The 1,153,433-nt window shown below is 49.7% G+C and overlaps 5 protein-coding genes and 1 long non-coding RNA gene across 9 annotated transcripts in view; 3 read left to right on the top strand and 3 right to left on the bottom strand.

Annotated features, from left to right (window-relative positions):
• LOC140430789 (uncharacterized) overlaps positions 1-367,838 on the bottom strand; it is a 448,181-nt gene extending 80,343 nt beyond the window's left edge. The window contains exons 1-7 of one of the 2 annotated variants that reach the window (XM_072518479.1): positions 367,652-367,838; positions 271,553-271,688; positions 269,878-270,049; positions 257,627-257,800; positions 110,969-111,059; positions 25,512-25,636; positions 16,753-16,814 (exon numbers count right to left, since the gene is read on the bottom strand). In XM_072518479.1, coding sequence (XP_072374580.1) covers positions 16,753-16,814; positions 25,512-25,636; positions 110,969-111,059; positions 257,627-257,800; positions 269,878-270,049; positions 271,553-271,688; positions 367,652-367,834 — 943 coding nt within the window. In that variant the 5' untranslated portion in view covers positions 367,835-367,838. The remainder of the gene's footprint in view (positions 1-16,752; positions 16,815-25,511; positions 25,637-110,968; positions 111,060-257,626; positions 257,801-269,877; positions 270,050-271,552; positions 271,689-367,651) is intronic. The other variant, XM_072518480.1, reaches the window with a different exon arrangement.
• A 4,826-nt stretch (positions 367,839-372,664) lies between these two features.
• Positions 372,665-938,058, top strand: smpd3 (sphingomyelin phosphodiesterase 3). Its single transcript, XM_072518478.1, has 9 exons — positions 372,665-373,162; positions 569,971-570,059; positions 780,790-782,426; positions 838,973-839,048; positions 848,074-848,229; positions 871,998-872,087; positions 889,195-889,258; positions 928,112-928,274; positions 935,156-938,058. The coding sequence occupies exons 3-9, from the start codon at positions 781,086-781,088 to the stop codon at positions 935,255-935,257; spliced, it is 1,992 nt and encodes a 663-aa protein (XP_072374579.1). The 5' UTR covers positions 372,665-373,162; positions 569,971-570,059; positions 780,790-781,085; the 3' UTR covers positions 935,258-938,058.
• LOC140430787 (uncharacterized) lies at positions 406,779-443,031 on the bottom strand. Its single transcript, XR_011949546.1, has 2 exons — positions 442,184-443,031; positions 406,779-408,021 (listed from the first exon to the last, which is right to left on the bottom strand). It is a non-coding gene; the product is annotated as an uncharacterized lncRNA (long non-coding RNA).
• Positions 938,059-961,341: 23,283 nt separating the features above from the next.
• Positions 961,342-1,027,478, bottom strand: prmt7 (protein arginine methyltransferase 7). 2 transcript variants are annotated; one of them, XM_072518476.1, is made up of 17 exons: positions 1,027,245-1,027,478; positions 1,022,472-1,022,508; positions 1,021,724-1,021,873; positions 1,020,043-1,020,151; positions 1,018,492-1,018,604; positions 1,005,810-1,006,057; positions 1,001,100-1,001,280; positions 998,801-998,931; positions 996,288-996,423; positions 992,584-992,667; positions 989,870-989,917; positions 986,731-986,820; positions 977,878-978,039; positions 974,307-974,381; positions 970,822-970,982; positions 969,186-969,282; positions 961,342-963,113 (listed from the first exon to the last, which is right to left on the bottom strand). In XM_072518476.1, exons 1-17 carry the CDS (start codon positions 1,027,337-1,027,339, stop codon positions 962,952-962,954), a joined length of 2,079 nt encoding a protein of 692 aa, XP_072374577.1. In that variant the 5' UTR covers positions 1,027,340-1,027,478; the 3' UTR covers positions 961,342-962,951. The 2 variants fall into 2 exon arrangements, with proteins under 2 accessions (XP_072374577.1, XP_072374578.1); XM_072518477.1 differs by having other exon boundaries at positions 998,801-998,928; positions 1,027,245-1,027,477.
• A 94-nt stretch (positions 1,027,479-1,027,572) lies between these two features.
• Positions 1,027,573-1,038,875, top strand: LOC140430785 (uncharacterized). Its single transcript, XM_072518475.1, has 3 exons — positions 1,027,573-1,027,661; positions 1,032,844-1,032,925; positions 1,033,389-1,038,875. Exon 3 carries the CDS (start codon positions 1,036,425-1,036,427, stop codon positions 1,037,859-1,037,861), a length of 1,437 nt encoding a protein of 478 aa, XP_072374576.1. The 5' UTR covers positions 1,027,573-1,027,661; positions 1,032,844-1,032,925; positions 1,033,389-1,036,424; the 3' UTR covers positions 1,037,862-1,038,875.
• A 60,676-nt stretch (positions 1,038,876-1,099,551) lies between these two features.
• Positions 1,099,552-1,132,574, top strand: b3gnt9 (UDP-GlcNAc:betaGal beta-1,3-N-acetylglucosaminyltransferase 9). 2 transcript variants are annotated; one of them, XM_072518474.1, is made up of 2 exons: positions 1,099,552-1,099,963; positions 1,130,757-1,132,574. In XM_072518474.1, exon 2 carries the CDS (start codon positions 1,131,174-1,131,176, stop codon positions 1,132,413-1,132,415), a length of 1,242 nt encoding a protein of 413 aa, XP_072374575.1. In that variant the 5' UTR covers positions 1,099,552-1,099,963; positions 1,130,757-1,131,173; the 3' UTR covers positions 1,132,416-1,132,574. The 2 variants fall into 2 exon arrangements, with proteins under 2 accessions (XP_072374575.1, XP_072374574.1); XM_072518473.1 differs by having other exon boundaries at positions 1,099,552-1,100,191.
• Positions 1,132,575-1,153,433: the final 20,859 nt, after the last annotated feature.

The following is a 1,153,433-nucleotide window of genomic DNA, read 5'->3' as shown; positions in this document are numbered from 1 at the left end:
GGCTAGGGTCTGGCAGATGGAATTCAATGTTGCCAAGTGTGAGGCTATCCATTTTGGGAGGAATAACAGCAGAATGGATTATTATTTAAATGGTAAGATGTTAAAACATGTTGCTGTGCAGAGGGACCTGGGTGTGCTGGTGCACGAGTCGCAAAATGTTGGTGTGCAGGTGCAACAGGTGATTAAGAAGGCTAATCGAGTTTTGTTTTTCATTGCTAGAGGGATGGAGTTCAAGACTAGGGAGGTTATGCTGCAATTGTATAAGGTGTTGGTGAGGCCGCATCTGGAGTATTGTGTTCAGTTTTGGTCTCCTTACCTGAGAAAGGACATATTGGCACTGGAGGGAGTGCAGAGGAGATTCACTAGGTTGATCCCAGAGTTGAGGGGATTAGATTATGACGAGAGGTTGAGTAGACTGGGACTGTACTCATTGGAGTTTAGAAGGATGCGGGGGGATCTTATTGAAACATATAAAATTATGAAGGGAATAGATAGGATAGATGCGGGCAGGTTGTTTCCACTGGTCGGGGAAAGCAGAACTAGGGGGCATAGCCTCAAAATAAGGGGAAGTAGATTTAGGACCGAGTTTAGGAGGAACTTCTTCACCCAAAGGGTTGTGAATCTCTGGAATTCCTTGCCCAGTGAAGCAGTTGAGGCTCCTTCTTTAAACGTTTTTAAGAAAAAGATACCTTTCTAAAGAATAAAGGGATTCGGGGATATGGTGTACGGGCCGGAGAGTGGAGCTGAGTCCACAAAGATCAGCCATGATCTCATTGAATGGCGGAGCAGGCTCGAGGGGCCAGATGGCCTACTCCTGTTCCTAGTTCTTATGTTCTTATTATGTTCTTATGTAATTTCTTTGGGACACAGGAGGGTCCTGCACCACACTCAATTCCTCCACGATGTTTCAGCGAGACATGTGGCCCACAACAGACACCGTTCAGCGGTTTTACAGGCCATTTGCAACAGGGACACATCACGGCCCCTATAGCAATACAAATAGGGCACATCACGACTAAGCACCCCGTAGTTTTAGTTGATCTGCCCCAGACAGCAGAACATATCCTTGGGATCGATTTGATGAGCTCCTTTCTTTTGACCCAGTTAACAAGTGTGTCTGGAAAATGGCAAAGGCAGCACGAGCCCCCGCTACGCTCACAGTAGGAGAATACGTAAACAGGATTAGCTCAGTAGGAGACTTCTGGTTCGACCCTTGAGCCATTAGTGCAGACAAACAGGTTAGGGCAGTCCTGCAGGAACATAAAGCAGCATTTGCACAGCACAAGCACGACTGTGGCAATTTGGCTAGCTTTGTGAACATTACAGGTCCCGACCCTAAACCCCAGAAGCAGTACGTATTTCCCCAGGAAGCAGAGGGAGAAATCTCCAAAGTAATAGAGAGTTTGTTAGATCAAGGCGTACTCAGATCAGTAGCCTCCACAAACAACGCACCGATTTGGCCCATCAGGAAACCGGATGGATCATGGCGACTGACCACTGATTACCGGGAACTGAACAAAGTAAGCCCCCATCGTAGCCACGAGTCCCGAGACCATGCTCAAACAAGGACTCCAGTCAAACTTTTTTTCGGTTTTGGACATTAGTAATGGCTTTTGGTCCATTCCATTGGCTAAAGCGGGCCAGTACAAATTCGCTTTTACATTCCAAGGGTAACAATACACGTGGACGTGCCTTCCACAAGTCTTCCACAACTCCCCCTCCATTTTCCACCGACAGCTGGCAAATGGTTTAGCAAAATTTGCCCGCCCCGATTGTCTGGTCCAGTATGTAGACGACTTGTTACTACAGACAGACACAAAGGGAGAGCACATTTTGCTTCTCGCCGAGCTCCCAGCACTCCTAAAAGAAATTGGTTGTAAAGTCAACCCCAAGAAGGCCCAGATTTTGAAAGAAAAAGTGATTTACTTAGGAACAGTGATCACTCATGGTAAACGCGAGATCGAGCACAAGAGAATTGACTCGATCGTCAAATTGCCCCTTCCCCACAATGTCTCAGCCCTCCGGTCATTTTTAGGACTGGTTGGCTACTGGCGAAACCATATTGACGGTTTTGCCACTAAAGCAGCGCCCCTTTCCGAACTTCTCAAGAAGCAGGCACCTTGGGAATGTCTTCCACAGCATACAGATGCCATGGACGCTTTAAAAAGAGTACTCAGCACAGCCCCCGCACTACAGGTCCCAGATCCACTTTCCACATACGCAATCGAAGTTGCAAGCACCGACCGAACCCTTTCGGCCGTGCTCCTCCAGGAACGCCACGACCAATTACGCCCCGTAGCATACGCCTCACGCGTGTTAGACCTTGTAGAGCAAGGATTTTCTGCCTGTGAACGGCACCTGCTTGCAGTTTTTTGGGCAGTACAATACTTCACAGACATTACAGGACTCAACCCCATCAACATCCTCACAGAACACACCTCGACACAGCTATTGTTAGGCGGCCGACTTAAAGATGGCACAGTCAGCCAAATCCGCGCAGTCCGTTGGACCCTTCTTTTGCAGGGACGGGACATCACGGTAAAGAGAACCAAAACACACACCTTCCTTGCTGATAATGTGCAGTCTGCAGGCACCCCTCATGAATGTGAGATCATCACCATGAAACAGAACACAGGCCCATTTATAGAACATAGAACATAGAAAATACAGCACAGAACAGGCCCTTCGGCCACGATGTTGTGCCGAACCTTTGTCCTAGATTAATCATAGATTATCATTGAATTTACAGTGCAGAAGGAGGCCATTCGGCCCCTTGAGTCTGCACCAGCTCTTGGAAAGAGCACCCTACCCAAACTCAACACCTCCACCCACCACCAAGGGCAATTTGGACATTAAGGGCAATTTATCATTGGCCAATTCACCTAACCCGCACATCTTTGGACTGTGGGAGGAAACCGGAGCACCCGGAGGAAACCCACGCAGACACGGGGAGGACGTGCAGACTCCGCACAGACAATGACCCAAGCTGGAATCGAACCTGGGACCATGGATCTGTGAAGCAATTGTGCTATCCACAATGCTACCGTGCTTTATTCCCAAGACACCTCCCAGGAAAACAGGTAGTACACCCCAGAGACCCCAGCCCACAGACACGTGCGCACCCCTGAAGATTTATGTGGATGGCTCCTCCACAGTGTTAAATGGAGAGAGAATTACCGGTTGTGGTATATATGTAGAGGACGCGCAGGGACGAGCCCTAGATGAAATTTCCTTAAAGTTGCCAGGACACTTAGGCTCGCAGGCAGCAGAGCTGGCAGCAATTGCATATATTGTAGACCACCCAGACTCGTTCCCGACCCCAGCAGACATCTATTCAGACAGCTTGTATGTCTGTAATAGTTTGACAGAGTTCCTACCACTCTGGGAAACAAGAGGATTTGTTTCCGCAGACGGTAAACCCTACCCTCAGCCCCATTACTCCGCCATATCTTAGAGACAGCGAAGGATAGAAAATACGGAATAATTAAGGTTCGCAGTCATCACCGTTCTTCCCCCCCTGGTAACGTTAAAGCAGACGCCCTAGCGAAGGCAGGTTCCAGACATGGTTATTTTTGGAGAGCACCCCAGTACACGCCGTTCAGGTCTAACAGACCAACATCCAGGATTTAGCGAAGGCACAGAAAGAGGACGAGAAACTCAAGGACGTTTTAAAGGGAACCTTCCCAGCCCCGTACGACAAGTTTAAAAACTCAATAACCACACATGACGGTGTGATTTTAAAGGATGGCATTTATATAGTTCCCAGCCAGGACAGGAACCAGATCATTTGTCAGTTCCATGACAATCATGGACACCAAGGAATTGAACCCACCCTAGCCCACCTCAGACCGCTTTGTTGGTGGCCTGATTTAAAAATCGATGTAACGCACTACATTGAGAATTGCTTAATCTGTGCCCAGAACAATCCGGACAGATATGCGAAAAAGGCTCAACTTAGTCACACCTGCCCTGTTAATGGACCCTGGACAAATCTCCAGATAGATTATGTAGGACCCCTACCCCCGTGCAGAAATGGTCACAAGTATGTGTTGGTGGTCATAGACACCTTCACTAAATTTCTGTATTCTGTGGAATAAAGAGATGTAAACCTCTGTGTCTGACTGCCAGGCCAGAGAAATTTGTGTGCTGCTATTTTGTACAGTTTTGGATTGTTTGAATGAGGATAGTTTATTGAGAATAGTTAGAGGTTCCAGTTTTTTATTTTTCTGTAATGCATGTATTACTGTCATAGCGCTCCATCGGGTTTTTATGATAATGAATGTATTTAAAATGGTTTAGGTAAAATTGTGTTGCATAGGATAGGACAGTGTACAGCCTAAGTATGAGTGCCCCGGTTGGTCAGAGGATGAAGACGACGTAGTCGTGTGATCCTTCATGCTTCGCGTTGAGGATCACAAGGAGGGGGTGTAGCCATCTGGGATGGCCACGTCCCAGTTACAAAATGGACACTCGCAAAGAATGCAGGGAAAATTGGACAATACTAAGAAACAAGCAGGTGCAAGCTCTGTCTGTTGATTAGAACCTTAAACTCTCAGACAGGACAGAAACTGCCAAGCAATCTACATACTAATGAGCCATCTCCGGGGACAAAAGGGAAACATTTAGATACACAATGTTAAGGCAGATACCCCGGCGCCAGAAGAGGCTAAAACAAAGCAGACCAACGGTCACTAGGACACGCCCAGCAATCAGGGAACCACCCCTCTATTGGAGGAAGATCGATACGGATGATTGGGGAAAGACCCAATTAGTTGAGGCCAAGTTCAAGGCCCACCCAAAAGCGCGCGAAGCCCTTATTAATATAAAAGGTATTCCCCAAGGGAGAATCTTTCTCCTTTGGCTTTGGCTCTCAGTGAAGAGAGAGACCAGCCTAGCAGCTGCATCAGACCAAGTAAGTTCTAAGTCAACACACGCTACAAGATAGACACTCCTAGTTGCTACCCTGTAAACAGCTCAACCCAGCAGCCTCAGAACCGAGCAACGGCCATTGTTCCTCTGACTGAGTGGGCACCCGAAGCTAAGTATAGGCTTTAGTAATAGTGGTAGTTTAGTTTGTAGAGTTTATGCATGAGTAGATTTGACTGTGTGTAAATAAATGAGCATTGCTTTTGAACTTACTAACTGGTGTATCGAGTCATTGATTAGTATTCGGTTCTGAACCTTGTGGCGGTGTCGAAAGATACCTGGCGACTCTTGAGCAAACCCAATTAAACAGAGCCAAATTAAGAACCAACCAAAGAGAGCAACACTACTTAAGCCCACGCCTCCAACCGATCCCCGCAACTCAGTAACACTACCTAACCCTTTGGACACTAAGGGGAAATTTAGCATGGCCAATCCACCTAACCTGTACATCTTGGACTGTGGGAGGAAACCGGAGCCATCCGGACAAAACCCACGCAGACACGGGGAAAAAGTGCAAACTCCACACAGTCACCCAAGGCCAGAATTGATCCCGGGTCCCTGGAGCTGTGAGGCAGTGCTAACTAGTGCTGAATTCTCCCTCAGTATACCTGAACATGCGCCAGAGTATGGTGACTAGGGGATTTTCACAGGAACTTAATTACAATGTTAATGTTTGCCTACTTGCAACACTAATAAAGATTATTATTAACCACTGTGCCACCGTGCCGCCCAGAAGTCAGCAATGTTCAGCAAATCAGCAATTATCAATTTTAAACCCTTCAAGAGTCTGAATTACTTCCTCTTTCACTAAAACCTAGGGAGCATCTTCTTCCTCAGTGCTCCACTTCTTAGCAAATCCCTTTTTTCATTTTGAGTAGCTTTAACAGCTTTCCCATGTCCTGGGCTAGAAGATTGTATACTTGGTTTTGTCTGGTTAACTTTGTCAAGAACAACATTGCTGATTTCTGATAATCCTTTGGGTAGTCTGGTAGTGGCAAGTGTGAATTGTAAACCAAGAAGGAATCCTTCATTGTAAGGCTTCTTACCCTCTGGATTCAGTAATTCCCTTTGTTCTTCTTGAACGCCAGACATTAATGATGTACATTGTCGTCAGGATATTGACAAACACCCTGTGCAGATTTTAACTCCTGGGGCGTCATTCTCCGACCCCCCCGCCGGGTCGGAGAATGGCCGTCGGCCGCCGTGAATCCCGCCCCCGCCCCCGCCAAAGTCTCCGAAGGGAGAAAAGTCGGCGGGGCGTTAATGGCGCCGCTGCCGCGGAGAATGTCACGGGTCTGCGCAAGGCAACCGATTGTCGGCCTGCCGATATTCTCCCTTCCGGATGGGCCGAAGTCCCGTCGACGTGATGACCGTTCACGTCGACGTCAATCAAACCTCCTTTTCATCGGCGTGACCCAGTGCTCCAGGCTCACGCCGACCAGCGAGGAGGTGAGTGACGGCCTGGAGGGTTGGCTCTGGGCAGGAAATGGCGTGGCCGCAGACTGATTGCGTGAGGAGAGGTGTGTCTCGGCTTGTGTGTGTGTGCGGCGGTGGGGGGGGTGGTGAGAGTAGGCTGGGCTCCGGGGGAGTGCCGGGAGGGGGTCCGTGCCGGGGTGGAGGTTGGGGGTTGGGGGGGGTCCGTGCCGGGGTGGAGGTTGGGGGGGGGGTCTGTGCCGGGGTGGAGGTTGGGGGGGGGGTCCGTGCTGGGGTGGAGGTTGGGGAGGGGGTCCGTGCCGGGGTGGAGGTTGGGGGTTGGGGAGGGTGTCCGTGCCGGGGTGGAGGTTGGGGGGGGGTCCGTGCTGGGGTGGAGGTTGGGGAGGGGGTCTGTGCTGGGGTGGAGGTTGGGGGTTGGGGAGGGGGTCCGTGCCGGGGTGGAGGTTGGGGGGGGGTCCGTGCTGGGGTGGAGGTTGGGGAGGGGGTCCGTGCTGGGGTGGAGGTTGGGGAGGGGGTCCGTGCCGGGGTGGAGGTTGGGGGGGGGGGTCCGTGCCGGGGTGGAGGTTGGGGGGGGGGTCCGTGCTGGGGTGGAGGTTGGGGAGGGGGTCCGTGCCGGGGTGGAGGTTGGGGGGGGTCCGTGCCGGGGTGGAGGTTGGGGAGGGGGTCCGTGCCGGGGTGGAGGTTGGGGGGGGGTCCGTGCTGGGGTGGAGGTTGGGGGTTGGGGAGGGGGTCCGTGCCGGGGTGGGTGATGGGAGGGCAAATGAGTTGGTCCACCTGGCCAGGTGCCAGCCTCCAACAGTTGGACCCATGCGGTTCATGCCACCTGGCTGGGGGGAGGAGGGGATATGGGCAATGATGACATGTCGTCGTTCCCCTCCCCCCCACCAGGCCGTCATGTTTTCAGACCATCCAGCGATGTTGGCCGCCGTGGTGGCAGCCGCTCATGTCTATGTTGCCCTGGATGAGGAGGAGGAGGAGGAGGAGGTGGAGCGTGCCAGAGAGGCGGCGCAGGCTGCCGCAGAGGGAGAGGCGGCGCAGGCTGCCGCAGAGGGGCAGGCGGCAGCCGCCCAGGCTGGAGGGACACCTGACCGACAGGACGAGGAGGGGGAGGAGGACGTCGCGGCCCCACGGCAACGGAGGCACCCGAGGGCGCCCCGTGTGTACCGGCCCCGGCAGTCATACCAGGACCTCACGGACCGGGAATGCAGGAGGAGACTCCGGATGAGCCGGGAAACCGTGGCACACATCTGCCACCTGCTGGCACACCTGTCACCGCGTGGCACTGGCGGGGGACACCCTCTCCCCGTGTCCGTCAAGGTTACGGTGGCCCTGAACTTTTATGCAACGGGGACATTCCAGGCACCGAGTGGGGACCTGTCCGGCATATCGCAGACATCGGTGCATCGGTGCATCCGGGCAGTGACAGATGCCCTTTATGCCATGGCGCACCGCTACATCCGCTTCCCCGTGGACCGGGCCAGCCAAGATGCCCGGGCCGTGGGCTTCTCTGCCGTTGCCGGGTTCCCCATGGTCCAGGGCGCGATCGATGGGATGCACGTCGCCGTGCGGCCACCTGCAGAGATCAGGGCCGTGTTCACTAATAGGAAGGGGACCTATTCAATGAACGTACAGGTGGTCTGCGACCACCGCATGATGATCCTGCACGTCTGCGCCCGTCACCCAGGCAGTGTACACGACTCATTCGTGTTGTCACGGTCATCCATCCCCGGCATGTACGAGGGACGCCATCCCCGGCTGAGGGGCTGGTTGCTGGGCGACAGGGGCTACCCATTGCGATCGTGGCTGATGACGCCTATACGGAGGCCACGCAATGAGGCGGAGAACCGCTACAATGATGCCCATGTAGCGACAAGGGGAGTGATCGAGAGGTGCTTTGGCGTGCTGAAGATGCGTTTCAGGTGCCTGGACCTCTCTGGGGGCGCCCTCCAGTATCGGTCAGATAGGGTCGGCCGCATCATTGTGGTGTGCTGCGTCCTGCACAACATAGCCCAGCAGAGGGGCGATGTGCCGCAGGCAGAGGAGGGCGGAGTGGAGGAGCAGCAGGAAGAGGCCCAGTCCTCCCCAGATGAGGGGGATGGGGGCAATGGTCAGGGCAGACGGGGTAGACACAGGCGGGTGGCTGTCCACCGTTACCGGCTGGCCCAGCGGGCACGGGACAGACTGATAGACGCCCGCTTCACTGACTAGATGGGCGTGGGAATCCACCAGCGGCACAACGGGCCGGGCTCACCCAGTTGCGGGTGGACGCGTGTCTATCGCAGGCCATGGAGGATGATGACAACCCGCCTCCGATGAGCTCCTGGCTCTACATCGTTGGACTATGTCTGACCCATGGCCACAGTACCACCATCCACCCGGACCATCCCTGCATGCGGCTGTGACACTGCAGCGCACGGTCCCGTCCTCTGCCCGGTGGATGTTGATGGCAGCCCAGGGGGAAGGGGGCAGACTCACCTGGGGCTGAGGTAAGACCACCCGTCACACACACACTTGCGCTCAACGTACATGACACGCCCGCACACTTTGGACAGAGCACAAAGGCAGCTTCGGTAGGTGTAACATTGACTTTAATAACCAAAGGAGTTCATGCACGTGCCCTAGCCCCTAAAACTCATCTGTGCCCTGCACCCGTGCCAACTTACTCAGTGTCTAATTGTTTGGCCTTACGGGCCCTTTGACTACGTCTACGTGGTTCCCCAGACGGTACAGCAGAACTGGAGGTGGACTCCTGTGATTCCTGCCCTCTGACACTGGATCCCTTTGGCGGTCGTTTCCTGGGGCGCCCTGGCCTAGATGGGCCAGGCTGCGGCCCGGGCGACTGGGATGGCGAGCTGCCAGCCTGTCCTGCCCGTTGCCCACCCGATGCACCTGGGACGGAAGGGGGGGAGTCCGAGGTGTCGCGGTGTACCGGGACCTCCCCAACAGAGGGTGCCGGGACGGACCACACCACCTCCTCCTCCCTCGGGGTGCCCGATGGCCCCCAGGCCTCTACATGGGTGGGGGATGCGAACGGACTGGCCATCCGACGCGCCCTCGACATCTGGCGCTGCCAGTCCTGGAGGCCCGTGCTGGTATCGACAGGGGTCTGCAGGTTTGCAGCCATGGAGCCCAGGGGGTTGTCGAACCTTGTCTGCGACAGTGCAACGCCAGCTCGCACATGGCCACTGGCGCCGATGCCCTCAGCGATGGCCTGCTGAGACTGGGCCATGGCCTGCAGGGACTGGGCCATGGCCTGCAGAGACTGGGCTATGGCCTGCTGAGACTGGGCCATGGCCTGCTGAGACTGGGCCATGGCCTGCTGAGACTGGGCTATGGCGTTGAGCGCCTCTGCCATCTGGCGCTGGCACTGGCTCATGGCCTCCTGTGAGAGGGCAGCCATTTCCTGGGCCACAGACGCCGCCTGCACGGAAGGCCCCAGGCCTCGCAAACCGTTCCCCATGTCTGACACCGTCGCACCCATTGCCTCCACCGCGGACGCCACCCGTGCGGTGTCAGCCTGGGTGGCATGCATGACCGGGACCACTCCCAGCTCCTGGACGCGGGTGGACTCCTCCACCTGCGACCGCAGCCGCCGCAAGCCACCCGTCACCCTATTCGCTCGTCTCCGTGTCGGTGGTTGCATCGGATCTATGTGTGGGTGTGGTAACTGCAGGAACCCGGGATCCATCTGGGCGGCAGATGTTCGCTTGGCCTGGGCTGCCCTCCGACCGCCCGGTCCCTCTGCTGCTCCTACCTCCACCTGCTGTACCGGGACGGCTGTGTTGTGCGCACCAGTGAGTGTACCAGACGCCTCATCACTAAAGTGCCCAACCGTGGTGAGTGTTTCTGCGATGGTGGAGGGTGTTGGTGACAGCAGTGGCGTTGTGTCGTGCTCTTCGTCCCACTCTGAGTCCATGGCACTTTGGGGTGGGGGTTCATCTCCACCCATCCACTCTGAGTCACTGTCCGGTATTTTGTCTTCCCGGGTAGGGGTGTCGTGGGTAGTGCTGTCCCGGGTAGTGCTGTCCCGGGTAGTGCTGTCCCGGGTAGTGCTGTCCCGGGTAGTGCTGTCCCGGGTAGTGCTGTCCCGGGTAGGGGTGTCCTGGGTAGTGGTGTCCCGGGTAGGGGTGTCCTGGCTCGGATGTGACGGGGGCCTGTGGCTGCCCCCCTCATCGCTGGGTGGTCGCTCCCGCACGTGACGGGGGTGTCGTCTCCCTGTTGCTCCAGGTCTCTCCGTCTCCCGTGGTGTGCGAGGGGCATCCTGCGGGCGTCGCATGCTGGAGGGTCCGGGTCTCTCCGTCTCCCGTGGTGTGCGAGGGGCATCCTCCGGGCGTCGCATGCTGGAGGGTCCGGGTCTCTCCGTCTCCCGTGGTCTCCGAGGGGCATCCTGCGGGCGTCGCATGCTGGAGGGTGCGGGTCTCTCCGTCTCCCGTGGTCTCCGAGGGGCATCCTGCGGGCGTCGCATGCTGGAGGGTGCGGGTCTCTCCGTCTCCTGTGGTCTCCGAGGGGCATCCTGCGGGCGTCGCATGCTGGAGGGTGCGGGTCTCTCCGTCTCCTGTGGTCTCCGAGGGGCATCCTGCGGGCGGTCTGCATCTGCGGGGATGGGTGCCTGGATGTTTGGTCCTGTGATACACAATGAAGCATGCATGGTTAGACATCAGGCAGTGATCAGGTGATACGGGGGAGGGGGATATAGGGGAGGGGGGATATGGGGACGGGCTGTTGGTGGCTCACTTGCTCGTGGGGCCCCGACCTCTGCATCAGCAACCTCCCGGTCCTCAGGTCCGCCAGCCAGTTCCAGGGCCCTTTCCTCGTGTACGGTCAGTGGCCTCTCATCAGCGGGCCCTCCTCCAGTCCTCACATGCTCCCTATTGTTGTGTGCGCGCTTCTCCTGTGGGGGGGGGGGGGGGTGGTGGCAGGGGTAAAAGGCAACAGTGTTAGGCAGGTATATGAATGCACGCCATCGGTTGCGCGTGCATTGCCGAGGTTAAGGTTAGGGCTGGATTCACTTGGGGATATGGGGGAGGGGGGATATGGGGGAGGGGAGGATATGGGGGAGGGGGGATATGGGGGATATGGGGGAGGGGGGATATGGGGGAGGGGGGATATGGGGGAGGGGGGATATGGGGGATATGGGGGAGGGGGGATATGGGGGAGGGGGGATATGGGGAGGGGGGATATGGGGGAGGGGGGATATGGGGGAGGGGGGATATGGGGGAGGGGGGATATGGGGGATATGGGGGAGGGGGGATATGGGGGAGGGGGGATATGGGGGATATGGGGGAGGGGGGATATGGGGGAGGGGGGATATGGGGGAGGGGGGATATGGGGGATATGGGGGAGGGGGGATATGGGGGAGGGGGGGATATGCGGGATATGGGGGAGGGGGGGATATGGGGGAGGGGGATATGGGGGATATGGGGGAGGGGGGATATGGGGGAGGGGGGATATGGGGGAGGGGGATATGGGGGATATGGGGGAGGGAGGATATGGGGGAGGGGGGATATGGGGGAGGGGGGATATGGGGGATATGGGGGAGGGGGGATATGGGGGATATGGGGAGGGGGGATATGGGGGATATGGGGGAGGCTCACCCTGCCTGCTCTGACGAGGTCGTTCACCTTCTTGTGGCACTGGGTGCCTGTCCGTGGTGTTAGGGCCACAGCGGTGACGGCCTCTGCCACCTCCCTCCACAGACGCCGGCTGTGGCGTGGGGCAACTCTGCGGCCGTGCCCGGGATACAGGGCGTCCCTCCTCTGCTCCACTGCGTCCAGGAGCCCCTCCATATCGCGTGACTCGAACCTCGGGGCTGAGCGACGGCCAGCCATCAAGTCGGGTGTTGCGGTCGGCTGTTCCGGTCGGGTGGGGGGGAGCTGCGCGGCCTTATGAGCTGTCACGCCGTGCAGCGCGTATGACGCTGCACGGCGTGAACCACTGCGCAAGCGCGGATCCCGTTACGTCGCTGCTAGCCCATTTCGGGCCGCAGACTATCGGCCCATTTTTATGACGTGACGCAAGTGGGATTTGCGCCGTTTTTTGCGCCGATCGGCGGACTTTCCGCCGATAATGGAGAATTTCGCCCCTGATCTTTGTTTTTTTACATGTCTGCAGGTTTTTTTAATGTCCAAGTCTGTAAAGAAAGTCTCAGCCAGCCACACATCCTCCTTCCGTTTAAATGTAGGATTACTTTTACTTTTAATTTTTTTTCCATGATTTAGACTTTTTTTCCCCCGGGAACACTGCCTACTTTTGCACAAACAGTTCATTCTTTTGCCAAGTAAAATCCTCTTTAGCAACTAGAAGAGCTTTGTTAAGGTTTTGTCAGTGATCAGATAAAAAGATCTTGACACTCTTTTCAATCGCTTCATGAATAGTTTTAAATTCTTTATGTTTTTTGTCGTCCTACTCAGAATGAGTTTTGTTTAATTATTTTCTTGCAAGAGCCACCGCTTCATCATTTTAAAGGTTTAAATTATGTTCAAGGTCATTAATCCTTCCTCACAGCTCCATTTTTTCAGTATTGGCTGCAGCTAAGTCTTTTGGTTTCAAAGGCAATGCTTTCTTTTGTTCTATCATCAGATTTGAGTTTGGTTGCTATCTGCACCTATTACTCAGATTATGCCTGCATATTTAATTCAGACCACTTTAATTTGTCTACAACTGCCATTATCCCTTTGTCGTCAGTCTGATGCTCCAATGATATCATAGAATCCCTTTTAGTGCAGGAGGCCATTTGGTCCATCGAGTCTGCACCGACCCTCTGAAAGAGCATCGTACCTAGGCCCAATCTCCCACCCTATCTGCATAATCCAACCTAGGGGAAATTTAGCATGACCAATCCACCTACAGCACATCTTTTGGACTTGTGGGAGAAAACCCACGCAGATACAAATAGAACATGCAGACTCTGCACAGTGACCCAAGCCAGGAATCGAACCTGGGACCCTGACGCTGTGAAGTAACAGATCTAACTACTGTGCTACCAAGCCGCCCATGACCTCTTTTGTGCCGGTTACAATAGTTTGACCGTTGAGCACCCGTTCTCATATCAGCAGATGCCTTCCAGCATGGACTTGGTGTAGTCTGCATCCAGAATGGCAGAAAAATAACCTTTGCTTCAAGGGCCCTCACTGACACTCGCTATGCAATGATCAAAAAGGAACTTCTTGCTTTAGTCTTTGCTTATCAGAAATTTCATGACATAGTATATGGTCAGACTGCAACTTCTGAAACAGATCACCAGCCACTCATGTGGATCTTAAAGAAGCCACTCCACACTGCATTTGCACGGCTGCAATGCATGATGCTGAAGTAGCAATGCTACAACCTTATCGTTGTCTTCAAACGTGACAAGGAGTTGTACTTGGCTGATGCCCTCTCCAGAGCTTTCTTATCCACCACAGATCAGACGGATGGTGAGGAAGACATAGACATTATGGCAATAGAGGTGTTGTCCTCTCCTTGAATTCAGTAACTCAAATAGGCCTTACAGGCGAACATCACATGCAGGCAGTTGTACAATGTCATCATGAGGGACTGGCCAGAATCCTCAAGGGAGTTTCCCCATGAGCTTCGCAGATTCTTTGTCAGCAGAGATGAACTGACCGTGGGGCGGCACGGTGGCACAATCATTAGCACTGCTGCCTCACAGCGCCAGGGTCCCAGGTTCAATTCTGACCTCAGGTGACTGTCTGTGTGGAGTTTGCACGTTCACCCCGTGTCTGCGTGGGTTTCCTCCGGGTGCTCCAGTTGCCTCCCACAATCCAAAGATGTGCAGGTTAGGTGAATTGGCCATGATAAATTGCCCATAAATTATGTGGGGTTACGGGGCTGGAAGCGGGGGATTGGGCCTCGGCAGGGTGCTCTATTGGAGTAAGGGCCGGTGCAGACACGATGGTCCGAATGGCCTCCTTCTGCACTGTAGGGATTTTATGATTCTATCACCGTACAGAATGGACTAATACTGCATGGCCAGCCATTCATCATCCCTAGTGCCCTCTGTTGTGTGTTTGGTCCCTTGTACTTTATGAAGTAACTCACCAATTACTTTGATCTGTCCAAACCAGGATCATTTTATTGTGTCTCATGGTAGGATGGCAATCTGATACAGAGCACGTTATCATGGAGTCTTGCTACTCCTCTGGAACTTACACCTAGCACTGACCAATTACATGGCCGTCTTATTACTCTCTCCTTCTTCTTCTCTGGATGGCCGGATGTGCCTCTCTTTATATCTGGGTCCCAGGTCACATGATCTTGGTCTGGAGACCGCATGGTGTGTCTGTACCGCCATCTGCTGGTTGGAGGTCTCACACCATCCAACTATGATATAGCCCATAGGCATATCACCACACCCTGCAGAGGTACTACACACAACTGCACCAAAGGCACTCTGAGTTGGAAGTAACCAGATACAGAGCCAAGGAATCGCTGTACTGGCCTTCCATGTGCACAGACATGGAAAGAGAAACCTTCAGATGTGCACCGTGCAATGCATTCAAGCCGCATCAAGCAAAAACCTGTTGCATCTACACGAGGTCCCGGACCTCACCTGATCATTCACAGCTACTAACATCTTTGCGTGGAATGGTAAACAACAAACAGCACTTAGTCTTAGTTGATTCATATTCCAGGTGGTTTAAACACGACCACCTGCCAAACATGACAAGTAAAATCGTAATCACCATGGTTAAGAGACACTTTGCCACACACAGCTATCTACAAAGACTCATGACGGACAAAGCTCACCAATTCGTCTCCACTGAATTTTGCAACTTTGCATGCACATTGGACTTTGAGCATATCACGAGCAGCACCCTATATTCACAGTCCAATGGTTTGCGGAACGGGTGGTTCGCTCAGCCAAGCATCTTCTCGCGAAAAACGCACAGGAATGTACAGACTACTATTCTGCAGTTTAGCCTGCGAAATGTACCAAGAAAGGACCTGCCCTTTTCAGCACAACAATTTTTTCCAGGTGCTCCAGGATCATGATTCCTGCTGGCAAGGCTCTGATGCAGCCTAAACTTGAAACCAACGTGGATGAAGCGCTCCTGCAATGCACATTGAATAGGAAAATGCACTATGATCAAAATGCCCATAGACTCAGCCCTCTAACACCATGTCACTCAGGATTCAGACCGCACATGGCCATAACCAGTTGGCGGTTGTACACACTAATGCCCTGCAACCTGACAGTTCCCACTATGTATGCAATCGCTGTCACCTTCTCCAAGTGGCAGAACTGATAACTCACTACTTCAGCCATCGGGCCTATGGCATCAGCCCGTGCACCAGCGGACATGCAGGCCTGTACAGAGGCCAATGCAGTGAATCCTGCACCTGATGAACACACAGATGAAACATCTCATGTTGCTCACAGAAAGATTACAACATCACCAACCTGTGATGGCACCTGAGCTGGCCGAACACAAGTTTCTAGGACTATGTTACCACTTTGCCTAGAACGGATTTTGAAGTTCAGCTTTCTTTCCAATAGAAAGGAGGGGGGGAGAAACAGGATGGGCTATGCACCAGTTACTACAGTCTAATCCGTGCCTCAATATATATATAGATATGTAAATAGTTATGCATTATCTGTTTGTTTTATTGCATGTCACATAACGGTCTGTACATAGTTTCCTATGGTGCACACTGTCACATCCCATGCCATCGGGAGTCCCAGCTAAATGCAAAAGATGTAGACCAAGTGGTCATGTGAGAACGTGATGATGCAGCTACACAAGAGGTCTTGTGGCAGGAGTGCTCGAGTCTTCTCCGGGACTTCAGGCAGTACTATATGTAGCTGTTGAGCTCAGGGATAAACTACCTTTGTTGGAAATCCTTGATGTCGGTGTTTTACAGAACCCACAGCATTCAACACACATGGTACCCTGGCCATCTGGCCCAATGCCTAGGACACTGTGTCTGTTCTCACAGGTGTTAATGGTTTAATGTCTGTCACCGGGTTCTAACAATATCTAACATATTCTCTCAAATGTACTTACTTTGCAGATTTTTGTTTAATATATATGAGTGCTCTCGTTTTAATAGATGATAAAACTATTACGACTATTGGGTTTTTCTGTTTGGTCTACATAACATTCGGTCCTCACTGGCAATTCTCCCATGTATCTGTCTTTCCAATCTCAGCTATCCCATCTGGATAAGGCATAATGCTTCTTTGTCAGAAGTGAGGAAGAAAATCAAGTGGCGAGGCATCCTGCCCTAATTATGCATCATCTAGCAACCAATTCCAAAGCATTTTTATCAAGCAGGTTTTTTGGTCAGGCCGATTTTAAAAATTGTTCAAGGATAAGCAATGACAGAAACATGAATAAATCTAAATGATTTTTCTAGCAACGAGCCAGAAGTATGACAACTTGTTCTTACCCATAGAAAAAGGTGGGAAGTAGCTCATCAAGGTAGTATAAGTCCAATCACCTTCAAGTTCCCTGCAATTAAAACAATCCTTTAAAACAAGAAGCTATTGCAGCATTAGCCAGAATCTGTCATTAGTACTCATAGGTTACAATTCGGAAGCAGACCATTCAGCCCATCAAACCCATGTCCGTCCTCGTGCCCCATCCTTTCCCTGTAGCCCTGTATTTTCTTTCCCTTTTAGGTGCATTTTGAAAGCCATGATTTAATCTGCCTCCAGGCCTCTTACACAGTGCATTCCAGACTAACCACTCTCTGCATAAGAAAGCATTTCCTCATGTTGTTGTTGGTTCGTTTGCCAATCACTTAAATCCATGTCCTCTGATTCTTGACCCTTCCTCCAATGGAAACAGTTTCTATCGCCCCCTCATGATTTTGAATGGATCTATCAAATACCCTTTCAATATCTTCTATAAGGAGAACAGTCCCAGCTCATCCAATCTATCTGCGTAGCTGATTTGTCTCCACCAGAATCATTCTAGTAAATGTTTTCTGCATCCTCCCTGAAGCTTTCACATCCTTCCTAAAGTGCCCGGAATCGAACACATTACTCTAGTTAGGCCAAACCCATATTTTATAAAGGTTCATCATAACTTCCTTACAGATGGGTTGCTGAACTTCGAAAGCAGTACAGGTCTGAGGTGTACAACATTTCTAACCACTACTTTGTGAATTTGCACTTAAGGAGAGGAATGTTGATGCTTGGGACAGCAGACTTCTCCCATACAGTTCAACTGAGATAACCATTTGGCACCACAGTCACATCTCATATTGCAATGGTTGAGTGATATTGTGCTGTCGTTCCTCAGCAATTTGAGATTTTTCAATGTCATATCCTTTGAACCTTTAGGAGCCAGAGATTTTGAATGTACCTGACTCACCTTTCCCAGAGGTGTAAAGGGATAATTACATTCCAACAGAATAAACTTGTACAAACTAATTTTTGAATATTTTGAGAACAGGTTGTGGGCGCGATCTAACAAAAAGTTTCTAAGTGTCATTTCAGGCGGGTTTGGCTGATAGTTCCTCCCCAGCTTTGTCGGCGGGTTCACCACCGCTATCTAACCACACTTTTCGTCACTTTCTCAGGCCTTGGGGAATTTCTCCCCGGGCTAGCCCACACTTCAATTTTTCTCCATCACTAGCGAGTTGAACTCACTGGCCAGACCAGCTCCTCAGAGATTTAGCCACCATTTTGAAAGGGTGCCCCGATCATTAAGTGAAGTTGAAAGTCCCCCACATCCCCTACCTACAGGCAACGTCACCCCACACACACGTGGGCATTACCCCCCCCCCCCCCCACCCGTCATTGAGGGCCTTTCCATTCCCCCCTTCCAGGAACCCCCCATTCTTCTGGAGACCACTTCATACCCGCCTTGCACCCCCCACCCTTCAAATCACCCTCATCCCTCTTTTCATGGCCATGGACCCCCCTCAGGCCTTGACCCTTTGGCAGTGCCACCCAGGCAGCACCATTGCACTACCACCCTGACAATGTTTCTGCCAGCCTGACAATGCCAGAGTGGAAGTGCCAAGATGTCAGCCTGGCAGTGCCAAGATGTCCGGGTACCAGGGGAAATGCAAGGGGCCCACCCTGCCCTGTTCCAAATCACCCTGGGGGCCTCCAATGGTCTGGGAGATCCCCTCAGGTGCCATGACGTCTGGCCCAGATTTGTCTGGACCAGCATTAATCAGCGCCTGCATGACCTATATGGGAGCCGATTAGATCTTGGGTGGACATTAGATTGGGTGACCATTGTGGTGCTGTGCATCAATGTAAATACATGTCGGCTAGCTAGACACTAGAGGGAGCACAAGAGACATCACACACACACACTCAACCAATAGATCAGTTAGATAGGACATGACCAATGGACATTCACGATACACACAGAGGTGACACGGCCACAAGAGGGCATTACACCAACCCATATATAAAGGACACCACACACATGATCTGCCTCTTTCCAGTGGAGACAGTCAGTGAGTAGAGACACAGGGTTGATTCAATATTACACCCACCACGTGGATTGCAGCAACTGGTTAGTCAGTCTGGGTAGCTATAGTAGGATCAGCAGTAGTGTCGAACCCGAGTAATAGAAGTGTAAATAGTTTAATAAACGTGTTGAAGTTATCTCCACGTCTGAACCTTCCTTTGTCAAGTGCACCACAAGGAAGCCGCTTATGTTACACCTAGAACATAACAAATCAACCATCTCGTTAATGAGATGGAGATTGGCCTTAATTGTTATTATTGGATTCTCGCTGCGTTTGGGCAGGATCTGGATCAATGGGAATGGACAGGTTAGCTCACAAACCGCTCGCCGCCCGGCATGATTCCCAATTTAGGCCTCTCCCGCGATCCAACAGCACTCATGGATCCTCGCCGGGCGCAATGCGACCTGTAAATTCCGCCCTATAATTCTTATTCTGATCTTTTCAGTTCTTCACATTTATTCTTGTTGTTTTTTCCACTGTAACCTCTTTCTTCAATTATCAGGCAGTGCAGGAGCTGATTATTGGTATGAACTGCATACCAACAGAAGGAGCAGAATTCAAAATGAGGAAACACAGAACAACGAATTTAAAGACAACTGCAGTTTAGTTGAAGTACTGAAAGGATTACAGTTACTATCAGTGTACAAACGCATATCACACCCCTGTTGGTCTTGCTAAATCGAAAGCAATTGTTTTTGAGATATGATGATAACATCAAAAAGGATAGAAAACAAAATACATTATTCAAGTGCATTAACACAGTGATGATCAGGAAGTTAAGAGGAGGAAACTCAGATAGGTGAACTAAAGCATAAATGGGAAGATGAGCTGGGAGGGGAGGTAGAGGCGGGTCTGTGGGAGGATGCTCTGAGCAAAGTCAACACGTCTTCATCATGTGCCAGGCTCAGCCTGATACAATTCAGGGTGGTTCACTGGGTACACATGACGGAGGCCCGGGTGAGCAAGTTTTTTGGGGTAGAGGACAAATGTATGAGGTGTGCGGGAGGGCCAGCAAACCATGTCCATATGTTTTGGGCATACCCGAAGCTTAGGGGATACTGGCAGTGATTTGTGGATGTCATGTCCACGGTACTAAAAACAAGGGTGGCGCTTAGTTCAGAGGTGGCGATTTTCGGAGTGTCGGAAGATCCGGGAGTCCAGGGGATGAGAGAGGCTGACGTTTTGGCCTTTGCCTCCTTATTAGCGTGGAGGGACTTGAAGCCCCCAAAATCAGGGGTTTGGATTAGTGACATGGCTGGGTTTATCAGACTTGAGAAAATTAAGATTGCCCTGAGATGATCAACGTTTAGGTTCATCCGTAGGTGGCAGCCGTTTGTCGACATCTTCGGAGAAAACTAAACTGTCAGCAGATTCAATAAGGGGGGGGGGGGATTAGGGAGTATGGGGGAGTTTTGTGGCTACTTTTTAGGCTATTTTGTTTTTAGAGCAGGCAGGAACCAGGGGAGATGGAGGGATGTGTTACGCACTGAACTCTGTGTACATTTGTATTTGCATTTTTTACTGTTATAAAATCATAAATGCAGGTACCTGGACAGGGAACGGGTGCTGCAATGGGTAAAGAGCACACAAAGCTGTACTTGGGACATTAGCACATTGCGTGTTTACCAAGATTTGAGCGCGGAGGTGGCCAGGAGGAGGGGAGGCTACAGGCAGGTGAAGGAGATGCTGTATAAAAACAAGGTGAAATTCGGGCTGCTTTTTCCGGCGCGACTGTGGGTTACGTATGAGGGTCAGCACCACTATTTCGAGGTACCCGAAGAGGCGATGGACTTTGTTAAGAAGCAAGGGCTGGCCCTGAGCTGAGGGCGTTTGGACTCAAGTTAGAACTTTTAAGTATATGTGGGGTCTCTCCCATTTTGAAAATTGCCTGCATGTTTGGGTCTGTTTTTGTCGTTTCTTTTTTCGACCTTTTTAGGGTGTTGGAAGGTGGTAGGGAGGTGTTGTGTTTTTTTGCGTGCTCTTTGCGTGGTTTACCTGAATGTTTCCTGTTTGGGCTCTTTGATTAGTTGGAGTTTGGCTGGGGGGATAATAATAAAGAAAATAGTTAAAAGGGTTGGGTTAAGATGGATGCTTCAGGGGAACTTTGTGCAATCTTTTCCTGTGTCTGTATGGGAAGGACTGAGCATGCCTGTTATTTCTTATCTCTTTTTTTTCTTGTTTAACTTGAATTGTGCTATTGAGGGGGTTGTTTATGACTTGTATAGAGTTTGCTTAAGTAAGGCTGATCTGGGGAAATGGTATGGATGGGTTGGGTGAGGGGTGACTGGGAACAATGGGTGGGAGACACGCTGGCGCCGAGGATGGGAGCCCCAGGCTAGCTGAGTGGGGCTAGTCAACGGAAGCCGAGGTGGGGAGTGTTCATATAGTTAGATTAGAGCAGAGGTTAGGTGATGGGGTGGTGTTGCTAGCATGGGGAGGGGGGGGAGTCGTTCTGCTGACGGGGATGGAAACTGGGCATGGCAACAGGAGGAGGTCATGGTTGGAGCCGGCCAGGGGCAGGCCAGATGAAGCGCGACACATGGCTGGGGGGCTGGTCAAGGAAAGGGGATGGCTGATCGACAAAGGGGGGGGGGCGAAGTGCCCCCCAACCAGGCTGATCACCTGGAATGTTAGAGGGTTAAACGGGCCAGTGAAGAGGGCGCGTGTGTTTGCGCATCTGCGGGTTCTGAAGGCGGACATAGTCTTGCTGCAGGAGATGCACCTGAAAGTGGCAGACCGGGTTAGGTTAAGGAAAGGCTGGGTCAGTCAGGTCTTTCATTCGGGGCTTGATTCTAAGACGAGGGGGGTTGCGATCCTGATTAATAAAAGGGTACAATTAGAGGCGGTGGGCACAGTCGTGGATGGGGGTGGCAAGTTCGTTATGGTGAGGGGTAAGCTCGAAGAGGTGAGAGTAGTCCTGGTCAGTGTGTGTGCCCCTAATTGGGACGATGTGGATTTTATTAGGAAGATCCCCGACTTGGACTCGCGTAAGCTGATCATGGGCGGGGACTTTAATACAGTTCTGAACCCGAGCCTGGACCAGTCATGTTCAAGAACGGGCAGGTTGCCAGCGATGGCGAAGGAACTGAGAGGGTTCATGGAGCAAACGGGGGGAGCAGATCCGTGGAGATTTAGCCGGCCGAGGCAAGGGAGTTCTCGTACTACTCCCATGTCCACAAGGTGTATTCCCGAATTGACTACTTTGTTGTGAGTAGGGACCAGCTGGCCAGATTGGTGGGGGCAGTATATTCGGCGATTGCCATATCGGACCATGCTCCGCACTGGGTAGACCTGCAGTTTTGTAAGGACAGCTTTCAGTGCCCACCATGGAGGCTGGAAGTTGGATTACTCGCGGACGAGGAGGTGTGTGAGAGGCTGAGGAAATGCATCCAGAATTACCTGCAGGTGAACGATACTGGAGAAGTCTCGGCAGCGGTGCTCTGGGAGGCACTGAAGGCAGTGGTGGGAGGGGAGCTGATTTCAATCCGGGCGTACAGGGACAGGACAGACAGGGCATAAAAATTCTACGGATGGACAGGAGTTACGCGGAATCCCCAAGGCCAGTTACTCAGGAAACGACAGAGGCTGCAGGCCGAATTTGGGGTGCTGACTACAGGCAAGGCTGTAGAGCAGCTTAGAAAGGTAAAAAGCGCGATATATGAGCATGGGGAGAAGGCCAGTAGAATGCTTGCGCAACAACTAAGGAAGAGGGAAGCGGCTAGGGAAATAGGGAGGATAGTGGATGGGGAGTGTAATCTAGTGGGTGACCCGGCATGGCTGAACAAGGTCTTTTGTGACTTCTATAGGAAGCTGTACACTTCGGAACCCCCCGGGAGACCGGGGGGGGGGGGGGGGGGGGGGGGGGGGATGAGGCGATTCCTCGATGGTCTGGCCTTCCCAAGAGTGGGGAGGGGGTTGGTGGACGGACTGGGGGCCCTGGTCAGGATCAAAGAGGTATTGGGGGGCCTGAAGGTCATGCAGTCGGGTAAAGCCCCGGGGCCAGACGGGTATCCGGTGGAGTTTTACAAAACATTTGCTGGGATAGTGGGGCCGGTGCTGGTCAGGGTCTTTAACGAGGCAAGAGACAGAGGGAGTTTACCCCCGACAATGTCGCAGGCCACCATCTCGCTCATTCTTAAACGGCATAAGGACCTGGAGGCTTGTGGGTCATACAAGCCGATATCTTTGATCAACGTAGATGCCAAGTTACTGGCCAAGATTTTGGCGACTAGAATTGTGGACTGTGTACCGGATGTAATTGTGGAGACCAAACCGGGATTGTAAAGGGGAGGCAGCTGGTGGCCAACCTAAGAAGGCTGCTCAACGTGATTATGATGCCCCCGGAGAGTAGGGAGGTAGTGATAGAGGTAGCCATGGATGTTGACCGGCTTTTGACCAGGCTTTTGACCGGGTCGAGTGGGATTATCTGTGGGAGGTACTAGGACGGTTCGTGTTCAGGGCGGGGTTCATCGACTGGGTTAGGCTATTATATCAGGCCCCGGAGGTGAGTGTACGGACGAACAGGTCGACATCGGACTACTTTAGACTGCACCGTGGGACAAGACAGGGCTGCCCTCTCTCCCCACTGCTGTTTGCGCTGGCCATAGAGCCGCTGGCAATTGCACTGAGAGCTTCTCGGGGCTGGAAAGGGCTGGTCCGGGGGGGAGTGGAACATAGAGTCTCGTTATACACGGATGATCTGCTGTTATATGTATCGGACCCAATGGTGGGGATGGACGGTATTATGGCAACCCTGAGGGAATTTGGCTGGTTCTCTGGATACAAACTGAACATGGCTAAGAGCGAGTTGTTTGTAATTCAGGCGAGGGGGCAGGAGAGTTGGCTGAAGGGGTTGCCGTTCAGACTAATGGGGGAGAGTTTCCAATATTTGGGGAGTCAGGTGGCACGGGACTGGGGCAAGTTGCATAAGCTCAACCTGTCCCGACTGGTGGAGCAAATGAGGGAGGAGGTCCGGAGATGGGATGCGCTTCCGCTGTCATTGGCGGGGAGGGTGCAGACTGTTAAGATGATGATTCTCCTGCGGTTCTTGTTTGTTTTTCAGTGTTTCCCATCTTTATCCCGCGGTCCATCTTTAAGAGGCTGAATAAAATTATTCTGGGATTTTTATGGGCAGGGAAGTCTGAGTGAAGAGGGTGATGCTTGAAAGGAACAGAGGAGAAGGGGGGCTGGCGTTGCTGAACCTCAGCAACTATTACTGGGCGGCCAACATAGCGATGATAAGGAAATGGATGGTGGGTACGGGGTCGGTTTGGGAGCGGATGGAGGCTGCTTTGTGCAGGAGCACTAGCTTAGCAGCCCTGGTCACGGCGCCTCTGCCGCTTCCGCTGGCACGGTGCTCCACGAGCCCGATAGTGGTGGTAGCGCTTCGGATCTGGGGCCAGTGGAGGAGGCACGTAGGGCAGGTAAGAGCATCGGTGTGGACCCCAATCTGCGGCAACCACCGATTTGCCCCGGGGAACATGGACGGGGGGTATCGACTGTGGAGCAGGACGGGGATAGTGAGGATTGGGGATCTGTTCCTGGAAGGGAGCTTTCCGAGCATGAGGGCGCTGGAGGAGAAGTTTGGGCTGGCGAAAGGGAACGACTTTAGATACTTACAGGTGCGGGATTTTGTACGCAGACTGGTGCTGTCCTTCCCACGTCACCCGCCAAAGGGGAGGCAGGTCAGGGTAGTTTCTAGGGGAGAGGTGGGAGAGGGTAGAGTCTCAGACGTCTACAAGGAACTAATGGGAGCTGAGGATACGCAGACTGAGGACCTGAAGCTTAAGTGGGAAGAGGAGCTCGGGGGGAGATGGAGAACGGTATCTGGGCAGAAGCCCTGAGCAGAGTAAACACGACCGCAACATGCGCCAGGCTCAGCCTGATCCAGTTTAAGGTCGTGCACCAGGCCCACATGACGGTGGCCCAAGATGAGCAAATTCTTCGGGCTGGAGGACAAGTGCTAGATGCGTCGGAGGGCCGGCTAACCATGTACACATGTTCTGGTCATGCTCAGGGGGTATCGGCAGGGATTCGCAAATGTCATGTCCAGGGTATTGAAAACTGGGGTGGTAATGAGCCCTGAGGTGGCATCTTTAGGGTTTCGGAAGACCAGGGAGTCCAGGAAGAGAGAGAAGCCGACGTTCTGGCCTTTGCTTCCCTGGTAGCCCGGCGACGAATACTGTTAGCATGGAGGGACTCAAAGCCCCCGAGGGCTGAGGTATGGCTATCGGACATGGCGCGCTTTCTTGGCCTAGAGAAAGTCAAGTTCGCCTTGAGAGGTTCGCTATTAGGGTTCGCCCGAAGGTGGCAGCCATTTATTGACTTCATCGCAGAGGAGTAAGCGTTAGCGGGGTGGGGGGGGGGGCAAGGGTAGAGTAGAGTAGAATAGGGGGATATTGAGGCAGGTCCTTGCGTGAACAGAGCCGTGGTTGGCATTATGTTTAATTTGTGTCTCTTTTTTGTTCTGTACAATGTCACTTTTTCTATATGCCTAAAATACCTCAATAAAATTGTTTGTTAAAAAAAATAAAAAATAAAATCATAAATGCTTTAATAAAATGTTTTTAAAAAAAGAAAGTTTTTTCTTGCAGTGTACTTATCTCTGAGAAATGAAAAGAAAATGTGGAGTATGATGCCAGAAGATGTGATATTTTGTTTCACAAAACTTAAATTTACCCATCACCCAACAGTGAGGAGGTGGAGATACTTACTTGAATTTCCTGTTCAATATGACATCATTGCTAAAGCCACAGTGAGTGAAGAATTTGACTGCATTGCTGTCTGCATGAGTCACAATGGCATCATACTTCCCAACAACTGCAGGATCCTGCAGTATCTAGAGTCAAACGTTTTCACAATGGTTACATTCTGGTTACATAATCTTCACACTTTACTAGTTGAATCATATCTATAACTAGGATAACTTACTTATTACTCCTCAGAGGAGCTATGGGTGAAATTTTCATAGAAACATTAAAGATGAAGTCAAAAATTGGTGGGCACGATTTAATGGAGAAGTTTCTAAGTGTGGTCGCGAGCGGGAACTGCTGTCACCGGTATCAAACTTTAATTAGTCCACTTAACGAGGCCCCAAGGGCTTCACCCCACAAATGAGGGTCCCGCCGGCAGATTCGCCGGCACCGTGCCCGCCAGCTACCAGCCAACAAGAGGGAGCTGCAGTTAAGCCGATCCTGATGCAGGTGGACCATGATGAGGCGCTGAAGAGCATTGGCCACCAACTCCCCCGAGTGCCAACACAGTCCCATCACCCTGGAGTAATGTTACACAGACCTCGGGAAGGTGCAACAGGGTGGTTCAGGTTGGGGAATGGCAGTTTTGAGAGGGTAACATGATGGACAAAGCCACGTCCTATCTGAAGCAAGCAAGGATGAGAAACCCCCTGGCCCTCCGGGCGTGCCGGACCCTCACCGATGCCGCCTGTCCTCCATCTACGGCTGGTCCTTCAGGGCCTCCGTGACAACCAGTGGTGTCTTCCACCCTGGGACCCTCCAGTCCCCCTTGGCTCCCCACCCACCCCCCTAATATACCCTGCCATCCTGCAGGGTGCTATTCTACACGCCCTGCCCATGCACCCCCGGTTTCAGAGGGGGCCCCTGGTCACCGGACCCTAGACCCTGTACCCCTGACACCCACTTGTAACATTATCTGGACCAGGTGCTGGTACCTTCCCTGGTGCACATACCCACCCTCTGGTCGCAGAAATGTCCCCGGTGCTGGGGCCCAGCCCCTGGGTGTTTGGATGTTGGCCATTGCGTCCGTGGTATTGCTTCCTACAGTGTTCAGGTGCAGTGCCCAGGCCTCACAGTCTGATTGGGATGCTCGCCAATAACTCCCACATGCAACATGGCACACCTACCCACAGGAATACACTTGGGAGCTGTGAAATGCTCACTTAACTATGATTGCCAATTCCCTATTAGCAATAGTCTTCAGTCGCATGGCCAGAAGCCTCCATGGTCAGTGGAATAGACAGGCAGGAGCTGGGATTGCCCCCGTCATGGGTACACAAGATCCAGTGGGTGGCATGGCAGACCCGCGGATGCGGAGGCACCCTCCACCCCTCTGCCCAGAGGTGCCCCCCCTATGCCCAGGGGTGCCCGCACCCCCCCCCCCCCCCACCCCCCCCCCCCCACACCGATGACTGCTGACCTTCCCCCACAATCGCGGCTTTCCCCCCCCCTCCCGAGCTCTGGGGCAGCATCCTGATGCCACTGGGCTCATTGCTGGGGAGTGAAGATGGCTATGCGCCTCCTCAGATTCCCACAGCAGCCATTCTGCCTGCTTCATGTTTTTAAAAAGGTGGACTAATTGGCGCCCATGTGACCACTTGCTGGGGGGCGGTTATATCACAGGAGGCCGTTTGATAGGGGGTCGTTCCTGTTAATTGTAAGGAGATTGGCCTTAATTGGTGATTATTGGTTTCTACTACGCCACAGTGGGATCCTGATTTCACCAACGGAAATGGGCTGGTTAGATCGAAAATCGATCAGCGCTCGGCGCAGCTCCCAATTTTGGCCTCTCCTGCAATCTAACGCCCATGTCGCGTTCTTGCACAAGCACGACACGGCCATTAAATCATGCCTGGTATTTCTGGAACAAATTACAAAACGAGTTAGGCTTGGCTCAGTGGTAGCATCCCCGCCTCCGAGTCGACAGGTTGTAGACTTAAGGACTACTCTAAAGACTTGTGCCCATAATCAAGGTTGGCACTTCAATGCAATATTTAGGGGAGTGCTGCTGGGTGAGAGATGTTGAACATCTACATGCTCAGATAGAAATAAAAGATCCCAAGGCACTATTTGAAGACTAGCAGGATGCTGACTTGGTCAACTTTTATTCCTCAACTTCCATCACTAGAATAATTTTCCTTACTTAATTATTTCATTGCTGCTGATTAGACCTTGCTGTGCACAAAATAGTTGGCACTTCACAACAAGTGATTACAGCTCAAAAGTGCTTCATTGGCTGTGAAGTGATTTGGATTAAGAACAAAAGAAATAGGAGCAGGAGTAGGCTATATATACTGCTGAGCCTGTTCTGCCAGGTGAGGTGAGGGCGACTTCTTTTGACATCAAGGCAGCATTTGGGCAAGTTGGCCTCAAAGAGTTCTAGCAAAATTGCAGTCAATGGGAATTAGTGGGAAAATTGTCCACTGGTCGGAGTCATGCTCAGCGCAAAGGAAGATGGTTGTGGTTCTTGCAGGCCACTCATCTCGACCCCAGGACATTGTTGCAGGAGTTCCTCATGGTAGTGTCCAAGACCCAAACATCTTCAACTGCTTCATCAAAGACCTTCCCTCCATCAGGTTCGACGTAGGGATGTTCACTGATAATGGCATAGTGCTCAAAACCATGTATAAGTTCTCAAATAAAGAACAGTCTATGCTCACATGCAGAAAGAGCTGGACAATATTCAGACTTCGGCTGATAATCAGCAAGTAGCATTTGCACCACACAGTGTCAGGCAATAACCGTCTCCAACAAGAAAGAATCTAACCATCTCGCCTTGATGTTAATGGCAGTATCATTGATGAATCCCCCACTATCAACATCCTGGGAGTCACCATTGACCAAATATTTAACTGGATCAGCCTTATAAATGCTGTGGCTACAAAAGAAGGTCAGAGGCTGGGAGTTCTGAGTGAGAATCTCACCACATGACTCTCCAAAGCCTGTCCCCCATCTACAAATCAGGAATGTGATGGAATACTGTCCACCTATCGGGATGAGTAGAGCTCCAACAAGACTCAAGAACTTCACCGGCATCTAGGAAAAACAGCTCGCACCTCATTCACCACTTTAAACATTCACACACTCCATCACTGGTGCACATTGACAGCAGTATGTAATATCTACAAGATGCACTGCATCAACTTGCCTCCTTCAACAGCATCTTCCAAACATGTGACCTCCACCATCTAGAAGGACTAGGGTAGATGCATGGGAACAACAACACCCTTCCAAGCTGCAAACCATCGAGGCATGGAACTTATCACCATTCCTTTACTGTCATTGAGTCAAAATGATTCTATGATTCTATGAAAATCTGCAATTGCCCTCCCCAACAGCACGATCGACTGAAAAGTTTCAAGAAGGCAGCTCACTACCAACCTTCTCAAGGGCAGTTAGGGATGCCAACAAATGCTGGCCTTGACAGTAAAACTTCAATCGCATGAATGAATTATAAAGAAATCACGGCTGAACTTCTGTATTATCTCCACTTTCCTTCTATATCACCTTAGTGCTCAAGAAACTACTGTTCTTGAAAACTCATTGGCTGAGCAACCATAACCTTTTGATGGAGAATTCCAAAGATTAACAATTCTGTGAGTGAAGAAAGTTATTTTCTTGTTCCTAAATTTCAATTCAATTACACTGAGACTATGCCCGTTTTTAGCTCTAGCTTCTCTAGCCACTCAAATAGCGGGTGCGATTTAATGAAAAAAAAATTCTCATTTTGGGCCCATTTAGCGTGGTCTCTCCCCCCCCCTCGTTACTGAACAGGACTCTGCTTCTTTTTAATTAATTAATACATTTTCGGGCCTCAGCTGGGTGAGGGAAAACTACTCGGGACCTCCAGAGAATGATACCTTCCTCAATCTAGGGTTTCCTTTCTTTTGAGATTATGGGCGTTGGCCGCCGTGAATCCCGCCCCCGCCAAAGTCTCCGGTACTGGAGATTGGGCGGGGGCGGGAATCGGGCCGCGCCGGTTGGCGGGACCCCCCGCTCAATTCTCCCGCCCGGATGGGCCGAAGTCCCGCCCAGAAATTGCCTGTCCCGCCGGCGTAAATCAAAGCTGGTATTTACCGGCGGGACCAGGCGGCGTGGGCGGGCTCCGGGGTCCTGGGGGAGGCGCGGGGCGATCTGACCCCGGGGGGTGCCCCCACGGTGGCCTGGTCCGCGATCGGGGCCCACCGATCCGCGGGCGGGCCTGTGCCGTGGGGGCACTCTTTCCCTTCCGCCTCCGCCACGGCCTCCACCATGGCGGAGGCGGAAGAGACTCTCCCCACTGCGCATGCGCGGGAAACTGTCGGCGGCCGCTGACGCTCCCGCGCATGCGCCGCATTTCCGCGCCAGCTGGCGGGGCACTAAACGCCATTTCCGCCAGCTGGCGGGGCAACAAACGCCATTTCCGCCAGCTGGCGGGGCGGAAATCCCTCCGGCGCCGGCCTAGCCCCTCAATGTTGTGGCTCGGCCCCCAAAGATGCAGAGCATTCCGCACCTTTGGGCCGGCGCAATGCCCGTCTGATTGGCGCCATTTTTGGCGCCAGTCGGCGGACATCGCGCCGTTGGCGGAGAATTTCACCCTATATGTCTGTAAAAGCTGTGATTAAGGGATTAACGGCTAAACAGGCTGTGATGTCACTCATGGGAGGGGCTGAGTCTGTTTTAGTTTTGTTTTCAGCCCTGCCCTGTGTCTGCTGTTTATAGTTTCATTTTTGAGACCTGCTCTGCTTTCTGAGGAAGGGTGTGATCCTCAGACTGAATTCTCAAGAACTTTGTGCATAAATCTGTAAGGCACCGAGAATTAACTGTATTAATATGTGGCATTTGATCTGTGCGTGTAGATTATGCTTGATTGAAAGTTTAAAAGTTGATGAACCGCGCCGTTGGGAACTCGGCCCATCAGAGGCGGAGCATTGTGGGTGAGCCCACTAATGATATGTGAACGGTGTTTCAACTATGCGCGGAGTGCGTCGCATCGATGCCATTTTCAAGGCAATTTAGTTTTGGTCCAAAACTTGTACTATATTTTCCCCTAATGCAAGTGTGCACACTAACTTTCTATATTCAAAGTATTTCCCCCTATGCAGAGGAATCCGTCAGGGGTGCCCTTTCTCTTCACTCCTTTTTGCTTTGGCGATAGAACCTCTGTCCATAGCCTGAAAGTCATCAGTACTGTTAAAGGGTATTCACTGAGTTGGTGTGGTGCACCGTGTGTCCTTGTATGCTGATGAACTTCTATTATATTATACTGACCCTGTTGCTTGTGTTTCGGCTATAAATTAAATACCAACAAAAGCAAATGTTTTTCGATCAGCTCTATCCAGGCAAATCCCCCTCCAGATGTTTGCTGTTCTGTATATCTCTTGCTGGTTTTCACCAATTCTTTTATTTCTCTTTATAAAACAAATTTTACAAACCAGGGGCGAAATTCTCCCCCAACGGCGCGATGTCCGCCGACTGGCGCCAAACACGGCGCCAATCAGACGGGCATTGCGCCGGCCCAAAGGTGTGGAATGCTCCGCATCTTTGGCGGCCTAGCCCCAACATTGAGGGGCTAGGCCGACGCCGGAGGGATTTCCGCCCCGCCAGCTGGCGGAAATGGCGTTAGTTGCCCCGCCAGCTGGCGCGGAAATGCGGCGCATGCGCGTGAGCGCCAGCAGCCGCCGATAGTTTCCCGGCGCATGCGCAGGAGCGTCAGCGGCCGCTGTCAGTTTCCCGCGCATGCGCAGTGGGGAGAGTCTTTTCCGCCTCCGCCATGGCGGAGGCCGTTGCGGAGGCGGAAGGGAAAGAGTGCCCCCACGGCACAGGCCCGCCCGCGGATCAGTGGGCCCCGATCGCGGGCCAGGCCACCGTGGGGGCACCCCCCGGGGTCAGATCGCCCCGCGCCCTCCCCCAGGACCCCGGAGCCCGCCCACGCCGCCTGGTCCCGCTGGTAAATACCAGGTTTGATTTACGCCGGCGGGACAGGCAATTTCTGGGCGGGACTTCGGCCCATCCGGGCCGGAGAATCCAGCGGGGGGATCCCGCCAACCGGCGCGGCCCGATTCCCGCCCCCGCCCAATCTCCGGTACCGGAGACTTCGGCGGGGGCGGAGGCGGGATTCACGGCGGCCTACGGCCATTCTCCGACCCGGCAGGGGGTCGGAGAATGACGCCCCTGTTTGCCAAAATTAGAGCACATTTACAGTGCTGGGATAATTTGCCTCTTTCCTTAGCTGGCAGAATTCAATCCATAAAAATGAGCATCTTGCCCAGGTTCTTACTTTTTCAATGTCTTTGTACTTTTTTGACCGAAATCATTTTTTATTATGGTAAACAAGCTGGGCAGGAAAGACACTTAGAATTCATAGATTTTACAGAGTAGAAGGAGGCCATTCAGCCCATTGGGTCTTCACTGGCCCTTGGAAGGAGTCCCTACTTAAGCCCACACCTCCACCCTATCCCCGTAACCCCACCTATCCTTTTGGACACTAAGGGCAACTTAGAATGGCCGATCCACCTAACCTGCACATCTTTGGATTGTGGGAGGAACCCAGAGCCCTGGAGGAAACTCACGCAGATACAGGGAGAATGTGCAAACTCCACACACAGTCACCCGAGGTCGGAAAGCAACCCGGGTCCCTGGCACTGTGATGCAGCAGGAACTTTCTTCCTGAAAAGGTGGTGGAAGCAGAGTCTTTGAATATTTTTAAGGCAGAGGAGCTGGATCCTTGTTAAGTCAGGGGCTAATAGGTTACCAGAGATAGGCCATATGCAGATTTGAGGTGATGATCAGATCAGCTATGTTCTTATTAAATGGCGAAGCATGATTCAAGGGCCGAATGGCCTACTCCTTGTCTGTATGTTTGTATACAACTTCACAGCGTTTACCTCTTCCTCTTGACAGAATCCCTGTCTGGAGTCAACCTGATTGACAGATTTGATTAAGGGCAGTCCGAAGCAGGCTAACCTTTTTTGAGAGCTAAAATTCACCTCTTTATTTAATCTGAAACAAGTTCAGTTTTATAATTACATTGGAACATTCTGCACTGATACAAGTAAATTATTTTCACACTAAACAGCTGAAACAAAATGAAAATCAAACTCTCTCATGCAGGCTCTCGGTGCCTGTACTCTTGTTCACCATGGCAACCAAATATGTCTAATAACCATCACTACAAAATCAATGGCATATATTGAAAACCAATTGCAGGACTGAAGCAAACATATTAATTAAGCTACACATAAAAGCTAAAATAGCAACAAAAATGTCTTGCCTTACTCATGTAATCTCTCTTATCCAAACACTTCTGTTTGATCACAACAGAACTTTTATACACAGCCTCATATGAATGTTGATTTTTGATTTAGCACTGTTTGAATATTTAATACTGAAAATACAGAACCTAATACAAACAGTTGATATGTCCCAGAGCACCTGCCAAACCGCACTGCTGAATGCACTTATCTCAGAACCCAAACAACTCAAGATCGCAGACGCTGAATAAATACTGATTAACAAACCTGACCATTTTTAAGAATAAAGCCAAAGCTAACACATCAATTTACAGTTCCTTTTGGGCATTAGCACAGTTTAATTGATAATGCTCTCCCTTTGCAGTGAAAAATTGTCCAGAACTTGAGCACATAAACTAAGCTGAAACTGCAGTGTGGTGCTGGGATGTGCTAGATTTTGAAGATGTCATGTTTTAGATAAGACGTAGTCTGTGAAATTGGATCCAGGTATTGCAATGTGTAATTAATCCATGTCCATTGCTTCTGCTGCAAGCAGCACACAAACCTTGTGCTGCCTGCTGATCTGCATACAGCCAACGCTAAGTATGCTTTTGAACGGCCGTACATCTCAGTGGGGGCCTAAGGAGTCCTTAATCGTGTAACTCAGTGAAGTTAGAACCACTTAAAGCTAGCTTGCATTACTTAAACCCAGCCTGCACTGCTTAAAGGAATGCACATCCTGATTGGAGCAGGTGCTGGAACAGATTGAGGAAGAGTCTGTGAACAAGATGAACAAGTGAGCAAGGTTTTCTGATGTTGCACTGGGCATCTTGACAGAGGAGATGGAAATGCAGAAACGTCCTCGATTCACAGGGGCTCAAAACAAACTGTGCAAAGGTATACAAACATACAAATTAGGAGCAGGATTTATTATGATCCCAGACTAGAGTCCAACAGTGGCTAGGATACTGTATTTTAGTTTATTTGTAAGACTGTGCAGAAAGAATGATTTGCTCCAGGAGTGATTGCATGAGAAAATAGGGCTCTGGTATTTCTAAAATAAAACGTTATTATAAATACAATATTAAGCTTTTTAACTTCACACCCGAAAAAGGACAGCTTACAATACCCCTTAACATTACTACTCAATTTCCCATTAAACAACAAGGAACACATAGCTCTCAATCCATCTTTAAAATCATCACGGCATAGAGTAATTCAAGATTCTGGCTCTTGTTCGAACTCTTTCAGACTCTGGCTGAGTATCTTGAAACAGCTGCTTCATCTGGGTTGTTTCAGCCTCTTACTTGTCTTCAGACAAGACTGCTCTGCTTTTAAAATATTATTACTCTTTTTTCAAACGATCCTATTGGGAAAGAAAACTGCTCTTACTTATTTATGGTCTAAAAAACAAGGGTTGCCAGATCAGACTTCACTTTCTTTCTCCAAAGGAAATCTCTCTTAGCTCCACCCAGCACTGACATAATCTCCCCAAGCTAAAAAACAAATGAACTTTCCAGGGACTGAAAGCACATCAACTCCCCAGGGACTTCTCCAGTCAAACCACTATGCGTTAGCCCAGACTGAAAAACAGTAAGAAGTCTTACAACACCAGGTTAAAGTCCAACAGGTTTGTTTCAAATCACTAACTTTCGGAGCACTGCTCCTTCCTCAGGTGAATGAAGAGGTGGGTTCCAGAAACATATATATATAGACAAAGTCAAATATGCAATACGATACTTTGAATGCAAGTCTTTGCAGGTAATTAAGTCTACAGGTCCAGACGGAGCAACTGGAGAGAGGGATAATTGCTGCAAACAATGATTTGTTTGAGGTTGCGCGGTTGTTTGAAGACAAGTAGTGGGGGTGTGGGGATGATTTTGTCAAGATGTTTGTCTTCATCGATGACGTGTTGAAGGCTGCGAAGAAGATGTTGTGGTTTCTCCGCTCCAGGGAAGTCCTGGACGATGTAAGATACTCTGTCAGTTGTGTCCCTTGTTTGTCTTCTGAGGAGGTCGGTACGGTCGGAGGCGGCTACCCTAGACTTGACATGTATGCACAAGCCGTCAGGAGTCGCATCAATACCAGATTCATTAGTCGCATTCACAAGACAGCCCCGAACGTCACTCAAGCACAACACAATGCCACCCGCGCTCTCAAGACCAACCGCAACATCGTCATCAAACCAGCAGACAAAGGAGGAGCCACCATCATTCATTTTTTTTCCAATTAAGGGGCAATTTTTAGTGTGGCCAATCCACCTCCCCTGCACATCTTTGGGTTGTGGGGGCGAAACCCACGCAAACACGGGGATTATGCGCAAACTCCACATGGACAGTGACCCAGAGCCAGGATTGAACCTGGGACCTCGGCGCCATGAGGCAGCAGTGCTAACCACTCTGCCACCGTGCTGCCCAACTCCAAATTCCTGTCTACCCCAACAACCTTTCACCCCATGTTAATCAAGAATCTACCCAGCTCTGCCTTAAAAATATCCCACGGCTCTGTTTCCACTGAGGAAGAGAGTTCCAAAGACTCACGACGCTCTGAGAGAAATAATTTCTCCTCATCTCCATCTTTAATGAGGAACCTTGGGCGGGATTCTACGACCGCCCCTCCACTCCGACGCCGGCTGTCAAATTCTCTGGCACCGTTTTTCTGGTGGGAGCGGGGATCGCGCCTGTCGGGGGCCGTTGCCAGTGGCCTCCCCCCGGCGATTCTCCAGTCCCCGATGGACCGAGCGGCTGCCCCTTTTTGGCCAGTCCCGCCGGTGTGAATTACACAAGGTTTGGACCTGGCTCTGAGGGCGGTCTGCAAAGTCCTGGGGGGGGGGGGGGGGGGGGGGGGGGTGCAGGGGGGATCCACCCCCGGGAGGGAGGGGGGGGGGGCACGGTGGCCTGGCCTGCGATCGTGTTCTGGGAACACGCTGGTGCTCCTGTGCATGCTCCAACTCGCGTCGGCTGGCGGAGGCCCTTCGGCGCCAGTTGGCGCGGCGCCAATCACTACAGCGCCGGCCTAGTCCCCGAAGGTATGGAGGATTCCACACCTCCCGGGTGGCCCGATGCCAGAGTGGTTCACGCCACTATTTGGTGCCGGTACAGCCCGCCCGCCGGATATCGGAGAATCTCGCCCCTCTTGCTCCAGATTCTCCCACAAAAGGAAACATCATCTCCACATCCATCCTGTCAATACCCCTCAGAATCTTAAAAGTTCCAATCAAGTCGCCTCTTACTGTTCTAAACTCCAGTAGATACAAGCCCAGTGTGACCAACCGTTCCTTATAAGACAACCCGCTCATTCTTGGTACTAGTCAAGTATTAATATTGTACACAGCACTACAGATGCGGGGCGAAATTCTCCGTTATCGGCGGAAAGTCCGCTGATCGGCGCAAAAAACGGCGCAAATCCGACTTGCGTCACGTCGGAAAAATGGGTCGATAGTCTCCGGCCCGAAATGGGCTAGCAGCGACGTAACGGGATCCGCACTTGCGCAGTGGTTCACGCCGTGCAGCGTCATACGCGCCGCACGGCGTGACGGCTCATAAGGCCGCGCTGCTCCACCCCACCCGACCGGAACACCCGACCGCAACACCCGACTGGATGGCTGGCCGCCGCTCAGCCCCGAGGTTCGAGTCACGCGCTGTGGAGGCGCTCCTGGACGCAGTGGAGCAGAGGAGGGACGCCCTGTATCCCGGGCACGGCCGCAGAGTTGCCCCACTCCACAGCCGGCGTCTGTGGAGGGAAGTGGCAGAGGCTGTCACCGCTGTGGCCCTGACACCACGGACAGGCACCCAGTGCCACAAGAAGGTGAACGACCTCGTCAGAGCAGGCAGGGTGAGCCTCCCCATATCCCCCCTCCCCCATATCCCCCCTCCCCCATATCCCCCCTCCCCCATATCCCCCTCCCCCATATCCCCCCTCCCCCATATCCCCCCTCCCCATATCCCCCCTCCCCATATCCCCCCCTCCCCCATATCCCCCCTACCGCATATCCCCCCTCCCCATATCCCCCCTCCCCCATATCCCCCCTCCCCCATATCCCCCCCTCCCCCATATCCCCCCCTCCCCCATATCCCCCCTCCCCCATATCCCCCCTCCCCCATATCCCCAAGTGAATCCAGCCCTAACCTTAACCTCTGCAATGCACGCGCAACCGATGGCGTGCATTCATATACCTGCCTAACAGTGTTGCCTTTTACCCCTGCCACCCCCCCCACCACAGGAGAAGCGCGCACACAACAATAGGGAGCATGTGAGGACTGGAGGAGGCCCCGCTGATGAGAGGCCACTGACCGAACACCAGGAAAGGGCCCTGGAACTGGCTGGTGGACCTGAGGACCGGGAGGTTGCTGATGCAGAGGTCGGGGGCGTACTAGCAAGTGAGCCGCCGACAGCCCGTCCCCATATCCCCCCTCCCCTATATCCCCCTCCCCCGTATCACCTGATCACTGCCTGATGTCTAACCATGCATGCTTCATTGTGTATCGCAGGACCAAACGTCCAGGCACCCATCCCCGCAGATGCAGACCGCCCGCAGGATGCCCCTCGGAGGCCACGGGAGACGGGGAGACCCGGACCCTCCGGCATGCGACGCCCGCAGGATGCCCCTCGGAGGCCACGGGAGGCGGACAGACCCGGACCCTCCGGCATGCGACGCCGGCAGGATGCCCCTCGGAGACCACGGGAGACGGAGAGACCGGCACCCTCCAGCATGCGACGCCCACAGGATGCCCCTCGCATACCACGGGAGATGGAGAGACTGGAGCAACAGGGAGACAACACCCCCGTCACGTGCGGGAGCGACCACCCAGCGATGAGGGGGGCAGCCACAGGCCCCCGTCACATCCGAGCCAGGACACCACTACCCAGGACACCACTACCGAGGACACCACTACCCAGGACACCACTACCCAGGACACCACTACCCAGGACACCACTACCCGGGACAGCAGTACCCGGGACAGCAGTACCCGGGACAACACTACCCAGGAAGACGAAATACCGGACAGTGACTCAGAGTGGATGGGTGGAGACGAACCCCCAACCCAAAGTGCCATGGACTCAGAGTGGGACGAAGAGCACGACACAACGCCACTGCTGTCACCAACACCCTCCACCATCGCAGAAACACTCACCTCGGTTGGGCACTTTAGTGATGAGGCGTCTGGTACACTCACTGGTGCGCACAACACAGCCGTCCCGGTACAGCAGGTGGAGGTAGGAGCAGCAGAGGGGCCGGGCAGTCGGAGGGCAGCCCAGCCCAAGCGAACATCTGTCGCCCAGATGGATCCCGGGTTCCTGGAGTTACCACACCCACACATAGATCCGATGCAACCACCGACCCGGAGACAAGCGAAGAGGGTGACGGGCGGCTTGCGGCGGCTGCGGTCGCAAGTGGAGGAGTCCACCCGCGTCCAGGAGCTGGGAGTGGTGTCGGTCATGCGTGCCACCCAGGCCGACACCGCACGGGTGGCGTCCGCGGTGGAGGCAATGGGTGCAACGGTGTCAGACATGGGGAACGGTTTGCGAGGCCTGGGGCTTTCCGTGCAGGCGGCGTCTGTGGCCCAGGAAATGGCTGCCCTCTCACAGGAGGCCATGAGCCAGTGCCAGCGCCAGATGGCAGAGGCGCTCAACGCCATAGCCCAGTCTCAGCAGGCCATGGCCCAGTCTCTGCAGGCCATGGCCCAGTCTCAGCAGGCCATGGCCCAATCTCTGCAGGCCATCGCTGAGGGCATCGGCGCCAGTGGCCATGTGCGAGCCGGCGTCGCACTGTCACAGACAGGGTTTGCCAACCCCCTGGGCTCCATGGCTGCAAACCTGCAGACCCCTGTCGATACCAGCACGGGCCTCCAGGACTGGCAGCGCCAGATGTCGGGGGGCGTCGGATGGCCAGTCCGTTCGCATCCCCCACCCATGTAGAGGCCTGGGGGCCATCGGGCACCCCGAGGGAGGAGGGGGTGGTGTGGTCCGTCCCGGCTCCCTCTGTAGGGGAGGTCCCGGTACACCGCAACACCTCGGACTCCCCCCTTCCGTCCCAGGTGCATCGGGTGGGCAACGGGCAGGACAGGCTGGCAGCTCGCCATCCCAGTCGCCCGGGCCGCAGCCTGGCCCACCTAGGCCAGGACGTCCCAGGAAATGGCCGCCAAAGGGATCCAGTGTCAGAGGGCAGGAATCACAGGAGTCCACTTCCAGTTCTGCTGTACCGTCTGGGGAACCACGTAGACGTAGTCAAAGGGCCCGTAAGGCCAAACAATTAGACACTGAGTAAGTTGGCACGGTTGCAGGGCACAGATGAGTTTTAGGGGCTAGGGCACGTGCATGAACTCCTTTGGTTATTAAAGTCAATGTTACACCTACAGAAGCTGCCTTTGTGCTCTGTCCAAAGTGTGCGGGGGTGTCATGTACGTTGAGCGCAAGTGTGTGTGTGAGGGGTGGTCTTACTTCAGCCCCTGGTGAGTCTGCACCCTTCCCCCTGGGCCGCCATCAACATCCCCCGGGCAGAGGACGGGACCGTGCGCTGCAGTGTCACAGCCGCATGCAGGGATGGTCCGGGTGGATGGTGGTACTGTGGCCATGGGTCAGACATAGTCCAACGATGTAGAGCCAGGAGCTCACCGCAGGGCGGGTTGTCATCATCCTCCATGGCCTGCGATAGACACGCGCCCACCCGCAACTGTGTGAGCCCGGCCCATTGTGCCGCAGGTGGATCGGCAATGGGGGGGGGGGGGGTGGTGTGCATGCGGGTGGGGTGGGTGGGGTTGGGGAGGGGGGTGAGGGTGCTGGGTGGGTGGGGGGTGTGGGTGGTCGGCTGTTGCCATGGTGTGCGGTCTGTGGCCATACTACCCGATTCCCACTCCCATCTAGTCAGTGAAGCGGGCGTCTATCAGTCTGTCCCGTGCCCGCTGGGCCAGCCGGTAACGGTGGACAGCCACCCGCCTGTGTCTACGCCGTCTGCCCTGACCATTACCCCCATCCCCCTCATCTGGGGAGGACTGCGCCTCTTCCTGCTGCTCCTCCACTCCGCCCTCCTCTGCCTGCGGCACATTGCCCCTCTGTTGGGCTATGTTGTGCAGGACGCAGCACACCACAATGATGCGGCCGACCCTATCTGACCGATACTGGAGGGCGCCCCCAGAGAGGTCCAGGCACCTGAAACGCATCTTCAGCACGCCAAAGCACCTCTCTATCACTCCCCTTGTCGCTACATGGGCATCATTGTAGCGGTTCTCCGCCTCATTGCGTGGCCTCCGTATAGGCGTCATCAGCCACGATCGCAATGGGTAGCCCCTGTCACCCAGCAACCAGCCCCTCAGCCGGGGATGGCGTCCCTCGTACATGCCGGGGATGGATGACCGCGACAACACGAATGAGTCGTGTACACTGCCTGGGTGACGGGCACAGACGTGCAGGATCATCATGCGGTGGTCGCAGACCACCTGTACGTTCATCGAATAGGTCCCCTTCCTGTTAGTGAACACGGCCCTGTTATCTGCAGTTGGCCGCACGGCGACGTGCATCCCATCGATCGCGCCCTGGACCATGGGGAACCCGGCCACGGCAGAGAAGCCCACGGCCCGGGCATCTTGGCTGGCCCGGTCCACGGGGAAGCGGATGTAGCGGTGCGCCATGGCATATAGGGCATCTGTCACTGCCCGGATGCACCGGTGCACCGATGTCTGCGATATGCCGGACAGGTCCCCACTCGGTTCCTGGAATGACCCCGTTGCATAAAATTTCAGGGCCACCGTAACCTTGACGGACACGGGGAGAGGGTGTCCCCCGCCAGTGCCACGCGGTGACAGGTGTGCCAGCAGGTGGCAGATGTGTGCCACGGTTTCCCGGCTCATCCGGAGTCTCCTCCTGCATTCCCGGTCCGTGAGGTCCTGGTATGACTGCCTGGGCCGGTACACATGGGGCGCCCTCGGGTGCCTCCGTTGCCGTGGGGCCGCGACGTCCTCCTCCCCCTCCTCGTCCTGTCGGTCGGGTGTCCCTCCAGCCTGGGCGGCTGCTGCCTGCCCCTCTGCAGCAGCCTGCGCCGCCTCTCTGGCACGCTCCTCCTCCTCCTCATCCAGGGCAACATAGACATGAGCGGCTGCCGCCACGGCGGCCAACATCGCTGGATGATCTGAAAACATGACGGCCTGGTGGGGGAGGGGAACGACGACATGTCATCATTGCCCATATCCCCTCCTCCCCCCAGCCAGGTGGCATGGACCGCATGGGTCCAACTGTTGGAGGCTGGCACCTGGCCAGGTGGACCAACTCACTTGCCCTCCCATCTCCCTCCCCAGCAGGGACCCCCCCCCACCAACCTCCACCCCGGCACGGACACCCCCCCCAACGTCCACCCCGGCACGGACACCCCCATCCCCCTCCCCGGCACGGACCCCCCCCCAACCTCCACCCCGTCACGGAACCCCTCATCCCCCTCCCCGGCACGGACCCCCCCCAACGTCCACCCCGGCACGGACCCCCCCATCCCCCTCCCCGGCACGGACCCCCCCCCCAACCTCCACCCCGGCACGGACCCACCCCCCAACCTCCACCCCGGCATGGACCCCCCCAACCCCTCCCCGGCACAGACCCCCCCCCCAACCTCCACCCCGGCACGGACACCCCCATCCCCCTCCCCGGCACAGACCCACCCACCCCCCAACCTCCACCCCGGCACGGACCCCCCCCCAACCTCCACCCCGGCACGGACCCCCCCATCCCCCTTCCCGGCACGGACCCCCCCCCCCAACCTCCACCCCGGCACGGACCCACCCCCCAACCTCCACCCCGGCATGGACCCCCCCAACCCCTCCCCGGCACAGACCCCCCCCCAACCTCCACCCCGGCACGGACACCCCCATCCCCCTCCCCGGCACAGACCCACCCACCCCCCAACCTCCACCCCGGCACGGACCCCCCCCCAACCTCCACCCCGGCACGGACACCCCCATCCCCCTTCCCGGCACGGACCCCCCCATCCCCCTCCCCGGCACGGACCCCCCCCCAACCTCCACCCCGGCACGGACACCCCCATCCCCCTTCCCGGCACGGACCCCCCCATCCCCCTCCCCGGCACGGACCCCCCCATCCCCCTCCCCAGCACGGACCCACCCCCAACCTCCACCCCGGCACGGACACCCCATCACCCTCCCCGGCACGGACCCCCCCCCCAACCTCCACCCCGGCATGGACCCCCCATCCCCCTCCCCGGCACGGACCCCCCCCATCCCCCTCCCCGGCACGGACCCCCCCATCCCCCTCCCCGGCACGGACCCCCCCCCAACCTCCACCCCGGCACGGACACCCCCATCCCCCTCCCCGGCACGGACCCCCCCCCAACCTCCACCCCGGCACGGACCCCCCCCCAACCTCCACCCCGGCACGGACACCCCCATCCCCCTCCCCGGCACGGATCCCCCCATCCCCCTCCCCGGCACGGACTCCCCCCCAACCTTCACCCCGGCACGGACCCCCCTCTCCCTCCCCGGCACGGACCCCCCCAACCTACACCCCGGCACGGACCCCCCATCCCCCTCCCCGGCACGGACCCCCCCCCATCCCCCTCCCCGGCACAGACCCCCCCATCCCTCTCACCGGCACGGACCCCCCCCCCCAACCTCCACCCCGGCACGGACCCCCCATCCGCCTCCCCGGCACGGACCCCCCCCCAACCTCCACCCCGGCACGGACCCCCCATCCCCCTCCCCGGCACGGACCCCCCCATCACCCTCCCCGGCACGGTCCCCCCCCCCCAACCTCCACCCCGGCACGGACCCCCCATCCCCCTCCCCGGCACGGACCCCCCCCCATCCCCCTCCCCGGCACGGACCCCCCCCATCCCCCTCCCCGGGCACGGACCCCCCGCCCCAACCTCCACCCCGGCACGGACCCCCCCATCACCCTCCCCGGCACGGACCCCTCCCCCAACCTCCACCCCGGCACGGACCCCCCATCCCCCTCCCCGGCACGGACCCGCCCCATCCCCCTCCCCGGCACGGACCCCCCCCATCCCCCTCCCCGGGCACGGACTCCCCCCCAACCTCCACCCCGGCACGGACCCCCCATCACCCTCCCCGGCACGGACCCCTCCCCTAACCTCCACCCCGGCACGGACCCCCCATCCCCCTCCCCGGCACGGACCCCCCCATCCCCCTCCCCGGCACGGACCCCCCCATCCCCCTCCCCGGCACGGACCCCCCCCCAACCTCCACCCCGGCACGGACACCCCCATCCCCCTCCCCGGCACGGACCCCCCCCCCCCCCCAACCTCCACCCCGGCACGGACACCCCCCAACCTCCACCCTGGCACGGACACCCCCATCCCCCTGCCCGGCACGGACCCCCCCATCCCCCTCCCCGGCACGGCCCCACCCCCAACCTCCACCCCGGCACGGACCCCCCTCCCCCTCCCCGGCACGGACCCCCCCCCCCAACCTCCACCCCGGCACGGACCCCCCATCCCCCTCCCCGGCACGGAACCCCCCATCCCCCGCCCCGGCACAGACCCCCCTATCCCCCTCCCCGGCACGGACCCCCCCCCAACCTCCACCCCGGCACGGACCCCCCCATCCCCCTCCCCGGCACGGACCACCCCCCAACCTTCACCCCGGCACGGACCCCCCTCTCCCTCCCCGGCACAGACCCCCCCCCAACCTCCACCCCGGCACGGACCCCCCATCCCCCTCCCCGGCACGGACCCCCCCCATCCCCCTCCCCGGCACAGACCCCCCCATCCCTCTCACCGGCACGGACCCCCCCCCAACCTCCACCCCGGCACGGACCCCCCATCCGCCTCCCCGGCACGGACCCCCCCCCAACCTCCACCCCGGCACGGACCCCACATCCCCCTCCCCGGCACGGACCCCCCATTACCCTCCCCGGCATGGTCCCCCCCCCCAACCTCCACCCCGGCACGGACCCCCCATCCCCCTACCCGGCACGGACCCCCCCCATCCCCCTCCCCGGCACGGACCCCCCCCATCCCCCTCCCCGGGCACGGACCCCCCCCCCAACCTCCACCCCGGCACGGACCCCCCCATCACCCTCCCCGGCACGGACCCCTCCCCCAACCTCCACCCCGGCACGGACCCCCCATCCCCCTCCCCGGCACGTACCCGCCCCATCCCCCTCCCCGGCACGGACCCCCCCCATCCCCCTCCCCGGGCACGGACTCCCCCCCAACCTCCACCCCGGCACGGACCCCCCATCACCCTCCCCGGCACGGACCCCTCCCCTAACCTCCACCCCGGCACGGACCCCCCATCCCCATCCCCCTCCCCGGCACGGACCCCCCCATCCCCCTCCCCGGCACGGACCCCCCCCCAACCTCCACCCCGGCACGGACACCCCCATCCCCCTCCCCGGCACGGACCCCCCCCCAACCTCCACCCCGGCACGGACACCCCCCAACCTCCACCCTGGCACGGACACCCCCATCCCCCTGCCCGGCACGGACCCCCCCATCCCCCTCCCCGGCACGGCCCCACCCCCAACCTCCACCCCGGCACGGACCCCCCTCCCCCTCCCCGGCACGGACCCCCCCCCCAACCTCCACCCCGACACGGACCCCCCATCCCCCTCCCCGGCACGGAACCCCCCATCCCCCTCCCCGGCACGGACCCCCCCATCCCCCTCCCCGGCACGGACCCCCCCATCCCCCTCCCCGGCACGGCCCCACCCCCAACCTCCACCCCGGCACGGACCCCCCTCCCCCTCCCCGGCACGGACCCCCCCCCCAACCTCCACCCCGGCACGGACCCCCCATCCCCCTCCCCGGCACGGAACCCCCCATCCCCCTCCCCGGCACAGACCCCCCTATCCCCCTCCCCGGCACGGACCCCCCCCAACCTCCACCCCGGCACGGACCCCCCATCCGCCTCCCCGGCACGGACCCCCCCCCAACCTCCACCCCGGCACGGACCCCACATCCCCCTCCCCGGCACGGACCCCCCATTACCCTCCCCGGCATGGTCCCCCCCCCCAACCTCCACCCCGGCACGGACCCCCCATCCCCCTACCCGGCACGGACCCCCCCCATCCCCCTCCCCGGCACGGACCCCCCCCATCCCCCTCCCCGGGCACGGACCCCCCCCCCCAACCTCCACCCCGGCACGGACCCCCCCATCACCCTCCCCGGCACGGACCCCTCCCCCAACCTCCACCCCGGCACGGACCCCCCATCCCCCTCCCCGGCACGTACCCGCCCCATCCCCCTCCCCGGCACGGACCCCCCTCCCCCTCCCCGGCACGGACCCCCCCCCCAACCTCCACCCCGGCACGGACCCCCCATCCCCCTCCCCGGCACGGAACCCCCCATCCCCCTCCCCGGCACAGACCCCCCTATCCCCCTCCCCGGCACGGACCCCCCCCAACCTCCACCCCGGCACGGACCCCCCATCCCCCCCCCCGGCAAGGACCCCCCCCCCAACCTCCACCCCGGCACAGACCCCCCATCCCCCTCCCCGGCACGGACCCCCCCATCCCCCTCCCCGGCACGGACCCCCCCATCCCCCTTCCCGGCACGGACCCCCCCATCCCCCTTCCCGGGCACGGACCCCCTCCCGGCACTCCCCCGGAGCCCAGCCTACTCTAACCACCACCCCCCCCCCCCCCCGCCGCACACACACACACACACAACCCGAGACACACCTCTCCTCACGCATTCAGACTGCGGCCACGCCATCGCCTGCCCAGAGCCAACCCCCCAGGCCGTCACTCACCTCCACGCTGGTCGGCGTGAACCTGGAGCACAGGGTCACGCCGATGAAAAGGAGGTTTAATTTACGTCGACGTGAACGGTCATCACGTCGACGGGACTTCGGCCCATCCGGAAGGGAGAATATCGGCAGGCCGAAAATCGGCTGCCTTGCGCAGACCCGTGACATTCTCCGACAGAAGCGGCGACATTAACGCCCCGCCAACTTTTCTCCCTTCGGAGACTTCGGCAACCGGCGGGGGCGGGATTCACGGCGGCCAACGGCCATTCTCCGACCCTCTGGGGGTCGGAGAATGACGCCCGCGGTCTCACTAGTGCCATGTATAACTGAAGCATAACCTCCCTAATTTTGTATTCATTTCCCTTCACAATAAACAATAAAATTCTATTAGCTTTCCTAATTCCTTGCTGTACCTGCATACTAGCCTTTTGTGACTCAGGCTTCAGGACAGTCAGATCCCCCTAAATCTCAGAGCTCTGCAATCTCTCACCATTTAGATAATATGTTTCATTTGCAGTGGAGCAGATAGTTGTGGTGGTCAATGTCAGAGTTCTAACCCCGAGGACCTGAATGCAGTGGCACGAGTTCAATAGTCTCAGATAAATGACAAGGTTAGTGATCAATCTTCAAATGTGTGGGGCTGTTTAGCACAGGGTTCAATCGCTGGCTTTGAAAGCAGACCAAAGCAGGCCAGCAGCACGGTTCAATTCCTGTAACAGCCTCCCCGAACAGGCACCGGAATGTGGCGACTAGGGACTTTTCACAGTAATGTCATTTGAAGCCTACTTGTGACAATAAGCTAACTTTACACACTGCTCAAAGCAACACAACTCCATCAGCCAACCACCAGAAACCTCTGTGTCATAGATAACATTCACATACTTCACCTCAGCCTCACATACATAGCACAGCTGCAAGCTGTCATGATATTCAGGTAAAAATCATGGTGCAAACATACATACATACTGATGGACAGATCAACGGGCCAATCAATACACGCACAACACCACAGCCAATCACAGGCAAGAGCATACACACTATAAAACGGGGAACACGACACTTCCCACTGATTCCAGCAGGAGACATCTCAGGGCACAGAGCTCACAGCAAGCCACTCAGACATCCACCATGTGCTGAGTGCCACTCCAAGATAGTGTTAGGGATAGGTCCACAGATTTAAGGGTAATGAACGAACCACAGTAACGAGTTTAACATTGTAAATATAGTTAGTAATAAAACTGAGTTGTACCATCCGCAACCGTATTGGTTTGTCTGTGTAGCAGAGCACCCAACACAACATAGTACCAGGTTTGGAACCCGGTAACTGTGAGACCTACCTACGAATCCGCCATCATGCGCCATGGACATTGTCAGCACGCCGCAGCTGTTACAAATCACTGGAAACCTCGGCGTCAATTGGAAGCTGTTCAAACAGCGCTTCCAGTTCTTCCTGGAAGCCACCGAAAGGGAGAGCACTTCGGAGACCAGAAAAATCGCCCTCCTCCTCTCCACGGCAGGGCAACACGCCATCCATGTCTACAACTCCCTGGTGTTCGCGGAAGGTGAGGACAAGACCAATTACAAGATGGTCCATCTCAAACTCGAGCAACACTTCAGCGTCGAGGTAAATGAGAGTTTCGAGAGGTATCTCTTCCAGCAGTGCCTGCAGGGTAAGGATGAGCCCTTTCAATCTTTCCTTACATACCTCCGTATCCTCGCGCAGTCCTGCGGTTACGACACCACCTCCGATTCAATGATTCAGGACCTGATTATTTTTGGGGTCACCTCAGGCGCCCTATGCCAGCAACTCCTCAAAATTAAAGTCCTCACCCTAGCCTCCGCAATCGAAGCCTGTGTCCTTCATGAAAACCCGACCAGCCGCTACTCCCGGTTTCAAGCGGCCAAATCGGCGCACAGGGGTCCTACGCACCCGAATCGGCAAGGCAGGCGTCCTACAAGGCCGAACGGGTCCAGGCGATCGAGTACCTCCCGGCCCGTGGCCCGGACGAGGGCGGCCATTTCGCGCGCTTTCTGCGACCTCTCGCGCTTGTACGCGCCAAAAAAGACCTCGACGCAGAGGGACATGATTTGCAGGCGCGCTCGACGCAAGACCGAACTGCGCATGCGCGGTGGCGCAACGAACGCTATGACATCACGACGTGCGGCAACTGCGGAGCCGCACATTTAAAGCGCCAATGTCCGGCAAAAAAAACGACAATGCCTCCGCTGTGGCAAGATGGGCCACTACGCTGCCTGCTGTCGAGCAGCTCAACCTGCCAATACACCCCAATTCCGACAACCTCGCAGGGACGTGCGGACCATTCAGCCTCCGTACTACGAGTCGTGCCCAGACGACACCCAAACTAGTGACACAGACGACCGGGACGCCTTCCATGTTGCGGTCATTGATAGGAACCGGATGTCTCCAGGCAGGACCCACCAGCCGATGCCAGTGAACAGCGTCAATCCGGGTGATGAATGGTGTGCCACCCTAACGGTCAACCCGAATTCGTCGCCCACCTACTAGGCTGGACTTATGAGCCTGTTTGAACATTGAACTCACTGATGTATCATACCACTGTGTTAATATGTTTCTCTTTTTCCTTGTCGTTACAGGAGTTCGTTTTGACGTTTAACATTTCCACATGTTTTGTTTATGGTACATCCTCGTTGCTATGTCGCACCTGACATTGCCCCATGTATATAGTTTAGCCTCATGTATGTGCTGTAGATATTGCACACACACACAATCAGCTGCACTCAGTACACATATCCATTTATAACCACATAGGCACATGTTCTTGTAAAAAAAGGGAGGATGTCATGATATTCAGGTAAACATCATGGTGCAAACATACATACATACTGATGGACAGATCAACGGACCAATCAATACACGCACAACACCATAGCCAATCACAGGCAAGAGCATACACACTATAAAACGGGGAACACAACACTTCCCGCTGATTCCAGCAGGAGACAGCTCAGGGCACAGTGCTCACAGCAAGCCACTCAGACATCCACCATGTGCTGAGTGCCACTCCAAGATAGTATTAGGGATAGGTCCACAGATTCAAGGGTAATGAACGAACCACAGTAACCAGTTTAACATTGTAAATATAGATTGTAATAAAACTGAGTTGTACCATCCGCAACCGTGTTGGTTCGTCTGTGTAGCAGAGCACCCAACACGACCCAAGCTTCATAGTCACATCTCACAGCTTTCACACACTGTCAGTTAGTCAACTGTAACAAGTCCAGGGAGGCAGAAGTCCTTTCACCAGAATCCCTTTTATGAACAAAACCAACAGCAGTACAACCTTGTGCATTCAGCTTGCTGTCTACACTGGGATTGCAGAGGACCTGACACTCCCTGTTATATACAAAGAAGAGGTTCCCTGATTGGTCCACTAATCAGGGAACCCGTATTCCAATTGGCCAATCTCAAAGGCCTGGTCTAAGTCATTACACCCCTCCCCCCAAAATTCCGAGGAGCCCCCGTGGTCCCCGTGACTCACGGGTCTCTTTCTTTGTTTCTGCGCCAGGTCCAGATCTTCCAATTCGGCCTCCGACGTAGGGGGAGGTATAACGGCTAGGCACCCGTATTTTTCAATGAGAGCGCTTGAGGGGTGGTTCGCCCTCTCCCTCCGGCAGCAGGGAGACAACTGCGGCTGCATCCATGGTGTCCATATCAGAGTCTGATGTCCTCACCAGTGGTGCCGGAGAGGCGTGAATAGGCTGTCTGGGAGGACTCTCTATGTTCCTCGGTATGCTGGTCTGAGTCAGGTCCGGGGGAGGAAACAAATCTGATGCTCTCACCTGGTCCAGGTGCTTTTTTACGACGTGTTCTGTTACATGTATCTGATATGACACAGGTCCCGTCCTGGCCTTGACCATTCTTGCTATCCATGTGGGGCCATTTGCATAATTTCTAATTCCACCCTTGTCGCCACTGGAATAAGTCCACAAAGGCAGAAGTCCCTTTACCAGAATCCCTTTTATTAACAAAACCAACAGCAGTACGACCAGGTGCATTCAGCTTGCTGTCTATACTGGGAGTGCAGAGGAATTTGACACTCTCTGTTATATACAAAGAAGAGGTTTTCTGATTGGTCCACTAATCAGGGAATTCGTATTCCAATTGGCCAATCTCAAATGCCTGGTCTAAGTCATCAGATCAACCATGACAGCTACATCAACCAAACACATTGAGCCAAACTCGCTGGCACACTTTCCTCTCTCTTTCAGAAATAGGTGGTACATAACTAGAGGCTGTAACAACTAACCAGTGAGGGATGGGCACAGCTGCATGTCCTCACCCCATTGAGGAGACGGTGCTCACCATCATTGGTGTGGCCATCAGTGAGGTCATGGTCAATGGCAGAGCTGAAACAATCAAAGATGATGGTGTCTGGATACCTAATCTCACTTCTCCCTCCCCCACAATGTCTTCAAATTTACGAGCTGTCGAGGGTGTAAGCATTCACCTCTTGCTTCACACCGTTAACCTCACTCCCCCCCACCCCACCTACACAAGCTCCCCTCATCACAACTCTACTGTGTGCTTGTCTCTTTTCAGATAGGCAAGAATTTCAATCTAGCCAGACATTAGTGGAGGAAAAGGAGGAGTAACTAGAAGAGTAGAAAAATATTGATCAAGAAGAAACAGCATCACTTGCTCTCAAACCCGAACCCAATAGCTCAGATACTGACATTGCGCACTAGAGGATAGCTTTGAGACTGAATCTGCACATGGCAAGACACCAGGCACAAGTAGCCAGTAGGCAGGGGAGGAGATGAGGGTTGCACAAATGGCAAGTCACACACAAGTTGTGTTGCAGAGGATTCAGATGAAGGGCTCTATCAGCGGACTCAAGTTAAAGTCTGGTTTTGGCTAGATTTGGTGGTTCAAATTCAATGGCACTTCGTGCCAAAATTGAGTCCCGAAGGGATTATCAACATTATTGGCTCCCTCGCCGCCTGATTCGTCTGACTCACGCCTCAGGCACTTGTCATTAACAAGGGGTTGCTGCTTTTAAGCACTCCCTCACCACTCACTCCCAGTCAACGCACAAGCATGGCAGCGTGCAGACCTACTCCTCGCTTTGGGGATGCCGACCTCACAAAGCTTCTTGATGCTGTGGATGAGAGGCGGGGCACCCTGTTACCTCGAGGGGGGCGGAGGACCAGCAGCAGGGTCAGCAATGCTGGGTCCCAGCCAAATGCCAAGCCTATGGACAAGGTTTTCCCAGAGCTGAAGCAGATAATAGGACAAATCCATGAGAATCAGGAGGGAGTGTCAGTGACATTCCAATGACTGCAGAGCCAATTGGAAGAGTCCCAGAGGCTACAGGTGCATGAGATGGCGCTGCCAATGCATGGCACCAGGGCCAACACTGCCAGGGTGGCCACTACAGTGGAAAATCTGGAGCACAACGTCCGCGTCTTGGATGGTGGTGTCCAAGGCATGGCTCAGTCTGTGACGACAATGGCTGAGGGCCTCGACATCTTGTCCCAGACACAGGTGGACACTGCCAAAGCACTGCAGAGCATGACTCTGTAATTGAGAAGCATCGTTGAGGGCGTTGATACCATGGTGCACTGTGTTCCAGGATCCAGATGGCTGTCTCCCTTGGATGTTCCTGCCTTCACCTGTGTCACGCTCACCAGATTGTGCCCGAGAAGCCTGTCCACCGAGTGTGTGTCTTTGCTCTGGTGGAAGGTACGAGTGACAGCTGTGACGCCATGGGGAGCCTCCAGGGCTGGGAGCTCACTCCAGCAGCCCCTCCTTCCCATGCAGTCCCCCAGGGCCCCACGTGCACCGTCAGGGAGAAGGAAGCGCTGAAGGCCACCCAGGCCCAGCCACCAAGGAGACTACGATGGTTTTCATTTCTACTGAACAACCCCGCTGATACCAGCACATCTCAAGGGCAGCGGGCATAACAGGCTGGCATGGCGACCGCAGTGACACTGGTAAGTAGGCCAAGACTAGGCCCTCCAGAGGACATCTGCCAAGCGCATCAAAGGCCACAGGGCATGGAAAGCAGCAGGCTGTCTTCATCTCTAATGTGCATCTTGGGGGCATAGCTAGATGTAGCACTAGACCACAGAAGATCAAGAAGAGTATGGAGCACTGAGTGGGCACTGACAGCGTGGGGGCGGTGGGGGGTCATCATTTATAGCCGGGGGAATGGAAATATGTCAGTGGTATTCTCACCATTTTTGCCGTGAGCTGGAAGTCGCCATTAGGAGTGGGACAGCTCAATCACAAAATGGTTCATGCCTGGCGCAAATCTCGATTTTTCCCTCTCCTGCTATTCACCCCGATCTGCGCTGGACACAACACAGTTGCTGAATCGCGACCAAAGACTTTAATCAGATGTATTGCAAAAAATGAGAATGGCCATGTATAATGTTGCTCGTTGCATTGGCATGCCTGCCAGAAAGCTCTGGCAAGAAGATGAACCAACATGGCACAGGGTTTTGCACAGAGCTCAGAGTCCTTCCTCCCAGCATGTAAGTGGTGGCTAACTCCTGGACATTTGCAGGCTCAACAATGATGCAACGTCCGATGGCTGATATCTCAGCCAGCATTGCAGCCAAAATGAAGTCACGCAATGTCTGAATTCTGGAGTGAAAATCATGCAAGTTCAATCTGCTCTCACATGAGCTCCACCAGCAGCCATCATGGATGTGGGTACCAGTGTTCAAAGGGACTTGCAGGGTGTCATAACAGTCCAGTAATCTGTCCTCCAACAAAATACTGCGAATGCTGACGCACTGCCTTGAGGCAATGGCACTGTGGAGCACGTGCCTGCTGTCCTCTCTCAGGTTGACAGCATTTTTCCTCCCAACTTTGCCTCTTGGCCAGTGCCCTCGTGTTACCAGTCAGTAAATCTGTCCAAACTGCTGAGATAACTGTCCTAATCTGGGTCTTCCAGTGTCAGAGCTGTTCAATGTCATCCTACAAGGCTATCTGCAATCTTCCCCAGTGAAAGTCAGCAGTTTTTCAGTAGCCATGCTGCATCCACTGGGATAGCACTACACAGAAACACATGGAAGACAGGCACCAAGGGAAAACACAGGCTGAAGCTAGCACACAACATTGTGTGATTTAAACCTACCACTACTTCCAATTAAGCAACCCAATACAACTCACAGGTTTACTTGTGATCTTCTGTGTAGATACTTTTTGAGAGACCCTTTCAAGAGCAGGTCCAGTACACTTCTGTCTTGTAGGACTCAAGTCCCATGGCAAACTGTTGTTCAATTTAAAATCTTATAAGACTGAAAAACGACAGACAGACATGGCTCCTCCCATTAATTACATCATCTGTATCCCACTATTAAGTTCCATGACCTGTTTAGCTAGGACTAAATAAAATCCTTCATAAATTATCTACTATCCAGGGAATCTCCACCAATCATAACAATATCCCATTAGCCCTTTATCTCTAACCAAGTAATGGTTGGAATGAATGATCACCTCACCATTTATGACTCTTTAATTACAGCTTTAGCAGTCACATAGTCTCCTAGGTTCATTAATAATATTACTGCAACAAATATATATCTTAACCCAGACTTTTAATAACATAACTGCAACAAATATAAAATACAATATATGACAATTTCTACATCTATCACAATTTGGTTTAGAATATTTGTGGTTGCTTTTACTTTTGCATCATGGTCAAGAGGATGAAGTGATGATCAGTGAACAAAGAACAAAGAACAAAGAAAAGTACAGCACAGGAACAGGCCCTTCGGCCCTCCAAGCCTGTGCCGACCATGCGGCCCGTCTAAACTAAAATCTTCTACACTTCCTGGGTCCATATCCCTCTATTCCCATCCTCTTCATGTATTTGTCAAGATGCCCCTTAAATGTCACTATCATAAGAACTAGGAACAGGAGTAGGCCATCTGGCCCCTCGAGCCTGCTCCGCCATTTAATGAGATCATGGCTGATCTTTGTGGACTCAGCTCCACTCTCCGGCCCGTACACCATATCCCCGAATCCCTTTATTCTTTAGAAAGGCATCTATCTTTTTCTTAAAAACGTTTAAAGAAGGAGCCTCAACTGCTTCACTGGGCAAGGAATTCCAGAGATTCACAACCCTTTGGGTGAAGAAGTTCCTCCTACACTCCGTCCTTAATCTACCTCCACTTATTTTGAGGCTATGTCCCCTAGGTCTGCTTTCCCTGACCAGTGGAAACAACCTGCCCGCATCTATCCTATCTATTCCCTTCATAATTTTATATGTCTCAATAAGATCCCTCCGCATCCTTCTAAACTCCAATGAGTACAGTCCCAGTCTACTCAACCTCTCATCATAATCTAATCCCTTCAACTCTGGGATCAACCTAGTGAATTTCCTCTGCACTCCCTCCAGTGCCAATATGTCCTTTCTCAGGTAAGGAGACCAAAACTGAACACAATACTCCAGATGCGGCCTCACCAACACCCTATACAATTGCAGCATAACCTCACTAGTCTTGAATTCCATCCCTCTAGCAATGAAAGACAAAACTCGATTAGCCTTCTTAATCACCTGTTGCACCTGCACACCAACTTTTTGCAACTCGTGCACCAGCACACCCAGGTCCCTCTGCACAGCAGCATGTTTTAACATCGTACCGTTTAAATAATAATCCATTCTGCTGTTATTCCTCCCAAAATGGATAGCCTCACACTTGGAAACATTGAATTCCATCTGCCAGACCCTAGCCCATTCACCTAACCTATCCAAATCCTTCTGCAGACTTCCGGTATCCTCTGCCCTTTTTGCTTTACCACTCATCTTAGTGTCGTCTGCAAACTTTGACACATTGCACTTGGTCCCCAACTCTAAATCGTCTATGTAAATTGTGAACAACTGCGGGCCCAACACTGATCCTTGAGGGACCCCACTAGTTACAGGTTGCCAACCAGAGAAACACCCATTTATCCCCACTCTCTGCTTTCTGTTAGTTAACCAATCCTCTACCCATGCTACCACTTTACCCTCAATGCCATGCATCTTTAGTTTATGCAGCAATCTTTTGTGTGGCACCTTGTCAAAAGCTTTTTGGAAATCCAGATATACCACAACCATAGGCTCTCCATTATCTACTGCACTGGTAACGTCCTCAAAAAGTTCTACCAAATTAGTCAGACACGACCTACCCTTTGTGAACCCATGCTGCGTCTGCCCAATGGGACAATTTCTCTCCAGGTGCCCCGCTATTTCCTCCTTAATAATAGATTCTAGCATTTTCCCTACAACCGAAGTTAAGCTTACCGGCCTATAATTACCCGCTTTCTGCCGACCTCCTTTTTTAAACAGTGGTGTCACGTTTGCTACTTTCCAATCCTCTGGGACCACCCCAGAGTCTAGTGAATTTTGATAAATGATCACTAGTGCGTTTACAATTTCCCTAGCCATCTCTTTTAACACTCTGGGATGCATCCCATCAGGGCCAGGAGACTTGTCTACCTTTAGCCCCATTAGCTTGCCCAATACTGCCTCCTTAGTGATTACAATCATCTCAAGGTCCTCACCTATCATATCCTTATTTCCATCAGTCACTGGCATGTTATTTGTGTCCTCCACTGTGAAGACTGACCCAAAAAACCTGTTCAGCTCCTCAGCCATTTCCCCGTCTCCTATTATTAAATCTCCCTTCTCATCTGCTTCCCTGCTTCCACCACCTCCTCCGTCAGCGAATTCCAGGCACCCACTACCCTCTGTGTAAAAAACTTGCCTCGTACATCTCCTCTAAACCTTGTCCCTTAAACCTATGCCCCCTAGTAATTGACCCCTCTACCCTGGGAAAAAGCCTCTGACTATCCACTCTGTCTATGCCCCTCATAATTTTGTAGACCTCTATCAGGTCGCCCCTCAACCTCCGTCGTTCCAGTGAGAACAAACCGGGTTTATTCAACCGCTCCTCATAGCTAATGCTCTCCATACCAGGCAACATCCTGGTAAATCTCTTCTGCACCCTCTCTAAAGCCTCCACATCCTTCTGGTAGTGTGGCGACCAGAATTGAACACTTTACTCCAAGTGTGGCCTTACTAAGGTTCTATACAGCTGCAACATGAAAAACAGTGACAGAGAGAAGGTAAGCTGTAGGACTATTGGTGCACGGGGAATTGGGGTTGCATTCACTGGTGCTATAGTTGGATGAGTCAATGACATACAGTGGCCAGAATGGAGATGTTTGTCGCTTGGTTACATTTTGTGTAGCAGTACAGCTTTCATTGCGTGCGTTCTACCATGTGTGCGAGTTGTGCCTGGAATTATGAACTGTTTGGTCAACTGATAGCACTTGTTGCCTAGTACCTACCCTCTGGTTTGTTGTGATTGCTTAAATAATAATAATAATCATTATTGTCACAAGTAGGCTTACATTAACACTACAATGAAGTTACTGTGAAAATCCCCTCGTCGCCACACTCCGGCGCCTGTTCGGGAACACTGAATGAGAATTCAGAATGTCCAATTCACCTAACAGCACGTCTTTCGGGACTTGTGGGATGAAACCAGAACACCCGGAGGAAACCCATGCAGACACGGGGAGAATGTGCAGACTCCACTCAGAAAGTGACCCAAGCCGGGAATCGAACCTGGGACCCTGGTGCTGTGAAGCAACAGTGCTAACCATTGTGCTACCATGCCGCCCAATGCAGCTGGCACAGTGGACTACTGCAGAATGAAGGAATGATGACTACTGGGCATTGACTTACATGATACGTTACGTATAATTGCACACCAGCTGAAAATTTAGGGTGTTGAATCCCTTTTAGTTACGGTGCATCTCATGTGTTGACATGTGCGTGCGTTCAATGGTACCCTGCACAATGGTGAAGTCTACAATTGTCAGAAGGTTGCATGCGTGCATACTCTGCCTGCTTTTTTCCCACAGGGAAATGAAATGCATTCACCTCTTTTGCAATACAGAACCTCCTCTTTCCAAGGGCTGGTGCAGAATCGATGGGCCGAATGGCCTCTTTCTGCGCTTTAAATTCTATGATATGATTCTATATTCAACAGTGGATGGCAAATTGTTGCTGATATTACCTGCTCCAATCTGGAAGGAGCCCAACGCACACGGGTTCATGTTTACACCTTCAGAACCACTGGCAATGCTCTCCTTGTCCTTCTCTGCGGCTGCAGCAAATGGCGAGGATTTCTTTTAGTGAAGCGGAGACATTTTTGATGGGATGTGGGTGTTTTCGGAAAGATCAACACTCATTGCCCATCCCTAATTGCCCTTGGGAAGGCAGTGATAAACTGATCTATTGAATACACTTGAGTGGCTTGCTAGGCAGTTAAGAATCAAACATATTGCTGTGGGTTTGTAGTCACATTTAGGCCAGATCATGCAAGAATGACATATTTCCTTCCCTATAGGACATTAGTGAACCAGCTGGATTTTAATGACAATCCAATAGTTTCATATTCACCATCACTGACAGTAGCTTTTCATTCCAGATTTATTTAGTTCACTGATCTTAAATGGGATCTGAATTCTTGTCATGGTGGCATCTGAATTCATGTCCCCAGAGAAATACCCCAGACTTCTGGATTACTAATTCAGTAATATATCAAAGATGCTACAATACCCCTAGGTTGACACACTCTTTCTTGCTGAGATTCAAAAATAGAATTAATTCTTGAACACACAAGATGGTTATGACCTCTTTCTGAGAGCCCTTCTACCCTTCTTTCTCTCTCTTCCTGCTCTGTGTTACCTCAGCTCAATTCTCCGTTATGTTTCAGTCTGAGGGCAACTACTGCACCATGTCTGGGAGCAAATGTCTTTCCTCCAGGATTCTTAAACTCAGGGCAAATTCCTTGAGCATGTACTATATTCTGTAGACTTTAACAACTTTAGAAACTGCCAAATGTACCTGTAATCCAGCAAGAACTAGCAGAAACCAATTACCAACTAACTTTAAATTAGTTGATAACCCCTTTAAATAGTGCTAAGTGCATGTCCAGCTATATGAAGGTTATAAGAGCACCTTAACTGGATTACTACACTCCAAACTGGCAACGTTAGCATCAAATTAGTGTTACTTTTGCAATCTACCTATTGGCATATTCCTCAGCTGGGGATCCGTGTGTGCTGTTAATGCCTTCATCAAAATTATATCTAGCATGGATAACACCAGAAGTGAGTGTGCACACAGATGTATTTTGGAAGCAAACCGTTACCCGCAGCACCAAAAAACAGGTGTTACAGGACCACGTTTTGTGGCCATGAATTCAATTCACTGTCTACTTGCCCAGATATTTATGAAAGACCCCACAAAAATTAATTGTAGGTATTTTTGGTGAGATTTTGTTGTGCCTAATTTTAGTTACTGCATTCCCTCACATGATTATGTTTCTAAAAGGAAAGCACCATTGGAATATTTTAAGGATACGATAAGGATATAACAATAATTGCATTCATCTAGAGGCTGTTCTCCCGACGGATGCTCTTTGGTGAAGAGCAGTGCTTACAGCGCGCGCTCTAATAATGAAACTGTGAGCAGACTGATGCACGATCAATTGCACAAAGACTAAAGTTGGGTACAACTGTGGCTTTATTACAGTCAGATGTGTGGCCTCCTGCTGCAGCTGGCGAAATGGCAGGGCACTGGAGGTCATGCATATTTATACAGTCCTCCGTGGGCAGAGCCATCAGCAGGAGCTACCGGCGAACCTGTAGTGCAGGTCCTACCTTACATCTCCTATTACAGTGGTTCACCACACAGGCAATATTTGCTTTTTCCATAAATTAACTTAAACGCAAATCAGGAACATGGATCTGCAATTTCCTGAACAGCAGTCCCTGCGAGTGCCATTCATTGCTGAGATTCCCCAATGGGGAATCAGTCTGAGATTACCTTATTACTTCTGAACATCTCGAAAGTACTCCAAACACTTACTTCTGCAGATCAGCAACAGTTGTTGTATCAGTCAAAACACAAAGGAAATTAATGCTACAGCAGGAGGTCAACACAATTCCTAAGCAATTGTTTTCTCAATTCTGTCTGGAGAGGGGTCAAACAGAATGTGCAACTGGGCATAACGATGTCAGATGAAATACAGACAGGTGAAAGGAATTATGGGAGACACAATGAATGAGTGGGACTGAACTACCTGAGTGTGTTCTGGAAGTATCCTTAGGATAAAAATCAACAGAATTATATTACCAGATCAATAGAGTATAATTCGAGGCTGTTTTGGTGAACCTGTACCAATTTTCTGGCCAGGCCATTGCTTGAATGCTGTCCGTATGTCAGGTATGGTCACTAAGAGGCAAGCATATAGAAGTAAAAAGGATTGAGAGTTTTATCCATGAAATCACAGGATTGCGTGATCGAGATAGGTTGGAACATAGGGTGGAATTCTCCTATTTTGAGATGAGGTGCCATGAGGGTGGGATCATGGAGTGTTTCCCGTTGTGGCAGCTGGCAGGAAAACACACCAAATCCCCTGGCCCCAACCTCACTAATTCTGCACTCGGGTGTTTTATGCTGTATTCAGTGGCCTGGATGGCGCGTAGACCACCATCATGTCTCGGTGGCATATTGAAAGGGTGTCCAATATCGTTGACCCACTATTTATTTTAAATAAATTTGGATGACCCAATTCATTTTATCCAATTAAGGGGCAATTTAGCATGGCAAATCCACCTACCCGGCACATCTTTGGGTTGTGGGGGCAAAACCCACGCAAACACAGGGAGAATGTGCAAACTCCACATGGACAGTGACCCAGAGCCGGGATCGAACCTGGGACCTCGGCGCCATGAGGCTGCAGTGCTAACCACTGTGCCACCGTGCTGCCCTATCGTTCACACTATTGAAGCAATAAGGTAGATCTCTTGAAAATGAAGGTAGAGCTCGGGAACATTCTGAGGCTGGAAGACGCATCCCCTTAAAACACCTAATCTGGAAGATCCAACTGCAGATGCACCCTTGACCCATTGGTGTGGTGGTCCAGGGTCACGGGCGGTCTCCACCCTGAACACCGGAGGAACACCAGGCATTGTTCAAATGAATCTCGATATCCCCACCCCATGTTGTTCCAGACGTTTTTTTGCTGTGGCGTGTATTCCCACCAGCATTGCGGAGAATCTAGTGTAGGGGTTGGGTCTTGTAGCCATGTAAAATGGCTGCGTTCCGATTAATCTGGCCAAAACCCAGTTTAAAATGGCTAACCCGAAAGACTGCTGGGAAAAGCAGCCAAGAAGACACAAGCAGGCAGCTGCAGACAGGTTTGCATATTCAGCTCTGGGAACGTAGCCCAGATCGATACTCAGGGCTATCAACAGCCCTTCAACCCAGGTATCCGCAGTTTCATTCAGGACTGTTTATACCTAATCAACTCAGACATCCACAGTTAAATCGGCTATCCCCGGGAACAATTGCAACATATTAGCAATTGAATATCGGGCCAGACCTGTCGGCGCCTGCAGTGGCCGAAACAAAGACAGGTGAGCGACCAACCCCCGATCGAGGAATCGCCTCACCATTGGACACATCGACCCCAGAGATTGGGGACAGAATCCAATCACTTGGGACTCAGGGTCAAGGGCCGCCCCGGGAGGCGGGAAGCCCCTGGGCCCTGTAAAAGTAAAGGTCCAAGTTCAGATCTCTCTCTCTCTCATCTTCGCCTGCTCGAGACCTTCGGAAGACCAGCCACCGGTCGAGCAGTAAGTGTGAATCCAACGATCGCTATCTGGTAGAGACACCTAGCCACCGACCTGTAGCAGCCTTTTGAATCCCGCGGGCCAGATTTGATTGGACAAGCCATTCGTTTCCCTGACCTGGTGGGCTCTTCCTAAGTTAAGTATTGGCCAGTAGTGATAGGTTTATTGTATAGAAAGTAGTATTCGGGTATTAATATTGCTTGTTGTATATAATAAATGACCGTTGTTTTAATCCTTACTAAGAGGTGTGCTGTGTTATTAATCATAACCTAAACTTGAACCACGTGGCGGTATCATAACGATACCTGGCGACTCATGAGCAAAGGTGACCTAAACAGAGCAAATCGACTAAAGCTAGAAAGAGCAACAGTCTTTATCTGTATCCCATTAACAAGATGCAAATGAGATTCATGCTGGCCTATGGTAGGCTTTATGACTCGCCATGGCGGACACCAGCAGAAGATCCCACAGTAAATTCATGCTAATGTGAAACAAATTTTTGGGCATCTTGCTATATTCTTCCCTGATAATTGCCATCGAACTTGCTGGCAGGAACTAGGGAGAATTCGATCCATACCCTTTTCAGCCTAAAAGGAGCCAAATGAAAGGATATTTCAGAAATATTGAACCGGTTAGAGAAGATGCACCTGGAGCATAATTTTAAATTAACATTCAACTCCCAATCACATTGACATGGTGATCAACTGGAAAAAGGCAAATTCTGGTCATGTATGAGGCAGCATTTCTTCACGCATTGATCAATGCCATTGGTAGGGTAGTTGAGACAAAGACTGTCAAGTTATTCAAGAGGCTCTTCCATGCTGTAATGAGGATTGCAGAATACAAGGAAAGATGAGCCAAATTATTTGAATGTCCTTCTCATCTCTCTTTTCTTTCTGAGCCTATTGGTTTGCAGGAAATGGCTCCACAGCATGGTAATGATGTGGCAAAGAACTTTGACTATTTGATTGCCAACATGTGGATATTTTATCACCTTCTTCCTGTCCCCACAAAAAGATTAGGGCTTGGTTCCTGATGGCTCTTCTGTTAGAAGGTGCCAGAAAAGATGTTGATCAATAGATGATAACAATGTCAGAACAGATGATAGCATTTCAAATCCACCCATTTCCAAGTTTGACAGAGGTAGAAGGGGCTTCCATGAGACTTTTGTTGATTAATTTATGGAATGTCAGTGTCACTGGCAAGGCCAGGATATTTTGCTTATCTCTAATTATCCTCAACAAGATTGTAGTGAGTCGCCTTCTTGATCCACAGCAGCACAGCGAACTGTGATGATGGTACATCCACAATGTTGTGAGGGAGGGAGTTCCAGGATTTTGACCCAGCAATAATGAAGAAACAGTGATATATTTACAAGTCAGGATGGTGTGTATCTGGGAAGAGAATTTGGAGGTGGCGTTGTAACCATGCATCAACTGCCCTTATCCTTCTTGGTGGGAGAAGTCGCAAGTTTAGGAGATGGGGTGGAAGAGGTCTTGGTAAATAATTGCCGTGTTGTTTATGTATTGTACACACTGCAGCAATGGTGCATTGGTGATGGAATGAGTGATTAAGGTGATGAATTGTGTGCCAATCGTGTGCTGCTTTGTCCTGAATGGTGAGAGATTCTTGTGTATTGTTGGAGAGTACTCCATTACGCTTTTGATTTGTGCCTTGTAAACAGTAGAATGGTTTTGGAGTGCTGGAGAGTGAATTAGTTGTTCTGGAATACCTAGCCTCCGACCTGCCTTTGTAGCGACAGTATTAATGGGCTGAGTTTTATAAAGGAGGAGTGGGATCTATGGTCCCTAGCATAACTGTCAACGGCGAGCATACTTGTGCTTGGGTGGACTTGTCCCACAAAGAAGAGAAGGTCCCGCATCTGAGAGCTGCTGGTCAATATCCCTTCCCTACTACCCCATTTGCTGTCATCTTCAAATTTTGAAACTGTCAGCGGGATTCTCCGTCATTCCAGATTCAGAATAGGGAGGTTCGATTGGGCAACCCAATACAATTCAAATGTCAATCTGTCCAAACCAAAATCGTGGCAGGCGCTGGTTTCATGCCAACTCACAATTCTCCATCGCCTCGACAGCGGTGTCAATGCGTTCCACTCCGCACGTACAGTAAACACTCTTGGCATATCATCATTACGGGGCCTGACCCGGTATTCTCTGGGCCTCCATGATTCTTCGCCTGCACTGGGGAGAATTCCTGACGGCGAATTTCATTTGTGTGTTTAAAAATTATGAAACTGGTGGCGCGGCTGATGTGGGAGAGAAAGAGGAGGTAGGTTCCACAGAGGCGCAACCGTGGGTTGCTGGGCTGGACACTGGCCGGGCTGGCTGAGGTGGGATGTGGTGACAGGGGAACGGGCCGTGGGACCGAGGTGACCCCCCATGGGACTGGGGTGGTATCCAGGTGGTATCCAGGCACGGACCACACCCCAACTCCTACTCTCCTACCCCACCACCCCCGCACCTCAGCCCCCATCCCACCACCCCCCGCACCCTACTCTACCACCTCCGCACCGCACTCTCTGCCATACCTCCCCCAATCCTTAGGGGGGCGCCGGATGGATGCCGCGTCTCTCTGGCAGCAGGGACGGGAGCCAAGGCTGGAGACCCCCACGGTTTTTGCCACCAATGGGGCAGGAGTGCAGAGACGAGGGGGGAACATGCTGGGGCAGAGCCTGCAGTGCCAAATGAGGGCACCATGTAGCCTGTTGTATCTGATTGGACACGGGGGTATGCACCATGCTAACATATCGGCCTTTTACCCACTACAGGCAATGTATATTGGAATACAACCAGCAATGGTAGCCTTCGTCCTAGTCGTCGCAGCCCTGGGGGATGCACAGCGGCTTTACTAGTTCCAGCTGTTCGAGGAGGAAGCTGCAACAGCGGAGTACGCAGAAGCGGAACAGGAGGCAGCTGCTCAGGATGGAGAGCCAGACGCACAACAGGCTGAGAAGGAGAAGGAGTAGATGATGCAAGGAGGCATCGCATGAGGCCTCACATATACCGGCACGTCAGTCATTTGAGGACCTGCTGAAGACTCCGCCTGAGCAGGGGGACAGTGCGACGTATCTGCCAGATCATGGCGCACGTGGCACCGCGGGGGAATGGGGGAGGACATTCACTCCCTGTGGCCCTCAGGGTGACGGTCGCCCTGAACCTCTATGCCACGGGGTCCTTCTGCGCCATCATGAAAGCCCAGTTGGCACAATACATCCATTTCAATACAGACCGAGCCCACCAGGATGCCCGGGTAGCAGGGTTAGCCGCTATCACGGACATGCCCCGGGTCTAGTGGGTGATCAACCGGAGCTTTTCACACTACGAGCACCTGCAGATGACAAGCCGCTCTACACAAACCAAAAGGGGTTCCACTCGATCAACGTGCAGCTTATGTGCATCATGCACGTCTGCGCCCGATACCCGGGCAGTGCACACAACACCTTCATCCTGGCACACTCAACGATTCCTGGCTGGAGGGGTTATCCACTCCGGTCGTGGCTTAATGACGTCTATCTGGAGGCCACCGACCGACGGGGAGACCCGCTACAACGACGCCCGTGCTTGGACCAGGTGCTCAAGTATGAGAGGGTTGCCCGCATCGTGGCAGCCCGCTGTGACCTCCAAAACATTGCGCAGCAGAGGGGCGACGTGCTGAAGGAGGAGGATGAATGGCAGTCGACAAGGAGGATGCAGGGGTGGGCGAGCATGGACAGGCCATAGGGCCCAGGCAGGCACGGGAGGCCGCACAACATGTCCGCCAGGGCCAACCTGCACGGGATGCTCTGATCGCCTCCAGCTTCACCGACTGGGTGGAGCGGAGTGACCAGGGGCACGGACACGGCATCACACACCCACAGCCCACCCCTCTTCCCAGCCACCCACCCGTCTGCAACCCCCTCCATAATACATAACTGCCGTACTACGGGAGTGTGGGCCCTGGGTTGGCAGGTCTGGTCCACTGGATGGATCCCCAGATGGTACATCAGGAGTGGAGGCAGCCGAGTGGGGTTATTTTTAAATATATTCAAGCACTGCCAAGGTTTGATGAGAAAGATGTGCAAGCCTTTTTAAAATCTATTATGAGAAAGTAGTTAAACAATTGAATTGGCCAAAAACCATGTGGGTATTGTTGGTTCAGATAAAGTTGGTAGGTAGAGCTAGTGAAGTATTAGCATCACTATCAGTGGAGGTATCTTGGGATTATGATGAGGTGAGAAAAAACATTTTAAGTGCATATGAACTAATGCCAGAAGCCTATAGCCAAAGGCGGAGCAATCTAGGGAAAGAACCTATGGTCAGACGTATGTAGCATTTGAAAGAATTAAACAAAAGTTTTGATAGGTGAATAATAGCATTAAAAATTGCTCTTTCGTATGAAGCTCTTGGGGAAATGGCTACTTTGGAGGAGTTTAAATGTTCACTTCCTGTAGTAGTGAGAACTCATGTGGAAGAGCAAAGCGTTAGAACTGCTAGCCAGGCAGCAGAAATGGCAGATTATTTTGAATTAATTCATAAATCAAGGTTAGGTTTTCAACATTAATTTCAATCTGTGAAACTAGGGAAATGAAAAATCCACAAGTGGTCAAGGCAAAGGAGGTATAGTTGGAGATATTAAATAAACTTTGCCTCAGGTTAAAAAGGAAACTTATGAAGGTGGATGAGAGATAAGAAAACTTAAATATATTCATTGTAATAGGGTTGGACACAAAGCCGCAGTGTTGGTAGCTTAAGAAAAGTAGTGGGAAGACAGACTCTTTAAAATAGGATAAGCCAGTAAAGTTTATTTAAGTGAAAAAAAACCATGGTTGAAACTGAAGATGTGCAAAAGAGTGAACAGCCTGTTCAGAGGTTGGTTGATAAGGTGCGGGCTTTTCCAATAATGGGGCTATGTCCCCTCGCCAGCGGGTTCACTCTGGACTTTCCAGAAGAAAGTTCAGAGTGATTCTCCTACCTGATGGGGGCTAGCAGGGCCCCAGGGTAGTCCTCGCAGCTCCGGCTGCCGATATGGGGCCCTACACTTCCGGTTAGGGGTCCGCGCACGCGCACGGCTGTGGCCTGTGACGGTCGCCCGCACGACATGGCGTACCCACACCGCGGACCGCCACCAAAAAGATAGGTACCCCCCCTCCCCCCCCCCCCGAGATCACGCACACCCGCGGATCGGTGGCCCCCGATCGATAGCCTTGCCAGCTGTAAGGCCCCCCCCCCCCCCCCCCGGTGAAGGATCCCCCCCGCCCCCCACCAGGGCGGCCGCGGACTGACTCCGCAGCAGCCACTGGCCATTCCTGACAGGCAAAACGTGGTTAGAACCACGCCGTCGGGAACTCGGCCAGTTATGTCAGAGAATCACCGCGGGGTTCTCTGTCAATGGCTCCCGACCCGCGCCGCGTAGACCATGCGCGCACGATTCCCAGCTTGGGTTTGACGTCCATTCTCCGCCCGTGCGCCGATCGTGATTTCTGTGATGCTGATAACTTCAGGAGGCAGGGATGGATGATCCAGTTGGCACTTCTGGCTGAGGATTGTTTCAAATGCCTCAGCCTTATTTTATGCACCAATGTACAGGGCTCCCCCAGCATTGAGGACTCCCCTCCTCCAGTTAGTTGTTTAGTTCACCACTGTTCACGACTGGATGTTGCAGGAGTGCAGAGTTGAGATCTGATCCGTTTGTTGTGGGATTGGTTATTTCTGTTTATTGCATGCTGCTTTCACTGTTTAACATGTAAAAAATCCTGTGTTGTAGCTACACCAGGTTGACACCTCATCTTCAAGTATGTCTGGTGCTGCTCCTGTTACGGTCTCCTGCAATCATTATTCAGCCAGGATTGACCCCCCAGTTTGATGGTAATGATAGAATGAGGGATATGGTCAGGCCATGAGGTGACAGATTGTAGTTGTATTTAATTCTGCTGCTGCAGATAGTCCACAGTGCTTCTTGGATGCCTGGTTTTGAGTCGCTAGACCTGTTCAAAATCGATCCCATTTAGCACGATGGTTATGTCACAAAAATTGATGGTGAGTATACTCAATCTGAAAACAGGACTTCCTCTCCACAAGGATTGTGTGGTGGTCCTTCCTGCCAATACTGCCATGGACAAATACACCTGCAACAGGTAGATTGGTGAGGACGAGGTCATCTACGTTTTTAACTCTTGTTGGTCCCCTCACCACGGTAATGTGACACTCTGACAGTCAGTGGCATTACCATTGCTGAATCCCACATTATCAACATCCTTGGGGTAACCATGACCAGAAATTGAACTGTAATAGCGATAGAAACAGTGGTTACACGAGCAGGTCAGAGGATAGGAATCCTGCGGCGAGTAACTCATCTCCTGACTCGTCAAAGCCTATGCACTATCTATCAAGTACAAGTCAGGAATATGATAGAATACTGACCACTTGCCTAGGTGACTGAAACTCTAATAACACTCAAGAGGCTCAACACCATCCAGGACAAAGCAGCCATTTGATTGGCACACCATCCACAAACATTCACTCCCGCCACCACTGATGCACAATGACAGCAGTGCGTACCATCTACAAGTTGCTTGTAACAGTAACTTACCAAGATTCTTTGGACAGTATTCTCCAAACCCATAATCCATCTAGAAGGACAAAGACAGCAGGCACATGGGAACAGGCCACCTCCACGTTCTCCTCCAAGTCACTCAGAATCATATCTTGGGACTCCTGGGACTACCTCTGTAACAGAACTAAGGTTGTACCTCCATCACATGGACTCCAGTGTTCAAGAAAGCAGTCCACTGCCATCTTCTCAAGGTCAATTAGGGATTGGCAATAAATTCTGGCCTACACCCACGCTCCTTGAATGAATAAAAAAAATCCAATTTCCCAATAAAAATAGATAGAGCTAAAATAAGGTACTGAAACAAATAAGATTTATGTTTGGATATTCTTTTGCTCCATTTCCTTTTATTTTCGTCCCCTTGTAGCATATGCTTTTAAAATTTCTCTAATGATTTATTGTTCTGTTTCCACCACTGGCTCTGGGAGAGCATTCCTTGTCCTAGCAACTTTCTACTTTATAAAACAAAAATTCTACTAGCTGCTTGCTTCATTCTTTAGTTGATGACCGTAATCTTACACCTGTCAGCGACTGTCTTATTAATCAGTGGAAATAGCTTTTTTCCGATGCACACTTCATAATTTTGAGCAACTCTATCACTTCAAATATCCTTTCAAATCTCACTTCAATGAAAACCCCCCCAGTTTTCTGATGTGTTGGGTGTTCTAGATCACAAACAGTTCACCAACACTTGAAATGGTGCAACTCTATTTTATTATAAGGTTAACTATATTAACATACTTGAACTGTGGGTAAATGCAATACCAGCTTTAATTGTTGACCCTTGCCTAGTGATGCACTCAGCACATGGTGAATGTCTGTGTTGCAGGCTGTGAGCTCTGTGCTCCGAACTGGCTGCTACTAGAATGAGCGGGAACTCTCCTGTTCCCTGTCTTTATAGTGCGTGTGCTCTCACTGGTGATTGGCTGCGGTGTTGTGTATGCTGATTGGATATACTGGTGTATATTATGACATTTTCTGTTATGTTTTCAAATCTGAGGTCCCTCAGCCCTGGTATCATTTGAGTGAATCTCTTCTGCACTCTCTCCATGGCTTCCTAAAGTAAGATTAGTCATAACAGTCAAACTGTGGCCTAATGCTTGATTTATATATATATGGCATTATTTGCTTTGATACCCCATACTGCTATCGATCAGATCTTATTTACATTTTAAGGCTTTATTAACCTTTCCTCCAATCTACCTTGTAAATTGTGTCTACAGCTATATGGACCCTGGTAGTTACATTTTCCATGAATAAATGTTTACAAATATAAACCAGTTGAGAACCACATCCATAAAAAAAACAATTACAATCACACTCACTTGAAAGCTTTGCAAACAGAAGTTCACCATAAACAACACTTCACCCAATCACATCATAAAGGTAAAGAAGGCAGCAAATTTCAGACAGCATTAACACCTGCTCTTATTTTACAACTTTTACATAGTCCTCTTCACAAGCATCATAAATAATGGGTTCAACAGTTTTCAAGCCAATTTCTACTTATATGACGGATGGATGTTTTCTGCTTTTGCATTAACACAATTAAAAATGTTTCATGTAGCATTCAAGTATCTGTTTGCTGCTGTTGGCCTGGAAGCACTATAATCGGACCAAAGTTGGTCGCAACATTCAGAAATATATTTAATAACTGGACTGCAGTCCCTTGGAAACACACATTGAATGTACAGTATGAAGTCTTACAACAGCAGGTTAAAGTCCAACAGGTTTATTTGGAATCACTAGCTTTTGGAGCGCAGCTCCGTTCCGAAGAGGGTGAGCTACGCTCTAAAAGCTAGTGATTCCAAATAAACCTGTTGGACTTTAACCTGGTGTAAGACTTCTTACTGTGCCCACCATCGTCCAACGCCGGCATCTCGACAACATTGAATGTACACCTCAGGGATAAATACAAGGACTTGTACAAAATGTTCATTACTTTATTTGATCTCCCATGATACTGTTCTTTTAAGAAAAGAGAACATGAGCACTATTTAAAAAAAAACAAATCAACATTATTGAAGCGACAGAAGAAAAGGTTCAGAAGCATGGGCGAGATTCTCCAACCCCCCGCCGGGTCGGAGAATCGCCGGGGGCTGGCGTGAATCCTGCCCCCGCCGGTTGCCAAATTCTCCGGCACCGGATATTCGGTGGGGGCGGTTGGCGGGGCCCCCCCCCGCGATTCTCCGGCCCGTATGGGCCGAAGTCCCACTGCTAGGATGCCTGTCCCGCTGGCGTGGATTAAACCACAGCTCTTACCAGCGGGACAAGGCAGGCTCCGGGGTCCTGGGGGGGGGGGCGCGGGGCGATCTGGCCCCTGGGGGGGGGTGCCCCCACGGTGGCCTGGCCCGCGATCGGGGCCCACCGATCCGTGGGCGTGCCTGTGCCGTGGGGGCACTCTTTTCCTTCCGCCTTCACCACGGTCTCTACCATGGCGGAGGCGGAAGAGACTCCCTCCACTGCGCATGCGCGGGGTGCCGTGAGCGGCCGCTAACGCTCCCGCGCATGCGCCGCCCGGCAATGTCATTTCCACGGCAGCTGGCGGGGCACTTCCGCCAGCTGGCGGGGCGGAAATCAGTCCGGCGCGGGCCTAGCCCCTCAACGTTAGGGCTCGGCCCCCCAAGATGCGGAGCATTCCGCACCTTTGGGGCGGCGCGATGCCCGACTGATTTGCGTCGTTTTTGGCGCCGGTCGGCGGACATCGCGCCGATACCGGAGAATTCCGCCCCATGTCTGTTTTAAAAAAGCAAAAATAAACAGGACTTGGTGGGGGTAGGGAGATAAAATGAAGCAAACAGAGCTGGGTCTATTTAAAATGAAACGATAATTCAAACAGACACACAAAGAAAAGGTACAGAACAAAAAATATTAAAAGTAAACAGCACAACAAACCTAATATTTAAAAATGCAGCGGGATTCTCCGTTTCAGAAACTAAGGGTGCGATTCTTCCAAAGCGTTTTTAAGTCTGATAGAGAGCGGAAACTGCCGCAAGCTCCCTGGCACTCAGCCCAGTGAGACCATCACTGCAAGTTAATTGGTCCACTTAAGGAGGCCCCATGGGCTTCACGCCACAAATGAAGGCTCACCAGTCGATGCACCAGGACCACGTACACCAGCCCCCCACAAACAAGGTCGAGCAACACTTCAATAGAACTTGCACAGCCAACCCCCCTCAGTTCGCATCATGGTGCCGAGACGACCGGCCCCACGATTCAGGCATGCAGATTTGGGGAGCCTCTTGGAGGATGTCATGGCCAGGAGGGATGTCCTGTTCCCATGAGGGTCCCAGAGTGTGAGCCACAGGGCAGCCGTTGCCACCTGGGTTGAAGTGGCTGTGGCCATCAGCTCGGGAAGTGTGACAGGAGGACCAACACCCAGTGCCGGAAAAACGCCAATGACCTACACAGGGCTGCACAGGTGAGATGGCAGCCCCCCCCCCCCCCCCCCCCCCCCGCCCCTGCCCCCCTCCCACACGAGCCTGCACCTGACACCACCCAGCACCGTGCCTTGGGCTACCCATGCTGCCCCCTCCCCAAGCCCCCCCAAAACATTCTCCCTCCCACCCCAAACCCTCTCCCCAACCAAGGCCCCCCCCCCCCGCAGAACGCGCCCCATCCCCCCCCGCGCTCAACCACGCGTGTGGCTAATGATGCCCTCTCTGTGTCTTCGCAGGAAAAGCTGTCCAAAAATTGTTGGGATAGGACTCAAACAGGCGGCGGGGTGCCACCTTTGAGAACGGGCCCTGGAGGTAACGGGGGTGGCCGTGGACAGAGCAGTCACCAACATGGAGGTCGGCGCACTCCGCACAGGTGAGGATCCACCGGGCCGAACCCAGATGGACTGTCACATGTGAGTTGTTAATGCCATACCGAATGACCCATCCCTCCCACTGACCACGCTTCCGTTCTCCCACAGGTCCTCCAGTTGACGGTGGTAGCACATCCGGGATTGTCCCCCACCCTAACCCCCATGAGACCACCTTGGTGGAGAGCTCTGAGGATTCCACCATTGACGTGTCACAGCTGTAATCCCCACGCTCCAGTAGCGTAGACACGCACCTCAGTGGGCAAGGTTAGTGGACAGGCTTCAGGGCACATTCTGGTGAGCACCACAGAGTTACTGATGCACATCAGGTGGAGGCGGTATTGCCCAGGGGAGACAGCACTCGGAGGTCTGCTGGATTTCAGGTCCCAGCAGCATCCCAGTTAGCTGCTGAGCCTCTGGACCAGGCTATTCCGGAGATGATGGAGGCATTAGGGTGTGGCCGGGACATTCAGAGGGTGATGTCAGCGGCACTCCAGCAGGTCCATCGCCGATTGGCAGAGTCAGAAAGCTACGGGTGCAGGATATGTCGGCGGCAACGTGTGGTACCGAGGCCAACACTGCTAGGGTGGCGACTGCAGTGGAGAGTCTGGTGCACGATGTCAGCAGCATTAGTGGAGGTGTCCAAGGCATGGCACAGTCAGTGGCAGCCATGGCTGAGGGCCTCGGAAGACTGTCCGACTCGATGAGGAACGTGACCCAATACCAGGCGGTCCTTGATGAGGTTCTGCAGGACATGTCCCTGTCTCAGATGGGAATGGCCGAGTCGCTGCGGAGCTTGTCCCAGTCGCAGTTGGGCATTGCCTAGGCACTATATAGCATGGCCCGGTCACCAAGGAGCATCGCCGAGGGCATCGACGCCATGGTGCAGATATTTTGGAGCCGCCAGGGCCAGCAGAGCCAGATGATGCAGGGGCAGCTGGGACTCAATCCAGCTGCTCCTCTGTCCCGAGGTGAACCCCTGGGGCCCAATGGCCACTGAGCGGGATGAGGGGGCGCTGGGTACCAACGAGAACCCATCCCATGGGGTCCACCCCTCTCACGATGCCGGTTCTCGCAGTCAGCACGCTGTGCATGTGCCGCCATCAAGTGTGCTCGGGCCCTCCAACCACCAGGGGCATCGAAGGCTACCCCCTGCCCTCGACAGTGACCCGCTATCAGTGCCGACACAGTCCCAGCACACTGGATTAATATAACACACACCCTGGGTGGGCAGACCAGGCCACGTCCTATGTGAAGCGGGCGAGTATGAGGGCCTCCCAGGCGGACCCTCGCCACTGCCGCCTGTCCTGTAGCCTCCGACTGGTCCTCCGGTCCCTCCCCGGGATCGTCCTCCAGTCATCTGCTCTGGCGCCTCCTCATCATCCACGTCCTCCTCTTCGGAAGTGGCCACATGTCCCTCGTCCCCCACCTCTAGCACGTCGCCCCGCTGCTGTGCCAGGTTGTGGAGGACACAGCAGACCACCACAAAGCGTGTGACCCTCAGGGGGGTGTGCTGCAGGGCACCACCGGAGTAGTCAATGCATCGGAACCGCATTTTGAGCAGTTCAAGGCACCGCTCAATGTCAGCGCGGGCGTTAGGCCTCACATGGGCCTCGTTGTAAAGGGTCTCCGCTTTGGTCACCGGCCTCCGCACTGGCATCATTAGCCAGGTCCTCAGCAGGTACCCCTTATACCACAGTTTATAACTGTCATGCACACTTCCTGGGAAGCTTGCAACACGTGCATGGTCCTAAGATGGTGGTCACACACGAGCTGGATATTCAGGGAGTGGAACCCCTTCTTGTTAATGTAGGGCACTCCAGATGGCCTAGTGCGCGCAAGGCAACAAGCGTGCAGTTTATCATCCCCTGGACCTGGGGCATACTGACGATTGGGGAGAATCCTGCTGCCTGGGTATCTTATTGGGCTAAGTCCATGCCAAAGTTTTCCATCCAGGCAAACAGGGCACCCACGACCTGTCAGATGCACCTGTGGGCTGTAGCCTGAGGGGTGCCACACAGGTCCCCGCTCAAGCCCTGGAAGGATCCCGAGGCGGAAAGGTTCAGAGCTGCAGTGGCCTTTACAGAGTGAGTGTCCTCCTCCTCTACGTGGTGCCAAGTCCACGAGGATATGGCACAGGTGCCGCACCGTCTCCTGTTGAGGCGGAGCCTCCTGTGGCATGCGCTGTCCATCATCTGCTCAAACGAACATTGACACTTGTACACCTTGGGCCGTCGCAGGCCACTCCCTCTGGGTCTCACCCAGGCCAGATGGGCAGCCGGTTCCTCAGGATGTGGGCGGTGTTCGGAGCATGGGCAGCCCACTCGAGCCTCTGCAGACGCTGCTGCTGCCATCTCTGGCTCCTGGCCGCGCTGCCTACCAGCAGCAGCACTAGGGCTAGTTCTTCGGGGTCCAAAATACCGTCCATACCGTTCAATACCTGTAAGGAATTAGGAGAGGGTGTTAGACTGGAAAACAGTGGTGCTCCCACCCCAATAACCCTCCATTCCCCCATTGATCCCCACCTCCCCTCCTGCAAAGTGCAGGAGAGCAATAGTTATAGGGGACTCTATAGTAAGGGGCACAGATAGGCGCTTCTGTGGATGTGAAAGAGACTCCAGGATGGTATGTTGCCTCCCTGGTGCCAAGGTCAAGGATGTCTCTGAACAAACACAGATATCCTGAAGCAGGAGGGTGAACAGCCAGAGGCCGTAGTACACATAGGTACGAACAACATAGACAGCAAGAGTGATGAGATCCTGCAGAAGATGTTCAGGGAGTTAGGCAGTGAATTAAAAAGTGGGACCTCTAGGGTTGTAATCTCCGGATTACTCACTGTGCCACGTGCCAGTAAGGCTAGAAATAGGAGGATAGTGCAGCTAAATATGTGGCTAAACTGGCGTAGGAGGGAGGGTTTCAGATTTCTGGACCACTGGGATCTCTTCCGGGGAGGTTTGACCTGTACAAGAAGGATGGGTTGCATCTAAACTGGAGGGGCATCAATATCCTGGCTGGGAAGTCTGCTAGTCATTCGGGAGGATTTAAACTAGTGTGGCAGGGGGGGTGGGAACCAAAGTGTTAGCTTAGAAGGTGTAATAACTGAAGGGGAAATAGAGAACAAAAATAAGAGAACAACATCACCCTGTCTGCTCAAATGCAGTGGTTTGAAGTGTAATTGTTTCAACACCAGAAGTATAGCAGGTAAGGCAGATGAACGGAGAGCACTTATTCGTACTTGAAAATATGATGTTGTGGCTATCACAGAAACATGGTTATAGGAAGGGCAGGATTGGCAGCTGAATATTGGAGGCTAGAGATGCTCCAGGAGAGATAGAGGAGGATGTAGCATTACTGGTTGAGGAGAATATTATAGCCGTACTGCGGGAGGATACCTCGGAGGGGGTCATACAATGAGCCAACCTGGGTAGAGCTCAGGAACAGGAAAGAGGCAATCACAATGTTGGGGGCTCCCCAACTGCAAGCGAGAGATAGGTAGAAAGATTTTGGATAGGTGCAAAAGTACAGGGTTGTTGTGGTAGGGGATTTTAATTTTCCCTATATTGACTGGGACTCACTTAGTGCTAGGGGCTTGGATGGGGCAGAGTTTCTAAGGTGTATCCAGGAAAGCATCTTGATGCAATATGTAGATAGTCCAACTAGGGAAGGGGCAATACTGGACCTTGTATTGGGGAATGAGCCTGGGCAGGTAGTTGGGGTTTCAGTAGGGGAACATTTTGGGAATAGTGAACACAATTCCGTAAGTTTTAGGGTACTTTTGGATAGAGATGAGGGTAACCCTCACATTAAGGGGAAGGCAAATTACGTTAACATTAGACAGGAATTGAAGATTTTGGATTGGGTGCGGCTGTTGAAGGGTATATCAACATTGGACATGTGGGAATCGTTCAAGCGACAGTTGATTAGGATTCAGGAAAGTCACGTTCCTGAGAGAATGAAGGACAAGTATGGGAAGTTTAGGGAGCCTTGGATAACGAGGGATATTGTGAACCTCATCGAAAAGAAAAAGGAAGGGCAGCACGGTGGCGCAGTGGTTAGCATTGCTGCCTCACGGCACCGAGGTCACTGTCCGTGTGGAGTTAACACATTCTCCCCGTGTTTGCATGGGTTTTGCCCCCACAACCCAAAGATGTGCAGCGTCGGTGGATTGGCCACGCTAAATTGCCCCTTAATTGGGAAAAAAAAATTAATTGGGTACTCTAAATTTTTTTTAAAAGGAGGCTTTTTTACAGTCTAGAAGTGTGGGGACAGTCAAAGCCCTTGAGGAGTATAAAGAAAGTAGGAAGGTACTTAAGCGGGAAATTAGGAGGGCTAGGAAGGGGTCATAAAAAGTCCTTGGCAAGTAGGATTAAGGTGAATCTAAAATCTCTTTATTCATATGTAAAAAGCAAAAGAGTGGCCAGGGAAACGATTGGACCACTTAAGTCAGGGGGGAATCTATGTGTTGAGCCAGAGGAAATGGGCGAGGTACTAAATGAGCACTTTGCATCAGTGTTCACCAAAGAAAAGGACGTAGTGGAAGATGATTCTTGTGTCGGGTGTGTGGACAGTCTAGGCCATATTGACATCGAAAAGGAGGAGGTATTGGGTCCTTTAAAAGATATTAAGGTAGATAAGTCTCCTGGGCCGGATGGGATTTATCTCAGAATACTGAGGGAAGCAAGGGAGGAAATTGCCGGGGCCTTGACTGACATCTTTGTATCCTCATTGGCTGCAGGTGAGATCCCAGCGGACTGGAGAATAGCTAATGTGGTACCGCTGTTTAAGAAAGGTAGCAGAGATAATCCAGGAAACTATAGGTCAGTGAGCCTCATTCGGTAGATGGTAAATTATTGGGGAGAATTCTCAGGGACAGGATTTATACCCATTTGGAAACAAATGGACTCATCAGCGATAGACAGCATGGTTTTGTGAAGGGGAGGTCGTGCCTCACTAACTTGATCGAGTTTTTTGAGGCAGTGATAAAGATGATTGATGAAGGGAAGGCGGTAGATGTTGTTTACATGGACTTCAGTAAAGCCTTTGACAAGGTGCCTCATGGCAGACTGGTACAAAAGATGAAGTCACATGGGATCAGAGGTGAGGTGGTAAGAAGGATACAGAACTGGCTCGGTCACAGAAGGCAAAGGGTAGCAGTAGAAGGGTGTTTTTCTGAATGGAAAGTTGTGACTAGTGCTGTTCCACAGGAATCTGTGCTGGGGCCTTTGTTGTTTGTAGTATACATAAACGATTTGGAGGAAAATGTAACTGGTCTGATTAGTAAGTTCGCGGATGACACCAAGGTTGGTGGAGTGGCAGATAGTGTTTAGCAGGCATTGTCAAACTCAGGGGCGCGACCCGCGGGTGGGTCACGAGCGGGTGTCGGGAGGGTCGTGGAGCCGTTCGTCGCGGCGCTCCCGAACGGCAAATCCGCGCACAACAGCCGCAGCAGCCAGCTTTTAATAATGCCGGCTGCGAGCGGCCTTCAAAATGGACAGCAACAGATTTTAAAAATTGGGCCGCACTGCGCATGCGTGCTGTTCATCGGTATGCATGTGCAAAACTATGCGCATGCGCACCGATAATTGGGCACGCATGCGCAGTGTGGCCGCATTTTTAAAAATATGGTCGCAGCCTTTTTTTTTCAAGTTTGGGGAGCCAAAGGGACCATTGGGGCCAAAGGAACCCAAAACCATTTCTTCCATTTTTGTCAGCACCGAACAAAGTAAGTGAAAATGGTGGATCGCGCAGGTCGGCCGGCGTGGGTCGCGAAGGTCGGCCGTGTGGGTCGCGAAGGTCAGCCGTGTTGGGTCCCAAAGGTTGGCCGGTTGGTAAAAATGGGTCCCCGGAAAAAAGTTTGAAAAACACTGGTGTTGAGGATTGTCAGAGGATACAGCAGGACATAGATAGGTTGGAGACTTGGGCAGGGAAATGGCAAATGGAGTTTAATCCAGATAAATGTGAACTAATGTATTTTGGTAGGTCTAACATAGAGGGGAAATATACAGTAAATGGCAAAACTCTTAGGAATATAGAAAGTCAGAGAGATCCGGGATTGCCGGTCCACAGATCTTTCAAAGTGGCAACACAAGTGGACACGGTAGTTAAGAAAGCATACTGAATGCTTGCCTTCAGTGGACGGGGCATCGAGTATAAAAACTGGCAAGTCATGCTACAGTTGTATAGAACTTGGTAAGGCCGCACTTGGAATACTGTGCACAATTCTGGTCGCCACACTACCAGAAAGATATGGAGGCTTTGGAGAAAGTGCAGAGGAGGTTCACCAGGATGTTGCCTGGTCTGGAGGGTGTTAGCTATGTGGAGAGGCTGAATAGACTCGGACTATTTTCATTAGAACGATGGAGGTTGAGGGGTGACCTGATAGAGGTCTACAAGATTATGAAGGGCATGGATAGAGTGGATGGGCAGGCAGTCTTTCCCAGGATGGAGAGGTGAGTCACCAGGGACCATACATTTAAGGTCCGTGGGGCACAGTTCAGAGGAAATGTGAGAGGCAAGTTCTTTACACAGAGGGTGGTGAGTGCCTGGAATGCGATGCCTGGGGAGGTTGTGGAAGCAGATACATTAACGACGTTCAAAAGGCATCTTGACAAATACATGACTAGGATGGGTATAGAGGTATACGGCACAAGGAAGTGTTGAGGGTTCAGCCAAGGTTGCTATCATGACCGATACAGGCTTGGAGGGCCGAATCGTCCTGTTCCTGTGCTGTGCTGTTCTTTGAATCAGGGGGTGCTATACTGGAGGTCCCCTCCAGAGCGGTCCAAGCACCTGAACTGCATCTTCAGGGTGCCGAAGTACCGCTCAATCATGTCCATGGTTGCTGCATGGGCGTCATTGTAGCATGTCTCCACGTCAGTCAGTGGCCTCTGGATATGCGTCATCATCCTCGACCGCAGCAGATACCCCCTGTCGTCCTGGACCCGATCTCTTCCTGGGGGTGCACCTCAAAGGTGTTGGGAATTGTCTAGTGTGCCAAAATGAAGGCGTCATGCACAGTGCCCGGCTATCAGGCGCAGATGTGCATGATGTGCAGCTTATGGTCACACACCAGCTGCACATCCATCAAGTGGAACCCCTTTTGGTTTGTGAAGACCGGCCTGTCATGGGCCGCTGCTCGTAGGGAGACATGCATCCCATCGACCACTCCCTGTACTTGGGACATTCCGGCGATGGTGGTGAACACCATGCCGAGCATGGGCTTGTTCCATATTGACTTTGATATATTGTGCCGAGTGGGAATATAGGGCATCTGTGAAGGGATGGATGCACCTGTGCATTGAGATCTGTCAGATCCCAGACAGGTCCCCACTCAGCACCTGGAAGTCCCCATGGCGTAAAGGTTCAGGGCGACCGACACCTTGACGGGCACTGGGAGCAGGTGTCTTCCCACATACCCCTGCGGTTCCAGGTCTGACATGATCCGTCAGATATGCCGCACTGTTTCCCCTGCTCAGCCAGAGTCTTCGACGGCATGCCTGGTCCGGCAGGTCCTCGAATGACAGGCCGGTACACACAAGGCCTCATGTGGCGCCTCCTTCGCACCTCTTCTTCAGCCTGTTGGGCAGCCCGCTCTCCATCTTCACCAGCCAACTCCTGTTCCTCTGGGGCAGGCTCCGGTGCTGCAGGACCTCCTCGAGCAGCACCTGCTCGTAAAGCCTCAGTGCAACCCCCAGGGTTGTGGCGACCAGGTTGAAGGCCACCATTCCTGGTTGGATTCTGAAGTCCATTCCCTGCAGCGGTGAAATGGGGGTGAAAGGCAGACATGTTAGCATGGTGCATACCCACGTGCCCAACCAGGTCCACCGGGCTACAAGATGTCCCCGGCCTTCACTGCAGCCACTGCCCCCGCATGTCCCTGTAACCCCTTCTCCCCCATCCCTACACCCATTCCAGTCTGTTCCCACTGGCACGCTGCTCCCCACACTGCACCCCTGGCCCCGTTGGTGACTGGCACCACTGGGACCTCTGGCTCTGGCACCTGTGGTTGACCCTACTCATGCCGCTCTGCGGCCCCCGTCCTGTGTCCTCCTTTAGGGGTTACCGAGAGCAGTACCCTTATATGGGCTGTGTGATACCCCGCCGGCAGGTGGTGTCCAGTTGTGGCGGGAGGGTGCGACAGTGGGGTTTAGGGGGGTTGGGGGTGGCGTGGGGCACCCATACGCCCAGTGTCACACTGCACAACCACGGGCCACAGTGGGCGGTCAGTGGGGTGCCATGAACACCCCAGTTCCAGGAGGGTCACCCCCCCCCCACCCCCCCACCCCCTGGGGTCACCCCCCCACTACTCCCCCTGCCCCCCCCAACCCTGCAGATATCCCCAACCAGCCAATCCAACGACAGGACCAGCAGCCCGCGGTCGCACCTCTGTGAATGTGTTCTTCCTCCTCTCCCTCCCTCATCAGCCACGGCGCGTGCTTCCGATTTTTAAAACTACAAGTGAAACTCGCCTTCGGTAATTCCTCCTGGCAGAGGCGGAGCGTCTCGGTATCCCGGAGAGTACCGGCTCAAGCCCGTTAATGATTTGCCAGTGGCATTTACTGTACGTGCGGAGTAGAATGCATTTACGACGCTGTCGAGGCACCGGAGCATGGAATTCTGTCGGGCGCCTGGCACCGGCCACGATTTTCGCCTCACACGCAATTCTCCTCCCAATCGCATTTCCTGATTCCGGCGTCACTGGATGGAGAAGTCCGCCCAGGATCTTTTTATAAAAGCCAGAAACTACGCTACATTTTTCAATGTAAAAGGGAAGTCAGTGGTTTGAAAGCACCTGGAGGCCTTAAGGCACTGAAGAAAATTGACAGTGCAGACACCTGTTGTGATCTCCAGGTGAAGTGTGGACAAGTGATTTTCTTTTAAAAATATGGGGCTGGATTCTCTGTCCCACCACACCCATTTTCTGGTGCAGCACGCCCCCACCGGCAGTGGGATTCTCTGTCCCGGCAGGCAGCCGGCCAATGGGGTTTCCCATTGTGGATATCCCCACGTCGACTGGAAATCCGCGGGGGTGAGTGCGCTGCCGGTGAAACGGAGGATCCTGCTGCCGAAAAATCCAGCCCATGGTTCCTAAATCCATGGACAATGTGCTCAACAGGTCGATGTGACATGTCTAGTGTACAAGTGAAGAGATTTAGCATGCTTTGCACTTTTGCATGCCAGTTTGCTTCTCATTTTCAGCAATTCAAAAAAGAGAGCCAAGTATGCAAGTCTCTTCTTGTCAGTACACAACTTCTCTATCGACCAGCCCTCAGCTGTGCCTCCTCGTGGTGACACAGGAAGCTGGGTCCCTCGTGGTCCAAGGCTAAAACTTTAGAGGAACTCAGAGGAGTTTTGGCATACCGACATGCAGTATAGTATGCAGGTCCACTGGCATATGGACATGCTCTGGCACTTATAGACTGAACTCCCAGCTGTGGGTGAATAGCTCCACTGCCTTATGGATAACTCAGGGGTGAGTAAACCCTGGCAAAAAATCTGGAGTGGAGCTCAAAGGCAAACTGATATCTAAATATGTCACCTGTCTTGAAACTTCTGCAACCAAGCCAGTTCCAAACGTAGAGCTTTGCATTCCTCAGGAGTCAACCAGGGAGGTTGAGATGGTGACCCTGGCATTTAGGCAGCCCAGGTTCTCCATAAATATTGTCTAGGCTTGCCCTTGGATTTTAGTTGCAGAGCATTCACACAACATGCGACACAGTAGTTATGAGTGATAAGCCCAACTTGATTAGCATAAAGAATCAATGCTACGGGAGGCCACCGAGGAATAGTGTCAGAAGACTGGAGGATAGCAAATGTTGTCCCCTTGTTCAAGAAGGGGAGTAGAGACAACCCCGGTAACTATAGACCAGTGAGCCTCACTTCTGTTGTGGGCAAAACCTTGGAAAGATTTATAAGAGATAGGATGTATAATCATCTTGAAAGGAATAATTTGATTAGAGATAGTCAACACGGTTTTGTGAAGGGTAGGTCGTGCCTCACAAACCTTATTGAGTTCTTTGAGAAGGTGACCAAACAGGTGGATGAGGGTAAAGCAGTTGATGTGGTGTATATGGATTTCAGTAAAGCGTTTGATAAGGTTCCCCATGGTAGGCTACTGCAGAAAATACGGAGGCATGGGATTCAGGGAGATTTAGCACTTTGGATCAGAAATTGGCTAGCTGGAAGAAGACAAAGGGCGGTGGTTGATGGGAAGTGTTCAGACTGGAGTCGAGTTACTAGTGGTGTACCACAAGGATCTGTTTTGGGGCCACTGCTGTTTGTCATTTTTATAAATGACCTGGAGGAGGGCGTAGAAGGATGGGTGAGTAAATTTGCAGATGACACTAAAGTTGGTGGAGTTGTGGACAGTGTGGAAGGATGTTACAAGTTACAGAGGGACATAGATAAGCTGCAGCGCTGGGCTGAGAGGTGGCAAATGGAGTTTAATGCAGAAAAGTGTGAGGTGATTCATTTTGGAAGGAATAACAGGAAGACAGAGTACTGGGCTAATGGTAAGATTCTTGGCAGTGTGGATGAGCAGAGAGATCTCGGTGTCCATGTACTTAGATCCCTGAATGTTGCCACCCAGGTTGAGAGGGTTGTTAAGAAGGCGTACAGTGTGTTAGCTTTTATTGGTAGAGGGATTGAGTTTCGGAGCCATGAGGTCATGTTGCAGCTGTACAAAACTCTGGTGCGGCCGCATTTGGAGTATTGCGTGCAATTCTGGTCGCCGCATTATAGGAAGGATGTGGAAGCATTGGAAAGGGTGCAGAGGAGATTTACCAGAATGTTGCCTGGTATGGAGGGAAGATCTTATGAGGAAAGGCTGAGGGACTTGAGGCTGTTTTCGTTAGAAAGAAGGTTAAGAGGTGATTTAATTAAGGCATACAAGATGATCAGAGGGTTGGATAGGGTGGACAGTGAGAGCCTTTTTCCTCAGATGGTGATGTCTAGCATGAGGGGACATAGCTTTAAATTGAGGGGAGATAGATATAAGACAGATGTCAGAGGTAGGTTCTTTACTCAGAGAGTAGTAAGGGTGTGGAATGCCCTGCCTGCAACAGTAGTGGACTCGCCAACAATAAGGGCATTCAAATGGTCATTGGATAGACATATGGACGATAAGGGAATAGTGTAGATGGGCTTTAGAGTGGTTTCACAGGTCGGCACAACATCGAGGGCCGAAGGGCCGGTACTGCGCTGTAATGTTCTATGTTCTAAGGAAGTGATAAAGGCGGCCGTCTGCTTCAAACGCAGTGTATGGGCGGTCCGCCTCGCGAATGGGGAGCTGGTGATAGGCAGATTTCAGGTCCCCTGTCGAGAAGACCCGTACTGTGCAATCTGATTGACCATATCAGATATGCGTGGAGGGGGGGTACGCGTCGAGCTGCGTGTGCCAATTGATGGTCTGATTTCTCCCCAGTTTTCACAACTACCACTTGGGCTCTCCAGAGGCTGTTGCTGGCCTCGATGATGCCTTCCCGGAGCAGCCGCTGGACCTCAGACCTGATGAAGGTCCTGTCCTGGGCACTGTACCGTCTGCTCCTGGTGGCGACGGGTTTTCAATCCAGGGTGAGGTTTGCAAACAGAGAAGGCGGGTCGACCTTAAGGGTCGTGAGACTGCATACAGTGAGGGGTGGTAGGGGCCCGCCAAATTTCAGAGTGAAACTTTGGAGATTGCACTGGAAGTCCAGGCTGAATTGCAAGGCAGCGCAGAGGTTGGGGAGGATGTAGAGCCGGAATTCGCTGAACTCTACGCCCTGGATGGTGAGGGTGGCGGTGCAGTACCCCCGGATCTCCATGGAGTGGGATCCGGAGGCCAGGGAAATTTGTTGTGTGATGGGTGTACCGCGAGGGAGCAGCGCCTTACCGTATCGGGGTGGATGAAGCTCTCTGTGCTCCCGGAGTTAAGAAGGTATGATGTCTTGTGCCCATCGACATTTACCGTCATCGACGCGGCTGCGAGGTTGTGCGGCCGGGACTGGTCGATCGTGATGGAGGCGAGCTGCAGCTGGTGTTGGAAGGCGGTTGCAGGCGATGAGCGGCCCGATGAGGTGCCCGACGAGCAGGGGTCCTGAGGCGAGGAAGGTGGCGGCGCCCAGGGGCCGCACGTGGGTTGCGGTGGCGACAATGGCGGCGCCCATGGGTCGCACGTGGGGGGTGCAGGAACAATAGAGCTGGTTACAGCGGCGATAGAGCGGGCCTGGCACACAGCAGCGAAATGTCCTTTCTTCCTGCAGGCCTTGCAGAGTGTGCACCGCGCCGGGCAGCGCTGCCGGGGGTGCTTTGTCTGTCCGCAGAAGTAGCACTTGGGTCCCCCAGGCTTGGCTGGCTGACGCGCGGCGCAGGCTTGGAGTTGGCTGGGGGCGGTCGCTGGTGGGGTGAACGATGGGGCGGTCGCTGGTGGGGTCCACGATGGGCTGTTCGCTGGTGGGGTCCACGATGTCCAGGAGGGGGGTGCCGTGCGGTCGGGAGCGTACGCTTGTACATTACGGGAGGCGACCGTCAATGATATCGCGAGTTTCTTGGTCGCCGCGAGGTCGAGGGTAGCCCCTTCTAAGAGGCGCTGGCAGATGTACGCCGACCCTATGCCCGTAACGAAAGTGTCCCTGATTAGGAGTTTGGAATGTTCAACGGCCGAAATGGCCTGGCAATCGCAGTCCCTCGCCAGGGCGTGCAGGGAACGCCAAAAATCTTGCACAGACTCACCTGGGAGTTGATGCCGCGTGGACAGGAGGTGCCTGGCGTAGAGTTTGTTGGTCAGCTGGGTGTAGTTCTCTTTCAGAAACGCCATGGCCTCAGCGTAGGTGAGCGCGTCCCGGATGAGGGAAACTATATCGGAGCTCAGCCGTGTATACAGTACCTGGAGTTTCTGTGCCTCTGTATGTGGTTCTGTCGCAGATCCGATGTAGGCTTCGAAGCAAGCTGGCCAGTGGGTGAAGGCCGACTTGGCGTTGTCGGCTTGAGGGTGCAGCTGCAGGCGATCTGGCTTGATGTGGAGGTCCATCATTGTAAAATCTCTGCTTAATAAATTGATGCACTATCAATTGTGACGGGACGAGAGTAGAGTGTAATCGAGGCTTTATTAAGCAGAGATGTGTAGCCTCCTGCAGCTGCTGCAGAAATGGCTGCAGCTCGGTGAGCACACACATTTATATTCTGCCTACTGGGCGGAGCCAGCAGGCAGGGATCTACCCCCGTACCTGTAGTACAGGAGCCTTACCGTATTACATCTCATATGTGATATATACAACAGTGGTGACTACCACAATGCTACTCTGTGGGACGGGCTTACGAGTGGAGTTAACCCCTGAGGCTCCCCCGCCACCTGGCGTTGCCAGTTATGGAGGCCCGCACCGGTCCCGACCAGGATCTCAATACTCACAGCAATGGAGGACAGGGGTGGACCACCTCCCTCTGGGACTGCGTCACATCATGCTGTCTCTGTGCCACCATCGTCTGGGTCTGTGCCACATCAGCCAGTGACTGCGCCACCTCCTTCTGGGTGTGTGTCACATCGGCCAGCGCCCGGGCAATGCCACTGATACCCTTAGCCGTTGCCCGCAGTGACTGGGTCACGCACAGGAGCGCCGCTGCAATGTCCAGGTGGCCCTGGTACATGGCTCCTGTGATAGGGCAGCCCTGTCCTGGGCCTCGGCCAATGCCCGGACAGAGTGCCCTAGGCCATGGACATCCTTTTTTAAAAATAAATTTTGAATACCCAATTCTTTTTTTTTCCAATTAAGGGGCAATTTAGCATGGTCAATTCACCTACCCTGCACATCTTTCTGGGTTGTGTGGGTGAGACACACGCAGGCATGGTGAGAATATGCAAACTCCACACGGACAGTGACCTGGAGCCGGGATCTAACCCAATTCTTCAGCATCGTGAGGCAGCAGTGCAAAGTCCTGCGCAGCCATGCAGCCTGCGCCTTGGACATCCTGACCCATTGCTGAAACCTTCGCGGATGCCACCCATGCGGCGTTGAGCTGGGTGGTGTGTATGGTCGCACCACCTCCAGTTCCTGCAGGTCTTGGGTCCTGTAGTCCAAAAATGTTCAGCTTAGGTGGATTGGCCATGATAAATTCCTTTGTGTCCAAAAAGGTTCGGTGGGGTTACTGGGTTATGGGGAAAGGGTGGAGGTGTGGGCTTAAGTGGGGTGCTCTTTCCAAGGGCCGGTGCAGACTCGATGGGTCGAATGGCCTCCTTCTGCACTGTAAATTCTATGATTCTATGACTCCTCCAACTGCACCTGCAGGAGCTGGATGGTTGCCGACACCCCATCATGTAGTCCCTGACTCTGTGACTGCATCTCCACTATAGATGGGACCGCACTTTCCAGAAGCCCGAAACCTGTCAGGGTGGCAGTTAGTCCTGAGACTGGGTCGCCCTCCAACTGTCCGCCCCCTCAGGTGTTCCTACCTACAGCTAATGTACCGCAGCACGTGTGTGGTGCACACCAGATAGTACCTCAGGAGCCTCTTTGCTAACATGCCCAACCGAGGTGACTGTCTTTGGGATGGTGGAGGGTGTTGGAGCAGCTGTGATGTGAAGTCAGTGTCGTCTCTGGACTGATGCTCTGGGGTATCTCGGGTTGCGGGTTGAGGCCTTCTGTCGCTGACCGTATCCTCCTTCTCCTGCTCCTCACTGCTCTCCTCCTGGGGTTGTGGTTGGGGTTGGAGGCGGGAGCACCAGAAGTGCCAGCCTTATCACCAGGAGATCCTGCAAATCACAAGAGAAGACGCATGTATGGATCGTGGGTTGGGGTGGTGCTGTTGGAGGTGGATGTGGGGAGTGGCGTTACACGTGCCATCGGGAACCGCAACTCAGGAGGTCTTACTTGCTCACCCAATGCTGACCTCCGCCTCAGTGACTGCCCTCTCCCCGGGCCCACCGATCAGGTCCAATGCCTGCTGCTCTGCTGCAGTGAGGAGCCGCAGGTTTGGCGGTCCCCCTCCGGTCTTTTCCCTCTCTGGTTATGGGCAAACTTCTCCTGTGGGGGGGGGAGAGAGACAGAAAACGCACATTGATAGACAGTTGGACGCATGCAGCATAGTTGGTGGGTAGCTGGTGGCCTTCATGGCCAGGGCATCTGGCCATGGCACCCGGTATGGGTGCAGGCATGTGGTGCAGGGTGGAGGTTCGATCACACTCCGGGTGGGGGGAGGGAGGGGTGGCGTTATGGGTGTGTGGGTCGGGGGTTAGTGCCAGGGGCACCGTGCTGCCTACTCACCCTGGCTGCCCTGAGGAGGTTGTGCAGTTTCTTACAGCACTGCTGGCCAGTCCTGGTGGTGTTGCCCCCTGCGCCAAGGCCCGGTGCACAGCGGCGGGTGGCAGCCTCCTTCCCACCCCGGGGTACAGGGTGGCCCGCCTCTCCACCACCTGGTCTAGCATTGTCTCCAGTTCCACATTGGTGAAACAGGGTGCTGCTCTTCTTGCTGCCATCTTGTTGGCTGGGATGAGTGTGTGTGGGGAGTTGAATGCTTGTATGTGGCTGCATCTTGTGAGCCTCTCAAGTGCCAATCCCGACTCTGGTAAATCGGACACCGTTTTTCATTGGAATTAATCGTGTTCCACGTGGCACCGATGCTAGCCCATTAACGCTCGATGAATTGCAGACGACATTAAGCTGGGTGGCTGTGAGGAGGATGCAAAGAGGCTAAAGGGTGACTTGGACAGGCTGGCTGAGTGGGGAAATACTTGGCAAATGCAATATTATGTGGATAAATGTGAGATTATCCACTTTGCTGGTAAAAGCAGGAAGGCAGATTATTATCTGATTGATGGCAGTTTAGGAAAAGGGGAAGTGCAACGAGTCCTGGGTGTCATGGTGGGACAGGCGCTGAAGGTTGGCATGCAGGTACAGCAGGCGGTGAGGAAAGCTAATGGCATGCTGGGCCTTCACAGTGAGAGGATTTGAGTAGAGGAGTAGGGATGTCTTGCTGCAGTTATACAGGGCCTTGGTGAGGCCACAGATTGAGTATTGTGTGCAGTTTTGGTTTTCTAGTTTGAGGATACGGTCAGCGACATTCTTGCTGTTGAGGGTGTCCAGCGTAGGTTCACCAGTTTAATTTCTGGGATGGCAGGACTGACATAGAAAGAAAGACTGGATTAACTGGGCTCGTACTCACTGGAGTTTAGAAGAACGAGAGGGGATTGTGGTGATGTGCATCAATGTAAATGCATGTAGGCTAGCTAGACACGAGAGGGAGCACCAGGAACATCACACACACACACTCAACCAATAGATCAGATAGATAGGATACGACCAATGGACATTCATGATACACAAGGAGGTGACACGACCACAGGGGGGTATTACACCAACCCATTTATAAAGGACACCACACACATGATCTGCCTCTTTCCAGTGGAGCTAGTCAGTGAGAACAGACACAGGGTTGATTCAATATTACACCCACCATGTGGATTGCAGCAACTGGTTAGTCAGTCTGGGTAGCTATAGTAGGATTAGCAGTAGTGTTGAACCCGAGTAATAGAAGTGTAAATAGTTTAATAAACGTGTTGAAGTTATCTCCACGTCTGAACCTTCCTTTGTCAAGTGCACCACAAGGAAGCCGCTTATGTTACACCTACAACATAACAAATCATGGTACCAGAAGTGAACTGTTTCAATCCAGATAGCCATACCTCAGTGTACAGTGACAACCAGCAACGATACCCAGTCAAGATGTTCGAGATCCGGGTTCCGCAGCAGCTCCAGTGCCACGGCGATCTCCGCGAAAACTGGCGGGCATTCTGGCAAAAGTTTGAAATCTTCCTGGTGGCAGCCGAACTAGAAGAAGTGGCCGATCCTGAAACTATAGAGCTTCTCCTCACCATCGCCGGTGCCAGAGCAGAAGAATTCTTTAAAAAATTCAAGTTCTCCAAGGGGCAAAACAGGAGCGACTTCCAGGCAGTCCTGGACAAATTATGCAAATACTGTGAGGAAAACACACTCCAACCAGCAAGAAAAGGTAAGAGAAGCGCCAGTACTCACCTCGAGGCCGAAATCCCGGAGCAGAGAACAAGTTTGGTCGGTGGCCATCTTTCTACAGGGACTGCACTTGCGCAGTTGCGCGAGAAGCGCACAGAATGGGAATGTCCGTATGCACATGTGCGAGAATCCGTGCATGCGCAAACACGAAAAAGTCCCAATGTAAAGGAGGGGTCACAGCCTAAGAATAAGGGATAAGCCATTCAGGACTGAGATGAGGAAGAACTTCTTCTCTCAGAGAGTTGTGAACTTGTGGAATTCTCTACCACAGAAAGCTCTTCGGGCCAGTTTGGTGGATATATTTAAGAAGGAGCTGGACGTGGCCTTTGCAGCTAAAGGAATCAAGGAATATGGAAAGAAAGCAGAAGTGGGATATTGAATTTGCATGATCAACCATGATAATATTGAATATGGTGCAGGCTCGAAAGGCTCCTGCACCTATTTTCAATGTTTCTATGTGAGTAAATCAGATGGCGAGACAGCCAATAGCTTGTGGTGGCTCATTTTGTCACGAAGTGCCATTGAAGAGGGGCTGCAGTGTCACCAATGCAGCTGTCGAGAAACACCCCGCCAAACGCACCCAAAGTTACATTTAGAAATGTTCCCGTTGAATCGTGCCAAGAGCTTTTACAATATTTTACTTACACTTCTGTAGCCCCAAAGTCTCACTGCCTTTCAAACCAGGATTTCTAAATACATTACTGTAGCACTCATATCCACACCGTAACCCAGGCTTTTAACCATTACTGCACCAGCTACATATAATATATATCTGGAATTTCTACATTCATCACACCACTGGCCCTGAAGCAACAAAGGATGTTCATGAAGGATGTACCTGAATGTGGTAACCACACCACTCCTGTACCTTTTCTGCCACTCTCACCTTAAAAGAGTAAAATATCGCAGCTTTGACATGAAGAGTGATATCAGCTCTGGCCAGAGATCAGGGTCATAGAATTTACAGAATTTACAGTGCAGAAGGAGGCCATTCGGCCCATCGAGTCTGCACCGGCTCTTGGAAAGAGCACCCTACCCAAGGTCAACACCTCCACCCTATCCCCACAACCCAGTAACCCCACCCAACACTAAAAGCAATTTTGGACACTAAGGGCAATTTATCATGGCCAATTAGCCTAACCTGCACATCTTTGGACTGTGGGAGGAAACCGGAGCACCCGGAGGAAACCCACGCACACACGGGGAGGATGTACAGACTCCGCACAGACAGAGACCCAAGCCGGAATCGAACCTGTGACCCTGGAGCTGTGAAGCAATTGTGCTATCCACAATGCTACCGTGCTACCCATCAATTGGTCCTATCAATTGGTCCTATCAATTTGCCGTGTCTCGAGATTCCAGCTATGAGCAAATTCAATAATAATGGAATTTGGAGCAAGTCCATGTATTCGCTGTAAGTACTGTATAGTTCTCAGTTCAGGACAGTGCTTTTATCAATAGAAACATAGATAATAGAAGCAGGAGGAGGACATTCGGCCCTTTGAGCCTTCTCCGCCATTCATTATGATCATGGTTGATCATCAAGTTCAATACCCTGATCCTGCCTTCCCCCCATATCCCTTGATCCCTTTAGCCCCAAGAGCTATATCTAATTCCTTCTTGAAATTACACAATGTTTTGGCTTCAACTACATTCTGTGGTAGCGAATTCCACAGATTCACCACACTCTGGGTGAAGAAATTTCTTCTCACGTCAGTCCTAAAAGATTTACCCCTTACCCTCAAACTCTGACCCCTAGTTCTGGACTCCCCTCCATCGGGTACATTTTTTCTGAATCTACCCTCTCTAATGCTGTTAGAATTTTATACATTTCCATGAGATTCCCTCTCTCTTCTAAACTCCAATTAATATAATCTTAACCGACTCTCTCCTCATATGATAGTCCCTCCTTCCCAGGAATCAGCCTAGTAAACCTTTGCTGCACTCCCTTAACATAGCAAGAACATCATTCCACAGATAAGGATACCAAAGCTGCATATAATACTCCAGGTGTGGCCTCATCAATGCCCTCTACAATTGCTGTAAAACATCTCTATTCCGATATTCAAATCCTCTCGCTATGAAGGCCAACATACCATTTTCCTTCTTTACTGCCTGCTATACCTGCGTGCTTACTTTCAGTGACTGATGCACAAGGACACCAAGGTCTCACTGAGTATCTAATAGTTGTATGAAAAGCTATCTAAACTTAAAGTAAAATAAGAAACAATTTTAATAACAGAAATTGTATTTTATTCATTTTGTAGTATGAGGGCGTCATTGGCTAGACCAGCATTTATTGTCCATCTCTAGTTGCCCTTCAGAAGGTGATGGTGAGCTGCCTTCTTGAACCGTTGCAGTTCCTGAGATATAGATACATTCACAGTGCTGTTAGGGAGAGAATTCAGGATTTTGACCACCAATTGTGAAGGAACTAACCAAGCATGGAAATAATCATGAAGCTACTGAAAGAGTTTGGAGCCTTCTCTGGCTACAAACACAATCTGAACAAGAGTGAAAATTTCCCGGTGAACCAGCAAGGGAGAGGGGCAGAGCTGGAGGGAATGCTGTTAAAACAAGTCCAATAAAAATTCCGCTACCTGGGGATCCAAATTGCCCATGACTGGACAAGGATGGAACCTGTCCAGCCTGGTGGAGGATGTTGAAGAAGTGGGACACAGTACAGATGATCAACATGAACATACTGCCCGGGTTCCTCTTCCTGTTCAGATCCCTACCTCTACATTCCCAAAGCCTTTTTCAACACGGTGGACAAACCTATCATGGTGTTTGTGTTGGGGGAAGGGAGGGTGGGGAAGAACCCGAGGATCCCAAAAAGAGTCCTGAAAAGGAAAAGAATCAGGAGAGGCCTGGCCCTCCCAAACCTCCAATTCTACCATTGGCCCGACACAGTAGAGAGAGTGAGGGGATGGGTGAAGGAGCGGGAGCAGAGTGGGTGAAGATGGAGGAAAGTTCCTGCATGGGGACATCCCTCCTATCCCCGCCAGCCAAATATTCAAAAAGCTCAGTGGTGGTAGCCACACTCCGGACATGGTACTAATTGAGGCAACACTTCGGCCTGACTGAAATGTCTGTGGCCCCCATCTGCAACAATCACGGGGTTCACGCCAGCAACAATGGACACCACCTTTAAAAGGTGGAGACAGGACTGGAGGGATGTTGATAGTTAGTGACTTTTAGACAGATGATGGATTAGCAACGCTGGAAGAACTTGCGGAGAGGTTTCAACTGCCCAAAGGAAATGGGTTAAGACATATACAAATTAAAAATTTCCTCCAGAGGAAAACAATGACGTACCCAGGGACGCCTAGACACTCACAGGTAGAGGAACTGTTGGATACGGACGACTTAGGGAGAGGGATCTACAGGAACCTGTATGGGTGACTGTTGGAGGAGGCACATTCCCCCCGCTAGATGGGAGAAAAATGGGAGGAAGAACAAGGGATAGAAGTAGGGGAGGAGACTCTGAGTCGAAGCACTAAACAGAACAACCCCCCCCCCCCCCACAAGCGCAGGGCTAAGCCAGCTAAAGGTGGTGCACAGAGTACACCTAACCAGAACCTGAATGAACAGGTTCTTAGAGGAGGTGGAGGAAAATGTGAATGGCGCCAGGGAGGCCCGGCCAACCACACCAACATGCTTCAGGCCTGCCCCAGACGTTTTCGGGTTCTGGACAACCTTCTTTGAATGTCCAAGATTGCGGGGGTGAAGGTGAAGCCATGCCCAAAAGACTTGTTTGTAGCCAGTTGCCAATACAGCGGGAAAGGGGGGGTGGTTACAGGCATGCCACAAAAACGTAAAGGAAGGGGGGAGGAAGTGAAACGATGTGGGGGGGGGGGGGGGGGGGAGGAAGGAGTGGGGCAGACTCTACAGGCAGACCACAGAACACAAGCGGCAGAGCTGTGGAGGAGGGGCCCGAAAACAAGAGGGAGGGTACAGAGTCAAAAACAGCTCGCTGGGCTCTGCACGCCAGGGCCATCACAAAGTGTCCAAACAGGGCAGGATGGCCAAATAAGGACCGCAGCCACAGGGGAGGGGGGGGGAAAGAAACAGGTAGACAGCCAAAAAGTTCCAGGTTGATACACGTATGTATGTACACTCGTCTCAGGGCTCCACCCCAGGAACTACATTCTCAGTCTCGAACCACTTCATCAGCCTCTGAAATCAATCCTGTGCCAGCCTCCCCGAACAGGCGCCGGAATGTGGCGACTTGGGGCTTTTCACAGTAACTTCATATGAAGCCTACTTGTGACAATAAGCAATTTTTTTTTTTTCACTCTGCTCGGGGGTCTCGATCCACTGCCCTCCCCCCCCAAACCCTCCCCCCACAAGAAGCGAATATGTCAAAATGCAAATTCTGACTTTGTCAGTGATGACGGAATTATGTACCAAAAGAGATGAAAATCAATAAAAACATTTTAAAAATGTGGCAGACAAAAATCACTCAGCAAGATCCCACAGACAAAAGTGTGATAAGGACGGGATAATCTGTCTTTGTGATGTTGATTGCAGGATCCATATTGACCAGGGCATCAGTGATAACTCCCCTGCTCTTGTACAATGTAATGTCATGGGATCTTTTATATTCAACTGAGGGCAGACAGGGACTTGGTACGGTGAACGATCAGATTGCAGTCCACCTACATAAGTGCGAGGTGATTTATTTTGGTACAAAAAATCTGAATGCGGATTACAGGGTCAACGGCAGGGTTCTGAGGAACGTGGAGGAACAGAAAGATCTTGGGGTTCATGTCCACAGATCTCTGAAGGTTGCCACTCAAGTGGATAGAGCCGTGAAGAAGGCTTATAGTGTGTTAGCGTTCATTAACAGGGGGCTTAAGTTTAAGAGCCGCGGGGTTATGCTGCAACTATACATGACCCTGGTGAGACCACATTTGGAGTATTGTGTGCAGTTCTGATCACCTCATTATAGGAAGTATGTGGAAGCATTGGAAAGGGTGCAAAGGAGATTTACCAGGATGCTGCCTGGTTTGCAGGATAGGTCTTATGAGGAAAGGTTGAGGAAGCGAGGGCTTTTCTCTTTGGAGCGGAGGAGGATGAGAGGCAACTTAATAGAGGTTTATAAGATGATGAGGGGGATAGATAGAGTGGACGTTCAGAGACTATTACCTCGGGTGGATGTAGCTATTACAAGGGGGTATAACTATAAGATTCAGGGTGGGAGATATAGGAGGGATATCCGAGGTAGGTTCTTTACTCAGAGAGTGGTTAGGATGTGGAATGGACTGCCTGCTGTGATAGTGGAGTCGGACACTTTAGGAACTTTCAAGCGGTTATTGGATAGGCACTTGAAGCACACCAGAATGACAGGGAGTGGGATAGCTTGATCTTGGTTTCAGACAATGCTCGGCACAACATCGAGGGCCAAAGGGCCTGTTCTGTGCAGTACTGTTCTATGAATGGTGATATAGTTTCAAATCAAAATGGTGTGTGACTTGAAGGGGAACCTCCAGGTGGTGGTGTTCCCAGGTATCTGCTGCTCTTGTCCTTCTAGATGTTAATAGCATGGGTTTGGAAGGTGCTGTATTAGGAACCTTGGTGACTTCCTGCAGTGCATATTGTAGATGGTACACACGGCTGCCACTGTTCTTCAGTGGTGGACGGATTGAATGTTTGTGGAAGGGGTACCAATCAAGCGTCTTGAGTGTTGTTCGAGAAGCACTCATCCAAGCAAGCGGGGAGTATTCCATTACACTCCTGATTTGTGCCTCGTTAATAGTGGAAATGCTTTCGGGAGTCAGGAGGTGAGTGACTCGTCGCAGGATTCCTAGCCTTTGACCTGCTCTGATAGCTACAGTATTTATGTGGCTAGTCCAGTTCAGTTTCTGATCAATGGTAACCCCCCATGGTGTTGATAGTGGGGGATTTAGTAGTAATGCCATTGAATGTCAAGTGGCAATGGTTAGGTCCTCTCTCGTAGGAGATGGTCATTGCCTGGCACTTGTGTGGCATGAATGTTACTTGCCACTTGTTAACCCAAGCCTGGATATTTTCCAGGTCTTGCTGCATTTGTACATGGACTGCTTCAGTATCTAAGGAGTCGCAAATGGTGCTGAACATTGTGCATCTGCATCTGCAAACATCCCCACTTCTGACTTTATGATTGAAGGTTATTGATGAAGCAGCTGAAGATGGTTGGGCCTAGGACACTATCCTGAGGACTTCCTTTCAGAAATTACCATTTTGGGATACCAATATGAGCAACTTGAGGCATGATGTAGAAAATGTAGCGTGCTTGGGAGGAGTAGGTGACTTTGGACTTATGATTCCATGAGCTCTCAGCACTGGGGTTTCCTCAGGCTATGAAAAATGTTTTAAATGAACAAGATGCCATTATGTTTTGTACAAAGACAATAGAGTACATTTAAAACATTTTTCTTGGTCAGCAGGTGGTGATCTTGCACTTGGTGAAAGGTTGATCCCCATGGCTTTGCAATGCTTAGTAATTTCACTTTAAAAAGGACATTAAATATTTGGCTATTGTTGTGTGGTTTGACGGAACACAGTGGTGGGGCAAATCACTGGACCCTGGGATTGTGTTCCTATTGGCCCCGAATAGGTTTCAGCAAACTCTTCTTTGTGGTGATATGCCTAGGGGCTATTGCACGGTTGGATGGTGTGCGACCTCCAACCAGCAGGTCACGTGACCTGTGACTCGGATATAAAGGGAGACACATCCGGCCACCTTCAGAAGAAGATTGAGAGGGTAATAAGACATACATGTAATTGGTCAATGCGAGATGTAAATTCCAGAGGAGTAGCAAGACTCCATAATAACGTGCTCTGTATCAGATTCCCATCTTACCACATGAGACACAATAAAAGGATCCTGGTTTGGACTTATCAAAGTGTTTGGTGAGTTACTTCGTAAAGTACAAGGGACCAAGCACAACATCCTCAACTTGAACCAGACTTTCTGACTGCCCTTTGCTGACAGTTTGGTGGATCTGGGAGAGGCTATGACTGAAAAATACTGCTGCATCCCACTTCTGTCTTCTTTATCCGCTTTCCTGGTGCCAAGCTCAGGAGATGTTCCCTTTATTATTTGAATGAATGCAAGGAAAGAGAACACAATGAGGGACATATGTCCTCCAATTTATTTCCAGTATTTGCATCATTTGAATATTGGATGCTAAGGACAAAACTTGGTTCACAGAGGCATAATAAGACTAAAATCCACACTTAGCCAAAGGAACAGATATTAGGAAGGATGGCTAAAGGTTTGTCTAGAGAGATGGGTTTTGGATTGGATTGGATTTGCTTATTGTCACGTGTACCGAGGTACAGTGAAAAGTATTTTTCTGCGAGCAGCTCAACAGATCATTAAATACATGAAAAGGAAATAAAAGAAAATACATAATAGGGCAACACAACATATACAATGTAACTACATAAGTACTGTAAGAAGTCTTACAACACCAGGTTAAAGTCCAACAGGTTTGTTTCGATATCACTAGCTTTCGGAGCGCTGCTCCTTCCTCAGGTGACTGAAGAGGTATGTTCCAGAAACATATATATAGACTAATTCAAAGATGCCAGATAATGCTTGGAATGCGAGCAATAGCAGGTGATTAAATCTTTACAGATCCAGAGATGGGGTAACCCCAGGTTAAAGAGATGTGAATTGTGTCAAGCCAGGACAATTGGTAGGATTTTGCAGGCCAGATGGTGGGGGATGAATGTAAGGTGACATGAATCCCAGGTCCCGGTTGAGGCCGCACTCATGTGTGCGGAACTTGGCTATAAGTTTCTGCTCGGCGATTCTGCGTTGTCGCGCGTCCTGAAGGCCGCCTTGGAGAACGCTTACCCGGAGATCAGAGGCTGAATGCCCTTGACAGCTGAAGTGTTCCCCGATTGGAAGGGAACATTCCTGCCTGGTGATTGTCGCGCGATGTGCTTTAAGACAGCCACACATAATGTGAACTCCCCCCATCCTAGCCCAGGTGGCTAGAGAGCCCACCCCAGAGAGCCCACCCTAGCACTGGCCTCTGGCAAAGTACCGGGAACAGTGCCCTGCATGTCACTCTACCCCCCCAGGGGCTGTACTTACCATGGGGCCCCCGGCAAGATCCCCTCGACTGTTTTCTGTCCTCTCAGAGCTGTTGTAAAGCTCACCTACGTGACATCCATGAAGGGTGAACATGCGGTGGGTAGGCCCTTTAATCATATTTAAATTCATTGAGATGTATTTAAATGAGGTTCCCACCATTACATCACCAGTGAGGAGCAGGGAAAATCTGGAAACAAGATCTCACTGGTGAGAATCTTGTTTCCCGTCTCTTGTGAGATTTTGTGTCCACATCGCTGTTCTAGCTTGTGACAAATGTGGGTGCAAAATCGCCCCAATGACTTCAACAGACTAAAGAGGATGCGGCAACATTAAAAAAAAACTTTTATAAGTGTGGTAGTCTGTGTAGAGGTATTACGGTACCTAGTAATGCTGGAACACCATTGGTAGATATTGTATGTTTCCCATTGGTCAAGCTGTATGGTAGCTCCGTCCTGCAAGGCGGGGTATAAGAGCTCGTGCAGCCCCAGCAGCCTTCTTTCTGTACCTGAGCTGCTGGGGCAAACATCTAGCTTATTAAGCCTTCAGTTGGACTACAACCTCGCTTTAGTAGTCATTGATCGTGCATCAATTTAATAAGCTAGATTTAAAATGATGGAGCTCCGAATCAAGCCGGAGTGTCTGCAACTTAGCCCCCACACGGCAAACTCAGCGGCAACCTTCAAGCACTGGCTGGCGTGTTTTAACGGCTATCTCGGAACGGCCGAAAACACACCCACGGGAGAACAGAAATTGCAAGTCCTGCACTCAAGGGTGAGCCCAGAAATTTACACCTTCATCGAGGACGGGGACGACTTCGATGGAGCAATGGAGCTACTACAAGGACATTATATTCGCCCGGTAAACCAGGTCTATGCCCGACATCTGCTAGCGATGAGGCAACAAATCCCTGGGGAAATCGCTGGAAATCCACCACTCCTCAGTCGAAAAGGAGGCCCAGGCCATAGTAGAAGCTGTGCGACTTTGGAGGCATTACCTGACCGGCAGGAGATTCACTCTCCTCACTGACCAACGGTCGGTCGCCTTCATGTTCGATAATGCACAGCGGGGCAAGATAAAAAACGATAAGATCTTGCGGTGGAGGATCGAACTCTCCGCCTATAACTACGAGATCTTGTATCGTCCTGGGAAGCTAAACGAGCCTCCTGATGCCCTGTCCCGCGGCACATGTGCCAACGCACAAGTGGACCGCCTCCGAGCCTTCCACGAGGACCTCTGCCACCCGGGGGTCACTCGCTTCTTCCACTTTATCAAGGCCCGCAACCTGCCCTACTCCATCGAGGAGGTCAGGACAGCCACCAGGAATTGCCAAATCTGCGCGGAGTGCAAGCCGCACTTTTACAGGCCAGAGAAAGCGCACCTGATAAAGGCTTCCCGTCCCTTTGAATACCTCAATATGGACTTCAAAGGCCCCCTCCCCTCCACCGACCGCAACACGTACTTCCTAAACGTGATTGACGAGTACTCCCGGTTCCCATTCGCCATCCCCTGCCCGCCATGACCGCAGCCACCGTCATCAAGGCCCTCCATAGCATCTTTACGCTGTTCGGGTTCCCCGCTTACATACATCGTGATAGGGGGTCCTCCTTTATGAGCGGCGAACTGCGTCAATTCCTGCTCAGCAAGGGCATTGCCTCGAGTAGGACGACCAGTTACAACCCCCGGGGTAACGGACAGGTAGAGAGGGAGAACGGAACGGTCTGGAAGACCGTCCTACTGGCCCTACGGTCCAGGAATCTCCCAGTCTCCCACTGGCAGGAAGTCCTCCCAGATGCCCTTCAGTCCATCCGGTCACTGCTTTGTACCACGACCAACCAAACACCTCACAAAAGTCTCCTTGTCTTCCCCAGGAAGTCCTCCTCTGGGACCTCACTCCCGACCTGGCTGGTAGCTCCTGGACCCATCCTGCTCCGAAAACACGTGCGGGTGCACAAGTCGGACCCGTTGGTCGAGGGGGTCCACCTTCTCCACGCTAACCCCCAGTATGCCTACGTGGCATACCCCGACGGCCGACAAGATACGGTCTCCCTATGAGACCTGGTGCCCGCCGGATCCCCACGCACACCCCAGCCAGCAGTCCCACCCTCCCTCCCACCGGTGCACCTTACAGCCGCCCCCTTCCCAGGAGGATCGGTTCTTCCGCCGGCCCCATCTAGACCCCCCCGCCCACCGACGCACCCCCCAGACGCTCCCTTCCCAGGTCAATCAGCTTCCCCACCAGCGCCGTCTAGGGATGTTGAAGCTGTCACAGAGATCGAGGCCACGCTCCCGGAGTCACAGACGCCTGAGCCTCCACTGGCGTCACCACCAAAGCTTCGACGATCACAGAGGACGACCAGGGCCCCCGATCGACTGATTGCTTCATCTTAAAGTATATATAGTTAATTGTGAAATTGTAATAGTTACGACAATAAGGAAAACGCTGTACGGAGGTATTACGGTACCTCCATAACCATAACTTCTACCATGTTACCATGTTGTAATACTAAGCCAACACCCCTGCCGGACTCTTTTTTAACAGGGGGTGAATGTGGTAGTCTGTGTAGAGGTATTACTAGTAATGCTGGAACACCTTTGGTTGATATTGTATGTTTCCCATTGGTCAAGCTGTATGGTAGCTCCGCCCTGCAAGGCGGGGTATAAGAGCCCGTGCCACCCCAGCAGCCTTCTTTCTGTACCTGAGCTGCTGGGGGAAACATCTAACTTATTAAAGCCTTCAGTTGGACTACAACCTCGCTTTAGTAGTCATTAATCGTGCATCAATAAGCAGCACAGAGATCACGATCTGCCAAACACATGTGCAGGTTAGGTGGGTGGCCAAGATTAGTGCGCAGGGTTACGGGTATAGGGCAGTGGCGTGTCGGTGCAGACTCAATGGGCTGAATCACCTCCTTCTATACTGTGGATTCTATAATCCTATGATTATGGGTTGTTCATCAGAAGGATATCTACGAGAGTGCTCAACCTCTGCAGAGCTTTGATTTAGCTCAGTTGGCTGGACAGCTAGTTCTTGATGCAGTGAGGCCAACAGCGCAAGTTCAATTCCTGTACTGGCTGAAGCTATTTGTGAAGGCCCTGCCTTCTCAACCTTGCCCCTTGCCTGAGGTGTGCTGATCCTCAGATTAAATCACCATCAGTCAGTTCAAAGGCGAAAGCAGCATATGGAACTATGGTGACTTTCCTATTACAGTGTCTGCTATCCCACCGAGGTTGATTCTCCGAGGCAGCATGGTAGCATTGTGGATAGCACAATTGCTTCACAGCTCCAGGGTTCCAGGTTCGAATCCGGCTTGGGTCACTGTCTGTGCGGAGTCTACACATCCTCCCCATGTATGTGTGAGTTTCCTCTGGCTGCTCCGGTTTCCTCCCACAGTCCAAAGATTTCATAGAATTTACAGTGCAGAAGGAGGCCATTCGGCCCATCGAGTCTGCACCGGCTCTTGGAAAGAGCAACCTACCCAAGATCCACACCTCCACCTTATCCCCATAACCCAGCAACCCCACCCAACACTATGGGCAATTTTGGACACTAAGGACAATTTAGCATGGCCAATCCACCTTACCTGCACATCTTTGGACTGTGGGAGGAAACCGGAGCACCCGGAGGAAACCCACGCACACACGGGGAGGATGTGCAGACTCCGCACAGACAGTGACCCAAGCCGGAATCAAACCTGGGACCCTGGAGCTGTGAAGCAATTGTGCTATCCACAATGCTACCGTGCTGTGCAGGTAAGGTGGATTGGTCATGCAAAATTGCCCTCGTGTCCAAAATTGCCCTTAGTGTTGGGTGGGGTTACTGGGCTATGGGGATAGGGTGGAGGTGTGGACCTTGGGTAGGGTGCTCTTTCCAAGAGCCAGTGCAGACTCGATGGGCCAAATGGCCTCCTTCTGCACTGTAAATTCTATGATAATAACATTGCTTGCGACAAAGTGAGCTTAACTGCACACTTAAATATGCAAATCGGTATATCCCCTCAATGACTCGTGAGATCTTGTTAGATCGCAGCCTCTGTTTCTTGTGGGGATCAAACATTATGCACCAGATTATCCTGTTTTGACATGGGCATAATACGTCAGGCCAGCTTTAAAAATGCCGGGCAGGACTCAAATATGGAATTTCTGCCCTATTCCTGGGGCCAGTGATTTTTAATGTAGTGGGATAAGTGAGGTCAGGGGGCTGGATGCTGTCACCCCAATGTTGCCGGCATTTCTGAACCCACGCAATTTTGATGGAAGAAGGCAGGCATTGATAGGTGACATGATTCACACCAGCACAGTGGTGTTGTAAACCATGGTTTGGAGGTGGGAACGTTATGAGAGGGAAGTACAAAAGGTGAAGCCTATTTTACATCATTATGAATTGCTGTAGCATAAATTATATCTCTTTTTACTACAGTGATTGACCATGGTGCTTTGTTTTGAAGAGGCTAGTGATCATTAAATAATGTGGTTATCATGTTGTTACTTTTGGAAATTGGCAAGCAGTCATGGGAAAAAATAGCACTGTGAAAGTGGAAACGTTTCCAGATGCATTATAGCACATTATTAACTGGAGAAAGTATCTATCCTGCATAGAACCCTGTTGAAATCCAGATCTGATTGTGCAGAATATTCCCAATGCTTTATTTTATTCTGTAAAGTTCAGATTAGCCATCTATTTGGATATTTCAAAGCTTTGACAGATGGCTGAACTTATGGTTGTGTTCCAAGACTCTAATAGATTCTGCTCAGCAGTAGTTCTTTATTTTTTTAAATAAAGTTAGAACACCCAATTCTTTGTTTCCAATTAAGGGGCAATTTAGCATGGCCAATTCACCTACCCTTCATGTCTTTTTTAGGTTGTGGGGGTGAGACCCATGCAGGGAGACAGGGAGAATGTGCAAACCCCACATGGGCAGTGACCTGGTGCTGGGATTGAACCTGGGTCTTCAATGCCATGAAGCAGCAGTGCTAACCACTGTGCCACTGTGCTGCCCCACGCAGGTGTTCTTTATATAGTTGTTTAGTGGAATGTCATTGTAAACGCTTGGCTGCCTTCCAACCCATAAATTGATTATGCTCAGCAGTGTTTGTTGATATAGATGTCAAGAGGTATGTGCGCTTCTTTATTATGACAGATTTATGAGCTTTAAAGAGGATAATGACTTTTAGGTGGCTATTTAAGTAAATATTTCATTATCTTGACAGATTTATGAGCTTTTCCAAAGATTTCCAAATCCTATTATAAGGTGTTTAATCTCTTATTTTCCCTTTCTTTTATTTTGCCGTTATCATTTTTGATCCAAGGGTGATTAATGGGCATGGATCTTTAAGTCAAGCAGCAGAGAGAGTGGGGAATTCAGAACACCCTACAAGTTTCTTCTAAGTTGAACAAGAGCTTCAGACACCAGCAGCCGGTGGAATTTGAATTTAATTAATAAGATCTGGAATCAAAAACTAGTCTTGATAATGGTGACAATGAAACTATCATCGATTGTTGTAAAACCCCATCTGATTCCCTTTCTTTTGGGAAGGAAGTCTGCTATGCTTACCTGGTTTGGCCTACATGTGACTGCAGACTCACAGCAATGTGGTTGACTCTTAAATGCCCTCTCTAATGGCCTAGCAAGCAACTCAGTTCAAAGGCAATTTGGGATGGACAACAAATCCAGTGAAGCCCATACCCCTTAGAAGAAGTTTTAAAAGTTGTCTCGTTGTCTGAAGATTGTGATTGTTGGCATACAAGGACAGTTGCAGGTCACTACTATAGTAGTGGCTACACCACATATGTCTTTCAGATTTGGTGATTATTGTCCAATTCAGTATTAAAGTCACGAAGGTGGACACCCTGTCAATACGAAACAAAAACAATGCGGTTTTGACAGAACTCAGCTGAGTGCAGTAGTCTTTATCATTGCTACTTACAGTTGGTGTAGATATCCTTGACTGCAGATGCACAACGGTACATTCTTACCATCATGTTTCTGTTGTCAATGTTCCTTTTGAAACTTACAAGTTTATCTCAGTGACCTGAATGATCTAAAAAAACAACCCCTTATTCATGTCTCTCATTTTCAGACCTACCAATCCAATAGAATATGCGCCACCCATTGATTTCCATCAGCTGGCTTTCTTCTTTCTAAAAGGCCAGCAATGTTGATATTGTAAGGGATCAGCTCGCATGCTGTTTTGTCTCCAAGGTCACTGTCTACCCTCTGTCAATGAAAATATTATGTGTTGGGATTCGGTTTCTGAGTTTTCCAAGGGTTAGTACGCTTTTAGTAGAAGTAAGCTAGAGTACTATTATACAATGCTGCTCCATAAGTAGTTGTACTGACACTCCAGCAAATACAAAATCCACAGGACTTGGTGCAAGGTATTCTATTCTATCTTCTCTTTATATATTAACGATCTAGATGACGGGACTGGGGGCATTCTGGCTAAGTTTGCCGATGATACAAAGATAGGTGGAGGGGCAGGTAGTATGGAGGAGGTGGGGAGGCTGCAGAAAGATTTAGACAGTTTAGGAGAGTGGTCCAAGAAATGGCTGATGAAATTCAACGTGGGCAAGTGCGAGGTCTTGCACTTTGGAAAAAAGAATAGAGGCATGGACTATTTTCTAAACGGTGAAAAAATTCATAATGCTGAAGTGCAAAGGGACTTGGGAGTCCTATTCCAGGATTCTCTAAAGGTAAACTTGCAGGTTGAGTCCGTAATTAAGAAAGCAAATGCAATGTTGTCATTCATCTCAAGAGGCTTGGAATATAAAAGCAGGGATGTACTTCTGAAGCTTTATAAAGCATTAGTTAGGCCCCATTTAGAATACTGTGAGCAATTTTGGGCCCCACACCTCAGGAAGGACATACTGGCACTGGAGCGGGTCCAGCGGAGATTCACACGGATGATCCCAGGAATGGTAGGCCTAACATACGATGAATGTCTGAGGATCCTGGGATTATATTCATTTGAGTTTAGGAGGTTGAGGGGAGATCTAATAGAAACTTACAAGATAATGAATGGCTTAGATAGGGTGGATGTAGGGAAGTTGTTTCCATTAGCAGGGGAGACTAGGACCCGGGGGCACAGCCTTAAAATAAAAGGGAGTCACTTTAGAACAGAGATGAGGAGAAATTTCTTCAGCCAGGGAGTGGTGGGTCTGTGGAATTCATTGCCACAGAGGGTGGTGGAGGCCGGGACGTTGAGTGTCTTTCAGACAGAAGTTGATAAATTCTTGATTTCTCGAGGAATTAAGGGCTATGGAGAGAGAGCGGGTAAATGGAGTTGAAATCAGCCATGATTGAATGGTGGAGTGGACTCGATGGGCCGAGTGGCCTTACTTCCGCTCCTATGTCTTATGGGCCTGTTAGTTTATGATCTAATAAAAATCTTCACCATGGAAGAAGATTTTATTTATTTATTTTAAAAAATATTTTTATTGAGTTTGTTGTGGTGTACAAAACAAGGAGAAGTGTGGAAAAACTGTAGGAGACACAGATAAAGAAAAGTATTTACACGTAAGCCGGTCGGTTTCAATTATTTACATACATACATTGTCGTGCTTTTTCTTGCAGCGGTGGAGATTTCTTGTTTTTCGTTCCCCATTGGTTTTTTGGTTCTGGCTGTTTCCCCTGCTCCCACCCTCCCTATCCTCCTCTACCCCGCTTGGTCATTTATCTTGCCTTCTTCCCTCATCTGCACATGTACCCTGCTCCTGTTACGTTATGTTATCTAAACAGGAAGAGGAACCTGAGCAGTACATTCATCTTGATCATCTGCACTCTCCCTGCCAGGGAGAATGGGAGTCTGTTCCATCTCTGCAGATCCTTTTTTACTTTCTCCATCATGCTGGTCAGGTTCCACTTGTGGATCCCTGTCCAGTCATGAGTGATTTGCATCCCCAGGTAGCGGAATTTGTGTTGGGCCTGTTTAAAAGGCAACCCCTCCAGCTCTGCCCCTCGCAGGCTCACTGGGAAGATCTCGCTTTTGCTCAGGTTAAGTTTGTAGCCCAAGAAGGCTCCAAACTCTTTCAAGAGAACCATGATTCCTTCCATGCTGCTTCGTGAGTCCGAGATGTAGAGGAGAATGTCATCCGCATACAGTGGGACTCTGTGCTCTCTGTCTCCTCTTCAGTTCCTTTCCAGTTCTTTGCCGCCCTAAGCGCAATCGCTAGTGGTTCGATCAGCAGGACAAGCAGCAGCGGGAATAATGGGAATCCCTGTCTTGTGCCATGTGCAGCTGGAAGTATTCAGAGCTGGTGGTATTTGGCCGTATGCTCGCTGTGGGGGCATTGTACAGGAGTTTCACCCAGGCGGTGAACTCTGTTCCAAGCCCGAACCGCTCCAGTACCTCTATGAGGTACTTCCATTCGACTCTGTCAAAGGCCTTTTCTGCGTCAAGGGAGATGATCTGCTCAGATGTTCTCTCCCCGGACGGAGTCATAATCACGTTCAGCAAGTGCCTGATATTCAATGTTAGCTCGCTACCCTTGACAACGCCCGTGTGGTCTTCTGCTACCACCTCTGGTATGCAGTTCGCCAGCCTTTTAGCTAGGATCTTGGCCAGTATTTTCGCATCTGCATTTAGCAGCAAGATGGGCCTGTAGGAACTGCATTCTGTTGGGTCTTTGTCTTTCTTAGGTATCAGCGAGATTGAGGCTTGTGTAGGTGACAGGGTGCCCCTCGCCATGAACATCTCCCGCAGGTGTGGGCCAGTGCTGTCGCGAATGTTTTGTAGAGGTCTGCCGGGAAACCGTCCAGTTCCGGCGCCCTGCCGACATGGAACTGGTACTCTCCATGATTTCTCCCAGTTCTAGCGGTGCTTTCAGGCCCTGTCTCCTATCCTCCCGCACGACTGGCACGTCCAGTCCATTGAGGAATTGCTTCATCCTCAAGTCCCCTGCTGAGGGCTCGCAGGTGTACAGCCCCTGGTAGAAGGTCTCGAATGCCTCGTTGACCTTATCCGGCTCTGCTACTAAGTTGCCTTTGCTGTCCCTAATCTGGGCTATTTCCCTTATGGCTGCCTGCTTTCGCAGCTGGTGAGCCAGCAGGCGGCTTGCTTTGTCTCCATGCTCGTACAAGGTCCCCAGTGCCTGGCGGAGTTGGTGCACTGCTCTCCTCAGAGAGAACAGGTCAAAGTCCATCTATAGCTTTTTCCTTTCCACCAGGAGCTCTACGGTCGGGGCCTCGGAGTATCGCCGGTCTGCCTCCAGTCTGGAGTCAACTAGCTGTTGCCTATCACCCTCTTTTCCCTCTCTCTGCGCCATAAGCTGGACATTACCGTGGCCCATGTTGATTGCCACATTTCTGTCATAAGAAGGTGGACTCGGGCAGCTGCTTAAAATGGCCGCCTGCCCTGAGAACACATTTTTTATTGAATTGCATCACAGTGCTGATGGCGTGGCATCTTCTTCCTTGTTGCCGCCAAAATGTTTCAAACTGAGCGTACTGGTCTACTGTGCAGCCAGCTCACTCACATGGCAAATCTTAATAGCATTTTCTAATTTCATGTCTTCTTCCCATAACAATCTCTCACGGAGCTTATCATTCGATATCTCAAACACTATTTGGTTGCGGATCATCGATAAACTTTGATTACTGAAATTGCAGGACTGGGCCTTCAGCCTCAAGTCAGTTACAAAGCTGTCAAAAGATTTGCCTGGTTTCTGGGTACGCATACGAAAAATGTATCTTTCAAATGTTACATTTTTTTTTGGAGAACAATGCCGAACAAAGTACTATATTACCTCATCGTATCTCTTGCTCTCCTCTTCGCGATCAAAAGTGAAGGTAATGTAGATTTTGATTGCGTGAGGACCTGCTACCGAGAGCAGCAACGCAATGCACCTCTCGTCAGGCTGCGCCTGCAAGCCAAGGGCTGAAACATAGACTGCTGTTTGAAAATGGGCTAGTTATCATTTACGTTACCCGAAGCCTGAAGCTGGTGGGGTGCCTTTAAACCTTCCGTATTGAACTTCACCGTCGTTTGTTGCGTTGAGTCGCAAATAGATATAGTTCACCAGGTCGGCGGAAGAATCTTCTCTTTTCCGTTCCTTGGCCTATTTTGCCTCGTCTTTTCTGTTGTTACCTTTAAATGTTCTGTCCTCCTGGTACCATGTTGTGTTCTGTTATCTTGCCATTGCAATGGTGCACACAGAACATCTAGTTGTTTAACTCGAACAATGATTCATTGATGAACACGTGGAAAGAGAACACACAGATTACTATACAGACAGAGTTACTACGTGAGTTCTATGAACTCTCCTGGAGCTACCCGATGTGCGATTGTTCTGATGTATGTCTTGCTACCAACTGGCGAGTGTCTCACATTACGTGACCGATATCTGACACCACCAGCTGGTTGGAGGTCGCATTACTAACTATGTACAAACTATTCAGAAGCATAGCACCACAGGCGAAGACTCTGGATCTCTTCACTGGCCATTAAGTCTCCTGAGATTCCAGGTGACTTTCCTGATGGGGCTTTTTTGTCACCCCGCTCCTGCGGGATCAACCATACTTACCTGGTGGATGCGCCCCTGCACTCCGGGATTTCCCTTTGATCAGGGGACGTCTAATCTGGCCGCGGGCACTGTTCTCCCCATGAGGTCAGGTCCCTGCGCTCCGGGGTTTCCCTTTGTCCAGGAGACATCCAGCATGGCCGCCAGCTGTGAGTACGCCATGTGAGTGAGCCTCTGCACTCCGGGGTTTCCCTTTGTTCAGGGACGCTCCAAAGTGGTTTCTTGCAGCACCATTTTGTTCCAAGTCACCATGTGTGGCCTGTTGTAGCCAGCCTATTGTCCTCATTCCCTCTTTGCCTGTATTTCACTTGTGGTCCTTTCCCCCCTACCCTGTAGCTGCACCCCTTCTTCTACGCCCCCCCCCCCGTTTCTTCCCATAGTTGTCCCCTCATCCCTGATGTCTACCCCCCCCTCACCAGGCGCTTTCCCCCCTGCGGGGGATGCACCGCGGCCTCTCTCTCCTGCACGCTTCCCAGTGCTAACTATCTTTCTAGGGTGGCTCCCCCTCCTGGGGATAGTTGTGCGTCCTCCCATCGCCTAATCCCTGAGCTTCTGGTCTGCCATTCCACCACCATCTCCTATGCTTTGCTGCACTCGTTCCTACTTTCCTCTCTTTCCCCTCTCATCCCCAGAATGAGGCAGTATATAGAATCATAGAAGTTTACAGCATGGAAACAGGCCCTTCGGCCCAACCAGTCCATGCCGCCCAGTTTTTACCATTAAGCTAGTCCCAGTTGCCCGCACTTGGCCCATAACCCTCTATACCCATCTTACCCATGTAACTATCTAAATGCTTTTTAAAAGACACAATTGTACCCGCCTCTACTACTACCTCTGGCAGCACATTCCAGACACTCACTACCCTCTGAGTGAAGAAATTGCCCCTCTGGGCCCTTCTGAATCTCTCCCCTCTCACCTTAAACCTATGCCCTCTAGTTTTAGACTCCCCTACCTTTGGGAAAAGATGTTGACTATCTACCTTATCTATGCCCCTCATTATTTTATAGACCTCTATAAGATCACCCCTAAGCCTCCTACGCTCCAGGGAAAAAAGTCCCAGTCTATCCAGCCTCTCCTTATAACTCAAACCATCAAGTCCCGGTAACATCCTCGTAAATCCTTTCTGCACTCTTTCTAGTTTAATAATATCCTTTCTATAATAGGGTGACCAGAACTGCACACAGTATTCCAAGTGTGGCCGTACCAATGTCTTGTACAACTTCAACAAGACGTCCCAACTCCTGTATTCAATGTTCTGACCAATGAAACCAAGCATGCCGAATGCCTTCTTCACCACCCTGTCCACCTGCGACTCCACCTTCAAGGAGCTATGAACCTGTACTCCTAGATCTCTTTGTTCTATAACTCTCCCCAACGCCATACCATTAACTGAGTAGGTCCTGGCCTGATTCGATCTGCCAAAATGCATCACCTCACATTTATCTAAATTAAACTCCATCTGCCATTCGTCGGCCCACTGGCCTAATTGATCAAGATCCAGTTGCAATCCTAGATAACCTTCTTCACTAGCCACTGTGCCACCAATCTTGGTGTCATCTGCAAACTTACTAACCATGCCTCCTAAATTCTCATCCAAATCATTAATATAAATCACAAATAACAGTGGACCCAGCACCGATCCCTGCAAAGTGCAAAGTGGTCGATTTGGTGATGGTTCACAGTTGGCAGTACAGAATGCAAAAAGTAGACATTAAGCATCAAGAGCATCATCCAGTGGCCTTTTCATCGCTGTCCCTGCTGTCGCTTCTCTAGTCCGTTCACTGAGATGAACATGTCCGTGTCTGCAGGGGCCGTGAAGAAGTGCTCCCTGCCTTGGAATGTGACCCAGAGCTTGGCTGGGTACAGCATCCAAAACCTTCTGCCGTTTTTGTATAACACGGCCTTTGCCCTATTAAATTCGGCCCGGTGCTTGGCCAGGTTGGCTCCAATGTCCTGATGAATCAGAATCCGATGGCCTTCCCAGTAACAGTTTTTGGTTTGTTTGGCCCATCGCAGGATTCGTTCCTGGTCCTGGTACCGGTGCACCTTGCCGATTTTCGCCTTTGTCTGTTCCCCGGCTTTGGGCGAAGCGACAGGTGCGCTCTGATGATTTGTGGTGCGTTGGGGAAGCTATCCCTTCCCACCAGGTTGCCCAGCATTTGGGCCACAGTCTGGGGGTTCTCTCCGGCAGGTCCACGATCCGTAGGTTTTGACATCTCAACCAGTTTTCCTGGTCTTCGATTTCCCCTTTCAAATTCCCCTGCTTCGCGACCAGCCTTGCTACCTCCTTCTCCAGGGCGATAATCCGGTCACCCTGGTCTGTTACAGCTTTTTCCAGTTCCTTGATCGTTTCTTCCTGGGCTTCCTGTCGCCTTTTCGCTTCATCCAGGGCTACCTGCATGGTCGCCAGAGCTTCGGCAACCACACCCTTCATTGCAGCTTGAATGTCCGACTTCGTCTCTTCCTGATGCTCTCTCAATTCTCTTCAAAGAAACAACCTCCTCGCATGCGCTGGTGAGGGGGGGCCTCTCGTCCGGCGGGCCAGTTCCTCTCGCTCTGGTGAAGCCCGGATTTTGCCGCCTCGTGTGTTGGCTGGCTCGGTCGCTTGCTTGTCCAGGCGTTTTCCGCGTCTGGTTTCCACCCGTCCTCTGGAGAGCTGCTATTTGTTATTTTTCTTTCCTTGTCTTGTTGCGTTAGTGGTGTGGGGATGTTTTTTGGTGTTAGTGGGTGCTTTTCGGGCAAAAAGAGCCTATTTTTTAGGTTTGTGGGAGGAAAGCCACCTGATGTGCAACCTCTCAGCACATCCCTGGCACCAGAAGTCCCACGGAAGAAGATGTTAGTGCTATCTATAACTGTGGCACTCTTAGTTGAATGCTAAAGTGTGTTCCATATTCTGGTAGACATCCCTACCCACCTCAGGTTCCATTCTATTGTGCAACGCCTTATCAATGCTACTGCTGTCCTCACTGTGTTCAGCTTCTTGTCCATCACCAGATCTGACAACTGAATTGGCATGTGATGCTCACTCAAGCTGTTCCCATTTTGCCACATTACAAATGAATACTCAGATGCCATTGCACTACTTCATATATTTTTAATGCTGTTCCTTGTTTTGTGATACCAGTATGTCAGAAGACATTTTAAAATTGCAGAACAAGGTGAGGTTATTTGCCTCATCAAACCATGTGCTTCGACTGACATTGTACAACCCTTTCACAGTATTTGGCTATCCTAACCCTGTCATACCTATTTATTCTCCTGATGGAAAGTTGAGTAAATATCTATCAAGTGATTAAAGGGAAGATACCTGTTTATACCTAAATCTTAACCACTTCATATTCAGTCAATCAACACATCTGGGGTCCAGATGAAAATAATTCATTTTATACTCTAGTGCATTCAATCATCTTAATATATGCCTACAATCATAACCATTGATAACATTTCCCACCAAATACTTATTCAGCTTCTTTTTGAAGGAGCTCATTAACAGTGGGCAGGATGGAGCAGCACGATGGTGCAGTGGTTAGCACTGCTGCCTCACTGCACTGAGGACCCTGGTTCGATCCAGGCCCCAGGTCACTGTCCGTGGGAAGTTTGCACATTCTCCCCTTGTCTGCGTGGGTCTCACCCCCATAACCCAAAATGATGTGCAGGGTAGGTGAATTGACCACGTTAAATTGCGCCTTAAGTGGAAAAAAAGAATTGGGCAATGTAAATTTATTTTAAAAAAGTGGGTGGGATTTTCCAACTGTTCAGCAGGATTTTCCGGTCCCGCCGAAAGTAACCCCCGCCCCCCCCCCCACCAACCAATGATGGTCCGTCTCCGCAAAAAACGCCGTGATAGGTGTGGAAAATGTCTCCCATAATATATATTGGCTTGGTTAGGAGTCTATTCCATATAATACATTGTAGTGCAAGGATAAAATATCATTTCTAGTATCAATTTGTTTGTCAGTTTTGCACACCAGACCCTGGATACTAGCAGGGATTCCTCGGCATGTGAACACAGACATCAGCACGGTGATAAAATGCGGGATTCTGAAACATAAAAAGAAAATACTGGTCAGGTCTGACTCTCATCCAGACTTGAAATGTTGGCTCCCTTTTCTTGTCACAGATGCTGTCAGACCAGCCGGGTGATCCCAGGTACGTGCACTCAGGCACCAGCAGAATGGCCCCTGGGTACACGCATCCAGCTGCCTGCATAGTGGTCCCAGGAAAGCGCACCCAGGCACCTGTTAGACGTCTTGAGCTGTTTTGATGGAAATAATATGTGGGGTGTGTGCACTATCAATCAGTTATTAATTTTTAAATTATCTTGTAAATGTGGTCTTTGAAAAAAACTCTTAATTAACATGCTAATCCATATCGGATGGCTATTTTTTCCATGCAGATTTACATGTTCGTCCAGTTATCAACATGTGGATGGAGAACAATTGTATATGCGCATGCAAAACACATAGTGGGCTGGATTCTCCGCTGCTGGGATTATCCGTTGCACTGGCAGCCTGGGGATTTTCCGACGTCGTGGGGCTGCCCACAATGGGAAACCCCATTGGCCGACTGGCGAGACGAAGAATCCCAGGGGCGCGCCGCACCAGGAATCTGTTGCGGACGGGGAACCCGCCTAGTATTTATATTGAATTAAGTTCATCTGCAGTTTGAAATGAATGAAATTCACTCAAAGTGAGTCTCATGTGCCCTGTGCTGCAGCTGTTAGCAGCACCCTTGAAGACCCTAATTATTTATGTGATACATAATTGGCTAGTAGACTTACACACTGCATTAAATAATGACCCACACCACAGCCTCTGTAACGTTTCCTCGTGGACAGGAGCATCAGCTGCACCACTCGATCCCCTGACTTCCTGTGTGATAAAAGAGCAAATATCAGCTTGAGACTCATTACTATGGTAATTATTTGTACTTTATCACTTATCTGCAGTAGCACATGCAGCATTCATGTTGACCTACATGTCATATTACATCTAATTGACATTTATGGTGTTGCAATAAGCAGCTGCATTTTATTGCCATGATCAAGAACTTACTGTTGTTTACATTTCCTAATGATGTGGAATAATGCAAAGTTTACCTTTCAGCTCCCCGGTCGAGAAAACTTCATATGTTATCTAACATTTGCCTTACAAACTCAGCTGGACTTCTTGTCCATGTTACAGCCTCATTTACAACTTACATCAAGTGTTCTTTGTGCCAATAATCCAACTCCTCTAGCAATTAGACATTGTCCTAGCTACAACCCCACACAATTGTAATACTATTACAGTGAAAGTTCTTCTACAGTAACTGTACTACCATCCCAATTACTACCTCCTATTAATTGTCCCAATCCCAACTTGCATGTACTTGCACTGTCTGCTATGAAATTTCCCTATTGTAGTTGCAGTTTCATTTTATATTACAGCTCCAATTCCACACAAAGGAAGACTACAGCCATAAACTCTAATCTTTGCCTTTCTGAATGACTTCAGAGTGAATAGCCTAACGGTATAGGGAGCAACTTTATCAAGTTACAGTTATCAAAATGTTACCTTATCGAAAATAGAAACTCAATAGAGTTCGAGTAACAAACAATAATTTGATAGTTACACAGTAAGACATCTCTACGATGCCGAATAAACAGGTAATTTATAGTTACAGTAGAGTACACTCGAGGGCCAGGTTTCTCTGGCCCCGTCATGGTGGCACCTGTCATGGGAGATTCAACGGCCAACCAAAAATTCATTGATTTTTGGTGGGACCTGATGATACTGGCAGCGGAGTTAAATTACCTACTCCTGTTCCTATATTCCTAAAGGCAAAATACTGCAGATACACCGAGAGGTCCAACTTTTGATCGTTTGTCCCATTATCATCCCCCTTTGTCTTGCACTGTCATTTTTAAAAACATTTAATCCCTTAAGCCTTCCACCCTGTCACAGAGCTTCCCTAATTCTTCCACTCTACACCATCCCACTCTCCTGTGTCAATACTTGATTAAAACCTGTTGTATCTCTTATCTTTTTCCAGCTGTTATGAAAGGCCACGGTCTTGAAACATTAACTCAGTATTTTTTAACTTTATTCTTTCACATGATGGAGGTGTTGCTTGCTCAGCCTGCATTGCCCTTGAGAAGGTGGTTTCCAGAAGATACTTGAAAGGTGCCACATCAAAGGTTATTGTGGAAAATAAACGCCCCTGTGGCACCTTTCAAATATCTTCTGGAAACCACCTTCCATGCTGGCCTCAATGGAGAGAATTGTGGTGACCCAGAAGGCGCAGGAGAAGGAGATCAAGGAGGTGAGGAGGAAGGTGGCGGAGAACGAGGACGAGACCCTGGGCCTGGCGGTGAAAGTGGAGGCGCACGAGGTGCTCCATAAGAGGTGGCAGGAGAGGATGGATGACCTTGAGTGCAGATCTCGGATCCACAATCTGCGGATCCTGGGCCTTCCTGAAGGAGCGGAGATGGCGGACGCGAGCACGTACGTGGCCACAATGTTGGGGACGCTGATGGGAGCGGGGGCCTTCCCGCGGCCCTTGGAGCTGGATGGGGCGCACAGGGTTCTCGCCAGAAAGCCAAGGGTAAATGAGCCACCGAGGGCGATGGTGATACGGTTTCAGCGCTTGGCAGACCGGGAGCGAGTCCTGTGGTGGGCAAAGAAAGAGTGGAGCAGTAAGTGGGAGGATGGCGAGATCCGAATTTACCAAGACCTGGGAGCTGAGCTGGCGAAGAGGCGTGCAGGTTTTAACCGGGCGAAGGCGGTCCTCCACGGTAAAGGGGTGAAGTTTGGGCTCCTGCACCCGGTGAGACTGTGGGTAACATACCAGGACAAGCACCACTATTTTGATACCCCAGACGAGGCGTGGTCGTTCATCTGGCAGGAGAAGCTGGACCTGAACTAAGGGACTGTTGTATGGGGGTGAAATGTGCGGGTGCGGAGGGACCGAGGGGAGGACGGCGGGTAAAGCATAAGTTTAAGGGCATGTCTGCCCTAGTTTGGTTGGGGGTTTTGTTGTTTGTTTTGCTTGTTTTCCAGGTGTTTTGTTTTCCAGGTGTTCGGTGGTAGGGGGTGGGAAACGCTCGGGATGGGCTGTCCGGCACACGGGGAGGTCCCAGATGGTGCTTGCCCCTCTACCCTGCGGGGGAGGGTGGCCCGAATGAGGTAACAAGTTAGGGGTTGGTATATAGAGGCGGGAGCGGCCGGGGTCAGCATGGGTGAGCTGACTCCAGAGCTAAGCGGATGCTTGGCTGGGGGGGCGGTGTGTGCAGGGGGTTTGGGGGGGGAAGGGCTGCTGCTTTGCTGACTGAAGGGGAGCCAGGTGAGGGGTATGGATGGAGAGTCTGGCGGGGGGGCCGCCGGGGGAGAGCTGGAGGAGGGAGGCGGGGGCACGCGGTTGGCCAAAAAAGGGAGATGGCTAGTTGGAGGGATGGGGGGTGGTGATTACCCCGCTGACCAGGCTGATCTCGTGGAACGTGAGGGGCCTGAATGGGCCGGTCAAGTGGTCCCGCGTGTTATCGCATTTGAAGGGGTTGAAGGCGGACGTGGCCATGTTGCAAGAGACGCACTTAAAGCTCGCGGACCAGGAAAGGATGGGTGGGACAGGTATTTCACTCGGGGTTAGACTCAAAGACCAGAGGAGTGGCTATTCTGGTCAGTAAATGAGTGCCGTTTGAGGCGGGGAGCATCGTGGCGGATAAGAGGGGCAGGTATATAATGGTGAGTGGCAAGCTGCAGGGGTCCCGGCTGGTGTTAGTGAATGTATATGCCCCGAATTGGGACGATGCGGACTTTATGAGGCGTGGGTTGGGTAGGATCCCAGACTTGGAGATAAGTCACCTGATTATGGGAGGGGACTTTAATATGGTCTTGGATCCGAGCTTGGATCGTTCCAAGTCCAGAACAGGAAAGAGGCCGGCGGCGACCAGGGCCTTGTGGGAGTTCATGGGCCAGATGGGGGGAGTGGACCCCTGGAGGTTTACGCGGCCAAGGACGAAGGAGTTTTCCTTTTTCTCCCATGTCCATAAAGTCTATTTGCGAATAGACTTCTTTGTGTTGAGTAGGGCGTTAATCCCGAGGGTGGAGGGGGTAGAATACTCGGCCATTGCGGTCTCGGACCATGCCCCTCACTGGGTGGACCTGCGACTGGGGGCGGAATGGGGTCAGCGCCCTCTCTGGCGACTGGATGTGGGGCTGCTGGCGGACGAAGAGGTGTGCGGGCGGATAAGAAGGAGTATTGAGAATTATGTGGGAGCGAATGACATAGGAGAGGTGACGGTGGCATTGGTTTGGGAGGCTCTGAAGGCGGTCATTAGGGGAGAGTTAATCTCCATTAGTTCCCATAGAAAGAAGGAGAGGGCGGAGAGGGAGAGACTGGTGGGAGAGATACTCAGGGTAGATAGGAGGTACGCGGAGGCCCCAGAGAGGGGGCTGTTGAACGAGCGCCGGAAATTACAGGCGGAGTTTGACTTGCTGTCCATGGGGAAGGCGGAGGCGCAGCTGAGGAAAGCGAAGGGGGCAGTTTATGAGTGTGGGGAGAGGGCGAATAGGATGCTGGCGCACCAGCTGCGCAGGAGGGAGGCGGCCAGAGAGATTGGGGGAGTGCGGGATAGGGAAGGCAACATGGTGCTGAGCCCAGAGAGGGTCAATGAAGTCTTCAGGGAGTTCTACGGAAGGTTATACAAGTCGGAACCCCCCGGGGAGGGGGAAGGGATGAGGCGATTCATGGACCGGTTGAGGTTCCCAAGGGTGGAAGCAGAGCGGGTGCAGGGACTGGGGGCCCCGATTGGGTTGGAGGAGGTAGTCAGGGGGATGGCAGGCATGCAGACGGGCAACGCCCCAGGCCTGGACGGCTTCCCCGTAGAATTTTATAAGAAGTTCTCAGAGCTGTTGAGCCCGCTCCTGATGAGAACCTTCAATGAGGCAAAGGAGAAAGGGACCCTCCCTCCGACAATGTCGCAGGCATTGATCTCGCTTATCCTGAAGGAGAAGGATCCGCTTCAGTGTGGGTTCTACAGGCTGATATCGCTCCTGAACGTGGATGCCAAGCTGTTGGCAAAAATTCTGGCCACCAGAATAGAGGACTGTGTCCCGGGAGTAATTGGGGAGGACCAGACGGGTTTTGTTAAGGGCAGGCAGCTGAACGCAAATGTGAAGAAGCTCCTGAATATTATCATGATGCCCTCGGAGGGGGGGGGGGGGGGGGAGGGAGAGAGAGAGAGAGAGAGAGAGAGGCGACAGGGGTGTCCCCTGTACTCGTTGATGTTTGCCCTGGCAATTGCGCCGTTGGCCATTGCGCTCAGGACTTTGGGGGATTGGAGGGGGCTGGTGCGCGGAGGGGAGGAGCACCGGGTCTCCCTCTACACGGATGACTTGCTGTTGTATATTTCGGACCCGTTAGAGGGGATGGGGGAGGTCATGCGGATCCTGGGGGACTTCAGGAGGTTCTCGGGGTATAAGTTGAACGTGGGGAAGAGTGAGCTGTTCGTGGTCCATGGTAGGGGTCAGGAGGAGAGACTGAGGGAGCTCCCACTCAGGATAGTGGAGAGGAGCTTTCGGTACTTGGGGATACAAGTGGCCAGGAACTGGGATGCCCTGCACAGGCTCAACTTAACCCGGCTAGTGGAGCAGATGGAGGGAGAGTTTAAAAGGTGGGACATGCTCCCGCTTTCCTTGGAGGGACGGATGCAGACTGTAAAGATGACGGTTCTCCCCAGGTTCCTTTTCGTATTTCAGTGCCTCCCCATTTTCATCCCCAAGTCCTTCTTTAAGCGGGTGAATAGGATTGTGACGGGATTTGTGTGGGCGAATAAAACCCCGCGAGTCACAAGGGTATTCTTGGAGCGTAGCCGGACAGGGTGGTGTCTGGCATCTGGGTAGGGAAGGAGGTGTCGGACATATATCAGGAGCTGCAGGAGGTGGAGGAACCCTCAGTGGAGGAGTTGAAGGGCAAGTGGGAGGAGGAGCTGGGCGAGGAGCTGGATGAGGGCCTGGGGCCGACACCCTGGGCAGGGTGAACTCCTCCTCATCATGTGCCAGGCTCAGTTCAATTCAGTTTAAGGTGGTGCATCGGGCGCATATAACGGCGGCAAGAATGAGTAAGTTTTTTGGGGTGGAGGGCAGGTGCCCGAGATGTGCAGGGAGTCCGGCGAACCATGCCCATATGTTTTGGGCATGCCCGGCGCTTAAAGAATTCTGGCAGGGGTTTACAAGGGTGATGTCTAGGAGTTTGGACACTCGGGTGAAGGCGAGTCCAACAGTAGTGATATTTGGGGTGTCGGAGGATCCAGGAGTGCAGGAAGCGAAAGAGGCCGAGGTACTGGCCTTTGCCTCCCTGGTAGCCCGGAGACGGATCTTGCTAATGTGGAGGGACTCGAAACCCCCGGGTGAGGAGACCTGGTTTAGCGATATGGCGGGGTTCCTCAGCCTGGAGCGAATAAAGTTCGCCTTGAGAGGGTCCTTGATGGGGTTCTCCCGGCGGTGGCAACCTTTCCTTGACTTTCTAGGGGAGCAGTGTCAGCAGCAGCAGCATCCTGGGGGGAGCCGATCAGGTGGGGGTACTGTTGATACAATGTGAGTTGGGCATGGAGACAAAACCCACTTTGTTCTGTTTAAAAAAAAAATTCTGTTGTGTAAGTAGTTTCACTGTAAGCTTTGGGATATGTTTATTGTTATTTTTTATTACTATCTGTATTTCTATTTTTGTTATGTAAAAACTCTCATTGGAAAAACTTTAATAAAACATTTTTTTTTTTAAAGTTGTGGGTCAGGTGAACTCCATGATACACTTTGGGGTTCTCTAATCCCTGGCCCATAACATAATACAATCCTGTGGGACGTCACGAGAATCCCACCCATTGTGGGTGGGATCACTTTTTGGCAAATCTGCATATTAGAGTGAGACTGCTAATATGTGTTCCCGAGATCGACATAAGGTATGGGATCGAACCCACTCGTCTTGGAGATCTTGGGCAAGCGCTGTTCAGTGCTGACCCCACAAACAGGGGCCAAACAGAACAGCACTCATGGGTGTCTCCAGGGGATCGGAGCGGTTTGTCCTCTGGACAGGGTGGCAACCTGGCACTGCCAGTCTGGCATCATGGGAGTGCCAGTGTGGCACCCTGGCAGTGCTACCTGAGTCCAGGCCAGCAATGCCCAGGTGGCACTGCAAGGCTGGCAATGCCAGAGTGCCAGGCTGGCATTTCTCCAGTTGGGGTGCCTTGTGCGAGTGCGGGGGGCGGGGCGGGTGGCGGAGAGGTTGGGGGTTGAATCAGGGGTTCAAGAGATCGGGATGTCATTTTAAATGGCGACCTGATGTCTCCCTGCACTGAGGAGTTCCAGCAAGCAGAGCTCCTTAGTGCAGTAAACAGGACTTTAAGTGTGGCCTCAGCTGCATATTCCCCACTGAGGCCTCCAATCTACTCGAATAGCCGTTCAATGTGATGTTTCTCGATGCTCTGAGCGCCAGGAAACACCCGGCTAATCACGGGCTATGGGACTCTGTTCCTATTTATGTAGCTCGCACCCTTGGTTGCTAAATTTACTGGTGATACAAAGATAGGTAGGAAAGTAATTTGTGAATAGGACGCAAGCTGACAACAAACGGATATAGTTAAGTTAAATGAGTGGGAAAATGATATATTTTTGTTGGTTGCCGCAAAGAGAAAAAGAAGTAGGGGCACCGCGCTCACAAGTTTGTAAAAAGATAGTGCAGAGTTTATTCAGAGATATTGCTTCTACAGGGTAAGATGGTGAGCTCCCCAAAGCTTGCAAAAACATTGCACTGATGTCACGACATGTCACGTGACATTTCACGAGCAAATAGTGTTACTTGAATACGTAACAGAAAAGATTTGGCAAATGAAAGAAACATTGAAAAATCTGAAATTGTCGATTTTGGCAGGAAAAATAAAATGGTGAGATATTGCAGAGCACCGAGATGCAGAGGGATCTGGGTGCCGTGTGCATGAATCAGAAAAGTTTAGTATGGATACGGCAAGTATTTTGTATTGTGAGGCTAATTGAAATCAAAAGTAGCGGGCGGGATTCTCCGTTTCTGAGACTAAGGGCTGGATTCTCCGATTTTGAGGCTATGTCTCCCGGAGCATGTGTCTCGACTTACGATGAAAAAGTCGGCACCTGAGGTCCCAGGTTCGATCCCGGTTCTGGGTCACTGTCCGTGTGGAGTTTGCACATTCTCCCCGTGTTTGCGTGGGTTTCGCCCCCACAACCCAAAGATGTGCAGGGTAGGTGGATTGGCCACGCCAAATTGCCCCTTTTTTGGAAAAAATGAATTGGGAACTCTAAATTTATTAAGAAAAAGAAAAAGAAAAAGTTGCCGTTGCTCCACCCGGTGGGGTGCTAGCAGCCATGCCACATAAAACCCTCGGCGTTCCAGATAGAATCGGCCAGAGAATTGCTGGGTCTGTGGCCGCACATGTGCACGCCGACGATCTGAAGCAGTCGCGCCATGCAACATGGCGCCAACCATGCGCGGACCTGGCCTGTCAGATAGTGCCCCCCTGTAACCCCTCTCGCCATCCCCGGACCACCCCACTCCAGTCTCTCCAGCCCCCACCGAATCCCGCTCAGCCAGCGGAACGGCTCCCCCCCCCCCCGACTGTGGTGGCGCTGTACACATTCTGCCAGGTGACATCCTGAGGCCCTCCCAATAGCATGCGGCATACTCACCGATGCTGCCATTTTGGAGTGGGCCGTGCATCCGAAAACAGGCGCCGCCCCTGATTTTGGCTTCAAAAGGTTTTCTTCACCCGATCGGCGAATGCGATTTTGCCATCGGCAAACGGAGAATCCCTCCGGCCAGAGTTCGTGGAGTTCCACGACAGCAAAGCTGGAGATGCACCTGGGCCGATTCTGCTACTGTCGAGGGGCTAGCACCGGTGATGCTGAACGTGGTCAGCAGCCTGGAGGAAAGGGAGGTCGCCAGGTGGAGTTCGGCGAAGGGTGAGGAAGTGAGACCCTGCTGAGTGTGTGTCAAAACCCCCTCCTCCCAACGCCACCTCACCCACCACCACCCTCACCGCCACATCACCCTCACCCCCACACTACCCTCACCCCCACACCACCCTCACCCTCAACCCCATACTCACCCCACCACCCGCACACCCACCCCCCGGCCTGCGGTCTAATCATGCATCTTGTCTGGTGTCTTACAGGACGTGCCAGAGATGGAGTGGGTCCATCTGGTGTCCTCCACCCCCAGCTGGTGCCACAGCCGGAGCCCCCCGATGAGCCGATCAGCGACAGCTGACCCGGTATAGCAGGTGAACGTAGGAACACCTGAGGGGGTGGACGGTCGGAGGCGACGCCAGGGACTTGCTACTTAAGCCCACACCTCCACCCTATCCCCGTAACCCAATAACCCCACTTAACCTTTGGACACTAAGGGACAATTTAGCATGGCCAATCCACCTAACCTTCACATCTTTGGACAGTGAGAGGAAACCGGAGCACCTGGAGAAAACCCACGCAGACACGGGAGAAAGTGCAAACTCCACACAGTCACCTCATTTCACGACCCCCAGACCCCCCAACTCAACTCATATGGGCCAGTACAGGCAAAATGCCACCTGGGCACCGGAACAAATATCCGCTTCCACGAATAGAAGACCTTTATGGCAAATTAGCCAGCGGCGTTACATTCACAAAATTAGACATGAGCAACGAATATCTGCAGCTGCCGTTGGATGCGGCCTCATGGCGTTATGTCACTATCAAAACCCACATGGCCTATTTCAATACACACATTTGCCCTTGAGGGTGACTTCCGCATGCGCCATGGAAAGCGTGCTCCGTCGATTGCCACAAATGCCCGTTTTTCTGGTTGATGTTTTGGTCACTGGCTTGTCGGAAGAGGAACACCTGAAAAATCTGGAGGCAGCGCTCCGCAAGTTCTCGGACATCTCTGTGGCATGGTAGCACAGTGGTTAGCACAGCGCCAGGGTCCCGGGTTCGATTCCCGGCTTGGGTCTTTCTGTATGGAGTCTGCACGTTCTCCCCGTGTCTGCATGGGTTTCCTCCAGGTGCTATGGTTTCCTCCCCAAGTCCCGAAAGACGTGCTGTTAGGTAATTTGGACATTTTGAATTCTCCCTCTGTGTACCCGAACAGGCACCGGAATGTGGCGATTCGGGGTTTTTCACAGTAACCTCATTGCAGTGTTAATGTAAGCCTACTTGTGACAATAATAGAAAGATTATTACTTTGGTATTCGACTGCGTCAAGAGAAATGCAATTTCATGTGCGCAAAGTGGTCATCCATGGGTACCGAGTTGCCAGCGCTGGCCTCCACCCTATGGCGGCCAAGGTTAAGCCCACCCAAAAGGCTCCACCGTATTAACTTTAAGGATACTCTTCCTATCACAGCCTCGCATATCCGCGAATGGACACAAAAGGATCCCGTCTTGGTGAGGTTGAGAAACGTCGTTCTCATTGGAGGCAATTGTGGTTAATACAATTCTGCTGCTGCTGTTAGCCTAGAGCACCTCATGGATGCTCAGTTTAGAGTTTCTGTGTCTATTTGAAATCTATCTCATTGGCACAGTGGTCATGTGTTTGTGACAGGTAGACTAGTGATGACAAAGTCAAGTAGGTTTTTCCAACTTGTTGGTTCCATCACCACCTTCTGCAGACCCAGTCTAACAGCTTTGTCCTTTGGGACTTGGCCAGCTTGGTCAGTAGCAGTGTTACCAAGCCACTCTTGGCAATGGATATTGAAGTCCCCCACCCAGAGTACATTCTGTGCCCTTGCCACCCTCAATGTTTCTTTGAATTGGTGAACAACGTGGAGGAGTACTGAGTCTTCAGCTGAGGGTGGGGTGGGGGGGTCTGGGTGGTAAATGGTGTTGATGGGTCAGGGTATATCCAGGAATGGTGATGGTGGTGTCTGAGGCATGTCAGGCTGCTGCTTGACTAGACTGTGGGACAGCTGTCAGGTTTGGCACAAGGCGGGTGGCATGTGGCACAGTGGTTAGCACTGGGACTGCGGCGCTGAGAACCCGGGTTCGAATCCCGGCCCTAGGCCACTGTCCGTGTGGAGTTTGCACATTCTCCCCATGTCTGCTTGGGCTTCACCCCCACAACCCAAAGATGTGCAGGTTAGGTGGATTGGCAACGCTAAATTGCCCCTTAATTGGAAAAAAAATAAAAATAATTGTGTACTCTAAATTTATTTAAAAAAAAGTTTGGGCACAAGGCTCCTGATATTAGGAAGGAGGACTTTGCACGGTCAACAGGGTTGGCTTTTCCATTGACATTTCTGGTGCCCAGGCCTGTTGTCCATTCAACTTCATTCCTGTTGACTTTGTTGCGGTTTGATACAGCTGAGTTGCTTGCGAGGCCATTTCAGAGGACATATAAGAGTATCCACATTGCTGTGGGTCTGAAGTCAGACCAGACCAGGCAAGGACAGCAAATTGTTTCCCCAATGAATAGTTCATTCGTGAACTTTTTCCACAGAGAGTGCCAGACCTGCTGAACATTTCCACCATTAGTTGTGGTGAACTTTTCATCAAAGCATAAATAGAAAGAAAACAGCTTTCCTTCTTGTAATGTTTGTTTATTGCATGATGCTTGTGTGTGACGCCAGAACTAAAAAAAAAAGTACTATTTGTTTGTGTAGCATCAGAGTTATTGCTATTGAAACACTGAAGTGCTGTTATGAAACATCCTCTATCAACATGACAGCTGGGTATGGCTAAATAGTGTGCTTGGCAATAGCTGAAAGTCCATCTGCTGCATTTAATATGTGTGCAAAGAGGAAGATTTTCAAGAAAGATGGTGTTATCCTTTAAATCTTTGTCTCTAAAGCACGTCAACAGCAGTTTGGGGTGGCTTGTGAACATTTCCCCCTGTAACTCTTTACACAGTGATTAAGAACCTAAAAGTGCAATTTACTGTTGCTATGCACTGTTTTTGCCAGTGCCAGTTCATGTAAGATATGTCAATAATGCGATGAATAAAATTGATATATTTTTTACAGTATTGTTATTAAAACCTGGGTTATGATGCATACAGTAAGTATGTCTGCTAAGGCTGTGATTAAGGGGTCATAAAAATGAGATAATCATTGATTTTGCAGGTGAAGTGTTCTGATAATAGATGTGAGAACCATTTACTTGTTTACAACTAACTAGCTATTGGAATATTGTTTACATTTAAAGGACAACTGGGGTGTAGATCATTTATGTGGAGTATTTTATTTTGTCCTGGTTAAACAGGTCATGGGACATCTTGTGGGAGGAGGCAGAAAATGCCTTATGCCTTGGGTACAGGTGATGTACTTAAGGGGAGGAGCCAGGTCTGTCTGAAAAAGTTAATTCTTCCTTGAATTTTAATCTGAACAGAGGTGCTTCAGTTTTGATCCTGAATGATATGGTGGGATCAGGGAAGATGCAGGCCTCGTGTGGAGCCCCATACTGGTATGAGAACCAGTAATCAGAAGGGATGTGGGGGATGAGATGGCGGAGGACAGGGTTTTGAATATTTCTCTTTTTCTGTCTAGTTTGAGGGGGGAAGCGAGGGGATAGGATGGGAGGGTGCGTCGAAGCTGACATCGAAAGTAATGTTAGGACGCTGAGATATAGAAGTCGGTGGACGCCTTATGGAGGCCCAAAGGGGTGCAACTCGATGACTTGGGGTGATTGGCTTAAACAATAATATGGATGATTGGGGGTGGTGGGAGCTAGGTGCCCCCTCACGCGATTGGTAACTTGGAATGTTCGGGGACCAAATGAACCTGTTAAGAAGTCGCGCGTATTTGTGCATTTGAAGAATCTGAGGGCGGACGATGTTTCTCCAGGAAACTCACTTAAAGACGGCAGATCAGATAAGACTAAGAGGGGTGTGGGTCAGTCAGGTCTACCATTCAGGAACTGACATGAAGAGGAGAGGAGTGGCTGTGTTAATAAGCAAGAGAGTGGCTTTCACAATGAAAACGATTGTTGCCAATCCGAGTGGAAGATTTGTGCTAGTGAACGGTTGATGGAAGGCTCCCTGGTGGGGGGGAACCACTATTAACGACCAATATACAGAGGCTATTGGACGTAATTATGATGCCCGCAGGAGGAAGTGGGATGGAATTTGTAGTGTCAATGGATGCCGAGAAGGCATTCGACCGAATAGAATGGTTGTACCTGTTTGATATATTGGAGTGGTTTGAGTTTGGACAGGTGTCTGCAAAGAGACATAGATAGGTTAAGTGAGTGGACAAAAAATTTGGCAGGTTAAGTATAATGTAGGAAAATGTGAACTTGTCCACTTTGGCAGGGAGAAAAGAAAAGCTGCATATTATTTAAATGTACAGAGATTGCAGAACTCTGAGGGTGCCTGCGAACCAGGAAAGGTTAGAATGCAATTACAGCAAGTGAATAGGAAGACAAATGGAATGTCAAGATGTCCGGATGGCATTTTGCCCATTCCGGGGACCGGGACCGAGGGTGCTCTACCCTTATGAGGGGTGGGATGCGGGAGGCTCCAGGACCACCTTACAGATGAGTTGGTGGGGGGTGGGGTTTGGAGGCTACAATGGGGGAGGGGGGGGTCTAGCCATGGTTTTTAAATGGTGCTCCGATCTCTTCCTGCACTGGCGAGCAGAGCTCTTAGTGAACACTATTACACCATATGGAAACTTCATGTCTTGGAGATCTTACTTACTTAATGTCTACCCCAATGGTACTGAGTGCAGCCTCAGCGGGGTGTTCCTAGCTAAGGTCCAGAAATGAAGCACATTCCTGTTCAATAGCATGGTCTTTCTCTGCTTGATTGCATTGAGATTTTCGAAGTGCCCTGCTATAACCTCCTTAATAATAGATTCCAGCAATATCCCTACGACAGATGTTCAGCTAACTGACCTGTAGCTACTTGCTTTGGTCTGTGATCAAATACACATGCCGCTCTGAACCCAAGTTAGTGTCTGGGGATTTCTCTGCAGAATCCTCCCAGATGAATTTCCAAACTCCACTCAGAAGACATTTTAGAATCTTCTCCCTATGTATATTTTCCAGAAATCCAGACAAGGTTTTCCAACTGACACTTTAAACAAAGCTTCGTTCCACTTTTAACAATGAATTCAGTCCAGAATATTATACCAACCCCTTCAGGATTTCTTTGTCTTGACTGCTGTGCAAAATGCTCGCAATTGCTTTAACCCTCCATTCCCAGACTGTATTAAAATGGAATCAGATGTTTGAATGCTGTTGTCCCACTTTAAATTTGGTTACTGCAATTGTCTATCTCAGAAAATGTGCTTACTCTTCCTTGAATTCTTTTGAACCATACCTTGGTCTTTGCTCATTTAACTCCAGATTCCTTGGATACTCCTCTACATTTCTCTAGTTTTGTTAGCTAGCTGGACTTTAGATTTCCAGCATTTGCTTTCTTAAACGTTACTCCATCGTTTGGCTTTTCTTCTAGTAAGGCAGAGGGTGATGTTACCTCTTTAGCCTTCTAAAACCAACTGCTACTAACAGAGCTGCCTTCTCTCTCACTACCTATCTCCAACTGCAATCAAATTAGCTAATTAAAACTTAAAAGCTTCTCTACCTTACAATGCCCCAGTTGCCAAACAGCCACTACTGGTTTATTTATTCTTCACACCATAGCCCTCTCTAAGGGCAATAGAAACACAGTTGGAACTTAACCAACCCATACACATACAACCACCTTTGTCCAGCATGAATCTAACTATAGTTTTTCCCCTTTCAGGCATAGAAACATTAAATTAAACACATTTAAACTATTCCTTATTTATAATGTTTATCATTACAAATATAAATCCCTTAAAACTGTCTTTGTTTTCCTAACAACTGGTTCAGATACCTTCTGCAGTCCTTGGCATTGCTGACAGCCCATATGGTGCGTGGGCAATCCCCCCCCCTCTTTAACGATAAAACCATGACATGGAGTCCAAAATTGATTTTCTCTTGATAAATTTATTGCCAAAAGTTAATGTCAATCTTTCCTCAAACATAACGTCCTTAATGAAGTTAATGCTTGATTCACCAACATCATCAGTCACTGACTATTTTCCCGTTCAGCCAAATTCTGGTTTCAATCAACATAAGTGTCTTAGGCTATTACGGCAGCCATGCAGGACTAGCAAAAATGGTTCTTAAGGGAAAATAGGCTGCACCCCAAATTGCAAAAGTGTTTTACTTGCTTTCAGTGGACCTAACATTGGTGATCGGTGAATATTCACTTAATATTTATCTGCTCACTCGACTTATATTACAACATTTGGTGATGGCTTTCTGCACATAACATGACTACTGTTTTTTTTTTAAAAGATGTTTTTCTCTTCCAGGTTTCCCTCTTCCTCTTTCAAGGTTGAAATATGGTTCCAAGGCCACCAGCTGTTCTTGTGTACCTCAGCTAAGGGCCATTCATCACGTGTCAGATTAGAAAATCAACTGTTTTTTTCCACTGTGGGGAACATCACAGCCAACATCAACTCCATTGTCACTTTCCAATCCCATGTGTCAAAGCCTCAGAGGCCACTGGATGGCATTCAGTTGTGAAAACCGTGCCCTATTATAGCCCCCTCTCACCCAGAAGCATGCGCTACAACCAAGATCAACAAACAGGCTGAGGGTCAAACCTAGAATCGTGTTTGGGTGTGCAGCTTACCTACCTTGTAGCCTTAGTAACTAAGCTACAAATAAGGTGCTCATATAACCGCCTTGTTGCTTATATTTCCCTCAATTCCTCCCCAGCCAGAAAAAAAATCTTTCATAAATTAATAGTTTGGGTTTAAAACATTTCATACCTGAAGTACACAAGGCATGTTGACTCATGAAGTTAAAATGTAAATGTCGCTTTATCAGAAATAGGGCAATTTCCATAAATAGCTGGCTGATGTTTGTGCTCCGTGTCACAAATGGATTGAGGTAGAAGCACATTTTCATCTGTTAGAAGAAGTGCAGTTTAAATTTAGCTCCTGGATGGATAATGTTACTATATTTATTTTGGCTTTTAAAAAATCAGCAATCAACTCAAATACATTAGGAGCTGTGCTACTAAGCCTCCCCAATTATCAGTGACCACAAACAGCTGTCATGAAGAAGAGTGCAAAGGAAATCACATGTGGAAACAAGTTACTAACAGCTAGTTTCAGAGTTGAATAACTTTTCATTACCAGCTCAACCCCACCCTTGTTGTAGCAATTTTACACCATATGGAAACTTCATGTCTTGGAGATCTTACTTACTCAATGTCTATATCTCTAAAGACTTGATCCAGTCATCAGTGGTGTTTAGTTAATGACTATACAATGCTGCCTTTAAGTGGCATTATTTTGTATTTGTCCTTCCAAGCTTCTAAAAGCAAGTGCAGATACAAAAAGCAATCATAAAGGCAAATGGATGTTGACCTTCATAACCAGTGAGTTAAATTTCAAAGGGAGGAACTGATGCTTCAGTTGTCTGCAGCCTTGGTCAGACCACATCAAGATTGTTCATTCAGTTTTGGCACCACAAACTCAGGAAAGATATAGTGACCTTGGAGCATAGTGATGCACGATCAATTACACAAAGAAGAGAGTTGAATAAAACTGAGGCTTTATTACACTAAGATGTGTGGCCTCCTACAACAACTGGTGAAATGGCTGCTGTACGGGGAAGCACACATATTTATACTCCGCCTACTGGGCGGAGCCAGGAGGCAGGGACTACCCCCGTACATGTAGTACAGGGCCTTACCATACATACCCTAACATATACAGCAGTGGTTACTACCACATTCACCCCCTGTTAAAATTGAGTCCGCTGGGGTTGGTGGAGAACTATCTACAGCACAAGTTTTATATATAGAGAAAAGAAATTTGAGTCCAGAACCAATTACAGGTTTAGCCGGTCCGGAGCCTTGATCTGACATTGGGAGCGACGCTGTGGTGGAGGTGATTCTGGCGTCGGTCAGGTCCTTGGTGAATCCGGGAGCGTGCCGAGATCCTCTTCATCCTCGGGCGTGGGCAGGGGGAGGTCGGATGGTCCTGGGGGGGGGTTGCTACTGGGTGCACCGGGTGAGGGGAGGGTGGCGCAGGGCTGGGTGTGTGTGTGCGTGTGAACCTGCTGGTGCCAGGTCCCTGAGAGAGACAGTATCTTGGCAGCCGTCGGGGTACACTACGTAGGCATGGTTGGCGTGGAGTAACTGCACCCTTTCCATCAACGGGTCCGCCTTGTGGAGTCGCGCGTGCTTACGGAGGAGTACGGGTCCTGGAGCTACGAGCCAAGTCGGGAGGACACCCCGGAGGTGGACTTCCTGGGGAAGGCAAAGAGACGTTCATGGGGTGTGTCGTTAGTCGCAGTGCATAGGAGCGACCGAATGGAGTGCAGTGCATTGGGGAGGACCTCCTGCCAGCGGGAGGCCGGGAGATTTCTGGACCATAGGGCCAGCTGGACGGCCCTCCAGACCTTCCCGTTCTCCCTCTCGACCTGCCCGTTTCCCCAGGGGTTATAGCTGGTCGTCCTGCTCGAGGCGATACTCTTGTGGAGCAGGAACTGACGCAGCTCATCGCTCATGAATGAGAATCCCCTGTCACTGTGGATGTAGGCGGGGAAGCCGAACAGAGCGAAGATGGTGTTGAGGGCTTTGATGACGGTGGCAGATGTCATGTCGGGGCATGGGATAGCGAAGGGGAATCTGGAGTATTCACCGACCACGCTGAGGAAATAAGTGTTCCGGTCGATGGAGGGGAGGGGCCCTTTGAAGTCCACACTGAGGTGTTCAAAGGGGCGGGAGGCCTTCACCTGGCGCGCACGGTCCGGCTGGTAGAAGTGCGGTTTGCACTCCACACAGACCTGGCAGTCTCTGGTGATTGCCCTGACTTCCTCGACGGAGTAGGGCAGATTGCAGGCCTTAATGAAGTGGTACAACTGTGTGACTCCCGTGTGACAAAGGTTGTCGTGCAGAGTCCAGAGTCAGTCCACCTGTGCGCTGGCACATGTACCTCGGGGTAGGGCATCAGGGGGCTCGTTGAACTTACCGGGGCGGTACAAAATCTCGTAGTTGTAGGTGGAGAGCTCAATCCTCCACCTCAAGATTTTATCATTTTTGATCTTGCCCCGCTGTGTGTTTTTAAACATGAAGGCTACCGACCGTTGGTCAGTGAGGAGAATGAATCTCCTGCCGGCCAGGTAATGCCTCCAATGCCGTACAGCTTCAATGATGGCCTGGGCCTCTTTTACGACGGAGGAGTGCCGAATTTCGGAGGCATGAAGGGTTCCTGAAAAGTATGCCACGACCCTGCCTGCTTGGTTGAGGGTGGCGGCTAGAGCGATGTCTGATGCGTCGCTCTCTACTTGAAAGGGTAACATCTCGTCGACTGTGTGCATCGCGGCCTTGGCGATATCGGCCCTAATACGGTTGGAGGCCCGTTGAGCCTTGGCTGTCAGGGGGAAAAGGGTGGACTGGATGAGTGGGCGGGCCTTGTCCGCATAATTTGGGACCCACTGGGCGTAGTAAGAAAAGAACCCCAGGCAGTATTTGAGGGCCTTGGGGCAGTGGGGAAGGGGGAGTTCCATGCGCATGCGGTCGGGGTCGGGCCCCCAAACTCTGTTCTGGACCACATAGCCGAGGATGGCAAAGCGGTTCTTGCTGAATACGCACTTCTTTTTGTTATAAGTGAAGTTTAGGAGCGTGGTGGTGTGGAGAAATTTGGCAAGGTTGGCATCATAGTCCTGCTGATCGTGGTTGCAGATGGGGACATTGTCTAGGTACGGGAAAGTGGCCGCAGCCCGTACCGGTCGACCATTCGGTCCATCTCCCTTTGGAAGACCGAGACCCCATTGGTGACGCCGAAGGGAACCCTAAGAAAATGGAAGAGGCGGCCATCTGCCAGCGACTTTTAGAGGGGGCCACGCTCGTGGCCTTACGGATGGGGAGGTGGTGGTAGGATTTTAGATCTACAGTTGAGAAGACCTGGTACTGTGCAATCTGATTGACCATATCAGATATGCGTGGGAGGGGGTACGCATCGAGCTGCGTGTACCGATTGATGGTCTGGCTGTAGTCCACGACCATTCGGTGTTTCTCCCCAGATTTCACCACTACTACCTGGGCTCTCGATGATGCCTTCCCGAAGCAGCCGCTGGACCTCGGCCCTGATGAAGGTCTTGTCCTGTGTGATGTACCGTCTGCTCCTGGTGGCGACGGATTTGTAATCCGGGGTTAGGTTTGCGATTAGGGAAGGTGGGTCGACCTTTAGTGTTGCGAGGCCGCACACAGTAAGGGATGGTAGGGGCCTGCCGAATTTCAATGTTAGGCTCTGGAGGTTACACTGGAAGTCCAGGCCGAGTAGCAGGGCAGTGCAGAAGTTGGGGAGGACGTAGAGGCGGAAGCCGCTGAACTCTATGCCCTGGATAGTGAGCGTGCCAAGCAGTATCCCTGGATCGCCACGGAGTGGGACCCGGAGGCCAGGGAGATTCTCTGATTGGCGGGGTGTTCCGCGAGGGAGCAGCGCCTTACCGTATCGGGACGTATGAAGGTTTCGGTGCTCCCGGAATCCAGCAGACAGGGGATATCGTGCCCATCAATCTTCACGCTTGAGCAAGCGGTTTCTAGATTGTGCCGGCGAGACTGGTCGATCGTGACCGAGGCGAGCCACGGCTGGTCGTCGCTGGTGTCAGACAATGGGATACCCAGGGGGCACGGGTCCTGGAAAGATGGTGGCGCCCACGTGCTGTGGGGGAGACAAGATGGCGGTGCCTGACGATCCTGAGGAAGACAGATGGCGCCGCTCACGGGCCGCACGTGGCGGGAGTTGAACAAGATGGCGCCGCCCATGGGCCGCATGTGGCCTGGGGAGGGGAAAATGGCGGCGCCCACTGGCTGTCCGTGGTCCGTGGGGGGGAAGATGTCGGCGCCCACTGTCCATACGCGTGGGGGGGGGGGGGTCGGAGCGACAGCGGCGACCGAGCGAGCCTGGCACACCAAAGCAAAGTGCCCCTTTTTGCCACAGGCCTTGCAAAGGGCGCTCCGGGCCGGGCAGCGATGGCGGGCGTGTTTTGGTTACCCACAGAAGTAACATCTGGGGCCCCCGGGGTTGGCTGGTTGGCGCTTGGCACAGGCGTAGGGTTGGCTGAGTGGGGTCCCCGATGGGGCGGCCATCTGCGGGGTCCACGATGCGTAGGAGGGGTGGGCCGCGCGGCTGGGTGTGTAGGCCTGGATATTGCGCGAGGCGACCGTCATCGATAGCGCCAGCTTTTTGGTTGCCACGAGGTCGAGAGTGGCCCCCTCTAAAAGTCGCTGGCGGATGTGATTTGACGCAATCCCCGTAACGAAAGCGTCCCGCATGATTAAATTTGAGTGTTCCGGGGCCGTGACGGCCTGACAGTCACAGTCTCTGACCAGGGGAATTAGGGCACGCCAGGAATCTTCTATTGACTCACCAGGGAGTTGACTACGGGTTGGAGGACATGCCTGGCGTAAAGCGTGCTAGTCCGCTGAGCGTAATTCTCTTTCAATAGCGCCATGGCGTCATCGTAGGTCGGCGCGTCCTGGATAAGCAGAAAAACGCTGGAGCTCAGCCGCGTGTAGAGGATCTGGATCTTCTGAGCTTCCGGAATTGGATCTGGTGCAGACCTGATGCAAGCTTCAAAACAAGCTAGCCAGTGTTCAAAGTCCTTTTTGGCGTTGCTTGATTGCGGATCCAGCTGCAGGCGATCCGGCTTGATGCGGAGGTCCATCTTCTGAAAACTTAATAAATTGATGCACGATCAATTGCACAAAGACGAGAGTTGAATACAACTGAGGCTTTATTACACTAAGATATGTGGCCTCCTACAGCAGCTGGCGAAATGGCTGCTGTACGGGGAGCACACATATTTATACTCCGCCTACTGGGCGGAGCCAGCAGGAGGGACTACCCCCGTACCTGTAGTACAGGGCCTTACCATACATACCCTAATATATACAGCAGTGGTTACTACCACACATAGATTTACAAGAATTATACCAGTACTTAGAGGGATGAGGACAGATTGCATACATTTAGTTTCTATTCCTCTGAGTTTAGAATGTTGAAGATCTCAAGATCTTTAAAACAATCAAACAATGGAGTAATCCAGGTGAAGGAACCATGATCTGAATTGAAGGATGTGATCTACCAGCCGCATTGTGCCTGGTAGATGCCGGGAGATCCCTGATTTGAGATCAACCCGGCTCGCCACATGTCGCGATGTGAATCCCACCCCAATCAGCGTATTAGAGTGAGACAGCTAGTCTCACTCTAATATGCACTCACACCATCTAACCAAGGTGTGGGATCTAACCCCCCTTGCCTTGGAGATCTCGGACGAATGCCGCTTCGTGCTGGTCTCCACAAACGGAGACCAGGTGAAATGGCATTTATGGGGGTCTCCCAGGAGATCGGAGCCCTCAGGTGTTTGCCATCTGGGCAGTTTGGCACCCTGGCACTGCTGGTGCCATCTGGGCACCTTGGCTCAGCCATCCTGACACTTGCACCCTGGTAGTGCCACCTGGATGACAGCCTGGCACTGTCAAAGTGCCCAGGTGGCAATGCCAGTTGGCAGGGTTGGTGCCAGGTTTGCAGTGCTAAGATACCAAGCTGCCATTTTCCCAGTGCTGGGGGTCAGGCCCGGGGGTGCCCGATGTGGGTGTAGTGTGGGGGGCCTGAGGACCCCATTAAAGGTGAGTTGGGACTTTGGGGTACACATCAGAGAGTTTGAGAGATCGGGATGCCATTTAATCTCCTTCTGCACTGAGGGGTTTTGGCAAGCAGAGGTCCTCAGTGCAGAAAATGGAACCAAGTGTGGGCTCGTGGGGGTGTTCTCCGCTGTGGCCCCATATCTACCCGAATAGGCATTCAATAGAGTGGTGTTTTTCGGCGCTTCGAGCATCGGAAACACCTGGGTAAATGAACTCGCTATGGGACTCTGTTCCCAACCGGGTAGATCGCGCCCGTGATCCAGAAATCAGGGAAGTGTTACTGCATTTGCCATTAATGCAGCATTTGACCATGTCAGGCACCAAGGAGCATAAAGTCAGGCAATCGCGAATCCCAGAATAATGATCTGGGGACACAGGTCTTTATCCCACCTCAGCAACCGGAGGAATTTAAATTCAATTAATATGAGTGGCATGGTAGCACAGTGGGTAGCACTGTTGCTTCACAGCTCCAGGGTCCCCTGTTCGATTCCAGGCTTGGGTCACTGTCTGTGCGGACACTGCATGTTCTCCCCATATCTGCACAGTTTCCTCCCACAGTCCAAAGATGTGCAGGTTCGGTGGATTGGCCATGCTAAATTGCCCTTAGTGTTAGTTGGGGTTGCTGGATTATGGGAATGAGGTGGAGGTGTGGGCTTGGGTAGGGTGCTCTTTCCAAGGTCCGTTGAATACATGATGGGCCGAATGGCCTCCTTCTGCACCGTAAATTCTATGATCTATGATAACTCTGGAATTAAAAGCTAGTTTAGTCACAAAACCACTGTCAAATTTGATGTTAATGGGGATCAGGGGGATACTCTCCACTGGCTGAAGTCATACCTAGCACAGGGGAGGATAGTTGTGGTTGTTTGAGGCTAATCATTTAAGTCCAGATGTGGAGATGCCGGCGTTGGACTGGGGTGAGCACAGTCAGAAGTCTTACAACACCAGGTTAAAGTCCAACAGGTTTGTTTCGATGTCACTAGCTTTCGGAGCGCTGCTCCTTCCTCAGCTGAAGGAGCAGCGCTCCGAAAGCTAGTGACATTGAAACAAACCTGTTGGACTTTAACCTGGTGTTGTAAGACTTTTTACTGATTTAAGTCCAGCACATTGCAGCAAATGTCCTTGGACATTCTCCAGGTCCAACCACCTTCAGCTGGCTCATCATTGATCTTCCCTTCATCATAACATTAGGAGTGGGGATGCAAGCTCATTATTGCAGTGTCCACTCGCTTTTCCTCAGATAAGGGAACAACCCATGCATATACATGGCATAGACAGGGGTTGATAAGTGATAAGTAAAGCAAAGCTCTGTTTATCGGCGGCGGCAAGTGGCCTGCCAATCTCAATGGGATTTCCCATTTAATCCACCCCACGCCACAAGGAAACCCGCGATGGGGGTTCGCCATTGGCAGGACCAGACGATCCGGCTGGTGACAACGATCGGGAAATCCCTCCGGGGGTGTGATCTGAACAGTGACCTATATAATGTCACAAAGGTGTCCTCTGATTTATATTAAAGGGTTCTATTAACACAAACCAAAACAGTATGCTGTTGTCTTTAACTATGGTTTCCCTATATCGGCAATGAACTTTCATGGCGCTGTGCACAATAGCTCCCAGATCTTCGCCTCTCTTGACCAATTTCCATATTGTTCATTATAAACATAGAGCAAAGATGGTGGCATATTGGTAACGTTACAGTACTAGTAATCCAGAGGCCTGGGCTAATGCTCTGGGCACATGCATTCAAATCCCACCATGGCAGTGGAATTTGAATTCAGTTAATAAATCTGGAGTATAAAGCTAGTCACTGCAATGGTGACCATGAAACGATCTTTGCTGCAAAAAACCCATCTGATTCATTAATGTCTTTTAGGGAAGGAAATCAGTTATCCTTAGCCAATCTGATCTACATGTGACTGCAGACGCACAGCAATGTGATTGTCGTCTGAAATGGCCGAGCAAGCCACTTAGTTCAAAAGAAATTAAGGATGGGCAACAAATGCTGGCCTTGTCAGCGATGCCCACATCCCATCAAAGAAGTATGGGAAAAAAACATACAAGAGACTACATTTATCAAAGTTAAATATCATTTAGGAAATTTGTGGCCCACACTCTTAACACCAAAACATTTTTGCATTTGATTGTACTCCCATTTTTGATTTAACCCACTCAGATTTTAGTGTCTCCTGCCCATACTCCCAATACTGTTATCCAAGATTAATAAATAGCATGAAGAGTAGCAGGCCTAGGAACAAACCCTTGGGGACAACAATAGCAATATATCTCTAAGCTCCCTCAATTCCCTTTGACCTTCTCTTAATTAGCTTCAACCTATCCTCTGTTATCCTCAACTATTAGGACTTCACCACTGACCTAACATCTCTAATCCTGTATTTCTCCACATTCGTGTTTGACCTATTTGTAGGGATTGACTCTCCCTGTGTAGTCCAGCTACCGCCCTTTGTCCCTCCACAAGTCCTCGTAGGTCCGCCACAACCAACCCACTCTTGGTCAGCCATACTCAAATCCTCTATTCACAGGCAGCATCCCTCCTCCCAACATCCCTTGGTTAGCTATGTTCCGATCCTCTTGCACTGCCACCACTCAATCTCAATGCTTCAGTGCCTCCTCTCCCATGGTCCAACAAAGCTTCCTATGGAAAAAAAGCATCCGAATCCACAAGGAAAATTACCTGGCCTGCTACACAGCATCTTTAACCAGTTGCGAATCTGAACGCACATGTTTCTTATTTGCTGCAGAGTTCATTGCTAAATTATTATTTAATCTGTGAAACGGTATATTGATAAATATGGATGATATGCTAATGCATGTAATAGTAGGTTGCTGCCACTTGCTATCAAACTACCGCAAACTTAATTCTCTACTTTCACCCCGCCTTAGTAATCTGTGATGAATGTAGGAATTTAAGATATATATTGTATTATATGTGTCTGGTGCAGTAATGGGTAAAAATCTGGGTTAGTGTGTGTATATCTTTACTGCAGCCAAGTTTAAAAAATTCTGGTTTGAAAGACACTGACACTGGGGCAACCGAAGGGGCAATTAAAGCATTGTAAAAATTAGATCATCATTCATTCGAAGCATGTATAGAGTTTACTTAACTAGGGCTAACAGAATTTTGTTTCTAGAAAGAAGGTTCCCTTTGGTTTAGATAATTGTGGGGTTGTAGTTAGCCTTCGTAAGATGGTCACAATCCAGTTAGTGGGATAGAGATTTGCAGTTAATTGGAGAAGCCAGGGCTGAATCAGTCAGGCGTTGAATTTCAATTTAGATTTTGCTATGAATAGAACAGGGGCCAAATGTTGGGAAGTTCAATAGTAGTCTGACACAGGCAAGAATCTGCAGGCTGTTTCCTGAAGGATCACTCTCTTAAAGCAGTTTCTCTAAGACATCTACATAAGCTATTTTCTAGTCGAAGAGAACTACCCCAGACTCTGTAAACTACCAATAATATGGGCAAGGGGCACTTTCTTATCACCCTATTATAAAGACCTGGAGCCCGATCAATTCTGAGATTTCTTAAACTATCCAATATGACATTGCTATTTCAATATTAATAATGTTATTCAATACAGGACATCCACTTTCTGGAACATGAGCATCATCCAGGAGTACAAACTGATGCAAAATAGTTAATTTAGTAGATTGGCCATAACTTGAGAATCTGTATGAATCTGTTGGCTATAACAGGTTCTTTAATGGTCTTTTGACTTCTAACATAGCTGAAAGCACGTTGGTTATTAGAAGCAGTTATGCACCAGAGATTCCCTGACTACACTTATGACTATTTTTAGTACACTGAATTACATGCAATATCTTTCCATGTTCTCCCATAAGTTAAATGCCTTCATGGGCGGCACAGTAGCACAGTGGGTAGCACTGTTGTTTCACAGCTCCAGGGTTCCAGGTTCAATTCCCGGCTTGGATCACTGTCTGTGCCGAGTCTGCACATTCTCCCCGTCTCTGCGTGGATTTCCTCCAGGTGCTCCGGTTTCGTCCCACAAGTCCCGAATGACGTGCTGTTAGGTAATTTGAACATTCTGAATTCTCCCTCTGTGTACCTGAACAGGCTCCGGAATGTGGCGACTCAGGGATTTTCACAGTTAATTCATTGCAATGTTAATGTAAGCCTATTTGTGACAATAATAAAGATAAAGATTATATAGAATATGAAAAAAGAGGAAAACAAGACCGAAAGAATGTTAGTCCATGTTAAGAATTTCAGAAAGTTGGGACTTCCGGCGGTGATGTGTAGGAGCAGGTTGCACTTTGGATGGCTCCAGCCAGAATCCTCGGTTTTTGGCCTTCTTCACCCACTTTTGGGGGAGAATTTGATTGCAAACCTTTCCCAGTTAAGTGTTGGTTATGAATGGATGCCCAAAAGCCAAAGAAAGAATACTTTGAAAAAAGGTGTGAGTGCTGGTCTGCCGGTGTCGTCGAATTCAGTGAAGCGACGGTGGAAGGAAAGATGACGGAGGTGAGCTCTCTGGGTGGGGCTGTATGTGGAATGGTAACGATGGAAGCACTGGCGAAGCAGCTGAGTTTGAAGCAGTTCAGCAAGCATTTTGAGTGGCAGCGGAGAGAAATGTTGGAGAGTCTTAAGCAGTCGGTGGAAGACCTGTTAGGCCCCGATGAGGGAGACGATTGGAAAGATGTCAGAGTCGGTGGGGGAGCATTGTGAGGTGTTGAAGGGGGTGGAGGCAGCGCTCTCGGGGCACAGTGACCAGCTCGCTTCTTTGGAAGCTGAGCTGTTGAAGGTGGGGGACAGTAATAAGGGCCTAAGAGCAAAGCTCAAGGACCTGGAAAACAGGTTCTGGCGGCTGAACTTGCAGATTGTGGGGCTACCTGAGCACGTGGAGGGCTTGAGGCCAATGGATTACTTTTCTGCAATGTTTGGGAAACTGTTGGGGGAGGAGCAAGAACCCTCCCCCTTCAAGTTGGATAGGGCACATCGGTCGCTCCAGCCAAAGCCATGGGCTAATGAGCCACCTCGGGCTGTGATAGTTTGCTTTATAGCTACCAGATGAAGGAGTAGGTGCTGCGATGGGCTGACCAGAACTGTGAGGCGAGGTGCGAAGGCAGTGGTATTTGGATATACCAAGATGTGACGGTGGAGTTGGCAAGGAGGTGGGTGGCCGCCAACAAGGCAAATACAGCACTTTACAAAAGTAGAGTGCATTTTGGAGTGGTCTACTCAGCAAAGTTGAACGTCATGCACAACTCGAGGGATCACTTCTTCGAGACGGCGGAGGAGGCGAAGGCGTTCAAAATGGCAGAATGTCTTGGACTGAACTGAGACTGGTGGACGGGGGACCTTGTTGTGAAAAGGGGGGTATTGCAGGGTTGTGTGTTTTGTGATTTTTTTGTTGCATCTGGGGCATTGTATTTCTTTGTATTTTGGTTTGTTCATCGCTAATTTGGTATTGTTCATCGCTACCCTGCTAGCAAACTGCAGTTCGCTAGAAAGTGGGAGGGAGGTGGGGGGCGAGGCCGCGGATTTCTGATCAGGTTTGTGCAGGTTTCGGCATGCCTAGGAGGTGTGAATGGTGGGGGATGGGAATGGGAGAGACAAGAGCGGTTTTGAGACTCAGTGGTTTGGGGATTTATGGGATGGGGAGGGGTAGTTTGTTGACGGTTACTGGGGTCGTTTTTTGGCTCCATTTGATGGGTGGGACCAGGTGCCATTTGGGCGGGGACTGCTGGTTGGGGAATGCTAGGCGGATGGGTGCATCCCCGTAGGGGTGATAGCTGATCGAAGGAGGGGAGTGGTGGTGAGAGATCCCCAATTTGGTTGGAGACATTGAATGCGGGGGGGGGTTGCGGGACCCGGTAAAAGGGGCAAGAGCCTTTGCTCATCTGAAGAGCTTCTGGGTTGATGTGGTGGTGTTGCAGGCGCCTCGCTTGCGGATGAAGGACCGGTAAGGCTTCGTAAGGGCTGGGTAAGTCAGGCATTTCATTTGAGCTTTGACAGTAGGGCCAGAGGTGGCTGTCCTGATCAATAAAATAGTCCGGTTCCAGGTGCAGCAAGTGGTGGCGGATCAGGGGGGGGGGGGGAAGATATATTTGCCCCTTCAGGGGAGGCGAAGGTGTTGGCCGCTTATGTGGGAGATGGGCGGGGCAGATCCATGGAGGTTCCTACACCCAGGGAGCGAGGAGTTCTCTTTCTTCTTGACGGTGCATAAGGTCTATTCATTGATTTTTTAGAATTATGGAGAGGTCCCTGTTGCCAGGGATTCGGGGAGCGAAATATTTGGCAATTTTAATTGGCAAATTTTGGGCAGCACGGTAGCATGGTGGTTAGCACAATTGCTTCACAGCTCCAAGGTCCCAGGTTCGATTCCCCGTTGGGTCACTGTCTGTGCGGAGTCTGCACGTTCTCCCCGTGTCTGCGTGGGTTTCCTCCGGGTGCTCCGGTTTCCTCCCACAGTCCAAAGATGTGCAGGTTAGGTGGACTGGCCGTGCTAAATTGCCCCTAGTGTCCAAAATTTCCCTGAGTGTTGGGTGGGGTTACTGGGTTATGGGGCTAGGGTGGAGGTGTGGACTTGGGTAGGGTGCTCTTTCCAAGAGCCGGTGCAGACTCAATGGGCCGAATGGCCTCCTTCTGCACTGTAAATTCTATGTAATTCTATGTAATTTCAGGTCATGTCCTGCACCTTGTAGATGTGGTCCTGGAGAGGCGGCTGGCTCAATGGCCGGCCTTGAGCTTAGATGTCGGGCTGTTGACAGATCTGGGGTTTGCTGTGAGGGTGGCACGGGTGACTGATGAGAATGTCGGGTTTAATAAAAATGGGGAGGTCTTGACGAAGATGTTGAAGGCGTTGTGCAAGGAGAGATGATTGCATATAAGATGCAAGTGGATAGGGAGGCTGGGGAAGAATGCCAGCTGCTGGTGGATAAGATTCTGGAGGTTGCAGGTTAGGTGGATTGGCCACTCTAAATTGCCCCTTAATTGGATAAAAGTAATTGGGTAGTCTAAAATTATTTTAAAAGAGGAACACATCCGGGGCCAGATGTGTTCCTCTTTTAAAATAAATTTAGTCTACCCAATTACTTTTATCCAATTAAGGGGCAATTTAGAGTGGCCAATCCACCTAACCTGCACAATCCACCTAACCAGGGGGTGTGACCCATGCAGACACGGGGAGAATGTGCAAACTCCACTCAGGCAGTGACCCAGGGTCCTCAGCGCTGTAGGCAACAGTACTAACCACTGCGACAGATGTGTTACTGGTGGAATTTTATAAAAGATTTTCGACGGTGAAGACTCAATGGGCCAAAGGGCCTTTTCTGCAATGTATTTTTCTGTGATTCTGTTTGTCGACTGGCTGGTATCGTTGTTCCTGGAGGCATTTGAGGACTCAATTGCTCGGCGGTCGTTCCCAGAGGCGATGATGCAGGCATTTATCTCACTGCTTCTGAAGAAGAAGGACCTGTGGAATGCAGGCCGTATCAGCCGATTTTGTTAATGAACGTGGATGCTAAGGTGCTGGCACTCAGATTCGAGGAGTGCCTCCCGAACATTGTTAGGGAGGATCAAACAGGGTCTGTGAAGGGTAGGCTGTTGTCCACTCATGTGAGGAGTCTGTTGAATGTGATCCTCCCCCACTGGAGGTGGGAGGGGGAGGTGGCGGGGGGAGCAGGGGGTCATTGTGGCACTGGATGCAGAAAAGGCCTTTGATAGGGTAGAGTGGAAGTATCTGTTTCCGTTTTTGGAACGGTTCCGGATTGGGCCCAAATTTGTGCCGTGGGTGAGACTGTTATACAAGGAACCTAAGGCGAGTGTTTGCACAAATAATATGAGCTCAAATTATTTTCAGCTGTATAGGGGAACTAGGCAGGGGTACCCTGGGTGCGATTCTCCGCTCCCTCGCCAGTTGAGAGAATCGCCTGGGTCGCCAAATTTTCCCGCGACGCGGGTCCGACGCCCTCCCGCGATTCTCCCAAGCGGCGAGAACGGCCCCATTGAGTTCCGCGCGGTGCAGGCCGGAGAATCGCCCGAGACACCCAAAATGGCGATGCTCCGGCACCTCTGCTATTCTCAGGCCCGGATGGGCCGAGCGGCCAGCCCAAAACGACGGGTTCCCCCCCGGCGCCGTCCACACCTGGTCGCTGCCGGCGGGAACAGCGTGGGAACGCTGAGGTGGCGGCCTGCGGGGGGGGGGGGGGGGGGGGGTAATCCTGCACCGGGGGGGGGCCTCAAATGGGATCTGGCCCACGATCGGTGCTCACCGATCGTCGGGCCGGCCACTCTGAAGGAGGACCTCCTTTCTTCCGCAGCCCCGCAAGATCCGTCTGACATCTTCTTGAGGGGCAGACTCGGAGAGGACGGCAACCACGCATGCGCGGGTGACGCCAGTTATGCGGCAGCGGCCGCGTCATGTATGCGGCGGCGGCTTTACACGGCGCCAAGGCCTGGTGCGTGTAAATGACGCGGCGCCGCTCCTAGCCCATTATCGGGCCCTGAATCGGTCGGGATAGGGGCCGGTTCGCGCCGTCGTGAACCTTGATGGTGTTCACAACGGCGTGAACACTCTGCCTCCATTTCGGAGAATCCCGCCCCCTATGTCCCTGCTCTTATTCGCGTGGCGTTGGCGATAGAGCCTTTGGCCATCGCGATGAGGAATTTGGGTGAGTGGAGGCGGCTGGTGAGGTAGGGGGGTAGGTGACCCTGTATGCTGATGATCTATTACTGTACATTTTGGACCTGGTCCCTACAATGTGGGGCATAATGTCGCTGTTAGAATTGATTATCACGTATGTAATAACAGGACATTTGGAAAGCCAAAGCGCTATCCATCAGAGTCAGCACGGTTTTATGAAGGGCAAATCATGTTTGACTAATTCGTTAGAGTTCTTTGAAGATGTAACAAGTAAATTGGATAATGGGGATCCTGTAGCTGTAGTATATCTAGACTTCCGGAAGGCATTTGGTAAGGTGCCGCACAGAAGATTAATTCACAAGATGACATTGTTTTAAGGGTAATTTATTAACTTGGATAGAAAACTGGTTGACGGACAGGAGACAGAGTCGGAATAAATGGGTCTTTTTCTGGATGGCAAAATGTGGAACTAATGGGGCGCCACAGGTTTCGGTCCTTGGGCCCCAGCTATTTACAATCTATATTAACGACTTGGACACAGGGATAGAAGGTTCTGCAACCAAATTCACAGATGACACAATAGGTGGGACAATAAATTGCAATGAGGAAAAAAGAACCTTACAAATGGATATAGATAGGTTAGGAGAGTGGGCCAAGATGTCTAACGTGGATAAGTGAGGTCATGAATTTTGGTCGAAAAAATGGAAAGGCAACTTATTAACTAAATGGGGAGAGACATCGGGGTGCTCTGATGCAGAGGGATCTGGATGTCCTCATGTATGAGTCACAGAAAACGAGCATGCAGCTGCAGCAGATAATAAGGAAAGCAAATTGAATGTTGGCATTTATACAAAAAGGAATTGAGTATAAAAGTGACGAAGTGCTGTTGCAACTGTACAAAGACTGCACCTGGAGTATTGTGCACAGTTTTGGTCCCCTTATTTGAGGAAAAATGTAGTGGCATTGAAGGTAGTTCAGAGGAAGTTGACCAGATTGATTCCAGAGATGAGGGGCTGGATTCTGCATTCCTGTACTGAGTACTGACACCAGGGTAGGATTCGTGGACTTTCACGACAGCAAAACTGGCACCTAACCTGGACCGATTCAATGACTGTGGAGGGGCTAGCACGGGCGCCACGTGGAACACAATCGAATCCAATGAAAAACGGTGCAGGATTCGCCGGGTCCATAATTGACACTCAGGAGCCCACACACACTCATCCCTGCCAACAAGATGGCACTGATTGTGCTGGAGCGCGCCCATACAGCTGATGGGTCGGCTGGGGCCAGAGGGCAACTGGGAGGTGGCCTGGGGGGACACCAAATGACCCGTGGCCCTAAGTTCACAGTGGGCTGTCAGTGGCGTGCACAGCTGCGGCAATACTGTTCTGTGCCCATCCATCCCAACCACACAGCCCACCTCCTAGCCACCCCCCCCTCCCCCCGCTATTCCCCCTGGCCCTGGCAGAAGCCCCCCGGCTAGCAGCACACATGTCAGCAAACAATGGCAATGTTGAATTCAGCCCTACTTCTCCTAAAGGGATGTGAATCTGTGGAAAACGCTACCCCAGAGTGCCGTGGATGCCCAGACAGTGAGTAAATTTAAGGAGGAGTTATAGTTTTTTAATTGGTAATGGGTTGAAGCGCTATGGCGAATGGGCAGGACAGTGGAGTTGAGACCCTGATGTGATCAGCCATGATCACACTGATGGTGTTTCTGCTCGGGAGGTTAAATTGCCTACTCCTGCTCCTAGATCATGTGTTCTTGGGAGGAGATGCTACGGCTGATTTCGCCATCCAGCTCTTGGCCTGTAGCATTGTAGGTAACAGATGAGGAACATAACAGCCATGGTAGAATGGTGGAGCCAACTCGATGGGCCGAATGGCCTACTTCTGCTCCTATAAGATTCAGGGTGGGAGATATAGGAGGGATGTCCGAGGTAGGTTCTTTACTCAGAGAATCGTTAGGGTGTGGAATGGACTGCCTGCTGTGATAGTGGAGTCGGACACTTTTGGAACTTTCAAGCGGTTATTGGATAGGCAGATGGAGCACACCAGAATGACAGGGAGGGGGATAGCTTGATCTTGGTTTCGGACAAAGCTCGGCACAACATTGAGAGCCGAAGGGCCTGTTCTGTGCTGTACTGTTCTATGTTCTATATCTTATGAACTTATGTTGAAGCGGTTTGGTGAGTTCTCTAAGTTAAACTTGGAGAAGAGTGAGTGTTTTTCGGTTGCCCCACAAGAGAAGGGAGCTAATTTGGGGGTGTTGCCGTTTCATTTGACGGGCACTCATTTTCGGTATTTAAGGGTGCAGGCAGGATTGGGTTCAGCTTCGTAAGTTGACCTTTACAAGTCCTGTGGGTAGGGTTGCGGCGGACCTACAGCGCTGGGTTAGCTTCCCTCTGTCCTGGGCAGGCCGAGTACAGTCCATGAAGATGAACATTTTGCTACGTTTTCTGTTCCTATTCTAATGCTTGCCATTTTTTTTGTCAAAGGCATTATTTACAGGGTTCGAGAGGCTGATTTTGTTCTTTATTTGGGTGGGTACGATTGCTAGGATTTGTCGAAAGGTCCTGCAAAAGGACCAGCAGTAGGGGGTTTGGTGTTGCCGAGCTTCATCTACTACTATTGGGCGGCGAACGCCGAGAAGGTGTGGGGATGAGAAGGCAGTGTGGGTGAGGATGGAGTCAGGCTCATGTAAGAGGACCGGGCTGTGGGCGCTGTCGACGTCCTCGCTACCGCTCTCTCCAGGGAAGTATTCAGGTAATCCGGTGATGGCTGCGACATTGAAAATCTGGCATAAATTTCGGCAGCGTTTTAAATTAGGTCGGATGTTGAAGCGGGCACCAATTTGTGATAATCATATGTTTGAGTTGGCAAGACTGGATGCCAGATGGGATAGCATTGTGGCGCATTGGTGAGCACTGCTGCCGAGGACCTCGTTCAATGTGTGGAGTTTGCACATTCGCCCCGTGTATGCGTGGGTCTCACCCCCACAACCCAAAGATGTGCAGGGTAGGTGAATTGGCCGCTTCGCTAAATTGCCCCTGAATTGGAAAAAAAGAACTGGGTACTCTAAATTTATTTTAAAAAAAGACTAGATGCCAGGTTTCGGGGCTGGGTGGATAAGGGGGTGAAGAGCATGGGAGACTTGTTTCTGTAGGGGCTGACTGCAAGCCTGGAGGAACTGTCAGAGAAGTTCAGGTTTTCGCAGGTGGAAGGCTTTAGATATCTGCAGGTGAGGGTCTTTGTGAGGAAGGTTTTCCTTTTGTTTCCGGTAGCACCGCCGTCCTCACTGTTGGAAAGGGTTTTGACGCTCGAGGGGCTGCATGAAGGGAGAACCTCAGGAATTTATGGGAGGATAATGGTACAGGATACTGCTTCTCTGGTAGGGATTAAGGCCAAGAGGGAGGAGCAGTTGGGGGTGGCATTATAGGAGGGGGTATGGTGTGAGCCCTAGCATAACGTGAATGCCACTTTGTCGTGGGCGAGACTGGGGTTGTTACAGTTGAAGGTGATACACCGGACACACTTAACTAGGGCCAGTTGAGTCGGTTGTTTGAGGGGGTGGAAGATAAGTGTGAGCACTATGGGTGGGGCCCGGCAATTATGGGTGTGTCATGAGCTTGTGAGGTTTTGGGTCTCCTTCTTCAGTACCATTTTGGAGGTTTTACAGATAGATTTGGAGCCCAGTCCGCTAGAGGCTATATTCGGGGTGTCAGACCTGCCAGAGTTGCAGACGGTGCAGGGCAGAATTCTTCGCCTTCGCCTCGTTGATCGTTTGCAGGTGAGTTCTGTTGGAGTGGAAGTCAGCTTCTCCACCCAGTGCCTCAGTGTGGCTGGGGGATGTCATTAAGTTTTTGCATCTTGAGAAAGTTAAATACACATCAAGGGGTGCAAAATACGGCGGCCTTTTATTGTGTTCTTTAAAGAGCTAGTCACCATCAACTGTTAAGTGGGGAGGGGTTGATGCTGCTGTGTTTGGCTGTTTGTTTTGTTTTATGGTTTTGTATTTATTAAAAAATGTTTAATAGAAATATATTTTTTTTAAGAATTGCAGAAAGTTATCATTCAGGTACTGCAAACAATTAGGAGGACATGTCATGTGAGAGTACCTTTAAGAAATGGATGTTTAAGCAATGTACCTTTAAGAAACGCAGTGATGTCAGAGTGTGGGTGGAGCTGGACTTCAGCTCGGCCATTTTGAAGTTTTTAGTTACAGTTTGAGAGAGCAGCTGGGAGTGTCCGTGTGTAGCTGAGAGCTACAGGAAGGAAAAGAGCAAGTCTGGTGATTTCTGCAAATCCAAAGACTATAAATATATTGAATGTAACCTGTTGTGCTCCTATATTTGAAGGGTTGAAGTCTTTTGGATGTTTAAAGAGACAGTTTGCAGGATTGGATAGTGTTGTATTATTTTCAGGGTTATCTTTGAAGTAAGGGGTGTTAAGAGATCCAATGCTTATTTAAAAGCTTAAGTTGAGTTCATGGAATAAACATTGTTTTGTTTAAAAACCCACGTGTCCATAATTGTAATACCACACCGAGGGAACAAACCGTGTGCTTCAAAAGCACAATCCATTAAAGGGGGGGGGGGGGTTGGGTGAACTCCATGATACATTTTGGGGTTCTGAAAACACCTCCCCCATAACAATTGGGGGCTCGAGGGGGATAAAAGGCTATCTATTGGATTGGCTTTTGTGAATTTAAAGACAGTGAAGGATTGTTGCTTTTCCGGTGTGATATTTTAGTTTAAGTGGGGAGTGTGTTGTGGACAATGGCTCTTTCAGAGGCTCAGAAGTTTTTGGGGGTGGAGACTGTCACATGCAGTACCTTATTGATAGAGACTAAAAGCAGACTGTTAGATTTGGCAAAAACATTGCAGTTAACATTACCTGACAAAATGCGAAAAGATGAGGTAATTATGGCAGTGGTTAAGCATTTAAAGTTGCCCGAGATACCGTTTGACTCATTGGAAATGGCAAAAATTCAGTTGCAAATTAAACCAATGGAACATGAGAAAGAATGAAAGTGGCTTGAATACGAAAGAGAGAGAGCAGAAAAAGAAAGAGAAAGAGAGAGAGGAAAAAGAAAAGGAGAGAGAAGAAAGGAGAAAAGGAAGAATAGCCCTCGCAGAACAAAAAGAAAAAGAAAGGGAGATACAGATCAGGGAAAAAGATAAAGAGAGGGAGTTTGAATGTCAGAAATTGGCTATGAAACATGTCAGTCAGTTAAAATTGGCAAACGTAAAGGGAAACGTACAGTTGGATGATAGTGATGAGGATAGTGAGAAAGAGCGTCATTAGTCGAAAGCCAAGGTTTGACGAGAAGGAAGTGGAAGCCTTTTTCATTTCATTTGAGAAGGTAGCTAAACAAATGAAATGGCCACAGGACATGTGGGTATTACTGATTCAAACAAAGCTGGTAGATAGAGCTAGTGAAGTGCTTGCATCACTACCGGAGGAGGTATCTGGAATGTATGAGAAGGTGAAGAAATCCATCTTAAGTGCATAGTGCCTGAAGCTTACAGACAAAGGTTTAGAAATTTAAGGAAAGAATTTGGTCAAACATACATGGAGTTTGAAAGGCTCAAACAGAGTAATTTTGATAGGTGGATAAGGGCTTTGAAAATAGATCAAACGTATGAAGCTCTCAGAGAAATTATACTTTTGGAGGAGTTCAAAAATTCAATTCCTGATGTAGTGAGAATTCATGTGGAAGAGAAAGGGTTAAAACTGTGAGATTAGCAGCAGAAATGGCAGATGATTATGAATTAGTTCATAAATCAAGGCTTGGTTTCCGACATCAGTTTCAGCCAGTGAGGGATAGAAACTGGGGATATGAGAAATGCTCAAGTTGAAACCAGTGAAGGTGATCTGATGGGAGACAATAAAGAGAATGTACCTCCGATTAAAAAAGAAATCCAGGAAAAGAAATGAAAAGTTTCAAATGTTTTCACTGTAATAAACTAGGCGATGTAAAGTCACAGTGTTGGTGGTTGAAGAAAAGCACTGGGAAGGCTGATGTGGTAAAACAGGATAAGACAGTGGGATTTGTGAGAGTGATAAAGGAAAGCCCAAGGGAAGCGAAGGAGGTGCAAACGATTGTACAGCCTGTTCAAGAAGTAATTGTTAAGAAGGTGCCAGATGTCTTTAAATAATTTACTTGTGTGGGTGAAGTTTACTCATGTGTATCAGGAGGAGCAGGTAAAGTAGTCACAATTTTAAGAGATACAGGGGCTAGTCAATCTTTAATGGTACGAGATGAGGAATTATGTAGTTTGGAAAGAATATTGCCAGAAAAGGTGGTGATATGTGGAATTCAGGGTGAGAGGAGTAGCGTTCCATTATATAAGGTAAGGCTGGAAAGTCCAGTGAAGAGTGGTGAAGTGGTAGTAGGAGTAATAGAGAAACTATCGTGTCCAGGAATACAGTTTATCTTGGGTAATGATAGCTGGATCGCAGGTGGGAGTGATGCCTACTGTGGTTGATAAGCCAGTGGAAAATCAGACAACTGAAGTGTTGAAAGACAAATATCCTGGGATTTTTCCGGATTGTGAAGTAACAAGGTCACAAAGTCACAGGTTAAGACAAGAGGAGAAATCAAAGAATGAAGATGAAGTTGAAGTGCAATTATCAGAAACGATTTTTGATCAAATGGTTAAAAAAGAACAAGAACAGGTGGAGGATGAGGCGGATATTTTTAGTTCAGGAAAATTGGCGGAGTTACAACAGAAAGATGTAGAAATAAAACGGATGTATCAGAAAGCATATACGAAAGAGGAATCTGAGAGTATACCAGAGTGCTATTACCGTAAAAGTGATGTCTTGATGAGAAAATGGAGATATGTACATATGCAGGCGGATGAAAAGTGGGCAGAAGTTCATTAAGTAGTATTGCCGGTAGGGTATCGAAAGGAGGTGTTGCGAGTTGCACATGAGGGACCAGTGGGAGGTAATTTCGGAAGAAGGAAAACTCAAGCTAAAATCCAGAAACATTTTTATTGGCCTGGACTACATAAAGATGTAGTTAAATTTTGTCAATCATGTCACACATGTCAAGTGATAGGGAAACCTCAAGCAGTGATAAAACCAGCACCCTTAATATTCATTCCAGCATTTGAGGAACCTTTTACAAGGGTCCTAATTGATTGTGTATGACCGCTTCCTAAAACCAAAAGTGGGAATCAATATCTTTTGACTATAATGGATGTGTCTACTAGGTTTCCAGAGGCCATTCCAGTATGTATTATTACAGCTAAAAAGATTATGGAGGAGTTACTTAAATTCTTTACTAGATATGGACTACCCACAGAAATTCAATTGGATCAAGGATCGAATTTTACTTCAAAGTTATTCAAAGAAGTTATGGATAGCTTAGGAATAAAACAATTTAAATCAACTGCGTACCATCCAGAATCGCAGGGAGCGTTCGGAAGGTGGCATCAGACATATGAAGACAGTGTTGCGGGCGTATTGTCAAGATTATCCAGAGGATTGGGGTAAAGGAATTCCATTCGTATTGTTTGCAATTAGGGATGCACCTAATGCGTCTACCAAATTTAGTCCCTTTGAACTAATGTTTGGTTATGAGGTAAGAGGACCACTTAAATTGATTAAGGAAACATTGGTGGGTGAGAAATCGGAAATTACATTATTGGATTATGTGTTAAATTTTAGTGATGAAATAGAGCAGGTGAATTGGCTAGACAACATTTGAAAGTTGCAGAAAATGTGATGAAACAGGTAGCGGACAAGAAATCCAAAGTTCGTAGTTTTGACAGTGAGGATAAAGTTTTAGTGTTGTTAACAGTGGTAGGTGAGCCTTTAAAAGCTTGGTTTTGTGGACCGTATCAGATTGAAAGGAAATTAAGTGAGGTGAATTATGTGGTAAAAACACCAGATAGAAGGAAGACTCACCCAGTGTGTCATGTGAATATGCTTAAAAGGTACTATGAAAGGGAAGGAGAGAAAAAGGAGGTTGTAATGATTCTAACTCAAAGTGACGAACCAAATCCAGATGACTGTGAATTTGACATACCTCAAATTAAATTGGGAAATGAGGTTGTTCTTAAAAATTGGGATGAATTGTTAAGTTACCTTCCAGGGGAAAAACAAACTGACCTGAAAGAGTTATTGATGTCACATGGGCAAGTTTGTAGAGATAAATTGGGAAGTACTAAAATGGCTATACATGATGTAGATGTGGGAAATGCTGTTCCGATCAAACAACATCCATATAGACTTAACCCTTTAAAATTGGTACAGGTTAATAAACAGATTGAGAGTATGCTTAAAAATGGCATAATTGAAGTGGGTTGCAGCCAATGGAACTCACCCATAGTGATGGTACCTAAACCAGATGGTACCCAACGGTTGTGTGTGAACTATCGAAAGGTGAATGCAGTTACAAGAATGAACTCTTATCCTATCCCACGTTTGGAGGATTGCATTGACAATGTGGGACAATCTACTTTTATTTCCAACTTCCAGACATGGAAAGCACATTTTAAACATCATATGGAGTTCTTCAATCGACTTCAGGCGGCGGGTTTGGTGATGAACCTAGCCGAAAGTGAATTTGGAGAAGCCCTAATCATTTTCCTTGAGGATTTTCCCTCAAGACAAAGGGAAATAATGCAATTCATTCTTCGCATGAATGGATTTGATCGAATCTTTGTGCACAAGATTTGTAGTGTGATTGCTCCACTGATGGACTTGCTAAAGGAACATCAAAAATTTCAATGGACAGCGGAGTTTCAACAGGCATTTGACTGCCTGAAAGCTGTGATCACCAATGTTCCTGTCTTGGAGAATTGCAAGGGGCTCTGTCGTCAGATTGAACTAAAGTATCTGATTCTAAAGAGAAATGCCGAGGAGTAGAGGAATGGATGGATCGTGCAGAGACTTTCTTGTTCAAAGAGACTGTCAAACGAGAAGGATTTCGGTTGGAGGAAGAAGAACAAAGAAAAATGGACTATATTATTATACCTGTTTGCATGTGTCGTTTTTTTTTTTAAAACAAAAAAGTATTTTTACTGTGTGCATTTCTTAATTGATGGTGCAAGGTTAAAAATGAAACCATCTTGAAGTTGATGTTTTTTTTTCTTGGGGGGAGATGTCATGTGAGAGTACCTTTAAGAAATGGATGTTTAAGCAATGTACCTTTAAGAAATGCAGTGATGTCAGAGTGTGGGTGGAGCTGGACTTCAGCTCGACCATTTTGAAGTTTTTAGTTTCAGTTTGAGAGAGCAGCTGGGAGTGTGTGTGTGTTTTGTTGAGAGCTGCAGGAAGGATAAGAGCTGGTCTGGTGATTTCTGCAAATCCAAAGACTATAAATATATTGAATGTAACCTGTGGTGCTCCTATTTTTGAAGGGTTGAAGTCTTTTGGATGTTTAAAGGGACAGTTTCCAGGATTGGGTAGTGTTGTATTATTTTCAGGGTTATCTTTGAAGTAAGGGGTGTTAAGAGATCCAATGTTTATTTAAAAGGTTAATTGTGTTCATGGAATAAACATTGTTTTGTTTAAAAACCCACGTATCCATAATTGTAATACCACACCTGGGGAACAAACCGTGTGCTTCAAAAGCAACAATCCATAAAGGGGGGGGGGGTTGGGTGAACTCCATGATACATTTTGGGGTTCTGAAAACACCTCGCCCATAACAATATGGTGTGTTAGCTTTTATCACAAAAGGATGGGAGTATAATTACTACAATCATAAAGCATTGGTGAGGCCATGCCTGGAATGCTGTGTACACATTTGGTCTCCTCACCCGAGGAACGGCACATTTACCCTAGGGCTTAAGTGGGTCGGTGCAGACTCGATGGGCCAAATGGCCTCCTTCTGCACTGTATGTTCTATGTATCTATGTATCTCAATAAGACAGTCCCACCATCCCCGGAACAGTCTGGTGAACCTTTGTTGCACTCCCTCTATGGCAATAATATCTTTTTTGAGCTGAGGAATGTAAGATAAGATAATTAAAGTAAAATCATGTAAAGCAATTGCAAGCCCTACTTAAACAATTACAGTTGGCAGATCTAGTAATAAACCCTGCCAACAATGGGTTTGCGAAGGCGTGAGTAACTTATCTAGTGCATATCATAGGGCAGGGACAAATGTTGCCAAGAACAGCAAAAGTAAAGGCTTTGATGGAATTCCCTGTCCCTAACACAAAATGGGAGATCATGAGATTTTTTGGGATGTGCGGCTTCTATCATACGCTTGTGCCAAATGTAAGCACAGTAGCTGCTCCACTAACTGAATTGTTGCAAAAGAAAGAAAAGATGATATGGTCAAGAGAGTGCCAGACAGATTTTGAGAATCTTAATGCCATCCGAACTAACCAACAGGTGTTAGCTGCCCCTAATTTTGATAAACCCCTCAAGGTGGCAATCGATACCAATGACTTGGCGGTGGAGGTGGTCTTACATAAAACATAGTGCAGAAGGAGGCCATTCGGCCCATCGAGTCTGCACTGACCCACTTAAGCCCTCACTTCTACCCCATCCCCGTAACCGAATAACCCCTCCTAACCTTTTTGGACACTAAGGGCAATTTAGCATGGCCAATCCACCTAACCTGCACGTCTTTGGACTGTGGGAGGAAACCGGAGCACCCGGAGGAAACCCACACAAACAGTGGGAGAACGTGTAGACTCCGCACAGACAGTGACCCAGCGGGGAATTGAACCTGGGACCCTGGCGCTGTGAAGCCACAGTGCTATCCACTTGTGCTACCCGCTTGTCTTCTGGCAAGAAGATGAATCTGGCATCGAGAAGCCAATGGAGAACTTTTGTAAAAAGTTAAATCAGCATCAAAAGTTATACTGAGGTGGAAAACAAAATCCTGGGATTGTTACTGACTCTTAAATATTTAGAGGCATATACCTGTCATGCTGTGAAGAAACCCTGATATAAAATGACCATAGTACTTTGTGGAAACATTCAGCACTCAGAATGATAGGCTGCTCCGAAAGAGTTTGCTAATACAACCTTATATCTTAAAGATTGTTTGTGTTTCTGGGAAGGACAATGTAATTGCTGATGCATTATATAGAATGTAATTTTTGTAGAATTACCCGGAAAGTAAGAAAGGCAGAAAAAACTGTCCAGACTCTCTATATAGAGTGAATGGCTGAATGAGTGCATGCTTGAATTTTGTTTATGCATTTTGCATATCTTTCCTGCACACTTTGTAATGAAACTCATTTGGGGCGGCTATGCAGAGCTAGGTTGCATATTCGGTAGCTCCCGCTTGGAACGGACTTTTGGGCTCTTTTACAGGGCCCCCCACGGCATTTGTTTGACATTTCCCGGTGTGGGAAGAAGACTGCAGCATTCCCCTGACAGTGTCCCCCAGGAATGTAATGTCTTTTGGCTACCACACCCGGCAGAAACAGTAAAAGATTTGGCTTGTGCTGCAGGAATAGACAAAGGCCTCTTCCAGCATGCAGGCGGGGGAAGGGCAAGCTTAAAGCTGCAATCTGACTAGACTCTATCAAAGGTGAATTCTAGCAGCAGAGGGAACAACTGTGAAAAGATCTACCAAGGCCATTGAAGAAGCAGGGACGAGGCTTCCGGTGGCGGCCATGGGTCCCCCTCCAACTTCTATGAAACGGATCAGAAGTGTAACGGCCAAAGGAGCGGCACTGGAGCAACGGGAGAAGCGAGGGAAAGAAAACAAAATGGCGGCGGCCAGGGACAAAGGGGAGCTGCAGGAGTTCATCAAGCGCTGCTTCGAGGAGCAGCGCGAGGAGATGCGCAAGGAGATGTTGGCGCCTATGCTTTTGGCAATTGAAGGACTCGGGATCACCCAGAAGGCTCACGAAGCTAAGGTCCAGGAGGTACAGAAAAGAGTCAGTCAGAATGAGGACGAGCTCGTGGGCCTGGCGGTGAGAGTGGAGCAGAACGAGGCGCTACACAAGAGGTGGGCGGGAAGACTCGAAGACCTGGAGAACAGATCGAGGAGAAAGAATCTGCGAATCCTGGGTCTCCCTGAGGGAGTGGAGGGGGCTGATGCCGGGGCAAACGCGAGCACGATGCTCGAGGCGATGATGGGCATGAAGGCCCCTTCGAGGCCGCTGGAGTTGGACGGGGCACATCGGGAGCTGGCGAAGAAGCCCCAGGCAAATGAGCCGCCAAGGGCGATGGTGGTGAGGTTCCACCGGTTCACGGACAGAGAGTGGGTCCTGGGATGGGCCAAGAAGGAGCGGAGCAGTAAGTGGGACAATGCAGAAATCCGAATATACCCGGACTGGAGCACGGAGGTTGCAAAGCGGAGAGCCGGTTTCAACCGGGCCAAAGCGGCGTTGTACCGGAAAGAAGTGAAATTCAGAATGCTGCAGCCAGCGTGACTGTGGGTCACATACAAGGGCCAACACTATTACTTCGAAATGCCTGAAGAGGCGTGGACCTTTGTACAAGCCGAAAAGTTAGACTCTAACTGAGGGTTTGTGAGGGTGGGGGGGATGTTTTGGGGTTTGGTGTGTGATGGTTGTTGTATATACGGGGTCAATCACGCGCAGGAAATGTTACATGGGCTGGGGGAGAGAGACAAGGCTGCGACAGGAGCTGCGCCAGAGGGGGCAGAGCGGGCTTTAAAAAGCGCGGGGTGTTTTCCCGCGCGCGGGAAGAAAGGCGGGAAGGGGAACGAAGGAATGCATATGGATTGGGAGACTCCCACGCGGGGAGGTCAATGGGACGGCGGGGGAAGCCGGGGTCAGCAGGCGTCAGCTGACTTATGGGAGTGACATGGGGGGAGCAAAAAAGCTAGACAGGGGTCCAGCGGGGGGGAGGGGAGGGGGCAAATGGGGGGGGGGAAAGGGTTGCTGCTGCACTGGCCGAAAGGGAATGGGATACAGAAGAGATGGTCGGGACGGGGGTCCCCCCTCTGGGGGACTGGAGGGTGAGGGAGGCATGGACATGGGACTGGCCCAGAAAAGGAGATGGCTAGTCGGCGGGGCGTGGGGGGGGGGGTGAGAGCCCCTCCAATCCGGCTGATAACGTGGAATGTGAGGGGCCTGAATGGGCCGGTGAAGAGGGCTCGAGTGTTCGCGCACTTAAAGGGACTGAAGGTGGACGTGGCCATGCTCCAAGAGACACACCTGAAGGTGGCGGACCAGGTCAGGCTAAGAAAGGGATGGGTAGGACAGGTATTCCACTCGGGACTGGACGCGAAGAATAGAGGGGTGGCAATATTGGTGGGCAAGCGGGTGTCATTTGAGGACAAGACTAGTGTAGCGGACAATGGAGGGCGATATGTAATGGTGAGCGGTAGGCTGCAAGGGTCGTGGGTGGTGTTGGTAAACGTATACGCCCTGAACTGGGATGATGCAGGATTCATGAAGCGCATGTTGGGGCGCATTCCGGACCTGGAGATAGGAGGCCTGATAATGGGAGGGGATTTCAATACAGTGTTGGATCCAGCACTGGACCGCTCCAAATCAAGGACTGGAAAGAGGCCGGCGGCGGCCAAGGTACTTAGGGGGTTTGTGGATCAGATGGGGGGAATGGATCCATGGCGGTTTGCAAGGCCGCAGGCCAGGGAATTTTCTTTCTTCTCCCATGTACACAAAGCCTACTCCCGGATAGATTTCTTTGTTCTGGGTAGGGCGCTCATCCCGAGGGTGGAGGGGACGGAGTATTCGGCTATAGCCGTTTCGGACCATGCCCCGCACTGGGTGGAACTGGAGCTGGGAGAGGAGAGGGACCAACGCCCGTTGTGGCGGCTGGATGTGGGACTGCTGGCGGACGAGGTGGTGTGTGGGAAGGTGAGGGGGTGTATTGAAAGGTACTTGGAGGCCAACGACAACGGGGAGGTGCGGGTGGGGGTGGTATGGGAGGCGTTGAAGGCGGTGATCAGGGGAGAGCTAATTTCCATTAGGGCTCATAGGGAGAAGACAGAGGGTATGGAAAGGGAGAGGTTAGTGGGGGAGATTTTGAGAGTGGACAGGAGATACGCAGAGGCCCCGGAGGAAAGATTACTTGGGGAAAGACGACGGCTCCAGATGGAGTTTGACCTGTTGACCACAGGGAAGGCGGAGGCACAGTGGAGGAAAGCGCAGGGGGCGACCTACGAGTTTGGGGAAAAGGCTAGTCGGATGCTGGCACACCAGCTCCGTAAGAGGATGGCAGCGAGGGAGCTGAGCAAGCGTTTGGGGAGCATGCAGGCAGGGAAGGCCCCGGGACCGGACGGACTCCCGGTGGAGTTCTACAGGAAGTACGCAGACCTGTTGACCCCGCTACTGGTGAGGACCTTTAATGAGGCAAGAGAGGAGGGGACCCTGCCCCTGACAATGTCGGAAGTGACAATTTCTTTGATCCTAAAGCGGGACAAGTACCCACTGCAATGTGGATCGTACAGGCTGATCTCGCTCCTCAATGTGGATGCAAAGTTGCTGGCAAATGTGCTGGCCACGAGGATCGAGGACTATGTCCCGGGGGTAATCCACGAAGACCAGACGGGATTTGTAAAGGGCAGGCAACTAAACACCAATGTGCGGCGGCTCTTAAACGTGATAATGATGCCATCGGAGGAGGGAGAGGCGGAGATAGTGGCAGCTATGGACGCGGAGAAGGCCTTTGACCGAGTAGAGTGGGAGTACCTCTGGGAGGTGCTGCGTAGGTTTGGGTTCGGGGTAGGGTTTATCAATTGGGTTAAGTTCCTTTACAGAGCCCCGATGGCGAGTGTAGTGACGAACCGGCGGAGGGCGGAGTACTTTCAACTGTACCGAGGGACGAGGCAGGGGTGCCCCCTGTCCCCCCTGTTGTTCGCATTGGCGATCGAACCATTGGCCATGTCATTGAGGGAGTCTAATAAATGGAGGGGGGTGGTCCGAGGGGGAGAAGAGCACCGGGTGTCGCTATATGTGGATGACCTGTTGCTGTATGTGGCGGATCCAATGGAGGGGATGGTGGAGGTTATGCAGACTCTAAGGGAGTTTGGGGAGTTTTCGGGCTATAAGCTCAATGTAGGGAAGAGTGAGCTCTTTGTATTACAGGCGGGGCACCAAGAAAGAGGGATAGGGGACCTACCGCTGAGGAGGGCGGGGGAGAGCTTTCGGTATCTGGGGATCCAGATAGCCAGGAGTTGGGGGACCCTACATAAACTGAATCTGACGAGGTTGGTGGAGCAAATGGAGGAGGATTTCAAAAGATGGGACATGTTACCGCTCTCGCTGGCGGGTAGAGTGCAGTCGGTCAAAATGGTGGTCCTTCCGAGGTTTCTATTTGTGTTTCAGTGCCTTCCCATCGTGATCACGAAGGCCTTTTTTAAGAGAGTAGGCAGGAGTATTATGGGGTTTGTGTGGGCGAATAAGACCCCGAGAGTAAGGAGAGGGTTCCTGGAACGCAGTAGGGACCGAGGAGGGTTGGTGCTGCCAAACCTGGGGAGCTACTACTGGGCAGCAAATGTGGCGATGATCCGCAAGTGGGTTATGGTGGGAGAGGGGGCGGCATGGAAGAGGATGGAGATGGCGTCCTGTAAAGGAACGAGCCTGGGGGCGTTGGTGACGGCACCGCTGCCGCTCTCGCCGACAAAGTATACCATGAGCCCGGTGGTGGCGACAACGCTAAGGATCTGGGGCCAGTGGAGACGGCACTGGGGTGCAATGGGAGCATCGGTGTGGTCCCCAATCAGGGGTAACCACCGGTTTGTCCCGGGGAAGATGGACGGGGGGTTCCAGAGCTGGCATCGGGCGGAGATTGGGAGAATGGGGGACCTGTTTATCGACGGGACGTTTGCGAGCCTAGGGGCACTGGAGGAGAGGTTTGAGTTACCCCCGGGAAATGCCTTTAGATATATGCAGGTGAGGGCTTTTGTGAGGCGACAGGTGAGGGAATTCCCGTTGCTCCCGGCACAAGAAGTTCAAGATAGGGTGATCTCGGGTGTATGGGTCGGGGAGGGCAAGGTGTCGGAAATACACCAGGAGTTGAAAGAAAATGGGGAAGCGCTGGTAGAAGAGTTGAAGGGTAAATAGGAGGGGGAGCTGGGGGAGGAGATCGAGGAAGGTCTGTGGGCTGATGTCCTAGGTAGGGTTAATTCCTCCTCCTCATGTGCCAGGCTCAGCCTGATACGATTTAAGGTGGTCCACAGAGCGCACTTGACGGGGGCGAGGTTGAGTAGGTTCTTTGGGGTAGAGGACAGATGTGGAAGGTGCTCAGGGAGCCCGGCGAACCATGTCCATATGTTTTGGTCATGCCCGGCACTGGAGGGGTTCTGGAGAGGAGTGGCGGGAGCAATATCTCAGGTGGTGAAAGTCCGGGTCAAGCCAAGCTGGGGGCTAGCAATATTTGGAGTAGTGGACGAACCGGGAGTGCAGGAGGCGAAAGAGGCCGGCATTCTGGCCTTTGCGTCCCTAGTAGCCCGGCGAAGGATCTTGCTAATGTGGAAGGAGGCGAAGCCCCCCAGCCTGGAGGCCTGGATAAATGATATGGCTGGGTTCATAAAGTTGGAGAGGATTAAGTTCGCCTTGAGAGGGTCTGCGCAGGGGTTCTACAGGCGGTGGCAACCGTTCCTAGACTATCTCGCGGAACGTTAGAGGAAGGTCGGTCAGCAGCAGCAGCAACCTTGGGGGGGGGGGGGGAACTGCCTGGGAGGGTGGATGAGCAAGAGATAACATGAAGGGTTGGGGAAACTGGCACGTACGGCTGAGGGCCAGTGTACAAAGCTGTGTAAATATATCATTTTGCCATGTATATATCTTGCTCTGCGCGATTTCTCGGTTTTTTTTGTTACGGGGGGGGGGGGTTATTGTTTGTAAGGGAGAAAAATTGTGTTAAAAAACTTTTTTTTTTAAATTTAAAAAATGAAACTCATTTGGAAATGGTACTTCATTTCTAACGGGCAGAGGTGTTGGAAAAAACATGGCTAATCGGAGGAGACGGCGGCAGCGTGGTGGCACGGTGGCTAGCACTATTGCCTCACAGCGCCAGGAACCTGGCTCAATTCCAGCCTTGGGTGACTGTCTGTGTGGACTTTGTACGTTCTCCCTGTGTCAGCATGGGTTTCCTCCAGGTGCTCTGGTTTCTTCCCACAGTCCAAAGATGTGCAGGTTGGGTGGATTGACCCTGCTAAATTGCCCCTTATTGTCCAGGGATGTACAGGTTAGGTTCCAGGGATAGGGCAGGGGAGTGGACCCAGGTAGGGTACTCTTTCAGAAGGTCACTGCAGACTTGATGGGATGAATGGCCTCCTTCCGCACAGAAAGGAATTCTGTGGTTCTATTCCATGTTTCTAAGAAACCCATGCAGACACGGAGAGAATGTACAAACACCACTCAGTAACCCAAGGACTGAATTTAACACGGGTCCTTGGCGTTGTGAGGCAGCAGTGCTAACTAGTATGCCACCGTGTTGCCCGTGTTAAATATGTTTCTGCCTTGCTTACTTCAATTATCTTATTCATTTATAATTATCACAATTAAATGTTGTGTTCTGATGTTTCAGTAAGACATTTGTAGAAGCTTGTAAAGTTTAATGTGACACATTTATTGACATAAATATTTTTTTAAATACAAAACTTTGAAACCAGTCAACATTTAACTGAATGTTTAACTTTATCAGCTGAACAATGACATAAAACTTCAGCTGAACAATGACATAAAAACTATCTCAACTTTTAAAAATTTCTCACAATAAAATATATTTTCTCACTTAAATGCAAAGTTTCTGTCTATTTGTGGAAGGGCGGGGGAAGGAGAGCAAGGAAAGATGGAGGGAGGAAACGGTTTTGACAATTGTTAATTGACAAGCTAAATGTCCGAAAGCAGCAGCTGCTGAAGCGCAGTGTTCTGACACATAACTCTGACATCATTGTGGGATGTCTTTTGGCAGTACACTCTTAGGGGTGGGTGATTGATTCGCTGCAATATTTGTCACACAGGTTAGTTCACATTAGCTTACAGGAGGCTTACAGCTTGCATATATCAACTAAGGCATTAAACTTTGTTGAACATTTGAAGTAATCACTGAGACTTCTAACGATGAATATTACATCAGGGAGTCTCATAAACAACTCAGCTTAAAATACATTGCAAAATCCAAATGTACTTTAGCTCTGAATTAGCTGGGAGGACAGTCGTGCTGACATTAGTGTCCTTGAAGGAGTCAATAGCACCAGTTTCGAGGCCACGATCATCCAAAATCAACTCCGCTGGGCCGCCCAAAAGCTTAGGATGTCAGAGTCCCAACTGCCAAAGCAAACTTTCTTCACCCAGCTCAAGGAAGGATCCCGAACAAGAGGAGGACAAAGGAAGCTCTTCAAGGATACCTTGTAGGCTTACCTCAAGAAATGGAACATAGACTTCAATGCCTGGAGGACCTTTGCTCAGAAGAAAACTATTTGGAGGAACCTATTGATTGAAGGGTCACAATACTTCGAGAACACCCAATGGCAACCAATGGCAAGAGGGGGCCCGGAAAAGGAGCCTGAGAAAGGAATCCCTGTGACTTGGCGTCCAAGGACTGATGCCACCTTTTGGAAACTCCTGCCAAGTAGGTGATTGAAGATGCAGCTCTAGGATCGTGCTCATCACCTACGCAAAGACCCACAGAACCCGTAACCAGTAATACTGAGTATCTTAGGTGGACAATCATACCCATTAGCAAGTGATCATCGCATTAGAAACATAGAAAGATAGGAGCAGGAGGAGGCTATTCGGCCCTTCAAGCCTGCTCCGCTATTCATTATGATCATGGCTGATCATCCAACTCAATAGCCTAATCCCGCTTTTCCCATTTCCTTTGATCCCCTTCGCCCTATATGCTATACCAAACTGCTTCTTGAAACTGTCATATACCAGTATATCATGGTGCAGACACACACACTGATGGACACACAGCAAGACCAATCAACACACACAACACCGCAACCAATCACCAGTTAGAGCACACGCACTATAAAGACAGAGGGCATCAGTTTTCCCACTCATTCGGGATGCAGCCTCTCAGAAGGACAGAGCTTACAGCTTACAGCACAGATCTTCACCATGTGCTGAGTGCATAGACTGGTTAGGACAGGCATAGGTCTTTGTTTCTAACATCGTGTTAACCCACAGTGAAAGTATGTTCAACAATTTCTAGCTTAATAAAACAGTGTTGTACTATTTTAAGTGTTGGTAGCCTGTATGTGTTCCACGGATCCAGAGCACCCAACACATCAGAATCCATATAATGTTTTGGACTCATCTACTTCCAGTGGTAACAAATTCCACAGGCTCACCACGCTTTGGGTGAAATTTCTCCTAATCTCTGTCCTAAATAGTCTACCCCGTATCCTCTGACTGTGCCCCCTGGTTCTGGACACACCCACCATCGGGAACATCCTTCCTGCATCTACTTTGTCCAGTCCTGTTCGAATTTTATAGGTTTCTATGAGATGCCCCTCATTCTTCTGAATTCCAGTGAATACAATCCTAACCGATTTAATCTCTCCTCATACATCAGTCCTGCCATCCCAGGAATCAGTCTGGTAAACCTTCGCTGCATTCCCTGTACAGATGGAACATCCTTCCTCGGAGAGCAAAACTGCACACAATATTCCAGGTGTGGCCTCACCAAGGCCCTGAATAATTGCAGCTAGACATCCCTGCTCCTGTTCTCGAATCCTCTCGCAATGAAGGCCTGTATACCATTTGCTTTCTTTACCGCTTGCAATTGCATGCTTACCTTTAGTGACTGGTGTACGAGGACACCCAGGTCCGTTGCACACTCCCCTCTCCTAATTTATGGCCATTCAAAGTGGATAACCTCGCATTTATTCAAATTATACTGCACCTGCCATTCATTTGCCCACTCGCTCAACTTGTTCAAATTACACTGAAGGATCTCTGCATCCTCCTCACACTCACCCTCCCACCCAACTTGGTGTCATCTGCAAATTTGGAGATATGACATTTTGTTCCCTCATCTAAATTGTTAATATATATTGTGACTAGCTGGGGTCCTAGCACCAATCCCTAGTCACTGCCTGCCAATTTGAAAAAGACCCGTTCATTCCTACTCTTTATTTCCTGTCTGCCAACCAGTTTTCTATCCATCTCAATACACTACCCCCAATCCCATGTGCTCTAATTTTACATGCTAATCTTTTATGCGGGACTTTGTCAAAAGCCTTCTGAAAGTCCAAATACACCACATCCACTGGCTCCTCATCATCAATTCTACTAGTTACATCCTCAAAGAATTCCAGTAGATTTGTCAAGCATGATTTCCCCTTCATAAATCCATGCTGACTCTGTCCGATCCGGCCACTGGTTTCTAAGGTTTCTGCTATAAAATCTTTGAGAATGGGATCTAGAATTTTCCCCACTACTCATGTGAGGCTTACTGGTCCATAATTTCCTGCTTTCTCTCGACCCCCTTTGTTAAATAGTGGAGTTACATCAACCCCCCCCCCCAATCTGCATCCACTATTTCTAGAGCCATCTCCTTCAGTACACTGGGATGTAGAGTATCAGGTCTGGGAATTTATCAGCCTCAATCCCATCAATTTCCCCAACACCATTTCTTTACTGATATTAATCACCTTCAATTCATCCTTCTCACTAAACCCTGCATTCCCCAACATTTCTGGTATCTTATTTGTGAAAACAGAACCAAAGTATGTATTTAGTTGCTCAGCCACTTCTTTGTCCCCTATAGTACATTCCCCCGTTTCTCACTGTAAGGGACCTACATTTGTCTTCACCAATCTTTTTCTCTTCATATACCTATAGAAACTTTTATAGTCAGTTTTTATGCTCCCTGCAAGCTTACTTTTGTACTTGATTTTCCCCTTCTTAATCAATCCTTTGGTCCTTCTTTCCTGAATTCTAGACAGCTCCAAATCCTTAGACCTGTTGTTTTTCTTGGCCAATTTTATGCTACTTCTTTGGATCAAATACTATCCCTAATTTCCCTGGCAAGTCATGGATTGGCCACCGTTCCCATTTTATTTTTGTGCCAGACAGGAATAAACAATTGTTGCAGTTCCTCCATGCACTCTTTGAATGTTTGCCATTGCCTAGCCACTGTCACCCCTTTAAGTAACATTCCCCAATTGATCATAGCCAAGTCACGCCTCATTTTATCGGAGTTTCCTTTGTTAAGATTCAGGACCTTGGTCTCAGAATCAACTACTCCACTCTCCATTTTGATGAAAAATTCTATCATATTATGGTCGCTCATCCCCAAGGGGTTGCGCACAACTAGATTGCCAATGATTCTGTTCTCATTATACAGTACCCAATCTAGGATGGCCTGTTTTCCAGTTGGCTTCTCAACATATTGATCCAGAAAACCATCCCGTACACACTCCAGGAATTCCTCCTCTATGATATTGTGGTCAATTTAATTTTCCCAATCTATATGCAGATTAAAATCACCCATAATTACAGTTGTTCCTTTGTTACATGCATTTCTAATTTCCTTTTCAATGCCATTCCCAATAATATCACTGCAGTTTGCGGGTCTATATATAACCCTACTAACGTTTTTTGCCCCTTGCTGTTTCTCAGCTCTACCCACGCAGGTTCTGCATTGTTGGAGCTAATATCCTCCCTCACTATTGTGTTAATTTCTGCCTTAACCAGCAATGCAACCCCACCGCCTTTTCCTTTTTGTCTGTCTTTCCTAAATACTGAGTACCCTTGGATATTCAGTTCCCATCCGATGTCACCCTGCAGCCATATCTCCGTAATCCCGACTATATCTTACCCGTTCACGTCCATTTGTGCGATTAGTTCATCCACTTTATTGCGAATGCTGATATTTTCACCGATTGCACCCGTCCCACCAAAGACAGCGGGAGCACTTCCCACCTCCTAAAGTCCCCCTTCATCTGTTCCACTAACCAAGACGAGTTCAGCTTATGCAGCTACTCCCACCCACCCCACATCACTTGAATGCACAAGTACCGAAAGTTCCCCCCTACCACCCTAAATGGCATCTCCCTCAGCCTCTTCTCCTGCCCCCTCGCTTGGATTGGAAAAACCTTGCTCTTCCCCATATTCAATTTATACCCCGAGATTCGTCCGAATTCCTCATAATCCCCCAATACCTTCCAACAGGTCTGAAATATACAGCAGCAAGCCATCCGCATACAGCGAGGCCCTATGCTCCACCCCCCGTACTATTCCCTGCCATTCCCTTGACGCTCTCAGCGCCACTGCCAGTGGCTCTATAGCCAAGGCAAAGAGCAGTGGGGAGAGGGACATCCCTGCCTCGTCGCCAGGTGCAGCCTGAAATATTCCGAGCTCACCCAGTTTGTCTGCACACTCGCTACCGGTGCCTGGTACAGTAACCGGACCCAGTCCGCAAACCCCTGTCGAAACCCAGCACCTCCCACAAATAGTCACACTCTACCCGATCGAACGCCTTCTGCGCATCCATGAAAACCACCACCTCACACTTCGTCCCTCCGGGGGCATCATTATATCATTCAGTAACCTCCTGATGTTGTCCGACAGGTGCCACCCCTTAACGAATCGCGTTTGGTCCTCCCCTATCACCCCCGTCACACAGTGCTCGATCTTTGAGACCAAAATCTTGGCCAGTAACTTGGCATCCACATTTAACAACAAAATCAGCCTGTAGGACCCACACTTCTCCGGTCCTTGTCTTTCTTTAAAATTAAGGAGATCGAGGACTTCAATATCATCGGGGGAGAGCACCCCCTGCTCCCTTGCCTCATTAAACACCCTCACCAGCGAGGCCCCAGGTCCCCCGAAAACCTTTTGAAGAATTCCACTGGGAACCCATCCAAGCCTGGGGCCTTCCCTGCCTGCATCGCCCCAAGACCCTCCACCAGGTCCTCCTCCACCCTCGGGAACTCCAACCCCTCCAAAAATCACCTCATTCCCTCCACCCGGCTGGGGACTCCGACTCATACAATCTCCTATACAAATCCCTAAACACCCCATTCACCCCCACCGGATCCAAAACCGTGATCTTTCACTTTTCTGATCTCCCTCATTGCCTCCTCAGTTGATGTGCCAACATCCTGCTCAGCTTTTCTCCATATTCATAGACCGCCGCCGTCGCCCTCCTCAACTGCCCTACCACCTTACCCGTAAATAATAACCCAAACTCCATCTGCAGTTTCTGCCGCTCCCTCAAGAGCCCCACCTCCGGGGCATCCGAATACCTCCTGTCCACCTGAAAGATCTCCTCCACTAACCTTACCATCTCCACCCGCTATGTCTTATCCCTGTGAACAAAGAACAAGAACAAAGAACAATACAGCACAGGAACAGGCCCTTCGGCCCACAGGTCTGCGCCGATCACGGGTCCCATCTAGACCAACCGCCTGTATACTTCTATACCCCGTCTGTTCATGTGCCAGATAAGTCTTAAAGGTCACTAACATCTGCCTCAACCACCTCACGTGGCAGTGCATTCCAGGCCACCAGCCCCGCTCTGTGTAAAAAGCTTTCCCCGCACATCTCCACTAAACCTGTCCCTCCTCACCTTTAACTTGTGCCTCCTTGTGATTTTCAATTCCGCCCTGGGAAAATGCCTCCAACTGTTCACCCTATCTATACCCCAATTAATTTTATAAACTTCTATCAGGTCGCCCCTCAGCCTCCATCTCTCAAGGGAGAACAATCCCAGTTTATTCAATCTCTCCTCATAGCTAATATCCTCCATACAAGGCAATTCCTTGTATTCCTTTTCTGTACTCTCACCAAAGCCTCCACGTCCTTCTGGTAGTGAGGTGACCAGAATTGAACACAGTGGGCGGGGTTCTCCGACCCCCCCACCGGGTCGGAGAATCGCCGGGGGGGCGGCGTGAATCCCGCCCCCGCCAAATTCTCTGGCACCGGAGATTCGGCGGCGGGGGGGGGGGGGGATCGCGCCGGTCGGCGGGGCCCCTCCGGCGATTCTCCAGCCCGCGATGGGCCGAAGTCCCACTGCTGCAATGCCGGTCCCGCTGGCGTGAATTAAACCACCTCCCTTACCAGCAGGACCAGGCGGCGCGAGCGGGCTCCGGGGTCCTGGGGGGGGGGGGGGGGGGTGATCTGGCCCCAGGGAGTGCCTCCACGGTGGCCAGGCCCGCGATCGGGGCCCACCGATCCGCGGGTGGGCCTGTGCCGTGGGGGCACTCTTTTACTACGCGTCAGCCGTGTAGGTCTCCGCGATGGCCGACGCGTAGGTGACCCCCCTGTGCATGCGTGGGGATGACGTCAGCAGCCGCTGACACACCCGCGCATGCGTGAACTTCCGCCAGCCGGCGGAGTCCCTTCGGCCCCGGCTGGCGTGGCGCCAAAGGCCTTCCACGCCAGCCGGCGGGACGGCAACCACTCCGGCGCGGGCCTAGCCCCTAAAGGTCAGGGCTTGGCCCCTAAAGGTGCGGATTTCTCCGCACCTTTGGGGCGGCCCGATGCCGGAGTGGTTCACGCCACTCCATCCCGCCGGGACCCCCCGCCCCGCCGGGTAGGGGAGAATCCCGCCCAGTATTCCAAATGTGGCCTAACCAACGTTCTATATAACTATAACATAATTTTTGAGCTTTTGTACTCCGTCCTATGAAGGCAAGCATGCCACATGCTTTCTTTACCACCATTTCCACCTGTGCTGCCACTTTTAAGGATCTGTGGGCCTTCTCTGTGTCTCTATGCTCCCACCCGAATTGGATCTACCCAAATGCATCACCTCGCATTTGTCCGGGTTAAATTCCATCTGCCCTTTCTCTGCCCAATTTTGCAACCTATCTATATCCTGTTGTATTTTCTGACAACCTTCATCATTATCCGCAACTCCTGCAATCTTAGTATCATCTGCAAATTTGCTAATCAGACCTGCTACATTTTCTTCCAAATCATTTATATTTATAGTAAGAAGCCTTACAACACGGGGTTAAAGTCCAACATGTAATGCGACATGAATCCCAGGTTGCGGTTGAGGCCGCATTCATGTGTGCGGAACTTGGCTATAAGTTTCTACTCGGCGATTCTGCGTTGTCGCGCGTCCTGAAGGCCGCCTTGGAGAACACTTACCCGGAGATCAAAGACTGAATGCCCTTCACTGCTGAAGTGTTCCCCGACTGGAAGGGAACATTCCTGCCTGGTGATTGTCGCGCAATGTTCGTTCATTCGTTGTTGCAGCATCTGCATGGTCTTGCCAATGTACCACACTTCGGGACATCCTTTCCTGCAGCGTATGAGGTAGACAACGTTGGCCAAGTCGCACGAGTATGTACTGCGTACCTGGTGGGTGGTGTTCTCACGTGTAATGGTGGTATCCATGTCGATGATCTGGCACGTCTTACAGAGATTGCCATGGCAGGGTTGTGTGGTGTCATGGTCGCTGTTCTGAAGGCTGGGTATTTTGCTGCAAACAATGGTTTGTTTGAGGTTGCGCGGTCTCCAAGGCGGCCTTCAGGACGCGCGACAACGCAGAATCGCCGAGCAGAAACTTATAGCCAAGTTCCGCACGCATGAGTGCGGCCTCAACCGGGACCTGGGATTCATGTCGCATTACATTCATCCCCCACCATCTGGCCTGGGCTTGCGAAATCCTACCAACTGTCCTGGCTTGACACAATTCACACCTCTTTAACCTAGGGTTACCCCTATCTCTGGATCTGTAAACACTTAATTACCTGCAAATGTTCGCAGTCTAAGCATTGTGTTGCATCTTTGAATTAGTCTATATATATGTTTCTGGAACATACCTCGTCATTCACCTGAGGAAGGAGCAGGGCTGGACCTGTTGGACTTTAACCTGGTTTTGTAAGACTTCTTACTGTGCTCACCCCAGTCCAACACCGGCATCTCCACATCATTTATATTTATTACAGAGAGCAGAGGTCCCAGTACTGATCCCCGCGGAACACCACTAGTTACAGACCTCCATTCGGAAAAACACCCTTCCACTGCCACCCTCTGTCTTCTATGGCAAAGCCAGTTCTGAATCCATCCAGCTAGTTCATCCCTGACCCCATGTAATTTAATCTTTTGCACCAGCCTGCGATGAGGGACCTTATCAAATGCTTTACTAAAGTCCATGTAGACAATATCCATAGCCCTTCCCTTGTCAATCATTTTTGTCACTTCCTCAAAAATTAAATTAAATTACTGAGACATGATCTACTTCGTACAAAACCATACTGTCTGTCGCTAATAAGACCATTCATTTCCAAATGTGCATAGATCCTATCTCAGAGAATCTTTCCCCACAATTTCACTATCACTGTCGTCAAGCTCACTGGCCTATAATTACCTGGATTATCCTTGCAACCCTTCTTAAATAACGGTACAACATTGGCTATCCTCTGGTATCTCACCTTTGGCCAACGAGGACACAAAGATTTCTGTTAGAGGCCCAGCGATTTCATCTCTTGTCTCCCTCAGTAATCAGGTATAGATGCCATCTGGCCCTGGATATTTGTCTACCTTAATGCTTTTTAATACACCTAACACTTACTCCCGTGTCATAATGACCTATTCAAAAGTGTTTACACATCCCACTGAGACACCACCAACCAATGTGTCCCTCTCCTTTGTGAATGCCGATGTAATATACTCATTAAGGACCTCACCTACTTCCTCTGGTTCTACACATAATTTCCCTCCTTTGTCTTAGAGTGTCTTTCTCTGGCTACCTTCTTGGTCCTAATATACGTATAAAATGCCTTGGGATTCTCCTTAATCCTGTCTGCCAAGGACATTTCGTGATTCCTTTTTGCCCTCTTTACTCCCTGCTTGAGCTCTTTTCTACTTTCCTTGTATTCCTCAAGTGCTTCATCTCTTTTTAGTTGCCTGTACCTCATGTATGCATATTTTTTCTTTTTGACAAGATTCTCAATTTCCCTGGTCATCCATAGTTCCAGAATCCTGCCTTTCCTGTCCTTCCTTTTTACTGGCACATGCCTGTCCTGCACTCCCATCAACTGCTTCTTGAAAGATTCCCACATGCCAAATGTGGATTTACCCTCAAACAGTCTCTCCCAAACAGCCTCCAAATCCTGCCTAATCTGGTTGTAGTTAGCCTTCCACCAATTTAGCACCTTAACCCGAGGACAACACTCGTCCTTTTCCATGAGTATCCGAAACCTTAAGGAATTGTGTTCACTATTCGCCACATGTTCTCCCACTGCAACTTTGATGAACTGACCGGGCTCATTGTCTAGTACTAGGTCCAATATAGCCCAATCTCTAGTCGGACTATCCACATATTGTTCCAAAAAACCTTCTTGGACACACTTAACAAATTCCCCACCATCCAGTCCGCTAGCCCTAAGGGATTTCCAGTCAATATGAGGAAAATTAGTCTCCCACTACAACAACCCTATTATTTCTACATCTATCCAGAATCTGCTTACATATCTGTTCAACTTCCCATGGGCAATTGGGAGGCCTGTAGTACACCCTCAGCATAGTGACTGTCTCCTTCCTGTTTCTGAGTTATACCCACAGTGCCTGGTTACTTGATTCTTCCATGGTGTCCTCCCTCTGTGTGCCCGTATCGATATAAAATCCCCCTTACTACTGCCTTCAATGCCTCCCACAGCGTGGCAGCTGAAACCTCACCCATGTCGTTCAGCCTCGGACTCGACCGATCCAACTTTGGATCCAAAACTGTGTTAAAATCCCCCTCCATTATCAACCGGTGTGAGTCCAGGTCCGAGATCTTCCCCAACACCTGCCTCATGAACTCTACATTGTCCCAGTTCGGGGCATAAAATTCACCAATACCACCGGCACCCGTTCCAATTTCCCACTCACCATAACATACCTCCGTTCAGAGTTTGCCAGTATGCTCCCCACTTCAAAAGCCACCCGTTTATTTATCAATACCGCTAGCCCCCCTCGTCTTCAGGTCCAATCCAGAATGAAACACCTGCCCTACCCACCCTTTCCTAAGCCTAATTTGATCCCCAATCTTCAGATGCGTTTCTTGCAGAAATGCGAAGCTTGCCTTTTTAACATTATTAGTCCCGCTCCAAATATTTTTCACTGTGGCCCTGTTTGAATCTGGTTCTTGGTTTATCTGCCTATCACTTTTCTTATTCCCCTGTCTGTTTTTTGTTTTTGTCCTTATTTCCTCCTCCTCTCACTCCTTGCATAGGTTTCCATCCCCCTGCCATATTAGTTTAAAGCCTCCCCAATCACTCTAGCAAATTCTCCCCCCGAGGACAGCAGTCCAATTTGTTCTGGTACCACCTTTTCCAGAACCGGTCCCAATGCCCCAGGAATCAGAAACCCTCCCCCTCACACCATCTCTTCAGCCACGTATTTATTCGATATATCCTGCTATTTCTACTCTGACTAACATGTGGCACTGGGAGTAATCCTGAAATTACCTCAACTTTCTTCTTAACTCCTAATATTCTGCTTTTAGGACCTCATCCCTTTTTTTTTACCTATGTCATTGGTACCAATGTGCACCACGACCACTGGCTGTTCACCCTCTCCGTCCAGTATGTGCTGTAACCACTCGAGTCATCCTTGACCCTAGCACCATACCATTCTGGAGTCTAGTTTGTGGCCACAGAAATGCCCAGCTATTCCCCTTACAAATGAATCCCCTATAACTATTGCATTTTCACACTTCCTATTCCTCCCCTCTGCAACAGAACCAACCGCGGTGCAACAAATTTGGCTGCTGCGGCTTTCCCTTGAGAGATCATTCCACCCAACAGTAACCAAAGTGGTATATCGGTTTTGCAGGGGAATGGCCAGAGGAGATCCCTGCACTACCTGTCTAGCTCTCTTGTCCTGCCTGGCGGTCACCCATTCCCTTCCTGCCTGTGGAGCCTGAGTCTGCTTTGTGACCATCTCTCTACACGTGCTATCCGTGACATTCTCAGCTTTGCGGATGCGCCACAGTGTTCCCAGCCACTGCTCCAGCTCCGAAACCCGGACATCCAGGAGCTGCAGCTGGAGACATTACCCGCATACATTATGGTTCCTTTAATGGAATTAACATACTCATGAAAAACTAAAGTCAAAAAAATTATTCTTTCACCTTCTGTGACTTAGAACTCACTTCAAGACTTCCAGGTGCGGCGATGACCTGCTAGGTCGCACGTTTCGGCAGCTCCCGGTGGAACGGACTTTTGGGCTCTTGATAGGAGCCCCAACGGCAATTTTAACGGCAAAAAACACTGTGCGGTAATCCAGAAGGGAATCCCCCCTGGACACGGATGGAAAAAAGAGAGGAAAGTGGCCGGATTGCGGTGGATCCTCTAGAGCAGCGGCCAGGAAGGCAGGCACAAAGCAAGATGGCGTCGGAAGGAGGCAGTTTAATATGGGGCCCTGACCAACAAGAGTTCCTGCGGCGTTGCGTGGAAGAACTCAAAAAGAAGATGAAGAAGGAGCTGTTGGCCCCGATATTACAAGCGATTGAGGGGCTAAAGGAGGAGCAAAAGACCCAGGAACAGGAGCTTCGGGTCGTGAAGGCAAAGGCTGCTGAGAATGAGGACGACATACAGGGCCTGGTGGTGAAAACGGAGATGCACGAGGCACAACACAAGGTGTGTGGAAAGGCTGGAGGTGCTGGAGAATAATGCGAGGAGGAAGAATTTAAGGATTCTTGGTCTTCCCGAAGGTGTAGAAGGGGCGGACGTCGGGGCATATGTGAGCACGATGCTGCACTCGTTAATGGGATCGGAGGCCCCGGCGGGTCCGCTGGAGATGGAGGGAGCCTATCGAGTTATGGCGCGAAGACCGAGGGCTGGAGAAATTCCTCGAGCCATAGTGGGGAGATTTCTCCGATATAAGGACAGAGAGCTGGTCCTCAGATGGGCAAAGAAAACTCGGAGCAGTAGGTGGGAGAACGCGGTGATCCGCGTATATCAAGATTGGAGTGCGGAGGTGGCGAGAAGGAGGGCAAGCTTTAATCGGGCCAAGGCGGTGCTGCACAAACGGAAGATTAAATTTGGAATGCTGTAACCGGCAAGATTGTGGGACACACATCAAGGGAAACACCACCACTAAGGAGGCCGGCTGCAGCTAGGGTGCTTAAGGACTTTATGGAGCAGATGGGAGGAGTCGACCCCTGGAGATTTAGTAGACCTAGGAGTAAGGAGTTTTCGTTTTTCTCCTATGTCCACAACGTTTATTCACGAATAGATTTTTTTGTTTTGGGAAGGGCACTGATCCCAAAGGTGACGGGGACGGAGTACACGGCTATAGCCATTTCGGATCATGCTCCACATTGGGTGGACCTGGAGATAGGGGAAGAAAAACAACAGCGTCCACCCTGGAGAATGGACATGGGATTTTTGGCAGATGAGGGGGTGTGTTTAAGGGTGAGGGGGTGTATTGAAAGGTACTTGGAACTCAATGATAATGGGGAGGTACAGGTGGGAGTGGTCTGGGAGGCGCTGAAGGCAGTGGTTAGAGGGGAGCTGATATCTATTAGGGCACATAAAGGAAAGCAGGAGGGTAGGGAAAGGGAGCGGTTGTTGAAAGAACTTCTGAGGGTGGACAGACAATATGCGGAGGCACCAGAGGAGGGACTGTACAGGGAAAGGCAAAGGCTACATGTAGAATTTGACTTATTGACTACGGGTAATGCAGAGGCACAATGGAGGAAGGCACAGGGTGTACAGTACGAATACGGGGAGAAGGCGAGCAGATTGCTGGCCCACCAACTGAGGAAAAGGGGAGCAGTGAGGGAGATAGGGGGGGGTGAGAGATGAGGAGGGAGAGATGGAGCGGGGAGCGGAGAGAGTGAATGGAGTGTTCAAGGCATTTTACGAAAGATTATATGAAGCTCAGCCCCTGGATGGGAAGGAGAGAATGATGTGCTTTCTGGATCAGCTGGAATTTCCTAAGGTGGAGGAGCAGGAGAGGGTGGGACTGGGAGCACAGATTGAGACGGAGGAAGTAGTGAAAGGGATTGGGAGCATACAGGCGGGGAAGGCCCCGGGACCAGACGGATTCCCAGTTGAATTCTATAGGAAATATATGGACTTGCTGGCCCTGCTACTAATGAGAACCTTTAATGAGGCGAGGGAAAGGGGGCAGTTGCCCCCGACTATGTCAGAGGCAACGATATCGCTCCTCCTAAAGAAGGAAAAAGACCCGCTGCAATGCGGGTCCTACAGGCCCATTTCCCTCCTGAATGTGGACGCTAAGATTCTGGCCAAGGTAATGGCAATGAGAATAGAGGATTGTGTCCCGGGGGTGGTTCATGAGGACCAAACTGGGTTTGTGAAGGGGAGACAGCTGAATACAAATATACGGAGGCTGCTAGGGGTACTGATGATGCCCCCACCAGAGGGGGAAGCGGAGGTAGTGGTGGCGATGGATGCCGAGAAAGCATTTGATAGAGTGGAGTGGGATTATTTGTGGGAGGTGCTGAGGAGATTTGGTTTTGGGGATGGGTATATCAGGTGGGTACAGTTGCTGTATAGGGCCCCGATGGCGAGCGTGGTCACGAATGGACGGGGTCTGACTATTTTCGGCTTCATAGAGGGACGAGGCAGGGATGTCCTCTGTCCCCGTTATTGTTTGCACTGGCGATTGAACCCCTAGCCATAGCATTGAGGCGTTCCAGGAAGTGGAGGGGAGTACTCGGGGGGGGGGGGGGGGGGGGGGGGGGGGAGAGAAGAACACCGGGTATCTCTGTATGCGGATGATTTGTTGCTTTATGTGGCGGACCCGGCGGAGGGGATGCCAGAGATAATGCGGATACTTGGGGAGTTTGGGGATTTTTCAGGGTATAAATTGAACATGGGGAAAAGTGAGTTGTTTGTGGTGCATCCAGGGGAGCAGAGCAGAGAGATAGAGGATTTACCGTTGAGGAAGGTAACAAGGGACTTCCGGTACTTGGGGATCCAGATAGCCAAGAATTGGGGTACATTACACAGGCTTAATTTAACGCGGTTGGTGGAACAGATGGAGGAGGACTTTAAGAGATGGGACATGGTGTCCCTGTCACTGGCAGGTAGGGTGCAGGCGGTTAAAATGGTGGTCCTCCCGAGATTCCTTTTTGTGTTTCAGTGCCTCCCGGTGGTGGTCACGAAGGCTTTTTTCAAAAGAATCGAGAAGAGTATTATGAGTTTTGTGTGGGCTGTGAAGACCCCGAGAGTGAGGAGGGGATTCTTGCAGCATAGTAGGGACAGGGGGGGGGCTGGCACTACCGAGCCTAAGTGAGTACTACTGGGCCGCCAATGTTTCAATGGTGTGTAAATGGATGGGAGAAGGGGAGGGAGCGGCGTGGAAGAGATTGGAGAGGGCGTCCTGCAGGGGGACTAGCCTACAAGCAATGGTGATGGCACCGTTGCCGTTCTCACCAAAGAAATACACCACAAGCCCGGTGGTGGTGGCTACATTGAAAATTGGTTCGTTCCGGGGAAAATGGATGGGGGATTTGGAGCATGGCAAAGAGCTGGGGTAGTACAACTGAGAGATCTGTTTGTAGATGGGACGTTTGCGAGTCTGGGAGCGCTGACGGAAAAATATGGGTTGCCCCAAGGGAATGCATTTCGGTACATGCAACTGAGGGCTTTTGCAAGGCAACAGGTGAGGGAATTCCCGCAGCTCCCGACGCAGGAGGTGCAGGATAGAGTGATCTCAGAGACATGGGTGGGGGATGGTAAGGTGTCGGACATATACAGGGAAATGAGGGACGAGGAGGAGATCATGGTAGATGAGCTGAAAGGGAAATGGGAAGAAGAACTGGGGGAGGAGATTGAGGAGGGGCTGTGGGCTGATGCCCTACGTAGGGTAAACTCATCCTCCTCGTGTGCCAGGCTAAGGCTGATACAATTTAAGGTGTTACACAGGGCGCATATGACTGGAGCACGGCTTAGTAAATTTTTTGGGCTGGAGGATAGATGTGCGAGATGCTCGAGAGGCCCAGCGAATCACACCCACATGTTCTGGTCATGCCCGGCACTGCAGGGGTTCTGGGTGGGGGTGGCAAAGGTGCTTTCGAAGGTGGTGGGGGTCTGGGTCGAACCAAGCTGGGGGCTGGCTATATTTGGGGTTGCAGAAGAGCCGGGAGTGCAGGAGGCGAGAGAGGCTGGCGTGTTGGCCTTTGCGTCCCTAGTAGCCCGGCGCAGGATATTGTTGATGTGGAAGGAAGCCAAATCCCCGGGTGTGGAGACCTGGATAAACGACATGGCAGGGTTTATAAAGTTAGAACGGATTAAGTTCGTGTTAAGGGGTTCGGCTCAGGGGTTCACCAGGCGGTGGCAACCGTTCGTCGATTACCTCACAGAAAGATAGAGGGAATGGAAAAGAAGTAGGCAACAGCAGCAACCCGGTGGTGGTGGTGGGGGGGGGGGGGGGGGGGGGGGGGGGGGGGGGGAGAGAGAGAGAGAGAGAGAGAGAGAGAGAGAGAGAGAGAGGTGGGGGGGAGGAATCGGACGGACTCTCAGAGATGTTATTGTATATGTATAATATGTATAGGTATTTGTTATAGGTAATTGTATATTGGATTGTTGGAGTGTATTTTTGGAGAGTATTTATTTTGGACAAGGCAGTTGCCATTCAGTTTTGTTTTTGTTTATATATTATTTATTTATTTGTTTAAAACTGGCCACTGTTATTTATATTGCTTTATTGTTGTGTAAAAGAAACACTACGTACTGTTATGTTTGGCCAAAAATCTTGAATAAAATATATTTTTAAAAAAAGAACTCACTTCATACAGTAAAGTACCCTTTTAATTCACAGCCTCGACAAACCAAGGCTATAAAAAATATATATCTTCCTTTAATTTTAGTCGCATTTTAAACATATTTATAAACGTCAAACACTAAAAGCTCACCACAAATCTGGGTCAGTGGCCCAAGTTGGCTCTGTAGCTGGATTTTTCATTCAGCTGCTCCAGCACGATGCAGGGCTGTCAAAATAAACAGCTGGGAGTTTGAACATCATGCGCTCTTAGCGCGCCTGTCTGAAAGCCTGTCACGCCGCGCATGTGCAGCGCACCAGTGACTTAAGGCGCGAATCGTGCAGGAAGTTATGGGGCCATATCTTCAGCAGCTGTCTTTTTCTTCTAATATTCAGAAGGATTTTGCATTATTTGGACATTGGATTTGTTTTAAAGGTCATAGGTTAACTACAGAACGTTAATAAGTATGTTTTTTCTAGGAAATCACATGATTTCAGCTTCCGTGAGTTCCTCTGAGTGCGGCAGTTTCCTCCCACGATCCAAAGATGTGCAGATTAGGTGGATTGACCACGATAAAATTGCTCCTTAGTGTCCAAAGGTTAGGTGGGATTATGCGGTTACTGGGGTGGGGCAGGGTGCCCTTTCAGATGGTCAGTGCAGACTCGATGGACCAAATGACCTCCATCTGTACTGTAAGAATTCAATGAATATCTGATTAGCATGGCCCTTGAAGGGGGACATCTGTTTGATTGTTTCAACTGCAATTATCTTAATTGCAAAAAAAACTGCTTTAAAGGCAAAAGCCTGGTGGTTTTCTGGAAATCACCTGACAGAGGGGCTTTAGATTTTGAACCTGTTGTTTTTGAAGTCAGTTTTGGGGAATTAGCCGAGAAAGAAGGTTGCCCTAACTCACTTTCTTCCTGCCTTACCTGAAAATCTGGGTGTGGTTATCAATCTTTAGTCAGAGGATCCTCATCTGAGTATAATCTTTCTACATTTGGAAAAATGCATAGCTGAGGCAAGAAAAATTAATTCCAGCTCATATTCTTCTCCACATCAAAGCTCTGTTGGTGAGAACCTCCAGTCATCTACAGTAGTACGTCATCATACGAAAGAGCTCCAGTTTGACAGTGTCAAAACCATGCAAATTTAATCCTTTATTTATAAAGCCTATTCCCACCCCAGTGACCATGCTGTATCGGGCATGGATCCGGGCGCAACAGGTGAATTGCAACAGGTGAATCGCGAGTCACCTGACTCACTTTGCCCGGCACGATGAGGATCTCATAACCCAATGCCGGATTCACCCGTCACCCGGGAGTCAACAGCCGTGCCTGCGAGACCTCGCGAGGAGCCATTTAGCACTGGTTTCTACAAACGTGGACCAGGTGTGACAGTACCTCGGGGAGACCTTGCAGGCCAATTAAGACCCCCGGTTGGTCAGGTACAGGGCTAGTACCCTGGCACTTGGAAATGCCAGCCTGGAACCCTGGCAATGCCACCCAGGCATCCTGGCACTTCGTGTGCTCTTGTGGCACTGCCAGGGTGCCAGGTTGGAGGGAAGCCTTGCCAATTGGAGAGGGGTGAGGGGGTGGTTCCAAGGGTCTAGAGAAGGTTGGGGAGTGTGACTGGGGTGACATCCAGAAAGCGGAGTGGCCTGAAAGGGGGTGGAGAAAGATTGGGGCTGCTGGTCAAAATGGCGTTCCAATCTGTGAGCAGGAAATCTCTCTAAATGGGGCCTTGGCGGGGAGAAACTCCCCAAGGCTCAAACACCGGCAAAGTGCCAGTGAGTAGCGGGATGAATCTAGACATTGCAGCTACCGAGGAACACCCTGCCATATGCGCCCAAACGCAGACTTTAGCTTTTGTTCGCTGAATCATGCCCCCTATCTGTTTAGTTTGTTTGCGTATGTGTGTGCATTGGCGAATTTTTAAGAAGGGATAGATAATCATAATTTCAGACTGCAATTGTGTGTGTACCAATTATTGCAACTTGATTTTAAAAACAGGTTTTGTTTGATAATGAATCAATTTAATGGGCTGGCCATTCAAAAAACTTGACAGTTCCTCAGACCTTAACTAAGCTTTCTGAGTATTTACGTCTACTCTAGAAAATCATAACTCTCACACTGTGCATTAAGGCCCTCGCTCCAGCAAAGGTGGGGTCTATTTGAACTCAACAATAAGTTCACTGGCCCTCCTGTGTTTCGGTTTCCCCCATTCGAGTCACATCACACCCCCTTTCCTCTACCAGCGAAAATAGGATCAATTGGAAATGGGGCATGAGTTATGGATCAAGGTTCTTAGTGCCATTTTGGATAAGCCATGGAGTCTCTAAAACTCCGTGGAAATGTATTCATTAAATAAACATTCTTATTCCAGTCTCCAGCATTACTCCGGACTCTGCCGAACAATATTGATCATTAGTGAATTGTGCTAATATTCTTCAGTGTTACTAATAATGCCAAGAGAGTAATCCAATATACAGATATTATGCCTGCTTTCTTCAGTGTCATTATTCAAAATTCAATAGAGTAAGAAAGATTTAAGGTTTATTCTAAATGTTAAAAGAAAAACAAATAAAGAGGTGCTGATATTCACACCCAATTTTAAGCAAAAAAGGATTGACTAATGTAATGAAGAGCAATAAATACCCAACCTGGTATCTAGTAAATGGTGTCATACCCACTCATTAGTGGTAGTCTGCAAAGTAATGCAAGTGTGCAAGAGTTTGGCACAGTCATTACAAACAAATTCTGCCACGATACTTCAGGTTTACCAAGAAATAATTTGTGTTCCTCTGTTCAGAACATACTTTACTCCACTGACATATTTTGAAAGACTAGAAGAGATAAATTCAAAAGTTCATAAGATATAGGAGCAGAATTAGGCCATTTGTTCCATCGAGCTTGCTCCGCCATTTGATCATGGCAGATCTCATTCTGGTCTTAACTCCACTGTCCTGCCCGTTCTCGATAACCCTTCAACCCATTACAAATTAAAAATCTGTCTAACTCCTCCTTAAATTTACTCACTGTCCCAGCGTCCACCGCACACTGGAGTAACAAATTCCACAGATTCACAACCCTTTGGGAGAAGTAGTTTCCCCTCAACTCGTTTTAAATTTGCTACCTCTTATTTTAAGAGAAGGAAAAAGAAGGGAGAATGTGTGAAGTATCTGGATGAGTTCCTCAGCAGTTTTAAATAATCTGTTTTGGAGTTAAATAATTTGTTCAGCTCCCATTTTGCAGTCTACCCTAATAGTTTCATATCAAATCAAAGCCTTCACTCTACTTTCATTTTGTGGTTTCATGCTGTGTATTGTAGCAACATATTTTTATGCATGTAAAGCCCAAAGCTGTTGGTAAGTAGGGCAGACCCCAGACTAGTTACTAGTTTAGACAACGGTGTTGAGAAAAGCTACAAGGGAGACAGGAGATTTAAATTAACCCGCAGATCTTACAGCAATTAGGGACAAAACAAATATATGGTTTACAAAAAAAACTATAAAAGGGATGTGGGATGTAAGGGGGAAGTATAAGAAACCTGAGTCACTTTTAATGTGAGCATATCAGAATCAAATTTAAGAGGTTGACACATTAGTAGAATGACAGAATGAGAGAGTGGATGACCAAACCTGAATATCAATAACCGACTACATACGTGGTTCAAATATCGAATAGAAATCTCCAATCAAAGGAGGGGTGCAGGGCTTGGTGCTATCAAGAGACAATTTGCTGAAAACTGTATAAGTAATAAATATATCACTCCATCCCTCTCCATAGCAACGATTTGAGACTAAATCATGATGTCATATTTGACACCAGGATTAGCGTTCAACCATATATACACTCCATCATTAAGACCATCTATTTCCACTTCCATAACATCGAATGACTTTTGCCTTTCTCAGCTTATCTGCTATTAAAATCCTTATTCATGCCTTTATTGGGCGGGGATGTTTTGGCCGTGCCTGTCCGGCGACTGGAAATTTCGGCCCGAGGTCAACGGACCTTTACACGGTCCCCGTCCCGTCAGTGGCGATCTTGCGGCAGGCGTGGCCGGAAAATCCAGTCCTTTATCTCTAGACTTGACTATTCTAAATCATTCCTGACAGATCATCCACATTCACCCCTCTGTAAACTTGATGGCAACCAAAAATCACACCAAATCCCATTTCCCTTATCACACCTATCGCCTATACTTGCTGACCTACACTCGCTCCTGGTGAAGCAACACCTTGATTTAAAAATTTTCATCCTTGTTTTGAAATCCCTCCATAGCCTTCATCCTCCCTATCTCTGTAATCTCATTCAGCCCTACAACCCTCTGACATTTCTATGCTCCTCAAAATTTGGACTTTTGAGCATCCCTAATTTCCAGTGATCCAACATTAGTGGTTGCATGTTAGGTTTAACCTAAGTGCATATGAAACTGCAGCAGAAGTAGGCCATTTGGTCCCTCAAGCCTGCTCTGCCATCAATAGGATCATGAATGATGTGATTGTGGCCTCAACTTCACTTTCCTGCCTTCCACCCATAGCCCTTGACTCCCTTGTAGATCAAAAACCTGTGTAACTCAGTCTTGAATATATTCAATGACCCAGCCCCCACTACTCTCTGGGTTATAAAATTTAAACGATTACAACCCTCTGAGGAAAGAAATTCCTCCTCATCTCCAGCTAGTCTGAGCTCTGGAATTTCCTCCCTACATCCCTCTGCCTCCTTACCTGGCTTTCCTCCTTTCAGACACTTGTTAAAAACTACCTCTTTGACCAAACTTTAGGCTATTGACCTAATGTCACCATATGTGGCACGGAATCATATTTTTTTAAATAATACTCCTGTGAAACACATTGGGACATTTCATTATGTTAAAGGTGGTGTCTAAATATAAATTGTTGTTGCAGTAGCTTGGAAAATAAATTGTTGTAAACCTTGAATGAAAACAGAAGTTGAAATTTTACTCTGAAGAAGACGGGCATGAATACACAGTGTGAACTTGATCGGGAAGTTGAAAAAAACCCAGACAGGAATTGCGTGTAATTGTGTTTATGGGCGAATGGAAATGAATCAGGGAGAAATTACTTGGGAACCATGAATGTCCCAAGGGAAGGTGCTTTGAAGCAATCGTTTATTATTGTGATAGAAATTTAGACCGCACTAAGTGTATGAACTCTTTTCTCAAAAGTACAGAGAAAAGTGTGCCCCTATTCCCAGCCACATAAACTCCTGTACATGCAGCAGGAAGGCTTTGCAAAAAGGAGGAAGTAAGAACAGTTCAGAAGCACAAAGACGGAGTCTAAGCACTTTGGCAGGTGTTTAAGAAGAAATTAAGGGAAGATAGAGACAAATATCTAGGAGATTGACAGCTTCAAGAAAGTGGAGGTGTGGGACTAGGTGAGAAGCATGCCAGGAAGGAATGCAGAATCCAGCTCATATAGAGGAGCATTGGCAGATTGAAATAGGCAAGAGGACAATCCAGAATCAAAATAAAATGTTAAGCAGCCTGAACTAATCTGATAAGACAGTGGTGGAAATAACTGAGGAGATTTGTGGACTCACATAGTAGAAAGGAATTAGAAAACCTCGGGCGAAATTCTCCGGAAACGGCGTGATGTCCGCCGACTGGCGCCCAAAACGGCGCAAATTAGTCAGGCATCGCGCCACCCCAAAGGTGCGGAATGCTCCGCATCTTTAGGGGCCGAGCCCCAACCTTAAGGGGCTAGGTCGGCGCCGGACGAATTTCCGCCCCACCAGCTGGCGGAAAAGGCCTTTGGCGGCCCGTCAGCTGGTGCAGAAATGACATCTCCGGGCGGCGCATGCGCGGGAGCGTTAGCGGCCGCTGACGGCATTCCCGCGCATGCGCATTGGAGGGAGTCTCTTCTGCCTCCGCCATGGTGGAGACCGTGGCAGAGGCGGAAGGGAAAGAGTGCCCCCACGGCACAGGCCCGCCCGCGGATCGGTGGGCCCCGATCGCGGGCCAGGCCACCGTGGGGGCACCCCCCGGGGCCAGATCGCCCCACGCCCCCCCCCCCAGGACCCCGGAGCCCGCCCGCGCCGCCTTGTCCCGCCGGTAAGGTAGGTGGTTTAATCTACGCTGGCGGGACAGGCATTTTAGCTGCGGGACTTCGGCCCATCCGGGCCGGAGAATCGCGCCGGGGGGCCCGCCAACCGGCGCGGCACGAGTCCAGCCCCTGCCGAATATCCGGTGCCGGAGACATCGGCAACCAGCGGGGGCGGGATTCACGCCAGCCCCCAGCGATTCTCCGACCCGGCGGGGGGTCGGAGAATCTCGCCCCTCAGTCCTGAATTTGAATCTGTGAGAATTGTAAATAATAATTATGATTTGTAAAACTCAATAAATTTAATGCATTGAATCAGCACAATATTTAATAAGTTATTGGATACTTTAATTATTTATCAGGTTCACTCAGCAATCTATTTAATTATTAAACAAATTCAGCATTTAAATGATTTATTCAAATTTGGTCTACACAAATCTTGTCTTCTCTTTGTCTTTTATTTTAGATTATATGCATATTTTAAAACTGAATTTGTAAAACCAGGTAAAACACTTGCGCTTCCTTTAAAGATATAGCTATTATGGGCGGCACGGTAGCATAGTGGTTAGCACTGTTGCTTCACAGCACCAGGGTCCCGAGTTCGATTCCCGCTTGGATCCTGTCCGTGCGGAGTCTAAACGTCCTCCCCGTGTCTGTGTGGGATTCCTCCGGGTGCTCCGAATTCCTCCCACAAGTCCCGAAAGACGTGCTGTTAGGTGAATTGGACATTCTGAATTCTCTCTCTGCGTGTCCAAACAGGAGCCAGAATGTGATGACTAGGGGCTTTTCACAGTAACTTCATTGCAGTGTTAATGTAAACCTACTTGTGACAATAATAAAGATTATTATGTTGACTTCTGTCTCGTTTACTAATATAACCACAGTGTGTGTGTACCCCGTGTATTGAACAAATGATCACACAAGTTTATTTATTGAACATCAGATTAGTTCTCTACTTAAGAAATCACACGTTCCTTCACATTAGACTATAGCTATCAGTTTAAACAATCTTGACTTAACTTCCAAATGACTGGTTCGGTGCAGGGTAGATAAGGCCTTTATCTGTTTCCTCACGTGTGGCGACTGGAGGTCGGCTGGGTCGTCTGTGCTGAGTGGTCGTCTTCCAGTAGATGCCGTGGGTCGTTGAATTTGGCTGGTGTCAGGAGCTGTGCTGCAGTTGGTGGTCAGGAGCCGGTCCAAAAGAGACTGAATGCTGGTTGCGCAGTTCTTCTTATCCTCCAATCTTTCATGCTCTTTTGGGCGATCTCTGGTGGGGATCCAATGGATCGATAGGGTTTTGATCACCCTAATCGATCCTGGCCAATTAAGGGTGGGTACCTTGATGGCTGCGCAGGTCCTAGTCGGCTATGGCTGTTAATGTCCAAGGCATGTAGGCTCTCCCAAATAAGACAAACAGGCGCCCCCGAGTCTGCCATGTATTGTTAGTTTCTATCTGGAGTCCATTGTCCCGGGAAGACCTTTGAGTGGCTTTCAGCAAGTGTGAGTTCCTGCATAAGTCTGAGCTGTTGTTTGCAAATACACAAGCTGAAGCTTGTCAGTGTCCCAAACCTGACCACAATTCCCATCATTCTTTGCAGGCGGCCATCTTAGATGGCCACAATTATTATTCATAGATGTCCCCAGTCCAGGATTTACTTCAATCTGCATCGTCACTGATTCGACAGCTGGTTCTGTCTATCACAACAGTTCCAATTTGGGAATAATGGAAGGTTCAGCATGATTATAAATGTGTGTCGTAGGGGCGGCACAGTGGCGCAGTGGCTATCACTGCTGCTTCATGACGTGAGGTCCCGTGTTTGATCCCGGCTCCGGGTCACTGTCCATGTGGAGTTTGCACATTTTCTCCATCTCTGCTTGGGTCTCACCCCCACAACCCAAAAATGTGCAGGGTAGGTGGATTAGCCACGGTAAATTGTCCCTCACTTGGAAAAAAAGAAGAATTGGGTACTCTAAATTTTAAAAATATATACATAATTGAGTGCAGTAAAGTTCCTTTAGTGTGATGATTGGGTGCAACCCCAAAGCAATGGGTCCACCACTAAGATCTACTATTTATTTGACAATGGGTTCACAGAATTGGAAAAGTAGTTGCCAGAATTGAATCTGTTTTCTTCTGTTGTCTGAATGTAAAACTGCAATAACTTGTGTTATACCTGTATTTGAAAGTGTTAACATTGGGCACCCGGAGTAAAAGTTGTTGCATTCTCTCAAGGATTATCTTGGCAGGCACAGCATCCTGCAAAAATGTCTGAAAGCCTTAGCGTGACAAAATCAGAGGAAAGTTTGCTCAGAGTCACGATAGGAGAGGTAGATTACAAGGATAGAAAGCATTGGAGACAGTGGAAGATGGGCAGATAAGTAAATGTTTTTTAAAACAGGAATTCCCTCAGAACTAATGTTGGCATAATTCCATGCTAAGCAATTTATAGAAAAAGAGATATTGCAGATGATGAACTGGCAGCCTGGCGAAGTGCAAGGTTTGCAGTTTCCTGTATGCTCAAGGTGGTGCTCAGAGGCTGACTGTGGCAATCATATATTTCACAGGTTGATCAGCAGTTCTGGAACCAGCAAAGGTCAGCGAAGTTTTGAATATAGTGGAAAAGACTAAGAATAGTCGTGAAGCTATGGCCGTGATTTGGCGATCGTGTTGTTCCTGACGCGGATTGGGGCGTGCTGGGTATATAGCGGGAGAGGGCAAATTCGAGATTCGTGCTGGGCGCAAACCATTTTGCGATTCACCTGGCCTGCTTTCGATGGTGTGTTCCGAATTATGTCCAAAAATGGCAAGAATATCTTTAACCCTCATTTGCGTTTATTTCAAGCTCATTAACAAGCCTCTCAGGAATTACCCAACTCCCCAGCAGGAAGTCACCCAGGCGTCATTTCGTGCTCCTTTTCAAAAACGGGGACCTGGTATAATGGCTATTGAGGGGAAGCGAGGAGGTGATTAGCCATTTCCATTTTCTGGTATGCAGCTCAAGGGGACCAGAGCCTCACCGATGCAAAGGGTGGGTTACAAGACAGCCAGCGCTGCCTGGGACGAGGTGGCAGCAGCAGTCAGTTTCAACAGTATGACCAAGAGGACTGGCCAGTAGTGCAGGAAGAAGATCAACGACCTACACAGGGCAGCACGAGTGAGTAGACACCAATGCTACCGCCACCCTCCGCAAGGGAGCATCCACCCACCAACTCTCCAAGTGACCCCTAGCCCTCCCTCCCCTTCCCCCCCAATCCTGCCTTCACACCCACTCTCCACCCACTGTGAACCACGTGTGTGGCTAACGATGTCTCTGTGTCTCCTCAGGAAAAGTTCTCCCACAATCGGTGGGACAGGGCCCAGACTGGTGGAGGGGTGTCGGTCTTGAGAATCCTCATGTCCTTCGAGGAGCAGGCCCTGGTGGTGAGCGGTGTGGCCGTGACAGGGCTGTCACCAATGCAGAGGTTGGCGGATGCCGCAGAGGTGAGGAGCCACCGGGATCCACCCGGAGGACGTGTCAAACATGAGTAGTGATTGTCTTACTGACTGACCCATCCCTCCCCCTGACCCCATGTCCATTCTTCTGCAGGCTCTCCAGCCGACGCCGCTGGCCCATCCTGTGTGGCCCCCTCTCCTGACTCCGAGGAGAACACGTTGGAGGAGAGCTCAGTGGATGCAACCGTTATAGTCACGGCACAGCTGTAATCCCCATCCTCCACCAGCACAGATACACACATCTTAGTGCGACATGTTAGCGGACAGGCTTCTGGGGCACAATCTGGTGAGAACCACACTGCAGCTGATGTACATCAGGTGGAGGCAGGAACCCCAGGTGAGACAGCAGTCGGAGGTCTGCTGGATCCCAGGACCCAGCTGGGTCGCAGCCTGATGCGGAGCCTCTGGAAGTGGATTACCAGAGCTGATGGAGACAATAGGGAGCGGGCGGAACATTCAGAGGTGATGTCAGCATCACTCCACCAGATCCATAGCTACTTGGGAGGATCCCAGAGGCTACGGGCGCAGGAGATGGTGCCTGCAATGAGTGGCACCGAGGCCCGCACTGCTAGGTTGGTGACCGCAGTGGGGAGCATGGTGCACAACGTCGGCACCATGAATGAAGGTATCCAAGGCGTTACACAGTTGGTGCCAGCATCGGCTGAGGGTCTCAGCAGTATGTCTGCCTCGCTGAGGGATGTCACCCAGCACCAGGCTAACCTTTATGAGGTCCTGCGGGACATGTCCCATTCTCAGATGGACATGGCCAAGGCAATGCAGAGCTTGTCACAGTCGCAGGTGGGTATTGCCAAGGCGCTACAGAGAATGTCCCAGTCACGGAGGAGCATCGCCGAGGGCGTCGACACGATGGTGCAGACCATGAAGAACCGCCAGGGCTGGCAGAGCCAGATGATGCAGGGGCAGCCGGGGCTGAAATCAGCTGCCCCTCCATCCCAAGGTTAACCCCAGGGATCTATGGGCACTGTTTGGGAGAGAGGGTGCTGGGTGCCAACCCGACCCATCCCATCGAACGGCAACAGTGGCCAGCAGTTCCCCCGAGTTCCACCCCTCTGATGAGGCCGCGTCTCACAGGCAGGACACGGGACAGGGCGGCACGGCTGTGCATGTGCTGCTAACAAGTGAGCAGGAGCTCTCCGGTCTCAGAGGATGCCCACAAGGGGCATCGAGGGCCATGGGATGAGGTAAGCAGCTGGCTGCCTCCACCTCAGATGTGCATCCTGAGGAAACACCAAGACTTAGTGGTAGAGCTAGGAGGGCTAGGCACATTGAGGATCACTGAGGGCACCGGGGAAGGGGGCATTGTACAGCACATTAAACAACTTTTTGCACAACCATTATGATGCCTCTGTCACTTTCTTCCGCGATGCGGGCTAGCCCACAAACCCTTTGCCCATCTCTCCTGGCAATCCCCACCTCCCGTGGCACCCACCCATCCTCAGGCTGTTGTCATGTCCCCAGAGCTGTGCCCCATCCCCTGGGTGTTCGGATGTTGCCTGCTGCGTTTGTGATGTTGTCTCCCACAGTGTTCAGGTATCAAGGTGCGATTGGAAAGCTAGGCAACGTCTCCCATATGCTAAGAGGCCCACCTACTAACGGGAATCCACTTGGTATATGTCAAGTGCTCACTTATCCACGATTGCCAATTCCCTATTAGAAAAAGTCTTCAGCCGCGTAGTCAGAGGCCTCAGCAGTCGGTGGGGGAGGGGGGTTATGGGTGATCGGTGGGGCAGACGGGCAGGGACAAGGGTTGCCCCCGGAATGGGGTTGGGATCCAGGGGTTGGCATGGTGGTGCCGCAAGCGATTGCTCCCCCAGCGCCTCCTCCCCACCCTTCCATGGTGGCCCATGCCTGCGGAAGGTCCCCCACCCCCTGCCGAGCACTGAGGTGGCAAGCCCAGCACACCCGGGGTCTTTGGCAATGAGCAAAGATTGCTACTCACCTCCTTGGCACCCACTGAAGCAATTCCGCCAGGTTCACGTTTTTAAAAAGGAGTACTAATCAGCACCAGCGTGGCCACATGCTGGCGCGGCCGATGAATGACTGAGGCTGGTGGATATGGGGTCGCTCTTATTGACTGTATGGAAATGGGACATAAGTGGTGATAATTGGCTTCTTGCCATTGTCATGTGAGAGTACCTTTAAGAAATGGATGTTTAAGCAATGTACCTTTAAGAAATGGAGTTGATCATATTACTGAAGTGATGTCAGAGGGTGGGGGAGCTGAGCTCACTTCTGCTTTTTGAGTTTCAGTTTGAGAAGGCAGCTGGGAGTGTCTGTGTGTTTTGCTGTGAGCTGCAGGAAGAAACACAGAGCTGGTCTGTTGATTTCTGCAATCCAAAGACTATAAATATATTGAATGTAACCTAAAGTGCTACTATTTTTGAAACTTTGAAGTCTTTTGGATGTTTAAAGGAACAGTTTGAAGGATTATTTAGTGTTGTAGTCTTTTGAGGTTGTCTTTGAAGTAATGGGTGTTAAGATATTCAGTGTTTGTTTTTAAAGGGTTAACTTGAGTTCATAGAATAAACATTGTTTTGTTTTAAAAAACACTTGTCCATTTCTGCTGTATCACACCTGGAGAGTACGCCATGTGCTTCCCACACCACAATCTATTGAATGTTGTGGGTCGGTTGAACTCCATGAAACACTTTGGGGTTCTGTAAACCCGGACCCATAACACCATGCTACGGCGAGATCCTGATTTTGCCTTTGGGAGCGGGCCAGTTGCACCGCAGACTGTTTGGCGCCAGGACGGATCTCATTTTTGGCCACTCCTGCTATTCACCGGCCTCGTTACACTTGAGTGTACATAAAGTTACATAGAACATACAGTGCAGAAGGAGGCCATTCGGCCCATTGAGTATGCACCGACCCAATTAAGCCCTCACTTTCACCCTATCCCCGTAACCCAATAACCCCTCTTAACCTTTTTGGTCACTAAGGGCAATTTATAATGGCCAATGGCTAATGTTGTTGAGGAGAATACTGAGATTCAGGCTGCTAGACTAGAAGGGCTTGAGGTTCATAAGGAGGAGGTGTTAACAATTCTGGAAAGTGTGAAAATAGATAAGTCCCCTGGGCCGGATGGGATTTATCCTAGGATTCTCTGGGAAGCTAGGGAGGAGATTGCTGAGCCTTTAGCTTTGATCTTTAAGTCATCTTTGTCTACAGGAATAGTGCCAGAAGACTGGAGGATAGCAAATGTTGTCCCCTTGTTCAAGAAGGGGAGTAGAGACAACCCCGGTAACTATAGACCAGTGAGCCTTTCTTCTGTTGTGGGCAAAGTCTTGGAAAGGTTTATAAGAGATAGGGTGTATAATCATCTGGAAAGGAATAATTTGATTAGAGATAGTCAACACGGTTTTGTGAAGGGTAGGTCGTGCCTCACAAACCTCATTGAGTTCTTTGAGAAGGTGACCAAACAGGCGGATGAGGGTAAAGCAGTTGATGTGGTGTATATGGATTTCAGTAAAGCGTTTGATAAGGTTCCCCATGGTAGGCTACTGCAGAAAATACGGAAGCATGGGATTCAGGGAGATTTAGCAGTTTGGATCAGAAATTGGCTAGCTGGAAGAAGACAAAGGGTGGTGGTTGATGGGAAGTGTTCAGACTGGAGTTCAGTTACTAGTGGTGTGCCACAAGGATCTGTTTTGGGGCCACTGCTGTTTGTCATTTTTATAAATGACCTGGAGGAGGGCGTAGAAAGATGGGTGAGTAAATTTGCAGATGACACTAAAGTCGGTGGCGTTGTGGACAGTGCGGAAGGATGTTACAAGTTACAGAGGGACATAGATAAGCTGCAGCACTGGGCTGAGAGGTGGCAAATGGAGTTTAATGTAGAAAAGTGTGAGGAGATTCATTTTGGAAGGAATAACAGGAAGACAGAGTACTGGGCTAATGGTCAGATTCTTGGCAGTGTGGATGAGCAGAGAGATCTCGGTGTCCATGTACATAGATCCCTGAAAGTTGCCACTCAGGTTGCGAGGGTTGTTAAGAAGGCGTACTGCGTGTTAGCTTTTATTGGTAGAGGAATTGAGTTTCGGAGCCATGAGGTCATGCAGCTGTACAAAACTCTGGTGCGGCCGCATTTGGAGTATTGCGTGCAATTCTGGTCGCCGCATTATAGGAAGGATGTGGAAGCATTGGAAAGGGTGCAGAAGAAATTTACCAGGATGTTGCCCGGTATGGAGGGAAGATTTTATGAGGAAAGGCTGAGGGACATGAGGCTGTTTTCGTTAGAGAGAAGAAGGTCAAGAGGTGACTTAATTGAGGCATACAAGATGATCAGAGGATTGGATAGGGTAGACAGTGAGAACCTTTTTCCTCGGATGGTGATGTCTCGCACGAGGGGACATAGTTTTAAATTGAGGGGAGATAGATATAAGACAGATGTCAGAGGTAGGTTCTTTACTCGGAGAGTAGTAAGGGCGTGGAATGCCCTGCCTGCAACAGTAGTGGACTCGCCAACACTAAGGGCATTCAAATGGTCATTGGATAGACATATGGATGATAAGGGAATAGTGTAGATGGACTTTAGAGTGGTTTCACAGGTCGGCGCAACATCGAGGGCCGAAGGACCTGTACTGTGCTGTAATGTTCTATGTTCTATGGTCTATGTTCTAATCCACCTCACCTGCACGTCTTTGGACTGTGGGAGGAAACCGGAGCACCCGGAGGAAACCCACACAGACACGGGGAGAACATGCAGACTCCGCACAGACAGTGACCTAGCAGGGAATCGAACCTGCGACCCTGGCGCTCTGAAGCCACAGTGCTATCCACTTGTGCTACTGTGCTACCCAAACGAGGCCAGAAGATCGCGCCCATCTTTTTGAAGACATCCAGCCAGAGTCTGGTGGGGTTCTAACAGGAGCCAAATCTGTTCTGGAAAATAAGTATTACTCTGTACCATTGGGATGTAGGATGGATTGAGAGCTGTATGCTTTATCTTTTTTGTTTAATTGGGAATAGAGATAGTAATTAAGGGTATTTACTGTATTGAGTTGTATTGTTTAAGGGGTAATTGTAGGCTATTTTTGGGTGTGATGTTAAAGAGTTCAATATTGTGTTAACAATAAAGTTTTGTTTTAAAAATACCAAATCTCTATTTCTTCATGCAATCATTCCTAGAGCGAATCATTTTTTCCACATAGTCTTACAAAATAAACTAAAATATTGGGGTTTTAATCCAGTATCCTCGACAGTGTTGGGGTCTGGTCTGGAATCATGCTTAGAAACAATTCACCATCAGTGGCACAACAAAAGAAATTGATACTGCTGATTCTTCATAGCATCCCACCCTCTGCTCCTCATTGCCCACATCACACTATCCCTGCTCCTCATCCTGCCCTTGTTACTCAGCACACACACCCTGCCCACTGCTCTACAGTCCCCACTCCATCCAGCCCACTGTTCCTCAACCCCCACTCTGCTCCTCGGTCCACCCAACCTGCCCACTGTTTCTCATTCGTCCCATACTCAGAAACATGCATAGAAAATAGAAGCAGGAGGAGGCCATTCGAGCCTGCTCCATCATTCATTATGATCATGATGCAACATCAAGTTCAATGCTCTGATCCCGCCTTCCCCATATCCCTCGAACCCTTGTAACCCCAAGAGCTATATCGTATTTCTTCTTAACATTACACAACTTTTAGCCTCAACTACTTTCTGTGGTAGTGAATTGCACAGATTCACCACTCTCTGGGTGAAGAAATTTCTCCTCACCTCAGTCCTAAAAGGTTTACTTACCCCTTATCCTCAAACTATGACCCCTAGTTCTGGATTCCCCCACGTTTACCCCGTTTAATCCTGTTAGATCCCGTACTCTGCTCCTCGGTCCCCACTCCATCCTGCCCTCTGCTCCTCGGTCCCCATTCCATCCTGCCCTCTGCTCCTCGGTCCCCACTACATCGTGCCCTCTGCTCCTCGGTCCCCATTCCAACCTGTCCTCGGCTCCTCTGTCCCCACTCCATCCTGCCCTCTGCTCCTCGGTCCCCATTCCATCCTGCTCTCTGCTCGTTGGTCCCCACTCCATTCTACCCTCTGCTCCTCGGTTCGTATTTCATCCTGCCCTCTGCTCTGTCCCCACTCCATCCTGCTCTCTGCTCCTCGGTCCCCATTTCATCCTGTCCTATGCTCCTCTGTCTCCATTCCATCCTGCCCTCTGCTCCTCTGTGCCCACTCCATCCTGCCCTCTGCTCTTTGGTCCCCACTACATCCTGCCCTCTGGTCCTCGGTCCCAATTCCAACCTGTCCTCGGCTCCTCTGTCCCCACTCCATCCTGCCCTCTGCTCCTCTGTCCCCACTCCATCCTGCCCTCTGCTCCTCGGTCCCCATTCCATCCTGCCCTCTGCTTTTTGGTCCCCACTCCATTCTACCCTCTGCTCCTCGGTTCGTATTCCATCCTGCCCTCTGCTCTGTCCCCACTCCATCCTGCTCTCTGCTCCTCGGTCCCCATTCCATCCTGTCCTGTGCTCCTCTGTCTCCATTCCATCCTGCCCTCTGCTCCTCTGTGCCCACTCCATCCTGCCCTCTGCTCTTTGGTCCCCACTACATCCTGCCCTCTGGTCCTCGGTCTCCATTCCATCCTGCCCTCTGCTCTTTGGTCCCCACTCCATTCTGCCCTCTGCTCCTCGGTTCCCATTCCATCCTGCCCTCTGCTCTTTAGTCCCCACTCCATTCTGCTCTCTACTCCTCTGTCCCCAGTCCATCCTGCCCTCTGCTCCGCGGTCCCCACTCCATCCTGCCCTGTGCTCCTCGGTCCCAACTCCATCTTGTTCTCTCCCCCGCTTAAAAATTTTTTTTTAGTGTACCCAATTAGTTTTTTACAATTAAGGGGCAATTTTGCGTGACTATTTCACCGACTCTGCACATCTTTTGGGTTGTGGGTGCGTACCCACTCAAACACAAGGAGAATGTGCAAACTCCACACGGACAGTGACCCAGAGCCTGCCCTCTCCTTCTCTGTCCCCACTCCATTCTAGCCCTCCACTCCTCGGTCCCCAGTCCATCCTGCCCTCTGCTTCTCGATCCCCACTACATCCTGTCCTCTGCTCCTCTGTCCTCACTCCATTCTGCCCTCTGCTCCTCGGTCCCCACTCCATCCTGCCCTCGGCTCCTCGGTCCCCACTCCATCCTGTTTTCTGCTCCTCGGTCCCCATTCCATCCTGCCCTCTGCTCCTCTGTCTCCATTCCGTCCTGTCCTCTGCTCCTCTGTCCCCACTCCATCCTGCCCTCTGCTCCTCTGTCCCCACTCCATCCTGCTCTCTGCTCCTCGGTCCCCACTCCATCCTGCTCTCTGCTCCTCGGTCCCCACTCCATCCTGCCCTCTGCTCCACTGCCCCCACTCCATCCTGCCCTGTGCTAATCGGTCCCCATTCCATCCTGTCCTCGGCTCTTCGGGCCCCACTCCATTCTGCCCTCTGCTCCTCGTTCCCCATTCCATCCTGTCCTCTGCTCCTCGGTCCCCATTCCACCCTGTCCTCGGCTCCTCTGTCCCCACCGTATTCTGCCCTCTGCTCCTCGGTGCCCATTCCATGCTGCCCTCTGCTCCTCGGTCCCCACTCCATCTTGCCCTCTGCTCCTCGGTCCCCACTCCATCCTGCCCTGTGCTCCTCGGTCCCAACTCCACCTTGTTCTCTCCCCCGCGTAAACATTTTTTTTTAGTGTACCCAATTAGTTTTTTACAGTTAAGGGGCAATTTTGCGTGACTAATTCACCTACTCTGCACATTTTCTGGGTTGTGGGGGCGTACCCACACAAACACAGGGAGAATGTGCAAACTCCACACGGACAGTGACCCAGAGCCGGCCCTCTCCTTCTCTGTCCCGACTCCATCCTGCCCTCTGCTCCTCGGTCCCCACTCCATCCTGCCCTCTGCTCCTCTGTCTCCATTCCGTCCTGCCCTCTGCTCCTCTGTCCCCACTCCATCCTGCCCTGTGCTCCTCAGTCCCCACTCCATCCTGCCCTCTGCTCCTCGATCCCCATTCCATCGTGTCCTCTGCTCCTCTGTCCCGACTCCATCCTGCCCTCTGCTCCTCTGTCCCCACTCCATCCTGCTCTCTGCTCCTCGGTCCCCACTCCATCCTGCTCTCTGCTCCTCGGTCCCCACTCCATCTTGCCCTCTGCTCCTCTGTCCCGACTCCATCCTGCCCTCTGCTCCTCTGTCCCCACTCCATCCTGCTCTCTGCTCCTCGGTCCCCACTCCATCTTGCCCTCTGCTCCTCTGTCCCCACTCCATCCTGCCCTGTGCTAATCGGTCCCCATTCCACCTTGTCCTCGGCTCCTCGGGCCCCACTCCATTCTGCCCTCTGCTCCTCGGTCCCTATTCCATCCTGTCCTCTGCTCCTCGGTCCCTATTCCATCCTGTCCTCGGCTCCTCTGTCCCCACCGCATTCTGCCCTCTGCTCCTCGGTCCCCATTCCATCCTGCCCTCTGCTCCTCGGTCCCCACTCCATCCTGCCCTCTGCTCCTCGGTCCCCATTCCATCCTGTCCTGTGCTCCTCTGGCCCCACTCCGTTCTGCCCTCTGCTCCTCTGCCCCCACTCCATCCCGCCCTCTGCTCTGTCCCCACTCCACCCTGCTCTCTGCTCCTCGGTCCCCATTCCATCCTGTCCTCGGCTCCTTTGGCCCCACTCCATTCTGCCCTCTGCTCTTCTGCCCCCACTCCATCCTGCCCTCTGCTCTGTCCCCACTCCATCCTGCTCTCTGCTCCTCGGTCCCCATTCCATCCTGTCCTCGGCTCCTCTGTCCCCACTCCATTCTGCCCTCTGCTGCTCTGTCCCCATTCCATCCTGCCCTCTGCTCCTCGGTCCCCACTCCATCCTGCCCTCTGCTCTTTGGTCCCCACTCCATCCTGCCCTCTGCTCTTTGGTCCCCACTCCATCCTGCCCTCTGCTCCTCGGTCCCTATTCCATCCTGCCCTCTGCTCCTCGGTCCCCACTCCATCCTGCCCTCTGCTCCTCGGTATTCACTCCATCCTGCCCTCTGCTCCTCCGTCCCCACTCCATCCTGCCCTCTGCTCCTCGGTCCCCACTCCATCCTGTCCTCTGCTCCTCAATATCTAGCTGCTGTTGCTTAGTCCCTGCCTTCCTTCCAGAGGCTGCTCAGAGCCCTCCCCTCCCTTTGGTCAGCCCTCATATTGTACTCAATGCTATCACGCTCAGCCCCTACCTCCTGCCCACTGCTGCTCAACCTCCCCACCTACTCACTGATCATCACTCCCCACCCCAAGGGGCGGTACAATGGTGCAGTGGTTAGCACTGCTGCCTCACGGCGCTGAGGACCCGGGAACGATCTCGGCCCCTGGTCACGGTCCATGTGGAGTTTGCACATTCTACCCGTGTCTGTGTGTGTCTCACCCCCACAACCCAAAGATGTGCGGGGTAGGTGGATTGACCATGTTAAATTGTCCCTTAATTGGAAAAAAATATTTGGGTACTCTAAATTTAAAAAAAAAAAAATCATTCTCCATTCCATCCTGTCTGCTTAGTTTCCCTTCCTGTCTGCTGCAGCTTAACCTGCCCATCTGCCCCCACCCCCACCTCCCTGCTGCTCATTGCCCTTCCTGCTCGCAACTAGTCAGCCCCTTTTCCTCCCACTGTGGCACTCCTCTTGCCTGCTGCTGCTCAGACCTCCTTATCATCTGCTGCTCATACCTATCATGATATCCACATCAGCATATCATGGTGCAATCACACACACACTGATGGACAGGCAGTTGGACCAACCAGCACACACATAACATCGCAGCCAATCACTAGTGAGAGCACACGCACTATAAAACAGGGAACACCGCAGTTCCCGCTCATTCTACTAGGAGGTAGCTCAGAGCACAGAGCTCACAGCGTGCCACTCAGACATAGACCATGTGCTGAGTGCCTCACTAAGATAGTGATAGGGCTGGGTCCACAGGTAATGTTGCTGCTGCGTATTGCTGTTCAACCTCCCTTCTGCCCGTTCCTCATCCCCCCCCGATCTCATTATTCCTGACTCTGCCTGCCGCATCCTCTCTCGCAATTTTCAACCAAGGTCGATTTGGAGGAGCACAATTAAGCACTCTCCTAATGGCCTTGCTTTTGTCTCTTCCTTCCAGCTGAATATTTATGTGTGGGTGTGTGTCTGGGAAATCATTTCTATATTTTATATTTAAAGCCTGAAGGCAGATCAAACAACACAGCAGGGAAACTTTGCCTGAGTTGAATTTGTGTGTCTGCTGAAGATATTTGCCTCCAATAATTGTGGAGCCAAATTTGGAATATGCCTTTGAAAAGACCCTTACCAAATATACTTATGCTGATTAAAGGGATCGATAATTCCTGTAATTTTTTTGTTAAAAGAATGATTAAGTTAAATGTAAACGTAGTTGCTGTGTAACTATCGTAAGGACTGTTCAGGTTATACTTATGGTCAACATCTCAGTCTCCTGACCATACAGATGGGTAGCAATGTTACTCGTTAAAAAACTGGTTAAGAATCAAAGTACTGGGACAAGTCAAATTATGGACTTAAAAGGTTTAACTGCAGTTAGTAAACATAGCCTGAATCCAAGCTACTGCATGAAGACAATGCTAGGAAACCAAGGGGCTAAAACTGGTCTGTGCAGCAGTGGAAGCAGGCCTATAGCAAATCGACAACCCGTTTTACATCAAGCAGGAATTTATTTTCTCCATTGACGTCTAATGGCAAAGACTAATTTCATGCCTCAACCTATTGACCTTCAAGTACTTATGAACCGATTTAAAAAAAATGTAATCTGAGATTGTCTTGAGCAGAAGTAGGGAAGAAGGCAAGGTAAAGGTAAATTAGTGGTTTGGCTGTGACAATCTGTGGTGTTAAAAACCTCAAGATTGCAAGGGGGCATGGCCATGGGAGGGAACAAGCTTCACAGTTTAGCAGTGAAAAACGAGAATGAGTTAGAAAGCGCAATGAAAGCATAGGGCGGTGTACTTAGAAATGAAATTTAAGAAGAAACTTAATCCAATTCTAATAAAAAAGATAAAAATCAATCCTCAGCATTTTGACGGTTTACTAAAAGCAAAATGTGACCGGCAGGGATTCTCCATTCTGGTGAGCTGGCATTTGAATGGCAGATGAATCGCGACTGGTCTCCACTGGTGCTAGGAGCGGGACCTGGCATGCGAGTCACTCCCCTCTACCATGCTAATTTATGCATGGGGGATCCTGGTGTTTAGCTGCCATTCTGAGTGGGCGGCCCGATACCAAGTTACGGTGGCAGGCACTCTTCCTCCGCACAACGCAAATCCTGCCCCTCCCTCCCGTCGACAAGTTGGGACATCCTCCTCCCCACACAGGAATAACGGGTCACTTCCCCACAGCATGTATGCATGAGGGTGACCCAGAACGCCCAGACTCCCCAACCCCTCATCGGAGGGCACCCCGGGCACTCCCCCCCCCAACCCCCCCCCCCCCACCCCACCCCCCCACCCCAGAAGAGACCGCCAACTGTCATACTCGCCTGAAAGTTGAAGATCAGTACAGGTTGACAACAATGAGCATCCACCCCATCCCTCCAGGGGAATAACAGTAGACTCCCCAATAGCACACACAACTCCTGCCATCAGACCTCCTAATCAGTGACCCCTCAATCAGTGAAGCCCCATCAGAGATCCCCCATCAGATACCAACCCCATCAGAAATCATCCCCCTGCCCCATCAAAGACCCCCAAGAGAGATCCCAACAGTTACCCCTGCCTGAAAGCTAAAAAGCAGTACAGGAGTAGAGTGAAAAATCACTGCATTTTCACTTACCCTTCCCCAATATCTGCTGCCTCGGACAAAGGAAACTGGATTGAGTTTCTGCCTCTTTCTGCATTGTAGGGACTCTATGATTCTATGAAGTGCAGAGGTTTCCTTTGAATTGCAAATCTTCCATTTAATTTCACATAGCAATACATTTCACTAGCGTGAGGTTGACAGTTGTATTGGTCCAGACACAGCTGCATAGGGGATTTGTTTATTTATCTTTCCCTTCATGCTTAAATGCATCTCAAGTACCCTCCATTGATGCAAACCACAGGGCATGATTCTGCGGAAAAAGAGCTGTAGCGAGCGGGAACTGCCACATGTTTCCTGGCGCTCGGCCGGCAACACTATTCAATGTTAATTGGTCCACTTAACGGGGCCTCACTGGCTTCCCGCCCCAAATGCCAGCTCACCAGCTGATTCACCAGGATCGCGCTCGCCAGCCCCCCGCTAACAACGCCGAGCAGCAATTGCTCAGCCAACCCCAGCCAGCAACAATGGCGCCGAGGAGATCGGCCCCAAGATTCGGCGATGCTGACCAGGGGAGGCGCCTGGATGCAGTGGATGCCAGGACGGATGCCCTGTTTCAACGAGAGACCTGGAGGGTGAGCCACAAGGCAGCCAGTGCTGCCTGGGATGAGGTGTCAGCAGCAGTCAGCTCGCTCGGGCAGTGTGACCAGGAGGACTGGCCTCCAGTGTCAGAAGAAGGGCAGCCAGAGTGAGTAGACACCAACGTCTCACCCCCAACTTGCCCCAAGGAAGCATTCCTCCCAGGCGAACCCCAACCCTCCCTCCGCCACTCTCCCCCTTCAGCACTCCCTCCCCCCACCCCTTCAACTCTCCCTCCACCCCAACCCTCTCTTCACACCTGTGAACCACACGTGTGGCTAATGATGCCCCCTCTGTGTCATCTCAGGAAAAGCTCTCCCATAATCAGTGAGAGAGGGCCCAGACTGGCGGTGGGGTGCAGGACTTGAGAATCCTCACCTCCATCGAGGAGTGGGCCCTGGAGATGACTGCTATGGCCAAGGACAGGGCGGCCACCCACGTGGAGATTGGCGGATGCTGCAGAGGTGAGGAACCATCGGGCACCACCCGGAGGACCTGTCAAACGTGAGTAGTGATTGCCTTACTGACTGACCCATTCCTCCCACTGACCACATGTCCATTCTCCCACAGATCCAGCAGCCAACGGCGCCGGTCCATCCCGGGCAGCCCCCTCTCCTGACTCGGAGGAGAACACCTCGGAGGAGAGCTCCGTGGATGCAACTGTTATAGCCGTGGCACAGCTGTCACCCTCCACCAGTGCAGCTACACACACACCTTGGTGGGAAATGTTAGTGGTCAAGCGTCTGGGGCATAATCTGGTGAGCACCACACTGCTGCTGATGTACAGAGGCAGGAACCCCCAGGCAAAGCAGAAGTCGGAGGTCTGCTGGATCCCTGGACCCAGCTGGGTCCAGCCTGATGCCGAGTTTGTAGAAGTGGGTTACCCGGAGCTGATGGAGGCGAAAGGGAGTGGCCGGGACGTTCAGAGAGATGTCAGCTTCTCTCCAGCAGATCCATAGCCATTTAAAGGAGTCCCAGCAGCTACGAGCTCAGGAGATGGCACTGGCAATGAGTGGCACTGAGGCCAACACTGCTAGGGTGGCGACCACAGTGTAGAGCCTAGTACACAACATCAGCACAATGAGTGAAGGTGTCTAAGGTGTCGCTCAGTAGGTGATGGCCATGGCTTTGGTCTCGGCCGTATGTCTGCCTCACTGGGGGATGTCACCCAGAACCAGGCCGATCGCGATGGGGTTCTGTGGGACATGTCCTCAGATGTGCATCCTGGGGAAACACCAAGACACAGTGGTAAACCAAGGAGGGCAAGGCACATTGAACATCACTGATGGCATTGGAGTAGGGGGGAGGGGGCCGGGCACTCTCGGAAATGAAGTATTATACAGCACATTAAATAACATTTTGCACAACCATTATGATGCCTCTGTCACTTTCTTCCGCTGTGCGGGCTGACCCCCGGACCCGTTGCCTATCTCTCCAGGCAACCCCCCTCCCCCCCTCCCCATGGCACCCACCCACCCTCTGCCCGTGGTCATGTCCCGGGAGCGGTGTCCCATCCCCTGGGTGTTCGGATGTTAGCTGCTGCGTGTGAAGTGCTATTTTTTAAAATTTAGAGTACCCAATTATTTATTTTTCCAATTAAGGGGCAATTTAGTGTGGCCAATCCACCTAACCAGCACATCTTTGAGTTGTGGGGGTGAAACCCAAGCAGACACGGGGAGAATGCGCAAACCCCACACTGACAGTGACCCAGGGCCGGGATTCGAATCCAGGTCCTCAGAGTGTTGCCCTCTTTTAGTGGCTATAAATATGCCGGTTACTAAGGTCGCCTTTCTTAATCTTAATTATGAATATGCTTTCAGAGTCGTCAGGTATCTCGTGATACCGCCATAAGGTTCAACCGAAGACCGATCAAAGAGCCAATACACCAGTTAGTTAGTTCAAAGTCAATGGTACTTTATTTACACAAAGTATGGTTTACTCATGCACAATAACACTACAGGCTAAACTATGTCGATCACTAACACCTATACTTAACTTAGGGTACCCGCTTAGGTCAAAGGAACAGTGGCCGTTGTTCGGATCTGAGGCTGTTGTGTTTGAAGAGGTAGCAGGAGTATAGCTATGGTCGTCTGTCTGGTAGCGAGCGTTGAACTTTAACTTACTTACTTCTGGTGGTGTAGCTGGAGGGATAACCCCATTAGCAGCCCCCACCGTGGCCACGAGTCCCGAGACAATGTTAAAACAGGGACTCCAGTCGAAGTTGGACATCAGCAACAGCGTTTGGTCCATTCTATTGGATAAAGCATGCCAATACAAATTTGCTTTCACCTTCCAGGGACAGCAATACATGTGAACGTGCCTACCACAGCCCTCAGACACAGACGCAGTTCTTAGGATTTATGTGGATGGCTCCTCCACAGTTTTAAATGGTAAAAGAATCACAGGTTGTGGTATTTATATAGAGGACGCGCAGGGACGCGCGTTAGAAGAAATCTCACTGAAATTGCCTGGACATCTAGGTTCGCAGGCAGCCGAATTAGCAGCCGTAGCCTACATTGTACAGCACCCCAACTCGTTCCCGACCCCAGCCGACATATACTCCGACCGCCTATATGTCTGCAATGCTTAACTGAGTTCCTACCCCTGTGGGAATCTAGAGGTTTTGTTTCTGCAGACGGAAAACCCCTACCCTCAGCCCCATTACTCCAGCATATCCTCAAGACAGCTAAAGGCCGTAAATACGGTATCGTTAAGGTTTGCAGCCACCATCGTTCTCTCCACCCCCCCCCCCCCCACCCCCCCCCCCCCCCCCGGTAACGTTAAGGCAGACGCCCTAGCAAAAGCAGGTTTCCAGACATGGTCACTTTTGGAATCCCCCCCGAGAGTGCCCCAGTACATGCGGTCCAGGTCTCACAGACCAATATTCAAGATTCAGCCCAAGCACAGAAGGAAGACAAAAAGCTCAGGGAAGTTTTAAAAGGTAACTTCCAAGCCCCCTATGATGAGTACAGGAACGCTTTAACAGCACACGAGGGCATAATTTTAAAAGACGGTATTTATGTGGTCCCCACCCAAGATAGAAACCAGATTATCTACCAATTCCATGACAACCATGGACACCAAGGGATAGATTCAACCCTTGCCCACCTCAGACCTCCCTGGTGGCCCGATTTGAAATCCAATGTGACTCATTACATTGAGAACTGTTTGATTTGCGCCCAGAACAATCCAACAGGTATGCGAGGAAAGGTCAACTCAGTCACACCCGCCCTGTTAATGGCCCCTGGACGAATTTACAGATTGATTACATAGGACCGCTACCCCCCTGCAAGAATGGTTTTCAATATGTGTTGGTAGTGATCAACACCTCCATGAAATGGGTGGAAGCTTTTCCATCGAGGACTAACACGGCTAAAATGACAGCCAAGATTCTAACACAGCAAATTTTCACAAGAGGGAGCCTTCCCCGTAGTATCGAGTCAGACCCAGGCTCACACTTCACAGGACGCGTCATGAAAAATGTCCTCACAATTTTCGGCATACAACAAAAATTTCATATAGCCTATCACCCCCAATCAAGCGGAATCGTAGAAAGCATGAATCGAACCCTCAAAGCAACCCTTAGGAAAATGGTGCAGCAGCATAATACCACATGGGACACAGTTCTCCCATTTGCACTCATGTTCATTAGGAACACGGTATCGACTTCGACAGGATATACCCCCCACAGCCTCATGACCGGACGACCCATGAAGGGAACAGAATACTTGTTAGGGCTTGATTTGGCCAGCCCCACAGTCACCGCCCTCACCCATGAGAAAGCAGTACAACAAATCCTGGAAAACGTTAAAGCAGCCCAGCTCGCCGCAGCTGTTAGGATTGACACATAAAAAAAACAGAGTCAAGCATGTTTTGATCAACCAGTACACCCAATGGAGTTTTCAGCAGGACAGCAAGTCATGCTCTCCCTGTACAACCCCAGTTCATTTTTTTCCCCCAAATTCGCAGGACCCCACTCAATTTCAGACTAAGTCAGTCCCTCCGTTTATAAGATCACTTATCCGAATGGCAAGTTGGGATGGTTTCACATAAACCAGCTTAAGGCTTATGGCACACAGTGCAACCACTCCCACCACATCTCACTCGCAGCAGCACACAAACACGCCCCGCCATGGACGACCTATTCCTACCCTGCCCCAACCAGTCCAGCCCGCCCACGGACACCATTTCGACTCCACCCCAGACACACGACTCCGCCCCTCCCTTCATTCGACCAGCACCGACAGCGACAGCGACAGCACTGATACGTTAGACCTCATGGAACTGCCACACGATTTACATTCTGCACCAGGCCCCACTCCCAGAGACTCCGAACAGGTTATGTTTGACCCCTACGAGACCACTTATGTAAAAGCCCCTGAACCGGACCCACCGCCCGATGACGATGGATTGCCCCCTACCGTCTCCACCCTAGACACTAAGCATTGGCACCACGACAATTCCTACAGACTCATCCGTAACGATGAGATGGACCCCACATCGACCCAGGCCGCCTTGGCACACCTACTCCAGTCACAAGTTTGGCAACCGGGAGAAGATGATGACTCAGAGTCTGACTCCCACCAGGCTATCGATGGTCAGTCGCCATGAGCCATCGGGTTTTCCTTAGGGGCCAAATTGGGGCAGTGTTAGTTGAGGCTACTGAACGAAGTACGCCTTGGTCAAGTAAACTTTGGATGACTTTTGCAATTTCTCCCTCTGCTTGTTGGGGGAAACCGTACTGTTTCTGGGATTTAGGATCGGGACCTGTGATGTTAACTAAACCTGTGATCCTGCCACAGTCGTGCTTGTGCTGGGCCAAGGATGCTTTGTGTTTCTGTAAAGCGTCTCTCACTTCTTTGTCTTGACTAATGGTTCGTGGATCAAACCAGAAGTCTCCTACTGCGCTAATCCTGTGTGCGTAGTCTCCAACTGTGAGTGTGGCGGGGGCTCGTGCTGCCTTTGCCATTCTTCACACACATCTATTGACGGGGTCGAACGAAAGATTGTGGGAGCTCATGAAATCTATCCCCAAAATGTGTTCGGCTGTCTGGGGTAGATCTACTAGAACAATGGGGTGTTTTGTCTTAATGTTGCCTATCTGAATAGCCACAGGGGCCGTAATGTGTCCCTGCTGTAAGTGTCCTGTGAAGCCGCTAAGTGGCTGTGGTGGGCCATGTGTCCCGTTGGAACATTGTGGAGGAATTTAACGTGGTACGGGACCCTCCTATATCCCAAAGAAATTCTACGGGGTGTTCCCGGACTGTGCCTGCTACTACCGGCCTTCCGGACTTGTCCCAAAGGGTGTCGCAGACCCAAGTTGGGGAGTCCGAACACCGTCAATCGGGCGGTTCATGTCTGCGTTCTTGGAATGGGCGCTAAACTGTGAATGGGCTTGGCTCTGTTCTTATTTAGGGCATTTGCCTGCTGGTTTCGCTGATGTTTCTGGGGGGTGTTGCACTCTCGGGAGTAATGTCCTGACTGTCCACAATTACAGCATTCTTGTGATTTAGGCTGCTGTGGGCTGTTTCTTCCCTCGTTTACCCATGCGGGGTTTTGATGTGTCCTGACTGGATGCATGTTAGCATCTGCCTGCTCTTCCTCTACTGTTCCTTGCTATGACCTTTCCTGAAGGGACTGTTTCCAAGCTCGGGATAATCTCTTTAATACCCATTTCTCATTATGCGTGTCGTCTAAGGGGTCATAATTGGCGCAAGCTCTCTGTCCTGCTTCGGTCGTGTGGGAGACTAGGATACAAGTCCATTTGGCCATATTTTCTGGTGTCAAATGGGCGCGGGCTAACTCTCCAAATACTGCTTTAAAGTGGGTCCAAAGGCATCCAGCAAACGCTGTTGGGTGCTCGGTCTTTTTCTGTCTGCAATTATTGAGTCCTTCTACGGGATCTCCCTTATTGTAGCCGATCACATCTAGGATCGTTGCATGCATTTCTTGGAGGATGCCTCCTCCTACATTTTGTGGGTCAGAAAGGGCTGTCACGACTGAGAGGTCGAGGCTCAAAATTGTGAGCTTAACTTGCTCTTTTGCGTCCAGGCCGTACATGGTCGCCTGTTGCTTAAATTTTGCAAAATAGATGACTTCCGGGTGCGGCGATGACCAGCTGAGTCGCACGTTTCGGCAGCTCCCTGTGAAACGGACTTTTGGGCTCTTGATAGGAGCCCCAACGGCAATTTTAACGGCTGAAAACACCGTGCGGTAAACCAGAAGGGTGTTCCCCCTGGACACGGATGGAAAAAGGAGAGGAAAGTGGCCGGATTGCAGCGGATCCTTTGGAACAACGGCAAGGAAGGCAAGCAGAAACCAAGATGGCGTCGGAAGGTGGCAGTTTCATATGGGGCCCTGAACAACAAGAGTTTTTGAAACGCTGCGTGGAGGAGATAAAAAAGGAAATGAAGAAAGAGTTGTTGGCCCCGATATTACAGGCGATTGAAGGGCTGAAAGAGGAACAAAAGACCCAGGAGCAGGAGCTTCGGGTCGTGAAGGCGAAAGCAGCAGAGAATGAAAACGACATACAGGGCCTGGTGGTGAAGTCGGAGATACAGGAGGCACACCAGAAACGATCTGTGGAGAGGTTGGAGGCACTGGAAAATAACGCAAGGAGGAACAACTTGAGGATTCTTGGCCTTCCTGAAGGTGTGGAGGGGGCGGACGTCGGGGCATATGTGAGCACGATGCTGCACTCGTTAATGGGAGTGGAGGCCCCGACGGGTCCGTTGGAGGTGGAGGGAGCATACCGAGTTATGGTGCGAGGACCGAGAGCAGGAGAAGCTCCCAGAGCCATAGTGGTGAGATTTCTCCGATTTAAGGATAGAGAAATGGTCCTTAGATGGGCGAAGAAAACTCGGTGTAGTAAATGGGAGAACGCGGTGATCCGCGTCTATCAAGATTGGAGTGCGGAGGTGGCGAGAAGGAGGGCGAGCTTTAATCGGGCCAAAGCGGTACTTCACAAAAAAAAGATAAAGTTTGGAATGCTGCAACCGGCAAGACTGTGGGTCACATATCAAGGGAGGCACCACTACTTTGAGACGGCGGATGAAGCGTGGACTTTTATTGTAGAAGAAAAATTGGAATGATTGGACTACGAAAATGAACGTTTGGACAAAGTGGTGGGACGAGTGGGGGGGGGGGGGCGAAGAGGGATTGTATGATTAATCCTGCGGTATGGTAACTTTTCTTTCTCCCACAGGTGGTGATGGGGGGAGGTGGGGAGGGAGAGGAGATGGGGCGTTGGCCATGGGAGGCGGGGCCGAGGGAGAGGCGCGGGCTTGGTTCCCGCGCTATGATAATTATGGCGGGAATAGAGAAACAGGAAGGAGGGGGCGCCGCACGGGGCGAGCCGTGATCACGGGGGGAAGCCGAGGTCAGCCAGAGTTTGCTGACTTCTGGGAGCAACATGGGGGGAGTAATTACGCTAGCGGGGGGTCTAGCGGGGGGGGGGGGGGGGGGAGGGGGGAATTACTGGGTTGCTGCTGCTGGGGAAAGGGGGGAGTGGGTGCGGGAAAGGATGGGCGGGGGGGCACCGTCTGGGAGAAATACAGCCGCGTGGGAACTGGGCGAGAAGCTGGAAAAAGATGATGGCTAACCGGCAAGGGGGGGGGGGGTGGGAAGCCCCCCAACTCGGCTGATCACGTGGAACGTGAGGGGGCTTAACGGGCCGATAAAGAGGGCACGAGCACGCCCACACCTTAAGAAACTTAAAGCAGATGTGGTCATGTTACAGGAAACGCACCTGAAACTGATAGATCAGGTTAGGTTGCGCAAAGGATGGGTAGGGCAGGTGTTCCATTCGGGGCTGGATGCGAAAAACAGGGGGGTGGCTATATTAGTGGGGAAGCGGGTAATGTTCGAGGCAAAGACTATAGTGGCGGATAACGGGGGCAGATACGTGATGGTGAGTGGCAAATTACAGGGAGAGATGGTGGTGTTGGTAAACGTGTATGCCCCGAATTGGGACGATGCCAATTTTATGAGGCGAATGCTAGGACGCATCCCAGACCTAGAGACCGGAAAGCTGATAATGGGGGGAGACTTTAACACGGTGTTGGAACCAAGGCTGGATAGGTCGAAGTCCAGGACTGGTAGGAGGCCGGCAGCAGCCAAGGTGCTTAAGGATTTTATGGAGCAGATGGGAGGGGTGGACCCGTGGAGATTCAGTAGACCTAGGAGTAAGGAGTTCTCGTTTTTCTCCTATGTCCATAAAGTCTATTCACGCATAGACTTTTTTGTGTTGGGTAGGGCATTGATCCCGAGGGTGAGGGGAACGGAATATACGGCTATAGCCATTTCGGATCATGCCCCACACTGGGTAGACTTGGAGATAGGGGAGGAAACAAGAGGGCGTCCACCCTGGAGAATGGATATGGGACTAATGGCGGATGAGGGGGTGTGCTTAAGGGTGAGGGGATGCATTGAAAAGTACTTGGAACTCAATGACAATGGGGAGGTTCAGGTGGGAGTGGTCTGGGAGGCGTTGAAGGCGGTGGTTAGGGGGGAGCTGATATCAATAAGGACACATAAAGGGAAGCAGGAGAGTAAGGAACGGGAGCGGTTGTTGCAAGAACTTTTGAGGGTGGACAGACAGTATGCGGAAGCACCGGAGGAGGGACTGTATAGGGAAAGGCAAAGGCTGCATGTGGAATTTGACTTGCTGACCACAGGCACTGCAGAGGCACAATGGAGGAAGGCGCAGGGTGTACAGTATGAATATGGAGAGAAGGCGAGCAGATTGCTGGCACACCAATTGAGGAAAAGGGGAGCAGCGAGGGAAATAGGGGGGGTGAGAGACGAAGATGGAGAGACGGAGCGGGGAGCGGAGAGAGTGAATGAAGTGTTTAAGACATTTTATAAAAAATTGTATGAAGCTCAACCCCCGGATGGGAGGGAGAGAATGATGGAGTTTTTGGATCGGCTGGAAATTCCCAAGGTGGAAGAGCAGGAAAGGATGGGATTGGGAGCACAGATCACGGTAGAAGAAGTGGTGAAAGGAATTAGGAACATGCAGACGGGAAAGGCCCCGGGACCGGACGGATTCCCAGTTGAATTTTACAGAAAATATTTGGACTTGCTCGCCCCGCTACTGACGAGGACCTTCAACGAGGCAAAGGAAAGGGGACAACTGCCCCCGACTATGTCAGAAGCAACGATATCGCTTCTTTTAAAGAAGGAAAAGGATCCGCTACAATGCGGGTCCTACAGACCAATCTCCCTCCTCAATGTAGATGCCAAGGTCTTGGCCAAGGTAATGGCAATGAGAATAGAGGAATGTGCCCCGGGGGTGGTTCATGAGGACCAAACTGGGTTTGTGAAGGGGAGACAGCTGAACACGAACATACGGAGGTTGTTAGGGGTAATGATGATGGCCCCACCAGAGGGTGAAACGGAGATAGTAGTGGCGATGGATGCCGAGAAAGCATTTGATAGAGTGGAGTGGGATTATCTGTGGGAGGTGTTGAGGAGATTTGGGTTCGGAGAGGGGTATGTTAGATGGGTGCAGCTGTTGTATAGGGCCCCAGTGGCGAGTGTGGTCACGAATGGACGGGGATCGGCATATTTTCGGCTCCATAGAGGGACAAGGCAGGGATGTCCTCTGTCCCCATTACTGTTTGCACTGGCGATTGAGCCCCTGGCGATAGCGCTGAGAGGTTCCAAGGGATGGAGGGGAATACTTAGGGGAGGAGAAGAACACCGGGTATCTTTATATGCGGATGATCTGCTACTATATGTGGCGGATCCAGCGGAGGGGATGCCAGAAATAATGCGGATACTTGGGGAGTTTGGGGATTTTTCAGGGTATAAATTGAACATGGGAAAGAGTGAGCTGTTTGTGGTGCATCCAGGGGAGCAGAGTAGAGAAATAGAAGACCTACCGTTGAGGAAGGTAACAAGAGACTTTCGTTACCTGGGGATCCAGATAGCTAAGAATTGGGGCACATTGCACAGGCTAAATTTGACGCGGTTGGTGGAACAGATGGAGGAAGATTTCAAGAGATGGGACATGGTAGCATTGTCAATGGCAGGGAGGGTGCAGGCAGTTAAGATGGTGGTCCTCCCGAGATTCCTTTTTGTGTTTCAGTGTCTCCCGGTGGTGATCACGAAGGCTTTTTTCAAAAGGATAGAAAAGAGTATTATGGGTTTTGTTTGGGCCGGGAAGACTCCGAGAGTGAGGAAGGGATTCTTACAGCGTAGTAGGGATAGGGGGGGGCTGGCACTACCGAGCCTAAGTGAGTATTATTGGGCCGCTAATATTTCAATGGTGAGTAAGTGGATGGGAGAGGAGGAAGGAGCGGCGTGGAAGAGATTAGAGAGGGCGTCCTGTAGGGGGACCAGCCTGCAGGCTATGGTGACAGCCCCATTGCCGTTCTCACCAAGGAACTATACCACGAGTCCGGTGGTGGTAGCTACACTGAAGATTTGGGGACAGTGGAGACGACATAGGGGAAAGACCGGAGCACTGGGGGGGTCCCCGATAAGAAACAACCATAGGTTTGCCCCGGGGGGAATGGATGGGGGATATGGAATGTGGCAAAGAGCAGGTATAACGCAATTGAAAGATCTATTTGTGGATGGGAAGTTTGCGAGTCTGGGAGCGCTGACCGAGAAATATGGGTTGCCCCAAGGGAATGCATTCAGGTACATGCAATTGAGGGCTTTTGCGAGGCAGCAGGTGAGGGAATTCCCGCAGCTCCCGACACAAGAGGTGCAGGACAGAGTCATCTCAAAGAAATGGGTGGGGGACGGTAAGGTGTCGGATATATATAGGGAAATGAGAGACGAAGGGGAGACTATGATGGACGAACTAAAAGGGAAATGGGAAGAAGAGCTAGGGGAGGAGATTGAGGAGGGGATGTGGGCAGATGCCCTAAACAGGGTAAACTCGTCGTCCTCGTGCGCCAGGCTAAGCCTGATTCAGTTTAAGGTATTACACAGGGCACATATGACTGGAACACGGCTCAGTAAATTTTTTGGGGTGGAGGATAGGTGTGCGAGGTGCTCGAGAAGCCCAGCGAATCATACCCATATGTTTTGGTCATGCCCGGCACTACAGGGGTTTTGGATGGGGGTGACAAAGGTGCTTTCGAAAGTAGTAGGAGTCCGGGTCGAACCAAGCTGGGGGTTGGCTATATTTGGGGTTGCACAAGAGCCGGGAGTGCAGGAGGCGAAAGAGGCCGATGTTTTGGCCTTTGCGTCCCTAGTAGCCCGGCGCAGAATATTGCTCTTGTGGAAAGAAGCCAAGCCCCCGGGGGTGGAGACCTGGATAAATGATATGGCGGGGTTCATAAAGTTAGAGCGGATTAAGTTCGTCCTAAGGGGGTCGGCTCAAGGGTTTACTAGGCGGTGGCAACCGTTCGTCGAATATCTTGCGGAAAGATAGATAGGGGAGAACAAAGAAGGCAGCAGCAGCAGCCCAGGACTTGGGGGGTGGGGTGTGGGGGGGGGGGGGGTGGCCTGAGACAAGGCAGTTGCCAATTAGGGCTAGTTTTTATTTTTTGTTATTTAATATTTATTTATTTGTTGTTGTTTTCTTTTGTTCTTGTTTAAATAAAAAAAGTCATTATTATCTGTATTGTTATAATGTTGTGTAAAGGATGCACAATGTACTGTGTTGGTTGACCAAAAATTTTCAATAAAATATTATTTAAAAAAAAAAAAATTTTGCAAAATAATGGTACGGGTCCGATGTGGATTGGAACGGTTTGATTTTGTCACACGCATCCCTTAATTGGATGGCGGTTAATGGGGTGGTGTACAGAAATTCAGGGTCTCCATTTGTTGTGGCCCTGTGTTGTGTGGTGACAGGGTTCATGGGATTGTGCTCTACCTGTGCAGTCGGGGGTGGGGGTGCTTTCCTTTTTTGGGTTTTATCTTGAGTACATGCTCCATGCACATAGCGGTGGGCAGTTTCATTTAACTCCTGCCAATCGGGGCCATATTCCTGATCTAGCTGGGGTCCAAATGTATCTTAGAAATCATTTTGTACTGAGAGCAGGGATTGCAGGTCTGCAATCTGCTTTCGGCATTTGGCGTGGTCCACTGAACTCTGCCTTTGTTTCGTGGGCAAACTGTGGAGTGCTCGTAGGCCTGCCTTTAAATTCTGACATTGCATCTTTAATTGTTCGACTTGATGTTCTGTCTCTTCTCGTACCAACACCGCACGTTGCGTGTCTTGGTCGGCCTTATCGTACTGGGACTGAAAGCTGCTTAGGTGAGCGAGACAAGATTGGTGTGCCCGTTTGACATCAGCCATCTCCTTGTCCTTCGCTGCTAACTTCTCTCTTGAGTTGCTTATTAACTTTCTCGCACTCGCTGACGTGTCCCTCACTATTATTCTCTCTGTCTCGAATCTCTCTGCGGAGCGTTTTCACAACCTCCTCTGTGCCTCGCAATTGTGCCAAGCAGGACACGATTGCCATCGGCTTGCGAACTTTTCCTAAACTCTTTTTATGGATCTCGGTCAGGTTATCCCACCAAGTCTGTCCTATACTTCCGGGACCTGTTTCCTCATTTGCGCATAATTTGTTCCAAAGGGGCCATCCTTGCCCTTTTAGATACTTCCTAATCTCCTCTTCCCATACGGGACACTGCTCTGCTCTATTGGTCGCTGTTACCTCGAATTCCTGGGGGTTCATAAGGCGTTCCATTGCCTTCATTGCCATCCCTACTGTAATCTCTGGGTTTCTACCGTAAATTTGGAACGGGGGGGGGAATAAAGCGGTGATGCAAACACGGGTACGGCTTAAGCTATTTTCCGGTCTACAAAACTCCCGACAGTTTTACGTAACAAAATCTATCGAGGTTACTTTATATCCCTTGTTAGTACGCATGCAAATTACACACTGCCGAATCTTGGAGGTTTGATTGATACTGGTCTTATGCTTGTGGTTTTTACTTTTTCCAATTGGGTTTCTAATTCAAAGTTGGGTTCTCTCAGAGTGACAAAGTCACTTCTAGGTCGAGTCCCGTCAGATGTCGCCAGTAATGTTGCTCTCTTTTAGTGACTATAAATATGGCGGTTACTAAGGTTGCCTTTCTTAATCTTAATTATGAATATGCTTTCAGAGTCGCCAGGTATCTCTTGATACCGCCAAAAGGTCCAACCGAATATCGCTCAAAGAGCCAATACACCAGTTAGTTAGTTCAAAGTCAATAGTACTTTATTTACACACAGTATGGTTTACTCATGCACAATAACACTACAGGCTAAACTATGTCTATCACTAACACCTATACTTAACTTCGGGTACCCGCTTAGGTCAGAGGAACAATGACCGTTGTTCGGATCTGAGGCTGTTGTGTTTGAAGAGGTAGCAGGAGTATAGCTATGGTCGTCTGTCTGGTAGCGGGCGTTGAACTTGAACTTACTTGCTTTTGGTGGTGCAGGTGGAGGGGTCTCTCCAGTTGAGAGCCTATTCCAAGAGAGCGAACACATGGCGGGGGGTTCCTTCTTATACTCGGGGGCGGGGGGGTGGGTGGGGGGGGCGGTTTCGTGCGCTTTTTGGCGGACCTTAAACTTGGTCCCAATCAATTGGGCAGCTTCTTGATCACCGCCATCGATCTGAGCCAATAAAGGGGCGGGTGCCTTGATGGCTGGGCGTGTCCTAAGTGGCCGTTGGCCTTGCTTTGTTTGTATCTTCTTGCTGAGGTAGTGGCGCTGGAATGTCTGGGATGGTATCGGCTACCTGAACACTAGTCTTTTGTTTATCGGAGATGGGCCATCAATGTGCAAATCGGCCAAGAGTTTTGGTTCTGTCTGCAGTCTGTCTTCCAAATACACATTCAGGCTCCGTGCCTGCTTGTTACTTTGCATTGTCCATTTTTCCCTGTATGCTCTGCGAGTGTCCATTTTGTATGCTGAAAGTGGCCACCCCAGATGGCTATAAGAACCGCAGTCCCAGTGCTAACCACTGTGCCACCTTGCTGCCCTGTGTGTGTGGTGTTGAGTCCCACACAGTGTCCAGGTATCAAGGTTTAATTGGAATGCTAGACAATGACTCCCACATGCTGCATGGCCCGTCTACCCACGGGAAACACGTGAGTGTTTGATTATTGGCTGCTGCCTCTATGGTGCTGACGCTCCTGGAGTTCTGGCACAGTGTTCAGGCTTCAAGATTTGATTGAAATGCGATGCACTAATCATCCTCTGAGACAGAGCATGTGTGCCCACGAGAAGTCACTTGAGAATATTTTGTTTATTAAACGGTCAAAGATTTGAAAATCATCTACATAGCATTCCACATATTGCACTAACCATTAATCAACAAGGAAATGTCACTGTTCTATATTGGTACCAATAGAAAGCTACATCAGCTGATTTTCACAAAAACAACAGAACACACGGTATACCCCATCGCAGGTTCCTGAACAGAAACTGAGGATAAGCCTGAGAATGTGTTATTATGTCCAGAACTTTGATGTAGAAATGATCTGTCTATCAATGTGTTACTTGTTCCATACATCAGTGCCATTCTCTGTCCTGGTGCCACAGCTGTGCAGGCCCTCCCACACAGCCCAATCTCACCGGAACCAAATCCTGGCATCCACATATTCCACCGGAGCTCAAGGTGCAGCAGAACATCCTTGACTTCCAACGTGTTTAACCCATCGTGACATGCCAGTTACATGTTAACTCACCACACCAACAACAAAAGCATCTCTTCAACAGCGTCATCAGGAGGTCCATTTGAATTAGTGTTGCACACCAGGGCCCACAACATCATCTTGCCTCAAACCAGATTGCCTTCTGGATCCATATGTTCCCCCCGAGCCCAGTGTTCCAGCACCCAGGTACCTTAGAATAAATTGTCCTTCTTTCTGTTAGAGAACAGGAAGGAAGTAGCAACCACAGTCTCCAGGCATCTGAAACCACCAGCAGGAACAAGCAGCAAAGTGCTCTCACAACTAACAAGGCCAAATACTCATTAACAATAGCCTTCAGCTATGAAGCTTGAGGCTGCTCACAGTCAAAGGGAGTTAAAATGACCTTCAGCATAGAACCAAGAACAGGACTCTCTGGCCTGGAAGTATTTGTTCAGATGGACAGACTGGCAGCAACTGTAGTTGGCCCTGTTTTGGGTCTCCGCAATATTTAAAAATGGACTGAAGGCCTCGCAGACGCAAAGCCCCTCACCCCACCAACCCAGGGATGACCCCCTACCTGCAACGCTTCAGCCCCCCATATGAGCCCAACACCTCTGAGAAACCTCCCCAACCCCAATTTTGGCCTTTCCTGCTATTTAGTCGCCCAGATCCGCGCCAGGCGCAACACAGTGGTTAAAAAACACTCTCTATCTACTTTCAGACAGTAGAAATGGTGCATTTCTGACAGGTTTATTTATGTCCCCTGCAAAGCTGGATGAAATACCAATATGTAAGAAGGGACTGGATACATACGGAGTTCAAATCTCTAACCACAGCACATAGTGCTCTTGTGCCTTGGTAAATACTTTGTCATGTGTTTAAAAGCGGACTCATTACTAATGTAGAAATGAGAAAAGGGACTTGTATAATGGAGCTGGTTTGGATAGGCTTGTGTGGGTGTTTATGTCTTAGAATCATAGTTTCATAGAATCCCTACAGTGCAGAAAGAGGCCATTCGGTCCATCGAGTCTACACCGCCCCTTCAAATGAGCACTTTGCCATTTATAAGTGTCCATCCCGCCTTATCCCCGTAATCCCATAACCTAACCTGGACATTAAGGGACAATTTAGCACGACCAATCCACCTAACCTGCACATCTTTGGACTATGGGAGGAAACCGGAGCACCCGGAGGAAACTCATGCAGACACAGGAAGAACGTACAAACTGCACACAGTCACCCGAGGCCAGAATTGAACCAGGGACCCCGGTGCTGTGAAGCAGCAGTGCTAACCACTGTGCCACCGTGTCACCCTTGCATACCTCATAATGAAACGTCCGTGCCCAGAAGTTTCATTCTTTGGAGGTGGGGGAGGGAGGGAGGAGGAGAATATGTAAGGATCCCCCTGTTTAATCCCTGTCGGTCCTCCTTCCTCCTTTTAATTTCAGTTAACCGGTACACTTTTGCCATTTTTTGTCCATGGATGGTTAATGCCTTGAAAGACCAAGCAGCTTACCTTTAATTTAAAAACAGGAAACTCCAGCAGGATGTACTGTATGGTCTGACATCACTGATGACCCAGACTGACTGGCTTGGCTGGTGGCCAATGAGTTATTCCCAAGTGCCAGGTCTTCGAGGATGAGGCAGTAATTGGTTTTGCTGTCTCTGGAATGTTCGTTTGGGAGACCAGGTTTTACTTCTGTTTTGGTCAGAAGCTGGAGGGTTACAGCCCTGGGGCGCGATTCTCCACTCCCACGCCGAAGTGGCTGCGCCGTCGTGAACGCCGTCGAGGTTCACGACGGCGAGGAACGGCCCTGGTCCCGACCGATTCAGGCCCTGACAATGGGCCAGGATCGGGGCCGCGTCATCTACACGCGCCAGGCCTTGTCGCCCGCGTAAAAGTGGCGCCGCATAGATGACGTGGCCAGCGCCGCATAACAGGCGTCATCCGCGCATGCGTGGGTTGGCCGGCGCCAACTCGCGCATGCGTGGTTGTCGTCCTCTCTAAGTCCGCCCCGCAAGAAGATGGGGGACGGATCTTGTGGGGCCGCGGAAGGAAGGAGGTCCTCCTTCAGAGAGGACGGCCCGACGATCGGTGGGCACCGATCGCGGGCCAGCCCACATTTCAAGTAAAGCCCGGTGCAGGATCCCCCCTCGACCCCCGCAGGCCGCCCCCCAGCGTTCACGCACTGCTCACGACTGCAGCGACCAGGTGTGGACGGCGCCGGGGGGAACCCGCCGTTTTGGCCTGGCCGCTTGGCCCATCCGGGCCTCAGAATAGTGGGGGTGCCGGAGAATCGCCATTTTCGGTGTCTCTGGCGATTCTCCGGCCTGCGGCCCTTGAAACTCGACCGGGCCGTTCCCGCCGCTTGGGAGAATCGCGGGAGGGCATCGGGACGGCGTCCCTGGAAATGTTGGCGGCCCAGGCGATTCTCCCAAACGGCGTGGGAGTGGAGAATCGCGCCCCTGATCTCTCTGGATTCTTTCTGAAGATCCAAAGTAAAGACCTTTCTCTCTCCACAGCCAGATTGAACTGCAGATAGATTCAGCCCAGCCATTAGCGGCAGGCAGGGTCAGTTAGAATCATAGAATCCCTACAGTGCAGAAGGAGGGCATTCAGCCCATCGGGTCTGCACCGACCCTCTTTAAGAGCACACCACCAGGCCCACAACCCACTTTATCCCCATAACCCAAGAACCTCACCTAACCTGAAGGGTAATTTAGCATAGCCAACCCACCTAACCTGCATATCTTTGGACTGTGGGAGGAAAAATCCATTTTAAAATCTAGTGTGGGGAACTCTGTTCTCGTCTCATTAAGGCTGTTGGTGATTCGGGTGGAGCTGAAAACAAGTAAGAATTAACGTTTGTGAGGCGGATTCTCTGAATGAAGACCCAGGTTAATAATAGTTAACACGAATCCCAAGAGGCAATCCTGCTGCTTGGGAGTTCTGACTGAATGCTCTCGCGAGAAGATCCTCATTAGCCCTCCAACCGGTGATTCCAATCACTCCGCGTGCTGGGAGGACAGCCTGCTGCAACGACCTCAACATCAGCAACAAGGACATTCTTTTCATCTTAATCCCTCTCATTAGTACCCCGCCCCTTCCATCTGTGTTTGGCTGTCTTGTGTGTGTTAGGGTAAAGGGTGGCACGGTAAAAGGAGATGGTACTTTAGCTCGCCGTTAGTCCGTTATAATTAACGCATATTTCAACTTTGTTCCTGTTATAAATAAACAGTTATTGTATTCAACCTACAAATCTGGTGGTTACAACTGATTGAGCAGTCAAGTGCCAAAGATTCTGAAAACTTTATACAAATTATTGGTTAAGTCACTTGTGTTGTGGTGTGTTGGGCTGGAATGGACTGCAAAATAGCCCAGGGCGTCATAACACTTTGTACAATGACTTTAAACAAATCTGCAAAATATGTATTCACAATAGGGTCCAGGGCAGCTACATAAAGGTTATATATGTTCGGAATTACTAAAATGTTTTTATGACGTTGGCATTGTTTTCTCCCCATTCTGTATTTAGGTTTCAAATTGGATCACATCAATCTCCAGCGGATGATCTGCTGCCCTGTGCTCTGCAGTAATATCTGGGGACATTAATGCTTGAATTATTGAATGTCATATGATATTCTCCAGTTTCCTCCAAACGTTTCAATTCTATAATTTTGGAGAAGGGTGTACAAAAGATTATAATGTATACGTAAGGCAAGAACTTGTATCCAGTATAACGCTGAAAATTTATGTTCTGGAGAATATACCAGGTGCTCCCAAGTGACACAATTACAAGGTTAGATGCAAGGCAAAACGGGTGGATTGACATGGTTATTGAAGGGAAAGACAAACGTGGTAAGGATGCTGGGATTTGGCCAAGGGAGTAGGGAGCTGGTGTTGTTATCCTTTTGTGGTCATTTGTGAGCGGGGCCTTGGGGTTCACCTTGCTAGCACTAAGGGGTATGCTAGTGAACGGGAGTGGTGTGGGGGGAGGGGCTGTGACTTGTTGGGCCAGTTTGGTGGGGCTCAATACTTCTGGAAGGAGAGAGTTAGTTGAGGCAGCAGGCAGTCTGCCAGCTTTGTGTGTGCATGAGGTGGGGGGGAGCTAACAGTGACCAGGGAATTTTCTTTGTCTCACCCGCTGGGTGAGGCAAGTGACCATCTCAGGTGCGTCTGGGGTCTAGAACCTCGTGATAAAGATATGACTCATCACGGTGGTAATGACTGACTCAAGGGTAAAGGGAGGAGGGATGATAGGCCCCCAACAAGGTTAGTCACCTGGATCCTGCAAGGCCTGGGGAGACCTGGAAAGAGGGTGAGGGTTTTTGCATACTTAAAGAGTTTGGGAGCTGGCATGGTGTTTTTCCAAGGGATCCATTTGCAGGTACAGGGCCAGATTAGGCTCTGGAAAGGCTGGATGAGTCAGGTGTTTCACTCGGGCTTTGATAGGAGGGCCCGGGGGATAGCAATCTTAAGAGGGTCCGGTTCCGGGCGGAGATGGTCATAGCTGATTAGTGGGAATTGTATGTGATGACTGCAGGTACATTAGCGGGGAAGTCGGTGGTCCTAGTGAACGTGTACGCCCTGAATTGGGACAATGTATCGTTTATGAGGGGGTTGCTGGCTACAGGACCGGATCTGGACACCCACCAATTGATTCTGGAGGTGATATGAACAGTGTATTGGACCCGAAAGTGGGTCGCACTAAGCTAAAGTCGTTGGTACAGGTTGGGATCGGAGCTGGTTATTTCAGACCATGCCTCCCATTGTAGGGACCTGGTGTCGGAGGTCAGTTGGGAGCGTCACAGAGGGTGGCGGTTGGATGTAGGGTTGCTGTCGGACTTGGGGTTCTGTGCGAGGAGTTAAAGTGCCGTATGGCAGTTTGTAGAACATAATAATAATGGGATGGCCTCGTCCTCGTCTTTGTGGGAGGCGTTGAAGGCAGTGATCAGAGGAGAGATCATAGCATATAAGGCACATGTGGATGGGGAGGCGAGGGTGGAGTGACAGAAACTGGTGGATGAGATTCTGGGGGTGGATCATAGATATATGCAAGGGACCCGGCCCTGAAGCTCTGGGCATGCAGGAAAAAAATGCAAATGCAGCTTGATGTGCTGTCCACGGATAGGGTGGTCCACCAATTGAGGAGTGCAGAAGGGTCGATGTATGAGTATGGAGAGAAGGCCAGTCGTCTCTTGGTTCACCAGCTAAGGCGGCCAGGGAGATTGTTCAAGTTAGCGATTTGGATGGTAGGCTGGTCACCGCCCTGGAGAAGGTGAATAGAGTTTAGAGGGCCTTTTATGAGAGGTTGTATAGGTCAGAGCCGCCGGAGAATGAATGGAGAAGAGTTCTTTGGGGGGGGGGGTTGGAGGTTCCCACGGTGGGGGAGGAATTGCGGGAGGATCTGGAGCCACCACTAGGCCTGGAGGGGTTCAGATAGCGTTGAGGTACATGCAGGGAAGACACCGGGGCTGGAAGGGTTCCTGGTGGAATTTTATAAGATGTTTTCAGGTCAGTTGGGCGTGGTTGCTGGGCATGTTTAGGGACTCCTTGGCGCAGGGCGCCCTCCTGGGGACGCTGAGGTAGGCATCTGTCTCTCTGGTCCTGAAAAAGGACTAGGATTCACTAGTGAGGGTCATATTGTCTGTCTTCCTGTTAAATGTGGATGGCAAGTTATTGGTTGAGGTGTTAGCATTAAGGCTGGAGCTTTGCCTTCGGGAGGTAGTGGAGGTTGTGAATGTGGTGCTCACCCCTTCAGCTGGGCCGGAATCGGAGATAAGGGGATCATTGGATGCGGAGAAGCTTAGATTTGGTCGTGGGTACAGCTGCTGTATATGACCCTGTTTGCTAGTATTTGTCCTAACACCATAAGCTTGGGGTCTTTCCGGTTGCATAGGGGTATGAGGGAGGGACGTTCCATGTCTCCCTTGTTGCTTTGTTTGGCGACTGAGCTGTTGGTCATTTCTTTGAGGGCCTCGAATGGGTGAAGTGGGATTATTTGGGGGGCGGGGGGGGAACATAGGGTATTATATGCAGATGATTTGCTGCTGTACGTGAAGGACTCAGGGTCATCTATAGGCAGTTTTATGGGTATTTTGCAGGGCTTCGGTGCCTTCTCCAGTTACAAGTTGAACATGGGGAAGAGCGAATATTTTGTGGTCAGTGCATTGGGGAGGGGAGCCAGATTGGGGAAGGGGGGGTTGTCATTTCAGTAAGCGGGTGCTAGTTTTCAATATTTACAGATCCAGGTGGCTGGGCATTGGGCGTGGGTCCAGAGGTTAAATTATACGAGCTTGGTGAGTAGAGTTAAGGCAGACCTACAGAGGTGGGACAGTCTCCCATTAACTTTGGCAGGCCGGGTCAAATTGGTTAAGATGAACATCTTGCCTAGAGTTTTGTTTTCATTGCAGTATCTCCTGGTGTTCCTGCCCAAGTCTTTTTCTGAAAGGTCGAGTGGCTTGTCTCCAGCTTTATTTGGGCGGGTAAGGCCCGAGGATTTGGAGGAGGTCCTTCAGCAGGACAGACAGGCAGGGGTTCTTGCACTGCCAAACTTGCTGTTCTATGCGGAGAAGGTGATGCAGGGATCCGTGGGCTCTTTGGGTTCAGATGGAGTCTGGGTCATGTAGAGGGACAAGCTTGGGGGCACTGGTAACAGCGCAAGGTAACTCGGCGAACCCAGTGGTGGTGTCCACATTAAAAATATGGAGGCAACTCCACCAGCATTTTAAGTTAGGGGCAGGCTCAAGCCTGGCTCCCATTTGTACGAACCACCTGTTTGTGCCGGCAAGGCTGGATGCCACATTTGGTGCATGTAAGAGACAGTGAGAGAGTGAGTGAGTTTTTTCTTGGAAGGGCAGTTTGCCAGCTTGGAGGGATTGAGGGGGAAATTTGGGCTGTCCGGTTTGAACATGTTTAGGTACCTCCAGATTTGTGAGGAGGTTGTTCCCGGAGTTCTCGGTAGTGCCACCAACATTCTTATTGGAGAGGATTCTCTCTTGTTCGGGGTCAGAGGAGGGCAGTACGGCATGTATGAACGGATCGTAGCTCGGGTATTTCAACCTCACAACCTCAAACCATCCAGGAATTCCTGTATCCCCCGATACTCCCCAGTGGCCCCAACCTATACAACCTCTCATAAAACTCCTCAAACACCCTGTTAATCTGGTTCGGAGCCACCACCAACTTCCCTGCCCTATCCTGCACCTGAACAATTTCCCTTGCCGCTGCCTCCCTCCGAAGCTGGCCTGCCAACATGCGCCCTGCCTTCTCTCCATACTCGCAAACCACTCCCCTCGCCCGACTCAGTTGGCGCACTGCCTTCCTTGTGGACAGCCGATCAAAGCTCGCCTGCAACTCCTTCCTCTTTTCCAACAGTTCTGGATCCACATATTCCACACACCTCCTGTCTACCTCCAACATCTCATTTATTCCCCTTTGCTGCGCCACCCTCTCCTCCTTATTCACCTCTGCCTTAAACAAAATCACCTCCCCCCTCACCACTTCCTTCAGAGCTTCCCATACCACTGCCTGTGAAACCTCCCCCGTACAACTAAACCTCACGTACTCCTCAATTACTTTCCCAATCTTATCACAAAACCCTCGGCCCCCCAACAGCCCCACATCTAATCTCCATCCCCGCCTCTGCACTGCACCCTTCTCCAACACCATATCCATCCAATGCAGCGCATGATCCGATATCACATTTGCCAAATATTCCGACGCCTTGACCCCGGCCAACAGCGCCTTCTCCACCACAAAAAAATCTATCCGCGAATAGACCTTATGAACCAACGGGAAAAATGAATACTCCTGCTTTCCCGGGTGCAAAAACCTCCAATAGTCTACTGCTCCCATTTCCACAATTAGTCCAGCCAACGCCTTCACCTCTCCCTGACAGGATAAGTGAGCGCAGCCGTGACTTGCCAATCTTGGCTCCTGCACCAAGTTCCAGTGTCCACCCACAATCAATTCATGTGAATCCACGTCAGAGATGGCCCCACACACCTTCTTTACAAACCCTACATCATCCCAGTTGGGATCATACATGCTTACCAACCTCCCCTCCAATGGCCTGTCACTATCTTGCCAGCTCCCGGGCTGGCCCTCTCACTCAACGGTGAACCCTCACTCCCTCCCTTCTTCGCGACTGTTTTCCTTTGACTTTTTGACATTCTTAGCCTTCTTTATACCTTCCTACACCCAATCATTCACAAATTGCCCCCAGGACTGGACATTATAACTCCTAAAAACGCACCTCGAGCAGGATCCACCAAAATGCCACTTCCCTTCTACATGCCGCCACTGGAAGTCCATGTTAAAACATGAATAAATAAGCATTTTTAAAAAAAGTTCCCCATCAACAATACATCATCCTGACTTGGAATTATATTGTCATTCCTTCACTGTCACTGGATCAAAATCCTGGATCGCCCTTCCTATCAGCACTGTAGGTGTACCTACACCATCTGAACTGCAACAGTTGAAGTAGGCTGCTCACCAACACCATCTCAAGGCCAATTAAGAATGAGCAGCAAATGCTGGCCTTGGAAGAGACACTCAAATCCCATGAAAGAATAAAAAAGATCTTTGAACTCTGATCTCTAAGGCCTTGGCAACTTTTTTAAATTTAGAGTACCCAATTACTTTTTTCCAATTAAGGGCAATTTAACGTGGCCAATCCACCTACCCTGCATATTTTGGGGGGTTATGGGGGTGAGGCCTATGCAGACACGGGGAGAATGTGCAGACTCCGCACAGACAGTGACCCGGGGCCGGGATCAAACCCGGGTCTTCAACGCCGTGAGGCAACAGTGTTAACCACTGCGCCACCGTGCCGCTCTAGGCCTTGGCAACTTAATCCCTCAGGATTCTAAGCTTTAGCTTGCTGGGCCTTGGTGCTTTGTCTTCCTTTAGCCTAAATAATGGAACTAAAATTTAGCTTTGATCCATAATAATTGTTAATTGCATAAATACAGGGTGTAGGGCATTGATTGGACAATTGCTTGATCACAATTCAAGACACTTATTTACACCGGTGTAGGAATACACTTGGAGCTATTCACTTACAGTGCGGGATCCTCTCGTCTCCCCGTGGCGCGTTTCTCAGTGGTGGGAGGTGGCCCTGCCGCTGTCAATCTCCATTTAATCCACCCTCCACGCTGCTGGGAATCCCATAGCGGGAGTGTGCTGCCAGCGAGACCGGGTGATCCGCAGCACGGTACCATAGTGGTTAGCACAATTGCTTCACAGCTCCACGGTCCCAGGTTCGATTCCCGGCTTGGGTCACTGTCTGTGCGGAGTCTGCACGTTCTCCCTGTGTGTGCGTGAGTTTCCTCCGGATGCTCCGGTTTCCTCCCACAGTCCAAAGATGTGCAGGTTAAGTGGACTGGCCGTGCTAAATTGCCCCTAGTGTCCAAAATTTCCCTGAGTGTTGGGTGGGGTTACTGGGTTATGGGGATAGGGTGGAGGTGTGGGCTTGGTGTAGCCATCTTGGATGACCACTTACAACTAGGTACAGGGTAACTCGCAAAGACTTGCGGGTAAAATGGACAAGCCAAGACTCAGGCAGGCTCAGAGCCTGAAATGCATATTTACAAGCAAGAAGTCCAGGTATCGAAACTCCGACCAATTAGCATTGTAAGGGGGCCGATTAGAATTTGATGGCCCTGTGGTGATGTGCATCAATGTAAATGCATGTAGGCTAGCTAGACACTAGAGGGAGCACCAGAAACATCACACACACGCGCTCAACCAAATGATCAATTAGATAGGACAGGGCCAATAGACATTCACGAATCACAAGGAGGTGACACGACCACAGGGGGGCATTACACCAACCCATATATAAAGGACACCACACACATGATCTGCCTCTTTCCAGTGGAGACAGTCAGTGAGTAGAGACACAGGGTTGATTCAATATTACACCCACCACCTGGATTGCAGCAGCTGGTTAGTCAGTCAGGGTAGCTATAGTAGGATTAGCAGTAGTGTCAAACCCGAGTAATAGAAGTGTAAATAGTTTAATAAACGTGTTGAAGTTATCTCCACGTCTGAACCTTCCTTTATCAAGTGCACCACATGGAAGCCGCTTATGTTACACCTACAACATAACAAATCATGGTACCAGAAGTGAACTGTTTCAATCCAGATAGCCATACCTCAGCATACAGTGACAACCAGCAACGATACCCAGGCAAGATGTTCGAGATCTGGGCTCCGTAGCAGCTCCAGTGCCACGGCGATCTCTGCGAAAACTGGCGGGCATTCCGGCAAAAGATTGAAATCTTCCTGGTGGCAGCCGAACTAGAAGAAGTGGCCGATCCTGAAAAAACAGAGCTTTTCCTCACCATCGCCGGTGCCAGAGCAGAAGAAATCTTTTAAAAATTCAAGTTCTCCAAGGGGCAAAACAGGAGCGACTTCCAGGCAGTCCTGGACAAATTCGGCAAATACTGTGAGGAAAACACATTCCAACCAGCAAGTAAAGGTAAGAGAAGCGCCAGTACTCACCTTGAGGCCGAAATCCCGGAGCAGAGAACAATTTTGGTCAGCGGCCATCTTTCTACAGGGACTGCACTTGCGCGAGAAGCACACAGAACGTGATGTCCGTTTACGCATGCAGACGCCGTGCATGCACAATCACGAAAACGGGCCCCTGTAAAGGAATCGCGATCTGCGCATGCGCAATCGCCTCCTACGCGCTACGTCACATGCATCATGACGTCAGAGGCCTCGGACCACGCCCATTTAAAGGGGAAACGTCCCAAATCAAAGAATAAATCTTTTAAAGCAGGTGATTAAGAAGGCAAATGGAATTTTGTCCTTCATTGCTAGAGGGATGGGGTTTAAGACTAGGGAGGTTCTGCTGCAATTGTATAAGGTGTTAGTGAGGCCACACCTGGAGTATTGTGTTCAGTTTTGGTCTCCTTACTTGAGAAAGGATGTACTGGCACTGGAGGGTGTGCAGAGGAGATTCACTAGGTTAATCCCAGAGCTGAAGGGGTTGGATTACGAGGAGAGGTTGAGTAGACTGGGACTGTACTCGTTGGAATTTAGAAGGATGAGGGGGGATCTTATAGAACCATATAAGATTATGAAGGGAATAGATAGGATATATGCGGGCAGGTTGTTTCCACTGGCGGGTGAAAGCAGAACTAGGGGGCATAGCCTCAAAATAAGGGGAAGTAGATTTAGGACTGAGTTTAGGAGGAACTTCTTCACCCAAAGGGTTGTGAATCTATGGAATTCCTTGCCCAGTGAAGCAGTAGAGGCTCCTTCATTAAATGTTTTTAAGATAAAGATAGATAGTTTTTTGAAAAATAAAGGGATTAAGGGTTATGGTGTTCGGGCCGGAAAGTGGAGCTGAGTCTACAAAAGATCAGCCATGATCTCATTGAATTGTGGAGCAGGCTCGAGGGGCCAGATGGCCTACTCCTGCTCCTAGTTCTTATGTTCTAAAACAAACTTCCTTCACCTGGAATGAAAGCACAATGCCTCAAATTGAACCAGCGAATGAAATTAACCTCCGAAGAACCCTGCAACGAGCAGTTACCTATGCCCAAACCGATGATTCCGACCTTGAATACTTCGATACCGACCTTTACATTTTCTCTGGACCTCGCGAGCCCAATGACAGCTCCGACGCAAACAGTGATGACATGGTCCTAGAAGACTACAATTCGGACGAAGGTTTTTTCATTAGAAATGGTGACCCCCGTACTGAATCCGACGCAGACGCGGATTCGTTCTTCGGATTTGAGGATCTTCAGCCCAGCAAATATGACATCCCAACGCGTGAGTGCAGGATGATGCTGCAGCCTGAAACCAAGAGACAGAGAGCGGTACAAGCCCACAGAGAACGGCCCTGCCATACAAAGCGTGGTCCACGCACTGCTCAGGGTTCCCGACTCTAAGAAAGAAGAAACGCAAGACTCCGACGCGCAGTCCTTGCAGGAACAAGACCATGAGGGTCTAGCAATCTCCTCTGATCAACTAGCGGCAGACGATGCAATTCTGCCATCTCAAGTAAACAGCAAGAAGACTATGACAGTCTACCACGCTCCAGTGCACAGCAGGACGACCATGACGGTCTATCATGCTACAGGGAAGAACAAAGCGATGATGACAGTCCAAGCCAAATGAAGAACAACAGCAAGACAATGACAGTCCACCCACATTGGTTGCGCCACCAGATGACGACTCTGACAATTTACTCAACACAAGTGAACAACAAACAGCTACTGAGGCTCTACCCACGGTATGTGAGATGAGAAGATAGAGACTTTCCACCCCGCATCAGACCCACACCACTTTTTCGAACTAGTAAAGCAACAGACCCTCATGTACGGTTTAGATGAGCAGGAAGAGGTAAAGCTCATAGTGATGAGCCTAGACCCGTCAGTTAGTTCAGCCCTTCCCGACCCACAAAATGTAGGAGGAGGTAGCCTCCAAGAATTGAAAACGGCCATTTTTGACGCCACAGGCTATAATAGAGGAGACCCGGTAGAAGGACTCAACCGGTGCCAACAGAAAAAGGGAGAGCATTAACAGCGTTTGCTGGACGTCTTTGGATCCATTTTACTGCGGTATTTGGCGAGTTAGCCCGCACCCAACTATCGGTAGACAATACGGCCAAATGGACCCGTACGCTAGTATCCAATGCCACAGAAGGCATGTGCCAATTACGACCCTTCAGACCCGCCACACAATGAAGTGTGGGTGCTAAAACGATTGTCCAGAGCTTGAGGACAGTCTATACAGAGAAAGACAGAGTACGAGACAGTAGACGCCACAATGAATCCAGAAAGGGCACACCAAGACCCCGCATGGGTAAATGAAGGCAGAAGTAGGGCACGGCACCCCAAGACACAAGAATGTTATAATTGTGGACACGAAGGACACTATGCCTGAGAATGCAATGCCCCCCCGAAGCAGCAAAGGAATCAGCACCCAAATGCCCTCCCCCCCCCCCACCCCGCAGAAACAATGCCAGACCCATCCACAGTGTTAGCGCCCAACCAGATAATTTGGCCATGAATGCCACCGATTGACGGTGTTCGGGCTCCCCAACTTGGGTCTGCGATACCCTTTGGAATAAGTCCGGAAGACCGGTAGTTGCAGGCACAGTCCGGGGACTCCCAGTAGAGTTCCTTTGGGACATAGGCGGGTCCTGAACCACGTTAAACTCCTCCACCATGTACCAGAACGAGATACGGCCCACTACGGACACCATTACCCTTAGTGGCTTTACAGGTCACCTCCAGCAGGGACACATCACAGCCCCTGTGGATGTACAGCTCAGTAATATTAAAACAAAACACTCGGTCGTTTTAGTAGATTTACCCCAGACAGCAGAACACATCCAAGGCATAGATTTCATGAGTACGCACAACCTTTCATTCGACCCAGTCAACAAATGTATATGGAAAATAGCTAGAGCAACGCGAGCCCCTGCCACGCTCACAGTAGGAGATTGTGCCCATAGAATCAGCTCAGTAGGAGAGTAGTGGTTTGATCCACAAACCATTACCACAGACAAAGCGGTTAGAGAGGTCTTGAAAAGACATAAAGCAGCATTTGCCCAGCATAAGCACGACTGCGGCAAAATTCCAGGAGTAGTAAACATTACAGGTCCCGATCCTAAACCCCAGAAACAGTCCGGTTCCCCCAGCGTGCCGAGGGAGAGATAGCCAAGGTAATTCAAAGCTTATTGATTCAAGGAGTGATTAGACCTGTAGCATCGACGAGCAATGCCCCGATTTGGCCAGTAAGAAAACCTGATGGTTCATGGCGACTGACCATCGACTACAGAGAGTTGAACAAAGTGACTCCCCTAGCAGCCCCCACCGTTGCCAAGAATCCCGAGACCATGTTGAGACAGGGACTCCAGTCAAAATGTTTCACAGTATTGGATATCAGCAATGGCTTTTGGTCCATACCACTGGACAAAGCATGCCAGTATAAATTTGGTTTCATTTTTCAGGGACAGCAGTACACGTGGACGTGCCTTCCACAACTCCCCCTCCATCTTTCACAGACAATTGGCAAACAGCTTATCTAAATTTTCCCGCCCTGAATATCTTGTTCAGTATGTGGACGACTTGCTCCTACAGACTGACGCCAAGGAAGAGCACATTTCGCCTCTTTCAGAATTCTTGGAACTACTCACAACAATTGGATGCAAAATTAACCCCAAGAAAGCCCAAATCCTCCAGGAAAAAGTCACATATTTAGGTACGGTCATCACGCATGGGAAGCGTGAGATAGAACACAAACGCATTGATTCCATTGTAAACTTGCCCTTGCCCCAAAACGTTACAGCATTCCGGTCACTTTTAGGACTCGTTGGATATTGTAGAAATCACATAGACGGTTTCGCCACGAAAGCAGCTCCACTTTCCGAGCTCCTAAAGAAACAGGCCCCATGGGAATGGCTTCCACAGCACACGGATGCCATGGATGCATTGAGCACAGCCCCCGCGCCCTGAGCACAGCCCCCGCTCTGAAAGCCCCAGAACCACACTCCCCATACGCGATAGAGGTAGCGACCACCGACCGAACCCTTTCGGCCGTACTCCTGCAGGAAAGGCACGATCGTCTAGGACCCGTAGCCTATGCCTCATGAATCTTAGGTCCAGTGGAACAGGGATTTTCAGCCTGCGAAAGGCACCTGTTAGCAGTTTTCTGAGCGGTACAGTACTTCTCGTACATAACCGGCCTCACCCCAGTAACCATTTTGACCGAGCACACCCCGACGCAGCTGTTTTGGACAGCAGACTAAAAGACGGCACAGTAAGCCAAACTCGAGCAGTGGGATGGACCCTACTCCGACAAGGACACGACATTACCGTAAAACGGACCTAAACGCACACGTTTCTGGATGATAATTTGCACTATGCAGGAACCCCACATGAGTGCGAGATCATTGCCCCCAAGCAGAGTACAGGCCCCTTTGTTCCCAAGTCGGTATCAAAAAAGACAGGTATCGGACAACGGACGACCCAGCCCACAGACAAAGCACTGAGAAATTACGTAGACGGCTCCTCCACAGTCCTTGGTGGAAAAAGGATAACAGGATGTGGTATTTATGTAGAGGACGTGCATGGACGCGTTTTATAAGAAATTGCTTTAAAGTTGCCTGGGCACTTAGGTTCGCAGGCAGCCGAGTTAGCAGCCATTGCTTACATTGTCCAGCACCCCGATTCGTTCCCGACCCCTGCAGACATATATTCAGACAGTTTGTACATCTGCACAGCCTAACAGAATTCCTATCCCTGTGGGAATCTAAAGGATTTATTTCCGCCGACGGAAAACCTCTACCCTCAGCCCCATTGGTCAAACACATCCTCCAGACAGCTAAAGGCAGGAAATATGGCATAGTCAAAGTAAGAAGTCACCACCGTTCCTCCCCACCCGGTAACGTGAAAGCTGACACCCTAGCGAATGCAGGCTCACGACATGGCCACTTCTGGCAACCCCTGAGAGTACCCCAGTACACGCAGTTCAGGTCTCACAGGCCAACATCCAAGACTTAGCCTAGGCACAGAAGGAAGACGAGGCATTAAAGGAAATTTTAAAAGGAAACTTCCCAGCCTCCTACGAAAAGTTTAGGAATTCCTTAGCGATTCATGAGGCAATCGTTTTAAAAGATGGCATTTATGTAGTCCCCACCCAGGACAGGAATGAGATAATTTGTAAGTTCCATGACAGACATGGACACCAAGGGATTGAATCCACCCTTGCCCACCTCAGACCCCTCTGCTGGTGGCTTGACTTGAAAACCGACGTATGTCATTATGTTGAAAACTGCTTGATGTGTGCACAAGACAACCCAGATAGGTATGCGAAAAAAGCCCAGCTATGCCACAACCGCTCTGTAAATGGCCCATGGACAAACCTTCAATTAGATTATATTGGTCCCCTCCGCCCCCTGCAGAAATGGATACAAATATGTGTTGGTAGTAATCGACACATTTATGAAATGGGTCGAAGCTTTCCCCTCGAGGACAAATACAGCCAAGGCCTCGGCAAAGATCAAATTTTTACGAGATGGGGACTCCCCCATAGTATTGAGTCGGACCAAGGTTCCCACTTTACAGGCAGGGTCATGAAAAATGTTATGATGATATTTGGTATTAAGCAAAAGTTCCACATTGCAGTCCAGCGGCATTGTGGAGCGCATGAATCGGACACTAAAGGCCACACCTAGAAAAATGGTGCAGCAGCACAACACAACATGGGACACAGTGCTCCCATTCGCACTGATGTTTATTAGGAACACAGCATCGAGCTCAACAGGATATACCCCCCCATACCCTCATGACCGGGCGACACATGAAGGGTACCGAATACTTATTTGGACTTGATTTGGCCAGCCCCGCAGTCACCGCCTTGACTCATGAGAAAGCAGTCCAGCACATGGTAGAAAATATTCAAGCAGCACAGCTCACTGCAGCTGTTCGACTAGGCACTAAACGAAAGCAGAGTGTGGTAGTCACCACTGTTGTATATATCACATACGAGATGGAATACGGTACTACAGGTACGGGGGTAGATCCCTGCCTGCTGGCTCTGCCCAGTAGGCGGAGTATAAATGTGTGTATTCACCGAGCTGCAGCCATTTCGGCAGCAGCTGTAGGAGGCCACACATCTCAGCTTAATAAAGCCTCGATTACACTCTACTCTCGTCTCGTCGTAATTGATAGTGCATCAATTTATTAAGCTGAGATTTTACAACGATGGACCTCCGCATTAAGCCAGATCGCCTGCAGCTGCACCCTCAAGCCGACAACGCCAAGTCGGCCTTCGCCCATTGGCTAGCTTGCTTCGAAGCCTACATCGGATCTGCGACAGAACCACCCTCAGAGGCACAGAAACTCCAGATCCTGTATACACGGCTCAACTCCGATATCTTTCCCCTCATCTGAGACGCGCTTACCTACGTTGAGGCCATGGTGCTTCTGAAAAGAACTACACCCAGCAGACCAACAAACTCTACGCCAGGCACCTCCTGTCCACGCGGCATCAACTCCCGGAGAGTCTGTGGAAGATTTCTGGCGTTCCCTGCACGCCCTGGCGAGGGACTGCGATTGGCAGGCTGTTTCGGCCGTTGAAGGTTCCGAACTCCTAATCAGGGACGCTTTCGTTACGGGCATAGCGTCGTCGTACATCCGCCAGCGCCTCTTCGAAGGGGCTATCCTCGACTTCGCGGCGACCAAGAAACTCACGATCTCACTGACGGTCGCCTCCCGTAATGTACAAGCATACGCCCCCGACCACACGGCGCCACCTTCCTGAACATCGTGGACCCCACCAGCGACTGCCCTCAGCCAACCCCAAGCCTGCGCCGCGCACCAGCCAGCCAACCTCGGGGGACCCAAGTGCTACTTCTGCGGACAGAGAAAGCACCCCCGGCAGCGCTGCCCGGCGTGGAGCGAGCTCTGCAAAGCCTGCGGGAAGAAAGGGCATTTTGCTGCTGTGTGCCAAGTCCCCTCGATCGCCGCGGTGACCAGGGCCATTGTTCCTGCACCCCCCACATGCGGCCCAGGGCGCCGCCATTTTCGCCCCCACAACCCACGTGCGGCCTGTGGGCGCTGCCATCTTTCTCGCCTCAGAACACGTACGGCCCGTGGGTGCTGCCATCTTGTTTGCCTCAGTACACGTGCGGCTCGTGGGCACCGCCATCTTCCCCGCCTCAGGACCCCTGCTCGTTGGGCACCTCATCGGGCCGCTCATCGCCTGCAACAGCCTTCCAACACCAGCTACAGCTCGCCTCCATCACGATCGACCAGTCCCGGCCGCACAACCTCGCGATCCCTTTGACGACGGTAAAGGTCGACGGGCACAAGACATCATGCCTTCTTGACTCCGGGAGCACAGAGAGCTTCATCCACCCCGATACGGTAAGGCGCTGCAACATTGCGGTACACCGCATTAACCAGAGAATCTCCCTGGCCTCCGGATCCCACTCCGTGGCGATCCGGGGGTACTGCACCGCCACCCTCACCATCCAAGGTGTAGAGTTTAGTGACATCCGGCTCTACATCCTCCCTAACCTCTGCGCTGCCTTGCTACTTGGCCTGGACTTCCAGTGCAACGTCCAAAGTATCACCCTGAAATTCGGCGGGCCCCTACCACCCCTCACTGTATGCGGTCTCACGATCCTTAAGGTCGACCCATCTTCTCTGTTTGCAAACCTCATCCTGGATTGCAAACCCGTCGCCACCAGGAGCAGACGGTACAGTGCTCAGGACAGGACCTTCATCAGGGCTGAATTCCAGCGGCTGCTGCGGGAAGGCATCATCGAGGCCAGCAACAGCCCCTGGAGAGCCCAAGTGGTAGTTGTGAAAACTGGAGAGAAAAACAGGATGGTCGTTGACTACAGTCAGACCATCAATCGGTACACGCAGCTCGACGCGTACCCACTCCCACGCATATGTGATATGGTCAATCAGATTGCACAGTACCGGGTCTTCTCGACAGTGGACCTGAAATCTGCCTACCACCAGCTCCCCATCCGCAAGGCGGACCGCCCATACACTGCGTTTGAAGCAGACGGCCGCCTTTACCACTTCCTTAGGGTTCCTTTCGGCGTCACTAACGGAGTCTCGGTCTTCCAACGGGAGATGGACTGAATGGTTGACCGGTACGGACTGCAGGCCACCTTCCCGTACCTGGATAAGGTCACCATCTGCGGCCACGACCAGCAGGACCACGACGCTAACCTTTCCAAATTCCTCCACACCGCCAAACTCCTCAACCTAACGTACAAGAGGGAGAAGTGCGTGTTCAGCACCAACCGCTTAGCCATCCTCGGCTACGTGGTGCAAAATGGAGTCCTTGGGCCCGACCCCAACTGGATGCGCCCCCTCATGGAACTCCCCCCCCCCCCCCCCCCCACAACCCCAAGGCCCCCAAACGATGGTTCTTCTCATACTACGCCCATTGGGTCCCTAACTATGTGGACAAGGCCCACCCACTCATTCACTCCACCGCTTTCCCCCTGACGGCCGAGGCTCACCAGGCCTTCAACCGTATCAACGCGGTCGACGAGACGCTCCCCTTCCAAGTCGAGAGCGATCCATCGGCCGTCGCTCTGGCCGCCACCCTCAACCAGGCAGGCAGGCCCGTGGCATTCTTTTCACGCACCCTCCACACCTCCGAAATTCGGCACTCCTCCGTCATAAAGGAGGACCAAGCCATCGTAGAAGCTGTGCGGCATTGGAGGCATTACCTGGCCAGCAGGGGATTCACTCTCCTCACTGACCAACGGTCGGTTGCCTTCATGTTCAATAACACACAGCAGGGCAAGATCAAAAATGATAAAATCTTGAGGTGGAGGATCGAGCTCTCAACCTACAATTACGAGATTTTGTATCGCCCCAGTAAGCTCAACGAGCACCACGATGCCCTATCCCGAGGTACATGTGCCAGCGCATGGACCCTACACAACGCTCTCTGTCACCCAGGGGTCACCCGGTTCTTTCACTTCATAAAGATCTGCAATCTGCCCTACTCCATTGAGGAGGTCAGGGCTATCACCAGAGACTGCCAGGTCTGCGCGGAGTGCAAACCGCACTTCTACCGGCCAGACTGCGCGCATCTATTGAAGGCCTCCCGCCCCTTTGAACACCTCAGCATGGATTTCAAAGAGCCCCTGCCCGCCACCGACCGAAACACGTACTTCCTTAACTTGGTCGATGAATACTCCAGATTCCCCTTCGCCATCCCATGCCCCGATATGACGTCTGCCATCGTCATCAAAGCACTCAACAACACCATCTTCGCCCTGTTCGGTTTCCCCGCCTACATCCACAGTGACCGGGGATCCTCATTTATGAGCGATGAGTTGCATCACTACCTGCTCAGCAAGGGCATCGCCTCGAGCAGGACGACCAGCTACAACCCCCGGGGAAACGGACAGGTGGAGCGGGAGAATGGGATGGTCTGGAAGGCCGTCCAGCTGGCCCTACGGTCCAAAAATCTCCCGGTCTTCCGCTGGCAGGAGGTCCTCCCCAACACCCTTCACTCCATCCGATCGCTACTTTGCACTGCGACTAATGCAACCCCCCATGAACGTCTCCTTGCCTTCTCCAGGAAGTCCACCTCTGGAGTTTCGCTCCCAACATGGCTGGCAGCTCCAGGACCCGTTCTCGTCCGAAAGCAAGTGCGGCTCCACAAGGCAGACCCGTTGGTCGAGAGGGTACAGCTACTCCATACAAACCCGCAGTACGCCTCGTGGCATACCCCGACGGCCGCCAAGACACAGTCTCCCTCAGGGACCTGGCACCAGCTGGGTCCCCCCCTGCCCCGACGCCACCCTTCCTCCCCCCAGCTCACCCCACCACAGCCCCCGCTCCAGGACGATCTGTCCTCCCCTTGGTCCCACCCGAGGATGAAGATGAGGTCTACACACTCCCGGAGTCACCGGCGACCGAGCCGACGCCTGCATCGCCACCGGGACTACGGCGCTCACAACGGAGGATCAAGGCACCCGATCGGCTGAATTTGTGAACTTTCCCCCAAATGTTTACCTTAAAATGCATGTAAATGGTTTTCCACCCCCCCCGCTGAACTCTTTTTTAACAGGGGGTGAATGTGGTAGTCACCATTGTATCTATCACATACGAGATGTAATACGGTAAGGCTCCTGTACTACATGTACGGGGGTAGATCCCTGCCTGCTGGCTCCGCCCAGTAGGCGGAGTATAAATGTGTGTGCTCACCGAGCTGCAGCCATTTTGGCAGCAGCTGCAGGAGGCCACATATCTCAGCTTAATAAAGCCTCGATTACTCTCTACTCTCGTCTTGTTGTAGTTGATAGTGCATCACAGAGTGAGGCCTGCTTTGATAAGATAGTACACCCAACAGAGTATACAGTCGGACAGCAAGTGATGATCACCTTATACAACCCCAGCTCATTCCTCTTCCCTAAATTTGCAGGACATTATTCAATCTCAGACAAAGTAAGCCCCTCAGTTTATAAAATCCCGTATCCGAACGGAAAATCAGGATGGTTCCATGTAAATCGGCTTAAGGTTTATGGACCTCAGTGCAGCCACTCGCACCACCTCTCAGTGGCGATGGCAGACAATGAGGACCCACCCACTGACAACCCAATTTACCCCTCCCCCAGCAGCAGCAGCACATCCACAGACACGACCTTGACCCCACCCCCAAAATCAAATTTCACCCTGACGCTTGATTCGGCTGCTAGTGACAGCGACAGAACAACTGAAGCCCGAGAGACCCGAACAAAGGACCCACGAACCAGGCCCTAGTCACTACAGTCCCAGAGACACCAACCAGGGTATGTTCAACCTCTTTGAGATGATTTATTTGCCCACACCTGAACCTGACCCACCACCCGATGATGGCGACAGCCCCCTTGTCCCGACCGCCCTACGGAACATGAAACACTGGCACCGTGGTAATTCCTGTCGCCTGACAAGGAATGATAAAATGGACCCCACCTCGTCACACGCCGCATTAGCATGGAAACTCCATGAACGAGTTTGGCACTCGGGAGATGGTGACAACTCAGAGTCTGACTCCCACCATGATAACCCCTTTGAAAATCTTTTCGGAATGGAGCCTTGAGGTGTCCAGATGATGAGAGTCAGGAACCGATTGAGATTTACGGTGTCTTATACTCTGATGGAACCTGCCCGCTTTTATGTTTAGTTTGTTTTTAAATGTTGTTTGTTCTCTCTTGTACGATTTTGTGTGTCGGCCTCACGGACACTTTCTTGATACAGTCATAACTACTCTTCTGACGCCACATGGCAGTTAGAGAAACAAGTTTGTTGGAGCCCATATATTTACAAATTTTTACTGCTCTTGGAAGGTCACTCAGGCAGTGGAGTGGCGGCACATATCCCTGCCCTGCCTGAGGACCCCCTATACATTTAGTCAGCCAAGCTCGGGTAGTGGAGCAACGGCACTGGTCACCGCCCTACCCGGGGATTCCACCCATTCTTGCCCTGCCGCGGATCATAAGCACCCCATTCGGAGAATTGTTTTCGAAACTATTTTGCTGTTCCTTTTCTTCCATGTGGTTTAAAGAATGCATTTTGCCACAACTTTTGCCCTTTCCGGCGACCCTTCAGTTGCTATCCCCCACATACTATTTACATGTCAGATTCACTTGGTTGGAAAAACAAGTTTGAAGAGGACGGAGAAATTGTCCATCCACTCAGCCCAACAAACACAGGCTGCGAGAGCGCTCGCACTGTGACAATTTTTTTTTTGGATGTCTCGTCTCCGCAAATGGTTGTTTTAAAAAAAAAAGGGAGTCACATATGGTGACGATTATAATGGGGAATTGACGTTAAGGAGAAACAGACAGACAAACGAGATATTAAACAACAAGATTATAACAGACACTATGCTTGTTCCCCTAGAAAGATACGAAGATACTCAACGACAAAGGAAAGCCTGAACAAAATGAAGACGACCCTGATGATCTACATCATGGTCGTCGCTGGAACTATATAGTTGCGTGCGTTACCTACCCCTACCTCCCTCACCACACAAGCCCCGAACACGACTACTCAACACAGCACCCCCAGCCCGGCCACTACACCACACATAGACCCAGCCACCAATACCCCCCATGGTGTGAGAATCTCGTTAAGTGGTATTCCCAGTCCTACACAGTGGAAGCGTTACTCATGATAGCCATATTGTGCAGTGTCATCCAGACAATTAGATTTCGGAAATGGAGAAGCAGAGCCTCCCGCCCTCCAGTATACACCTTTAGACCCCCTTTCCTCAGATTCCAGCAAACCCCACACTCCTTCTGAAACTTTCTCTTTAATAAATTCCGCGGTGTTGTTTTTGTTAATAAAGTTATTTTTCTGCATGTTAATGATAAGAAGAAATGTGATGCTGCTATCGGATTTTTGTGTTGTAAGATAAGTTCTTTGATTGTAAAATAGCAGCATGAGTGTAGTCTAGTTAGAGACAGTTAGAGGTTCCCTTTTTTTTATGGAATGTTTAATGGCCCCTTAGGAATTTTTAGATATGTGTTGTATTAGGGACATTCAGGTAAATGTTTTTGACCCATAGGACAGAGTAGGGTAGAACCTGTCCTTGATTAAGGGTACCCGGCATTTCAGAGAACAGGCGAAGACCCAGTATTGTGATCCTTCACGCTTCGCATTGAGGATCAAGAAGACGGAGTGTAGCCATCTGGGATGGCCACTTACAACTAGGTACAGGGAAACTCGCAAAGCCTAGCAGGTAAAATGGACAAGCCAAGACTCAGGCAGGCTCAGAGCCTGAAATGCATATTTTCAAGCAACAAGTCCAGACGGTATCGAAACTCCGGCCAATTAGCATTGTAAGGGGGCCGATTAGAATTTGAAGGCCCATCTTCACCAAAACAAAGGATTGGTACTCGAGCGACCGGTACAGTCCCAGACATTTCGACGCCACTCCCTGTTCAGGGAACGCGTAAACAACGGGGTCAGGACTTCCGGGTGCGGCGATGACCAGCTGAGTCGCACGTTTCGGCAGCTCCCGGTGGAACGGACTTTTGGGCTCTTAATAAGACCCCCAACGGCAATTTTAATGGCTAAAAGTACTGTGCGGTGAACCAGAAGGGAATCCCCCCTGGATACGGATGAAAAAAGGAGAGGAAGGTGGCCGGATTGTGGTGGATCCTTTAGAGCAGCGGCAAGGAAGGCAAGCAAAAACCAAGATGGCGTCGGAAGGTGGCAGTTTAATATGGGGCCCTGAACAACACGAGTTTTTGAAACGCTGCGTGGAAGAACTCAAAAAGGAAATGAAGAAGGAGCTGTTGGCCCCGATATTACAGGCGATCGAAGGGCTAAAGAAGGAGCAAAAGACCCAGGAGCGGGAGCTTCGGGTCATGAAGGCAAAGGCTGCCGAGAATGAGGACGACATACAGGGCCTGGTGGTGAAGACGGAGATGCACAAGGCACACCATAAACGATGTGTGGAAAGGCTGGAGGCGCTGGAGAACAACGCGAGGAGGAACAACTTAAGGATTCTTGGTCTTCCTGAAGGTGCGGAGGGAGCGGACGTCGGGGCATATGTGAGCACGATGCTGCACTCGTTAATGGGAGCGGAGGCCCCGGCGGGTCCGCTGGAGGTGGAGGGAGCATATCGAGTGATGGCGCGAGGACCGAGAGCAGGAGAAATTCCTAGAGCCATAGTGGTGAGATTCCTCCGTTTTAAGGATAGAGAGATGGTCCTTGGATGGGCAAAAAAAACTCGGAGCAGTAAGTGGGAGAACGCGGTGATCTGCGTATACCAAGACTGGAGTGCGGAGGTGGCGAGAAGGAGGGCGAGCTTTAATCGGGCCAAGGCGGTGCTTCACAAAAAGAAGTTAAAATTCGAAATGCTGCAACCGGCAAGACTGTGGGTCACATATCAAGGAAGGCACCACTACTTTGAGACGGCGGATGAGGCGTGGACTTTTATCGGGGAAGAAAAATTGGAATGAGCGGGTTATTAAAAAAGAACGTTTGAAACAAGGTGGTGGGGCGAGTATGGGGGGCGAAGAGGGGGGTAAAAAGGGGGCAAAGAGGAGTTTTATGTACTAATCCTGCGATGTGGTAACTTTTCTCTCTCCCACAGGTGGTGATGGGGGGAGGAGGGGAGGTGGAGGAGATGGGGCGTTGGCCATTGGGGGCGGGGCCAAGGGGGAAGCGCGGGCTTGGTTCCCGCGCTATGATAATCATGGCGGGAATAGGGAAGCAGGAAGGAGGGGGCGTCGCACGTTGCGAGCCGAGGTCACGGGGGGAAGCCGAGGTCGGCCAGAGTTTGCTGACTTCTGGGAGCAACATGGGGGGTGTAACTACGCTAGTGGGGGATCTAGCGGGGGGGTGGGAGGGGGGAATTATTGGGCTGCTGCTGCTGGGGAGAGGGGGGAGCTGGCATGGGGTGGGATGGGCGGGAGGGCACCGCCTGGGGGGGGACACAGCTGCGTGGGAACCGGGTGAGGAGCTGGAAAAAGGGGATGGCTAATCAACAAGGGGGGGGGGGTAAAAAGCCCCCCAACCCGGCTGATCACATGGAACGTGAGAGGGCTGAACGGGCCGATAAAGAGGGCACGGGTACTCGCACAACTTAAGAAACTTAAGGCGGACGTGGTTATGTTACAGGAAACGCACTTGAAACTGACAGACCAGGTGAGACTACGCAAAGGTTGGGTGGGGCAGGTGTTCCATTCGGGGCTAGATGCGAAAAACAGGGGGGTGGCTATATTAGTGGGGAAGCGGGTAATGTTTGAGGCAAAGACTATAGTGGCGGATAGCGGGGGCAGATACGGATGGTGAGTGGCAAGCTACAGGGGGAGACGGTGGTTTTGGTAAACGTATATGCCCCGAACTGGGATGATGCCAATTTTATGAGGCGTATGCTAGGACGCATCCCGGACCTAGAGGTGGGAAAGTTGGTAATGGGGGGAGATTTCAATACGGTGTTGGAACCAGGGCTGGACAGGTCGAGGTCCAGGGCTGGAGGTCCAGGACTGGAAGGAGGCCGGCAGCAGCCAAGGTGCTTAAAGATTTTATGGAGCAGATGGGAGGAGTAGACCCGTGGAGATTTAGCAGACCTAGGAGTAAGGAGTTCTCGTTTTTCTCCTACGTCCACAAAGTCTATTCGCGAATAGACCTTTTTGTTTTGGGAAGGGCGTTGATCCCGAAGGTGAGGGGCACGGAGTATACGGCTATAGCCATTTCGGATCACGCTCCACATTGGGTGGACTTGGAGATAGGGGAGGAAACAGAAGGGCGCCCACCCTGGAGAATGGACATGGGGCTAATGGCAGATGAGGGTGTGTGTCTAAGGGTGAGGGGGTGCATTGAAAAGTACTTGGAACTCAATGATAATGGGGAGGTCCAGGTGGGAGTGGTCTGGGAGGCGCTGAAGGCAGTGGTTAGAGGGGAGCTGATATCAATAAGGGCACATAAAGGAAAGCAGGAGAGTAGGAAACGGGAGCGGTTGCTGCAAGAACTTCTGAGGGTGGGTAGGCAATATGCGGAGGCACCGGAGGAGGGACTGTACAGTGAAAGGCAAAGGCTACACGTAGAATTTAACTTGCTGACAACGGGTACTGCAGAGGCACAGTGGAGGAAGGCACAGGGTGTACAGTACGAATATGGGGAGAAGGCGAGCAGGTTGCTGGCCCACCAATTGAGGAAGAGGGGAGCAGCGAGGGAAATAGGGGGAGTGAGGGATGAGGAAGGAGAGATGGAGCGGGGAGTGGAGAGAGTGAATGGAGTGTTCAAGGCATTTTATAAAAAATTATACAAAGCTCAACCCCCGGATGGGAGGGAGAGAATGATGGGCTTTCTGGACCGGCTGGAATTTCCCAAGGTGGAGGAGCAGGAAAGGGTGGGACTGGGAGCACAGATTGAAATAGAGGAAGTAGTGAAAGGAACTAGGAGCATGCAGGCAGGGAAGGCTTCGGGACCGGACGGATTCCCAGTTGAATTTTACAGGAAATATGTGGACTTGCTTGCCCCGCTACTGATGAGGACCTTTAATGAGGCAAAGGAAAGGGGACAGCTGCCCCCGACTATGTCTGAGGCAACGATATCGCTTCTCCTAAAGAAGGAAAAGGACCCGCTGCAATGCGGGTCCTATAGACCTATTTCCCTCCTAAATGTAGACGCTAAGATTCTGGCCAAGGTAATGGCAATGAGGATAGAGGATTGTGTCCCGAGGGTGGTCCATGAGGACCAAACTGGGTTTGTGAAGGGGAGACAGCTGAATACAAATATACGGAGGCTGCTAGGGGTAATGATGATGCCCCCACCAGAGGGGGAAGCGGAGATAGTGGTGGCGATGGATACCGAGAAAGTATTTGATAGAGTGGAGTGGGATTATCTGTGGGAGGTGCTGAGGAGATTTGGTTTTGGAGATGAGTATGTTGGATGGGTGCAGCTGTTGTATAGGGCCCCAGTGGCGAGTGTGGTCATGAATGGACGGGGGATCTGCATACTTTCGGCTCCATAGAGGGACAAGGCAGGGATGCCCTCTGTCCCCATTATTGTTTGCACTGGCGATTGAGCCCCTGGCAATAGCATTGAGGGTTCCAAGAAGTGGAGGGGAGTACTTAGAGGAGGAGAAGAACACCGGGTATCTCTGTATGCGGATGATTTGTTGTTATATGTAGCGGACCCGGCGGAGGGGATGCCAGAGATATTGCGGACACTTCGGGAGTTTGGAGAATTCTCAGGATATAAACTGAACATGGGGAAAAGTGAGTTGTTTGTGGTGCATCCAGGGGAGCAGAGCAGAGAAATAGAGGACTTTCCGCTGAGGAAGGTAACAAGGGACTTTCGTTACTTGGGGATCCAGATAGCCAAGAATTGGGGTACATTGCATAGGTTAACTTTAACGCGATTGGTGGAACAAATGGAGGAGGACTTCAAGAGATGGGACATGGTATCCCTGTCACTGGCAGGGAGGGTGCAGGCGGTTAAAATGGTAGTCCTCCCGAGATTCCTCTTTGTGTTTCAGTGCCTCCCGGTGGTGATCACGAAGGCTTTTTTCAAAAGGATCGAAAAGAGTATCATGAGTTTTGTGTGGGCCGGGAAGACCCCGAGAGTGAGGAAGGGATTCTTACAGCGTAGCAGGGATAGTGGGGGGCTGGCACTACCGAGCCTAAGTGAGTACTACTGGGCCGCCAATATCTCAATGGTGAGTAAGTGGATGGGAGAAGAGGAGGGAGCGGCGTGGAAGAGATTGGAGAGGGCGTCCTGTAGGGGGACTAGCCTACAAGCTGTGGTGACGGCTCCATTGCCGTTCTCACCGAAGAAATACACCACAAGCCCGGTGGTGGTGGCGACTTTGAAAATTTGGGACAGTGGAGACGGCATAGGGGAAAGACGGGAGCCTTGGTGGGGTCCCCGATAAGAAATAACCATAGGTTTGCCCCGGGGAGAATGGATGGGGGATTTGGATTATGGCAAAGAGCAGGAGTAACGCAACTGAAAGATCTGTTTGTGGATGGGGAGTTCGCAAGTCTGGGAGCGCTGACCGAGAAATATGGGTTGCCCCAAGGGAATGCATTCTGGTATATGCAACTGAGGGCTTTTGCGAGGCAACAGGTGAGGGAATTCCCGCAGCTCCCGATGCATGAGGTGCAGGACAGAGTGATCTCAAAGACATGGGTGGGGGACGGTAAGGTGTCAGATATATATAGGGAAATGAGGGACGAGGGGGAGATTATGGTAGATGAGCTGAAAGGGAAATGGGAAGAAGAGCTGGGGGAGGAGATTGAGGAGGGGCTGTGGGCGGATGCCCTAAGTAGGGTAAACTCATCGTCCTCGTGTGCCAGGCTAAGCCTGATTCAATTTAAGGTGTTACACAGGGCGCATATGACTGGAGCACGGCTCAGTAAATTTTTTGGGGTAGAGGATAGGTGTGCGAGATGCTCGAGAAGCCCAGCGAATCACACCCACATGTTCTGGTCATGTCCGGCACTACAGGGGTTCTGGGTGGGGGTGACAAAGGTGCTTTCGAAAGTAGTGGGGGTCCAGGTCGAACCAAGCTGGGGGTTGGCTATATTTGGGGTTGCACAAGAGCCGGGAGTGCAGGAGGCGAGAGAGGCCGATGTTTTGGCCTTTGCGTCCCTAGTAGCCCGGCACAGGATACTGTTGATGTGGAAGGAAGCCAAGCCCCCGGGGGTGGAGACCTGGATAAATGACATGGCAGGGTTTATAAAGCTGGAACGGATTAAGTTCGTCCTAAGGGGATCGGCTCAAGGGTTCACCAGGCGGTGGCAACGGTTCGTCGAATACCTCACAGAAAGATAGAGGGAATGGAAAAGAAGAAGGCAGCAGCAGCAGCCCACGGGGGGTGGGGGGGGGGACCAGAAGGACTCTCAGGGTTGTTAATATATATGTATAATATGTATAGGTCGTTGCTATAAATAATTGTATATTGGACTGTTAAATCATATTTTTGGAGAGTGTTTATCTGAGACAAGGCAGTTGCCATTTAGTTTTAGTTTTAGTTTTTGTTATATATTATTTATTCTTTGTTTATAAAACAGGTCATTGTTATTTATACTGTTATATTATTGTGTAAGAGATACACAATGTACTGTGATGGTTGACCAAAAATTTTCAATAAAATATTTAAAAAAACAAAAACAACGGGGTCAGTGACCACTTGGGACACGCCCAGCCACCCAGATCCCCGCCCACTTATTGGTTAGGAATCGAACGGAGTGATCAGGGATCACCCAATTAGTGGGGCCAAAACTGAAGGACTGCCCAAAAGAGCGCGAAAACCCCGAAGTATAAGAAGAGTTTGCCACATGTTCGTCCTCTCTTGGACCTGGTACCCCGATCGCGGCCATCACCAATTGCAGCAACACCAGAAGCAAGTCTAAGTTCAATGCTCGCTACCAGACAGATGAGCCCAGCTGAGCAGCAGTTACTCTTTCGGACTCAAGAAGATCCACAATCGAACAGCGGCCACTGTTCTCTGACCTAAGCCGAGTGCCTGAAGTTAAGTACAGGTTGTCATAGTCGATAGGTGTAGTTAACTAGTGGTGTTTATGTTGCATGACTAATTGTGTGTAAATAAAGTACCCTTGACCTTGAACTAACTAACTGGTGTTTGGCTCTTTGATCGATAGCCGGTTGAACCGTGTGGTGGTATCATTTGATACCTGGCGTCTCTAAGCATTAAAATACAGATAACATAGAAAGAAGGGCAAACTCACTGATTGCCATAATTGGAACAGAGCAACAGAAAGGACAGAGTAAAAGAGTAAGAGAAGAAAAGGCAACATTGGGTAGAGTGCTCTTTCCAAGAGCCGGTGCAGACTCGATGGGCCGAATGGCCTTCTTCTGTACTGTAAATCCTATGATCCCACGAGCGTGAACCAGCCAGAGGATTTTGCCCATAATGTTTCACTCTGTGAATAAATTTAAAAGTGAGAAAGATTGGCATTTGGTCTCCCATTACACCCTGACTGTCAGACGTTTAACACCAATACTGCTCATCTCATTCTCAAACATTTCAGGATTCACCTCTTCTCCAATATGCTCTCTTTAACCAATGTACTATCGTCACCACTTTTTGATCATCACCTACAAATTGACAATCCTTGCCACTCAGGGATCCAAACCCTGAGAAATTAACAATTCCCATTTTATTGATAGTCCCGCATATCCTTTGTTATTCCACAGTAACCTTCCAAACACTTCCGCAAAGAGGCAACATTCTCCACCCCGTGGCACTGCAAATGCAAACCGCACTCGGGTGAAGAACTGGGAATCTGGCCAAAATCAAAGCCTCGAAATATAGATGCGGTTGTTGACACATGGCGCTGCTCTCCACCACACAACCAGATGCCACCCTGCTGGCGGGATAACACGCGGCCCACCCAGTGAGGAGATCCACAGTAAGTCCCACAGGGGAGACAGGACAGGGACCACCGAGCCTATCGCTGACACGGATTGTGGCAGCCACGGATACCCCTGTTGACAGGGACGGGTAGTGGGGATAGAGGCTCCCAGGTGCCACTCATTACCGGCTATAGGGGTGCAGTGTGGAAGACAACATAGCGGCGGGAACAGCTGAGGGATGGGTGGGAGGTGGGACATGTAGAAGGTGGAGCTGAAGTGCAACTCAGGCCTCCAGCCTGTTGGATCTGGATGGTCAAGGAAACACTCACCTTGCTCATGTGTTCTTTTCCCCCCTCCCACCCTGCAGAGAATGAATTTTGGAGTACAGGGAGGAATGTTTGTTGTCTACCTGGCCACAGCTGCCGTCGTGAATGCACGGAGGTGGAGGCACAGGGCTTGCTCAGGGAGGACCTTGCACATGAGGAGCCTGCCCCAGAAGAGCAGGGGCCAGCCAGTGAGGCTGGAGAGCCAGACGTCCAACAGGCCAAGGAGGAGGTGCGTCGCATCATGCCACATTTATACCGTCGATGCCAGTCTTTCGAGGACCTGCCAGACCGTGTGTGCCGCCAAAGACTCCAGCTAACCAGGGAGACCATGCACCATCTGAGCCAGATGATGGCACATCTGGAACCACAGGGGCTTGGAGGAGGATACCTGCTCCCGGTGGTTGTCAAGGTGACGCCCTGAACCTTTAGACTTATTTGTATTTTCAGGAGCTGAGCGGGGACCTGTCTGGGATATCTCAGACATCTGCCTACAGGTGTATCCACGATGTGACGGATGCTTTATGCTCCTGGGCAGCAGACTATATAAACTTCAATCTGGACCACATCGCGCAGCAGAAGAGTGCCATGCTGGAGGAGGAGGAAGAAGACCTGGCCTCTTCTGATGAGGAGGATAAGGAGGATGGCAAGGAAGAACCAGAACTGGAGCCCGGGCTGGCACGGCAGGCCGCCCTATGTGTGCTCCAGGGCCTCTGCACATGGGAAACCTTATAATTTCCAGATTTGCCAACTAGGAGGTCTGGCCACTGCCAGCTCCGCCACCCTGTCACACCTCTCCATACTCTCCCATCCCCTTCCAATTGGTGCGCCGTTAGCCATAGCCACTCACATCATCCCCTGTCCCTCATCCCTTTACTCCACCCCACCTCCTGAGGGTCTTACCAGCATCGTGACAGGGTGTTGGCCCTGGGTTGGCACTATCAGCTGGTCTTGTCCATGGGACGGAGGATGGTGACGACTCGCTGTGAGATGAGCTCTGGTGCTCCTCATCGTTTGACAAAGCCTGACTTCTGCCTTCAGGATCACATTCCACTCGCCAGTTGGGTGATCCCTGCATGTGTGATGACCATTGCAAGTCAAAGGCTCGTTTATCCTTTGGGGGTGTTGGGGGGGGGGGGGGGGGCGGGGGGGGGGTTGCGGTTACGGAGATGGGAGCAGTGGTGGGTCACTCACTGGGTAAGCTGTCCTGTCCTACAAGGCGGCCTCACACTTCTGGCCCAGTTCCTTGCTGTCTCGAAGGGTGACCCCAGGTGGAACATCCAATATTCCAGGAGGTCCTGCCCTGTGCTATCCTCCAACACCCACAACCCACAGCACCAACCTCCCACACACCCCCACATGACACACCCTCTACACCCAGCCCAGCCTTTACACAGTTCATAGGATTGAGGCAGATCGGAATATTGGTGAAAAGATGTTTAATGGTGACTTAATACATTATTGTGCCCTGGCCCCTACCTCTTACATATGTGCTGCACCCGTGCCAATTTAACTTGGCCTACCACTCCTTCGAGGTGTGAACTAAGACAGCACATCAGACGTGGAGGCCGCCTGCTGTATATCTCGCCCTCTGACCAAGGTGCCTTTGGCTGTTGTCCTCTGGAGGGCCTGTACCTGGATGAACCCAGTCACCTTTCGGATGTCACAGGTGATGAAATGTCACTCTGTTCTGCCCCCTGGTTATCAGGTGTGCCAGTGTCAGGTGGGGAGGGATTCAGAAGTACTGAGGTGTTCTCGCACCACCCTGCAGGAGGCACAACATGGGCCAAATCACTTCCTCCTCCTTCAGGGTGTTTGATGGCCCCAAGACACTGCCATGGGATGGAGGTGAGGCCAGAGTGAGCTCAGGAGGTTCCGTCACCTGGCGCTGTCAGGCCTGGAGGCCTGCTCTCATTTCAATCAGGGTCTCAATGTCCTCAACCACGGAGCACGGAAACTGGGCCACGTCCCTCAGCGAGTGAGTCATGTCCCTCTATGCCTGGCCCAGGTCAGTCAGCACCCGGCCAATGCTCACGATGCCCTCAGCTATTACACTTTGTGACTGGGCCAAGCTCTGGAGAGCCACAGCAATGTCCATGTGGGCCCGGTACATGTTTGCCTGTGACTGGGCTCCCCTGTCCTGAGCCTCAGCCATATGTTGGCGTACTTTGTCGATTATTCTTTTTATCTACTGTGTACATACTGTGTACGTTCTCCTGGCCGCAGAAAAATATTTTTCACTGTACTTCGGTACATGTGACAATAAATCAATCAATCAGTGTATCCCAAGCCTGAACGTCTTGACCCATGTCTGTGACTTTTTGACCCAAGGCTTCCACCGCAACGCCACCCGTTCAGTGTTGGCCTGGATACCACACATTGTCGCACCGTCTCTTGAGCCTGAAGGCGGTTGGAATCCTCCAACTGCATCTTCAGACCCTGGAAAGTTGTTGACACCCCCTTCTGTGGATCATGGCACTGCGTCTGCATCTCCATCAGTGATGGGCTTATTCTTTCCAGACGTGCAATGTGTGTCCGGACTACAGCTTGTTCCTGGTATCGGGCAGCCCTCCAACTGTCCACTCCCTCAGGAGTTCCTACCTCCGCCCAATGTGCTGCTGCATGTGTGACGCGCGCACCAGAAGGTGACCCAGGAGCCTCTTCACTAAAGTGGCCACCGAGGTGGTCGTCTGTGACGGTGGAGGGTGAAGTGAATGCAGTGCCGAGAAGTCGGTGTCGTCCCCTGACTGGTCCTCCTGGTGTGCTGGGGTTTGGCTGGGGGCGAGGCACCCCAGTCAGGCTGGCATGGTCTGATGATGATACTGCAAGACAAAAGTCAAGACACATGTTGAGATCTTGGGAAGGAGTGGTGGTCTGGAGGAGAGGGGGGCTCACTTGCTGTAGGGGCATCATTTTGCATTAGAGGCTCACTTAGTTGTCCCATGCACCTCCCCGGATATTGCCATCATCCTCTTTTCAGCGGGGATGAGAGCCCAGAGGTCTGGGATGCCCACCTCTTGTCTTCTCCTGCACCTTTCTGTTACGGGCAGTCTTTTCCTAGGAGTCATACAAAGCACACGGTGAGGTGCCTGGAGGCGAGTTCCACAGGGGTTGGGGGGGGGGGGGGGGGGGGGTCTGTAGCTGGTGGAATGTGTATGCAAGGCACCTGGCCAGAGAGGACAATACAAGTGTATCGGGGCATGGTGGGATACAAGGCAGATGGGTTTTAATTGGCCCCTAGGGGAGTTAGGGGGTGATGTGAGGAGTGAGAGACAGGACTGATGCCAGGGGCACACCCGAGCTGCCCTAAGGAGGTTGTTTATCTTCTTGTGGCACTGTGTGCCAGTCCACCTGGTGATGCTCGCAGCACTCACCACCTCTGTCACCTCTACCCAGGCCCGGCTGACGACCGCAAGCGATAGCCTCATGCCCACGTTGGGGAAGAGGGTGTCCTGCCTCTCCTCCACATCATCCAACATTCGGTCAAGCTCCGCGTCCGCATATCGAGGAGGCAGTTCTTCGTAGAACCACCTTCTTGGCTTGAATGAGAGTGTGTGGAGAGTGGAGTGCTTATAAGCAGATCCAGCTAGACCATCTCTCCAGCACCAATTCCAGCCCCAGCCAATCCGATGCCGGCAGGAATGTGAATTGTTCTAGATTCACGTGGAAGTGCTGGCTCATAGGATGTCATGAGTTGGTTGATAAATAGCGCCCCCAACGGGAATGCAAACCACACGCAATTCAGTCCTGGTGTCAACAGGCAGGGCGGAATTCACCGCAATCGTCGAATTGGCCCGACGCTGGCGCCAAGAACGGCGCGAACCACTCCTGCGTTGGGCCAACGAAAGTTGCGGAATTCTCCGCACTTCCGGGGGCTAGGCCGGCGCTGGAGCGGTTGGCGCCTCGCCAGCCGGCGCCGAAGGGACTGCGCGAGTTAGCGCATGCGCAGAACTGCCGGCGTAGTTTAGCGCATGCGCAGACCGGCCGGCGTATTCTGGCGCATGAGCAGGGGGGTGTTTTCTCCGTTCCGGCCATGGTGGAGCCCTACATGGTCTGGCCCGGAAGAAAGGAGTGCCCCCAAGGCACAGGCCCGCCAGCAGATCCGTCGGCCCCGATCGCGGGCCAGGCCACCGTGGGGGCCCCCATGGGGCTGGATACCCCCGCGCCCTCCGAGGACCGCACCAGCCGGCCTACCAGCCAGGTCCCGCCGTGTGTCACGGCCCTTCGGGGCCCGGAGAATTTCCGGGAGGGGGCCGCTGCCAACGGCTCCCGACCGGCGTGGCGTGATCCCTGCCCGAAAACCGGCGGCGGAGAATACAGCAGCCGGCATCGGAGCAGGATTCGCGCCGCCCCCAGCGATTCTCCGACCTAATCTCGCCTGAAGTCTCTCAAATGTAGAATTTCGCCCAAGGTGTCACACAAAAGGTTAATAGGCACAGTGATTAGCACTACTGCTTCACAGCACCAAAGACCACGGTTCATTTCCAGCCTTGGATGACTGCCTGCGTGGGGTTTACACATTCATCCAGTGTCCGTTTTGATTTCCTCCGGGTGCTCCGGATTCCTCCTACAGTCCAAACGTGTGCAGGTTGATTGGCTGAGCTAAGTTGCCCCTTAGTGTCCATGCTAAATTGCCCCTCAGTGTCCAAAGATGTGCAGCTTAGATGGAGATCTAGGGATAGGGCAGGGGTGTGGGCCAGAGTGGGGTGCTCCTTTGGAGGGTCGGTGCATATTTGATGGACCAAATGACCTCCTTCTGCACTGTAGGGATTCTATTATAAGTATGCATGGAGTTGGAGGTAAGATATTAGCGTAGAAAGACGATTGGGTACTTCTGGGTGCGGCTATGCAGAGCTAGGTCGCATGTTCAGTAGCTCCCGCTTGGAACGGACTTTTGGGCTCTTTACAGGGCCCCCACGGCATTTGTTTGACATTTCCCGGTGTGGGAAGAAGACTGCAACATTCCCCTGACAGTGTCCCCCAGGAATGGTATGTCTTTTGGTTACCAGACCCGGCAGAAACAGTAAAATATTTGGCTGTAACTGCAGGGGAGAGAGGGGCCTCTTCCAGCATGCATGCGGGGGAAGGGCAAGCTTAAAGCTGCAAGCTGACTTGAGGGTCTCTATTAAAGGTGAATTCTAGCAGCAAAGGGAACAACTGTGAAAAGATCTACCAAGGCCATTGAAGAAGCGGGGACGAGGCTTCCGGTGGCGGCCATGTAGGAGTAGGTCGCGCATTCGGCAGCTCCCGTCTGGAACAGACTCTCAGACGTTTTTCAGGCGTTTCCACAGACATTTTGGGGCAGATTGGTGAAGCGAACACTGCCAAAAGGATTCCCTCTCGAGACTTATGGTTGCGGCTATGCAGAGCTAAGTCGCACATTCGGCGGCTCCTGCAAAAACGGACTTTTGGGCTCTTTTAAGGGCCCCCAGGGGCACCTTTTCGACATTTCCCGGTGTGGGAAGGAGTTAATAATAGCTCCCCGTCAGTATATGGCTTTAACTAGGAGCGAAAAGGTGGTGGTGGACCAGAAGAAGGGAGGGAATAAGGACAAAATGGCGGCGGGCGGAGACCAGGCAGCGTGGAGGCAGTGGGCGGAGGAGCAACAGGAGGGTATCCAGCGCTGCCTCAGAGAGATTAAAACGGACCGGCTAGAGCCGATGAAGGCTTCTATTGATAAGCTGCTGGAGGCCCAGGGGGTGGCGATCCGAGAGGCTCGACAAAAGATCTCTGACAATGAGGACGGGATCTTAGGCCTGGCGGTAAAGGTGGAGGCGCACGAGGCGCTCCACAAGAAATGGCAGGAACGGTTCGAGGAGATGGAAGAATCTGCGGATTCTGGGCCTCCCGGAGTGGCTGGAGGGGCCGGACGTGGGGGCCTATGTGGTCACCATGTTGAACTCGCTGATGGGAGCGGGGTCCTTCCAGGGGCCCCTGGAGCTGGAAGGGGCCCATAGAGTGTTGACGAGGAGGCCCAAGGCTAACGAGCCTCCGCGGACGGTGCTGGTGCGGTTCCATCGGTTCGTCGATCGGGAGTGTGTGCTCAGGTGGGCCAAGAAGGAGAGGAGCAGCAGGTGGGAGAACGCGGAGGTTCGGATATATCAGGACTGGAGTGCGGAGGTGGCGAAGAGGACGGCCGGGTACAATCGAGCGAAGGCGGTGCTGTACAGGAAGGGGGTAAAGTTTGGCATGTTGCAGCCGGCACGACTGTGGGTTACCTACAAGGACCGGCACGACTGTGGGTTACCTACAAGGACCGGCACCATTATTTTGAGTCTCCGGAGGAGGCGTGGGCCTTTGTTCAGGCCGAGAATCTGGACACAGACTGAGGGTCGGGATGGGCGATTGGGGACTGTGGTGGATATGTTATGCCTATTTTTGGTTCGGGGGGGGGGGGGGGGGCTTTGCATTGTTTTGGGTTTCTTTTTCTCTGTGTTTTTCTCTTTCGGGTTGGGGAGGGTGGATGGGGCGGGGTCTGGTAGGTGGAGAGCACGGGTTTCTTTCCCGCGCCGAAGACTGGGGGGGGGGGGGCCCGGGGAAGCAAGGATTGTTTCCCGCGCTTAGAACGAAGGAGGGAGGGGGAGAGGCCGTGGATGGGGAGCGGGATGGGAGGGTGTGCCACACAATGGGAGGAGTCGAAGGGGAGGCGGGAGTGGCCGGGGTCAGCAGCAGTCAGCAGACTTGCGGAAGTGCAATGGGGGGAATAAACCATCTAGGATGGGTCCTAGCCCGGGGGGGGGGGGGTTGTCGAGATGGGGGTATGCCGCTCTGGGGAAGGGGCCGGTGGGGTGCGGGCGCATGGCTGGGCGAGGAGGGGTCATGGCTAGTCCACGGGGGAGGGGGGCAGGTAGCCCCCTGATCCGGCTGATAACCTGGAATGTAAGGGGACTGAATGGGCCGGTTTAGCGGGCCCGCGTGTTCGCGCACCTGAAGGGGCTCAAGGCGGATGTGGTTATGCTCCAGGAGACACACCTGAAGGTGGCTGACCAGGTAAGACTGAGGAAAGGGTGGGTAAGTCAGGTGTTTCACTCGGGGCTAGATGCCAAAAATCGAGGGGTGGCGATCTTGGTGAGAAAGAAGGTGTCATTCGAGTCGTCGCGCATTGTGGCAGATAATGGCGGTAGGTACATAATGGTAAGTGGTAAGTTGAAGGGAGAGAGAGAGTGGTACTGGTCAATGTGTATGCTCCGAACTGGGACTATGCGGGTTTTATGCGGCGTATGTTGGGTCAGATCCCAGACTTGGAAGTGGGGGGCCTGATAATGGGGGGAGACTTTAACACGGTGTTGGATCCGGCACTGGATTGCTCCAGGTCCAGGACGGGTAGGAAGCCGCCGGCGGCTCGAGTGTTGAGGGGATCTATGGACCAAATGGGAGGGGTGGACCCTTGGAGATTTGCAATTCTGGGGGCTCGGAAATTTTCATTCTTCTCACATGTCCATAAGGCTTATTCTCGAATCGACTTTTTCATTTTGAGTAGGGCACTGATAGCGAGAGTAGAGGATTCCGAGTATTCGGCAATAGCCATTTCGGACCACGCCCCGCATTGGGTGGACTTGGAGATGGGGGAGGAGAGGGACCAGTGCCCGCTGTGGCGCTTGGAGGTGGGGCTGTTGGAGGACAAGGAGGTGAGCGAGCGGGTCCGAGGAAGTATAGAGAGGTACTTGGAGACCAACGACAACGGGAAGGTCCGAGTGGGGATGGTATGGGAGGCACTGAAGGCGGTGGTGAGGGGACAGCTGATCTCCATTAGGGCCCACAAGGAGCAGAGGGAGCGGGGGGAGAGGGAGAGGCTGGTGGGGGAGATGGTGAGGGTAGACAGGAGGTATGCGGAAGAGCCTGAGGAAGGATTGTTGAGGAAGAGGCGCAGCCTCCAGGCCGAATTCGACCTGGTGACCACCAGGAAGGCGGCGGTGCAGTGGAGGAAGGCCCAGGGGGCGGTCTACGAGTATGGGGAAAAGGCAAGCCGGATGCTGGCGCATCAGCTTCAGAAGCGGGACGCAGCTAGGGAGATCGGGGGAGTTAAGGACAGGGGAGGGAGCGTGGTGCGGAGTGGGGTTGGCATCAATGGGGTCTTCAGGGACTTCTACGAGGAATTGTACCGATCCGAGCCCCCACGGGAGGAGGGAGGGATGGGCCGTTTCCTGGACCAATTGAGGTTTCCAAAGGTGGAAGAGGGACTGGTGGCGGGACTGGGGGCCCCGATTGGGCTGGAGGAGCTGATCAAAGGGATAGGAAGCATGCAGGCGGGGAAGGCACCGGGGCCGGACGGTTTCCCGGTCGAGTTCTATAAAAAATATCTGGACCTGTTGGGCCCGCTGTTAGTTAGGACCTTTAATGAGGCAGGGGAGGGGGGGGGGGGCTTTACCCCCGACGATGTCCCGGGCACTGATCTCCTTGATCCTGAAGCGGGACAAGGATCCCATGCAATGTGGGTCTTACAGACCGATTTCCTTGCTAAATGTAGATGCCAAGGTGCTGGCGAAGGTCTTAGCCACGAGGATTGAGGATTGTGTGCCGCAGATCATCCATGAAGACCAGACGGGGTTTGTGAAGGGGAGACAGTTGAACGTGAATGTGCGGAGGCTTTTGAACGTTATCATGATGCCGGCGAGGGAGGGTGAGGTGGAGATAGTGGTGGCGCTGGACGCTGAGAAAGCCTTCGATAGGGTAGAGTGGGGGCACCTGTGGGAGGTGCTGAAGAGGTTCGGGTTTGGGAAGGGGTTTGTCAGGTGGGTTAGGCTGTTGTATGAGGTCCCGATGGCGAGTGTGGCCACAAATAGGAGGAGGTCCGAGTACTTTCGGTTGCACCGAGGGACGAGACAGGGGTGTCCCCTGTCCCCCCTGCTCTTCGCACTGGCGATTGAACCCCTGGCTATGGCACTGAGAGAGTCGAGGAACTGGAGGGGGTTGGTGCGGGGTGGGGAGGAGCATAGGGTGTCGCTTTATGCGGACGACCTGCTGCTGTATGTGGCGGACCCGGTAGGAGGAATGCCAGAGGTAATGAGGATCCTTAGGGAATTCGGGGACTTTTCGGGGTACAAGCTCAATATGGGGAAGAGCGAGCTGTTCGTAGTTCAGCTAGGGGATCAGGAGAGGGGGATTGGCAAGCTCCCACTAAAAAGGGCGGAGAGGAGCTTCAGATATTTGGGGGTCCAGGTGGCCAAGAGCTGGGGGGCCCTGCATAGGCTTAACTTTACAAGGCTGGTGGAGCAAATGGAGGAGGAGTTCAGGAGGTGGGACGCGTTGCCGCTGTCCTTGGCGGGTAGGGTGCAGTCAATCAAAATGACGGTGCTCCCAAGGTTTTTGTTCCTGTTCCAGTGCCTCCCCGTGTTTATCTGAAGGCTTTTTTCAGGCGGGTTAAAAGGTGTATAATGGGGTTTGTGTGGGCACGAGGGACTCTGAGGGTGAGAAGGGTGTTCCTGGAGCGGAGTAGAGATGGGGGGGGCTGGCGCTGCCCAACCTCTGTGGGTACTACTGGGCCGCCAATACGACGATGGTGCACAAGTGAGTGATGGAGGGGGCTGCATGGAAGAGGCTGGAGACGGCGTCCTGTGTGGGTATGAATCTGGGGGCGCTGGCAACGGCGCCGCTGCCGCTCCCTCCAAGGAGGTATACCACGAGCCCGGTGGTGGTGGCGGCCCTCAAAATTTGGGGGCAGTGGAGGCGGCATAGGGGGGGGAAGTTGGGGCCTCGGCGTGGAACCCATTAAGGGGGAACCACCGGTTCGCCCCAGGAAGAACAGGTGGAGGGTTTTTGGGGTGGCACAGGGCAGGGGTACGAAAGTTGAGGGACCTGTTTGTGGACGGGAAGTTCGCGAGCTTGGGTGAGCTGGAAGAGAAGTAGGGGCTCCCCTCGGGGAACACATTCAGGTACTTACAGGTAAGGGTGTTTGCCAGACGGCAGGTGGTGGAATTCCCGCAGCTACTGCCACACACAGTACAGGACAGGGTGCTCTCGGGGGGGGGGGGGGGGGGGGGGGGGGGAATTTTGGAAGGGCGTAGCGAGGACGGTGTCGAGGGTGGTAGGATCCAGGGTCAGATCAGGCTGGGGGCTCGCAATATTTGGGGTGACAGAGGAGCCGGGAGTGCAGGAGGCGAAAGAGGCCGGAATTCTGGCCTTTGCGTCCCTGGTAGCCCTGCGAAGGATTCTCCTTCAGTCGAAAGATGCGAGGCCCCCAAGCGTGGAATCCTGGATCAGCGATATGGCAGGGTTCATTAAATTGGAGAGGATGAAATTCGCCTTGAGAGGGTTGGTACAAGGGTTCTTTAGGCGGTGGCAACCGTTCTTAGACTTTCTGGCAGAACGATAGACATTGGTCAATGGCAGCAGCAGCTCGGGGGGGGGGATTTACTTTATTTTTGTTTATGTTATTTACACTGGAGGGTCTGAGGGGGTGTTTTCACCTGTTGTGTTAAGTCGGGGTGTTAATGTTAATTTATTATTTATGTACAGGGGGGCAGGGGTTTGGGGGGGTTGCTTTTTTAGATTGTGTTTTGTACTTAACCCTGTTGGGTTCTTTCTTTTTTCTCATTTTGTTATTGATATTTTATGAAAACCTTTAATAAAAATTATTTTTTAAAAAAGAAAGACGATTGGTTAACAGATAGTGGACATATTGGGACTTTATCAAGTTGGCAGGCAGTGAATGGTGCGATACCACAATACCACAATGTTCAGTGAATCATAGACTCACAGAGGTCATTTGGCCCATCAAGTCTGCACTGGCCCTTGGAAAGAGCATCCTACTTAAGCCCATACCTCCAACCTATCCCCATAACCCAGTAACCCCACCTCAACCTTTTGGACACTAAGGGCAATTTAGCATGGCCAAACCTGATAACCTGCACATCTTTGCACTATGGGAAGAAACCAGAGCACCCTGAGGAAACCCACACAGACACGGGGAGAAAGTGCAAACTCCACACAAATAGTCACCCGAGGCTGGAATTGAACCTGGGTCACTGGAGCTGTGAGGCAGCAGTGCTAACCACTGTGCCACCCTTGCATACCTCATACTGAAACGTCTTGTGCCACCATGCCGCTGGGGCCTCAGCTTTGACAATCTAGATTAATGACTTAGATGAAGAGACAAAGAGTAATGTATCTAAGTTTGTTGATGATACAAAGCGAGGTGGAAAAGCAAGTGGTGCGATTCTCCGAGCCCCGCGACGGGTCGGAGAATTGCCACAACCGCACCACGGCGCCCCCGACGCCGGCGCACGATTCTCCGAGGTGCAGAGAATTGGTGCCATTTGCGCCGCCGCATTTGGCACGGCGCCGGTCGCGTGCCACTGTACGAGGCCGGGCCGCCGATTCTCCGGCCCTAATGGGCCGAGTGGCCGCGCGGAAACGGCAGAGGTCCCGCTGGCGCCGTTCACCCCTGGTCGATGCCGGCGGGAACTCTGCGCGAAGGGTCGGGGGGGCGGCCTGTGAGGCGGGGAAAAGCGCTCCTTCACTGGGGGGGGGGGGGGGCCTCCGATGGGGTCTGGCCCGCAATCGGGGATCACCGATTGGCGGGTCGACCTCTCCCCCCTCGGGCCTACTTTGTTTCACTTGCGGCCCCAGATCCCCCGGGCATGTTGCGTCGGGGCTGGAGCGTTGAAGAAGTCCCCCGTGCATGCGTGGGTTGGCGCGGCCCAACTGCGCATGCACAGGTTGGTGTGGCGTCCATTTGGCGCCGGGAAGGGAGGCTGAAGAGGCGTGAACCGCTCCAGCACCGTGCTGGCCTGTGGGGGTCAGAATCGCTACTGCCCACAGCCGTTTCGTGCCGTCTCGTTCATGACAGCATGAACACTTATGTCTCCATTTTGGAGACCACTCCCAAGCTGTTGGGAGGACACAGCGATGCTGCAAAGAGCTACAGACAGGTTACGTGAGTGGTCAACAAAATGGCAGATGGATTATAATGTAGAGAAGTGTGAAGTTATTCACTTTGCTCAAAAGAATAGAAAAGCTGATTTTTTTTTAAAAATGGTAAGAGACGTTAAGTATTGACGTTCAAAGAAACTTGGGTGTGCTGTTACAAGGAATGCAAAAGTTAACATATCGGTGCACCAAGCAATTAGGAAGGCAAATGGAAGACTGACCTTTATTGCAAGGGAATTGAAGAATAGAAATACAGAGTTTTGGTCTTTCAAGAATCAAGGGATATGAGGAACGGGCAGGGAAGTGGAATTAAAGCCCAAGATCAACAATGATTGGCAGAGAAGGCTCAACAGGCCATATGGTCTACTCTTGCTCCTATTTCTTGTGCTAACCTTCTCTTAATTTCCTGTAGATGTTTTCAATATTATATATGTTTTAAGTCCTCTTCAATTTTAAATGTTTTCCAATCTCTTTATTTATTCTCAGCATATTAAATCAAAAGTCTTTTTTTTTTAAAATGGATTCTATTTTTATTTTATACCTTTTTAAAAACATCCCGCTATTAATCTGTGCGCCAATATATCTCCCCCAACTTCATCTCCGATAACTCGCTCCTCATCTTTCTTGAATCTCTCCTAATCCAATCTGATTTTCAAATTTTTGGATTGACCTTTTCTTTTTGCAATAGAATCATAAAATCTTTACCATATGACAGTCAATAATTACCACAACTACAGTACTTTTAGATTAAAAGGTTTCTATCCATCTATTCCTTCTCCTGAGTCTTTCATCATCACCACCAAAGAAAGGTTCTTCTGTTGCACCTCATAGACAGCTAATAAAATCAAATATAACTTGCCAATCCAAACTGATGCATACTTCTTGTAAAGTTTCTGAAATCATCTTGCACGCACCACCATGTCCCATTCTGAACCTTGTCTTAACTGATAGATGCATCAGGTGGCTGAAACTGAATTGCTCCTCAAATATAACTAATTATACCTATTACTAGCCAGAATTTGTTTTCAAAGAGATGATACATATATAGTGATATAATTATACTGTCATGATTTATGTTCTGAAAATGGACATCGTGTTACAGCCATATTTCTAAAGGAAAGAAATGGTTAGATTCAGGAGTTATGCAACTTTTCATGAGCAGTTGTGTATTCAGAACTATACAGATTTTTTTAAAGTATGTTTATTAAGGTTTTACATTTTTGCAAACAACCTGAAAAATGACAAAAATTTTCAACAAGCAAGGAAAAACGGTTAAACATACATGAATAAGGTGGAGGTCATGCAGACTCTAAGGGGGTGGAGGTCATGCAGACTCTAAGGGGGTGGAGGTCATGCAGACTCTAAGGGAGTTTTCGGGCTATAAGCTCAATGTAGGGAAGAGTGAGCTCTTTGTATTACAGGCGGGGGACCAAGAAAGAGGGATAGGGGACCTACCGCTGAGGAGGGCGGAGGGGAGCTTTCGGTATCTGGAGATCCAGATAGCCAGGAATTGGGGGACCCTACATAAACTGAATCTGACGAGGTTGGTGGAGCAAATGGAGGAGGATTTCAAAAGATGGGACATGTTACCGCACTCGCTGGTGGGTAGAGTGCAGTCGGTCAAAATGGTGGTCCTTCCGAGGTTTCTGTTTGTGTTTCAGTGCCTTCCCATCGTGGTCACTAAGGCCTTTTTTAAGAGAGGAGGCAGGAGTATTATGGGGTTTGTGTGGGCGAATAAGACCCCGTGAGTAAGGAGAGGGTTCCTGGAACGCAGTAGGGACCGAGGAGGGTTGGCGCTGCCAAACCTGGGGAGCTACTACTGGGCAGCAAATGTGGCGATGATCCGCAAGTGGGTTATGGAGGGAGAGGGGGCAGCGATGAAGAGGATGGAGATGGCGTCCTGTAAAGGAACGAGCCTGGGGGCGTTGGTGATAGCACCGCTGCCACTCTCGCCGACAAAGTATACCACAAGCCCGGTGGTGGCGGCAACGCGAATGATCTGGGGCCAGTGGAGACGGCACCGGGGTGCAATGGGAGCATCGGTGTGGTCCCTGATCAGGAGTAACCACCGGTTTGTCCCGGGGAAGATGGACGGGGGGTTCCAGAGCTGGCATTGGGCGGGGATTGGAAGAATGGGGGACCTGTTCATCGACGGGTCGTTTGCGAGCCTCGGGTCGCGAGGAGAAGTTCGAGTTACCCCCGGGAAATGCCTTTAGATAAATGCAGGTGAGGGCTTTTGTGAGGCGACAGGGGAGGGAATTCCCGTTGCTCCAGGCACAGGAAGTTCAAGATAGGGTGACCTCGGGTGTATGGGTCGGGGAGGGCAAGGTCGGAAATACACCAGGAGTTGAAAGAGGAGGAAGCGCTGGTAGAAGAGTTGAAGGGTAAATGGGAGGAGGAGCTGGGGGAGGAGATCGAGGAAGGTCTGTGGGCTGATGCCCTAGGTAGGGTTAATTCCTCCTCCTCGTGTGCCAGGCTCAGCCTGATACAATTTAAGGTGGTCCACAGAGCGCACTTGATGGGGGCGAGGTTGAGTAGGTTCTTTGGGGTAGAGGACAGATGTGGAAGGTGCTCAGGGAGCCCGACGAACCATGTCCATATGTTTTGGTCATGCCCGGCACTGGAGAGGTTCTGGAGAGGAGTGGCGCGAGCAATATCTCAGGTGGTGAAAGTCCGGGTCAAGCCAAGCTGGGGGCTAGCAATATTTGGAGTAGTGGACGAACCGGGAGTGCAGGAGGCGAAAGAGGTCGGCATTCTGGCCTTTGCGTCCCTAGTAGCCCGGCGAAGGATCTTGCTAATGTGGAAGGAGGTGAAGCCCCCCAGCCTGGAGGCCTGGATAAATGATATGGCTGGGTTCATAAAGTTGGAGAGGATTAAATTTGCCTTGAGAGGGTCTGCGCAGGGGTTCTACAGGCGGTGGCAACCGTTCCTAGACTATCTCGCGGAGCGTTAGAGGAAGGTCGGTCAGCAGCAGCAGCAACCTTGGGGGGGGGGGGGGGGGGGGCGAGAAGGGGGGACTGCCTGGGAGGGTGGATGAGCAAGAGATAACATGAAGGGTTAGGGAAACTGGCACGTACGGGTGAGGGCCACTGTACAAAGCTGTGTAAATTTTGCCATGTATATATCTTGCTCTGCGCGATTTCTCGTTTTTTTTGTTACGAGGGGGGGGGGGGGGGGTTATTGTTTGCAAGGGAGAAAAATTGAGTTAAAAAACTTTAATAAATATATTTTTTTTAAAACATACATGAATACAGAGGCGGACATGATAATGTAGTGATATGCCTATGGGCTACATCATAGTTGGAAGGTGTGTGACCTCCAACCAGCAGGTGGCGGTACAGACACACCATGCGGTCATAAGACTCTTGTGATCTGTGACTCCAATATAAAGGGAGACACATCTTGAGAAGAAGATTGAGAGGGTAATAAGACATTCATGTGTATGATCAGTGCTAGGTGCAAGTTCCAGAAGAGTAGTTAGCAGACTCCATGATAACGTGCTCTGTATCAGATTGCTATCCTACCACACAAGACTCAATTAAAGATTCTGGTTTGGACAAGTCAAAGTGTTTGGTGAGTTCCTTCATGAAGTACAGAGCACCAAACATAACAGAGAACAGCAGTGTAACTGGCTCAATACAATCATTAGACATAGCTAGGTACCTCTCTAAGCTCCACTCAAGGTCAAGAGGGAAACAGGATGAAGCCATGAAAACATGGTAAAATGGTACATACCCTCCCATGCAACCTTTGCTTGCAATTATCACGCGAGTTCAGGATACATTTACCGCACCATGTTTCGGCGCGCACCAATAATATATCTCCCTCAACTCTAGTAGCACCAAGGGCACCAATGACACATCACAGCCTCCTCTCCGCGGATACCAGACCTGTCTGCACCCATTCAGGAACCAATCACAGATTCTTTACACCAACCCTTATAAAGAAAAGAAAATACAAACAAAATACGTGAAAACCCTAGTTCGAAAAGGGAGTTACATATATATCACACAACACAACTCAAGTTCAACCGAAGTTCAGGATTCAGCTCAACCCAGGCCTCCGTGCATTGAAGAAGCAAAACCAAGCCTCTCTGGATATCCTTAATAACTGCCTTCAAGAAGGACAGCCAAAGCTCCAGGAGGCAACATGATACCAGCCACAGCACCGGACCTGACCTAGCCTAGCACACTCTGACACACAGGAATCAGTACCCTCAGGACTTCAAATACACCCTGAAACCTACATCCCGCCATACCTACATCTCGCCAACTACACCTAGGGTAGAGCATTACCCCCATTTACACTAACAAAAAAAGGATAATTACGCCAGCCCCAGCCGGGGAGACCGCATCACCAGAGAAGAAGAATCGTCCAGCACCCCCCTATATAGATTTTAAACCTGGTTTCTTTGAACTTCAATCCTGTAGTGACTGTCCATATTCCAATGAAATGCATACAAAATATCTGAGTTCCATGTTCATATCATACTCACGTGAGAGAGCGCACATAGCTTAGGGCAGCGACAATCCTGGCCTCTATTCCGAGTGCTGTACAAGAGAGGTCACCATTTTCCTGTCCACTTTTTCTCTGTTGACGACGCTCCTGCACACTGCTCAAAAAGTGTTTCAATCCTGCCTTAAGCCGTTCCTCATTTTCATTTTCTTCCCTGGAAGAAGAATGTACAATTAACAAAGTACATACCTAAAATGCATTGTGTTTCCATTCAGAATGCCTGTGAGAGAGCTTAAAGGGAGATTTATTGTGTCATATCAGAACAATGGCACCAAAAACCTTTATCTCCCAGTCAAATTACAATTAAAAATTACTTGATGGAATGCAAAACCTTCCAATAGGTAGTTTATCTCATTTTTCTTTTTCTGGACAGAGGACAATTTTGCAAGCTAGTTAGTTTGCAAGTTCCAGAATTAGTGTAAATCCAATTTAACTATTGAAATTGTTGAATATGTCATTATAATTGCAAGAGTAAGATGCTGGAATCTAAAGTGCCATTGTGGAGATGCCACCCATCATAGAGACTGCCCAACTTATATATCCATTGAAATCAACAGGAGTTGGAACTGGACAGTTATTATAACTGGCAGCTAATTTGTAATGACAGTCTTCCATGGGCAATAAGTTGTAAACTTACTCCTGTCCACCTGCATATTTCCATCAGGAATTATTGGAGAACGGGTAGGAACAAGGACCATAGCTAATACTTCCCTCCTTTAAACCGAGGATGCTGAGGGTGACTGATTTACCCTTACCTGTCACTCTGGCTGAGATCGGCTTACTCACCACACACTGTGGATCAAAGTTAGAATGTTTCTGGTTCATTTGGCTCAGCTTTTTAATGAAATTTGATAGATCATTGAGAAAACGGAATAGTAGAAGTCCAGTGTTTATACAATATTATTCTTAATTCACAGCTGTATGAGTGATAATAAATGCTCACTCCTCATCATATTAAAAATTATTCAACTCAGGTTAATGACAAACTCAAAAAAAAATTCATAGTTGCCTGAAACATAAAACAGTCTCTATTTTTACTTCAACATGATAGCACTTTACAGGGATTAACTGGTTATTTGTATCTTGTGATTTATGGTATATTAAAATCTCAAACTACAGTAACTGTCATGTGAGAGTACCTTTAAGAAATGGGTGTTTAAGAAATGGAGCTGCTCATGTTACTGGAGTGATGTCAGAGTCAGGGTGGAGCTGAGCTCTACTTCTGCTTTTTTGTTTCAGTTTAAGAAAAAGCTTGGGTGTGTCTGTGTTTTTCAATGACTGCATCTGGGGTTAAAACACAGGGCTGTACTGTTGATCTCTGCCATCCAAAGACTATCTCTGGATCATTTGGTGAATTCAGAAGAATTATAAATGCTTTCAGTAGTGACTGTAAACTCTGATGTGCTTATGTTCAAAGGTTTGTTAAGTCTTTTGGGTGAAATAGGACAGCATACAGGTTACTTAGTGTTGTATTCTTTGGGGGGTGTATTTGATTTACTGGTTGCTAAGATATTCACTGTTTGTTTTAAAAAGGTTAACTTGAGTTCATAGAATAAACATTGTTTTGCTTTAAAAAATAACTTGTCCATTTTCTGCTGTACCACACCTGTAGAGTGGGCCGTGTGCTCCCCATACCACAATCTATTAATAGTCAGGTGAACACCATGATACACTTTGGGGTTCTCTAAACCCTGACCTAACAATTGGGGGCTTGTCCGGGATAAAACTCTATCTATTGGATTGGCTTAGTGAACGTAAAGGCAGTGAGGGGTGAGCATATTGTGGTTGCTTTTCAGGTGTGGTATTCTAGTTAAGTGGGGTGTGTGTTGTGGACAATGGCTCTTTCAGAGGCTCAGAAGATTTTGGGGGTGGAGACGGTCACACGCAGTACCTTACGGACAGAGACTAAAAGCAGACTGTTAGATTTGTCAAAAACATTGCAGTTAACATTACCTGACAAAATGCGAAAAGATTAGGTAATTATGGTGTTGGCTAAGCAGTTAAAGTTGCCTGAGATACAGTTTCATTCATTGGAAATGGCAAAAATTCAGTTGCAAATTAAACAAATGGAACATGAGAAAGAATTAAAGCAGCTTGAATGCAAAAGAGATAGAGAGGAAAAAGAAAGAGAAAGGGAGATACAGATCAGGGAAAAAGATAAAGAGAGAGAGTTTGAACTTCAGAAAATGGCCATGAAACATGACAGTCAGTTAAAATTGGTAGGCATGAAGGGAAAGGTACAGTTGGATGATAGTGATGAGGATAATGAGAAAGACCGTCTAAGTCGAAGGCGTGGTGGGGATCTATTTAAATATGTCCAAGCATTGCTAAGGTTTGACGAGAAGGAGGTAGAAGCCTTTTTCATTTCATTTGAGAAGGTAGCTAAACAAATGAAATGGCCACAGGACATGTGGGTATTGCTGATTCAAACAAAGCTGGTAGGTAAGGCTAGTGAAGTGTTTGCATCACTATCGGAGGAGATATCTGGGACGTATCAGGAGGTGAAAAATCCATTGAAGGTGCATATGAACTAGTGCTTGAAGCTTACAGACAAAGGTTTAGAAATTTAAGGAAATAATTTGGTCAAACATACATGGAGTTTGAAAGGCTCAACAGAGTAATTTTGATAGATGGATAAGGGCTTTGAAAATAGAGCAAACGTATGAAGCTCTCAGAGAAATTATACTTTTGGAGGAGTTTAAAAATTCAATTCCTGATGTAGTGAGAACTCGTGTGGAAGAACAGAGGGTTAAAACTGCGACATTAGCAGCAGAAATGGCAGATGATTATGAATTAGTTCATAAGTAAAAGCTTGATTTCAGACATCAGTTTCAGCCTGTGAGGGATAGAAACTGGGGACATGAGAAAGACTCAAGTGGTAGAGGTAAAGGTGATCTGATGGGAGATAATAAGGAGAGTGTACCTTAGATTAAAAAAGAAATCCAGGAGGGTGGAAGAGACATGAAAAGTTTCAAATGTTTTCACTGTAATAAACTAGGCCATGTAAAGTCTCAGTGTTGGTGGTTGAAGAAAAGCACTGGGAAGGCTGATGTGGTAAAACAGGATAAAACAGTGGGGTTTGCTAAAGTGGTAAAGGAAAGCCCAGGTGAAGCGAATGAGGTGCAAAAGATTGTACAGCCTGATCAAGAGGTGATTGATAAGAAGGTGCCAGATGTCTTTAAAGAATTTACTTGTGTGGGTAAAGTTTACTCATGTGTATCAGGAGGAGCAGGTAAAGAAGTCACAATTTTAAGAGATATGGGAGCTAGTCAATATTTAATGGTAAGAGATGAGGAGTTATGTAGTTTGGGAAGAACGTTGCCAGAAAAGGTGGTAATATGTGGAATTCAGGGTAAGAGGAGTAGTGTTCCATTATATAAGGTAAGGTTGAAAGTCCAGTGAAGAGTGGTGAATTGGTAGTAGGAGTAATAAAGAAACTATCTTGTCCAGGAATACAGTTTATCTTGGGTAATGATATAGCTGGATCGCAAGTGGGAGTGATGCCTACTGTGGTTGATAAGCCAGTGGAAAATCAGACAACTGAAGTGTTGAAGGACGAATATCCTGGGATTTTTCCGGATTGTGTAGAAACAAGGTCGCAAAGTCACAGACTAAGACAAGAGGAGAAATCAAAGAGTGAAGATGAAGTTGAAGTGCAATTATCAGAAACAATTTTTGATCAGATAGTTGAAAAAGAACAAGAACAGGTGGAGGATGAGGCGGATATTTTTAGTTCAGGAAAATTGGCGGAGTTACAACAGAAAGATGTAGAAATAAAACGGATGTATCAGAAAGCATACACGGAAGAGAAATCTGAGTTTATACCAGAGTGTTATTACCGTAAAAGTAATGTCCTGATGAGAAAATGGAGACATTTATATATGCAGGCGGATGAAAAGTGGGCAGAAGTTCATCAAGTAGTATTGCCGGTAGGGTATAGAAAGGAGGTGTTGCGAGTTGCACATGAGGTACCAGTGGGACGTCATTTGGGAATAAGAAAAACTCAAGCTAAAATCCAGAAACATTTTTATTGGCCTGGACTACATAAAGAAGTAGTTAAATTTTGTCAATCATGTCACACATGTCAAGTGATAGGGAAACCTCAACAGTGATAAAACCAGCGCCCTTAATACCCATTCCAGCATTTGAGGAACCTTTTACAAAGGTCCTAATTGATTGCGTAGGACCGCTTCCGAAAACAAAAAGTGGGAATCAATATCTTTGTCTATAATGGATGTGTCTACTAGGTTGCTAGAGGCCATTCCAGTATGTAATATTACAGCTAAAAAGATTGTGGATGAGTTACTTCAATTCTTTACCAGATATGGACTACCCGCAGAAATACAATCGGATCAAGGATCAAATTTTGCCTCGAGGTTATTCAAAGAAGTTATGGATAGCTTAGGAATAAAACAATTTAAATCAACAGCGTACCCTCCAGAATTGCAGGGAGCATTAGAAAGGTGGCATCAGACATTAAAGACAATGTTGAGGGCTTATTGTCAAGATTATCCAGGGGATTGGGATAAAGGAATTCCATTCGTACTGTTTGCAATTAGTGGTGCACCTAATGAGTCAACCAAATTTAGTCCTTTTGAACTAAATTTTGGTCATGAGTTAGGAGGACCACTTAAATTGATTGAGGAAAACTTGGTGGATGAGAAATCGGAAATTACATTATTAGATTAAGTGTCAAATTTTAGAGAACGATTAAATAGAGCAGGTGAATTGGTTAGATAACATTTGAAAGTTGCACAAAATGTGATGAAACGGGCCGCGGACAAGAAATCCAAAGTTCGTAGTTTTGCCAGTGGAGATAAAGTGTTAAGTGTTGTTACCAATGGCAGGTGAACCTTGAAAAACTAGATTTTGTGGACCTTATCAGATTGAAAGGAAATTAAGTGAGGTGAATTATGTGGTAAAAACACCAGATAGAAGGAAGACTCACCGAGTGTGTCATGTGAATATGCTGAAAAAGTTTTTTGAAAGGGAAGGAGAGAAAAAGGAGGAGGTTTTAATGATTCTAACTCAAAGCGACGAACCAAATCCAGATGACATACCTCAAATTAAATTGGAAAACGAGGATGTTCTTAAAGATTGGGATAAATTGTTGAGTTACCTTCCAGAGGAAAAACGAACTGACCTGAAAGAGTTATTGATATCACATGGGAAAGTTTGAAGAGATAAATTGTGAAGTACTAAAATGTCTATACATGATGTAGATGTGGGAAATGCTGTTCCAATCAAACAACATCCATACAGACTTAACCCTTTAAAATTGGCACAGGTTAACAAAGAGATGGAGAGTATGCTTAAAGATGGCATAATTGAAGTGGGTTGCAGCCAATGGAGCTCACCCATAGTGATGGTACTAAAACCAGACGGTACCCAACGGTTGTGTGTGGACTATAGAAAGGTTAATGCAGATACAAGGACGGACTCTTATCCTATCCCACGTTTGGAGGATTGCATTCAGAAAGTGGGACAATTAGCTTTTATTTCCAAACTGGATTTACTTTAAGGTTACTGGCAGGTACCTTTATCCGAAAGGGCGAAGGAGATTTCAGCTTTTGTGACTCCAGATGGTATATACCAATTCAAAGTTATGCCATTTGGCATGAAAAAGGCCCCAGCCACACTTCAATGTTCACGAACAAAGTTGTTTCAGGATTACCCATTGTGCGGTATACATCGACGATTTGGTAATTTTCAGCCAGACTTGGAAAGAACAGTTAAAACATCTGATGGAGTTATTCGATCGACTTCAGGAAGCGGGTTTGGTGATAAACCTAGCCAAAAGTGAATTTGGAAGAGCCCAAGTCACTTTTCTTGAGGAGTTTCCGATACCCTCGAGACAAAGGGAAATAATGCAATTTCTTGGCATGAGTGGATTTGATCGAACATTGGTGAAAACTTTTTTGTAGCGTGGTTGCTCCACTGATGGACTTGCTCAAGAAGCGTAACAAATTCCAGTGAGTGTCAACAGGCATTTGACGGCCTGAAAGCTGTGATAACCAATGCTCCTGTGTTGGAAAATGGCAAGGGACTCTGTGATCAGATTGAACTAAAGTATCTGACTTGAAAGAGAAATGCTGAGGCATAGGGCAATGGACGGATCACACAGAGACCTTCTTGTTCGAAGAGACTGTCAATCGAGAAGGATTTCAGTTGGAAGAAGAAGAACAGAAAAAATGGGCTATATTATTATATCTGTTTGCGTATGTTGTTTTTTGAAATGAACAAGTATATTTACTGTGTGCATTTCTTAAAGGATAGTGCAAAGGTGAAAAATGAAACCACCTTGAAGTTGATGGTTTATTTTTTTCTTGGGGGGAGGTGTCATGTGAAAGTACCTTTAAGAAATGGGTGTTTAAGAAATGTACCTTTAAGAAATGGAGCTGCTCATATTACTGGAGTGATGTCAGAATGTGGGTGGAGCTAATATTCCTGCTTTTTAGTTTCAGTTTAAGAAAAAGCTTGGGTGTGTCTGTGTTTTTCAGTGACTGCATCTGGGGTTAAAACAAAGGGCTGTACTGTTGATCTCTGCCATCCAAAGACTATCTCTGGATCATTTGGTGAATTCAGAAGAATAATAAATGCTTTCAGTAGTGACTGTAAACTCTGATGTGCTTATGTTCAAAGGTTTGTTAAGTCTTTTGGGTGAAAAAGGACAGCATACAGGTTACTTAGCGTTGTCTTCTTTGGGGGGTGTATTTGATTTACTGGTTGCTAAGATATTTACTGTTTGTTTTAAAAAGGTTAACTTGAGTTCATAGAACAAACATTGTTTTGCTTTAAAAAAAAAACTTGTCCATTTTCTGCTGTACCACACCTGTAGAGTGGGCCATGTGCTCCCCATACCACAATCTATTAATAGTCAGGTGAACACCATGACACACTTTGGGGTTCTCTAAACCCTGACATAGCAATTGGGTGCTTGTCCGGGATAAAACTCTATCTATTGGATTGGCTTAGTGAACTTAAAGACAGTGAGGGGTGAGCATATTGTGGTTGCTTTTCACGTGTGGCATTCTAGTTACGTGGGGTGTGTGTTGTGGACAATGGCTCTTTCAGAGGCTCAGAAGATTTTGGGGGTGGAGACGGTCACACGCAGTACCTTACGGACATAGACTAAAAGCAGACTGTTAGATTTGTCAAAAACATTGCAGTTAACATTACCTGACAAAATGCGAAAAGATGAGGTAATTATGGTGGTGGCTAAGCAGTTAAAGTTGCCTGAGATAGTTTCACTCATTGGGAATGGCAAAAATTCAGTTGCAAATTAAACAAATGGAACATGAGAAAGAATTAAAGCAGCTTGAATGCGAAAGAGATAGAGAGGAAAAAGAAAGAGAAAGAGAGATACAGATCAGGGAAAAAGATAAAGAGAGAGAGTTTGAACATCAGAAAATGGCCATGAAACATGACAGTCAGTTAAAATTGGCAGGCATAAATGGAAACGTACAGTTGGATGATAGTGATGAGGATAATGAGAAAGACCGTCTAAGTCGAAGGCGTGGTGGGGATCTATTTAAATATGTCCAAGCATTGCTAAGGTTTGACGAGAAGGAGGTAGAAGCCTTTTTCATTTCATTTGAGAAGGTAGCTAAATAAATGAAATGGCCACAGGACATGTGGGTATTACTGATTCAAACAAAGCTGGTAGGTAGGGCTAGTGAAGTGTTTGCATCACTACCGGAGGAGGTATCTAGGACGTATGAGGAGGTGAAAAATCCATCTTAGGTGCATATGAACTAGTGCCTGAAGTTTACAGACAAAGGTTTAGAAATTTAAGGAAATAATTTGGTCAAACATGCATGGAGTTTGAAAGGCTCAAACAGAGTAATTTTGATAGATGGATCAGGGCTTTGAAAATAGAAGAAACGTATGAGGCTCTCAGAGAAATGTTTTTCAGTGAGCTGCATCCAAAGATTATCTCTGGATCATTTGGTGAATTCAGAAAAATACCACACCTGTAGAGTGAGCCGTGTGCTCCCCATACCACAGTCTATTAATAGTTGTGGGTCAGGTGAACTCCATGATACACTTTGGGGTTCTCTAAACCCTGACACATAATATAACTTAACACCAATGACATCAGAGAAAAAAATTAATTACCAATTTTGACAAAACTAGCTCAGAAAGGATAAACTAATGCTAGTCAATAGTGAGACTTGCGTGGCACTACTGCAAGTAGACCCACTGGCACCCCGGGACAATATGCATCATCTGTTTCCTAATGAGATTCAGCAGGCTTCAATTTTTGATGGAACGCTTTCAACAGTTACAAGAATACATACTATTGCTTTTCAATGTGTTGACATTTTACTTCTGCTGATCTGTACAGCTATCAACTTGGAATAGAATATGCAGGTGGGAGTAGTATGGAAGGCGCTGAAGGCGATGGTCAGGGGAGAGTTTATCTCCATCAGGGCTCACAGGGTGAAGAGAGAGGGCAGGGAAAGGGAGAGGTTAGTGGGGGAGATTTTAAGGGTGGACAGGAGCTATGCAGAGGCTCCGGATGAGGGACTACTCAGGGAGAGACGAAGACTCCAGACGGAGTTCGACCTGTTGACCACAGGGAAGGCAGAGGCACAGTGGAGGAAGGCACAGGGGGCGATATATGAATATGGGGTGAAGGCGAGCCGGATGCTGGCACACCAGCTCCGTAAGAGGATGGCAGCGAGGGAAACAAGTGGAGTCCAAGATGGCAGGGGAACTACGGTGTGGAGGGCAGGGAAAATGAATGAGCCTTTTAAGGCCTTTTATGAGGAACTGTATAGGTCCCAGCCCCCAGGGGGAAAAGAGGGGATGCGGCGATTCTTGTATCAGTTGAGGTTCCCAAGGGTGGAGGTGCAGGAGGTGGCTGGTTTGGGGGCGCCAATTGGGGTGGAGGAGCTGGTTAAAGGACTGGGGAGCATGCAGGCAGGGAAGGCCCCGGGGACGGATGGGTTCCCGGTGGAGTTCTACAGGAAATATGTAGACCTGTTAGCCCCGTTGCTGGTAAGGACCTTCAATGAATCAAGGGAGGGGGGGACCCTGCCCCCGACAATGTCGGAGGCGACGATCTCTTTGATCTTGAAGCGGGATAAGGACCCACTGCAACGTGGGTCGTATAGACCGATCTCGCTCCTTATCGTAGACGCTAAGCTGCTGGCAAAAATGTTGGCCATGAGGATTGAGGACTGTGTCCCGGGGGTGATTCATGAGGACCAGACGGGATTCGTAAAGGGTAGGCAGTTAAATACTAATGTGCGAAGGCTCCTAAATGTGATAATGATGCCATCGGTGGAGGGAGAAGCGGAGATAGTGACAGCCATGGACGCGGAGAAGGCCTTTGATCGGGTAGAGTGGGAGTATCTCTGGGAAGTGTTGAGGAGATTTGGGTTCGGGGGAGGGTTTATCAGTTGGGTTAAGCTCCTGTATAAAGCCCCGGTGGCGAGTGTGGTCACAAACCGGCGGAGGTCGGAGTATTTCCGGCTGTATCGAGGGACGAGGCAGGGATGCCCCCTGTCCCCTCTGCTGTTCGCATTAGCAATTAAACCTTTGGCCATGGCGTTAAGGGAGTCGGGGAAATGGAAGGGGTTGGTTCGAGGGGAGAGGAACATCGAATGTCGCTATACGCAAACGATCTGTTGCTGTATGTGACGGATCCGGTGGAGGGGATGGTTGAGGTAATGCAGATCCTACGGGAGTTTGGAGACTTTTCGGGATATAAGCTCAATGTGGGAAAGAGTGAGCTCTTTGTGATCCATCCGGGGGACCAGGGAAGAGGGATAGACGACCTGCCGTTGAGGAGGGCAGAAAGGAGCTTTCGATACTTGGGGATTCAGGTAGCTAGGAGCTGGGGCACTGCACAAACTTAATTTGTCGCGGTTGGTGGAACAGATGGAGGAGGATTTTAAAAGGTGGGACATGTTGCCACTCTCGCTGGCGGGTAGGGTACAGTCGGTTAAAATGGTGGTCCTCCCGAGATTCCTTTTGTATTCCAATGCCTCCCAATTGTGATGACTAAGGCCTTTTTTAAGAGGGTAAGCAGGATCATTACGGGGTTTGTGTGGGCAAGCAAGACCCCGAGGGTAAGGAGGGGGTTCTTGGAGCGTAGCAGAGATAGAGGAGGGTTGGCGTTGCCTAATTTGGCTGGTTACTATTGGTCAGCCAACGTGGCAATGATCCGTAAGTGGGTGATGGAGGGAGAGGGGGCGGCATGGAAGAGATTGGAGATGGCGTCCTGCAAAGTAACAAGCCTGGGGGCGCTGGTGACGGCACTGCTGCCGCTCTCGCCGACAAGGTATATCACGAGCCTGGTGGTGGCGGCAACGCTAAAGATCTGGGGGCAGTGGAGACGGCACAGGGTGCGACGGGAGCCTCGGTGGGGTCCCCGATCAGAGACAACCATCGGTTTGTCCCAGGAAGGATGGACGGGGGATTTCAGAGCTGGCATCGGGTAGGGATTAGAAGAATGGGGGACCTGTTCATTGACGGGACGTTTGCGAGCTTAGGGGCGCTGGAGGAGAAGTTTGGGCTACCCCTGGGAAACGCTTTCAGGTACATGCAAGTGAGGGCGTTTGTGAGGCGGCAGGTGAGGGAATTTCCGCTACTCCCGGCACAGGGGATTCAAGATAGGGTGATTTTGGGCGTATGGGTCGGGGAGGGCAAGGTGTCGGCGATATACGGAGATGAAAGAAGAGGGGGAGGCTTTGGTAGAGGAGCTGAAGGGTATATGGGAGGAGGGGTTGGGGGAGGAGATTGAGGAGGGGCTATGGGCTGACACCCTAAATAGGGTTAATTCCTCTTCCTCGTGTGCCAGGCTTCGCCTGATACAATTTAAGGTGGTTCATAGAGCGCATATGACGGGGACGAGGCTGAGCAGGTTCTTTGGGGTGGAGGACAGATGTGGGAGGTGCTCAGGAAGTCCGGTGAACCATGTCCATATGTTTTGGTCATGTCCGGCACTGGAGGGGTTCTGGAGGGGAGTGGCGGGAACAGTATCTAAGGTGGTGAAAGCCCGGGTCAAGCCAAGCTGGGGGCTAGCACTATTTGGAGTAGTGGACGAGCCGGGAGTGCAGGAGGCGAAAGAGGCCGGTATTCTGGCCTTTGCGTCCCTAGTAGCCCGGCGAAGGATCTTGCTAATGTGGAAGGAGGTGAAGCCCCCCAGCGTGGAGGCCTGGATAAATGATATGGCAGGGTTTATCAAGTTGGAAAGGATAAAGTTTGCCTTGAGAGGGTCTGCGCAGGGGTTCTACAGGCGGTGCCAACCGTTCCTAGACCATCTCGCGGAGCGTTAGAGGAAGGTCGGACAGCAGCAACAGCAACCCAGTTGGGGGGGGGGCATTGTTTGAGGGGGGGGGGGGGAGGGGCGTTTCTCTGGGTGGCATTTGAGCAAGAAAACACATGAAGGATCCGGAAACTGACATGTACGGGAAGAATCCACTGTACAAAGTTTTGTATCTTATTGACTTGTTCATGTCTTGCCACCCGAGTTCTTTTTCCTTTTCTTTGTTACGGGCGGGGGGGGGGGGGGGGGTTGTTCGTAAGGTGGAAAATATTGTTATTGAAAAATTCTTAATAAAAACATATTTAAAAAAACAAACAAACTTGGAATGGAATAAAAGGGAGAAAAGGTAGGCATAGAGTCTGTTCTCCTGAAAGTCAGTGACAGAAACATCATCGCAAATATAGGCTGGAGATTGTTTCTTTGTGACTGATATGCTAAACAATGCTTTACATTTGAGAAACAGATTTTTTTTAAATGATTTGGTCAGAGACACGAAGGCAACAAACTTCAGTTTCACTCTGCAAATAGCAGCTATTTAAAACCTATCTCAGTATACAATGTAGCTTAGCAAGGCATGTTGATGTGTTACTGTTACTCTTCCTACCTCATAACAATTGACATAATAATCTTTTTACAATGTACACAGTTGCCGGTCACATAATTATTCCTGAGTCAGCTCGTCAGCCCTAATCACACCATACAATGCCAAGTCCTCATTAAAGATCACTTATATAATAAACCAAGGCAAAGTAATGATGACTCAGTTGATGGGCTTAGTTTCCACAAAACTGACCCAGATTTTCAACAGATATGTTGACCAACTAATATGAATGAAATGAATCTGTAAGTTACTCACTGTAACAAATATGGAAACTTTGGACTCTGTTGCAGAACCTTCATAATTATTGTTCTTATATACTTTGCCCATTTATCTCATCAATAAATATACTTACTGATCTGAATTGGACTTGGAATCTTCTTCACTACTCTCAGTATCACTGAAGACAGCAGCAAAAACTCTCAATTTCTCTTCTTTTAAATTCTCTGTACAACAAGATGATTTGGTGCCAGTGATATTTACAATAGGCCTGATCACAGTCTTCTGGCTGTACTCCTCATACACCTCTGCAGCAGGACAGAAAGAGACAGGGTTAAATCCTGGAAGGACTGGCTAGATTATCTGAGGATTCCCACAGCTTGTTACCAGACTGAAGAGTCAAACACAACAGGTACCGCAGGTGGCAAAAGCTAAAGCCCCCAGTAAATAATGAACAAACATGCCTTTATATATTGTTATGCATTGTTCAGGTCATTCAGTTATTTCAAAGTGCTTTTTAGCCAATAGATTATTTGAGGCTCAGGTATTTTCATAGTCAAATGTGGCAGGCAATTTTGCAGGTCTCAGAAAGAACAAAACAATGAAAGGTCCAATATTTTTATATTACTGGGATTGATCTAGTGAATGTTAACCAGGATGCTAGGAGAACTCCTATGCTGGTTCAAATAGTGAACTTCTGCATCCACTCAGGGTTATTGAATTCCAAAATATTAATAGTATTAGTTCATGAGCTGAAGAGCTTGGCTCTCAAATGAGTAATTTTGTTATCAGTTTCTGACATATCATGACAGTTAGCAGGTATTAGTGAGAGATAATTGTTATGGACTCTGGTCAGACCTCAACAATGGCTAAGATACTGAACCAGAAGCATAATGTTTTTAAATTTTAAGACTGTGCAGAAAAGATGGATTCGTTCCGGGAGTGATGATATCAGAAATTGGGCTTTGTTATTTTATAAACAAAACTTTATTAAAAAGAAAAGAAAAGAAAATTTAAACTTTCAAACTTCACAGTTGTAACACTTAACAGATTATATGCAGTTTCTTAACACAAGGTCCCATTAAACAACACTTGGCATTAAAATACAGCTCTCGTTCCACTTGCACATCCAGGCAAAGGCAGCACTTTCATTTGAGAAGCAATCTTTCTTCTATTAAGCCATCTCTTTCAGAATCCTTTTTTCAAAGCTTTCTCTCTCTGTGGCAGTTTCCATGACTTACTCCATGGTTGCTTACATCTTTAAGCTAGCAGGCTTCATGACCTGACTGGCTACTCTCCACAGGTTTCCTGACTTGTCTCTTTGGCTGCCCATCTGCTTCTCTGTCTTTGTTCCCAAAAGGATCTCTCTCTCGAAGCCCTTCAAACAAAGATTCTTCCCCTGAGGTGGTCAAACTTGAATCTATTCTCATTGTTTGGCTGATAGCCCATTCCCGTTTATACAAAAGGCCAGAGCTATGCTAATCATATGCAACTATCTTCCATTGACCATTAGGACATCGGACTCTGTTAACAGAATAATGGCTGGTCATGTAGGAATGTCCCGAAAGACAATGGGTCTTTGATGAATAACATTATGCATTCCCTAATGAGTTTTAAGTCTGAATGGGAGCTTGTGACTCAGCCAGGTAAGGGCATATATCCCTTTGCATTCAGGCTAACAGCATTTTGCTTCAATCTGTTTAAATCTTTAAATTGTCTGCTTCATTTTGGACTCCATTTCTGAACCCAAATGTCTAATATCCCCTTATCATGATATAGTACACTCGTGATTGGTTTTGCTTTAACGGTACCTTGCTCATTACGCACCAGGATGATGGTTTTTGTTCCAATGGCACATATAGTTGATCGAAGATCCTTTGGTCCAACATTGGGAAGGCAAATATCATAAAGTGCAGTAACTATGTGTGCCAATTCTTGAGTGGAAACCTACAGAGGAAAAAGATCTACAGTTAAGTGAGTCATAGGATCATAAGAAATAGGAGCGAGACTTCCGGTTGTGGCGATGCGGAGCTAAGCCGCACATTTCGGCAGCTCCCGCGACAACGGACTTTCGGGCTCTCCAGAGGAGACCCAACAGAGCTTTTTTTGAATCAATCCCGTGTGGGAAGGTGCAGTAAGGTCCCCCCTTACAATATATGGCAGAAATTAGCGGTGGAACGACGAGGAAACAGGCCCTGGAGCAGAGACCAAAACGAGGGGAAAAAAGCAAGATGGCGGAGGGCGGAGGGCGAGCAGCGTGGGGGCCAGGCCAGCAGGAGTTCCTCAAGCGATGTGTGGAGGAGCTGAAAAAGGAGGTGCTGGCACCAATGCTGTTGGTGATTGAGGGGCTGAAGGAGACCCAGAAGACCCAGGCAGCGGAGCTCCGTGAGGTGAATGATCAAGTGAATACCAACGAGGACGAGATCCTGGGCCTGGCGGTAAAAATGGAGGCGCACGAGGCGGTGCACAGGAGGTGGGCCGAGAGAATTGAGGTCCTGGAGAACAGGTCGAGGGAGGAAGAACCTCCGGATTCTGGATCTTCCCGAAGGAGTGGAGGGAGCTGATGCCGGGGTGTACATGAGTACGATGCTCCATTCGCTGATGGGTGCGGAGGCCTCTCCGAGCCCCCTGGAGCTGGAAGGGGCCCACCGGGTCCTGGCGAGGAGACCCAAGGCCGATGAGCCGCCAAGGGCGATAGTGGCAAGGTTCCATCGCTTCGCGGACAAAGAAAGTGTGCTGAGATGGGCCAAGAAGGTGCGGAGCAGTAGATAGAACGCGGTGATCCGAGTCGACCAGGATTGGAGCGTGGAGGTGGCAAGGAGGAGAGCTGGCTTCAAACGGGTCAAGGCGGTGCTGCATAATAGAAGTCAGGTTCGGCATGCTGCAGCCTGCGCGACTGTGGGTCATTTATCAGGACCGACACCAATATTTTGAAACGCCAGAAGAGGCTTGGACCTTTATTCAGATGGAAAAACTGGACTCAAACTGAGGGGATGTGATTGCGGGGGGGAGATGGCGTTTGTATATGGGGTTGTAAATATGGGTAAAGAATACTTCATGGGTGGGATGATGGATGGGGATGTGGGTCGAGTTCTGGTTAAAGTTCCTAAAATTCCTTTTTTCTTTTCGGTAGATGAGATGATGATGGTGGGGAGTGTGGGCGCCTGTGCTGGAGGGAGGTGAGATTCGGGGATGAGGGAATTGGGATGAGGGAATTGGGATAAGGGCCGCAACAGGAGCTGCGCCACAGGGGGCGGGGCTGGTTCGGGAAAGCGCGGGCTTTTTCCCGCGCCAAAAGGATGGAGGAAGGTAAGGAGGAGGAGAGACTCCCACACGGGGGAGATCAACGGGTAGGCAGGGGAAGCCGGGGTCAGCAGAAGTCAGCTGACTCACGGAAGTAATATGGGGGGAGCAAAAGAGCTAGACGTAGATCTAGCGGGGGGGGTTTAGGGTTGCTGCTGCACTGTCCGAGGGGGAACTGAAAATGGAAGAGGTGGTCGGGACGGGGGTTCCACACCTGGGGGACTGGAGGGAGCGGGAGGCGCAAGCACGGGACTGGCCTAAGATAGGAGATGGCTAGTCGGCGGGGGGGAGGGGGTAACCCCCCAATCCAGCTGATCACGTGGAATGTGAGAGGCCTAAATGGGCCGGTTAAGAGGGCCCGAGTGTTCGCGCACCTAAAGGGACTGAAGGCAGACGTGGTCATGCTTCAGGAGACACATCTGAAGGTGGCAGATCAGGTCAGGTTAAGGAAGGGATGGGTAGGACAGGTGTTCTACTCGGGGCTGGATGCGAAGAATGGAGGGGTGGCAATATTGAGGCCAAGAACATAGTAGCGGACAAGGGAGGCCGATACATGATGGTGAGTGGTAGGTTGCAGGGGACGGAGGTGGCACTGGTGAATGTATATGCCCCGAACTGGGACGATGCTGGATTCATGAAACGGATGCTGTGGCGTATTCCAGACCTGGAGGTAGGGAGCTTGATAATGGGGGGGGGGGGATTTTAATACGGTGCTGGACCCAGCATTAGATCGCTCTAGATCTAGGACGGGGAAGAGGGCGACTGCGGCCAAGGTGCTTAGGGGGTTCATGGACCAGATGGGGGGAGTAGATCCGTGGAGATTTGCCAGGCCTTTGGCCAGAGAATTTTCTTTTTTCTCCCATGTCCATAAGGCCTACTCCCAGATAGATTTTTTTGTTCTGGGCAGGGCATTGATCCCGAAAGTGGAGGGAACGGAGTATTCGGCCATAGCCATTTCAGACCATGCCCCGCATTGGGTGGAGCTAGAGCTGGGGGAGGAGAGGGACCAACAGCCGTTTTTGAGGTTGGATGTGGGACTGCTGGCAGACGAGGAAGTGTGCGGGAGGGTGCGGGGGTGTATCGAAAGGTATCTGGAGGCCAACGACAACGGGGAGGTGCAGGTGGGAGTAGTATGGGAGGCGCTGAAGGCGGTGGTCAGGGGAGAGTTAATCTCCATCAGGGCTCATAGGGTGAATAGAGAGGGCAGGGAAAGGGAGAGATTGTGGGGGAGATTTTAAGGGTGGACAGGTGCTATGCAGAGGCTCCAGATGAGGGACTACTCAGGGAGAGACGAACTCTCCAGACAAAGTTCGACCTGTTGACCACAGGGAAGGCAGAGGCACAGTGGAGGAAGGCACAGGGGGCGATATATGAATATGGGGAGAAGGCGAGTCGGATGCTGGCACATAAGCTACGTAAGAGGGTGGCAGCGAGGGAAATAGGCGGAATCAAAGATGGCAGGGGAACTACGGTGCGGAGTGCGGGGAAAGTGAATGAGGCTTTTAAGGCCTTTTACGAGGAGCTGTGTAGGTCCCAGCCCCAAGGGGGAAAAGAGGGGATGCGGCGATTCTTGGACCAATTGAGGTTCCCGAGGGTGGAGGAGCAGGAGGTGGCTGGTTTGGGGATGCCAATTGGGGTGGAGGAGCTGGTTAAAGGACTGGGGAGCATGCACGCAGGGAAGGCCCCGGGGACGGATGGGTTCCCGGTAGAGTTTTATAGGAAGTATGTAGACCTGTTAGCCCCGTTGCTGGTAAGGACCTTCAATGAAGCAAGGTAGGGGGGGGCCCTGCCCCCGACACTGTCGGAGGCGACGATCGCTTTGATCTTGAAGCGGGATAAGGACCCACTGCAATGTGGGTCGTATAGACCGATCTCGCTCCTTAACGTAGATGCTAAGTTGCTGGCAAAAATGTTGGCCATGAGGATTGAGGACTGTGTCCCGGGGGTGATTCACGAGGACCAGACGGGATTCGTAAAGGGTAGGCGGTTAAACACTAATATGCGAAGGCTCCTAAATGTGATAATGATGCCATCGGTGGAGGGAGAAGCGGTGATAGTGACAGCCATGGATGCGGAGAAGGCCTTTGATCGGATAGAGTGGGAGTATCTCTGGGAAGTGTTGAGGAGGTTTGGGTTCGGGGGAGGGTTCATTAGGTGGGTTAAGCTCCTGTATAAAGTCCCGGTGGCGAGTATGGTCACGAACCGGCGGAGGTCGGAGTATTTCTGGCTGTATCGAGGGACGATGCAGGGGTGCCCCCTGTCCCCTCTGCTGTTCGCATTAGCAATTGAACCTTTGGCCATGGTGTTAAGGAAGTCAGGGAAATGGAAGGGGGTGGTTCGAGGGGGAGAGGAACATCGAATGTCGCTGTACGCAGACGACCTGTTGCTGTATGTGACGGATCCAGTGGAGGGGATGGTTGAGGTAATGCAGATCCTACGGGAGTTTGGAGACTTTTCGGGCTATAAGCTCAATGTGGGAAAGAGTGAGCTCTTTGTGATCCATCCGGGAGACCAGGGAAGAGGGATAGACGACCTACCGTTGAGGAGGGCGGAAAGGAGCTTTCGATACTTGGGAATACTTGGGCAGCATGGTGGTTAGCACAATTGCTTCACAGCTCCAGGGTCCCAGGTTCGATTCCCCGCTGGGTCACTGTCTGTGCAGAGTCTGCACGTTCTCCCCGTGTGTGCGTGGGTTTCCTCCGGGTGCTCCGGTTTCCTCCCACAGTCCAAAGATGTGCAAGTTAGGTGGATTGGCCATGCTAAATTGCCCTTAGTGTCCAAAATTGCCCTTAGTGCTGGGTGGGGTTACTGGGTTATGGGGATAGGGTGGAGGTGTGGAGGTGTGGACTTGGGTAGGGTGCTCTTTCCAAGAGCCGGTGCAGACTCGATGGGCCGAATGGCCTCCTTCTGCACTGTAAATTCTGTGATTCTGTGTGAATTCAGGTAGCTAGAAGCTGGGGCACTGCACAAGCTTAATTTGACGCGGTTGGTGGAACAGATGGAGCAGGATTTTAAAAGGTGGGACATGTTGCCACTCTCGCTGGCGGGTAGGGTACAGTCGGTTAAAATGGTGGTCCTCCTGAGGTTTCTTTTTGTATTCCAATGCCTCCCAATTGTGATTACTAAGGCCTTCTTTAAGAGGGTAAGCAGGAGCATTATGGGATTTGTGTGGGCGAGTAAGACCCCGAGGGTAAGGATGGGGTTCCTGGAGCGTAGCAAAGATAGAGGAGGGTTGGGGCTGCCGAATTTGGTTGGTTACTATTGGGCAGCCAACGTGGCAATGATCCGTAAGTGGGTGATGGAGGGAGAGGGGGCGGCGTGGAAGAGGTTGGAGATGGCGTCCTGCAAAGGAACGAGCCTGGGGGCGCTGGCGACGGCACCGCTGCCGATCTCGCCAACAAAGTACACCACGAGCCCGGTGGTGGTGGCAACGCTAAAGATCTGGGGGCAGTGGAGACGACAAAGGGGTGCGACGGGAGCCTCGGTGTGGTCCTCGATCAGAGACAACCATCGGTTTGTCCCAGGAAGGATGGACGGGGGGTTTCAGAGCTGGCATCGGGTAGGGATTAGAAGAATGGGGGACCTGTTCATTGACGGGACGTTTGCGAGCTTAGGGGCGCTGGAGGAGAAGTTTGGGCTACCCCCGGGAAACGCTTTCAGGTATATGCAAGTGAGGGCGTTTGTGAGGCGGCAGGTGAGGGAATTTCCGCTACTCCCGGCACAGGGGATTCAAGATAGGGTGATTTTGGGCGTATGGGTCGGAAAGGGCAAGGTGTCGGCGATATACCAGGAGATGAAAGAAGAGCACAGTACGAAGTCTTACAACACCAGGTTAAAGTCCAACAGGTTTGTTTCGATGTCACTAACTGTCCACATCATGAAAGAAGAGGGGGAGGCTTTGGTAGAGGAGCTGAAGGGTAAATGGGATGAGGAGTTGAGGGAGGAGATTGAGGAGGGGCTATGGGCTGATGCCCTAAGTACGGTTAATTCCTCTTCCTCGTGTGCCAGGCTTAGCCTGATACGATTTAAGGTGGTTCATAGAGCACATATGACGGGGGCGAGGCTGAGTAGGTTCTTTGGGGTGCAGGACAGATGTGGGAGGTGCTCAGGAAGTCTGGCGAACCATGTCCATACGTTTTGGTCATGCCCGGCACTGGAGAGGTTCTGGAGGGGAGTTGCGGGAATAGTATCTAAGGTGGTGAAAGTCCGGGTCAAGCCAAGCTGGGGGCTAGCACTATTTGGAGTATTCGACGAGCCGGGAGTGGAGGAGGTGAAAGAGGCCGGCATTCTGGCCTTTGCGTCCCTAGTAGCCCGGCGAAGGATCGTGCTAATGTTGAAGGAGGGTAAGCCCCCCAGCGTGGAGGCCTGGATAAATGATATGGCTGGGTTTATTAAGTTGGAAAGGATAAAGTTTGCCTTGAGAGGGTCTGCGCAGGGGTTCTACAGGCGGTGGCAACCGTTCCTAGACCATCTCGCGGAGCGTTAGATGAAGGTCGGACAGCAGCAGCAGCCCGGGGGGTGATATCGTTTGTTTGGGGAGGGGGGGGGGGGGGTTCCTTTAGGGGGGCATTTGAGCAAGAAAACACATGAATGATCCGGAAACTGACATATACGGGAAGAATCCAATGTACAAAGTTCTGTATCTTATTGACTTGCCACGTTCATGTCTTGCCACGCGAGTTCTTTTTCTTTTCTTTGTTACAGGGGGGGGGGTTGTTTGTAAGGTGGAAAATATTGTTGAAAAATTCTTAATAAAAATATATTTAAAGGAATAGTAGCAGGAAAAGGTCATTTGGCTCTGCAAACTTGTTCTGCCATTCAATAAGATGATTGTTGATCTGATTGTGGCCTTGACTCCATTTTCCTGCCTGTTCCCCACAATAACGCTGGACACCCTTATAGATCAAAAATCTAACTAAGCCTTAAATATATTCAGTACCTCAGTCTCCTTTTCTATCTGGGAAAGAGAATTCCAAAATTTAATGACCATTTGAGAGAAACAATTTCTCCTTGCCTCAGTCACAAACATTTAAACTGTGCCACCAGGCCCAGAATCCACCATGAGGAATGGCGGGACTGTCATATGAGGAGAGATTGACTAGGTTGGGATTGTTCTCGTGGAGTTCAGAAGAATGAGGTGGGATCTCATAGAGACGTATAAAATTCTAACAGGACCAGACAGGGTAGATGCAGGGAAGATGTTACCAATGATAGGTGTGTCCAGAACCAGGCGTCACAGCCTGAGGATTCAGGGTAAACCATTTCGGACAGAGATAAGGAGACACTTCTTCACACAAAGAGTGGTGAGCCTGTGGAATTCATTACCACAGAAAGTAGTTGATGCTAAAACTTTGAATATATTCAAGAGGCGGCTGGATATAGCACTTGGGGAGAATGGGACCAAAGGCTATGGGGAGAAAGCAGGATTAGGCTATTGAGTTGGATGATCAGCCATGATCGTGATGAATGGTGGAGCAGGCTTGAAGGGCCAAAAGGCCTCCTTCTGCTCCTATCTTCTCGATCTATGAAACATCCTTTCAGCATCTAACCTGTCAAGCCCCTTCAGAATTTTACATGTTGGAGTTTGCACGTTCTCCCAGCGTTTGCATGGGTTTCCTCCAGGTGCTCCGGTTTCCTCCTACAGTCCAATGATGCTAAATTGCCCATTCTCGGGTTACAAACTGATCCTGAGCAAAAGTGAAATCTTCCCGGTGAACCCGTAAGGGAGAGAGGCAGAGCTGGAGAGACTGCCGTTTAAACAAGCCTGAAACAAATTTCGCTACCCGGATATCCAAATTGCCCACGACTAGACACGGATCCACAAACGGAATCTGGCAAGTCTGATGGAGGAAGTAAAGGAGGACCTGCAGAGGTGGGACACACTCCCACTGTCCCAGGCGGGTGGGTGCAGATGATCAAGATGAACGTACTCTCCAAGTTCCGCTTCCTGTTCAGATCCATACTGATCTACATCCCAAGGCCTTCTTTAACACAGTAGACAAATTGATCATGGCGTTTGTGTGTGGGGTGGGAGGGGACGAATCCAAGGATCCCCCAAAAAGTCTTGCAAAGAACGAGATCATGAGAGGCCAGGTCCTCCTAAACCTGCAATACTACCACTGGGGAGAAAGAGTGAGGGAATGGGTAAAAGAACCAGAGTGAGGGGATGGGTTAAGGAACTATAAGCAAATAGGGTAAGAATGGAGGAGAGCTCCTGCACAGGGCATCCCTCTGGGCTCTGGCCACAACAGAGCTCCCATCCCCACCAGCCAAGCACTCAACAAGCCCAGTGGAGTAGCCATACTCCGGACATGGAACCAACTAAGACAACACTTCCGTCTGAACGAAATGTCCACTGTGGCCCCCATCTGCAACAATCACAGGTTCACGCCAGTCAAAATATAGGCCATCTTCAACAGGTGGAGACAGGACGGTGGGACTCTGACAGTTAGTGACTTCTATACGAACAACAGACTGACAACACTAGAAGAACTGATGGAGAGGCTTCAACTGACCAGGGGAAAGAGTTACAACACGTGTAAGTCAAAAACTTACTCTGTAGAGAAACAACGACATACCCACAGATGCCGGGACACTCATTATTATTAGAAGACGCAGTCAGAGTCACTAGTAACAACATCCGGACCGGCCTGAAGTGACCTCCTCAGGGTGGCCATGGTGAGTAGGCAACACTGTGCCACTGGCACGATCCCCCGTCCCACACACACGTAACTCTACCCCTGCCCACCTGGAGGGCGGCCGAACCCCCACCTTGCACCATATGCCGGCACCCATACCGGCCGCTATGGCTGGGTGTCCTGGCCACTGAGGCCACCAGCTACCCACCCAATGGGTTGCATGTGTCGGACTGCCTAACACTGTCGTTTTCTGCTCCCCCCGACAACCCCCAGGAGAAGCCCGCCATAACCGCTGGGAGTGTGAGAAAACTGGGGGGGGGGACCGCCGGACCTACGGCCCTCCAACGTGGCAGAGTAGCATGCCCTGGGCATAGTTGGCGGCCCTGAGGAAAAGGAAGTCGTCGGGGTGGAGGTTTGCCGCGGGCGAGGAAGTGACACCCTACTTAGTTGCAGTTCCCCCCGACACGTAGGTCAAACCCCCCCAATAGCAGTCCCACCACCACCCTCACCCCAACACCACTCACCCCGTCTCACCCCCACACCACCCTCACCCCCACTCCACCCCCAGCCCATGTCTGGTCTTGTGTTTTGCAGGACCTGCTGGTGATGGGGCAGGTCCATCTGGTTTCCCCACCCCCAGCCAGTGCAACAACCTGAGCTCCCCCATGTGCTGCCCAGCGACGAGGATACCAATACGGACGGGAGCCATATTATGCCTGTGACCAAGATACCCCGTAGTGCGAGTCTGGGGATGACACTGACTTTTCGTCACAGCTGTCACCCAACACCCTCCACCATCCCAGACACCCACCTCGGTTGACCACTTTATAAAGAGGCTCCTGAGATACCCTCTGGTGCACACCACACAACTGCTCCAGTACCTCAGGGACTAGCTGCCGTCCAGATGGATTTCGGGCTTCTGGAACGGACAATCCCATCTACAGTGGAGATGCAGTTGCAGAGCCAGGGATGAGATGAGGGGTTGCCAGCGAGCATTTGCCACCTGCAGGTGCAGTTGGAGGAGTCCAACCGCGCGTAGGAGCAGGTGGTGGTGCCGAACATGCATGCCACCCAGACCAACACCGCACGGGTGGTCTCTGCGTTGTAGGCCTTGGGGCCAAGGGTTTTGGCTATGGATCAGCATGTCCAAGGCTTGGGACATTCTGTGCAGGCGCTATATGCCAGAGCCACCTGGACATTCCAGCGGTGCTCCTGAGCGTGGCCAAGTCACAGCAGGCCATGGCTGAGAACGTCAGTGACATTGCCCAGCGCTGGCCGACGTGGCACTGACACAGAGGGAGGTGGCCCTTTCCCAGAGGGAGATGGCGCAGTCACTGGCTGATGTGGCGTAGACCCAGAAGTCCCGTACCAGCCTCCCCGAACAGGCGCCGGAATGTGGCGACTAGGGGCTTTTCACAGTAACTTCATTTGAAGCCTACTTGTGACAATAAGCGATTTTCATTTCATTCATTTTTTCAGAAGGTGGTGGCACAGTCACAGCGTAATGTAGCGCAGGGTTATCCACTGTGTTTGTGGCTGATGATGCCTATCCGAAGCCAACAGACCAACTGTCATGGGAATGTCACTTTAAGAAATGTTTGTCTGCTCAAGTGGCTGCAGTGATGTCAGAGTGTGGGGGGAGCTGAACTCTGGCTCTGCTTTTTCATTTTGCTTTGAGGAAAAGCTTTGGTCTGTGTTTTTTGGTTTCGTTTTAGTGTTGGAGCTGAAGCCAGCCAAATAAGGTGTAATTTCGATCTCTCTGCCATCTAAAGACTATCTCTAGATCATTTGGTGAATTCAGTGATAACTGCTCTCAGTAGAGAATTTAAACCTGATGTGCTTCTGTAAAAATAATTTTTGTCTTATGGATGTTAAAAGGAAAGTTCAAGGATTACTTAGAGCGTTGTATTCTTTGGGGGGGGGGGGTGTATTTGAATTAATGGGTGCTAAGATGTTCACTGTATGTTTTAAAAAGGTTCACCGAGTTCATAGAATAAACATTGTTTTGTTTTTAAAATTACTTTAAAATTTCCGCTGCACCGCACCTGTAGAGTGGGCCATGTGCTTCCCATACTGCATGGGTCAGGTGATCTCCATGATATACTTTGGAGTTCTCTCAACCCTGGCCCATAACACAACACAGAGACCCGCTACAACGATGCCCCTGCAGTGACCAGGGGCGTGATTGAGCGGTGCTTCGGCATCATGAGGATGCAGTTCAGGTGCCTGGACTGCTCTGGAGGAGACCTCCAGTATGATGCTGAGAGGGTCGCCCGCATTGTGAAGGCCTGCTGTGTCATCCACAGCATTGCGCAGCAGAAGGGTGACATGCTGGAGGAGGAGAATGAATGCCAAGCCTCCTGCGGCAAGGAGGATGTGGGAGAGGGCGAGGATGGACAGGACATGGTACCAGTCAGGCACAGGAAGCCGCACAACGTGTGCGCCAGGGCCCACGTGCCGGATGCTCTGATCGCCTCCAGGATCACCGACTGGGGAAGGGCGGGGGGGACTGGTCAGGGGCACGGACACCGCATCACAACCCCCACCCTGCTCCGCTGCTTGCAACACTCTCCGTGATACATAGCTGCCGCACTACAGGGGTGCGGGCCCTAAGTTGGCAGTAACTGCAGTTCTGGTCCATGGGATGGAGGATGATGACAACCCGTTCTGGGATGAGCATCGTTTGACAATGCCCAACCCACCCCACCCTCCCCAAACACCCGCACCCCCTCTCTGGCCAGCCCAGACCAGTCCACCCCACACATCCATCTGACAGAGCACCGAGGCAAGTTGTAACAATGTGAATAGGTGTTTAATGTGAACAAATATATACATATACGTGCTCCCAGGGCTGCAGAGACAAACAGGAAGGCCACCATTGCTGGTTAAACTCCAATATCCATTGTCTGTAGGGGTGAAAGGCCAATATGTTATCATGGTGCATATCCCAGTTCCCAACCAGGATTGGCGACATATATGGTTGGCTGGGGGAGCAAGGGGGAGCGCAGGTGGTGAGGATCAAGAATAAATGGGAGGAGGAGTTGGGGGGGGGTAGGTAGGATGGGGAGTGTGGAGTGAGGCGATGAGTAGGGTAAATTTGACCTCCTCGTGCGAGAGAATGAGCTTGATTCAATTCAAGATGGTGCACAGGGTGCATATGACTCGGGCGAGGATGACTGGGTTCTTCCAGGAGGTTGCGTACTGGTGTGAGATGTGCGGGCAAGGGCCAGCGAACCATGTGCACATGTTCTGGGGCTGTGAGAAGTTGGAGAAAAACTGGGAAGTGGTGTTTGGGACACAATTGAAGATTGTGGAGGTAGAGGTCAGGCCGGACTCATTGGTGGCGATCTTTGGGGTGTCAGAAATGCTGGAGCTGGTGGAAGGGAAGGGGGCCGGTGTCGTGGTCTTCGCCTCTCTAATTGCCCAGCGAAGGATATTGCTGGATTTGTGGTCAGCAACGGTGCCGGGGTGGCGACTTGGCTGGGGGACCTGTATGACTTCCTTCAATTGGGTTTGAGTTGAGGGGATCATTAGGGGCTTTGAGACTCGTTGGGACTGTTCATGACAATGTTTGAGAATTGTTTGTCGCATGGGGTGAGGGGGTGAAAAGGGAAAGAAAATTGCACAAACTGTGAATTGTTTGGGTGTTGAGAATGTTATTGATTTGTGTTGTTGTATTTTTGAAGATGTTTGGAATAAAATACATTTCAAAAAAAGAAAACTGGTTGGCAGACCCGAAGCAATGAGTAAAAATAAACTGATCTCTTTTCAAATTGCAGGCAGTAACTAGTGGGATACTGCAGGGATCGCTGCTGGGTCTCTAGCTATTCACAATATATATTAATGATTTAGATGAGGAAACAAAAGGTAATATCTCCAAATTTGCAGATGACACAAAGCTGGGTGGGCAGGGTGAACATGTGAGGAGGATGCAGAGATTCTTCAGTGTGATTTGGATAAGTTGAGTTGAATGAGTGGGCAAATGAATGGCAGATGCAGTATAATTTGGACAAATGTGAGGTTATCCACTTTGGCAGCAAAATGGGAGGGCAGATTATTATCTGAATGGCCTTAAATTAGGAGGGGGGAATGTGCAACAAGACCTGGGTGTGCCCATACACCAGTCGCTGAAGGTAAACACGCAGGTGCAGCAGGCGGTAAAGAAGGCAAATGATATATAGGGCAGCACGGTAGCATTGTGGTTAGCAGCTGCAGAGTCCCAGGTTCGATTCCCGGCTTGGGTCACGGTCTGTGCGGAGTCTGCACATTCTCCCCGTGTGTGCGTGGGTTTCCTCCGGGTGCTCCGGTTTCCTCCCACAGTCCAAAGATGTGCAGGTAAGGTGGATTGGCCATGCTAAATTGCCCTGAGTGTCCAAAATTGCCCTTAGTGTTGGGTGGGGTTACTGGGTTATGGGGATAGGGTGGAGGTGTGGACCTTGGGTAGGGTGCTCTTTCCAAGAGCCGGTGCAGACTCGATGGGCCGAATGGCCTCCTTCTGCACTGTAAATTCTATGATATGTCAGCCTTCATAGCGAAAGGATTTGAGTACAGGAGCAGGGATGTCTTGCTGAAATTATACTGGGTATTGGTGAGGCCACACCTGGAATATTGTGTGCTGTTTTGGTCTCCTTATCTGAGGAAGAATATTCTTGCTATAGAGGGAGTGCAGAGAAAGTTAACCAGAGTGATTCCTGGATGGCAGGACTGGCGTATGAGAAGAGACAGGGTAGATGCAAGAAGGATGCTCCCAATTGTCGGGGTTTCCAGAACCAGGGGTCACAGTCTGAGGACACGGGGTAGGCCATTTAGGAATGAGATGAGAAAAAAATCTCTCACCCAAAGTGTGGTCGGCCTGTGGAATTCGCGACCACAAAAAGCAGTTGAGGTCAAAACACTGCGTGATTCTCCATCGGATGACACAGAAATAGTAAAATGCGATTGGACGGAGAATCGGTTCTGACACTAAAATCACGGAGAGCGCCGATTTGACTGCAAATCGCAATTCTCCGTCACCTCGACAGCGGTATCAATGGGGTCCACAATGCACGTACAGTTAATACCGTTTTCATGTCATTAGCGGGCCCGACCTGGCATTTTTCGGGGTCTCCGCGATGCTCCACCTCCGTTGAACCAAGTTCCCGACGGCACGGTTTACTTGCGCTTTTAAAAATCATGAAACCGACGTCGTGGCTGCTGAGGGAGGGAGAGGGTGTACAGAAAGTGTCCAACATCGCCATAGTTTGCTGACAGCTGTGCTGCTGGCCGGGGGGCTTCTGTCAGACCCGTGGGGAGTAACGAGAGGTGGACAGGAAGTGAGCTGAGGGGTTGGAGTGGACGGGCACGGAACACAATTGCCGCAGCCGGCTAGGCAGCCATGTCGCTGCACATGCTGCTAACAGCCCACTGTGAACTTAGGGCCACAGGTCGTATAGGTGTCCCCCAGGCCACCCCCAAAACCCTAGACATCACCCTTGCAAACCCCTGCCAGAATCCTTTAAGCGCCAGGCATGCCCAAAACATATGGGCATGATTCGCCAGACTCCCTACACACCTCGGGAACCTGTCCTCCACCCCAAAAAACCTACTCATTCTTGCCGCCGTTATATGCGCCCGATGCACCACCTTAAACTGGATTAATCCGAGCCTGGCACATGATGAGGAGGAGTTCACCCTGCCTAGGGCATCGGCCCACAGGCACTCATCCAGCTCCTCCTCCCACTTACCTTCAACTCCCACACTGAGGCTTCCTCTACCTCCTGCAGTTCCTGATATATGTCCGACACCTTCCTCTCCCCTACCCAGACGCCAGACACCACCCTATCCTGGATCCTACGTGGTGGCAGCCGCGGGAATGTCCCCACCTGTTTTCTAAGGAAGTCCCGAACCTGAAGGTACCTGAACGCATTCCCCGGGGGCAGGCCAAACCTCTCCTCCAGCGCCTGCATGCTGGGGAGGTCCCCCATCCTCCTAATACCTGCCCTATACCAGCCTTGGTACCCCCCATCCAACCTACCTGGTACAAATCTGTGGTTATTCCGTATCGGGGTCCACACCGAGGCCCCCTCCTCTCCCGTGTCTCCTCCACTGCCCCCAGATCCTCAGTGCCACCGTCACCTCCGGACCTGTGGTGTATCGCAGCGGCGAGAACAGCAGCGGAGCCGTAACAAGTGCCCCTAGGCTGGTGCCCCCCCCCCCCCCCACCCACCCACCCCCGGCTACGCTCCTAGACTGGTGCCCCCCCCCCACCCCCCACTACGCTCCAAGAATACCCTTTTGACTCACGGGGTTTTATTCGCCCACACAAATCCCGTAACAATCCTATTCACCCGCTTAAAGAAGTACTTGGGGATGAAAATGGAGAGGCACTGAAAAACGAAGAGGAACCTGGGGTGAACCGTCATCTTCACAGTCTGCACCCGTCCCGCCAAGGAAAGCGGGAGCATATACCGCCTTTTAAACTCTCCCTCCATCTGCTCCACTAGCCGGGTTAAGTTGAGCCTGTGCAGGGCATCCCAGATCCTGGCCACTTGTATCCACAAGTACCGAAAGCTCCTCTCCACTATCCTGAGCGGGAGCTCCCTCAGTCTCTCCTCCTGGCCCCTACCGTGGACCACGAACAGCTCACTCTTCCCCACGTTCAACTTATACCCAGAGAACCTCCCGAAGTCTCCCAGGATCCGCATGACCTCCCCATCCCCTCTAACGGGTCCGAAATATACAACAGCAGGTCATCCGTGTAGAAGGAGACCCGGTGCTCCTCCCCTCCGTGCACCAGCCCCCTCCAATCCCCCGTAGTCCTGAGCCAGGGCAAACAGCAACGGGGACAGGGGACACCCCTGTCCCGTCCCCCGGTGCAGCCTGAAATATTCCGACCTTAGCCGGTTTGTGGACACACTCGCTACAGGGGCCTGATACAGCAGCTTGATCCACCCTATAAATCCCTCCCCAAATCCAAACCTGCCTAGCGCCTCCACAGGTACTCCCACTCCACCCTGTCCTTCTCCGCGTCCATCACAGCCACCACCTCAACCCCCCCCCCCCCGAGGGCATCATGATAATATTCAGGAGCCTCCTCATGTTAGTGTTCAGATGCCTGCCCTTAACAAAGCCAGTCTGTCCTCCCCAATCACTCCCGGGCCACAGTCCTCTATTCTGGTGGCCTGAATTTGTTCAGGAGCGATATCGGCCTGCAGGGCCCACATTGAAGCAGATCCTTCTCCTTCTTCAGGGTAAGCGAGATCAATGCCTGCGACATTGTCGGAGGGAGGGTCCCTTTCTCCTTTGCCTCATTGAAGGTTCTCATCAGGAGCGGGCTCAGCAGCTCTGAGAACTTCTTATAAAATTCTACGGGGAAGCCATCCGGGCCCGGGGCCTTGCCCGTCTGCATGCCTGCCAGCCTCCAACTCAATCGGGGCCCCCAGTCCCTCCACCCGCTCTGCTTCCACCCTTGGGAACCTCAACCGGTCCATGAACCGCCTCATCCCTTCCCCCTCCCCGGGCGGTTCTGACTCGTATAACCTCCCGTAGAACTCCCTGAAGACTTCATTAACCCTCTCTGGGCTCAGCACCATGTTGCCTTATCTATCCCGCACTCCCCCAATCTCTCTGGCCGCCTCCCAACTGCGCAGCTGGGGCGCCAACATCCTACTCGCCTTCTCCCCATACTCATAAACTGCCCCCTTCGCTTTCCTCAGCTGCACCTCCGCCTTCCCCATGCACAGCAAGTCAAACTCTGCCTGTAATTTCCACGCTCGTTCAACAGCACCCCCCTCTGCTCTCCCCTGATGACCGCCTTCAGAGCCTCCCAAACCACTGCCACTGTCACCTCTCCCGTGTCATTCGCTCCCACATAATTCTCAATACTCCTCCTTATCCGCCCGCACACCTCTTCGTCCGCCAGCAGCCCCACATCCAGTCGCCAGAGAGGGCGCTGACCCCATTCCGCCCCCAGTTGCAGATCCACCCTGTGCGGGGCATGGTCCGAGACCGCAATGACCGAGTATTCTATCCCCTCCACCCTCGGGATTAACGCCCTACTCAACACAAAGAAGTGTATTCGCGAATAGACTTTGTGGACATGGGAGAAAAAGGAAAACTCCTTCATCCTTGGCCGCGTAAACCTCCACTCCCCCCATCTGGCCCATGAACTCCCACAAGGCCCTGGCCGCCGCCGGCCTCTTTCCCGTTCTGGACCTGGAACGATCCAAGCTCGGATCCAAGACCGTATTAAAGTCCCCTCCCATTATCAGGTGACTTATCTCCAAGTCCGGGATCCTACCCAACACACGCCTCATATAGTCCGCATTGTCCCAGTTCGAGGCACATAAATTCACCAACACCACCCGGGCCCCCTGCAGCTTGCTACTCACCAATATATACCTGCCCCCCTTGTCCGCCATGATGCTCCCTGCCTCGAGTGCCACTCGTTTACAGACCAAAATGGCCACCCCTCTGGTCTTGGAGTCTAACCCCGAGTGAAACACCTGTCCCACCCATCCTTTCCTCAGCCTCATCTGGTCCGAAAGCTTTAAGTGCGTCTCTTGCAACATGGCCACGTCCACCTTCAACCCCTTCAAATGCGAGAACTTGCGGGACCACTTGACCGGCCCATTCAGGCCCCTCACATTCCACGTGATCAGCCTGGTCAGGGGATTGACCACCCCCCCCCATCCCGCCGACTAGCCATCTCCCTTTTATGGCCAGCCGCGAGCCCCCGCCTCCCTCCTCCAGCTCTCCCCCCGGCGGGCCCCCCGCCCGACTCTCCATCCATTCCCCTCACCTGGCTCCCCTTCAGTCAGCAAAGCAGCACCCCTCCCCCCCCAACCCCCCACACCCCCTCCCCCTGCACACACCCCCGCCCCTGCCAAGCATCAGCTTAGCTCTGGTTTCCCCCGATGTGCTTCCGTGAGTCAGCTCACCCATGCTGACCCCAGCCGCTCCTGTCTCTATATACCAACCCTCAACTTGTTGCCTCCTTCGGGCCACCCTACCCCCCCCGTCCCCCACTGGGTAGAGGCAAGCGCCATCTGGGACTTCCCCGTGCTCCGGACAGCCCATCCCGGGCATTTCCCGCCCTCTAGCACCGAACACCTGGAAAACAAAACACCTGGAAAACAAGCAAAACAAACAACAAAACTCCCAGCCAAACTGGGGCTGACATGCCCATAAACTTATGCTTTACCCGCCGTCCTCCCCTCGGTCCCTCCGCACCCGCACATTTCACCCCCATACAACAGTCCCTTAGCTCAGGTCCAGCTTCTCCTGCCTGATGAACGACCACGCCTCGTCTGGGTTATCAAAATAGTGGTGCCTGTCCTGGTATGTTACCCACAGTCTCACCGGGTGCAGGAGCCCAAACTTCACCCCTTTACCGTGGAGGACCGCCTTCGCCCGGTTAAAACTTGCACGCCTCCTCACCAGCTCAGCTCCCAGGTCCTGGTAAATTCGGATCTCGCCATTCTCCCACTTACTGCTCCGCTCTTTCTTCGACCACCGCAGGACTCGCTCCCGGTCTGCCAAGCGCTGAAACCGTATCACCATCGCCCTCGGTGGCTCGTTTACACTCGAGACCCCTGTGCGCCCCATCCAGCTCCAAGGGTCGCGGGAAGGCCTCCGCGCCCATCAGCGTCCCCAGCATTGTGGCCACGTACGTGCTCGCGTCTGCCCCCTCCGTCCTTTGGGAAGGCCCAGGATCCGCAGATTATGGCTCCGAGACCTGCACTCAAGGTCATCCAGCCTCTCCTGCCATCTCTTATGGAGCGCCTCGTGCGCCTCCACTTTCACCGCCAGGCCCAAGATCTCGTCCTTGTTCTCCGCCACCTTCCTCCTCACCTCCTTGATCACCTTCTCCTGTGCCTTCTGGGTCACCACAATTCATTCCATGGAGGCCAGGATCTCCGTTTTCAGCTCCATGAAGCAGTTTTTATGGAGCTCCTGCTGTTCTCTGGCCCACTGGGCCCACACCTCCTGATCTTCTCCGGCCGCCATTTTGTCCTCCCGGTCCTTCTCGACTTTCTTCCCCGGGTTCACGCGTCTGCCGGCTCCGCTCCTGGTTCTCTCCATGCACCACCGGAAGGCGCCTGTCCCATGTCCGTTCCCGCGCCGGTCCCTCCTGTCAATCACCGCCGCCGCTCCTTTTAGCGGCCCGAAAAACCGATCCCGGCGGGACCTGCCGTTTGCGTGACCTAGCTACCAGAAGTGCAACCCATGACATCTTGTTGGCTGGGATGAGTATGCGTGCGGATTGTAATGCGCATCAGCGGCTGCAGCTTGTCAGCCTCCCGAGTATCAATCACGGACCCGGCGAATCCCGCATCATTTTTTTATTGGAATCAATTCACGTGGCGCCGGTGCTAGCCCCGCAGTTGCTGAATCGTCCAGGTTCAGCACCAGTTTTGCTGTTGTGAAAGTTCACAAATCGTTCCCCGGCGTCAACACTTATCCTCAGGAACGGAGAATCCCACCCTATGTTTTCAAGAAGCAGTTAGACGTAGTTCTTGGGCGAAGGGGGGTCAAAGGATATGAGGAGAAGGCAGGATCAGGCTATTGAGTTGGATGGTCAGCCATGATCATAATGAAGGACGGAGCAGGCTTGAAGGACCAAATGGCCTCTTCCTATTTGCTATGATTCTATGTCTATTTGTTATCCACCAAAATTCCTCAATTGGGCCAATCCAACACTTCCCTCGTGAACCGTAAAATCATTGGTAGTATGGGCTGGCTGGTGGCAGGCACACTAATGGCTTGGCGCACTAATGTACAGGTCCACCCAACTGTTTTGCCACCTGGGTGGCCCATAAAATTCAGTTCAATGTTACAGATCAACAATCTTTCATCAGGACTGGGAACGGTTACACATTGAATAGGTTTACGCAGGTGAAATGGATGAGGGTTGGAAAAGAACAAAGAGAAGATCTGTGGCAGAGTGGAGGACATAGATTAAATGGCAAAAGGGGAGGTATTGTCGGACCAAATGGAGTGATAATGGGACAAGCGAAGAAACAAAAGATGTGTCCGGGGCGATATGAATGGCAGAATAACGAACAGCTGTTTCCCGAAAGCAAAAACAAGAGAAAGACCAAAACATGCAATTAAAAGTAAACAAAATAAGGGCAGAGATTACAGTCTGAAATTGCTGAACCTGCTGAGTATTTCCAGCAATTGTTTTTATATTTCAGATTTCCACCATTTGCAGTATTTTGCTTTAGTATTTGAAGTCAGGAGGAACTAGGTGCAGTGCAGAAAAATGTTCAATTACTCACTCTGTCAAGGTGAGTGTAAAGGCAGACCTTCATGACAAACCACTGGGATTCCAGCTGAGGAGCCCGAGGGCACATGCTGCTCTTGAATGTGGGAAAACTGCCTGCCCCGGGGTACTTACTGACCCTTCAAGCCATAATGTTGCTGCTGAGCTCATGTTAGCACAGAATCTGGCAACTCTATATGTCAATGAGCCTTTGGCATTGGCCATAGAGGCCAGCTGTGCCCCATCTCTCTCTTTGTCCTTTCAGGAGAAATGGATACATAAATAGGCACAAAAGGATACAGACAGGAGGAGGGGTTCCTATCCGATACATCGTCACTGCCGTGGAGGAAGGAGCAATGGAGATTGCCAGGATGACTGACCATGAGCAAGTTGAATAGGCATTTCTGGTGGAGAACAGAAACTGCAATGTCTAGATGATGGGGATGCAGTGCTGTCCAGCCTGTCAGTTGGCATTCTAAAAACTCAGCTACACTGGGAAGCCTCAGCATTGCAGAAGCTTATTCTCTCCAACAGCTGTTCTCATGATCTCTTCTTGTGTCTGCCATTGGTTCAAATATCTAAGGGAGTACAGATTACTGTGTCGATATCAGGCCAAGCGCTGTCAGAAGAGAGCTCAGAGGAATCACCTTACAAGTGATATCTTACAAGTACATCCTCCATCAGATCAGATATGCAGTTCTCATAAGTGCATAGAAAGAGTGGCACTGGTTGATGAGCACATCACAAATAAGCTGGAGGAGATGCCAGAGGAAGCTGTGGTCAGTACCCCTTGGAGAATGGAGCACAGGCACAGCTATTCTAAGCTGAGTAGAGTTGCAGGGCCTTACTAGAAAAAGGCTCTAACTCAACCATCAGGAACAGATGTACATTCAAATGTCAGAGTTCACTGAGACAATGCATAGGCTGAGAATAGGAGAATAAATTTAGCCCATGATAACCACCATGGTTAAAGGCTTTGAGTCTATGAGCTCCTCCTCTGAGAGAGTAGTCAACTCAGGGAGATCCATAGGCGACGACATGAGTGCATGCAGGAACTTCACTCTGACATTCACAGAGTGCATGCCATACTATATAGTATAGACCATGGCCCTGGTGGTGTACAGATGTTTAGAGGGATTGCTGGCTGCACCCCAATTGAAGGCCTCTCCAGCCACCCATAGATTCAGTCAAGGGCTGAGGCATTCACCAAGGGGATGAGTCTCACTCCTCATGCACTATCATCATGAGCATCCTGGGCCCCTGTGACTGAGGGAGAATCTACACATCAGGATCCCATGATGGAGGCTGCTCCTATAATGATGCTGATGCAGCAGCCTCTGGAGCTGCCTCATTGACACCTTCATGATGAGGGTGACTGTTACAAGCTTCGGAGTCGCTAGCAGGCTGCCTCTACCTAATCCGAGGCACCAATGGAAGCACCACATAGGAGTGCTTGAGAGCAGATGTCACTGAATCGGGCAGAGCAGTAAGTGGGTCACTAGGGTTTGTTTCATCTGGAAATGCGCACTTTTCCTATTTTAAACACTCTGAAAATATTGACAGCTGATGCTAAATATATAAACACAAGAATTAAGAGTAGGTCATTTGGCTCCTCAAGCCTGCTGTGCTATCCGATAAGATAACGGCTGATCTGATTATTGTGCCTCATCTCCACTTTCCTCTTTGCCCCCCAGAAACTTTGGCTCCCTTGTCGATCAAAAACCTACAAAATATTAAATGACCCAGCCTCCACTGCTCTCTGAAAAAATGAATTCCATAAACTAATGACCCTCAACAGAAAAGTCTTCTCCTCATCTCAGTTGGGGAAACCCGTAACTTTTTAAACTGTCCCCCAGTTCTAGACTTCCTGACAAGGGGAAACATACGTTCATTATCCACCTTGTAAAGCCCCCTCAGCATCTTACCTGTTTCTATAAGATCATCTCCCATTCTTATAAACTTCCATGGGTACAGATGCAACCTGCTCAACTGTTCCTCATAAGCCAACCCCTTCCTTCCAGGAATCAGCTGAGTGAGCCTTCTCTAAACGACCTCAGATACAAGTATATGCTTTCTTATGCACGGGGACCAAAACTGTACACAATATTCCAGATGCAACCCAACTAATGCCCTGTCCAGTTGTGTTACTACAACTTACACTTGATTTTCTTTGCAATAAATATCAACATTCCATTTGCATTCCTAATTACTTGTTGTAGCTGCATACTAACTTTCTGTGATGCATGTACTAGGACATCCAGATCCCTCTGTACCTCAGAGTTCCACAGTTTCTCCATTCAAATAATATACTGATTTTCTACTCTTCCTGTCTAGATAAGTGCAGTTCTGCCAATTGTTTGCCCACTCCACTCACTTAACCTATCTAAATTCCTTTGCGTGCACTTTCCGTTCTCTTAATAACTTAGTTTCCTACCTATCTTTGTGTTATCAGCAAATTTAGCTATCATCCCCTTCATCCAAGTCATTGATATAGATTGTAAATAGTTCAGGCCCCAGCAATGATCGTGTGGCACTCCACCAGTTACAGCTTGCTAACCTGGAAATGACTTATTTTATGGGAGTTTCCATTTTCTCATGATGAAACAAGAAGAGGAATGAAGTGGTGAAGGGGAACAAAGGTCTTTGAAAGGGATGGAGACTCTGGACCGTTGTGCATCTTTCATTTGTGCTAAGAATGGATCTATTTTAGGCTGCATCAATCGCAGGCATCTCAAAGCGAGTTCCAGAACATGTCATCCTCCTGGGATAGAAGGGCTCAGATGAAATGTGCCTGAATTAGATGATCCCTGACATTGATAGCACCCCTAATGAGACCCTCAAGTCCTGCGCTGGGCCCGGCCTGCTCTCTATGCAGCCGTGGCACCTCTGTGTTCTGCATCTCTGTTCGCCTCCCCTTTCATATGATGCTCCTCCTCTTGATCCAATGAGCTGTGTTGATCTATTGCAGCACCATCTTCAAGGTCCAGAACTCTTTGGAGGGCCATGTTATGGATAGTGCAGTAAACCACCAAATTGCACAAGATCCTTATCGAGTGTACTGCAGAGTGTCAGCTGACTGGTTGAGGCACCAGAACACATCTTCAAAAGCCCAAACTGCTTGATGATGGTCCTTGTCAGAAGATTGGTTCAGCTGTAGAAACACAAAGCGGTGTGGTCATCCTTCAAGAGACATATCTTATTCCCTAGAATGCAGCTACAGAATTTAAAGGGTGGAATGAAGGGCTGTGGGAGCCTGGATTGCTGGTGGATGAAGGAGTCAAAGCCACTTCCAGGAAAGAGAGCACCCACATGCAGGAAGCTCTTGCTGCATTCACAAATCAACTAAACTTTGAGGGAGTGGAAGGCCTTCCTGTTGATGAATGCACTTGCCACTTATTCAGTGCCTTGATGGCCACAAGGATGCAATAGGTCAGGATTTTTCAAACTGCGGGTCGTGACCCGCAGGTGGGTCATGGGCGGGTGTCAGGATGGTCATTGAGTGATTGGTCACGGCGTTCTCTATCGCAATAGAAGTGTCCAGTGAGCGCGACAGATTTTTAAATGAAAACGATGCAGTCTTCCTGCCAGAAGCTGCTGCAGAGAGCAGGTCATGCGCCCGACATGTACAATGAAGTCATGCACCCAGTACGTGCGTACGTTTGGTGTGAAATTATGAAGGAGAGAATCCTCTATTTTCTAGCAGCAAGCAAACAAGGCAACAGGATAGTGAAGAATTGAAGATGGATCGTTTTGTTTTAAGGAAAAGAGAGCCAGAGACACAAACAGGCCCATATTTCACAAATTAATCTGCTGGAAAGAGCTTAGGAGAGTCCATGGCAGAACAAAGCAGTGCTAGTGTGAGCTCCAGGGCCTCTGCTGAACAACCTACGAAGAAGAAACTAAAATTTTGAACAACGCAATATAAAAATGATTTATTGAGGTATGGCTTTGTTAATTGTGCCAATACAAACCAGGATGACAAATCCATGTGTGTTATATGCAGGGAAGTCCTGGCAACTGAGAGAAGTTTCAGATTTTGAAAGAGTAGTGGTGGGTGGAAAGTTCCTTTTGAGGTTGAGAGCCCAGAATCATTTATTAACGTAGAGCTGACTCCAAATTAAAAGTCTACACTGCACTAGCTGACCTGTAATACCACATTAGAAACAAGCTGTTAGCATTCTGCCAGCAGTATCCAGTGCTGAGCAAAACAGGCATTCTGTTGCTATAGCCCTTCACCATGCCTACATGTATGTGCGAGGTTGGATTTCCAATTATCATAAAGATGAAGATGGCACAAAGGAACCGGCTGAAGTCTGCATCTGATATGCGCATTGCCCTCTCCTCCTTTGAAACTGATTCAAGTAAAATTGTGAGGACCAAGCAGGCTCCCCTTTTGCATTAAAGGTAAGAAAACGTGGTGTATGTCGCTAAGGTCAGCTGGTTGGCAAAAGTGTGTCCTGGGAAAAAAAGTTTGAAGAACATTTCAATAGATCATGCCCTGCACCTGAAAGAATCCAGCATTGGGGGTGAAACTCAATACCTTTTGCACCTTTGAAGCCCCTATTTTCTGGAATTGGATGTATTGTCCAGGTTTTACAAATAGGCTAACAGTGAACTGTATGAAATGGGGGTACAGTCTTTTGTGAGTCACCACCAAGGTCTGAAGCTGATACTTGGAAGGAACCAGAGGCAAAGAAGTTTATTGCAATAGTAATTTTTTTTTAACAGCTATTGGCAGGACACGGCGAACAGTGCTACAAGTTGCGAGTGGGGACAAGTCTCCGTGACCATCTGATTGGAGAGTTGAGGTTCCCTGTGGAATTAGCTCTTAAGTCATCTCAAGGTAGCTCCATCTTCGGCGGTAGATCCTATGTTGAAAAACAGTCTCCATTTCCTTCCTACCCTTCATCCCTTTTCTCTGCCATCCTGAAATGAAGGCTACTAACCTTTGGGTGGTGGATGTTACTCCTCACTGCCACTCGACCAGAAATATGAAAGTCGTGATCCCATTGCTAACTGCTGCCTTCCTTGTGCCCAGGTGGCTTCCCAATTATGTCTGGAAGCCTGGCCCTCTCCTTTTATCTATGGGAGGGTGATGATTCCCTGCAATGCCCAAGCGAAATCACTCTTCGCACAAACTGTGCACACCTGATGGCACCTGTGTGCCAATGAATAAGTGCCTTTCTCACCTGTTTTCCTTTATGAACCCACCTAATTTATTGGGATAACTATGACTTGCTCCCTGCTGTGTTATAGCCTTCATTCACCTGACCTTCCCCCCCCCCCCCCCCCACTCCAACCCCAACAAAATCTCAACATGGCCCTCTCAGTGGGCTCCTTAACTACCTTAATTGGACTCAAAAGCATGGGAGGCTTTCAGGGCCAACATTCCCCCAGCCGAATGAAACTTAGAGATAGGAAACCGGCACCACTATTTTTATCACCTCAACGTTTTACAACCATTGGAGTTTCACCACTTCGGCGACTGAATCATTAAAGGGTATGAATGGATCAAAGCTGCAGATGGATTTTACAAGCTGTCAATCACGTCTGCTAGAGGAGGCGTGAGCAGGCGGTGCATTGTTTGGGGGGGGGGGGATTGCCCTCCTTAGATGGGCTCTACCAGCATGGACTGGCATGATGAACCTTGCGGTGGGCCAAGGGGCAATCGTTTCAACTGGGCCCACTACATCAGGGTCACGATTGCTGAGACCACAAGTGATCCACGCTCATGCGTTTCCTGGCTGCGGGGACCAGAGAATCACGGGAGGCCGGAGCATCGGGTGCAATTGGGTCATTAAGACCAATTTGCATTTATTTACATCCCCCCGCCGCCGCACATCATGGACTTCATTCAGGTGCCGATTCCAATTTTATCCCGACCCGATTTTCCGTCCCATTGAGGAACGCATTCTGGGAGTCCCAGGATAGAGAATCCCGACCCTCATTTCTCATATGCTCCCACAACAAATGGATATGTTAGATTAAATTTACTCAGATAATTACCCCTAATTGTTCTATCTGTATCTTGGACTTGGAGCAAGTGTTCCAAGGCACTTAAAAATCTCTAACTTTCTTTGCTACACCTCCTTCATCAGCACGTTCAGAATTTTGTTGAAAGGGGCAGTTTGCCAAATTGATGCAAACATCTTTCTTCCAGGCAGTCAAGGACCAATTAAAGTGACCAGTTGTCTTTTAAGTGCTTTCAACAACTGTTACATTCCTCATCCTGATACGATAGTGATCTCTCTGCATCTGAGAAACATAATTTCCACATCCCTGAAAAGTGTCTTTTCCTTCCCTTTTATTTCTCAATGCCACTATAAAGTTTCACAGCTATAAAGTATTTTCTTCTGCGGATCTGTATTATTATTTTCAGCCTCAATCTCCAGTGCAACCCAACAGCACATGTTATGAGAACCAACAGTTCTTTGGCCCATTTATAATTTCAGGCACTTTTACATTGGATATTATTGCAATGTAGATTATTCATATCCAATTTATATAATACAGATTAATCAATGGTGTTATTCTATCCATCTTTTATCTTTTTTCCAATGCTAATCCATCATATAACCTCTGCTGTTGTCAATTAAGTTATTTGTTCACCTCAATGTTTGACACCCTTACTGCTCACAAACCAATCACTCATTCTCTCTGTTTCTCCAGTTGTCCCCATATTTATTACAAGCCAGGTCTGCAAATATGAACAGTTAGCATATAGTTAATCAATCCAGCCACAAACTTAGAAAAGAAAACATAGAAAGAATTTATGCCACAGGAGGAAGTAATTTGGCCCATTGTGACCATGCCAGCAAAAACATGTTATTCCGCCTAATCTCCTCTTTCAGCTCTTAGCCTAATCCCCTCTTTCAGCTCTTAGGTCCTAGCCTGTAAGGCCACGAAACTTCAAGTACACATCCAGGTAGTAATTAAATGCAAAGGGGACTTTTGTCTGTACCACTCTTACAGACAGTAACCTCCAGACCTCCAAGACCCTCCGGATAAAAATAATTACTCCTCAATTCCTCTCCAATGCTTCTACCAATTACATTAAATCAATAGTCCCTGGTTATTTAGCTTTATGCTAATTAAGAGGTCCATCTTATTCATTATATCTAGGAACCCTATAATTGTATACATATCAATTTGTAGCCAGTTAAAATGGCTAACTCCCGATTTAGAATGGCTAACCCCGATTTAAAATGGAGAACGGAAAAGGCTGATGGGAAAATCAGCCAACAGGACTAAAACAAGCAGCTGCGGGTAAACTGTGTATTCACCTCTGGGAAGGCCAGACAAGATCGATACCTGCAGCCATCAGCACAACAAAACACCAGCCATCTGAATACTAATGAGCAATCCCCGGGAACAATGTGCAACAATTTAGACACAAAGCCAACCCAGACTTTTCGGCGCCAACAGGGGCCTACACAAAGGGAGGTGAACGATCACCCCAAGACCGCCCATCGATCAAGGAATCGCTCCAGCATTGGAGAATATCGAACCAAGTGATTGGGACGCAGTCCAATCACTTGGAACCAGGTACAGGGTCCGTCCCGAAAGGCGGGAAGCCCCTGGGGACTATAAGAATAGAGTCCAAGTTCAAATCGACCCTTCTGCAACCCCTTCTGCCTCCTGCACCCTTCTGCTGACCTTCTGCAACAGCCGCTCAAATCGCAAGTCTTACTTCAACGCTCGCTACGAGATAGGCGCTCCTAGCTATCGATCTGTACCAGCTTCGAATCTCGCAGGTTCAGAACCCAAACGAAAGGCCATTCGTTTCCCTGACCTGGTGGGCCATTTCCAAAGTTAAGTATTGGCCTGTTAGTTGTAGGAAGTAACTTAGAAGTAGAATTTATGCATAAGCATTAATTACTGTATATAATAAATGTGCGTTGATTTAACTCTTACTAAGCGGTGTGTTGGATTATTGATCATTACTCGGACTTGAACCACGTGGCGGTATCAGAAAGATACCTGGCGACTCAAGAGCAAAGGTGATAGAACAGAGCAATTAAACTAAGGCTAAAGTTAGCAGCACAAATTACAACCCCAGCTTTTTCAATCTTTCCTGATAGCTAAAATTCTCCATTCCTGGCAACTTTTGTCATAGGTCTCCTCCGTAAACCCACTAATATGATCGCATAAATCCGTACAGTGCAGAAGGAGGCCATTCAGCCCATCGAGTCTGCACCAACTCTTTGGAAGAACACTCTACCTACGTCTATTCCCTGTCGAACCCACCTTATCAAGGTAAAATATGGCTTCGTCAAGGAGAGGTCATGCCTGACAAATCTGTTAGAATTCTTTGAGGAGGTAACAAGTAAGTTAGACAAAGGAGAGCCCGTGGACGTGATCTATTTGGATTTCCAGAAGGCCTTTGACAAGGTGTCATCCAGGAGGCTGCTAAATAAGATAAGAGCCCACGGCATTAGGGGCAAGCTACTGGTATGGATAGAGGATCGGCTGACTGGCAGAAAGCAGAGAGTGGGGAAAAAGGGGTCTTTTTTAGGATGGTAGCTGGTGACAAGGGTGTTTCGCAGGGGTCACTGTTGGGATCACAATTATTCACGATCTACATTAATGATCTGGAAGGAGGAACTGAGAGCATTGTTGCTACATTTGTAGATGATACAAAGTTATGTAGAGGGACAGGTAGTGTTGAGGAAGTGGGGAGGCCAAAGAAGAAGGATCTTGACAGGCTAGGAGAGTGGGCAAAGAAGTGGCAGATGGAATACAATGTGGAAAAGTGTGAGGATATGCACTTTGGTAGGGAGAGTAGAGGCATAGACTATTTTCTAAATGGGGAAAGGCTTCGGAAATTTGAAGCACAAAAGGACTGAAGAGCCCTATTTCAGAATTCTCTTAAGGATAACATGCAGGCTCAGTTGGCAGTTAGGAAGGCAAATGCAATGTTAGCATTCATTTCAAGAGGGCTAGAATACAAGAGCAGGATGTACTGCTGAGGCTGTATAATGCTCTGGTCAGACCCCATTTTGAATATTGTGAACAGTTTTATGCCTGTATCTAAGGAAGGATGTGCTGGCCTTGGAGGGAGTCCAGAGGCGGTTCACTGATCCCAGAAATTAAGGGCTTGTCATATGAGGAACGGTTGAGGACTCTGGGTCTGTACTCGATGGAGTTTCGGAGGATGAGGGGTGATCGCACTGAAACTTACACAATACTGAGAAGCTAGATAGAGTAATCGTGGAGAAGATGGTCCACGAGTAGGAGAGACTAGAACCCGAGGATACAGCCTCAGACTGAAGGGACAATCCTTTAAAATTGAGATAAGGAGTAATTTCTTCAGCCAGAAGGTGGTGAATCTGTGGAACTCATTGCCACAAAAAGCTGTGGAGGCCAAGTCAGAGTGTCTTTAAGACAGAGATAGATAGGTTATTGATTAATAAGGGGATTAGGGGTTATGGGGAGAATGGGGATGAGAAACATATCAACCATGATCGAATGGAAGAGCAGACCCGATGGTGTTGCTAACTTTGCCTTAGTTTAATTGCTCTGTTTTATCACCTTTGCTCTTGAGTCACCAGGTATCTTTATGATACCGCCACGTGGTTCAAGTCAGAGTAATGATCAATAATCCAATACACCGCTTAGTAAGATTTAAATAAAAGCACATTTATTATACACAGTAATCAATGCTTATGCATAAATTCTATGTCTAAGCTACTTCTACAGCTAACAGGCCAATACTTAACTTGGAACTGGCCCACCAGGTCAGGGAAACGAATGGCCTTTCGTTCGGGTTCTGAGCCTGCGGGATTCAAAGTTGGTACAGATTGGTAGCTAGGAGCGCCTATCTCGTAGCGAGCGTTGAAGTAAGACTTACAGTTTTTGAGCGGCTGTTGAAGAGTTAAGCGAGCTGGAAGAGAGCGCCTTGAACTTGGGGCTCAATTCTTATAGTCCCCAGGGGCTTCCCGCCTTTCGGGGCGGACTCTGTACCTGGTTCCAAATGATTGAACTTTGTCCCAATCACTTGGTTCGATTTTCTCCAATGCTGGAGCGGTTCCCTGATCGATGGGCGGTCTTGAGGTGGTTGTTCACCTCCTTTTGTGTAGACTTCTGCTGGCGCCGAAGAGTCTGGTTTTGCTTTATGTGTCTAAATGTTGCTTATTGTTCCTGGGGATTACTCATTAGTATGCAGATGGCTGGTGTTTTGTTATGCTGATGGTTGCTGGTATTGATCTTGTCTGGCCTTTCCAGAGGTAAATACACAGTCAACCTGCAGCTGCTCGTTTTTGTCCTGTTGGCTGACTTTCCCATCAGCCTTTGCCGTTCACCATTTTGAATCGGGAGTTGGCCATTTTAAGTGGCTACAATGGTCTATCCCTGTAACCTAACTTGCACATCCCTGAACACGAAGGGGCAATTTAACATGGCCAATCCACCTAACCTGCGCACCATTCCTGAAGCATGGTGACCAGAATAGTACACAGCAGCCTATAGTTCAGTCATTTTCAAACTCAAGGTCGCGGCGGATGTCAGGAATGATCGGTCACAGCGTTTTGTTTAAAAATGCCGCAACCAGCTTTCAAGAATGCCGTCCGCCCCGCGCATGCATGCTCCCTCAGCCGGATCTAGCACTGCGCAGACCCGGAGCACAGTGGGGCAGACCGCCTCCTCCTGATGCCAGCGCTCTATCCCAAGACCAGATTTTAAAAATAAATCAATGCCATCTTCCCACCAGAAGTTGTGGCAGAGAGCAAGCCACGCACCCTGTACACTGATGTCATGTGCTGTAGGTGCAAAATTGGAGGAGAGATTCCTCCATTTTGTAGCTGCCAGCAAGCGAACAACAGGATTAAAGAACTGAAAATGGATAATTTCGTAATCAGGAAGAGAGGACCAGAGGCACAAACAGGCCATGATCTTGCAACTAAATCTGCTGGAGAGCTGCTCAGGAGAGTCCAGGGCAGGAGGAAGCAGTGGTGGTGTGAGCTGCTCAGGAGAATCCACAGCAGGTCAGAGCAGTGCTGGTGTGAGCTCCAGGGCCTCTGATGAACAATCCATAAAGAAAAAAGCTGAAATCTGGAACAAAGAAGCATAAAGATGATTTTTTAGAGGTATGGCTTTATTAATTGTGCCAATGCAAATCAGGATGCAAAGTCCATGTGTATTATATGCAGGGAGGTACTGGTAAATGAAAGATGAAAACCCTCAAAACTTCAACGGCATTGAAAGACCAGGGCATGGCGAGTTTGATCACAAACCTCTTGATCTTTTTCAAATTATGCAACGAGAACTTAAATAATCAGATGAAGTCCTCAACATTGAATGACAAAGCAAGTGAGATCATGAGGACCAAGCAGGCTCACCTGTCGCATTAAAGGGAAGCAAAAATAGTGTGTCGCGAAGTTCAGGTGGCGTGGGTCACAAAGATCGGCTGGCGTGGGTCGCAAAGGTTGGCCGTTTGGTAAAAGTGGACCAAAAGACCAAATAAATGCAAATTGGTCTTAATGACCCCGGGAAAAAAAGTTTGAAAAATGCTGCTATAGTCTGCCTATTGTTTTATGTAATTTTAGCATAACCTCCTTGCTCTTACATTCAAGGAATTGACCAACAAAGAAGTATTGTGTCTGTTTTCTTGATCACCGGTGGAAATGTAGCCCACGGAGCCTCTGATTCTCAGAATCCTACCATTTATTGAGTATTCCCTTGCCTTGTTTGTTCGGAGAATCCCACTGGATTCTCCATTCCATTACCATTTTCTTCCCGTCACCTAGCCAATGGATCCAACTTCCCTTGGATCCTCTGAACATTTACATTTTCTAATCAGTCTGCCATGTGGGTACTTGTCAAAAGTCTTGCTGAATCAATGTAAACTGAAAAGACACCATCTTCCATTTTACTCCTGAAAAAATGTAATCAAGTTAGTCATTCATAACCTTCCCTGAACAAATCCATGCAGACTGTACTTCATGAATCCATGCCTTTCTAAATGACAATATATATATAGTTGTGCAGATTTTTTTCTAATAATATGCCCAGCATCAAAGTTAGGTTTACAGCCCTGGCTATCCCTTCCTCCTATTTTGAACAATAGTGAACAGTCCTCTAGCACCATGCCTGAAGTGAGGAAAATGACAGTTGCAGCTTCTGCTATTTCTTCTCTTGCTTCATTAGCAGACTGGGATAAATTTCATCTGAGCTTGATAGTTTATCAACTTTCAGGTACATTAAACACTTTTAATATGTCCTCCCTTACTATGTTTATCCCATCCAATATTTCACATGTCTCCTCCTCAACTATAATGCATGCTTTGTCCCCTCCTTTGTGAAAATAGATGCAAACTATTCATTAAAAACAGACCCATGTCTTTCCCCTCCACTCACATTATTTTTATTGGTGAAGTCACTGTTTAAGTCTACTTTGAAACATTAAAAGAACAAACCTTTAATCCAGTAACCATCCTGCAACCTGTCATGCCCCAGTATCATACGACCATAAAACGGAGGAACAGAAGTGAGCTATTCGGCTCGTCAAGTCTGCTCCACCATTCAATGGAATCATGACTGATCTGAATTAATAACCCTCAACTCCACTTTCCCACCGTATTCCCATAACCCTCGATTCCTTTACTGATTAAAAATCTGTCTATCTCAGCCTTGAACATACCTAACAGACTAGCCTCCACAGTCCTCTGCAGTAAAGAATTCCACAGATTCACTACCTTCTGAGAGAATAAATTCCTCCTCATCTCGGTCTTAAATGGGTGATTCCTTATTCTGATATTATACCCTCTGGTTCTAGACTCTCCTACAAGGAAAAATGCCTCTCAACATCTACCCTGTCAAGGCCCCTGAAAATCCTATATGTCTCAACAAGGTTGCCCCTCATTCTTCTAAACTCCAATGAGTACAAGCCCAACCTGCTCAACCTGTCCTCATAAGAAAATCCCTGCATACTTGGGATCAACCTAGGTGAACCTTCTCTGGACTGCCTCCAATGCCAGTATATCTTTCCTTACATAACGGAACCAAAACTTTTTTTAAATTTAAAAAAAATATATTTTATTCAAAATTTTTTGGCCAAACATAACAATACAAAGTTTTTCTTTTTTAACAACAATAAAGCAATATAAATAACAGTGGCCAGTTTTAAACAAATAAATAAATAATATATAAACAAAAAACTAAATGGCAACTGCCTTATCAAAAATAGTTACTCTCCAAAAGTACAATCCAACAGTCCAATATACATTACCTAATACAAATACCTATACATATACAGTGACATCTCTGAGAGCCCGCCCAGGTCCTCCCCCCCCCCGGGTACTCCCCCCCCTCCCCCCTGGGTTGCTGCTGTTGCCTTCCCATTCCCTCTATCGTTCTGTGAGGTAGTTAACGAACGGTTGCCACCGCCTGGTGAACCCTTGAGCCGAACCCCTTAATGCGAACTTTATCCGTTCTAGCTTTATAAACCCTACCATGTCATTTATCCAGGTCTCCACGCCCGGGGTTTGGCTTCCTTCCACATAAGCAATATCCTGCGCCGGGTTACTAGGGACGCAAAGGCCAAAACATCAGCCTCTCTCGCCTCCTGTACTCCCGGCTCTTCTGCAACCCCGAATATAGCTAACCCCCAGCTTGGCTCGACCCGGACCCCCACCACCTTCAAAAGCACCTTCGCCACCCCCACCCAGAACCCCTGTAGTGCCGGACATGACCAGAACATGTGGGTATGATTTGCTGGGCTTCTCGAGCATCTCCCACACCTATCCTCTACCCTGAAAAATTTACTGAGCCGTGCTCCAGTCATATGCGCCCTGTGTCGAACCTTGAATTGTATCAAGCTTAGCCTGGCACACGAGGACGACGAGTTTACCCTACGTAGGGCATCAGCCCACAGCCCCTCCTCGATCTCTTCCCCCAGCTCTTCTTCCCATTTCCCTTTCAGCTCATCTATCATGATCTCCCCCTCGTCCCTCATTTCCCTGTATATATCCGACACCCTACCATCCCCCACCCATGTCTCTGAGATCACTCTATCCTGCACCTCCTGCGTCGGAAGCTGCGGGAATTCCCTCACCTGTTGCCTCGCAAAAGCCCTCAGTTACATATACCGAAATGCATTCCCTTGGGGCAACCCATATTTTTCCGTCAGCGCTCCCATACTCGCAAACGTCCCATCTAGGAACAGATCTCTCAGCTGTACTACCCCAGCTCTTTGCCATGCTCCAAATCCCCCATCCATTCTCCCCGGAACAAACCTATGGTTATTTCTTATCGGGGACCGCACCGAGGCTCCCGTCCTTCCCCTATGCCGTCTCCACTGCCCCCAAATTTTTAGTGTTGCTACCACCACTGGGCCTGTGGTGTATTTCTTCGGGGAGAACGGCAACGGTGCCGTCACCATTGCTTGTAGGCTGGTCCCCTTGCAGGACGCCATCTCCAATCTCTTCCACGCCGCTCCCTCCCCTTCTCCCATCCACTTACACACCATTGAGATATTGGCGGCCCAGTAATAATCACTTAGGCTCGGTAGTGCCAGCCCCCCCCCTGTCCCTACTACGCTGCAAGAACCCCCTCCTACGGAACCAAAACTGTTCACAGTATTCCTGATGTGGTCTAACAAGTGCCATTTACCATTTTAGAAAGACTTCCCTATTTTTATACTTCATTCCCTTTGAAATGAAGGCCAACATCTCATTTGCTTTCTCTATTACCGGCTGTACTTGCATGTTAGGTTTTTGTGATTTATGCATGAGTACCCCCAAATCGCTCTGAGTTACAGCTTTCTGCATTTTCTCCATTTAAGTAATATTCAGCTCCTTTGTACTCCCTATCAAAGTGCATAAACATGCTTCTGACTAAATGAGTCAGCACCTTATTGTGTGATTTCAATCTGCATGAACATTGTGTATGAACAAGTGCACATTCTATTTTATTGTATCAAAGGATTGCAGATGCAATAATTACTGAGGGAAGATTAGAACCCACTATAAAATGCTGACATAATGACCTTAATCAGTGTGCCTTGTCAAAAGTTAGTCGTAAAGCTGTTACTTTCAGAGACTGAAGAATGTGCTGGTGTCCAGGATCTCCAAGAGAAAAAGGGAATACCTTGTTTTCCCTGGCTTTACTTGATCAGATCATGAAACTTCAGCAGCACTTCTGCATTCCTGGGAGAGTTGATAAGTGGCACTTGATGCCAGAATGACACATGACCTTTTAAACAAAATAATACATTTCCTGTCTTGGACACCCAATGCTTTGGACTGGACAGGCTTCAAGACCTCAACATGACTGGGACCAATAGAGGTCCAGAATCCGCACTTGCTGAGAGTGAGACCAATTTTACTGGAGGCACACTCTTGATTAGCCCCTTCAAGTCTGCCATCCATTTAAGGTCAAAGGTGGGCCGGCTTCTGATGCTGCCAGCCCACCCTGTGCTAAGAGCTCTGAAGATTCAGCAATGCCAAAGAGAGAGATGGACGCTGCTGAGGCAGGCAGGATATCTTCAGCCTCGGACAGTTAATTCAAATAAAAAAAGTTTAGGGTGAAAGACCCCAAAGATTGGAGGGAAAACGCCTCAGGAGGGGGAATCTTTGGGACTGCAAGATCTGGCTTTCCTGCCCATGGCCTCCTCTGCAGGCTACGGAGCCTCAGATTCCAGTGATACCCCTTTTGAACCCAGTCTGCTGCAGGGTTGCTAACTTGATGAAGCTGGCAGCTTCCTCAGGCAAAGGTGCTGGCCCTGTCACTAACAAAATGCTGGAAATACCACTTAATTGTCCCTAATTGGGCCCTTAATATGCACATTGACTCATTTTTGTGGAACAGGATCCATACCCTGGTCTGCCTCTTATCTTGCGTGCTGCTGGGTAAAATTCAGACATTTATCTCTCCACTGCTTAAGGATCAAAGTCGGGCCCTTTGGAATTGCAACATCTTTTGTCTATCCCTTTTTTGGCTGCTTTTACCAAAATTTATTGTGCTGAATTTTTGTAAAATGGTACAAAACAGTCATGCCAGTCAAGAGATTGAAGAATATGTAACGATATGTTGAACTATTGGGCATGATTTACCGATCAACCCACTGTGTGTTTTTCGGCGACGAAGGTGGCCTGCCAGCAGGATTTACCGACCGTGCCGTTGTCAACGGGATTTCCCAGAGACTGGACCCTTCGTCGGCGGGAAACCCGTGCGCCAGTGTGGGAATGGAATATTCCACCAGCATGAATAGCCGGTAGATCGCGCCGATTGTCAGAGTCTAAACATGCAGCTTGATTTTGAAATCAGAAGATCACAAGGCTAATATGCCCCTTGAACCAGCCTCCCGAACAGGCGCCGGAATGTGGCGACTAGGGGCTTTTCACAGTAACTTCATTTGAAACCTACTTGTGACAATAAGCGATTTCCATTTCATTTCAACTTAGTTGCTTTAGTTGAACATATTTTGTTAGTTATGTGCAGAGCTGTAGAATGAACTATGGGTAGAAGTAACAGAATGATGGGAAAATTACAACTTCTGAGAAACCCAAGTATATCACACTAACCAGCTAACCTATTGGTTTGAGGGGATAACTAGAGTAGGAAGTGTACTTCCTTCACGGCTGGAAGTGGGGCAGACAACCCGAAAGAGATACAACAGGGGGTAAAGAAGTCTATTTGAATATACAGTGCACTGCACATGTCCTTTAGGCATTTTGTTCTTGTGAAACTAATTATGTATCTACAGTTTAATTTAGGATTTGGTTTACAAATAGTTTATAAATCTGAATGAATGTTCCAATAAAAAAAATCCAATTTTTATAAAATATCCCATTTTATTTAAATATATTTACATTCTTCATACAAGGCTCTGATAAAAACCTAGGAACCTCAATCACCTCAAATCAATGGCATTACCTCCAAACATATATACACTGGTAATTTATATTTTTCCAAACATTGCACAATTCTGAATTCTCATTACAGTGTTTAGACTGGAGTTATTACAACAGATATAAAAGATATTAACTACAAAGAGATGACTGTATAGACTTCAAAGTCTTTAATTTCCGGTGATGGCAAAGTAGACTGCTCAATTAGATATCTTATAAAGAAACGGTACTCCCAGCAGTTTCCCAATAGTATCAGGTAGCTGTGGACCACTGCATTTAACTGCCCACAGTCAGCTAATATGTTAAAGCAATTTTACTAACTGAAGATGGACAGGCAATTCACTGTGCTATTTCTCTGAGCAAAGGCTGAGAACTGTCCATTAGTGTTAGTAACACAGTAAAGGCTTCTGGAAAAACCACAATCACAGCTTATCTCTTGCAGCTTTAGAGAAACTTATCTGAATTGCAGCTGTGGTTTCAGACAGCAAAGGAAACATTTCTTATTGAACATTAAAGGATAACTACAATCTAATGCAAAGGCGTTCCAGGTTAATGATTAACATGTGTATCTATTTTAGTTCTCAGGTTAATTACATTCTATTCATGGACCACTCCAATTCATTCCCCTCTCCAAGTATACAATAACAATCGCCAAAAAAATGCTCCCAAACTAACAATGTTTAACCAAGAGATTTGCAACAGTGGTACAGAGACGTCTCCAAGCTCCATCTGTTAACAGTAGGAAATGGTTGTTTTTCCTGCACTTCCCAGAGCAATGTTCCTGATATAAGTAGCTGAGTGAAAGGTGGTACATAGGGTTGGGCTATTTAGACCCTCGAACCTGTTCTGCCATTCAATGTGATCAAGGCAAATCTGAGACCAAACTCCATAAATCTGCGTTTTTTTGTTGACCAATCTTAGATTTAAAATCATTTGCGGAGGAGAGTGTTTCAACCAGTTTTGCACATAAAAGTTTCAAAATATTGCTGCTAAAAGATGTGGCTCTGACTGATTTATAAGCTAGATTTCCCAACCAGCAGAAATAATGGGTGTGATTCTCCGAAAAGATTTCTAAATGTGGTAGCGAGCGGGAACTGCGGGGTGTTACGGGGTGGCTGAGATGGTTGGACCTCAGAGTTCGTGTAAAAGCCTTGAACCCAAAGGAAATCTGAAGGAAGAGGTGTAAAACTGAAAGCAAAACCTTGATGGAAGCAGCAGAGGAAAAGCATAATTTAAAAGAAGATTTGAAAGTGTGACTTTTGAAAGTGGAATTTGAAATCACTCGTGTGAAAGTTGGAGTTTAAGGAGACAAGGCGGCTCATGGTATAAGAATCATCTGGGGGGATTTTGAGAAGAAATCCACAGACCTTCATTTGGGTTCAGGGATGAGCGTGTCTTACCACAGTCATCTTGGAAAAATTTCAAACTGCAGTTTTGGGCTCGTTTGGCGGGGTGTTTTGCTACGGCTATGTTGGCGAGATTGCAATATATATTCAACGGCACTTGGCGCCAAAAATGAGCCGCCACGAGAATCTCGTCATTACTGACTCCATCGCCAGACTTGTGATTCACCTGACTTGAGCCTCAGCAGCTAGCTGCTATCAAGGGGGTGCTGCTTTTAAACATCCCTCACCACTCACTCTCAGTCAACACATAAGCATGGCAGTGTGGGGACAAGCTCCTCATTTGGGGATGCCGAGCTCAAGTCTTCTCAACGCTATGGATGAGAAGTTGGCACCCTGTTCTCCTGCAGGGGTCGGAGGACCAGCCACAGGGTCGGCAATGCCACCTGGGAGCAGTGGCAGTTCTGTCAGTGTGGGCACCATGATGGGGGCAGCACGGTAGCCTTGTGGATAGCACAATTGCTTCACAGCTCCAGGGTCCCAGGTTCGATTCTGGCTTGGGTCACTGTCTGTGCGGAGTCTGCACATCCTCCCCGTGTGTGCGTGGGTTTCCTCCGGGTGCTCCGGTTTCATCCCACAGTCCAAAGATGTGCGGGTTAGGTGGATTGGCCATGATAAATTGCCCTTAGTGTCCAAGATTGCCCTTAGTGTTGGGTGGGGTTACTGGGTTATGGGGATAGGGTGGCGGTGTTGACCTTGGGTAGGGTGCTCTTTCCAAGAGCCGGTGCAGACTCGATGGGCTGAATGGCCTCCTTCTGCTCTGTAAATTCTATGATAATGATAAGGAGGACTGCCATCTAATGTATGAAGATGACAAACGACCTCCAACGAGCTGCAAGGGTAAGTTACCACCTCTCTCCTGGCATCAGTTCTGCCTGCCACCCTCCAAATTCCCAAACCCGACCCCCAAATCCACTTCATCTCACACCCTTCCCATATCCGATCTTCGTGCTTGTTCCTCAGAACCCCCTGGCATCCACCAGCACAACCACTTCATGTACAGATGCGGTGCTCACACATGACGCTTGCTATAGACACCCCCGACCCATCAAGCATGTGGCTCATTATGTCTCCTCTTTATTCCCGAAGGAGAAGATAGCGCGTAAAAAAACAGGATAGGGCCAAGACTGGAGTCCTCACCTCCTGTGAGGAACAGGCCCTGGAAATCATGGGCTTGCCCTAGGAGAAAGCGTCACTGCTAATGAGGTTGGCCTGCGCTAGAGAGGTGAGAATACACTGCCCCTTCACACAGATGACCCGTCTCAAGTTAGTTGCTCATGTGAAACGAAGTTATCCTTCCGTCTCTGACAACATGTCCATTGTCTCGCAGGATCTCCTTAAGATGAGGACAGCTATCACTCGCAACTTCCACCAGCGCAGAGATACACACCTCGGTGGGCAACATTAATGGACAGGCTTCTGGGACACAACCTGATGAGCACCACACAGTTACTTATGCACATCAGGTGGAGGCAGAAACATCCAAGGGAGGCAGTAGTCGGAGGTCTGCTGGATCCCAGGACACAGCCGGATGCTGAGCCACTGGACAAAGTTCTCCCAGAGCTTATGCAGATGATAGGAACAGCCGGGAGATTCAGGAGGGGATGCCAGCGACACTCCAGCAACTGCAAGGCCAATTAGAAGAGTCCCAAAAGCTACAGGTGCAGGAGATGGTGCCAACAGTATGTGACATCAAAGCTAGGATGGCGACCCCAGTGGAAAAACAGGAGCACGATGTCCACGTCTTGAGTGGTGGTGTCCAAGGCATGGCGCGGATGGCCAGGGATGAGGGCACAGTGGTCCAAGATCAAAAGCCCCCGATGCAGATGGAGGACATGCTGCAGCAAGTGTCTGACATGCCAGGAGGACCAGGAAGCCTCCGATGCAGACCCCTTTCAAAGGATGGGTGTGAGCGCGCTGTCAGCAACAAGGCAGGAGTCAGGAGGACCTGTCCCAGATGCAGGTGGGCACTGCAGAGCATGGTCCAGTCACTGAGGGGCATCACTTGAGGGCGCAACACTGGGGTGCAAACACTGTGGAGCCTCCTGGACTGGCACCAGATAACTCAGATGCCTCTGGAGCTCACTCCAGCTGCACCTCCATCCCATGGAGACCCGCAGGGCACCATGCGCACCGTCAGGGAAGAGGAAGTGCTGGAGGCCTATCTGGGGCCTGCCACCAAGGAGATTATAGTGGCCTTCAGTTCTTTCAAAATCCTCTTTCTGACACAGACGCATCTCAAGAGCAGCAGGCAGATCAGGGTGGCACGGCAATGCTAGTGACTCCGCTGCCCCTCTCCCCCTCCCAAGGCTCCATGTCTTCCAGAGGACGTCTGCCAAGGGCATTAAAGACCACAGGGTGCGGAAGGCAGTAAGTTGCCACTGCCTCCACCTCTGATGTACATCCTGGGAACACACATGAACGTAGCAGTAGACCACGAAAGACCAAAAAGAGTGAGGAGCATTAGGTGGGCACTGGTGAGGTCACTATTTGCAGCTAGAAAGAATGGAAATCTGTCACAGTATAAAGCTCACTATTAAAAATGTCACACTTCAACTTCCAGTGGCAGCCATGCGGTGAGTGGTTGCACATTTGGTAGCTTCCACTTGTGGCGGTGTTTTTGGACATTTTCCCCGGCTAACAGGCGGACTTGTTGATGGGAAAAGGTGCAGGAGTGGCAGAAGAAGAGTGTGTTGCACCGGTGAATGGATTTGTGGACCAGAAGTGGTTTTAAGTGAAAGGAGCAGTTAGAGCGAGAAACTGCCTGGGACGCAGAGAAAGATGGTGGAGGGTAAGGGACCGTCCCTAACATCTCAGAGGTCTATGGAGCAACTGGTGGACTTCTTGAACGAGAAGTTCACCCAGCAGAGAAAGGAGATTCTGGAGGACCTTGCGGAAATGGTGGATCAGATTAAGGCGGGGATTGACCACGTGGAGATGAGGTTGGAGTCTCAGAGCCAGGCAATCCAGAAGGTGGAGGAGACAGTGGGGGAGCAGAAGGAGCAGCTTACTTCGATGGCAGCCGAGATGGGGGTGATGCGGGATATTCAGAAGCGGCTACAGGAGAAGGTGGAGGATTTGGAGAACTGGTCCAGAGCCAGAACCTAAGGATCGTGAGGCTGCCGGAGGGCAGTGAGGGAGGTGGCGGTCATGATAAATAAATGGGTAGTTTTTGAAGTGGGGAGCATAATGGAAGATCTTGAGGGGAGATTCGTTCTGGTGAATGGTGAGTGGGAAATTGGAGGGGATGCCGGTGGTATTGGTGAATGTTTATGCCCCGAACTGGGACGATGTAGAGTTTGTGAGGTGGGTTTTGGGGACGACCCCAGACCCGGACTTGCATCGGTTGATAATGGAGGGGTGGGGTGGGGGGGATTTTAACACAGTTCTGGAGCCGAATTGGATTGGTCAAGACCGAGGTCGGGAAGAGTATCGGCGGTGGCGAGGGAACTGGGAGGGTTTATGGAGCGCAAGGGGAGGGGGACCCGTGAAGATTTGGCAGGCCGAGAGCGAGGGAATTCTCTTTTCTCTCCCATGTGCATAGGGTGTACTCCCAGATCGACTATTTTGTGTTGGATAGGATGTTGCTGGGGGTGGTCAGTTTGGTGTATTCGGCAATTGTGGTTTCGGACCATGCACCCTATTGGGTGGACTTTCACACTCCAGTGGGTCCTTCCCGTTTTTCGGGATCAATGAAATTAACGCCTGTGCTAATGTAGCTGGCAACTCCCCCTTTTCCACCGCTCCACTTAACATACCCACCAGGTTGGGACAATTCAGTCACAAACTGCTTGTAAAACTCTTGCCGGAAAGCTGTCCGGCCCCAGGGTCTGACCTGACTGCATCCTATTAATACACTTGTTATGCGCCAGGGTTTTGAGAACACCAAAGTGTATCATGGAGTTCAACTGACCCACAACTTTTAATAGATTGTGGTTATGGGGAGCACAAGGGCCTACTTTACAGGTGTGATGCAACAGAGATCTAAAGTACTTTTAAAACAAAACCATGTCTATTTATGAATCCCATTAACACTTTATGAACACACAGTAAACATCTTAACAACCATCAACACCAATAATCCCCACAGATACAATATTCTATAAGTAACCCATCCTAACTTTCCTAACAACATCCATAAGTCCAAAAGACCCTTTTTACAGAAAGACAGCAGGTTTAAATACTCTACAGAAACAGGTATTACTTTGAAATCACCCAAATGAACATTCTTTAGCTTGTAGAGATATCCACACACATCTGCTTGCTTTCACTGCAGCTCTTCACTCTGAAAACGAAACTAAATCACAGACACACACCAGCTTTTTGCTCAAAGCGAAAGTAAAAGCAGTCACAGCTTAGCTCTAGCCACACACTGACATCACTGCAGCTATTTGATAAACACGCATTTCTTAAAGGTACATCCACTACAGCTATTTGATAAACATCCATTTCTTAAAGGTACTCACTCTCACATGACATACTCCATCACTTCCCTTAACCTCAATGGCTCCTTCAATGCCTGCCTCTTCCCCTCCTCCAACTGTGTATTAAGGTCCAGGGTTTAGAGAACCCCAAAGTGTATCATGGAGTTCACCTGACCCTTAACTTTGAATTTACTGTGGTTATGGGGAACACACGGGCCTACCTTTCAGGTGTTATTCAATAGAGAGTTACAGTACTTTTAAATTAAACCAATGTACATTTATGAAAGCAGTTAACACTTTATAAACCCACAGTAAACATCTTAACAACTATCAACACCAATAAATCCCCAAAGAATACAGTGCTCTATAGACAACCTGAATAAATTCCCAAACAACATCCGGAAGACAAAAGACCCTTTTAACACAGAGATCAGGTTTAAATTCTCTAATGAGACCAGTTATCCCTTTGAAATCACCCAAATGAACGCACTTTAGCTTGGAGAGAGATCCATGCACATCTGCTGGCTTTCACTGCAGCTCTTCTCTCTAAAAATTAAACTAAAAACTCACTCTGTAGCAGCCTGGTCAAAAACGAAAGTAATGCAGAGAGACAGCCCTGCCACCACCCCCCCCCCCCCCCCCCACACTCTGACATCACTGATAAACACCCATTTCTTAAAGACCAATTTTTTAAAGGTACTCTCACATGACATGTGGTAACTCCAACCCATCCAGAAACTGAGCCATATCCTCTGCCTCCCCCATCAGCGCAGCCCTATACAACACCTCGAAGAACGCCTTAAACACCTCATTTATGCTCTCTGGCTCCAACACCACCTGCAAAATTTCCGTGGACGCTGCCTGACGCCGGAATTGGTGGGCCAGCATACAACTCGCCTTCTCCCCACTCTTACTACAGCTCCCTTGCCCTCCGCAGCTGCCTCACTGCCTTGTCCATTCTCAACCGGTCAAACTGACCCTGCAACCTCTTCGTCTCTGCCAACAGCTCCTTCATGGAGGTCGAGTAACTTCTGTCAACCTCAACTATCTTGTCCAATAACTGCTGGTGCTCCTCCCTTCTCATCCTATCTCTACCTGCCTCGAATTAAATAATTTCCCCTCGGACCACTGCCTTTAAGGCCTCCCAAAATGTAGCTCGAACAAGTCACATTTCTGGTTGCGCTCCACATTGTTCACATTGCCACTCTCACTTTTTCACAAAACTCATTATCAGCCTATAGTCCCAAGTCCAACCTCCATCGCCGGCCTCTGCACCTGTCCCGAACAAAGCCTCACATTAAACCAGGGCGGCGCATGGACAGATCACATTTTCTGCATATTCCACCCTTACTGTTCTCATCAGCATCGCCTGGCTCCCACAAAAACAATCAATCCCGGATACACCCAAATAACCCTTGCTAGAGAGTTCCTTTATCTACATTATTTGTGTTTAACCTTAATCTAGTTGGAATTTTTGGACACAATTTTCTCTCCTTCTAAATCTATGTTTTCAACTAAATTATTGCTGAATTGGCACTCTTCCATTTTGCTCAGAATGAGCCACTTTGTTTATTTCTTTTTGGCTATATTTCTGTACCAGGTTTTTTCTGCTTCTGTGTTACATTTGTTTGCTTCCAGTTCTTTGGAAGAACCTCATTGGTGCCATTATAACCATTGGCAACACCTCACAAATCTTCTCCATTTTAGCATGCCAGAACATATGGCAGCAGGGTAGCATAGTGGTTAGCACTGTTGCTTCACAGCTCCAGGGTCCCAGGTTCGATTCCCGGCTGGGTCACTGTCTGTGCGGAGTCTGCACGTTCTCCCCGTGTCTGTGTGGATTTCCTCCAGGTGCTCCGGTTTCCTCCCACAGTCCAAAGATGTGTCGGTTAGGTGGATTGGCCATGCTAAATTGCCCTTAGTGTCCAAAAAGGTTAAGTGGGGGTTACTGGGTTACGGGGCTAGGGTAGATACATGAGCTTGAGTAGTGTGTTCTTTGTAAGGGCTGGTGCAAACTCGATGGGCCAAATGGCCTCCTTCTACACTGCAAATTCTATGATATGCCAAAAGTCCAGACAATAGATAGGCTTCAGTTACCTTAACCTACCAAATAACACCATCTTGTTCATTTAATAAAAAAATTAAGACTGCATGTTCATACTATACATTAACACAAGCAAAATTATAAATATATTCTAGAAAATGTTTTGAATAACTTTTCATCTTTAATATAAGAAACACTTTTATCCTTTATTATTCTAACTACTTCTTTCCAGAAAAAACCTTGGTTTTATGTGGAATATTCTTTTCTGTAGAGCATGCAGTGAGTCATACGTAAGGACAACTGAATATATCTTGCAAAATAAATCAGTGGGGTTCTGTTCATTCAATCTCACATTCTGTTATCACTATCAACTTTAAAAGGCAGCTTAATAAAAAAAAGTCAGTGAGAGTAATCCTTCACAGAGAAATCGATCCAAAACTCATTCAGCACACAATCCCATAGTTTGTTAAAAGTTTAAGGACTGCATAATTTAAATCAAAAGCAAAATACTATGCATGCTGGAAAACTGAAGTAAAAACAAAAAATGCTCGAGATGCTCAACAGGTCAGGCTGTATCTGTGAAGAGAAACAGTTAACATTTCAGGTCGAGATTACCTTTTATCAACACCACAAGTCCCTTCCTTCCAATTCAAGTAACCTTTATCCCTACAGTCTTCTATTGCGTAACCAAACTCCTAACGATGTCAATAATTTACCTTGAATCCCACTTGCTTTAATCATAATCATAAAACACAGCCCCTTTAAGGGGGGGGGGGGGGGAGAGAGCGGGCTTTGTTGTCAACGTTGAAGCTCGGGACCACTTATTTCAATTAAAACAAATAAACTAAATACACTGAGGGATGCATTAAAGGGGCAGCCCCTTAAAGGAATACTGCCTTAAAAAAAAATCAAATCATAAATGAAACTCAAAACATTAAGCCAAAATGCGATCAAAAGGGTCAATAAGACACCCCAGGCCCTGCGGGCATGGAAGGCCACAATGGTGCCGATCGTCACCACATGCTCCCTCTCCAGGGGCACCAAGCCGCAAATGTAGCTGCGAATGTAGGCAGTCAGGTCAGTTAACCCCCGCGATCGCCCCCTGCCTGGACCGGTTTATGGCAAGTTTGGCAAGGCCCAAGGGCAGGTTCACGAGGAGGTCCTCCTCCCTCCCTGCCCCTCTCCGCATCATGTGTTCTTCATGCGGGAATATGCGAACCATGACCAATAGAGAGAGAAAGCACAGGGCCTGGGAGCAGGGGCCCGGACAGTGTGAACCTCGGCACTGGAGAGTCAAGATCTAACCAACATTGTTGTGTGGCTGTATAAGGTTACCTTTGCCTACTGTTAATGAACTCCCTTTGTTGTTACTGAAAGTCTCCGGTGTATTGTCGCGAGCCACCACAGTGGCGATGAGGTAAGCACTTCGATCGGTACTCTTCTGCAGGGATTTGGAGGCGGGTGTGTGTGTGTTTGTGGGAGGGGATGGGGGAGGAGGAGGAAGAAGCCTCCAAAGAAGGGTGAGAAATCGGGAACCATCAATTGTAGCACCCGGAAAGTGATTTGAAAATTAGAACCGTTTGACCGGGGCCCGAAAACTGGTGCCAGTACATACGGCTCCACTATTTCTTCACAGTGAATGAAATAGCAAGGGAAGACAAGCAGAAGGTGATACTTTTGATGGTTTGTGTGCCTCAAACCTACAACCTGATAAGAAATTTGATGTCCCCGGAGTCTCCGGACTCAAAAGTCTTCGACCATTTAGTCACGTTGGTCAAGGAACATTTTAACCCAGGCCCTCACTCATCCTACAGAGGTATGAATTCAACTCTGCTGTAGGGACCCAGAAAAATCCATCCCCACCTTCGCAGCCAGGCTATGTCAAATAGCCGAGCATTGAGAGTTTGGTGCAGCGCTCAGCAATTTGCTGCATGTCGGTCTAGTGTCTGGAATTAACAACCTCTGCATCCAGAAAAAGCTGGCTGATACTAAAATCCCAATAGACAAAGTGAGTGAGATAGCTCAGGCGACGAAGTGCGCCAAAAAAGATTCATCTGAGCTCCACAGCATGCCGGAAGGGGAAGTGAATCAGTTGTGGAGTGTTATGACCACAAGGTGCATGGAAGATAACCAGGCACGGTAGAAAACCTGACACGGTCCGAGGGAATCCAAGTCAGAGAATCTGGCAAAGAATGGGTCATCAACCTAAGACGGAGGTGGATTGCTATTGATGTGGGGAGGTCACCCCCAGGAAGCTTGACATTGTCTTTGTCTGTTTTTGTTGCAACCAAAGAGGCCATATCCAGGCTAGCTGCCATGTGAGATAGAGCATGTCAATGCAAAGAAAAAACAGCAGCAGCAATCCACAACACCACTGAACCAAGTGGAGAGGAGTTCTGATGGGGACCGCAAAATGTACCGTCTGAATGTTGTCAAAGTAACAGCTCCAGTTGAAATAATTCTGCAAATGAATGGAAGACCTTTGGAGATGAAGGTCAATGCCAGGGTATCGGTTACAGTTGTGGGGGTGCTGATGTTTGATTACATTCAAGTATGAATATGAGTAGCACGACGGCCAAGCTGTCAACCTATACGGGGCAAACCTTAAAAACTTTTGGGACCTCCAGTACACCAGCAGTTTACAAAGAACAAGAGGCCTAGCTGCCTTTGATTGACTTAGAGGAGCACAGACCAAGTCTGATGGAAAGGGACTGGTTACAGCGAATTAAACTAAATTGGCTAAAAATCTTTAAAATCTCACAGCGTTTTGCAAGATTCCTGCGCAAAGATATGAGAATGTGTTCCATAATGCGTTAGACCAGGTCAAGGGCATGAAAGGCAAAATTTATGACAATCCTTACTTGACACCCAAGTTTTTTAGGGCCAGACCAGTCCCTTATGCCCTGCATCAAAAAGGGTGAAGCTCAAGCGATTCGAGGAACTGGGAAGAATTAAACCGGTGCAATTTTCCAAGTGGGTGTCTTCCATAATACCCATTGTAGCCACGTAAAATGGCTGCGTTCCGATTAATCTGGCCAAAACCCAGTTTGAAATGGCTAACCCGAAAGACTGCTGGGAAAAGCAGCCAAGAAGACACAAGCAGGCAGCTGCAGACAGTTTTGCATATTCGGCTCTGGGGAAGTTAGCCCGGATCGATACTCAGGGCTATCAACAGCCCATCAACCCAGGTATTTGCAGTTACATTCAGGACTGTTTGCAGCCCATCTATCCAGACATCTGCAGTTAAATCGGCTATCCCCGGGAACAATTGCAACATATTAGCAATTGAATACCGGGCCAGACCTGTCGGCGCCTGCAGTGGCCGAAACAAAGACAGGTGAACGACCACCCCCCCCGGATTGAGGAATCGCCTCACCATTGGACACATCGACCCCAGGGATTAGGAACAAATCCAATCACTTGGGACTCAGGGTCAAGGGCCGCCCCGGGAGGCGGGAAGCCCCTGGGCCCTATAAAAGTGAGGGGTCAAGTTCAGATCTCTCTCTCTCTCCTCTTCGCCTGCTCGAGACCTTCGCAAGAACAGCAACCGGCAACAGTAAGTTTGAATCCAGCGATCGCCATCCGGTAGAGACAGACCTGTAGCAGCCTTTTGAATCCCGCGGGCCAGATCTGATTGGACAAGCCATTCGTTTCCCTGACCTGGTGGGCTCTTCCTAAGTTAAGTATTGGCCAGTAGTGATAGGTTTATTATATAGAAAGTAGTATTAGGGTATTAATATTGCTTGTTGTATATAATAAATGACCGTTGTTTTAATCCTTACTAAGCGGTGTGCTTTATTATTAATCATAACCTGAACTTGAACCACGTGGCGGTATCATAAAGATACCTGGCGACTCGTGAGCAAAGGTGACGTAATCAGAGCCAATAGACTAAGGCTAAAAAGAGCAACACCATGCTGAAACCAGACTGATCAACAAGAATCTGTGGGGACTCTCGCTCACAATCAACCAGGCTGCCCAGGTGGATAAATACCCGATCCCCCGAATCGAGCACCTCTTACGCCAAGCGGGCTGGAGGCCTCACCTACTCCAAGCTGAATCTCAGCCACCCGTTCCTGCAGTTTGAATTAGACAAGAGTCCCAAAGGTTTGTCACGATCAATACACATAAGGTCCTATTTCAGTACACGAGGTTACTGTTCAGCATTTCCTTGGCCTGAGCTATTTCCCAGTGTAGCATGGAAAACCTTCCTCTGGGTATCCTAAAAGTGATGGCTCACCTAGACAATGTTTTAGTCACTGGAATCACACATGAAGAGCTCATGTAAAGTTAGGAAGAGGTATTAAAGAGATTCAGAGGTGCAGGAATACACCTTAAATGTGAGAAACGTACCTTCCAAACTACAGAATTCACATACTACGATGCTGAGTGGAGGCCACAGTTCTCCATACAATTGAAGAAAATGGAAAAGCCATACAGGAGGTCGCAGCACCAAGGAATGTAGCTGAACTGAAATCCTTCCTAGGAATGGTGAAGTATTATGGCAGGTTCTTTCCAAACCTGGCCACTACATTGGCGCCACTACACCAGTTGCTATGGAAACAACATTGGCAATGGAAAGAGCAGCAAGAGGAAGCTTTCACCTTGGCAAAACAAACTCTGCATCTTCGAACCTTTGAGTTCATTTCGACCCCGGGCAAGCCAATTGTTCTCACATGCGATGCATCGCCATAGGGGATAGAGGCAGTTCTATCCCACAAGTTGGGGGACGGATCAGAACGGCCAAGGACAGTGCTGAAGAGGATTAAACATTCCGTTAATCCCGAGAGCAATGTTGTCAGTAGTCTGAAGCTCTTGGCAGGATCACCCATGTTGGTAAGGTCAGAGGGGAGGAACCAGACAAAGCACAATCCAAATCAACAAGTCCTCAACGGCAGGTCAGCGGAAGATACTCATGGTATCAATGGCTGCGATGGTGGATGAAGGCTGCAGCAGAAAGGAGATTCCCAGTCATCAAGGTTCTCTTGCCACTGGAACTGGACCTAGACTCTGACAAGGACGGTGTGTCTGCTGATGTGCAACGGCATACCCACGTTAAAAAATGTCTACACAAGGTGTCTACCTAGAGGAAACCGGCATATCCGCCCCACAGACAAGCTCTGCAGCAATCAGCGAGAGCTGACGGGGACAGGACCATGAGATCTGGAAGTCCCTACTTCGGACCGTCATGTAGGTGGTGGAGTTTGATTCAGTCGTCTCACGCTTGGAATAGGAACAGGTGAGCATTTCTGCAGCTTTCTTCACGACTGAGCAGCCCTTTTCAGGATCCAGTCTGCTCACACCGCATGGGGAAAAGGAGAGAAAAGTGCCCTAAAAATAGCCTGTACTGTCCCCAACCTGGCAGAACACCAAATCTAGCAGGCTCATCTACCTGCGGTCAGAAAATCAACGTCAAACTGTATTTCAGAACCTGTAATGTACGAACCCTCATGGATAATGAGCAAAACAGTCAACTGGACTGAATATCCTTATCACCCGTGAACTCAGAACTTCAAAATTGACGTCGCTGCCCTCAAGAAACCCACAGAGCAGACAAAAGTTAGCTGAGGGAAGATCGTGGTGGCTACACAGTCTTATGGAGAGGAAAACCCAATGATCAGTTCAGGATGCATAGAATTGTTTTCGCCATCAAGAACGAACTAGTCAACCAACTTGGAGCTCCCTGTCGGCATCAACGAGCACCTCATGGCCCTTTGTCTACAACTTGCTAAGAACGAGCAGGCAATGGTCATGAGTGCAATGGTCACGAGTGCCTACGCCCCAACCCTTGATGCCAATGATGAGTCCAAAGAAGGCTTCTACTCCACCCTAGACATGATACTCTCCAACAATCCTAGGAATATAAGATCATACTCCTTGGGGACTTCAACACCAAGGTTGGAAAGGACTCACAACTGTGGAACGGAACCATTGGAAAGGAAAAAGTTTGGAATTGCAACTCTCGGTGGGTTTCTCCTGCTCACCAAATGTGCAGAGCACCAGCTTGTCATCACTAACACATTGTTCCGCTAAAACGGCAAATTCAAGACTTCCTGGGGACATTCACGATCAAAGCAATGGCACATGATCAACTTCGCATCATCCGATCCAGAGAGCAAAAGGATTCCCCATCACCAAATGACCAGTGCAGATGACTGCTGGACAGACCACTGGCTCATTTGCTCCTCTATGTCCATCAAACTCCATCAGAAGCAGCAAATGATGAAGAAACAGCTCAGAAAAAAGATCAATGTTGAACGGCTTTAAGAACAATGCATGCTAGCGAACTTCCAACAATGTCTTCGCCAAAATATCCAAAGTGTCCATTCTAATGGAGTGGAGGAAAACTGGAAAGGGCTGAAGACAGCTATCATCTCAAGCTGTAAATAAACCATCGCTACAAGACCAGGAAACACCAAGACTGATTTGATGATAATGACCACACCCTCCAAGAACTCCTCAACAAGAGGAGGAAAGCTTTCCGTGCTTGGAAAAGCTACATAACCAACAAGGCAAAGAGGAGAGCTCATCAATTCCCAAGGCGGAGGTATAAAAAAAGAGCTAGGTAAATCAAGAACCCATGGTGGACTGAGAAAGCCAAGAAGCTGCAACTCCTCACTGACAAGCGGGACACCCGGGGCTTTTTCGGTGCCACAAAGGCAATACATGGATCAAACACCCTAGGCATCAAACCAGTGCAGAATAAGTACAGAACCCTCTTGAGGGACAGGAAAAACATCAGTCTTATCCGCAAGCCAATCCTTTGGGCACCTAAAATACGAGAGTCTTCGACGACTGCGATATCGGTGCTGACACCAAGATCCACTTGTACAAGGCGGTCGTCCACCCAACTCTCCTATACAGCTCAGAAACTTGGACTATGTACAGGCGCCACCTCAAGGCCCTGGAGAAGTACCATCCATCTGAGACGGATTCTCTGCATCAACTGGGAGGATAGGCATACTAACATCAGTGTCCTTCAATGAGCCAAGAGCACCAGCATCAAGTACATGATCATCCGCTGGGCCAGCCAAGTGCTTAGGATGTCAAGAGTCCTGACTACCAAAGCAAATCTTCTTCGCTCAGCTTAAAAAAGGCTCCCGAACAAGAGGAAGACGAAGGAAGCGCTTCAAAAGACTCCCTGACGGCTAACCTCAAGAAATGCAACATTGACGTCAATGTCTGGGAGATCCTTGCTCACTTGGAGGAACCATCTGATTGAAGGGACACAATTCTTCGAGGACACCCGATGGCAAGAGGGAGCCCAGAATAGGAGCCTGAGAAAGGAATACAAGTGATCTGGAGTCCAAGAACCGATCCCAACACCCGGAAACACCTGCCAAGTGGGATTGAAGATGCAGCTATAGGATCAAGTTCATCAGCCATGCACGAACCCACAGAATCCATGACCAGTAAATCGGAATTTCTTAGGTGGACAATCATACTTGTTGGTGAGTGATCATCAAAGACGACAGCTATACCTTACAACACAGGCCTGGCACCCAAAAGCCAATGCATGCGCATTGAGTCGACTTCCCTTGCCAAAGAAATTGGTGTTACCGCCTGTACCCCAAGAAATCATGTTGTCGTTGAACTTCTTCGACAGCTTGCCACTGTCATCCAGACATATATGAAATTGGACTCAGTGAGATCCGGTATTATCCAAGGTGAAACGGATGATACAAACAGGTTGGCACCAAGAGAAGTCCGAAAAGTTGAGGCCCTGCTTAAACCTGCAGGTATAAACCAACCTACGAAGATGGAGTAATACTTTGGGGCTCTTGAGTTGTAATTCCACTCCCAGGGATGGAACACCTCTCACAAGAATTACACCGTGCTCAGTCGGGCCTAACAAAGACAAAAGTTTGCAGTTATATATGGGTCCGGGAATCGATGAAGCTATTGAGGAAGTGAAATGGCAATTCAACAGTCATTACCTCCTTCAGTCAATTTCCACCCCTGGAAGTGGCCAGATCGCCCATGGACCAGAGTGCACGTCAACAATGCAGGCCTGTTCTTGGGCAGGATATTTCTTGCCTTGATGGGACGTTCATTCCAAATGTCTACCCATACAAGAGATGGAAGCTACGACCTCAGCAGTTACTGTGGTTGCCTTATGCCGGGTATTTGCCATACGTGGCCTACCAGAAGCCATGCGTCTGCTGAAGGCACCCCTTTTACTTGCGACGATTCACAACACAACGTTCAGACAAATGCAATTTGGCATCCCAGGATTGCCCCATATCACCCTGCATCCAAGTGGTTAGCAGAAAGAGCCATACAGAATTTACAATGCAGAAAGAGGCCATTCAGCCCATCGAGTCTGCACCGGCCCTTGCAAAGAGCACACTACCCAAGCCCACACCACCACTCTATCCCCGTAACCCAGTAACCACACCCAAACTTTTTGGACACTAAGGGCAATTTAGCATTGCCAATCCACCAAACCTGCACATCTTTGGACTGTGGGAGGAAACCGGAGGAAACCCATGCAGAGACGAGGAGAACGTGCAGACTCCGCACAGACAGTGACCCAAGTCGGGAATCGAACCTGGGACCCTAGAGCTGTGAAGCAACTGTGCTAACCAATATACTACCGTGCGGCCCTTGTTGAAAAATGGTGACAGATCATTGCTGATCGTAGTTTGATATTTCACCTCAGGTCCATTCTGGTTGGCCGGAAGAATCGTCTCCCAGTCTGAACACATATCATGTGTTGTAAATGTCAATTGCAGGACTGTGCGGAAGCATGTCGCCCATGTGAGGAGCTGCGGGACAGTAACCCCATTCCAGAACAGATGGGTCCAACTGTGCCACCAGTACTCCTGTTGATGTTTCAGAGCGGAGGAAGCCGGGAATTTTAGTCAGCTGCGCCAGAGCTCCAGGTGGGAGCTGGCAAAGCGAGCAGCTCAGCAGAAGAGGCAGAGTCAACCGAATCGTTGTCTTCTGCAGAGAACAAGACTACCTTAGAGTCTGGGAGACGAAGGAGGGTCGTAAGGAATCGTTTGTCCCTGGAGAGACTGACTCCATGATGAACTTATTTCCCCCCATTTGAAAAATGCTACGCCTGAGGCATGAAGCATTCGACTTGCCTGCCCCAGAAAGCATCTGAGCATGTCAATGAAGTGGATTTTAAAAAAAATTATTTTCATCTTTTTATGGTGCATAGTCTGGCAATCACTGAAAGGTAAATGCTTCATATTCACAGAGCTCCCTTGGAGAGGCAATCAGAGACACACAAAACAGAAAGAGAAAATATACATATTCAAACAAGGAACCTGATGACTATTTACATGTCTTCCGCCCCCCACACCCCCCTCCCCCCCGCCCCCCACACCCCCCTCCCCCCCGCCCCCCCCAATGGCTGCGGACCTATCTACCCATTCTGCCCTGATTGGGTTCACGATGTTGGCCCTGTGTGTCGCCCAGCATGCTGGTGTTGCCCCCGTTTTTCGCAATTGTCCTCAAGCCCCTGCTCCGCGGCTATGCTGCTTGTATCCGTGGACTCTTGTGGGGTTTTTGCACACCCCTGCTCCCTCTCTCACCCCTTTCCTCCACTTTCCCTCCCCCTGCTACCACTCTTGCCCCCTTCCTTCACTGTCCCTCCCTCTCTTCCGCTATGCGTTTTGAGGCTTGCTTTTGCCTCCCACTCCTCACCCCCCCACCCTGCTCTCGTTGTTGGCTTCGAACAGATCTTGGAACTAGTTGGTGAATGGCCTCCATGTCTTGCGGCCCTCTTCTGACCCACACATGGAGAATTTTATTTTCTCCAGTTGGAGGAATTCCGACAGGTCTGACAGTCAATCTGCAGCTGCCGATTACCAGCTGAGCAGGATTCTTCGGTGGGCGATGAGGGAGGCAAAGGCTAGGGCATCGGATCCCCTCCCCATGAAGAGTTCTGGATGGTCTGAGACCCCAAAGACTGCCACTTTTGGCAAGAATCCGCCCTCAATCCCACAACCTTGAACACTGCCTCAAAAAAGGTTGTCCAGAACCCAAGTCTGGGGCAGGCCCAGGACACGTAGGTTTGGTTGGCCGGCCTCCCCGGTACCGTTCACATTTGTCATCTACCTCTGGGAAGAACCTGTTCCTTCAGGTTCTGGTTAGATCCACTGTACTACCTTTAGTTGCATTAGGCTCCGCCCTGCGTATCTGGAGGTAGAGTTTGTCCTGTATAGTGCTTCAATCCAGAGTGTCTCCCCCCCCCGACTTCTATGCCCATTTCTTCTTCCCATTTTTCTCTCGTCTCATCCGGTGGGTGCGTGCCTCCTTCAACAGTCGTCTGTACAGGTCCCTGCAGTTCCCTTTCCCCAAGTCGCCCATGTTCAATGGTTCCTCTACCAGTGAGTGTCTTGGCAGCCATGGGTACGTCATTGTTTCCCTATAGAGGAAGCTTTTGATTTGTACGTACCTCAATTCGTTCCCTTTGGTCAGCTAGAACATCTCAGTCAGTTCCTCCAAAGACACTAGTCTATTGCCTGTGCACATGTCGTTAACTGTCAGCGTCCCCTTGTCCTGTGTCCACTATTGTTGCTGGTGAGAACCTGTGATTGTTACAAATGGGGGCCACGATGACATTTCAGTGAAGCCAAAGTGTTGCTTCAGCTGGTACCATGTTTGGAGCATGGCTACTACCATTGGGCTTTTTGAGTGTTTGGTTGGTGGGGTTGGGAGTGCTGTGGTGACTAGGGCCCGGAGGGATGTCCCTCTGCAGATAATCTTCTCCATCTTTACCCATTCCCTCTCTTTTTTCTGAGGCCGCACAGTGGTAAAATTGTAGGTTTGGAAGGGCCAGGCCTCCCATACTTCTTTTCCTTTGTAGGACCTTTTTTTTAGATCCTTGGAGTCTTCCCTCCACACACAAACTGCTGAAGGTGGTCTTTGGGATGTAGATCGGCAGGGATCTGAACAGGAAGATGAACCTGGGAAGTATGTTCGTCTTGATTGTCTGCGCTTTCCCTCCCAATGAGAGTGGGAGTGTATCCCACTTCTGCAGGTCCTTTTTTACTTTCTCCACCAGACTCGTCAGGTTCCATTTGTGGATCGTGTCCAGTCATGGGCAATTTTGATCCCCAGGCAGCGGAATTTGTTTTGGGCTTGTTTAATAGTAATCCCTCCAGTTCTGTCCCTCTCCCTTGTGGGTTCACCGGGAAGATTTTGCTTTTGCTCAAGTTGACTTTGAATCCTGAGAAGGCTCCAAACTCCTTCAAGAGCTTCATGATCCTTTCTATACTGGCTTGGGGATCCGAGATATAGAGGAGAAGATCTACCGCATAGAGTGAGACTTATACTCTTTGCCCCTCTCTGGATACCTCTCCAGCCTTTTACCATTCTGAGTGCGATTGCCAGTGGGGCGAACATCAGCGGGAGAACAGGCATCGATGCCTTGTGCCTCCATGCAGCTGGAAGTATTTAGAGCTGGTGGTGTTAGTCTGTATGCTCACCATGGGAGAACTGTCCAGAAGTTTCACCCAGGCGGTGAACCCCGATCCAAGCCCAAATCGCTCCAGTACCCCTCTGAGGTATGTCCACTCGACTCTGTCGAAGGCCTTTTTGGTGTCCAGAAAGATGATTACTTGTAGGTCATTAACACATTCAGCAGGCGCCTGATGTTCGACGTTAGCTACCTACCCCTGACAAAGTGTGTTTGGTCCTCTGTGACCACCTGGGGTACACAGCTCTCCAGCTGCCTAGCCAGGCTTTTTGCTAGAATTTTGACGTCGACGTTGAGTGGCGAGATGGGTCTGTAGGACCCGCATTCAGTTGAGTCTTTGTCTTTCTTGGGTATCAGCGATACGGAGGCTTGCGCCAGTGTTGGTGGCAGGAAGCCCCTTACCAGCGAATTGTGAACATCTCCCGCAAGTGCAAGGCCAGAGCTGGTGCGAAAGTTTTGTAGAAGTCCACCAGGAATCCATTTGGCCCCAGCACCTTCCTTGCCTGCATGGAGTTGATACTCTCCATGACATCTCCCAGTTCTAGTGGTGCCTCCAGGCCCAGTCTCTTATCTTCTCCCATGACTGGCATGTCCAGGCCATTGAGAATGCGACGTGGCAGGTATGGAGGATGAGTGTGCAGTTTTGCTCTCCTAGTTTAAGGAAAGACATTCTTGCTGTTGACGGTGTCCAGCGAAGGTTCACCAGACTAATTCCCAGGATGGCAGGACTGACATCTGAAGAAAGACTGGATCGACTGGGCTTGTACTCACTGGAGTTTAGAAGAAAGCGAGGGAATCTTTTAGAAACATAAAATCCAAATGGAACTGGACAGGCTAGATGTGGGAAGAATGTTCCCGATGTTGGGGACGTCCAGAACTAGGGGTCACAGCCTAAGAATAAGGGGTAAGCCATTCAGGACTGAGATGAGGAAGAACTTCTTCTCTCAGAGAGTTGTGGACTTGTGGAATTCCTTATCACAGAAAGCTGTTGGGGCCAGCTAGGTGGATATATTCAAGAGGCAGCTGCAAGTGGCCCTTGCAGATAAAGGGATCAAGGGGTATGGAGAGAAAGCGGGAGTAGGATACTGAATTTGCATGATCAGCCAAGATCATATCGAATGGTGGTGCAGGCTCGAAGGGCCAAATGGCCTACTGCTGCACCTATTTTCTATGTTTCCATGTAATAGCTGCACATGTCACTGAATTAAATATTATTATTCTTCACGACTTTAACACCTCACATTTTTTAATTCTCTTCCCAGTGGCTTAGAGCTTCTCCCCAATAGGAGATACTTGTTCTCATTGGCCTTCCAACCCACCAGACGGTTAGGCCCTCGCAGTGTGATTGTTTCATTCGCAGTGATAGGACTCGGGCATAATTCTATGAACCCTAGATCCATGCCCCTCATCTCCCTCTCAAGCAAAGAGACAAAAGGAATGTAGGAACATTCTCACTCAGACATGAGCTGGGGAGTCAGCGTGCTGGCATCAGCAGACAGACAGGACTCAGACATGAGCAGTGGCTGAGGAGCAATACAGACCATTCACCAATGTGAGCCATCATCACCCTCCTGCATTGACGGGGCAGCAAGGACTCAAGGACTTCCCAATCCCAGATCCCTGACGATTAAGGTCTCTGCAACTGTCATTCCCTGGTCGCAGAGGGTTTACAACGTCCTTGGTGGTGGTGGGGTTGGCGCTGTTGGACAACATGCTGGTCCTAACCCAGGGGAGGCAGTGGCGTAGTGGTATTGTTGCTGGACTAGTAATCCAGAGAACTAGGATAATGATCTGGGGACCTGGGTTCCAATTCCACCATGGCTGGTGGTGGAATTTAAACCCTAGATCTGGAATTAAAAGTCTAATCATGGCCATAAAGCCATTGTTGATTGTCATAAAAGCCAACTGGTTCACTAAAGTCCTTTAGGGAAGGAAATGTACCATCCTTACCTGGTCTGACGACTCCAGGCCCACAGCAATGTGTTGACTCTTAAATGCCCTCTGAAATGGCCTAGCAAGCCACTCAGTTGTATTCAACCGCTCCAAAAAAAACAAAAAAGGAATGAAACCGGACGGATCATCTGGCATCAACCTAGGCACTGGAAAAGACAACGGCAAACCCAGCTCTGACGACCCTGAAAAGTCCTATTTGGTAACATCTGGGGGCTTGTGCCAAACTTGGGATATCTCACAAACTCGTCAAGTAACAGCCTGACCTAATCATACTCAAGAGAATCATACTGTACAATGTCCGAGACTCCGTTATCACCATTCCTGGGTATGTGCTGTCTCACCGGCAAGGAAGACCCAGCAGAGGTGGCAACACAGTGGTATACAGTCGGGAGGGAGTTGCCCTGGGAGTCCTCAACATTGACTCTGGACCCCATGAAGTCTCATGACTTCAGGCTAAACAAGGAAACCTCCTGCTGATTACCATGTACCAACCATCATCAGCTGATCATAGAATCATAGACTTTTACAGTGTAGAAGGAAGCCATTTGCCCCATTGAGTCGGCACTGGCCCTCGGAAAGAGCACCCTACCTGAAAGAAACCTGCTATTTCTGATAGGTAAAAGGATCATTGATTTAGCCATTTTGTTATAAACACTAAACCCAGTTCAGAAATCATTTTTTTAAATGGATCCCATCATAAGACTGCAAACACAACCTCAGATTACAAAGGCGCATAGCTTGCAATAATAAAAGCATGGATTTTGAAACATTTGCAGCCTAACCAGAAGCAAATGCAAAATTTCTACTGAAGGTCAAAATGAGTACCATAGTTAAAATGAATCTACCATTGTTCAAAATGTGTATAGTATAGCAGTCAGCAAATACCAGACCTGATAATAAGTGTAAGTTTGCATTCCAACACACAGAAGACACCCAAAGATGCAACATAGTCATATCTATGTTGCACATTGATGATTGACAACTAACCATCCAATCAAATGCATTTAAGACTCATCCAAGCCAATTAACATATTACAAGGGTAGGAACAGATAGACTCAGATTGATTGATAACATTTTCCTGAAAGATAGACTCAGATTGATTGATAACATTTTCCTTAAAGATAGAGGTCCAGGCAGCCATTTTCCATTCCGGGATCACTATATACCATATGCTTGACTATCTGCTATCTTATTTCGTATTTTCATATTTCCACTCTAACTCTAAGTCTGTGCAAGTTGTTTTGCTTTGAGCAAGAAACCATTACTGTATTTTGAAAGTTCAATTTGTTTGTACGCCACTATGTTTAATGATATCTCTTAAAGTCTTCTGCTGGTAGAGGCTTTATTGAGAATATTTGATTTGTAACCACAAGAAGATTTCAAACTCTCAATTATAATCAATAGACACAATAAAGATTTCATTTCGCATCCGAGACGTGTACTGCAAATTTCTACTTAGTTAGGTGTATACGAGACTACACTTAACCACGGGTAGATTTCATCACTACCTAAGACCACACCGCCACCCTGGGTGAAGGGTGTGCAGCAGCAGCCCATACAGGAATCCCCTTCATGCGGTTGTGAAAGGGCACGGGGGGGGGGGGGGGGGCATTTCCACAAGGCAGCTAAGGTGGTGTGACTCAGGCTTCCCAGAGGGGGTTCGGGGCTGCTTGGGGCTAATGCGAAATTTCATCCGAGCAAGGGTACACTCAGATGGGAGTCTACCGCACACCTGCACATCCTCGAGACCACGAGACAAGTGCCGAATGGGTGGATGAGACCCCATAAGAGAGGGCAATACCCTTCACTTCCTTGCCCTCGCCCAGACACGCCTCAGCGGCGTTGCTGCTGCTCGGCAGCGGAGATCCCCAGTGGGAGGTCCTTCCATGGAGCAGTCATGGAGCACCCCTTAATCTCAAGGATCTGGGGTGGAGGGTGTTGCACGCAGCAGTCCCATGCAACCGTCTATTGCACCGGTTCACAGACTCCCAAGATGCCTGCCTTTTCTGCGGCCTCGAGAAGTCTGTGGACCATGTCTATGTTAATTGTGACAAGCTGTTTTTCAGTTTTTTAACAAACCTTTTACTACAGTTTTCTTTGCACTTCAGTCCAAGCGTGGCCGTTTTGAAGTCATGAATGGCATTGGCCACAAGCTGGATATCCAAGGTGGGCAACTGATATTGTTAAGGGACAACTGTTGATGGTCAATTAGTTTGACGAGCAGGAGTCTCAGGAATGTTAGAGGGCACAATTGCTTTCTGCTTCAGGGATAGGCAAAGTTAATAGGCATCTTTCTTGCTCAAACTGCATCATTCAGAGATCTCATTGCTGTCATGCCTCTGCACCTGGAGAGCTAACCTGCCCTCCACCCACCAGGCTGGGCACCATGCTGCCTCCTCTTTTGGGGTCTTATCCATCTCATCCACCCAACCTACTAGGCCCGGATCCTTGACTCTCAATGCACACCACCACCACCACCACCCTCAGACTCACTGGTTCAAGGTGGAGACTGTAGTGTTCACCTCCTTCCTCCATCTCGGAGGTCATGGCACCTTATTCCCATTTTTAAAAAGCAGTACTAATTCGCACCAGTGTGACGTCATGCCTGGTGGGTGGAAAGAGTCAAGAGGGCTGAAGATGCAATGTTAACAATGCTAATATAATAGATTCAAATTCATGCAAATAGCGTAAATGGAGAGGGCCCAGGAAGACACCGCTCTGAAATCTCGTTGGTGCAAATCTCATTTTTGGCCTCTCACAAGATTTAGGGGCCATTATGGGATTTGCACCCACGACTAATGTGCCCGCTAAATTCTGCCCAAAGCATCATAACAAAGTCTGAATTGTAACAAAGTCTGAATTGTAATAATCCTTTCCAATCTGTTGAATAACCAGAATTCAGTTGAATACAAAGGCCACTATATGTCCTGGAAAATAACGTGAAAAGTGATAGAAAAGGAATTTATGTAAAAGGTAACAGGCAAGACAACAGAATGTGAAATGTTTGACACAATAGCACTGACTGAATTGTCTGAACAATGGCAATTTTATTATAGATTATGCTGGATACACTCATTTTTGAAAAGAGACAGGGTTCAAGAATGCCCAGAGTATTAAATGCCTACAACAATGGTACCCAACCTATTTTTTTATCTCATGGGTCATCTTTATATTGTAAAAAGTTTGAGGCACACCACCTATTTTCTCCAAATTAACTGCCCTCCCGCAAAAAAGTCTTTTATCTCTAAAACCTCAAAAAAAAATGTCAAGCCACCATTTATACAATTTTCATTAGTTGAAGAAGTTTACAATGAAAGCCTCATCATAATATGGAGCCTGGGATTTCTACTATCTTAACTTTATTGGCTCATGCTTCTCACTTCTGTCTTCTTCCATTACTGGGAACTTTGTTTTTTTACTTCTCCCGGTCTTCTCTCCTGTTTTTCTTTCAACCTCTCCCTGCCTCCCTCGCTTCTCCTAGGCTTTTGCGTCCCTTTTGTATTTTTGCTTATTGAACAGGCGCGCATGGCCTATGTCTTCAACGCCGTGGTCGGCATCTCTTGGGAACTTGTGATCTCATGTGCATGCACCAGCTGGGAAAGGGCAACACGTGCAGTTCTGATTTCTTTTGTATCAGTTCGGCCCACGCACATGCACATGCCCCTGACCAATGTAAAAATCCTGAACAGCGCATGTGTTGCCCATTCCCAGCTTGCGTTGTATGGGAGACCCAAGGTTCATTGTGAGTTGAAGATGCCGATCACTGAGCTGAAAAGGAACATTAGATTTACTTTATTTTCATTAATGTTTAATCATTTTGAATCTTATTTTGCAGTACACATGTGGAGCCTTCATGACACACATTGGGAACCTCTGCCTTAGAGAGCACTGGAGTGCACACCTTATACATTGTCATAGAACAATGTAATATGCAGAACAAGTGGATTGTGGACTGCAGCAGTGCAATCCAGGAAAGCACTGTAGCAAAGAAGAATCAATTTCACCCTGGGTGCAGAAATTCTCCCAGGACCTGCCTGGTTACTTATTATCTTTATTGTGCTTCAAGAGCTCTCAACGCAGAACATGTTAGAGGTGCAAAAATACTGGAAATGCTGCACTGTACTAATGAAACAAAAGTTTAGGACTGACATGTTACAAAAATCATGTCAAGTGATGATAGCTGTGTTGAAAGGCTATTGAACTAAGTGGAATGATGAAGAGATATCCAGACTCAAAATGTTAGCTCTGTTCTCTCTCCACATATTCTGTCAGATCCTCTGAGATTTTTGTGACAGAATGGGCGGCCAGTTAACATAAGAATAAATTAATTGCGAAGCCAATTGTGTTAGCTGCATCCAGTTGTATCAAGAATTCTGCTGCTGCAATTGGCAATAAAATTTGAGTTAATGGTTCACTTTCAGCGATTTGCAAGTCCACTGTATGTATTACTTCTGTTCCTGTTTAATCAGATTAAGATCCATTTAAAAGTTCTCCCAGAAGTAAGAAAGAAATGTAAACAGGACTTAAAACAAATTAAAAAATAACCAATCATTTTTTGGATCGATGACCCAAACAGCTTCTTGAATGCCCATGCCAATTGTCATCTATATACCAAAGGGAACACCCCAGGGCAGATCAAACTGCAGCCGAGATTATTGTTACACAATCTTGTCTTCATTAAATGGTTCATCTTACACTTCCAGGAATGATTCCAATTGCTACTCACTTAGAATCTTTTTCATCCTCTCCTCTTCAGATCAAATTACAATATATTGCCCTGCAATTGAATTTAAAACAATTCTTAAATGTTCCACTTAAGAGTTATATTAAGAGTTCCGAACACTCTAGCTAGTTTCTAATTTGCACCTTTCATGTCAATTTGCAGAACCCTTCCAAGAGTTCATCTAACTGCAGCATTGGTGTGAAAGAAAAGGAGGACATAAGGAGGTTACAGATGGATATAGATAGGTTAAGTGAGTGGGGGAAAATCTGGCAGAGTATTATGTGGGAAAATGTGAACTTTGGTAGGAAGAATTAAAAAAGCAGAGTATTACTCAAATGGAGAACCACTGCAGAATTCTGAGGTACCAGAGGGATTTAGGTGTTCTGCTGTATTACTCACAACAAGTTAGTATGCAGGTACCGCAAGTAATTAAGTATGCTTGTGAGGATGTTAGAAGTTATACAGGGCATCGGTAAGACCGTAACTCGAATACTGTGTGCAGCTTTGGTCTCTTATAATGATGGATGTAAACCCTTTGGAGGCAGTTCAGAGGAGGTTTATAGATTGATAACTGGAATGAGCAAGTGGCATTTTGCGGAAAGGCTGTACAGACTGGGCTTGTTTCTACTGGAGTTTAGAAGAGTAAGGAGTGACTTGATTGAAGTATACAAGGTCCTGAACGATATTGAGAAGATGGACATGGAAAGGATGTTTCCTCTTGTGGGCGAGTCCAGAACTAGGGTGCATGGTTTTAAAATTAGGAGTCGACCTTTTAGGACGGAGATGAGGACATTTTTCTTCTTTCAGAGAACTCTGCCTCAGAAGGTGATGGAGGTGGGGATCATTGAATATTTTTGCGGCGGAGATGGATAGATTCTTGTTTGAAAAGGGAAATCAAAGTTGTTTTTAAGAATCTTTTTATTGGAGTGCTCAATTTTTCTTTACAGAAATCGCATCAAATAAAGATAGCCCTGGGTAATAATGACATGAAGATGCCGGCGTTGCATTGGGGTGGGCACAGTAATAAGCCTTACAACACCAGGTTAAAGTCCAACAGGTTTGTTTCGAATCACTAGCATTCAAAGCGCAGCTCCTTCCTCAGGTGAATGAAGAGATGGGTTCCACAACCACATATATAGACAAATTCAATGATGCAAGATGATACTTTGAATGTGAGTCTTTGCAGGTAATTAAGTCTTAACAGGTCCAGACGGTGTGACTGGAGAGAGAGATAATCACAAGTTAAAGAGGTGTGAATTGTCTCAAGTCAGGACAGTTGGTAGGATTTTGCAAGCTCAGGCCAGTTGGTGGAGGGTGAATGTAATGAGACATAAATCCAAGGTCCTGGTTGAGGCCGTACTCAGGCATGCGGAACTTGGCTATCAGTTTGGCTAACAATGTATAAGCAAAGCGCAAAACAATAGTCAATGAAAGAATGGGAACAAATAAGACCAGATAAATCAGAGATGAAAGCCCCCATATATTCCTTTCATGGATACAAGACACGTCTTAACCAGAACAGAATACAGGCAGACCAACATCGTAACCATAGCTATAAAACAAAATGACAGAAGGAAGAAAACAATATCCCGAGAATCCCAGAGCTAAAGGGGAAATCTACTACCACTCACAGTGCAAATTACACTCTTCTCCAGGTCCAGGCCAGAACAGGCAGCTAAACTTAAGGATGATGAGGGGAGGACCAGGCACCACCAAGCCTAAAATCCCAACCTAGGGTCTCACATAGAAAAAAGGATACACCCAAAGGAGCAACAGGATACTGATCACTGATCCCAGAGCTGAGCTTGGCATGATCACAATCATCAAATTAAAAACTCAGGAGAGCTAAGGTACAAGGATTAACATCACACACAGCAGCCAAAGAGGGAGATCTATATCAGGCAAAATGACTCACTTGCTCCTAAAGGGGAGCCACACAAATCCCAGTCCTCAACAAGATAACACACCATCTCCATCTGCCTGGGTCTAAAGGAAAGGCACTAAACAATTATAAGAGACTAACTCACATTGGGGGGACCTTCCTTGAATATAGTAAGGACAAACCTAATCTTACCAACCACTCCCCTGCTCTCCACATCCCAGTCCGCTCATCCTCCCACCAAGGATACATTAGCATAAAGAGACTCCACAAATCCCAAACTCAACTTTCAGCATAACATGAATTGATTAAATCAGGATAATCAACTGTGCAGGACATCACACCCAAATTATACACTTCCTGCAAACAAATATATTGACAACATCAACAGACAGCGCATAGTTATTAGGGAGCAAAGTCTAGGATAACAACTGTGATGTGAGGCCGCTATCAAGATAAAGGGTTCTCCACCAGCACAAGAAAAAGGTAGAATCAAGGATGATGCAGGATCAAAAATAGTGAGCAGCCTTCAGGGATCTTCCATGGATTCTAATAATCAAAGCACGAATCCTCATTACTTCCAACATTCCATCTCACCCAAACCGAGGCAGTCAACAACCTAGGCTCCGACTTCTGGTTGCGGCTATGCCTGGGTCGGTCGCACGGTCGGCAGCTCCCGCCGAGAACGGACTTTTGGGCCCTTTTAAGGAGCTCCAGCGGCACTTGGACGACGATTCCCGGTGTGGAAAGGAAGCAGTGAGGTTCCCCCAGCACTGTATGGCGTGGACCAGGAGCAGAGCGGTCAAAAAAGTGGCACTAGAGAAGAGAGGAGAACGGGCGTGAAAAAGCAAGATGGCGGCGGGCAGGGACCAGGCAGCGTGGACTCAGTGGTCTCAGGAGCAGCAGGAGTTTTTGAGAAGCTGCTTTGCGGAATTGAAGGCGGAGATGTTGACCCCTATGAAGGCGTCGATTGAAAGGCTGGTGGAGACCCAGAAGATGCAGGGGACGGCGATAAAGGAGGTGCAGCAGAAGGCCTCTGATAATGAGGCTGAGATCCTGGGCCTGGCTGTCAAACGTGGAAGCGCACGAGGCGCTGCATAAAAAATGGCAGAAGTTCAAGGACCTGGAGGATAGGTTGAGGAGGAAGAACCTGCGGATTCTGGGTCTCCCTGAGGGCGTGGAGGGGTCGGATAATGGGGCGTATGTGGCTATGATGCTGAGTATGCTGATGGGCGCGGGAGCCTTCCCGAGGCCCCTGGAGCTGGATGGGGCGCACAGGGTCCTGGCGAGGAGGCCGAGGGCGAATGAGCAGCCAAGGGCCGTGGTGGTGAGGTTCCACCGCTTCACCGACGGGGAGTGTGTCCTGCGATGGGCAAAGAAGGAGCGGAGCAGTAGGTGGGAGAATGCCGAAATCCGCATCTATCAGGGCTGGAGTGCAGAGCTGGCCAAGAAGCGGGCAGGGTTCAACCGGGCCAAGGCGATTCTCCACGGAAAGGGGGTGAAGTTCGGGCTGTTACAGCCGGCGGGGCTGTGGGTCACGTATCAGGACCGTCACCACTATTCTGATACGCCAGATGAGGCGTGGACCTTTATCAAAAATGAGAAGTTGGACTCAAATTAATGGTTTGTAGCATGTTATGGGGGATGCTGGGGAGTGGGAGGGGGCAATGTTTTTTCTTCATGTGGGCGTGTTTGGGGGGGTTGTCCCCCGTGTTTTCTTGGGGTTGTGTGGGCCTGTGACCCTGGGCCTTCGGGGATTGGGGTGAGGCTGCAGGTGGAAGGAGCTGCGCCACAGGGGGCGGGGGCGGCCCAGGCAGGGAGCGCGGGCTTTTTCGCGTGAAAAGGGGGTGCGAGGCCCGAGGCGGGGGGCAGTACTGGCTTGGTGTCCACATTGGTATATAGGGGAGGACTTTGGCCACCCCACTTTAGTGAGGGGAGGGCTGGAGACTTCGAGAGGGAATCCAATAGGGGGATCGGAGGCAGAAGCGGGAGCGGCCGGGGTCAGCAGGAGTCAGCTGACTTACGGGAGTGCAATGGGGGGAGCAGGGGGGTTAAGCAGTTGCTTGGCTGGGGGGGACGGGGGGACGGACGGGGGACTGGGTTGCTGCTGTGCTGACTGATGGGGAATTAAAGGTAAGAGGGAGAGTCGGGGCGGGGAGCATCCGCCTGGGGGGCTGGAGAGTGCGGGAGGCGCGGGGACGTGGCTGGCCTAAAAAAGGAGATGGTTAGTCGGCAGCTGATCACGTGGAACGTGAGAGGCTTGAATGGGCCGGTCAAGAGGGGCCCGGGTGTTTGCGCACTTAAAGGGGCTGAAGGCAGACGTAGCCATGTTACAGGAGACGCACCTGAGGATCGCGGATCAGACCAGGCTGAGGAAGGGATGGGTGGGGCAGGTTTCTCACTCTTGGCTGGATGCAAAAAACAGGGGAGTCGCATTCCTGGTGAGTAAACGGATGGCATTTCAGGCGGTGGGTATTGTGGCGGATAAAGTGGGTTGATATGTGATGGTGAGTGACAGGCTGCAAGGGGCCCGGGTGGTGCTGGTGAATGCATATGTCCCAAACTGGGACGATGCAGGGTTCATGAAGCGGATGTCGAGTCAGATCCCGGATCTGGAGGCAGGTAATCTGATAATGGGGGGGGGACTTCAACACGGTGCTAAACCTGGCACTAGATCGGTCTAGGTCGAGGTCGGGTAAGAGGCCAGCAGCGGCCAAGGTCCTGAGGGGCTTTATGGATCAGATGGGGGAGTGGATCCGTGGAGGTTTGCCAGGCCAAGGGCGAGGGAGTTCTCCTTCTTCTCCCATGAGCACAAGGCCTACTCGCGAATAGACTTTTTTGTGGTAAGCAGGGCGCTGATCCCGGGAGTGGAGGGGGCGGAATATTTGGCCATTGCTATTTCGGATCACGCCACGCACTGGGTGGAGCTGGAGTTGGGGGAGGAGAGGGGCCAGCGCCCGCTGTGGCGCATGGATGTGGGACTGCTGGCGGACGAGGAGGTTTGTGGGCGGGTTCGGGGGTGCATCCAAAGATATGTGGAGGCCAATGATAATGGGGAGGTGTCGGTGAGTGTGGTCTGGGAGGCGCTGAAGGCAGTGGTCAGGGGGGGAGCTAATTTCAATTAGGGCTCACAGGGAGAAGAGGGAGAGGATGGAAAGAGAGAGATTGGTGGGGGAGTTACTGAGGGTGGATAGGAGATACGCGGAATCCCCCGAAGAGGGACTGCTGAGGGAGCGCCAGAGCCTCCAAACGGAGTTTGACTTGCTGCCCACGGGGAAAGCTGAGGCCCAGTGGAGGAGGGTACAGGGAGCAGTGTATGAGTATGGGGAGAAGGCGAGTCGGATGTTGGTGCATCAGCTGCGGAGGAGGGAGGCGGCTAGGGAGATTGAGGGAGTCAGAGATAGAGGAGGGAACACGGTGCAGAGTCCAACTAAAATAAACGAGGTCTTTAGGGACTTTTGTGGTCAGATGTACAAGTCGAACCCCAGGGGGGGGGGGGGGGAGGGGATGTAGCAGTTCCTGGACCAACTGAGGTTCTCAAGGGTGGAGGAAGGGTGGGTAGAGGGTTTGGGGGCTCCGATCGAGATGGAGGAGCTAGTTAAGGGGCTGGGGAGTCTGCAGGCGGGCAAGGCCCCTGGATATCGGAGATATACGGTAGCACAAGTGGATAGCACTGTGGCTTCACAGCGCCAGGGTCCCAGGTTCGATTCCCCGCTGGGTCACTGTCTGTGTGGAGTCTGCATGTTCTCCCCGTGTCTGCGTGGGTTTCCTCCGGGTGCTCCGGTTTCCTCCCACAGTCCAAAGACGTGCAGGTTAGGTGGATTGGCCATGATAAATTGCCCTTAGTGACCAAAAAGGTTAGGAGGGGTTACGGGGATAGGGGGAAGTGAGGGCTTAAGTGGGTCGGTGCAGACTCGATGGGCCGAATGGCTTCCTTCTGCACTGTATGTTCTATGTTCTATGTAGCTGCAGGAGGCGGAGGAAGCCTAGGTGGAGGAGCTGAAGGGCAAGTGGGAGGAGGAGCTGGGTGAGGGCCTGTGGGCTGATTTCGTTTTGTAAGGGGCGCATGCCCTATTTTGCTTTCAGATGGATGTTAAATTGTTAATCGTTTAGAGGGTTAAGTTGTTTTGTTTTGTTGGCATATTGCCCTGTTTTCTTTGTATTATTTTTCTTTTCGGAGTGTTTTGTAATAATTATTGAAAAACCTTGAATATTAACATTTTTTAAAAAAACAACTTAGCTCTAGCAGCGAGAGGTGACCCCAGCCAGATCAATTACCTCAAACTCCTCTCAACCAACATCAGGAACAGGACAATGCAGGAGCAAGAATCTGGAGGCCAATCCCATCCCTAGCCTTGAAGACAGGTTTAAATGTGTTTCATCGACAGTGTTCACTCTACAGCAAGAACCCCCTTGTGCGCCTTGAGGGAAACCTCACAAAAGTAGCTGCATCACTGAAGAGAATGCCCCACCCCAACTCCTTCCAGCCACCACAGGCCAACAAGGATTTAAGCATTTTGGTTTGACTCAATGCTACCAAAACACTGACTGACAAATCTTGGAACATTGTAAAAATGATGTAAACGATCACATGGCCCCTAGGAATCATAGGTTATCGGGGGGGGGGGGGGGGGTTGGAATCCTAAACATGAGCAGGTCAGCCATGATGTTATTCAACCCACTGTCCAACTTCTGCTCCTAGTTTATATGTTCGTAAAATGCAGTACACCTCAGTGCTTGAATGGACTCCACTGAAACAGGGCTGGACTTCCATGTTTTGCTGCACTCTCAAGTCAGGGTGGGAACTTTAGAATTCCGGTCAGCATCAGTTCTTAACTGGGTCACTAGACAGTGAGACCTCAACAATGAGGCAAGCTCTCTCTCTTTGGGTGAGAATCCTATCCAACAGCTGGACATTGTTAAAATTAGCTATGAATATGCATTAACCTTTTCCAGTAGTCTGAATCCATTTTAGGTCACAGTACAATCTACCTTATTGTGTTGGCAAACTGCAGCCATAATAAATGTATTTGTAAGGGCCCTTCCTGTTGAGTCCCTTTTTTCCAACTCTCTTTATTTTTGCTGTCATCATTTTGATCCATGCATGTTTAATGGACATATCGAGGAGAGGAAATGAGGAACTTGAAAAGTTACTTAGTATACTGTGCCAGTTTTGGACAGAAAAACTCAAGACCTGACTTCCGATGGCGGCTATGAAGGAGTAGGTCGCACATTTGGTGGCTCCCGCTCGGTCGGAACTTTGGACCTTTTCCCCGATTTTCTATCGGATCTGAAGTGGAAAATTGATGTTGGATGCAACTGTGACGAGGAATCCTACATCAGTGCATGGAGAGGCGCACCAGGAGTGCTCGCAAAGGAAGAAATAGGCGATCAGAGAAGGCTTGGGCTGAAGCTGCAGTGGGAGAAAGCATGGCGGATGACCAGAGTTCTGGCTCGACAACCCAGCGGTCGACGGAGCAGCTGATGCAATTCATGGAGAGCTTCGCCAAGCAGAAACAGGAATGCTTGACCTGATCAAGGAATCGATTGCACAGCTGGAACTCAGACTGGATGCTCAAGACCGGGCGATCTAGAAAGTAGAGAAGGCACTGACTGAGCAGGAGGAACATCAAGTTGCAGTGGAATTGGAGGTGAGGATGCTGAGGGACCAGCAGAAAACGCTCCAGGAGAAGATGGAGGATCTAGAGAACAGGTCCCGCCGGCAGAACCTGAGAATTGTGGGTCTCCCGGAGGGATCTGAAGGAACGGATGCAGGGGCATACATAGCGGATGTGTTCAAGTGGGGGAGGGGATGTTTACCCGAACCTTGGAGGTGGACTAGTGCAGTGCGCTAGCAAGGAAGCCGCGTGTAGGTGACCCCCCCCGCTAGCGAGGAAGCCGCGTGTAGGTGACCGCGTGTAGGTGACACCCCCCCCCCAAGAGCAATGGTGGTGAGATTCCACAGGTACCTGGAAAAGGAGTGCATCCTACGGTGGGCCAGGCAGACACGGAGGTGTAAATGGGAGAACAGTGCCCTGCGTATATTTCAGGATCTGAGCGCGGACATGACCAGGAGAAGAGCAGGGTTCAATCAGATAAAATCAATCCTTTTTAAGAAGGTTAAGTTTGGACTGCTGTATTCGGCCCGTCTTTGGGTCACTCACGAAGAGCAGCATTTCTACTTCGAGTCGCCTGAGGAAGCGATGGACTTCGCGAGAAGGAAAGAATCGTAGAATTTACAGTGCAGAAGGAGGCCATTTGGCCCATCGAGTCTGCAACGGTTCTTGGATAGAGCACCCTACCCAAGCCCACACGTCCACCCTATCCCCATAACCCAGTAACCCACCCAACACTAAGGGCAATTTTGGACACTAGGGGCTGGTAGCGGACTGAGGTGTTTGGACTGAACTTTGCTGCAGTGTTCATGTTTTTTTAAAAGTTTTTGTATTTGGACGTTACTTGTAATGCCTTCTGCATCGATTTGGGGCCTGTGGATGAGCTGTGTGTGTTAAAATTTGCATTTGCACTGATGGGGGATGGAGGTGTGAATGTTAGATGTTGGATCTTCTGTTTGATTTTCTTTGTGTTTCTTATGGGCAATTGGGTTGGGATTGTTTTTGTTTGCATATGCGTGTGTCCGAGCCGGGGGGGGGGGGGGGGACAATAGGTGGGAAAATGTCTGGCGCCATGGGTGGGATAGCTCATGGAAGTGCAGTGGGGGGTGAGCAGATGTTATGCTTGTTGAAGGGGGTTGGCTGTATAGTGCTGTCACTGGCGGGGGCAGGGAATGTTCTGCTGATGGGGGAGGGACTTTTGCTGTGGGACAATAGGGAGGTCGGGGACGGAGGCTGCCCGGGAGCGGGCCTGTGGATGCATGGGGTGCGGGCTGGAGACTGGCCCAAGAAAGGTGATGGCTGTTTGGCGGGGGGGTGGGGGGTGGGGGGAGTCCCCCAACCGGGCTGATTGGGGGGGGGGGGGAAGCCCCCCAACCGGGCTGATTACATGGAACGTTAGAGGGTTAAACGGGCCGGTTAAGAGGGCACGCGTGTTCGCGCATTTGAGGGGACTGAAGGTGGATGTGGCAATGTTGCAGGAGACGCACCTTTACTGACCAGGTCAGATTAAGAAAGGGATGGGTCGGGCAGGTCTTCCACTCGGGGCTGGACTCTAAGACTAGAGGGGTCGCGATCCTGATTAATAAACGAGTGTCATTCGAGGCAGGAAAAATAGTTGTGGATATGGGGGGGGGTCGGTACATCATGGTCAGTGGGAAGCTGGAGGGGCTGCCGATGGTACTCGTGAATGTGTACGTGCCAAATTGGGATGGTGTGAAGTTCATAAGGAGGATGTTGGGGAAGATCCCAGACATGGATTCGCATGAACTGATTGGGGGGGGGGGCGGGGGGGACTTCAACACAGTCATTAACCCAGGGCTGGACCGGTCTAGCTCAAGGACAGGCAGGGTACCAGCAATGGCAAAGGAGCTAAAGGGGTTTATGGAGCAGATGGTGGGGGTGGACCAATGGGGATTTGGGCGGCCGAGAGTGAAGGAGTTTTCCTTCTACTCGCACGTGCATAAAGTGTACTCCCGGATTGACTTTTCATCCTGAATAGGGCTTTACTGAGGGGGGTAGTGGACACTGAGTATTCAGTGATCACGATCTCGAATCATGCCCCACAGTGTTGACTGGTGAGCAAGGAGGGTGGCCAGCGCCTGCACTGGAGGCTGGACGTGGGACTCTTAGCGGATGAGGAGGTGTGTGGGTGGCTGACAAAATGTATGCAGGACTATCTGGAAGTCAACGACAAAGGGGAAGTTTCAGCTGCAGTGGTCTGGGAGGCGCTGAATGTGGTGGTTAGAGGGGAGCTGATCTCGATACGGGCCCACAGGGAGAAGGTAGACAGAGCAGAGACGGACCGATTGATAACGGAAATACTACAGGTCGATAGGAGGTATGCGGAGGCCCCAGAGGCAGGGCTTCTCAGGGAACGATGGAAGTTCCAGGCGGAGTTTGGCTTGTTAACTACAGGGAAGGCAGTGGAGCAGCTGTGGAAGGCGAGGGGGGCGATCTATGAATATGGGGAGAAGGCCAGTAGAATGCTTGCGCAGCAGGTGGGAGGCAGCCAGGGAGATTGGGAAAGTTAGGGACAGGGATGGGAACCTGGTTGGAGATTCAGCTGGGGTCAATAAGGCGTTTAAGGAATTCTACAGCAGGCTGCATGAGTCGGAACCCCAAGCTGGGCCGGAGGGGATGAGGCAATTCGTAGGGGGCCGAGGTTCCCGAAGGTGGACGAAGGGTTGGTAGAAGGGCTGGGGGCCCTGATCGGTTTGGAAGAAATAGCAGAAGGGCTGAAGGCCATGCAGCCGGGTAAAGCCCCGGGGCCGGATGGGTACCCAGTGGAGTTCTATAAAACGTTCTCTGGGATGCTGTGGTCACCGCTGATGAGGACATTTAATGAGGCAAGGGAGAGAGGGGGGCTTCCCCCGACGATGTCACAGGCCACAATCTCATTGATCCTGAAGCGGGATAAGGACCCGGAGCTATGCAGGTCCTACAGACCGATCTCCCTACTAAATGGAGACGCCAAACTGTTGGCTAAGATCTTGTCCTCAAGGTTTGAAGACTGTGTTTCGGACATGATTGGGGAGGACCAGATGGGATTTGTTAAGGGGAGGCAGTTGGCGGCCAACTTAAGAAGGCTGCTGAATGTAATTATGATGCCCCCAGAGGGTAGAGACATAGAGTTAGTGGTCGCAATGGACACAGAGAAGGCATTTGACCGGGTGGAATGGGATTATCTGTGGGAGGTACTGGGGCGTTTTGGATTTGGACGGGGCTTCATTGACTGGGTCAGGCTGCTGTATCAGGCGCCTGTGGTGAGTGTTCGGAAGAATAGGTTGACATTGGGCCATTTTAGGCTGCACCGGGGACGAGGCAAGGATGCCCCCTCTCCTCGCTGTTGTTCGCACTGGCCATAGAGCCGCTGGCAATTGCGCTGAGAGCTTCAAGGGCTGGAAGGGGCTGGTCCTGGGGGGGGGGGGGGTGGAACACAGAGTCTCACTATACGCAGACAACCTGCTCTTATATGTATCGGATCCACTGGAAGGGGTGGAAGAAATTATGAGGATTCTGGGGGATTTTGGCCGGTTTTCGGGTTACAAATTGAACATGGGGAAAAGTGAGATGTTCGCGATCCAGGCAAGGGGGCAGGAGAGGTGATTGGGGAGCTGCCGTTTAGAGTTGTAGGGGGAAGCTTTCGGTACCTAGGCATCCAGGTGGAATGGGAACGGCTGCACAAGCTAAATCTGGCCCGGGGGGGTCGATGTGGGAGCGAGTAGAGGCGGCATCATATAAGGGCATCAGTTTGAGGGCGTTGGTAACGGTACTCCACCGGCCCTGTGATGGCGGCGGCCCTGAGAGTCTGGGGGCAGTGGAGGAGACATGTGGGAGCAGAGGGAGCATCGGTCTGGTCTCCAATTTGCAATAATCCCGGTTTGCCCCGGGGAGGCTGGATGGAGGGTTCCGGAGATGGCAGAGAGCAGGGATCGAGAGGATGGGAGATATGTTTATAGAGGGGAGCTTTCCCAGCCTGAGGGAGATGGAGTAGAAATTTGAATTGACGGGAGGGAATGCGTTTAGGTACCTGCAGGCGCGGGACTTCCTACGGAGGCAGGACTCAATTTTCCTGCTCCTACCACCAAGGGGGATGCAGGACAGGGTAGTTTCCAGAGTGTGGGTGGGAGAGGGGAGTGTTTCGGACATTTAGAAGGAGAAAGAGGCAGACGTTCTGGCCTTTGCCTCTCTGGTAGCCCGGAGACCGGATATTATTGGCTTGGAGGGACTCAAAGCCCCCGAAGTCGGAGACCTGGCTAACTGACATGGCTAGCTTCCTGTGTCTGGAGAAAATCAAGTTCGCCTTGAGAGGGTCAATGTTAGGGTTCGTCCGGGTGTGGCAGAAGTTCATCGACTTCTTTGCGGAAAATTAACCGTCAGCACAAAGGCGGGGGTGGGGGGGGCGGGTTGGGGTTTAGTTTAGTTTAGAGTAGGGTGTTAGAAAAGGTGGGACCTGTGAGGGAGAAAGATGGCTTTTGCACTAGGTTTATATTTGTACGTACACTGTTTCTTCGGTTATTGTTATAAAACCATAAATATCTCAATAAAATGTTTATTAAAAAAAAAAGAAAAACTCAGACCTTTTAACATCATAGAGATCGGTGCAACTTGGTTCGATTGGTTTGCTGGTGGCCAATATGCAGACCAAAATATTTCTTGAATTGACCAAAATGCTATATTCTGCCTGGTAACAAGCAGTGATCGGGTCCTGCCTGCGAAGGATGATTTTCAGAGAGCCAAGGAAAACACAGACCTGGACCCTCAGGGGAAAGGACCTGCTCTCTCTCCCTCCTTCATGTGTTCTCCAGAAAATCTGCTGTATTTCTGAAACTACAGAGGCCTGAATGAATCTACAGTAAAAACCATTACAGATTGGAACAGAAATCTCAAACTGAAAGCCTTGAAGGAAGGTGTACTAGAAGCAACCATCTGAAACAAAGGACACTGTAAGGAACTTGTCAAATACTTGTCTGATCCATGTTTCTCTTTTTTAATTCCTGTCCAGCAACATTACAGACTTTTGGTTCTCAGCGGAAACTGCCCTCTCCCCGCAAGCTGCAATTTGGACTGACCAGTCAGACCCCTTGTTGATTCAGTATATTCTGTGGCATGGCCCGTGATGTCATTTTGATGGACTTGGCAAGCAGCCTATCAGCACTTTTGAAATCCAGGTCTTCTGTTAGTTTCTCGATTGCGATTGGTGGAGCTTTCCAGGTGATTCTGGAAAAGCCCAGGCACACTCCATTTTGTCCCTTAGTTCTGCACAGACATGGAAAGCAGCATATAGCCAGTCTAGGCTCTCTCTGTCACCTCACTGCATCGCAATTTAAAAAGCTTCCAGCCAGCCTGTGAAAAGTTCCACTGGAAGATCTCTCCCAGCTGGGGACTTGAGACAAAAATACTTTCCTCTTTCTATATAACCTGGGAGCTGTGGGCAAGTAGTCATTTCTGTTCTGTTGAGACTCCAGGAGCAGGTTTATGCACGCTCTCCCTATCAGGCCTGCGAAGGTTTAACTACTGGTTGAAAGACTGCATTCAATAGCCAGGTCTGTGAAAGTTTAAATCTTTAATTGGAAGGCTAGGGTGCTGAACTGACCTTTCTTTCTGCAGTCAGTTTAACCTGTGGAATATTTCCATTCGAGTGGCACCTGCTGGCAGAGAGGCTGTTCGAAAATCCAGTTCAACCCTCTAGAAGTGAATGAGATTGATGGTCCATCTGGTGGGTGCAAGTGAGAATTGCACCAATCTGAGGGGAATAATCTGTGCAAGTCCTGAAGAAATCTCGCAGCTTGAAAGATCAAATTGAAGGTAGATATTAAAGGATCCCAAACCCACCGATGGTTTGCAACACCTCACGTTCGGAGAAAAACATCACCTACAAAGACCACAACCTCAGCAGTTAAGATACTCACCTTTCATTTTCCAGTTTAAGCCCTTTAATTTTCATCCTTTCCTACCCCTTACCATTTGTCTATCTTGTGTGTATCTGGGGAGAGGGTAGGACGGGGTATGGGGAATAGTTAGTTGAGCAGACCCTTGTTTTTGTCATTCCATGCTCGTTTCTTCTTGTATTATAAATAAACAATTTTTTTAAATGTTTTACTTAAAATTTGGTGCCTGTAACTCATTGGAGCAGTCAAGGGCCAAAGGTCTGAGGAAAATAAACAAATTATTGGTTACTTCACTTATGTTAGGACTCTGGGGTCTGTGGGGTTGGAACTGACTGTGCACTCACCCAGGGTGTCATAATAACACCCCTCTTTTCCCCTCTGTGTTTGTGTGTACATAAATATATATATATGGGCGAGGCTTTTCAGAACCCCAAAATGTATCATGGAGTTCAACCAACCTCTCCCTTTAATGGATTTGTTGCTTTTCCTAGCACACGGCTTTTTCCCTAGGTGTGATATTACAATTATGGACACGTGGGTTTTTAAACACAAAACACTGTTTATTCCATGAACTCAACTTAACATCTTAAATAAACGTTGGATCTCTTAACACCCCGTACTTCAAAGATAACTCAGAAAATATTGCAACAGTAAATAATTCCTTAAAATATTCCTTCAAACTTCCAAGAGACTTAACACCTTTAAACAGTATCACATCAGGTTAAAGGATATATATATTTTCTGTAGAATGGCAGAGACTGTCGCAAACTGGCTTTCTACTTTTAAACTGCTCTCAGCAAAACCAGCCAGGCACATTTTAGCTGCTCTCAGCAAAACCAAACTACAAAACTTGCAGCTCTCTGGAAAAACACAGACACTGCTTTTAAACTGAAACTAAAAACCTGCAAAATGGCTGACCTCAAGCCCAGCCCCACCCACTCTCTGACAGCACTGTTTTCTTAAAGGTACATTGCTTACACATCCATTTCTTAAAGGCATTCTTGCATGACAATATATATATTTTTAAAATATATATTATATATATTATATATATACATATATAGAAGATGGGGCAAGTTTAAATGAGGGGTTAGGAATTAGATAATCGTAAACCTGTTGTATTTGCTGCATATTTAATTATACTTACTGTTATTAATACATTTAATGGGGTTTATATTTACAAACCTGGTGACTGTAGTTATTGGGCAGCTAAGGGCAAACACTTTTGAGTGTTTTTTCTGCAAAATATTTCTTAATTTCAGTTGTGTTGTGACTCTGGACCAAGTGAGGTTGGAATTGACTGCGCACCAGCACAAGGGGTAGTGACACAAGTTATTACAGGCCACTTCATGCAGTAATTGTTGCACTGATCTATTTAACAAGAATAATTCAGATCAAATTATAATCTTGCATCACTTGTGATGGAAGTTTTCAAAAATATTCAATCATGATAACGACAGATGCTTTTAACCTCGCCTTCGATTTTGCGGCAACAAACCTGAAATCAAGGTACCAGTGTTGCTACACCTTAGAGAGGAGCCATATACACAGTTAATGGAGGAGCTGCTCACTGGATCTGTATCAGCGTCTGATGACAAAGAAAACAATGGCCAGAATTTTACCTCCAGCAGGCCAGGTGGCTGATGAATCTCTATCAGTGGATGGGACTTGAAACTGCAACCACATTGTCATCTGACAAAGAAGGTGCTGGTCACATGTTTACAGGGCCTAGGCCTAAATGCAGCTTGTCCAGGAGGAAGCCTACATTCACAGAACAGCCCTCGGAAACAAGAAACTCCCATCCTCAACTGCATGCCATCCCTATTCAGCCTGAAAGCATCCCCTCTGCAGATCAAAAGAACACTCATCAGCCTGAGACCACCCTTCCGTACTCTGCATGCTTAATGTCTTTTAGGGGAGGCAACCTGCCACCCTTACTCTGTCTGGCCTACACGAGGTTCCAAATCCATAACAATGTGGTTGACTCTTAACTGAAATGACCGAGTAAACCACTCCTTCTCAAGGGCTAGTTGATCCCTGATGAGCCCGAGGTATTAAAAAAATCAAAGTCAAATGAGCTTGAGAGCCATTGCATTGGATACCCTCCAATGCAATCAGTGGCATCATAGTGCACAGGTTAGTCAGGGAAAGTCAGGGAACCAAGAGGTGAAGTAATCAGTAGGAAGCATAGCTGCTTAGGAATACAAAAAAGCACGAAAAGACAGAACTCAGGAGAGGTTACAATAGTCCCCATCCCACAAAATGTGACACAGTGTATGGAAAGGCTCAGTAAACCAAGGTCCACCACACTAAGAAAACAAAAAGGGACGGTCAATAGAGAATTAAAGGTGCTATATTTAAATGCGCGCAGTGTACGGAACAAGGTAGATGAGCTTGTGGCCCAGATTGTGACTGGCAGGTATGATGTGGTAGGCATCACAGAGACATGGTTGCAGGGGGTTTAGGACTGGCATTTAAACATCCAGGGATTCACAACCTATCGAAAAGACAGAGAGGTGGGCAGAGGGGGCGGGGTTGCCTTGTTAATTAGGAATGAAATTAAATCAATGGCACTAAACGACATGGGGTCGGATGATGTGGAGTCTGTGTGGGTAGAGTTGAGGAACCACAAAGGCAAAAAAAACCATAATGGGAGTTATGTACAGGCCTCCTAACAGTGGTCAGGACCAGGGGCACAAGATGCACCACGAAATAGAAAGTGCATGTCAGAAAGGCAAGGTCACAGTGATCATGGGGGACTTTAATATGCAGGTGGACTGGGTAAATAATACTGCCAGTGGACCCAAGGAAAGGGAATTCATTGAATGTTTACAGGAGGGCTTTTTGGAACAGCTTGTGATGGAGCCCACGAGGGGACAGGCCATTCTGGACTTAGTGTTATGTAATGAGCCAGGCTTGATTAAAGATCCTAAAGTAAGGGAGCACTTAGGAGGCAGTGATCATAATATGGTTGAATTCAATCTCCAATTTGAAAGAAAGAAGGTAGAATCAGATGTAAAGGTGTTACAGTTAAATAAACGTAACTACAGGGGCATGAGGGAGGAACTGACGAAAATCGACTGGGAGCAGAGCCTAGTGGGAAAGACAGTAGAACAGCAGTGGCAGGAGTTTCTGGGAGTAATTGAGGACACAGTACAGAGGTTCATCCCAAAGAAAAGAAAGGTTATCAGAGGGGGGATTAGGCAGCCATGGCTGACAAAGGAAGTTAGGGAATGCAGCAAAGCAAAAGAGAAAGCCTATAATGTGGCAAAGAGTAGTGGGAAGTTAGAAGATTGGGAAGGCTACAAAAACAAACAGAGGATAACAAAGAGAGAGATAAGGAAAGAGAGGATCAAATTTGAAGGTAGGCTAGCCAGTAACATTAGGAATGATAGTAAAGGTTTCTTTAAATACATTGAAAACAAACGGGAAGCAAAAGTTGACATTGGGCCGCTCCAAAATGACGCTGGTAATTTTGTGATGGGAGACAAGGAAATAGCCGAGGAACTGAATAAGTACTTTGCCTCAGTCTTCACAGTAGAAGACATGAGTAATATCCCAACAATTCCGGAGAGTCAGGGGACAGAGTTGAATATGGTAGCCATCACAAAGGAGAAAGTGCTAGAGAAACTAAGGGGTCTAAAAATTGCTAAATCTCCGGGCCCAGATGGGCTACATCCTAGAGTTCTAAAGGAGATAGCTGAAGAAATAGTGGAGGCGTTGGTGATGATGTTTTAAAAGTCACTGGAGTCAGGGAAAGTACCAGAGGATTGGAAAATCGCTGTTGTAACCCCCCTGTTCAAGAAGGGAACAAGGAAAAAGATGGAAAATTATAGGCCAATTAGCCTAACCTCGGTTGTTGGCAAGATTCTAGAATCCATTTTTAAGGATGAGATTTCTAAATTCTTGGAAGTGCAGGGTCGGATTAGGACAAGTCAGCATGGATTTAGTAAGGGGAGGTCTTGCCTGACAAACCTGTTAGAGTTCTTTGAAGAGATAACAAATAGGTTAGACCAAGGAGAGCCAATGGATGTTATCTATCTCGACTTCCAAAAGGCCTTTGGTAAGGTGCCTCACGGGAGACTGCTGAGTAAAATAAGGGCCCATGGTATTCAAGGCAAGGTACTAACATGGATTGACGACTGGCTGTCAGGCAGAAGGCAGAGAGTTGGGATAAAAGGTTCTTTTTCGGAATGGCAACCGGTGACGAGTGGTGTCCCGCAGGGTTCAGTGTTGGGGCCACAGCTGTTCTCTTTATATATTAACGATCTAGATGACGGGACTGAGGGCATTCTGGCTAAGTTTGTCGATGATACAAAGATAGGTGGAGGGGCAGGTAGTATGGAGGAGGTGGGGAGGCTGCAGAAAGATTTAGACAGTTGAGGAGAGTGGTCCAAGAAATGGCTGATGAAATTCAACGTGGGCAAGTGCGAGGTCTTGCACTTTGGAAAAAAGAATAGAGGCGTGGACTATTTTCTAAACGGTGACAAAATTCATAATGCTGAAGTGCAAAGGGACTTGGGAGTCCTAGTCCAGGATTCTCTAAAGGTAAACTTGCAGGTTGAGTCCGTAATTAAGAAAGCAAATGCAATGTTGTCATTCATCTCAAGAGGCTTGGAATATAAAAGCAGGGATGTACTTCTGAAGCTTTATAAAGCATTAGTTAGGCCCCATTTAGAATACTGTGAGCAATTTTGGGCCCCACACCTCAGGAAGGACATACTGGCACTGGAGCGGGTCCAGCGGAGATTCACACGGATGATCCCAGGAATGGTAGGCCTAACATACGATGAACGTCTGAGGATCCTGGGATTATATTCATTGGAGTTTAGGAGGTTGAGGGGAGATCTAATAGAAACTTACAAGATAATGAATGGCTTAGATAGGGTGGATGTAGGGAAGTTGTTTCCATTAACAGGGGAGACTAGGGCCCGGGGGCACAGCCTTAGAATAAAAGGGAGTCACTTTAGAACAGAGATGAGGAGAAATTTCTTCAGCCAGAGAGTGGTGGGTCTGTGGAATTCATTGCCACAGAGGGCGGTGGAGGCCGGGACGTTGAGTGTCTTTAAGACAGAAGTTGATAAATTCTTGATTTCTCAAGGAATTAAGGGCTATGGAGAGAGAGTGGGTAAATGGAGTTGAAATCAGCCATGATTGAATGGTGGAGTGGACTCGATGGGCCGAATGGCCTTACTTCCACTCCTATGTCTTATGGTTAGCCATAGCCCCTCAGGACAGGCACAATCTTCAGCAATGTTGCTGATCTAACATCTGGAAGTAGCTCATGAATGTCTGCCGAGCACAGCAGCCCCAACGGTTTCTGGCCTTCAAACATTGCTGAGACTCTGACTCCCCATGTGGCCTGTGCACTGCTGGTAAAATTCTGAAGTGCTCATAAAAATTGGTGACAATTGCTTCCTCAACTATATTAATTGGCCTTTAGCTGTTCATTTCCAAATTGGAAGGGCATCCTCTCTTGGTTCACCATCCATGCCTGGTGAAATCGCATGCTGGCATGATATCATTGGGAATCATAATTTTACAGCCCACCCACACCTCCACTGCCATCGTTTAGCAGAGGTAATATCCCAACTAATGTGTTGAGACCAAATCAAGTGGTAAAAGCAAAGCCAAGAAATAAATCTCAACTTTTTATAAGCGCATCCTCCCCAAAAAGGTACCGAAGAGCCACCAGAATAGCAAAGAGTGACATTTCAACATTCAGAAATAAAATGCCAATGTTTCTCATATCTCAGTTGAAAGGATCAAAGGGCACACCCCCTCCTGTTGGAAAAGCCACAGGAGTTTTATCTTGCTGTTCCTCTATAGGTCTGATGTCCCCAGGTGCTCTTTGTACAGCCACAGTAATGAAAAGCTGTTGATTATTATAACTCACATTTCAATAGTACCCTGTATAGTGCAAGATGAAATACTGAAAACACAGATCTACATTTTGTGAATAAAACCACAGAAGATGCACAAGGCGGGGCGGGGGGTGACTTGCCCATTACGTCAATGTATCCTTTGCTACACCAACTCAAAAATAATCCCTTTGCCCAGCTCTCTCCTGTAGCTCTTGATAGAAAAGCTACAAGTTACTCTTTTGCATTTTTATGTTAGATATGGTCTTATCATCAATGTCACTGGTCGCTTCTATAAGCAGTCCTTCAATCCCTACAAGACCACATCTTTATCTTCCCAATATTCCAGGCAAATACAGTAAAATGCAAGCGTCAGACAGTGACATTGTTGCTGTCATTGTCCAGCTTACTGGAATATAGCTTATGATGAAGTGATTTCATGGACTTTTGGTAGACAAAAAATAAACCATGGTGTGAACAATAAATTATTAATTATAAAACAGACAAAAGAACTCCGTATAAACAGTACATTTATAGTAATTAGATAAAAGACTAAACTCCTTGAAATTTAAAAAACTCCTAATACACATCTGCTGCCCTGATTATCAACACAGGACTAACCCTGAAAAAGCAAAATAATTCTGAAGGAAGGTTTTATACCTAAAACATTCAATATTTTATGTTACAAGACTGACTCTAAAGAACTGAACATAGGCAGCCAAATATAAGTCCCACAATTGGAGATTCTGTTCAATAGCCTATAAAGAATCGTGGACCCTGTCCCTCTCAGAACTGAGTCCTGTGTATAATCCTGTGTGTCTGTCACATGCCATATAGTTGCTAATCACCTATTGAATTACTTCAAAAGTTCTCAGAATGGCTATACTTGAAATATGTGGTTCGAACACCACACTGCACATCCCCCAAACCAGCAGAAAAAAAACATACAATCAGAATGCAATTAACATCAAAAGCTTGGTACAATCTTTTCTTTAAGTAAACCTTAGATTTATCCATGAAACAGTGACTAAACAGTGACTAGCAGGATAGAGTCCAATAAATAACTGAATAGGTCAGATGCCCATTTTACAATCTGTTCAATTTTACTCTCCATTGGTACCTGTTGAGAGCAAAATCAGGGAGGATCAGTGACATATTTCCAATTCAGGACGTTGTGTGACCTGGAGCTGGTGATGTTCCCATGCACTTGCAGCCTTTGTCCTTTTAGTTAGTAAAAGTCCCAGATTTGGAACATGCGGGTGAATCCTTAACAAGTTGATGCAGTGCAGCTTCTTGATGTTATACAATACTTGATGCAGTGCAGCTTCTTGATGTTATACAATACCGCCACAATTAATTCACTGGTGGTGAAAGGAGTGAATTTTTAAAGTGGCAGATGGTTTGCCTATCAAGCAGATTATTTTGTTCTGGATGGTGCTGAGCTGATAAGAGTGCTGCTGGAGCTGCACTCATCCAGGCAAATGAAGAGTATTCCATCACATTCCTGACTTATGCTTGTAGATGGAGGACAGGTTTGGGGAATCAGACGTTCACAGAAGAATACAGTGCAGAAGAGGCCCTTCGGCCCATCGAGTCTGCACCGATACACACATAAAAAACACCTGACCTGCCTACATAATCCCATTTGCCAACACTTGGCCCTAGCCTTGAATGTTATGACGTGCCAAGTGCTCATCTAGGTTCTTTTTAAAGGATGTGAGGCAACCCGCCTCTACCACCCTCCCATGCAGTGCATTCCAAACTGTTTCCACCCTCTGGGTAAAAAAGGTTTTCCTCAAATCCTCCTTAAACCTCCTGCCCCTCACCTTGAACTTGTGTCCCCTTGTAACTGACCCTTCAACTTAGGGAGAACTGTTGCTCCCGATCCACCCTGTCCAGGCCCCTAATAATCTTGTACACCTTGATCAGGTCGCACCTCAGTCTTCTCTGCTCCAACGAAAACAAACCAAGCCTATCCAACCTCTCTTCATAACTTAAATGTTCCATCCCAGGCAACATCCTGGTGAATCGCCTCTGCATCCCCTCCAGTGCAATCACATCCTTCCTATAATGTGGTGACCAGAATTGCACAGTACTCCAGCTATGGCCTCATCAAAGTTCAATACAACTCCAACATGATCTCCCTGCTTTTGTAATCTATGCCTCAATTGAAAAAGGCAAGTATCCCATATTCCCTTTTCACCACCCTATTAACTTGCCCTTCTGCCTTATGAGATCTATGGACAAACATCCATGGTCCCTTTGTTCCTCAGAACTTGGCAGTGTCAGGCCATTCATTGAATACTTCCTTGTCACATTATTCCTTCCAAAAAGTGTATCACCTTTTCAGGGTTAAATTCCATCTGCTACTTTTCTGCCCATTTCACCATTCCGTATATCTTGCTGTAAACCAAGACACTCAACCTCACTGTTAACCACCCGGCCTATTTTTGTGTCATCTGCAAACTTACTGATTCTTTCTCCCACATAGTCATCTATGTCATTTACATAAATGACAAACAAGAGGGAACCCAGCTCAAAACCCTGTGGTACGCCACTGAATACTGGCTTCTAGTCACTACAGTAGCTGTCTGTCATCATCCTCTGTCTCCTACAGCTAAGCCAATTTTGAATCCACCTTATCAAGTACCCTGTATCCCATGTGCATTTGCCTTCTTTATAAGTCTCCCATGTGGGACCTTGTCAAAAGCTTTGTTGAAATCCACTTGAACTACATCAACTGCACTACCCTCATCTACACGCCTGGTCACATGTTGAAAAAATTCAATCAAATTTGTTAGGCATGATCTCCCTCTGACAAAGCCATTCCTGATCAAACCTTGCCTCTCCAAGTGGAGATAGATTCCCTCCTTCAGAATGTTCCCCAATTGTTTCCCTACCACTGATATGAAACTCATTCATCACAGAATCCACAGCTTCTAACCTGATCTTGTAGCCATATTATTTATGTGGCAGGAACAGTTAAGTTTTGGTTGAATGTGGAACCCCAGGTTTTGAGGGATGAGGGATTTGACAATGGTAATGCCAATGGATATCAAGGCGAGTTGATCAGATTTGGATCTTGTTGTAGATGGTCATTGACTAGCCTTTGCTGTCCAGGTCTTGCTACATGTGGGCAAGGATCTCTTAGTTGTCTAAGGTGTTGTGAATAGAACTGAACGTTGTGCAATCATCTGCGAGCAACCCTACTCTTGACCTGCAATAGATGGAAGGCCAATGATGAATTTGCTGAATAATAATAATCTTTATTGTCACAAGTAGACTTGCATTAACAGTGCAATGAAGTTACTGTGAGAAGCCCCTAGTCGCTACATTCCGGCGCCTGTTCGGGTACACAGAGGGAGAATTTAGAATGTCCAATTCACCCAACAGCACGTCTTTCGGGAGTTGTGTCAGGAAACGGGAGGAAACCCACGCAGACACAGGGAGAACGTGCAGACTCTGCACAGACAGTGACCCAAGCCGGGAATCAAACCTGGGGCCCTGGCGCTGTGAAGCAACAGTACTAACCATTGTGCTACTGTGCAGCCCTCAGATGGAATGATACACTCGGATCACAAAGCATCAATCAAAGAAATGTCCTACACTTTTCAATCTCTTGTTTTAAGCCTTTTGTTGTTTATATATACACACAATATACATAAAATATATATACATTCCCACATATCTTTAGATTATGTAAATATTTTATGGCAAGCTATTAATAAGTACAAAATTGAATCTGCCATATAGCACTAACATTTGCATTTACAAACCAGTTTTACATAAACTGCCATTAAATAAAGAAACAATTTCATCTTTTTATCAAAATCACAATCTGATATTTTTAACAAACAATTCATACTTTGCCACATGTTGATTACACATATGCATCATATTACTAACATTGACAAAAAAAAAATCACTATTCAGTATTTTTAGAAGGTGACACAGTTAAGGTAATTACAGCAAAAGCGTCATTTTGTACTTCACTGCTACAACCTTAAATGATGGTGGTGGTGGTGGGTGGTGGGGAAGGGAGAGAACAGTAACTACAAAATATTAAATGTATAACCAAGTGGTTGGGAGCTCTCTCAGTGAACTGTTGTTCTGGTCATGGTACATATTTTTACATTGTCTGTACATATTTTTCCCACTCTCCCTCTGCTTGACAACTACACCATGTCCTCCCCACCGTATATACCTAATGTTGCACAAAAGGGATCAATTAATCCAAGGCATGCGGTCTTCATCCATTTCAACAGGAAGAAAAATTCTCAGGTTGGGAGCAGAAATTTAAATAATGCAAACAGCTGTTCAATGGCATTCATTGATTTTTATTCAGTATTACAGGAGCACAAATGCATTGCTCCATCAAAAATAAACCTGGACAAATAAGAGCAGTGTAAATGAAATTCAAACTGTTTTTCATTAACACATTGGGATATCCACATATTAAACCTCACAGCAAAGACAAAACAATCATGTTGATTCCCTCACAAAGAACAAAAGTACAACCTTTCATTCAGCAAGTTGTTGGCCATAAGCATTGGTATCCAAGCAAGTCACAGCTACAACCCCAAAGCTAGTCATAGAATTACTGAGGGGAAAACAGTTCATATCACAGAAAACAGATGGAATAGAATTGAGCCCTCGATCCACTGAAATATACAAGCTAGGAATCAAATCAAACACTTGTGGCAGAGTGAACTCTGCTGCACTGTGGGCCAAGATAGAAAATTAGAACCTCCCGTCTACAAATAATAAATTAGATTGCGTACTTCATCTTGTGTTTCAAAGACAATAATGCAGAACATAGCTTGGTATTCTTCATATCAATTAATTTCAGTGTGATAATATTCAGCAAGACTACCGACAGAACTTCTCTTCCCCAAAGGAAAGTTTCCAGGAAGTACATTAAAAGATGCACTGGGGGATCCCTGGAAGTCCCCAAGCAGAGACCGCATGGGAATTGCCCATGAGGTTCAAATCTCTGATGGGCAATTACGCTGCTCTGGGAATCTTAGGATTTAAATGGAAATGTTGTATAGTTCCCACTCTCATAGCAGAATAGTTATGCAGGAAACGATACAAGGATTAAAACCACTTTTAACTCCTGGTTAACTATAGAATTGACTCCCAACATCCCCCCCACCCCAGAATCCCCCAATTACACCCCCAACCATACACCAGTGCCCCCCCCCCACCCCCCCGACTACCCTTCCAAACACTCTTCCCATGCCGAACTTCCCCCACCCCCCCAACACCCACTATCCCTACACCACTCCCCCATCCTACCATTCTCCCACACTAGAATGTAGTCCAATTCTGAGACCATGAACTGGACAGGTTGTAACCCTAGTGTCTGAGAAGCTTCATTTGCCCACAGAGTTTCTCTGCTGCTGGTGACTTTGGTGTACCCCTTGAAATCTTCTCAAGTACGAGAACACCTGAGCTAGGTGTCAAGTAATGTCAATGTTGAGCGTCTTCACTTAAAGTTGTGATTGCGTTCCTGAAAATTTCAACTTTAAATGAATCGACTTTAAGTGAATGTGGGTTTCCATAGGAATACATTTTAAAGCCAGAGGGCGAGATTCTCCACTCCCGCGCCGGTTGGGAGAATCGCCTGGGCCGCCAAGATTTCCCGGCACACCGGTCCGACGCCCTCCCGTGATTCTCCCAAGCGGCGGGAACGGCCCGGTCGAGTTCCGCGGGCCGGAGAATCGACGGAGACACACAAAATGGCGATTCTCCGGCACCCCCGCTATTCTCAGGCCTGGATGGGCCGAGCGGCCAGGACAAAACGGCGGGTTCCCCCCGGCGCCGTCCACACCTGGTCGCTGCCGTCGTGAACGGTGCGTAAACGCTGGGGGGGGCGGGGGCGAGTGGGGATCCTGCACCGGGGGGTACCTCAAATGTGGGGTGGCCCGCGATCGGTGCCCACCGGTCGTCAGGTCGTCCTCTCTGAAGGAGGACCTCCTTCCTTCCGCGGCCCCGCAAGGTCCGTCCGCCATCTTCTTGCGGGGCGGACTTAGAGAGGACGGCAACCACGCATGCGCCAACCACGGATAACGCCAGTAATGCGGCGCCAGCCGCGTCATCTATGCGGCGCCGCCTTTACGCGGGCGACAAGGCCTGGCACGTGTAGATGACGCGGCCCCGATCCTAGCCCATTGTCAGGGCCTGAATCGGTCGGGATCGGGGCCGTTTTGCGACGGCGTTCACGACGGCGCGGCCACTTCGGCGCGGGAGTGGAGAATCCAGCCCAGGGTTCGGTTCCTTCAGACATTTGTCGTCAGGAAAAACCAATGTACAAGTTGAAATACTGTACTGTGTATTTCTAGGTAAAGTAACTTGAAAATTTAAATACATCATTAAATATAAAAGAAATACAAGACATTATGGGTGGGATTCTCCCAGCCCAGGGCCGGGCCGGAGAATCCCAGCAACCGGGCCACGCTGCCCCAACACCGGCACGCGATTTTCCGCAGAGCGGAGAATTGGCGCTATTGGCGCCGGCGCATTTGGCCCGGCGCCGGTCGCGGGCTGCTGTACGCGGCCGGGCCACCGATTCTCCGGCCCAAATGGGCTGAGCGGCCACTCTAAAAATGTAGGGCGAGATTCTCCACTGTCGCGCCGAAGTGGCCGCGTCGTCGTGAACGCTGTCGAGGTTCACGACGGCGCGAAACGGCCCCTTTCCCGACGGATTCAGGCCCTGACAATGGGCTAGGATAGGGGCCGCATCATCTACACGCGCCAGGCCTTGTCGCCCGCGTAAAAGCGGCGCCACATAGATGACGCGGCCGGCGCCGCATAACTGGCGTCATCCGCGCATGTGTGGTTACCGTCCTCTCTACGTCCGCCCCGCAAGAAAATGGCGGACGGATCTTGCAGGGCCGCGGAAGGAAGGAGGTCCTCCTTCAGAGAGGACGGCCCGACGATCGGTGGGCACCGATCGCGGGCCACCCCACATTTGAGGTACCCCCCGGTGCAGGATCCCCCCTCCCCCCCCCCCGCAGGCCGCCCCCCCCCCCCCCCCAGCGTTCATGCACTGCTCACGACGGCAGCGACCAGGTGTGGACGGCTCCGGGGGGAACCCACCGTTTTGGCCTGGCCGCTCGGCCCATCCGGGCCTGAGAATAGCGGGGGTGCCGGAGAATCGCCATTTTGGGTGTCTCCGGCGATTCTCCGGCTGCGGCCCGCGGAACTAGACTTGGGAGAATCGCGGGAGGGCGTCGGACTGGCGCCCGGGAAATTCTGGCGGCCCAGGCGATTCTCCCAACCGGCGCGGGGAGGCGGGGCCTCCGATGGGGCCTGGCCCGCGATCAGGGCCCACCGATCAGCGGGCCGGCCTTTCGCTCCCCAGGCGTATTTTCATCTGCGCCGGCCCCTGCACTCCCGCGCCATGTTTCGTCGGGGCTGGTGCATTGAGGGAGGCCACCGCGCCTGCGCGGATTGGCGCCGGTGCGCATGCGCGGATCCCACGGCACACAGTTCGCTCCGGGATGCGAGGCTGGAGCAGCATGAACCGCTCCAGCACCGTGCTGGCCCCCTGTACGGGCCAGAATCGGTACTCCCAGCGGCCCATTCATGCTGTCGTGAAACGCGACTGCGTTTCCGACGGCGTGGACACTCTGCCACCGAATGGAAGAATCCTGCTCTCTATATTTCTTCTAATTAACACCGTGGTAATTTTAGGCTGACCAGGCTCCATCTAGTGGCAGACTTTGGGTAGTGCAAGATGTTGCTGGAATTCTGGGACTACTGCACTGACTAACATCTGCCACTAGATGGAAGCTAGCAGTTCAGTTCAGAATCAGAGCCAGCAGCGAAGTGAGCAGTTGAAATAGACCCTGGTAAGAACAGAGGGTTGGAGTGGGGGCAGGAGGCAAGGCTACAGAGGAGGCAGGCTGGAGAGTAATCAAGGCGGAGACATGCCAAAGTACCATGTTGAAGTAAACGTAGGCCAGAAAGCAATGCTCTGAGGCAAGGAAGGCAGCAGGGAGACGAGAGGTTGTGTGTGCAGGCAGGCCACAGATGAAGTCAGTGTCAAACAACTTTAAAGTGAAACTGGCGACCTTAAACAAGTATACTGACACTATTAATGATGTTAAAGTGAAACAATGTTAAGTGAGCCAACATTATGTTAAGATTTATACCATCGAGAAAGGAAAGCTCTTTGAGAAGGATGCACAATCTGTGAGTAAATAAGCAGTTAGTAACTGCTATCTTGAAACTCAAGAGGTGAAAGGAGGGAGGAACTTAAAACAAACACCATCACCAGGGAAAAGGTACGAGAAAAGTTATTAGACCTAAAGGCTGACAAGTCCCCAGGCCCAGCTGGTCTACATCCTAGGGTCTTAAAATAAATGGCTGCAAAGACAGTGGAGACAGTGGTTAGAATCTTCCAAATTTCCTTAGATTTTGGAAGCATCCCAGCAGATTGGAAAATAGTAAACGTAACACCATTATTCAAAAAAGAGATGCAGAAAGGAGGAAACTATAGGCCAGTTAGCCTAACACCTGTCATTGGAAAATTGATAAAATCTATTATTAAGGAGGTTATAGCAGGATACTTATCAAATCAAAATGGGATCAGGCAGAGTCAACATGGTTTTGGGAAAGGGAAATAGTGTTTGACTAAGGATGATAAACGGGAACCTAGAGATGTGGTGTACTTGGGTTTCCAAAAGAGATTTGATAAGGTACCAAATCAAAGGTCGCTACACAAAATTAGAGCTCAGGGTTTAGGGGATAACATATTAGCATATATAGGATTGGTTAGCTATAGGAAGCAGAGAGTATGGGTAAAAGGGTCATTTTCGAGTTGGCAAATTTTAACTTGTGGAATGCCACAGGAATCAGTGATGAGGCCTCAACTATACAATCAATATCAATGATCTGGATGAGCAGACTGAATGTATGGTAGCTAAATTTTCCAATTACACCAAAATAGGTAGGAAAGTAAGTTGGCATGAGGAGGTAAATAGTCCACAAAGGGATACAGATAGATTAAGTGAGTGGGCAAAAAGTTGGCAGATGGAGTATAATGTGGGAAAATATGAACTTGTCCACTTTAACAGGAAGAATAGAAAAACAGGATACTATTTAAATGGAAATAGATTGCAGAACTCAGTGGTGCAGAGGAATCTGGGTGTCTTAGTCTATGAATCCAAAACGTTAATATGCAGGTACAGCAAGTGATTAGGAAGACAAATGGAATGTTGGAGTTTATTGCAAGGGGAAAAAGTGGGGAAGTTTTACTGCAGTTGTACGGAGTCTTGGGGAGATCACATCTGAGTACTGTGTACAGTTTTGGTCTCCTTATTTGAAAAAGGATACAATTGCGTTAGAAGCAGTTCAGAGAAGGTTCACTCTGCTCATTCCTGGGATGAAGAACTCATCTTACGAAGAAAGATTATACCTATTGGAGGTTAGAAGAATGAGAGATGATCTTTTGAAACATATAAGATCCTCAGGGGACTTTGTAGGGTGAATCAGAAGATCTTTCCTCATGGTTATGCTGAATTATACAAGACACCTGTTATACCTCAGCTGGAGTATTGTGTACAGATCTGGGTGTCACACGATAGGAAGGATGTGAACACATTGGAGAGAATGCAGAAGAGGTTTACAAGAATGGTTCCAAGGCTGAGAACTTCAGTTGAGTGTAGATCGGAATGGTTGGGACTGTGCTCCGGGGGGAGATTTGACGGATATGTTCAAAGTCATAAGGGTGGGGGGTTGGACAGAGTAGATATGGAGAAATTGTTCCACTTGTAGATGGATTGAGAACTAGAGGGCACAGAATTAAAGTGATATGAAAAAGAAGCAAACTTTGTGAGAAAAAATAAAAAAACGAGTGGATCACATCTGGAATGCACTGCCTGGAAGTGTGGTGGAGGCAGGTTCAGTTGAGGCATTCAAGAGGACATAAGATGATTATTTGAATGGAAACAATGTGCAAGGGTACAGGGAAAAAGCAGGAGAATGATGCTAAGTCACAATGCTCATCTAGAAAGTCGGTGCATACATGGTGGGCCAAATGGCCTCCTTTTAAGATGGAGATGAGGAGAATTTTCTTTTCTCTCAGGTGGTTGATAATCGGTGGATTTCTCTTCCCCAACAAACAGTGGAGGCTGGGTTATTGAAATTACTCAAGGTTGAGTTGGATAGCTTTTTGGTAGACAAGGGCGTCAAGGAGTCTGGAGAGCAGAAGAAAGTGGAGTTGAGGCCACAATCAGATCTGCCATGATCTTATTAAATGGCGGAGCAGACTCACAAGAGCTGAATGTCCTACCCCTGCTCTTATGTTTCTACTGCATTTCACTTGCACCTCTTTCAAGTTGGTCTATTGCATTCGCTGCTCCCAATGTGGTCTCCTCAGGGAGACCCAACGCAGACTGGGTGGTCACTTTGCTGAGCACCTTCGGTCTGTGCGCATTCAGGACCCTGACCTTCCCGTTGCTTGTCATTTTAACACAAGACCCTGCTCCCATGCCCACATGTCTGTCCTTGGCCTGCTGCAATGTTCCAGTGAAGCTCAAAGCAAACTGGAGGAACATCTCATCTTCCGGTTAGGCATGCTACAGCCTTCCGGTCTCAACACGAATTCAACAACTTCAGATGATTAGCTCTACCCCACCTCAACCCATTTGTTTTCATTCCATTTCATTTTAATTGTCTTTTACCACTTCTTTCTTTCTGTTCATTCTTTATATATATTTAACTCCCCCATCTTATCCACCTTTCCTTACCCTTTCTCCCCTTTGCCTCCCCCTTCCCCTCCCCCACATCCGTCACAGTTTACCCTCTGAGGTTAGTTTCTCTGCTGTTTGGCCTTTCACATCTTTTGTTCTCTCTGGGGACTGCCATTAGCCCTCTTTCCCCCTTGATTTCTGTGGCTTATAGCGCCCTATTTCCCTGGATTTCTGTGGCTATGACTCATCTTTCATTCTCACTCCACAGTATAAATATTTTCCACTTTCTCTGTCTTTTAGCTTTGATAAAGGGTCATCTGAACTCGAACGATTAGCTCTTTTCTCTCCCTACAGATGCTGCCAGACCTGCTGAGATTTTCCAGCATTTTCTCTTTGGTCTCAGATTCCAGCAGCCACAGTAATTTGTTTTCATCTTATGTTTCTATGTTCTTTGAATACATGCACCATACTAGCTTGCTTACAATCCAAAAGTTACCTTCCTAATGTCCATTAATGTCATCAAGCAATGAGGCCTGGGGTAGGGGCAGCACAAAAAGCAAGGCTGGAGATCAGAGAAGCAGAAGAAGAGAAGGAGAAAAGGAGAGGCTGGGTATTGGTGCAGCTCTGCTGTCAGGCTGAGAATCTTGACCGCAAGGGAGCAACGGGAACATTGCACAGTGAAGTCAGGTCAAAGGATAAGGAGTCACGTGGGACGGGTATACTGGTAAGCTTTTAATTGAAATTAATCAACTATAAAATAAAACTTGATAAATTAATTAACATAAAAACTAAAGACAATTTATCATATAATTACAATCAATGTTCAACTAATTAATCAGATCTAGGGGATAAAATTACCAGCAAGTAATTGTAATATCAAAGAGCTCTGAATTATTCTACAAATTAAAATCTGGGGTATACAGATAGTAAGAGTTAAGTAAAATATTTAAGTTAACTCCCTATAAAGTAAAGTGGCATCAATCAGCACAAGGGAAGCAGCTGATTGATGAGTGGCTAGTGAGTATTCATTTAATTATTGAGTTTATTTGTATTAAGCCAGTTAAACATCTAATAAATAGAGGCACAGCAGAGTATCTCCTTTTTGTGGAGTGCAATGCATATTCTGTGCCATGTGGGAACTCTTTGTGGCCTGAACAACCACATGTGCAGGAAATATCATCAGCTGGAGCAGCTCAAGATCCAGGTTTTAGAACTTAAGCTGAAGCCAGCATCACTGCAGTGCATTTACAAGGCTTAGAGTTTTGTGGATAGCGCCACAGGCATGAATCCTGGATGTTACCAAGGTCAAGGATATCACTCAACATCTGCTGAACACTCTGAGGGGAAATGGTGAACATCCAGCAGTCATGGTCCAGATTGGCATCAATTTTAAAAAAAATTTAGAGTACCCAATTCATTTTTCCCAATTAAGGGGCAATTTAGCGTTTTCAATCCACCTACTTTGCCCATCTTTGGGTTGTGGGGGCAAAACACACGCAAACACGGGGAGAATGTGCAAACTCCACACGGACAGTGACCCAGAGCCGGGATCGAACCTGGGACCTCGGCGCTGAGAGACTGCAGTGTTACCACTGCGCCACCGTGCTGCCCGTAGATTGGCATCAATAACATGGGTAGGAAAAGGGGGGGTGGAAAGACACATGATGTCCTGTAGGCAAATTTTACAGTTATTTGAAAGAAACTAGCAAGCAATACCTCAAATATAGTAATTTTCAGATTATACCCAGTGCCACGTGAAACTCAGTATAGGAATAAGAGGATGGAGTAAATGGATGCATGGTGCAAGAGTGAGGGCTTTAGATATCTTGGACATTGCAACCGGACCTGTGGAAGATGGGACCGAGACAGGCCTGTTGCCACTGAACAAAGCATTCGCCAATCTCTTTGAGGTGCAATTTGCTGTGCCATTGGGAAGGGTTATAACCAATTTAGCTTGGAAATCTAGAAGTAACCGAGAGGAAAAACAAGGCACTCAGAATTTGGAGAGACAGATGGCATTAGAGAAAGAAATAAGGTATTAGGTTCGGTAAGAGGAATGTAATGAGATGTAAGAGGGGGGATTACCTAGCGAACTCAAGGAGAGAAATTATTTTGCAAGAACCAAGAGCCACCAACTAGTGGGTAAATACTGAGGCAGGAAATTTGAAGTACAAAAACTATATAACTATAATGGGGCAATCCATAATTATCCTAATATAAACTGGGATAGTAATAGTATAAAGGACAGAGAGGAAAAGAGTTTCTGAAGTGTTATTAAAGGATTTCTCTAGATCAGTATGTTTCAGGCACAATGAGGAAAGAGGCATTGCTGGATCTGTTTCTATAGAATGAGATGGGTCATGCAGATCAACTGTCAGTAGGAGACCATTTTGGCGGACAGTGATTATAGTATAAGGTGGTTTAGGCCATCTAGGTTAGAAAAGTCAAGGGAAAATACAATGTTAAAAAAAAAATTGGAGAGGGGACACTAATCTTAAAAGGATTGAGAACAAATCTGGCCCAGGTAAACTACAATCAAAAGTGGCAAGTAAAACTGTATTGGAACAATCAGCTACCTTTAAAGAGGAGTTAGTCCGGAAGAAGGTGTTGCCACAGTCAAAGTGAAAGAGGAGGGAGTTGAAACATTTGATGGAGTCAAAATTGATAAAAAAGGAGTATATCGAAAGCTGGCTGTACTTAAAAGTTGATAAGTGCTGGAAAATGGGATTAGGCTGGGGAGTCTCGTCTTTCAAGCGCCACAAATATGATGGGTAGAGTGACTTCCTTCGGTGCTGTAGATTTTTATACGTTTTCTAAATATCACAAAAAGAGGAATATGCCTAGATGTAGAGAGGGTAGGGGAGTGGCAGTACATGAATTATCACTTGGGAAAACCAGCATAAACTAATGGGATGAATGATCTTCTATGCTGTAATAATTCCATGAAGGACTTCAGTGACATGGATAGATTAGAGAAGCTGGGGCTTTTCCTTGGAGAAGGCTGAGATGATACTTGGTAGAGGTGTCCAAATCATGAGGTATCTGGTCAGAGTAGATAGGTTGCTTGTGGGAGAGTCTCGGACCAGAGGGCATAATGATAGATTATGGGGTCGTCCATTTAAGACAGAGATCAGAAGAAATTTCTTCTCTGAGGGCAGTGAATCTGTGGAATTAATTACTGTAGAGGGCTATAGAGCTGGGTCATTAGGTTTATTCAAGGCAAAGGTATATTTTAATCAGTACAGGAATCAAGGGTTATGGGAATAAGGCAGGGAAGTAGAGTAGTGGATTATCAGAACAGTTATGATCACATTGAATGGCAGAGAAGACTCAATGGGCTGAATGGCATACTTCTGCTCCTACATCATCTGCTCTTATAGGGAGAAATGTAGCCATTGGCAGGAAGGTTGAAAACCAAAGGAGATAGTTTTAAGGTATTTGGCAAAAGAACCGAAGGTACCATGAGGAAAAACATTTTGACACAGTGAGTGATTAGGATCTGGAGTTCACTGCCTGAGGATTGTGATGACAGCAGATTCAAAGGAGAATTGGGTAATTATACAATGGGAAACAATTTGCAGGGCTATAGGGAAAAGGCTGCCGAGTGACATTAGCAGAGTTGCTCTGACAGAGAGCCAGACATGACAGACAAATGGTCATCTTCTGTGCTGTAATCATTCTTCTCTGGCCATTCTTTTACTGATGGTTCTTAAATTGTATGTATGATTGCACTGTACGTGGAAGTGATAAGCTTGTCCCTGGTCAGTGCCTTTTCTAGCCTTAGTTTGAGTAGTTACCTCTGATCCTAGACGAAAGCCATTGATTGTATCCTGTTGAGTGTCTCTCACACCTGACAGTGGTATTTTACAGTTAATTTCCGAGCCTGGCTCTCCCAATCTCCCTTTGCTCAACTGTTCTCCTTAGACTTATTGTCTGCTGCCCCTCTTACCCCTGCAATCGGGTGACCTGCATTTTTTAGTCGGAGCAATCTGCCGAAATCGACGACGAGGGGGGTGACAGTGAATGCTCGCCGCCCTGCCGACTGCCGAGACCGGGCCCCCGCTCCGCTGAATCTCTGCGCTCCCAGCCAGACGCCCAAGTCGTCCGTCGCCATCCTCCCCTTCGCAAACATAGGGGCGCGCTACCATGGCAACAACAGTTTCCGGTGTCGGCTGGCAGCGCGCGCACACGCTTGAACTTCCCATTTCAGCAACGACAGTTACCCAAAATGCACGAGAAAGCAAGCGCACGCGCCTGGCAGCACCGAACTCGTGGGAGTCAATGGAGCTGCCCCCACTACCTACTGTTTCGTGGAAGAAAGAACCTACTTACAGATAGACGTTTGCCAAAAGTGCCACGTAAAAGGCTTGGCTAGGAAGGTTAAAAGCCCACGGGATAATGAGGACAGTGGCAGCATGGACACAAAGTTGGCTGACCGACAGGAAACATTAATATCACTATTTTTCTTGATCTATATTAATAAGTAGACCACCCTAGTCTGGGTGTTGTGTAACGAGAATGGAATTATTGGCAATCTAGTTGTCTTGAGACACCATGGGAATGAGCGACCATAATAAGATAGAATTTTTCATCAAGGTGGAGAGAAGTAGCTGGTTCTGAGACTAGGGTCCTTGATCTTAATAAAGGAAACTATGATGGCATGAGGCGCAAGTTGGCTGTGATAGATTGGGAAATGTTACTTAAAGGAATGACAGTGGATAGGCAATGGCAAACACTCAAGGAGCGCATGGGCAAACTGCAACAATTGTTTATTCCAGAATGACACAAAGTAAAATGGGAAAGGTAGCCAATCCATGGTTTACAACGGAAATTAGAGATGGTACTCGATCCAAGGAAGACACATACAAATTGGCCATGAAAGACAACACGTCTGAGGATTGGGAGCAGTTTAGAATTCAGCAAAGAAGGACCAAGGGATTGATTAATAAGGGGAAAATAGAGTACAAGAGGAAACTTTCAAGGAACATAAAAACTGACTGTAAAAGTTTCAATCGGTATGTGAAGAGAAAAAGATTGGTGAAGATAATGTAGGTCCCTTACAATCAGAAACGGGAATTTGAAATGGGGGAACAAAGAAATGGCTGAGCAACTGAACACATACTTTGGTTCCGTTCACAAACGGGGACTTAAATTGGATACCAGAAATATTGAGGAACATAGGGTTTAGTGAGCGGGAGGAACTGAAGATCAATATTATAGAGAAATGGCGTTGGGGAAATTGATGGGATTGAAGGCAGATAAAGCCCCAGGCCTTATAATCTACATCCCAAAGTACTTAAGGAAATGGTTCTAAAAGTAGTGGGTACATTGGTGGTCATCTTCCAGGATTTGATAAAGCTCTGGAACAGTTCCTGCAGATGAAATGAAAATCACTTATTGTCACAAGTAGGCTTCAAATTAAGTTACTGTGAAAAGCTCTAGTCGCCACACTCCGGCACCTGGTACGGGAATTGAACCGTGCTGCTGGCCTGCTTTAAAAGCCAGCTATTTAGCCCAGTGTGCTAAGCCACTCCAGATTAGAGGATAGCTAATGTAACTCCACTATTTCAAAAGGGAGGTAGAGAGAACACAGTGAATTATAAATAAGTAAGCCTGATATGAGTATTGGGGAAAATGCTAGAATCCATTACCAAAGATTTTATAGCAGAGCACTTAGAAAATAGTGGCAGGATCAGACAGAGTCAGCATGGATTGATGAAGGGGAAATTATGCTCGACAAATCTACTGGAATTCTTCGAGGATGTAACTAGTAGAGAGGTGGAGCCAGTGGATATGGTGTATTTGGACTTTCAGAAGACTTTTGACAAAGTCCCGCATCAGAGATTAGGGTGTGAAATTAAAGCACATGGAATTAGGGATAGTGTATTGAGATGGATAGAAAACTGGTTGGCAGCCAGAAATCAAGTAAGAATGAAAAAGTTTTTTTCAAATTGGCAGGCAGTAACTCATGGGGTATCGCAGGTATCTGTGTTAGGACCCCAGCTATTCACAATATATATTAATGATTTAGATGAGGCAATATATATTAATGATTTAGATGAGGGAACAAAATGTAATATCTGCAAATTTGCAGATCACACCAAGTTGTGTGGGAGGGTGAGCTGTAAGGAGGATGCAGAGATCCTTCAGTGTGATTTGAACAAGTTGAGTGAGTGGGCAAATGAATGGTAGATGCAGTGTAATTTGGAGAAATGCAAAGCTATCCACTTTGATAGAAAAAAGGAGACGGCAGACTACTATCTGAATGACCTTAAATTTGGAGAGGGGAAGGTGCAACAAAACCTGGGTAGCCTCGTACACCAGTCACTGAAGGTAAGCAGACAGTAAAGAAGGCAAATCGTATATTGGCTTTCATGGCGAGAGGATTTGAGTACAGGAACAGGGATGTTTTGCTGCAGATATACAGGGCCTTGGTGAGGCCACACCTGGAATATTGTGTGCTGTTTTGGTCTCCTTATCTGAGGAAGGATGTTCTTGGTCTAGAGGGAGTGCAGTGAAGGTTTACCAGACTGATTCCTGGGATGGTGGGACTAGTGTATGAGGAGAGATTGATCAGTTAGGATTGTGTTCAGTGGAGTTTAGAAGAATGAGGGGATAATCTCAGAGAAACCTATAAAATTCTTAACAGGACCAGATAGGGCAGATGCAGGAAGGATGTTCCTGATGGTGGGTGTGTCCAGAACCAGGGGTCACAGTCTGCAGCTATGGGGTAGACCATTTAGGAGAGAGATAAGGAGAAATTTTGTCACCCAGAGAGTGGTTGGCCTTTGGAATTTGTTACCACAGGAAGTAGATGAGGCCAAAACATTGCATATTTTCAAAAAGCAGTTAATACAGCACTTAGGACAAAGGGGATCAAAGCACAACTTCAAAGTTTGCTGATGACACAAAATTTGGTAGAACTGTGAACATGGTAGTATTGTAAATTTCATAATAATAACCTTTCTTATTGTCACAAGTAGGCTTACATTAATGCTGCAATGAAGTTACTGTGAAAAGCCCCTAGTCGTTACACTCTGTCATGAGATAGGACTTAGGCTGGCGTTAATGGGCGGACGTGTGGCAGGTGAAATTTAATGCAGAGTGGTGTGAAGTGATACATTTTGGTAGGACGAAAAAGGAGAGGCAATATGTAAGTTTGTGCAGGAACAATGGCAATGGATGACCTGAGTGTCTGGTTGGAAGTGCAGAGATTCAGTGGAGCCGTCCATGCAGCCTGAGATTCAGTGGAGCCGTCCATGCAGCCTGCACAGTGGCGATCCTTCAATGTTACTCACGTCCCCCATCATCAGTTTTGGCTGACTGCCCTGTTTAAAGGTCACAATTCTAAAGGTGGAGACACCTGGAGAAACGTGTGCAAAAATTATTGATGTTAGCAGGGTTGGGTGAGAAAAGGGTTTAAAGGGTATGTGGGATCATACGCTTTATGAATAGGGGCAACATGTTTAAAAGCAAGGAGGCTTTGGTGGACCTTTATAAAAGGTTGGTTCACCCTCAACTGCAGCATGGTGTCCAATTCTGGGCACCAACTTTAGATCGGATGTGAAGGCATCCAAGACAATGCAGGAAGGAATTTTCTACTGATGAGTTTTCAGTGACATGGAAAGATTGGAGAAGCTGTTGCTGTTACAGTCATAGAGTTTTTAAAAGCACAGAAAGAGGCCCTTCGGCCTCTCGGGTCCACGCTGGTCATCTAGCACTTACCTACTCTAATCCCATTTTCCAGCATTAGCCCATAGCCTTGTATTCTATGGCTTTTCAAATGCTGATCTAAATATTTCTTAAAGATTCTAAGGGTTCCTACCTATACCACCCTTTCAGGCAGTGAGTTCCAAATTAAAACCACCCTCTGGGTGAAAAGCTTTTCCTCACATCCCCTCTAAACCTCCTGGGCCTTACCTTAAATCTATGCTGCCAGCTTATTGACCCCTCCACTGTGGGGAAAAGTTCCTTTCTATTCAGCCTCATAATTTTATACACCTCAGTCAGGTCCCCCCACAATCTTCTCTGCTCCAAGGAAAACAACCCCAGCCTATCCAGTCTCTCGGCACCCTCTTTCGTGCAATCACTTTGGTCCGATAGTGTGGCGACAGAACTGCACACAGTACTCCATCTGTGACTTAACCAGTGTTTTATACAGCTCCATCATAACCGCCCTGCTCTTATATTTATGCCTCAGCTCATAAAAGCAAGTATCCCATATGCCTTCTTAACCACCTTATTTATCTACCTGTCTTGCTGTCTTCAGGGATCTATGAACATGCACACCAAAGCCCCTCTGATCCTCTGTACTTCTTCAGGTCCTGCCATTCATTGTATATTGTTCTAGGAAAACTGAAGGTTGGGAGGAGATTTGATAGTGTTCAAAATCGAGTGAGATCTGGATAGGGAGAAACTGTTCCCATTGGCGGAAGGGTCAAAAACTAGGGGCATCCATTTGAGGCGATTGTCAAAAGAACCATAGGGAAAACTTTTTTACCCAGTGAGCGGTTAGGGCCTGGAATACACCACTGCCTGTAACTGTGGCAAAGGCAGATTAAATCATGACTTTCAATACGGAATTGGATAATTATCTGAAGAGATAAAAATAATTCCAGGGACGTGGGACCAGCTGAAATACTCTTCCAGAGAGCGGGCATGATGGGCCAAGCGATTTCATTCTGTGGTGTCTCCAATCTATGATTACGTGGCATTTTATTCACGAATGCCTACTCACAAATTATCATAAGTGTTCATTAAGTACGATTAAAGAGTAAAGCGGTTCCCACCATTTCGCAAAGGACAGCGCAAGCTGTGCATGGAAAATCAGCAGAAACGCCTACAGTTCCCACAAAAGCCTATGTCTGGGCGCAGGCTCACTGTTAATGTGGGATCCCGCTTGGTTGATTGGATGTGAAGACGTGAGGACGTGGAGCTGTTCACTAGCTGGGTGGTGCTGCAACTGGAGAGAGAGCGAGGAGGGTGGGGGGAAAGCAATGTGTAGGCTGGCAATCGGAGGCAGCATTACTATAGGGAGAAACTGTATGAAGCACTAGCTGTATTCAGCCACAGTAGAGCCTGCCCGTGCTCCGCCCGGGGAATTAAATCTACACTTGCTGCGTTCAACCACAAAGAATATATGCCAGGGACTGGTTGCACACACCCAGAGGATGAAACCAGAGATTGGGTTAATCACTGCTCATGTACGAATCACTAGCTGCATTCAACCCACTGAAATTACAGCCAGGAACTGACTGAATTCAGCCACAGATAATAGAACAACATTGGTTTAGCTTCAGAAAGTTGCTTCAGGGACTGGCAGTTATGATCCCGCAAATATACCAAGGACCGGCAGCTTCAGTCGAGGATTAAATAAATCTGGCAGCTTCAGCCACGACAAATAGGACCACCTGGCTTTGACTCGGAGCAAATAACCCCGGACAGGCTGGATTTGGAAGAAGTGAGTACAACTGTAGTCTGTCTACCTCTTGCCAAACGTATACTAGCTATTGGGTTCCTTCTACAGTTTTTATTGCACGGTAGCTGGACCGGAGATGGATCCTTAAAAAGGTGCTGTGCCTTTCTTTAAACTAATTGTATGCTCTTCTTCTAACCCGCTCGTTGCCTTTAATTCTAATCGCTTTAGACAAACAAGGATCATACCGCCCAGAGTGTGTATGGTACACAGCTTAGATTATCCATACGGATCGTGTACTTTTTGAAACGTTTTTTTGCATTTACTGGAATGCCCATTGTTTGAGCCCCTTGGGCACATGTTGAAAACTATATGTAACCACCAGATTGGAATTAGGGTGATAATAAGTAACGTATTCACGAAATCGTGTTAACGGAGAACTGGATTACTTTAAAGTCTATAATTTTACTGTATGATTTTGGATTATAATAGTTCTCAGTGAAAACGTAGAATTATTTCTAGAGAATTAGCAGATCGTCATTCAGAATGCGAATATTACTTACTTGCAGTCGGATTTTCCTCATGCCCGCGCATTTTATCTAACAAGTAATGGTTATATAGTGGTGGGGGGGGGGGGGGGGGTCCAGTTTACTATTGTGTTGGGAGGTGCCAAACGAAATGTTTGGGTTTGGACAGCGGGGGTCCATAGACTGCTCTTGTGTTCATTGAATGGAAGACTGCCATGTGCTGTGTAGTAGATACCTTGTGTGGAATAGTCAATACAATGATTGAGGTACGTGGCCATTAGGGTGGGTCTGCTCGTCCCTCGGCATCTTGGTCAGACAGCCTTTGTGTGTGTGTGTACTATGTGAATGACTATTTCTCCATATCCCTGGGAGATTCTGTTGTTCACATAGAGGAACGAAAATCGCTAGGAAATGTGTGTGATCTCTCTCCAGTCGCAACCTTTAGAAGCACTTGCAGCTTGGATTCAGGACGTTGCTATAGGGATTATTTCCTACCGTGTAACCATCTCCGGACGAGTTGGCAGACTCAAGAGTCAGGGAACTGATGTTCCAAATTTCCTTGCTTGCCTACTCTCTGCCTCCCTTACTCTTTGTTCACCCCCCCCCCCCACCCCGATCTCTCTTTCTCTGTTCTTCCCCATTATTCCTCACTCACTTTTTGCTTCGCAGCCTGTTTTCTGTTTCTCTCCCCTCGCTATCAGTATCAATTCTGCCATACCTCAGCTGTCATTATTTCGACCTGCATCCCCCCTCCTCTACCCCTTCCTCACTTCACACATTCCACCCATCCCCCCTCCCTCCAACCACCCTCCTCTTCCAATTAATTCCTCCTCCTCCCCACACCTTTCGGCCCTCCCCTCCCTCGTTTCGCCTCCCGTCCTTTCTTTCCCTCCGATCCCCATCCCTGTCCTCTCTTCCCCCTCACTCCTTCTTCCGTCCCCTATTTAGTCTCCCTTCCTCTCCCTCCCCTTCACCTTCCCTCCACCCCCTCACCCTCGTCCTTCATCCTTCACTCCTTCATCCAACTCCCTTCACCTCCTCCCTCTCCTCTCCTTCACCCTTTCCCCCCTCTGCCCTTCAATCCTTCCTATCTCCCCTACCCCTCTCCCTTCCTCCTTTCTCTTTCCATTCCCCTGTCCCAACCTTCCCCTTCCCTCCACCTCCATCTATCTCCCTTAACACCCCCACACTCCCTCCACCCACCTCTCACACTCCCACCCCTCCTCCCATCCCCTCCTCCCCCTCCTCCCATCCCTTCCTCCTCTCCCCCACCTCTCCTCTCCCCACCCCCACCTCTCCTCCCCAACCCTCCTTTCCCCCTCCCATCCTTCTCGCCCCCACCTCCTCCTCCCCCCCTCCCCATTCCCCCCTCCCCCTCAGCCTCTCCCTCCTCCCCCTCTACCCCCACTCCTCCCCGTCCATCCCCACTCCTCCTCGCCACCCCCACTGCCCCCTCCCCACTCCTCCCTCTCCCCGTCCCCCCTCCCCCTCCTCCCCGCCCCCCCTCCCCCTCCTCCCCGCCCCCCTCCTCCCCGCCTCCCCTCCTCCCCGCCTCCCCTCCCCTCCTCCCCTCCCCTCCTCCCCGCCCCCCCCTCCCCGCCCCCCCCCCTCCTCCCCGCCCCCCCCCCCCTCCTCCCCGCCCCCCCCCCCCTCCTCCTCCTCCCCTCCCCCTCCTCCTCCTCCCCCCCCTCCCCCTCCTCCTCCTCCCCCCCTCCCCCTCCCCCGCCCCCTCCTCCCCGCCCCCCCCTCCCCTCCTCCCGCCCCCCCGCCCCCCCCTCCCCGCCCCCCCCTCCCCGCCCCCCCCTCCCCCTCCTCCCCGCCCCCCCCTCTCCCCCTCCTCCCCGCCCCCCCCTCCCCCTCCGTCCCCGCCCCCCCCTCCCCCTCCTCCCCGCCCCCCTCCCCCTCCTCCCCGCCCCTCCCCCCCCTCCCCCTCCTCCCCGCCCCCCCTCCCCGCCCCCCCTCCCCCTCCCCGCCCCCCCTCCCCCTCCCCCCTCCCCCCTCCCCCTCCCCCTCCCTCCCCCTCCCCCCCCCTCCCCCTCCCCCCCCTCCCCCTCGCCCCCCCTCCCCCTCGCCCCCCTCCACCTCCTCCCCGTCCCACCTCCTAACCCTCCCTCTTCGCCCCTCCCCCTCTCCCCCCCTCGACCACTACCCCCTCCTCCCACTCCTCCCCCTCCCTCCTCCCCCTTTCCCCCCCTCCCTCCTCCCCCTTTCCCCCTCCCTCCTTTCCCCTCTCCCTCCTCCCCCCTTTGCCCCCTCACTCCTACCCCTTTCCCCCCTCCTTTCCCTCCTCCCCTATCCCCCTCCCCGCCCTCCTCCCCTGCCGTCCTCCCCCTTTCCACCCCTCCCTCCTCCCCACTTGCCCCCCCTCCTCCCTTCCCCTCTCCCCTTCCCCCTCCCTTTTCTCCCCTCCCCTTTCCCCCCTCCCCTTTCCCCCCTCCCCTTTCCCCCCTCCCCTTTCCCCCCTACCCTTTCCCCCTCTCTCCCTTCCCCCCTCCCCTTTCCCCCTCCCCTCTCTCCCCCTTCCTCCCCCTTCCTCCCCTCCCCCTCCCCCTTCCCCTCTCCCTCCCCTCCCCCATCTCCTCCCCTCCCCCATCTCCTCCCCTCCCCTCCCCCATCTCCTCCCCCTCCCCCATCTCCTCCCCCCTCCCCCCAAAATATCCAGACTTGGCCTCATACTACCAATGTATTGGATTTCAGAGGTGCGGTCTTGGTCTCCGGCTTTTGCCACTATTAGCACCGGTATGAGTAGTTATTTAATCACATTGCTACTCTGATAAAATAACTAATGGTGTTTGATGCTGGCAGTGTGGACACTGTCCTGGACACACACTCTTTCCAGCGATGCACCGAATCCTGTGAAATGTTTCTGCTGCCTTTGTCCGAAGTTGTGCTGCTTCCTCGCTGAACTTGAACCTGGTTTAAATGTGAAACGTCTATGATCTCAGTTTGCTCTCTGGCCCTTTGTCCGTGTTTAGCGCTGGTGTGCCGCTTCATCGGCAAACCCGATAGGAGGCTGAAAGAGGAAGCTTTCTGGCCAGTTTAAGAGGTTGAGAAATGAGTCCTCTGACCGTCTGCGTTTTTCCCTTTGTTTGTCTCAATGTGTCTCGAAGCAGTGTTTGTGTTTTTCCTTCCGTCCCTTCTCTCCCCGACTATTTCTTTCTGTCTCCACCACACTCTCACCCCAATTTGGCTGGTGACCCCTCTCTTGTACCAAGAAAGCTCAACCAATGGGGTGATGGAGTTAGCAAGAAGAGGACAATGCATGAGAACTGACCGTGGAATTGAAATTTCGACGAGTCGGAGCAATTCCCTGTAGGCGTGGTGCAAAAAAACATGAGCGCTGTGATCCTAATTATTTCCATTGTCGAAAGAGCTTGTGCCACTTGAAGCAATGTTTGAAAATTCACCAATGACTCTGACGTTTCACACCAGAGCTTCATCATGATATGATTGGCGAATGTGAAGGTATCTTGCAAAAGTATTTTACAAAGATGTACGTGAAAAATTAGACTCAACTAGATGGGCAGAGACAATAAAATAATTAAAGCAACAAATAAACAGAGAAAAACGAATATCCTGACAATCATTAAATGTTCTATCCATAGGATAAAACTTGGGATTGGATTAGAAATTGATTGAAGCATATAACTGTTAAAGGGGTCATATCAGGGTGGGGAGGATTTGTTAATTGTATATTAATTGTGTGCAGGTGGTGAGCATTAACTTGAATCCCTATAAATAGACTGGAACTGTCCTTGTTGGATTAGGATGTATATGACGTATAACTTTGCAAATAAATATTAAAATGTATACAGGTTTTCTCCAATTCAGTCCTTCACCAACTGACTTTTGGGAGTAACAATTGGTGGAAGAGAGTGATTGCCTAAAGGGGAAGACCAAAAGCTAAGACAAATGTGTTCAGGCAGGAAACTGCAATTCCAGTAGCCAATGTGGAAAATTGCCGAAAGCAAGAATAAATTGTTGTTAAGTAATGGGTTAAGAGATATGCAATTAATTGACACTGATATGTAAAGGGGCTTCAGGTGGCTGTATAGTTAAGAGTTTTGTGCAAAGGCTGTTGGAATGAAATAAATGTGTGTTTGTGAAAAAGGAACAGAACTTTAGACTCTTCATATCACAGCAACTAAAATGTCTAACAATTGGTAGCAGAGGATGGTTGCTGTGTAAATGTGAAGGGTTGAAAGATACAACTTTTCCAGATCAAACCAAGGAGTGAGTGAGAAAAGAAAAAAAAAGGATATATGGCTGAACCGAGGATAAAGATAGCTGGATATGACTATCCTCCCTTATTTTCTGAAAGGGAATCGTACGACCAATGGAGAAGTGCAGTAGTTATGTGGACTAAGGTAACTGCTTTGGGAAAGAGAAAACAAGGTATGGCATTGGCTCTTTCTTTACCATTTGGCAGTAAAATCCGAAACAAAGTGCTTTCTGAACTGGAATTGGAAGAGTTAGACTCAGAAGAAGGTCTGGAGACTTTATTACATTATATGGATAAGATTTATAACAAAGATGACTTGTTAAGTGCGTATGAAGCATGGTCGGATTTTGATAAGTTCTGGAAAATGGAGGATATCTCCATGGAAGACTATATAATGGAATCTGGCAGACTATATAAAAGGCTGCAGAAACACAAACTGGAATTTCCACAGTCTGTGTTGGCCTTTAAATTACTTGACTGTGCTAGAATGAGCAACATGGATAGGCTCCTGGTTTTACTGATAAGGATACCTTATTCGAACAGATGACAAAAGCTTTACAAAAGTTTCTGGGGAAACATTCGATTCCGATGGCTCTGATGACCCAAATAGGTCAGCCTGCAATAAGGCAGAATATGGAAGATTCACTACTAACAGGATGGCAAAATCGTCTGGCTACGAACAGGGCTCAAGACTATAGAAGGAGACCGAGACAAGGAAATTATGAAGACAGAAACCCAGTTAGAACCTACAACAGGAAGATGAACCCCAGAAATGCATGGGGCATGATAAATCGATGTTTTCAATGTGACTCTCAATACCATTATGCTTTCAACTGTCCAACTCATTATGATAGAGTGTTTGAAGTGACACATGACAGGGAAGAGTCAGAAGAGGAAAAAGATAGTGACCAGAAAGTAGGCATTGTCCTATTGACAAGCAGTTTTATGCTGGTAATGAGGGTGTTGGTGCAGAATCCTTCAACTGTGCTGTATTGGACAGTGGCTGCACATCTACTGTGTGTGGAATTGACTGGTTAAAATGTTACCTGGACTCTTTGAATGCTGAAAATCGTAACAAGGTTAAGGAATTTGAAAGTTCCACAAGTTTCAGGTTTGGGGATGATAATACTTTGACGTCGCTGAAAAGAGTGCTGAACCCTTGCAATATTGCCGGAGTGAATCATTTCATTAGCACGGATGTTGTATCAAGTGAGATACCTTTGCTTCTGAGCAGACTGTCGATGAAGAAAGCACACATGAAACTGGATATGGAACAGGGTAAGGCAACAGTTTTTGGAAAGACGGTGGACTTATAATTTACACAGTTAGGACACAATTGTATTCCATTACTGACAAATAATATTTCAAGTAGAGTGGTTAAGGATGTGTTAATGGCAGTTGAAAATGGGACTTTAGCTGATAACCACGGGCTGGTTTAGCACACTGGGCCAAATCGCTGGTGTTGAAAGCAGACCAAAGCAGGCCAGCAGCACGGTTCAATTCCCGTACCAGCCTCCCCGAACAGGCGCCGGAATGTGGCGACGAGGGGCTTTTCACAGTAACTTCATTTGAAGCCTACTTGTGACAATAAGCGATTTTCATTTCATTTTCATAAAAAGCTTGTGGTATTAAAACTGCATAGGCAATTTGCACATCCGTCTCCTCGGAGGCTGAAAAATTTATTAAAGGATGCAGGGGTAAGGGATGGCGACTATACTAAACTGATAGAACAGGTTAGTGACTGCTGTGAAGTTTGTAGGAAGTACAGAAGGACACCAGCACGACCGATAGTAATCCTACCTTTGGCCAGGGATTTTAACGACATTGTGGCCATGGACCTTAAGATCTGGGATAAAGCAAATAATATATTTATTTTGCATTTTGTAGATTTAGCAACCAGATTTAGTCAATCAACGATTGTACAAAGTAAAGAAAAGAGAGTAATTCTGGATCAAATGGTGGAAAAATGGATAGGGACAGGAATGGGTCCACCGGCAAAATTCCTTACGGACAATGGGGGAGAATTTGCTAATGATGAGTTTATGGATATGTGTGAAAACATGAATATCAGAGTGATGAATGCGGCTGCAGAAAGCCCATTTAGTAATGGTGTCTGTGAAAGAAATCATGCTGTCATCGATGACGCTTCGGAAAACTTTGGTAGATCGACCAAATTGCAGGCTAAATTCAGCTTTAGCATGGGCAGTAAATGGAAAGAATTAATTGCAGATGGTTGGGGGCTGTAGTCCTTATCAATTAGTGTTTGGTAGAAATCCTAAAATTCTGTCCATTTTGGATGGCTAGCCTCCAGCTTGGGAGAGGACTACAATTAGCTCTGGTTTTGCTGAACATTTAAATGCATTACATAGCAGTAAAAAAGCTTTTTTGGAAGCAGAAGTCTCTGAAAGAATTCGCAGAGCTTTAAGACATAATGTACGGCCATCAGATGCTGTTTTTCAGCAAGGAGGCAAGACTATAAGAGAGACAATTCTAATGAATGGAATGGCCCAGGGAAGATCATAGGCATAGATGGCAAAACTCCACTGACTTTAGTGTCATCTGTAAATGTACTCACCCACCCTTCTTCGCCCTCCTCCAGGTCATTTATAAAAATGACAAACAGCAGTGGCCCCAAAACAGATCCTTGTGGTACACCACTAGTAACTGGACTCCAGTCTGAACATTTCCCATCAACCACCACCCTTTGTCTTCTTCCAGCTAGCCAATTTCTGATCCAAACTGCTAAATCACCCTGAATCCCATGCCTCCGTATTTTCTGCAGTTGCCTACCGTGGGGAACCTTATCAAACGCTTTACTGAAATCCATTTTCACCACATCAACTGCTTTACCCTCATCCATCTGTTTGGTCACCTTCTCAAAGAACTCAATAAGGTTTGCGAGGCAAGACCTACCCTTCACAAAACCGTGTTGACTATCACTAATCAAATTATTCCTTTCCAGGTGATACATGCTATCTCTAATAAACCTTTCCAAGATTTTGCCCACAACAGAAGTAAGGCTCACTGGTCTATAGTTACCGGGGTTGTCTCTACTCCCCTTCTTGAACAAGGGGACAACATTTGCTATCCTCCAGTCTTCTGGCACTATTCCTGTAGACAAAGATGACTTAAAGATCAAAGCCAAAGGCTCAGCAATCTCCTCCCTAGCTTCCCAGAGAATCCTTGGGTAAATCCCATCCGGCCCAGGGGACTTATCTATTTTAACACTTTCCAGAACTGCTAACACCTCCTCCTTATGAACCTCAAGCCCTTCTAGTCCAGTAGCCTGAATCTCAGTATTGTCCTCGACAACATTGTCTTTTTCCTGTGTGAATACTGACAAAAAATATTCATTTAGCACCTCTCCTATCTCCTCGGACACCAAGCACAACTTCCCACTGCTGTCCTTGACTGGCCCTACTCTTACCCTAGTCATTTGTTTATTCCTGACATATCCAAAGAAAGCTTTAGGGTTATCCTTGATCCTACCTGCCAAAGACTTCTCATGTCCCCTCCTGGCTCTTCTTAGCTCTCTCTTTAGGTCCTTCCTAGATAACTTTTAACTCTCGAGCGCCCTAACTGAACCTTCATGTCTCATCTTAACATAAGCCTCCTTCTTCCTCTTGACAAGTGTTTCGACTGCTTTAGTAAACCACGGTTCCCTTGCTCGACCACTTCCTCCCTGCCTGACAGGTACATACTTATCAAGGACACGCAGTAGCTGTTCCTTGAACAAGCTCCACATTTCCATTGTGCCCATGCCCTGCAGTTTTCCTCTCCACCTGATGCATCCTAAATCTTGTCTCATCGCATCATAATTGCCTTTCCCCCAGATATAACTCGTGCCCTGCGGTATATACCTATCCCTTTCCATTACTAAAGTAAACATAATCGAATTGTGGTCACTATCACCAAAGTGCTCACCTACCTCCAAATCTAACACCTGTCCTGGTTCATTACCCAGTACCAAATCCAATATGACCTCGCCTCTCGTTGGCCTATCTACATACTGTGTCAGGAAACCCTCCTGCACACATTGGACAAAAACGGACCCATATAAAGTACTCAAACTATAGCGTTTCCAGTCAATATTTGGGAAGTTAAAGTCCCCCATAACAACTACCCTGTTGCCTTCGCTCTTATCCAGAAACATCTTTGCAGTCCTTTCCTCTACATCTCTGGAATTTTTCGGAGGCCTATAGAAAACCCCTAAGAGGGTGACCTCTCCTTTCCTGTTTCTAACCTCAGCCCATACTACCTCAGTAGACAAGTCCTCATCAAACGTCCTTTCTGCCACCATAATACTGTCCTTGACTAACAATGCCACCCCTCCCCCTCTTTTACCACCTTCCCTGAGCTTACTGAAATATCTAAACCCTGGCACCTGCAACAACCATTCCTGTCCTTGCTCTAGCCATGTGTCCGAAATGGCCACAACATCGAAGTCCCAGGTACCAACCCATGCCGCAAGTTCACCCACCTTATTCTGGATGCTCCTGGCATTGAAGACACACTTTAAACCACCTTCCTGCCTGCCGGTACACTCCTGCAACTTTGAAACCTTACTCATGACCTCACTATTCTCAACCTCCTGTATACCGGAGCTACAATTCAGGTTCCCAAGTCCCTGCTGAACTAGTTTAAACCCTCCTGAAGAGCATTAGCAAATTCCCCCCCCCCACCCCCCCCAGGATATTGGTACCCCTCTGGTCCAGGTGTAGACCATCCCGTTTGTAGAGGTCCCACCGACCCCAGAATGAGCCCCAATTATCCAGAAATCTGAAACCCTCCCTCCTGCACCATCCCTGTAGCCACGTGTTCAACTCCTCTCTCTCCCTATTCCCCGTCTCGCTATCACGTGGCATGGCTAACAACCCAGAGATAATAACTCTGTCCTAGATCTAAATTTCCACCCTAGCTCCCTGAATTCCTGCCTTACATCCCTATCCCTTTTCCTACCTATGTCGTTGGTACCTATGTGGACCACGACTTGGGGCTGCTCTCCCTCCCCCTTAAGGATCCTGAAAACACGATCCGAGACATCACGCACTCTGGGAGGCAACACACCAACCGCGAGTCTCTCTCGTTCCCACAGACTCTCCTATCTATCCCCCTAACTATGGAGTCTCCAATGACTAATGCTCTACTCCTCTCCCCCCTCCGTTCTGAGCAACAGGGACAGACTCTGTGCCAGAGACCTGTACCCCATGGCTTACCCCTGGTAAGACCCCCCCCCCCAACAGTATCCAAAGCGGTATACTTGTTACTAAGGAGAACGACCACGGGGGATCCCTGTACTGACTGCTTCCTCCCAGCCCCTCTCACCGTCACCCATCTATCTTTATTCGCCGGAGTAACTACATCCCTGAAGCTTTTATCTATGACCACCTCTGCCTCCCGAATGATCCAAAGTTCAACCAGCTCCAGTTCCCTAACGCAGTTTCTGAGGAGCTGGAGATGGGTGCACTTCCCACAGATGAAATGAGCAGGGGCACTGACGGCGTCCCTCAACGCAAACATTCTGCAGGTGGAACATTGCACTACCTTCCCTGCCATCCCCTCTAGATAAAAAAAAAAGAAAAAGAAAGAAAGAGCTTACCTGTTATTCACTCCCCTTCTCAGCAAGCACTCACTCAGCAACCTCTGCGTCCCGCACGATAACACCTGAGGTTAAATAAAAGAAAAACTACTTACCAGTCACCAGCCAATCCCTTACCTGCAGGCTGTAACGTCATGGTTCAACTTCTTTTTACTTCTATCTGCCCTCGAGCCTTCCTCTTGATCTTTACAGCGGCTGTTGTTTTTTTGGTTAGAGGAGGGGGAAGGGAGGGAAACACTGAAGAAGTGTTTCAAGTTTAAGTGTCACTTGACAACAGCTCCTCCATAAACCATCTTCAAGTTAGGGTGAGCACATGGACGTATGCAAATTTACCCCGCAACAGCCAATCAGCAGCTCCACTCTACTACCCTCTGCTGGATGCTTGTCTTCACTTGAACAGCTAGGATCTCTTGTTCAGGTACACCTTCAAGTTAGGGTGAGCACATGGATGTATGCAAATTTCCCCCGCAACAGCCAATCAGCAGCTCTGCTCTACTGCCCTCTGCTGGATGCGTGTCTTCACTTGAACAGCTAGGGTCTCTTGCTCAGGTACACCTTCAAGTTAGGATGAGCACACGGATGTATGCTAATTTCCCCCGCAACAGCCAATCAGCATCTCCGCTCTACTGCCCTCTGCTGGATGTTTGTCTTCACTTGAACGGCTAGGGTCTCTTGCTCAGGTACACCTTCAAGTTAGGGTGAGCACACAAGCGTATGCAAATTTCCCCCGCAACAGCCAATCAGCAGCTCCGCTCTACTGCCCTCTGCTGGATGCTTGTCTTCACTTGAACAGCTAGGGTCTCTTGCTCAGGTACACCTTCAAGTTTGGGTGAGCACACGGACGTATGCAAATTTACCCCACAACAGCCAATCAGCAGCTCCACTCTACTGCCCCTGCTGGAGGGACAATATAACCCTATCAATTAGTCTTGGGGGAAAATTCCAAATTGCAATCTGTGCTGTGTGATAATCCTCCTGATCTTGAAGGTACTGCAATTAGTTCCACTTTTGTCTGAATATTTGAATGCTTTACATGTAGGGAGACAGGGGGCTGGATTCTCCCAAAATGGGACTATGTCCCCACACTGGCGTAAAAAACGCTGGTGTTTCACTCTGAAGATTCATGTGGAAAAATGGAGCCGATTCACTGACCTGCAGGGGGCTAGCAGGGACCCAGAGTAGTTCACGCAGCTTTAGCTGCAGATACGGGCCCCTGCATGTCCGGTTTTGAGTCCACGCATGCGCAAGGCAGTGGCCCCCAGCCACGGACTCGGACCGCGGAGGCAGATGAAAAATGTAGACCCAGCCTGAACGGCGGCACACCCGAAGATCCAACCGTGCCGATCTGTTCCCGGCCGCCTATAAGGCCCCCCCCACCGGTGTCCTATTCCCCCAACCCCCCACTAGGGCAACTGTGGACTGAGACCGCAACCACCACGCGAGCATCCCGATTGGCGACAGGTGGTTAGAACCACACCGTCGGGAACTCGGCCTGTCTGGAGTGGAGGATAGCTGGGAGGGCCTCTGGCAATGGGCCCCCAGCCACGCGGAATACTCCCGACTGGCCGAGTTCCTGACGGCCAGAATCGCTGAGCCCGATTTTGGCGTGAAGTTCGATTATCTGCCCGCACGCCAAAGGCGATTTCAGCGTGGGGCTGCGGAGAATCCAGCCCAGGATTTCATCAAGGCTGAGGTCTCCAAAGATCCAGAGAACACTGAAACATTGTATAGGACCATCTGAGAGGGAATTTAATTCAGGAAATTTTGTGTAATATAAAAGAGAGGGTCAGAAGGAATGGAAAGAGAACAGGTCATGATCGTAAGACAGTACTTATCAAACGTAGATATCAAACTGAGGTTCATTCCTTAATTAGAATTAATTACAAAATCTCAGATAGAAATAAATATGCTGTTGCCTTTTTTTACTCGCTATAAATATGGCAGTCAATAAGGTTGCCCTTCCTTTGTCTAGATATTGATATTATATGGCTTTCAGAGTCGCCAGGTATCAAATGATACCACCACAAGGTTCAACCGGATATCGATCAAAGACCCAACAACCAGTTAGTTAGTTCAAGTTCAATAATACTTTATTTACACACAAGATTACTATACATGCAACATAAACACTACTAGTTAAACTACACCTAACAACTATGACAACCTGTACTTAACTTCAGGCATCCAGCCTAGGTCAGAGGAACAGTGGCCTTTGTTCGAACTTGATCTACTGGGTCTGGAGAAGTAACTACTGTTCAGCTGGGCTCATCCGTCTGGTAACGGGCATTGAACTTGGACTTGCTTCTGGCCGTGGTGCTGCAGTTGGAGATGGACGTTGCTGGAGCGCCAGGTCCAAAACAGATCGAACACATGGCAGTGTTTCTCTTTATCCTTGGGGTGGTTTTGCACTCTTTTGGGCGGTCCTTAGGTTTGGACCCAATTAATTGGGCAGTTCTCGATCACTGCCTTCGATCTGAGCCAATAAAGGGGCGGGTGCCTTGATGGCTGGGCGTGTCCCAAGCGGTCATTGACCTTGCTGTTTATGCTTCCTGAATAAAGGGAGTGGCGCCAAAATGACTGGACTTCTATCAGTTACCTGAGCATCAATCCTTTGTCTTATGGAGATGGGCCATTAAGGGTCTTACAGGAGCAGATGATATAATGCTACAATTCAGTGCAACATTCTCTCATTGTAATTAAAAGGGCACTATTCAATCCCAGGATCAGATTTCCCCTGGATCCAACCTGGTACACCCACCCACTTTTTTCCACTCCCAGGTATTCAAATTTATATTTATCCCCCCCCAATATGTCCTGTTACTGTGTTCCTGTGTCATACTCATCAGAAATTCTATTGTATCACCCACTCCTCCTGTCATGGACCTTGTAACACTAATTACTGTCGTTCTTCCTGTAAATTGATAAAAAAATATAATTTCTTTGAGGCGTAGTACCAAATATGATATCTTCAATACCTGACCCAATGTTATCTATCAGGCTTCGAGCCACCATATCAAATATCCTCCCCTGAGCCTGCACCCTCCACCTGTGAGAAACCCGGCACATGCTCAAAATCTGGAGAGAATTGAAAAATGCCATTCACTCCAGCATGATTATATTTTCGCAATTTCAACCCACCTCTCTGATGCACCACGGGAGTCCGGGAATCTCATTTTAATCTATTAGCATGTCTGTTATAACCCCAATGGAGGACTATACAATTTCCCGTGGCCTCCCTGGAATATGAACTTCCCCTGTAAAACAGGCAGGCTTTCACCTTTAAGGGGACGGGGTTGCCCCTTTACAAGCAGAGCCCAATGTATAAAAACCCCGGCCTAGCTGCAGGTCATGGAAGGAGACCCTGAGGGAAGTAGAGGGGTATTGTAATTATATAGAATTAAACGTTGTTCTATAATTTCTACTTTTGTCTATGCGTTCTGCGAACCGCAGATTCAACAATTTCATTAGTGCGCATTCTCCAGGCCTTCCTCCTTCACGGAATATTCACCAGGCCATGCCGGCGTCATTTACAATAGGGTTTTCCTAGATCCAGGCATGAGGCAGTTGAGGGGATTCCTCCGGAGCATCGGGTGCCGACACATTTAAATGAACGTAATGGCTCACTTAAATAAGCTCATCTGGATCTCGTCCTCACTGGGCGAGATCCAGATTAGCATATTTAAGTGAGCCATTAGATCCCAACGTCTCGAGAGATCTTGTTCCGAATGTTGCAAATCCAGCAAGAGACCTCTCTCAAGCTTTAAGAGCCTCATCACCACCGAATCGGGCACAACAAGGCCATCCGATCACACCCTGTGTCTGGATCTTTGCTTATCTCCTGCTGTATGGTTCCAATGTCTCAACTAATGCAAAATTATCAAATATAGTTCACAGTTAAAGCTCATATGTTGTGTCCCTTTCCCCGAACTCTATCTCCTGCCCATAATCATTTCCTCATACCGTTTTGCACATGCATCTTATCTCGTTCAGTTCGTCTGGAGAGACTTTACAGTCCAATAAAATGTTCTTATAATACCCTTAAAATTGAAGTCAAACATTTCTATTTGATTCCAGGCATTAACATGTTTTGCTTTTGTCTTCTTCCCCTTAAACAACATTTTGATTTTCTTGAAAGTAATCAACTAAATCGTGCCTGACCTTTTTCATTTTAAATTGATCCCCAAATCAAATGGCAGTGTTGTTCAGCTGACAGGTTTAGTTTGTGTTTAATTTTTTTTTTTCTCCAAAAAACAGTTCTTCTTGAACTCTGCCACAAATTGGATTTCTGCCAAACTCCTTCAAAACTTCAGGCTTATCTTTATTTAGGGAACAGACTTACAAGCACATTTTAACAATTTTTCCAGTACAACAACTTGTAGCATTTTGAATTAATGTCAATTGTTTTCAAACCTTAAAAAAAATCCCTTTCGTCTTTGAGAACTTTATCAGGAAACAAACCTCAAATCTTTAAACTTTGAAAGCAGTTTCCAACTCAATGTCGATCAAACTGAGGATCAATTGTTTCAGAATTACAATTCGCACTATCAAAATTAAAGCTCTACGTTTTCAACACGTATTCTTTATTTTAGATGATAGCATAGTTTGCCAAATAAAACATGATGAAATGTTTGACATTCATTGGTCACACCTGGCCTAAATACGTTGTCATTTTTTTAAACAGGTAAAGTAAAGCCTTGAGACCATGATTGTGCTGTGGCATTGAAGGTCTACAGATAAATTCTCAGATTCTTGAAGCTACTAGAAAGCTAGAATCCACACAGAGTGAACACGCATGAAACAAAGGGTAGAATGCAGAAATACTGGTCTGTGCGCGGTTTGGAGTCATATACTGAACAGCGGACTGGTGCTACTGCGTGGAGCTCATGGGCGGAGCCAGTGCAGCAAGTGTAACGTTGATAACAGGCTCGGCGGATTCGTCATTGAGAATAGGCTTGGCGGATTATGTCAGTGGCCGAATTTCCACGTCAAAGTCCGATGGATCTGCGTCCGGCATCTTGGCATCCTGGAGCTCGACAGCCAGCGGAGCCTGGAGCAGCAGGGGCGACGGAACATGCAGAACCGGGGTAGCCGCGATTGGGTTTGGCAAATCAGGGATGCCGCTATGGAGGTGGTCCACATGCCTGTTCGATTCAAGGCCTTGTGGTCACATTTTGTGGGTGTCCAGTTTGGTCTGTGACAACACCACGCCCGGGATCCATGTCTGGCCAAATCTCCTGGAGCGAAACCTCGCAGGGACGTACAGAGGGCCCTGTCCGCCTTGGACCTGTCCTGACTGTGGTGGACCTTCCGACCAATGTCCGAGATTGCCAACCTCAGTCGTGTGTGGAGCAGGCATCCCATCAGTAGTTTGGATGGCGCGAACTCTGTCATGGCTTGCAGCGTGGTCCGATAGCAGAAATGGAACCAGGCCAACCGAGTCTCCCAAAATCCAAAGGTCTGCTTACACATGTCTTGCTTGAACATTTGGACCACCCATTCGGCCAGTCCATTGGAGGCCGGGGTGTACGGAGCGGTGTGCACATGGCGAATCCCGTTTGCGGTCACAAATGAGCTGAACTCAGTGCTGGTGAAAGCCGTCCCATTATCTGAGACTAACACCTCGGTTATCCCATGAGTGCTGAATGTCTGCCGCAGGCGTTCGATTGTGTCCTTCATGGCAGTTGCCTGCATCTGGTGGACTTCCATTCACTTGGAGTGGGTGTTTACTAAGACGAGAAACATGGAGCCCTGGAACGGCCCCGCAAAGTCAATGTGGTGGCAGGACCAGTGTCAACCTGGCCATTCCCATGGGTGGAGTGGCGCTGCCAGAGGCAATTTCTGGTGCTCTTGGCAGGGCACACAATGCTGGCCAAATTCCCGATGTCGGCGTCTATTCCTGGCCACCAGACATAACTGCAGGCCAGCATCTTCATCTTGGATACTCCCTGGTGACCGTTGTGGAGGTCGTGCAAGAGCGGGACTCATCCACGTTCCGGAACCACGACAGACGTTCCCCACGGAATAAAGCCATCCCGACCCTCAACTCTTGGATCTTGGCCCTCCGATCATCTGGCAAAGCGTGTGCTGGGCCCCATATAAGATCATGTGTCGGAAGCAAGACATGTGCTATAAGGAGACACAACGAACATCAGTATAAGTAGTTTGGCAACAATTTGGACGATGAGAGCCATCTGTTTACTTCAGAAAAAGCTGCTCATTGTGGTTGAGCCCATTCCCATAGTTAGCCCTTTTTCAACAGTCGTTGGTGGGGGTGGGGGGAGGGGGGGGGGGTGGCTTAATAGTGTTGCCAGGTTGAGGATGAATTTCCTGTAGTAGCTTACGAGCCCCAGGAAAGAATAAAGCAAGTTCCGTTGGACCCTCTGGCACGGGAGTCTGTCCGAAGGCTCGAACCTTGTCCTTGACAGGGTGTAAGTTGTGACGATCCACGCGGTATCCTAAATATTTGACTCCCGCTGCCTTGAACACACATTTCTCCTGGCACAGGTGATCGGCAGCCTCCTTGAAACACCGTAGGACTTTGACCTGGTTCTGTGGATTCTCCTGTTTGGAGGAACCCATAATCAGTACATCGTCCAAGTAGACTCAGGCAATCCCCGCACGATGTTCTCCATCACTCGCTGGAAGATAGCATATGCCAAGGAGACCCCAAAAGGCAAGCGGGTATATTCATATAACCCTTGGTGCATATTGATTGTCACAAACTGGTGGGAGCCCGGGTCCAAAACCAGCTAGAGATATGCGTCGCTCATGTCTAATTTTGTAAAGATGCAACCACCATTGAGCTTTGGGTATAAATCCTCAATGTGTAGAACTGGGTAACGGTCCAGACGGGAAACACAGTTCACCATCATTTTGAAGTCGCTGCAAAGACGTACAGAGCTTCATCCCAGTCGGAGTACTGTGCGGGGCGTATAATGCCCAAGCTTTCCAAATGATGCAGTTCTGTATCCATTTCAGGCCTCCGTGCACATGGGACTGACCGAACACGAAAATAGCGCGGCTGCACCAATGGATCAACACTAATTCTTGCCCCTGCCTCTTTTATGGTGCCCATGCCCTCCTGAAAGACATTGGTGAATTTTGCCAAGACCCCTTCTGGCCCATGTGGGTACATGTGGCAGAGATGCTGCCAATCCAAGCGGAGGTGCTGCAACCAGTCACAACCCAACAAACTCAGTCATACCAATACCAACTGTACATTTGCCCATTGCTGCCCATATGTGACCGGGACCACTGAGGTACCTGCAATTGTCAATGGTACCCCCCGTATACGTCACCAGTCGGGCATCGGCGTCCCATGGAGCCAACATCTGGATGCCCAACCGGGTTATGTAGAACGGCGACACAGCTGACCATTGAGACTGCCACTCCGGTATCCATCTCTATCTGTATTGGATGCCTGTTTACCTGAGGTGTGGGCTGGATCGTTGCCAGAGTAACTGCTGATACGAGCTGTCGTCTTCGCCTTACCGATCGCCAGGCAGAGAATTTGGCTCGGATGAAAGTCAACACGCTGCCCTGGGCCTCAGAATGGCTCTAAGACCTGGCCGTATTCATGAGGCTGGAAAAAAAAATCAAATTCAGAATAAGAAGGATCTAACAGAGCTTCCACACCACGTGGAGCAAATTCACAATCTTATTCACAGACCTGTTTGCAACCAGCAGCCAGTCAGACTAGCTAGGGGGCGGGGGGAGGGGAGGGATAATAGAAATGGGGGGGGTAGGGATAGCTGCCCAGAGAGAGGAGAGCTAGAGAAGAATAGGGAAGGAAGGAGGAGGAAGGCCATCTCCTGCATGGAGCACAGGCCTCCCCTATCTGGGGAGAAACAGAGGTAACAAGCAGAACCACCCCCACTCAAAGGCCTAAAGACTAAGGGCGGAGGGAGCCCCCCCCCCCCATCAACGGAATGAAGGCTAAAGACAAATATGGGGGGAGACTCCAAATGTACCAGAATACAGAAGGAGGAAACAAGAAACAACTCCTACCACTAAGTGACAAATACCCTAGTGAACCTGTTCTGAAAATTGAACTTTGTTGTACAAATGTAAATACTATCCAGCGTTAAAGCCCCAGTCATGGATATGATGACAAGGAGGGGCCCGAGATTGGTCATTCAGGCCTATGTTAGTGTATGATACTTTGTGTGAAAGCCAGTTTTTCTTTTCATTTTTTCCCCTCGTGTTTTTTTCTTTGTTCTGTAACTGCCATTTAAATACCAATAAAAATATTTTCCAATCAATTAATCAATCAATAAATCAATAAATACATACATACATACATAAATAAAGGGACCTTCGAGGTTTCCACCTACAGCAAAAATCAAAATGACCAAAGCTCACATTTCCTTCGTGTCTGGGTGTCACTGCTCACTACACCCTCCAGGGTATACCCTCTCTCACTCTCTCTCTTTCTCTCTCTCCAGAACAAAAAGCTTCAGTGCATTAAATATTCATTCTCTTTTACTAACATCAATTAAAACATTTTTCACTTTTTAATCCCTGCCTGTACTAACTGAGGTAAAAGGACAAATGGTTTTGTCGCTGGACTAACAATCCAGTGATCCAGCGTAATTTCCTGGGGACTGAGGTTCCAATCCCACTGTGGCAGGTGATGAAATTTGAACTAAAAGTCCAACGATGACCATAGAACCATTGTCAACTGAGGTTGGCATGGTGGCACAGTGGTTAGCATTGCTGCCTCACAACGCCAGGGACCCGGGTTCGATTCCAGCCTTGGATGACTGACTGTGGAGTTTGCAGTTTCTCCTGTGTCTGGCTGGGTTTCCTCCGGGTGCTCCGGTTTCTTCCTGCAGTCCAAAGATGTTGGGTAGATTGGCCATGATGAAATTGACCCGTAAATTAGGTGGGGTTATGAGGATAGGGTGGGGAGTGCGCCCAGGTAGGTTGCACTTTCAGAGGGTTAGTGTTGGACCGAATGGCCTCGTTCTGCACTGCAGGTAATCTGTGGTTCTTAGGTGCAGAACATTACTCTTTCCTTCTCCTCTAGTAGCACGGTAGCATAGTGTTTAGCACAGTTGCTTCACAGCTCCAGGGTTCCCGGTTCGATTCCCGTCTGGGTCACTGTCTGTGCGGAGTCTACACGTTCTCCCCTTGTCTGCACAGGTTTCCTCCGGGTGCTCCGGTTTCCTCCCACAGTCCAAAGATGTGCAGGTTAGGTGGATTGGCCATGATAAATTGCCCTTAGTGTCCAAAAGGTTAGGAGGGGTTATTGGGTTATGGGGATAGGGTGGAAGTGAGAGCTTAAGTGGGTCGGTGCAGACTCGATGGGCCGAAATGCCTCCTTCTGCACTATATGTTCTATGTTCTCTAGGTGAAAAGTAATCTTAAAATCTTTTTTACCCTTTTGGCCACATAATCATGGAAGCGTAAGAATGCATTTCCGTAGGGTAATACTGTTCACAGAAAGTCTTTCTGAAACCACCCAAAGAGGCAACACATGCAGATGGAAAACTACAAAAACTAAAAAATGCATCTATGGTCTAAATTATGCTCTCCAAGCTGCCTTGTCTTTTGGTGAGATCTGTTTTATTGAATATCAGCCGTGTTCAACTAAAAGCAAATGCTGCAATTTTTATTGGTTCAATGAGGAGTGTAGAAGAGCATGCCCAAGAGCAGAACCAGGCATATTCTACCGAAAGAACAGTGTAATACCAATCTAGTGAAACTACAACATAGGCTAAAGGGCAGAAGCAGCATCTTTTAGACTCTGCTTCGTGATCCCACATCCAAGCGACCAGATCAATGTTCTGCAGTCCTGCAGTCTTGAATGATGGTCGACAGTAAAACAACTAACTGGATGAGGCTCCACAAAAGTTCCCATTCTCAATGATTGGAGAGCTTAGCACATCAATACAAAAGATAAGGCGGAAGGATTTGCAACCATCTTCAACCAGGAGTGCCAAGTGGATGATACCCTGATCACCCCCTGATGTCCTCAACATCACAGGTGACAGTGTTTAGCCAATTTGATTCACTCTGCTTGATATCAAGAAACAGCTGAACATTCTGGATACAGAGAGGGCTATGGACAATGAGAACATCCCAGTCATAGTACTGAAGACTTATGCTCCAGAACAAGCCACATCTCTAGCCAAACTACAACTGCAAGATTGGCATATACCAACAAAGTGGAAAATAGTCCAGGTTTATCCTGTCCACAAAAAGTAGGACAAATCCAATATGGCCAATTATTGCTCCATCATTCTACTTCTCAATTGCCAGGAAATAATGAAAGGTCTCATCATCAGTAAAATAATAATAATAATCGCTTATTGTCACAAGTAGGTTTCAATGAAGTTACTGTGAAACGCTCCTAGTCCCACATTCCAGCATCTGTTTGGTGAGGCCGGTATGGGAATTGAACCCATGCTGCTGGCATTGTTCTGCATTGTTCTGCCAGCTGTTTAGCCCACTGTGCTAAACCAGCCTCTGTGACCAAATGACATTACCAAATGTATTACCAAATGACACTTACTCAGCAGTAACTTGTTTACTCAGTTTGGGTTCTGCCAAGGTCACTCAGCTCCAGATCTCATTACACCCTTGGTCCAACCATGAACAGAAGAGTTGAGGTGAAACCATAGGAATCTTACGGTGGAGAAAGAGGCCATTCAGCCCATCGTGTCTGTGCCGGCAAAAAAAGAGGAAAAAGAAATTTGCTGCTCATTTCCAGCATCTAACCTATAGCAGGTTACAGCACTTCAGAAGCAGATCACACCTTTTAAATGAGTTGTGTGTTTCAGCCTAGACCACCAACTTAGACAATGAATTACAGATGCCAGGTGAGAGTGACTGACCTTGTCATCAATCAGCTTTTGACCAAATATAGCATCAAGAATCACTGGAAAAAGTTAAAATAAATAGGAATTAACAAGTGTGTATGAGGGGCGGGGTATAAAGGGGGTGCAGCAGGGCAGCACGGTGGCATACTTGTTAGCACTGCTACCTCACAGCGCCAGGGTTCCAGGTTCAATTCCAGCCTTGGGTGACTGTCTGGGTGGAGTCTGCATGTCCTTCTGTGTCTGCATGGGTTTCCTCCGGATGCTCCAGTTTCCTCCCACTGTCCAAAGATGTGCAAGTTAAGTGAATTGACCAAGGATTTGTAGGTTGGGCGACATTACAGGGACAGGGCAGGGGAGTGGGCTGCGGTCGGGTGCTCTTTCGGAGGGTCGGTGCAGACTTGATAGGCTGAATGGCCTCCTTCTGCACTGCAGTTAAAATAAAAATCTCGCCACTAGTTGTATCATATCTAGCACAAAGAAGCAGTTGTTGAAGACTAATCAGCTCATCCCCAGGACATACATGCAGGAGTTCCTCAGGATCGTGCTCTAGGTCCAACCATTTTCAGTTGTTACATTTATAATCTTCTTCCAACATGAAGTCAGAAGTGCGAATATTGCTGATGAATGCACATTTGCTTGTGTAACTCCTCAGATACTAAAGGAGAAGGGCAACAGATGCTTGGGAACACTACCACCTGCATTTTCCTTTTCGAGCCATTCCATTCACCATCCTAACTTTAAACTATATGGCCATTCTTTCACTGCCGCTGGGTCAAACTCCTGGTACTCCCTTGACTATGAAAACAGCATCGCGGATGTACTTTCACCACAAGGATTGCAATGATTCAAGAAGGCGGTTCACCACCACGTTCTCAAGGTTAGTTAGGGATGAAAAATTTGCTTGCCTTGTCCACAACGTTCACATCCCATTAATTAATTTAATAATAGAATCGTAAAGGAAAACGTACAGGTATCTTCATGATTTCTTATAGGGTGGTACTGTGGAATTTATTATTACTATTGGGCATAATTTAACTGAGAAATGTATTTTAAAAAAATGTTTATCAAACATTTTTCAAAGTAAACACAATCATAAAAAACAATTCACCAAATTACACAATAAAAGAACAAGACTAACAAACACAAGCACATATTAACAACCCCAAAAAACACAATTAAACCCCCTAACAGCTTACAGTGACTAGCTCTTAAAAAAAGGAAATTAATGGCTGCCATCTTATGTCGGACGCTTCTACCGACCCTCTAATGGTCTACTTAACTTTCTCCAAATGTAAGAAAGACATGAGGTCACCCAACCAAGCCGAAGCACGGGGCTGAGTAGGAGACCTCCACCCAAGCAGAATTCCTGTTCGGGCTGTCAACGAGGCGAAGGCAAGGACATCCACTTTCACCCCCATCTGAATCACCGCCGCGTCTGATGCCCCAAAAATGGCCATCAGCAGACATGGATCCAAATCAACATTGAGTATCTCCGACATGGTGTTGAAGAAAGTGGCCCAAAAGCTTACCAACTTGGGATAAGGCCAGAACATATGACTGTGGTTAGCTGGCCCCTGAGAGCAATGCTCACATTTGTTCTCCACCCCAGAAAAAAATCCACTCATCCTCGCGTTAGTCAGATGCACCCTGAGCACCACCTTGAATTGGATCAAACTTAGCCGAGCATATAAAGATATGAGTTGACCCTGTGAAGGGCCTCACTCTGTACCTCAACATCCAGGATAGGACCCAACTCACCCTCCTATTTTCTCTCCAACCCCTACCCCACCCATGACTTAAATGTTGAGTCCAAACCCGCTGGTAGGAAGAGGTGGCTATTGCAGGGCTAGCGAACATAAGGACATAAGAACTAGGAACAGGAGTAGGCCATCTGGCCCCTCGAGCCTGCTCCGCCATTTAATGAGATCATGGCTGATCTTTGTGGACTCAGCTCCACTCTCCGGCCCGTACACCATATCCCCGAATCCCTTTATTCTTTAGAAAGGCATCTATCTTTCTCTTAAAAATGTTTAAAGAAGGAGCCTCAACTGCTTCACTGGGCAAGGAATTCCAGAGATTCACAACCCTTTGGGTGAAGAAGTTCCTCCTACACTCCGTCCTAAATCTACCTCCCCTTATTTTGAGGCTATGCCCCCTAGTTCTGCTTTCCCCGACCAGTGGAAACAACCTGCCCGCATCTATCCTATCTATTCCCTTCATAATTTTATATGTCTCAATAAGATTCCCCCGCATCCTTCTAAACTCCAATGAGTACAGTCCCAGTCTACTCAACCTCTCATCATGATCTAATCCCCTCAACTCTGGGATCAACCTAGTGAATCTCCTCTGCACTCCCTCCAGTGCCAATATGTCCTTTCTCAGGAAAGGAGACCAAAACTGAACACAATACTCCAGATGCGGCCTCACCAACACCCTATACAATTGCAGCATAACCTCACTAGTCTTGAACTCCATCCCTCTAGCAACGAAAGACAAAACTCGATTAGCCTTCTGAATCACCTGTTGCACCTGCACACCAACTTTTTGCGACTCGTGCACCAGCACACCCAGGTCCCTCTGCACAGCAGCATGTTTTAACATCTTACCGTTTAAATAATCCATTCTGCTGTTATTCCTCCCAAAATGGATAGCCTCACACTTGGCAACATTGAATTCCATCTGCCAGACCCTAGCCCATTCACCTAACCTATCCAAATCCTTCTGCAGACTTCCGGTATCCTCTGCCCTTTTTGCTTTACCACTCATCTTAGTGTCGTCTGCAAACTTTGACACATTGCACTTGGTCCCCAACTCTCAATCGTCTATGTAAATTGTGAACAACTGCGGGCCCAACACTGATCCTTGAGGGACCCCACTAGTTACAGGTTGCCAACCAGAGAAACACCCATTTATCCCCACTCTCTGCTTTCTGTTAGTTAACCAATCCTCTACCCATGCTACACTTTACCCTCAATGCCATGCATCTTTAGTTTATGCAGCAACCTTTTGTGTGGCACCTTGTCAAAAGCTTTCTGGAAATCCAGATATACCACATCCATTGGCTCCCTGTTATCTACTGCACTGGTAACGTCCTCAAAAAATTCTACCAAATTAAGTCAGACACGACCTACCCTTTGTGAACCCATGCTGCGTCTGCCCAATGGGGCAATTTCCCTCCAGGTGCCCCGCTATTTCCTCCTTAATTCCAGCACTTTCCCTACAACCGAAGTTAAGCTTACCGGCCTATAATTACCAGCTTTCTGCCGACCTTTTTTAAACAGTGGTGTCACGTTTGCTACTTTCCAATCCTAGCGAAGACAGGGATCAAATTACTACCTGAACTGCTTCCAGATTCTCAGGCTGGACGCCATAACTGGATTCAGTGAAAATCGTACCGCAGAGAAAGGCAACAATATGATTACTATGGCACCAAGGCTAGAAACTGTGCAGGAGCTCTCCTTAATTTGTTCTCATATGGAACCAGGATCGCTGAACCACAACAATAGCTTCTGAATATTGGCTGCCCAATAGTAAAACAATAAATTGGGTAGAGCCAAGCCTCCAAACTGCCTATCTCTTTGGTGAAAAGCCCAACGGATCCTTGGAGTCTTAACTGCCCAAATAAAGGAGGACATAAAATCATTGACTTTGACTAAAAAGGACTTGGACTGAAAAATGTGGGGACATTGAAAAAGGAATAAAAATCTTGGGAGTACATTCATTTTAATAGTCTGAACCCTGCCCACTAAGGACAGGGGAGGTTATCCCACCTCTGTAAGTCTGACTTGACACCATGGACCAGACTATTTAATTAATTTAATTTAAATTTATGAAATGAGGCCCAATTGTGGATCTCCGGACCCCCAGATAATGAAAGCTAGCCTTGCCAAAGTGAAAAGGTAGCGACCCCAGTTGGACTCCCCACCCCGGGGGATTGATGGGGAAGCAATCATTCTTGTCCAAGTTCAACTTGTACCCTGAAAAGGAGCCAAAAGTGCTAAGCTGCTTCATTATGTTGTCCATGGAGGGTACTGGGTCCGTAATATGGGGAAGTAGGTCATCCGTGTAAAGGGACACCCGATGTTCCACCCCTCCCCACTTTATCCCCTACACTTAACAGAGGACTATTGTAAGTGGTTCTATTGTCAAAGCAAACAGGAGCGGCCACAGTGGACACCCCTGTGCCTCTACTCAACAGGAAGTAGTCAGAATTGAGAGCATTCGCATGAACACTGACAGTGGGGGCCCTATACAGTAGTCGAATCCAGCAGAAAAGCTTGAGTTCAAATCCAAACCTCCCTAGAATCTCAAAAAGATTTTCCCATTCCACTCTATCAAATGCTGTTTCGGCATCTAGGGAAACAATCATCTCCGAGGCACTGAGGAGGGGAAAAGGACAACATTTAGCAGGCGACGTATATTGGCCGACAATTGCCGACATTTAACAAAGTCTGTCTGATCCTGCGAGATTGCCTTTGTGAGGCAGAGCTCGCAGTGCCACCATTTTGGTACATAACTTAAAATCCACATTTAAGAGTGACATAGGTTGATTCTTTGTTGGGTCTTTGCCTTTCTTGAGAATCAAAGAGTTAGAGATCTGTGTGAGGATAGAGGGCAAAAAACCCTGGGATAAAGAATCATTAAATCTATCCAGAATTAAAAGTACCAACCGCTCTGCAACCTTATAAATGTCAATGCGGAAGCCATCGGGTCAGGGCTTTACCGGTCTGCACCAACAGTCTATTTGGCAATAGAACTGCTTTCATAATTTCCTATTGGCCCAACAGGGATTCCAAGCTTTCCAAAAAGTCAGTCATGACCGATCCCTCAGCTGGAGGCTCTGATTTATAGAGACCCCAATAGAACGACTCAAAAGCTCCATTAACTTGAGGAGGGACAGAAACCAGGCTGCCGCTCGTGTTTTGTGCCTGTACGATCTGCCGGGAAGCCACCTGTCGCTTCAGCTGGTAAACTAAGTGGCAACTGGCCTTCTCGCCATATTCATAGAACATAGCCCTCGAGCATCGCAGCTGGCCCACCACTCTGTCTGTTGACAATAGCTCGAATTGCGTCTGCAGCTTTTTCCTACTTGACAACTCCAGGGTTGAAGCAAGTGAGTACTCGCGGTCCACCTCAAGAATGGAGTCCACCAGCTTCTGCTGCTCCGCCCTCACTGTCTTCACTTTGTGCAGTTTGTAGAAGATAATATCCCCTGAACACCACCTAAAGGCCTCCCCACAGGATAGAAGGTGAGATTGACTCACTTTTATTAAATTTTATGTATACCCCAATGGCGGTGGACATGCGTTCACAAAATTTCTTGTCCGCTAATAATGTCGTGTCCAACCTCCATGACGGACACTGGGAGGGACCTGACTCAAGTGCCAAATCAACAAAGTGTGGGGCATGATCCAAAATCACAATCGCTGAGTAACCAGCCGTCACCACAAAAGGGAGGAGAGACCTCTCCACTGCAATAAATTGATTCACGGGTATAACTGATGCACATATGAGAAAAATTAAAAAATCTTTATCACCTGAATGCAAAAAGCTGCAAGGATCTACTCCCTGCGCCCCCCCCCCCCCCCCATCTGTTCCATGAAAAACAACAAAGCTCTGGCCACCCCTGATGGAGTCAGAGATTTAGAATCCCCTCGACTCAGAGACCCCAGCCGGGTGCCATTTAACTTGAAACCTGGTCTCCATAAACGTGAAACAGGCAGAACAGCACTTGGGGAGTCTCCCAGGCGATCAGAGGCAGCCCTGGCAGGGTGGTACCCTGGCACTGCTGATGCCACCCAGACACCTTGGCACTGGCACATTGGCACCCTGACAGTGCCACCCAGGCCCATCGTAGCACTGACAGGGTGCCCAGGTGGCATTGCCAGGCTGACAGGGCACTGCCTGGGTACCAGGCTGGCAGTGCCAAGGTGCCCAGGTGGCATCTTGCACATGCCGTGGATCGGGCCCAGGAGTGCTCTGCCCTTATGAGGTGGGGTGAGGGGGTCTCGATAAGTTGGGACATTGGGGGGTCTGGGGGTCATGTTGGGTGGCTGAGAGATCGTGGTGACCCAGGCTTTTCCTGCACTGGTGAGCTGAGCTCCTCAGTGCAGGAAATGAAAGTTAGTGCATCCTTAGTGGGGCCTTCCTTGCCAAGGCTCAAAAAAAGAACAGAGTCCCGTTTAATAGTGCGGACGTTCTTGGCGCTGAATGTGCCGGAAAATACCCCGCTAAAGTACCCACAACCGGCCTCTTTTTTTTCCATTAAATCGCGCCCTTGGGCTTGGAATGATCCAGACTTGGGTTCAGAACATAATTTAAGGCCTCCACCCAAAATAAACTAATGCAAATCCAAATCGTGGAGGAGGCCAGCAGATTATTAATAAAATTAATATTTTCCCAGTTTGGAGCACAGATATTAACCAGAACCACCAGACTGCCCTCCAAAGAGCCACAGATAATAACATGTCTGCCAAGATCTTAGCGGCAGAAAACTGAACCCTTTTATTAATTAATATAGTCGCACCCCGGGTCCTACCATTGAAGCCTGAATGAAAGACTTCTCCCACCCACCCCTTTTGCAGCCTTGTCTGGTCTCTGATCCGCAAATGAATCTCTTGCAAAAATACCACACCAGAATTTAAACTCTTAAGGTGAGCAAATACTCTCATTTAAGGTCATTTAAGCCCCTGACATTCCAGGTAACCAAACAAATTGGTCCCCCCCCCAAAAAAAGAGATTACCCAACCTATTAATAACAGGTACAGCAGCCAGGCCCACCCAAGATGGCCACCAAACTAAATCACAAGACTAAACAAAGAAAAATCTGCAGATACCATCGGCAAACTACCCCCACCTCTCCCCCCTTGTCCTCATGGTCAGATGCTACTACATTCAAAATTGCATAAAAATAGAAGCAAGGCAAACACAAACAACTAAAATCTACTTCTGACAAACCTAAATCTAAACAAAAGCAGAATTCTAAGTTCACTAACTAAAAAAACAACGATAATGAGGTGCAAGCAACCCTTCAACACCACTCCCATTATTTAACTCTCAAGTTAGCAGGGAGGTTTCCAACTAGAGTCCAGAAATATTGTTACAGACAACAAAATACTAAAACCCCATACACCATTGTGCTCCATCAGGGAGCCATATATTTTCATAACTATTAAAACAGAACCCCACATAAACTAAACCACAAACCTAAGCCCAAAGTGTAAAAGTTCAACTGTAACAAGAACAAGAAAATGGAAAAATAAACATGGAAGCCCAACAATTCAAAATGCCCATCCCCAACTCCAAACAACTCAATCACACCGCACCAAACTCGTGTCCCATAACTAAGGAGTCCGCCTCTCCCAGTGCATCAAATAAATAGTCCTTTCCCTCGTAAGTCACTCTTTGCCGCACTGGGTGCACCACACCGAATCGGACTCTATTTTTGTCCTGAGTAGCTTTGGCTCTGTTGGACGCAACCCTTCTCTTCACCAGCTCCGCTCTCACATCTTGGTAAACCTGATGGTGGGGCTTCCCCATTTGAAGTCACAATGTTCCATCTCCCATCTCAGAACCCGCTCTTTCTCTTTCTCACCACCGCATATGGTGTATCCTCAGGATGAGCCTCTGCGGGCTCGGTCCAACTCAGGAGGTAATGTGAATCCATCCTCCCCCACCATTTTCCTGAACATCTCTGCAAATTACTCTTTGGGTGTTGGGCCTTCCAATCCCTCTGGTAGCCGCACGATTTGAACGTTTTGCCTCCTGGGGCTGATTCTGTAAATCATTTACCTTGGTCTTCAGCAGTTTTTTCACTTCAGCCACCAGAAACATCTCCGCTTCCAATGAGGGAATCTGATCACTATGTCTCGAAATGGCCACTTTCATGTTTTTTATCGTGACTCCATGGGCTTTCACGGTTTCATTGGTTTTCTCCAGAGCCACTCGGATGGGGCTAAGGCCTCCTCCATTGATTTCCGGAGGTACTCTGACACCACCTGCCAGTGTTTATCGAATTCATTCACCAAGGTACTTGAAAGCACTTTGGCCACTAGTGGAGTGGCCGGAGCCCCGGAGACTGCCTCTGCCTCTTTCTCTGCCAACAAGCAATGAGAGGCCTCCGATTCTGTCAACAAACTTCTACTGTTTGCCTTTTTTACCTTGGCTTTTTTGGGAATTTCACCTAAATAGGATCCTTATTCCATTAATTATGTGGGTATTCAGAAGAAAATACCCCTAAAACTATGAGAAAAGGGCAAAGGAAGCAGTACCCTAGCGGGAAAGTCAAAGAGATCTAGGAGTACAGGTCCACAGGTCATTGAAAGGAACAACACAGGTGGAGAAGGTAGTCAAGAAGGCATACGGCATGCTTGCCTTCATTGGCCGGGGCATTGAGTATAAGAATTGGCAAGTCATGTTGCAGCTGTATAGAACCTTAGTTAGGCCACACTTGGAGTATAGTGTTCAATTCTGGTCGCCACACTACCAGAAGGATGTGGAGGCTTTAGAGAGGGTGCAGAAGAGATTTACCAGAATGTTGCCTGGTATGGAGGGCATAAGCTATGAGGAGCAGTTGAATAAACTCGGTTTGTTCTCACTGGAACGAAGGAGGTTGAGGGGCGACCTGATAGAGGTATACAAAATTATGAGGGGCATAGACAGAGTGGATAGTCAGAGGCTTTTCCCCAGGGTAGAGGGGTCAATTACTAGGGGGCATAGGTTTAAGGTGAGAGGGGCAAGGTTTAGAGTAGATGTACGAGGCAAGTTTTTTACGCAGAGGGTAGTGGGTACCTGGAACTCGCTACCGGAGGAGGTAGTGGAAGCAGGGACGATAGGGACATTTAAGGGGCATCTTGACAAATATATGAATAGGATGGGAATAGAAGGATACGGACCCAGGAAGTGTAGAAGATTGTAGTTTAGTCGGGCAGTATGGTCGGCACGGGCTTGGAGGGCCGAAGGGCCTGTTCCTGTGCTGTACATTTCTTTGTTCTTTGTTCTTTGGGAGCCACCTTGTGCGTGTCTTCCCCCTACATAACGTCACTGGAAGTATAATTTTTGGTTGTGATTGAGGGGGGGTGTTCCTCGATAGCTGGGTTAGCGAGATCATGGCCCATATTTAACGGCACTTAGTGTTGAAAATAAGCCCCAAAGCGCTTCCTGCCATTACCAGTTGTCTCACCACCGGACTAGCGCCTCGCCACTAACAAGAGGGAAGAGCTTTAAAACGCTCCCTCACCACTTCCTCCCAGTCAACACACAAACATGGCAGGGCTCAGTCCTGCTCCTCGTTTTGGGAATGTCGACTTGGCAGGCTTCTCAATGCCGTTGATGTGAGACAGGGCATCCTGTTCCCCCGGGGGGGGGGGGGTCGGCGGACCAGCAGCAGGGTCAGTAATGCTGCCTGGGAGGCAGTGGCAGCGGCTGTCAGTTCGGGCAACATGACAAGGAGGACTGCTGTCCAATGTTGGATGAAGACCAACGACCTTCACCCATGAGGAATGGGCCCTGGAAATCGCAGGGTTGACTGAGAAGAGAGCAGTCACCAATACCGGGGTTGGCCTGTGCCAGAGCGGTGAGGATCCACTGCTCCCTCACCCAGATGACCTGTCTCCAGTGAGTACTTCATGTCAGACAAAATGATCCTCCCTCTCACTGACCACACGTCCATTGTCTTGAAGGGTCACCATCTAATGAGGCCAGGTCATCCGGAGTCAATGACAGCACATGTGGCAGCATGGGCCTCATTATATCAGGCCTCTGCCTCAGTCTCAGGCCTCTGCACCGGCATCATCAGCCAGGACCTCACCAGGTATCTTTTGTCTCCGAAGAGCCAACCCTTCATCCCAGGGTGGTCCTTAAGGACGTCATGGATCTCCGAGTGCACCAAGATTTAGCTGTCATGTACACTCCCTGGGTAGCGGGCACACAAGTGCATGATACGGTGAGGGTGGTCGCACACAATCTGAACATTCAGGGAGTGGCCTTTACTGCCACTTGGAGTGGGTGTCCTACTTCTCCATGGAATGCCAAGTCTGTGAGCCAGTGGCATAGGTGCTGCACTATCTCTTTGTTGAGATGGAGTCTCCTGTGGCACATGCTGCCCGTCAACTCATCGAAAGACCAACGATGCCTCTACACCTTGGGCCATTGCTGGCCACCCCCTCTGGATTTCTCCTCGATCTGATGGGCGGCCGGGTCTTCAGGGTGGCGGCATCCTGCACAAAGGATGCTGCCTCCAGCCTGCAACGCTGCTGCCTTCTCCGGCATCTGGCCGGCTGGGCTTCCACCAACAACACAATGGCAACCGCTGCAAGACCAGCACCACCATCCATTTTGATATCTGTAAGGAAATAGACTGATAATCGGTCTGAGTTTCCATCCTGGGACCCTCAAATCACCCAGGCTTCCCCCACCCTTCCATGTCCCGCCTTCTCTCAGAGTGCGATCCAGCGAGCCAGTTGTGCTGGAAAATCTTGCTCTGCACACTCACTCCCAGCCACATCAGGAGGCCCTAGATCCCAGACCCTTGCCAGAAACATTAGGGAGACTGTGCTCAGGAGTCTTCACCTGATCCACACACTTACCCTTTGGTCGCAAGAAGATCCCCAGTGCTGAAGCCCTGCTCTTTAGTGTTTGATTGTTGGCAGCTGCCACTAGGGTGCTGACACTCCTAGAGTTTAGGCACATTGTTCAAGCATCAAAGTTTGATTGAAATGCTGTGTACTAATCATCCTCTGAGACATGGCACGTATGCTCTCGAGAAGCCACATGAGAGTTGAGGATTGCGAAGTGCTCTCACAGATAACAAGGCAAATTCCTCATTTTCAATAGCGTTCAGCTGTGAAGCTAGAGGCTGCTCACAGTCAAAGGACGTTAAAGTGACTTTGAGCATAGAACCAAGAAGAGGGCTCTGTCCAGGAAGTGTTTGGTAGGACAGATAGGTCGCAGCTGTGGTTGCCCCTGTTAGGGGTCCCAACAATATTTAAAAATGGCTTGAAGGCCTCACAGATGCAAAGCCCCTCACTCCCTCCAGCCCAGGGGCAACCACCGACCTAGAATGCTTCAGCTCCCCGAACAAGATCAACCTCCCTGAGCGGTGTCCCCCCCCCCCCCCCGCCCCCCCGCAATCCGAGCAATGGGCCAACACCTCCTGTGCCCTTAAGCTGCAGGCCAGAAAATGGAAATGACTACTCACCTCCTCACTTCCCTCAGTAGCCCCTGTGCCAGCTTCACATTTTTATAAAGGATTATTAAACAACGCCTGTGTGATTTCTCGCTGGGGAGTCAGTTAATTCCTGGGAGGCCGCTGCGTTCGACTTCAATCTCACCGATGAGACTGAAATTAATGCAAGTGAGGGTTAATGATATGCTGACCATTTTTTTTACGAGATCTGGAGCTCGCCATCTGGAGCAGGCCTGGGAAATTGTAAACTGGTTTGCACCTGGTGTGAATCTCAATTTTGGCCTTTCTTTCTATTAGCCCGGTGCGGCCAGATCCATGACGGGCGTAACACTCTGGTTAAATCATTATCTATTATTAGCAATTCTATTAGAGTAGATTTTAAAATTGGGAGTCAAGCTTGTGGAGTCTTAAATATGTTGGTTCACCTATGAAGAAGAATAGGTCTGGAATAATTTTAAATCGACAATCCTATTTCGAGAGTGTTACTTCCACCAGTTAGTTGGGCGGGATTCTCACAGCCCGGGGCCGGGCCGGAGAATCGCCGCGACTGCCGCGAATCGCTGGGACCCGATTCTCCGCGGAGCAGAGAATCGGCACCATTGGTGCCGGCGCGAGCCAGGGGCCGCTCTACGCCCCCCCCCCCCCCCCCCCCCCCCCGGCGATACTCGGCTCGGGATAGGCCGAGCGGCCGTAACAAAAAACCCAAGTCCCACTGGTGCCGTTCTAACCTGGTCTTACCCGGCGGGACCTTGGCGTGGAAGGGTCCGGGGGTGGCCTGTGGGGGGGGGGGGGCCCGACCCCGGGGGGGGCCTCCGCTGTGGCCTGGCCCGCGATCGGGACCTACCGATTGGCGGGCCGGGGGCCTTCTTTCTTCCGCACTGGTCCCTGTAGCTGTGCGTCACTTGCCTCGGGGCCGGCGTGGCGAAGGGAGCCACTGCACATGCGTGCCTTGGCGCCAGTGCCACTGCGCATGCGCAGACACGCGGCGCCCATCTGATGCCGGGATCGGCAGCTTGGGGGGCGTGGGTCACTCCAGTGCTGTACTGGCCCCTGTAGGGGCCAGAATTGCAAATCCTGAGGCCATGTTGACGCCATTGGGAAATGTAACGGCGTTTACGACGGCGTCAACACTTAGCCTCAGGATCCAAGAATTCCGCCCGTTGTACTCGGCCCCACAAAAAGATGATATTATATCAAAAAATACATCAAAGCAATTGTGAAGATTTTTTGGTCAGTTCAACTTGCTCAGACTAGACCACATGCTGGTTTTTATGTGTTAACATTTAGTAGTACAATAAAACACCCTAAAGTTTAAAGTATTTTATTTGCTCTTAAAACATTGACAAAATTCGATCTGGAGAAATGCATCCTTTAAGATCTCATTCTTGGGTGACCCAAGGACCGTGAAACTTGTCATTTTCGGTAGGCTTCACATGTTAATCTTTCCGATGGTATTCTATTGAAGCTGGTTTCACAATAGTTCTTATTGGATGAAAATGGGAAATGGTGTGCCTTAGCTTGGCAAGCGAAGAAAGTAAAAAGGGTTGTTAAAAGTTCTTTGGTTGTCCAAACATTGGCTTTTGTAGAGGTATGGGATTCTACTTGTCAAATAGAATTCTGAGTATGATTTTGCACAATGGGTGTACTGAAGATAGTACTGATTGAATGTGATGTAGAGAATTGATTATTGTGGCATAATATACACTCTCCATTAAACGTTTTAGTAAAAACGGTTTGACTTTGCTGGCTTGAAACAAATATTGGAAGAAAAGGAAATCTCCAAAGTAAAATGGGTGGATCAAGTCAGTTTTACAACACAAAATGCATGTACAAAGAAATTGCTAGGGGTCCTAGAAGAGGTGTGTCTCACAATATAATGCTTTGCCCAAAGTGTGGAGCTTTTGGATTTACTTTGCTTTCAAATAGTTGATTTACATCTTCACTCTTTTTTAATTAAAACAGAGAGGGAATCTGTTAATTGTATATTAATTGTTTAATTGCAATATGCAGCTGATGATTCGCTTGAATCACTATAAATAGACACAGACTGAGATGTAGTTGTTGGTTTAGGAGATGTGTTCTTGTAATGTGTGTTACAATCCCAGTTGATGTTACAATTAGACGAGAAGATCCCAGAATGGAACCCTGGCTGAAAAGACTATAACGTTTTTTATAAAATGTGGAGGAACTGAGTCACTGGCGCACTAATTATTTTAAACAACAAGGAAAAAACATTTATTGAACATGAAAAAAATTGGATTATGATGCAATACATCTTTAAGGGTAGCACCCCAGTAGTTAGCACTGTTGTTTCACAGCACCAGGGTCCCAGGTTTGATTCCCGGCTTGTGTCACTGTCTGTGCGGAGCCTGCACGTTCTCCCCAAGTCCGCGTGGGTTTCCTCCAGGTGCTCCGTTTTCCTCCCACAAGTCCCGAAGGACGTGTTGTTAGATGAATTGGACATTCTGAATTCTCCCTCAGTGTACCCGAACAGTTGCTGGAGTGTGGCGGATTATCACAGTAACCTCATGGCAGTGTTAATGTAAGCCTACTTGTGACAATAATAAAGATTATTATTATTTACTCCCCTCTTATCTTAACAAATACACAAAGATTTAAAGATTAACATGGATTACAAAGTACATCTTAACCTATAATGGTCTCATTAACACAAAGTCTATTTTAAGCACACTAGATGACTGTGTTCAAATACATGAACTTCGCTCTGAACCCCAAGTGAATATTTGTGGATTTCTCCTCAGAATCCCCCTTGATAATGATCACGAGAGTTTCCAAACCCCACTCCCAATAACATGCGTTAAAATCTTCTTTCATAATAATACATTTCCTTATCAATTTGCATCATGAAGTCCAGTCCAGGTTTTACAAATGGTGCCTTTAAACAAAGCTTCCGCACTATTTTTAACAGCGAATCCGTTCTGGGATTTTACACTTTAGGTTTCCTTCATCTGGACTGTTTTTACACAAATTCCGGGATCCAGACACCGATTTTCACTGTTATTTCAACTCACATTCCACAGGCTGTAGTAAAATCTCACAAACCTAAAAAACACTTCAAATATTTTTCTGGAATCTCAGCCTTCTTCTCAGTTCAGTCTTCCTTTACTGAACAGTGCTCTGTTCTAGTACCTTTAACCTCAGACATCGTGGAAGTTTCTCTTCATTTCTCTAGCCTCCTTAACTGGCTGCTCTTCAATTGTTTAAAATTCAGATCTCTGCAATTGTTTCTACACCGTTACTCCCTGGTATGGCTTTTTCTTCTAGCAAAGCTGAGAGATGTTTCCTTTCCAGCCTTCTAAACCTACTGCTTCTAGCAGAGCTGATGGAGCTGCCTTCTCTCTCACTACCTACCTTCGACTACAATCAAATTAGCTCAACTAAAACCTAAAAGCTCCTCTACCTTTACAAGGCCCCAGTCGCTAAGCTGCCACTGCTGGTTTATTTATTTTTCATGCTGTAGCCCTCTCTAACAATAGAAACACAGTTCAAACTTAACCAGCCCCCACACATACCTTTATCCAGAATGAATCTAACTATAGGTTTTACCTTTCCAGGCACATAACATTAAATTAAACACACTTAAAACTATATCTTATTTCTAATCTTTACCAATAAAAATCTAATTCTCTTAAAACTACCGTTGTTTTCCTAACACTGCAAATAAATATGATAATAATCTTTCTATAAACGTATGTACAGATTGACTTCAGTTCTATCCTTCACCAACTGGTTTCTGGAGTAAAGCCAGGTGTGGAAAGGTGCAGGGTGGTTGGTGGAATTACTTATTGGGATGCCATGGTGATGTTGTTGGGATCCTGTTATTTAAAATTGCCACTTTCTGAATCCAAGTAAATAACATAATTGGTCAAAATTGCAGATGATATGAATTGTGGAGGCAATTGAGTCTGAAGAGAAAGCTTGGGATTTGCAAAATATGAATGGGAGTGGAATTATGGCAGATGGAATTTTATATGCACAGGGTAAATTACTGTGTGTTGGGAGAACAAAATGGTCAATCGTGTTACTTTCTTCTTTTAGAAGATCTAAATGTACCAATCATACACATGGATTGGTGAGAAAATAATGTGGGTTCTTAATTTTAAGATAAGACTGTTTACAGATAATATTCACTCGGAGCTAAGTGTAGTATATCTGACTTCCACCACTGCCGCTCAAAAACTGCTCAACAAATCATGGGACTAATACATCATATGTTGTTGATGTAGGTAGTGATTGACAGTAGTTTAAGATATGCTTCCTTAAATGTATATGCACATCATATTGCAAAAACTGAAAGTGAAATATACAGTAAAATGGCAGAACCTTTAAGAGTATTGACAGGCAGAAAGATCTGGGTGCACAGTTCCACAGGTCACTGAAAGTGGCAACGCAGGTGGAGAAGGCAGTCAAGATGGCATACGGCATGTTGCCTTCATCTGCCGGGGCATTGCGTATAAATATTGGCAAGTCATGCGGCAGCTGTATAGAACCTTAGTTAGGCCACGCTTGGAATATAGTGTCAAATTCTGGCTGTAACACTAGCAGAATGATGTGGAGGCTTTGGAGAGGGTACAGACAAGGTTTACCAGGATGTTGCCTGGTATGGAGGGCATTAGCTATGAGGAGAGGTTGGATAAACTCGGTTTGTTCTCACTAGAACAATGGAGGATGAGGGGCGACCTGAAAGAAGTCTACAAAATTATGAGGGGCATGGACAGAATGGATAGTCAGAAGCTTTTTCCCAATTATTAGGGGACATAGGTTTAAGTTGTGAGGGGCAAAGTTTAGAGGAGGTGTGCGAGGGATGTTTTTTACACAGAGGGTAGTGGGTGCTTGGAACTAGCTGCTGGAAGAGGTGGTGGAGGCAGATACGATAATGACGTTTAAGGGGTGTCTTGACAAATACATGCATAGGATGGGAATACAGGAAGTGTAGAAGGTTTTATGTTAGACGGGCAGCATGGTCGACGCAAGCGTGGAGGGCAAAATGGCCTGTTCCTGTGCTGTGCTTTTCTTTGTTTTTTGTCCTTTGTACTCTTGTGAATGGTGAACCAAGGTTGAAGCTGAAAGGGATTCTGGAAGTTTTAGTGTACCTGTCAATGAGCATGTCCCATAGTGTCACAACATCCTGAACTAGTGTGCGGTCAATTCCAGCCCCACTTGACCTGAGTCGCACACAGGTGAAATTAGATGGTACTTTAAAATACCTGAGTCCTTGGTTGAGCCCAATAAACTACAGTCACCATATTTGTAACTTTAAAACACAGGTAACTTTTTATTATACACAGTATTATAATTAACTGAAAATGTAACTGACTATCTACTACCCTTTTCCCAAACCCCTCTTCCTAACTCGCCCCACTCTCTATATACACACACAGACACAGACAAATAACACAGAGGGGAAGGGTGGTGGAAAGGGAAAGAAAATATAAATAAAATAAAAGGTTAAGGATCTTTGATGAACTGGGATAACTTCCAGGCAATGTCTTTCTGAAGTTCAGGCTTTCAGTTTGGTCATTCTTCCTTCTAGGCTTAAGATGGTTTTCTCTGGCAAGGTTGTCTATTTTCTCTGCAGACTCAGTATCATTTCATGTTCACAACAAAGGATGTGCCGGGACTCACTTCTTTCAGAACAATAGAGCAGTTCTTTTACTTCAGCAAGCAGGAGAGAGAGAGAGAGAGAGTTCCTTTCCACTTCACCAAGCAAGACAAAGATGGAGGGAGAGTGTTTCTTTCAATTCCAATGTCTAAACACTTCTGCCCCGTTCTCTCATAAAGCATCCTGCAGGAACCAATCACTGACCATTGTCAGGCAGAACACTGCCCCTGGCCAACCCACCAGTTGCCAGTTAACCAATCAAACTGACTCCTTCCAAAGCTGGTTCCTAAGATCCACATGGTGCTGACGAGTCTGGCTTCTCCTTTCCAAAATACAAAACCTGGGAAAACAGTGTCCTGGCGAGCAAGCTGTTTCAATCAACAAGGCCAATAGAATATTGAACAATTGAACCAGAATAGAATACAAGATAGGAAAAGTCTTGCTTAAAGTGTGCAATGCTCTGGTCTACCCACACCTTGAGTATCATGAGACACAAGGGATACATTCAGGACTTAAAGGCCGAAGGCAGTTCAGAGACCAGACACAAGGCTGACTGCTGGCATCAGACGATAGTTCAAAAGAAAGATTGGAAAATCTTGGGTTTTTCAGAGTTCAAATGAGGTGACCTATTGAGGTATATAAGATAGCATCAATAGAAAATTACTTCAAATTCAACTGTGACTGTAGGCCAATAAGGTACTGGTTCAGACTAGCAAAAGGAAGTTTACAATTGATGGTATGAATTTTTCATACAGAGAATGAACACATGCAGTGAACGTCCAAAATAGGGTAATGTGAATTAAAATCTTTGAATCGTTCCGGAAACAATTGAATGCTGTGTTGGTGGGAATTGCAGGATCATGCTGAAAGAATGAGCAAAGATGATCTTGCTTATCAATAATGGCTCAGTTGGTAGTACTGTCTGATGAGTATAAGACCCACTCTAAGACATGAGCACATATTAACTGATACTCTCGTACAGGACTAATTGAGCACTAATATAAGAGATGTGTAATTCTTGGCATGAGATGTTAAAACAAAGCCCCATCTGTTGGTTTAGGTGAAAGATCCCATGATACTATTTAAAAGATGCTTTTATGTATGTGCCAGTTAGTTCCCCAAGCACAGATCTTGCACAGCTAACTAAATATAAAATTGCCAAGACGTCATAAGACTGGCTATTATAAAGACTTGCTGATTTCTAATGAGTCTTCTCAATTACTGGACTCAGTGAGCCCTGGATGTTGTAGAGTTAGTTTGCAGTCAGGATACTTGGGAACCGATAGTGAGGAGTGCTCTACATGGGCATTCAAGCACAGACGTTGAAGACTTAATTCTCCTGATAATTTGGCCAACATTCCCCGCCTTCCAACAAAAACAAATTAAGTGATAATTAAACTAATTTCTATTTGTTAGATCTTGCTTTGCAAAATGGTTGCTGTATTTGTTAGGCATGAGGATTTGTACTTCAAAGCAATTTTCATTGTATGTGGAGCCTTTAGATGTTTCTGATCAGGCATTACATAAAAATGTATTATTTTTCCAACAAAATCAATGTGTAGAATCCCAACATTTTCTGAGGTACTAATCTTTAAAATGTGGTTCATTAAAGACACTTTAAGCCAATGGATGTAGGGTGCACAGTGAAAAGGGTTTGTTCCACTAGATTGATTCCCAGTGATGCAGAGACCTGCCATGGTGATTAAATGATTCCAGAAATAAATCAGCATTTTTTTACTCCACTTCTAAAAGAATATGCCCTCTCATCTCTGCCCTGTGCAACATTACAAGCTTTTTGTAATGCTCAGATGTGATTGCATTTTTGCAATTTGTGAAATGGAACTTCCAAATGATTTGAGACCTGTTTATTTTACAAGCCGCATACTAAGCAGAGCATTGAAACCACGAGAAATCACTGCATCCTGTTAATTGTTCAAAGAAACTACAAAATCTATTATAAATACGAGTACTGGACTGGTAAACATGAAGAGCTGATCTTGCTCTAGAAATATTTACGATCTGGGATTTAGTGGAGGATTATCGTGAGACATGTACCAGGACTGGCACCAGGAATACAGACATTCTTAGAGAACATACTTCAAGCTGTTTTTCTCTTTTTGATTTTGTTGTTTTTTATATTTGCTGCATTTGCACAGTTTTTAATAATTTCTACTTTGCACCCTAGATAATGTATTTTCACTGCCCTGGACAACAGACGGCAGTTTATATTTAAGCCAATGGAGCTGTTTATGTGATAACTAAGGGTGCAGGATAAACTGCACTGCATGTAGCATTATTCTCAATGGCTCACATTGATAGAGGTGAGGAGGAACAAGTGAGACTAGGAAAAGGGCAGAGGAGGCATGGAAGCAAAGGAAGGTGGAGAATTACTGGTCGCTGGAAATACCAGCTGTACGTTGATGTTGACTGTGTTGCAACTGCAAAGTAGATTATTGAAATACTATGGTAGAATATTTTGCCTGGACTCCACTGTACCTCTTCCAATTAGGTACAGGAAGGAAATGGCTGAGAAGAAGTTACTGCAAAAGTTTTCTGACCAACACAGTGTTCTCATACTGGTGGCTCAAGGGTAGAATCAACTTATTCGAAGAATGTACAATCCACTTCCATTGACTTGTCCACTAACAGATCAAGTCAGTTGTGAACAGTTTGGATGTTTTCATCATAGAACCATTTAAAGAACCATTAAACCCACACAGTCTGTACCAGCTCCTTGTGAGAGCAATCTAAACTGACCCCACTGCTCTCATTACGTAGCATTGTGTCTTCTGCTTAAAATATTTATCCAATTTTCCCTTAAATTTTGAAATGGTCTCTGCTGCAAATCATTGCATGGTCTTACAAAACTCATTAAATTCTCCTAACCTTTCTCATTTGTTTCGCAACAACTTTAAATTGTTGACCCCTTATTATCACTGACTCCCCAACCAGAAGAAATAGTCTTTCCTGATTTATTCTACCAGAACACTTCATGATACAAAACAATTCTATTGCATTTCCTCTTAATCTTCATCACCTCAGGGGTACAATAACAATGGTTATGTTTCCAGACAAGCAATCCAGAGGCCTAATGATCTGGAGACATGAGTTCAACTCCCACCATGGCAGCTGGGGAATTTAAATTTAATTAGTTGAAAGAAAATCTGGGATAAAAGCTAGTATCAGTAATAATGACCATGAAAGTATCTGTTGTTGTAAATTTCCAATGGTTCATTAATGTTCTTTAGGGAAGGAAATCTGCTATCCTTATCCGAATTGGTCTATATGTGTCTCCAGACTCATAGCAATGTGTTGGCCTCTTAACCACTGTCAAAATGGCCTAACAAACAACTCAATTGTATTCAAGTCAGCTCACCACCACCCTCTTGAGGGCAGTTGGGGATGAGCCTTATCAGCGGCAGCCTTGTCCAGTGAATACATTTTTTAAAACTCCAGTGGAAATAGACGAGTTCTCATTAATTTCCTACCTGTGGCATAATGCCAGAATCTATGTTGTATGCTCCTCACTGCTTTATTTTTTCTGTATTGGGGTGCTCAAAATTATACACAATGTTCAAATTGTAGACTGAGCCATTAGAACTTTGGCAAGGCTGCACTTGGAATATTGCGCACAATTGTGGTTGCCACACTACCAGAAGGATGTGGAGGCTTTGGAGGGAGTGCAGAGGAGATTGACCAGGACGTTGGCTGGTCTGGAAGGGGTTAGCTATGCAGGCAGGCTGAATAGACTCAGACTGTTTTCATTAGAACGACGGAGGTTGAGGGGTGACCTGATAGAGGTCTACAAGATTATGAGGGCCATGGATAGAGTGGTTGGGCAGACACTCTTTCCCAGGGTGGAGGGGTCAGTCACCAGGGGGCATAGGGTTTAAGGTCCGTGGGGAAAAGTTTAGAGGAGATATTCGAGGCAGATCTTTTAAACAGAGGGTGGTGAGTGTCTGGAGTGCGTTGCCAGGGGAAGTAGATACATTAATGACGTTCAAAAGGCATCTTGACAAATAGATGGATAGGATGGGTATAGAGGGATACGGCACTGGGAAGTGCTGAGGGATTTGGCCAAGGGTGGTATCATGACCGGTACAGGCTTGAAGGGTCAAAGGGCCTGTTCCCGTGCTGCTTTGTTCTTTATTCCTTGCATCAAGGTGTGATTGGGATGCTAGGCAATGACTCCCACAGGCTACATGGTCCACCCATCCACGGGTTGTGTGAAGGGCTCACTTAACCACAATTGCCAATTCCCGATTAGCCCTAAACTTCAGCCGCACGACCAGAGGCCTCACCAGTGATTGGGGGTTGGTGGGCAGATGGGCAGTGACAAGCATTGTCCCCGGAATGGATACACATGATCCAGGGGTTGGCATGATGGTGCCTCACGCGGTTGCCCCTCCAGCGCCTCCCAACCCCCATGGCAGCCCAGTCCAGCGGGGTGTCCCCCACCCCCAGCCGAGCAACCCCCACCCACCGCCAAGCACAGGGGTGGCAGTCTCAGCGACCCCCAGGCTCTTTGCCTGTGAGCAAAGATGGCTATTCATCTCCTCGGCTCCCCACAGACGCTCTACCGCCATGTTTACCTTTTTAAAAACGAGTACTAATTGGTGCCAGCGTGAGCACTTGCTGGGCAGGCCACTGAATGACGTTGGATATGGACTGGCTCCCGTTAATTGTATGGAAATAGGGCTTAAGTGGTGATAATTGGTGTCTCTCCACCCTATGGTGCGATCCCGATTTTGCCTATGGGAGCAGGCCAGTTGCATCGCAAGCTGTTTGGCATCCAGCACGGATCCCGTTTTTGGTCTCTCCCGCTATTCACCGGCCTCGTTACAAGTCCACGGCCTGAGGGTGGGTGAGCGCCGTGGGGAGGGGGGAATGCCTGGAGAGATGGGCAAAGGGTCCGAGGTCGGTCCGCATTGCGGAAGAAAGTGACAGACATCATAATGGTTGTGAAAAAAGGAGATTAATGTGCTGTATAATACCAAACTCCTGTTGGTGCCACCCCCCCAACCCCCTCCCCACCCCTACCTACTTCTAGGTAGTTCCCCAGGATGCACATCTGAGGTGGGGGCTGGCTGCTAGCTGCCTACCTCGTCCCATGGCCTTCGATGCCCCTGGCGGGCATTATATGGGGGCTCTGGGGCCAGCAATGTGGTGCTTACGAGATTGTGCCCCAGAAACCTGTCCACTACCATGTGCCACTGAGGTGGGTGTATTTGCACTGGTGGGAGGGGTTGGAGATGACACTTTCCGATTCTTGTTGAACCCCACATATTCATCAATCACCCGAGCCACCTTCACACAAAATCCCAAAGCCGTCAACAGCCCCACATCCAAACTCCACGCCGGCCGCTGGGCCGGCCCCATCTCCAAACCCACATCATCCAGACGCAGAGCATGATCTGATATCACTATCATGGAGTATTCTGCATTCCTCACCCCTGGCAGCAGGGCTCTCCCCATTACAAAAAGGTATCTGTGCAAATATAGAGGAAAAGGAGTATTCCCTGCCCCCAGGATGTAAAAACCGGCATGGGTCCGCTGCATCCATCTCCTTCTTGAGCTCTGCTAGTACCTTCGCCGCCCCTGAGGGGGCCAGAGAAGTCGGCTTGGACCGATCCAACTTGGGGCTCAACACACAGTTCAGATCACCCCCCCAATATCAGCTGGTATGTATCCCTATCCAGTATCGCCGCCAGCATCCTCTTCATAAACTCCACATCATTCTAATTTTGAACGTACACACTCACCAAGACCACCAACTTACCCTCCAATGTCCCCGTAACTTGGCATACCTGACCCCCTGGTCTGCTACCACCTTTTCCATCTGGAACCAAACTCTTTTATTAATCAGTATTGCCAACCCCCAGGCCTTTCCAACAAAGCCCGAGTGGAACACCTGGCTAACCCAACTCTTATGGAGCCTAACATGCCCCCTTAGCCACAGGTGGGTCTCCTGCAAAAGCACCACATCGGCTTTCAAATTTTTTAGATGAGAGAAAACTCTTGCACGTTTCACTGGGCCCCTCAAACCTTACACATTCCACGTAGTGAATCAAATCAGGGGTATCTCAGAAAATTCCTACATTGCAGAAGGAGGCCATTTGGCCCATCAAGTCTGCATCAACCCTCTGAAAGAGCAACCCAGCTAGGCCCAATCACCCACCTTATACCCGTAACCCCAGCTAGCCTTTGGACACTAAGGAGTAATTTAGCATGGCCAGTCCATCTAACCGCCACATCTTTGGACTGTGGGAGGAAACCGGAGCACCCGGAGGAAACCCACGCAGAGTCAGGGAGAATGTGCAAACTCCACACAGACAGCCACCCAAGGCCGGAATCGAACCTTGGTCCCTGGCGCTGTGAGGTAGCAGTGCTAACCACAGTGTCACCGTGCCACCCTCTCTCTCACTGCCCTCCCCTTCAAGTCAGCCATTTCCATCGCGAGAGCGAATCCAGAGCCAACCCAAGATGACTGCTTACCCCGCCCCACAAATGGGACAACGCCTGCCCCCAGCCACCATGAGCACTCTAACCACCTCTCCTCCCACCATCCCAGAACTCTCCCATCCACTTCTTCTCAAACTGCTGCCTCGCTCTTGCAACCCCTCGCCCTACAATTCACACCTTCTAGGTTCAGCGACATCTGCCTAAACAGGTTCCACAAGCCGCAGCCCCTCCCCCCCACCTTGCTCCCATTCACCAGCCAATCTCATTCAGCTAGCAAGGCAGCACTCCCGCCAGAGCCCATCCTATCCAATTAAAGCATCCAAGTCAAAAGCCGGACACCTAACCAAAACCAAAAATCTACCACCGCCACCTTCCACCATCCAAAACTGCCCAACTCCTCCCAAACCCCCCTCAATACAAAAACCCATACAAACATATGACAGAAGGATAGAATCCCCCAAACCAACCTGTATCAATTTCAATTGTCACCAGCTCTATACAAATATATGCGAAGAAAGGGGGTAGAGGGAATAAGGGAAACAAAAAATATACTTACATACACAGTTACTACTACAATATCCCGTCCCAAGCACCAAACACGTTCCCTGCAAGTCCCTTCAGTCCAGTACAAGTTCTTCGGCATTAATAAATGCCTCCGCTTCCTCCAGCGTCTCAAAGTGATATTTATCCTTGTGTGACACCCACAGCCTTGCCGGGTAAACCATGCCAAACTGTACCCCAGTCTTGTAGAGCGCCAACTTCGACCTGTTAAAGGCTGACTACCTCCTTGCCAATTCTGCTGTAATGTTTTGATTGATGCAGATACTGCTGCCTTCTCATCGCACCTCTCAATTCTCCTTGGCCCACCTTAGGACCTTACAATGCTTGCCGAACTGTTTCTCAAATTCCACAGCCATTACTTCCGCCAGGTTGTCTGCTGTGATAGGTGCGGCCCCACCCAATACACTTGCTTCCGCTACCTTAGGACCCCCTGAGCTCCCCACATTGCACAGTTCTTTCGACAGTCTACTGCTTCCACCTTTCTTATATTTTTTCTTGCGTCTTTTGACAGCTTACACCAAATACTCTCGAATGGGACGAGTCTGTCCATTAATTACCCCTGGGAACTGGGTAAAAAGAACCAAAAACCAACGACTAGTGGGAGCTACCGTTCATGTGACCTCCTTCTACATATCACCACTCGACGTCTCACCAGAATATTTGAGCTTTAATAGAAGTGAGGAGATTTCACTCTACACGCTATGGGAGGTGCTGAAAGTGGTCATTAGAGGGGAGATTATCTCCTTTAAGACGCAAAAGGAAAAGAGCGAAATGGCAGAAAGGCAGATACCATCTTGAAGGTGGACTGTCGGGGAAGCACGGTGGCACAATGGTTAGCACTTCTGCATCAAGCTCCGGAACACTGTCCGTGTGGAGTTTGCATTCTCCCCATGACTGTGTGGGTCTCACCTCCACAACCCAGAGTAGGTGAATTAGTTACGCTAAATTGCCCCTTAATTGGAAAAACGAATCGGGCATTTTAAATTTCTAAAAAAAAAAAATTTCTTAATTTAAAAAAAATATATATTTTATTAAGGTTTTCCGATCAAACTAAAACAAAAATTTCCCATTTTACAATTTTGTAATAATATATACATTGATCGTTTGTTAAATACATAATATGCTAACTAACGGCAACTGCCAACAACAAAATAAGAAACAACAGAAATAGTAACTAAAATAGTAACTTCGTAAAATCTAATATAAATAACTAATATATAAACACACACCTAAAACCCCTGAGGACCCAAATGAGTCCTCCCCCCCCCCCCCCGCCCCCCCTTCCTTCCCCCCCTGGGCTTCTGCTGCTACCTTTCCTATTTTCCCTTATCGCTCTGCGAGATAGTCGAGGAACGATTGCCACCGCCTGGTGAACCCTTGAGCCGAACCTCTTAGTGCGTACTTTATCCGCTCCAATTTTATGAACCCTGCCATGTCGTTTATCCAGGCCTCCACGCCCGGGGGTTTAGCTTCTTTCCACATAAGTAGAATCCTTCGCCGGGCTACTAGGGACGCCAAGGCCAAAACATCGGCCTCTCTCGCCTCCTGCACTCCCGGCTCATCTGCAACCCCAAATATAGCCAACCCCCCAGCCTGGTTCGACCCGGACCCCCACCACCTTTGAAATCACTTTTGCCACACCCACCCAGAACCCATGCAATACCGGACTTGACCAGAACATGTGGGTGTGGTTCGCCAGGCTTCGCGCATCTCCCGCACCTATCCTCCACTCCAAAAAATCTACTCAGCCTTGCTCCAGTCATATGCGCCCTGTGTAGAACCTTGAATTGTATCAGGCTGAGCCTGGCACACGAGGACGAAACGTTTACCCTATTTAGGGCATCTGCCCACAGCCGCTCCTCTATCTCTTCCCCCAGCTCCTCCTCCCATTTTCCCTTCAGCTCCTCCACCATCGTCTCCCCCTCGTCTCTCATTTCCCTATATATATCTGACACCCTGCCATCACCCACCCATGCCCCCGAAATCACTCTGTGCTGGATCTCTTGCGCCGGGAGCTGCGGAAATTCCCTCACCTGTTGCCTCACAAATGCCCTCACTTGCATATAGCGAAATGCATTCCCAGGTGGCAGCCCATATTTTTCTGTCAGTGCTCCCAGACTCGCGAACGTCCCGTCTAAGAACAAGTCCTTCAATTTTGCAATTCCTGCTCGCTGCCAAGATTTAAATCCCCCATCTATCCTTCCCGGGACGAACCTATGATTGTTCCTTATCGGGGACCACACTGAGGCACCCGTCACTCCCTTATGTCGTCTGCACTGCCCCCAAATTTTCAGAGTTGCCACCACCACTGGGTTTATGGTGTATTTTTTCGGGGAGAATGGCAACGGCGCCGTCGCCAGTGCTTTTAGGCTAGTTCCCCTACAGGACGCCATCTCCAGTCTTTTCCACGCCGCTCCTTCTCCTTCCCTCATCCACTTACATATCATTGACACGTTGGCGGCCCAATAATAATCACTTAGACTCGGCAGTGCCAGTCCCCCTCTGTCCCTACTGCGCTGCAGGAACACCCCCTCTTTACTCTTGGGGTCTTTCCAGCCCACACAAAGCTCATAATACTAAAAAATAAAAATAAATTTTTTTTTAATTTTAAATTTTAAAAAACCATTTTTTAAATGGTTGACTGTCAATACTCGATCAATCAGACACCGGAATTTTAAAAAGATATAGATATTTAGAGTACCCAATTCTGTTTTTTCCAATTAAGGGGCAATTTTGTGTGGCCAATCCACCTACCCTGCACATCTTTTTGGGTTGTGAGGGTGAGACCCATGCAGACACGGGGAGAATGTACAAATGCCACACGGATAGTGACCCAGGGCCGGGATCGAAACCGGGTCCTTTGCACCATGAGGTGGCAGTGCTAACCACTTCACCGCCGTGCTGCCTGCAATCAGACACCAGAACTGCTGGCTACGAGGAAGAAGCTACAACTGGGGTTTGGGCTTCTATCCACAGACAGAGCAGTGCACTTGCTGCGACATTTGGGGAGGGGTTCTTTATGAACATAGGGGAAAGGTTAGTCTCTTGTTAGCACATCAGCTGAGGCAATAGGCAGCCTCTTGGAAATAGTGCAAGTTAGCGATGGGGGGGATGGGGTGGGGGGGGGGAGGGGGGGTAGACTGATTTCCAAATCGGTCAAGGTTAATGGGGCTTTGAGGCGTTCTATCGGAAACTGTGCGAGTCGGAACCCACAGAGGATGAATCCTCAATGTCAGAATTTTTAGACGGTGTGTCCTTCCCGGTATTGGAACAAGAGAAGAGGGAGGAATTGGAAGCTCCTCTGGAGGAGATTAAGGAGGGCATGTGTTTAATGCAGTCTAGGAAGGTGTCGGGACTGGACGGGAGTTTTACAAAAATGTTTGCCGGGTTGCTGACTCCAGTGCTGCTTGAGATGTTTGAAGATTCTCTGACTCGAGGCATGTTGCTTTCATCTTTGGTCTAAGTGACTATCTCCTTGATATTGAAGAAAGATAAAGACCTGGAGGAGTGTGGGTCATACCACCCCATTTCTTTGTTGAATGCAGATGCAAAGTTGCCGGCGAAGATCTTGGCAAGACACATGAGGTGAGATTCTCCACTCCCATGCCGGTTGGAAGAATCGCCTGGGCCGCCAAAATTTCCCGCAACGCCGGTCTGACGCCCTCCTGCGATTCTCCCAAGCGGCGGGAACAGCCCCGTCGAGTTCCACAGGCCGGAGAATCGCCGGAGACACCCAAAATGGCGATTCTCCGGCAACCCCGCTATTCTCAGGCCCGGACAGGCCGAGCGGCCAGGCCAAAACGGCGGGTTCCCCCCGGCGCCGTCCTCACCTGGTCGCTGCCATTGGGAACAGCGCGGGAACGGTGGGGGGGGGGGGGGGCGGCCTGCGGGGGGGGGGGGGGGATCCTGCACCGGGGGGTACCTCAAATGTGGGATGGCCCGCGATCGTCGGGCAGTCCTCTCTGAAGGAGGACCTCCTTCCTTCTGCGGCCATCTTCTTGCGGGGCGGACTCGGAGAGGACAGCAACCACGCATGTGTGGGTTGGCACCGGCCAACCCGCGCATGCGCAGGTGACGCCAGTTATGCGGCACCGGCTGCATCATGTATGCGGCGCCGCCTTTACGCGGCGACAAGGCCTGGCGCGTGTAGATGACGCGGCCCCGTTCCTAGCCCATTATCGGGCCCTAAATCAGTCGGGATAGAGACCGTTTCGCGCCGTCGTGAATCCCGACGGCGTTCACGACGGTGTGGGCACTTCGGCGCGGGAGTGGAGAATCCCGCCCATGGTGTCCTGCCTCCCAGGGATCATACCGGAGGAGCAGACGGGATTTATCAAGGGGAGACAGCTGTCGGCCCATGTCCGAAGGCTGCTCAATGTGGTTCTTTGCCCCTCTTCATCCCCTGAAACGGAGATGATTATTTCTCTAGATGCAGAGAAAGCGTTTGATCGGGTGGAGTGGAGCTATTTATTTTAGGTCTTGCACAGGTTTGGCTTTGGGCCTAGGTTTATATCCTGGATCTGACTTTTGTATGGAGCCCCCACTGCGAGAGTTCATCCAAATGCTTTTAACTCGAAATATGTTCAACTGGGAAGAAGCACGAGACAGGATTGTCCCCTGTCCCCCCTGCTGTTTACGGATCAACTCTAGCCTCCCAGGCGGTCTCGATCCATTGCAGTTCGCCTATCACCGCAACCAGTCCATAGCAGATGCCATCTCCCTGGCTCTACAATCAACACTCGAACACCTTGACAACAAGGACACCTACGTGAGATTGCTGTTCACAGACTACAGCCCCGCCTTCAGCACCATTATCCCGACAAGACTTATAACCAAACTCTGCAATCTTGGACTTGACCCCTCCCTGTGCAGCTGGATCCTTGACTTCCTCAACAACAGACCACAATCTGTCAGGATAGGCAACAGCGGGGTGGCATGTGGCACAGTGGTTAGCACTGGGACTGCGGCTCTGAGGACCCGGGTTCGAATCCCGGCCCTGGGTCACTGTCTGTGTGGAGTTTGCACATTCTTCCCATGTCTGCGTGGGTTTCACCCCCACAACCCAAAGATGTGCAGGTTAGATGGATTGGCCACGCTTAATTGCCCCTTAATTGGAAAAAAAATAATTGGGTACTCTAAATTTATTTTAAAAAGATAGGCAACAGCACCTCCTCCAAAGTAGTCCTCAACACCGGGACCCCGCAAGGATGTGTGCTCAGTCCTCTACTGTACTCCCTATACACACATGACTGTGTGGCAAGATTTAACTCCAACTCAATCTGTAAGTTTGCGGATGATACGACTGTGATGAGTTGTATCTCAAACAACGACGAATCAGACTACAGAAGGGAGATAAATCACTTGGTTGCATGGTGTACTGAAAACAACCTCTTTCTAAATGTCGGAAAGACCAGGAACTGATCATCAACTTCAGGAGTAATAGCACTACATACACCTCCGTCAACATCAATGGCTCCGAAGTGGAGATGGTCGATAGCATTAAGTTCCTGGGGGTCACCATCACCAACAGTCTATCCTGGTCCACTCACGTTGATGCAACAGTCAAGAAAGCCCAACAACGTCTCTAATTCCTACGGAAGCTAAACAAATTCGGCATGTCTGCATCGACTCTCACAAACCTCTACATATGTGCCATAGAGAGCATCCTATCTGGTTGCATCACAGCTTGGTATGGCAACTGCTCGGTCCAAGATCGCAAGAAACTGCAGAGTGTGGTGAACTCAGCCCAACGCATCACACAGGCACATTGATTCTGTATACACCTCCCGCTGCCTCAGAAAGGCAGACAGCATTAGCAGAGACTCCTCCCACCCAGGCTTTGCCTTCTTCCAGACCCTTCCATCGGGCAGGAGATACAGAAGTCTGAAGACCCACACATCCAGCCATAGGAACAGCTTCTTCCCCACAGCTACTAGACTCCTCAACGACTCCCCCTCGGACGGATCTGTTCCCTGTAAGAACACTATTCACAATGTCCTATGCTGCTCTTGCTCATGTATTTGCTTTGTTTGGCCCCTTGTTCTGCACTGTAACAAATCACTATTTGTCGATGTACCATTTGTCAATGTACTCTGTCGATTATTCTTGTTTTGTCTACTATGTACGTATTGTGTACGTTCCCTTGGCCGCAGGAAAATATTTTTCACTGTACTTCAGTACATGTGACAATAAATCAAATCAAAATCAAAATCAAACGTTGGCTATTGAGCCTCTGGCTATCACACTGAGAAAGCGGAGGGGAATAGATAGAGGAGGAAGGAGTATAGTGTGCCCTTATAGCGGATGACCTGTTATTGTATGTGACGGACCTTCCAGTGCAGAGGAGATAATGAAACTGCTCGAGAGCTTTGGCTCCTTTTCAGGGTATAGATTGAACCTGGGTAAAAAAGAATGCTTGCTGCTGAATCCCCCTGGAAGGAAAGCTGACCTGAGGAAGTTGCCTTTTCACCTGGCCAGGTCCAGCTTTTGTTATCTGGGAGTCTGGGTGGCCCACAATTGAGCCTCGTTACAGAAGCTAAATTTTGGGGTCCTGGTTAGAGCAGTGAAGGAGGACATTAAGAGCCTGCCGTTGACTTTGCTGGAAGGATTCAATCGATTAAAATGAAAGTGCCCTCTTTTCGTCAGTATTCACACAGGAAAAAGACAATGCAGTATTCACACAGGAAAAAGACAATGTTGTCGAGGAAAATACTGAGATTCAGGCTACTAGACTACAAGGGCGTGAGGTTCATAAGGAGGAGGTATTAGCAATTCTGGAAAGTGTGAAAATAGATAAATCCCCTGGGCCGGATGGGATTTATCCTAGGATTCTCTGGGAAGCTAGAGAGTAGATTGCTGAGCCATTGGCTTTGATCTTTAAGTCATCCTTGTCTACAGGAATAGTGCCAGAAGACTGGAGGATAGCAAATGTTGTCCCCTTGTTCAAGAAGGGGAGTAGAGACAACCCCGGTAACTATAGACCAGTGAGCCTTACTTCTGTTGTGGGCAAAGTCTTGGAAAGATTTATAAGAGATAGGATGTATATTCACCTGGAAAGGAATAATTTGATGAGAGATAGTCAACACGGTTTTGTGAAGGGTAGGTCGTGCCTCACAAACCTTATTGAGTTCTTTGAGAAGGTGACCAAACAGGTGGATGAGGGTAAAGCAGTTGATGTGGTGTATATGGATTTCAGTAAAGCATTTGATAAGGTTGCCCACAGTAGGCTACTGCAGAAAATATGGAGGCATGGGATTCAGGGTGATTTAGCAGTTTGGATCAGAAATTGGCTAGCTGGAAGAAGACAAAGGGTAGTGGTTGATGGGAAATGTTCAGACTGGAGTCCAGTTACTAGTGGTGTACCACAAGGATCTGTTTTGGGGCCACTGCTGTTTGTCATTTTTATAAATGACCTGGAGGAGGGCGTAGAAGGATGGGTGAGTACATTTGCAGATGACACTAAAGTCGGTGGAGTTGTGGACAGTGCGGAAGGATGTTACAAGTTACATAGAGTACTGGACTAATGGTAAGATTCTTGGTAGTGTGGATGAGCAGAGAGATCTCGGTGTCCATGTACATAGATCCCTGAAAGTTGCCACCCAGGTTGAGAGGGTTGTTAAGAAGGCGTACGGTGTGTTAGCTTTTATTGGTAGAGGGATTGAGTTTCGGAGCCATGAGGTCATTTTGCAGCTATACAAAACTCTGGTGCAGCCGCATTTGGAGTATTGCGTGCAATTCTGGTCGCCGCATTATAGGAAGGATGTGGAAGCACTGGAAAGGGTGCAGAGGAGATTTACCAGAGTGTTGCCTGGTATGGAGGGAAGATCTTATGAGGGAAGGCTGAGGGACTTGAGGCTGTTTTCGTTAGAGAGAAGAAGGTTAAGAGGTGACTTAATTGAGGCATACAAGATGATCAGAGGATTAGATGGGGTGGACAGTGAGAGCCTTTTTCCTCGGATGGTGATGTCTAGCACGAGGGGACATAGCTTTAAATTGAGGGGAGATAGATACAGGACAGATGTCAGAGGTAGGTTCTTTACTCAGAGAGTAGTAAGGGCGTGGAATGCCCTGCCTGCAACAGTAGTGGATTCGCCAACACTAAGGGCATTCAAATAGTCATTGGATAGTCATATGGACGATAAGGGAATAGTATAGATGGGCTTTAGAGTGGTTTCACAGGTCAGCGCAACATCGAGGGCCGAAAGGCCAGTACTGCGCTGTAATGTTCTATGTTCTATCACACACATATGTTCTGGTCCTGCCCTGGCTCATTAACCTTTGAGTCTCCTTCTTCAGCACATGTCGGGAATTCTTGGGGTTGACTTGGGACCATTCCCTTTGGTAGCTATTTTGGGGATCTCAAACTTACCAGAGTTACAGACTCTGATACTCTTGAGGAGGATGATACTCTTGCTTTTGCTTCCTTGATATAGCCCATAGGCGAGTCTTGTTTGGCTGGAGACCCTCGACCCTGCCCAATGCAGCAGCTTGGCTCGGCAACCTGATGGGATTTTTGTACTTCGAAAAAAATCAAGGATCTAATGAGAGGGTTGGATGAAGGTTTCTACCTCAAGTGAACGCCGTTTATTTCCTTTTTCAGCGAGTTGGTCATCAGCAGATGCTAGCGGAGGAGGGAGGCCATTGGGGATTGGTTGTTGTTTCTTTTGGGTTTGTGGGAGGTGTGGATGAAAATGTTGAAATATTGTTCACTGTTGTACATAGATGGTTGTAATGGTGTTATTCTGAAAAATTGTTAACTTTTTAAAAAACTGGAATGAGGGTGGAAACGGGTTGGGTGGCTGGGATATTTTTGTATATTGTATTAATCAGGTTGAATATTTTGTATGTTTGTAAACAGAAAATTTGAATAAAAATACACATTCTTCAAAATTATTTTTCAACGCTGATCAACCCACAAACAGCTTTTGTCCTCCTTAACTCTTTTACACTCTTTCTTGCTATCTGGATTTGTGCCATCATCAAATTTCAGGTTCTTTCTCTCTATCTCCAAGTCGAAATCTGAATATATTGAGGCCAAAAGTCAATCAAGCATTGACACCTGACCTGCACCATATACAGTAATTCTTTAATCTGAGTAATGTCCACTAACTTTTAACCTTTATCCTCCTGCTCATGGTCCAATTCTTTATTGATGTTTTTTTCTTGGACAATATATTTGCATTTTTTGTAAAACACCTCCTGTGAAAGCCTTCTAAAAATCCATAAACACATCTACTGCATTTCCTTTATGCAACTGGTCATTTCTTCAAAAGGAACTCGATTAAATTTGTTAACCAATTTTAACAAATCTATGCTGGTTGTCCACGATTATACCCAACATTTCTAAATGGTTACTAATTCTATTTTGAATTCTAAGAGCTTGTCCACAACTGACATTAAACAAATTGGTCTGATATTTCCCAGTTTAGCTTTCTGCCTCATCTCGAACAGAGACATTAGTTACATTGATTACACTCCAGTCCCAGTGCAATAACTTCACCAAGGCTACTTCCAGTACCAAACCCTATTATTGAAGTAACAAACAAGGCCACTGCTGCGGCTAACAACACGCAAGTCCAAGTTTGGGGACTACAAGGTGCCAGCCCATGTTGGAGCAGTGGGTTTTAAGCCCCCACTGTACATGTCCTATTGGGCGAGCTACCGCCGCTTATAGGGGAATTTGATGCCTATGGGGAGATCTATTGACGATCCCCCGTGTCCTTTGTGGCTACAATAACACTCTCCCCACTCAAGTCTATTTTCCCCTCAGTATTCCTTCTGCCGCTTAGCAATTGGTCTGTGCGTCGAGGATGTAACTGGATCTGGAGGTGTGAACCGAATTGAAGACCTTCGCTTCCGAAGGGAGGTCGAAGAGTTACTGACATGGGTTCCTCCTCGGGGTCTGCTTCCATCGGAGTACCAGCTTCCTCTGCCTCCATCTCGGAGCCATGACCTCGTTACCAAGGAAGATGGATGCAAGGCTCGCTTCGAGCTGATGCCCTGTACTAGTGATGGCCATCTCAATGGCTGGTAACAAGGTTTGCCCAGGGACGGACTTCCTACTTCTGAGGTGGTCCAGGTGTTTCCTCATGGCCCTATTTTGGACCTTCACTTGTAGGATACTGGTTTTGTGTTCTTCATTATGATCCAGGGACCCACTGGAACCATCTCCGAAGTTCCTCACAAACCAGATCACTTGTCTTGAATATTCTTTCGGTTCTCGCAGAGTCGTAATTTATTTTCTGGTTCTCTTGTTGAGACTCCACTCTCGACACCAGGTTTGGAAATAGTAGACTTAGTCTCATATGAAGCCGCAATCCCATTAACAGCTCCATTGGGACGATTCCTGGTGTTATATGAGGAGTGGTCCTGTAGTCGAAAAAAATCTATGCCAATTTGGTCTCTGTGGATGCAACTAATTGTTTCTTCATGCTGATCTTAAAGGTCTGCACCACCTGTTCTGCCAGCCCATTTGATGACAGAGTGATAAGGTGCTGTTGTGATGTGTCTGATGCTATTGGATTGCATGAAGCTTTGGTACTCACCAGTGCTGAAGGCAGTGACATTGTTGGAATCCAGGACTTCTGGTATTCCATGTGTGCAAAAACTCTGCCGTCTCTTCTCAATCGTGGTGTGCGCCGTCATGGAGTCCATGCGGTATGTCTCCAGCCACCTGGAGAGTGCATGCACCAGGATCAAAAACGTGCCCATAAAAGGCCCAGCAAAGTCCACATGCACTTGCACCAATTGCCTGTCTGGTTACTTCCATGGATGTATGAAAGCTGAAGGAGGCACAAACCACATTGTTTTACCAAGTCCGTGATGTCTGCGTCGAGACTGGGCCACCAGACATAGCTCTTGGCAAACATTTCCATTTAGTTACCTCAAGGTGGCCATTACGCAGTTTCACTAGTAATGGGCGGCGCCCTGGGTGAGGGACAACTATCCGGGACCCCCAAAGAATGATACCAACTTCAAAATTGAGTTCATTTTTCTTGGGTAGATAAGGTTTCAGTTCTGCTTAGGGTTGTCCTTGAACTCCACTGGTCAGGATCATGTGCTTCAATTTTGACAGTGTTGGGGGGCTGGTTTAGCACAGGGCTAAATTGCTGGCTTTTAAAGCAGACCATTGCAGGCCAATAGCGCGGGGTTCAATTCCCGTACCAGCCTCCCCGAACAGGCGTCGGAATGTGGCGACTAGGGGCTTTTCACAGTAACTTCATTTGAAGCCGACTTGTGACAATAAGCGATTTTCATTTCATTTCATTTCACACTATCTTTCCTACAGTCTGTCTTCTAGCGTTCTCCTCAACACTCTCCCAAAAGGCTTAGCATCGATGCTTTATATAGTTCTGCATCTAGCCTCCTTTAGTAGTTGATTTGGACATAACATTAACCCTTACAGTTCTGTACATTTATCATAATGTCACAGCCACCATAACATCTAGGCACAATTTTGTCAGCCATATTTTGTGCATTATGTTCCCTTTATATTTAATTAATCCAAATTGCATGAGAGTCATTGAGTGCTGATGAATTATTTTACTGACATGTTCGGTGGTTGTGGTAAATGTTATGAACGGGCTATCTGTACATAGACATATGGCACCTATCAAGGTGTCAGAAAACACATGTGGCAGGTAGGTCTGGGACCAAGAAATCAGAATATATTAAGAGAGGTACTGGTTCAGAGTCCAGGAGAAAACTGGTTGGCTGAGAAAAGAACTGGTTCAAAGTTTTTGAACGATTGGGGTAGATTCCGAGATGTACTGGTGCACAGAGTCTGGGAGAAACTGGATACACTGTTCAATGCACCAGTCACAGAGGAGCACCAGTCACAGAGGCCTAACCCTAACATGGATAGACTGAGAAAATGCTGGTTTACAGACTCCAGAAAATGCTGGTTTACAGATAAAGTGAAAGCAGGAACTAGTTTAAAGAGTTTGTGAATGACCAGGATAGACAGGCAGAGGTACAAGTTCCCAAGTGTCACTATTGTGTTTTACTTCAATTCTGGTTTTAATGTGGAATTAATCACAATTATATGTTTTTCACCCCAATACATTTACTTTGATAGGGATTAATAAATTTGTAATTCTGAAGGTTATAGTGGAACGTGGAACAGAGAATCTTATATCTCTTCATTTAAAACGAGACCATTCCCTTCCAGGTCGAGAGCGATGCGTCAGACGTCGCCCTGGCTGCTACCCTCAACCAGGCGGGCAGGCCAGTTGTGTTTTTCTTCTAGAACCCACAACGCTTCCGCGATCCGACACTCCGCTGTCGAGAAGGAGGCGCAAGCCATTGTGGAAGCTGTGTGGCATTGGAGGCACAACCTAGCCGGTAGGAGGTTCACCCTCGTCACCGACCAACGGTCGGTCGCCTTTATGTTCGACAACGCACAGCGGGGCAAGATCAAGAATGATAAGATCTTGAGGTGGAGAATCGAACTCTCCACCTACACTTAAGATATTAAGTATCGTCCGGGGGAGCTCAAAAAGCCCCCAGATGCCCTGTCCCAGGGTACATGCGCCAGCGCGCAAGAGGATCGATTGCAGGCTATCCACAATGACCTCTGTCATCTGGGGGGTCACCCGGCTTGCCCACTTTATTAAGGCCCACAATATGCCCTACTCCACCGAGGAGGTCAGGGCCATGACCAAGGATTGCCAAGTCTGCGTGGAGTGCAAATCGCACTTCTATCGGCCAGGCAAGGCTCGCCTGGTGAAGGTTTCCAGGCCCTTTGAGTGCCTAAGTATCGACTTCAAAGGGCCCCTTCCGTCCACCAATCGCAATGCCTATTTTTTAACTGTCATTGACGAGTACTCCCGCTTCCCATTCGCTGTCCCCTGCCCCGACATGACCTTGGCCACTGTTATAAAGACACTGCACAGCATCTTCACTCTGTTCGGTTTCCCCGCTTACATCCACAGCGACCGGGGTACATCGTTCATGAGCGATGAGCTGCGTCAGTACCTGCTCGGTAAGGGCATATCCTTGAGCAGAACGACCAGCTACAACCCGCAGGGAAACGGGCAGGTGGAGAGGGAGAACGCGACGGTTTGGAAGGCCGTCCTTATGGCCCTGCGGTCTAGAAGTCTCCCAATTCCCCGCTGGCAGGAGGCCCTCCCCGACGCCCTCCATTCCATTAGATCACTCCTCAGCACAGCCACGAACGAGACCCTCATGACGGTTTGTTTGTTTTCCCTAGGATGTCCATCTTCGGGGTCTCGCTTCCACCCTGGCTGACAGCTCTGGGACCTGGTCTTCTCCGGAGGCATGTGAGGAGCCATAAGACGGATCCCCCTAGTCGAGAGGGTCCAGCTGCTACATGCTAACCCCCAGTACGCCTACGTCGCGCATTCTGACGGATGGCAAGATACGGTTTCCCTACGGGATCTGGCGCCCGCTGGTTCCCCCGCCAATGTTTCCCCCTGCATCCCCGCGTCACCAATCGCCACCAATTGCGCCCCTCCATTCCCCCCCCCTCCCCCCCACGCCTGCACTGTCGCCCCCCAGCCATGGACCCGGCCCCTGCTCCCCAACCTTCTTCGACACACCAGACGGAAGCTCCAACCATCGTGCTCCCGGATATACCATCATTGATGACGTCTGTGCCCACCGCACCACCACCTGAGCTGAGGAGGTCCAAGAGGACGATCAGGCCTCCTGATAGACTGAACATTTGATCCCACGTCACACCCGACGGACTTTGTGTTTTTTTTAAACAGGGGGTGAATGTGGTGAATGTATTCACCAGATAGGTGATATGCCTTTAAGGTTTGGTGTGATATGCCTTTAAGGCTTGGGTTGGAACCCCGGTGGGCTCCGCCTCCGGCTCCGCCTCTGGCTCCGCCTCCCCGGGGCTGTGTATAATGTTGCGTCCAGTGGGTGGCGCTCAGTCTGTACTGAAATCTCTGGCTAGCTAAGTTCTTTGCGTATTAAAGCCTTCATTCACTTGATCTCTCTCTCGTGTCATAATTGATGGTATATCATGTTCTTTCAATAAACCCAAGTCTGTTACACTAACAGTACTTGAGCTGAAAAGGAAACCATTTGTTTGGTCCAGTATTTTTCCTGGATTTGTTGGTGCAGGAGGCTAAAGATTAAGAGCTCCAATGTGAACTACATAAACTTAGACAGCTGCAAAAATACTGAGCAAATGCAAATATTCATAAACATGGTTGGGAAAGCAGCTAAACTGTTTCAAACTAGACCAGTAGCCACATAATTCCATAAATTGGTTATTTTCTAAACTCCCAGCTTTCTAACTTCTAACAGCTGTAGCCTGGTAGAAACTGTTGACAGACTACTACAATATCAGTGGCAGCCAGTGGCAGCAAATAGTGGATCTGTGAAAAACATGCAGCAGTACAGGTATAGGTTCCACTCTCTCACAATTGCCTTATGTCTGGACAGAGTATGCTGAACTTTGAGGTGACCTGGGGTTGCTAACCTTCAGGATTGTCCAAGAGTCTGCAAAAGTTGAAAATTCATTTTCCAGTGTCATCCCACTGTAGGAGTACCGCCCCAATGCCGGACTGGCTGGCATCAGTCGAAATTTTAGTGTCACGAGATGTGTCGAAAAACGCCAATACCGGGGCTGTGGTGAGCTTAATTTTGAGCTCCTCTCATTCCTTCTGGTGTGTGGGCAGCCACTGGAACTCCGTGGACTTCTTGACTAGGTGGCGCAGAGCCGTCTTGTGAGAGGCAAGGTTGGGAATGAACTTCCCCAGGAAGTTGACCATGCCTAGGAAGCGTAGCACTGCTTTCTTGTCTGCCGGCTACGGCATGGCTGTAATGGTGCTCACCTTGTCTGCATCCGGACGGACCCCTGACTGGGATATGTGGTCCCCCAGAAACTTCAGCTCGGTTTGGCCGAAAGAACACTTGGCTCGGTTGAGGTGCAGGCCGTTTTCCCGTATGCGCGCAAAGACACGCTGGAGACGATTGATGTGCTCCTGTGGTGTGGTGGACCAGATGATTACATCGTCCACGTAGACACTCACCCCTTCGATGCCTTCCATCATCTGCTCCATGATCCTATGAAAGACCTCGGATGCCGAGATGATGCCAAATGGCATTCTGTTATAGCAGAACCTGCCGAAAGGGGTGTTGAAGGTGCACAGCTTTCGGCTGGACTGATCCAGTTGGATCTGCCCAAAACCCTTCGAGGCATCCAGTTTTGTGACGATTTTAGCCTGGGCCATTTCGCTCGTGATCTCTTCCCGTTTGGGTATGGGGTAGTGTTTCCTCATTATGTTGTTGTTGAGGTCTTTTGGATCAATGCAGATCCGGAGCTTGCCGGAGGGCTTCTTAACACACACCATGGAGCTGACCCATGGCGTGGGCTCCGTGACCCGGGACAGCACCCCTTGGTCCTGGAGATCCTGCAGCTGCTGCTTGAGGCGGTCTTTGAGTAGCGCTGGGACCCTGCGAGGTGCGTGAATGACCGGGGTGGCGTCCGGTTTGAGCCGTATTCTGTAGGTGTAGGGCAGTGTTCCCATGCCCCCGAATACCTCCTGGTTGTGGACGAGGAGCGATTGGAGCTGTGCCCTGAATTCTGCATCCGGGAAGTCAGATGTGCCTTCTGGAGACAGAGCGTGGACTCGTTGCACGAGGTGGAGAACCTTGCATGCCTGTGCGCCCAGCAGGGAGTCCTTTGATGATCCGACTATTTTGAATGAGAGTGTGGCCGTGTGTGTGTTTTATGTCACCTGGAGCTGGCAGGATCCCATAGCCGGGATAACGTTCCCATTGTAGTTGACCATCTTGCAACGGGATGGCCGAATCGGTGGTCTGATCTTCATGGCGTAGAAGGCTGAACATGCTATGAGGTTGGCGGAGGTGCCAGTGTCCAGACGGAATGTTATCGGTGACCGGTTGACCGTTAGGGTGGCACACCATTCATCACCCGGATTGACAGTGTTCACTTGCAACGGCTGGTGGGTCCTGGCTTGAGACATCCGGTTCCCATCAATGACCGCAACACGGAAGGCGTCCCGGTCGTCTGTGTCACTGGTCTGGATATCGTCTGGGCACGACTCGTAGTAAGGAGGCTGAATGGTCCGCATGTCCCTGCGAGGTTGTCGGAATTGGGGAGCATTGGCAGGTTGAGCTGCTCGACAGCAGGCAGCGTAGTGGCGCATCTCGCCATAGCGGAGGCATTGTCGGTTTCTTGCTGGACATTGCCGCTTTGAATGTGCAGCTCCGCAGTTGCCGCACGTCGTGACGTCATGGCGTTCGTTGCGCCACCGCGCATGCGCAGTTCGGTCTTGCGTCGAGCACGCCTGCGCATCACGTCCCACTATGTCAACGTCTTTTTTGGCACGCACAAACGTGGGAGGCCCCGGAAAGCGCGCGAAATGGCCGCCCTCGTACGGGCCGCGGGCCGGGAGGAACTCGATCGCCTGGACCCGTTCGGCCTCGTAGGACGCCTGCCTCGCCGATCCGGCCGCGTATGACCCTTGCCGCACCGCTTGAAATTGGGAGTAGCGGCTAGTCGCGTTTTCATGCAGGACACAGGCTTCGATTGCGGAGGCTAGGGTGAGGCCTTTAATTTTTAATAGCTGCTGGCGTAGGGTGCCCGAGGTGACCCCAAAAACAATCTGTTCCCGAATCATTGAATTGGAGGTGGTGTCGTAACTGCAGGACTGCGCGAGCATACGGAGGTGCGTAAGGAAGGATTGAAGGGGCTCATCCTTACCCTGCAGGCGCTGCTGGAAGAGATACTACTCGAAACTCTCGTTGACCTCTATGTTGAAGTGTTGGCCGAGTTTGAGAAGGACCGTCTTGTACTTGGTCTTGTCCTCACCTTCCGCAAACACCAGGGAGTTGTCAACATGGATGGCATGTTGACCTGCCGTGGAGAGGGGGATGGCGATCTTTCTGGTGTCCGAAGCGCTCTCCTTTTCGTTGGCTTCCAGGAAGAGCTGGAAGCGCTGTTTGAACAGCTTCCAACTGACGCCGAGGTTTCCAGTGTCTTGTAGCAGCTGCGGTGTGCTGGCGGTGTCCATGGCGCAGGATGGCAGATTCCGGAGGATTCGTAGGTAGGTCCCACAGTTACTCCTGGTACTATGATGTGTTGGGTACTCTGCTACACAGACGAACCAACACGGTTGCGAATGGTACAACTCAGTTTTATTACTGACATTTATTTACAGTGGTAAACTGGTTACTGAGGTTCGATCATAACCCCAGAATCTGTGGACCTTTTCCTATCTTGGAAATCTTAATACTATCTTGGAGTGGCACTCAGCACATGGTGGATGGCTGAGTGGCTTGCTGTGAGCTCTGTGCCCTGAGCTGTCTCCTGCTGGAATGTCCGGGAAGTGTCGTGTTCCCTGTTTTGTAGTGTGTATGCTCTTGCCTGTGATTGGCTGTGGTGTTGTGTGTGAGTTGATTGGTCCGTTGATCTGTCCATCAGTATGTATGTATGTTTGTACCATGATGTTTACCTGAATATCATGACAGTGGACACCCTTCTCCGCTTTGCTGTTGGATTGGGAGTACAGGGGACTGGATGTCACATGTGCAAAATTGTGCCGCCTGGCAAAGTTGGACCATTCCTGGCTTATGAAGCAGGGGCCATTGTCCGACATAACCGTGAGTGGGATGCCATGTCGAGCAAAGGTGTCCTTACAGACTGCAGACGATGTGATATCATGCAACCGTATCACCTCCGGGTAATTTGAAAAGTAGTCCACGATCAGGACATGGTCTCTACCCAGCGCGTGGAACAGGTCAATGCCCACCTTGGTCCAAGGTGACGTGACCAACTCTTGGGGCTGCAGGTTCTCACATGGTTGGGCGGCTGGAACTGCTGACAAGTGGGGCAGTTGAGCACCGTGTTGGCTATGTCATCATTAATGCCGGGCCAGTACACTGCCTCTCGGGCCCGTCGGCGGCACTTTTCCACGCCAGGATGGCCCTCGTGTAGCTGTTCCAGGACGAGCTGGCGCATGCTATGCGGGATGACAATGCGGTCCAGTTTCAGAAGGACCCCGTCTACTACCACCAGATCATCTCCGATATTATAGAACTGAGGGCATTGGCCCTTGAGCCCCCGTCTGTTAGTTGGCGCATGACACGCTGTAGCAAAGGGTCAGCCGCCGTCTTGCGTTGAATTTGGATGAAGCGTTCATCTGTGGCAGGTAGATTGGAGGCCACATGGGCGTCAACCAGGCAGACGAATACCGCTGGGTCACATGGAGTGTTGACTGCCCTGGAGAGAGCGTCGGCAATGATGAGGTCTTTGCCTGGGGTGTATACCAGCTGGAAGTCGTATCGCCGGAGTTTGAGAAGAATACGCTGAAGGCGAGGCGTCATGTCGTTCAAGTCTTTCTGTATTATATTGACCAGCGGGCGATGGTCGGTCTCGACGGTGAATTGAGGAAGTCCGTACACATAATCATGAAACTTAACCACACCGGTCAGAAGGCCCAGGCACTCATTTTCTATCTGCGCGTAGCGCTGTTCCGTGGGGGTCATGGCGCGTGACACATATGCAACGGGGGCCCATGATGAGGCCTCATCGCGTTGCAGGAGCACTGCCCCAATGCTGGATTGGCTGGCATCGGTCAAAATTTTGGTCTCTTTTGCTGGATCAAAGAAAGCTAAGACCGGGGCCGTGGTCAGTTTGGTTTTGAGTTCTCTCCATTCGCGCTCGTGGGCAGGGAGCCATTGGAAGTCTGTCGTCTTCCTGACCAGGTTCCTGAGAGCCGTGGTATAAGAGGCGAGGTTAGGGATGAACTTCCTTAAAAAGTTGACCATGCCCAGAAATCAGAGGACCGCCTTCTTGTCCTCTGCCGTTTTCATGGCTGTGATAGCAGCCACCTTGTCCGCATCCGGCCGCACACCCAACTGGGAGATGTGGTCCCCGAGGAACTTGAGTTCCGTCTGACCAAAAGAGCATTTGGCCCTGTTAAGGCATAGGCCCTGCTCACGTATGCATTTGAATACACGCTGGAGGCGACTGACATGCTCCTGCGGGGTGGTGGACCAAATGATTGCGTCGTCGACATAGACGCGAACACCTTCAATGCCTTCCATCATTTGTTCCATGATCCTATGGAACACTTCTGAAGCAGATATGATCCCAAACGGCATCCTGTTGTAACAATATCTGCCAAAGGGGTATTGAATGTACACAGTTTCCTGCTGGATTTGTCGAGCTCGATTTGCCAGAATCCTTTTGAGGCATCGAGTTTGGTGAAGAGCTTGGCGCGAGCCATCTCGCATGTGAACTCTTCGTGCTTGGGAATTGGATAATGCTCCCTCTTGATATTGCGATTTAGATCCTTGGGATCAATGCAAATTCTCAATTCGCCGGAAGGCTTTTTTACACATACCATGGAACTGACCCAGTCGGTTAGTTCCGTGACTGTGGAGATCACTCCTTGGTCCTGGAGGTCCTGCAGCTGCTGCTAGAGGCGGTCCTTAAGGGGTGCAGGGACCCTGTGAGGTGCGTGCACCACAGGCGTGGCATTCCGTTTCAATAAGATCTTGTAGGTATATGGGAGCGTGCCAATGCCTTCGAAGACGTCATGATGCTGGTTGATGATGGCGTCGAGTTGCGCCCTGAAGTCAGTGTCCTGAAAGGCAGGCGTGTCATCACGAGAGAGAGAGTAAACTCTCTGAACTAGGTTCAACAGCTTGCATGCCTGCGCGCCAAGCAGGGAGGCTTTCGAGGAGCCCATGATTTCAAAAGGAAGGATGGCTTTGCGTGACCTGTGCGTCACTTCAAGTTGGCACGAGCCGCTAGCAGCAATGACATTGCCATTGTAATCCAATAGCTGGCAGGCTGATGGAAGGATGGCTGGTTTGACACTAAGGCTTTGGAAGTCAGACCGTGCAATGAGATTGGCGGAGGCACCCATGTCCAGGCGGAATCATATTTTGGACCGGTTGACCGTCAGGGTGGCACACCACTCATTGTCTGGATCGATGCTGTATACCGACAGCGTCTGGTGTTTTTGCTTCGGGGACAGCCTGTTTTTTGTCACGACACCGACTCGAAAAGGCGCCTTCGGGTCCTCGGTGTCACTGCTGTGTGGGAGGTCCGCATCGGACTCGGTGACCGTGGGTTGAATTGCCCGGACATTCCTGCAAGGCTGGCTGAAGCGATATGAATTGGCAGGCTGAACTGCTCAGCAGAAGGCAGCATAGTGGCCAAGTCTGCCACATCTTAGGCATTGTCGAGATTTGGCAGGGCATTGCCGTTTTAAATGGGCGGAGCCACAGTTGCCACACGTCGTAGCGTCAGCACGTTTGCTGCGCCACCGCGCATGCGCGGTGCGGTCGTGCGTGGTGCGCGCCTCCGCATTACGTTCTTCGACGTCACCGTCCCCTCGTTTGGTGCACACAAGCGAGGGAGTCCACGAAAAGCGCGCAAAATGGCCGCCCTCATTCAGGCTGAGGCCCTGGAGTTGCTCAATCGCTTGGACCCGTTCCACCTTGTGGGGACCTTGCCGCGCCGTTTCAGCCGCCTGGATGTGGGAATACCGACTCGTGGCGTTTTCGTGTAAGACACAGGTCTCAATGGCGGTCGCTAGGATGAGCTGCTTTACTTTGAGGAGCTGATGTCGTAGGGGGTCCGACTGAACACTGAAAACGATCTGGTCACGTATCATGGAGTCGGAGGTTGGCCCGTAGCTGCAAGACTGCGCAAGGATGTGGAGGTGCGTGAGAAAGGATTGAAAAGGTTCATCCTTACCCTGCAAACGCTGTTGGAACACATAGCGCTCGAAACTTTCATTCACCTCTACGCTGCAGTGAGTGTCAAACTTGAGGAGGACCGTCTTGAACTTTGTTTTATCTTCATCATCCGCAAAGGTGAGAGAATTGAAAATGTGGAAGACATGAAAATGAAAATGAAAATCGCTTATTGTCACAAGTAGGCTTCAATGAAGTTACTGTGAAAAGCCCCTAGTCACCACATTCCGGCGCCTTTTCGGGGAGGCTGGTACGGGAATTGAACCGTGCTGCTGGCCTGCTTTAAAAGCCTGCGATTTAGCCCAGTGTGCTAAACCAGCCCCATGGTCTCTGGCCGTGGAGAGGAGGAGAGAAATCTTCCTGGTATCCGAGGCGTCTTCCCTATCTGTGGCCTCAAGGAAGAGCTGGAAGCGCTGTTTGAATATCTTCCAGTTGGCCCCTAGGTTGTTGTCCATGTTGCAGGATGACGGAATGCTGGCGGAAGGCAGATCACTTGCAGGTAGGTCTAAGAAGTGCTAATATCCCTCAACTCCTGGTATCATGTTGTGTTGGGTGCTCTGGATCCGTGGAACACATACAGGTCACCAACACTTGAAATAGTGCAACACTATTTTATTGAATCATTAACTGTTTAACATACTCTGACTGTGGGTTAACATGATACTAGCTTTAACTAAAGACCTTTGCCTTGTCCTCACCAGTCGATGCACTCAGCACATGGTGAATGTCTGTGCTGCAGGCTGTGAGCTCTGTCCTCCTAGCTAGCTGCAGCTCGAATGAGCGGAAACTCTGATGCCCCCTGTCTTTATAGTGCGTGTGCTCTCTAACTGGTGATTGGCTGCGGTGTTGTGTGTGTTGATTGGTCCCACTGTGTGTCCATCAGTGTGTGTCTGCACCATGATATATTGGTGTATATTATGACAGAAGGGATCCCGGCTGGAATACAAAAGCCAGCAGTAAATGTAGGAAACAATCCAGTGTGGCGGAAGAATAAGCAGCATGGATGGAAGATGTGGATAGGCTGTTCCCTGGTTTACAGACTTGTCCATGGACGTACTGATTGAACCATTAAAGGCACAGAGAGAAGTAATCTTCCTTGAGGATGGCAGGAAGCAGCTGGTGTGGCTTCCAGTTGCTGAGGCTGCCAGTAGCCAAAATAGCCAGGATATGAGTCCAGTGCTGGAAAAGGTTCGATGACCAGCAAAATGCATATCCTGGAACAATCAGCTGACAACCATCACTTTCTAACCTTCCTTTTTTTTTCTTTAAATTCTTTTTCCAATTACGGGGCAATTTAACGTGGACAATCCAACTACCCAAGCTTTGACAAGAGTCATCCAGACTCGAGACATTAGCTCCCTTTTCTCTCCACAGATGCTGTCAGACCTGCTGAGATTGTCCAGTATTTTTTGGTTTTGTCAAATCTGAGCATCGGGGTTCATACATTAAATGGGCGCTTGTGGAGCAGCAATATGTGTCCTCTGTCAGAATTTCCAGAGTGCAGTGTGCACTCTTGCATAGAAAATGGAGGAGTTCATCTCATGTATGAGTGCCATGATGTTTCAAGCATTTGGACGGATGATCACCTTCAAAAGAGTATCCAACCTTATGGCGAATCAAATTTTGATTTTATTTTAAAATTTGATTTATTATCACATGTACCGAAGTACAGTGAAAAGTATTTTTCTGCGGCCAAGGGAACGTACACAGTAGGCACATAGTAGACAAAAAAGAATAATCAACAGAGTACATTGATAAATGGTACATCAACAAACAGTGATTGGTTACAGTATGGAACACGAGGCCAAACAAAGCAAATACATGAGCAAGAGCAGTGAATAGTGTTCTTACAGGGAACAGATCAGTCCGAGGGAGAGTCATTGAGGAGTCTCGTTGCTGTGGGGAAGAAGCTGTTCCTGTGTCTGGATGTGGGGGCCTTCAGACTTCTGTAACTTCTGCCTGATGGAAGGATCTGGAAGAAGGCAAAGCCTGGGTGGGAGGGGTCTCTGATAATGCTGTCTGCCTTCTTGAGGCACAGGGAGGTGTATCCAGAATCAATGTGAGGGTGGCAAGCTTGTGCGATGCATTGGGCTGAGTTCACCTCACTTTGCAGTTTCTGCGCTGTCATCTACCGCCTAACTAATTTCCTAACCTAACCCAGTCAATAATTTGCCTTCAGTTCTATGAACTATAACTTTAGCACAGTACGAAGTCTTACAACACCAGGTTAAAGTCCAACAGGTTTGTTTCGATTAGCTGCAGTGTCTATGGTTATAGTCACATTCGCTGCACAGTTCTGAAAAATAAATGAAATGTTTCTAAATGGATTTCTCGCAGATATTAACACTGAATGGGTTTAAGGTAATCGACTTCCCAGCGGGAAACTGCTCTTTTCCCCTGTCTCAACAGCCATCATGGGAGAGCTGAGAGAGGCGAATCCTTTAGAAAACAAGGACTCGGGAGGCTCCCCTGCTGGCTCCTAGTCTGATCCGCACTGAAAAATTCATGAGCAGCAGAAAGTAGGCCACGGCAGTAGCTCTCTCAGTCAAGAGAACCTTTTAGAACATCTTCTGAAAGTCCATCTGGGTAACACCCTAGACTTTCCCCGTCTACTATTTTAGTTATTCCCTGAAAAAATAAGTTAAGTTAATAAGACATGTCCAGCATTTACAAATCCATGTTGTCTCGCTTTAATCAGCTCAATTGTCTCTAATTGTTCATCATTGTGCCCTAAATTACAGTTTCCAATAACTTCCCAAGAACAGATGTTAGGGTGGCTGTTTGTCTGGTTTTATAATACAGTCCATTTTGTGAGCTGGTCTGTCCACTGTCCAGAACCAGATACATGTATGTCCTGTATTTTTATTTTGGGGTCACGAACAATGCAAAACAGTTGCTGCCTTGAACAGGATTGTCCCTCTGCCTCTGACTGCTCTGCTGCAGTGATGCATGATAGGGGCCTAAGCTCATTCCTTTCCCTGTTGGTATTTGCATGGTTATTATTATTTAGTTAAGTACTACACAAAAGCTTGGATGGGAGGCCCATCATGACTATTATCTCTATGCACAGGGTGATGATGCATTTCTCTGCCTCTGTGGTCTGGTGTCTATCTTCACCTCCATCAGTGTGGCTACCTTAGATATTAGACTGATCTGTAATTTCCTGAACTCTCTCTCTCACTCTTCTTAAATATTGAAGTTACATTTGCAATGTTCCGATTTAAAGGGGTAATTCCTGAATCAAGAGAGCTTTAGAAGATTCCAAAGCACCTGCTTTCTTTAAAACCATCAGGCCATGAGGATTTATTTGTCAGTCTGCAGTGCCATTATTTTTCTAATATTGCTTTCATACTTAACGATAACTTTAGTGAGTTTCGGTCCTTGTTTCCCTTGTATTGTCTCGTATATTATCCTCTTCCTCTGCTGTGAATAGTGACAGCAAAGTCAGCGGGACTGCTTCATCACAAACAGGGACGTCTGGACAGCCAGGATCCAAATGCAAACTGGTTCGTCAGCCAGCTCTTGACTGAGAGAGCTACTGCCGTGGCCTACTTTCTGCTGCTCATGAATTTTTCAGTGCGGATCAGACTAGGAGCCAGCAGGGGAGCCTCCCGAGTCCTTGTTTTCTAAAGGATTCGCCTCTCTCAGCTCTCCCATGATGGCTGTTGAGACAGGGGAAAAGAGCAGTTTCCCGCTGGGAAGTCGATTACCTTAAACCCATTCAGTGTTAATATCTGCGAGAAATCCATTTAGAAACATTTCATTTATTTTTCAGAACTGTGCAGCGAATGTGACTTTCTGTTGATTTCCCTCCCGTGGCATTCCTTGATCTATCTTCCGTGGTTTAGTTGAGACACAGACGGAAGCTCAAGGGGAATGAACGATAAAATAGATTCCGGGGGAAACTGGGGACGGAAATAAAGCCGGGGGTGGAGCAAACATCACACACAAATCAGACACTAAAGATCAATAGAAATGGACTCCGCACTCGAGGCTCAGATGGTCAAAGCATCTTCGAGAGTGGTGCTGAGCTGCACTGTCCCAAAGCATTGCTCGGTTAGCTCAGTTGGCTGGTTCATGATGCGGAGTCAACAACAACAGCGCGGGTTCAATTCCCATGTCTTACCCTCGCCTGAGCGGTGTGGCGACTTTCAGCTTCAAGCACCACTAGTCAGCTCTCAAAGGGGAAAACAGCCTCTGTTGATGCCCACTGGTAAACTTACTTAGTTGAGGCACCGAACGACTTGAGTATGCACACAAGTATGAGTCAATGGCTTCAGGAAAGTGAACGTTAAATCAATATTTAATTTTAGTATTTGCAAAATTGCAGCGATTACTGAAGTTCTTGTGAGGCATCTTCAATTTTCTGCTTCTTTTAATGCTTGATTTTTGATGAATTGTAGTATATTCATCAAGGCGAGGGATGTCGGTGCTGGTGCATTAACAACTTTTTTCCTTTAGACATACAGTATCACCATGAAGTGCTCAAAGGTCAAGCATATGATAGCTGAGGAATTTACTTTCTCTTGCACAGCCACAGGAAAGGAGGAATCAGACTGACAGACCCCATCTCCAGTAGTGAAATTGATGTTCCACATGCACAATCGGCAGACCACCTGAGACTTTAGATGGATTAAATTAACCTTTCACATGTAGAATAAACAAGAGGTTAGCCCACTAAAACCATGTTATTCAAACACCTGACGATTTAGCTACCAAGGCATACTGCTCATTGACTTGTGGGACTTGGCAGGTTTCTGGTGCGCTTTTCCTGGCTTTGCACACAAGCCTCAGAGATTTATTTTCACTTTTTCCTTCTCCAGTTTTTTCTTTAGAAGACTGGTTCTCTCAGCAGTATCAAAGCAACCAACAATGGTCTATCAACCATTCACTTAGTGTCAGGCTATCCTTCGTTAAATAACAGGAATTAACATTTAAGAAAGCAGAAATTATCCTTAGATGTACCCCAGCATTTAGTTTTCTTTCTTCCCTCAGTTAATTCTCTCTCTCTCACACACACATACTGTTCCTATCTTTCACTAACTGTTGATTTATTTTGGTCTTTCTTCTTCATGTCTTCCTTTCTCTTGATCTACCTTAATATGTCTTTCTTTGTCACCATCTCCTTTCATGCTCTTGATCTTTGTCTCTCTCCTTGCCTGCCTCGTTGTTGATTTCCCTTTCCCTTTCTCTGGCTGCGGTTGTGTTTCTCCCTTTCCTATTGGCCCTATATTTCCTGTTTGAATTTAACCAGGATAAAGTGCATTATGATTTGATGCAATGCATCATCCATGAATGCTTCCTGAACATCCGGTTCCACTGACCGGTTGGTTGCTTCATGATTTTCTGTCCATTAAGAAACAAAGTATACATTGATTAGAGAACCAACAGCTCAAATGTCAAAGCTCATATTTCCAGAGATAAACTGCTGATTTGCTTTTACATCCCAGTCCATATTTGTAATTGCTGGGCTGATGGTTCAATTCATGGAAACTATAAATGACATAACATGCAATTTCAGATGTGGCTCATTAAGCAAAATGTGCCTGCTAGCAGTGTGCCAATAACATATGACTCCAAGGGCAGCACTTTAATTGTATCTGCATCAGTTTCCATTTTATCAGTTTAGTGAACGGCTACAATAAATGAGCAGAATTGAACTGAAAACAGTTGATGAATCTATTATGCCTGAGTGGGATGCTCTTTGTACAAGGTGCAAAACCATTGCAAAGCAAATGTCCATCTGTAGCCATTCTGTGATTCAAAATACATTTTCCACTGACAGTAACCTTTGAAAACCCAACAATGGTGAGAAATAGGTTACTGATGGTTGGCTCATATATATGTATATAGAATCTCCATGTCTGTGGGTGTTTGTAATAGTGCATAAAATATCTCTTGGAACATCTATGCATAAATGTTGACATGGCATATCTACATTTCCTACTTCTGTTTAAATAGCTACACCATTAATACATGTTTACACAGGATGTGTACTTTGTGTACATTGTACATACATATGTATGATTTAAATGTACATTGAATTACAGCTGTGTGGTTATGGACACATTGCATGCATGTTTGTATTATTTATATTTATGTCTATATGTATGTCTGTAATTTAGATATGTTTAATGCATTTTTGACGTATATTTTGTGATTTTAAAACTTTTTCTTATCCTCAGTGTTGCAGTATATGCTGCAATTCTTTGATCAATGCTTTAACTCATATAATTTGTGTATTTCAAAATGCCAGGATAGAGAGGAACCTTTGTCACGCATCGAATGCCTTGTATTTTTAAAAGTATTTTTATTCAAGACATTTTTCATTTTGCAATATACATAACACTCATTCAACCTTATACAATTTTCATAACAAACAAACAACCCACCATCCCACCCTGTGTGCCCTATTTTATTATTACAAACTTCCACCCCTCTCTATTTGCTGACAACTACCAATTCTTGAAGAAGGAGAAAAAAGCGTGCACCTCGAAGAGAACCCCTCCTCCGACTCTCTAATGGCATACTTAATCTTTTCCAGATGCAGAAGCTCTAACAGATTACCCACCCACACCGTTGCCCTTGGTGGCTCCGAAGCCCGCCACCCTCGCAAAATCCTCCTTCAGGTTATCGGTGAGGCAAAAGCCAATGCATCAGCCTCTCTCCCCTCATGCACTCCCGGCTTATCCGATACCCCAATTTTCACCACCCTCGGACTTGGAGCTATCCTCACCCTAGAATCTAACATTATCTCAAAAAACGACTTCTGGAGCTTCCCACTTTTGGGCAGGACCAGAACATGGGTGTGCGGTTCGATGGCCCCCTTGAACACCATTCATGTCTATCCTCCATCTCTGGAAAAAAAGCTTGTGTGCGCGCTGTGCAGTACTTTAAACTGCACTAAGCTCAGTCTCATACATGAGGAGGTAGAGTTTATCCTATGGCCTCACTGCACCGCCCACCCCTTCAAGTGCACTGCCCAACTCTTCTTCCCACTTCCTCTTGGTCTCCTCCAGGGTGGCCTTCTCCCTCTCCATCAATTGCCCATAAATACCCAAAATACTTCCCTCCCCTATCTCATCTTCAGACAATGCCTTGTCCATCAATGAGGGGGGTGGCAACCACAGAAACGTAGCCAGCTTCTTCCCCACAAAGTTCCTAACCTGTAAGTACCTCAACTCATTTCCCTCAGGGAGCTGGAACTTTTCCATCAATTTCTCCAACCCCGTCAGCAGATTCAATAAGGGGGGTGGGGGTTAGGGAGAAAGGGAGGGGGGTAGGGGGGAGTCAGACTATCTTTTGTCTAGATTAGGCAGGAACAGTGGGAGATGGAGGGATGTGTTACGCACTGAACTATGTTTACATTTGTATCTTTTATTGTTATAAAACCATAAATGCCGTAATAAAATGTTTGTAAAAAAGAATTTCTCCTCCACAAACAAATCCCTAAACTTGTCAACACCCTCCCTTTCCCAGACCCTGTATGTCGAGACCAACCCCACCGGGATAAATTTGTGGTCCCACATATTGGTGCCACAACGATATCATCTCTAACTTAAAAGGTTACCCAAAGGGGTTCCAAACTCTTAACGAGGCTACCACCACCACGCTCATAGAGTACGTGCCCGGTGAGAATGAAAGAGGAGCCATCACAAGTGCCCTCAAACCTGATCCTCCACCTGCCCCCACAATAATCCTTCCTCCATGACCCACTTCCAAACCTTCTCAATATTCACTGTCCAGTAGTTCATCAAATTCAACAATGCCAACCCCACCGACCGCCTATCCTTCTGAAAAAATACTGTCCGAACCCAGGTGCCTTGCCTGCCCAAACAAAGGTGAAATCAACTTATTAATCTTCCCAAAGAAGGATTTGGGTAAAAAGATCCGGAAAATAAATAAGAATTTTGGGAGGAGCGCCATTTTCATCGTTTGAACCCGCCCTGCCAACGATAGTGGCAGAGCGTCCCACCTCTTCAAATCTCCCTTTATGCCTTCTACCAGACTAGCCAAATTCAACTTATGCAACAATGGCCAGTTGTGAGCCACCTACACTCCCAAATACCTGAAGCTTAACCTAGCCAGCCGAAACAGCAATCTCTCCAGACCTCCTCCCTATCCCCGCGTGCTCAACGGAAACACTGCACTTTTCCCCACATTAAGACTATACCCAAAAAGCAACCGCACTTACTTAACACCTCCATAATCCTTTGCACACCGGAGAGAGGGTCTGTTACATACAACAGAAAGTTGTCCGCATACAAGGACACTTGGTGATCCATACCCTCTACTCAGTCGATGACCTCAGTGCGATAGCCAGCGGTTCAATTGCCAATGCAAAAAGTAACGGGGAAAGTGGACATCCCTGCCTTGTTCCCCTATACAGTCGAAAGTACCCTGAACTTGAGGCTGAACGCTGGCAGGGGGGGCCTTATATAACAATCTAATCAAGGAAATGAACCTGGGCCCAAACCCAAACTGTCCCAGTATCCCAAAGAGATAGTTCCATTCCACCCAGTCAAACGCTTTCTCCACATCCATGGAGATTATTACTTCTAGCTCCAAACCTGAGGGGGGCAACATCACCACATTCAGTAATCTCTTCATATTGGTCGACAACTGTCGGCCCTTCACAAACTCGATTTGATCCTCAGCTACTACCCTTGGCAACCATTCCTCAAAATGAGTTGCCAGCACCTTGGCCAATAATTCACGTCGGCATTCAGTAGAGATATGGGCCAATAAGACCCACATTCCTCTGGATCCTTACCTTTTTCAGGATTAAAAAGATAGAGGCCTGTGCCAATGTGGTCGACAACTCTCCTTAGATAACGAATCATTAAATATCTCCAGAAGATGAGGTCCAGCTCCTTCGCAAACATTTTATAAAATTCCACTTAGAATCTGTCTGGTGCCAGGGCCTTCCCAGACTGCATAGAGAAGGTGCACTTCATAATCTCCCCCAGCCCAAGTGAAGCCTCCAGCCCTTGCACATTCTTCCTCCTCCACCACCGGAAGTCTGACCTATCCAAGAACCCTTTCATGACTGCGTCCCCCTCCAGACGCTCCGACCTGTACAACCCCGGTAACTGGTTTCAAACATCCCATTTACCTTTCCTGTATCCAAAACCACTCAGCCCCCCTCCCGAGTGCTTTATTTGCACTGTTTCCCTCGAGGCCACTTGCCGTCTCCATGTTGCGCCAATAGCCTACTGGCCTTCTCCCCTGGTCATAGAACGCCCCTCGTACATGTCACAACTGGCCCACTGTTTTTCCTGTCGATACCAATTCGAACTCCACCTCTCCTTCAACAACTCCTCCTTTGAGGTAACCGAGCACTATCGGTCCACTACCAGAATATCCTCCACCAACCACTGTCACTCCATCCTTCCCGCATTCTCTCTATGTGCCTTAATCGAGATCAGCTCCCCCCTAATAACCGCTTTTAACACCTCCCAGAACATGGAAGGCGAGACCTTCTCGCTCTTATTAAACTCCACCTTCGTTCCTATGGCTGTAGCTATCCTCTCACATGCCCCCTTATCCACCAACAATGCCATATCCAACCTCCACGGAGATTGCTGTGCTCAACCCCTCTCCAGGCAGAAATCCACATTGTGTATTGCCTGAGCAAATATGACAATCGCCAAGTATCCCGACCCTATCACCCCAGCCTTACTATAAAAAAGTCAATAATCTTTATTAGTGTCACAAGTCGGCTTATATTATCATTGCAATGAAGTTACTGTGAAAATCCCCTAGTCGCCACACTCCGGCGTCTGTTCGGGTACATAGAGGGCGAATTCAGAATATTCAATTCACCTAACAAACACGTCTTTCGGGACTGGTGGGAGGAAACTGGAGCACCCGGAGAAAACCCACACAGTCAAGGTAGACCATGCAGACTCCGCACAGACTGTGACCCAAACCAGGAATCAAACCCGGCTCCCTGGTGCTGTGAAGCAACAGTGCTAACCACTGTGCTACAGTGCCAGTGCACGTATGAGAAAAAGGAGAACTCTTTCTCTCTCGGATCCCTAAACCTCCTCGGATCCACCAACAGTTCAACGAACCCCAGCAGCTCCTTCGCCACCCCCAATATCTTCAGCGATTTGGGGCATGACCTGTCCTGTCTGGGGGTCAAGCACACAGTTAAAATCTCCCCCCAAACCTCCGGTTGCAGCATGTAGGTGGAGGTCGCATGTTTGGTGCCTCCTGCCAGATCAGTCTTTTTTGGCCCTTTAAGCTCAGTCTTTGGGGAAGATTTGTCTGTGAGAAGCTGTGGGAAGGTTTGGGGCATTTATAGAACGTCAAAAACCGGAAAGAAGAATCCAGGGAAGGAGGCAGTGAGCAAAAGTCTGCCGCTAAGTGTGGTGAGGGGGCAGTAAGAGGAAAGGTGGCGAGAGAGCCGATCGAGTGGTGCCGTGTTCATCATGGTTGAGTAGATGACAGGGGTGATGGCTGGTGAGTTCACACGGTTGTTTTCAAAGCATTTTGAAAAGCATCAGATGGTGATGATGGCTTCGCTTAAGGCGTGGGTGGGTGAGACTCTTGCCCCGGTGAGAGAGGAGTTGGTGAGAAGTTCGGCGGCAGGAGCAGGGAGAGAAAATGAAAAGGATGGAGGAGGCATTGACACAGTATAGTGACCATTTCACATCGATTGATGAGGAGCTGCGGAAGGTGGCAGAGATTAACAGAGGGCTGAGAGCCATGGTAGAAGACCCGGGGAATAGGTTGGAAGACATAACCTGAGGATCATGGGTGTGCCTGAAGGGGTGGAGGGATGGACGCCAACAGAATACTCAGCTGATATGCTAGCGAAGTTGATGAAGGAGGGGGAGGACCCTTCCCAGTTCGAATTGGGCAGGGCCCACCGGTCGCTCCAGCCAAAACCGAGGACGAACAAAATACCAAGGACGGTGATCATCTCCTTCTATAATTTTTAGGTGAAGGAGAAAGTGCTGAGATGGATGAAGCAGAAGCACGAGGTGGGGTGGGAAGGCAAGGGTATACGGGTATACCAGGACTTGACGACGGAGCTGGCGAGGAGGCGGGAGGCTTTCAGGCGAGCCAAGGCTGCGCTGTACAAATGCAACATGCGGCTTGGTGTGGTCTACCCAGCAAAGTGCGGGTCACGCACAACAGCAGGGACTATTATTCCGAGGCGGAGGCATTTGTGAAGGTGGAAGGCCTGGGACTGGACTGAATTTGGACTTTTGACAATTTTTGACTGAGTTTTTCTTTGTTTCTCTTTTATTGGGTTCTTTTTTCTTCTATGGGTGTTATGGTTAACACTGTTTTTGATGTAATGGGGGTTTAGGTTGGGTTGGTTTGGGACTCAGGGTTGTTGGGGTTGGTGGGGTTTGCGAGGACGTAGGGTATAGGGAGTTTGGAGGGGTGCGTTTGGGTTGGTGTGGTTTCTTTTTCGATGTGGGGGATGAGGCTCTGGCAGGGGTCTCTGTGCTGGCAAATGTATTGTTGGGGTGGAGAGGCCGTGGTCGTTGGAACCTGTATGGGCAAGTTTTGATGGGCCTGGGAGGTGTAAATGATGAGGGGATGGGTATGGTACTAGGTATTTTCAAGAGGAAGAGGTGAGGGGTTGCTGGGAAGGAGGGGGTGCAGTGACAGTGACTCTGCTGTAATTACAGAAAATGAGATGAAACATTTTGCCTGTTGTTCACTCTAAAATCTAATAAGAATGGCTATAATATTCGAGTTTCTTCTTGGCACAGTGACTAAGGTAGGGGCTGGGTCCTGACCGTGAGGCATGGCCTGGAAGGATGGTCTAGGCGGGTAGGAAGGGTGGTGGGGTGGGGGGGGGGGTGGGTGTTGGTGAAAGACCCCCTGTCAGAGTGGTGAGGTGTAACGTGTGAGGGTTGGGGAGACCAGTGAAGAGAGCACACGTTTTCTCACATTTAAAGGGCCTGAAAGCAGATGTGGTGCTGTTACAGGAGACCCATCTCTGGGTAAAGAACCAGATGAGGCTGAGGCAAGGTTGGGTGAGCTCGGTGTTCCATTCTGGCTTTAATAATAGAGCGTAGGGGGTGGCGATACTGATGGGTAAACGGGTGAGGTTCCAGATGGAGAAGGTGGTGGCGGACCAGGGGGCAGGTACGTGATAGTGATTGGTGCGATGGAGGGGCGATTAGTGGTGTTGGGTAGCGTGTATGCCCCAAACTGGGATTATGCTAGGTTTGTGAGGAAGGTTTAAGCGGCCATACCAGACTTGGATACTCACCAGTTGGTACTAGGGAATGATTGGAATATGGTGTTGGACACGAGGATCGACAGACCCCGGCCGCGCTCGTCCCTTCGGTGAGGGGGGGCAAAGGTGTTAGCCCAGTTTATGAAGGAGATAGGGGGGAGGCAGTGTGGTGGCACAGTGGTTAGCACTGCTGCCTCACGGCGCCGAGGTCCCAGGTTCGATCCCGGCTCTGGGTCACTGTCCGTGTGGAGTTTGCACATTCTCCCCGTGTTTGCGTGGGTTTCACCCCCACAACCCAAAAGATGTGCCGGTTAGGTGGATTGGCCACACTAAATTTCCCCTTAATTGGAAAAAATATAATTGGATACTCTAAATTTATAAATAAAACAAAAAAAAAATGAAGGAGATGGGAGGGGTGGATCTGTGGAGGTTTCTGCACCCACGGGACAGGGAGTATTCGCTTTTCTCACTGGTACATAAGGTGTACTCGAGGATCAACGTTTTTATGGCAGAGAAGGCGCTGCTGGCTGGAGTGAAGAAGGCAGAGTATACGGCAATCGTGATATCGGACCATGCTCCGTACTGGGTGGATGTGGTCTTGGAGAAGTGTCTGGTCCAGAGGCCGGTGTGGAGGCTAGATGTGGGTATGTTGCCAGACCTGCATTTTTGCATCAAGATGGAGAAGCTGATTGAGGAGTATGTGGAATTCAACCGAAATGGAGCGGTCACGTCGTCGGTGGTTTGGGAGGCATTGGAGAGGGTAGTGAGGGGTGAGGTCATCTCATTCAAGGCAAAGATGGATAGGGAGGTGTGGGAGGACCTGCAGCCGATAGAGGAGATTTTGGAGGTGGATGGAAGATATGTGGAGGATCCGGAGCCGGGGCTATTGGTGAGGAGGAAGGAGTTGCAGATGAAGTTTGACCTCCTGTCTACGGGGAGGGCGATTCGGCAGTTGAGGCGAGCGTGAGGGGTTGTGTATGAGTATGACGAGAGGGCCAGTCGATTGCTGGTGGGCCAGTTCCATCAGCAGGTAGCGCCGAGGGAAATTGTGCGGTTTAGGGATGGAACGGGAGGACTGTGGCTCCGGAGCAGGTGAATAAGGTGGCTGAGGACTTTTATAGGGATTTTATATAAGTCAGAGCTGCCGGAGGATGAGTTGGAAAAAAGGGAGTTTCTGGAGCGACTGGTTTGGCCGGAGGAGGAGAGGTCCTGGTTAGAGGAGCCATTGGGGGTGGAGGAAGTGAAGGCAGCAATAGGGAAGATGTAGTCAGGTAAGACACCAGGGCCAGATGGGTTCCCGGTGGAGTTCTGTAAGAAGTTTAAGGACAAGTTGGCGCCGCTGATGGTGGAAATGTTTGAGGATGCAATGATAAAGGGAGGGTTGCCGGAGACAATAAGGCAGGCATCCAATTCATTGTTACTTATAAAGGAGAAGGATCCTCTCCAGATCACCCTATACGAGTGTGGGAGGTACAGGCCCATTTCTCTACTGAATGTGGATGCCAAGATACTGGTGAAGGTGTTGGGGGTGAAGCTGGAGGAGTGCCTTCCGAAGGTGTTTGGGGAGGATCAGACATGGTTCATCAAGGGCAGGCAGCTGTTGTCGAACATGCGGCGGCTTCTGAATGTCGTGCTTTCTCCGGCAGAGGGGTGGGAGTTAGAGGTGGTGGTGCCGTTAAATGCGGAGAAGGAATTTGGCAGAGCGAGTGGAGTTGTCTGTTTGTGGTACTGAAGTAGTTTGGGATTGGGCCTATGTTTGAAGCTTGGGTAAAATTGTTATATGAGGATCCGAAAGCATGTGTGTGGACGAATGATACGCAGACGGAGTACTTCAAACTATCATTGCAGTGTTAATGTAAGCCTACATGTGACACCAAAAAAGATTATTATCATTCCGGGGAACGAGGCAGGGGTGCCCCATAGACCCCCTCTTGTTTGCATTGGCGATAGAGCCCTTGGCTATTGCGCTGAGGTGTTTGGGCCTAAGGAGGGGGATAGTGAGGGGGGAGGAGGTAGAGCTTAGGGTGTCTCTGTACACAGATGATTGATGCTGTACATTTCAAACCCAGGCTCCCTTTGTCTTTGGCTGGCCGGGTGCGGGCAGTCAAAATTAATTTTTGCCATGGTTTCTGTCTTTATTCCAGTGTATACCGGCCTTTTTTCCAAAGGCATTTTTTTGAGGGGTGGATAGGCTGGTCTCGTCATTTGTGTGGGCAGGGAAGGTAACGAGGACCAGGAAGGCGATGCTCCTAAGGGGGCGGCAGTCAGAGGTTTTGGCCCTTGTGAATTTGTTGCATTATTACTGGGCGCCGAATGCGGCGAAGGTGCGGGGCTTTGTGGGTGTGGGTGGAGGTGGGTTCCTCCTAAGGGGGTCGGTCTGCAGGTGCTGGCCTCATTGTTGGAGGAGGTGGTGTTGGTGGGGGGCTGGAGAGTTTCAGCGATCTACAGTAGGATTGTGGAGGAGGACAAGGAGTCCATGGAGGGGATTAAGGCCAAGTGGGAGGAAGAGTTGGGGAAGAAGGATTATGATGCGAAGTGTTGCGAAGGGTCAATGCCTCGACTTCATGTGTGAGGCTTGGGTGGATTCAGCTAAAAGATATCTATGGGACGCACTTAACAAAGGCAGGAATGAGCCCGGCTGTTTGAGGGGTGGAGGATAGTTGCCTGTGGTGTGGGAGGGGTCCAGCCAATCATGTCCATATGTTCTGGTCTTGCCCGAAGTTGGGGAAATATTTGGGTTATTTTTTTCCGCAACATGCCCAAATTTCTGCATATGGAACTGGAGCCAGGTCCCCTGGAGGCCATATTCGGAGTGTCAGACCTGCCAGAACTGCAGATGGGGGCAGGGCAGCCTTTGTCTCGTTGATTTCTCGTAGGCGGGTTCTGTTGGGGTGGAGATCAGCTACTCCCCCGTTCCTTGGCGTGGCTGAGGGACCTATTGGAGTTCCTGCATTTGGAGAAGGTGAAATTTGTTCTTGAGAGGGGTGGATTAGGGGATGTGAGGTTCCACCAGAGATGGGGTTTGTTTGCTTTACATTTTGGAGACCTGGTTGCTGTCGGGAGGGAGGGGTGTGAGGGGGAGGCAGGGGGGTGCGGTTGGACATTGTGGTTGTAAAAATGATAAAATGTTGAATGAAAATATATATTTATAGAAGTCACCCCCTCCCCCACATAGTTAGCCAATGGGAATCCAAATCCAGGACTGCCGTCAGCACCCTCTCAATAAACTCCATAGTCTCCCATTTAGGTGTGTCTACATCCACTAAAACCACAGGGACCCCCTCCAACCTTACATTCTCCTTCACGTATCTGCTCCCCTGGATCCACCACGATGTTACCCACTAAAAATACCACCCTCTTATTAATGGACATCGTAGTTCCCCTCGTCTTTGTGTCAAATCCGGAATGGAATACTTGCCCCATCCACCCTTTCCTCAACCATTCAAATATCCCCTAGTCTATGTTCCTTGATAAAGTCAATCACCTCCTCCGCTGTGTCAAAATAATGTTCTCTACCCCTGTGTGTGACCCACAGGCAAGCCAGGCACACCATTCTAAACCTCGCCTTGCTCCTAAAAAGAGCAGACTTGGCCTTATTAAACCCAGCCCTCTTTTTTTCCAGTTCCGCTCCCAAGTCCTGGTAGATTCTAAGGTGTGGCCTTCCCAGCTATACTCTCTTGTTTCCTTCGCCCACCTCAGGATCTTTTCTTTGTCCAAGTGCCTGTTTAGCCGGACTATAACTGCCTGTGGCAGCTCCTCAACTCTGGACTTCTTCTGCAGTGACCAATGGGCCCGGTCCACTTCAGGAGGACTTGCAAAGACCCCCTCCCCTGCCAACTGCTCAAACATCTTTGCCACGTATTCTGTGGCCTTCGCTCCCTTTATGCCCTCAGGCAGCTCAACGATCCTCAAGTTTTGTCGTCTGGAGCGGTTCTCCAGGTCGTCATTCTTGGTCTTCATCATGTTTTGCCCCTCCAACATCATCATCACCTCTGCCTCCAAAAAGGCAATCTGATCCTCATGGTTTGAGACCGTCCCCTCCACCTTTTGGATCGACAAACTCTGCCACATGTTTGGTAGTATAAGTAGGGTGCAGCTGAAGGAAATCGTAACATCTACAAATCTCCAGCTCCTCAGAAACCGCGTTAGGGAACTGGAGCTGGAGCTGGATGAACTTCGGATCATTCGGGAGGAAGAGGTGGTCATAGATAGAACCTTCAGGGATGTAGTTACTCCGAAGAATAAAGATAGATGGGTGACGGTGAGAGGGGCTGGGAGGAAGCAGTCAGTACAGGGATCCCCTGTGGTTGTTCCCCTTTGTAACAAGTATACCGCTTTGGATACTGTTGAGGGGGGGACTTACCACGGGTAAGCCATGGGGTACAGGTCTCTGGCACAGAGTCTGTCCCCGTTGCTCAGAAAGGAAGGGGGAGAAGAGTAGAGCATTAGTCATTGGAGACTCCATAGTTAGGGGGATAGATAGGAGATTCTGTGGGAACGAAAGAGACTCGCAGTTGGTGTGTTGCCTCCCAGGTGCCAGGGTGCGTGATGTCTCGGATCGTGTTTTCGGGATCCTTAAGGGGGAGGGGGAGCAGCCCCAAGTCGTGGTCCACATAGGTACCAACGACATAGGTAGGAAAAGGGATAGGGATGTAAGGCAGGAATTCAGGGAGCTAGGGTGGAAACTTAGATCTAGGACAAACAGAGTTATTATCTCTGGGTTGTTACCCATGCCACGTGCTAGCGAGACAGGGATAGGGAAAGAGAGGAGTTGAACACGTGGCTACAGGGATGGTGCAGGAGGGAGGGTTTCAGATTTCTGGATAATTGGGGCTCATTCTGGGGTCGGTGGGACCTCTACAAACGTGATGGTCTACACCTGGACCAGAGGGGTACCAATATCCTGGGGGGGATATTTGCTAATGCTCTTCGGGAGGGTTTAAACTAGTTCAGCAGGGGCTTGGGAACCTGAATTGTAGCTCCAGTATACAGGAGGTTGAGAGTAGTGAGGTCATGAGTAAGGTTTCAAAGTTGCAGGAGTGTACCGGCAGGCAGGAAGGTGGTTTAAAGTGTGTCTTCTTCAATGCCAGGAGCATCCGGAATAAGGTGGGTGAACTTGCAGCATGGGTTGGTACCTGGGACTTCGATGTTGTGGCCATCTCGGAGATATGGATAGAGCAGGGACAGGAATTGTTGTTGCAGGTGCCGGGGTTTAGATATTTCAGTAAGCTCAGGGAAGGTGGTAAAAGAGGGGGAGAGGTGGCATTGTTAGTCAAGGACAGTATTATTGGTGGCAGAAAGGACGTTTGATGAGGACTCGTCTACTGAGGTAGTATGGGCTGAGGTTAGAAACAGGAAAGGAGAGGTCACCCTGTTAGGGGTTTTCTATAGGCCTCCGAAAAGTTCCAGAGATGTTAAGGAAAACGATTGTAAAGATGATTCTGGATAGGAGCGAAAGCAACAGGGTAGTTGTTATGGGGGACTTTAACTTTCCAAATATTGACTGGAAACGCTATAGTTCGAGTACTTTAGATGGGTCCGTTTTTGTCCAATGTGTGCAGGAGGGTTTCCTGACACAGTATGTAGATCGGCCAATGAGAAGCGAGGCCATATTGGATTTGGTACTGGGTAATGAACCAGGACAGGTGTTAGATTTGGAGGTAGGTGAGCACTTTGGTGATAGTGACCACAATACAATTACATTTACTTTAGTGATGGAAAGGGATAGGTATATACCGCATATATATATCTGGGGGAAAGGCAATTATGATGCGATGAGGAAAGACTTAGGATGCATCGGATGGAGATGAAAACTGCAGGGGATGGGCACAATGGAAATGTGGAGCTTGTTCAAGGAGCAGCTACTGCGTGTCCTTGATAAGTATGTACCTGTCAGGCAGGGAGGAAGTGGTCGAGCGAGGGAACCGTGGTTTACTAAAGCAGTCGAAACACTTGTCAAAAGGAAGAAGGAAGCTTATGTAAAGATGAGACATGAAGGTTCAGTTAGGGCGCTCGAGAGTTACAAATTAGCTAGGAAGGACCTAAAGAGAGAGCTAAGAAGAGTCAGGAGGGGACATGAGAAGTCTTTGGCAGGTAGGATCAAGAATAACCCTAAAGCTTTCTATAGATATGTCAGGAATAAAGGAATGACTAGGGTAAGAGTAGGGCCAGTCAAGGACAGTAGTGGGAAGTTGTGCGTGGAGTCCGAGGAGATAGGAGAGGTGCTAAATGAATATTTTTCAACAGTATTCACACAGGAAAAAGACAATGTTGTCGAGGAGAATACTGAGATTCAGGCTACTAGACTAGAAGGGCTTGAGGTTCATAAGGAGGAGGTGTTAGCTATTCTGGCAAGTGTGAAAATAGATAAGTCCCCTGGGTTGGATGGGATTTATCCTAGGATTCTCTGGGAAGCTAGGGAGGAGATTACTGAGCCTTTGGCTTTGATCTTTAAGTCATCTTTGTCTACAGGAATAGTGCCAGAAGACTGGAGGATAGCAAATGTTGTCCCCTTGTTCAAGAAGGGGAGTAGAGACAACCCCGGTAACTATAGACCAGTGAGCCTTACTTCTGTTGTGGGCAAAATCTTGGAAAGGTTTAAAAGAGATAGGATGTATAATCATCTGGAAAGGAATAATTTGATTAGAGATAGTCAACACAGTCTTGTGAAGGGTAGGTCGTGCCTCACAAATTTTATTGAGTTCTTTGAGAAGGTGACCAAACAGGTGGATGAGGGTAAAGCAGTTGATGTGGTGTACATGGATTTCAGTAAAACGTTTGATAAGGTTCCCCAAGGTAGGCTACTGCAGAAAATACGGAGGCATGGGATTCAGGGTGATTAGCAGTTTCGATCAGAAATTGGCAAGCTGGAAGAAGACAAAGGGTGGTGGTTGATGGGAAATGTTCAGACTGGAGTCCAGTTACTAGTGGTGTACCACAAGGATCTGTTTTGGGGCCACTGCTGTTTGTCATTTTTATAAATGACCTGGAGGAGGGTGTAGAAGGATGGGTGAGTAAATTTGCAGATAACACCAAAGTCGGTGGAGTTGTGGACAGTGCGGAAGGATGTTACACGTTACAGAGGGACATAGATAAGCTGCAGCGCTGGGCTGAGAGGTGGCAAATGGATTTTAATGCAGAAAAGTGTGAGGTGATTCATTTTGGAAGGAATAACAGGAAGACAGAGTACTGGGCTAATGGTCAGATTCTTGGCAGTGTGGATGAGCAGAGAGATCTTGGTGTCCATGTACATAGATCCCTGAAAGTTGCCACCCAGGTTGAGAGGGTTGTTAAGAAGGCGTACGGTGTGTTAGCTTTTATTGGTAGAGGGATTGAGTTTCGGAGCCATGAGGTCATGTTGCAGCTGTACAAAACTCTGGTGCGGCCGCATTTGGAGTATTGCGTGTAATTCTGGTCGCCGCATTATAGGAAGGATGTGGAAGCATTGGAAAGGGTGCAGAGGAGATTTACCAGAATGTTGCCTGGTATGGAGGGAAGATCTTATGAGGAAAGGCTGAGGGACTTGAGGCTGTTTTCGTTAGAGAGAAGAAGGTTAAGAGGTGACTTAATTGAGGCATACAAGATGATCAGAGGATTGGATAGGGTGGACAGTGAGAGACTTTTTCCTCGGATGGTGATGTCTAGCACGAGGGGACATAGCTTTAAATTGAAGGGAGATAGATCTAGGACAGATGTCAGAGGTAGGTTCTTTACACAGAGAGTAGTAAGGGCGTGGAATGCCCTGCCTGCAACAGTAGTGGACTCGCCAACACTAAGGGCATTCAAATGGTCATTGGATAGACATATGGACGATAAGGGAATAGTGTAGATGGGCTTTAGAGTGGTTTCACAGGTCGGCGCAACATCGAGGGCCGAAGGGCCTGTACTGCGCTGTAATGTTCTATATTCTATGTTGCGAGAAACAAAGAATGTAGTACCCACAGTCAAATCACCAATTTCTCATTTTGTGTGCAAACACCATCAACCCTAATTAACATACGATTGCCTCTACATTTTACTGAAGATTGGAACTATCTTCCACTTTGGAACCAATGGATGACAGTATGCATTATCAGGTCAGATTCACTGAAGGTTAGATGCAGGATAAAATATTTGTTACTTCCAATAAACACTTACAGACAAGTATAAAATGCGGTAGATATGAATAAAGTACCCTCCTCTCTCTCTCGTCAAATACTGCCAAGTCAGATCATGCTTTTTGTTGTGGTGTTTCCTCACATTCTTGACTGTTTTGATCACGATCGCAAAAATGAAGTAGTTTTGATTGACAGCTGTTCCTTTAAATCAATGCATAGCACATTTTAAAACTGGCTAAAGTACAAAGTTCAGTTAGTTGCAAGCTTCAGAGAGAATAATGGAAAGTTAAAAATGCTGTGTGATCGGTTCACTTAGTATAGGACAAATGGGAAATGTGAAGCAAAGAAACTGTGTTGTTTGAATCAAGGGTCACTTTGAAAATCTTTGGGATAAAGAGCCAGACCATTTAAAACTCCTGAGAGACAAAAATTGGTTTAAACTTCCAGGAGGTAATTTCAATTAAATCTGGCTTCGAAAGTAATTCGAAATTTCAGAAAAGAAACCCAGTATCATGTAAAAGTTACTCACAAAAGATTAGTTGTACTTCGAGTTCTGATCCTCTTATTGTTTTTCCACTCACATTAGGTGGAAGGGTTTCTACTGTAAGTATATAACTGTACCATATAATTGCTTGTTCGATTTTTAAAAATTAAATATATTCACTTAGTTTTAAGTTCTAACAATTATAGAATCGTGCAGAAGGAGGCCATTCAACCCAGCATGCCAGTGCTGGCTCTCTGAGAGGTCTTCAATTAGGTTCTCTCCAGCTCTTTTCCCTCGCCCTGCAACTCACTGAGTATTTGCCAATTACCTTAAATCTGTGACTTCTAGTTACCGACCCTCTTGCCATTAGAAACAGTTGCCCCTCATTTATTCTATCAAAACCCTTGATAACCTTGAGCATAAAGATATGACTATCTATTTTTTTAGAAAATATTTTATTGAAGCATTTGTAATTTTAAAGATCTGACTCTCTTTTCACTCATTGCAAATGAGAGTGATTCTACAATTGTTCAGAGAAAGTCCAATAGTTAAAAGCAGTTGATGGAAATGGTTCCTGCTGAGTGTTTATGTGTCGCTTAAATTTCCTGTACCAACTGTCCTTGAAGCCTCTCAGTCAGACCAGAATGTTGTTGACAATTAGTGTTGAATAATGGGCAATTTTGTGCAATGGTTGCATGGCAACCGGGAGCGAAGTTGCGACACTCCAAACTCACTTAACCCAGTACTTTTAACGGTTGGCAGAAAAAGACTTTTACTGCACCAATCTGAATTGAATTCAAGCATAACATTTCAATATGACTGCATTAACAGTCTTAATGCATAAGAAAAGTAAACAGTTTGGTGAAAAGTGCACCTTGAGATCATTACTGGGATGTCTGTATGATGCAGCCTTTATTTTACCACTTGTCATTATATGATTTGATTTGATTTATTGTCACATGTACCGAAGTACAGTGAAAAGTATTTTTCTGCGGCCGAGGGAACGTACACAGTTCGTACATAGTAGACAAAAGAATAATCAACAGAGAACATTGACAAATGGTACATAGACAAACAGTGATTGGTTACAGTGTGGAACAAGGGGCCAAACAAAGCAAATCCATGAGCAAGAGCAGCATAGGGCATCGTGAATAGTGTTCTTACAGGGAACAGATCAGTCCAACGGGGAGCCATTGAGGAGTCTTGTAGCTGTGGGGAAGAGGCTGTTCCTATGTCTGGATATGCGGGTCTTCAGACGTCTGTACCTTCTGCCTGATGGAAGGGTCTGGAAGAAGGCAACGACTGGGTCATGCAAATTAAGTGATGTATCATTTCATTTACTTACCCATGGTAGCACAAAGAACCCACTTCAAGAGGAAAGGTTCAATATCTGAAACGTTAACTTGTGATCTCTTCTGGGATCCTGTTGACTGTTCCTATTGCTTTGTGTTTTTGTCCCAGATTTCCAACATATACAGCATTTTGCTTATGTTTCTCTGCCACAACACTAGAAGCAGCAATGTTGATGCAGCATACAAAACAGTCACTGGCTTGTAAGGTCCTTTCCAGCCAGCAATGGTCGCAAATGCTAAAGTCACATTTACTGTTTTTTTGTTATTGTTGCTGATACCACAAAATCTGCCTCAAATGTAAATGGGGCAGAATATTATTAAAAATTAATATAATGCCTTTCATGTTGAACTGTCTCAAAGCACTTTAGACAATGAACTTTTTCAAGTGCTGTGACTGTTGTTTCTTAGAAATAGAGCATCTTATTTGAAGTAATCTGTTTAACATAAAGTCACTGAAAGATGGTCCTCTTCTAGTAATATGTCACATGAGCTCGAACTGGAAGGTATAACATGAGATTCTTAATTAACACAGCGAGCCGGGTTAACAGCTTCTATTCATCCTAATTAGTCCACTGAAATGAAATCAGGTAAATATTTAAAGAATGTTTGTTCTGGTCAGTTAACCACTGACATATCCAGATACCATGATCATCAAATATCATACTTATCTCAGTCCGTTATCACATTGCTTTCTCACCTTCGGGATTTGGCTTTCATTCTTGCGTGGTTGATGGGAGCAAATTATTTTTCTTTTTTTCTCTTGGGTGTAAGTGATGTAAAGAAGATTTGAGGCAGTCTCAGCCCACTTCAGCTCATGAGCCTGCACCATAAAATAGTTTGTAATTTTAGCAATCTCAGTAAAAGGCACCATGCAGATGATGGGCCGGGGAAATGGAAACAAGGCACAATGAGGAATCCTTGCTGAAATTGAAGGGATGTTTAATCTGGATACTGAGTTGATGGCAAAGAGAAAATACTGGAAAACCTCAGCAGGTCTGGCAGCATCTGTAGGGAGAGAAAAGAGCTAACGTTTTGAGTCCAGATGACCCTTTGTCCAGCATCCGCAGTAATTTGCTTTTAAGCTGAGTTGATGGCATTGGATTTTGTTTTAATCTATTAACCTAAAGGGAGCAAATTAGAAAGCAGTAATATTGTGATGCCAAACATGAGTTTTAAAGTCCTGAGGATTGTAGAAGGGGAGGATAAAGAGTTCTTTGTTATGTTCTGAGAAAAAATGAATAAGAGTAGAAAACTGTCATAAGTTATTATTTTGAAACAAAGCTGATGTAAGAGAGACAACACGCATTAAATTATTTGCAGTTTGGCAGAAGCAAGAGAGGAAAGTTCAGAAAAATAACAACCGTAGCAGTGTCATTGGAGAAAAAGTGACAACAATGGTTAAGACAAGAAGAGTAATTGTCTATCAGATGGCAAACGTTCTTACATCCAGTTGAGGAGTGCAAGTAAGGACTGAGCAGACTCTTCATAGCATTGCTACAACAATACAGAAGCAAAATGCTGTGGATACAGGAAATCTGAAATAAAAACAGAATGTACTGAAAATGCAAAGCAGGCCAGGCAACGTCTGTGGCGTGGAAAAACAGAGGCCAAGGTTCTCTGGCCTCCCCATGGTGTGTTTCTCGGCAGCAGGAGGCTGCCTGCCATTGTTCGGTGGCGGAACCGTCTGGTCCTGCCACTATCAATGAGATTTCCTATTGAATCCATTCCAAGCCGCTGGGAAACCCGCAGCAGAGGTGCGTCATTGGCCGGACTGGAAGGTGTCGCCGGCGAGAACAGCCAGAAGATCCCGCCTTGAGTTAAACCTCCAGGTCGATAACCTATCATCAGGTCTGGAATAAAGTGGAAATGTAACATGTACCAAGTACTAAAGTAGGCAAAGGTAGTGAGTGTTGGTAGGGAGATGAATAAAGATTAAGAGGAAAGGTCTGTAATAGCGTGGAAGGCAGGATACATTCAATGACAAAAGGGATGATGGTGCAAGGCAAAAGGAAATGTTAATGGAACAAGTAAGGAAACAAAAGATGGGTGCAAAGAAGGTGTAAATGGGAATGGCAGAGTCATCACAACCTACTGCCATTTGCAAAACTGGGGGCAGAGATTATGATCTGAAACTGTTGAACATGATTTTGATTCAAGAGGCCTGTGAAGTACCTAATCAAAGGATGAAGTTCCTGCTCTTTCTTTAGCTTTATTGAAACAGTAGGAGGCTGCAGAAAGAGAGATTAGTGGAGAAGTACAGTAGAGAATTTAAATGACAGGTGACTGGAAGCTCAGGATCTTGTTTTGCAGACTGAATAGGGGTATTTTGCAAAATAATTACTTGATTTGGATTTAGTTTTCCTCATGTAGAGGAAACCACATTGCGAGTAGTGAATACAACACAAAAATTTGAAAGAATTACATACAAATTGCTGTTTCATCTGGAAGGACCTTGGATGGCAAGGAGAGAGGAGATCAAAGGGTTGGTGTTGTATCTCTTGCACTTACATGGGAAGAGGAAGGGTGTATTTGGGCTAATTGAGGGGCAGATTCCAGAATGTTGCAGGGGGAATGGTCTCTTTGGAGCGGTGAAAGGAGAGGTGATTGGGTGAATAAAGAACAAAGAACAAAGAACAAAGAAAAGTACAGCACAGGAACAGGCCCTACGGCCCTCCAAGCCCGTGCCGACCATGCTGCCCGACTAAACTAAAATCTTCTACACTTCCTGGGTCCGTATCCCTCTATTCCCATCCTGTTCATGTATTTGTCAAGATGCCCCTTAAATGTCACTATCGTCCCTGCTTCCACCATCTCCGGCAGCGAGTTCCAGGCACCCAGTACCCTCTGTGTAAAAATACTTGCCTCGTACATCTCCTCTAAACCTTGCCCCTCACACCTTAAACCTAAGCCCCCTAGTAATTGCCCCTCTACCCTGTGGAAAAGCCTCTGACTATCCACTCTGTCTATGCCCCTCATAATTTTGTAGACCTCTATCAGGTCGCCCCTCAACCTCCGTCATTCCAGTGAGAACAAACCGAGTTTATTCAACCGCTCCTCATAGCTAATGCCCTCCATACCAGGCAACATCCTGGTAAATCTCTTCTGCACCCTCTCTAAAGCCTCCACATCCTTCTGGTAGTGTGGCGACCAGAATTGAACACTATACTCCAAGTGTGGCCCAACTAAGTTTCTATACAGCTGCAACATGACTTGCCAATTCTTACACTCAACGCCCCGGCCAATGAAGGCAAGCATGCCGTATGCCTTCTTGACTACCTTCTCCACCTGTGTTGCCCCTTTCAGTGACCTGTGTACCTGTACACCTAGATCTTTCTGACTTTCAATACTCTTGAGGGTTCTACCATTCACTGTATATTCCCTACCTGCATTAGACCTTTCAAAATGCATTACCTCACATTTGTCCGGATTAAACTCCATCTGCCATCTCTCCGCCCAAATCTCCAAATGATCTAAATCCTGCTGTATCCTCTGACAGTCCTCATTGCTATCTGCAATTCCACCAACCTTTGTGTCACCTGCAAACTTACTAATCAGACCAGTTACATTTTCCTCCAAATCATTTATATATACTTTGAACAGCAAAGGTCCCAGCACTGATCCCTGCGGAACACCACTAGTCACAGCCCTCCAATTAGAAAAGCACCCTTCCATTGCTACTCTCTGCCTTCTATGACCTAGCCAGTTCTGTATCCACCTTGCCAGCTCACCCCTGATCCCGTGTGACTTCACCTTTTGTACCAGTCTACCATGAGGGACCTTGTCAAAGGCCTTACTGAAGTCCATATAGACAACATCCACTGCCCTACCTGCATCAATCATCTTTGTGACCTCTTCGAAAAACTCTATCAAGTTAGTGAGACACGACCTCCCCTTCACAAAACCATGCAGCCTCTCACTAATACGTCCATTTGCTTCCAAATGGGAGTAGATCCTGTCTCGAAGAATTCTCTCCAGTAATTTCCCTACCACTGACGTAAGGCTCACCGGCCTGTAGTTCCCTGGATTATCCTTGCTACCCTTCTTAAACAAAGGAACAAAATTGGCTATTCTCCAGTCCTCCTGGACATCACCTAAAGACAGTGAGGATCCAAAGATTTCTGTCAAGGACTCAGCAATTTCCTCTCTAGCCTCCTTCAGTATTATGGGGTAGATCCCATCAGGCCCTGGGGATTATCGACCTTAATATTTTTCAAGACGCCCAACACTCGTCTTTTTGGATCTCAATGTGACCCAGGCTATCTACACACCCTTCTCCAGACTCAACATCTACCAATTTCTTCTCTTTGGTGAATACTGATGCAAAGTATTCATTTAGTACCTTGCCCATTTCCTCTGGCTCCACACATAGATTCCCTTGCCTATCCTTCAGTGGGCCAACCCTTTCCCTGGCTACCCTCTTGCTTTTTATGTACGTGTAAAAAGCCTTGGGACTTTCCTTAACCCTATTTGCCAATGACTTTTCGTGACCCCTTCTAGCCCTCCTGACTCCTTGCTTAAGTTCCTTCCTACTTTCCTTATATTCCCCACAGGCTTCGTCTGTTCCTAGCCTTCGAGCCCTGAAAAATGCCTCCTTTTTCTTTTTGACGAGGCCTACAATATCTCTCGTTATCCAAGGTTCCTGAAATTTGCCGTATTTATCCTTCTTCCGCACAGGAACATGCCGGTCCTGAATTCCTTTCAACTGACATTTGAAAGCCTCCCACATGTCAGATGTTGATTTACCCTCAAACATCCGCACCCAATCTAGGTTCTTCAGTTCCCACCTAATATTGTTATAATTAGCCTTCCCCCAATTTAGCACATTCACCCTAGGACCACTCTTATCCTTGTCCACCAGCACTTTAAAACTTACTGAATTGTGGTCACTGTTCCCGAAATGCTCCCCTACTGAAACCTCTACCACCTGGCCGGGCTCATTCCCCAATACCAGGTCCAGTACAGCCCCTTCCCTCGTAGGACTGTCTACATATTGTTTTAAGAAGCCCTCCTGGATGTTCCTTACAAACTCTGCCCCGTCTAAGCCCCAAGCGCTAAGTGAGTCCCAGTCAATATTGGGGAAGTTGAAGTCTCCCATCGCAACAACCCTGTTGTTTTTACTTGTTTCCAAAATCTGTCTACCTATCTGCTCCTCTATCTCCCGCTGACTGTTGGGAGACCTGTAGTAAACCCCCAACATTGTGACTGCACCCTTCTTATTCCTGATCTCTACCCATATAGCCTCGCTGCCTCTGAGGTGTCCTCCCGTAGTACAGCTGTGATACTCTCCCTAACCAGTAGCACAACTCCGCCACCCCTTTTACATCCACCTCTCTCCCGCCTGAAACATCTAAATCCTGGAACATTTAGCTGCCAATCATGTCCTTCCCTCAACCAGGTTTCTGTAATGGCAACAACATCATAGTTCCAAGTACTAATCCAAGCTCTAAATTCATCTGCCTTACCAGTAATACCTCTTGCATTAAAACATATGCACTTCAGGCCACCAGACCCACTGTGTTCAGCAACATCTCCCTGTCTGCTCTTCCTCAGAGCCATACTGGCCCTATTCCCTAGTTCTCCCTCAATGCTTTCACCTTCTGACCTATTGCTCCAGTGCCCACCCCCCTGCCATACTAGTTAAACCCTCCCGTGTGACACGTGCAAACCTCGCGGCCAGGATATTTATGCCTCTCCAGTTTAGATGCAACCTGTCCTTCTTATACAGGTCACACCTGCCCCGGAAGAGCTGCCAGTAGTCCAGATAACGGAAACCCTCCCTCCTACACCAGCTGTTTAGCCACGCGTTTAGCTGCTCTATCTTCTTATTTCTAGCCTCACTGGCACATGGCACAGGGAGTGATCCTGAGATTACAACCCTAGAGGTCCTGTCTTTTAACTTTCTGCCTATCTCCCTGAACTCCTGCTGCAGGACCTCATGCCCCTTCCTGCCTATGTCATTAGTACCAATATGTACAACGACTTCTGCCTGTTTGCCCTCCCCCTTCAGGATGCCCGCTACCCGTTCGGAAACGTCCTGGACCCTGGCACCAGGGAGGCAACATACTATCCTGGAGTCTCTTTCACGTCCACAGAAGCACCTATCTGTGCCCCTGACTATAGAGTCCCCTATGACTATTGCTCTTCTGCGCTTTGACCCTCCCGGCTGAACATCAGAGCCAGCTTTGGTGCCACTGCTCTGGCTGCTGCTGTTTTCCCCTGATAGGCTATCCCCCCTGACAGTATCCAAAGGGGTGTACCTGTTCAAGAGGGGGACAACCACAGGGGATTCCTGCACTTACTGCCTGCCCTTTCTGGTGGTCACCCATTTCGCTGCCTGCACCTTGGGTGTGACCACATTTATATAACTGCTACCTCTGACGCTTTCTGCCACCTGCATGCTCCTAAGTGCATCCAATTGCTGCTCCAACCGAACCATGCGGTCTGTGAGGAGCTCCAGTTGGTTGCACGTTCTGCAGATGAGGCCATCCGGGACGCTGGAAGCCTCCCGGACCTGCCACATCTCACAGTCAGAACATTGCACCCCTCAAATTGACATTGCGTCAATTAATTAGTAAATTAAATTTAAAAATTAAAAAAAAAGTTACTGTTAACTATGTTTCCTAGCACTAGATTTTTACTATAAATGTGGAAGCTAAATACAGTACTCTCCGATCTCTGGCTTTGATACCCCTCTATATTATAATTAAGTAATTATGTTTAATTAGTTTAACAATGCTTAATTTTTTTAATTTAATGTAGATTCCCAACCAGCCAATCAGGTCATAGCTTTACTGTGATGTCACTTCAGTTACCCCCCCACACACAATTTGAAACGGTAATAAAAATAAATAAAAACCACTTACCTTCCCAGGTTCTCAGATGCTCTCTGGTTCTCTCCCTGCAGATTAAACGTTACAGGCCAGAAGAAAGAGAGAGAACAAAACAGTAGGGAAAAAGCACCTTCTCCCACTCTGCACCGGATTACCTCACTGCACCAAATTACCAAGTTCCAATTCCCATTCTGGATGTGTCTCACTCAGGCTGTGTCTCCTTGACCTACGCAGAGGATGTGGTTGGTGGTGACATCAGGCTGGGCATGTGGAAATACCAGAGGATGACTTGTATAATATGGAGACTGCTGGGGTGGAGAGTGATGGCAAGGGGAATCGAACCATGGTTCTGAGAGGGAGGGATGTTATGAATGTGGAAGTGTGGGAAATGGAGTGGACATAGATGAGGGCTCCATCAACCAGTGTTGCCTGTGTCATTAAACTGACGAGATTAGGTACCCAGACCTGGACCATGGGGGCGAAAACATTCTGCTTGTTCGGTTGGAGTTGGATAAACTGTGCCTGTACTTTTGGGTTAATTATATTGTACAAGTGAAGCAGACACTACTGGGTGAATATGATGGATAGGCTCTGCGTATACTCCCGAGTGAATGGATTCAGATTGGTGGTGGATGTACTGCTGGGATAATTAGATTGGATTTGTTTTGCCTGTACTGCTGCGTGAATAAAAATTTATAATTACTTTGTAAATGAAACTTATGGAAAAGAAATAAGACAGTCAGCTTGTTATAACCCCCAAGAGGACCACAGAGAAACCATTGTTGATCTTCCCAGAGGACTCATGGAGTATGAGCTTCCCAGATCGGGGACGGAGGCTACCCAGCTGGAGCTCATTACAAACGAACATAAAAGCCGCCTCAAAGCAGGGCCTGATGTGGTTAGTTCTCCCAGCAAGGACTGTACTGGGAGCGAGCTGCTGCCTTGAGCAGAATATTGCATAGAGTTAAATAAACCTCTGTTGTCTTACCGCTGGCTTCCTCAAGTTGGCGGGAGAACTAATTGCCTCCCATTGTCGACCCAACAGAAAAAATAAATACCCTCCACCTGGGAGGAAAAGAAAGCCCCCCCCCCAACCCCCACTTTACCCATATCTTCCATTATTCCAGAGTGCCGGCACCTCCGTCTCCCAAAATTGTTCAGTTCTTCCCCCAGTTTGTGCTCCTTGATAAAGTAATTGGCCGCCTCTGGGGTCTCAAAATAATATTCTCGTCCCTCATAAGTCACCAATAGTTTTGCTGAGTAGAGCACCCTAAATTTGATCTTCCATTGATACAGCCCCATTGAACCCTGCACGCCATTTTGCCAGTTTAGCTGCAATGTCCTGGTATGTTTGGACCTTGTTCCCTCCCATTCGCAGTTCCGTTTCTCCCTTGCCCACTGCAGGAGCTTCTCTTTCTCCACTAACTTGTGGAGTCTCATGATCACGGCCCGTGGTGGCTCCCCAGCTCTTGGCTTCTGCCTCAGAGACCTGTGTGCCCTGTCCACCTCAGGGGCCTTATCCAGCAGCCCCTCCGCCAGCAGCCCCGCCAACATCCTCGAAACGTACCTCGTGGCACTCGTGCCTTTCACTCCTTCAGGCAGGCGACGATTCAGCTTGGGGAACAGCTCCCCGGGTTGTTTATGTTTTGTAACCATTTGTATAAGTTTGGAATAAAATACATTAAAAAAAAGGTACAACAAGCAAATCCACCCAAGATGGCCACCAACCCAAGTCAAAAGACTGGAAAAAAATATCTACAGACACCGTAAACAAGTTACGCCCTTCCCTCCCACCGCCCCCCCCCCCCCCCCCCCCCGCAAGCTATCGCCCTTGAATACAACCACACCCAAACACAAATCCAAATAGAAGCAGAGCAAACAAATCTATGTTCTGAAAGGAAGCTATATATTATCATAATGAATAGAACTCCACATAGTGCAAAACTCCAAATTTAAACAAGAACTGTAAGAACTCAACCTCAACAAGAACAAGAAAAAACAGAACAAACATGAAACCCCCAAAAATGAACAGTTAAGCATGCCTGTGGACAGATTTGAAAACCCAATTACAACCCGCCCAACTTGTGTCTTTTAACAAAAGAGTCCGCATCTCCTGGTGAGTCGAAGAAATCGGTCGGATTCTCCGTTTGGGAGACTATGGGCTGAATTCTCTGCCGTCGGGATTCTCCATTTTGTCAGCCGTGCAGCGGGACCGAGAAATCCGCCCTAAGGGCGGGATTCTCCGTCACACCACACCCTTTTTCTGGTGTGACGCCATCCCGCTGGCAGTGGACTTCTCCGTTCCGCCAGCCGGCCAATGGGGTTTCTTATTGTCGGCACCCCCACGCCGCGGGAAATCCGCGGGCGTGAGTGCGCTGCCGGTGAAATGGTGGATCCCGCCGACGAAAAATCACCCCCCATGTTCTCCTGCCGGAGTTGAATTGCAGCAATTTTACGATTCCCTTGCAGTTGTAAAGCGGGATGCAATTCAGTGCTCCATGCCAAGCAAATTTATTTATTTTTTAAAAAATGTATTTTATTACAAACATGTATCAAAACAGGTTACAACGAATAAACACCCCGAGAAACATACTTCCCAACAATCAACTATACAGTGTGTACAGATTTTTCCCCTTTTTCACCACCCCCCCATGACGAAAAGCCCCTCAAACACGGTCACAAACATCCCCCACCTTTCTTCAAACCCCCCCGAAGAGCCCCTAAACTCATACTTAATCTTCTCTGTCATGATATGCAAACATGCAACCAATGAACCCTCAGAACAGGACACAACCAATGGGCAGTCAGGACACTCAGAGGTGGCATCACCACAAGGGGGCATGACATAAACACTATAAAAGGAATGAAGCACTCACACCCTGCCTCTTTCCACAAACAGACATCTAGAGAGTTAGACAGGGTTGATCAGCAGCATCACACCCCAGCACGTGGCTTAGAGCAAGCTGGTACAGTTAGACTGAGTTACTACAGTTAGATTAGCAGAGAGCTGAACTCATTTGAGAACTGTGTTAATAGTTCAATAAACACGTTGAACTCATTTCAGAGTCTGGAGCATCCTTTAGTTAAGACTGCATCAAGTAGCAGCCTGTGTTATCTGAAGCAGCATAACACAACATTCTCTAATTGCAGGAAGTCGTACAGATCACCCAACCAAGCCGCGACCCCCAGTGGCGATGCCGACCGCCACTCCAGCAAAATTTGCTGCCCTGCAATCAGAGAGGGCGAATGCCAGGACATCGGCCTTCCTCCTCTCCATGAGCTCTGGCTTCTCTGAAACTCCAAATTTCGCCACCAAAGGGTCCGGGTCCACCTCCTCCTCCACTATCCTGGCTAAGACCGCGAACACTCCCGCCCAGAGTCTTCCCAATTTTTCGCAACCCCAAAACATGTACGCATGATTCGCTGGCCCCCGCCCACACCTCTCACATTCATCTGCTACCCCCTCAACGAACCCACTCATTCTCGCCTGAGTCATATGCACCCTGTGCACCACCTTAAACTGTATCAGGCTCATCCTTGCACAAAAGTAGGTCCCGTTTACCCAGGAATCTGTGAATGCAGTAATTTTACAGCCATGTATCAAAAGTTGTTACTAAGCAACAGCATTTCAAATTGTACAATGGTAAATGTACTACAGTAGATATAGTTTCTAATCTTAATGGAGCAAAGGAACCAGTTACATTAAGCAGCAGCTAAAAGCTCGAACAAGATTTCACATGCCATAGTGTTATGATCCCAGACTAGACCATTTGTTATGATACTGAGCAAGAACCCCAAACACTTTTTTTAAATTTGTAAAACTGTGAGAAAAGGATATTTAGCTCCAGGAGTGATTCCACTGACAAATAGGGGTATGTTATATTAAAACAAACTTTATTATTAAGACAGGATTAAACTACATTAATATCACAGAAAATAGCTTACAATTAACAGTTGAATAATTCTGAATAAAGGGAAACACTTTAACTTCTAAAGCCACTTATAAATACAGTTAGCAAACACGGGATATTTGCTGTACACTTGAATAGGTATTTCTTGGAAAGACTATTTGAAGAGAGAGAGAGATTTTGTCAGGAAACAGCGTGCAGATGCCTTTATCTTAGTGGCAGCACGTTAGCACAGTGGTTATCACAGATGCTTTACAGCTCCAGGGTCACAGGTTCGATACCCGGTTTGAGTCACTGTCTGTGTGGAGTCTGCACGTTCTCCCCGTGTCTGCGTAGGTTTCCTCCGGGTTCCCCGGTTTCCTCCCACAGTCCAAAGATGTGCAGGTTAGTTGGATTGGCCATGCTAAATTGTCCTTAGTGTCCAAAAAGGTTGGGTGGGGTTGCGGGGATAGGGTGGAGGTGTGGGCTTGGGTAGGGTGCCCGTTCCAAGGGCCGGTGCAGACTCGATGGGCCGAATGGCCTCCTTCTGCACTGTACATTCTATGATTCTATCTGTGTCAGACTACTGCTTAACCTAACAGCCTTTGACAAAAGCTGATGCTCTGCTCAAAGCCCCTAGCAAAACTAAAAACTAAACTGCCTGATATAGACCTGGCTCCTCTTCTTAATTACATCCTACCTTTGGGGAAATAGCATTACTTGTTAAGGAAAATATTATAGTCGTACTGTGGGAGGACACCTCGGAGGGCTCATACAATGAGACAATCAGGGTAGAGCTCAGGAACAGGAAGGGGGCAATCACAATGTTGGGTATTTATTACAGGCCCCCAATTGCCAGCGAGAGATAGAGGAGCAGATAGATAGATAGAGACATTTTGGATAGGTGCAAAAGTAACAGGGTTGTGGTAGGGGATTTTAATTTCCCCTATATTGACTGGGACTCACTTAGTGCTAGGGATTTGGGTGGGGCAGAGTTTGTAAGGTGTATCCAGGAAGGCGTCTTGATGCAATATGTAGATAGTTCAACTAGGTAAGGGGCAGTACTGGACCTGGTACTGGGGAATGAGCCTGGACGGGTGGTTTGAGGTATCAGTAGGGGAACATTTTGGGAGTAGTGACCACAATTCCATAAGTTTTAGGGTACTTTTGGATAGGGATGAGCATTAAAAAACACTGCTGCAAAGGATTTCTTACATTCATCACTATACACCAACAGTCTGTCCTGGTCCACTCACGTTGATGCAACAGTCAAGAAAGCCCAACAACGTCTCAATGTCCTACGGAAGCTAAAGAAATTTGGCATGTCTGCATCGACTCTCACAAACTTCGACAGATGTGCCATAGAGAGCATCCTACCCGGCTGCATCACAGCCTGGTATGGCAACTGCTCGGTCCAAGATAGCAAGAAACTGCAGAGTGTGGTGAACTCAGCCCAACGCATCACACAAGCTTGCCATCCTCCCATTGATTCACCTCCCACTGCCTCAGGAAGGCAGACAGCATTATCATCGACCCCTCCCACCCAGGCATTGCCTTCTTCCAGACCTTCCATCAGGCAGAAGGTACAGAAGTCTGAAGACATCCAGACATAGGGACAGCTTCTTCCCCACAGCTACAAGCCTCCTCAACGACTCTCCCTTGGACTGATTTATTCCCTGTAAGAACTCTATTCACGATGCCCTATGCTGCTCTTGCTCATGTATTTGCTTTGTTTGGCCCCTTGTTCCGCACTGTAACCAATCACTGTTTGTCGATGTACCATTTGTCAATGTTCCCTGTTGATTATTCTTTTTGTCTACTATGTACATACTGTGTACGTTCCCTCGGCCGCAGAAAAATACTTTTCACTGTACTTTGGTACATGTGACAATAAATCAAATTAATGAATAATGTGTATAGATGCACGACTAGCAGACGGTTTAGAACATTACACATTGGCAGTTAACCATGTATATTGATAGTTATAGGATGTCTTGTGGAATACTGGTAGCTCCCCTACCTCTGGATCGGAAGCTCCAGGTTCAAATGAAATGCCAGAACTTGCTGGCTGTGGAAGGAGCATTCATAACGTGGATCATTATGCTCATTGTCAGCTCGGGAATCTTTCCGCCACTCTTCCCCACTATTCCCCAAAGGAAAAAACAGTGTGGGTGTCAAGACAGGGGCAGGCTCAAGGGGCTGAATGGCCTCCTCCTTCTTTGTTTGTATGTTTGTTCAATTATGAGTCATCATTGTGACATCATAAGTCCTAATGGACTTCCTATTTGGCACTATGTTTGTATAGACGTGTCTGACAGCAGTGTATTGAATACAATGACACTGGCACTGTCTTTGGAATATCACACATAGTATCACAGAGGCATAGTACTTATCACGGTACTGAAAGTGTACTCCAGTAGGGAGTGTAGAATGCATGTCTGCTCACCAGGTTAAATCATGTATTTCTCCAGCATCATCGATCAGATGCTTTGTTAAAACAAGGCTTTGTCTGTCCTATCAGGTGGGCATAAAATATCCCATGGCACTATTCAAAGACGAGCATGGCGTTCTCTCCAGTGTCCTGGCCAATATTTATCCCTCAACCAATATCACATAAAACAGAGTATTTGGTCATTATCCATTTGCTGTTTTTGGAATCCTGCATATAAACTGGCTACTGTGCTTTTTACATTATAGAAATTACTTCACTTGAAATGTACTAAAATTACTGTAAAGTACTTTGAGGTTATGTGAAAGGTGCTTTTGGTTGCAAGACTTTTCTTTTAACTGAGGCCCTATTGTGTGCAGTGCAGCACTTTACCCCAGAGCAGACTAAATTGTGCTCCAGCATCAATCAGGCAGCACTGTACTTTATTGTACCCTCAATATCAGTGAGACTGCATTATATCCCAGTCATTGAATCCCAATATATCCCCCATATTGATTATGGCACCACACTACACACTAATACAGATAATAAAGAACACAGAAGTGGACACATTCTCTCCATCGTGCTGACTCTTTACCAGAGCAATCAAAAACAAACCTTACTATCCTGGTGCCCCCCCCCCCCCCCCCCCCCTCCATATCTTCCTCTACTTCAACTGTTTATCTGTAGTTCCATTAAAGCGTGCCATGGTTTCTTCCTTAACTACTTACTACAGCAGAGCATTCCATACTCTAACAACACTTAGGCCGTGATTCTCCAGCCTCGTTGTGCTCTTGCTTGAGCAAAACAAGGCCGTTGAATGGTGGGAGAAGCCGAGCCCACAGGTGCATCTGACAGGTCACGGATGCCCTGTTTGCCCGGGTGGGAAACTACATCAACTTTGACATGGACCAAGCCCAGCAAGATGCCTGGGCAGCAGGTTTCTCTGCCATCGCCGGGATGCCCCGCGTCCAGGGGGTAGTAGATGACACGCATGTTGCCCTGCCCTCACCAGGCCATCTGGTAGTGTCTGGTAGGGTCTGCACGGTAGCATTGTGGATAGCACAATTGCTTCACAGCTCCAGGGTCCCGGGTTCGATTCCGTCTTGGGTCACTGTCTGTGCGGAGTCTGCACGTCCTCCCCTTGTGTGCGTGGGTTTCCTCCGGGTGCTCCGGTTTCCTCCCACAGTCCAAAGATGTGCAGGTTAGGTGGATTGGCCATGATAAATTGCCCTCAGTGTCCAAAATTGCCCTTAGTGTTGGGTGGGGTTGCTGGGTTGTGGGGATAGGGTGGAGGTGTTGACCTTGGGTAGGGTGCTCTTTCCAGGAGCCGGTGCAGACTCGATGGGCCGGGTGGCCTCCTTCTGCACTGTAAATTCTATGAAAAACAAAGAGCTAGTGTGCGACCACCACATGAAGATCACGCACGTGTGTGCACACATCCCGGGGAGCATCCATGACAGCTACATCCCCGGCCTCTTTGATGGCTGCCTGACTCCTGGGGAATAAGGGGTACCCACTGAGGACCTGGCTAATGCCGCTGGTATGGAGGCCAGAGATTGAAGTGGAGACCGACTACAATGAGGCCCATGTGGTCCCCTGGCTCTGATTGAGCGGTGCATCGGACTCCTCAAGATGTGGTTCCGATGCCTCGACCGCTTGGGTGGTGCACTCCTGTACACCCGGAGGGTCGCCCGCTTTGTGGTGGTCTGCTGTGTCCTCCACAACCTCGCACAGCATTGAGGCGAGGAGATGGAGTTTGGTGATGAGGAACATGGGCGAAATTCTCCGGAAACGGCGCGATGTCCGCCGACTGGCGCCCAAAACGGCGCAAATCAGACGGGCATCGCGCCGTCCCAAAGGTGCGAAATGCTCCGCATCTTTGGGGGCCGAGCCCCAACATTGAGGGGCTAGGTCGGCGCCGGACAAATTTCCGCCCCGCCAGCTGGCGGAAAAGGCCTTTGGTGCCCTGCCAGCTGGCGCGGAAATGACATCTCCGGGCGGCGCATGCGCAGGAGCGTCAGCGGCCGCTGACGGCATTCCCGCGCACGCGCAGTGGAGGGAGTCTATTCCGCCTCCGCCATGGTGGAGACCGTGGCGGAGGCGGAAGGAAAAGAGTGCCCCCACGGCACAGGCCCGCCCGCGGATCGGTGGGCCCCGATCGTGGGCCAGGCCACCATGGGGGCACCCCCCGGGGCCAGATCGCCCCGCGCCCCCCCCAGTACCCCGGAGCCCGCCCGCGTCTCCTTGTCCCGACGGTAAGGTGGTTTAATTTACGCCGGCGGGACAGGCATTTTAGCGGCGGGACTTCGGCCCATCCGGGCCGGAGAATCGAGCGGGGGGTCCCGCCAACCGGCGCGGCGCGATTCCCGCCCCCGCCGAATCTCTGGTGCCGGAGACTTCGGCAACCGGCAGGGGCGGGATTCACGCCAGCCCCCATCGATTCTCCGACCCAGCGGGGGGTCGGAGAATCTCGCCCCATGTGTCCAACTCCGAGGACGAGAAGGATGATGAGGTGGCACCAGACCAGCAGGAGATGGAGGACCAAGCCAGGGAGGAACCGGAGGACCAGTTGGAGGCTGCAAGACAGGCGGCAGCGGCGACGGGCCGGTAGACCCGGAGGGCCAGGGATGTCCACATACTCGCCGGAATCACTTAGGACGTGGCCTGGTCCGTCATCGCTACCTTACCCACCCCCATCTCCCACCCTCCCAGGATATGTGTTACATCGCTCTAGAGTGCTGGGACTGTGTCGGCACTGTCAGCGGGTCACTGTCGAGGACAGGGGAGGGATGATAACCCGCAGAGAGCTGAGCCCTGGTGCTCCTCAATCTATGCATAGTCTGACCCCTGCCTGTATGCTGGGTGCTCGCTCACACCCATCACCTGCACGCGGTGTGCCCGGAGAAGGGGGGGAATGCATAGAGAGATGGGCCAAGGGTTTGGAGGTCGTCCCACAGTGCAAAGGCTTCATACTGGTCGTACACAAGGATGTTTATTGTGTTTTACAATTCCCCACTCTCCCGATGGTGCCATCCCCTCCCCGCCCAACCACCCCTCAACGCCTACATACTCCCCCACACCTCTTCCCCCCCACTCCCTGGTGCACTCAGTGACCCTCAATGTGCGTTGCCTTCCTAGCTCTACCGCTACGTCTAGGTGTGTCCCAAGGATGCACCAGACGTGGAGGCAGCCAGCTGATTACCTCATCCCGTGATCTTTGATGCTCCTGGCGGGCATCCACTGGGGGCTCTGGGGCTGGAGGGCCCTAGCGCACTTGTCGGCGGTAGCACATGCACAGCCAGGTACTGACTGAGATGTGACCTCATCAGAGGAGTGGAACTCAGGGGAGCTGGTAGTCACCGTCACCACTCCATGGGACGGGTCCTGGTTGGTGCCCATACGGCCCTGGGGTTCACCTTGGGATGGAGGGGCAGCTGGGTCATGCCCGGCTGCCCCTACATCATCTGGCTGTGCCAGCCCTGGCGGCTCCTTATGATCTGCACCATCGTGTCGACACCCTCAGTGACTGGGCCATGCTCTGCAACGATTCAGTAATGCCCACCTGCGACTGGGACAAGGTCTGCAGCTCCTTGGCTATGCCCATCTGAGAGCAGGAGATGTCCCGCAGAACCTCATCAAGGTCAGCCTGGTATTGAGTAACATCCCCCAGTGAGGCGGGCACTCTGCTGAGACCCTGGGCCATAGTCATCACCGACTGCACGACGCCTTGGACGCCTTCACTAATGGTGCCGACATCGTGCATCAGGCTGTCCACTGGGGCCGCCAACCTAGCAGTATTGGCCTCGGTGCCACTCATTGCCTGCGCCATCCCCTGCACCCGTAGCCTCTAGGATTCCCCCTATCGGCCATGTATCTGCTGGAGTGTCGCTGACATCTCTCGCTCCCTATCATCTCCATCAGCTCCGGGATAGCCTGGTCCAGAGGCTCAGCATCAGGCTTGTACCCATCTGGACCTGGGATCTAGCAGACTTCCGACTGCTGTCTCGCCTGGAGAGTTCCTGCCTCCACCTGATGTGTATCATCAGCAGCTCACGAGAATGTGACCCAGAAGCCTGACCACTAACATTTTCCACTGAGGTGCATGTATCCGTGCTGGTGGAGGGTGGGGATGACAGCTGTGACACCTTGATTGTGTCTCCCTCAGAGCTCCCTTCCATGGTGGTCTCGTGGGAGGCTGGAAAAGGGCCCACCCGGGATGGGCTGGTGTTGCCAGCTGGAGGACCAGTGGGAAAATGGACATGTGGTCAGTGGGAGGGATGGATCAGTCAGTAAGGCAATCACAACTCATGTTTGACAGGTTCTCCAGGTGGAGCCCGGTGGTTCCTCACCTCTGCGGCATCCGCCAAACTCCGCATTGGTGACCACCCTGTCCTCGGCCACCCCGTCACCTCCAGGGCCTGTTCCTCGAAGGAGGTGAGGATTCTTTTAAGTCTGGCACCCCACCGCCAGTCTGGGTCCTATCCCACAGATTGTGGGAGAGCTTTTCCTGAGAAGACACAGAGACATCATTAGCCACACACATGGTGGGAAGGGGTGTGTGAAGGAATGGTTGGGGGGTTGAAGGGAGAGGGGGTGTGAAGGGAAGGTTGAGGGGGGTTTAAGGTAGAGGAGGGTGGAGGGAGGGTTGGGGCGTCACATGGAGAGATGGGGGGGGGGGGGGGGATGGACGCTTGCGTGGGGATGGAATGGTCTTGGGGTGGGGGGGGGTGGTGTTGGTGTCTCGTCGCTCATGCTGCCCGGTGTAGACGGTTGACCTTTTTCCAGCACTGGAGGCCAATCCTACTGGACACACTCCCAGAGTTCAAAGCCGGCGCCACCTCATCCCAGGCAGCACTGGCTGCCCTGGGGCTGAACCTCTGGTACTCTTGGGGGAACAGGACATCTCTCCTGGCCTCCACTGCTTCTAGGAACCTCCCCAGATCTGCATCTTTGAGTCTTGGGGCCCATCTCCTGGGCGTCATTGTTGCGAGCTGGCTGGGGTTGGCTGAGCAAGTGCTGCTTAAGTGCTGCTCAACCTTGTTGGCCGGGGGCCGGCGAGCGCGGTGCAGGCGAATCGGTTGGCGAGCCTTCAGTTGCGGCGAGAAGCCAGTGGGGCATTGTTAAGTGGGTCAAGCGCTTGGAAGCTCACAGTTCCCGCTCGCTACCACACTTAGAAATCTTCCCAGAGAACCACGCCCTTAGTGTAAAGATATTTCTCTCAGCCTCATTCATCATTCTCAGTGACAATTTTAAATTGATAGAGTAAACAATATGATCATATTCACCCTATCAAAACTTTCATAACCTAAAAACCTCTATTAAATCTAATTTGTGGCCTTCTTTGTTCTAAATCAATAATCATGCTATCTAAAGTTTCTCCTCATAATTATACTTTCTCATCCTTTGTTTGATTTTTGTTTATGTTGTGTGTTAATATTAATCAGATTGTACCTGATACAGGGGCACGTGGTACTGCACTAAAAGTTAGAACTGACATTGTAAAGTATTTCCCTAGTGTACCTAATACCTTACAGATCACGCTTCTATACACAAGTGTACTTACATTTTTGTACTCCAGGATTGATTTTATGGTGTATAAATGTGTCCCATACCAGGCAATACTAAGATATATCTCAATACTAGTAGTACCATATTGCACCTCCGTACACTATACTTGTATGAACTCAAATTAGAAAATACTGCAACACTGTACCTTATTAGAGATTATCAATGAAAGAACTTTGCCTTTTTGTGGCACATTTCACAACCTCATGATGTTCCTTAAATGTACAACAGTAGTGAGGTGGTTCTAAAATGTAGTCACTGCTGTAATGTAGGCAAACAAAGAAAGGTTCTATTAACAACAATGAAATATTGACCAGATAATCTGGTTTTGTACTATTAGTTGAGGGATAAATATTGGGCATGACACCACGGAAAACTCTGTCGCACCGCTTTGAATGGTGCCACCTTGTTGCAGTCATAGAATTCCTACAGTGTAGAAGGAAGCCATGCAGCTCATCGAGTTTGCACTTACCCCCCGAAAGGGCATCCCACCTATGTCCAATCCCCCACCCTCTCACTGTAACGTTGTGACCCCATCTATCCTTTGGCACTAAGGGGCAATTTAGCATGGCCAATCCACTTAACCTGCACATCTTTGGACTGTGGGAGGAAACCACACAGACAGTGGCCCAAGGCCAGAATTGTAACCTGGGTCTCTGGCGCTGTGAGGCAGCAGTGCTAACCACTATGCCACTGTGCTGTCCTTCAATTTAGATTCATCTGAGATGGTAGACTCTGTTTAAAGCTTCATCTGAAAGACGGCACCTCCAATAGTGCAACACTTCTTCAGTACTGCAATGAAATACGTGCCAAGGCGGTGAGATCATGTCCTGAAGTGGGGCTGGAATCCCCAGCCTTTTGACTCAGACAAAATTTCTACAATTGAGTCAAGGTTGAAAAGCTGTGGTGTATGTGCTGCAGATAAAATACTGCAGTCTACTCCGATGCAAATCATAAAATATTGTAGAGTATTCCTGTAGACAACACAAATTCAGTTTGTAAACTACTTATTTGATTTGATTGATTTGATTTATTGTCACATGTACCGAAGTACAGTGAAAAGTATTTTTCTGCGGCCGAGGAATGTACATGGTACGTACATAGTAGAGACAAGAATAATCAACAGGGAACATTGACAAATTGACAAATGGTACATCGACAAAACTGTGATTGGTTACAGTGCGGAACAAGGGGCCAAGCAAAGCAAACAAAGAAATACATGAGCAAGAGTAGAATAGGGCGTCGTGAATAGTGTTCTTACAGGGAACAGATCAGTCCGAGGGGGAGTCGTTGAGGAGTCTTGTAGCTGTGGGGAAGAAGCTGTTCCTATGTCTGGATGTGCGGGTCTTCAGACTTCTATACCTTCTGCCTGATGGAAGGGTCTGGAAGAAGGCAATGTCTGGGTGGGAGGGGTCTCTGGTAATGCTGTCTGCCTTCCTGAGGCAGCGGGAGGTGTATACAGAATCAATGTGCCTGTGTGATGCTTTGGGCTGAGTTCACCACACTCTGCAGTTTCTTGCAATCTTGGACCGAGCAGTTGCCATACCAGGCTGTGATGCAGCCGGATAGGATGCTCTCTATGGCACATCTGTCGAAGTTTGCGAGAGTCGATGCAGACATGCCAAATTTCTTTAGCTTCCGTAGGAAATAGAGACGTTGTTGGGCTTTCTTTTTTTAAATAAAATATATTTATTCAAATTTTTCAACAGATTTTCAACAAACCCCAACAAAAAAAAAGAAACAAGAAACCAACAATCCAAAAATTATACAAAATTATACATTGGATTTCCCCCATATACAATAACCCACCATTTGACATTTAAAAACACCAATAAGGAAACCCCCCCCACCCAAACGGCCTTCCAAAAGACCCCCCCCCCCCCTCCCTGGGCTGCTGCTGCTGCTGACCTCCTCCTAACGCTCCGCGAGATAGTCTAGGAACGGTTGCCACCGCCTGAGGAACCCTTGCACAGACCCTCGCAAAGCAAACTTTATCCTCTCCAGCTTGATGAACCCTGCCATGTCATTGATCCAAGCTTCCACACTAGGGGGCTTTGCATCTTTCCATAATAGCAAAATCCTCCGCCGGGCTACCAGGGACGCAAAGGCCAGAATACCGGCCTCTTTCGCCTCCTGCACTCCCGGCCCGTCCGTTACCCTAAATAATGCCAACCCCCAGCTCGGCTTGACCTGGGCTTTCACCACCTTGGACATAGTCCTCGCAAAACCCCTCCAAAACCCATCCAGTGCCGGGGACAACCAGAACATATGGACGTGATTTGCCGGGCTTCCCGAGCACCTCCCACATCTGTCCTCCACCCCAAAGAACCTACACAACCTCGCCCCTGTCATATGTGCTCTGTGAGTAACTTTGAACTGTATTAGGCTGAGCCTGGCGCAAGAGGAGGAAGAATTAACCCTACTCAGGGCATCAGCCCACAGACCCTCATCTATCTCCTCCCCCAGCTCCTCCTCCCACTTGCCCTTTAACTCCTCCACCGAGGCCTCCTCCTCTTCCTTCAGCTCCTGGTAAATTGCCGAAACTTTGCCTTCTCCAACCCATACACCCGAAATCACCCTGTCCTGAATCCCCTGTGCCGGAAGCAGCGGGAATTCCCTCACCCGCCGCCTCACAAACGCCCTCACTTGCATGTACCTGAAAGCGTTTCCCGGGGGTAGCCCAAACTTCTCCTCCAGCGCCCCTAGGCTCGCAAACATCCCATCGATGAACAGGTCCCCCATTCTTCTAATCCCTGCCCGATGCCAGCTCCGAAACCCCCCATCCATCCTTCCCGGGACGAACCGATGATTCTCCCGAATCGGGGACCAAACCGAGGCTCCCACCTAGCCCCTGTGGCGCCTCCACTGCCCCCAGATCTTCAGCGTCGCCGCCACCACCGGACTCGTGGTATACCTTGTCGGCGAAAGCATCAACGGTCGCATCACCAGCGCCCTCAGGCTCGTGCCCACACAGGACGCCATCTCTAACCTCTTCCACGCCCCCCCTCTCCCTCCATTACCCACTTACGGATCATCGCCACATTGGCTGCCCAATAATAGCCGCACAAATTTGGCAGCGCCAGCCCCCCCCCTGTCCCTGCTACGCTCCAGAATCACTGGACTCCTCACCCTCGGGGTCTTATTCGCCCACACAAAACCCATGATGCTCCTACTTACCCGTTTGAAAAAGGCCTTGGGAATCATAATGGGAAGGCACTGGAACACAAAGAGAAACCTCGGGAGGACCGTCATTTTGACCGACGGCACCCTACCCGCTAGCGAGAGTGGCAGCATATCCCATCTTTTAAAATCCTCCTCTATCTGCTCCACCAACCGCGTCAAATTGAGCCTGTGCAGGGCCCTCCAACTCCTAGCTACTTGGATCCCTAGATACCGAAAGCTCCTTTCCGCTCTCTTCAGTGGTAGCTCGTCTATCCCCCTTCCCTGGTCTCCTGAATGCACCACAAAGAGCTCACTCTTCCCTACGTTGAGTTTATGCCCCGAAAAGTCCCTAAACTCCCTTAGGATCCGCATGACCTCCGCCATCCCCTCCACTGGATCTGCCACATACAGCAACTGGTCGTCAGCATACGACGACACCCGGTGTTCCTCTCCCCCTCGGACCAGTCCCCTCCATTTCCTGGACTCCCTCAGTGCCATGGCCAGAGGCTCAATTGTCAGTGCAAACAACAAGGGGGATAGGGGGCACCCCTGCCTCGTCCCCCGGTACAGCCGAAAGTACTCCGACCTCCGCCAATTCGTAGCCACACTCGCCACCGGGGCTCTATATAGCAGCCTGACCCAACTGATGAACCCCTCTCCGAACCCAAACCTCCGCAACACTTCCCAAAGATACTCCCACTCCACCCGGTCAAAGGCCTTCTCCGCGTCCATCGCTGCCACTACCTCCGCTTCCCCCTCCACCGGGGGCATCATAATCACATTGAGGAGCCTCCGCACATTTGTATTTAATTGCCTACCCTTCATAAATCCCGTCTGGTCCTCATGAATCACCCCCGGGACATAGTCCTCAATTCTCGTAGCCAGCACCTTTGCCAGAAACTTAGCATCAACTTTGAGGCGCGAGATCGGTCTATACGACCCACATTGCAGTGGATCCTTGTCCCGCTTCAGGATCAAAGAAATCAGCGCCCTAGACATTGTCGGGGGCAAGGTCCCCCCCTCCCTCGCCTTATTGAAAGTTCTCACTAGCAACGGGCCCAGCAGGTCCACGTTATTTCCTGTAGAATTCAACCGGGAACCCATCCGGCCCCGGGGCCTTCCCTGCCTGCATGCTCCCCAATCCTTTAACCAGCTCCTCCAGCCCATTCGGCGCCCCCAAACCAGTCACCTTCTCCTCCTCCACCCTCGGGAACCTCAGCTGATCCAGGAATCGTCGCATCCCCTCCTCCCCCGCTGGGGGCTCAGACCTGTACAGATCCCCATAGAAGCCCCTAAATACCTTGTTTATTCTCACCGCACTCCGCACCGTATTCCCCCCTCTATCCTTAACTCCACCAATCTCCCTCGCTGCCTCCCTCTTACGAAGCTGATGTGCCACCATCGGACTCGCCTTCTCCCCATACTCATACGTCGCCCCCTGTGCTTTCCTCCGCTGTGCCTCTGCATTCCCCGTGGTCAACAGGTAAAACTCAGTCTGGAGGTTCCGTCGCTCCCCGAGTAGTCCTTCCTCGGGGGCCTCTGCATACCTCCTGTCCACCCTTAAAATCTCCCCCACCAATATCTCCCTCTCCCTCCCCTCCCTCTTCACCCTGTGGGCCCTAATGGAGATGAGCTCTCCCCTAACTACCGCCTTCAGCGCCTCCCAGACTACCCCGACGTGCACCTCCCCGTTGTCGTTGGCCTCCAAATATCTTTCAATACACCCCTGCACCCGCCCGCACACCCCCTCATCCGCCAATAGTCCCACATCAAGGCGCCACAGCGGACGCTGGTCCCTCTCTTCCCCCAACTCCAGCTCCACCCAATGCGGGGCGTGGTCCGAGATGGCTATGGCCGAATATTCCGTTCCCTCCACTTTCGGGATTAGCGCCCTACTCAAAATGAAAAAATCTATCCGGGAGTAGGCTCTATGGACGTGGGAAAATAAGGAAAATTCCCTGGCCAGCGGCCTGGCAAACCTCCATGGATCCACTCCCCCCATCTGGTCCATAAACCCCCTGAGCACCTTGGCCGCAGCCGGCCTCTTACCCGTCCTGGACCTAGAATGGTCCAGTGCTGGGTCCAGCACCGTGTTGAAGTCCCCCCCCATTATCAAGCTTCCTACCTCCAGATCCGGAATCCGACCCAGCATGCGTTTCATAAATCCGGCATCATCCCAATTCGGGGCATATACGTTCACCAGTACCACCCGCACCCCCTGCAACCTACCGCTCACCATCACATATCGACCTCCATTATCCACTACAATATTCAGTGCCTCAAACGACACCCGCTTCCCCACCAGTATTGCAACTCCTCTGTTCTTCGCATCCAGCCCTGAATGAAAGACCTTCCCTACCCATCCCTTACTCAGCCTAACCTGATCTGCCACCTTCAGATGTGTCTCCTGGAGCATAACCATGTCTGCCTTCAGTCCCTTTAAGTGCGCGAACACCCGGGCCCTCTTGACCAGCCCGTTCAGGTCCCTCACATTCCAAATTATCAGCCGGATTGGGGGGCTGCTCGCCGCTGCCCCCCCCCCCCCCCCCCCCACCTGCTGACTAGCCATCTCCTTTTCTAGGCCAGCCACGTGCCCGCGCCTCCCACACCCTCCAGTCCCCCAGGCGGCGGACCCCCGCCCCGACTACCTCTCCTGCTTCCAGCTCCCCTTTGGCCAATGCAGCAGCAACCCTGTTCCTCCTCTCCCCCCGCTAGATCCACATCTAGCCATTTTACTCTCCCCATGACACTCCCGTAAGTCTGCTGACCCCTGCGTCTCCCACCATTCCATCGACCCCCCAGTGTGAGAATCCCCCCTCCCCTTGGCAGTCAGTGTGCGCTCCTCTCCAGCACCGCCCTTCCCCCCCGGCCCCACCCCCATCCTTCCCTAACGCGGGAAAAAGCCCGTGCTTTCCTGAACCGGCCTCGCCCCCTCTGACGCAGCTCCTTTTTGCGGCCTTACCCCAACTCCCCATCCCGGGCCTCCACTCCCCATCTTCCTCCATGGGGGCCTGTCCCTCCAACACCAACGCCCCAATCTCCCACAGCCCCCACATCAAATCCATCCACCCATCCCCACCCAGCACCAAAACAAAAATAACATTCCTCAAACGCAGTAAACACCCCCCCACGACAAACCCTCAATTTGAGTCCAACTTTTCAGTCTGTATAAAGTTCCATGCCTCATCGGGCGTTTCAAAATAGTGGTGCCGATCTTGGAACGTGACCCACAATCGCGCTGGCTGCAGCATACCGAACTTTATCCCCTTCCTATGGAGCACCGCCTTAGCCCGGTTAAAACCAGCCCTCTTCTTAGCCACCTCCGCACTCCAGTCCTGGTAAATTCGGATCTCCGTGTTCTCCCACCTGCTGTTCCGCTCTTTTTTGGCCCATCTCAGGACACACTCTCTGTCCATAAAGCGGTGGAACCTCACCACTACAGCCCTTGGTGGCTCGTTGGCTTTGGGTCTCCTTGCCAGGACCCGATGAGCCCCATCCAGCTCCAGGGGCCTCGGGAAAGCTCCCGCGCCCATCAGCGAATTAAGCATCGAGCTCATACGGGCCCCTCCACTCCTTCAGGGAGACCCAGAATCCGAAGATTCTTCCTCCTCGACCTATTCTTCAGGTCCTCAAATTTTTCCGCCCACCTCTTGTGCAGCGCCTCGTGCGCCTCTACCTTCACCGCCAGGCCCAAGATCTCATCCTCGTTCTCCGAGGCTTTTTGCCGCACCTCCCGGATCGCCGCCCCTTCGGCCTTCTGGGTCTCCACAAGCTTCTCAATCGCCGCTTTCATTGGCGCCAGCATTTCTGTCCTCAGCTCCTCAAAGCAGCGTGTAAGAAACTCCTGCTGCTCCTGCGACCACTGCGCCCACGCTGCTTGGTCTCCACCCGCCGCCATCTTGCTTTTCCTCCCTCATACTTTTCGCTGCCCCAGGATCACTTTTTTAACCGCTCCACTCCTGGTCCAATCCATATAATGTCGGGGGACCTTGCTGTCACCTTCCCACACTGGAAGCCGTCGAACAATTGCCGTTGGGGCCCCTCGGGAGAGCCCAAAAGTCCGTTCCCGGCGGGAGCTGCTGAACGAGCGACCTACCTAGGCATAGCCGCAACCAGAAGTCCGTTGTTGGGCTTTCTTGACTGTTGCATCAACGTGGGTGGAGCAGGACAGGCTGTTGGTGATGGTGACCCCCAGGAACTTAAAGCTATCGACCATCTCCACTTCGGAGCCATTGATGCAGGCCGGAGTGTGTGTCGTGCTGCGCTTCCTGAAGTCGATGATCAGTTCCTTGGTCTTTCCAACATTTAGAGAGAGGTTGTTTTCGGTACACCATGCAACCAAGTGATTTATCTCCCTCCTGTAGTCTGATTCGTCGTTGTTTGAGATGAGGCCCACCACAGTCGTATCACCCGCAAATTTATAGATTGAGTTGGAGTTAAATGTTGCCACACAGTCATGGGTGTACAGGGAGTACAGTAGAGGACTGAGCACACATCCTTGTGGGGCTCTGCTGTTGAGGACTATTGTGGAGGAGGTGCTGTTGCCTATCCTGACAGATTGCGGTCTGTTGGTGAGGAAGTCGAGGATCCAGCTGCACAGGGAGGGGTCAAGTGCAAGATTGCAGAGTTTGGTTATTAGTCTTGTTGGGATAATGGTGTTGAAGGCGGAGCAGTAGTCTATGAACAGCAGTCTTACATAGGTGTCTTTGTTGTTGAGGTGTTCGAGTGTTGATTGCGGAGCCAGTGAGATAGCGTCTGCTGTGGACCGGTTGCGGTGATAGGCAAACTGCAGTGGATCGAGACCATCTGGGAGGCTGGCATTGATCCGTCTCATGACTAGCCGCTCGAAGCATTTCATGATAACAGACGTTAGGGTCACCGGTCCGTAGTCATTGAGACAGGCTACCTTGTTCTTCTTTGGTACTGGTATTATGGTGGCCTTTTTGAAGGAGGTGGGGACCTCAGAGCGGAGGAGTGAGGTGGTGAAGATATCTGCGAATACACTCGCCAGCTGGTCTGCGCAGGCTCTGAGTGCTCGACCAGGGACTCCGTCGGGGCCCGGATTCACTTTCAAGAAGGCAGCTCTTACCTCGGAGGCTGTAATTGTGGGTATGGGTGTGTCCAGGACTGTTGGGACGGGTGGCACTGATACATTGGCTGATTGCTCAAAGCAGGCGTAGAACTTGTTCAGATCATCGGGTAGGGATGCTCCAGCCCCAGATATTCCGCCTGGCCTTGCTTTGTAGCCTGTAATCTTGTGTAGGCCCTGCCATAGTCGTCGTGGGTTAGTGTCGTTGCCTGGGACTCTAGTTTGATGTGGTATTGTCTTTGTGCATCCCTGATGGCTTTCCGTACATCATACCTGGATTTATTATATAGGTCAGGGTCGTAAGACTTGAACGCCTCCGTCCGGAACTTCAGCAGGGAGTGAACCTTTGGTTGAGCCAGGGTTTCCGATTGGGGAATACCTGTATTGTCTTCTTCGGTACACAGTCCTCGACACACTACTGATGAAGTCTGTGACAGTGGTTGCATACTCATCCAGGTTGGCTGCCGCAGCCTTGAATATGGACCAATCCACAGTCTCCAAGCAGTCGCGGAGGATATCCTCAGATTCCTCGGCCCAGCACTGCACGGTTTTCTTGACTGGCTCAGCACGCTTGAGTTGCTGTTTGTAAGCCGGAAGTAGGAATACTGACTTGTGGTTGGATTTGCCAAAGTGAGGTCGGGGAATGGAGCAGGAGGCTCCTTTGATGCTCGTGTAGCAGTGGTCCAGGGTGTTTGCACCTCTGGTGGAGCAGGAGATATGTTGATGGAGTTTGGGTAGGACCTTCCTGAGATTGGCCTGGTTGAAGTCTCCGGCCACGATTGTCAGGGCTTCGGGGTGATTTGTTTCTTGGTTGTTGATGGTGGAATGTAGTTCGTCAAATGCTTTCTTCACTTCCCCCTGGGTGGGATGTAGACTACTGTGATGAGTACAGAGGTGAATTCACGTGGGAGATAGAAGGGGTGTGGTAGTATGTATTGGGGGTCATGTGGGACTGGAAGCCCTAATGTCATTGGCTGACAGATCCCGGGTCCTGGTTGGCCGTTGACCTCATACTCCGCCCTGAAGGCGAAGTATAAGAAGCCGGTGCCTACGCCCAGTGGGTCCCCCAGTACGCAGACAAGGCCCGCCCCCTAATACAGACCACGGCTTTCCCGCTGTCGACAGAGGCTTGCCAGGCTTTCAGCCGCATCAAAGCGGACATCGCAAAGGCCACGATGCGCGCCATCGACGAGTCCCTCCCCTTCCAGGTCGAGAGCGACGCCTCTGACGTAGCTCTAGCGGCCACCCTTAACCAAGCGGGCAGACCCGTGGCCTTTTTCTCCCGAACCCTCCACGCCTCAGAAATCCGCCACTCCTCAGTGGAAAAGGAAGCCCAAGCCATAGTGGAGGCTGTGCGACATTGGAGGCATTACCTGGCCGGCAGGAGATTCACTCTCCTCACTGACCAACGGTCGGTTGCCTTCATGTTCGATAATGCACAGCGGGGCAAGATCAAGAACGACAAGATCTTGCGGTGGAGGATCGAACTCTCCACCTTCAACTATGAGATCTTGTACCGGCCCGGAAAGCTGAACGAGCCGTCTGATGCCCTATCCCGCGGGACATGTGCCAACGCACAAATTGACCGCCTCCAAGCCCTCCACGAGGACCTCTGCCACCCGGGGGTCACTCGGTTTTACCACTTCATCAAGTCCCGCAATCTCCCCTACTCCTTAGAGGAGGTCCGTACAGTCACAAGAGACTGCCACATCTGCGCAGAATGCAAACCGCATTTTTTCAGGCCAGATGGAGCGCACCTGATTAAGGCTTCCCGCCCCTTTGAACGCCTCAGTCTCGATTTCAAAGGGCCCCTCCCCTCCACCGACCGCAACGCGTATTTCCTTAATGTAGTGGACGAATACTCCCGCTTCCCTTTTGCCATTCCCTGCTCCGACATGACCGCGGCCACAGTCATTAAAGCCCTGAACAGCATATTCACACTGTTCGGTTACCCCGCATACGTCCACAGCGACAGGGGGTCCTCTTTCATGAGTGACGAGCTGCGCCAGTTCCTGCTCAGCAAGGGTATAGCTTCAAGCAGGACGACCAGCTACAACCCCCGGGGGAACGGGCAAGTAGAAAGGGAGAACGGCACGGTCTGGAAGGCCGTCCTACTGGCTCTACGGTCCAGGGATCTCCCAGTTTCACGGTGGCAGGAGGTCCTCCCGGACGCTCTCCATTCCATCCGGTCGTTATTATGTACGAGCACTAATCAAACGCCTCACGAGCGTCTCCTTGTCTTCCCTAGGAGGTCCTCCTCTGGAACGTCGCTGCCGACCTGGCTAGCGGCCCCAGGACCCATCCTGCTCCGAAAGCACGTGCGGGCACATAAGGCGGACCCGTTGGTCGAAAGGGTTCACCTCCTCCACGCAAACCCCCAGTACGCCTACGTGGAGTACCCCGACGGCCGACAGGACACGGTCTCCCTGCGGGATCTGGCGCCCGCCGGCACCACGCACACCCCCCCGGCACCATCAATCCAACCGCCCCCCTTCCTGCCACCGCCGCACCCCGCGACCGCCCCCTTCCCAGGAGGATCAGCCCCCCTCCCCTTTGCACCGACAGCTAAAACCGTGCGGTTCCCGGAGGCGACAACGCTGGTACAAGCACCACCACCACCGCCGGGGCCGAGGCGATCGACACGGACGACCAGACCGCCCGACCGACTCGTGGCGTCGATGTAAAACAAAGATGGACTGTCCAATGAACATTTTGTTTTCATATCTCCTCTGTAAATAGTTGTAACAGGACGATACTGTCCAATACGGTCCTACCATGTAACTGTTCTCTCCTCCCAGGACCAGTACTGTAAACCCTTACCACCATACGAAGCATCACCCCGCCGGGTTCATTTTTGACAAGGGGTGAATGTGGTAGTATGTATTGGGGGTCATGTGGGACTGGAAGCCCTAATGTCATTGGCTGACAGATCCCGGGTCCTGGTTGGCCGTTGACCTCATACTCCGCCCTGAAGGCGAAGTATAAGAAGCCGGTGCCTTCCCCCGCATGCCAGTTTACTATCGGGCTGCTGGGGAACAGACACGCTTAATAAAGCCTCATCGACTTCACTCTGTTTGTCTCACGGAGTCTTTGTGCGCCACAAGGGGCGACACTTCACTGTTCGGTATTCTAGGTCTGGGGAGCAATGGCACGCTAGGGACACCACATCTGAGCACCAGGAGGTGTTCTTCAGGAGGCAAACACCCCCACCTTTCGATTTGCCTGAGACCTTTGTGCGATGCATTCGGTAGATTGAAAATCGGGTTGGATGGCACAATCTGATGTAGCTGGAGTAAGCCATGTCTCGGTGAAGCAGAGACTCCGCAGTTTCTCACTTCACTCTGGGAGGTGTGTCTAGCAGTGAGGTCGTTCAGCTTGTTCTCAATCGCTTGGACATTCGCCAGGGGTACGCTGGAGAGAGGAGTCTTGAAGCCACGTAATTTAAGTTTCACCTTCAGGCCGGCGCGTTTTCCCCTCTTCCTGGGTTGATGGCTGCTCGCAGCTGGCAGGGCAGGCTTTGCGTAAGGTAGGTGATTGTGTTTGGAGGGGTCGTGGATGGTGGCGGTGTAAGGGTCACTGGGGGGGGTTGTGCGTGGGCCGGTCTGGTTTCATGGGGCGGTAAGGTTGGGTTCACCTTCCGGTGGTGTTGGGCGGGTACCTGTCGCTCCAGGGTTGGCTCAGGCATTCCCGCTTCGCGGGCAAGGCCCTGCGCCCCCGCGGTCTAGTCACGCTGAGGTTGGCCTTGGTGGGGTCTGGAAAGGGTCCGTCTTTTACCTTTTCTTCCTCCAGGTGCTACAGGATGATGGACAGGCTGAACAACATGTGGTTGGGTCAGGTCACGGGGTCGGAGTCTGGAGGGAATGGCCACGTGGTTGAACTCCGGTGTGGGCCTAGACAGGCCTCCACCGGGGAAAGGATGTAACAGTTCTCCTGGGCCAGGTAAGTTAAAGAGTTTTTGCTGGGGCCTTGGGTGTTCACTGGGCGGGGGGACTCCGGTCCGGGGTCGGTCGTTGCTCGGGATGGCTCCGGTCTGCGGGCGGTTGCTGGGCGGGCGGTTGCTGGGCGGGAGGGCTCCGGTCGCTGGGCAGGCGGTCGCTGTTCGGAGGGGCTCGGGGCCGGTCGCTGGGCGGGCAGTCGCTACTCAGTGGAGAGGGGGCTCCGGTCTGCGGGCGGTCGCTGGGTGGGAGCGGCTGCGGCACGTGTGGGATGCCTTGGATGTCCGGTCCTCGAGGTTCGTAGGATCCTCAGATCTGAAAGAAAACATAGAAGAACATTGTTAGTTATTATATAAGAAGAAGAAAATAGTTTTAGTAGGTCAGAACGCTGATAGGAGACGAAAGAAAAGGGACAGGGGGAGAGAGCTCACAGAGAGTGGCCATGCTCCAGCGCCATCTTGGAAACAACAATTGTGTCTTAATGCATGTTATAAAACGTTGTTTGTCCCAATTTTATACTCTGTATCCCAGTTGAGATTATGAAATGCTTTAGTATACCTAATGCAGATTAAATACCTTAGTCTTAGTTTACATATAACACTGTCCCTCTCTTCGGATAGTATTAGAAAGCACACCAATACGGACTGCAAAGTATACTGTACCTAAATGTAGATAATATACTTGACTGCAGAAGGGCAGCATGGTGGCACAGTGGTTAGCACCGCTGCCTTATTCAACACAGCCAAGGCGGCCCTTGACAAGAACAACGTGCGGTTTGGGATGCTGTGCCTCACCAAACACTGAGTGATTTTCCAAGGTAGGTAGTGCTATTTCACCGCACCAGCAGAAGCAGACAAATTTGTGCACAAGCACGAGCTGGGAAGGCAACGACACCAGCAGTGAGTCAGAACACTAATTTCATTGGCTTAAAAAGAAGAGGCTATCTGCATGCGACAAGTGGCGGTCTGATTCACAGCTCCCGATGGGGAGAGTGCCTGGTTGGGGGCGGAGCGGTGGCGGGGGGGGGGGGGGGTGGGGGGGCCGTGGAGAGCAAACTCCAGATGGGGGGAAAGTTGGGGGGGAAAGCTGTGGAGGGGAGGCCCACGGGGGGGGGAGAGGAAGAGGAAGACAGAGAGGCCCAGGTGGAAAGTCGACTTTCGTGGGAGGGGGATAGAAGGCTGGCCTCGACAGGTCACTTATGGTGACAACAGAAACAAGGGCACCATAAAAGTCGCGAGAAAAGATTAATGAAGGACTTCCGGCAGCGGCCATGGAGTGAGTGGTCACACACAGAGAGTACCGGCTCGAAAGCATTGGTTTGAGCTCCTTTTACTCGAAAGTGGGGTAGTTTTGGCAGGAAAATGTAGCTGAATGCGTGGAGGAGAAGTGCTTCCCATGAGTGGCATGTCCGCTTGTTACCAGAGCTGGCAAAAAAAGGTTAAGGACCTGGCCAAGGAACCGGAGGAGACCTGTGGCGCAGTAGCAATTGTGAAGATGGCGGAGGGGGAAGGTTCGTCGGAAGTTGGAAAACCCCAGATGGAGCAGTTGATAGCATTTAATGAAGAAGAGTTCCACTAGCAACAAAAGGAGATGCACAAAGATCGGACAAAGGCCATCGAGGGAGCAGTAGCACCCCTGAAAGGATCGATGGAGCGAGTGGAGAAATGTCTGGATGCCCAGGGGTCGCAGATATGGGGGATGGAGAACGTAGAACATTACAGCGCAGTACAGGCCCTTCGGTCCTCGATGTTGCGCCGACCTGTGAAACCACTCTAAAGCCCATCTACACTATTCCCTTATCGTCCATATGTCTATCCAATGACCATTTGAATGTCCTTAGTGTTGGCGAGTCCACTACTGTTGCAGGCAGGGCATTCCACACCCTTACTACTCTCTGAGTAAAGAACCTACCTCTGACATCTGTCCTATATCTATCTCCCCTCAATTTAAAGCTATGTCCCCTCGTGCTAGACATCACCATCCGAGGAAAAAGTCTCTCACTGTCCACCCTATCCAATCCTCTGATCATCTTGTATGCCTCAATTAAGTCACCTCTTAACCTTCTTCTCTCTAACGAAAACAGCCTCAAATCCCTCAGCCTTTCCTCATAAGATCTTCCCTCCATACCAGGCAATATTCTGGTAAATCTCCTCTGCACCCTTTCCAATGCTTCCACATCCTTCCTACAATGCGGCGACCAGAATTGCACCCAATACTCCAAATGCGGCTGTACCAGAGTTTTGTACAGCTGCAACATGACCTCATGGCTCCGAAACTCAATCCCTCTATCAATAAAAGCTAACACACCGTACGCCTTCTTAACAACCCTCTCAACCTGGGTGGCAACTTTCAGGGATCTATGTACATGGACACCGAGATCTCTCTGCTCATCCACACTGCCAAGAATCTTACCATTAGCCCAGTACTCTGTCTTCCTGTTATGGTGGTGTCTGACCACAGTGACCGGCTGTTATAATTGGAAGCAGAGGTGGGGCTCCTGGGGGACCTTTGCAAGTCACTGAGGGCAAAGGTAGAGGAGCAGGAGAACAGGTCCAGAAGGCAGAACCTGCATATTGGTGGCCTGCCAGAGGGTGTGGAAAGTACAAGTGCCACGAGATATGTTTCAAGGATGCTGGTGGTGGAGGGGGTGCTGGTTAAGGCCCCAGAAGTGGACAGGGCGCACTGGTCCCTAAGGCAAAATCCAAGAGCTGGGGAGCCACCACGGGCGTGAGGCTCCACAAGTTTGTGGTGAAGGAAAAGATCCTGCAGTGGGCCATGAGCAGCGGAACTGCAATGGGAGGGATATTGAGTCTGAATTTACCAAGATATCAGTGCGGAGCTGGCGAAGAGGCATGCTGGATTTAACAAGACCATGGCGGTGTTATACTGAAGACAGATTCGGCTTGAAGTGCAGTACCCAGCAAAACCGTGGGTAACTTTTGATAGTTGGGAGTATTATTTTGAAATGCCAGAAGAGGCCAATGCCTTTATAAGAGACCATAAATTGGGGGAGAACTGAATGTTGATGGGAGACGGAGGAGCTGGAGGAGCAGAGGTCGGAAGATGCGGTCTTGTGAGGGGCCAGAGGGTGGGGGGTTTTGGGTGGCGTGATTTTTTTGCTATGGTTGTGATGCACTATCAATTACGACGAGACGAGAGTAGAGAGTAATCGAGACTTTATTAAGCAGAGATGTGTGGCCTCCTGCAGCTGCTACCAGAAATGGTGAGCACACACATTTATACTCCGCCTACTGGGCGGAGCCAGCAGGCAGGGATCTACCCCCGTACCTGTAGTACAGGAGCCATACCGTATTACTTCTAATACAAGTATTATACAAACAGTGGTGACTACCACATTCCCCACCCCCTGTTAAAAAAAGAGTCCAGCGGGGGTGGTGGAAAACTATTTACAGGTATGTGAGCATTTAAAGTTTACAGTTTGGCGAAAATTTACAAATTTAGCCGGTCAGGTGCCTTGATCCTCTGCTGTGAGCGCCTCGGTCCCGGTGGTGATGCAGGGGCCAGCTTGATCGCCTGTGACTCCGGGAGCGTGTTGTCCTCATCTTCATCCCCGGGTGGAACCAGTGGGAGGACGGATCATCCTGGGGCGGGGGCTGTAGTGAGGTGCGCTGGGGGGAGGGTGGGTGGCGCCGGGGCAATTGGAGGGGGGGGGTGTCAAGTGGTGTGGTGCCGTGGGTGGGGATCTGGCTGGTGCCAGGTCCCTGAGGGAGACTGTGTCTTGGCGGCCGTCGGGGTATGCCACGTAGGCGTACTGCGGGTTCGCATGCAGCAGCTGTACCCTTTCGACCAACGGGGCCCGCCTTGTGGAGCCGCACATGTTTGCGGAGGAGGACGGGTCCTGGAGCTGCCAGCCACGTTGGGAGCGAAACCTTGGAGGTGGACTTCCTGGGCAAGGCAAGGAGACGTTCATGGGGGGTTTCGCTAGTTGCAGTGCAGAGTAATGATCGAATGGAGTGGAGCACGTCGGGGAGAACCTGCTGCCAGCAGGATACCGGGAGATTTTTAGACCGCAGGGCCAGCAGGACGGCCTTCCAGACCGTCCCATTCTCCCTCTCCACCTGCCCGTTTCCCCGGGGATTGTAGCTGGTTGTCCTGCTCGAGGCAATGCCCATGCTGAGCAGGAACTGACGCAGCTCATCACTCATAAAGGAGGATCCCCGGTCGCTGTGGACGTAAGCGGGGAAACCGAACAGGGCGAAGATGCTGTTGAGTGCTTTAATGACCGTGGCAGACGTCATATCAGGGCATGAGATGGCGAAGGGGAATCTGGAGTATTCATCGACCATGTTCAGGAAGTACACGTTTCGGTCGGTGGAGGGGAGGTGCCCTTTGAAGTCCATGCTGAGGCGTTCAAAGGGGCGGGAGGCCTTCAGGTGCGCTCGATCTGGCCGATAGAAGTCTGGTGACAGCCCTGACCTCCGCAATGGAGTAGGGCAGGTTGCGGGCCTTTATGAAGTGAAAGAACCGGTGACCCCTGGGTGACAGAGTGTGGTAGTATGTATTAGGGGTCATGTGGGACTGGAAGCCCTAATGTCATTGGCTGACAGATCCCGGGTCCTGGTTGGCCGTTGACCTCTAGCTCCGTCCTGAAGGCGGAGTATAAGAAGCCGGAGTCCTCCCCCGCAGGCCATTCTACTATCGAGCTGCGGGGGAACAGACACGCTTAATAAAGCCTCATCAACTTCACTCTATTCGTCTCACGGAGTCTTTGTGCGCTACAATTTATTAAGCGTGCCTAAAAAGGACTATGGAGCTCAGGATCATCCCGGAATGCCTGAGGATCAGCCCCCACGCAGTGAACGTGGCAGCAGCCTTCAAGCACTGGCAGACTTGTTTCGAGGCCTACCTCAGAACGGCCACCGGCCGGGTCACAGAAGACCAAAAACTACAGGTCCTGCACTCGAGGGTGAGCACGGAGATTTTCTCCCTCATCGAAGACGCGGAGGATTTCCAGACGGCGTTCGCAGCACTGAAAAGTCTCTATGTCCGCCCAGTTAACCAAATCTACGCTCGCTGCCAGCTCGCGACGAGACGGCAAGGTCCCGGAGAATCGATGGACGAATTCTACGCCGCGCTGCTGATTTTGGGACGAGCCTGCAGCTGCCCTTCGGTGAACGCAAATGAACACACGGACATGTTAATGCGCGATGCTTTTGTGGCAGGTATGAATTCCTCCCAAATCCGCCAAAGACTTCTCGAAAGAGAGTCGCTAGGACTCTCAGAGGCCCGGGCCCTAGCAGCCTCCCTAGACGTGGCCGCGCGTAATACCCGCGCCTACGGCCCCGACCGCGCGGCAGCCCATTGGCCTCCGTACGTACCCGTCGCGACAAACCCACCCCCCCCCCCGGACACCCCACAGGCTTGCGCGGTCCAAACGCCAAGTCGCACCGGGGGCGCCCGCTGCTATTTCTGCGGCCAGGCGAAACACCCCCAGCAGCGCTGCCCGGCCCGCGCAGCAATCTGCAAGAGCTGCGGGAAAAAGGGCCATTTCGCGGTTGTGTGCCGGTCCCGCGAGGTCGCCGCTGTCCCGGGAGAACAGGGAGCCCTGCAAGCCGTTTACGCTCCCCAACCCCCCCAGCGCCCCATGTACGACCCGCAGCGCAGCCGCTCTGGGTCCCGACCACCGCGGACCTGGGAGAACAGGGAGCCCTGCACGCCGCTTACGCTCCCCAACCCCCCCCCCCCCCCCCCCCCCCGTCCCCACGTATGACCCGCCGGCGCTTCCACTTTGGGTCCCGACCACCGCTCTCCCCGGAGAAGAGGGAGTTCTGCGCGTCTCTAACGCCCCCCCAAACCCCCCCCCCCCGCGACCCACGTCTGACCCGCCGGCGCTACCAACTTGGGTCCCGACCACCGCTGTCCCCAGAGATGAGGGAGCCCCGCGCGGTCCTAACGCTCCCCAACCCCCCCAGCGCCCCATGTGCGACCCGCAGACGCCGCCATTTTGGGTCCCGGCCACCACGAGGGGAGGAAGGGCGCCGCCATCTTGGACCACCCCAGACCTGTACGACGCGTGGGGGCGGCCATTTTGTCCACCCCTGCCGCCATCTTGTGACCCCCCAGCCATGTGCGATGTATGGGGGCAGCCATTTTGTTCATCCCCGACGCCATCTTGGACGGCATCAACGGACCCCACTCCACTACTACAACCACGTCTCGCTTCAATTACGCTCGATCAAGCTCGGCCCCGGACACTCCAGATGACGACGACAACGGTGCTAATAAACGGCCACGAGACACCATGCCTAGTCGACTCCGGGAGCACGGAGAGCTTTATCCACCTCGGCACGGTAAGACGCTGTTCCTTGACCACCTATCCCAGCGCACAAAAGATTTCCCTAGCTGCAGGATCCCACTCCGTACAGATCCAAGGTTTCTGCATAGTTACCCTAACGGTGCAGGGGAGGGAGTTCAAAAACTACAAACTAAACGTCCTTCCCCAACTCTGCGCCCCCACTTTACTGGGATTAGATTTCCAGTGCAATCTACAGAGCCTTACGTTCAAATTCGGCGGCCCAATACCCCCACTCACTATCTGCGGCCTCGCAACCCTCAAGGTGCAACCCCCGTCCTTGTTTGCGAACCTCACCCCGGATTGCAAACCCGTCCCCACTAGGAGCAGTCGGTACAGCGCCCAGGGCCGGACCTTCATTCGGTCCGAAGTCCAGCGGCTACTAAAGGAAGGCATAATCCAGGCCAGCAATAGTCCCTGGAGAGCACAGGTGGTAGTAGTGAAGACAGGGGAGAAACAAAGGATGGTCATAGACTATAGCCAGACCATCAACAGGTACACACAACTAGACGCGTACCCTCTCCCCCGCATATCCGACATGGTCAATCGGATTGCCCAATATAAAGTCTTCTCCACCGTGGACCTCAAGTCCGCCTACCATCAGCTCCCCATCCGCCCAAGTGACCGCAAGTACACAGCCTTCGAGGCAGACGGGCGATTATACCATTTCCTAAGGGTCCCATTTGGCGTCACAAACGGGGTCTCGGTCTTCCAACGGGAGATGGACCGAATGGTTGATCAACATGGGTTGCGGGCCACGTTCCCGTATCTCGACAATGTAACCATCTGCGGCCACGACCAGCAGGACCACGACGCCAACCTCCAAAAATTCCTCCAGACCGCCAAAGCCTTGAACCTCACGTACAACGAGGACAAGTGCGTTTTTAGCACCAACCGGCTAGCCATTCTGGGCTACATAGTGCGCAATGGGATAATAGGCCCCGACCCCGAACGTATGCGCGCCCTCATGGAATTTCCCGTCCCGCACTGCCCAAAAGCCCTGAAACGCTGCCTGGGGTTTTTTCATACTACGCCCAGTGGGTCCCCCAGTACGCAGACAAGGCCCGCCCCCTAATACAGACCATGACCTTCCCTCTGTCGACAGAGGCTTGCCAGGCCTTCAGCCGCATCAAAGCGGATATCGCAAAGGCCACGATGCGCGCCATCGCCGAGTCCCTCCCCTTCCAGGTCGAGAGCGACGCCCCCGACGTAGCTCTAGCGGCCACCCTTAACCAAGCGGGCAGACCCGTGGCTTTTTTCTCCCGGACCCTCCACGCATCAGAAATCCGCCACTCCTCAGTGGAAAAGGAAGCCCAAGCCATAGTGGAAGCTGTGCGACATTGGAGGCATTACCTGGCCGGCAGGAGATTCACTCTCCTCACCGACCAACGGTCGGTAGCCTTCATGTTCGATAATGCACTGCGGGGCAAAATCAAAAACGACAAGATCTTAAGGTGGAGGATCGAGCTCTCCACCTTCAACTACAAGATTTTGTATCGTCCCGGAAAGCTGAACGAGCCGTCCGATGCCCTATCCCGCGGCACATGTGCCAACGCACAAATTAACCGCCTCCAAACCCTCCACGAGGACCTCTGCCACCCGGGGGTCACTCGGTTTTTCCACTTTATCAAGTCCCGCAATCTCCCATACTCTTTAGAGGAGGTCCGTACAGTGACAAGGGACTGCCACATCTGCGCGGAATGCAAACCGCATTTTTTCAGGCCAGGTGGTGCGCACCTGATTAAGGCTTCCCGCCCCTTTGAACGCCTTCGTCTCGATTTCAAAGGGCCCCTCCCCTCCACCGACCGCAACACATACTTTCTTAATGTGGTGGACGAATACTCCCGCTTCCCATTCGCCATTCCCTGCTCTGACATGACCGCGGCCACAGTCATTAAAGCCCTGAACACCATCTTCACACTGTTCGGTTGCCCCGCATACGTCCACAGCGACAGGGGGTCCTCTTTCATGAGTGACGAGGGACCTCCCAGTTTCACGGTGGCAGGAGGTCCTCCCGGACGCTCTCCACTCCATCCGGTCGCTATTATGCACGAGCACTAATCAAACGCCTCATGAGCGCCTCCTTGTCTTCTCTAGGAGGTCCTCCTCTGGAACGTCGCTGCCGACCTGGCTGGCGGCCCCAGGACCCATCTTGCTCCGAAAGCATGTGCGGGCACACAAGGCGGACCCGTTGGTCGAAAGGGTTCACCTCCTCCACGCAAACCCGCAGTACGCTTACGTGGAGTACCCCGACGGCCGACAGGACACGGTCTCCCTGCAGGATCTGGCGCCCGCCGGCAACACACACACCCCCCCGACACCATTCACCCAACCCCCCCCTTCCTGCCACCGCCGCACCCCGCGACCGCCCCCTTCCCAGGAGGATCGGTTCCCCTCCCCTCAGGCCCGACCAAGAATAAAGCCCAAGCTGAAACCGTAAGGCTCCCGGAGACGCCAACACTGGTACAAGCACCACCACCACCACCGGGGCCGAGGCGATCGACATGGACGACCAGACAGCCCGACCGACTCGTGGCGTCGATCTAAATCAATATATGGACTTTTCACAAGAACATTTTGCTTTTCTCCCGATACCTTCTGTAAATAGTTGAAACAGGACAAAATTGTACAATACTGTATTGCCATGTGAATGTTTTCCTCCCAGGACCAGCCCTGTAAACCCTTACCACTATACGAAGCATCACCCCGCCGGGTTCATTTTTGACAAGGGGTGAATGTGGTAGTATGTATTAGGGGTCATGTGGGACTGGAAGCCCTAATGTCATTGGCTGACAGATCCCGGGTCCTGGTTGGCCGTTGACCTCTAGCTCCGCCCTGAAGGCGGAGTATAAGAAACCGGAGTCCTCCCCCGCAGGCCATTCTACTATCGAGCTGCGGGGGAACAGACACGCTTAATAAAGCCTCATCGACTTCACTCTATTCGTCTCACGGAGTCTTTGTGCGCTACACAGAGGCCATCGTGTAGGGCCCGGAGTCAGTCCACTTGTGCGCTGGCACATGTACCTCGGGATAGGGCATCGGGGGTCTTGTTGAGCTTACCGGGGCAATACAAAAGCTCGTAATTGTAGGTGTAGAGCTCGATCCTCCACCTTAAGATTTTATCATTTTTGATCTTGCCCCGCTCTACTACTAAACATGAAGGTAACTGACCATTGGTCAGTGAGGAGAGTGAATCTCCTGCCGGCCACGTAATGCCTCCAATGCTGCACAGCTTCTACGATGGCTTGGGCCTCCTTTTCGACAGAGGAGTGCCGAATTTCAGAGGCATGGAGGGTGCGGGAAAAGAATGCCACGGGTCTGCCTGCCTGGTTGAGGGTGGCAGCCAGAGCAATATCCAATGCATCGCTCTCGACCTGAAAGGGGAGGGTCTCGTCGACCACGTACATCGCGGCCTTGGCGATGTCAATCTTGATACGGTTGAAGGCCTGGCGGGCCACAGCCGTCAGGGGGAAAACTGTGGAGTGGATGAGTGGGCGGGCGTTGTCCGCATAGTTCGGGACCCACTAGGCATAATAGAAAAACCCTGGCATCGTTTGAGGGCCTTGGGGCAGTGGGAGGGGTAGTTCCATGAGGGGGCAGATGGGGTCGGGCCCTAGAACTCCCTTTTCCACAACATAGCCAAGGATGGCTAAGCGGTTGGTGCAGAACATGGACTTCTCCTTATTATACGTGAGGTTCAGGAGCTTGGCGGTGTGGAGCAATTTGAAAAGGTTAGCATCGTGGTCCTGCTGGTCGTGGCCGCAGATGGTGACATTATCTAAGTACGGGAAGGTGGCCCGCAGCCCGTACCGGTCAACCATTCGGTCCATCTCACGTTGGAAGACCGAGACCCCGTTAGTGACGCCGAAGGGAACCCTAAGGAAGTAGTAAAGGCAGCCGTCTGCTTCAAACGCAGTGTATTGGCGGTCCGCCTTGCGGATGGGGAGCTGGTGGTAGGCAGATTTCAGGTCCACTGTAGAAAAGACCAGGTACTGTGCGATCTGATTGACCATATCAGATATGCGTGGGAGGGGGTACGTGTCGAGCTGCTTGTACCGATTGATGGTCTGGCTGTAGTCAATGACCATCCTGTGTTTCTCCCCAGTATTTACTACTTGAGAAGGTGACTGAACAGGTAGACGAGGGTAGAGCAGTTGATGTGGTGTATATGGATTTCAGCAAAGCGTTTGATAAGGTTCCCCACGGTAGGCTATTGCAAAAAATACGGAGGCTGGGGATTGAGGGTGATTTAGAGATGTGGATCAGAAATTGGCTAGCTGAAAGAAGACAGAGGGTGGTGGTTGATGGGAAATGTTCAGAATGGAGTACAGTCACAAGTGGAGTACCACAAGGATCTGTTCTGGGGCCGTTGCTGTTTGTCATTTTTATCAATGACCTAGAGGAAGGCACAGAAGGGTGGGTGAGTAAATTTGCAGATGATACTAAAGTCGGTGGTGTTGTCGATAGTGTGGAAGGATGTAGCAGGTTACAGAGGGATATAGATAAGCTGCAGAGCTGGGCTGAGAGGTGGCAAATGGAGTTTAATGTAGAGAAGTGTGAGGTGATTCACTTTGGAAGGAATAACAGGAATGCGGAATATTTGGCTAATGGTAAAGTTCTTGAAAGTGTGGCTGAGCAGAGGGATCTAGGTGTCCATGATCCCTGAAAGTTGCCACCCAGGTTGATAGGGTTGTGAAGAAGGCCTATGGAGTGTTGGCCTTTATTGGTAGAGGGATTGAGTTCCGGAGTCGGGAGGTCATGTTGCAGCTGTACAGAACTCTGGTCCGGCCGCATTTGGAGTATTGCGTACAGTTCTGGTCACCGCATTATAGGAAGGACGTGGAGGCTTTGGAGCGGGTGCAGAGGAGATTTACCAGGATGTTGCCTGGTATGGAGGGAAAATCTTATGAGGAAAGGCTGACGGACTTGAGGTTGTTTTCGTTGGAGAGAAGAAGGTTAAGAGGAGACTTAATAGAGGCATACAAAATGATCAGGGGGTTGGATAGGGTGGACAGTGAGAGCCTTCTCCCGCGGATGGATATGGCTGGCACGAGGGGACATAACTTTAAACTGAGGGGTAATAGATATAGGACAGAGGTCAGAGGTAGGTTCTTTACGCAAAGAGTAGTGAGGCCGTGGAATGCCCTACCTGCTACAGTAGTGAACTCGCCAACATTGAGGGCATTTAAAAGTTTATTGGATAAACATATGGATGATAATGGCATAGTGTAGGTTAGATGGCTTTTGTTTCGGTGCAACATCGTGGGCCGAAGGGCCTGTACTGCGCTGTATTGTTCTATGTTCTATGTTCTACTACCACTTGGGCTCTCCAGGGGCTGGTGCTGGCCTCAATGATACCTTCCCGCAGCAGCCGCTGGACCTCCGACCTGATGAAGGTCCTGTCCTGGGCACTGTACTGTCTGCTCCTGGTGGCAATGGGTTTGCAATCTGGGGTGAGGTTTGCAAACAGGGAAGGTGGGTCGACCTTAAGGGTTGTGAGGCCACATACGGTGAGGGGTAGTAGGGGTCCGCCGAATTTTAGAGCTCGGCTTTGCAGGTTGCACTGGGAGTCCAGGCCGAGTAACAGGGCAGTGCAGAGGTTGGGGAGGACGTAGAGCCGGAAGTTGCTGAACTCTACGCCCTGGACGGTGAGGGTGGCGATACAGTACCCCCGGATTTCCACGGAGTGGGATGCGGAGGCCAGGGAGATTCTTTGGGTAACGGGGTGTACCGCGATGGAGCAGCGCCTTATCGTAGAGGGGTGGATGAAGCTTTCTGTGCTCCGGAGTCAGGAAGGCAGGATGTCTTGTGTCCATCGACTTTCTCCCTCGTCGTCGCGGTTGCGAGGTTGTGCGGCCGGGACTGGTCGAGCGTGATGGAGGTGAGCTGCGGCTGGTGTTAGTAGGCCCCGGGCTGGTCGGCGGAGGTGGCAGGCGATGAGCAGCCAAATGAGGTGCCTGACGAGCCGGGGTCCTGAGGCACCGTCCAAAATGGCGCTGAAGATTGTGGCGCCCATGGGGCGCACGTGGCGGGCGGCGTTAAAGATGGCAGCGCCCACAGTCTGCACGTGGTCTGATGGGAGGAAGATGGCGGCGCCCACGGGTCGCACGTGAAGGGTGCAGTAACAATGGGCCTGGATACAGCGGCGATCGACCGGGCCTGGCACACCGCAGCGAAATGTCCCTTCTTCCCGCAGGCCTTGCAGATTGTGCTCCGTGCCTTGCAGCGCTGCTGGTCTGCCCACAGAAATAGCATTTGGGTCCCCCGGGGTTGGCTGGCTGCCGCGCGGCGCAGGCTTGGGGTTGGCTGGGGCTGGCCGCTGGTGGGGCCCACGATGTCCATGAGAGCGCCGTGCGGTCGGGGGCGTACGACTGTACGTTACGGGAGGCAACAGTCAGTGAGTTTGCAAGCTGCCTGGTTGCCGCAAGGTCGAGGGTACCCCCTTCTAATAGGCGCTGGCGGATGTACGCTGACCCCATGCCCGTAACAAAAGCGTCCCTGACTAAACGTTCAGTATGTTCGACTGCCGAAACTGCCTGGCAATCACAGTTCCTCCACAGGATGTGCAAGGCACGCCAGAAATCGCCTAAAGACTCACCAGGGAGTTGCTGTCTCGTGGACAGGAGGTGCTTGGCGTACAGCTTGTTGATTGGGCGAACGTAATGTCCCTTCAGGAGCTCCATTGCTTCCGTGTAAGTAGGCGCATCCTGGATAAGGGGAAAAATATCGGAGCTCACCTGTGAGTAAAGGACCTGGAGTTTCTGTTCTTCCGAGGATTGGTCCGTCGCGGAGTGGAGGTAACTCTCGAAACAAGCGAGCCAGTGGTCGAAGGCCGACGCAGCGTTGGCTACTTGCGGGTGCAGCTGTAGGCGATCAGGCTTGATGCGTAGTTCCATCGCTGTAATATCTCTGCTTAATAAATTGATGCACTATCAATTAAGATGAGACGAGAGTAGAGAGTAATCGAGGCTTTATTAAGCAGAGATGTGTTGCCTCCTGCAGCTGCTACCAAAAATGGTAGCAGCTCGGTGTGCACACACATTTATACTCCACCTACTGGGCGGAACCAGCAGGCAGGGATCTACCCCGTACCTGTAGGACAGGAGCCTTACCGTATTACCTCTAATACAAGTATTATACAAACAGTGGTGACTACCACAGGTTGTTTGTTAGGAGGTCATAAGTTTGTAAGGGAGCAACTGAAGCATTTTGGTAGCATTATGAGAAGCTGTACAGGGCCGAGCTGAGATATGGGATGATTTTTGGATGAGCTGGAGTTCCCAAGGCTGGATGAAGAGATGATGCAGGCACTGGCAGAGTCATTAGGGATGAGGGAGATGATGGATAGCATAAGGGGATGAAGTCGGGGAAGGCCTCGGGGCCGGAAGGCTCCCCGGCAGAGTTCCATGAGGAGTTTGCGACGGAGTTAGCACCGCATTTGCTGAGGATGTTTACTGAAGCACTGGAGAAGGGGGAGGTCCTGGAGACATCAACACAGACGTCGATTACGCAAATCCCGAAGAAGGGGAAGGACCTGTTGGAGTGTGGGTCATATAGCCCATTTCATTACTATGCACAGATGTGTAAGTATTGACCAAGTTAGTGATAGGGATGTTGGAGGGATGAGTTCCAGGGGTGGTCGCTGAGGACCAAACGGACTTCGTAAAGGACAGGCAGCACTCCAGTAACATCAGTAAACGTGATTATGACCCTGTCGGAGGGCCGGGTATCAGAGCGAATGGTCTCTATGGATGCGGAGAAGCTTTTGACCGGGTGGATGGAGGTACCTGTTTGAGATCCTGGGAAGGTTGTGGTTTGGCCCAAAGCTTTGGTGTGAGTCCGTCTATTGTATGTGGCCCCGGTGGCGAGTGTATGGACAGATGAGATGAGTTCACGGAATTTTGGATTGCACAGGGGAACGAGGCAGGGATGTCCACTGTCACCGCTGTTGTGTGCGCTGATGATCGAGCCCTTGGCAATGGCCCTTAAAGGGTCAGTGGAGTGGCAGGGATTGTGAGGGGGAATAGAGCACACAACCTGTTGCTGTTCATGTCAGAACCGCTGGAGAGTATGGGGAGAATTATAGACATACCGGAGAGGTTCGGGGCCTTCTCGGGATATAAGTTGACTGTCGGAAAGAGCGAGGTGTTTCCGGTGAATGTGGCAGGTCGTGGAGCCAATCTGGGGGCTTTGCCAATTAAAGTACATGGGACGGGCTCAGGTATTTGGGGGTCCAAGTGATAGGGGGGTGGGCGACGATGCACAAGTGGAATCTGACAACGTTGGTGGAGGAGGTATGGTTTTTTTTTAGGAGGTGAGATACGCTGCATCTGACACTGGCAGGGAGAGCCCAGGTGGTAAAGATCAACCTGCTGCCGAGGTTCCTGTTTGAAATCCAGACCCGATCTTTATCCCTAAAGCCTTTTTTCAGATATTGGACGCAGTGATCTTGGAGTTTATATGGATGGGGAAGGTACCGAGGGTAAAGAGGGCCCTGTTACAGAGGCAGAGGCAGAAAGGGGGGTTGGCGCTACCAAACCTGCTGCACTACTACTGGACGGCGAATGTGGAGAAGGTGAGATGCTGGTGGGAGGGGTCAGAGTGGGTGAAATTCGCCTTGAGAGGGTTGGTACAAGGGTTCTTTAGGCGGTTTTTGTAAGGGCCCCGAAGAATCCAGCACGAGTTTTAAGGATACAAAATAATAAAGTTTATTTACTATAACAACATATACATAGCAGTAGCAGTAACTTCCCTTGCTACCTTCTCCTTCCTCCTGGTTCCTGGACTGGCCAGCTTATTTATAGTAGGAGTTTCTCCGCCCCCCTCATTGGGGAAGTTCATACTCCCATAGGATTGTGGGATAATCATTAGTCCCCAGCCAATCGTCAGTAGGCAGGTTATAACATCCCTCCCCCCCAAAGTCCAAGGAATCCACCGTAGGCCCTGGCGAAGGGAGGCGTCGAACTAGTTTGGCCGCAGGCCGGACGCCATTTGCACGCGGCGCTGGATCAGGCGGCGTATAACGAGACGGAGACCGGCGCTTCCGTGATGAACGGCGCGGTTGTACATCCACGGCCTGTGGACCCGAGGATTCCCCCTCTGATTCATCCTGTGTCTCCATCTCGGAGTCAGAGTCTGCTGCCTCCGTCATGTCAGCGTCTCTGTCCCCATTCGGTCCCGTCATGACCTGCGCAGGTTTTGAGTGAGGCACCAGTGGAAGATTTGGAGGACTACCTTCCCTTGTTTCTGGTCTTTGCCGCTGTTGAACTGAGCTCCGGGGGCGGGGAATCTTTTGCGGGGATGATCTTCTGGACCGGACGTGGTCTACATGTTTTCGCTGGAGACGACCCTGGGCTTGCACTTGGTACGATATAGGGCCCGTTTGGCGAAAGATTACCCCAGGAACCCATTGGGCACCACCAGCAAAATTCCGCACGAATACTGGGTCACCGGGCGCAAACTGCCGAATCGGACGATGCCGAGACAATCCCGGTCCCTGCCGTTCTTGTGTGCGGCGTACTTTTGCGCCAATGTCCGGGAAGACCATACTAAGGTGGGTGCGAAGTCTCCGGCCCATTAGGAGTTCTGCGGGAGCTACCCCAGTCACTGTATGGGGGGTGGTCCTGTACGTAAACAAAAACCGAGCCAGTCTCGTGTCCATTGATCCGGAAGACTGCTTCTTTAGGCCTCTTGTGAATGTTTGCACTGCACGCTCTGCCAACCCATTTGAAGCCGGGTGGTAAGGGGCAGTGCGGATATGGCGGATGCCGTTCATCTTTGTAAACCTAGCAAACTCCTCACTCGTGAATGGAGTGCCATTATCCGTGACCAGCACCTCGGGGAGGCCATGCGTGCTAAATGATAAACGCATTTTTTCAATTGTTGCACAGGACGTTGTCCCCTGCATCTTATGCACCTCCAGCCATTTGGACTGGGCGTCAATTAGAAGAAGGAACATGGATCCCTGAAAAGGGCCTGCGAAATCTGCATGTAAGCGTGCCCAAGGCCGCCCTGGCCATTCCCAGTGATGTAGGGGCGCGGCCGGCGGAAGCTTCTGATGCTCCTGGCAAATGGAGCAGTTTTGGGCCACCTTCTCAATGTCGGTGTCGAGGCCTGGCCACCAGACATAACTCCGGGCCAACATTTTCATCTTGGTCATGCCCGGATGCCCATTGTGCAAGTCTGATAATATCAGCTCCTGGCCTTTTTCCGGGACAACCACACGCGTCCCCCACAAGAGGATGCCGTCTTCCACGCTGAACTCTGACAGCTTGGAGGAAAATGCCCGTAACTCGCCTGGGAGCCGTCTATGCTGCCCACCATACAGGACTATGTGCCGAACCTTTGACAGGACTGGCTCCGTCTGGGTCCACTCACGGATCTGTGATGCCGTGACAGGCAAGGTGTCCATAAAATTTAGGGTTGCGACCACCTCACCGGTCGTGGGGGTCGACATGGGGCCGGTCGATAAAGGCAATCGGCTCAGTGCGTCGGCATTTGCTATCTGACTACCTGGTTTGTGCTCCAGAGAATACTCATATGCAGCAAGCAACAAAGCCCAGCGCTGGATCCGTGCAGAAGCAATGGGCGGTATCGGCTTATCCTCTCTGAAGAGTCCCAGCAGGGGCTTATGATCAGTCACGATAGTGAAATGGCGGCCGTACACATACTGGTGGAAGCGTTTCACCGCGAAAACCACTGCCAGGCCCTCCTTCTCAATCTGCGCGTACTTCTTCTCCGCTGCAGTCAATGTGCGGGAGGCGAAAGCTATCGGTCGCTCGGCCCCGTTCTCCATCTTGTGGGACAGGACAGCCCCAATACCATACGGGGATGCATCACATGTGACGAGCAAAGGCTTTCCCGGATCATAGTGGGTTAGTAACCCAGACGACGACAATTGTTGCTTTACCCGCCGGAAAGCGGTTTCTTGCGGCTGACCCCAAACCCAGGTGTGATTTTTCTTTAGCAGCAGGTGTAAGGGGGCCAGCGTAATTGCCAGATTGGGGAGGAACTTCCCGTAATAGTTTACGAGACCGAGAAAAGAACGAAGATGCGAAGTGTCAGTCGGGGTGGGGGCATGTTGAATTGCACGCACCTTCTCTGCGACGGGGTGCAGACCCTCGCGGTCCACCCGATAACCTAGGTAGACTACTTCTTTTGCCTGAAATACGCACTTTGTGTGACGTAAACGGACTCCAGCCTCCGAAAGGCGTTTAAGGACAGCCTCCAGATTTTCCAAATGCTCTTGCTCCGACGTCCCTGTAATCAACACATCATCTAGGTAGACAGCCACACGTGGTAAACCTCTCAAAATGCCCTCCATAACACGTTGAAAAATTGCGCAGGCAGAGGATACTCCAAAGGGCAACCGTGTATATTCATACAGGCCCCGGTGTGTGTTAATTGTTACATATGGTCGGGAGGCAGGGTCCAGCTCCAACTGCAGGTAGGCGTGACTCATATCTAATTTTGTGAATGAGAGTCCGCCTGCAAGTTTCGCGTAGAGATCCTCTATGCGAGGCATTGGGTATCGGTCGAGTCGGGAAACTGTATTCACTGTAAGTTTATAGTCGCCACACAAGCGAACTGTGGCATCTGGCTTCATTACTGGCACAATTGGTGCTGCCCAGTCAGCAAAACGGACAGGCCTGATAATACCCAAACTCTCCAAACGAGTGAGCTCCCCTTCTACCCTCTCGAGCAAAGCGTAAGGCACTGGGCGCGCCTGGAAATAGCGCGGTGTGGCTCCTGGTTCAACTTGGATACGGGCTACGGCCCCTTTTATTTTCCCCAGACCAGGCTGGAATACCTCTGGGTATCGTCCTAGCACCTCAGTCAACCCTCCAGAAACTGTTTGGAGGATGTGCTGCCATTGCAACCGCAAATGGCGCAACCAGTCCCGACCCAACAGGCTGGGCCCATGGCCACGCACTACGATAAGTGGGAAACGCCCCTCCTGGCGTCCATAGACAACAGGGGTCATTGTAGTTCCTGCAATGTCCAGTGGTTCCCCCGTGTAGGTGGCCAACCTGGCCTGTGAGTCAGTTAGTGTAAGGGTCTGTATACCCTGCTTGATGCGGTCGAATGTCCTCTGGGCGATCACGGAGACCGCTGCGCCAGTATCCAACTCCATCTCCAGCGGGTGGCCATTGACCCGTACTGTCACCTTAATGGGGGCCACACGGGGAGCTGCCACACAATGCAGCTGCAGGCAGTCGTCCTCCGTCTCCACGTCCTCAGGAGTGGTCGCCGCAGGTTCATCCACATGGAAGGTACGGCCTCTGGGCTGGTCCCAGTTATGGCCCCTGGGCTGGTCCCAGTTTCGGTCGGAACGACGGCGCCTCTGGCGTCCCCAGGACCGCCGTCCGCGACGGGGTCGGCGCCTACAAGTCTGACACGGACATGGCTCCTCATCCATTGGCTCTGGAGAAGGCTCCCTTCGGGGAGGAATGTCCGATGGCCACTGGCGACGGTCTGGTCGTTGCCTCGCCCAAGGTACCGCAGGAGTGCGGGGGGACGTTTTTGGGCGGAAAGGGTTTCGCCCCAAGGCATGCACTTCCATTCCCTGTAGCTCCTGTACTCCTCGCTCTGCGCTCTCTCGGGACAAGACTATTTGTATTGCCTGTTGAAAAGTCAATGTTGGCTCCGCTAACAACTTTCTCTGGGTGGCCGCATTGTTAATACCGCAAACCAAACGGTCGCGTAACATTTCTGACAAGGTCTCACCATAGTCACAGTATTCCGCAATCCCGCGTAGCCTGGATAAAAAATCGGCAAGGGATTCTCCAGGGGTCCTCTCAGCGGTATTAAACCGGTAACGCTGGACTATCGTGGACGGGGTTGGGTTAAAGTGTTGCCCCACTATATTCACAAGTTCGTCAAACGTTTTGGTGTCCGGCGCAGCTGGGTACGTAAGGCTCCTAATCACCCCAAACGTATGCGGTCCGCAGGCGGTGAGCAATATGACCACCTGGCGCTCGTTTTCAGTGATATTGTTTGCCCGGAAATAGTAACGCATCCGTTGCGTGTACTGGTTCCAGCTTTCCAGCGCAGCATCAAAAACATCCAAACGTCCGTACAGAGGCATGGTATAATAGAAAACAACTTCCAACCTGTATCCAACAAAAATCCAGGGAGGTGGCTTCAGCAGTGTAGACAGCTATTCACTTTTACCTTCGTCGCCGGTTTTGTAAGGGCCCCGAAGAATCCAGCACGAGTTTTAAGGACACAAAATAATAACGTTTATTTACTATAACAACATATACATAGCAGTAGCAGTAACTTCCCTTGCTACCTTCTCCTTCCTCCTGGTTCCTGGACTGGCCAGCTTATTTATAGTAGGAGTTTCTACGCCCCCCTCATTGGGGAAGTTCATACTCCCATAGGATTGTGGGATAATCATTAGTCCCCAGCCAATCGTCAGTAGGCAGGTTATAACAGCGGTGGCAACCGTTCTTAGACTTTCTGGCAGAACGATAGACATTGGTCAATGGCAGCAGCAGCTCGGGGGGGCGGGGGGGAGGGGGTTTACTTTATTTTTGTTTATGTTATTTACACTGGACGGTCTGAGGGGGTGTATACACCTGTTGTGTTAAGTCGGGGTGTTAATGTTAATTTATTATTTATGTACAGGGGGGGAGGGGTTTGGGGGGTTGCCTTTTTAGATTGTGTTTTGTACTTAACCCTGTTGGGTTCTTTTTTCTTTCTCATTTTGTTATTGATATTTTATGAAAACCTTTAATAAAAATTATTATTTTTTTAAAAAAGAAGGTTAACTTGAGTTCATAGAATAAACATTGTTTTGCTTTAAAAAATATTTTTCCATTTCTGCTGTACCACACCTGTAGAGTGGGCCGTGTGCTCCCCATACCACAATCTATTAAAAGTTGTGGGTCAGGTGAACTCCATGATACACTTTGGGGTTCTCTAAACCCTGGCCCATAACACAACTATTGTAGAACCCACCACTCAACCCCCTTAGAGCAATTTCACTTTTTCCCGAGCCAAAACCTCCAGCAGGTTCCCCCACCACACTGACACACAGGGTGGAGAAGCTGACCGGCACCCCAACAGGACCCGCCTGAGAGCAATCAGTGAGGTGAAGGCTAAAACTTCTGCCCCCGCACTCGCCTGCAGCTCTGGCACCCCGAATATGGCTTCTAGGGTCCGGGCTCCACCTCCACATGTAGAACCCCCGAAATGGTGCTGAACACCATCCTTCAAAAAGTTTCCAGCTTCAGACAGGCCCAAAACACGTGCACATGGTTCGCAGGGCCCCACCCACATCACTCACAAATATCCTCCACCCCTTTGAACAGCTGGCTCATCCTAGACTTTGTAAGGCGCGCTCTGTACATTGCCTTCAGCTGTATCAGCCCCAGCCTCGCACACGCGGTTGAGGCGTTTACTCTCCACAGCACCTCGCACCATAACCTCTCCTCCAGCGCCACCCCCAACTCTTCCTCCCATTTTGCCTTAACCCCCTCCATGGACACCCCATCCTCCTCCAACATACTCCCATAAATCGCCGAGATGACTGACAGCACCGCCTCCAACAACAATGAGGCAGCTGCTATCGGGAAGGTCGAGAAGATCTTCCTCGCAAAGTCCCGCACCTGCATATAACTAAATATTTCGCCCCATGCCAGCCCAAACGTCTCGCTCAGCTCCTCCAAACTTGCAGATTGCCTTCCCAGAAACAAATTTTTATTTCCTTGATCCCCCTTTCTTCCCATCTCCAGAGCCTTGCTTCCTTCCTCCCCTGCTCAAACCCATGATTCCCCCTAATAGGCATTCCACCCCCCGACCCAGCTCCCAACCTAAATTGATGCCTCAACTGCCTGCAGATCCTCAGTGTGGCCACCACCACCAGACTCACCGAAGACTTCCCTGGAGTCATCGGGAGCGGCGCCGCAACCCTGACCCCCTACAAAAGCCCGCCTCCTCCCTCACCCACAAAACTCTGCTCTCCCGATTCCATTTCCTTGATCCCTCCTCTCTTCCCATCTCCGGAGCCTTCTTCCCCTGAATCTTTTCTGCATTTTCCGCCCAATAGTAATACATCAAATTTGGGAGGCCTAGCACCCCCCCAAGCTGACCCCTCTGCAATATCACCTTCCTAATCCTAGCCACCTTTGCCGCCCAAACACTGGAGTTGAAATCACCTCGTGCAGGTTGTTATTACACCTGTTCATGTTATTTAATTGGGAAGCTCGAAACTGATATGGTAATGTAGGGCGTTGCAAGGTTAAAATCCAGCCCATTTTGTTCGGTTGGTGAATTGGTAACAAGGCACGTAGATTCAGGATTGTTGCTTCAAGGACGGAGATAAATTTTGGAAGAAAATTTTTCATACAATGGGTTATTATACTCTGGACTATTTCATTTGTGCGTTGCCATGGTGGTGAAAGAATTGGATACACCTTTGAAAAGGAAATGTATAAAAGGCAGTTAGCACAAAGCAGGGAAATAGGATTAGAGTATTTAGCTTTTGCTCAACAGCTAGTTCTGTCTGGGGAATGATGGATCAAATTATTTTTGTGCTGAAATTCTGTGACAGAATAAACAACACCCTCTACCATTACACATGCTTATGATAAAGTATCTAATTGCTGGTTAGTTATGCTGACTGATTAAGCAACACTCTGTTTTGTCTGCACCCTTATATAAGAGGTAATATTACACAAGCTTCCACTAACCTACGTCATTGAGAGTTTGGATGGATAGCGTTGCACAGACAGATGGGACAGTGGTTCACTGATGTGTAGACAATACAATGGTTTGCACATAGATTGCCACAAGGACAGTGTCAGCAAACAGCTTGTCACAAATTCAAGCCCAGCTTGTTGCTAGCACAGCTAATATATTATCTTCAGAGAAGAGTTTCTTTAAAGTGGACCAGAGCCAAATGTTCACAGTCTTTTTGTAGGCTTTCTGAGTTTCTAATTTGCACGAATTCTGCTACGGTAGACAAGGAAACATATTTATGCACCCTTTTGTATATATCTGCCTACATGAAAGTGGCTCACCACCCCATTCTCAAGACCAATTAAAGATGGGTAACAAATGCTGGCCTTGCCAGCAACGCTCGCAATCCATGAACAAATAAAGCGAAATCAATAACACCGTGTGCACATACATATCTACATGTGTATTCACACATTTGTGCTATACACTGATGAAGAGAAGCAGGGCCGACAGAGAATGAGCATTGGCTCCGGATAATTAGAGCACACTGTAATTGGTTAGGATAAAATTGAGGATAGAGTCAATAACAACAATCAGAATTTGTGGAGCGCAGCGATGTAACGGATCTTGGGGTGATGAAGATTACAGAGATAGAGAGCAGCAAGACCATGAAGCAATTTGAAAACAAGAATGAGAATTTTGAAATCAAGGCATTGCTTGATCGAGAACCAGTGTATATTAGTGAGCACAGGGAAATGAGTGAGCAAGACTTGGTGTGAGTTATGTTGCAGGCACCCGGAGGATCTGGAGGTCATCGTGCATGAGTCACAGAAAACGAGCATGCAGGTACAGCAGAAAAAAAAAAAAAAATGGAATGTTGGCATTTATAACTAAAGGAATAGAGTTTAAAGGTAAGGAAGTGTTGTTGCAACTATACAAAACATCGGTGAGACCACACCTGGAGTACTGTGCATAGTTTTGGTCCCCTTATTTGAGGAACAATGTAGTGGCATTGGAAGCAGTTCAGAGGAGGTTCACTATGTTGATTCCAGAGATGAGGGGCAGAATTCTCCTTTGCCCGACACCGATATCGTAATCGGCGATCGGGCGGAGAATCCATTCCAACGTCCAAATTGGGGGCGGTGCCAGTTTCCGAGTCTCCGCCCCCTCCGAAATGGGTCATTGCGTCGCACGCCGTACCCTGTAGCAACGCCATTGGAGCGTCATTGGCAGGCCCTCCCGCGATGCTCCACCCACGATGGGCCTAGTTCCCGATCGCGCGGTTGACGTGTGGTCTGAGTGGTCAAGAACCCGGTGCAGACTGTTTCCAGCACCACCACACTCGCCCAGGGGTATCCTGTGGGGTCGCGGATGGCGGGTTGGGTCCGCACACGGCCGCCGCAATGTTGTACGGCGCGACTGCTGTAGATCGTCGCCGTGCACATGCGCAGCCAGGGCTCCGGCCATTCTCCGGCCGTTTTCGGCACGGGAACCGTGAGAATCCAGCCCAAAGGGTTTGTCATAAGAAGCCTTGATTTCAAAATTCTCATTCTTGTTTTCAAATTGCTTCATGGTCTCGCTGCTCTCTATCTCTGTAATCTTCACCACCCCAAGATCCGTTACATCGCTGCACCCCACAAATTTGTCATTGAACAATTTAGGCCTATACTCTCTAGAGCTTAGAAGAATGAAGGGAGATCTAATTGAGGTATACAAGATCATAAACGGTATGGATAAAGTAGACGTGGAGCGGATGCTTCCTCTTGCGGGGCATTCTAGAACAAGAGGTCATAGTCTTAGGATAAGAGATAGCAAATCTAAAATGGGGTTGAGGAGAAACTACTTCTTCCAAAGATTGTGAATCTGTGGAATTTGCTGCCCCAGAGTACGTTGGATGCTGGGACAGTGAATAAATTTAAGGAGGAGTTAGACAGATTTTTAATTGGTAATTAGTTGAAGGGTTATAGAGAACGGGTAGGTCGGTGGAGTTAAGACCAAGATGAGATCAGCCATGATCGAATGGCGGGGAAGACTCAATGTGCCAGATGTCCTAATTCTGTTCTTATATCTTATGATATATCTTATGAACGTATGAACTTATGAGCAGAGGTTGCATGACACCAAGTGTGTGGTGGGTAGAACGTGGGAAACATGCCAAGAGTGCACTGGAATAATCAAGTCTACAGATAGCAATGTCATGGATGAGGATTTTAGCAGCAGATAAACTGAAGCAAGTTTGATATCGGGCGATGTTATGGAGGTGGAAATAGATGGTCTTAGTGATGGTGAAATTGCATGATCAGAGTCTTCAATTATTTACAATCTATATTGATTAATGATTTGGTTGAGGGGACTGAGTGTATCGTTGCCAAATTTACTGATGATGCAAAAGTAGGTGGAAAAGCAAATTGTGAGGAGGAAACAAAGAATCTGCAAAGGGATGAAGATAGGTTGATTGAAGGGAAAAATATTCAAAGGTGGAATATAATGTGGGAGAATGTGAAGCTATCCACTTTAGTAGGAAGAATAGTAAAGGGAAATATTTAAATAGAGATCACAGAATGCTGAAAAACAGAAGCATCTGAATGTCCACATGTATGAAGCACAAAAGGTCAGCATGAAGGAACACCAAGTCGAAAGGTTAATGGAATGTTAGCCTTTATTGCAAGGGGATGGGAGTATAAAATTAGGAAAGCCTTGCCACAATTGTACAGAATGTGGGTGAGACCACACCTGGGAGTGCTGTATACAATTTTGGCCTTATTTAAGGAAGGGTATATATGCTTTGGATGCAGTTCAGAGATGCTTCACAAAGTTTATTTCTGGGTTGAAGGGGTTTTATGAGCAATCGTTGGGCCGAGACACATGAGAGCTCAGAAGGATGAAAGGTGATATTATTGAAATATATGAGATTCTGAGGGAGCTTACGACAGCAGATGCTGAGAGAATGTTCCATGTGGAATGTAGTACCAGAGGCATAATTTCAGAATCAGGGGCGAGATTTTCCGGCCCCCCCGCCGGGTTGGAGAATCGCCGGGGGCTGGCGTGAATCCCGCCCCCGCCGGTTGCTGAATTCTCCAGCACCGGAGATTCGGCGGGGGCGGGAATCGCGCCGCGCCAGTTGGCGGGCCCCCCCGGCGATTCTCCGGCCCGGATGGGCCGAACTCCCGCTGCTAGAATGCCTGTCCCGCTGGCGTGGATTAAACCACCTCTCTTACCGGCGGGACACGGCGGCGCGGGCAGGCTCCAGGGTCCTGGGGGGGGCACGGGGCGATCTGGCCCCGGGGGGTGCCCCCATGGTGGCCTGGCCCGCGATCGGGGCCCACCGATCCGCGGGCGGGTCTTTGCCTTGGGGGCACTCTTTTCCTTCCGCCTTCGCCATGGTCGCGCATGCACGGGGATGCTGTGAGCGGCCTCTGACCCTCCCGCGCATGCGCTGCCCGGCAATGTCATTTCCGCGCCAGCTGGCGGGGCACCAAAGGCCTTTCCCGCCAGCCTGTGGGGCGGAAATCAGTCCGGCGCGGGCCTAGCCCATCAAGGTTAGGGCTCGGCCGCTCAAGATGCGGAGGATTCCGCACATTTGGGGCGGCGCGATGCCGGCTGATTTGCGCCGTTTTTGGCGCCGGTCGGCGGACATCGCGCCGATTACGGAGAATTTCACCCAAGGTGTTGCCCATTTAAAATGGAGGTGAGGAGGAATTTCTTCTCTCAAAGGGTCATTAATCTTCAAAATTCTCTAGCCCAGGCAGCAGTGGAAGCTGGGTCATTGAAACATCTATGGGTGTGTTGGACAGATTTTTAAAATATAGGGAAGAATAGGATTAAAGGGAATAGAGAAGAAGTGGATTGAGGCCAAGATCAGATCAGCCAAAATCTTAATGATTGGTGGAGCTGGCTCGTGGGGTTCTATGACCCATTCCTGCTCCTCCTATTTCTTACGTTCTTATGTATTCCTACTGAACCATGACCAAGATCTTGTATAAAGACAATGCAGATGTCCTCAAAGAAGTTCTGCAATTGCTTCCACGTTGAACTATAATCTGCAGAGTCAGTTCTTTTTTATCACTTCCAGATAGATGTGCCTGGGCCTGTAGATACAAACGGTGACATAACACAGGGGGCCCGATCTAATCGAATTACAACAAAGTCCCGTGTCGAGCATGTTTCGCCGCGTGTTTTACATGAACAAACTCTCATTTTGACCCAGCCTTAGTTTCAGTAATTTTAATAATCGAATAATAAACAGAAAAGATCCAACTTTTGACTGCTGCATTTCTTTCCTGGGATATGCAAATTGATTTGTTAAATGCATGAGTAATCTGAACTCTTTTATATGTGCGCAGTTGGAATCATGTTGTGTAGGCATGTGTATTTGTTACCCTACCATCGAACAATTTTGGACTGGACGAAAGATAGCATTACTTGGCTTCTTGGGGCACCAGTCAGATCATTGGAAGCTTTTGCAACAAGCACTAAACATTGCCAATAGTCATCCAGTCTCGAAACGTTAGCTCCCTTCTCTCTCCACAGATGCTGAGATTGTCCAGTATTTTCTGTTTTTGTTTCAGATTCCAGGCATCCGCAGTAATTTGTTTTTATCTTTGTCAGTTGCTTCTTTCCTTCCATTCTTTTATAATTTGTGTCTGATCACATGAACTGGTTTACTGTAATAAATTCAATAGGATGATGTGAATTGAGTTCCACATTCTCTCTGTTGAGACAGTGAATCAAGTATGTAATTTACTCAGTATCAAGTGACATAATACAGGGGATGTCTCATATTGAATTAAAGTAATTTAAATGATGTGTTTTGCTTCCAAGTAATAAGCCTGTTGTTATTATTTGAAGGTTTTTAATGACATGTATAGTGACAAATCTGAATTGCATTGTCCTGCTTTGATAACCGTAATCAGTCAGTGTAGTGCTGCGTGCAATGGCTGAGAGCTCTTGCCACACACGCCCTAATGCGTAGGATGTTTGTGTGAAGTTCATTGGATACCTATTTATACGTTAGCGCTGTGTGCAAGAACAGCCAAGTGGTCCATCCAGCAAGTTGTGGACACCAGGGTCGCTGCTGTCCACAGAGAAATCGCACTCATCATTGACAAAGATCAAATTCAAAGGCATCCAGGCTGAGTCCTGCCCAGAATGAAAGATCAGGGGTGGGATTCTCCCCCCCCCACCGGGTTCGAGAATCACCGGGGGCTGGCGTGAATCCCGCCCCGGCCGGTTGCCGAATTCTCCGGCACCGGATATTCGGCGGGGGCGGGAATCGCGCCGCGCCGGTTGGTGGGCCACCCCCGGCGATTCTCCGGCCCGGATGGGCTGAAGTCCCGCTGCTGGAATGCCGGCCCTGCCGGCGAGAATCAAACCACCTCTCTTACCGGCGGGACAAGGCAGCGCGGGCAGGCTTCGGGGTCCTGGGGGGGGCGCGGGGCGATCTGGCTCCGGGGGGTGCCCCTACAGTGGCCTGGCCAGCGATCGGGGCCCACCGATCCGTGGGCGGGCCTGTGCCGTGGGGGCACTCTTTTCCTTCCGCCTTCACCACAGTCTTCACCATGGCGGAGGCGGAAGAGACCCCCTCCACTGCGCATGTGCGGGGATGCTGTGAGCGGGCGCTGACGCTCCCGCGCATGCGCCGCTCGGCAAAGTCAGTTTCGCGGCAGCTGGCGGGGCACCAATGGCCTTACCCGCCAGCTGGCGGGGCGGAAATCTGTCCGGCGCGGGCCTAGCCCCTCAAGGTGAAGGCTCGGCCCCTCAAGATGTGGAGACTTCCGCATCTTTGGGGCGGCGCGATGCCAGACTGATTTGCGCCGTTTTTGGTGCCGGTCGGCGGACATCGCACCAATTGCGGAGAATCCCGCCCCAGTTTCTAGACCTGCGATGCCAAAACAAATGAGCAAGAGGACCAGGCAAAATTTTGGGGGAGGCTAGCCATCTACCGTGAGCCAGCACATTGGTCACAAAACAGATGAAATTTGGTCAGCGGAAAGGCGCTATCCTTTATTCATGGTGAGATGACGAGAATGGGGGAACACATTGGCCAGCAGTAGCTGTCGGCTTTAATTTGGTGCTGGGGGAGCTGTAGAGTCAGGAAGATTTTGTTTCCTTCTTTGCCCAAGTGTCAGACACGGGTGTACTGTTCGGCTGCTTGCTCTAAAGGTTGTTGTGGATATTCTTGAAAAATGTCACACAATTGATGAGATCTGCAGTGAAGTTATCTGAGAGTCATGTGAGTACGTCCAAGCACTGTTCCTTCGTTAGCTGGTTCTCTCCAAACTGATGCTAAAGTCTGTAGGCTGAAATCTAATACAAAAGCACTGTGGATGCTAGAAATCTGAAACAAAGAGATAATGCTGTAAAAATCATGGCATGTTCACTCACTCCTCCTCCAGTCACATTTTTGTTTCTTTATTTATCTCATCACCACTCCCTTTGGTTTTGTATGATGAACCTTTTGTCATTTAATCCCTCTTGTTCTCCACTCTATCACAATCCTTTGCTTTTGTTCTCTTTACCTATTACATTCAATTCCTAGTTCTGATGAAAGGTCACAGACCTGAAAAGTTAATTCAGTTTCTTTCTCTGCAGATGCTGCCAGACCCACTGAGTATTTTCTGTTTATATTTCTGGTGATTGAACTCCAGTTTCCATGTCTCCACCAGCCCACAAGCATGATGCCACTACCACTTCCCCTCACCTCCCCTGTCAGTATTCCAAAGGGACCATTCCCTCCGTCACTCCCTGGTCCACTCCTCTATCCCCCTCAACACCTCATCCCTTCCCACGGCACCTTTCCATACAGTCACAGTGTGGTGAATGTATTATACCAATAATCCACCATTGTATCAGTACCATGCTTTGCCTTTGTATTTGCATCTATGCTATGCTGTTGCCCTTGTGGGCTCCACCTATGGGCCATTGTATGGCATCATCCATAGGGGAACATGTTGGACACGTATGGGCACCGCCCATGGCTCCTCCCCTTGAGGGGGGTATAAAGAGCAGTCGACCTGTAGGCGGCGCACAGTATTGTATCTGTCGCAGGCAGGCACTGTTCTAAGTTGATTAAGCCCACGGTTTACTTTTACTCTTGTCTCGAGTGAATTAATGGCCGCATCACACAGGAAATGTTATACCTGCCCCTTTAGCTCCTCTTTTCTCACTTTCCAAGGCCCCAATGACTTATTTGTACTTCTTTAAATTTAGTCTACTGTATACGCTGCTCACAGTACGGTCTGCTCTACATTGGGGAGACCAAATGCAGACTGATTGACTGCTTTTTGGAAAATCTCCACTCGGCCCACAAGCATGATCGTGACCTCCTGTTTGCTTGTCATTTTAATTCATCACCTTGCTCTCATGCTCAGATATCTGCTGAAAAGTTGGAGTGAAGCTCAAAGCAAGCTTGAGGAACAGCACTTCATCTTCCGATTAGGCACTTTACAGCCTTCTGAACTCAACATTAAGTTAAACAACTTCAGATCATGAACTTGTCCTCCATTATGATTTTCATTTGGATATGTGTCAGTCTGTATTTTGGTTTTATGTTTTTGCTTTCAGGCGGAGCCATTTATTTTCCTGCCATTAGCACTCACGCTGGACCAATGCTTTGTTTTTTTACAATAATTATCACTCCATTTGCATTTTGTTCAGTTAGATTTTTGTTGTTTAATATCCCCTTCTCTCTAACCTATAGCAGACGTTACCTTTGTTCGAACTCTACCTGTCTCCTTTCAACAGCAGAAAACCCACAGTTCTATCTCCCTTCAATTCCGAAGAAGTCTTTCAACGTTAACTCCATTTTTCTCTCCACAGATGCTTCCAGGCCTGCAGAGTATTTCCAGCACTTTCTGTTTTCATATTTGCAGCTTGCATGTTTTACACTGGATGACAATGCAAACAAACTACCCAGAAAACCTTTTTGTACATACCTCTCCTGACCACCAGTGGGTGCAAATCATTTTACACTGACCTAAAAGCAGAGCAACTCAAATATGGTAATTCTCCCTTAATATCCCGCACCTCTTGAAATTCAGCTTTGTCATACTGGACATTGCAGGGTGTTATACTTGTATGTGAGAGTATTCAAAATAAGGAGAGAACACTTGGAGAATGGACATAACATTGGCAAATGAATTTCAATAGTTAAGTGTACGGTATTGCATTCTGGTAATAAAAATAAGGATGTCACACATTTAATGGAAAATAAAACTCTAAATGGGGTAGAGAAGCAAAAGATCTGGGAGTTCCAATTTGCAAGTCACTAAAATTAGCAACATAAGTTTGTAAACTGTTGTTGAGCTAGTGCATAATACCCTACCAGTTTTTTGTTTGTGTTTTCTTCTCTTCTATATATATAGAATATATAGGGCGAGCAGCGATTCTCCGGCCCGGATGGGCTAATGGCTGGTCAAACAAGGTTATCCCGAACGACAATTGATCTTGAGTTGATTATCCTGGCTGAACCGGGGCATCCTATATATTCCCACTAGCAAGGTTACATCTAAATGGGACAAGGTAACTGAGGCTGTGGGTATATACCTCTAAATCTGCTGCTAGCAGTCTTTCCCCTCAGTCTGTTTAACCCCTAAAATGCCTGCTGCATCTTGGACCCCATTTCTGGACCCAAGTTCCTAATACCTCTCCAACATTACACCTCCCTTCCTAGAAAAAAAATAACCCTCAATATACACAGATGGCTTCATTTTCCGAACCCTTTTCAATTTTAAACCTTTCTTAAGGTTGCATACAGTTTACATTGTATACCGTATATATCTTTTTTCATTTTTAAATGAGCAAATATTACATGAATATAGTCCACTGTAGTCTTTTCCCATGTCACGGCTGTGACAGGGCATCAGAATTCAACTTTTCTTTTGAATACTTTTGCATTAGTTCTGTCCAAGTAGTCCTGGTATTATCAGACCTAAACATGGTCTTGATGACAGTCTCCATACTTTTACACAACAAAACTTTATCAATAATATGGCCGTGCTAAGTGTCCAAAAAGGTTAAATGGGGGTTACTGGGTTGCGGGGATAGGGTGGAGTAGGGTGCTCTTTTTAGGGGCCGGTGCAGACTCGATGGGCCGAGTGGCCTCCTTCTGCACCACAAATTCTATGATTCAATAATTCAGTTTTCTGGCTTTACCAGCAGAGTTTTCCATTTGAGCGTACAACAAATTGTTGATCGTTGTTGCCGCAACAGTTCGTCACATTTATCAATGGTTTTGGATCCTGCCTCTTTTGCTGTCTGTTGAAGCTAGCAGAAAATAATTGGTAAAAACTGGTGCATTTGGATGTCAAACACCAGTCATTGCATGCTGAAAGGCTTGCTGACTATTCTGGCTACATTTGTACCAGCTCTTCAGCCTCCAGATTCTGTATTTCACCACTGAGGCCGCCACCCGACCCTTCCACGCTGAGTACCCGCTGGTTGAGAGCAGGTGTGGACGGTGCCAGGGGGACTCAGCACCGTCTGAGTTTCCACGATGGCCGCTCGGTCCATCCCAGCCCGAGAATCGGCGTAGAGAGGCCTGCGACCAGCGCCGTGCCAAACACGCTGGTGCCAATGGCGCCAATTCTCCGCTCTGTGGAAACTTGCTTGCCGGCGCCGGGGTAGCGTGGTCCGGTCGCGGGGATTCTCCGGCCTGGCCCCGGGTTGAGAGAATCCCACCCACTGTGTGAGTCCTCCTTCTGTCTGGCGTTCTTATCAAATGATTCACCTCACTCAGTTTCCTTTTGATCTGATAAGGTCCACTAAATCTTGCTTTTAATGGATCCTCGAATGTGGGAATGGGTATTAAAGGCTGATTACCGCCTAGGTTCCTATTACCTGACATGTGTGACATGTACTGCAAAATTCAGCTACATCCTTATGCAGTCCAGGCCAATAAAGGTTTCTTTGTACTTTTGCTTGAGTCTTCCTCACTCCTAAATGACCCCCTACTGGAACCTCATATGCTACCAGCAAATCTCCTTTCTGTAACCCACCGGTAATGCCACTTGATGAACTTCTGCCTATTTCTTATCTGCTTGAATCTGTAAAGGTCTCAATTTTCTCATTAATTCATTATTTCTAATGTAATAACACTCAGATATCATTTCCGGATATGGTTTCTGGTATAACTTATTTAGCTCTGAATCTCTTTCTTGTAATTCAACCAACGTGCTTGAACGAAGACATCTGCTTCATCCTCCACCTGGTCTGGTGCTGTACTACCCATCTAATCAAACATGGTTTCTGACAATTCAATCTCAGCCTCCCTATTGGCACTCCTCAAATTCTCTTCCTCTTGTCTCAGCCTGTGGCTTTGTGATTGGGTTACCACACAATCCGGAAACATTCCCAGATATACTTCTTGCAATATCTCTAATGTTTGATTTTCCACTAGCTTTAAAACTACAGTAGGCTGCACTCCCACCTGTGACCCAACTATATCATTACCCAGGATAAATTGTACCTCTGGCAATGGTATTTCTTCTGTTATTCCTACTACCACCACCACTTTTCAATAGACTCTACCCTTACCTTACATCGTGGTGGGATTCTCCACTATCCGGTGGGGTGAGCTGTACTGACGCCGAGGAGTGGTGTGAACCACTCCGTCGTCGGGCCGCCCGGAATTTGCGGAATCCTCCGCACCTAGAGGGGCTAGGCCGGCGCCAGCGGGGTTGGTGCCGCGCCAGCCGCGCCAAAGGGCTTGGCGCCATGCCAACCGGCGCCGAAGGGCCTCCGTCGGCCAGCGCGAGTTGCCGCATGCCAGTGAGCGCCAGCATGTACTGCCGTCATCCCAGCGCATGCGCAGTGGGGTTCTTCTCCACGACGGCCATGGCGGACCGTTACACCAACCGGCGCGGAGGGAAAGAATGCCCCAACAGCACAGGCCCGCCCACGGATCGGTGGGCCCCGATCGCGGGCCAGGCCACCATGCCCCCCCCCCCCCCCCCCCCCCCGGGCCACATCCCCCCACGCCTCCCCCCCCCAAGGACTCCGCAGGCCGCCCACAGAGCCAGGTCCCGTCGGTACGGACCTGGTGTAATATACACTGGCAGGACTGGCTGTAAACAGACGGCCACCCGACCCATCGCGGGGCGGAGAATCGCCGGGGGGGGCCACTGCCAACAGCCCCTGACCGGCGCAACGCGATTCCCGCCCCCGCCGAAAAACCGGCGCCGGAGAATCCAGCAGCGGGCGTCGGGGCAGCAGGGCGGGATTCGTGCCGCCCCCTAGCAATTCTCCGGCCCGGCGGGGAGTCAGAGAATCCTGCCCATGCTTCCCTATAATCAACTATACAGTCTGTACAGACCTTTCCTCTTTTTCACGCCCCCCCCCCCCCCCACCCACCCCCTGCACCCCCGCGACGAACAGCCCCTCAAAAACAGACTTACTTTGAATTATATATAGGTCTGACCTGGTTCTTTTCTTAGAATTTTAAACTTCTGACCGGAGGCTTCTGGCACTAGTTCGTAGGCACTTAATATGCTTTTCTTCACCACATCATAGTCTCCAGACACCTCCTCTGATAGTGGGGCAAACGCGTCACTAGCTCTACCTACTAACTTTGTTTGAACCAACACCATCCATGTGGTCTTTTTTCTTAAATATTTTTATTCGCCATATTTTCTTCATTTTCACCATAAAATAGAGAAACAAAAACAACCCCAACAATATAAAAAAGAAAATAATCCCGCCCAAACCCACACACCCGCTCTCCCCAATCCCGCCTCAACAGTCAATGGCAACCAACTCCCGAAAGTTGGTAACCAACTCCCAACAGTCAATGGCAACCAACTCCCGAAAGTGCAGAATAAACAAACCCCAAGAATTGTAGAACCCCTCCATTGCCCCCTCAGCTCAAACTTCACCTTCTCCAGGGTCAAAAACTCCAGTAGGTCCCCCACCACATCGAGACACAGCGTGGAGAGACTGATCTCCACCCCAACAGGACCCTACGAGCGATCAGTGAGGTGAAGGCTAGTACAGTAAGTTTGGGAGGCCTAGCTCCTCTGTCACCCTCTCTGCAGGAGCACCCTCCTAATCCTCCCTCCTTTCCCCCCCCCCCCGATAAATGAGGAGATCAATTTGTCCACGCCCATGAAGAAGGACTTCGGGAAAAAGACCGGCAGGCACTGGAATAAGTAGAAGAATTGCGGCAACATATTCATTTTGACTGCCTGCACCCACTCGGCCAACGACAGAGGGAAGTTGTCCCACCTTAACAAATTGGCCTTCACCCTTCCCACCAAACTAGTAAAATTGTATTTTCGGAGCTGATGCACTATCAATTACGACGAGACGAGAGTAGAGAGTAATCAAGGCTTTATTACACAGAGATGTGTGGCCTCCTACAGCTGCTGCCGAAATGGCTGCAGTTCGGAGAGCACACACATTTATACAGAATCTGGAGCTTCTGGGATTGGGTCTGTCGCAGATCCGATGTACGCTTCAAAGCAAGCTAGCCAATGTGCAAAGTCCTTTTTGGCGTTGGCTGCTGGAGGATGCAGCTGCAGGCGATCCGGCTTGATGCGGAGATCCATCTTTGTAAAATCTCTGTGTAATAAATTGATGCACTATCAATTACGACGAGATGAGAGTAGAGAGTTCTCAAGGCTTTATTACACAGAGATGTGTGGCCTCCTACAGCTGCTGCTGAAATGGCTGCAGTTCGGAGAGCACACACATTTATACTCCGCCTACTGGGCGGAGCCAGCAAGCAGGGATCTACCCCCGTACCTGTAGTACAGGGGCCTTACTGTAATACCCTCGTATGCAGTGCAGTATATACAATATAATACAACAGTGGTGACTACCACATTGACCCCTGTTAAAAATTAGTCCAGCGGGGGTGGTGGAAAACTATTTACATACAGGTTGTCATTAAAATTTCAGAGAAGGTTATAAATTTAGACGGTTGGGTGCCTTGATCCATCGTTGAGAGCGCCGCAGTGCTGGTGGCGAGTCAGGAGTCGGCTCGGGCGTCGGTGACTCCGGGAGCGTGTCGACATCCTCTTCATCCCCGGGTGGGACCAAGGGGAGGACGGATTGTCCTGGAGCGGGGGCTGTGGTGTGGTGCGCTGGGGGAAGGGAGGGTGGCACCGGGGCAGAGGGGTGTGTGAGTGGGGACCCAGCTGGTGCCAGGGCCCTGAGGGAGACTGTGCCCTGAGAGAGACTGTGTCTTGGCGGCCGTCGGGGTACACTACGTAGGCGTACTGCGGGTTTGCGTGGAGTACCTTCTCAACCAACGGGTCCGCCTTGTGGAGCCGCACATGGTTGCAGAGGAGAACGGATCCTGGAGTTGGGAGCGAAACCCCGGAGGTGGACTTCCTTGGGAAGGCGACGTTCATGGGGGGTTTCATTAGTCACCGTGCACAGGAGCGACCGAATGGAGTGAAGTGCGTCAGGGAGGACCTCCTGCCAGCGGGAAGACGGGAGATTTCTGGACGGTAGGGCCAGCTGGACGGCCTTCCAGACCGTCCCATTCTCCCGCTCCACTTGCCCGTTTCCCCGGGGGTTGTAGCTGGTCGTCCTGCTCGAGGCAATGCCCCTGTTGAGCAGGTACTGGCGCAGCTCATCGCTCATAAATGAGGATCCCCGGTCGCTGTGGACGTAGGCGGGGAAACCAAACAGAGTGAAGCTGGTGTTGAGGGCTTTGATGATGGTGGCAGAAGTCATATCGGGGCATGGGGTGGCGAAGGGAAATCTGGAATACTCGGCGACCACATTGAGAAAATACGTGTTGCAGTCGGTGGAGGGGAGGGGCCCTTTGAAGTCCACGCTGAGGCGTTCAAAGGGGCGGGAGGCCTTCACCAGGCGCGCACGGTCTGGCTGGTAGAAGTGCGGTTTACACTCCGTGCAGACCTGGCAGTCTCTGGTGACAGCCCTGACTTCCTCGATGGAGTAGGGCAGATTGCGGGCCTTAATGAAGTGATAAAAGCGGGTGACCCCTGGGTGACAGAGATCGTAGTGCAGGGTCCAGAGTAGGTCCACTTGTGCGCTGGCACATGTACCTCGGGACAGGGCATCGGGGGCTCGTTGAGCTTACCGGGGCGATACAAAATCTCGTAATTAAAGGTGGCGATCTCGATCCTCCACCACAAGATCTTATCATTTTTGATCTTGTGTGTTAAACATGATGGTAACCGACCATTGGTCTGTGAGGAGAGTGAATCTCCTGCCGGCCAGGTAATGCCTCCAGTGCCGCACAGCTTCAACGATAGCTTGGGCCTCCTTTTCGACGGAGGAGTGCCGAATTTCGGAGGCATGAAGGGTGCGGGGAAAGAATGCCACGGGCCTGTCTGCCTGGTTGAGGGTGGTGGCCAGAGCGACGTCTGATGCATCGCTCTCGACTTGGAAGGGGAGCGTCTCGTCGACTGCATGCATTGCGGCCTTGGCGATGTCGGCCTTGATACGGTTGAAGGCCTGGTGAGCCTCGGCCATCAGTGGGAAACCAGTGGAGTGGATGAGTGGGCGGGCCTTGTCCGCATAGTTAGGGACCCACTGGGCGTAGTACGAAAAGAACCCCAGGCATCGTTTGAGGGCCTTGGGGCAGTGGGGAAGGGGGAGTTCCATGAGGGGGCGCATGCGATCGGGGTCGGGCCCTAGAACTCCGTTCTGAACCACATAGCCGAGGATGGCTAATCGGTTCGTGCTGAACACACACTTCTCCTTGTTGTCGGTTAGGTTGAGGAGTTTGATGGTGTGGAGAAATTTGGAAAGGTTAGTATTATGGTCCTGCTGGTCATGCCGCAGATGGGGACGTTATCCAGGTTTGGGAAAGTGGCCTGCAGTCCGTACCGGTCAACCATTCGGTCCATCTCCCGTTCGAAGACCGAGACCCCGTTAGTGACGCCGAAGGGACCCCTAAGGAAATGGTAAAGGCGGCCGTCCGCTTCAAACGCGGTGTACAGGCCGTCCGCCTTGCGAATGGGGAGCTGGTGGTAGGCAGATTTCAGATCCACTGTCGAGAAGACCCGGTACTGTGCAATCTGATTGATCATATCAGATATGCGTGGGAAGGGGTATGCGTCGAGCTGTGTGTACTGATTGATGGTCTGACTGTAGTCAACGACCATCCTGTTTTTCTCCCCCGTTTTCACCACTACCACTTGGGCTCTCCAGGGGCTGTTGCTGGCCTCGATGATACCTTCCCGCAGCAGCCGCTGGACCTCAGACTTGATGAAGGTCCTGTCCTGGGCGCTGTACCGTCTGCTCCTGGTGGCGACGGGTTTGCAATCCGGGGTGAGGTTTGCAAATGGAGAAGGTGGGTCGACCTTAAGGGTCGTGAGGCCGCAAACAGTAATGGGTGGTAGGAGCCCGCCAAATTTCAGGGTTAGGCTCTGGAGGTTGCACTGGAAGTCCAGGACGAGTAGCAAGGCAGCACAGAGGTTGGGGAGGACTTAGAGCCGGAAGCCACTGAACTCTACGCCCTGGATGATGAGGGTGGCGATGCAGTACCCCCTGATCGCCACGGAGTGGGATCCGGAGGCCAGGGAGATTCTTTGGTTAATGAGGTGTATCGCGAGGGAGCAGAGCCTTACCGTATCGGGGTGGATGAAGCGCTCAGTGCTCCTGGAGTCCAGAAGGCAGGATATCTCATGCCCGTCGACCTTCACCTTTGTCGACGCGGTTGCGAGTTTGTGCGGTCGGGACTGGTCGATCGTGACGGAGCGAGATGCGGCTGGTCGTCGGCGGTTGCAGGCGATGAGCGGCCCGATGAGGTGCCCGACGGGCAGGGGTCCTGAGGCGGGGAAGATGGCGGTGCCCACGGGCACCACATGTCCTGAGACAGGCAAGATGGCGGCACCCTCGGGCCTCACATGTCCTGGGGCAGGCAAGATGGCTCCGCCCATTGGTTGTGAGGCATGCAACATGGCGGCGCCCACGGGCCGCACATGTTGGGAGGGGAGCAAGATGGCCGTGCCCAATGGCCGCACGCGGGGGGTGCATGAACAATAGCGGCAATTGAGCGGGCCTGGCACACTGCAGCGAAATGTTCTTTCTTGCCGCAGGCCTTGCAGAGCACGCTCCGCGCCGGGCAGCGCTGCCGAGGGTGATTTGTCTGTCCGCAGAAGTAGCATTTGGGTCCCCCGGGGTCAGTTGGCTGCCACGTGGCACAGGCGTGGGGCTGGCTGGGGGCGGTCGCTGATGGGGTCCACGATGGGGTGCCCGCTGGCGGGGTCCACGATGCCCAGGAGGGGTGAGCCGTGGGGTCGGGGGCATACGCCTGTACGTTGTGTGAGGCGACTGTGAGCGGGAACGTTGATTTCTTGGTCACTGTGAGGTCAAGCTAGCCCCTTCTAAGAGGCGCTGGCAGATGGGGCTGGTTTAGCACACTGGGCTAAATCGCTGGCTTTTAAAGCAGACCAAGGCAGGCCAGCAGCACGGTTCAATTCCCGTACCAGCCTCCCCGAACAGGCGCCGGAATGTGGCGACTAGGGGATTTTCACAGTAACTTCATTTGAAGCCTACTTGTGACAATAAGCAATTTTCATTTCAGTTTTCATGTAGGGCACCCTATACCCATAATGAACGCGTCTCTCATTAGCAGGTTAGAATGTTCAGCGGCCAAAACGGCCTGGCAATCACAGTCTCCCACCAGGGCGAGCAGGGCACTCCAGAACTCTTCCACAGACTCACCGGGAAGTTGGTGCCGCATGGACAGGAGGTGCCTGCCGTAGATCTCGTTGGTCTGCTGAGCGTAGTTCTCTTTCAGTAGCGCCATGGCCTCTGCGTACGTAGGCGCGTCCTGGATGAGGGGAAAGACATCGGAGCTCAGCCGCGTGTACAGAATCTGGAGCTTCTGGGATTGGGTCTGTCGCAGATCCGATGTACGCTTCAAAGCAAGCTAGCCAATGTGCAAAGTCCTTTTTGGCGTTGGCTGCTGGAGGATGCAGCTGCAGGCGATCCGGCTTGATGCGGAGATCCATCTTTGTAAAATCTCTGTGTAATAAATTGATGCACTATCAATTACGACGAGATGAGAGTAGAGAGTTCTCAAGGCTTTATTACACAGAGATGTGTGGCCTCCTACAGCTGCTGCTGAAATGGCTGCAGTTCGGAGAGCACACACATTTATACTCCGCCTACTGGGCGGAGCCAGCAGGCAGGGATCTACCCCGTACCTGTAGTACAGGGGCCTTACTGTAATACCCTCGTATGCAGTGCAGTATATATACAATATAGTACAACAGTACTATCAGCCCTCCCCAATCCCGGGCCACCTGCACCCCCAAGTACCTAAAGTGAGTCGCTGTCAAATGGAATCGCTGCCCCCCCACCCTCGCCTCGACTCCCGGCTGAGAGACCATGAAATACGTGCTCTTGCCTAATTTCAATTTATATCCCGAGAACGTCGCAAATCTTTGGATCATTTCCATTACATTCCCACTGACGTGCTCGGTTCTAAGATATACAATAGTAGATCACCGGCGTATAAGGATACCCTATGCTCCACCCCCCTCCTCCCCTTCCACAGCCTTGAGCTCCTTAGCGCGATAGCCAAAGACTCAATCACCAATGCAAACCAGGAAGGACACAGGTCACCCCTGCCTTATACTCTGGTGCAGTGCAAAGTACCCCAAATTCATTCTATTAGTGCGAATGCTCGCCATCGGCTCCTTGTACAACAGCTGCACCCACGCCATAAACCTCGGGCCAATTCCAAATCTCTCCAATACCGCCATCAAATAACCTCACTCTACCCGATCAAACTCCTTCTCTATGTCCAGTGCCACCACCACCTCCATCTCCTTTCACTCCGCTGGATACATGGTTATATTCAGCAACCTCCTCATGTTCGAGAACAACAGCCTTCCCTTCACAAACCCTGTCCCCAATCCCCTTCTGGAGACATCCCTCCAACGTTACCGCCAGAACCTTTGCCAATATCTTGGCATCTACATTCAGGAAGGATATGGGCCTATATGATCCACACTCCACTGGGTCCTTATCCCTCTTTAGCAGCAGCGAAATGGAAGCCTGCCCATCGCCTGTAGCAAGACATCCCTGCCTGTCGTATCCTTGAACATTCGCATCATCAGTGATGCCAACCTATCCTTAAATTTGTTATAGAATTCAACTGGGAACCCGTCAAGCCTGGTCGCCTTCCCTGCCTGCATCCTCCCAATTGCTTCTTTCACCTCCTGCTCCCCCACCGGCCCCTTCAAGCCTGCTCTTCCTTTTCACCCAACCTCAGACACTCCAACCCGTCCAGGAACTCCCCCATCTCTCGCTCCTCCCCTCCATGGCTCCAAACTAGAGAGTTCCTCATAAAACTCTTCAAATACTGTATTGATCTGCACCCGGCCACCACCAACTTCCCCATCTTATCCTTCACCTGAACTATCTCCCTCGCCACCGCCTCCCTCTGGAGCTGGCCGGCCAACATGCGCCCTGCCTCCTCCCCGTGCTCATAGACCATCCCTTCACCCTTCTCAACTGGTGCTTCGCTTTCCCTGTGGGCAACTGTCGAACCTCGCCTGAAGCTCCTTCCTCGTAGCCAAGAGGGCCGGGTGTTGGGTACCCCACGTACCTCCCATCCACCTCCAGAATCTCCTCTATCAATTTTTGCCGCTCGTCTCTCTCCTCCTTGTCCACCTTAGCCTTGAAGGAAATCACCTCCTCCCTCACTATTGGCTTCAGAGCCTCCCAATCCATTGACTGCTAAACTTACCCCGTGCAATTAAACCCCATATTTTCCTCGATCTTATCACAAAAACTCCGGTCCGCTAGCAACCCCCGGTCCATTCTCCACCTGGCCTCTGGGCCATCCCCTTCTCCAAAACCACATCCAATCAATGCGGAGAGTGGTCCGAAATCACTTTGGCTGAATACTCCGACCTCCTAACCCCAGCCAATAGTGCCTTCCCCGCCATGAAAAAGTCCATTCTCGAGTACACTTTATGTACTGGGGAGAAAAACGAATACTCCCGTTCCCTCAGGTGTAAGAACCTCCACTGCCCCTGAAACCGCGCATTAAATTCCAAAAACCAGAGCTTCGAGCAGGAGCTACCCAACGTACGACTTTTACCTACATGCCACCACCGGACGTCGCCCATACGGTCTTTGGCCAATTCAATTGTTTCGTTACTTTTGCAAAGGATATAAAGTACGCTTTGATATCGTTCTGATCGAATCTTGACAAGGCTTGCATATATTTAAACGTGTCCCGACTAAACCTTTTGACTATGTTGTATTTCTTCTTCCCCTAAAACTCCCTGAGCTCCTGACTTTGCCTCCAACACTTTAAGTTGTTGTTTTCAATGCAGTGCCAGTTTCTAAAGTTCAGATTCTCTTTCTTTTTCCTTTGCTTCATTTGCCATTTCCATTTCTCTCAGGTTTTGCTGCTTTTCCAATTCTTGCATTTTTAATTGGATTTGAGCTAATTCTCATTCAAGCTAATGCTGGTAAGTTTAAATATTGAGCCATGGCTTATATTATCTTAGCCTTCTTTGCCCTTTTTGGCAGGGCTAACTGCAGTTTCTCTGCCAAACTCAACAGCTTTTTTTCCGCTTCCCCTTGTAAAGCCTCCCGAGTGGAGTGTGGGTCATATAGGCCCATATCTCTATTGAATGTGGATGCCAAGGCACTGGCAAAGTTGTGTTGCTAACTTTTGGTTGGTTCAATTGGCTCTGTTTTATAACCTTTGCTCTAGAGTCGCCAGGTATCTATATGATACCGCCACGAGGTTCAAGTTCAAGTACTGATCAATAACTCAACACACCAATTAGTAAGATTCAAATCAAAACACATTTATTATACACAGTCAATCACTACTCATGCATAAACTCTACTTTCTAGGCTATTTCTATCACTAACAGGCCTATACTTAGCTTCGGACTGGCCCACCAGGTTAGGGGAACAAATGGCCTTTCGTTCAGGTCCTGGGTCTGTAGGATTCAAAAGCTGGTATGGACTGGTAGCTAGGAGTGCCTATCTCGTAGCGAGCGTTGACTTGAGACTTACTTGCTTGGAGCGGCAGCTTGGGCAGTTCACTCTCAAGGGTTGATTCGCTGCTGAGTGACCCTGCCAAGAAGAACGATTTAAGCTTGGGGGCTTTGCTTTCTAGTCTCCAGGGGCTTCCCGCCCTTCGGGGCAGACCCCGTACCTGGTTCCAAGTGATTGGACTACTTTCCGATCACTTGGCTCGATTTCTCCAATACTGGAGCGGTTCCCTGATCGCTGGACGGTCCTGAGTGTCCATTGGCCTTCCTTTGTCTTGGCTCCTGCTGGCGCCAAGGAGTCTGGCTTGGCTCTGTTTACCATAACTGTTGCCATTGTGCCTGGGAATCGCACATTACTCTGTAGATGGCTGCTACATTACTATGCAGGTGGCTGCTGGTTTCGGCGCTGTCTGGTTGTTTTGCAGGTTCCAATATACATGATTTCTGTATTTGCTAGTCTTTGCCTGTGTTGGCTGAATTTCCCTTCAGCCTTTGCGGTTCTCCATTTTAAGTCGGGAAGTGGCCAACTCAGGTGGCTACAGTTGTTGGCGTTGAGGATGGAGGAGTGTCTTGCGAAGGTGTTTGGGGAGCAGCAGACGGTGTTCGCTAAAGGTAGGCAGTTGTCATTGAATGTGCAGTCGCTGCTGAATGCGGTGCTTTCTCCGGCAAAAGAAAGTTGAAGGTGGAGAATCCCGGCCTATCTGTTTGAACTGGCGCGGTTGGATGCCAAATTTAGAGGATAGGAGGACAAGGGGGTGGAAGAAATCAGGGATTTGTTTTTGGAGGGGCGATTTGCGAGCTTGGAGGCATTGTTGGAGAAATTTGGGTTCCACAGTCAGAAACCTTTAGGTATTTTCAGGTTTGTAATTTTGCAAGGAAACTTTTCCTGACATTCCCAGAAGTGCCACCATCTGCTTTGTTGGAGAGAAACAGAAAAGGTGCGTAGTTTGAGAATTTATGGGAGGGTCCTGGTGGAGGATATCGCATCACTGGAGAGGGTTAAGACCAAGTAGGAGGAAGAGTTGTGGGGCAAAATTGGATGATGGTGTGTGGTATGCGGAGCTGTGGGGGTGAATGCCACATCCTCATGTGCAGGACTTGGGCTAATACAATTGAAGGTGGTGCACAGGGCGCATTCAACCAGATCTAGGATTAGTAGGTTGTTTGTGTGAGTGGAAGATAAATGTGAGCATTGTGGAAGGGGCCCAGCCAACCATGTGCACATGTTCTGGTCATGTCCTGAGCTCGTGAGATTCTGGGTCTCCTTCTTTAGCACCATGTCAGCAATTCTGTAAATTGAATTGGAGCCTTGTCCCTTAGGAGCCGTATCTGGGGTGTTAGACCTGCCAGAGCTTCAGACTGAGACAGGGACCGATGTTCTGGACTTCATCTTGCTGATCGCTCGCAGGCAGGTTCTGCTGCAGTGGAGGTCAGCTTCTCCACCCAGTGACTCAGTATGGCTGGGGACCCCATGGAGTTTTAAACCTAAAGAAAGTCAAGTACGCATGAGGGAGGCTGTTGAGGTGTTCTACAAAAGATGGCAGCTGTTTATTTTGTACTTTAAAGTGTTGTTCACCATTAGTTGTTAGGGAGGGGGAATGGGTTTATGGGGGGGTTTGGGTGTGGTTACTGTTGCTTTTATTTGTTTTACGGTTTAATTGTTACATAATTCCCAAAAATGTTGAATTAAAAATATATATTTTTTAAATTCCTACTGAGAGTTAGGCAGGCCCATGTGACAGCTGGTTGGCCAGTTTTGTTGTAATATGGTGGTCCGAAGGGTTAGTTCTGACAGTTCTTGTCCTTTCCCTTCCTAATTTTTCTTCAGATCTGGCGGGGTGTTAGGAGCATTACCTGTATCCTTCATAATTTTGATGCCCTTGAAGACTCGTATTGGTAGTGTTGGAAGATGAGTCTAGGTGGCACAGAGAAGCAGATATCCATTTTTATAGTTATTGGTGGCTAAATACTTTTCTTGTGTTGATGGTCTCGGTGGTCGGGGGGGATCCCAAATTATGAGATGAAAGGATGGGGGCAGGGGCGCAGGGTGGCCCTCTCTCCAGGGCACCCACCTGTTTGGGGCCCGTTCTGATGACCCTCCCAACCTGGTGTGGGTTTCCCTTGTCTTTCTGACTGGGACCAGGATATTTTCCTACTAGGTCTAGGGTCTTGACCCCAAAGTTGCTTTTTGCCCAATTGGGGGCAGTGTTGGTGTTATTGTTTGATCATATGTTTTTCTTTGGTCTTGGGATTGGGAAATGGGGTTTTGGGGTTCGATCCTTCACTCTTAGCTCTTGTTTTGTTCTTTTTACTTTTTCTGTGGGATACCGTTAATTGTTAATGTGGTCTGGTTGTATCCGGTGCTCTCCTTGAATTTGTCTTTGTTTTTTTTGCCATCTTGAAGTGAGAGTGGCTGCCTGTTCCAGTCTGGGTCAGGAGAAGAGTTCAAATTGCGCTGTAAGAGTTAACCGAATTCCCCTTCCCGGGTGTTGTTTTCTTCTTCTGTCATTCTGTTTTTAAGCTATGGATATGATGTAGGCCTAAATGTTTGCCTGTATCCCGTTTGGATGCAGACACTCATTTATCCATGGGGAATCTGTTGGGGATTTAGTACCTGATTCATCTGGTCTTGACGTTGCTAATGCTGCAATGATTGTTGTTTTGGGCTGTACCTGTTATACATTGACACCTGTACCATTCTTTTTTGCTTTTGCTTGTTTTGTGCGAAACTGTAAAAACTGAAGAACTCCAAGAGGCAGACATTTAAAAAAGAAACAGGGAATTCAGAAGAAGCATATCTACCCAAAGAGTGGTTATAATATGGAACTCACTGCCGCAATGAATAATTGTGCTGTATGGTTCTTTGTTCTTTAGGGTTTTGGCCAAGGGTGGTATCATGAACTGTACAGGCTTGGAGGGCCGAAGGGCCTGTTCCTGTTCTGTATTGCCCTTTGTTCTTTAAAGCATTTAGGGGGAAGCTGGATAAGGAAATGAGAGAGAAGGGAACATTGAGTATGCTGACAAAGCTAAATGAGGAAGGGTTGGAGGATGCTCGAGTGGAGCATTAACACCGAGATGGAATGGTTAGGCCGAATGGCCTGTTTCTGTGCTGCATATTTTCTGTAATTTTATGTAATACTTTTAAAGATATAATATTAACTATGGAGGACAAATACTAACAATCTGTAACTGAGCAAATATGACTCCAAATGGACTAACAAACAAATTAGAAGTGCAATAAAGCAAACCAATAGCCTCTATAAATTATGTAAAGAGAAAGGTGAAGGAGTTTATTGGGATAACTGGAAGAAAATGAAGAAACATGGTAAAAGAGTGATCAGAGGAACAAAAAGATACCTGTGAAAATACGATGCAGCTGAGAGTAAGCTTAACAGTAAAATGTCTGTGCCACAACAATAAGGAGTGATTAAAAAAAGCAGAAAAATGCCAATTTACTTGAATCTAAAATAGTAAATATTTGGGATTGGTTTCTCTACCGGTGAGATTCTCAGTTCCGCCAGCAGCGCACCCACTCCCACGAGTTTCCCGGTGACATGGGGTGGCCACAATGGGAAATCCCATTGGCAGGTGGTCGGAACGGAGAATCCCGCTGCCGGTGAGGGCACGCCTCCATGGAACACACAGCTGGAGGATCGGAGAATCCCATCCTTTGTGCAAAAACTTCCTCCGAATATTCACAAGGGAAGAGATGAGCAACATGACCTTCCCAGACAAAGAAATCCCAAGTAAAACCAGTGAGTTTTTCCATTTACACAACATGGAAATTCTGGGTTGGGCTAAATGGGTTCAAAACAATTAATTCCACTGGGATAGATGGTATTTATACCAGAATCCTGAGAGAGTCAAGGGAAAAGATTTGTGAGGCATCAGCTATCATTATAAAGGAGTCAATGAACACTGGGAGGTACCAGTTAATCGTAAACAGGCTAGTGCAGTGCCATATTTAATATAGGAGGGGAAAAGATAGCCATAGTCCTCATTTACTCTATACCCTTCACATTCTTATACACATTAACAAGATCACCTCTTGGACGCCCCTTTTTCCATGTGAAAGTCTGCAGTTCATCTGGTCTTTCCTCATAACTCACATCTCGAATTCCAGGGATCCGCCTCATGGTTCTCTGCATAGTCTCCAACAGTTTAATATCTCCCGTGTTCCTTGGCAACCCAGAGTTACTTAAACTAGCTGCATGTAAGTTTAAGACTGATAGTGGGAAAATCCTCTCCGCACAGAATAATTATAGTCTGAATGTGTTCCCAGCTAGAGTAGTGGCAGCAAAAGGTCTGGAAATATTTAAACAGTAGGGTGTGGGAAAGGGGATGAGCTGTTTAAATCGCTTTGATAGATGTGTTACGATGTGTCAAATGGCTCCCTCATATGTGATTATCTTGTGATCCTGTAAAATCATAATGAGGAAATCATGATATGAGATATTAACTTGGAATACTATTTAGACTTTACTTCCTCTATTGCTGCCATATTGGGGAGGCATTGTGGTATTCTCACTGTACTAATAATCCAGATACCCAGGGTAATTCTCTGGAACCCGGGTTAAAATACCATCAAGGCAGATGGTGATGTTTGAATTCAATTAAAATCTGGAATAAAAGTCTAACAATGACCCATCTGGTTCACTAATGTCCTTTAGGGAAGAAAATCTGCCACCCTTACCTGGTCTGGCCGACATGTGACTACAGATCCACAGCAATTATGGTTGACTCTTAAATACCCTCTGAAATGGCCTAGCAAACCATTCAGCTCAATTAGGGATGGGCAATAAATACTGGCCTGCCACATCCCATGAATTAATATTTTTAAAAAACAGACCTTAGGCGTTGGTGATGTCCTATTCTGAGGAATTTTCTGCGATAAATTTTCAGCCACCCAAGAAGCGAATTGTCCAGTGACAACTCATACTCATAAAACATGGTGCTTATAATGAATTTTAACAACTTTGGCTTTCCACTGAGGAGTTGTATACACTGTTTAAAGATTACAGCAGAGCAAGCAAGACTGAATGTAACATTTGATTTAATGAATTGAAATATCATTAGCAGACAGAAATTGACACAACAGTATATTGCTGCTGTAGAAATCCAGGATTCATAATTTCAGCCAGTTTTAAGACTTTCCCTTTACTCAGCCATTCAGTATGTAAGATTGGTGTTAATAGGAACCATTAAGATTAGTTACAAAAGCAGTCATCTGTTGCAGATGCATGAAATCCCTCATGGATCATTGTTATTGTCCACAGTACAGAAAGCCAATGTAAGCTGTAGAGCCATCCAGTAGAAGTGATATGTCTGAGGAGAACTTTATTAAACCAAGTGTATGAAAAGGTTATGTGACATACAGGAGTACATCTCTTAGTATAAGCTCTGTATGATATTTCAAGGGTACATCCCTAAGCATAAGTTATGTGTGATTGTTATGATCAGGTGAGGAGAGGTGGAATGGCTGCTCTCTTTTCACACTCCCTGTTTGACTGCAACATTTTATTTTTAAAGGCTGTCTTGCCAGTGCAATGAATGTTTAACTATTCATGTGCAGTGACCATAAAGGACACAGACAGGTTTCTTTGCAATTTTTATAAAAGGAAAAGAGCACTGTTTTTACTCTGACCAGAGTAAAATAATAAAAACGCTCTTACTTTAACACAATTAAACACTCAGGTTCACACATAAAAAAATAAATGACAAAGTCAGAGAATAAATTAGGTGATCATTTTAAAGTCCAATAAAAGGTAAAATATGATCCTTATAGATTGATGACTTGGGTGGATCCAGGTTGAGTTTGGTGGTGTTTCTGGTTTCAGCACCGAGGCAGTGTAAAGATGTAGTCAGATTATTTATCTGTTCTTCTGAAGACAATAGCTGCTGGGCTTAGATCTTTAAAAAAAACTGCCTGCAGAACTTGCATACTCTAACAGCAGTCAGGATTCAAGCTTGCAAGGCGGATGGGAAGTGAGTGGAAGGCCAACACAGTGGTCTTGTCACTTTTGGTGTATTTTCTGCTTCTGTCTTTGACCTGGGGTAGGCAGTTTCTTAAAACACAAGAGAGTTAGTTGGCATGTCATGTGATCTTCTCCCTCACCAACTGTCCAGTTATCCAAATATGGTCATGGTAAGTGCAACATTTTGAATCCTGGATTTCTACAGCAGCAAATGGGTTAGATGAGATTGTGGCTGGGTGAATTCTTTTCTCAGCCAAAGTCTATTATCTGAGATAATTACTCCTAATGTGCAGTCCCCACCCAGGTGATTGGATATTCCATGAATGGGAGAGGAGATTATCCCATTCACACTCTTTTAAGGTAATTGCTTCTGATGGGATTTGATGGCTGCACTAATGGCTTTGGAATTTGTCATGTACAGGGATGCAAATATTCAGCCATCTTGAATCTGTGGTTTCAAGTCATAGGAATGTTGGCTCAGTGTGTTTAAAATTCAATCGGTAATTTTCAGCGAGCAAATATATAAAGCCATTTTCAACATAAAGCATGGCTTTGGGTACCATGGTGGTGCAGTGGTTAGCATTGCTGCCTCACGGTACCAAGGACCCGGGTTTGATCCTGGCCCCGGGTCACTGTCCATGTGGAGTTCGCAAATTCTCCCTGTGTCTGTGTGGGTCTCACCCCCAAAACCCAGAGATGTACAGGATAGGTGGATTGCCCACGCTAAATTGCCACTTAATTGGAAAAAAATAATTGGGTACTCTAAATTTAAGCTGTGTATGATATTCAGCGTATGCAGATCCTTAACAGAAGCTTTGTGTAATATTCAGGCATCATCACCAAGGTCAAGAGTAGGGGAAACAATGAGGAAATGAGATTGCTGAGATTTTCTGTTCATATACTTGTATGCTGGCAAAACCCATCCTCGAACAGAGGAATCATGTGCCGATGAATCCAAAACAGAAACCCTCCCTTCAGTTTGAACTAGCACAAGTGCAAATGACCAAATGCCCTCCTTCTGTTCTGATATTTGCATAATTCTGTGTGCAATATTCAGGAACACACCTGTCACATTATGCACTATGTTTGATATTCAGGATTAAATATTAGGGTATATTTCTGTTCTGCATGTCTGATGGCGCTAATGAAGAACAGTGAATGTGTCTGAAAAAATATGCAAAGAACCATATTACTGGATCCTGTCACAGCACACAATCATCTAGCTAGTGTTTCAGACTATTCTTAAGCGATTCTCACACAAAATGGCCCAGAATTCCCAGTGTCATTGACAGAAAACTCCTGCTCCTCTGTCTCTACCGCCTGCTCCTCCAGTGTTTTGCACTGTGACTCACAGTGATATCCGGCAAACACACTTCAGCTTCCGAAGTGAATGTTGACGCTTGTAATCATTGAGAATAATGCAGAGTGCTGGAAAATGCTGTCTTATTCTGGACCACTGGCAGGCTGCTGCTCCATGCCTACAATGACGCAAAATGAACAGATGTTAGAGCAGCTGTTTCCACAATGCAAGATACATGCATGATGTTTGTGTGGTGGTGCATACCCCTATGCATACTTCCTGAAGATAGCAAATAAATAACATAGATGAGTGAGATAGAACCAACCCTGTGTTTTGGGTGCCTGATGATTGCACCTTCCCCCACTCTGTTCGTGTTCTTATATCTAAGGATATCTAGGGTGACTGCCTCCAAGGAAGTGCAGGGCCTCTAATTTCTGAGTCCTCCTCCAGTTCAGCTCTGTCCCTTTATATTATGTGTCATTACGGGAAAAAAACTGCATCTTTCACAATTTCAGGACATCCCAAAGTTCTTTAAATCCAATTAAGTACCTTTGAAATATAGTCACTGTTGTAATATAACTGGGGAGTTGGTGGCATTATAGTAACATTACTGGACTACTAGTCTAGAGACCCAGGGTAATGCTCTGTGGATGATGAAATTTGAATTCAATAATAATCTGGGATAAGAAGTCGAATCATGAAACCATTGTTGATTGTTGTAAAAACGCATCTGATTCACTAATGTCCTTTCGGGAAGGAAATCTGCCATCCTTAACTGGTCTGGCTTACATGTGAATCCAGACACAGCAATGTGGTGAATTTTAAATGCGTCTGAACAAGGGCAATTACGGATGGGCGACGTCCACATCCCATGAACGAATAAGAAAATATAGTAATGTATTTTTTTGTGAAAGCAGTGAAGTAGACCGTGATTATATGTCTGGACAATACTACCTGAAGATTTCCTTGGGGAATGGAGGTGGGTGGTGTATTTCTGTCCGTAACAACCACAAAGAAAGGACAGTCATATAAATGAGGCGCAGGACTTGAAGAGAGCCTTCTGCCTTATTTTCTTGCAGTGGTGCTCCAACGGGATCACCAGAATATGTTGGTGGTGTACCTTTCACCCAGTCCCCTCAGATCAGTGTTTATAAGCAGAGCAGGCATTAAGATTCAAGAGGCCTAAAAGGTAAGTCATTTTCTTTTCTGTACTGCGCTAGATGCTCTTGGGTTGTGAGATCTCTGGTTATTTGTCTTTAGATGGCAGCCAGGAGACCTTGCATCCAGACCCATTCCAGTTTGTGCAGACCTCTCAGGCCTGTAGTAGAACTCAGAATTCTCTTTCACCAATTCTGGGTAACTGTCTCTTCCTGCTGAATGGGATAAACTGAAGTTGGAAATGCAGGCAGGTTCAAGTCATGTGTGTTGAAGAGTATCCAGGTGGAAGATGGCTGGTGTTCTTCCGATATATTGAAAGGAGACAAGCGACAGGCAGTTCAAAATCACACAAATGCCATGATTTTCCACTCCCGTTACTGTTGGGCAGGCTCGGCGATGGGAGTGGGAATATCATGAGAAGGCTAAAGTTGCATTTTTTGTCGGCATAAAAACTTGCCGTGATCGTCCCCTCTCCCATCACTGACAGGCTGCGTTTCCCACCGTTCAATGTCGGGAACATCATTATTATACATTTGCATCTCATTATTGGGCCCATATGCCGGAATCATAGCCCCCCTGTCAAATAATCCATCCATGGCGGTGTGATTTCAAAATGGTGTGAATCACGACTGGCTTTGACTCGGGAATGACCAGACTCTGACTGGGGGTGACCAACCTTAGATTCGGGGGTACCGGTTCAACTTGGGGGTGACCAGGCTTTGACTGAGGGTGACCAGCCTTAGGCTCAGGGCAACCTACTATTAACTCGAGGGTACAGGCTCTAACAGGGGGTGCCTAGTCGCGGGAGACTGGGGTAACACTGGAAGGGTACCAGGCACCTAGTCTTAGGGTGGTGGGGCAGACCAGGTTAATACTGGAAGGGTACCAGGGCGAAGACTTGGGGAGACTGCATGTTGACTCCAGGCAACCAGAGGGAAGAGTCCAGGGCACTGGGGCGCTAGTGACAGAGACTGGGGGGAAGACTTGGGGGAGACCAGAGGGTTGACTCCAGGGTACTGGGAGCCTAGCTGAGGGAGACTGGGGCACGGGGGGTGGGGGGGGAGAGACTCTCAAGAACTATTCCTCAAATCGTCTTATGCTGCTGGACCATAGATTTCTTGGAATGGCCTTGCAGAGGGAGGGGAAGCCAATGGCAGTGTGATGGGTGAGTGGGCAGTCATCATAGACCAACGATTCTATTTAAATCTGGGAGGGTTTCTGGAAGCAAATGGAAATACATGTCAGTGACCATTATCTCATTGCAGCCATGACCGTTCAGCTGGAACTTAATTGACATGCTTGGAGTCTGACTACTCACGCGACTATGCCCACTCAAGCACCACTTATGTGTGTGAGTGGCACTGATTGATGCTCAGCAGTTAACTCTTGGCACATTAACTTCCAAAATGGCTGAGTGCCATGGTGTCCTTGCACCATTGGCTGACTGGGAAAGCAAATACATTTCCTTAGACAGTTGACAATGACACACTGCCCGCGGAAAGCGCTCCTAACCCTTGGCTGTGTGCTGATGTGCATATTGACAAGTGGCCCCTCTCCCCCCATAGACCAGGTTGAGCACAAGGTCTTGGAGTGAAGTTTGGGATGAAAGCTCAGGATGCAGTAGAGTGAACTAAACTGTGGCCACTCAGTCAAGTGGCGTATGGCAAGGGTAGTGTGGGTTCTTGCCCAACCAGCATGCGAATGAAGGACAGAACATCAACGTGGTGGCCAGGACATGAGTCAGTGGGCTTTGATGGGCAGTTTCAGACGACAAATGGGCAAAGAGTGGTCCTTAAGAGTAAATACTAACTACCAAGTCTCTCTCCTTGATACTGCGATAAAGAGAATGTATGAAACATGGAGCCTGGTGATCTTGCTGTCATTCATAGAAATAGAAAATACAGTGCAGAAGGAGGCCACTCGGCCCATCGAGTCTGCACCCTACCCAAGGTCAACACCTCCACCCTATCCCCACAACCCAGTAACCCCACCCAACACTAAGGGCAATTTTGGACACTAAGGGCAATTTATCATGGCCAATCCACCTAACCTGCACATCTTTGGACTGTGGGAGGAAACCGGAGCACCCGGAGGAAACCCACGCACACACGGGGCGGATGTGCAGACTCCGCACAGACAGTGACCCAGCGGGGAATCGAACCTGGGACCCTGGAGCTGTGAAGCAATTGTGCTATCCACAATGCTACCGTGCTGCCCGCACGGTAGTCGTCCATAGTCACTATATTGCAGAAGGATGATGGTGACTTGCAGTGGGAACAGTGCATGAATCCTCACAGAAATTCTGTGGATGTCTTGACTCCTGTCTGGCTGATGGCAACTCTCTTAATTTCAGTGATTGAGGTCATATCTTGGAAATGCAGAGGAGAAAGTTTCACCTCTCCTCGTCTTACTTCATCCTTCGTGAGCTGAATCTTTGAGGTTCAGTGTCACTGAAGGCTGAGGCATTTGGGATAGGGGGCCCATCTGCAGCTCAAAAGCTGCAGAGAGCACACATTGACAATGGCTGAAATGAGTGATGCAAGCACTTTACATTGTGGGGAACATCTTCATTCCCTGCATGAAGCAGGAATGACTGATGTATTCAGTCTTGTGAAGAGATGCCACCAACCAATGTGCTGGAATCCTTGACAAGATACCTGGACTACGTATCTTGCCCTTTTCTGGTACAGGAATCAAGTTTACAGATTGGGACTACAGGAACACAGCTCATCAGAACAAGGAGCCATAGCAAGGGGGCAATTAGTGAGGGTTTATTTACAGAGATGAGCAATGTGTGCAAGTGCTTACCACCAATGCACATGCTATGTAACTAGGAGCTTCTTAACTTTTCTAACCTTGCGCCATGTCTTGGCGCATCCCCAACATCCACAGCGGAGGTGGAAGCAACCTGCTGTCTGCCATGCCTGTTGTCTGTGGTGACCTTGGCGGGCATCCTCTGGAGCGCTGAGACCTGAGGGATCCCGGCTTTCAGGGTCCTACTATGTGGCAGTGGAGCCTTCCTTGCCTTATGGAGCTGAAGCGATCACAGGGAAAGGGGATTCAGATGGGTGGGCCACTCCTGGAGTCACATGGGTGGATGGTTTTGGGCTGTATACCAACCGATCCTCCTTCCTTTGGTGCTCGAGGGCCCCAGCTTCCACCTTGGGATATTGGGGCAGCTGGAGGGAGCTTGAGAAGCCTCACCATCCTCTGACTTTGGCACTCATGGACCCCAACACGTGCCTGCACCATGGAGCGCATGTCCTGAAGCAGTGCAGGGCAAAGGTGTTGCATCAAGGTCTCCACAGCAGCTGCCACACTAGCTGGGTTGACCTTGTTACACTGCAGTGCCGGCACAATCACCTCAGACAGAAGGCGGATTGACTCCTCCATGCAACTTTTCAATCTGAGGAGTGCACCAAACACCCCTTCCTGGTTTTCCCGAGTTAGCCTTTGGAGCTCCTGCAACTGAGACATTGACCGTGTCCAGAGGCATGTCATCTGACTGGGACTCATTAGATCCCTGGCCTCCAGTAACCCTTTGACTGTCGGCACCCTGGGACATCCCTTTCTCTGCCTACTGTGGATCTGAAAGTGTGATGTGCTCACCAGAATGTGACCCCAAGGCTGCTCTAAAGCTAGGTCCCACTGAGGTGTGTGTGTTCTGCACTGGTGGAGCACTGTGATGGATTGTCAATATCAGCGTGTGTGAATTCCTCTTCTACGCTGTGCTTGGGGCTAGAGTCAGAGGACCTGGCTGATGGACTCCCTGGGCTGCTTCCCAGATGTGATTGCAACAGGTGCATGGCAGGGGCCTTTGGAAACAGGAGACATGACTCACAGCATTAGTTGGCTGATTAATAATGCAGCGCTGAGTCTTCACCTGTTATCACCGCCAATCTCACCAGCAGCACAGGAACAGTCAATGTCCTTCCTGGACAGCTGGATGGCTCTGTCCTTGAAGTCCATGAAGACCTTCAGCTGTGGAATCCCTCTGCCCATCTGTGATCGCTCCTTCTTGTTGTGAATATTACTGCATAAAAACAGATGCAGAGTGTAAGCAGGACGTGTGCAAGGGCAGATGATAAGGATACCTGGTATGCGTGGATGGTGAGTGGGACCAGCGAGTTGATGAGGACACGGCCCGCAGAGGAGATGAAGGTGTGTGTGGGAAGCAAGTGGTGGTGTCCCTTGAGCTGGCAATGAGTCAGATCCCTGCGGATATGTGATAGGTGTGTGAGTTGATAGTGATGAGAAGAGTGACTTACCCTGGCAGAATGGAGAATCCATCCTCTCCTTGCACTGGATGGCTGTGCTCTTCTGCGGGGCATTAGCGTTGACCTATGCGTGGGTAGAGGACATCATGTCAGACCTTAACTGCATCCAAGAGTCTCTCTGGGGAGGTGTCTGAAAACTTGGAGGCAGATTTTCTGGCAGCCATGACTTCTTGGCAACCTGTGAAGTGTGGCTAGTGTGTGCTGGGGCAGCCTTTAAATGTGACACCCCGCTGATTGCAGCACTGAGATGATGGTAGGGTAAGCAAATCAGAGGCCTCCCCGCCAGTGATAAGGCGTGGAACCTGTGACATGAAAATATTTGGCACAAAGTGCCGCATTATACAGTGGGAAAAGCTTCCATTACCACCAGCGGGTTCAATGCTCCTTTTCTCACCCACTATCAATCAACCGTTGCCAATTTACAGGAACATCTTACCCAAGATTTTCGGATAGTTCCCAGTATTGTCCGACAGGTTGCCATGTATACTTGGATAATCTCATCAGTAAATTAAAATCAGATATTGGAAATCTGAAATAAAAACATAAAATGCTGGAAACGCAAGAGTAGCCCTGATGCAGTGGATCCCGTGTTGGGTGAAGGTGGTAGGTATGTAATGTAGGTAACCCAAAAGTTCCTCCCCCTACAATGCAAACTCTTCCACCTCATCCCCCGGACCCGCCATCAGAGACCCAATAGAGATCTCCCCATCAGAGATCCCGGCCTGAAAGCTGAAGAACAGTCCAGGCGTTACGTTGAGAAATCACTGCATTTTCACCTACCCTTTCCTAACATCTGATGCCTCAGACAGAAATGTTCAAAGCAGCATCTATTACAAGTATCAGAGGCTTCCTGGAAGGTCCAGTGTACTTCAAAGGGCATGAAATCTCTTGACAGCCTTTGAAATGCAGATCTTCCATTCAATTTCACACAGCAATACCTTATATTAGCTAGTGATTGACAATTTTATTACTCCAGAGACAGCTTGGTGGATTGTTCATTGATCTTTCCCTTCACGCTTGAATACTTATCCATTACCCTGCTTTGATGCTAACCACAATGTTTATAAACACTCTTGCTATGACCATAGCTCCTCCCCACATCAAAGGCAGCAAAGTGCTTCCTGCTGTGAAAAAAAGGAAGTCGGCACTTAGCTGCCTTTTGGTGCAACGTCGCTTCGGAATCGTGCCCAGGATCTCTGCCAGCATCTATGGAGAAACAATCAGAGCAAACCATTCAGGTCAAAGGCTTTTCAACAGGGTTGCAACAATAACTTGTAATTATACAGTCCCTATAATGTAGGAAAACATCTCAAGGCACTTCACAGCAAAAGTCAATATAAATGGACAGTAAGCTAAAGAAGATGTTAAAGATCAGCAGGTGACCAAATACCTGATCTACCGGCTGCATTGCACCCAAAAGGCGGTGCAGAGTGACTGGTAGATGCCGGGAGATCGCTCTTCCGGGATCTGCTTGGCTCGCCATGCTTCGCGAGATCTAGCAGGACATTGCGATCTGAATCCTGCACCTGAATTTTGGGTGGGATCAGTATTTTTCAAATCTACATACTAGAGTGAGACAGCTAGTCTCACTCACTAGGCACTCCCCTGATTTACCGGAGGCATTGGGATCTAACCACTTTGCCTTGGAGACCTCAGGCAAGCGCTGTTCAGTGCTGGTCTCCACAAACAGGGATCAGATGGAGCGGCACTTGTCGGGGTCTTCCAGGGTATCGGAGGCCCCCAGGTGGTTGCCCTCTGGGCAGGGTTCCACCCTGGCCCTGCTGGTGCCACCTGGGCACCTTGGCAAGCCTGCCTGGCACTCAGCTGGCAGGGGCACTGCCACCTGGGTGCCAGCCTGGCCCCGCCAGCTGGCAGAGGCACTGCCAGGGAGGCAGTGCCAAAATGCCAGGCTGGCATTTTTCCCGTGGCGGGGATCAGGCCCGGGGGTGTTCTGCGCATGTGAGGTGGGGTGCAGGGAGGAGGGCTGAGGATCCCCTTATTAGTGAATTGGGGCTTTGGGGGGGGGTTGAGAAATCGCCCGATCTCTTCCTGCACTGAGGAGATGCGGCGAGCGGAGCTTTTCTGTGCAGGAAAAGGGACTAAGTGCGGCTTTGACTGGGTGTTCCCCGCTGAGGCTCCGAATTGAAACAGAGTCCCGATAGATAGTGTTGTGTTTCTCGGTGCTGCGAACGCCAGGAAATAGCCGGCTAAAAGCGCTCGTCACGGGACTCTGTTTGGTTAGATCGTGCCCTTTGTCAAAGAGGTAGGTTTTAAACAGAGGGCACATTTCTCCGGCCTTGTTGAGTTCTTGCTCAAGCGTAACAAGGCTGGTGAATAGCGGGAGAAACCAAAAACGAGATCCGCACCAGGTGCCAAACAGTTTGCAATGCAACCGGAACGCTCCTCTGGGGGAAATCAGGATCTCACTGTGGCATGGCGAGAAACCAATTATCACCACTTAAGCCCCATACAGTTAACGAGAGCCACCCCTTTTCCAACAGCCTTCTGTCATTCAGCAGCCTCTCCAGCAAGTGCTCATGCTGGATTACTGATTACTACTCCTTTTGAAAAACGTGAACCTGGCGGAAAGGCTTCTGTGGGGAGCCGAGGAGGTGATTAGCCACCTTTGGTCACAAGCAATGAGCCCGGGGGTGCTGAGTCTGCTACCCCAGTGCTCAATAGGGGGTGGGGACCCTCGGCTGGAGGTGGGGGACCCTCTGCAATGGTGGGCCGCCATGGGGGGCAACAGGGGGGCAACAGCTCACAGCACCAACCTGCCAACCACTGGATCGTGTATACCCATTCTGGGGCAACCCCTGTCACTGCCCATCTGCCCCAACAACCATCCATAACCCCCACTGACTGCTGAGGCCTCAGGCTGCGCAGCTGAAGGCTATTGCTAATAGGGAATTGGCAATCATGATTAAGTGAGAACTTCACATATGCCAAATGGATTCCCGTGGGTGGGCGGGCCATGTAGCATGTGGGAGTCAGTGCCTAGCATCCCAATCAAACCCTGTTGCCTAGACACTGTGCTTGAACACTGCGGGAGGCAACACCAACACGCAACATCTAAACTCCTCGGGGATCGTACACAGCTCCGGGGAATGTCCATGGCCGGTGGGTGGGTGAGCACCATGGGGAGGGGGGAATGCCTGGATAGATGGGCAAAGGGTCCGGGGGTCAGCCTGCATTGCCGAAGGAAGTGACAGTGGCATCATAATGGTTGTGCAAAAGGTGTTTAATGTGTTGCACAAACTCCATTCCCGATGGTGTCGCCCCCCCCCCCCCCCAACACCACAGCCCCCAACCCCCTACCTTGGTGCTCTCAGTGATCCTCAATGTACTTGGCACCGCCTAGCTCTACCACCATATCTAGGTGTTTCCCCAGGATGCTTAACTGGTCTTGTGGCCTTCAATGCCCATGGTTGGCGTCCTCTGGGGGCTCTGAGGCCGGAGGGCCCCGGTTCACTTGTCGGCAGCACATGCACAGCCGTGCCGCCCGGTCCTGTGTGCTAACTCCGAGACCCAGCCTCATCAGAGAGGTGGAACTCCATGGGACAAGTCAGGCTTGTAACCCAGCACCCCCTCCTCCCGATCAGCACCCACAAGGCCTTGGGATTCACCTTGGGATGGAGGGCCAGCTGCCTCGAACCCTGGCTGCCCCTGCATCATGTGGTTCTGCCAATCCTGGCAGTTCCCCATAGTCTGCGCCATAGTGTTGCGCCCTCAGCGATGCTCCTCAGTGACTGTGCCATGCTCTGCAGCACCTCAGCCATGCCCACCTATGACTGGGACAAGCTCTGCAGTGCCTCCACCATGCCCACCTGAGAGCGGGACATGTCCCACAGAACCTCATCAAGGTCGGCCTGGTACTGGGTGACATCCCCCAGCGAGGCAGACATACTGCCGAGACCCAAAGCCAAGGCCGTCACCGACGACATGACACCTTGGATACCTTCACTCATAGTGCCAACTTCGTGCACCACACTCTCCACTGCGGTCGCCACCCTCACAGTCTTAACCTCGGTGCCACTCATTGCCAGCGCCATCTCCTGCACCCGTAGCCTCTGGGACTCCTCCAAGCAACTATGGATCTGCTGGAGTGATGCTGACATCTCCCTCTGAACGTTCAGGTTGGTCCCTATCATCCCCATCAGCCCCGGGTAACTCTGTTCCAGAGGCTCAGCATCAGCTGGGACCCAGCTGGGTCCTGGGATCCAGCAGCCCTCTGACTGCTGTCCCGCCTGGGGATTCCTGCCTCCACCTGATGTGCATCATCAGTGGTGCTAACCAGATTGTGCCCCAGATGGCTGTCCACTAACATGTGCCACTGAGGTGTGTGTATCTGCGCTGTTGGGGGGTGGGGATGACAGCTGTGCCATGACTACGGTGGTAGCCTTGGAGCTCTCCTCTGAGGTGATTTCCTCGGAGTCAGGAGAGGGGGGCCACCTGGGATGAGCCGGCGCTGTCGGCTGGATGACCTGCGGGAGAATGGAAATTGGTCAGTGGGAGGGATGGGTTAGTCAGTAAGGCAATCACCACTCACGTTTCACAATTCCTCCGGGTGGAGCCCGGTGGTTCCTCGCCTCTGCCGCGTCCGCCAGCCTCCGCGTTGGTGACCGCCCTGTCCTCGGCCACCACCGTCACCTCCAGGGCCTGCTCCTCGACGGAGGTGAGGATTCTTATGTTCGGCACCCCACTGCCAGTCTGGGCCTTCTCCCGACAATTATGGGAGAGCTTTTCCTGCGGAGACACGGAGAGGGCATCGTTAGCCACACATGTGGTTCACAGTGTTGGGATAGGGTGTGTGAAGGAGAGGTTGGTGGGAATCGAGAGGGGTGGGGGTTCGCATGGGGAGTTGGGGAATGGATTCTCCCTTGGGGCAGGGGGGGTGGCATTGATGTCTACTCACTCATGCTGCCCGGTGTAAATCTTTTTCTTGCACTGAAGGCCAGTCCTCCTGGTCATACTCCCCGAACTGACAGCTGCCGCGACCTCATCCCAGTGGCTCCGGGACCCTCGGGGGAACAGGACATCCCTCCTGGCCTCCACTGCATCTAGCAGCCTCCCTAGGTCAGCATCTCCGCATCTCGGAGCCGGTCTCCTGGGCGCCATTGTTGCGAACTGGCTGGGGTTGGCTGAGCAAGTGCAGCTCAAGTCTGCTTGTCCTTGTTAATGGGGAGCCGGTGAGCGTGGTCCTGGCGAATCAGCTGGCGAGCCTTCATTTGTGATGAGAAACCCATGAGGCCTCATTAAGTGGACCAATTAACGTTGAATTGTGTTGCTGGCCTCACTGGGCCGAGCGCCGGGAAGCTCGCGACAATTCCCGCTCGTGACAACACTTAGAATGTTTTCCCGAGAATTGCGCCCAGAGTCTTTAAGACGTCATTTAATGGGAATGTGCATGCCTAGAGGACCTAAATACAATTTACCTTTTCCCATAGCAGTAGGGAGGCAAATATTACTGGCAGCGTCCAGGAAAAACAAAACACATCTAGAGGCAGGAAATGGAATCAACTGGCAATAGATATGAATAGCACCCAAAAAGCCGGTGAGAAACACCCTGCCAAACTCACCCAAAACGACACTTAGAAACTTTTGGTTAAATGGTGCTGATAAAATGGTGGAAACATTGATCTGATCAATCAGCTTCAGTAGAGAGAGAAAAACAGAGGTCTTGATATTGATAATGATGGGTATGTTGTATGCTATGCCACAGTGTGGAACCACATTAGCAGAAGGATTTATGTTTAAAACATCACTGAATCGTGTTTTGTGTTGTGGTGTTATAGCATACACTAATTCCAACTCTCCTGCTGTGGCTGCCCGTGACCAAATGTGGAGCGAGACCTCACTTTGAATATTGAATGGGAGCTCGACAGGTGCCATATTGGCATGTGCAAAGCCTCCTGTGCTTCTGCATCGCTGCTCAATGCCAGCAATAGAAAACATATCCCCACAGGGTGCAGCCTTTAAAGTGCAGCTCTGAAGGTGTCAGACCCTTCAGTGAAAGCTTAAGACTTACTGATTTCCTGACACATTGTGAGTTTGCTTTACTACCAGTCATAGACTGTATTGCCTGGAAATTAATGTGAACAGTTTTATCAAATTCCCCTCTCCACTTTACTGTTGATTTCAAGCATGCAACCAGAGGGAGGAGAGGAATTTAATGCAAACATTTTAAACTTTTGCATGATAGCATCACTCTTTGTAATCTCCAGCTGTATATTTTTGGTAAACTGAGACATTGCTGCAAGACTCACTGAATGTATTTGGACCAAATCCAAAGAGGAAGATGTTAAATGATATTTCTTAGCTGCTAGGCAAAGATCCAGCAGGTCATCAAAGCTCGTTCAGGACACCAAAATCCTTTTTTTCTCTCAGGGCAGTTCGAGTTATTTATGACAGAACCATTCTCAGAAGATATTTGTTCCTGAATTTGTAATAGGGTAGATTAGACAGAATGAGTCCAGACAGCAGTATAAACCCCACAGGAGAAAAAAAGAAATCAAGGTGTAATATTTAGTAGAAGGTACATAAATAATTTACAAATTTCAGTGCATGCAGCCTGCCAATTCTGTTACAATTGGAAATTTTCTGAATGCAGCTCCTGATCTAGGTCCAGGCTCTGGGAGAATATTCCCTGTATTTTTCTGGAACTTCTCCAAGCTGAATGCTCCAGGCATTTTTAGTCTTGTGTCCTAACTGTTACTTTACAGCTATTTGCTCAAATGGACTGGGGCGCTGATTGTGGTAGTCACCACTGATGTATATATTAGGTGACTTGTGGTAAGGCCCTGTACTACAGGTAGAGGGGTAGTTCCCTGCCTGCTGGCTCCACCCAATAGGCGGAGTATAAATCTGTGTGCTCCCCATACAGCAGCCATTTCGCCAGCTGCTGTAGGAGGCCACACATCTTAGTGTAATAAAGCCTCAGTTGCATTCAACTCTCGTCTTTGTGTAATTGATCGTGCATCAATTTATTGCACTAAAGTTTTCAGAAGATGGATCTCCGCATCAAGCCGGATCGCCTGCAGCTGGATCCGCAATCAGGCAACGCCAAAAAGGACTTTGAACATTGGCTAGCCTGTTTCGAAGCTTTACATCAGGTCTGCACCAGACGCAATTCCGGAAGCTCAGAAGATTCAGATCCTCTGCACGCGCCTGAGCTCCAACGTCTTTCCACTTATCCAGGATGCGCCGAACTACGACGAAGCCATGGCGCTACTGAAAGAAAACTATGCTCAGCAGACTAACACGCTTTACGCCAGACACATCCTCTCCACGCACAGTCAACTCCCTGGTGAGTCAGTAGAAGACTTCTGGCGTGTTCTAATTCCCCTAGTCAGAGACTGTGACTGTCAGGCCGTCATGGCCACGGAACACTCAAACTTGCTTATGAGGGACGTTTTGATACGGGGATAGGGTCGGATTACATCCGCCAGCGCCTTTTAGAAGGGGCCACTCCCGACCTCGCGGCAACCAAAACGCTTGCCTCGCGCAACATCCAGGCCTACACCCCGGCCGCGCAGCCCACCCCTCCTACACATCATGGACTCCGCAGACGGCCGCCCCATCGGGGACCCCACTCAGCCAACCCCACACCTGTACCGCGCGGCAGCCAACCAACTCCGGGGGCCCCAAATGTTACTTCTGTGGGCAGCCAAAACACCCACGACAACGCTGCCCGGCCCGGAGTGCCCTTTGCAAGGCCTGCGGCAAGAAGGGGCACTTTGCGGCGGTGTGTCAAGCCCGTTCAGTCGCCGCTATTGTTCCGACCACCCCCCCGTACGGCCAGTGGGTGCTGCCATCTTCCCCTCCTTGGAGCACGCACGGCCAGTGGGTGCCGCCATCTTCCCCTCCTCGGACCACGTGCGGCCCGTGGTCGCCACCATCTTGTTCAACCCCCACCACGTGCAGCCCATGGGTGCCGCCATCTTGTCCTCCCCAGGAACATCAAGCGCCACCATCTTGTCTCCCCCACGGCATGTGCGGCCCGTGGGCGCCGCCATCTTACCAGGACCCACAACCTAGCAACTGCCTTTACAAACATGAAAATCGATGGGCACGAGATCCCCTGCCTGCTGGACTCCGGGAGCACTGAGAGCTTCATTCATCCCGATACTGTAAGGCGCTGCTCGCTCGCCGTACACCCCGCCAATCAGAGAATCTCCCTGGCCTCCGGGTCCCACTCCGTGGCGATCCGGGGGTACTGCATAGCCACTCTCACTGGCCAGGGTGTGGAGTTTACCGGCTTCCGTCTCTACATCCTCCTCAACCTCTGCGCTGCCTTACTACTCGGCCTGGACTTCTAGTGCAACCTCCAGAGCCTAACATTGAAATTCGGCGAGCCCCTACCACCCATTACTGCATGCGGCCTCGCGACCCTAAAGGTCGACCCACCTTCCCTATTTGCAAACTTAACCCCAGATTGCAAACCCGTCACCACCAGGAGCAGATGGTACAGCGCCCAGGACAGGACCTTCATCAGGTCCGAAGTCCAGCGACTGCTTCGGGAAGGCATCATCGAGGCCAGCAACAGCCCCTGGAGAGCCCAAGTGGTAGTGGTGAAAACTGGGGAGAAACACAGAATGGTCGTGGACTACAGCCAGACCATCAATCGGTACATGCAGCTCGACGCGTACCGCCTCCCACGCATATCTGATATGGTCAATCAGATTGCACAGTACCGGGTCTTCTCAACTGTAGACTTTAAATCCGCCTACCACCAGCTCCCCATCCGTAAGGCGGACCACCCATACACTGTCTTCGAGGCAGATGGTCGCCTTTACCACTTTCTCAGGGTGCCTTTTGGTGTCACCAACGGGGTCTCGGTTTTCCAACGGGAAATGGACCGAATGGTCGACCGGTACGGACTGCGGGCCACTTTCCTGTACTTTGACAATGTCACCATCTGCGGCCACGATCAGCAGGACCATGACGCAAACCTTGCCAAATTTCTCCGCACCGCCACTCTCCTCAACCTCACTTACAACAAGGAGAAGTCTGTGTTCAGCACGAACCGCTTAGCCATCCTCGGCTATGTGGGCCAAAACGGAGTTCTGGGCCCGATCCCGACCGCATGCGCCCCCTCATGGAATTCCTCCTGCCCCACTGCCCCAAGGCCCTCAAACGTTGCTTGGGGTTCTTTTCTTACTACGCCCAGTGGGTCCCAAATTATGCGGACAAGGCCCGCCCACTCATCCAATCCACTCTTTTTCCCCTAACGGCCGAGGCTCACCAGGCCTTCAACCGTATTAAGGCCGACATTGCCAAGGCCACGATGCACGCAGTCGACGAGATGCTCCCCTTCCAAGTCAAGAGCGATGCATCAGACATCGCTCTGGCCGCCACCCTCAACCAGGCAGGCAGGCCCGTGGCATTCTTTTCACAAACCCTTCATGCCTCTGAAATTCGGCACTCCTCCGTCGAAAAAGAGGCCCAAGCCATCATTGAAGTTGTGCAGCTTTGGAGGCATTACCTGGCCGGCAGGAGATGCACTCTCCTCACTGACCAACGGTCGGTAGCTTTCATGTTTAACAACACACAGTGGGGCAAGATCAAAAACGATAAAATCTTGAGGTGGAGGATCGAGCTCTCCACCTACAACTACGAGATTTTGTGTCACCCCGGTAAGCTCAACGAGCCCCCCGATGCCCTATCCTGAGGTACATGTGCCAGCGCACAGGTGGACCGACTCCGGACTCTGCACGACAACCTTTGTCACCCGGGAGTCACATGTTTGTACCACTTCATCAAGGCCCGCAATCTGCCCTACTCCGTCGAGGAAGTCAGGGCAATGACCAGCAACTGCCAGGTCTGTGCGGAGTGCAAACCGCACTTCTACCGGCCAGACCGTGCGCGCCTGGTGAAGGCCTCCCGCCCCTTTGAATGCCTCAGCGTGGACTTCAAAGGGCCCCTCCCCTCCACCAACCGTAACACGTACTTCCTCAGTGTGGTCGATGAGTACTCGAGATTCCCCTTCGCCATCCCATGCCCTGATATGATATCTGCCACCATCATCAAAGCCCTCAACACCATCTTCGCTCTGTTCGGCTTCCCCGCCTACGTCCACAGCGACAGAGGATCCTCATTCATGAGTTCCCTGCCTGCTGGCTCCGCCCAGTAGGCGGAGTATAAATATGTGTGCTCCCCATCCAGCAGCCATTTCGCCAGCTACTGTAGGAGGCCACACATCTTAGTGTAATAAAGCCTCAGTTGCATTCAACTCTCGTCTTTGTGTAATTGATCGTGCATCACTGATCAAGCACCAGATGTGCGTAAAGGCATCCATGTCCAAAATATTTGAGTTGCAAAATGTAAAATACTGTTGGCGCTGGAAATCTGAAAAAGAAAGAGAGGCCTGTAGACATTCAGCAAGTCAGACAGTATCCATGGACCTTTCAGGCATAAACCCTTCCTCAAAACTGTTAAAAAGTTCCATACTATGCAGACCTGCGCCATTTGTGTCACCATACGGAATAAAATGTGGGCGGGACATAAAATGTAATTGCGACGCCTCACGAGATCTGCCGTACAGCTGTCAGGAAGCCCGGGGGAGGCCTCTTCTAGAATTTCCCAGCCATGTCCAGTTACGATTCCAGTGGGAAGTGGCCGGTAGATCGTGCCACTTATTTCATAGGGGAAAATTTATTGATGGAGTACATTTTTTTGACATTACTCTCTCTACACTGTGATGTTCATTGGTTCTAGAATATGTAGAGTGGGTCATTCAGCATGCAAGTGTCAGAGATTAGCATGAGGGGTAAAAGCAAATTACTGCGGATGCTGAAATCTGAAACGAAAGAGAAATCTCCCTACAGATGCTGCCAGACCTGCTGAGCGGGCAGAGAGGGGAGCGATTTTTGGAGGGGGAGCTGGAAGGTAAGCTGAGTTTTTGATTTTTAACTTACTTTTGATTTTAAACTTACTTTTTCGGAGCAGGAAACCGGAAGTCGGCCGTGGGGAGACCTGGGAAGGTTGTATTACCCAATAAATTTGAACGGTGAGGAAACCCGAGACACTACACGTGTAGTGTCTCCCACCCTCCCTCCTCCTCTAACCTAAAAAAAAAAGACTCAGTGCTGTGAACAGGTCAGCTATTTACTTTTTTTTCCTTTTTTACTGGGAGACTAAGTAGAGGTGATGGCAGCTAGGGCAGTGGAATGTTCCTCCTGCAGAATGTTTGAGGTAAGGGAGACCACCGGTGTCCTTGCTGACTTCACTTGCGGGAAGCGCAGCCATCTCCATCTCCTCACAGACCGTGTTAGGGAACTGGAGCTGGAGCTGGATGAACTGAGGATCATTCGGAAAGCTGAGGGGGTGACAGATAGCGGCTACAGGGACCTGGTTACACCTGAGAACAAAGGTAGCTGGGTAACAGTTAGAGATGGGAAGAGGAGGAAGCAGTCAGTGCAGGGATCGCCTATGGTTGTTCCTCTCAATAATAAGTATATTGCTTTGGATATTGTTGGGGGGGATTACCTAGCAAGGGTAGGCTGCAGTGACCAGGTCTCTGGCACGAGGTCCGGCTCTGGGGCTCAGAAGGGAAGGGGGGAGATTAGGAGAGCACTAGCTATAGGGGACTCAATAGTTAGAGGTACAGACAGGCGGTTCTGTGGGCACGGGCGAGACTCTCGGATGGTTTGTTGCCTCCTGGGTGCCAGGGTCCATGATGTCTCGGATCGTGTCTTCAGGATCCTTAAGGGGGAGGGGGAGCCAACGACGTAGATAGGGAAAGGGGTGTGGATGTAATAAAGGAGTTTAGGGAGTTAGCCTGGAAGTTAAAAGCCAGGACAGACAGAGTTGTCATCTCTGGTTTGTTGCCGGTGCCACGTGATAGCGAGGCTAGGAATAGGGAGAGAGTGCAGTTGAACACGTGGCTGCAGGAATGGTGTAGGAGGGAGGGCTTCAGGTATTTGGATAATTGGAGCACATTCTGGGGAAGGTGGGACCTGTACAAGCAGGACGGGTTGCATCTGAACCAGAGGGGCACCAATATCCTGGGAGGGAGGTTTTCTAGTACTCTTCAGGTGGGTTTAAACTAATTTGGCAGGGTAATGGAAACCGGATTTGTAGTCCAGCAACTAAGGTAGCCGATGTTCAGGACGCCAAAGCATGTAGTGAGGCAGTGGGGAAGGTAACACTGACAAAGGAGAGTACTTGCAGGCACGGAGATGGGTTGAAGTGTGTATAATTCAACGCAAGAAGCATCAGGAATAAGGTGGGTGAACTTAAGGCATGGATCGGTACTTAGGACTACGATGTGGTGGCCATCACGGAAACTTGGATAGAAGAGGGGCAGAAATTGTTGTTGGAGGTTCCTGGTTATAGATGTTTCAATAAGATTAGGGAGGGTGGTAAAAGAGGTGGGGGGGGGGGTGGTAGTGGCATTGTTAATTAGAGATAGTATAACAGCTGCAGAAAGGCAGTTCGAGGAAGATCTGCCTACTGAGGTACTATGGGTTGAAGTCAGAAATAGGAAAGGAGCAGTCACCTTGTTGTAGTTTTCTATAGGCCCCCCAATAGCAGCAGAGATGTGGAGGAACAGATTGGGAAACAGACTTTGGAAAGGTGCAGAAGTCACAGGGTAGTAGTCATGGGTGACTTCAACTTCCCAAATATGGAGTGGAAATTCTTTAGATCAAATAGTTTGGATGGGGTGGTGTTTGTGCAGTGTGTCCAGGAAGCTTTTCTAACACAGTATGTATGTTGTCCGACCAGAGGGGAGGCCATATTGGATTTGGTACTTGGTAATGAACCAGGGCAAGTGATAGATTTGTTAGTGGGGGAGCATTTTGGAGATAGTGACCACAATTCTGTGACATTCACTTTAATCAAGGAGAGGGAGAGGTACGTGCAACAGGGCATGGTTTACAATTGGGGGAAGGGTAAATATGATGCTATCAGACAAGAACTGAAGTGCATAAGTTGGGAACATAGGCTGTCAGGGAAGGACACAATTGAAATGTGGAACTTGTTCAAGGAACAGATACTACGTGTCCTTGATATGTATATCCCTGTCAGGCAGGGAAGAGATGGTCGAGTGAGGGAACCATGGTTGACAAGAGAGGTTCAATGTCTTGTTAAGAGGAAGAAGGATACTTATGTAAGGCTGAGGAAACAAGGTTCAGACAGGGTGCTGGAGGGATACAAGATAGCCAGGAGGGAACTGAAGAAAGGGATTAGGAGAGCTAAGAGAGTGCATGAAAAATCTTTGGCAGGTAGGATCAAGGAAAACCCCAAGGCCTTTTACACATATGTGAGAAATATGAGAATGACTAGAGCGAGGATAGATTCGATCAAGGACAGTAGCGGGAGATTGTGTATTGAGTCTGAAGAGATAGGAGAGGTCTTGAACGAGTACTTTTCTTCTGTATTTACCAATGAGAGGGGCCATATTGTTAGAGAGGACAGTGTGAAACAGACTGGTAAGCTCGAGGAGATACTTGTTAGGAAGGAAGATGTGTTGGGCATTTTGAAAAACTTGAGGATAGACAAGTCCCCCGGGCCTGACGGAATATATCCAAGAATTCTATGGGAAGCAAGAGATGAAATTGCAGAGCTGTTGGCAATGATCTTTTCGTCCTCACTGTCAACAGGGGTGGTACCAGGGGATTGGAGAGTGGCGAATGTCGTGCCCCTGTTCAAAAAAAGGGAATAGGGATAACCCTGGAAATTACAGGCCAGTTAGTCTTACTTCGGTGGTAGGCAAAGTAATGGAAAGGGTACTGAGTGATAGGATTTCTGAGCATCTGGAAAGACACTGCTTGATTAAGGATAGTCAGAACAGATTTGTGAGGGGTAGGTCTTGCCTCACAAGTCTTATTGAATTCTTTGAGGAGGTGACCAAGCACGTGGATGAAGGTAAAACACTGGATGTAGTGTACATGGATTTTAGTAAGGCATTTGATAAGGTTCCCCATGGTAGGCTTATGCAGAAAGTAAGGAGGCATGGGATAGTGGGGAATTTGGCCAGTTGGATAACGAACTGGCTAACCGATAGAAGTCAGAGAGTGGTGGCGGCTGACAAATATTCAGCCTGGAGCCCAGTTATCAGTGGCGTACCGCAGGGATCAGTTCTGGGTCCTCTGCTGTTTGTGATTTTCATGAATGACTTGGCTGAGGGAATTGAAGGGTGGGTCAGTAAATTTGCAGACAATACGAAGATTGGTGGAGTTGTGGATAGTGAGGAGAGCTGTTGTCGGCTGCAAAGAGACATAGATAGGATGCAGAGCTGGGCTGAGAAGTGGCAGATGGAGTTTAACTCTGAAAAGTGTGAGGTTGTCCATTTTTGAAGGACAAATATGAATGCGGAATACAGGGTTAACGGTAGGGTTCTTGGCAATGTGGAGGAGCAGAGAGATCTTGGGGTCTATGTTCATAGATCTTTGAAAATTGCCACTCAAGTGGATAGAACTGTGCAGAAGGCCTATGGTGTGCTAGCGTTCATTCGCAGAGGGATTGAATTTAAGAGCCGTGAGGTGATGATGCAGCTGTCCAAAACCTTGGTCAGACCACATTTGGAGTACTGTGTGCAGTTCTGGTCACCTCATTTTAGGAAGGATGTGGAAGCTTTGGAAAAGGTGCAAAGGAGATTTACCAGGATGTTGCCTGGAATGGAGAGTAGGTCTTATGAGGAAAGGTTGAGGGTGCTAGGCCTTTTCTCATTAGAACAGAGAAGGATGAGGGACGATGATAGAGATTTATAAGATGATAAGGGGAATAGATAGAGTAGACAGTCAGAGACTTTTTCCTCGGGTGGAACAAACCATTACAAGGGGACATAAATTTAAGGTGAATGGTGGAAGATATAGGGAGGATGTCAGAGGTAGGTTCTTTACCCAGAGAGTAGTGGGGGCATGGAATGCACTGCCTGTGGAAGTAGTTGAGTCGGAAACATTAGGGACCTTCAAGCGGCTATTGGATAGGTACATGGATTACAGTAGAATGTTAGGGTGTAGATTGATTTGTTCTTAATCTAGGACAAAGGTTCGGCACAACATCGTGGGCTGAAGGGCTTGTTCTGTGCTGTATTTTCTATGTTCTATGTTCTATGTTAGCATGAGGGGTCATGGGGATGAATGGAAGGGCAAAGACTGGCATTGGGAGCATGAAGGGGTGTGTGGAAAGGAATATTCTGCAATGGAGGTGCAAGGGGACAGAGGGTAGGATGGATGGGTAGAGCCTGGCATAGGGAGCATGAGGAGGTGGATGAGGGTCCAGAGTCTGGCATGAATTGCCTGAGGGGGTGCATTGGGGTGTACGTTTGCTCAGGCGCATGCGGAGGACCTTTTGAACTTACCTTTTAAAGGTACCATCGTGTATACCCCTAAGGGGCTGTGTACCACGATCATTAAAAACCTGGTCCAACTCCATGAAAATTGAGGACAAAGAACAAAGAACAAAGAAATGTACAGCACAGGAACAGGCCCTTCGGCCCTCCAAGCCCGTGCCGACCATACTGCCCGACTAAACTACAATCTTCTACACTTCCTGGGTCCGTATCCTTCTATTCCCATCCTATTCATATATTTGTCAAGATGCCCCTTAAATGTCCCTATCGTCCCTGCTTCCACTAGGAATAAGGGATGCCTATCTCCGCAACAGAGTCAACCAGGCCAGAAGTGCTTGACGTGGGCTTCTGACAGGAAACAGCCTGTATCCTTTAAAGGCATTCCGAAAATGCGATCAGCCTGGAAATGAGGCCAGGAATCCTGGAATCGGAATCTGCCCGCCATTTTAAAAGGATTCATGAGTCAACTCGATTCGGTGAAAATCCAGACCAAAAATATTTCTCTCTCCATAAATGCTGTTAGATCTGCTCAGTATTTCCAGCATTTTCTCTTTTTAATTTCAGATTTCTGCATCAGTAGTAGTTTGCTTTTGAATAAGATGTGAGCAGACTGTTGAGTATGTCTCAGTGCAACAGGTGTCAGTGTGCAGTACAATGCATGAGAGTAATGGAAGACCTTAGAGACTTTAACCTTTATATTGCCCTTCATATCAGCTACTGCTGCTCCTCGAGGGTCTTACACTGCCCACTCCTCCAGCCTCTTATGATTTTTTTTTCAATTTGAAGAATTAGCTGCTCCAGGGAAAAAATAAATTGATATCAACCATTGAAATGAACTCTGAAGTGTTTGGGTCCTCTCTTTAGTGCGGTTGGTCATTGGCAGTGAATGAACAGAGACATAATAGGGTTTAGGTTAATAGTTTTCTTTGTCAATGTTCTCAATACCTCCTGAACTATTTGATTGCTTGTTAGTCATCCATAAGTATATCATCCATTATTTGTAACTGAGCCTTGATGCTGGGTGTTCATAAGTTATTGAACATCAAAGGCCTTGCGACTGAACACAATCCTCCCCTCACTTGGGGCCCACGTATGCACATTCCAACAGGGTTACTGGAGAAGTACCACTGATTAATTTGCTTTCCTTTAACCTCAGTGGAGGCCAATTATAGCATTCCTACTGCAGCATGGCTAAAATTGCCTATCCAGGCTGGCCAGGAATAGAGTGGGACATTTATATATAATAATAATCGTTATTGTCACAAGTAGGCTTACATTAACACTGCAATGAAGTTACTGTGAAAAGCCCCGAGTCACCACATTCCGGTTTCGGGTACACAGAGGGAGAATTCATAATGTCCAAATTACCTAATATCCTCTTTTGGGACTTGTGGGAGGAAACCGGAGCACCCGGAGGAAACCCACACAGACAAAGGGAGAATGTGTAGACTCCACACAGACAGTGACACAAGCAGGGAATCGAACCTGGGACCTTGGCGCTGTGAAGCCATAGTGCTAACCACTATGCTACTGTGCTGCCCTAGGAAATGCTGTCTCCACCAAATGGAGCCATCAGACTCAAAGATGTTTCATAAATACATAAAAAGCAAGAGGATAAACTGAGGAAACAGCAGGGTCTATTAGAAGCCAAAAGTGAACCTATATTTGGAGGTGGAAAATGTGGACATGCTACTTAATGAATATTTCACAAAAGAGGGGGATGATGCAGACACTATAGTTAAGGAGAAAGAGCATGAAACATTGAATTGGATGAACATAGAGGGAATATTAAGGATTTCGCATTTTTAAAGTAGATAACTTGCCAGTCCCAGATGAAATGTATCCCTAACTGTTAAGAGAAGCGATGGAGAAAATAATGGGAACTCTGACAACCATTTTCTGGAACTCTTACAAACACTTCCAATCGTCTGTGCCTATTGGTCTGGTACTGATGGACCGCTTATAAAGAGAAGAAGGGATAGACCAAGTAATTGCAGGCCAGTCAATCTAGCCTGCCATGTGAGTGTCCCTTTAAGAAATGTTTTTGTCTTATCATATAGCTTCAGTGATGTCATTGTGCAGGTGGAGCTGGGTTGTGGCTCTGGGAGTTGGTTTTACTTTCGCTTTGCGTTTGAACTGTTTTGTTCCGCACAAGTTAAAAAGAAGTGTCTCTCTATCTTCATTTTAAAAGCTGTTTCCAGACTACTTGATAACTTAAAAGAGATAACTGCTTTCTGGAAGTAATTCAAACCTGCTGTTTGGGAAATGAAACAAGAGTATCCATACCAAGTCTTATACCAGTAGGAGTGCCATATGCTGGGCCACACCTTTGAAAAGGGGGTTCTGTTTTTTTATTTGGATCTTGTTATTAAATTGGAACAGTTAAGGGGGAGTCATTAAGGGTTATAAATCGATTGTGTGGGGTATTTATGTTTGTAGTTGATAAAAAAATCTTGCATGTGTGTGGTTATACAAATGTTAACTAAATTCGTAGAATAAAGCTTGTTTTTTAATGAAAAGCGCCTAAGACCTCTGTGTCACTGAAAGGAAGGCTCTTGTGCTCATCGTAACCAAAATCAATAAACAGTTGTAGGTCAGATGAACTCCATGATATACTTTGGAATTTTCTAAACCCTGGCCCATAACAAACATTTGTGGGGACAAATTATTGGAAAAATTCTGAGGATCTGTATAAATCATTGTTTAGAAAGGCACAGGTTACTTAAAGACAGTCACCGTGAATTTGTTAAGGGACCGTTATGTTGACTAAAGACTGATTTTTTTTCTTTTAACAAGGAAGGTTTATGAGGGTAGTACATAGTCTACATGGATTTTTGCAAACCTCCTTACAAGTGGCACACTGGCCAGAAATAGAAGCTCATAGATTCCAAGGAAAAGTGGCAAGTTGGATCCAAAGTTAGCTTATTGGCGCAGGAAGGAAAGGGTCAGTGGGTATGTTTGTGACTGGAATGCTGTTTCCATCGGGGTTATGCAGCCTTCAGTACTCGATCCTCTGTTTTCATGGTATATCTCAATATATCAAGGAATGGTTAAGTGGGCAGAAAAGTAGCAAATGATATTCAAATTGGATACGGGTGGAAGTAATGCATTTGTGGAGGACATAGGGAATATACAATTAATGGTAGGATACTGAGAAGTGTAGACGAACAGAAGGACTTGGAGTGGATGTTCACAAATCCCTGAAAGTGGCATTACAGATAGATAAGGTGCTTAAGAAGTCATGTGGGATGCATTCACATCATAGAATATGAGAAAAGGGAGGTTATGATAGAGCTGTACAACACCAGTTAGGGCATATCTAATGTACGGTATACAGATACCGTGGGCAGCACGGTAGCCTTGTGGATAGCACAATTGCTTCACAGCTCCAGGGTCCCAGGTTCGATTCCGGCTTGGGTCACTGTCTGTGCGGAGTCTGCACATCCTCCCCGTGCGTGCGTGGGTTTCCTCCGGGTGCTCCGGTTTCCTCCCACAGTCCAAAGATGTGCAGGTTAGGTGGATTGGCCATGATAAATTGCCCTTAGTGTCCAAAATTGCCCTTAGTGTTGGGTGGGGTTACTGGGTTATGGGGATAGGGTGGCGGTGTTGGCCTTGGGTAAGGTGCTCTTTCCAAGAGCCGGTGCAGACTCGATGGGCCGAATGGCCTCCTTCTGCACTGTAAATTCTATGATCTGATCATTACATAACAGGAAGGATGTTATCATATTTGAACTGGTACAGAGCAGACTTCACAGTATGGAGAATTTATTTTATGGTATGAGGCAAGATTAGAAAGGCTGCCATTATTTTCTTTGAAACAAAGAAAGTTGAAAGAAATTTAATTGAGGTGTATAAAATATATAGGGCTGGATTTTTTAGCTGTGGCTGCCGCAAAATCGCCATGGGTGGGACGGGGACCATGTAAAGGTCTGTTGGCCTCGGGCGGGAATTTCCGGTCGCCAGGCAGGCGTGGCTGAAAAATCCCACCCATAAAGTGGATAGGAAGGATCTATTTCCCCTAGCAGAGAAGTAAATAACCAAGGGAAATAGATTTAAAGTAATTGGTAGAAGGATTAGAAGAGAATTGAGAACTAACATTTTCACCCAGGGTGGTGGGGTATGGAATTCACTGCCTGAAAGGGTGGTAGAGGCTGACACACTCATTACATTGCATTAAAAAATATTTGGATAAGCATTTGAGGTGCTATAACCTACGGGGCCACAGTACGCAGTCAATTCTAGCCACGCACAACCCAGAGTCCCAACACAAGCAAATTAATCAATAATTCACAAAACATTTCTGGGATCTTTAGCCCTTGACTGCTTCAATGACTTACAGGCACCAGATTTGTAAGTGAAAAACAACAATTTTATTTATAACAAAAATACAGCTAAGACATGCAATAATTATGAAGAATAACAGCTAGCTAATCTATTACTCCCCCCTTTCACAGTCCCACCCTCAAACATACACAAGTCAGACACACACAGAGGGAGGGGCAGGGGCAAAAATAATAAGAGGATTAATATGGAATGGAAGATGAGGGTCCTGGCTTCGGACGTTGAAGTCACTGTAACAGCAGGCTGTCCTCCCAGGACGCGGAGTGATTCGAACCTCCGGTTGGATCGCTAACAAGGATCTTCTGTCAGGACCATTCAGTCAGAACCCCCAGGCTGCAAAGGTTCCTCTGGGGAGTCGCTTTAACTTTTATCAACCTGAGCCTTCATTCAAATGAACAGCCTCAGGCCTGTGTAATTTGTATTTGTTTCCAACTCCACCAGAATGACCAGCAGCCATTTTAAAAGGGTTTATAAACTACTGACCCTGCTTTCAGCTGGTGGTTTATCTGGATATCCTTAAGATTTTCTTTGTCTGTCCTCCAACCAATGAGAGCTGTCTCAGCCTGAGTGTTACTCTCACTTGGTTTCCAGTCTCACTGGTATGCCCGCCATCTTTACTGAGGAGGAAGTAGTCTCCGATTGGGTGTCTGAGAGGTTTACCCTTTCAGGGAGAGAGAAACTCAAAGAGCCTCCTTCAGCTCTGAGTTCAAAATTGGAAACATAGTCTCGCAGAGGAGGGAGCATTCCAAAATGGTCAGCACCAATCAGCATAGATTCATTGATAAGCCCTGGTAATCTGAAATGGTCCATTGGCTGAAAGCCAAGTCCATCAAGATATGTCACCATTGATGTCAGATCAAACATCACAACCTGCTGGAGGTTCTTTTTAAAAAAATGAAAAGTGAAGTCCATCCTAAAGGCATAGATCAATTAACTGTCCAGGTACAAAAATTGAAATCGTCGAATAACAGAAATTAATTGAATTGGATTTGTTTATTGTCACGTATACCCAGGTACAGTGAAAAGTATTGTTCTGCTTACAGATCATTTGTACATTAAAAGAAAATACATAGGGCAAACATAAAATACATAATATAAATAAACAGACACAGGTGTTGGGTGAAGAATACAGGAGTGCAGTGCTACTCAGTTAAGAAGATGTGCGAATAGATCAGATCGGTACATAAGAGGGTTGTTTAGGAGTCTGGTAACAGCGGGGAAGAAGCTGTCTTTGAGTCTGTTCGTGCGTGTTCTCAGACTTTTGCATCTCTGCCCGATGGAAGAAATTGGAAGAGTGAATAAGCCGGGTGGGAGTAGTCTTTGATTATGCTGCCCGCTTTCCCAAGGCAGCAAGAGGTGTAGACAGAGTCAATGGATGGGAGGCAGGTTTGTGTGATGGACTGGGCGGTGTTCATGACTCTGCAGTTTCTTACGGTCTTGGGCCAAGCAGTTGCCATACCAGGCTGTGATGCAACCAGATAGGATGCTTTCTATGGTGCATCTGTAAAAGTTGGTAATATTCAATGTAGACATGGCGTATTTCCTTCGTTTCATGAGAAAGTATAAGCGCTGTGCACTCAGATCCTGTATAAGCGCTGTTATGCTTTCCTGGTCGTAGCGTCGCCGTGGGTGGACCAGGATAGATTGTTGGTGATGTGCACACCTAGGAATTTGAAGCTGTCAACCATCTCCACTTCAGCCCCGTTGATGCAGACAGGGGTGAGTACGATACTTTGCTTCCTGAAGTCAATGACCAGATCTTTAGTTTTGCTGGCATTGAGGGAGAGATAGTGGTCATTACACTACTCCACTAGGTTCTCTATCTCCCTCCTGTATTCTGACTCACTGTTGTTCGAGATCTGACCCACTACGGTCGTGTCATCAGCAAACTTGTAGATTGAGTTGGAGCCAAATTTTACCACGCAGTCGTGTGTATGTAGAAAGTATATTAGGGGGCTAAGTACACAGCCTTGTGGGGCCCTGGTATTGAGGATTGTCATGGAGGCAGTGTGGTTGTTTATCTTTGCTGATTGTGGTCTATGCGTCAGAACGTCAAGGATCCAGTTGCAGAGTGAGGAGCCAAGTACTAGGTTTTGGAGCTTTGATATGAGCTTGGCTGGGATTATGGTTTTGAAGGCAAAGCTGTAGTCAATAAACAGGAGTCCTTGTTGTCAAGATGCTCCAGGGATGAGCGTAGGGCCAGGGAGGTGGTGTCTGCTGTGGACCAGATGCGGCGGTATGAGAATTGCAGTGGATCAAGGCATTCTGGGAGTATGGAGGTGATGCACTTCATGCCCAACCTCTCGAAGCACTTCATTACGACTGAAGTCAGGGCCACCGGACAGCAGTCATTGAGGCACGTTGCCTGGTTCTTCTTTGGCACCGGTATGATGGTGGTCTTCTTGGAGCAGGTGGGGACTTCAGAATGGAGTCGGGCGAGGTTGAAGATGTCCGTGAACACATCTGCTAGCTGGTCCGCGCAGGATCTGAGTGCACAATCAGGGACCCCGTCAGGACCCGTCACCTTCCGAGAGTTCACTCTCAAGAAGGCTTTCTGACTTCGGAAGTTGTGACGGTGGGTATGGGTGTGTCTGGGGCTGCTGGGGCAGTTGACAGCGGTCTGATGGTTTCCTGCTCTAACCGAGCATAGAATGCATTGAGTTCATCGGGGACGGGTGCGTTGCTGCCGGAGATTCTGCTCTGCTTCGCTTTATAGCCCGTTGTGTTGTTTAAGCCTTGCCACAACCTGATATTGTCTCTTGGCATCCCTGATGATTTTGCGGAGGTCATACCTGGATTTCTTGTATCAGTAGGGAGTCAATCTCCCGATTAAGCCATGGTTTTCGGTTGGGAAACGTACGCACTACTTTCTCTGGCACACAGTCGTCTACACTTTTGCTGATCAAGTCTGTAACGGTGGTGGCATACCCGTTTAGGTTGGTCGCATGTTCTAAATATGGACCAGTCCACTGACTCCAAGCAGTCACGTAGGAGCTCTTCTGGTGTCTCGGACCAGCACTGCACGACATTCTTAGCCGGATTATCTCGCTTAAGTTTCTGCTTGTATGCAGGGAGAAGGAGCACCGTCTTATGGTCTGATTTTCCAAAGTGCGGTGGGTGGGTGGATCCGTAGGCGCCCTTGATTTTTATGTAGCAGTGGTCAAGAGTCCCTGATGGGACAGGAGATGTGTTGGTGGAATTTTAGCAGTACACTCTTGAGGTTGACCTTATTGAAGACCCCGGCCACAATGAACAAGGCCTCCGGGTGTTCTGTTTCATTGTTATTTATAACTGTGTACAATTCATCCAGCGCCTTATTCTCTTCTGCCTGGGGTAGGATGTAGACCGCCGTGATAATGGCTGAAATGAATTCCCGTGGAAGGTAGTCTGGGCGCATTTCGCAGTCAGGTATTCCAGGTAAGAGGAAAAACAAGGGACAGACAGGGATGAACAGGAGGACCATTACACTGGAAAGCTATTTTTTGACTTGCACAGGCAGGATTAACCAAATTCCCACCTCTTGTGTCATAAATTTCTGTGATGGTTTGACTTTCTCCCTTTGAATTTATTTATTTTAGAATATGTGCTAAGCTTTATTATTGAACACTCAAGAATAATTCTTACTTGAGATTGTACTTGGGGCTTTTTCTGTTTCGTCCTGTCTCCTTTGCTTGGGATTGATCAGAAATATGCAATTACTTTGCAGATATTGAATTTAAAATTTAAATGTTTGTTTAAGTCACAAATCTGGCCCTTCAATGTTCAAGAAGTTAGTGTTAAAATAATACCACGTTTGTTTCTACAGAGTGAAGCTGGAGCAGACAAGACAACCACTGAACTGGCAGCTTGCAGGAAAGCCACATTCTCATCTGTGGTTGTGACCATTTGTCAAAGGTTAGTTAACTTTCATTATCAGTTTGCAATTCTCCATATAATTTCAGGGAGCTATCCTTTATTTATAGAGATTTTGAAGATCTAATTCCAGGAGTGTATAAACTGTAGGGAATTAATCCAGGTTGTGGATACTGTGGGAATCTAATCCCAGTTACTAGACATTGTAAAATTGAATTCTAATTTATGGATGCAGCTGGGAATTTATCCAAATTGATGGATTCTGTCGAACTCCAATCGCAGTTTCTAGACACTAGCCGGAATTCTCCAGTCGTTGCGATTCAATTTTCCTGCCGGCATCGCAGCCCCACCAACGGGTTTCCCGGTGGCGTAGAGGTGATTACAATGGGAAATTCCATTGACAATCGACGGGAAGATAGAATCCCGTTGCCAACGAACGGCGCACGGCATAGAAACAAGCGGCTGGCGGATCTGAGAATCCTGCCCACCATAAAGATCTAATCCCAATTTACAGATACAATAGGGAGCTCATTTCAATTTATGGGCACATTAGGTATCTAATCTCAGTTTCCAAATACAGTTGGGATCTAATCCCATTTGCGATACCATAGGGCTAATTCATATTGTCACTTTGGCATTGGAGCCCAAAGCCATCATAGCAACGGCAGAACATTCAAGGAGATTATGGGCATGATTTATTTTTTAAAAGTAGAGTACGCTCTGGGCAGGATTAGCAAGGCCATTCCAGGTGCTACCTGCTATCTAATGGCACTTTGTTGCTATTCGGCCCCCGGCAGGAAATTTCCCCCCGAGACCACACTTAGCGTCATTTCCTGCACTGAGGATCTCCTCAGTGCAGGAAGAGATCAGGGAGCCATTTTAAAATGGTGCCCTGATCTCTCGACCTCGCAATGCGACCCCTGCACCCCCAAACTCCAAAACTCACCATAAAAGGGTCCACGGTGGCTATCCTAAGGTGCCAGGCTGGCAGTGCCAAGGTGCCCAGGTGGCGCCAGCAGTGCCAGGGTGCCACTCTGCAAGAATCCGACCATCTGTGGTCCTCCGATCACCATTTGTGGGGATCCCTGGCTAGGGTCTCCTCAGCGAGGTCAGTAGATGCCAGGTGGCAGTTTGATGTGGCGTAGGCATAGTTAAGTAGGCTTTTTCTTTCAAATGTATTTTATTCCAAACTTGTATAAATGGTTATAAAACATAAATAATCCAGGGAGCAAACTTTCCAACACATCATTATACAGTTCGTACAAATTTTTCCCCTTTTTCACCCCCCACGATGAACAACTCCTCAAACATGGCCACGAATACCCTCCACCTTGCCTCGAAGCACTCCGCTGAACCCCTCAATTTGTATTTGATAATTTCCGGCCAAAAAAGTCATGTAAATCACCCAGTCAGGCCGCCAGCCCCGGCGGCGTTACCGACCGCCATTCCAGTAAGATCCTTCGCCGGGCAATCAGAGCGGTGAAGGCTACAACATTGGCCTTCCTCCCCTCCATCAGATCCAGCTTCTCTGATATCCCCAACATTGCTACCAAAGAGACCGACCCAACCTCCTCTCCCACTATCTTTGTTAGCCCGTAAACACTCCCGCCTAGAATCTCTCCAACTTCTCGCACCCCCAGAACATTTGTGCACGTGATTCGCTGGTCCTTGCCCACACTTCTCGCATTCGTCTGCCACTCCCCATCCACTCATTCTCGCCCGAGTCATATGTACCCTGTGTACCACCTTGAACTGTATCAGGCTTATCCTTGTGCACAAGGAAGTTGTGTTTACCTGCCTAGCGCCTCACTCCATAGTCTCCAGTTTATCTCCCCTCTCAGCTCCCCCTCCCACGTCTCCTTAATCTTCATCATCTACTCGCCTCCCTGCTCTCCCAGCACGCATACATGTCTCTAATCCTGCCCTCCCCTTGCACGTCCGGAAGCAGCAATCACTCCAACAGGACATATCTCGGTAACGTGGGGAACTCTTTCCAAACCTTCCGTGAGAAGTCCCTTACCTGTAAGTACCTAAACTCACTTCCTGTCGGGAGCTCTGCCCTTTCCTTCAGTTCTTCTACACTGGCAAACCTCTCTTCCAAATACAGATCCCTTACCCTGACCAGCCCCACTTCTCTCCACTTCTTATACGACTGTCTGTCATCCCCCGGCTTGAATCCATGGTTTTCGCACAGTGACGTCAACACCGACATCCCTTCTATCCTCCTTAGCTGGTTCAAGACCTTTACTGTGGACTGTACCACTGGGTTCTCCGTGTCTTTCCTTCGTTCGCCGCCCAATAATAATGCAGCAGGTTGGGCCATGCCAACTCCCCTTCTGCCTCTGTTTCTGTAACAGGGTCCTCTTAACCCTTGGTAATTTCCCTGCCCACACAAAGTTTGAGATAATGGTAATGTCCCACTGTAAACATTTACATGTGACGGGTGTGTAAGGTGGGGAGAGAAATATTAATCGAGGTGGTAACACAATGGGGTAGGTCAAACCTCCTCATTTATGGGATGGGCTAGTAAAGGAAAATTCCGTCCTACATGACTTAGTAAACAAGGTATAGATGTTGGACAACTGAGGCACAACTGAAAACACTTCAAATGACAATAATAACCGCTGATTTCCCCATCCATAGTTATTTCCTTTCAAGGTGTACTGACAAATCAATGCAAATGAATTAATTTCCAACCAATTCAGAGTCACTGTTCGCTATCTGATAGTAACTGGTTTTGTGTCTAATCATGTCAAAATGGGTGAAATCGATATGTGTTTGCACTATGCACCATCTTCCCTACTACTTTGTGAATATGTCTTACAATTGTCCTATTGAGAGGTGCTCCCCTCTCTGAAACCATATTAGGGATGCAGATGTAAAGCAGTTACACTGCTGTGGTTTCTTATAGTTCAGCAACCGGCAGAGGACTTTCCTACTGGGATAAGCTACATTAGAGCGTTCTTGTGCTTCGCTGCAGGTTTCAACAGAGTTACAATTGAAATGAGAGTGAACTGATGCCAATTGTGCTATTATTAGCAGGATACCTCTTGAAGGAAATGGGTTGTTTGTACACTGATCGTTATATCTCTCAGGGGCTGAAATCCTTCTTTCAAAGTTCTAGTTGAAATAGGGCTGAATAACCTCCGAGGGCTTCTCCCTGAAGCAAGAAAGGCTCGCAGTGTGAGCAGCTGTGGTGGTTACAAATTCTGTGGACCATCCAAGTATTCCTGCAACATTGACAAGCTGCTGCAACATCCTTTATTCAAACATGTCAACAAAAAGGTCTCTCTGAACATTCCAGGCAGAATCTTTCCACATTTTTCAGTGCCAGGTTCCAACCGAAATCTGGTATTTAGCTCTCCAGCTGCACAGTCGAATTTTTAATCCAGATCTTGAGCCTCTCTGAAAACAATTCAGGGGATGTGGTTTACACCATCACTGTGGCCGGATCGGGGCCTGATAGAGCTGGCATGGTCGGCTCCACAGAGATCGGGCGCCCATTTTTCTTGCGAGATTTTGTGCCTGCGTTGCCATTCTCACTGACAACGGACAGGAAATAAAATTGCGCCCTCCTTTATTCTTTCATGGGATTTGAGCATCGCTGGCAAGGCTAGCATTTGCTGCCCATCCCTAATTACCCTTGAGCTGAGGACAATTAAGGGTCAACCATGTTACTGTGGGTCTGGAGTCACATGTAGGCCAGACCAGGTAAGGATGGCAGATTCCTTCCCTAAAGAATACGAGTGAACCAGATGGGTTTTTATGACAATCAATGATAGTTGTCATGGTCACCATCACTGAGACTAACTTTATATTCCAGATTTATTCATTGAATTCAAATTCCATCAGCTGCCGTGGTGGGATTTGAATGCATGCCACCAGGGAATTAAACCTGGGCCTCTAGCCCACCACCACTGCTGCATCACAGCGCCAGGGACCCGAGTTCAAGGGGTGCAGGACAGATGTGGGAGGTGCTCGGGGAGCCCGGCAAATCACGTCCATATGTTCTGGTCGTGCCCGGCGCTGGATGGGTTTTGGAGGGGTTTTGCGAGGACTATGTCCAAGGTGGTGAACGCCCGGGTCAAGCCGAGCTGGGGATTAGCATTATTTGGGGTATCGGACGAGCCGGGAGTGCAGGAAGCGAAAGAGGCCGGTATTCTGGCCTTTGCGTCCCTGGTAGCCCGGCGGAGGATTTTGCTACTATGGAAAGATGTGAAGCCCCCTAGTGTGTGTCATGATATTCATATTAACATAAGATGGTGCAATCACACACACACTGATGGACAGATCGACGGACCAATCAACACACACGCAACATCACAGCCAATCACCAGTGAGAACACACGCACTATAAAACAGGGAACACCACAGTTCCTGCTCATTCCAGCAGGAGATAGCTCAGAGCACAGAGCTCACAGCGTGCCACTCAGACATACACCATGTGCTGAGTACCTCTCTAAGATAGTGCTAGGGCTGGGTCCACAGGTTAACTGGTAAAGTACGAACCACAGCCAGAAGTATACAGTAGATGTTATCAAGAATAATAAAACAGAGTTGTACCATCTACAACCGTGTTGGTTCGTTTATATAGCGGAACACCCAACACGACATAGTACCAGGATTGGAACCCAGCAACTGTGAGACCTACCTGCATATCTTCAGAGATCCGCCATCCTGCACCATGGACACCATCAGCCCGCCGCAGCCGCTCCAAATCGCTGGAAACCTCATTATCGCGGATGCCCTGTCCAGAGCAGTGAGCACACCGCCCGAATCGGGGGGGTTCGTCTGTCAGGTCGAAGCGCATGTGGCCTTCACATCAGCCAATCTGCCAGCTAATTGATGCAAGTCTGGCCTGCATTCGCCGTGAGACTGCGGCTGACCCCCTTCTACAACGTGCGATGCGCCACATGACGGAAGGGTGGCTCAAAGGACAGTGACCACAATTCTACAATGTCCGGGCCGACTTGGCCGTCATTGACGGTGTCCTCCTAAAGTTGGACCGGTTTGTGATTCCACACAGCATGCACAGGCTGGTCCTCGAACAATTACACGAAGGCCAGCTCGGGGTTGAGAAGTGCAGGCGGAGGGCCCGAGAAGCTGTATACTGGCCGGGCATCAGCGACGACATCGCCAACATGGTGCTCAACTGCCCCACCTGCCAAAGGTTTCAGCCGGCGCAACCCCCTGAGACGCTTCAGCCCCATGAGTTGGTAACGTCCCCCTGGGCAAAGGTGGGTGTGGACCTTTTTCATGCGCTCGGCAGGGACTACGTCATCACAATTGACTATTTTTCAAATTATCCGGAGGTCATATGCCTGCACGATTTGACATCATCAGCTGTAATCAGAGCATGTAAAGAAACCTTTGCACGCCATGGCATTCCGCTTAACGTCATGTCGGACAATGGGCCCTGTTTTGCGAGCCAAGAATGGTCTTCTTTTGCCGCTTCATACGGCTTCACACATGTGACGTCCAGCCCTCTGCATCCCCAGTCAAATGGCAAGGCGGAAAAGGGCGTCCATATCGTGAAGCGGCTCCTCTGCAAGGCTGCTGATGCCGGATCTGACTTCTGTTTAGACCTGCTGGCCTACCGCTCGGCCCCACTGTCCACGGGCCTCTCGCCAGCCCAGCTGTTGATGGGTCGCACCCTCAGGCCCACTGTGCCGTCCATTCATGTTCCTAAACCCGACCATGCTCCAGTACTGCAAAGGATGCGACAGCAGCGTGCTCAGCAGAAGGTGGCACATGACACTCGGGCAAACCTGCCCTGGCACCTGGAGACAACGTCCGCATACACCTACCAGAGGGTGGCTAGTCGGCAACTGCCAAAGTTCTCCGCCGCGTGGCTCCCCGCTCGTTCCTGGTTTGCATGCCTGATGGCTCCATTCGCCGGCGTAATCGGCGGGCCCTTCGGCTGCTTCCGCGCTCGCTACGTGATCATGCACCGGTGCCACGCCCTCCTGCTGTCCCTGATGTCGACTTCGTGGAGCTTCCTGCCACTATGCCTGTTCCTCTATCGCCCGTGGCCAGGCCCATTCCTCAGCCGGTGGATCCTGACGCACCCTTGAGGCGGTCAACCCGAATTCGTCACCCACCTACTAGGCTGGACTTACGAGCCTGTTTGCACATTGGACTCACTGAATTGTTAGGCAACAACGTTAATGTTTTTCTCTTTTTGTCGTTCCAGGAGTTCTCTTTCGATATTTGATGATTGCACTTGTTTTGTTTGTGGTACAACCTCGTTGCTATGTTGCACCTGACACCTTCCTATGTATATAGTTTAGCCTCATGTACATGTTGTAGATATTGCACACACATATTCAGCTGCACTCACTGCACACCAATATTTATTACCATATAGGCACATATTCTTGTGAAAAGGGGGGATGTCATGATATCCATATTAACATATCATGGTGCAATCACACACACACACTGATGGACAGATCGACGGACCAATCAACATACACACAACATCACAGCCAATCATCAATGAGAGCACATGCACTATAAAACAGGGAACACCACAGTTCCCGCTCATTCCAGCAGGAGATAGCTCAGAGCACAGAGCTCACAGCGTGCCACTCAGACATACACCATGTGCTGAGTGCCTCTCTAAGATAGTGCTAGGGCTGGGTCCACAGGTTAACTGGTAAAGTACGAACCACAGCCAGAAGTATACAATAGATGTTATCAAGAATAATAAAACAGAGTTGTACCATCTACAACCATGTTGGTTCGTTTGTGTATCGGAACACCCAACACGACAGTGTGGAAGCTTGGATCAATGACATGGCAGGGTTCATCAAGCTGGAGAGGATAAAGTTTGCCTTGCGAGGGTCTGTGCAAGGGTTCCTCAGGCAGTGGCAACTGTTCCTAGACTATCTCGCGGAGCGTTAGGAGGAGGTCAGCAGCAGCAGCAGCCTAAGGGCGGTGGAGGTGGGGAGGGGGGCGGGGGAGGTGGGGAGGGAGGGGGAGTTTCTTTTGGGGTGGCGTTTGGGTGAAGGTGGGAGGTTTTCCCTTTTTGTGTTTTCAAATGTTATATGGGGGGTTATTGTATATTGGGGAAGTCCAATGTATAATTTCTGTTTGTTGTGTTCTTGTTTCTTTCTTCTTGTTGGGGGGGGGGGTGGTTCTGTTGAAAATTTGTTGAAAAATTTGAATAAATATATTTTTTTTAAAAAGGGACCCGAGTTCAAGTCTGGCCTTGGGTGACTGTCTGTATGGAGTTTGCATGTTCTCCCCATGTATGCGTGGGTTTCCTCCGGGTGCTCCCGTTTCCTCCCACAGAGAAACGAAATGCAGGTTAGGTGGATTGGCCATGCTAAATGAGTGTCCAGGGATGTGCAGATTAGGCAGGGTTATAGGGATAGAGCGGGGTGGACAAGAGTGGACCTGGGTAGAATGCTCTTTTGAAGGGTCCGTGCGGAATTGATGGGCCGAATGGACTCCATCTGCACTGTAGGGATTCGATTCCACACCATCTCCCCTGTTGTTGAACTAGCAGCTGAAGAGAAATTCCTTCACTAGTGAAGAGAGCAGATGGTCGGCTGTCAGTAATGAACCACTTGTTGAAATTTCTGTTGGCAGCATCACATTCTACTCTCACTCCCTGTAATAGTGGTACTCAGCTGATAAGTCCTGTTAACGTTACATGCCACAGGATTAAGCTCAGACATGCCGGCTTTGTTTTTCATTACTCTAACTGTGGGCTATTTACTTCGACACAGCCACACAGCTGCAGTTTGGGAATGATTGAACTAAGGGTGATTCCCTCAACAGCTGCATCCTCTTCCTGTAGTGTCCTCAATCTGTGCCAGTCATTATTTGGCTTTGGAATGTGAGCTTCACCTACAGGAAGTAAACCATGCCATTGTGATCATACTATCCCACAGGATGCACACACATTTGTAATATCTTTCTGAGCATGTGAGTGTCAGAACATTCTTGCAGCTAACTTTTAAATGTACCATTTGTCCCTTAATGCGCCATGTAATGCTTTATGACAAACTGTTTATTGAGCTCTGTGGAAATAAAGTGGCCCTTGGCATGAAAGGTCAATCTGTTATTCCAGTGAGAAATCTGTCTTTGTTTGACATTCGATTTTTAAAACGCTACCTTATTCTTCATGGCTTTGCTCACAGTGAGTAAGCAAAAGCATTTTTTGATCAGGACAACAACAGTGTAGCACATAACATACAATGATGTCCTTTGAGGAAGGAAATCTTGGCCTGGCCTTCATGTGACTCCAGATCCACAGCAATGTTGGTTGACTCTTAAATGCCCCTGAAAAGGCCTAGCTAGCCACTCAGTTCAAAGGCAATTAGGGATGGCCTCTGCCAGCGATGTCCACATCCCATGAAGGAATAAAAAAAATGTTATTCTACTATCAAGGTGCATTATATAACTGGCATGTACCTTCAAAGCTGCAGTAGCTGTTCTAATTTATGTTACTAATGGTTATTTGGACACATTTTGATCAAATAAGGAAAGTCAGCACAAACTTGTTCGGAGAAAAGCATGTTTAACCTATTTGGTTGAGTTTTTAGATGAGGTAACAAAGACGATTGATGAAGATAATGCAGTGGATGTGGTGTGCATGGACTTTGAAAAGGTGTTTGATAAAGTGCGACATAACAAGCTTGTCAGCAAAGTTAAACCCACTGGATAAAAGTGACAGTGGGAGCATAGATATAGAGTTGGCTCAGTGACGGGAAACAAAGAGTATTGGTGAACGGTTATTTTTCAGACTGGATGAAGGTGCACAGTGGGATTCCCCAGGGGCAGGAATTAGGACCACTGCTTTTCTTGATCTATGAAGTCTTACAACACCAGGTTAAAGTCCAACTGGACTTCACTCACCTGATGAAGTAGCTATGCTCCGAAAGCTAGTAATTCCAAAAAACCTGTTGGACTTTAACCTGGTGTTGTAAAACATCTTACTGTGCCCACCCCAGTCCAACGTCGGCATCTCCACATCATGGCTTTCTTGATCTATATTAATGATCACGACATGGATGTGCAATTATAAATTTTTAGGATGACACAAAACTTGGGAGTATTGTGAACTGTGAAGAAGATAGTGATAGACTTCAAGGGGACATAGACAGGCTCGTGGAATGGACAGCCGAAATTTAATGCAGAGAAGGGTGAAATGATACATTTTGGCGGGATAATGGCAAAAGCAAATTGGTTAATAGGGCATACAGAATCTAGGGCTTTATAAATAATAATAATCTTTATCAGTGTCACAAGTTGGCTTACATTAACACTGCAATGAAGTTACTGTGAAAAGCCCCTAGTCGCCATACTCCGGCACCTGTTTGGGTTCACAGAGGGAGAATTCAGAATGTCCAATTCACCTAACAAGCACGTCTTTCGGGACTTGTGGGAGGAAAATAGAGACACAGGCGGGAATATTTTGGGCTCATTGGTCGTGAACTGGGAGGCCAGGGGTGAAATTTTCTGCCTTACGCTGCCGGTAGTGGAGTTCCCAGTGAGGCTGAGAATCCAGCGTCGGGGAGAAAACAGGATCAGTGCCCGTTTCTTATGCTCCAGCCCCCTGCTGGCAGCAGGATCAAGATTCACACCTGTGCGGGCCAGACACCATATTCCCTGGGCATGTATGATTCTCCGGTCCCCTGGGCCGGGAATCACATGGGTGAGAATTACTGCAGATGTGGACAAGTGTGGCCCTGATGTGGTGGATCTCACAGTGGGCCAAGGGGGTAACACCTTAAGAGAGTTGCCCTCAAAGTCCATCTGAGGGCTACCCCCCACAATGCAAGACCAGCCCACCCCACCCCCACCAGAACCCTCCCACTGCCCCCCAGAGACCCCCTAAATAAAGAAATGCCCCCAAAAGACCCCTTAATTAGGGAGACCCTGAGAGACGCTCTAAATTAAGAGACCCTCCAGAGACCCCCTAAATAAAAAAACCCAGAGATCCCCGAAATAAAGAGACCTCCGGAGACTCCCTAAATAAAGAGACCTCCAGAGACTCCCTAAATAAAGAGACCTCCAGAGACCCCCTAAATAAAGAGACCTCCAGAGACCCCCTAAATAAAGAGACCTCCAGAGACTCCCTAAATAAAGAGACGCTTCCAGAGATACACTAAATAAAGAGACCCCATAAATAAAGAGACCCCTCACAGAGATCCCCCTAAATAAGGAGACCCCCAAAGACCCCCTAAATAAAGAGACTCCCCCGAGATCTGCTAAATAAGGAGACCCCCCTAGAAACCCTTTAAATAAAGAGACCCTAAATAAAGAGACCCTCGCACAAAGCCCCCAGAAACAAAACCCCTATCTCAACGATAGAGAGCAGTCCAGACAACGGCAGTGAAAAAACATTACTGTTGGAACACTCACCTGGGCAATACACCTGCTGGTTCCGACCCAAGAAGCACCACGTGTCAATTTCTGGAAAGAGAAAACCAGTCAGCTGTGTTTAAACCCCCTCAGATCCTTGAGCTGCAAGCCATTCATTCATTTCCCTTACTAGGCTGTGATTAACAGCTTCCACATACACACAGCTGTCAGCTTTGTTCCATTCATCTTCCTTCATAGTTGAGTAACTCTGGCGTCAATCTTTGATTGACAGATCCTGGCCCACTTCAAACAAAATTAAATGATGTCAATTTCCAGCTGACCACTTCAAAATTAATCAAGCATGAAAGAGGTGATTGAAAGCATCAATGGAGATGAAAAGCATATCAATATTTCAAGTCCAGTATGACTTTTAGTTTTTACTGAATTTCAGATCTCCAGAATCGGCAGTATTTTGCTTTTACACATGCTCGGAATGATTAATAATACTAATAATAATCATTATTGTCACAAGTAGGCTCACATTAACACAGCAAGAAGTTACTGTGAAAAGCCCCTAGTCACCACACACTGGCGCCTGTTCGGGTACACAGAGGGAGAATTCAGAATGTCCAAGTTACCTAACAGCACATCTTTCGGGACTTGTGGGAGGAAACCAGAGAACGGGGAGAACGTGCAGACTCCGCACAATGACCCGAGCCAGGAATCGAACCTGGGATCCTGGCGCTGTGAAGCAACAGTGCTAACGACTGTGCTACTGTGCATGCTAGCCACTTCTGTGGTTAAGTAGAAGTTAATTATTGACTTCCTTTCACTTAAAAATGTGTATTTGTGCAGCTGGATTCTCCGGTCTTCCAGCCGTAAGTTTCTCGGCAGCGTGCCATTCGCTGTCAGTGGGATTCTCTACTCCCACTGCTTTTAATGGGGTTTCCCATTAAAGCCACCCCATGCCTTCGCGGGCGGGGGTGCGCTGCTGGTGGGAACAGGGACTCCTAACGGCCGGAGAATTCCTCCCATGATGTCAATTTTCTTTCTACAACTTAAGGATTACCTAGTGTTGATTGCGGGAAATTGGATGCTGGATTATTTTATAATGAACCCAGTATTATACTGGGCAAAATGCGATATTCTGCTGCTAATTTGGAACTCGCTTTAATGTGGCCTGTTCCTTTAACACAAGAAAGTTAATTGCTACAAGACTGAGATTGCTCTGAATGAGAAAAATTCTGTCAGCCATTTTTCTGCCTCTTGTGAAGTAGATGGGAAAGGACCGGGCTTTGCAACAATGCCATCTATGAATAACCAACCTTTCTGAGTCATAAAGACTTCCAGAACGCAATAAAATTTCCATAATAGTCTTTGGATATGAGCCAGCATGATCGGCACCTCATCCACCACCTTAAACATTCACCCCCTCGACCACTGACGCATAGTGACAACATATACAAGTTACACTGCAGCAATTCATCAATGCTCCTTCGACAGTATCTTCCAAACCCCAGACATCCACCAGGGACTAGGGCAGCTGAGACATGGGCACATCACCACCGACACGTTTCCTTCCAAGCCACATGCCATCCTGACTTGGAACTATACTGCCATTTCTTCACTTGCTGGGTCAAAATCCTGAAACTCCCTTCCTAACAGCACTGGGTGTACCGACAATGCACAAACTGCATTGGTTCAAGAAGGCAGCTCACCACCACCTTCTCAAGGGCAATTGGGGGTGGGCAACAAATTGTGACTGGAAGAACCCGCAGACAGCCAATGGCTCACCCCATCTGACCAGGAAAACACACCACAAGGGGTCACAGAAAATCCTGGCCCATTTCTATTTATTGACACACTTGGCAGCATTTCTCTATTTTCTCCATCAAAACTCCTCAAGACCTTGCATACTTCTATCATGCCACCTCTTAACCTTCTCCATTCCAAGGAATACAGTCGTACTTTTCCATTCATTGTGCAGAATAGTGCAGAAGTCCCTCAACCGTGAACCTGGTGAACCTTTCCTGGTGAACCTTTTCTAAGGCCTTTGCAGCTTATCTGCGGTGTGATGCCAGAATTGTCCACAAACTCCAACAAAGGCCTCACCAGTAATTTATAAAATTCTAGCATGATATCTTTGCTTTTATCTCCTATACCTCTATTTATAAAACAAAGTACCCAAATGTTTTTTTCTTTAACCAGCTTATCAAATTGCCCTGCCACCTTTTAGGATTTGTGTATAATCTACTTTTTTCAAAATCATGCGTTTTGGTATAATATCTTTTAATGTTAGTCCTCTCAAGATGTGTCATTTTACAACTCTTCATATTCTCTGTATTGAACTCCATCTGACATGTTTCTACCCATTTCAACATACGGTGCAGAATTTTCTGGTTTTGACTCAACTCCGGCAGTGTCTATCCTGCTGGCCAGAATGGCAGGATCCCTTGCCACATTATACTTGGAACCCCGTTAATTATGTACAGATGGGTTACCCACTGAATCTCCTGGCGGGGCGGCAGCTGATTGGTCCTCCTGCTGTTGGCTGGCGGGTTTGAAGGTCCAAACACCATATTTAAACATCAGTCCTACACAATCACATCACTCTCTACAGCCCACCTCTTTTCACCAGACCGTGCAGGATGTCAGCGACCTGGAGGAAAAAGGCTAGCAACCTGAAGAAGACGTCTGTTCCCTGATTCATCCACCCACCGTCTGAGCCCATCACCTGCGAGGCGTCCATGTCCCACTTAGACCTCTACCCATCGCAACTGGAGTCTTTGTGCACCCCCTCCCAGTAAACAATGAGGTACCCCGTTGATGCCCTTGTTTGTGAGCTTTTCATCCGGCCTTGTCGTGGTCCAGCCTTGTCAGGGTCCACCTCCTTGCCTGCCACCGTGAGCCCTTGCAACCCTCCCCCCGCTACACAAACTCAAACTTCAGACCTGTGTGCGGTGGCTGCATGAGCAGAACAGTGCTGTCCAGTTAGACCCGTGTGTGGCACCAGGGGAAAAAGAGACCTCTGTAATCCCCACCCCAGGTGCTGCACTGATCCAACTTTGTAACAGAGGAGAATGGCACAGTGGGCAGTACAGTAGCACAGTGGTTGGCACTGCTGCCTCACAGCACCAGTGACCTGGGTCCAATTCGGCTTTGGATGACAGCCTATGTGCAGTTTGTACGCTTTTCCAATTTCTGCATGTGTTTCCTCCAGATGCTCCGGTTCCCTCCCACAGTCCAAAAATGTGCAGGTTAGGTGGATTGGCCATGATTAATGAAAGGGATACAAGGATAGGGTGGGGGAGTGGGCCTAGGTAAAGTGCTCTTTCGATGGGCTGAATAGCCTCTTTTTGCACTGTAGGAATTCTGTGGATTCTATGGAGGGTTCATGGGACAGCGCAGTGCTGTCTATGCAGACCAGCTCGGCATGGAGATGGAGGGCAGGAACCGGTCTGCCATGGCAGAGTGGTGTACTGCGCAGCAGGAGCAGCGCAGCACTATGGCAGAAAGACTTGGTTGGACTCACCTCAACGTCGTCTGCAAACTGAGGACATCATTGCGCACGCCACTCTTTATCATTTGGGATGTGAGGTTGGAGACGGGCATCGCCCAACACTCCCATTGGAGGTTGGACACGGCCCTCCTGGTCGACAATGCTTTTTGCAAGAAAATATCACAGGCCATAGACGAGTATATTACTAATAACCAGAACATGGAGGTCGCACTCTCCGCGTTCGGGGAGGCGCTGAAGGCTGTGATCAGGGGTGAAATTATCGCTTACAAAGCACAAAGTGATAGAGAAGAGAGAGTGACTAGGCAACAGCTAGTCGACTCCACACTAGAAGTAGTCTGGCGATACTCTAAGGCCCCGACTATAGAGCTCCTGGTGGAGAGGAAAAAGCTACAGATGGACTTTGACCTGCTCTCCACGAGGAAAGAAGTGCACCAACTCCGCCAGGCATGGGGGACCTTGTACAAGTGCAGAGACAAGGCTAGCCGCCTGCTGGCTCACCAGCTGAGAAAGCAGGCAGCCATGAGGGAACTAGCTCAGATCAGGGACAGCAGAGGCAAATTAATAGCGGAAACGGATGATGCACGATCAATTACACTCAAGACGAAGTGATTTCATAACTGAAGGCTTTAATCGACTAGAACTTGTTCCCCAGCAGCTTCGGTACAGAAAGTGAAGGCTGCTGGGACGGCACCGGTTCTTATACTCCGCCTGTCAGGGCGGAGCTACGTATCAACAGCCAATGGTAAACTTCTAGGTTTAACCAATGCTCATCAGCCTCTTAGGTACCGCAATACCTGATAATACCACATTCACCCCCTGTTAAAAAAGAGCCCGGCGGGGGTGGTGGCCAGTGATAACAGTCGCCTTTAACATGGTATGATCAGCTATGGAGGTACCGTGATACCTCCTTACAGGGCTGTCGAGAATATTTACAAAGTGTTCGTTCACGGTTAAAGTCACAGCGAAGCAATCAGTCGATCGGGTGGCCTGGTCGTCCTTCTGGATCGTCTGGGCTTCGGTGGTGATTCTGGTGGGGGTCCAGGTGGATGCGACTCCGGGAGCGTGGTTTCGGCCTCCCTGGCAGCTTCGTCACCCCTAGGCGGCGCTGCTGGGGCAAATGGTTGACACGCGGGGGGGGCGCCTGTAGGGGGCGTCATTGGGTGGGCGGGCCTAGGCAGGAGCGGCGGGAGTACTGACCCTCCAGTGAGGTACTGTGGTGGGGTTGGGGTGGGGGCAATGGTTCAGGTGCGCGTGGGGTTCCGGCGGGCGGCAGGTCCCGTAGGGAGACCGTATCTTGCCGGCTGTCAGGGAACGCCACATAGGCGTACTGGGGGTTAGCATGCAGCAGGTGGACACTCTCGACCAACGGGTCCGACTTGTGCGCCCGCTGTGCTTCCGAAGCAGGATGGGTCCGGGTGTCGCTAGCCAGGTTGGGAGCAAGGTCCCGGAGGAGGACATCCAGGGGAAAACAAGGAGACGTTCATGAGGTGTCTGATTGGTAGTTGTACAGAGCAGCGACCGGATGGCGTGGAGGGCCACTGGGAGGACTTCTTGCCAGCGGGGAACTGGGAGATTCCTGGACCCTGGGGCCAGTAGAAAAGTCTTCCAGACCGTTCCGTTCTCCCTCTCCACCTGTCCGTTTCCCCGGGGGTTGTAACTGGTCGTCCTGCTTGAGGCAATGCCCCTGCTGAGCAGGAATTGACGCAGTTCGTCGCTCATAAAGGAGGACCCCTATCACTGTGTATGTACGCGGGGAAACCGAACAGTGTAAAGATACCCTGGAGGGCCTTGATGACGGTGGTTGCGGTCATGTCTGGGCAGCGGATGGCGAATGGGAACCGGGAGTACTCGTCAATCACGTTCAGGAAATACGTGTTGCGGTCGGTGGAGGGGAGGGGGCCTTTGAAGTCCATGCTGAGGCGTTCGAAGGGACGGGAAGCCTCTATCAGGTGCCGGGTGAAGTGCGGTTTGCACTCCGCCTAGATTTGTCAGTCCCTGGTGGCTGTCCTGACCTCCTCGATGGAGTAGGGCAGGTTGCGGGTCTTGATGAAGTGGAAGAAACGAGTGACCCCCGGGTGGCAGAGGTCCTCGTGGAGGACTCGGAGGCGGTCCACTTGTGCAGTGGCACAAGTGCCGCGGGAATGGGCATCGGAAGGCTCGTTTAGCTTCCCCGGACGGTACAAGATCTCGTAGTTGAAGGTGGAGAGTTCTATCCTCCACCGCAAGATCTTGTCATTTTTAATCTTGCCCCGCTGTGCATTATCGAACATGAAAGCAACCGACCGTTGGTCCGTGAGGAGAGTGAAACTCCTCCCGGCCAGGTAATGCCTCCAATGTCTCACAGCTTCAACTATGACTTGTGCCTCTTTTTCGACCGAGGAATGGCGAATTTCGGAAGCATGGAGAGTACGGGAGAAGAAAGCCACGGGCCTGCCCGCTTGGTTGAGGGTGGCCGCCAGAGCTACGTCGGACGCATCGCTCTCGACTTGGAAGGGGAGGGATTTGTCGATGGCGCGCATCGTGGCCTTTGCAATGTCTGCTTTGATGCGGCTGAAGGCCTGGCGGGCCTCTGTCGACAGGGGGAAGGTTGTGGACTGGATTAGGTGTCGGGCTTTGTCTGCGTAGTTAGGGACCCACTGGGCGTAATAACTGAAAAACCCGAGGCAGCGCTTCAGGGCCTTGGGGCAGTGAGGAAGGGGGAACTCCATAAGGGGGCCCATGCGCTCAGGGTCGGGGCCTATAACTCCATTTCGCACTACGTAGCCTAGAATGGCTAGACGGTCGGTGCTAAATACGCATTTATCCTTATTGTACGTTAAGTTAAGGATTTTCGCGGTCTGGAGAAATTTGCGGAGGTTGGTGTTGTGGTCCTGCTGGTCATGCCCGCAGATGGTGATGTTATCCAGATACGGGAACGTTGCGCGTAAGCCGTACCGGTCAACCATTCGGTCCATCTCTCGCTGGAAGACCGAGACCCCATTAGTGACACCAAAGGGAACTCTTAAAAATTGATAGAGCCGCCCATCTGCTTCGAAGGCAGTGTACTTGCGGTCACTATTACGGAGGGGTAGCTGGTGGTAGGCGGACTTGAGATCTACCATGGAGAAGACCTTGTATTGCGCGATCCTGTTTACCAGGTGTGGCGCACAAAGACTCCGTGAGACGAATAGAGTGAAGTCGATGAGGCTTTATTAAGCGTGTCTGTTCCCCAGCAGCCCGATAGTAAACTGGCCTGCGGGGGAAGGCACCGGCTTCTTATACTTCGCCTTCAGGGCGGAGTATGAGGTCAACGGCCAACCAGGACCCGGGATCTGTCAGCCAATGACATTGGGGCTTCCAGTCCCACATGACCCCCAATACATACTACCACATTCACCCCTTGTCAAAAATGAACCCGGCGGGGTGATGCTTCGTATGGTGGTAAGGGTTTACAGGGCTGGTCCTGGGAGGATAGAACAGTTACATGCTACCACACCAGGTCGGCTATACGGGGGAGAGGGTACGCGTCCAGCTGCGTAAACCTGTTGATGTCTGACTGTAGTCAATGACCATCCTATGTTTCTCCCCGGTCTTTACCACCACTACTTGAGCTCTCCAGGGACTGTTGCTCACTTCGATGACCCCTTCCCTCAGCAGCCTTTAGACCTCTGACCTGATGAAGGTCTGGTCCTGGCACTGTACCGCCTGCTCCTGGTGGCGACGGGTTTGCAATCCGGGGTGAGGTTCGCAAACAGGGAAGGCGGGTCGACCTTAAGGGTCGCGAGGCCGCAGACAGTAAGGAGGGGTATAGGGCCGCCGAATTTAAAGGTCAGGCTTTGCAAGTTACATTGGAAGTCCAACCCCAGGAGGGTAGCCGCGCAGAGGTGCGGAAGGACATAAAGGCGGAAATTGTTGAATCTCCTGCCTTGGACACTGAGGTTCGCTAGGCAGAACCCCTTTATCTCCACCGAGTGTGACCCGGAGGCCAGGGAGATCCTTTGGTTTACAGGGTGGGTAACAAGTGAACAGCGCCTTACCATGTCGGGGCGAATAAAGCTTTCCGTGCTCCCAGAGTCAATCAGGCAAGACGTCTCATGGCCATTGATGAAGCCCGTCGTTGTTGCTGTTGCGAGTGTCCGAGGTCGACTTTGGTCCAGTGTCACCGAGGCCAGCTGAAGCAGTTGCGAGTTCTGATCGGGCAGCGTGTAGTCGGCCGTGGGGGCCTGGGGTCCCATCCAAGATGGCGTCTCCCATGGGTCGCACATGGTGGCTGGGGATGCACAAGATGGCGGCGGGGATGGTCAAAATGGCGGCGCCACCCATCCAGCGTGGTGTCTGGGGTTCAAGATGGCCGCGCCCGTGGGTCGGGCGGTGGCGGTGAGCGCTGGCCGGTCGGGGCCTGAAGGGGGGGTTGCCGCGGCGGTTCGGAGTCGCTGGAGACCGCGGCCACGGCACGGGCCTGGCAGACCCCCACAATGTGACCCTTCTTGCCGCACCCTTTGCAGGTGGCAGTGCGGGCCGGGCAGCGCGGGCGGGGTTGATTCGCCTGCCCGCAGAAGAAACAGAGGGGCCCGGCAGCGTTAGCGGGCCGTCTCACCGTGCAGGGTCAGGGGGAAGGTCTGTGGGGCTGCCGCTGCGGGGTGCTACGCAGCCCAGGGGGCCGCCGTGTGGTCGGGCGCATAGGACTGCACGTTTTGGGAGGCTACATCCATGGATCCTGCCAGGGCCCGTGCCTCTCTAAGTCCCTGGGTGTCCTTTTCTAGGAGTCTTTGGCGGATCACTGAGGAGGTCATACCTGCTACGAAGGCAGCCCTGATTAAAAGTTCTGTGTGCTCGCTCCCCGAAACTTGCGGGCAGCCACAGTTTCGGCCCAGCACCAGTAGCGCCCGGTAGAAATCCTGCAACGATTCCCGGGGCTTTGCCGTCTAGTTGCAAGCAGGTGACGTGCATAGACCTGATTTACAGGGCAGATATAATGTCCTTTTAACAGTTCGATCGCGGCATCATAGTCCTCCGCCTCCTCGATAAGTGTGTAGATCCCAGGGCTGACCCTTGAGCGCAGGAGGTGCATTTTCTGTCCTTCTGAGGGAGTGCCTCCGGCCATCTGGAGATAGCCTTTAAAGCACGCCAGCCAGTGTTTAAATATTGCAGCCGAGTTCTCCGCGTGGGGGCTGAGTTGTAGGCACTCTGGTTTGATTCGGAGATCCATCCTTCCAGCTTAAGTCTAGTTGATTAAATTGATGCACGATCAATTACACTCAAGACAAAGTGATTTCATAACTGAAGGCTTTAATCGACTAGAACTTGTTCCCCAGCAGCTTCGGTACAGAAAGTGAAGGCTGCTGGGACGGCACCGGTTCTTATACTCCGCCTGTCAGGGCGGAGCTATGTATCAACAGCCAATGGTAAACTCCTAGGTTTAACCAATGGTCATCAGCCTCTTAGGTACCACAATACCTGATAATACCACACCGGACAAGGTCAACAAAGCGTTTGAGACCTTCTACAAGGGGCTGTAAACCTCGAAGCCCCCTGCAGAGGACTCGGGGATGAAGCAGTTCCTTGATGGACTGGACATGCTAGTCGTGGGAGAGACAGGAAACGGGGTCTGGAAGCACTGCTAGAACTGGGAGAGGTCATGGAGAGTATTAACTCCATGCAGGTGGGGAAGGCGCCGGGACCAGACAGGTTCCCAGCGGACGTCTACAAAAGATTTGCGACAGCACTGGCCCCACAAATGCGGGAGATGTTCACAGACTCGCTGGCGAGGGGCAGACTGCCACTTACGTTAGCACAAGCCTCAATCTCGCTAATACCTTAAAAAAGACAAAGACCCAACAGAATGCGGATCCTACAGATCCATCTTGCTACTAAACGTAGACGCAAAAATACTGGCCAAGGCTGGAGGACTGTGTGCCAGAGATAGTTGCAGAAGGGCTTTGTCAACTGTAGACATCTACCTTCGAACATCAGGCACCTGCTGACAAAGAATTGGAAAGGGATCCGGAGAGGAGGCAGAGAGCACAGAGTCTTGCTCTATGCAGATGACCTGCTCCTCTACATCTCTGACCCGTGAAGCAGCATGGAAGGAAACATGGCACTCTTGAAAGAGTTTGGAACCTTCTCAGGCTACAAACTTAACCAGCAAAATCGAGATCTTCCCGGTGAATCCGCAAGGAGGAGGGGCAGAGCTGGAGGGGCTGCCCTTTAAACAGGCCTGGCACAAATTCCACTACTTGGGGATCCAAATCGGCCACAACTGGGCAGGGGTCCACAAGTGGAACCTGACCAGCCTGACGGAGGAAGTTTAAAAGGTCCTGCAGAGAAGGAACACACTCCCACTCTCCCTAGCGAGGAGGGTGCAGACGGTCAAAATGAACGTACTGCCGAGGTTCCTCTTCTTGTTTAGATCCATCCCGATCTACATCCCCAAGGCCCTTTTCAACTCACTAGACAAATTGATCATGGCTTTTATATGGGGGGAAAAGAACGCAAGGATCCCTGCAGAGAATGAGATCCATGGGTGGCCCAGCTCTCCCAAACCTGCAATATTACCACGGGACAGCAGCCGCAGAGAGAGTAAAGGGGTGGATAAAGGAGCCAGAAGCCGAGTGGGTTCCCATGGAGGAGGGCTTCTGCAGAGGGACCTCCCTCTGGGCCCAAAGCATGGCGGCACTCCCATCCCCACCCAATAAATATTCAACCAGCCCAGTGGTGGGACCAACACTCCAGTCATGGAACCAACTGCGACAGCATTGTACGTTAACCAAAATGTTCAATAAAGCCCCCATCTGCAACAACCATATATATATAAATCTTTTATTGTCACAGTAGGCTTACATTAAGACTGAAATGAAGTTACTGTGAAAGGCCCCTATTCGCCACATTCCAGCGCCTGTTCGGGTACACAGAGGGAGAATTCAGAATTCTCAGCCGGTATGGGAATTGAACTCGCGCTGCTGGCCTTGTTCTGCATCACAAACCAGCTGTTTAGCCCACTGAGCTAAACTAACCACAAGTTCATGCCGGTGACTACGGAGAACACCTTCAAAAGGTGGAGACAGGAAGGGGGGACGCTGACAGCTAGGGATTTTTATACCAACAACAAGTTAACGACGCTCGAAGAGCTGACGGTAAGATTCCAGCTGACAGGGGGAAACAAATTTAGGTACCTACAACTCAAAACCTTCCTAAGAAGGGAAACAAGGCCGTACCCACGACCACCATGACAATCGCTGCTAGAGGACCTGCTGGATGCAGACATCTTAGGGAAAGGGAACTGTGATGACATGTACGGATGACTTCTAAAGGCGGCCAGTTCTCAACTGGACGAGACAAGGGAGAGTGGGAGGACTCGGAGACTTGGGGACTTTGGAGCGAAGCACTGCACAGAGTCAACTCCACCTCCACATGCACAAGGTTAAGCCTAATGCAGTTAAAAGTGGTCCACAGAGCCCATTTAACTAGAACCTGAATGAGCAGGTTCTTCCCGGAGGTGGAGGATAGATGTGAACGGTGCCAAGGCGACCCAGCCAACCACACCCTCATGTTCTGGTCTTGCCCCAGACTCGCTGGGTACTGGACAGCCTTCTTCGAGGCAATGTCCAAGATGGTGGGGATGAGGGTGGAGCCATGCCTGAGAGGGGCAGTCTTCGGGGTATCAGAACAACCAGATCTCTTATGAGAGAGCTGCAATAACAACCTGCACCAAAGGGAAGAATAGAAAAGGGGGAACGCAGGGGACCACAATCACCACGCCAAACACTGTAAGGAAGGAATAAAAAAAGGTGGGAAACTGTGATGTATCTATGTAAATAGCCAAATCTATGAGTGAATAGTTTTAGTTTTACTTCTTATATTCTCTTGTTTAAGTCCCACTGTTTGTTCATATTTATATTTGTTTTGTATACCAAAAACACAATAAAAACATTTTTTTTTAAAGAAAGAAAAGGGTTGCCCATTTCGACAGCGACGAGGAGAATTGTTTTTTCCTCAGATTGTCGTGACTCTTTGAAACTCTCTTTCTCAAACTGTTGAGTTAGTGCTATCCGTCACCACCGGTGACGGATAGCACTAAATTTAATATTTTTAAAATTTAGAGTACGCAATTCATTTTTTCCAACTAAGAGGCAATTTAGCGTGGCCAATCCGCCTACCCTGCACATCTATGGGTTGTGGGGGCAAAACCCACGCAAACTCGGGGAGAATGTGAAAACTCCACACGGACAGTGACCCAGAGGAAGGATCGAACCTGGGACCTTGGCGCCGTGAGGCAGCAGTGCTAACCACTGCACCACCATGCTGCCCTATTTCATGCAGTTTAATACAGAGAAACATGCCAGGCATTTGAGGCCAAACCAGAGAAAGTTATATTAGGAAGGGGTGGCTGAAAGCTTTGTCAAAGAGATGGGTTTAGGGATGGTCTGAGAGGAGGAGAGGGAGGCAGTGAAGTGTAAGGATTTAGGGAGAGATTTTCCAAGCAAGGGGGCTGAACGGCTAAAGACAGGGTTGTCAAAGGTGGAGTTAATGGTGGTGGAGTGGGTTAGGGGGAGCTCAAGGAAGTTACAGAGACAGAGAGGCCACAGAGGACTTGAAACATGAAGATGAGAATTTTAAATCTGAGTCATTGTGGGGCAGGGAGCCAATGCAGGTGAATGGGGAAGCAGGGTTTGGTGCACTACAGCATACAAGCAGTAGAACCTTGGATGAGTTCAATTTTATGGAGCTTGGAATAGTCAAAGGCATACATAGTGGTTTCAGCAGCAGATCTGTTGAGGCAGAGACCAAGGAAGGGCATGTTACAGAGGTCACGGTTGATGATCTTTGTGATGGATGGGCTATGGGATTGGAAGTTCACTTCAGGGTCAGTCTGGTTCAGTCCGAATAGTGGACTGGGATTGGGATGGAAACAGTGACCTGAGGCGGGATTCTCTGACCCCCCGCCGGGTCGGAGAATCGCCGGGGGCTGGCGTGAATCCCGCCCCCACCGGTTGCGAATTCTCCGGCACCGAATATTCGGCGGGGAGGTGGGAATCGCACCGCGCCGGTTGGTGGCCCCCCCCCCCCCCCCGGCGATTCTCCGGCCCGCGATGGGCTGAAGTCCCGCTGCTGGAATGCCTGTCCCGCCGGCGAGAATTAAACCACCTCTCTTACCGGCGGGACGAGGCGGCGCGGGCGGCTCCGGGGTCCTCAGGGGGGCGCGGGGCGATCTGGCCCTGGGGGGTGCCCCCACGGTGGCCTGGCCCGTGATCGGGGCCCACCGATCCGCAAGCGGAGCTGTGCCGTGGGGGCAACTCTTTTCCTTCCGCCTTCACCATGGTCTCCACTATGGCGGAGGCGGAAGAGACCCCCTCCACTGCGCATGCGCGGGGATGCAGTGAGAGGCCGCTGACGCTCCCGCGCATGCACCGCACGGCAAAGTCAGTTTCGCACCAGCTGGCGGGGCACCAAAGGCCTTTCCCGCCAGCTGGCGGGGCGGAAATCAGTCCGGCACGGGCCTAGCCCCTCAAGGTGAGGGCGCGGCCCCACAAGATGCGGAGGATTCCGCACCTTTGAGGCGGCGCAATGCCGGACTGATTCGTGCCGTTTTTGGCACCGGTCGGCGGACATCGCGCCGATTGCGGAGAATCCCGCCCATGGATATGGAGTTCATGACTTTGGTTTTGATCTTTCCTGCCTTTAACTGGTGGAAACTGTGGCTCATCCAAGACTGTAGGACTGTATTGGGCAACCAGTCTGTTGACACTGAGACTGTGGAAGGGTTAAGAGAGATGATGGAGAGGTAGAGCTACATGTCATCCCTGTACATGTACGAATACACCTTAAAGCCTCGATGGGAAGTTGTTAAACTGAGTCCAAGACACAAAATGGGAAGGTGCCAGCTGTCAGACAGGATTTTTAAAATATTGAACCAAAAGGGCTAAAATCAATGTGCTCCAGTAGAAAAATAGGCTGACACCCAACATAGAATATATTATACAAACACCACAAATAATAGTTGAAACATTGCAATAAATTCCAACCAAACTCCGAAAGAAGTTCAGGGTTTTATTGACATTTTCTTTCCACAGGTGTGCTTGGGAATGAGTTATATGAGTTCTGTTTAAATTCTGTGTTTTAAAATTAAATGAGTCAGCATAATTGAATTAAATATTCAATAGGTCCAAGTAAATATTGGGAAGACTGAAACCATTAACTTCGGTCTCTGCCCCAAACTCTGTTTCCTTGCTACCGCCGACATTCCTTTCCCGAGCAGCAGTCTGAGACTAAACCAGTCTGTTCATAACCTTGGTGTTGTACTATCTCCTGTTCAACAGTTAGGTAAATAACGACTGCAACTTTTAATTACATATAACCCTGAGGCAAAGGCTAGCAGTCTCATGGTTGCAAGTCAGATTCCAGGATTGAACTGGCAGAAAGCCGTGCTTTCTAGGGTGATCCACCAGCCTGGTCCCTGATTGGTTACCTGGGTCATGTGACTCGCTCAGCCAATCACCCGATGAAGGGGACAAACACTACATCCCTCCCTCTCGAAGTTCTTTTATACATCGATAATTACATTTCTTAGTCCCCAATAATTAGAACAATAAACACATGCAATCAGTGCATCATAAATTGTGTCTTTCAGGTGGTTTCCCATTTCTAGTGGAGTGGTGTAACTCCTCTGTCGGGGGTGCCTCCACTGGGGTGCTTTCTGCAGAAGCCACTATACCCGGCATTTTCTAAGATACTGGTAAATCAGCTTTGTCCGTTTCCATAGGGACAACAGACTCACTGTCACAGGCTATATTCAAGAGGCGGCTAGATATAGCACTTGGGGCGAATGGGATCAAAGGCTATGGGGAGAAAGCAGGATTAGGCTATTGAGTTGGATGATCAGCCATGATTGTGATGAATGGCGGAACAGGCTCGAAGGGCCAAAAGGCCTTCTCCTGCTCCTAACTTCTATGTATCGATGGTAGGTACTTCACTGCTTGGATAGTCAACAATGTTTCCTGCTGGCAACATGGTTTTCAGTACTGGCTCTGGGACAACTCTCGTCCTCGTTAATGGCCTAAATGCTTCCGGACAATTCTTCCTTGTACATCCGCTTCATAAGACAAAGGTCATTTGATATAACAGCTCCTGGGACCCAGCTCAAGCCACTTCCAAAATTTCTGACATACACATCTTCCTGCACTGAAGCGACCTTGTTGATGTGCCTGAATCATGGTTTTTCTTCTATCTTCCCTGGAAAATTCAGAAATGCTAGACTTACTATGGTTCTAAGACGACAGCCCATCAACAACTCTGCTGGCGGCAGTCCCGTTGAAGAGTGTGAAATGGTTCTCTCGCCCAAAAGGAATTGTGAGATTCTGGTCTCCAGGTTCGCCCCTGACTGCTTCTTAAAGCCTGCCTTGAAGGTTTAGACTGCTCGTTCAGCCAGCCTGATGGATGCTGGGTGGTAAGGCGCAGTCCAGATACGATTGACACATTTAAGGAGGTGAAATTTTGAAATTCAGCACTCACGAAGGCTGTTCCATTATCCAACACTATGATTTCAGGTATCCGGTCGGTCGAAGAACACTGAAGCATTTCTCAATTGTGGCATGCGATGTTGTCGCTAAATTGAAAGAGCAAAAACATTTTGCCCGAGAACGGCCCTGCATAATCAACATGAACTCATATCCCTGGCTGGCCCGACCATTCCTTAAGGTGCAGTAGGGCTGTAGCAGGAAACTGTTGTTGCATTTGGGACTGTTCACAGTGCTTCACCAGACTCTCGATGTCTGCAGCGATGCCAGGCCACCATACATAACTCCTGGTGGGCACCGTGCAATTCGGCTAGGAGAAACTCCTGGTTCAGGGACTACTACTCTAGCTCCCAAAGTACATTGCCATCTTTGCAACTTCATTCATCCTTGCGTATAGAGTATGGTTTCATCTCTTCAGAAACTGGCTCACCGGCCTAACCTCTTAGTATCCTGTGCCTTACTTTGGACAACACCGGTTCCCTGCTGGTCCAATACTTGACTCACTGCGTCGAAACTGGTAATGTCCAAGAAATTTAACACCACAACAATTTCCTACATACTGGAGGAGATGCTACACTCTGGTAAAGACAGGCAACTAACCACATCTACATCTGTGATATGTGTTCCAGTTCGGTGCTGAATGTATATTCGTAGGCAGACAGAATTAACGCCCACCACAGAATTCTTGCGAATATGATTGGCGGAACAGCTTTATTTTCTTTAAAAAGACCCCAGAGTGATTTGTGGTCTGCACAATGGTAAAGTGCCTCCCATATACATACTAGTGGAACTTCTTCATCCCATATACTATTAACAAGCCCATATACTATTAATCTGAGAGTAGCCTTTTTCGGCCTCTGAGAGGGTTCTCGAGACATACCCTAGAGGTCTATCAGATACATCATCCACCTTATGAGACAAAACTGCACCGACGCAATATGGAGAGGCATCACAGGATAAACCCAATTCCTTAGATAGATCAAAATGCACCAATAAATTTGATGAATGTAACAATTGCTTTACTGTGTTAAAAACTACTCTTTGGGGTGCCTTCCAAACTCAATGCTGGTGCTTCTTTAGTAGCATATGCAAAGGGGCAGCGGGCTAGACAGCTGGTTTGTGATGCAGAACAAGGCCAGCAGCGCGGGTTCAATTCCCGTACCAGCTGAGAATTCTGAATTCTCCCTCTGTGAACCCGAACAGGCGCCAGAATGTGACGACTAGGGGATTTTCACAGTAACTTCAATGCAGTGTTAATGTAAGCCTACTTGTGACAATAAAAATTATTTTTTTATTTATTTATGTCCACAAATTTGGTAGAATACATCCATAGTAATTCATGATTCCTCGGAATGACTTGAATTCAGATGTGTTTCTGTGACTGGTGCTTCCTTTATTGCTCTGACCTTGTCTTCCATGGCGTGTAATCCTTGTGCATCTAGGTGATACCCCGGAGGGGTTACTTCAGTGGCTTGAAAAGTACATTTTTCCTTCTTGAGGCATTCTTCAGACTCTCTAAAGTTCTTTGGCTCCACCTCCAATTAGCTAGGTGCTCAGTTTCTGACCATCCAGTTATCAGAATATCATCCAGTTACACCGCGACTCGTGGCAGATCTTAAAATAGACTTGCCCCTGGAAAATAGCAATAGCCAACGACATACCAAAGGGTAGGTGCGTATCCTGAAGCAAACCTTTATGCTTGTTTATTGTAACTCAAGTTGCTGATATGAATCGTATTTAGCTTTGTATAAAATTGACTTCCAGCTAGTTTTGCGTACGAGTCTTCAATCTTGGGGATTGGATACTTATGTAACTTGACAGCCTGATTAATTGTTAATTCGTAGTCTCCTCAGATGCGGAAGATCTCGTCAGGTTTTATCATGGGGACTATGGGTGCTGCGCACTCTGCGAATTGAACTGGCTGGCTAATACCCAGTTCTTCCAATCTCTTCAATTCCATATCCAATCTTTCTCACAAGACATATGCTACTGGTCTTGCTCTTGTCATGAAACACACTGATGTTATCTGCAAGGGTATCCCAACTTGGAACACCAGTTTGTGGGGGTGTATAGATTTGTTTTGGAATGAGGAGACAAGTGAAACCTCAGTGAGAATAAACAGTCCAGTCATTGTGAACAATTATTAAAGACTATTTATTAAAGAAAAGACAAATATACACAAACAGACTACTCTCAAGCAATTAAGATGTATAAATTACTAAACACACATGCAGTTTACATAGGAATTAGCCCTTGTTCCAAAATGTATCAATTAAAAACTGAACTCCGTAAGACATCCCCATTTCCCCAAACAACAGCTCAGTTGGCTGGACAGCTGGTCCGTGATGCACCGTGGGTTCAATTCCCATACCTGGAAACTAGAGAGCAGTCCAGACAGAAACAGTGAAAAAGTATAACTGCTTTAAAATTCACCTGTGCAATATACCTGTTGACTCAGGCAGAGGACGCAGCACATGTAAATTCCTAGAAAGAGAAAACTACATCAGCTGGGTTTAAACCCCTCAGATCTTTGATCTGCATGCTTTCTTTCACAATAATGGGAAATTTGTTTTACTAGGCTGTGATTGACTACACACCCAGTTATCTGAATTGTTTAATCTTATTTCCCTTCATGCTTGAGTGGATCTCAAGTAGCCTGCTGTGAAACGAATGACAATGTTGATAAAAAAAGCTAGCTATGACTTACAGCTCCTGGACCACATCAAAGGCAGTTAAATGCTCTCACTTCCTCTTTTTATCTGCTTCCAGGCAAGGATCTCTGTAATTGGGGGGGGGGGGGGAGGCTTCCAGGCAGGGGTCTCTGTAATGGGGGGGAGGCTACCAGGCAGGGGTCTATGTAATGGGGGCTTCCAGGCAGGGTTCTATGTAATGGGGGCTTCCAGGCAGGGGTCTATGTAATGGGGGCTTCCAGGCACAGGTCTATGTAATGGGGGGACTTCCAGGCAGGGGTCTCTGTTATGGGGGAGGCTTCCAGGCAGGGGTCTCTGTAATGTGGGGGTTCTGTTGGAGTGTCTCTTATGGGGGGATGGGGGGTGGGCATTTGTGATGAGGGTCTGTCTTATGAGGGGGTTTCCGGTGGGTGTCTCATGGGGGTTCTCTGGTTGGGGTCTCTTATGTGGGTATCTGGTGGGGGGGGGTGCAATGGGGGGGGACTGGTGGGGGTGGGTGGGCAGGATTTGCATTGTGGGGGGGAGAGGGCCACCCAATGGACATTGGGGGTAAATCCCAAAAAGAGTGACCCCGAGGTCCACCACACCAGGGCCACACTGGGAAATATCTGCATCAATTCTTGCCCACATGAATCCTGGCCCAGAGGACTAGACATTTAAAGAATCTGGTGCCCTGTCCATTAATAAGATGCATATGGGTGAATTTGCATCCTCCCGCTGGCGCAGGGTGGAATCTCGAGGCCCCATCAGAATGGGCGGCAAACGCGTTTTTTGGATGATGCTGGATTCACCACCACATCGGGAACTCCGTTACCGCTGGCAACCGGCGGAAAATCCAGTCCCGTATATTTTAATGGTATTACCTACACATTATAATATGACAATCTCTTCATACTAATTTCTCGCTGATTAAATTCACTCTGTGGAGACACAGCTGCAGCTTGTTCAGCAGCACCCCTAAATAAATGAGCTTTCATTGTCACATCCAGGACAAAGTAATCCACTTAGTCCACTTAATCCACCCCCATCCAACAGCTTAAGCATTCACTGCCTCCACAATTTCCTGAGAATGAAAGAGAAACACTGTTGACAGGAAAATCATCTGGACTTCAACCTCCAATTTCAATTGACCTATTTTAGGATCATTATCACAGAATCACAGAATACTGTGCAGAAAATGCCCTTCGGCCCATCGAGTCTGCACCCCCACAGGGAAACACCTGACCTGCCTACCGAATCCGATTTGCCAGCACTTGGTCCATAGCCTTGAATGTTATGACGTGCCAAGTGCTCATCCAGGTACTTTTTAAAGGATGTAAGGCAACCCGCCTCTACCACTGTCCCAGAGAGTGCATTCCAGACCATCACCACCCTCTGGGTAAAAAAGTTTTTCCTCAAATCCCCTAAACCTCCTGCTCCTCACCTTGAACTTGTGTATCCGCGTAACTGGCCCTTCAACTAAGGGGAACAGCTGATCCTTAATCACCCTGTCCATGTCCCTCATAATCTTGTACACGTCGATCAGGTCACCCCTCAATCTTCTCTGCTCCAGCGAAAACAACCCAAGCCTATCCAACCTCTCTTCATAACTTAAATGTTCCATCCCAGGCAACATCCTGGTGAATCGCCTCGGCACCCCCTCCATTGCAATCACATCCTTCCTATAATGTGGCGACCAGAACTGCGCACACTACTCCAGCTGTGGTCGCACCAAAGTTCTATTCAACTCCAACATGACCTCCCTGCTTTTGTAATTTATGGCTCGATTAATAAAGGCAAGTCTCCCATTTGCCTTTTTCACCACCCTGTTTACCTGCCCTCCTGCCTTCAGAGATCTATGTACAAGCACACCAAGATCCCTTTGTTCCTCGGAGCTTCCCAGTGTCAAGCCATTCATTGAATACTTCCTTGTCACATTACTCCTTCCACAGTGTACCACCTCACACTTTTCAGAGTTAAATTCCATCAGCCACCTGTCTGCCCATTTGACCATCCTGTCTATATCTTCCTGTAACCCAAGACACTCAACCTCACTGTTAACCACCCGGCCAATTTTTGTGTCATCCGCAAACTGACTGATCTTAACCCCCACATAGTCATCTATGTCATTTATATAAATGACAAGCAATAGGGACCCAGCACAATCTCTAAACTGGTTCCTCGCCATTACTTTCCGGAAGGGAGAAACTTTAGGGCAATTCCTGCCTCACAACACTAACCCCTACCTGCCAATGAGTATGCAGTTTAGCCATGTAATAGAACTACTCCACTTTTGTCATGTCATAAAATACTATAAATGTGGAAAATGCTTTTATAAAGTTTTTCCTGTGTGGTGGATTATTTATATTTATTTCAATTAATTTTCCATCCAAACAAAAGTGAAGTGTATTAACCCTCACAAAACCCATGGGGATCATAGACTCCCTACAATGCAGAAGGAAGCCATTCGACCCATCGAGTCTGCACTGACTCTCTGAAAGAGCACCCTTCCTAGGCCCACTCCCCTGCAAACCCGTAACCCCACCTAACCTTTGATTTGATTTATTTGATTTGATTTATTGTTACATGTACCGAAGTACAGTGAAAAGTATTTTTCTGCAGCCGGGGGAATGTACATAGTAGACAAAGTAGACAGATTAGACATTAAGGGGCAATTTAGCATGGTCAATCCACCTAACCTGCACATCTTTGGACTGTGGGAGGAAACCGGAGGACCCGGAGGAAATTCATGTAGACACTGGGAGAACGTGCAAACTCCACAAGACAGTCACCCGAGGCCAGAATTGAACCCGGGTCCTTGAAGCTGTGAGGCAGTGCGAACCACTGTGCCACCGTGCTGCCCTTGATCTCCCGATTGATGATTGACCCAATTGATCTCCCCTTGGGGCTTGTGGAATTTGAGCTCCGCTGATGGGCGGATGGGGCTCATAGAATGAACCCTTAAAAGCCAGCCCGGATTGGGACGGCATGATTGGTAGTCCCAGTTGGGACCTATGTGGTGTACGCTGTTTTTCAGCCTTTTCTCTTGGTTATAAATAAACCTACATTTGAATCACCTTCTCTGATCTCCTGAGCTTTTATGTGAAGTATGTTGCATTTAAAGTAAGCGAACCTGGTGCAGCATATAATACAAGAGTGAATGTAGCTTTTAGTATTGTAGATGTATGGTGGAACGAGAATTGGTGAGGCTCCGGTTGAGCTTAAATAACATTGATGAAGAAGAAAAGCTGGTTAGATACATTAACTTACGGTCTGCTTGCTCATTCTGATCTTGCCCTCTGCGTGTCTTGGTAATTTAATCCGAAAGCAGTAGAATTCCCCAGTTCAAACCAGTATCCTGCTTGCTTCCCAATTCCAAAATAAATAAGATGAGCCATTTCATCAAGCTGTGGTTAAAAGTTAACAAATAAAATAATTGCAGGGCTTCAACAAAGAGCAGCAATGGAAATAGTGATGGTTTATCTCAGGTGGATTAGGTGGAGACATTCAGTTTTAACTGTTTGTCAGTACTCAGATCATCAAGCACTCTCATGCAATCTTGCCACCTATAACAATTAGATTCAGATGGAGCTAGAGTCCACTATGAATAGATTTATTTTCTTAATCAATCTTCGTGGAGTAAACTGTAGCTCAGTCATTCCAGGAAAACACAAATGCAACCTGATGCGCAATAGTTTGTAATATTTGTCAGCTTGTCAGAAGATCAAGAGTAGTAACCATGGTAACAGCTAAACAGTCGTGAAGGCAAATTACATTGAGGGTGTGAGTAGGCAGAGGTGTTGGTGTCATGCATGTTGAAAAAATGTTGAGTTGTGCATTAGGGGTAATTTTAAGTCCGCACGACAAATGCATTAAAATTTCATACATCTGAAGCACATCCAAACCTGCTTCAAACCTGCCTACCTCTGGTTTTAATGGAGCAATTGGGGAATCAGGCTCTCTGGAGGCAGATCACGTATTTAAATATGTTAATGAGCCTCTGAATTTAGCAGTCCCTGACACATGGACTCCCCTCAACCACTATCTCCTCACTACTCCACCAACAATATCCCTGACCCAGAATTTTCCCCATTCCTCAGTCTTCGTCTCCAGACCAATGACTCCCCTAACCCACAATCTTCCCAACATGGGTTCAACCCCCTCCTGCATTGTTTTCTTCAACCTCTCTTGTGATCATTTCAACTCCAACCTCCTCCCTATCATGATTTCCCCAAGACCCATGATCCCCTCACATTTGCAATCTTCCCAATCCATGATCCTTATTCCTGCAATCTTCCAAAAACCATGATCTCATATCCTGAGGGCCAGCACAGTAGCATAGTGGTTAGCACAATTGCTTCACAGCTCCAGGGTCTCAGGTTCGATTCCCGCCTTGGGTCACTGTCTGTGCGGAGTCTGCACGTTCTCCCCATATGTGCGTGGGTTTCCTCCGGGTGCTCCGGTTTCCTCTCACAGACCTAAGATGTGCAGGTTAGGTGGAGTGGCCATGATAAATTGCCCTTAGTGTCCAAAATTGCCCTAAGTGTTGGGTGGGGTTACTGGGTTATGGGGTTGCGGTGGAGGTGTGGGCTTGGGTAGGGTGCTCTTGCCAAGAGCCGGTGCAGACTAAATGGGCTGAATGGCCTCCTTCTGCACTGTAAATTCTATGATTCTATGACCTATAATCCCACTCCCATCCCTCACGATCTCACCAACCCTTTGACCTGTGATTTCTCCCTCCCTCAATTCCATTCCACACCTATGTATTCCGGCCTGATAGACAATGAGTCTCTAACTAGCTGGATGCTGACTGCATAAAAAAGAAATAGAGTGTTAAAAGAGTTCCGGCCGACTTCCGATGATGGGGATGTGCCAAGCGGATGCACAAAAGGTGGCTTTCCTCCTACAAGCCCGAATTTAGGCTCCATTACTCAAAATTGCCCGCTAAAACAGCGAGAAAAGTATCCCCTAACCTCACCTAATAACAGCACAAGAGACGATGCCGAGCAACAGTAGCTCCAGAAGCAGCAGAATCCAGGAGAAACGAGCATCGAGACAGCGGACACATGAGGCGATGAAGTGCCAGCCACACCAGAATGAGAGGTACCGACAAACCGCACACAGGGCACCCCCTCACCGGAGAGTGGATGGAGGAAGTTCTTCACTCGAGAGCTAAGGGAGCTCAAGGAGGAAATCAAGACCGACATTAAAGTGGCGGTCAAAGTGGTGGCCACGGAGGCGTGGTCCTGGACAAGGCAGAGAGACAACTGGAGGCCCAGGGGAGTATCATGAAGGAACTGGAAAAAGACTCAATGGATCAGAAAGACCGGATCGCTGCCCTAGAGACAGAAATAGCAAAGTTGGTGGCGATGCAGGGAAGTCTAAAGGGGGAAATAGAGGATCAGGAGAACCGGTCACGGCACCAGAACTTAAGGATAGTGGGCCTGCCGGAGGAAGCTGAAGGCAGGGGCCCCACAGACCATGTGGCCCAGATGTTGGGAAATCTGGTGGGAATGGACAGCTTCCCCAACCCGCCAGAAATAGACAGGGCCCAATCAGTCACTCCAGCCAAAAACCAGGGCCGGAGAGCAGCCGAGGGCAATAATCACCAAAATACACTGGTACCAGCACCGGGAAAGAATCCTGTGCTGGGCTAGGCAAATTAATAGCTGCAACTGGGAAGAACACCAGATCAGGATTTACCAGGACATGGCAAGCGCATGGTGGAATTCAAAAGAGCGAAGGCGGCTCTGTGCAAGATGAAATTTGGAATGCTGTAACCGGCCAAACTTTGGGTCACATTCCAGGGCAGGGACCACTTTTCACGACCCCTGTAAACACTAACAAATTTGTCGAGGAGAACGGGCTGGGAAACAGCAACAAAGATAGCGGTGAAAAGATCACCCAAAGGGACTGAAATGATCTGAGAGACACTTTGCGCGGGACTGTACTGCCTCGCTCTGAATCTGGGAGCCAAAACGTAGAAAGGAAGGGGCGACGGCAGTGGAGGGCAGGAGAGGGTGAGGATGAAGAAAAGAGGGGAAGCCATATAGTGGGCGAAGGGTAAGCTTATAACTGACCCAGGGTGGTGGCCATCACACCAGTGGGAAAGTTAACAGCAGAAGGTACGAGTGAAGGGGGGTGGGCCGCGGCGCATCTCCAGCAGAGGAGAGAGCACCTGGCGACGGTGGGGGTACACACCACCAGCGGGAGATAGCTTGGGGGGTAAATGGGGGAGGGGGAGTAGGGAAAGGGGACAACAATAGGATGAGGGGGAGAACAGAATCATGAGGGAAACAAAGGGACAAGGGGAGGGGGAAGGTCTCAAGGCTGACTACAACAGGCCACACGGGGCAATATGGAACAAACTGGCACCGCAAGCAGCCACTTTGGAGGTTCCCCGAACAAAGGGAAAACCCGGAGTGCAGGGGCTCACCCACATGGCGTACACACAGTTGGCAGCCATGTTGTGTGGCCCCTGGACAAAGGGAAAGCCCGGAGTGCAGGGGCTCTGCCTCATGGTGAGTACGGTGACCGCGGCCATCGTGGATGGCCCCTTAACAAAGGGAAACCCCAGAGTGCAGGGGTGCAACCACAAGGTAAGTATTTCCCATATAATAGCTTTATGCTTTTTAAAAGACTAAATTCTACCCGTCTCTACAACTGCCTCTGACTGCTCGTTCTAGACACTCACCACCCTCTGTGTGCAACAATTGCCCCTCGGGACGCTTTTGTATCTCTCCCCTCTCACCTTAAACCTATACCCTCTAGTTTTAGACTCCCCTATCTTTGGGAAAAGATGTTGACTGTCTACCTTATCTATCTCCCTCATTATTTTATAGGTCTCTATAAGATCACTCCTAAGCCTCCTGCGCCCCAGGGAAAAAAAAGTCCCAGGGCTGGATTTCCTGCCGCGCCTCATTTCTGTTTCACCCCACCGGCGGGATGCTCTGTTACGCTGGCTGGTCAATAGGGGTTCCCATTGTGGGGCAGCCCCACGCCGTCGGGAAACCCCCATGCTGCCGGCAAAATGGAGCATCCCGCCGGCGGAGAATCCAGCCCCCAGTCTATCCAGCCTCTCCTTATAACTCAAACCATAAAGTGCCGGTAGCATCTTAGTAAATCTTTTCTGCACTCTTTATAGTTTAATAATACCCTATCTATAATAGGATGACCAGAACTGTACACAGTATTCCAAGTGTGGCCGTACTAATAGAACATAAAACATAGAACATTACAGCGTAGTACAAAAACCAAGCATGCCGAATGCCTTCTTCACCACCCTGTCTACCTGTGACTCCACTTTCAAGGAGCTATGAACCTGTACTCCTAGATCTCTTTGTTCTAAAACTCTCCCCCAACTCCCTACCATTGACTGATTAGGTCCTGCCCTGATTCCAAAATGCATTACCTCACATTTATCTAAATTAAACTCCACCTGCCATTCATCGGCCCAATGGATCAAGATCCTGTTGCAATCCTGGATAACCTTCTTCACTATCGACTATGCCACCAACTTTGGTGCAGCTGAAAGTGGTACACAGAGCACACCTAACCAGCACCCGAATGAACAGGTTCTTCTTCTCGGAGGTGGAGGACAAATGTAAACGGTGCCAGAGAGGCCTGGCCAAACACACCCACGTGTTCTGCGTTTGCCCCAGACTTGCTGGGTTCTGGATAGCCTTCTCTGAGGCAATGTCCAAGGTTGTGGGGATGAGATTGGAGCCAAGCCTGAAAGTGGCAGCCTTCGGGGTATCAGACCAGCCAGAACTCTTCATGGGGAGGTGGGCCGAATCCTGCTCGGCTGGCGATCAGCAGCACCACCCAAAGCTGCAGACAATCTGGCCGACCTGTCGGAATTTCTCCAATTGGAAAAAATCAAATTTGCCATCCAGGGATCGGATAAGGGCTTCCGCCAGATGTGGAATGAATTCACCAACTTTTTCCAGGTCCTGTTTGTAGCATACAGCAAATAGAGCGGTGGGGGGGAGGGGGGGGGGGGGCGGACAGATGAGCCATAGGTAGCAAAAGGAAGAGGGGGGAAGGGGTTAAAAACTCCCAAGAAGACTGCAAGCTGCAAGAGGCACAGAGGCAAGGGGATAAACCCAAGAGCAAAAAGAAGACTAGAGGGCATAATTATAAATGATAATGCACAAGCCAGGGCCAACAACAGGCAATGCAGCAGAGGCTGACTGGCCGAATAAAGTACACAGCCACCAAAGAAAGACGAAGCAGGCAACTGTAAATATGTAGAGCGGATCTAGTCTGTTCGGGTGAACTTGTTTGATTTTCTTCTTTTTTTCTCTTTATTACATTTTTAAACCTCTTTGTTTTCTTGTAACATGCATCTCTTTTGGTTTTTTTTCTCCTTATATAAACTAGAACCACACGCAGATTACTTTCTGTAAAATACTATTCGCAGGTACGACACCTGTAACTTAATGTACAAGCTAGAAATATGTGATACAAAACGAATTGTCAAATATATAATGGGAACCGATGCAGGAAGTTGGAAGGTAGTAAAACAGGGACAGAAACAAAAGGCAGTAAGGGGGAAAGTGTAAGGTAGAGAAGCCTTAGTCAAAAATCAAAAAGGGCGACAGTACAGGGTACAGTGACTGAGGGGAGCTCAATGAATTGGCCCAGTAATTCTAAAAGGAATAGAACGGGAAGTAAAAACATAAATGGTAAGCGACGCGGCAGGTTGTTCCATGAAGATATGGGTTCAACGACAAGGAAAATTAGGAGAAACGTTAAGAGGAAAAATAACTTGGGAGAGGTTACTGATCGAGATGTTAAGATTCAAAACAGGTATAAAAGCCAACATAAGTGTACTTTACCTGAATGCTCGTAATATTCGGAATAAGGTAAATGAGTTGATGGCGCAAATCATCGTGAATGACTATGATTTAGCGGCCATTACTGAAACATGGTTAACGGATGGTCACGACTGGGAGTTAAATATCCGAGGGTATCAAACTATTCATAGAATTTACAGTGCAGAAGGAGGCCATTCGACCCATCGAGTCTGTAGGACTCGGAAGGACAAAGTGGATGGTAAGGGAGGTGGTTTAGCTCTGTTATTTAAGGATGACATCCGGGCAATAGTAAGGGATGACATCGGTGCTATGGAAGATAAGGTTGAATCCATTTGGGTGGAAATCAGGACTAGTAAGGCGAAAAAGTCACTGATAGGAGTAGTCTATAGGCCACCAAATAGTAACATTATGGTGGGGCAGGCAATAAACAAAGAAATAACTGATGCATGTAGAAATGGTACAGCAATTATCATGGGGGATTTTAATCTACTTGTCGATTGGTTTAACCAGGTCGGTCAAGGCAGCCTTTAGAAGGAATTTATAGAATGTATCCACAATAGTTTCCCAGAACAGTATGCAATGGAACCTACGAGAGAACAAGCGGTCCTAGATCTGGTCCTGTGTAATGAGACAGGATTGATTAATGATCTCATAGTTAGGGATCCTCTCGGAAGGAGCGATCACAATATGGTGGAATTTAAAATACAGATGGAGGGTGAGAAGGTAAAATCAAACACTCGTGTTTTGTGCTTAAACAAAGGAGATTACAATGGGATGAGAGAAGAACTAGCTAATGTAGACTGGGAGCAAAGACTTCATGGTGAAACAGTTGAGGAACAGTGGAGAACCTTCCAAGCGATTTTTCACAGTGCTCAGCAAAGGTTTATACCAACAAAAAGGAAGGATGGTAGAAAGAGGGAAAATCAACCGTGGATATCTAAGGAAATAAGGGAGAGTGTCAAATTGAAGGAAAAAGCATATAAAGTGGCAAAGATTAGTGGGAGACTAGAGGACTGGGAAATCTTTAGGGGGCAACAGAAAGCTACTAAAAAAGCTATAAAGAAGAGTAAGATAGATTATGAGAGTAAACTTGCTGAGAATATAAAAACTGATAGTAAAAGTTTCTACAAATATATAAAACAAAAAAGAGTGGCTAAGGTAACTATTGGTCCTTTAGAGGATGAGAAGGGAGATTATATAATGGGAGATGAGGAAATGGCTGAGGAACTGAACAGGTTTTTTGGGTCGGTCTTCATAGTGGAAGACAAAAATAACATGCCAGTGACTGATAGAAATGAGGCAATGAGAGGTGAGGACCTTGAGATGATTGTTATCACTAAGGAGGTAGTGATGGGCAAGCTAATGGGGCTAAAGGTAGACAAGTCTTCTGGCCCTGATGGAATGCATCCCATAGTGCTAAAAGAGATGGCTAGGGAAATTGAAAATGCACTAGTGATAATTTACCAAAATTCACTCGACTCTAGGGTGGTCCTGGCGGATTGGAAATTAGCAAACGTGACACCACTGTTTAAAAAAGGAGGTAGGCAGAAAGTGGGTAATTATAGGCCAGTGAGCTTAACTTCGGTAGTAGGGAAGATGCTGGAAATCAAGGAAGAAATAGCGAGGCATCTGGATGGAAATTGTCCCATTGGGCAGATGCAGCATGGGTTCATAAAGGGCAGGTTGTGCGTAACTAATTTAGTGGAATTTTCTGAGGACATTACCAGGGCGGTAGATAACGGAGAGCCAATGGATGTGGTATATCTGGATTTCCAGAAAGCCTTTGACAAGGTGCCACACAAAAGGTAGCTGCATAAGATAAAAATGCATGGCATTAAGAGTAAAGTAGTAGCATGGAGGGAGGATTGATTAATTAATAGAAAGCAAAGAGTGGGGATTAATGGGTGTTTCTCTGGTTGGCAATCAGGAGCTAGTGGTGTCCCTCAGGGATCAGTGTTGGGCCCACAATTGTTCACAATTTACATAGATGATTTGGAGTTGGGGACCAAGGGCAATGTGTCCAAGTTTGCAGACGACACTAAGATGAGTGGTAAAGCAAAGGACACTGGAAGGCTGCAGAGGGATTTGGATAGGTTAAGTGAATGGGCTAAGGTCTGGCAGATGGAATACAATGTTGACAAATGTGAGCCTATCCATTTTGGTAAGAATAACAGCAAAAGGGATTATTATTATTTAAATGAGAGAGACCTGGGTGTGCTAGTGCATGAGTCGCAAAAAGCTGGTTTGCAGGTGCAACAGGTGATTAAGAAGGCAAATGGAATTTTGTCTTTCATTGCTAGAGGGATGGAGTTTAAGACTAGGGAGGTTATGCTGCAATTGTATACGGTGTTAGTGAGGCCACACCTGGAGTATTGTGTTCAGTTTTGGTCTCCTTGCCTAAGAAAGGGCGTACTGGCGCTGGAGGGTGTGCAGAGGAGATTCACTAGGTTAATCCCAGAGCTGAAGGGGTTGGATTACGAGTGGAGGTTGAGTAGACTGGGACTGTACTCATTGGAATTTAGAAGGATGAGGGGGGACCTTAAAGAAACATATAAAATTATGAAGGGAATAGATAGGATAGATGCGGGCAGGTTGTTTCCACTGGTGGGTGAAAGCAGAACTAGGGGGCATAGACTCAAAATAAGGGGAAGTAGATTTAGGACTGAGTTTAGGAGGAACTCCTTCACCCAAAGGGTTGTGAATCTATGGAATTCCTTGCCCAGTGAAGCAGTTGAGACTCCTTCATTAAATGTTTTAAAGATAAAGATAGATAGTTTTTTGAAGAATAAAGGGATTAAGGGTTATGGTGTTCGGGCCGGAAAGTGGAGCTGAGTCCACAAAAGATCAGCCATGATCTCATCGAATGGCGGAGCAGGCTCGAGGGGCCAGGTGGCCTACTCCTGGTTCTTATAATGTGAAAATCCAATAAAAACATTTTTTTTTAAAGAGCTCTGGCCATTATATTTGGCAAGATCACCATGTTGCTCACCTTTCTGTAAACTGCCCAGCTGCTCCAACCACTACTCCCACCTGCTATCGATTGTCTTGTCAACTTGCGTGCAAATAATAGGTCATACTCAGTGGGCTAAACAGCTGGCTTGCAATGCAGAACAATTCCAGCAGCGTGGGTTCAATTCCCCTACAGGCCTCCCAAAACAGGCACCGGAATGTGGTGACTGGGGGCTTTTCACAGTAACTTCATTGAAGCCTACTTGTGACAATAAGTAATTATTATTATTAATAACGGTTTGAAGTATGGAACGGTTTCCTCCTTACCACTCCTTGGTTCCAAAGACCTATTTGAGATATGGAATTGAGGGGGTGGGGTTTTCCAGCCCTGCCCCAAATCAACGGATCGTTTGCTGGTCCATCCAACTTTCCATCTGCCCACGATGCAGCGGACGGGACCAGCAAACCCTCCCTAAAATGTTGAGATTTGACAGTGGTTTATATTCATTTGAGATAAACTTTCATCCCTTTATCTTCTGCGTGCCAGTCTCTTGTCTCCCCAATGATGTTGCACCTTCACCAAGGAAATTTGATAATAGGAGTCAGTCCCTGCCTCTTGATATTGCGATTGAGTTGTGTCCGTGTGGAGTTTGCACATTCTCCCCGTGTCTATGTGGGTCTCACCCCCACAACCCAAAAGATGTGCAGGGTAGGTGAATTGGCCACGCTAAATTGTTTCTTAATTGAAAAAAGAAATAATTGGGTACTCTTAAAAAAAAAATTTAAATTGAGATTGAGTTGGAATATTTCAATCTTTTCTCCATGGGGCATACTGTAGGAATATTAGCTTTTTGTGAATGTTGTACCAGCTGAAGAATAGCACAGTTAGACACTGATACTCTCATTCAGTGACTTCCAGTTCACCTCCGAAATCTGTGCCCAATTTACCCGGAACTTCTCTCAAATCATCCCTGCAGCACTGAAACAGCCAAAGTCACAAATAATAAGTTCTGTGTATGTGGTGCATTAACCTGCCCGACCTCTCTGTTGGTAAAAGGTGAGATTCATCTGAAGTCAATCACACCACCCTCCTCCAACGTTCTTTTCCCATTGTCCAACTCATTGCCCTTAGCAATGTGATCTCATCCAGACCTTCTCGTTCAACTTCTCCAGAGTTTCCAAGACCCTGTTTAAATCCACTTCTATGTTCAAACTTTGTTGTCCCTCCGAGTATCTTTATTTGACTCGCTGTTCGTTTTTGTTTAATTATAGTTCTTTGAAGTGACTTCAGTTGTTTTTCTCGATTAAAGGTGCTTTATAAATGTGTTGCTCTATTTATTTATCTCGGTGAACCACAAGTCTTTCTTTATATCGATCAAATGACTACACAACCAGTTAGTTAGTTCAAAAGATAGTTTATTTACATACACAAGAGTTATCTCAACATGCAAACACAATATCTACTACGAGTTAAACTACACCTATTACCTACAATAACCTATACTTAACTTCAGGGCGATCGGCACTATGCAAATGGATGAAGGCCTTTATCTGGATTTCACTTGGCTGGTTCGAAGAAAGTGGCTCTGTCTCTGCTGGGCTCATCCGTCAGATAGCGATCGTTGGTCTTGAACTTAACTGGCTGTTCCTGCTGCAATTGGGTGGCACAGGCCGGATCCAAAAGAGACAGAACACATGGCTGTGCTCTCTTTTATCCCCGTGGGATTTCGCGCTCTTTGGGGCGGTCATTAACCTTGGACCCAATAGTTCGACAGGGCTCTGATCACTGTCTTCGATTTCAGCCAATAAAGGGGCGGGTGCCTTGGTAGCTGGGCGGGTCCTTAGTGGTCATTGACCTTGGCAGTTGTACTTTCTGAGCAAGGGAGTGGCGCCAATCAGTCTGTGGCTGTACCGGTTGCTTGATTGGAGTTTTATTGTCCTGGGAAAATGGGTCATTGAAATGTAAATGAGCGGGGTTTCGGTCAGGTCTGGTAACCTGTGTTTTAGATACACATAGGCTGTGTATCTGTCTGAGTCCTGGGTTGGCCAAAATTCCCATGGTCCTTTGCAGGTGGTCATCTTAGATGGCTACAAATGCACGTTTTTATCGTTTCCGAAAATGTTTTGCATATCTGGAACTGATCTGCCTTTGAAGTTTCAGCATTCAGTACACTGAGTCATGCTAAACTGCTCTCACTGGCAGCAGCCTCTATTACAATCAGGGGTTATGCCTTCCAGTAGGGTGCATTTTATGGTGTGTCTTTGTTGGCAAGGAAGTAGTATGTGGTAAGATTAGAGAGTTACAGTGAGAAGAATAATCCCAAAGATGCTACAGTATCTAGGAAACATGACTAATGTGGAAAGATCACAGATATTAATAACGTTTTAGAAATTATGTAAATCTCTAAAATCCTTTATTTCATTTTAAATATATTTCTTCATTTATTTATTGTATTTTTGAAAGATTTCAGGCAGCTATAAACAGGTGACCATTTTTATTCAACTGCAAATAGACCTCATTGTGAGTCCGAGGATTCACTGTTTGCAATAATAGGGGTGATCATGCCATGGAGGGGATAATGTCAGGCTGACTGAATTACAGTGACTAAGTAAACTCTATTTTTATCAAATTATATTCTGTGACCTTTCCTGGTGCTTTGAGAATTGAATTACCTGTGTGCATTATTCTGTGAAAACTGCAGATGAGTAGCCTTTATGTCCCTCATATGATCCTTTCCTTTCTGGCAGCCTTCCATCTTGTGAGATGAAGGTTTGTACCTTGATAGTCAACTCTATGTTAAATATCACCTGGTGTGGCTCTGAAAACCCACACTGGCACTTGCTGCATTTGATGGCAATAGGCTACAGGATTTACTGGAGTCTGTTTTCTCTGGGCCCACTTCTCAGTCGGATGAACTTCCAGTTTCTCCTTGCACAGGCGATCAAAGACATGATCACCAGTCTTGAGAGTAGTGGCACCAATGTTGGTCTACAGATCAGTTGGGAAAAGGATAAGAGAATGAAGACTGGATGGCAACAAGGCCTGGCCATCGCCATCAGGCAACAGAACATTGAGGACATTGGTCACGCACCCTATCGAGGTAGCAACATTTCCAGGGAGGTGGATGGAGAGATTGATGCCTACACCCAAATCGGCAAAGTTGATTTGGTCTTCCAGCGGCTCTACACAGAATGGGCAGCCAACACCATCAACATGGCCATGAACCTGCGACTCCACATGTCCATAGGAGTACCAACTGCAATCTCTGCCAGTAGAGAATAGCAAAGTGTCACATAAGCTGAAATTCTTTCATGAGCAATTCCTATATTAGAGCCTGGTCACCATGTGGAGAGACAATATCACCAATGAAGAAGTACGATAGAGGACTGGTCAGAGGCGTCTGTGGGACATTGTGAGTGATGCTGGCAGGAGAATGGGCACCACTGCCAAAGAAGACCTGGTAAAGTACTTTAAGGAAGCCATCAAGGGCAGGACACCACCACCCTTGGAGTGAGATTTCAATGGACCAGGGTCACTGGCGGAGTCTTGATGCTCCTTGCCCTAGGTGAGAGTGAAGGAACTAACTCAAAGAAAGTAAGTATTCCAATGCCCCTCTGAACAATCAACCTCCAGCAGTACCGAACGTTCACTGATGTTTCCCAGTTGTTTGTGTCAATGTCCATGACTTGCAGGTGTTTAGTAGCAATGGACGTCTAGTAGGTCATAACCCAGTGGCCACTTCACCAAACAAAATGTCTATGCTACGTGGCTGTCATCCATCCAGTGAACTTGGCCAAGCCTTCGCACAGCCATTGTCTTGGTAGAGTGAATGATATATGTTATTTATATTAAGATGCATATCAAGATGTCTATTCAACCATTAGGTGCCAATGAATTAGTGCCATCTTGTATTAACACTTGTATTGAGCTTCGTATTGTATTGAGCTTTACCTTGTATTGAGCGTTGACAAAGGGTCATCTGTACTCGAAACATTAGCTCTTTTCTCTCCCTACAAATGCTGCCGGACCTGCTGAGATTTTCCAGCATTTTCTTTTTGTATTATCACTTGATGTTTAAAATAGTAAGAGATAAAAATTAAACATTGGTGAAGGTATTTATACAAGGTATATACATATTATGAGAGGGAAGCTGAGGCTGTAGTAGAAAATGTCTCATCTGAAAATGAAACCGCTGATAATGATGGAGCACTTTATCAGTACTACACTGACGTTCTAGCCTAGATTATGCACACAAATCACAATGAGGCTTGAACCCATGGGGCAAATTCCCCGGTGGGTGACGCCGAAATGCGATTGGGCGGAGAATCGGTTCTGATGCCAAAATTGCGGCAGGCCAATTTGATGCCAAATTGCAATTCTTCGTCACTTCAAAAGCGGTTTCAATGCGGTCCGGAACCCAGGTACAGTAAACACCGTTTGCATATCATTAGCGGGCCTGACCCGGCATTCTCTGGGGCCTCCTCGATGCTCCGCCTCTGATGGGCGAGTTCCCAATGGCGCGGTTCACTTGTGCTTTTAAAAATCGTGAAACTGCCGTCGTGGCAGATGAGGGAGAGAGAGGCGGTAGGAGATAGAGAGGAGCAACAGTGGACTGCCGGGCCGGCACTGGCTGGGCTGGCTGGGATGGGGGGTGGGGACCTGCCAGGGCAGGAGGAGGGGGGGTGATGGGGAACGGGCCAAGTGGCCGGGGTGACCTTCAACGTGACTGTGGCGGTGTCCAATCATGGACCACCAATACCACGGCCTGCAAGGCAACCATCTTGCTGTGCACCCCATTGACCGCCTACCTTGGCCCTTGGTTCTGCAGACTGACACCGGCCATATGGGTGCCCTGACCACCCCCCCCCCCCCACTCCCTACCAACCCTCTGCCATATTCCCCTCCGGCCGCCATCTGCCGACGTGGCTGTAATGATATGTAGACTGACATGAAACTAAGGGGTTAATCAGAACACCCGGCTGTAGCACGACCACTAGAGGGCACTACACAACTCATTATAAAACCGGACACACACTTGACCCACCCCCTACCTCCTGGCAGGGACTATAGGATTAGCACCAGAATAGTTTAGATCTCAGGTTGGGTCACCACATGTGGCCTAGATCCCAGTTGTACAGTTAGTCATTGTCACTGAGTTACTAGAGTTAGAGTAGCAGAGTGTCAAACTCATTTATCTAGTTGTTGTTACTGAATAAATCCTTTCAACTTACTTCAAGGACTGGAGTGTCTTTCAACGTCGTCTATGGTCAGTAGCAACTTACGTTAAACAGCATAATATAACAGGCAGCCCACCCAGGGCAACGCCAATAGTACCCTCGATGGGGGGGGCCACGGAGCATACCGCTAGCAAGGGCAGTGCCAGCCAACAGTACCTCTGGCATCAGGGATGGGCGCCAGGGCCAGAGGCCCCCACGGTGCCAGGCAACAGCAGGGCAAGGTGTGCAGGGATGGGGGGAGGGAACATGTGGGGGCAGAGCCCGCAGTGCAAATTGGGGCCACCACATAGCCCTTTGGACCTGGATGGGCATGAGGGTACGCATTATGCTAACATGTCAGCCTTTCACCCCCTGCAGACAATGGATTTTTGAATTCAACCATCAATGGTGGCCTTCCTGCTGGTCGCTGCAGCCCTGGGGGATGCCCCGCTGCTGTACGAGCTGGAGCTGCTCGAGGGGAAGGAGGAAGCTACAGCAGCGGAGCGTGCCCAAGAGGAACAGGAGGTAGCCGCCCAGGATGGAGAGCCAACCGTCCAAGAGGCTGAGGAGGAGGAGTTGCAAGGGGACGTCGCATGAGGCCTCGTGTGTACCGGCAGCGCCTGTCATTCGAGGATCTGCCAGACCTTGCATGCCGTCGAAGACTCTGGCTGAGCAGAGAGACAGTGCGACATATCTGCCAGATAATGGTGCACCTGGCACCACGGGGGAATGGGGGAGGGCACCTGCTCCCGATGGCCGTCAAGGTGATGGTCACACTGAACTTCTACGCGACGGGGTCCTTCCAGGCGCCGAGTGGACACCTGTCCAGGATCTTACAGACCTTAGTTCACGGGTGCATCCAAGCCATCATGGAGGCCCTATATGTCCAGGTGGCTCGATACATCTCCTTCAATGTGGACAGAGCCCACCAGGATACCGGGCAGGGGGTTGGCGGTGGTGAGGATGGGGTTGGTGACGGGTGAGTGGGTGGGGGTGATGTAGGGTGAAGGTAGTGTTGGGTGAGGGTGGTGTGAGGGGTGAGGGTGGTGTTGGGTGGGGGTTGACACGTGTCATGGGGAACAGCAACTAAGCGGTCCACGGCCGAACTCAGCGACCTCCCTTTCCTCCGGGCCACCGACCACATCCAGGGCCCCCTGCTCAGCTATGGATAGGAGCCGTGGGTCCGGCAGTCCCCCTCCAGTCTTCTCCCTCTCCCGGTGATTGTGGGCGGCCTTCTCCTGTGGGGTGGGGAGCAAACAGAAAATGACAGAGTTAGACAGTCCGACGCATGCAGCCCAGGGGGTGGGTAGCTGGTTCCCTCAGTGACCAGGGGACCTGGCCATGGTGGCTGGTATGGGTGCCTGCATGTGGTGCCGGGTGGGGGTTCGGACGCCCTCCGGGTTGCGGGGGTGGGGGGAGGGGTACGGGTGTGTGGGACGGGGGTTGATGCCAGGGGCACAGTGCTGCCTACTCCCCCTGGCTGCTCTGAGGAGGCTGTGCAGTTTTTTTTTCAGCACTGCTGGCCGTTACAGATGGTGTTGCCCACGGCGTTGACTGCCTCTGCCACTTATGCCCAGGCACGGCGAATTGCGCCAGCTGGCAGCCTCCTTTCTGGGTCTCTCTTCCAAGAGGGTCTCCAGCTCAGCGTCGGTGAATCTTGGGGGCGCTCTCCTCGCTGGCTGGGATGGTGTGTGTGAGGGGTGAAGTGTGTATATGCGGCTGCAGCTTGTCAGCCTCCTCAGTGTCAATTGAGAAACCGGCGAATCTGGCACTGTTTCTCATTGTAATCGATTATGTTCCACATGGCGCCAGTGCTAGCCCCATAACAGTAGCAGAACCGTTCCAGGTGGGAAGCAGTTTTGCTATCGTGGAACTCTACAAATTCTGCTCCGGCGTCAACACTTAGTCTCAGAAACAGAGGGCGGGTTTCATCAACCCGGAGAATCGCCGGGGGGCACCGTGAATCCCGCCCTGCCGCTCCGACACCGGCTGCCGATTTCTCCAGCGCCGGTTTTTGGGCGGAGGCGGGGATTGCGCTGCGCCAGTTTTGGGCCATTGGCAGCGGGCCCCCCCCCCCCCGGCAATTCTCCGGGCCTCAATGGGCCAAATGGCCACCCATTTTCGGCCATTGGCGCCGGCTTGGTTGGCGCAGCGCCGGTCGGGGGCCGCTCTACGGGATGGGTCAAGCGGCCGTCGTAAAAAACGAGCTGTGAGCAGGCGTGGCCGGCGCCGGCGGGAACACGGCATGGAAGGGTCGGGGGGTGGCCTGTGGGGGGGGGGGGGGGGGGGGGGGAGGGTAGTCCGACCCCGGGGGTGGGACCTCCAATGTGGCTTGGCCTGCGATCGGGGCCCACCGATCGGCGGGCCGGCCTCTCTGGCTGGGGGCCTCCTATCTTACGCGCCAGCCCCTGTAGCCCTGCGCCATGTTGCGTCGGCTCTGGCGCGTTGAAGGAAGCCACTGTGTATTCGCACGTTGGCGCCGGTGCCACTGCGCATGCACGGATCCCACGGCTCCCAGTTCACGCCGGGATCAGCAGCTGGAGCAGCGTGAACCGCTCCAGTGCCGTGCTGGCCCCCTGTAGGGGCCAGAATTGCTGATCCTGAGACTGTGTTGACGCCGTCGAGAAACGCGATGGCGTTTTCGAAGGTGTCAACACTTAGCCTCAGGATCACAGAATGCCACCCTCTACGTCTGACTCGAGGTTAACACACAAGATCTGATTATATTCATGTACTTGGAAAGACATAATTAATTCCAGAACACATATTGACAATACTGCGTATGTTCTGCAGAACATGAAAATTAATTCAATATGTGCACTGTACATTAATTAAAATACATTTATTTCAGAATAAGATATCGACATAGTCCAAAACACACTCAAGTCATTCCAGAAACTAGTCGTCTCCTGTTGATTACCCTTTTTTCAGAATGATTACATTTTATCAGAACAAATAAATACAAACTCAGGAAGCTGCACATCCTGAGAACACCAGCTGGTTTTGGTTATGTTCCTGTGGAACGCAATAGTGGATCAGGGAGTATATATTGCGCAAATGTCTGACAACAAAGAACTCCACAAGTCAACATTGATCCTGGTGTACCAAGCAGTTGTCATCATTACATTCGCAGTGAGACCTGGGCCGGGATTTTCCGTGCCGCAATTGCGCCCTGCACGGGGGCGGAGAATGGGGCGTCGGACCCGCGACGCCTTTCCATGATTCTCTGGCAACCTGAGAATCGCCACCAGTCGCGCGTGCGCGGTCGACGCGGCGCCAGTTGGGGGCCGTTGAAAGAGGCCCCGCGGTGATTCTCCGCGGACGACCAGCCGAGTTCTCCCTAGTGTGGTGGTTCTCGGATTGTTCCACCCGGCGGGAGCTCGAAGTGGCGGCTGTGGTGGCTGTCCTGGTGGGGAGCGGGGAATCCATCACCGGGGGGGTCCTCCATGACGGCCAGGCCCGCGATCGGGGGCCACCGACCGGTGGGCGCGCGCGATCTGGGGGGCGGCCTACTTCTTCGGTGCCGGCCCGCATGCGCAGGCCCACGGCTGGAAGTTCAGGGCTCCGTATCGGCAGCCGGAGCTGCGTGGAGCACTCCAGGACCTTGCAATCCCCCTTAAAAACGGAGAATCACCCCAGACCTTCTAAAAAAAAGTCTGGAGTGATTTGCGCCCATTTTCTCGCGGGCGTGGGGGACATAGCCCCATTATTGGACACATTTGAGCATTACAGAAATATCATCATCATTGCATCAGCCACCTCTGAATTCAATTGGAGGACTGTCAAACAATGTTAGAATACTTGAAGTCAGGTTCACAAGCATTCAGACAAAATTCATTCCCCCTGCAAGTCTTGTTTTCTCAACTTTCAAATGGCCACCATTCCAGGAGAGGACAAAGAAAATGTTTCAAAGACAGTCTCCTCGAAATTCTGCAACACTGGGACTGGGAAGAGCGTACTACCTTTCGTTCAGAATGCGACAATTTTTTGATCAAGCTGCATCATGCCTTGAGTCTCAATACCTTAATGATGAGACAGCAGCGACAGAGAAGGAAACAAATCCTGCATTCCAGGTGTCGCTATTGCTGAAAAGACATATGGGCCGGGATTCTCCAACCCGGCGCCGGGTCGGAGAAACCCCGGGGGGGGGGGGGGCCCTCACGCTGGCCTGGCCCGCAATCGGGGCCTACCGATCGGCGGGCGGGCTGGTTCCGTGGAGGCCTACTTTACTCCACGCCGGGCCCCTGTAGGGCTCTGCCATATTGGGGCAATATTGCGCAGAAATGCGCAGAAATGCGGCGGCTGTAGCACGTATGCGCGGAAATACACCAGCTGTTCCGGCACAAACCATGCACGAACTAGCGCGGGCTGTTCCGCGCCGGCTGGAGCTGCAGGGACCACTCCGGAGCCAACCTAGCCCCCTCGGAAGGGGAGCATTTCCCATTATACGGTGATCGTTGACGCCGGAGTGGTTGGTGCAGCTTTTCACGTCAACATGGAGACATAGCCCCATTATTGGAGAACCCCGCCCATGATGTTGAAGCTTTTCACCTTGCACTCATCAGAACAATTCCACAAATACCAAATGTAAAGGAAACAACAATTTATGCTTCATTAAAGGAGGGTGCTGATTTGTTGGCAAGTGGACTCTGATTGATAGAGGCATTACCATGGAGAATGCACCAGTTTACTGATGACTGATAGTTAACTGCCAAGCTTTGTTTACATTCAAAGCAGGCAGGTTGACTTTGATTAGTCAACGCATTGCCCTGGAGAATAAACCAGAGAATGCCTGTTGCTTACCTTTTTTAGTTGAAATAGACGCAATGTATATACAATGTTCTTTTTGTCTGCAAATGTAGCTTCTACCATAAGTAAGTGCGCCATACTGCGAGCCTGACTGTTATTTCCTGAAGAATCCGGAGCGTGTTAAGAATTATGCCAACAACCAGTCAGTTGGGCTTGCAGTGTGGCACACCTACTTACTCACAGAAAAACAGAAAATTCTTGAAATATTCATTTATAGAGAAAAAAAAGAATGAACGTTTCTGGTCAATGACGTTTCATCACAACTTGGTGAAATTAGAAATGTAATGGGTGGGATTCTCTGTAACCTGAATCCGAAATCGAGAACATCGATCGGGCGGAGAATGGCTCCCGACGCCGAAACCGGGGAAGGTGCCGGTTTGTTCATGATGCTCCGCCCCCTCCAAATCGGCGTCATCGGGACGAACGCCGCGCGTAGTCACAACCGTGTTGGAGCGTCATCAGCTGACCCGCCCGCGATGCGCCACCACACTCGGCCAAGGTCCATGCTGCTGTCTGTGGGGGTGTGGTGGGGCTTAGCCAGGAGGTGGGCTGTGGGGTCGGGTGAGCGGGTACGCGGTCCAGCATGGCCAGCACCATGTTTTCCGGCGTGACCGGTGCGTGTGTGGGGGTTGTAGGCGTGCATGGCAACCCGGCGATTCTCCGACTGTTTTCCACACGTTCCGTGGGTGTTTCATGTGGCGCTGGTGCGAGCCCCTCACTGGTACCAGAATCAGTGAGGGTTTTGCGCCGATTTTCCCGTCGTGAAACACCATGGATCCTCCGTTGGCATTGGCACTTAGCCTCAGGAACAGAGAATCTAGCCCAATATGTTTTATACAAAATAGGGTAGGATAGAAACAGAACAAAAGGGGAAATCTGTGATAGGGTATCTCCCTTCTTCCACTCTGTTGTTCTCCCTCTCCATGGATGTTTGCCTGACCTGATTATGTCCAGTATTTTCTGTTTTATTATGTGCACCTTTCACGGTTAACATCTTCCTGTCTTGTAAAGGCAGCAGGGCCCTTAGCTGCTTCCCAAGACACTTCATTCTTACTGTGTCTCCGGTTGGAGGGCTCCAGCCCCTCTGATATGTACAAGGGAAAAAAGCACGCAAACTCACACTTAGCTGATGCTGAAAAAAACACTTTTGTAAAGCTGTAAATCGAGGTGCAGTTTGAACACAGCATTAACCACTGATCAGCAGACTCAATCAGCAGGCTCTCTGATGTCATCATTTCCCAAGACGTATGCTACTCCTGTAAATGTACGAAATTTGATTATCAAAAGGGCTGTTAAACCTTTAATCTGTGGATCAAACATTGAGATACTACCTGATTGTGTATTAGTCCGTAATGTGCGGGCACTAGCAGAGTTGGGTGGCACGCTGAGCCAGTGCTATTTCCAGCAACAAAAACAGACTCATTAATGAGAGCTGAACTAAGTAGACCTGCAGGACATTTATTAACCCCTGCCTGTGAACTTGCACTGTTTCCACTCCCTTCTGTGGCCAGCTTCCCTAGCAACCCGTTAGTGAAAGGCTACATCTGAAGAACTCAGTCACAGACTTCCATTTCCCAGATTCAGTCTTGTAATGAGTCAAAGAATATCCTTACTCAGGAGATAGCAGGACCACATTGAACTTCTGCCAGCACAAACTGTGACAGCACAAAATAATGCACAATGAGTTCCTGAAAGTGGTCATGTATTTAAGACGAATACTGCGCAAGTTGAATATTGCACATTAGAAATCGGGATAAATGTCAATCATGAATTAAATAGATTTATGACTTGCAATTTTAGTTTTATTGATGTACCGTCTTAGCTTACGTGGGAGGTGCTCGGGAAGCCCGGCAAATCACGTCCATATGTTCTGGTCGTGCCCGGTACTGGATGGGTTTTGGAGGGGTTTTGCGAGGACTATGTCCAAGGTGGTGAACGCCCGGGTCAAGCCGAGCTGGGGGTTGGCATTATTTGGGGTAACGGACGAGCCGGGAGTGCAGGAGGCGAAAGAGGCCGGTATTCTGGGCTTTGCATCCCTGGTAGCCCGGCGGAGGATTTTGCTATTATGGAAAGATGCGAAGCCCCCTAGTGTGGAAGCTTGGATCAATGACATGGTAGGGTTCATCAAGCTGGAGAGGATAAAGTTTGCCTTGCGAGGGTCTGTGCAGGGGTTCCTCAGGCGGTGGCAACCGTTCCTAGACGATCTCGCGGAGTGTTAGGAGGAGGTCAGCAGCAGCAGCAGCCCAGGGGCGGGGGGGGGGGGGTTCTTTTGGAGGGGCGTTTGGGTGGGTGGGAGGGGGCTTCCCTATTGGTGTTTTAAAATGTCATATGGGGGGGTTATTGTATATGGGGGAAATCCAATGTATAATTTTTGTATAATTTTTGATTGTTGTGTTCTTGTTTCTTTTTTTTGTTGGGGGGGGGGGGTTGTTGAAAATCTGTTGAAAAATTTGAATAAATATATATATTTTTTAAAAACTTAGCTTACTAAAAGTGTTGTAGTATTGTTAAGATGTTTAGATCAGGATCTGACTGTGACATTAGCGCATTACACTATCAGCTTACACAATAATAAGATAAGTAACGTGTCAGCTATTGGCTATGGCAGCCTCGTCATCATGTTACTTGACCAGTTGGCCAGAGACCTGCCTGAACTAATAATCCAGAGATATGAGTTCAAATTGCACTGAGACAACTGGGGAAGTTAAATTCAGTTCATTAAACAAACCTGGACTAAAAAGATGGTGGGTGAGCTAGTGTTGGTAATTGTGACCATGAAACTACCAGGTTGTTATAAAAACCCGTCTTCTTCCTTTGGGGAAGGTAATCTGCTATCCTCATAAGTCTTGCCTTTATATGACTCCTGACCCATGGTGATGTGGTTGACTCTTAACTGCGCTCTGAAATGACCTCGCAAGCCACTTGTATCAAAAATGCTAGGAAAGGTCTAATAATAAATCCACAGGATGAAAACATCCAAAGATGTGCAAGTTAGGTGGATTGGCCGTGCTAACTTGCCCCTTAGTGTCCAGGGATGGGCAAGGATGGGGTGGAGGGACCTCGGTCGAATGCTCTTTCGGAGGGTCGGTGCAGTCTCGATGGGCCGAATGGCCTCCATCTTCACTGTAAGGATTCTATGATACAATGAGTATGCTGAAAAAGAGACATGACATAGAAGCTTTGACCCTTGCATGCATCAGAAGAGCTCGCAAGAAAAGACAAAGAAAGTACCAAAATAATAGGAACAATAATTTATACTGCAGGAGAAGAGAGTGCTGATTGATTGGCAAGTGGACTCTGGTCGAGAAGTTGCCATGGGGAATGCCGCAGGGTATAATTAACTGCCAAGCTTTTTTGTTCAAATTGGTGAACCGATTGGTCAAGCCATTGCCATGGAGAAAGAACCAGGAAATGGCTATCCCCAAGCTTTTGTTTGGTTGGAAAAGGCGTAATGCGTGGATATGTTCCTTCCTGTCTGCCAAGGGCAGGGCCCTGTGTGTGAATATAAGTGGCTTCTGCAAGCTTAAGTGAGCCACGCTGTGAGCCCAACTGATAATCTTAAATTGTTTTTCAATGTAATTCTTAGCATAATCAGAGCTGTTGTGATTGGATAGCAGTTGCTAATATTGGACACTATGTTTTGAGTTTTGCAGCACTGTCTGGTTGGGTATGGTCAGTACTTTTCCTGCCATTCATTGAGACGTATGGCCTATGAACATATGAAACAGAAGCAGAAGTAGACCGTTAGGCCCCTCGAGCCTTCTCTGCTATTCAACAAGATTGTGTCTGATCTTTTTGTGTTGAGTTCCATTTCCCCATCTTCCCCCCGGTAATCTTTGATTCCGTTGCCCAACAAAAATCTATCCATCAGTAATCCCACTTCCACCGTCTTCTGAGGCAGAGAGTTCCAAAGTTAAATAAACCTCTGAGCGAAAAGAAATTCCCCGAACAGGTGCCGGAATGTGGCGACTCGGGGCTTTTCACAGTAACGTCATTGAAGCCTACTTGTGACAACAAGCGATTATTATTGTTATTATTATTAAATTCCCCTCATCTCTGCGCTATAATGGTGACTCCTAATTTAAAAACATTGTCCCCTAGTTCTGGCCTCAGCCACACGAAGAAACATCCTTTCAACAGCCACCTTGTCAATACCATTCAGGATCTTATATACTTCGATCAACCCCACCCCTCACTCTTCTAAACTATAGTGGAAACAAGCCCAACCTTTCTAACCTATCCTCATGATTACCTGCTCATTCCAGCTATCAATCTAGTATACCTCGTTTGAACCACCTCCATACCAACCTGGCATCACACTGGCACGGAAATTCATACACCATGGGCAGGATTCTCAATACTGCCGCACCAGCAACGCGATTCTCCGTCCTGCCAGCCGACCAATGGGATTTCCCATTGTGGGCAGCCCCACGCCGTCGGGAAATCCCTGGGTGTAGGTGCACTGCCGACGTAACGGAGAATCCCGACAGAGGAGAATCTAGCCCCACATTACTCATTTGTGCGATAGGCAGACAACGAGCTTGATTCTCCGATTTTGAGGCTATGTCCCCATGGCGACGTGGGAACAGTGACGTTTTACGACAAAGAAAATGGCATAAAAAGACCACCGATCCTCCGTTTGGTTGGGAGCTAGCATTAAGGCAGCATAGAGCACCCGGCTGTCGCTGCCGATACCGCCCGGAGAATTGACGGGTCCGAGGCCTCGCATGCGCATGGCGGCAGCTTGCAGCAGCCACGTCGTGCAACATTGTGCCGGCCGCTCGTGGACCCAGCCTGCGAAATAGTGCCCCCCTTTTGGCTGGCTCGCGCGCTCCAGACCACCCGCCGACTACGGGAACACGGCCGGTCAGGGGCGGAGCATTGAGGGGTGGGCCTCAGGCGACGTCCTGAGGTCGTCGGTACAACGCGCAGTTGGGGTGGAGCATCGCGAAAGCAGTGGCGTCCCCGATTTGGGCGTGAACTGGCTTTCGGCGGCGGCGACCAGAGAATACTGCCCCGTCTCTTTGGCTTGATGGTAGCACCCGGTTAGTCCAGAATAGCAAAGAACTATCCAGCATTGACCTAGCAACCAGCCATGATAAAGCAACATTAAGCTCAGTCAATCCTGCAAAGTCCTTCTCATTAATATCTAGGGACCTGTGCCAATGTTGACAAGCTGTCCCACAAATTAGTCAAGCAACAGCCTGATATAGTCATAATCCCAGAAATGGGCATATCAGCCAATGTCCCAGATTCCTCCATCACCAGGCAAGGCGGCAGCACAGTGATATACTGTTGGGGGGGTTTCACCCTTGGAATTTTCAGCATTGACTCCAATCTCCGTGAAGTCTGGCATTAGATCAAATATTGGCAAGAAAACCTTCTTCTGATTTCCATCTACTTTCCTTTCTCAGCCAATGAATCAGTACTCCTCCACACTGAAAGTACTCAGAAGAAGCTGAAAGTACTCTTTTTAAGGAAGCTTCAATGTCCATCACCAACAGTACCTCAATAGTCCCACTATTGATTGAGCAGGATAAACGCTGAAGATTGGGCCTGTGTCAGGCGGCGATTGAGCCAACATGAGGCAATCAATCTCACCTGTTACAAGCGCCTCTGCTGAGAACAGTATTGGTACAAGTGTCCACCACACACTCCTGGTGGAAATGAAGTCCAGTCTTCATACAGAGGACACACATTGTATTGTGTGGCACTATCACTGTGCTAAACGGGATAGTTCCAGAACAGATCTATATCTTAACAATGGGAATTCACAAGGCACGGTGGGCCATCAACAATGGCACAATCTGGAACCTCATGGCCCAGCATATCCCTCCCTCTACCATTACCATCAAGCCATGGGATCAACCCCAATTCAATGAGGAGAGTAAAGAGGATGCCAGAGCAGCACCAGGCCAACCTAAAAATAAGGTGCTGCCCTGATGAAGCTACAGAACAGGAATATATGCATGAAAAACAGTGGAAGCAGCTTGCGATAGACAAAGCAAAGCAATCCCACAATCAACAAATCAGATTAAAGCTGTGAAGTCCTTTCACATCCAGTCTGTGGTGATATGCCTATGGGCTCATAGTTGGATATGTGCAACCTCCATCCAGCAGGTGGCGGTACAGGCACACAATCTGGACTCTAAACCAACGTCATGTGATCTGTAACTCGGCGATAAAAATTGACACATCCGGCCATCTGGAGAAGAAGATTGAGAGGATAATAAGACGTACATGTGAATGGTCAGTGCTAGGTGCAGGTTCCAGAGGAGTAGTTAGCAGACTCCTTGATAACGTGCTCTGTATCAGATTGCTATCTCACCACACGAGACTCAATAAAAGATTCTGGTTTGGCCAAGTCAAAGTGTTTGGTGAGTTCCTTCGTGAAGTACAAAGGACCAAACACAATACAGTCATGAATGGTGGTGGACAATTAAACAACTATTGAAATAAGAAGGCCGCATGAATATCTGCAACCTCAATGATGGAAGAATCCAGCACATGAATAGAAAAGATAAGGCTGAAACGTTTGCAACCATCTTCATCCAGAAATGGCAAGTGAATGATCAATGTCAGCCTCCTCTTGAGGTCTACGAGATAAGAAAAGCCAGTCTTCAGCCAGTTTGTGATAGCAAGACGTGGCTGAAAGCACTGGATATGGCAAAGGAAATAGTTCCCCAAAACATCCTGGCTGTAAATAGTGAAGATTCATGAATCAGAATTAACAATGCCTCTGATGAAGCTGCTCTAATATAGCTACAAGACTGACATCAGGCGAAAAGTGGAAAAATTCCCAGGTCCTTCCTGTCTACAAAAAGCAGGACAAACCAAATTGGCCAATTACCATTCCATTAATCTACTCTCAATCATCATTAAAGTGATGGATAAAGTTGTTAACAGTGCTGCCAAGCAACATTTACTCACCAATATCCTGTTTGCTGAGCTCAGTTTGGGTTTCTCAACACCACTTGGCTCCTGACCTCATTACAGCCTGGTCCAGAAATGGACAAAAGAGCGGCATTCCAGAGGTGAAGCAAGAGTCACTAACCATGATGTCAAGGCAACATTTGATCAAGTGTGGCATCAAGGAGCCATTGTAAACAGTCAGTGGGAATTAGGGGGAAACTCTCCACCAGCTGGTGCCATACCTAGCACAAAGGTGGGTGGTTGTTGGAGGTCAATCTCAGCTCCACGACATCACTGTGGAAATTCCTCAGGATAGTGTCTTAGGCCCAGCCATCTTCAACTTCTTTATCAATGAAATTCTGTCATAAGGTTTGAAATGGCGACCTTGACGACTTCCAATGATGGTGATGTGCTGAGTGGATGCACATCAGGTGACTCCTCAGACCAGATATTCTTAGGCGAATTTTGCTTGACAATTCAAAGGCAAATTTATCTCAACGGCAAGAAAGCAACCTCATTAAAAAAAAATTTTTTTTAATTCATTTACGGGATGTGGGCAACACTGGTTAGGCCATCATTTATTGCCCATCCCTAGTTGCCCTTCAGAAGGTGGTGGTGAGTTGCCTTCTTGAACTGCTGTAGCCCCTGAGGTGTAGGTAAACCCACTGTGCTGTTAGGGAGGGGTTTCCAGGATGTTGCCCCAGTGACAGTGAAGGAACAGCAATATATTTCCAAGTCAAGATGAGGAGAGACTTGGAGGGGAACCTTCAGGTGGTGGGGTTCCCAGGTAAGTGCTGCTCTTGTCCTTCTAGATGGTAGTGGCCTTGGGTTTGGAAGGTGTTGCCGAAGGAATCTTGATGAGTTACTGCAGTGCATCTGGTAGGTGGTGCACACGGCTGCCACTGTTCGTCGGTGGTGGAGGGATTGAATGTTTGTGGAAGGAGGACTTAATGGCCTAGTGAAAAGATCCAGAGTCTTTGTCCACTTAAGGAGTTTGAAAGCCGACATAGTCTTCCTGCAGGAGACACACGGAGGGAGAAGGACCAACTGATGGTAAGAAAGGGCTGGGTGGGACAGATATACCACTCCTGTTATGGGACGAGGGCTAGGGGAGTAGCCATACTGATTAGCAAAAGGACGAGGTTTACAGCGACAAGGACGGTCATGGACCAAGGGGGACGGTATGTCATGGTCAGTGGTGTCCTAGACGGGACACCAGTGGTACTGGTAAATGTGTACGTGCCCAACTGGGATGACCCAGACTTCATAAAAAAGACAATGGCAGAAACACACCGACTGATCATGGGGGCGTCTTCAACTGTGTACAGGACCCACTGACGGGGCGATCGAGCCCCTGATCGGGGAAAAGGACAGGCATGGCTAGGGAACTGGGAGCATTCATAGAGCAGTTGTGGGTGGTGGATCCATGGCGGTTCCTACACCCCAGTGAGAAGGAATTCTTGTTCTCTTCAGTGGTGCACAAAGCATACTCAAGGATAGACTTCTTTGCAGTGGGAAAAGCGGTGCTTCCAGGAATAGTAAGGGCTGAATACTCCACGATAGTCATCTCCAACCACGCTCCACATGTGAGGTTGGAGACAGGCCCACATTGGGAGGTTGAACACGGACCTCTTGGCCGATAAGGTCTTCTGCCAGAAAACATCACAGGCCACTGGCAAGTATGTTACTAATAACCAAAACAAGGAAGTCTCACCTTCCACATTCCAGGAGGCGTTGAAGGCTGTGATTAGGGGAGAGATTATAGCCCACAAGGCAGGTAGAGATAGGGAAGAGAGGGCGACAGAAAGTACTCTAAGGCCCCCGACCAGAGAGCTTCCAGCGGAGAGGAAAAAGCTACAAATGGACTTTAACCTGCTCTCCACTAGGAAAGCAGTGCACCAACAACGCCAGACACGGGGAACCTTCTATGAATACGGAAAAAAGGCTGGCCACCTACTGGCTCACCAGCTGTGAAAGCAGGCAGCCACAAGGTCAGGTGGAAGATAGCAGAGGCCGATTGGTAACCGAGCAAAACGGGGTCAACCGGGCATTCTCAATCTTCTACCAAGGGCTGTACACCTCTGAACCCCCCGACGGGGACGTGGAGATGAAACAGTTCCTCAATGGGCTGGACATGCCAGTTGTGGAGGAGGACAGACGGGGGGAACTGGAACCACCAATAGGACTAGGAGAGGTCATGGAGAGCATCAACTCCACGCAGGTGTGGGCAGCACAGTGGCACAGTGAGTTAGCCCTGTTGCCTCACGGCACCGAGGTCCCAGGTTTGATCCCAGCTCTGGGTCACTGTCCGTGTGAAGTTTGCCAATTCTCCCTGTGTTTGCGTGGGTTTCGCCCCCACAATTCAAAGATGTGCAGGCTAGGTGGATTGACCACGCTAAATTGCCCCTTAATTGGAAAAAATGAATTGGGCACTCTTAAAAAAAAACTCCATGCAGGCAGGGAATGTGCCGGGACTCGATGGGTTCCCGGCGGACTTCTATAAAGGATTCACACCAGCCCTGGCACCACACCTACGGGACATGCTCGCAGACTCGCTAGCAAGGGGCACCCTGCCTCCAACGCTAACACAGGTCACAATATCGCTGATACTCAAAAAGGACAAAGACCAGACGGAATGTGTGGATCATGCAGATCCATTTCACTGCTCAACGTAGACATGAAGATACACCCAAAAGTCCTGGCCAAGAGACTGGAGAACTACGTGCTGGAGTTGGCCGAAGAGCACCAGATGGGCTTTGTCAAGGGTAGACAACTAACTGCAAACATCAGGCGACTGCTAAATGTAATCATGACCCCATCCGGGGAGAGAAAACCAGAGGTGATCGTCTCCCTGGATGCAAAAAGGCCTTCGACAGAGTTGAGTGGAAGTACCTCCTTGAGGTAGTGGAGCGATTTAGGCTAGGGATGGGGTTCACCTCCTGGGTGAAAATCCTGTACAACGCCCCCAAGGCGAGCATTCGAACCAACACTGCCAGCTCTGAATACTTCCAGCTACACAGAGACACAAGGCAAGGATGCCCATTATCCTCGCTGCTGTTCGCCCTGGCAATTGAACCCCTGGCGACCGCTCTGCGAGACGGGAATAGCATCCAAAGAGGGGCAGAGAGCACAGAGTGTTGCTCAATGCGGATGACCTGCTCCTCTCGGACCCACAGAACAGCCTGAAAGCAATTGTGCAACTCCTGGAAGAGTTCGGAGCTTTTTCGGGATACAAACTCAACCTGGGCAAGAGCGAGGCATTCCCGGTGAAACCTAATGGGGGAATGACAGAGCAGGAGGGACTACCATTCAAACTAGCCCAAAACAACTTCCGTTAACTGGAGATCCAGATAGCCCACGACTGGATATGGATTCACCAGTGGAATCTGACCAATCTGGCGGAGGAAGTTAAAAAGGACCTGCAAAGGTGGGATGCACTTCTGCTTTTCCAGTGGGGGGGGGGGGGGGGGGGGGGGGGCTGTGCAGACGATCAAGATGAACGTACTGCCAAGGTTCCTTTTCCTATTTAGATCCATACTGATCTTCATCCCCAAGGTCATGGGAAGACAAACTGGGGACGGAAGTAGGTTGGGGACTCTGGAGCGAAGCACTGAGCAGGGCCAACTCCACCTCCTCCTGCGCTAGGCTAAGCATCATGTAGTTTCAAAGTGGTGCACAGAGCGCACCTAACCAGAATCCGAATGAGCAGATTCTCCCTGGAGATGGGGGATAAATGTGAACGGTGTCAGGGAGGCCCGGCCAACCACACTCCCATGTTCTCGACATGCCCAGACTTGTCAGGTTCTGGAAGCCTTCTTCGATGCGATGTTCAAGGTTGTGGGGTGAGGGTGGAGCCATGCCCAAGAGTGGCAGTCTTCGGGGTATCGGAGCAGCCAGAACTACACATGGAGAAGAGAGCCGACACCCTGGCTTTTGCTTCCCTAAACACACGCCGGAGAATCCTGTTCGGCTGGCGATCAGCAGCACCACCCACAGCTACAGACTGGCTGGCAGAACTGGCGGAATTTCTCCATCTGGTGAAGATTAAATACACCATCCGAGGGTCGGACGAGGTCTTCTACAAAGCATGGCGGCAATTCATCAGCCTGGTCCAAGATCTGTTTGAGGCCAATAGCGACTAGGAAGGGTGGGGGTGGGGAAGAGGGAGGGAGGAAAACAAATGAGGGCACACACAATGGAAAGAAGCAGAGGGAAAGGAGGGAGGAGGGAACCCAAGGGAATCACAGAACAAAACGTGGGGAAAAAGGAGGAGGGGGGTGCCATGTAGCCCCCCCCTCCCCGACCCTGCAAAGGCAACAACTAAATGCTTCAACAGACTGGAGCGGAACACAGTATGCGACGTCCAGGGCAGAAGTCACCACTAAGAGGGAAAACTGAATTACCAACGGGGTGAAGGGAGGGGCGAAGCGGGGGGAGGCAGACAGGGGGACCACATATATAAATCTCTGTAAATAAGAAACAACTTTACATATAAATACCAGGCACACCATAGATTGAGCTGTTACTCCATAAAAACTGTAAAAGCTGTGAAATACCAATGAAAATATTGTTTGAAAAAAAGAAATGGTGACCTCTGATGACTACACAGTGTTCAGTTTCATTTAAATTTAAATTTCTTACATAATGAAGCAGTCTGTTCCTGCATGCAGCAAACCCTGTACATCTTTAAGGCTTGGGCCTCTTAAGTGGCAAGTAACAATTATGTGATACAAATGCCAAACAATGGCCATCTTCAACGAGAGAAAGTCTAGTCATCCCCTTTAACATTCAATGCTATTACCATCACTGAAATCCCCACCAGCAACACAACATACTCGGGGTTACCATTGACCAAACATTTAACTGGGCCAGCTGCAAAAACACTGCAACCTTCAGAGCAAGACAAAGGCTGGTATTCTGAAGTGGAATTCACTTCTGACTTTCCAAAATCTTTCCACCATTTACAAGGCACAAGTTATGAATTGTTCTTCACGTGCCTGGATGGTTGCAGCTCCAACAACAGTCAAGAAGCTCAACACCATCCAGGAAAATCAGCCCACATGATTTACTCCACCACCATTCCTCAGTGGCAACAATATGTACCTTGTACAAGATGCTCTTCAGAAACTCGTCAATGCTTCTTCAGCGACATTGGTGCACTATCAATTACTACAAAGACAAGAGTAGTGAATAATCAAGGCTTTATTGAGCAAAGATGTGTGGCCTCCTGTAGCTGCTACCAGAATGGGAGAATGTACCTCTAGTACAGGAGCCTTACCGTACTACATCTAATATACAGTTAGTGGTCACTATCACATTCACCCCCTGTTTAAAAAAAAGAGTCCGGCGAGGGTGATAGAAAAATTTACAAGTTCAGGCAAAATGTACAAGTTCAGTCGGTCGGGTGCCTTGATCCTCCACTGTGATCGCCTCGGTCCCGGTGGTGATGCGGGCGGCGACCTGGTCACCTGTGACTCCGGGAGCATGTTGTCCTCATCTTCATCGCCCCCGAGTGGAACCAGTGGGAGGACGGATCCTCCTGGGGAGGGGGCTGTGGTGAGGTGCGCTGGGGGGAGGGTGAGTGACGCCAGGGCAACCGGAGTGGGGGTTGTCAGGTGGTGGAACATGGGTGGGGATCCAGCGGGTGCCAGGTCCCAGAGGGAGGCTGTGTCCTGGCGCCCGTCGGGGTGCGCCGCATAGGCGTACTGCGGGTTCGCGTGCAGTAGTTGTACTCTTTCGACCAATGGGTCCGCCTTATGGGTCCGCACGTGTTTGCGAAGGAGGATGGGTCCAGGAGCTGCCAGTCATGTTGGGAACGAAACCCCAGAGGTGGACTTCCTGGGGAAGGCAAGGAGACGTTCATGAGGGGTTTCGTTAGTTGCTGTGCAGAGGAGTGATCGGATGGAGTGGAGCGCGTTGGGGAGGACATCCTGCCAGCGGAAGACCAGGAGATTTTTAGACCGTCGGGCCAGCAGGACGGCCTTCCAGACCGTCCCATTCTCCCTCTCCACCTGCCCGTTTCCCCGGGGGTTGTAGCTGGTCCTGCTTGAGGCAATGCCCTTGCTGAGCAGGAACTGACGCAGCTCATCGCTCACAAAGGAGGATCCCCGGTCGCTGTGGACGTAAGCGGGGAAACCGAATAGGGCAAAGATGCTGTTGAGTGCTTTAATGAGCATGGCAGAAGTCATATTGGGGCATGGGATGGCGAAGTGGAATCGGGAGTACTCGTTGACCATGTTCAGGAAGTACGTGTTTCGGTCGGACAAGGGGAGGGGCCCTTTGAAGTCCACGCTGAGTCGTTCAAAGGGGCGGGAGGCCTTCACAAAATGCGCGCGATCTGGCTGGTAGAAGTGCGGTTTGCACTCCGCGCAGACCTGGCAGTCTCTGGTGACAGTCCTGACCTCCACAATGGATTAGGGCAGGTTGCGTGCCTTTATGAGGTGGAAGAACCGGGTGACACCCGGGTGACAGAGACCATCGTGTAGGGCCCGGAGTCGGTCCACTTGTGCGGTGGCACATGTACCTCGGGATAGGGCATCGAGGGGCTCGTTGAGCTTCCCGGGGCGATACAAAATCTTGTAATTGTAGGTGGAGAGCTCGATCCTCCACCTCAAGATCTTATCGTTTTTGATCTTGCTCCGCTGTATGTTATTGAATATGAAGGCAACCGACCGTTGGTCAGTGAGGAGAGTGAATCTCCTGCCGGCCAGGTAATGCCTCCAATGCCGCAAAGCTTCCACAATGGCTTGGGCCTCCTTTTCGACAGAGGAGTGCCGAATTTCAGAGGCACGGAGGGTGCGGGAAAAGAATGCCATGAGCCTGCCTGCCTGGTTGAGGGTGGCGGCCAGAGCTACGTCCGATGCATCGCTCTCAATCGGAAAAGGGAGGGACTCGTCGACCGCGTGCATCGTGGCCTTGGCGATGTCTGCCTTGATGTAGTTAAAGGCCTGGCGGTCCTCAGCCGTCAGGGAAAAAACTGTGGAGTGAATGAGTGGGTGGGCTTTGTCCGCATAGTTAGGGACCCACTGGGTATAATAGGAGAAGAACCCCAGGCATCGTTTGAGGGCCTTGGGCAGTGGGGGAGGGGGAGTTCATGAGGGGACGCATGCGGTCAGGGTCGGGCCCTAGAACTCCATTTTCCACAACATAGCCAAGGACATAAACGTACATAAAAAGCAAGAGGGTAGCCAGGGAAAGGGTTGGCCCACTGAAGGATAGCCAAGGGAATCTATGTGTAGAGCCAGAGGAAATGGGCGAGGTACTAAATGAATACTTTGCATCAGTATTCACCAAAGAGAAGAAATTGGTAGATGTTGAGTCTGGAGAAGGGTGTGTAGATAGCCTGGGTCACATTGAGATCCAAAAAGACGAGGTGTTGGGTGTCTTAAAAAAATATTAAGGTAGATAAGTCCTCAGGGCCTGATGGGATCTACCCCAGAATACTGAAGGAGGCTGGGGAGGAAATTGCTGAGGCCTTGACAGAAATCTTTGGATCCTCACTGTCTTCAGGTGATGTCCCGGAGGACTGGAGAATAGCCAATGTTGTTCCTCTGTTTAAGAAGGGTAGCATGGATAATCCAGGGAACTACAGGCCGGTGAGCCTTACTTCAGTGGTAGGGAAATTACTGGAGAGAATTCTTCGAGACAGGATCTACTCCCATTTGGAAGCAAATGGACGTATTAGTGAGAGGCAGCATGGTTTTGTGAAGGAGAGGTTGTGTCTCACTAACTTGACAGAGTTTTTTGAGGAGGTCACTAAGAGGATTGATGCAGGTAGGGCAGTAGATGTTGTCTATATGGACTTCAGTAAGGCCTTTGACAAGGTCCCTCATGGTAGACTAGTACAAAAGGTGAAGTCACACGGGATCAGGGGTGAGCTGGCAACGTGGATACAGAACTGGCTAGGTCATAGAAGGCAGAGAGTAGCAATGGAAGGATGCTTTTCTAATTGGAGGGCTGTGACCAGTGGTGTTCCACAGGGATCAGTGCTGGGACCTTTGCTGTTTGTAGTGTATATAAATGATTTGGAGGAAAATGTAACTGGTCTGATTAGTAAGTTTGCAGACGACACAAAGGTTGGTGGAATTGCGGATAGCGATGAGGACTGTCAGAGGATACAGCAGGATTCAGATTGTTTGGAGACTTGGGCGGAGAGATGGCAGATGGAGTTTAATCCGGACAAATGTGAGGTAATGCATTTTGGAAGGTCTAATGCAGGTAGGGAATATACAGTGAATGGTAGAACCCTCAAGAGTATTGAAAGTCAAAGAGATCTAGGAGTACAGGTCCACAGTTCACGGAAAGGGGCAACACAGGTGGAGAAGGTAGTCAAGAAGGCATACGGCATGCTTGCCTTCATTGGCCGGGGCATTGAGTATAAGAATTGGCAAGTCATGTTGCAGCTGTATAGAACCTTAGTTAGGCCACACTTGGAATATAGTGTTCAATTCTGGTCGCCACACTACCAGAAGGATGTGGAGGCTTTAGAGAGGGTGCAGAAGAGATTTACCAGAATGTTGCCTGGTATGGAGGGCATTAGCTATGAGGAGCGGTTGAATAAACTCGGTTTGTTCTCACTGGAATGAAGGAGGTTGAGGGGCGACCTGATAGAGGTCTACAAAATTATGAGGGTCATAGACAGAGTGGATAGTCAGAGGCTTTTCCCCGGGGTAGAGGGGTCAATTACTAGGGGGCATAGGTTTAAGGTGAGAGGGGCAAGGTTTAGAGTAGATGTACGAGGCAAGTTTTTTACGCAGAGGGTAGTGGGTGCCTGGAACTCGCTACCGGAGGAGGTGGTGGAAGCAGGGACGACAGTGACATTTAAGGGGCATCTTGACAAATACATGAATAGGATGGGAATAGAGGGATACGGACCCAGGAAGTGTAGGAGATTGTAGTTTAGTCGGGCAGCATGGTCGGCACGGGCTTGGAGGGCCGAAGGGCCTGTTCCTGTGCTGTACATTTCTTTGTTCTTTGATGGCTAAGCGATTGGTGCGGAACACGCATTTCTCCTTATTGTACGTGAGATTAAGGAGTTTGGCGGTGTGGAGAAATTTGCGAAGGTTAGCGTCATGGTCCTGCTGATCGTGGCCGCAGATGGTGATGTTATCTACGTACGGGAAGGTGGCCCGCAGTCCGTACCGGTCAACCATTCGGTCCATCTCACGTTGGAAGACCGAGACCCCGTTAGTGACGCCAAAGGGAACACTACGGAAGTGCTAGTGGCGGCCATCTGCTTCAAACGCAGTGTATTGGCGGTCCTCCTTGCGGATGGGGAACTGGTGGTAGGTGGTCTTCAGGTCCACAGTGGAAAAGACCCGGTATTGTGCAATCTGATTGACCATATTAGATATACGTGGGAGGGGGTACGTGTCGAGCTGCGTGTACCGATTGATGGTCTGGCTGTAGTCAATGACCAGCCTGTGTTTCTCCCCAGTCTTTACTACTACCACTTGGGCTCTCCAGGGGCTGTTGCTGGCTTCAATGATGCCTTCCCGCAGCAGCCGCTGGACCTCAGACTTGATGAAGGTCCTGTCCTGGGCGCTGTACCGTCTGTCCCTGGTGGTGAAGGGTTTGCATTCCGGGGTGAGGTTTGTAAACAGGGAAGGTGGGTCGACCTTAAGGGTCATGAAGCCTCATAAAGTGGTAAGGGTCTGCCAAATTTTAAAGTTAAGCTTTGGAGGTGGCATTAGAAGTCCAGACCGAGTAACAGGACAGCGCAGAGGTTGGGGAGGACGTAGAGCCAGAAGTTGCTGAACTCTACGCCCTGGACGGTGAGGGTCGCAATGCAGTACCCCCGGATTTCCACGGAATGGGATCCGGAGACTAGCGTGATTTTTTGGGTAACGGGGTGTACCGCAAGGGAGCAGCGCCTTACCGTAGTGGGTGGATGAAGCTTTCCGTGCTCCCGGAGTCAAAAAGGCAGGACGTCTTGTGCCCATCGATTTTCACCGTTGTCGTTGCGGTTGCGAGGTTGTGAGGCCAGGACTGGTCGAGAGTGATCGAGGCGAGCTGCGGCTGATGCTGGGAGGCCCCGGGCTGGTCAGCGGTGGAGGCAGGCGATGAGAGGCCAGACGAGCTTCCAGATGAGCAGGGGTCCTGAGGCGCCGTCCAAAATGGCGCTCAAGATGGCGGCGCCCACGGGGCGCACATGGCGGGCGGCATTAAAGATGGCAGCGCCCACGGGCCACACGTGGCCTGCGGAGAAGAAGATGGCAGCGCCCACGGGCCGCACGTGGTCTGCAGAGAAGAAGATGGCGGTGCCCACGGGTCGCACATGGGGGGTGTAGGAACACTGGGCCTAGAAACAGCGGCGGTCTGTGGTAGTATGTATTGGGGGTCATGCGGGACTGGAAGCCCTAATGTCATTGGCTGACAGATCCCGGGTCCTGGTTGGCCGTTGACCTCATACTCCGCCCTGAAGGCGAAGTATAAGAAGCTGGTGCCTTCCCCCGAAGGCCAGTTTACTATCGGGCTGCTGGGGAACAGACACGCTTAATAAAGCCTCATCGACTTCACTCTATTCGTCTCACGGAGTCTTTGTGCGCTACAATTTATTAAGCGTGCCTAAAAAGGACTATGGAGCTCAGGATCATTCCAGAATGCCTGAGGATCAGCCCCCACGCAGTGAATGCGGCAGCAGCCTTCAAACACTGGCAGACTTGCTTTGAGGCCTACATCACATCGACCACAGGCCGAGTCTCAGACGAACAAAAACTGCAGGTCCTGCACTCGAGGGTGAGCACGGAGATTTTCACCCTCATTGAAGACACCCGCGATTTCCAGACGGCCTTCACAGCACTGAGAAGTCTCTACGTTCGCCCAGTTAACCAAATCTACGCTCGCTACCAGCTCGCGACAAGACGGCAAGCTCCCGGAGAATCGATGGATGAGTTCTACGCGGCGCTGCTGATTTTGGGACGAGCCTGCAGCAAACGAACACACGGACATGTTAATGCGCGATGCTTTTGTTGCAGGTATGCAATCCTCCCAAATCCGCCAAAGACTTCTAGAAAAAGAGTCACTAGGACTCTCAGAGGCACGGGCCCTGGCAGCCTCGCTGGACGTAGCCGCGCGTAATACCCGCGCCTACGGCCCCGACCGCGCGGCAGGCCATTGGGCCCCGTACGTACCCGCCGCGGCAAACCCCCTACCCCCCCCCCCCCGGACACCCCACAGGCTTGCGCAGTCCAAACGCCGAGTCGCACCGGGGGCGCCCGCTGTTATTTCTGCGGCCAGGCGAAGCACCCCCGACAACGCTGTCCGGCCCGCGCAGCCATCTGCAAAAGCTGCGGGAAAAAGGGCCACTATGCGGTGGTGTGTCGATCCCGCGTGGTCGCCGCCGTCCCGGGAGAACAGGGAGCCCTACAGGCAGTCTATGCCTCCCAAACCCCCAGCACGCCATGTGCGACCCGCAGGCGCCGCCATTTTGGGTCCCGACCACCGCGGCCCCGGGAGAACTGGGAGCCCTGCACGCCGCCTACGCTCCCCAACCCCCCTCCCCGCAGTCCATGTACGACCCGCCGCCGGCGCTCCCGATTTGGGTGCCGGCCAACACTCTCCACGGAGAGGAGGGGGTTTTTCGCATCCCGAACGCCACCCTCACCCCCGTCCCGCGCCCCACGCCTGACCCGCCGGCGCCACCTACCTTGACCCCGACCACCGCTGTCCCCGGCGAGGGAGCTCCGCACGGTGCCAGCGCTCGCGGACCCACGACTGACCCGCCGGAGCCGCCGACCTGGGCCCTCACCCCCGTCCCGCGCCCCACGCCTGACCCGCCAGCGCCGCCGACCTGGGCCCTCACCCCCGTCCCGCGCCCCACGCCTGACCCGCCAGCGCCGCCGACCTGGGCCCTCACCCCCGTCCCGCGCCCCACGCCTGACCCGCCAGCGCGTCCGACCTGGGCCCTCACCCCCGTCCCGCGCCCCACGCCTGACCCGCCAGCGCCGCCGACCTGGGCCCTCACCCCCGTCCCGCGCCCCACGCCTGACCCGCCAGCGCCGCCGACCTGGGCCCTCACCCCCGTCCCGCGCCCCACGCCTGACCCGCCGGCAATACAACTTACCTGGACCCCGGGAGCTCCTCACGGTCCCAGCGCTTGCAGTACTGACCCGCCGGCCTTGGCCCCGACCACCGCTGTCCCCGGCGAGGGAGCTCCGCGCGGTCCTAGCGTCCTCGGCCCTGGCGCTCGCAGCCAAGGAACTCCGCGCGGTCCTAGCGCCCGCGGCCCGGGCGTTCGCAATGCAGGAACTCCGCGCGGTCCTAGCGCCCCCCCAGACCCCCCAGCACTCAATGTGCGATCCGCAGACGCCGCCATTTTGGGTCCCGACCACCACGAGGAGAGGAGGGGCCCCGCCATCTTGGACCGCCCCCGACCTGTACGACGCATGGGGGCGGCCATTTTGTCCACCCCCGACGCCATCTTGTGACCCCTCAGCCACGGGCGAGGTATGGGGGTGGCCATTTTGTCCATCCCCGACGCCATCTTGGACGGCAACAACGGACCCCACCCCACAACCACAGCCACGGCTCGCTTCGGTTACACTCGATCAGGCTCGGCCCCGGACTCTCCAGACGACGACGACAACGGTCCTAATTAACGGCCACGAGACGCCATGCCTAGTCGACTCCGGGAGCACGGAAAGTTTTATACATCCCGACACGGTAAGACGCTGTTCCTTAACTACCTTCCCCAGCGCACAAAAGATTTGCCTAGCTGCAGGATCCCACTCTGTACAGATCCAGGGATTCTGCATAGTTACCCTAACGGTACAGGGGAGGGAATTCAAAAACTACAAACTTAACGTCCTTCCCCAACTCTGTGCCCCCACCTTGCTGGGCTTAGATTTTCAATGTAACCTACAGAGCCTTACGTTTAAATTCGGCGGCCCCATACCCCCACTCACTATCTGCGGCCTCGCCACCCTCAAGGTGCAACCCCCGTCCTTGTTTGCGAACCTCACCCCGGATTGCAAACCCGTCGCCACTAGGAGCAGACGGTACAGCGCCCAGGACCGGACCTTCATTCGCTCCGAAGTCCAGCGGCTACTAAAGGAGGGCATAATCCAGGCCAGCAATAGTCCCTGGAGAGCGCAGGTGGTAGTAGTGAAGACAGGGGAGAAACAAAGGATGGTCATTGACTATAGCCAGACCATCAACAGGTACACACAACTAGACGCGTACCCTCTCCCCCGCATATCCGACATGGTCAATCGGATTGCCCAGTATAAAGTCTTCTCCACCGTGGACCTCAAGTCCGCCTACCATCAGCTCCCCATCCGCCCAAGTGACCGCAAGTACACAGCCTTCGAGGCAGACGGGCGGTTATACCATTTCCTACGGGTCCCTTTTGGCGTCACAAACGGCGTCTCGGTCTTCCAACGGGAAATGGACCGAATGGTTGATCAACATGGGTTACGGGCCACGTTCCCGTACCTCGACAATGTAACCATCTGCGGCCACGATCAGCAGGACCACGACGCCAACCTCCAAAAATTCCTCCAGACTGCCAAAGCCTTGAACCTCACGTACAACGAGGACAAGTGCGTTTTTAGCACCGATCGGCTAGCCATTCTGGGCTACATAGTGCGCAATGGGATAATAGGCCCCGACCCCGAACGTATGCGCGCACTCATGGAATTTCCCCTCCCGCACTGCCCAAAAGCCCTGAAACGCTGCCTGGGGTTCTTTTCATACTACGCCCAGTGGGTCCCCCAGTACGCAGACAAGGCCCGCCCCCTAATACAGACCACGACTTTCCCGCTGTCGACAGAGGCTTGCCAGGCTTTCAGCCGCATCAAAGAGGACATCGCAAAGGCCACAATGCGCGCCATCGACGAGTCCCTCCCCTTCCAGGTCGAGAGCGACGCCTCTGACGTAGCTCTAGCGGCTACCCTTAACCAAGCGGGCAGACCCGTAGCCTTCTTCTCCCGAACCCTCCACGCCTCAGAAATCCGCCACTCCTCAGTGGAAAAGGAAGCCCAAGCCATAGTGGAAGCTGTGCGACATTGGAGGCATTACCTAGCCGGCAGGAGATTCACTCTCCTCACTGACCAACGGTCGGTAGCCTTCATGTTCGACAATGCACAGCGGGGCAAGATCAAGAACGACAAGATCTTGCGGTGGAGGATCGAACTCTCCACCTTCAACTATGAGATCTTGTACCGGCCCGGAAAGCTGAACGAGCCGTCTGATGCCCTATCCCGCGGGACATGTGCCAACGCACAAATTGACCGCCTCCAAGCCCTCCACGAGGACCTCTGCCACCCGGGGGTCACTCGGTTTTACCACTTCATCAAGTCCCGCAATCTCCCATACTCCTTAGAGGAGGTCCGTACAGTCACAAGAGACTGCCACATTTGCGCAGAATGCAAACCGCATTTTTTCAGGCCAGATGGAGCGCACCTGATTAAGGCTTCCCGTCCCTTTGAACGCCTCAGTCTCGATTTCAAAGGGCCCCTCCCCTCCACCGACCGCAACGCGTATTTCCTTAATGTAGTGGACGAATACTCCCGCTTCCCTTTTGCCATTCCCTGCTCGGACATGACCGCGGCCACAGTCATTAAAGCCCTGAACAGCATCTTCACGCTGTTCGGTTACCCCGCATACGTCCACAGCGACAGGGGGTCCTCTTTCATGAGTGACGAGCTGCGCCAGTTCCTGCTCAGCAAGGGTATAGCTTCAAGCAGGACGACCAGCTACAACCCCCGGGGGAACGGGCAAGTAGAAAGGGAGAACGGCACGGTCTGGAAGGCCGTCCTACTGGCCCTACGGTCCAGGGATCTCCCAGTTTCACGGTGGCAGGAGGTCCTCCCGGACGCTCTCCATTCCATCCGGTCGTTATTATGTGCGAGCACTAATCAAACGCCTCACGAGCGTCTCCTTGTCTTCCCTAGGAGGTCCTCCTCTGGAACGTCGCTGCCGACCTGGCTGGCGGCCCCAGGACCCATCCTGCTCCGAAAGCACGTGCGGGCACATAAGGCGGACCCGTTGGTCGAAAGGGTTCACCTCCTCCACGCAAACCCCCAGTACGCCTACGTGGAGTACCCCGACGGCCGACAGGACACGGTCTCCCTGCGGGATCTGGCGCCCGCCGGCACCACGCACACCCCCCCGGCACCATCAACCCAACCGCCCCCCTTCCTGCCACCGCCGCACCCCGCGACCGCCCCCTTCCCAGGAGGATCAGTCCCCCTCCCCTTTGCACCGACAGCTGAAACCGTGCGGCTCCCGGAGGCGACAACGCTGGTACAAGCACCACTACCACCGCCGGGGACGAGGCGATCGACACGGACGACCAGACCGCCCGACCGACTCGTGGCGTCGATGTAAAACAAAGATGGACTGTCCAATGAACATTTTGTTTTTTCTATATCCTCTGTAAATAGTTGTAACAGGACGATACTGTCCAATTCTGTACTACCATGTAACTGTTCTATCCTCCCAGGACCAGTACTGTAAACCCTTACCACCATACGAAGCATCACCCCGCCGGGTTCATTTTTGACAAGGGGTGAATGTGGTAGTATGTATTGGGGGTCATGTGGGACTGGAAGCCCTAATGTCATTGGCTGACAGATCCCGGGTCCTGGTTGGCCGTTGACCTCATACTCCGCCCTGAAGGCGAAGTATAAGAAGCCGGTGCCTTCCCCCGCAGGCCAGTTTACTATCGGGCTGCTGGGGAACAGACACGCTTAATAAAGCCTCATCGACTTCACTCTATTCGTCTCACGGAGTCTTTGTGCGCTACACGGTCGACCGGGCCTGGCACACAGCAGCAAAATGTCCCTTCTTTCCGCAGCCCTTGCAGGTTGCGCTCCGCGCCGTGCAGCACTGCCGGGGGTGTTTGGTCTGCCCGCAGAAGTAGCATTTGGGCCCCCGGGGTTGGCTGGCTGCCGCGCGGCGCAGGCTTGCGGTGGGCTGGGGTCGGTAGCTGGTGGGGCCCACGATGTCCACGAGGGTGCCGTGCGGTCGGGGGCGTATGACTGGACGTTACGGGAAGCCACTGTTAGCGAGTTCGCGAACTGCCTGGTTCCCACAAGGTCAAGCGCACCCCCTTCCAATAGGCACTGGCGGATGTACGCCGACCCAATGCCCGTAACAAAAGCATCTCTGATTAAAAGTGCTGTATGCTCGACTGCCGACAACTGCCTTGCAGTCACAGTTCCTCGGCAGGATGTGCAGGGCACGCCAGAAATCGTCCAGGGACTCACCAGGGAGTTGCTGTCTCATGGACAGGAGGTGCCTGGCGTAGAGTTTGTTAACCGGCCGAACGTAATGTCCTTTCAGGAGCTCCATTGCTTCAGAGTAAGTGGGCGCATCCCGGATGAGAGGCCAAATGTCAGGGCTCACCCGTGAATAAAGGACCTGGAGCTTCTGTGCGTCCGAGGGTTCTGCAGCCGATGTTCGGAGGTAGCTTTCGAAGCAGGCTAGCCAGTAGTCAAAGACGGAAGTGGCGTTTGCTGCTTGAGGATTCAGCTGTAGGCGATCAGGCTTGATGTGAAGTTCCATCTTTTTAAAATCTTTGCTCAATAAATTAATGCACTATCAATTACTACAAAGACGAGGGTAGTGAATTATCGAGGCTTTATTGAGCAAAGATGTGTGGCCTCCTGTGGAGCAGCTCCGGTGAACACAGAGTCAGAGCTGTCAATCATGTTTTCTCTAGAGCTCAGGGCCGGGATTCTCCAATCCCGCGGCCAAGTTCTGATGCCGGCGTGAAAAGTGGCGCGAGCCACTCCAGCGTCAATGAGCCTCAAGTGGCAGGTATCCAACCTTCCCTGGGGGGCTAGTACGGCACCAGAGTGATGTCCGCAGCTCCGGCACCTGAAAGCCGGCGCGCCACGGCCGGCATGAGTCCGCGTATGGGTGCCATGGCCGGCGCGGGTTTGCGCATGCGCGTGGGTTCCTGTCTCTGCGCCAGTCCCCGGGCAATATGGCGGAGCCCTACAGGGGCCCCACGCGGAGAACATAGACCCCCACGGAACTAGCCCGCCCGCCGATCAGTAGGCCCCGATCGCGGGCCAGCCACTGTGGAGGCCCGCCCCCCCCCCGCAGGGTTGGATCCCCCCACCAGGATGTCCCGTAGACAGAACTCCGAGGTCCCGCCGAGTGGGGCCATACGTAACCCACACCGGCGGGAGTCGGCCGAACTCGGCGGGCACTCGGCCCGTCGGGGCCCGGAGAATCACCGGGGGGGGCACTTTCAATGGCCCCCGACCGGCGCGGCGGCGATCCGGCGGGCGTCTGAGAATCGGTGATCCGGCATCGGGGAGGCGCGGCCCGATTCTCCCCCCCCCCCCCTCCGATTCTCCGACCCGACGAGGGGTCGGAGAATCCTGCTGCAGATGTTTCAACAGGCTATTGAAAAAATGGGCTCTCAGCCAAGCCTCATTTTGTATTCTTGCCTTTTTCCTCTCCATAACAGCACAATGGGTGCACTTACACCATACAAGCCAACTGCAGAAGTTGAAGAGGGTTGCTCCCCACCTCCTTCTCAAGGACAAATAGGGATGAGTTATAAGTGGCGGCTTTGCCAGTGACTCCCAAATCACGTAAATAACTTCAGCAAATTATGAGGAACATCCACTAACCAGCATTTACTGATTTCAAAGTTAATAAGAATCCTTAAAAATGCAGATTTTATCGTAAAAAAACACCCCTTAATAGACATTGAAGATGTATGAATCGTTGAAGTAACGATGTTGTCGAATGTATGGAAGCATGATACTACAGTATCTTTATGCTAAAGTCAGCATGTGGTTGTTTGCGGTGGAGTCTCATAGGGATCAGTGTTAGGACAGTTGCTCTTCAGCTGTACCAACAATTTGAAAGAGGTTAGGGGAGCTGTTCACAGATTTGCAGATAATACAAAAGTTTGCACAGGTTTAGGGACATCACTGAGAGAAATACACAACAAACAGATCTAAATTCAATGATGGTGAGCGGACATTGATCAAGTGTTATTTAATGCAGATAAATGGAACATTGTGTGCAAGGATAGAGCTATTGACAATAATGTGTGGCCTTTGCAGAGATACAAACTTAACTCTGTTAAGGTGGGTCTGGTTTTATTGCACACAAATCTCTCAAAGTTCACGACCTGAACTCAAGCATGACAGTGTGGTGTATTGCCAGGACAATCGAATACAAATCCAAAAATATATGCTCTCCTTCCTTGCACAAAAGGTTCACCCTAATTTAGAATAATGGGCTGGATTTTAATCCTCAGAATGGGCAATGGGAATAGTGAAAATCCTGGCTTTGTCTGCCCTCCTCAGGAGAAAATACCCGCAAGGACGGTTTTGTGAGGGCCATGAAGAATCCAGCACGAGTTTTAAGGATACAAATAACTTTTATTTACAATAACATATATATATAACAGCAGCAGTAACTTCCCTTGCTGCACACTCCTTCCTGCTGTTTCCAAACTGGCCAGCTTTATTTATACTTGGAGTTTACTAATGGTTTCTCCGCCCCCCCCTCATTGGGGAAGCTCATACTCCCACAGGATTGTGGGATTGTCATTAGTCCCCAGCCAATGGTAAGTAGGCAAGTTATAACATCCCTCCCCCCCAAAGTCCAAGGAATCCACCAAAGACCCTGGCGAAGGAGGGCGTCGGACTCGTTTTCCGCAGGCCGGACACCATTTGCACACGGCGCTGGATCAGGCGGCGTGTAACGAGATGGAGACCGGCGCTTCCGTGATGAACGGCGCAACGGTTGTACATCCACGGCTTGTGGACCCGAGGATTCCCCCTCTGATGCATCCTGTGACTCCATCTCGGAGTCAGAGTCTGCTGCCTCCGTCATGTCAGCGTCTCTAACTCCATTCGGTTCTGTAACGACCTGCGCAGGCTTCGAGTGAGGCACCAGTGGAAGATTCTGAGGACTACCTTCCCTTGTCTCTGGTCTCTGCGGCTGTAGAAATGAGCTCCGGGGGCGGGGAATCTTTTGAGGGGATCGTCTTCTGGACCGAACGTGGTCTACATGTTTGCACTGGAGACGACCCTGGGCTTGCACCAGTTAAGATATAGGGCCCGTTTGGTGAAAGATTACACCAGGAACCCACTGGGCACCACCACCAGCAAAATTCCGAACGAACACTGGGTCACCGGGCGCAAACTGCCGAATCGGCCGATGCCGAGAAAATCCCTGTCCCTGCCGTTCTTGTGTGCGGCGTACTTTTGCGCCAATATCTGGGAAAACCGTACTAAGGCGGGTGGGAAGCCTCTGGCCCATTAGGAGTTCTGCGGGAGCTACCCCAGTCACCGCATGGGGGGTGGTCCTATACGTAAACAAAAAGCGAGCCAGTCTCGTGTCCATTGATCCGGAAGACTGCTTCTTTAGGCCTCTTTTGAATGTCTGCACTGCGCGCTCTGCCAACCCATTTGAAGCCGGGTGGTAAGGGGCAGTGCGGATATGGCGTATGCCGTTCATCTTCGTGAACCTCGCAAACTCCTCACTCGTGAATGGAGTGCCGTTATCCGTGACCAGCACCTCAGTCAACCCTTCAGAAACTGTTTGGAGGATGTGCTGCCATTGCAACCGCAAATGGCGCAACCAGTCCCGACCCAACAGGTTGGGCCCATGGCCGCGCACCACGATAAGTGGGAAACGCCCCTCCTGGCGTCCATAAACAACAGGGGCCATTGTAGTTCCTGCAATGTCCAGTGGTTCCCCCGTGTAGGTGGCCAACCTGGCCTGTGAGTCGGTTAATGTAAGGGTCTGTATACCCTGCTTGATGCGGTCGAATGTCCTCTGGGCGATCACGGAGACCGCTGCACCAGTGTCCAACTCCATCTCAAGCGGGTGGCCATTGACCCGTACTGTCACCTTAATGGGGGCCACACGGGGAGCTGCCACACAATGCAGCTACAGGCAGCCGCCCTCCGTCTCCACGTCCTCAGGAGTAGTCGCCGCAGGTTCATCCACATGGAAGGTACGGCCCCTGGGCTGGTCCCAGTTACGGCCCCTGGGCTGGTCCCAGTTTCGGTCGGAACGACGGCGCCTCTGGCGCCCCCAGGACCGCCGTCCGCGACGGGGTCGGCGCCTATAAGTCTGACACAGACATGGCTCCTCATCCATTGGTTCTGGAGAAGGCTCCCTTCGGGGAGGAATGTCCGACGGCCACTGGCGTCGTTCCGGACGTTGCCCCGCCCAAGGTACCGCAGGAGTGCGGGGGGACGTTTTTGGATGGAAGGGGTTGCGCCCCAGGACATGCACTTCCATTCCCTGTAGCTCCTGCACTCCTCGTTCTGCGCTCTCTCAGGACAATACTATTTGAATGGCCTGTTGAAAAGTCAATGTTGGCTCAGCTAACAACTTTCTCTGGGTGGCCGCATTGTTAATACCGCAAACCAAACGGTCGCGTAACATTTCTGACAAGGTCTCACCATAGTCACAGTACTCCGCAATCCTGCGTAGCCTGGATAGAAAATCGGCAGGGGATTCTCCAGGGGTCCTCTCGGCGGTATTAAACCGGTAACGCTGGACTATCGTGGACGGGGTTGGGTTAAAATGTTGCCCCACTATATTCACAAGTTCATCAAATGGTTTGGTGTCCGTCGCAGCTGGGTATGTAAGGCTCCTAATCACCCCAAACGTATGCAGGCCGCAGGCGGTGAGCAATATGACCACCTGGCGCTCGTTTTCGGTGATATTGTTTGCCCGGAAATAGTAACGCATCCGTTGTGTGTACTGGTTCCAGCTTTCCAGCGCAGCATCAAAAACATCCAAACGTCCGTACAGAGGCATGGTATAATAGAAAACAACTTCCAACCTGTATCCAACAAAAATCCAGGGAAGTGGCTTCAGCAGTGTAGACAGCTATTCACTTTTACCTTCGTCGCCAGTTTTGTGAGGGCCACGAAGAATCCAGCACGAGTTTTAAGGATACAAAGTAATAACATTTATTTACAATAACATATATATATAACAGCAGCAGCAACTTCCCTTGCTGCACACTCATTCCTGCTGTTTCCAAACGGGCCAGCTTTATTTATACTTGGAGTTTACTAATGGTTTCTCCGCCCCCCTCATTGGGGAAGCTCATACTCCCACAGGATTGTGGGATTGTCATTAGTCCCCAGCCAATGGTAAGTAGGCAGGTTATAACAGGGTTGTGGGGTGGGGATGGCGGGTGCAGGCTGCAGTCAGGCCAGCTTACCTGGGAAAAAGTTCGATGGAAGCCACCGGCTGTCGGGTGCACAAGTGGGCTGTTCAAAGGACCCACCTCAGTGCTGTGGGACGTCCCCTCTGTTTAAACAAATAGAGAAAGGCCCACCAGCCCTCACCCCTCTTCACCCCCACTCTTGCCACATGCCTCATCATGCCACATCATGTTGACATCCACATCCTATGGCCCTTCATGCCTCCATTCAAAGATATGCGCCCAAACAACCCAATGGCCCATCATGCCCCCATGCTGAGTTCTGCCCTCTAAACAACACCGGTGGCCCCTCATGGCCACCATGCCATGTTGCACCACTCATCCATCCCCCTTATGACCCCTCATACTCCCAAGGCATGATATGCCCCCAATCTACCCCTATGGTCCCTCATGTCTATACACTGTATAGAACCAATGAACCCTGTAGTGACAGCTGGATGTTTCATTAAAATATTTTTAGAAAGTCATTGATAAATTGCCACATTCTTGAAAAAACTCCTTTTTAATGCAGCCCAATAAAATTGTCAATCATCCAGGCCATTTAACTATCAACAGCAGAAACTGCAAGCATATGAAATCTCTTTATTTTGTCCACTACTCCAAATATTGCTAGCCCCCAGCTTGGCTTGACCCGGACTTTCACCACCTGAGATATTGCTCCTGCCACTCCTCTCCAGAACCTCTCCAGTGCCGGGCATTACCAAAACATATGGACATGGCTCGCTGGGCTCCCTGAGCACCTTCCACATCTGTCCTCCACCCCAAAGAACCCACTCAACCTCGCCTCCGCCAAGTGCGCTCTGTGGACCACCTTAAATTGTATCAGGCTGAGCCTGGCACACGAGGAGGAGGAATTAACCCTACCTAGGGCATCAGCCCACAAACCTTCCTCGATCTCCTCCCCCAGCTCTTCCTCCCATTTACCCTTCAACTCTTCTACCAGCGCTTCCCCCTCTTCTTTCAACTCCTGGTGTATTTCCGACACCTTGCCCTCCCCGACCCATACACCCGAGATCACCCTATCTTGAACTTCTTGTGCCGGGAGCAACGGTAATTCCCTCACCTGTTGCCCCACAAAAGCCCTCACCTGCATATATCTAAAGGCATTTCCCGGGGGTAACTCGAACTTCTCCTCCAGTGCCCCTAGGCTCACAAACGTCCCGTCGATGAACAGCTCCCCCATTCTTCCAATCCCCGCCCGATGCCAGCTCTGGAACCCCCCGTCCATCTTCCCCGGGACAAACCGGTGGTTACCCCTGATCGGGGACCACACCGATGCTCCCATTGCACCCCAGTGCCGTCTCCACTGGCCCCAGATCCTTAGCGTTGCCGCCACCACCGGGCTCGTGGTATACTTTGTCGGCGAGAGCGGCAGCGGTGCCGCCACCAACGCCCCCAGGCTCGTTCCTTTACAGGACGCCATCTCCATCCTCTTCCATGCCACCCCCTCTCCCTCCATAACCCACTTGCGGATCATCGCCACATTTGCTGCCCAGTAGTAGCTCCCCAGGTTTGGCAGCGCCAACCCTCCTCGGTCCCTACTGCGTTCCAGGAACCCTCTCCTTACTCTCGGGGTCTTATTCGCCCACACAAACCCCATAATACTCCTGCCTACTCTCTTAAAAAAGGCCTTAGTGATCACGATGGGAAGGCACTGAAACACAAACAGAAACCTCGGAAGGACCACCATTTTGACCGACTGCACTCTACCCGCCAGCGAGAGCGGTAACATGTCCCACCTTTTGAAATCATCCTCCATTTGCTCCACCAACCTCGTCAGATTCAGCTTATGTAGGGTCCCCCAACTCCTGGCTATCTGGATCCCCAGATACCTAAAGCTCCCCTCCGCCCTCCTCAGCGGTAGGTCCCCTATCCCTCTTTCTTGGTCCCCCGCCTGTAATACAAATAGCTCACTCTTCGCTACATTGAGCTTATAGCCCGAAAACTCCCCAAACTCCCTTAGAGTCTGCATGGCCTCCACCATCCCCTCCATTGGATCCGCCACGTACAGCAACAGGTCATCCGCATATAGCGACACCCGATGCTCTTCTCCCCCCTCGGACCACCCCCTTCCATTTATTAGACTCCGTCAATGACATGGCCAATGTTTCGATCGCCAATGCGAACAGGGGGGACAGGGGGCACCCCTGCCTCGTCCCTCGGTACAGTCGAAAGTACTCCGACCTCCGCCGGTTCGTCACTACACTTGCCATCGGGGCTCTGTAAAGGAGCTTAACCCAATTGATAAACCCTACCCAGAACCCAAACCTGCGCAGCACCTCCCAGAGGTACTCCCACTCCACTCGGTCAAAGGCCTTCTCCGCGTCCATAGCTGCCACCATCCCCACCTGCCCCTCCTCCGATGGCATCATTATCACGTTTAAGAGCCGCCGCACATTGGTGTTTAGTTGCCTGCCCTTTACAAATCCCGTCTGGTCCTCGTGGATTACCCCCGGGACATAGTCCTCGATCCTCGTGGCCAGCACTTTTGCCAGCAACTTTGCATCCACATTGAGGAGCGAGATCGGCCTGTACGATCCACATTGCAGTGGATCACCAGTAGCAGGGCCAACAGGTCTGCGTGCTTCCTGTAGAACTCCACCGGGAATCCGTCCGGTCCCGGGGCCTTCCCCGCCTGCATGCTCCCCAAACCCTTGCTCAGCTCCTCCAACCCAATTGGTGCCCCCAAACCAGCCACCTCTTGCTCCTCCACCCTCGGGAATCTCAGCTGATCTAGGAATCGTCTCATCCCCTCTTCCCCCGCTCGGGGCTGGGATCTGTACAGCTCTTCATAAAAGGCTTTGAATACCTCGTTTATTTTCGTCGCACTCCGAATCGTGGCTCCCCTTCCATCTTTGACTCCCCCTATTTCCCTCGCTGCCATCCTCTTACGGAGCTGGTGTGCCAGCATCCGACTAGCCTTTTCCCCATACTCGTAGGTCGCCCCCTGCGCTTTCCTCCACTGTGCCTCCGCCTTCCCTGTGGTCAACAGGTCAAACTCCGTCTGGAGCCGTCGTCTTTCCCCAAGTAATCTTTCCTCTGGGGCCTCTGCGTATCTCCTGTCAACTCTCAAAATCTTCCCCACTAACCCCTCCCTTTCCATATCCTCTGTCTTCTCCCTATGAGCCCTAATGGAAATTAGCTCTCCCCTGATCACCGCCTTCAACGCCTCCCATACCACCCCCACACGACCCTCCCCGCTGTCGTCGGCCCCCAAGTACCCTTTGGTACACCCCCTCACCTTCCCACACAACACCTCGTCCGCCAGCAGTCCCACATCCAGCCGCCACAACGGGCGTTGGTCCCTCTCCTCTCCCAGCTCCAGTTCCACCCAGTGTGGGGCATGGTCCGAAATGGCTATAGCCGAATATTCCGTCCCCTCCACCCTCGGGATGAGCGCCCTACCCAGAACAAAGAAATCTATCCGGGAGTAGGCTTTGTGTACGTGGGAGAAGAAAGAAAATTCCCTGGCCTGCGGCCTTGCAAACCGCCATGGGTCCACTCCCCCCATCTGATCCATAAACCCCCTAAGTACCTTGGCCGCCGCCGGCCTCTTTCCAATCCTTGATTTGGAGCGGTCTAGTGCTGGATCCAACACTGTATTGAAGTCCCCTCCCATTATCAGGCCTCCTATCTCCAGGTCCGGCATGCGCCCCAACATGCGCTTCATGAATCCTGCATCATCCAAGTTCGGGGCGTATACGTTTACCAACACCACCCACATCCCTTGCAGCCTACCGCTCACCATTACATATCGCCCTCCATTGTCCGCTACAATAGTCTTGGCCTCAAATGACACCCGCTTTCCCACCAATATTGCCACCCCTCTATTCTTCGCGTCCAGTCCCGAGTGGAATACCTGTCCTACCCATCCCTTTCTTAGCCTGACCTGGTCTGCCACCTTCAGGTGTGTCTCTTGGAGCATGGCCACGTCCGCCTTCAGTCCCTTTACATGCACGAACACTCGAGCCCTCTTCACCGGCCCATTCAGGCCCCTCACATTCCACGTTATCAGCCGGATTGAAGGGGGCTCTCACCCCCCCCCCCCCCCCCCCCCCCCCCCACGCCCCGCCGACTAGCCATCTCCTTTTCTGGGCCAGTCCCGTGTCCACGCCTCTCTCACCCTCCAGTCCCCCAGAGGGGGGATCCCCGTCCCGACCACCTCTTCTGTGTCCCATTCCCTTTCGGCCAGTGCAGCAGCAACCCTTTTTCCCCCCCCTTCCCCCCCTCCCCTCCCCCCGCTAGACCCCTGTCTAGCTTTTGTGCTCCCCCCATGTCACTCCCGTAAGTCAGCTGACGCCTGCTGACCCCGGCTTCCCCCGCCGTCCCATTGACCTCCCCGCGTGGGAGTCTCCCAATCCAAATGCATTCCTTCGTTCTCTTTCCCGCCTTTCTTCCCGCACGTGGGAAAACACCCCGCACTTTCCAAAGCCCGCTCCGCCCCCTCTGGCGCAGCTCCTGTCGTGGCCTTGTCTCTCTCCCCCAGACCATGTAACATTTCCTGCGCGTGATTGACCCCCTATATACAACAACCATCACACATCAAACCTCAAACATCCCCCCTACCCTCACAACGCCTCTTCAGGCGTTTCAATGTAATAGTGTTGGCCCTTGTATGTGACCCACAGTCGCGCTGGCTGCAGCATTCCGAATTTCACTTCTTTCCGGTACAACGCCGCTTTGGCCCGGTTGAAACCCGCTCTCCGCTTTGCAACCTCCGTGCTCCAGTCCGGGTATATTCGGACCTCTGCATTGTCCCACTTACTGCTCCGCTCCTTCTTGGCCCATCTCAGGACCCACTCTCTGTCCGTGAACCGGTGGAACCTCACCACCATCGCCCTTGGCGGCTCATTTGCCTGGGGCTTCTTCGCCAGCACCCGATGTGCCCCGTCCAACTCCAGCGGCCTCGAAGGGGCCTTCGTGCCCATCATTGCCTCGAGCATCATGCTCGCGTTTGCCCCGGCATCAGCCCCCTCCACTCCCTCAGGGAGACCCCGGATTCGCAGATTCTTTCTCCTTGACCTGTTCTCCAGGTCTTCGAGTCTTCCCACCCACCTCTTGTGTAGCGCCTCGTTCTGCTCCACTCTCACCGCCAGGCCCACGAGCTCATCCTCATTCTGACTGACTCTTTTCTGTACCTCCTGGATCTTAGCTTCCTGGGCCTTCTGCGTGATCCCGAGTCCTTCAATTGCCGAAAGCATAGGCGCCAACATCTCCTTGCGCATCTCCTCGCGCTGCTCCTCGAAGCAGCGCTTGATGAACTCCTGCAGCTCCCCTTTGTCCCTGGCTGCCGCCATTTTGTTTTCTTTCCCTCGCTTCTCCCGTTGCTCCAGTGCCGCTCCTTTGGCCGTTACACTTCTGGTCCGTTTCATAGAAGTCGGCAGTGTTTGCTTCACCAGTCTGCCGCAAAAAGTCTATGGAAACGCCTGAAAAAGGTCTGAGAAAAAGGCTGTTTCCAGACGGGAGCTGCCGAATGCGCGACCTACTCCTCCATGGCCGCCTCCGGAAGCCTCGTCCCTGCTTCTTCAATGGCCTTGGTAGATCTTTTCACAGTTGTTCCCTCTGCTGCTAGAATTCACCTTTGATAGAGTAAAGTCAGATTGCAGCTTTAAGCTTGCCCTTCCCCCGTCTGCATGCTGGAAGAGGCTTTTGTCTAAACCTGCAGCCAAAGCCAAATCTTTTACTGTTTCTGCCGGGTCTAGTAGCCAAAAGACATAACATTCCTGGGGGACACTGTCAGGGGAATGCTGCAGTCTTCTTCCCACACCGGGAAATGTCAAACAAATGCCGTGGGGGCCCTGTAAAAGAGCCCAAAAGTCCGTTCCAAGCAGGAGCTACCGAATATGCGACCTAGCTCTGCATAGCTGCACCCGGAAGTCTCAAGCAATATTTTAACTGGGACTCAGGCGTTTCAACAGGCTGATGGGTTTCGAGGCTCTTAGCCAAGCCTCATTATGTAAGTGTATAGTGGCTGAATATAGTGAACCATAGCTTGGCATGAGGGGCATGAGCTGTAGGTATTGTTTGAGGGGTATAGAATCATAGAATTCCTACAGTGCAGAAGGAGACCATTCGGCCCATCGAGTCTGCATTAACCCTGTGAAAGCAGCTTTCAAAAGGTCACCTCATACAGAATATGGTTCGCGACACTTCTGAGGTGCAGTGCGTAGAATCCAATGAAAGCGACGCAGGAACGCATGGCCGGATAAAATGAACTCAGGTTTATTTAGGTCTACACAATTTACACTACTAACAACTCCTCTCCCCGAAGGATCACCCTTATACAGTGAGGTTCCCACTTGTTCAGGGGAAACCCCGGGTAAGTTCATACTCAAAGGACAGGGAAATAGATGGAGCATAGTCCGTGCTCCCCGAGGGAGTCGTAACACTGTGAACCAAGACCCTTTGAAAAGCTGACTCGACTGTGATAATTGAGTAAGACTGGGGCATGCTAGTCGTGTTAATCATCCTGGGATTACACGGGCTGCAACTGGATGCAGTTGACTTGAAAGTAGACTCCAAACTTTGATGTTTGTTCAATATGCTTTATTGAACTTGTTAAGCAGTGCACAGTTCACTGTGGTTTTGACACTCTACTAATCTAAGCGTGCTTACTATAACTAACTAGACCAGACTAGCTCTGAGCCACGTGTAGAAGGTGCTAACTGATATGTACACCCTGACTGTCACTACAGTTGTCACCAGTGGAAAGAGGCAGAGTGTTGATGCCTCGTGTGTTTTATAGTGGGAGAACACCTTCTAGTGTTCTGCCTGGTGATTGGTTGTGTTCTGTCCTGTGTGTTGATTGGCTGTACTGGGTGTCTGTCACTGCCTGTCTGTAACTCATTATGTGCATGAGTGCATATCATGACATCGCCCCTTTTAAAAAAAAATGTTGGTTGCTTGGAGCATAAGCGACTGTATTTAGATGGAGAACTATTTACATTAAATGGCGAGTGGATGAAAGTGAGTGGATGAATATATACATAAGAGGTGTCTAGCGTGCAGATACAGAACAAAATTTACAAGATATAAGTCCAATCTTTAGGGCTTGCGTCTGATCCTTGTCGACCGCCTGAGAGGTGGAGGTGGGGACGACGGCGCCTTGACAGGTGGGATTGCTGCCAGATTGGTGGCCTCGTGGTGCGAGGTGTCCGGAGGAGGCATAACAACATATGGAAAAGTAGGATCTGGTGGTGGGCAGGCAACTTTGCGCAGTGCCCTTCTGTTGCGCCTGACAATGGAGCCATCAGCCATACGAACTACAAACGATCTGGGAGCAGCCTGTCGAACAACAGCTGGAGCTGACCAGCCTCTATCAGGTAGCTTGATGCGAACAGCATCCTCCGGAGATAGCACAGGAAAATCAGGAGCATGAGCATCGTATGTCAGCTTTTGCAGGTTCCTGAGTTGCTGCACTTTTTGCAGCACTGGGAGGTGATCCAGGTCGGGTAAGTGTATGGCCGGAACAGTCGTCCACAGGTCTCTATTCATGAGGAGTTGAACCGGAGACATACCGGTGGACAGAGGGATTGCCCTGTACGCCAACAGCGCAAGGTTGAAGTCAAAAGCAGAGTCCACAGCCTTGCAGAGCAGTTCTTTCACTTTCTGGACCCCTTTCTCAACCTTCCCGTTGGACTGCGGGGAGTGTGGGCATGAGGTGATGTGGTTGAATTGGTACGACTTGGCGAAATTGGACCACTCTTGGCTGTGGAATCAGGGACCACTGTCACTCATGACAGTGAGTGGAATTTCATGCCTGGCAAATGTCTCCTTGCAGGCCTTGATGACTGTTCTTGATGTGAGGTCTGACAGCTTCACAACTTCCGGGTAATTTGAGAAGTAATCTATGATGAGCACATAGTCACGCCCATTGGCGTGAAAAAGGTCGATTCCTACCTTGGACCAGGGAGAGGTCACGATCTTGTTTTGCTGTAGTGTTTCTTTTGTTTGAGCAGGCTGGAAACGCTGGCAGGTGGCACAATTGAGGACCATGTTGGATATGTCCTGGCTGATTCCAGGCCAATAGACAGCCTGCTGGGCCCTGCGCCTACTCTTTTTTACACCTAGGTGTCCCTCGTGGATTTGTTTGAGCACTAAGCTCTGCAGACTGCGAGGAATAACGATACGATCTAGCTTGAGGAGGATCCCCTCGACGACTGTCAGGTCATCCTTCACATTAAAGAACTGAGGACATTGCCCTTTTTGCCAGCCATTTGTAAGGTGGTGCATTTCACGCTGCAGAAGAGGGTCTTTGGCAGTCTCTTCATGAATGCTGATCACTCTTTCATCTGAGGCCGGGAGGTTGCTGGCACACAGCTGCACCTGTGCCTCAATCTGGCGGATGAAATCAACCTGTTCACAGGGCGAGGTGATGGAGCAGGACAGGGCATCCGCAATATCAGCTCCTTGCCTGGTGTGTATACTAACTCAAATCGTACCTTCGGAGTCGAAGGAGAATGCGCTGAAGCCTGGGCGTCATGTCATTCAAGTCCTTATGAGTGATATGGACCAAGGGTCTGTGGTCAGTCTCCACTGTGAATGTTGGTAGACTGTAGACGTAGTCATGGAACTTTACAATGCCGGTTAGGAGGCCCAGGCACTCTTTTTCTATTTGGGTGTACCTCTGTTCAGTAGAAGTCATGGCCCTTGCCGCATAATCAACTGGAGCCCAGGACGAGGAGTCATCCCTCTGGAGGAACACCGCACCAATGCCGCCCTGGCTTGCATCCGTGGAGATTTTTGTTTCCCTGTCCGGGTCAAAAAACGCTCGTATCGGAGCAGTGGTGAGCTTTGCTTTGAGCTTGAGCCACTGTGCTTGATGTGTGGGTAGCCACTGGAATGCAGTGGACTTCTTCACCAGATGCCTGAGAGCCGTGGTGTGTGAGGCCATGTTGGGAATGACTTTTCCCAAGAAGTTCACCATTCCGAGGAAGCGTAGTACCGCCTTCTTGTCTGCCGGGGTCTTCATGGCGTTAATGGCCTTGACCTTGTCTGAATCTGGTCACACACCCTGCTGGGATATCTGGTCGCCCAAGAACTTGATGGTTGACATGCCAAAGGAGCACTTGGCCTTGTTCAGCTTGAGGCCGTTTGCATGGACACGTCGAAAGTCTTATTTGAGACGAGATATATGTTCCTCGGGGCTCGTGAACCATATGATTACATCATCCACGTAGACACGCACACCCTCAATGCCCTCCATCATCTGCTCCATGATCCTGTGGAAGATTTCAGAGGCTGATACAATGCCGAACGGCATACGGTTATAACAGTACCTGCCAAATGGTGTGTTGAACGTGCAGAACTTCCTGCTGGACGTGTCCAGTTGTATCTGCCAGAAACCACGCGATGCATCTAGCTTCGTGAAGAATTTGGCGTGTGCCATCTCACTGGTCAGTTCCTCCCGCTTTGGGATCGGGTAGTGTTCCCGCATTATGTTCTGGTTAAGATCTTTGGGATCTATGCTTATCCACAACTCTCCTGAGGGCTTCTTCACACAGACCATCGAGCTGACCCAGTCAATCGGTTCCGTCACCTTGGAGATGATGCCCTGGTCTTGGAGCTCCTGTAGCTGTGCCTTTAAACGTTCCTTCAGAGGAGCCGGCACCCAGCGTGGTGCATGGATTACAGGCGTGGCATCAGGCCTGAGTAGGATCTTGTAGCAGTATGGCAAAGTGCCCATTCCATCAAACACATCCGGATATTGAGCAAGGATGTCATCAATGTCAGCCTGAAGATCCACATTGGAAGAAGACATGGCATGGACTCGCTGTACGAGGTTGAATAGCTTGCATGCATGGGCACCGAGCAGGGATGCCTTATCAAGCTTGACGATTTTGAATCGCAGTGTGACATTGATGGTCTTGTTGGAGACATGTTGCCTTTTCTGTGGCTCTGCTGTAACTATGGCAATCAGTGAGTTTGCCCTCCTTTCTTTTGATGTCTATATTCTAATGCTCAGAGTCGCCAGGTATCAAATGATACCACCACAAGGTTCAACCGGCTATCGATCAAAGAGCCAAACACCAGTTAGTTAGTTCAAGGTCAAGGGTACTTTATTTACACACAATTAGTCATGCAACATAAACACGACTAGTTAAACTACACCTATCGACTATGAAAACCTGTACTTAACTTCAGGCACTCGGCTTAGGTCAGAGGAACAGTGGCTGCTGTTCGATTCTGAAACTATCGAGTCTGTAGAAGTAACTGCTGCTCAGCTGGGCTCATCCGTCTGGTAGCGGGCGTTGAACTTGGACTTGCTTCTGGTGGTGCTGCGATTGGAGATGGTTGTTGCCGGGGCGCCAGGTCCAAAAGAGGACGAACGCATGGCGGACTCTCTTCTTATGCTTGGGGGGTTTTGCGCTCTTTTGGGCGGTCCTTCAGTTTGGACCCCACTAATTGGGTGATCCCTGATCACTATGTTCGATTTCTAACCAATAAATGGGCGGGTGCCTGGATGGCTGGCCGTGTCCCAAGCGGTCACTGATCCTGTTGTTTACACTTCCCTAGAGCAGGGAGTGGCTCCGAAATGTCTGGGACTGTGCCGGTCGCTCAAGTACCAGTCCTTTGTCTTAGTGGAGATGGGCCATCAAATGCTAATCGGTCCATCAAAATGCTAATTGGTCGGAGTTTCGATACCGTCTGGATTCCTCACTTGCAAATATACATTTCAGGCTCTGAGCCTGCCTGAATCTTGCTCTGTCTATTTTACCCGCCTTGCTTTGCGAGTTTCTCTGTCCCTGGTTGTAAGTGGCCATCTCTGATTGGATCGGATTTGTTTATTGTCACGTGTACCGAGGTACAGTGAAAAGTATTTTTCTGCAAGCAGCTCAACAGATCATTAAGTACATGAAAATAAAATAAAATAAAAGAAAATACATAATAGGGCAACACAACATATACAATGTAACTACATAAGCACCGGCATCGGATGAAGCATACAGGGTGTAGTGTTAATGAAATCAGTCCATAAGAGGGTCATTTAGGAGTCTGGTGACAGTGGGGAAGAAGCTGTTTTTGAGTCTGTTCGTGCGTGTTCTCAGACTTCTGTATCTCCTGCCCGATGGAAGAAGTTGGAAGAGTGAGTAAGCCGGGTGGGAGGGATCTTTGATTATACTGCCCGCTTTCCCCAGGCAGCGGGAGGTGTAGATGGAGTCAATGGATGGGAGGCAGGTTCGTGTGATGGCTACAGACGAATAGATGACAAGATCCTAGTGCAGTTATGGCATTGCCATTATAATCGAGGAGCTGGCAGGCTGGCGGAAGAATTTTGGGTTGCTTTTTAATGTGGTCAAAATCAGCTTGAGAGATGAGATTGGCAGAAGCACCAGTGTCCAGGTTGAACTGGATGCTGCGTTGATTTATTTGTATGACAGCACGCCATTTGTCTGCGGAATCCACATTGAGGATAGATAGGCGTCTTGCTGAATTTGAGGAGGCATACTCACATGTAGTGATGATGCCCACACAATAGGGGGACTCCAGGCAGCCGTCCTCTGGGTCCGTAGTGCTACCAGGATCAGAATCCAGTAAACCTTACTGTGCACATCAAACGCGCTTTCGTTGGAATTGGGATCGCTGGCCCTTGACTGGTGATGCAGACCTGCACAAGGCTGCATAATGTCCAGGCTTCCCGCAATTTAAACATCGCCTGCCTTTTGCAGGGCATTGCCGCTTTAAGTGGGCGCTGCCGCAGTTCGGGCATGTCATGACATTGATGTCGTTACGCTCCGTGCGTCGTCGCACATGCGCAGTGCGGTCAGCCGACGTTCGCACCTGCGCAGTTTGATTTTCAGCCGCTTCGTTCTCCCGCTCGTGTTGTGCATGCGGGGGCCCTGGGAAAAGCGCGCAAAATGGCCGCTTTCATCTCTACTGAGGCGCTGCATCCGGGCGATGGCCTGTACACTCTCTGCCTCGTGGGAGGCAAGTTTTTCGTATACTGCCGATTTGAAACGGGAGTCCCGATTTCTCTTATGCTCATGCACTATACACGTCTCCATTGTGACTGGCAGGGTCATGTGCTTAATTTTGAGGGGTTGCTCCTGCAAGGAATCGGAGTGCACCCCAAACACGATCTGATCCCTGATCATGGAATCAGCGGTTGCACCATAATTGCAAGACTGCGCTAATATACGGAGATGAGTTAGAAAGGATTGGAAAGGTTCATCCTTACCCTGAAGGCGTTGCTGGAAGATATAGCACTCAAAGTTCTCGTTTGTTCTGACTTCATAGTGACTGTCGAAGTTCTCCAAAACGGCCTTGAATTTGGTCTTGTCCTGGCCGTCGGTAAAATTAAGCGAGTTGAAAATCTGGATGGCTTGCTCCCCCGCAGTTGATAGGAGCAGCGCAATTTTTCTGGCATCAGACGCATCCTCGAGGTCTGAGGCCTCAATGTAGAGAAGGAACCTTTGCTTGAAGATCCACCAGTTGGCGCCGAGATTGCCAGAGATCCGTAGCTATAGAGGGGCCTGGATCTTCTCCATGCCACTGGAAGGCACTTGCTGGTCGTCACGGAATAACTCAAGGTAAACCACTTAGAGATAGTAAACTACTGGTACCTGTCGTGTTAATCACCCTGGGGTAACACGGACTGCAATTGGATGCAGTTGTACTTGAAAGTAGACTCCAAACTTTGATGTTAGTTCAATACGCTTTATTGAACTTGTTAAACAGTGCACACAGTTCGCTGTGAGTTTGACACTCTACTAATCTAAGCGTGCTTACTATAACTAACTAGACCAGACTAGCTCTGAGCCACGTGTAGAAGGTGCTAACTGATATATACACCCTGACTGTCACTACAGTTGTCACCAGTGGAAAGAGGCAGAGTGTTGATGCCTCGTGCGTTTTATAGTGGGAGAACACCTTCTAGTGTTCTGCCTGGTGATTGGTTGTGTTCTGTCCTGTGTGTTGATTGGCTGTACTGGGTGTCTGTCACTACCTGTCTGTAACTCATTATGTGCATGAGTGCATATTGTGACAATGCTTATCATTGCACTGGAGCTGGCCACATCAGGTATGCAGGGTTTACCACCCAAACCAGCCTGCACCCTTAAAAGGCACTCCCAAAATTTGGAAACCCTGGGAATAGGGTCAGGAATCCTGAATTGGGCCCGGCCGCCATGGAAAAGATTCAGAGGAAGGCCATTTGAAGAATAATTTGTTTAAAGGTCCTTAAGTTATAACATTGAATTTTTCTGCTTTTATCGTCGCCTTCAAAAGAAGGCAACTGTGACAAAGCAGCAGCCCCTCAGTACTCTCCAGCCATGCCAGCGCAGATTATGTGCTCAAGTCTCAGGATTGGGGCTTAAACCACTTTCTGTCACAGATGCAAAACTCTTGCCATTGAGCCAAGCCTGACAGTCGAAGTGTGCACTCTAGTCATCCTGAGTGCATGACCCTCTTTCGATTCAGAAATGCTCCATGCTTCTGATATTAATCTGGGAAGTCAGGATAGATGTCTTCCTGGGAATATGTTCTATATCATTCCATACTGTTCCCTGTGAATCCATGATCATCTCCGGTCCATTCTGTGCCTCTCTGACATCTCATGCGCCGCTCTGATGGCACATTATCTACTTCCGTGAGCTGCACTCTTACTGAGACAAACCAAATAGATACTTAAGCAGGCAGCCAGCATTACCATGACAACCGGTAAAGAAGATAACTGTGTGAAATTGAGTGCTTGTGTGGCTGCTTGTTGGATTATCAGTGGTTGCTCATTTACAGTTGTGTTGTGGATCCAAGGTCCAAAAGGCTTTGAGGACACTTGTTTTTTTAAGCATTGTGCTTTAGGGATCAATTGGCAGGGGGTAAACAGCGCCTTGTAAGTGCAATTGCAAGCTTTTTAACAATCAAGTACACAAGGCTGGTGTGCAGGCTCATTCATAGACAGGCCCCCACTCCACACTCAGTCTAGGCTCATTGACATTCTGTAAACAACCCTGAATCCACACCAAATGCAATCCAGAATTTATGTTCAATTACACAATCCCATGAGGTTGATTCAAATTTCGGGACTGTGATTTTAAGACTCCTACATTCCTTATGTTGTGAAAGTTCTTTAATGTACAGTTCTGTAAGGGTGCCGATTCCTGTGCCCTGAATTAAACTGTTTTAATGCATTAGTTATTTTAGCGAGGATCCTTCCCAGTTAAAGACTTCCACTTTGGCTTACCTGCAATGATCATCAAATGCACATATCACAATCACTCTCTCGCACACTCACCCACACACACGTGCTCATTCACAAAAACACTAGTACATAGACTAATTCACACACAGACTCAGGGCGCGACCTCCCAGCCTCATTACACTCGCACTCAAGCGTAACAAGGCCGGTGAATAGCGGGAGAAGCCAAAAACGAGGTCCGTGCCAGGCACCAAACAGTTTGCTATGCAACCGGCCCGCTCCCAAAGGTGAAAACGGGATCCCGACGTAGTGTGGCAAGAAACCAATTATCCCCATTTCCATACAATCAATGAGAGCGACCCCACATCCACCGACCTCCCATCATTCATTGGCCTCCCCAGCAAGTGGTCAAGCTGGCCCCGATTAGTACTTCTTTTTAAAAACGTGAATTGGTGGAAGGGCGTCCGTAGGGAGCCGAGGAGGTGAGTAGCAATCTTTGCTCACAGGCAAAGAACCCGGGTGTGCTCGGCTTGCCACCCCTGTGCTCGGTGGGGGGGTAGGGGACCCTCTGCAGGGCTGGGCTGCCATGGGAGGGTGGGGGGGGAGGCACTGGGGGGGGCAATCATTTGTGGCACCACTGTGCCAATCCTGGATCATGTTTGCCTATTCCGGGGGAAACCCTTGTCTCTGCCCGTCTGCCCCAATGATCACGCATAACCCCCACCGACTGCTGAGGCTGGCTGCGTGGCTGAAGGCTACCGCTAATAGGGAATTGCCAATCGTGGTTAATTGAGCACTTGACACATGCCCAGTGGATTCCCGTGGGTAGGCGGGCCATGTAGCATGTGGGTGTCATTGCATAGCTTTCCAATCGCACCTTGATGTATGGACACTGCCTGAAAACTGTGGGAGACAACACCACACACGCAACAGCCAACATCCAAACACACAGGGGATGGAACACAGTTCCAGGGATATGATCACGGCCAGAGGGTGGGTGGATGCCATGGGGAGGGGTTGCCTGGAGAGATGGGCAAAGGGTCCAGGGATCAGCCCACATTGCGGAAGGAAGTGACAGAGGCACCATAATAATTGTGCAAAAAGTTGTTTAATGTGCTGTACAATACCCCATTCCCGATAGTGCCGTCCCCCCCAAAAAAAACCCAGCCCCCTCCCCCCCACCCCGGTGCCATCAGTGATCCTCAACATGTCTGGCTCTCCTAGCTCTACACCTACGACTTGGTGTTTCCCCAGAATGCACATCTGAGGCCGAGGCAACCAGCTGCTTACCTCGCCCCGTGGTCCACCATGCCACTGGCGGGCCGCCTCTGGGGACTCTGGGGCCGGAGGGCCCCGGCTCACTTGTCGGCGGCACTCTCCCGTGTGCTGCCTGCGAAACGCGGCCTCATCAGAGGAGTGGAACGCAGAGGAGCTGATGGCCACCATCGCCACTCTATGGGACGTGTCCGGGTTGGCACCCAGTGCCCCTTCCTCCCGATCGGTGCCCTTAGGGCCCTGGATTAACCTTGAGACAGAGGGGCTGCTGGTTCGAGCCCCGGCTGCCCCTACATTGCCTGGCTCTGCCAGCCCTGGCGGGTTCCCATGGTCCGCACCATGGTGTCGACACCCTCCGCGATGCTCCTCAGTGACTGGGGCATGCTCTGCTGTGCCTCACCAATGCCCACCTGCGAATGGGACAAGATCCACAGCGCCTTGTCCATATCCATCTGAGAGCGGGCCATGTCCCGCAGAACCTCATCAAGGTCGGCCTGGTACTGGGTGATATCCCCCAGCGAGGCAGGCATTCTGGCGAGACCCAAAGCCATGGCCGTCCCCCGACTGTGCGGCGCCTTGGACACCTTCACTCATGGTGCCAACGTCGTGCACCAGGCTCTCCACTGCGGTCGCCACCGTGGCAGTGTTGGCCTCGGTGGCTCGCATTGCCGGCGCCACCTCCTGCGCCCGTAGCCTCTGGGACTCCTCCAAGCGGCTATGGCTCTGCTGGAGTGACACTGACATCTCCCTCTGAATGTCCCGGCTACTACCTATCATCTCCATCAGGTAACCCACTTCCACCAGCTCAGCATCAGGCTAGACCCAGCTGGGTCCTGAGATCCAGCAGCCCTCCAACTGCTGTCTCACTTGGGGGTTCCTGCCTCCACCAGATGTACATCAGCAGCAGTGTGGTGCTCACCAGATTGTGCCACAGAAGCCTGACCACTAACATTTCCCACCGAGATGTGTGTATCTGTGTTGGTGGAGGGCGGGGATGACAGCTGTGCTGCGACCATCCTCCGAGCTCTCCTCCGAGGTGTTCTCCTCGGAGTCAGGAGAGGGGAGCCACCCGGGATGGGCTGGCGCCATCGGCTAGAGGTCCTGCTGGAGAATGGACATGTGGTCAGTGGGAGGAATGGGTCAGTCAGTAAGGCAATCACTACTCAGGTTTGACAGGTCCCCCGGGTGGAGCCGGTGGTTCCTCACCTCTGCGGCATCTGCCAGCCTCCGTGTGGGTAACCGCCCTGTTCTTGGCCACACCAGTTACCTCCAGGGCACGCGCCTCGAAGGAGGTGAGCATTCTCAAGTCTGGCATCCTTCCACCAGTCTGGGCCCTCTCCAGCCGATTATGTGGGAGGTGTTCCTGAGGAGACACAGAGAGAGCATCATTAGCCACACGCTTGGTCAGTGGTAGGAGGGGCTGTGAAAGCAGGGTTGGCGGGGGAGGGGGGGGAGTGGGAGGGGTCACTTGGAGAGTTGGGGGGTAGATGCTACCTTGGGGGGTGTGGGGGGCGTTGGTGTCTACTCATTCGTGCTGCCCAGTGTAGGTCATTGATCTTCTTCCTACACTGCTGGCTAGTCCTCTTGGGTATACTGTTGGAGCTGACTGCTGCCACCACCTCATCCCAGGCAGCACTGGCTGTCTTGTGGCTAACCCTCCGGGACCCTCAGGAGCACAGGACATCCCCCCTCGTCTCCATCGTGCCCAGGAGCCTCCCCAGGTCAGCGTCCCCGAACCTTGGGGTCAGTCTCGTTGGCGCCATTATTGCTGGTTGGCTGAGCAAGTGCAGTTTAAGTGCTGCTCGCCCTTGTTAGTGGGAGGAACTGACGAGCGCAGTCTCGGCGAATCGGTTGGCGAGGCGTTATTGGTGCCAAGAAGCCCACGAGGCCTCCTTAAGTGGACCAATTAACGTTGGATTGCGTTGCCGGTTTCACTGGGCCGGGAGCCGGGAAACCCGTGGCAATTCCCTCTTGCTACAACACTTGGAAATGTTTCCGGAAGATCGCGCCCTCAGTCTCATTCACACACATGCCCGTATTCACTTACGTACACAATCTCACAGATATAGAAGTGCCAACTGAACTGACACATGTACTCAGACTTAATCAATACACTAGAGTCATAGTGCGGGATTCTCCCGCGCTTGGCACGATAACCCGATGCCGGTGCCAAGAACGGCGCAAACCACTCCGGCGTCAGGCCACCTGGAAGTTGCAGAATCCTCCGCACTTCCGGGGGCTAGGCCGGCGGCGGAGGGGTTGGCGCCGCGCCAACCGCCGCCGAAGGGCCGCCGTGGTCCCACGCATGCGCAGAACCGCTGGCGTGTTCCAGCGCATGCGCAGGGGGGTTCTTCTCCGCGCCGGCCATGGCGGAACCCTACAGAGGCCGGCGCAAAGGGAAAGAGTGCCCCCACGGCACAGGCCTGCCCAGAAATTGGTGGGCCCCGATTGTGGGCCAGGTCACCGTGCCCCCCCCGGGCTGGATCCCCCCGCGCCCCCCCGAGGACCCCGCTAGATGGCCGACAAGTCAGGTCCCGCCGTGATGGACCATGCCCATTTCACACCGGCGGGACTGGCCAGGAAACGACGGCCGCTCGGCCTATCGGGGCCTGGATAATTGCCGGGGGGGCTGCTGCCAACGGTCCCCGACCGGCGCGGTGTAAACCCCTCCCCCGCCCACAAACCGGCGCCGGAGAATACGGCAGCCGGCGTCAGAGCGGCGGGGCGGGATTCATGCCGCCCCCCCGGCGATTCTCCGACCCAATGGGGGGTCGGAGAATCCCGCCCCTAGAGATTTTACAGCATGGAAAGAGGCCCTTTGGCCCATCATGTCCATGTCAGCCATCAAGCATCTGTCTACTCTAACCCCATTTTCCAGCACTTGGCCCGTAGCTATACTAATACACTACTTATCACAAGCACATTAGCTCTGTCTCACACACATTAGTTCATTCTTACTATTCTCACTCGTTTTCAAACATGCTCTCTTTGCTTACACACACAGCCATATAGACTAATTCTTTCATACAAAGTACACTCAATTCCTCACTCTGTTACACTTAAAAACATGCTCCCACAAATAACCATGCACACACTCCCAATCTATCATTTACTCGTAAACAGACTAATCTTCGCTAAATAATTCACATTCTCGTTCTGCTCTTAAAAAGAAATTTACGGACTTCCGGGTGCGGCGATGACCAGCTGAGTCGCACGTTTCGGCAGCTCCCGGTGAAACGGACTTTTGGGCTCTTGATAGGAGCCCCAACGGCAATTGTGACGGCTAAAAACACTGTGCGGTAAACCAGAAGGGAATCCCCCCTGGATACGGATGGAAAAAGGAGGAGAAAGTGGCCGGATTGCAGTGGATCCTTTAGAACAGCGGCAAGGAAGGCAAGCAAAAACCAAGATGGCGTCGGAAGGTGGCAGTTTAACATGGGGCCCTGAACAACAAGAGTTCTTGAAATGCTGTGTGGAAGAGCTCAAAAAGGAAATGAAGAAAGAGCTGTTGGCCCCGATACTACAGGCGATCGAAGGGCTAAAGGAGGAACAAAAGACCCAGGAGCGGGAGCTTCGGGTCATGAAGGCAAAGGCAGCCGAGAATGAGGACGACATACAGGGCCTGGTGGTGAAGACGGAGACGCATGAGGCACATCAGAAACGATGTGTGGAAAGGTTGGAGGCGCTGGAGAACAACGCAAGGAGGAACAACCTGAGGATTCTTGGTCTTCCTGAAGGTGTGGAGGGAGCGGACGTCGGGGCATATGTGAGCACGATGCTGCACTCGTTAATGGGAGCGGAGGCCCCGGCGGGTCCGTTGGAGGTGGAGGGAGCATACCGAGTGATGGCGCGAGGGCCGAGAGCAGGAGAAATTCCCAGAGCCATAGTGGTGAGATTCCTCCGTTTTAAGGATAGAGAAATGGTCCTTAGATGGGCAAAGAAAACTCGGAGCAGTAAATGGGAGAACGCGGTGATCCGCGTTTATCAAGACTGGAGTGCGGAGGTGGCGAGAAGGAGGGCGAGCTTTAATCGGGCCAAGGCGGTGCTTCATAAAAAGAAGATAAAATTTGGAATGCTGCAACCGGCAAGACTGTGGGTCACATATCGAGGGAGGCACCACTACTTTGAGACGGCGGATGAAGCGTGGACTTTTATTGTGGAAGAAAAACTGGAATGAGCGGGTTATTAAAAAGAACGTTTGAACAGAGTGGTGGGGCAAATGTGGGGGCAAAGAGGGGGGTTAAAAAGGGGGGAAAGAGGAGTTTTATGTACTAATCCTGCGATGTGGTAACTTTTCTCTCTCCCACAGGTGGTGATGGGGGGAGGAGGGGAGGTGGAGGAGATGGGGCGTTGGCCATTGAGGGCGGGGCCAAGGGAGAAGCGCGGGCTTGGTTCCCGCGCTATGATAATCATGGCGGGAATAGAGAAGCAGGAAGGAGGGGGCGTTGCACGGTGCGAGCCGAGGTCACGGGGGGAAGCCGAGGTCGGCCAGAGTTTGCTGACTTCTGGGAGCAACATGGGGGGAGTAATTACGCTAGCGGGGGATCTAGCGGGGGGGGTGGGAGGGGGGAATTACTGGGTTGCTGCTGCTGGGGAGAGGGGGGAGCTGGTATGGGAGGGGATGGGCGGGGGGGCACCACCTGGGGGAGATACAGCTGCGTGGGAACCGGGTGAGGAGCTGGAAAAAGGTGATAGCTAATCGACAAGTGGGGGGGTGGGTAGGAAGCCCCCCAACCCGGCTGATAACGTGGAACGTGAGAGGGCTGAACGGGCCGATAAAGAGGGCACGGGTACTCGCACACCTTAAGAAACCTAAGGCAGATGTGGTTATGTTACAGGAAACGCACCTGAAACTGATAGACCAGGTGAGGCTACGCAAAGGATGGGTGGGGCAGTTGTTCCATTCGGGGCTAGATGCGAAAAACAGGGGGGTGGCTATATTAGTGGGGAAGCGGGTAATGTTCGAGGCAAAGACTATAGTGGCGGACAACGGGGGCAGATACGTGATGGTGAGTGGCAAACTACAGGGGGAGACGGTGGTTTTGGTAAACGTATATGCCCCGAACTGGGATGATGCCAATTTTAAGAGGAGGATGCTAGGACGCATTCCGGACCTAGAGATGGGAAAGCTGATAATGGGGGGAGATTTTAATACGGTGTTGGAACCAGGGCTGGATAGGTCGAAGTCCAGGACTGGAAGGAGGCCGGCAGCAGCCAAGGTACTTAAAGATTTTATGGAGCAGATGGGAGGTGTAGACCCGTGGAGATTTAGCAGACCTAGGAGTCAGGAGTTCTCGTTTTTCTCCTATGTCCATAAAGTCTACTCGCGAATAGACTTTTTTGTGCTGGGAAGGGCGTTGATCCCGAAGGTGAGGGGAACGGAGTATACGGCTATAGCCATTTCGGATCACGCTCCAGACTGGGTAGACTTGGAGATAGGGGAGGAAACAGGAGGGCGCCCACCCTGGAGAATGGACATGGGACTAATGGCAGATGAGGGGGTGTGTCTAAGGGTGAGGGGGTGCATTGAAAAGTACTTGGAACTCAATGATAATGGGGAGGTCCAGGTGGGAGTGGTCTGGGAGGCGTTGAAGGTGGTGGTTAGAGGGGAGCTGATATCAATAAGGGCACATAAAGGGAAGCAGGAGAGTAAGGAACGGGAGCGGTTGCTGCAAGAACTTTTGAGGGTGGACAGACAATATGTGGAAGCACCGGAGGAGGGACTGTACAGGGAAAGGCAAAGGCTACATGTAGAATTTGACTTGCTGACTACGGGCACTGCAGAGGCACAATGGAGGAAGGCACAGGGTGTACAGTACGAATATGGGGAGAAGGCGAGCAGGTTGTTGGCACACCAATTGAGGAAAAGGGGAGCAGCGAGGGAAATAGGGGGAGTGAGGGATGAGGAAGGAGAGATGGAGCGGGGAGCGGAGAGAGTGAATGGAGTGTTCAAGACATTTTATAAAAAATTATATGAAGCTCAACCCCCGGATGGGAGGGAGAGAATGATGGGCTTCTTGGATCGGCTGGAATTTCCCAAGGTGGAAGAGCAGGAAAGGGTGGGACTGGGAGCACAGATCGAGGCAGAAGAAGTGGTGAAAGGAATTAGGAGCATGCAGGCGGGAAAGGCCCCGGGACCGGATGGATTCCCAGTCGAATTCTATAGAAAATATGTGCACTTGCTCGCCCCGGTATTGATAAATTGAACATGGGGAAAAGTGAGTTGTTTGTGGTGCATCCAGGGGAGCAGAGTAGAGAAATAGAGGACCTACCGTTGAGGAAGGTAACAAGGGACTTTCGTTACCTGGGGATCCAGATAGCCAAGAATTGGGGCACATTGCATAGATTAAATTTAACGCGGTTGGTGGAACAAATGGAGGAGGATTTCAAGAGATGGGATATGGTATCCCTGTCACTGGCAGGGAGGGAGCAGGCGGTTAAGATGGTGTTCCTCCCGAGATTCCTCTTTGTGTTTCAGTGCCTCCCGGTGGTGATCACGAAGGCTTTTTTTAAAAGGATTGAAAAGAGCATCATGGGTTTTGTGTGGGCCGGGAAGACCCCGAGAGTGAGGAAGGGATTCTTACAGCGTAGCAGGGCTAGGGGGGGGCTGGCACTACCGAGCCTAAGTGAGTATTATTGGGCCGCTAATATTTCAATGGTGAGTAAGTGGATGGGAGAGGAGGAGGGTGCGGCGTGGAAGAGATTAGAGAGGGCGTCCTGTAGGGGGACTAGCCTACAGGCTATGGTGACAGCCCCATTGCCGTTCTCACCGAAGAACTACACCACAAGCCCGGTGGTGGTGGCTACACTGAAGATTTGGGGACAGTGGAGACGGCATAGGGGAAAGACTGGAGCCTTGGGGGGGTCCCCGATAAGAAACAACCATAGGTTTGCCCCGGGGGGAATGGATGGGGGATATGGAATGTGGCAAAGAGCAGGAATAACGCAACTGAAAGATCTGTTTGTGGATGGGAAGTTCGCGAGTCTGGGAGCGCTGACCGAGAAATATGGGTTGCCCCAAGGGAATGCATTCAGGTATATGCAACTGAGGGCTTTTGCGAGGCAACAGGTGAGGGAATTCCCGCAGCTCCCGACACAAGAGGTGCAGGACAGAGTGATCTCAAAGACATGGGTGGGGGATGGTAAGGTGTCAGATATATATAGGGAAATGAGGGACGAAGGGGAGACTATGGTAGATGAACTAAAAGGGAAATGGGAAGAAGAGCTGGGGGAGGAGATCAAGGAGGGGCTGTGGGCAGATGCCCTGAGCAGGGTAAACTCGTCGTCCTTGTGTGCCAGGCTAAGCCTGATTCAGTTTAAGGTATTACACAGGGCGCATATGACTGGAGCACAGCTCAGTAAATTTTTTGAGGTGGAGGATAGGTGTGTGAGGTGCTCGAGAAGCCCAGCGAATCATACCCATCTGTTTTGGTCATGCCCGACACTACAGGGGTTTTGGATGGGGGTGACAAAGGTGCTTTCAAAAGTAGTAGGGGTCCGGGTCGAACCAAGCTGGGGGTTGGCTATATTTGGGGTTGCACAAGAGCCGGGAGTGCAGGAGGCGAGAGAGGCCGATGTTTTGGCCTTTGCGTCCCTAGTAGCCCGGCGCAGGATATTGCTAATGTGGAAAGAAGCCAAGCCCCCGGGGGTGGAGACCTGGATAAATGACATGGCGGGGTTTATAAAGCTAGAGCGGATTAAGTTCGTCCTAAGGGGGTCGGCTCAAGGGTTCACCAGGCGGTGGCAACCGTTCGTCGAATACCTCGCAGAAAGATAGATGGAATGGAAAAAAGAAGGCAGCAGCAGCAGCCCAGGATCGGGGGGGGGGGGGGGGGGGGGGGGGGGGAGGAACCAGAAGGACTCTCAGGGTTGTTAATATATACTGTATAATATGTATAGGTCGTTGCTACAGATAATTATATATTGGACTGTTAAATTATATTTTTGGAGAGTGTTACTTGTGATAAGGCAGTTGCCAATTAGGGTTAGTTTTCATTTTTGTTATTTATTATTGATTCATTCATTTTTTGTTTATAAAATAGGTCATTGTTATTTGTGTTGTTATAATATTGTGTAAAGGATGCATAATGTACTGTGTTGTTTGACCAAAAATTTTCAATAAAATATTTACCAAAAAAAAAAGAAATTTACTCTCATGCTCATGTAGACAGACAAACACTCGCATATCTGCCTACAGACACACACGTGTCGTTGCGTGCACTGCACGTTCATATACATACACACCTACTCATGCACAAGCACACACTCTGAATTGACACATTAATTCAACCAAACAAAATACAAATTTGTTCACATGCATACATACACACCTGTACCTTCCACAGAATGGTCAGTCACAAAAACAGATTCCGACACACATACATTCACACACATTCTCACACATAGTACTCGACTCATACAATTTGCAATAAACATTGCCAACATTACGTTGGAGACCAGATCAGTGCCTGTTGAGTTTGTCACAATTCCTGGAACAATCAGATTGATTTCTGTCTGAACGGCTGCTGGATGTGACCTGGTATTCATATTTAAACCAGACAACATATAGGAAATTGCGTTTGTAGCAGTGACCACAGAATGGCCGAGTTTAACATAATTTGGGACACAATTATGGCAGGCATTCAAAGTCAATTTTATAACTAAATTCAGAGGGACGATCGAAGAAGAATTAAAACAGATGGATTGGAGGCAGATGTTTGCTGACATTTGAGCAGAAGACAAAATAGAACACCTTTGAGAGGATAGTGCTGCACATGAAAAACAAGAATATACTCGAGGTCAGCAAGTTCTAAACAATTAAATGCAAATCCAGGTGGATAAACAAACAAATTAAAAATGAAACAAAGAGAAAGACTGACTCTTTAGGATGTTAGAGGAGGAAGGGGATATAGAGGTGGTGTCTATAGAATCATACAGAATCAAATTCAAAAGGTGAACCATGACAGACTTAGAGAGAAGCAGAGGCAAAATACTAGTTTTAATTTCTTTCAGCCTTACATTAGTAAAAGGACAGTCAGAGAAATGAGAACATTAAAGGATGCAAATGAACTTTAAACTTCAGCACAAGAAAGTAAATATTTTCAACAAAAACTTCATCAACATATTCACAAGGGAAGGAACAAAAAACCTACCTTGATACAAAAAAGAGTCACTCAGCATGATTCAAAACTTCGGAGGGAGGAGGGAAGGGGCTGGAGAGGGTGGGTAATTTTTCCTGGAGGGGCGGTTTGCTAAGTCAAGAGGAATTAATGGAAAAGTTTGGGTTCTCGCGTTCAGACTTATTTAGATATGAACAAGTTCACAACTTTGCCTAACGGGTTTTTCCCGACATTCCCCATGGTGTCACCGACCTCTCTAATAGAGAGGGTTCTTTCGCTCGCAAGGTCAGAGGAGGAGGAGGCGGGGAGTTCCGGTATTTATGGATGGACTATGTTGGAGGTTTCAGTGTTGGTGGAGAAGGTTAAGGCTTGGTGGGAGGAGGAGTTCAGGCCCACATTAGATGACGAGGTGTGCAGTGAGGCCCTGTGCAGGGTGAACTCTACGTCCTCATGTGTGAGGCTTGGTTGACTCTAACTCAAAACGATTTATAGGGCATAGCTGACTAAGTCCAGAATGAGTTGCTTCTTTGCAAGGGTGGAAGACAAGTGTGAGCACTGGTCTAAAGGTCCGGCTAACCACGTGCACATGTTCTGGTCGTTCCCCAAGCTTGTGAGTTTCTGGGTCTCCTTCTTTAGCACCATGTCGGCAAGTCTGAAAACTGAGCTGGAGCCCTGTGCCTCAGTGGCCATATTTAGGATATCAGGCTTACCAGAGCTGTAGACGAGTGACAGGCCCGTCTTCACTCTGTTGATTATCCGGAGGCGAGCACTGCTGGGACGGAGATCTGCATCTCCGTCCAGTACCGCAGTGTGGCTTGGAGATCTGACGGAGTTCCTAAACCTCGCGAAAGTCAAGTACACATTGGGGAGAGCAACTGAGGGGTTTTACCGAAGCTGGCAGCCGTTTATTGTCTATTTCAAGGAATTGGTCACCCTTAGATGCTGAGGGAGGGAGGAGAAAGAAAGGAGGGTGGGGGGGGTGGGGGGGGGGGGGGGGGTTGGCTGGTTGTGAAGGGTTAGTTTATGTTATGTGTGTATTTGTGCGGTATTTGTTCTTGTTATCTTGTGTTATATAAAGTGAAAAGTTTGACTAAAAATTTTTTTTTTAATGTGACAGAAGGTTTAAATACACCTTGAAAGCAAAAATCAAATCAATACCATGAGTTTGACAATATTTGTCTCGGAATGGTGAGTGAGACTGGTGAGGCACTGACAATCAATACGAAGAAAGTCATTGGACCCTGAGGAGCTATTAGTTGATTTGAAGAAACTAATATAGCTGCCCATATTTAAAAAGGGAGACAAAGCAGACTCAGGCAACAACAGACTCATTAATCTTACAGCCAAGAAATTCATTATCAATAGTTATGGATTATTTTGCCAAACAACCTAACAACCTCCCAGCTCCATAAAAGAGCTGAATGCCAGAGGTGAGGTGAGAGTGACTTCCCTTGATATCAAGGCAGCATTTGACCGAGTATGGCATCAAGGAGCCCTGGAAAAACTGGAGTCAATGGGAATTAGGGGGAAAACTCTCCGCTGATTGGAATCGTACCTGGCACAAAGGAAGATGGTTGTGGTGGTTGGAGGTCAATCATCTCAGCTCCAGGACATCACTGCAGGAGTTCCTCAGGATAGTGTGCGAGTCCCAACCATCTTCAGCCACTTCATCAATGACCTCCCTTCCATTATAAGGTCAAAAGTGGGGATATTTGCACATGACTGCACAATGTTCAAAATCATTCGCGACTCCTCAGATGATGAAGCAGTCCATGTCCAAATGCAGCAAGACCTGAACAATATCCAGGCTAGGGCTGACAAGTGGCAAGTTACATTTGTGCCACACAAGTGCCAGGCAATGACCATCTCCTACAAGAGAGGATCTAACCATCGCCCCTTGACATTCAGTGGCATTACCATCATTGAATCCCACACAATCAACATCATGGGGGTTACCGTTGATCAGAAACTGAACTGGACTAGTCATATTAATACTGTGGCTACCAGGCCACGTCAAAGGCTAGTAACTCACCTCCTGACCCCCCAAAGCCTGACAACCATCTACAAGGCACAAGTCAGGAGTTTAATGGAATACTCTCCACTTGCCTGGATGAGTGCAGTTCCAACACTCAAGAAGCTCAACACCATCCAAGACAAAACAGCCCGCTTGATTGCCCCCCCTTCAACAAACATTCAAACCCTCCACCACCGACGAACAGTGGCAGCCGTGTGCACCATCTACAAGGTGCACTACAGGAACTCACCAAGATTCCTTAGGCAGCACCTCCCAAACCCATGACCACTGCCATCTAAAAGGATAAAAGCAGCAGATACCTGGGAACTCTCCAAATCACTCACCATCCCAACTTGGAAATATATCGCCGTTCCTTCACTGTCGCTGGGTCAAAGTCCTGGAAGTCCCTCCCTAAAAACACTGCAGCGGTTCAAGAAGGCAACACACCCCCACATTCTGAAGGGCACCTAGAGATGGGTAATAAATGCTCGGCCAAACAGCGACACCCACATCCTGTAAATTCATTTTAAAAAACATAAAACTTGAAGACCATTGTCGATTGGCACATGCCCATTACCTGATTGACCTCCGTAAATATGACCCTCCATTGCCTGGGACGGCCCCTGAGCCAGTTTATTTTGGTGCATCCCTGGATGTGTGGCCCAATGACCCAAGAATTGAGACTTGCAGACCAATTTTCTATGATCCTACTACCACTGATCTCATTAGATGGGTGCAGCAACACAGCACTGGGGCCGTACCTCAATTTGGCCATGATCCAATTTCTCGGCTTGGTTAATGCTCAGGCCTTATCAATCAGCAACAGTTTACACGGGCACCCAATGGCAGAAGCTATGTGACCAGCAGGCGGATGTTGGATTCAGGTAGCTGTCAGGGACCAGAGCTAAGTGGGTGTCTCAGCATCTAAAGTTCCTCCAGTGGAGCAGCATTGCCAGTGTCTGTCTCAATGTGTGAAATCTTCAGGGTAACAGCACTACCAGGTGGGACCAGCCACCCTGACTGCAGATAAATTAATCTTTTGGAACCATTTCATTTGAAACAGTCTGAATGTACTTCAGAGTCTTTTGGTGAGTTCCTGCAAATGTCAGGGAATGTTGCTGCATCTTCCTAAACAGGAAGAGGAAAAGGTAATCTGTCATCATTGCAGGTTGCAACAGGCATGGGGTCAACAGTGCCAGGGACAGAAGTTGTGGAGAGGGCAAACTCCACACCATGTCCTCTGTCAAGTTGGAGCTGAACTCCTCCATGCTCCTTGGCAGTGACAGGAGGCTGCCAATGCAATCAGCAATATTTTCCCAACATTTTCATGTATGGCGCCCCATCGAGGTCCTGATCTGAGTGCTCTTTTTATCTTGTACTTGTCTAGAATCCGTCTTCCACCCTACAGTGAGCTGGCAAATTAATTATCTCTTCACTGTGGTATGCTTGCAGCCCTTTCATGCCTGTTGACTCACCATGTGTGGATCCCAACTCCACACTCCCCACCAAGGTAAAGAAGTGCCAATGTCTGAGCTGATGACTGTGTCGGATCAAATGATGGTATTTCTTCATCAGTACTGTTATCATAGAATTTACAGTGCAGAAGGAGGCCATTCGGCCCATCGAGTCTGAACCAGCTCTTGGAAAGAGCAACCTACCCAAGGTCAACACCTCCACCCTATCCCACCCAACACTAAGGGCAATTTTGGACACTAAGGGCAATTTATAATGGCCAATCCACCTAACCTGCCCATATTTGGACTGTGGGAGGAAACCCACGCACACATGGGGAGGAAGTGCAGACTCCGCACAGACAGTGACCCAAGCCGGAATCGAACCTGGGATCCTGGAGCTGTGAAGCAAATGGTGCTATCTACCATGGGCTGGTTTAGCACAGGGCTAAATCGCTGGCTTTGAAAGCAGACCAAAGCAGGCCAGCAGCACGGTTCAATTCTTGTCCCAGCCTCCCCGAACAGGCGCCGGAATGTGGCGACTGGAGACTTTTCACAGTAACTTCATTTGAAGCCTACTTGTGACAATAAGCGATTTTCATTTCATTTCATTTCATTTCACAATGCTACCAAGCTGTTGATCTCTTTCCTCCTTTTGTGACTCCTTGTTGATTTATGTTGTAGGTGTAACATAAGCGGCTTCCTTGTGGTGCATTTGACAAAGGAAGGTTCAGACGTGGAGATAACTTCAACACATTTATTAAACTATTTACACTTCTATCACTCGGGTTCGACACTATCTCTAATCCTACTATAGCTACCCAGACTGACTAACCAGTTGCTGCAATCCACGTGGTGGGTGTAATATTGAATCAACCCTGTGTCTGTTCTCACTGACTGTCTCCACTGGAAAGAGGCAGATCATGTGTGTGATGTCCTTTATATATGGGTTGGTGTAATCCCCCCTGTGGTTGTGTCACCTCTGTGTGTATCGTGAATGCCCATTGGTCGAGTCCTATCTAACTGTTCTATTGGTTGAGTGTCTGTGTGTCATGTCTCCGGTGCTCCCTCTAGTGTCTAGCTAGCCTACATGTATTGATGCACATCACCACACTTGTGGCTGGACAAGTGGCAGTTCTTAGGTATCTGAAAGCCAGGACTCAGAAGGGGAGTTTGGTGGTGAGGAAAGGAGGGTGCGGTGGAAAGCAATATGTTCATGGTCACATAATCAGCAGTTTATTCATCATGCTGGATAGGGCGCTGGTCCCTCTCCTCCCCCATCTCCAAGTCCACCCAATGCGGGGCGTGGTCCGAAATGGCTATTGCCGAATACTCGGTATCCTCTACTCTCGTGATCAGCGCCCTACTCAAAATGAAAAAGTCGATTCGAGAATAAGCCTTATGGACATGTGAGAAGAATGAAAATTCCCTAGCCCCCGGCCTTGCAAATCTCCAAGGGTCCACCCCTCCCATTTGGTCCATAAATCCCCTCAACACTCTAGCCGCCGCCAGCTTCCTACCCATCCTAGACCTGGAGTGATCCATTGCAGGATCCAACACCGTGGTAAAGTCTCCCCCCATTATCAGGGCCCCCACATTAGCCTTGGGCCTCCTCGCCAACACTCTATGGGCCCCTTCCAGCTCCAGGGGCCCCTGGAAGGACCCCGCTCCCATCAGCGAGTTTAACATGGTGACCACATAGGCCCCCACGTCCGGCCCCTACAGCCCCTCCGGGAGGCCCAGAATCCGCAGATTCTTCCGCCTTGACCGATTCTCCATCTCCTCGAACTGCTCCTGCCATTTCTTGTGGAGCGCCTCGTGCGCCTCCACCTTTACCGCCAGGACTAAGATCTCGTCCTCATTGTCAGAGATCTTTTGTTGAGCCTCTCGGATCGCCACCCCCTGGGCCGTCTGTGTCTCCAGCAGCTTATCAATAGAAGCCTGCATCGGCTCTAGCAGGTCCGTTTTAATCTCTCTGAGGCAGCGCTGGATACCCTCCTGTTGCTCCTCCGCCCACTGCCTCCACGCTGCCTGGTCTCCGTCTGCCGCCATTTTGTCCTTCTTCCCTCCCTTCTTCTGGTCCACCACCACCTTTTTTGTCACCCCGCTCCTAGTTAAAGCCATATACTGATGGGGAGCTATTATTAACTCCTTCCCACACCGGGGACCGTCGAAAAAGTGCCCTTGGGGGCCCTGAAAAGAGCCCAAAAGTCTTGAGAGGGAATCCTATTGGCAGTGTTCGCTTCACCAATCTGCCCCAAAATGTCTGTGGAAACTCCTGAAAAAGGTCTAAGAGTCAGTTCCAGACGGGAGCTGCCGAATGCGCGACCTACTCCTCCATGGCCGCCACCGGAAGCCTCGTCCCCGCTTCTTCAGTGGCCTTGGTGAGATCTTTTCACAGTTTTTCCCTCTGCTGGTAGAATTCACTTTTGATAAAGGCCCTCAGGTCAGTTTGCAGCTTTAAGCTTGCCCTTCCCCCGCCTGCATGCTGGAAGAGGCCCTGTTTATCCTGTTGCAGCCAAATCTTTTACTGTTTCTGCCGGGTCTGGTAGCCAAAAGACATAACATTCCTGGGGGACACTGTCAGGGGAATGTTGCAGTCTTCTTGCCACACCGGAAAATGTCAAACAAATGCCGTGGGGGCTCTGTAAAAGAGCCCAAAAGTCCGTTCCAAGCGGGAGCTACCGAATATGCGACCTAGCTCTGCATAGCCACACCCGGAAGTCGCGATTATTATTATTAGAGGTCACCAAGATTATGAGGGGCATGGATAGAGTGGATGAGTGGGTCAGTCACTAGGGGGCATAGGTTTAAGGTCCGTGCGGCAAAGTTTCGAGGAGATGTGCGAGGCAGGTTTTTTTACATAGAGGGTGGTGACTAGTCTAGAACGTGCTGCTAGGGGAGGTTGTGGAAGCAGATACATTAACGGCGTTCAAAAGGCATCTCGACAAATACATGGATAAGATGGGTATAGAGGGATACGGCATTAGGGTTTTGGCCAAAGGTGGTATCATGACCGGTGCTCTCTTGGAGGGCCGAAGGGCCTGTTCCTGTGCTGTATTGTTCTTTGTTCTTTGCTTCAATGTGCAAATATCCCAACCCTAGATTATGAAATGAGTTTGGGGAGTACCCATGGGAGTAGCAGGGGAGTAAAGAGGATAGATTGTAAGCATTCAACTGTAGCTCAGATTTGCCCCCAAATGAACTCTGAAATCTCTGGGTTTAAAAATCTTAAAGCCTTTAGCAATTTTAACTGTACTCTAAACAATTTGCATTATAATGAGACAAAGTCAACTCATGGAATTAACTTCTATTCCGTAGCGGTAGTGGAAGAAGAAACCTGAAAAATAAATGATACCATCCTGAGTTTTAGGTTTCATCGCTCCTTTCATGTTCAACTGATGCAAATAAGATGAAAAAGGATGAAATTAAGAAAACAACCAATCAGTGTTGGGGGAAGTACCTCAGATATGTGTCCCCACTTTCTGGGCAATGCAGAGCTGAGAACTTAATAAACTTACTGAGTTGTCCTCTCCCAGTTTCTGTATCTTCGAAGTCTGGATCAAATTGCGAATGAAAAAAGAGGGATTTCCATTTTTTATCAGTCCTTTCATAACTCCAAAACACTTTACAGCGAATGAAGTACTTTTGAATATTGGTCATTGTTGAAATATAGCAAATTCAGCAACCAATCAGTTCACAGCAAGTTCTCATAAGCAGCAACCTAGATAAACTGTTTGACTGAGTTTGCTGTAAACATTGCACATTGGCCAGGACACCAGGGAATCATATTATCATAGAATTTACAATGCAGGAGCAGGCAATTCGGCCCATCTAGTCTGCACCAGCCCTTAGAAAGAGCACCCCATTTAAGCCTCCACCCTATACCTGTAACCCAGTAACCCCACCTAACCTTTTTTGGACACTAAGGACAATTTATCATGGCCAATCCACCTCACCTGCACATCTTTGGACTGTGGGAGGAAACCGGACCACTGGAGGAACCCACGCAGACACGGGGAGAACGTGCAGACTCCGCACAGACAGTGACCCAAGCCGGGAATCGAACCTGAGACCCTGGAGCTGCGAAGCAACTGTGCTAACCACTGTGCTACCATACTGCCCTATATAATAGCTTCCCTTTTTGTCTTAAAAATAGTGCCATGGGATCTTAGGGCAGGCAGGGCCTCAGTTTAACATCCGCAGGTCAGCACTTCTGACAGTACAACACTCCCTCAGTATTGCCCTTGAGAGTTGGATTGGATTTTTGTAGTCAAGACTCTGGAGTGGGACTGTGACCCACGATGTCAGGGACAAAGAGATGAGAGCATTAACACTAATCCAAGGGCTATCATAGTTTGACATAAATGAGTGCTGACTATAGATGTGATGTGGGCCTACACTGGCCCTTTTGGGAGGATAGAGTGGAGCATTCCATGCCACTATCCTGATTACCTCAAGTGTACCAAAAACATCCTTCATCGGGCGTGATTCTCCGGAAACATTTCTAAGTGTGGTAGTGAGCAGGAATTGCCGCGAGCTTCCTGCCGCTCAGCCCAGCAAGGCCGGCAATGCAATTCAACATTAATTGGTCCAATTATCAAGGCCTCTCAGGCTTCTCGCCGCAAATGGCGACTCGCCAGCTGATTCGCCGGGACCGCGCTTCCCAGCTGCCCGCTAACAAGTTCGAGCAGCACTTAAGGTGCACTTGCTCAGCCAACCCCAGCCAGCTCGCAACAATGGTGCCGAGGAGACCAGCTTCAAGATTCAGGGACTCTGACCTAGGGAGGCTCATGGAGGCCAGGAGGGATGTCCTATTCCTCCGAGAGTCCCAAAGGGTGAGCCACGAGGCAGCCAGTGCTGCCTGGGACGAGGTGGCGGCAGCCGTCAGCTCGGGGAGTGTGACCAGCAGGACTGGCCTTCGGTGCTGGAAAAAGGTCAACAATTTACACCGGGCAGCATGAGTGAGTAGACACCAAGCACCCCCCCCCCCCCCCCCCACCACCACCCCCAACCCCCCCAGAGGGAGCATCCACCGCCCCAGGCTGGTGGTGGGGTGCCGGACATCATAATCCTCACCTCCTTCATGAGTGGGCCCTGGAGGTGACTGGTGTGGCTGAGGACAGGACGTCACCCAGGTGGAGGCTGACGGACGCTGGGCTCCACCAGGAGCACCTGTCAAATGTGAGTAGTGATTGACTTACTGACTGGCCCATTCCTCCCACTGACCACATGCCTATTCTCCCGCTGGTCCTCCAGCCAACGGAGCCGGCCCATCCCAGACGGCCCCCTCTCCTGACTCCAAGGAAACACCTCGGAGGATAGTCACGGCACAGCTGTCATCCTCTACCAACGCAGATGCACACACCTCTGTGGGAAATGTTAGTGGTCAGGCGTCTGGGCACAATCTGGTGAGCACCACAGTGCTGATGATACACATCTGGTGGAGGCAGGAACCCCCAGGCGAGACAGCAGTCAAGAGGGCTGCTGGATCTCAGGACCCGGCTGGGTCCCAGCCTGATGCTGAGCCTCCGGAAGTGGGTTACACGGAGCTGATGGAGACTATAGGGAGTGGCCAGGACATTCAGAGGGAGATGCCAGCGACACTCCAGCAGATCCAGAAGAGTCCCAGGAATCCCAGAGGCTAGGGGAACTGGAGAAAGAGCCGGCAATGCATGACACTGGGGAATGTCACCCAGTACCAGGCTAACCTTGATGAGGTTTTGCGGGACATGTCCCGCTCTCAGATTGGAATGGCCGAGGCACTGTGGAGCTTGTCCCTATCACAGGTGGGTGTTGCCAAGGCGCGGCAGAGCATAGCCCAATCACTGAAGAGCATCGCCCATGACGTTGACACAATGGTGCCAGCCCTGTGGAACTGCCAGGGCTGGAAGAGTCAGATGATGCAGGAGCTCGAACCAGCTGCCCCTCCGTCCCAAGGTGAACCCCAAGGCCCTATGGGCACTGACCGGGAGGAGGGTGCACTGAGTGCCAACCCAGACCCATCCCATAGAGTGGCGACGGTGGCCACTAGCTCTCCCGAGTTCCACCTTTCTGATGAGGCCGCATCTCGAGGTCAGCTCACGGGACAGGGTGGCACGGCTTTGCATATGCCGCTGGCAAGTGAGGCGGGGTCCTCTGGCCCCAGAGCCCCCAGGGGATTCCCGCCAGGGGCATCGAAGGCAACGGGACAAGGTAGGTAGCTGGCTGCCTCCACCTCAGATGTGTATCCTGGGGAAATACCTAGATGTAGTTGTAGAGCTAGGAGGGCCAGGCACGTTGAGTATCACTGTGGGCACCGGGAGAGGGTGGGGTGGGAGGGGTTAGGTAGGCGGTGGGGAGGGGATTTGGGGGGTAAGGGGGCGGCACCACCGTGAGTGTGCTATTGTACAGCACATTAAACTCCTTTTTGCACAACCATTATGATGCCTCTGTCACTTTCTTCCACAATGTTCTCTGACCCCCGGACCCTTTGCCCATCTCCCCAGGCATCCCCCCGTCCCCATGGCACTCATCCAGCCTCCAGCCGTGGACATGTCCCCGGAGCTGTGTCCCATCCCTTGGGTGTTCGGATGTTGCATGTGAGGTGTTGCCTCCCGCGGTGTCCAAGCAGAGTGTCCAAGGTGTGATTGGGGTGCGAGGCAATGACTCCCACATGCTACATTGTCTGCCCACTCAGGGGAATCCACTTGGCATGTGTGAAGTGCTCACTTAACCATGATTGCCAATTCCCTATCAGCAATAGCCTTCAGCCACGCAGCCAAGGCCTCAGCAGTCGGTGGGGGGGTATGATTGACCATTGGGACAAGGGTTGCCCCTGGAACAGGTAAACATGATCCTGGGTTGGCATGATGGTGCCATGAAAGGTTGTTCCCCGGTTGCCCCCCCTGCGCTTCACCCCCCACGGCAGCCCATCTCTGCGGTGGGTTCCCCAACCCCCGCCGAGCACTGAGGTGGCAATCCCAGCATCCTCAGTCTCTGCCCGTGAGCAAAGATGGCTACTCACCTCTTTGGCTCCCCACGGAAGCCCTTCCGCTAGGCTCACATTTTTCAAAAGGAATGCTAATCGGCTCCAGCATAAGCACTTGCTGGGGAGGCCGCTGAATGACGGGAGGCCATTAGATATGGGTCGTTCTCGTTAATTCTATGGAAATGGGGCTTAAGTGGTGATAATTGGTTTCTTGCCACTCTACGGCGAGATCCCGATTTCGTCCATGGGAGCAGTCTGGTTGCAAATTGCAAACTATTTGGCGCCCGCCGTGGATCTTGTTTTTGGCCTCTCCCACTATTCACCGGCCTCATTACGCTTGAGTGAGAGCGCAACGAGGCTGGAGAATTGCACGTGTTGTATTTTCTGATGTCTGCACCAGGCCGTGCCTAAAGAGGGCGCAATGATATCAGAATTCCTCTGCTAAAAACCATGGTAATACTGTTTCTCACAATGCTTTTCAGGCTCAATGGGACAAGAAAATTACTATCAAATTGCTTATGAAATAAAATGATTTTGCTGCTTCATAGTTTGTTTTTGTACAGCACCAGTCTTGTGCACTTAATGAATGAGGCAGTATGGCTTGAAATACCTTTTTGACATTCGCTAAAGAAAATTACTTGGTCTTCTCTTGTGTTACTGACAAAGAGAAGCATCACTGCCCCTAACTACCAATACCATCCTGAATGAAGAGAGAAGCCATTCATATTCAAGCCAACAGCCCATTCCATCATTCTTCCTGGCTTCACTGCTTTTGTTCTTTCCTCCATCCATTGTTCCCTCTAAGACAGATTGTGGTGAGGGTTTGTGTGGATGGGGTGAAGGTGGGGAGTGGTGTAGGGATGGCATTTGGGCTGACTTCTATTTATGAGGTTTCTACCAACATGCCAAGGACATGGCAGCATCAATTTTTAAAAATAGTAAGACTACATAAATGCAGGTGAGAGCTTCTGGCTTAGAGACTGAATCAAATGTTTGTTCTCTCAAATACCAGAAGCAGTCTATGCCCACACTCAGCATGTCCTAGAGTTCATTCCGGCTTAAGCTGATAAGTAGCATAACATTCGTGCAACATAAATGCCAAGTTTCATGACCAGTGGTGTTAATTGCCAAATCCCAAAGGAAAACATAGTCTATGTATTGCAATTCTTTCTTTTGCATTTTCACAATGAAAAGATGTGTTTACTGAATTCAGAAGCCACAAATTCCAGTAACACTTTCAGATTTTAAACATCAAATTAAAACATTTATTAAGAAAAGAAAATTAAACACACAAGAGTATATTTACACGGTTAAAATTAGTCTTACAGAACATTTCCAAAAATACTTCCTATTCCTTAGACTCATATGTAAACACCCCTTTAGGCAACTATCCTTTATGTTCAACTATGAAAATTCCAGTAATATTACCACAATACAAACCCACTGTGGGAAGGTATGTCACAGGACATCTCACCCTCTATCCCACTCTGCTGTGGAAATTCAAGTAACTTCTAAACGCCAGATTGTTTTTTGCGCAACTTCACAACTGAAAACAACAACTCTTCCTTATCTCCTGATGCAAATTTCTACCCACACCTTATTTACTTATAGAACATTCAACTTGGCCATATTTACTTCAAGTCCTTGCCTTTCTTACCTATACTTTTTGATGTCCTAACCTTGTGGACAATCAGTCTTAACTTAAATAAATTATGCTCACACACAGACACATACTCAACCACAATCCTGCTTCACTGAATAACACAATATACCCCCAAAATATTAAAAATAATAACATATTTCATCATACACGCAATGGCTATCTTCAACAAGTGAGAATCCAACTATCTCCCCTTGCCATTCAATGGCATTACCTTCACTGAAACCCCTACCATCAACATTCTGGGAGTCACCATTGATGAGAAGCTTAACTACATACATATTGTGGCTGCAAAAGCAGGTCAGAGGTTGAGTATTCTGTAGCAAGTGATTCACATCCTGACTGAAACGCTTTCCCCATCTACAATACATAATTGAGAAGTGTGACAGACAACTCTCCCCTTATTAGAATGAGTGAAGATCCAATAAAACCTGATCATTATCCTGCGATCCCTGCTGGGAAGTAGTTAAGATGAAGTTAGGTCAGGAGTTGCTGTAATGCCCTCTTTAGCAGACTAACTCATTGTCAAGGTTCAACCATAACAAATAGCTAGGTGGACACAGATCATCTGTAAAATCAGGCACCAGCAAGGAGTCAATAGCTTCAAGAAGGGAGGGGAAAGAGAAAAGGGCAAGGGATCTAAGCTCTCTTGTTAATTGATTATTTACATTGCAGTAAAGATCATGGAAAAAAAACATCCATTAATCATAATTCAGGCAGGACTCCATCCAATCAGATTTGATTATAAACTTGTTTTGCTGTCTAATAACACGATTTGTCCTTGATTATCAGCAATTTGTTTCTCTGTAGGTGCCTATTTTAGCTGCCCACATGCTGCCAGTGTGCTGCCACTTCCCTGTGGTGGCACTTGCAGTGGTGACTGAGAAGAGATGAGAATGTTGAGCTGAGGTCTGCAGCAAGTGCACGGCATGCAGACACTCAATCCTGTGTGGGTTGTGTGGTAACTACACCGTGTCTGTCTCCTCGCAATCAGGAAATGAAAAGTAAAGCAAGTACATCCGTTCTCAAAACAGGCTTCTGTTCACAATGGCAGCAGTATTTCCAGGCAAGATGCCATTGCAAATACCTCCAGTTCCCTGCAGATCATTCTTCAGACACTTGTAATGCTTTGTGTCAGGTACTTTTCAACCTGTGTGCAGATTGGTAAATTTACATCATCAGTGAAGAATGATAACCAACAATTACCGTGCACTACTGCAAGAGGACGTAGTATTCCTGTACAATAAATGAACAATATCGGTACTTACTAAAATTCATGAAGGAGCCTCTCAACTAGCTCATTTGCATGCTGATAAAATCCTGTTGGCTTTCGCTTGCACAGTCTGAGGGGTTTCCATGGTCACTTCAGAGATGGAAAATGGATGCCGTGGCCAGGCATGCCGTAGCTGAAGACACAGGTAACGTTCCACTTGTGAGATCACCGTACTTCTGTTTGTTGCACGGAATAAAGTCCTGGCTATGTTTGCCCTGCATTTACTAGAGTTGCTAAGGGGAGACAATGGAATAGGTAATAGATTAAGTTGAGCTGGAAGGCTGCGATGCTTAAGTTGGACTGGTCGTGCATTATTACTGCTGAGTGGATGGAGTCTGTTAGTCACAGCCTAAGGAGCAGGAGAATGTGTGCAGTGTCCTGATATCTGTTGTCATCATATCCCTTACAAGTAATGTAAGATGTCTCAGATATTCTAATTTATGGAGCCACTCACACTGCTCCCTCTAAGGAGTCGAACATGGTGGTGGCACTCTTACTTCTGAGTCAGGAGATTGACAGTTCAAGCCTCACTGCGGAGGCTTGGGCTAACATTGCTCAGTGCCATACTGTCAGAGGTGATGTCTTTCAGATGAGACATTAAACCAAGGTTTTGCCTGCTCTCTCAGGTGGGCTCAAAAGTTTCCAAAGACACTATTTTGAAGAAGAGCAGATGATTTTCCAGTGTCCTGGTCAACATTTCCTCTAAGCTATGTGAGTACATGGCCATGTGGCAGTCCAGAACTTAACATGCAGGTGACAAACTGGACATGAGTGAGAAGTAGTCCCTTTAAGATGTCCACATGGGCAGCCACGCAGTGCAACAAACAGGCCATACCCAACAAAGGGAATTTATAGGCAAATATAGTCTTGGCCAATATTTATTTCACAACTAACACCTATTGCATATGATCTGGTTGTTTATTTTATTGTTGTTTGTGAGTGCTTGTCATTTGCCACAATTCTTGCGTTATAACAGTGACGACACTTCAAAGTATTTCAGTCGCTATTGTCATGTGAGAGTACTTTTAATACATGGATGTTTAAGCAATGTACCTTTAAGAAAACAGTGATGTCAGAGAGTGGGTGGGGCTGAGGTCAGGTCAGCCATTTTGCAGTTTCAGTTTTAAAAAGAGCTGGGTGTGTGTCAGTGTTTTGCAGGGAGCTGTGATGCCTGCCATAAAAGACCATCTCTGGATCATTTGGGTGATTTAAACTCATAATAGTAAAACCTTTAACCTGATGTGATACTGTTTAAAGGTGTTAAGTCTCTTGGAAGTTTGAAGGAACATTTTAAGGAGTTATTTACTGTTGCAATATTTTCTGAGTTATCTTTGAAGTAAGGGGTGTTAAGAGATCCAATGTTTATTTCAGATGTTAAGTTGAGTTCATGGAATAAACAGTGTTTTGTGTTTAAAAAACCACGTGTCCATAATTGTAATATCACACCTGCAGTTGGGAAAAGCCGTGTGCTAGGAAAAGCAACAAATCCATTAAAGGGTGAGGTTGATTGAATTCCATGATACATTTTGGGATTCTGAAAATGCCTCGCCCATAACACTATAAAAGTACATTCTGAGGCTGTGATAGCTGCTTCCTCATAGTCCCATTCCACACTCCTACCCTGTCATTGTACAATCACTGTAACTCCTGCCGCCAACCTGAAAGACATCAGAAACGGTTGTGCATGTGCACTTAGCCTGCCATGTGGCACATTCATAGAACAGAATCATAGAATACCTATAATGCAGAAGGAGGCCATTCGGCCCATCAAATCTGCACCCCACCCCTAGGTCCACTACCCTGCCCTTTCCCTGTAAGCTGGTGCATTGATCATGGCCAACCCATCGAACAGGCACATCTTTGGAGAGTGGGAGGAAACTGAAGCACCCGGAGGAAACCCCCGTAGACATGGGGAGAAAGTGTAAACTCCACACAGACAGTCACCCAAGGTCGGAATCAAACTTGGGTCCCTGGTGTGGTGAGGCAGCAGTGCTAACTACTGTGCCACCAGGTCGCCCATATATTCACAATAAAGCCTCGGGGCTGTTTAGCACAGGCCTAAATCGCTGGCTTTGAAAGCAGACCAAGGCAGGCCAGCAGCACGGTTCAACTCCCGTAACAGCCTCCCCGAACAGGCGCCGGAATGTGGCAATTAGGGGCTTGTCACAGTAACTTCATTTGAAGCCTACTTGTGACAATAAGCGATTTTCATTTCATTTCATTTCAATTGTTCTTGATGTTTTTCCAATCGGCAGGTGGCAGGAACATCAGGGATTTTTAAAGTTGTTTTTCAAATCCTGAAGATTACAAAGAACTGCCAAAACCTCCTTGTACAAAGGTTTCTGCTCAGACTGGTGAAGAGCAAAAATTGAATACATTACCTGATTTCCCAGCTCCATTTTTACTAGAAGAGGAACTGTCACAGTAAAAACCTATTCCTGTTTATTGTTGAAATTAAGTCCATGTATTGTAGGATGAAGAACAAGAAGCACACTTGGTACATTTGGGTTCCACACAATATATAGGTTGTAGGCTGCAGTATTCATTTAGTCCAATTGTCAGATACCTAAACAGTGAGTGACAGCTTTAACTAGTGAATGCAGAATTAGAGTCATTTGTAAGTCAGAAGTTGTTAGAAAATGTTGCTGCTTTCAATAATCTGTTGATGAAATTGTTTATCCTCTTAAAAAGATTGATGTGACTGTCCTGTTGGGTGCTCTGCCACACAGACGAACCAACATGGTTGCGGATGGTACAACTCAGTTTTATTACTAACAATATTTACAATGGTAAACGGGTTACTGTGGTTCGTTCATTACCCTTGAATCTGTGGACCTATCCCTAACACTATCTTGGAGAGGCACTCAGCACATGGTGGATGTCTGAGTGGCTTGCTGTGAGCACTGTGCCCTGAGCTGTCGCCTACTGGAATGAGCGGGAAGTGTCGTGTGTTATAGTGTGTATGTTCTTGCCTGTGATTGGCTGTGGTGTTGTGTGTGTATTGATTGGTCCGTTGATCTGTCCATCAGTATGTATGTATGTTTGCACCATGATGTTTACCTGAATATCATGACAGTGACTATTACAAGGTCTGGAAACGAGGCCATACCAAGCCGAACAGATTGAGTCAAAGGAAAAAGGTTTAACGTAACAGAACAAGAGTAAAGAGCAGTTATTCTACTACAGGAGCCTGCTCGCAGTTTATGGCCCTCCAGTTTTATACAGGATGTAGAAGGGGGTGACCCGCCCCTCAGTAGGGGAATGTTTCCCCATCCAGTCTCATAAGTGTCGCATGACCTGCTTAACCCCAGGTTATGACATTCCTCCCCGTCGAAATCCCTGGCGGCACCGTTGCAGGAGGCGAGGGCGGACGCCAACATCTCTTATGAACTGATTGGCCCTCAACGGTGATAGATGGAGGAGGGTCCAGTGACACGTAGCGGAGCGGATGCGCCTCTTCTGTTCAGACCGGTGGGGGATTTGGGGCATCTGTTGCGTCAGCGGGGAAGACACCAGTGGCCCAGGTACCAGGGGAGTCGCGTCCATCTCCAAACCAGAGGAATCCGATGGGGAGTCGGGCAGAATGACATGGCTGCCGTGTAGCATAGCTCTAAAGTGGTCCATGTGGCGCTTCATTTGGGGGCTGTCCTGACGTAACAGACTCCATTGGAGAGCAAGAAAGCCGGGAAATCTTGGCTCATGAACAAGGGCCCCTTATTGAACGTGAGGACGCCCAAAATCCCTTGGGTGGAGAAGGAGGGGCGGAGTTTCTCCATCATCATTGCCGTGATAAGAGACGGCATTCGGTAGACCTCCAACCACTTGGATTGCACGTCGGCTAGCAGAAGAAACATGGAGCCCAGAAAGGGACTGGCAAAATCGACATTGAGCGCAGCGGCGGGGAGCCGCTGGTGTTCCTGACAGACGTCACACTGATGGGCCACCATCTCGATGTTTACATCCATACCAGGCCACCAGACGTAGCTCCAAGCTAACATTTCCATCCGTGAGATCCCGGGGTGGCCACTGGAGGAGGTCACTTAAAACTATCGACCGACCCTTCTCAGGGATTACCACCCGGGCTCTCCAGAGTAAGACCTCATTTTCAACACTTAACTCGGTCAACTTGGTGGCGAAGGCCTTTCGCTCCCCAGATAACTGCGTATTGCCTCCAATTTCGGCAGTTTCGCCAAGACGGGGTCCTTTTGCGTCCATTTGCGGATACGCAAGGCCATAACAGAAAGAGTATCCATAACATTTTTAATAATCCATCGATACGGTGGGGAGGCACAGACTCCAAGGGCAAATGGCAGGCAACTCAGTGCGTCGAGGTGGGAAATCTGGATCCCAGGGCCAGTGGCCGAACATGTATTCATAAGCCGGTCTTGGCAATGCCCAGTGTTGGATTTGGGCCGAGGCTATGGGCGGAATGGCCTTATCTCCTTCAAAATGGTCTAGCCGAGGTTTGTGGTGGTGATCAATAGGAAATGCCGTCATATACACATTAGGATGGAATTTCTTGACGGCATAGATCACCGCCAAGCCTTCTTTCCCGATGTGATCATAAACAGCCAGCGCTCATCCGCTGACAGAGTCCTGGAAGCAAAGGCAATAGGCCACTCTGAGCCATCGGTATTTGATGAGCCAACACCGCTCTCATCCCATACGGGGAGGCATCACAGGTGACGATCAGAGGTTTTCGAGGGTCATAGTGTGTCAGCATGCCCAAGGTTTTCAGGAGCCTCTTTATTCGCCGGAACGCGGCTTCCTGGTTGGGGTCCTAATGCCATTCAGAGTTTTTCTTCAAAAGGAATGTAGAGGGGCCAGAATAACAGCCAGATGTGGAACGAATTTTTCCATAATTATTAACAAGGCCTAAGAATGACCTTCAGAATCATGACATCAGTGGGAGCAGGAAGTCATTTGGATGGCCTTCACCCTGTCCGGGATGGAGGCCAGCGCTGTCTACCGGCACCCCAGGTAGGCCAGTTCATTACGCATGAAAAATGCATTTCTCTTGACTCAGTCGAATGTCAAAGGTTTGAGAACCTGCGGAGCACTGTCTCCAGATTTTTCAGGTGTTCCTCTTCCAAGACATCGGTGACCAAAACATCATCCAGAAAAATGGCCACTTGTGGTAATTCCCGTAGCACGCTTTCCATGGTGCGCTGAAAATGGTGCATGTGGAAGACACCCCAAAGGGCAAACTCGTAAATTCAATTAGGCCCCGTTGGGTATTGATTGTGACATAACACCACGAGGCCACTTCCAATGGCAGCTGCAGATACTTATTGCTCATATCTAATTTTGTGAATGTAATGTCGCTGGCATGAAGGTCTTCTATTCGCGGAAGCGTATATTTGCCAGCGGGGAAGTGGTATACACGGTTAATTTATAATTTCCACAAATGCGGACGGAAACTGTCTGGCTTGAGGATGGGAACAACTGGAGTGGCCTAATCAGCAAAACGAACAGCTGGAGCAGGTGATGGTCGAGGGGTGTTTTTCTGACTGGAAGCCTGTGTGCATGCAGGGTCCCGCAGGGATCAGTGTGGGCTCTTGGTCTTGTGGTTTATACAAATGATTTAGGTATGAATGTAAGAGGGTTGATCGGTATGTTTGCAGATGATACGAAAATTGGTGGGGTGGTAAATAGTGAGGAGGATAGATGGGCTGGTCAGGTGGACTGATCATTGACAAATGAAATTCAATCGAGATTGACTCATTGAATTTACAGTGCAGAAGGAGGCCATTCAGCCCATCGCGTCTGCACCAGTCCTTGGAATGAGCACGCTACTTAAACCCACACCTCAATCCTATCCCCAAAACCTAGGAACCCCACCGAACCTTTTTGGACACTGAGGGCAATTTAGCCTGATCAATCCACCTAACCCTCACATCTTTGGACTGTGGGAGGAAATTGGAGCACCCGGAGGAAAAAGTGCAAACTCAACGCCGGAGGCCAAAATTGAACCAGGTCCCTGGCGCTGTGAGGCAGCAGTGCTAACCCCTGTACCACCGTGCCGCCCCTATGTGAGGCGATACACTTGCTCAGGACAAACAAGGCAAGGGAATACATGATAAATGGCAGGACCAATGGGAAGCACCAATGATCAGAGGGACCTTGGTCCCCTAAGGTAGTAGAGCAGGTGGATACAGTGGTTAAGAAGGCATATGGTATATTTGCCGTTATTAGCCAAGGCATAGAGTTTACAAGCAGGGAGGTTTTGCTGAAACTGTAAAAAATGTTGGTTAGGCCACAGCTGAGTATTCTGTGCCGTCTGGAATCCACATTACCAGAGGGATGTGATAGCATTGAAAAGCGTGCAGAGGAGATTTTACCAGAATGTTGCCTGGGCTTGGGGGATTTAGTTATGAAGAGAGATTGGGTAGACTTGAATTGTTTACCTTGAAGCAGAGGAGACTGAGGGGGAACATGATTGAGATGTATAAAATTAGGAGGGGCATAGATAGAGTAGGCAGGAAGAAACTTTTCCCCTTGGTGGAGGGATCAATGACCAGAGGGCATAGATCTGAGTAAGGGGCAGGGGTTTAGAGGGGATGTGAGGAAAAGCTTTTTTAAGAGGGTGGTGGGAGTTTGGAACTCGCTGCCAGAAAGAGTGATGGAGGCAGAGACCCACATAACATTTAAGAAGTATTTAGATGTGCACTTGTGATCCCAAGGCATACAAGGCTATGAGCCGAGGGTGGCACGGCAGCACAGTGGTTAGCACTGCTGCCTCATTGCGCCAAGGAACCAGGTGCAATCCCGGCCCCGGCCCACTGTCCGTGTGGAGTTTGCACATTCTCCCCATGTCTGCGTCTGTCCTCAGCCCCACAAACCCAAAATGTGCAGGATAGGTGGGTTGGCCACGCTAAATTGCTCCTTAATTGGATAAATAAAAATAATTTGGTACTCTAATTTAAAAAAGATACAAGGCTATGAGCCAAGTGCTGGGAAATGGGATTAAAATAGTTAGATGGTTGTTTTTGACCGGCGCAGACTTGATTGGCCGAAGGGCCTTTTCTCTGCTGCTGATCCTATGACCCTATGATTCTATGGATCTGGTGCTGTTAGTTGAAGAAAGAACCAGAACACCAGACAAGTTCCCTTTTGATGTTTTTGCATCCAACTACAGAATTGGATGGGAATTCTTCTGCATATTGTATATAAGAAATGGCACCTCTGAAAATGCAGGATGCCCTCAGAGCTCCATTGGAGACGCCACCCTAGATTATAGGTTTATGTGAGAGAGGCATTTAATCCCACAATCGTCTCACTAGGTGCTGGCATTAATGACATTGAATGTTTCTGAAAGACTCTTTTATGCATGTCTTGCCTGGACGATACGTGTCTCCAGACTGAGTGTGAGATCGCTCGGTATCATATCATAGTCGCTATCAGTACAGTAAATTGCAGCAGTCTTGGATCGCAAAGAGAGTGTGCACAGAAAATGACGATGCTGCCAAGTTTCTGTTTGTGTTTCAGAACCTCCCAATCTTTGTCCTAAGTGGTTTTTTAGGAAAGTCAATGGCTGATCTCTGGGTTGGTGTGGGCGGGGAAGACCCCAGGGATAGGCGGGCTTTCTTGGAGCGGGGCGAGGGGGAGGTTGCTGGCATTGCCGGATATGATGAATTACAACTAGGCGGCAAATACTGCTATGGTTAGAACAAAGAACAAAGAAAAGTACAGCACAGGAACAGGCCCTTCGGCCCTCCAAACCTGCGTCGACCATGCTGCCCGTCGACACTAAAATATTCTACACTTCCGGGGTCCGTATCCCTCTATTCCCATCCTATTCATGTATTTGTCAAGATGCCCCTTAAACGTCACTATCGTCCCTGCTTCCACCACCTCCTCCGGCAGCGAGTTCCAGGCACCCACTACCCTCTGTGTAACAAATCTTGCCTCATACATCTTCTCTAAACCTTGCCCCTCGCACCTTAAACCTATGACCCCTAGTAATTGCCCCCTCTACCCTGGGGAAAAAGTCTCTGACTATCCACCCTGTCTATGTCCCTCATAATTTTGTATACCTCTATCAGGTCGCCCCTCAACTTTCGTCATTCCAGTGAGAACAAACTGAGTTTATTCAACCTCTCCTCATAGCTAATGCCCTCCATACCAGGCAACATCCTGGTAAATCTCTTCTGCACCCTCTCTAAAGCCTCCACATCCTTCTGGTAGTGTGGCGACCAGAATTGAACACTATACTCCAAGTGTAGTCTAACTAAGGTTCTATACAGCTGCAACATGACTTGCCAATTTTTATAACTCAATGCCCCGGCCAATGAAGACAAGCATGCTGTATGCCTTCTTGACTACCTTCTCCACCTGTGTTGCCTCTTTCAATGACCTGTGGACCTGTACTCCTAGATCTCTCTGACTGTCAATACTCTTGAGGGTTCTACCATTCACTGTATATTCCCTACCTCCATTAGACCCTTCCAAAATGCATTACCTCACATTTGTCCGGATTAAAACTCCATCTGCCATCTCTCCGCCCAAGTCTCCAAACGATCTAAATCCTGCTGTATCCTCTGACAGTCCTCATCGCTATCCGCAATTCCACCAACTTTTGTGTCGTCCGCAAACTTACTAATCAGACCCAGTTACACTTTTCCTTCAAATCATTTATATATACTACGAACAGCAAAGGCCCCAGCACTGATCCCTGCGGAACACCAGTAGTCACAGCCCTCCAATCAGAAAAGCACCCTTCCATTGCTACTCTCTGCATTCTATGACCTAGCCAGTCTGTATCTATCTTGCCAGCTCACCTCTGATCCCGTGTGACTTCACCTATTTGTACCAGTCTGCCATGAGGGACCTTGTCAAAGGCCTTACTGAAGTCCATATAGACAACATCCACCTGCCCTACCTGCATCAATCTTCTTTGTGACCGCCTCGAAAAACTCTATCAAGTTAGTGAGACAAGACCTCCCCTTCACAAAACCCTGCTGCCTCTTGCTAATATGTCCATTTGCTTCCAAATGGGAGTAGATCCTGTCTCGAAAGAATTCTCTCCAGTAATTTCCCTACCACTGACGTAAGGCTCACCAGCCTGTAGTTCCCTGGATTATCCTTGCTACCCCTTCTTAATCAAAGGAACAACATTGGCTATTCTCCAGTCCTGCGGGACATCACCTGAAGACAGTGAGGGTCCAAAGATTTCTGTCAAGGCTCAAGCAATTTCCTCTCTTGCCTCCTTCAGTATTCTGGGTAGATCCCATCAGGCCCCTGGGGACTTAACTACCTTAATATTTTTCAATATTCAATATTAGGAGATGGGCCATGGGGGAGGGATGATGTGGGGACGGCTGGAGCGGCATCGTGTAGGGGTATGTGTTTAAGGGTTTTGTTGTTGGCGCCTTTACCATTCACGCCGGCCAGGTACTCCATGAGCCCTGTGGTGGCGTTGGCCTTAAGGGTCTGGGGACAGTGGCGGCAGAATCTGGGGCTGGAAGGTGTCTCGGTGTCGGCAGGGCTGGATGCAAGGTTTCGGGGGTGGCAGCAGGCAGGGATGGAGCGCTTTGGCAATCTGTTAATAGAGGGTAAATTGGCAGAGTTGAAGGACCTGGAAGAAGAGTACGGGTTGCCCAGGGGAATGGCTTTAGGTACATGCAAGTTCAGGAGAGAGGTGCCATCTTTTCCTGGGCTGCACTCCTGGGTTTGCAGGACCAGGTGCTGTCAAAGGACGAAATAGAGGAGGGGAAGGTGTTGGATGTTTATAAGGAGCTGATGGAGTGAAAGGTCCCAGGCGAGAGATATTAAGAGGAAATGGGAGGAGGAGCTAAGCAGGATGGTGGGGCTGAGATGTGGGTGGAGGCCCTTGCGGAGGGTGAACACGTCCTCGTCATGTGTGAGGCTAAGCCTCATTAGTTCAAAGTGGTGCATAGAGTGGCAAAGATGAGTAGGTTCTTTGTGGGGTAGAGGGTAGGTGTGGGCGGTATGCAAGGGGGCCCGCGAATCACTATCAACATGTTCTGGGCGTGTCCAAGACTGAGGGGTCTTGGCAGATGTGCTTGGACGTGATGTCTGATGTACTGGGGGTGGAGGTAGTTCCGAGTCCAGAGGTGGTGATATTTGGGGTGTCGGAAACACGGGAGTCCAGAGGGTGAGAGAGGCCGGTGCTTTGGCCTTTTCCTCCCTGATAGCCCAGAGATAGATTTTGCTCGGTGACGGGACCTGGAGCCGCTGAAAGCAGGAGTGTGGGTGAGTGACATGGCAGAATTCCTGAGGCTGGAGAAGGTGAAGTTCGCCTTGAGGGGATCGAGGGGTTCACCCAGAGGTGGAAGCCGTTTATTGATTTCTTTAAGGAGGTTTGAGAGGTCAGCAGGTGGGGCGGGGGGGGGGGGGGGGGGTTGCAGTTTGGGGAGGTAAGGGGGTTAAAATTGTGAAGGCGGCATGTGAGGAGGGTGTGGCGTCAGGGGAGCAGGTGGGAGTGGGTGTTATTTGTTTACTGAATTGTTTGGTTGTTCTTCTGATTCTTTCTGTATTTATGAAAATGCCTTGAATAATAATATTTTTTAAAAAAGAAGCGCAAGCAGATCCTGCTGTTCCAATAGGTGTTGGAAGTTGGGGTTCAAAGGAATTTGGTTGCTGGGAGACAGTTCCTGTCAGTGCTGTAAGTAGGGTTGACCTGCTGTGGGCTGGTCTGTATACCCATCAGATAATGATGAGAGGCACCGAGGAATGGCCTGCTCCTTTTCCTATTTTCCTTCCTTCCTACCTCATCTAGCAATGCTTAGTAATAGTTGCCACATCTGAGAAATAAACAATTTGACATGGAATCCGTTGCTTTTGTGATAGATTCAGCAAGTACAGAAGAAAATAAATTATGCTAAACGTTTATAAGCAGTCTCTGCGGAAGTATGCTTTCAATTCTGGGCACCACATTTTAGGAAGAATGTCAGGATCTTGGACAGGTGGTGTTCCAATTCATCTGTGGCCCTTGCTTTAAGGGGTAGATGTCACAGGTTTGGAAGGTACTTTGAAGGAGGATTGGCGATTGCTGCACTTCATCTCGTATATATGGTAGATGCTGGGCTGGATTCTCTACCACATTGGAAACTCCGCTACCGGTGACGGGCAGCAGAGAATCCAGCGCGGGCAGCAAACAGGATGGCGCCCCCCTGTTCTGATACTCTGGTCCCCCACTGGTGTCGGGATCGAGGTTTGTGCCCAATGCCAATGGGAGGATGCAGATGGATCATTAAGACCCATTTGCATCCTATTAACGGGCCGGGCACCATGGGCTGGATTCTCCATTCTGGAGACTATGTCCCCACGCCGGCATGAAAACGGTGGCATTTTACGGCAGGAAAACTGGCGTAAAACGACCAACTATTCCCGTTTTGCTGGTGTCTAGCAGGACGGCAGCGTAGAGCATCCACCTTCTAGCTGGCGATACACCCCGGAGAATTACCGGATCCGTGGCCGCGGATGCGCACAGTGTCGGCCTGCAGCGGCCGCGCCTTGCTTCATGGCAGAGGCCGCTTGCGGGCCTGGTCAGCAAAATAGTCCCCCTCTTCGGCCGGCTCATGCGCCCTGACTACCACCCCACAATGCCTCCAGCACCGAATAATGTCGCCCTACCTACGGATCGGCCCTCCCCGACTGAGTCCGCAGCCGGCACTCTTAGTTTCAGACGTGTGAGACCACATGCGACCCACGCCGTTGTGAACTTGGCCGGTCGGGGGCGGAGCATCGCAGAGCGGGCCTCAGCCAATGGACAGAGGCCGTGGATACGGCATGCGGCTTAGTCTGCGAGTGGATTTCGGCGTCATCGGGGATTCTCGGCCCCGTCGGCGAATGCGATTTTGGCATCAGGGCGGAGAATCCAGCCCCATATTCTCTTGGCTCTCGTGATTCTCGAGTCCTCTGGGCCGGGAATCACGTGGGTGAGAATTGGGGCAGATCTTGACAACAGTTTACCCGATGTGGAGGACCTCGCGGTGGGTCCTAATTAAAGGACCCTAATTAAAGAGACTTCCCAGAGACCCTCTCATTAAAAGGACCCCTACCAGAGAAGCCCCCCAGAAGAGAGACCCCTGTCTAGAAGCCCCCAGAAGAGCTGTGATTGACAGCTTATACATACACCCAGCTGTTTGCATTGCTTCATTCATCTCCCTTTATGCTTGAGTGATTTTGAAGTAGTCAGCTGTGAAACTAACGGAAAGCACTTTGCTCTCTTTAATGTGGTCCAGGAGCTGTTAATCAAATCTTAACGTTTCTAAGCATTGCAGTTAATTAGAGGGTCTCAGGAGGAGGGGTGTCTTTAATTAGGGGTGTCTGGTGGGGGGGTCACTTCAATTAGGGGGTCTCTGGGTGGGGGGGGGGGGGAACGACAGTCAGGCACCCCTGCACTGTGGGGGGGGGGGCGAGAGGAGGTGACCCAGAAAATCCTGGGGGGGGGGGGGGGGGTTGAATTGTACTGTGAGAGGGACTGAATTGTGTTGCAGGGGGCCCAGCCACCAGACATCGCTATCAAGCACCCGCTCAAATGGTGGCCCAATAACTAGTAAGTCCCTCACAATCCTCGCCATGCATTAATTTGCATGGCTAAGAATTGGGAATTGCTTCCTGATTTATGCTCCCAGTGTGAGTGCAAATCAGGTACAATTTAGCACCGGCATGAGAACATATTAGTCTCCCAAACGGAGAATCCTGCCCGTTGTATTTCTATGTTTGCTTAATATAAACTTACCAATCTCATACAACTGGCAAATTAAATGTAGGTTGGGTTTATTTGAAGATGTAGTACAGGATTGCCTCAGCAGACAGATTTACTATAAAACCTCAACAGCTATTATTAACAGGAAGGTGTAACTGTAACTCATTCACACCACATGCTGCAAGCTAAACTGAAAGCTCCTGTGAACAATTTCTGCTGGCCACATGGTCGACATCCTGGCTACTTACTCATTAGCATATTCTATCTTAAAGCCGCATCACAACAGTACGCACTGCTAACTACTGTGTGTCGGTAGTAGAGGAGTGAATGTTTAAGGTGGTGGATGGGATGCCAATCTGTGGGCTGCTTTGTACTGTATTATATCGAGCTTCTTGAGTTGTTAGAGCTGCACTCATCCGGTAAAAATTATTTTATCACACTTCTAACTCATGCCTTGTAGATGGTAGGTGCGTTTGGGGGGTCAGGATGTGAGTTATTTGCTGCAGAATTCTCAGTTTATGAGAAAGAAAGATATGAATAAACATGCTGAATGGGACGATAATTTGGCATTAAATGTGAGGTGGTATATTTTGTAAGAAGAATAAGGAGGTCACTTATTTCTTCAAAGGTGCAAGTCTCATTGGAGTAGAGGAACAAAGGGATCTTGAAGTACAAATACATCAGTCACTAAAAGTTGTGTCACAAGTTAGCAAGCTCAGACACTGCTTTTTTAGCCACAGTATTTATATGGTTGTTCTATTTACGTTCTGATCATTGGTAATTCCTAGAATTTTGTTGGTGAGGGATTGAGCGATGGTAATGTCATAGAATTTTAAGGGAGATGGTTAGATATTCTGTTGTGGGAGATGGGCATTGCTTAGCACTTGTGTGGCATGAATGTTACTTGCCACTTGTCAGCACAGGCCTGAATGCTGCCCAGGCCTTACTGCATATGGATACAAACTGCTTCATTAATAGAGGAGTGATGAGTGATATTGAACACTGTGCAATCAACAGTGAATATTTCCACTTCACACCTAATGATGGAAGGAGGTAATTGATGAAACAGCTGGAGATGGTTGGGTCGTGGACACTCCCCTGAGGAACTCGTACAGTAATGTTTTGGGACTGAGATGATTAACCTCCAATAACCACAACCATCTTCCTTTGTGCTGGGTAGGTCTCCAACTAGTGGAGAGCTTTCCTTAAATTCCCTTTGGCTTCAATTTTTTTAGGGCTGCTTGATGCCACACTCAGTAAAATGCTGCCCTGATGTCAAGGACAGTCACTCTCATTTAACATCCAGTTGAATTATTTTGTCCATGTTTGGACTAAGGCTGTAATGAGATCGGTAGCTGAGTGCCTTTGACAGGACCCAAACTGAGCATACAGGTATTGCTGTGTAAATGCCACTTGACAGCATTGCCGTCAACATCTTTCATCACTTCAAGAGTGGATTGATGGGGCAGTAATTTAACAAACTGGATTTTTCTTGCTTTTTGTGGACAGGACATACCTGAGCAATTTGCATATATGATTAATTTGACATATTTACGACTAATTAATTAAGAATCTGTACACCTGTTTGATTAAGAATCTGTACACCTGATTTGTTTGGAACCTGAACACCTGAATAATTAAGAATCTCTACACCCAACAAATTAGGCATCTAGACACCTGATTAGTTTGAATTCTGCACATCTGGTTAATTTGGCATCTTTACAACTAATTAATTATGAATCTGATTTAATTAAGAATCTGAACACCTGGTTAATAATGAAAGTGTACACCTGATTCATTTGCAATCTCTGCACCTGGTTAATTAGGAATCTGTGCACCTGCTTGATTAAGAATCTGCACACCTGGTTAATTCAAAATTTGTGTTTAATGTTTAATGAAGTCAATTGAGTAGATAGAGTGAAACTATTACATGGAGATTTAAATTTAGTATTAGAGCTAGGCCATTCAGGGGTGCTGTCAGGATGCACAGAGAAGAGTATACAACTCAAGCTCTGTCCTAAAGAACTGTTGAGGCAAGGGGTCAATTGAAAATGTTAAAACTGGAATTTTGTTAGGCAAGGCTATTAAAATTCAAAGTGCATACATACTATCCAAGACTGCAGAGATTCAAGAAGGCAGCTCACCAACAGCTTCTGAAGGGCAACTAGGAATGGACAATAAATGTTGGCCTAGCCAGCAAAGTCCACATCCTGTAAACAAATTTTTAAAAAATACGAACATATGAAAAAGGAGCAGGAGTCGGCCATTCAGCCCCTCGAGCCTGCACTGCCATTTGATAAGATCATGGCTGAACTGATTGTGGCCTCAGCTCTACTTTCCTATCTACCCCCTAAACCCTTTAACTCATTTGTCAATCAGGGATGTGTTTAACTCAGCCTTAAAAATATTCCCCCTCCATGGGGGGAGAGAATGCCATAGATTAGCGACCCTCTGAGAACCAAATTCTACTCATCTCCATCTTAAAACTAGGATGCCCTGTGTTGCTTGATTCTAGTCTCTCTAATAAGAGGAAGCATTCTGTCACCATCCACTCTATCAATTCCCCTCAGGATCATACATCTTTCAATAAGATAATTTCTCATTCTTCTAAACTCACATGGATACCTGACACCCAGGATTTATTATAATTGTACTCCAGGATTATTGACTTTGTGCATGGGATTAGCGGACTGTTGTATGCAGAGAGTTTCATAACAGTAGGTTTCACCATGGCCTTCCATTTCTCTGGAGTCTTAACGTCCACAAAGGTTGTAGGATGACACTTGCCACTGTGTTAATCTTGGCCAATAACGGGGTAGTTACCAACTATCTTGAGGCAGATCATTTTAGTGAGATGGCATCTATGTTTTCCACAAGATTGACGGTGTGAAACATGTCTTCACCAATCTTCATCTTTTGCACATCATCATTTTCTGGTTTGTCAATCACCTATATGTTTGCATGTATATGTTTCTGATGGGGTACTGAATGGTCATTCTTGTTGCTTGAAGGTGCCCTTTGTGTACGGTCTGTTAGGATCAATGCATGGCTCTTGGCAGCTGCACTAGCCCTTGCTCTGGTGCACTGCTACTGCTAATGGCCTTTTCTGCCAAATGCTTTGCATTTCTTGGTGCATGCAGAAGGCTACACCTTCCAAATGTCTTGGTAGATTTGCGTATTCTAGTAAGTGCGTCACCAATTGGGGTTGTGCTTAGGACTTGTAATTTTTATCAACCTCTGAGGATCCCTTTGTGTTTACGTCCATCCTTGATGGATGCTCTTTAATGCTATATGTTTCGAGCTTATCTGGCAGATCTTACTCAAATGCTTCCATGGGAGTGGATGCGACCACCAGTTCAACAATTCTGTCTGCTAGTTCTGAATCTGAAAAATCACAGAATGCACCCTATTTCTGCATCTGCGTCTGTGGAATGCTGTTGTTAGAATGACATGATCCCTGGTTGATGAATATGAAAGTTTAACCTGATATTGAATCAGTCTTCCAAATAGTCCATTTGGAGATTCTTTAGCTCTTAGCTGTTAATCCTGACATGTTCCGTCTGCATAGATCTTTATTCCTAATTGTTCGGTGAATTTTGATGGTTTGCTTGTCTGGTTCAGATACATCTGAAACAAAAATTAATAACTCTGTACTTTGTTTAAAGATTTTGTCATTTGTTAGTAGGTCATTTGCTTTCCAAATGAAACTGGGAAATTTTGTGGACATTCTGACAATAGCCTTCTTTCTTCTTAGTACCTGAGATGAGTGTTGCAGTGTCACGTGCTTATTTAGAGTTCTGCCCATCTTAATCGCAATCTCCTCTGGCCCTATTTTATGCTTGTTTTATTTGTCTTGTTGGACTCTCCCTCACTCGCTATTGATCCAGCCTACACTCTGATCACTCGCCTTTCCCCACTGAGCTAACCTGGTGCTGGTCCTCTTGATGTGTTGTCCCATCAACCACAAAGGATCCATCTGTTTACCAGCTCTTTATTTGAACACCATCTCTGCATTGTGTCTTCAAAGCTTTTCTGTGCAGTCACCACACTGCAATTTCAACACTCTCCGTACTGCGGTATCTTTGCAATCCAACCAAAACTTTGAGGGTTTTCTCTTGCCATGTAGCATGATCTAAAATGGTTCACCAAGTCATACCTGTACTTAATATTGCAGCCATGTTGTTTAGAAGGGACCAATACTGTACACCATGCCTTGTGTGTTGTAATGATGTAAAGGCAGCAACCACCTATGGGATTGTGCAAACATGTTGTGGATTCATTTATTAATTCCAGGCAGATGTGAACATATATACCTGGACGGAGAGTTTGAGGACATCAGAACTGCAGAACTGTGAGGCTGTGTTCTGCTCCTGGCCAAAGTGAAATTGAGACAGGATTACATGACATACTTCCCTTAAACTGATGGCATGCTCCCATTCCTTGAAGACACATTACAACTTTAACAACAACATTCCATTTGCCTTCCTTATCACTTACTGTACCTGCATTTGAACATTTTCTGATTCATGTACCCAGGACACCCAGATCCCTCTGGATGGCCGAGTTTTGGAATTATTCACCATTTTAGCAATATACTGCTTTTCTACTCTTCCTGCCAAAGTGAACAAGTTCACATTTTCCCACATTGCACTGTATCTGCCAATGTTTTACCCACTTACTTAACCTATCTAAATCCCTTTACTTTCCTACCTATCTTTAAGTCATTTGCAAATTTAACAACCATGCACTCGATCCTTTTGACCAAGCCATTTATATACGCTGTAAATAATTGAGGTCACGGCACTGATCCTTCTGCCACTCCATTGGTTACAGTTTGCCATCACAAAAATGACTCATTTGTCCTTACTCTGTGCTCTCTGTTACACAAGTAAATCTTCTACCCATGATATGTTACCCTGACACCATGTGCTCTTATTTCTCTTTTTTTTAAAAAGTATTTTTATTAACATTTTTAGCATTTTACAAAACAAAACAAAGCAAATACATGACACCCCCAAATACAATAAACCCAGCACCAAACCGCCCCCCAACAGTTGGCGGTAACTAGCTCTCCGAAATGCAAAATATACAAACCCCCTTTCTTGTGGAACCCCTCATTTGTCCCTCTTAGGAAAAATTTCACCTTCTCAAGATGTTACACCTCCCCAGCCATGCCGAGGCACAGGGTGGAGAAGCTGACCTGCACCCCCAGAACCCACCTGCGAGCGATCAAAAAGGCGAAGGCTAAATAGATCTGCTCCGCACCCGCCTGCAACTCCAGTAGGTCCGACATGCCGAGTATGACTCCTAGAGGACCTGGCTCCAAATCCACATGCAGTTTCACTGACATGGTGCTGAAAAATGACTCCCAAAATTTCTCCAACTTCGGGCAGGACCAGAACATGTGCACATGATTAGCCGGGCCCCTCCAATATAGTTCGCAAGTATCCTCTACCCCCTCAAACAGCAGTCTCATACTTGAGTTCATCAAATGCGGCCTGTGCACCACCTTCAACTGTATCAACCCCAGCCTTGCTCACAAGGTTAATGCATTCACCCTCCGCAGCACCTTACACCACCGCAGCCCCCCCTCCAGCACCATCCCTAACTCCTCCTCCCACTTGGCCTTAACCCCATCCATAGATGTGGTGTTATCATAAATGTAAGAACTGCAAGGGTTAATGAAATGCCTAGATCAGCCACTAGCGGGAGCTAGAGTTACAAGTATAGAAGACATTGATGCTAAGCATTGTGGGGGAGAGACGTAAAGGAGTTAGCTAGAGTACAGACTGAAGGAAAGATAGTGTGAGTAAAAGTAGATCATAGTTTATAATAGTGTAGAGATTAGTTACAGGTGAGTGTAGATTATATGTTAATTATCAACTGTATTATTTAGGAGTACATGTTGAATCCAAATTAGTAGTGTTAATAAATTAATAGCTTTGTTCAAGTTAAAGCTATTTTGTGGTCTTTGTAAACACTATGCCAACCAACACAAAGAACACCTCAATAGACACATTATCCTTCTCCAAAATCCTCCCATAAATCGCTGAGACGACCCACACTCCATCCCCATTACCGACAGCACCTCCTCCAACACCTAGGAGGCAGGTGGGAGAGAAAAGGTCGGAAAAACCTTTCTAGCAAAGCCACTCACCTGCATATACTGAAAAACCTTCTCATGCAGAAGCCCAAATTTCCCCCTCAACTCCTCCAAGCTTGCGAACCGCCCTCCAAAACCAAATCCTTCATCTTCTTCACCCCTCTCTCTTCCCATTCCAGAACCCTCGCATCCATCCTCCCCAGCTCAAATCCATGATTCCCCCGGATCGGCAACACCCTCGACCCCACTCCCAACCTAAAATGCTGCCGGAATTGCCTCCAAATCTTCATCGTGACAACCACCACAGGACTTCTCGAATGCTTCCCTGGGGCAAAAGGAAGCGGTCCCATCGGCAGCGCCCACAACCCTGACCCCCTACAAGAACCCGCCTCCACCCTCACCCATAAAGCCTCCATCTCCCTACTCCAGCCCCGCACCTTTTCCGCCCAGTAATAATACAACAAATTTGGAGGGCCCAACTCTCCCAAATGCCGGCTCCTCTGAAGTGCCGTCTTCCTTACCCTGCCCATCTTCCCTGCCCAAACAAATGATAAAACCAACCTGTCCACCCACTTAAAGCTCTGACCTGAACAAATGCCTTCAAAAATTTTGTTCACCTACTCCGGAGCCACCACCAGCTCACCTGTCCCGCCTCTGACCCAAACTATCTCCCTCGTCTCTGCTTGACTGTTGAGTTGGCCTGCCAACATGCGGCTGGCCTCCCCATGCTCATAAACGACCCCCCCCTCACCCTTCTCAGCTGCCGAATGACCTTCTCCATAGACTGAAGATGGAACCTTGCTTTGTAACTACAATCTTTTCACCAGAAGTATCCTCCGCATACCTCCCATCTACTTCCAAAATCTCCTCTATCAACAATTGCCATTCCTCCCTCGCCTCCCTATCCACCTGTGCCTTAAACAAAATAACCTCACTCCTCACTACCGCCTTCAACACTTCCCATACCACTGACGTTGAAACCTCCCCATTACGATTGAACCCCACATAATCTATCACCATCCCCATTTTTGTACAAAAATCGAGTCCGGCAACAGTCCCACATCCAACCTCCATGCCGGCCTTTGGACTGATGCCATCTCCACATCCACCCAATGTGGAGCATGATCCGAGATCACAATTGGAGAATACTCTGCCTTCCTCAGCACCTTTCCCATTATAAAAAAGTCGAACCTCAAGTACATCTTGTGCACAGTCGAAATAAACTCCCTGCCCCAAAATGCAAGAACCCCCACAGGGCAACCATTCCCATCTCCCTCATAAACCCAGCCAACGCTTTCTCCCCCTTCCCCCCCGCCCCCACGATGAGGTCATCAAAAGCAGCTGGGACCTGTCCACCTTCGGCACCAACACTGTGTTCCAGTAATCCCCCACCCCCCGAGTATTCCCCCCCCCCCCCCCCCCCCCTCCCGAGTATCAACTCGTGAGGATCATTCAGAATGGTGGCCAGCGTTTTGTTCACAAACCCAACATCATCCCAATTTGCGGCACATACGCTAACCAGCATCACCAACCTCCTCTCCAACACACCCTTACTATCACGTACATACCCCCTGATCCGCCACCACCTTCTCCATCTGCACCCTCACCCTCTTGCCCACCAGAATCGCCACCCCCAGACCCTGCAGTCAAAGCCCGAGTGAAACACCTGGCTCAACTGCCCTTCCTCAGCCTCATCTGGTCCTTCACCTTCAGATGAATCTCCTGCAACAACACCACATCGACTTTCAAACTCTTCAGCCGCCATAAAATGCTCGCTCTCTTCACCGGCCCCTACCCCCCAGCCTTCACACGTTCCACGTCACCATCCTGACTGGGGGTCTCCCACCCCTCTGCCCTTCTATCCATCATATCCACTACTCCAGGCCCTGCCCATCAAGCAGAATCCAGCCCTACCCCTGGTCACCGTCAGTCCCATCCCCTTCCCAGAATCCCTCCAAACATTTCCTCTCAAAAACGCCTCACTCAGTATCAACCCAATTCCCCTCACCATTCCCAGTCCCATCGAAACCTGTCTATACAGGATGCATTGACAGCGGCCCCTCCCCTCACCTCCTTCCCGTTCACTAGCCAACCTGTGCTTGCTAGCAAGGTGGCCTCTGCCAGAGCCCCATCCCCCACACAGAAACAAAACCAACACCCAATCCCCCTACGTCCCAAATCTTCCAAACTCTCCATCCCATAATCCCACAAAACAAACATGAAAAAACACAAAATCCCAGCCAATCCCTACCAACCCCCAAACCTTCCCTTCCTCACTACCACACCAAAAATAAACAACAACCCCCAAATAACAAGAACAACGAGAGGGGCAATAAATCAAAAAAAAGAAAAGAAAAAAGATCACAGTTAGCATCATCAAAGTCCAAACTCATCTCTGTCCCAGTCCTTCAACCTTCATGAACACCTCCTCTTCCCCCGCCATCTCAAAATAAAAGTCCTTTGAGTTGTGAGTCACCCTCAGCTTCGCCGGGTAGGCCACTCCAAAACTCACATTGCTATTATACAACACTGCCTTTATCCGACCAAAGGCCTCCCGCCTTCTCGCCAGCTATGCCGTAACATCTTGGCATATTCAAATGCCAACGCCTTCCCAATTTACCTCCCGATTCTGCTTCGACCATCTCAAGACCTTCTTCTTCACCTGGTAGCCGTGGAAGCAGACTATCACAGCCCTCAGTGGTTCCTTTGTTTGGCTTCAGGCAGAGCGACCAATGGGCCCTGTCCAACCGTAAAGGGAGGGTCCTCCTCCTCCCCCATCAACTTATCGAATATCTCCACAAAGTAGCTGTCGGCTTCCGGCCTTCCACCCCCTCAGGCAATCCCACAAACCTGAAATTCTGCCTTTGTGACCTATTCTCCAGGTCCTCCACTTTGGCTCTCAGCACTTTATTGCTCTTCACCACCCTGCGCTGCGACAATGCCTCCTCCATCCCCTTCAATGCCTCTCCTTGCCCCTGCATCTCTGTCAACATCTTAGTCAAAGCTGCCTTTATTGGGGCAAGAGTCTCATCTACCCACTCCTTGAGCGAGTCCATCATCTCTTTCCGATGCATGTCGAAGTGCCTGGCGAACATCCGCTCAAACCCTCCCGACCACCACTTCAGTCAGCTTTTCCATCATAATGGAAGCGGCCTCTCCTGATGAACTAGCACCCGCTATCTTCCCTCCTGTTGGACTCACAGCCACACTCGCCGACGGACTTTCTCTCGCTCCCTTCCTCCCCTGATTCTTCTCCTGGAACTTAGGCATTCCGGAACCTCCTCAGACCGTCCAACACGTATTCATTCAAAAACATCCCCCAAAACTGGACACAAAGGGCCAAAAACCAGAAACTCTAGCAGGAGCCACCCAACTTGCAATCTCCACCTACATGTTCCCAGCTCTTATTTTTCTTAATAATCTTTGATGTGGCACCTTATAAAATGCCTTTTGTAAATCCAAGTGCACCACATTTACACGTTCCTTATCCACGTCACTTGTTACTTCCTCAAAAAATTCATAAATTATTCAAATGGTTGCTGGGATAGGGTGGAGGTGTGGACTTGGGTAGGGTGCTCTTTCCAAGGTCCGGTGCAGACTCGATGGGCTGAATGGCCTCCTTCTGCACTGTCAATTCTATGATTCCATATCTGTCCCTTTCCTTCTTAAATACTTCATTCCTATATTAGCAGTGACTGTGTGGATTGGCTAAAATGAATTAGTATGTAAATGCACTCTTTATCCTGGGATATGGTGACTACCGTGTGTGACTCAATGAAGCCCTGCAGTCATTACTGTTACAGCGCCACGATATTAGGTCTCCCAGCTGCCAGGTTCTGACAGTGCGCCTTACTGAAGTTACTTTGTGCCTGACAAGACAATGGGGAATGTGGAGCCTCCATGTTGAATTTTTCAGTCACCTCTGGCTGCCCAAAGAGTGGACTGTGTGCAGAACCCCAACACATTTTACCCATTAGTGAGTGAGTTTTTTCTTAGTTGAGTGAACCTCGTGAGGTTCATCTCACTGAGGTTTTATCTTCCAGCGATTGAGGCAGGTGATGTTTTTGGCACCTAGACCAGACTCAGGAACAACTATACAATCTCCTCCTGTCAACTGTTTGCTTCTGTCACCATCGAACAGCACAAACAACATATCGGGTGCTGCATATGGGCACAAGGGGAATGCCATTGCTCCTGTTACTTCAACAATCTGACTGCAGCAATATAGTCGGAATTATCACACGTGTCGGATATCATCTGTGTCGGAAAGCACTTCCATCAATAAGAGAGCATGTGATGAGGGGGCATGCCAATGGGGAACATGCTTGCCAACTTAAGGTTGTCACTCACCAAACATGTAATTATTCTGTCAATCCTTCACGGAGTCTACAGGAACTAAAGATTAACCTCTCGGAAACTGCTGTGAGCAACCCAGGAGAAAAATAATCGGGGTGTTTTTAGAAAAAGTGTTTTCTTTGAACAATTTTATTTATTGTTCTCTTGCGCAAACTCAATTTTCATCACTCTACTGTTCGCAAATGTGCATGCTTGACATTTAACAACAACAACTTGCATTAATAGAGCACCTTTAAAATAGTAACACATTCCAATGCACTTCACTGAAGAGTTATTGAACAAAATTTGACACTGGGCCACATAAGGAGATAATAGGACAGGCTTGGGTCAAAGGGATAGGTTTTAAGGCTTGAGGAGAGTGGCATAGAGATTTGGGAAAGATAAATTCCAGCGCTTAGAGCTGATGGCACAGCTGCCGGTAGTGGAAGATTTAAAATTGGGTAACGCAAGAGATCAAAATTGGAAGAGTGCAGAAATCTACAGAACACTGGTTCTCTCAGAAACAGGATAATTCAAGTGAAGAGCTCTGATATTTCTCTTTAGGTTTCTGTTCCCATCTTAAATGGTCGTCCATTTTCCTGTTCATTAGCCAACGTAGCGCAGGTCGAGAAGGGATTGCCACCTGATGCACGATCAATGACCACTAAAGCGAGGTTGTAGTCCAACTGAAGGCTTTAATAAGCTAGATGTTTCCCCCAGCAGCTCAGGTACAGAATGAAGGCTGCTGGAGCGGCACTGGTTCTTATACCCCACCTAGCAGGGCGGAGCTATCATACATTCTAACCAATAGAAAGCATACAGTTTCCACCAATGGTGCTTTCGCCTAGCAGGTACCGTAATACCTATAATACCACACCACCATAGCAAAGTGTAAGGCCTTCCACACTGATACTATGCATTGAGTCCTTGACAATGTTTTGCTTTTCATTTTTAGTATACAAACTTGCTCTCACACAATTAGTCTCAGGGGTTAGCTGGTATGAATAAAATGCAGCCTCAAGGCTGTTTAGCATTTTCTTGGGAAACCAGTGGAAATGAAAATTGGGAGAGAGGTAAATCGTGTGGCTGCATTGATATCACCCATTTTATACAATTAACCAAAGTCAAAGTGATTCCATGTGTGTGTGTGGGTCTGTGTGTACATGCAGTACATTCAATACCTCTGATGCCAGTGTAAATGGTTACTGTGTGCAAGCAGTGCACCCAGTCTCAAAACCTTGTCTGCTCAGATAAAGACATCACCTACAAAATAAAGATCATGAGAGGGTCTTCTCTAAAATACTGAGGTAAGGAGCAATGAGCTTCAGGAAATATTTCTTGTTCCCGACTTTTGCTTTATTCTTCCATGCGTTGTGGGCATTGCTGCCATGGTAAGCATTTATTGCCCATTGCTGAATTGAGAACATGGTGGTGAGCCACCTTCTTGAACTGCCGCAATCATCTGGTGTAGGCACACCTTTAGTGCTGCTGGGAAGTCAATTCAAGGATTTAATTCCCAGGACAGTGAGGGAATGGCGATATAGTCCCAAGTCAGGATAGTGTGTGCCTTGCAAGGAAACTTGCTGGTGGTGGTGTTCACATGTGCCTCACGAATGCCCAGTTTTGTGCTACTCGATCTGTTCTGTATCTATTCGTTTAGCACAGTGTTAGTGCCACACAGCACAATGGAGGGTATGCTCAGTGTGAAGATGGATCTTCGTCTCCACAAAGACTGTGCAGTGATTACTCCTCCGTATGTTAGAATCGTAGAATTCCTACAGTGCAGAAGGAAGCCACTCAGCCCATCAAGTTTGCACCGACCCTCTGAAAGAGCGTCCTACCTGGGCCCAATCCCCCACCCCATAACCCCACCAATGTCTTTGGACACTAAGGGGTAACTTAGCGTGGCCAATCCACCTAACCTGCACATCTTTGGACTGTGGGAGGAAACCGGAGCACCCACAGTAAACCCTTGCAGACACGGGGAGAACATGCAAAGTCCACACAGACAGCCACCCGAGGGCATTTAAGAGTCAACCACAATGATCTGGTGTCCCTGACACTGAGGCTGGAGTGCTAACACTAACCACTGTGCTACCGCGCTTCTCACACCCCGCCCCCGTTCATGGGCGGCATGGTGGCACAGTGGTTAGCACTGTGGTTGTCAGGACAGCTGCAGCTCTGCCAAGTAGACTGGTAAGGATAAGGTCTAGTAGGTTTTTCTCTCTTGTTGGTCACCACCTGCAGTAGGCCCAGTCTGGCAGATATGTCCTGCAGGACTCGGTCAGTAATCGTGTGACCAAGACACTTGTGGTGATGGATATTGAAGATCCCCACCAAGTGTACATTCTGTGCCCTTGCCATCCTCACTGCACCTCCAACTGGTATTCAACATGGCGAAGTATTAATTCATCAAATGAGAGGTAGGTTGTTAGGTGATAATCATCAGGAGGTTTCCTTGCCCATGTTTGATCTGATGCCATATGAATTCATGGGATCATGAATCAAATGGAGACTCCCAGGACCTTGCTAATTGTATAACACTGTGCCGTCACCTCTGGTGAGTCTATTCTGCTGGTGGGACAAGATGAACAGAAGAATGGTGATGGTGGTGTCTGGGAAATTGGCTGTAAGATACAATTCGGTGATGCCAGGCTTTTGCTTTTGCTTGAAGTTGGCTTTATTGTTTTTTCAATTTTCAGTAGTGGTTTGGTACAACGGAATAGTTTGTTCTGTCATTTCAGAGGGCATTTAAGTGTCAACCACATTGGTCTGGTGTCACACGTAGGCCAATCCAAGGAGGAACGGTAGATTTCCTTCCCTAAAGGAAATCAGTGAACAAGATGGGTCTTTAGGACAATCGATGTTAGTTTTATGGCACTTTTACTGACACTAGCTTTCAATTCCAGATTTTTAAAAACTAATCAATTGATTAATTATCAAATGTTAAATTCCACCAACTACCATGATGAGATTTGAACCCTTGTGCCCAAGGCATTGGTTTAGGTTTACCGAATTACGAGTCCAGTGACATGATCGCTATGCATCATCCCCCCCTAATTGTTCTTATTCATTCTAGTAAGCTGCACAATTTAAGTGAGTGAAAAGCAAATTTTCACTGTAGTTTTAATAAATGATAACCAGCAGAAATTTTTTTAAGGCATTGGGCGTGATTCAATGGGACAAAAAAGAGTCCCATTTTGCGTGTGTTTAGTGGGGTGTTTCTCGCCACCTGTATAGCCGAGAAACATTGTGCTAGTTTACAGGACTTTGTAGGGTTTTTTGGCCTCCGGGGAGGTCATTGGAAATAGTCTGGTCCTGATTCCGGGACCTCCATTGGGGTTATAACAGTATCCAGCACTGTGGAGGCGGCAGGTTACTCGGCAATGTTCCCAGAGTATCCAAGAATGTGGGGGCTCCCTGTTACTCAGCAATACTCCAAGAGTATCCAGCAGTGTGGAGGCTTTCTGTTCCTCGGTAATGATCCCAGAGTATCCAGCAGTGTGGAGGCTCCCTGGTACTCGGTAATGACCCCAGAGTATCCAGCAGTGTAGAGGCTCCCTGTTACTCCGCAATACTCCAAGAGTATCCAGCAGTGTGGAGGCTTTCTGTTGCTCGGCAAAATTTCCAGATTATCCAGCAGTGTAGAGGCTCTCTGTTCCTCGGTAATGATCCCAGAGTATCCAGCAGTGTGGAGGCTCCCTGTTACTCGGTAATGCTCCCAGAGTATCCAGCAGTGTGGGGGCTCCCTGTTACTCGGCAATGCTCCCAGAGTATCCAGCAGTGTAGAGGCTCCCTGTTACTCGGTAATGCTCCCAGAGAATCCAGCAGTGTGGGGGCTCCCTGTTACTCGGCAATGCTCCCAGAGTATCCACCAGTGTAGAGGTTCCATGTTACTTGGCAATATTCCCAGAGTATCCAGCAGAGTAGAGGCTTCATGCTACTCGGCAATGTTCCTAGATTATTCAACAGTGTAGAGACTCCATGTTACTTGACAATGTTCCCAGACTATCCAGCAGTGTGGAGGCTGATGATTGTTGGCTCCCTCACCATTTGCTAGAGTCCCAGCCTAGCAGCTATGTCCTTTAGAACCCAGCCAGCTCGGTCTGTAGTTGCACTACCGAACCACTCTTGGTGGTGGACATTAATGTCCCCCACACAGAGCATATTCTGCGCCCTTGCCACCCTCAGTGCTTCCTCCAAGTGGTGTCCAACATGGAGGGGTTCTGATTCACCAGCTGATGGTGGCCAGTATGTGATAATCAGCAAGGGGTTTCCTTGCCTATGTTTAACTGAAGCCATGAGACTTCATGGGGTCCAGAGTCGATGTTGAGGACTCCCAGGACACCTCATCCTGACTATGCCATTGTTCCACCACCTCTGCTGAGTCTGTATCCAGCAGTATAGAGGCTCCATGTTACTCGGTAATGTTTCCAGAGTATCCACCAGTGTAGAGGCTCCATGTTACTCGGCAATGCTCCTAGAGTACCCTGCAGTGTGGGGGCTCCCTGTTACTCTGCAATGCTCCCAGAGTATCCACCAGTGTAGAGGCTCCACGTTACTCTCCATTACTCCCAGAGTATCCAGCAGTGTGGGGGCTCCCTGTTACTCGGTAATGCTCCCAGAGTATCCAGCAGTGTGGGGGTTCCATGTTACTCGGTAATGCTCCCAGAGTATCCTGCAGTGTGGGGGCTCCCTTTTACTCGGCAATGCTCCCAGAGTATCCAGCAGTGTGGGGCTCCCTGTTACTCGGCAATGCTCCCAGAGTATCCAGCAGTGTGGGGGCTCCCTGTTACTCGGCAATGCTCCCAGAGTATCCAGCAGTGTGGGGGTTCCATGTTACTCGGTAATGCTCCCAGAGTATCCAGCAGTGTGGGGGCTCCCTGTTACTCGGCAATGCTCCCAGAGTATCCAGCAGTGCGGGGGCTCCCTGTTACTCGGCAATGCTCCCAGAGTATCCTGCAGTGTGGGGCTCCATGTTACTCGGCATTGCTCCCAGTGTATCCTGCAGTGTGGGGGTTCCATGTTACCCGGTAATGCTCCCAGAGTATCCTGCAGTGTGGGGGTTCCATGTTACTCGGTAATGCTCCCAGAGTATCCAGCAGTGTGGGGCTCCATGTTACTCGGCAATGCTCCCAGAGTATCCAGCAGTGTGGAGTCTCCATGTTGCTTGGAATGTTTCTGGAGTATCCAGCAGTGTGGGGGCTCCATGTTACTTGGCAATGCTCCCAGAGTATCCCGCAGCGTGGGGGTACACTGTTGCTCGGCAATGCTCCCACAGTATACAGCAGTGTGGGAGCTCCATGTTACTCGGCAATGCACCCAGGGTATCCAGCAGTGTAGAGGCTCCCTGTTACTCGGTAATGCTCCCAGGGTATCCAGCAGTGTGGGGGCTCCCTGTTACTCGGCAAATCTCCCAGAGTATCCAGCAGTGTGGGGGCTCCCTGTTACTCGGCAGTGCTCCCAGAGTATCCAGCCGTGTAGAGGCTCCATGTTACTCGCTAATTCTCCCAGAATATTGTGGTGGTATGTATTAGGGGTATTACGGTACCCTATGATGCCGAGAAGCTATTGGTGGATAGACGCTGGATCCCGATTAGATCAGCCGCCTACTGGCTCCACCCAGTAAAGCGGAGTATAAGAGCCCGGGTTCTCCCAGCAGCCGCATTCTTTGACTGTGCTGCTGGGGAACAAGTCTGTGTAATAAAGCCATCGTTTGATTCCTCCTCATCTCATCTCGTGACTGATTGATTGTGCGACAATTTATTACGCAGACTTTAAAGGACATGGAGCTCCGAATCATTCCGGAGTGTCTGCGAATCAGCCCCCACGCGGCAAACTCAGCGGCCACTTTTAAACACTGGTTAGCGTGTTTTCATGGATACCTCCGAACGGCCCCCGGCGTACCTACAGAAGACCAGAAAATGCAGGTCCTGCATTCCAGGGTTGCTCGGAAATCTACACTCTCATAGATGACGCGGACGATATCCAAGCGGCGCTTGCCATGCTGATAGGAATCTATGTTCGGCCCGTCAACCAGGTCTACGCACGCCACCAGCTCGCGACGAAACGGCAAATCCCCGGACGAATTCTACAGTGCGCTGTTAATACTGGGGAGAAACTGCAACTGCCCATCGGTTTCGGCTCACGAACACACGGAGCTACTGGTTCGAGATGCGTTCGTGGCAGGTATGCTTTCGTCCCAGATTCGCCAGCGATTGCTGGAAAGACACTCACTCGGCCTCAAGGAGGCACGGCCCCTCGCGGCCTCGTTCGATGTGGCATCGCAGAACGCCCGTGCCTACGCCCCCGACCGCGCGGCAGCCCCTTGGGCACCGTGGACCCCCGCCACGACCGAACCCCAGCACCCCACGCTCCCCCGCAGGCCTGTGCTGCCCGAGCGCCAGATCACCCGGGTGGGCCCCGCTGCTACTTTAGTGGGCAAGCGAAACACCCCCGACTGCGCTGCCTGGCCCACTCAGCCCTCTGTAAAGGGTGCGGCAAAAAGGGGCACTTTGTAGCAGTATGCCAGGCCCGGGGGGTCGCCGCATTCTCCGGGGGAGAATCAGGACCCCAACCTCAACCCCCCCAACGATCCATGTGCGGCCACCGGGCGCCGCCATCTTGGGTCCCAGCCTCCATGCGGGAGGGATGGGCGCCATTTTGTGCTCCTCCGGCCACGTGCGATCAATGGGCGGCGCCATCTTGTCCACCCCCGACCGTGTGCGACCCGCGGACGCCGCCAGCTTGGCTGACGGCTAAGGACCCCGGGATGGACGGCCCCATGGGGCCTGAAGAAAATGCCCCGATGCAGCAACTGCGACTGGCTTCGGTGACCCTGGACCAGTCGCGGCCCCGAACGCTCCAAACGGCAACAACGACGGTATTCATAAACGGGTACGAGACGCCCTGCCTGATCGACTCTGGGAGCGCAGAGAGTTTTATACATCCCGATACGGTAAGACGCTGTTCCCTTCCGATCCACCCGAGTAATCAAAAAAAAATTCTGCCGGCAGGGTCCCATTCTGTAGAGATCAAAAGGTTCTGCATCGCGAACCTCACGGTGCAGTGGAGGGAGTTCAAGAACTATCGGCTTTACGTCCTTCCCCACCTCTGCGCTTCCACACTCCTGGGGTTGGATTTTCAGTGCAACCTCCAGAGTTTAACGTTTAAATTCGGCGGCCCTATACCCCCACTCACTAACTGCAGCCTTGCGACCCTCAAGGTCGACTCGCCTTCCCTGTTTGCGAACCTCACCCTGGATTGCAAACCAGTCGCCACTAGGAGCAGACGGTACAGTTCCCAGGACCAAATCTTTATCCGGTCAGAAATCCAGCGGCTGCTGAGGGAAGGCATAATCCAGGCCAGCAATAGCCCCTGGAGAGCTCAGGTGGTAGTTGTAAAGACCGGGGAGAAGCAGAGGATGGTCATAGACTATAGTCAAACCATCAATTGGTACACGCAACTGGATGCGTACCCTCTCCCCCGCATATCCGACATGGTCAATCGGATTGCACAGTACAAGGTCTTTTCCACGGTGGACCTTAGGTCCGCCTATCACCAGCTCCCCATCCACCCGAGCGACCGCAAATACACTGCTTTTGAAGCAGATGGGCGGCTCTATCACTTTTTAAGGGTTCCATTCGGCGTCACTAATGGGGTCTCGGTCTTCCAACGGGAGATGGACCGAATGGTTGACCGGTACAGTTTGCGGGCCACGTTTCCGTACCTTGATAACGTCACCATCTGCGGCCACAACCAGCAGGACCACGCGCCAACCTCCTCAAATTCTTCCAGACTGCAAACGCCATGAATCTCACATACAACAGGGAGAAATGCATATTTAGCACCGACCGTCGAGCCATCCTCGGCTACGTAGTGCAAAATGGAGTTATAGGCCCATACCCTGAACGCATGCGCCCCCTCATGGTGTTCCCCCTCCCTCACTGCTCCAAGGCCCTGAAACGCTGCCTGGGCTTTTTCTCTTATTACGCCCAGTGGGTCCCCAACTACGCGGACAAGGCCCGTCCACTAATTCATCCACGGTCTTTCCCCTGTCGACAGAGGCCCGCGAGGCCTTCAGCTGCATCAAAGCGGATATCGTAAAGGCCACGATGCACGCGATCGTCGAGTCCCTCCCCTTCCAAGTCGAGAGCGACGCGTCCGACGTAGCTCTGGCGGCCACCCTCAACCAAGCGGGCAGACCCGTGGCTTTTTTTTCACTCCCCCGCCACGCTTCAGAAATCCGCCACTCCTCGGTGGAAAAAGAGGCCCAGGCCATAGTGGAAGCTGTGCGACATTGGAGGCATTACCTGGCTGGTAGGAGATTCACTCTCCTCACTGACCAACGGTCGGTTGCCTTCATGTTCGATAATGCACAGCGGGGAAAGATCAAGAACGACAAGATCCTGCGGTGGAGGATCGAACTCTCCACCTACAACTATGAGATCTTGTATCGTCCCGGAAAGCTGAATGAGCCTTCCGATGCCCTATCCCGTGGCACATGTGCCAACGCACAAGTGGACCGTCTCCGTACCCGCCACGAGGACCTCTGCCAACCGGGGGTCACTAGGTTCTATCACTTCGTAAAGACCCGCAACCTGCCCTACTCCATCGAGGAGGTCAGGACAGCCACCAGGAACTGCCAAATCTGCGCAGAGTGCAAGCCGCATTTCTACAGGCCAGATAAAGCGCACCTGATAAAGGCTTCCCGTCCCCTTGAGCGCCTCAGTCTGGACTTCAAAGGACCCCTTCCCTCCACCGACCGCAACACATACTTCCTGAACGTGACTGACGAATACTCCCGGTTCCCTTTCGCTATTTCCTGCCCTGACATGACCGCGGCCACGGTCATTAGAGCCCTCGGCACCATCTTTACACTGTTCGGTTTCCCCACCTACATACATAGCGATAGGGGGTCCTCCTTCATGAGCGACGAACTGCATCAATTCCTGCTCAGCAAAGGCATTGCCTCGAGCAGGACGACCAGTTACAACCCCCGGGGGAACGGTCAGGTAGAGAGGGAGAACGGAACGGTCTGGAAGACCGTCCTGCTGGCCCTACGGTCCAGAAGTATCCCAGTTTCCCGCTGGCAGGAAGTCCTCCCGGAAGCCCTCCACTCCATCCGGTCGCTGCTCTGTACAACAACGAATCAAACACCTCACGAACGCCTCCTTGTCTTCTCTCGGACGTCCTCCTCCGGAACCTCACTTCCGACCAGGCTGGCAGCCCCGGGACCAATCCTGCTCCGAAAGCATGTGCAGACGCACAAATCGGACCTGTTGGTCGAGAGGGATCATCTCCTCCACGCAAACCCTCAATATGCCTACGTGGCGTACCCCGACGGCCGACAGGACACGGTCTCCCTGCGCGACCTGGCGCCCGCCAGAGCTCCACACATCCCCCCAACACCAATCACCCCTTCCCTCCCACCGGCGCCCCCTTCCCGGGTGGATCGGTCCTTCCCCCGGCCTTGCCTAGGGGTAGTGGAGCAGGAAGTGGCATCGCTACGCTCCCAGAGACGACGGTGCCCGAATCAGCACCTGCACCACCACCGGGGCTGAGACGATCAGCGAGGATGATCAGGGCACAAATTCGACTCATCGAATCCGTATAACAAAGCAAGAAATGCCTCTGTAAATAATTCAGTTGTCCAGTAAAAGTGGCATTATAAATAGTACTGGTAGTTGATATCGCAGCATAGCCGCCATGTTAGCGGCATCTAAGTACCGACTCTGTAAACTCCTCCCACCATACGGCCCATTACCCCCGCCAGGTTCTTTTTTAACAAGGGGTGAATGTGGTGGTATGTATTCGGGGTATGACGGTACCCTGTGATGCGGAGAGGCTATTGGTGGATAGGCGCTGGGTCCCGATTGGATCAGCCGCCTACTGGCTCCACCGAGTAAGGCGGAGTATAAGAGCCCGGGTTCTCCCAGCAGCCTCATTCTGTAACTGTGCGGCTGGGGAACAAGTCTGCGTAATAAAGCCATCGTTTGACTCCTTCTCATCTCGTCTCATGAGTGATTGATTGTGCTACAAATATCCAGCAGTGTGGGAGCTCCATGTTACTCGGTAATGCTCCTAGAGTATCCAGCAGTGTGGGGGTTCCATGTTACTCGCCAATTCTCTCTGAGTATCCAGCAGTGTGGGGGCTCCATGTTACTCGGCAATGCTCCCAGACTATCCAGCAGTGTGGAGGCTCCATGTTACTCGGCAATGCTCCCAGACTATCCAGCAGTGTGGGGGCTCCATGTTACTCGGCAATGCTCCCAGACTATCCAGCAGTGTGGGGGCTCCCTGTTACTCGGTAATGCTCCCAGAGTATCCAGCAGTGTGGGGCTCCCTGTTACTTGGCAATTCTCCCTGAGTATCCAGCAGTGTGGGGGCTCCATGTTACTCGGTAATGCTCCCAGAATATCCAGCAGTGTGGGGGCTCCATGTTACTCGGCAATGCTCCCAGAATATCCAGCAGTGTGGGGGCTCCCTGTTACTCGGTAATGCTCCCAGAGTATCCAGCAGTGTGGGGGCTCCATGTTACTCGGCAATGCTCCCAGAATATCCAGCAGTGTGGGGGCTCCCTGTTACTCGGTAATGCTCCCAGAGTATCCAGCAGTGTGGGGGCTCCCTGTTACTCGGCAAATCTCCCAGAATATCCAGCAGTGTGGGGGCTCCATGTTACTCGGTAATGCTCCCAGAGTATCCAGCAGTGTGGGGGCTCCATGTTACTCGGCAAATCTCCCAGAGTATCCTGCAGTGTGGGGGCTCCATGTTACTCGGTAATGCTCCCAGAATATCCAGCAGTGTGGGGGCTCCCTGTTACTCGGCATGCTCCCAGCGTATCCAGCAGTGTGGGGGCTGCCTGTGACTCGGCAATGCTCCCAGAGTATCCAGCAGTGTGGGGGCTCCATGTTACTTGGCAATTCTCCCTGAGTATCCAGCAGTGTGGGGGCTCCCTGTTACTCGGCAATGCTCCCAGAGCATCCAGCAATGTGGGGGCTGCCTGCGACTCCGCAATGCTCCCGGAGTATCCAGCAGTGTGGGGCTCCCTGTTACTCGGCAATGCTCCCAGGGTATCCAGCAGTGTGGGGCTCCCTGTTACTCGGCAATGCTCCCAGAGCATCCAGCAATGTGGGGGCTGCCTGCGACTCCGCAATGCTCCCGGAGTATCCAGCAGTGTGGGGCTCCATGTTACTCGGCAATGCTCCCAGAGTATCCAGCAGTGTGGGGCTCCCTGTTACTCGGCAATGCTCCCAGGGTATCCAGCAGTGTGGGGCTCCCTGTTACTCGGCAATGCTGCCGGAGTATCCAGCAGTGTGGGGGCTCCCTGTTACTCGGCAATGCTCCCAGAGCATCCAGCAGTGTGGGGGCTGCCTGCGACTCCGCAATGCTCCCGGAGTATCCAGCAGTGTGGGGGCTCCCTGTTACTCGGCAATGCTCCCGGAGTATCCAGCAGTGTGGGGGCTCCATGTTACTCGGTAATGCTCCCAGAGCATCCAGCAGTGTGGGGGCTCCATGTTACTCGGTAATGCTCCCGGAGTATCCAGCAGTGTGGGGCTCCCTGTTACTCGGCATGCTCCCAGAGTATCCAGCAGTGTGGGGGCTCCCTGTTACTCGGCAATGCTCCCAGAGTATCCAGCAGTGTGGGGGCTGCCTGCGACTCCGCAATGCTCCCGGAGTATCCAGCAGTGTGGGGGTTCCATGTTACTCGGTAATGCTCCCGGAGTATCCAGCAGTGTGGGGGCTCCATGTTACTCGGTAATGCTCCCGGAGTATCCAGCAGTGTGGGGGTTCCATGTTACTCAGCAATGCTCCCAGAATATCCAGCAGTGTGGGAGTCCCTGTTGCTCGGTAATGCTCCCAGAGTATCCAGCAGTGTGGGGACTCCATGTTACTCAGCAATGCTCCCAGAGTATCCAGCAGTGTGGGGACTCCATGTTACTCAGCAATGCTCCCAGAGTATCCTGCAGTGTGGGGGCTCCCTTTTACTCGGTAATGCTCCCAGAGTATCCAGCAGTGTGGGGGCTCCATGTTACTCGGCAATGCTCCCAGAGTATCCAGCAGTGTGGGGGCTCCATGTTACTCAGCAATGCTCCCGGAGTATCCAGCAGTGTGGGGGCTCCATGTTACTCGGCAGTGCTCCCGGAGTATCCAGCAGTGTGGGGGTTCCATGTTACTCGGTAATGCTCCCACAATATCCAGCAGTGTGGGGGCTCCATGTTGCTCGGCAATGCTCCCAGAATATCCAGCAGTGTGGGAGTCCCTGTTGCTCGGCAATGTTCCCAGAATATCCAGCAGTGTAGAGGCTCCATGTTACTCGCCAATTCTCCCAGAATATCCAGCAGTATGGGGGCTCCATGTTACTCGGTAATGTTCCCAGAGTATCCAACATTGTAGAGGCTCCATGTTACTTGGCAATGTTCCCAGAGTATCCAACATTGTAGAGGCTCCATGTTACTCGGCAATGCTCCCAGAGTAACCAGCAGTGTGGGGGCTCCCTGCGACTCGGCAATACTTCCAGAGTATCCAGCAGTGTGGAGGCTCCATGTTACTCGGCAATGCTCCCAGAGTATCCAGCAGTGTAGAGACTCCTTGTTCCTCGGTAATGCTCCCAGAGTATCCAGTAGTGTGGGGGCTGCCTGCGACTCGGCAATGCTCCCAGATATCCAGCAGTGTGGGGGCTCCCTGTTACTCGGTAATGCTCCCAGAGTATCCTGCAGTGTGGGGGCTCCATGTTACTCAGCAATGCTCCCAGAGTATCCAGCAGTGTGGGGGCTCCATGTTACTCGGCAATGCTCCCAGAGTATCCAGCAGTGTGGAGGCTCCCTGTTACTCGGCATGCTCCCAGGGTATCCAGCAGTGTGGGGCTCCCTGTTACTCGGCAATGCTCCCAGTGTATCCAGCAGTGTGGGGCTCCATGTTACTCGGTAATGCTCCCAGGGTATCCAGCAGTGTGGGGCTCCCTGTTACTCGGCAATGCTCCCAGAGAATCCAGCAGTGTGGGGCTCCCTGTTACTCGGCAATGCTCCCAGAGCATCCAGCAGTGTGGGGGCTCCCTGTTACTCGGCAATGCTCCCAGAGAATCCAGCAGTGTGGGGCTCCCTGTTACTCGGCAATGCTCCCAGGGTATCCAGCAGTGTGGGGCTCCCTGTTACTCGGCAATGCTCCCAGAGTATCCAGCAGTGTGGGGCTCCCTGTTACTCGGCAATGCTCCCAGAGTAACCAGCAGTGTGGGGGCTCCATGTTACTGGACAATGTTCCGAAAGTATCGACCTGTGTAAAGGTTCCAAGTCAATGGGTTTTACTCCCGTAATACACACCACTATAGGGGCTCCATGTTACTGGACAATATTCCCAGTGTATCCAGCAGTGTGGGAGCTCCATGTTACTGGCTACAAAATACACACTAAACCCATAGCATAAATGGTTATTCACCATTTTGTGAACCACAGTTTTGAATCAATAGTTTGCTTTCAAATTTGACGTAATCAAGTTTGAAGCAGGTTTTGTATGCAACTGACAAGCTCTTGTAAATTTGGTAGCTGATTATGTTTGAATAGTAAAGGAAAGAAAAGACTGACAAGATGTGCTATTGGGACTGGATGCATCCATAGAAAAATACACAAAGTAGGAAAGGTCATCCCAGTGGGAACAGACTTTGACAAGCAGCCCGTGCTGAATTCCAAATCTCTGCTCTCACGCGTCAGCACTGATAACCATTCCCCATTTCTTAATGATGCAATAGGATTGACCTCTGACCTTGCCTTCTCTTTTCTTATCACATCGGAAAGGTCCTGATGTTGCTATACTGTGTATAAAAGACAGTGAAGAATCCTTACCACCATTTCAGAGCAACACTGGATATTTTACATTCTTTCTGGAGTACTTAAGCAACAGTTATTAATCTGCAACAGAGCCTGCCAGTTCACTGACCCCTCCCTAATGGAAGGGCACTCAGCCCCATTATAGTTGAACTAATGAAAGAAAGAAGACTTTTTTTAAAAATGTATTTTATTACAAACATGCATCAAAACAGGTTACAGCAAATAAACACCCAGGAAACATACTTCACAGCAATCAACTATACAGCCTGTACAGATGTTTTCCCTTTTTCACCCACCTTCCCACCACTCCACCCCACGACGAACAGCTCCTCAAACACGGCCACAAACATCCCCACCTTTCCTCAAACTCAGCTGCTGAGCCCCTTAACTCATACTTTATCTTCTCCAACTGCAGGAAGTCGCACAGATCACACAACCAAGCCGACCGCCACTCCAGTAAAATTTGCCATGCAATCAGAGAGGCAAAGGCCACGACATAGAACATAGAACATTACAGCGCAGTACAGGCCCTTCGGCCCTCGATGTTGTGCCGACCTGTGAAACCACTCTAAAGCCCATCTACACTATTCCCTTATCGTCCATATGTCTATCCAATGACCATTTGAATGTCCTTAGTGTTGGTGAGTCCACTACTGTTGCAGGCAGGGCATTCCACACCCGTACTACTCTCTGAGTAAAGAACCTACCTCTGACATCTTTCTTATATCTATCTCCCCTCAATTTAAAGCTACGTCCCCTCGTGCTAGACATCACCATCCGAGGAAAAAGGCTCTCACTGTCCACCCTATCCAATCCTCTGATCATCTTGTATGCCTCAATTAAGTCACCTCTTAACCTTCTCTCTAACGAAAACAGCCTCAAGTCCCTCATCCTTTCCTCATAAGATCTTCCCTCCATACCAGGCAACATTCTGGTAAATCTCCTCTGCACCCTTTCCAATGCTTCCACATCCTTCCTATAATGCGGCGACCAGGATTACACGCAACACTCCAAATGCGGCCGCACCAGAGCTTTGTACAGCTGCAACATGACCTCATGGCTCCAAAACTCAATCCCTCTACCAATAAAAGCTAACACACCGTACGCCTTCTTAACAACCCTCTCAACCTGAGTGGCAACTTTCAGGGATCTATGTACATGGACACCGAGATCTCTCTGCTCATCCACACTGCCAAGAATCTTACCATTAGCCCAGTACTCTCTCTGTCTTCCTGTTATTCCTTCCAAAATGAATCACCTCACACTTTTCTGCATTAAACTCCATTTGCCACCTCTCAGCCCAGCGCTGCAGCTTATCTATGTCCCTCTGTAACTTGTAACATCCTTCTGCACTGTCCACAACTCCACCGACTTTAGTGTCATCTGCAAATTTACTCATCCATCCTTCTACGCCCTCCTCCAGGTCATTTAGAAAAATGACAAGCAGCAGTGGCCCCAAAACAGATCCTTGTGGTTCACCACTAGTAACTGGACTCCAGTCTGAACACTTCCCATCAACCACCACCCTTTGTCTACTTCCAGCTAGCCAATTTCTGATCCAAACTGCTAAATCTCCCTGAATCCCATGCTTCCGTATTTTCTGCAGTAGCCTACCGTGGGGAACCTTATCAAACGCTTTACTGAAATCCATATACACCACATCAACTGCTTTACCCTCATCCACCTGTTTGGTCACCTTCTCAAAGAACTCAATAAGGTTTTGAGGCACGACCTACCCTTCACGAAACCGTGTTGACTATGTCTAATCAAATTATTCCTTTCCAGATGATTATACACCCTATCTCTTATAAACCTTTCCAAGATTTTGCCCACAACAGAAGTAAGGCTCACTGGTCTATAGTTACCGGGGTTGTCTCTACTCCCCTTCTTGAACAAGGGGACAACATTTGCTAACCTCCAGTCTTCTGGCACTATTCCTGTTGACAAAGATGACTTAAAGATCAAAGCCATAGGCTCAGCAATCTCCTCCCTAGCTTCCCAGAGAATCCTAGGATAAATCCCATCCGGCCCAGGGGACTTATCTATTTTCACCCTTTCCAGAATTGTTAACACCTCCTCCTCAAGCCCTTCTAGTCTAGTCGCCTGAATCTCAGTATTCTCCTCGACAACATTGTCTTTTTCCTGTGTGAATACTGACGAAAAATATTCATTTAGCACCTCTCCTATCTCTTCGGACTCCAAGCACAACTTCCCACTACTGTCCTTGACTGGCCCTACTCTTACCCTCGTCATTCTTTTATTCCTAACATATCTATAGAAAGCTTTAGGGTTATCCTTGATCCTACCTGCCAAAGACGTCTCATGTCCCCTCCTGGCTCTTCGTAGCTCTCTCTTTATGTCCTTCCTAGCTAACTTGTAACTCTCGAGCGCCCTAACTGAACCTTCATGTCTCATCTTTACATAAGCTTCCTTCTTCCTCTTGACAAGTGTTTCGACTGCCTTAGTAAACCACGGTTCCCTTGCTCGACCACTTCCTCCCTGCCTGACAGGTACATACTTATCAAGGACACGCAATAGCTGTTCCTTGAACAGGCTCCACATTTCCATTGTGCCCATCTCCTGCAGTTTTCTTCTCCATCTGATGCATCCTAAGTCTTGCTCATCGCATCATAATTGCCTTTCCCCCAGATATAACTCTTGCCCTGCGGTATATACCTATCCCTTTCCATCACTAAAGTAAACGTAATCGAATTGTGCTCACCTACCTCCAAATCTAACACCTGTCCTGGTTCATTACCCAGTATCAAATCCAATACGGCCTCGCCTCTCGTTGGCCTATCTACATACTGTGTCAGGAAACCCTCCTGCACACATTGGACAAAAACGGACCCATCTAAAGTACTCGAACTATCGCGTTTTCAGTCAATATTTGGAAAGTTAAAGTCCCCCATAACAACTACGCTGTTGCTTTCGCTCCTATCCAGAATCATCTTTGCAATCCTTTCCTCTACATCTCTGGAACTTTTCAGAGGCCTATAGAAAACCCCTAACAGGGTGATCTCTCCTTTCCTGTTTCTAACCTCAACCCATACTACCTCAATCGACGAGTCCTCATCAAACGTCCTTTCTGCCACCGTAATACTGTCCTTGACTAACAATGCCACCCCTCCCCCTCTTTTACCACCTTCCCTGAGCTTACTGAAATAACTGAACCCCAGCACCTGCAACAACCATTCCTGTCCCTGCTCTATCCATGTCTCCGAAATGGCCACAACATCGAAGTCCCAGGTACCGACCCATGCCGCAAGTTCACCCACCCTATTCCGGATGCTCCTGGCATTGAAGAAGACACACTTTAAACCGGTACACTCCTGCAACTTTAAAACCTTACACATGACCTCACTACTCTCAATCTCCTGTATACTGGAGCTACAATTCAGGTTCCCAAGCCCCTGCTGAACTAGTTTAAACCCTCCCGAAGAGCATTAGCAAATTTCCCCCCCAGGATATTGGTACCCCTCTGGTGCAGGTGTAGACCATCCCGTCTGTAGAGGTCCCACCGGCCCCAGAATGAGCGCCAATTATCCAGAAATCTGAAACCTTCCCTCCTGCACCATCCCTGTAGCCACGCGTTCAACTCCTCTCTTTCCCTATTCCTCGTCTCGCTATCACATGGCATGGGTAACAACCCAGAGATAATAACTCTGTTTGTCCTCGATCTAAGTTTCCACCCTAGCTCCCTGAATTCCTGCCTTACATCCCTATCCCTTTTCCTACCTATGTCGTTGGTACCTATGTGGACCACGACTTGGGGCTGCTCCCCCTCTTCCTTAAGGATCCCGAAAACACGACCCTGGCACCTGGGAGGCAACACACCTACCGCGAGTCTCTCTCGTTCGCACAGAATCTCCTATCTATTCCCCTAACTATGGAGTCTCCAATGACTAATGCTCTACTCCTCTCCCCTCTTCCCTTCTGAGCAACAGGGACAGACTCTGTGCCAGAGACCTGCACCCCATGGCTTACCCCTGGTAAATTCCCCCCCCAACAGTATCCAAAGCGGTATACTTGTTACTAAGGGGAACGACCACAGGGGATCCCTGTACTGACTGCTTCCTCCAAGCACCTCTCACCGTCACCCATCTATCTTTATTCTTCGGAGTAACTACATCCCTGAAGCTTCTATCTATGACCACCTCTGCCTCCCGAATGATTCGAAGTTCATCCAGCTCCAGCTCCAGTTCCCTAACGCGGTTTCTGAGGAGCTGGAGATGGGTGCACTTCCCACAGATGAAATCAGCAGGGACACTGTCGGCGTCCCTCACCTCAAACATTCTGCAGGAGGAACATTGCACTACCTTCCCCTCTAGATAAAAAAAAGAAAAAGAAAGAAAGAGCTTACCTGTTATTCACTCCCCTTCTCAGCAAGCACTCACTGAGCAACCTCTGCGCCCTGCACGATAACACCTGAGGGAAAATTAAACTACTTACCAGTCTCCAGCCAATCCCTTACCTGCAGGCTGTGGCACCACGGTTCAACTTCTTTCTACTTCTACCTGACCTCGAGCCTTCCTCTTGATCTTTACAGCGGTTTTTTTTTTGTTTAGAGGAGGGGGTGGGGAGGGAAACACTGAAGAAGTGTTTTGGGTTTAAGTGTCACTTGACATCAGCTCCTCCACAAACCACCTTCAAGTTAGGGGGACCACAATGGAGGTATGCAAATTTCCCTTGCAACAGCCAATCAGCAGCTCTGCTCTACTGCCCTCTGCTGGATGCTTGTCGTCACTCGAACAGCTAGGGCCTTCCTCCTGTCCATGAGCTCCGGCTTCGCTCAAACCCCAAATTTCGCCACCAAGGGGTTCGGGTCCACCTCCTCCTCCATTATCTAATCGGCTAAGACCGCAAACACTCCCGTCCAGAATCTGCCCAATTATTCGCAACCCCAAAAAATGTGCACTTGATTCGCTGGTCCCCGCCCACACCTCTCACACTCATCTGCTACCCCCTGAAAGAACTCACTCATTCTCGCCCTATTCATATGCACCTTGTGCACCACCTTAAACTGTATCAGGCTCATCCTTGCACATGAAGAGGTCCCGTTTACCTTACGCAGTGCCTCACTCCATACTCCCCAATTGATTTCCCCTCCCAACCCCGCTTCCCATTTCTCCTTGATCTTCACCACCCGCTTGCCCCTTGCTCAACACCCAGTTCATTCCAGCTCATCCAGAAACCGCCCCATGTCCCCCTCCCATCCCCTCCTGTTCCGCCTCATAAAGTCCCTGGGAGTATTCCCTAAGTGCCTTGTTTATCTTCCCTGGCTCCGACACCACCTTCCCAGCCCCAGTCTGTATCTGCAATATTTCCCTTGACGCGCCCTGCATCCGCAGTTGGTGTGTCAGCATGTGGCCCGCCTTCTCCCCGTACTCATATTGTACCCCTCTTGCCCATCGCAGTTGCCCTACCGCCCTCCCCGTTGTCAGCCTGCCAAACTGCCCCTGCAACCTTTTCCTCCTTGCCAATCCCTCCAGGGTGGATACCTTTGAATACTCCCTGTCAACCTCCCCTATCTCGCACACCTTACGGTCATGTTCCTCCCCCATTTCCCTATCCGCACAAACAAAATTATTTCCCCCCCGGACCACTGCCTTCAGTGCTTCCTAAAAAATGCTCACCAACACCTGCCCATTCTGATTCAACTCGACATACTCTTTTTAATCACCGCCTGCACCTTATCACAAAAATCTCCATCTGCCAACAACCCCGAATCAAACCTCGACCCCAGCCTCTGCTCTCGTCCTGATCTAAACCGAATCTCCAGCCAGTGGGGCGCATGGTCCGATTTAACTACCCCGCATACCCTGTCCCCTCCACCCCAATCAAAATCTCCCGATTCACTACAAAGTAATAAATCCTCGAATACACCTTATGGACATGTAAAAAGAAGGAATACTCCCTTCCCTCTGGGTTCTGAAAGCGCCATGGATCCACCATACCCATCCTCTCCATAACCCCCCCAGCTCCCTTGCCATTTGTACCCTACCCATCGACCTGGGGCTCGACCTATCCACGCTTGGCTCTAGGACACAGTTAAAATCTCCTCCCATGATCAACTGGTGCCAAATCCGGGATCGCTGCCAGCAACCCCCTCATAAAACTCACATCATCCCAATTTGGGGCATACACATTTACCAACATTACTTGCGCCACCTCCAATGCCCCACTGACAATCGCATATCTCCCAGTCGGATCCCTCACCTCCTTTGCACTCACAAATCCCATTATTCTGCTCATTAAAATCCCCACACCCTGAGTGAAAAACCTGCGCGACCCACCCCTTCCTTAGCCTAACGTGTTCCTTCACACCAACATGCGTCTCCTGCAGAAAGAACACCTCCGCTTTCAAGCTCCTGAGGTGCGCGAACACCCGCGACATGTTAACCGGCCCATTCAGTCCCCGGACGTTCCCATTACCAGCCTTACCGGAGGCTTACTCCTCCAATTCCCTCTACCATCCGTCATCTTCCCCACTTAACACCCGCCCCCTTAATTCCACCCTATACCTAGCCAATCCCAGATGACCTCCTTCTCTGTCCCCTGGCACATCGTAAGTCATCTCTCACCCCCTGGTACATCGCAATGTGGTAAACCACTGTTGCACCTCTATTAGGTGATGTATGGTGGGACCTGTACTACAGGTACGTTGGTAGCCCCTGCCTGCTGGCTCCGCCCAGTAGGTGGAGTATAAATATGTGTGTCCTCCATGCTGCAGCCATTTCATTAGCTGCTGTGGGAGGCCACACATCTTAGAGCAATAAAGCCTCAGTTGTACCCAACTCAAGTCTTTGTGCAATTGATCGTGCATCACGCAACAGCCTCCCCCCCCCCCCCCCACCTGTCCGCCACCCACCCCTCTCGGCCTTCTCCCCCACCACCTCACTTCCGTTCACCAGCATTACTTGCAAGTGCGGCAGCCCCTGCCCAAAGGCACCTCCCAATGACCCCCCATCTCCCCCCACCCCCTCACACCAGTCTCTAGGAAGAAGGCTCCCTGCTGACCATACCCTCTCCCACTGAAAACAAAGACTTTTCCTAAACTCCAGGCCGCCTCCTCCAAAAGCAAACAAACAAATGCTGAACACAAACAGTCCCATAAACAATAGGGGAGGTTGGGAACATCCAACCCCACATAGATGTTTCATGTCTACAACCCCTTACAATCCCAACAGTAAACAGCAAACCCCAAAAAAGGAACCCCTACAAACAGGAGGGGCTGAAAATCCCCCAATTCCTACCCTCACTTCAAACATGATCCCAACCATTACGAAGTGTCAGCACTCCAGTTCCCAAGCATTGTCCACTCAGTTCCTCCCCAGTTTATGCGCCTTAATAAAGTCTTCAGCCGCTCATGGTGTCTCAAAAATAATATTCCCGGCCTCTGAACGTCACCCATAAATTTGCCGGTAGGAGAACCCCAAACCTGATCCACTGCCGGGTATAGCACCGCCTTGGCCTTGTTGAACCGTTTTCGCTGCTCCGCCTACTCGGCTCCAATGTCCTGATAAATTCGGATCATTTCCACTCCCAGTCGCAGGTACGCTTCTCCCTGGCCCAACGCAAAATCTTCTCTTTCTCCACAAATTTGTGGAGTATCATGATCACCGCCCGCTCTAGGCTTCTGCCTCAGGGACCTATGCGCTTGGTCCACCTCAGGCCCCTTATTTAGCACCCCTTTTACCACAAGCCCATCAGCATCTTTGAGACGTACCTCGTGGCACTCACACATCCACTCCTTCATGCAGGCCCACTATTCGCAGTGTTATGGGCGAGGTGTTGTCAGAACCCCAAAATGTATCATGGAGTTCAACCAACCTCTCCCTTTAATGGATTGCTGCATTTGAAGCACACGGCTTGCTCCCCAGGTGTGATATTACAATTATGGACACGTTTTTAAACACAAAACAAAGTTTATTCCCTGAACTCAACTTCACACTTTTAAATAAACATTGGATCACTTAACACCCCCTTACTTCAAAGATAACCCCGACAATATTACAACACTAAATAAACCTTCAGTTATTCCTTTCAACATCCAAGAGAGACTTAACACCTTTAAACAGAAACACATCAGGTTAAAGGCTTTACTATTATGAGTTTAAATCACCCAAATGATCCAGAGATAGTCTTTCATGGCAGAGATCACAGCAGATCCAGCTCACTGCAAAACACAGACACACCCCAGCTCTTTTTCAAACTGAAACTTCAAAATGGCTGAACTGAGCTCAGCTCCACCCATTCTCTGACATCACTGTTTTCTTAAAGGTACATTGCTTAAACATCCATTTCTTAAAGGTACTCTCACATGACAGCAGGTTCTGCATTCTTGAGGTATTCTCCTGCTCCTCCACCTTTGCCCTCAACGTTTTACAAAGGTCTCCTAGGAGCTGCACCTCCAGAGCCACCACATGATCGCTGTGATCCGAGATCACTCCTTAGATCTCCCGAATCTGTGACCCCGTGGATCTCCAAACACCTCTCCACCCTTTCCATCAAACTCTTCAAGGGTGCCGCAGCTCCCTCGATAGCCTTCAAGCAATCCTCCCACATTTCCTTCCACTGTTGGTGGAATTCCTCCTTCATAAAAGCCATCAGCTGCTCGATCGGGGCTTTCCACCTTGCACCAGTCCTTCCCCAAGGCCATCCTTGCACTGGCTGCTGCAGCACAGGTTTCCTCCAACTCTTTAATCTGGTCTCTCACCGTCTTCTGCCGGGTTTGGTAACCAGAAGATATACCACTCCTGGCGGAAACCCTCGGAAGGCGACAGGTCGGATGGGATCCCTGGTCGTGCACTCAGAGCCTGTGTGAACCAGCTGGCAGAGGTGTTCGCAGACATCTTTAACCTGTCCCTACTCCACTCCGAGGTCCTCACCTGCTTCAAGAAGACCACCATCATACCGGTGCCAAAGAAGAACCAGGCAACGTGCCTCAATGACTACCGCCCGGTGGCCCTGACTTCAGTCGTAATGAAGTGCTTCGAGAGGTTGGTCATGAAGCGCATCACCTCCATACTCCCAGAATGCCTTGATCCACTGCAATTTGCATACCGCCACTACCGGTCCACAGCAGATGTCATCTCCTACACTCATCCCTGGAGCATCTTGACAACAAGAACGCCTACATCAGACTCCTATTTATTGGCCACAGCTCCGCCTTCAACACCATAATCCCAGCCAAACTCATATCAAAGCTCCAAAACCGAGGACCTGGCTCCTCACTCTGCAACCTTTTGACCCACAGGCCACAATCAGTAAGAATAAACAACAACACCTCCTCCACAATAGTCTGCAATACCAAGGCCCTGCAAGGCTGCGTACTTAGCCCCCTACTCTACTCCCTGTATACACGACTGCGTGGCAAAATTTGGTTCCAACTCCATCTATAAGTTTGCTGACGATATGACCATAGTGGGCCGGATCTCAAATAACGAGTCAGAATACAGGAGGGAGATAGACAACCTAGTGGAGTGGTGCAGCAACTACAATCTCCCTCAATGCCAGCAAAACTAAAGAGCTGGTCATTGACTTCAGGAAGCAAAGTACTGTACACACCTCTGTCAGCATCAATGGGGCCGAGGTGGAGATGGTTAGTAGTTTCAAATTCCTAGGGGTACACATCTCCAAAAATCTGTCCTGGTCCACCCACGTCGACGCTACACCAAGAAAGCACAACAGCGCCTATACTTCCTCAGGAAATTAAGGAAATTCGGCATGTCCACATTAACTCTTACCAACTTTTACAGATGCACCATAGAAAGCATCCTATCGGGCTGCAGCACAGCCTGGTATGGTAACTGCTCGGCCCAAGACCGTAAGAAACTTCAGAGAGTCCTGACCGCAGCCCAGTCCATCACACAAACCCGCCTCCCATCCATTGACTCCATCTACACCTCTCGCTGCCTGAGGAAAGCGGGCAGCATAATCAAAGACCCCTCCCACCCGGCTGACTCACTCTTCCAACTTCTTCCATTGGGCAGGAGATACAGAAGTCTGAGAACACGCACAAACAGACTCAAAAACAGCTTCTTCCCCGCTGTTACCAGACTCCTAAATGACCCTCTTATGGACTGACCTGATTAACACTACACCCCTGTATGCTTCACCCGATGCCAGTGTTTATGTAGTTACATTGTGGACCTTGGGTTGCCCTATTATGTATTTTCTTTTCTTTTCTTTTCATGTATTTTTTAATGATCTGTTGAGCTGCTCGCAGAAAAATACTTTTCACTGTACCACGATATACGTGACAATAAGCAAAATCCAATCCAATCCAATCCTCCAACCTTCATCTACACCTTGTCATCAAAATTCCACCCAATACCGGGTAAAAAGAGCTCTTTTCTGTGCCTTCAAGCAGGAGCTGCCCTGTGTGCAACCACTCACACCATGGCCGCCACCGGAAGTCTCGAAAGAAAGAAGACTTGCATTTAGATCAGACCTTCCACTAGATCAGGGTGGCCCAAAGCACTTTATAGCTAAGGAATTAAGGCCCCCCCCTGGGGTTGGATCCCCCCATGCCCCCCAGGACTGCCCCCACACACTTACCCGCCAGGTCCTGCCGTGCATGAGGTGAGTAATTCACGCCGACGGGACTGGCCAAAACTGGACAGCCACTCGGCCCATTGGGGCCGGGAGAACCGCCGGGGGGGGGGTGGGGGGGGGGACCGCTGTCAACTGCCCGAATAGGGCAGCCGGCGTCTGGGTGGGATTCGTGCCTCCCCCCGGGGATTCTCCGACCCAGCGGGGGGACAGAGAATCCCGACCAATCTGTTTGTGACATTGGTTTAAAGGATAATAATGGGCCAGGACCCAGGGGAGAACTTCCCTGCTCTTTGAAATAGTGCCACGGGATCTTTTAAGTCAGAGGGCAAATGGTGCCATGGTTTAAAGACAAAAAATTCAACGGTATGGCATTCCCTCGGTACTGCACAGGAGCGCCAACCTAGCTTTTGAGTCCAAGGCTCTGGAGTGAGACTTGAATCCACAACCTCTGACCCAGGGCCAAAACTGACCATTACCACTGACATCAGCTAACCCAAATTGGGATTATCTTGTTCTGTGTGGTTCAGCTACTTACTACCTTAATCAACTGAATCACTAGAGAGGCTTTGCTGCTGATCAAATCTGTGTCGAACCACTTGGGGGCTGTACAATGGCAGAGCTTGCCAAGGTTAAGAGGTTTCAGTAAATGTGAATTCTGTCAAAATGCATTTCTGTGCTGTGGCAGTAATTTCCTTTGAACAGCACATGCTAGTTTGAAAGCAACAAAGCAGAAAAGATTTATATATTTTCATTTCAACTAAAATCACCAGTAAAGCTGTTCTACAGAAGCAGGTGATGTTTCCTTTCATAACCCGCCAACGGAATACATGACTTGTTAACACTCAGAAAAGGGCACGGTCACCGCCTCCTGGAAACATTGCCTAAATTTGTTCTGCTTGCCAACAAGTCTCGCAGCAGACAGTTTGGGTGAAATTTTTTGTTTCATCAACAGCATTACCTTCATCAACTCTTGTTGTTACCTCCTCAAAAAACTCCACCAAATTAGTTAAGCACGATTTCCCTTTAGAAATTCATGCTGTCTCTTCCTAATCAACCTACATCTAATAATAATAATCTTTATTGTCACAAGTAGGCTTACATTAATACTGTAATGAAGTTACTGTGAAAATCCCCTAGTTGCAACATTCCGGCGCCTGGTTGGGTTCACAGAGGGTGAATTCAGAATGTCCAAATTACCTAACAGCACATCTTTCGGGACTTGTTAGAAGAAACCGGAGCACCCAGAGGAAACCCACGCAGACACAGGGAGAACGTGCAGACTCCGCACAGACAGTGACCCAAGCCGGGAATCGAACGTGGGACCCTGGAGCTGTGAAGCAACAGTGCTAACCACTGTGTCGCCGTGCCACCCTTGCGATATTGTTACCCACCCTGCCCTGGGCAAGTGCATGGTCAATTCCAGCCCCACTTGACCCAGAGTCGCAACACAATTAAATTAACCAATACGTCTCAGAAAAATACCGAAGCTTTTTGGCCATTGGCTGCCCAGTAATTACAGACGGCAGGTTTGTAAGTTTAAACACAATTACTGTTTATTTATAACAAGAACTATAATGAAATATGCAGAAAATACAACTGTTAGATATTATCTAATTCCTAATCCCCCCACTTTAACTTGTCCCCTAACCCTCTACACACACACACACAATACAGACAAATACAGAGGGGAGGAGAGGGGTGAAAATCATAAGTAAAAGGAAAAAGAGTCTTTGTTTCAGATGGTTATCTTTAAGCAGACCTTCCTTCAAAGTAAGCTTTCAGATCCATGTTGTGTTTTCAGTCTGTAATGGTTTCACTCTCGATTCGTTCACGTCTCTGCAATTTCAAAAATACAGCAACTCACAGCCTTTCTGGAGATTGAGAGAGAGAGAGTGAGAGAGAAGAAGAAGAAGATCAGGTCCTTTCCCTGACTGTCCAGAATTCAAACTGAGCTCTTGGGGTCTCTGAAAATTATTGCACTCAGGCAGGACCCAATCACCATCTGTTACCGGGCAGAATACGACTCTTGGCCAATTCATTGGCCACCAGCCAATCAATCAAACCGAGTCCCACCCCATCTCCCGGATGCCGAAAAGTCTGAGTTCTCCTGTTCAAAAAACCAGCACCATACACTGTGTTGAAACTTTTTGAATTCCTCATTCTCTCTGCTACTTGACTTAAAGATATAAGTCCATTACGCATCCATGGATCAAAATGATAACAGCATAAATAAGGGAAGGGAAAATAAGGGAATCAACAGGATTATAATATAGTTGTTTCTAGAAGCTTGCCCACCACTAATGTTAAACTGACTGGCCTATAACCTCCGGAGCTCTCCTTACAATCATTTTTGAACTAAGGAATAACATTTGCAATTCTCCAGTCCTCTGGCACCTCCCCTAAGCCTAGAGAAGACTGGAAGATTATGGCCAACGCCCCTGAAATTTCCATTCTCACTTCCTTCAATATTCGTGGATGCATCTCATTCTGTCCCGGTGCCATGTCAACTTTCAATATCAACAGTCTATTCAGCATATCCTCCTTATCAATTTTGAACCCTTCTAGGGGCAGAATTTCCTCATCTGTCACCATGTCCTTGGTAGTATTTATATCCTTGGTAAAGATGGATGCAAAATATTCATTTAATATCTCAGCATTGCCCCACCCTCTCATGTATGAATTCCCTTTTAGGTCCCAATTGACCCTACTCCTCCTCTTACCACCCTTTTACTATTTATATGCCTGTAAAAGACTTTGGGATTCCCTTTATGTTGGCTGCCAGTCATTTCTCATAATCCCTCCTTGCTTCTCTAATGTGCTTTTTCACCTCCCCTCTGAGCCTACTATATTACTCTGTGTGTGAGAGCTACTTTGTATAAGGGAGAGATCAGTGTGTGTGAGGGGTCAGTGTGCGTACAGAGGAGTCAGAGTTTATGCATCCTCAATTCCCAGCACCCCATCCTCTGCATTAGTGACTTCAGTTGCAGGTGGTAAAGAGCAGTGAGATATTATTCTTTGTGATGTCTAAATGTAAGTGATGGTTATGGATACATTCCGACACAACCTATTTTCAAATTAAGCTCTGTCAGATTTCTTTTTTTTTAAGATATATTCTATTCAAGATTTTTTGGCCAAACATAACAGCACATAGCGTTTCCTTTATACATCAATAAAACAATATAAATAACCATGGCCAGTTTTAAACAAATAAATAAATAATATATGAACAAAATCAAAAACAAAACTAAATGGCAACTGCCTTGTCCACGATAAATAATCTTCAAAAATACAATCCAACCATCCAATATACAATTACATATACCAAATACCTATGCATATACAATAACATCCCTGAGAGTCCTTCTGATTCTTCCCCCCCCCCCGGGTTGCTGCTGCTGTCTTCTTCTTTTCCATTCCCTCTATCTTTCTGTGAGGTATTCGGCGAACGGTTGCCACCGCCTGGTGAACCCTTGAGCCGACCCCCTTAGAACGAACTTAATCCGTTCCAACTTTATAAACCCTGCCATGTCGTTTATCCAGGTCTCCACACCCGGGGGCTTGGCTTCCTTCCACATTAACAATATCCTGCGCCGGGCTACTAGGGACGCAAAGGCCAAAACATCAGCCTTTTTCGCCTCCTGCACTCCCGGCTCTTCTGCAACCCCAAATATAGCCAGCCCCCAGCTTGCTTCGACCTGGACCCCCACCACATTCGAAAGCACCTTTGCCACCCCCACCCAGAACCCCTGTAGTGCCGGGCATGACCAGAACATGTGGGTATGATTCGCTGGGCTTCTCGAGCATCTCGCACACCTATCCTCTACTCCAAAAAATTTACTGAGCCGTGCTCCAGTCATATGCGCCCTGTGTAACACCTTAAATTGTATCAGGCTTAGCCTGGCACACGAGGACGATGAGTTTACCCTACTTAGGGCATCAGCCCACAGCCCCTCCTCAATCTCCTCCCCCAGCTCTTCTTCCCATTTCCCGTTCAGCTCATCCACCATGATCTCCCCATCGTCCCTCATTTCCCTATATATGTCTGACACCTTACCATCCCCCACCCATGTCTCTGAGATCACTCTATCCTGCACCTCCTGCATCGGGAGCTGCGGGAATTCCCTCACCTGTTGCCTCGCAAAAGCCCTCAGTTGCATATACCGAAATGCATTCCCTTGGGGCAACCCATATTTTTCCGTCAGCGCTCCCAGACTCGCAAACGCCCCATCTACGAACAGATCTCTCAATTGTGTTACCCCTACTCTTTGCCATGCTCCAAATCCCCCATCCATTCTCCCCGGAACAAACCTATGGTTATTTCTTATCGGGGACCGCACCGAGGCTCCCGTCTTTCCCCTATGCCGTCTCCACTGCCCCCAAATTTTCAGTGTAGCCACCACCACCGGGCTTGTGGTGTATTTCTTCGGTGAGAACGGCAACGGCGCCGTCACCATAGCTTGTAGGCTAGTCCCCCTGCAGGACGCCCTCTCCAATCTCTTCCACGCCGCTCCCTCCTCTTCTCCCATCCACATACACACCATTGAGATATTGGAGGACCAGTAGTACTCACTTAGGCTTGGTAGTGCCAGCCCCCCCCCATCCCTACTACACTGCAAAAATCCCCTCTTCACTCTCGGGGTCTTCCCGGCCCACACAAAACTCATAATACTCTTCTCAATTCTTTTTTAAAAAGCCTTCGTGACCACCACTGGGAGGCACTGAAACACAAAAAGGAATCTCGGGAGGACCACCATTTTAACCGCCTGCACCCTCCCTGCCAGTGACAGAGACACCATGTCCCATCTCTTAAAGTCCTCCTCCATCTGCTCCACCAACCGCGTTAAATTTAGCCTATGCAATGTACCCCAATTCTTGGCTATCTGGATCCCCAAGTACCGAAAGTCCCTTGTTACCTTCCTCAACGGTAAGTCCTCTATTTCTCTGCTCTGCTCCCCTGGATGCACCACAAACAACTCACTTTTCCCCATGTTCAATTTATACCCTGAAAAAACTCCAAACTCCCCAAGTATCCGCATTATCTCTGGCATCCCCTCCGCCGGGTCTGCCACGTATAACAACAAATACACCGCATACCCCGGTGTTCTTCTCCTCCCCTGAGTACTCCCCTCCACTTCCTGGAACCCCTCAATGCTATTGCCAGGGGCTCAATCGCCAGTGCAAACAATAATGGGGACAGAGGACATCCCTGCCTCGTCCCTCTATGGAGCCGAAAATATTCAGACCCCCGTCCATTCGTGACTACGCTCGCCATCGGGGCCCTATACAGCAGCTGTACCCATCTAATATACCCCTCTCCAAAGCCGAATCTCCTCAGCACCTCCCACAAATAATCCCACTCCACTCTATCAAATGCTTTCTCGGCATCCATCGCCACCACTATCTCCGCTTCCCCCTCTGGTGGGGGCATCATCATTACCCCTAGCAGCCTTCGTATATTCGTATTCAGCTGTCTCCCCTTCACAAACCCAGTTTGGTCCTCATGGACCACCCCCGGGACACAATCCTCTATCCTCATTACCATTACTTTGGCCAGAATCTTAGCGTCCACGTTCAGGAGGGAAATAGGCCTATAGGACCCGCATTGCAGCGGGTCTTTTTCCTTCTTTAGGAGGAGCGATATCGTTGCCTCTGACATAGTCGGGGGCAGCTGCCCCCTTTCCCTCGCCTCATTAAAGGTTCTCATCAGGAGCGGGGCCAGCAAGTCCACATATTTCCTATAAAATTCAACTGGGAATCCGCCTGGTCCCGGGGCCTTCCCCGCCTGCATGCTCCTAATTCCTTTCACTACTTCCTCCGTTTCAATCTGTGCTCCCAGTTCCACCCTCTCCTGCTCCTCCACCTTAGGAAATTCCAGCTGGTCCAGAAAACACATCATTCTCTCCTTCCCATCCGGGGGCTGAGCTTCACATAATCTTTCATAGAATGCCTTGAACACTCCATTCACTCTCTCCGCTCCCCGCTCCATCTCTCCCTCCTCATCTCTCACCCCCCCTATCTCCCTCGCTGCTCCCCTTTTCCTCAGTTGGTGGGCCAGCAACCTGCTCGCCTTCTCCCCATATTCGTACTGTACTCCCTGTGTCTTCCTCCACTGTGCCTCTGCATTACCCGTAGTCAGCAAATCAAATTCTACATGTAGCCTTTGCCTTTCCCTGTATAGTCCCTCCTCCGGTGCCTCCGCATATTGCCTGTCCACCCTCAGAAGTTCTTTCAACAACCGCTCCCTTTCCCTACCCTCCTGCTTTCCTTTCTGTGCCCTGATTGATATCAGCTCCCCTCTAACCACTGCCTTCAGCGCCTCCCAGACCACTCCCATCTGGACCTCCCCATTATCATTGAGTTCCAAGTACCTTTCAATACACCCCCTCACCCTTAAGCACACCCCCTCGTCCGCCAATAGTCCCATGTCCATTCTCCAGGGTGGACGCTGTTCTTTTTCCTCCCCTATCTCCAAGTCCACCCAATGTGGAGCGTGATCCGAAATAGCTATAGCCGTATACTCCGTCCCCGTCACCTTCGGGATCAGCGCCCTTCCCAAAACAAAAAAGTCTATCCGTGAATAAACTTTGTGGACATAGGAGAAAAACGAAAACTCCTTACTCCTAGGTCTACTAAATCTCCAGGGGTCTACTCCTCCCATCTGCTCCATAAAGTCCTTAAGCACCCTAGCTCCTTCCGGTCCTGGACCTCGATCTGTCCAGCCCTGGTTCCAGCACCGTGTTAAAATCTCCCCCCATTACCAGCTTCCCCGCCTCTAGGTCCGGGATACGCCCTAGCATGCGCCTCATAAAGTTGGCATCATCCCAGTTCGGGGCATATACGTTCACTAAGACCACCGCCTCCCCCTGAAATTTGCCACTCACCATCACGTATCTGCCCCCACTATCCGCCACTATGGTCTTTGCCTCAAACATTACCCGCTTCCCCACTAGTATAGCCACCCCCCTGTTTTTCGCATCTAGCCCCGAATGAAACACCTGCCCCACCCATCCTTTGCGTAGTCTGACCTGGTCTATCAGTTTCAAATGCGTCTCCTGTAGCATAACCACATCTGCCTTAAGTTTCTTTAGGTGTGCGAGTACCCGTGCCCTCTTTATCGGCCCGTTCAGCCCTCTCACATTCCATGTGATCAGCCGGGTTGGGGGGCTCTTTACCCCCCCCCCCTGTCGACTAGCCATCCCCTTTTTTTAACCAGCTCCTCACCCGGTTCCCACGTAGCTGTGTCCCCCTCAGGTGGTGCCACCCCGCCCCGCCCACCCCACCCCATACCGGCTCCCCCTTCTCCCCAGCAGCAGCAACCCAGTTAACCCCCACCCCCCCCCCCCCGCTAGATCCCCCACTAGCGTAATTGCACCCCCCATGTTGCTCCCAGAAGTCAGCAAACTCTGGCCGACCTCGGCTTCCCCGTGACCTCGGCTCGCACTGTGCGACGCCCCCTCCTTCCTGCTTCCCTGTTCCCGCCATAATTATCATAGCGCGGGAACAAAGCCCGCGCTTCCCTTTTGGCCCCGCCCCCAATGGCCGACGCCCCCAGCTCCTCCACCTCCCTCCCTCCCTCCCCCACAACAAGGGGAAGAGAGAAAAGTTACCGGGTCGCAGGATTAACAACTTAAAAATCATTTCTCCTCTCCCCCCTTTTTCCCCCCTCTTCGCCCCCCATATTCGCCCCACCACTTTGTCTCAAACGTCTTTTTTTTTATATAACCCACTTATTCCAATTTCTCTTCGACAATAAATGTCCATGCCTCATCCGCCGTTTCAAAGTAGTGGTGTTTCCTTTGATGTGTGACCCACAGTCTTGCCGGCTGCAGCATTCCAAATTTAATCTTCTTTTTATGAAGCACCGCCTTGGCCCGATTAAAGCTCGCCCTCCTTCTCGCCACCTCCGCACTCCAATCCTGATATACGCGGATCACCGCGTTCTTCCACCTACTGCTCCGAGTTCTCTTTGCCCATCTGAGGACCATCTCTCTGTCCTTATATCGGAGAAATCTCACCACTATGGCTCGGGGAATTTCTCCAGCCCTCGGTCTTCGCACCATAACTCGATAGGCTCCCTCCAACTCCAACGGACCCGTCGGGGCCTCCGATCCCATTAACGAGTGCAGCATCGTGCTCACATATGCCCCGACGTCCGCCCCCTCTGCACCCTCGGGAAGACCAAGAATCCTTAAATTCTTCCTCCTCGCATTATTCTCCAACACCTCCAGCCTTTCCACACACCTTTTATGGTGTGCCTCGTGCATCTCCGTCTTCACCACCAGTCCCTGTATATCGTCCTCGTTCTCGGCAGCCTTTGCCTTCACGACCCGAAGCTCCTGCTCCTGGGTCTTTTGCTCATCCTTTAGCCCTTCAACACCTGTAATATCGGGGCCAACAGCTCCTTCTTCATCTCCTTTTTAAGTTCTTCCACGCAGCGCTTCAAGAACTCGTGTTGTTCAGGGCCCCATATTAAACTGCCACCTTCCGACGCCATCTTGGTTTTTGCTTGCCTTCCTTGCCGCTGCTCTAAAGGATCCACCGCAATCTGGCCACTTTCCTCTCCTTTTTCCATCCGTGTCCTGGGGGGAATGCCCTTCTAGTTTACCGCACAGTGCTTTTAGCCGTTAAAATTGCCGTTGGGGCTCTCATTAAGAGCCCAAAAGTCCGTTCCACCGGGAGATGCCGAAACGTGCAACTTAGCTGGTCATCGCCGCACCCGGAAGTCCTCTGTCAGATTTCTATCTGCAACTACAGTTCATATTTTGCAGCGGTTGATGGTTTGATCATACATGATTTGCTACTGTATATGAGCAAATATGTTTTCTGCGGTTCCGGTACTATTTTCCTTGCATTATCTGCTTCTTGCTTTTGGAATAGCATAGGGGGTCCAGGATGTGTGTGCATCTTCGCATGGAAATCCCAAATGAGAATGTGTAAACCCCACCCAAATCTAATTCTTTTATTCAAAAAGGGAGGGAGACCGAAAGTAGGATACTCCAGGCCAATTCACCTAGCATCTGTCATGGGGAAAATGTTAGAAGCCATTATTAAAGATATTATTGCACGACTTTGGAGAAGTTCAAGGCTATCAGGCAGAGTCAACATGGTTTTGTGAAAGGGAAATCATGTTAACCAATTTATTTGAGTTCTTTGAAGGAGTCACATGTGCTGCGGATAAAGGGGAACCGGTGGATGTACTCTACTTAGATTTCCGGAAGGCATTTGATAAGGTACCACATCAAGGTTATTGTGGGAAATGAAAGCTCATGGTGTAGGTAGTAACACATTGGCATGAATTAATTATTGACTTGCTAACAGGAAACCGAGAGTTGGCATAAATGGGTCTTTTTCTGGTTGGCAGGAGTGGTGTGCCGCAGGAATCAGTGCTGGGGCCTCAACTTTACATAATTTATATAAATAACTTGGATGAAAGGACTGAAGATGTGGCTGCTAAGTTTGCCTACAACACAAAGATAGATCGGAAAATAAATTGTGAAGAACAAAGAAAAGTGCAGCACAGGAACAGGCCCTTCGGCCCTCCAAGCCTGGGTCAATCATGATCCAATAACTAAAAAAAAAAACTTCTGCCCTTACTCGGTCCGTATCCCTCTATTTCCTCCCTATTCATGTACCCATCCAGATGCCTCTTCAATGTTGCTAATGTGCCTGCTTCTACCACACACTCTGGTGGAACCCACCACTCTGCATAAAAATCTTATTTCACACATCTGCCTTAAACTTTCCCCCTCTCATCTTGAACCTTTGCCCCCTTGTAATTGACACTTCCACCCTTGGAAAAAGCCTCTGACTATCCACCCTGTCCATGCCTCTCATAATTTTGTAGACCTCTATTAGGACTCCCCTCAGCCTCCAGTGAAAACAATCTTGGTTTATTCAACCTCTCCTAATAGCCAACACCCTCAAGACCAGGAAACATCTTGGTGAACCTTCAGAGCTTCCCCGTTCTTCTGATAATGTGGTGACCAGAACCGCACGCAATACTCCATATGTGACTTAATCAAGGTTTTATATAGCTGTAACATGATTTCCCAACTCCTGTACTCAATGCCCCAGCTGATGATTGCAGGCATGCCATATGCCTTCTGAATCACCTTGGCCACCTGTGTTGCCACTTTTAGGGAACTGTGGACCTGCTTGCCCAGATTCCTCTGTATGTTAATGTTCCTAAAGGTTCTGCCATTTACAGTATAATTGATACCAAGATTTGATCCTCCAAAATACATCATCTCGCATTTGTCCAGATTAATCTCCATCTGCCATTTCTGTGCCCAAGTCTCCAATCTATCTAAATCCTGTTGTATCCTCTGACAATCCTCAGCATTATCAGCAATTCCGCCAATCTTTGTGTCATCCGCAATCAATCAGACTACCCACATTTTCCTCCAGATCATTTATATATGCTACAAACAACGGAGGTCCCAGCACTTTGTTCTTTACAGAGGGTGGCGAGTGCCTGGAACGTGCTGTCGGGGAGGTTATGGAAGCAGATATATTAATGGCGTTCAAAAGGCATCTCGACAAATACATGGATAGGATGGGTATAGAGGGATACGGCACTAAGAAGTGCTGAGGGTTCTGGCCAAGGGTGGTATCATGACCGGTACAGGCTTGGAGGGCCGAAGGGCCTGTTCCGATGCTGTATTGTTCTTTGTTCTTTGTTCACTGATCCCTGCGGGACACCACTAGCTACAGATCTCCATTCTGAAAAACACCCTTTCACCGCTACTCTCTGTCTTCTCTAACCAAGCCAGTTCTGTATCCATTTGGCCAGCCCACCCCGAATCCCATGTAATTTTAGTTTTTGTACAGTCTATCATGTAGGACCTTGTCAAACACCTTACTAAAGTCCATATAAACTACACCAACAGCCCTTGCCTCATCAATTTTCTTTGTCACCTCTTCAACAAACTCAAATCAAATTGATGAGACATGACGTTCCCCGTACAAAACCATGCTGCCTGTCACTAAATAGTCCATTTTCCTCTAAATGTGCATATATCCTGTCCCTCAGTAACTTTTCCAAAAGCTTTCCCACCACTGATGACAGACTCACCAGCCTATAATTTGCTGGATTATCCCTGCTTCCTTTCTTAAACAAGGGAACAACAGTCCTCTGGAATCTTGCCTGTGGTCAAAGAGGATGTGAAGATATCTGTTAAGGCCCCAGCTATTTCTCCCCTTGGCTCCAGCAGTAACCTGGGATCAATCCCATGCGGCCCCGGGGACTTGTCTCCCTTAATACAATTTAGGATACTCAACACTTTCTCCTTTGATATATTGACATTCTCAAGAGCTATCACTGACCTCAACATCCGTCATGTTCTTCTCCCTGCTGAATACCGATACAAAAGTACTCATTAAGGATCTCACCCACTTCCTGTGGTTCTACACATAACTTCCCTTAATTGTCCTTGAGTGGGCCTTCCTCTTCTACCCTCTTGCTCCTAGTATATGCATAAAAAGCCTTGGGATTCTCCTTGACTATGTTTGTTAAAGACATACATGGCCCCTTTTAGCCTTCCTAATTCCACATTGTGATTTCACCTTTCTTATTCCTGAGCTCCACTCATAATGCCTCAATACATGATCCCTCCAATGTGTCTGCTCCCTAATCAACAATGCAACTCCCCCACCTCTTTTGTTTCCCCTCCTGTCCCGTCTAAAACAACGATATCCCGGAATGTTAAGCTGCCAATCCTGTCCTTCCTTTAACCATGTCTCTGTAATTGCAATTACATCATAGTTCCATGCAGTAATCCAGGCTCTCAGTTCATCTGTCTTATCTGTTATACTTCTTGCATTGAAGCAAACGCACTCCAGACCTACAGTCCCGCTCAGCCCTGCGGCTTCCCTCTGCCTTCTCTTACTCTGCGCTATGTTTATCTCAGTCTCACTTTTTTACCCAGTCTCTACACTTACTGGCCTGTGTTCTGCATCCCACACCCCTACCACACTAGTTTAAACCCTCCAGAACAGCACTAACAAACCTCCCGCCCAGGGGATTGGTGCCCCTCCAGTTCAGGTGCAACCTGTCCTTCTCATACAGGTCCCATCTTCCCCAGATGACATCCCAGTGAACAATATATCTAAAGCCCAACCTCCTACACCATCTCTTTGGCCACGTGTTCAACTGTACTATCTCCATGTTCCAAGCCTCACTAGCACGTGTCACTGGAGGGGTTCTTTGTCTACCCACAGTACAGTCAAGGTGACTGAGTTTACTTTCCCACAATCCTCTTCTGCTCCTATGCTGGAGGACATAAAGAGGCTAGAAATGGACATAGAGAGGTTAACTGAGTGGGCAAAAATCTTGCAAGTGGAGTATAATGTCGGAAAATGTGAAATTATCCAATTTGGCAGGAAGAATCAAAAATAAGCGTATTATCTAAATGGTGAGAGATTGCAGATCTCTGAGATGCAGAGGGATCTGGGTGTCCGAGTGCATGAATCACAAAAAGCTGGTTTACAGCAAGTAATTAGGAAAGCTAGATGAATGTCATTGTTTATTGCGGGGGGAATTGATTGCACAGGTTATGCTTCAGCTGTACAGGGTGATACCACATCTGGAGTATTGTGTACAGTATTGGTTTCCTTATTAAAGGAAATATGTAAATGCATTAGAAGCAGTTCAGAGAAGCTTTACTACACGAATACCAGGAATGGGTGGGTTGTCTTATGAGAAAAAGTTGGACAGGTTAGGTTTGTATTCACTAGGGTTTAGAAGAGTAAGAGGTGACTTGATCAAAACCTTTAAGATCCTGAGGGGTATTGAGATAGTGGATGTGGAGGTGTTTCCTCTGATTGGAGAATCTAGAATGGTTTTAAAATAAAGGGCTCTGGAACTCACTTCCTCAAAAGGCAGTGGAAGCAGAATCTTTGAATATTTTTAAGGCAGATCTAGATAGATTCATGATAAACAAGAGGATAAAGGGTTATCAGGGATAGACAGGAATGTGGGGTTGAGGTTACAACCCGATCAGTAATTATCTTATTTTATGGAAAGCAGACTCAAGGAGCCAAGTGGCCTACTCCTAATTTGTATGTTTATATGTTCATTCAATTTGTATGTGGGTATAGGTGTGTCTGTACTCAATGCGTGAATATATACAGGTCTGTAATAGTGTGGATACATATCTTGGTGTGTATTTACATACACCTAGGTGTCTCTATATATGCATCTATGTATGAATATCCTACGTTGGCACAGAGGTTAGCACTGCTGCCTCACGCTGCCGAGGAGCCGGGTTCGTTCCCAGCCCTGGGTCACTGTCCGTATGGAGTTTGCACATTCTCCCCATATCTGCGTGGGTCTCACCTCCACAAAGGTAGATGAATTCCCGGGATCTGATGAAATGTATCCCAGGATGTTGTAGGAGACTAGGGAGGAAATTGCCGGCCCCCTAGCAGAGATATTTGAATCATCGACAGCAACAAGTGAGGTGCCTGAAGATTGGAGGGTAGCAAATGTTGTGCCTTTGTTTAAGAAGGGCCGCAGGGAAAAGCCTGGGAACTACAGACCGGTTAGCCTAATGTCTGTGGTGGGTAAGTTATTAAAAGATATTCTGAGAGACAGGATCTACAGGCATTTAGAGAGGCAAGGACTGATTAGGGTCAGTCAGCATGGCTTTGTGAGTGGAAAATCATGTCGCACAAATTTGATTATGTTTTTTGAAGGGGTAACCAAGAAGGTAGGTAAGGGCAGTGCAGTCGATGTTGTCTACATGGACCTTTCCATTCACCTGAGGAAGGAGCAGTGCTCCAAAAGCTAGTGATTTGAAACAAACCTGTTGAACTTTAACCTGATGTTATAAGACTTCTTACTGTGCTCACCCCAGTCCAACGCCGGCATCTCCACAACATGGATTTTAACAAGGCCTTTGACAAGGTACCGCATGGTAGGTTGTTGCATAAGGTTAAATCTCACGGGATCCAGGGTGAGATAGCCAATTGGATACAAAATTGGCTTGATGCCAGAAGACAAAGGGTGGTTGTGGAGGGTTGTTTTTCAAACTGGAGGCCTGTGACCAGCAGTGTGCCTCAGGGATCAGTGCTGGGTCCACTGTTATTTGTTATTTATATTAATGATTTGGATGAGAATTTAGGAGGCATGGTTGGTAAGTTTGCAGATGACACCAAGATTAGTGGCACAGGGGACAGTGAAGAAGGTTATCTAGGGTTGCAATGGGATCTTGATCAATTGGGCCAGTGGGCCGAATGACAGATGGAATTTAATTTATATAAATGTGAGGTGATGCATTTTGGTACACCGAATTGGGGCAGGACCTATCCAGTTAATGGTAGGGAGTTGGGGAGAGTTATAGAACAAAGAGATCTGGGAGCACAGGTTCATAGCTCCTTGAAGGTGGAGTCACAGGTAGACAGGGTGGTGGAGAAGGCATTTGGTAAGCTTGGTTTCATTGGTCAGAACATTGAATACAGGGGCAGCATGGTGGCACAGTGGTTAGCATTGCTGCCTACGGCGCTGAGGACCCAGGTTCGAATCCCGGCCCTGGGTCACTGTCCGTGTGGAGTTTGCACATTCTCCCCGTGTCTGCGTGGGTTTCACCCCCACTACCCAAAGATGTGCAGGTTAGGTGGATTGGCCACGCTAAATTGCCCCTTAATTGGAAAAAATAATTGGGTACTTTATGAAATTTTATGAAAAAAAAACAGAACATTGAATACAGCAGTTGAGATGTCTTGTTGAAGTTGTACAAGACATTAGTACGGCCACACTTGGAATACTGTGTACAGTTCTGATCAGCCTATTATGGAAAGGATATTATTAAACTAGAAAGAGTGTGTGGTTTTGTGTTGCATTTTGGCTGATTATTCTCCCATGGAGTTCATTGGGATATTTCACTATTTTAAAGGTACCTTACAAATTCAACTTGTTGTTGCTCATGTACATGTGTGTTTTTTCATTCTTTCATGGGATGTGGATGTCGCTGGCAAGACCAGCATTTATTGCCTGTCTGTAACAGCCAATCGTCAAACGCGATTTTGGAGTCGGCGATCGGAGAATCTAGCCCTTTATGTTCCAGATTCCTTAGATTTCTGCTTTAGAGAACAGTTATTGATTTTCAACATTACTTTCTTTAGCGTTCTTCAGACAGGTTGTTATGATGCAAATACAATTATCTTTTTATTGATTGACCTTTTGTTGCAAACCATTGTCACATGACAAGCAGTTCATCAAACGATGAATGAATTTCACACTAAATTGGCAGCCTTGCTCTGAGAGACTAGCCGCTGAAGGAAAAAACAGTTCAAAATTTTCCTGTCCCCGGCAACCTAGGGAACCCCCTCTAGACCTTTCGCCCAAAGTCTCTAACCTGCAGATACCTGAACTCACTCCCCCTCGGCAGCTCTACCCTCTCCCTTAACTCCTCCAGACTGGTGAACCCTTCCTCGAAATACAGATCCCTCACCTTGACCAACCCCACCTCCTGTATACACTATCAGTCCTCTCCCCCGGCTCAAACTCTTGATTGTGTCAGCAATACTGGTCCAGTAATACTGAAATTCCATTTAAAGGTCTACAAAACCAGTTCAGACATGTTTTCCCAAGTTTTATTGGTTTTTCCTTTTGAGATGGAGAAACATCATGCTGGTGGTATAGGGGATAATCTCATGAGGTTGGTGCCAGGGCAGGATTTGCACTTGGATCACGGAGTCTGATGTTCTAGAGCAGTGGCTTCTAGATTATGATGCACTTAAATTGGGAGTGCGTGATGGTGCGTACTGGGTGTTGTAAAAATAAATAAATCCACCCCTCACCGTAAAAACTTATTTGAAAAAAGTTAAAAGCAATGACCAAATGTGATTCGGTGCCACCACTACTGATTGAAGTGGCTGAGTCCTGTAGGACATAACTGCCTGACTGGGCCTGCAGGAGCTGATAAGAGAACCAAAACCTTTTCATCACTGTCTACCTGTCATAGATGCATCTGCCCATGACAGCATTGTGAGAAGTGAACACTGCACAATCCTTGTGGAGCTAATGTCCCGTCATGACACTGATGACATCATCCATTGTGTTGCGTGGCACTACCACCTTGGTAAATGGGATAGATCCAGATCAGACCCAGCAGCTCAAAACTGGGCATCCATGAAGTGCAGTGGGCCGTCAGCAGCAGCAGAATTGTATTCCACCAAAAGCTGTAACACCATGTGGGAACAGTAACGTGGTGTTTATATTTCTGGATGTGTAATTCAGAGGCCTATGTTAATCATAGAATTTACAGTGCAGAAGGAGGCCATTTGGCCCATCGAGTCTGCACCTGCTCTTGGAAAGAGCACCCTACCCACGGTCAGCACCTCCACCCTATCCCCATAACCCAGTAACCCCACCCAACACTAAGGGCAATTTTGGACACTAAGGGCAATTTATCATGGCCAATCCACCTAACCTGCACATCTTTGGACTGTGGGAGGAAACCGGAGCACCCGGAGGAAACCCACACAGACACGGGGAGGATGTGCAGACTCCGCACAGTGACCCAAGCCGGGAATCGAACCTGGGACCCTGGAGCTGTGAAGCAATTGTGCTATCCACAATGCTACCGTCTGGAGACATAAGTTCAAGTCCCACCACAGCAGCTGGGAAATGCAAATCATTTGATTAATTAAATATTTGTGAAGTGAAAAGCTAGTCTCAAACTAACGATTGTCGTAAAAGCCCACCTGGTTCCTTTAAAGAAGGAGATCTGCCATTCTTACCCTGTCTGGCCTGCCAATAACTCCAGATTTATAGCAATGTGGTTGACTCTTAGCTACCTCCTGACCATACCAGACAGATTGCTGTAATTTGAGAATGCAGCTCACCAGCTTGTTCTCAATGGCAGTTAGGGATGGGCATAAAAGCTGTTCTTACTTATGATACCCATGAACCAAGAATGTACTAAGAAAGAACCCTCACTTGAACATCACCATCAATGAGGATTGTATCAGAGCATGCCAAGAGAAGTGCCAGCTCCAAAGCTGACATTTACCTACCTGGAATATTGTCAAGGCATATCCTGTCCACCAAAAGCATGACAAATCCAATCTGCTAATTAATACCCCATCAGTGTACTTTCAATCATCAGTGGGGTAATAGAGGCTTTCACTGATGGTGCTTTTGAGCAGTACTAACACATCAATAACCTACTCACTGATGCCAGTTTGGATTCCACCAGAACCACTTGGTTTCAGATCTCATTGCAGCCTTGGCTCAAACGTGGACAAATAACTGAATTCCAGAGGTGAGATGAGAGTGATTGCTCGTGGCATCAAGGCAGAATTTGACCAAGTGTAGCATCAAGGAGTAAAATTGAATTCAATGGGAATCGGGAAGGAAATTCTCCACTGATTGGATTGATGCTGCACACAAAGGAAGATGATTGTGGCTATGAGAGGTCAATCATCTCAGCCCCAGGACATGACTGCAGGAATTCCTCTGGACAATGTCATATTACGAACAATGTCCAGCTGCCTAATGAATGACCTTCCCTCCATCATAAGGCCAGAGGTGCAGATGTTTGCTGATGATTTCACAGTGTTCAGTTCAATTCACAGGCCCTCAGCAATTAATCAAACTGTGCCCGCATGCAACAAGATCTCGACAACATTCAGGCTTGAGATATTAAGTGGCAAATAACACTTGTACCACACAAGTATCAGACAATTACTATCTCGAACAAGAGTTGTAAGGACCTCCAATTGGCATTATTAGTTGGCCAATTGGAGTATGAGCTCCCTCAATGATAGCTCATTGAGGGGCCCCATATAAGCACCTGTGTAGGCTTTGTGAGCAGTCTTATGTTGACTGGAATGCTAGCCGCACTGTTTGGAGCTGCTCTTGTATATAGTTATTGCAAATAAATACTGATGTAGTGATGGTACCCCTGCCTCCTGTGGATTATTACAAGAGAGAATCTAACCATCTCTCCTTAACATTCAGTGGGATTAGCATTGTTGAATCCTACACCAACAACCTGAGAGTCACCATTGATCAAAAACTTAACTGGAGCAGCCATATAAACATTGTGGCCACATGAACAAGTCAAAGGCTGGATATTCTGTTACATGTAGCTCACTTCTTTACTTCCCCAAGCCTTCCTATCATCTGCAAGGCCGAAGTAAGGAGTGTGATGGAGTACTCTCCACTTATCTGGATGAGTAACACTTCAACAACATTCAACGGCACCATCTACAACATAGCAACTCACTTGACTAATACACCATCCACCACCTTAAAGACTCACCCCAACCTCCCACCTCTAGTGTATAGAGGCAGCAGTGTGTGTCATCTGCAAGATGCACTGCAGAAGCTCCCAAGGCTTCTTTGACACCACCATCCAAACCCGCGACCCAGACCACCTAGAAAGACAAAGGTAGCAGACAGATGGAAACATCACCACGTACAAGTCCCCACCAAATCACACCAACCTGACTTTGAAATGCATCACAAGTACTTCAGTTTTGCTGGTTGAAGATCCTCAAACTTCCCGCCGAACAGTACAATGGGTATAGGTTCACCATATGCACTAGAGTAATTCAAGAGAACAACTACCATCAACTTCTCAAGGGTAATTGTAAATGGACAATAGATGTTGGCTTTGATATCAATGTACACATCCCATAAATAAAACTAAATGCAAAAACTAAACATGTACACAAGTGCCGAGGCATAGTTTGTTCAAGTGGTTTGTGTTGTTGAAAAGACAGATCACAGCAGCAAATTTCCTGTACAATCTTTGTATGACAGTAATTTATCCAGTCATCATGAACACTTCTTGCACCCTAACATTATCTTGTTTTAGGGTTCATACACCAATCCTGGACTTGTCCTGGGTAACTAGCTATAATTAATAGTGACCATAAATCAGTGAAGCGTATAGAACAAAAGCAAAATATTGTGAACACTGGCAATCTATATTAAAAACAGTGACTACTTTGGTTTCAAAAGTACTCTATTGACTGTGAATCCCTTTGGAATATTCATACGTTGTAAAAGTGGCTGAATAACCAAATCACAGTATTGTTACAGCGCAGAAGGAGGCGTTATATTTTTTTATTCATTTGGGATGTGGACGTCGCTGGTTAGGCCAGCATTTGTTGCCCATCCCTAGTTGCCCTTCAGAAGGTGGTGGTGAGTTGCCTTCTTGACCGCTGCAGTCCTTGAGGTGTAGGTACACCCACTATGCTGTTAGGGAGGGAGTTCCAGGATTTTGTCCCAGCGTCTATGAAGGAACGGCAATATATATCTAAGTCAAGGTGGTGAGTGACTTCGAGGGTGTTGCTCTTTTATAACCACAGCGTGCACTTTAACCCGTATGGTGGACAAATAACCATACAAGTATTTTAGTTCAATCGGAGTTTATTTATTAGACACAAGGTTATTTACTTAAGTAACCACATGTTCATGAACATTAGGACTATAACTAACACATTTAAACGACCTTAACTTAACTTCCAGGTGACCGGCAGATATAGAGTAGATATGGCCCTATCTGTTTCCTAGCTTCTGGCAGCTGGAGTTCTTGTAGGTAGTCTGTGTTCTGTTGTCGTCCTTCGATGGATGTCGCGGGCCCTTGAACTTGGCTGCTGTTGGTAGCTGTGCTGCAGTTGGAGATCAGTCAAAAAGACCAGTCCAAAAGAGGAGGAATGCAGGCCTGCGCTGCCTGTTTAACTGGCTTGAGTTTTCCCTGCCCCTTTTGTGGGCGGTCTCTAAGTTGCAGTCAATCAATTGATCAGGGCTCCACCCGCTAATCGGTCACATCCAATCAAGGGCTGCCACATCACTTTTGGGGTGGGCACTCAGTGGAAAAATCCTGGGACTGCTCCGAGGAGGGGCTGGTGCCGCTTCGTCTGGGAGATGTTGTAATGGACAAGATTGTCCTATTGTTCCTTTAATTGCCTTTTAATGGTCCTTTTGCAGGTGTGAGTTTTTGCATAAAGTCTGGGCTGCAGCTTGTATATTTGCAAACTGCAGCTTGTCTGTGTCCCAGCTTGGCCACATTTCCCATCACTCTTTGCAGGAGGCCAGGTAGTGGGGTTCCCAGGTATCTGTTGCTCTTGTCCTGGAGCGTCCGTGAGCAGGTTATTGCTGAGTAAGTGCTGCTTGATTGCACAGCTGATGACTCCTTCCATCACTTTGCTAATGATGGAGAGTAGACAGATGAAAGAGAGAGCAGGCTGATGAAAGAGAGAGCAGCTGGAGCAGGAAAGTTTTCGTTGTGCACCACAGGTGAAGATGGGGGGGGGCAAGGGGACAGTGTTGCCCACCCAGTGGTCAACACAACAGCTGGTGAAGTTTGTGAATAATAAATTCCAGCAGCAGAGGAAAGGGGTTTTGAAAGATTTGACCAAGGTGTGTGGCCCGCTCAAGGTGGCGGTTGAGCGTGTGGAACAGAGGCAGAAGGCTCAGGGCCAGGCGATCCAGAAGGTCGAGGAGTTGGTGGGGGAGCAGGAGGATCGGCTGGCCTCACTGGAGACGGAAATGGAATGGTATTGAGCAGCCAGAAGAGGCTGAGAGAGATATTGGAGGGCCTCGAGAACTGCTCGATGAGACAGAATTTGATGATTGTCAGGATGCCTGAGGGCATTGAGGGAGCGGAGGCCGCCAAGGTTGTGGCGAGCATGCTGGGGAAGTTGATCGGGGAGAGGGCCTTTGACTGGCCCCTCGAGGTGGATCGGGCGCGCAGGACGCTGAGGAGGAGGTCGCAGGTGGGAGAACCGCCGAGGGCAATGACAAAATTCTGAAGTGGGCGAGGCAGATCAAGAAAAGCATCTGGGAAGGGAGTGAGCTGCGGATTTATCAGGACCTGGGTGCGGAGCTGGCGAAGGAGGCCAAGATCGAAGGAGTTTTCATATTTTTCCCATGTGCAGCGGGTGTATTCCCGGCTCGATTTTTTGGTGATGGACCAGGGTGCTGCTGATGGGGGCAGCCGACTTGGAGCATTCGATGATTGTGGTTTTGGACCACGCATCGCATTGGGTGGATTTGCGGGTGGTTCAGGGGGAATCCCAATGGCCACAGTGGTGATTAGATATGGGGCTGATGGCGAATGAAGGGGTGTATCAGCGGGTGAGGGCTGCCATTTGGGGCTAGGTGGAGGTGAATAACATGGGAAAGATCACAGCCACCATGGCGGTAGTTAGGGGGAATTTATTTTGATTTGGGGGCACAGGGAGAGGGTTGAGTGGGAGGAGATAGCAAGACTGGTAGATGAGATTCTGAGGGTGGATCGGAGGTACTCAGTGGCACCGAGGACGGGCTGTTAAGGCAGAGGCTCCAGATGGAGTTTGAATTAGTGTCCAGGGGGAAGGCGGTAGGGCAGTTGCAGAGGGCCAGATTACGGGGAGAAGGCGAGCAGGATGCTGACCTACCAGTTGAGGAAGCAGGCAGCGGCAAGGGAGATTGGTAGGGTGAGGGTTGAGAAGGATAAGATGGTGATGGATCTGGAGGGGTGAATGGGGCATTTGAGGCCTATAGAAGGCTGTATGAGTCGGAGCCCCCGACGGGGGAGGAGGGGCTACGCCAGTCCTGGATGGGTTGGAGTTCCCTAAGGTGGCGGGGGAATGGGTACAAGGGCTGGGGGAGGTGATGGATGGCGTGGGTGCGATGCAGGCAGGAGAGGCCTTGGGCACGGATGGGTTCCCCAGCGCATTTTATAAAAAATTTGGTACGGAGCTGGGGCCGCTGCTGGTGAGGATGTACAATGAGGCGAGAGAGAGGGAGGAACTCTCCCCTACATTGTTGCAGGCTTCCATCTCCCTGATTTTAAAGGAAGATAAGGACCCGGAGCAGTGTGGGTCATACCGCCCGACACAGCTTCTGAACTTTGATGCGAAGCTGTTGCCGAAGATGCTAGCATCGCAAATTGAGGACTGTGCGCCTTGGGGTGATAGGGCAGGACCGGATGGGATTTGTGAAGGGAAGGCAGTTGTCGGCAAATGTGCAGAGGCTACTTAATGTAATTGTGATGTCCTTGTAGGGGCTGGAGGTAGAAGTAGTGGTGTCAATGATAGCGGAGAAGGCTTTTGATCGAGTGGAATGAGTGTACTTGCTGGAGGTGCGAGGGCGGTTTGGGTTTGGGCAGGGGTTTGTTGATTGGGTCCAGCTGCTGTACAGGGTGCTGGTGGCGAGCGTTCAGATGAACCGGATGTGTTTAGGATACTTTGGGTTACATCGTGGGCGAGACAGGGGTGCCATCTCTCCCCGTTGCATTTCACCTAGGCGATAGAGCTGTTGGCAATGGCATTTAGGGCATCGAGGAATTGGAAAGGTATTGAGCAGGGTGGTGCGAAGCATAAGGTTTTGTTACATGCGATGATTTGTTATTATATATCTCGGGCCAAGTGGGCAACATTGGAGGGATTATGGAGATTTTGGCCGGTTTTCGGGGTATAAGTTGAACATGGGAAAGAGCGAGGTGTTCCCGATCAATGTTAGAGAGCAGGAGAGGAGATTAGGGGAGTTGCTGTTCAGGGTGGTGGGGCGAGCGTTAGGTATTTAGGAATCCAGGGGTACAGAGCTGGGCCCGGCGCCACAAATTGAACTTGGCCCGATTGGTGGAGGGAATGAAGGCGGATTTTTAAGAGGTGGTATATGTTGCCGCTGTCGCTGGCTGGGTGCGTGCAGATGGTGAAAATGATGGTGCTCCCCAGGTTCCTGTTCATGTTCCAGAACCTCCCTATCTTTCTCCCCAAGTCATTTTTCAGGAAGATTAACTGGACTATTTTGGGGTTTGTATGGGTGAGGAAGACCCCGCCTGTGAGGCGGATATTCCTGGAGAGGGGTCGGGGCAATGGTGGATTTCTCTGCCGTATAGTTCAGTATTTAGGAAAAAAAAATTGAAGTTGTAGGTTCCACGACATATCGCTGGTGGGGAGGCTTCTGATTCACCCGTCTGTCAGCAACCTAGACGCGTGAGTATTGGGGTGGCATTTTTAAAGGTTTTGAGATGAGAATTATAGAATCATAGAATCCCTACAGTGCAGAAGGGGGCCATTCTGCCCATCGGGTCTTCGAATGAGCACTCTACCCATTGACACTCCCTCATCCACCCTGCCTTATCCCCGTAACCCCGAACCTGGACATTAAGAGGCAATTTAGCAGGGCCAATCTACCTAACCTGCACAACTTTGGAATGTGGGAGGAAGCCGGAGCACCCGTGGAAACCCACTCAGAAACAGGAGAACGTACAAACTCCGCACAGAGAGAGACCGGGACCCTGGCTCTATGAGACAGCAGTGCTAGCCACTGTGCCACCCCTTGTACCACCATGCCGCCCCTAAAGAGTACTACCCAACTGAACCATAGCTGACACATTATCACTCAATCAATATCAGAGTACTGTAGACATCCAGTTCATGTGCAAAAGCCAATAAATGCTAAACACAATGAACCACTTGGAGGGCGAGAGCATAGACAGTATCAGGAAAAACATTCTCAGTGTGATGATAACACATATATGTGTGGGTGGGTCAAATGTCATGATCTTTATCTCAAGTGAGGAAACTTCATTGTTTCCATCTGTTGCTGAAGTTCATTGGAGATTAACATCACCACGGTTTTCAATGTGCAATAAGGTTGAAATTTTTTTACTGAACATTTTATTTGTAGCGTGTATGGAGCAACCATTCCCACCATTGTGATCTTCTGGTTCCGTCAATGGCAATCCCTTGCCGCAGGTTCCCCAGTGGCTGAGGGTGTGACCAAGGGGAACATCCATTGGCAGTGGCGGGACTAGAAGATCTTACCACTGGCCAATGGCGGGCTCCCTCTGCAAATCACGCAGAAACTGAAAAATCCAGCCCAATGGGCAGAACTTTCTCGATGGGCAGAACTCAGCCCGCAGGCTGCACTACCAGCTCTTCCTGACACATTTTTAAACAAAACAAATGATGGATCGGGAGGGGGGCATTTTTAAAGGATGTAAAGTAAATAAAAATAGAAAAGAGGACACTCCCCACCTCGGATTTCCCTGCATGACAGAATTCCGCGCCCCCCCCCCCCCCGACATGTGGACCCCACAAACATGGCACCCCCATCACCTCTCTCACAGTCCCACCCCAGCATTGTCCCCGAGCACTGCCCCCGGAACTGTCCCCGAGCACTGCCCCCGGAACTGTCCCCGAGCACTGTCCCCGGAACTGCCCGGGCATTGCACCATGACCCCCTCCTTCTCCCTGTGGGCTGTTCATAGCTGTGTGCCCCTGGCGGGCTCTGATTGCCAGTTCCCTGTTTTTAAAAACTGGTCGTAAACCCTGCTGACATGATGTCACACTGCTAGAGGAGGGGTGATTTCCTACATGGGGGGGGGGGGGGGGATTTTTACAGTGGGAAGGCCTGCTAATTACCTTAAAATGTATTTTATGTCACTGGCGGGGCGGCAGGGGAAATCCCACAGGCATAAAAAGTGTTTTGGACACCCCCTCGATTCTCCGCCCCCTCCACCATTCCTGTCCCCTGAAGACGGGGTGTTTTTTTCTCTACTTCCTCCCCTTCCCCAACCTGTGATATTTAATAGTGAACAGTTTCAGAAATAGGCTGACCACCCATAACTCAGGCCGCATGGCTGAATGCTATTGTTAATAGAGAATTGGCAACCGTATTTAAGTGAGCACTTCACAGCTCCCAAGTGGATTCCTGTGGGTAGGTGTGCCATGTGGCATGTGGGGGTTATAGCCTAGCATCCCAATCAGACCATGACGGGCAGCACGGTAGCACGGTAGCATTGTGGATAGCACAATTGCTTCACAGCTCCAGGGTCCCAGGTTCGATTCCGGCTTGGGTAACTGTCTGTGCGGAGTCTGCACATCCTCCCCATGTGTGCGTGGGTTTCCTCCGGGTGCTCCGGTTTCCTCCCACAGTCCAAAGATGTGCAAGTTAGGTGGATTGGCCATGATAAATTGCCCTTAGTGTCCAAAATTGCCCTTAGTGTTGGGTGGGTCGTTGAAAATCTTGCGGCACTGGGTGCTGGTCCTGGTGACGCGTCCCGAGCTGGAGGTTGCTGCCACTTTCTCCCAGGCGGCACTGGCTGCCCTGTGGCTGACCCTCGGGGGAATAGGGCATCCCGTCTGGTCTCGACTGTATCCAACAATCTACCCAGGATGGCATCCCTGAATCGTGGGGCTGATGTCCTCGGTGGCAAGGCAGCTCTGCAGAATCGGTTTGAGTGCTGCTCCCCCTTGTCAGCGGGAAGCTGGTGGGCAAGAGCCTGCAGGACCACCGTTTGGGGTGTTAAGCCTGTGGGGCCTCGTTAAGTGGACCAATTAACATTTGATACCGGTAATGGCCTTGCTGGGCCGACCGTCGAGAAGCTTGCGGCTGCTCCCGCTCGCTACCATACTAAGAAACTTTTCCATTAAATCGCACCTATTAAATTGAGACCTCGTCAGGTGAATGCAAAAGATTCCTTGGGGTTATTTTGAGGCCGAGCAGGGTATAAGGTTTCCCCGGTGTACTGCCAATATTTATACCTCATGTCATGTGAGAGTATCTTTAAGAAATGGGTGTTTATAAATGGGTGTGTGTATAAATATCTGTAGTGATAGTACCTTTAAGAAATAGGTGTTTACTACTGCAGTGATGTCAGAGAGTGGGTGGAGCTGGGCTGTCTGTCAGCTTTTTACTTTCGTTTTTGAGCAGGCTGCAGGGTCTGTTTTAGTTTCGTTTTCAGTGTTGGAGCTGAAGCCAGACAGAGCAGGTGCACTGTTGTTCTCTCTGCCATCAAAAGACTATCTCTTGATCATTTGGTGAATTCAGAATTATAAATGTTCTCAGTAGTGAATGTAAACCTAATGTGCTTCTGGTAAAAGGTGTTTTAATCTTATGGATGTTAAAAGGGAAGCTTAAAGGATTACTTAGCGTTGTAGTCTTTGGGGGTTGTATTTGAATTGATGGTTGCTAAGATGTTCACTGTATGTTTTAAAAAGGTTAACTTGAGTTCATAGAATAAACATTGTTTTGCTTTAAAAATTACTTTTCCATTTCTGCTGTACCACACCTGTAGAGTGGGCCATGTGCTCCCCATACCACAACCTATTAAAAGTTGTGGGTCAGGTGAACTCCATGATACACATTGGGGTTCGCTAAACCCTGGCCCATAACACTCAACAAACATCATAAAAGCAGATTACCTGATCCCTACTTCATTGCTGTTTGTGGGAGCTTGTTTTGAGTGAATTGCGACTGTGGTTCTTGCATTACAGCATTCATTTCTCTTCAAAAGTATTTCATTAGCTGGAAAACATTCTGGGATAATCTGATACCATGATAGATAATGACCAGGATATTGTGCCCCGATGCAGCTGGTCTCACCAAGGCAAATGCTGTAAGCCACCCAAAATTTAATTGACATTGGTGGGAGCGGAAGATCCCGCCAGTGGGTGGGACTGGAAAATGCTGCCCATTATAAAAATGCTTTTTTTCACGCATTCAGTTGATATGTAATACTAGAGCACATAGAATCATAGAATTTACAGTGCAGAAGGAGGCCATTCGACCCATCGAGTCTACACCGGCTCTTGGGAAGAGCACCCTACCCAATTCCGCACCTCCACCCTATCCCCACAACCCAGTAACCCCACCCAACACTAAGGGCAATTGTGGACACTAAGGGCAATTTAGTATGGCCAATTCACCTAACCTGCACATCTTTGGACTGTGGGAGGAAACCGGAGCACCCGGAGGAAACCCACGCACACACGGAGAGAACATGCAGACTCTGCACAGACAGTGACCCAAGCGAGAATTGAACCTGGGACCCTGGAGCTGTGAAGCAACTGTGCTAACTACCGTGCTTTGCCCTGCATGGTGTCAGGCTCGAGTTTTGTTGAGTTTGCACACATCCAGGTGAGGGGAGAGTTTGCCATCACACTCCTGACTTGTATCTTGTAGATGGTGGACAGGCTTTGGGGAGTCCGGAGGTGAATTATTCGATGCAGGATTCCTAACCTCTGACCTGCTCTTGTAGCCACAGTACTTGTATGATTAGTCCAGTTAAGTCTCTAGTCAATGGTAACCTCCATCACGAACGTCGTCTGGCCCTCCCCTATCACCTTCAGGAGGCACCCCTCCAACCTAACCGCCAGTACCTTTGCCAGTATCTTTGAATCAATATTCAGTAGCGATATAAGCCTGCTAATGCACCTCGGCTGATGCCTTCGACACCGCCGCCTTCATTCGGGCACTCGCCTTCTCCACCAGCACCTTCAATGCTGCCAACATCTCCTTCCTCATCACCGCCATGTGCTATGCAAACTGCTTTTCAAATTCCACAACTATTACCTCGGTCATCTTTTCTGCCGTGAACAGTGCGGCCCCACCCAGCGACCCAGCCTCCCCCATCTTTCCAGTTGCTGAGCTGACCCTTTCGCTCGACGGCGAACCTTCACTCGCTCCCTTCTTCACGATGGCTTTCTTTTGGTTTTTGTACATCCCCCTCCTTCCTCATGTCTTCCTTCACTTATTTGATGAAAGATTGCCCCAGGGTCCGGGCATTAAACTCTAAAAAATCAAGCCTCGAGCAAGAGCCACCCAAAGTGCGATTTCCTCCTACATGCTGCCACTGGAAGTCTCACCATAGTATTTAATAATAATAATCTTTATTGTCACAAGTAGGCTTCCATTGTGATGCTCGATCAATAACTCCAGAATCGAGATTAGATGACAATTGAAGGCTTTATTGGACCAGATGTTTCCCCCAGCAGCGCAGGTACAGAATGCGGTTGCTAGGGAGACACAGGCTCTTATACTCCGCCTTACTGGGCGGAACCAGCAGGCAGGCTTCACCAATGATCTTCATGTCTCAGGTACCTCCCACACCAATGGTCTTCCAGCCTCAACCTAGGTACCGTAATACCCCTAATACAGACTACCACATTCACCCCCTGTTAAAAAAGAGTCCGGCGGGGGGGGGGGGGGGGGGGGGTGGGTGGGTCTCGCGTCATACGGTGGTGGAGCTTATGGTGATACACGTCGGTGGTACAGTGTTTTGCCTTATTACATGTCACAACTATTTACAGTATTCATTTTACATGTACACATCAGAATGAAGCAATTAGTCGATCAGGGCCCTGGTCGTCCTCTGTGATCGTCGCAGTTTCGGCGGTGATGCAGGCACCGGCTCAGACATCCGTGACTCCGGGAGCGTGACTTTGGCTTCTTCAGTAGCTTCATCACTCCTGGGTGGGACCAGTGGAAGAACCTGGAAAGGGGGCAGCCGTGAGGTGCGCCGGTGGGAGGGAGGGTGGGTTTGGTTGGGGGTGGGGGGTGGGGGGGGGGTGGTGGATGGGGATCCAGTGGGCGTAAGGTCCCGTAGGGAGACCGTATCCTGCCGGCTGTCGGGGTATGCCACGTAGGCGTACTGAGGGTTAGCATGAAGGAGGTGGACCCTCTCTACTAATGGGTCCGACTTGTGCGCCCGCACGTGTTTGCTGAGCAGAATGGGTCCAGGAGCTGCCAGCCAGGTTGGGAGCGAGATCCCGGAGGAGGACTTCCTAGGGAAGACAAGGGGACGTCCATGAGGTGTTTCGTTTGTCATGGTACACAGCAGTGATCGGATGGAGTGGAGTGCATCGGGAAGGACCTCCTGCCAGCGGGATACTGGGAGATTCCTGGACCGTAGAGTCAGGAAGACGGTCTTCCAGACCGTTCCGTTCTCCCTCTCTACCTGTCTGTTTCCCCGGGGGTTATAACTATTCGTCCTGCTCGAAGCGTAGCCCTTGCTGAGCAGGAATTGACACTGTTCATCACTCAGGAAGGAGGACCCCCCCATCACTGTGTATGTAGGCGGGGAAACTGAACAGCGTAAAGATATTATGGAGGGCTTTTATGACGGTGGTTGCGGCCATGTCGGGGCAGGGGATGGCGAATGGGAACCGGGAGTACTTGTCAATCACTTTCAGGAAGTAGGTGTTGCGGTCGGTGGAGGGGAGTGGGCCTTTGAAATCCATACTGAGGTGTTCAAAGGGACGGGAAGCCTTTATCAGGCGCGCTTTCTCTGGCCTGTAGAAGTGCGGCTTGCACTCCGCGCAGATTTGGCAATTCCTGGTGGCTGTCCTGACCTCCTCGATGGAGTAGGGCAGGTTGCGGGTCTTGATGAAGTGGAAAAATCGAGTGACCCCCGGGTGGCAGAGGTCCTCGTGGAAGGCTCGGAGGCGGTCCACTTGTGCGTTGGCACATGTGCCGCAGGATAGGGCATCAGGAGGCTCGTTTAGCTTCCCAGGACGATACAAGATCTCATAGTTGTAGGTGGAGAGTTCGATCCTCCACCGTAAGATCTTGTCGTTTTTTATGCTGCCCCGCTGTGCATTATCGAACATGAAAGCAATCGACCGTTGGTCAGTGAGGAGAGTGAATCGCCTGCCGGCCAAGTAATGCCTCCAATGTCGCACAGCTTCTACTGTAGCTTGGGCCTCCTTTTCGACTGAGGAATGGCGGATTTTGGAGGCGTGGAGGGTGCGTGAGAAGAAGGCCACGGGTCTGCCCGCTTGGTTGAGGGTGGCCGCCAGAGTTACGTCGGATGCGTCACTCTCGACCTGGAAGGGGGGAGACTCGTCGATGGCGTGCATCGTGGCCTTTGCAATGTCTGCTTTGAGGCGGCTGAAGGCCTGGCGGGCCTCTATCGACATGGGAAAAACTGTGGATTGGATCAGTGGACGGGCCTTGTCTGCATAGTTGGGGACCCACTGGGCATAGTAGGAAAAAAACCCGAGGCAGCGCTTCAGGGCCTTGGAGCGGTGCAGGAGGGGGAACTCCATAAGGGGTCGCATACGTTCATGGTCGGGACCTATAACTCCATTACGCACTACGTAGCCGAGGATGGCTAGGCCGTCGGTGCTGAACACGCATTTATCCTTGTTACACGCGAGGTTAAGGATTTTTGCGGTCTGGAGGAATTTTCGGAGGTTGGTCCTGCTGGTCGTGGCCGCAGATAGTGACATTATCGAGGTACGGGAATGTGGCCCGTAAACCGTACCGGTCAGCCATTCGGCCCATCTCTCATTGGAAGACCGAGACCCCATTAGTGACACCGAAGGGAACCCTTAAGAAGTGGTAGAGCCGCCCACCTGCTTCGAAAGCAGTGTATTTGCGGTCACTAGTGCAGATGGGGAGCTGATGGTAGGCGGACTTAAGATCCACCATGGAAAAGACCTTGTATTGCGCGATCCTGTTGACCAGGTCGGATATGCGGGGGAGAGGGTACGCATCAAGCGGCGTAAACCTGTTGATGGTCTGACTGTAGTCGATGGCCATCCTATGCTTCTCCCCGGTCTTTACAACCACTACTTGAGCTCTCCAGGGGCTATTGCTAGCCTCAATGACACCTTCCCTCAGTAACCGTTGGACCTCTGACCTAATAAAGATCCAGTCCTGGGCACGGTACCGTCTGCTCCTGGTAGCGACTGGTTTGCAATCCGGGGTGAGTTTCGCAAACAGGGAAGGCGGATCGACCTTGAGGGTCGCGAGGCTGCAGATAGTAAGGGGGGGGTATAGGGCCGCCGAATTTGAAAGTTAGACTTTGGAGGTTGCACTGAAAGTCCAACCCTACAAAGAACAAAGAAAATTACAGCACAGGAACAGGCCCTTCGGCCCTCCCAGCCTGCGCCGATCCAGACCCTTTATCTAAACCTGTCACCTATTTTCCAAGGATCTACTTCCCTCTATTCCCCGCCCGTTCATATATCTGTCTAGATGCATCTTAAATGATGCTATTGTGCCCGCCTCTACCACCTCCTCTGGCAAAGCGTTCCAGGCACCCACCACCCTCTGCGTAAAAAACTTTCCACACACATCTCCCTTAAACTTTCCCCCTCTCACCTTGAAATCGTGACCCCTTGTAATTGACACCCCCACTCTTGGAAAAAGCTTGTTGCTATCCACCCTGTCCATACCTCTCATAATTTTGTAGACCTCAATCAGGTCCCTCCTCAACCTCCGTCTTTGCAACGAAAACAATCCTAATCTACTCAACCTTTCTTCATAGCTGGCACCCTCCATACCAGGCAACATGCTGGTGAACCTCCTCTGCACACTCTCTAAAGCATCCACATCCTTCTGGTAATGTGGCGACCAGAACTGCACGCAGTATTCCAAATGTGGCCTAACCAAAGTCCTATACAACTGTAACATGACCTGCCGACTCTTGTACTCAATACCCCGATCGATGAAGGCAAGCATGCTGCATGCCTTCTTGACCACTTTATCGACCTGCGTTGCCACCTTCAGGGAACAATGGACCTGAACTCCCAGATCTCGCTGTACATCAATTTTCCCCAGGACTCTTCCATTGACTGTATAGTCAGCTCTTGAATTAGATCTTCCAAAATGGTACAGAAGAAAGCTGCTGGGGTGGCACGGCTCTTATACCCCGCCTTGCAGGGCGGAGCTAACATACAGGCTTAACCAATGGGAACAAGTACATTCTCCACCATTGGTATTCTGGCATTACCAGGTACCGTAATCCTTCTAACACAGACTACCTCACTCCAGAAGCAAGATTGGATGACAATTGAAGGCTTTGTTGGACTAGATGTTTCCCCCAGCAGCGCAGGTACAGAATGCAGCTGCTAGGGAGACCCAGACTATTATACTCCGCCTTACTGGGCGGAACCAGCAGGCAGGCTTCACCAATGATCTTCATGTCTCAGGTACCTCCCACATCAATGGTCTTACAGCCTCAACCTAGGTACTGTAATTCCCCTAATACAGACTACCACACATTGCAATTAAGTTACTGTGAAAAGCCCCTAGTCACCACATTCTGGTGCCTGTTCGGGAACACAGAGGGAGAATTCAGAATGTCCAAATTACCTAACAGCACGACTTTCAGGACAAGTGGGAAGAAACCGGAGCACCCGGAGGAAACCCACGCAGACACGGGGAGAACGTGCAGACTCTGCACAGACAGTGACCCAAGCCGGGAATCGAACCTGGGACCCTGGCGCTGTGAAGCAACAGTGCTAACCACTGTGCTACCGTGCTGCCCATGGTCATTGCTTGACAGTTGTGTGGCAATGGTACTTGCCACTTATCAGACCAAGTCTGAATATTGTCCAGGCCTTGCTGCATATAGATGTGTGGACTGCTTCAGTATCTGACGATTCATGACTGGTGCTGAACATGAACAACCATCCACAAACATCCCCATTTCTGACATTATGATGGAACAGCTGAAGATGATTTGGTTATGATGGAACAGCTGGAGATGATTAGGTTATGATGGAACAGCTGGAGATGATTTATGATGGAACAACTGGAGATGGTTAGGCCTAGGACACTACCCTGAGGAACTCCTGCAGTGATGTCCTGGGATTGAGATGACTGACCTCCAATAACCAAACCCACCTTGCTTTGTAATAAAAGCAAAATATCGTGAATGCTGGAAATCTGAAATAAAACCCAAAAATGCTGGAAATGCTCAGCAGGTCTGGTAGCATCTGTGCAGAGAAAAACACAGCTCTGAAGAGTCATACAGACTCAAAACATTAACTCTGTTTCTCTCTCCACATGCTGCCAGACCTGCTGTGTTTTACCAACATTTTCTGTTATTATTCCATCTTCCTTTGTGCTAGGTATGACTCCATCCAGCAGAGAGTTTCCCCTTGATTCCCATTGACTCCAGCTTGCTGGGCTTTCTTGGTGCCATACTTGGTCGAATGCAGCCTTGAAATCAAGGGCAGTGCCTCCCACCTCACCTCTTGAATTCAGCTCTTTTGTCCATCTTTGGGCCAAGGCTGCAATGAGGTCAGGAACTGTGTGGCCCAGGTGGAACGGAGTGTCAGTGAGCAAGTTATTGCTGAGTAATTGGCACTTAATGGAACAGCTGATGACACTTTTCATCGCTTAATTGATGATCAAGAGCTTACTGTTGAGGCGGTAATTGGCCAGGTTGGGTTTGTCCTGCTTTTGTGTATAGGACATACCTGGGCAATTTTCCACATTGCTGGGTAGATGCCGTGTTGTAGTGTACTGGAGCAGCTTGGCTAGGCATTTGGCTAGTTCTGGGGTGCAAGTCTTCAGTGTTATTGCTTGAATATTGTCAGGGCCCATAGTTTTGCAATATCCAAGGATTTGAGCCATTTCTTAATATCATGTATATTGAATTGGCTGGAGACTGGCAACTGTAATGCTGAGGACCTCAGGAGGAAGCCAAGATGGATCATCCACTCGGCACTTCTGGCGTAAGATAACTGCCAATGCTTCAGCCTTGTCTTTTGTGCTGAGGTGCTGGGCTCCCCCATCATTGAGATTGGGGACATTTGCACCATAATTATCCACCACCATTGATGACTGGATGTAACTGGACTTAGATCTGATTTATTGGGATCACTTAGATCTGTCTATTGCATGTTGCTTCCGCTACTTGATAGGCAAGTAGTCCTGTGTTCACCAGGTTGACACCTCATTTTTAGGTATGCCAGATGCGTCTCCAGGCATGTCCTCCTGTGCTCTTCATTGAACCAGAGTTGATCCCCAGGCTTGATGGTAAAGTGGGGGATATGCCAGGCATATCTACAGATTGTGGTTATATACAATTCTTCTGCTGGTAATGGTCCACAATGCCTCATGAATGCCCAGTTTTGTTCGAAATCTATCCCATGTAGCCCAGTGGCAGTGCCATACAACACAATGGAGTGTATCCTCATTGAGAAGTCAGAACTTTGTCTCCTCTTGGACTGTGCAGTGGTCATTCCTACCAATGTTGTCATGGATAGGTGCATCTGCAACAGATAGATTGGTGAGGATGAGGTCAAGTAGGTTTTTACCTTTTATTGGTTCTCTCACCACCTGCCAAAGACCAAGTCCAGCAGTTATGTCCTTTAGGACTCAACCAGCTCAGTGTATAGTGGTGCTATCATACCACTCTTGATGATGAACATTAAAGTCCCCCACTATAATATCCCTTATTTTACTCCCAAAATAAGGTCACCAGTCCGGTTGAATGGAGGTGTCCAAAATACAATTTTATTGCTAAATATTCACATAATACACTTGCATAAGAACTGAATCAAAATTCAAACCAAAATAATACATAAACTTGGCAAGACATAGCAAAAAAGCATTAAAACATAAACACAAGAAAAATGAAAAGAAAATACTTTGAAAAAAGAAGTAATTTCAACAGATGTTTCAAGAATTCTGGAAGGCTAGAATTCTCCAGTGACTGGAGAATCGGCGCCATTGGCGCAGGCGTGGTCGGCACGGTGCCGGTCGGGTGCCGCTGTGTTTCCCCCCCCCCCCCCACCCCCGGCGATTCACCGCACGGGATGGGCCAAGTAGCCGCCGAGATAGGACGAGTCCCGTCGGTGCCGTGCACATGTGGTCCAACCAGGTGGGACCTCAGCGTCCATCCTGCGGAGGGCGGCCTGGTGGGGGGAGGGGGGCCTCCACCATGGCCTGGCCCGCGATCGGGGCCTACCGATCGGCGGGCCAGCTTCTCCTGGCGGGGGCCTATTTTACTCCACGCCGGGCCCCTATAGCTCTATGCCAAGTTGCGTCAGAGCCGGCACGAAGAAGGAAACTAGCGCGCATGCGCGAGTTTGCTGCGGTCGTAACGTGCATGCGTGAATTCACACCGGCCGCAGGGTGCATGCGCAGACCCGCGGCGCCCATTTGACGCCGGTATCGGCAGCTGGAGCTGCGTGAGTCGCTCCAGTACCGTGCTGGCCCCCTGTAGGGCGCAGGATCGCTGACCCTGGGGGCCTGTTGAGGCCGTCGTAAAACCCGACGCTGTTTAGAACAGTGACAACACTTAACCTCAGGATCAGAGAATCCCGCACCATGACTTTGGCTTTGTGGATATTCCTTTTTCAGCCAAATACTGAATTTAAAAATGATCTTGCATCAGTTCTTAATGGTCCCAAATAAATCAATGAAGCAATCAGTAAATCAATAAATTTGTAATCTATCACCCACCCAGAGCACATTTTGTGCCACTGCCATCCTCAGTGCTTCCTCCAAATGGTGTTCAACATGGAGGAGTACTGAGTCATTATCTATGGGGAGATAGTAGGTGGTAACCATCAGAAGGTTTCCCTACCCATGTTGACCTGAGACAGGGTCCAGAGTCACTGCTCGGTCTCCCAGGTAAACTCCCTCCTGACTGTATACCACTGTGCCACCACCTCAGCTGGTCTGCATTGCTGGCAGGATCGAACATGCCCAAGTGTGGTCATGGAGAAGGGTGGTGGAAGCAGATTCAAGGGTAACTTTCAAAAGAGAATGGGTTAAACATGTAAAGGGAAAACAAATTACCGGGTATGAGGAAAGAGCAAGGTAGTGAAATTAATTGGCTAGCTCTACGAATGAACTGGCATCGGCGTGAAATTCCAAATAGCCTTCAGCTGTGCTGTATCATTCTTTGTTTCCATTTGGCTCCTCAGTGATCGCTTCTGCTGGGGACCTGGTTAGTGATTGAATACTCATTGGAATGGTGATGGTGAGGGTGGCACAGTGGTGCAGTGGTTAGCACTGCTGCCTATGGCGCTGATGGCCCGGGTTCGATCCCGGCCCCGGGTAACTGTCCGCGTGGAGTTTGCACATTCTCCCCGTGTCTGGGGTTTCATCCCCACAACCCAAAGATGTGCAAGGTAGGTAGATTGGCCACGCTAAATTGCCCCTTAATTGGAAAAAAATAATTTGGTACTCTAAATTTATATTAAAAAAGATTTTAAAAAGGAATAGTGATGGTGGTGTTTGGGATGTTGTCTGTAGGGTATGAGCTCGTGAATATGAATATGTCAGGTTGTTGCTTGACTAGTCTGTTGGATAGCTCTCCCAATTTTAGCACAGGTCCCCAGATGTTAGTAAGGAGAGCTTTACAGGATCGACAGGACTGCATGTGGCGCTGCCGGTGCCTGGTGGTCTGTCGGTTTCATTCCTTTTAGATGTCATAGCAGTTTGACACTGTGGCTTGTCATTTCTGAGTCAAGCACATAGCTTTAGGTCTGGAGTCACATGTAGTCCAGACCAAGTAAGGACAGCAGATTTCCTTCCCTAAAGAGTATGGCATTAGATGACAATGATTTTGTGGCCCCCAATAGACTAGTTTTTAATTCCATATTTATTAATTGAAGTTAAATTCTACCATCTGCTGTGGTGAGATTGGAACCTGTGTCTCTGGAGCATCAGCCCAGGACTCTGGATTACTAGTCCTGTGACATTACCACTATGCTACTGCCTCCCGCTAATATCTCCTTACGTAGCTCTGTGTAAAAAAACTGCCTGATTACACTTCCGTGAAGTGCCTTGGGATGTTGTACTATGTTAAAGGAGACATCTGATTGTAATTTGTTGCTGTTTGTCTGGAATTGCATCCCACACAGCTTCAAACTCAAGAGGAGCAAGGCTGCTTTTTCACATAGCGTCTCTCTGGAATGGTTTGTACAGCTGTGAAGGCAAAATTATGCATATCAGTGCCGTGCTCTGTAACTGCCAGTTGCTAGAATCTGAGCTCCTGGAGCATCAATTCCACTTTAATCTTTTAAGGATTAATAACGTTGGATCCTTTCTTCTTATTTAAAAATCATTGCAAGGCTATTCGTGGAGATGGTGGCTGGTTTCAGTGATGCTGTGACTACAGCTGTGATATTACGAATTAAGGATAATCTGGACACCAGGGATATTAGGTGCCGAGCTGCATTTGCTGACAGCTCAGCACAGTATGTTGTATGATGGTGAAACTGTTCAGTGACGTCTCAAAGCTAAGCCTGACAACACTTGAAAGCCAAAATGCTGAATGCCCAGAATATGTTTCTTTATTGATTGTTTTAAAGCCAACCAAAAAATAATACTACCAATTAGCAATTACTGTACAGCCGACACATTCCTTACAATAACTACTGAACATAATCCCAAGTATTGAACAATTAATTAAAATAAAGGCGTAGACAGCTTTTTTTCCAGTGATTACATTAATAGTGTATAGTCTCATGCTGACAAACCAATTAACTGTTTAAGGATTTGAATCTCAAGAAGGCCTATTTTGGAGTAAATCTAATGTGAACTGAACTCTAGAGTCATTAAAGACCCATATTTACTGTAGATTCAGCATGCATCCACACCTTCTGTAAATCTGCAAAGGGAATAATGTTAAAATACTGACCTACTGTACAAATGTGGAATTCCATTTCACCACAACAACAGGACTTCAATAGTCCCACATGGTGTTATGTTTAGACATTTGAACTGTGAATTCTCTCTGAAGAGCTAGATTGCATCTGTGTCAATTCATCTTACATTTGTACCTTTGAAGAGGCCCATAGCATTTGGTTGGAAGTATAATAACATAACGATCTGAAACTGAATCTTGACTCACCTCCAGTAACCAATCAATAGGTTACATATGAACAGAGGCTTATTCCTTCTCCCACCACCACAATAACAGACAAATAAACTGGTTATGCAGTAGACTCAATATAGCCCTAGGTAATCAATATTAGGTTTGTTTAGTAGGCCACAAATGAGTCCGAACCGAGTTGCTAAAATGAAAACTTTGTTTATTGCAAAACCATTATATTTACAATATATGGGCGGCACGGTAGCACAGTGGCTAGCACAGTTGCTTCACAGCGGCAGGGACCCAGGTTTGATCCCCAGCTTGGGTCACTGTCTGTGTGGAGTCTTCACGTTCTCCCCATGTCTGTGTGGGTTTCCTCCGGGTGCTCCGGTTTCCTCCCAAGACATGCTTGTTTGGTGAAATGGACATTCTGAATTGTCCCTTTGTGTACCCAAACAGGCACCTTAGTGGCGACTAGGGGATTTTCACCAACGTAAGAGGGAAGGAAATTAAGGATGTGTAAGTGGCCAGAATTTCAGAAGCACAGAGAACTTGGAGGGGTTGTAGGGTTGAAGAGATGGATGAGGTGAAACCATGAAGGGATTTGAAATCAAGGATAAGAATTTTAAAACCTGCGGCTGGATTCTCCAGTCGCCAAAATCGCGTTCGGCGATTGGCCGGAGAATCACAGTTCCCGACCAAATGGGGGGGGGGCGCTGCTTTTGCGATGCTCTGCCCCCTCCAAAGCTGCGTACTCTCCGAGTATGCCGCGTGACGTATCGACGGCCTCAGGACATTGCCTGAGGCACCCTCCCCGATGCTCTGCCCCCGACCGGCCGAGTTCCCGACGGCGTCGGTCGTGTGTGGTCTCATCCATGAGGAACTCGGCGTGATGGCTTCGGACTTAGTCCAGTGCCGCAACAATCGGGGGAAGGCCGATCCGCGGGCAGGGGGGACACTATCAGAGGCTGTGGGGGGTCGGGGGGTTCCAGGGCACGCAAACTGGCGAAAGGGGAGACTATTTTGCGGGCCGGATCCACGAGCAGCTGCCGCATGTAGCACGGCATAGCTACTGCAGGCCGCCGCCGTGCGCATGTGCGGCCACGGACTTGCCAATTCTCCGGGCCATATTGGCAGCTAGAGCCACGTCCTCTACGCTGCCGGCATGCCAGCCCCCATCCAAACGGAGAATCGGTGGCCATTTTAATCTATTTTTTCTGTCATAAAACGCCACCGTTCTCACGCCGACATGGGGACATAGCCTCAAAATCGGAGAATCCAGCCCCTGATTTTTCAAGTGCACAACTAGTTTGAAAGGTGACCAGTGATTGTTGTCAAGTATCCTTGGAACCACAAGCTGTTAGATTCATCCTACTCCAGAAATCAGATCCTGTGAGCACTGCTGATATTTGTGTGAGATATTGCATTGAGAGAACAATCACACAGCAACATTCTTTATTTAGAATGAATAGTGCAAGAGACAAGGATATAAATGTTGCAGTAATGAACCAGGGTACAGAATTATTAATGAAACTGTCCCAAAATTTGCAACTGTCAAACCATAGTCTTCATCACACAGCTTGTGAAGGCACAAGGGTATTGAAACAATGCTTCATTGGTCATTCGATACTCATGTATCTTTCTTCAGTCAGCTCTGTACTTGCTGCAGGTGAACCTGCACATTAAAAAATGAGGCTCCTTGTGTTAGACTCAAAAACGGTGATTTTCCATTTCATCAACTAGCAAACATTTAATTTGGCAGCCCTTGCGTTGAACACCCTCAATCTCAACACCCTATAAATCAGCTGAAGTCCATAGAATCCCAACAGTGCAAAAGGATGGCAAATGGCCCATCGAGTCTGCACCGACCCTCCGAAAGAGCACCCTACCTAAGCCCAGTCCCCCGCCATATCCCCCAAACCATATAACCCCAGCTAGCCTGCACATCTTTGGACACTAAGGGACAATTTAGCATGGCCGATCCACCCAACCTGCACATCTTTGGATTGCCTCTGCCTTCACTCTATCTGAGCATCAGAGTGCTACTTTATTTGTCCCGCTAGAGGGTATTGTTTAATGGTGTCAATTTGGGTTTCTGTAGGTAAAATTGTGGAATCAGGGATTCCCATCTGATATCACGGTCTGATAGTTGACGATGGGCTAAACAAAAAGTGGAGCTGATGGCCTTTGTGAGTGATTTACCTTCCTAACAAGAGCTCTATGGAATCAACAGGCAGGATTCTCCGTCAGCCGCGTTGGAATCAGGACACTTGATTGGGCAGAGAATCGGTTCCGACGCCAAAATCTTGGCGGGCGCCGGTTTCACGCCAAATCACAATTCTCCATCGCCTCAATAGCGGCATCAATGCATTCCAGAACGCACGTACAGTAAACACCCTTGGCATATCATTAGTGAGCCTGACCCAGTATTCTTTGGGGCCTCTACGATTCTCCACCTCCACTGGGGGGAATTCTCGACGGTGAGGTTCACATGTGCTTTTAAAAATCATGAAACAGGCGTAGTGGCTGCTGAGGTTGAGAGAGGGGGTACGGAAAGTATCCAATGTCGTCATAGTTTGCTTACAGTTGTGCCTCTGGCTGGGGGGCTTCTGCCAGGGCTGGGAGGAGTAGCGTGAGGTGGCCAGGAGATGGGCTGTAGTGTCGGGTGGACAGGCCGGAACACCATTGCGTAGCTGCAAGGCAGCCATGCAGCTGCGCACGCTGCTGATGACCCACTGTGAACTTAGGGCTGCAAGCGGTATGGGTCTCCCGCCAGGGCACCGCCATAGGCGCCCTCTGGCCCCAGCCGACCTATCAGTGGGATGGGCGCGCCCCAGTGCAACCAGTGCCATCTTGTTGGCTGCGATAAGTGTTTGTGAGGAGTGAAGTGTGTATATGCGGCTGCAGCTTGTCAGCCTCCCAAGTGTCAATCACAGACCCGGCGAATCCCGCAATGTTTCTCATTGGAATCGACTGTGTTCCACGTGGCGCAGGTGCTGACCCCTCCACAGTCGCTGAATCGGTTCAGGTGCGGGCCAGTTTTGCTGTCATGGAAGTCCAACAATCCTGCCCCGGCGACAACACACAGGGAGAATCAAGAACAGAGAATCCAGCTGAAGGTGTTCAGTAAAAAATAAATTTTCCACCCAGTTGAATTCGCTGGTGAAAACGCGTAAGATACAAGTGAATGGCGATAACTCAAAAACTTAGAACAAAATCTACGTACATCAGAAGAGCCCATGTTCAGTATAAATGAATAAAGTGCCATTTAAAGAGAGGATATGTTATGCAAATGAAAAACTTACTCAAGGATAGTTTTGACATTGTGATTTTTTTTCCCTCTGCACTTGTAGGTAGACCTGATACAGATAACAAGAGGAGAGCTCATTAGATGCTCCCATGCTGAAAATGTCCTGTTAAGATGCTCAAGGCTTTGCATTGGGCTAAAGATTGAATAAGAAAATACCATTTTCCCTTCACCCTACTAGGTGGCATTTTTGGTGAGAAATCCATGTTCTCATCAGTATCTTTTCAATGAAAACCAATATTTTGCCTCTATCCACAAACTGCTCCTGATGTATGTAAAGAGAAAAAGGTTAATAAAAACCCCATACAGTCAGACAAGGGGGGAATTCATAATGGAGAACAAAGACAAAGAAATGGCTCAGGAACTAAATTTGTACTTTGCTTCTCTCTTCACAAAGGGAGACATGAATAATGTACCGGAGGTTCTAAGAAACACAAGTTTTAGTGAGGAGCTGAAGGAAATTAGAATTAATAGAGAAAATGTGACCCAAGCTGGGAATCGAACCTGGGACCTTGGAGCTGTGAAGTATCACTACTAACCACTGTGCTACCATGCCCCCCATGTACAGGCTAGGTGGATTGGCCATGCTAAATTGCCCCTTAATTGGAAAATAATAATTAGGTACTCCAAATGGTTTTTTTTTTAAGTATGTGTAAAGAAAAAGATTAGTGAAGACAAATATAGATCCTTTACAGACAGAAACAGGGGAATTTATAATCAGGAACAAAGAAATGGTTGGCCAACTAATTACATATTTTTGTTCTGTCTTCACAAAGGAGCACACAAATAACATACCAGAAATGTTGGGGAACACAGGGTTTAGTGACAAGGAGAAACTGAAGGAGATCAGTATTAGTAGAGAAATGGTGTTGGGGAAATTGATGGGATTGAAGGCCAATAAATCCCCAGGGCCTAATAACCTACATCCAAGAGTACATAAGGAAGTGGCCCTAGAAATGGTGGATGCATTAGTGGTCACCTTCCAAGATTTTGTAGACTCTGGAACAGTCCCTGCAGATTGGAGGGTAGCTAATGTAACCCCGCTATTTAAAAAGGGGGGTAGATTGAAAGCAGGAAATTATAGACCAGTCAGCCTGACATCAATAGTGGGGATATTTCTAGAGTCCATTATCAAAGATTTTATAGCAGTGCACTTGGAAAACAGGGGTAGAATCAGACAGAGTCAGCTTGGATTTACAAAAAGGAAATTATGCTTGACCTATCGATTGGAATTCTTCGAGGATGTAACTAGTAGAGTTGATGAGGGGGAGCCAGTGGGTGTGGTTTATTTGGACTTTCAGAAGGCTTTCGACTAGAGATTAGAGTGTAAAATTAATGGGCATGGGATTGGGGGTGCTGTATTGAATTGGATTTTTAAAATGGTTGGCTGACAGGAAACAAAGTGTGGAAATAAATGAGTCTTTTTATGAATGGCAGGCATTGCCAAATGGGGTACTGCAGGATCTCAGCTATTCACCATATATATTCATGATTTAGATGAGGGAACTAAATATAATATCTCCAAATTTGCAGATGACACAAAGTTTGGTAGGAGGATGAGCTGTGAGGAGGATGCAGAGATTCTTCAGCAGGGTTTGGACAGGTTGAGTGAGGGGGCATATGCATGGCAGGTGCAGGAAAATGTGGATGATTGTGAGGTAGCAAAATGGACTTTGGTAGCAAAAATAGGAAGGCAGATTATTATTTGAATGGTATAAATTGAGAGAGGTGAATATTCAGTGAGACCTTGGTGTGCTTGTGCATCAGTTGCTGAAAGTAAGCACGCAAGTACAGCAGGCAGTAAAGAAGACAAATGGTACGTTGGCCTTCAAAGCGAGAGGATTTGAGTACAGGAATAGGGATGCTTTACTACAATTGTATAGAGCATTGGTGAGGCTACACCTGGGGTATTGTGTGCAGTTTTGGTCTCCTTATCTGTAGAAGGATATTCTTACTATGGAAGGAGTGCAGAGAAGGTTTACCAGGCTGATTTCTGGGATGTCAGGACTAATGGATGAGTTGGTTAGGATTATATTCGCTGGAGTTCAGAAGAATGAGGGTGGGGGGATCTCATAGAAACATATAAAATTGTAACAGGACTAGACAGGGTAAATGCAGGAAGGATGTTCCCGTTGGTGGGGGTGTTTGAGCCTGGATAGTGTAAGGATACAGGATGATGAATGGCCTACTCTTGCTCTTGTTTTCTGTTTCTGTGAAGCTAATAATGCGTCCTTCCAAACACAGCACTAGTCAGCAGTATCAGACTATCCAGCTCTTAACAGGACCATGCCTGAGCTTTGGCCGCAGGGCATGGAGTAATGAAGAGTTCAGTGAGCTATTGGGATGGCATTCTGCATAACTGAATGTTGAATATCTGACGCTTAGTGTAAGTCGCAGCAGCCGATAATTGGTTGATTGAAGTTTGCAGCACACCGAGTAATAATATAAATATGCTGCTTAATAATGTTGGAAAACAGTGCAGTGCAATAGCAATGCAAAACAGTGCATTAATGCACCAATAATATAGTAGTGCTGCTTTGCAATGTGATTGATAATGATATAGTGATGTAGTAATGTGATATACTAATAATATTGTGACGCTGTACTGCATTGAAGTACAATACAGATGTAGTAATGCTCTCTCATGATGTGACACACTAATGAAATAATATACTGGCATAGTAGTGTTTCATACCAGTATAGTAGTACAATACTGCAGTGATTATTATAATTACACTTTCAACAACTGTTAAGGAGCTCAACAACACCTAAGACAAAACAACCCATTTGATTGCCAACCACCCATCATCAGTGTACAATGCAGCAGAGTGTACTATCTACAATATGCACTGGAGCAAAATGTCAAGAAACACTATTATATATAACCGAGCTGTACACAGAGCTAAACACATGATATACAGTGTCATGCTGATTTCAGTTTGGCAGATTTATGAAATGGCCCTAGGGATGTAAGGCTTCAGATACGTGGATAAGATTGGTGAAATTGAGACTCTTCTACCGATGTAGAATGTTGAGAAAATGTTGAAAGAAGATTTGATAGAGGATTTCCAAATCATGAAAGGACTAGACAGAGTCGACAGGGAGAAGCTGTTCCCATTGACAGCAGAGTTGAGAACCAAAATATACTGATTTACGGTGATTGACAAAAGATCAGAACAGGCATGAATAAAAACATTTTATGCAGTGAATGGTTATGATCTGGACTGCACTGCCTTAGAGTGTGGTGGTGGCAGATTCAATCATGGCTCTCAGAAGGGAATTGGATAAATATCTGAAGAGAAAACAGGATTGCATGGCAAAGGTGGGGTGCAGGATGAGCTGAATATCTCTTGCAGCCAGTGGCACCACACAGCAGGCTGAATGCCCTCCTTCTGTGCTCTAACTATTTTATGGGTCTAGAGGATTGTTAGTGGGTGAAGTTCTCCTGTCATTGAATGGTGCTAGTGCTCACGTTGGGACCTGTCCATCCTCGAAGAATTCCAATCGATAGATCAACTCATGGATATCCAGATCTGGGATGGCACTCAACACTCTTCACAAACCCCATTGGGGTCGCAGAGATTTACCAGCGCCACCAGCCCCCCCCCCTCCAGTGTACCCATCACTATCATATACTTGCCCCTGATACGTCACCACCATCTATCTGAAACCTCACCTGCTTGCCCACCAAGATTGCCACCCTCCGGGCCCTTTCTGTCAAACCCCGAATGAAACACCTGGCTCACCAACCCATTCCTAAGCTTCACCTGATCCTTCACCCTCAAATGGGTCTCCTGCAGCATCACCACATCAGCTTTAAAGCTCTTCCAATGTGCAAAATCTCTCACTTTCTTCACTGATCCCCCCAGCCCCTCATGTTCCAGGTCACTATTCTGACATGGGGTCTCTCACACACATACCCCTCCCCCTCACAGCCCCTCCTATCTGCCATCTCCATTGCCCCAGGCCCTGCCCATCTGGCCGGATCCGCCCCAACCTTTGACCGTAGACCCCTGTGCCTCCGCCCCCAGAATCCCCCATTCACTTCCTCTTGCAAACACCTCACCCAGTATCGATCCCCTCTCCCCATCATTCACATCTTCCAGGCCCATTGAAGCCTGCACGACCAGGCTCTAACAACCGTGGCCCCTCCCCATCACACTCCTGTTCACTAGCCAACCTACGTTTGCCAGAGCCCCCCATTCCTCCCCACCCACTCCTCAGTAACCCGGCCCCTCATGCCCAAAACCCACCTCCCTCGATCCAAGAAACAAAACGGAACCGCACCCATAAGGAAAAAACCAGAACACATGGAAATAAGCACCCCCATTTAAGAGACAGAAACAAAACCCCAATCAAATAGAAGACCCTCAATAAGAAAAAACTATCCCTGTCCCACCAACCAAGTCCAAATCTCATCTCTCATCCCCGCTATCTTGCTTCCTGCAGAACTCATAGCAGTACTCACCGTCGGACTTTGGCTTGTCCCTTCTTTCCAGGACCTTTCCTCTGGGACTTTGACATTCCCCAACCTCCTTATAACTTCCTGTACCAAGTCATCCAAAAACTACCCCTGAGACCAGGCATGAAAGTCCAAAAACCAGAGATTCTAGCAGGAGCCACCTAACGTGCGACCTCCACCTACATTTAAAAAAATGTTTTAAAAATTTCGAGTACCCAATTCATTTTTTCCAATTAACGGGCAATTTAGCGTGGCCAATCCATCTACCCTGCACATCTTTGGGTTGTGGGGGTGAAACCCACGCAAACACGGGGAGAATGTGCAAACTCCACACGGACAGTGACCCAGAGCCGGGATCGAACCTGGGACCTCGGCGCCGTGAGGCTGCTGGGCTAACCCACTGTGCCACCTTGTTGTCTTGACCACCACCTACATGTTGCCACCGGATGTCTCCTCATGAAGCCTGTTTGATCTTCAAAAATTATACTTGGGGGGGCCAAGACTCCAACCAGAGCGCCAGTACCTTAGCCAGCAGATTAATGTTTGTGTTTAAAAGCAGGATGGGTCGGTATGAACCTCACTCAGTCGGGTTCTTGACCCTCTTAAGGAGCAAGGAAATAGAGACTTGAGTAAGGGTCGGAGACAATGAACCCCGAGATAGGGAGTCATTAAACATATCCAATAACGGGCACGAGCTATTCCAAGAACTTCTTGTTAAACTTGATCGGAAAGCCTTCCGGACCAGAGGCCTTGCCGGACTGCATCACCCCAATACATTTTAACATCTTGTCAGGGCATAACGGGGAGCCCAAATCACAGCTCTAATCCACCCCAACAATTGGGATGGTTAGACTGTCCAAAAAGTCAGACATGATCAGTATATCTGCAGGGGGCTCCCATTTATACAGGTCACAGTAGTAAGATTCAAAAGCCGACTTGGAGAGGGGTGAAAACGAGGCTGTCGCCCAGATTGATTATCTGAGGGATCTCATGGGAGGCCACTTGACGTTTGAGTTGACAAGCCAGGAGATGACTGGCCTTCTCCCTGTACTCATAAAAAGTACCCCTGTCATGCTATAACTGACATATAGCTTTGTTAGTGGACAGCAGCTCGAACTGGGACTGTAAGTGTTTCCTGCTTGCCAATAGCCCTCGAGTAGGATGAGTGAGTATTGGTGATCCATCTCGAGAATGGAATCCACCAGCCTCGGCTGCTCCAACTTTGTTGTCCTCAGCATGTATACTCCATATGAAATAATCTCCCTCCCCTAAGGACGGCCTTAAGAGCCCCCCACAACGTGGAAGGGGAAATTGAGGCGGACTTGTTTAATTTAATATAATCATGTATGGAGGTGGACAAACACTCGCAAAATTATTTATCTGCCAGCAGAGTAGTGTCTAATTTCCACAGTGGGTGTTGGGTGGGGCCGGACTCCAGCCAAGATGAGGGGCGTGATCAGAAATAACAATTGCTAAGTACTCAGCCGCCACAAGCGTAGGGAGGAGAGCCCTACCTAAACTGAAAAAAATCAATGCGGGAATATGCCAGGTGGACATGTGATAATAAGGAAATATCCCTGTCATTCGAGTGCAATAAAGCACCAGGAATCGATCGTCCCCCCATCCGTGCCATAAAAGAAGATAAAGCCCTGGCCATTCCAGATGGGACATGAGATTTAGGTTTGCAACGATCCAATTTAGGATCCAAAACACAGTTCAAATCGCCTCCTAGAATAAGTTGGTGCGAGTGAAGATTGGGGAGGGAAGCTAACAGAGAGTTGATAAAATTCATGTCATCCCAATTGGGGGACCATGACTACTGGGGTGTTCTGACAGTGGGCCACAAACAATAAAATATCGACCGTCAGGGTCAGCTATAATCTGAGAGGAGGAGAATTGAGCTCTCTTATTAATTACAATCGCCGTACCCCTGGCCCTTGCCATTGAAAGCTCTGATGATTGTTGATGGCTGATGTTCTCCTATATCAAATATGGCAGTGGAAGATTCAAAGTGATTGCAATTTTACCCCTTTGATCTGCAGAAACCTGCAGCAAAAGTAAGAAGAATTGCTGCAATACTGGCTTCTGGGGAAACAAAGGTGTTGAATACTCCTGTACCCTGACTCGTGCTGCTATCCACGATCTGAAATTGTTTGATTATGTCGTGGCGTGCCAAAGAGGGAACAATATTAATAATTTAATATACTTTTAAAATGTGTTATAAGTTCTGTTGTCTACATATTAGAACGTGCTACTGGAGGACTGGATAAATACAGTTATTCTTATCTACATTCAGACCTCTGGAGAATGGGAGAGTGAGCAGATGGACAGTGGATGTTTTAACAAATACAAACCCCATAGTGTACACTTTTGTCAGCACCATACAAATTCCAGTTCATGCTATCCATAATAATTTCCATTTTGCTTTTCCTACAGGTGATTTCCTGCTGCCGTTCTGTGGAAAGACGTATTAAGCTGAACTATTTCCAATGGGCTTTGAATGGACCTGCACAGACCAGACCTGCATAGTCTGCAATTTTTGACAAGCAGCTTTTTAAGCTTATTAAACACTGCCCCTTGTACGCCGTCACTTTCCTCAAAAAGAAAATGGTGAAATTGTCGCCTAGATGATTAAATCTAGACTCATCTGAGATACCTGTCAACTTTCCCAATACAATGATGACTTTGGCATGATGTAGGAGTTTGTAGACTGCAGCCATCATTCTGTTGCCATGGTTTTGTACACATCCGCTTTTCCAAACTCCTTCCTACAAACTCTTCACTCCCTGGCTTGGGCACTGATATTTCCCTGCTATTGGTTGACTGACCGGCTGTTGGTGACTTTTCTGCCTACCACCTATGAGAAGCATGAAAGAGGAGATGATCCATGTTACCTGCGGGCTCTCTGTCTTACCATTATCATTCCAATCTGCCTGGCTTTGCTGATTGCTTCTCTGCCATTCGCATTGATAGGCTTTGTGATCTGGGCCCCTCTCCAATCTGCCCGGAGACCATACGTTTACTCAAGATTTGAGGAGAAATCTGAAGCTGGCGTGGCAACGGGGCCTAGTAATTGGAAAGCAGCAGGTGGGAGAAGCTTCTGCTTTGCCACAGCCAATGTCTGCCTCTTGCCAGATTCCTTAGCCCGTTTCACCAACCTCTCCAACACCCAGATTAGATCCTGTGAGGTCGGCAAAAGAATCCGAAACGGGGCCAGCAGACCTCAAATTAAGATTTACATTGACTCCCCGACCAACACGTCCATAAGTGCAGCAAGTTGGAGCAGCCTGGCATGCCCCCAAGGTGGCGAGAATATCAATCGTGCAAACAGCGCAGGCATCAGGCGAACTTCGTCTATGGATTACAAAGGAGATAACTTCATTGGCAACTGCAGCGAGGATGGCAAGGACTCCAAGCATGGATGGGAGCAGAATGATGGAGACAGCAACTCCTGCATTGTTCGCATCAGTGGTGATGAGACTACCCAATTTCCAAGCAAGGAGGTAGACACCTCTGGTGTACACGTCACCATAACCGAGCCTGCAGAGCAGCTGGGAGAGAATGAAAGTGAAGAGGAAAAATGCCAGACCCCCAACCATAAACAGAGAGAAGGGGATGTCGTCAGTTTAGATAGCAACACTGCTTCTCGAGAATCTCTGATCAAGTTCAGGATTGCCGATGGTGCAATGGACAGCAGTGGTGCCCCCAATAACAAATTTGTCTACAAGGCCTCAGTCATGAAGAAGGCTTCACTAAAGAAAAAGAGGCACCTGGGTGACACATTTGACCATGAGCTTTCGGCTTTCTTCCCTGCCAACCTGGACTTCCTTTGCCTCCAGGAGGTGTTTGACAAGCGTGCGGCAGAGAAGTTGAAAGCGCAATTAAACCCCTACTTTCAATATATACTATATGATGTGGGGAGGTATGCTTGGCACAGCTGCTGCAGCTTCAAGTTTTTGAACAGCGGGCTATTTTTTGCAAGCCGTTACCCAATTTTAGATGTTGAATTTAAGTGTTATCCTAATGGGAAAGGAGACGATTCACTGGCAGACAAGGGTGCCCTGTTTGTTAAGGTAGGCCGCAATTGTTGGAAATGTTTATTTGTCTTCACGGCAAAAGGAATCATAAAAAATAACTAATGCTGAGTGAGACAACACATGAGGGAATAATTGACAACAACAGCAACTTGTATTTATAAAGCTTCTTTGATGTAATAAAATATCCCAGGCACTTCAGAGGAGCATTATACAACTGAATTTGACACCAAGCGATATATCGAGATTTTACTGCAGATTGGTGGAGTGATTAAAATTAAGGATGCTGAAGAGACCAGACTTAGAGGAGTGCAGATATTTCAGGGGGCTGGTCTGAAGGAGATTACAGAGATAGAGATTTTTTTAATGTTTGTTTATAATTTAATATTTTGGATGCAGGCAAGGCTAGAATTTATGTCCATTCCTAATGTTTAACATGTATTGAATGCATAGGAATTACCATATTCGCTGGTTATGTAGAATGGTTACAGCACAGAAGAAGGCCATTAGCCTGTTGAGAGCAGTCCAGCAAGTCCCACTCCCTGCCCATTCCTTGTAGCCCAACAGTTTTTTTTCCCCTTCAATAATTTACCTAATTCCCTTCTGAAAGTCTGAACTAATGCTGCCTCGATCACCCTTTCAGGCAGTGCATTGCAGATCATAACCACTCACCACAGAAAAAGCTTTTCCTTATGTCATCTTTGGTTCTTTTGGCAATCACCTTAAATCTGCGTCATCGTGTTTTTTTACCTTTCTGCCAATTGAAATGCTTTCCCCTGTCTAGACTCATTGAATCTCTCCTCTCAACCTCTCTGCCCAAAGGAGATAGCCCCAGCTTCTCCAATCTATCCACTTGGCTGGAGTTTCCCCATCCCTGGAACTATTTTGACAAACTTTTCTTCACTCTGTCTAAAGATTTCACATTCTTCCTAAAATGCGATGCCCAGAATTGGACACAGTACTCATTATCACCACTTAAGCCCCACTTCCATATAATTAACACGAGCGACCCCATATCCAACGGCCTCCTGTCATTCAGCGGCCTCCACAGCAAGTGCTCATTCTGGTGCTGATTGGTACTCCTTTTGAAAAACGTGAATCTGGCGGAAGGGCTTCTGTGAGTAGCCACCTTTGGTCACAGGCAAAGAGCCCGGGGGCACTGGGATTGCCGCCCCAGTACTTGGCAGTGGGGGGGGGGGGGGGGGGGGAGCTTGCCCGGGTGGGGCACCCTCCGCAGGGGTGAGGGGTGGGCCGCCATGGGGGAGGTTGGGGAGGAGGCGCTGGGGGGGGGTGGGGGGGGGGGGGGGGGGCAACCGGGGGCCAACCGCTCACGGCACCGTCCAAGCCCCTGGATCATATGTGCCAATTTCGGGGGCAATCCTTGTTCCTGCCTATCTACTCCAATGATCACCCATACTCCCCACTGACTGCTGAGGCCTCTGGCTGCGGGGCTAAAAGCTATTGCCAATAGAGAATAGGCAATCGTAATTAGTGAGCACTTCACACATGCCAAATGGATTCCACTTGGGGGGTCGGGCCATGTAGCATGTGAGAGTCATTTGCCTAGCATCCCAATCACACCTTGACGCCTGGACACTGCTTGAACAATGCGGGAGGCAACACCTCACACACAACATCCGAACACCCAGGGGATGGGACACAGCTCCGAGGCCATGTCCACAGCCAGAGGGGGGGGTGAGTGCCAGGGGGAGGGGGCAAAGGGTCCGGAGGCCGGTCTGCATTGCAGAAGAAAGTGACAGAGGCATCATAATGGTTGTACAAAAAGGAGTTTAATGTGTTTTACAATACCCCATTCCCGATGGTGCCACCCCCCAAGCCCCCTGTCCTCGGCCACACCAGTCATCTCCAGGGGCCGCTCCTCGATGGAGGTGAGGATTCTCAAGTCTGGCATCCCACCACCAGTCTGGGCCCTCTCCCGCTGATTATGGGTGAGCTTTTCCTGAAGGGACACAGAGAGGGTATCGTTAGCCACACGCGTGTTTCACAGTTGTGGGACGGGGTGTGAAGGGAGGGTTGGGGTGGAGGGAGGGTTAGGGGTCGCCGGGGTGATGCTCCCTTGGGGGGTTGGGGCGTGGGGGGTTGGTGTCTACTTACTCTGGCTGCCTGGTGTAGGTCGTTGACCTTCTTCCGACATTGGAGACCAATCCTCCTGGTCACACTGCCTGAGCTGACAGCTGCCGTCACCTCGTCCCAGACAGCACTGACTGCCTTGTGGCTCACTCTCCAGGACCCTCGGGGGAACAGGCCATCCCTCCTGGCCTCCATCGTGTCCACGAGCCTCCCCAGGTCAGCATCCCTGAATCTTGGGCCGGTCTCCTCAGCACCATTGTGGCGAGCTGGCTGGAGATGGCTGAGCAAGTGCACACTAAGTGCTGCTCGAACCTGGTAGCGTGGGGCTGGCGAGCGCAGTCACAGCGAATCAGCTGGCGAGCCGGCATTCGGGGCGAGAAGCCCATGAAGCCTCGTTAAGTGGACCAATTAACGTTGAATTGTATTGCCGGCCGAGCCGAGCACTGGGAAACTCATGGCAATTCCCTCTCACGACAGCACTTGGAAATATTTCCGGAGAGTTGCGCCGTATGCCTCAATAATCCTATATGCTTTTATTAACCAATTTCAAAACCTGTCCCAACACCTTAAATTATTTATGCGCATATACCCTGTTTCTCTCTGTTTCTGCACTCCATTTAGAATTGTATGTTTTTGATAATACTGCCCCTCTTCTTACTTCCTACCAAAATGTATTTCTTTGCTTTTCGCTGCACTAAATTTCATCTGCCATGTGGCTGGCCGTTTCACCAATCTATGTCAGAATTAGTGCCCGACACATCCAAAACCTAGCCATTAATATATATCATGAAAAGTAGTTGTCCTGGTAGCAACACCTGGGGAGCTCTGTTTTATATCTTTCTCCAGCCTGAAAAATAACCATCCACCACTACTCTGCTTCCTGCCTTTTAACCAATTTCTTATCCATGTTGCCACTATCCCATTTATTCTGTGACCTTTGACTTCACTGACAAGCCTAATATTTGGCATTTTACTAAACACCTTTTGGAATCCCATTTGCACAAAATGAATGCCCTCATCAATCCACCGTTACCCAAAAAACTCAATCAAGTTGGTTGAACATGATTTGCCTTTAATAAATCAATTCTGTTTCCCTAAGATGTAAAATAGATTTTTAGGCAGGAGAAAGTGAATTACAACGAACAAGAAAAAAACATTATAAACACACACTGTAACTACCAGAAATGGGTACATTTTTAATTCAACCGTCAGCTTCAAAACAACAAAACCCACAGAGCAATTTTGTTAAACTTCCTTCCTCAAGTTTCACCATAACAGCTGAAAAACACAAAAGAGGTGGAGGTGTGAGCAATAAAAATGAAGCTACCATTAGCCTTGCAAAGCTAAGGAAATACAAAGGTAGCTGCTTGAATTTCAGTTTTATTTGTGAGGTACATCATGTATAATTTATGTACAAGTGCTGTCCAATGAATCTTTGGAGCCCTTCAAATTACAGAGGCATTTAATTACTGAGCATGAAATACATAAGGACAAGCAATGTTTGTTTTTATAATTTTTTGACTAATTTGCATCCAGAAAATATACTGTGTTGTGTTACAGGAGGTTTGTAGAATGTCAGTGACACGGCTGCAGGTTGTCTGCCAATATGAAGTTCATTTGAACCTCTCTTCTCACCAGGGATGGATTGGATGCCAGCAGAACCACAAGGTGCCTCATCCATGTCTCATATTGGCAGTGACCTGCCAGTGTGTGGGCTCACAGATCTGAATGCAATCCCAAAAAACCCTGATTGAGTTCCTGGAGCTACCTCTCCATCAGAATCAGAATCGCCCTCTCTTTATGGAAGAGACTGTGCATTCACAACTCTGGGCTAATGCAGTGCTCGTACTCCACATGGACCTCTCCAATGCAGAGACCATGGCATGCAGACCCTCAGGAATCTCTGCCAGAATGCCTGCTGGGCATTCAGCATTTGCCATTTAATAGACAATCCAGAGGTTTATCGTTTGCCTCGGGTTCAACATCATCCTGATGTCCAGAAATCCTCTAATTGGCGGCATGCTAGGGACTCTTTGCCTTAAACGACTGTGACATGCCTTCACCATTGTGCACGAACATCTGCTACAGAACGCTTATGCATGAATGCTTAACACGTATGCACCTGTATCTGGTGCATGGTGCAGAGGAGGGATGTGACATGGGTGCATCAGGGTGCAGGTCACCCTCTGATGTCAAGGGATGATCTTCAGGGTCGATCTGCAATCTCGAGGATGTGCCATTTGAGGAAGGGAAAACATATATGCCTTGAGCAGCACTAAAAACTCAGAATGCTTGTATTCTGGGAGCTTCTCAGAATGGAAAACTGGCTGAGCAAATAATTCTGAATGGACAAGCAACAGAGATTAGTGGGTTTCACATGTCAGACTAACAACCGCTGTCCTACATCTCTTATACCCTCGCCCAATCTCTTCCTTGCCCACTGAACTTTTACCTTCCTCCGAGATCCTTGCCTTTCCATGACTAGTGAACCTGGCTCCACGTTCACAAGCCATCTCACAGAACCTTTCCTCCGCCTGACTCAATATCAGCAAATTAGGGACATCTACACTCTTCATCCTTGTTCCTGTGCATTGTGAGGATTGTAAGGACAAAGGTGTTTTCAATAATACCCCCCCCCCCCCCCCTATGTGCCAGAACATACCATCCTCCCCCCACAAAGACAGAGTTCAGGTGCCCATCACATTGCGGAACTTCACCTTACATCCATGCCACCCATCCTGTCTTAATTACTTGCTGCCTAGTTCAGCACAGGAAGATGTGCCTAATTCGCCTGGGGATTTCACACCTGTGAGCCTCAGTGAGTGCTGCCACACACAGACATATCTCTCGACGGTTACATCTGGAATCAATACTCACTCTTGAAGAGCACTGTAGGTCATTGAGCCTGTTCCTGCACTGTATCCAGGTCCTTTGGGCCACATCTTGTCCACTGACCAGAGTTGCCACCCTGTGCATGCCTCTTTGTTAAGTGTGGTGGACTCCTCTTGCCATCATGCAGTAGCAACTTCTGCCAACGTGCACTGACAACCTCTAATTGAACTCACACACACCCAGCTGAAAAGTTGCCGGGGGGTGGGGGGGCTGATTGGCTCCAGCCCTTTCCATCCCACCTGGCATGGGTTCAGGGTCCAGAACAAATATTCCAGCCACACTTTACAGCACAGTGTTTCAACACTAGTCTTTTCCATTATATGTGTAAAAATAAGCAAGCGGAGGGAAGGAAACATTTTAGTTACATGATGAGGGGCTGGGGTGGTGCAGGCAGGTTAAACCTTCCCAATTTCACAATGAGTGGAGGTAAATCTTTCTTTCACAATGAGGGACATTTCCAACCAGCTGCAGCCTTAAGAAGGTCTCCATCTCCCTCTCCACATTTTTGCACTCTGCAGTGTAGTTACTGTAAACTCATGGCAGGTGTTTTGAGGAACTCGATGACTCAGAACTTCCCTTGTATATTTTGACTCACATGAGGCTTCATTCTCGCTTGTGTGTCTGTTCACCCTCTCTGAATCGGCAATGAGGATGGAAATCAGCCAAGGGTGACACTCCCAAAATGACAAAGAAAATGATGAAGTCAGTTTATCACAAGGGTGTTTAACATGCACATTTTAACCTGACCCCACTCTAAATTGCTCCTCCCATTGTACTTTGCCAACAAAGACTGCTCGGTGGCAGCTGGTCAATAGATGGAATTCTCCCAAAGATTTTCTACGTGTTGTCCCTGGCGGGGAAAGTGGTGAGATTCCCACTTTCATATTGCAATCCACCCACACTTAAGTCATTTTTTATGGAGCTTGGTGGGATGTGTAGGACCTAAAGATGCCAGCCAGGCCAGCTCCTTGGAGATGCCCCGGTCTCCAGACAGCCCTACGGCCCCCTCCCCTTTCTACTCGCCGGCAGAGAATCTCCCCCCGCTCAAAGTGTCCCCCCCCCCCCCATTTTTGTTCAAGCGCCCCTCTCCCAAGTGACTAGTACCCTGGTATGGGATTGCTGAAGGTTCCCCCCCTCCATGACCGCCTTCATGCCCCCCTTTCATGGTCCTGCCCATTGTCAGTGGCTCTTCACACGCTGGCAATATCAACCTGGTACTGCCAGGGTACCGGGAGGCATGGCCCTGCCCCTGACCACCCCGGGTTCCAATGACCCCTGAACCCCTTCACGCTGGGCTGGTGCGGACGGAGAATCGCAGGAGCCGGGAGACTCTGGCCTGAAACGACCTGAGCATATTTAAATAGACATTTAAATATGCTCATCTGCAGGGCCTGAACCAGATTACATCCAGTGCCGCGGGCCGGGAGCATCGGCCACGGTTTGGCATCCGGCACAAATGCCGTTTAGAGGCTCTCCCGCTATTCTCCGGGAATAGCAGGATGTGTGCCGGGCACATCGCCCGGGAGACTCGCCCCAAGGTGCTTGAAATGCGTGCTCCTCTCTGAGCTAACATCGCCCTGTTAGAGCCAAAGAATCCAGTAACATCAAAAGCGAAATACTGCAGATGCTGGAAATCCGATACTCAACAAGCCAAGCGGCATCTATGGAGGGAGAAACTGAGCTAATATTTCAAGCAGTTGATCTTTTAAAAATATTCAGAGATGTAGTAGATTTTAAGCATACAAAGACATGGGGAAGAGCTCGAGGGAAGGTCTGTGACAAAGGCGGAAAGCAGGAGAAATGAAATGACAAAGGGAATGACAGTGGAAGGCAGAAGAAGATAATTCATCAAGAATCAAAACAAAAGATGGTACGAATGGTAACATCAGAATAGCAGAGGAAGAGTGGGGAGGGGGACAATGGTAAATCAAGAAATGCGGCGAAGGTTTTAAAGCACTGGAATGTCTGAGGAAGGCAGGTAGATTTCAGGGTGCCAACCACAAAGGGAGGTAGGCAGAGCTACTGGAGAAATGGCTCAAAAACAGTCATTTCTCTGTGGGTTCTTTGCATGTCCAGCTGAAAATACAGCAGGAGATGGAGAGAATCCCTATGGAGTTCCTAGACTTCAGTGATTTTGTCCAGTCAATACTACTTCTCTGGTGCTCTTCTTGGATTTATTTGCTCATGACCTCTATTGGTAAAATTAATCGGAATGCGCATCAGCTCCCTACCAACATTATCTGTTGTTCTGGAGGTGGGTGAGGGGAAGACTGAGAATGTGATATATTTATGTTTGTCCTAAACGATCATGGGGCGCTCTTTAGCACCCAGTCCTTTGGCACTATGAATGCTGCTTTGAATCAAAATAGCGTCCGCGACATATACACATACTTCTGGTGTGAGCTTCGCAGGATACCATTTTGGCGCACATGCAGTGTAAGTATGTAGAGTAGGCAGATCATAACATCAATCAGTGCAATACTGATTTGATGCCAACAAGACCATTTTGGAATCAACATTCCAGCTAATGCCTTCTTTCACCTCACACAGCTGAACACACGTTCAGCACCACACTAGTACTATTTGAAGGGATCATCAGCTTTTTTGGATTAGTTGCTGACTAATTTCTACTGGCTGTTGCTGGGATTGTAGAAATGTTTATTTCCTTCTGGCTGAGCTGCCTGTGATTGATCCAGCTGACTGCAGTGTGAGTAAACATAACCCAAATTCCTTATTCATTAACAGTCCCACACTTTCTCTCTATCGCTGGCCATTATGACATCCTCTTGGTCCCAGTGCAAAAGCCACCACAAAATAGATATTAAAAAGCAAAATTATAAATATAACATGCAGAAGTGGACCAATCAGCCCTGTACTTTCCTGTAAGAGCCTATGCAGGGCCTACAGGGTGTGAATGATTATCTTCCTGTGACCCTTGCCGGGTATAAGCTCCCTCGCTAGGGTACTGACCAGAACAGGAACCCGATAGGGATCTCCCGGGTAGGGTATATATTGTGCTGTAAATAAAACTATGTTTCTTTACTTCACTTGGTGTGGATTCCCCGTGTCCTTATTAAAATTCCTTGAATAGCCATCTCCTGTGTGCTTTTGACTGTCATAGCGCTCCAACACAGTGATCCCCAATGCTTCCAAGCCTGGCTGGTATGTTGTCTTTCAGTGGAGGAGACTGCATATACCTGAGTACATTTATTCTCTATGGAGCTACCACCACTACCCTGGGGTAGTGGATCGGCAGTCCTAGTAATCCATGGAGCATAGATTGCTGGATTTTTGTGATACTCTGCAAGCCCCTTGAACACTGGTATCCACAGCCATGGAGGCAACAAGCGGGGCTTTCATGAGAATAGTGTGGGTTGGCAGCAAGCTGGCCTTGCATTGCAGAAGGCTGAGCTTCTACTGCTGTACTCGGATGTTGGGTGGCTTCTGCGTGTGCTGCAATGGACGCTGAGATATCAGCCGTTATCTGCTGCATCATAATCGGGTCCACAAGTGTGCTAACAAGTTGGCTATCAATTCCATCTTGTAAAGTTTGGTCTCAAGCTCCAAAACCATGTGCCAAGTTGGAACCAGGCCCTTCCATGCTACTTGGCATTGATCGCAGGCTTTCTGGCAAGCCTGCAATGCATTACATATTTCATTTCACATACCCAATACCCATCTTCTGTATTCTACCATATCAAATTCCTCATCAGAGATCTCTGTAACAGAACTCATGTACAACATTATCATCTGGGGAACTGGCACCTTCACTTGTCCCTTTCCCAGGTGCAGGTCACACTTGCCTGGTGATTAAGTTATCCTTTAAAATACACTACTGGTGTGATTTAAACACAGCGTTGCGCCCGGCAAGGATTGGGGCATGCCGGCTGAATAGCGGGAAAGATTCACGTCGGGCAGGAACCAGTTTGCAATCACACGGCCTGCACCCGATGGCCAATTCTGGATCTCGCCCAAAGAGAGCGAGAATATAATAAACCCTCTTCTGCATTCTATTCAATCTCATTAGCAAGAATGAAGTCAAATGCAGAGGTCGCCTGGGAATTAACTGACTCCCCTGCGAGAAATCGTGTGGGGTCAGTACTCCTTTTTAAAAACGTGAAGCTGGCGCAATGGCTTCTGAGGGAAAGTGGGGAGGTGAGTAGCCATTTCCATTTTCTGGCCTGCAGGTCAAGGGCACCAGAGCTGCTGTCCCAGTACTCGGGGTGTGTGGGGGGCCCTCGGAGTTTGGGCTTGGTCAGGGGGCTGAAGCGTTCTAGGTCGGGGGTCGCCTCTGGGCTGGGGGGTGGGTGAGGGGCTTTGCATCTGCGAGGCCTTCAAGTCATCTTTAAATATTGTGGAAACCCAAAACAGGGACAACCACAGCTGCAGCCTGGCTGTCCTACCAACACTTTCAGGATTGAGCCCTGCTGTGGTTTCCATCCTGAAAGTCAATTTTAAACCCTTTGACTGTGAGCAGCCTCTAGCTTCCAGCTGAAGGCTATTTCAAATGAGGGATTGCCTTGTTAGTTCTGATAGCACTTCACAGTCCTCAACTCTCAAGTGCCTCATTGAGTGCACATGTGCTATGTCTCAGAGGATGATTAGTGTATAGCATGTCAAGCAAACTTTGATTCCTGAACTGGGGGCGAGATTCTCAACTCCCGCGCCGGTTGGGAGAATCGCCTGGACCGCCAAAATTTCCCGGGACGCCGGTCCGACGCCCTCCCGCGATTCTCCCAAGCGGCGGGAACGGCCCCGTCGAGTTCCGCGGGCCGCAGGCCGGAGAATCGCCGGAGACACCCAAGATGGCGATTCTCCGGCACCCCCGCTATTCTCAGGCCCGGATGGGCCGAGCGGCCAGGCCAAAACGGCAGGTTCCCCCCAGCGCCGTCCACACCTGGTCGCTGCCGTCGGGAACAGCGCGGGAATGCTGGAGGGGCGGCCTGCGGAGGGCGGGATCCTGCACCGGGGGGTACCTCAAATGTGGGATGGCCCGCGATCAGTGCCCACCGATCGTCGGGCCGTCCTCTCTGAAGGAGGACCTCCTTCCTTCCGCGGCCTCGCAAGATTCGTCCGCCATCTTCTTGCGGGGCGGACTCGGAGAGGGCAGCAACCATGCATGCGCGGGTTGACGTTGGCCAACCCGCACATACGCGGGTGACGGCAGTTATGCGGCGCTGGCCGCTTCATGTATGTGGCGCCGCCTTGACGCGTGTAGATGACGCGGCCCCGATCCTAGCCCATTATCGGGCCCTGAATCGGTCGGGCTAGGGACCGTTTCGCACCGTCGTGAACCTCGACGCCGTTCACGACGGCGTGGGCACTTCGGCGCGGGAGTGGGGAATCCCGTCCCGGTCTGAACTCGAGGAGCATCAGCAGCATAGTAGCAGCTGCCAGCAATCAAAGACTAAAACTCAGGACTTCAGCACTGTGGATCTTCTTGCGGCCAAAGGGTAAGTGTGTGGATCAGGGGAGGGCACCTGAACACGGCCTCCCTAATGTTCCTGGCAAAGGTCTGAGAACTGGGGGCTCCTGATGTGGCTCGGGTGAGTGTGCAGAGCAAGGTTTGTCAGCACAACTGGCTCGTTGGATGGCAGTCTGAGAGAAGGCGGGACACGTAAGGGTGGGGGAGGCTTGGGGGATTTGAGGGTCCCAGGATGGAAGCCCTCACTTATTGTCAGTCTCTCTCCTTTTCCAATTCCTTCCAGGTCAAAAAATGTTTGCAGGTGTTGATCCCGCAGAGGCTGCCTTTGCGTTGCTATTGGTCGCCGAGGTGTCCAGACGCTGGAAAAGGCAGCAGCGGCGAGACAGGCTGGAGGCGGCACACCAGATGCAGGAGACTGCCGCAGACCATGAAGACCCGGCCACCCATCAGGCTGAGGAGGGACCCAGAAGGGGAGGCCAGCAACGGCCCAATGTATACAGGCGTTGGTCATTCAATGAGCTGATGGACACCACATCCTGCAGAAGACTGTGTCTGAGCTAAGAGACAGTGCAGCACGTGTATCATGTCCTTGTGGACTTGGCACCCCATGGAGGAGGAGGAGGATACCCTCTCCCAGTGGCTGTGAAGGTAATTCTTGAACCTTTATGTCACTGGGTCATTCCAGGGCTCCAGCAGGGACCTGTGCGGCATATCACAATCTACAGCCCACAGGTGCATGCGGGTGGTGACGGATGCTCAGTATGTCCAGGCATCAGACTATATCACCTTCCAGCTGGACCAGGCCCACCAAGATGCCCGGGCTGCAGGATTTGCTGCCATTGTCGGTATGCCCCAGGTCCTGGCGCCATCGATGGCACGCATATCACCCTGCACTCACTGGGGCATTTAGGAGTGTCCTATATTAACAGAAAGGGGTTCCACTCCATGAATGTTGAGATTGTGTGCAACCACCACCTCCGTAGCATGTACATGTGTGCCCGCCATCCAGGGAGCGTGCATGACAGCTACATCCTGGGGCACTTGGCGATCCCTGGTGTATTCGAGGACCATCCGAGGATGATGGGTTGGCTTGTGGCGAACAACAGATCTCCACTGACGTCATGGCTGATGATGCTGGTGTGGAGGTCTGAGAACCGATACAATGAGGCTCATGTTGCCACCCGTGCTGTCATTGAACGGTGCACCGGACCTGCTGAAAATGCAGTTCTGATGCCTGCACCGCTTTAGTGGTAACCTGCAGTCCATCTCTCAAGTGGCTGTATGCTTTTTGGTGGTGTGTTGTGCCCTCCACAATCTTGCACAGCAGCGGTGTGATACGCTGGAGGAGGAGGAGGGACATGCAGCCTCGTCTGACGAGGAGGAGGCGACCAGGAGGAGCCGGAGAAAGAGCCCAAGGAGGGGCCGGAGGATGGAGGACAGGCGGCAGCAAGTGTCCGAAATGCCAGAAGGGCTGGTGAGGCCCTCATCGTCTCTAGATTCCCATAGGACAAGGCTTCATCCGTCAGCTCAACGCACTCCAATCCCCCCTGCCCCCCCCATTTCCTTACTCACCCAAGCCCCCATTCCCTTCTCCCTCCCCCTAATCCCTTCCCCCCATTTCATTCCTTTCCCTCAATCCCCCGTTCTCCCAATCCATCCCTCTCCCCCATTTTCCCCTCCATCACACCACCCCCTCTCCGACCACCCTGTTCTACCCTCCAAGGGCCTGTGTAACATCACTCCAGGGTGATGGGCCTGTGTTGGCACTGTCAGTGGCTCACCATCCAAGACAGGAAAGTGATGACAGCTCGCTGGTGCTCCTCAGTTTATGCCAAAATCTGACTCCTGTCTTTCTGCTGACAGTGCGCTCACACCTATCCTCTGAGTCAGCAACGGGGCTTTTGATCTTGGACCACTGTGTCCGTGGGGGTGGGGAATGGAGGGGGGCAGAGGTCAACAGGGGGCGAGGATGCGGACAAGCCCACTGTGAAGATTAATGTTACAGTGTCCTCACATGTATGAGGTGTGACATGTTTTAATAGTGAACATTTTACTGTGACAGATTTCCATTCCCCCTAGCTACAAATAGTGGCCTCACCAGTGCCCACAGTGTTCCTCACTCTTCTTGGTCTTTTGTGGTCTAGTGCTGCATCTAGGTGTGTTCCCAGGATGCACATCAGAGGTGGAGATGGCCTGCTACCTTCCGCGCCCTTTGATGCCCTTGGCGGACATCCTCTGGAGGGCCTGAAGCTGGGGAGGCCCCGGCAAACTTTCCGGTGTCACTGGCAAGGCTGTGCCACGCTGTTCTGCCCGTTGCCCTTGAGATGACCTTGTGTCAGGAAGAGGAGATTTGGAAGAACTGGAGGCCGCCATCATCTCCTTGGTGGCAGGCCTCGGGTTCGCCTCCAGTGCTTCCTCCTCCCTAATGGTGCCGTAGGGTCCTGGGAGACTCCATGGGACAGAGGGATCACTGGTGTGAACCCCAGAGACCTCTGAGTCATTTGGAGCTGCTAGTTCTGGTGGCTCCCCATTACACCCTGCTGTCGACACCCTCAGCGATGCTCCTCAGTGATTGGGCCATGCTCTGAAGTGCGCCGGCAATGTCCACCTTCATCTGGGCCATAACCCTCATAAAATGGGAAATGACGTCAAGGGCCTCAGTAACGATTGTCACAGACTGAGTCATGCCTTGGGCACCACCACTCAAGATGCGGATGTCGTGCTCCAGGTTTGCCATTAAGTCACAACCCTAGAATAATATAATAATCTTTATTGTCACAAGTAGGCTTACATTAACACTGCAATGAAGTTACTGTGAAAAGCCCTTCATCGCTACATTCCAACACCTGTTCGCGTACATGGAGGGAGAATGCAGAATGTCCAAATTACCTAATAGATGGTTATGGTGATTGGAGCTCAATCATCTCAGCTCCAGCACATCACTGCAGGGGTTCCTCAGGGTAGTGTCCTCGACCCAACCAACTTCAGTTGCTTCATCAATGACCTCTATTCCATCATAAGGTCAGAAGTGGGGATGTTTGCAGATGACTGCACAATGTTCAGCACCATCCTCAGGTAATGAAGCAGTCCATGTTCAAATGCAGCAAGACCTGGACAATATCCAGGCTTGGACTAACAAGTGGTAAGTTATATTCGCACCATACAAGTGCGAGGCAATGACCATGCCACACAAAAGAGAATCTAACCATCGCCCCTTGACATTCAATGGCATTACCATCACAGAATCCCCCACAATCAACATCCTGGGGGTTACCATTGATTAAAAACTGAACTGGACTAGCCACATTAATACTGTGGCTACCAGGGCAGGTCAAAGGCTAGGGGAGGAATTCTCTGATAATGGGGCTATGTCCCCACACCCGCGAGAAAACGGTCCCGAATCACTCTGGATTTTTCTGGAGAAAGTCCAGAGTGATTCTCCGTTTTGAAGAGAGCTTACAGGGCCCCGGAGTAGTCCTCGCAGCTCCGGCTGCCAATACGGGGCCCTGCACTTCCGGCCACAGGTCCGCACTTGTGGGTGGCGGCCGGCGGACCCACACAGCGGGCCGGCCCCAACAATATAGGACCCCCCCAGATCATGCACGCCCACCGATTGCACCCCCCGATCGTGAGCCTGGCCATCCTGGAGGCCCCCACTCCGATGACGGATCCCTCGCCCCCTCACCAGGACCCGGTGATGGATCCCTCGCCCCCTCACCAGGACGGCCACGGACTGTGTCCGCAGCCGTCACTCCGAGTGCCCGCCGGGTGGAACCATGAGTGAACCACGCCGGCTGGAACTCACCCAGTTGCCGGTGGAGAATCATCGCGGGAGCCTCTTTCAATGGCCCCAATCAGCGCCACGTCGACCACGCACGCGCCAGTTGCGGCAATTCTCCGGTCCCCGGAGAATCGCGCGAAGGCGCCGGACCCGATCGCGGGTCTGACGCCCGATTATCCGCCCCCGCGCCGAGCGCGATTGCGGGGCAGAGGCTCGGAGAATCCCGGCCTAGGATTCCTACAGTGAGGAACTCACCTCCTGACCCCAAAGCCTGTCCACCATCTACAAGACACAAGTCAGAGTGTAATGGAATACTCTCCACGTGCCTGGATGAGTGCAGCTGCAACAACACTCAAGAAACTAGACATCATCCAGGATAAAGCAGCCCGATGAATTGCTCCCCCTTCCACAAACATTCAAACCGTCCACCACCGACGAACAGTGGCAGCTATGTGTACCATCTAATAAGATGCACTGCAGTAACTTAGACAGCACCTTGCAAACCCACGACCACTACCATCTAGAAGTGCAAGAGCAGCAGATACCTGGGAACCCCACCACCTGGAGGTTCCCCTCCGAGTCACTCACCACCCTGGCTTGGAAATATGTCGCTGCTCCTTCACTGTCGCTGGGGAAACATCCTGGAAGCCCCTCCCTAACAGCACAATGAGTGTACCTACACCTCAAGTACTGGAGTGGTCAAGAAGGCAACTCACCACCACCTGAAGGCAACAAGGGATGGGCAATAAATGCTGGCCTAAACAGCGACACCCAAATTCCGTAAATGAATTATAAAAAAAGGTCTGCACATTGCCATTCGTGTAGACTGGGAGTGAGAGGTGAGGAGGCGTTTAAAAGCACCTCCCTCTTGTTAGCAGCAAGAAGCTCAGCTGCGAGTCAGGTGAATAAGACGGCGAGAGAGCCAGTGATGGTGAGAATCTTGTGAGGACTCATTTTTGGCACAATGTGGACATCGAGAAACACCCAACCAAACGCGACCAAAATCACGCTTTGCAATTTTTCCATTAAATCATACCATCTAAGTGTCAGTATCTTAGTTGGTGACTGTGAGTGTGAGAGCAAGTGGCAATGTTTTTTCTTCTTCTGCTTTCCCCCTCTGCTTGGCCAGGTTCTGAAAGGGGAAAATCACAAGGAGATGACTGTGGTGAGAGGAGGTGGGGAAGCCAGATGTGCATGCTCACGCCACCCGAGTTTATAAGTCAGAAGAAATTGTAAGATGAATGGGAAGTGAGATGTTAGAAAGACAGTTGGGTTCGAGAATACCATCCCCTTTGATGTTTCAGCCCTGCTGGGCCTCAGTGTTGGTGACCACCATCGCCTTCAGTGAGGTAAGGACATGCAGCCGCACCTGTACCCAGACAGACAGATCTTGCTGCCTCTGGTTATGCACCACTTTGTTCTGAAAGCTAAAGGGAAATTTGTTAGTGAATGTGGTACAATATGTTTGAGTAATGTGGCTGCCATGGTTGAATAACTGGAAGTGCCTGCAAACTGTGTGATGTGGATGTAAGGCCTGCAGCAGCATGTGAGGTTGACGCAAAGGTGTGAATATTCGGTGTGATTCATAGCTGATAGAGATTGTTATTAGGAAAGTAATGGGGTTGTGTGCTTTGGGCAGTGCATGCGGCTAGTGGGGCAATTCGTGGAATGCAGCATTTAAAGTTGTATTCCCTGAACACGACCAGGTCGTTTTGCTGCACTGTATTAAAGGTTGTTGGCACTATCATGGTGTTGAACACCAGAGCTGTCTAGAACCACTACATTCACAAAGTGGAATCCTGTACGGATACTGAGGTCTGGGCCTCAGCTGTTTGAAAACTATATCAATGGCTCATATGAAAGGACGAGTGTAATATATCCAAGTTCCCTGATCATTAGATAAACTGTGAGAAGGGCGTAAGGAGGTTGCAAAATAATTTAGACTGTTTAAATAATTGGGCAAGAACATGGAAGATAACGTGGAGAAAAATGAAAGTTATCCACTTGTATAGAAAAAATAGAGGGACAGAATATTCTTAAATGCTAAGGGGCTGGGAAATGTTAGTATTCAGAAGCATATGGGGTTAGTATGGGAAGCTAGATTTGTGGTAGAAGACCACTCATGATCTTATTGAATGGTGAATCATTCCTGAAGGGACTGATCCTATTTCTTATGATACAGTCTGATCTTTGGTCCTTCTCTTCCTCCAAACAATTTAACTTAGACAGGGACTCAACAACTGCAGGCACCTATAGTGCATTAAATGCAATCAGCCTTCCAATGTGTTTGTTGGACGGTGCTACTAATGGTGCTGCAGGATAGGAAATAGGCCGGATGTCAAACCACTGGTGGTTTCCTGAGACATGGTAGGCAGGCTCTGCTGTGACCCTGTCTGTATGTACATCTGTACAAACTCCTTCAGTAGCTTCAAACAGGAGTAACCAGGAAGAGTTTATGTTGCTGTTTTAATTGGTGGCACAATCTCCATACAGATACATTTGACACCTTGGGCGAGATTCTCCGACCCCCCGCCGGGTCGGAGAATCGCCGGGGGCTGGCGTGAATCCTGCCCCCGCCGGTTGCCGAATTCTCCACCACCGGATATTCGGCGGGGGCGGGAATCGCGCCGCGCCGGTTGGCGGGCCACCCCCCGCGATTCTCCGGCCCGGATGGGCCGAAGTCCCGCCGCTAAAATGCCTGTCCCGCCAGCGTAGATTAAACCACCTACCTTACCGGCGGGACAAGGCGGCGCGGGCGGGCTCTGGGGTCCTGGGGGAGGCAATCTGGCCCCGGGGGGTGCCCCCACGGTGGCCTGGCCCGCGATCGGGGCCCACCGATCCGCAGGCGGGCCTGTGCTGTGGGGGCACTCTTTCCCTTCCGCCTTCGCCACGGTCTCCACCATGGCAGAGGCGGAAGAGACTCTCTCCACTGCGCATGCGCAGGAATGCCGTCAGCGGCCGCTAACGCTCCCGCGCATGCGCCGCCCGGAGATGTCATTTCCGCGCCAGCTGGCGGGACACCAAAGGCCTTTTCCGCCAGCTGGCGGGGCGGAAATTCATCCGCCGCAGGCCTAGCCCCTTAAGGTTGGGGCTCGACCCCCAAAGATGCAGAGCACACCGCACCTTTGGGGCGGCGCGATGCCCGACTGATTTGCGCCGTTTTGGGCGCCAGTCGCCGGACATCGCACCGTTTCCGGAGAATTTCGCCCATGATTTTTGGATACGTGAGCAAACCACAAGGCCCCACAAACAACAATGAGACACTCTGATTTAAAGATCCTGGACTAGATTCTCATCCTGAAGGAGAGTGAAGGAAGTCAAGGGAATTTCAGGCTTGGCCCACCGACCTCTGGAGAACGTTCTCAGAAACGTGGGGTCTTCATTGCCAGGGGGTGGGCATGGGTTGGAGTCAGGCCAGCTGCCCAGGGAAAAGGTTTGGTGGCAGCCACAAGTGTGTTCGGTTGGAGAGGCAGGGCTATTTAAAGGGGCTGGATTGACTGCCGTCTGCCATCAGTAGCGGAGTTCCCGATGCGGCGGAGAATCCAGCATCGGCCAAAAAACGGGCATCGATCCCATTCCAATGCTCCAGTCGCCCGCTGGCGGTGGCATCGAGGTTCATACCCTGCACCGGAGAAAACCCATGCAGACATGGTGAGAATGTGCAGACTCTGCACAGACAGTGACCCAAACGGGAATCGAACTTGGGACCCTGGCGCTGTGAATCAACACTATGCTACGTGTCTTCCAATACAGCTGTTGATACTTTGCATCCATCTGAGATGACAGATGACAGATAAAGGCTGGTTTAGGGTGCAATCTAACGGGCGCATTGCGCCCAGCACAGAACCATGCGAGCCGGTTAGATCGTGGGAGAGGCCGAAATCAGGATCCTTGCCGGCTGCCAATCCGTTTCCCACCTAACCAGCCCACTCCCATTGGCGGTTCCAAATTCCACGGAAAACCAATAATCACCAATTAAGGCCAATCTCCATATCATTAGCGGGATGGACCCCCGATCAAACGGCCTCACGTGATCTAACCGGCTCCCCAGCGAGCGGTCACGCGTGCACCTTTTAGCACACCTATTTAAAAACATGAAGCTAGCGCAATGGCTGCTAAGGGGATTGGAAGAGGTGAGTAGCCATCTTCAAGATCAGGCAATAAGCCTGGGGGCTCTGTAGCTAATGTCCCAATGCTCGGGGATGGGGGAGGTGGTGGTGGGGGCCTGATTGGAGGGAGGTCACCCCTGGTGGGTGAGGGGCTCAACGCCCACAGGTCCAACAGGCCACCCGCAGATTGTGTGTACCCTGGATGAGTGCAACTCCAACAACACTCAAGAAGCTCGACACCATCCAGGACAAAGCAGCCCGCTTGATTGCTCCCCCTTCCACAAACATTCAAACCCTCCACCACCGACGAACAGTGGCAGCTGTGTGTACCATCTATAAGATGCACTGCAGTAACTCACCAAGGTTCGTTCGGAGGCCCTTCCAAATCCACGATCACTACCATCTAGAAGGACAAAAGCAGCAGATACCTGGGAACCCCACCACCTGGAGGTACCCGTCCAAGTCACTCACCCCCCCCTCCAACTTGGAAATATATCACCGTTCCTTCGCAGACGCTGGGATAAAATCCTGGAACACTCTCCCTAACAGACAGTGGGTGTACCTACACCAGAAGGACTGCAGCGATTCAAGAAGGCAACTCACCACCACTTCTGAAGGGCAACTAGGGACGGGCAATAAATGCTGACCTAACCAGCGACACCCACATCCTGTAAATGAACTTTTCAAATTTTTTTTTAAATACCCATACCAGGGGCAACTCCAGCTGCTGCCTGCGGCCCCATTGAACACCCCCAAGACAGAACCCTATCCACGGTAATATGGTGGAGGTCACTTTTGTTCAATGTATTTTATTCCAAACAGATATAAAAAGTTACAACACATTATCAATTCGGGAAACAAACTTCCCAACACGCAAATTTTTCTCCTTTTCGCCCTCCCCCTCCCTCCCACTGCCCCACCCCGCTCAACCCCCCCCCCCCCCCCCACCCCCCGCAACGAATAATTCCTCAAACTCTGGCACAAACAGCCCCTACCTGTCCTCGAAACACTCCGTTGAACCCCTTAACTCATATTTGATCTTTTTCAGCCGACGAAAGTTATATAAGTCCCCCAGCCAGGCCGCCACCCCTGGTGGCATTGCTGACCTCCACTCCAATAAAATTTGTCGCCGGGCAATCAGAGAAGTGAAGGCTACAAAATTGGCCTTCCTTCCCTCCATCAGCTCCGGCTCCTCCGATACCCCAAATATCACCACCAAAGGGTCCGGCTCCACCTCCCCCCCCCCACTATCCTTGCTAGGGCCACAAACACTCCCGCCCAGAATCTCCCCAACTTTTCGCAGCCCCAGAACATATATGCGTGATTCGCTGGTTCTCGCCCACACTTCTCACACTCGTCTGCCACCCCCTGGAAGACCCCACTCATTCTTGCCCGCGTCATATGTCCCCTGTGTATGACCTTTAGCTGCATCAGGCACATCCTTGCGCACGAGGAGGTCGCATTTACCCTTCACAGTGCCTCACTCCATACTCCCCAGTTTATCTCCCCTCCCAGCTCCCCTTCCCACTTCTCCTTAAATTTTCAACACCCGCTCACCTCCCTGTTCTCCCAGCCACCTTTATATGTCTCCGATCCTGCCCTCCGGAAGCAACAGTCACTCCAGCAGGGTGCACCTCGGCAACCTGGGGAACTCTTTCCAAACTTTCCGCACACAGTCCCTTACCTGCAGGTACCGAAACTCACTTCCTCTCAGGAGCTCTACCCTCTCCTTCAGTTCCTCTATACTGGCAAACCCCTCTTCCAGGTACAGATCCCTCACCTTAACCAGCCCACTTCTCTCCACTTCCTATACGTGCCATCTACAAAGCTACAACCACCCTGCCCCGGCACGAAACCGTGGTTTCACACAACGGTGTTAACACCGACATACCCTCTATCTTAAAGTGCCTCCTCAGCTGGTTCCAGATCTTCACCGTGGACTGCACCACCGATCTGCCTGAGTATCTGCTCAGCGCCATTGTCAATGCTGCCATCACCATTGCCCTTAAGCTGGACCCCCTACAGGATTCCTCCTCAATCCAACCCGTTCTACCCCTCTCCTTCCCACCGTCGTCTCACCTCCATTTTCGCCGCCCAATAGTAATGTAGCAGTTTCGGCTACGCCAACTCCCCGTGCTGCCTCTGCCTCTGTAAAAGGGTCCTCGTGGGCGGCACTTAGCACAGTGGTTAGCACTGTTGTTTCACAGCACCAGGGTCCTAGGTTCAATTCCTGTCTTGGGTCATTGTCTGTGCAGAGTCTGCACGTTCTCCCCGTGTCTGCGTGGATTTCCTCTGGGTGCTCCGGTTTCCTCCCACAAGTCCAGAAAGAGGTGCTGTTATGTGAATTGGACATTCTAAATTCTTCCTCTGTGTACCCAAACAGGTGCCGGAGTGTCGCAACTAGGGGATTTTCACAGTAACTTCATTGCAGTGTTAATGTAAGCCTGCTTGTGACAATAACAAAGATTATTATTATTAACCCTTGGCACCTTCCCTGTCCATACAAAGTCCAAAATAATTGGGTCCAGTTTCCAAAAGAAGGCCTTTGGTATAAAGATCGGGAGTGTCTGGAATATGAACAGCAATCTTGGCTGAATGTTCATCTTTAAGCACTTGGAATGCTCATCTTTAAGCTCCCTGCCAAAGTCAAGTGCAGCGTGTCCCACCTCTTGAGATTCTCCCTAGCCTCCTCCACCAGTTTTATTAAATTCCATTTGTGAAGCATCGCCCATTCCCTCGCTACCTGTATCCCCAGGTATCTGAACCTGTCTCTAGCCAGCTTAAATGGCATCCCCCCCTAAATTGGCTCGCCGATCCAACTCATTCACCGGGAACACTTCTCTTTTCCCTACATTTAACCTATATCCTGAGAACGCCGCAAACTTCCCCAACAGGCCCATGATCCTCTCCATGTTCTCCAGCGGGTCCGAAACATAAAATAGTAGGTCGTCAGCATAAAGCGACACCCGATGCTCCCTTCATCCCCTCATAATCCCTTGCCACTCTACCGACCCGCTAAGAGCCATTGCCAGAGGCTCTATAGCCAGCGCAAACAGCAGCACCGACAGCGGGCACCCTACTTTGTTCCCCTATGTAATTCGAAGTTTCATGAACCCATGTCATTGGTTCACACACTCGCCCTTGGTGCCACATACAACAGGCGCACCCATGCCACAAAATTGGGCCCAAGCCCAAACCTTCCCGGGACCTCAAATGGGTACTGCCACTCCACCCGGTTGAATGCCTTCTCCGCATCCATGGAAACCACTACCTCTGATACCTGAGCTCCCGGCGGGGTCATAATCACATTTAACAGCCTCCTTATATTATTAGAAAGCTGCCTGCCCTTTACAAGGCCTGTTTGGTCCTCCGCAACCACCCCCTGGACACAACCTTCCATCCTTCCCGCCACCAACGTAGCCAGCACTTTCACATCTGCAATTAACAGCGATATGGGCCTATACGACCCACATTCCAATGGGTCTTTCCCCTTTTTTGCTATCAATGTGATTGTTGCCTGCGTCATCTTCTCCGGCAACTCCCCCTTCTCCAACGCCTCATTAAACGCCCCCAAGAGATGTCGTGCCAGGTCCGTCGGGAATTTCTTATCAAATTCCACCGGTTAGCCATCGGGCCCCGGGGCCTTCCCCGACCTCATATCCCTTATACTGTCCAATATTTCCCTCAGCCCCAGGGGCTCCTCTAGCGCCTGCCTCTTCTCTTCCTCCAGCTGTGAAAACTCAGTTCATCTAAGAACCAACCCATTTCCCCCTCTTCACCCCCTCCCCCGGCTCCGACACCACATCCCCTGCCTCAGTCTGTATCTTCAATATTTCCCTGGATGCGGTCTGCCTCCATAGTTGATGCGCCGACATTCGACTCGCCTTCTCTCCGTATTCGTACTGCACCCCTCTTGCCCTATGCAGTTGTCCTACTTCCCTCCCCGTTGTCAGCCTATCAAATCGCCCCTGTAATATTTTCCTCCTCACCAATCCCTCCATTTTGGGCACCCTCGAATATCCCTATCTACCTCCACTATCTCATTCATTAATCGTTCATATTCCTCCTTCCTTTGCCTATCCGCATGTGCCTTGAACGAGATAATCCCCCGGCTCAGACCACTGCTTTTAGCGCTTCCCAAGAATTGGCCGCCGACACCTCCCCGTTTTGGTTCAATTCTACACAATCTTTAATCACAGCCCGCACTTTATCGCAAAACCCTCTATCTGCCAACAACCCCGAATCGAGCCTCTGCTCCCGTCCCGATCTCAGCCGAATCTCCAGCCAATGGGGAGAATGGTCTGACATTACTATCCCCGCGTACTCTGCCCCCTCCACCCCGATCAAAATCATCCGGCTCACCACAAAAAATTTCGTTCTGGAACATACCCCGTACACATGCAGAAAGAAGGAATACTCACTTCCCCCTGGGTTCTTGAAGTCCCATGGGTCCACCATACCCATCTTTTCCATAAACCCACCCAGCACTTTGCCATTCGTATCCTACTCATTGACTTTCGGCTCAATCTATCTACCCTCGGCACTATGACACAATTAAAATCTCCTCCCATAATCAACTGGTGCGTGGCCAAGTTCGAGATTGTAGCCAGCAACCCCTCATAAAACCTGCAACATCCCAATTTGGTGCATACACATTCACCAACGCCACTAATACCCCACTCACAATCACATATCTCCCACCCAGATCCCTCACTTCCTTCACGCTCACAAACGACATTTTCTTACTCATCAGAATTGCTACTCCCCCGACTTTGAATGAAACCCCGTGTGGAAAACCTTACCCACCCCTTCCTTAGCCTAACCTGGTCCTTCACGTGGAGATGCGTCTCCTGCAGAAAGACCACCTCTGCTTTCAAGCTCCTAAGGCGCGCAAAGACCCGGGATCTTTTGACCCGTCCATTGAGCCCTCGCACGTTCCACGTTATCAGCCTTACTGGGGGCTTACGCCTCCATTCCCCTCTACCGTCCGCCATCCTCCCCTTTTGGCTCTAACCCTGTTAATTTCACCCTATACCTGGCCCCGTCACCCTCCCTCCCCACCACTCTCCCCCTCGCCCCTCCTCCCGCCCCCCTCCCCTCGCCCCCTCTAAGGCCACCTCTCTCGGTCTTCTCCCCCACCTCACTTCTGTTCACCTGCATTACTTGCCAGCGTGACAACTCCTGCCTGAAGGCTTCTCCCACTGACCACCCAATCCTCCCCCGCCCTTACCCCCCTGTTCTGTGAAGAAGGCTGACCTCACCCTCCCCCATCCGAACAAAGACTCATGTTGAGCCACAGGTCTCCTTCCCCAAGAACAAAATCACACAGCCCCAGGCATCAGGAGGGAGGATGGGAACAGCAGCCCCCTTACAAATGTTTCAACCTGCTATCCTTTGTCAATCCAACTGTAAAAAAAAGAAAAAATCCTCTGCATCGGAGGAAAGGAAAACCCCCCACTCCCTCCAACCCCCACTCTATCCATATTCCCAATTACCTCAAGGTGCCGGCACCTCAGTCTCCCAGAGCTCTGTCCTCCCCTGTTTATGCTCCTTGACAAAGTCATTGGCCGCTTCTGAGGTCTCAAAATAGTATTCCGAGCCTTCATACGTCACCCAAGTTCTGGTATACGTGAATACCAGCTCCTTCCCACTGCACCTCATGCCTTTGTTTAAGCCAACTCAGACCTTCTCCTTGACATGGAATTTGTGGAAACAAATTATGACCGCCCTTGGCGGCTCATTTGCCTTCGGCTTGGGCCTAAGCGACGGATGAGCCCTGTCCAGTTCGTATCGGGAGGGATCATCCCCCTCCCCCAACATCTCCGCCAACATCTTCGCAAAGTACTCAGTCGGCCTTGGGCCCTCCACCCCTCAGGCAAGCCCACAATTCTAAAATTCTGCCACCTCGACCTGTTCTCCAGGTCCTCCACCTTGGCTCTAAGTCATTTGTTGGCTTCCACCACCCTCCACAGCTCCTCACCCATCAAGGTGGACTGGTCACTGTGTTGCGGCAGAGCTTCCTCCACCCCCATCAACTTCTCTTCGTGCTCCTGTACCTCGGCCAATGTCTTCTTCACTGCCGTCTTCACCGGGGCCATCGCCTCCTCCACCAGCTCCTACATCGCAGCCATCATCTCCTTACTCATTAGCTCCATGTGTTTGGCGAACTACCTCTCAAATTCTCCAGCCATCACCTCGGTCAAAGCCTCGACTGTGAAGGGCGCGGCCCCACCCAGCGACCCAGCCTCTGCCATCTTTTCTGCTCCTGGCTGACCCGTTCACACAAAGGTGAACTTTTGCTCGCCCCCTTCTTCCCAGCGGCTTTTTGGGGGGTCTGCGACATTCCCCTCCTTCCTTATGTCTTCCTGCACCAGCTTATCCAAAAACTGCCCCTGGAACCAAACATTAAACTTCAAAAACCAGAGCCTCGCACAGGATTCACCCAGTGTGCGACTTCCATCTGCATGTCGCCACCAGAAGTCCCTACAATTGTGATCATAACTGCCTCTAGCTACCGTCGGTTCCTCCCCCCACCCGTGCCCACTTAGTGATCCTCAAACTGCTTAGCCCTCTGTCCTCTGCCACTACATCTAGATGTGTCCTCAGGATGCATATCAGAGGCTGAAGCTGTGGCCTTTGATGCCCCGGGCGGACGTTCCCTTTGGGCCCTGGAGTCAGAGGGCCTCGGCTGCCTTGAGGGCAGTACAAGCCTCGCAGTGCCACCCTGCTCCGCCCACTGGCCCCTATATGCGCCGTTGTCAGGAGGGTGATACACGGGAGAGCTGGTGACCGCTGTCGCCTCCCTGTATGGAGGTTCCTGGTCAGACTCCTGTACTCCTTCCTCCAGGATGTGCCCGTAGGGCCCTGGGGTTCACCTTGGGACAGATGGGTGGCTGCAGTGAGCTCCAGTGGTCCCTGCATCATCTGGCTCTGCCAACCTTGACGGCTCCGCAGTGTCTCCACCATGGTGTTGATGCCCTCAGCGATGCCCCTCTGTGATGGGCGATACTCTGGAATGCCTAGGCAAAGTCCGCCTATGTCTGGGACTCCTTCCTCAGCAACTGGAACATTCTCTGGAGTGCATCGGCAATGCCCACCTAGGACTGGGACATGCTGAGCAGCACCTCAACAAGGTCCAATTGAGTGAGGGACTGGGACATGCTGTTGCAGCATTCAGCCATAAGCAACGCCTTGGAGAGCATCACTCATGCTGCTGCCGTCGTGCCCCAGGCTCTCCACTGCAATCGCCACCCTTGCAGTGTTGGTTTGGTGCCATGCATTGCTGGCGCCATCTCCTGCGCCCGTAGCCTTTGGGACTCCTCCAATCGGCTATGGACCCACTAGAGTGTCACTGACATCCTCTCCTGAATCACACAGCTGCACCCTAGCATCTGCATCGGCTCCGGGTAAACCTGGTCCAGAGGCTCGCCATCTGACTGGGACCCAACTGGGTCCTGGGATCCAGCAGACCTTCGACTGCTTTCCTCTTTGGGCATTCCTGCCTCCACTTGATGTGCATCAGCAACTGTATGGTGCTCACCAGATTGTGCCCCAGAAGCCTGTCCACTAATGTTGCCCACTGCGGTGTGTGTGTCTCTGTGCTAGTGGACGGTTGGGATGACAGCTGTGACACCTCAATGGTGGCATCTTTGGAGCTCTCCTCCGAGGTGTGCTCTTGGAAGGTGAGGGGAGGGCCACCCAGGATGGGCCGGCACCAGCAGATGGAGATCCTGCGGTAGAATGGACATTTGGTCAATGGGAGAGAAGGATTATTATGTCTGGCATGAACAACTCACGTGTGACAGGTCATCTGGGTGGACATCGGTCGACCCTCGCCTCTGCGGTGCAGGCCAACCTAGATGTCGGCGACCACTCTGTCCTCGTCACACCAGCGGCCTCCAGGGCCTGTTCCTTGTTGAGGGTGAGGACTCTGATGTCCAGCTCCCCGCCGCCCATCTGGGCCCTCTCCTGTCTGTTGTGGGCCTACTTGGCCTGTGGGGACAAAGAAAAAGCATTGTGAGCCACACACTCCATGCATTGTGGGGGGAGGGACAGGGGGTGGCTACGGCAGGGGACAGGCGTTGACGCCACCGCTGGGCATGGGTGGGGTGTGCTGGTGGGTGCCAGGGTGTGCTGGGGAACAGGTGTGATTTTGTGCTGTGGGGGGGTGGTGCTATCAGCCAATTGGTCGCGTGGGGGGGCAGGGGGTAGCAGGCAGTACCGGTACAAGCGGGCCGATGCCAACTCCCCCATGTGGCCCGGTAGGTTGTTGAGCTTCTTATGGCACTGGGTGACAGTCCTCCTGATAACACTCCCTGCGCTGACGGCTGCTGTCACTGCCTCCCAGGCGGCATTTACTGATCTATGGCTGACCCTCCAACCCCCTCGGGGAACTGGGTGTCCCACTGTGTCTTCATTGCGTCCAGCATACTGGCCAGTTCAGTGTCTCCGAAACGTGGTGCAGATCACCTTGGTGGCATGGCTGCATGCTCTCTGGGGTTTGCTCAGAGAGAGTGGCTTAAGAGCTGCTGCCCCTTGTTAGAGGGGAGCTGCCGGGCGCGGTCTGGGCTAATCAGCTGGCGGGACAGCCATTTCTGCCATGAAGCCCACGGGGCATCGGTACTGGTCCTAATTGGTTAGATACCGGTCGCGGTATCGCCGCGTCGGCCGTCGGGAAGCACCCGACAATTCTTATCACACTTAGTGCTTCTTCCGTTCGATTGCGCCCTTAATGTCTGATCCAAAAGTCCGCAGTTCCGACAGTGTAGTACAAGTATCAGCCTAAATTATGTACTCTAGTCCCTGGAGTCTCTGTTACCAGATTTATGGCCTTTAGAATGTGATCACTGATAACCTGGGCTTGAACCCACAGCCAGAGGCACAGAGACAACAATGCTACCAACTGAGCCACAGCTAACAGCTTGTTTCACTTTTACCTGGTATCTCTTTATCCAGCAGTAGGTTAAATTTCTATTTGATTCTTTCGAAAGGCTTTAAGAATTAAAGTATTTCACCTTCATCCCAATTTCCCATATCCTCCAGTTGGCCATTGGCGCTTGTGAATAATCGTGTAAATGAGCCAACCATGAAGAGTTGAATGCAGTCAGCACATTTCACTCCAGGAGAGATTTGCTCAGTAGTTACCCATTGAGGATCAAGCCTCACAAGGGCCTGAAAATCCAATCTTTCCGAGCATTGAATAATTTTCAACCAGAGCACCTTGAGCCTTCTTACCAGTGTGACCAAACTCAATCAAAACTGAAGTCTTGCCTGGAATTGGATAAATGGCTCTCATGAAAATAACTCAAAAGTCCTTGGCTCTGTGCTCTATTCTGCTGGGTCCCTGTTACCAGATGTGTGGGTTTTACGAGTATGATCACTGGTAACCTGACCTCTGTGCAGATGAGGGATTTGCAGAATAATCATATCTGCGTGAGCACTCTAAGCTGCTTTGCTGCCTGTTATGAATAATGAAACAGAAAGCCCCTTTTATCTTGGCTTCTGGGTTCAGGATGGAGTTACAAATGTCAGAAACTGAATACAGATCTGAAAAGCAGTTGTTTTCCCAGCTGCCTCCCACTCAGCTGGAAATCCCAATAATTCAATCTATTGGTGCTTTACACCCAGTGAACTAAATGGCTTTTGCGCAGTGGTAAAGAGCAATCAGGCTGCAGACGGCATTGCTTTGAGTCAGCCCAGCTCCTTTTATTGCTTCCAAATCTCTGTTTCACCTTGCGATTGTCAGAGTGGGTTTTTGGAACAGCAGCATGAGGAAGGATTGTAACTGGTGACAATTTGTTCCCAACAATAAAACTGGAAATGAGCAGCTGTCTTGCTTTTTGCCGGCTCTCATGCAATTCCTTTTTAAAAAAATTAAAAAATAGAATACCCTATTATTTTTATTTCCAATTAAGGGGCAATTTAATGTGGCCATTCCACCTACCCTGCACATCTTTGGGTTGTGGAGGTGAGACCCACACAGACACAGGGAGAATGTGTGAACACGGACAGTGACCCGGAGTCGGAATCGAACCTGGGTCCTGAGCGGCGTGAGGTAGCAGTGCTAATCACTACGCCACCGTGCCGCCCTTGCAATTCCAATTAACATTTGATGTGCAGGCAGCATGCAAAGACAGCCCATGCGATCCCATGGCAGGGAAACATGCCATCAGCAGACAATGGTGTATGGCTGGGCTATAAAAGAGCTTCCTGGACAAACATGGAGGTTCTGCAACACGGCCACAAATTTCCTGCCCAATCCCACTGCTATAACCATAAGATGGGAGCACAAATTTCACATTACATTGATTTCCCTTGATTCTTATATGTTTCCTTGTTATTTGTTGAGACTAGCTTAGTCAGAGAGCTAAATGCACTGGAAGGCACAATAATGAACATGAGAGAAAAAATGAGAATGGGAGATCATAAGAAAATGATCAAATGCAAGAGCAAGGAGGTGAAAGTGTGAATAAAAATTAACAGGCTGGGGCTCTTCTCTCTAGAATGGGGAAAATTGGGGGTGATGTGATATGACAGAGAGTTTTAAAATTAGTTTGATAACGTGATAGGATAAATGTAGAGAAGATGATTTCATGTGGGGGAGACCAAACCTAGCAGTCATTAATATAAGATAGTGATCAATAAGCCTAATAGGGAACTCAGGAGAAATTTATTTCGCCAAAGAGAGATAAGTGTGTGGTACTCATTACCAAAGAGTTGTTGAGGACCAGTATTTAAGGACAAGCTAGATAAGTATATGAGGATGAAAGAAATAGAAGAATATGTTGATATGGTTAAATGAAGAAGGGCAGAAGATAACTCGTGGGGAACGTAAACAAACGAGAAAGAGACTGTTTGCGAAAACAATAGAAAGAACTACAGAAACAGAATGTGAGAACAAGAGTGGGAACAAATTGCAGAATTGCAGTAAGAATTAAGACAAGGAAGAGAATTTGAAGACAAGAGAAAAAGAGAGCACAAAACCTGGGGGGGATGGGTGGGAGTGGGTGGGGGAGGAATTGGAATTACTCTCATTTTTAGCACGCGGTACCATAAGCAAGTGGTCAATTTCAATGCAATTCGTGTTACCACTGTATGTGTAAAATGTGAAAAAATACATAAATATAAAATAACAAGTTAATCAGACTAAAGGGTTGTTCAGTGAATGGTGAATTATTTTAGTTCCTGTTAATTCCTGGGATTTATCTTCATAAAATGTTGATAGCAGTCGAGAGGAAACAGTTTATTCTAATCGTTCAATCTGCCTTTGTAGAATATATATTCTCTAATTGACCACCTCTTCTTCGAATGTTGATGGTTCTCGCTATGATGGCTATCTTGTACATTACCTCCCTCAGTGGGCTTGAGAATGCAATGCATCCAACAGAATTATTGAACAGTCTCAGAAACCAATGTCTCTTAGCCTAATGAGTCCCAAAGAGCATACCAGCTGGGCATAGCCGATCCATCATGCAGAGCATCACCAATCTAATGTGTAATACCTGAGAGTAAGCCTCCATTTGTGCGAGGTCCTGTGTACAGAGCTGGTACAAAATAATGAATCTTGAAACATATTTTTAAAAACAAAGCATACAAATGCCTTAATAAAAATATATTTTTTTAAAGTAATGGATCTTGAACCAGTTGAAGAAAAGCGTAATCTTCATTGGTCTGCCATTTTCCCCTTCTCAGAGCACCTGCGCTAAAAGCTAACGAGTGAGAAAACGGCATCAGTCACTGGGAGAAGCAGGTGCAGGTTAACTCTCATGTGACTCAAATCTACAATCCTGGAAAGTATCCATCAGACTGCCATTGGAGCTGGCCTCCAGCTCAACGCTGAATGCGTGTCGCAGGCTGATTAATTAGAATTGCCAGGAGCAGCACATTATTATGTTAAAATAATCTAAAGAAGATAAAGTGGTCTAGCCTGAAGAACCCCAGCAGTGAGAGCAGAAGTGCCAGCATTTTGCTCAGCTCTTCCAGAAGTCTCTCACACAAAGTGTGGCCAGCTACATTATCACTATCAAACACCCAGGGGAATCTGTCAGCATATTTAAATAGATAATTACATGCATATAAAATGATGCTAAAGAGCACCAAAACCCAGTGATAATTTATATAGTAGTGGAGCTCCTATGGAGTTGCACACGATGAGTCAAGGCAGCGCTCTATTTTAACAGCAAAGGGCAGGATTCTCCGTTCGGGAGACTAAGTTACCCCGTCAGAGTAGAATCGCTCCTCGTCTGCATTGGCACTAGGAGTGGCGCATAGGAGCGGTTCCTTCTCGCTTGTCATGCAAATTTATACATGGTGTGAAGCTTGCGGGATTGTGTCGGAATCCCACTTTCAGGCTACCATTTTGCACGGGTGACCTGATACCGAGGTCTGGCAGCAGCCCCCCCCCCCCCCCACAATGTAAACCCTGCCCCCCACCCCCACTGGCAAGTTGGGGCATCCTCCCCCCACCACTATGGGAATTCTGGGTCACCCCCTCCCACAGCATGCACGAATGAGAGTGATTCACCCCCCCAACTGACCCCGCCAGCAGACCCCCCCATCACATCCCCATTAGAGACCCCATATCAGAGACCTTCCATCAGAGACCCCCATGTCAGAGACACTCATATCAGAGGACCCCAACCAGAGACCCCAATAGCAGCGATCTTCCATCAGAGAGCCCAATATCAGAGATCCCCATCAGACCCCCATATGAGAGACCCCCGTTAGAGACCCCCATATTAGAGGACCCCAATCAGATACCCCAATATCAGACCCACATATCAGAGACCTCCATGTCAGAGATCCCCCAAACAGAGATTCCCCCATCAGTAATTCCCCCTTCAGTCACCCTGTCTTGAAACTAAAGAGCAGTCTAGTCAGGAACAGTGAAAAATGACTGTGTTTTCACTTACAATCCCTTACACCTGCTGCCTCAGACAGAAGTGTTGATAGCAACAGCTGTTACAGGTGTTCTAGATGTCATAGAAAGCCAAAACACATCACAAGACTTTAAACCCCCTCAGATCCTTTGGTCTGTGAGGCCTCTATTCACTTTCAAAGACAAATAGCTTTTAGTAGGCTGTAATTGACAGGGTACTAGCTTCCAGACAGACAAGTATCTGGATTGTTGTTTATTTTCATTATCCTTCATGCCTGAATGCATTTCAAGTACCCTGCTTTGAACATAACCACAATGTTTGTAAACATCTAGGAGGCAACTGCTTTCACTTCCTCTTTCTTTCAGCAGAAAACGCTTAACTGCTTTTGACTGGTTAGGAGCTGTCAATCATAGCTAGATGTTTATAATGATTGACTGCTCATGGACATCGAGTGTGCACCAACCCTCTGAAAGAGCACCCTACCTAAGTTCACACCCCGCCTATCCCCTGATGGCTCATTTAAATATGTGGATCTGGATCATGCCCAGCAAGGACAATATCCAGATTGCGAAAGGCAGAGAGAGTCGAGTGACTCACGATTGGCCGCCGCGGAGCTTGATTTGGGGCTCTCACAGGATTAACCCGCTGTGCCTGACTCCATGTTGGGTACAATGCAGTCACTGAGTTGCCCGAGGAGTTTCTGCCGGGACTAAATAGCATGCGGTTTGCGTTCCCATTGGGGCACTATTCAGAAAGCGTGTCAGGACATGCAAATAGGCCAGCACTTTGCTGGCATGAATTTAGAGCAATTCCCGACCCAGCGGGTGTTCTAACAGCATGGTCTTGATGCTGTGGACCCAGTGGTGAGTCAAGGGGTTCAGTGCATAACTGACGTATCCCCCAAAGTCCACTCCCCGCATAACCTAAATCCTGCCCACCCCCCACCTGACCCCCACCGACCCCTGAACCCCCATCAGACCACCCCATCAGACCTCCAGTCCCCCATCAGACCCCCATCAGAAAACCCCCAACTGAAACCCCCAACAGAGACTTCCATCAGAGACCCCTGCCCCAAAGCTGAAGAGCAGTCCAGGCAGTATAGTGAAAAATCACTCCATTTTCACTTACCATTCCCTTACATCTGCTGCCTCAGAAAAAAGTGTTTAAAACAGCAGCTGTTACAAGTGGCTTTCTCAAAAGCTCAGTACACTTCAAACAGTTTCAAATCCTTTGACTTCCTTTGAAATGCAAATCTTCCATTCAATTTCACACGACAATATTGCATTAGCCAGTGATTGACAGTTTTGTAACTCCAGAGGCATATGCTTGGTGGATTCATAGAATCCCTACAGTGCAATAGGAGGTCATTCGGCCCATCGGGTCTGCACCAACCCTCTGAAAGAGCACCCTACCTAGTCCCATGTCCCCACCCTATCCCCGTAACCCAGTAACACCGCCTAACCTTTTTAGACATTAAGGGGCATTTTTAGCATTGCCAATCCATCTAACCTGCACTTCTTATAACAAGAATAATAATCTTTATTGTCACAAGTAGGCTTACATTAACACTGCAATGAAGTTACTGTGAAAATCCATCCCCTAGTCGCCACATACCGGCGCCTGTTCGAGTACACAAAGGGAGAATTCAAAATGTCCAATTCACCTAACTGCATGTCTTTTGGGACTTGTGGGAGGAAACCGGAGCACCCGGAGGAAACCCCCACAGACACGGGGAGAACGTGCAGATTCCGCACAGACAGTGATCCAAGCCAGGAATCGAACCTGGGCCTCTGGCGCTGTGAAGCCATAGTGCTAACCACTATGCTACCATGCTGCCCATCTTGCGACATTGGGAGGAAACCGGAACACCCGGAGGAAACCCACGCAGACATGGGGAGAACATGCAGACTTCACACAGTCACCCAAGGTTGGAATTGAACCCGAATTGTTGACCTATCTTTTTCTTCACACTTGAAGCGAGCTCTGCTCAATACATAAGTTAGTGGTAAAGGAGACGGAATCACACCTGGGCGCCACTCCTAGCGCCAGCGGAGACTAGGAGCCTGTCCTTGGGGAGTGGGCATTTAGTCTTCAGAATGGAGAATCCAGCCCCTAACATCATCAAGCTTTATGCCTTTGTATAAATATTCCTGTGTGCGAAGTCTTATAAATGAACCCATACGTTTGCACAATCCCTCAGGAGCAATTCGTACCTTTATATAATTTAAAAAGCACGACATGGTATGCAGCAGTGGTTCCTTCTAAACAACATGGTGGTGGCCAGGCAACAAGATTCAGCGCAGATATAACATGAGAAACAGCCTTAGATCATGCTGCATGGCATGAGAAAACCCTCAAAGTTTTGGTCAGACCACAACAAAGCTACAGCATTGGTGAATGTCTAAATCACAGCGTAGTGACTGCACAGAAAAACGATGAATAAACAGTGCTCCAATAAAGCAGCGATAAGCAAATGCATCCCTTGTGGCGAGATTGCAGCGCATAGCCTGTCAGTTCAGTGAATGGGACAGAAAGTCAAGAGGCCCAGCTTAGTTGGGAAAGACACGTGATCAAGGTGTGGGCTGGATTGATAGCGAGTGAAGGAGCGTCAAACATAAAAGACCAAAATGATCATCAAAATCGGGCCACAGGCAGAGCTTTGGAAAAGCGTATGAAAGCCGTTACACTCATCCCAGCTCCTACTGCAGAAGGAGGTTCAAAGAGAAATTGTCAAAATGTCCATAAAATTCATCATTTTGAATTGGGAAACAGTTGACCTACGATCTGAATTCAGAATATTTAAACAGCGTACAGAGCTCTGGATTCTCCGAGCCTCCGCGCTGAACGCAGATCGGAGAATGGGTGTCGCGCCGAAATCCGGCGCAACGCCGCTCCCGCGATTCTCCGGTCCCTGGTGAATTACCGTGAATCGTGCGCGCGGTCTAGGCGCCGCGAGTAGGGGGCCATTGACAGAGGCCCCCGCGCGATTCTCCAAGTGTAACTGGCCGAGTTCCCGACGGCATGGTTCTCTCATGGTCCCACCCGTCGGGAACTCGGCGTGGCAGCTGCAGACTCAGCCCACGGCCGCCCTGGTGTGGGGCGGGGGATCTTTCACCGGGGGGGGCCTCACAGACGGCCAGGCTATCGATCGGGGGCCACTGATCCTTGGGGGCGCGCGATCTCGGGGGGGCCTGTCTTTTTGTGTGGGTCCGGCATGTCGCGCGGGTCGGCCGACACAGACCGCCGCCTTGTGCATGCGTGGGCCCCCGACCGGGGGTGCAGGGCCGTATATTGGCAGCCGGAGCTGCAAGGACTACTCCGGGGCCCTGCTAGCCCCCTCCAGGTAGGAGAATCACTCTGGACTTTCTTCAGGAAAGTCCAGAGGGATTTGCCAGTGTTTTCACGCTGGAGTGGGGACATAGCCCCATTATTGGAGAATCCCGCCCATGGTTTCTTGTTTAAGGTATATCTGAACCAGGCAGGCACGCCATTAAAATTCACCGAGCAAATGGGAATGAGATCCAGGCAGGCTGAACATGTCAGATTTACATTAGAATATCTGGAGGAACCCCTAAAGACATGGATTACAAAGGAAGACCACTTCAAAATCAGGTTAAACTTCTTAGAATCATAGAATTTACAGTGCAGAAGGAGGCCATTCGGCCCATCGAGTCTGCACCGGCTCTTGGAATGAGCACCCTACCCAAGGTCACCACCTCCACCCTATCCCTATAACCCAGTAACCCCACCCAACACTAAGGGCAATTTTGGACACTAAGGGCAATTTATCATGGCCTATCCACCTAACCTGCACATCTTTGGACTGTGGGAGGAAACCGGAGCACCCGGAGGAAACCCACGCACACACGGGGAGGATGTGCAGACTCCGCACAGACAGTGACCCAAGCCGGAACCGAACCTGGGACCCTGGAGCTGTGAAGCAATTGTGCTATCCACAATGCTACCGTGCTGCCCTATATTCTATATTCATCAACTAGAGTTCGTGTTCATGTCATTTCGAGAAGAGACTACAGAAATCACCTTGTCAACAGGTGCAGAGAAGAGGGTACTTAATGTAATTTTTCAAATGCAGAGCAAGCAGACAGAATTGTTGAGTTGGTCATCTACTCCCATGGAGGGATTGCAGAGACATCTGCTCGACAAGCCCAAAACATATAGCACCAAAGAACTACTCAAGGATGGATACAAGTACAAACTGATCCTTGCAGATTGACAGAGCTTACGAGTGTACAATGGTTCACAAATTCCATGTGCAGGTTCTATAGTCCTAGAGTACAAGCACAATCAATCCTCCTGGATGTTACAGATGTTCTACATACTAAAGTCCCAATGATTGCAGGTCTACTGGCATGCCATGACCCCACACCAGTCACAATCCATGGAATTAATCAGACAGACCAAGATCAGAACCCAGTCCTATCACCTTAGTTCACCACCTAAATTCAAAATATACAGAATGTTTCAACAAAATTGTCAATTTCAAGGGAGCTGCAACATTACACATGCAGGAGGTTGCATGTCCATCAATTGATCTGGTGCATTTCGCCCAATGCAAATGCCAGCAGCTATAAGAAGAAACAGCAAAATATTCCACACCACACAAACTGTTGAAAACCATCATTGAAGGATGACCAGAATCAATTCAGCTTGGCATTTCCCGAGGGAGTATTCTTTTAAGGCAGGCCGGTCATCAAATCGGAACCTTTGCAACTTGATATTCTTCAACAACTTCATCAGTCACGCATCGGCATAGATCAGACAAGACGGCTCATAAGAGAGACAGTCTATTGGACTGATATGAACAATGACATTGAAGTCAGCATCAGGAAGTGTGCCGTACGCCAAGAGCAAATGCCAAGTCAGCATAAGGAACCGGTAATTCCACATGAAGTTCCTACACAATTTTGGTCCAAAATCACACGCTAAAAATTCAGGTACAGAATTGCCAAGCTTACTGTAGGAGCAACAAATTCACATCCAAGACCAGGTCCGATGAAGTCTTTGCACACAAAGGCTCAATTATGTGGCATAACCAATGACAAATCAGATCTCCTTCCAGCCCCTCAACCTATTGCATCTAGGACAAGATCACAAATGTAATCAGGAGCAAAATCCAATCATGACAATCCCACAGGTCGCTGTGAGCAATTGAAGAAACCTCTGGAGAAAAATCTGGGTCTGACTTCCAGTGGCGGCCATGGAGTGAGTGGTCGCACATTTGCCAGCTCCCGCCTGAGGTGGTCTTTTCAGTCCTTTTCCCCAGTTGCCAGGCGGATGTTTTGAGGGAAAAAGGTGCAGGGGTGGTGGAGGAAGACTTTACTCCACCAGAGAATGGATTCATGGACCGGAATTGGGTTTCAAAGAAAGGAGCTGCTCTTCGTGCGACACAGGGAAAGATGGCAGAGAGCAAGGGGTCGGCCCTACCAGCCAATTGGTCAACAGAACAGCTGATGGACTTTCTGAAAGAAAAGTTCAGTCAGCAGAGGAGGGAGGCTCTGGAGAACCTGGCGAAGGTGGAAGACCCGCTGAAAGCGGGATCAACCGTGTGGAGCTGAGGCTGGAGATCAGGAGCCAAGTGATCCAGAAGGTGGAGGAGGCGGTGGGGGAGCACGAGGAGCAGCTTACCTCGTTGGTCACTGAGATTGGGGTGATGCGGGAGATCCAGAAGCAGCTTAAGGAAAAGGTGGAGGATTTTGAGGACCGCTTCCGAAGGCAAAATTTGAGAATTGTGGCGATGCCAGAGGGCATCGAGGGAGCAGACGCTGGCATTTATGTAGTCAAAATGCTGGAGAAACTATTGGGGGAGGGGGCCTTTGATAGGCCCCTGGAGGTTGATCGGGTGCATAGGGCGCTGATGAGGGAGCCGCAGGCGAACGAGCCGCCGAGGGCGATGGTGGTGAGGTTACATTGTTTCCTAGATCAGGAGAAGATCTTGAGGTAGGCCAGGCAGATGAGGAGATGTACCTGGGAGGGTAATGAGCTCCGGGTATACCAAGACCTGGGTGCAGAACTGGCCAAGAGGAGGTGGGATTCAACCGAGTCAAGACTGCTCTCTATAAGAAGGGGGTGAAGTTCGGGATGCTGTACCCGGCCCACCTCTGGGTGACCCACAATGGTCATGAGTATTATTTTGGAGCACCGGAGGAGGCAATGGAGTTTGTGAGAGACAATGGACTGGCAGGAGAAGGAGGACATTGAACTCTGGAGGAGGCTGAGGAGATGCTGGTTCTCTCTCCCCGCTTTTGGTTGCTTGTTTTTTATTGTATTGTTTCGTTTGGGGTGACTGTCAGGGAGAACCTCGTTTCACTCAGGGTTCGTTTCTCTTACCTGTGGGGTTCTTTGATGGGAGGCTGGATGATCATGTTCGGTGAGGATACCTTTTTTTTCTCATTGTTTTGTTGTTTGCACCATGGAAGTATGCGAGCCGGGGGAGGGGGGGGGGGGGGTAGGATGTTTGACGCCATGGGAGGGGGCTGCCAGGCTAGCTGGGCAAGCTCGTTCATGGGAGCGTAATGGGGGTGAGCAGGTGATTAGAGTGTTAGAGGGGGCTGGGATTGTTGTGTTGTTCAGGGTGGGTTGGAACTGCTGATAGGGGCGGGGATGTTGAAGTGCAACAATGAGGGGGTTGATGACAGTGGACATCAGAGGGCGGGCCTGGAGGGTTGCGTGATGCGGGCCCAGGGCTGGCCCAAGAGGGGTTATGGCTGATCGGGGCGGGAGGGGGTGGGGGGGGGGTTGATTATGGCAGGGGGGGTGGTTAATCGAGTTATCGAGCTGAGATTGGACCAGTTTAGTCCGCGGTCGGGGAGAGTGTCAGCGGTGGCGAAGGAGCTGAAGGGGTTCATGGAGCGCATGTGAGGGGTGGACCCATGGAGATTTGGGAGGCCGAGGGCGAAGGAATATTCGTATTTTTTCCATGTGCACAGGGTATACTCGTGGATAGATTACTCCGTGATGGATAAGATTGTGTTGGCGGGAGTGGTCAGCTCGAAGTTAGCGGCGATTGTGGTTTCGGACCACACACCGCATTGGGTGGACTTGCAAGTGGACCCGGGGGGGGGGGTTTGGGTGGGTGGGGGGGGGGGGGGGTCAGCACCTATAGTGGAGGGTAGATGTGGGTTTATTAGCAGATGAGGAGGTCTGTGAGCGGGTGAGAGCCACTATTCCGGGGTATGTAGAGTTGAATGGTATAGGTGAGGTTTTGGCCGCCACGCTATAGGAGGCGCTTAAGGGGGAGTTTATATTGATATGGGCACATAGGGACAATATGGAGCAGGCAGAGATGGCTAGGCGGTAGATAAGATGCTGCAAGTTGATAGGTGGTATTCAGAGGCCCCCGAGGCTGGGATGTTGAAAGACTGGCAGAAACTCCAGATGAAATTCTGGCTGGTGTCATCAGGTAAGGCAGTGGGGCAGTTGCGGAGGGCCGGGGGGACAGTCTATGAGTATGAATGGGGTTTTCAAGGACTTTTACAAGAGGTTATGTGAATCGGAGCCCCGGCCGAGGGGAGGGAATAAAGTATTTTCTGCACGGGTTGGAGTTCCTCAAGGTGATGTAGATGATGGAGGGTATGGGGCGATGCAAGCAGGGAAAGCCCGGGCCCTGATGGCTTCCCGGTAGATTATTATGAACAGTTTTGGGGGGGGCCTGGTGCCCCTGCTGGTAAGGACATTTAATGAGGCGAGGGAGACGTTATCGCAGGCCTCAATATCCTTGATTTTGAAGAAGGAAAGGACCCGGAGCAGTGTGGGTCCTACCGTCCGATACCACTGTTGAATGTAGATGCCAAGTTGTTGGCCTCGCGGATTGAAGACTGTGTGCTGTGGGTGAGACGGGGTTTGTAAAGGAGAGGCACCTGTCGGCTAATGCTAGGCCATTTCAGTGGCATTGAAGAGTCAACCACATTGCTGTGGATCTGGAGTCACATGTAGGCCAGACCAGGTGAGGACTGCAGATTTCCTTCCCTAAAGGACATTGCTGAAAAACACGACAATGACTTGCTGGGCAACCTGCACATTAAGTACATTTAAGTAGGTGGGGTTTGTGCGGAGCATCTCCCACTCTCTCATCCAAGCCAGCTAATATTACACTGGTACAATGCATGCCACAAGCAACTGAAGGGATGCAGTTTTGATTTTGGAGTTGTTCTTCTCTGAGATGAGCTGCTTAACAGGCTGAAGAGCATAATCATCTACCATTTACATCACCATCCAGTCCATTGGCACCATTTGTGATTGTCCGCACTGCCAGCAATGTATATGTTGTTAGTGGACCCATACTGAAATCAGAGTTACCTTTTCCTAGCTGGACTATCACTGAAGCCTAACGAGACGAACCGATCAGGAGCTGTCTGGTTTAGAGGCACCAAACATGTGCCTTCATGGGCGAGATTCTCCGACCCCCCGCTGGGTCAGAGAATCGCCGGGGGCTTGCGTGAATCCCGCCCCCGCCGGTTGCCGAAGTCTCCGGCACCCGAGATTCGGCGGGTGCGGGAATCGTGCCGCGCCAGTTGGCGGGCCCCCCCCGCGCGATTCTCCGGCCTGGATGGGCCGAAGTCCCGCCGCTAAAATGCCTGTCCCGCCGGCGTAAATTAAACCACCTACCTTACCGGCGGGACAAGGCGGCGCGGGCGCACTCCGGGGTCCTGGGGGGGCGCGGGGCGATCTGGCACCGGGGGGTGCCCCCACGGTGGCCTGGCCTGCGATCGGAGCCCACCGATCCGCGGGCGGGCCTGTGCCGTGGGGGCACTCTTTCCCTTCCGCCTCCGCCACGGTCTCCACCATGGCGGAGGCGAAAGAGACTCCCTCCACTGCGCATGCACGGGAATGCTGTCAGCGGCCGCTAACGCTCCCGCGCATGTGCCGCCCGGAGATGTCATTTCCACGCCAGCTGGCGGGGCACCAAAGGCCTTTTCCGCCAGCTGGCGGGGCGGCGACCTAGCCCCTTAAGGTTGGGGCTCGGCCCCCAAAGATGCGGAGCATTCCGCACCTTTGGGGCGGCGCGATGCCCACCTGAATTGCGCCGTTTTGGGCGCCAGTCGGCGGACATCGCGCCGTTTCCGGAGAATTTCGCCCCATATCTCTAAAAAGGGATCAGCAAATTAAGCCAGGCAGTAGGAGTTTGATTAGGAGAGGCTATCTGATATGCTGATCACGTGGGACTTTTTGCGAATGAAGAGCACCTCAACTCTCTTCACCATCTCAGTCCTTTCTAACCCTTTGACTTCTAAATTAAATATTTGATTGATACACAACAGTTGATTTCTCGTTTTGGACAATCATTAGTTGTTACCCATGGTTTTGTGACATTTCAAGTGCGACACCTTTGAACATTATGACATAACATGCTTGTATTGAAACGCCACATAAACACACATAAAAAAACGCACTTTGGACATGCAACTTTACATACACCAGATGCGCAATCACATATGCATGCATGAACCACACACCTGAGCAGTCACATTTACATACGAAGGTGGCAAGTGACCATTTCATCTGCTTAGGATCCTCTCCCCATGCCCCTATACTGATTGAAACACCTGACTGTTGCTGCATAACAGGCAGGTACTGCCTGATCCCTACCTGCTTCTTCACAATGGACTGCAATTAAACTCTGATTGGCAGCATTCTCTGAAATGGAAAAGAAAAGGTCACGACACAGACTCATCTGGCAAGAATCAATCTGACATTTGGAGTTTTGTGCTTCAGTGTGCCTCATTACATTTGGTGATGGAAATGACGCATTCAATTGCTCCTTAATGATAAAATGGAATTAGTTGCTAGGGACCGGAGTTCTGCGGCCGAATATTGGATTTTCTGAATCCATGCCACTCACGTAAAGTGTAAATTATAATTTCAACATGTAATAGTTAGGCAAAAGCTTTGAAATATCTGAATTATGTCAGGCCTTCACAGCATTCAATGGTAATGTGAAATTATCCCTTCCTTTTTATGAAAAGTGTAATTCCAAACTATTGTACGATAATTATTTGTTACGGTGCTGAATCATTATAGAAATAGAAATGATTTGCATTTATGGAGTGCCTTATGATGTACAATCATATGAATTAGGAGCAGGAGTAGGCCATTCGGCCTCTTGAACCTGCTCCACCATTCAATAAAATTATGGTTAATCTGACCAAAACCTCAACTCCACATTCTCGTCCACCTCCAATAACCTTTCACCCCCTTACCTTTGACAGCCCAAAGGTTTCCAAAGGATATGGGTGTGGTGATAACAGAAGGGCTTGCCATAATCTTCCCTAGATATATGGGAAGGTGCTGGAGGATTGAAAATGCCAAATGTGGCCCCCTATTCGAGAAAGTGTGAATGAGCATTCCTAGCCTGGCCAATTGAATGCAACAGGGCTTCGTGTAGACAAGCGGCAGATGGAATCTCATACAAAGAAATATGATGTGATGCATTCCAGCAGAAGGGATAGGGAGAGGCATTGTAAACTTTTATTTAAAAAACATTTTATTAGGGTATGTGTAGTTTTTATAATAATAACGATAACAGCAACATTAAACATGGTACATAAAACATTTCCATCCCTATCACATTCTTCGAACCCCCAACAATGAAACAATAGCCTAACCCCCCCCACCCCCCACTCTAGATTTCTGCCTCTGCTGACACTTTACTTTTCTCCGAGGAAGTCGACGAACGGCTGCCACCTCCAGACAAACCCCAACATTGACCCTCTGAGGCCAAACTTTATTTTCTCGAAACTGAGAAACCCAGCCATGTCGCTAACCCAGGTCTCTAGTTTTGGGGGCTTCGAGTCCCTCCACATTAACAGAATCCGTCTCCGGGCTACCAGAGAGTCAAAGGCCAAAACGTCACCTCTCTCTCCTCCTGGACTCCCGGCTCTTCTGACACTCCAAAGATCGCCACCTCTGGACTCGGCACCACCCGTGTTTTAAGTATCATGGACATAGCCTTAGCAAAACCCTGCCAAAACCCTCTAAGCTTCGGGCATGTCCAAAACATGTGGACATGATTTGCTGGACCTCCCGCGCACACCTGTCCACTACCCCAAAACACTTGCTCATCAATGCCACCGTCATGTGTCCCCGGTGAACTAAAATTGCATCAGGCTAAGCCAGGCACATGATGAGGATGTGTTAACCCTGCTTAAGGCATCTGCCCACAGACCCGCCTCAATCTCTCCCCCTAGCTCATCTTCCCACTTGCCCTTTAGTTCCTCTATCTGAGTTTCCTCCGACTCCATAAGTTCTTTGTAGATATCTGATACCCTCCCCTCTCCCACCCATGTTCTGGAAATGATCCTGCCCTGTATCCCCCGTGGTGGCAGGGGCGGGAAGGTCGGAACCTGCCTTCTCAGAAAATCCCGTACCTGCAGATGTCTGAACCCATTCCCTGTTGGCAGTTCAAATTTTCTCCTCCAAATCCTTCAAGCTAGGGAAGCTCCCATCTATAAATAGATCTCCCATCCTCTCATTTCCTACTCTCTGCCATCTCCGAAACCCCCTATCCAGTCTTCCCGACACAAACCGATGGTTGTTGTAAATCGGGGCCCAGACCGATGCTCCCTCCGCTCTCCTATATTTTCTCCACTGTCCCCAGACTCTCAGAGCCACCACCACCACATGGCTTGTGGAGTACCGGGCCGCCGAGAACGGCAGAGGTGCCGTTATCAGTGCCCCCAAACTTGTGTTCTTACACGATGCCGCCGCTACTCGCTCCCACACCGGCCCCCCTCCCCAACTACCCGCTTCCTAGTCGTGGCTATATTAGCCGCCAGTCGTAGTTACAAACGTTTGGCAGCGCCAATCTACCCTCCCCCCGACTACGCTCCAACAACACTTTCTTCACTTGCGGGGTTTTACCCACCCACACAAAGCCCAAAATCACCTTATTCAACCATTTAAAAAAGACCCTCGGGAAAAGATGGCGAGACACTGAAAGACAAACAGGAATCTGGGGAGGACCGTCATTTTCACGGTCTGCACTCTCCCCGCCAGTGACAGCGGGAGCATGTCCCATCTCCTAAAGCCCTCCTTCATTTGATCTACCAGCCGGGATAGGTTTAACTTGTGCAATGTCTCCCATTCCCGTGCCACCTGGATTCCCAGTTGGCGAAATCTCCTTCCTACCATTCTAAATGGCAGCTCTCCCAGTCTCCTCTCCTGCCCCCTCGCCTGGATCGCGAACATCTCGCTTTTCCCCATATTCAATTTATACCCCCCCCCCCCCCTCCCGGACCAGCCCTTTCCAGTTCCTGGAAGCTCTTAACGCCATAGCCAATGGCTCTATGGCCAGAGCAAACAGCAGCGGGGAGAGGGGACACCCTTGCCTTGTCCCTCGGTGCAGTTTAAAATAGCCCGACATCCGCCGATTTGTCTGCACACTTGCTACTGGTACCTGATACAGCAACCGCACCCAATCAATGAAGCCCTGACCAAACCCAAACCTTACACCTCCCACAAATAATTCCACTCCACCCGATCAAAGGCCTTCTCCACATCCATCGCAACCACCACCTCCATCTCCCCCCCCCTCCTCCCCCCCCCCCCCCCCACCCCCCACCCCAAGGGCATCATGATAATGTTTAAGAGCCTTCTAACATTGGCTGTGAGTTGCCTGTCCTTTACAAACCCCGTCTGGTCTTCCCCTATCACCCCTGGGACACAGTCCTCTATCCTTGTGGCCAGTATCTTAACCAGCAGTTTGGCGTCCACATTCAATAGGGAGATCGGCCTGTATGACCCGCATTGCTCAGGGTCCTTTTCCCGCTTCAGAATCAATGAGATCGAGGCCTGTGACATTGTTGGTGGAAGGACTCCCCTCTCCCTTGCCTCATTAAATGTCCTCACCAGCAGTGGGCCCAATATCTCCGAGAACCTCTTGTAGAATTCCACCGGGTAGCTGTCCGGCCCAGGGGCCTTGCCGACTGCATGACCTCCAGTCCCTCCATTATTTCCTCAATTGAAATTGGGGCTCCCAACCCTTCCACCAGTTCTTCCTCCACCCTCGGGAACCTCAGCTGGCCCAAGAACTGCCTCATCACCCCCCCCACCCCCCCCCACCCCCCTCCCCTCCCCCACCCAGCTGGGGGTTCTGACTCATATGACTTCCTCTAAAAGTCCTTAAACACCTCATTCACCCCCACTGGGTCCAGGACCGAATTCCCACCTCTGTTCCTTACTCTCCCTATCACCCTGGCCGCATCCCTTTTCCTCAGCTGGTGTGCTAGCATTCTACTGGCCTTTTCCCCATACTCTTTTTTTTATTAAATATTTTTATTAAAGTATTTGCAAATTTTTATAACATTAACAAAAACAGTAACATTGACATGGTAAAATAAACATTTCCCCATCCGACCCAATCTTCACACACCACAACCATCTAACACCTATCCCCCCCCCCCACCCTGCCCCCCTTTGGAATACTGCTTCTGCTGACATTTTAATTTTCCCCAAGAAAGTCGACTAACGGCTGCCCTCTTAAAGCAAACTTTATTTTCTCGAGACTGAGAAACCCAGCCATGTCACTAACCCAGGTCTCGACACTCGGGGGCTTCGAGTCCCTCCACATTAAAAGGGTCCATTTTCCCCATACTCATACACCGCTCTCCTTGCCTTCCTCAGTTGTTCCACCGCCTTCTCTGTAGATAACAGCCCAAATTCAACCTGTAATCTCTGCCGCTCCTTCAGTAGCCCGGCAGTAGAGTCCTGCTCAGGATAAAAAAGTCGATCCGAGAATATACTTTGTGGACATGGGAGAAAAATGAAAACTCCTTCACTCTTGGCCGTCCGAACCTCCATGGGTCTACTCTCTTAATTTAGCTTTGTTTAATTACGTTTGCTCAAGAGTCGCCAGGTATCTTTCGACACTGACACAAGGTTCAGAACCGAATACTGATCAATGACTCGATACACCAGTTAGTAAGTTCAAAAGCAATGCTCATTTATTTACACCCAGTCAAATCTACTCATGCATAAACTCTACAAACTAAACTACCGCTATTACTAAAGCCTATACTTAGCTTCGGGTGCCCACTCAGTCAGAGGAACAATGGCCGTTGCTCGGTTCTGAGGCTGCTGGTTGAGCTGTTTACAGGGTAGCAACTAGGAGCGTCTATCTTGTAGCGTGCGTTGACTTGGAACTTACTTGGTCGGATGTAGCTGCTAGGCTGGTCTCTCTCTTCGCTGAGAGCCAAAGTCAAAGGAGGAAGATTCTCTCTTGGGGAATACCTTTTATACTAAAAAGGGCTTTGTGCGCTTTTGGGCGGGCCTTGAACTTGGCCTCAACTAATTGGGTCTTTCCCAAACATCCGTATCGATCATCCTCCAATAGAGGGGTGGGTTCCCTGATTGCTGGGCGTGTCCTAGGTGACCGTCGGTTTGCTTTGTTTTAGTCTCTTCTGGCGCCGGGGTGTCTGCCTTAACATTGTGTATCTAAATGTTTCCCTTTTGTCCCCGGAGATGGCTCATTAGTATGTAGATTGCTATGTCTAATCAACAGACAGAGCTTGCACCTGCTCATTTCTTACTATTGTCCAATTTTCCCTGCATTATTTGCAAGTGTCCATTTTGTAATTGGGACGTGGCCATCCCTGATGGCTACAACTCCCCCCATCTGCTCCATAAACCCCTTTAATTCCTTCGTTATGCTGGCACCCTCCCGGTCTAGATTTGACCGGTCCAATCCTGGATCAATGACTGTATTGAAATCTTCCCCCATGATCAGATTATGTGACTCTAGGTCCGGGGTCTTACCTAACACCCGCCTCATAAATTCCACATCATCCTAGTTTGGTGCATATAAATTCACGAGTACCACCCGCATCCCCTCAAGCTTCCCACTCACCATAATGTACCTGTGTTGCTAACTTTTGGTTGGTTCAATTGGCTCTGTTTTATAACCTTTGCTCACGAGTCGCCAGGTATCTTTATGATACCGCCACGAGGTTCAAGTCCAAGTAATGATCAATAACTCAATACACCGATTAGTAAGATTCAAATCAAAGCACATTTATTATACACAGTAATCGCTACTCATGCACAAATTCTACGTCTAAGCTACTTCTACAACTAACAGGCCTATACTTAACTTCGGACTGGCCCACCAGGTCAGGGGAACAAATGGCCTTTCGTTCGGGTTCTGAGTCTGCGGGATTCGAAGTTGGTACGGATTGGTAGCTAGGAGCGCCTATCTCGTAGCAAGCGTTGACTTAAGACTTACGGTCTCTTGGCGGCAGCCAAGGGTTGGTTCGCGTTGCTGTGTGACCCGGTCAAGAAGAACGATTTGAACTTGGGGCTTAACTTTATAGTCCCCAGGGGCTTCCCGCCTTTCGGGGCGGACCCTATACCTGGTTCTAGGTGATTGGACTTTGTTGCAATCGCTTGGTTCGATTTCTCCAATACTGGAGCGGTTCCCTGATCGATGGGCAGTCTTGAGGTATCCGTTAACCTCTTTTGTGTTGGCTCCTGCTGGCGCCAGGAAGTCTGGCATAGCTTTGTTTGTCCCAAATGTTGCGATTGTTCCCGGGGATCGCGCATTAGTATGTAGATGGCTGCTACATTATTATGCAGATGGCTGCTGGTATCGATGCTGTCTGGGCTTTTACAGAGTTTAATACAGAGTAAACCTGCACCCGCTGGTTTCTGCCTGTGTTGGTTGAATTTCCCTTCAGCCTTTGCTGTTCTCCATTTTAAATCAGGAGTTGGCCAACTTAGGTGGCTACACCTGCCCCCCGCGTCTGACACGATTCTCCCTGCCTCAAATGCCACCCATTTATTAATCAGGATCGCGATTCCCGTGGTCTTAGAGTCCAGCCCTGAATGAAATACCTGGCCGACCCACCCCTTCCTCAATCTGGTCTGGTCTATAACCTTTAGGTGTGTCTCTTGTAAGATTGCCACGCCGCCTTCAACCCCCTCAGATGCGCGAACACGCGAGCCCTCTTAACCGGCCCATTTAGCCCTCTGACATTCCAAGTAATCGCCTAGTCGGGGAGCTTCCCACCCCTCCCCACATCCCCCCTGCCGATTAGCCATCACCTTTCTTAGGCCAGCCACCAGCTCGCGTCCCTCGCCTCCTCGGGCCCATCCTTGGGCATCCTCCATCCTCAACCTCCTCTTTGTCCCATAGCAACAGTTCCTCCCCTGTCAACAGAGCAGCTCCCCCCCACCCCACCCTCCCCCCTAGTAACAGCACCAGGAACCCAACCCCCCCATATCAAACCTATCACCTGCTCACCCCCCCACTGCGCTTCCGTGAGCTAGCTGACATAGCTAGCCTGGTAGCTCACAACCATGGCACCAGACATCCTATCTCCCCATTGTTCCCCCTCCTCCCTCCCCACCCTCCCTCCCGCTTGGACATCCATATTAAAAGCATCACAGTCCCCAGTAAACAAATAGTAGAAAAAATCCCACTACCCATCTTCCAATGGATCAGAGTAAACTTTACATTTCTGAACAGCTGCTCAAACATCATATCACAATGAAAATCAAAGAAAAAAAGGAAGGGGCAAAAGCAACCAAAGAAAAAAGAAGAACAAGAAACAAAAATAACCCCTTGTTACAGATAGCACTGCATATTCAAAACAACATAGAAGTCATTTTGACAACGCTAAAGATCTGGGGGCAGTGGAGACGACATAGGGGCGCGATGGGAGCCTCGGTGTGGTCCCCGATCAGAGATAACCATCGGTTTGTCCCAAGAAGGATGGACAGGGGGTTTCAGAACTGGTATCGGGCAGGGATTAGAAGAATGGGGGACCTGTTCATCGATGGGACGTTTGCGAGCTTAGGGGCGCTGGAGGAGAAATTTGGACTACCCCCGGGAAATGCCTTCCGGTACATGCAAGTGAGGGCGTTTGTGAGGCGGCAGGTGAGGGAATTTCCACTGCTCCCGGCACAGGGGATTCAAGACAGGGTGATTTCGGGCGTATGGGTCGGAGAGGGCAAGGTGTCGGCGATATACCAGGAGATGAAAGACGAGGGGGAGGCTTTGGTAGAGGAGCTGAAGGGTAAATGGGAAGAGGAGCTGGGGGAGGAGATTGAGGAGGGTCTATGGGCTGATGCCCTAAGTAGGGTTAATTCCTCTTCCTCGTGTGCCAGGCTTAGCCTGATACAATTTAAGGTTGTTCACAGAGCGCATATGACGGGGACGAGGCTGAGTAGGTTCTTTGGGGTGGAGGACAGATGTGGGAGGTGCTCAGGAAGCCCGGCGAACCATGTCCATATGTTTTGGTCATGCCCGGCACTGGCTGGGTTCTGGAGGGGAGTTGCGAGAACAGTATCTAAGGTGGTGAAAGTCCAGGTCAAGCCAAGCTGGGGGCTAGCACTATTTGGAGTAGCGGACGAGCCGGGAGTGCAGGAGGCGAAAGAGGCCGGCATTCTGGCCTTTGCGTCCCTGGTAGCCCGGCGAAGGATCTTGTTAGTGTGGAAAGATGCGAAGCCCCCCAGTGTGGAAGCCTGGATAAATGATATGGCAGGGTTTCTCAGGTTGGAAAGGATAAAGTTTGCCCTGAGAGGGTCTGTGCAAGGGTTCTCCAGGCGGTGGGAACCATTCCTAGACAATCTCGTGGAGCGTTAGATGGAGTTCGGTCGACAGCAGCAGCAACCCGGGGGGGGAAGGGGGGGAGAGGAGGGGGGACACATCTCTTTCTGGGGGGGGGGGAGAGGGAGGGATAGGGAAGGGCGGTTCTTCGGGGGGGCATCTGAGCAAGAAAAACATAAACAATCCGGAAAACTGATATGTACGGGAGGAATCCAATGTACAAACTTCTGTATCATATTGATTTGCCATGTTTATGTCTTGCTATGTGAGTTTTTTCTTCTTTTTTGTTATTGGGGGGGGGGGGGGGGTTGTTTATATGGTTGAAAATTCTGTTAAAAATTCTTTATAAACATTTTTTTAAAAAAAAAATTTAAGTCATTTTGACCAAATCGCCACCTCAATGCCCTCCCCCGAAGTTCAGTGACCTTAATCCCCTGCTAGCCTTTTGTCCTTGATAATGTTCATCACTTCACCCGGTGATTCAAAATAAAGTTCCTGGCCCTCAAATGTGACCCAAAGACGTGCTGGATACAACATCCCAAACTTCACCCTCTTCTTGAAGAGGGCCGATTTTGCCCTATTAAATCCGGCTCGCCTTCTGGCCAGTTCCACGCCCAGGTTCTGGTAGATGCGCAATGTACAGTTCTCTCACTTGCAGCTCCGTACCTGCCTGGCCCACCGCAAAATCTGTTCCTTGTCCAGGAACCGGTGCATTCGCACCAACATTGCCCTCGGCGGTTCATTCGCTCACGGCTTCCTTGCAAGAGCTCTATGCGCTCTGTCCACTTCCAAGGGTTGCGTAAACGCCCTATCTCCCATCAACGTTTCCAGCATACTTTCCACATAAGCCCTTGCGTCTGATCCCTCTCTGCCCTCCGGGAGGCTGACGATCCTCAGGTTCTGTTTCCTGGACCTGTTCTCCAAGTCCCCCAGCTTCTCCTGCAATCTTTTCTGGTGGTCCTTCATCAGCCCCCCCTCGGCCTCCAAAGCGGTTAGATAGTCCTCGTGCTCACACACCTTTTCCTTCACCTTCTGAATCACCCGTCCGTGGGCTTCTGGACCCTGTTCCACCCGATCAATCAATGCCTTAATCGGGTCCAGCGTATCTTTCTTTAGCTTGGCGAAGCTCTCCTCAAAGATCACCATCAGTACCGTCGACCACTGTGCCACCACCCCAGGATTCTGCACCTCCGCCATGCTTTCGTGCGCTGCCGGCTCTGCACGCATCTTCCTTGCTTGACTATGTCTCCTTACATGGCCACTACTAGTCCAATGCTCCATACACTGGTGGGGGATTTCTCCTTACTGTCTCACTCTTCACCGATTTATCAAGTAAGTTCCAGAAAAATTGGGAGAAAAGTTCCAAAGGTTTTGTCACAAGTAGGAGTTACCAAATGTGCGACCTCCTACTCCATGACCACCGCGGCAAGTCCCACCGAGGCATTGTAGATTTAATGGAACAGTTCTAAAGAATGTGCAGGAATGGAGGGGCTTGGGTTCATCGATCTTTGAAGGTGGCAGGACATAATGAGAGAGCAGTTAGCAAGGTGAAAGGGATTTTGATCCTCATAACTAGAGATAATGAGAACAAAAGCAGGGAAATTATGCTGAACTGTTTAAAACTCTGATTACACCACAACTGGAATATTGCATCCAGTTATGCCCACCATACTGTCCAATGGATTTGAGGGTCCTAAAGAGGGTGTGGAGGAGATTTACAAGAATGGTTCCAGGGTTGAAGGATTTAGCTACAAGATCAGATTGGAGATGCTGCAGTTAATCTCCTTGGAACGTGTGCAGGATTATGACAGGTTTAAATAAGGTAGACAAAGAAAAGCTGCTCTCATTCGTTGACGGTGCAAGGGGTGAAGGGCTCAGATTTCAGGTTTGGGGCAAGAGATACAGAAGGATTGTGAGGAAGAACCTTTTTATGCAGAGAGTGGTAATGACTCGTTTCCTACAGGATGGTTGAAGCAGCAATGATGAATGATTTCAAAAGGAACTTGAGGGAAATAAACTTCCAGAGCTACATGGATAGAAGGAGAGAATGGGACTGATTGGATTGCTCCACAAAGAGTCACATACTCAATGGGCCAAATAGTCTCCTTCTCTGTCTTAATGACTCTGTGACTCTTTCAAGCACTTCACAGAATAAATTGTAGTGATTGGTGCTCTCAAAGCAAATGTAGCAGACATTTTGAACACTGTCCGGTTCCACAAACAGCAATGAGGCAGATGATTAATTATAATAACAGAAGATACTGGAAACAGTCGCCAGGTCAGACAAAGACTGCGGAAAGAGAAACAGAGCTAACTTTACAGGTTGGTTTACCTGTTTTTAGTGTTACTGGCTGAAGGGTGAATGTTGACCAGAACATTTCTTCTTTGAACAATGTCATGGAACATTTAATTTCTACTCAAGCCATCAAAACAGAGGAGATTTCACTTATGAGATAAGATAGCTCCGAAAATAGCAATCTAGATTTTGTGCTTAATTCCTGTAATGGGATTTGAACCTGCAGGCCTAGAAATCTGATGTAAGTGCTGGAGCATATGCTCTACACACCTGATCATGTAGTACCTAGCTAGGACAGACTGTCAAAGCCTACATTGAGATGCTGCAACTAGGCCATTAAGGCCTAGAGCTGCTAACAGTTTACCAACACAGCATTCAGAGGTGCCCTCAATGGAAACTAGCTCCCAAGCTGTAGTCATTGAGGAAACACTTTGTTGGGACACCAAGATAGGGATGGGCACTGAAGGTAGGCACTAAAGATGAATTATGGTATGGGTGGTTTCTGTTGATTATTCGACACACATGGAATTGGGTTGTTGGATAACTTTCTGAGTTTGGTGTTGATGTTTATTTGAGGGCAATTACCATAAGATAGGACTGAAGGAAAACAATTGGACGATGCTAGAAAGGACAATGGTGATAGGGTTCTGGGACTGTTGGTGTATTGGGGAAGGGAGGGATTGTTCACATGAAGCGACCTTTGATGAGCTGCTCTCTGAGAGCTAGAGGCAGCAGTTCATGACAGGATTAATAAGCCATATCTGAAAAGAATAGTCCTTGTCGCTGAACGACCAGCCTGTAACCTGGTGGTGTGGCTGCAATAAGGGCGACACGGTGGGGTGGCACAGGTGAATTAATCATGACCGCTATCAGGAAACTGGGCACAGATCCAAATGTTGAATTGCCTATGACAATAAACACACTGCAAGTTAAGAAAGTAAAACCCCTTTCAATTGATAAAGGTACTAGACTGCTAATAGGAACAAATCAGGAGATGCACGTGATTGCAGTTTATGGTACCTTTGACCATGGAGAAGTCTGTAACATAGGTGAAATCTAGTGCACTCTCGCCCCACTTCGCCCTAAAAATTTGGAAAGAAATATTGGGGTTTCTCCTGGTGTAGAGGGCCTTAGCGATATTCCTGATGGAAAATGTTGCTGATGCCACCTGCTGCAATATGGAAAGCACCCGCTGCATTAAATTAAAGGGCACAATGACCTTGACTGGCAGGCAATATTATCCATGCCTTGGTATGAGGCTCAGTGATAGTCTCCTTTGTAAGTGAAGGTACCTGAAGCATCGCTCCTCTATGAAGTTCAAGGAGGAGAAATGCTCCATGAAGACTCACTATGGGAACGGCGTCCTGCAGAATGTCCTCTTCTACCTAGCTGCTCCTGCTAACTCCTATATTCTTGCTACTATCTCTCACCCTTTACAATAAAGGAAGCCTACCAAACCACCCATACCAGCAATAAAACTGTTTTGGAACGAACCACAGAGAATTCCCATCCAACCTGGTGGGGTGGGAGGGTGGGAAGGGAAATTGGCACACTTTTGCATGGGAGCAACTCAACACGCCCCAAAATAGATGCAATAGGAATAGGTACCAATCCAACACATGCAAATTAGGCATGTGGTAACATATTTCAAGGCCACAACCATCAGATGGAGCCAAGAACAAGTGACTATCGAGTTAAATAACCATAAGACCATAAGACATAGGAGCAGTATTAGGCCACTCGGCTCATCGAGTCTGCTCCGCCATTCAATCATGGCGGATATTTTCTCATCCCCAACCTCCTGCCTTCTCCCCATAACCCGTGATGCCCTTATTAATCAAGAACCAAGCTATCTCTGTCTTAAAGTCACTCAGTGATTTGGCCTCCACAGCCTTCTGCAGCAAAGAGTTCCAGACTCACCACCCTCTTTGTTTTTTGCCCCAGAGTCCTCAAACGTTCCTCATATGACAAGTTCTTCATTCCAGGGATGATTCTTGTGAACCTCCTCTGGATCCTTTCCAAGGTCAGCACATCCTTCCTTAGATACAGGACCCAAAACTGCACATAAAACTCCAAATGGGATCTGACCAGAGCCTTTTACAGCCTCAGAAGTACATCCTTGGTCTTATATTCTAGCCCTCTTGACATGAAGTGGAGATGCCGGCGTTGGACTGGTGTGAGCACAGTACGAAGTCTTACAACACCAGGTTAAAGTCCAACAGGTTTGTTTCGATGTCACTAGGTTTCGGAGCGCTGCTCCTTCCTCAGGTGAATGAAGAGGTCTGTTCCAGAAACACATATATAGACAAATTCAAAGATGCCAAACAATGCTTGGAATGCGAGCATTAGCAGGTGATTAAATCTTTACAGATCCAGAGATGGGGTAACCCCAGGTTAAAGAGGTGTGAATTGTACCAAGCCAGGACAGTTGGTAGGATTTCGCAGGCCAGATGGTGGGGGATGAATGTAATGCAACATGAATCCCAGGTCCCGGTTGAGGCCGCACTCATGTGTGCGGAACTTGGCTATAAGTTCCTGCTCGGCGATTCTGCGTTGTCGCGGGTCCTGCAACGAATGAACGGACATCGCGCAACAATCACCAGGCAGGAATGTTCCCTTCCAGTCGGGGAACACTTCAGCAGTCAAGGGCATTCAGCCTCTGATCGCCGGGTAAGCGTTCTCCAAGGCGGCCTTCAGGACCCGCGACAACGCAGAATCGCCGAGCAGAAACTTATAGCCAAGTTCCGCACACATGAGTGCGGCCTCAACCGGGACCTGGGATTCGTGTCGCATTACATTCATCCCCCACCATCTGGCCTGCGAAATCCTACCAACTGTCCTGGCTTGGTACAATTCACACCTCTTTAACCTGGGGTTACCCCATCTCTGGATCTGTAAAGATTTAATCACCTGCTAATGCTCGCATTCCAAGCATTGTTTGGCATCTTTGAATTTGTCTATATATGTGTTTCTGGAACAGACCTCTTCATTCACCTGAGGAAGGAGCAGCGCTCCGAAAGCTAGTGACATCGAAACAAACCTGTTGGACTTTAACCTGGTGTTGTAAGACTTTGTACTGTCTTGACATGAATGCTAACATTGCATTTGTCTTCTTAACTGCTGACTAAACCTGCACATTAACCTTAAGAGAATCGTGAACAAGGACCCCCAAGTCCCTTTGTGCTTCTGATTTCCTAAGCATTTCCCCATTTAGAAAATAGTCTATGCCTAAATTCCTCCTTCCAAAGTGCATAACCTCACACTTTTCCACATTGTATTTCATGTGCCACTTCTTTACCCACTCTCCTAGCCTGTCCAAGTCCTTCTACAGCCCCCCTGCTTCCTTCAATACTACCTGTCCCTCTACAGATCTTTGTATCATCTGCAAACTTAGCAACAGTGCCCTCAGTTCCTTCTTCCAGATCATTAATGTTTATTGTGATAAGTTGTGGTCCCAGCACAGACCCCTGAGGCACATTTATTCTGCTATATAATAGTTATACACTGATTAAAATCCTTATCCTGCTCAAAAAGAATAACTCTACACAGTTCTATAGTAATAAACTTATACCCTGCTGAATAAGCAGTTATATAGCAATTACCTTTACTCTGCCAATTAGCCTGTAGCTTCTCAAATATGCACTCTGATAGGAAATGATCATACTGTTGTCAGTGGTGGGAAATAATAACACAAGAAACTTGAGAAAATGCTTACCTGCCCTATGTTCTTTGTATGCAAGAAATATGCAGGGGCAGGGAGGGGGGGGGAGGGGGGGGGGGGAGATATGCAAGCTTGAAGCAAAGTACAGGCTGTATTAAATTTTAAGCAAAAATAAAGTGACCCTAAATATTCAGGTCTAATGGCTCCAGATGATTGGAACCCTGTTCTACTGATGACAAAACTTCAGCCTATTATCAAGAAGAAGCTACTCAGCAACTCTACTAGCTGCTGCAGTGCCAGGTGTTGTTTTTTGTCCCTTATAACTACATCAGTATTCAGTGTGAAAATTGATAGTAAGCATCAATTTTGTCCATCATATCTGGCTAGCGTAAGCTTCCCTCATGGATAGTGAACCATTAGCTCCTGCACAACTCAGGAGAAAACATTTCAAGACATTGAATGATTACGCTCTTCCCTCATACCATCTCTACTACTGTTTCCACAGATTTCATGCTTCAGATGAAGTATGTTTAGTTTGACAATGGTTTTTTTAAATTTAGAGTACCCAATTATTTTTTTTCCAATTAAGGGGCAATTTAGCGTGGTCAATCCACCTAACCAGCAAATCTTTTGGGTTGTGGGGGTGAAACCCACGCAGACTCGGGGAGAATGTGCAAACTCCACATGGACAGTGACCCAGGGCCGGGATTCGAACCCGTGTCCTCAGCGCCACAGTCCCAGTGCTAACCACTGCGCCGCGTGCCACCCCAGTTTGACCATGCTAACTGGAAGTCAATGTTTAATTTAGGTCTCAAGCTTTAGTTACAGAATAAGGATGAACAATGTTATTTCTACTACAGGATCCAGAGTGAGTGAGAAAGTTATGGCCCAGTTACCTTAGACCCTGATCTTTTCAGGTATAAAGTGTTACCAGGAATAGATAATATTGAACAAAACTGCCACAGTCTGGAGCTATCGAGGCACCACCTCATACGACCTTGAAACCAATGTCTGTCCTGTGAATATACTTAATAGAATTTTCTGCAGTTGAATGAGTGTTAGGCATCTAAGTTTACATCCTGTATTAGACAGTGAGAGGACTTCACTTTCTTTCCTAAATTTTCAACAATTCAGTTCCTATTTGAAGAACCCTTTATCCTTAAGAGTGTAGTCCCGGAGTTCCCATTCAGAGATTGGTTGAGGATAAGACAATTGATTCACATTATGCAACACTGTCTTCAGTTAGAGATGGAGAATGTTGGGAGAATGTGATGGTCCAGGAACTGAACTGATCCATCACAAGATACTTAAGGGGAGGAGAATCTTTAGGTAACATCCATCAAGGGCAGGGTAGCTCAAGAAGCAGAGGATTGGGTGGCAATTAGGTCAACAGGTTTGAAGGTCACATAGCTCTCGGGATAGACTCTCATTCCAAATCTCTACTCGTTTTAACAGTGGCATTTCAAAAGGATGAATGAGTTTGAGAAAAATAGATGACCATTCTCATGGTGGTGCAGTCTGTGAAAAAAGGTCTATGGAAACACCCATCACATCCACAAAGTTCTTGTTCTTTGCAATTTCTAGGGACAGCATTGTTTTAATTTCCGGAAGAGTTCCGATTCTAGGCGATCTCTTCCACATTGCATTTACCAGTCAGGCTGAAGGGAGTCTATTAATTGGCTTGAAGTCCAAATTACAGGAGGCGAGAAATGTTAAAAAGATTGTTCCATATGTAGGAGCAGAAATAGGCCATTTGGCCCATTGCTCCACCAATCAATGAGATTGTGACTGATCTGATATGATAATCCTCAACTCTGCCTCCCCGCCTTATCGCCATAACCCTTGATTTCCTTCCTGACCTTCCTAATTATCCTTTTATTGCTCCCCACAAGGTGCAAGTTGGAACCACACCTCAGGACCAAAGAATTGTGGGATATGTTTCCTGCACTCATTTGCAAGCTTTGGCAGGTAAGCACACACTGATCAGTTCATTCACCCATTTATTTGCCAATCCTAGCCTTTGTTTCATTTCAACTTCAATCCTTTTCCTTTAGTTTATTTCTTCTCCCGCAGCAGAGCAGAAGAATCAACCAACAAGTTTCTCCAGGAACCAACTTTTCCTATATGAGCAAACTCTCCCCAACACTCCTGAATATCCCCTACCTGCCCTCCCCCAACAACCACCCCCACCCTCACCAGCTCCCCTTGGCATCTGTCCCACCCAACTATTCCAACACCCACTGCCCTCCTCACCTCCCTCAGTCAATGCCATAATCCACCCCACCCTGCCCATTTCAATTGCCCATGCCCATCCAGCTACCCCCACTCTCCTCAAACACTCTCACTCTCACAAACTCTCCCGCTCTTGGCAGCTTTCCAGTGAACTTCCCCTACCCTCCCTATCTCCATTTTTAAATTCCCCCATCCTTGACATGTCCTACCTTTCCTAACATTCCCTGCCTTCCCCATCTCACCCGACCGTGCTATCACTGGATCCTTGTCAACCCACCTCTCGCACAACCCCACACACCTTCTCCCTCTCCTGTACCAACATCCCCAACTCCCTCACCATGGTTAAGTCATAGCATCCCGCCCCCAACCTCGTTAATTCTCCCAACAATTCCTCCTGCTCGCGCCAATGCACCTGTCCAACTACTCCACCAAATCCCTTGCCACCTCCCCTTGTCAACTCCCAACTCAACTCACCAACTCTTCTTGCTAGCTACCCCCAACAACTCCCAACTCAACTCACCAACTCCCCTTGTCAACGCCACAATTCCACCCACCAACTCCCCTTGGCAGCTATCCTCACCAACTCCCAACACCAACTCACCAACTCCCCTTGTCAACTCCACAATCCCATCCACCAACTCCCCTTGGCAGCTAACCTCACCAACTCTCAACACCAACTCCTAACTCCCGTTGTTAACTCCCCAGATCCACACGCCAACTCCCTTTGTCAAATTCCCAACTCCACTCACGAAAACCCCTTGTCAACTTCCCTCCCCAACGCCCCAACACTCCTCAGCAATTGTCCAGCTCCCCTTGTTAACCATCCAACTCCACTCACCAACTCCAAACACCCTTAAACAACTCCCCAATTCCCCTTGTCAACTCCCAACTCCATTCACTGACTCCCCTCACCAACTTTCCAACTACCCTTGTCAACTCCCCAATTCCACTCACCAGCTCCCCAACTCCACTCATCACCTCCTCAACTCCACTCACCAACTCCTCAACTCCACTCATCAAATCCCCTTGTCAACTTCCCTCACCAACTCCCCAACCCCTCTTGTCAACTCCCCAACCCCACTCATCAAATCGCCAACTCCCCTTGTCAACTCCTCAGCTCCATTCACTGATTCCCCTCACCAACTCTCCATCTCCCCTTGCCAATACCCCAATTCCACTCACCAACATTCCTTGTGAACTCCCCAACTCCACCACCAAGCTCTCCTCACCAGCTCCCCTCACCAACTTTCTTACTCCCCGTGTCAGCTCTGCAAGGAGCCTTCCCTGCTGGGCGTGCCAGTAGGAAATGGCTCAAGTGTCGCCTCAGCAGGGAGAAACTCCCCGAGGCCAAAAAAAACGGTAAAGTGCCATTGAATAGTGGGGTGTTTCTTGTAATTGCAGCCACTGAAAAACACCTAAATGCGTCCAAAACCAAATATATATTTCTTTCTGTTGAATTGCGCCCAATATGTTGTCCAATTTCCTGAGCATGATGGGTGGAAAAATGTTGAATCTCCCCTGTAGCTTCGTGGAAGCTGACAAGCCCGGCATTAAGACGTACAAGCAGATGTAGGTATTTTGCAAGCACATTTTCCGCTGAAATTCTTGGTGATTGCAGAGTGCTTTAGAATCATAGAATCCCTAAAGTGCAGAAGGAAGCCATTCAGTCCATCGAGTCTGCACCGACCCTCTGAAACAGCACCCTACCTAGGTCCACTCCCCCACCCTATCTTGGTAACCCTGTAACCCCATTTAATCTTTTGAACACTTAAGAGGCAATTTAGCAGGGCCAATCCACCTAACCTGCACATCTTTGGACTGTGGGAAGAAACCAGAGAACCCAGAGGAAACTCATGCAGACATAGGGAAAAGGGGCAAACTCCACACAGACAGTCACCTAAGGCCGGAATTGAACCTGGGTCCATGGCACTGTGCCACCGTGCCACCCATAGAATTCCATGAAATTAAACCAAGAAGAGGTGGAGTCAATTGCACAATTTGTGGCTGTACTTAAAACACTTGCAGAGTATTGTGAGTTTGGATACATGTTGAATGACACTATTTGGAACAGATTGGTTTGTGGTCTACACAGCAAAGTGATTCAGAAATGCTTGCTAACTGAGAGTAATCTTACTCTGCAAAAGGCTAAGGAAATTATTGTTTCTATGGCTGCAAAGGAAGTTCAGGAATTTAGTTTATGTACTTGAATACTCAAAATGGCTGCTGAATCAACATCCAAGGATCTCAAGATTCATACATGTTGCCGATGTGCAAAGTCAAGGCATTCTGCTGTTGAATGTTGGTGTAAAGATATGTAATGTCAAATCTGTGGATAAAAGGACATGTAGAGCATGCCTGCAGGGGAAAAAAAGCGAGCTCTAAGTAAAAATAATAAGCAAAAACAAACCAAGACAGCACTTAAACAAAATAAAAGGAGTAGGGCGCTATTCTCTGGTTTCGTTGAGTTCTCGCTCAAGCGTAACAAGGCCAGTGAATAGCGGGAGAGGCCAAAAACGAGATCCGCGCCAGGCGCCAAACAGTTTGCAATGCAACCGGCCCGCTCCCATAGGCAAAATCAGGATCTCATCTTAGCGCGGCGAGAAACCAATTATCACCACTTAAGCCCAATTTCCATACAATTAACGAGAGCCACCCCTTTCCCAACGGCCTCCCGTCATTCAGCGGCCTCCCCGCAAGTGCTCACACTGCCACCAATTAGTACTCCTTTTTAAAAACATGAACCTGGTGGAAGGGCTTCTGTGGAGAGCCGAGGAGGTGAGTAGCCTTCATCCCAATCACACCTTAATGCCTGGACGCTGTGCCTGACACTGCGGGGGGCAAGACCACACACGTCACATTCGAACACCCAGGGGATGGTATACAGTTCCAGGGACATGTCCACGGCCGGAGGGTGGGTGAGTGCCATGGGGGTGGGAGGCCTGGAGAGATGGGCAAAGGGTCCAGGGTTCAGCCCACATTGCGGAAGAATGTGACAGAGGCATCGGATGGTTGTGGAAAAAAGAGTTCAATTTGCTATACAACACCCTATTCCCGGTGGTGCCAACCCCCCAACTCCCAAACCACTACTTCCGCATCCCCTACCTATCCCCCCAAACCCTCCACTGGTGCGCTCAGTGACGTTCAACGTGCTTCACCCTCCTAGCTCTACCACTACACCGAGGTGTGCCGTCAGGATGCACATCTGATGTGGAGGCAGCCAGCTGCTTACCTCAACCCGTGGCCCTCGATGCCCCTGGCGGGCGTCCTCTGGGGGCTCTGGAGCTGGAGGGCCCCGGTTCACTTGTCGGCGGCACATGCACTTCCGTGCCGCCCTGTCCCGTGTGCTGATCCTGAGACACAGCCTCATCAGAGGGGAACCCGGGGGAGCTGGTGCCCACTGTCGCCATTCTATAGGTCAGGTCCGGGTTGGCACTCAGCACCCCTCCCGATCGGTGCCAATAGGGCCCTGGGGTCCACCTTGGGGAGGAGGTTTGAGCCCCGGCTGCCCCTGCATCATCTGGATCTGCCAGCCCTGGCGGTTCCCCAATGTCGGCACCATGGTGTTGACGCCCTCGGCGATGCTCCTCAATGACTGGGACACATCCCCCGGTGACCGGACCACACTCTGCAGCGTTTCGGAAATGTCCACTTCCGACTGGGACAAGCTCCGTACCGCCTTGGCCATGCCCATCTGAGGGGGGTGGGGGACCCACAAGCTCACTTAGAGATCAGGTCATTCTTTCAAAATGGCAGCCCGATCTCTGAGTTCAGCTCCCCAGTACTCAAAAAAATTCAAAGTGTGGGCTAAACCGGTGAAAAACTCCCCAGGGCAAAAAAGTGACTAAATGTCATTGAATAGTGGTGGGGAACTCGCCGGCAGAGATGGCAGGAGACTACGTAAAAAACCCGCCATAAATTAACATTGACATTTTTGGGGAGAATCGGGCCCATATTCTCTTAAGGCCGTCAAGGATAATGGTGAAGACATACACAGGAGAAGTGGTTCCACTGAAGGGTCACACTGAAATAGCTGTGCAACGTAATGGGCAAACAGCATATTTGTCTCTACATTAGTAGAGGGCAGCACGGTAGCATTGTGGATAGCACAATTGCTTCACAGCTCCAGGGTCCCAGGTTCGATTCCCGGCTTGGATCACTGTCTGTGCGGAGTCTGAACATTCTCCCCGTGTGTGCGTGGGTTTCCTCCGGGTGCTCCGGTTTCCTCCCACAGTCCAAAGATGTGCAGGTTAGGTGGATTGGCCATGCTAAATTGCCCATAGTGTCCAAAATTGCCCTTTGTGTTGGGTGGGGTTACTGGGTTATGGGGATACGGTGGAGGTGTGGACCTTGGGTGGGGTGCTCTTTCTAAGAGCCGGTGCAGACTCGATGGGCCGAATGGCCTCCTTCTGCACTGTAAATTCCATGATTAGTAAAGGGAAACTACCCAGCGATGATGGGTTGCACATGGCTGGAGAAGATTCAACTGAACTGGGCCGAAGTCAACATGATGACCAGAAAATGTTAAGAAGCTCTCTGTTGTGCTCAATAGTGAATTAGGCAACATGAAAAATATTGCAGTTGAAAAGAAGGCAAAATGCTTGCAAGGCAACGTCTGTACCAGATACTATTAATCAAAAGGTGGAGAGTGACTTAGAGTGACTTGTGAACTCTGGAGTCTTTGAATCTGTCAGTATCAATGAATGGGCCACACAAATAGTTCCAATCATCAAGAAAGATGGATGCGTAAGGATTTGTGGGGACTTCAAGGTCACCATAAATCCAGTATTATGTGCTGAACAGTACCCATTGCCCCACACTGATGATTTGTTAGCAGAATTGGCAGTAGGCCAATATTTCACCAACTCCCCTTGTCAACTCCCCAACTCCCCTCACCAACTCCCCAACTCCCCTCCCCAACTCCCCTTGTCAACTCCCCAACTCCCCTCACCAACTCCCCAACTCCCCTTGTCAACGCCCCAACACCCCTTGTCAACTCCCCAAATCCCCTTGACAACTCCCCTACTCCCCTTGTCAACTCCCCAACTCCCCTTGTCAACTCCCCAACTCCCCTTGTCAACTCCCCAACTCCCCTTGTCAACTCCCCAACTCCCCTTGTCAACTCCTCAACTCCCCTTGTCAACTCCCCAACTCCCCTTGTCAACTCCCCAACTCCCCTTGTCAACTCCCCAACTCCCCTTGTCAACTCCCCAACTCCCCTTGTCAACTCCCCAACTCCCCTTGTCAACTCCTGAACTCCCCTTGTGAACTCCCCAACTCCCCTTGTCAACTCCCCAACTCCCCTTGTCAACTCCCCAACTCCCCTTGTCAACTCCTCAACTCCCCTTGTCAACTCCTCAACTCCCCTTGACAACTCCTCAACTCCCCTTGTCAACTCCTCAACTTCCCTTGTCAACTCCCCAACTCCCCTTGTCAACTCCTCAACTCCCCTTGTCAACTCCCCAACTCCCCTTGTCAACTCCCCAACTCCCCTTGTCAACTCCCCAACTTCCCTTGTCAACTCCTCAACTCCCCTTGTCAACTCCCCATCTCCCCTTGTCACCTCCCCAACTCCCCTTGTCAACTCCTCAACTCCCCTTGACAACTCCTCAACTCCCCTTGTCAACTCCCCAACTCCCCTTGTCAACTCCACAACTCCCCTTGTCAACTCCTGAACTCCCGTTGTCAATACCCCAACTCCCCTTGTCAACTCCCCAAATCCCCTTGTCAACTCCCCAACTACCCTCACCAACTCCTCAACTCACCTTGACAACTCCCCAACTCCCCTCACCAACTCCTCAACTCCCCTTGTCAACTCCTCAACTCCCCTTGTCAACTCCTCAACTCCCCTTGTCAACTCCCCAACTCCCTTTGTCAACTACCCAACTCCCCTCACCAACACCTCAACTCCCCTTGTCAACTCCCCAACTCCCCTTGTCAACTCCCCAACTCCCCTAGTCAACTCCCCTCGTCAACTCCCCAACTCCGCTTGTCACCTCCCCAACTCTCCTTGTCAGCACCCCAACTCGACTCACCAACTTGACTCACCAACTCCCCTTTGTCAACTCCTCAAATCCATTCACCAATTCCCAGTGTTAACTGCCCTTCCCAACTCTCCTTGTCAACTGCCCAACTCCACTCACCAACTCCCCAACTCCCTTTGTCAACTCCTCACACCCATTCACCAACTCCCAGTGTTAACTGCCCTTCCCAACTCTCCTCACCAACCTCCCTCAATTCCCCTTGTCAACTCTCCAAATCCCCTCACCAACTCCCGACTCCCCTTGTCAGCTTCCCATGTCCACTCATCATTCAAACATCAATCGACTGTCCTCACCAACTCCCTTCACCAACTCCCCTCAACTTTCCTTGTCAACTTCCCATCTCCATTCACCAACTCCTATTGTCAACTTACCTCACCAACTCCCCTACTCCGCTTGTCAACTCCCCTCAACAACTCCTCACACCAACCACTTCACCAACTCCCCGACTTCCCTCACCAATCCCCAACTCTACAACTCCCCTCAGCAACTCCCCAGAGACTCTTGTCAACTCCCCATCTCCACTCACCATCTCCCCTTGTCAACTGCCCACACCAGCTAGCCTCAGTAACTCTCTGACTCCCCTTGTCAACTTCCCAACCCCCGTCATCAACTCCCCTGGTCAATTCCCCAACTCCATTCATCAACACCCATTGTCAACGCCCCTTACCAACTCCTCGTCTCTCATTGACAACTCACCAACTCCCCTCAACAACTTTCCTGGTCAACTCCCCAACTCCCCTCACCAACTCTCCTGGTCAACTCCACAACTACCCTCAACAACTCTCCTGGTCAACTCCCCAACTCCCCTCACCAACTCTCCTGGTCAACTCCCCAACTCCCTCACCAACTCTCCTGGTCAACTCCCCGACTTTCCTGGTCAACTCCCCTCACCAACTCACCTGGTCAACTCCCCAACTCTCCTCACCAACTCTCCTGGTCAACTCCCAAACTCCCCTCACCAACTCACCTCGTCAACTCCCCTCACCAGCTCCCCTCACCAACTCTCCTGGTCAACTCCCCTCACCAACTCTCCTGATCAACTCCCCAACTCCCCTCACCAACTCTCCTGGTCAACTCCCCTCACCAACTCCCCTCACCAACTCACCATGTCAACCCCCCCTGTCCACATACCATTTTCCCTTGTCAAATTCCCTCACCAGCTTCCCTCACCAACTCCTCTTGTCATCTCCACAACTCCACTCACCAACTCCCGTTGTCAACTCCCCTCACCAACTTCCCAAATCCCCTTGTCAACTCTCCTCACCAACCCATCTCGCCAACACACCAACCCACTTCACCAACTCCCCGACTCCCCTCGCCAACCCACTTCACTAACTCCCCGATTCCCCACATCAACTCCTGGACTCTCAATACAAACTCCCCAACTCCTTTTGTCAATTCCACAACTCCACTCACCAACTCCCATTGTCGACTCCCCTCACCAACTCCCCAACCCCCCTTGCTAACTCCCTCACCAACTCCCCAACTTCCTTCACCAACTCCGCAACTCCCCTTGTCAACCCTCCAACTCCAGTCACCAACTCCCCTTGACAACTTGTCTACTCCCTTCATCAACTCCCCTTGTCAACTCCCCACACAACTCTCCTTGTCAACTCCCCAACTCCCCTCACTAACTCCCCAACTCCTCCTGTCAACTCCTCAACTCCCTCACCAACTCTCCAACTCCACTCACCCCCTCCCCTTGCCAACTCCACTCACCAACTCCCATTCTCAACTCCCCTCAGCTACTGCCCTCACTAACTCCCCAACTCCCCTCACTAACTCCCCAACTCACCTCACTAACTCCCCAACTCCACTCACCCCCTCCCCTTGCCAACTCCACTCACCAACTCCCATTCTCAACTCCCCTCAGCTACTCCCCTCACTAACTCCCCAACTCCCTTTGTCAACTCCCCAACTCCCCTCACTAACTCCCCAACTCCCCTTGTCAACTCTCCAGCTCCCCTCACTAACTCCCCAACTCCCCTTGTCAACTCTCCAGCTCCCCTCACTAACTCCCCAACTCCCCTTGTCAACTCTCCAGCTCCCCTCACCAACTCCCCAACTCTCACACCAACTCCTCATTTCCCTTTTCTATCCAACCTATTATGTATAGTAGATTTGACAGGGCATGGGGGATTTTCTTGCAACCAGAGTATCTTTTTCTGTATTAAGTTTTTGAAGAATCTACTTAATGCTGTTTTTATTTCCAATCTCAATTTAGCTGTTTGACTTGTTGCCCTGTTGCTCAGCAGTATAATATCTGGAAGCTGACCTTGAAACTGGCCTATTTTCTTTGCAGTAAATGCAGATTTGTCCACTGAACTTTACTTCTTCCCTCTTGAATTAAATCCATGCTCTGGAGTTTTCCATCTTTCGGGTATTTAAAATTTGTTTTCAGTTCATATTATTGGAAGGACTCTCCGAATGGATGAAGCACGCAAGCACTCTCACCCAACTCATTCTTCTTGCATGGCTGAGGAAATGTAAAGCTAAGAATTGCCATTGTCTGGTAAATATGGCGAGAACAAATTAGAAATGTCGGGAGGGAGTGTAACTGCTTGCAAGTTAAGCACTCCCAGTGGTGTTGGTTAATATACTCTACAGTCCACCTCTCTGCTGAAGATGTCATGTGGCTACATGTTGATTTTCTGTTACATCAGCCACTGTATTTAATTAAGAAAATGCTGCAGTGTTGTTAACATCTGCCTCTTACTCAGGTGATGCTGCCATTCGCTGTGAACAGATGGACCACCTGCTGGACTGGTTGGCTGAGTTCCAAAAATCTACCTCTTCAGCAAGTGCTGCCAATCCAGAGGATCTGCTGGCATTCGATGTCTTGTTAGGAGATCTCAACTTTGACAACTGCTCTTCAGGTGAGTTCTTGCTTTAGCGCTGCCTGAGGGTGCAGTCATGATGGCTTGGGGCATTAATCCTCCAGTGGCATCTTGTCAGTCGTGTCACTGATTTGCCTGGTGAGCTAAACTACATCTATGGTAAAACAAAATAGTCAGCACTACAGCTGCCCCAATGCTACCTACTAGATCCATGCAGAAGCCAGGCAACATTTAATTCTTACTCAGAACATTTACAAGGTCCAGGCACACAAACTGTGTGTCGATCGCTCTCAGGGCTCTTTCCTCTTAAAGCTTTCATCCACTTCACCATCTTCCCTGCGTCCTGTCTTTCTAAGTGCCTTCCAAAAATCTTCCCTAAACGCACACCAAAAATATCTCAACATCCTCCAGGAATTATCATAAACTCCCTCCAAATATCTCTCTTACTCCATTCCAAGATCACTCCTAAACTACCTAAACATCCACTTCTAAATTTTCTCCAAAAACCGCTCTTAAACACCCTCCAAAAATCATCCCTAAATGCCTTCCAGAAATCTCTCCTCTCTCATCACTCTTAAATTCCCTCTTGACATGCTTAGCACTGACTAACTATAATTGACCCTGTCTGTAACATTGCATCCTGCCTAGCACTGACCAATGTAGCACAATGACAAACAACAAAGATTTATTCTGTCTGGATTGATGTTCATTAATCCTTTCAATGGTGCTGCCTTGATACTGCTCTAACAACAGTGCAACACTTCCGCAGTTCTGCCTCTCTAACAGTGCAGCATTTCATCAAGACTGACCTAGCAACAATGCAACGCTCACTCAGTACTATCCTTCATACAGTGCTGCACTCCCTTAGTACTGCCCTCCGACAGTGTAGCACTTCTTCAGTACTGCCCCCTGACAGTGCAGCACTTCTTCAGTACTGTTCCTGTGACCAAGCAGCACTCCCTCAGTACTGCTGATCCAAGAACGCAATGGTGGTCCCTCAGCACTCCAACAGTGCAACGTTCCCTCAGTGCTATCCCTCCAATAATGCAGCACGCTTTTAGCACTGCCCCTTCAACAATGTAGCATTCCCTCAATACTGCCCTTCAATCAGTGCAGCACTTTCTCAGTACTGCCCCTCCGACAGTTCAGAGCTCCCTCAGTACTGCCCCTCTGACCATTCAGTGCTCCCTTGTGTTAGAATACCAGGCCTGACCCCAACATTTGTTGGAATACCAGATGAGAACCCCAAACAATGTTTTTTAATTTGTAAAACTGTGAGGAAAGGATACTTGAAAATTAAATGAAATGAAAATCGCTTATTGTCACAAGTAGGCTTCAAATGAAGTTACTGTGAAAAGCCCCTAGTCGCCACATTCCGGCGCCTGTTTGGAGAGGCTGGTACGGGAATTGAACCATGCTGCTGGACTGCCTTGTTCTGCTTTCAAAGCCAGCGATTTAGCCCTGTGCTAAACCAGCTAAACTTCACCCCAAGAGTGATGACTGACCAAATAGGTATCTTTTACGTTAAAACAAACTTTAAATTAAACACAGAATTAACCACATTAACATCAAAGAAATAGCTTTACAATTATCAGTGAAACAGTTCTTAAATGAAAGGAAACACTTGGCAACTTACAATCTACACCTGTCACTAATTCCAGTTAAGCAGTCAAATACAGTTCAAACACCACTTGAAAATAAAGTTAAGAGAACAGGTTACTTGCTTAGCTATGTAGAGACTTTTGGAGATAATTCCTTTCAAGAGCAGATCAAGTACACTTCTGCTCAATCTAATAGCATTTGGAGAAACTGCAGTTCAACTGAAAACCCTATAACAAACTGCAAAACTACAGACAGACTTGGCTCTTCCCAGTAATTACATAATCTGTATCCCACTAAGTTCCATGACCTGCTGAGCTAGGAATAAACACCACTCCCTCATAAATTATCTGCACTCCAGGGAATATCCAGCAACCAAAACACAATTCCATTAATCCTTTATCTGTAACCAAGTAAGTGCTTGGAATCAATCATTACCTCACCTTTTACGATTCTTTAATTACAGCTTTAGTAGACATGCTGCCTGTATGTATTTTAAACCAGGGTTTTTAATACCATTACTGCAACATAATATAAAATAAAATATATAACAATTTCTGCTACATTCATCAAATCAGGACTGGCCCTCCATCAGTGCAGCACTTCATCAGTACTGTCCATCCAACAGAGCAGCAGTGTCTCATTACTGGAACATGTCTTTACCATGTGAACCCTCTGGCACAGGCAAGAGAGCTAACTCAGAGCCATGGTTGATACCCTCAGCTCCCAAATTCGGATGGTTCACAGCTTACCTGCGATCCAGCTAAACATTTTACCCATGTGACTGACAAAAACTGTGCAGATTTTAAACTGCAGCCTTTAAAGAAAGATTTCAGTTCAGAGAATCTTCAAATGATGGGTTTCAGAGACATACATGTGTTCAAGGAATGAATATGAACAGTTTGAGGATAGAGTTGGGACGATGAGTGTCAGCAGTTTGAGGATCGTGTTGGGAAGCTCCGTGTGAGCAGTTTGAGCTTAATGAATTAGAAAGGCTTGAGTTTGAGTCTTACTCAAGGTTCGAGCGTGTAATCCAGAATGCACTTCAGTTCTGAGGGAGAGCTGCCTTGTTAAGTGAGACAGTAAAGTTCCACCCATCTTTTAGGTTGTACCTTGGTGGTCTCAATGTGCTTTAATATTGATATCTTCATCCATATTCTGTGCTCAAGGAACACTATAAACATTTTACTGGTCATTTATGTTACTGTTTGCGGATCTTGCTTTGTGTAAAATGATTGCTCCATTTGTCTACATAACAACAGTCTCAGATCTTAATAGAAAGGAATTAGTTGAAACAAAATGCTTTGGGATGTTTCTGAGAAATGCGAACCATAAATGAATGTCTTGCTACTGGTTAAGGTTGCCAACTCTGGCAGGACGTATTCCAGGAGATGTCGGTGTAAGTGACGTCTCAGAAAGCTGCCGAGATAGTATGAGCTGATTCAAAGGGGGCACAAGAGAGGAAAACACAGTGCAGCCTTTATCAAACTTACTTAAAAGCCGATTTTATCTCAGCTAAAACGTCCTGTATAAATTCTCACCAATTCGTACAACTGTTTCATTTTTTTAAATATCAGCTAGGACTAAGATAAAAGCTCCTTTACCTCAAGCCATGACATTCATGAGCTCAGTACTCTGTGTGCGATCTGAACCAGTGCCAAGTTATGTTTTAAGTCATCAGGCTGCTAAATGTGCAATTAGGTCACCACTTTACAATGAATAATAAGCTTGGGTGTACAAATTATTGTGCATATTCATTTATTTGATGGGGTGTTTATTTGCTGTAAACGTTTGATACATGTCTGTAATAAAATACATTTTTTCTTTAAATATTAATTTATTTGCTTAAAGTAATGTTTTAAAATCTATCGGATTGTTTCAGTAGCCACTTCGGAGATTGATGTTGATTCTGGTAGACTCCCAGCCATTCGGGGGAGTTGGCAACCCTACTCCCAGCGTAGTGGCTGTGTCACGTTACTTGGGCTCCCTCTCCTGGCAAGACTATTCATGGTGACTCCACAGTGATTGCGAGACTCCTTGCTCTGCTTGACCCACACCATGTATGGCTGGGAGAGTCTCTATAATGGGGATTTATTTGTATCTAAAATGAAATATTTGGGAGTGGGGAAGAGAGGATAGAAGCAGTCCCTGAGGTGATAACCACTGCAGCCTGCAGACTGAGCTGGGAAAGGTCCAGAAGCCGCAACAAGCTGTGTAGTGCTAAATGAGCATCACAGTTAAATGTACAAAATAGCTTTGAACTGTATTGGTATAGTATTAATCCACTGGAGGACACTAGTGCATTGTGGGTAGCATTACTAGATCTGTTAATCAATGATTTCATTCAGGATTTTCACAGTGACTTCATTGCAGTGTTAACATAAGCCTACTTGTGACACTAATAAAGATTATTATTATTTACTTTAACAGTAGACTTGACCTTTCACATTCTCCCTTTTCATGATCGGCCATCGAACTGGGCCTCTGTAAAGAGCATGATCTGAAGGTGAATTACTTGCCACAGAATTCCCAGTCTTTAATATACTCTTGCATCCACAGGAATAATATGGCTGGTCCACTTAAGTTTCTGGTCAATGGCCATTGATGAAGAAGCTGAAAATGATTATCTTTGGCTGTCCTGGGGTTGGCCTCAGGGCTGGTATCATGACCAGTACAGGCTTGGAGGGCCGAAGGGCCTGTTCCTGTGCTGTATTGTTCTTTGTTCTTTGTCCAGCAACCACAACCAACTTCCTTTCTGCTTTTATGACTCCAACCAGTGGAGAGTTTTACCTTTGATTTCCATTGACTTCAATTTTACTAGCGTTCCTTGATGCCTGCCTCAGACAAATGTTTATTTGATGCCAAGGACAATCACATTCACCTCACCTCTGGAATTCGGCACTTTGGTCCACGTTTGGAGCCAAGTGGCCCTGAAATAACCCCAAACCTAGTATCGCAGAGCATATAATTGTTGAATGATTGCCACTTGTTAGCACTGTTAGCGACACCTTCCATCACTTGATTGAGTATAGACTGGTGAAGCAATAGTTAATTGGATTGGGTTTTTAGAAATTCATTCATGGGATTTGGGCATTGCTGGCAAAACTGGAATTTATTGTCCATCCCAAAATACTCTGAGAAAGTAACAGCGAGAAAATAAAAACGGGATTCTCCACTTGCCGATGTGAAATCACGAAACACGATTGGGCGGAGAATAGCTTCCAACGCCAAAATCGGGGTAGGCGCCGGTTTGACGCCAAATCGGGATTCCTGGCACCCCGAACATGGCGTAAATGCGTCGCTCATCGCACGGGCTGAAAGTACAGGAGGCATATCATTAGTGGGCCTGACATCCTATGATCCAGGGCCTCTGCGATTCACCGCCTCCGATGGGCCGAATTTCCGACGGCGTCGTTTACTTGTGGATATAAAAATCGTGAACCTGGCGTCCTGGCTGCTGAGCGAGAGAGAGAAGGATGTAGGAAATGGCGTGGAGTGACTTCGGTGGGGTCCCCTGCCAGTAACGGGGGAGGGGACGGGGAGGGGAAGGAGGGGGAGGGGGAACGAGCCGAGCAGCTGGGGTGGCCCCACCCCCCCACGGGACTGGGGCGGTGCCCAGGTACCGACCGCCGTCTTGCTGAACACCCACTGACCACCCACCCCAGCCCCTGGTTCCGGACAGTGGCACGGCCGTATGGGTGCACCCACCCCCGCACCTTACTACCCCCCCCTCCAAACCGGGCAAACTCCGGGCCCGAACACCTCGCCCAAATGGCAGCCACTCACCGGGGGACCACCCAGAGCCACACCCAAGGCAGCTCTCAGTGAGGGCAATGCCAGCCAACGGTGCCCCTGGCAGCAGGAACGGGCGCCAGGACCAGGGGCATCGACAGGACCGTATGCCGACGGGGCAGGATTATGGGGTTGGGGGGGGGGGGGGGGGGGGCTGCTGTCATGTGTGGGCGGGGCCCGCAGTACCAACCGGGGCCACCGTGTAGCCCATGGTACCTGGATGGCACAGGAGTATGCGCCATGCTAACATGTTGGCCTTTCACCCCCTGCAGACAATGGCATTCGGACACCAACCTGCGATGCTGGCCACTGTGGTGATGGCCGCAGCCCTGCGAGATACCCTGTGGCCGCGTGAGCGGGGGCCGCTCAGAGAGGAGGGGGAAGCTGCAGCAGAGGAACGGGCTGCAGAGGGGCAGGTAGCGGCCACACATGCTGGAGGGCCGGCCGCCCAACATCAGGACGAAGAGGAGGAGGACATGTTATGGAGGCGCCGCATGAAGCCCCGTGTGTACTGGCACCGCATGTCATTCGAGGGCCTGCCAGACCGGGCATGCAGACGAAGACTGTGGATGAGCAGAGGGACTGTGCGACACATCTGCCAGATGATGGGGAGGACACCCGCCCCCAGTGACTGTCAAGGTGACTGTCGCCCTGAACCTTTATGCGACGGGATCCTTCCAGGCACCGAATGGGGACCTGTCAGGGATCTTGCAGGCCTCGATGCACATCTGGTCCATGGGATGGAGGATGATAACAACCCGCTCTGCGATGACCTCCGGTGCACCACATCATATGACAATGTCTGACTCATGCCCACAGTAGCACCTTCCACCTTGTGATCCCTGCAGGCGACCTGGCCAGCCCATCACACGCACCTATCGGATCCCTGCGGTGCTGGGGGACGGTCGGGGAAGGGGGGGGTGAGGGAGGGTGGGGAGGACGGTCCACCCACGGGGCCTGCACTGGTCCCCCACCCACCACTCCCCCCACCCACGGGGCCTGCACTGGTCCCCACACCCATCAGACAGAGCACCAAGGCAGGTTTTAACGGTGTTAACAGTTGTTTATCTGTGTCAAAGGCCCATAACACAACTGTGCCCTGCATCCATGCAAATGTAACTGGTGTCTAACTTTCTGGCCTTACGGGCGGTAACACTGCACCTAGGTGGTTCCCCAGACGGTACAGCAGGAGTGGAGACGCCTGTTCTGACTCCTGCCCTGCTGGAAGGGTCCTTGTTGGTGCATGTCTCCTGGGGCGACCCGGCTAGAAGGGCCCGGCCGCTGCTCAGTGGGCCTGGGTAGCGTGGGGCTGCCCTGTTCTGCCCGCTTTCCACCAGATGCACCAGGGACCGGAGGGGGGAGTCCGAGGTGCTGCGGTGTTCCGGCATATCTCCTGCTGGAGTCACCGGCAAGGGACCCAGCACCTCACCTCCCTCGGGGTGCCCAATGGCCCCCGGGCTACTCCATGTGACGGAGGTGCGAGAGTAACCACCCCCCCCCCCCCCACCCCCCCCACCCCGCCACCTGGCGCTGCCAATACTGGAGGCCCGCTCTGGTCTTGACCAGGGTCTGCACGTTCGCGGCCATGGAGCACAGGGAGTGGCCCGTCTCTGTCTGGGACTACGCCACATCACACTGTGACGTGCCACCACCCTGTGGGTCTGTGCCGCATCAGACAGTGACTGGGCCACCTCCCTCTGTGTCTGCGCAATGCCGGCCAGCACCTGGGCAATGCCGCCGACTTTCTCAGCCATGGCCTGCTGTGACTGTGCCAGGATGAGGAGCACCACTGCAATCTCCAGGTGGCTCGGGCACATGGCTGCCTGTGAGAGGGCAGCGCTGTCCTGGGCCTCGGCCCCCGCCTGCACAGAATGCCCCAGGCCCTGGACACTCTGACCCATATCCGACACCGTCACCCCCATTGCCTCCAACGCAGACGCCATCCGTGCGATGTCGGCCTGGGTGGCACACATGACCAGGACCACCCCCTGCTCTTCCTCCGACCCGAGCTCCAGGGTGTCCAGAGACTCGGGCGGAGGACTGGTGTTCGGGCTGCTCTCCCCGTCAGTGCTTGGCCGTCTAGGGGGCACCGGCCCTGGCACTGGCTGGGGGCGGGGGGCTCCGGATGGACCGGCCCCATCTCCGGCAGGTCCTGTAAGACACAAGGTGACATGTATCATTAGACAGCGGGCCCGGGGGGGGGGGGGGGGGGGGGGCGGTGTTGAGGGAGGTAAGGGGGGTGAGGGATGAGGGGGGTGCGGGTTGAGGGGGGTGAGGGATGAGGAGGGTGAGGAGGGGCGTGGATTGAGGGGGTGCGGGTTGGGTGGAGGGGTGAGGAGGGTGAGGGGCGTGTGGGGGTGGTGTCCACACATATGTCTTGCGGATCCGCAACTAAGCAGGGTCTCTCTTGCTTGCCCGCCGACGAACTCCATCTCGGTGACCTCCCTTTCCTCCGGTCCGCCAACCACGTCCAGGGCCCTCTGCAAGGGCATGGTGAGGGGCCGTTGGTCTGGAGGTCCTCCTCCGATCTTGCACCTTGTAGATGGGACACACTGCTGCCATTGTGCATAACGGTGACAGGTGGGGTGCTGATCAAGGAGGCTGCTTTGTCCTGGATTATGTTGAGCTTCTTGACTGTTGCAGCTGCACTCACCAAGACGATGGATCACTATCCGGTGACCCACTTCCCAGGTTGCTATGACGTTGTCTGCTTATATAACCCATTACACTGTCCAGATTACACACAAATAATCCCTCACTGGATCGCATCCCATGCCCTTGTCCCTCGCCTCATCATATCCCATATCCTTTATGTGATACCAGCTCCTTCAATGTCCTTCCATTAATCTATCCCTGCCCTCACTCTTGCATAATGAGTTTGTAGACATACCTGGGATGTACAGCAGTCCAGTTGTGGGGATTTGGATCACGACTCATTCTGAAAGTTAATTTTGAGACCAGGCTGTGGGCCCAGTGCTGTCAGCTCCCTGGCATCAGATCATCACCAGATTCACAGCCAAAAAGGTTCCAGCAGCTTGAAGCATTTTAACTGTTATTTGCTGCCATCTAGAGGACAGCTTCTGAACACATGCGTCTATATAATTTCCCCAATTACAGCCACCTCACCGTGCATCAGCTCCACCAGCCCCACCCCACCCTACCCCCATCGCACCTAAGGCCCTTTTTTGCAGAGGGGGGGGGGGGGGGGGGGGCACATTCTGATGTCTCACCCGAGTGGCTGTTCTTCATGTCCAATTTGAATGGTGGAGAAAATCTGATCTTGCTGAAAGACGATGGCCACATTACAGTCGGGCCGAGAAGGGAGATGGGAATGATGGGATCAGGATAGGGTGAGGAAAGCAATCGAATCAGGGTGAATAAGAGTAGGAATCAGATTAGAATTGGAAGAGGGTGGTCTGGATAGGTATAGTATTGGAATAGAATCAGGATATTGAGAGGCTATGGGTGGGTTCAGGGTTGGGACAGGTCAGCTTTCGGATTATGAGAGCGATATGTCAGAGAACGGATAAGGGCTGAGATTTGCTTAGCAGTTTATAAAAAATCACTGGGCATTAGCATAAAGCAGATTACTAATATTAGAGACAGTGTCAGCATTAGCAATATTACTAAGATTAGGAATATTATTTTCATTGGTAACATCAGTAACTGATACAGGTTTTGGGTTTGTCTTGAATTTTCTGTGTCAGTATCACTGATCGCTTCCTTGATGAACAGGAGGTGACTTTAGCTAATAATATTGAGCGATATGGTAGTATGTCCCAGAGAGGGTAATAATGGTACTCCTTCCTTTATTACAAAGAATTGAATATTGTGATCATGGCATTTCTACAACTTTTGAAGAAGGACTAATTAACGAGGCCAAGATGTGATTTTTACCATTAGTAAGGGAACATACAAAGTAAAAGTAATATTAGATTTTGATTTGAACTTTAACTTCAGATCCTCTTTGATTTCAATAAGGTGATGAATTGCTTCACAGTTTCCTGATTTAAAAAAAAAATTAGAGTACCCAATTCTTTTTTTCCAATTAAGGGCAATTTAGTGTTGCCAATCCACCTACCCTGCACATCTTTGGGTTGTGGGGGCGAAACCCACGCAAACATGGGGAGAATGTACAAACTCCACACGGACGGTGACCCGAGGCCAGGATCAAACCCGGGTCCTCGGTATCGTGAGGCAGCAGTGCTAACCACTGTGCCACCCAACAAAGTTTCCTGATTAACGGCCTCAGGAACACTTCTAATTTTGCTTCTGGCCAGGCCAGCCACTTATTCTTCACAGGAGCTCTTCCCAGTTAATGGCAAACATTGGTCTTGTTGCTCGCTATCTGTTCTCCAGTTGACATAAAGGTTGAGTTAACAAACTCGTGGCTGATAATGCTGTCAATTAAAGTGTAGTTTATGGATGGATTTTCAAGCCTCTGTCCATATCAGAAAGGAGGAAGAAGGGTTTTAAAGAAGACAGGCTGGACACGGTTCCAGAATTCCCATTCTTGTTTCTGGCCATTTCGCCAGCAATAGTCAGTGTTTTTCAATCTTATTTTCCTGGGACCCACTTTTGCCAACCGGCCAACCTTCATTACCTACGCAACGTTCGCTCGCCTTTAATGCGAGTGGGGAACCAGTTTGGTCCTCACGATCTCACTCCAATCAGGTTGACAGGAGGAGATGGCAATGCACATATCAGGTGCAGACTTCAGCCAGTTCCTTTGTGCCGTCTTCACCTTTATGAAAACCAAAAATCGTACCTCACACATGTAGGTCGTCACGAAAGACAATAATAATAAAATGCTTGTTTTACTCAGCATTAGATATTCCTGGGTGATGCTACTCCAGAATACTGACAGCATGTGCTTTTGGCGTGTTTTTAATGTGGTATCAATGGTCAGCTGCAGCAGTGTAGTCTTTTGATTTAGAGTCAGCTGCAAGTTGATAACTGACTCTGGATCTCAAACTCAAAGGGAATTTTTCACCCACCACTTCTCTTTCAAAATCTGAAACTTCTTTCAGTTGCCAGTACTTCCCTGCTTATAACACACATGGGCTTCACCACCTTATTTGCATTGGCACAAATGACAAAACCATACTTCAAGAAATCATCTTTATACTGTTTTGTTCCTGAGTTAAGTTTCTTCTTTGTAAGCTGTTAACTAGAGGCCCCTGAGCTTTGTACAGAGTTAACACTAGCACTGCTCTATCATAGAACCATAGAATACCTACAGGTCATTCATTCATTGAGTCTGCATCGACCCTCCGAAAGAGCATTCCACCCAGGCCCACTCCCCTGCCTTATCCCAACTAACCTTTGGACACTAAGGGGCAATTTTGCATGGTTAATCCACCTAACTTGCCCATCTTTAGACTGTGGGAGGAAACCGGAGCATCCGGAGGAAACCCACGCAGACATGGAAGGAAAGTGCAAACTCCACACAGTCAGCCAAGGCCGGAATTGAACCCGGACCCCTGGTGCTATAAGGCATCAGTGCTAACCACTGTGCCGCTCTGCCACCCTTCCTGCCCTGGACTCTCCTGTCCAGCTCTCTCCGGCAGATTCTGTTGTGAGATCCTGTCCAGTAGGTACACTGCCGAATAAGTCTCTGGCCACCTGTTATTTTTAAAAAGAACAATCCATCTTCACAGCCCACTTGGCAGCAGCTGGAATATAGAAGCAGCTCTGCTCCATGATTTACCGCTAAACGTACATACGTGGAAGGCACTTGACGTTAAGTGTGCGTGCAGGGCACGTGACCTGCACACTGTTGTTACTTCTGGCAGGAAAACTCCGCACAGCCTCATTTATTTTCATTTAAAAGGCAGCAGCGGCTGCCATTATCAATATGAAAGCTGGTAACAGCTGTTGGTCGCTTCTCCCGCGATCAGGACCACCGCAGGAACGGTGCGACCAATCGCTCTGCGGCCCTCCCGACATCCCACCCTCACTTTTAAAAACCCTGGTTTAGGGTGCGGACAGTGACATCACACACAGCACTCCAGACCATGCCAGCTCCATTACTGGTTGGATACTCGGTAAATCAGCATGGAGGATGCACATGGGGCATGGACAAACTAATGTGGCAGTGGGGATGGGAACCGATGCAGGAAGTTGGAAGGTAGTAAAACAGGGACAGTAACAAAAGGCAGTAAGGAGGAAAGTGTAAGGCATAGAAGCCATAGTCAAAAATCAAAAAGGGTGACAGTACAGGGTACAGTGACTGAGGGGAGTTCAGTGAATAGGCCCAGTAATACTAAAAGGAATAAAACGGGAAGTAAAAACATAAATGGTAAGCGACGCGGCAGGTTGTTACATGAAGATATGGGTTCAACGACAAGGAAAATTGGGAGAAAAGTTAAGAGGAAATATAACTTAGGAGAGGTTACTGATCGAGGTGTTAAGATTCAAAACAGAGGTATAAAAGCCAACATAAGTGTACTTTACCTGAATGCTCATAGTATTCCGAATAAGGTAAATGAGTTGATGGCGCAAATCATCGTGAATGACTATGATTTAGTGCCCATTACTGAAACATGGTTAAAGGATGGTCACGACTGGGAGTTAAATATCCAAGGATATCAAACTATTCGGAAGGACAGAGTGGATGGTAAGGGAGGTGGTGTAGCTCTGTTATTTAAGGATGACATCCGGGCAATAGTAAGGGATGACATCGGTGCTATGGAGGATAAGGTTGAATCCATTTGGGTGGAAATCAGGAATAGTAAGGTGAAAAAGTTACTGATAGGAGTAGTCTATAGGCCACCAAATAGTAACATTATGGTGGGGCAGGCAATAAACAAAGAAATAACTGATGCATGCAGAAATGGTACAGCAGTTATCATGGGGGATTTTAATCTACATGTCGATTGGTTTAACCAGGTCGGTCAAGGCAGCCTTGAGGAGGAGTTTATAGAATGCATCCGCGATAGTTTCCTAGAACAGTATGTAATGGAACCTACGAGGGAACAAGCGGTCCTAGATCTGGTCCTGTGTAATGAGACAGGATTAAATAATGATCTCATAGTTAGGGATCCTCTCGGAAGGAGCGATCACAATATGGTGGAATTTAAAATACAGATGGAGGGTGAGAAGGTAAAATCAAACACTAGTGTTTTGTGCTTAAACAACGGAGATTGCAATGGGATGAGAGAAGAACTAGCTAATGTAGACTGGGAGCAAAGACTTTATGGTGAAACAGTTGAGGAACAGTGGAGAACCTTCCAAGCGATTTTTCACAGTGCTCAGCAAAGGTTTATACAAACAAAAAGGAAGGACGGTAGAAAGAGGGAAAATCGACCGTGGATATCTAAGGAAATAAGGGAGAGTATCAAATTGAAGGAAAAAGCATATAAAGTGGCAAAGATTAGAGGGAGACTAGAGGACTGGGAAATCTTTAGGGGGCAACAGAAAGCTACTAAAAAAGCTATAAAGAAGAGTAAGATAGATTATGAGAGTAAACTTGCTGAGAATATAAAAACAAATAGTAAAACTTTTTGTTAAATATTGTTATAAATATATAAAACAAAAAAGAGTGGCTAAGGTAAATATTGGTCCTTTAGAGGACGAGAAAGGAGATTTAATAATGAGATGAGGAAATGGCTGAGGAACTGAACAGGTTTTTTGGGTCGGTCTTCACAGTGGAAGACACAAATAACATGCCAGTGACTGATAGAAATGAGGCTATGAGAGGTGAGGACCTTGAGATGATTGTTATCACTAAGGAGGTAGTGATGGGCAAGCTAATGGGGCTTGGTAGACAAGTCTCCTGGCCCTGATGGAATGCATCCCAGAGTGCTAAAAGAGATGGCTAGGGAAATTGCAAATGCACTAGTGATAATTTACCAAAATTCACTAGACTCTGGGGTGGTCCCGGCAGATTGGAAATTAGCAAACGTGACACCACTGTTTAAAAAAGGAGGTAGGCAGAAAGCGGGTAATTATAGGCCAGTGAGCTTAACTTCGGTAGTAGGGAAGATGCTGGAATCTATCATCAAGGAAGAAATAGCGAGGCATCTGGATGGAAATTGTCCCATTGGGCAGACACAGCATGGGTTCATAAAGGGCAGATCGTGCCTAACTAATTTAGTGGAATTTTTTGAGGACATTACCAGAGCGGTAGATAACGAGGAGCTAATGGATGTGGTATATCTGGATTTCCAGAAAGCCTTTGACAAGGTGCCACACAAAAGGTTGCTGCATGAGATAAAAATGTATGGCATTAAGGGTAAAGTAGTAGCATGGATAGAGGATTGGTTAATTAATAGAAAGCAAAGAGTGGGGATTAATGGGTGTTTCTCTGGTTGGCAATCAGTAGCTAGTGGTGTCCCTCAGGGATCAGTGTTGGGCCCACAATTGTTCACAATTTACATAGATGATTTGGAGTTGGGGACCAAGGGCAATGTGTCCAAGTTTACAGATGAAACTAAGATGAGTGGTAAAGCAAAAAGTGCAGAGGGATTTGGATAGGTTAAGTGAATGGGCTAGGGTCTGGCAGATGGAATACAATGTTTTTTTAAAAATATATATTTATTCAAATTTTCCAACAAATTTTCAACAAAACTCCCCCCCAAAAAAAGAAAAAAGAAGCAAAAACACAACAATCAGAAATTATACATTGGATTTCCCCCATATACAATAGCCCCCCATATAACATTTAAAAGCACAAAATAGGGAAAACCCCCACCTTCACCCAAACGCCACCCAAAAAGAAACCCCCCTCCCTCCCCCCCGCGCCCCCCCCCCCCCCCCCCCCCCCCCTGGCCCTGGGCTGCTGCTGCTGCTGACCTCCTCCTAACGCTCCACAAGATCGTCTAGGAACGGTTGCCGCCGCCTGGAGAACCCCTGCACAGACCCTCGCAAGGCAAACTTTATCCTCTCCAGCTTGATGAACCCTGCCATATCATTGATCCAAGCTTCCACGCTGGGGTGTTTCGCATCATTCCTTAGTAGCAAAATCCTCCGCCGGGCTACCAGGGACGCAAAGGCCAGAATACTGGCCTCTTTCACCTCCTGCACTCCCGGCTCGCCCGATACCCCAAATAATGCCAATCCCCAGCTCGGCTTGTCCCGGGCGTTCACCACCTTGGACATAGCCCTCGCAACACCCCTCCAAAACCCATCTAGTGCCGGGCACGACCAGAACATATGGACGTGATTTGCCGGGCTCCCTGAGCACCTCCCACATCTGTCCTCCACCCCAAAGAACCTACTCAACCTCGCCCCTGTCATATGCGTTCTGTGAGTAACTTTGAACTGTATTAGGCTGAGCCTGGCGCAAGAGGAGGAAGAATTAACCCTACTCAGGGCGTCAGCCCACAGACCCTCATCTATCTCCTCCCCAAGCTCCTTCTCCCACTTGCCCCTTAACTCCTCCACCGAGGCCTTCTCCTCTTCCTTCAGCTCCTGGTCAATCGCCGAAACGTTGCCTTCTCCAACCCATACACCCGAAATCACCCTGTCCTGAATCCCACGTGCTGGAAGCAGCGGGAATTCCCTCACCTGCCGCCTCACAAACGCCCTCACTTGCATGTACCTGAAAGTGTTTCCCGGGGGTAGCCCAAACTTCTCCTCCAGCGTCCCTAGGCTCGCAAACGTCCCATCAATGAACAGGTCCCCCATTCTTCTAATCCCTGCCCGATGCCAGCTCCGAAACCCCCCATCCATCCTTCCCGGGACGAACCGATGGTTCTCCCGAATCGGTGACCATACCGAGGCTCCTACCTCACCCTTGTGTCGCCTCCACTGCCCCCAGATCTTCAGCGTCGCCGCCACCACCGGACTCGTGGTGTACCTTGTCGGCGAGAGTGGCAGCGGTGCCGTCACCAGCGCCCTCAGGTTCGTGCCCACACAGGACGCCATCTCTAGCCTCTTCCAAGCCGCCCCCTCTCCCTCCATTACCCACTGATGCACGGTCAATTAAACTCAAAGACGAGGTTGTAACATGACTGAAGGCTTTAAGAGACGAGATCTGTTCCCCAGCAGCTTCGGTACAGAATGAGGGCTGCTGGGACGGCACCGGTTCTTATACCCCGCCTGTCAGGGCGGAGCTACATACATAACAGCTAATGGTAAACTCCTAGGTTTACCCAATGGTCTACAGCCTCTCGGGTACTGCAATACCTGAGAATACCACATTCACCCCCTGTTAAAAAAGAGTCCGGCGGGGGTGGTGGCCAGTGGTCACAATTGCATTTAACATGGTATGATCAGATATGGAGGTACCGTGATACCTCCTTACAGGGTTGTCGAGAATATTTACAAGCGTGGAAGATATATACAGTCAGTGTTCATTTACAGTTACAGTGAAGCAATCAGTCGGTCGGGTGGCCTGGTCGTCCTCCTGGATCGTCTGAGCCTCGGTGGTGATTCTGGTGGGGGTCCGGGCGTCTGAGACTCCGGGAGCGTGGCTTCGTCCTCCATGGCAGCTTCGTCACCCCTAGACGGCGCTGGTGGGGCAAACGGTTGACACGAGAGGGGGGCGCCTGTAGGTGGTGTCGGTGGGTGGGATGGCCTAGGTAGGAGCGGCGGGAGGACCGACCCTCCAGTGAGGTGCTGTGGGGGGGGGGGGGGGGGGGGGGGTAATGGTTCGGGTGCGCGTGGTGTTCAGGCGGGAGGCAGGTCCCGGAGGGAGACTGTATCTTGCCGGCCGTCAGGGAACGCCACGTAGGCGTACTGGAGGTTAGCGTGCAGCAGGTGGACCCTCTCGACCAACAGGTCCGACTTGTGCGCCCGCACGTGCTTCCGAAGCAGGATGGGTCCGGGTGTCGCTAGCCAGGTTGGGAGCGAGGTCCCGGAGAAGGTCTTCCCGGGGAAGACAAGGAGACGTTCATGAGGTGTCTGATTGGTAGTTGTACAGAGCAGCGACGGATGGCGTGGAGGGCCTCCGGGAGGACTTCCTGCCAGCGGGAGACGGGGAGAGTCCTGGACCGTAGGACCAGTAGAACAGTCTTCCAGACCGTTCCGTTCTCCCTCTCTACCTGCCCATTTCCCCAGGGGTTGTAACTAGTCGTCCTGCTTGAGGCAATGCCCCTGCTGAGCAGGAATTGACACAGTTCATCGCTCATAAAGGAGGACCCCCTATCACTGTGTATGTACGCTGGGAAACCGAACAGTGTAAAGATGCTATGGAGGGCCTTGATGACGGTGGTTGCGGTCATGTCTGGGCAGGGGATGGCGAATGGGAACCAGGAGTACTCGTCAATCACGTTCAGGAAGTACGTGTTGCAGTCGGTGGAGGGGAGGGGGCCTTTGAAGTCCATGCTGAGGCGTTCAAAGGGACGGGAAGCCTTTATCAGGTGCGCTTTCCCTGGCCGGTAGAAGTGCGGTTTGCACTCCGTGCAGATTTGGCAGTCCTGACCTCCTCGATAGAGTAGGGCAGGTTGCGGGTCTTAATGAAGTGGAAAAAACGAGTGACCTCCGGGTGGTAGAGGTCCTCGTGGAGGGCTCGGAGGCGGTCCACTTGTGCAGGGCATCAGGAGGCTCGTTCAGCTTCCCCGGACGGTACAAGATCTCGTAGTTGTAGGTGGAGAGTTCTATCCTCCACCGTAAGATCTTGTCGTTCTTTATCTTGCCCCGCTGTGTATTATCAAACATGAACGCCACCGACCGTTGATCAGTGAGGAGAGTGAATCTCCTGCCGGCCAGGTAATGCCACCAATGTCGCACAGCTTCCACAATGGCTTGGGCCTCTTTTTCGACCGAGGAATGGCGGATTTCGGAAGCATGGAGGGTACGGGAGAAGAAGGCCACGGGCCTGCCCGCTTGGTTGAGGGTGGCGACCAGAGCTACGTCGGACGCATCGCTCTCGACCTGGAAGGGGAGGGACTCGTCGATGGCGCGCATCGTGGCCTTTGCAATGTCTGCTTTGATGCGGCAGAAGGCCTGGCGGGCCTCCGTCGACAGGGGGAAGGTTGTGGACTGGTTTAGGGGTCGGGCTTTGTCTGCGTAGTTGGGGACCCACTGTGCGTAATAACTGAAAAACCCGAGGCAGTGCTTCAGGGCCTTGGGGCAGTGAGGGAGGGGAAATGCATAAGGGGCGCATGCGGTCAGGGTCGGGGCCTATAACTCCATTTCGCACTACGTAGCCGAGAATGGCTAGGCAGTCGGTGCTAAATACGCATTTATCCTTATTATACGTTAAGTTAGGGATTTTCGCGGTCTGGAAAAATTTTCGGAGGTTGGTGTCGTGGTCCTGCTGGTCATGGCCGCAGATGGTGACGTTATCAAGATACGGGAAAGTTGCGCGTAAGCAGTATCGGTCAACCATTCGGTCCATCTCGCTTTGGAAGACCGAGACCCCATTAGTGACACCAAAGGGAACCCTTAAAAATTGGTAGAGCCGCCCATCTGCTTAGAAGGCAGTGTACTTGCGGTCACTAGTGCGGAGGTGTAGCTGATGGTAAGCGGACTTGAGATCCACCGTGGAGAAGACCTTGTATTGCGCGATCCTGTTCACCAGGTTGGATATGCGGAGGAGAGGGTACGCATCCAGCTGCGTAAACCTGTTGATGGTCTGACTGTAGTCAATGACCATCCTATGTTTCTCCCCGGTCTTTACCACCACTACTTGAGCTCTCCAGGAACTGTTGCTAGCTTCGATGACCCCTTCCCTCAGTAGCCTTTGGACCTCTGACCTGATGAAGGTCCGGTCCTGGGCACTGTACCGTCTGCTCCTGGTGGTGACGGGTTTGCAATCCGGGGTGAGGTTCGCAAACAGGGAAGGCGGTCGACCTTAAGGGCCGCGAGGCCGCAGACAGTAAGGGGGGTATAGGGTCGCCAAATTTAAAGGTCAGGCTTTGCAAGTTACATTGGAAGTCCAACCCCAGAAGTGTAGCCGCGCAGAGGTGCGGCAGGACATAAAGGCGGAAATTGTTGAATTTCCTGCCTTGGACAGTGAGGTTCGCTAGGCAGAACTCCTTTATCTCCACCGAGTGTGACCCGGAGGCCAGGGAGATTCTTTGGTTTACAGGGTGGGTAACAAGTGAACAGCGCCTTACCGTGTCAGGGTGTATAAAGCTCTCCGGGCTCCCAAAGTCGATCAGGCAAAATGTCTCGTGGCCGTTGATGAACACCGTCGTCGTTGCAGTCGCGAGTGTCCGAAGTCGATTTTGGTCCAGCGTCACCGAGGCCAGATGGAGCAGTTGCGGGTTGTAATCGTGCATCTTGTAGTCGGCCGTGCTGGGGGCCTGGGGCCCCATCCAAGAAGGCGTCCCCCATGGGTGCACATGGTGGTCGGGGATGGACAAAATGGCGGCGGGGATGGACAAAATGGCGGCGCCCATCCATCCAGCGTGGTGTCCGAGGGGCAAGATGGCCGCGCCCGTGGGTCGGACGTGGCCCTAGGATAGGGGGGTGGCGGTGAGTGCTGGCAGCCTGGGGCCCGAGGGGAAGATTGCCGCAGCTGTCCGGAGTCGCTGGAGACCGCGGCCACAGCTCGTGCTTGACAGACCCCCACAAAATGGCCCTTCTTGCCACACCCTTTGCAGGTGGATGTGCGGGCCGGGCAGCGCGTGCGGGGATGCTTCGCCTGCCCGCAGAAGAAACAGCGGGACCCAACAGAGTTAGCGGGCCGTCTTACAACGCAGGCCTGCGGGGGCACGGGGAAGGTCAGTGGGGCTGCCGCTGCGGGATGCCACGCAGCCCAGGGGACCGCCGCGCGGTCGGGCGCATAGGACTGCGCGTTTCTGGAGGCAACATCCATGGACCCTGCCAGGGCCCGTGCCTCTCTCAGTCCCAGGGTGTCCTTTTCTAAGAGTCCTTGGCGGATCTCTGAGGAGCTCATACCTGCTACGAAGGCATCCCGGATTAGAGGTTCCGTGTGCTCGCTGACCGAAACTTGCGGGCAGCCACAGTTTCTGCCTAGTACTAGTAGCGCATGGTAGAAGTCCTCCAGCGATTCCCCGGGGCTTTGCCGCCTAGTTGCAAGCAGGTGACGTGCGTGGACCTGGTTTACAGGGCGTATATAATGTCCCTTTAACAGTTCGATCGCAGCATTATAGTCGTCCGCCTCCTCGATGAGGGTGAAGATTCCAGGGCTTACTCTCGAGTGCAGGAGATGCAGTTTCTGTTCTCCTGAGGGGGTGCCTCCGGCCGCGGCTTGATTCGGAGATCCATTCTTTCAGCTTAAGAGTAGTCTATTAAATTGATGCACGGTCAATTAAACTCAAAGACGAGGTTGTAACATAACTGAAGGCTTTAATAGACTAGATCTGTTCCCCAGCAGCTTCAGTACAGAATGAGGGCTGCTGGGACGGCACCGGTTCTTATACCCCACCTGTCAGGGCGGAGCTACATACCAAACAGCCAATGGTAAACTCCTAGGTTTACCCAATGGTCTACAGCCTCTCGGGTACTGCAATACCTGATAATACCACACCCACTTACGGATCATCGCCACATTGGCAGCCCAATAATAGCCACACAAATTCGGCAGCGCCAGCCCCCCCGTCCCTGCTACGCTCCAGAAACACTCTCTTCACCCTCGGGGTTTTATTCGCCCACACAAATCCCATGATGCTCCTGCTTACCCATTTGAAAAAGGCCTTGGGGATCAAAATGGGACACAAAGAGGAACCTCGGGAGGACCGTCATTTTGACCGACTGCACCCTACCCACTAGTGAGAGTGGCAGCATATCCCATCTTTTAAAATCCTCCTCCATCTGCTCCACCAACCGCGTCAAATTGAGCTTGTGCAGGGCCCCCCAGCTCCTAGCAACTTGGGTCCCTAGGTACCGAAAGCTCCTTTCCGCCCTCTTCAGCGGTAGCTCGTCTATCCCCCTTCCCTGGTCCCCTGAATGCACCAGAGAGCTCACTCTTCCCTACGTTGAGTTTATATCCCGAAAAGTCCACAAACTCCCTAACGATCCGCATGACCTCCGCCATCCCCTCCACTGGATCCTCAACATACAACAACAGGTCATTGGCATACAGCGACACACGGTGTTCCTCCCCCACCCCCCGGACCAATCCCCTCCATTTCCTAGATTCCCTCAGTGCCATGGCCAACAGCTCAATTGCCAGTGCAAACAACAAGGGGGATAGGGGGCACCCCTGCCTCGTCCCCCGGTACAGCCGAAAGTACTCCGACCTCCGCCGGTTCGTAGCCACACTCGCCACCGGGACTTTATATAGCAGCCTGACCCAACTGATGAACCCCTCCCCGAACCCAAACCTCCGCAACACTTCCCAAAGATACACCCACTCCACCCGATCAAAGGCCTTCTCCGCGTCCATACCTGCCACTACCTCCGCTTCCCTCTCCACCGAGGGCATCATAATCACATTGAGGAGCCTCCGCACATTTGTATTTAGCTGCCTACCCTTCACAAATCCCGTCTGGTCCTCATGAATCACCCCCGGGACACAGTCCTCAATTCTCGTATCCAGCACCTTCGCCAGCAACGTAGCGTCAACATTGAGGAGCGAGATCGGTCTATATGACCCACATTGCAATGGATCCTTGCCCCACTTCAAGATCAAAGAAATCAGCGCCCTGGCCATTGTCGGGGGCAAGGTCCCCCCCTCCCTCGCCTTATTAAAAGTCCTCACTAGCAACGGGCCCAGCAGGTCCACGTATTTCCTGTAAAATTCAACCGGGGCCCCATCCGACCCCGGGGCCTTCCCCGCCTGCATGCTCCCCAATCCTTTAACCAGCTCCTCCAGCCCAATCGGCGCTCCCAAACCAGCCACCTCCTCCTCCTCCACCCTCGGGAACCTCAGCTGATCCAGGAATCATGGCATCCCCTCCTCCCCTGCTGGGGGCTCAGACGTGTACAGATCCCAATAGAAGTCCCTAAATAGCTCATTTATTCTCACCGCACTCAGCACCGTATTCCCCCCTCTATCCTTAACTCCACCAATCTCCCTCGCTGCCTCCCTCTTACGAAGCTGATGTGCCAGCATCCGACTCGCCTTCTCCCCATACTCCTGAGCCAGCCCCGCCCCCTCTGGCGCAGCTCTTTTTTGCGGCCTTACCCCAACTCCCCATCCCCGGGCCTCCACCCCCCCCTCTTCCTCCGCAGGGCCCTGCCCCTCCAACACTGACTCCCACACTCTCCCACAGCCCCCCCATCAAATCCATCCACCCATCCCCACCCAGCACCAAAACAAAAAGAACATTCCCCAAACGCAGTCAACACAGTAAACATCCCCCCACGACAAACCCTCAGTTTGAGTCCAACTTTTCAGTCTGCATAAAGTTCCGTGCCTCATCAGGCGTTTCAAAATAGTGGTGCATAGTCCACAATCGCGCTGGCTGCAGCATCCCGAACTTCACCCCCTTCCGATGGAGCACCGCCTTAGCCCGGTTAAAACCAGCCCTCTTCTTAGCCACCTCCGCACTCCAGTCCTGGTAAATTCGGATCTCCGTGTTCTCCCACCTGCTGCTCCGCTCTTTTTTGGCCCATCTCAGGACACACTCTCTGTCCACAAAGCGGTGGAACCTCACCACTACAGCCCTTGGCAGCTCGTTGGCTTTGGGTCTCCTTGCCAGGACCCGATGAGCCCCATCCAGCTCCAGGGGCCTCGGGAAAGCTCCCGCGCCCATCAGCGAATTGAGCATCATGCTCATATATGCCCCGGCATCGGGCCCCTCCACTCCTTCAGGGAGACCCAGAATCCGAAGATTCTTCCTCCTCGACCTATTCTCCAGGTTCTCAAATTTTTCCGTCCACCTCTTGTGCAGCGCCTCGTGCGCCTCCACCTTCACCGCCAGGCCCAAGATCTCGTCCTCGTTCTCCGAGGCTTTTTGCCGCACCTCCCGGATCGCCGCCCCTTGGGCCTTCTGGGTCTCCACAAACTTCTCAATCGCTGCCTTCATTGGCGCCAGCATTTCTGTCCTCAGCTCCTCGAAGCAGCGTTTAAGAAACTCCTGCTGCTCCTGCGACCACTGCGCCCACGCTGCTTGGTCTCCACCCGCTGCCATCTTGCTTTTCCTCCCTCCCACTTTCCGCTGCACCAGGATCACTTTTCTAACCGCTCCACTCCTGGTCCAATCCATATACTGTCGGGGGGACCTTGCTGTCACCTTCCCACACTGGAAGCCGTCGAACAATTTCCATTGGGGTCCCTCTAAAGAGCCCAAAAGTCCGTTCCCGGCAGGAGCTGCCGAACGTGCAACCTACCTAGGCATAGCCGCAACCGGAAGTCATGGAATACAATGTTGACAAATGTGAGGTTATCCATTTTGGTAGGAATAACAGCAAAAGGGATTATTATTTAAATGATAAAATATTAAAACATGCTGCTGTGCAGAGACCTGGGTGTGCTAGTGCATGAGTCGCAAAAAGTTGGTTTACAGGTGCAACAGGTGATTAAGAAGGCAAATGGAATTTTGTCCTTCATTGCTAGAGGGATGGAGTTTAAGACTAGGGAGGTTATGCTGCAATTGTATACGGTGTTAGTGAGGCCACAGCTGGAGTATTGTGTTCAGTTTTGGTCTCCTGACCTGAGAAAGGACGTAGTGGCACTGGAGGGTGTGCAGAGGAGATTCACTAGGTTAATCCCAGAGCTGAAGGGTTGGATTACGAGGGGAGGTTGAGTAGACTGGGACTGTACTCGTTGGAATTTAGAAGGATGCAGAGGGATCTTATGTAAACATATAAAATTATGAAGGGAATAGATAGGATAGATGCGGGCAGGTTGTTTCCACTGCCGGGTGAAAGCAGAACTAGGGGGCATAGCCTCAAAATAAGGGGAAGTAGATTTAGGACTGAGTTTAGGAGGAACTTTCACCCAAAGGGTTGTGAATCTATGGAATTCCTTGCCCAGTGAAGCAGTTGAGGCTCCTTCATTAAATGTTTTTAAGATAAAGATAGATAGTTTTTTGAAGAATAAAGGGATTAAGGGTTATGGTGTTCGGGCAGGAAAGTGGAGCTGAGTCCACAAAAGATCAGCCATGATCTCATTGAATGGCGGAGCAGGCTCGAGGGGCCAGATGGCCTACTCCTGCTCCTAGATCTTATGTTCTTATGGATACCATGGGAGATGTGAGGGTGCATGGAATGGGTTAGAGGTGGGGGGGGGGGGGGGTAGGATTGTAGGGCCTAACAACAATGAATGTAATTGAACCGATATCCCAGTAAAAATTTGCTCACCTGACAATCTTGCCATCCAGCACCTGCCGTTGGTGCCTCAGGCAGTAAACCTGTCTCCAGTCCCCGCCTGCCACCCTGACATGAAATATGGGTAAGTGGGCTCCTCCAGGACTGGGACAGGATTGTGGAGTCAGGAAACTTCCTAACTTCTAGTGCCCATCTCCTTGACAAAAATCTGGTTCTATGTCACAGGTTTGTAATGGTACAATAAAGCGAGTCAATTACCACTTTGGGGGGGATGGATCCCCTTTAGACATTGTTCTATTATTAACTTCTTGTGACCTTGACCTCTCAACTGTTTAATTTTTCAGAAGACAAGCTGGAACAGCAACATTCATTGTTCACCCATTACAAGGATCCCTGCCGCCTGGGCCCTGGGGAGGAACAGCCTTGGGTCATCGGTGAGTTAATGTCCCAACGCAACATCGAGCATGTCCTGTTCCTACAATGAAGGCAAGGGTCATGGAGCTTGGTAAGGATCAAGTTTAGGGATAAGAGACTCGGTGAGAGTGAGGGACATAAGGCTCAGCGAAGGCGGGGAACACGGGTCTCAGTAAGGGTGAGGAACTTGGGGCTTAGTAAGGGTGAGGGACATGGGTCTCAGTGTGAGGGACATGGGTCTCAGTAAGGGTGAGGGACTCGGGTCTCAGTAAGGGTGAGAGACTCGGGTCTCAGTAAGGGTGAGGGACTCGGGTCTCAGTAAGGGTGAGAGACTCGGGTCTCAGTGAGGGTGAGGGACATGGGGCTCAGTGAGGGTGAGGGACTCGGGTCTCAGTGAGGGTGAGGGACTCGGGTCTCAGTGAGGGTGAGGGACCCGGGTCTCAGTAAGGGTGAAGGTCGCGGGGCTCAGTGAGGGTGAGGGACATGGGTCTCAGTGAGGGTGAGGGACACGGGTCTCAGTGAGGGTGAGGGACACGGGGCTCAGTGAGGGTGAGGGACATGGGTCTCAGTGAGGGTGAGGGACACGGGTCTCAGTGAGGGTGAGGGACATGGGTCTCAGTAAGGGTGAGGGACTCGGGTCTCAGTGAGGGTGAGGGACATGGGGCTCAGTGAGGGTGAGGGACTCTGGTCCAGTAAGGGTGAGGGACTCGGGTATCAGTGAGGGTGAGGGACTCGGGTCTCAGTGAGGGTGAGGGACATGGGGCTCAGTGAGGGTGAGGGACTCGGGTCTCAGTAAGGGTGAGGAACTTGGGGCTTATTAAGGGTGAGGGACATGGGGCTCAGTGAGGGTGAGGGACTCGGGTCTCAGTGACAGTGAGGGACTCGGGTCTCAGTGAGGGTGAGGGACTCGGGTCTCAGTGAGGGTGAGGGACTCGGGTCTCAGTGAGGATGAGGGACTCGGGTCTCAGTGAGGGTGAGGGACACGGGTCTCAGTGAGGGTGAGGGACATGGGTCTCAGTGAGGGTGAGGGACATGGGTCTCAGTGAGGGTGAGGGACATGGGTCTCAGTAAGGGTGAGGGACTCGGGTCTCAGTAAGGGTGAGAGACTCGGGTCTCAGTAAGGGTGAGGGACTCGGGTCTCAGTAAGGGTGAGAGACTCGGGTCTCAGTGAGGGTGAGGGACATGGGGCTCAGTGAGGGTGAGGGACTCGGGTCTCAGTGAGGGTGAGGGACTCGGGTCTCAGTGAGGGTGAGGGACCCGGGTCTCAGTAAGGGTGAAGGTCGCGGGACTCAGTGAGGGTGAGGGACATGGGTCTCAGTGAGGGTGAGGGACACGGGTCTCAGTGAGGGTGAGGGACACGGGGCTCAGTGAGGGTGAGGGACATGGGTCTCAGTGAGGGTGAGGGACACGGGTCTCAGTGAGGGTGAGGGACATGGGTCTCAGTAAGGGTGAGGGACTCGGGTCTCAGTGAGGGTGAGGGACATGGGGCTCAGTGAGGGTGAGGGACTCTGGTCCAGTAAGGGTGAGGGACTCGGGTATCAGTGAGGGTGAGGGACTCGGGTCTCAGTGAGGGTGAGGGACATGGGGCTTATTAAGGGTGAGGGACATGGGGCTCAGTGAGGGTGAGGGACTCGGGTCTCAGTGACAGTGAGGGACTCGGGTCTCAGTGAGGGTGAGGGACTCGGGTCTCAGTGAGGGTGAGGGACTCGGGTCTCAGTGAGGATGAGGGACTCGGGTCTCAGTGAGGGTGAGGGACACGGGTCTCAGTGAGGGTGAGGGACACGGGTCTCAGTGAGGGTGAGGGACATGGGTCTCAGTGAGGGTGAGGGACACGGGACTCAGTGAGGGTGAGGGACATGGGTCTCAGTAAGGGTGAGGGACTCGGGTCTCAGTGAGGGTGAGGGACATGGGGCTCAGTGAGGGTGAGGGACTCGGGTCTCAGTAAGGGTGAGGGACTCGGGTATCAGTGAGGGTGAGGGACTCGGGTCTCAGTGAGGGTGAGGGACTCGGGTCTCAGTGAGGGTGAGGGACAGGTGGCTCAGTGAGGGTGAGGGACTCGGGTCTCAGTAAGGGTGAGGAACTTGGGGCTTATTAAGGGTGAGGGACATGGGGCTCAGTGAGGGTGAGGGACACGGGTCTCAGTGAGGGTGAGGGACTCGGGTATCAGTGAGGGTGAGGGACTCGGGTCTCAGTGAGGGTGAGGGACTCGGGTCTCAGTGAGGGTGAGGGACTCGGGTCTCAGTGAGGGTGAGGGACACGGGTCTCAGTGAGGATGAGGGACACGGGTCTCAGTGAGGGTGAGGGACATGGGTCTCAGTGAGGGTGAGGGACACGGGTCTCAGTGAGGGTGAGGGACATGGGGCTCAGTGAGGGTGAGGGACACGGGTCTCAGTGAGGGTGAGGGACACGGGTCTCAGTGAGGGAGAGGGACACGGGTCTCAGTGAGGGTGAGGGACTCGGGTCTCAGTGAGGGTGAGGGACTCGGGTCTCAGTGAGGGTGAGGGATATGGGTCTCAGTGAGGGTGAGGGACACGGGGCTCAGTGAGGGACTCGGGTCTCAGTGAGGGTGAGGGACTCGGGTCTCAGTGAGGGAGAGGGACATGGGTCTCAGTGAGGGTGAGGGACACGGGTCTCAGTGAGGGTGAGGGACATGGGTCTCAGTGAGGGTGAGGGACTCGGGTCTCAGTGAGGGTGAGGGACTCGGGTCTCAGTGAGGGAGAGGGACATGGGTCTCAGTGAGGGAGAGGGACACGGGTCTCAGTGAGGGTGAGGGACATGGGTCTCAGTGAGGGTGAGGAACCTGGGGCTCAGTGAGGGTGAGGGACAAGGGTCTCAGTGAGGGTGCGGGACTCGGGTCTCAGTGAGGGTGAGGGACTCGGGTCTCAGTGAGGGAGAGGGACATGGGTCTCAGTGAGGGTGAGGGACTCGGGTCTCAGTGAGGGAGAGGGACATGGGTCTCAGTGAGGGTGAGGGACACGGGTCTCAGTGAGGGTGAGGAACCTGGGGCTCAGTGAGGGTGAGGGACAAGGGTCTCAGTGAGGGTGAGGAACCTGGGGCTCAGTGAGGGTGAGGGACATTGGTCTCAGTAAGGGTGAGGAACACGGGTCTCAGTGAGGGTGAGGGACAAGGGTCTCAGTGTGAGGGACACGGGTTTCAGTAAGCCTGATGGACATGGGGCTCAGTGAGGGTGAGGGACAGGGGTCTCAGTGTGAGGGACACGGGTTTCAGTAAGCCTGAGGCACGTGGGGCTCAGTGAGGGTGAGGAACACGGGTCCCAGTAAGTGTGACGGACAAGGGTCTCAGTGTGAGGGACACGGGTTTCAGTAAGCCTGAGGGACATGGGGCTCAGTAAGGGTGAGGGACACGGGTCTCAGTAAGGGTGAGGGACAAGGGTCTCAGTGTGAGGGACACGGGTCTCAGTAAGCCTGAGGGACATGGGGCTCAGTAAGGGTGAGGGACATGGGGCTCAGTAAGGGTGAGGGACACGGGGCTCAGTGAGAGTGAGGATCATGCGGCTCAATGAGGGTGAAGGGGATGTCGGGCTCAGTGAGGGTGTGGGCATAGAGCTCAGTATGGGTGTGGGCATAGAGCTCCGTGAGGGTGAGGGACACACGGCTCAGCGATGGTGAGATAAATGGGGCTCAGTGGGGGTGTGGGCATGGAGCTCAGTGTGGGTGTGGGCATAGAGCTCAGTGAGGGTGAGGGACACACGGCTCAGCGATGGTGAGATACATGGGGCTCAGTGGGGGTGTGGGCATGGAACTCAGTGTGGGTGTGGGCATGGAGCTCAGTGTGGGTGTGGGCATGGAGCTCAGTGTGGGTGTGGGCATGGAGCTCAGTGTGGGTGTGGGCATGGAGCTCAGTGTGGGTGAGGGACACACGGCTCAGCGATGGTGAGATACATGGGGCTCAGTGAGGGTGATGGACATGGGGCTTAGTAAGATTGAGGGACTTGGGGCTCAGAGGGTGAAGATGACACGGAGCTTAGTGAGGCTGAGGATCATGGGGATCAATGAGGGTGAGGAGACAAGGCTCAGTAAGCGTGGGGAACATGGGGTTAGTGAGGGCGACAAACTTTGGGCTCAGTCATGTTGAAGAACATAGGGTTCAGAGGTTGACAGTGAGGGACACAGAGCTTAGTGAAGTTGAGGGACATGGGCTCAGTGAGGGTGAGGACACAAGACTCAGCGAGGGTGGGGGATATGGGGTCAGTGAGGGTGAAGAACATGGGGCTCAGTAAGGTTGAGGGATATGGGGTTCAGAAGTTGAAGGTGAAGGACATGGAACTTAGTGAGTAGACAGACATGGGGCTCAGCGAGGGTGGGGGATATGGGATCAGGGAGGATGAGGGTCATGGGGATTGGTGAAGGTGAGCTGGAGGGTCACAGTGAGGGTGAGGCTGAGGGGCATGGGCCTCAACGAAGTTGAGGGACAGGGAGTTCAGTGAGGGTGATGGGGACATAGATGACAATGAGGGTTAGGGATGATTGGTTTTGAGAACAAGATGAGACTCTGGTCAAGGTGAGCGGTATGTGTCTCAGGGACACTGGGCTCACAGAGAAGGTGACCATGAGGAATTCCAGCCTTGCACAGAGGGTGTGGATGGTGGTAAAGGTGGGATTGTGGTGGTTTCAGTGTTATGGGGACAGTTCAATGTTGGGATGGGGGTCACCCACATCATGAAGGGTAAATGTGCCCGCTGCACTTTGGAAATTAACAAGTGGACACACTTTCAATTTGTGCCTGGTGCTTATAACTCTGATCCTAGAGTGTGCACAGCAATTGTGGGCCATTTAAATCTGTGCACAGGGGCTAACTGCTCAAAGCCATGCCAATTGAAAGGGCTAGGCTCAGCTTGCGATGTTACTGACTGAGGGACGTGGTATGCCCACTGTAGGCAATGATGTTATGAACTTTCTTTTTTTTAATAATAATAATCTTTATCTATAAGTAGGCTTACATTAACACTGCAATGAAGTTACTGTGAAAATCCCCTCGTCGCCACATTCTGGCACCTGTTTGGCTACACAGAGGGGGAATTCAGAATGTCCAATTCACCTAACCAGCACGTCTTTCAGGATTTGTGGGAGGAAACCGGAGCACCCAGAGGAAACCCACGCAGACACGGTGAGAAAGTGCAGACTCCACACAGACAGTGACCCAAGCCGGGAATCAAACCTGGGACCCTGCCGCTGTGAAGCAACTGTGCTAACCACTGTGCTACCGCCCCTTTTATTGTGCTATTAAATACATATCGACAAAAATATACATATTATAGAAATTTCATAAACAACAAAATAAAATAGAAAAGAAACAACCAAATCCAAAGTAGGAAGACAGTTGACGGGTGCAATGGAACAAGGAACCCCTATTACTAAACTAACCCTCACTAACCCTCTAATGTGTCCAGATCCTTAAAGAAAGAAATTAATGGCCGCCATCTCTGGTAGAACCCCCTCAACCGAACCTCTGATAGTATACTTGACCTTTTCCAGATACAAGACTGATATCATATCTTCCACCCATGGGGATGCATTGGGTGGTGAGGGGGATCTCCAGCTGAATAATATCTGCCTCCTGGCTATTAAGGACGCGAAGGCAAGAACATCCACCTTCGCCCCCGAGTAGAAAAACGGGGAGTCCGAAACCCCAAATATTGCAACCAGCGGGTAAACTTCTAGGGTTGTCTGCAAAACGTTGGATATTGTGTCAAAAATGCTACCGTGCTCAGGGCGGCGTGGTAGCACAGTGGTTAGCACTGTTGCTTCACAGCACCAGGGTCCGAGGTTCGATTCCCAGCTCGGGTTACTGTCTGTGCGGAGTCTGCACGTTCTCTCTGTGTCTGCGTGGATTTCCTCCGGGTGCTCCGGTTTCCTCTAACCATTCCTGAAAGATGTGCTGTTAGGTGAATTGGACACTCTGAATTCTCCCTCTGTGAACCCGAACAGGTGCCGGAATGTGGTGACTAGGGGATTTTCACAGTAACTTCATTGCAATGTTATTGTAAGCCTACTTGTGACAATGAAGAGTTTTTGAAAAAAGGAGGCCCACTATCCAGCAAACTTAGGACAAGACCAAAACACATATGTGTGGTTAGCCGGTGTAAGTGAGCAGCACTCATACTTGTTCTCCACGTCTTGAAAGAATCCACTCATCCTTGCCTTTGTCCAATGCATGCTTTGTTGCATTTTGAACTGAACCAAACTTAGTCTTGCACAGGATTAAGTGGAGTTCACTCTGTTAAGGGCTTTTCTCCAAACCTCCTCAGTTAGCACAGAGCCAAGTTCCTCCACCCATTTTGCACATACTCTATCCAAAGGGGCAGGATCTGAAGATAAAATGAGGTTGTACAGATTAGAAATTGATCCTCTCTTCTGCTGTGCCAAGGCCAATACCTTTTCCAGCAGGGAAGAAGGAGGGGCCAGGGGGGAGGGAAGTAAAGAACTTAGTGAGAAATCCCAAATTTGAAAAATGAGGTTGGAACCAGTCAGATTGTATCTGCCTGTGAGTTTTTCGAGGCTGTTAAAGCCTCTATCCAGAAATAAGTGCCCAAAGTGAACCAGTCCTCCCGTTCTCAAGGACCTGAATGATGGGTCCAAGCTCGAGGACCCTGAGGGATGGTTGTCCCATATCGGGGCAAGTGAGGACAGTGAGGGAAGATTGAAGTGCTGCCAAAACTGCTTCTAAATCCTGAGTGAGGAAATCACAGTGTTCGAGGAAAGACCTACTGGGGCAAAGGGCAGCGGTGCGGTAATTATGGCGTGTAGGGAGGAGGCCTCGGCACAAAACCATGTCTCCAACCTACTCCAGTTCGACTTTGGGTCACTTAGCTATTGTAGGATTTTCTGTATGTTGGCAGCCCAGTAATAAAATCGGAGATTCGGGAGGGCTACACCTCCCAATCCTCTGTCTCTCTGAACCAGAGTGCTGTGGACTTTTGGACTCTCCTGCCCAGACAAACGCCTATATTAATTTGTTAACCGTAGTAAAAAATGTTTTGGGTTAAAAAAATGAAATAAAAATAAAAAACCTTGGTAGTAATTCATCTTGATATTTGGATCCTTCCCACCAGTCAAAGGGAGATTATTCCACCTCTGTGGGTCCATTTTAGCCTTCACAATGAGGCTTGAGAAGTTGAGAAGTTCAGTTTGTGGAGTAAGGCCGAGTCATGGGCCACGCAGATCCCCAGATATCAGAAACTAGAGGGTAAGAGGCAAAACGGCAGCGAGCCAAGCTGAGCCCCTCTGGCTGTCGGGTTCACTGGAAAACATTCAGATAACCCACATTTAATTTATAACCTGAAAATGCGCCAAATTCCGTGAGTGTCTTCATGACGTTTTCTATTGAGGAGATTGGATCCGTAATATATAAAAGTAGATCATCTGCGTATAGCGAGACTCGGTACTCCTCTCCCTCCCTCCCAGTGTATTCCCCGCCACCCCTCCAATGACCTCCTTGCTGTTGCCAGAGGTTCAATGGCCATCGCAAAGAACAATGGGGAAAGGGGGTAGCCCTGTCTACTGCCCCGGCCGAGCGGAAAGTATTCCGAGGAATAATGGGTGGGATTCTCCATTGGCTGACGGCGAAATCACAAAACACGATTGGGCAGAGAATCAGTTCCAATGCCAAAATCACGGCGGGCGTCGATTTGCCGCCAAATCGCTTTTCTCCATCACCTCGACAGCAGCGTCAATGCGGTCCGGAATGCACGTACAGCATACACCGTTTGGCATGACCCCGTATTCTCAGGGGCTTCCGTGATTCTCCGCCTCTGATGGGCGAGTTCCCGATGGCGCGGTTCACTTATGCTTTTAAGTGCGGCACGGTAGCATTGTGGATAGCACAATTGCTTCACAGCTCCAGGGTGCCAGGTTCGATTCCGGCTTGGGTCACTGTCTGTGCGGAGTCTGCACATCCGCCCCGTGTGTACGTGGGTTTCCTCCGGGTGCTCCGGTTTCCTCCCACAGCCCAAAGATGTGCGGGTTAGGTGGATTGGCCATGCTAAATTGCCCTTAGTGTCCAAAAATGCCCTTAGTGTTGGGTGGGGTTACTGGGTTGTGGGGATAGGGTGGAGGTGTTGATCTTGGGTAGGGTGCTCTTTCCAGGAGCCGGTGCAGACTCGATGGGCCGAATGGCCTCCTTCTGCACTGTAAATTCTATGATTCTATGATAATCTATGAAATATCGTGAAACCGGCGTCGTGGCTGATGATGGAGTGAGAGAGAGGAGGTAGGACACAGACAGACGCAACCGTGAGCTGCCTGCTGGTCATTGGCTGGGCTGGCTGGGGTGAGAGGGGGCACTGCCAGGGCCTAAGAAGAGAGGGTTGACTGGGGAACAGACCGTTTGGCCGGGGTGACCCCCCATGGGACTACGGCGGTGCCCAGGCGTGGACCGCCATTACCATCACCTGCAAAGCTGCCACCTTGCTGCACATCACACTGACCACCCACCTTGGCCCCTGGTTCATGCATGAGCGTGAAGCGGCCCATTCAATGGCAACATCCACTGTAGCCCCTACGGGGGTGACGGCGGGGTCCGCGGATCATACCACTGGCAAGGGCAGCACCAGCCAAGGGTACCCCTGATAGCAGGGACTGGCCTCAGGACCAGAGTCCCCACAATGCCGGGATCAGAAGGGGCCTGGGGTGTGGAGATGTGGGGGGGGGGGGGACATGCGGGGCCGGAGCCCGCAGTGCCAACTGGGGCCATCATGTAGCCCGTTAGACCTGGTTGGGCATGGGGGTACGCACCTTGCTAGCTGTGGTAGTCACCACTGTTGTATTATATTGTATATACTGCACTGCATACGAGGGTATTACGGTAAGGCCCCTGTACTACAGGTACGGGGGTAGATCCCTGCCTGCTGGCTCCGCCCAGTAGGCTGAGTATAAATGTGAGTGCTCTCCGAACTGCAGCCATTTCGGCAGCAGCTATAGGAGACCACACATCTCTGTGTAATAAAGCCTCGATTACTCTCTACACTCGTCACGTCATAATTGATAGCGCATCAATTTATTGCACAGAGATTTTACAAAGATGGATCTCCGCATCAAGCCAGATCGCCTGAAGCTGCATCCTCAAGCAGACAACACCAAAAAGGACTTTGCACATTGGCTAGCTTGCTTTGAAGTATACATCGGATCAGCGACAGACCCAATCCCAGAAGCACAGAAGCTCCAGATTCTGTACACACGGCTGAACTCCGATGTCTTTCCCCTCATCCAGGACGCGCCGACCTACGCAGAGGCCATGGCGCTACTGAAGGAGAACTACACTCAGCAGACAAACAAGATCTACGCCAGGCACCTCCTGTCCACGCGGCACCAACTTCCCGGTGAGTCTGTGGAAGATTTCTGGAGTGCCCTGCTCGCCCTGGTGAGAGACTGTGATTGCCAGGCCGTTTCGGCCACAGAACATTCTAACCTGCTAATGACATTACGGGCATAGGGTCGGCCTACATCCGCCAGCGCCTCTTAGAAGGGGCTACGCTTGACCTCGCGGCGACCAAGAAACTAGCGCTCTCGCTCACAGTCGCCTCACGCAACGTACAGGCGTATGCCCCCGACCACCCCTCCTGGACATCGGGGACCCCGCCAGCGGCCACCCCATCGTGGACCCCATCAGCGACCGCCCCCAGCCAACCCCACGCATGCGCCGCGCAGCAGCCAACCAACCCCGGGGGACCCAAGTGCTGCAGACAGACAAAACACCCCCGGCAGCATTGCTCGGCGCGGAGCGCGCTCTGCAAGGCCTGTGGCAAGAAAGGACATTTTGCTGCAGTGTGCCAGGCCCGCTCAATCGCCGCTATTGTCCCTGCACCCCCCGCATGCTGCCAGTGGGCACCGCCATCTTCCTCGCCTCAGACCACGTGCGGCCTGTGGGCACCACCATCTTGCTTAACTCACAACCAATGGTGGAGCCACCTTGCCTGCCCCAGGACACGTGCGGCCCGAGAACGCTGCCACCTTGCCTGCTTCAGGACACGTGCGGCCCGTGGGCACCACCATCTTCCCCGCCTCAGGACCCCTGCCCATCGGGCACCTCATCGGGCCACTCATCGCCTGCAACCGCCGATGACCAGCCGCGTCTCGCCTCCGTCACGATCGACCAGTCCCGACCACACAAACTCGCGATCGCGTCGACAAAGGTGAAGGTCGACGGGCATGAGATATCCTGCCTTCTGGACTCCGGGAGCACTGAGAGCTTCATCCACCCCGATACGGTAAGGCGCTGCTCCCTCGTGGTACACCCTGCTAACCAAAGAATCTCCCTGGCCTCCGGATCCCACTACGTGGCGATTCGGGGGTACTGCATTGCCACCCAGGGCGTAGAGTTCACGGCTTCTGGCTCTACGTCCTCCCCAACCTCTGCGCTGCCTTGCTACTCAGCCTGGACTTCCAGTGCAACTTCCAGAGCCTAACCCTGAAATTTGGCGGGCCCCTGCCACCCCTTACTGTATGTGGCCTCATGACCCTTAAGGTCAACCCGCCTTCTCTGTTTGCAAACCTCACCCCGGATTGTAAACCCGTCGCCACCAGGAGCAGACGGTACAGCGCCCAGGACAAGACCTTCATCAGGTCTGAGGTCCAGCGGCTGCTGCGGGAAGGTATCATCGAGGCCAGCAACAGCCCCTGGAGAGCCCAAGTGGTAGTGGTGAAAACTGGGGAGAAAAACAGGATGGTCGTTGACTACAGTCAGACCATCAATCGGCACACGCAGCTCGACGCGTACCCCCTCCCACGCATATCTGATATGGTCAATCAGATTGCGCAGTATCGAGTCCTCTCTACAGTGGACCTGAAATCTGCCTACCACCAGCTCCCCATTCGCAAGGCGGACCGCCCGTACACCGCGTTTGAAGCGGACGGCCGCCTTTACCATTTCCTGAGGGTTCCCTTCAGCGTCACTAACGGGGTCTCGGCCTTCCAACGGGAGATGGAGCGAATGGTTGACCGGTACGGACTGCGGGCCACTTTCCCGTACCTGGACAACGTCACCATCTGCGGCCACGACCAGCAGGACCACGACGCTAACCTTTCCAAATTCCTCCACACCGCCAAACTCCTCAACCTAACCGACAACAAGGAGAAGTGTGTGTTCAGCACAAACCGCTTAGCCATCCTCGGCTATGTGGTTCAAAACGGAGTTCTAGGGCCCGACCCCGATCGCATGCGCCCCCTCATGGATCCCCCCCTTCCCCACTGCCCCAAGGCCCTCAAACGATGCCTGGGGTTCTTTTCGTACTACGCCCAGTGGGTCCCTAACTATGCGGACAAGGCCCGCCCAATCATCCACTCCACCGCTTTCCCACTGACGGCTGAGGCTCACCAGGCCTTCAACCGTATCAAGGCCGACATCGCCAAGGCCACGATGCACACGGTCGACGAGATGCTCCACTTCCAAGTCGAGAGCGATGCATCAGACGTCGCTCTGGCCGCCACCCTCAACCAGGCAGGCAGACCCGTGGCATTCTTTTCCCGCACCCTCCGTGCCTCTGAAATTTGGCACTCCTCCGTCGAAAAGGAGGCCCAAGGTATCGTTGAAGCTGTGCGACACTGGAGGCATTATCTGGCCGGCAGGAGATTCACTCTCCTCACTGACCAACGGTCGGTTACCTTCATGTTTAACAACACACAGCGGGGTAAGATCAAAAATGATAAGATCTTGCAGTGGAGGATCGAGCTCTCCACCTTTAATTACGAGATTTTGTATCGCCCCGGTAAGCTCAACGAGCCCCCCGATGCCCTGTCCCGAGGTACATGTGCCAGCGCACAAGTGAACCGACTCCGGACCCTGCACGACGATCTCTGTCACCCAGGGGTCATCCGCTTTTATCACGTCATTAAGGCCCGCAATCTGCCCTACTCCATCGAGGAATTCAGGGCTGTCACCAGAGACTGCCAGGTCTGCGCAGAGTGTAAACCGCACTTCTACCAGACCGTGCGCGCCTGGTGAAGGCCTCCCGCCCCTTTGAACGCCTCAGCGTGGACTTCAAAGGGCCCCTCCCCTCCACCGACCGCAACACGTATTTTCTCAATGTGGTCGACGAATATTCCAGATTCCCCTTCGCCATCCCATGCCCCGATATGACGTCTGCCACCGTCATCAAAGCCCTCAACGCCATCTTCGCTCTGTTCGCTTGCCCCGCCTACGTCCACAGCAACCGGGGATCCTCATTTATGAGCGATGAGCTGCGCCAGTACCTGCTCAACAGGGGCATTGCCTCGAGCAGGACGACCAGCTACAACTCCCGGGGAATCGGGCAGGTGGAGAGGGAGAATGGGACGGTCTGGAAGGCCGTCCAGCTGGCCCTACGGTCCAGAAATCTCCCGGCCCCCCGCTGTCAGGAGGTCCTCCCCGACGCACTTCACTCCATTCGGTCGCTCCTGTGCACGGCAACTAACAAAACCCTCCATGAACGTCTCTTTGCCTTCCCCAGGAAGTCTACCTCTGGGGTTTCGCTCCCAACGTGGCTGGCAGCTCCAGGACCCGTTCTCCTCCGCGAGCATGTGCGGCTCCACAGGGCGGACCCGTTGGTTGAGAGGGTACAGCTACTCCACGCAAACCCGCAGTACGCCTACATAGCGTACCCCGACAGCAGCCAAGACAAAGTCTCCCTCAGGGACCTGGCACCAGCTGGGTCCCCCCCCCTTCTCCCAGCAGACCCCACCACAGCCCCCACTCCAGGACAATCCGTCCTCCCCTTGGTCCCACCCGGGGATGAAGAGGATGTTGACACGCTCCCGGAGTCACCGACGCCCGAGCCGACGCCTGACTCGCCACCAGCACTGTGGTGCTCTCAACGATGGATCAAGGCGCCCGATCGTCTAAATTTGTAACCTTCTCTGAAATTTTAATGACAACCTGTATGTAAATAGTTTTCCACCATCCCCTCTGGACTCATTTTTAACAGGGGGTGAATGTGGTCATCACCACTGTTGTGTTATATTGTACATATGGGTATTATGGTAGGCCCCTGTACTACAGGTACGGGGATAGATCCCTGCTTGCTGGCTCCGCCCAACAGGCGGAGTATAAATGTGTGTGCTCTCCGAACTGCAGCCATTTTGGCAGCAGCTGTAGGAGACCGCACATCTCTGTGTAATAAAGCCTCAATTACTCTCTACTCTCATCTCGTCGTAATTGATAGTGCATCACTAGCATGCTGGCCTTTCACCCCGTGCAGACCATCAGCTGCGCATCATGCATGTGTGCACCAGATACCCGGGCAGTGTGGCACACTCGGCGATACCAAACATGTTTGAGGCGGCCCCCCCCCCCACAGCTGGGGGTGTTGGCTCCTGAGTGACAGGGGTTGTCCGCTGCAGTCTTGGCTGGTGCCATCTATCTGGAGGCCACAGGCTGCCACAGAGACCCACTACAATGAAGCCCATGCAGCGACCAGGGGAGAGTTCAAGTGGTGTTTCGGCTTCCTGAAGATACAGTTCAGGTGCCTGGACTGCTCTGGAGGGGCAGTATGATACTGAGAGGGTCGCCCGCATCGTGGCTGCCTGCTGCGTTCTCCACAACATCGTGAAGCAGAGGGGCGATGTGCTGGAGGAGCAGGAGGAATGCCAGGCCTCGCCCAAAGTGAAAGATTCGGGGGAGGCCGAGAATGGGCAGAACATGGGACCCAGGCAGGCAAGGGTGGCCGCATGAAGTGTGGGCCAGGGCCAATATGCATGGGACACTCTGATCGCCTCCAGGTTCACCAACTAGGTGGGGGGGGCACGGACACCGCATCCTACTCCCACCACCCCCTCCGGCCCCTCCCCCCCGGCCTTCCCCCCTGGCCTCCCCCCCCCCCCCCACTGCAACCCCCTCTGTGTTACATACCTGCCGCACTACAGGGTGGAGGCCCTGGGTTGAAAGTAACAGTGGGTCTGGTCCATTGGATGGCAGATGATGATAACCGGTCTGCAATGAACTCTCGTGCTAGACATCATATGACAACGTCTGACTCCTGCCCATGGTAGCACTGCATGCGAGCTGGCCATTCCATCACATGGTGGCATCGGATCCCTGGGGTGATGGTGATGGGAACAGTCGGAGGGGGGGGGAGTGGTGGGGAGCCCGGGCCACCCACAATATCCGCCCATCCTCCCCCTCCCCCACGCACCCCGTCTCTGACCGGACCAGACCAGCCTACCCCTCACACCCATCTGACAGAGCACCGAGGCAGGTTGTAACAGTGTTAACAGGTGTTTAATGTGACAACGTATACACAGATTTGTGCCCTAGCCCCTATAACTAAACTGTGCCCTACACCCGTGCCAACTTAACTGGTGTCTAACTTTCTGGCCTTACGGGCCCTTACACTACGCCTAGGTGGATTCCCAGGTGGTACAGCAGGAGTGGAGGCGGCCTGCTGTGATTCCTGCCCTGTGACCTGGGTCCCCATTGGTGGGCATCTTCTGGGGTGGTACTGAAGAGGAAGGCATCGGTAACGTGGCTGACAGGCCAGAAAGCATCTGGCCATGCAGCAAGAAGCATCATGGTAGAAAATTTAAAAAGCTGCTCACATAAGGAAGACCAGCAGGAAAACCGGTCTTCCAAACGCATCACGTCAAAAGGCCAAACAAGCTGATAGTACACAAAAGACCTGCCAGAAAACCTGTCTTCCAGAAGCTAAAGCGACATCGACCAACTGCTAAAAGTTCAGAAGACCGAAGGGACGATATCGTCGTGAATGTCCCATAAACTGTGTACCAGGGACACGTTCATCAGGCATATCATGTTGTATGACGCACAGGTGCATCTGTATATATGACATGTGTAAAATGACAATGCAGATCACGTTTTGTAAAACACAGTTATAACTGAATACAAATGTTAAAAGTTCCAGAAGAAGGGGGATTTGGTGATATGCCTATGATATGCCTGTGCACAGTTCTGCATATAGTCAGTAATGCAACCTCCAACCAGCTAGTGGCGATAGAGATCCATCACGTGACTCAACACACCTGCCTTTTGGTAGTAAGACATACAAGAAGACAGTCGCACTTAGAGTAGGTCCAGGAGAATTCACTGAATTCATTTAGTAGCTATCATCTTTACTGTAGTTTCTCAGTTATCTTTTCCACGTGTTTATTAATACATCATCTTTATAGTTAAACAACTATATGTTCTGTGTACATCATTATAATGGTTACAACACAGAACTCAACATCTTGGTGGTATTCTAATGCCGCTGCTACCATTGTTCTTGCCGGTGGTGGAGGTTGGGCGTTTGGAGAAAGCTGTTGCAGGGACCTTGGTGAGTTGCTGCAGTGCATCATGTATACGGTACACACTGTTGCCACTGTGCACTAGTGGTGGAAGGAGTGAATGCTTAAATGATAGATAGGGTGCTGGTCAGGTAAGCTGTTTTGTCCTGGATGGTATCAAGCTTCTTGGATGGAGCAGCACTCACTCAGGCTTCATCGATCTCCATGGGGGAGAGGTTGTGCACTCTGTCAATCCCTTGAGCAATGTCATCCTGCTCCTGGTATGGCCACCCATGTGGGCAAAGTTCAGGGAGTGGGGGGCAATGCCAGACAAAGTGCGGTCCTGTAAGTCCTCAATGGCAGAACAGGTCAAAGAAGATTGTGTCTCAACAGCTGTGAAGGTGAAAGAAGGCTACAGCGGCAAGGTGGTCCCGTCAATGTGTTTGGACACAGCACCAAAATCTAATCTGTCAAGATCATGTGGACAATGACAGCGTCCCAAGCCGCCTCCATTAAAGAAAGTCACATGCTTCTACCAGGGTCTTTTATGATGAAATCGAGGTGTAGCAGAGAAGGAAATAAAAAGAAGCAAATCCTGCACTCCGGATCCCACTACCCTGCCAGATGGCCTGCCCCATGTATCCAAAGGTCTGTGGATCAAAATTGGCCTGTTCAATCACGTGGGACTCTATTTTATGGGGTGACGGGTTGGATTGGGTTGGCTTTCTTGACCCCCACTCTCTCCCCATAAGGAAAGTTGGCTGGCAACCGACACTATGGAAATAAGCCCGCCTTATAGCCACATCACACTGGAGGTGGACTAAACTATCTAAGAGAAGGGCGTCCTCTCCTTAGTGGGAGAAGTCCCACCCTCGACATCTGCCAGCTGATTGGTTGGTAGTTTCAGGTTTCCTGGCAGCGCTAGAGCTCAGTGGTGGATGCTGCCAGGACTGCAAGAAGGTTTTGGAGGTCAGGCAGCGCTTAAGGAGGTAGGGCAAACCTTGAAGACATGGCCCCAATGTCCGTAGGGCATCCCCGAAATGCGGTTCACCCATTCCTTCCTGTCTTTTTCCATCTGGCCTGTCCACTCCACCCATCTGCCCACACCCACCTATTATGACGTGGGCCGCGCATTATCCTGCTCAATAGACTTGCCAACAAGCCTTATCAACCTTTAATTATTTATTTAAATATGGCGGGCAAAGGGCGGCACAGTGGCCCAGTAGTTAGCACTGCTGCTTCACGGAGCTGAGGACCGGGCTCGTCCCCGGCCTCGAGTCACTGTCTGTGAAGAGTTTGCACTTTTTCCGTGTGTCTGCGTAGATCTCACACCCACAACCCAAAGATGTACAGGGTAGGTTAATTGGCCACGCTAAATTGCCCCTTAATTGGAAAAAAATAATTGGGTACTTTAAAAAAACAAAAATTAAATAAATAAATATGGCAGGTTGGCTGCTGACTTTGGAGCCCTTCAGGTGGGCAGGAAGGTGATCAGCTAGCCACTTGATGTCACCCCTCCCATCCTGTCAGAAACACGCCAGCGGGCAGGCTGTGAAATCTAGCCCATGAAGACACAAGGCAAAATCAGTGACTGTGAGGAGGCATCATCCTCGAATCAAGGGACAGTGACAATGATGATGGCTCATCCAAGCAAGGGGAGAGTATTCTATCATACTCCTGACCGTTGCCTTGTAGATGACGGACAAGCTTTGGGGAGTCAGAAGATGAGTTACTCGCTGAAGAATACCCAGCCTTTGACCTGCTCTTGTAGCAACAATATGTTTCTTCCAGTCTGTCAGAATCCATTGTGTTTCAGAATGTTTAATCCCCTGTCACTGAACTCGCTGCCTTGTGTTTATTCTGAGTGCTTTGTGTTTGCTGTGAAGCCTTTAATACATGAAATATGTCTGTGTGACAGGTACTTTAATGGACCCAGAGGGACTATATGATGAAGACACCATCACACCAGATAATCTGCAGAAGTAAGTGTCCTGCCTTCACTCCCTTTCTTAAGGTTTTCTGTTTTGTAGATCACCTTTACTCAGTATAGGGGAAGGGCTAAGAGGAATCTTTGAAATTCAAGCTTCGTATGATCAATGTCTGTTTTACACTGCTGACAACATTGAAAGTGATACTACATTGTTTTCTGTACGGCCCACGCAGTCACCGTTTTATCAGTTCCTTAACTGACCACAGTAAATGATCACTGTATCAGTTCCAAAAATGACCACACTAACAGCGAACATTGTATCATTCTTTGTATGGGGCCACAATAACAGTGGCCATCCTGTGTCAGCTGCTGTACTGACCACAGTGAAGGACCTGGAGGGAAGCTTTTTGAAAAACATTTTATTGAAGACATTTAAAAAAAAATTTTAAATATATATTTATTAAAGTTTTTTAACACAATTTTTCTCCCTTACAAACAATAACCCCCCCCCCCCGTAACAAAAAAAAACGAGAAATCGCGCAGAGCAAGATATATACATGGCAAAATGATATATTTACACAGCTTTGTACACTGGCCCTCACCCGTATGTTTCCCCAACCCTTCATGTTATCTCTTGCTCATCCACCCTCCCAGGCAGTCCCCCCTTTCCCCCCCCCTCCCCCCCCCTCCCAGGACGCCCCCTCCACTCTCCCCCCCCCACAAGGTTGCTGCTGCTGACCGACCTTCCTCTAACGCTCCGCGAGATAGTCTAGGAACGGTTGACACCGCCTGTAAAACCCCTGCGCAGACCCTCTCAAGGCAAACTTAATCCTCTCCAACTTTATGAACCCAGCCATATCATTTATCCAGGCCTCCAGGCTGGGGGGCTTCGCCTCCTTCCACATTAGCAAGATCCTTCGCCGGGCTACTAGGGACGCAAAGGCCAGAATGCCGGCCTCTTTCGCCTCCTGCACTCCCGGTTCGTCCACTACTCCAAATATTGCTAGCCCCCAGCTTGGCTTGACCTGGACTTTCACCACCTGAGATATTGCTCCCGCCACTCCTCTCCAGAACCCCTCCAGTGCCGGGCATGACCAAAACACATGGACATGGTTCGCCGGACTCCCTGAGCACCTTCCACATCTGTCCTCTACCCCAAAGAACCTACTCAACCTCGCCCCCGTCAAGTGCGCTCTGTGGACCACCTTAAATTGTATCAGGCTGAGCCTGGCACATGAGGAGGAGGAATTAACCCTACCTAGGGCATCAGCCCACAGACCTTCCTCGATCTCCTCCCCCAGCTCCTCCTCCCATTTACCCTTCAACTCTTCTACCAGCGCTTCCCCCTCTTCTTTCAACTCCTGGTGTATTTCCGACACCTTGCCCTCCCCGACCCATACACCCGAGATCACCCTATCTTGAACTTCTTGTGCCAGGAGCAACGGGAATTCCCTCACCTGTCGCCTCACAAAAGCCCTCACCTGCATATATCTAAAGGCATTTCCCGGGGGTAACTCGAACTTCTCCTCCAGTGCCCCTAGGCTCACAAACGTCCCGTCGATGAACAGGTCCCCCATTCTTCCAATCCCCGCCCGATGCCAGCTCTGGAACCCCCCGTCCATCTTCCCCGGGACAAACCGGTGGTTACCCCTGATCGGGGACCACACCAAGGCTCCCATTGCACCCCTGTGCCGTCTCCACTGGCCCCAGATCCTCAGCGTTGCCGCCACCACCGGGCTCGTGGTATACTTTGTCGGCGAGAGCGGCAGCGGTGCCGTCACCAACGCCCCCAGGCTCGTTCCTTTACAGGGCGCCATCTCCATCCTCTTCCATGCCGCCCCCTCTCCCTCCATAACCCACTTGCGGATCATCGCCACATTTGCTGCCCAGTAGTAGCTCCCCAGGTTTGGCAGCGCCAACTCTCCTCGGTCCCTACTGCGTTCCAGGAACCCTCTCCTTACTCTCGGGGTCTTATTCGCCCACACAAACCCCATAATACTCCTGCCTACTCTCTTAAAAAAGGCCTTAGTGATCACGATGGGAAGGCACTGAAACACAAACAGAAACCTCGGAAGGACCACCATTTTGACCGACTGCACCCTACCCACCAGCGAGAGCGGTAACATGTCCCATCTTTTGAAATCCTCCTCCATTTGCTCCACCAACCTCGTCAGATTCAGTTTATGTTATTGAAGACATTTTGGCGCACAGTGGTTCACAGCGCTCTGGACCCGGGTTCGATCCCCGGCTTGGGTCACTGGCTGTGCGGAGTCTGCACGTTCTCCCTGTGTCTGCGTGGGTTTCCTCCGGGTGTTCTGGTTTCCTTCCACAAGTTCCAACAGAAGTTCTGTAAGGTAATTTGGACATTCTGAATTCTCCCTGTGTACCCGAACAGACGCCGGAGTGTGGCGACTAGGGGATTTTCACAGTAACTTCATTGCAGTGTTAATGTAAGCCTACTTGTGACACTAATAAAGATTATTATAATTTTAATATATACATATTCACAAACATACAAAAGCCAACCACAGCAACAGGTAATAAAACCCCTCCCTCCCAGCATCTTCCCCAACCACTGCCCCCACTCACCCCCATGCCACACCTGTACCCGCCTCCCTTTACCAGCCTATACCTCCCCCAAACAATAAAGTAAACTCCACCCCTCCCCCCCCACTGACGGCTCAATACTCCTTAAAGAAATTCATAAGCAACTTCTGCCTCAAGGTGAACCCCTCCTCCACCCCACGAATGACAAACTTAACTTATTCCAAATGCAGAAATTCTGCCAGATCACTCACGCATTTGAGGGCGGATGAAGGAGGCATCATGTAGGGGCCTTTGGCCACTCCGAATCCCACCAACCCAACGAAATCCACCCCCAGGCTATCAGGGAGGCAGAGGCCAAGACATCAGCCTCTCTCTCCACTTGAACTCCCGGATCCTCCGACACTCCAATTATCGCCACCTCTCGGCTCAGAACTATCTCTACCCCCAGATTCTTTGACATTACGTCCGAAAACCTTCCAGATCTCCCTCAACCTCCGACACGCCCAAAACATGTGCACATGGTTCGTAGGCCCTCCCGCACATTGCCCATACCTATCCTCCACCCCAGAAAAGAACCTAGTCATCCTGGACACTGTCATGTGGGCTCTATCCAACCAGCTTAAAAAATCTCGCACACCAAGAGGACACATTCACTCTCCGCAAGGCTTCGCTCCATACTTCGGCCCCCAATGCCGGCCCAACTCCTCCTCCCACTTGCTCCAAACCTCCTCCACGGGAGTCCCCTCCCTCTTAATCAGCTCCCCATACATACCTGCCACTCTACCCTCTCCAATGTCATCCTTGGACAATAACTTATCCTGCAGCACTGTGGTCGGCAGAGCCAGAAAAGACAACACTTCCTCCCTAACAAAGTCCCAGACCTGCAGATACCTGAACCTATTCCCCTTTGGTAGCTGATTCATCTCCTCAAGTTCCTCCAGGTGATACTCCAATTTAGAGTATCCGATTTGCTTTTCTCAATTAAGGGGCAATTTAGTGTGGCCAATCTACCACCATGCACATCTTTTGGGTTGTGGGGGTGAGACCCACGCAGAGACGGCGAGATTGTACAAACTCCACACGGACAGTGACGCAGGGCCGGGATTGAACCTGGGACCTTGGCACTGTGAGGCTGCAGTGCTAACTACTGTGCCACTGTGCCGCCCTTAATTGGAAAAAGAAAATTGATTACTTTAAATTTATTTTTTTTGAAGTTCCTCCAGGCCCTCAAACTTTTCTCCCACGAATAAATCCCTTAAGTGCTGGTTTAGGCTGGTTTAGCACACTGGGCTAAATCGCTGGCTTTTAAAGCAGACCAAGGCAGGCCAGCAGCACGGTTCAATTCCCGTACCAGCCTCCCCGAACAGGCGCCGGAATGTGCCGACTAGGGGCTTTTCACAGTAACTTTGTTTGACGCCTACTCGTGACAATAAGCGATTTTCATTTCATTCATTTCAAGTGCTCCATGCCCACCTGGCACCACTCCTGCAACCTCGCATCCAATTTCGCTGGCGCAAATCTATGATTGTCACAAATCGGCGCCCGCAGTGACATACTCTCCAATCCCAAGTGCTGCCTACACTGGTTGCAAACTCTCAATGCCAATACCATCACCGGGCTCATGGAAGACCGAGCCAGCGAAAACAGAAGGGGCACCAACAATAATGCCCGCAAGCTGGGGGCAGCAGGATGGGAAACACGGCACCTCCCTAACTTCCAGATACCTGAAACTATTCCTCTTTGGTAACTGGTACATCTCCTTGAGCTCTTCCAGGTCTGCAAACCTTTCGCCAAAAGTGTTGTCTACACTGGTTCCAAACCCTCAGTGCTGATATCGCCACCAGGCTCGCGGAGTACTGTGCCGGCGAGAATGGAAGGGGTCCCAGCAACAGTGCCCTCAAGCTGGTCCCCCTACATGATGCCTCCTCCATCCGCCCCCAAACTGACCTCTCCTTCACCGCCCATTTCCTAGCTATTACGACATTTGCTGCCCAGTAGTAATTCAACAGGCTCTGCAATGCCAGGTACCCCCCCCCCCCCCCCAACCCCCCCACCCCCCTCCCCACACCCTGTCGATCCCTCTCCAAGAATACCCTCCTCACCTTTGGAACCTTCCCTGCCCACACAAACCTCAAAATCAACTCAGTCACATTCCTAAAAAAGGACTTCGGAACAAACATCGGGAGGTTCTGTAATACGAACAAAAACTTAGGCAGCACCGTCATCTTCAAGGTCTCCACGCTCCCCACCAAAGACAATGGTGGCACATCCCACCTCTTGAAGTCTGCCATTATTCCCTCTGTGGTGATATGCATCACTGTATATACACAAGGGGTTAATGTAAATACACTACAACTAAGTAACCACTAGAGGGAGCACCAGAGACGTCATGACATGCAGACATACAGCCAATGGGTCATTACAAAAGGACACAACCAACGGGTAATCAGGACACCCAGAGGTGTCATTGCCACAAGGGGGCACTTCACAACCCATACAAAAGGACGGGGCACACATGCTCTGCCTCTTTCCATAAACAGACATCTAGAGACTATATCAGGGTTGATCAACAGCATCACACCCAGCACGTGGCTTAGAGCAGGCTGGTAAAGATAGATTGAGTTACTACAGTTAGATTAGCAGAGAGTCAAACTCAGTTAAGAACTGTGTTACTAGTTCAATAAACACGTTGAACTAATTTCATAGTCTGGAGCTTCCTTTGTCAAAGCATACATCAAGGAAGCAGCTCATTGTACACGAAGCAGCATAACACAACATGATACCAGGAGTACCTGTTCAATCTATTTAGTTCAACTCAGCAAGATCCGTGACAACCAGCAACCAAACCCATGTACGATGATCGAGATTCCGGTTCCTAATCCACTCAGGTACCACGGCAATCTCAGTGCCAACTGGCGTGCATTCAAGCAAAGATTTCAGCTTTACATGGAGGTATCCGACCTAACTGGCGTGGCCAATGCTGAGAAGATTGCTCTTTTACTCACCATTGCGGGTGAACATGCAACAGAGATCTTCTGCTCCTTTAAGTACTCCAAAGGGCAGGACAGAACGCGATTCCAGACAGTCCTGGACAAATTTGAAAGTTACTGCGAGGTAAACACAAAATAAATCGGTACAACTGGCGGCAATACTCACCACGAGGCAGAGGTAGGGTTGCAACAGAAGCAAACAGGAATTTTGATTGGCAGCCATCTTGCACGTATCCAGCCGGCCCAGTCTGCACATGCTCAGTTTCCTGGACGACGCAAACTGGCAAAACAGTGTTTTGGTTTATTTGTTGTTTTTTTTTAAATAATTTTTATTGAGGTTTTCACAAAATATTAACAACAAAATGAAAAAGGAACCCAATAGAATTAAATACAAAGCAAAATAAAACAACCCCCATGCCCCCCTCCCCCCTATACATAAATAATAAATTAACACCCCGAGTTAACACATAGCAAACACAGCAAATATATACACCCCCTCAGATCCCCCAGTGTAGACAAACAAAAATAAAATTGAACCCCCCCCTCCCTCCCGGGTTGCTGCTGCTGCTGACCATTATCTACTGTTCTGCCAGGAAGTCCAAGAACGGTTGCAACCGCCTGAAAAACCCTTGCACCGATCCCCTTAAGGCAAATTTCACCCTCTCCAATTTAATAAACCCCACCATGTCGTTGATCCAGGATTCCACACTTGGAGGCCTCGCATCCTTCCACTGAAGAAGAATCCTTCGCCGGGCTACCAGGGACGCAAAGGCCAGAATACTGGCCTCTTAAGCCTCCTGCACTCCCGGCTCCCCTGCAACACCAAATATTGCGAGCCCCCAGCCCGGTTTGACCCTGGATCCTATCACCCTCGACACCATCCTTGCTACACCCTTCCAAAACTCCTCCAGCGCTGGGCACGCCCAGAACATATGGGTGTGGTTTGCCGGGCTCCCTGAGCACCTAACACACCTGTCCTCACCCCCAAAAAACCGGCTCATTCTTGTTCCGGTCATGTGTGCCCTGTGCAGCACCTTAAACTGTATGAGGCTGAGCCTCGCGCACGATGAGGAAGATGTCATGATATTCAAACACACACATCATGATGGACACACTAACAGGCAAATCAGAGTACACAACACCACAACCAATCACAGACAAGAACACCAACCACATAAAAAGCACGAGCACGACACCTGGAGGTCAGTAGGTCTGGGGAGAAGGAAGCATGAAAGAGCTGTTGAAACACCACAAGCAGGGAGCCCCCCACGTGCAGAGTGCAAAGACCAAGTTGTAAATAGTGAGTTTAAATAAACAAGTGTTGTACCATATGCAACTGTGTTGGCTCATCTGTGTGTCAGAACACCCAACACCACATGGTACAGGAGTGGATCGATACCTGCCTACCAACCTGCCATTCTGGACATGGACCACACCGGCAAACCGCAGCCGATGCAAGTCACGGGGAACCTAGGCACCAACTGGAAGCTCTACAGGCAGCGATTTGACCTGTACATCCGTGCCACCGAAAAACAGAATGTCTCGGATGATTCGAAGATTGCAATGCTCCTCTTCTACGCAGGCCCCCACCCAAATGATGTCTTTAATTCACTGGTGTTCGAGGAAGGCGAAAACCAGGCCAAATATGACACGGTCATCCTCAAAATGGACCAGCACTTTCAAACTGAAGTAAACGAAACTTTCGAAAGATACATCTTTCAGCAACGCCTGCAAGGTAAGGAGGAGCTTTTTCAACCCTTTTTGACGCACCTCCGGATTCTAGCGCAGTCCTGCGGTTACGGCACCACCACAGAGTCCATGATCAGGGACCAGATTGTTTTTGGCGTTGCCTCCAGTGGCCTACGCCAGCAGCTTCTTAAAATAAAAAGCCTCACCTTAGCGTCTGCTGTGGAAGCCTGTGTCCTCCATGAGAATGCTGCCTGCCGTTTTGCCCGATTTCAGGCGTCCGAGTTGGCACGGAGGGGGTCCCCAGCCGTCGAATCGGCAAGCCAGGCCGCCCACGACGTTGAACGCATCCAGGCCGTCGATTTCTTCCCGCCCCACGGCCCGGACGACAGCGGCCGCTTCCCGCGCTTTTCGCGGTCTCCCGCGCAGGTGCGCGCCAAAAATAACGGCCACAACGAGGGACGCACTGCGCAGGCGCGCCCACCGCAAGATCGCACTGCGCATGCGCAGTGGCGCAACGAACGCCGTGACGTCATGACGTGCAGCAAGTGTGGAGGTCTACACTTAAAAGGGCAATGTCCTGCAAAATACCAACAGTGCAACAGATGTGCCATGATAGGCCACTACGCAGCCCGCTGTCGTGCGGCTCAACCCATGGATCCGGCGCATCCTCGACAACCTCGCACACGAGTCAGGACCGTCCAGCCCACGCATCAAGACTTCCAGTTAAGTGATGCAGATGACCAGGATGACTTCAGAGTTGCCGTCATTGATGTCAACAAGGTCAATGCCATCAATCCAGACGATGAGTGGTGTGCCACCCTGACGGTCAACCGATCGCGCGTCGCCTTCCGTCTGGACACCGGCGCATCCGCCAACCTGATTGCTTACTCTGCAGTCCAGGCCATGAAGGTCAAACCACTCATCACACCATCCCGGCTTAAGATGGTTGACTATAACGGGAACGTTATCCCGTCCGTAGGATCTTGCCAGCTACAGGTGACTCACAAGAGGTACACGGCCACACTCCCCTTCGAAGTTGTGGGCTCATCAAAGGACTCGTTACTGGGCGCACAAGCGTGTAAGGTCCTTCACCTGGTACAGCGCATCATGTCTCTCTCTCCAGATGAGATATCCGACTTCCCGGATGCTGAGTTCCACGCGAATCTCCATTCCCTCCTCGCTCACAACCAGGAGGTTTTTGAAGGCATGGGGACATTGCCACACACGTACAAGATTCGACTCAGACCGGACGCCATCCCTGTCGTTCACGCACCTCGCAGGGTTCCTGCGCCTCTCAAAGACCGCCTCAAGGCACAACTGCAGATTCTTCAGGACCAAGGGGTCCTATCCAAGGTCACGGAGCCCACGCCATGGGTCAGCTCCATGGTCTGTGTAAAGAAGCCCTCTGGCGAGCTCCGTATATGTATAGATCCAAAAGATCTGAAATACAACAAACATGCGCCATCTCGTAAAAAAATCGACGGAATTCAACTGGCACCAGTCGCATCAGCAGGAATGGGAGGAGCTCAAGCACAAACTGGTCACGGCACCAGTGCTGGCCTTCTTTGACGCGACTCGCCCTACAAAGATCTCAACAGACGCCAGCCAATCTGGTATTGGAGCGGTACTCCTGCAAAAAGACAGCACGTCATCATGGGCCCCGGTTGCGTATGCCTCACGAGCCATGACCCCTACCGAACAGCGCTACGCGCAAATCGAAAAAGAATGCCTGGGCTTGTTAACTGGACTGGACAAGTTCCACGACTATGTGTATGGCCTGCCACGATTCACGGTCGAAACTGACCACCGCCCCCTGGTCAACATCATTAACAAAGACCTGAACGACATGACTCCTCGCCTCCAGCGCATCTTACTCAAACTCAGGAGGTACGATTTTGAACTGATCTACACTCCGGGGAAGGAACTCATAGTGGCGGACACTCTTTCCCGAGCAGTGAGCACACCACCAGATGCGGAGGGGTTCGTGCGTCAAATTGAGGCACACGTGACTCTGACAGCAGCAAATATGCCAGCTGATGATCCTTGTCTGGCCCACATACGCGCAGAGACGGCGACTGACCCTCTGCTGCAGCGAGTGATGCGCCACATGACGGAAGGGTGGCTAAAAGGGCAGTGCCCCCAGTTTTACAATGTGCGAGATGATCTCACCAATATAGACGGGGTCCTTATGAAATCGCATAGGATCGTCATTCCACACAGTGTGCGCCAGATGATTCTTCGTCAACTACACGAAGGCCACTTGGGTGTCGAAAAATGCAGACGAAGGGCCCGGGCGGCGGTATATTGGCCGGGTATTAATGAAGACATAGCCAACATGGTGCTCAACTGCACAACCTGTCAGAGGTTTCAGCCGGCGCAACCTCCGGAAACACTTCTACCACACGAGATGGTGACGTCCCCCTGGGCGAAGGTGGGTGTTGACCTATTTCACGCGCTCGGCAGAGATTACATTGTTATTATAGACTACTTCTCAAACTACCCGGAAGTCATGCCTCTCCATGATCTGACGTCGTCCGCAGTCATTGGGGCCTGCAAGGAAACGTTTGCTCGCCATGGCATTCCAAGGACTGTCATGTCAGACAATGGACCTTGTTTTGCCAGCCGTGAATGGTCGTCCTTTGCCGCAGCATATGGTTTCACTCATGTGACATCCAGCCCTCTGCATCCACAATCGAACGGGAAGGCTGAAAAGGGTGTCCACATCGCAAAGCGGCTCCTGTGCAAGGCGGCTGATGCCGGATCGGACTTTAACCTTGCCTTGCTGGCCTATCGATCGGCCCCGTTATCCACGGGCCTCTCGCCAGCGCAGCTACTAATGGGTCGCTCCCTCAGGACGACGGTACCTTCCGTCCTGGCACCGACAACAGACCATGAGGCGGTTCTTCGGGACATGCAACTGCAGCGTGATCGCCAGAAAGGTCGGTACGACACACGAGCGACGGACCTGCCCCCCCTGTCCTCCGGAGACAAAGTACGCGTCCATCAACCGTATGGTGGCTGGTCAGCACCGGCCGAAGTCCTCCGACAAGTGGCTCCCCGCTCGTTCCTGGTTCGCATGCCGGATGGTTCCGTGCGTCGCCGCAATCGGCGCGCCCTTCGCCGACTTCCACGTTCACAGCCACACAACACGCCAGATCCTCAACAGGCTTCCGAGGATGACTTTGTGGAGCTGCCGCACATCACGCCCTTTCCATCGCCACCCATGGCCATGCCTGCACAGCAGCCGGTGGTTCTTGATCCACCCTTAAGGCGGTCAACCCGAATTCGTCGCAAACCCATTAGAATGGACTTATAATACAGTTCATATGTTTAATAAGTTGGACAATTTTACATGATAACCTGTTGTTGTTTATCGTTCCAGATGTCGTCTGACTGGACAACTGTTCAAAATTTTTTTTCTTCTTCTCTCGTTCGCATTTCTGTTATGTTATGGTACAACTGGATTCATGTGACGCACTCGACATCGCCCCATGTACATAGTTCCGTCATAGACACATGCTGCACACGACACACACACACTCTTAGATGCACTCACGTCACGATCATATTTATTACCACGTAGGCACATATCTTTGTAAAAAGGGGGGATGTCATGATATTCAAACACACACATCATGATGGACACACTAACAGGCAAATCAGAGTACACAACACCACAACCAATCACAGACAAGAACACCAACCACATAAAAAGCACGAGCACGACACCTGGAGGTCAGTAGGTCTGGGGAGAAGGAAGCATGAAAGAGCTGTTGAAACACCACAAGCAGGGAGCCCCCCACGTGCAGAGTGCAAAGACCAAGTTGTAAATAGTGAGTTTAAATAAACAAGTGTTGTACCATATGCAACTGTGTTGGCTCATCTGTGTGTCAGAACACCCAACACCACAGAAGAGTTCACCCTCCCTAGGGCATCTGCCCACGTCCCCTCCTCGATCCCCTCTCCCAACTCCTCCGTCCACTTACCTTTCAACTCCACCACCGAGGCCTCCTCCTCCTCCTGCATCACCTGGTAAGTTGCCGAGATCTTCCCCTCTCCAACCTACCCCCCCCGAGAGCACCCTGTCCTGTACCGTACGTGGCAGCAGCAGCGGGAATTCCACCACTTGCCACCTGGCAAACGCCCTTACCTGTAGATACCTAAAGGTGTTCCCCGGGGGGAGCCCATACTTCTCCTCCAGCTCACCCTGGCTCGCGAACTTCCCATGCTCCCTATCCCTTTGGCCAGCTCCTCCAGCCCAATCGGGGCCCCTAATCCTGCCACCAGTCCCTCCTCCACCTTTGGGACCCTCAATTGGTCCAGAAAGCGGCCCATCCCTCCCTCCTCCAGTGGGGGCTCGGACCGATACAGTTCCTCATAAAAGTCCCTGAAGACGCCATTGATGCCAACCCCACTCCGCACCACACACCCTCCCCTACCCTTAACTCCCCCGATCTCCCTAGCTGCGTCCCGCTTCCGAAGCTGATGCGCCAGCATCCAACTTGCCTTTTCCCCATATTCATGAATTGCCCCCTGAGCCTTCCACCACTGCGTATCCACCTTTGTGGTGGTCAACAGGTCAAATTCGGCCTGGAGGCTACGCCTCTCCCTCAACAGTCACTCCTCAGGCACCTCCGCATACCTCCTGTCTACCCTCACCATCTCCGCCACCAGCCTCTCCCTCTCCCTCTGCTGTCTCCTCTCCTTGTGGGCCCTAATGGAGATCAGCGCTCCCCTAACCACCACCTTCAGCGCCTCCTAGACTAGCCCCACTCGGACCTCCCCGTTATCGTTGGCCTCCAGGTATCTCTCTATGCTTCCTCGGACCCGCTCACTCACCTCCTCGTCCGCCAACAGCCCCACCTCCAAGCGCCACAATCGGCGCTGGTCGCTCTCCTCCCCCAGCTCTAGGTCTACCCAATGCGGGGCATCATCCGAAATGGCTATCGCCGAGTACTCGGTATCCTCTACTCTCGCAATCAGCGCCCTGCTCATAATAAAAAAGTCGATCCGGGAATAGGCGTTGTGAACGTGCGAGAAGAATGAAAATTCCCTAGCCCCCGGCCTTGTAAATCTCCAAGGGTCCACCCCTCCCATCTGGTCCATAAACCCCCTCAGCACTTTAGCCGCCGCCGGCTTCCGACCCGTCCTAGACCTGGAGCGTTCCAGTGCCAGATCCAACACCGTGTTAAAGTCCCCCCCCCATTATCAGGCCCCCCACTCCCAAGTCCGGGATCCGACCCAACACGCGCCGCATAAAACCCGCATCGTCCCAGTTCGGGGCGTACACGTTGACCAGCACCACCCTCTCCCCTTGCAGCTTACCACTTACCATTACATACCTGCCGCCATTGTCTGTCACAATGCTCGACGCCTTGAACGACAGCCTCTTTCCCACCAAGATCGCCACCCCCTGATTTTTGGCATCCAGCCCCGAATGAAACACCTGACCTACCCACCCTTTCCTCAGTCTTACCTGGTCTGACACCTTCAGGTGTGTCTCCTGGCGCATGACCACATCTGCCTTCAGCCCCTTCAGGTGCGCGAACACACGGGCCCGCTTGACCGGCCCGTTCAGTCCCCTTACATTCCAGGTTATCAGCCGGATCAGGGGGCTAGCCGCCCCCCTCTCCTGCCGACTAGCCATAAGCCCTCCTCAGCCAGCCACGCGCCCGCACCCCACGCCCAGCCTGTTCCCCACGGCGGCAAACCCCCGTCCCAACCCCCTCTACTCGCTCCTGCTCCCCCTTGACGATACCAGCAGCAACCCGGTTTCCCCCCCACCCCCTCCAAGCTAGGACCTCTCCTAGCTGCCTTGCTCCCCCCATTGCACTCCCGCAAGTCAGCTGACTCCTGCTTACCCCGGCCACTCCCGCCTCTCCTTCGACTCCTCCCATTGTGGGACATCCCCGCCTCCTCCATTACCCAACAGCAGGCTCTCCGCCTCCCCTTCCATCCCAAGCGTGGCAAACAACCCTCGCTTCCCTGCCGCGGCCCCGCCCCCTCCAGCCTTCAGCGCGGGAAAAAGCCTGCGCTTTCCACCTGCCCGGCCCCGCCCCCTCTGACGCAGCTCCTTTTACAGGCCCAGTCCCCTCACCCCTAACTCGGGCCTCCCCCTCCCCCGCGGGGCCCCATCCCCCCCTACCGGCAGCTTATCGATAGAAGCCTTCATCGTCTCCAGCAGGTCCGCTTTGAGCTCCCTGAAGCAGCGCTGGATAACCTCCTGCTGCTCCTGCGCCCACTGCACCACGCTGCCTGGTCCCCGCCTGCCGCCATCTTGCTCTTCTTCCCTCGCACTTTCTTTGGGATCACCACCACTTTTTTAGGCGACCAGCTCCTGGTCCAAGCCACACACTGTCAGGGGAATGTTACAGTCTTCTTCCCACACTGGGGAATGTCGAAAAAATGCCATTGGGGGCCCTGAAAAGAGCCCAAAAGACCATTCCAAGCAGGAGCTGCCGAACTTGTGACTTAGCTCTGCATAGCCTCAACCGGAAGAGGCAAAACAGTGCTTTGAGCATGCGCGAGAAGCCGCGCATGCGCAGTTGCGAAAAGAGCACACAGTAAAGGAAAAGCGATAGCGCAATTGCTTCACAGCTCCAGGGTCCCAGGTTCGATTCCGGCTTGGGTCACTGTCTGTGCGGAGTCTGCACATCCTCCCCGTGTGTGCTTGGGTTTCCTCCGGGTGCTCCGGTTTCCTCCCACAGTCCAAAGATGTGCAGGTTAGGTGGATTGGCCATGATAAATTGCCCTTAGTGTCCAAAATTGCGCTTAGTGTTGGGTGGGGTTACTGGGTTACGGGGATAGGGTGCTCTTTCCAAGAGCCGGTGCAGACTCGACGGGCCGAATGGCCTCCTTCTGCACTGTAAATTCTATGAAAACACTATTCTTTCACCTACTCAGACATGGCTGAGTTATTGGGATATGCTGATCACAGCATCAGCAACACGGATGCAAAGCTCAACACGACTCTACTCATGGTAGATGAATCCAATACCATGATGCCATGGGAGATCGTCGATACATTGGATGACAGCAACCACTCAAATACCCAAGCAGAAGACGAAGCCCACAGAGAGCAGCCTGATGCCACACGAAAACTGGTCCATGCACCACGAAGATTCCCTGACTCCACACAGAGGGTGGTCCACGCACCACGAAGAGTCACCGACTCCACACACAGAGCGATGAAAGACTCCACAGCGAGACCACTGCACGACTCCACACAGAAAGCGATGAAAGACTCCACAGCGAGACCGCTGCATGACTCCGTTGAGAGCGCACGGATCGACTCCACAGCGAGACCACTGCACGACTCCACACAGAGAACGATGCCAGACTCCACAGAGAGAGCAATACCACCCTCCACAGCGAGCTCAATGACAGACTCCACAATGGGAGCAACTCAAGACTCCAAAGCGCCGTCCATGCATGAACAAGACCATGAAGGTCTATCCACCTTACCTGAGCAACCAGCAGCAGACGATGCAAGCCTACCACACTCACGTGAACAACAGAAAGACTATGACAGTCTACCCAGATTACTTGAGCCACCAGAAGAAGACTCTGACAGTCTACCCAGCTTATCTAACCAACAAGAAGACACTGCAGGTCTACCCACTGTATGTGAGACAAGTGACGAAGGCATCACAATTCCCATACAAGATGTGCAACATCACAGCGAGACTGACAGACCTCAGCTCGTATGCACAGAGGCACTTGACAATCCAAGTGAAACTACTCGTGAGTCCAGTGCGACCACGTCAATTGAAACCTCATCCACTCGGGCCTCTCCACAAGAAAATGAAATCTTGAACATTTTGACTCCAGGCGAGGAGCATCAATAAACCAAAGATGATTCAAGTGAACCTGTAATGACTCCGACAGAGGACCATCAAGAAACCAAAGGTGATTCAGGTGAACCAAAACGGACTCCAGTCGGGGAGCATCAACAAGCCAAAGATGATTCAAGTGAACCGGACAAGACTCCAGACGGGAAGCGCCGAGGAATCAAAGACGAAACGCTCAATGAAACAGCAGATGCCATAAAGGACACTGACACAAGTAACTTTGTGAAGGACTCAAATTCTGCACTCATAATGGTCATTGAGCGCAACAAAGACAACAACAAAACCTACGAAAACAAAAACAAAGACAACAACAAGAAGCATACCAAAGGCACCAACGTCAACAACAAGCACGACAAAAACAACAACACTGAAACAACGACTGGTACGACATGGTACAACTCTGCAAATTCAGGACACTGTGACAGCACAGCTCAAGACAATGGCAAGTGTGCAGACATACCATGGCATGACAACACATCTTACAAATTCACGTTTGCCACACTACAAACAAGCAGACCAGCTTTCAAGGCAGCTGACATACGGCATCAATACCACAAACACAGACACCAGTCCAGGTCAGACAGGAAAGATGACATCAAGAATTGCTACCACAAAAAAAAAGAGTCCAAATCAGACAATGAAGTGATTTGACCATTTGCACACCTCGTGATGACTTCTTGGTTCCTTAAGCACAGGGACGTTAATGGCGTTCACAAGGAAATTACAACATCAACCTCGACACTTCAATCACAAAACAAGAAAGCCACTCAACCATATAAATTCATGAACTTTGGACTCATAAATATTATTTGGTATTGTATCATCATTACTGTCATCATGACTTGAACATGTCATCGCTTATCTACCTATTTTGTTCAATTTTCTTTAACCAAGTACAGAAAATATGTAACACAAAAAAGGGGGGGATGTGGTGATATGCATCACTGTTTTATACACAAGGGGTTAATGTAAATACACTACAACTAAGTAACCACTAGAGGGAGCACCAGAGATGTCATGACATGCAGACATACAGCCAACGGGTCATTACAACAGGACACAACCAATGGGTAATCAGGACACTCAGAGGTGGCATTACCACAAGGGGGCACTTCACAACCCATATAAAAGGACAGGACACACATGCTCTGCCTCTTTCCACAGACAGACATCTAGAGAGTACGTCAGGGTTGATCAACAGCATCACACCCAGCACGTGGCTTAGACCAGGCTGGTAAAGATAGACTGAGTTACTTCAGTTAGATTAGCAGAGAGTCGAACTCATTTAAGAATTGTGGTAATAGTTCAATAAACACGTTGAACTCATTTAATAATCTGGAGCTTCCTTTGTCAAAGCATACATCAAGGATGCAGCTTATGCTCCACGAAGCAGCATAACACAACACCCTCCACCAGCCGTATCAAGTTCAGCTTGTACAGCTGAGCCCAACTCTGCACTACCTGTATCCCAAGGTAGCAAAAGCACATCCCCACCACCTGGAATGGCAATACCCCCGGCTTCCTCTCCTGTCCCTGTGCATTAATTGGGAACACCTCGCTTTTCCCCATATTCAACTTATACCCTGAAAAGCGTCAAAACTCCCCCAGAATCCACATGATCCTATCAAAGCTCAAAACTAGGTCTGAAATGTACAACAGGAGGTCATCTACGTACAGAGAAACTCTGTGCTTGACGCGCCCCCCCCGCCCCCCCTGCCCCTGCTCAACCCCCTTCCACCCGCTAAGTGTCATTGCTAATGGTTCTATCGCTAGGGCAGAGCAGTGGGGAGAGCGGGCACCCCTGCCTCGTCCCCCGGTGTAGCCCAAAGTAATCTGATCTAACCATATTTGCCTGAACACAGGCCTTAGGCGCCTTGTACGGCAGCCGAACCCAATCCACAAACCCCTGCCCAAAACCGAAACCCCCCAACACTTCAAACAGATACACAAATTCAACCCGATCAAATACCTTCTCTGCGTCCATTGCCACCACCACTTCTCGGTCTTCCGAAGGCAACATAATAACCTTAAGCAGCCTCCGTATTTTCGCCGACAGCTGCCGCCCCTTCATGAATCCCATCTGGTCCTCCCTTATCACCCCTGGCACGTAATCCTCTATCCGCGACACCAGCACCTTCACCAACAACGTTTCGTCCACATTCAACAGCGAAATCGGGTTGTACAATCCAGGTCTTTATCCTCCTTTACAGTGAGCGAGTTAGAAGCCTGCAACAGCATTGGGGTGAGCTTCACCCTCACCATCGGCTCATTATACATCCCAATGAACAAGGTCCCAATTCCAACCCAAGGCTAGAATCGAACCCGGGTCCCTGGCGCTGTGAAGCAACAGTGCTAACCACTGTGCTACTGTGCCGCAACTCATGTATGACAACTCACTCCATGGCCACCAACGGAAGTCAATCGGGAATTTGATGTTTAATGATTTGTTTCATTTTAGTTTACACACAATTGATGCATGTCAACCCAATATGGGTTTATGCTGAATTCTGGGACACAGGGTCATCACACTCAAAATTGACAAGGTACAAAGAACATATGGCCTTAAGTCAGTGATGTAAGACGTAAGGTAAACAATTAATGGTACGGAACCATCCAACTCTCTAGCAATTAAAATTATCAGCTCCGTTCTCTAAATTCAAAGTTCTATTAAAACATTCAGCCTGTGCATTACATTAGTACAGTTTAAATTGTGCTGTTTAAGGGGAGTAAGTTTGTAACTCTAGTTAATTTAAATTTTAATAATTCATTAATTTAATGTATTGTATTATATTTTGATTACCAATCACTTTCAAGCAATGATACATATTTTATATTGACTTTGTGTAATTTCTGTAACTTGTAAGTTGGAAAACTATTCTGTAAGTTTAATTAATTTCCACCAAGCACTAACAGATACAACAAAAACATACTGCAGCAAAGCAGTTGTCTCAGCAAAAACACATTGATAAGCGCCTGTTTTGCTGAAGTCCTATAGATCAATTAGACATCCTGGGCGTCATTCTCCGACCCCCCGCCGGGTCGGAGAATGGCCGTTGGCCGCCGTGAATCCCGCCCCCGCCCCCGCCGAAGTCTCCGGTACCGGAGATTGGGCGGGGGCGGGAATCGGGCCACGCCGGTTAGCGGACCCCCCCGCTGGATTCTCCGGCTCGGATGGGCCGAAGTCCCGCCCAGAAATTGCCTGTCCCGCCGGCGTAAATCAAACCTGGTATTTACCGGCGGGACCAGGCGGCGTGGGCGGGCTCCGGGGTCCTGGGCGGGGGCACGGGGCGATCTGACCCCAGGGGGTGCCCCCACGGTGGCCTGGCCCGCGATCGGGGCCCACCGATCCGCGGGCGGGCCTGTGCCATGGGGGCACTCTTTCCCTTCCGCCTCCGCTACGGCCTCCACCATGGCGGAGGCGGAAGAGACTCTCCCCACTGCGCATGCGCGGGAAACTGACAGCAGCCGCTGACGCTCCCGCGCATGCGCCGCATTTCCGCGCCAGCTGGCGGGGCAACAAACGCCATTTCCGCCAGCTGGCGGGGCGGAAATCCCTCCGGCGTCGGCCTAGCCCCTCAATGTTGGGGCTAGGCCGCCAAAGATGCGGAGCATTCTGCACCTTTGGGCCGGCGCGATGCCCGTCTGATTGGCGCCGTCTTTGGCGCCAGTCGGCGGACATCCCGCCGTTGGGGGAGAATTTCGCCCCCTATGTTCCCAGACATCATGGGCGGGATTCTCCCCTACCCGGCGGGGCGGGGGGGTTCGGGCGTAATGGAGTAGCGGGAACCACTCCGGCGTCGGGCTGCCCCAAAGGTGCGGAAATCTCCGTACCTTCAGGGGCCAAGCCCTCACCTTGAGGGGCTAGGCCTGCGCCGGAATGGTTTGCACTCCACCGGCTGGCAGGAATGGCCTTTGGCGCCACGCCAGCCAGGGCCGAAAGTTCTTCGCCGGGCGACGCTTGCGCGGGAGCAGGGGAGGGGGTCTCTTCCGCCTCTGCCATAGTGAAGACCATGGCGAAGGCGGAAGAAAAAGAGTGCCCCCACGGCACAGGCCCGCCCGCGGATCGGTGGGCCCTGATCGCGGGCCAGGCCACCGTGGGGGCACCCCCCGGGGCCAGATCACCCCGCGCACCCCCCCAGGACCCCTGAGCCTGCCCGCGCCGCCTTGTCACGCCGTTCAAAAGGTGATTTAATCCACGCTGGCGGGACAGGCATTCCAGCAGCGGGAATTCGGCCCATCGCGTCCGGAGAATCGGCAGGGGTGGGCCCGTCGACTAGCGCGGCACGATTCCCACCCCCGCCGACTGGCGCGGCGCGATTCCCGCTCCCGCCGAATCTCTGGTGGCGGAGACTTCGGTACACGGCGGGGGCGGGATTCACGCCAGCCCCCGGCGATTCTCCGACCCGGCGTGGGGTCGGAGAATCCGGCCCCTTATGTTGTCTTATCTCAAGTTAAAGCAGACATGAAAATGATTCTCTCTTAAATTCTATACATAACACTTTGGGCGCGATTTAACCGCCACGTTGCGCTTGATCATCAGAAAGGCCAAATTCTAACTAGCCCGTCACCGTTAGCAAGAATCACATCCAGCTGTGGCATGGCGAGAAACCAATAATCACCAATTAAAGCCAATCTCCATACAATTAATGGGAACAACATCCCATTTAATAGCCTCAGGTGATCTAACCGCCTCCCCAGCAAGAGGTCACATGGGCAACGATTAGTACACCTTTTTAAAAACAGAATGGCTTGTGGAATGCCTGCTGTGGCGATCCGACGAAGTGGGTTGCTCTCGGACAATGAGCTGCTGCCCCAGTGCTCGGTGTGATGATATGCATAAGCAATCATGTAAATAGTAATGTATACGACCTCCAACCAGCAGGTGGCAGTAGAGAACAACCACATGACTCTGTTAGCTCAGGAGTCTGGAGATAGTCATCACAGTGGATAGTCATAATTGTAGTAGCTCTTGGATAATTTATCATAGTTAGTTTTTTCATATATTTCTCCTAGTTATCTAACCTACACATTTATTTAAAAACATTTAACTAGTCAAGCACTAGATGTTCTATTGTGCATGATTCCTACTGGCCAAGCACCAGAGCATAACATGGTACCAGGATTGAAGCTCTAAGAAGACCAGAGTCAAAAATTGCTGAGAAGAAGAAAAAAAACAGAATTTTCTACTAACCACGTAGAGTACTGGCAAATCTCACTTAATGCACTATTAGGCATCGAAGTTCAGGATGGAAGCTCTGAAGGCACCACACTAGCTTCAAGTCACTGTTATTGTGCATGCGAATTGGCGTGCTTTTCACACTCTACATAGCAGCTCTAGGTCTGCAGGCACAGCCTGATGAACGGAGAATAGCGTTGTTGCTTACTGTAGCAAGTCCACGAGCGATAGAAATGTTTAACACATTCGTTTTCGATAATGAAGCTGATGAAAAAAACTTTGATGAAGGCGTGAAACAGTTCGATCGGCACTGCATACCGAAAAGAAACAAAATATTCCAGCGTTATTTTTTTCGCACGCGTCCACAGCAGGCAGGTGAATCGTTCAACAGTTTTTTTAACCGACTTGCGGTTGAAGGCTCAGACAAGTAATTTTGCGACTATGCGAGCGCCGATGATCCTCGATCAAATCATGTTCAGGTATAGTAATCACAAAGTTCGGGAGAGATTGCTAAAGGAGAATGAACTCCAGCTCGATGATGCCATTAAAATTTGTCATACCAGCGAGCTAGCTGTGCAGCAAATTAGCACTCTAAACCTAAAGAATTTTGCCGCGAAGATCAGAGAGGCAGCTGATGCCATTTGTGTTGTGACGCACCCTAAGGCAAAACATGATCCCAGCAGCGGTGGCCATTTTAGGTGACCGACCAAAATCACCATTTTATGCAAGCGATGCGGCAACATGCATTTGCAAAGGCGGTGTCCAGCATTTGAAAAAATCTGCTCCAAATGCATAGGCAAAAATGACTTTGCTAAACAATGCTTCATCAATAAAAAATCGAAACTATCAATATCAATCATCATGATTGATTAGATAAATCTCATAAATTTGCAGTAACAGTGATGCAAATACATGTGTTCAAAGAGATAACTGGACAGTTCCTCTGATGATTAATAAAACATTAATTAACGTCAAACCCAAGGGAAACACGGTGGCGCAGTGGGTTAGCCTTGCTGCCTCACGGCGCCGAGGTCCCAGGTTCGATCCCAGCTCTGGGTCACTGTCCATGTGGAGTTTGCACATTCTCCCTGTGTTTGCGTGGGTCTTGCCCCCACAACCCAAATATGTGCATGCTAGGTGGATTGGCCACTCTAAATTGCCCCTTAATTGGAAAAAATGAATTGGGTACTCTAAATTTATTTATTTTAAAAAAAATTAATGTCACACCCGATATGGGAGCCAGGGCCAATCTTATAAGTTTGTTGGATATGCAAGAAATGAAAATTAAACCACACGTTTTAAGTAAAACAATACTGCTGAATGATCATAATGGCAAACTAATTAATACTCTGGGAGTATGCGAGCTAGCGGTCAGTGTAATGAACATGGTTCATAAAGTGAACATGAATTACTGCTGGGAGTGGAAGCTGTGAAGCAGTCGAGTTAGTTAAAAGAGTTTACAGTGCAGACTGTTCTGTAACTATGCAAAGTACATCAGTGGATTCAATCCTGAAAGAATTTCCTGAAATATTTCAAGTGTTTGGCACTTTTCCATTCACTTATCGAATCCAGTTAAAAGAGAATGTGCAACCAGTCATACACGCGCCAAGGAGAGTACCAGCTCCATTAATTGAAGAACCAACAGATTGGGTGAACTCTTTGGTCTGCGTTACGAAAAGAAATAATGACCTAAGAATCTGTATGGACAAAGAGCTCAATTTAAAGGTAAAGAAAGAGCATTATCCGATTCCAAAGAGAGAAGAAATCACGTGTGAGATGTCAGGAGTGACATGTTTTAGCAAACTAGATGCATCACAGGTTTTTTGGCAACTCAGGTTAGATGAGGAGAGCACAAAGTTGTGCAGCTTCAATACTCCATTCGGGCGATACTGTTTTCTCAGAATGCCATTTGGTATTATTTCGGCATCTGAAATTTTCCATCGGGCAATGGAACACATCGTAGAAGGAATTCCAGGCGTCAGAGTATACATAGACGATAATATCGTTTGGGGCGCAACAAGAGAAGAGCATGGCAAAGGGCTGGGATTCAGTCAGCCTAGGCCGGGCCGGAGAATCACCGGGATGGGCGCGAATCGCGTGACGCCGCCCCGACGCCAGTCCACCGATTCTCCGGTGAGCTCTATGCGGGCCCCCCGGCGATTCTCTGCCCGGGATGGTCCGAGTGGCCGCCCCAAAAAACCTGAGACCCGCCCGCGTCATCCACGTGTGCTCTTACCCGGGGTACCTCGGCGTGCATGCATCCGGGGGTGGCCTGGTGGGGTAGAGGGGGTTCCGACCCCGGTGGGGGTGGGGGGGGGGGTGGGGGGGGGGGGGCTCTGCTGTGGCCTGTCCCGTGACCGGGGCCTATCGATCTGTGGCCCGGCCTCTCGGGCTGGGGGCCTCTTTTGTCCCGCGCCGGCCCCTGTAGCCCTACGCAATGTTGCGTCGGGGCCGGAACGTAGAAGGGAGCCACTGCTCATGCGCGCATTGCCGCCGGTCCCACTGCACATGCGCGCATTGGCACCGGTTCCACGGCCCATGCGCAGACCTGCGGCGCCCATCTGTCGCCGGGGATCAGCAGCTGGAGCGGCGTGTGTCACTCCAGTGTCGTGCTGGCCCCCTGTAGGGGTCAGAATCGCTGCTCTTGAGGGCACGTTGACGCCATCGAGAAACATGACAGCGTTTACGACTGCATCAACACTTAGCCTCAGGATCAGAGAATCCTGCCCAAGGCTTCTCAAAGTGCCGAGAAGCATCAAAAAGCATGGTTCGAAGGTGAATAAAGCCAAATGCCAGTTTGGTGTCGACAATATCAAAATCTTGGGAGACAAACTTTCTTCTTTTTTAGAAAATATTTTATTGAGGCATTTATAATTTTAATAATTTGCTTTTTTTTAAAATAATTTTTATTAAAGTTTTCACAAAATATCAACAAAATGTAGAAGGAACGCAATAGAATTAAATACAAAACAAAACAAAACAACCCAGTGCCCCCCTCCCCCTGTACATAATTAATAAATTAACACCCGCCGAAACACAGAGCAAACATAGCAAACATATACACCCCCTCAGATCCCCCAGTATAGACAAACAAAAATAAAATAGAACCCACCTCCCCCCCTCCCCCCCGGGTTGCTGCTGCTGATCATTGTCTACCGTTCTGCCAGGAAGTCTAAGAACGGTTGCCACCGCCTGAAAACCCTTGCACTGATCCCCTTAAGGCAAATTTCACCCTCTCCAATTTAATAAACTCCGCCATGTCGTTGATCCAGGATTCCACGCTTGAGGGCCTTGCATCCTTCCACTGAAGAATGACGTCAGCAATCCCTGCCAGACGCCTTCAGCCTCGGAGATGCCCAAAACATATGGACATGGTTTGCAGGACCCCCCCCTCCACACACAGCGCCCACACCTATCCTCCACCTCCTTAGAGAACCTGACATCGGTCATGTGTGTCCTGTGGCCTGGTGCACGACGAGAATGCATTAACTCTCCTCAGGGCCTCCTCCCATAACCCGGCCTCCATCTCCCCACCTAGAACTCCTTCCCACTTTCTCTTCACTTCCCCTATCGGAGCTACCTCCCACTCAATCAGCTCCTTGTAGATTTCTGAGACTTTCCCCTCTCCTACTCCTGTTCTTGACATCACCTTATCTGCAGTCCCCAGTGCGGCAGCTGCGGGAAGGTCAAAACCTGCCTCCGTACAAAATCCTTCACCTGCAGATACCAGAACCCATTCCCATTTGGCAACTCAAACTCCTCCTCCAGCTCCTCCAAGCTCAGGAAACCCTCATCAATAAATCAATCCCCAAATCTCTCGATTCCCACCCTCTGCCACCTCCGAAACCCCCCATCCAGCCCCCTCGGAGCGAACCGGTGGTTATCACATATCGGTGCCCACACCGGCACCGCCTCTAATCCCATGTGCTGCCTCCACAGTCCCCGCACCCTCAGGGCTGCCACTACTACCAGGCTTGTAGAGTACCGAGCTGGCGAGAACGGCAGAGGTGCCATTAACAATGCCCCCGAACTAGTGTCCTTGCAGGATGCCGCCTCCACCCGCTCCCACACCGTCCCCTCCCCCACTACCCACTTACTGACCATCGCAATATTCGCCGCCCAGTAGTAATTAATGAAATTCGGAAGAGCCAGCCCCCCCCCCCCCCAGCCCCATGCATCCAGCAGCGCCTTTTTCACCTGTGGGGTTTTACCTGCCCAAATAAATCCTGAGATCTCTGCATTCACTCATTTAAAGAACGCCTTGAGGATAAAAATTGGGAGGGTCTGAAAAGCAACCAAAAACCTCAGGAGGACCGTCATTTTAACTGTCTATACCCGCCCCACCAATGACAACGGGAGCACGTCCCACCGCCGAAAGTCCCGCCTCATCTGATCCACCAACCAACTCAAATTCAGTTTATGCAGCTGCTCCCATTCCCGCGCCACCTGGATACCCAAATATCGAAAACTCCCTCCCACCACCTGAACGGCATCTCACCCACCTCTTCTCCTGCCCCCTCGCCTTGATCACAAAGACCTCACTCTTACCAATATTCAACTTATATCCCAAAAACAGGCCAAATTCCTAATATTTCCATAATCTCTCCAACCCCCCCCACTACCCCAGCGTGTCCGATATGTACATAAGTAGATCGCCAGTGTAAAGCGAGACCCTGTGCTCCCCCCCCGTACTATAAGACCTTAAGACATCCCCTGCCATACCCTCGACACTCTCAATGCTAATGCCAATGGCTCTATAACAAAGGCAAACAACAGTGGGGAAAGTGGACATTCCTGCCTCGTCCCCCAGTGTAACCTGAAGTAATCTGATCTCACCCGATTCGTCCGCACACTCGCCCCCGGTGACTAGTATAGCAACCAGACACAGCCTACAAATCCCTGCCCAAACCCAAACCGCCCCAGGACATCCCATTGCCACTCCACCCGATCAAGGGCCTTCTCTGCGTCCATGGCCACCACCACCTCAACCTCGCGCCCCTCTGGAGGCATCATAATTACATTAAGCAACCTCTTAATGTTGGTCACCAGATGCCGCCCCTTAACAAACCCCGTCTGGTCCTCCTCCAATTACCCCTGGGACTCAGTCTTCGATCCTTGTGGCCAGGACTTTCGCCAATAATTTGGCATCCACATTTAACAGGGAGATCGGTCTGTATGACCCACAGTTTTCCGGATGCTTCTTTCGCTTTAAAATTAGGGAGATCGACGCCTGCGACAACATCAGGGGGAGCACTCCCAACTCTTTCGCTTCATTGAAGGACCAACAGCGGTCCCAATACCCCCGAGAACGTCTGATAAAATTCCACCGGGTACCCGTCCGGTCCCGGGGCCTTACCCGATTGCATCGCCTCCAACCTCTCTACTATTTCTACAAGCCCAATTGGGGCCCTCAGACCCTCCACCAGCTCCTCATCAACCTTCGGGAACTCTAACCCTCCCAGAAACCGCCTCATCCCCTCTTCCCCGGCTGGGGGTTCCGACTCGTACAATTTGCAAAAACTCCCTAAACACCCCATTCGCCCCCTCCGGATCCAAGACGGTATTCCCACCTGTGTCCTTCACTTTCCCAATCTCTCTCACCTCCTCCTGCTTCCTCAGCTGGTGCGCTAACACCCTGCTCGCTTTCTCCCCGTACTCATATACCGCCCCTCTCACCCTTCTCAACTGCCCTACCGCCTTAACCATGAATGGCAGCCCGAATTCCATTTGCAGCCTCTGGTGTTCCTTTAACAGCCCAACCTCTGGGTCCTCTGCGTATCTCCTGTCCACCTGCAGGATTCTTCCATTAGCCTTTCTATCTCCACCTGCTCTTCCTTCTCCCTGTGTGCCCGAATTAAAATATACTCCCCCTGACCACTGCTTTCAGTGCCTCCCAAACCGAACCTGCCGACACCTCCTCCGTATCATTAATCCCTGCATACCCCTGGATGGCCTTCCTCACCCGCTCACACACCTCTTCCTCTGCTAACTGTCCCACATCAAGGCTCCATTGCGGGTGCTAGGCCCCCCCTTTGCCCACTCGTAAATCCACCCAAGGCGGGGCATGGTCCGTTACCGCTATTGCTGAATACTCGACATCTGCCACCCCTGCCAGCAACGTCATATCCAACACGAAGAAAACTATTCGGGAGTACACCTTGTGCACATGGGAGTAAAACGAGAATTCTTGAACCCTCAGCCTCCCAAATCTCCATGGATCTGCCCCCCACCTCCCCCACCCCACTCCATGTGCCCCATGAAACCCTAAAGCTCCTTATCTGTAGCCAACACCCTCCCCGACCTCGAGCTCAACCGGTCTAGTCTCGGATCCAGGACCATATTAAAGTCCCCCCCACTCATAATCCGCCGATGAGAGTCCAAGTCCGGAATCTTTCCTAGCATCCGCCTCATAAATTCCACATCGTCCCAGTTCGGGACATAGATGTTTAGTAACACCACCGGCATCCCCTCCAATTTCTCGCTTACCATAACGCACCTTCCCCCTGAGTCAGCCACTATATTTCCCACCTCAAACACCACCCGCTTATTGACCAAAATCGCCACCGCCTTCATTTTAAAGTCCAATCCCGAATGAAATACTTGCCCAACCCATCTCTTCCTCAGCCTAATCTGGTCCCCCACCTTCAGGTGCGCCTCTTGTAGCATGGCCACATCCTCCTTCAATCATCTTAAGCGTGCGAACACACAGCCCTCTTGACTGGCCCATTCAATCCTCGCACATTCCACGTGATCAGCCTGGTCGGGGGGAATAGTCCCTCTTGGGCCTGCCCCCGGTCAGTCTCCCGCACCTCCCCCGGCCCGCTCTCGGGGGCCCACCGTCATCGATCCTCCTACCCTTACATTTTAAAAGCCCTATCCCTGTCAGCAGTACCTCCACCCCCACCCCCCCTCCCCCAGAGTCTCCAGCAACATCCCCTGTCCCCAGCCCCCACTGGCCTTCCATTCACCCCCATTGCGCTTCCATGAACTAGCCCGCCCAGCTAGCCTGGGGGCCCCCGCACATGGCACCTAGCATCCTTGAACCTGATTCTCCTCCCCCTGCTTGAACATTAGTGCAATCAAGCAAAAACAACCCCTCCCCAAGCTCAAACAAAGAGAACAATCCCCCATCCCTTAACAAAGAACAAAGAGACTTCTGGGTGCGGCGATGACCAGCTAAGTCGCACGTTTCGGCAGCTCCCGGTGGAACGGACTTTTGGGCTCTTAATAGGAGCCCCATCGGCAATTTTAACGGCAAATAACACTGTGCGGTAATCCAGAAGGGAATCCCCCCCGGACACGGATGGAAAAAAGAGAGGAAAGTAGCCGGATTGCGGTGGATCCTCAAGAGCAGCGGCCAGGAAGGCAGGCACAAAGCAAGATGGCGTCGGAAGAAGGCAGTTTAATATGGGGCCCTGACCAACAAGAGTTCCTGCGGCATTGCGTAGATGAATTCAAAAAGGAGATGAAGAAGGAGCTGTTGGCCCCGATATTACAAGCGATTGAGGGGCTAAAGGAGGAGCAAAAGACCCAGGAACAGGAGCTTCGGGTCGTGAAGGCAAAGGCTGCTGAGAATGAGGACGACATACAGGGCCTGGTGGTGAAAGCGGAGATCCACGAGGCACAACACAAAAGATGTGTGGAAAGGCTGGAGGTGCTGGAGAACAATGCGAGGAGGAAGAACTTAAGGATTCTTGGTCTTCCCGAAGGTGCAGAGGAGGCGGACGTCGGGGCATATGTGAGCACGATGCTGCATTCGTTAATGGGATCAGAGGCCCCGACGGGTCCGCTGGCGGTGGAGGGAGCCTATCGGGTTATGGTGCGAAGGCCGAGGGCTGGAGAAACTCCTCAAGCAATAGTTGTGAGATTTCTCCGATACAAGGACAGAGAGATGGTCCTCAGATGGGCCAAGAAAACTCGGAACAGTAGGTGGGAGAATGTGGTGATCCGCGTGTATCAAGATTGGAGTGCGGAGGTGGCGAGAAGGAGGGCAAGCTTTAATCGGGCCAAGGCGGTGTTGCATATAAGGAAGGTCAAATTCAGAATGTTGCAGCCGGCAAGACTGTGGGTCACACATCTAGGGAAACACCACTACTTTGAGACGGCAGACGAAGTGTGGACATTTATTGTCGAGGAGAAGCTGGAGTGAGCGGGCCAGAAGAAAAAGAACGTTTGGGACAAAAGGGGGGGGGTGAATTTGTGGGATGAAGGGGGGAAAAGGGGGAAGAGAAGACTTCCCAGATTGTTAAACCTGCGACCCTGTAACTTCTCTCTCTTCCCCATGTCATGGGGAAGGGGGTGAGGGAGGATGAGGAGCTGTGGGTGCTGGCCATTGGGGGCGGGGCCAAAAGGGGAAGCGCGGGCTTTGTTCCCGCGCTATGGTAATCATGGCGGGAACAGGGAAGCAGGAAGGAGGGGGCCTCACACAGTGTGAGCCGAGGTCACGGGGGGAAGCCGAGGTCACGGGGGGAAGCCGAGGTCGGCCAGAGTTTGCTGGCTTCTGGGAGCAACATGGGGGGTGCAATTACGCTAGCTTGGGATCTAGCGGGGGGGGGGGGTAACTGGGTTGCTGCTGCTGGGGAGAAGGAGGAGCTGGTATGGGAGGGGGGGTCGGGGCGGGGGGGCGCCGCCTGGGGGGGATACAGCTACGTGGGAACCGGGTGAGGAGCTGGATTGAAAAAGGAAATGGCTAGTCGTCAAGGGGGGGGGGGGGGGGGGTAAAGAGTCCCCCAACCCGGTTAATCACGTGGAATGTGAGAGGGCTGAACGGGCCGATTAAGAGGGCACGGGTACTCGCACACCTAAAGAAAATTAAGGCAGATGTGGTTAATGCTTCAGGAGACGCACCTGAAGCTGACAGACCAGGTTAGACTTCGCAAAGGATGGGTGGGGCAGTTGTTACATTCGGGGCTGGATGCAAAAAACAAGGGGGTGGCCATACTAGTGGGGAAGCGGGTAATGTTTGAGGCAAAGACCATAGTGGCGGATAGCGGGGGCAGATACGTGATGGTGAGTGGCAAACTGCAAGGGGAGGCGGTGGTATTGGTGAATGTGTATGCCCCGAACTGGGATGATGCCAATTTTATGAGGCGTATGTTAGGACGCATCCCGGACCTAGAGGCGGGAAAGTTGGTAATGGGTGGAGACTTTAAGACGGTGCTGGACCCAGGGCTGGACAGATCGAGGTCCAGGACCGGAAGGAGGCCGGCTGCAGCTAGGGTGCTTAAGGATTTTATGGTACAGATGGGAGGAGTAGATCCCTGGAGATTTAGTAGACCTAGGAGTAAGGAGTTTTCGTTTTTCTCCTATGTACATAAAGTATTTTCACGAATAGATTTTTTTGTTTTGGGAAGGGCACTGATCCCAAAGGTGACGGGGACGGAGTACACGGCTATAGCCATCTCGGATCATGCTCCACACTGGGTGGACCTGGAGATAGGGGAAGAAAAACAACAGCTTCCACCCTGGAGAATGGACATGGGATTATTGGCAGATGAGGGGGGGTGTTTAAGGGTGAGGGGGTGTATTGAAAGGTACTTGGAAATTAATGATAATGGGGAGGTACAGTTGGGAGTGGTCTGGGAGGCACTGAAGGCAGTGGTTAGAGGGGAGCTGATATCTATTAGGCACATAAAGGAAAGCAGGAGGGTAGGGAAAGGGAGCGGTTGTTGAAAGAACTGCTGAGGGTGGACAGACAATACGCGGAGGCACCGGAGGAGGGACTATACAGGGAAAGGCAAAGGCTACATATAGAGTTTGACTTGTTGACTACGGGTAAGGCAGAGGCACAATGGAGGAAGGCACAGGGTGTACAGTACGAATATGGGGAGAAAGCGAGTAGGTTGTTGGCCCACCAACTGAGGAAAAGGGGAGCAGCGAGGAAGATAGGGGGGGTGAGAGATGAGGAGGGGGAGATGGAGCGGGGAGCGGAGAGAGTGAATGGAGTGTTCAAGGCATTTTATGAAAGATTATATGAAGCGCAGCCCCCGGACGGGAAGGAGAGAATGATGTGCTTTCTGGATCAGCTGGACTTTCCTAAGGTGGAGGAACAGGAGAGAGTGGGGCTGGGAGCACGGATTGAGATGGAGGAAGTAGTGAAAGCGATTGGAAGCATGCAGGCGGGGAAGGCCCCGGGACCAGACGGATTCCCAGTTGAATTCTATAAGAAATATTTGGACTTGCTGGCCCCGCTACTGATGAGAACCTTTAATGAGGCGAGGGAAAGGGGGCAGCTGCCCCCGACTATGCCAGAGGCAACGATATCGCTCCTCCTAAAGAAGGAAAAAGACCCGCTGCAATGCGGGTCGTACAGGCCCATTTCCCTCCTGAATGTGGATGCTAAGATCCTGGCCTTGGTAATGGCAATGAGGATAGAGGATTGTGTCCCGGGGGTGGTCCATGAGGACCAAACTGGGTTTGTGAAGGGGAGACAGCTAAATACAAATATACGGAGGCTGCTAGGGGTAATGATGATGCCCCCACCAGAGGGGGAAGCGGAGATAGTGGTGGTGATGGATGCCGAGAAAGCATTTGATAGAGTGGAGTGGGATTATTTGTGGGAGGTGTTGAGGAGATTTGGCTTTGGGGACGGGTATATCAGGTGGGTACAGTTGCTGTATAGGGCCCCGATGGCGAGCGTGGTCACGAATGGACGGGGGTCTGACTATTTTCGGCTCCATAGAAGGACGAGGCAGGGATGTCCTCTGTCCCCGTTATTGTTTGCACTGGCGATTGAACCCCTGGCCATGGCACTGAGGGGTTCCAGGAAGTGGAGGGGAGTACTTAGTGGGGGAGAAGAACACCGGGTATCTCTATATGCGGACGATTTGTTGCTATATGTGGCGGACCCGGCGGAGGGAATGCCAGAGATAATGCGGATACTTGGGGAGTTTGGGGATTTTTCAGGGTATAAACTGAACATGGGGAAAAGTGAGTTATTTGTGGTGCACCCGGGGGAGCAGAGCAGAGAGATAGAGGATTTACCGTTGAGGAAGGTAACAAGGGACTTCTGGTACCTGGGGACCCCAAGAATTGGGGTACATTACATAGGCTTAATTTAACACGGTTGGTGGAACAGATGGAGGAGGATTTCAAGAGATGGGACATGGTGTCCTTGTCATTGGCAGGTAGGGTGCAGGCGGTTAAAATGGTGGTCCTCCCGAGATTCCTTTTTGTGTTTCAGTGCCTCCCGGTGGTGATCACGAAGGCTTTTTTCAAAAGAATTGAGAAGAGCATTATGAGTTTTGTGTGGGCTGGGAAGACCCCGAGAGTGAGGCGGGGATTCTTGCAGCGTAGTAGGGACCGGGGGGGGGGCTGGCACTACCGAGCCTAAGTGAGTACTACTGGGCCGCCAATGTTTCAATGGTGTGTAAGTGGATGGGAGAAGGGGAGGGAGCGGCGTGGAAGAGAATGGAGAGGGCGTCCTGCAAGGGGACTAGCTTGCAAGCAATGGTGACGGCGCCGTTGCCGTTCTCACCAAAGAAATACACCACAAGCCCGGTGGTGGTGGCTACATTGAGAATTTGGGGGCAGTGGAGACGGCATAGGGGAGGGACGGGAGCTTCGGTGCGGTCCCCGATAAGAAACAATCATAGGTTCGTTCGGGGAGAATGGATGGGAGATTTGGAGCATGGCAAAGAGCTGGGGTAGTACAATTAAGAGATCTATTTGTAGATGGGACGTTTGCGAGTTTGGGAGCGCTGACGGAGAAATATGGGTTGCCCCAAGGGAATGCATTTCGGTATATGCAATTGAGGGCTTTTGTGAGGCAACAGATGAGGGAATTCCGGCAGCTCCCGACGCAGGAAGTGCAGGATAGAGTGATCTCAGAGACATGGGTGGGGGACGGTAAGGTAGCGGATATATACAGGGAGACGAGGGGGAGATCATGGTAGATGAGCTGAAAGGGAAATGGGAAGAAGAACTGGGGGAGGAGATTGAGGAGGGGCTGTGGGCGGATGCCCTACGTAGGGTAAACTCATCGTCCTCGTGTGCCAGGCTAAGCCTGATACAATTTAAGGTGCTACACAGGGCGCATATGACTGGAGCACGGCTTAGTAAATTTTTGGGGGTAGAGGATAGGTGTGCGAGGTGCTCGAGAGGCCCAGCGAATCACACCCACATGTTCTGGTCATGCCCGGAACTACAGGGGTTCTGGGTGGGGGTGGCAAAGGTGCTTTCGAAGGTGGTGGGGGTCCGGGTCGAACCAAGCTGGGGATTGGCTATATTTGGGGTTGCAGAAGAGCCGGGAGTGCAGGAGGCGAGAGGGGGGGGGGGGGGGGGGGCGGGGGGGGGGGCGGGGGGGGGGGGGGCGGGGGGGGGCGGGGGGCGGGGGGGGCGGGGGCGGGGGGGGGGCGGGGCAGGGGGGGCGGGGGGGGCGGCGGGGGGCGGGGGGGGGGGGCGCGCGGGGGGGGGGGCGCGCGGGGGGGGCGGGGGGGCGGGTGGGGGGGGGGCGGGGGGGAGGGCGGGGGGGGAGGAATCGGATGGACTCTCAGGGATGTTATTGTCTATGTATAGGTATTTGGTATATGTAATTGTATATTGGACTGTTGGATTGTAATTTTGGAGAGTATTTATTTTGGACAAGGCAGTTGCCATTTAGTTTTGTTTTTCTTTTGTTTTTGTTTATATATATTATTTATTTATTTGTTTAAAACTGGCCACGGCTATTTATATTGCTTTATTGTTGTGTAAAAGAAACACTACGTATTGTTATGTTTGGCCAAAAAACTCAAATAAAATATATATTTTTTAAAAAACAAAGAACAAAGAGCAAACCTGAAGCGAAAAAGAAAGAAATGGCCCCAAACACAAGCTAACAATATCACAACAGCATCTCCACCAAAGTTCAACGTCCACCTTCTCCTGCCAGTCCGCTGTCTTTAACAAAATCTACCATCTCCTCCGCCGATCCAAAGTACAATTCCCGGCCTTCGTAGGTCACCCACAGACGTGCCGTGTACAGTGGCCCAAACTTCACCCCCTTCTTGTAGAGGGCTGCCTTGACCTTGTTAAAGTTTGTTTTCCTCTTGATCAACTCTGCACCCAGGCCCTGGTACACTCGGATTTCATTGCTTTCCCAGGTGCAGCACTTCGTCTGCCTGGCCCACCTCATAATTTGTCCCTTGTCCAGGATCCGGTGCAACTGCACCACCATCACCCACGGCAGCTCGCTCCCCTGGGGCTTCCTCATTAGTGCCCTGTGTGCCCGATCCACCTCCAAAGGGCGTGCAAACGCACCCTCTCCCAGCAGCTTCTCCGGCATCCTCCCCACATATGCGCCAGCATCGGCTCATTCACTCCCCTTGGACAGGCCCACGATCCTTATATTCTGCCTGCAAAAGTGGTTCTCCAGATCTTCAACCTTCTTCTGGTGCCGCCTCTGCTGGTCCCGCATCTGCACCATTTCCGCTGCCATCGAGGCGTACTGCTCCTCGTGTTCCCTCGCCACCTCTTCCATCTTCAGGATCGCCTGACCCTGAGCCGCCAGCTTCGTTTTCACATAGTCAACCACCGCCTTGATTGAATCCACCACCCAGGCCAGGTCCTCCAGACTCTCCTTCCGTTGCTGGGTGAACTTTGCGTTCAGGAAGCTCACCAGCTGGTCCGTCGACCACTGAGCCGGCAGGGCCGCCCCCTGCCCCTCCGCCATCTCCACGTGCGTCGCAGGCGCCGCACCAGCTCCAGACGACTGATTTCCTCTTTTTCGACCGCTTCTGGCCCTCAGCTCCATACACCAGAGGGCCAATCCCTTCCACTCACTCTCCTGCGCACCTTTCCCACCTCACATCCACCTGTTTACCGGGGGAAAGGTTTGAAAAAAACGCCACAAGCGGGAGCCACTAAATGTGCGACCACTCACTCCGTGGCCGCCACTGGAAGTCAGGAGATAAACTTTCTGCAAAAGGTTTACAACCTGACCAAGAGAAGGTGAAGACAATCTTGAACATGCCTCGTCCTTCAGACAAAAAAACAGTCCTCAGGATGCTCGGTATGAGACATTTTGTAAGAAATTTTATTCCTAATCTCGCAGCAAAAAATAAATGCTTGAGAGAAATCATCAAGAAAGACGCTGGGCGAGATTCTCCGTTAGCCAACAGCGAAATCGGGAAACACGATTGAGCAGAGAATAGCTTCTAACGCCAAAATTGTGGCAGGCACCGATTTAAATCCAAATAGTGATTCTGTGTCACCTCGAAAATGGTGTCAATGCGTTTCACTCCGCACGTACAGTCGGCACTGTTTGCATATCATTAGCAGGCCCGGCCCGGTATTCTCCAGGGCCTCCACGATTCTCCGTCTACGATGGGCCAAGTTCCCGCAGTGGGTTCACTTGTGCTATTAGACCGGCATTGCAGCTGCTGAGGGTACGGAAGAGTGTCCAACATTGCCATAGTTTGCTGACAGTTGTGCCGCTGGCCGGGGGCTTCTGCCAGGACTGGGGGGAATAGTGAGGGTGGCCAGAAGGTGAACTGTGGGGTTGAGGTGGACGGGCACAGAACCATTGCCGCAGCCAGCAAGGCAGCCATGCAGCTGCGCACACCGCTAACAGCCCACTTTGAACTTGGTGCCACGGGTCGTACAGGTGTTCCCCCAGCTCACCCATCAGCTGTATGGGCACGCTCCAGCACAACCAGTGCCATCTCTTTGGCTGGGATAAGTGTGTGTAGGGAGTGTAATGTGTATGTGCGGCTGCAGCTTGTCAGCTTCCCGAGTGTCAATCACGGACCCGTCCAATTGCGCACCGTTTTCCATTGGTATCGATTGTGTTCCTCACAGCTCCAGCACTAACCTCTCAACTATAGCAGAATCGGTCCAGGTGCAATGCCAGTTTTTCTGTTGTAAAAGGTCACGGATTCTCCATTGGCGTCAACACTTACCCGCCCACTATTTTCCAGTGGTCTAACAGACATGAGCATGAATGGTAAGGATAAGGGAATAGTGTAGATGGGCTTTAGAGTGGTTTCACAGGTCGGCGCAACATCGAGGGCCGAAGGGCCTGTACTGCGCTGTAATGTTCTATGTATTACAGGAAGCATTGGCAACAGCTCCAGTGCTGACATTTTTTGACCCGACAAAGAAGACAAAAATATTGACAGATGCATCGAAAGATGGGTTGGGAGCAATGTTATTGTAGCAAGACATTGATGGCTTCCAATTGCCTGCGCTTCAATGCTCAAATAGAAAAAGAATGCTTTGGCTTGATAAATGGATTAAACAAATTCCATGACTACGTATATGGCCTACCGACATTCTTAGTGGAAACTGACCATAGACCACTTGTGGCGATAGTAAAGAAAAATCTGAATGAGATGTCACCAAGGATACAACTTATGATGATGAAGTTACAAAGGTACAATTTCGATCTCATCTACATGCCAGGTGAACATCTCGCAGTAGCTGACGTGCTATCCCGTGCTACGGACATGAAAGAAGAACACCAAATGGATGAGGATGTGCAAGTCCATGTGAATCTTGTAGCAGAATCCTTTCCAGTGTCTGATGAGAAGTCAAAATTAATCAGAGATGAAACCATCAAAGATGAAATCTTACCGAAGATAATAAAAGATCCTGTTCCAAATATTGTAACAGCAGAGCAGAGCTAAGTGCAGCCAATGGATTTTTGCTTCAGCAAAGTAGGATTGTGATACCGCAATCTTTACAGTCAATGATTCTAAAAAAGATTTATGAAGGGCACTTAGGCATAGAAAAGTGTAAGCGAAGAGCCAGGGAAACGGTATACTGGCCAGGCATCAAGACATTCAAATCATGATAGGTAACTGTCCAACTTGTCAGAAGTTTCAGTACAAACAACGGAAAGAGCCATGGCAGAAAGTAAGAATGGATCTGTTTTATCTGTCAGGAAAAGAATACCTACCTGTTCGTGATCGACTATTTCTCTAACTTTCCAGGTGTGGTGCAACCAGCAAACTCATCAGCTAGGTGTGTTATCAAGTATACCAAAGACATTTTTTCTCGCCATGGAATACCTCAAATTGTCATAAGTGACAATGGCCCATGTTTTAGCAGTCATCAATGGACAGAGTTCGCACGTAACTATGATTTCTAACATATTACTTCTAGTCCTCTCTATCCGCAATCCATTGGGAAGGCTGAAAAAGGTGTTCACATTGTGAAGCAGATACACAAAAAAGCTATGGACAGTCGGGAAGATCCATATCTCGCGTTACTTAGCTTTGATTAATAGACTTTCACCGTCACAGTTGTTGATGAATCGACAGGTCAGAACAACCATACCATACATTCCAAAAGAGCCAAAGAATCAAAAACTTGCGAGAAAACTCACATCTCAAAAAAGAAGGCAGAAGAGGCATTATGATAAATCCAGAAGAAGGCTACAGTCATTACTGAAAGATGACACAGTCAGAGTGGAAGATCCTGATGGAAACGGATGGTTGAAGTGTTCTAAGGTAGTACAATCATCAGGTCCTCAATCAGATATCATCATCACCGATGACGGGACAGTTCTAAGGCGAAACAGGAGATCTTTGCTGAAGGTTCAGCAACCCTTTGTTTCAGGAGTGCAGGATGACATTAAGGACACCAGCATACAGGCACAGAACAAGCTGAAAATGTACATTACACAGAAACATAGCAAGAATCATCTTCAACAACAAATGAAAATCAAGCAAACTCACAGGTTCAACCAATGCTTAGAAGGTCAACAAGGCATAGAAGAAAGCCGGACAGATTGAATTTGTGATGGACTATAAACATGTGAACAATCTAAAGTATTATGCATAGTATAGTATATGCATTGTCTCGTAAACTGAAATAATGTATGTAGATATTTCACATTTCCAAAGGAAAAGGGATGTGATGAAATGCATAAGCAATCATGTAAATAGTAATATAAACGACCTCCAACCAGCAGGTGGCAGTAGAGAACGACCACATGACTCTGTTACCTCGAGGAGTCTGGAGATAGTCAACGTTGTGGATAGTCATATTGTAGTAGCTCCTCTTCCCCCTTTCCTGTGCTTCGCTGACAGGGATGCCCGCTATTCTCGCTCCTCTTCGCCTTGGCAATTGAATTGGATTTGTTTATTGTCACATGTACCGAGATAAAGTGAAAAGTATTTTTTTGTGTGCGGCTCAAACAGATCATTTAGTACATGAAAAGAAAAGAAAATACATAATCGGACAACACAAGGTACACAATGTAAATACCGAGATAAAAGAAAAAGGTTAGTGATAGTGTTAGAATTACATTTTGAGAGATTAGGAAATGTATAGGAGATGTAAAAAGAAGATCTGTTTGAGAATGCTCGCAGAGTCGCCATTCTCCGGCGCCGTCATGGACGGAAGTATGATTGAACTCCTGCCGATCGCCCTGCGAGACACGAGAGGCTGGTAGGGTATCCGACGAGGAGGCTGAGACACAGAGCCTCACTCTATGCGGATGTACTGCTCCTCTACATCTCGGACAAGCAGAATGGCCTGAAAGAAATCAAAGCCCCTTCTCGGGCTACAAACTCAACCTGGGCAAAAGTGAGGTTTTCTTGGTGAACCCAAACGGGGAGGGACAGAGCTGGAAGGTCTCCCATTTAAAATAGCCCAAAACAAATTCCGCTACCTGGGGATCCAGGTAGCTCACAACTGGACATGGATACACAAATGGAATCTGATCAGTCTGGCGGAGGAAGTTAAAAAGGACCTATAGAGATGGGATGCACTCCCGCTTTCCGTGGTGGGGAGGGTGCAGACGATCAAGATGAACGTACTGCCAAGGTTCCTCTTCCTGTTTGGATCCACACCAATCTTCATCCTCAAGGCATTTTTCATTGTGTACCTTATTATGTATTTTCTTTTATTTCCTTTTCTTTTCATGTACTTAATGATCTGTTGAGCTGCTCGCAGAAAAATACTTTTCACTGTACCTTGGTACACGTGACAATAAACAAATCCAATCCAATCCAATTACAAAGCAACTGGAGTACAAGAATAAGTAAGTGTTGCTGCAATTATACAGGGCTTTAGTGAGACCACACATGTGCATTTTTGTTCTCTATATTTAAGGATGTGTATACCTGCCTTGAAGGCAATATAGTAAAGGTTCAGTAGATTGGCTCCTAGGATGAGAGGATTGTCTTGTGCGGAGTGTCATTTCCTGGACTGGCCACTTTAACAGTGACAACCTTATAAATTCCTGTATTCACCAGAGTCAGTGACTGCTGTATCAGTTCCTATTCTGACCACAACAACAGCCACCAATATATCAGTGCCGGCCACACATATAGACACGACTGTATTGGTTGTGTACTGACCACAGTGAGTAACCATATTGTAATGTAACCAGCTGTAGTAAATTAGGTGCTACCTCAGGTAAATGGGCCTCATGTCTCCTGACAATGAGTAAATAAACCTTTACATCTTTACTGCCTGATATCTAGTTACATGATCCAGGGACTGTAGCAAATACTCCTGCCGTGACCCCGCTAATCTCTCTTGCAGTTGGCAGTAGGATAAACAATAGTCCATAAAGGCCAATTGCAAACCAATGAACGGATTTATTTTACGAGATCGACAACTGCACAGAAAACATTTTCAGTGAGGGTTATTTATTTCCTATTTCCACGTAACATCAAAAATAATAAATCAGACTGAACCATAACCTTTCACCTTCTTCGCAGGGTGCTGGAGAGTGAAGAGGGGCGCAGGGAGTACCTGGTCTTCTCCAACTGCAAGAACCACCCGTCTTCTCAGAAGGGGAGAAAGATACCACTGAAGAGCGGTGGGAGGAGGATCGACTATGCGCTCTACTCTGAGGACGGCCTCAACCCTGACTGGAAAGTGGTATGGTTCACAGAGCCCACCCCAACCTGACAGGGAAACTATACAAAAAGTCCATTAGTAGTTGCAGTAAATGCTATCATCCCAAATTGGAATAAGAGAGACTTCCACAGCCGATGGAGAAAGGGCAGGGGAATTAGATTAATTTGCATATCCATATCAAAGCATTGGCCTTGGGTCAAATGACCTTCTGTCCTGTATCATTCCATGATCCTGCAGGAGGGAGGGGTGAATAATCCCTATAGGAAACCTGATGATAAGGTGATGTTGGGGGTCATAGACAAATCTGGACATTGGAACAACTGGAGGCATTGAACATAGTGGTATCCTCGGCATCTCTTAGCAGGACAAGATCACCAACTCAGAGGTCCTGGAACATGCTAATTCCGTCAGCATATACTCACTACTAAGCCAACAACTACTCCACTGGCTCAACCACCGTTCACTGGATGGCTAAAAACAAAAGTGCTGGAAAAACGTAGCAGGTCTGGCAGAAACTGGAGAGAGAAACAGAGTTAATCATTTTAAGTCCAATATGACTTCTTAGGAACTGAGGAAAACCAGAAATGTGATGTGTTTTATGCTGTTGAAAAGGTTGGAGGGTCAGGTGGAGCAAATAGAGAAGGTCAGGGATAGGTTGGATGATGGGGGAGATTAAATTGTAATGATATTATAGAGTGGAAAAGGTAGTAATAAAGGAACAAGCATTGACCCTGGGTGGGCGTTAAAGCAGAATAAAGGTCAGTGCTGTCTTCAAAGAAAAATAGCAGAATATGTTAATAGTAGAATAAAATTTACAGAAGTACAAGTAAATCGCTGCTTCACCTGAAAGGTGTGTTTGGGGCCTTGAACAGTGAGGTGGGAGGGGGTAAATTAGAAGGTGTTACATCTCCTGTCATTACATGGGAAAGTGCCATAAGAAGGGAATGAGGTGTTGGACATGAGAGAGGAGTGGACTAGGGCAAGGTTTTTCAACATGCGGGTCGTGTCTCACAGCTGGGTCGCAAACGGGTGTCGGAGGGTCACGGCATTCCTGCGGTGGTCGCGATCATGGGAGAAGCGACCAACAGCTGCTACCAGCATTTATATTGGGATTGCCAGCCTCTACCGCCTTTTGAATGAAAATAGAACAGGCTGTGTGGAGTCTTCCGGCAAGAAGCGACAACAATGAGCAGGCCACACTCCTTGCACGCACAGTTGATATAGAACATAGAACAATACAGCGCAGTACAGGCCCTTCGGCCCACGATGTTACACCGAAACAAAAGCCATCTAACCTACACTATGCCATTATCATCCATATGTTTATCCAATAAACTTTTAAATGCCCTCAATGTTGGCGAGTTCACTACTGTAGCAGGTAGGGCATTCCACGGCCTCACTACTCTTTGCGTAAAGAACCTACCTCTGACCTCTGTCCTATATCTATTACCCCTCAGTTTAAAGTTATGTCCCCTCGTGCCAGCCATATCCATCCGCGGGAGAAGGCTCTCACTGTCCACCCTATCCAACCCCCTGATCATTTTGTATGCCTCTATTAAGTCTCCTCTTAACCTTCTTCTCTCCAACGAAAACAACCTCAAGTCCATCAGCCTTTCCTCATAAGATTTTCCCTCCATACCAGGCAACATCCTGGTAAATCTCCTCTGCACCCGCTCCAAAGCCTCCACGTCCTTCCTATAATGCGGTGACCAGAACTGTACGCAATACTCCAAATGCGGCCGTACCAGAGTTCTGTACAGCTGCAACATGACCTCCCGACTCCGGAACTCAATCCCTCTACCAATAAAGGCCAACATTCCATAGGCCTTCTTCACAACCCTATCAACCTGGGTGGCAACTTTCAGGGATCTATGTACATGGACACCTAGATCCCTCTGCTCATCCACACTTTCAAGAACTTTACCATTAGCCAAATATTCCGCATTCCTGTTATTCCTTCCAAAGTGAATCACCTCACACTTCTCTACATTAAACTCCATTTGCCACCTCTCAGCCCAGCTCTGCAGCTTATCTATATCCCTCTGTAACCTGCTACATCCTTCCACACTATCGACAACACCACCGACTTTAGTATCGTCTGCAAATTTACTCACCCACCCTTCTGCGCCTTCCTCTAGGTCATTGATAAAAATGACAAACAGCAACGGCCCCAGAACAGATCCTTGTGGTACTCCACTTGTGACTGTACTCCATTCTGAACATTTCCCATCAACCACCACCCTCTGTCTTCTTTCAGCTAGCCAATTTCTGATCCACATCTCTAAATCACCCTCAATCCCCAGCCTCCGTATTTTTTGCAATAGCCTACCGTGGGGAACCTTATCAAACGCTTTGCTGAAATCCATATACACCACATCAACTGCTCTACCCTCGTCTATCAAGTGCCCTACATGTATGTGCGTTTGGTGCCAAATCACGGAGCAGAGCTGCTTCCATTTTCCAGCTGCTGGCAAGAGGACTGTGAAGACGGATCATTTTCTTAAAAGTAAGAGACGTCCAGAGACTCAAATAGGCAATGTACCTACTGGACAGGATCTCACAACAGAATCTGCAGGAGAGAGCTGACCAGGAGAGTCCAGGGCTGAGAGGGTAGTACAGTGTTTAGCACTGAGTCTCACAGTGCCAGGGGCCCGGGTTCAATTCCGGCCTTGGATGACAGTCTGGAATTTGCACTTTCCTTCCATGTCTGCGTGGGTTTCCTCCGGATGCTCCGTTTCCTCCCACAGTCTAAAGATATGCAGGTAAGGTGGATTGAGCCTGCTAATTTGCCCCTTAGTGTCCAAAGGTTAGGTGGGGATAAGGCAGGGGAGTGGGCCTAGGTTGGATACTCTTTCAGAAGGTCGATGCAGATTCGATGTGCCAAATGGCTGCCTTCTGCACTCTATGTATTCTATGATTCTATGTCAGAGCAGTGCTAGTGTGAGCTGTGTACAGAGCTTCAGGGCCTCTGGTTAACAGCCTACACAGAAGAAACTTAACTGGGGACAAAAACAACATAAAGATGATTTCTTGATGTCTGGTTTTGTCATTTGTACCAATGCAAATAAGGAGGCAAAGCACATGTGCAGGGAAGGACTGACAAATGAGAGAAGTTTCAGATTTTGAAAGAGAAGTGGTGGGTGAAAAATTCCTTTTGAGTTTGAGATTCCAGAGTCAGTTACTAACTTACAGCTGATTCTAAATTAAAAGACTACACTGCTGTAGCTGACCATTAATACCACATTAAAATCACGGCAAAAGCTCATGAGGCTGTCAGCATTCTGGAGTAGCATCCCCCAGGAGTATCTTTTTTAAAATAAATTTAAAGTGCCCAATTCTTTTTTTCCAATTAAGGGGCAATTTAGCGTGGCCAATCCACCGACCTGCACATCTTTGGGTTGTGGGGGTGAGACCCAGGCAGGCATGGGGAGAATGTGCAAACTCCTCTCGGACAGTGACCCGGGGCCGGGATCGAACCCCGGACTTCAGCGACATGAGGCAGCAGTGCTAACCACTGCACCACCGTGCTGCCCTAGGAGTATCCAGTATGAGTAAAACAAGCATTTTGTTGCTATTGTCCTTCGCGACGACTTACATGTATGAGGTTGGATTTTCCGTTTTCATAAAGACGGCACAAAGAAAATGTCTGAAATCTGCACCTGATATGCGCATTGCCCTCTCCTCCTTTGAACCTAATTCGAGTGAGATCGTGTGGACCAAGCAAGTTTCCCATTCACATTAAAGGTAAGCGAAAGTGGCGTGGGTCACAAAGGTCAGCCGGTGTGGGTCTTGAAGGTCGGCCTGTTGGCAAAAGTGGGTCCCAGGAAAAAAAGTTTGAAAACACTGGACTAGGCTGTCGAGGTGGGAACAGTGGGAAGATGATGCATTTGATGGTCTCATCATTGTACCCCTTGTAGAACCATGATAGGGTCCCACTTGTCCTCGCTTTCAACCCCACCTGGCTCCACATTCAAATAATTATCCTGTGCCATTTCCGCCAACTCCAGCAGCGACGTAATTGTGCTTCTTTCAACTTAGTCTATTGTGTTCATTGCTCAAAAATACAGTCAAAATCTCTACCTAGTGGAGTTCAAATGGAGACTGGGTGATCACTTTGCAGAACACTTCTGTTCAGTCCACAATTTTATTCTGCTATTAACATCTACTCTGGACCCATGATTTTTTTTTATTCATGTGGACTTTGATGGCTAGTCCAGCATTTATTGCCCATACCTAATTGCACTTGAGAGGTTTTGTTCCTTTATTCCTGCCATTGCCACTCTCGTTCCTTTTGTCCCATGGCACCTAACCTATCCCTGACCTTCCCTTTCGGCTTCTTTCTAATTCATTCATGGAAGGTGGGTATCGCAGGCTGTGTCAACATTTGTTGCCCATCCCGAATTGCCCTTGAGGGGGTACTTAAGAGTCAATCACATTGCTGTGGGCCTGGAGTCACATGTAGGCCAGAACAGGTAAGAGTGGCAGATTTCCTTCCCGAAATTACATTAGTGAACCAGATGAGTTTTTACGACAATCAACAATGGTTTCATGGTCATCATTAGACTTCTCCAGTAGCGGGATTTGAACCTGGGTCCCCAGAGCATTACTCTGGGTCTCTGGTTTACTAGTCCAGTGACAATACCACTATGCCACTACCTCCCACTGCTCCACCTGACCCTCCTCCTTTTTCAACAGCACAAAACCCATCATATTTCTGCTGCTTCAGTTCCAACAAAGAATCATATTGGACTTGAAACATTGACTCTATTTCTCGCTCCACAGATGCTGCCAGACCTGCTGAGTTTTTCCAACACGTTTTCTTTTTAAGATCTCCACCGTCCACGGTATTTTGCTTTTAACTGATTGGATGGCTGACACCTGCAACTGAGATATGACGATGGCAGAAATCAATCCTGACAACTGGCTGACAGCCAACGAAGACCATTACCTCTGGAAGCTGACTGCTCAGAGGGGTATCAGAAGAGGCAAGGAGAAACAGAAAGCTCAGCCAGCTAAGAGAGCCCAGAGAAAACAGAGACCAGTGAATCCTGTCATTCTCAGCCACTGTCATTATCTGCAGCAAGTGCAGCATAGACTGTCCTGACAGACTAGGGCTCCTGAGCCACAGCAGGCGATGTCCACAGCAGGCAAATGGACTTATTAATGATGGACAGCATGGTTTGGTGAAGGGGAGGTCGTGCCTCACTAATTTGATTGTGTTTTTCAAGGAAGTGACAAAGATGATAGATGAGGGAAAGGCAGTAGATGTTGTATACATGGACTTCATTAAAGCCTTTGACAAGGTAGACTGGTACAAAAGGTGAAGTCACATGGGATTAGAGGAGAGCTGGCAAGTTGGATACAGTACTGGCTTGGGCACAGAAGACAGAGGGTAACAGTGGAAGGGTGCTTTTCTGAATGGAAGGTTGCTGTGACTAGTGGCGTTCCACAGGGATCAGTTCTGGGGCCTTTGTTATTCATGGTGTATATAAATGATTTGGAAGAAAATGTAGCTGGTCCGATTAATAGGTTTGCAGGCGACACAAAAATTGGGGTTAGTGAAGAGGATTGTCAGAGGATACAGCAGGATATAAACTGGTTAGAGTCTTGGATGGAGAAATGGCAGATGGAGTTTAATCCGGACAAGTGTGAGGTAATGCACTTTGGAAGGTCCAATGCACGTAGGAACTACACAATAAATGGTAGAACACTTGCGAGTACTGACAGGCAGAGAGATATCTGGGCATGCATGTCCACTTATCACTGGAAGTGGCAACCAACGTATGTGGATAAGGTGGTCAAAAAGGCATACGGCATGCTGGCCGTCATTGGTCGGAGCATTGAATATAAAAATTGGCAAGTCATGTTGCAGCTGTACAGGACCTTAGTTAGGCCTCATTTGGAATATTGTGTACAATTCTGGTTGCCACACTACCAGAAGGATGTGGATGCTTTGGGGAGGGTACAGAAGCGGTTTACTAGGATGTTGCCTGGTAAGGGCATTAGCTATGAGGAGAGGTTAGATAAACTCGATCTGTTCTCACTGGCACGACGGAGGTTGAGAGGCGACCTCTCCGATATCTGTAGTACATAAAACATACAGTTGCAGAAGGAGGCCATTCGGCCCATCGAGTCTGCACCGACACACTTAAGCCCTCACTTCCATCCTATCCCCGTAACCCAATAACCCCTCCTCACCTTTTTGGTCACTAAGGGTAATTTATCATGGCCAATCCACCTAACCTGCACATCTTTGGACTGTGGGAGGAAACCGGAGCTGTTTAGCCTATCCATTATAAATATGTATTGTGGAATCTCACAGCAGAGAAAGAGGTCATTCAACCATTCGTACTTATGCCTGTTCTTTGAGTTATTCAATTAATCTCACTGCCCTGAACGTTTCCCATACCCCCGTAATTATTTCTCCTTTTCCATGTACATAACCAATTCTCTTTTTGAAAGTGACCAAAAAATGTATTTCCATCACCCTTTCAGGTGGTGCACTCCAGTTAACAAGCTGGATAAAAACATTCCTCTTCATTCATTGTCAACTTATATGTTCACTAGTTCACTTATTGTTCAATATTGTACTCATTACTTAAAGTCTGATGTTGTGATGCTGAACTGCTTTTCGAGAATAGATCCGGTAGCTGAAGCAATTTGGACAAAGGCTGTTATGAGAAATTTTACTGAGCTGTCACCGAGGCCCGCCGGACACAAGGCAACAGTGTCAGAAAGTTCTAAAATACATAAACTGAAAAGACACAAAAACGTAACTGGGGGCGTCAAGTGAAGTACTTGATGTGCAACGTGCCAGCAAGAGATAAACAGGTACAATCTATAGGGTTTGTAACATTTGTTGATTGACATATCACTGACCCCTGTTGTCTGTTTATGTGCAGGAAATGGAAGAGTTCAGCTTCGTCACCCAGCTGGCTGGCCTGACTGATCATTTGGCCGTAGCCATGCGTCTCTTAGTATCAATGGGGGAGGAGGACCCTTGACTTCAGCAGACAACAGAAACCATTCGGGAAAGTGTTATCTGTGTGGGAACAAGGGTGGCTTGTTTTTCAGGTGCACAGATAAGGATGAAACCCGGCCAGACCTAGGCCCGATGCCTCCCACTCAATTTGTCTATAGAAATTATTTAGAAGAAGGTGTCGTGGGCAATGATCAAAGATGGTTATTTCCTTGTTGTACTCCAGAAGGCTGAGGCCTTGCTGTGGACTCACAGAACAGTGGAGAGCGAAAACAACATAGATATTCCTCACTGCCTTGGACTAGTGCCATTCTTGAGGGGTTCTGTCTTTTTCTAACTGCCTAGCACAACTTATGTTTGTGACCAGTCCGTGAAAGTGTTTGATGTTCCTTTTCTTTTTGCATAATCCTTTGTATATCTTTCAAGGAATCTTGTCACATTTTTTGCCTTTCAATGAGCATGGCTACGTGGCAATGACACATTAAGTGTTAGCGTGTGTCCCATTCCTGACAGCTTTAGTGCATGTCCCCTCTCTGAAGGTGTGTGTGTCTGTGTATATATCTGTATATATAAAACCAACAGCAGACAGGCAAATGCGATTAGCTACCGAGATACAGATATGGATCCTTCTGTCAATTGTTGCTCTAATCAGCCACTGCTCTCCACTGGTGTTTCAGTGTGGATGTTATATGACCTCTGACATATTCAGTCACATGACAAATCCCTCAGGCAGGGTCAGCAATGGTAAGAAGGGGGGGGGCTGATGTAGCCTGCCAATCAAAAATTATTGTGCTTTTGGTTTAATGTAACCCCCGCTTGAGATCCGTTTACTCTGGAAGCTTTTCATTTTTAATTTCATGAATGTAAATATATTCTCAGCACCATTACTGCGAGTTCCAAGGTAGAGGAGGGATGGAGGTAGGGAGCAATCCTGCTTTTAGTCTGGTAAACAGATATGGGGTGATAGCCAGTCTTGTCTGGTCCTGCCCACCTCCCAATTATAGCACTGAGTGTTTATACTGGAGCAACTTATATGCGCACTACAGTGCTCAGTATTGTAATGCAATTTTAAACCCCGTCTTTCACTTTCAGCTAATCGAATCCTCAAGCTATCAGCAGGTACAATGTTGATCCTATGTGAGGAGAGCGATATAAACATTGCTAACATTATCTGAAGCATATAACAGTGATTACACCCAGCCCTTTCAGAGAATAGCCGACATTGTGACAGTGGTATGTCAGTGTGTACTGCTGACCCTGTGTGAGTGATGTTAGTAACCACGGTGGACCCTGTGTGAGTGATATGTCAGTGTGCACTGCTGAACCTGTGTGAGTGATATGTAAGTGTGCACCGCTGACCCTGTGTGACTGATATGTCGATGTATACGGTGGACCCTGTGTGACTGATATGTCAGTGTGCATGGTGGACACTGTGTGAGTGATATGTCAGTGTGCACTGTGCATGCTGTCTGTGTGATATGTCAGTGTGCACTGTGCATGCTGTCTGTGTGATATGTCAGTGTGCACTGTGCATGCTGTGAGTGATATGTCAGTGTGCACGGTGGACCCTGTGTGAGTGATATGTCAGTGTGCACCGCTGACCCTGTCTGACTGCTATGTCAGTGTGCACTGCTGATCCTGTGTGAGTGATATGTCAGTGTGCACTGCTGACCCTGTGTGACTGATATGTCAGTGTGCACTGCTGAACCTGTGTGAGTGATATGTCAGTGTGCACTGCTGACCCTGTGTGACTGATATGTCGATGTATACAGTGGACCCTGTGTGAGTGATATGTCGATGTATACAGTGGACCCTGTGTGAGTGATATGTCAATGTGCACTGTGCATGCTGTGTGAGTGATATGTCAGTGTGCACTGTGCATGCTGTGTGAGTGATATGTCGATGTGCACGTGTGGACCCTGTGTGAGTGATATGTCGATGTGCATGGTGGATACTGTGTGAGTGATATGTCAGTGTGCACTGTGCATGCTGTGTGAGTGATATGTCAGTGTGCACGGTGGACCCTGTGTGGGTGATATGTCAGTGTGCACTGTGCATACTGTGTGAGTGATATGTCAGTGTGCACGGTGGACCCTGTGTGAGTGATATGTCAGTGTGCACGGCAGACCCTGTGTGAGTGATATGTCGATGTGCATGGTGGATACTGTGTGAGTGATATGTCAGTGTGCACTGTGCATGCTGTGTGAGTGATATGTCAGTGTGCACGGTGGACCCTGTGTGAGTGATATGTCAGTGTGCATTGCTGACCCTGTGTGAATGATATGTCAGTGTGCACTGCTGACCCTGTGTGAGTGATATGTCGATGTGCACGTGTGGACCCTGTGTGAGTGATATGTCGATGTGCATGGTGGATACTGTGTGAGTGATATGTCAGTGTGCACTGTGCATGCTGTGTGAGTGATATGTCAGTGTGCACGGTGGACCCTGTGTGAGTGATATGTCAGTGTGCACGGCAGACCCTGTGTGAGTGATATGTCGATGTGCATGGTGGATACTGTGTGAGTGATATGTCAGTGTGCACTGTGCATGCTGTGTGAGTGATATGTCAGTGTGCACGGTGGACCCTGTGTGAGTGATATGTCAGTGTGCATTGCTGACCCTGTGTGAGTGATATGTCAGTGTGCACGGTGGACCCTGTGTGAGTGATATGTCAGTGTGCATTGCTGACCCTGTGTGGGTGATATGTCAGTGTGCACTGCAGACCCTGTGTGGGTGATATGTCAGTGTGCACTGCAGACCCTGTGTGACTGATATGTCAGTGTGCATTGCTGACCCTGTGTGGGTGATATGTCAGTGTGCATTGCAGACCCTGTGTGAATGATATGTCAGTGTGCATTGCTGACCCTGTGTGAATGATATGTCAGTGTGCATTGCTGACCCTGTGTGACTGATATGTCAGTGTGCATTGCTGACCCTGTGTGACTGATATGTCAGTGTGCATTGCTGACCCTGTGTGACTGATATGTCAGTGTGCATTGCTGACCCTGTGTGACTGATATGTCAGTGTGCATTGCTGACCCTGTGTGAGTGATATGTCAGTGTGCATTGCAGACCCTGTGTGAGTGATATGTCAGTGTGCATTGCTGACCCTGTGTGACTGATATGTCAGTGTGCATTGCTGACCCTGTGTGACTGATATGTCAGTGTGCATTGCTGACCCTGTGTGAGTGATATGTCAGTGTGCATTGCAGACCCTGTGTGACTGATATGTCAGTGTGCATTGCTGACCCTGTGTGACTGATATGTCAGTGTGCATTGCTGACCCTGTGTGACTGATATGTCAGTGTGCATTGCTGACCCTGTGTGAGTGATATGTCAGTGTGCATTGCAGACCCTGTGTGAGTGATATGTCAGTGTGCATTGCTGACCCTGTGTGACTGATATGTCAGTGTGCATTGCTGACCCTGTGTGACTGATATGTCAGTGTGCATTGCTGACCCTGTGTGAGTGATATGTCAGTGTGCATTGCAGACCCTGTGTGACTGATATGTCAGTGTGCATTGCTGACCCTGTGTGACTGATATGTCAGTGTGCATTGCTGACCCTGTGTGGGTGATATGTCAGTGTGCACGGTGGACCCTGTGTGGGTGATATGTCAGTGTGCACGGTGGACCCTGTGTGAGTGATATGTCAGTGTGCATTGCTGACCCTGTGTGAGTGATATGTCAGTGTGCATTGCAGACCCTGTGTGAGTGATATGTCAGTGTGCATTGCTGACCCTGTGTGACTGATATGTCAGTGTGCATTGCTGACCCTGTGTGAGTGATATGTCAGTGTGCATTGCAGACCCTGTGTGAGTGATATGTCAGTGTGCATTGCTGACCCTGTGTGAGTGATATGTCAGTGTGCATTGCTGACCCTGTGTGAGTGATATGTCAGTGTGCATTGCTGACCCTGTGTGACTGATATGTCAGTGTGCATTGCTGACCCTGTGTGAGTGATATGTCAGTGTGCATTGCTGACCCTGTGTGAGTGATATGTCAGTGTGCATTGCTGACCCTGTGTGAGTGATATGTCAGTGTGCATTGCAGACCCTGTGTGAGTGATATGTCAGTGTGCATTGCTGACCCTGTGTGACTGATATGTCAGTGTGCATTGCTGACCCTGTGTGACTGATATGTCAGTGTGCATTGCTGACCCTGTGTGACTGATATGTCAGTGTGCATTGCTGACCCTGTGTGAGTGATATGTCAGTGTGCATTGCTGACCCTGTGTGAGTGATATGTCAGTGTGCATTGCTGACCCTGTGTGAGTGATATGTCAGTGTGCATTGCTGACCCTGTGTGACTGATATGTCAGTGTGCACTGCTGAACCTGTGTGAGTGATATGTCAGTGTGCACTGCAGACCCTGTGTGGGTGATATGTCAGTGTGCACTGCTGAACCTGTGTGAGTGATATGTCAGTGTGCATTGCTGACCCTGTGTGAGTGATATGTCAGTGTGCATTGCTGACCCTGTGTGACTGATATGTCAGTGTGCATTGCTGACCCTGTGTGACTGATATGTCAGTGTGCATTGCTGACCCTGTGTGAGTGATATGTCAGTGTGCATTGCTGACCCTGTGTGAGTGATATGTCAGTGTGCACTGCTGACCCTGTGTGAGTGATATGTCAGTGTGCACTGCTGACCCTGTGTGAGTGATATGTCAGTGTGCATTGCTGACCCTGTGTGAGTGATATGTCAGTGTGCATTGCTGACCCTGTGTGAGTGATATGTCAGTGTGCACTGCTGACCCTGTGTGAGTGATATGTCAGTGTGCACTGCTGACCCTGTGTGAGTGATATGTCGATGTATACAGTGGACCCTGTGTGAGTGATATGTCGATGTGCATGGTGGACCCTGTGTGAGTGATATGTGAATGTGCACTGTGCATGCTGTGTGAGTGATATGTCAGTGTGCACTGCTGACCCTGTGTGAGTGATATGTCGATGTATACAGTGGACCCTGTGTGAGTGATATGTCGATGTGCATGGTGGACCCTGTGTGAGTGATATGTGAATGTGCACTGTGCATGCTGTGTGAGTGATATGTCAGTGTGCACTGCTGACCCTGTGTGAGTGATATGTCGATGTATACAGTGGACCCTGTGTGAGTGATATGTCGATGTGCATGGTGGACCCTGTGTGAGTGATATGTCGATGTGCACGGTGGACCCTGTGTGAGTGATATGTCAGTGTGCACGGTGGACCCTGTGTGAGTGATATGTCAGTGTGCACGGCAGACCCTGTGTGAGTGATATGTCAGTGTGCATGGTGGACCCTGTGTGAGTGATATGTCAGTGTGCATTGCTGACCCTGTGTGAGTGATATGTCAGTGTGCACGGTGGACCCTGTGTGACTGATATGTCAGTGTGCATTGCTGACCCTGTGTGGGTGATATGTCAGTGTGCATTGCAGACCCTGTGTGGGTGATATGTCAGTGTGCACTGCAGACCCTGTGTGAGTGATATGTCGATGTGCACGGTGGACCCTGTGTGAGTGATATGTCGATGTGCATGGTGGATACTGTGTGAGTGATATGTCAGTGTGCACTGTGCATGCTGTGTGAGTGATATGTCGATGTGCACGGTGGACCCTGTGTGAGTGATATGTCAGTGTGCACGGCAGACCCTGTGTGGGTGATATGTCAGTGTGCATTGCTGACCCTGTGTGAATGATATGTCAGTGTGCACTGCTGACCCTGTGTGAATGATATGTCAGTGTGCACTGCTGACCCTGTGTGGGTGATATGTCAGTGTGCACTGCTGATCCTGTGTGAGTGATATGTCAGTGTGCATTGCTGACCCTGTGTGACTGATATGTCAGTGTGCATTGCTGACCCTGTGTGAGTGATATGTCAGTGTGCATTGCTGACCCTGTGTGAGTGATATGTCAGTGTGCATTGCTGACCCTGTGTGACTGATATGTCAGTGTGCATTGCTGACCCTGTGTGAATGATATGTCAGTGTGCACGGCAGACCCTGTGTGAATGATATGTCAGTGTGCACTGCAGACCCTGTGTGAGTGATATGTCAGTGTGCATTGCTGACCCTGTGTGAGTGATATGTCAGTGTGCACGGCAGACCCTGTGTGACTGATATGTCAGTGTGCATTGCTGACCCTGTGTGAATGATATGTCAGTGTGCATTGCTGACCCTGTGTGAGTGATATGTCAGTGTGCACGGCAGACCCTGTGTGACTGATATGTCAGTGTGCATTGCTGACCCTGTGTGAATGATATGTCAGTGTGCATTGCTGACCCTGTGTGAGTGATATGTCAGTGTGCATTGCTGACCCTGTGTGACTGATATGTCAGTGTGCACGGCAGACCCTGTGTGAGTGATATGTCAGTGTGCACTGCTGACCCGGTGTGAGTGATATGTCAGTGTGCATTGCTGACCCTGTGTGAGTGATATGTCAGTTTGCACTGCAGACCCTGTGTGGGTGATATGTCAGTGTGCACTGCAGACCCTGTGTGGGTGATATGTCAGTGTGCACTGCAGACCCTGTGTGGGTGATATGTCAGTTTGCACTGCAGACCCTGTGTGGGTGATATGTCAGTTTGCACTGCAGACCCTGTGTGGGTGATATGTCAGTGTGCACTGCAGACCCTGTGTGGGTGATATGTCAGTGTGCATTGCTGACCCTGTGTGAGTGATATGTCAGTGTGCATTGCTGACCCTGTGTGAGTGATATGTCAGTGTGCACTGCAGACCCTGTGTGGGTGATATGTCAGTGTGCATTGCTGACCCTGTGTGAGTGATATGTCAGTGTGCATTGCTGACCCTGTGTGAGTGATATGTCAGTGTGCACTGCAGACCCTGTGTGGGTGATATGTCAGTGTGCATTGCTGACCCTGTGTGAGTGATATGTCAGTGTGCACTGCAGACCCTGTGTGGGTGATATGTCAGTGTGCATTGCTGACCCTGTGTGAGTGATATGTCAGTGTGCACTGCAGACCCTGTGTGGGTGATATGTCAGTGTGCATTGCTGACCCTGTGTGAGTGATATGTCAGTGTGCATTGCTGACCCTGTGTGAGTGATATGTCAGTGTGCATTGCTGACCCTGTGTGGGTGATATGTCAGTGTGCATTGCTGACCCTGTGTGAGTGATATGTCAGTGTGCATTGCTGACCCTGTGTGGGTGATATGTCAGTGTGCACTGCTGACCCTGTGTGGGTGATATGTCAGTGTGCACTGCTGACCCTGTGTGAATGATATGTCAGTGTGCACTGCTGACCCTGTGTGGTTGATATGTCAGTGTGCACTGCTGACCCTGTGTGAGTGATATGTCAGTGTGCACTGCTGACCCTGTGTGGGTGATATGTCAGTGTGCATTGCTGACCCTGTGTGAATGATATGTCAGTGTGCATTGCTGACCCTGTGTGGGTGATATGTCAGTGTGCACTGCTGACCCTGTGTGAGTGATATGTCAGTGTGCACTGCAGACCCTGTGTGGGTGATATGTCAGTGTGCATTGCTGACCCTGTGTGGGTGATATGTCAGTGTGCACTGCTGACCCTGTGTGAGTGATATGTCAGTGTGCACTGCAGACCCTGTGTGGGTGATATGTCAGTGTGCACTGCAGACCCTGTGTGGGTGATATGTCAGTGTGCACTGTGCATGCTGTGTGAGTGATATGTCAGTGTGCACTGCTGACCCTGTGTGGGTGATATGTCGATGTGCACTGCAGACCCTGTGTGGGTGATATGTCAGTGTGCATTGCTGACCCTGTGTGAGTGATATGTCAGTGTGCACTGCAGACCCTGTGTGAGTGATATGTCAGTGTGCACTGCAGACCCTGTGTGGGTGATATGTCAGTGTGCATTGCTGACCCTGTGTGAGTGATATGTCAGTGTGCACTGCAGACCCTGTGTGAGTGATATGTCAGTGTGCACTGGAGACACTGTGTGAGTGATATGTCAGTGTGCACGGTGGACCCTGTGTGACTGATATGTCAGTGTGCACTGCTGACCCTGTGTGACTGATATGTCGATGTATACAGTGGACCCTGTGTGAGTGATATGTCGATGTATACAGTGGACCCTGTGTGAGTGATATGTCAATGTGCACTGTGCATGCTGTGTGAGTGATATGTCAGTGTGCACTGTGCATGCTGTGTGAGTGATATGTCAGTGTGCACGGTGGACCCTGTGTGAGTGATATGTCGATGTGCATGGTGGACCCTGTGTGAGTGATATGTCTTTGTGCACTGTGCATGCTGTGTGAGTGATATGTCGATGTGCACGGTGGACCCTGTGTGAGTGATATGTCGATGTGCATGGTGGATACTGTGTGAGTGATATGTCAGTGTGCACGGCAGACCCTGTGTGACTGATATGTCAGTGTGCATTGCTGACCCTGTGTGAATGATATGTCAGTGTGCATTGCTGACCCTGTGTGACTGATATGTCAGTGTGCACTGTGCATGCTGTGTGAGTGATATGTCAGTGTGCATTGCTGACCCTGTGTGAGTGATATGTCAGTGTGCACTGTGCATGCTGTGTGAGTGATATGTCGATGTGCACGGTGGACCCTGTGTGAGTGATATGTCGATGTGCATGGTGGATACTGTGTGAGTGATATGTCAGTGTGCACGGCAGACCCTGTGTGACTGATATGTCAGTGTGCATTGCTGACCCTGTGTGAATGATATGTCAGTGTGCATTGCTGACCCTGTGTGACTGATATGTCAGTGTGCACTGTGCATGCTGTGTGAGTGATATGTCAGTGTGCACGGTGGACCCTGTGTGAGTGATATGTCAGTGTGCACGGCAGACCCTGTGTGACTGATATGTCAGTGTGCATTGCTGACCCTGTGTGACTGATATGTCAGTGTGCATTGCTGACCCTGTGTGGGTGATATGTCAGTGTGCACGGCAGACCCTGTGTGACTGATATGTCAGTGTGCATTGCTGACCCTGTGTGAATGATATGTCAGTGTGCATTGCTGACCCTGTGTGAATGATATGTCAGTGTGCATTGCTGACCCTGTGTGGGTGATATGTCAGTGTGCACTGCAGACCCTGTGTGACTGATATGTCAGTGTGCATTGCTGACCCTGTGTGAGTGATATGTCAGTGTGCATTGCTGACCCTGTGTGACTGATATGTCAGTGTGCATTGCTGACCCTGTGTGAATGATATGTCAGTGTGCACGGCAGACCCTGTGTGAATGATATGTCAGTGTGCACGGCAGACCCTGTGTGAATGATATGTCAGTGTGCATTGCTGACCCTGTGTGAATGATATGTCAGTGTGCATTGCTGACCCTGTGTGGGTGATATGTCAGTGTGCACGGTGGACCCTGTGTGAGTGATATGTCAGTGTGCATTGCAGACCCTGTGTGAATGATATGTCAGTGTGCATTGCTGACCCTGTGTGACTGATATGTCAGTGTGCACTGCTGACCCTGTGTGAGTGATATGTCAGTGTGCATTGCTGACCCTGTGTGACTGATATGTCAGTGTGCACTGCTGACCCGGTGTGAGTGATATGTCAGTTCGCACTGCAGACCCTGTGTGGGTGATATGTCAGTGTGCACTGCAGACCCTGTGTGGGTGATATGTCAGTGTGCATTGCTGACCCTGTGTGGGTGATATGTCAGTGTGCACGGCAGACCCTGTGTGAATGATATGTCAGTGTGCATTGCTGACCCTGTGTGAGTGATATGTCAGTGTGCATTGCTGACCCTGTGTGGGTGATATGTCAGTGTGCACTGCAGACCCTGTGTGAATGATATGTCAGTGTGCACTGCTGACCCTGTGTGAGTGATATGTCAGTGTGCACTGCTGACCCTGTGTGAGTGATATGTCAGTGTGCACCGCTGACCCTGTGTGGTTGATACGTCAGTGTGCACTGCTGACCCTGTGTGAATGATATGTCAGTGTGCATTGCTGACCCTGTGTGAGTGATATGTCAGTGTGCACTGCTGACCCTGTGTGAGTGATATGTCAGTGTGCATTGCTGACCCTGTGTGGTTGATACGTCAGTGTGCACTGCTGACCCTGTGTGGTTGATACGTCAGTGTGCACTGCTGACCCTGTGTGAGTGATATGTCAGTGTGCACTGCTGACCCTGTGTGACTGATATGTCAGTGTGCACTGCTGACCCTGTGTGAATGATATGTCAGTGTGCACTGCTGACCCTGTGTGGGTGATATGTCAGTGTGCACTGCTGACCCTGTGTGGGTGATATGTCAGTGTGCACTGCAGACCCTGTGTGGGTGATATGTCAGTGTGCATTGCTGACCCTGTGTGAGTGATATGTCAGTGTGCACTGCTGACCCTGTGTGAGTGATATGTCAGTGTGCATTGCTGACCCTGTGTGGGTGATATGTCAGTGTGCACGGTGGACCCTGTGTGACTGATATGTCAGTGTGCACTGCAGACCCTGTGTGAGTGATATGTCAGTGTGCATTGCTGCCCCTGTGTGACTGATATGTCAGTGTGCATTGCTGACCCAGTGAGTGATATGTCAGGGTGCACTGCTGACCCTGTGTGAGTGATATGTCAGTGTGCACGGTGGACCCTGTGTGACTGATATGTCAGTGTGCACTGCAGACCCTGTGTGAGTGATATGTCAGTGTGCACTGCTGACCCTGTGTGACTGATATGTCAGTGTGCATTGCTGACCCAGTGAGTGATATGTCAGGGTGCACTGCTGACCCCGCGTGAGTGATATGTCAGGGTGCACTGCTGACCCAGTGAGTGATATGTCAGTGTGCACTGCTGACCGTGTGTGAGAATTCAGTGTGCACGGCTGACCCAGTGAGTGATAGGTCAGTGTGCACTGCTGACCCAGTGAGTGATATGTCAGTGTGCACTGCTGATCCTCAGTGAGTGATATGTAAGTCTGCACTGCTGACTCAGTGTGAGTGATATGTCAGTGTGCAAGCACGTCTTTCGGGACTTGTGGGAGGAAACCGGAGCATCCGAAGGAAACCCACGCAGACACGCGGAGACCGTGCATACTCCACACAGACAGTCACCCAAGCCGGGAATGGAACCTGGATCCTGGCGCTGTGAAGCAACACTGCAAACCACTGTGATACCGTGCAATTCAGTGTGCACTGCTGACCCTGTGTGGTTGATATGTCAGTGTGCACTGCTGACCCTGTGTGAATGATATGTCAGTGTGCATTGCTGACCCAGTGAGTGATATGTCAGTGTGCATTGCTGACCCAGTGAGTGATATGTCAGTGTGCACGGCTGACCCAGTGAGTGCTATGTCAGTGTGCACTGCTGATCCTCAGTGATTGCTATGTCAGTGTGCACTGCTGATCCTCAGTGAGTGATATGTAAGTGTGCACTGCTGACTCAGTGTGAGTGATATGTCAGTGTCCAAGCACGTCTTTCGGGACTTGTGGGAGGAAACCAGAGCATCTGAAGGAAACCCACGCAGACACGCGGAGACCGTGCATACTCCACACAGACAGTCACCCAAGCCGGGAATGGAACCTGGATCCTGGCGCTGTGAAGCAACACTGCAAACCACTGTGATACCGTGCAATTCAGTGTGCACTGCTGACCCTGTGTGGTTGATATGTCAGTGTGCACTGCTATCCTGTGTGAGTGATATGTCAGTGTGCACCGGTGACCGTGTGTGATAATTCAGTGTGCACTGCTGACCCAGTGAGTGATATGTGAGTGTGCACTGCTATCCTGTGTGTGTGATATATCAGTGTGCACTGCTATCCTGTGTGTGTGATATGTCAGGGTGCACTGCTATCCTGTGTGAGTGATATGTCAGTGTGCACTGCTATCCTGTGTGTGTGATATGTCAGGGTGCACTGCTGACCGTCTGTGATAATTCAGTGTGCACTGCTGACCCAGTGAGTGATATGTCAGTGTGCATGGCTTGTCCCAGTGAGTTTTGTCAGTGTGCACTGCTATCCTGTGTGTGTAATATGTTAGTGTGCACTGCTATCCTGTGTGAGTGATATGTCAGTGTGCACGGCTCGTCCCAGTGAGTTTTGTCAGTGTGCACTGCTGACATCTCACTCATACATGGTGTGAGTGATATATCAGTGGGCACTGCTGACCCAGTGAGTGATATGTCAGCATCCGCGTCGGGCCCTGTGTGAGTGATACATCAGTGTGCACTGCAGACCCTGTACGAGTGATATGTCAGTGTGCACTGCAGACCCTGTGTGAGTGATATGTCAGTGTGCATTGCAGACCCCGCGAGAGTGATATGTCAGCGTGCACTGCAGACCCTGTGTGAGTGATATGTCAGTGTGCAATGCAGACCCCGCGAGAGTGATATGTCAGCGTGCACTGCTGGTCCTGTGCATGTGATATGTCAGTGTGCACTGCTGGTCCTGTGCATGTGATATGTCAGTGTGCACTGCAGACCCTGTGTGGGTGATATGTCAGTGTGTACTGCGGACCATGTGGTGTTATGTCAGTATGCACGTCGGACCCTGTGTAAGTGATATGTCAGTGTGCACTACTGACCCTGTGTGTGATATATCAGTGTGCACTGCTGACCCTGCGTGTGATATATCAGTGTGCACTGCTGACCCTGCGTGTGATATATCAGTGTGCACTGCTGAGCATGTATGAGTGAGATGTCAATGTGCACTGCTGACCCTGCGTGTGTGATATGTCAGTGTGCACTGCTATCCTGTGTGTGATATATCAATGTGCACTGCTATCCTGTGTGAGTGATATATCAGTGTGCACTGCTCTCCTGTGTGTGTAATATGTCAGTGTGCACTGCTAACCTGTGTGTGTGTGATATGTCAGTGTGCACTGCTGACCGTGTGTGATAGTTCAGTGTGCACGGCTGACCCAGTGAGTGATATGTCAGGGTGCACAGCTGACCCAGTGAGTGATACATCAGTGTACACTGTTGAGCCGGTGTGAGTGGTATGTCAGTGTGCACTGCTGTCCCTTGTGAGGATATGTCAGTGTGCACTGCTGACCCTGTGTGTGTAATATGTCAGTGTGCACTGCTGACCGTGTGTGAGAATTCAGTGTGCACGGCTGACCCAGTGAGTGATATGTCAGTGTGCACTGCAGGCACAGTGAGTGATATGTCAGTGTGTACGGCTGGCCCAGTGAGTGATATGTCAGTTTGCACGGCTGACCCAGTGAGTGATATGTCAGGGTGCACTGCAGTCCCAGTGAGTGATATATCAGGGTGCACTGCAGTCCCAGTGAGTGATATGTCAGGGTGCACTGCAGACCGTGTGATAATTCAGTGTGCACGGCTGACCCAGTGAGTGATATGTCAGTGTGCACGGCTGACCCAGTGAGTGATATGTCAGGGTGCACTGCAGACCCAGTGAGTGATATGTCAGGGTGCACTGCAGACCCAGTGAGTGATATGTCAGGGTGCACTGCAGACCAGGTGAGTGATATGTCAGGGTGCACTGCAGACCAGGTGAGTGATATGTCAGGGTGCACAGCTGACCCTGCGTGAGTGGTATGTCAGTGTGCAACGCTGACCCGGTGTGAGTGATATGTCAGTGTGCATTGCTGACCCGGTGTGAGTGATATGTCAGTGTGCACAGCTGACCCAGTGAGTGATATGTCAGTGTGCACAGCTGAGCCGGTGTGAGTGGTATGTCAGTGTGCACTGCAGACCGTGTGTGATAATTCAGTGTGCACGGCTGACCCAGTGAGTGATATGTCAGCGTGCACGGCTGACCCAGTGAGTGATATGTCAGTGTGCACTGCTGACTCAGTGAGTGATATGTCAGGGTGCACTGCTGACCGTGTGTGATAATTCAGTGTGCACGGCTGACCCAGTGAGTGATATGTCAGGGTGCACTGCAGACCCAGTGAGTGATATGTCAGGGTGCACTGCTGACCGTGTGTGATAATTCAGTGTGCACGGCTGACCCAGTGAGTGATATGTCAGGGTACACTGCTGACCCAGTGAGTGATATGTCAGGGTGCACTGCAGTCCCATTGAGTGATATGTCAGGGTGCACTGCTGACCCAGTGAGTGATATGTCAGTGTGCACGGCTGACCCAGTGAGTGATATGTCAGGGTGCACTGCAGACCCAGTGAGTCATATGTCAGGGTGCACGGCTGACCCAGTGAGTTTTGTCAGTGTGCACTGCTGACTCGGTGTGCGAGGTGTGTCAGTGTGCACTGCTGACCCGATGTTGGTGATATATCAGTGTGCACTGCTGACCCGTGTGAGTGATACATCAGTAAGCAATGTCCATGCTGCCTGAGGAATGTAACAGTGAACAGCGCTGAACCTGTCTAGAGGTATGTTAGGTTACATATCCATGCCACAAGTCACACGACATGCATGAAGACATTAATATATTCCAACTTCTTTTAGGCATGTTTGTTATATTTTCCCTGTTCTTCCTGCTATCCACCAACCCTTGGAGTTCTTACTTATTTTGTATCTAGCCCCTAAGAGACTAATTTGTCCAGGGGGATGTTCCCGGATATTATCGCTTTCCTTTCTTGTGGCCAAAACTAAGTCTCTGTAGAATAATAATGTTGAGCAACAGTACGACAGGAACCATGTTCCCAATCCATTCGTTAGTAAACCATGGGTTGGAGTCTCAACTTCCTGCTGAGTTGAAGATCCCAATGCTCTGAAACGAGTCTCAACGGTCATTTCCAAAGCAAAGTGAATGGAAGTGAAAATTGTGCAGCGTCTATATAAGGTGGCTGATCTATGAAGAGAGTTTCAGGCCTATTAATCCATCATCGGTGGGGTGAAGGTTTATTTCCTGCCACAGTACTTCACTATAAGTAGATCGTACTGTAGCACATCTGACAGGTCCTAAGCATTGCTGCCTTCAGGTGCCATTCAACATTCCCCATAAACAGTTCCTTGAGCTTGTCTGGACAATGACAGTCTATTGTGGGACCAGTTTTACCTGAGTATCGGATCAGTTTGCCTGGAAAGGCATTAAACCTGTGTTTGGTATTTACAGATTGCGCTCTCATTAGTGCAGGGCTGGGATGAGCTCCATTATCTCGAACATAGTTTGCTATTGCGAACAGCATGGAGAGCTGGAAGTGGCTTCCAGTCACTATCCATAAGTAGCTCTGTGTGACACAGAGGCCTGCTGGACAGACGTGATTCTGTTAAATATCACTCAGTCACCTCGGCAGCTTGCCCAGCATGCGCAGTTCCCAAGGAACAGCTTGAGGTGAGCATCTGGTGTGTTGGCCTCTTGAAGGAAACTCACTCCCTGGACTCAGCACCAGCTGCTTCATTGGCTGCTAACTGTTCTTTATTTGTCATTAAATCAGCAAGGTATCATCATGGTGTCTCTCCTTCAACTCACTCTGTCCCAGGGACCCACAGTGATAGAATTCCTCCCTTCTTTCATTTTCCTGTCTCCAACAATCTTCAGACTTTTAGAACACAAGCTTCTTGCCACTTATTCTGCCTTTATCTTTCGTTTTCTCAATCTTTTTTATAGGAGCCTTGGATATCTAACACTGGAAATCCTGTGTAGAAATTATTCAAAAAATATTTGCATTTATAGAACACTGTGCTTTACAACCAATTAAATACTTTTTGAAGTTGAGTCACTGTTGTGTAGAAAATGCACCAGCAAATTTGTGCACAGTAAACTGCCTCAAACTGCAAGGTAATACCGTTCAAATAATCAGTCTTGGTGATTTTGTTGAGGTACAAATGTTGACCAGGACATTTGGCAGAACACTCCTGTTTTTCTTCGTGGAATCTTGTACATACACAAGGTTTAATTGCATCCAAAAACACTTTGTCCTAAGGCTTGTACCTACCCATCAGTTCTCACATTGTCTTCCAGTCCAAGGACGATAGAGCTGACCAACATTAGAACGTAACCCCTGGTATATCCTGCATTCTTGTAGTCAGATGTAAAAAAGCCCAGAATCCTGTGGAACAGTGAACTCATTGGGGAATGCTTGGGTTAAGTTTGATCTGATTGTTTTTTATTCCTCATATTAACATACCCCACATACTTTAGGAACGACATGAAGGCATTAGAGGGTGTATGAAAGATTCAAGATAACAGTTCCGGGAATGAGAAACTGAAGTTATATAGATAGTGGAAGAAGTTGGGGTTGTTCTCCTTAGAGAAGGTTGACAGGTATACAAAATCATGAAGGATCTTCACAAAGTAGATAGGGAGAAACTGCTCCCAATGATGGCAGGATCAAGAACCAAGGGACACCAATTTAAGACTGGCAGAAAGAGCAATGGTGACATGAAGATGGTTTTTTTTGGTAGATGCACATCATGCCTGTCCATCTGCCAGGTGATGACATAGTCATTGTAGCCAATGTATACAATGTGGGTCCATGCACAATGTCTTATCGTGATTAGGGAGCCAGAAGACAGCGTTGGTGATCGAGAGATCCTGCTCAACACACATCTTCAGCAAGAGACCATTTCTGTTACAACTGCCAACCCGTTTTTTCCATTGACCTCTTCCTGAGCCTGGTGATCTGCACCAACTCTTGCACTGATATCACAAAGAATGGTTGTAGGAATGCTGAATGAAGCTCATCGGACTTTGGCACAGTTGCAATCAAGGAGTGGAGGTCATCATAGAGGGTTAAGCACCAATCATGAATCGATATCATATATCTATCATAAATTGTATGGAATACACCGAGTATGGTGGAGGCAGATTTAATCATGGCTTTCACAAATTAATTATCTGAAGAAGAATTTGCAGTGCTACAGGGAAAAAGCATGCAGTGACACTAGATGAATTGTCCTTGCAGCGTACTGGTAGACATGAGGCCTCATTCTGTGCTGTAACCACACTACGATTCTGTGGGTCTCAAATTATCCTGGAATAAAGCGGAGATCATTCCCCTCAACCAGTCCCGTTGTTCGCCCCCACCTTGCTCATTAAACAGCCTTCTTCCCCATGTAATAAAATATAAAATATTTAACAAATCAGTTAAATTACAGCTAATTCTTATGAACATTCCCAGGATTGTGACAGGTACTCCAGGCTTAGCACTGATGTCTGCGGAGCTGCCAGCAAAGGCAGCACTGATTCTGTATGAAGTTCGAAATTTATCCAGTTGAGCAGCTTCAAGCAATACTATGCAAAAAGGTAACATAAATCTGGCTTCAATATGTGCCTTTACACCTGCCATCAACCAGTAGCTGAATGTGCGAACCTTGGGTGAAGCAAATTCATTAGGAGGTATATCCGACCCGTTCATAATTCACATTTCATATGGAGACATACATTAATAAACTAACACCTACCTGACTAATGCTATCAAGTCTGGTACATACAGCCCTTAAGCCCAGCATCAGATTACACAAGTATTTCTGCTGGTATAATGTTTTATGACACCCTAACTCACGGTGTTAACCTGCGATATGCTGCATGCTTAAGAGATAGCTTTACAAAATTGAAATCTGCTATGCACTGTGGAAGGAAACGGTAAGATTACGACTCTAGATAGGATAAATGTCTCATAGTATCACTGTTACAGGTTTACATTAGTATAATGTCTGCTGCTTATTGCCCTGCATGCAATACAAAGAGGGTAATCATTAATCACAGCCTCACCAGAGTACAATGACCTCAGAAGTTGAAAACTGAGGGTAGGCACTCTATGTGGGTGACATACAAGTTAGAACACCTATGGTGTCCTTGAGGCAAGACTCAAGAGTTTAAGAGACCTTCTAAAGATCAAAAAATGAAGATGCCATATTTTCTAGTATTCTTCTGCAGCCGGGCTAAAGCAGTGAATAGAAACATAGCACGAGTGGCTGTTCAGCCCTCCGTGCCCGTGCCAAATTGCTGATTTGTATCTCAACTCCATGTACTATCATGGAAAATTAACTCCCAGGTGAGCATGGATGATAAATAGTGGAATTTATAGATAGCAACAAATATATGTCACCTGATCTATAAGGATGATGCACTCAGATTGGTGATGGGGGTTAGTTTGAGGCATTGGGTGGGATGATTTGATAAATGGATATACAATGTAGGGTGCAGATAAAAAAAACAGAAAATATTGGAAGCGTATGAGTTGCTGAGTCTGTCTCGGTCAAGAGAAAAACACAAGATAACTGCTAGATAGGATCCCTCTTCAGAACTGAAGGTTAAGAGATGAAGATTGAAGTAACAGAGAGGTAGAGGAGTAAAGTGATGACTCTTTACATTCACTCTGATAATCTGTCTCTTACCCAATTTACCAACAAATGCAATTTCAAGGAAATGGAAGAGAAATAGTCCCCCCCCCCCCCCCCCCCCCGGATGCGAACGAACCCCAGGTTAATAGTGACACAGACAGCTTTGTACAACCAATGTTCCTGTGAGTCTGTCTCCATACAGCTGTTTTCTACTCTGCCCATATTACACTTTTGTACCGTTCCTCCTCTCCACTGCTTTCACTAGAATCTAAGAAATGGTTTTAATATATTTTGTAATCTGCCATGGATCTTTTCCAAGTGTATTCAACCTGTTTTATCAGTAAAGAAAAGCACAATTGTTAGCCACGACTCAATGTCTAAGTCCTTTTTCTTCGGCACCTTTCTTCAATTTATGTCTGGGAATGGAACTAGAACAGGAACCAAACTGCCAGTACGGGTATGGAGGAGAGGGGGGAGAAGGAACATGTTTTAAAAAATAAAAATATATTAATTCTTAGCGTGCTTTAGCGTACTAGGCAAGGCCAGCATTTAGTGCCCAGCTGTAAGGGCCACTGAGCAAGTGGTGATGAGCGGTCTACAACTGAGTGGCTTACTGGGCCATTTCTGAGGGCAGTTAACAGTCAATCACAGGTTGCTAGTGTCTGGAGTTATATATAGGCCAGATCAAGTCAGGATGGCGGATTTCCACCTCTGAAGGACTTTAGTGATTCATCAACAATCCAATTATTTAATGATTACGAGACCAGAAATTTAGTCCAGGTTTATTAATTAATTGAATTTAAATTCCCTCGCTTGTCGTGTGTGATTGAATTCATGTCTCTGACGCATTAGTCCAAATATCACGTTTACAAGTTCAGTAACACTACCACTATGCTAGGATTTCCCAAGGTTGGTGTACATATGAGGAGGCGTATAGGGGTTCTCTCAACAGAGAAAGGAGTGCTGGGAAACAGTAGAGGCTGGAGCACAGGCAAGTACTTCTTCACCTGGGACTCAGGGGAGGAGAGCTCAAGCTCAGCCCTGCCACCGCATGCAAGGACAGCCACTCCTTAGATGGGAGGTGGCTGAAGCAATGAGGAAATCTCCCATTTAAGAAGGCAGTGACATTTAGCCAAACAGTACAATTCTAGGTTCAATTTGTCACTTGTGAATCATTAGGAGACCTCAACTTTGGGTGGAGGTAAGGAGTGGTGACGGGGCAATGACATTTCAACTTAGCTCAGATTGGGGAAGGGGTCATCAGCAGCTGTCGTTTTCATTGCTGATGCGTGACCCTATTTTCCAGTAAAGACTGATGGTAAAAGATCTTACCACTGCCCAGCTAAAGCTAAATATGCAGTCAGCCAGTTAAATTCAACACCATTGGTTTGCATATTAAAAAAAACATTTCACTTGTCCAGGGATCCACATCAGTACCTGCAAGACCCACATATTTCACCTCTCTGCTCTTGGGCAGTTTAACTCAAAAGAAGATGATTCCCCCACTAATTTATCTACCAAAGTTAAATTTCAAGCAAACACAGAAATTAAGATACTCCTATTTTATTTGTAAGAGACAAGTAATCATAGTGACTCTCTTGGCCGTCTAATCCAGGCTCTGCGCAGACTGTGGGAAATGCCCATGGGTTCAGCAACAGCAGTGTCTGAGGCTTTCGGCTTCCTGCACTGGTAGATACTCCTGTGGTGAGAAACAGCAATACATATCAACACAGTCATCACAATCCATCCATGGATCAAGGTCCTTAGCTGCTGAGTGCAGCAGATAGGGCTCAGACCACCAGGCAGCACCTCAGTCAGATGCTGAAAGAGCTTGCAGCCAACAAACACACACTGAAAAACAGGGGCTTCATTTACCCCACTGATGAAGACACATAGATCGACGAGTCTATTACTATATTTGAGTAAAACAGGAGCTATGCTCTCACCCCTTCTAATCGGAGGGCAGAGATCAATGTTGTGCACACCAAATGTCAGAGCAAGGAGAGAATGCCACCAGTGGGTGAGGCACATGGAGGATAGTACAGGGGAGAATGTAATGCACATCTGAAATGCTGACAGTGGTTTGTTCAGACTAATTCTCGTGCTATACACACCAGCCAAGAGATGGAACCTACTTGTTTTAGAAACAGCTTTAAAATTGTGCTGTAACTTACATAATCAGGATATGGTTTACAGACAGTACAAGCTGAGTCAGTGATCAGTGCATTCTCTTTTTTTTTATTAAATATTTTATGGAAAATTTTTGGTCAACCAACACAGTACATTGTGCATCCTTTACACAATATTATAACAACACAAAAAATGAATAAATAATAAATAACAAAAATGAAAACTAGCCCTAATTGGCAACTGCCTTGTCACAAGTAACACTCTCCAAAAATATAATTTAACAGTCCAATATATAATTATCTGTAGCAACGACCTATACATACTATACAGTATATATTAACAACCCTGAGAGTCCTTCTGGTTCCTCCCCCCCCCCCCCCCCCCCCCCTCCCCGGATCCTGGGCTGCTGCTGCTGCCTTCTTTTTCCCATTCCGTCTATCTTTCTGCGAGGTATTCGACGAACGGTTGCCACCGCCTGGTGAACCCTTGAGCCGACCCCCTTAGGACGAACTTAATCCGCTCTAGCTTTATAAACCCCGCCATGTCATTTATCCAGGTCTCCACCCCCGGGGGCTTGGCTTCTTTCCACATTAGCAATATCCTGCGCCGGGCTACTAGGGACGCAAAGGCCAAAACATCGGCCTCTCTCGCCTCCTGCACTCCCGGCTCTTGTGCAACCCCAAATATAGCCAACCCCCAGCTTGGTTCGAACCGGACTCCTACTACTTTTGAAAGCACCTTTGTCACCCCCATCCAAAACCCCTGTAGTGCCGGGCATGACCAAAACATATGGGTATGATTCGCTGGGCTTCTCGAGCACCTCGCACACCTATCCTCCACCCCAAAAAACTTACTGAGCCGTGCTCCAGTCATATGTGCCCTGTGTAATACCTTAAACCGAATCAGGCTTAGCCTGGCACACGAGGACGACGAGTTTACCCTGCTTAGGGCATCTGCCCACAGCCCCTCCTCGATCTCCTCCCCCAGCTCTTCTTCCCATTTCCCTTTTAGTTCATCTACCATAGTCTCCCCTTCGTCCCTCATTTCCCTATATATATCTGACACCTTACCATCCCCCACCCATGTCTTTGAGATCACTCTGTCCTGCACCTCTTGTGTCGGGAGCTGCGGGAATTCCCTCACCTGTTGCCTCGCAAAAGCCCTCAGTTGCATATACCTGAATGCATTCCCTTGGGGCAACCCATATTTCTCGGTCAGCGCTCCCAGACTCGCGAACTTCCCATCCACAAACAGATCTTTCAGTTGCGTTATTCCTGCTCTTTGCCACATTCCATATCCCCCATCCATTCCCCCCGGGGCAAACCTATGATTGTTTCTTATCGGGGACCCCCCCCAAGGCTCCAGTCTTTCCCCTATGCCGTCTTCAGTGTAGCCACCACCACCGGGCTTGTGGTGTAGTTCCTCGGTGAGAACGGCAATGGGGCTGTCACCATAGCCTGTAGGCTAGTCCCCCTACAGGACGCCCTCTCTAATCTCTTCCACGCCGCTCCCTCCTCCTTTCCCATCCACCTACTCACCATTGAAATATTAGCGGCCCAATAATACTCACTTAGGCTCGGTAGTGCCAGCCCCCCCCTATCCCTGCTACGCTGTAAGAATCCCTTCCTCACTCTCGGGGTCTTCCCGGCCCACACAAAACCCATGATGCTCTTTTCAATCCTTTTAAAAAAAGCCTTCGTGATCACCACCGGGAGGCACTGAAACACAAAGAGGAATCTCGGGAGGACCACCATCTTAACCGCCTGCACCCTCCCTGCCAGTGACAGGGATACCATATCCCATCTCTTGAAATCCTCCTCCATCTGTTCCACCAACTGCGTTAAATTTAACCTATGCAATGTGCCCCAATTCTTAGCTATCTGGATCCCCAGGTAACGAAAGTCCCTTGTTACCTTCCTCAACGGTAGGTCCTCTATTTCTCTACTCTGCTCCCCTGGATGCACCACAAACAACTCACTTTTCCCCATGTTCAATTTATACCCTGAAAAATCCCCAAACTCCCCAAGTATCCGCATTATTTCTGGCATCCCCTCCGCCGGGTCCGCCACGTACAGTAGCAAATCGTCCGCATACAAAGATACCCGGTGTTCTTCTCCTCCCCTAAGTACTCCCCTCCACTTCTTGGAACCCCTCAACGCTATCGCCAGGGGCTCAATCGCCAGTGCAAACAATAATGGGGACAGAGGGCATCCCTGCCTTGTCCCTCTATGGAGCCGAAAATATGCAGATCCCCGTCCATTCGTGACCACGCTCGCCACTGGGGCCCTATACAACAGCTGCACCCATCTAACATACCCCTCTCCAAAACCAAATCTCCTCAACACCTCCCACAAATAATCCCACTCCACTCTATCAAATGTCTTCTCGGCATCCATCGCCACTACTATCTCCGTTTCTCCCTCTGGTGGGGCCATCATCATTACCCCTAACAACCTCCGTATATTCGTGTTCAGCTGTCTCCCCTTCACAAACCCAGTTTGGTCCTCGTGGACCACCCCCGGGACACATTCCTCTATTCTCATTGCCATTACCTTGGCCAGGACCTTGGCATCTACATTTAGGAGGGAAATAGGTCTATAGGACCCGCATTGTAGCGGGTCCTTTTCCTTCTTTAAGAGAAGCGATATCGTTGCTTCAGACATAGTCGGGGGCAGCTGTCCCCTTTCCTTTGCCTCATTAAAGGTCCTCGTCAGTACCGGGGCGAGCAAGTCCACATATTTTCTATAGAATTCGACGGGGAATCCATCCGGTCCCGGGGCCTTTCCCGCCTGCATGCTCCTAATTCCTTTCACCACTTCTTCTACCTCGATCTGTGCTCCCAGTCCCACCCTTTCCTGCTCTTCCACCTTGGGAAATTCCAGCCGATCCAAGAAGCCCATCATTCTCTCCCTCCCATCCGGGGGTTGAGCTTCATATAATTTTTTATAAAATGTCTTGAACACTCCATTCACTCTCTCCGCTCCCCGCTCCATCTCTCCTTCCTCATCCCTCACTCCCCCTATTTCCCTCGCTGCTCCCCTTTTCCTCAATTGGTGTGCCAGCAACCTGCTCGCCTTCTCCCCATATTCGTACTGTACACCCTGTGCCTTCCTCCATTGTGCCTCTGCAGTGCCTGTAGTCAGCAAGTCAAATTCTACATGTAGCCTTTGCCTTTCCCTGTACAGTCCCTCCTCCGGTGCTTCCGCATATTGTCTGTCCACCCTCAAAAGTTCTTGCAGCAACCGCTCCCGTTCCTTACTCTCCTGCTTCCCTTTATGTGCCCTTATTGATATCAGCTCCCCTCTAACCACCGCCTTCAACGCCTCCCAGACCACTCCCACCTGGACCTCCCCATTATCATTGAGTTCCAAGTACTTTTCAATGCACCCCCTCACCCTTAGACACACCCCCTCATCTGCCATTAGTCCCATGTCCATTCTCCAGGGTGGGCGCCCTCCTGTTTCCTCCCCTATCTCCAAGTCCACCCAGTGTGGAGCGTGATCCGAAATGGCTATAGCCGTATACTCCGTTCCCCTCACCTTCGGGATCAATGCCCTACCCAGCACAAAAAAGTCTATTCGCGAGTAGACTTTATGGACATAGGAGAAAAACGAGAACTCCTTACTCCTAGGTCTGCTAAATCTCCACGGGTCTACACCTCCCATCTGCTTCATAAAATCTTTAAGTACCTTGGCTGCTGCCGGCCTCCTTCCAGTCCTGGACTTCGACCTATCCAGCCCTGGTTCCAACACCGTATTAAAATCTCCCCCCATTATCAGCTTTCCCATCTCTAGGTCCGGAATGCATCCTAGCATCCGCCGCATAAAATTGGCATCATCCCAGTTCGGGGCATATACGTTTACCAAAACCGCCGTCTCCCCCTGTAGTTTGCCACTCACCATCACGTATCTGCCCCCGTTATCCGCCACTATAGTCTTTGCCTCGAACATTACCCGCTTCCCCACTAATATAGCCACCCCCCTGTTTTTCGCATCTAGCCCCGAATGGAACACCTGCCCCACCCATCCTTTGCGTAGCCTAACCTGGTCTATCAGTTTCAGGTGCGTTTCCTGTAACATAACCACATCTGCCTTAAGTTTCTTAAGGTGTGCGAGTACCCGTGCCCTCTTTATCGGCCCGTTCAGCCCTCTCACGTTCCACGTGATCAGCCGAGTTGGGGGGCTTCCTACCCCCCCTTGTCGATTAGCCATCACCTTTTTCCAGCTCCTCACCCGGTTCCCACGCAGCTGTATCTCCCCCAGGCGGTGCCCCCCCGCCCATCCTCTCCCATACCAGCTCCCCCCTCTCCCCAGCAGCAGCAACCCAGTAATTCCCCCCTCCCACCACCCCCCCCCCCCGCTAGATCCCCCGCTAGCGTAATTACTCCCCCCATGTTGCTCCCAGAAGTCAGCAAACTCTGGCTGACCTCGGCTTCCCCCCGTGACCTCGGCTCGCACCCTGCGACGCCCCCTCCTTCCTGCTTCTCTATTCCCGCCATGATTATCATAGCGCGGGAACCAAGCCCGCGCTTCTCCCTTGGCCCCGCCCCCAATGGCCAACGCCCCATCTCCTCCACCTCCCCTCCTCCCCCCATCACCACCTGTGGGAGAGAGAAAAGTTACCACATCGCAGGATTAGTACATAAAACCCCTCTTTGCCCCCCACATTCGCCCCACCACTTTGTTCGAACGTTCTTTTTAATAACCCGCTCATTCCAGTTTTTCTTCCACAATAAAAGTCCACGCTTCATCCGCCGTCTCAAAGTAGTGGTGCCTCCCTCGATATGTGACCCACAGTCTTGCCGGTTGCAGCATTCCAAATTTTATCTTCTTTTTATGAAGCACCGCCTTGGCCCGATTAAAGCTCGCCCTCCTTCTCGCCACCTCCGCACTCCAGTCTTGATAAACGCGGATCACCGCGTTCTCCCATTTACTGCTCCGAGTTTTCTTCGCCCATCTAAGGACCATTTCTCTATCCTTAAAACGGAGGAATCTCACCACTATGGCTCTGGGAATTTCTCCTGCTCTCGGTCCTCGCGCCATCACTCGGTATGCTCCCTCCACCTCCAACGGACCCGCCGGGGCCTCCGCTCCCATTAACGAGTGCAGCATCGTGCTCACATATGCCCCGACGTCCGCTCCCTCCACACCTTCAGGAAGACCAAGAATCCTCAGGTTGTTTCCCCTTGCGTTGTTTTCCAGTGTCTCCAACCTTTCCACACATCGTTTCTGATGTGCCTCCTGCGTCTCCGTCTTCACCACCAGGCCCTGTATGTCGTCCTCATTCTCGGCTGCCTTTGCCTTCACGACCCGAAGCTCCCGCTCCTGGGTCTTTTGTTCCTCCTTTAGCCCTTCGATCGCCTGTAGTATCGGGGCCAACAGCTCTTTCTTCATTTCCTTTTTGATCTCTTCCACACAGCATTTCAAGAACTCTTGTTGTTCAGGGCCCCATGTTAAACTGCCACCTTCCGACGCCATCTTGGTTTCTGCTTGCCTTCCTTGCCGCTGTTCTAAAGGATCCACTGCAATCTGGCCACTCTCTCCTCCTTTTTCCATCCGTATCCAGGGGGGATTCCCTTCTGGTTTACCGCACAGTGTTTTTAGCCGTCAAATTTGCCGTTGGGGCTCCTATCAAGAGCCCAAAAGTCCGTTTCACAGGGAGTTGCCGAAACGTGCGACTCAGCTGGTCATCGCCGCACCCGGAAGTCGATCAGTGCATTCTCAACACCGTGTTGTAACAGTGGGCCCACAGCTCGGGCAGGTCCGTGGCACCTGCACATCATCAAGCAAGACAACTGGACAGAATACATTTCACACAGCTCTTGACATTTATTAAATAATCTCCAGAAAGACTGGCTGAACAAATCAAGGATAAATCACAGAGTCAGGGTGACTTATTGGGTTTATACTGATCACATTTATTTGAACAGATAGGCTAAAATTACACACAGCAATGAAGCACAAGGCACCTCTTGTGAAGAGTCAACCTGTCCCTGATGATGTGCAGAGCCGAGAGGTGAGTCACATTAATAAGGGACAGAGGGCCAGCACAAAAACAATTTACATTCTTCCTTTAATCAGGGCTGCACATACTGCCAGTGGTAATGGAACAGCACAGCACAAGACAACAACCCTTGCTCCAGCAAATTGAATTTCCATCATCAGTTACATCTGCAGGGAGAGAAATATCCTTAAATCTGGCGAGGAGGAAAAAGGTACAGAAATCTGCAGTTACATAATGGCTTATTGTATCTCATAAATACTTTACACATCACCTTCTGCAATTACATTCACTGTTACCACAAAGATAACCCTGGTAGCCATGTACACAGAAAGATCTCACTGACAGCTGGGGAGGGATCGGGAGAGTCTGTTACATATCAGTTTAACAAAAGACCCAACAATGCAGCACTCGCTCACTACTGCCAGCATCTTTCAAGGTCTGGAGTGGAGCTTGAACCCAGAAAAGTGCCAAGTCTGATGAGGAGCATGTAGTACATGTGCAATGAAAGAGGATTACTCCAAAGTCACAGAATTAACCAGTGCCATTCTCTAGAATGGTCTACAGTTCTGTGAAAACATACAACACAGGACAGGTGAATCAAAATCTGCTCCACACACACTCAGCTATAGTTGTGAATTTCTATTGACAAAACGTGGAGATGGAGATTTCCGGAATGTTTTAATCTGGAGAAAGGGGACAGGACTTGAACAAGTCTAGATTCTTAAATAAAATAAATTTTGTACAATTCAACACGTTTTTGATGTAGCACCAGTGCTGACTGCACATAATGAAGATCAACATCTTGCACTGAAGAAGTGATGTTAAACTATCTCATAGAAAATACCTACATTTGTAGAGCACCTTTCAGTCAATGGGTTAGTTTTGAACAGTTATTCCCACAAACTGCGGTTAGAGGAAAGACACAATCTGTTTTGGTGGTGTTGTTTGAGAAATAAATGTTTTCCAGGATACTGCTAGAACTCTCCATCTCCTTTCAATGATGCCATGGGAGCTTTTACAACCACTTAAGCAAGCAGATGAAGCCTCAGTTTAATGTCTACTATCTAAGATAGTATCTCCAATAATGCAGAACTGCCTCTGTGCTGCACTGGAGTGTCAGCCCAGATTGTGTCCTCTAGTCCTAGAGTGGAACTTGAACCCCAAACTTAGATTAGAATGCCAACACAGAGCCAAGCAGTCGCTATATATACTAACTCTCTCCTCTTCCTCCCGTCACTGTCTACACTGCATGGTCCTCCAATTCAGCTGTAATGACTGAAGTAACCAATTTTGTTTGTTCCACCTTCAATTTCAAAGGAAACAGGGTGATTCAATTCTTCGTTTCCGCAGCTTGCTGAGGGTCCATAAGATTCCTAAGAGCAACATCCGAGTCTAGCTGCAGGGGTATACAGATTTACTGTGGTGTTTAGTGCAGGCTACCTCTCCAGCTACTGACACCATTCCAAGTGCAGCATCAATTCTTCAATTTGCCACGGCTGCTCAGGAAGTCCGCTTGAAATCCATGCCTAGCTCGCCAGTCTCTGGGTGAAAGGTCACACTGTAGGCAACTGAATTTAGCCCATCAGTTAGGGTCTTGGGATCAGTCGCCGAGCTAAAGAAGTAGACGCCTTGCTTGCAATGCGGGTTCCAATCGCAATCACCCTGTCAACGGCAAAACAAACATGCATTTTTATAGCTCCTTTAACATAGTAAAACATTCCAAAATGTTGCATAGAACCAGTAGGAAACAAAATGTGATATTGAGTGAGAACTAGAGTACAGGTATCGCAGAAGATTGTGGGGCTGGAGGAAGTTACCGGTTTGGTGGGTTACGGAGTAGGGTGCTCTTTCAAGAGGGTCAATGCAGACTCGATGGGTCAGATGTAGGGAATTTATGGAGAAATATTGAGGATCTGAAAATAAGGACGAGAATTTTGAAATTGAGGCTTTGTTTGACAGAAAGTCACTGTAGGTCAGTGAGAAAGGGATTGATACGAGAATGTGACTTGGTGTGAATTAAGTCGGCAGAAGTTTGGAAGAGCTTACGGTTATGGAGGATAAAATGTGGGAGGCTTACCAGGCGTGCATCAGAATAGTTAATTCTAGAGAGAAAAAGGCTCCATTGAGGGTTTTGGTGGCACTAGGCTCAAGCATAGGCAGCTTCAGGTGACATTGAGAGAAATGGAAATAGGTGGTCATGGTGAGGATATGTGGTCAGAAGCTCATCTTGAGGTCAAATATGACAGAGATTTCAAAGGGGGAGGCAGTTGCAAGGGGGAGGGATAGATTTGGAGCACAGGGAGCAGAATTTGTGGCAGCCTTCCAATATTTAGTTAGGAGAACATTTTTGCTCATCCAGTACAGGATGTTGGGCAAGTAGTGTGGCAATTTAGTATCAGTGTCGGGGTCAAGTTGAGTGGTGTTGAGGTAGAGCTGGACGCCATCGGTATACATGTGGAAACTGGTGCTGTATTTTTGAATGATGTCGTCTATGTGTTGTCTCTCAACTACAACGTACACTGGTATAGAGCACTGAACGTAACAAAACGCTTCATGCTTCACTCAAATATTATAAAACAAAGTGTGTGTGCAGGGTGACAAGGCAGGGGTGTTCACTCTCCCCACTACTGTTTGCCCTGGCCATAGAGCCTTTGGCAATGGCGCTGAGGGTATTGAACATTTTGGCGGGGGAGAGGAACATAAGGGGCGAGATTCTCCACTCCCGCGCCAGTTGGGAGAATCGCCTGGGCCGCCAAAATTTCCCAGGACGCCGGTCCGACGCCCTCCCGCGATTCTCCCAAGCGGCGGGAACGGCCCGGTCGAGTTCCGCGGGCCGGAGAATCGCCGGAGACACCCAAAATGGCGATTCTCCGGCACCCCCGCTATTCTCAGGCCCGGATGGACCGAGCGGCCAGGCCAAAGAGGCGGGTTCCCCCCGGCGCCGACCACACCTGGTCGCTGCCGTCGGGAACAGCGCGCAAACCCTGGGGGGGGGGGGGGGGGGGGGGGGGGGGCGGACTGCGGGGGGGGGCGAGGGGGGATCTTGCACCGGGGGGTACCTCAAATATGGGTTGGCCCACGATCGGTGCCCACCGATCGTCGGGCCGTCCTCTCTGAAGGAGGACCTCCTTCTTTCCGCGGCCCCGCAAGATCCGCCCGCCATCTTCTTGCGGGGCGGACTTAGAGAGGACGGCAACCACGCATGCGCGGATGACGGCAGTTATGAGGCGCCGGCCGCGTCATCTATGTGGCGCCACCTTTACACGGGCGACAAGGACTGGCGCGTGTAGATGACGCGGCCCCGATCCTAGCCCATTGTCAGGGCCTGAATCGGTCGGGATCGGGCCGTTTCGCGCCATTGTGAACCTCGACGCCGCGGCCACTTCGACGCGGGGGTGGAGAATCCCGCCCAAGGTCTCACTCTATGCGGATGATTTGCTCCTTAATGTAACAGACCCGTTGGTGGGGAATTGCAGGAATTATGGGAACACTGGAGCAATTAGGCCGGTTCTCAGGTTACAAACGGAATATGAGCAAGAGCGAGGTCTTCGCGATCCAGGCAAAGGGGCAGGAGAGGAGACTGAGGGAGATGTCGTTCAAAGTGGTGGGAAGGAGTTTTAGGTACCTGGGGATTCAGGTGGCAAGGGACTGGGGTCAGCTTCATAAACTAAATGTGGGCAGGGTGATTGAGGGGACTTCCGTAGGTGGGACGTGCTTCTGCTATCATTGGCGGGGACGTACAGACTCTGAAGATGACAGTCCTCCTGAGATTGCTGTTTGTGTTTCAGTGTCTCCCAATCTTTATCCCCAAGGCATTTTTTCAGGAAGATGAACGCTGCGATCTCAGGTTTTATATGGGCAGGGAAAGCCCAGAGGGTGAAGAAGGTCCTTCTTGAGCGGGGCACGGGGAGGGGGGCTTGGCCCTTCCGAACTTTATTGACTACCACTGGGCGACCAATATTTCGATGGTTAAGAAATGGGTAATGGGGAGGTCGGTGTGGGAGCAAGTGGAGGTGGCATCTTGCAAGGGCACGAGTCTGAAGGCTCTGTTAAGGGAACCTCTGCCGTTCTCGCTGGCTCGGTACTCCACACGCCCAGTGGTAATGGCAGCCCTGAGAGTGTGGGGGCAATGGAGGCAGCATATGAGACTGGAGGAGGCGTCGGTATGATCACCGATCTGTGACAATCACCAGTTCGCTCCGGGGGTGGACGGCGGCTTAATGAGCTGGCAGCGGTCAGGGATTGAAAGATTTGGGGATCTCTCTCCATTGAGGAGGGTTGCCTGAGCCTGGAGCAACTAGAGGAGGAGTTTGAGTTGCTGGGTGGGAACGGATTTCGGTACCTGGAATTTCGGGACTTTGTCCGGAGGCAGATTCCAAGCTTCACTCGCCTCCCTCTAAGGGGGATACAGGATAAGGTGACCTAAAACAGGGGTTGGGATGAGGAGGGTTTTGGAGATACATAAGGAATTGATGGAGTAGGAAGGGGTCCCAATCAGGGAGATGAAGAGGAAGTGGGAGGAAGAGTTGGGAGGGGAGTTGGAAGTCGGGCTATGGGAGAAGACCCTGAGGAGAGTCAATGCATCCTCATCGTGTGCCAGGCTTAGCTTGATCCAGTTCAAGGTGGTCCACGGGGCTCATTTGACTGTGGCCCGGATGAGTAGGTTTTTTGAGGAGGTGGAGGACAGATGTGGGCGGTGCAGGGGAAGTCGTACGAACCATGTACATAGGTTTTGATTGTGTCCAAAGCCAAGGGGATTTTGGCAGGGATTCTCAGATGTCATGTCAGAGGTCCTGGATGGGAGGGTGATTCCGAGTCCACAGGTGGCAATATTTGGAGTGTCGGAAGATCCGGGAGCCCGGGGGGGGGGGGGGGGGGGGGGGGGGGGGGGGGGGGGGGGTTCAATACAGGGGTTCGCTCGGAGGTGGCAGCCATTCATCAACTTCTTTAAGGAAAACTGACCGTCAGCGTGTGTGTGTAATGGGGGGGGGGGCTGCATGGAAGTGAAGAATAAGGGCAGGGAATCTAACATATAGGTAGCTAGGAATTAGGGAGGGGGGGGGGCTGCATGGAAGTGAAGAATAAGGGCAGGGAATCTAACATATAGGTAGCTAGGAATTAGGGCGGGGGGGCGGGGGGGGCGGGGTTGGGTATGTTATTGTGGGATTTTTGGGTGTGTCGGACCGCTCTGTTGTTTAGAATGTCAATGTTAAAATTATAAATGTCTCAATAAAAAAAAAACACGACACTAAGTCACAAAGGGAGATATCAAAAGTTTGGTCAAAGAGGTAGGTTTTAAAACAGGAAAGGTGATGTCGAGGCAGAGAGGTGTAGCAAGGGAATTCCAGAGTGTAGGACTGAGGCAACCGAATATCAGCTACCAGTGATGAAGGAATTAAAATCTGAATGTTCAAGAAGTTGAAATTAGTGTCGGAGGTGATTGCAATAGGGAGGGATTTGAAAAAGGATAGTTGTCAATGTCAGTCAGAGACCAGGAGGATAAAGGGTGAGCGGGACCTGGGCGTGAGGGTCGTCATGAGTAACAGAGCTTTGGATAACTTAATGTTTACTGAGGGTAGAATGTGTGAGGCCAGCCAGGAAGGCAGTGAGCAGAGACCAGGTCATGTTACAGCGTTGGAATGAATGAGCTCAGAAGTTCATCTCAGGGTAAAAGTAACAGACTGGCCTAAGCTCATACCGCTGCCAAGGAGAGTGACAGAGTTGGTAGTTCAGGAACAGATTTCAATCGGGGGGCAAAAACAATGGCTTCAGTCTCCCTAAAATTTAATTGAAGGAACTTTCTGCTCTTCCAGTGCTGGGCGTCAAATAGAGTCTGATAATTTAGCAACAGTGGAGTCGTGAAGAGGGGCGGTGGTGAGGTAGAGCTGGGTGTCACCAGTGTACATGTGAAAACTAAAACCCTGCCTTCAGAAGATGTCACCAAGGGGCAGCATGTTGATGAGAAATAGAAGAGGTCAAGGATCTGATCCTTGAGGGATATCAAAGGCAATGGTGGGGGAGCAGGGAGAAGGGCCACTGCAAGTGATTGGCTATGATTCGAGGGCTAAAATGAAACCAGGAGAGAGCAGCACTGCCCAGCTGGACAATAGTGAAAGAAGGTTGCAGGAGGATGACGTTGTCAACTGCATCAAAAGATGCAGACAGGTCGAAAAGGACGAAGACGGAAGTTTAACTTTTTCACAATCCCATAGGACATCATTTGTATAAGAGATGTTTTGATACTGTGACAGGTTCAAACATGAAATTATGGAAAAAATGAGAAATAGAATGAGACCAAGGCTAAATCCTTGCGGGATACCAAAGGCAATGGTGTGGGAACTGGAAGAGAGAATTTACAGGTGATTCTGTGACCGTGACTGGGTAGTTAAGAATGGAACCAGACATGTGCAGTGCCCCCAATGGAACAACGATGAAACGGTATTGGAGATAATGGTTTGGACACCAAGGTCACAGTCACGTAGGATGTCATTTGTAACTTTGGAAAGGGCTGTTTTGATTCTGAGGCAGGGCAGACACCCGACTGGAGGGATTCAAACAGAGTTCTGGGATGATGGTCATGGATTTGACAGGTGACAGCACATAAGGATTTTGGAAAAGAATGGGAAGTACACGATGAAGCATTAGTTTGAAAGAACAGAGCGCTCAAGGTCATCACTTACTCTAATATCGCCTCTATATCTGATGCATTGCGCAGTTCCTTAAGAACGCCACGTCACCCTGCATCTTAAAGGGAATGTTAAAAGCTAGTGGTCTATTTATTCCCTGCTGGTAATCTCCAGATAGCCAGGCAGCCTTGCATGCTCACAGTTTAGAGGGAACAATGACCATGGTTTTTTTTTCTGAAGAGTACACAGGCCAAGGCAGGTGCCAGTTATCCCAGGCAGTCACACCTACAGGTCACCTGTAAACACAGGAGCAACAGCCCAGATCCAAGAGATAAAAAGATCCCATCAGCACCTGTCACAACTCAAGGCCCTGCTGTATTGAACACAAATTGGTTCCAAATACTCACAAAATGACTGGGAATTTCTTGCAATCAGGAGGTGTCTCTCCCAAACTTTGCCTCCAGCAGCATATCAGCATTTAAAAATTTCCTGCTACAGTTCCCAAACCGCCCCGTCTACCCCCTCCCACAATCTCTGCTGTGTGATGTTACTAACTGTTGCTTTGCGTTTGGTGACATCACTCAACCACCGGTGCCGAAAGCCGCAGCCACGTGGAGTGCTGTGAGCAGGGATCTGGGAAGTCAATAACTGGAAGATTGGGGAAATCGCAGGCGTTGGTATTTGGGGAGTCTTCTGAACTCTTGACGGCTGTATAAATTGAGGGGGAGAAGTGCTGCATTGATGCTTGAAATTGGAAATCTAAGAGTGCTTTACTTAAAACTGTAGCAAGAGCTTTAATTCTACTATACCTAACCTGGGAGTACTTGTCACTGCATATCAAAAACGGAAAGTCCCCAGTATGGATGTTATTCACTGGAGACTTAAAACATTAAATTCTCCATCAAGATTTCGGCAGATGAATGCTCCATTCACGACACCATTATCAATACTCCACTGCCAGTTCCTCAACATTGATAATTCCCATTAGTTGTTTCAGTCCCTTCACCGTCATCAATGTACTATAGAAGAGATTTATTTCCTGGTCAAGTAGCCCAATGCCCAGGGGCATCTGGGCTCCAGTCTACTGTGAAATTGAATAAAGGATTACCGTGTTAGAGTGGGGACTGGTTAATCCTGTGCTGATGCAGATGTCATTGGTTAGGCTATAGTCCATCCAAAGCACCACTCCATGGCAAGTGCCAGATCTAGAAATTTAACAATTTTTAAATTTTAAGTAAACATTCAAAATTTAACATTGAAAATATTACAGGAATTTAAAATTCTAAGAGTATATGATACCCCATCACAAACTATAGAACAGGGAAGGATGGTAGATTGCAGGAAACCAAAAGGAAGGTGAACAGAGTGTTTCGATGTTAACTATTTCACTGACAACAATGACTACAGAGCAAACTCGCTGGTGAACAACAGAGAAACACGCGCAACGGCATCAACATGCAACTGAATGGACAGGTGCTAGGTGGAGAAAAGGCTGAGAGACATGATGCAGCACCGTAAGGCAGAACTCTGTGATTGATAGATAACATAAGATGGATTGATAGCAGGTATGGCGCAGTGGTTAGCACTGCTGCCTCATGGCGCTGAGGCCCCGGGTTCGATCCCAGCACCAGGGGCGTCATTCTCCGACCCCCCGCCGGGTCGGAGAATGGCCGTTGGCCGCCGTGAATCCCGCCCCCCCCCGCCGAAGTATCCGGTACCGGAGATTGGGCGGGGGTGGGAATCGGGCTGCGCCAGTTGGCGGGACCCCCCGCTGGATTCTCCGGCCCGGATGGGCCGAAGTCCCGCCCAGAAATTGCCTGTCCCGCCGGCGTAAATCAAACCTGGTATTTACCGGCGGGACCAGGCGGCGCGGGCGGGCTCCGGGGTCCTGGGGGGGGGGGGGTGCGGGGCGATCTGACCCCGGGGGTGCCCCCACGGTGGCCTGGCCCGCGATCGGGGCCCACCGATCCGCAGGCGGGCCTGTGCCGTGGGGGCACTCTTTCCCTTCCGCCTCCGCCACGGCCTCCACCATGGCGGAGGCGGAAGAGACTCTCCCCACTGCGCATGCGCGGGAAACTGACATCGGCCGCTGACGCTCCCGCTCATGCGCCGCATTTCCGCGCCAGCTGGCGGGGCAACAAACGCCATTTCCGCCAGCTGGCGGGGCGGAAATCCCTCCGGCGTCGGCCTAGCCCCTCAATGTTGGGGCTAGGCCGCCAAAGATGCGGAGCATTCCGCACCTTTGGGGCGGCGCGATGCCCGTCTGATTGGCGCCGTCTTTGGCGCCAGTCGGCGGACATCGCGCCGTTGGGGGAGAATTTTGCCCCAGGTCACTGTCTGTGTGGAGTTTGCACATTCTCCCCATGTCTGCGTGGGTCTCACCCCTACAAACCAAAAACGTGCAGGATAGGCAGATTGGAGACACTAAATAGCCCCTTAATTGGAAGAAAAATTGGACACTTTAAATTTTAAAAAAGGAGGGGAAAAAAGATGGATTGATAAGAGAACTAGGACAAAGCAAATGAATTTTTTTTTTTTTTAAACTTTAGGGATCATACCCAAGACTTTAATCATACCCAAGACTTTAAATACAATTCATGTAAACAGAGTTTATTCACTGCCGCTATAGTTCATAAGTGAATGGATTATTAATTTGGATTCAATGGGCTTTCAATATGTGCTCATCTTTCATTCCACATGCATTTCTCTTCCAACTTAATTCAACTCTTTCCTGTTTAACGTACCTCAACAGTTTCATTGATCCTGTGCAGTAAACTGGCTGCTCTGGTACCTCCTGGCGAAAATCAAAACTGAGAATTTGGCATGGATCACTGAGTGCCCTGCAGGGGTACTCCCACAGTGGATGGGGTTCAGCCTCCTGACACTCCCGGAAATTCAAGGAATTCTGAAAAAATGTAGCACAACAGAAATGAGAGGGATATGGAGAAATATAATGTGGAGAGGGTATGAATGAATGAATGAATGCCGATCAGCTAGCAATGTTACGACATTCAACAACAGAGAAAGTGGTACCTGAACTTCCCAAAATCTGTGCAGTCAAAAATACATACTGCTGATATGAGTCAGTGGTGGCTCAGTAGTCGGAGTCAGAAGGTACAAGCCCCACTTCAGAGTCTTGAGGACAAAATGCCGGCTGGTGCTTGGGCTGAACACTGAAGGAACCCTGCACATTTAACCCAGGCCCCGTCTATCCTCTTTTTAAAAAAAAAGTTTATTCAAATTTTCCAACAAAATTGTTAACACCCCGCCCCCCCCCCCATTACAAAAAGAAACACAAACACAACAGTCAAGAATTATACAAAACATTTACATTGGGTTTCCCCATATACAGTAACCCCCCAATATGGCATTCAAAGGTACCCGTAGGGAAGCCCCCCACCCACCTGAATTCCCCCCACGAAAGAACCCCCCCACCCATCCACCCTTGGGTTGCTGCTGCTGACCTCCTCCTAACGCTCCGCGCGATAGTCCAGGAACTGTTGCCACCGCCTGAAGAACCCCTGCACAGACCCTCGCAAGGCAAACTTTATCCTCTCTAGCTTAATGAACCCTGCCATGTCATTTATCCAGTCTTCCACACTGGGGGGCTTCGCGTCCTTCCATAATAACAAGATCCTCCGCCGGGCTACCAGGGACGCAAAGGCCAGGATACCGGCCTATTTCGCCTCCTGCACTCCCGGCTCGTCCGTTACCCCAAATGGTGCCAACCCCCAACTCGGCCTGACTTGGACTTTCACCACCTTGGACATAGTCCTCGCGAAACCCCTCCAGTGTCGGGCACGACCAGAACATGTGGACATGATTCATCGGGCTTCCCGAGCACCTCCCAAATCTATCCTCCACCCCAAAGAACCTACTCAACCTCGCCCCTGTCATATGCACTCTGTGAATAACCTTGAATTGTATTAGGCTGAGCCTGGCGCAAGAGGAGGAAGAATTAACCCTACTTAGGGCATCAGCCCACAGACCCTCATCTATCTCCTCCCCAAGGTCCTCCTCCCACTTGCCCTTTAACTCCTCTACCGAGGCCTCCTTCTCTTCTTTGAGCTCCTGGTAGATCGCCGAAACCCTGCCTTCTCCAACCCATACACCCAAAATCACCCTGTCCTGAGTCCCCTGTGCCGGGAGCAGCGGGAATTCCCTCACCTGCCCCCTCACTTGCATATACCTGAAAACATTTCCCGGGGGTAACCCAAACTTCTCCCCCAGCACCCCCGGCTCGCAAACGTCCCATCTATAAACAGGTCCCCCATTCTTCTAATCCCTGCCCAATGCCAGCTCCGAAATCCCCCATCCATCCTTCCCAGGACAAACCGATGGTTCTCCTGAATCGGGGACCAAACCGAGGCTCCCACCTCGCCCGTGTCGTCTCCACTGTCCCCAGATCTTCAACGTCGCCGCCACCACCGGACTCATGGTGTACCTTGTCGGCGAGAACGCCGCTGCCAGCGCCCTCAGGCTCGTGCCCACACAGGACGCCATCTCCAACCTCTTCCACGCCACCCACTCTCCCTCCATTACCCACTTACGAATCATCGCCACATTGGCAGCCCAATAATAGTCGCACAAATTCGGCAGAGCCAGCCCTCCCCTGTCCCCACTACGCTCCAGAAACACCCTCTTTACCCTCGGGATCTTATTTGCCCACATGAAACCCATGATACTCCTACCTACCCGTTTGAAAAAGGCCTTGGGAATCATAATGGGAAGGCACTGGAACACAAAGAGAAACCTCGGGAGGACCATCATTTTAACCGACTGGCACCCTGCCCGCTAGCGAGAGTGGCAGCACATCCCATCTTTTGAAATCCTCCTCCATCTGCTCCACCAACCGCGTCAAATTGAGTTTGTACAGGGCCCCCCAACTCCCAGCCACCTGGGGCCCCGTCTATCCTCTTGAGACGACATGAAAGATCCCATGGTGGTATTTGAAGAAGAGCAGGAGCTCTCCCCAACGTTCTCTCGATATTAGTCCCTCAACCATCATCACTAAAACAGATTATCCGGTCATTACCACATCGCTACCTGTGCAACTTTGGTGTATGCAGAACGGCTGTGGGAATGTCGAAAACAGCAGTGAATATTCTGGGATATTCTGAGGCCATAAACGGATACTATATAATTTTAAGTCTTTCAAGATATTTTTACCATGGAAACAAGAAGTGAATTTGTAAAATGTCAGGAAATCAATTCCTCAGTAGCCTGCAAAACAGGGTAAATGTCTCCTGATAGGCATCGTTCTGTTTCTTTGGGAGGCTAAATGCTCTACGATTATTTCACTCCTCACCACCTCAACTCCACAACGCAAACACAAACTGAACAAAAGTACTGTCCAGAAGAATGTGAAAGTTAGTTTGTACTTTTCAAATCAAGTTTTTCAGTGATTGAAGAATTATCACTACCATAGCAAAGTCCAGGAACAGCAATGTTAACTGCAGTTGCGGAAGATGTACAGTTAGAATCAGAAAATACCCGGCAGTACGGAAGGAGGCCATTCAGCCTACTTCACCCCGTGTCTGCGTGGGTCTCACCCCCACAACCTAAAGATGTGCAGGTTAGGTGGACTGGCCACACTAAATTGCCCTTTAATTGGAAAAAAAATTGGGTAGTCTAAATTTAAAAAAAGTAAAGGCCCTACTTGAGCCCATACCTCCACCGTATCCACGCAACCCAGTAACCTCACCTAACCTTTGGGCACAAAGGGGCAATTGACCATGGCCAATCTACCTAAGCTGCACAATTTTGGACTGTGGGAGGAAACCAGAGCACCCTGAGGAAACCCACGCAGACACGGGGAGAAAGTGCAAATTCCACACAGTCACCCGAGGCCGGAATTGAACCCGGGTGACTGGAGCGGTCAGGCAGCAGTGCTGACCACTGGCCACCGTGCCGCCCATGAGTTACACATGAAAATAGATGTTTTACCTAAAGCCATCCAAGACCCCACGAGGGCAGATCTTCTGCCACTTGGAGCTCAGCAAATATTTCTCAGTCAGACAAGCATTTTGTGCTGTATGAACTGAAGAATCATTGCCTCTATTTTCTCTCCTCAGACTCACCAAGGAGTTTCTGGGCAAGTACCTTTGTCCCTTACTCTGCATCTTCCCCAGAACAAAGTACTGGCCTCCCTCTGCACCTTCGCCACTTAATGTCGAGCCAAGTATTGAAAGCTCATGACGTACGCATCAGAACAATCCTGAGTTCTCACCTGGATCATATCATCCATAAGACTGACGTTAAAGCCCTCACACACTCCACAGGGAGCACGGATACGCCAGAGGTTCTGCAGAGATAGACAGTAAAAGTGATCGGTTTGAATAGGTTATACTGATAACAGCTCCTCCAAAACAAGGAATCAACACTTGAAGACAATGGAAGCAAATATAAAATAATTCACATTTCCTACCAAGCAAATTCAGAATTTTCTCTGCTTCATTCAAATACAAATTAGATAGGTTTCTTTCAGAAAATAATATTTTGGGGTGGAGTACGAGTAATTTGAGACATGATATGGTCAAGTGCCCCATGCTTGGGAACAGCTGGTTACTTTGGACTTAAAATTCCCCAGGTTCTCCATCCCTGGAGTTTTTCCTGTGTCATCCCTAGGTCTGTTATAAATAATTTGTAGAGATTAATTTCTATGATTAGTCAACAACTGCATTATCATTGTATCATGTGACAACCTGGATGGTTGAAGGGGATTGTAATGGACAGTGGTCTTTCATCATCCAGTGTTCCGATGACGATGGATGCAGTTCCAGAACAATGTTCCCTCTAAGCTTCACTGCTGCTATGAAAGAAACTTTAACGGAGCCGTACACTTGAACAAAGCCATCATGCACACCACAATAAATAACGGGAATGCTGTTTCAGAGATGTCCCCAGTTGCTGTCCAGTACCTTATTCAACAGCCAAGATAATGATGATCGGCTTTTCAAATCGTGAGGTGCTGGACACTGCAAACATCCTGTTCCAAACTAACGTTGACACGCAGGATTGTTGGACGGTGATCAGGAGTGACTGATTTCCTTTCCCCAGCTCAGAAGCTCATACCAATTGCAGGACATTTACGGTTGTCCCAGTTAAAATTAGCAAAGTCCAGTACAGCATCAGATGATGCACCACCCCTGGAGGTTTAAGTATGGGATATGAGTGTCGCTGGTTAGTCCAGCATTTATTGCCCACCCCTAGTTGCCCTTCAGAAGGTGAGCTGCTGCAAACCCAGAGTTGTAGGTACCGTGCTGTTAGGGTGATCCAGGATTTTGACCCAGCGACAGTGAAGGTGCGGTGAAGAGTTTTCCTCGATTCCCATTGACTCCAGTTTAGCTAGGGCTCCTTGATGCCATACTTGGTCAAATGCTGCTTTGATGTCACTTTCACCTCACCTCTGGCATTCAGTTCTTTTGCCCATACTTGAACCAAGGCCTTGATTCTTATTTCAGGTTACTTGAGGTCAAGAGCTGAGTGACCCTGGCGGAACCCAAACTGAGCATCCGTGAGCAGATTATTGCTGAGTAAGTGCCGTTTGATAGCACTGTTGATGACTCCTTCCATCATTTTGCTGGTGATGGAGAGTAGATTGATAGGGCAGTAATTGGCTGGGTTGCATTTGTCCTGTTTCTTGTGTACAGGACACACCTGGGCAATTTTTCACATTGCCGGGTAAATGCCAGTGTCGTAGCTCCACTGGAACAGCTTGGCTAGGGGTGCGGCAGTTTCTGGAGCACAGGTCTTCAGTACTAATGCTGAATATTGTCAGGGCCCTTGGCCGTTGCAGTATCCAGCGCCTTCAGCCATTTCTTGATATCACCTGGAGTGAATTGTATTGGCTGAAGACTGACATCTGTGATGCTGGGGGCCTCCGGAGGAGACCGAGATGGATCATCCACTTGGCACTTCTCGCTAAAGATTATTGCGAATGCTTCAGCCTTGCCTTTTGCTGGGTTCCTCCATCATTGAGGATAAAGATATTTGGGGAGCCTCCTCCTCCAGTGAGTTGTTTAATTGACCGCCACCATTCGTGGCTGGATGTGGCAGGACTGCAGAGCTTAGATCTGATGTGTTGATTGTGGAATCACTTATTACTATTACTTGCTGCTTATGCTGTTTGGCACACAAGTAGTCCTGTGTTGTAGCTTTACCAGGCTGACACCTCATTTTTAGGTATGATTGATGTTGCTCCTGGCATGTCTTCCTGCATTCTTCATTGAACCAGGGTTGATCCATTGGCTTGGTGGTAATGGTAGAGTGGGGGATATGCCGGGCTAGGAGGTTGCAGATTCTGGTTCAATACGGTTCTACTGCTGCTGATGGCCCACAGTACCTCATGAATGTCCAGTCTTCAGTTGCTAGATCTGTTCAAAGTCTATCACATTTAGTACGGTGATGGTGCCACACATGATGGAGGGTATCCTCAACGTGAAGATGGGACTTTGTCTCCACAAGGACTGTGCGGTGGTCACTTCTACTGATACCATCACGAACAGATGCATCTGCAGCAGGCAGGTTGGTGAGGATGAGGTCAAGTATGTTTTTCCCTCTGTTGGTTCCCTCACCACCTGCTGCAGTCCCAGTCGAGCAGCTATGTCCTTTAGGATCCGGTCAGCTCGGTCTGTTGTTATACTACTAGGCCTGCTGGTTTAGCACAGTGGGCTAAACAGCTGGCTTGTAAAGCAGAACAAGGACAGCAGCGCGGGTTCAATTCCCGTACCAGCCTCCCTGAACAGCCGCCGGAATGTGGCGACTAGGGGCTTTTCACAGTAACTTCATTTGATGCCTACTTGTGACAATAAGCGATTTTCATTTCATATCTTGGTGATGGACATTGATGTTCCCCACCCAGAGTATATCTGCGCCCTTGCTACCCTCAGTGCTTCCACCAAGTGGTGTTCAACATGGAGGAGCACTGATTGATCAGCTGATGGTGGACGATGTTGAAGACTCTGGACTTGAGTTCACACAGGGAGCTTCTTGTTGCATTGACAAATCCAGCTAATTAGCAGCTCTGCTGGACTGATTTTTCCGTACTCTTCTTGCATGAAAGTAAGGAAAAGGATAGAAATGCTTCATTCCTGGACAAAGGCTACACGTACATTGGTTAGGAAGGCATATGTTGTCTGTGCCATAGCAGGGTTTTACTCTGCAGGGGATATAATGAGGGTATTCCGCTAACTCAATACCCAGCCCAGAATCTGGAATAGCACGAAGATCTGGGCATCGTGCCTCATAAAGTTAACATTAATGTTGGAGTGGGTACAGTGGAAATCAACCAGAATGATACAGGGGCTAAAAGTGTTAAATTGAGGACATATTTCATTGGCTAGACTTGTATTCCCTTGAGCATGGAAGATAAAGGAGTGATTTAAATGGTGAAAACAATTAATTAATTTGACAGGATCAACAGAGGAAGTATTTCCTCTGGTAACAGAGTAGAGAACCAGAGTAGAGAACAAGAGAGCATAGCCTTTAAATTAAAGCTAGATCATACACAGGTGATGTTAGAAAGTACTTCTTCACACAATAAGTAGTGGAAATCTGGACTTCTCTCCCCCAAAATCTTGCTGAGGGTGGGATCAAATAAAAACCAACACTGATAGATTTTTGTCAGGGAAGAACATTAAGGAATGTGGAACAGAGGTGGGTAGATGGAGCTACGACACAGTTCAGTCATGGTCTAACTGAATGAAATAGGGGCTGAATGGTCTACTCCTCTTCCCATGTTTCCCCAAATTCCGGTGTCTGCATGCTTCAAACCCCATGACTGGATACTCTCCACTCACCTCGAAATCCACGACCATTGCTAAGAGCTTAGCGGACTGCGGCAGCACGGTGAACTCACTGTTCAGGAGCTTGCCCAGGTAGGTCCTTGCATACCAAAAGTAAAGGTTGTGCCAAGGCAGGAGGCTGGTGGTGAAGAATGGCTCTCCGATCAGTACGGACACCTGCAGAAAAAGGGAGCACCCAAGAAGAATCAGAGAGAGACAAAAGAAGGGATCTCATGGAACGAAACACAGCAGTTATTCACCTACTGATTAAAAACAATGAACTTTTGCCAAGCTGCACACTTCACTGAACGGTATCCTTGCTCCTTCACCTTTATCTCTCCATATTTACAGTCAAAGATGACAACAGTGCTACAACTGGATTCAGCATTTCTTTGGACAGGAATCCAGCTAGGGCCCCAGCTCCCAAACTATCCTGTGATTCCAACAGATAAAAAGCTCCTTCAATATAGTAAAACACCTGAAGGAATTTTACTGAAGCAAATTAAAACCAAGCCACATATTAAACAGTCGACCAAAGGTTTGGTGGGTTTTAATGAAAAGAAACAAAGAGGTTTGGGGGCGGAATTCCAAAGCTTAGGAGTTGAGCTGCAGCATTCTCTCAAATACAGCCAGATTAGTTCTCCAGCACAAGGGAGCAAGTGCTCCATATTCCGGAAATCATCAGAAAGTGCAAAGATTTTTTTATTTTTTTAAATTTAGTGTACCCAATTCATTTTTTCTAATTAAGGGACAATTTAGCGTGGCCAATCCACCTAGCCTGCACAACTTTGGATTGTGGGGGCGGAACCCACGCAAACAGGGAGAGAATGTGCAAACTCCACACGGACAGTGACCCAGAGCCGGGATCGAACCTAGGATATCGGCGCCGTGAGGCAACAGGGCTAACTCACTGCGCCACCGTGCTCGAGAATGCAAAGACAAGCTGCAACTTCTTTGCAGTAAACCATCTTCTTAAACCCTGCAACCCTATCCCTTTCAGCCCCACCTCCAAACATCAGCACGTGGAGCTCAATCTTTGTGACAAAGATGTCAGCTGCCTCTGTCATATCTATTATACCACCAAGGCCACCTTTCTCTTCAAATCCCTCTGCCATGACCCTGAGCTCATGTTTCTTTAGCTTCCTATCTCCTCTACGGCCCTCTCCAAGCCCTTGTCCATGAGACCCAGCACCAGCTTCCTGGACGATATTCCTATCAAATTGCTAACCACAACTTCCCCTCCTGGTCCCCCAATATTGTTAACAGTTCTTCTTAGTCTGGTGTTGTCTCTCTTTTTCCTGTAAATCTGCTGTCATCACCCAACTCCACAAAAAGTACAGGTTGGTGGCACAGTGGTTAGCACTGCTGCCTCAGCGCCAGGGACCCGGTTTCAATTCCGGCCTTAGGTCACTGTCTGTGTTGAGTTTGCACTTTCTCCCAGTGTCTGCGTTGGCTTCCTCCGGGTGCTCCGGTTTCCTCCCATAGTCCAAAGATGTACGGGTTAGGTGGATTAGCCATGCTAAATTGCCCCTTAATGTCCAGGAATGTGCAGGTTGGGGCCGTAGGGCAGGGTGGGTGGACATGGTTGGAGTGCTCTTTTGAAGGGTCGGTGCAGACCCGCTAGGCCGAATGGCCTGCTTCTGCACTGTAGGGATTCTATGAACCCTTGGCCCCACAGTCCTTGCAAACTACTGCCCCATCTCCAACCTCCCTTTATTTTCCAAAAGTTCTTTAATATGTTGTCACCTCCAAATTCCATGTCCACCTTTCCAGGAACTGCATGTCTGTATCGCTCCGATCAGATTTCCACTCCCGCGAGAGTATCAAAGCAGCTCTCATTCCAGTCACTAATGACATGTGATTATGAGAAAGGTAAACTTTCCTTTCTCGTCCTTCTTGACCTGCCTGCAGCCTTTGACACGGCTAACCAGACCATCCTCCTCCAAAGCCTCTCCACTGTTGTCCAGCTGGGTGAGTGCTCTCATCTGGTTCCATTCTTACATATCTACACTTCTCATGGCTTCTCTTCCAGCTCCCACAGCATTACCCCTGGTGTCCTCCCAGGACCTATCCTTGCCCCCACCCATCTATTGCTTATCTACATGCTGCCCCTTGGTGACATTATCCAAAGGCAACAAATTAGTTGGCAAAAGTTCATTGACGACACATGGCTCTACCTCACCACCACTTTTCTCAATTCCTTCACTGTTATTCAATTATCAAACCCTTACCCGACACCCAGTAATGGATATGCAAACATTTTCTCCAATTAAATATTGGCAAGACTGAAGGCATTTTTTTAGTTCCCTCACTAAAGTCAATTTGCTAGCTACCAACTCCATCCTCCCTCCTTGACAACAGTCTAAGGCAGCCTGCTCCCAACTTCAGATGAACTTCTGATCACATATTTGCGCCAACACTAAGACTACCTAATTCTACCTCTGTAACATCACCTAACTCCGCCCTGCCTCAGTTCATCTGCTGCTAAAACCCTTATTCATACCTTGGTTACATCTAGATTTGACAATTGCGGACTTCCGGTTGCGGTGATGCACTGCTAAGCCGCACGTTTCGGCAGCTCCCGTTCTAACGGACTTTTGGGCTCTTTTTGGGAGTCCCAACGGAAATTTTTTCGGACCAAACCCAGTGTGGGGTGACGAAGTAAGGAGTCCCCCCTGGTGTGCATGGAAAGGATCGGTGGTAGTGGCCAGATTGCGACGGATCCTTTGGAGCAGCGGCAAAGAGAAGGAAGAAGCAAGATGGCGACGGATGGAGCCCAGACGACATGGGGTCCGAACCAGCGGGAATTCCTTTGACGGTGTGTGGAGGAATTAAAGGAGGTGCTGGCACCGATGTTATTGGCAATCGAAGGGCTAAAAGAAACGCAAAAGGCCCAGGCGATAGAGCTCCGAGGGGTGAAGGCGAAGGCAGCTGAGAACGAGGATGAGATTCTGGGCCTAGCGGTAAAAATGGAGACGCACGAGGCGCTGCATAAGAGGTGTATCGAAAGGCTCGAAGTCCTGGAGAACAGCGCGAGGAGAAAGAACCTCCGGATTCTGGGTCTCCCCGAGGGAGTGGAGGGAGCTGACTTTGGGGCTTATGTGAGCACGATGCTCCATTCGCTAATGGGAGCGGAGGCCCCCTCGGGCCCCCTGCAGGTGGAAGGGGCTCACCGGGTCCTTGCGAGGAAACCAAAGGCTGGAGAACCACCAAGGGCGATAGTGGTGAGATTTCACCGCTTCACCGACAGAGAGGCTGTTTTGAGCTGGGCCAAGAAGGTACGGAGTAGCAGGTGGGAGAATGCAGTGATACGAGTGTATCAGGACTGGAGGGCGGAGGTGGAGAGAAGGAGAGCGAGTTTTAATCGGGCCAAGGCGGTGCTTCACAAGAAGAAAATAAAGTTTGGGATGCTGCAGCCGGCACGATTGTGGGTCACGTACCAAGATAGACACTACTACCTTGAAACGTCGGACGAGGCATGGACCTTCATCCAAGAAGAGATATTGGACCAGAACTGAGGGACTGATGCTGTGGGGGAGATGACGATGTTGATGTACAGAAATGTAAATTGGGGAATGGGAGGTTCACAGTATCGGGACGATAGATGGGGGGTTTTCTCTTCTTGACGGGGTGACACTGAGAAATGTGGGCGCCGGTGGAAAAAGGGACTGAGGTGGGGAATGGGGGAGCTGCGCCATAGGGGGCGGGGCTGATCCAGGAAAGCGCGGGGTTTTTCCTGCGCTAGGGAGATGATGGCAGGAAGATAGGCGCAAGGAGGATGAGAGTGCCACACACAGGGGGGGGGGGGTCAAGGAGAGAGCGGGGGAAGCCGGGGTCAGTTGGAGTCAGCTGACTTTCGGAAGCATCATGGGGGTTGCTGCTGCTGGGAGCGAGAGGGAGCTGGCAAGGGAAGAGGTGGGCGGGATGGGAGAGCGCCGCCTGGGGGACGGGTGGGTGCGCGGGACCTGGACGTGGGACTGGCCTAGAATAGGGGATGGCTAGTCGGGGTGGCGGCCCCCCAATCCGGCTGATCACGTGGAATGTGAGAGGCCTAAATGGGCCGATTAAGAGGGCCCGAGTGTTCGCGCACTTAAAAGGACTGAAGGCAGACGTGGTCATGCTTCAGGAGACGCATCTGAAGGTGGCGGATCAGGTTAGGTTAAGGAAAGGATGGGTGGGACAGGTGTTCCACTCAGGGTTGGACGCGAAAAATAGAGGGGTGGTGATATTGGTGGGGAAACTGGTGTCGTTCGAGGCTAGGAATATAGTGGTGGACAACGGTGGTAGATATGTGATGGTGAGTGGTAGATTGCAGGGAAAGGAGGTCGTGCTGGTAAATGCATATGCCCCGAATTGGGAGGATGCGGGATTTATGAAGCGGATGCTGGGACGTATCACGGACCTGGAGGTAGGAGGCCTGGTAATGGGGGTAGGATTTCAATACTGTGCTGGATCCAGGGTTAGATCGGTCTAGATCCAGGACCGGAAGAAGGCCGGCAGCGGCCAAGGTGCTCAGGGGGTTTATGGAGCAAATGGGGGGAGTGGATCCGTGGAGATTTGCTAGGCCGTTGGCCAAAGAGTTTTCCTTTTTCTCCCATGTTCATAAGGTATACTCCTGGATAGATTTCTTTGTTTTGAGCATGGCACTGATTTCGAGGGTGGCAGGAACGGAGTATTCGGCCATAACCGTTTCAGACCATGCCCCACACTGGGTGGATCTGGAACTAGGAGAGGAGAGGGAACAGCGCCCACTCTGGCGACTGGATGTGGGACTATTGGCGGATGAGGAGGTCTGTGGAAGGGTGCGGGGATGTATTGAGAGGTACCTGGAGGCCAATGATGATGGTGAGGTCCAGGTGGGGGTAGTATGGGAAGCGCTGAAGGCGGTGGTTAGGGGAGAGTTGATCTCCAATAGGGCTTACAAGGAGAAAAAAAGAGGGCAAAGAAAGGGAGAGATTAGTGGGGGAGATTTTGAGTGTGGATAAAAGATATGACGGAGGCCCCGGACGAAGGACTGTATAGAGAGAGGCGAAGACTTCAGACAGAGTTTGACCTGCTGACCACAGGGAAGGCAGAGGCACAGTGGAGGAAGGCACAGGGGATGAGATACGAGTATGGGGAAAAGGCGAGCCGGCTGCTGGCCCACCAGCTTCGTAAGAGGATAGCGGCGAGGGAAATAGGGGGAGTTAGGGATGAAACGGGAACTATGGTGCAGAGTGCAGGGAAGGTAAATGAGGTGTTTAAGACCTTTTATGAGAGGTTATATAGGTCCCAACCCCCGGAGGGAAAAGAGGGGATGCAATAGTTTTTGGACCAACTAAGGTTCCCGAGGGTGGAGGAGCAGGAGGTGGCAGGTCTGGGGGCGCCAATCGGGGTGGATGAGGTGACTAAAGGGCTGGGGAACATGCAGGCAGGGAAGGCCCCGGGACCAGACGGGTTCCCGGTGGAATTTTACAGGAAATATGTGGACTTGTTGGCCCCGCTGCTGGCGAGAACCTTTAACGAGGCCAGAGAAGGGGGGACTCTACCCCCGACAATGTCGGAGGCGACGATATCATTAATCCTGAAGCGAGATAAAGATCCGCTGCAATGCGGGTCATATACGCCTATCTCGTTCCTGAATGTAGACGCCAAGTTGCTGGCAAAAGTGCTAGCGACGAGGATCGTGTCCCGGGGGTGGTGCATGAAGACCAGACAGGGTTTGTAAAGGGGAGGCAATTGAATGTCAACGTGCGACGGCTGTTGGGGGTGATAATGATGCCCCCAGCGGAGGGGGAGGCAGAGATAGTGGTAGCGATGGATGCAGAGAAGGCATTCGATAGGGTAGAGTGGGAGTATTTATGGGAGGTGTTGAGGAGGTTTGGGTTCAGGGAGGGGTTTGTCAGCTGGGTCAAACTCCTCTATGGGGCCCCAGTGGCAAGTGTAGTCACAAATCGGCAGAGATCGGAGTATTTTCGGTTACATAGGGGAACAAGGCAGGGGTGCCCCCTGTCCCCATTACTGTTCGCGCTGGCAATTGAACCACTGGCCATAGCGTTGAGAGACTCTAGGAAATGGAGGGGGGTGGTTAGAGGGGGAGAGGAACACCGAATGTCACTCTACGCAGATGACCTACTGCTGTATGTGGCGGATCCTGTGGAGGGGATGACAGAGGTTATGCAGATATTGAGGGAGTTTGGAGATTTTTCGGGATATAGGCTTAATATGGGGAAGAGTGAGCTTTTTGTAGTACACCCCGGGGATCAGGGAAGAGGGATAGGCGGCCTGCCGTTAAGGAGAGTGGAAAGGAGCTTCTGATATTTGGGGATTCAGGTAGCCAAGAGCTGGGGAACTTTACACAAACTCAATCTGATGCGGCTGGTGGAGCAGATGGAGGAGGATTTCAAGAGGTGGGATATGCTGCCGCTCTCATTGGCGGGCAGAGTGCAGGCGGTCAAGATGATGGTCCTCCCAAGGTTTCTTTTTGTGTTTCAATGTCTCCCCATTTTGATCACTAAGGCCTTTTTTAAGAAAATATATAGGAGTGTTATGAGTTTCGTGTGGGCAGGGAAGACCCCGAGGGTAAAGAGGGGGTTCCTGCAGCGCAGCAGGGATAGAGGGGGACTGGCGTTGCCGAATCTGGACGATTATTACTGGGCCGTCAATGTGGCGATGGTTCGCAAGAGGATGAGGGAGGGAAGAGGGGGCGGCGTGGAAGAGGCTGGAGCTGGCGTCCTGTAAAGGAACGAGCCTAAAGGCGCTGGTAACGGCGCCGCTACCGCTCTCCCCGAAAAGGTATACCACAAACCCAGTGGTGGCGGCAACCTTAAGGATCTGGGGGCAATGGAGGCAACATAGGGGTGTGACGGGTGCCTCGGTGTGGTCCCCGATCAGGAACAACCATAGGTTTGTCCCAGGAAGGATGGACGGAGGGTTCCAGAGCTGGCATCGGGCAGGAATTAGGAGATTTGTTTATTGACGGGACGTTTGCGAGCCTGGGAGCGCTGGAGGAAAAGTATGAGTTGCCCCCGGGGAATATCTTTAGATACATGCAAGTGAGTTCGTTTACGAGGCAACAGGTGAGGGAATTTCCGCTGCTCCCGACACAGGGGATCCAGGATAGAGTGATTTCCGGGGTATGGGTGGGGGAGGGCAAAGTGTCCGAAATATATCAGGAGATGAGAGACGAGGGGGAGGTGCTGGTAGAGGAGCTGAAGGGAAAATGGGAAGAAGAGCTGGGGGAGGAGATTGAGGAGGGTCTGTGGGTGGATGCCCTAAGTAGGGTAAATTCCTCTTCCTCGTGTGCCAGGCTTAGCCTGATACAATTCAAGGTTCTACACAGAGCACACATGACGGGAGCAAGGCTGAGCAGGTTCTTCGGAGTGGAGGACAGGTGCGGGTGGTGCTTGGGAAGCCCGGCGAACCACACACATATGTTTTGGTCGTGTCCGGCACTGGATGAGTACTGGAGGGGAGTGGCAAGAGTGATTTCAAAGGTGGTGAAGGTCCGGGTCAAGCCAGGCTGGGGGTTAGGTATATTTGGGGTAGCGGAAGAGCCGGGAGTGCAGGAGGCGAAAGAGGCCGATATTCTGGCCTTTGCGTCCCTGGTAGCCCGGCGAAGGATCTTACTCATGTGGAAGGAAGCGAAACCCCCCGGCGTGGAGGCCTGGATAAACGATATGGCAGGGTTCATAAAACTGGAACGGATGAAGTTTGCGTTGAGAGGATTGGTTCAGGGGTTCTCCAGGCGGTGGCAACCGTTCCTTGACTATCTCGCGGAACGTTAAGGGAAAATAGATAGTCAGCAGCAGCAGCCCGGGGGGGGGCACTATTTTTTGTTACTTTGCTAGTTCACTATTTTATTTAAATAATGTTACTTATTAGTTATTGTGTCATCTTTTATGTTGATTTGTAAGGTGGAAAAATTGTGTTTAAAAACTTTAATAAAATATATTTTTTTTAAAAAAAGATTTGACAATTGCAATGCACTCCTGGATGGGCTCCCATATTCTTGAGGCCATCCAAAACTCTATTGCCCACTCAAGCCAAGTGCTATTCACCCCTCATCCCTGTGCTCGCTGACCTACATTGGCTCCTGGTCAAGCAATGTCTTGATTTTAAAATTCTCATCCTAGTTTTCAAACCCATCCATGGCCACGTAACTCCCTATTTCTGTAATGTCCTCCAACCATGCAGCCTGCACAGGTACCTGCACTTGTCTAATTCTGGCCTCTGGTATCCCCAATTGCTCCATCATTGATGGCTGTGCCTTCAGCTGCCAGACTCTAAATTCTGTGTTTCTCTCCCCTACATCTTTCCACCTTTGTGTTTAAAGCAATCTGCTACTTACAGTAGTGTATTATTGACAGGGGAATTAACCAATCCCCTACTGGCATTAGGATCGTTAGCTTCTTTTTGAAAACATCGCCTGGAGCAGGATCACCCACCTCTGCACAAGAAATCCACAAGATACCACAAATAGAGTAACAGGGTGCCGCATTCTCCCATCGCAACAGAGCTCGAAATACGCTGTGGTTTTGGAGCCCGGGCATATTAACTGAATGGACTAGGATCACAGATGGTGCAACCCACACGATGCACACTCATGAATGAACCACATTAGGGGCAGCATGGTGGCGCAGTGAGTTAGCCCTGTTGCCGAGGTCCCAGGTTCAATCCCGGCTCTGGGTCACTGTCCATGTGGAGTTTGCACATTCTCCCTGTGTTTGCGTGGGTTTCGCCCCCACAGCCCAAAGATGTGCAGGGTAGGTGGATTGGCCACGCTAAATTGCCCCTTAATTGGAAAAAATGAATTGGGTACTCGAAATTTATTTTTTAAAATGAATGATCCACATTTACCCCATTCCTGTTCCAGGCACAAAGACTCACCTGCTTGTTGCCCAGGTCCACAGGTGTTAACTGCTCCGGACGTTTCTCAAAAACAACCACCTTTCCAGTCAGCCTGTTAGCTTCTAAAATCTGAGATGTAAATTAAAGATCCTGGTCACATCACTGTCAGCGTGAAAGAACTTTCATTTAACTAGATAATCTCAAAACACTTTTGAAGTGCTGTTACCATTGTTTTATAGACAAGTTAACAAACAGCAACAAAACTAACAGTGAGCAAACCCATTTTTGGTGGAATTGGCTGAAGATTGAATAATTTTCCAGGGCTACTGGAGAATTTCTGTTTATCAAAAAATATTATAGATCCATTTATATTCACACCAGCCATTGAATGCAACCTCACTTCAACACCTGGGTAAGCAACACCACATTTTAAAATCTTATTCTTGTTTTTAGATTCCTCCATGGCCTCATCATTCCCCATCTCTGTAATCTTCTCCAGCCCTACAACCCTCCGAAATATCTACACTCATCTTATTTTAGCTACTTGAGCAACCAGATTTTAATTGCTCCATCATTAGTGGCTCTGCCTTCAGTTGGATCGGCCATAAGTTCAGGAATTACCTCCTTAAACCTCAATGGCCATCTTTTCTCCTTTAAGATGCTCTTTAAAACTTGCCACTTTGACCAAGCTTTCAGCCAACTCTCCTAATATTACCTCATGAAGTTCAGATCAAATTTTGCTCTGTGACACTCCTATGAAGCGCATTGGGACATTATGTTACATCATATGGAGTCAAGTTGTTGTTGCCTCAGCTCAAATTTGGCACCTTTCAAAATGCAGCACTCCCTCAGTTACACACACAAGTCTCAGCCTCAACTAATGTGCTCATGCCTGGTGCAGAATGAACACATATCCTTCAGTCTGGAGGAGATTGTTACCTGAGCCAAGCTTAAGAAACAGGAGAAGTAGGCCATTTGATCCAGCTTGTTCCACCATTCAATAAGACCCTGGCTGATCGAATTGTGGCCTTAATTCCACTTTCCAGCTGTTTCCGAAAAGCCTCAACACCCTTGTAGATTAATAATGTATCCAGCGGGCAGCACAGTGGCACAGTGGATAGAACTGCTGCCACAAGGCGCCAAAGTCCCAGGTTCGATCCCGGCTCTGGGTCACTGTCCGTGTGGAGTTTGCACATTCTCCCAGTGTTTGCGTGGGTTTTGCCTCCATAACCCAAAAATGTGCTGGCTAGGTGGATTGGCCATGCTAAATTGTCCCTTAATTGGAAAAAATTAATTGGTTATTCGTTAAAAAAATTTTTTAAATCTATCTAGCACAGCATTGGATATATGCAATCACCCATCCACCATTGTGGAGGAGGGAATGAATTTTTAAGGTGATAGATGGAGTGTAAAACAAGTGGCTGCTTGTTGGTGTCAAGCTTCCAGAGTATTACTGCAGCTGCGCTCAACCAGGAAAGTGAAAACTATTCCAATACACAACTGACTTGTACTTTGTAGATGGTGGAAGGTGAAAGGTTTTGGGATCAGTAGGCAAGTCGCTTGCTACAGAATTCCAAGCCTCTGACCTGTTCTTGTAAGCTACAGTATTTATTGGTTGGCTCCACTGGAGTTTCTGATCAAATGGTAACCTCTCATGTTAATCATGAGAGATTCAAAGTTGACAATGTCATTGAATGCCAAGGAGAGGATTGCTGAAGATGGTCATTGCCTGGCAATGCGTGGTACAAATATTATCTGCCATTTACCCACCCAAGTATACATATTATCCAGGTTTTGCTGTACGACTGTTTCATTATTTTGTTATGGGCCAGGGTTTAGAGAAGCCCAATGTGTATCATGGAGTTCACCTGACCCACAACTTTTACTAGATTGTGGTATGGGGAGCACACGGCCCACTCTACAGGTGTGGTACAGCAGAAATCAAAAGTATTTTTTCAAGCAAAACAATGTTTATTCTATGAACCCAAGCTAACCTTTTTAAAACATAGTGAACATCTTAGCAACCATCAATTTAAATACAACCCCCAAAGAAAACAACACAAAATAATCCTTAATAATTTCCCAAACAACATCCAGAAGACAAAAGAAACACCTTTTAACAGAAGCACATTAGGTTTACAGTCACTACTGAGAACATTTATAATTCTGAATTCACCAAATGATCAGGAGATAGTATTTTGATGGCAGAGAGAACAGCAATACACCTGTTCTGTCTGTCTTCAGCTCCAACACCGAAGACAAAACTAAAACACACCCTGCAGCAAACAGCCTAAAACGAAAGTAAAAAGCTGACAGACAGCCCAGCTCCACCCACACTCTGACATCACTGATAAACGCCCATTTCTTAAAGGTACATTTCTTAAACACCCATTTCTTAAAGGTACTCTCACATGACAATTTGAAGTAGTACAGATGGGACTGGACACTGTGCAATCATCAGTGAGTATCCAGACTTTAGGGCCATGTGGAGGTCACTGATGAAGTAACTGAAGATAGTTAGGTCTAGGTCCTTGCCCTGAGGAATTCCTGCAGTAATGTCCTGGGTCAGAAATTATTGGACTCCAACAACGACAACTATCTTCCTTTGAGCTAGGAATGACTCGCACCCTCTGCAATTCAGCTCTTTTACTCCTGTTCAGATCATGGCTCTAATGAGGAGCCATATGTTCCTGGCAGAACCTAAACTGAGTTTCAGCGAGGTTATCAGTTGGCAACTATCACTTGATAGCACTGAATAGTCACATAAGTACTGTGGCTACATGAGCAGGTCAGAGGCTGGGAATTCTGCAACAGGGGACTCACCTCCTGACCCCCCAAAACACAAGGCACAATTTGACATGGAAAGGAATGGTGTCAACTAGCCTGGATGAGTGCAACTCCAGCAACACTTAAGGAGCTTGACACTACCCACAACTAAGCAGCGCATTTGTTTAACATCTCACCCATCACCTTCCCCCAAAGAGGCTTCCGGGGTAGTAAATGGCTGGGTTGGATTGATCCTGTTTTTTGTGGACCAGTATACAGCACCAAACTCTGTGACAGGAAGCAAATTGCACTATACCATTGGGCAGGATCCCATCAGATAAAGATTGTCCAGAATACACTGTAACAGCAGTGTAGACTGTGACAAACGTCAGCTCATTGAGTGCAAACTCACCTTTTCCATTACTCGCCTGGACATGGCAGAAATTTCCAGGCTATAAACCTACGGAAACACAAAGTCAGTGAGCAAAGGAACAAATTAGTAAGTCAGACTAGTTGTACCTGCGATATCTAGCGCAAGTCTGATTCAGGTCCAGTCAATGTTGCACTCTCAATCCCCCATCACAGTTTAGCACAAGGATTGCAAATAAGATGATAAGATTCGGACCGAGTTGCTATGCCATTGAATAAGATCATGCTGATCTGAATTGTGGCCTTAACTTCACTTTCCTGCATGCCCCCCACCCCCCACTGACCCTTGAATATCCCAGCCTCCATGGGACGACGATTCCAATGTCTAACAACTCTGAGAACAAAAATCCTCATTTCCACCTTAAATGGGAGATCCTTATTTTCAAACTGTGCCCCTGGTTCTAGACTCCCCACAAGTGGAAATGTCCTCCCAACATCCAACCCTGTCAAGTCCTTTCAGAATCTTATGTTTCAATAAAATCACCTCTCACTCCTCTAAATTCCAATGAGTGTAGGCCCGACCTGCTCAACCTTTCCACAAGATAACCCTTCATTCCAGGAATCAACCGAGTGAGCCTTCTCTGAACTGCTTCCAACACAAGTACATCTTCCTTCAGTAAGGAGGCCAAAACTGTACACCATATGCGATCTCACTAAGGTTGTATAGCTGCAGCAACACTTTCCTACTTTTGTACTCCATTCCCCTTGCAAGGCTAACATTCAATGTGCCTTCCTAGTTACTTGCTGTACCTGCATGTTAGCTTTCTGTGACTCATGTGCCAAGACACTAAGATTCCCCTTTGACATAGATTCTGAAATCTCTCTATTTAAATAATCAAATTTTTCTATTTTTCCTGCCAAAGTTCATTATACTCCATATGCCAAATTTGTGCCCATTCACTTCATCTATCCGTATCGCTTTGCAGACTCGCCCTCTTCACAACTTGCTTTCCTACCTATTTTTGTGTCATCAGCAATATTGGCTACCATACACTCAGCCCCCTTCATCCAAGTCATTGATATAGATTATAAATAGTTGAGGCCCCAGCACTGATCTATTCAGCACTCCACTATTTATGGTTTGCCAACTCGAAAACAGCCTGTCTATTCTGACTATTTATTTCTGGAAACTAACATGTTACCCCCCCCCCCCATCTCACACCATGAGCTCTTATCTTGTATAGTAAGCTTTTATGTGGCACATTATGGAATGCCTTTTGGAAATCCAAATATACCACATTTACTGGTTTCCCATTAATCACCCTGCTTGTTACATCCTCAAATAACACTGCCAAATTAACACAATTCAGACAAAAATGGAAGTACGACTGGGGACAGAGGTAAGGTGGGGACTCTGGAGCGAAGCACTGGGCAGAGCGAATTCACCTCCTGCACAAGGCTAAGCCTAACGCAGTTCAAAGTGGCGTGCAGAGCGCACCTGACCAGAACCCGAATGAGCAGGTTCTTCCAGGAGGTGGAGGACAAACGTGAGCGGTGTCAGAGGGCCCCGGCCAACCACACCCACATGTTTTTGGCTTGCCCCAAACGTGCTGGGTTCTGGACAACCTTCGCCGAGGCAATGTCCAAGCTTGTGGGGGTGAGGGTGAAGCCATACCCAATAGTGGCAATCTTGGGATATCGGAGCAGCCAGAGTTACACATGGAGGTGGGGGCCAACGCCTTTGCTTTTGCTTCCCTAATTGCACACCGGAGAATGGGCTGGCGATCGGCAGCAGCACCCAAAGCTGCAGACTGGCTCGCTGACCTCTCGGAATTTCTCCACCTGGAGAAGATTAAGTACGGCATCCGAGGGTCAGAGGAAGGCTTCCTGGATACTTGGGGGCAGTTTGTCGGTCTGTTCCTAAACCTGTTCGAGACCAGCAACGAGGAGTAAGCTAAGAATAAAAAAAAGATAGCTGAGGAACCAAAGGTCTGCGCAACCCGGAGAGGGGGGGGGGCCGGAAGGAAGGTCGGGAAACCACAGAAGAGGAATTATAGACCGATCCAGAGGGCAACAAAATGTATGTACAGTTAGTTAACTGAAGGACAAAATAAATCTCTCTGTAAAATAAAGTAAATTAGCGCGGGCAAGAAAAATGTAATGTAGATACACAACAACTGTTTATAAATGAGAAAAGCCAATAAAAAGATTTTCAAAAAAAAATTACCCGTGGGAAGGTGAAAAACACATTAACACAATTTCCCTTTCACAAACCCATGTTCATTCTGCCCGATCGTCTGATTATTTGAAATGTCCTACTGTTAATAGATTGTCCTCATGACAGGTGTTAGACTAACCAGCCTATAATTTCTTGCATTCCTTTCTGGAAGAGGTGTTACATTTGTAGTTTTCCACTTCACTGGAACCTTTCCAGAATCCAGGGAATTTTGGAAGACCACAACCAAAGCACCCACTACTTCTGCAGGAAATGTAGATATGGGACATTGGGCAAGAACAGGATCAAACTCACCCACATCACTCTCATGGTCAAATAGTAGGCCAATGCCCACCATCTTAATTTGCATATAAATGACAGTCGGGTTAACTGATGGCAAGTTTACTATAAAAAGGGTCATGGATTGCTATTGGTTCAGAGGAGAAGGAAAAATCAACTACGGCAACTGCCAGTCAGTCAACTCGGGCATTAAATTGCAACCGCAAATCCAACTCCCAGCCTTCCTCCAGAAACGTCTATACCTGTGCAGCGCCCAACAAGTGAGCAAAGAGAGACAGCAGGCTTCCATCGCTGATGGTCATACATACGCTATCCGGTTTCACAACCTGTGGAAAGACAACGGTAGATTTGCAAGCATCACAGTCACACAATGGTAACAGAAACCTTGATGTGTCATTTCACAGCTGACATTAATTCTCAAGTTAAAGCTAATTCTTTACAAAATATTTAATTGTTCAAATAAATCTGGTCTATGAAGTTAGCTGTCTACAATATTGATTTAAACCCCACCACCCCCAACCCCCCCCAGAGGTAAAATAGACTATCACAAGCTCCTTAGAGGTTTTCCTGAATATCACAAATTTCAGTGCATGGGGAGCAAAGGCCTGGACGACAGCTGAAAAGTAGTAACATGTCCAACAGTACAGTGTGATCAAAGGTAGTTATTGACAGGAATACACCGAGGCTCACCCAGCATTTACTTCACCTCCAAGAACCTCTCATCCTTCTGTTCTCCCACTCCTCCATGTGCTAACCACAGAGCATCATGCTCGCCACCTAGTTACTGATGTAACTGAGGATTAACGAGCAGAATCTGGACCATACTACATGCCCTACAGCACTATGATAACCCTAGCATTCATCACTTTGCCATGGGTATGATGAATGGCCTGAACCACATGGCTCAGTGAGTTCCAGCTCCACTCTGTTGGATGTACATTTTCGCCTTGATACAAGGTCTATTCTCTTCATAGCACGGGCCCTAAAAAGCTGTAGATTGTTGAGTACGAAGCAGTGTCCCCGTAGTCCTTCAAAAAAGTTGGATGGTACTGTTCTTAGAGCGCAGTTGGGGTGAGGGTGGGCTGGCGCTGCCGAACCTCTGCAGCTGTTATTGGGCAGCGAATATATTCATGATTCGGAAATGGGTAGTAGAGGGTGGTGGTGGGGTGGCGTGGAAACGGTTGGAGGCGGCGTCCAGGGGTACTAGCCTGGGGACATTGATAACGGCACCGCTGCCGCCGACATGGTGCACCACGAGCCCAGTGGTGATGGCGACATTGAGGATCTGGGGTCAGTGGAGACGGCACAGGGGGGAGGTAGGGGCCTCAGTCTGGACCCCGATACGAAACAATCACAGGTTCGTTCCAGGTAGAATAGATGGTGGGTTCCTAAGCTGGCACAGAGCGGGTATTAAAAGGATGGGGGACTTGTTTATTGACAGGGCTTTTGCTAGCCCGAGGGCGCTGGAAGAGAAAGTTGGGTTGCCCCCAGGGAATACCTTTAGGTACCTGCAGGTCCGGGCTTTCGTGAGGAAGCAGATGGGGGAATTTCCACTGCTACCGGCCCAGAGGATACAGGACAGGGTGGTCTCGGGCATATGGGTAGGGGACGGAAAGGTATCGGATATATACCAGGAGCTGCAGGAGGCCTCGGTGGAAGAGCTGAGGGGCAAGTGGGAGGAGGAGCTGGGTGAGGGCCTGTGGGCAGACGCCCAGGGCAGGGTCAATTCCTCCTCATCTTGTGCCAGGCTTAGCCTGATTCAGTTTAAGGTGGTGCACCGGGCACATATGACAGTGGCGAGAATGAGCAAGTTCTTTGGGGTGGAGGACAGGTGTGTGAGGTGTTCTGGGAGCCCAGCAAACCATATCCATTTGTCTTGGGCATGCCCGACACTTACAGAATTTGAGAGGCTTTGCAAAGGCTATGTCCAAGGTCTTGGACACTCAGGTAAAGCCGAGTCTGGGGATAGCGATATTTGGGGTGTCAGAAGATCTGGGAGTGCAGGAGTTGAAAGAGGCCAGAGTCTTGGCCTTTGCCTCCTTGGTAGCCCGGAGATGGCTCTTGTTAATGTGGAGGGACCCGAAACCCCCAAGTGTGGAGACTTGGGTCAGTGACATGGCTGGGTTTCGAAGTTTGGAAAGGATAAAGTTTGCCTTAAGAGGGTCCTTGCAGGGGTTCTCCAGGCGGTGGCAACCGTTCCTTAACTTTCTCGCGAACATTAAGTGGGGGGGGGGGGGGCGCGGAGATGGGGGTGGTGGATAGATTTCACTGATAAAGGGCAGATACCCCCCCCCTTGTTTTGTTAAGTTGTTAATTCGCTTTTTGCTTTTCTTTATTATCATTATGTTTTTGTTGCTTTCTTTCTGTAGTGGTTTGTCAAATTTTGAATAAAAACAATTTTTTTTTTTTTTTAAAAAGCTGGATGGTTCAGCAAAGGCCTAGAGAGAGCAAAATAAATTCCTTCTGTATCCTCCAGCCCCCATAAGGAATATGGCCGAATGTTATGGAGGGTTTATTTAATGGAAGATTTACTATCTATCTGGTTTGATTGATACATCAACTACAGTAAGCACATTCTATGCCTATATTGTTGGATAAAATCATAATACCTCAATGGATCTGCAGCACATTTAATTCAGGTTGTCTGCATGACATTAGGGTACACAGGCTTCTATAACACATCTAATTTTGTCACAGGGTATGATGTAACCATAGTACCAGGTACTATTCTCTTGCTTGGAAAAATGATAGAAATGCAGATCCATTTTGCAGTACAGTCATTAGGCCTCATATCATAGCCTTTCAAGGTTTCTCTGTCCAGTACTGTTCCATTAGGCCACAGCTGGAGCCTGCCTTTCCAGGATAACACGTCAGTTGTCTGGCTTAATTCTTTCACCATCAAAGTCTCAGTTTCATCTTCCACTATAATTCTATCTTTCATTCCGTTTGTTGGGTATTAACATATATTCATTTATGTTAGGAACTATTCCATATTATTAAATCATTGATCTTTGTGCTAGCAGTCTATGGAGGTTGTAACATTTAATGGACAGAATGTTTCATGCTTGTTACATTTATTGGTTTGTGTCTAGTAACATGGGTGAGGCCCTAAGAGTGTTTTGATAGGTCACCAGATCAGTTTACGGGTCAGTGAACAACTCTTTATGAGGCAGTCAGCCAGCCAGCATGTGTCAGAAAGATAAAAGGGACAGAAACAGATCCCAGTTAAATTAAAGAGAGAGCTGCAAGCAGTATCAAAAGGGCCATTGGGGAAAAGGTACCCATGCTTGGCATGGACATTGATCTGAAAGTTTGCTTGTAAGCTATTGTTTGTGTGTACCTGGGAATCTAGGAGGAAGGAATCTTGGAAGGTGAGATTGAAACTCTGTGAGGCAGGCCATTGCTAACGCCATCCAACTGGGATCAACATTTGGAGAGAATTCCAAGGCAGGATCTTCAACGGTGGAGATTGGAAACCCTTGTGAGAAAGGCAAAGTTTCAGTGAGATTAGGTGACTCACTGTGGGACTAACATTTGGGTTTGTTGAGAAATCCATCAAATCGGACTTCATACTTACCTTGAATGTTAGAGTATAAAATAAATATTATAAATATTCCAAATAGTTTTATCTTTCTGGCCAAGAATCGTCACATATTACTCAATCTTAATTTAGGCTGCATTGTGATCAACAAGTCACATCTTCTACAATTTCTACTTCCTCATTTGCTTTCTATCCTCTATCTCTACCTAATATGTTTTGCAGTTAACAGTTCCTTGACTGAAGGTCTTGCTCGCATTTTCCCCACACAACTCGTTCTTGTACTTCTTCTTTGGGGAAATCAGCCATAATCCTTTGTGTTGAAGTCAACTTACCCTAACTTGGCAATTTTCAGTATACAGATTCCAATGTTAACTGTTTCTGTTGTGAAAAAATTCAGGTACTCACTGTTTTTAGGGCCTTGATATAGGCCTCATTTCTTCGATGGTCATTTAATTCTCCAAAGCGCTGTCTGTTGCACATGAGATGGGCCTGACAGGAACAGAGGGGCCGTTCATTCAGCACATCATCATCACATGTATCGCTACAGAGAACAAAGTTAAAGAATCAGATAAAAGGATACATTAATTTCCTCTCCTGGTTTTTCCCAGCCATGGAACATATCCAGATGACAGAAGACATCGGAAACACATGAGAACAGACAATTGGAAGATATTGCCAAGACAATACATATCATGCACACAGTAAGGTATGTTTAGAGAGTACTCTGTTCATGGGCAGCACGCTGGCACAGTAGTTAGCATTGCTGCCTCAGAGCGAGGGACCCGGATTTGATTCCTACCTTGGGTGCCTCGGTGGAGTTTGCAAGTTCTCCCAGTGTCTGCGTGGGTTTCCTCAGAGTGCACCAATTTCCTCCCACAGTCCAAAGATGTGCAAGTTAGGTGGACTGCCCATGATAAAATTGTCCCTCAGTGTCCAAAGATGTGCAGGTTAGGTAGAGTTACGGGAATAGGGCAGGTTGGGTGCTCGTTCAGAGGGCCGGTGTAGACTCAATGGGCCGAATGGCCTCCTTCTGCACCGTAGGGATGCTCTGCACAGTAGGTACAGCTAAGGCTTGACAATAAATTGTGCACACACAGGATGGTCAGACAATGCACACAGTACAGCTCAGTCAATATCAATGTGCTAGACTCCACTGTCCCAGCAGATTGGAAATTAGCCAATGGAACACCGCCATTAAAGAAGGGAGATACACAGGGAAATACAGGCCAGTTCGCCTGATGTCATCAGGAAAGCGCTGGGACCTATTAAGAAAGTCTTAATAATGCACTCAAAAGGTTAGCACGGTTGCTTCACAGCGTCAGGGACCCAAGATCGATTCCCGGCTTGGGTCACTGTCTGTGCCGAGTCTGCCCGTTCTCCCTGTGTCTGTGTGGGTTTCCTCCATGTGCTCCAGTTTCCTCCCACAAGTCCCGAAAGACGTGCTGGCTATGTGAATTGGATATTCTGAATTCTCCCTTAGTGTACCCTAACTGGCGCCATAGTGCGGCGACTTGGGGATTTCCACAGTAACTTCATTGCAGAATTAATGTAAGCCTACTTGTGACACTAATAAAGATTATAAAAAATATGATTGAGAGAAAATCAATATGATTTTACGAAAGGAGAATTCTGTTTGATAAATCTATTTTTTTTTTTTTAAGATGCAACAATTGAGGTAGATAATGGGGAAACAGCAGATGTAGTATTACCCGAATTTCCAAAAAGCATTCAATAAGGTGTCACACAAAAGGTTAATCTTCAAAGTAAGGGTCCAATTAGTTTGGCGGTCACATATCAGCACAAATACATATTGGTTCAGGACAGGAAGCAAAAGTACACATAATTGGGGCATTTGAAATGGGCAGGCTGTGACTAGTGGAGTGTCGCAAGGTTCAGTGGTGAGGCCTCAGCTGTACAATCTATATTAATAACTTTAACTTAATGTATCCAAGTTTGATGATTCAAAGCTAGATGTACATTTAAGCTGTGAGGATAGAGAGAGGCTGCAGAGAGATACAGATAGGTTAAGAGAGTGGGCAGCAAGATGGACGATGCAGTGTAACAGGGAAGTGTGAGGTTATTCATTTTGTAGTTAGAATAGAAAAGCATAATACTTTATTAGAAGCATTAAACTTCTAAAAGTTGATGTTCAGAGACACCTGTACAAAGAACGCACTAAGTTGGCACATGCAGGTACAGCAAGCAATTAGGAAGTGAAATGGCATTTTGCCCTTTATTTCAAGGAAATAAAAAAGGCTTGTTATAATCGTACAGGGTTTTGTGAGACCGCACCTGGAATACTGCATGCAATTTTGATCGTCATATTCAAGGATATACGTGAATTGGACAAAGTACAGCAAAGGTTCACAAGATTCATCCCTGGGATGACAGGTTGCCCTGTGATGAGATGTTGAGTGAATTATATCTATATTCTCTGGGAGGTTAGAAGAATGAAAAATACAAGATTCCCAAGGTATTTGACAGGGTAGATAGAGTTTGTTTCTGCTGGCTGGGGGAATCTAAAATATGGAGAGCAGAGTCTCAGGATAGGGGGGTGATCATTTAGGACTGACGAGAACTTCCTTCATACAAATGGCTTCAAATCTTTGGTATTCTCAGCCCAGCTTCATCATGGAATATATTTAAGGCCAAAAGAGACAGATTTTTAGTCTTTCAGGGAATCATGCAATATGAGGAGTCTGGGGAAATGGAGTTAAAGTCCAAGGTCAGCCATGATTGTACTGAATGACAAAGCAGGTTTGTAGTTCCTATGGTCGATTCCTATCTCTTTTATTGGTCTGTATTTCTTGTGTAACTGTACCAAGTCAGCAAGTGTGTTTAGGTAAAAAGTATTGGGACCATAATCCCCACTACATCTTGAATTTCTGTACGTTTAGCAATCATTACAGATTCCATACCTGCCGAGCTCCACTTTATACCACAGAGAGTAGTCGTCATGCATTGCTGAAACATGTAGGCACTCCCCCTCAAGAATGGGTATCTCTTTGGGTAAGAAGTATACACACTGCATCCAGTGATCCCGCCACTGCTAAAACATAAAAATAGCAGTTTCAAACTAGCCTTGAACTCCGAGCCCAGTCAAACAGAGGATAGACACAAAAGCTGAATTACAAGGTAAAGTGACAGCTCATTATTTTTGGCTGAACATGGAAATGAACATGGAAAAGCATAAGGTGGAAAAGGCCTCTCAAATAGTAAGCTGTGTTTAACTGAACTCTCCCTAGATACTGCAAATTAAAAACGTGAAAATAACTGGGTCAATAATAAATATTATGGATTCCCATCTAACATGCAAAGTGAAACATATCTTAAAAACAGTCCATTCTCATGTGTCTTTTTTGGTGGGTTAGAATTTTGCATTTTGTGACACTATAGCTCAACACCGCCATTCTCTTTGTTAGAGCAAAAACGATGCATATAGATACATAGACTTTACAGTCCAGGAGGCCCTTCGGCCCATCAAGACTGCACCAGCTGTAGCCACCTAAATTGGCCAGCTCCCGATTTAAAATGGCGAACGGCAAAGGCTGATGGGAAAGTCAGCCGACATAGACAGAAACCAGCAGCTGCAGGTTTGCTGTGTATTTACCTCTGCAAAGGCCAGACAACATCGATACCAGCGACCATCAGCATAACAAAGTAGCAGCCATCTGCATACTGATGAGCAATCCCCGGGAACAATAAGTAACATTTTGGACACACAAAGCAAAGCCAGACTCCTCGGCGCCAGCAGGAGCCAACACAAAGGAGGTGAATGAGCACCTCAAGACCGCCCATCGACCAGGGAACCGCTCCAGTATTGGAGAAATCGAACCAAGTGATTGGGATGAAGTCCAATCACTTGGGACCAGGTACAGGGTCCACCCCGAAAGGCGGGAAGCCCCTGGGGACTGTAAGAGTTAAGCCCCAAGTTCAAATCGCTCTCTTCACCTCTTCTTCCTGCCCGGGTCACCCAGCAACACGAACCAACATTGACCGTGACCGGTGCAGTGATCATCGACTGAAGCAAGTCTTAATTCAACGCTCGCTACGGGATAGGCGCTCCTAGCTACCAATCCGTACAAACTTCGAATCCCGCAGACTCAGAACCCGAACGAAAGGCCATTTGTTCCCCTGACCTTGTGGGCCAGTCCTAAGTTAAGTATAGGCCTGTTAGTTGTAGAAATAGCTTAGACGTAGAATTTGTGCATGAGTAGCGATTACTGTGTATAATAAATGTGCTTGGATTTAAATCTTACTAATCGGTGTACTGGGTTATTGATCATTACTCGGACTTGAACCTCGTGGCGGTATCATAAGGATACCTGGCGACTCGAGAGCAAAGGTAATAAAACAAGAGCAATTGAACCAAGGAGAAAATTAGCAACACAGCCCATGGAAAGAGCACCCTACTTAAGCACACACCTCCACCCTATCCCCGTAACCCCACCTAACCTTTTTGGACACCAAGGACAATTCAGCGTGGCCAATCTACCTAATCTGCATTTCTTCGGACTGTGGGAGGAAACCGTAGCACCTGGAGGAAACCCATACAGAGGAAGGGAGAACGTGCAGACTCCACACAGACAGTGACCTTAGCCGTGAATCAAACCTGGGACCCTGGAGTTGTGAAGCAACAGTGCTAACCACTGTGCTACTGTGCCGCAAGATCTTGGCTGTTTCTTGTTTATGCTCTCTCCTTATCCCTCTTTCCCAGAAACTCATGTGGAGAGATAGTTCCAGCTGTGGCAACTGCCTTTCAGTAGCTCAACCAAACACATGTACATGAGTACAAGCCCAAATAGTGATGTATGTCAGATTCCTTGCCTATATGGACTATTTAGAGTAATAACTGTGGGTTCAAACCCCACTCCAGAGCCTTGAGCATGCAATCTAGACTGACACCACAGTGCAACATTAAGGAAGTGTCGCACTATCGGAGGCGTCTTCTCTCAGATGAGAATTTAAATGAAGACCTCACCTGCACTCTCAGGTGGATGTAAAACATCACATGGGACATTTGAAATAGAGCTAATATGTTTAAATTGTAGTCTGTACTTTCCAATCTACATTTTTTGCAATTTATCTCATTTCCTGCTCAGTGACCTCTCCTCCAGATCGACACAAAAGTATCCTGAAGCCAAAGGAGGGGTGTTTCTGTCAATACTTCCAGGTGTCAGTTGCACATTTCATGGAACAGGAACCAAGTTACCTTACCTGAATATTATCTGGAGTTGGATGGGCCCAGTATGGTGCCATGGTACATTTGATATTCCCTTCGGGGTCCATGTCTACATCCCACCAGGACAGTGCAACATGAGCCAAGCCACTGGCAGTTGCTCGGGTCTGCACAGTGTGCCGAGCTGGTGAACTGCTCACTGCTTTACTGAAATCCACCCTACAGAAAGAACAAGACACAAATAAAATCAATACGGCACTTATTTTCTCAGATGAGCAGGGGTAATGTAATCACAGCTTCAGTAACACAAATAAATTCCCAATTAGGCACTTCAATTGTACATTTGATGAGCATTTTGAATCCTCAACCCCTACCTGATGGCCTAAAGGATTCTAAAATAGGTAGCTGCAGATATATAGGTCAAAATTTCCCAGATTCCAGAACTGTTCGCAGATTGGAAGATAGCAAATGGAGAAAGTACTCTATTCAAGGAGAGAGAGAGAAAAACAGGAGAACCACAGGCCTGTTAGCCTGATATTATTTGTCAGGAAGATGCTGGAATCTATGGTTTGATCCAATAACGTCAACATGTATTTAAGAAAGGGAAGTCGTGCCTGCCCAATTTATTTAATTTTTTTGAGGATATAGCCTGCAGGGTAGATAAAGGTGATGCAGAATACTTGGATTTCCAAACAGTATTTGATAAGATGCAATGCAAAAGGTTAATATTCAAGATAAGGTCTCGTAGAGCTGGGGGTGATATCTTAGCATGGACAGAAGATTGGTTAACAGATAGGAAGCAAAGATTAGGGATAAATGGGACATTTTCAAGTTGCAGACTGTAATTAGTGGATTGTGCAAGGATCAATGCTTGGGTCTCATATTTATATATATTCATGGCTTAGAAAAAGGGTCAAAGAGCAATACATGTTAGTTTTCTACTGATACAAAGCTCAGTAGGAATGTAAGCTGTGAGGACACAAATGAGCTGTAAAGAGATTTAAACAGGTTAAGCGAGTGGGTAACAAGGTGGCAGAGGAGTATAGTATAATGCGAGGTTATTCATTTTGGTAGTAAGAATAGCAAATCAGGACTTTAAAAAGGCATGAAACTTTTAAATGCTGGTGCTTAGAGAAACTTGGGTGCCTTCACAAGGAACAGAGCAAGCTTGCATGTAGGTACAGCAAGCAATTGGGAATTGCAAGGGGACTGGAGTACAAAAAGAAGGAAATCTTTACAATCTAAACTGTACAGGACTTTGTTAAGACCACATCTGGAATAATGTGCTCATTTTGTCTCCATTTTTTAAGGAAGGATACACTTGCATTTGATGCAGTACAGCAAAGTTTCAATGGATTGGTTCTTGGTCATGGAAAAGATGCTTCCTCTAGGGTGAGTCAAGAACTAGGGGGCACAGTTTTAAAATTAAGCGTTGCCCTTTTAGGACAGAGACGAGCAGAATATTTTTTTCAGAAGGATGTACAAATTTGGAGCACTGTCTCAGAAGGCAATGGAGACAAGGCTCATTCAACATTTTTAGGGCAAAGGTAGATTGATTTCCTTGCCTAAACAGAATCTAAGGTTATCGTGGTACATGTCAAGGTAGAACTTGAGACACAAATAGATCAGCCATTATCTTATTGATCACAGAGGAGGCTTGAGGTTCTGAATGGCCTACAGTATAAATACTGTGACTACAAGAGCAGGTCAGAGGCTAGGAATCCTATAATGAGTAACTCACCTCCTGACTTCTCAAAGCCTGTCCACCACCTACAAGGTACCAGTCAGGAGTGTGATGCAATACTCTCCACTTACCTGAATGAATGCAGCTCCAACAACACTCAAGAAGCTCAACACCTTCCAGGACAAAGCAACCCACTTGATTGGCACCCTTTCCACATTCACTCCCTCCACCACGACACACAGTAGCAGCAGTGTGTCACATCTAGAACATACACTGCAGGAACTCTCCTTCGGCAGCACCTTCCAAAACCACGACCACTACCATCTTGAAGGACAAGGGCAGCAGATACATCTCAACTTGGAAACATATCACCGTTCCTTCACGGTTGCTGGGTCAAAATCCTGGAACACTCCCGAATAGCACAGTGGGTGTACATGGACTGTAGCGGTTCAAGAAGGCAGCTCACCACCGCCTTTCAAGGGCAATTAGAGTTGAGCAACAAATGCTGGCCTTGCCAGTGAAGCCCACATCCCATAAAAATGAATTATAAAGCCTCTCTCCTATTTCACATGTTCATATCAGAGGGCTATCCCATGAGAGGCTGAGTAAATTGGGGCCATATTCTCTGGAGCTTAGAAGAATGAACATGTTTCAATGTGAAGTGGCTTGACAGGGCCTTCACTACAAGACTCTTCCCCCTGGCAGAGGAATCTAGAACACAGGATCAGAAACACAGATAAGGAAACCATAGGCCATAAGACATAGGAGCAGAATTCGGCCCATTGAGTCTAATCCACCATTCAAACATGGCTAATATATGTTTCTCATCCACATTCTCCTGCTTTCTCCCCATAACAACTGATCCCCTTATTAAAGAGCCTATCTCTGTCTTAGAGACACTCAAGTGATCTGGCCTCCAGCGGCAACGAGTTCCACAGGTTCACCACCTTCTCGCTGAAGAAATTCCTCCTCATCTCAGTTTTTATTGAAATTTAGAGTACCTAATTCATTTTTTCCAATTAAGGGGAAATTTAGAGTGGCCAATCCACCTAGCATGCACATCTTTGGGTTGTGGGGACGAAACCCACAAAAACATGGAGAATGTGCAAACTCCACACGGACAGTGACCCAGAGGTGGGATCGAACCTGGGACCTCGGTGCTGTGAGGCAGCAGTGCTAACCACTGTGCCACAGTGCTGCCCCTCATCTAATTTTTAAATGATTGTCCCTTCAGTCTGAGGCTGTGGCCTCGAGTTCTAGTTTTTCGTACTAGTGGAAACATCCTTCCCACGTCCACTCTATCCAGGCCTCTCAGTTTTGTTTCAATAAGATCCCCCCCTCATCCTTCTAAACCATAACAAGTACAGACGCAGGGTCCTCAACCGCTCCTCATATGACAAGCTCTTCAATCCAGGGATCATTCTTGAGACCCTCCTGTGGACCTTTGAACGGCGAGCACACACTTCCTTAGATAAGGTGCCCAAAACTGTTCACAAATGCTCCAAATGGGGTCTGACCAGAGCTTTATACAGCCTCAGTACATTCCTTCTCTTGTATTCAGCTCGCTCAACAGGAATGCTAACGTTGCATTTGCCTTCCCAACTGCCGACTGAACCTGCACGTTAACCTGAACTAGGACTCTTAAGTCCCTTTGTGCTTCTGATTTCTTAAGCCTTTTCCCATTTAGAAAATAGTCTATGCCTCCATTCTTCCTATCAAAGTGCATAACCGTTCACATTTCCACATTATTGCATCTGTCACTTCTTTACCCACTCTCCTAGCCTGTCCAAGTCCTTCTACAGCCCCCCTGCTTCCTCAATACTACCTGTCCTTCTGCATACCTTTGTATCATCTGCAAACTTAGCAACAATGCCCTCACTTCCTTCTTCTACATCATTAATGTATATTGTGAAAAATTGTGGTCCCAACACCGACCCCAGAGGCACACCACTAGGCAACGGCTGCCATCCTGACAAATACCAGGCAGCACGGTAGCATGGTGGTTAACACAAGTGCTTCACAGCTCCAGGGTCCCAAGTTCAATTCCCGCTTGGGTCACTCCGGTTTCCTCCCACAGACCAAAGATGTGCAGGTTAGGTGGGTTGGCCATGCTAAATTGTCCTTAGTGTCCAAAATTGCCCTTAGTGTTGGGTGGGGTTACTGGGATCGGGTGGAGGTGTGCGGTTGGGTAGGGTGCTCTTTCAGAGAGCCAGTATAGACTCGATGGGCCGAATGGCCTCCTTCTGCACTGTAAATTCTATGATAATCCCCACTCTCTGCCTTCTGCCAGTCAGCCAATCCTTTATCCATGCCAATATCTTAACCTCAACACCATGGGCTCTTAAATTATTTAACAGCCTTCTCCACAGCACCTTGCCAAAGGTCTTCTGGAAATCCAAATAGATCACGTCCACTGGTTTTCCTTTATCTAACTTCCTTGTTACCTCCTCAAAAAATGCTAATGATGTGTCAGATATGACCCCTTGACGAAGCCGTGCTGACTCAGTCCTATTTTATCATGCATTTCCAAATACTCCGCAATCTCACCTTTAATAATGGACTCTAAAATCTTACCAATGACCGAAGTCATGCTAACCGGCCTATTATTTCCCGTCTTCTGCCTTCCTCCCTTCTTAAACAGGGGCGTTACATTAGCCATTTTCCAGTCCTCTGGGACCCTCTCTGCCTCCAGTGATTCCTGAAAGATCACTATCAATGCATCCACAATCTCCTCAGCTATCTCCTTTAGAATCCAGAGATCATTCATGACTGAGATGACAAGAAATTTCTTCAGTCAGAAATTTGTGACTATTTGGAATTGTTCACTGCAGATGGTTGTGAATACTCCATCGCTGAGTATATTCAGGACTGAGATCCATAGATTTTTGATCTCATGGAATCAATGGCTGAAAAGTGCAGTTGAAGTAGACGATCAAGTGAACATTAATGCAATGAATAGCTGAGCCGGCTGGAGAGGCCAAACGATCTACTTATCCTTTTTAAATTATTCTTATGTTATCGATCCACAAGTACTGATGATCTCATTGGAGACACTATACTGTACCTGAATATCTCCATGACCTCTGTAAGGGTGGTGAAGTGGTTCCTGTTCACCTGGTTCAGCTGAATGTCATAGACACAGGGAGTCCCAGCACACACCTGCATGTCCCCTGGTGGTACAATGACTCTCTCGCCCTTGCCTCCCTCCAATCGGATGGGAATCGGCAGCACTTTATTCCAGGCCCACATGCGCTCCGACTCTACCAGCTGTGCATAAACTGTGGCTCTATGTGGAACTGCCTCGCATTCTTCCTGTCAGCCAACGGTTGGGATAGATAGAAGGAAACAGAGGGTTTTGAGGATCTAGTAGAACTGATTAAATAATCATAGCAATTATCAGAAACCATATAATTATGAAGATCAAGAACAGATATTTGGGAACTTCCGGGTGCAGCGATGACCAGCTGAGTCGCACGTTTCGGCAGATCCCGGTGGAACGGACTTTTGGGCTCTTAATAAGAGCCCCAACGGCAATTTTAACGGCTAAAAGTACTGTGCGGTGAACCAGAAGGGAATCCCCCCTGGATACGGATGAAAAAAGGAGAGGAAGGTGGCCGGATTGCGGTGGATCCTTTAGAGCAGCGGCAAGGAAGGCAAGCAAAAACCAAGATGGCGTCGGAAGGTGGCAATTTAATATGGGGCCCTGAACAACACGAGTTTTTGAAACGCTGCGTGGAAGAACTCAAAAAGGAAATGAAGAAGGAGCTGTTGGCCCCGATATTACAGGCGATCGAAGGGCTAAAGGAGGAGCAAAAGACCCAGGAGCGGGAGCTTCAGGTCGTGAAGGCAAAGGCTGCCGAGAATGAGGACGACATACAGGGCCTGGTGGTGAAGACGGAGATGCACGAGGCACACCATAAACGATGTGTGTAAAGGCTGGAGGCGCTGGAGAACAACGCGAGGAGGAACAACCTAAGGATTCTTGGTCTTCCTGAAGGTGCGGAGGGAGCGGACGTCGGGGCATATGTGAGCACGATGCTGCGCTCGTTAATGGGAGCGGAGGCCCCGGCGGGTCTGCTGGAGGTGGAGGGAGCATACCGAGTGATGGCGCGAGGACCGAGAGCAGGAGAAATTCCTAGAGCCAAAGTGGTGAGATTCCTCCGTTTTAAGGATAGAGAGATGGTCCTTAGATGGGCAAAGAAAACTCGGAGCAGTAAGTGGGAGAACGCGGTGATCCGCGTATACCAAGACTGGAGTGCGGAGGTGGCGAGAAGGAGGGCGAGCTTTAATCGGGCCAAGGCGGTGCTTCACAAAAAGAAGATAAAATTCGGAATGCTGCAACCGGCAAGACTGTGGGTCACATATCAAGGGAGGCACCACTACTTTGAGACGGCGGATGAGGCGTGGACTTTTATCGTGGAAGAAAAATTGGAATGAGCGGGTTATTAAAAAAAGAACGTTTGAAACAAAGTGGTGGGGCGAGTATGGGGAGCGAAGAGGGGGGTAAAAAGGGGGGAAAGAGGAGTTTTATGTTATTAATCCTGCGATGTGGTAACTTTTCTCTCTTTAACAGGAGGTGGTGGGGGGAGGAAAGGAGGTGGAGGAGATGGGGCGTTGGCCATTGGGGCGGGGCCAAGGGGGAAGCGCGGGCTCGGTTCCCGCGCTATGATAATCATGGCGGGAATAGGGAAGCAGGAAGGAGGGGGCGTCGCACGGTGCGAGCCGAGGTCACGGGGGGAAGCCGAGGTCGGCCAGAGTTTGCTGACTTCTGGGAGCAACATGGGGGGTGTAACTACGCTAGTGGGGGATCTAGCGGGGGGGGGGGAACTATTGGGCTGCTGCTGCTGGGGAGGGGGGAGCTGGTATGGGGTGGGATGGGCGGGGGGGCACCGCCTGGGGGGGTCACAGCTGCGTGGGAACCGGGTGAGGAGCTGGAAAAAGGGGATGGCTAATCGACAAGTGGGGGGGGGGGGTAAAAAGCCCCCCAACCCGGCTGATCACGTGGAACGTGAGAGGGCTGAACGGGCCGATAAAGAGGGCACGGGTACTCGCACACCTTAAGAAACTTAAGGCAGACGTGGTTATGGTACAGGAAACGCACTTGAAACTGATAGACCAGGTGAGACTACGCAAAGGTTGGGTGGGGCAGGTGTTCCATTCGGGGCTAGATGCGAAAAACAGGGGGGTGGCTATATTAGTGGGGAAGCGGGTAATGTTTGAGGCAAAGACTATAGTGGCGGATAGCGGGGGCAGATACGTGATGGTGAGTGGCAAACTACAGGGGGAGACGGTGGTTTTGGTAAACGTATATGCCCCGAACTGGGATGATGCCAATTTTATGAGGCGTATGCTAGGACGCATCCCGGACCTAGTGGTGGGAAAGTTGGTAATGGGGGGAGATTTCAATACGGTGTTGGAACCAGGGCTGGACAGGTCGTGGTCCAGGACTGGAAGGAGGCCGGCAGCAGCCAAGGTGCTTAAAGATTTTATGGAGCAGATGGGAGGAGTAGACCCGTGGAGATTTAGCAGACCTAGGAGTAAGGAGTTTTCGTTTTTCTCCTATGTCCACAAAGTCTATTCGCGAATAGACTTTTTTGTTTTGGGAAGGGCGTTGATCCAGAAGGTGAGGGGAACGGAGTATACGGCTATAGCCATTTCGGATCACGCTCCACATTGGGTGGACTTGGAGATAGGGGAGGAAAAAGAACAGCACCCGCCCTGGAGAATGGACATGGGACTAATGGCAGATGAGGGGGTGTGTCTAAGGATGAGGGGGTGCATTGAAAAGTACTTGGAACTCAATGATACTGGGGAGGTCCAGGTGGGAGTGGTCTGGGAGGCGCTGAAGGCAGTGGTTAGAGGGGAGCTGATATCAATAAGGGCACATAAAGGAAAGCAGGAGAGTAGGGAATGGGAGCAGTTGCTGCAAGAACTTCTGAGGGTGGACAGGCAATATGCGGAGGCACCGGAGGAGGGACTGTACAGGGAAAGGCAAAGGCTACACGTAGAATTTGACTTGCTGACAACGGGTACTGCAGAGGCACAGTGGAGGAAGGCACAGGGTGTACAGTACGAATATGGGGAGAAGACGAACAGGTTGCTGGCCCACCAATTGAGGAAAAGGGGAGCAGCGATGACGAATGTGATATAAAATAGTTACTTTAGAGATACTAGTTAATGTAATGTAGAAATAAGCCACTTTGATTCTGGCAGTCAGGGACAAAGGGGTTTGAGACCGCATGGAAAAAGCAGGAAGAGGTGTGTCTATGAGAGTGATGCTGCATTGATAGGGGCCAGAGAAAGGGATTGGAAGTGAGCCAATCAGAATAGATCGAACAGGTCAGGAGGGACATAGGCTGACCTATGTCCGTCGAGTATGTGAAACTTGATACCATTTGAATTGATTTTGCAGAGATCCCTTTGTCTTTTAGTTCAGTCGTTTTCTGGGGTGTAAGAGGCTGGATGTCTCTTACGTTTCTGTAAGATGATTTAAGCTTGCAAGCTAAATAAATAACTTCTTTTTACGTGCAAATCCATCTCAACTTTTATTGAGGCCAGACTGACAGAGAAAGAAATTTGGGGATCAACATTTGGTGCCGAAAACCGGGATTTCTCAGGGCGATCCTGATCCAACTGCGAAATCAGAATTAGACTGATTATGAACAGGAGGATGGGGAACAAAGGGCCCTCAATGTAGAACTGGAAAACGACCGCGCATTGATTGTTCCCCTCTTCTTATCGTCTGATTAGTCTGGTCACTCGCGGTTGGCACAGAAAGACCGCCTCGATGAAATCACAGGTCAGTCTGGGGATTAGCACTTTAATTGATGGGATTTCATATTGTTGTTTCGGCTTGGGTTAGGGTTTTGGGTTGATGGGACATCTCAAATGATGATTCAATTCCAAGTATAAGGGTTCAGAGGCTGATGTGACTTCATTAATGAAGGTTCAGTCTATTATATGGGTTCAGAGGCTGATGTGACTTCATTAATGAAGGTTCAGTCTATTATATGGGTTCAGGGGCTGATGGGACTTCAATAGATGAAGGTTCAGTCCAGTATAACTGTTTTTAAATCTGAAGATGGTTCAACTCTATGTGTGAGTGTTTTAAATATATAGTTGATTAAGCTAAAATTGTCTCCTTGGACTGTAAAGTTCCGAGGTCTAGTTGAGATTGTGAGGAATGCTGCATATTGGTTGAAGCAGAAGTCTCTCAAAGGGTTAACAGCAGCAGGCGGAGTTGAAAACAGACAGTGCTTCTCACTCAGGCTTTGAGATAACAGCAGCAGCCGTAGTGTAATCGGATACCTTTCCTTTGAGTCAGTGAACACCAGCAAAGTTACGTTTTGAATTAATTAAAGGAAACCAGTGGGTTTCTCCACCTCTTTGATAAAAGTTATTATTTTCGAAAACAATTGATTGAAATTGCCAGAATCTTAAGTTTTACTTACTTGAAATAAGGTTTATCTCATTTTATCTGGAGATTAATAGAAACTTAAAGAAGATCATGGACACCATTTTAAAAAGTGTCAATCTGGAGATGATAGTTGATTTTGCTAATACTTATGTGTATGTAAAAGAAAAAAAAAAAACTTGTTAAAAGAAAAATTGTTAAGATAAAGAAATAATTAAGTTGTAAATGTTATACAAGTTTGTGTTAAGCAAATTGTAAATTTAGTTCTGAGTTGAGATCAGAGCTAAGCTTGCAAGTTGCAGTAATTCAATTTGAATTTTCAAACGTTTTTAAGTTTTTAAAAAAAAAGAGAGCAAATAGAGAAAAGAAGGACACAGATCTTGAATGCGTTGAATAGCACATTTCAAAGGCCCATAAATCTTTCTGTTATCTTAGACCTAAAACCTAGGAAGATTGAAGAGCCAGAGGAATTTCTGGAGCGTTTTAATGAAATCTACCGGGGGCAGTCAGGCGATTTGCTGTATCAAAATGGTCAGAATTCCCCTCAATACTGTGCTATGTTAATGCATTGCCTACCACCTTCTGTGGTTACTGCTGTGAAATGTAATAACATGAATTGGACAGAGAACGACCCTTCCCAGATGGCAAGGGCAGTCAGATTTTACTGGAAGGAGGGTGTAGGCCAAGAAGGAGGCTCAGTTACAAAGGTTAAGACTGAGTATGTAATGAAAAAGGATGATCTGCGACCCCAACAAGCGGCAGAAATGGTAGTTTACCAGCAGGAGCTCCAATATAGTGACTTTGGGTGGGTGGATCAGCGAAGAGGAGGATGAGACAACAGTGCTATATTTCTATCACCCCCCAGTGGTGGACGTTAGACGTTGAACAGTCACTGCATCACGTTACCCTGGCCTATGACAGAACTGGACGAAACAGGGAGTTGGAGGACAAATACCGGCCATTACTTGAGACCGAATGGCCAGTCAAGGTTACAGCCACAGTCACGGGAAAAGAAGGTACAGCCGATTTTGTTACAATATCACCACATTTATGGCCACAGTCAGCTTCGGTAAGCCCTCATATTACACGTCAGGTCCATGACCAGTACCATGCCAGGGATATGGGGCGAATGGTCAGCATCTTACCGCAGCTCGTCAGAATAGGTACGAGATATACCTTTTGAACAATCCACGTCTGACATTTAAATACTGTACCACTATCAATCCAGCCTGTTTTCTTAGTGGTCCCCCTGTCCATGAAGACGCACCTGGCCACGACTGTTTAGCCTTGATTCAGGAAACTACCACAATAAGGGGCGATTTGAGTGACATTTCGTCCGAACAACCTGACATGATTATGTGTGGTCAAATATCCCACCGGGGTTTAGTTAATGACCTACTGCAGGCCCTCCTTATGCCCGCGCAGATTTCCGTTATTAAATGCGCTGCCCACACGAATGGTACAACCCCAGTTGACGTTGGTAATGAACGAGCAGATCGTGCAACGCGCACAGCCGCACAAATTCAGCAAGTGATGGTGCCTAAAATGTTAAGTCAGACTAAACGATCTACTATGAATATGTCTGCTTCTGACAAGCCAATGCCAACCATCCAAGACGTCATAAGGTTACAGGAGGATGCTCCTGAGAGTGATAAACAAATGTGGAAACGGTTAGGTTGTACATATGATTCTGTTTCCTCTTTATGGACCACGCCTGCACATCAGACTTGTATGTCTGATGTGCTGGCTTTATGGGTCATTGAATGTGTACACTTTGCAACTCATTGTGGGGCTCGAGGGACTAGTGATTTGTTGCTGGACACTTGGTGGCACCCTAAAATGCAGGGGTTGGCCCAAAGTATCAGTAATCGGTGTTTGATTTGTCAGCAATATAACACCGGAAAATGTTTCCCTTGTGGGAAGGGGCAAACCCCGTTGCCCAGTGGTCCCTTTGAGACGCTCCAAATGGATTACATTGAGTTGGAAAGGTGTCAATGTTACAAATATGTTTTGGTCATTGTGGATGTGTTCAGCAGATGGGTCGAGGCGTATCCGACTATCTATAGTAAAGCTGCTACTGTGGTTAAAGTCTTGATGAGGGAAATCATTCCCCGGTACGGTATACCAGCTCAGTTAAGTTCTGATAATGGGCCTCATTTTATTGGACAAATTAACAAGGAGTTTTGCTCCCAGTTGGGCATACGCCAGCAGTTACACTGTCCTTACAGACCGCAGGCGGCCGGGTTGGTTGAGAGACACAATCAGACCCTCAAAACTAAATTGGCTAAATTAAGAGCAGACACGGGACTGACATGGCTTAAGTTGCTCCCCGATGCCCTCTTCCAGCTGCGGGTTACATCTGCGGGACCAGCCCGGCTCTCTCCCGCCGAGATTCTTTATGGCAGGCCTCTTAGAACTCCTTGGAGCCTGCAGGTTCCCAGACGGGTTCAGTTTCATCAGATGACTGAAGAAATGACCACCTATGTTCTAGCCCTTCTGCAAGTGCTCAAGGAACTCCATGGCCAAGTCCGCGCGGCTCACGAGCCATTGCCCCCAGTACCTAGCTCACTTTCAGTCCAGCCCGGTAGTTATGTCATGGTCAAAAAATTGGACTAGGAAGGGGTCAGAGCCGCGATGGGACGGGCCCTTCCAAGTTCTCCTTACCACCCCCACAGCAGTTAAAGTGGAGGGGCGAGGTGCTTGGGTCCACCTACATCACTGTAAATTGAGTCCATCTCCACTACTGTAAAAGGTCGGATACTAACCTGCCTCCCTTCTCCAGTGCTATTTTACAGGTGTGGAGCATGATGGAGTGGCTACGCATCGTCTGTCTGATATTTGGCCTCACTTCGCTTGGCGTGTTATTGGCGATGGACATGGAAAAGGGGAATATTATGTATCTGTGTAGCCCCAACCAATCTACAAGGATACATCACCTATGCAAAGGTGATGTTCTTCGCTGCCCCCATATACGAGGACATGGTATCGACTCATGGAAGGTCATCAAAGTTAAGGAGAATGCAGGAGTCATGAAGCAGCTGCACCGGTCCCGGCGATGGGAAGGGAACATTATATGAACATTGCCTTGTTTTTGGAATACATGTAAATTTGATTTTGGATGTGTTAAAAGTGGTACAATAAAGGTAACATCAGGCTGTCAGAAGAGTGTAGGAAGAGACCATGAGAAAGAGAAAGGGATTAGAGAGAGGACGGGGCGTGTGAAAAGGGAAGTACAGCTAGAACATAGGTTACCGGGAGATACACTTAAGTTAATTAAAGGCCAAACTGAGGAAAACCTGGGTAGTATGAATCTCTTCTGCCAGATTTACCACCGTCTGTATGGCCAGGGACGGGTTGTCTGCTACCCAAACCCCGCAGCGGTGTCTAGGTTATTTTCTGTTTCACCGCTTTGGGGCACTCCCCAAACGGTGATTCATTGTCAGCATTCCGAGCCATTGCCCGAGCAAGTCACTCTTCCTTACGATCCGGATTCAGCACCACCGGCTATTTGCCTTCCCCTTCCTCGGGATAATTCCCATTCATAGTACGATAGGCTGCGACGGTGGAGGGCGTACATACCTAGCCACTTCACTCCCAATAGGGATTCCCGGTCGTACGAGAATTGCTTCAGCAGTGAAGGATATGGCTGTTTGCTGGTAGAGGTGGACACAAATATAACATGTCTGTTTCCCACCTGTACGGACAGGAGGTGCCATATCACCCAGGCGTTTGGCCAATGCGTTTGTTACAACACCACTTGCGTTCCATTGAACGCCGGCCTCCAGCTCCTCTGTGGCTGGGCGAATGTCTCTCATATCACTGTTGGGACTAGGGCTTTCCGCATTGCTGGGCGGCCCGAATGGGCATTTCAAAGTTGGATAAACTGGGCTACTGGGAGGTCCTTACGCAACCGATATGCTGATTGTGATGCTAGTCTCCACACAGAACAAGGATACTACTTTTTATTTAATGGTACGGCAACCAACGTTTTGTCACCCCCATTTCCCCGCCGAATTGCTATAGGGACTCTAGTCTCTACCACAGTCCCCTGCCCTTCGGCGTGGAACCTACATAATCAGTTAGCACGCCGGGCAGTCTCTGCTGAATTTTGCGAGAACTGGAAAAAACCTCAGGTTCTTGCACCCAACCGGGGCCACTCAGCCGGGTGGGGCATTCTGAGCGTATTGACACTGGGAGGTGTGGGGGGTTCCTTGGCTGTTAGTGATCGGAATTATTTTATTTGCGGCCTTACCATCTTGGGAAATGAAACCTTGGGAGCCCTCGGGGCAATAACTAAGGAGTTGTCTCAGCTACGGTTGTTTGCAATGCAGAACCGGTATGCTCTTGACTATCTTCTGGCCCGTGAGGGTGGGGTATGCGCCATAGTACAGGGCAAGTGTATCATGGGGGTTCGGGACTTGACCGCCAACATCACTAAATTTATGGATCGCATACGGGATCACTTGGACGGGATGCAGGATCCTGGCTCTTGGGGTAACTGGGGATTTGGAGGATGGAAGGACTGGTTGATAAATATGGCCATGTATCTAGTGGTAGCTATCGGCTGCATCTTTGTGGGCCTGGCCATCCTTAAATGTGTGATGGGTAGAATGCGGGGTGCACTAGATCAGATCACCGCCCCAATCACCGAAAAAAAAATTTTAACTGTTAAAATCCACGAGGGTGAGGCAGATGAAGGGGGGCTAAGACAGGAATTGGAAATGCAGCGACGGATCTTTTTAGATGAGGAACTGTAGCTATGGATTGGATAGTTCGGTTATCATGGAATGATAAAAGGAGGGAATGACGAATGTGATATAAAATAGTTACTTTAGAGATACTAGTTAATGTAATGTAGAAATAAGCCACTTTGATTCTGGCAGTCAGGGACAAAGGGGTTTGAGACCGCATGGAAAAAGCAGGAAGAGGTGTGTCTATGAGAGTGATGCTGCATTGATTGGGGCCAGAGAAAGGGATTGGAAGTGAGCCAATCAGAATAGATCGAACAGGTCAGGAGGGACATAGGCTGACCTATGTCCGTCGAGTATGTGAAACTTGATACCATTTGAATTGATTTTGCAGAGATCCCTTTGTCTTTTAGTTCAGTCGTTTTCTGGGGTGTAAGAGGCTGGATGTCTCTTACGTTTCTGTAAGATGATTTAAGCTTGCAAGCTAAATAAATAACTTCTTTTTACGTGCAAATCCATCTCAACTTTTATTGAGGCCAGACTGACAGAGAAAGAAATTTGGGGATCAACAGCGAGGGAAATAGGGGGAGTGAGGGATGAGGAAGGAGAGATGGAGTGGGGAGCGGAGAGAGTGAATGGAGTGTTCAAGGCATTTTACAAAAAATTATACGAAGCTCAACCCCTGGATGGGAGGGAGAGAATGATGGGCTCTCTGGACCGGCTGGAATTACCCAAGGTGGAGGAGCAGGAAAGGGTGGGACTGGGAGCTCAGATCGAAATAGAGGAAGTAGTGAAAGGAATTAGGAGCATGCAGGCAGGGAAGGCTCCGGGACCGGATGGATTCCCAGTTGAATTTTACAGGAAATATGTGGACTTGCTCGCCCCGCTACTGATGAGGACCTTTAATGAGGCAAAGGAAAGGGGACAGCTGCCCCCGACTATGTCTGAGGCAATGATATCGCTTCTCCTAAAGAAGGAAAAGGACCCGCTGCAATGCGGGTCCTATAGACCTATTTCCCTCCTAAATGTAGACGCTAAGATTCTGGCCAAGGTAATGGCAATGAGGATAGAGTATTGTGTCCCGAGGGTGGTCCATGAGGACCAAACTGGGTTTGTGAAGGGGAGACAGCTGAATACGAATATACGGAGGCTGCTAGGGGTAACGATGATGCCCCCACCAGAGGGGGAAGCGGAGATAGTGGTGGCGATGGATGCCGAGAAAGCATTTGATAGAGTGGAGTGGGATTATCTGTGGGAGGTGCTGAGGAGATTTGGTTTTGGAGATGAATATGTTGGATGAGTGCAGCTGTTGTATAGGGCCCCAGTGGCAAGTGTGGTCACGAATGGACGGGGATCTGCATACTTTCGGCTCCATAGAGGGACAAGGCAGGGATGCCCTCTGTCCCCATTATTGTTTGCACTGGCGATTGAGCCCCTGGCAATAGCATTGAGGGGTTCCAAGAAGTGGAGGGGAGTACTTAGAGGAGGAGAAGAACACCGGGTATCTCTGTATGCGGATGATTTGTTGTTATATGTAGCGGACCCGGCGGAGGGGATGCCAGAGATAATGCGAACACTTCGGGAGTTTGGAGAATTCTCAGGATATAAACTGAACATGGGGAAAAGTGAGTTGTTTGTGGTGCATCCAGGGGAGCAGAGCAGAGAAATAGAGGACTTTCCGCTGAGGAAGGTAACAAGGGACTTTCGTTACTTGGGGATCCAGATAGCCAAGAATTGGGGTTCATTGCATAGGTTAAATTTAACGCGATTGGTGGAAAAAATGGAGGAGGACTTCAAGAGATGGGACATGGTATCCCTGTCACTGGCAGGGAGGGTGCAGGCGGTTAAAATGGTAGTCCTCCCGAGATTCCTCTTTGTGTTTCAGTGCCTCCCGGTGGTGATCACAAAGGCTTTTTTCAAAAGGATCGAAAAGAGTATCATGAGTTTTGTGGGGGCCGGGAAGACCCCGAGAGTGAGGAAGGGATTCTTACAGCGTAGTAGGGATGGGGGGGGCTGGCACTACCGAGCCTAAGTGAGTACTACTGGGCCGCCAATATCTCAATGGTGAGTAAGTGGATGGGAGAAGGGGAGGGAGCGGCGTGGAAGAGATTGGAGAGGGCGTCCTGTAGGGGGACTAGCCTACAAGCTATGGTGACGGCCCCATTGCCGTTCTCACCGAAGAAATTCACCACAAGCCCGGTGGTGGTGGCGACTTTGAAAATTTGGGGACAGTGGAGACGGCATAGGGGAAAGGTGGGGTCCCTGATAAGAAATAACCATAGGTTTGCCCCGGGGAGAATGGATGGGGGATTTGGAATATGGCAAAGAGCAGGAGTAACGCAACTGAAAGATCTGTTTGTGGATGGGAAGTTCGCAAGTCTGGGAGCGCTGACCGAGAAATATGGGTTGCCCCAAGGGAATGCATTCCGGTATATGCAACTGAGGGCTTTTGCGAGGCAACAGGTGAGGGAATTCCCGCAGCTCCCGATGCATGAGGTGCAGGACAGAGTGATCTCAAAGACATGGGTGGGGGACGGTAAGGTGTCAGATATATATAGGGAAATGAGGGACGAGGGGGAGATTATGGTAGATGAGCTGAAAGGGAAATGGGAAGAAGAGTTGGGGGAGGAGATTGAGGAGGGGCTGTGGGCGGATGCCCTAAGTAGGGTAAACTCATCGTCCTCGTGTGCCAGGCTAAGCCTGATTCAATTTAAGGTGTTACACAGGGCGCATATGACTGGAGCACGGCTCAGTAAATTTTTGGGGGTAGAGGATAGGTGTGCGAGATGCTCGAGAAGCCCAGCGAATCACACCCACATGTTCTGGTCATGTCCGGCACTACAGGGGTTTTGGGTGGGGGTGACAAAGGTGCTTTCGAAAGTAGTGGGGGTCCAGGTCGAACCAAGCTGGGGGTTGGCTATATTTGGGGTTGCACAAGAGCCGGGAGTACAGGAGGCGAGAGAGGCCGATGTTTTGGCCTTTGCGTCCCTAGTAGCCCGGCGCAGGATACTGTTGATGTGGAAGGAAGCCAAGCCCCCGGGGGGTGGAGACCTGGATAAATGACATGGCAGGGTTTATAAAGCTGGAACGGATTAAGTTCGTCCTAAGGGGATCGGCTCAAGGGTTCACCAGGCGGTGGCAACCGTTCGTCGAATACCTCACAGAAAGATAGAGGGAATGGAAAAGAAGAAGGTAGCAGCAGCAGCCCAGGGAGGGGTGGGGAGGAGGGGAGGGGGGGGGGGGGGAACCAGAAGGACTCTCAGGGTTGTTAATATATATGTATAATATGTATAGGTCGTTGCTATAAACAATTGTATATTGGACTGTTAAATCATATTTTTGGAGAGTGTTAATCTGAGACAAGGCAGTTGCCATTTAGTTTTAGTTATATATTATTTATTCTTTGTTTATAAAACAGGTCATTGTTATTTATACTGTTATATTATTGTGTAAAGGATACACAATGTACTGTGATGGTTGACCAAAATTTTTCAATAAAATATTTTAAAAAAAAGAACAGATATTTGCAATGTGGTTATAGATCAATTATATTAATACATTTCCTTGAATAAAAGGCCTGTAAAAAACTCCAGAATAAGGACTCACAAGGCATCAAGAGTTCACACCCGCAAGCACTATCTCACCTGAACAAGGTATTTGTGAGCATGCTCATAACTTGGCAGTGCACCCTCTCCAATAAGTTCTGTGTCAAATAGTTCTGTGACCAAGATATTAGCTCGACATGACATGTCACCATCTAAAGAATGGAAATCACTTGTGAGAAAGATACATACAGCAGTCTGCTAAATAAGGATACCATTAAAGATGATCTGACCTTAGAAGCAAATGCACAAAAAGTAATACAATATATGTTGCTTAAGCACTCTATACAGTCTTTTTTTTAAAGCTTTTACTGGATTTTCACATCTTATATTTAACAATTCATAAGTCACGTATTATAAAACCCCGCCACAAAGGATTTTTTTTTTTTTTAAAGTCAAACAGAAACCAGCACATATATTTACAGGCAAGTGTCTTCCCTCCCACTGTGGCCATGACCGCACCCCCCCTTTAGCTAGCATACATGTGTTATAGTCCTCAGTATGGCCAGACCATGTATTTACAAGTGTCTATTTAGTTTGGTTTGGGCTTCAGCTTGTCCTCGAACCAGTCCCCTGTGGCTTTGTCCCCTGTACCTTTCAATCTCTTTTGACTGCTGCCGCCACTGCCAACTCCCCCGCCACCCGCCTTGGGAGGTCTCCCCTTCCATGCTGGTCCGGAAGTGTCCCTGCTGCCTGCCCTTGACAGAGGGGGCTCAGAAGTGTACAGTCCTCCGCCAATGGCGGCGGAGGCTCCATCGAAGGCTGCACTATGATTATATCAGCAGGCCCAGACCTTTCAGGAACCAGTCTTCTTTTGGCAGTGCTAACTATGAGTCGATTGTTTCTCTCCTCCAGACACTAATGGCCTTCGGTTTGCACTGGGCATCTCAATATTTAACACAATCCAATTATTAGCAACCAGCTGGAAGAATTTTAACAAATGACTTCAACAGCCCCAACCTCTCAGATTTTAAGCAGAATTGGCTCTTTGGGAAATTGGGACCACCATTATTTACATCAGAATCTCCACTTAAACGTTAAATAACAATCAGACATGTCCATCTAAATCCTGGGGTGCGAGCCATGTTCAGCACGTTGTCCCGCATGGAGGGTCACAATTATTTTGACTGTATTTGACAGGTGACCTGTTGTCAGAGGGTCTTAGAAATCAAGGTCGTAAACAGTGATCACATGTCATCCCAACCCAATAGCAATATTCACTAGCCCAGCAATCCAAGCAACTGTTTCAACGGGGTGTAAAACTCAACACTCACCCCACTGTTTCACTGTTTCCCACCAACCACCTCCAACCCTCTTTTTTTTATTATTTAAAAATAAATTCAGAGTACCCAATTCTTTTTTTTTTCCAATTAAGGACAATTTAGCGTGGCCAATTCACCTACCCTGCACATCTTTTTTGGTCGTGGGGGTGAAACCCACGCAGACACGGGGAGAATGTGCAAACTCCACACGGACAATGACTCGGGGCCGGAATCGAACCCGGGTCCTTGGTGCCGTGAGGCAGCAGTGCTAACCACTAACGTTGTGCTGTCCACCCACCTCCAACCATCTTAACCACTCCAGGTCCCTTACCTGGTCCCACTGTCACCTCAGTCGAGTGTTTGTTGATGATTTTTATTTTGTTGCCAAATTCATTTTTATCCACAATCTTCTGAGCAACATCAGCCATTGGCTTAAAAACCTGTGGGGAGTGGCAAGAGGGAGATTTCATAAGTCACATTGCCCCTTCCAATCTAAATTTCTATACTGCATCTTTCTATGGAATCCTGCACCAAACAGCAGACAAACAAGCAGCTTCCCTCCAAGATCAATGTCAGTTTATCAAGGAGACAAGAGATCATATGAAACATAGAGCTTTCAGTAAAAAAATTTAACCCATGTATTCAAGTAACTAGTAACTTAAATAACAATTAGCACTGTTACTTTGCTAAGCAAGGCCATAATGGATCAGATCACAGTCAGTCTTGAATGATGGTGGATTCTTACACAAGTAACGGGAGGTGAAAGCTTCACAAATATTCCTGTCCCCAATGATGGGGGAGCCCAGCACAAGCCTAAAACATTTACAATATCCTTCAGCCAAAACTGACGAGCAGATGATCCATCGCAGCCTCCACCTGAGCTCCCCGGCATCACAGATGCTATCGATTCACTCCACGTGATATGAAGAAACGGCTGAAGACACTGGACACTGCAAAGACTTTGGGCCCTGACAAGGTTCCAGCTTTATATTAAATATTTGTGCTCTAGCCACACCCCTAACCAAGATTTTCCAGTACAGTTAAAGAATTGTCATCTAACAGTGGAAAATTGTCCAATACCATCAATCTACTCTCAATCAAAAGCAAAGTGACGCAGAGTGTCGCTGATAGTGTTAAGAGCGACATTTACACAGCATTAACTTGCACACCAGTGGTCAGTTTGGGTTCTGCCAGGGGCCCTCTCCTCCTGGCCTCATGACAGCCTTGGTCTAAACATGGACAAAAGGGCTGAATCCAAGAAGAGGTGAGAGTGACTGCACTTGACATCAAAGCTGCATTTAACCTGGTATGGCATCAGGGAGCCCAAGCAAAATTTACATCAGTGGGAATGGGAAGTGGGGGCACTCCATCCTCCACCTTTAGCACTCATTCACAGCACACAGTAGCAGTGCTATATATCAAAATGCAGCAACTCACCAGGCAACTTTCGACAGTACCCTCTAAACCACAACCTCCCAGACCTAGAAATATATGGGCAGCAGACATATGGAAACACTACCATATACACGTCCCCCTCCAGCCACCCACTATCTTGACTTGAAACTATATCGCTGTTCTTGGATCAAAAACCTCGATCTCTCTTCTAAACAGCACTGTGGATGTAGCTGCATTACATGTTCAAGGTGGTGGCTCACCACTTTCTCCTCAAAAGGCAATGACACAAATCCCATTCATTCATTTCAAAATATGTCAAATGTTTGAGACAGAGAGGGAGAGATTTCAGAGTCATATTCGCCACAAGCAACTAACAGGCCACTTCCACATTTAGTTAATCTGGCAGTAAGTTTCTGGATTAAATAGCTCTTTCTGCATTTTGTATTGCTGTTTAATAAAGTCATTAAACTGTTGTTATAAGGTTGTTCATTTGATCTTCAAAACCATAAGACTCAGAGGATCAAGATGACTCTGGAAAAGATTTTATTGGAAGTATATAAACTCAAACACAACCACCAAATGGAAATCTCAAGTATAACATATCCCTGAAATCTCACCTCAATTGCATAACAATAATCAGCACCAGCTCTCACTGCCATCATGGATAGCAGGCCTGTCCCAGTTCCAATATCCAGGACAATAGCCCTCTGGCCTCTCTTTTTCACCCTGCAGACTGCAGCCTGGATTCCACGGTGATACTTTTCATTCTGCAAATACAATTTCATAGGGTTAAGCATCTGCAGCACTAAAGTGGTTCAGATATATAAAAATTCCCCACTCATGTCAAATAATATAACACACATTCTTCCAAACCCTTCACTCTTTTTTAAAGTTTTTCCTATTTTCACCTAATCATGTTGCCCAGGTCTCCACACTGAGCAGCTGGCAATCAGGCCTCTAGTAAAGTTACTGTGAAAGACACAACTCATCAAAAAGAAGCATTCATTTTTAGTTGCGGAAAAATGCTCAGAGAACAAAGATCTTCAGTATTATTCATCTTCTGGTGGTCCAGCCAACCTCTATTACCTAAGCTGCTGGTAAGCAGCATACAACCTGTCAAAGTTTAAAATTAAAACTAAACTCCTGATCGGTGCCGTCTGCTGTTTGTAACAATGCAGTGCCAAGCTACTATTACTGACCATCGTACCCTGGATTAGGCAGGGAAAATGGTTTAAGGATCTAGCTGCTAATTACAGTTCAGTAACCCTGCTTGAATCCTGTACAATTTAAGACTGTGGAATGCCCCATATCCATTAAATCAATACGCATTCAAAGTGAAAAAAACACCATGCATCAAATGCTTACCCTGTCTTTGTCATGTAGCATATCTGCATAAGATGACCTAATAGAAAGATAATGAAAAATTAGCCAGGTAACTCTAAATAGTATAACATTCATCTGCTAAAATGGTTCTCAGTAATATATTAGCTGTAATCTAATTGAAGAATTCAGGTGGCTTGCAGCCAGATTAATGGATGCCTGGGAGTCCTTACAGGTTCTAATCTAAATAAATCAATCATGTGGTTTATATTTAGAATATCATACTGGAGGTCCAGCAATGAGGTCGAGACTATCTACTGGGAAAGGTTCAGTTGACATTGAAACATCCAGCAATTTTTATGTTAGTTACCTTGAACTGGCTGAGATGCCCAGCACAATTTACACAGAATCCCTCTCCAAAGTTCAACGTACGTCCTCACACACCTCCCACTCCATTGTCTCCCATAAAGTCCATCGCCTTCTCCGGTGATGCGTCACCCACAAGTGGGTAGTGTACAGAACCCCCAAAAATATTCAAAATGGAGATAGCGTGGACATTTCTTTACACAACACTCATGGATATAATGCAGGATTTGATAGGATGACCAGTTTGTGACATTGTGTAAATTAATGCTCAATCCCCAGTGCATTCTTTTTTTAAAAAATATTTTAAATAAAGTTTTGCAAAATTTTTCATAATAGACAATAGTAATAATACTAACACAACAAAATAGAGTGAACATTAACATAGTGCCCCCCCCCAGTGCATTCTTACTTGGTACTCACTTTCCCATTCCTGATCTACATAACTGACTCCCTTCACCTTTGCCATATGTATATTACAGACATTATATCATGCAGGCCCTGCCTTCCCAACCTTGCCCCTCACTGGAGGCGTGATGATCCTCAGGTTAAATCACCACCAGTCAGCTCTCCCCCATAAAAAGGGAAGCCATGATGTGGAGATGCCGGCGTTGGACTGGGGTGAGCAAAGTAAGAAGTCTTACAACACCAGGTTAAAGTCCAACAGGCTTGTTTCGATGTCACTAGCTTTCGGAGCGCTGCTCCTTCCTCAGGTGGATGAAGAGGTCTGTTCCAGAAACATATATATAGACAAATTCAAAGATGCCAGACAATGCTTGGAATGCGAGCATTAGCAGGTGATTAAATCTTTACAGATCCAGAGATGGGGTAACCCCAGGTTAAAGAGGTGTGAATTGTGTCAAGTCAGGACAGTTGGTAGGATTTCGCAGGCCAGATGGTGGGGGATGAATGTAATGCGACATGAATCCCAGGTCCCGGTTGAGGCCGCACTCATGTGTGCGGAACTTGGCTATAAGTTTCTGCTCGGCGATTCTGCGTTGTCGCGCGTCCTGAAGGCCGCCTTGGAGAACGCTTACCCGAACGAATGCCCTTGACTGCTGAAGTGTTCCCCGACTGGAAGGGAACATTCCTGCCTGGTGATTGTTGCGCGATGTCCGTTCATTCGTTGTCGCAGCGTCTGCATGGTCTCGCCAATGTACCACGCTTCGGGACATCCTTTCCTGCAGCGTATGAGGTAGACAACGTTGGCCGAGTCGCACGAGTATGTACCGCGTACCTGGTGGGTGGTGTTCTCACGTGTAATAGTGGTATCCATGTCGATGATCTGGCACGTCTTGCAGAGATTGCCATGGCAGGGTTGTGTGGTGTCGTGGTCACTGTTCTGAAGACTGGGTAGTTTGCTGTAAACAACGGTTTGTTTGAGGTTGCGCGGTTGTTTGAAGGCAAGTAGTGGGGGTGTGGGGATGACCGTGGCAAGATGTTCATCTTCATCGATAACATGTTGAAGGCTGTGAAGAAGATGTCGTAGCTTCTCCGCTCCGGGAAAGTACTGGACGACGAAGGGTATTCTGTCGGTTGTGTCCCATGATTGTCTTCTGAGGAGGTCGGTGCGGTTTTTTGCTGTGGCGCGTTGGAACTGTCGATCGATGAGTCGAGCGCCATATCCCGTTCAAGGGAATATTTCAACGTCTGTAGAGGTCTGGTTACGCTCCTCCTCGTCTGAGCAGATCCTGTGTATACGGAGAGCTTGTCCATAGGGGATGGCTTCTTTAATGTGTTTAGGGTGGAAGCTGGAGAAGTGGAGCATCGTGAGGTTATCCGTGGGTTTGCGGTAAAGCAAAGTGCTGAGGTGACCGTCCTTGATGGAGACGAGTATGTCCAAGAATGCAACTGATTTTGGAGAGTAGTCCACGGTGAGTCTGATGGTTGGATGGAACTTATTGATGTCATCGTGTAGTCGTTTCAATGATTCTTCGCCGTGGGTCCAAAGGAAAAAAATGTCATTGATGTATCTGGTGTATAACGTCAGTTCAAGGTCCTGTGCGGTGAGTAGGTCTTGTTCAAACTTGTGCATGAAGATGTTGGCATATTGGGGTGCGAATTTGGTCCCCGTAGCTGTTCCTTGCGTCTGGGTGAAGAACTTGTTGTCGAAGGTGAAGACGTTGTGATCCAGAATGAAGCGGATGAGTTGCAGAATTGCGTCTGGAGATTGGCAGTTGTCGGTGTTGAGTACTGAGGCTGTTGCAGTAATGCCGTCGTCATGGGGGATGCTGGTGTAGAGTGCCAAGACGTCCATTGTGACGAGGAATGTTCCTGGTTCAACTGGTCCATGGGTGCAGTTTCTGTAGGAAGTCCGTCGTGTCGCGACAGAAGCTGGGCGTACCTTGTACAATGGGTTTCAAGATGCCCTCAATGTAGCCAGAGAGGTTCTCACACAGGGTCCCATTGCCTGAAACGATAGGACGGCCTGGTGTGTTGACCTTGTGTATTTTCGGGAGGCAGTAGAGATCTCCAATGCGGGGAGTACATCGAATGAGAGCACGTAGGGGGCTCTGAAGATCTGGATCCAAGGTCTTGATCAGTCTGTTAAGTTGGCGGATGTGTTCCTTGGTCGGATCTGCGGGTAACTGTCTGGAGTGTTCTTGGTTGTTCAGTTGTCGGTATACTTCTTTGCAGTAATCCGTTCTGTTCAGTATGACAGTGGCCCCTCCTTTGTCTACTGGTTTGATGACAATGCTGCAGTTGGTCTTGAGAGCGCGGATGGCATTGCGTTGTGCTTGGGTGACGTTCGGGGCTGTCTTGTGAATGCGACTGATGAATCTGGCATTGACGCGACTCCCGACGGCTTGAGCATACATGTCAAGTCTAAGGCAGCGGCCTTCCGGAGGGGTCCAATTCGACTCTTTCCTCTTCGGTTGCCGCACCGCAGATCTCTCGGTCTGCTGTTCTGGTTCATTGGTAGTCTGCTTGGGTTCGCTGTTGGCCTTTTGGGGTCTGTGGAAGAATTCCTGGAGCCTCATTCGCCTGATGAATTCCTCCGTGTCTGCCGCGAGACTGATGGGGTCCATTTTGGTGGTGGTGCAGACATCGAGCCCTCTGCTGAGGACTTCGATTTCGTCTGGTTGAAGGGTATAGTCCGACAAGTTGACAATAGATTTCCCTGTATTGTTTTCTACTGTGGTACCGGGGTGACTTGGTTGCTGCTGATGGTGATGCAGAGTTTCTCAAGCTTCCTGTTCTTGGTGTGCATATAGGTGGCATAGTATTGTTGTCTCATCTGTTTGGCGGTGTTCCGCAGCTGGTCTGCTGCGTCCTGAGCGCAAGTTGAGAATATGGCCTCGATCTTGGTTTCCAGGTTGCGTCGTCTGCTGTAGAGCTGGCGTACGAGGTGGTGGAGGAGTGTGATGGGAAGGCAGCCTATGGTCATCTGGGACTATGGCGACTTTACCTTCCCTTATTCTTAGCTTCAGCCATACTGTGACTAAAATCAGCATTCAACATTTAAAAAAACAAAACTCAAAACAAAGCAGCACAATAGCATACCCCAATACAAGATACAAGCATATGATGGTTTCCTGATTCTAGTAAAGTCAAAGTAACAATGCTTTCCTCACAAGGAGGAAGAGAGGAGGCTGGGTTTATCCTGGACCAGTTACTGAACAGAGAACATACAGTGCAGAAGGAGGCCATTCAGCCCATCGAGTGCACCAACCCACTTAAGCCCTCACTTCCACCCTATCCCCGTAACCCCACCTAAACTTTTTGGTCACCAAGGACAATTTATCATGGCCAATCCACCTCTTTGGACTGTGGGAGGAAACCAGAGCACCCTGAGGAAACCCACGCAGACACAGGGAGAATGTGCAGACTCCGCACAGACAGTGACCCAGCGGGGAATCGAACCTGGGACCCTGGCGCTGTGAAGCCACAGTGCTATCCACTTGTGCTACCGTGCTGCCCAAATAATCAATTACTCTCAAATAATCCAAGCTTTGGAGTTGAAACAAAAGGAAAAGTTTTTTTCAAGCCTTTGTAGATCAACAGTTACATCTAGCAAAATTTCACTTTCTAAAAACAAAATCAAATGTTATCGTAATTTGGGAACTGTTACAGCTTTAAACTCAGTATAGACAGGGCAAAGATTCGGGCATTTTATCAAAAAGGTCACGTTTACTATACATGGAGAATAGGAAAGGACAGTTGCTGTACTCTGGTGGCTGCTGCCTATTGCCCAGTGACACACACACTATTACTGTATATTATTCGACCCACTGACAGAACGTTGTAACGATTTTACTTAATGCTCATTGGTCCAGTTACTGCACATGGTGCCTACAGTATAAAGCCTCGTTAACCTCAGATAATATGCAATTAGCAGGTGCTAAACTAAGCCAATGGCTCGGCCCAGGTGGAGATCGAGCTCGGCCCAGGCCGGGCTCCATGGAAGCCAGCCGGCTGACCAGACCCTCGTGTCAAACTGGCACGGCTCCGTACCGCGCTATCTCCTGGTGATAATCATAGTCTTCGTCTTCTTCCTCCCATTCGATGGCGCCGGTCGTAGGGTTCGCCCTCCCACAGAAAGTCTTCATAACGCCGGGAACGATTGGTCACTCTTGGGGATCAGTCCGCAATGCCATTCGCCTGTACCGGCGCCGACATATTGACAATTCCTGGTGTGATGCAGGCCGATTGCCACCCCAGCGCGCAGGCGCAGGATGCCAGGCCCACTGCGCAGCGCAAGGGAGGCTGGGCGCCGTACGTAGGCGCGGGGTATTCTGGGTGTTTTACGCAGCCGCGAGGGATGATGGGATGCCGTACGCAGACGCGAGGGATGATGGGTGCCGTACGCAGACGCGAGGGATGATGCAGGCAAGGCGATGATGGACCTGGCGTCCCACGGTCACGTGACAGGTGTGATCGTTCTGTGCAACATCTCTGTATCTAGTCTGTCAGCCCTGTCAGAATTTTAAACCTTTCAATTACAACCCCTCTCATTCTTATAAATTTCAGTGAATGTCGTCTTCATATAATAATCCTACCATCCCAGGAATCAGTCTGGTGAATCTTCACTGCACTCCTACAGCAAGGATTAGGAGAACAGAACTGGAATATTCACAACCCCTTGACTTAGAGAATTCCAAAGATTCATATTTCCGAGTAGGAAACAGAGCAGGGCAAGTTGACTGTGGGGACTTTGGCACAAGTGAACATAGTTCTATTAATTTAAAAATGGGGAAAGAGACAAAACTGGTCCACAAGTTTTAAATTGGGCAAGGTGAATTTTGATGGAATTAGGAGCTTTCAAGGGTTGACTGGAGTAACTTGTCTGAGGGCAAAGAGACCTCTGGCAAGTGGGAGGCCTTTAAAAGTGAAGTAGCTAGAGTCCAGAGTCTATATGTACCTTGATGTGTTGGGTGTTCTGGATCACAAAAAGGTCACCAACACTTGAAGTAGTGCAACACTATTTTATTAAAAGGTTAACTATTTAAACATACTTGAACTGTGGGTAAATACAATACTAGCTTTAACTAAAGACCTTTGCCTTGTCCTAACCAGTTGATGCACTCAACAAATGGTGAATGTCTGTGTTGCAGGCTGTGAGCTCTGTGCTCCTAGCTAGCTGCTACTCAAATGAGCGGGAACTCTGATGCCCCCTGTCTTTATAGTGCGTGTGCTCTCACTGGTGATTGGCTGCGGTGTTGTGTATGTTGATTGGTCCTACTGTGTGTCCATCAGTGTATGGCTGCACCATGATATACTGGTGTATATTATGACATCCCCCCCTTTTATATTAAAAAAATGTGCCTGCGTGACAATAAATAGTGTGTGGTGAATGTTCCTGACTACGTGTGTGTGAAATTTTTACAGGACTATGTACATAAAACTAAGCTATTTACATGGGAAGGTGCCTGGTGCAGAAAAAACAGTGTGTCACACAAATAACGAGATGAACACTACATACAAACCACTTGAACGATTAAACGGAAGAACAGAACAGACCAGAGAGTCCATTAGTGCATAAAGTTCACAAATTAAGTCTCTGAGGTGGGCAACGAATTCTGGTTGACCGCCTCAAGGGTGGGTCAGGAGCCACCAGCTGAGGAGCGGGCTGGACTGCGTCAGAGTGAGGAGGATGCAGAGTAACCGGAATCTCCGCATAGTCCAGGTCAGGGACAACAGGAGGGTGTGGCACTGGCGGAGGATCACGTAGCGAGCGCGGAACGAGACGAAGGGCACGTTGATTACGGCGCAGAATGGAACCATCCGGTAGACGAACCAAGAACGAGCGGGGGGCCACCTGCCGAAGAACCACAGCAGTTGCAGACCAGCCACCACCCGGAAGATGGATGCGGACGTTGTCATCTGGAGCCAGAGCAGGGAGATCAGCTGCACGGGAGTCATGAGCCGCCTTGTGCTGTGCACGAGACAGTTGCATTCGTTGAAGGACTGGAACGTGGTCGAGGTCTAGGACTTGAATGGATGGCAGCGTCGTCCTCAGTGTGCGACTCATGAGCGGCTGGGCTGGCGACAGGCCAGTGGACAGTGGGGCGGAGCAATAGACCAGCAGGGCAAGGTAGAAGTTGGAATCCGCATCGGCAGCCTTGCAGAAAGCCGTTTGAATATGTGGATGCCCTTCTCCGCTTTGCCATTGGATTGGGGGTACAGGGGACTGGATGTCACATGCACAAAGTTGTACCTCCTGGCAAAGTTGGACCATTCCTGGCTTGCGAAGCAGGGGCCCCTGGGGACTATAAAGTTAAGCCCCCAAGTTCAACTCACTCTCTTCTTCCTGCCCGGGTCACCCAGCAACGCGAACCAACCGTGACCGGTGCAGTGACCGCCGACAGACCATAAGTCTTAATTCAATGCTCGCTACGAGATAGGCGTTCCTAGCTACCAATCCGTACCAACTTCGAATCCCGCAGACTCAGAACCCGAACAAAAGGCTATTTGTTCCCCTGACCTGGTGGGCCAGTCCGAAGTTAAGTATAGGCCTGTTAGTTATAGAAGTAGCTTAGACGTAGAATTTGTGCATGAGTAGCGATTACTGTGTATAATAAATGTGCTTTGATTTGAATCTTACTAATCGGCGTATTGAGTTATTGATCATTACTTGGACTTGAACCTCGTGGCGGTACCATAAAGATACCTGGCAACTCGAGAGCAAAGGTAATAAAACAGCAATTGAACCAACCGAAAAGTTAGCAACATTATTTGGCGACTCCGCCGGGACCCGATCTAGAAGTGGCATAACCACTCCGGCAGAACCCAGAATTTGAATTAGAGATCCAATTGGGAACAGAAAACCACAAGCGTTCAAGCAGTTCTGATCAATCCTCATAATTCGGAAGTGTGTGTATGCATGCGTAACTAACAGGGTGATAAGGTAAAACTGATAAATTTCTTGGTGCGACAAAACTGTCGGGAGTTTGTATTTCGGAAAGTAGCGAAAGCCGTACCCGTATTTACAGCACCGCCTTAATACCCCTGTCCCAAATTTGAAGAGCATCATTCGGATAGGAAAGATGGCAATGCAGGCAATGCAATGCCTCATGAACCCCGAGGAATTTGCGGTCGCAGCGACCAGCAGCAGTAGAGTGGGACAATGTCCCATTTGGGAGGAAGAAATCAGAAAGTACCTCAAAGGGAAAGGATGGCCCCTTTGGAGTGAATTCTGTGACAACAAGGAATCAGGTCCCGGAAGTATAGGACATACTTGGTGGGAGACCCTGAGCGAGATCCACAAGAAGAGCTTAGGAAATCTCGCAAGCCGATGGCAATCGTGTCCTGCTTGGCACAGTTGTGCGGCACAGAGGAGGTCGTTAGGCCGCTCCGGAAAGAGATAGAAGGCATACATCGAATGAGTAAGGTCGATGTAAGCGAGGTAGAAATAGAGAACTTAGAATTGAGGAGGAAGTTGGCAGCAAAAGACGGAGAGGTGGAGGATGCCAAGTGGGCTCACCAGTCTTGTCTGGCGCACTTAAGCAGCTTCCAGTCCCAGTATGAAAAGGCCTATCAGGACACGCAACGTGCAGTCCTGGTACGAGAAGAAACCGAGAAGCAGGGAGAAGCATTGCAGAGGCCGTGTAGTGACCTGAAGGCAGCGTTAAGAGCACTCCATGCTGCCACCACAGAGCAAAGACAAAGCTCACTAGACCACGCAAAGTGCCGGAAGCAGATTGCAGAGCTGCAATCACTACTTTCAGTCCAAAAAGGATTCCAGGAAACCTTTGGAGCAAAATGAGAAGAGGAAGACGGCCCTGATTGGGAAGAATTAAACGAGACAGTGCAGAGATATGTTCAGGGAACATGTGCGCAGGGAAAGCCACAAAAGAGGAAAGCGCCCCAACCCCCCACAGAACAGATAGTTCAGGCTCCAATGAACCCAGTAACCACCCACCGCACAGCCATATCGGACAACGCGGAATTTCTATACACCACCCCCTTAACAGTGACCCAATTACAGGACGCGTGCGAGAAAATCACACCGTTCCTCCCCACCTCAGACCCCCACCATTTCTTTGCCAGAGTAAAGCAGCAGGCAACCATATACGGCCTGGATGAGCGAGAGCATGTAAAGCTCACAGTTTTGCGTCTAGACCCTTCGGTCGTAGCAGCCCTTCCTGACCCACAGAATGTCGGAGGAGGCACCCTTGCAAAAATGCATACCGCGATCCTGGATGCGATCGGGTATAACCGGGGTGACCCCGTTGACGAATGTGATATAAAATAGTTACTTTAGAGATATTAGTTACTGTAATGTAGAGATAGGCCAGTCTCATTCTGGTGAGTTCACAGACAAAGGATTTCAGACCGCATGGCAAAGCAAGGAGGAGGTGTGTCCACCATAGGAGGAGAAAAGGATGCAGGGTAATAGGGGCCAGAGGAAGGGATTGGAAGTGAGCCAATCAGAATATCTGACTAGGTCAGGAGGGGTATAGGATGACCTATGGGAATTGTGTATGTGAAACTTGATACCATTTGAATTGATTTGCAGAGATCCCTTTGTCTCTTTGTTCATTCGCTTTCCGGGGTGTAGGAGACTAGATGTGTCTTATGCCGCTGTGAAATGAATCAAGCTTGCAAGCTAAATAAAATAACTAATGCTGTACCTGCAAATCCATCTCGACTTTTATTGAGGCCAGACTGACGGGTAAAGAAATTTGGGATTTAACAATTGGTGCCGAAAACCCGGGACTTCTCAAGACGGTTCTGACCAACTGCGAAATCAGAATTAGACTGATTATGAACAGGAGGATGGGGAAAAAGGGCCCACAATGTACAGCTGGAAAATGACCGCGCATTGATTTTTTCCCCTCTTCTTATCGTCTGATTAGTCTGGTCACTCGCGGTTGGTACGGAAAGATCGTCTCGACGAAATCAAAGGTCAGTCTGGGGATTAGAAATTTAATTGATGGGATTTCATATTGTTGATTCGGCTTGGGTTAGGTTTTGGGTTGATGTAACATCTAAAAGATGATTCAATTCCAAGTATAAGTGTTTTTATGGCTGATGTGACTTCAGTAGATGGAGGTTCAGTCAAGTATAAGTGATTTTATGGCTGATGTGACCTCAGGATGAGGGTTCAGTTCAATGAGTGTTTTTAAATCTGAAGATGATTCAATTCCATGTGTGAGTGTTTTAAATCTATAGTTGATTAAGCTAAAAAAAAAAATTGTACCCTTGGACTGTAGTGGCGAAAAACGCAGTTCTGAGGACTAGTTGAGATTGTGGGGAATTGCTTGGATAAATTTCAAGACAAGAACATCCATACAGCTGAATGCTGCATATTGGTTGAAGCAGAAGTCTCTCAAAGGGTTAACAGCAGCAGCCAAATTTAAAGACGGCAGACAGTGCTTCTCACTCAGGCCTTGAGATAACAGCAGCAGCCTGTCGTGTAATCGGATACCTTTCCTTTGAGTCAGTGAACTCCAGCAAAGTTACGTTTTGAATTAATTAAAGGAAACCAGTGGGTTTCTCCACCTCTTTGATAAAAGTTATTATTTTCGAAAGCAATTGATTGAAATTGCCAGAATCTTAAGTTTTACTTACTTGAAATAATGTTTATCTCATTTTATTTGTGAATTAATAGAAACTTAAAGAAGATCACTGACACCATTTTAAAAAGTGTAAATCTGGAGATGATAGTTGACTTTGCCAACATTTTTGTGAATGTAAGTAAAACTTGTTAAAAGAAAAATTGTTAAGATAAAGAATTAATTAAGTTGTAAATGTTATACAAGTTTGTGTTAAGCAAATCGTAAATTTAGTTCTGAGTTGAGATCAGAGCTAAGCTTGCAAGTTGCAGTAATTCAATTTGAATTTTCAAACATTTTTAAGTTTTAAAAGAACACTGTTGGAACCTTTTCAATCGTTTTGCCAAGAAAAAAAAAACGCGCAAGTAGAGACAGGAAAGGCACGGGTCAAACAAAAGATGAGCTACGTAGTTCAATGGCTGGCCTTGAATTGACAGAAAATGATTAATTCAATAATTTAAAAATGTCAGTAAAAGTTTTGACTGCACCTGTAGCATTGTCTGCACTAATTCCAGAACCACCAGAGTATAATAATTTATATCCAGTCACTGCTCCCCGGATTCCAATCATGCCAGTAACTCCAGCCCTTTTTCGTTGATAGTGTGGGTCCTGATTTACCATCTTCACGATCAGTAGAGAAAGAGGAGCTCTGTTCCGCAAGCCCAGTTAGCTCTAGGACCAGATCTCGGACAGCGAGAGAAGGGCTTGATCCTAACCAGAAACAATTAAGCATACCACCTAAATCCCTCCAAACCAAGGGGAAACCGCAAATTTCAGAACAAAGGGAGCTGCAACAGATGATTTTGAAGAGAAAGAACTCCCTCTAGTGACAGGGAGGGATGTCGAAGTCTTGGAAGAGCCAGAGGAAATAGCTAGAGTGCCCCCTGGTGAGACGCGGAGACAGTTGCCGATTAGGAAGATACCAATCACCTGAATTATGCTAGCCATGCCGCACTTCAGCAAGCCCATGCGTTAGACGACGATAGACGGACACAGATCCTGAATGCGTTGAATAGCACATTTCAAAAGCCCATAAATATTTCTGCTATCTTAGACCTAAAACCTAAGAAGACTGAAGAGCCAGAGGAATTTCTGGAGCGTTTTAATGAAATCTACCGTGGGCAGTCAGGCGACTTGCCGTATCAAAATGGTCAGAATTCCCCTCAATATTGTGCTATGTTAATGCATTGCCTACCACCTTCTGTGGCTACTGCTGTGAAATGTAATAACATGAACTGGACAGAGAACGACCCTTCCCAGGTGGCAAGGGCAGTCAGATTTTATTGGAAGGAGGGTGTAGGCCAGGAAGGAGGCTCAGTTACAAAGGTTAAGACTGAGTATGTAATGAAAAAGGATGATCTGCGACCCCAACAAGCGGCAGAAATGGTAGTTTACCAGCAGGAGCCCCAATATTGTGACTTTGGGTGGGTGGATCAGCGAGGGGGAGGATATCAAACCCACCCAAAGGGACCCTCAGCTCCTTTTTATGGCCCACCGTATGCACCAACAGCTTTACAACCGCCGCCCCCTCTGAGGGGCCATTGGTCTACTGGGAGAAGAGGACGGGGCAGATATAGAGGGAGCAATGCATGTTTTAATTGCGGCCGTGCAGATCACTGGCAACAGGAATGCCCCTTTAAAAGACAGGCAGCAGAAGGAGATTACCCAACCCCAAGGAGGGGGTGCCCACCAAGGGGAGGACAGACGAGATACACTGACTTCTCCCAGGCAAACCCTTTCCCAACACAGGATTGACTAGCTAATTTAGTCATAAGGACTCTCCAATCGGACAGGGAACCTATTATCTCTCTGCAGATAGGAGATTAACATCACTCATTTGTAAACAACACTGGAGCAGCCATGTCTTCTGTGCAATCAGAACTTCGACTACCATTATCCGACCACACGCAGCAATTGTCGGGGTTCTAAGGACAGGTGTGTGAGTATCCTATTTCTGAACCTGTGACAGTCACTTACGAGAATAAGTCTGCAGATCATCAGTTTGTAGTGACTACTGGATTGGACTGTAATTTGTTGGCCCGAGATTTACTGTGTATCTTCCAGCTACAGCTAGAGTACGGAGACGAAGGGGTAACGGTCCAATCATGGAGGATGAGACAACAGTGCTATATTTCTATCACCCCCAGTGGTGGACGTTAGACATTGAACATTCACTGCATCACGTTACCCTGGCCTATGACAGAACCGGACAAAACAGGGAGTTGGAGGACAAATACCGGCCATTAATTGGGACTGAATGGCCAATCAAAGGTACAGCCACAGTCACGGGAAAAGAAGGTACAGCCGATTTTGTTACAATACCACCACATTTATGGCCACAGTCAGCTTCGGTAAGCCCTCATATTACACGTCAGGTCCACGACCAGTACCATGCCAGGGATCTGGAGCAAATGGTAAGGAGGGCAGTGAATCATTCAGATCCAACAGAGTACGCACTTCAAGTCATGCCGGACGGCACTGCCATAAAATATTTTGAGGTCCCTGAAACAATTAACACTCGACTGCAGCATCACAGGGGACATGATGTTTTGGAATATGTCAATCCACAGGTCTGGGCAAAATACCCATCACAAGTGGGAAAGACAAATGTTACACCTATAAAGGTAACGATTAAGGATCATGTAAAGCTACCTTCCATTCGGCAATACCCCCTGAAATCCCAAGCTGCTCCGTCTATAGACAAATTAATTCAAGAGCTGTTGCAACAGGGTATTTTGGTCCCTTGCCAATCAGAATGTAACACCCCCATACTTGCTGTGCCTAAACCAGTCAAACCAGACCAGTACCGATTAGTACAGGATTTACGTTCAATCAATGCCATCGCATAGCCGTTACATGCTCTCACCCTCCAACAGGATATTACGGTGTACAGCTCCCACTCGGTCATCGCACTACTGAGGCAACTGCAGACTCAGCATCTTACCGCAGCTCGTCAGAATAGGTATGAGATATACCTTTTGAACAATCCACGTCTGACATTTAAACACTGTACCACTATCAATCCAGCCTGTTTTCTTAGTAGTCCCCCTGTCCATGAAGACGCACCTGGCCACGACTGTTTAGCCTTGATTCAGGAAACTACCACAATAAGGGATGATTTGAGTGACATTTCCTCAGAACAACCTGACATGATTATGTGTGGTCAAATATCCCACCGGGGTTTAGTTAATGACCTACTGCAGGCCCTTCTTATGCCCGCGCAGATTCCGTTATTAAATGCGCTGCCCACACAAATGGTAAGACCCCAGTTGACATTGGTAATGAACAAGCAGATTGTGCAGCGCGGACAGCCGCGCAAATTCAGCAAGTGATGGTGCCTAAAATGTTAAGTCAGACTAAACGATCTACTATAAATATGTCTGCTTCTGACAAGCCAATGCCAACCATCCAAGACGTCATAAGGTTACAGGAGGATGCTCCTGAGAGTGATAAACAAATGTGGAAACGGTTAGGTTGTACATATGGTTCTGTTTCCTCTTTATGGACCACGCCAGCACATCAGACTTGTATGTCTGATGTACTGGCTTTATAGGTCATCGAATGTGTACACTTTGCAACTCATTGTGGGGCTCGGGGGACTAGTGATTTGTTGCTGGACACTTGGTGGCACCCTAAAATGCAGGGGTTGGCCCAGAGTATCAGTAATCGGTGTTTGATTTGTCAGCAATATAACACCGGAAAAGGTATCCCTTGTGGGATGGGGCAAACCCCGTTGCCCAGTGGTCCCTTTGAGACGCTCCAAATGGATTACATTGAGTTGGAAAGGTGTCAATGTTACAAATATGTTTTGGTCATTGTGGATGGGTTCAGCAGATGGGTTGAGGCGTATCCGACTACCGATAATAAAGCTGCTACTGTGGTTAAAGTTCTGATGCGGGAAATCATTCCCCAGTACAGTATACCAGCTCAGTTGAGTTCTGATAACGGGCCTCATTTTCTTGGACAGATTAACCTGCCTCCCTTCCCCAGTGCTATTTTACAGGTGTGGAGCATGATGGGGTGGCTACGCACCGTCTGTGTGATATTTGGCCTCACCTCGCTTGGAGTGTTATTGGCAATGGACATGGAAAAGGGGAATATTATCTATATTTGTAACCCCAACCAATCTACAAGGATACATCACCTATGCAAAGGTGATGTTCTTCGCTGCCCCCATATACGAGGACATGGTATCGACTCATGGAAGGTCGTCAAAGTTAAGGAGAATGCAGGAGTCATGAAGCAATTGCACCGGTCCCGGCGATGGGAAGGGAACATTGCCTTGTTTTGGAGTACATGTAAATTTGATTTTGGATGTGTTAAGATTGGTGCGATAAAGGTAACATCAGACCGTCAGGAGAGCATAGGAAGAGGCTATGAGAGAGAGAGAGTGACTAGAGAGAGGACGGGGCGTGTGAGAAGGGAAGTACAGCTAGAACGTAGGTTACCGGGAGATACACTTAAGTTAGTTAAAGGCAAAACTGAGGAAAACCTGGGTAGTATGAATTACTTCTACCAGATTTACCACCGCTTGTATGGCCACGGACGGGTTGTCTGCTACCCGGACCCTGCAGCGGTGTCTAGGTTATTTTCTGTTTCACCGCTTTGGGGCACTCCCCAAACGGTGGTTCATTGTCAGCGTTCCGAGCCACCGCCCGAGCAAGTCACTCTTCCTTACGATCCGGGTTCAGCACCACCGGCTATTTGCCTTCCCCTTCCTCGGGGTAATTCCCATTCACAGTATGATAGGCTGCAACGGTGGAGGGCATATATACCTAGCCACTTCACTCCCAATAGGGATTCCCGGTCGTACGAGAATTGTTTCAACAGTGAAGGATACGGCTGTTTGCTGATAGAGGTGGAAACGAATATAACATGTCTGTTCCCCACCTGTACGGACAGGAGGTGCCATATCACCCAGGCGCTTGGCCAATGCGTTTGTTACAACACCACTTGCGTTCCATTGAACGCTGGCCTCCAGCTCCTTTGTGGCTGGGGGAATGTCTCTCATATCACTGTTGGGACGAGGGCTTTCCGCATTGCTAGGCGGCCCGAATGGGCGTTTCGAAGCTAGATAAACTGGGCTACTGGGGGGTTCCTTAGCTGTCAGCAATAGGAATTATTTTATTTGTGGCCTTACCATCTTGGGAAATGAAACCTTGGGCGCCCTCGGGGCAATAACCAAGGGACTGTCTCAGCTACGGTTGTTTGCAATGCAGAACCGGTATGCTCTTGACTATCTTCTGGCCCATGAGGGTGTGGTATGCGCCATAGTGCAGGGCAAGTGTATCATGGGAGTTCAGGACTTGACCGCTAACATCACTAAATTTATGAATCACATACGGGATCACCTGGACGGAATGCAGGATCCCGGCGCTTGGGGTAACTGGGGATTTGGAGGTTGGAAGGACTGGTTGATAAATATGGTCATGTATTTAGTGGTGGCTATCGGCTGCATCTTTGTGGGCCCAGCCAGCCTTAAATGTGTGATGGGTAGAATGCGGGTTACACTGGAACAGATCAACACCCCTAAAATCTTAGCTGTCAAAATCCATGAGGGTGCAGCAGATGAAAGGGGGCTACGCCAGGAATTGGAAATGCAGTGACAGATCTTTTTAGATGAGGGACCGTAGCTATGGATTGGATAGTTCGGTTATCATGGAATGATAAAAGGAGAGAATGACGAATGTGATATAAAATAGTTACTTTAGAGATATTAGTTACTGTAATGTAGAGATAGGCCAGTCTCATTCTGGTGAGTTCACAGACAAAGGATTTCAGACCGCATGGCAAAGCAAGGAGGAGGTGTGTCCACCATAGGAGGAGAAAAGGATACTGGGTAATAGGGGCCATAGGAAGGGATTGGAAGTGAGCCAATCAGAATGTCTGACTAGGTCAGGAGGGGTATAGGATGACCTATGGGAATCGTGTATGTGAAACTTGATACCATTTGAATTGATTTGCAGAGATCCCTTTGTCTCTTTGTTCATTCGCTTTCCGGGATGTAGGAGACTAGATGTGTCTTATGCCTCTGTGAAATGAATCAAGCTTGCAAGCTAAATAAAATAACTAATGCTGTACCTGCAAATCCATCTCGACTTTTATTGAGGCCAGACTGACGGGTAAAGAAATTTGGGATTTAACACCGTAGATGGCCTCAACAAATGCAGGCAAAAGAAAACCGAGCACCCACAGCATTTGCTGGACGCCTGTGGATCCATTTGGCAGCAGTCTTTGGAGACTTAGACCGCACCCGTTTGTCCCCAGACGACATGGCCAAATGGACCCGCACCCTTATCTCCCATGCCACAGAAACAGGACAAAAAGCTTGCATGGATTATGATCCCTCAGAGGAGGCTCATAATGAAAAATGGGTTGTAAAAAGATTGTCCCGCACCTGGGAGCAGTCTGTACAAAGCAAACCCGCAGTTAAAAACCCCGAAGAAAAGCATGCCGACGCAGATATACAGGCAGTTAAAACACACCAGAACCCCGCATGGGTGAATGAGGGAAAGAACAGCCCCCCACCCAAGTCACAGGAGTGTTACAACTGTGGACAATTGGGACACTTTGCAAGGGAATGCAATGCCCTACGAAAGCTACAGAGAGCTCGGCAGACGGGCACTCTGAGTAAGAAAAAGACAGAGCCCATTCATAGTGTTCGTGCCCGTTCAGATCAGACGGACTTGACCGGAACGGACTGACGGTGTACCGGCTCCCCCAGTTGGGTCTGCAACACCCTTTGGGATAGGTCCGGACGACTGGTAGTTGCAGCGCAAATTCGGGGACAGCCCATCAAATTTCTCTGGGACACAGGAGGGTCTCGCACCACAATAAATTCCTCCACCCTGTTTCAAAAAGACACGTGGCCCACTACAGCCACCATCACCCTCAGCGGCTTTACAGGCCACTCACAGCAGGGACACATCACAGGTACCCATTCAAATCGGCAACATCACCACCAAGCACCCCGTGGTTTTAGTTTTTTTTAATTAAATATTTTATTGAAAATTTTTGGTCAACCAACACAGTACATTGTGCATCCTTTACACAATATTATAACAACACAAATAACAATGACCTATTTTATAAACAAAAAATGAATAAATAATAAATAACAAAAATGAAAACTAGCCCGAATTGGCAACTGCCTTGTCACAAGTAACACTCTCCAAAAATATAATTTAACAGTCCAATATATAATTATCTGTAGCAACGACCTATACATACTATACAGTATATATTAACAACCCTGAGAGTCCTTCTGGTTCCTCCCCCCCCCCCCCCCCCCGATCCTGGGCTGCTGCTGCTGCCTTCTTTTTCCCATTCCGTCTATCTTTCTGCGAGGTATTCGACGAACGGTTGCCACCGCCTGGTGAACCCTTGAGCCGACCCCCTTAGGACGAACTTAATCCGCTCTAGCTTTATAAACCCCGCCATGTCATTTATCCAGGTCTCCACCCCCGGGGGCTTGGCTTCTTTCCACATTAGCAATATCCTGCGCCGGGCTACTAGGGACGCAAAGGCCAAAACATCGGCCTCTCTCGCCTCCTGCACTCCCGGCTCTTGTGCAACCCCAAATATAGCCAACCCCCAGCTTGGTTCGACCCGGACTCCTACTACTTTTGAAAGCACCTTTGTCACCCCCATCCAAAACCCCTGTAGTGACGGGCATGACCAAAACATATGGGTATGATTCGCTGGGCTTCTCGAGCACCTCGCACACCTATCCTCCACCCCAAAAAATTTACTGAGCCGTGCTCCAGTCATATGTGCCCTGTGTAATACCTTAAACTGAATCAGGCTTAGCCTGGCACACGAGGACGACGAGTTTACCCTGCTAAGGGCATCTGCCCACAGCCCCTCCTCGATCTCCTCCCCCAGCTCTTCTTCCCATTTCCCTTTTAGTTCATCTACCATAGTCTCCCCTTCGTCCCTCATTTCCCTATATATATCTGACACCTTACCATCCCCCACCCACGTCTTTGAGATCACTCTGTCCTGCACCTCTTGTGTCGGGAGCTGCGGGAATTCCCTCACCTGTTGCCTCGCAAAAGCCCTCAGTTGCATATACCTGAATGCATTCCCTTGGGGCAACCCATATTTCTCGGTCAGCGCTCCCAGACTCGCGAACTTCCCATCCACAAACAGATCTTTCAGTTGCATTATTCCTGCTCTTTGCCACATTCCATATCCCCCATCCATTCCCCCCGGGGCAAACCTATGATTGTTTCTTATCGGGGACCCCCCCCAAGGCTCCAGTCTTTCCCCTATGCCGTCTCCACTGTCCCCAAATCTTCAGTGTAGCCACCACCATAGGGCTTGTGGTGTAGTTCCTCGGTGAGAACGGCAATGGGGCTGTCACCATAGCCTGTAGGCTAGTCCCCCTACAGGACGCCCTCTCTAATCTCTTCCACGCCGCTCCCTCCTCCTCTCCCATCCACTTACTCACCATTGAAATATTAGCGGCCCAATAATACTCACTTAGGCTCGGTAGTGCCAGCCCCCCCCTATCCCTGCTACGCTGTAAGAATCCCTTCCTCACTCTCGGGGTCTTCCCGGCCCACACAAAACCCATGATGCTCTTTTCAATCCTTTTAAAAAAAGCCTTCGTGATCACCAACGGGAGGCACTGAAACACAAAGAGGAATCTCGGGAGGACCACCATCTTAACCGCCTGCACCCTCCCTGCCAGTGACAGGGATACCATATCCCATCTCTTGAAATCCTCCTCCATCTGTTCCACCAACCGCGTTAAATTTAACCTATGCAATGTGCCCCAATTCTTAGCTATCTGGATCCCCAGGTAACGAAAGTCCCTTGTTACCTTCCTCAACGGTAGGTCCTCTATTTCTCTACTCTGCTCCCCTGGATGCACCACAAACAACTCACTTTTCCCCATGTTCAATTTATACCCTGAAAAATCCCCAAACTCCCCAAGTATCCGCATTATTTCTGGCATCCCCTCCGCCGGGTCCGCCACGTATAGTAGCAAATCGTCCGCATACAAAGATACCCGGTGTTCTTCTCCTCCCCTAAGTACTCCCCTCCACTTCTTGGAACCCCTCAACGCTATCGCCAGGGGCTCAATCGCCAGTGCAAACAATAATGGGGACAGAGGGCATCCCTGCCTTGTCCCTCTATGGAGCCGAAAATATGCAGATCCCCGTCCATTCGTGACCACGCTCGCCACTGGGGCCCTATACAACAGCTGCACCCATCTAACATACCCCTCTCCAAAACCAAATCTCCTCAACACCTCCCACAAATAATCCCACTCCACTCTATCAAATGCTTTCTCGGCATCCATCGCCACTACTATCTCCGTTTCTCCCTCTGGTGGGGCCATCATCATTACCCCTAACAACCTCCGTATATTCGTGTTCAGCTGTCTCCTCTTCACAAACCCAGTTTGGTCCTCGTGGATCACCCCCGGGACACATTCCTCTATTCTCATTGCCATTACCTTGGCCAGGACCTTGGCATCTACATTTAGGAGGGAAATAGGTCTATAGGACCCGCATTGTAGCGGGTCCTTTTCCTTCTTTAAGAGAAGCGATATCGTTGCTTCAGACATAAGGGTTGTCCCCTTTCCTTTGCCTCATTAAAGGTCCTCGTCAGTACCGGGGCGAGCAAGTCCACATATTTTCTATAGAATTCGACTGGGAATCCATCCGGTCCCGGGGCCTTTCCCGCCTGCATGCTCCTAATTCCTTTCACCACTTCTTCTACCTCGGTCTGTGCTCCCAGTCCCACCCTTTCCTGCTCTTCCACCTTGGGAAATTCCAGCCGATCCAAGAAGCCCATCATTCTCTCCCTCCCATCCGGGGGTTGAGCTTCATATAATTTTTTATAAAATGTCTTGAACACTCCATTCACTCTCTCCACTCCCCGCTCCATCTCTCCTTCCTCATCCCTCACTCCCCCTATTTCCCTCGCTGCTCCCCTTTTCCTCAATTGGTGTGCCAGCAACCTGCTCGCCTTCTCCCCATATTCGTACTGTACACCCTGTGCCTTCCTCCATTGTGCCTCTGCAGTGCCTGTAGTCAGCAAGTCAAATTCTACATGTAGCCTTTGCCTTTCCCTGTACCGTCCCTCCTCCGGTGCTTCCGCATATTGTCTGTCCACCCTCAAAAGTTCTTGCAGCAACCGCTCCCGTTCCTTACTCTCCTGCTTCCCTTTATGTGCCATCACCTTTTTCCAGCTCCTCACCCGGTTCCCACGCAGCTGTATCTCCCCCAGGCCGTGCCCCCCCGCCCATCCTCTCCCATACCAGCTCCCCCCTCTCCCCAGCAGCAGCAACCCAGTAATTCCCCCCTCCCACCCACCCCCGCTAGATCCCCCGCTAGCGTAATTACTCCCCCCATGTTGCTCCCAGAAGTCAGCAAACTCTGGCTGACCTCGGCTTCCCCCCGTGACCTCGGCTCGCACCGTGCGACGCCCCCTCCTTCCTGCTTCTCTATTCCCGCCATGATTATCATAGCGCGGGAACCAAGCCTGCGCTTCTCCCTTGGCCCCGCCCCCAATGGCCAACGCCCCATCTCCTCCACCTCCCCTCATCACCACCTGTGGGAGAGAGAAAAGTTACCACATCGCAGGATTAGTACATAAAACCCCTCTTTGCCCCCCACATTCGCCCCACCACTTTGTTCGAACGTTCTTTTTAATAACCCGCTCATTCCAGTTTTTCTTCCACAATAAAAGTCCACGCTTCATCCGCCGTCTCAAAGTAGTGGTGCCTCCTTCGATATGTGACCCACAGTCTTGCCGGTTGCAGCATTCCAAATTTTATCTTCTTTTTATGAAGCACCGCCTTGGCCCGATTAAAGCTCGCCCTCCTTCTCGCCACCTCCGCACTCCAGTCTTGATAAACGCGGATCACCGCGTTCTCCCATTTACTGCTCCGAGTTTTCTTCGCCCATCTAAGGACCATTTCTCCATCCTTAAAATGGAGGTATCTCACCACTATGGCTCTGGGAATTTCTCCTGCTCTCGGTCCTCGCGCCATCACTAGGTATGCTCCCTCCACCTCCAACGGACCCGCCGGGGCCTCCGCTCCCATTAATGAGTGCAGCATCGTGCTCACATATGCCCCGACGTCCGCTCCCTCCACACCTTCAGGAAGACCAAGAATCCTCAGGTTGTTCCTGCTTGCGTTGTTTTCCAGTGCCTCCAACCTTTCCACACATCGTTTCTGATGTGCCTCCTGCGTCTCCGTCTTCACCACCAGGCCCTGTATGTCGTCCTCATTCTCGGCTGCCTTTGCCTTCACGACCCGAAGCTCCCGCTCCTGGGTCTTTTGTTCCTCCTTTAGCCCTTCAATCGCCTGTAGTATCGGGGCCAACAGCTCTTTCTTCATTTCCTTTTTGATCTCTTCCACACAGCATTTCAAGAACTCTTGTTGTTCAGGGCCCCATGTTAAACTGCCACCTTCCGACGCCATCTTGGTTTTTGCTTGCCTTCCTTGCCGCTGTTCTAAAGGATCCACTGCAATCTGGCCACTTTCTCCTCCTTTTTCCATCTGTATCCAGGGGGGATTCCCTTCTGGTTTACCGCACAGTGTTTTTAGCCGTCAAAATTGCCGTTGGGGCTCCTATCAAGAGCCCAAAAGTCCGTTTCACAGGGAGCTGCCGAAACGTGCGACTCAGCTGGTCATCGCCGCACCCGGAAGTCCACCCTGTGGTTTTAGTTGACCTGCCCCACACAGCAGAACACATTCTAGGAATAGACTTCATGAATTCCCACAACCTATCATTTGATCCAGTCAACCAGTGTATCTGGAAAATGGCAAAATCTGCAAGAGCCCCCGCAACGCTCACCATAGGAGAATACGCCAACAAAATTAGCGCAGTAGGCAAATTTTGGTTCAACCCGACAACGCTCAGCTCGGACCGGCAGGTTAGGGCAGTCCTGCAAAAGAACAGGACAGCAATCGCGACCCACAAGCACGACTGTGGCCGGATGACTGGCTCCGTACAAATCACAGGACCTGACCCTAGACCCCAAAAACAATATGGATTTCCCCAAGAGGCAGAGGGAGAAATCGCAAAAGTAATTGAAAGCTTATTAGAGCAGGGCGTACTTAGATCAGGAGCCTCCATTAATAATGCCCCGATTTGGCCAGTGAGAAAGCCCGATGGATCATGGCGACTGACCATCGATTACCGGGAACTCAACAAAATCACCCCCACAGTAGCCACAGGTCCCGAGACCATGCTCAAACAGGGACTCAATTCCTGATTTTTTTATGGTTTTGGATGTCAGTAATGGATTCTGGTCCATTCCATTGGCAAAGGCGTGCCAGTACAAATTTGCCTTCACCTTTAAAAATCAACAGTACACGTGGACATGCCTGCCACAAGGATTCCACAACTCCCCCTCCATTTTCCACCGACAGCTGGCAAATGGTTTAGCCAAATTCTCTCGCCCCGAATGTCTGGTCCAGTACGTAGACGACCTACTACTGCAGCCAGACACCAAGGAAGAGCACATTGAGCTTCTGTCCAAACTCCTGGAACTCTTACGTTCAATTGGTTGTAAAGTTAACCCCAAAAAGGCCCAGATTTTGGAAGATAAGGTGATATATTTGGGTACAATTATCACACATGGTAAACGCGAGATCGAGCACAAAAGGATTGACTCGATTGCTAAATTGCCCCTTCCCCAGAACGTTTCAGCCCTCCGGTTGTTTTTAGGACTGGTTGGCTACTGCCGAAACCACATTGACGGTTTCGCCAGCAAGGCAGCACCCTTCTCAGACCTCCTAAAGAAAAGAGCCCCCTGGGAATGGCTTCCGCAGCATACGGATGCTGTGGATGCATTGAAACAAGCACTCATAGCAGCCCCTGCACTACAAGTTCCAGAGCCGCTTTCCCCCTACGCTATAGAGGTAGCAACCACAGACCGCACCCTTTCGGCCGTGCTCCTCCAGGAACGGCACGAATAGTTAAGGCCCGTATCTTACGCCTCCAGACTTTTAGATGCTGTGGAGCAGGGATTTTCAGCCTGTGAGAGGCACCTGCTCGCAGTATTTTGGGCAGTTCAGTATTTTTCGTACATTACCGGACTGAACCCCATCACAATCCTCACAGAACACACCCCCACCCAACTTTTACTGGACTGACGACTCAAGGATGGTACAGTCAATCAAATAAGAGCAGCCAGATGGACCCTTCTCTTGCAGGGACGGGACATCACTGTGAAACAAACAAAGACCCACACTTTTTTAGCAGACAACCTACAGTACCCCGGAGCCCCCCATGAATGTGAAATTATCTCTCCACACCACAACACAGGCCCCTTTATTGCAAAAACACCCCCCAGAAAGATAGGTAGTCCAACCCAGAGCCCCAAGCACACAAACACGTGCGGACCCATAAAGATATATGTGGATGGATCTTCCACAATATTAGAAGGGAAGCACATAACAGGATGCGGCATTTACGTCGAGGACGCGCAGGGACGCGCCTTAGAAGAAATAGCAATAAAACTTCCAGGACACTTAGGCGCGCAGGTGGCAGAACTTGCGGCCATCGCGTATATAGGGGAACACCCATATTCCTTCCCCAGCCCAGCAGACATATACTCGGACAGCCTCTATGTCTGCAACAGCCTTACGGAATTCCTACCCCTGTGGAAAGCAAGAGGATTTGTTTCCGCAGACGGAAAACCCCTCCCCTGAGCCCCATTGCTCTGTCACATTTTAGAGAGAGCACAGAACAGGACTTTTGGGATAGTCAAAGTTCGAAGTCACCATCGTTCCTCCCCCCCTGGAAATGTAAAGGCCGACGCATTGGCTAAAGCAGGTTCCAGGCATGGATATTTTTGAACACCCCCAGAAAGCGCACCAGCGAATGCAGTTCAGGTCTCGCAGACTAAGATCGAGGATTTAGTGCAGGCCCAGAAGCAGGACAGCAATCTCAGAAAGATTTTAAAAGGAAACTATCCAGCACCCTACGAGAGGTTTAAAAATGCTCTGGCCACACATGACGGTGTGGTGTTAAAAGACACCCTTTATGTGGTTCCTGAACAGGACAGGAATCAACTGATTTGTTTGTTCCATGACGGTCATGGACATCAGGAAATCGATCCCACTACAGCCCACCTCAGGCAGCTTTGTTGGTGGCCGAGTTTAAAGGACGATGTAAATCATTACATCGCGAATTGTCTTATCTGTGTCCAGAATAATCCAGTCAGATATGCCAAAAAGGCTCAACTCAGCCACACCCGACCTGTTAATGGCCCCTGGACTAACCTCCAGATTGATTTTATAGGACCATTGCCCCCTTGCAGGAATGGTTATAAATATGTACTCGTGGTGATAGACACGTTTACAAAATGGGTGGAAGCATTCCCATCCAGAACTAACGTGGCAAAGACCACAGCCAAGATTTTGACCCACCACATCTTTACAAGATGGGGACTCCCCCGCAGCATTGAATCCGACCAAGGTTCCCATTTTATGGGGCGCGTCATGAAGAACGTCCTCACGATATTTGGCATTACCCAAAAATTCCACATTGCATACCACCCACAGTCGAGTGGTATCGTGGAGCGCATGAATCGGACCCTAAAATCCACCCTCAGAAAAATGTTCCAGCAAAATAACACCACGTGGGACTCAGTCCTTCCTTTTGCACTGATGTTTTTGCAAAATACAGTTTCAACATCCACAGGTTACACCCCACACACCCTCATGACCGGACGCCCCATGAAAGGCACAGAATTTTTATTAGGTTTAGTCTTGACCAGCCCCGAAGTGACGGTCCTCACACACGAGAACGCAGTCAAACAATTAGTGGATAATGTTAAAACGGCTCAGCTGGCAGCCGCAGTGAAATTGGGCACAAGGAAGAAACAGAGCAAGGCCTGTTTTGATAAGACAGTGCATGCGACTGAGTTCAGTGTAGGACAGCAAGTCATGCTCTCCGTATACAACCCCAGCACATTCCTGTCACCAAAGTACTCGAGTCCGTACTCCATTGCGGACAAAGTAAGCCCTTCCATCTACAAGATAAAGTATCCTAACGGAAAGACTGTGTGGTTCCATATCAACCAGCTGAAGGCATATGGGACACAGTCTAACCACTCACACCACGTCATGCTCGACGCAGCACACCACACCCTGCCCACAGCCAACGTAACCCTACCAACCCCCAACACGTCCAGCCCAGCCACGGACTCAACCTCGACTCCACCCCCGAACTATAGACTCCGCCCCGGAACGCCCACAGACTGCAGCAGCAGAGACAGCGACTGTGACACAGACAATAGCCACAGCACGCCTCCCTACTATCCCCAGGCAACAGGACCCACACCCAGCGAATCTGACCACGATTCAAGTGATCCCTTCATGATCACTTTCCTAAACAAACCCCACCACCAACCACCGACCTACAATGACGACCCCGATTCCGTCCCCACACAACTAGACACCACCTATTGGCACAGAGATAACTCGTACAGACTCGTCCGGAATGACGAGAGCGATCCCAGATCACACCATGCAGCCTATCAGCCCTGATACACTCAAGAGTTTGGCACCTGGGAGAAGATGGCGACCTTGAGTCTGGCTCCCAAATCGAGAACCCCTTTGCGACCCTGTTCGCAACTGATAACTGAGGTGTCCAGATGATGTTTTAAAAGGAACCGCTTTGGAGAAAACGGTGTCTTTTCTGATGGAACCTGCAGCATGTTTTATATTGTTTGTAGTGTTTTGTTACATGTTGTATGTTAGACCGCAAAAAAAAATTTTCACGGCCCCACGCCTTTTCGGCCGAAACCTCTGAGGACTTGCCCACAGAGACTTGCTACTGTCCCAGACGCCAGTTCAGAGGAACTCGTCTGTCGACAGACGCCCGTTCATAACTGCTCTTCTGGTTCGAGGAAGGAACCAAGACGGCAGCCCCCCACGATGACTACATTTCTTGCCCGTTCTTGTCGGTTGCTCAGGCAGTGGAGAAACGGCTTGGGACCCGCCCTGCCTGGGAACCCCCCCCCCCCTCTGCTCAGCTACGCTCGGGTAGGGGAGACACGGCATTGGTCGCCGTCCTACAAGGGGACTCCATCCAAATCTTACCCGTCGCGGCCCATACGCACCTCATTTTGGAAAGTTTTAGTTCAAAAAGTTGTTTTGTTTTGTTTCAGGTAACCCTTAGGTTGCCAACCATATGCTAGTGACATCCTGAAACATTTGGATGGTAAATCGCACAGTCTGCGAGACGGCTCGCACTGGTTCATTATTTGTAAGTGTGTCTTGTCCTGAAATTCGGTTTTTGAAAAAAAATGAGGGAGTCACACAGAGTGACCAATTATAAAGGGAGTAATTGGCACTAAAGGACAGACAGGCTATCATACGAGATGTTAAACCAAGATAGTAACAGACACTATGCTTGTTTCCACAGAACTCCAGAAGCTCCAGGACCGGAGAGAAGAGAAAGAAGAAGAACCACGAGGACATCCTCCGCGTGGCTCATAACCCTAATGGACATTTGGTTGCGCGCGAACACGAACCCCATGACCTCAAGCCCCCCAGCCGTTAATGATTCACTTCCCCACAGTACCCAGAGCCCAGTCACCAGCGACACCACACCCTCTTGGTGTGCCAGGTATATAACCTGGTACTCCCAGTCCTACTTAATAGAATCCCTATTGGTATTGGCGATACTCTGCTACATCGTGCAGACTATGCGTCTGAGAAAATGGAGAAGGAGAGCCTACCGCGCTCGCACCCCGGTATATAGGATAAGATCCACTATTTTCGGATACGACCAGACCCCCGACCCCCACGATCTATAATAAAGAGCATTCGTTTGCGTTTTTGTTATAAATAAAGAAATGTTCATGAGCAATTGTTCGATCCTGAGCTTGACTGCCAAGGCAGGAAAAGTGTGTTTAAACTGCTATGGTTTTGTTTGTATGGTTGAGGAAGTTAGTGTGATGAAATGTTTAAGTGAGTGTAGTGTATTAAGGATAGTTAGAGGTTCCCATTTTTTTGTTTTGTAATACATGTCCCTGTTTGACATAGCGCCCCTTAGAATTGTCAGTTAAACATTTTTTGCAGAGTTATGGTCAGTGTAGAGGCCATGAAAGAAGTGCTCACCGGGTCAGGGAATGAAAACAACGCAGTTATGTGATCCTTCACGCTTCGCGTTAGGATCACAAGGAGGAATTGTAGCCACCTAAATTGGCCAACTCCCGATTTAAAATGGCGAACAGCAAAAGCTGAAGGGAAATTCAGCCAACACAGACAGAAACCAGCAGGTGCATGTTTGCTGTGTATTTAACTCTGCAAAAGCCCAGACAGCATTGATACCAGCGACCATCAGCATGATAATGTAGCAGCCATCTACATACTAATGAGCAATCCCCGGGAACAATAGCAACATTTGGGACACACAAAACTAAGCCAGACTCCCCGGCGCCATCAGGAGCCAACACAAAAGAGGTTAACGGACACCTCAAGACCGCCCATCGATCAGGGAACCGCTCCAGTATTGGAGAAATCGAACCAAGCGATTGGAACAAAGTCCAATCATCTAGAACCAGGTACAGGGTCCGCCCCGAGAGGCGGGAAGCCCCTGGGGACTATAAAGTTAAGCCCCCAAGTTCAACTCGCTCTCTTCTTCCTGCCCGGGTCACCCAGCAAGCGAACCAACCTTGACCGTGACCGGTGCAGTGACCGCCGACAGACCGCAAGTCTCAATTCAACGCTCGCTACGAGATAGGCGCTCCTAGCTACCAATCTGTACCAACTTCGAATCCCACAGACTCAGAACCCGAACGAAAGGCCATTTGTTCCCCTGACCTGGTGGGCCAGTCCGAAGTTAAGTATAGGCCTGTTAGTTGTAGAAGTAGCTTAGACGTAGAATTTGTGCATGAGTAGCGATTACTGTGTATAATAAATATGCTTTGATTTGAATCTTACTAACCGGTGTATTGAGTTATTGATCATTACTTGGACTTGAACCTTGTGGCGATACCTGGCGACTCGAGAGCAAAGGCAATAAAACAGAGCAAGACAACCAACCGAAAAGTTAGCAACAACCTGTCTAGTTGAATTTGCCAGAATCCTTTCGAGGCGTCAAGTTTGGTGAAGAGCTTGGCGCGAGCCATCTCGCATGTGATCCCTTTGCGCTTGGGGATTGGGTAATGCTCCCACCATGTTGCGATTCAGATCCTTTGGATCAATGCAGATTCTGAGCTCGCCGGAAGGCTTCTTTACGCACACCATGGAACTGACCCAGTCGGTTGGTTCCGTAACTCTGGAGATCACTCCTTGGTGTTGGAGGACCTGCAGCTGCTGCTTGAGGCTGTGATTGAGGGATGCTGGGACTCTGCGAGGTGCATGCACCACAGGCGTGGCATTCTGTTTGAGTAGGGTCTTGTAAGTATATGGGAACGTGCCCATGCCTTCGAAGACGTCGCGGTGCTGGTCGATGATGGCGTTGAGTGCGCCCTGAAGTCAGCATCCTGGAAGGCAGACGTGTTATCAGGAGAGAGAGAGTGTGAACTCTTTGAACGAGGTTTAGCAGCTTGCACGCCTGTGCGCCAAGCAGAGAGTCCTTCAAGGAGCCCATGATCTCGAAAGGAAGGATGGCTTTTCGTGACTTGTGCATCATTTCGAGTTGGCATGAGCTGGTAGCAGGAATGATGTTGCCATTGTAGACCAATAGCTGGCAGGCTGATGGAAGAATGGTTGGTTTGACACGACGGCTTTGGAAAGCAGACCACGCCATGAGATTGGCGGAGGCCCCGGTGTCCAGGCGGAATCGTATCTGGGACCGGTTGACCATCAGGGTGGCACACCACTCATCGTCTAGATCGATGCTGTATACCAACAGCGGCTGGTGACTTTGCTTCGGGAACAGCCTGTTTTTCGTTACGACACCGATTCGAAAAGGCGCCTTTGGGTCCTCGGTGTCACTGCTGTGTGGGAGGTCGGAATCGGACTTGGTGACCGTGGGTTGAATTGCCCGATCATTCCTGCGAGGCTGGCTGAAGTGATATGAATTGGAAGGCTGAGCTGCTCGACAGCAGGCAGCATAGTGGCCAAATCTTCCACATCGTAGGCATTGTCGGGATTTTGCGGGGCATTGGCACTTTAAATGGGCGGAGCCACAGTTGCCGCACGTCGTGACGTCAGCACGTTCGCTGCGCCACCGCGCATGCGCGGTGCGGTCATGCGTGGTGCACGCCTGCGCATTACGTTCCTCCACGTCGCCGTCCCCTCGTTTGGTGCGTACAACGTGGGAGTCCACGAAAAGCGTGTGAAATGGCCGCCCTCATCCAGGCTGAGGCCCTGGAGGTGCTCAATCACTTGGACCCGTTCCACCTCGTGGGGACCTTGCCGCGCCGTTTCAGCCGCTTGTATATGGGAGTACCGACTGGTGGCATTTTCATGTAGGACACAGGTCTCGATGGCGGTCGCTAGGGTGAGTTGCTTTACTTTGAGGAGCTGCTGATGTAGGGGGTCCGACTGAACACCGAAAATGATCTGGTCGCGTAACATGGAGTCGGAGGTGGGCCCGTAGCTGCAAGATTGCACAAGGATGCGGAGGTGGGTTAGAAAGGATTGGAAAGGTTCGTCCTTACCCTGCAAACGCTGCTGGAACACGTAGCATTCAAAACTTTCATTCACCTCTACGCTGCAGTGAGTGTCAAATTTGAGGAGAACCGTCTTGTCGTCATCATCTGCAAAGGTGAGAGAGTTGAAAATGTGGATGGCATGGTCCCCGGCCATGGAGAAGAGCAATCTTTCTGGTGTCCGAGGTGCCCTCCCTGCCCGTGGCTTTGCGGAAGAGCTGGAAGCGCTGTTTGAAAATCTTCAGTTGGCCCCGAGGTTGCCGGTGATGAGGAGCGGCGGCGGCGGGCAGATGTTGTCCATGTTGCAGAATGACGGAATGCTGGCGAAAGGCAGGTAGGTCTAAGAAGTGCTAGTATGCAACCACTCCTGGTCTCATGATGTGTTGGGTGTTCTGGATCGCATACAGGTCACCAACACTTGAAGTAGTGCAACACTATTTTATTAACAGGTTAACTATTTAAACATACTTGAACTGTGGGTAAATACGATACCAGCTTTAACTAAAGATCTTTGCCTTGTCCTAACCAGTTGATGCACTCAGCACATGGTGAATGTCTGTGTTGCAGGCTGTGAGCACTGTGCTCCTAGATAGCTGCTACTCGAATGACCGGGAACTCTGATGCCCCCTGTCTTTATAGTGCGTGTGCTCTCACTGGTGATTGGCTGCGGTGTTGTGTATGTTGATTGGTCCCACTGTGTGTCCATCAGTGTGTGTCTGCACCATGATATACTGGTGTACATTATGACATACCTGTTGGGGCAAAGGGCAATGCTGACAGGAGTAGAGAACCCAGGATGACAAAACATATTGAGGTTTTGGCCAGGAAAAAGGAGGCATGGCTCAGGTACAAGCAGCTAGAATCAAGGGATTCTCTGGAGGTGTACAGGGGATACAAGAGTATACTCAAGTAGGAATTTAGGGGGGCAAAAGGGGGGATGAGGAAGCTTTGGCTGAGAGGAATAAGGTGAATCCAAAGTATATTAAAGGAAAAAATAACTAGAGAGAGAATAGACCCCTCAATGACCAAAGTGGACACATGTGGAACCACAGGAGATAGGTGATGTTCTCTGCCGGGTCCTGTTGGTGTGGAAGTCAGCTTCTCCGTCCTGTGCCTCGGCTTGGTGGGGGGACCTGCTGGAATTTCTGACGCTCGGCACTATCTGGCTGGTAGGAGGTTCACCCTCGTCACTGATCAACGGTTGGTAGCCTTTGTGTTCAACAGCACACAGCGGGGCAAGATCAAGAATGATAAAATCTTGAGGTGGAGGATGGAACTCTCCAGCTATAATTACAATATTGTGTATCGTCCAGGTTGTGCGAAAAACGCATTTGTCCTTGTTATAGGTGAGATTGAGGGCTTGGGCGGTTTGGAGAAACTTTTGAAGGTTAGCGTCGTGGTCCTGCTGATCATGGCCGCAGATGGTGACATTATCCAAGTACGGGAACGTGGCCCGCAGTCCGTACTGGTCCACCATCCGGCCCATCGTTCTTAGGAAGACCGAGACCCCGTTGGTGATGCCGAAGGGGACCCTGAGGAAGTGGAAGAGGCGGCCGTCTGCCTCAAAGGCGGTGTAGTGGCGATCTTCCGGGTGGATCGGAAGCTGGTGGTATGCGGACTTCAGATCTACTGTGGAGAAAACCCGGTAGTGTGCAATCTGATTCACCAAGTCCGCTATCCGGGTAAGGGGTACGCATCGAGTTGCGTGTACCGATTTATGGTCTGGCTGTAGTCTACAACCATCCGGTTCTTTTCCCCGGTCCTGACGACCACCACTTGGGCTCTCCAGGGGCTATTGCTGGCCTCGATGATCCTCTCCCTCAAGAGCCGCTGGACCTCCGACTTGATAAAAGTCCTGTCCTGGATACTATACCGCCTGCCCCTGGTGGCGACGGGTTTACAGTCGGCGGTGAGGTTCGCAAAGAGCAAGGGAGGGGTGACCTTAAAGGTCGTAAGGCTACATACGGTGAGAGGGGGTAGGGGCCCGCCGAACTTCAGGGTCAGGCTCCTGAAGTTGCACTGGAAGTCCAGTCCTAACAGGAGAGGAGCGCAGAGGTCGGGGAGGACATAGAGTTTAAAATTGGCGTACTCGGCATCCTGTATCGCGAGGTTCGCGACACAGTACCCCCGGATTTGCACAAATGTGATCTGGAGGCAAGGGAGATTGTTTGGGATGCGGGGGAAATCTGGAGAAAACAGCGCCTTACCGTGTCTGGATGTATGAAGCTCTCCGTGCTCCCAGAGTCAAACTGATAGCGAGTTTCGTGCCCATGAACCCGGACGGTCATCAGCGAGTTCCTGAGGTGCTTGGGCCGTGACTGGTCGAGGGTGACCGCGCCGAACTGCGGGTAGCCGGCATGGTCGGAGGTAGCGGGGTGGTCCCAAGATGGCGGTCCCCGTCGGTCGCACATGTCGAGCGGCATTGAAGATGGCGGCCAAGATGGCGTCCCCGTCGGTCGCACGTATTGGGCGGCGTTGAAGATGACGTCCAAGATAGTGGCCCCCATGAGTTGCACGTGTCGGGTTGGGTTAAAGCTGGCGGCCCCCACGGATAGCACAAGGCGGATGTACCGGCAGGCACACAGCCATGCTGCGGGGTCTGCGGGCCTGTGAGTCTGATTCGGGCCTGCGATTTAGGAGCTTTGAGTCGGGCCAAGCAGACTTTGACGAAGTGTCCTTTCTTGCCGCAGTCGCAGCGGGTCGCGGTCCGAGCCGGGCAACGCTGCCTGGGGTGCTGGTTCTGACCGCAGAAATGGCAAGACGGGCCCCCGGGTTGGGCGGGCAGCCGCCTGGGGTACCCTCAGGTCGGGTGACCACGAGGGAATCGCGTAGTCGGAGGGGAAAGCATTTAGGCTCTGGAGAGCTACTTCTAAAGAGGTGGATAGCTTTACCGTCTCTTCTAGGTCGAGGGCGCCCTTTTCGAGCAGGCGCTGTCTGACATAGTTGGACCGGACTCCAGCCACATAGGTGTCCCGGATGGCGAGTTCCATATGGTGCGAGGCCGTGATGTCCTTGTAATTGCAGTTTCGAGCGAGTACCCTCAGGTCACGTAGGTATTCCTCCAGCGATTCCCGGTGCATTGCCGACGAGTGGTGAGGAGATGCCGCGTGAACACTTCGTTCACTGGCTTCACGTAGTGTCTTTTCAGGATCGCGACTTCGTCTGCGTACGTGGTCGTTTCCTCAATAGAAACGGAGATTCGGTGGCTCACCCGGGCATGGAGGAGGCTCAGTTTCTGCTCCTCGGTGATGGCGAACGAGGAGAAGCCGGTGAGGTAGGCCTCAAAGCAGCGGAGCCAGTGCGAAAAGATCCCTTTGGCTTCAGCTGCCTGTGGGTCGAGTTCCAGTCGATCAGGTTTGAGGGTGGCTTCCATAGCGATATCTTAGCTGATTAAATTGATGCGACCATCAATTCACACGAGACGAAGAGTTGAAGTGAACAGTCGTTTTAATCAGCTAGATCTGTGCCTGCCTGCGACTGCTCTGGACTGAGTGCCGCCTACAGTCTGCAGATCTATATACCTCCCCCGAGGGAGCGGAGCCACAGGCGGAACCCATAAGGGCACCAACGTAATACAATACAATGTAATGTAATACAATGGTGAATGGTAGCAGTTATACATTCACCACCATTACTAGAGAGGATTCTGAAGGATATGATATACAGGCATTTGGAAAGACAGGGTTTGATTAAGAGTAATCAGCACGGCTTTGTGCATGGGAGATCATGCCTTAGAAATGTGTTAGAGTTCTTTGATGAAGTGACCAGGAAGGTTGAGGGCAGGGCGGTAGACGTATTCTATATGGACTTCAGTAAGGCCTTTGATAAGGTTCCAAATGATAAGCTGCTCTGGAAGGTTAGATCACATGGAATCCAGGGAGAGCTGGCAAATTGGATATACAATTGGCTAGATGGTAGGAAGCAGAGGGTAATGGTGGAAGGATGCTTGTCGGCCTGGAGGCCTGTGACTACTGGTGTGCCTCGGGTCAGTGCTGGGCCCATTGCTTTTCGTTTTCTGTATCAACGATTTGGATGAGAATGTACAAGGTGTGATCAGTAATGATGTGGCGCTCGAGGGGGTGCAGGTGGTATTAGTTAATGTATATGCACCAAATTGGGACGATATGGAGTTTATTAGGAGGATGCTGGGAAAGATACTGGACCACGACTCGCACAGATTGGTCATGGGAGGGGACTTCAATACAGTTATGGACCCTGGCTTAGACCGGTCAAGCACGAAAATGGGCAGGGTGCCAGCAATGGCAAAGGAACTAAGAGGGTTCATGGAGCTAATTGGGGGGGGGAGGGGGGGATCCATGGAGATTTGGGCAGCCGAGAGTGAAGGAGTTCTCCTTCTCACATGTGCACTCCCGGATTGATTTTTTTATTTTGAGCAGGGGTAGTGGACACGGGGTATCGGCGATAACAATCTCAGACCATGCTCCGCACTGGGTTGACCTGCAGGTTAGCAAAGACAGTAACCAGCGCCCGCACTGGAGGTTGGATGTGGGGCATTTGGCGGATGAAGGGGTGTGCGAACGGCTGAGAAAATGCATTCAGAGCTACCTGCAGGTTAATGACACGGGGGAAATTTCAGCAGCGGTGGTTTGGGAAGCACTGAAGGCGGTGGTCGGGGGGGGGAGCTGATCTCGATCCGGGCTCAGAGGGAGAAGGTTGACAGGGTAGAGACGGACCGACTGGTAAAGGAGATATTACAGATTGATAGGAGGTCTACGGAGACCCGAGAGGCAGGGCTTTTAAGGGAATGGCGGAGATTGCAGGCGGAGTTTAGCTTGCTGACCACAGGGAGGGCGGTGGAGCAGCTGAGAAAGGCGAGGGGGGTGATTTATGAACATGGAGAGAAGGCCAGCAGAATGCTTGCACAGCAGCTTAGGAAGAGGGAGGCAGCTAGGGAGATAGAGAAAGTAAAGGACGGTGAGGGGAACCTGGTTGGTGATTCGGTAGGGGTGAATAAGGCGTTTAGGGATTTCTACAGCAGGCTGTACAGGTCGGAACTCCCTACAGGGCCGAAGGGGATGACGCACTTCTTGGAGGGCCTGAATTTCCCAACGGTGGACGGGGAGCGGGTAGAAGGGCTGGGGGCCAGAATTGGGCTGGAAGAGATAGTGGAGGGCTTGAAGGCCATGCAGGTGGTTAAGGCCCCGGGTCCGGACAGGTACCCAGTGGAGTTTTATAAAAACTTCTCTGGGATATTGGGGCCAGTGTTCTTGCGGATGTTCAATGAGGCAACGGAAAGAGGGGTGCTGCCCCCCGACGATGTCACAGGCAATGATTTCGCTGATTCTTAAGCGGGACAAGAACCCGGAGCTGTGTGGGTCCTACAGGCCGATATCACTGTTGAATGTGGATGCCAAGTTGTTGGCCAAAATCTTGTCCTCCAGGATTGAGGATTATGTTCCGGATGTTATTGGGGAGGACCAGACTGGGTTTGTTAAGGGTAGGCAGTTGGTGGCCAATGTAAGAAGGCTGTTAAATGTGATCATGATGCCCTCGGAAGGTAGGGAGGTGGAGGTAGTGATAGCAATGGATGCAGAAAAGGCTTTTGATCGGGTAGAATGGGATTATCAGTGGGACGGTTCGGATTCGGGATGGACTTTATTGACTGGGTCAGGTTACTATCAGGCTCCTGTGGCAAGTGTACGGACGAATAGGACAACATCGGTCTATTTTAGACTGCACCGGGGGACGAGACAGGGATGTCTCCTCTCCCCACTGTTGTTTGCGTTGGCAATTGTTCTGAGAGCCTCAGGGGGCTGGAGTGGACTGGTCCGGGGGCGGGGGGTGGGGGGGGGGGGGGGGGCACAGGGTTTCACTCTATGTGGATGATTTGCTTCTGTACGTTTCGGACCCAGTAGAGGGGATGGAAGAAATCATGAAGATTCTCGGGGAATTTGGCCGGTTTTCGGGGTATAAGCTAAATTTGGAAAAGAGTGAGATGTTTGTGGTTCAGGCGAGGGGACAGGAGGGGCGACTGGGGGGGCTGCCGTTTTGGTCAGTAGGGGGTAGTTTTAGGTACCTGAGCATCCAAATGGCGCGCGAATGGGACCGGCCGCATAAATTGAATCTGGTCCGGCTAGTGGACCAAATGAAGGACGATTTTCGGAGATGGGACGCGCTTCCGTTGTCTCTGGCTGGGAGGATGCAAACGGTGAAAATGACGGTCCTCCCGAGATTCCTATTTGTATTTCAGTGTCTCCCCATCTTTATTCCACGGTCCCTTTTTAAGCGGGTCAACACAGTGATCACGGGCTTCGTCTGGTTGGGCAAGACCCCGCTGGTAAGGAAGGTAATGTTTGAGCGGAGTCGGGGAGAGGGCAGGCTGGCGCTGCCAAATTTTAGCAACTATTACTGGGTGGCTAATATAGCCATGATCAGGAAGTGGGTGGTGGGGGAGGGGTCGGCATGGGTGCGTATGGAGGCGGCTTCTTTTAAGGGCACCAGTCTGGGGGCGTTGGTAACTGCGCCTCTGCCGCTCCCGCCAGCACGGTACTCCATCAGCCCCGTGGTGGTGGCGGCCCTGAGAGTTTGGGGCCAGAGGAGGCGGCATGTGGGAGCATCGGTCTGGGTCCCAATCTGTGATAATCACCGGTTTGCCCCGGGGAGTATGGATGAGGGGTTCCGTTTATGGCGGAGAGCGGGTATTGAGAGGATGGGGGATGTGTTCATAGAGGGGAGCTTTCCGAGTATGAGGACGTTGGAGGAAAAGTTTGGGCTGGCGAGGGGAAACAAATTTAGGTATCTGCAGGTGCGAGACTTCCTTCGTAAACAGGTGTCAACCTTCCCGCTCCTACCGCTGAGGGGGATTCAGGACAGGGTAATTTGCAGAGGGTGGGTTGGGGAGGGGAACGTCTCGGACATCTATGATGAGCTTATGGGGTCGGAGGAGACGCAGACCGAGGAGCTGAAGCGCAAGTGGGAGGTGGAGCTGGGAGGAGAGATAGAGGATGGTTTATGGGCAGATGTGTTGAGTAGAGTCAACGCATCCGCAGCATGTGCCAGGCTCAGCCTGATACAATTTAAGGTTGTTCACCGGGCTCACATGACAGTGGCCCGGATGAGCAGATTCTTTGGGGTGGAGGGCAGATGCTCAACCTGTGCGGGAGGACCAGCGAACCATGTCCACATGTTCTGGACATGTCCAAAGCTTAGGGGGTTTGCAGATGTCATGTCCACGGTGTTAAAAACAAGGGAGGCGCTGAGTCCAGAGGTGGCGATTTTTGGGGTGTCGGAAGACCTGGGAATCCAGGAGGAGAAAGAGGCAGACGTTCTGGCCTTTGCTTCCCTGGTAGCCCGGAGACGGATACTATTAGCTTGGAGGGACTCAAAGCCCTCAAAGCCAGAGACCGGCCTATCGGACATGGCTAGCTTTCTCTGTATGGAGAAAATTACGTTCGCCTTGAGAGGGTCAATGTTCGGGTTCGCCCGGAGGTGGCAACCGTTCGTCGACTTCTTTGCGGAAAATTAATCGTCAGCAGATGGGGTGGGGTGGGGGGGGGGGGGGAGTAGTAGTTTAGGTTAGAATAGGGGGGTAATAAGGGTGGGAACTGTACGAAAGGTAAACGGCTTTTGCACTATGTTTATGGTTTCATGTATATTGTTTATTTTGTTGTTGTTACTATACCAAAAATACCTCAATAAAATGTTTATCAAAAAAAAAGTAATGATGTGGAGATGCCGGCGTTGGACTGGGGTGGGCACAGTAAGAAGTCTTACAACACCAGGTTAAAGTCCAACAGGTTTGTTTTCAATCACTAGCTTTCGGAGCACAGCTTCTTCCTCACATGGTGTGAGTGGTTGCACATTTGGCAGCTCCCGTTCAAGGCAGTTTTGTTGGTCCTTTTCCCCGATTAACAGGTGGATGTGTTAATGGAAAAAGGTGCAGAAGTGGTGGAGGAACCTCCACCGGTGAATGGATTCGTGGATCAGAAGTGGTTTTAGAAGAAAGGAGCTGTTAGAGCAGGAAACCTTTCCTGCGACACAGGGAAAGATGGTGGAGAGCAAAGGATTGGCCCTACCATCTCAATGGTCGGTGGAGCAGCTGGTGGGCTTTTTGAATGAAAAGTTCAGCCAGCAGAGAAGAGAAGCTCTGGAGGACCTGGCGAAGACGGTGGACCCGCTGAAAGCGGGGATCGATCGTGTGTAACTAAGGTTGGAGACCCACAGTCAGGCAATCCAGAAGGTGGAGGAGATGGTGGAGGAGAATGAGGAGCAGCTTACTTCGTTGGCGGCCGAAATCGGGATGTCGAGGAATACCCAGAATTGGCTCAAAGAGAAAGTGAGAAATCTGGAGAACCACTCCCAGAGAGACTTTGAGGACTGTGGGGTTGCCAGAGGGCATTGAGGGAGCGAACGCTGGCACCTATATAGCCAAAATGCTGGAGAAACTGTTGGGGGTGAGGGCCTTCGACTGGCCCCTGGAGGTGGATTGGGCGCATAGGGCGATGATGAGGAAGCTGCAGGCGACGAGCCACCGAGGGCAATGGTGGTGTGGTTACACCGATTCCTTGATAAGGAAAGGATCTTGTGGTGGGCCAGGCAGACAAGGAGATGTACCTGGGATGGTAATGAGCTGCAGGTATATCAGGACCTGGGTGCGGAACTAGCCAAGAGGAAAGCGGGTTTCAACTGAGTCGTCAAGGCTGCCCTCTTTAGGAAGGGAGTGAAGTTCGGGCTGTTGTACCCGGCCCACCTCTGGGTGACTCACAATGGTCGCGAATACTACTTTGGAGCACAAAAGGAGGCGATGGAGTTTGTGAGAGAAAATGGACTGGCAGAAGGAAGACATTGACCTTTGGAGGAGGTGTTTGGAGATGTTGGCCCTCTCTGCCCCCATGCTGGGGAGTTTGGGGTTTTCTTTATTTTTACTGTTATTGTTGTTGCTTTCCTGTTTCTCTGGGGAAGGGGTCAGAGGAGAACCTTTTTTTTCACTCAGGGTTATTTGATGAAATGCTGGGGGGTTGTGCTGGGTGAGTGCAACCTTTTTTCCCTCCGTGTGTTATTCTCCTTTTTTCTCTTTCATATTGTTATTGTTATTTGAACCATGGGAGAGTGTCAGCGGGGGGGGGGGGGGGGGGGATCAGCGGAGGGGGGAGGTAGGATGTTAGGTGCCATGGGCAGGGGCTGCCTGGCTAGCTTGGCGAGCTAGTTCACGGGAGCGCAGTGGGAGGTGAGCAGGTGATTAGTGTGTTAGTGGGGGTTGGGATTGTTGTTCTGTTTGGGGGGGGACTGCTGACAGGGGTGGGGCTATTGAAGTACGCCAGGAGGAGGGTTGGTGACGGTGGACATCCGAGGGCGGGCCTGGAGGGTTGCGTGACGTGGGCGGGGGGGGGGGGGGGGGGCTGACCCAAGAGGGGCTATGGTTGATCAAGCGGGGGGGGGGGGGGTCCTTCGGCCAGCCTGATCACATGGAATGTGAGAGGACTGAATGTGCTGGTCAAGAGGTCTTGCGTGTACGCGCATTTGAGGAGCTTAAAGGCAGATGTGGCATTCTTGCAGGAAGCACACCTGAAGTTCGGGGATCAGACCAAGCTGAGGAAAGGGTGGGTACGTCAGGTCTTCCACTCAGGATTAGATATGAAAACGTGGGGGTTGGGGTCCTAATAAATAAGCAGGTAGCATTTGAGGTGGGGGTTGTAGTAGCAGACTCAGGGGGAAGGTTCGTAATGGTGAGTGGGAAATTGGACGGGATGCCGGTGGTTTTGGTAAACATTTATGCCCCAAATTGGGATGATGTTGAATTCATGAGGCAAGTGCGGGGCAAGATCCTGGACCTAAACTTGCACTGGCTGATAATGGGGGGAGATTTTAACGCGGTTATTGTAGTAGTCACCACTGTTGTATTATATTGTATATACTGCACTGCATACGAGGGTATTACGGTAAGGCCCCTGTACTACAGGTACGGGGGTAGATCCCTGCCTGCTGGCTCCACCCAGTAGGCGGAGTATAAATGTGTGTGCTCTCCGAACTGCAGCCATTTCGGCAGCAGCTGTAGGAGGCCACACATCTCTGTGTAATAAAGCCTCGATTACTCTCCACTCTCATCTCGTCGTAATTGATAGCGCATCAATTTGTTACACAGAGATTTTACAAAGATGGATCTCCGCATCAAGCCGGATCGCCTGTAGCTGCATCCTCAAGCAGACACCAAAAAGGACTTCGCACATTGGCTAGCCTGTTTTGAAGCATACATCGGATCTGCGACAGACCCAATCCCAGAAGCACAGAAGCTCCAGATTCTGTACACACGGCTGAGCTCCGATGTCTTTCCCCTCATCCAGGACGCGCCAACCTACGCAGAGGCCATGGTGCTACTGAAGGAGAACTACGCTCAGCAGACCAACAAGATCTACGCCAGGCACCTCCTGTCCACGCGGCACCAACTTCCCGGTGAGTCTGTGGAAGATTTCTGGCGTGTCCTGCTCGCCCTGGTGAGAGACTGTGATTGCCAGGCCGTTTCGGCCACTGAACATTCTAACCTGCTAATGAAAGATGCGTTCATTACGGGCATAGGGTCGGCCTACATCCGCCAGCGCCTCTTAGCAGGGGCTACCCTTGACCTCGCGGCGACCAAGAAACGAGCGCTCTCGCTCACAGTCGCATCATGCAACATTGAGGCGTATGCCCCCGACCGCACGGTCCACACCTCCTGGGCATCGTGGACCCTGCCAGCGGCCACCCCATCGTGGACCGCATCAGCGGCCGCCCCCAGCCAACCCCACGCCTGCACCGCGCGGCAGCCAACCAACCCCGGGGGACACAAGTGCTACTTCTGCGGACAAACAAAACACCCCCGGCAGCGCTGCCCGGCGCGGAGCGCGCTCTGCAAGGCCTGCGGCAAGAAAGGACATTTTGCTGCAGTGTGCCAGGCCTGCTCAATCGCCGCTATAGTCCCTGCACCCTCCGCATGCGGCCAGTGGGCGCCGCCATCTTCCTCGCCTCAGACCACGTGCGGCCCGTGAGCGCCACCATCTTGCTCCCCTCACAACCAATGGGTGGAGCCATCTTGTCTGCCCCAGGACCCGTGCGGCCCGAGGGCGCCGCCATCTTGCTCCCCTCACAACCAATGGGTGGAGCCATCTTGTCTGCCCCAGGACCCGTGCGGCCCGAGGGCGCCGCCATCTTGCCTGCCTCAGGACACGTGCGGCCCGTGGGCGCCGCCATCTTCCCCGCCTCAGGACCCCTGCCCATCGGGCACCTCATCGGGCCGCTCATCGCCTGCAACCGCCGACAACCAGCCGCGTCTCACCTCCGTCACGATTGCCCAGTCCCGACCGCACAACCTCGCGACCGCGTCGACAAAGGTGAAGGTCGACGGGCATGAAATATCCTGCCTTCCGGACTCCGGGAGCACTGAGAGCTTCATCTACCCCGACACAGTAAGGCGCTGCTCCCTTGCGGTACACCCCATTAACCAAAGAATCTCCCTGGCCTCCGGATCCCACTCCGTGGCGATCCGGGGGTACTGCATCGCCACCCTCACCATCCAGGGCGGAGAGTTCAGCGGCTTCCGGCTCTACGTCTTCCCCAACCTCTTCGCTGCCTTGCTACTCGGCCTAGACTTCCAGTGCAACCTCCAGAGCCTAACCCTGAAACTTGGCGGGCCCCTGCCACCCCTTACTGTGTGCGGCCTCACGACCCTTAAGGTCGACCCGCCTTCTCTGTTTGCAAACCTCATCCCGGATTGCAAACCTGTCGCCACCAGGAGCAGACGGCACAGCGCCCAGGACAGGACATTCATCAGGTCTGAGGTCCAGCGGCTGCTGCGGGAAGGTATCATCGAGGCGAGCAACAGCACCTGGAGAGCCCAAGTGGTAGTGGTGAAAATGGGGGAGAAAAACAGGATGGTCATTGACTACAGTCAGACCATCAATTGGTACACGCAGCTCGACGCGTACCCCCTCCCACGCATATCTGATATGGTCAATCAGATTGCACAGTACCGGGTCTTCTCAACAGTGGACCTGAAATCTGCCTACCACCAGCTCCCCATTCGCAAGGCGGACCGCCCATACACCGCATTTGAAGCGGACGGCCGCCTTTACCATTTCCTTAGGGTTCCCTTCGGCGTCACTAACGGGGTCTCGATCTTCCAACGGGACATGGACCGAATGGTTGACTGGTATGGACTGCGGGCCACTTTCCCGTACCTGGATAACGTCACCATCTGCGGCCACGACCAGGAGGACCACGACACTAACCTTTCCAAATTTCTCCACACCGCCAAACTCCTCAACCTAACCTACAACAAGGAGACGTGTGTGTTCAGCACAAATCGATTAGCCATCCTCGGCTATGTGGTTCAGAACGGAGTTCTAGGGCCCGACCCCGATCGCATGCGCCCCCTCATGGATCTCCCCCTTCCCCACTGCCCCAAGGCCTTCAAACAATGCCTGGGGTTCTTTTCGTACTACGCCCAGTGGGTCCGTAACTATGCAGACAAGGCCCGCCCACTCATCCACTCCACCGGTTTCCCACTGACGGCTGAGGCTCACCAGGCCTTCAACCATATCAAGGCCGACATCGCCAAGGCCACGATGCACGCGGTCGACGAGACGCTCCCCTTCCAAGTTGAGAGCGATGCATCAGACGTCGCTCTGGCCGCCACCTTCAACCAAGCAGGCAGGCCCGTGGCATTCTTTGCCGCACCCTCCATGCCTCCGAAATTCGGCACTCCTCGTCGAAAAGGAGGCCCAAGCTATCGCTGCAACTGTGCGGCACTGGAGGCATTAACTGGCCGGCAGGAGATTCATTCTCCTCACAGACCAACGGTCGGTTGCCTTCATGTTTAACAAAACACAGCGGGGTAATATCAAAAATGCTAAGATCTTGCGGTGGTGGATCGAGCTCTCCACCTTTAATTACGAGATTTTGTATCGCCCCAGTAAGCTCAACGAGCCCCCCGATGCCCTGTCCCGAGGTACATGTGCCAGTGCACAAGTGGACCGACTCCGGACCCTGCACAACGATCTCTGTCACCCAGGGGTCACCCGCTTTTATCACTTCATTAAGGCCTGCAATCTGCCCTACTCCATCGAGGAAGTCAGGGCTGTCACCAGAGACTGCCAGATCTGCGCGGAGTGTAAACCACACTTCTACCGGCCAGACCATGCACGCCTGGTGAAGGCCTCCCGCCCCTTTGAGCGCCTCAGCATGGACTTCAAAGGGCCCCTCCCCTCCACCGACCGCAACACATATTTTCTCAATTTGGTCGACGAATATTCCAGATTCCCCTTCGCCATCCCATGCCCCGATATGACGTCTGCCACCGTCATCAAAGCGCTCAACACCACCTTCGCTCTGTTCGGTTTCCCCGCCTACGTCCCCAGCGACCGGGGATCCTAATTTATGAGCAATGAGCTGCGCCAGTACCTGCTCAACAGGGGCATTGCCTCGAGCAGGACGGCCAGCTACAACCCCCGGGGAAACGGGCAGGTGGAGAGGGAGAATGGGACGGTCGGGAAGGCCGTCCAGCTGGCCCTACGGTCCAAAAATCTCCCAGCTCCCGCTGGCGGGAGGTCCTCCCCGACGCACTTCACTCCATTCGGTCGCTCCTGTGCACGGCGACTAACGAAATCCCCCATGAACGGCAAGTGGTGGAATTCCCGCTGCTGCTGCCACGCACGGTACAGGACAGGGTGCTCTCAGGGGTGTGGGTTGGAGAGGGGAAGATCTCGGCAACATACCAGGTGATGCAGCAGGAGGAGGAGGCTTCGGTGGAGGAGCTGAAAGGTAAGTGGGAGGAGGAGTTGGGGGAGGAGATAGGGGAGGGGACGTGGGCAGATGCCCTAGGGAGGGTGAACTCTTCCTCTTCGTGCGCGAGGCTCAGCCTCATACAGTTTAATGTGCTGCACAGGGCACACACGACCGGGACAAGGATGAGCCAGTTTTTTGGGGGTGAGGACAGGTGTGTTTGGTGCTCAGGGAGCCCAGCAAACCACACCCATATGATCTGGGCATGCCCAGCGCTGGAAGAATTTTGGAAGGGCGTAGCGAGGACGGTGTCAAGGGTGGTAGGATCCAGGGTCAAACCGGGCTGGGGGCTTGCAATATTTGGGGTTGCAGAGGAGCCGGGAGTGCAGGAGGCGAAAGAGGCCGGTATTCTGGCCTTTGCGTCCCTGGTAGCCCGGCGAAGGATTCTTCTTCAGTGGAAGAATCTAATAGAAACTTACAAGATAATGAATGGCTTAGATAGGGTGGATGTAGGGAAGTTGTTTCCATTAGCAGGGGAGACTAGGACCCGGGGGCACAGCCTTAGAATAAAAGGGAGTCACTTTAGAACAGAGATGAGGAGAAATTTCTTCAGCCAGAGAGTGATGGGTCTGTGGAATTCATTGCCACAGAGGGCGGTGGAGGCCGGGACGTTGAGTGTCTTTAAGACAGAAGTTGATAAATTCTTGATTTCTCGAGGAATTAAGGGCTATGGAGAGAGAGCGGATAAATGGAGTTGAAATCAGCCATGATTGAATGGTGGAGTAGACTCGATGGGCCGAATGGCCTTACTTCCGCTCCTATGTCTTATGGTCTTATGGTCTTATGGAAGGATGCGAGGCCCCAAGCGTGCAATCCTGGATCAGCGATATGGCGGTGTTGATTAAATTGGAGAGGGTGAAATTCGCCTTGAGAGGGTCAGTACAAGGGTTTTTTAGGCGGGGGCAACCATTCTTGGACTTCCTGGCAGAACGGTAGACAGTGGTCAGCAGCAACCCGGGGAGGGACGGGGGTGGGTTCTATTTTATATTTGTTTGTCTATACTGGGGGATCTGAGGAGGTGTATATGTTTGCTATGTTTGCTATGTGTTTCAGCGGGTGTTAATATATTTATGTATAGGGGGAGGGGGGCACTGGGTTGTTTTGTTTTGTTTGGTATTTAATTCTATTGGGTTCCTTTTACATTTTGTTGTTGATATTTTGTGAAAACTTTAATTAAAATTATTTTTTTTTAAAAGCTCAACACCATCCAGGACAAAGCAGCCCACTTAATTGGTATCCCAACCACCATCTTAATCGTTCACTCCCTCCACACCGATGCACAGTCGCAGCAAAGTGTATCATTTACAAGATGCACTGCAGCAACTCAGCAAGGCTCCTTCAACTGCACCTGCCAAACAAACAGGGCGGGATTCTCCGTTTCTGAGACCATGGGCAGGATTCACCATTCCCCGAAGCCGATATCGTAATCGCCGAAATCGTGGACGAAGCCGGTTTTCTATCCTCCGCCCACTCCTAAGTGGCATTATTGCGCGTGCGGCGCACGCCTTGGAACAGCATTGGCGCGTCACCTGGAGGCGCTCCTCGGATTCTCCGCCCCCGACGGGCTGAGTTCCCGACCGCACGGATTATGTGTGGTCTCAGCTGTGCGGGAACCCGCCATGGTGGCTGTGGACTGTCTCCAGCTCCGCTCCAGTCAGCGGGGAGCCCTGCTGCTAGCCAGGGGTGGGATTCCGCGAGGGCTAGGGGGACTGGTGGGGGATGGCCAGGGGGTGGCCTGGGGGACACTATTCGGCAGGTCGGGTCTGCGCACGGCCGGCGCTATGTCTTACAGCGCAACTGCTGCAGGTCGTCGCTGTGCGCAAACGCAGCCATGGAGCCGGCCATTCTCCAGGTGTTTAAATCTTGGTAGCCGTCGTAGTTTTATTCGCCGTGGCTGCTAGCCCCTCATCAGTTGCAGGATCGGTGAGGGTTCGGCGCTGTCATAAAATGTCATAGTTCCCACGCGGCACTTAGCCTCCAAAACAGTGAATCCAGCTCTAGATGGTCTTTAAAATAAATTGAGAGATCTAAGGGGGGGGGGGTTAACTGGGTTGCTGCTGCTGGGGAGAAGGGGGAGCTGGTATGGGGTGGGGTGGTCGGGGCGGGAGGGCGCCGTCGGGGGGAGATACGGCTGCGTGGGAACCGGGTGAGGAGCTGGATTGAAAAAGGAGATGGCTAGTCGACAAGGGGGGAGGGGTACAGAGCCTCCCAACCCGGCTGATCACGTGGAATGTGAGAGGGCTGAACGGGCCGATAAAGAGGGCACGGGTACTCGCACACCTAAAGAAACTTAAGGCAGATGTGGTTATGCTGCAGGAGACGCATCTGAAACTGATAGACCAGGTCAGACTACGCAAAGGATGGGTGGGGCAGGTGTTTCATTCGGGGCTAGACGCAAAAAACAGGGGGGTGGCTATACTAGTGGGGAAGCGGGTAATGTTTGAGGCAAAGACCATAGTGGCGGATAGTGGGGGCAGATACGTGATGGTGAGTGGCAAATTGCAAGGGGAGGCGTTGGTCTTAGTGAACGTATATGCCCCGAACTGGGATGATGCCAACTTTATGAGGCGTATGTTAGGACGTATCCCGGACCTAGAGGTGGGGAAGTTGGTAATGGGTGGAGATTTTAATACGGTGCTGGACCCAGGGCTGGACAGATCGAGGTCCAGGACCGGAAGGAGGCCGGCTGCAGCTAGGGTGCTTAAGGACTTTATGGAGCAGATGGGAGGAGTAGACCCCTGGAGATTTAGTAGACCTAGGAGTAAGGAGTTTTCGTTTTTCTCCTATGTCCACAAAGTTTATTCACGGATAGACTTTTTTGTTTTGGGAAGGGCACTGATCCCGAAGGTGACGGGGACGGAGTACACGACTATAGCTATTTCGGATCACGCTCCACATTGGGTGGACCTGGAGATAGGGGAGGAAAAAGAACAGCGTCCACCCTGGAGAATGGACATGGGATTATTGGCAGATGAGGGGGTGTGTTTAAGGGTGAGGGGGTGTATTGAAAGGTACTTGGAACTCAATGATAATGGGGAGGTTCAGGTGGGAGTAGTCTGGGAGGCGCTGAAGGCAGTGGTTAGAGGGGAGCTGATATCTATTAGGGCACATAAAGGAAAGCAGGAAGGTAGGGAAAGGGAGCGGTTGTTGAAAGAACTTCTGAGGGTGGACGACAATATGCGGAGGCACCGGAGGAGGGGCTGTACAGGGACAGGCAAAGGCTACATGTAGAATTTGACTTGTTGACTACGGGTAACGCAGAGGCACAATGGAGGAAGGCACAGGGTGTACAGTACGAATATGGGGAGAAGGCGAGCAGGTTGCTGGCCCACCAACTGAGGAAGAGGGGAGCAGCGAGGGAGATAGGGGGGGTGAGAGATGAGGAGGGAGAGATGGAGCGGGGAGCGGAGAGAGTGAATGGAGTGTTCAAGGCATTTTATGAAAGATTATATGAAGCTCAGCCCCCGGATGGGAAGGAGAGAATGATGTGCTTTCTGGATCAGTTGGAATTTCCTATGGTGGAGGAGCAGGAGAGGGTGGGACTGGGAGCACAGATTGAGACGGAGGAAGTAGTGAAAGGGATTGGGAGCATGCAGGCGGGGAAGGCCCCGGGACCAGGCGGATTCCCAGTTGAATTCTATAGGAAATATATGGACTTGCTGGCCCCGCTACTGATGAGAACCTTTAATGAGGCGAGGGAAAGGGGGCAGCTGCCCCCGACTTTGTCAGAGGCAACGATATCGCTCCTCCTAAAGAAGGAAAAAGACCCGCTGCAATGCAGGTCCTATCGGCCTATTTCCCCCCTGAATGTGGACGCTAAGATTCTGGCCAAGGTAATGGCAACGAGGATAGAGGATTGTGTCCCGGGGGTGGTTCATGAGGACCAAACTGGGTTTGTGAAGGGGAGACAGCTGAATACAAATATACGGAGGCTGCTAGGGGTAATGATGATGCCCCCACCAGAGGGGGAAGCGGAGATAGTGGTGGCGATGGATGCCGAGTAAGCATTTGATAGAGTGGAGTGGGATTATCTGTGGGAGGTGTTGAGGAGATTTGGCTTTGGGGACGGGTATATCAGGTGGGTACAGTTGCTGTATAGGGCCCCGATGGCGAGTGTGGTCACGAATGGACGGGGGTCTGACTATTTTCGGCTCCATAGAGGGACGAGGCAGGGATGTCCTCTGTCCCCGTTATTGTTTGCACTGGCGATTGAGCCCCTGGCCATGGCACTGAGGGGTGCCAGGAAGTGGAGGGGAGTACTTAGGGGGGGAGAAGAACACCGGGTATCTCTGTATGCGGATGATTTGTTGTTATATGTGGCGGACCCGGCGGAGGGGATGCCAGAGATAATGCGGATACTTGGGGAGTTTGGGGATTTTTCAGGGTATAAACTGAACATGGGGAAAAGTGAGTTATTTGTGGTGCACCCGGGGGAGCAGAGCAGAGAGATAGAGGATTTACCGTTGAGGAAGGTAACAAGGGACTTCCGGTACCTGGGGATCCAGATAGCCAAGAATTGGGGTACATTACATAGGCTTAATTTAACACGGTTGGTGGAACAGATGGAGGAGGATTTCAAGAGATGGGACATGGTGTCCCTGTCATTGGCAGGTAGGGTGCAGGCGGTTAAAATGGTGGTTCTCCCGAGATTCCTTTTTGTGTTCCAGTGCCTCCCGGTGGTGATCACGAAGGCTTTTTTCAAAAGAATTGAGAAGAGCATTATGAGTTTTGTGTGGGCTGGGAAGACCCCGAGAGTGAGGCGGGGATTCTTGCAGCGTAGTAGTGACAGGGGGGGGGCTGGCACTACCGAGCCTCAACGAGTACTACTGGGCCGCCAATGTTTCAATGGTGTGTAACTGGATGGGAGAAGGGGAGGGAGCGGCGTGGAAGAGATTGGAGAGGACGTCCTGTAGGGGGACTAGCCTGCAAGCAATGGTGAAGGCGCCGTTGCCGTTCTCACCAAAGAAATACACCACAAGCCCGGTGGTGGTGGCTACATTGAAAATTTGGGGGCAGTGGTGACGGCATAGGGGAGGGATGGGAGCTTCGGTGTGGTCCCCGATAAGAAACAATCATAGGTTTGTTCCGGGGAGAATGGATGGGGGATTTGGAGCATGGCAAAGAGCTGGGGTAGTACAATTAAGAGATCTATTTGTAGATGGGACGTTTGCGAGTCTGGGAGCACTGACGGAGAAATATGGGCTGCCCCAAGGGAATGCATTTCGGTATATGCAATTGAGGGCTTTTGCGAGGCAACAGGTGAGGGAATTCCTGCAGCTCCCGACGCAGGAAGTGCAGGATAGAGTGATCTCAGAGACATGGGTGGGGGACGGTAAGGTGGCGGACATATACAGGGAGAAGAGAGGCGAGGGGGAGATCATGGTAGATGAGCTGAAAGGGAAATGGGAAGAAGAACTGGGGGAGGAGATTGAGGAGGGGCTGTGGGCTGATGCCCTACGTAGGGTAAACTCATCGTCCTCGTGTGCCAGGCTAAGCCTGATACAATTTAAGGTGCTACACAGGGCGCATATGACTGGAGCACGGTTTAGTAAATTTTTGGGGGTAGAGGATAGGTGTGCGAGATGCTCGAGAGGCCCAGCGAATCACACCCACATGTTCTGGTCATGCCCGGCACTACAGGGGTTCTGGGTGGGGGTGACAAAGGTGCTTTCGAAGGTGGTGGGGGTCCGGGTCGAACCAAGCTGGGGGTTGGCGATATTTGGGGTTGCAGAAGAGCCGGGAGTGCAGGAGGCGAGAGAGGCTGACGTGTTGGCCTTTGCGTCCCTCGTAGCCCGGCACAGGATATTGTTAATGTGGAAGGAAGCCAAACCCCCGGGGGTGGAGACCTGGATAAACGATATGGCAGGGTTCATAAGGTTGGAACGGATTAAGTTCGTGTTAAGGGGTTCGGCTCAGGGGTTCACCAGGCGGTGGCAACCGTTCGTCGACTACCTCACAGAAAGATAGAGGGAATGGAAAAGAAATAGACAACAGCAGCAACCCAGGGGGGGGGGGGGGGGGGGAGAAGGGCGGGGGGGAGGAATCGGATGGACTCTCAGGGATGTTATTGTATATGTATAGGTATTTGGTATATGTAATTGTATATTGGATTGTTGGATTGTATTTTTGGAGAGTATTTATTTTGGACAAGGCAGTTGCCATTCAGTTTTGTTTTTGTTTTTGTTTATATATTATTTATTTATTTGTTTAAAACTGGCCACGGTTATTTATATTGCTTTATTGTTGTGTAAAAGAAACATTACGTATTGTTATGTTTGGCCAAAAAGCTTGAATAAAATATATATTTTTTAAAATAAAAAAATAAATTTAGAGTACCCAATTCATTTTTTTCCAATTAAGGGCAATTTTGCACGTTCAATCCACCTACGCTGCACATCTTTGGGTTGTGGGGCGAAACCCACGCAAGCACGGGGAGAATGTGCAAACTCCACGCGGACAGTGACCCAGAGCCGGGATCGAACCTGGGACCTCGGCGCCGTGAGGCAACAGGGCTAACCCACTGTGCCACCGTGCTGCCCAGCTCTAGGTGCTGACACCAACGGAGAATCCGTGGACTTTCACGACAGAAAAATCGGTGCCACCCCTGCACTGATTTCGCTACTATTAAAGGGCTAGCACCCCCGTGGAACACAATCGATTCCAATGAAAAACGGTGCACGATTCACCGGGTCCGTGATTGACACTCGGGAGTCTGACAAGCTGCAGCCGCACATACACATTACACTCCCCACACACACTTATCCCAGCCAACAAGATGGCACTGATTGTGCTGGAGCGTGCCCATACAGCTGATGGGTCATCTGGGGCCAGAGGGCTCCCTGGGGGGCACCTATATGACTCATGGCACCAGGTTCAAAGTGGGTTGTTAGTGCTGTGCACAGCTGCATTGCTGCCTTGTCGGCTGCAGCAAGGGTGCTCTGTGCCTGTCCATCCCAACCCCACAGCCCACTTTCTGCGCCCCCCCCCCCCCTCCCCCAACTACTCTCCCAGCCAAAGCAGAAGCCCCGTGGCCAGCGGCATAACTGTCAGCAAATTATGGCAACGTTGGACACCTTCCATACCCCCTCTCTCTCCCTCAGCTGCTGCAATGCCGGTTTCATGATTTTTAAAAGCACACGTGAACCACGCCATCGGGAACTCGGCTCATCGGATGCAGGGAATCGTGGAGGCCCCGGAGAGTACCAGGTCGGGCCCGCTAATGATATGTAAATGGTGCCTACTGTACGTGCGGAATGAAACGTATTGACGCCGTTTTTGAGGTGACGGAGAATTGTGATTTGGTGTCAAATCGGAGCCTGCCGCGCTTTTGCCGTCGGAAGCTATTCTCCGCCCAATCGCATTTCCGGATTTCGGCGTTGGCTATCGGAGAATCCCCGCCCACAATCCACAATGTCTATCACCTAAAAGTACAAAAGCAGCAGATGCATGGGAACGCCATCACCTGCAGGATCCCCTCCAGGCCATTCACCATCCTGACTTGTAACTGTGTCACTGTTCATTCATGTCACTGGATCAAAACCTTGGAACTCCCTCCCGAACAGCACTGTGGGTGCGTCTACACCACTGCAGCAGATCAAGAAGGCAGCTCAATGTCACCTTTGCAAGGCAATGAGGGATGGGTAATAAATGCTGGCCAAACCAGTGATGCCCACATCCTATGAATGAATATAAAAGTAAAGCACTGGCATATAAAAAACAGACTTATGAGTTGCATGAAATTAGGACTGATAGTCATTTTGATCATTTAATTTTCATGTAACTTATTAATTATATAACTGATTGAACGTGGTGCAAGAGTTATGAGAAAGTGCTTGTCCAACCTTTTTCCCAGGATGGGGAAAATAGGATATGCATTATTTTTAACATGACAGAGTCAAACACAAGTTGCACAGGAACATAACTGAGAAACTATTATTTTTCATACTAGCTGTGGTAGTATGCATTAGGGGTCATGTGGGACTGTGAAGCCATGATGTCATTGGCTGACAGATCCCGGGTCCTGGTTGGCTGTTGACCTCTAGCTCCGCCCTGAAGGCGGAGTATAAGACCCAGGAGTTCTCCCCCGCAGGCCAGTCTGCTACTGAACTGCGGGGAACAAGTCACGCTTAATAAAGCCTCATCGACTTCATCTCTATTCGTCTCTCGTGAGTCTTTGTGCGCTACAATTTATTAAGCGTGCTTAAAGGACTATGGAGCTCAGGATCATCCCGGAATGCCTGAGGATCAGCCCCAACGCAGTAAACTCAGCAGCAGTTTTCAAACACTGGCAGACTTGTTTCGAGGCCTACCTCAGAACGGCCCCCGGCCGGGTCACAGAAGACCAGAAACTACAGGTCCTGCACTCGAGGGTAAGCCCGGAAATTTTCCCTCTCATCGAAGACGCAGAGGATTTCCAGACGGCGTTCGCAGCACTAAAGAGCATCTATGTTCGCCCAGTGAACCAGATCTACGCACGCTACCAACTCGCAACGAGATGGCAAAGTCCCGGAGAATCGATAGATGAATTCTACGCCGCGCTACTAATTTTGGGACGGGCCTGCAGCTGCCCGCCGGTAAACGCGATGGAACACACGGACATGTTAATGCGTGATGCTTTTGTGGCTGGTATGAACTCTTCCCAAATCCGCCAAAGACTTTTAGAAAAAGAGTCGCTAGGACTCTCAGAGGCACGGGCCCTTGCAGCCTCACTAGATGTGGCCGCGCGAAACACCCGCGCCTACGGCCCCGACCGCGCGGCAGCCCCTTGGGCTCCGTGGACCCCCGTCGCGACAAACCCCCTCCCTCCCCCCCCACCCCACAGGCTTGCGCGGTTCAGACGCCAAGTGGTCCCAGGGGAGCCCGCTGCTATTTCTGCGGCCAGGCGAAACACCCCCGGCAGCGCTGCCCGGCCCGCGCAGCGATTTGTAAGAGCTGCGGGAAAAAGGGCCATTTCGCGGCTGTGTGCCGGTCCCGGGAGGTCGCCGCTGTCCCCAGCGAACAAGGAGTCCTGCGCGCTTCTAACGCTCCCCAACCCCCCCAGCACCCCATGTACGACCCGCAGGCGCAACCAGTTTGGGTCCCGGCCACCGCTGTCCAGCGCCCCATGTACGACCCGCAGGTGCAACCAGTTTGGGTCCCGGCCACCGCTGTCCCCGGAGAACAAGGTGATCTGCGCGTTTCTGACGCTCCCCAACCCCCCCAGCGCCCCATGTGCGACCCGCAGGCGCCGCCATTTTGGGTCCCGGCCACCACGAGGGGAGGAGGGGCGCCGCCATCTTGGGACCCCCCAGACCTGTGCGACGCATGGGGACGGCCATTTTGTCCACCCCCGCCGCCATCTTGTGACCCCCCAGCCATGTGCGATGCATGGGGGCGGCCATTTTGTTCACCCCCGCCGCCATCTTGGACGGCAACAACGGGCCCCAGTGTCGACGGCTCCACGGGGTTCGAGGAAGACGCTCAAGCACTACGATCACGTCTGGCCTCAATGACGCTGGACCAAGCACGGCCCCGGACGCTCCAGACGACGACAACAACGGTGCTGATAAACGGGCACGAGACACCATGCCTGGTCGACTCCGGGAGCACGGAAAGCTTCATCCACCCCGACACGGTAAGACGCTGTTTTTTGACCATCCGTCCCAGTGCGCAAAAGATTTCCCTGGCTGCAGGATCCCACTCCATACAGATTAAAGGCTTCTGCATAGTGACCCTAACGGTGCAAGGGAGGGAGTTTAAAAACTACAGGCTCTACGTCCTTCCCCAACTCTGCGCGCCCACATTACTGGGATTAGATTTCCAGTGCAACCTGCAGAGCCTAACGTTTCAATTCGGCGGCCCAATACCCCCACTCACTATCTGTGGCCTCGCAACCCTCAAGGTTGAGCCCCCATCCTTGTTTGCAAACCTCACCCCGGATTGCAAACCCGTCGCCACTAGGAGCAGACGGTACAGCACCCAGGACCAGACATTCATTCGGTCCGAAGTCCAGCGGCTACTGAAGGAAGGCATAATCCAGGCCAGCAACAGTCCCTGGAGAGCACAGGTGGTAGTAGTAAAGACAAGGGAGAAGCAAAGGATGGTCATAGACTATAGCCAGACCATCAACAGGTACACACAACTAGATGCGTACCCTCTCCCCCGCATATCCGACATGGTGTAGAAGCCAAGTATTTCAAATACAACTAGTATAGGTAAAAGATAGCTGTTTAAGCATAAATGTTGAGCCCCGGTTTTTAATACCCATTTATACAGCATAATTCACTTTTACTGAAGTCCGTTGTTCTGGCAAATGCATATTTTCAAGATAATTTGACACTGCTTGTGCTAATTGTCAAGGACAGGGACTGACTACACGGCAACATGAAGGCACCATTGTTCACAATGCAGATAACAGCTGGGCCAAAAAAGCTGATGTTGCACATTGAAGATGGACGGCTTGCCATCAAATCAAATGTGTTTGAGTCTAACCCAAACCAATTAGGATTATATTGGGGTGTAATTAGACGACTTAAGACAGATATGAAAGTGTATAACTAAAAAGTTTCTCCCGGCCATTTTAGGTTAGGTTGGGTTTTGTTGTCTTTGTGAGTATTGTCTTTGTAGGTTAGGTTTAGTTTTTTGTGTGTTGTCTGTGGTTTTATTGTCTTTGAAAGTGTGTTGTCTGTAGTGTATTGTCTTTGGGGGTGTGTGTGTTGAGGAGATGTCTTTGTGTTGTCTTTCTGTTAGTTTAGTCAGTTTTGTCCTTTATAGTCTCCATTTTAGGTTTGGTTTAGTTTTAGATTTTAGGTTTATGTCTTTTGGGGGTTGTTAAAAACGGCTTTTATAGCCGGTGTTAAACCTGGAGTTTCTGCTGCCTTGAATTTGGTTTTACCAGCTTGGGCCACAGCTGGCACATACCGAGACATAGTTGACCGATGCATTCAGATAGATCGTGGTTTGCACAATCAGGCAACTTTTAACACTGCAGCTGCTCAAATGCAGCCTATTGCTCAAATCCAGCCCATGTTACCTGCTGCTCCAGCGGCGGCTGTTGCAGCACCTGCAGGAATATCAGCAGTAACTACAATTTCACCACCAGCGCTAGAACAAACATGTACCCTTGCTCCATTAAAATCACGTAAGAAAATACCACAATGTCTTTCCTGTGGTAGAGTAGGACACTGGATGGCAAATGCTATCAAAAACAACGGATGGATTCAAGAGATGATAATGAAGTAGACAATGTTCACTACAATACATCTCCACCTCGTGGTCAACCATGTAACACATACCAACAAGACACACCCAGTATGGCTTCTGGTCAGCCCTACTGGCTAAGCAACTACAACCATGGTTTGCTTTTACAGTTAATCAACAACAGTATCATAATAGCCCAACTGTTTACCACATGGCTTTACAGAATCATCTCAGGCAACTGCCTGTTCGGCCTTCCACCATTATCCAATATGAAGATGATGTTCTGATAACCTCTATCAATAAAGATGATCATGACAAAGACTTACGGGTGGTCTTGAACCACCTCAGTATTAACAGTCACAAAGCTAGCTTTCACAAAGCACAAATTGCCCAGAAAGATGTTTACTTGGGACAGAAAATTTCCAAACGAGAAAGGAAACTTACTCAGAAGAGAACGGCTGCCATCAAAGTAGCTAAAGAACCCTCAATGTATCGCTAAAAAGTTGCCAAGAACTGCCAACTTAAGAAAACTGTCATTATTCTGAACGTTGCTTTATTAATTTAAAGAAATTAACATATCTTGTTAGCTGTGTTTCCTTTAACAGAATCGACAAATTCATCTAAAGAAAATCAAGATACAGCACAAGATTGGTTCAGTTATATATTTAATAAGTTATTGTATTTGATATTTTAAAATTAGCCTGGAAATTAAAACTTCAAACAATGTGGAAGCTGGTTTTTTAAAAAGAAAACCAACAATCTTTGATTAAAAGCCAAAAGAACATATCGTTCAAAGAAATTTGATAACGGGAATTTGGCAGCAATCCAACTTTTACTCCCAGTCCATTTGAGTGACAAAAAAAAAGTTTAAAGATGTGAATGGCATCATTCCAAGCTATACGCCTCTTTTGTCTCTGTAAGAAAATTAACCCTTTCAACAAGCTTTTGTGTATTATCCAGAAGATGTCAAAGACTTGACATCAATTTTGATAATCATTTTACCATTTATTACTAGATCATATGTTCAACTTTTATTGTATAATCATTTTACAAGAAGTTATTATTAATTACCAATGTGATCAAATTTGATTAATTTATTAATTATAATAATTATTTTGAAATGCCTGTTGCAATGTTAATTCCATTTTATTGTTTAAAACTGCAATGATTCTTTGCGCTTTTACCTATCCTATCGCATTAATGATGTATTTTAATCTTTTCTGATATATCTCAATTTTTCGATTTATCAAAGGGTCGACTGTAGAAGCCAAGTATTTCAAATACAACTAGTATAGGTAAAAGATAGCTGTTTAAGCATAAATGTTGAGCCCCAGTTTTTAATACCCATTTATACAGCATAATTCACTTTTACTGAAGTCCGTTGTTCTGGCAAATGCATATTTTCAAGATAATTTGACACTGCTTGTGCTAATTGTCAAGGACAGGGACTGACTACACGGCAACATGAAGGCACCATTGTTCACAATGCAGATAACAGCTGGGCCAAAAAAGCTGATGTTGCACATTGAAGATGGACGGCTTGCCATCAAATCAAATGTGTTTGAGTCTAACCCAAACCAATTAGGATTATATTGGGGTGTAATTAGACGACTTAAGACAGATATGAAAGTGTATAACTAAAAAGTTTCTCCCGGCCATTTTAGGTTAGGTTGGGTTTTGTTGTCTTTGTGAGTATTGTCTTTGTAGGTTAGGTTTAGTTTTTTGTGTGTTGTCTGTGGTTTTATTGTCTTTGAAAGTGTGTTGGCTGTAGTGTATTGTCTTTGGGGGTGTGTGTGTTGAGGAGATGTCTTTGTGTTGTCTTTCTGTTAGTTTAGTCAGTTTTGTCCTTTATAGTCTCCATTTTAGGTTTGGTTTAGTTTTAGATTTTAGGTTTATGTCTTTTGGGGGTTGTCAGTCTAACAGTCTGTGTCAGTGATGTTAGTCCACTTTTGACTTTGAGTTTGAGTTTAGCTGAAGATTAGCTTTCTCTCTCTCTTCATGTTTCATTGCCAGACTTTGACCTTTTAAAAGTTACTTTCGAGCTGTCTGCCTAAGCAAAGAAAGATAATGTCTGTAATTCTCTGAAAGCTTCGAATTGTCTACGAATTGCCTTTTAAATGACTTTCAAATTGTAATCAAGCGACTACAAATAAAACAATTCTTTTTGGCACCTGAGGAGTTTATACTGCAAATTTCTGCTGAGTTCCAGTATTCGCAAAGTGCTACTGATAACCGAATAGCAGAGATGATATACATTCCTTCAACTTTACACAGTCGAATAATACAAGGAATCGAACAACTTAACACAGTCTACAAATATTACAAATCTTACAACTTGTCGTATTGCGCCAGGACTTGATTCATCAACTAAGCTTCCCCCAAACTTGGCGTAGTTCGTCAGGTTAAGATCCCTATAAATTAAAGTTTCCTTTACATGGTCAATCGGATTGCCCAATATAAGGTCTTCTCCACCGTGGACCTCAAGTCCGCCTACCATCAGCTCCCCATCCGCCCAAGTGACCACAAGTACACAGCCTTCGAGGCAGACGGGCGTCCCATTTGGCGTCACAAACGGGGTCTCGGTCTTCCAACGAGAGATGGACCGAATGGTCGATCAACATGGGTTGCAGGCCACGTTCCTGTACCTCGACAACGTAACCATCTGCGGCCACGATCAGCAGGACCACGATGCCAACCTCCAAAAATTCCTCCAGACCGCTAAAGCCTTGAACCTCACATACAACGAGGACAAGTGCGTTTTTAGCACAAACCGGCTAGCCATCTTGGGATATGTAGTGCGCAATGGGATAATAGGCCCCGACCCCGAACGCATGCGCCCCCTCATGGAATTTCCCCTCCCACACTGCTCAAAAGCCCTAAAACGCTGCCTGGGGTTCTTTTCATATTACGCCCAGTGGGTCCCCCAGTACGCAGACAAGGCCCGCCCCCTAATACAGACCACGACCTTCCCTCTGTCGACAGAGGCTTGCCAGGCCTTCAGCCGCATCAAAGCGGATATCGCAAAGGCCACGATGCGCGCCATCGACGAGTCCCTCCCCTTCCAGGTCGAGAGCGACGCCTCCGATGTAGCTCTAGCGGCCACCCTTAACCAAGCGGGCAGGCCCGTGGCCTTTTTCTCCCGAACCCTCCACGCTTCAGAAATCCGCCACTCCTCAGTGGAAAAGGAAGCCCAAGCCATAGTGGAAGCTGTGCGACATTGGAGGCATTACCTGGCCAGCAGGAGATCCTGTACCGTCCCGGAAAGCTGAACGAGCCGTCCGATGCCCTATCCCGCGGCACATATGCCAACGCACAAATTAACCGCCTCCAAACCCTCCACGAGGACCTCTGCCACCCGGGGGTCACTCGGTTCTACTACTTTATAAAGTCTCGCAACCTCCGCTACTCTGTGGAGGAGGTCCGTACAGTCACAAGGAACTGCCACATCTGCGCAGAGTGCAAACCGCACTTTTTCAGGCCGGATGGTGCGCACCTGATCAAGGCTTCCCGTCCCTTTGAACACCTTAGTCTGGATTTCAAAGGGCCCCTCCCCTCCACCGACCGCAACATATACTTCCTGAACGTGGTGGACGAGTACTCCCGTTTCCCCTTCGCCATCCCCTGCCCTGACATGACAGCGGCCACAGTCATTAAAGCCCTTAACACCATATTCACACTGTTCGGTTGCCCCGCATACGTCCACAGCGACAGGGGGTCCTCCTTTATGAGTGACGAGCTGCGCCAGTTCCTGCTCAGCAACGGTATAGCCTCGAGCAGGACGACCAGCTACAACCCCCGGGGGAACGGGCAAGTAGAGAGGGAGAACGGCACGGTCTGGAAGACCGTCCTACTGGCCCTACGGTCCAGGGACCTCCCAGTTTCACGGTGGCAGGAGGTCCTCCCAGACGCTCTCCACTCCATCCGGTCGCTACTGTGTACTAGCACTAACCAACCGCCTCATGAGCGCCTCCTTGTCTTCCCCAGGAAGTCCTCCTCTGGAACGTCGCTGCCGACCTGGCTGGCGGTCCCAGGACCCATCTTGCTCCGAAAACATGTGCGGGCGCACAAGTCGGACCCGTTGGTCGAGAGGGTTCGCCTCCTCCACGCGAACCCGCAGTACGCTTACGTGGAGTACCCCGACGGCCGACAGGACACGGTCTCCCTGCGAGATCTGGCGCCCGCCGGCAACACGCACACCCCCCCGACACCAATCACCCCCTCCCTGCCACCGGCGCACCCCGCGATCGCCCCCTTCCCGGGAGGATCGGTCCTCCTCCCAGGTCCGACCAGAAGTGAAGCTGAAGCAGAAACCGTAAGGCTCCCGGAGATGACAACACTGGAACAAGCACCACCACCGGGCCCGAGGCGATCGACGAGGACGACCAGACCGCCCGACCGACTCGTGGCATCGATGTAACACTACAATGTTGTGGACTTTAACGAGAACTCTTTCCTTTTCCCCCTTTTACTGTAAATAGTTCAAAATAAAAAAAAAACCTCTGTACATACTGTGATGACATGCAAAAGTTTTCCTCCTAGGACCAGCCTTGTAAACCCTTACCACCATATGAAGCACCACCCCGCCGGGTTCATTTTTAACAAGGGGTGAATGTGGTAGTATGCATTAGGGGTCATGTGGGACTGTGAAGCCGTGATGTCATTGGCTGACAGATCCCGGGTCCTGGTTGGCTGTTGACCTCTAGCTCCGCCCTGAAGGCAGAGTATAAGAACCAGGAGTTCTCCCCCGCAGGCCAGTCTGCTACTGAACTGCGGGGAACAAGTCACGCTTAATAAAGCCTCATCGACTTCATCTCTATTCGTCTCTCGTGAGTCTTTGTGCGCTACACTAGCGTCCTTTAAAACACACAAGGAATGAATAGCATAGGACAAAGCACTATTTTGCAAACACAAACTGTTTGGCCTGTGGAAAATAAAGCATGCTGTGTCACTGAATTAAGATCAGCAAATATTTTGTTGAAGGATTTATTAAATGTGTTCCCAGATGGTGTTTGCTGAAGGTGCTCCGATTTATTTCTTTTCACCATTTGTAACAGCTCATTTCTCAGCATGAGTTGTTTACAGCATTAACATTCACATTCATTTTAACTGAAAGATAAAGGTGCAAGTTTTACTCATCTTAAAACTCTAACATAATAGTAATGTGATCATAAGAAATACCTTGGAGCATATTGATCAATTATCGTTGTGACTTTGCAATCTTTTTTGGGACCATTGCCAATAGAAATCCAACCACATATTTTGAATTCAGGGTAGGTTTCAGCTACCCAAAACTTCAGTGGGTGTTCTTCACCTACGACTCAAATTCATAGAATGGAATTTAGAGTGCAGAAGGAGGCCACTCGGCTCACCGAGTCTGCACCGGCCCTTGGAACGAGCACCCCACCTAACCTCCACTCCATCCCCGTAACCCAGTAACCCCACCTAACCTTTTGGACACTAAGGGCCAATTTAGCATGGCCAATCGACCTAACTTGCACATCTTTGGACTGTGGGAGTTAATCGGAGCACCTGGAGGAAACCCACGCAGACACGGGGAATAAGTGCAGACTCCACACAGTCAGCCGAGGCCGGAATTGAACCCGGGGCCCTGGAGCTGTAAGGCAGCAGGGCTAACCACTGTGCCAACCGTGCCACCCAACTGTCGTATGTGTGATGACTGTGCTTTTGGGAAAAGCCTGTATTTTCTTTTGTGACAGGTACCTTTAATTTCAACGTGCAACTGGCGCATTCTGAAAAGGGTGCAATTGGACTTCCTAGCAAGCATGTTGGTTCCAAGAAATGCCCAGGTGACCTGAGGTTGCTATGGGGATGAAAGTTAAAACAAAGTTTAAATAGAAAGCTAATTGGAGATCAAATTACAGCTGGTCTCAGAACCTGCAGTTCAAAACACAGAATTAGTATGAGGGGAAGCAAGCGAAGCTCCCTATCAATAAATCAACTTTGCCACAAGCCCGGTGGTGGTGGCTACATTGAAAATTTGGGGGCAGTGGAGACGGCATAGGGGAAAGACGGAAGCCTCGGTGCGGTCCCCGATAAGAAATAACCATAGGTTTGTTCCGGGGAGAATGGATGGGGGATTTGGAGCATGGCAAAGAGCATAGAACATAGAACATAGAAAATACAGCACAGAACAGGCCCTTCGGCCCACGATGTTGTGCCGAAACTTTGTCCTAGATTAATCATAGATTATCATTGAATTTGCAGTGCAGAAGGAGGCCATTCGGCCCTTTGCGTCTGCACCGGCTCTTGGAAAGAGCACCCTACCCAAACTCAACACCTCCACCCAACACCAAGGGCAATTTGGACATTAAGGGCAATTTATCATTGGCCAATTCACCTAACCCGCACATCTTTGGACTGAGGGGTAGCACAATTGAGAGATCTGTTCGTAGATGGGACGTTTGCGAGTCTGGGAGCGCTGACGGAAAAATATGGGTTGCCCCAAGGGAATGCATTTTGGTACATGCAACTGAGGGCTTTTGCGAGGCAACAGGTGAGGGAATTCCCGCAGCTCCCGATGCAGGAGGTGCAGGATAGAGTGATCTCAGGGACATGGGTGGGGGATGGTAGGGTGTCGGATATATACAGGGAAATGAGGGACGAGGGAGAGATCATGGTAGATGAGCTGAAAGGGAAATGGGAAGAAGAGCTGGGGGAGGAGATTGAGGCGGGGCTGTGGGCTGATGCCCTACGTAGGGTAAACTCATCGTCCTCGTGTGCCAGGCTAAGCCTGATACAATTTAAGGTGTTACACAGGGCGCATATGACTGGAGCACGGCTCAGTAAATTTTTGGGGGTAGAGGATAGGTGTGCAAGATGCTCGAGAAGCCCAGCAAATCACACCCACATGTTCTGGTCATGCCCGGCACTATAGGGGTTCTGGGTGGGGGTGGCAAAGGTGCTTTCGAAGGTGGTGGGGGTCCGGGTCGAACCAAGCTGGGGGTTGGCTATATTCGGGGTTGCAGAAGAGCCGGGAGTACAGGAGGCGAGAGAGGCTGATGTTTTGGCCTTTGCGTCCCTAGTAGCCCGGCGCAGGATATTGCTCATGTGGAAGGAAGCCAAACCCCCGGGTGTGGAGACCTGGATAAACGACATGGCAGGGTTTTTAAAGTTAGAACGGATTAAGTTCGTATTAAGGGGTTCGGCTCAAGGGTTCACCAGGCGGTGGCAACCGTTCATCGACTACCTCACAGAAAGATAGAGGGAATGGAAAAGAAGAAGACAACAGCAGCAACCCAGGGGGGAGGGGGGGGGGGGGGGGGGGGGGGGGAGGAACTGGATGGACTCTCAGGGATGTCATTGTATATGTATAGACACTTGTTATAGGTCATGTATATTGGATTGTTGGATTGTATCTTTGGAGAGTATCTATTTTTGACAAGGCAGTTGCCATTTAGTTTTGTTTTTGTTTATGTTTATATATTATTTATTTATTTGTTTAAAACTGGCCACGGTTATTTATATTGCTTTATTGTTGTTCAAAAGAAACACTACATACTGTTATGTTTGGCCAAAAAAATCTTGAATAAAATATATTATTAAAAAAATAAAAAAATCAACTTTGTGATGGCAGTAAGAAGAAAATACAACTCCAGACTCGCTTGATGAAGCAACATGCGAGCGAGCTGAATGTTTGTATCAGAGGATGAGACTGTGAAGCTGGTGTGCTGGTTTGTCAGTGGAAAAGGAACACTGGAAGGCTACGTCATCAGAACTATCATGACCCGAGCGTGAGGGTTCTTAGATGGTCAGGATTAACCACAAGTGAACTTTGGATGGAATATGCTTTGAAAATGGCTCAAGTGCTAAACCTACATACTGGATCCTACAAACTGAGATTGTATGTGGTGTCACAATCGTACTTACTGAAAGTGATGTGAGTGCTTGTGACTACATGAGTTGCATTTTTGTTGTATCGGCTGCTTAAAGTGAAATTTATCTTTTGATTTGCAGTATCATTTGCTTGTTAACTTTAGAATCGTGTTGATTTTTGATGAGGGTAGTTTTGGTCAATGTATGTGCCCCAAATTGGGATGATGTGGATTTTATTAAGAGACTGCTGGGGAAGGTATCTGACCTGGACTCGCACAGGCTGATTATGGGAGGTGATTTCAACACAGTCCTTGACCCCGGCCTGGACCGGTCGTGGTCAAAAACGGGTAAGGTGCAGGCAATGGCAAAGGAACTGAGGACTGAGGGGGTTCGTGGAGCAAATGGGGCGGGGGCTGACCCATGGAGGGCTAGTCTGCCGACAGGGAAGGAGTTTTCGTTCTATTCACATGTTCATAAGGTGTATTCCCGAATAGATTTTTTCATCATGAGCAGGGATTTGCTGGCAGGGGTGACGGACGTAGAATATTCGGTGATCGCTATTTCGGGCCATGCTCCACATTGGGTTGATGTGCAGGTCTGTAAGGAAAGCTCTCAGCGCCCTCAATGGAGGCTAGAGGTCGGTCTGTCGGCGGACGAGGCGGTGTGTGAGAGGGTGAGGAAAGGTATGCAAAACTACCTGCAGGTCAATGACACGGGGGAAGTCTCAGCTGCGGTGTTCTGGGAGGCGCTGAAGGCAGTGGTGAGAGGGGAGCTGATCTCGATTCGAGCACATAGGGACAGGACGGACAGGGCAGAAACAGACAGAAAGACAGGAGATATGCAGAGACCCCAAGGGCAGAGCTTTTAAGGGAACGACGAAGGCTACAGACGGGGTTTGGGGTGTTGTCCACAGGTAAGGCAGTAGAGCAGCTCAGGAAGACAAGGGGCGCGATCTACGAGCATGGGGAGAAAGCCAGTAGAATGCTGGCACAGCAATTGAGGAAGAGAGAAGCGGCTAGGGAAACAGGCAAGGCGATAGGGGGGGAAAACTTGTTAGGACATCCGGCAGGGCAGAACAAGGTGTTCAGGGACTTCTACAGTAAGCTTTATACCTCGGAACCCCCCGCGGGGCCGGAGGGGATGAAACGCTTTCTGGATGGATTGACCTTACAAAAGTGGGTAGAGGGTTGGTAGACGGGCTGGGGGTCCCGATTAGAACTGAAGAAATATTGGTGGACTTGAGGGCCATGCAATCGGGTAAAGCCCCGGGGCTGGATGGGTATACTGTGGAGTTCTATAAAAAGTTCTCTGAGATAGTGGGGCCGGTGCTGGTTAGGATTTTTAATGAGGCAAGAGACAGAGGGGTTTTACCCCCGACGATGTCACAGGCCACCATCTCCCTGATATTGAAACAGGACAAAGACCCGGAGGCATGTGGGTCCTATAGGCCGATCTCTCTGCTTAATGTAGATGCAAAATTACTGGCCAAGCTCTGGGCTGCCAGGATTGAGGACTGTGTGCCGGACGTTATTATGGAAGATCAAACCGGGTTTGTCAAGGGCAGGCAGCTGGTGGCCAACCTAAGAAGGCTGCTAAATGTGATCATGATACCCCCGGAGGGTACGGAGGTAGAGGTAGTTGTGGCAATGGATGCCGAGAGGACTTTCGACCGGGTTGAGTGGGACTATTTATGGGAGGTGCTGGGACGATTTGGGTTTGGGGAGGGCTTTATCGACTGGGTTAGTCTGCTGTACCAGGCTCCAGAGGCTAGTTTAAGGACGATTAGGACGACGTCAGACTATTGTAGACTGTACTGAGGGACAACGCAGGGGTGCCCCCTCTCCCCACTGCTATTTGTGCTAGCAATAGAGCCGCTGGCAATTGCCCTGAGAGCTTCTAGGGGTTGGAGGGGGCTGGTACGGGGGTGGGTGGAACACAGAGTTTTGTTATACGCCGACGACCTGCTCTTATACATCACGGATTCAGTGGCTGGGGTGGATGAAATCATGGGAATCCTGAGGGAATTCGGCCGGTTCTCGGGTGTTATGGGCGAGGCATTTTCAGAACCCCAAAATGTATCATGGAGTTCAACCAACCTCCCCCTTTAATGTATTTGTTGCTTGTCCTAGCACACGGCTTGTTCCCCAGGTGTGGGATTACAATTATGGACACGTGGGTTTTTAAACACAAAACAATGTTTATTCCATGAACTCAACTTAACATCTTAAATAAACACTGGATCTCTTAACACCTCTTACTTCAAAGATAAGTCCGAAAATATTACAACAGTAAATAATCCCTCAAAATGCTCCTTCAAACTTCCAAGAGACCTTTGGTCACATCAGGTTAAAGGCTTTACTTTTTAAAAAAATATATTTTATTCAAATTTTTCGGCCAACAAAACAATACAAAGATTTTTCCCCTTTTTGCAACAGCAAAACAATATAAATAACCGTGACCGTATTTTAACAAATAAATAAATAATATATAAACTAAATGGCAACTGCCATAACAAAAATAATAACTCTCCAAATAATAAAATCAAACAATCCAATATACATTACCAAGTACAAATACCTATACAAAAACCACCCCTGAGGACCCACCCAAGCCCCCCCCCCCCCCCACCCACCCCCTCCCCCCTGGGTTGCTGCTGTTACCTTCCCATTTCCTTTATCGTTCTGCGAGGTAGTTAATGAACGGTTGCCACCGCCTGGTGAACCCTTGAGCCGAACCCCTTAGCGCGAACTTTATCCGTTCTAGTTTTATAAACCCTGCCATGTCATTTATCCAGGTCTCCACGCCCGGGGGTTTGGCTTCCTTCCACATAAGCAATATCCTTCGCTGGGCTACTAGGGACGCAAAGGCCAAAACATCAGCCTCTCTCGCCTCCTGCACTCCCGGCTCTTCTGCAACCCCAAATATAGCCAACCCCCAGCCTGGCTCGACCCGGACCCCCACCACCTTCGAAAGCACCTTTGCCACCCCCACCCAGAACCCCTGCAGTGCCGGGCATGACCAAAACATGTGGGTGTGGTTTGCTGGGCTTTTCGGGCATCTCCCACACCTATCCTCTACCCCGAAAAATTTACTGAGCCTTGCTCCGGTCATATGCGCCCTGTGCAAAACCTTGAATTGTATCAGGCTTAGCCTGGCGCATGAGGACGACGAGTTTACCCTACGTAGGGCATCAGCCCACAGCCCCTCCTCAATCTCCTCCCCCAGCTCTTGTTCCCATTTTCCCTTCAGCTCATCCACCATGATCTCCCCCTCGTCCCTCATTTCCCTGTATATATCCGACACCCTACCATCCCCCACCCATGTCCCTGAGATCACTCTATCTTGAATCTCCTGCGTCGGGAGCTGCGGGAATTCCCTCACCTGTTTCCTCGCAAAAGCCCTCAGTTGCATGTACCGAAATGCATTCCCTTGGGGCAACCCATATTTTTCCGTCAGTGCTCCCAGACTCGCAAACGTCCCGTCTTCGAACAGATCTCTCAGTTGCACAATCCCAGCTCGCTGCCATGCTCCAAATCCCCCATCTATTCTCCCCTGGACAAACCTATGACTATTTCTTATCGGGGACCGCACCGAGGCTCCCGTCCTTCCCCTATGCCGTCTCCACTGCCCCCAAATTTTCAGTGTTGCCACCACCACTGGACTTGTGGTGTATTTCTTCGGGGAGAACGGCAACGGCGCCGTCACCAGTGCTTGTAGGCTGGTTCCTTTGCAGGACGCCATCTCCAATCTCTTCCACGCCGCTCCCTCCCCTTCTCCCATCCACTTACACACCATTGAGATATTGGCGGCCCAGTAGTATTCACTTAGGCTCGGTAGTGCCAGTCCCCCCTATCCCTGCTACGCTGCAAGAACCCCCTCCTCACTCTCGGGGCCTTCCCAGCCTACACAAAACTCATGACACTTTTCTCGATTTTCTTGAAAAAAGCCTTCGTGACCATCACCGGGAGGCACTGAAACACAAAAAGGAATCTCGGGAGGACTACCATTTTAACCGCCTGCACCCTACCCACCAGTGACAGGGGCACCATGTCCCATCTCTTAAAATCCTCCTCCATCTGTTCCACCAATCGTGTTAAATTAAGCCTGTGTAAGGTTCCCCAACTCCTGGCTATCTGAATCCCTAAGTACCGGAAATCTCTTGTTACCTTCCTCAGCGGTAAATCATCTATTCCCCTGCTCTGTTCCCCCGGATGCACCACAACAACTCACTCTTCCCCATATTCAATTTGTACCCCGAGAATTCCCCAAACTCCCTGAGTATCTGCATTATCTCAGGCATCCCCTCCACTGGGTCCGCAACATACAGCAATAAATCATCTGCATACAATGATACCCGGTGTTCTTCTCCTCCCCTGAGTACTCTGAGTAGGGCAGCACGGTAGCATTGTGGATAGCACAATTGCTTCACAGCTCCAGGGTCCCAGGTTCGATTCCCGGCTTGGGTCACTGTCTGTGCGGAGTCTGCACGTCCTCCCCGTGTGTGCGTGGGTTTCCACCGGGTGCTCCGGTTTCCTCCCACAGTCCAAAGATGTGCAGGTTAGCTGGATTGGTCATGATACATTGCCCTTAGTGTCCAAAATTGCCCTTAGTGTTGGGTGGGGTTACTGGGTTATGGGGATAGGGTGGAGGTGCTGACCTTGGGTAGGGTGCTCTTTCCAAGAGCCGGTGCAGACTCGATGGGCCGAATGGCCTCCTTCTGCACTGTAAATTCTATGAAATTCTATGAAATACTTCCCTCCACTTCCTGGAGCCCCTCAGTGCTATGGCCAGGGGCTCAATCGCCAATGCAAACAGTAACGGAGACAGGGGACACCCCTGCCTCGTCCCTCTATAAAGATGGAAGTAGTCAGACCTCTGTCTGTTCGTGACCACACTCGCCACCGGGGCCCTATAAAGCAGCTGTACCCATCCAATAAACCCTTCTCCAAAACCAAATCTCCTCAGCACTCCCCACAGATAGTCCCACTCCACTCTGTCGAATGCTTTCTCGGCGTCCATTGCCACCACTATCTCCGCCTCCCCCTCTGGTGGGGGCATCATCATCACCCCTAGCAGCCTCTGTATGTTCGTGTTCAGCTGTCTCCCCTTAACGAACCCAGTTTGATCCTCGTGGACCACCCCCGGGACATAGTCCTCTATCCTCGTCGCCATCACCTTGGCCAGGAGCTTTGCATCTACGTTTAAAAGGGAAATGGGCCTGTAGGACCCACACTGCAGCGGGTCTTTTTCCTTCTTCAAAAGGAGCGATATCGTCGCCTCCGACATAGTCGGGGGCAACTTCCCCCTTTCCCTGGCCTCATTAAAGCGGGGCCAGTAGGTCCATATATTTCCTATAAAATTCCACCGGGAATCCGTCCGGTCCCGGGGCCTTCCCCGCCTGCATGCTCCCAATCCCTTTTACCACCTCCTCCATCTCAATCTGTGCTCCCAGTCCCGCCCTCTCCTGCTCCTCCACCTTCGGGAATTCCAGCTGATCCAGGAAACACATCATTCCCTCCTTCCCTTCCGAGGGCTGATAGAATGCCTTTAACACCCCGTTCACTCTCTCCGCTCCCCGTTCCATCTCTCCCTCCTCATCTCTCACCCCACCTATCTCCCTCGCTGCTCCCCTCTTCCTCAATTGGTGGGCCAGTAGCCGACTCGCCTTCTCTCCATACTCATACTGTACACCCTGTGCCCTCCTCCACTGTGCCTCTGCCTTACCCGTGGTCAGCAGGTCAAACTCCACATGTAACCTTTGTCTTTCCCTGTACAGTCCCTCCTCCGGTGCCTCTGCATATTGCCTATCCACCCTCAGAAGTTCTTTCAACAATCGCTCCCTTTCTTTACCCTCTTGCTTCCCTTTATGTGCCCTTATGGATATCAGTTCCCCTCTGACCACCGCCTTCAACGCCAGACCACTCCCACCTGAACCTCTCCGTTGTCATTAAGCTCCAAGTACCTTTCAATACACCCCCTCACCCTTAAACATACCCCCTCATCCGCCAATAAGCCCATATCCATTCTCCAGAGTGGGTGCTGTTCTTTTTCCTCTCCTACCTCCAGGTCTACCCAATGTGGAGCGTGGTCCGAAATGGCTATGGCCGTATATTCCGTCCCTGTCACCTTCGGAATCAGTGCCCTTCCCAAGACAAAAAAGTCTATCCGTGAGTATACAGGTTACAGGCTTTACTATTAGGAGTTTAAATCACCCAAATGATCCAGAGATAGTCTTTCATGGCAGAGATCACAGCAAATCCAGCTCACTGCAAACACAGACACTCCCCAAGCTCTTTTCCTCCAAACTGAAACTTCAAAATGGCTGAACTGCTCAGCTCCACCCACTCTCTGACATCACTGTTTTCTTAAAGGTACATTGCTTAAACATCCAAGTCTTAAAGGTACTCTCACATGACACCTCCCCCCAAGAAAAAAATAAACCATCAACTTCAAGATGGTTTCATTTTTCACTTTTGCACCATCCACTAAGAAATGCACACAGCAAATATACATTTTCATTCAAAGAAAAAAACACACTCAAACAGGTATAATAATATAGTCCATTTTTCTTCGTTCTTCTTCCTCCAACCGAAATCCTTCTCGATTGACAGTCTCTTTGAACAAGAAAGTCTCTGCACAATCCATCCATTCCTCTACTCCACGGCATTTCTCTTTAGAATCAGATACTTTAGTTCAATCTGACCACAGAGCCCCTTGCAATTCTCCAATACAGGAGCATTGGTTATCACAGCTTTCAGGCAGTCAAATGCCTGTTGAAAGACCGCTGTCCCTTGAAATTTTTGACGTTTCTTCAGCAAGTCCATCAGTGGAGTAATCACGCCATAAAACTTTTGCACAACTGTTCGATCAAATTCATTCATACTAGGAGATCATATTATTTCCCTTCGTCTTGAGAGTATCGGAAACTCCACAAGGAAAGTGATTCGGGCTTCTCCAAATTCACTTTCAGCTAGGTTCATCACCAAACCCGCCTCCTGAAGTCGATCGAAGAACTCCATACGATGTTTTAAATGTTCTTTCCATGTCTGGAAATTGTAAATAAAAGTAGATTGTCCCAATTTCTCAATGCAATCCCTCAAACGTGGGATAGTTCTTGTAACAGCATTCCCCTTTCTGTAGTCCACACACAACCATTGGGTACCATCTGGTTTAGGTACCATCACTATGTGTGAGCTCCATTGGCTGCAACCCACTTCAATTATGCCATTTTTAAGCATACCTTCAATCTCTTTGTTAACCTGTGCCAATTTTAAAGGGTTAAGTCTGTATGGATGGTGTTTGATAGGAACAGCATTTCCCACATCTACATCATGTGTAGCCATTTTAGTACTTCCCAATTTATCTCTACAAACTTGCCCATGTGATATCAATAACTCTTTCAGGTCAGTTCGCTTTTCCTCTGGAAGGTAACTTAACAATTCATCCCAATTTTTAAGAACATCCTCATTTTCCAATTTAATTTGAGGTATGTCAAATTCACAATCATCTGGATTTGGTTCATCACTTTGAGTTAGAATCAACCTCCTTTTTCTCTCCTTCCCTTTCAAAGTACCTTTTAAGCATATTCACATGACACACTCGGTGAGTCTTCCTTCTATCTGGTGTTTTTACCACATAATTCATCTCACTTAATTTCCTTTCAATCTGATACGGTCCACAAAACCTAGCTTTTAAAGGCTCACCTACCACTGGTAACAACACTAAAACTTTATCCCCACTGGCAAAACTACAAACTTTGGATTTCTTGTCCGCTACCCGTTTCATCACATTTTGTGCAACTTTCAAATGTTGTCTAGCCAATTCACCTGCTCTATTTAATCATTCCCTAAAATTTGACACGTAATCCAATAGTGTAATTTCCGATTTCTCACCCACCAATTTTTCCTTAATCGATCTAAGTGGTCCTCTTACCTCATGACCAAAAATTAGTTCAAAAGGACTGAATTTGGTAGACTCATTAGGTGCACCCCTAATTGCAAACAATACGAATGGAATTCCTTTATCCCAATCCTCTGGATAATCGTGACAATAAGCCCTCAACATTGTCTTTAATGTCTGATGCCACCTTTCTAACGCTCCCTGCGATTCTGGATGGTACGCAGTTGATTTAAATTGTTTTATTCCTAAGCTATCCATAACTTCTTTGAATAACTTTGACGTAAAAGTTGATCCTTGATCCGATTGAATTTCTGTGGGTAGTCCATATCTAGTAAAGAATTTAAGTAACTCCTCCACAGTCCAAAGATGTGCAGGTTAGGTGGATTGGCCATGATAAATTGCCCTTAGTGTCCAAAATTGCCCTTAGTGTTGGGTGGGGTTACTGGGTTATGGGGATAGGGTGGAGGTGTTGACCTTGGATAGGGTGCTCTTTCCAAGAGCCGGTGCAGACTCGATGGGCCGAATGGCCTCCTTCTGCACTGTAAATTCTATGAAATCCTTTTAGCTGTAATATTACGTACTGGAATGGCTTCTGGAAACCTAGTAGATACATCCATTATAGTCAAAAGATATTGATTCCCACTTTTTGTTTTAGGAAGCGGTCCTACAGAATCAATTATGACCCTCGTAAAAGGTTCCTCAAATGCTGGAATGGGTATTAAGGGCGCTGGTTTTATCACTGCTTGAGGTTTCCCTATCATTTGACATGTATGACATGATTGACAAAATTTAACTACATCTTTATGTAGTCCAGGCCAGTAAAAATGTTTCTGGATTTTAGCTTGAGTTTTCCTTATTCCCAAATGACCTCCCACTGGTACCTCATGTGCAACTCGCAACACCTCCTTTCTATACCCTACCGGCAATACTACTTGATGAACTTCTGCCCACTTTTCATCCGCCTGCATATGTACAGGTCTCCATTTTCTCATCAAGACATCATTTTTGCGGTAATAACACTCTGGTATACTCTCAGATTCCTCTTCCGTACATGCTTTCTGATATATCCGTTTTATTTCTACATCTTTCTGTTGTAACTCCGCCAATTTTCCTGAACTAAAAATATCCACCTCATCCTCCACCTGTTCTTGTTCGTTTTCAACCATCTGATCAAAAATTGTTTCTGATAATTGCACTTCAACTTCATCTTCACTCTTTGATTTCTCCTCTTGTCCTAACCTGTGACTTTGCAACATTGTTACTACACAATCCGGAAAAATCCCAGGATATTCGTCCTTCAACCCTTTAGTTGTCTAATTTTCCACTGGCTTATCAACCACAGTAGGCATCACTCCCACCTGCGATCCAGCTATATCATTACCCAAGATAAACTGTATTCCTGGACAAGATAGTTTATCTATTACTCCTACTACCACACTACCACTTCACCACTCTTCACTGTACTTTCCAACCTTACCTTACATAATGGAGCGCTACTCCTCTCACCCTGAATTCCACATATCATTCTGGCAACATTCTTCCCAAACTACATAATTCCTCATCTCTTACCATTAAAGATTGACTCGCCCCTGTATCTCTTAAAATTGTAACATCTTTACCTGCTCCTCCTGATACACATGAGTAAACTGTACCCACACAAGTAAATTCTTTAAATACATCTGGCACCTTCTTCACAATTACTTCTTGAACAGGCTGTACAATCGTTTGCACCTCCTTCACTTCCCTTGGGCTTTCCTTTACCACTCTAACAAACCCCACTGTCTTATCCTGTTTTACCACACCAGCCTTCCCGGTGCTTTTCTTCAACCACCAACACTGACTTTACATGGCCTAGTTTATTACAGTGAAAACATCTGAAACTTTTCATTTATTTTCCAGCCTCCTGGATTTCTTTTTAAATCTGAGATACACTCTCTTTATTGTCTCCCATCAGATCACCTTTACCTTTACTACTTGAGTATTTCTCATGTCCCCAGTTTCTATCCCTCACCGGCTGAAACTGATGTCAGAAACCAATCTTTGATTTATGAACTAATTCATAATCATCTGCCATTTCCGCTGCTAATCTCGCAGTTTTAACCTCTGTTCTTTCACATGAGTTCTCACTACATCAGGAATTGAATTTTTAAACTCCTCCAAAAGTATAATTTCTCTGAGAGCATCATACGTTTGGTCTATTTTCAAAGCCCTTATCCACCTATCAAAATTACTCTGTTTGAGCCTTTCAAACTCCATGTATGTTTGACCAAATTATTTCCTTAAATTTCGAAACCTTTGTCTGTAAGCTTCAGGCACTAGCTCATATGCACTTAAGATGGATTTCTTCACCTCCTCATATGTTCCAGATACCTCCTCCAGTAGTGATGCAAACACTTCACTAGCCCTACCTACCAGCTTTGTTTGAATCAATAATACCCACATGTCCTGTGGCCATTGCATTTGTTTAGCCACCTTCTCAAATGAAATGAAAAAGGCTTCTACCTCCTTCTCGTCAAACCTTGGCAATGTTTGGACATATTTAAATAGATCCCCACCACGTCTTCGACTATGACGCTCTGTCTCATTATCCTCATCCATCTCCTCCAACTGTACGTGTCCCTTTGCGTCTGCCAATTTTAACTGATTTTCATGTTTCAGAGCCATTTTCCGAAGTACAAACTCTCTCGCTTTTTCCTTTTCCTCTCTATCTCTTTCTTTGTTTCTTTCTTCTCTCTCCTTTTATTTTTCCTCTCTATCTCTTTATCTTTCTTGTTCCGCTCTTTCTCTTTCGTATTCAAGCTGCTTTAATTCTTTCTCATGTTCCATTTGTTTAATTTGCAACTGAATTTTTGCCATTTCCCATGAGTCAAACTCTATCTCAGGCAACTTTAAATGCTTAACCACCGCCATAATTACCTCATCTTTTCGCATTTTGTCAGGTAATGTTAACTGCAATGTTTTTGCCAGACCCAACAGTCTGCTTTTCGTCTCTGTACGTAAAGTACTGCGTGTGACAGTCTCCACCCCCAAAAACCTCTGAGCCTCTGAAAGAGCCATTGTCCACAACACACTCCCCACTTAAACTAAAATACCACACCGGAAAAGCAACAATCCTTCACTGTCTTTAAGTTCACAAAAGCCAATCCAATAGGTAGACTTTTATCCCGGACGAGCCCCCAATTGTTATGGGCGTGGCGTTTTCAGAACCCCAAAATGTATCATGGAGTTCAACCAACCTCCCCCTTTAATGTATTTGTTGCTTTTCCTAGCACACGGCTTGTTCCCCAGGTGTAGGATTACAATTATGGACACGTGGGTTTTTAAACACAAAACAATGTTTATTCCATGAACTCAACTTAACATCTTAAATAAACATTGGATCTCTTAACACCTCTTACTTCAAAGATAAGTCTGAAAATATTACAACAGTAAATCCCTCAGAATGTTCCTTCAAACTTCCAAGAGACTTAACACCTTTAAACAGAATCACATCAGGTTAAAGGCTTTACTATTATGAATTTAAATCACCAAAATGATCCAGGGATAGTCTTTCATGGCAGAGATCACAGCAAATCCAGCTCACTGCAAACACAGACACTCCCCAAGCTCTTTTCCTCCAAACTGAAACTTCAAAATGGCTGAACTGCTCAGCTCCACCCATTCTCTGACATCACTGTTTTCTTAAAGGTACATTGCTTAAACATCCATGTCTTAAAGGTACTCTCACATGACACGGGGTATAAACTGAACATGGCAAAAAGTGAGTTGTTTGTAGTCCAGGCGATGGTCCAGGAGGGTCCGTTGAGGGGGCTGCCGTTCAGGTTAATAGGGGACAGTTTTAGATACTTAGGGATTCAGGTGGCGCGGGACTGGGGCCGGTTGCACAAGTTGAACTTATGTCGGTTGGTGGAGCAAATGAGGGTCGAGTTCCAGATGTGGGATGCGCTCCCATCGACACTAGCGAGGAGAGTGCAGACGGGTAAAATGACGATCCTCCCGAGATTCCTGTTCGTATTCCAGTGTCTCCCCATTTTCATTCCGCGGCCATTTTTTACGAAGGTCAATAAAATGATTATGGGATTTGTGTGGGCGGGAAAGTCCCCGCGGGTGAGGAGATGGATGCTCGAGAGGAACCGAGCGGAAGGGGTCTGGCGCTGCCAAACTTTAGTAATTACTACTGGGCGGCCAACATAGCTGTGATAAGGAAGTGGATGGCGGGTGCAGGGTCGGCTTGGGGGCTGATGGAGGCTGCTTCGTGCAGGGGCACCAGTTTGGCAGCCCTTGTTACGGCGCCCCTGCCGCCGGCACGGTACCCCACCAGCCCTATAGTGGTGGCGACTTTGCGGATCTGGGGCCAATGGAGAAGGCACGTGGGGGAAGTGAAAGCATCAGTTTGGTCCCCAATTTGCGACAATCACCGGTTTGCCCCGGGGAAGATGGATGGTGGGTTCCGGACATGGCGGAGGGCTGGGATTGAGAGGATGGGGGATCTGTTCTTAGAAGGGAGCTTCCTGAGCATGAGGGCGCTGGAGGAGAAATTTGGGCTGGGGATTGGGAATGATTTCAGGTACTTGCATGTGCGGGTCTTCCTGCACAGTCAGATTCCATCCTTCCCACACCCGCCATTTAGGGGGATCCAGGACAGGGTAGTGTCCAGTGGATGGGTGGGGGAGGGGAGGGTCTCAGATATATATAAAGAACTTATGGGAGCAGGGGAAATGCAGACTGAGGAGCTGAAGCTTAAGTGGGAAGAGGAGCTCGGAGGTGAGATAGAAGAGGGCTTTTGGGCGGTGGTGTTGAGCAGGGTAGACGCGACCGCAACATGCACTAGGCTCAGCCTGATTCAATTCAAGGTCGTCCACCGGGCCCACATGACAGTGGCCCGGATGTGTAAGTTCTTTGGACTGGAGGACAGGTGCGCCAGATGTGCGGGAGGACCAGCGAACCATTTCACATGTTCTGGGCATGTCCAAAACTCAGGGGGTACTGGCAGGGATTTGCGGACATTATGTCCCGGGTACTGAAAACAAGGGTGGTGATGAGTCCAGAGGTGGCAATTTTTGGGGTTTTGGAGGCTCTGGGAGTCCAGGAGGAGTGAGAGGCTGATGTTTTGGCCTTTTCTTCCCTGATAGCCCGGCGACGAATTCTGCTGGCATGGAGGGACTCAAAGCCCCCGAAGTCGGAGGCCTGGCTATCGGATATGGCGAGCTTGCTCGGTCTGGAGAAAATTAAGTTCGCTCTGAGAGGGTCACTGTCAGGGTTCGCCCGGAGGTGGCAACCATTTATCGACTTCTTCGCGGAAAATTAACCGTCAGCAGGGGGACGGGACGGCGGGGGGAGTGTAGGGGGGTTTGGGCAACGTAGATTCGGGGGTTAGTTAGGTGGGTCCTTGTGGGAGGGGAGCTGGTTTTTGCGATATGTTGATTGTTCTTTGCACATTGTTTTGTATTGTTGCTGTTTACTATGACAAAATGCCTCAATAAAATTGTTTATCAAAAAAAAGATCTGTGACGCCAAACCCGACCCTATAACCAACATTGCCATTGAATGCGGCAGACACAGTAGTACTGCTAACTAATTTTACACGGTCGCCAACACTGTCATCAAACACTCCACACTCACTAATACTATACTGTACTCCCATCCTACTAGCAAAAGAGATAAATGTTAGCCAGGCTTGCACCTTAAACAGAGAAAATGCTAACTATTATTCAGAACATGGAATGCGGAGCTCAGTTTAGCGACAAAGTTTGCAAGGGAAAAAGAGGCTGGAAGATCTGCATAGCTTGGAACTAGAGGAAGAACTCTATAGTAATCCCCATGGTGAAACCAAGCAGTTAGCTTGGAGCAGGCAGAACTAGGCCCAAACTTGAGCTGAGGAGTCTACAGTTGCAAGGTCTTAAAAAAGGCTGGCAGGTCGCTTATCCAACAACTAATGGAAGGATCCCCATAAAATCTTGTACCTCGGAAGAGTAGGTGGAACATTGAGAATCAGAGGCGAAAAGATGTGCAGGTTAGGTGGATTGGCCATGATCAATGTGGGGGTTTGTGGGGGAGTGGGCATAGGTAGAATCTATTTTGGAGGGTTGGTACAGACTCAATTGCACTGTATGGATTCTATGGATATTAGGGTGAATTCTGGAGGGCATACTTTTGGGTTGCTTCCAGAAGAAGCGAATGAACTCTCAAGATCTGGTAACGTATACCAGAACTCAGGTGGAACTAAAGAGTAAAACAAGGAATAGAACTTAAATAATTATAAAACATAGCCATAAGCTAGTCATGTTTGTCATGTTTATTTTTTTTCTATACACAGTAAAGTTTGTTTTTGTTTATAAACATGACATCTTGTGGCGTGGTTCGTCCAGTTGGTTACTGGATTCTCAGCTTCTCTTTAAACGGTCTCCATGAGGATTGGCTGTAATGTGGCACACAATCTGTGCACGGCAAGCTCCCACAAACACAAACGTGGTCATGACCAGCTAATCTGTGTTACTCTTATCTCTTCTAACTTCTTATCTCTTCTACAAAACACACCTCAGGTTGTACACCTGAGAGGATATGTGATGCCTCAACACCTTACCTAAAAGGCAGTAAAAGTAACACTCCTTCCGCCTGAAATGATGTGTTGAAGCTAACAAATCTGTGATGTCTCTGGAGCCAAACTCAAGGCCTGAATGTTACCATTGAAGCAAAGATAAGGCTCTCTGAAGTGATTGATGACTGGAGTCTGGTACAGGCTGTGCTCTGTATTCTCGTCATACGTTGCATTCTCGAACCGCTGGGTGTTTGTTTAACTCTTTAAAGGGGTAAGGGATACAGCTCGAGTTAACACCGGGAGGAAATCGGCGCCTGGACTGAAGCGAGAGGAGATTTGGCCCCATTCATGAGCAAACCAGAACTCAAAAGGTGAGGCGGTTCGGTGCTGACCTTCAAGCACTGTTTGGAATGACAGACTCGCCAACCCTCCCCCTGACCAGGCAACTCCCAGTCTCACTAATGCAATCCAGATGTGCTGTCCTTGGCTCCCACGGATTCCTGGCGAGCTTCTTGCCTGATGAAGCTGCCCCTTCGCCGCCAGCTTCACAGGCTCGGTTCTCCAGTCACTGTGCGGTGCTCAGCACCGACTCTTCTCAGGTAAGGTGTGTGTTTCAGAGCAGCAGCGCCGAGAGGCTGCGGACGGCCTGCAAGCCAACTCCCCCTTCAGAAAGGACAAACAAGTTAGATTGCAGGAGGGTGTGTGGGGGAGGGGGAAAGGGGAGGGGGGAGGGGGGAGGAGGGGGTGGCCCGGGGTGGGTGGGGGTCCCGGGGAGGGGGATGGAGAGGGGTACCAGGGAGGGGGGGTCCCGGATACGGAGGTTGGAGTGGGATAGACGTCCCAAACAGGGGGGTCTCAGGGTGAGGTGGAATGGGGGTCCTGGAGAAGGGGGTTTGGGTTGGATGGGGGTCCTGGGGGGGGATTGGGATGGGACAGGGTCCTAGAGAGGACGAGTTGGGTGGAATGGGGGTCCTGGGGAGGGGGGGGGTTGAGTAGAATGGGGGCCCTGGAGAGAGGATGGGTGAAATGGGGGTCCTGGGGAGAGAGGGTGGGGCAGAATGGGGGTCCTGGGGAAAGAGGGTGGGGTGGAATGGGGGTCCTGCGGGGAGAGGGTGGGGCAGAATGGGGGTCCTGGGGAGAGAGGGTGGGGTGGAATGGGGGTCCTGGGGAGAGAGGGTGGGGTGGAATGGGGTCCTAGGGAGGGAGGGTGGGGTGGAATGGGGTCCTGGGGAAGGAGGGTGGGGTGGATTAGGGTCCTAGGGAGGGGGAGGTGCTGGGATGGGGGTCCTGGTGAGGGGGTTTGGGATGGGATAGGAGGTTTGGGATGGGATGGGGGTCTTGGGATGGGGGGTCCTGGGGAGGGGGTTTGGGATGGGATGGGGTCTTGGGATGGGGGGTCCTGGGGAGGGGGATTGGGATGGGATGAGGGGACTAGGGTGCGTCCCAGGGAGGTTAGGATGGGTTGGGGTGGGGAGCAGATCTCAGGAGAAGGGATAGCGTGGGAAGGGGGCCCCCGGGAGGGCTGGGGCCCCAAGGGAGGGGGTGAGGGCCCCAGGGAGGAGGAGTGAGTTGCGGAGAGGGTCTGGGAGGGGGGCAAAGTTCAGAGTTTACTCAGACCTCCTATCAGGGAAAAAGCAGCCTCTTCCTGCGCACTGTGGACTTTATAACAGATGTTATTACACAACAGGGTCATGTGAGAATCAAGATAGATGCATAATCTTCCTGGCTCCAACATGATGTTTCATTTCTGGTAGATTGTATAAGAATGTAGCAGCACTGCCAGTTGTTAAGGGCATCCTATGATGCTGAGAGCAACTACTGACACCCAATGAACAGGATGGCATCAGTTTTCTTATTAAGAGTGGAATACAGATGTGTGTGTGCTGGGTATTAGGTTTGGGATGGAGGTTGTGTATATTGGGATTAGGTTTGGGTGGAGGGTGTGTGAATTGGGATTAGGTTTGGAATGGAGGGTGTGTGAATTGGGATTAGGTTTGTGGTGGAAGGTGTATGTATTGGGATTAGGTTTGGGATGAGGGTGTGTGAGGTGGGATTGGTTTGAGTTGGAGGGTGTGTGAATTGAGATTAGGTTTGGGATGGAGGGTGTGTGAATTGGGATTAGGTTTGGGATGGAGGGTGTGTGAATTGGGATGGAGGATGTGTGTATTGGGATTAGGTTTGGGTGGAGGGTGTGTGAATTGGGATTAGGTTTGGGATGGAGGGTGTGTGAATTGGGATTAGGTTTGGGGTGGAGGGTGTATGTATTGGGATTAGGTTTGGGATGAAGGTGTGTGAGGTGGGATTGGTTTGAGTTGGAGGTTGTGTGAATTGAGATTAGGTTTGGGTGGAGGGTGTGTGAATTGAGATTAGGTTTGGGATGGAGGGTGTGTGAATTGGGATTAAGTTTGGGTTGGAGGGTGTGTGAATTGGGATTAGGTTTGGGATGGAGGGTATGTGTATTGGGATTAGGTTTGGGATGGAGGGTGTATAAATTGGGATTTAGTTTGGGATGGAGGGCGGCTTCTGGTGACGTCATGTGAGAGCGTGTCGCACGAAAGGTGGCTCCTGCCAAGGTCTTTGTTTTTTTATCCATTTGCTTGTTCTTCGGGAGATTTCTGTGCAGTTTATTGGGGATTAGGATGTGCGTAATGGGATTCGTTTTGGAATGGAGAGCGTGTGTATTGGGATTACAAAGAACAAAGAAAAGTACAGCACAGGAACAGGCCCTTTGGTCCTCCAAGCCTGTGCCGACCATGCTGCCCGTCAAAACTAAAATTTTCTACACTTCCTGGGTCCGTATCCCTCTATTCCCATCCTATTCATGTATTTGTCAAGATGCCCCTTAAATGTCACTATCGCCCCTGCTTCCACCACCTCCTCCGGCAGCGAGTTCCAGGCACCCACTACCCTCTGTTTAAAAAAACTTGCCTCGTACATCTCCTCTAAACCTTGCCCCTCGCACCTTGAACCTATGCTGCCTAGTAATTGACCCCTCTACCCTGGGAAAAAGCCTCTGACTATCCACTCTGTCTATGCCTCTCATAATTTTGTAGGCCTCTATCAGGTCGCCCCTCAACCTCCGGCGTTCCAGTGAGCACAAACCGAGTTTATTCAACCGCTCCTCATAGCTAATGCCCTCCATACCAGGCAACATCCTAGTAAATCTCTTCTGCACCCTCTCTAAAGCCTCCACATCCTTCTGATAATGTGGCGACCAGAATTGAACACTATACTCCAAGTGTGGCCTAACTAAGGTTCCATACAGCTGCAACATGACTTGCCAATTCTTATACACAATGCCCTGGCCAATGAAGGCAAGCATGCCGTATGCCTTCTTGACTACCTTCTCCACCTGTGTTGTCCCTTTCAGTGACCTGTGGACCTGTACACCTAGATCTCTTTGACTGTCAATACTCTTGAGGGTTCTACCATTCACTGTATATTCCCTACCTGCATTAGACCTTCCAAAATGCGTTACCTCACATTTGTCCGGATGGGGGGGTGGGGGAGGGGGTGGGGGGGGGGGGGTGGGGGAGGGGGTGGGGGGGGGGGGTGGGGGGGGGTGTTGGGGGGTGGGGTGGGGGAGGGGGTGGGGGGGTGGGGGGGGGGGGTGTTGGGGGGGTGGGGTGGGTTGGGGGGGGGGTGGGGGGGGTGTTGGGGGGGTGGGGTGGGTTGGGGGGGTGGGTTGGGGGGGTGGGGGGGTGGGGTGGGGGGGTGTTGGGGGGGGGTGTTGGGGGGGGGGTGTTGGGGGGGGGGTGTTGGGGGGGTGGGGTGGGTTGGGGGGTGGGTTGGGGGGGTGGGTTGGGGGGGTGGGGGGTGGGGGGGTGGGTTGGGGGGGTGGGGGGTGGGGTGGGGTGGGGGGGTGGGGGGGGTGTGGAGTGGGGGTGTGGGGGGGTGGGGGGGTGGGGTGGGTGGGTGGGGGTGGGTGGGGGTGGGGGGAGGGGGGGTGGGGGGGTGGGTGGGTGGGTGGGGGTGGGGGGAGGTGGGGTGGGGGTGAGGGGGGGTGGGGGGGGGGGTGTGCTTGCTGGGTTCATGGAGAAGACAGGGGCCGGACAGGTTCCTGGTGGAATTCTACAAGATGTTTGCGGATCAGTTGGCTCTGGTACTGATGGGAAAGTTCAACGATTCTCTGGCACAGGCATCTCTCCCGGAGACACCTGTCCCCCGGAGGTAGTTGGGGAGGACGAGATTGGATTTGAGAAAGGCCGAAAGCTGCTGTCCAATGTGAGGCGACTGCTCAATGTGGTCCTCACGCCAGCAGCTTTTGATAGGGTTAGGTGGAGTCCTTTTTGCAGTTTTGGAGAGGTTTGGGTTGGGCCCTGGGTTTGTGTCATGGGTGTGGCTGTTGTACGAGGCTTCCTCTGGCAGATTGTGCGGCTTAGATTGGATTTCACATGGTCGGGAAAAACCCAGAAGATTTGGAGGGGGTCTTGCTGAGGGATAGACAGTTGGGGGGGACTTACGCTGCCAAATTTGATGTTTTATTACTGGGCTGCCAATGCGGAAAAGGTGTTGGGGTGGTCTGGAGACGAGGGTCTACCTGGGTGTGAATGGAGCCTGGGTCATGTAGAGGGTCTAGTTTGGGGGCGCTGATGATGGTGTCTCTGCCATTTGCTCTGGCAAAATATTTGTCAAATCCGGTGGTTTTCTCCACTTTAAAAATATGGAGACAACTACATCGGCATTTCAAGTTGGGGTCAGTGTCAAGGCTGACCCCCAATGGTAGGAACCACTATTTGAGCCGGCGAAGTTGGATGCCGCATTTGAAGGGTGGACGGGGAAGGGGCTGGAGAGAGTGAGTGATTTGTTCTTCGAGGGGATGTTTGCCAGCCTGGAGGAGTTGAAAGTGAAAGTCGGGCTCCCGGGCTCCAAAGCGTTTAGGTACCTCCAGGTACGGAATTAGGTTTGGACGTTCCTGATATTCGAGGTGGCGCCACCATGCACCTGACTGGAGAGGATTTTAGCCAGTGCAGGGTCAGATTTTGGGGGAGGAGCTGGTCTTGATGGAAGGGGTCAAGGCCAAATTGGAAGAGGAGCTGGGGCCTTTTTTGCAGGAGGAGGTATGGAGTGAGACCCTGTGCAGGGTCATTCTGTGCGAGCCGGAGCCTGGTCCAGTTTAAGGTACCCTTTAGGGCACACCTTACTAAGGCCAGAATGAATCGTTTCTTTACGAGCTGAGGATAGGTGCGAGAGCTTTTACTTCGGCCTGTGGACCATACACACATATTCTGGTCCTGTCCCAAGCTTGTGAGTTTCTGGCAATTTTTCTTAGCACCATATCGGCGATTTTGAACATTGAACTGGAGCCCTATTCTTTAGTGGCTATATTTGGGGTATTGGATCTGCCGGAGCTGCAGACGGGTGCGGGACAGATGTCCTGACCTTCGCCTCACTGGTTGCTCGGAGGTGGATCCTGGTGAGTTGGAGGTTGGCGATGCCACCTAGTGTTTCGGCATGACTAACTTGAGGAGGTCAAATACACTGCACTGTTAGCTGTTGGGGGGCGAGGGGGGGGGTGGGGGGCAATGGGGGGAAGGGATTTGTTTTGCCAGATAAATGTTTTTGTTCTTTTAGTTTATTGGATATTTTGTATATCTTGTATTTTTTCGTACAAAATGACAAACATTTAATAAAAATATATTTTTTAAAAAGGTTTGGGATGGAGGGTGTGTTAATTGGGATTAGCTTTGGGATGGAGGGTGTGTGTATTGGGATGAGGTTTGGGTTGGATGTGTGTGTATTGGGGATTAGGTTTGGGATGGAGGGTGTGTGAATTGGGATTAGGTTTGGGATGGAGGTTGTGTGTATTGGGATGGAGGGTGTGTGTGTTGGGATGAGGTTTGGGTTGGAGGGTGTGTGAATTGGGATTAGGTTTGGGATGGAGGGTGTGTATGAAATGAAATTAAAATGAAAATCGCTTATTGTCACAAGTAGGCTTCAAATGAAGTTACTGTGAAAAGCCCCTAGTCGCCACATTCCGGCGCCTGTTCGGGGAGGCTGTTACGGGAATGAGGGATTGAGGATGAGGTTTGGGATGGAGGGTGTGTGTTTTGGGATTAGGTTTGGGATGGAGGGTGTGTGTATTGGGGATGAGGTTTGGGATGGAGGGTGTGTGTATTGGGGATGAGGTTTGGGATGGAGGGTGTGTGTATTGGGATGAGGTTTGGGATGGAGGGTGTGTGTATTGGGATGAGGTTTGGGATCGAGGGTGTTTGTATTGGGGATGAGGATTGGGATGGAGTGTGTGTGTATTGGGATGAGGTTTGGGATGGAGGATGTGTGTATTGGGGATTAGGTTTGGGATGGAGGGTGTGTGTCTTTGGATTTGGTTTGGGATGGAGGGTGTGTGAATTGGGGATGAGGTTTAGGATGGAGTGTGTGTGTTTTGGGATTAGGTTTGGGATGGAGGGTGTGTGTATTGGGTTTGTGATGGAGGTTGTGTGTCTTGGGGATTAGGTTTGGGATGGAGGGTGTGTGAATTGGGGATGAGGTTTAGGATGGAGTGTGTGTGTCTTGGGGATTAGGTTTGGGATGGAGGGTGTGCGTATTGGGGATTAGGTTTGGGATGGAGGGTGTGCGTATTGGGTTTGTGATGGAGGGTGTGTGTCTTTGGATTAGGTTTGGGATGGAGGGTGTGTGAATTGGGGATGAGGTTTAGGATGGAGTGTGTGTGTCTTGGGGATTAGGTTTGGGATGGAGGGTGTGCGTATTGGGTTTGTGATGGAGGGTGTGTGTCTTTGGATTAGGTTTGGGATGGAGGGTGTGTGAATTGGGGATGAGGTTTAGGATGGAGTGTGTGTGTTTTGGGATTAGGTTTGGGATGGAGGGTGTGTGAATTGGGGATTAGGTTTGTTGCTAACTTTTGGTTGGTTCAATTGGCTCTGTTTTATAACCTTTGCCATCGAGTCGCCAGGTATCTTTATGATACCGTCACGAGGTTCAAGTTCGAGTAATGACCAAAAACTCAATACACTGATTAGTAAGATTTAAATCAAAGCATATTTTTTTATACACAGTAATCGCTACTCATGCACAAATTCTACACCTGAGCTATTTCTACAACTAACAGGCCTATACTTAACTTCGGACTGGCCCACCAGGTCAGGGGAACAAATGGCCTTTCGTTCGCGTTCTGAGTCTGCGGGATTCGAAGTTGGTACGGATTGATAGCTAGGAGCGCCTATCTCGTAGTGAGCGTTGACTTAAGACTTACGATCTCTCGGCGGCCGTTGAACCGGTCACGGTCAATGTTGGTTCGCGTTGCTGGGTGACCCGGTCAAGAAGAACGATTTGAACTTGGGCGCTTAACTTTATAGTCCCCAGGGGCTTCCTGCCTTTTGGGGCAGACCCTGTACCTGGTTCTAGGTGATTGGACTTCGTTCCAATCGCTTGGTTCGATTTATCCAATACTGGAGCAATTCCCTGATCGATGGGCGGTCTTGAGGTGTTCGTTAACCTCTTTTGTGTTGGCTCCTGCTGGCGCCGGGGAGTCTGGCTTAGTTTTGTTTGTCCCAAATGTTGCTATTGTTCCCGGGGATTGTTTATTAATATGTAGATGGTTGCTACATTATTATGCAGATGGCTGCTAGTATCGATGCTGTCTGGGCCTTTTCAGAGTTAAATACACAGCAAACTTCACCTGCTGGTTTCTGCCTGTGTTGGCTGAATTTCCCTTCAGCCTTTGCTGTTCGCAATTTTAAATCAGGACTTGGCCAACTCAGATGGCTACACACCCTCCTTGTGATCCTAACGCGAAGCGTGAAGGATCACATAACTGCGTTGCTTTCCATTCCCTGACCTGGCGAGCACTCTTCGATGGCCTCTACACTGACCATAAATATGCAAGAAATTGACTTCCGGTTGCGGCGATGACCAGCTAAGCCGCACATTTCGGCACCTCCCGTTTCAACGGACTTTTGGGCTCTTATCGGGAGCCCCAACGGAAATTTTTTACGGCTAATCCTAGTGTGAGGTGATAAAGGAAGAAGTACCCCCAGGTGTGGATGGAAAGGAGCGACAGCAGTGTCCAGATTGCGGAGGACCCTCTGGAGCAGCGGCGGGGAAGAGAAGGGAGAAGCAAGATGGCGGACGAGGGAGCCCAGATGGTATGGGGCACGGGACAGCAGGAGTTCCTCCGACGATGTGTGGAGGAGCTCAAGAAAGAGGTGCTGGCACCGACGTTACTGGCAATCGAGGGATTGAAGGAAACACAAAAGGTCCAGGCGATAGAACTCCGTGGAGTGAAGGCAAAGGCAGCCGAGAACGAAGACTAGATACAGGGACTGGTGGTAAAAACGGAGACGCACGAGGCACTACATAAGAGGTGCATAGAAAGGCTGGAAGCCCTGGAGAACAGCTCGAGGAGGAAGAATCTAAGGACTTTAGGTCTCCCCGAAGGGACAGAGGGAGCTGATGCTGGGGCGTATGTGAGTACGATGCTCCATACTCTAATGGGGGCTGAGGCCCCAACGGGCCCTCTGGAAGTGGAGGGAGCGTACCAGGTCCTCGTGAGAAGACCAAAGGCAGGGGAAACACCACGAGCAATAGTGGTGAGGTTCCATCGCTACAGGGACAGGGAGATGGTTCTGAGTTGGGCTAAGAGGACACGGAGCAGCAAGTGGGAGAACGCGGTGATACGCGTATATCAAGATTGGAGTGCGGAGGTGGCGAGAAGGAGGGCGAGCTTCAATCGGGCCAAGGCGGTGCTCCATAGGAAGAAAGTCAAATTTGGGATGCTGCAGCCGGCAAGATTGTGGGTCACACACCAGGGCAAACACCACTACTTCGAGACGGCGGAGGAGGCATGGACATTCAATCAGGAAGAGAAATTGGACTAGACTTGAGAAATTGATGTCTGGAGAGAGGTAGCAAGGTGGTGGCACAGAAATGTAAAGCGTGGAGAGGGGAGGGCTAATATGTAATAATATCGGACGGGGAATTTTTTCTCTCCCCCCCCCCCCCTTGAGGGGGGGGACACGAAGAAATGTGGGCACCGGTGGAAAAGGGGACAGGGAAGGGGAATGAGGGAACTGCGCCATTAGGGGCGGGGCCGAGAGGGAAGTGCGGGTTTTTTCCCGCGCTATGGAAATTGAGGCGGGAAAAAGGGCGCAGGAAGGAAGGGGGCCTCACACGCAGGGAGGTCAAAGGATAAACGGGGGAAGCCGAGGTCAGCCAGAGTTAGCTGACTCCCGGAAGCAATATGGGGGGAGCAATCAAGCTAGAGGGGAATCTAGCGGGGGGGGGGGGGGGGGGGATTAACTGGGTTGCTGCTGCTGAGGGTAAGGGGAAGCTGATACGAGACGAGGTGGTCGGGACGGGAGGGTGCCGTCTGGGGGACAGACGGGTGCGTGGGGCCTGGGTGAGGAGCTTAAAAAAAGGGATGGCTAGTCGACAAGGGGGGGTAAATGCCCTCCAACCCGGCTGATCACGTGGAATGTGAGAGGTTTAAATGGGCCGATTAAGAGGGCAAAGGTGTTTGTGCACTTGAAGAGACTGAAGGCAGACGTGGTTATGCTCCAGGAGACGCACCTGAAATTGGTGGATCAGGTTAGACTAAGGAAAGGTTGGGTGGGACAGGTATTCCACTCCGGGTTAGATGCGAAAAACAGAGGGATGGCAATACTGGTGGGGAAACGGGTATCGTTCGAGGCTAAGACCATAGTGGTGGATAGTGGGGGCAGGTACGTGATGGTGAGTGGCAGATTGCAAGGTGAGGCGGTGGTGCTGGTGAACGTATACGCCCCGAACTGGGATGACGCGGGATTCATGAAGCGAATGCTGGGACGTATCCCGGACCTGGAGGCGGGAAGCTTGGTAATGGGGGGGGGATTTTAACACAGTGCTGGACCCAGGGCTGGACCGGTCCAGATCCAGGACCGGGAGAAGGCCGGCAGCGGCCAAGGTGCTTAAGGGATTTATGGAGCAGCTGGGAGGGGTAGATCCGTGGAGATTTGCCAGACCGATGGGGAAAGAGTTTTCCTTCTTCTCCCACGTCCATAAAGTATACTCCCGGATAGACTTTTTTGTTTTGGGAAGGGCGCTGATCCCGAAAGTGGCTGGAACGGAGTACTCGGCTATAGCCGTTTCAGATTACACCCCACATTGGGTGGATCTGGATCTAGGAGAGGAAAAGGAACAGGGCCCACTTTGGAGATTAGACATGGGACTACTGGCGGACAAGGGGGTATGCGGAAGGGTGAGGGGATGCATCGAAAGATACCTGGAGGTCAATGATGGTGGGGAGGTCCAGGTGGGGGTAGTATGGGAAGCGCTGAAGGCAGTGGTTAGAGGAGAGCTGATTTCCATTAGAGCCCACAGGGGGAAACAAGAGGGTAAAGAAAGAGAGAGATTGGTTGGGGAAATTCTGAGGGTGGATAGGCAGTATGCGGAGGCCCCGGAGGAAGGGCTATACAGGGGAAGACGAAGACTAAAGATGGAGTTTGACCTGCTGACCACGGGAAAGGCGGAGACGCAGTGGAGGAAGGCACAGGGAACACAATATGAATATGGGGAAAAGGCGAGCCGGCTGCTGGCCCAACAACTTCGAAAGAGGGGGGCGGCGAGAGAGATCGGAGGAGTTAGGGACGAGACGGGAAAGATGGAGCAGAGAGCAGGGAAAGTGAACGAGGTGTTCAAGACATTTTATGAGAGGCTGTATAAGTCCCAACCCCCGGAGGGGAAAGAGGGAATGACACACTCTTTGGACCAGCTGGAGTTCCCGAGGGTGGAGGAGCAGGAGGTGGCAGGTCTTGGGGCGCAGATTGAGGTGGAGGAGGTGATCAAAGGAATTGGTAATATGCAAGCAGGGAAGGCCCCGGGACCAGATGGGTTCCCGGTGGAATTTTATAGGAAGTATATGGACCTGCTGGCCCCGCTCCTGGCGAGAACCTTCAATGAGGCTAAGGAAAGGGGGACACTACCCCCGACAATGTCGGAGGCGATGATATCGTTAATTCTGAAACGAGACAAAGACCCGCTGCAGTGCGGGTCATACAGGCCCATCTCCCTCCTAAACGTAGATGCCAAGCTGCTGGCCAAAGTGATGGCGACAAGGATAGAGGAGTGTGTCCCAGGGGTGGTACATGACGACTAGACAGGGTTTGTTAAAAGGAGACAATTGAACGCCAATATACAAAGGTTGCTGGGGGTGATGATGATGCCCCCACCGGAGGGGGAGGCAGAGATAGTGGTGGCGATGGATGCAGAGAAGGCATTCGATAGAGTGGAGTGGGACTATTTGTGGGAGGTGCTGAAGAGATTTGGGTTCGGGGAGGGGTTCATTAGATGGGTTAGACTCCTGTACGGGGCCCCGGTGGCAAGCGTTGTTACAAATAGGCAAAGATCGGGTTACTTCCGATTACATAGGGGTACAAGACAGGGGTGCCCCCTGTCCCCGTTACTGTTCGCGTTGGCAATTGAGCCATTGGCCATAGCGCTGAGGGACGCTAAGAAGTGGAGGGGGGTGCTTAAAGGGGGAGAGGAACATCGAGTGTCACTATATGCAGACGATTTACTGCTATATGTGGCGGACCCAGTAGAGGGGATGCCAGAGGTAATGCAGATACTCAGGGAGTTTGGAGAGTTCTCGGGATATAAATTAAATATGGGAAAGAGCGAACTTTTTGTGATGCACCCCGGGGAACAGGGCAGGGGGATAGATGCTCTGCTTCTGAGGAGAGTGACAGGGAATTTTCGATACCTGAGGATTCATGTGGCCAGGAACTGGGGAACCCTACACAAACTTAACCTGACGCGACTGGTAGAGCAGATGGAGGAGGACTTTAAGAGGTGGGATATGGTGCCCCTGTCATTGGCGGGCAGAGTACAGGCGGTCAAGATGGTGGTCCTCCCGAGGTTTCTTTTCGTGTTTCAGTGCCTCCCCATCCTGATTACTAAGGCCTTTTTAAAAAAAATAGATAGGAGCATTACGAGCTTTGTATGGGCGGGAAAGACCCCAAGGGTAAAGAGGGGGTTCCTGCAGCGCAGTAGGGTCAGAGGGGGATTGGCACTGCCGAGTCTGAGTGACTACTATTGGGCCGCCAATGTGTCGATGGTCCGTAAGTGGATGAGGGAAGAGGAAGGTGCGGCGTGGAAAAGGCTGGAGAAGGCGTCCTGTAAGGGAACAAGCCTGAAAGTGCTGGCGACGGCGCCGCTACCGTTCTCCCCGAAAAGGTACACCACAAAACCAGTGGTGGTGGCGACCTTGAAGATCTGGGGGCAGTGGAGACGACACAGGGGAGTGACGGGTGCCTTGGTCTGGTCCCCGATAAGGAATAACCACAGGTTCGTCCCGGGGAGGATAGATGGGGGATTTCAATGTTGGCAGCGAGCAGGAATTAGGAAGCTGAAGGACCTGTTTGTGGACGGGACGTTTGCGAGTTTGGGGGCATTGGAAGAAAAATATAAGTTGCCACCAGGAAATGCTTTCCGATACATGCAAGTGAGGGCATTTACAAGGCAACAGGTGAGGGAATTTCCGCAGCTCCCGACACAAGGGATCCAGGATAGAGTGATTTCAGGGGCATGGGTTGGAGAAGGTAAAGTGTCGGAAATATACAGGGAGATGAGAGATGAGGGGGGAGACGATGGTAGAGGAGCTGAAAGGAAAATGGGAAGAGGAGCTGGGGGAAGAGATTGAGGAGGGGCTGTGGGCAGATGCCCGAAGCAGGGTAAATTCCTCGTCCTCATGTGCCAGGCTTAACCTGATTCAATTTAAGGTTCTACACAGGGCGCATATGACGGAAGACTGAGCAGGTTTTTTGGGGTGGAGGATAGGTGCGGGAGGTGCTCGGGAAGCTCGGCGAACCACACCCACATGTTCTGGTCGTGTCCGGCACTGCATGAGTTCTGGGAGGGTGTGGCAAGAGTGGTCTCAAAGGTGGTGGGGGTCCGGGTCAAACCAAGCTGGGGGTTAGCTATGTTTGGGGTTGCAGAAGAACCGGGAGTGCAGGAGGCGAAAGAGGCTGACGTTTTGGCCTTTGCGTCCCTAGTAGCCCGGCGAAGGATTCTACTTATGTGGAAAGAAGCCAAGCCCCCGGGCGTGGAGGCCTGGATCAATGACATGGCAGGGTTCATAAGACTGGAGCGAATAAAATATGCGTTAAGAGGATCGGCTCAGGGGTTCACCAGGCGGTGGAAACCGTTTCTTGACTATCTCGCGGAACGATAATGGAAAAACAGAACAGACAGCACCAGCAACCCAAGGGGCGGGGGGGGGAAGAGTTATTTTGTGTTTTGTTTTTTGTTTTTCTTTTACTCTTTATGCTAGTTGTGGATAATTGCTTCTTGTGTAATACTTTTTTCTTATTTGTTGTTAGTTTCATATATTATTTAAATAACGGTTAATGTACATTTTATTATTATTAAGTTGTAAAATTGGAAAATTTTTGTTTGTAAAACTTCAATAAAATATATATTTTAAAAAAAAATATATGCAAGAAATTTTTAACTGACAATTCTAAGGGGCGCTATGTCAAACAGGGACATGCATTGCAAAGGGGCAGCACGGTAGCATTGTGGATAGCACAATTGCTTCACAGCTCCAGGGTCCCAGGTTCGATTCCGGCTTGGGTCACTGTCTGTGCAGAGTCTGCACATCCTCTCCGTGTGTGCGTGGGTTTCCTCCGGGTGCTCCGGTTTCCTCCCACAGTCCAAAGATGTGCAGGTTAGGTGGATTGGCCATGATAAATTGCCCTTAGTGTGTCCAAAATTGCCCTTAGTGTTGGGTGGGGTTACTGGGTTATGGGGATAGGGTGGAGGTGTTGACCTTGGGTAGGGTGCTCTTTCCAAGAGCCGGTGCAGACTTAATGGGCCGAATGGCCTCCTTCTGCACTGTAAATTCTATGAAAAAAAAACAAGAAAATGGGAACCTCTAACTATCCTTAATAAACTACACTCACTCAAATATTTCAACACACTAACTTCCTAAACCATACAAACAAAATCATAGCAGCTTTATACACATTTTCCTGGCTTGGCAGTCAAGCTCAGGATTGTACAATTGCTCATGAACATTTCTTTATTTACAACAAAACACAAACGAATGCTCTTTATCATAGATCGCGGGGGTCGGGGGTCTGGTCGTATCCGAAAATAGGGGATCTTATCCTATATACCGGGGTGCGAGCGCGATAGGCTCTCCTTCTCCATTTTCTCAGACGAATAGTCTGCACGATGTAGCAGAGTATCGCCAATACCAATAGGGATTCTATCAAGTAGGACAGAGAGTACCAGGTTATAAACCTGGCACACCAAGATGGTGTGGTGTCGCTTGTGACTGGGCTCTGGGTACTGTGGGGAAGTGAATCATTAACGGCTGGGGGGCTTGAGGTCATGGGGTTCGCGTGCAACCAAATGTCCATTAGGGTTATGAGCCGCGCGGAGGATGTCCTCATGGTTCTTCTTCTTTCACTTCTCCTCTCCGGTCCTGGAGCTTCTGGAGTTCTGTGGGATCAAGCATAGTGTCTGTTACTACCTTGTGTTAATATCTCGTACAATATCCTGTCTGTCCTTTAGTGCCAATTACTCCCTTTATAATTGGTCACTATGTGTGACTCCCTCATTTTTTTTTTCAAAAGCCGAATTCCAGGACAGGACACACATACAGATAATGAACCAGTGCGAGCCGTCTCGCAGACTGTGCGATTTACCATCCAAATGTTTCAGGATGTAAATAGCATATGGTCGGCAACCTAAGGGTTACCTGAAACAAAGCAAAACTTTTTGAACCAAATTTTCCGAAATGAGGTGCATATGGGCCGCGACGGGCAAGAGTTGGATGGAGTCCCCGGGTAGGACGGCGACCAATGCCGTGTGTGCCCTACCCGAGCGTAGCTGACCAGAGGGGGGGTTCCCAGGCAGGGCGGGTCCCAAGCCGTTTCTCCACTGCCTGAGCAACCGACAAGAATGGGCAAGAAATGTAGTCATCGTGGGGGGCTGCCGTATTGGTTCTTCCCTCGAACCAGAAGGGCAGTTATGAACGGGGGTCTGTGTTTCCGTCGACAGACGAGTTCCTCTGAACTGGCGTCTGGGACTTTAACAAGTCTCTGCGGACAAACTAGTTCCTCTGAACTAGCGTCTGGCCAAACTAGTTTCTCTGACTGCCAGTGGGCATCAGAGGGGTGGTGGCGTGGGGCTGTGGAAAACAAAATTCCGGTCTGACATACAACATTTAACAATACACTACTGATGCACGATCAATTACACTCAAGACAAAGTGATTTCATAACTGAAGGCTTTAATCGACTAGAACTTGTTCCCCAGCAGCTTCGGTACAGAAAGTGAAGGCTGCTGGGACGGCACCGGTTCTTGTACTCCGTCTGTCAGGGCGGCGCTACGTATCAACAGCCAATGGTAAACTCCTAGGTTTAACCAATGCTCATCAGCCTCTTAGGTACCGCAATACCTGATAATACCACATTCACCCCCTGTTAAAAAAGAGCCCGGCGGGGGTGGTGGCCAGTGATAACAGTCGCCTTTAACATGGTATGATCAGCTATGGAGGTACCGTGATACCTCCTTACAGGGCTGTCGAGAATATTTACAAAGTGTTCGTTCACGGTTAAAGTCTCAGCAAAGCAATCAGTCGATCGGGTGGCCTGGTCGTCCTTCTGGGTCGTCTGGGCTTCGGTGGTGATTCTGGTGGGGGTCCAGGTGGTTGCGACTCCGGGAGTGTGGTTTCGGCCTCCCTGGCAGCTTCGTCACCCCTAGGCGCGCTGTTGGGGCAACCGGTTGACACGGGGGAGGGGGCGCCTGCAGGGGGCGTTGGTAGGTGGGATGGCCTAGGCAGGAGCGGCGGGAGTACTGACCCTCCAGTGAGGTGCTGTGGGGGGGGGGGGGGTGGGGGTAATGGTTCGGGTGCGCGTGGGGTTCCGGCGGGTGCCAGGTCCCGAAGGGAGACTGTATCTTGCCGGCTGTCAGGGAACGCCACGTAGGCGTACTGGGGGTTAGCGTGCAGCAGGTGGACCATCTCGACCAATGGGTCTGACTTGTGCGCCCGCATGAGCTTCCGAAGCAGGATGGGTCCAGGTGTCGCTAGCCAGGTTGGGAGCGAGGTCCCGGAGGAGGACTTCCTGGGGAAAACAAGGAGACGTTCATGAGGTGTCTGATTGGTAGTTGTACAGAGCAGCGACCGGATGGCGTGGAGGGCCATCGGGAGGACTTCTTGCCAGCGGGAGACTGGGAGATTCCTGGACCGTACGGCCAGTAGAACAATCTTCCAGACCGTTCCGTTCTCCCTCTCCACCTGTCCGTTTCCCCGGGGGTTGAAACTGGTCGTCCTGCTTGAGGCAATGCCCCTGCTGAGCAGGAATTGACACAGTTAGTCGCTCATAAAGGAGGACCCCCTAACCCCCTATCACTGTGTATGTACGCGGGGAAACCGAACAGTGTAAAGATACCCTGGAGGGCCTTGATGACGGTGGTTGCGGTCATGTCTGGGCAGGGGATGGCAAATGGGAACCGGGAGTACTCATCAATCACGTTCAGGAAGTACGTGTTGCGGTCAGTGGAGGGGACGGGGCCTTTGAAATCCATGCTGAGGCGTTCAAAGGGACGGGAAGCCTTTATCAGGTGCGCCCTCTCTGGCCGGTAGAAGTGCGGTTTGCACTCCACGCAGATTTGGCAGTCCCTGGTGACTGTCCTGACCTCCTTGATGGAGTAGGGAGGTTGCGGGTCTTTATGAAGTGGAAGAAAGGAGTGATCCCCGGGTGGCAGAGGACCTCGTGGAGGGCTCGGAGGCCGTCCACTTGTGCAGTGGCACAAGTGCTGTGGGACAGGGCATCAGGAGGCTCGTTTAGTTTCCCCGGACGGTACAAAATCTCGTAGTTGAAGGTGGAGAGTTCTATCCTCCACCGCAAGATCTTGTCGTTTTTAATCTTGCCCTGCTGTGCATTATCGAACATGAAAGCAACTGACCGTTGGTCCGTGAGGAGAGTGAAACTCCTCCCGGCCAGGTAATGCCTCCAATGTCTCATAGCTTCAACTATGGCTTGTGCCTCTTTTTCGACCGAGGAATGGCGAATTTCGGAAGCATGGAGGGTACGGGAGAAGAAGGCCACGGGCCTGCCCGCTTGGTTGAGGGTGGCCGCCAGAGCTACGTCGGACGCATCGCTCTCGACCTGGAAGGGGAGGGACTCGTCAATGGCACGCATCGTGGCCTTTGCAATGTCTGCTTTGATGCGGCTGAAGGCCTGGCGTGCCTCCGTCGACAGGGGGAAGGTTGTGGACTGGATTTGGGGTCGGGCTTTGTCTGCGTAGTTAGGGACCCACTGGGCGTAGTAACTGAAAAACCCGAGGCAGCGCTTCAGGGCCTTGGGGCAGTGAGGGAGGGGGAACTCCATAAGGGGGCGCATGTGCTCAGGGTCGGGACCTATAACTCCATTTCGCACTACGTAGCCTAGAATGGCAAGACGGTCGGTGCTAAATACGCATTTATCCTTATTGTACGTTAAGTTAAGGATTTTCGCGGTCTGGAGAAATTTGCGGAGGTTGATGTCGTGGTCCTGCTGGTCATGGCCGCAGATGGTGATGTTATCCAGATACGGGAACGTTGCGCGTAAGCCGTACCGGTCAACCATTCCGTCTATCTCTCGCTGGAAGACCGAGACCCCATTAGTGACACCAAAGGGAACTCTTAAAAATTGATAGAGCCGCCCATCTGCTTCGAAGGCAGTGTACTTGCGGTCACTATTACAGAGGGGTAGCTGGTGGTAGGCGGACTTGAGATCCACCGTGGAGAAGACCTTGTATTGTGCGATCCTGTTTACCAGGTCGGCTATACGGGGGAGAGGGTACGCGTCCAGCTGCGTAAACCTGTTGATGGTCTGACTGTAGTCAATGACCAACCTATGTTTCTCCCCGGTCTTTACCACCACTACTTGAGCTCTCCAGGGTCTGTTGCTCGCTTCGATGACCCCTTCCCTCAGCAGCCTTTGGACCTCTGACCTGATGAAGGTCCGGTCCTGGGCACTGTACCGTCTGCTCCTGGTGGCGACGGGTTTGCAATCCGGGGTGGGGTTCGCAAACAGGGAAGGCGGGTCGACCTTAAGGGTCGCGAGGCTGCAGACAGTAATGGGGGGTATAGGGCCGCCAAATTTAAAGGTCAGGCTTTGCAAGTTACATTGGAAGTCCAACCCCAGGGGTGTAGCCGCGCAGAGGTGTGGCAGGACATAAAGGCGGAAATTGTTGAATCTCCTGCCTTGGACAGTGAGGTTCGCTAGGCAGAACCACTTTATCTCCACCGAGTGTGACCCGGAGGCCAGGGAGATCCTCTGGTTTACAGGGTGGGTAACTAGTGAACAGCGTCTTACCGTGTTGGGGTGAACAAAGCTTTCCGTGTTCCCAGAGTCAATCAGGCAAGACGTCTCGTGGCCGTTGATGAAGACCGTCGTTGTTGCTGTTGCGAGTGTCCGAGGTCGACTTTGGTCCAGTGTCACCGAGGCCAGATGAAGCAGATGCGAGTTCTGATTGGGCAGCGTGTAGTCGGCCTTGCTGGGGGCCTGGGGGCCCATCCAAGAAGGCGTCTCCCATGGGTCGCATATGATGACCGGGGATGGCCAAGATGGCGGCGGGGATGGACAAAATGGCGGCGTCCACCCGTCCAGCATTGTGTCCGGGGGGCAAGATGGCCACGCCCGTGGGTCGCACGTGGCCCTAGGATAGGGGGGTGGCGGTGAGCGCTGGCCGGTCGGGGCCTGAAGGGGGGGTTGCCGCGGCGGTCCAGAGTCGCTGGAGACCGCGGTCACGGCGCGGGCCTGGCAGACCCCCACAAAGTGACCCTTCTTGCCGCACCCTTTGCAGGTGGCGGTGCGGGCCGGGCAGCGCGGGCGGGGCTGATTCACCTGCCCGCAGAAGAAACAGCGGGGCCCGGCGGCGTTAGCGTGCCGTCTCACAGCGCAGGTCTGCGGGATCAGGGGGAAGGTCTGTGGGGCTGCCGCTGCGGGGTGCCACGCAGCTCAGGGGGCCGCCGCGTGGTCAGGCGCATAGGACTGCGCGTTTTGGGAGGCTACGTCCATGGACCCTGCCACGGCCAGTGCCTCTCTAAGTCCCAGGGTGTCCTTTTCTAGGAGTCTTCGACGGATCTCTGAGGAGCTTATACCTGCTACGAAGGCATCCCTGATTAAAAGTTCCATGTGCTCGCTCCCCGAGACTTGCGGGCAGCCACAGTTTCGGCCCAGCTCCAGTAGCGCCCGGTAGAAATCCTTCAACGATTCCCGGGGCTTTGCCGTCTAGTTGCAAGCAGGTGACATGCGTAGACCTGGTTTACAGGGCGGATATAATGTCCTTTTAACAGTTCGATCGCGGCATCATAGTCCTCCGCCTCCTCGATAAGGGTGTAGATCCCAGGGCTGACCCTTGAGCGCAGGAGATGCATTTTCTGTTGTTCTGAGGGGGTGCCTCCGGCCGTCTCGAGGTAGCCTTTAAAGCACGCCAGCCAGTGTTTAAATATTGCAGCCGAGTTCTCCACGTGGGGGCTGAGTTGAAGGCACTCCGGTTTGATTCGGAGATCCATCCTTCCAGCTTAAGTCTAGTTGATTAAATTGATGCACGATCAATTACACTCGAGACAAAGTGATTTCATAACTGAAGGCTTTAATCGACTAGAACTTGTTCCCCAGCAGCTTCGGTACAGAAAGTGAAGGCTGCTGGGATGGCACCGGTTCTTATACTCCGCCTGTCAGGGCGGAGCTACGTAACAACAGCCAATGGTAAACTCCTAGGTTTAACCAATGGTCATCAGCCTCTTAGGTACAGCAATACCTGATAATACCACAACTACAAACAACATAAAACATGCTGCAGGTTCCATCATAATGCAGGACATCGTAAATCTCATTTGGGCTGGGGTGTAACTAGCATGTGGAGGGAGTGCAGCGTGACCGAAGAAGAGAGGAAGGAGGAGCGAAACAAAAATGAAGTGGCCTTGCTGAGGTAACGCTGCCATGAGAAGTGGTGGGTAAGCGCTCGCAGTTTGCATGGGGCAGCTGGGACCTTGTAGCTGCTGTGGGTGGTGTTCTCTTTATATCTGGGGGCTAGTCTAGCTGGTGGGGGTCTCCTGCAATCTCGGTCGAAGTGGCCTGACTGCCCACAGTTGAAACATGACCCCTGGGGCACATAAGGTGGAGCAGGCTCTCTGGTGCATTGTTCCCTTGGGTATGGTTCCCTGGGTGGGGGGTCGGGGCTGTTGGTGTCTTTGCTAGTTCGGAGGGCTGATTCCATTGCTGTTTCAGGGGGGCTTGACATTCTCGTGCGTAATGTCCTAATTGTCCGCAATTGTAACACTCCGGTGGTTTCTGTGTGGGGCTGTTCCTTCCTTTGTTTACCCATGCGGGGTTCTGGTGCGTTTTAACTGGATGCATGTCTGCCTGCTCTTCCTCGGGTTTCCTAACCGGGTTTGTTTTGTACAGACTGCTCCCAGGCGCGGGACAATCTTTTTAAAACCCATTTCTCATTGTGGGCTTCCTTGGAGAGGTCATAATTCATACAGGCTTTTTGTCCTGCCTCTGTGGCATGGGAGATAAGGGTGCGGGTCCATTTGGCCATGTTGTCTGGGGACAAATGGGTGCGGTCTAAGTCTCCAAAAACTGCTGCAAAATGGATCCACAGGCATCCAGCAAACGCTGTGGGGTGCTCGGTTTTCTTTTGCCTGCATTTGTTGAGGCCATCTACGGGGTCACCCCGGTTATACCTGATTGCGTCTAGGTATTTCTGCAAGGGTGCCTCCTCCTACATTCTGTGGGTCGGGAAGGGCTGCTACGACTGAAGGGTCTAAACTCAAAACCGTGAGTTTTACATGCTCTCGCTCATCCAGGCCGTACATGGTCGCCTGCTGCTTCACTCTGGCAAAGAAATGGTGGGGGTCTGAGGTGGGGAGGAACGGTGTGATTTTCTCGCACGCGTCCCGCAATTGGGTCACTGTTAAGGGGGTGGATTATAGAAATTCCGTATCGTCCGATGTGGCTGTGCGGTGGGTGGTGACTGGGTTCATTGGAGCCTGAACTAACTGCTCTGTGGGGGGTTGGGGCGCTTTTCTCTTTTGGGGCTTTCCCTGCGCACATGTTCCCTGAACATATCTCTGCATTGTCTCATTCAACTCTTCCCAATTAGGGCCGTCTTCATCATCTAATTTTGCTCCAAAGGTTTCCTGGAATCAATTTTGGACTGAAAGCAGCGATTGCAGCTCTGCAATTTGCTTCCGGCACTTTACGTGGTCTAGTGAGCTTTGTCTTTGCTCCGTGGTGGCAGCATGGAGTGCTCTTAACGCTGCCTTCAGGTCACTACACTGCCTCTGCAATGCCTCTACCTGCTTCTCGGGTTCTTCTCGTACCAGGACTGCACGTTGCGTGTCTTGATAGGCCTTTTCATACTGGGACTGGAAGCTGCTTAAGTGCGCCAGACAAGACTGGTGTGCCCCCTTGGCATCATCCATCTCTCCGTCTTTTGCTGCCAACTTCCTCCTCAACTCTAAGTTCTCTCTTTCTACCTCACTAACATCGACCTTGCTCATTCGATGTTTGCCTTCTATCTCTTTCCGGAGCGCCCTAACGACCTCCTCTGTGCCTCGCAACTGTGCCAAGCAGGACACGATTGCCTTCGGCTTGCGAGCTTTCCCTAAGCTCTTCTTGTGGATCTCGCTCAGGTTCTCCCACCAAGTATGTCCTATACTCCCGGGACCTGTTTCCGCATTTCTACAGAATTCGTTCCAAAGGGGCCATCCTTTCCCTTTGAGGTACTTCCTGATTTCTTCCTCCCATACGGGACACTGTCCTACTCTACTGCTGCTGGTCGCTGCGACCGCAAATTCCTCTGGGTTCATGAGGCGCTGCATTGCCATCTTTCCTGTCCGAATGCTTCTTTTAAATTTGGAACAGGGGAGCTAAGGCGGTGCTGTAATTACGGGTACGGCTTTCGTTAATTTCTGAAGTACAAACTCCCGACAGTTTTGTCGCAACAAAAAATGTAATCAGTTTTACCTTATAGCCCTGTTAGTTATGCATGCATACACACACTTCCGAATTATGAGGATTGATCAGAACTGCTTGAACACTTGTGGTTTTCTGTTCCCAATTTGATCTCTAATTCAAATTTTTGGGTTCTCCCAGAGTGGTGAAGCCACTTCTAGTTCGGGTCCCGTCAGAATGTCGCCAGTAATATGTTGCTAACTTTTTGTTGGTTCAATTGGCTGTTTTATAACCTTTGCTCTCGAGTCGCCAGGTATCTTTATGATACCGCCACGAGGTTCAAGTTCGAGTAATGACCAATAACTCAATACACCGATTATTAAGATTTAAATCAAAGCACATTTTTTATACACAGTAATCGCTACGCATGCACAAATTCTACGCCTAAGCTACTTCTACGACTAACAGGCCTGTACTTAACTTCGGACTGGCCCACCAGGTCAGGGGAACAAATGGCCTTTCGTTCGGGTTCTGAGTCTGCGGGATTCGAAGTTGGTACGGATTGATAGCTAGGAGCGCCTATCTCGTAGTGAGCGTTGACTTAAGACTTACGGTCTCTCGGCGGCCGTTGAACAGGTCACGGTCAATGTTGGTTCGCGTTGCTGGGTGACCCGGTCAAGAAGAACGATTTGAACTTGGGGGCTTAACTTTATAGTCCCCAGGGGCTTCCCGCCTTTCGGGGCGGACCCTGTACCTGGTTCCAGGTGACTGGACTTCGTTCCAATCGCTTGGTTCGATTTCTCCAATACTGGAGCGGTTCCCTGATCGATGGGCGGTCTTGAGGTGTTCATTAACCTCTTTTGTGTTGGCTCCTGCTGGCGCCGGGGAGTCTGGTTTAGTTTTGTTTGTCCCAAATGTTGCTATTGTTCCCAGGAATTGCTTATTAGTATGTAGATGGTTGCTACATTATTATGCAGATGGCTGCTAGTATCGATGCTGTGTGGGCCTTTGCAGAGTTAAATACACAGCAAACCTGCACCTGCTGGATTCTGCCTGTGTTGGCTGAATTTCCCTTCAGCCTTTGCCATTCGCCATTTTAAATCGGGACTTGGCCAACTCAGGTGGCTACAGGTTTGGGATGGAGGGTGTGTGAATTGGGGATTAGGTTTGGGATGGAGGGTGTGTGAATTGGGGATGAGGTTTGGGATGGAGTGTGTGTGTTTTGGGATTAGGTTTGGGATGGAGGGTGTGTGAATTGGGGATTAGATTTGGGATGGAGGGTGCGTGAATTGGGGATGAGGTTTGGGATGGAGGGTGTGTGTCTTGGGATTAGGTTTGGGATGGCGGGTGTGTGAATTGGGGATGAGGTTTGGGATGGAGGGTGTGTGTTTTGGGATTAGGTTTGGGATGGAAGGTGTGTGTATTGGTGATAATAATATAACAATAATAATATAATCTTTATTAGTGTCACAAGTAGGCTTTGATTTTTGGAATTAAATTTTTTTTTATATTAAAAAAAAATTGAAGAGAGAAGAAAAGAAAAATATTATTTTATTATTTTATTAATTATCCTGAGATTGAAGATGGAAGAAGAAAAATATTAAGTGGTTAAGGGATGCCCAAAACAGCTGTGAAGAAGGGAGGAAATACAGGCTTACCGCCAAATGAGAAGATCAGTAAAAGCGTTGATAAGATGGCGGATATTGGACCGTGTGGTGGGGCCGCACTACTTACAGTGGAAAGGATGACCGAGGTGATGGCCGTGGAGCTGGAGAAACAGTTTACAAGGCACATGGTGGCGTTGAGGAAGGAGATGGCTGTCACACTGAGATCATTGGTGGAGGAGGCAATCACCCCGGCGAGGGTGGAGGTGTCAAAGACATCGGCCGAGGTGAGAGAACAGGGTGAAAAGTTGAAGGAAGTGGAGGAGGCCATGTCGCAGCACAGCGAGCAGCTCACCTCGATGGGAACCGAACTACAGAGGGTGGTGGAGGTCAACAGAGGACTCCGAGCAAAGCTCGAGGACTTGGGGAATCGCTCGAGACGGCACAATCTGAGAATTGTGGGCTTGCCCGAAGGGACAGAGGGCCCAAGGCCAACAGAGTACTTCGCTAAGAAGTTGGCGGAGCTGATGGGGGAGGGTGAGAACCCCTCCCGGTACGAGCTGGACCGAGGCCATCGGTCATTAAGGCCGAAGCCCAAAGTGAATGAGCCGCCAAGAGCAGTAATTATCTGCTTCCAGAAGTACTGCATGAAGGAGAAGGCATTAAGCTGGGCGAAGCAGAAGCGCGGGGTGCAGTGGGATGGTGCTGGAGTTCGGATCTACCAGGACTTGACGGTGGAGTTGGCAAAACGACGAGCAGTGTTCGGGCGAGTTAAGGCGGCACTGTACAAGAAGGAGGTGCAATTTAGTATGGCATACCCGGCGAAGCTGCGGGTGACGTATGAAGCGAAAGACTTTTATTTCGAGACAGTGGAGGCGGCTGAGGTGTTCGTGAGGGCAGAAGGCTTGGGACAGACGTGAGGAGCGGAGCTGGAAGAGAGATTGTGCACTGTGATTGGGGAGCCGTAAAATATATAAATGCTATAACTTTCTTTTTACTGATGTGTATTGTAATTTACTTCTCTTCACATTGTTACAGAGTTCAAGTTATTGGTTGGGTTGTTTGGTATTCTGTGTTGCAACAGTTATATCTTATTTTAGTGAATTGAATGGGTTTGATTGTTATTTTTGTTTTTCTTTCTCTGGGACTGGGTGGGAGGGGACGGTATACCTTGGCGGGGGGAGTCACCCGCGCTAGCTAACTAAAGTTGGCTAGTGAACGGAGGTGAGGTGAGAGGAGGGCTGTGAACATTGGAGCCTGGTTAGCAGGTTTCGATGGGCCTATGAGGCGAGCGAGGGGGGGGGATGATGGATGCTGGGAGATGTTTGTACGAGAGAAAAGGTGAGGGGCGGGGTTTTGGGATGGGGGGGGAAGGGGTTCAATGTTAATATTCGATAGGGGCGGGTCAGGCTCATGGGGTAGGGCCCGGTGGTATGATGATGGTGGATAAGAAGGGTGGGGGGGGGGTGGTGAGAGACCCCCAGTTAGTTGAACGGAGGGGCAGGACGGAGGGGTTCTACAAGTCATGGGCGTTGCTCGTTATGCACTTTCAAGATCTGGATGACATCGAACATTAGTTGAGGGAGACGGGTGGGGGGGGGGGGGGTTGGGGGTTGGGGGAGGGGGGCTGTGTGTATTAAGGGTGACTGTGGGTGATCCCTGATTCCTTTTTGTCACTTGTTTATGTAAACGTGCGGGCTAGTTTTTGGGGGTTGGTGGGAGGATGGGATCGTTGTTATTATGAGGATTGACATATTTGTTGCTGTTTATTGTTTGTTGTTGGTGGGTGTAAGTTTGGGAGAAAATGTGGAAAAGGAGGAGAATAAAAATATATATTTTTTAAAAGTCACTGTGATAAGCACCTAGTCACCACATTCTGGTCCCTGTTCGGGTACACAGAGGGAGAATTCAGAATGTCCAATTCACCTAACAAGCACGTCTTTCGTGACTTGCGGGAGGAAACCGGAGCACCCGGAGGAACCGACGCAGACACGGGGAGAACGTGCAGACTTTGCACATACGGTGACCCAAGCCGGGAATCGAATCTGGGACCCTGGCGCTGTGAAGCAACAGTGCTAACCACTGTGCTACCGAGCCAGTTGGAGGGTGTGTATATTGGGGATGAGGTTTGGGATGGAGGGTATGTGTATGGGGTTAGGTTTTGGATGGAGGGTGTGTGTATTGGGGGTTAGGTTTGGGATGGAGGATTTCCAGTGGTGGCCATGGTGTGAGTGGTCGCATACATGGCAGCTCCTGCTTGAAGCCGTAGAAAAGTGCTCTTTTTACCCCGAATTGGGTGCAACTTCGACGGAAAAGTGTAAGTAAAGTTCCGAGGAGCAGTTTCCCCCTGAGTGGTATGTTTGCTGGTTACCAAACCCGGCAGAAGATGAAAGACCGGGCCAAGGAGTTGGAAGAGACCTGTGGCGCAGCAGCCAGTGGAAGGATGGCTGAGGGGGAAGAGTCAGTGCAAGTAGCAAAGCCCAGATGGAGCAGTTGATGGTCTTCTTCAAGGAAGAGTTCCGTCAGCAGAGGAAGGAGATGCAGGAGGATCGCTCGAAGGCCATCGAAGGGGCTGTGGCACCCCTGAAGGGATCGATAGAGAGGGTGGAGAAATGTTTGGAGGCGTTGGGGTCGCAGATCCGAGAGGTCGAGAGGGTGATGTCGTAACACAGCGATCGGGTGGTGGCATTGGAGGCGGAGGTGGGGTTCTTAGGGGACCTTTGCAAGATGTTGAGAGCAAAGGGGGTGGAGCAGGAAAATAGATTGGGAAGGCAGAATCTGCGGATACTGGACCTGTGTGAAGGAGTGGAAAGTACAAGTACCACGGGGTATGTTTTGTGGATGCTGGCGGGGCTGGTGGCGGAGGGGGTGCTGGATAAGGCCCTTGAGGTGGACAGAGCACACAGGTCTCTGAGGCAGAAGCCTAGAGCAGGGGAGCCGCCGTGGGCGGTGACCATGGATCTCCACAAGTTCGTGGAGAAGGAGAAGCTAATGCAGTGGGCCGGGAGAAGCGCAACTGTGAATGGGAGGGGAGCAAGGTCCGAATATACCAGGACATTGGAGGTGAGGCGATGGTGGGAAGGAGAAGGGATAGAATGGGTTAGGATGGAGGAGGAATTCTGTAGGGGAGCGGTGGTATGGTGGGACAGTGGTTAATACTGCTGCCTCATGGCGCTGAGGATCTGGGTTCAATCTCAGCACTGGGTCATTATCCGTGTGGACTTTGCACATTTTCCCCGTGTCTGCACGGGTGTCTCCCCCAGAAACCCAAAGATGTGCAGGGTAGGTGAATTGGCTATGCTAAATTATCCCTTAATTTATAAAAATGAATGCTGTAGGTGGTCCAGCTTAAGAACTATGGTGACGGCGGCGTTGCCAATGGTGCCAAGCAGATACTCGGATAGCCCTGTGGTGCAGTCCACGGTGAAGATCTGGAACCAGCTGCGGAGGCACTTTAAGATCGAGAGGATGTCGGTGTTAACGCGGTTGTGTGAAAACCACGGGTGGGGGGGGGAGAGAGATAGATGGCACGTAAAGGAAATGGAGAGAAGTGGGGCTGGTTAAGGTGAGGGATTTGTATCTAAAAGAAGGGTTTGCCAGTATAGATGAATTGAAGAAGAGGAAGTGAGTTTAGGTACCTGCAGGTAAGGGATTTTGCGTCCAAGGTTTGGAAAGAGTTCCCTCAGGTTGCCAAGGTACACCCAATTGGAGCGACTGTTGCTTCTGGATGTGGAAGGGGAGGGCAGGATTGGAGACACATACAGGTGGCTGGGAGAATAGGGAGGTGAGCGGGTGGTGAAGATTAAGGAGAAGTGGGAAGGTGAGCTGGGAGGGGAGATAAACTGGAGAGTATGAAGTGAGGCGCTACGAAGGGTAAATGCAACCTCCTCATTGGGAAGGATGAGCCTGATACAGTACAAGGTCATACACAGGGTACATATGACACGTGCAAGAATGAATGGGTTCTTTCAGGGGGTGGCAGACGAGTGTGAGAGGTTTGGGCGGGGTCCAGCGAATCACGCACATGTTCTGTGGCTGAGAAAAGTTGGGGAGATTCTGGGCGGGAGTGTTTGTGGCCCTAGCAAGGATATTTGGGGAGGAGGTTGAGCCGGACCCTTTGGTGGTGATATTTGCGGTATCGGAGAAGCCGGAGCTGATGGAGGGGAGGAAGGCCAATGCTTCTCTGATTTCCTGGCGACTAATTTTATTGGAGTGGAGGTCAGCAACGCCATCGGAGTAGCAGCCTGGCTGGGAGACTTACATGACTTTCTTCGGCTGGAAGAGATCAAATACGAGCTAAGGGGTTCAAGGAGGGTTTCAAGGCAAGGTGGGGGATGTTCATGACCATGTTTGAGAAGTTGTTCATCACGGGTGGGGGAGGGGGGCAGAAGAGGGGGACATTTTTTACAAACTATAGTTGCGTGTTGGGAAGTTTGTTTCCCGAACTGTGTATATGTTGTAACTTTTTATATACGTTTGGAATAAAATACAATTTTAAAAATGTTTTGGGATGGAGGGTGTTTGTATTGGGATTAGTTTTGGGATGGAGGGTGTGTATATCCTGATTTGGTTTGGGCTGGGGTGTCTGTGTATTGGGATGCGATTTGAGATGGAGGGTATGTGTATCGGGATTAGTTTTGGGATGGAGAGCGTGTGTATTAGGATTAGGTTTGGGATGGAGGGTGTGTATATTCGAATTTGGTTTGGGCTGGGGTGTCTGTGTATTGGGATGTGGTTTGGGATGGAAGGTGCATGTATTGGGATTAGGTTTAGGATGGAGGGTGTGTGCATTGGGATTAGGTTTGGGATGGCGGATGTGTATATTTGAATTTGGTTTGGGATGGAGGGTGTGTGATTTGGGATTAGGTTTGGGATGGAGGGTGTGTGATTTGGGATTAGGTTTGGGATGGAGGGTGTGTGATTTGGGATTAGGTTTTGGGATGGAGGGTATTTGAATTGGGATTACGTTTGGGATGGAGGGTATGTGCTTTTTGGGGATTAGGTATAGGAAAGAGGGTGTGTGTCTAATGATTATTAAACGTGGGATGGAGAGTTGTAAGAATACTTTGGACCTGTAACTATTATGAGAGAAATAGATATTTTTGCAAACAAGAGGTACATAGATTGGTACACAAATGTGATGGTTCTCACTCTCTGATACCAGGGGCTGGCGTGAATCGCCGGGGCTGGCGTGAATCCCGCTCCCGCCGTGTCCCGAATTCTCCGCTGACAGAGATTCGGCGGGGGCGGGAATCGCACCGCGCCGGTCGGCGGGCCCACCCCCGGCGATTCTCCGGCCCGCGATGGGCCGAAGTCCCGCCGCTGTCAACCCTCTCCCGCCAGCGTGGAGTCAACCACCTTTTAAACGGCGGGAGCAGGCGGCGTGGGCGGGCTCCGGGGTCCTGGGGGGGGGGGGGGGGCGGGGGGCAATCTAGCCCCGGGGGATGCCCCCACGGTGGCCTGGCCCGCGATCGGGGCCCACCGATCGGCGGGCGGGCGGGCCTGTGCTGTGGGGGCACTTCTTTTCTTCCGCCTTAGCCATGTTCTTCACTATGGAGGAGGCAGAAGAGACGCCCTCCCCAGCGCATGCGCGGGGATGCCGTGAGCGGCCGCTGACGCCCCCGCGCATGCGTCGCCCGGCGAAGACCTTTCGGCGCCTGCTGCCGTGGCGCCAAAGGCCTTTCCCGCCAGCCGGCGGAGCGGAAACCACTCCGGCGCGGGCCTAGCCCCTCAAGGTGAGGGCTTGGCCCCGAAAGGTGCGGAATCCGCACCTTTGGGCGGCCCGACGCCGGAGTGGTTCCCGCCACTCCATTACGCCGGAGCACCCCGCCCCACCGGGTAGGGGAGAATCCCGCCCCAGGATTCTGACAGCAGAAATTCCTGGGAAGGAGAACGAAGCACCACCTCAGTTTGCTGAGATATTTTTCAAGTTTGATGTGTGTCAAGGGTGGCAGGTATGGCAACAGCTGCAAATGCTTGAAAATATGTCTCCACTTCAATGCAAAATCGCTGGTCGAGGAACATGTGATGCTAAATCTGAGGAGCCTGAAAGGAAGCAAACAGACAGAAGTATTTTTCTAATATTATTAAACTGCTACCGAACAAAGAGCAATATTGCAAGTGGGGCGGGATTCTCCGATATCGGCGCGATGTCCGCCGACCGGCACCAAAAACGGCGCAAATCAGTCCGGCATCGCGCCGCACCAAGGGTGCGGACGTCTCCGCATCTTGAGCGGCCGAGCCCTCACCTTGAGGGGCTAGGCCAGCGCCGGACTGATTTCCGCCCCGCCAGCTGGGGGGAAAGGCCTTTGGTGCCCCGCCAGCTGGCGCGGAAATGACTTTGCTGTGCGGCGCATGCGCAGGAGGGTCAGCGGCCGCTCACGGCATCCCCGCGCATGCGCAGTGGAGGGGGTCTCTTCCGCCTCCGCCATGGTGGAGACCATGGCGAAGGCGGAAGGAAAAGAGTGCCCCCACGGCACAGGCCCGCCCGCGGATCGGTGGGCCCCGATCGTGGGCCAGGCCACCGTGGGGGCACCCCCCGGGGCCAGATCGGCCCGCGCCCCCCCAGGACCCCGGAGCCCACTCGCCCCGCCGTGTCCCGCCGTCCCAAAAGTGGTTCAATCCACGCCGGCTGGCCCCCGGCGATTCTCTGACCCGGTGGGGGGTCGGAGAATCGCGCCCCTGGTGTGAAAACACAGAATATCTGGTGAGATAAGGGGTAGAACTGCAAGCACTTTAACGCTGGTTTCAAGACACGGTCACATGGAACGGTACAAGGACAAAGTGATTGTGCCTGTGTCAAAACCAAGACTTGCGGTTCCTTCCTGGCTTGCAACACACTCCAGACTGCATTATTCCAATGGTTTGCACCAGTGGATCGAGTTTGATTCCGTTTGCGTGATTTTGGTTTTGGACAAGTGATGGGAATATTCAGCAGGCAGCAATGTTGGTATGTGCCTGTCATCAGATCACATGATTGGAACAGTAACTTTTAATGTTGCATTTTATAGAATAATATCACCTGAATGTTTGTAAGTACAGAATTAGCATGATGGAGGAGGAGGTGGACCCAGACCCTTTGGTGGCGATATTTGGGGTCTCAGAGAATCTGGAGCTCATGGAGAGGAGGAAGGCCGATGTCGTGGCCTTCGCCTCTCTGATTGCACGGCGGCGAATTTTGCTGGAGTGGCGGTCGGCATCGCCACCGGGGGTAGCGGCTTGCTTGGGTGACCTGTATGACTTCCTGCGGTTAGAGAAGATAAAGTATGAGTTAAGGGGCTCTTCAGGGGGGTTTGAGGAAAGGTGGGGGCTGTATGTAACCTGTTTTGATCCATGTTTGTAATAAAATACATTTTTTTAAAAGTACAGTATTCGCTCTTTAGCTATATCTACACATATACATGTGAGTCTGCTGCAAGTGTCTGTATATCTAGATTTAAGTGTTGCACCATTTCTAAACTACAGCTGAGTAACAGTGAGAGAGTTCATGAAGCAAAATACTAAGGCCGGGGGAGGGGGTATTAAAGTCCATCCTTGTTTTCTAAGACTGTTGTTTCTTGTCAGACCTACTTTCCAGGACTGGCTCTCTATCTGGCATTGAAGGCTCCACGTGGCAGACTGGACAGCTGTTTCCTTTAACTGTATGTTTCTCTGCTCTACAGATGTGACAATATTAAAGAAATCCACCAAGAGCCAGCCTGTGAGTCTCAGCCCTTTATTAAATTACCCGGACTAGACTGTGAACACCCAACTGTGGACAAAATTAGCCAGAGCCTTCCAGTGAATTTCAACCGCCTATGTAATCACGCGGAACCAGACTGTGAACTTCTTTAGAAATTTACCCAGACCAGACTGTGTTTCCCAACTCCCAACTGTGTTTCAAATCGCCTTGAACCAGACTGCAAAGTCCAGTCCTGTATAACTCACCCAGAGCCATCCAGTGCACTTCAACCTTGTGTGAAATTACCCAGTCTGTAAATCCCCAAGTCAGCACAAACCAGGCCAGCTGTGTTCTTTAAAATTTATCCAGAAATTCCACTGATCTCCAGTTGGCCTCTGCAAACACAACCCCTCAGATCATGAGACTGCGACGGAAAGGAGATCTCATCTGCACGTTCCTCCTGCTAACAGCATTTTGTATTTTGCTTTACATCCAAATGCACTTTGAAAGTCCACGGCTAAACAAACAGGTGAACCAAAGGGAATCAGGAACTGAGAGATCCATTATGGAAAGCACAAAGGCAGAGTCTCAGCTGGACTTCACCATCAGCACAACAAAGTTAGAACGCAACTGTCAGCCTGGGCAAGAGCTGGAGAATGCCCAGGTGAAAACATCTCCAATCCCAGACCTTTTACCCTGGAACTACCGCCAGTACCTCTGGCAGAAGGACTGTCGGGAATTCAATCAGATCATTAACCAGAAGGAAAAGTGTCGGAAGATCCACGGGGAACAATTGCTGTTGATCTCCATCAAGTCCATGGTGGAGGAGTTTGAAAGGCGAGAAGTGGCTCGGAAGACCTGGGCCCAAGAAGGTCGTGTCCACAACCTGCAGGTCCGCAGACTCTTCCTCCTGGGAGTTCCGGCCAACCAAAGTTCTGTGGCTTCATGGAGCCGCCTGTTGGAACACGAGAGTCAGATCTACCAGGACATCCTGCTGTGGGATTTCCAAGACACCTTCTTCAACCTCACACTCAAGGAGATCCACTTTCTGAAATGGTTTGACCAGTTCTGCCCTGATGCAGAGTTTGTGTTCAAAGGAGATGATGATGTCTTTGTAAACGTGGAGAATATTGCTGATTTCTTGGCAGACTCTGATCCCAAGGACGATCTATTTGTCGGACATATTATTTATCAAGCGCTCCCCATCAGATCCAACAAGAGTAAATATTACATACCCGAGATGATGTATGGCCCAGGGATTTACCCTGTCTATGCAGGAGGTGGAGGTTTCCTCATGTCTGGACACACAGCAAAGAGGCTGTACCACGCCAGCAAAGAGGTGGATCTCTTCCCAATTGATGATGTCTTTTTGGGGATGTGCTTGCTGCGGATTGGCCTCGAACCCTTAACTCATGAAGGATTCAGAACATTCGGCATCGTCCGACCCTCTGCGGCTCCTCACATGCAAATGTTTGACCCATGCTTCTACAAGGAGCTGATGGTGGTCCATAGTCTTAAAGTGCCTGAAATCTGGTTGATGTGGTCACTTCTCCATGACCCTAAGCTGAACTGTGCTCGCAAAGGGTCAATGAAGCGTCTGTTCCGTTGGCGGGTCAAACGAAAGACCACACCCGCCTCTATAAAGAAGCGAAGACACTGAAAGTAGACAAAAGGGAAATGTTTCCCTCAGTAACTATCCCTGCAAATTTATACTTCAAATGTTTTATAAATGTCTGGATCGTTTTTTTTATTATTTAATGTCACTTGAGGCAACAGTGCACTTGTATTAAACACATTAAGCTTAAAAGTGAAGCAATGATATCAAGCCTGACGGGTGTGCCTTTGTGAATCTGATCAGTTGGTTGGTATTGGGATGCTGTTCCTGGCACTGGCCATTTTCGGGGAGGTGAGTTCAGGGCCTAGGAAGACTGCCCTCCCCATGAAGCATGGAGACAATTATACTCAAGAAAAGTCCTGTTAAAGGCCTGTTTAGAGTTGCCTGACACAACAGGAGCAGATCAACTGCCCAGAGCAGAGCACCAGTGGCAGGTCAGGGTGCCAGGACCACTAGCGGGTCAGGGTGCCAGGACCAGTTGCGGGTCAGGGTGCCAGCACCAGTGGCGGGTCAGGATGCCAGCACCAGTGGCAGGTCAGGGTGTCAGGACCAGTGGTGGGTCAGGGTGCCAGGACCAGTGGCGGCGGGTCAGGGTGCCAGCACCAGTGGCGGGTCAGGGTGCCAGGACCAGTGGCGGGTCAGGGTGCCACCATGAGTGGTAGGTCAGGGCGCCAGCACCCGGGTGGGGGTACAGCCAAAGACCATCCTGGAGATGGGTTCCAACTTTACTCCCCCGGTGTTGGGATGACTGAGAGTGCACCTTTCTATAGAAGCCCTCTCTTGATTACTTACCTTGTACTGCAGCTGGTACTGCTCCTCTAAAGATGGAAAACGTCTGATTGACCCTGGCAACTTTGAGACCCTGGACATGGAACCTGCCTTCATGCCAATTAAGGGTTCACTCATGTGAAAATCTTAACTTTAGGTGGCACAGTGGTGCAGTGATTAGCACTGCTGCCTCATGGCGCAAAGGTCCCAGGTTCGATCCCGGCCCCGGGTCACTGTCCGTGTGGAGTTTGCACATTCTCCCCGTGGCTGCGTGTGTTTCACCCCCAGAACTCAAAGATGTGCAGGTTAGGTGGATTGGCCACACTAAATTGCCCCTTAATTGGAAAATAATAATTTGGCACTTCCAGGCTGAAGATTAAGCCCTTGGAGCCATTATGATACAGAAGGAGGACATTTTTTCCATGGAGTTCTCTGTATAATTACCCAGTCAGTCCCACTCCCTCACTCTATCCCTAGTCCAGCAAGCTTATTTGCCACAAATAATCCAGTTTCCCTTTGAAATCCTGCATTGTCACTGCTTCCACCACCCCTCGTCGGCAGTAAGCTCCAGGTGACAAATATTCTTCTTCATAATAATAATAATCTAATAATCGCTTGTCACAAGTAGGCTTCAGTGACGTTACTGTGAAAAGCCCTTAGTCGCCACATTCCGGCGCCTATTCAGGGAGGTCGGTACAGGAATTGAACCCCCGCTGCTGCCTTGTTCGACATTACAAGCCAGCTGTTTAGCCCACTGTGCTAAACCAGCCCCTACATCCTCCTTGTATCACGGCCTCCTTGTATCTCTTGCTCCAAATCCTGAAACCTGCATCCCCCATGTCCATTTACCATCAGCTCATACATAGGGACAGCTTTTCTTTGCCTCCCTTATCTAAACCTGCCAAAGTCTAGATCTCCTTTCAAACTCCTTTGCTCCAAGGCTTCTCCAGCCAAACTCTGTAGCTAAAATTCCCCATGCCTGGAACCGTCTGGTAAACCACCATATACTTTGCAATACCCAACCACCTTTAAAGATCACTGTCCATGAACCCCAGGAAGCTCTGTATCTGCACACCTTTTAGCACTGTGCTGTTAAGTCTGGATTGTTTATCACAATTCTCTCTGCCAATATGCATCACCTCTCACTTCTATGCAATAAATTCTGCCACCTGTCTGCCCATTCTGCCCACTGTGCTAAACCAGCCTTTTTATGTGCTACTTTGTCAAATGCTTTCTTAAAAGATAACATAGACTGCATTCCCTTCATTAATCTTCTTTGTTGCGTCATCAAAAAACATGGCCTGCCTTTTACTAATCCATACCGACTCTCATCAATTAACTGAAACATCAAACAGCCTCATGATTTTTTTTTTTACCTGTTTATTGTTAAAGCAGTCACTTGGTAGTTCAGAATTTGAATATTGTTGAAGTTGTTTGACTTGCACTCATCAGAATAAACACAGGAATGGCAAATTTCAAACTCTCCCAACAAGTTATACTGCAGGAGAAAACCGTGCTGATTGGTTGTCAGGTTGACACTGATTGGCTGAGGCATTGTCATGGAGAAAGCAATGGAGAACTATAGGCTGGGAAAGCACCCAGGTGAGTTAAAAAAGGCTTGAAAATGTTCCTTTTGTTTGCAGAGAACGTGTCCCTGTATATGAATGTATGCAGCTGCTACCAAACGTTAAGACTGTTAAGATAGGGGAAAATTAGAATTTTTAAAAAAAGAAGAAAAAAAAGTAAAACAGAGGGATAGATTCTCCACTGCTGGTTGCCAGCAGCAAGGTTCCTGATGTGGCGGAGAATCGAGCATCAGAGGGCATCGATCCCATTCCGATGCTCTGGTCCCTGCCAATGTCTACAGCAAGCTACATGCCCTGTGCCAGCCTGTTCCGATTAACAGGCTGGAAGCCCAATTTCCTACACCTCCGTGATGTTCCAGCCCTTTCAGCTGGGCATGAATTGGTGCAAACATTTTCCAGCGTGGCCCTGACATGGTGGACCCCGCGGTGGGTCAAGGGGGTAAGTACGTAACATAGGTGCCACCAAAGTCCATTAAATAGCCCCCTCCCCACAATACAAATCCTACCGCCAGACCCCACCATCAGAGACCCCCTATTATAAATAACCCCCATACCAAAGACCTCCCCATGTCATAGACCCTTCATATCACAGAACCCACCCCACCCCCATCAGTCACCCTTGCCTGGACGTTAAAGAGCAGTCCTGGCAGAAACAGTGAAAAATCATTGCCTTTTCACTTTCTAGTCCGTTACACCTGCTGCCTCTGACAGAAGTGCTCAAAGCTGCAGCTGTTATTTCATTGAAAGCCAAAACATATCATAAGGCTATAAGCCCCTTTCAAGGCTTCTGTTTACTTTCAAAGAGAAATAGCTTTTAGTAGGCTGTAATTGACAGGGTAATAGCTTCCAGACAGCCAGGTGTCTGGATTGTTTATTGTTTATTGTCATTTCTCTTCACCCTTGAATGCATCTGAGGTACCCTGCTGTGAAGCTAACCACAATGTTTAAAAATACATAGCTTTTGATCCCGCCCCCGGGCCACTGTCCAAGTGGAGTTTGCACATTCTCACTGTGTTTGCATGGTTCTCACCCCACACCCCAAAGATGTACAGGGTAGGCGAATTGGCTATGCTAAATTGCCCCTTAATTGGAAAAAAAAGAATTGTTACTCTAAAATTTGGAAAAAAATCTAGCTATGATTGACAGGTCCTCAACACATCAAAAGCAGTTAAGTGCTTTCTGCCTAGAAAAAGAGGATATTAATGCACTTACCTCCAAGATGTTTATAAACATTGTGGTTAGCTTCACAACAGAGTACTTGAGATACATCCAAGCATGAAGGGAAATGACAATAAACAATCCAGACAACCGGCTGTCTGGAAGATTTTACCCGGTTAATTACAGACTAGTTATTTTGCTTTGAAAGTGAATAGAGACTCACTGATGGGTTTAAAGCCTGGAGATGTGTTTTGAATTCTGTGAAATAACAGCTGCTGCTTTGAAAATTTCTGTCTGAGGCAACAGGTATAAGGGACTGGAGGGACTGGAAAGTAAAAAAAGTGGTGATTTCTAACTGTTTCTGCTTGGACTGCTCTTTAGCTTCCAGACAGGGGTGACTGAGGGAGGGGGGGGGGTGCAACCTCTGCTGTGGGGGGTCTCTGATATGGGGGCCTCTTGTGGCGGGATCTGGTATGGGGGGGTCTGATGGGGAGGTTTGATGGGCGGTCTCTGTTGGGGGTCTGATGGAGGGGGACCGTGTCACCATCATGTGTGTGTGCTGTGGGGGGGGGGGGGTGACACATAATTTCCATGGAGGTGAGGTGTGGAGTCTTGTCAGTGGGGGGGCGGTTGGCAGGTTTTGTGTTGTGGGGGGAGGGGAGGTGAGGGGGCCAATCGCTGGACCTTGGGTTGCCTTCTCAAAATGGGAGCCGGACAGCGGGATTCCAAGCGGAATTCCACAAACTCCCTGCCATGCATGAACTGGCATGTCAAGGGCGTGTGAATCGCTCCTGGGCACCGCTCCTAGCGCCAGTGCAGACCAGGAGTGATTCTACTCCAGCAGGAGAACTTAGTCTCCCAAATGGAGAATCCAGCCCAGAGCATTGATTAGAGGCAAGCGTCTAGAGAAATTATGTGATGCAAATTTGCCGATCAGCGGAAAACAAGTATTTTAAATATGTGATTAGAAAAAACAATGGGGCTATAGAGGTGGTAACCTCAAAATGGAGAGATAATGAAATGGACACGTACCTGCCAAATGTCTACTCCACAGGGTGAATAACATCAAAGGGAAAGAAATAATATAATTATAGAATTAACTGAAGAAAAAGAGAGAGCGACAGCTAACATCAGAACTGCATCAAATTGAAGATATAGACTCCCAAAAGAAACAACCATTTTCCCCCTTCACTGAACTGAAAGACTATTTACCAGACGTGGCCACCTTAACAAAGAACAAGGAACAAAGAAATGTACAGCACAGGAACAAGCCCTTCGGCCCTCCAAGCCCGTGCTGACCATGCTGCCCGACTAAACTACAATCTTCTACAATTCCTGGGTCCGTATCCCTGTATTCCCATCCTATTCATGTATTTGTCAAGATGCCCCTTAAATGTCACTATCGTCCCTGCTTCCACCACCTCCTCCGGTAGCGAGTTCCAGGCACCCACTGCCCTCTGTGTAAAAACCTGGTTCTGTAATTATTTTCTGGATTTAGTTCAGAAAGTTACTTAAAATTGGATGTTGTTTGGGGAAAAGGGTGTCTAGGAGTTCAGATAAGCATAGTTAGTTGAGGGACCAAGAGATTGTTTCATGTAAAATTATGTGTGTATAGCCATCAGTATATTTTAAGTGTCATAGCGTATTATAGTCCTTCTTGTTGTGTGTGTGTTTGTCTTGCTTTTAAGTTAATAAATATTCTTTATTAATTGTTCTCACAACAAGACTGTTCCTCACTGGGATGTACACCGTTCCTCACGTAATACCCCCCCCCCAAAAAAATCACATATACCACTATGAATCACTGGCCCAATTTACCTTCAGGATTGATTGATTCATTGATTGATATTTATTGTCACATGTACCGAAGTACAGTGAAAAGTATTTTTCTGCTGCCAAGGGAACGTACATAGTACGTACATAGTAGACAAAAGAATAATCAACAGAGTACATTGACAAATGGTACATCAACAAATAGTGATTGGTTACAGTGCGGAACAAGGGCCAAACAAGAGCAGCATAGGACACCGTGAATAGTGTTCTTACAGGGAACAGATTAGTCCAAGGGAGAGTCGTTGAGGAGTCTGGTAGCAGCGGGAAGAAGCTGTTCCTATGTCTGGATATGCGGGTCTTCTGTATCTTCTGCCCGATGGAAGGGTCTGGAAGAGGGCAAAGCCTGGGTGGGAGGGGTCTCTGACAATGCTGTCTGCCTTTCTGAGGCAGCGGGAGGTGTATACAGAATCAATGGGAGGATGGCAAGCCTGTGTGATGCGTTGGGCTGAGTTCACCACACTGCAGTTTCTTGTCATCTTGGGCCGAACAGTTGCCATACCAGGCTGTGATGCAGCCGGATCGTTGCTCTCTATGGCACATCTGTAGAAGTTTGTGAGAGTCGATGCAGACATGCTGAATTTCTTTAGCTTCCGTAGGAAGTAGAGACATTGTTGGGCTTTCTTGACTGTTGCATCAGCGTGAGTGGACCAGGACAAACTGTTGGTGATGGTGACCCCAGGAACATAAAGCTATCGACCATCTCTACTTCGGAGCCATTGATGTAGATGGGGGGGGGGGGGGGGGGGGGGGTGCAATGCTTCCTGAAGTCAATACCCTCACATTTAACATCAATGTGGTTCGTAACTTGAAATGCAGGAAAAGCAAAGTGAATGAGAAACAGAGAGAGCCTTCCAAAGGGAATTGGAAATCCAGAAGTCAGAATGGCAGAGTGAGGAAAGGAGAGAGAGAGAGAGAGAGAGAGATTTTCAACTTCAAAATGCAGGCATGGGAAAAGAGAGACCAGAGCATGCGGAGGATGTAATTCTCAATATGAACCTAGTGGAAAGATGTTTCGATTTGTGCAGGCATTTTCAAAATTTGACGAAAGGACAGTGAGACATTTTAAAATTCCTTTGTGAAAATAGCCAGACGAAAGCAATGGTCAGAAGGTAGTAGGACACAGCTCTTACAGAGTAAACATGTAGGTAGGGCTCGTGAAATCTATGCGTCTTTATCAGAGGAAAAGTCTGGGGAGTATGATACAGTGAAGAAAGCTATATTGAGTGCTTATGAGTCAGTATCAGAGGCGTACATTTAAAAAAAAAATTTAGAGTACCCAATTCATTTTTTTTCCAATTAAGGGGCGATTTAGCGTGGCCAATTCACCTACCCTGCACATCGTTTTGCGTTTGTGGGGATGAGACCCACACAGATACGACAAGAATGTGAAAACTTCACACAAACAGTGACTCGGGGCCGGAATCGAACCCAGGTCCTCAGCGCCATGAGTGCTAACCACTGCGCCACTGTGCCACCAGAAGCTTACAGACAAAAGTTTTGAAATGTAAGAAAACAGGCTGGACAGACTTACAATGAATTTGAAAGGGTTAAACAAAGTAATTTTTTTAATTTTTAAAAAATATTTTATTGAAAATTTTTGGTCAACCATCACAGTACATTGTGTATCCTTTACACAATAATATAACAGTATAAATAACAATGACCTGTTTTATAAACAAAGAATAAATAATATATAACAAAAACGAAAACTAAAACTAAATGGCAACTGCCTTGTCTCAAATAAACACTCTCCAAAAATATGATTTAACAGTCCAATATACAATTATTTATAGCAACGACCTATACATATTGTACATATATATTAACAACCCTGAGAGTCCTTCTGGTTCCTCCCTCCCCCCCCCCTACCCCCCGCCCCCCCTGGGCTGCTGCTGCTGCCTTCTTCTTTTCCATTCCCTCTATCTTTCTGTGAGGTATTCGACGAACGGTTGCCACAGCCTGGTGAACCCTTGAGCCGATCCCCTTAGGACGAACTTAATCCGTTCCAGCTTTATAAACCCTGCCATGTCATTTATCCAGGTCTCCACCCCCGGGGGCTTGGCTTCCTTCCACATCAACAGTATCCTGCGCCGGGCTACTAGGGACGCAAAGGCCAAAACATCGGCCTCTCTCGCCTCCTGCACTCCCGGCTCTTGTGCAACCCCAAATATAGCCAACCCCCAGCTTGGTTCGACCTGGACCCCCACTACTTTCGAAAGCACCTTTGTCACCCCCACCCAGAACCCCTGTACTGCCGGACATGACCAGAACATGTGGGTGTGATTCGCTGGGCTTCTCGAGCATCTCGCACACCTATCCTCTACCCCAAAAAATTTACTGAGCCGTGCTCCAGTCATATGCACCCTGTGTAACACCTTAAATTGAATCAGGCTTAGCCTGGCACACGAGGGCGATGAGTTTACCCTACTTAGGGCATCCGCCCACAGCCCCTCCTCAATCTCCTCCCCCAGCTCTTCTTCCCATTTCCCTTTCAGCTCATCTACCATAATCTCCCCCTCGTCCCTCATTTCCCTATATATATCTGACACCTTACCATCCCTCACCCATGTCTTTGAGATCACTCTGTCCTGCACCTCATGCGTCGGGAGCTGCGGGAATTCCCTCACCTGTTGCCTCGCAAAACTCCTCAGTTGCATATACCGGAATGCATTCCCTTGGGGCAACCCATATTTCTCGGTCAGCGCTCCCAGACTTGCGAACTTCCCATCCACAAACAGATCTTTCAGTTGCGTTACTCCTGCTCTTTGCCATATTCCAAATCCCCCGTCCATTCTCCCCGGGTCAAACCTATGGTTATTTCTTATCGGGGACCCCACCAAGGCTCCCGTCTTTCCCCTATGCCGTCTCCACTGTCCCCAAATTTTCAAAGTCGCCACCACCACCGGGCTTGTGGTGTATTTCTTCGGTGAGAACGGCAATGGGGCCGTCACCATAGCTTGTAGGCTAGTCCCCCTACAGGACGCCCTCTCCAATCTCTTCCACGCCGCTCCCTCCTCTTCTCCCATCCACTTACTCACCATTGAGATATTGGCGGCCCAGTAGTACTCACTTAGGCTCGGTAGTGCCAGCCCCCCGCTATCCCTACTACACTGTAAAAATCCCTTCCTCACTCTCGGGGTCTTCCCGGCCCACACAAAACTCATGATACTCTTTTCGATCCTTTTGAAAAAAGCCTTCGTGATCACCACCGGGAGGCACTGAAACACAAAGAGGAATCTCGGGAGGACTACCATTTTAACCGCCTGCACCCTCCCTGCCAGTGACAGGGATACCATGTCCCATCTCTTGAAGTCCTCCTCCATTTGTTCCACCAATCGCGTTAAATTTAACCTATGCAATGTACCCCAATTCTTGGCTATCTGGATCCCCAAGTAACGAAAGTCCCTTGTTACCTTCCTCAGCGGAAAGTCCTCTATTTCTCTGCTCTGCTCCCCTGGATGCACCACAAACAACTCACTTTTCCCCATGTTCAGTTTATATCCTGAGAATTCTCCAAACTCCCGAAGTGTCCGCATTATCTCTGGCATCCCCTCCACCGGGTCCGCTACATATAACAACAAATCATCCGCATACAGAGATACCCGGTGTTCTTCTCCTCCTCAAAGTACTCCCCTCCACTTCTTGGAACCCCTCAACGCTATCGCCAGGGGCTCAATCGCCAGTGCAAACAATAATGGGGACAGAGGGCATCCCTGCCTTGTCCCTCTATGGAGCCAAAAGTATGCAGATCCCCGTCCATTCGTGACCACACTCGCCACTGGGGCCCTATACAACAGCTGCACCCATCCAACATACTCATCTCCAGAACCAAATCTCCTCAGCACCTCCCACAGATAATCCCACTCCACTCTATCAAATGCTTTCTCGGCATCCATCGCCACCACTATCTCCGCTTCCCCCTCTGGTGGGGGCATCATCATTACCCCTAGCAGCCTCCGTATATTCGTATTCAGCTGTCTCCGCTTCACAAACCCAGTTTGGTCCTCATGGACCACCCTCGGGACACAATCTTCTATCCTCATTGCCATTACCTTGGCCAGAATCTTAGCGTCTACATTTAGGAGGGAAATAGGTCTATAGGACCCGCATTGCAGCGGGTCCTTTTCCTTCTTTAGGAGAAGCGATATCGTTGCCTCAGACATAGTCGGGGGCAGCTGTCCCCTTTCCTTTGCCTCATTAAAGGTCCTCATCAGTAGCGGGGCGAGCAAGTCCACATATTTCCTGTAAAATTCAACTGGGAATCCATCTGGTCCCGGAGCCTTCCCCGCCTGCATGCTCCTAATTCCTTTCACTACTTCCTCTATTTCAATCTGTGCTCCCAGTCCCACCCTTTCCTGCTCCTCCACCTTGGGAAATTCCAGCCAGTCCAGAAAGCCCATCATTCTCTCCCTCCCATCCGGGGGTTGAGCTTCGTATAATTTTTTATAAAATGCCTTGAACACTCCATTCACTCTCTCCGCTCCCCGCTCCATCTCTCCTTCCTCATCCCTCACTCCCCCTATTTCCCTCGCTGCTCCCCTTTTCCTCAATTGGTGGGCCAGCAACCTGCTCGCCTTCTCCCCATATTCGTACTGTACACCCTGTGCCTTCCTCCACTGTGCCCCTGCAGTACCCGTTGTCAGCAAGTCAAATTCTACGTGTAGCCTTTGCCTTTCCCTGTACAGTCCCTCCTCCGGTGCCTCCGCATATTACCTGTCCACTCTCAGAAGTTCTTGCAGCAACCGCTCCCGTTCCCTACTCTCCTGCTTTCCTTTATGTGCCCTTATTGATATCAGCTCCCCTCTAACCACTGCCTTCAGCGCCTCCCAGACCACTCCTACCTGGACCTCCCCATTATCATTGAGTTCCAAGTACTTTTCAATGCACCCCCTCACCCTTAGACACACACCCTCATCTGCCATTAGTCCCATGTCCATTCTCCAGGGTGGGCGCCCTTCTGTTTCCTCCCCTATCTCCAAGTCCACCCAATGTGGAGCGTGATCCGAAATGGCTATAGCCGTATACTCCGTTCCCCTCACCTTCGGGATCAACGCCCTTCCCAAAACAAAAAAGTCTATTTGCGAATAGACTTTGTGGACATAGGAGAAAAACGAAAACTCCTTACTCCTAGGTCTGCTAAATCTCCACGGGTCTACTCCTCCCATCTGCTCCATAAAATCTTTAAGCACTTTGGCTGCTGCCGGCCTCCTTCCAGTCCTGGACCTCGACCTGTCCAGCCCTGGTTCCAACACCGTATTAAAATCTCCCCCCATTACCAACTTTCCCACCTCTAGGTCCGGGATGCGTCCTAGCATACGCCTCATAAAATTGGCATCATCCCAGTTCGGGGCATATACGTTTACCAAAACCACCGTCTCCCCCTGTAGTTTGCCACTCACCATCACGTATCTGCCCCCGCTATCCGCCACTATAGTCTTTGCCTCAAACATTACCCTCTTCCCCACCAATATAGCCACCCCCCTGTTTTTCGCATCTTGCCCCGAATGGAACACCTGCCCCACCCAACCTTTGCGTAGTCTCACCTGGTCTATCAGTTTCAAGTGCGTTTCCTGTAACATAACCACGTCTGCCTTAAGTTTCTTAAGGTGTGCGAGTACCCGTGCCCTCTTTATCGGCCCGTTCAGCCCTCTCACGTTCCACGTGATCAGCCGGGTTGGGGGGCTTTTTACCCCCCCCCTTGTCGATTAGCCATCCCCTTTTTCCAGCTCCTCACCCGGTTCGACGCAGCTGTGTCCCCCCAGGCGGTGCCCCCCCGCCCATCCCACCCAATGCCAGCTCCCCCCTCTCCCCAGCAGCAGCAGCCCAATAATTCCCCCCTCCCACCCCCCCCGCTAGATCCCCCACTAGCGTAGTTACACCCCCCATGTTGCTCCCAGAAGTCAGCAAACTCTGGCCGACCTCGGCTTCCCCCCGTGACCTCGGCTCGCACCGTGCGACGCCCCCTCCTTCCTGCTTCCCTATTCCCGCCATGATTATCATAGCGCGGGAACCGAGCCCGCGCTTCCCCCTTGGCCCCGCCCCCAATGGCCAACGCCCCATCTCCTCCACCTCCTTTCCTCCCCCCACCACCTCCTGTGGAAGAGAGAAAAGTTACCACATCGCAGGATTAATAACATAAAACTCCTCTTTCCCTCCTTTTTTCCCCCCTCTTCGCCCCCCATACTCGCCCCACCACTTTGTTTCAAACGTTCTTTTTTTAATAACCCGCTCATTCCAATTTTTCTTCCACGATAAAAGTCCACGCCTCATCCGCCGTCTCAAAGTAGTGGTGCCTCCCTTGATATGTGACCCACTGTCTTGCCGGTTGCAGCATTCCAAATTTTATCTTCTTTTTGTGAAGCACCGCCTTGGCCCGATTAAAGCTCGCCCTCCTTCTCGCCACCTCCGCACTCCAGTCTTGGTATACGCGGATCACCGCGTTCTCCCACTTACTGCTCCGAGTTTTCTTTGCCCATCTAAGGACCATCTCTCTATCCTTAAAACGGAGGAATCTCACCACTATGGCTCTAGGAATTTCTCCTGCTCTCGGTCCTCGCGCCATCACGCGATATGCTCCCTCCACCTCCAGCGGACCCGCCGGGGCCTCCGCTCCCATTAACGAGTGCAGCATCGTGCTCACATATGCCCCGACGTCCGCTCCCTCCGCACCTTCAGGAAGACCAAGAATCCTTAGGTTGTTCCTCCTCGCGTTGTTCTCCAGCGCCTCCAGCCTTTCCACACATCGTTTATGGTGTGCCTCGTGCATCTCCGTCTTCACCACCAGGCCCTGTATGTCGTCCTCATTCTCGGCAGCCTTTGCCTTCACGACCCGAAGCTCCCGCTCCTGGGTCTTTTGCTCCTCCTTTAGCCCTTCGATCGCCTGTAATATCGGGGCCAACAGCTCCTTCTTCATTTCCTTTTTGAGTTCTTCCACGCAGCGTTTCAAAAACTCGTGTTGTTCAGGGCCCCATATTAAACTGCCACCTTCCGACGCCATCTTGCTTTGTGCCTGCCTTCCTTGCCGCTGCTCTCAAGGATCCACCGCAATCCGGCCACCTCCCTCTCCTTTTTTCATCCGTGTCCAGGGGGGATTCCCTTCTGGTTCACCGCACAGTACTTTTAGCCGTTAAAATTGCCGTTGGGGCTCTTATTAAGAGCCCAAAAGTCCGTTCCACCGGGAGCTGGCGAAACGTGCGACTCAGCTGGTCATCGCCGCACCCGGAAGTCTAAACAAAGTAATTTTGATAGGCGGGTGAGAGCATGAAAAATAGAAGAAACCAATGAGGCGCTTAGATAAGTAATTCTGTTGGAAGAATTTGAAGATTCATTACCTGCAGTGATAAGAACACATGTGGAGGAACAAAGAATTAAAACTGCAAGACAAGCCACAGAGTTTGCTGACGACTATGAGTTGGTTCAGAGTCAAAGCCTTTTTTAAAAAAAACTTTTTTAAATCTGAGAAAGATAGAAAATGGGAAGGTGCGAGAAAAGACAGTCAAGCAAGACAGGAAGTGGTTGAGTTCCTAGGAGACTTTACCTCAAAAATGATGCTGAGGGAATGAGAGATGAAGAAAATTAGATGCTTTCATTGTAATAAAGTGGGCCACACCAAATCATTATGCTAGGTGTTAAATGGAAAACTGGTTGGAGTTATAAATCTTAAGAAGGGAACTATTAATCCGAGACTGAAGAACAAGAGAAGCCGTTTGGAGTATATATACACAGCGAAGACCAAGCAGTAGAGGTGAAAACAAGCACAAATTGTACAGGGCCAGAGTGGGCAGCAGGTGACTGATGTGTTTAGTAATTTTATATATGAAGGGAAAGTTTTTTCATGTGCACAAAATGGGATGGGAAATAATTTAGCATTTTAAGAAATACAGGAGAGACTCAATCTCTAATATTGTGGGATAAGGGTATTTGTTGTCCAGAAGGTATATTGAAAGAAGAGGTTCTGATCAGTAATATTCACGGTGAAGCAAGAAAAATTCCATTGGTGAAAATAGACTTGAGGAGTAGCTTGAAGACAGGAGAAGTGGCTAATGGAGTAGTATAAATATTGCCCATTGCAGAGATTCAGTTAATTCTAGGGAACGATATAGCTGGATCACAGATAGTAGTGATGCCTACTGTGGTTGAACAGTTGGTAGAAAATCCAGCGACAGAAGAATTGCCAACAGATCATCCTGGGGTGTTTCCTGATTGTGTAGTAACAAGGTTACATGCACATAAGGTAAGACAAGAGGCAAAGTAGTTAAGAGCACTGGATGAGAAAAGTGAGATAAGGTTAGTTGACTCGATCTTTAAAAAGGCTGAATGAAGATAAAACAAATGAAGGGAAATAAACCGATGTGTTTATTTCAAAGAGATTGTAGCAGAGTTATTCCAAATCAAATAGCTTACTCTGAACTGTAGGCTTGGTGTATTCCTGAATATTATTATGTAAAGGATCACACATTAATGAGAACATGGTGTCCCACACATATTAGCGAAGATGAAAAATGGGCAGATGTACGTCAAATTGTATTACCATCTGAGTATAAGAAAGAGATTCTAAGGATAGCTCATGTCATTCCAATAGGAGGACATCTAGAAATAAAGAAAACACCAGCTAAGATACAGAAACCGTTTTACTGGCCAGGACTACCTAAAGATGTAGTTACATTTTGTCAAACATGTTAAGTCATGGGGAAACCACAAGCTGCAATAAAACTAGCTTACATTCCAGGTTTCAAAGACCCTTTTACCAGAGTTCTAGTTGGCTGTGTTGTCAAAAACGTGAAGTGGAAATCAATACTTGTTAACTATATATCCACTAGATTTCCTGAAGTCGTGCTGTTAAGAACCATTACAGTCAAGAGAGTGGTAGAGGAATTAACAAAGTTCTTTGCTAGATATGGCTTACCAAAAGAGATACATTCAGATCAAGTGTCAAATTTCATGTCTGGATTATTTAAAGAGGTCATAAACAGCCTGGAAATAAAGTAGTACAAATCACCAGGGTACCATCCAGAGTCAAAGGGAACATTAGAGAGGTGGCATCAAACTTTGAAAACAATGATGAGATCATATAGTCAAGATTACCCTCATGATTGGGATAAAGGATTCCACTTTTGTTATTTTCCATTAGGGATGCACCAAATGATTCTATCCGATTTAGTCCTTTTGAATTAGTCTATGGACACAAAGTTAGAGGATCATTGAAATTAATCAAGGAAAAGCTATGAAATAAAATGTCAGAGACTACACTTTTGGACTATGTATCGAATTTGAGAGAAATACTGAATGGGGCTTGTGAGATGGCAAGGAAGCATTTAAAGATAGTATGCAGGGAATGAAGGCATTGGTTGTTAGGAAAGCACAGCCTCGTAGTTTTATAACAAGGGAGAATATGCTAGTGCTGTGTTCAGCGCTCCATTATAGGAAGGATGTGGAAGCATTGGAAAGGGTGCAGAGGAGATTTACCAGAATGTTGCCTGGTATGGAGGGAAGATCTTATGAGGAAAGGCTGAGGGACTTGAGGCTGTTTTCGTTAGAGAGAAGAAGGTTAAGAGGTGACTTAATTGAGGCATACAAGAAGATCAGAGGATTGGATAGGGTGTTCAGTGAGAGCCTTTTTCCTCAGATGGTGATGTCTAGCACGAGGGGACTTACCTTTAAATTGAGGGGAGATAGATATAGGACAGATGTCAGAGGTAGGTTCTTTACTCAGAGAGTAGTAAGGGCGTGGAATGCCCTGCCTGCAACAGTAGTGGACTCGCCAACACTAAGGACATTCAAATGGTCATTGGATAGACATATGGACAATAAGGGAATAGTGTAGATGGGCTTTAGAGTGGTTTCACAGGTCGGCGCAACATCGAGGGCCGAAGGGCCTGTACTGCGCTGTAGTGTTCTATGTTCGATGTTCTATAATTCACTTGGGTAATGAGGAAGTAGTGAAAAATTTACAAAAATGGATATCTTCCAGATAAGAGCCGAGGTGAATTCTTACAAGTTACTGCAGTCTTATAAATGTATTTGAAGAATCTCAGAGCTCTGTAATTGCTTAACATTTAGATAATATGCTTTTTTATTTTTCCGTCAGTGCAGACAATTTTATATTTTTCCACATTATACTCCATTAGCCAGATTTTTGCCCACTCACTTAACCTATCTATAGCCCATGGTAGCCTCCTTATGTCCTCTTCACAACTTACTTTCCTACTTAACTTTGTGGCACCACCAAATTTAGCAACCATACCTTTGGTCCCTTCAGCCAAGTGATTTAAATAAATGATAAATTGAGGCCCCAGTACTGATGCTTGTGGCACACCACTCATTACACCTTATCAACAAGAAAAGAACCATTTGTGCCAACTCTCTGCTTCTTGTTAGCTAGCCAGTCTTCTATTCATGCCAATATATTAGCCCCAACAACATGAGCTTTTATTTTCTGTAATAATCTTTGATGTGGCACCTTATCAAATGCCTTCTGAAAATCATCCACCAGTTCCCCTTTATCCAGTGCACATGTTAGTTCTTCAACAAACTCCAGTAAGTTGGCTGAATAATCTTTATTATTATTGTCACAAGTATGCTTACATTAACATTGCAATGAAGTTACTGTGAAAATCACATAGTTGCCACAGACCGGAACCTGTTCGGGTACACAGAGGGAGAATTCAGAATGTCCAATTCATCTAACAGCACATCTTTCGGGACTTGTGGGAGGAAACCGGAGCACCTGGAGAAAACCCATGTGCAGATTTTGCACAGTGACCCAAGCCGGGAATCGAACCTGGGACCCTGGCGCTGTGAAGTAACAGTGCTAACCACTGTGCTACCGTGCCGCCCATACGTGATTATGGTTTCAAAAATCTCACCAACCACTGATGATAAACTGATTGGCCTAGAGCTACTTGGGTGTGTCCTTACACCTTTCTTGAACAAGGGTGTCAAATCTGCCACTTTCCAATCCTCTGGCACTTGTGTCAGGAAGATTAGGGGTGGGATTCTCCAGTCGCCGACTCAGTCCAGCGGCGCCAGTCGGGGGAGGGTCATTCGGCAGGGGGGACTTTTGAAGGGGCTGGGGGCACTGTTGGGGGCTGGTCCAAAGTCGTGTGCTGGCCAAAGGAGGGGCATATTTGGCAGGCCGGGTCCGCAAGCAGCTGGTGCCATGTTACACGGTTTGGCCGCCGCAGGCCACCGCCGTGTGCATGTGCAGCCACGGACCCGCCCATTCTCCGCCGTATCAGCAGCTAGATCCGGGTGCTCTATGCTGCCTGCCTACTAACCCCCCACCAAACGGAGAATCGGTGGCGGTTTTGCACCGAATGTTCGGTCGTAAAAGGCCACCATTCCCACCCCGGCATCAGGACATAGCCTGAAAACGAAGAATCCAGCCCTCGGTTTCTCAAAAATCCTGCCCATGAACCCCATCCATTAACTCTACCATTTTCATTTCCACTGGTATTTTGTCAGCATCTCTTTTCCTAGCAGACACCAATGCAAAGTAGTCATTCAGTATTCTAGCCTTGCTCTGTGCTTCTAAGCATATATCACCTTCTTTGTCTTAGATTTCTTGGAAATCCTTTTGAAACTTTGTTAATTAGAGTTGGTCAGAGGTAAAAATCGTAAAAATAAAAAGCTGATATTTTTCACAAGACCACAACAAGTCTCAAATTTAGCAAGCCAGTTAAATTTACAGCTTCCGTGGTTTCCTGATTTCTGGGCTAGATCCCTGCTGGAGCAATCCAAAATTAATTTCATCACACTGAATGGAATTAATTAACAAACCAACAAGTACCAGCTAGTCTAAATAAAAGCCAGATCCAGTTGAGGAAACTACATAATACACTCAAATGGTTAGATACTTAAACCCCATCTCCCCCAACTACCACCCCCACCCCTTCACAGTGCACAACCCATTGTGATATAGGGCCGTACAGACCAGGTTTGATTCTTGGTGCGTAGGAAGGTCATTGATCTCAGCTAGGGTGACAGCAGACGTGCTAAAATTAATCACTATGCCCTGGCCATGGAATGCTTTTTGGACTGGAAAAATGATCAGCTGAAGTTCTCATTCTTGATTGTTCCCCATTGGACTGACCCCTTCTGCGGAGGGTGGAGGTTTCAAGCTTGGTTATGGTGCCTGCACCGCTGAATAGCCTGATGATATTCACAGCCTTGGCTCACTCACAATATGTGGCTGCTTTTCACGTGCTGGGGTCCACCTGCATTACCAGTGCAACTGTGTTCCACCTTGGATCCTGATTTCTACAGTGATTAGCAGTGTTCTATAGAATCTTTGTAGGATCAAGCACTTATATGCTCCAGCATTTTTAAAATTACTATTCTTATCTTGGGATATGAGCGTCGCTGGCAAGGCCAGCATTTGTTGCCCACTCCTAGTTGCCATTGAGCTGAGTGGCTTGTCAGGCCAGTTCAGAGGGCAATTAAGATTCAACCAAATTGCTGTAGATCTGGAGTCGCATGTAGGCCAGATTAGGTAAAGTGGCAGGTATCCTTGCCTAAAATGACAATTGATGATAGTTTCATGGCCACCATTGTTGAGACTAGCATTCAATTCCAGATTTCTTAATGAATAAAGCTTAAATTCCACCAGCTGCCATGGTGGGATTTGAACCAGAGTCCCCAGTGCAATAGCCTGGGCCTCTGGATTACTAGTCCAGTGACATTATCACTGTGGTGCCATTTCTCAATTCCATTTTTGTCTCCCATCCAAACTCTCAACAACTTAACTCACAATAACTTAACTCTTAACAACTAGTTACTCCTATACTTTCCACCCTCACCACAAATGGATTGTACCAGTCCCTAGTACAACAGATACACATGGCCATGTTAATCTTTACCTGCCTCAATCTATTACTAATGACCCCAACATCTTGTGACTCTTGAATAATGTTGCCACAGCGTAGCAACTTTCTTGTCAGCCTCATTCACACTGGGCTGGATTCTCCGCCGGCGGGATGCTCCATTTTGACGGCAGCCCGGGGGGTTTCCCGACGGCGTGGGGCTGCCCCATTATGGGAAACCCCATTGACCAGCCGGTGAAACGGAGCATCTTGCCGGCGTGCTGAAATCTGGCGCGGCGGGGCGGAGAAACCTTCCCCTGGTCTCTTCTACAAGCTGGAGAACCAGGAGTCTTCTCATTCACTTATCACCAGCTTCATTTGACAGTTTCACAAAAACAGTCACATTCTTAAAAGTCTAGAGAAATACTTTAAAATGTGATATACTTTTAAATCCAAATGTTTCCAGCAATGGATGTGAAATGTTTTTCATCCATAGTTGACAATGCTACAGCAGTTTGATGCATCCAATAACCTACTTTTAATTCCATGTTCCTATTAAATACCTCACTGGTAATTGTTATCCACCATTTATCTTCTCCATTCTTTACACTTTGTTTACTTGGATAATTAATCAGCTTGCTCTATTTCTATATTATTCACTTGAAGTAAACTTGCCGTGAGGTCACACCTGGGTTAGTGTGCATGTTTTGCTTTCTTTACCTACCCCAATCTGCAAGGTTATGTTGTGTCCCCTGTCTCCCCGTGACTCTCCACCCTTCTGCCAACCCCCGAAATGTCACCTCGAACCCACATGCCACCACCTCGCTGGTTCCCTGCACCTGACCTGTCACCAGCATCCTCATGATCCCTGCACCCACAGATGCCCCATACCTCAATGCCAGTATCAGCTGAGTCACTCAAATTTCATTTTAATTTCCTGATAACCCCCTCTCTGAAGCTGGCCAAGGTGAACTGTCCCCTTGTACACCGTGGTACAAGGTGAAGAGGGGTGCTCACCTCCTTCCTCCCTCTCGGAGGTCACGCTGCCTGGTTCCCGTTTTACAAACCATAGTAATTCAGGCCCGTATGACTTCACGCTGCTGGGTGGGAAGATTCAATGAGATCTGAAGATTCTACTTTAAACTCACTAATGTTATTAAAATGCATTCAAATCACGTTCTCGTACTTTCTGGGTGTGAACCTGATCACGTCATCCTGGAGGGCTCGGGGAAAATGGGGTGGGATTCTCCAGTCTCCGACGCTGAAATCGTGTTCAGCGATCGGCTGGAGAATCCCTGTTGGCGCTGAAATCAGGGGCGGCGCCACTTTTGTGATGCTCCACCCCCTCCAAAACGGCATACTCGCAGAGTACGGCGCATGCCGTCGGGATGGCCTCAGGACGTTACCTGGCCAAAGGGGGGCATTATTTGGCAGGCCGGGTCTGAACACAGCTGGCGCCGTTGCTGCAGGCCGCTGCCATGTGCATGCACGGCCACGGACCCGGCAATTCTCCGTCCGTATCCACAGCTAGAGCCGGGGGCTCGACACTGTATGCCTGCTAGCCCCCCACCAGACGGAGGATCGGTGCAGCTTTTGCGCTGTTTTTTCGGGCGTAGAACTCTTCTGTTCCCACGCCAGCGTCAGTACATAATCTCCCAAACGGAGAATCCAGCCCATAGTTTTCCAAAATCTCTACAATGCTAAATCCCGTTTTTTTGCCTCTTGCAATATTTTGCAGCCATTATGAGATTTGCACCTGTGGCTAATGGACCTGCAAAATCGTTTCCAATATACACAACACAAGACCAATGATGTAAATTACATTTTTAAATCAAAACTTCCAGAGGTATTTTTGGTTCAATATTTTGATATTCTTTCCATATCTGCCATCTGTGGGCCAAGTGTTTAACACTTCCATTTGCCATTCACATTTGTTGTGCCTATTTGATTAAAGATATGAGAGAATTTCTATTCAGACCTCAACGTTCTCTTTCTGTGAAATAAGCAAAGAGTATAGGTTGGAAGGAATCCTGAGAGGTCATCAATTCAACCCATCATATTCACTTTCAATCTATTATTTAGGTCATTTTCATCTCCGTGCTTAACTGGCATCAATCCATGGTGGATAAACATCATGAGATGTCAGTTTACTAATCCCACATGTTTTGATTACAATGAGTGACTTTTATGCACTGCTCTTTTTCGAGTTGACACTATATTGTAATCTAATAGATGCCAGCTATGGTTCACTTGGTAGCACTCTCACCTCTGAATTACAAGGTTAACATTCAAGTCCCACTCAAGGGCTTTAGCATATAAATCAAGGCTGACACAAAACTGATTGCTTTCGGATGAGACATTAAACGGAGGCCCTATCTACCTGCTTGGGTGAACATAACAGAGCCAGTGGCACTTCTCTGAAGACCAGGGAAGCTATCCCCAATGTCCTGGCCAACTCTGTCTCTCCTGCTAACACAAGGTGGATGCCAATATCCCTCTATGCATGCACACTTGTAGTAAAGCAATGACGTCATTGGCCAGAAATACAGTGCCAGTAAAACTCATTTTTAAAAGAACCTCTGTGGAGATTTTATAATTAAATTTAAATAAACTTTATTGTCACAAGTAGGCTTACATTAACACTGCAATGAAGTTACTGTGAAAAGCCCCTAGTCACCACATTCTGGCGCCTGTTCGGGTACAGAGGGAGAATTCAGAATTCTCAGCTGGTACGGGAATTGAACCCGCGTTGCTGGCCTTCGTTCTGCATCACAAACTAGCTGTCTAGCCCACTGAGTTAAACCAGCCCAGCTGATTTGTGCCCAAAATTTATAATTGTTTTCAAGTCTCTTAGAATTTTACTTTTAGAAATTCTGATCTCTGTCACTCCAAAGGATGTCACGGAGCAAATCAGAACA

This window comes from Scyliorhinus torazame, chromosome 10, assembly GCF_047496885.1.
Source record: "Scyliorhinus torazame isolate Kashiwa2021f chromosome 10, sScyTor2.1, whole genome shotgun sequence".
NCBI classification, from domain to species: Eukaryota; Metazoa; Chordata; class Chondrichthyes; order Carcharhiniformes; family Scyliorhinidae; genus Scyliorhinus; species Scyliorhinus torazame.
The sequence above is the reverse complement of the archived record's forward strand: the minus strand, read 5'-3'. Positions and strand labels throughout refer to the sequence as shown.

Excerpts from the sequence above, each read along its gene's own strand:
- smpd3 (XM_072518478.1), top strand. The coding sequence starts at position 781,086 with ATGGTTTTGTACACATCCGCTTTTCCAAACTCCTTCCTACAAACTCTT. Across the intron at positions 782,427-838,972 it reads AGGGTGCCCTGTTTGTTAAG|GTGCAAGTTGGAACCACACC; the intron begins GTAGGCCGCAAT and ends GCTCCCCACAAG. Across the intron at positions 872,088-889,194 it reads GGAACAGCCTTGGGTCATCG|GTACTTTAATGGACCCAGAG; the intron begins GTGAGTTAATGT and ends TCTGTGTGACAG.
- prmt7 (XM_072518476.1), bottom strand. The coding sequence starts at position 1,027,339 with ATGAAGACTTTCTGTGGGAGGGCGAACCCTACGACCGGCGCCATCGAA. Across the intron at positions 998,932-1,001,099 it reads CAACTCCAGATAATATTCAG|CAGTGGCGGGATCACTGGAT; the intron begins GTAAGGTAACTT and ends TTTATGTTTTAG. Across the intron at positions 992,668-996,287 it reads ATATCAAGGCCCTAAAAACA|GTTGTGAAACCGGATAGCGT; the intron begins GTGAGTACCTGA and ends GTCTTTCCACAG.
- LOC140430785 (XM_072518475.1), top strand. The coding sequence starts at position 1,036,425 with ATGCAGGGGTTGGCCCAGAGTATCAGTAATCGGTGTTTGATTTGTCAG.
- b3gnt9 (XM_072518474.1), top strand. The coding sequence starts at position 1,131,174 with ATGAGACTGCGACGGAAAGGAGATCTCATCTGCACGTTCCTCCTGCTA.